Source organism: Labrus bergylta, chromosome 15 (genome assembly GCF_963930695.1).
Source record: "Labrus bergylta chromosome 15, fLabBer1.1, whole genome shotgun sequence".
Classification (NCBI taxonomy): domain Eukaryota; kingdom Metazoa; phylum Chordata; class Actinopteri; order Labriformes; family Labridae; genus Labrus; species Labrus bergylta.
In genome coordinates, this window is record NC_089209.1 from 5,815,960 (window position 1) to 6,687,719 (window position 871,760).

General features: G+C 40.3%; 29 protein-coding genes, 1 long non-coding RNA gene and 5 other non-coding genes across 73 annotated transcripts in view; 12 read left to right on the forward strand and 23 right to left on the reverse strand.

Moving 5' to 3' along the window:
- ttc13 (tetratricopeptide repeat domain 13) overlaps positions 1-754 on the reverse strand; it is a 24,662-nt gene extending 23,908 nt beyond the window's left edge. For both annotated transcript variants that reach the window (XM_065963581.1, XM_020637054.3), the window contains exon 1: positions 573-754. In XM_065963581.1, coding sequence (XP_065819653.1) covers positions 573-741 — 169 coding nt within the window. In that variant the 5' untranslated portion in view covers positions 742-754. The remainder of the gene's footprint in view (positions 1-572) is intronic.
- Positions 755-2,375: 1,621 nt separating this feature from the next.
- Positions 2,376-6,143, forward strand: arv1 (ARV1 homolog, fatty acid homeostasis modulator). Its single transcript, XM_020637065.3, has 5 exons — positions 2,376-2,743; positions 3,189-3,308; positions 3,473-3,626; positions 3,897-4,121; positions 5,279-6,143. The coding sequence occupies exons 1-5, from the start codon at positions 2,648-2,650 to the stop codon at positions 5,401-5,403; spliced, it is 720 nt and encodes a 239-aa protein (XP_020492721.1). The 5' UTR covers positions 2,376-2,647; the 3' UTR covers positions 5,404-6,143.
- A 6,953-nt stretch (positions 6,144-13,096) lies between these two features.
- On the reverse strand, positions 13,097-22,337 carry fam89a (family with sequence similarity 89 member A). Its single transcript, XM_065963714.1, has 2 exons — positions 21,916-22,337; positions 13,097-18,764 (listed from the first exon to the last, which is right to left on the reverse strand). The coding sequence occupies exons 1-2, from the start codon at positions 22,162-22,164 to the stop codon at positions 18,462-18,464; spliced, it is 552 nt and encodes a 183-aa protein (XP_065819786.1). The 5' UTR covers positions 22,165-22,337; the 3' UTR covers positions 13,097-18,461.
- Positions 22,338-30,267: 7,930 nt separating this feature from the next.
- On the reverse strand, positions 30,268-36,654 carry sprtn (SprT-like N-terminal domain). The gene is made up of 5 exons (XM_020637040.3): positions 36,050-36,654; positions 34,372-34,471; positions 33,989-34,117; positions 33,608-33,902; positions 30,268-32,730 (listed from the first exon to the last, which is right to left on the reverse strand). Exons 1-5 carry the CDS (start codon positions 36,397-36,399, stop codon positions 31,796-31,798), a joined length of 1,809 nt encoding a protein of 602 aa, XP_020492696.2. The 5' UTR covers positions 36,400-36,654; the 3' UTR covers positions 30,268-31,795.
- Positions 36,655-37,648: 994 nt separating this feature from the next.
- Positions 37,649-43,278, forward strand: exoc8 (exocyst complex component 8). The gene is made up of 4 exons (XM_020637071.3): positions 37,649-38,909; positions 38,999-39,252; positions 40,624-40,872; positions 42,124-43,278. Exons 1-4 carry the CDS (start codon positions 37,760-37,762, stop codon positions 42,529-42,531), a joined length of 2,061 nt encoding a protein of 686 aa, XP_020492727.2. The 5' UTR covers positions 37,649-37,759; the 3' UTR covers positions 42,532-43,278.
- Positions 43,279-47,632: 4,354 nt separating this feature from the next.
- Positions 47,633-110,722, forward strand: LOC109986403 (tripartite motif-containing protein 67). Of its 3 annotated transcripts, XM_065963698.1 has the most exons (12): positions 47,633-49,336; positions 79,878-79,973; positions 82,357-82,479; positions 90,599-90,709; positions 93,178-93,331; positions 96,947-97,027; positions 98,644-98,810; positions 99,184-99,322; positions 101,966-102,090; positions 102,192-102,370; positions 104,995-105,157; positions 106,645-110,722. In XM_065963698.1, the coding sequence occupies exons 1-12, from the start codon at positions 48,485-48,487 to the stop codon at positions 106,690-106,692; spliced, it is 2,238 nt and encodes a 745-aa protein (XP_065819770.1). In that variant the 5' UTR covers positions 47,633-48,484; the 3' UTR covers positions 106,693-110,722. The 3 variants fall into 3 exon arrangements, with proteins under 3 accessions (XP_065819770.1, XP_065819771.1, XP_065819772.1); XM_065963699.1 differs by lacking the exon at positions 96,947-97,027; XM_065963700.1 differs by lacking the exon at positions 96,947-97,027 and having other exon boundaries at positions 98,647-98,810.
- Positions 110,723-113,316: 2,594 nt separating this feature from the next.
- On the reverse strand, positions 113,317-396,260 carry c15h1orf131 (chromosome 15 C1orf131 homolog). The gene is made up of 9 exons (XM_065963702.1): positions 396,250-396,260; positions 117,805-117,982; positions 116,029-116,220; positions 115,659-115,750; positions 115,178-115,237; positions 114,913-115,008; positions 114,730-114,816; positions 114,515-114,549; positions 113,317-113,766 (listed from the first exon to the last, which is right to left on the reverse strand). Exons 2-9 carry the CDS (start codon positions 117,881-117,883, stop codon positions 113,634-113,636), a joined length of 774 nt encoding a protein of 257 aa, XP_065819774.1. The 5' UTR covers positions 117,884-117,982; positions 396,250-396,260; the 3' UTR covers positions 113,317-113,633.
- gnpat (glyceronephosphate O-acyltransferase) lies at positions 118,028-129,498 on the forward strand. 2 transcript variants are annotated; one of them, XM_020637059.3, is made up of 17 exons: positions 118,028-118,184; positions 119,746-119,937; positions 121,513-121,689; positions 121,826-121,955; positions 122,251-122,378; positions 122,542-122,617; positions 123,111-123,262; positions 123,377-123,507; positions 123,736-123,998; positions 124,207-124,305; positions 124,571-124,750; positions 124,960-125,039; positions 125,124-125,264; positions 125,432-125,531; positions 125,627-125,720; positions 126,105-126,166; positions 126,280-129,498. In XM_020637059.3, the coding sequence occupies exons 1-17, from the start codon at positions 118,170-118,172 to the stop codon at positions 126,321-126,323; spliced, it is 2,064 nt and encodes a 687-aa protein (XP_020492715.2). In that variant the 5' UTR covers positions 118,028-118,169; the 3' UTR covers positions 126,324-129,498. The 2 variants fall into 2 exon arrangements, with proteins under 2 accessions (XP_020492715.2, XP_020492716.2); XM_020637060.3 differs by having other exon boundaries at positions 124,574-124,750.
- On the reverse strand, positions 168,358-352,047 carry LOC109986428 (exostosin-1). Its single transcript, XM_065963908.1, has 13 exons — positions 350,718-352,047; positions 349,176-349,802; positions 345,409-346,160; positions 216,270-216,363; positions 212,284-212,391; positions 207,627-207,746; positions 199,625-199,757; positions 193,516-193,634; positions 192,189-192,284; positions 184,377-184,466; positions 176,295-176,455; positions 173,930-174,101; positions 168,358-169,248 (listed from the first exon to the last, which is right to left on the reverse strand). The coding sequence occupies exons 2-13, from the start codon at positions 349,446-349,448 to the stop codon at positions 169,063-169,065; spliced, it is 2,304 nt and encodes a 767-aa protein (XP_065819980.1). The 5' UTR covers positions 349,449-349,802; positions 350,718-352,047; the 3' UTR covers positions 168,358-169,062.
- LOC109986433 (pleurocidin-like peptide WF3) lies at positions 252,007-253,932 on the forward strand. Its single transcript, XM_020637085.3, has 4 exons — positions 252,007-252,167; positions 252,255-252,355; positions 253,275-253,293; positions 253,657-253,932. Exons 2-4 carry the CDS (start codon positions 252,256-252,258, stop codon positions 253,742-253,744), a joined length of 207 nt encoding a protein of 68 aa, XP_020492741.1. The 5' UTR covers positions 252,007-252,167; position 252,255; the 3' UTR covers positions 253,745-253,932.
- Positions 367,082-371,832, reverse strand: LOC109988445 (sterile alpha motif domain-containing protein 12). 2 transcript variants are annotated; one of them, XM_020639941.3, is made up of 4 exons: positions 371,710-371,832; positions 368,939-369,085; positions 368,691-368,831; positions 367,082-368,403 (listed from the first exon to the last, which is right to left on the reverse strand). In XM_020639941.3, the coding sequence occupies exons 2-4, from the start codon at positions 369,057-369,059 to the stop codon at positions 368,387-368,389; spliced, it is 279 nt and encodes a 92-aa protein (XP_020495597.1). In that variant the 5' UTR covers positions 369,060-369,085; positions 371,710-371,832; the 3' UTR covers positions 367,082-368,386. The 2 variants fall into 2 exon arrangements, with proteins under 2 accessions (XP_020495597.1, XP_065820173.1); XM_065964101.1 differs by having other exon boundaries at positions 371,661-371,770.
- On the forward strand, positions 373,587-452,847 carry scara5 (scavenger receptor class A, member 5 (putative)). Its single transcript, XM_020639898.3, has 12 exons — positions 373,587-373,865; positions 380,858-380,979; positions 386,384-386,512; positions 408,564-408,754; positions 410,099-410,277; positions 410,381-410,507; positions 410,899-411,067; positions 419,184-419,264; positions 422,857-422,964; positions 429,207-429,272; positions 437,942-438,130; positions 448,139-452,847. The coding sequence occupies exons 2-12, from the start codon at positions 380,868-380,870 to the stop codon at positions 448,270-448,272; spliced, it is 1,485 nt and encodes a 494-aa protein (XP_020495554.1). The 5' UTR covers positions 373,587-373,865; positions 380,858-380,867; the 3' UTR covers positions 448,273-452,847.
- Positions 452,848-456,337: 3,490 nt separating this feature from the next.
- pbk (PDZ binding kinase) lies at positions 456,338-463,408 on the forward strand. Its single transcript, XM_020639935.3, has 7 exons — positions 456,338-456,462; positions 457,208-457,375; positions 457,758-457,897; positions 457,999-458,168; positions 459,345-459,474; positions 461,442-461,627; positions 462,771-463,408. The coding sequence occupies exons 2-7, from the start codon at positions 457,209-457,211 to the stop codon at positions 462,998-463,000; spliced, it is 1,023 nt and encodes a 340-aa protein (XP_020495591.2). The 5' UTR covers positions 456,338-456,462; position 457,208; the 3' UTR covers positions 463,001-463,408.
- A 1,202-nt stretch (positions 463,409-464,610) lies between these two features.
- On the reverse strand, positions 464,611-473,082 carry esco2 (establishment of sister chromatid cohesion N-acetyltransferase 2). 2 transcript variants are annotated; one of them, XM_065963666.1, is made up of 15 exons: positions 472,953-473,082; positions 471,002-471,066; positions 470,584-470,696; positions 470,094-470,403; positions 469,637-469,952; positions 469,255-469,376; positions 469,057-469,144; positions 468,837-468,906; positions 468,614-468,656; positions 468,150-468,285; positions 467,768-467,899; positions 466,694-466,783; positions 466,431-466,574; positions 465,782-465,966; positions 464,611-465,223 (listed from the first exon to the last, which is right to left on the reverse strand). In XM_065963666.1, exons 2-15 carry the CDS (start codon positions 471,049-471,051, stop codon positions 465,091-465,093), a joined length of 1,932 nt encoding a protein of 643 aa, XP_065819738.1. In that variant the 5' UTR covers positions 471,052-471,066; positions 472,953-473,082; the 3' UTR covers positions 464,611-465,090. The 2 variants fall into 2 exon arrangements, with proteins under 2 accessions (XP_065819738.1, XP_029134303.2); XM_029278470.2 differs by having other exon boundaries at positions 471,002-471,058; positions 472,955-473,046.
- Positions 473,083-474,612: 1,530 nt separating this feature from the next.
- ccdc25 (coiled-coil domain containing 25) lies at positions 474,613-478,532 on the forward strand. Its single transcript, XM_020639922.3, has 9 exons — positions 474,613-474,796; positions 474,939-474,986; positions 475,127-475,166; positions 476,067-476,118; positions 476,916-476,991; positions 477,113-477,216; positions 477,325-477,527; positions 477,711-477,756; positions 478,370-478,532. Exons 1-9 carry the CDS (start codon positions 474,772-474,774, stop codon positions 478,397-478,399), a joined length of 624 nt encoding a protein of 207 aa, XP_020495578.1. The 5' UTR covers positions 474,613-474,771; the 3' UTR covers positions 478,400-478,532.
- Positions 478,533-480,330: 1,798 nt separating this feature from the next.
- trnaa-agc (transfer RNA alanine (anticodon AGC)) lies at positions 480,331-480,403 on the reverse strand. Its single transcript has one exon. It is a non-coding gene; the product is annotated as a tRNA-Ala (tRNA).
- Positions 480,404-480,563: 160 nt separating this feature from the next.
- On the reverse strand, positions 480,564-480,636 carry trnaa-agc (transfer RNA alanine (anticodon AGC)). Its single transcript has one exon. It is a non-coding gene; the product is annotated as a tRNA-Ala (tRNA).
- A 546-nt stretch (positions 480,637-481,182) lies between these two features.
- On the reverse strand, positions 481,183-481,270 carry trnay-gua (transfer RNA tyrosine (anticodon GUA)). Its single transcript is given in 2 exon segments — positions 481,183-481,218; positions 481,234-481,270. It is a non-coding gene; the product is annotated as a tRNA-Tyr (tRNA).
- A 1,237-nt stretch (positions 481,271-482,507) lies between these two features.
- trnaa-agc (transfer RNA alanine (anticodon AGC)) lies at positions 482,508-482,580 on the reverse strand. Its single transcript has one exon. It is a non-coding gene; the product is annotated as a tRNA-Ala (tRNA).
- A 393-nt stretch (positions 482,581-482,973) lies between these two features.
- Positions 482,974-483,061, reverse strand: trnay-gua (transfer RNA tyrosine (anticodon GUA)). The gene is given in 2 exon segments: positions 482,974-483,009; positions 483,025-483,061. It is a non-coding gene; the product is annotated as a tRNA-Tyr (tRNA).
- A 1,333-nt stretch (positions 483,062-484,394) lies between these two features.
- On the reverse strand, positions 484,395-490,297 carry LOC109988439 (uncharacterized). The gene is made up of 9 exons (XM_020639933.3): positions 489,841-490,297; positions 489,323-489,649; positions 487,987-488,110; positions 487,726-487,885; positions 487,364-487,625; positions 487,093-487,201; positions 486,810-486,969; positions 486,580-486,721; positions 484,395-484,852 (listed from the first exon to the last, which is right to left on the reverse strand). The coding sequence occupies exons 1-6, from the start codon at positions 490,132-490,134 to the stop codon at positions 487,145-487,147; spliced, it is 1,224 nt and encodes a 407-aa protein (XP_020495589.3). The 5' UTR covers positions 490,135-490,297; the 3' UTR covers positions 484,395-484,852; positions 486,580-486,721; positions 486,810-486,969; positions 487,093-487,144.
- Positions 490,298-491,816: 1,519 nt separating this feature from the next.
- Positions 491,817-507,089, reverse strand: tmem214 (transmembrane protein 214). The gene is made up of 17 exons (XM_020639923.3): positions 506,859-507,089; positions 501,114-501,310; positions 500,514-500,664; positions 500,222-500,356; positions 499,751-499,833; positions 499,464-499,569; positions 498,017-498,098; positions 497,312-497,413; positions 496,885-497,026; positions 496,227-496,318; positions 496,008-496,056; positions 495,764-495,871; positions 494,710-494,827; positions 494,491-494,587; positions 494,175-494,343; positions 493,891-494,042; positions 491,817-493,130 (listed from the first exon to the last, which is right to left on the reverse strand). Exons 1-17 carry the CDS (start codon positions 507,010-507,012, stop codon positions 493,004-493,006), a joined length of 2,064 nt encoding a protein of 687 aa, XP_020495579.2. The 5' UTR covers positions 507,013-507,089; the 3' UTR covers positions 491,817-493,003.
- A 3,005-nt stretch (positions 507,090-510,094) lies between these two features.
- Positions 510,095-522,043, reverse strand: LOC109988418 (microtubule-associated protein RP/EB family member 3-like). 3 transcript variants are annotated; one of them, XM_065963770.1, is made up of 10 exons: positions 521,903-522,043; positions 518,799-518,866; positions 516,769-516,893; positions 516,516-516,661; positions 515,857-516,019; positions 515,688-515,729; positions 513,655-513,791; positions 512,843-512,995; positions 512,589-512,647; positions 510,095-511,620 (listed from the first exon to the last, which is right to left on the reverse strand). In XM_065963770.1, exons 3-9 carry the CDS (start codon positions 516,887-516,889, stop codon positions 512,636-512,638), a joined length of 774 nt encoding a protein of 257 aa, XP_065819842.1. In that variant the 5' UTR covers positions 516,890-516,893; positions 518,799-518,866; positions 521,903-522,043; the 3' UTR covers positions 510,095-511,620; positions 512,589-512,635. The 3 variants fall into 3 exon arrangements, with proteins under 3 accessions (XP_065819842.1, XP_065819840.1, XP_065819841.1); XM_065963768.1 differs by lacking the exon at positions 512,589-512,647 and having other exon boundaries at positions 521,903-522,041; XM_065963769.1 differs by lacking the exons at positions 512,589-512,647; positions 515,688-515,729 and having other exon boundaries at positions 521,903-522,038.
- Positions 522,044-523,363: 1,320 nt separating this feature from the next.
- LOC109988434 (dihydropyrimidinase-related protein 5) lies at positions 523,364-549,614 on the reverse strand. Its single transcript, XM_020639928.2, has 14 exons — positions 549,459-549,614; positions 537,478-537,592; positions 536,877-537,026; positions 530,163-530,321; positions 528,318-528,497; positions 528,077-528,145; positions 527,752-527,796; positions 527,591-527,666; positions 527,338-527,494; positions 527,104-527,245; positions 526,698-526,840; positions 526,401-526,608; positions 524,900-525,083; positions 523,364-524,811 (listed from the first exon to the last, which is right to left on the reverse strand). Exons 2-14 carry the CDS (start codon positions 537,586-537,588, stop codon positions 524,726-524,728), a joined length of 1,710 nt encoding a protein of 569 aa, XP_020495584.1. The 5' UTR covers positions 537,589-537,592; positions 549,459-549,614; the 3' UTR covers positions 523,364-524,725.
- Positions 549,615-551,239: 1,625 nt separating this feature from the next.
- LOC109988429 (DNA (cytosine-5)-methyltransferase 3A-like) lies at positions 551,240-616,609 on the reverse strand. Of its 19 annotated transcripts, none has more exons than XM_065964215.1 (23): positions 616,394-616,609; positions 609,775-610,009; positions 599,547-599,654; positions 589,944-590,067; positions 589,207-589,244; positions 588,956-589,072; positions 573,128-573,331; positions 571,703-571,861; positions 570,559-570,666; positions 569,813-569,960; positions 568,029-568,172; positions 567,524-567,568; positions 566,332-566,411; positions 564,880-564,992; positions 563,680-563,863; positions 562,118-562,202; positions 559,807-559,952; positions 559,628-559,718; positions 559,261-559,409; positions 558,921-559,006; positions 558,726-558,795; positions 557,880-557,998; positions 551,240-556,479 (listed from the first exon to the last, which is right to left on the reverse strand). In XM_065964215.1, exons 2-23 carry the CDS (start codon positions 609,841-609,843, stop codon positions 556,338-556,340), a joined length of 2,529 nt encoding a protein of 842 aa, XP_065820287.1. In that variant the 5' UTR covers positions 609,844-610,009; positions 616,394-616,609; the 3' UTR covers positions 551,240-556,337. The 19 variants fall into 19 exon arrangements, with proteins under 19 accessions (XP_065820287.1, XP_065820286.1, XP_065820294.1 ...); XM_065964214.1 differs by having other exon boundaries at positions 558,726-558,810; XM_065964222.1 differs by having other exon boundaries at positions 557,880-557,950; positions 588,941-589,072.
- A 6,528-nt stretch (positions 616,610-623,137) lies between these two features.
- Positions 623,138-653,710, reverse strand: dtnba (dystrobrevin, beta a). 11 transcript variants are annotated; one of them, XR_003808852.2, is made up of 23 exons: positions 653,440-653,710; positions 646,710-646,760; positions 643,288-643,376; positions 641,791-641,871; positions 641,281-641,494; positions 641,036-641,121; positions 640,018-640,172; positions 639,704-639,803; positions 638,963-639,129; positions 637,467-637,591; positions 635,895-635,966; positions 635,284-635,361; positions 634,864-634,948; positions 634,575-634,654; positions 633,767-633,880; positions 630,970-631,066; positions 630,694-630,714; positions 630,261-630,414; positions 629,035-629,124; positions 628,719-628,766; positions 628,217-628,274; positions 626,655-626,694; positions 623,138-625,718 (listed from the first exon to the last, which is right to left on the reverse strand). XR_003808852.2 is itself a non-coding variant. In XM_029278469.2 (22 exons), the coding sequence occupies exons 3-21, from the start codon at positions 643,373-643,375 to the stop codon at positions 626,687-626,689; spliced, it is 1,863 nt and encodes a 620-aa protein (XP_029134302.1). In that variant the 5' UTR covers position 643,376; positions 646,710-646,760; positions 653,440-653,710; the 3' UTR covers positions 623,138-625,714; positions 626,655-626,686. The 11 variants fall into 11 exon arrangements, 4 of the variants coding, with proteins under 4 accessions (XP_029134302.1, XP_020495559.1, XP_020495558.1 ...); XR_003808850.2 differs by having other exon boundaries at positions 623,138-625,714; positions 626,655-626,691; positions 634,864-634,951; XR_002278153.3 differs by having other exon boundaries at positions 626,655-626,691; positions 634,864-634,951.
- A 3,761-nt stretch (positions 653,711-657,471) lies between these two features.
- Positions 657,472-660,605, forward strand: LOC109988446 (toll-like receptor 5). Its single transcript, XM_020639942.2, has 2 exons — positions 657,472-657,519; positions 658,004-660,605. The coding sequence occupies exons 1-2, from the start codon at positions 657,472-657,474 to the stop codon at positions 659,885-659,887; spliced, it is 1,932 nt and encodes a 643-aa protein (XP_020495598.2). The 3' UTR covers positions 659,888-660,605.
- Positions 660,606-665,706: 5,101 nt separating this feature from the next.
- On the reverse strand, positions 665,707-689,826 carry LOC109988419 (kinesin-like protein KIF3C). Its single transcript, XM_020639911.2, has 8 exons — positions 687,777-689,826; positions 675,068-675,169; positions 674,692-674,814; positions 672,243-672,361; positions 671,905-672,021; positions 669,906-670,014; positions 669,645-669,790; positions 665,707-668,951 (listed from the first exon to the last, which is right to left on the reverse strand). The coding sequence occupies exons 1-8, from the start codon at positions 689,190-689,192 to the stop codon at positions 668,864-668,866; spliced, it is 2,220 nt and encodes a 739-aa protein (XP_020495567.1). The 5' UTR covers positions 689,193-689,826; the 3' UTR covers positions 665,707-668,863.
- A 4,234-nt stretch (positions 689,827-694,060) lies between these two features.
- On the forward strand, positions 694,061-712,350 carry rab10 (RAB10, member RAS oncogene family). Its single transcript, XM_020639912.3, has 6 exons — positions 694,061-694,972; positions 702,355-702,415; positions 705,253-705,391; positions 709,380-709,469; positions 710,122-710,223; positions 711,106-712,350. Exons 1-6 carry the CDS (start codon positions 694,846-694,848, stop codon positions 711,190-711,192), a joined length of 606 nt encoding a protein of 201 aa, XP_020495568.1. The 5' UTR covers positions 694,061-694,845; the 3' UTR covers positions 711,193-712,350.
- A 3,067-nt stretch (positions 712,351-715,417) lies between these two features.
- lats1 (large tumor suppressor kinase 1) lies at positions 715,418-725,065 on the reverse strand. The gene is made up of 8 exons (XM_020639945.3): positions 724,869-725,065; positions 723,923-724,358; positions 722,329-722,437; positions 720,473-721,896; positions 719,206-719,788; positions 718,707-718,889; positions 718,400-718,506; positions 715,418-718,241 (listed from the first exon to the last, which is right to left on the reverse strand). The coding sequence occupies exons 2-8, from the start codon at positions 724,253-724,255 to the stop codon at positions 717,729-717,731; spliced, it is 3,252 nt and encodes a 1,083-aa protein (XP_020495601.2). The 5' UTR covers positions 724,256-724,358; positions 724,869-725,065; the 3' UTR covers positions 715,418-717,728.
- A 2,576-nt stretch (positions 725,066-727,641) lies between these two features.
- nup43 (nucleoporin 43) lies at positions 727,642-732,253 on the reverse strand. Its single transcript, XM_020639914.3, has 8 exons — positions 731,804-732,253; positions 731,324-731,437; positions 731,038-731,115; positions 730,163-730,325; positions 729,917-730,052; positions 729,152-729,303; positions 728,899-729,015; positions 727,642-728,500 (listed from the first exon to the last, which is right to left on the reverse strand). The coding sequence occupies exons 1-8, from the start codon at positions 731,921-731,923 to the stop codon at positions 728,271-728,273; spliced, it is 1,110 nt and encodes a 369-aa protein (XP_020495570.2). The 5' UTR covers positions 731,924-732,253; the 3' UTR covers positions 727,642-728,270.
- Positions 732,254-732,277: 24 nt separating this feature from the next.
- On the forward strand, positions 732,278-739,683 carry pcmt (protein-L-isoaspartate (D-aspartate) O-methyltransferase). 3 transcript variants are annotated; one of them, XM_065963984.1, is made up of 8 exons: positions 732,278-732,455; positions 735,078-735,182; positions 735,296-735,327; positions 736,109-736,213; positions 736,401-736,521; positions 737,266-737,351; positions 737,588-737,713; positions 739,011-739,683. In XM_065963984.1, exons 1-8 carry the CDS (start codon positions 732,401-732,403, stop codon positions 739,014-739,016), a joined length of 636 nt encoding a protein of 211 aa, XP_065820056.1. In that variant the 5' UTR covers positions 732,278-732,400; the 3' UTR covers positions 739,017-739,683. The 3 variants fall into 3 exon arrangements, with proteins under 3 accessions (XP_065820056.1, XP_020495572.1, XP_020495571.1); XM_020639916.3 differs by having other exon boundaries at positions 732,290-732,455; positions 737,588-737,815; XM_020639915.3 differs by having other exon boundaries at positions 732,297-732,455; positions 737,588-737,757.
- A 343-nt stretch (positions 739,684-740,026) lies between these two features.
- On the reverse strand, positions 740,027-747,213 carry lrp11 (low density lipoprotein receptor-related protein 11). Its single transcript, XM_020639948.3, has 9 exons — positions 746,378-747,213; positions 745,355-745,512; positions 743,999-744,140; positions 743,664-743,789; positions 743,363-743,566; positions 741,697-741,864; positions 741,540-741,596; positions 741,146-741,238; positions 740,027-740,916 (listed from the first exon to the last, which is right to left on the reverse strand). The coding sequence occupies exons 1-9, from the start codon at positions 746,973-746,975 to the stop codon at positions 740,762-740,764; spliced, it is 1,701 nt and encodes a 566-aa protein (XP_020495604.2). The 5' UTR covers positions 746,976-747,213; the 3' UTR covers positions 740,027-740,761.
- A 623-nt stretch (positions 747,214-747,836) lies between these two features.
- On the reverse strand, positions 747,837-825,457 carry map3k5 (mitogen-activated protein kinase kinase kinase 5). Its single transcript, XM_020639904.3, has 30 exons — positions 824,552-825,457; positions 800,678-800,817; positions 797,217-797,240; positions 791,921-792,114; positions 789,443-789,611; positions 787,767-787,873; positions 780,704-780,874; positions 778,406-778,518; positions 775,623-775,782; positions 774,035-774,188; positions 773,835-773,942; positions 772,202-772,254; positions 770,682-770,777; positions 767,552-767,633; positions 765,686-765,819; positions 763,687-763,814; positions 762,854-762,990; positions 761,532-761,637; positions 758,594-758,751; positions 756,509-756,686; positions 755,136-755,153; positions 753,677-753,854; positions 752,985-753,153; positions 752,704-752,889; positions 751,763-751,868; positions 751,134-751,377; positions 750,919-751,031; positions 749,670-749,791; positions 749,328-749,404; positions 747,837-749,048 (listed from the first exon to the last, which is right to left on the reverse strand). The coding sequence occupies exons 1-30, from the start codon at positions 824,970-824,972 to the stop codon at positions 748,988-748,990; spliced, it is 4,107 nt and encodes a 1,368-aa protein (XP_020495560.2). The 5' UTR covers positions 824,973-825,457; the 3' UTR covers positions 747,837-748,987.
- Positions 825,458-849,198: 23,741 nt separating this feature from the next.
- Positions 849,199-851,305, forward strand: LOC114920532 (uncharacterized). Its single transcript, XR_003808854.2, has 3 exons — positions 849,199-849,316; positions 850,780-850,955; positions 851,046-851,305. It is a non-coding gene; the product is annotated as an uncharacterized lncRNA (long non-coding RNA).
- Positions 851,306-871,760: the final 20,455 nt, after the last annotated feature.

Sequence of the window (871,760 nt, forward strand, 5' to 3'; positions counted from 1 at the left end):
ATAATCTGTCGACAGTCTCATTTTGTGAATTAAATCCTGAGAGAATCGTATCGTGAATCGTATCGTGAGTTGTGTGAATCGTTACATCTCTACCTACAGGCCAAGCTTGCAAGATGCACTGACAGGATAAAAGGATGCTTAAATATTAAAACTGTAGAGCTGTGTGCATCACCGGAAGATCAAAAACAAATGTTTCATTCAGGTTTGAACATTTTTGAAATGTTGCTGACAAACGAGCCGACGTCAAAACGACGCGTTTTCTGACTGAGGTTTGGTGTAGACCTCTTAAAAGGAAGCTACACAACATGCAGTTTGAAAGTGTTTCTGCTTGATTTTGAGTTTCCTCTCTGCTGCACTCTCTCTCTCTCTCTCTCTCTCTCTTACAAGTCTCTTATCTTTTCAAATCCAGGTTAACCTCTGCTGCAGTCAGAGCAGCAGCTTATCCCAGTTATCTCCTCAGGGCTGTCACGGCTCGCTGTTATTAGCTCCTTGACGCTAGCCGGGGTTACACGGTGACAGATGAACCGGGGAGGACGTGGCAAAACCCCGAGCAGCGAAATGGGATACTTTACCGCAGTCCGCCGCGTACTCTTCCCACTCGGACAGCGAGCTGCATCCCTGCTTGTGGAGCTCGTTGTTGAACAAAGTGAGAGTGGAGAAATACTCGGAGGACAGGATGGCCCGGCTGAGGTACAGGAGAGAGAGCGCTACCAAAACAACATCCCGGCTGGAAGGGGCCATGTTGTGCTACATGTGTGACGCCAGAGAGCGGAAGCTGCAGGTCGAACGAGCCGCACAAACGGACACGCCCCCCCTCAAGCGCACGGACTGCAGTAAAGAGTCGCGAGACTACGTTTCCCAGAATGCAACGCGACTTCCAAACCGGTCCCTCCTCTCCAGTATCAAGCAAAGCCAGATAGGACAACGTGTTTTCCTTTTCTGAATTTCAAATTAAAGTCCCTGTAAAATCAAAAAAATCTTTTTATACAAAAGAAGAATGTATTATATTAACCACCAGGCCAAATTTCAGCAACGAAAAAAAGTTAGAAGTTTATAAGATTAAACTTCAAAATCAAGAAAAATGTAGCTGTTCTCTCTCCTCTGGGATGCTGTGGGCGAACCTCAAAATTATCTAAAAAACCATCTATAATAATTATCTGTAATAAAATTATCTATAATAATTATCTATAATAAAATTATTTATAATAATTTTCTATAATAAAATTATCTATAATAATTTTCTATAATGAAATTATCTATAATAAAATTATCTATAATACAATTATCTATCATAAAATGATCTATAATAATTATCTAAACAGAAAATTAATCACACAATTTAAGAAGAGGATCAGCACAAGGATTCAGAAAATAATACTGAGAGGTAGGAAGATTTTTTTCTTCCCGAAAAAAAGTAGAAATCTCGAGAATGAAGTCTAAATTTCCAGAGAAAAGTGCCTCTACATTTCTACTTTATTCACAACGTTTTCTAAACATCTTGATTTGTTTCTCAAAGTGCATAATATAAATAAATCTTACCCCTATCATTATTTATTTCTTATGTCTGGCTCTAATCCTCTACCCTACAAAATACACTGAATTCATACTGTATATAATAAATTACCTTCATCTTTATCAATGGATTTATATTGAAATGGCATATTTTATGTCACGTCCAAATGTGTTGACAATAATTTATCAAAATGAAATTATGATGCTTTAGCAAATTTCTCGAAAACTTTCATACATATAAAGCCCTTTGTTTTGGACTATATTTTGATTTTAGCTCTCATCTGGGGTGCCAATGTGCTCATACTGGAATTAATTGTATACCAATTATATTTCAATTATATGTATACGATTATATTTTGAACAGAACTGTGTTGTAGTCAGTTTAGTCAGGTGTTGAAGGAGTATTTACTTTAGAGAAATATAAATGCCACAGCCTATAATACTGCTTTAAAAGTAAATGTCCTGAACTCTTCGACATAATATTTTCAATAGTGATGCAATAATGTGTAAGCAGAATGTACTACTAATGTAGAGGTATATCTACAGCCATTTAGTATACATAAAACCATAACAACATAGTAATAAAGAAAAAAAAAACTCAGGGATTAATAAAGTATTTTTTTTTTAGATTCAAGATTCAAGATTCAAGATTCAAGATTTCAAGATTCAAGATTTTCATTTGTCACATGCTCATACAGATGTGCAGTGTAAAGACTGTTCCGCAAGGCCATGCAATAACACTCAAATTACTAATACACATGTATACAGTAAAATAGAATATAATGTAAAATTTAAAGAAATAAATATTTGAATATACAAAATATAGAATGTAAAATAATGTAAACAATGTAAAGTGTCAGTGTGTTTAAAGTTCTACATTAGAAAATAAATGAATAGCAAAGTGTGACACGAATTCTCAAATATCCCTTTAAAAGTGGTAAGTGACAGGGCAATTTAAAAGCCGCACAAAATCAGTTGCTTTCACAAAACATACAACCTGAAATATTGTGGAAATGCCAATCCAGACGTTTACATTTATGTACTTTTATTTTGAAGGCTGAAACTACGTCACTGTTTTACTTCCGCTGCCAGTTCCTCAAACGCTAACCTGTGGTAGCGCTTCACGGGGCGAAGAATGGATAAAGATGACTTTAGGTGTATTGAGTGTAACGACAAAGCAGCGGAGTTACACAGAGACTACAGCAACGGGATCCTGAAGACAACGATATGTGTGCGTTCACGATAAATACCTTGGATTTAAAGTTGTTTTGATTGTTGTTTATGCTGAAGCTAACATGCTCTGCCACTGTTCTCACCTGTGTTTCGCGAAAGCTTTATTTATAAAGTCTAAATATATTAACTACACAAAGAGGCATAAGCGAGGGCAGCTACGTTTTCAGCTTAGTAACTATGACAACCACAGAATCATTTTGGCTGAAAGTCACCAGTTAGCAGGGTCACGCTTTTAACCATAACACCTACCTTTGACTATTAGTAAACCATACTCCTGATTCTTTAGCTGTACGTGACTTAATTATAGGACTGAGGCATTTCTATTCGGATTATTTCTTTTGTATGAGGTTGTCAAAGAAGCAACATGTCCTTTTAGAAATGATTTTTTATTTATTTTGTAGTTTAAGGAGTGGTGCTAATGTTGCCTGTGTGTTTTTCCCCAGGGGTCGTGCCAGAAACCAGTGGACAAGTACATTGAATATGACCCAGTTATCATCCTAATTGATGCCATACTGTGCAAGACGCAGGCTTTCAGACACATTCTGTTCAACACAAACTTGAATGTAAGTTGTCAACGTCTTTTCACAGGTGCACAAACAATAACATTTCAAGTTAGAAGCCATATGAGATACCTAAAGAGTCTGTCCGCTGTTAAGGTGTGACGTTCATAATACGGAGTTATGTGTGTGTGTGTGTGTTTGGAAATGTTCTCCTCCGCTCTGTGCAGATCCACTGGAAGCTGTGTGTGTTCTGCCTGCTGTGTGAGGCGTACCTCCGGTGGTCTCTTCTCCATGGCTCCGAGCAGAGCAGCGACCCTGCTGACATCATCAGGTACACCAAGGAGTGGGACTTCTACAACATGTTTGGATTGGCCGCCCTCGGTAAGATGAATAAATCGGATCATCGTTGGATTGTTACAGATTTTCTTATCTTTCATGTGTGTTATATTTAATACCGACCCTTTGACTCTGGAGCCTCACAGCGCGATCATTTCACATGAGTGTACTTGTATAACTGGAGGGACAATACATATCTTTAAAATCTACTCACACTCATCCATACAAGAGGCTTCAGTTTTATCAGTAACCAACAAAAAGTGTTTTTCATTTCAAGTGAAGTGAAGAGTGTTTTTTTTCCTGTCTGTTGTGTAGAGCTGTCGGCGTTCTGCGGCGGTGTGTTGTGCTTCCTCTGGGTGGTGGTGGGTTGTCTCCAGGGAGGGACGGTGGAGCTCAGCCTGCTGCTCAGAGCCCTGCTGCTGTCCTGCTACGGAAAAGTCCTCCTCATCCCGGCTGTGATCTGGGAGCACGACTACTCCCCGCTCTGCCTCGGCCTCATCAAGCTGTTTGTGCTCATGTCAAACTCGCAGGCTATCAGAGGTACAGGAGGAGACGCGATTAAACCATTTATCAAAGAAAACAAAAACATTATTTCACCTCAGAAGTGTCATAAAGTCATGCACAGTGCTTCTTATTTTATCACTCGGATGAAAGTGTGTGCTAAATGAATTAAAGAATTGTATCGCAGTATCGTTATTTCTTCCCACCCCTACTTTGATGTTTGACTCAACACTGAGCTGAACTAAGATGATTTCTAAACAGAATTCAGACTTTTCAAACAGAAATTAATACATAGCTTCCAACATACTGTGTCTAAATATCGAGTATGTTTAAATATAAATATGATAACAGGAAGAAAAAAAAGCTTCAATTTGAGCTTTTTAAAGGATGCATTTAAATATTTTGGATGAAATGTGAAATTATTTTGTTTATTGAACTAAATCTGTTCTTATTATTATGAACTTTGAAACAGTTTAAGTTAGAAAAGTTAAAAACTGTTTAATAAAGAACGGTCACATCGAGTATATTTTTACGAGGTTTTTTTTTTTTTAGCAAATCCTTTCGGCTGATTTTACACAGTGAATAAAATCCCTCAACACAAAAACACTACAGTGATTAACAAATCAGCATGGGCCTTAAAGTCACCTTGTTGAAGGCTCAGCTTGAGGATGAATACGTCTTCTTATTAACCCAAACAGTACAAACACATCAGGTGTTATTCTTTTAACTGTGACAATGTGTTTATGAATATAACACCAGAGGAGTGATGATGTTTCGTTTTTTTCCACCAAAGCATCTGCAACAGGTGGCCCCTAACTCTCTGAATCCCTTTTCTTTTGTTGAAATCTTCCATCTCCTGCGCTCCTGACTTCATACGACTGCAAACACAGACTATGAATTAATTAAATCACTTGTATTGTAAAGCATTTCTTCAGCAGCTGCAGCTTTGGAATCATAACTGCACTCTTTGTATTTGGCAACAGGCCTGTGAGCTGCACACAGTGACATGTTGTTGAGTGATTAACAGTGTATTGTTCTGATGAGGAGTTTCATGAGGAACACATTAAAGACAAGTGCAGCAGAGTATGGAGTCTAGTCCTTCCACTTCTTAATCCTTGAATAAAAGTGTCTATTTTTCCAGAGGTACTTCAGCTATATATTCCTAATTGTCTTTTCCTTTTCTGTGTCCTCTGCAGTGATTCTGAACAGCAGCAGACGCCTCTCGTTGATGGCCGTGTGTCTGGGCCTGCTGTCAGAGAACTGCGTGGCTCAGGCCTGTAAGAAGCTTCCATGGAGCATCCAGGACGTGTTCACTGTTTGAACGAAGACCTCGTCAACCTGAGACAAACGTCAAGTTTATTAAACAACCCGTCAACCTGTACCAAAAGGGAAAGCTAAAGGCTTGATGAACTTTTTTTTGCACATCTGGTTAGAAGAGGAAAAGAAAGCGCTTTTAATATCTATTTTTCAAATTCTCAAAAAGAGGGAAAATGTATTATAAGAGACGTTATTGTTACAATTATTCTCTTCTTTTCAAAGAGAAAATACCATTTGTCTTCATTTTGGAAGAATGTCAAGGAGCTGATCTTGTTTCAGGTTTTAAATGGACCTCCAGCTCTCTAGTTACAAAAAGGGACCACAGAGGAGCGACAGCACGGGAACGAGGTCATGATTTAACAAGAACTACTTCTCTGTTTAGACAGGAACTGGCAAACGCTCTTCACATTCTTCAGCTGATTGGTGAAGTGTTTACACTAACTCTCACGCACAGGAGGAAGTTATCAAGATACCAAAGGAGTACTTCATTAAGATTTTTTAGTTTGGGTGGTGGGGGGCTTTTTGTGCCTTTTTATTGAGAGAGAGGACAGTAGATCAGGAAATCAGGGAGAGAGAGAGAGAGCCCAGCCAACCCCACTCCAGGAGTATTTTATTGTAGACATTTTTATAATTGTGTGAAATGCCTTCCCTTCTTTCCTTCTCATTCATAGGATTTGAAATGAATGGATTTTGAAAGCTACTGTTTGAAATGATTGACATATTTATTAAATAAAAGTTTAATGACGTATCATGTGGGCTGTGTCATTTCAAACCTCACACAGAAAGCAAGATGTTTGGTTCAAGCCGTTTTGATATTACAGATTTCCTTCTGTTATTTCACTTGATTACATTACATTACAAAGGACAGATATCCAGGCTTGATGCTCATGTCAAAATGAATGTGTGCATCTGATCGATTTCATCGTTTAGTCTCTAAAAAATGTCAGAAGTAAAAAGTTAAAGAAAAAAAAATCCCCTCCCCCTCCCCTGGTCTCTTCACTAATGGACTCCACCCCCCAGCCTAGAACACGTTTTTTTTAATCCAGCATTTAAAGAGACACACACACCAAAACGGAGCGTTCTGAGAGAGCTGGTTTATACAGGGTCTCAAACCTCCTCTGGTGCTTGATTCATGTTATATTCTGACCAAAGCACAAGACAGATGTTTCGTTTAGACCACAGGGGACTGTTTGAAAAGGTGGAAAAGCGGTACAATATGTCCTCTTTAAAACTCGATTTAATGAATATTTTATATAAAAAACTGCTTCTGACTCACATTTGTTTTTTACTTATTGATAATCATTTCAGCTCTATGAATGATCTAACATTATATACTTTACTTCTCTCCTCTCTTGGCTCTTAAACTTAGCCCCCGAAACCCAAAACTGATGAAATTCTTTGTGATTAATGGTCAGGAAACAGGCGTTTATTTGGTGCCAAGTTTGGTTAAATCTTGCTCTAAGTATGTGGCCAGACGTCTGATTTAGAGTAATCGTTAAGCAACATGTTTCTCGTAGCTGCAGCGGCTTAACTTAATAACAAACTCCTCTTACTGACCCTGAAATGTGAGTTACTGTAAGCAGAGCAATGTTCAATCAGCAGAACCAGCCGTCTGTGGAATGAGGGGAATTTATTCTGCGTCTTTACCTCCAGCTTAAAGGCACAGCTCAACCTGCTTCGGCCTCCTGGAAGTCTCTGCAGGAGTCTCCTCGTTGACGCCACACGTGATGAGGCGAGGGAGACTTCTTCTGTGAATCCAGCTGCTGAGAGAACAGAGGACTCACCTCACGAGATGATACGATTCAAAACGCATGCATGTATCTTCAGTTTCAGCATTAAATGTCGAGTGACAGCACCTTCTGTCATATAAAGTCTGAACTCTCTGCTGTGAAACTATCTTTCTGAGCTTATTTTGCAAATATTTTACCAAAAAACACAATTAAATTTAGCTAAGGCTGCCAGTGTTTACTTTTAAAAGTAAATTAAAAGTGTCAAATTTTTCTCTAATGAAATACTGTCAATTGTCAAATGACCTGCATGCCTGACGATGCCACTTTACTCACTTTTTCATGGACGACATTTTTCTCTCTTGGCCCGACGTTGTTGCAGAATAATCCTACTTAAGTGTATGAAAAGCAGAAAGAGAAGACAGACTTTATGAATCCAGGAGGGGAAGTTTAGTATTTCTTTTAGGAAACTGAAAATGGGAATTTTAATATCAGAAAATGTGTAAAATATTCTGTTATTTGTGGAGCACATCTTGTATTTTTTGGGTTTTCCATGCCCTTAATTTAGAGACAGGACAGTGGACATAGTCAGAAACCAGGAGAGAGAGAGAGTGGAACGACATGCAGGAAAGGAGCCACAGGTCGGACTCGAACCTGGGCTTCCTGCTCTTTAGGACTAAAGCCTCCACACATGGGTTGTGCGTATCAACCGCGAGTCCACAGACACCCTGCAAATCTTATCACGTCGTGTATTTCTGCACATCTCTATGTCTTCTTCTCTTTTTGCACTGACAAAGAAATGTTGCACTTTTCTGTTACCTGACATCTGGCAGAGAGAAAATGTGAAATGAACCTGAAGAGCGAGTTTGTCACGAGCTGCAGAGAAAACACATTGTAGAGAAATGTAACAGTATGTGCTCTCTAAACTTTTTAACAAATATTTGGGATGTGTATGTGATCATTTGTTTTTGTGTGTGTGTGTGCGTGTGTGTGTGTGTGTGTGTGTGTGCTGACTCGGCACGTGGCTGCCTGTTGTTACAGGCCTGTGAATAGTTGTGGAAACAGCGCATGAATGAGGAATGTTTTGTTAGGTGTCTTCACCCTGGGTGGATCTCTGCTTTCGAGTCTCTGGAGAGAAATCTTTCTAAGCTTTAAACACAGACATGTCAAAATCTGCCCGATCCAAACATCTCCTCGAGATCAACTGATGTTTTCCATGCATCCACGTAGCTGAAATCGTGCTATAAAAGTGCAATAACTGTGCAGATATCTTCTCTCTTGGAAATGTCAATAAAGTGAATTGTAAAGCAGTTGTACCACTGAAAAAACAACATTATTTTCAAATTGCACATTTGTCTGTAAAATTGATGTTTCAGTAGTCTAAATTTAAAAATACTTAATGCACAGCTTTTACATGTTTGTGCTACGGAGGCCCAAAGAGGACATTCATCTATACATTTTATTTACTCCGCATTACCCTGATAAAGAGTACCTCAGGGTTGTTTTCTTCATATTGACTTATTTACAGTTACAAGAAGAAAAGCAAACGTAGAAATAGACTGATTGAATCTAATTATAGTGTGGACAAAGGCAGCATGGCACATGTCATATTCTGGCCTATCACAGTGACCAGTGTATTTAAAAAAACAGCAGAAAACGTATCTGATCATAAAGAGAAAATCAGCTTTATTGTCTTGAGATAATGAGATAAATTAATCCAACAAAGAAATAAAATAAGTCGAGATCTCCAGTAAACAACTGACTTGTAACTTTTTCACAGCTGGATTGAATAAAATGTATGAATGCATGTTCCCTTTGGGCTTCCGTAGATAGATCTTAACACAATGTTTGTTTGTCCTCCTCAAAATCTGTCTGAACCAAACGCCCGTGAGAGTTTCTGAAAGTGGAGTCAAAAAAACTGGCGCTCAATTACTGAGGCATGCAGAGGTTTAATCTGAGTCGGACTAATCAGATTACTGGAGCAGCAGTCGCCACTCAGCCGGTTATTGGGTCTGGATCAGTTTGTAAACCAAAGTCTGGAGCTGGAAGGCAAACCTGAAGTCAGCTCGCTCTCCTGGTACGATCGGCTCTGATCACACACCCACGGCCATTACTAAACGTATCATGGAGTTTTATACTTTAGAAATAAAGACTGGAAATTATAAATTATGTAATTTTTCATCTACTTATACAACATTATAATTTCATAAGAAAGTTGACCAAATGAGCTCGCATGCAACAGATCAGTAACGTTAGATTTTTTAAGCATTTTTGGGCCTTTTTGAATTTATTGGAAAGTACAGCTGAAGAGAGACAGGAAATGTTGGGAGCAGAGAGAAGGGGATGCAGAGGTCAGAATACTAACCCATGGCCACTGTGACTGTGAGTACTATAGCCTCTGTACATCGGGTGTAGGACGAACCGCTAGGCCATCCAGTGACCCAGAGTTTTATTTTGTTTTTAATCAAAACACAACAACCTAGAGTCTATGAATCAGCTTTTGGGACTCACACACACACACACTGTGCGACTGTGTGTGTGGAGTTTAACGACCACTAATTCAAAAATGCCAGAAAATCATCCGACCAGTCAGGAGCAGCTGACTGGGCCAGTGATTGGCCGTCAGTGTAAACTGCACAACTAATGATGTGGCTGAATTTCAGGCCAGACTACCCAAAAATACCCCAAATTGGGTATTTTTGGGCCTGAAATCATACAGTACCAGGCAGTAATTTTGACCCTAACCAGTAATGAGTCAAAGCAGGTCCACACAAAACCTGAAACATGGACAAACTGGACTCACTGGGATCACTGGGATCAATGGACAGAAACAATCAACACAAAGGAAACTAAAACGTAAGAGACTTGGACTTCGTAGAGGAGAGATACAAACGAGCATTATCTACAAAATCAGGAAGTGGCTGCTGCAGTATAAAGACAGGTTAAAGATGTAAACTGTATGTAGAGATATCACCATGGAGATGATTTGAAATAACTGAGTAAACATACATCTATTGTGCTTTATATTTGTTATTGTAAAATAAAGGTCGTCTGCTTGTTCCCATGGCTCAGCTCTGATGTGGAAATCTGTTCAATTCGTCCCCGTGAAGAGAGTGATGCGCACCTTGGATTTACTCTCTCAGTCAAGATTATGTTAATCTGCTCTAATCTCCTAACAGACGCTCGGAGAGGCAGCACGAGACCCGAGCACACAGAGCAGAGAGGGAAGGAAACACAGGCTTCAAATGATGCTCCACTGTCTGTACTGAGAACTTGTTCTATTTTATAAATCTTTATCAGAGGTCATATCTACTGTAGTCCTGCTCTAGTAAAATGTGACTGATTCAACTTTCAGTATTGACTTTGGAATGGAAAGCTTTAATGTCTAGTTTCAGATTGAATGATGTTTAGGGGTTCGTCCAAAATGTAAAAGACCAGCGAGGAGACACATTTTCATATCAAACTTCTTCAATTTAAACACATAGACTGTACTTAAAGTTCCCAAAATAACTTAAAATAAAAATAAAACAGGTCAACAATAATCCAAAATGACCCGTTACAAGACCTAAATGTTTACTTGTTGAGGAAAAAAATGGTCTGGTGTACTTTAAAGCTCCTGTGAGGAACTTTGTGTTTGTTTGTACTTTGGCGCCCCCTGTGGCCACAGCAAACATCTCGTTGCTGATCATGTTCTGTACATGTTTATTTCTTTGAAAACTAAAATATCATCTTGTTGTATGTATCATTTACAGAGAATGTTTGCAACGGAAAATGCCAATAAAGGCCGTTTCATGCCATTAATCTCTTCATCTGACACCTATCCTGCGGCATTAGATTCAGGCGTTAAATATTCCCTTTTAGAAAATCCTCAATCTTGTTGCCGATGGTCTTGTTAGCTTAAGTAGCTCAAAACTGTATAAATTTCAGTCTGTTTCATAACCAGATAAAATCTGCTCACAGGAGCTTTAAATATTAAAGTTCATTTATTACAAAAGTAAATCGGCCTCTGTTATAAACATTGCCATTTCTATTACACTTGGCTTATCCCTAATGATCTGTGAACATGCAAGAAATGTTTATCCAATGAGACCTTTTTCATTGACTCTGAGGAAAACACAGTGCATTAAACCGTTAAGTCTTTTGCAACTTAATAAATTTCCCTTTAGTCATTTGTGTGCTCCAGTACTTTCTTTGGAGTCTGCCTTTTTGAAGGACTCCTTTCACTTTTTCCATTTCCTGTTTGATTGGTATAATATGCTGTTGAACCACAAGTGGATTCTTTTTTAGGGTTTCAGTCTTAATCTGCAAAATAAATGTGTGACTTGAGCTTTCGGTGAAGTAAAAGGTAGCCTACATGTTTACCTGGAAGTAGATGCTACTTGAGTACCTCACTGGTTAATAATATCTGGCTGTGAAGTTGATGAGTTAAAGCCTTAATGAGCCGTCTGTTTGTCCCCAGTGTTAGTTTGCTTCATTAGTTAAAATATTTCTCATTACTGCTCACAGCCGGACTCATATTTACAAAGCAGAGACACCAAGCCAGCAGAAAACATTCTGCACATTTGGAGTCGAATTGATTGTAGCGTGACCCATTTCTCCGCTCTCACAGGGAGGTTTGTGTGAATTTGAATAGAGTATGAAAAACATAAACAGTGTTATCATCATCAGTAATTCATCTGAAGCTCCCCAGCATGAGGAGCTGCTACTTCAAAGCCGTCACATTCTGCCACAGTAATGATCAATTAAAGCAGAACTGCAACGGCTCAGCAGCCAGCCACACTCAAGACCAAAATGCAGATTGGTGAAATTTGAATGCAGGTCAGAGGGAGATGCATTCAGGAGAGAGAAAGAAGTAGGGCAGCAGAGAGAGGATAAAGGCTGCAGTTTGGTCTCAGGGAGCTGAAGCTCTCAGAATGTTTCTGATGTGGAAAAGGATCTAGGAAAAATAAGATACTAGTTGATATTTTGTCTCTTTTTTTATTTTAGCCCTGCAGCTATAAACAATGTCTGAACCTCAAAATCTCAAGAATTTGATGGATTGGCATATCACTGTTGTTCAAGGCCATACACTGTATAAAAAAGTGGATGAAGTCCAAGTCAAGAGATGTCAACAATGGGATAATGGATTGTTGTTTTGAAGACAAAAGTTGGCCGTTTCTGTGTCGCTATCTTTTCTTTGTTTTCTGTAGAGGAACAAGGTGTTAGCAAATGCTAAGTGATCAAAGTTAGACATGATACCATATCTGTGAAAATGTGTGTGAACAAGTGTTTTACACAGACGAGACATTTCGTTATTTAGAACTGTAAAGGTTGTTACGCATAGTAGACAGCTGCAGCATGGACCTGTAACTCAAAGCCGTCATTTCCTTCATTCTGCATAACTTTGAAACGGACTATTACTCAAAAGGTAACGAGTTGAGTGTCACACAGGAGCATGAATGAAGAAATAACGGATAGAGACCAAAATCAGTTCTGTACCAGGTTGAAAACATGTTTAATTCTGATTCAAAAGTGAACCTTCAATAATGGTGGTCAATGGGGCTTGACTCACTTTCGGAGCCAGCCTCAAGTGGCCATTTAAGGAACTGCAGTTTTTAGTATTTCTGTGCTTGCTTCATCTTTAAACCTCTTTTCAGGTTGTTGCTTAGGAGAGATAGTCATGTTCCCCTGAGGATGAACCTTGATAACTTTTCTGATTAACTGACTAGACGTCTAGCGCCACCATCAGGTCAAAGTTTGAACAAGTCTCAGCATTGATTTTAAAGCTTCTAAGATGAACTGAAATGGTCAATAATGTAAAAATAAACCTTGTGTGTAGACGACTGTCTGCTTAACACCATTGAGAATGGATTTGGGCCAATATAATCCCCAAAATCTGCTCGAAATAAGTTTAATCAAATCCATTGGCTCAGTTTATATTCTACTGGGTATGTTTTATTTAAAGGAATAAAAACGACTCACTCAAACCTGTGAAGTATTGAAATAACTTTATTAAATACAGAATACTAATTATGATAGGATTGAGACTAACTTTCCAAACAAACAGTAGTAAGGTCATTCATTGATTTTCAGAACACCACAGCTGGCTTCACATGTTCTCTGGATTTCTTCTGCGTACACAACTTGAAAAAACCTATAATTATTTTTTTTAACCACTTAGTTGATTTCATGAATAATGATGATAATGATAATAATGATGATGATATACAGCATGAAAATAAATTCAGATGTTATTTCACAGTTCTTCCAATGACAGCTTGAAACCACATTAACAGCTACAGTCGTAAAAAGAGAACATGGATGATTATCTGAATAATGGTATCATTATTAACTGATGAAGCCCAGGTTTCAACACACGTCAGCTGAAGAAGAATTTAAGAGTTTTAGTGAAAAAAATTATGTTTTTATGCTTTCTGAGGCATCAAGGGACCAAGCAAGTTGGAAGAACATAATGGCCATTTTGCACCAAGAATGTCTCCCTTCTTAAATATCCACTCCCCATTGATGAGAGTCCAATCGAGTTAGTGTTCAAGGGTCATAATTTCACCAAGTTCCACAATCTTCCTAAATTTCCCAGAGTGCCTTCTAACGACCACCAAAGCAAGGATGAGACAGACATGGGTTTGCTTTTCATTACAGTAATACCCCCTAAAAAAACATCCAAATCTTTGTGGTTGCAATCATGTCTGCTGAGGCCACACTTGGTAGAAACATTTCTTAATCTTTACTTCCAACAAATTGCCTTCTCTTCACGTGATTGTTCAAATTTGGTTCCAGAAAATAGAGGATTTACCGTAAAAAAAAAAAAAAAAGCTTTTGCCTGTTCTGCTCAGAGTCTGGCCTCAAAACATGAAACAATAACATTCAAATGCATCCGCTGAAGTCGCTGTAAAGTACGAGTCACGGGGTCACTTTTTTCTTGTGAATAAGAAACATACCAACAAATCACAAAGTGTCACTTTACAATCGTGTTCAAATGTTTTTAAGAAGATTTTTTTTTTTGTCCCTCCAGGGTGAAGGAGTTTACCCTGAGATGACATGACACATCCAATAATCACAGGAGAAAGGAAGGGGCGGGGTTTAAAAGCAGGAAATAGCACATACATAAATCATCATTTATTGGGTACACGTTGACAGTGCTCACGCTGATTTGAACTCTGCTGGATTTAGTTTGAGTAAAAGGAGAAGAGCAAAGAGGATTACAGGTAGTTCTATTTTTTGCAGGATTTAACGCAGAACAAACCACCAACAAGTGCAGAACTATAGTTAGACACTTGCAGTGTTTGAGCAAGTGAAGAGTGCACTGTGTAGCATGAATAACATGACTCGTCTTAAGGCTGGTACAAAATGTTGGAAGTCAAAGCTGCTACATGTGAGAAGTCGATTTGAGTTTGAAGGAGGGAACGTGGGGAAACCGAGGGTTTTTTTTTGTATACAGTATGATGTGGTGGACGTTTGATGTGTGCAAAAGGAAGGAAGAGAAGTGCTTCACTGTGTACAAAGAGCCTGAAGCAACTCTGAATTTTAGAGGGAGGAAGCATCATAAATACACCACTCCCTACAGCTGCATCCTCCTCAATAACATGAAAAAAAAAGAGACTTGGACAGAGGAGAGAAAATACAAAAACTCCACATGTATTTTGCAAACCTTTTCACAAACTCCATATGGAGTTGAAGTGATAAGATATAGAAACTCTCAGAGATTTTGAAGGTTGCGTAAAGAAATTAAATTTCAAATTGAACATGTAGCAGCTTTAAAAACCCAAGTGCATGTCGGGCGAGTGGAAAGCGTTCATGGTGACTCCTCGTCCCCGTCTTGAAGAGACAGCTACAGGTCTCTCCCCTGATAACTTTACAGAAGGCACTAATTGTGTAGACATCCAATAAAAACAAGAAGTCAGGGGATTTAACTGAAATCTCTTAAATCAGTTACATTATTCGATCCAATGTCCTTAAGAGTTTAGAGACAGGTGTTTGGATCTGACCCTCATGTTGAGTGGAATCAGACTGGGAGGATTAGAAGCATTCACATGAAGGTTAACTGTTCAGTCAAAATGGGAAAAAAAATCCTGAAAAATGAAAGAGAAAAACATTCAACCCGTGTTTTACTTTGATGACACAGTCCGTACTTTTCAGGACTCTTTTTTTTTTTAAGCTTCTGGTTCTATTTACAAAACGCACATTATGGATCATCATGGGACAAGCTGTTGGATTTAAAACGGAGTCGTGTTTCTCACTGAGATCGTGTTTTCATTTAAGCTTCGGCTGTTACAGGAATAGTTCCAATATTTTAGGAAAAGCGCTTATTTCATTGATGTCATGTTGCTTTTTAGAGTGTCTCCTACAGTCTCCAGTACCCTTAACCTATTTTTCATTTCAACATCACATGTATGTTACCTTGTTACTGGAGTGTCAGCTGCATAATGCTTCACGTGTCACCATTAAAAAGTGATTATTTTACTTATAAACATCGGTTATTATGCAGTCAACACTTGCTAATGAGGCTTTTTTTGTATTCCTGTTCCTAAAAATATTGAATTCTTCCCTGTTAGTACATAACAGTACATAATATATATTGTTTTAGTTACTTTAATCGCCATAGCAACAGGTGATAATAGTTAAAGCATTGATATTTATCGTACACTTCTAACTTTGTATCTTGTGATTTCAAACTGTTGCAAACCCCCAGTGTGTGGGGGCGTTTCAAAGCTATCTGTTCCCGTCTTTCTGCAGAAGCCAATAAGTGCATTCCCTTAAAAATGAGCAACCATTCCTTTAAAAGTTACACCCTGTAATGAGGCGTGCCTGCTGTAATTATGGGTTTAACCGCAGCGACAAGATGCCGTTCTTATGACTTCAGGAGGTGTTTCTGATACACGGGAGCTGCTGAGACTTTCACTCGTCAGGTAGTGACATCAGGTTGGTTGTTTTTTTTTAGACAAACGACGGGGGAGAAAACAGTCACTAAACCTTGTGTCAGTCAGCTGTGGATATTTAAGACGTCTAAACGCTCAGGTATCTGCCACTCCTTAAAGGAGCAGAGAAAACATGTTTACATCAGAGTGTGAAAACGACTGGTCTGGACATTCTTCAACACATCAGGTGTCGTGATGTGCCGTACCTTTAAGAGTAAGATGTACAAACATTCACCAGCAGATGATCGCACCTAAAGCCAATAACATTTTTTGAGTGTCTTTGGTTCGTCTTTTACAAGCACACAAATATACAGTGGACAGGCTACTGGAACCCTCCACTCCTTTTGAAAGTGGTGACGGGTGTTGAGATTTGTTCGAGTGATATGACAGCTGCTCGTGGCTCTGCAGGCTGCGCTACAGGTTCAAGTGAGACCTACATATATGCATTAAGAAGACTGTGCAGACCAGTCTTCTTTCTGTATAGCAGAAATAAGACGCTTTTTTTTCCCTTTTCTGCATGAAAGCCTAAATGAGGGCCTCTGTCCTCCTGCCAGAGCAAAAAAAAAAAACACTGCAAGAGGACCGTTCCCTTAAGGCTGCCTTTTTGTTACTATTAAAAAATAGAAGAGCTACCACAACCTTGTTAGTGACCAGCATTGTTTTTTTAAGATGAGTTTCAGGTAGTTCAAAAGCTTTTGGAAGGTTTAACTCCAGGCGTTTTTTAAACACTAATAGAAAAACAGCTACTGGTATTAGCCTGGTGTTGCTACAGGGCAATGCTACATGCAGCAGAGCATGTGTGGCTGGATGTATGTTCACTCTAAGAAGTAGAAAGTACCCTGTATTCAGTGGAAAGGTGCTACCATGTTTGTTTGTTTTTTGCAGCTCTGTGTTTGCACAGCTCGCAGCATTTGAAGGCCAGAGAGAGAGAGAGACCGAGGGTAAACAAGTTCCACCAAAACTGATTTGGTGTGAACAACGTGCCGACCGTCACAATCCAACTACAAGAGAACAAATCATATGATATTAGATGGTAGCAGCCAGTCGCAGTTTCTCAGGCAACTTCTATCTAACACGAGTATATTGAGAATAACATCTTGAAGCTGGTTATGAGGAAAATTGCTAAATAAGTCATTTTATCCTGAGCGTTTTCAATCTGTGTTTTCTATAAGGCTCCTGCTAGTTGGATATGTTGAAGTATAATGGTTTCTAAATACAACTTGAGCCAAATTTTTAAATGTGTATGTTCGGTCAGTTTTTTTGCACCTGGAAAATGGACGCTAGTTTTACGTGCACTTTATTCCTCCTTTCCAGCGATGTTACCACATTGTCCCAGATAAAATAAATGAGTGTACCATGTTATTATCTATACAAATAATGGACATTAGTACAAGAACAAGAGCCAAGTTGATGTATAATGCATCATCGGCTGGATAGAAACCATCTGTGTCTTCTACCAGTCAGACAACAAGCTCACAATCTGTGGCCTGGCATGCTGGACATGCAGGTTTTTTTGTTTCCAGCATTTGAACATTTTCACATTTTCAGCGTAAACATCTAACCTCACTGAAACGAGTTTAGAAAGTAGAGCAGTCGCTTCTCCTATCCAGCATTTTTTTTACGCTGTGAACGGGTGTAAAGACTTCTCCTCTTTCTCCAACTCCTTGATTTATGTCTATGAACACACACACACATACACACACACACACACACACACACACACACCGTCTTTATCCAACAGAATGTCCACAAAGTCCTTAGTCTCAAAGTACAGACGTCACATCCACTGTGTTCAATGTTTAAGTCCAAAGTGTTTGGGAGCTGTCGTTGCTGGATGATGACTGTACTTGGTAGAGTTGCAATACGAAAACATCCATAGAGAGTAACTGGAAAGTGAATAGTTTGTTATTTATATTATATAATAAATAATACAACTTTGTTCATAGATTATGTATATAAAAAAAAAAGTCCTGCCAAAAAAGGATGACTGGCTAGCAAAAATGCTTGATAGAGAAGCAGCAGCGTTGTTTAGAAAAAGATATCAAATACATATTGCCTTATTTATTTGAGTAAATGTCTCGGGGTACAATCCATCTCAAGTCCTCGAGTTTTTTCTTAAAGCACGGGGTCTCTCAGGGCTGCAGTCCGGTAGAGCTCCTGGTCATGCTGCAAAAAAAAAAAAAAACAGATTCTGCAGCACAAGCAGGAGTTTGTTTCACCTGAGGACGAGTTGGATTTAAGCTGTAGCTTTAATTGTATAATCTGTTATGGTACATAAATACCATAATCAGGTAGCGCTAACCAGGCAATTCCTTCTAAAACGAGTTTCCAGAGCGGTCGCTCAACTGTCCCTCCAACTTCACTCAGTCGTTATGCAAGTATGCATCAAAACCCGCCTCGCTCTGCAGAATCACCGAGCCTCAGATGGTCACGTGAAAGGAGTCCCAGCTGTCGTCTTTGCCGATGCTGATGCTGCTGCTGCCGTTCTTGGCCGTCGCCACGGACGACGTCAAGTCTCCGACCTCGCTGTCCGGCTGTTCCCCGGTGGGAGTGGCGCCAGGCTCGCCGTAATACTCGTCGTCCTCGTCGAAGTAGCCGTTCTCCATCATGCTGAGGCTGGAGGCGGCGCTCAGGTCCTGGCAGCTGCCCTTGTACTCCTGGATGGACTCGTGCAGCGACCACAGCTGGCACAGCAGAGACATGTCCTGCTGACGCAAGCCCACCTGGAAGAAGACGGTTTAAAAAAAAAAAAATCAAGATTACTACGGGATACTGGAGACTTTTCTTAATTTATGTCAGAATGTTCAGTGTTTGTTAATTTGGGACTGCTTGAGGGTCCATAAAGAAAAAAGAGGGAACATTGTCCATAAGAAACCTCAAGTCCAAGGTGAGGTCTTAATCTGCCTTGTCCTGTCGGTCCAAAACCCAACAATATTTAGTCAAATATCATAAAGAGAGACAGTGATGAAAACGTCCAGTTTCAGAGGCTGGCATTGAACATGAAGGGTGTCTCTGGATCAGTGGTAGATTGGGGGGTTTGATCCCCAGCTCCTGTGGCCCCCATGTCAAAGTGTCCTTGGACAACACACTTAACCTGAAAATGCTCCTGCTGCTGCAGCGTTTGAATGTGTAAGAATAGATTAGTTAATACTGATGGACACTTTACAAAGCAGCCTCTGCCATCAGTGTGTGAATGTGTGAATTTGACCTACACAAGCTCAAGCACATTTACCCAAGTCCAAATACTGAACAATACTTTTTCTAATGATCCATGAATCGACCAATCGTTGCAGCCCAACAAAAACATGCAGCAAACTGTTGGACTAGCAATGTTTCTCTAATTCCAAATGAATAAAGGTTGATCCCATATCTAAGGTTTTATCGATTATTGTTTCACAAAGGTGATAAGACTGATGACAAATCACTTCAGCTCTACAGTAAACTACAAAGCACAGAAGATAGATTTCCCTACATCAGGGCTGGTTAGTCAATTCATTGATTATTTTAAAGGAAGACAAATCATCAACAACTTTTCATGATGCATTTTGATCATTATTCAAACACACTGTACATCATTTTATCATTATTCGTACATTTAAATCAAGAATGAGAAACTTTCTAAACCAGTAGATGTCGCCCTTTAGCACCAGCATGAGACCAAAACAAACTGCTGTTTCCTCCGCTCTCCTCCAGCTACACATCTCCAACCCCCCTCCACTCGTTTGCATGAAGGAGTTTAGCACAAGCTGCGGACACAATTGTCCTGGACTCGAGCTGAAATCGCCTGTGGCCTGCATTGTTGTGTTAGCATGCTAATGTTAGCACACTTTGATTAGCTCGTAGGACCACATCGCATTGTATGTGACATCAAAATAAGCAGTGAGCATGTTATTCTTCCTTTCTCTGCTCCTTGACTGAAACAGATTTTAAATGCGAGGAGAGGAGTCGGCTATCCCGTCCATGTAAACACAGCTCCGACAACAACACAGCCAGCGGGACTCAAGCTTCTCATTTACACAGGATCCACTTTCTGCTGTTTTTATGTGAAAAATGTCACACATTCTTCCTTTAACATTTTGGGCATTTTTCCATTTTCAGTCAGACAAAACAATTTTCTACATATTTCAGTGTATAAATCTACCAATCAGCAAAACTGTAATACCTTTACAGAGTAATTAAAAAGGTTATGAAATGAATCCTAAAGCGTAATCCAAACCCCACTTTGTGGTATTACTCATTCCACACCAAAAGAAGTCAAAGGCGGGGTTAAAAGAGCATTTCTACTGCATAGCACTCAGCTGACAGTGCAGTTTGAACTCAGGGTCACTGCATTGTCTCTCAAACAAATTACAGTGGGCAGACATGCAAGTCACAGTCAGTTCAAACAGCTGAGAGCCAGCTCTGCGCTCCACAAACCGGGGAGCGGCTTACACTCTCAAATATAGGACACTGTCAACTTATTGAACATTGTGAACTTCAAACTCGCAGTATTACATTAACTGCAACAAAGCAGTAAGCCGTGGAGTAGCCTGGAATTTGCTGCAGGGAGGGAAAGGCCCATGAAGTAAAAATAGGATTTGGTAAAGCATGTCACAATATCCTTAAGTGGTAAAGTTTCTTCAACAGCTTGACCTTTTCAGCCAAACAACTGGATGAGAGGAGACAGGCCATTGTTAGGCAGACGAGTTTACCTTGATAATGATTGAAAACGACTCTGGCTCTGGTTATGAGAATCCCTGCTGCTGGCGAGGGAGTGCACAGGGTGTAGTGGATTTAGTGTTTCACTCTGTTAACTTCTCAGTGAATGTAACGGGATGTATTAGTCCACCTAACCCTAACCCCCCCCCCCCTCAGCTAAAAGGTATTAAATTCAGCTTAGAATAAAAGTCAGTACAAGCCTAATACCTTAATTTGTGTCATCCAAAGCAAAGCTGCTCCTGATCCTGCTTTCTCTTGAGTAAAGGTATTTTAAAGCCAATGCCAGACTCCATTTTCACAAAAATCGGGTTTTATCTTCAAATGATTCAAAGAGACTTAGTGCAACAGGCAGCTTTATAAGCGATTACAAGTCAGGAATTTAAAGTCTTCCCAATCCTCAGGACATGAATATCTTTAGTTAACTTAACAGAGCTGATAAAAATGGGAACATAGTATTATTTCTTGGGAAGAGGATTAGGACAACGCATGAGAAATAAATAACGAGATAAGGAAGAATTTCAAGTCATTATGCACTTGGAGAAAAAGTCGAAACGTGGTGAATAAAATTGAAATACCATTTTGAAAATTAAGTCGAAAATTGCACAAAATAGAATTTTAACTTAAATCTCAAGATTTCGATTTTATTCTCAACTTTTTTATCTACATTATATTTCAACTTTATTCTCATGTTTTGACTTTATCAATAGTTTGCCTTTTTTTCCAACATTTATACATTATTCTCTAAAATTGTATAGACATTTTTATCTCGACTTATCTACTTTTTTCTACATTTCAGCTTTTTTTCCAAAAGTCCATGATGGAAAAAAAAAAAAATCCTCCTTTCATTATTTATTTCTCATGTCTGGCCCTAATCCTCTTCCGTACGAAATAGCGACCTGAAGGACTAAAAGTTGATATTTTATCTATAAGATGTCTTAGAAAGTTAATTGTTTGTATGCCGAATCCATCAAAATGGTCTAAAATTGTTGAAAAACTTGAATTTGAGGGCTTAGCGATGTGTTAGTTTGCTTAAAAGCCAAGAAACATCAAACTCCCACATTTTCACGGGGGGATCCGGTTGGATACGAGCGCACAGCGGGTCCGGATTAAACCAGCGGCGGAAATCGAAGCACTTTCTTCCCGTCAAATTAAACCAACACTCCCTGAAATACTTGCCATCTCCTTCCGCAGCAGAGCCAGGGCAGCGTCGAGGTTGGCCGGCTTGTTGGCCAGGAGGTTGTCGGTGTTATTCCTGCCTCGGCTCAGGTCGTCCTGGATCATGGTTTTCTTCACGTACATCCGCTCCATGTCTCTCCAGGAGCCGCCGCTTGAGTTCAGCAAGCCGCTCAGGCTCTTCGGCAGCGGGGGCAGCCCCTCGATGCAGGCCATTCCTCCCAGGGAACCGTTCGCTGACTTACCGTTCATCGTCCCGTGAGTTACAAATCAAACCGCTTCTGGTGTTCAGACTAAATGTGAGAGTTTTAGTCTCTTAATTCCTCCGACGCTCGGAATAAACAGTTGTCTCCCGGACTGAACGACCAGAGCAACAGCCAGCCGAGGTTTTCTCTGCCCAGGGCGGCCAGCAGCGACGCCACGTCAAGTCATCCGGATGTCAGTTGTTACATTTCCGGTGATATTATCAAAATAAAACATAATAGGCAACATACTTAGTACGTTTGCCCCATTTCAAAATATAAACCTAAATTAGTCTAATTTAAATTATAATTCAATAAATTATCCCACTCTTTGACCTCAACAAATCTGCATTATCCAACATATGGCATTCAAAATTATATGGTTGTAAAAATAAAAAATAAAAATAAAAATATATATATACACTTTTTATTTTTATTTTTTATATTCAGGTCTAATTACAGTTTTTTTCCTCAACTGTTTATAGGTTCTTGCTTTAGATAGGTTCTTGGTTTAAATTTCACATATATTTTTATCCCTGCACGGGTTATGTACATTTCTTGTATAAATCTATTTTTAATTGCACAGTTTAAGTTTGTTTCATCTAGGGGTATTCTTTAAATCTTTTTTTCAGGTTAATATATATGTATGGGAGGGGGGGCGTCGGTTTTGCGGTTTAATTTGTAACAAAAGTTTCATGTCATGCACGTCTTTGTAACCTGCTACTGGACGTTTTGAATTTCCCTCTGGATCAATAAAGTATCTATCTATCTATCTATCTATCTACTTCCAAAAATAGGACAATATTAAGGCTTATTTTAGAGATACACATTATAATCTGTCCAATTCTAAGATTTAATTGTCTATTTATTTTTTAAATTAGATTACTAAATTCATTATATAGTCTATTTCCCAAATAGTTGGCCACATTGCCTACTTGACGATTTAGTCAAAAATTATAGCGTAGCAAAATGAAAATGTATAGCTTAAAGAGATATGTAGAATGAAATGTTGACATAATGTTGGAGTTAAACAAATCAAAATAGGCTACAATTCATTCACAACTACGCAGATATACCTTTTTTTGTCATGGTGAAAAAATGTCAAGGCAGACAACCACTGGGCCTTAATCTGGTCCTGCTTAGGTGTATTTATATTAAATAGGCCTGTGTATGAACTTTATAGGGATGTGATATGAGCCCCTTGTCATATCCTTTAAAAACCAATAGATCAAGCTTAAGAAATATTCTCTTTACAGTCCACAGTTCAGTCTGCCATGCCATAAAAATCCCACAGCTTTAATTTGAAATACCAGCTTCAGGTCTTATCATGACTAGTTTTTGTGAGCTTGATTATATTTGATCGTGGCTCAGTAGTTAAATCCGCTTCCTGTCCTTTTAACACAGTGGCTGCTATGGCTGGGCGTCTCCTTGCCAAGTAAAGAGATAGCCAATGTATTCCCCCCACCATTTTCAAATGTTTTAATTTCATCAGTATAAAAAGTTAGATGAACACAAACTAGACGTATAAGAAATACATCTAACTCATTTTAACTAGAAAGACAATAAGATTGAGTTCAATTAATAGGAAACTTGACACATATAAGTCCTAAAATGTCCAAAGACTTCCACTGAAAAATATGTTTTTATAAATATTCATAAACACAAAAGGTTCAAATGTACAGAGGGACTAGTTTCTGTTTACTGAAGTAAATTAGAAAGCAATAAAATGTCTATTCATGTCGGGTTAGATTATCTGTTATAGAAACATTGATTATTGAACGTTTATGTTATCTGTCAATAGTTTTTGGCATGAAGCTTATATTTTTTAATAGAAGATTGTGTTCATTTCAGTACTTAGATACAATAATAGGCTACACATTGATGGATTTCCCCAATCACAGTGAACACAGAGAGGGGATGAGGACACAATGAGGAGTGTGTGTGTTTGCAAGACAATAGTTTGAGCATAAAGGACAGATGGTGGGCTTCACTTCCAGCCCCCCCAGCCTGAAGTCCCGTCACAACAATAACACAACAATAACCTTGAAACCAAGACACAAAAGCAGCACACACTCCTCGGCAAAAGAGCAGCATGTGCTATACCACACACACACACAGACACACACACACACACACACACACAGACACACACACACACACACACACACACACACACACACACACACACACACCGGAGTAGCCTGATACTCTGATACTCAGATGTAAAAAGGCCTACGGGGTCTCAATCTTCATAATAAACATAAAAAAACTTTATTTTAGCATCCTGCTTTTAACAACCATTTCTAATGACTGAATGAGGTTTTGATTATATTTGTTTTCAAAATCAAAATAAATCAAAATGTTTCTGTATAGGCTAGCTGCCATATTAGCCTAACCTATGGGTTCTTTAGCATTTTGTGTAATATAGACTAGCCTGTGTATTTTATCTTTCCCTCTCTCTCTTCTTTAGAGTGAGAGTAGTTTGTACTCATTTCTTTTCTTGACACAACTTGACACTAAAAATGGGAAAATATTATGCTAGTAAGCTAATGCTACTAAGAAGCTTTTGTAGTAAGCAAGATAACTCTCTTTAAAGAATATAACACTCTTAAATTAATGTCAAATATCAAGGATTACATAAACAAAAGTCATACTACAACAAAGGGAAGGGAATGCACTTTACAAATATATTGTTTGTAATTGTAAGAAAGAGGAATTAGCCGTAGCTAGTATAGCTAACTCTCTTACCGATTGTAAGAGAAGAATTAGCGTAAATGTCTCCTGCGTAAGCTTGCTAGCTCAAATGTGTTTTTCCTTTTATTAACTCACCCCACAGGATACTGCATAACAGTAAAGGCCAACTTTGATTGGAATCAGTTTAGAATTGATGACTCAAATACCTTAACCTAGGCTAGTGCTAGCAAAACGGCCAAAACGGCAAATCTGTGTGTTAGCTACCAGTATTTTAAGTTCGCGACACTAAAGCTAAACACTTTTACTTCTTTTTCTATGCCATTTTGAGTCCCAATTTTGTTTGTTTTTCTACTTAAAAGTTAGGCATATATGCTGTAAAATTGGTATTTGACTGTTTTAGTATCGTGTTATCACCTAACACGGTATATTTGCCCTTGAAAGCACCACATCCCCTCTCTTCAAAGTAATCCAGCTCTTAAAAGAATTAGCCAGCAGCTGAGCGTCCACAGCTGCACGATTTAGAGGCACTGATGAAGGAAAATCTCGTATGTTCAGGATATTTATGAGCAGAAGGTCCCCTAAGCTTTCATCATCACGCCATGGTCATCACAATCATCGCCATCATCAGCACTGCCTCCTGAGATCAAAGGATTAGGCGTATGATGGCACCCCCTGGGGATACATGTAACCCCAGCATGCTGGTGTTAATCTGCCTTACTAAAAAGCACAATGACTTTGCGCCACTTAGCGTAGGCCGGCTAATAATGATGTAAAGATATCCGCTTATGTCTCAGCTGGAAAGCGATATCTTTCCGAAGGCAAAGATGAAATCACAGTAATTACACGAGTAGATTCACAAAGATGTCTCGCATCATACCTTCTCTGATGCTTATGTTGTATTTTGTCTGCATTCGTTTGAGCACAATTCTTATTTCACTGTAATTCTTCTTCTGAATTGTCTATTTACATCTGTTATTAAGCCTTGTTTTAGGTACATTGAACACATGTTTGTGTTTACACAGTATAGATGATCGTCAATTGATTATCTGTCAATGGAAAATGAAAAAAAAAAAAGAGTTTTTAAGTCATTTATTAGGAAAACTGCTCACGAGTTGCAGGGACTCCAGCTTCTCCAATGTGAGCATCTGCTGATTTTCTGTTTTACGGTATGTTACTGTAAATGGAACATCTTTGGGTTTTAACACCAAACAAACAATTTGAAGACGTCATCTTGTAAAATGCTCTTTAAATTAAACTACTTGGCATTGCTTTAAAACCTCAAAATGAATACACTGACAACATTGGCATTGGGGATGTATTTAAAAATATTAAAGATTCAGAACCCCCTCCATTAATCACATCACTCCTGTCCTTCAGCAGCTTCATTGGCTCCCACTTAAACACCGCTTTGACTTCAAGATTCTGCTCCTCACCTTTAAGGCCGTCCATAACCTCACTTCTCTGTTTCTCTCTGAACTCCTGCACGCGCACTCTCAGGTCTTCTTCTTCCATTCATCTCACTCCACCGCCCTCACGCCTGTCCACCATGGTGTCCAGAGCCTTCACCCTGGAACTCCCTCCCACCAAACATCAGTAACATTTACTCTCTCTCCATTTTCAAATCTCATCTCAAAACACATCTTTTTAAACTGGCATATTCTGCTTGATCATTATCCACCTTGTCTCATAAATCCTCTACACACAATGATTTCATACATTGGAAATTTTCCGTTTTAATGTTAATTTGATCTCTGTATTGTTCCTTTGTTGTTTGTATCTCTGCTTTGTAACGTGACCTTGAGTGTTTTGAAAGGCGCCTTTAAATAAAATGTATCATTACTGTTAGTGAAGGATTTACATGTCTACAAAAGTTGCAGCTTCAAAGGTAAAATATGTGTTTGTGCTTCACCGTTCAAGATATTTACCACCATGCATGAACTATCAGTCTCAGTATTTACCATAATAAATAAGTCATTTTTGTTTTTTCCAGCCAACTCTAAATCATGGATGAGACCAAAGAAGTCTTATGAACATGTCTGGGAAGAAACAACAACTACAGTTTGAGACGACTATGATTGTGAGAAAGAGGAAAAGCAAGCATTTATTTTGTATTAAAAGATTAAAATCGAGGCACATGTACAGTTTAACAAAATGAATAAGGTACTGATTAGACTGTAGTCTGCTGACCCTGTTGTGTGTGGTACGTTAATCACACCATGTATGGCCAATTTCTTTTTTGTTATTTTACAATTTCAGAAGAACAGAAATGAAGTACACAGAAACGTAATATATTGACCTTTTGTTTTTAAATGTGTTCTTACAGAGATTTGTTCTATAGGAAAGAACCGCCCCCAAAAAAATGTCAGCCCTATTGCAGCTCATCCAGCTAAACATAACATTGAACTTGAAGCTCGTCTGGGATGCATCACTGTCAGAGAGAGACAAAAGGAGTGAAAAGAAGGCGGGAGGGAGTGTATGTGTGTGTGTGTGTGTGTTTGGAGGAGGTCAGCTCCCTTTAGTGTTATTCTATAGTGTTAGTGTGCAGCAGGTCAGGGAAGAGGCGTGGCCGCTTAGAACAGCTGCTGTCAGTGACACGAGTATTTCCTCCTCTGAGGGGTCGAGCATGACGTTATGGTCATTGTGGTGACAACAGCTGTATGCTTCATAGTGTCAAATCATCAAAAAAAATAAAAATAAGTGGAAGCTATGTAGTTAAGTTATGGAAGTGGTGCACAAGGGTTCAACAGCGACAGATATGTTTCGAGCATTTGTTTGCTCAGTCGCCAAAGGACGGGAAAATAGCATCTTCCTCCAGCCTTCCTTCCTTATTTCTGCAGGAAACAGAGTTATTTCCGTGGGAATCGTTGTGACTATTTGGTCACATTTTCTTGCCCTATACATTTTTCACTCCTGAGTGCAATAACAAGTGGTGGAAAGTAACAGAATGAGTACATTACCTCAAATATATTTTTTTTACCTTAGTTAAACTCTGAGGTACTTTTATTTCACTTCTAATCTGCAACATTTCAGAGTGAAATATTCTACTCTCACCACCACAACACATTTTATTTGACGGCTTCATGTATATTTCAGTTGAAGATTTAAGCCAGTGGGCAACATTTTTTCCTTCCTGTGACCCCTGTACATTTCAGGATTGTAGGAGTTTTTAGCAGAGTCACAAGAGAATGATTTTGTCACAGTTTGAAAGTATTGAACCCATTTGCAAATAATATATTTTTTTATTTGGACAAAAAGGCTTCCAAAAGTCCAAGGTACAACGAAGTCCAACTTAATGTTTTACTTAAAATGTCTTTCTTCCTGCATCTCCCTCTATCCCATCTTTCAAGCCCAACTCAGTTTCGGCAGACGGCTGTTCATCATGAGTCTGGTTCTGCTCTCACAATAAAGTTACACTAAAGTCATTTTCAGTTAGCCACGGATTATAGATTTAATTTTCATCTAAAATACATGTTGTCGGTACAAAACATGTGACAGAAGCAAGAAACTGAACAAAATGTTTTGCTCTCTGGCCCTTTATGATGCAATCTTACCAGATTTTTTATGAAGTTTTGTGAAACATTGTGTCCCTTAAAGAATAATATTTGATATTTTTGATGTTGTAAACTGTTAAATCCCAGCCCAGACGTCTTACATACGACTTTGTTATTTATTGAAACACTCCAGATTGTGAAAAAGTATTTCATCTTTTCATTTTGGTGCCTCAAACATCAGGTAAAACCTGAGCTTTTCTCCCCAGATGTACTATTCACTTCAAAGGCAGATGCACGAGCAGCCAGATGGTATGGAACATGTGCAGCAGCAGCAGCAGCAGCAGACTGTGGTGAATTGAAGTGGGATGGGTGTTTTGTTGTTCCCTCTGGTCTGCGCTGCAGAGTCAGGAGGGGTGTGGTCCTGACCAGCAGCTGGCCTCACCCTGCCTGACCTCTGCCCTCCCCCTCTTTAAGCTCAACCACCAGCTCTGAAACACCCACTTTGTGTCTGCCTTTTCCGCTCCCATATCACCATTACAGCTCTATTCATGACGGGTGAAGAACTTTCATGACTCTACTTGATGAGACCAGATGGATAAAGCTGCTTGAGGCAACATTGATCTCATATTTTAACAAACGTCCTCATATCCAAATCACAAACACAAACTGAATCTGCAAAACCAACAGCTCCTGCTGATGGTGATCTACTTTGTGGAGCAATATAGCTAAAAATGTGTCTGAAGAAGGCCACTAAGAGACAAAGTGGGCTCCTTACTGTGACATGTCAAAAACTTGCTGAAGTCCAGACGTGTTTAAACTGTTAATTAAAAAAGATAGATAAAATAATACTGATTAAAAAGAGAAACATGACGGTGACTATAGAGTAAAACAGAAAATATACAAGCCCTATCATCTGTGTCCGAGTCACACCACACAGCTTAACACTCCCTTTCCTCTTTCTTTTGTCATGGGGCCCCATTAGGGAGCTTCCCTACTGTCATTGCAAACTTTTCACATTTTAAGCCACTGATGTGTTTGTGTCATCCTTTGCAGAGGCGCTGCTTGTCTTCAGGCAAGGCAGGCGACTGCTTGGGGCCCCGGACCAGTAGGGGACCCATGAGGGCTCAAAAATGTAACCCAAAATGTGCAAATTTTTGCAATGACAGTAGAGAACCTCCCTAAGTGGGCACAATCTGCCAGCACTCACTCTCAATGCCCTGCTAAGTGTTGCAGCATGATCGCTGTGAAAACCAAAGTTTGTCGATGAAGGGCAACAAAGAAAAGAAGAATTATACGTCTACAGGAGAGGAAAAAAAGACACAGGAAAAAATGAGGAAGAGGAGGAAGTAAAAGCTGGCAGACATAATGGTGATGAACGCTGGTTGTTAGGGGCGCCCGATTGATTTTTGCCTAGGGCCCCAACAGACTGTAGAATCACCAATGATCCCTTGGGGCCCCCCGAGCATTTGCCTGCTGTGACTGTTGCCAAGCAGGGCCTCTGCGAATTTTAATAAAACTGAATAATAATAAACAGGTGAATAATAAAGGTTATGGCTCCTACATTCATTCTGATATGATATTTATTCGATTGGAAAGATTGTTATAAAATTTGGTTTTAGAGATCTAAGGTCCATCGAGAACATATTTGGAGATATTTTGACAATCCTTTAGCAGCACTGTCATATTTCATGTACTTGCTTTCACGTTTGTAAGTGCTGGACCATCTCAACAACTGGATGAAAATAATAAAAATGTATATGACAACATCCGCAAAGAGATGAATCGTCTCACTTTGTCCACAGGGGGCGCCAAAATCAACATGACACCATAGTTCCCCAGAGGAGCTTTAACTGTTGTGGTAATTATTTAAAGACTTCTTCAATTTTTCTCGATAGATACTAGCAAGAAAGATGCTCCGTCAAAATAAAATCGGTCAAAACTTTTATTCAACAATAAAAAGTTAAACATATTTAGAAATGTCCTTTAAAACAAACTCGACATATAAAAGTTGAACATACAGAAATAAAACTGTCATGTTGTAGCAGCACATATGACATTTTGTAATCACAGTCCCTTCAAAGTAAAAAAGCTTCCTTAATTGTTCTTGACCATATCTGATAGAAGAAGCTCAACATCAGAACATGATTGCTTCAGAAAAGGCAAAATCAGATACTTCAGTCCTGCCTCACACTGCAGACGGGTGCAGTATAAACGGGAAGACGTGCAGAAAATAAACAGCCTGCTAAAGTGTAACCCGACTCCTGCAGATCAGCAGAGGTCAGTCAGCGTCTCCTGCTGTCTGAAGGGCAGCGGATGCAGATTAGAGGTGGAGGAGGCATCACACACTGCAGGAACCAAAAATAAGCTGACTGCTAACACAGCAGCTTCTGGGTTCAAGAATCATTATTTAGTCTGCTTTGACATCACACCATTCAACTCTCATTAACTGCTAACCTGAAACACTGCTAGTAAGACTTTCAGCGAGTGTGAAACTAAACTTCAGATGATTCAATTTCTGACAGAATAAAATGGAACTGTGTTTGTTTTAGCTGATGAATTGAATCTGTATGAAAGTAAAAGTCTATGAATATACATCGTCTGTTAAACTCTGCTGTCGTCTGAGAATAATGTGTCAGGCACTCCTGAGGAAAATAATTCTCACTCTTGCAGCAAAACAATAACTCAAACCTGTAGTCCAACTCTCTAATGCTGTATTCACACATACACAAACATTCCTGAAAATGTAAAATTTTTTAAAACTGAGCTGCATGTGTGCACACAAACGGACTAATTTTTCACCCTGATTTTACCTGGACTTTTCCCTGCCGGCTCCCCGGGACATTTTCCACATGAAGTCAGAGTGAGCTGATGTGTGAACGCAGCAGGTAATATTTAGGAAAATTCACAGCTAGCAAGCGGGTGAGGTGTTAATAATTTATATAACGCAACCAGTGAGTGACTGGTGTGATCGTCGTACCAGAATAAAGCAGCTTCGTACTCTTTTCTGCTCCCCAGTTTGTTATTTTCCTCTCAACCCGTTCACACCATGAATCCATCTAATAACATGTAGCATTGATAACAAGTCAATAAATGTCATTATGACTGGATATCAAGTCAACATTGGGACTTCAGCATCAGTTTTGCGTCATTTCCTGCCTCCTGAGAAGCCTTCCTCCCGTCTGAGGGGGACATGTGGCTAAAAACTTTGGAAAATTTCAGGGGTGGGCTGTCTTAAAATTTGCAATTTTTTTTAGAAATGCATGTGTGAAAGCAGCTTAAAAGATCAGCTTCTTCACTCAATTTTCAAGATGTCAAACCGTAAAGGGAGTATTAGATCATCTTCAGATAAAAATCAGAAAAACCCAACACAGCAAGATTTCTTAAGTCTCTTTTTAGGCATTTTGGAAGTCGGTCTTATTGGAATGTCCTCTTTCCTGCACTAACCCGTCTCCTTGTTTAGGAGAGGCAGGAATCAAGATGTGCGTTGATCTTTGACTCCTGCACCTTTGCTTGGCACACAGGACAGCTGACCATCAATGCAGGGGAGGAGGAGGATGATGAAGAAGAAGCAGCAGAAGAGGAGGAGGAGGAGGAGGAGGAGGAGGTGGGAGCAGTGGCAGTTCTTTGCTGCATTGCGGGGGAATTTGTCTTCACCGACTCCCTCGACGCCGCTGAGTCGCTGCCTAACGTCTTCTGGAAGAAGTCGAAGATGCTGGCTGAGCTGCTGCGCTCGTCCCACGGCCTCTTCCTCGAGACAGACCCTGATGCGCTCTCACTGTTAGAATGATTGAAGTACTTGGACTGTGTCGGTTTCACAGGGCTGCCTTTAGTTCCTGATGAGGAAAACGTAGAACTGCCGGGTTTACTGGGACTAGGTTTGGATGTTTTTGGAGAGGAAGCTGAGTTGTTACTTTGTTGTTTAGAAAAGAAGGAAGAAGCAGAGGTAGCACCCGTTGAATTGTTCGGTGAATCTTTTTTAGTTTCTGTGTTTGAGTTAGAGGTTTGACTTAGTGACTTCCTGAAGTTTGTGCGGTTAAAGAGGTCTTCAATTGATTTTTGTTTGATTTGATTTGCTTCTTGGCTGCTGCTGCCGCCGCCTTGAGCTCTGGAGATTCTCACTGGAGAGCCATTAATGTTGACAAAAGCCCGCGTGTTACTGACAGACCTCTTCACAGGGGGCTTCTGCCATGTGGAGGCACCCGGTCTGACGGAGGTAAAGGTGTTGGAGAGTCCTGGGGAGATTTTAGCTGGAGGTGAAGGCGTGAGGAGTTTCTTTGGAGAGAAGACGGGCACTGGTGGTTTTGAAGACGTGGAGGTCTGTGACTGCCCTCCCAGTAGGAAACCTTTCCCGCTGAATGGGATAATGTTTCTGATGTCCTGTAATCCAGAACCTGAGAGGGAGAAAGGAACACATTCAGAGGCAGGAAGGCAGGCGGGCATACTTCATACTTTAAGATGTTCGACTGAGATAATTACTGTACTCAATACGTGGTGAAAGGATTCTCAAAAAATGAAACACAATATCCTCTTAGTTGTTTCACATTTCAGAAATCTGAAACTATTCACTTATTTTCTGATAGCCTGATAAACTGATTTATACCCAAGTGTAGAACTGACCTGTGGTGGTTTAGAGGAATCTACCATGCCTTGCCAAAATTCATCACAGGATAAAACCACAATGTTCTGTTTACACTTTTCAGCTTAGCCGTTTTCACATATACACTCCTGAAAATGTCTAGATCATTTCAAAACGACTGCTCCGGATATTCTCCTGACCTGGCTGTTCATATGAACCTCACAGTGGGAGACTATACCTGTCAGGTGGGGGGTGTGCGGGGGGGTCTCTTGAGGTAAGACGTGATGTAAAAAAAAAACAACAATGCGGAAGTAAGGGACGAAGCAACAGAGTCCGCTATATGACTCCGCTATATGGCTAATGAAAAAATTTGCCTTTGAATAAATGCTACGTGCAGTTCGACGCTGCTCGTGGAAATATCCTTTTTCAGGAGTTTTCTGCAAGTGTCATAAGTTAGCTATGTACGGGTAGAAGGAGAAAGGTGTTACATTTTTATATAGTAAAGCAAGGCGTGCAGTTTGCCCATTTTAGTGCAAAGCTAAGCATTCTGGAAGTTGAGTAGTGCCTATTTTTTTTAATTTAACATCCAAAAAGAAAGCAAATAAGAGTTTTGCAAAAGATCAATTTTACAAGTGAACCCAACTTTTTGTGGTTTATAACAGCTTTACATAAAAGAAAAAACAAATGATCACCTGCAGTCGTACTTGAAGGCTTTCCATTTCCTGGGCCCTTCTTCTCCAAAGACTTGCCGTCCTTTTTGCCATCCTTCTTTCCTTTTTTGCCGTATCCTTCGGGCTCCTTAACCTTGATGTAAGTCCCTCCACACGTCCTCCTGTGGTCCTCCCACCAGGGGTCCTGGGAGGAGGGAGCCCGGTTCATGGCCCTCTTTACGAAGCCGAAGTAGGGTTTGCGGTTCTGACAGGGCCCGTCGCATTTCCACCAGTGCTGCCGATACACATCGACCTCATCGTGGAAGCTGTGGTAGACCTGAGGAGGAAAGAGACGCGTTTCAGAATATGTTTTATATGCTGAAACAACAGAAGACAAAAAAGTGTAATAACAAATACACCCACAGAAATCTTTGTCCCTGTGGCGTCGTTGATCCGGTTCATGTGTTTGCAGAACTCAGGCCCATGACCGTCTCTGTCTCTGTTGTTCTGGGTCACAAACAGCAACGCGTGGATCATTTCATGAAGGAGAGTCTGCGGAAACAAGATAAATGAGCGGTTTCCCACTACAACATCATACAAGACACACAATTGCAGCTTGAGCTTTAGGGCAGATGGCAAAATGTCTATGGACTGAAATTCATAGGAAGAGTTGTTGTTATGCACAAGAGGAATTTTGGTCCTAATTACTTTCCCCCTATAAGTGCAATCTACTTTCTTTACTGCATGCAAATGACAAGATTTTAAGTGTTTTACTATAAGAGAAATATAAAGTGAGACTGGCTTACCTGCACAAGATCTTTTCTCGGTCTGAGCTTCAGCAGAGGCTCACTCAGTCTGATCGAACACAGCCCACCTCGGCCCTCGTAAGAACACACACCAGCACACCTGCAGGACAACAAACAAGAGGAACATGGGTCACTAAAGACAGGAGGCACACATCTGCTATAACCCTCATTGGAGAGGTTATGTACACACATGCTCACCGTGCGTAATGCCAAACCTCCAATGAACAAACTAAACCTAAGTTTTAATTCTCAAGTGAACTATTACTCAACTAGACAAACCAATAACCTCTACCTACCAATGTGTCGTACATCTCGAGGACTCAATAAGATACCGTGGAGTCAAATTATGGAACACGTATATTTATTTACTTGATGACTTTTTTGTCTTTTTCTAGATACAAGTTAAGACTCAGAAATACGTTGATGTCAGAAAGATTTGTAGTGAATAGTGAATTGTCCTGATTTTGTTATAGTGTCTACATACTGTATGCCCGGTTTTTCTCTATTTTTATGTTTTCAATGTTTGTATGTCATTTTATTTGTGATAGTAAATATTCTTACTTTGTTATTTTTACTGTATTTTATTTTAACTTTGTTTAATCTCTTAATGTTCAGGGTAATAGAAAAATATAAAACATCATTATGATAATGTTTATAACTATAGTCTGACTGTAATTAATAATTTATGAAAGCTTTTCATTTATTTATCTTTTTCCTTTTATTGTTTTGATTTGGTTAACTGACAACTGTTTTCTGTTTTGTGAAATCAGGTTACTTTGTTTGTTTTTGGTTTTTTACAGCTATTCTTGTTTTGATATACTGTATAAATGAAATGTTCAAAGGGTAGGCATAATAAGCCTCAGCTTCATCCTACACCTTTTCTGCCATTTTTATTTTTTTATCATTGTACTTGTATGTTCTATCCTTTGTGGTCATGGACCAAAATAAATATTTACTACTAATACTAATGTGAGGTTTTGAGATAAGCCCTCAAGGGTTTCTACCTCACCTGCACATGTGTTTTATTTTTAATTTTCTTTTTAATTTTCTGTTTGATTCTTCTTTCAAAAAATGTGCAAATAAACTAAACTAAACTAAAAATAAAACTAAACTAAAAATAAATAAATAAACAAAATAATAATAAAAAAAAAACTAAAATAAAATAAAACTAAACTAAAAATAAATAAACTAAAAAACTAAAAAAACTAAACTAAACTAAAATAAAAAAAACTAAACTAAACAAAACAAAAAAAACTAAACTAAACTAAAAAAAAACTAAACTAAACTAAACTAAACTAAAAAAAACCTAAACTAAACTAAAAAAACTAAACTAAACTAAAATAAAATAAACTAAACAAACAAAAAAATAAACTAAAAAAAATAAACTAAATTAAACTAAAAAATAAATAAACTAAACTAAACTAAAAAAAAACTAAACTAAACTAAACTAAACTAAAAAAAAACTAAACTAAACTAAAAAAACTAAACTAAAATAAAATAAAATAAACTAAACAAACAAAAAAATTAACTAAAAAAAATAAACTAAATTAAACTAAAAAATAAATAAACTAAACTAAACTAAAATAAATAAAAAAAAATCTCAAGACCATTTTTTTTAATTCAACAGTGTTGATTCAGTGTTTGTCAACATACTGAGCTTTTATAATCAGTGACTTACAGTGTCATTCTGGGGCTCCACTTCACCTCCACCCCGCAGAGTTTCCCCCAGAAGAACGTGTCATTAAACTCCAGGAACATGGCTCTAACATCGGGGCTGGGGTCCAGCGTCTCCCAGGTCTCATCCACGATGGACAGCGGCCTCTCGGGTCGAGCAGTCGGCTTCCAGTAGGGGACAACACCGCTGCTGCTGCTGCTGCCGCCTCCTCCACCTACAGATACCTCCACCTTTCGTTTCTTGCTGCTCTGCCCCCCCGAGTCCTCGAAGCTGTTTGGTGAAAACAACGACGTCTCGTATTCATTGTTAAACTGCTCCTGAAGCTGGATGGCGAGCAGCAAATCTCCGTCCATCACCAAAAGAGAAAGTAAAAATAATAAGATGAGCTAGCTGGATATGTAGCTCCGCTTTAACTGATCCAGGGCTTTTAAACTACAAGTGTCAGACTCACAGGCGACACAGAACAGACTTTCAATAACACAATTATTTAAAAAAACACAGATTCGTGTCATAGTTTCAGAGAAAACATTAAAATCTTCATGTCGGTTCCTAGCTGTTGGACCAAAGCTAGAGCTAACGGCTGTCGTGTCAACCCGGACATGCTAGAAATTAACAACATCCGGTGAGGTTTTCAAAATAAAACTTCTGTAATTAAAAAATAACAATCAGAATCAGCTTTATTGGCCAGGTATGCTTAAACACACAAGGAATTTTACTTTGGTAAACTGTGCTCTCTTTGTACAAAGGTATAACATTAAATATCAACAATAAACACAAAAAAGTTTACTTTTTCTTTAAATTTTATTTTATTTACCATTTTGTTTTGTACCTTTTGCACTATTTAGAATGTATTACTGTAAATATTATTTATCTTATTTTACCTTATTTTGTTTTATTTATTTTATCTCATTTTACCATATTTTATTTGATCTATTTTACCTTATTTTATTTGATCTATTTGATCTTATTTTAACTTATTTTGGTTGTATTGCACCGCGGGACGGAGACAAACGCAATTTCGATTCCACTGTATGTCTGGCATATTTTGAAATTGACAATAAAGTTGACTTTGACTTTTATAAGCCAAGACTAATATGTACAAGGCTAAATAAGATAATAGTGCAGAGGCGAGTAGTGCAAAGTTTGTGTTATTTGTGTTAGATAAGCAACAACATTTTAAGACATACACATTTAAATAAAAGAGGGTCGATTATTGGCCGTGAATCGCCGTAAATTTCAAATGTATAATATGTTTTTTTGTTTTGCTGCAATTTTAATTTCAGGTGCTCTCAAACACTTGACCATACTTCCGGTGCTTTGAAATAGCTGCGAGGGATTCCTGGGATTTGTAGTCGTATTCGTGTTAATTTAGATGGCCATCACATAATCTACTCGGGGTTTTTTTCTGTGTAATTTACGGATTTAAACAATGCAAAATTACACAAATATATGTCTTTCATTAATGTTTATTTTTTACTATGTAACCATATACTTTTTATTCCCATTAAATTCGACTTTAAATGATTTCTTGGATATGTTTTTGTTGGCCATCTACTTGTCATGGTCCCGTGACGTTCCAGGGAGTCAACCAGTTTACCACTTCCTGTTTTGGGTTGTTAGCGGATGTGAACTGAGGTGGCTCCATGAACTCCTCTTCTTGTCTTCATTCGCAGCCAATTTATTGTTAATTAGTGAACTTTAACAACACACAAGATGTCGGAAACGGGGAACCGGCTGCGGAAGCTGCTCGAATCGCCCAATTTCGACCCGCAGAACTACGTGAAGCAGCTGTCCCAGCAGTCCGACGGCGACAGAGACCTGCAGGAGCACCGGCAGAAAATCCAAAACCTGGCCGACGAAACGGCTCAAAACCTGAAGAAAAACGTCTATAAGAACTACAGGCAGTTTATAGAAACGGCCAAAGAGATTTCCTACCTGGAGAGCGAGATGTACCAGCTGAGTCACATCCTGACGGAGCAGAAGAGCATCATGGAGAGCATCACTCAGGCCTTGCTCTCCACAGACAAGGACGAGACCTCCAAGGAGATGCAGGCTGCGTTCCCCAAAGAAACCGAAGAGGTGAAGCAGAGGACGCTCACCTCTCTGCTGGAGAAAGTGGAAGGGGGTAAAAACATCATGGACACCCCAGGGAGGCACCTGGTCTACAACGGTGACCTTGTGGAGTTCGATGTCGACAACATGTCCCAGATCCAGAAGGTGCACGCGTTCCTGATGAACGACTGCCTGTTGATCTCCACCTGGTTGCCCAACCGCAGAGGAGCGGTGAAGTACAAGTACAACGCCCTGTATGACCTGGAGAGCTTCGCCGTGGTCAACGTGAAGGACAACCCTCCGATGAAGGACATGTTCAAGATCCTCATGTTCCCAGACAGCCGCATCTTCCAGGCGGAGAACAGCAAGATCAAGAAGGAGTGGCTGGAGATCCTGGACGAGACCAAGAAGAACAAAGTCTCGAAAGACAAACACAAGAAAGAGGAGGAGGTGCCTGCTTCTCCCGTCCGAGCCGAGGTGTCCACCAACCCGTTCGACGTGGAAGACGACCGGCCGGCGGACGCGGAGGAGAGCGTGGACCTCGGCCTCGAGTGGATCCAGGAGCTGCCGGAGGACCTGGACGTGTGCATCGCTCAGAGGGACTTTGAGGGCGCCGTCGACCTCCTGGACAAGCTCAACGAGTACCTCAAAGACCAGCCGGTCACCCCGAGGGTCAAGGAGCTGAGGGTGAAGGTGGACGAGCGCGTGCGGCAGCTGACGGAGGTTCTGGTGTTTGAGTTGTCTCCAGATCGGTCGCTTCGGGGTGGACCGAAAGCCACCAGGAGGGCCGTGTCCCAGCTCATCAGACTAGGTCCTACTTTGTTTTTAATGTCATCTATCGCACTCAACTCCACATTTATATGCTATATGATTAAATCTGTGTGTGTGTTTGTGTTGCAGGCCAGTCTACAAAAGCCTGCGAGTTGTTCCTGAAGAATCGCGCCGCCGCTGTCCAAACGGCCATACGGCAGCTCCGCATCGAGGGAGCCACGCTGCTCTACATCCACAAGCTCTGCAACATCTTCTTCACCAGCCTGCTGGAGACCGCCAAGGAGTTCGAGATGGACTTTGCGGGGAACACGGGCTGCTACTCGGCCTTCGTGGTCTGGTCCAGAACGGCCATGAGGATGTTTGTGGACGCCTTCAGCAAACAGGTAGGAAGAGGATTTAAAAAAAAAAAAAAAGCAGAATGTCAGACTGACAGTGAACCGCCTGTTACATGTGGGAGCTTTGAAGATTAGATTAGTAGACGTCCCATTTTCTTAAGAATCTGGAGTTGTGCTTAAAGCTCAGTTGAGGAGCTCGCTCGCTCTACGTTTAATACCTCTGTGATCATGCACAATGTCACTGCAGCTGCTTTAAAAGGAAGAGAGAAACAGATTGATTTCCATACATTTGACTGGCTTTTACAGGCGCTCACTGGAAGAAGAATAAAAGTGCACGCATGAGCACATGTCCTCTGACGTTAAGAGCTGCGATCACAAACGTTGACTGTTGATTTTAACAGATTTGAAGATGTAAAAGTGCATTAATACAAATGATTTATGACCTCATCAGCTTTCCAAACGCTGAGTCAAGTCTAGTTAGGTCAACTTTATTTATAAAGCACATTTAAGAACAACTGAGGTGAGCAGAGAGGTGAGAGTTAAAACATGAAAACAAAGAATTAATCACACTTCTTAAAATAAAAGTCAAATCTGTCTGGATTTTTATTTTTTATTTTTTATTTAACCTTTATTCAACCAGGTAAATAACCCATTGAGATCAGGATCTCTTTCACAAGGGTGACCTGGCCATGAGGGCAGCAGCACATGTCATAAAAAGCATTACATGATAAAGAGACAGTTTACAAACAATAAGTTAAGAGAGAACAACGATTTACAACGTGCAAATTGATTTACAGATCAAGTGCAGAATCTTGATCACGGATTACAAATCAGAAACACAGGCACTGTCCAATTGTCTCGTGTTTTTTTATCTTTTAAGATCGAGCCAAAGGCTTCGAGCGAAATGAGATCCCGTATTTTCAAGTCATTTTGGAGAAAGTTCCATGTGGTGGGAGCAGCAAAACTAAACGCTCTTTCCCCGAGCTCAGTGCGGACACGAGGCACAGACAGTTTAAAGACACCACAGGGATTAAACGTTCTCATCCCGAAAGGGAGGCCACAGAGTAGAGAGGGGTCTTAGGCGGATCTTATTTGAAATGGTAAGCCGTTCCACAGGTCCGGAGCAGCTACCACAAAGGCTCAGTGGCCCCTGGTTTACAGTCTTGTGTTTGGCACATCCAGGAGCAGCTGATTGGCTTTAGACTTTGAAACTTAGTTTAAAAACAGGAAAGAGTAGTGAGATGATTTAACCTCAAACAATCATTGTTTTGGGACATATTTCTTTAAACTCGCTGACTACCTGACAAGCTCATCAGCTGGTTAGATTCAGGATAATGGTTGGCACATCACTCACAGGCACTGGAGGTTCTCATAGGGTGAACAGTGTAACTTACATCCTGTTTCCCCTCCTCTCTGCAGGTGTTTGACAGTAAGGAGAGTCTGTCCACTGCAGCAGAGTGCGTCAAAGTAGCGAAGGAGCACTGTCAGCAGCTGACGGAGATCGGCCTGGACCTGACCTTCACCCTGCAGTCGCTGCTGGTCAAAGACATCAAGGCGGCTCTGCTCAGCTACAAAGACATCATCATGGAGGCCACGAAGCACCGCAACTCGGAGGAGATGTGGAGGAGGATGAACCTCATGACCCCCGAGGCTCTGGCTAAACTTAAGGTGGAATTTGCTTGCACGTTTTTTTTTTTTTTGTCATTATTTCCCCAGTGTACAAAAAGAAGGTAAATTAAACAAATAAGCAAAATTCATGTAGCAGTTTGGCCTCATCTAAGTGAAAATAAAAACAATGACGTATTGAAGCATTACAGGAATTAAATGAATTAGAAATGTAGCAACAAACACAAAACAGGTCTCAGAGGTTTGACATGTTAAACTTTGAACAGTGAAATCTAAACATTTCTAACCTTACATTTAAAGAGAAAGTAACCTTTAACATCATGTAAATCTCCATGGTTACAGATTGTTTTTTAAACGTTTGTCTCGTGCTCTAGTTTTGTCTCCTGGTTATATGTGATGACAGTAAAAACCACGTTTACAGACTTTGATTTCCTAATTGTTTTACGATAAAGTTTAGAGCTGGATAATTTAAAGGCTAGAAGGTAGAGTTCTCTATTTGTATTCAGAGTATAGTGTAGGTGTACCTGCACTGTTTATCACTTTTCTTAACTATTATATATTTATGGTTTTAGTAATTCACTTGTATGGAATTTAATGATTATTTAAATGACATGTTTTACCGGCGAATGAATGTATTTTGTTATTTTGCTACTGCAACAGAACTCTGAAGTCCAAGACAAATTTCCCACTGGGACAATAAAGTTAATCTTAATCTTAATCTTAGAGTAACATTGTCTAAACTGGGGATACTTCGATACTTTTCTGCTTGAAATGGATGACTTCTCTGTCATTTTGTATTTATTTGTTATTTTATTTATCATATAGTATCAAAAGCTCAAAAGAGATATATATATATATATATATATGTATAAAAAATCTACAGGTTTAATGCAGCCTTTATGTTGAAAGGACAGGGGATACTGTAGGAAATAGAATAAGAGAGTGGGGAATGACATTCGGATTCAGATTCAGATTTTTTTATTGTCCCACGAGGGGACATTTGTGTTGCAACAGGAGCAAACAGAAAACAAGAAACACAAAAGACAACATCACCATAAAACATGGACCAAAACGAATTGGAAAATCAGACAACACAGCAAAATATAAAACCATATAAAAACAGCGCAATAAAATCAATCAAGAGCCCATACCAGAATGGAAATTCAAGTTATTAAAGAGCAAAGTGTAGGTGTGCAAATGTGCAAAAAATGCAAGAAAGGAGCCTCAGGTCTGATTTGATCACTGTTATCTTGTGTATATGAATATGAACGTATTCTATGGTTCTCTCTGCAGGATGAGATGCGCACCTGCGGCATGGGCAGCTTCGAGCAGTACATGGGCGAGGACTGCTGGGTGAACCTGAGCTACACCATCGTGGCCTTCACCAAGCAGATGATGAGCTTCCTGGAGGAGGGCCTGAAGCTCTACTTCCCCGAGCTGCACATGGTGTTCCTGGAGAGCCTGAGGGAGATCATCCTGGTGGCCGTGCAGCACGTGGACTACAGCCTGCGCTGCGAGCAGGAACCAGAGAAGAAGGCGTTCATCGTGCAGAACGCCACCTTCCTCCACGACACCGTGCTGCCCGTGGTGGAGCGGAGGTTCGAGGAGGGCGTGGGCAAGCCGGCCAAACAGCTGCAGGACCTGAGGAAGAGCACGAGGCCGGTCAGGATCAACCCAGAGAGCACCACGTCTCTGGTCTGAGTCTGATGAGGAGTTATTCTGAGACTGCTTTACAGGATGGTGGACAAAAAAACCCACACATGTGCTTTTACACTTTGGACATTTCAACCCTAACTTTAGAGATAACTGCTCAACAGTGGCTGAAGGTTGAAGGACAAAACATGACATGACAGGATGCAACAAACAAAGCTGAAGGTAGGTAGATTTAGAAAGCTGCTCTACACCTGAAATCGACTTAACACCACTTAAACGCTTACTGCCCGAGGAAAACAGGCTTTCAAATATCCCTGTGACTGTTTCCAATATTTGGCTTTGAGCCGTGAACATGTTCCTGTTTTCATGTCAGGACGTAATGAGAGGTAAGAAGTGCACTGTTTGCTCAAAATGTGCAACAAATAATTGAATCTTTAGTAACACATTTCAGACAAACGGTTACTTTTCTGACAGTTTTCATTGCAGGCGATCCTATTTTCTTTGACATTTCTTTCAAAAATCGAGTATCAGATATTGGCAAAAATCTGATCTGAATGTTTTGACTTACCATAGAACTAATCATTATGATTTTTGTTAAGTTAGAAGCAGTACATTATTAGCGTGTTTGATTCAAACTCTTACTCGATGCCACTGAACCATAATCAGACACTAACTAGTTTTTGAAGACACTCGGACTGGTCGAAAGGGACGACTGAAAAGCTAAAGCACTTGTTTATGTTCATGTTGTGTTTAAGAAGAACACGAGAAATGTAATAAAGATTGTTATGCATAAGAGCAACTTTTGTATTTTTTTGTGTTTACATTTTTTTTTTCTTTATTTCTCTGTGGGGTTTCTTGTGACCCTGTTGTCTCTCTCCCTGGTTCTCCGCCCTCCCTCTACCTGAGTGCAACTGAGGAGGAGGGGGATTTAGAGGAGCAGGTAGAGGAGCAGGTAGAGGAGCAGGTAGAGGAGCAGGTAGGGGCTCACACACACTGAGGAGAGCTTCCTCTTAGATTTTTTTCCTTTTTCTCCCACAAACACAACACACTGACACTCAGCATGTTTTATCTCACTGGGTTTGGTTATTTTAGTTTGTTGTTTAAGTTTTTTAGTCTGGAGATTTCCGGTCGTCCTGTTTTCAGTCTTTTTGAACGGCTGTGGCTCAGTTGGTAGAGTCGGTCTCTCGTCGGAAGGTCGGGCGTTCAATCCCCAGCTCCTGCAGCCACATGTCCGATGTCTCCTTGGGCAAGACACTTAACCCCAAGTTTCTCCCGCTGCTTCGTCGGTTAGTGTAAATGTGCATGATTGGGATTAGTCACTTCTGATGGACTCTTTACACAGCAGCCTCTGCCATCAGTGTGTGAATTTTGAGGTGTGACCTGCGATGTAAAAGCGCCTTTGAGTAGTCAGAAGACTAGAAAAGAACTACACGAGCTCAAGTCCATTTACAATTTAATCATTGAAGTTCTTCAGGCAGCTCAGCAAAATGAAGTGTGTATTTGTTGATCCTTGTTGCTGGGAAATGTCTCCCTCTTGTGGAGGCTTAGAGTACAGAAATCATAAAGAGTGCAGTCGGTAAAAATATGAAATACATGGTTAATGGACACTGATCAGATGTTTGAGTTGTAATTTGAAGGAAATTATAACTGATACATGTAGTGCACAGTTCATGTATTCTGTCATTGTTGGTGTAATTAAGGCTTTCACCAGTTTTGCTTTCCTTCTCGGAAAACAGCATTTGAAATATGGCAATAATTCTGAACGTAGTTAGAAGTGTGTCATTAAAAGAGCAGGTCCTTCACATCTTCACATTTTGTTATAAAACAGTATAAAGTTCTTAATTCAATCAGTCTGTTTTGCATCTGTTGCTGCAGTCAAAGCGGTCTGCAGCATAACAAAAACAATTGCACATCTTTCCATCCCAAAACATTCCCCGAAAGCCCAGCGTGCCACGATGGCAGATTGAGATATTTTTGGAGCCCCCCCCCCCCCCCTCACGATTTGACACACGATTGTTCTCTCTGCTCCACAGCTCATCTCATTATAAGTGCTGATGTGATCGAGGGGCTTGAGGAAAAAAAAAGCCCCGGGAGAAAGTTATCGGCTTATCCGCAGAGAAGAAGACATCAGGCGGGATTATTCCATGAGGAAAAGTCCCAGAGGAGAGGACAGTAAATACCTCGCATGATGAAGAGACGGTAGTTTTGATTCTTCATCAGCAACGGATAAACGCAAGGGGAACACAACGTTTTTTTGTGTGTGTGAGTATTTTATCTCAAAAATATAAATCAAAAAGGATTGAAACCATTTTGATTCAACAAAAAGTCGATTTTTTTCCAGATACATTTTTCCAGATTCAGTTTGCTTCACGTATCGATATACAAGCTTGTCTGACCCGCGTGTTTGACCTTTGACCTCAGTGGACTTTAGATTCCTGCCTGTGTCTTTTGAATCCCCGGCGATGACAAACAGCCTCCAGGCTTTAACCCCTTACTGTCTCACCATCCTGTAAACACAAGTACCTCCATTTTTAACCTAAATAAATCAATGAACTGTAAAGAGCTCTGCCTCAGCCGTCTGACTTTGGGTCCTTCCCCCTGTCTTCTTGTTAAACACAACATGTTTTTAAGGAGTTATTTACATCCAACTTTTAAATATTTCTTGAAAGTAACATAAAGCTTTGATCATATACTATTTTTATTTCATTTAAGTAGATTTCCATTTTCTGCTTTTTTATGGTAAAGGGTGATTTCTGGTTTACACTATTAGCAATAAAAACAAGCCCGCACTTACACATCTATAGCACAGCTTTGAGAGGTGTTTGGTATCTTGCACAGGGAAACTTCCGCATGTGGACCTCAGGAGCGAGGGATCAAAACAGATTTATAATCAATGAAGAGACTCTGAAATGTCTCCAGAGCTGCAAACCTGCCAGAAATTCTGAAGTTGTATGCCTGAATCTGGATAGAACATAGAGTAGAACATGAGGGGGAGAAAGTGGGGAAAGGAGGCAGAGGTCAGACTTGAACCTGGACCGTCTGCTTGCAAGACTAAAGTACATTCACATAGTGCAACCTAACCGCTAGACCATCCACCCCCCCCCCCCCCCCAGAAAATAAATCCTGATTTAAGCTGTCCAAAAATAACCCATAACAGCTCTCCTGTGACTGGATTTTTTTTTTTTTAAGGGGGATGTCACTGTTGGGGCGTTTGGGTTCTCTTCAGGAGCATCTTTAAAGATTGCTGCACTTTGAGAAACCATTTAGACGTCTGCTTTGCTGTCAAAGTGATAATTTAACCGGCGCTTTCATCTCCGGCTATCGCACGGAGCTGTCTCACAGTGATGTACAGCCCTGCCTTTATAAATTTTAATACGTGCAATATCCTCAAATGACTTAAAACAAGAGGAAACTGTAGCTCGTCAGATCCTGTTTTTGGTTAAGTGAGGTAGTGATGGAAATCGGAGGAAGATGTTGTGGAAGTTTGCTTACATGTGTGAATAAATGTTTTTGCTTTTCTGTACATGGAGTTACCATGTGCACGCTCTTTTCACTACAGAAGAGATGTGTAACTGGGTAAAGGGATGCTAACAGGGCTAATAAATGGTAAGCTGTCCCAGTGGGTGGGATTAATGCTGCACCCTGAGGGGCTTTAGTCACGCCTGCCGTCCGGTCAATTAAATGTTCAGAGAACACTGAGGGCTCATGTCACACAAAATGAAGGTAACAGGATCACACTGATGACACATTCCTACTCATTTTGAGGAGCCATCCTGTGTTAAGGTGTGGATATTAAAAGTCTGATGTCTTATTGAGTCTTGGGTGTTTACCTTTGCCTCGTCTTTGTTTGACATAATGTGTTAGTTTGGCTTCCACAATCATCCGTCTCAGACTGACAGGCAGAACAAATGCAGAGCATCAGGCAGTCAGAATAAATGATCGTCATTATCATCACATTAGTGTTGACATCAGGATCGACAATCGTAGTCTTTTGTGTTCCCTGCATCATAGCAGGAACGTTAGACTACCCACACAATAGTAAACAACCAAACGGCAACAGGTCATGTTGCAAAGAAAGTTGCTATGGTTACAAAGCACATTTATTCGAGCACAGCGTGACCTTTTTGCCATTGTGCTCAATGCACTTTTCTTGATTTCAACATGAATCACATTTTTACTGTTGCTCCACTTCTTTCAATCAGTTTTATTCTGTTATTTTTATTATATCTCACTTATATGACTTATTGTGTCTGTTTAAAATGTGTAATCAGTTTAAAAAGTGGTACATTACTCTAAATTAAAGGCTTTATATGCAATTTTTCACACTTAAATATTATAGAAACCAAGTATCTCCTCTGAAAATAACTCTGTGAGTCATGACTGTCTACAATGGGTGTAACACCCGAGTCCCACTGTCTGTGATGTTTTCAGAGTTTTCAGAGTCCTATCTTCACTTTGTTTACATCGCCAGGACGGCCGGCTGACTCCTCCCCTCACGTATAAAAGTTGTTTAATTGAGGGACTAGAGAAAAGAAGAATAACATACTGTACTCACTGCTTAACTGTGTTTCTAGATCACGCTCATTTCAGGTAAATTTACATGCAGTGTGAAGATACGAGCATAATAAAGATCGCTAGCATTAGCATGCTAACACAACAATGCAGCGCGAGTTGTTTTGGTTTCATGCTGGTGCTCAAGGGCGACATCTGCTGGATCAAAAAATCACATATTGCCTTTAAACCACTCTAAAATCCTGTGACAGACTCCACACATGAGGACAAATTGTCTTCCGAGCAGATCGGGGAGGATAAAATCACAATTAACAAACCTCACACCACAGGAGAATCTAGCAAGAAAATCTGTCCTTTGCTGACTTTGGTCAGAAACGGGGACTCTGGCCCAAAATTGAGCCCATTATCTTGTAGTGTTTTTCCCCCGCTTAAGGTGGCATATTCTGGTCAGGCTAACATAAGATACAGCGAGTAGGCCGCTGCTAGCTAGCAGGAGTTATGCGTCTCTGTATCTGAAATATTGTCAGCAAAATGTAGGTTTATATGGAGGCTATCTGTACAATTTGAAAGTGGTAGCTGTATGCATTTAAAATATATATATATATATATATATATATATATATATATATATATATATATATATTTATTTGTATTGCTTTCATGCTTTCCATCAGTCATACTCACAAGTTTTTATCAACCAAAATAATACCATAACATTTAACTTAGTTACACTTTTCAAGAGTGAAATCAGGATCACATGAGATATTTACCTTTATATCCCAAGACACAACAGAGAAAACACATAAAATAAAACAAAAACTATATATATAATTAAATAAATATAGAAACATGTTTATCATGCATCATGGTTTTTGTGTGCATTTATTTTTTTTACATTTTCTTTTGTAATTCATAATGTTCAGAATACATTTAGCTTATTTAGAAACTTCCATTTCTATTTAATAATTGAGAATTGAGTGAATCTTGGTAAACAAACCAGCCCCCTCCCCCATTTCCCTGATACACTGAGCTCTAGATATTAGGTTAAATGTTCTGTTGTGATTTAACAGACATTTTATACATCCTGAATAATTTACTTAACAAACAAAATACTGAATAAACCAGGCTTCAGTCGAGCTAACACTAACTTTTATTCAGTGTGACCATGATGTTAAAACATCACATGCATGTTTAGAAACACCCACATAGAATAATATATAAAAGGTATTATAGTCTAGCTGTTAATTTAATTACTAAAACAAAAAAATGTGACCAAAAGATGAAAGATTTCGTTTTGGTGTCTGCTCAAATCATCTGTGTGTTTCAGAGCCTTTTAAATTAACCCATCAATCAAGCACAATCCCCGCCCCCCCCCCCTCTCCGCGCATGCGCAGAGTCCCCTCTGGGAGCTGTCCGTGTCAGTCGGTGCTGGAGTGTTTTCACTGAAGCTGCTTCTCCTCCGCCGGTTCCACAGAAACAGACGGGAGCGATGGAGGAAGAGTTAAAATGCCCCGTGTGCGGTTCTCTCTTCAAGGAGCCCATCCTGCTGCCGTGCTCCCACAATGTCTGCCTGGCCTGCGCCCGGAACATCACCGTCCAGACCCCGGACGGAGAGACCCCGGTGCAGAGCCGAGCCTCGGGCAGCTCTGACTATGACTACCTGGACATGGACAAGATGAGTCTGTACAGCGAGACGGACAGCGGATACGGCTCCTACACGCCGTGCCAGCTCAAGTCCCCGAACGGCGTGCGTGTGTTTCCCCCGGCCGTCGCCCTCCGACACTGCTCCCTCACCTGTCCGCTGTGTCACCGGAGCGTCTCTCTGGATGAGCGCGGGCTCCGGGGTTTCCCTCGGAACCGGCTCCTTGAGGCCATCGTCGCGCGGTACCAGCAAAACCGCGCCGCCTCCGCCTCCGCCGCGTCGTCGTCTTCTTCTTCGGCGGTGAAGTGCCAGCTGTGCGACCGCAACCCGGTGGACGCGACGGTGATGTGCGAGCAGTGCGACGTCTACTACTGCAACGCCTGTCAGCAGCGGTGTCACCCGTCCCGCGGTCCGCTCGCCAAACACCGCCTGGTGCCGCCGAGGAAGCAAGCGGCAGGAGGCGGCGCGGCAGGCGGAGGAGGGAGCGGCGTGAGCGGCGGCGGCGGTGTGGGAGGCAGCGACGGTCAGCAGCCGCCTGCTACCGCGCGGAAACCGGCGACTTGCATTGACCATGAGGCGGAGAACTTCAGCATGTACTGCTACAGCTGCAAGATCCCGGTGTGTATGAAGTGTCTGCAGGAGGGGAAACACGCCAAACACGACGTGAAAACGCTGGCCATGATGTGGAAACAACACAAGGTGAGCAAACACAAACACACTGACCTTTAATTTGCATTAATACAACTCTTTGAACGTCTTACCTGTAGAGAATAACCCTAACACATTCATTATAGGCAACTTTCAATAAGCCAATAATTCATGTCACTCTCTGACTCACTTACTCACTCACTCACTCACTCTCTCACTTGCTCGCTCACTCACTCACTCAACCCACACAAACATTTTCTTTTGGCAGAAAAGTTTCCCACTCACAATTTCTGCCAAACCAACAGAGCTGAATTGGATCAATAATCCTCAAATTCATTGAAAACAGCACCAAGGTTAGTGAAGGGAAGATACACTATGGCTATATATCAAAAGTAAGAATTCATGGATCATGCTTTTCCACAAAAAGTGTGAAATAACACATCAGATTTCTCACACACACTCACGCTCTGTCTCTCTCTAATGCACTCACACATCAGGGACATATAACCCCCCCCCCCTCCTCCTCCTTCTCTCAAAAATGCCTGAAGCCATTTAGGTATTTGTGTGTTTTTATAATACACCCACACACAAACTGTGATTGCCTGGTTTGCCCCTCAATGGCTCCATAGACGGCATCTTTGTTAGAAACTGCTGTGTTATAACGTACAGCACATTGTTTAGGTTTTTTGAATGCACAGCGATGGAATTGTTGGTTGAAATGTCTCGTGTTCAAAAGGAAGGCTGCAGTTTGTAAGTCGCAGAAAATGGAGAAAGCACTTCTGCGTTTACTGTATGTGGGGCAAATCGTACATTAGAGAAGCCTGACTGATTCATCAGGAGAGGCTCAGAATGAAATAATTAATGTAGGCGTTAAAAAAAAAAAAAAAACCTTCAGTGTGTGTTTGTTTGTGTGCATGTTTGTGTGTGTGTGCAGCATGAGTCATCTCGTATAGGTCACACACTGCTTTCTGCTGATATTTGATGCATTTTCTGGCCCACAGCTGAATGATTGGTGATTGATTGTCTTTTTTCAGTGTGTTTGTGTGATGTGACTGTATTGTAGGAAGAGTAGTGTGTTGTAGATTCTGTGGGAGGATTCAGATAGGAACATGAGTAACAAGCTTTTGATGGATTTTGAGGTAATGTGGTTTGACAGTGTACTTTGTTTTACAGCCACATAGTACTGAACTATGAGCTTCTACTTCACTACAAGGAAGGCCTGTACAATGTTTTAGAGTGACTTTGCAACATCTGTGTGGGGTTAACATATCGTCTTGGTCTTTAAACTCTGGTGCATTTACATTTACAAGTGGTAATGTAGTATTCCAGCGAACATGTATATAAAGATGTCACAACACTTTTGACACAAATGATGCCAGAAATGTTCAAACTCAGTGGAATCCGTCGTTTTTATTTTGGGTAGTGGTGTGTTTCATTTGGTCGCCTATTTTGTAGGAAAAACCTATAAAATGTTGACATTGAGGGGGAAATCCATGAACTGTGTTAGCTAAAACGACTTACTACTATTTCTGGAATATATACACAATCAGTATATTAACATGATGTTAAAAAAGGTAAATTCATAGTGTTAGTTAGACTAGAGTAAAGCTGGAATAAAAATACATTCAAACGTGTTATTCCAATTAAAACACACTAAGTCTGATTTCTTGAAGTCAGATTAACACAAACCTAGATCATGTGGTTGGAAACTGATTGGAACTGAGCCCCAAACTGGACTGGACGCTCTGCTCCACAGTATCCGCACCAGGCCATAACCCGGAGGTCGGACGGCGTAAATACAGTCGACCGAATGTAAGCATGGACGTAGTCTCAGTGTAGTCACCTATTGGTTTCTGAAGTGGACTTTTGAATGCGGTCTCTTCAGGAAATCGACTTGTCCTGCCAAATTAGTTCTTAAAACCAGGCTGTGAACATGTTTATTTCTGCTGTGAAAATATGATTTTTTTAAATGAGTGTTTAAGTGACTTCCGGAGTTTTTGCAGCCAGCCTCATGTGGACACTCAAGGTACTGCAGTTTTTTGTTCTTCCGCATCGGCTTCATTCTTCAACACCGACGGTTGCCGCTTTATAAATGTGTAAAAGAAAACAAGACAAATGAATCAAAGTTGTCCATGTTTCCACCGTCCGACACACAACCAGTCTGCCGCTTGTTGACTTGCTCGTGGATTGTTTGGCATGTGATGTAATGGGTCAACCGGAAGAAGGTCCAATAGTAGCGAGCTAAAAGAGGGTCATATCACCACCTGCCGTAGCGGGGTCAGACATACTTTTGTCAATAAATGGATTCCCTCCCCCTCGGTGCTCGTTTACTGGGAAAAGGATGGTGGTCCAATGAAATGGCTTTATTGATTTATAACCAGAGCTCAACTTAACTGTGCATTTAACACACTGAGTGATATTAATTAAACAACATGACTACATTTAACATGAACTTGTCAAAAAGATTGAGATCTATAAAGTCTGCTTTTTGGCATTGACGCCAACAACTCCCATGATTCCATGCAACTTCAGGACATCATTAAACTACAGATGTTACTGTTTTAATAATAAGATTGGTAGCAGCAGAAATTGCATATTGTGCATTTACTCCACACTGTCTTTGTTGGGACTAAAATAAACACCATGGCTGTGAAAACTAGTTCATTTTGAAAACAAGCTTTTGTATTTAAAGGTCACATATCATGCAAAATACACTTCACCATGTTTTCCTAACACTAATATGTGTCTCTAGTCAGTCTACAAACCTCCCCCCACAAATATAAGAAAAGTCCATCCTCTCCGTCTTTAGCCTGCTCCACTTTTCAGAAAATGTGTTCTCAAACAGGCCTTTTGGAGATTTTCCCTTCATGACATCACAAAGGGCAGTAACCCCTCCCCCAGGTGGGTGGCACTCGCACAGCTAGGTGTTTGTTCTGTCCTCTGAGTCTGCCTTCTCACCGTAAACAATAGGACATGGAGCGAGAAAGCACCGAGTACACCCAAGCCCTTCTAGAGAGGGGGCGTGGTCAGACACAGCTCATTTACATATTTAAAGCTACAGACACAGAAACAGCCTGTTCTGAGCAGGGCTGAAATAGAGGGGTTTATAGACATGATCAAATACAGGATCAGAGTGGATTTAGAACAAGAAACTTCACAGACATGTTTTGAGGAGCTCTGAGACTTATTGAAACTGAAAGGAGGATGATATGTGACCTTTATAATAGATGATCATTCTATGAAACTTAAATGTGTATTTGAATATTTGGTTGGACATAACTACCTTACAGTAAATAAGTTTGTTTTTTCATTGTCGTAACTATGACAACATTAAAATGCTGCTCTCATGTTGATTAATCAGAAATAATACATCAGTTATACATAAAGTATAAGATAATTGTAATTTAATTATGATATCTTCCTGTAAGATTTTTACATTTTCTGCACGTTCTTCTGTACTTGAAGTGAATCCGACCTCTGCAATTTTAATCAAAAGAAAGAATTGCGTGATCTCAATCTTGCTTATATAAAATAAAGAATCTGGTGTTCTCCCTCTGGCGTCTGAGGTTGGCAGATTAAAAACACTCGGTATCTAAACTGACTGAGCTCTGCGATTTGGGAGAAAAGGAAAGTGAGTCACATTTTCTTCGACACTCTATAAACTATGATGATTTTAAAAGTGTTAGTTGAACAAATCCCTGACATTTTGTGGTGTACTCCGGTGTACCTCAGTTTGCAAACATTGCCTCAAATAGCTGGAAAGAGGCCCAGGTTAAGTCTTTATTTCAGATTTATTCTCGTTTCTCCAACGTGTTTTGTCAGAGGTTAAGGATTTTTGTTGTAGAAGGGCCACAAATCTAACGGGTAACAGTAGACTTTAGCATTTCTGAAATTGTAAATGCATCCCTCTGGATCAGTCTTACATTTTTAAATCCAGGACGCAGCAAAAATTATGACATAATAACAAACAAAAAAAAAACAATCTTTCCTTAACTTCACAAAAGATGAAATGTGTCTAAAACTAGAACATCACACAGTATTTTACCATCCAAACCTCATCCGGCCTCCGCTCCTCCCTCTGCCTGCCAAAAAAAATCACCCGCCTGCATCATTAAAGGATGATTAAAGTGATTTATGATTTAATTCATTTTTTCATGACTCTTTCATTAATTTAAAAAAGTGCTCTGGGGCTGGGGTCAACTTAAGTTCACCTCCCTCAGGGTTCAGTATGTCCTGACTTTCCTGCTCAAATGACACAGACCTTGCATGTTTTTATAATTCTAACATTTGTAAATTTGTAATTCTTTTTTTTAACCATTTTTGTCATCTTGCATAAATCCCACAAGGGCTGATTGCACAGGGGGACAATTTTTAGCTTTTAAACAGCATTTAAACGGTTAAAAAAAGTAATCATTACCACATTAATCAAGAGATTAGGTTAAAAAAAAAAACACCCACTGGGAAGGAATTAAAGGGGTTTAAGTGAGAGTTAATGCTGCTAATAGTAGTAGTACTGAAGAGGCTGCAGGACCAGTGTTTCATTTTGCACAACCATATTCTTGAATCCGAACACTATACAGCGTTTTTTGAGACCATCTTCATTATCACATCCACATATCAGGGTCAATTAAAAGCCATTTTTGTCCGTGTCCTGCTAAGTAGGTCAATGGTGCTAATCCCTCTTTTGAGTTTTTTGTAGCGTCTTTCTCCAGCATCTTTGCCTATTTTATTTTCACACATGCACTTGTGAACATTTCAGGACCTGACATGCCTAACTGCACCTTACACCAGGAGACGTGGCTGTCAAATGGAGAGGGGGGGGGGGGGGCAGCCCTGTATAGCAAACATGTGACTCCCCCCCTGCAGCTAAACCTGAGTGGGCCCTTTTTAATTCTTGGAATGAATGAAAAGTCGGCCCCTCCTCCCGGCTGTAGAGAGAAAGCAGCGCTGAACAAAGTCAAGACACAGAGAAATAAAAAGTTGTCCTATTAATTCACAAGCTGCCGTTCTAAAGCATAAATTAACACACAAGTCCTTAAAGGAGTTCATTGTTTTTAAGGAGTTAGTCGTACTGAGTACATTGGAAAACGTTTGAGCTTTTGTAAAATGACAAACACTTCGGTCACAGTCGCTTTCAAAGTGCTGATTCTTTGAGTGTCATGATGCGGGAGCTGTCCATGGTACTCCGATAAATCAAAACTGATAATGAAATCCTGAACTCTAATCAATTAACTGTGAATCTTGCCGTCACTGTCGCTAACGTTAGCTGTAAACGCTGTCGGCTGTGAGACATACGTACCAGCCAGACTGCATCCTTCACCGCTGCATGTTGTGTCTCTACATTTATCAATCATCTTTTTTTTTCAGCCTCTTTTCTTGCTCATCATTCAATCATCAACTCCTTATCCCTGTGTCTTACTTACCGCCCCTCCTCCCTCCTCATTTGCCTTCCTCAGCCCTTCCTCCATCCCCTCCCTTCCGCCTGCCCCGGTCCCCATAAATGGACCGTGAAAATCCCATCAGAGTACAAGAGTTGAGAGGGCGTTGATAAGTAATGAGCGGCGTATGAATAAGAGATGGCCGCTCATTACTTAGTTAATATGGTGTCCTTCACTAAGAGGGAGATCGATGACTGGCTGTCTCTCTGGCTCTTAGTCTGCGCTCCGCACAGCATTGTGTGCGTCCTTGAAGCGTCTGTTGGGTTTGTGAAGCGTCACTCAGCGAGGCCAGCGCTGCAATTTGATTAAGATGGAGAGTTCTCTCCTTGTCCTTTGTTTGATGTTGTAATAGATTCACAAGATCTTTGATATGTATATTATTAACAATGTTAACGAAAGTGTAAAACAAGTTTCCAAGGAAAGGTTAAAACTACGGTGCAGCTGAAGGACTAAACACAGTTTAAATGAAGAAGCTTTGTCTAGGCACAATCATATTTGTACATATTTCTTGTTGGAATGCATCCAGATGCATGTATTGGTTTTGCTGGTTGATAGAGATCTGCACATAGAAGAAGACTGGATAATTGGCCGTGGCAGACGTCTGTGCAGTGAGTCATTCTTGTTTGAAATGTTTTCTTTCTAATACATAGAACTCTAGTTCTTAACTTGTTCTTATCAGGATCAGTGGTGTCTAGTGTCTCAGAAGCTCTTAACAGACGAGGAATCAATAAATCCAGGCTGAAGATGAATCAAGATTCTGCCTTTTGGAAAGCTTTAAAACTAAAATGCTAAGTATCTGGTAAAGTCTGAGAAACATCAACTGTTTTTCACTATGCACTCCTGAAATGGTTCTTCTCATATGCATCTCACAGCGTCCCTGTTGGATTGGAGGGAGGGGTGGAGGGATCTCCTGAGGCAAAACATGATGTACAAAGAACTACACAGAAGCAGTGGATGAAGCATCAGAGTCTGCTATACAACGCTATAATGAGAATACATGCATTGATATCAGTGCTATGTGTAGTTCAGCTGGATCAGGATATCAACAAAAGAGCGGAGAAGAACATCCTGGAGATCAGAGAACGTAATGAAGCCGGTTAACTAACGCAGTGAGATCGTACCAGGGGCGTGCAGACAGTCTATGGTCGTGCACCAATCACAGGACATAAACGTCACCATCCCCCTCCTACTCGCTCAAGATGAATTCTACTGATTATAACCTGCTGCATTCTCACATCAGCTCACTCAGACTTTCTGCAGGAGTGTGCAAGTCTGACAGCACATTAGCTTTATAGGAGGAGAAGAAGAAGGAGGCAAATTCTTCTTCTTCTTCTACTGTTGCTGCTGTTGCTTCTTAACATGATTGTATCTACTTCTTCTCTGGAAAGCTGCCTCTTGGTTTATCTTCAGTCTAATTGATTGATTTATTGGTACCTAGTCTTATAAGCTTACAAGAAACTACACTGCACAAACCCTCATGAGAACAATCATTGTCAAGTCTTCTTCCTTAATTAAATCTCTCTGCAGGCACAACCAATGTATCTGTTATTCCAAAATGAAATCTGGTGCCTAGCTAGAGCACCTTCATGAGAGCTGCTGTGGGTTTATTTCTGTATTCATGGTTCTGGTTTTTGCGGGTGGGCTATCTTTAGCTGCACCACAGCTATGATTTAGCCATGGAAACTGATTTTTACACTTTCTGGATATCTGACAACCTGCTCATGAGTCGGCTCTCTGTAGACTCAAAAGCATCATGAGCTGCAACCTAAAGACACAGAAAAGGAAATAATACAGGAGCTGGTCTGCAAACAATGTGACAACAAGGTAGCTATGCTTACTGGGTCGTTGCTCGACTCTGGACCTTGGTGCAGGCGTCATGTCGCGGCGGTCCAAAGAACACCATCTTAATTGTGTTCAGATGTTTTTTGGCACGTGTCTTGCATGTGCTACACCTTTTCATCAAGTTTCACACATAACGTCACCATCTTAATGATGTTTGATGAGTTAATATCATATCTAGGAAGTCCCAGTAGAAATGTAAAACTATAAGGACTCAGTTAGCCGCTGTATTCGTTCTACCTCTAGACAACAAATCAAAATGTCAAATTAAAGACTGGCTCTTACTAAAGGACTCAAGGAGCTACTTACAGCGCTTGTAAAAGAGTTTCACATCTTGTGAATATGTTTTATATGTGAATGTAAATGTGTTTTGTCCTTGGTAAAAGTGTTTTGGTTTTATAATTTTGTTTTATAAAATGTAAAAATGTTTTTCAAAATGTAAATTTGTCTCAAATTTTTGTGTGTGTTTCACGCAGTTAATTAATGTCATTCAAATCTTAAGTTTTGGACAATATTTTAAAATCGTCCACTGCTAGGTGTTTCAAGAACAGGCTCTCGGGGTTGATAATAAATGACGGCTGTGTTTTGTTTTTGATGTGTCGCTGTTGATAATTTGGCAACAACACTTGTACATTTTTAATTTAAATATTCATGCATTTGACTTTGGGCTGCAGGTTCATGAATATACATGATGCTCTGCTGCCTTCAAATCAGACTGATGAAGGTCTTCCATGATTCAGCAAAAGATGGCTGTGTGTGTGTGTGTGTGTGTGTGTGTGTGTGTGTGTGTGTGTATGTGTGTGTGTGTGTGTGTGTGTGTGTGTGTGGTACCTTGGGTTGTCGACTCTGAATAACATGTCTCATATCTCTAGTTATCTATCAAATTGTTAAACATGAAGCAGCAGCACGAGTGTGTGTATGGATGGATGTGTTTTTATGCTTTACATCTTTTTTTATATTTGAGAATTCACAGACCAGGAGACGTATCTACGAGATGCATTCAAATCATCATTGAATTTATTGTAAATCAAACCCTCGCTACACCATAATGCAGCCTGGGGGTGACTTTCACACTTATACACACCGTAACACACACACACACACACACACACACAGACACACATACACCACACACACACACACACACACACTCTGAAGGCCTAAAGATGCTTTAGTGAAGCGGATGAACTTTCGCCGAGGGAATGCAGAGGAAGACACACTGATCCAGTTTCCTGTGATCAGTCGAGCAGAAAACACACTGTCTATTTAAAGTGCCCACACATACACACATACACACACTTACGAGCGCCCACACGTGCGTTTCAGTGTGTGAGTGTGACCTATCTCAGTCCAGTAAAGAGCAGCTAGCTGTGGCACTGCGTAAAGTGAAATATTAAAACCCACAAGTGCAGAGTTGCAGTTTACTCCTGCTGTCAGTGCTTCATTGTTTGCACCGTCATCTTAAAAAGCATTTGAGATTTTAAAATGGGATGATTGGATTTTTTATTAATATTCATGATTCAGTGTTTAGGGTTACAAGTAGCAATAGAGTATGAAGTGAGGCTGATATTTAATGTTTGGGGCCATTACCATATCAAAACAACAGATTTAAAAAAAGGCAATTTGTGTCTTCTGAGTTTAATTTTCAGGAGGTCAGATTAGCCCTGAAGCTACAGCCAATGCAGAGACAGTTAACAGATAATCCTGCAGAGTGGGGATGCTGCAATGGAAGAGTAATGAGATGCAGATTGACCTGCTATCTCCTCCCTACCTTCTTGATGTTTTTTTTTTTAAGTTTTAATTGGTATAAAGCTTTAGGTTTAAACGATCTTCCTCTCCTTAAAGCCAGTCGTCTAGAAAATGTGTTTTTGTGCTCATACAAACTTGCGGCAAACATGTTTTTTTTTTTTAAATGTCATGCAGCCTGAAGGACAGAGCAACAATGTGCAGAGATTGATGCTTTTATTTTTTTATTTTTTAGCATTAACCTACACGACAAATTCACAAATGATGTAAACATTTCAAAGCAAGACAAAGAACAAGGAAAAAATACATTTTAATTAAACGCATGACACAGTCTCAGAGTGCAGAAAAAAACAGTCTTTACTTTGAAAATCCAAAGTCACAGGCCTACACATCCAAGTAAGTGAGCAGGCTAAGACCAATTCCAAAAAGCAGCAGAGCTCAAAATATCCAAAAAAGTCAAAAACACAAGTAACTAAGGGGGGAACGCCTGACACTGGGTTCAAAGACGTGAGGGGAATACAGTGAGACACAACTGGAGACAATCAGGGCAGAGCATAAAACAGGCGGGAAATATATGAGGGCAGAACGTGGACGATCTGAAACGAGAGGAGAGGTAAGTAACTGAAAATAAAACAGGAACTAATGAAACAACATAACCCAAGAGGCAGAGCTGGACATGACGCACATGAATCCTGGCAGTGCTTGTCATAAATTGTCATATCTCAAAGTTATTTCTCATAAGTGTGATGTGTCACATTTGACTAGAATCTTGCTTTGACTTGAGCTTATGCAGTGACTTCTTTTTTTATGGTTTAGTTGAGACACTCAAAGCGCTGGATTTGGATTAGCAAAGGCTCATGGCACATTACTGAAAATGTCAGCGTGATTCGTAGCACAAGACACAGTGCTGTGCACTGGACCACGTTTATGCAGATTTCTAATACTTGTTGATGCCGTGTAGTAATTTTAAAGGAATGCATTTCTCGGTGTTTGCCTTTCACTATACTCACTGATTTGTGCCAGCAGTGCCTACATGTACCAGGAAGCATTGTGTGTGAGCAGCCAAAGCCTCGGGCTTGGCCTCATTTTGCAGCGTATTGTTTGAATATTTGAGTCAGCCAAACACTGTGTTATAAATCCTCTTCCTTAACGTCCTCCTATTTTAAAAGAGTGTAGCACAGTTAAGAGGCTAAATTACAAATCATCCAAGACTATAAAACCCATCTGAAGTAGATTATGTAGTTCTTTCAGGCCTTTAACTATATCAAATAAGACCATCTGCAACAACTCCTTACACAGATAGGTAGAAGTCAATCTCAGAATACATCGGGAATCATCGTCCATCATCAACGGTGGACTTTATCCACGGCAATTCTTCTCTAATTCCAGTGTAGCCAAAACTCCTCTCTCTCTTTCTTTCTTTTCTGTAATTTCTTGGTCCATAAAATCCCCTGCAGCAGTGCCCGTTCATCTGTTTCTAGTGAGTCTCAGTTTAACAGTAAAAAATAAGCATCACTCTGGCTCACGTCCTTGGTGTGAGCCTGAAAAAGAAACATATTTTCTTGTGACTTTCTTGCAGTTTTGAGGACTCAAGTTTGCAGAAATAACAAAGTCATGATGCAGATTTTTAAAAGCAAAAAGTCAAGCTTTGCAGGTTTGTCATCAAGAGGACAAGAAAACAACTTTTAAAACGCTTGTTTGTTGAATGGAGGTCGAATCGATCGTTTGTGATGCATTTCAGGGAGTCAGGGAATCTAAACATTGATAGTGTCCATCTCTGATTCAATAAATATCTTTTATAATTGTGACTGTTACCAAGACGGCAGCAATTCAACATCTAAATGTCTTGATGTCAAAACAACAAATAGCGTACAAACGAAGCTGCAATCTCTGGTCTTGAAAAATGAAGCCAATGTGGAAGTTCAAAATCCCGCAGTCCGTCGAGTGTCCGCTAGAGGCTGGCTCCAGGAACACTGGAAGTCACCTTGAACCACAGGCAAAAAAGCCGTTTTTACAGCATAAATAAACATGTTTACAGCCTGGTACAAACAGCTAAATAGGTCTGATTAGTTAAGGTCATCATGGGTACACAAATGGCTCTGTTTTAATTGTATGAATGATATGTGTTATCCATAGTTAGGCGCGTAGCTGACATGATTGACAGGTGGGCGTGATGTAAGGTTTCTTCATGAGGTTTTAAAACCTGCCTCAGCTCCAGCTCTCAGCATGTCGTTAGGTTGACTGAAAGTTAGGCTGAGACAGGATTTCTAACATGGTGGCTGCTGCTGATGAGCCTCCGGAGCCCCCTGCAGGAACAGACGGCTGATGTCCATTAATATTTACAGTCTACGGGACAAACATGATTTCGCTGAGACGTTGTTTCCCTTTACATGCTCCAGTGAATCCATGCACTCTCTCAGTTCCTACACCTTCATGTTGGCTTGTGCTACAATAAGTGTCTCACCTGTTTCTCCTGTATTTGCATTTTTGTCTGTATGCTAGCAGTTAATCCTTAATTAAAACATTTCCTTTCCCCCCAGAAACCTTTCTTCTCCTTGCCCAGGTAGCTTTTCTTTTTTTAAGAATTCTGTGTGTGATCTATGCTACCTCAAAGATTGGACCATAACTGTGTGAGGGATGATGTGAGCTCTGTGCACAGCACCAAAATGTAATTGCTCCCTCGGTATTTTGAGCATCTCTCAGAAGGTCTGTAATGCGTCTTCCTCCCTTTCCTTCAGTCAACTGATTTATATTCATGTTGTTGTTATGCTTGCTCTTATTCTCGTGTTTCCAAACCCTTAATAACTCCTGTTCTTGTAGCCAGTGAAACAAAGCTGCTGTTGTCGCGGAAGTCAGTTCACTCATTTCCAAAATACGAGCTGACATTCAGCCTCACGTATTACATTTCCGCCACTGGCATTAAGTCTGTTGTCCACTCTGTCACATACTGAGAATCATGTTTTCATTTCCTCTGTGAGCTTCAGATCAACAATTTTGTCAATGATTGTCAACGTGTTGGGTAATTCAGCCCTCATTCTTGAATCTCTGTTTGAGGATTATCTTGATTAGTGTCACTGAGTCTTCAAATGAGGGTAACACGTCTTACCAGTTCATCTGAGTGAGTACATTTCCTTTTTCTAACCACTAGTTCACTGTTACATGGAAAGGTTCAGATAAAACATGCATTTGGGTTAAATGCCTCATTGAGCCCCATTGCTTTGGGATTAGACATTAACCAAATAATGGAACGGACAAATGCTGTCTTTACTTAAACATTAACCTTTACTGCCCCTGGTTTTGCTTTGCTTGATAAAAAAAATAATCTGGGAACCGTTTTTGACATTTTCTCCAACTACCACAAACAGTTTCCATTCAATGAAATCTATCTCTATCTGTACTTCAGGTGATAAAATGGCCATTCAATTTGGGGTCTTTCATTTTTGCAGATCCCTAATACCTTGTCTTGTGAGTTGTTTCTAAAATGTGGGAACAACGGTGAGTCATCTGCATACAGTTGCATGTTGGTTTTCAGCTGCTTTGTTCTAGTTGTTCCTGCTTTAGATGTCTTCAGACGTCTTAAAATGGACAGTAACTTTGAAAAAGGTGGGTTATATGCACATCATGTAGGTGCATGGCGATACTAAAACAGGTCTTCCTCAGCTGATAATTTAGAAGAAGAAGGAGAAGATATACTTTTTTAACCCCGCAAGGGGAAATTACATTTTTTACTCTGTTATTGAGCCACACAACACACACATAGGCTGAAATACACACACGTGAACAAACAGGATCCTACGGACATGCATTAATGGAGAAATGTATGAGTGAGCGGGCGACCCACAGAGAGCGCTCCTGAGCTGGTGGGAGGGTTTGGTGCCTTGCTTAAGGGCACCTTGGCAGTGCTCAGGAAGTGGTGAACTTTGCAGCTACCAGATCAATTTACAGATTTGGTCTGTACCAGGACTTGAACTGGCAACCCTCTGGTTCCCAAGCCAAGTCCCTACAGACTGAGCTGCTGCCCCAATTATCAACCCATATGATCGAAATGTTGTGAGTTAATTATGTCTTTTGTGACATTAACATCAACATTGTAGATGTTAACAACATGAGGTGGTAGCAATACACGTATGGAAAAGGATTGGGAACTCAGTTGAACTTCAAGGACACAAAAGAAGAAAGTTTACATTTGAGTGTCTCGGACAAACGCTCCAATAAGAATTTGGAATATCAAAGAAGTGTGTTTGATGATGTATATGTTGATGTCCGTGGGGGAAAAAGGGGTGATTGGTCAAATTTGTGACGAAGTTGCGGCGATTGGCTGAAATTGCTTGATTGTAAAAAGTGCACTGGATGAATTTCCGTAAACCCATAAACTACATCCTAGAGAGACTGATTATTGTTTCAGAGAAAGACATCCGGAGGAAAGAAGCAAAGTTCTGGTGAATTTTCTCTGATCTTTCTATTTCTCTCTCTTCAACAAACTTGTCTTGAACTTTAAGTGTGGCGTCAGTAAGTGTGTGGTAGCGAGAAAGAGAGAATCCCAGATGGTCTGTGGGTGTGCACCCTTACATTGCAGATGATGTCGCTCTATTCCGGTACAGTAACATGATTGCTGCTTACACAGTTGAAGTGACAGGAAGTCAGATTTGTACTGCCTATTCTTAAGCCTCAGAAACACAGAGAATTCACTCGACTTAAAATCTGTGACATGAAAATCAAGACAAAGATAATGCTGCACTTCCCTTTTTCCCCCCCAAAATGACATCTACATGAGTCATGTTTGGGATCATCTCCAGACAGTTCCTCATTTGTCTGTTCTCCGGCATACATACATACAGAGATGTGATTGTTTTCCTTTGCTTCCTGTTGTGTTAGGTCATTTAATATTGACAGTAAACAAATTGTCTCGCTTGTTTTTTTTCTCCCTGACACAACAATCTGACACGCATGTAACAACCCGAGCTGTCTGTGTGCTTGTAATCTTCGATGTGGTTTATTTCAGCTCATGAAGCTTTTATGTGGATCGAAAATCTGAAAGCATTTACAGCGATTCTGCTCTGACTGGAGTATTGAGTATTTGCCAAATCTTTTGTAAATCTAGCTAGTATGCACTGGGGAGAGGAGGAGTATTTGTGTGTAGTGGGAGAGTTGTAGATCGGCTCATGCTTGTTCTTTCTTTTTTTTTTTAAAGCGACAGTAGGTGGAAGGTAGTTGAAAAGCAGCTTTGATGTCAGTCAGAATAAAAGTCTCAAACCCATAAACATCAGCAGCTGCTTAAATAATTACCAAATGGCACATGTGCTTCTGGAATAAACATTGACGCCAGCTGTTTCTCCAACACAAACTGGCATGGTATGGTCATTTTTTGCTACTAGGAAGGGATATGTCTTAGTTTGATTAATAACATGGTAACCTTTTATAGCTTCACAACACCTCAACATAAAAACACAGCTCACGTGTTCCCCGTGTGAAGCCGAGTGTCTTCCTTTCGAGAAATCTCCTACCTCCTTTTCAAACTGAAATTCAGCGCCCACGGCTGTGTTACAACAAATTACAGCAATTTTATCACACACAAAAAAAAAAATTGATGCTTTCACCTCTCCGACACTCTGTTACCGAGCTAATTTTTAAAAAAAAGCTCCAGTGCTGAACTGTGTCGACCGGCCGTGCCTGAGTAACCTCATTCCAGATGGCAGCTCGCCGATCATGTCAGGTCAGCCTCACTTGGCTATTACCTCAGGCCCAGCCACACACACACACACACACACACACACGCACACACACACACAAACACACACTTTAAAATTAAGTACATAACTTCCGAGGACAATCGAATGAATTTTATGGCGTATGAACTCTTGAATACCTTCGATAAGCTCTTCAGTTTGGTGAGTTTGTCTAATTTAACAGACCAAATGTCCAGTATTAGCTCTGTGCAGACAGATGTTCAGAATATCAGATTGTAGCTTATAAGTTAATCAGTTCCCAGCTACATCTGTGAAATTCATTACCTTTGCGGTGCACCTTTGCAGTGTTTTATCTTAAAAAACTAAGGAAACTAATGAAATAAAAATGTACTAGACACAGGCAACACAGGTTTAAGACACTTGTGTCAAGGCCTTTTATAAATGAAGATCGCATAGAAATCATCATGACAATTCAAAAAATATTAATAAATGTGGCCATTTTTGCTTTCATCCAATAGAGTGGGAGTAGAAGAGCCTTTAAAGAAGGAGCTCTAAATAAGCTTCCACGCTGACTGGCCTGTTTTTTTCATTGCCTATGTGTCTCTTTCTGTTTGTTCATGTGTCATGTTATCATACATGTATACCTGTGCAAAGCTGTGTCAACAAATTTCCTCAGGGGGAACAATGAAGTATTGTATTGTGTATGGGGGCATCATATGGTCTAGTGCAGTGAAGTTTCATCAATAAGGCAATCGAGGTACTCCCATCATTTACGTGTAAGCCATTTGCATTCACTTTTGTCCAATGTAATGTACAAATGAGTCTCGGTTCTCTAACATATTCAATCAATATTAACAGAAATGTAAAACATATGAGTACGAGCTGGTAAAGAGTACCATGTTGGTTTGCAAATATCAGAAATATTATTAATATATATGTGTCTGTTGATGACTTGCATGGCGTGATGAAATGCTCAGCTGGTCAGCCAAGCAGCTGAAGACATATCAGCTGATGATAACACATATTCAGAACTCCGCTTTTAAAAAGCTGTGCTCATTTTTTTTTGAGGTGGTGAGGTAGGAAGTCCTTCAAGCGGGCCGACCAGATTCAAGTCCGACGTGTGACTCCTTTTCCACACTTCATTCCCCACTTCCTCCCCTATGCCTCTACGGGATTGTGATTGGTTCTGACCATGTTGAATCATGTTGGAAGGAAATCTGTCAAAACAGGAGGGGGGGGGGGGGGGGGGGATCAAGACACTTCTGTCAAAACAAACAAAACATGAGCTTGCAGAGTCGTACACAGAGTACTACTGCATGTGTGGAAAAACTGTTGTTTTTTTTAACTTTTGTGGCCTCAGAGAAAATACATCTGAAATTCCCTCAAGTGATGTCACCACAGTGGAGGCTAGCAGATTCAGGCTATGCTGTTAGCAAAACACACACACACACACACACACACACACACACACTCACACACACACACACACACACACACACACACACTCAGACAAGTTGCAAAGTTGTTTAAATTTTAGCAAAGTAGTAGAAGTAAGAAGGATTTTGTCAATAGATAAGAAAACATCTCTGGTTCAGGTAAGAGGATTTGGGATGTGGAGCCTCAGATTCATTCCAACCTTCTGACCCTGAAGCCAAGTATTAACCCTGAAATAAATGGTTAACCTTGTGGGAGCCGGATTTTTGTCCACACATGGGAGCTCAGTGCCCATGATGTGACTGTGTTAACAGATTTCTGCCTCACAAGCTCATGACACATATGCAGCACACACACACACACACACACACATACACAAACACACACACACCAGTATTAACTCAAGGCTGTGCTGCAGGACTTGTTCGTTGCATGTGGGTTAATGCACACTCTACTACACTTCCTCTCCTCTGGCTTCAACAAAGCTCTGCAGAGAGGCGTTGTGTGTAGCTGCTGTTAACGTATTTGTGTGTGTGTGTGTGTGTGTGTGTGTGTGTGTGTGTGTGTGTGTTTGAGGAAGAGAGAGATGTCGAGAGAGAGAGACGTAGAATCAAGAGAGAGGCAGAGAGAAGAATAAAGAATGACAGATGGAAAGACAGGCTGTCTATGAAATCATTATTCATTGTACTCAATCATTTTGTGACGACACACTCAGTATTATATTTGTAGTTCAACATAGTCCAATACAGATAACTCCCTGTGTCAGGGCGGATGTAAATTTGTTTGTGATTCAGGACACAGCCAGAAACACACACACACACACACATACATACACACAAACACACACACACACAGATCCAGAGATTATAGAATTGAATTGAATTAAGAGAGGAGGGGGTTAATCTTCACACGGAACAACTGCGGCCTTCACGTGTTCCTTTATTCCTTTACTTTATGGACATCATCGCACTGCTCATCTCTGCAAACTGCACAAAGACAAAAAAGGACATTAGTGTTTATAATGCACAGCTCGGCTTCAAAATGTGTCAAGATCTGTGAAATGTCCTTACTTTGATTTTCACACTTGCTTTGCAAATTTAAAAATATGTCTCCCATGCTAATGACACCCACATCGAGTTGAATTGGATCAGAAAGACAGAAGGAGGGACAAAGACGGACATACAGAAAGAGAGAGAGAGAGAGAGAGAGAGAGAGAGAGAGAGAGAGAGAGAGAGAGAGAGTGAGTGTGTGTGAGAGAATTTGCGATCTATTTTTGGCAACACGATGAGTGCTGATGTCAGACCTCGGAGGAGAGCGTGGACATCCTATAGTGCTACAGTGAGCATCGTTACCATGGCAACAAGCTGCTGCTCATTTATTAGGGAAGCCAAATAAATTAAACAGCAGATTACGCGCGTATAGATGAGTCTCATGAGTGCCAGCTCTTGTGCATGCCTCGGAAACACAACGCCGGAGTGTAGTACTGTTAGCATAGGGGGGGAAATGTGCAGTACCCCATGTTGGTCTATAATAGATTTATAATCCCCAACAAACCTCATTTGCACTTGTTTTATGACAATTATGCTGCGGGCCATCTACCTACCCTCTGCATTAGTTCATATGGAAGATGCCCTGATCAATAATTGATTAGAGGGGGCTGTTCTCCTTTGCTCTGCAGCACTTTTATTGCCCTGCCGCTCTCTCCTCTGAAGCTAACCCCCTGTGAGGGGAAAGTCAGAGTGATAAAAACGCTGCTTCCTCCGTTCTCCTCCAGCTCATTCCAGCAGCTCTAGCCGTACCCACTGATCCCTGTTATGATTTATCAAAAAGGACTGTGGAGGATCTATTGCTCTGGAGATGATGTGACTGTTTTTTGTGCTTTCAGCTGGGTGGAAGACTCTGTAAATCCTCACTGTAGTAAGCAGAAGTGGGAGCATTTGAAGCAGCTTTCTCAGCCTCTGCAGGGTCTCACTTTGGAGTTATTTGATACATAAAGAAACCAAAAGATGAACTTACAGTAAAATACTGTATTTCATAGTATTTACAGGCAAGACTCAGTTGAAAAGTTAATGCATGTGTAAAATGTGCTCACTCATGGAGGACACTTTTCTAGTTTTGCACATTTGCACCGGACATGTTGGAGCACTGGACCCTTGGTGTTTTAAATATTGATGCTTTACATGTAGACGGCTTCATATGGCATTTTTTTCATAGCATCAAGGCTTTCTGCTCTGCATGGAGAAATAATCTTTGCTCCACTTACTGGTTTTCTAGGTTAGCATAAGCATCAGTCACAAATCACGTAGTGGATTTCTTAGGCATGCTACGGGCACAGCTGCAGGTTTGACTCTTGTCGGTACAGTGAACACTCTGAAAAAATATATTTAAAAATATTCATGCTGTACGTTTTAAAAAGTTGCCCAAAACTAAATCTGGATTTAAAAAGTTTAAAATGTGATTCCGTTCCTGCAAAGGGGAGCCATGCAATCAGCTGCAAAGAGCAACTACATCAACTCTTTAAGAAAGTTCATTTTAACATAAGATGTCTCACCATAATGAAAACATTAACAGGAGGGACGTTATAAAGGCCCCGAAACACCAAGAAGTAGACAAAGAACAAGTGGCAACGAAGGCTGACTGTGGCGTTGCCTCACGTCGCCTTTTGTCTCGGCCAAAAAATTGCACTTGAACACACCGCAAAGACTACAGCCGACGGCCAACCACCACGTACGTTCTGCTCATGATGAGAGGAAATAACTCTCTATACCAGCAGGGGGCGGTAGTCTGTTGTTATGATACGAGAAGACCATTTTCACACCGCTGTCGCTCACCACTCGTATTATAGGTAGACTACTAATGGAGAATAATGTCTGATAAAAAGTTGAAAATTGTGTTGTCAGCTCTTGGTCTTTTAGTGGAAAAAGAAAAGAAGAGGCGACTAATAAGGAGAAACCGCACTAATGGGTGAAAGCATGAATACTACAGCGGCATGCTCAAGGGGCTTTCCTGAACCTGTGAGGAGCTGGAGAGAAATTAAACCTCAGAACAGCCAATCAGAGAGATTCCTGTCACCAAACCAACGCCAATTCAACATGTCGAATTGGCTGAAAAAAGGCAGGTTGGGGCAGACGGGTAGCAATGGAGCAGGACACACCGCAAAAACTATCGATCACTCACTGTCGGTCCACCTAGGACCGACGGCTGACGACCTTCTTGATGTGTCAGGGCCTTAAAGAACGTCTCTCACTCTCTCTGTCTGAACACCTTAAGAGCATGTGTTAGACACTGCTCGTGACACGTACCTGAGGGGTAAAGAACAAGAGAAGAATGTCCTCCGAGATGGTGATCCTCTACAGATAATGATGTCTGAAAATTTACATAGGCGGCCTGCTCGGGTAAAGTCTTTGAGTGGGAAACGCTGTTACTGAAATGAATGTGTCCGACCAAATAGCTTTGAAGCTAATGAAGATGTTAACTTTAATTTAGTTTTGTGCAATCACTGCTCCCAATTATTAGCATGCTAAGAAATTAAAATAAGTTGCTAACATGCAAAATGCACTGAGCCCTTAAATGCTGTAATGTCGGCCATTTTTCACAAGATGAGTGCAAATCAACGTTTCTCAAACATGTTTAAAAAGCCCTTCATAGTCTTTTTGCCACGATTTATATTGATATTAACTTTTGATTGGCTGATACATTTTTCTTGCATGCATTGGTACTTTTTCAACGATTCATGCTACCACTGCACTGTGTGAGTATTGTTCACTTATGAGGATGCTGTGCAGCAGCACGCCTCGTTATATTAGCCGTTAAATGTGCGTGTTGCAGAGCAGCAGTGGATTGTGTGGCGGTGGTAGACGAGAGGATGAAGTGGAGGAAGGGGGAGAGGAGATTGGCTTTGACCTCCAGCAGATGTGAAACACTAATAACACAGCTGGCTGAGCAAACCGAGGGAGGGAAATATTATTTGTTTCTTTCTATGGAGTACAGATACCACTTACAGTTTACAACATGAGCATTCACAATATACACATCACTAAAGTCTGAATTTATCACAACAAACAAGAAACGGTATTTTACTGTAAACACGCGATGCTTACTCACTCAGTACCTGTGAATTTGACCTGTTGGATGGAGGTCTGGGTATAATGGCCCTTCTGTCACAACCCTTTGAAAAATAAAATTTATGGTGGTTTGTATGAACCCCAGGAAGAAAATATGTTACTGTGGTAACAAATAATGACGACCTAATGTAGCTAAATAATTGGAGAATCCACTGTAAATATTCTTTATCATGCTTATACATCATCACAAACATACATGTGAATCAGTCCTTCTTAAATATGATCATGCAAAATATTCAGAGGCATACATGCATGAAGATTGAGTGTAAAGGACTGCCTTCCAGCACTGAGCTGTGAGTGTGCATCATGACACACAGAGTGGAGACTGTGGAGGCAGCTGCATCTTACTATATCAGGAACTCACCCTGCAATCTGCCGCTGACTCACTTTGGCTCCATGTGAGCTGGAAAGTGTTTTTTTTTTTTTTTTCTCACATTGAGCAAATGGATCTTGGAGTACCAGAGCAACATTTTGACCAAATGTGCTGTTTTTAATTTTAGGTGCTTCATGATTTCTGTACAAGGAAGTCTGTGGATTAATCCTGCGCTGCTTTCCCCATTTTCTAAATTGTCAGTATGCCACGGTTCAAAGCTTTCTTTATAGGAGTGTAAGATTTGATTTGTGAAGTATTTCCAACTCCTACCGCTATTTCTAACTTGTACATTATTTTTTAACACAAGAATAACTCTGTTTACCACCCAGGACTGACTGTAGAGATTTTTATCATGGCACAAAGATGGATTAAAAAATGTTTAAAAATGTTAGAATTCATTAAAGGAAGAGAGGAAGCAGTGTTTAACAAGGTAACTGCAAAGAGAGATAGAGCAGGCTGTGAAGGCTCATAAATGCAAATTAGAAGAAATAAAAAAAAGGGGAGGTGGGAGGTAATCGAGTGGGGGTTCAGCTCCTCCTCCATGTCCCCTGAGTGTTATTTTGACAAGGTCAACAGCACCATCAACCATCCCCCGGCTGTCAGCCAAACACATCAGAGCTGCCCATTGTTCTCCAAATGCTCACATTCACCCCAATCTTCTCTCCACTAGATTACACACTGCATCTGTGTCTGTGTGACATTTACAAAGTTTCCAAAAGTCACTGAAGATTAGAAAAAATATTTCAGCACATGCAAACAAAACATCGCTTGATTAAAGGGGCCCATGCAGGGTTTGCTTCACATTTGCTGGATTCAAACATGAGCTTAAAAGAAATCTATTCATTTCACTGTTAATGATGTCAGTCTGGGACATCTGTTGAGTAGCGATGCGGGATGTGTAGCTCAAAATTTTTCTTATTTATCTTTTACTGGCGTCAGTAAAATTGCTAATTTTAGCCTCTGCCTGAAACGGTTCATTTAAAGCTACTGACTCTTTAAGGCGCCCCCTCCCCACATGCCCACTTTCCCCTGATTGGCCAGCTCGGTTTGCAGTTGCAGGGTAATTTGAGTGAGCTTCTGGTGGGCGTGTCCTCGAAAGAGCTGCCGGGGTGGGCAAGTCCGACAACTTTGCTCCATGCTTTGCTCTAATACATCGACAGAACCTGACGTCACCTTCTGGCCAAGTTCTCCTGAGGTTCTCGTATTGTCTTGTTCAGAGCACCAGGAATCCACATGTTGAGTTTAGATACACAAGGGTGTATTTCATGTTACAAAAAATGTTGACGAGGCTTAATATGGACATCCACCATTGTAACATGATATGTAAATCTGCATAATAGATCTCCGTTTAAGTAGGTGTTTTAAAAATACATAAACTCTTAATTTTTAATCTACCTTTTTTTTGTTGCCTGAAAGCATTTGTCAGAATCTTCTCCAAGTTTTGTGAACTGACCTCATCTCATGTAAAAACCACATCCTCTTCACTTTAAACTGTCCACCGTCTCTACACGTCCTCAGTCTGCACTTTGAGAACTTTATCTTCCAACAGTGACCTACTTAAAGATGAAGTTTGAGATAAAAGTGTCCACCTGTCTGGGTAAAAGTGTTCCTCAAAACTGCCTTTTCAGGTTCTGAGTCTGCAAAACAGCCTGTGAAGCTTTTGTCTTCAGAAATTAAATTATTCACAAGTTCAGCTGAGTAAATAATGCATTCTGTCACAGTGAATTGTAACCTTTAAAGAAGTGTGCACTGCTAATAATAGAGTGCCTCATCCTCTATTTTTCATTACCTTTTTTGGGGTGACAGAGTCATCGTATTAAACTGATTCTTAGAGCGTGGTCACAATAAAGACGGGCGGCCTCTGCAAAGATTTGCGTGTCATTCAACAATTGGTGGGAGTTAGTCATGATGAGCTGGCAGGGCAGAAGAAAGACCATCAAACTTGTGATAAAACCATCACATAAGAATATGCAAAATGGTTAGTACTTATTATAAAAGTTAAAATATATTAATTCATATTTGCAGTTTAATAGAAGTATTCTTTTCAGGAGGCAGTGTTGTTATTGTTGTGTTGTTTTGCAGTCTGTGCTTCAAGAACTCACAGGAACATCACTCACTTGTGCTGTTTTCAGTCTGCGATCTTAATGGGGCAATATGTAAAATATCTACTGAATGAAATCATAATTTGACCTCATCATCAGACATTAATGAAACATGCTATGTTCAGGTGCTGGCTTCTCTGACAACAATACAGCAGCCAGTATGTCCTCCTTCTAAGTTTAGATTCTGGTTCAGAATGGTTCACTTTTGTTACGACCACAGAAGGGAGACAGTTTCAAGGCAAGCCCACACGGCTGTTTTGGACACCCCTCTGTTTGCTAGATATGAGACCAGTTATCATGACAAGCCAACAGGTGTTGCAGCGATGGAAGCGGGGAAGAGAACTGGTTCTGATAGAAGTGATTGTACCCGACCTAAAAAGCCTCTGCATGTTTCTAATAAGCTCCACGAGCAGAAACGTGCTCAAACTAGGATCAATATTGGAGATGCTTTTTGAAAAATGGAGAGAGGTTAGAACACAGAAAGGTTTACAGACCCATGCAGAGCTGGATAAACACTGAAGCTTCAGTGTCCGCAAAATAGCAACCTGCATGCACATTGACTCTAGGGGTGGAGGGGGCCCAGCTCTCTTCAATGTTTTGAATTTGGACTGCAGTACCCATTTTAAACGCTAGATGTCAGAGTTACATATTGCTCCTTTAAGTTCTTCAAATTTGTGACATATCATCCTTTTTCTGTGCTGACTGCACAGATTGTATGCTGGACGCTGTTATTCATCAATAGAAGCAAAAACAAGATATATATTTTCACATTTGTACACTGATTGTGCTGAACTGGAGCACATCTACACCCACAGATCCAGGGTGAGGGACTCTTTGGAAGTTCAAACTCTCTTCCCGCTCTCCTTTTAACAACATTTTTAGCAACATGAGCACCTCACATACTGAACAAGTTTCCTCACCACCTCCTCCTCCTCCTCCTCTACGTCTTTGTATTTGTTAAGCTCAAAGGTATCAGCACACCAACACAGCTGTGCCTCCATGAATGTCACCGGGCTCCCTGAATGTCACCGACTGAATAAATGGCCTTGCATACTGACTATAATAAGATAATGAGATAATAGCACTTGTCGCTGAGAGCACTGCTGAAGGGTGCTGACAGCGGGGGGAAAAGAAAAATGACACTCTGGTTTGGAGGAGCAATAAAGGATGAAAAAAGGTCAAGACGATGAGAACAAAAGAAACAAAGAAAGGATGGAATTAGATTTCTGAATGTGCATTTATCCTCGGCAGGTGCCTTCATCCTCGCTTCTTCTTCTACTTCTTATTATCTCTTGTTCTTTTCTCCCATCGCGTGTTATTTTTTCACTTTCGCTTTTCCCTCTACATGATTTCTCATTTTTATGTTTTTCTCTTTTGTTCAGCCGCTCGCTCGTTCTCTCCCCGCAGGGCAGACTTGTCACATTTCCACTCTGTTACGCACCGTTTTCGGGAGCCTCTTTTAGGTTGACACATCGTGACTGCGGCCAAATTTAGACCTTTGTATTGTTCTGACAGTGTATTCAGGCAGAGGAAGAGGAGATACCTTATGAACTGGCATTCTTGAATAAGGTTGTTTTACTTTATTCTTGCTTTTGGGATCATTTTAAAGATAATGTTGTTTATTTTCCAATGCAAACAAGATATGTTGACATTTGCTGCTCTACCCATACATCAGGGTTTAAAATAAAATGATGCTTTAGACTTGATGATCAGATGTTTAATTGCATGAGCAGACATTTTAAACACATGGAGATTTGTATTGATTTATGTTGATTATCAACTAAATCATTGAAATCAATAGCAGATGTCTCCTGAGAATATTAACACTATTCCCCTCAGAGAGATGCCCTGGGTAAGTAAGGGTTAAATATACATTTAAAAAAAAGTGATTACAACTTAAAGCTCCTGAATCTTTAGCTGGTAATGAAACAGACTGAAATCGGTAGTGATGCATCTTTATGATCTACTTATACGGGTTTGGTGTCAGGCTGTTAACAGCTTGCTGGGCCAGAGATTTATTGTGAGTTGCGCATTTGACATGTTGAATAAAGAAGGATTTTCTGTCAGGAGACACAACTTACAAACACAGAGGACAAAATCATCAGAGAAAAATGGTTGGTTTGGTCAACAGGGGGCGCCAAAATCAACTCAAAATGAAAGTTTCTTGTAGGAGATTTTACCTGGAATTATTATTATTATATATTTTTTCCAAGATATTTTTTTTGGGAGGAGGGAGAGGGGGATGACGTGCAGCAAGGGGCCGGGGTTGGATTTGAACCCACTGCCGCTACGGCTATGACTACAGCCTCTGTACAGCCTCGACATAACCGCTAGGCTATCCAGCGCCCGGGAATTATTTTTGATATTTTACGCTGTGTGTCACCTACAAGAATTCTAAACATAGATTCTAGCAAAAAAAAAAAAGCAGAGAGGACTCCCATGATTCCCCGCTAGCCTCAACGTCATCTTTTGTTATGGTAGTTATGATTGAGAGCCCCCTGGTGGTGGAATCTACATATTGTATCTTTAAAACACAACAGAAAGTACAGACATTAAAATGGGACTGTTAAAAAAACCACTGCTGATAAAAACAGATGTTGTTGAGTGTCTATTTTATCTTGTTTTCATTTACCCTGATTTGACTGATTGATACATTATATTTTTAGTTTTATTTTCACTTTATTTTTATTTGCATTTTTATCTACCATATTTATAATTAACCTTGTTTTCACTGTTGGTTTATTTGTACCTTTTTATACTAATAGTTACTCTTACTGGACACAGTCTGTGCTGTTGATTGTGTTTGTAAAAGGAGGCCGACTCACTCACTGTAAAGGTATATAGGTATATCTACCTCAGGGTCTTAACCCACCTACTTTCTTACAGGAAATGCATGCTGGGATTGTCTGCAGCCTCAATGAATGAATTGTAAACAAACGAGCAGTGGGAGCAGGCAGGTGGGTGTTAGTGTGTCAGAACTTTGACCTGATGAACAGGAACCAGACAGAACAAACGAGAGAGGAGGGGAGGTGCCAGGACGGCCCTCGTATGGCACATCCGTCATCCCCTTGTTAGCATCTTGGCATGCAAACACACATGCATACACACACACACACACACAACCTAAACAGGCCAGACAGCTTGCTGGGCCAGATGGCCTCTTGGTGAGGAGCAGCGAGGAGCTCCACAGAAGGGTTGGATTGATTTGTGAACCATAACCTCCACATGTCCCTCCCTCCGACTCCGGACAGCACGTGTGTGGAAGAGGGATGGATGAGGATAAGATCTGTGTGTGTCTGTGTGTGTGTGTGTGTATGTGGGGGGTGGAGTGGTTATTGTGGAGATGTGGAGAGAGGATTATGCACACAGAGGGCTGACTGTGTGTGGTGGGAGATTTCCTTTTTATATATAACCATGGGAGATAGCCACAGGGAGGAAATGTATTATAATCACAATAACAAAGTGAGCATTGTGTTCATTTCCTGAATTGTTAAATACACATTAAGCGCATGTTGATTCATCATCTTCATAGTCCTTTGAAATTTTCAACTGTAATTCTCAGTAGGGGGGATAATGGAAGTATTCAGTCTTATTGTCTTACAATTAAAACATCTGAAACAGACAACTCATCACTGAGAATGAGATGTGTGGGATTCAGTGTCTAAAACAACACTTTAACTACTCAGGCCCAAAGGGTCAGTTAAACTAATTATTCATATTTTTAGTGATGTAGCTCCACAATGCCCATTAAAGGCTAACTGTATTCAGAGCAGATTTTCAGACCGAAACAATAGCTGTCTTTGGATCCACCTCCTTCATCCCTAAGCTCCGCCCCTCTCTTCCCACATCCACATTTCTCTACTATACTCTTTATGCAGCACACCAGTTTCATGCTTTGTATTTCAAACTGTGTTTAGTTGCATTGTCCCGAATAAATACAATAGGATTTCTATTTGTGTTGATGTTGTATTGAAGCAGGTTTTGCTTTTACGAGTGCATCACAAGTTTAAAATGCTGGTATCATGACCACCCTGTTTCTGTTTCTTTTAAAAGCATTTGTCTAAAATTTAGTGAAAATATATTTAGTTGAGTTATCTTAAAGAATCTAATGATCCCAACGTGTGTCTGACCTCGGCTCATTGTAGCAAACACAGCTGATATTTATGACTTCTGGTAACAAAAGAGGAGATCTGCCAGCTTCATATCGCCTTCTGGCTCTGTGTGTGTGTGTGTGTGTGTGTGTGTGTGTGTGTGTGTGTGTGTGTGTGTGTGTGTGTGTGTGTGTGTGTGTGTGTGTGTGTGTGTGTGTGTGTGTGTGTGTGTGTGTGTGTGTGTGTCCAGAAAGAGGAGCAGGTGGTAAATGTGGTGGGTGTGGCGACAGAGGAGAAGATTCATCACAGCCTGGCATGTGTGTAAGCGTGTTTGTTTCCTTTGTCCTGTCTTTAATGCACACAAACACAAACTCTCTCACGCAAGCTCACACACACACACACACACACACACACACACACACACCGGAGGTTATGAATCTGATGTGAATAGCTGCCCGGTGACTAAGGAGAAGAATGGGAGTGTTTGGTGTTTTTATTATCTGCGTCTCGTCCTCTGCACCGTTCTGACTAAAGACCATCTGGGTCGCTGATCATTCTTCATCGTGTTTTCACTTTTTCTCATCTTTTTGGCTTAGTCTGGCTCGTTTAAGATCACCAGTTTAGCCACGCTGTTCAGCCTCTGTTACACCTTGTCTTGTCTTCTTCTTCTTGTGTTAAATGTGGAATAGCAGGGGCAGAGTTTGTTTGGGCAAAGTCAGCCTCAGAGGTCATAACAGAGCCGACATATTAACTTGTTAAATCTTCATTTTTGTTCATTGATAAACCCGGACAGAACAGACCTACACACACCTGTTCTCACCAAAAGACTTTTGTAAAACCTATCCCGTAAAGCCCTCCCTCTATTTGAAATCAGACAGATCCTTATGCCCCCACTCTCCACCCCCGTCCTGGATCTTTCCTGGACCCCAGGTTGGGAACAAATGAGTTGGATGATGTGTCCTGTATGGATTGTTTTTTTCCCCTTTTTCATCAGTTTCATACTGAAAAAAATAAAGCAGTGTCCTATTCGTTTGACTGTTCCAGTCTGGTGATAAAAAGTCAGTCACATGATGTTTTTGATGATTGTACTCTTGCATCACAGGGGAGATGTCTTCATACCTTTAAAACTGAGGAGAACATTGTCATTGGCTTTTCTACAGCGCCGCCCCAAGAACTTTATAAATGTCATGAAAACCTGAAGAAACAGCTGCACAACAGTTTGGGTTTAAGAAGGTCAAGTCAAGTATTTCTAAGAGCTTTCATTTCACATTTTAGCCTTTCATGTTTGCTGGACATACAAGTATAAACTAAGTCTAGCCCCTAAAAGATGCAGAGACGGAGATGGACTGCAGAGGTTAGACATGATAATTATCTCACTTACAGTCAGCTCAGCTATTCATCATCTGAGCATGAAGCTGCAGGATCAAGATCAACATGCAAATGAGAAAAACAAATGGAAACCAAACAGCAGACTCTTCTTTAGGAGTGTTGTGATATTATAGGGGTCGTAGGTGTTAATGAGACTCCCACACACGCTCACATTTTATGTCTGGAAATGTAACCGGTTTGAAGATGCGATAATTCAGTCAACCGAATGAAACGTGGGTCGTTTAAACTCACATTACGTCACGGGTTATTAGAGCTCCCCGTGTTCATTCTGACATGTACCATATCAGTAGCAGACAGAATATCTGAACAGCTGTTGATACTGATATGGAGGCTCTTTTACATTATTAATATACAGTACAACCCCTGCGGCTGTTTTTTTAGAAATCAGGCAGAAAAATTGGGGTGAAGTGCTCCATTTAGGAGAGGCTTAATAATGAACAAAGAGCGTCAAATACATTAGACACAAGTTCTCCTTGACACAGTGACAAGCTCCTTTTAAAGATTTAAAACTTTGAAAACTGGTGCTTTTATTTTCCAAGATGTTTAATGGGGCGACGCCTGCGAGGCAGTTCAGGCAGATAACTCAAGCTGCACTGATGTAAATCAATCAATCAGTGGGAGAAGATGCAGGCAGGATTTCTCCTTTGTATTCCTCATGTTTCTGTTGTCCACACTTCCTCATTATCCACATGGAGGTGTTGTCGCCCGACAACACCTCCATCCTTTAGACTTTATTGTCCCCATGGGGAAATTCTTCTTCACAGCGCCGTTACTGTCCAAACAGACCATTCCCACCAAAAAACATCCATACACAGAAAACAGAGTGTAACACAAACACAGTTAGACAACAGTCAAGAGTCCCCACTCTGGCCTGAAGATATGAAATCATCCTTCTCAAATCTCTGCGTGAAAAACAATCTGATAGGAGTGATGAGATCGGAGTCTACACACCCCAAACTCAAACTATGTTCTGCTGCTGCAATGAACATTTGAAACAAATGCAAACTTGAGCTGTCTGATCACAAAATATTTATAAAATGGGTTTAAACTGGTTCCAATGTATTGGGACTAAATGTCCCCTCCTGTTGTCCTGGGGTCAATCTGACCCCAAACTCAATCTTTTGCCGTCAAACAAGTTTTTTATTCATCAAATGGTCTGAAAATAATGGGGGTTGTTCAGTACTATGCTCGTCAAGATTCTAATAAATATGAGGTAATTTGATTGAATTAGGTTTTTTTTTATTGAATTTACTAACGTCTGTTGTCCTCTGGGGTCAATCGGGAGGTCATTACGAGGGTTAAGATTTTGCTTTTTAAAAATGGCCACATTTGTTTTAATTTCGAAGTGTTTCTTTTTCCATGAGGAGAGAGTAACAAGTGAAACTATTTTCACACTAAGCATGGATTTCCAAGTCTTTAATCTAGATCCCAATCTGCTCTAGATGAAGTTAATCCCCATTATTAAGACAATGCAGAGTCTCACCCTGTGAGGAGGAGGTCCTGGTGATTCTGCTGGAGGGGCTACAGGATCAAACTTAATCTGAGCATTCAGGGAGAATGATCTGTTCTGTTTGGTTACATGATTACATAACCATCTCGTCTTAGGAGACGCCTCTGTGCAGCACTGGCTGTACTGGTTGTACTGGTGGTTTACAGTTTGCCCTACAGGAGAGGAGCCTCTTTCACACAGAGTGACAGTAATGCCTGCTAACAGATACAGTAGACCGTGTAGTTAATGTTGTTAGGAGGCCATGTCAGGAATTCCTAACAATGAATTCTTGATCTTTGATATGGCTGGTGATTTCCTTTTCTTCTCCTACATGTTATTATGTTCTTCCTTGTGTCCAAAAAAATAAAGAAATAGAGTCAGGTAAAGGGTGAGGAGTACTGCGACTTTAAAAAACAAGCGCGAGGAAAGGAGTTTTTTATGCACCATCTTTTGTAGTTACAACAGCTGAAGAGAGACATGAAATGATGAGGTAGAGACTAGAGACTTGGGGATGACATGCAGCAAAAGGGCTGAGGTCGGATTCAAACCCACGGTCGCTGTGAAGAGGAACAACATAACATGAACACAACATAACGGTTAGGCTATCCCCAGAGAAAGGAGTGTTGAAAGAATTGTTGAAAATGTCTCCAGCTTTTTGACTTGTGTTTGGGACGGTTATAAAGCTGACTGAGCCGATGTCATCTGTTTTGAAGTTTCTCTGTCTCTGTTGGCGCTCAATGAATAAAAGTTGTTGTTGTTTCTTTTCACTTGCTTTACATGTGTATCTATAAGGAAAATAGAACTGGAGTGATGTGAAAAGTTTCATTTTGAATGTATTGAAATGTTCTAATATTAAATGTCTTTGTCTGTGTCTGTGCAGTGCCAGCTGTCCCAGGCCCTGAACGGCGTCTCAGACAAAGCTAAAGACGCAAAGGAGTTCCTGGTTCAACTCAAGAACATGTTACAGCAGATACAGGTAACAACACGGTACAACACCTGTACACTTCATTCTCTGTCAGATATATTATTTATATATTTCTTTAGCCAATCCATAAAACTACAACACAAGATATATGCAACATACAAACAAATGCAGTAATAAGGGATTTGAGGAGTTAATCCACCTCTGAGTTTAATCCATTAAAAACACTCCGGAGACATTTTGACAGTCAAATATTCCGATGTAAAAGCAGCTAAATGTGTGCAGCACTTCAGTTAAAGACACATTTCCTCAAGGGGACAATAAAGTCATGTGTCTTATCTTGTGGTAAAGTATCGATGCATCGAGGGAAGTGCTTGTTTCTGGATTCTTTTTTTCATAAATTTGTCTGGAGGAACAGCTTGAGGAGGATTTTGGAAGTAGTGTTGTAGTACTCGAGACCACTTTTTGAAGGTCTCGGTCTCCTCTCGGAATCGAAAACAGTTTTACTCAGACTTGGGCGGACTCCTGATTTTAAATGAAGACCAGTCAAGACCACCACCGACAAGCTATTTGTCCACATTATTACTTTGATTCGAAGGAAAACACACCTTCCTAAAAAGACAAATAACTTTTTATTCATTCATAATTTGATTTTTATCCCCCGGTATCGGGGTCTTATTGGTGACACGCACCCTAAACATAATATGATTATTTTTCATTAATATTTATGATTTTGGTCTTGTCTCAGTCTCGCCCCGCCTTGGTTTTGGTCTCGATCCCTAAATGTCTCGGTAGTGTCTTGGTCTCGGAGCACTCCGGTCTCGGGTATGTCTTGGTCTTGACTCGGTCTCGATCCCTAAATGACTCGGTCGTTTCTTGGTCTCGGAGCACACACACTAGTTGGAAGTAGAAAAAACACTTTCATGACTCTAATGTCCAGTTTGTGTTGTTCCCATATTGGTTAATTGTACAGGAACTGCAAAACCAGAACATGATAGAGATTAGAAAGTACATGCAGCGCTATGAAGTCAGATGATGTTTAGCTGAAATTTGCTCCGGCCAAAGACACCAGTTCTAAAAAAGAAAAGCGGTTGTTTCCAAACTTGCAGCAAATCATGTCTCACTCAGGATTTCTGCAGCCTCAGGATTTCCATACTTTCAAAAAGATTTTCCCTGGACCCTCATGAGCTTGTCTGGACCAAAGTCTGTCTGTGCAAGATTGTCCAAAAAGCCTTCCCCCCATGTCTGATCAGTTCCCTCCACATGCAGAGTCTGTTCATAATTTACAACCACACTGATGTTCTCTCAGACTGACTGCTCTCTGCTTTAGGGAAGCTGCTGCTAATGGGCTATAAGCTCCAAATAAATCAGTTACAGTCAGAGAAACATTTGGACTCCTCACGCTGTGCAGCAGGGAGTTAAATCCACTGAGTCACCAAAACTAAAACAAATCACATCAGTGTGTGTGTGTGTGTGTGTGTCGGGGGGAGTTTCTCCTGCAGCACACTTCTACACACACAGTCTGCTCCATCATATCTTGTCTGCCACAGCAGCACGAGCAGGCATTAAGAGTCTTAAACTCGGAGCACTTATTTGCTCCGTCTGGGAGCCAAAACAGCGGGAGAGAGAGAGATGGGCGGATAGAAAAAGAAAGAAAGAAAAGATTGTGAGTCATCCTCTTATAGATCTGAACTGTGTCGTTCTGAGAGGGAAGCTTGATTGGAAATCAGTTTTTTTTATCTCAGACCTCATCATGTGAGCTGTGTGCAGAGATAAAATACCCTCAAGGATGCTTCTCTTATTAACTCCACAACTTCTGTTCTGCAGGAATATCTTCAGTAGTGAGTCCTCTAAAATAAAGGACTTAATTATTCTTATTTCTCTGTGATTTAAACATCAGTGCCGTTGTGAGTTTGTCCGATTTTGTGGAAAAAACCTGCCATAGGAGATGATTTTGCAACAAGTGTCCGTACTGCACACGGTGTGTTAGCCATGTGTTATAATGTTAGGTTGTGTTACATCTGTTTGTTTCTGGAGGGAATTTGGTGGAGAGCATGTGTGCAAACAGATGGTAAATAAGATAATTATTTTCTCTGCACTCTATTAAAATAATGAACACTCCTCTGTTTGTGGGGTGGAAACAGAAAAATAACAAGATGCTGCTTGTAATTAACATTTCAGTCACAAACACAAAGCAGCTCCGTGCTGTTAAATGAAGCAAAACACACCCGATGATTTATTTTAGTCACAGTGACTTTTATTATTTTTGACAAAAAGACCTTCATGGCGGGGACTTTGGGAAACCTCAAAATCACAATTGTGCCCATGACATAGAACGTCTCAGTGTCAGAGCTTTTTTCCTTGTTATCTTTCCTTTTGAAGTTTTATGTAATTGTTTCCCTTCTGATTGTTTTTGTGTTTTTGTGTGTGGTTTCAGGAGAGCGGTGTGGAGTTCGAAGCTTGCCTCGTGGCCCAGTGTGACTCTCTGATCGAGGCCCTCACAAGACAGAAAGCCAAATTGCTCACCAAAGTCACCAAGGAGAAAGAGTACAAACAAAAGGTGAGTTTCTTTTTAGAGTGTAGGAGCATGTCCAATAAAGGGGGTTAGAAAAGAGAACAGACGGAACACAAAGTGTCACATTAGTGCAAGCGTGCAGGAAAAAACAAGAAGATTGAACACTATCGGGAGAGGAGGCAGCAGAGCCAGAGCTGGAGCAGATCTGATACTGTATTTACAAAAGGCTTATGGTTGAGAAGTCAAGGGTCAATCCATGAAAGGTAATCCAAAGCATGGCACACGAGTCCAATATGGAGCAGGCAAGAATTAGAAAAATCCCACAGCAGGAAAAGTATCGCAAAAAAAAGGCAAAATACAAAGAAATGGGGAATGCAATGGGGAAATACAAACTGGCAAACAGAGACCTGTGTTTAAATCACATTTAATACTCCTGATATTAATACAGTCTGTACTGCAGCATAACTGTGCATTCAATGGGGTTGTACAAAATTGAGCCTTTATCTGTTATCCTCTTTCTCATACTTCTATTGCATTTATCTGCTGCAAACCTTACTGCACTGTCTCACTTAGTAACTGTAGGAAAACTAATTTGAAAAAGATTAGCAAAAATTATAAAATTATTTATACGGTTTTGGAGCTACTTTACCTGTTTTGCAGACCCCAAAATGTTTTGGCCTTTCTTATCTTTCCTTTCTTTCTTGAATATGTGTCACTTCTTCTTTTTTTTTCTTCTTTTTTTTTTACAATTTAAGCTGCTTAGTAAATATTATAAAGAACAGTTATTCTCTCTGGATCAAGTAGTTGAAATCTTAATGAAGTTGAAAAAAGCATCCGTCTAAATATGCTGACTGCACAGCAATAGTTGCATCACCATCATACGGACTGAGTAAAAGCACAGGATTGTGTGTCATAGTAACCAAAAAGCATGTTGTGTTCTATACTGCACAATGCAGCCAGGTAAAGTAGGAAATCCTGGTTTTGGCACACTGATGAATCTCACTGATATTAATTGGAAAAAGCTGAGTTTTGTCAGGTATACTAAAAACAATGTTTGGATATTGGAAAGCAGCCACAGACTAAATACTCTAATAGGGTGAGGCTAATTAGATGCAGGTGAAACCAGTCAGGGTCTTTTATCAAGTTCATATTTACAACCTTAGACTTATACTCAGAACTCAAAACCTCTGAAAACAGCTTACTTATAACTATAATGTCAAATCATGATCTGATTGGTGCCTAAAAGCATCCCTCTCAAATACAGTATGTTACAACAAATTCAAATTAGTCAGAAGAGAACAGAATAGTACAAAAAGCTCTCGTGAAATTTCCAGATCTGGTAGATATCTCAAGTATAAAAGTGAAATCTTTGCCTAAAGAAAGAAGCTGATTAAACTCGTGTTTTCAAAGCTTGTAAATGTCAAGTCATTTCTATCTGACAGTCCAGTTTTCTACTTTCCTCAGTTAATCCTTTGCTGGGGTTTTCCTCAGTCTTATAGTGTATCACATGGACGCCTGCCCAGCCTCAACGTGCCCACCGACCGACTGACCGTCTGGATGGTGGCGGGGGGAGAAGTTAAGGGGGGGGATGTTGGACAGAAGCCTCAAAGGACAGCTGTTGTCATTATCTGCAGGCTGGGGATTGAGATTGAGCCAGAGGGCAAAGAGCTGGAGGCTGTGACAAAGCTGGGACAAGAGAAGAATGGCTGCCTTGTTGATGGCTGATGATAAACTACATTTTCACATGAACAATATTCAGGAAGGTGTTTCTTTCCAAAAGATAGAATTGCAGGCATCTATTCATATGGAGGCAAAAGAAAAATGACAGACAATGGCTTACCTGATTCAGCTCAAACCATAATTTCTGAACCACATCAAGCTGCACATTATGTTCATTGTATCATACATTTAAGAATGGATAATATATCATAGAAGCAGCATGGTTTGCAGTATTTTGATCTAGAAAAGTGAGATAAAAATGTGTGCAGGCTGTGTCAGGTTAAACTGTAATACTGACTGGAGAAATGCCTAATCAAATTTAACATGGACCTGCAGGGAGGACCCAAGGCTTGCAGTGCTTGCACCGCAGACAATTTAAAATAAATTATGGTCAAATTTGACTGTTTTCTGAGTGTTTTCTTACCTTGAAACTAGGTAGTAAGTCAAACTTTAAATTTCCACTTAACCGACTAGGAAATAAGGCATGGGAACATCACTAGTTAAGTGTTCCTAGCTTAGTTGCGTTCAGCTGTGAGCAACCAAAGCTGCAAGATTACATCTCGAGTTATGGTTAAAATGCAGACCTTCAAGAAAATTACAAAGAACAGAATCGAAGTTGTAATTACCTCAATCAGCTAACATTAGCCCCTCTCAAACTACTCTTTGTACACTGTTCTCATATCACTGTTCTGTGTGCATTTTGGAAGATAACAATACAAGTTTATCCACCAATAACGCTTTGGATTACTGAATCCTTTTAAAATACCACATGGCATTGAGTTTCTTGCTCTTTATATTACATCATTTGACTGATTTGAATGCAATGCGTCCTTCAACAATTTTTTGACTGAAATAAAATTTTTGAATTTAAATCCTCTTTATCCTCTAAACTATACCACAATCTGACACATTGTTTTGGATGTCATGTCATGTTGTGCAGTTTCTTTTCTCTATGTATCAGGACACTGGACACAGCCTGTGATAAAAATCTTCAAGCAAAAATCTAAATTATCTTCTGAAGAGCATTACTCTTTCTCTTAAAAAGTGCCAGAAGAAAGAGCGGACTAATCAAGATAATGTAAAGAATGAATTTTAATAGTTTCTGACCGTAAACCCTGCCCTCTTTTCTTTTTTCAAAAAGCACTCACATGCTTTTAATCTGTTCCTGTAGACACAGTTGCAGCCAGACACAAAACCAAAACAACCAAAACAAAAATTAAATTGAAAGATTGTCTACACCAAAAGAAAGGCAGATGTTCCTAAAATTCAACAAAGCCAGAGCTTAATCCTTTAAAAGCAACATATTTCATTCTCCTCTTTCAAAGAACAGACATAAATACTCACTATGTGCAGCTGTGAATAACAAAGGCTATAGCTAAAACATTTCATTTGATTGTTTTCTATAATTAAGATATCGTTTGACTGTAACTACTTTATCTTAGTGTAACCATAATGGTATGAACAATAATGGTTACAGAATATAATTAATGGTTGAACTCTTTGAAGGATAGTTTGTATTTTAATGGAAATTAAATATATAATTATATAGCTGCATCACTGACCATAATCACATAAAGGTTTATAAGTGTGCAGTTTAAACAGAGACGTACAGTAATTTAAAAAAGAGAGAATCTTAGTTTGTCAGGGGGTCGCAGGGTCATGTTGTTGATCTTTACTGACCTGATCTAGACAGGACAGACATATTAATACAAGAAATTCAGCTTTACTCCCTTGCTCTAGATCAGAAATTAACCCGTGACTTAAGTCTCAAGCCTCAATGAGCCCTTGAAGAAGTGACGACCAGTTAAAACATCCTCACTCTAAACTCTATTACGGTCCTCACAAAGATACACAATTAAGAAAACACACCCACACATATATAGTCTCAGCCATAATCCAGCAGTTGACAGATTAATCTTTGTAACTCTCTGACCCCTAAAGATGAGTGTTTATGTTTGAGTCCTTCTATGAATGAGATTACGGGTCACACATCCTCAGTTATTGAAGCAAGAAGCCAATACAAACTTTATTTTTTCCATTTTAAACCTCAACATATAGGACCAGTAAAAAGGATGGAGAAAATATTTGTAAAGAAATAAAGAAAAACTATGAAAAATGAGTAAACAAAAGATATGAAAAAGGGTATACATTAAAAGCGTGTAACTCTTTTATTTTATGTCCTATTGAATGTTATATAGAAAGTCTTACATCATGGTTTCCTGTACTACACCACATCAATGTAAAGCCGCTTTCTGCCCTAAAATCTACCAAAAATGGACAAAAACAATGCAAAACCTTGCCCTAAATTGACCTGGAAAGTGCTTCAGAGTGGGACGAAAAGGCTGCGAGTCACATTAACACCGTGTCCGCTATCTCAAATCTAGGCTTCCATCAACATGTTTATATATCCGTACCCTCAAATTAATTTAAGATGCATGTGGAACATATTGTAAAAACATCACTGGCCTGCAGGAGCGTGTGGGCAGGGAGCTGACTGCACGTCTCTGCGGGACTGAAGGAAATTGAAATAAATCTTGAGATTTACTGAGGCTTCACGCTTCACACTTCATGTTTTTTACACACCAGATAAGAGCTGGGCTTTGCCAAGATGAATTGAAAAGCTGATTTGGTCTCGGTAAATAATTCAAGTGTCTGCGTGTGTATTTTGCTAAACGTGAATTTGGTGGCTTCGTGGTAGAGTTAAAAGTACATACAGCATCAACGATAAACAAATCAAATGTTTTTCCTTAAATTAACTTTCATTGACCTGCGGTTCCTACTTTCTTTATCTGTCACAATTAAAACCACTAGAACTAAACTCGGGTCATAAACTTAAACTTTTCATGCACTCCTCACCAAAAAACAAGGTGTTTTAATAAGCTCATTAACACAACTTTAACACAAAGTTATAACTGAAACATGCATATTTAAATTTAACTTGATGAGCTTGTAAGCCTTTAAAGAGGACAAATGACTCAATAAACCTATTGTGCATTAAGTGGATGTATTATGCAATGTATTAGATCAAACACAACAATAATTATTTGCTATATTGTTTTGATCCTCTGTACACCCTTCATATCTTAGATTAAACAGTTGACGGGTGAATAATTAACTGTGATCTCATTAACCATCAAATAAACGAGGGGGCTAATTAGCAAGACTCCATCTAATTGACTCTCTGATTCATTTAGGCGACCGTTCGGTTAACTGTGTGATTAATTATCTTCGTTTCCCCCAACATAACAAAATGCTTTTCGTCTCATCCTTTGCTTAATCTTTGAGTGGTTGTTGTATTTGCAGAGTTCACAAACGAGTTAAGGAGGTCTTAAACATATATCAGGTATAGAAAGTTAGCATATTATTGAAGACCACTGATCATGTTGAAATAAGGCGCTGGTATTATAGAATTTAAACGATAATAAGGAGATGACAGTTCACTGAGTTTCAATTAGTCTTGAACTAAAGGTTGAGACAGGCATCAAAATCTAATTTCCCTGAAGCTCAGAGTTCACCAAACAGATAGCATGTGATTTCTGCACATGTGAGACAGTCAAAGACTTGAAAAGAGAGAATAAAGACACTTTTATCTGGTTCGGTTTATCAAAACAGTCAGCTTTCATCAACCTTTTTCTTCTTTTTAACCTTTTTCATCTTGTTCCATTGCATCAGTTTCTGAAACAGCGCTCCTGGAACCTATGCATTTTTAATGGAATTATAATGTCATGCTGTAAGCCAATTGTTTCATAATTCTTTTTCTCAGTCTATTTTGCTTGCAAACATGTTGTTTCTGATCCATCAGCATTTGACTCCTGCTACCCATTGCCTAATTTCACTAATAGGCCTAGAAAGAATTTCAAAAAGTTAATTTCTTTGCCCTCCTCTTATATAGCCTTTATAAGACAAATTATTTGTAATATTTTTATTATACTGTAATCTCAGCAAACTGTAGTTTCTCCTGCCAGATCCCTAGTATTTTTTCTGCAGCAATCCCAAGTGAGCTGATGTGAGAACGCAGCAGGATATTATCGGGAGAATTCACCTCGGACCAATGAGAGGGGGAGTGACGTTTCTATACTGTGACTGCTGCACGGTGCATAAAGTGTCTGCATGCAACAACTACGATCTCCGTTCACTTAACTAAACAGCTGCATTATGTTTTCTGTTCGTTAGTATGTTGTTCTCCGCTCTTTTTGATAGTGTGATTCCGTTGAACTACAAGTAGAATTGATATAAAGGCAAATATTCTCATTATAGCATCGTATAGCACCTTTGTCAGCTACTTCTGCATCTTTCTTTTTAACATCTTACCTCAGGAGACCTACCGCCCCCCCGCCTCCCGTCTGACAGGGATATTCTCCCGCTGTGACGAGCATATGTGAACAGCCAGGTCAGGAGAATATCCGGAGCAGTCCTGCTAAACTTTGTAATGTTCCTATTAGAATAGTTTCCGATTTCAAAGGCGATAAGAAAGGAAGGACTGAATCTTCTTCTTCCTGGCATGATTGGCAGCTCTCATAATGGCTGCCACTTAGATACTTCCAGTTATTCCTCCGAGTCACTCATAACCTTCTCAAGCACAGAAAGACAAGTGCAAAATTGGTCTATTACAGAGTAGAGCTACCAGTCCAAAAGCCAGTTTTTTGGTGAGTCATTAACACATCGAACGACTTCCCTGTTTTAGTTTTTTGGCCATCTTTTTCTTTGAGTAATCTTTTTGGAAAATTGAGCAGCCTTTACAATGTTTTTGTGGCCTGGTTTCTACACCGGCCCAGTTCCACCCACACATGACCAGATAATCTATTTAGCAGTCGACATAGTTTGGGTGTTTTTGCCTGCATTCACATCTTCTTTGCCTCTGCCCACTCTTTGGACTTGGTTACTTATTTTTGTTGGCTGTGCTCCATTCGGTCATGCTCGAGGTGAGGGCAGAGAATCCTGTTTAAGTGGAGTGCAAGGCAGCATAAGAAGAGGTTAATCTGATGTTTGATCTCTATTAGCTGATTAAAAAAACAGCAGGAGGTGGAAGAGATGCTGTAACAAAATTTAATCTGTTTGCAGCTTGTAAGTGCTGGCAAAGACAATGCGGATTTTAGTTCTGACGTGATACAAATGTGAAAATGACTTAATTCTAGAATGTTTTGACGGCCTATTGGTCTGTTTTTCATAGTGGACCTATGTGTTACCTCTGCCTTCCTTTTGAGACATTTGTGTTTGGTGCCAGTCCTTGTTTTTGCTGAACAGCTGCCCACAGTGATTCTCTGATGTCGGGGAATATCAGTCATTTTACATGGCCCACAAAGTGTAACAAAATGTATTCAAAGTGCTCGCTTGGCTTGTTTTTTGGGCCATGGTCTTGAAACCAAATTTATCATCTCTACTGATGACCCCTTTTTTCCAGTGTGTAATTTTTGGATTTCATGTTATTTATATTTTATATGTGCTTTACTATCTTATCTTGACTTATCTTGACATACCGTAACCAATATTATTTATTCTTGTCTTGATGATTTGAATGATCTTATTGTGGGTTGTCTTGGGAATGCTTACATTGCCTTCTCTTATTTATTGTAATTTACTGCCGTTTCTTGATGATTTACCTCGACTTATTGTAGTGTCCTCACCTGAGATATCTTGACTTATCTTGAGTTATCCTATCTTGACCTACCTAGAATTACTTTAACTCAAGTTAGGTTATCTTATCTTAGCAAAATATTAAATTTAATCTTGTCTTATCACTTGTCTTATCACGACTTATCTTGAGTTATCTTGTTCTATCTTGACTTATTGTGACCTATATCTTACATTGACTTTCCTTTTATCAACTTATCTCACATGGACCTATCTTGACTTATCATTTTGTTACTATCTTGAGGTATCATGTCCTGTCTCAACTTATCTTATGTTGGCTCACCTAATTGTGACTTTTTAGATCTAACCTTGAATCTTGACTTATCTTGAGTTATCGTATCTTAAACTAGGTTTTCTTGTCTTGACTTATCTTGAGTTATCGTATCTTAAACTAGGTTTTCTTGTCTTGACTTGTCTTGTGGCAATGTACTTCTACTCTCATCTCGAAGTATCTTGACTTAACATGTTTTTTTACAATCTTGAGCTATCTTGTCTTACATCTTCAGGTATCTTATTGTGAATTAAATGATCTTATCTTGACTTATTTTGTATTGACTTATCCTGACATCTTGAGTTATCTTGTTTATCGTCACTTATCTTGACCTTAGTTTGATAATCTTAGTTTATCTTTACTAATCTTACTGTGACTTATGTTCAGCTTTCCTTTTATCTTGACTTACCCTCTGAGCACAACATGAATAGAAGTTGTCACATTTTGGATCTTTGGTTTAATAATCTTGTGTTATAGGTTTAGAAGCAAACACAACAGACCCCCCTGCTCTGTACTAAAACCTCTGCTCTGCGTCTTTGTCAGGTGGTACGTGACCAGATCACCCACTGCACCATGAAGCTTCGTCAGACCACCGGGATGATGGAGTACTGTCTGGAAGTCCTCAAAGAGAACGATCCCAGTGGATTTCTGCAGGTATCTGACCCACTGTGTGTCTGTATGTGTGTTAATGTCAAGTTTCAGCCTTCTTTCATGTCATGCAAGTCACCAAATAGTCCCCCTTTGCAAGCCTGCACATAAGTGATTTCCAGCTGCGGCCAAATGAATAAATTCTTGGTTTTAGTGCCTTCTGAGAAACTGCTGACCTCTGTGAAAAAGCTCTGTAAAAATTGCTCACATAGTCCACACAAAGGGATCTTACTGTAGATAAAAAACACAACTTTTCTTAAATATTTACAACCAAATATGTAAATGGAAAAGATAAAAGGAAGGAGGATGGGTTAAGATGTGCTTCCTCTGAGCTTGAGAGGAGAAATGAGCTTTGAGGGGAGCTTCTGATGTTTCTGCAGCTAAAAAAAAAACACACAGTAAGAGGAGGAACACACACACACACACACACACACACACACAAACACAGGATGCATCAGATTTGTTTTTCCTAATACTGCAACTGATCTATTTTTAATTGACCTGGCATGTTTAGCAGTCCTGGGCTCAGATGCTCAATAGCCAATCAATGACTATTGATCGGTGCATATTAGGTCAAACTGGAAAAGGTCAGATGTGACTCGTGCACCTGCTTGAAAGTGATTGATTAAACCCTGATGATCTGTTTGGGGGTCCTTGAGAACCCACTGGTCCTCTATAATTGCTCACTTTTATTATCGCTTTGATCACTAGATCACTAATGTTTCATACATTTTAATAGTTTGGGGTCTTGGTGACACCAGCTGTGGTTAAATACAGGAGATTTTTGTCTGCTCTGTGTTGTGATAAGTATTGAAAGGACTTTTTTTTTTTTTTTTACATTTGGACTTCATTTAATTGATTTTTGTACCTCTCTTTGGTTTAATAGTTTTCCAGATATAAACCTCAAGACCTTGAAATGAACAGGATAAAGTCAAATTTATCTGTTATATTATGACATTGACACGTTGATCAAAAGGGTGCCCAATGCAAAAAGAAGAATCATTTTCTGTCCAATAATGGTCTCTAAATATAAAACAGATAATTTCCTTTGTGTTTGATGACATACCTATTGTAGAAAACCTGCAAATATCAAATACATCTGTGACCTGATTGCATGTAAACAAAGAATGTGACCCATATCTGACCCTGGTAGAGTTTTAGTGGAAGGAGAATTTCTCTATTTCCAGCTCCAGTCAAGAAAATCCGAACAGACTCTGAGTGGTGACGAGGCTTTGATTGTCCCGGCTTTGTGCTTTCATTGCGGTGACATAAAACCAAAAAGCTAATCTAAAATGAAAAGTGTGGTAAAAATCTATTAAAAGAACACCTATAATCAGTGGTGTAGTTCAGGGTATACGCAGGTATACGGAGTATATACCCACTTATTTTTCAGTCTCCATAGGGTATACCCACTTCTCAATCCCCTCTGATTCACACCATTGAATGATGGGCAGTATTCAGAATGATGCAATTTTTGTTCCTCAGATCTGAGGAACGCACTGACTTAATATGCAAGAGGATTCATGTCACTGCTTTTGTACAAATTTAGAGTATACCCACTACTTTAGGCACCACTACATCACTGCCTATCATGTCAGTAATAAGTATCTCCTGCAGAATGAAAATCAACATTTGTTTTCCCCCCATCTGTTTCTGATCCTACTGAATTACAGGAGATGAAATTGAAGCGTCTCTGACTCTGATTATGAATCATTCCTCCTCCATGGAGAGAGATAGCAGGAGAGAAATAGAGTAAGGTGGCAGGGAAAAATGAAATAGAGATCAAAGACACTCCTGAGGGACTTGAGCGCACACACACACACACACACACACACACACACACGTAAATATCCCTCTATTTCATCTGAATATTTTATAACGTATTGATTCCTGGGTTCTTTATGGTTGCAAAAGCCTAAATCATAACTACAGGCTTTTTAAGGAATCAAAGGTGGATATTAAGGAAACATTTAAGTTCAGGGACGCTCAATGCCACTAGTCTGAAACGTGTAAAGGAAGCTAAATGAAGCAATTTATGTTCTCATGCTGGAGGACGAGTCTCTAAATCCTCTGCTTGTGTTTTGCCCTTTAAAGATGATAGCTATATCTTTTCTTTTTTTTTGCAGCTGAGTGCAGTTTAATGTAATGCATTCACTTAGCCTTTTTTTCCCTTCCTGAGGCACTGAAGCTCCTACCAGTGAGGGGTTTTTTAATTCTTATCCTTAAATATTTGAACTGCACTAATGCGTGCCTCATTTTGCTTGTCAGACACAATGTAATGAAGCGAGGCTAATGGAGCAGATCGCAGAACAGAGGAGCTGCATGCAGGGAGGGTATCACAGTACTTTAATATAGATATGAAATGGATGCTCTTTTATTAACTGTTTCAGACTGCACATGTGTTTTAATGGGCTTACCTTCCTTCACTTTTTTTCTTTTAACGTCTAACATTATAATGAATTCTGTCTCTGTAGATATCAGATGCTCTGATAAAGCGGGTGATATCGTCTCAGGACCAGTGGGTGAAGGGGGCACTGGAGCCAAAAGTGGGCCCTGAGTTTGACCTCACCCTAAACACCGACTCGCTGCTGCAGACCATCCTGCAGCTGGACTTCTGCCAGGGAAAAGGTAAACGCAGAAAAGCACAAACTTGCACATCTACAGTATACTGTGTGAGCCGCAATTAGGGCTGCGTGATAGGAGAAAAATATGCAATGTGTGATAATATCGTTCAATAATAGCTAGCATGAGCTTCTGCTGCTGCTGAAAAATGGTGTATACTGCTAGCATGAGCATCACACATAAGCCTCCATCCAAAAGGTAAAATTTCAACATGCTGAGTGAGAAAGCATCGCTGCAGTAAATTCAGACTTTTCGACGTGTTTATTGCAAACGCTCACATCGGGATAACGATGACATTGTATTTTAATGCTCAGCCCTACAACAGGATTCTGTAGGCTCAATATTAATAAATGTGCATCGGTGAAATACGGCCTCTATTCAGTCTTTTTCATGAAGTAATAGTATTATTTATTTAAATGTTTTTAATTGAGTATTCAATTAATTTTGTTATGCACTCAAAAAAAGGTTTGTTGATGGGTTATTTTATCGGTGGCATCATCTTCCCCTGAGTGTTTCTACAAATGCTGACAGTGACATTAAAACATTTTTATACAGTTGAATCAGTAAATTTTGAATTTCATGTGAAATAAGAAATGTCTTTTTGACTTTATTTAGATCACACCCCTGGGAATCTTGTGCACCTATTTAACAATATAGATTTTTTTTTTCTTATGATTCAGTTTTTTTGTATTCTCATTATCAATCCCTTCAAGATTTGTTCCATAAAGAAATTGGTGCTTGTTAATCAGTAATGTCAAACGTAATGCTCACAGTTTGTAGCACAAGTTTCTTGTTAAAACTGAGAAGTCTTAGTCTGACATCTTGGCTGTCAGTGGGCTGCTTTTTTTAAACAAACTATGAATAAATCAATTTGACATACACAAACATCTTTGACCTGAAACAAAGACAAATTCCTCTTGATATTGCCCTTGATATCCCATCAACAACATTTTGTTTCTGCTGATCGTCCCTTCTGAGGTTTCTGCAAGATGTACAACTCTACAAATCAGCACAATGAATATCTAATCAGAGATATTCATTGGCTGTTGCTACCCGACAACCAGTTGGCGTGCATAAGTACACATACCGTCCTCTACATTCAATCGGCTGCACGCTTAACAGATTACCCAGATGTATTTTTAATGTACATTGAATATGTAGTTATCGTTGTGCATCTTTTATTTTGCTGTGAAGATTAGTGTGTTTTTCTTTGCAGATGCTGATTTAACTTAATTAAATCAAATCTTGCAATCAATCATTAAAGCGTATATTTCATGCACGAGCTTTAAAACAGTATTCAAATGCATTGTGATCCATTGTGACCCATTAAAGCATGTCTAATATACTGATTACATAATCATGATCAGTTTAGTGCTGTGTAGTTAATAACATGAACATTATAATGTGATTATGCGCTCATAATAAGTTGATGATTTTCTTATCAATGTAATGCTTTATGTTCCTTCCCACCTCAAGCTATTGAACTTTCAGGTTTTCATTTTTTATCTGTTGCATCATCGTATTATTTTCAAGTAAAGATCTCAAGCTTTCTAAAGAAAAATTCAAATATGTAAATAAAGAATGCGACCCATATCTTCAGGTAAGGAGATTTTGTCAAGAAAATCCAAACAAACTTCAAGCGGTGCTGTTGCTTTGGTAGTCCCGACTTTGGTGCTTTAATGGTGGTGACATAAAACCCATCTGTACGTTTCCCCACCGTCCTACTCATCATCTGGAACAAAGCAAGGAAGTTTAAAGATAGACCATTTGATTTCATGCCTTTGAATTGAAGTCTTTGACATCCTGAGCAAGCGGCACAGTGTAGGAGGTGTCCTCATTCACAAGCTGCCTTAAATGATTTGCTACCATCACCAATGCCATTCTGAACGGGATGAGCTGTTCTAAAGATCATGTTTTTTAAGAAAGTCTTGATGTTCTCTGTAAATCAAAAAGATAAAACTAAGTATTTTGGACCAAAACATACAAAATGTTTATATTTCTTCGTAGGTAATTACTGCCTGGTGAACTAATCATTCCCAGAATATTTTGATGACATTATTTGGAAATGACTCAACCCTTAAATAAAGCATTTCCCCTTTGTTGCCCAACAGAAATGTCATCTTTGGCTTATTAAGTTCCTTTTCTGTTAGTCATATTAGGCTTACTGAAAAACACTGAAAGGAAAATTCCCAACATTTTGAAAAACCCTTCAGTGAAACTGCTGAGCAGATGACCTCAGTGTCTTCAGTGGAAGATAAAACCCTGTTAATATATATAAGTCTTACCAAACATCTTAAAACAATCATACTCCCACAGTGACAACAAAAGATATCAAGCTTTTTGTTTTCTTTCTTTGCTTATGCTGTCTGAGCTATTGTAAGGAATAAATTGTGTGTTTAATGTGTTAATTTTTTATGCAAACTGCTGAAAATAATGATAAAGGTCACAATTAGTAATTTATACTCTTCACCCTGACTTTGACATTCAGATTAAAGGTAAATTCAAAGGAATATAGTTTTTAATATGCAGAACTGGAAGGAAAGCCATTACGTTAAAGGAAGAATGTGCAACATTTTACACATAAATACAGCAGAAATCAGAGTCATGACTGTCTACAATGAGTGAGAAGAGTGAGTCTTGCCAGTTGTATTGAAGCCGTGTTTACATGGACAGGACCACTTTACCTATGAAGCTGTTTAAGACACGGACTAGAAAGAAGAATAACATACTCACTGCCTATTTGGATGTCACATAAGTGTGTTTATGTGCAATGTGAAGCTACGAGCTAACCAAAGTGTGCTAACATTAGCCTGCTAACACAACAATGCAGGACACAGGCAATTGCAGGTAGATCAAAGGACAATTTTTGTGCTGTGGTGCTTAATTATGGTGCGTTCTAATTCTTAACTCCTTTGTGCAAATGTGAGTAGAGAGGGGTTGGAGGTGTGTCTCTGGATGAGAGCGGAGGCTTCAGAATAGTGGAGGTGTCGCCATACAGCAGTTTGTTTTGGTTTCATGCTGGTGCTCAAGGGCGACATCTACTGGATCAAAAAGTGGCACATTCTTCCTTTAGAAAAATAACCAGGTTGTAAAATTATGACTTCAAGAAAATGTTGCAGAGGTAAAATAAATAAATAAATAATTCCAACTAAGAACTCAAGTTAAGTAGCGTAATGTTTCTACTCACCAGAGTCCCTCCATAGTTTCAGCATTTGTTTCAGTCTTCAGTGAATATTTCCGTATACGCAGATGATACCATATTATACTTTGAGGAAACGTAATATGAGACATTAATGAATGAATAGTATAAAAAAATCAGTCAGTATTATAAATATAACAGGGATTTCATATCTTTGACATATTACAGGAATTTAAAGACCCTTTTCCTTTGAAACAAAGTCTAATATTTTGTAGATTAGTAAATAAAGTAATGCTTTTGTGACTGTTTTGACATTTAGTGAATGCAGCACACTTTCTTCTCAATATGAACTTTTAATGTTTCTAATGCAATCAATCAAAATGTCTCATACTGGTCTCACTGTCAGCTCCACCTTCATTGTTAGCCGCCTTCTGTCCACATGCTCTTGTATTAAAATATCCAAACCAACATCATATTTCCAGATGTACAGGAGATTCCGTTTTTGAAACAAATGCAGGCAGCAGACAGTGATGAGACTGACATGGAGACAGAGAGCCCCGGAGGTATTTCAGAGACTTCTCACAGTAAACCTATGTTACCTTCCCTGAGTTTATTCGTCACTCCTTTGTCCTCCCTCAGCCCTGATAGTCCTCACGGCCATTCTGGTCGCAAAATTCACTCGTCTTTTTTTGTACCACAGCGTCTACCTGGTCTCCTTCCTCTGCATGGTTACTGTTTTCTCCAGGTCCTCTCCAATGAATGGCAGCTCAACAAATTAGTCCTGCCTTCAATGGAAGACAAAAACTCCCAAACATCAAATAAATGTAATGAAATTTGTTGGCTGAAGTACTTCTCTGCTTCCCATATTATTCTCTGAAAGAATCCTTTTGCGTTTATTTCACTGAGTCTGTGATTTAATGTCTTTCTAAACAAAAACTATTACCATTGTTGCAAAATTAACAAAATGTTAATCAAATAACAGAAAGGGTTTTGTACATGATCTTCTTAACAATCTGTTGACGTAAAAATGTCACCATAACTATGTTGTTGAATATTGGTTTCAAAGAAATAAAACAATACAAGAAGATATTATCTATGGGTAATATATGTGGATAAATGCAGACTGAAAGCCAAATCACGAAATGAAATAAATGAAAAAGGAGAATACACTATACTAAAAACCTTCAAAAGCTTTTGATTAACTTGATTATCATGAATCAAAGAAGTACTTTGCCTTCAAATGTTTTAGAATTGAAATGTCACAACTGATGAACCAAAACCAAACATGCAATGTATTTGTATAAAATTGATTGTGAAAGGTTGTTCCCTCTGTCCTGACTGCTGCCTCTCCTCTGTCTCGTCACTACTTTTATTTTGGTTTAAATCAGACAAGAAAATAGATGTTGATACAAAGCAGATATCATCAGCCTGAGATCTCCACATGTTTACCCTGTCTGTGTTGTTTGTGTGTTTATTTCAGCTCCCTTTGGAGTGTGGGTTGATGGTTTTACCACCATTACGGTTAGACAGATACGTCTCCTTTTAAAAGACAAATCTTTTGACTTAATGCTGGTTTCTCTCCTTTTATACATCGTCAGCCAGCTGAGAATCCAGCCTTGACTTAAGCTTGTAATTGATTCAAAGCTCTTTCATCTGTCTTACTTTCAATTTGGAGTTTTCTATTTAAAAAATCTCGGTTTTCCCACATTGGCGAGAACATACTGCCCTCTAAATACTTGTAATTTTCTGGGGTGTATTGACGAGAATAATCCAAGTTTTGTTTAAATCATTGCTGCTGGATGCTTTGGTTACAAATTATCTTCGAGTCTTCAAAGCTGATATCGGTCTAACCCTGTGCACTACTAGCACTTCTGCCTCCATAGGGGTATAACGTCCTCACATGGCCTACTTAAAGCCTTCACTGATTCCCAGCTGTTGCCCTCTAAATGAACTTAAAGCTCATTCACCTTTAAGGCTTTTCTTTTTTTATTTCCCACATGATCCGCATTAGAGCTCCTCTTTCTCTCCCCTCAGTTGGTTTAAAAGCAACGAGTCAGCTGATGACATCACCCTGTTTGTCCTCCTTTTCCTACTCCTCATTCATCCGCCCTGTCATCTACTTTCTCCTCTCATCCCCCCAATTACACTATTTATATCTTATCCATCTTTTTCTGTCCAGCAGTGGAGGCCGGACCCGGGGTGCCGGCAGCGCCTCTCCTGCAGCTGGAGAAGTGCTGCACAAGGGACAACAGCGCCACCCTGGCCTGGAGGGTAAATGCGCCCCCTAGCAGCGCCATTGAAGGCTACATTCTGGAGCTGGATGATGGAAACGGGGGACAGTACAGGGTCAGTACTACACAAAAAAAATTTAGTCCAAATGTGTGTCTTAGAAAGTACACGACTTGATACTAAAATAATAGTAATCTAATCCAAAAGGCAGAGACTTGTGTCTCTGTAGATAATCTTGTTATTTTATTATTAATAATCCATATGCTGCTCATCTCTGACTCAAGCTGGATGGTAGTGTGTGTGCATACTTGAATATGTGTCATCAATAAACGTGATTTTTTTTTTTAAAGTGCTCTCATCCCATTGTCTCTGCTAATACTTGAGTCCATGCACGCATCTTTGAGTGTTTAAGCAGCAAATATACACGTGTTTGCTCTTAATCTGCATTTGTAATGATGCGACTATAATGTGTGTGTGTGTGTGCTCCCAGGAGGTATATGTGGGGAAGGAGACAGTGTGCACGGTGGATGGACTCCATTTTAACAGCTCCTACAATGCAAGAGTGAAAGCTTACAATGCCATCGGTGTTGGGCCGTACAGCAAGACCGTGGTGCTCAAGACCTCTGATGGTAGGTCATGTGTAATGGTGTTTGTCTGTTTTTTTTCTTCTCTTTTTCTTTGACTTTCTTGATGTAATAGCTGTCCACAGAACAGTTTTGTTTATCTATTGATCACCTTTGTAAAAATGTTTTACAAACCATTTAAAATACATAACAGAAGCTTTATAGAAGAAGATTCAGGAGTTTTTATTAACTTAAAGACAGGAGAAAGAGAAGGAAGAAACTGAAATCAAAAAGAGAAAAAGGAAAAGAGAGGGGGAAGAGTACAGAAGATGGGAAGGAAACGAATGATAGGAAAGAAGAGTAAGAAATAACCTTTTTACATGACCCAACCCAGGAGATTACCCTGAAGGGCTTTTTATGTGAACACAAACAGCTGAATTTTTCACTCGGACTTCACCCCAAGTTTCTCCTGCCAGACCCCTAGTATTTTTTTCGCAGCAAGTCCGAGTTAATCCATAATTTAACTGCTGCATTACATTTTTTGTGCACCAGTATGTTGTCCTCTGCTCTTTTGTTGATGTTGTCATTCCATTGGACTACATGTTGCATTGATATAAAGGCAAATATTCTCATTATAGCAACATGTAGTGGACTCTGTTGCTTCTTCCGCTACTAAAGGACTAAAATGAAGAGAAATAAAAGTAAAGAGAGAAAAGGGGAAGAGAACTAAACAGGGGCAGGTTTTGACACATGGAAAAGGAAGGGAACATGAATATAAAGAAAAATAAAGGCAAGAAAAAGCAGAAAAGGAAAAAGCTTCCTTAACAGGAAACACAAAAACAGAATATAAGAAAAGAAAGGGGGTTAGAGGAGTGGAGGGAAAATGGGAATACAATGAACAATGACAAAATCTTACAACAACAGTTGGATAAGAATGAAGACTGTCCCCAGACTTACACACACATACACACACACACACTTGCAGTAACAATGGACATTACTCTGTTTTCCGACTGATAACCGTTTATGCCAACATGCCCTCTGTTTCCTTTTCTCTGCTCTCTCCTCTTTCTCTTTTCTCTCACCAGACATTGCCTCTTTTTTCTCTCTCCTCTCGCACTGGTGCTTCATTCAGTCACATGGGGGAGGGAAATTATGGGATGTGACTCTTGTTGCTATTACATATAAAAAACAAACACTGACTGGATGCATAATTTGTAGTATTTATGGTATATATTTTCTGTTATGTGTGTAAATATTTGATGTGCCCCCACAATGCTGCAGCATAAGGTTGTAGCTGAAAAATGAAGCATGTCTGTCCTCAGGCCTGGATAGTAACTGTGTCCCAGATGTAAGTGTGTGTGTGTGTGTGTGTGTGTGTGTGTGTGTGTGTGTGTGTGTGTGTGTGTGTGTGTGTGTGTGTGTGTGTGTGTGTGTGTGTGTGTGTGTGTGTGTGTGTGTGTGTGTGTGTGTGTGTGTGTGTGTGTGTGTGTGTGTGTGTGTGTGTGTGTGTCTGTGTGTGTGTGTGTGTGTGTGAGTGTATGTTCTTGTACATAAATCTTTGTGGGGACCAAAGACTGACTTAGACCTACAAAGTGAGGACCAATCTGTAAATAGAGGACATTTAGCTTTGAATGGCTGCTTGAAGGTTGAGACTTGGTTTTAAGGTTCAGGATATTTGTAATTTATTTTTTATTTTATATACTTTATTAATCCCTGAAGTAACTTTGTCATTGTGAGACATGCTACACCCCCACGTAGAGACCCAAAATACAAACAAGCACAGACCTGTTGACATAACTGAAGAGATGTCAGAGGGAGGGGGCTGTACAGGAGCTGCTCCTCCAGCAGTTGGGTTTGGTATCTTGCTCAATGGCGCCTCGTCAGTACTCAGGAAGCAAACTTGCAACTCTCCAGCAATCAGTCCCATATGTGGTCAATACCAGGACTTGAACCAGCAACCCTCTGGTTAACAACTAAAGTCCCTATACAGACTGAACTACTGCTGCCCCCAACTTATGGTTCGGTAGAGTTTGGGATAAAGATTGGTGTGGTAATACACCAACTACTTTTCATCAAGTCAGAGTGAAGGGTTGTATTTTAGAAAAGGAAGCAATGACCTTATCCTTTATCAAAATAAATCAAGAAAGGCATGAGGGTGCATTTGCTGTTTACTGTCATTATCCTAAATTTGCTTAGTATACTACAAAAAAAAGAAACAAGAAATTCACTGTCGTATACAACAGTGAATTTCTTGTACTGAAAAACAACATCTGTGAGTGTCTCAAGGCTTTGTCAGATATATATACTGTATATATTTTCCACAACATGAAGTTTCTTTTCTCCACGTACTGTTGTATCTCAAACAAAAATCTGATGCTCCTCAGAGTTCAACTCTTTCACACATATTTCTTTCATGTGCAGATCTTTTATCAATGTATGTTTACAGGAAGAAGCCTCACCCCAGCTCCAAGCTCAAACACTTTAACTATACGTTTACCTATATTCTATCAGCAACCAACTTAAGCATGCTAATATCATGGTGGAAACATGAGACACTTCTATTCTCACAGCACAAACATGTGAGCTAAAGTGTAAAAATATTGGTCTTATAAGAAACTCAAACGCAAATGTCCTATTCTTGGTTACTCCCCCCACTAATAAATACAGATGTGGCCTCATGACTGTCTGTTTTTTTCCTTCCTACAGTGGCCTGGTTTACATTTGATCCCAGCACAGCTCACAGGGACATCGCTCTGACGAATGATAACCAGACAGTCTCCTGTAACAGCTACGATGACCGCGTTGTGTTGGGAACTGCTGCTTTCTCCAAGGTAAACACATTCAACACATTTATTTGTCTGTTTCATTGATTTTTTAAGTCATGTTACACTGATTGATTGATTGATTGATTTTATTTTCACTTGAATCTCAGGGCATCCACTACTGGGAGGTCTGCATCGACCGCTACGACAACCACCCGGACCCTGCGTTTGGCGTGGCACGCATCAACACCATGAAAGACATGATGCTGGGGAAAGATGACAAGGCATGGGCCATGTACGTGGACAACAACCGCTCCTGGTTTATGCACAACAACTCGCACACTAACAGGTAGGTGCTCACTGTTAAACTATACTTTGTGTTTTTGAATTGGATGGAAGTTTACAAACAGCAGTCAGTGTTGTACGGCAATTTTCAAAAGCTCAAAGCTCACCAACTTTTGGGTTATTGAACACTGACAGATTTTAAATGGAAAAATAATACATCTATTTTTAGGTAACATACATTTGCATACAAACACTAAAGAATAATACACTTTATAATAATACACAATTTCCTTTCAATCATTGCTTGTGTTTTTGAAAAGGTGATCTACATTTTGAAGTGTTGCATTACAAAAGTTTTTATGGAGAAGACAAACAAAAATTCCCCTAAAATATTTGTGTATGTCCTTATTGTCACTTTCTGAACATCCTTATCACTATTTGTTTGTGTTAGTGCTTCTTAGTTTAGTATTATATCATAACATACCTTTTATATTTGATATTTGACCTTTTTAAATGAAGACTCCCAGCCAATAGAAGATTGAACTTGTAAAATCTGATTTACAATACACATTTTAAATCTTAAATGTTTTGCCCGCCTGGATTAATTTTTCATTAGAAAGACAGCTTAAACACTAAATGAGATTTTTCCAGAGCACATTTCAAAAAGACCAGGTTGTAACCCAAATGTATTAATTTAAAAATGTATGATTTTTTTTAAATTAATGCAGCTTTGATATACTGTTTTAATCAAAATCTTCTCTTCCTTTCAGACCTCATGGCTTAGTGTAAAGAGAAAAGCTTACTATGCTGTGGAAACACATTACTTAATATATTATAGTTCATAAATTCAAAGAAGTCATTAAAGTGTTGCTTCACAGAATAATGAATGGTAATTACAGTTGAAGTTTGCAGATTGGCTAAGGGTTGTTTTCACAAGCTAGTGTCTTAAAAATTGGAATTGCTCCAATGATTAAAGCAGATTAATAAACAACGTAATAACCAATAAATTAGCCAGTCAGTCATAACTTTTCAGCTTGTATGTCATATAAAAAACGAGTGCTCATCTTTGATCTTATTTACAAACATCACTTGTGTGTCAATAAAAACAGCAGGAGGCGAACTTCCTGGGGCGGCACTCTGAGCCTCCATTCAGCATTATGTATACTGCATTAAATCTTCCTCTCACACACATTCCTCAAACACACACACACACACATTCACAATAATGATACACACACAAGATGACAGTTGGACCTTCGGGGGTTCATACAATACCAGCTAACAAACACATCAGGGAGCAGCAGAAGAAGACATCAAAACATCTTTCTGCAGCATCTCTCTCAACGTCACAGCCAAACTATCAAACACTCATTAAACATTTATTCTAGCTGAAAATCTCTTTTCTTTCACCAGAAAAAAAAAAATGACTTTCCACAGAAATATGCAAAAAACCTCTCTGAATTTATGGATCTACCTCAACCTCAAGTTCACCCAGACTGCAGATTTAATTACTGTGCCACTTGTTTTCATGTTGTTAATCATAACACTGTTATTTATCACACATTTAATCCATCATCCCTGTGAGAGTTGAATCTCACTCAGGCGTTGTGTTATTGTGCATGTAGCTTGGTGAAATGCAGCTGTTTGTATACCTACTGTATGTACATGTTTATAGAGGTGGTTTCACATACTAGCTTTTGTACAAAAACATACATTTGAGATAAATACTGAATGTTTAAGTCTAAGTATGTGTCCAAGGTCAAAGTCTTGAGTTAAGAAACTTTCATGTTTGTGGATCCACATTATAGAAAACCCACATTGCTGAATATGGACATTTAATTTTTGAATGCTTTCACCTCGTCTTTTATTCACATTTGGCCTTTTCTTGGTAGAATAAAGTGCAGATAGTTGAAACATGTCTCATGGAGTTGGAGTTGGAGTCAAACAGGATAGATACATTTTTACCTTTTTTTGTTGTCATCAAGAGGAAAAGTCTGTCTAAAGTGAGTGCACACAGCAAAGAGTAAGAAATACAGTATTGAACAGGATGATAAAAAATACAAGGGAACTTTCTCACACAACAAATACACAAACATGGATTGACTCTTTACAACACTAACTTGATTTCCTGAAACTTCAGAGGGGACTTGTAAATATGGAAATTCCGTTTTTTTAAGACCTGGGACCCATTTGTAATTTGAAATCTAAATCACCAATAGGTACAAAAACGTCACCTTGCAGAACACGTAGGCTAATTCTTACGATCACTGGATCTGTTATTTTTTTGGAGCTGGTAGCTGTTCAGCAGTCTGAGAAATAAATCTAAATAAGGAATTTAAAAAGTGCTTCCTTTTTGTCACTTGGAAGGCAAATATCAGTTTACAGTAACTGGACAGGGGTTTGAAAATTCAGAAATAAGCTTGCTAAACATTGTGAGTCTTTACCTGTTTCACGACGAAGTGAAGTACTAATAGAGTGGAAGTCACATTTAAATACACCTTGTTATTAAAATATCAAAGGAGAGTAAATAAGACCAAGCCTCTCTGTGTACTGTAGTTGAGATGTTTCTCTTACTTTCACTTCCAAGATATCAAAAATTAACCTGTTTTGTCTGCTTGTTGTGTGTGTGTGTGTGTGTATGTGTGTGTGTGTGTGTGTGTGTGTGTGTGTGTGTGTGTGTGTGTGTAGGGCGGAGGGAGGCATCACTAAGGGCTCATCTGTTGGCGTCCTGCTGGATCTGACCAAACACACTCTGACCTTCTTCATTAACAAGCAGCAGCATGGACCCACTGCCTTTGAGAGCCTGGAAGGGGTCTTTGTACCTGCTGTGAGCCTCAACAGAAACGTACAGGTCAGTGTGTGTGTGTGTGTGTGTGTGTGTGTGTGTGTGTGTGTGTGTGTGTGTGTGTGTGTGTGTGTGTGTGTGTGTGTGTGTGTGTGTGTGTGTGTGTGTGTGTGTGTGTGTGTGTTTGGAATTTTAGTTAGGATATATTATTTAGTGTGGCTGTATGTATTTGTGTCTTTATCCCTAATGCTTACACTAATCTTAAACCTTTAAAACTTTATATTTCAACATTTCTTCATGATATTTTTGTGCTTAAATGTTTGTGATATTATCCTATCTTATACCCACACTACTTCTGGATGTTATGGACTAAGAAACGACAGCGTTTAGGTGGAGGCATATGTCGCCTATATCAGACAATAATAGAAAATGTTTGCCGATGGGTTCCTCTGAGATTGGCATTCTGCTAAACAGCACTAAATATCCCCTAATTTCCGAAATATTCCTGTTTTTAGCTTATCAGTCATTATCTACTTCTGCTGTTTTTCTTGAAAACACTGAATATTTGTCATCTTTGGCAGCCATTAAAACAGTGTTGTTATTGCTGCTGCAAATTTGTGCACACAGTCAAAGTAGCCACTGCTTAAACTAGTAAACTCAGATGTTTAATAATCAAAGTGAAGAAGTCGGTAATATTTTACAAGCAAGACACAGAAAACGGGGAATCAAAAATCGAGGAGAAAGAAGTGGGTGGTTTAGATAACTTAATTAAAGAACAAATACACTCTTAGAAAACATGATGCATACAAAACCTTAAATCAGTGTATATACGCATTAGCAGCAAAGCGTGCACAGAGAATAACAAGTAAAAGCACTCACTGTGCTGGAAAATGGTCCCTGTCTGATTTTGACTCTGATACGTAATGTTGTCGTGTGAATATATTTATAACAGCTGCTTTAACGCATATGGTGCATTTTTTCTGATGTGAATGTAGAAGGATGTGCATAAGAGAGCTAGGACAGTGGATAGAGTCTGAAATAAAGGAGAGAGAGAGAATGGGGAATGACATGTGGGAAAGGAGCCACAGGTCGGATTTGGGCTGCCCAGGAGAACTACAGCTGCCATACATGGGGCGCTCGCACTAACCACTGTGCATGTTTATTTTAATACTTAATATGAAGTTTGCAAGTTTGAATCAAAATCAGTGTATCATATTGATTAAGATTGTCAGTTTAAAACATTTCAAGATCATCCAAGTTTTATTTAGCTTCATAAAGTAGAAGTTTCTCAATCCATAAAGGACACACTTATCTTGATAAACTGATCTAGTTTGCAGCTGTTATTAAAAATGTATTGGAGTCAAAATGAACCAATATGTTGTCGTAATAAAATCTGATCTTCTTCTGATCTCGAGTATTTGTTAAATTGTCCAAAGTGATTTCCCCTCCTGAAACCAAAGCCAGGCTTCTCTTTGGCCTGTTTGATTTTGTGACAGTGTGTCCTCACTCGTCAGTGCTTGACCTGGCTGTGTTTGCTCCGTGTGTTTGTGCAGGTCACCTTACTGACGGGCCTGGAGCTGCCAAAGAATATCAAACAGTAGAAGACCCGTCCTCTCTGTGTGCGTGTCCTGGATTCAAACCAACGGCGACAAACACAGTTGGCTCCCCACATGGATCTTTTTTTTCTCCGCGTCACGTCAGACCTCTCCCAGCTTCTCAAGGTGCCCTTTGTCTTGGATAAACTTCAGTGTGAAGCCCTGGAGTTAGAGGAATACATTTGAGTTAATATTTGCTATAAATCCCACGATTGAAGCTTTTGGAAATCACAACAGAGATGCCTGGAGTTACTGTAGATTGCCACACTTTTTCCACAATCCAAGTTTTAGCCCTGTGAGACCCCAGATACAAACAACAACAATTTAATGATTCCAGCTTGTATCTTTTAGTAATTCATTATTTTTTTTAAAGACAATACAGCTTTAAATTTCTCCTGAAAGTCTGAAACTCTTATTTGGAAGATTCCAACTCTGTGCAGTGAATAATACGAGTGCTAGTTAGTGATTTTAAATCGACAAGATCTTATCTATACTGGAAGAAAACAACTCCACAGTCATTTTAAAAAGTCAGCAACAACAAGAAGCTGCCTTTAGGAGTCGACAAAATGAGCGAGCAACAGTTCAATGTTAGTCTGTTCCTCTCTCTGTCTCTTTACAGCTCACAACTTAAAAACCTGAAGTGATTTGTAGGAGTCTTAGCGACACCGCGGGATGTTTCACTCATGAAATATTTAAACAAATCTAAACTTTTCTCTGCACATCTCGGTTATGGCTCCATTATACACTTCTTCCTCTGTTGTCTCCTTCTTCTGTATCTCATGCAAAGAGGCATAAACATTGTTCGGCGCTGTTGTCTAAGAGGTTTACACGCTGAGCTGACGCTGGGGGAAGGAACAGGCTCAGGTCCATTTCAGCTTCAGTGATGTGACAGATCTGCAGAGTGTGGGAGTGAGTGGACACCTGGCAGAAGAAGAAGAAGTGCATAATTTTGCAATGCAAAGTGGTTATATGACTCTTGTTTTTGTGCCAGTCGGAAGTCTCTAAAGTAGGATTGGTTGTAATGAAATACTGAAGAGGGGAATCATTGTGTAGTTCAAATGGGAGGGGGGAAATCAGGAACACTTGACTGCAGGCTGTTGGTTGGTGTAGTATAGTGTAAAGACTGTGAACAGCATTGATTTCCATCTGTACTACACAGAAATTAAGCATTATAGTCATCATCTGAGGTCCCAGTTAGTGGATATAGTTTCCTTCAAACGGAGCCAGGCTGGCTGTTTATCTCACTGTATGCAGAGTTAAACTAACCTTCTGCCAAATACAAGCAACAGAAGTTATGAATATGTGATGTCCAGCTTCTCATCCCACTTTCTGAAAGAAAATCAGAATATTTCACTAAAAGCCAGCTGCTTCATTTCCTAACATCTAAATAAAGTTTTCTCCTTTGAAAAAAGTATCTACAAACATCGGCAAGAAAAACAACACAGTCACGCACACTTATGGAAAATCATGCTAAAAACACTTTAACAATCACGATGTTTCAAGTGTTCTCAGGCGATAGTTTTAAATAACCATGGAGCAGATGATGACGATGATGAAGACCATTTGGTCAAAACTCTGATTTTTACTCTTGTTGCGTCGCTGACTCAGTGTGTGGGCTTGTCTTCTTTTTTTTCTTGCTTCTGATTTTGAGTTGCCCTGCACCTGCATGATGTGAATATAACCCCCCCCCCCCCCTCACCAAAATCTACAAACAGCACACTAAATGTTTGATGAAGTTTACTGTCATGACACAGCTCATTTATTTAAATATCTCTATCAATTTGACAAGTATCATGATACAATAATCATTAAGGACCAATTTAAAAAAAAATGTTTTAACATGTCACATACCCCCCCCCCTCCCCATCCATACATATACACACAAATACATGCACAAACACATATGTTGGTTTTTAAGTGACTAATAAGGATTTAATCGAGTGAATTTTCAAGTAATATAAAGTTTCCAGCCTGCATATTAACATTTAACCGTTATCAATATGCATTACATCATATTTACAAAATTCCCTGTTAAACAAATTCATTTTCTCTGCAGAAATTCAAATGAGATTTTCTCATTTTAAATCCCCTTAACTGTGAGGTTGTCAAATTCTCCTTATCTGACCCTGATTGGCAGGTTGAAGGTTTTCTATCTTCTCTTTCCTCTCATTAAAGCTTTTTGATGTTTGAATTGATGGAATAATCAAATACATAAGTTAAGTTTTATGGCTCCATGAAATGAAAACTATTCCAGCTGTCTAAAGCCTCTTTTGTTTTTCAACACTCAGTCTGACATTTGAGTTTACTCTGGGACCTCCCACTTGGATTTTAGATTCACTTCAGTGTGTGAGTAAAGTCCGGCTGCAGAGGATAATTTCTAAAGCACCTGCGTGTCCGAGAGGTTAAAAAAATACCAACCGCACTTCATTAAAGCGTGAGCCCCTTGTGTTAATTCGTTTGCCAAAAGCACAAATTTGTGTGCAAACAATTTGTACCTTTTCCTGTTGAATAAATCAAAGCGAGGGAACAAGGTCGATCGAGCGCCTGCGGGAGCATTTCTGCACTTTTGATGTTTCCCTCGCAGCCTCTCCCCGGCTCTGCTGCATCACACAGAAATGTTTTCACCTTCAGGGATGAGTGTCAGGAAAATGCTGGAATGAAAAGGAACTGAGCCAAACAGTAAACTTTATTTTTTCCTTCTTCTTTTGTTTTATTGCACCAACAGCTACTTTAAAAACATCAAACGCAGATTTGGAAAAAAGTGTGGCTGTCTCACGGTTAACTTTAATTCGGCGCTCATTTAAAAGTCTCTCAGTAGATTCTCCGACGCTTTCAGGCATCTCTAAATCTGTCGCGCTTGAAAATGATCTTGAAAAGTCACATCAGGTAAAGCTACATCTGCTGCTGCATTTCACATCAGGGATCGGATACGGCAGCCTGTAGGGGACAGTAGCTTCAAATATCAACCAAACCACTGTGACTAAGGATATATAAGACATGTGCTCATCGCCCTCGTATATTTTATGTCATTTGTAACACAACAGAGAACGGAGAGGCTTGTCTGAAGGTTGTTTCATGTTTGATATTATCTTTCTATTCCCTATAATGTTGTGAGTGCGAGAGAGAAGTGATGAAGAGTTGCAGGTGGGACAGATGCGTGAGTGGAAATCCATTTCCTGTAAATATGTGAGTTATGACGTGTGATATTAAGCATGGATTGAACAAGTTTACAAAATATCTGAAGCTGTACTGTAAATAGTGTACTGTACTTACTGCTGTCTTTGCTGAGTGATGTTAAAAAGCCAACTTGCGACCACAGCTCGCCCTCTGCTGGTGAAAGGTGGAAACAACACCGGCAGGATTAATGCATTTCTCCACTAATCCTGCTGTTACATTTTTTTTTTAGCCAGCTGTGTTTTGGTACCTTTAATCGCTGACTTTTTCAACGTGTCAGCAAACATTCAGTCCGACATGCTGTCACGTGACATCATCAACTATCTCATTATATTTAATCAGGGACCTAAAAAAAAATACAAATAGCAGTTTTCAGAGTTTTATTTATGTTTATGAAGGATTATAATCGCAGGAAGCACTTCTATCTTACTAACCACTTACCTTTATTCTTTTACATTCTAATTAAAAGACACAAAGTTTAAATAGAGCAGAAATAACTGGAGTTTAATGAGGTCTATTTTCAATACAGAAACAGATTTATCAAAACATGAAACGGCTGTGGTTACTGTTTTTATTTGTATATCATTAGAGGAGTAGATTATGGATATGTATATTTCTTTTTTATTTTATATTTATGAATCAAATCTTTTCAGTAGAATGTGAAGTTTATGACATTTACATCCCAGAACAACAAACTGAAGAAAATCAAAGGCTTCAGCTTCAGGTTGCAATAAGCTCAACAAGCTTCACGGGCTTTTTGCACCTGAAGCTGTGTTCAGGGTACGTGGGAAAGATGAGTTTTCAGCATTTAAGAGACACATTTTTGTAATGACAGTTGATTTAACGTCTGTACTTATTGAGACGTATCTTGTAGAAAATACCACCTGATCTTAGCTCTGCTTTAGCATCTATCAGCTCATTGTTTTGGTTCCTCTGCTCTTTAACTCTGCCGATTTGTACACTAGACTGTTATTTTTTAACTTTAAAAAGAAATCCATATCCAGGGCAAAGCAGAGGACAGAGACAAGTTGCATTTAATGGTCAACATGGTTGAGAGTTAAGGAGACTGAAAGCTTTTCTTAGGACGAAGTGAAGACCAAAAACAGACGACACAACTCCAGAGTAAAGCTAATATTGTTTAATATGGGTGTGAAAAACTTTGATAACATGTAACGAAAAGTCAGGTGTGATATATCAGTGTTGTCCCGGCCTGTCCCCCCACTACAAGAATAATTCAGTTTTTATTCAAAATAATTGAGACAATTTAACCACAAAACATTTTTACTTGAATTGCAAATGGCATTTATCTGTACAGGCTCCAATAATTGCAGTAGAATGGCTGTCTTTCATCTTTCCCATGTTACATGAATGCAGCATCAGTGTCAAAGTCTGCATCTCCCCCAGTTTCCACCGACTCCGAAAGCAAACATCTAACTATATCTGTGAAAAGGTGGGATTTCCCCCCCCTCAGACGTGCTGCAGACTGCCAGCTAGGCTACCACCTAAGGGCTACATTTGCATGATGTGAGGCTTTCTGGCCGCTCAGCCTTCCCCTCTGACAGCGCTGCCACCATTCACACACCAAAGGAGAAACCTGCCCCGTGGTCACCTTTCCCCCGCTCACCAGGAATAGATTTTTGGATTTCAAACCCGGGAGCAAAGTGAGACATCTATCACATAACCACGGGGTTCAGAAACATTTCAAACTCTAACTCTGGATGATTTGGGGTGCAGGGTGTGTGTGTGTGTTGGTGTCAAAGGGGAACAGCACTGGAGGGAATTAAAACACGTACAAAAAGGTGTTACCAACAGAAAGTCTGTGTTTCAGGTGAAAGTAGGTCACGCCTGTTTCTTTCCAAACACACCGGTTTTTGTTTTCATTTTTAAACTTTATTTGTCAGATTGAGAGAAAAAAAAAAATCACATTTTTTTAAAGAAGTCACGTTGTAGTCACTCCTCTCTAAATATGGTATTGTACGCGTGCTCGTCTGGCATGTCCCTTAACCCGACACTTACCCGTCCATGAATGTGAAATATTTTAAACTTCAGGATACGGTGCTGGGAAAAGAAGCATGTCACTGCTGTTTGCTCTTTTTAACTAATGGCTGATTTATTGACTCTATGAAGTATGTGAATATATTTAATGACATATTTATTTTCTTTTGTATATTGCCCTCTTTGGATTTATCAGTATAAGAGTTGATGGCTTCTGATTCTCTACATATATATATATAAACATATATACTGTCTATGGTGGATTGCCAATATTTGCAGGTATTTTCAACAGAATCTCAACATAAAACAGATTTGCTTACAGCTTGAGACTTGTGCGATGTGCTGCAGATAACATTCAATATTTGCTTTTTTTTGTTCTTCAAATCTATAAATAACAACAAAAGCTGCTTGGAGGGACTCGGTGTGAGAGTTTGTGACCTCACCCAGCCGCACACACTGCCAGATCACCCCCCCCCCCTTGTTTTGCCGTCATCTGCCATCGCTTGAGAATCCATCAACGTGTCATGTTCTCCCTTTAACCAAACAAACTGTTAAAAAACAAAAAAACATCTGTCATGTTTACATCTGGATGGCATGCAGCTTCTTCGGGCTGTCGGTAACTTTGTGTACATAAAGGTTTATATACGGAGGAACGCTTTCTCATTGCTCATTCATACAGAAGCCCTAAGAGGACATGCAGCCATACTTTTTATTTGACTCTGTTTTCCTGTGATTAATCATTATTTTTATGGTGCCAATTCATAACAAGTGTTATCTGGAGGCGCTTTACAAAATTCCTCGCGTTCCTGTTGTCCTCGCTTCCTTTGCTGCTGAGGCGGAGGTCGGAGAAGGCCGTGCATGAACGAGGACGGCGGCGGTGGTTGTGGGGACGACACAGTCCGATGGTGGTGGCTGGGTGTCAGGGTGTAGTTGTGCCAACGAGTACATTTCAGTTGTTTACTCAAGATCTTAAAAAAATAACACGGGAAACCAGCGCTGCTATCTTGATATCACAACCTAATTAAGCAGAGAGCTCGAGAAAACGACCGAAACGTATTTGTTATCACGTTAAAACAAAGTTAAACACTATGTTTGGGATGTATGTCTGCTCAGGGCTTCCATACATTTAGATAGACGTATGTGTGTTCCTTCAACCAAGACTTTTCTTGTGTGTCCTTTTTTTTATTTTTTATTATTACTTCCCCGCCCTCCACCTGCTCTTGTAATGACCCCCCTCCTCCCCCCCCCCCCCCCCCCCCCTTCTTGCTGATGTAAATGTAACTGTTTTGTACGACTACATGGTTTGTATATGAGAAATGCATTGTAACTGCATCATTTTCAGACCTTTACAGTGTAAACACGAGAGACGCAAATGTCTTTTTTTTTTTTTTTTTGGGGTTGTTTTTGTCATTTATAAAAACAAATAAATTAACTGTGATGGAATGATGATTTCTCTCCCTCTCCTGTTTTGTGTCTTTATATTCTGCCAGAAGTTGCATTCAGGGTCCATTTCAGAGATCAATACATTGGATTCATGACTCAGCAGTTTGTCCCATATTTCACAGGTCCTCTAGAGATAAGCTCAGGTGGTTTTCAGCTCATGTCCTCCTCCTCCTCGTAACACTGCAGACCAGTGGAGGGTTTGACCTTTCACCTTCAGCCTCATCACTAAATATTAAACCTTCATTTACTTCACTTTCTTAAAAGTCCCAACAGATGACCGGTCAGATTTCTGTCTTCTTTGAGAATTGCTCTGAGGTAAAAGATCTCACACACACTTATTTCCTCCTCTTGTTGCCTTTGATCTTCTGGATCTCCTTGGAGCTGAGGACCAGCATGCCGTTCTTGAAGCGGCCCACTTGACCCGAGGGCGCCGTCCCTGAACCAGAAGACACCTTCTTATTCTTGTCCCTGATGGAGAAAACCACACAGACACAAACAGGTTTCAACCAGTGAGACGAAAACGACACAGTCTCTATAAATGTTTGTTTATTAGGAACTTCTTTGTGTGACTTTCTCCATGACAACAGTTTATTTGAGGAGTTTCACCAGGAGTCAGGAGTCCACCATAGCACTGAGACTGCACTAGTTAAAGTTACAAACGATCTACTTCTAGACAGGGGACTTCTGTCTGTGCTCGTCTTGTTAGATCTTAGTGCTGCTTTTGACACCATTGACCATCAGATCCTATTATACAGACTAGAACATTTACTTGGAATTACAGGGACTGCTTTAAGTTGGTTTGAATCCTACTTACAGACCGATCTCAGTTTGTACATGTTAATGATAAGTCCTCTATGCACACCAAAGTTAGCCATGGAGTGCCACAAGGTTCAGTGCTTAGACCAATTCTCTTTACATAATATATGCTGATTGATATATAATATAATAAATTGATTGATTAAAAAAGAGGGATGTGAAAATAAACAGAAGGGATGTCGTTTATAAATGATCTATACTGAAGGGTGCAATCTGTGCTTAGCCCCACCCCCCATTTTATCACTCACAGATAAGGGGACACTTGAGGAGTAAACATTTGATGGTGTGTTGGTTTGAGCCTTTGCATGACGACAACAACAACAACCCAACTACCCTGTGATATCTACTTTATAAATTCCAGGGGTCATTTATTGACAGATATGTTTTGAAGTCTACCCACCTTTGATTGTTGTGTTTCTTCTTCTTCTTCAGATCCTGCAGGACAATGACACACGATTTTACAGGAAGAAAAAACAGAACTAGATGAATGTGAATCACCTATCGATATTGGCATCCTGTTTAACACTTAATCTGACAAAAAGTATCGTGTTTTGATCAAAGTAAAGCTGGACTAGTTTCATTGGGATTACACCTGAGTGAACACGCAGCTCTTACCGGCTGAACGTCCTCCTTCACTTTCTGCTTCTTCTCCTTAATCTGCTGCTGCAGCACCTTGTAGTTGACGTAGTCCTTCTTAGGAGGCTGATTTACAAACAGAAGAAGTAGTATTTTTTTGTCTCAGCTCTGGGAGAGATTTGCAATGTGTTGCTAGTAAAGATGTACATGGGTTGTCCTTACTCTGGCTCCCAGCATCACTGCTCTGTCCTGTTCAAAACCACGCTGCTGCTCCTTCTTATAGCCCGTGATCCCAAACCGATGGACCTCAAGACGAGCCTGAAGGGAACACACAGATACACAGTGTAAGTTCAGATACATCACAGAGATTAAATGGTCCAAGTATAAAGATTCATGTACAGTCACATACACAATCAGAAAATGACCATCAAGGGAGGAAGAAATGCTTTGACACGGTCAGATACAGTCAGTGTGAGAGAACAGTCACCTTTTCCAAATTGAGTTCTTCTGGCTGGCTGCTTTCCTTCTCCTCTGTGATCTGAAGGGCCTGGAAGTGGGGAGAGCGTGCACCCAGAGGCGACAAGAGAGGCAAAGTGAAATGGATTGATGGTGACAAGAAGAGCATAAACAGAGGAGCACTTGGGGTCAAACTGTCCCATTGAGGAGGGGAGGTTTTCAAATGTCAAAAAGGTAAGAACAAAAAAAGGTCAGAAATGAAAATGCACAACAATTCATTTAAAATCCTTTCTTTAGCCGAATAATGTACGGTTCGCAATCTTTCATCTTGAAAAACAATATCATTTTTTGCAATTAAAAACTTCCCTGCATGATGTACGGTACATAATATCGCCAGATGTGACTTTTAATTTGCCTGGTCTGACAATAAAACCGGTAAATGCAGATGTTCTCGTACTCATAGGATACACAATTTTTAAGGTACAGATCATTTGAAATGAGAAACAACTTACAGGTTGTTTCTCGGGGGCTAAGGTCTGCTTGGTTTTCTGTTTCTTTTTGGGATCCTGAAATGTCACCACCTCCACCTGCGGCGCAGTTCGACCTGTTAAAGAAATGATGCGTTAAACCATTAAACAAAAGAGGAGCGGCGATATGAGTGGTGGATGATGAAGATGGAAGGGTTTGATAGCATTATTTAGCCTACAGTCATTAGAAAGGTCATAAACAAGTGCTGAATGTAGCATTTATATATTCTTGTATAGCACTGACATCATTGTATCATGAGTAACTCACTGTTGTCTTGATTCCTGTGAACAAAATGAGCCAAAAGAAGATACAACCATCACATGAGAGTTGTTTTTTAACACGTCCACTGCCCACCTGCTTGCTGAGTTTTTGTTTGTTGCTGCTGGTTTTCTGCACAAACACGATCTGTTCTGTTGTCTTCAGAGTCACTGCAGGTTTCCTGGACGGCGGGGACATCTTCCTCTTCCTCTTCCTCCTCCTCCTCACACCTTTTTCGTTTTTGCTTCTTCTGAGACTTGCTCTTCTTTTTCGCCGCTGGTCCATTACCTGCACAACATGAGCGAGAAATGCATCTTGGTATATGATATTACATTTATCACAGGGGTGTTGTCGATAACTTACACAACAATGACAACATGTTAAAGGTGCACTATGTCGTTTTGAAGGAGAAATGTGAAAGTTGGAGAAGTGTACAGATTCTGTTTATGTTCATAACTCTATACACAGACTGTCCTCAGAGGAAAGTGTTTATCCCTGTAACACTGTTTGAAGATAAAATAATTCACGAGAACTTATGGTTGGTAGCTGAGTTATAGCGGCCTACGGTAGACGCTTCAGAAACCTCCGGATCAGAACCAGCAGACTGAGGAACAGTTTCTTCCCCAGAGCTGTCTCTCTACTGAACTCTGAACTCTGTCTCCCCCCCGAACAAAAGGGCTGAACAATATTCCTACAATAGAAAATGTTCAGTGACATGTATGTTGTTGTTGTTGTTGAAATCTACAGCTTTTACTATTTTCCACATTTTTTTGTAAACTATGAAAAAAAAACGTATGCAAAGCGGACTGTTGTTTAACCATTTAATGACCTGAGCTAAATGCAGAAAGCTTTTTTTTAAAAATGAACCACGTTACAGACTTCATTCTGAGAAAAAAAAACAAATAAAGTAGAACGAAGAAATCAAAATATTTGATTAACTTTTATTAAAGGGTTTCTTTAGCGAGCCTTTTGATTCTGATCTACAAAGCCTTAATATTTTTTCAACTATATTTTAAAAAACAAAACCTGTGGCCCGCCAGCGATTCTAACACGACAATTTTGGCCCGCAAGAAAAAAAGTTTGGACACCCCTGTCTTACAGTATGTTCATATCACCTCAATAAGTTATCTACCTGTACAATATGTCCACACTCTGTATATTATCTGTAATCTAGTACAGCATGCTCACTGCACCTTCATCTGTATATTACACTCCTAAGAATATACTTATATTTATAGCATTTATTTATATTTATAGCATCCCATTAATCAGCCATATATACCCAATAATTCACTTCTTTTAGTCTAATCTGTAAATTTTGTAATTACTTGTACACTGCACAGATTCTTTCTGTTTCTTGCTTATGCCAAACCTCATTTCGTTACTCTGTACTTGTATCTGTGTAATGACAATAAAGTTGAATCTCATCTCACCTCATCAGCACTCTTAATTTACCACACTTCATTTAATTATCGAAATATGGAACAAAGTAACCACACATTGTACACTTTAACCAATATAATTCAAGCTTAATGTGTACATAAAATCCCTCTTGTCCAATCAGATCGCTTGACTGATTAACTTTCACTTATATTAGCATCTTATACTTTTGCCTTAAGTCATGAATTTGTTGTGTACTTTTTTGCACCACTTCCTTTCAATTTACGATAAGAACGATAAGTGCTTGGTAACCATGGGGACAGCCAATTAACGTCAGAACGTAGAGCGTTTAATTAGCGCATGCGTTCACTTTTCATGGGTTTAAGTTCCCTAACACACCAATATAAATATTTTATATTGTTTTTAATAGTCACGTTGCACCAGGAGCCCCGCAAAACGACAATGTAGCATGCTAATGCTAACCACACTCACCGAAGTCATACAGTTTATCCAAAACGTTTTCAAGAAACGCGCAGTCCTCGTCTTCTTCTCCGTTTGTCTTCATGTTCATTTCCGGTAAATGGCTGCGGCAGGTTACCGAAAAAAAATAACTTCTTCAGGGCTTCAAGTCAACGAAGACAGCAACAGCAAAGTCTGTATGAAAACAAACGTGGTACACACACACACACACACACAGAAGGCAAAGGCTTGGTCCTTTCCGGCTGCCGTACAACCCGGAAGTACCGCAGAGACGCCAGCAGGTTACACGCCCATGTGAAGTTTATCCAGACGCTGCTTAGAGCTGCAAGTGATTTTATGAATCAGAAGAGGGACTAAAGGACTCATCAGTGAAGTGGATGCAGCGTGTTTGTGTGAGTACATCGTGACAAAGCGTGACATCTAAAGCTGTTTATACGGTTTGTTTGTTCCTCTTCTGTCAGTGCTAAGCTAAAGCTAACTTCTGCTGTTTGCTGCAGCTCCATCAACTCTGTGACATTTCATTTAAACAAGTTTATACCAACCTAATGTAGTAACAATAACTAATAAAATCAGTAATGACCAGACAATCTGCTTCTACTTAAAATTCACCTTTTTTTAATTTGTATATTTTAATATTTAAAGCGACAGCTCAGTGATTCAGTGATTGTTGAGCAATCAGCACTTGCAGGATGTTAGTAACCTGCCAGAAAGACATCTTGTTTTTGTGTTAATCTACTGCAGAGTTTGTTTGTCACAATGTTAAAGTGTGAAGCATCCTGGTTTTGTGTCTGTTGTTCGTCTCATGCTCTCTGATTCAGTAAAAAGAGGACATTTTATCCTCCTTCTCCACCTTTTCAAACAGTCCCCTCCTCCACCTTTTTCAAACAGCCCCCCTGTGGTCTAAATGAAACATCTGTCTTGTGCTCTGGTCAAAATATAACATGAATCAAGCACCAGAGGAGGTTTGTGACCCTGTATCAACCAGCTCTCTCAGAACGCTCCGTTTTGGTGTGTGTGTCTCTTTAAATGAAATGTTTAAAGTACAAAAAAAAACTGAATATGTCTGATTAGTTTAGTTTATAATCTTTAGTGTCATCATGGGAACACACTGTACGAGTGTGAATTATTATTAATCGGCTCTGTTTTGATTTGATGAATGATATGTGTTATCCATAGTTAGGTGTGTAGCTGACATGATTGACAGGTGAGCGTGATGTAACGTTCGTCAAGAGGTTTAAAACCCGCCTCAGCTCTCAGCCTGTCGTTAGGTTGACTGAAAGTTAGGTTGAGACAGGATTTCCAACATGGCGGCGGCTGCTGATGATCCTCCAGAGCGCCCCCTGCAGGAACAGACGGCTGACGTCACTCAGGCTTCAAACATTAATATTTATGTCTACAATTCACTTAGCAGACGCTTTTATCCAAAGCGACGTACATCAGAGAGTAAGAACAACACAAGCAAGGATCTAGAAAAAAGGGAACAATGTGAGTAAGAGCAAACGATCAGCTTTGAGTCTGATTGGACACACAGGTGCTGACAGGAAGTGACCAGAGGCAAAGCACAACATTGAGGGCAGTTCTTGAGAGCTCTAATCAGTATAGAAACCATCTTATAAGTCGTCGTTATCAAACAAAAACCATCGTCATTACCATCATCATCAATAATATGGAGACCATCATCATTAAGTTAGTAGGTATTCATGAAAGAGCTGGGTCTTTAGCTTTTTCTTAAAGGTGCAGAGGGACTCTGCAGATCCAATGAATTTTCAACCTCTTAGATCCTTGTTGAACTTACTAAGAAGTAAAATAAAAATGACTGGATGGAATTTGACAGTACGAGTCGTCTGCAGTGGACAGTTAAATACATATGAATAATAAGAAAATCAAAGAGTCGAGATGATTGTCATACTTTATGTCTCATTGTTACAGAGAATGATGTTTTGTGTCCCACAGCATAGAGATCCCATGCTGAAGAAAAGAGATGACTTTGAGGACATTCTGGAGGAGAGGAGGAACTCCAGTGACCTGAGATACGCGCTCCGATGTTACACGCCTGTTCTTTACAAAGAAGTGACGCCCTGTGATTCCAGCATGCTGAAGGGGATGGTGCTGCAGTCCGATCAGCTGCACTTTGTCATCAATCAGGTAACACTAAGTCATCAGGCAGGTCAAATGGGGGAGGGGGGGCTGACAGATCCTCAGGTCGTCATTCTGGTTATACCGGATGAATGTGTTCTTGCATTTTCAGTCAAACGTTGGCAGGTTAGCTGAGACAAGACGTGGTTATAACCGTTTTTCTGTTTAGTTTTAGTTTATTTGCACATTTTTTGAAGAGTCAAACAGAAAATTAAAACAAATAAATAATAAAACACATGTGCAGGTAGAAACCCATGAGGGCTTATCTCAAAACCTCACCTTAAGAGATTAAACAAAGTTAAAATAAAATACAGTAAAAAAAAAAATAACAAAGTAAGAATATTTACTATCACAAATAAAATGACATACAAACATTGAAAACATAAAAATAGAGCAAAACAGGACATTACAGTATGTAGACAATATAACAAAATCAGGACAATTCACTATTCGCCACAAATCTTTCTGACATCAACCCATTTCTGAGTCTCAACTTGTATCTAGAAAAAGACAAAAAAATCTTCAAGTAAATAAATATGCGTGTTCCATAATTTGACTCCACGGTATCTTATTGAGTCCTCGAGATGTACGACACATTGGTAGGTAGAGGTTATTGGTTTGTCTGGTTGAGTAATAGTTCACTTGAGAATTAAAAATGAAAAATGCTTTAAAGCTTTCTGGCAAGTTTGCACTCATGTATTTAACTTTAAAAATAAAGCTACTTATTTGAAGAGTATTAATATCAAAGATTGTCAATATGTTACACTTCAGAAGAAGAGGGGAGGTTGCATCACAGGACTTGGAAAAAGTTGCCATTCTGACAAAATGTTTCTGGAGTAATATAATGTTATGAAGACATGTTTGGAAAGTGCTGGCCCATACAATATTACAATAAGTAAGATACGGATATATTAGGCTGTAATATAATGTTGAGATACAAGAAGAGTGTCAAAAAAACACACATTCACACACTAATAATCCCCAGAGATTTTGTAACCTTACTACAGACACAGCTGATGTGATCTTTCCATGTAAGTTTCTCATCAATTAAGATCCATAAGAATCTTGTTGATGTTACTTTAGTCATTTCTTCATCATTTATATACAATTTCAGTTATATTTAAATTTTCCAGCAAATATCATGAAGTTAGATTTTTTTCACATTTAATGCCAACTCATTTGTTTTAAACCATTTTGAATATGCAAGAAGGCCATTATTCACTTTATTCATGAGTTCTGACAATTTTTATTAGAGACAAATAAATGAGTATCATCTGCAAATAATGATAATTATTTTGAAGATGATGATATCTTCACCACTGATACTCACTTGTGTATCGTATCGTACTTAACACTTAAAGACAAGTTTTGAGACATTAATCAGCTCACATGAAAACTTTTTCATGCTGTAAGTTTAAAGATTAAAATCAAATTGAAGTCGGTTCAGACTTTTTAAAATCAAGTATTTAACTGTGAGTGTTTTTCAAAATACGACAATCGCTACAGAAAGTTTTGTCCGTTGTCAATACGTTTCCATCATATTACACAGTTTTGACCTGACTTGGTAACATTTTAATTGTCCAGGTGTCCAAAGAGACGGGCAGAGCCGCTGATGACCTGAAGGACGAGGCGTCGGCCATCTTGGACGAGATGGCTCAGTGTCTGCAGCTCAGCACCGTTCGCTTTTTCGCCTTCGTCCTCAGCAAGGTGTTCAAAACCTTGTTCAGGAGCATCCGCGTCAACGAAGAGGGCATCCAGAGGGTGAGAGGACTCACACCTGCTAGACCCACATTTAGAAAAAATATCCAAGAATGACTGTTAAACTAGAAAATAAATCTTTGTTTGTTTGTTTGTTTGTTTGTTTGTTTGTTTGTTTGTTTGTTTGTTTGTTTCGTAGCTCCAGCAGGCCATTCACGAACACCCGGTCGTTCTGTTACCCAGCCACCGTAGTTACATGGACTTCCTGCTGATGTCATACCTCCTGTACACCTACGACCTGGCTCTGCCCGTCATCGCTGCAGGCATGGGTAAGCACTAAAAAGAACAGAGTAACCATCGAGTTACAACAACGTGGGGCACAAGGACGCATGAATACATCCGTTTAATAACTCAGTTTTTATCTTTAATTTGTCAGAGAGGTACACATTATAATTTTTTTTTGCCAATGGGATTTATTTTCCAGCTTTAAAGGTTTTTTTTAGACATTTTTAATGAAGTGTTAAATTGAATTAGGGGCTGAATATTTGAGTAGATCATTCTGTATAATGCTTCCCCCAACGATCTGTGTCTGCACATACAGCTTCAGTTTGTCTGTCCTTTCAGACTTCATGGGGATGAAATTTGTCGGGGAGATGCTGCGGATGTCGGGAGCTTTCTTCATTCGGAGGTCGTTTGGCGGAGACAAAGTGTACTGGGCCGTCTTCTCAGAGTACGTCAGGACCATGCTGAAGGTGAGGAGGCTGCTTTTATCATCCGGTCACATTTTTAATGCTCCTCTTGGAACAAAAGAAGAAAGAATGAACACTTTGCAAACAGTTTCAGTCATATCATTATTTCTATATCTGGTAGATGTAGAAGAAGTTGTTTTATTTTATTTTGTTTATTTCTCTTCAGACTGGATTTGCACCGGTTGAGTTTTTCTTAGAGGGAACCAGAAGCAGAACGTCCAAATCTCTGACTCCAAAATTAGGTGAGTTACAATTAAAAGTCAAATAAAATCTCTTCTAGCTCAACACAGAAAAGCAAAATTCTTTTTTAACAAGCTGCCAAATATCTGTAGTGAGATCAGATCCTGTGTCTTAATCCTCTCTAGTCTGTCTGACAAATAATTCTGTTTTTAGATACATGCTTCATAATGAACGTTTTGTAAATTCACTTAATCACAGCATCTTTTCAAACAAGCAAAGTTAAAATCCATCAACCCATCCATAATCTGTACCACTAATCTTGGGGGGCTGGATCTCAGCTGTCATTGGACGATAAGCGGGGTACACCCTGGACTGGACATAAAAAGACAAACAACCATGCATACTCACATTCACACTTACAAGCAATTTAGAGTCCAAAGTCTAAATATCCAAGTACATTTTTTCACACACATCTACATCATTCTGCAAATTCTCTTATTTGCCCCGGGTGCAATGTTTTTTTTTTTTTGTCACACATGTTTCCGTCCTCTTCAGGTCTGCTGAATATAGTCATGGATCCGTTCCTTAAAGGAGAGGTGTTTGATGTGAACCTGGTCCCTGTAAGCATCAGCTATGAGAGGATCCTGGAGGAGTCGCTTTATGCCCGAGAGCTGCTCGGTGTTCCCAAACCGAAGGAGTCCACCTCAGTGAGTCTTTCAAACACATTTTCTTTTTCACTTTGCAACACATCAGTTAAATATGTCTTTTAGTGAATATTCAGCCCCATCACTCCATCTACGTCTTTATCTCTCCTTTTGCAGGGTCTGTTTAAAGCCAGGAAGGTCCTGAGTGAAGACTACGGCAGCATCCACGTGTACTTTGGTCAGCCTGTGTCCATCAGAAGTTTAGCACAGGGGAAAGTTAACCGCTGCCAGTTCAACCTGGAACCAAGGTACGATTAATCAACACTGAGCTGTGTGTTTAAAGGACACAAAGGCATCTCACTTTGGGATCTGATATCAGCATCCTGTTGCTAGTTGCTCTTTGGTCAGTGTGCACCATGTCTGTGATCATTTGCTACCTTGACTTAATGTAGTTTAAGTCTGAGTTTGGATGTTTGAGATGCAGCTGAAAATTCAAAAACAGTTACTACACTAACTATAACCTCTTTTGTTTGCAGACACATCCCCAGGAGGTCCAGCGAGGAGATCCAAAGCTTTGTGAATGACTCGGCCTACAGGCTGGTGCGGGCTCAGGAGGAGAACATGGTCCTCAAGCCGTGGGTCCTCCTGGCCTCTTTGCTGCTGCAGAACCACCACCACCAGGACCACCAGAGAGTAGCCGGGGCGCAGAGAGGGAGGATCACGCTGGAGGATCTGACTGCACAAGCTCTGTGGCTCAGAGATCTCTCCCGGGAGTACGGAGCATTCCTGCACTGGCCAGGTACTATATGAGCAGAATGTTCCAATGATACTAGTGGACTTAACTGATTCCTTGCATTTAAAATAAGATTGAATTGTCAACAATTCCTCAAGCTCAACTATTAAAGAGGTGTATTTGTATAATCTTGTAGAAACATATCTATCCATGTTAAGTCTTCCTTTCCTCCTGCATCTTTTTCTATTGTGATTTGTTTCCTTGTCTCCTTCAGATCACACTCCTCCATCAGAGGTCGTTTCCAGCAGTCTGTCCCTGCATCAAGGTCTAGTGAGGATCTGTGAGGGAAGAGTCCAGCTGGCTGTGGAACAAGGTTAGTAGTTTTTTATGTCGCTTGCAGTGTAAGTGCATTTCTGTAAGGCCTAGAAAACTCTGTACTGGTGTAAAAATGTTGAAGTGGATTGTACGAGAGGATCCCCAGCTTTAGTCATTTTTATTTCATGGCAATCCTACAGCGTTGAGCTGCAGACTACATAAAGACTCCTCACTGTTCTTACCTTGTAGAGTATCTAACATACGATGCTCATTTCCTGTGAAAAGGGATAAAACCTTATTATTCTTTAAACTTTGTCTTGCAGCAGAAGCAGAAGCAGGAGGCATCAAAGAGCCTCAAATCTCCGTCACTCCAGAGGAGGCGCTCTTGAGCCAGGCAGTCGTCATTCTGTCCTGTGTCTCCTACAGGAACCAGGCGCTGCACGTCTTCCTCAGACCGGCCCTGCTGGCCTCTGCCATCCACACCGCCTCCTCCAACTGCAAAGGTAAGACTGACACTGAAGCACTTCTATCATATTTTATCGTAATGATTTAACATGCAGAGAGGGCTTAAATAAGAAAGGAGAACATCACAGGTGAAGTAATTTGGGTGTTACATGGTTTACATCGCTTTCTTGACTGTTCGCTTGACTTTCTTGAAAATAATCTTTAAGAAATAAATAAAATAATGTTAATTTTGTCTATTTGTTTGCAGAGGAGGTCTTCAATAGTTTCAGCTTCCTGAGGAACATGTTCTCCAACGAGTTCATCCTCTGTCCTGGAGATACAGTGCAGGTGAGGAGCACCACTGGAGAATGTAATCATTGCATTACTTCACTCCGTCTGGTTTGGGTCTGATATTCCTCTCCTGTCTGGTAGGACTTTGAGGAGGCGTGTTACCTGCTGATGAAGACGGGCGCTCTGCAGGTCACCCAGCAGGAGGTTGTGGTTACAGCGAGCGGACAGAGAACTGTGGCCTTCCTCACCAACATGTTAGATCCTTTCTTACAGGGATACCAGGTGAGATACACACAGGACACAAGACAGACTTAAATGTACCGAGTGTCCTGAGTTGAACGTGCACATTAGGGTTCAGTTACAGATAAAAGAAGAACATATTTGCAAATTTAAACTTGGCATTTTTTTCTGCCAATTTTGTGCGTGCTTGTGTATGTGTGTGATCTCAGGTGGTGTGCAGGTTCCTGTGTGAGGAAGCCTCCGACAATCTGACTGAAAAACAGTTTGTTCCTGCGGTCCGGAAGTTCATCATCACACTTCTCCTTGCAGGTTTTTTTCTCTCATTTGTCAAATCACTCACGCCTCTGTTTGAACTTTAAAAGTGTTTGTACTAACTGTGTGTTGTGTACCTGTGTGTTCTCCAGGTCGACTAAGATACACAGAGGTGTTGTCCTCTGACCTCCAGAAGAACGCTCTGGCCGCTTTGCTGAGACTTGGTGCTGTTCAGAAAGTCAAAGGGTACGTTTGTTTTGATCACATGTGTGTGCCTGTTTGACACACTAACAACTACACTCCAACTAGCATTAAACAAATAGTGTTTTCACATTCATCTAAAACTCTAAAAAGTCTCCTGAACTTGTAAAGGTAAGCTGTATGTGTGAACGCAAACTCATCTGGAGTTTCTCCTTCCAGCCTTCCAGTAATTTTTTGTTTTTAGTCTCCAGCTGTGAGGAGCATATGTGAACAGCCAGGTCAGGAGAATCTCTGGAGCAGTCCTCCTGAATTATCTAGATATTTTCAGGAGTGCAGATGTGAAAACAAAGAGTTTGCCCTCAAACTATGTTTTCCTTGTTTTGCCTTTGTGCTGTAAAATAACGTTGTGCTGCCATGTTTTGACTTCAGAGTGGAGCAGGGGACTTTAAAGGTGAACAAGGTGATGGTGAACTCATTGGAAGACACTTTAGGTGAGTAACATGTCAGCTGCACTAAAAAAAAAAACCACCCTGCTGGAATAAACAGTGTTTTTATTTTCTCTCCTGGCTCTTTAAACAAATCTCAATTTTCTCTTTTTGTTTAGGAGGAAAACTCCCCACTCAGAAAGCAGTCGCCGCTCGCCTCTAATTCACCGACCTCTTTATAAGGGACTGAGAGGGTTTGAATCTTTTCACCTGCATCTACGTTTTGCCAACGAAATGCTTTTCTATGAGAGGTGAAACTTTTTGAGTTTCCATCTGGAGACGGCTTTATTTACTCGTTCTTCAACTTCTCTTTCTCCTCTCCTCTTTCTCCTTTTTCTTTCAATGACTCTTCTACTAAAAAAAAACAAAAAAGCTTTTATACATGTTGATGAAACCGGGGGATGAGTGAGAGAGTGGAGCTTTTTGAAGCTGTGTCTCAAAGCTTTTCTTTGGCTCATTGTGAATATCTGACCTTTTGCTACGAGCAGCTTGTTGTGAGAGCTTGTGAACCTGCCAACTCCTTTGAGGAGAGCGTCCACTCTTCATTGTGTTTGATATGGATCCTCTAACACTCGGCGTGCTTTGTCTTCTCATCTGCTTTTTTTTAATTCTTCATCCAAGCTTTATTCTGCCTCTCGACTATCTGTTAGTCTCGCCTCTCTTTTGTCTGAGCACTTTAATCTATTTATTCATGCAATGTGGTGTGGACCTAACTCTGTTTTCTCTGTTTTTCACTATTTGTCTTTGATTTTTATGAAACAAATGTTGCTGAAACTGGTGGACAAAAGGATCTGTTGGGTTTTTTGTATTTATGCTTATAGTCAAAAAAGTTTTTCTTTTGCACTCCATGAAAGAAATAGTTTATATATCTGAGCTGAAGTTGCCACAGACTCTAAACTACTTGAAGAAAATCTTCCACCAGGTGTCAAAGTCGGCTTTAAACCACCCTGGTTCAAGCTTTAAAGAAAAAACAAACACTCCAGTTTACACAGTGGAGATGAAGCTACAGGGTTTAAAACAAGTGTCAAAAAAAGTTGCCAAACTCCATTTAAAGGTCACATATTATGCCAAATACAATTCAACATGTTTTTTAAATACCTGTCCCTAATCTGTCTACAAACCCCCCAATGATGAGAAAAGTCCATCCTGTCCATCTTTTACCTGCTCCTCTTTTCAGAAAATGTGTGCTCAAACAGGCCGTTTGGAGATTTTCCCTTCATGACATCACAAAGGGCAGTAACCCCTCCCCTAGGTGGGTGACACTCCCACAGCTAGGTGTTTGTTCTGCCCTCTGAGTCTGCCTTCTCACCGTAAACAATAGGACATGGAGCGAGAAAGCCCGAGACACCCAAGCCCTTCCAGAGAGGGGGCGTGGTCAGACACAGCTCATTTACATATTTAAAGGTACAGACACAGAAACAGCCTGTTCTGAGCAGGGCTGAAATAGAGGGGTTTATAGACATGATCAAATACAGGATCAGAGTGGATTTAGAACAAGAAACTTCACACACATGTTTTGAGGAGCTCTGAGACTTCTTTAAACTGGTTGAAGAGGAGGAGAATATGTGACCTTTAAACTGCAGATATTTAAACAGAAGCTCCACCAAAGAAAACAGTTTAAAATGTTTATTTAAATTGAAAAAATGTACTGTTTTTTTTCTCCTGTTTTTGAAATTGCTTCAAAGTTACTGATATTTTTAGATTTTCACTCATTGGATAAATTATGTTACAAGGAAAAGAGGAAACTGCTAAACATCATAAAAGTGTCATCATGTTCTGTGAAACAAAAACAATAAACGATGTGATGCATAGGAACAGAGGTCAGCTTTAAAAGGACAGACTGGTGATCACTCAGGATTACTGACTCAGTCCTAGTTGTTCACAAGGACAGACTTTTATCATCAGATCTTTTACAGGTCGATTAGAGTTAAACAGATATTTATTTATGTGGACTAGCAGTGTGTTGTCATGTCAGCCTTGAAATCACAGTCCGGTGTTGACAGCAGGCAGAACTGCAGAAACAAACCTCATTGGTTGAGTTAAACTTTAACAGCCATGCGTTCTCTGTAATACAGGAACAAGTAAACGTTTGATTCAGGTGCCAGATTAACACCTGAGTGTTGGTGATGATACTTAGACCATAGAGTGCATTTCTTGATACTGACTATTAACATATGAGCCTGAGACAGAAGTAGTCTTTTTTTCAAAGCTGTCGGTGAAGAACATGGATTAAAAAAAACTCATTCTGAAATAAGTAAAAATTATTTTAATTCATGAAATCTTTGACCCTCTCGCTGACACAGACAGAGTTTAGATCGTCAGCAGAAATGATTGATGTTTGATACTCAGGAAAGACGTGTTACCATGTCGTCATCATAGACAAACTTGAAATTGACACATTAACACTCCTTTAAAGTCTGACATTTTTTAAACCTCAAAATCTGTAACATTTGAGCTCCCTGCGATTGAGTCAAGGGACGTCTTTAAAATCAAATCACTGATTCACAAACAAACATCGATTGTCTCATAAAGCTTTTTGAAGAAAAATAAGATTACCAGACAACGAGCACATCAGTGTCGAGAATAAAAATTAAACACAAGAAAAACTTGAATACATATTTGTTTAGAGGAGAATTTGTTCTTGTTTTCATGCAATATAAAATCCACATACAAGTTCTTTAAAAAAAACAAACCATTTTGTTATCTCGTCTTTTCACCACATAATAGAAAAGTATGAATAAAGTCTCACATTGTTAATGCGTATGGATGAGGGTATTCTTATAAATAAAAAATAATCATCCCTATTCCCCAATAAGGGTCACACTGCGGGACTTTATCCCTTTTCTGTGCTGACCCAGATACTAATGACTAAAGATGGAGGGAAAGTTGTGAAATGAAGACTAATGTTTGAGTCAGTATCCGTTAAAGGTTAGCTGAGCTGCTAATGAAGAAAACTAAGTAATGAAATCAGCCAAACAAAAAGCAGATTGAGATGTGTCAGACATTTCACTTGAATACTTTATAACCTTTATTCTCAGGCTTCACTTTCTGTTAACTCGACAAACCAAAGCTATCTGAGACACAATCTGCATGTCGACACCGCTCCTCCAAAGTGCATCTCTACTGTGTGAGGGCTTCAATTGTAATTTTTCCCAGCATTAATAATGTCTTTTATATACCGTAATGTGTCTAAATATGGAACTCCTTTGCGTCTTTAAATGTGTGTGTGTGTGTGCATTGATACACGTGTGTGTGTGTGTCGGTTGAGGCCTTTTCATAATAATGTTCAGGTTGATGAAATACTAAAGCATGTTATAATAAAGTGTCTGTTCATATAAGTGTCGGGCCTGATTGTTTTTTCTGTGAGATAAACTGAAGTTGGGTAACTCTCTCGGTCTGGTTATGATTCACTCCGTCGTCCTCTTGTGACTGACAGCAGAGACGCTCTTTGATGTGAGCTCATTAGAAGATGAGATGATCATATTTAATCACGCTGATGTGTTTACACAAAATAAAAGAGAAAGTCTGAGTTCCATGTGCTGCTTCCTCTCACTGGTCATTGAGTTTTTAAAAAGAAGCTCATAAACAGACTCGCTTGATTGATATCTGCCAGAAGTCCCGACTGTTTACTTAGTGTCTCCGAGCTCCAGCATGAAGATTAAAATAACCCAGCAGGGCAGATAGAAGTAGTTGGTGCTGATTTTGGTCATTTGCAGGTTGAAATGTCGTGATTCCTGTGAAAGAGCCACAAAATCCACAATTCTTCTTGCAGGATAAGCTGCATGTGTTATCCCAAAAACAGCCTATAATTTTCAATCTGACTTTACCCAAAATGATTCCTGCCAGCCCCCTGATTAATGTAAGTACACGTCAGTAAGGCTTTCAACCCAAAACAACGGGCTTGAAGATGCTAAATCGGTCAATCCACGCAGAGTTAGCTGACATCACTTGGTGGCCTCACTGTCACATCTTGAGATCCTGTGTTCATCTAGCCATTTTTCCAGGGCAGAAAAAGGCTGGCTGTGCGCTCAGGAGAAGAAAAGCACTGAACATCCGTCCTGTCTCTATGACCATTTTCTTATTTCATATATAAATGCATCAACTTAACAATAGTCTACTCAGCACCTTAACTGGATGCAGTTACGGGTCCTTGGGGTCAGTGTTAGTCTCTGTCCATCTTTAAAAATGTTGACCTTTCTGGCGGTAATGACCCCTAAAATCAAATATGTCAGCAGGTCAGCCAAGGAGCGATCTTTCCTCCCCAAGCTTTCATGTCCAGGTTCATTAAAAACCTTCAGAGGAGAAAAGTATTTCAAAGACAATCAAGGAACATCTGAGAAAACTAGAAAGATAAAAGTAAAAAAAAAAAAAATTCAAGTCCCTCAAAATTCAGCAGGAACTCTTGTTAACCAACATGAAGGTGTATTAAAATGTTCAGTCAAGTTTTTCCAATTGGCATCAACGTTTCAGGGAAGATTTTCTGCCAAAACATCTCAAGTTAAAAGCTGAACAAACATTTACACAAACACAGGTGTTAAAGCAAAACCAAGTTTAGAATAGAAAGACATTAAAAGGTCAAATATTCTGTATGAAAAATACAGAATTAATTCAGATTACAGATGATCAAATCAGAACTTTTGGAAGATCTCGTATTGTGGCAACATTCACATATAGTAGATTAGAGCTGATGCAGAGAAAGATCCCTGCACATAACCAACCTCTAGATGTCACCCTTGCCTCTCTGTGAGCGCTGTGTTCATGGCAGGTTGTACACACACACACACACACACACACACACACACACACACACACACACACACTATCACAGCAGCATTTTTCATCATGTTTTGTGGCTCTGCTGCTGACTAAGAGAGCGCTGCCAGCAAATCCTCCACTTTCCATCCATACTGCCCTTTCTCTCACGCTCACTCTGACAAATTATGGGTTCATCTAAAGTTGCCACAACAAATTGTTCCTATACACACTCCATCCATCCATCCATCCATCCATCCTTACTCCTCTTTTCTCTTTCTCTCCATCCGTCTCCCTGGTGTTGTTAGAGTCAGCCACAGCCGTATCAGCACTTTATCTGCAACATTATGACACCCACACACACACACACACACACACACACACACACACACACACCTACCTCACACTCTCGCATGTAATAAATAAACTACCTTCTGACCTGCGACAGCCGCTGGGAAACAAAAGCAGCAGACTGCTACAGTTTGAAGAACAAAAGTGCAAAATGTTGAGTTCTTTGAGTCTGCTCGGTGTTATTTCGCCCCTCTGGGGTATTGTGCGCTTTATTTTCAGATTGTTGTGACCTAAAATGCATATTTATTGGATGTTTTTAATATATATATATATATATATATATATATATCTATTGTGATGCATATTGGGATGTTGTTAGGCATTTTTCTTCCCAAGTAAAGTGCTAAAAGATGTAAAAAAAAACCAAACGTTTCAAATGTTGTGATTGTTGCCAAAAACGTACTAAACTTAACTTTACCAAATAAAACTGTAACAAAACATGCTTTACTGTTGTTTAAAGCTGTTCACCTGGGAGGTATCCATCATAGCATGATAATATGTTTTAAGCTCCTCAAACCGAGATCAGCAGGCACAGAATGATAAAAGAGAACATTAATATCAGTAACCATGAAAAACCTTTTGTTCAAGGTGAATCTACTTCAGATGTATTATTATTCCAAAGGTAGTTTAATCTACAGCCGACGTCAAGACAGAGCAGAAACACAGAGGACTACATCAGAAATACAACAACAGAAAAGACACGGTTCATGTCTTGCAGAATTTAGGAATTTGATTTCAAGCCACTTTGTTTGGAATTGTGACTTTTTAAAAATAGATCTAAGTGGTTTTTTTGTAATTGATTCTAAGTGTTTGTTTTTTATTTTGTTTGTTTTAAGGTGCCTGTAATCTCGAGGGCATTGGATATGAGGGAATCCTCAATGTCCTTTCAAGAATAGATAAAGGTTTTGATTGATTGATTGAAAAGCAGAGATGGTACCACACCACACTGAAGGAGACACAAGTACACCATCAGAAGTAAAGTGATGTGCAGTGGTGAAATAATAATAAGTATTCAAGGTATGCATTCTAAAAACGAATGTTATTCTCTATTATTTATTACAACGATGTACATTCATACATTCCTTCTCCTTTAGCATATCAGTCAGTAGATAATGGTCGATAAGAGACGGAGAGGTTACTATCTTAATGCTCAATGACTTTATGGGATGGACACTGACACACACATCAGTAACAGAGCGTCTGAAACGTTCGAAATACGCCTTCTGATTGGTCACCAGACTCTACCTTAATCAGTGGTTCTCAACTGGTGGGTCGGGACCCCAAAAGTTAGTCGCCAAGCCGTTTTCAGTAGGTCACAAATGTGTGCCTGGCAAAAATGGTGTGAAGCGCTTTTTAAAAAATGTTTTATGGTCCTGTTTGGTTTCTTTGTTGTCAAGCACAGTCTGCTGTTTTGGACCGTCTGAGGTTCAAACTACACAATTTATCATTAAATAAATCTGATGTGTTGGAAAACAAATCCCAGAAATTTGGGTCATGATTTTTCATGAAGGAGATGGGGGTGGGTCCTTAGGCTAGACCTGTTCAGAACTACTGACCTAAAGCATCATGGGATGTATAACGTACAGTTTCCAGAACAAAAATTTGATAAATAATCACATAAAGACGTAGAATATTGGATTCATTATCTTTGATCAGAGTCACTTTCTCGGCCCATCCAGTCCTGGCAGATGGATGTTCACCAATGAGTCTGGTGCTGCTGGAGGTTTCTGTCTGCCTGTCATAGGGATTGTTTTTCTTTACCACTCACTGGCGTTCGTGTCGCCGCAGGGCAGCGCCATGATGATCAGTCTGAAGGGGCGGGAAAAGTAGGATAAAAAGTTGCAGAGATTGGACAAAATTGCAAGATCTAGCAGAATGCATGGTGATTGGTTGAATTTGCACCAGCTTCCTGTAGGAACTGATTCATTCTTCACTTTGTGTGTATGTGTGTGTGTGTGTGTGTGTATTGTGTGCTTGCAAGGCTGTGACTGCGTGCACACAGTGACCTGGTGTTGTGCCCAGAAGGGTTTGTGGAGGTCTATATGTAGAGAATTGATTGAAAGAGAAAGGGACCCGGGTGTATAATGTTTCAGCAGTTAACCGTTAGCTGGATGGATTCAGCTCATTGCCTTCAACAGATCCTGTTTTATCAGCTCTGCGGTGGAGGCTGACATTCACAAAGAGAAGAAGAAGAAGAAGCACTCAACGTCAAACATCTCTGCTGCGAGTTTTCTCCCTCTAACCACTCGTCTCATTCTTTATTGACAAGCTGAGGAGGTAAAGTCAAACATCGGGAGCTGGAATGAAAAATATCATCCATAAATTACACCATAATTCAAATGTGAGTTCCAGCAGGTTGAAGAAAATTACACTCTCCAGCCCCCCCCCCCCTTTAAGCCTTTAAGATGTCTCAAAGGAGACTCAAAGAAAACATGACCTCAATGACTCATCTTTAGTGTTCCTCTGTTTTTCTCTGGGTTGTATCGGCCACTGCGCTTGATTGCTTTCTTCATGTATCTTCAAAATGTTCAATAACATGAACATTATTTTCTCTAATGGATTTTCTATGTAGGAAGAGGGTATCATCTCTTCATCTTGTTAGAGAGGAGAAAGAGCTTTTTACTTTCCTACATGAGTTTCTCCCTTTTATATTTTGTAATAAAACAACAATCTAGAGAGAAATATCCTCCTTTTACAAATACTTAACAGATCATCTTACTCTTTTGAACAAGATGAGATGTTGTCTTTTCTTTTGTTTTTTATATAAACATTTACATTGGATGGGTTTAGTTATTTGAAATATTTGCTCAAATGCCACAACAAGTTTTAATTCATCACAATCACAACAGGTCTTCTTCAGTTAATCTTTCTTTAACTTTTCTTTTCAATTTTTGATCACCTGAATAAGACCTGTGATGTGTAAGTAGTGTTTTTAACAAAAATCTCATCCTGCATTCTCATTAAAAAGCTTTCGTAACATTTTGACACCTACAGCGTTTTTTCAGGCATTTAAAATAACTTATGTTGCTGGTGATCTTGTTTGCTTTTACAGCTTCTTCCATCCATCCATCCATCCATCCATTATCTATACCGTTTTTTCCTGTTAGGTTTGCGGGGGGCTGGAGACGATCCCAGCTGTCATTGGGCAAGAGGGGGAGTACACTCTGGACTGTTGGCCAGTCAATCACAGGACTGATATTTAGAGACAAACAACCAGACACAATCACATTCACATTCACATCTATGAGCTATTTGGACTCACCAATTAACCTAAAGACGAGTCTTTGGACTTTGAGAGGATGTCTGAGTACCTGGAGGAAACCCACACATGCACAGGGAGAACATGCAAACTCTTCACGACCGGGATTTGAACCAGGAACCTCTAACCACTGCACCACCATGCATTACAGCTCATAAAGAGTAATTATTACTAACTTCTGTCTGTTTCATAACCAGCTAAAAACTCCAAACAAGAGAAGAATAGTTACATCACAGTTCTCTAAAAATCAAAATCTTCAAAAAGCAAAAGAAATGACATCTCAACTACTATTTAAGATACTTCAAATATCAGCAGCATTAAAATGCATCTGATTACAACTAAGTGAAATCGCCTTAATCTGAATAACCATTAAGTTCAACAACAACCTTTCTGGATAAAACCAGCTGTCAAGCACTGCGGTCACATTATGACACATTCAGGGCAAAGAATGCGATATAATTACACTATTGTTAAACACCATTTTGTTTCTGTTAATATATTCCTCCTGTTCTATAATTCATCAAAGATAAGCTCCTCTAAGATCAGAGATGAGAGCCGACTGGAAACATTTGCATTTTTAACTGTATTTGCATGAAAAAAGAAATGCGTGGATCTAATATGCTGAGATAATGTCTTCAATTAGGCAGAATATGATTTCCCATTTTGGATGCATTTGATTTAAAGTTGAGCACAAGAGAGTACACACACACGCACACACACACACCCACACACACTATTCCTCTCCGTCTCTGTGGGACTCCACAAGCTGCCAGTTCTTGACAGCAAGATAAATAGTAATCCTCTGATGGATGCTGCCATGAAGTGAAAGCTCAAGAAGATTTAATAAAATCCAATAGAATCTAATTGAAGTGGTGCGCTTGTGTGTGTGTGTGTGTGTAAGGGTGAAAAAATGTGTGAGTTTGTGTGTTTATGCATTTGCAGCAGAACTACCTTTGTAAATCTTAATTTTACGAAAGATCTAGTAAACACAGCAGACAGGCAGTCATTCAAAGGCAGGGTTGGTAATTTTCAAAAACTAGCATGATTTTGAAAGTAGCATAACCCCAGTCCTCTGTCAACACCCACCCCCTCCCCTCTGTCCTCCCTCAAAAGCCACACCCCTCACTTTAAATGTGGGCTCCTGCATGCATGGGGTAGAGAACGAGCAGGGAGACAGAGAGGCGTGTGATTGGTTCATCAGATTGGTACCTCTGGCAGACATTGGTCAAAGTTTTTACAGGCTTATAACTGCTACAGATGACAGATTTTTTGTTCCTGAGTTATTCATTTCTGTCAGGACCTAAAGACAATTTCAGCCAAAACATAAAAAAGTGTATCTGGAGTCATTTACCAACCCTGCCTTTTCTGTTTTTATAATATTATTCAAATAATTTGCTCTTCATCATGCTTGCTTTTTATTCATGTAGTAGTTTGGCAAAACAGAGCAGAAATTGCACACATTCTTATATTTGAGAACATAATTGATGATGTTATACATGTGTTGATGGTTTAGTGACTTCAAGGAACTTTTAAAAGCTTGTGGTAATACATGTCTTTTTTTAAGGAGAATAAGTTTAGAAGATTAGTGCAACCCTTTCAAGAGGACTAAAACAGGAGTCCCACAGGGTTCTGTTCTTGGTCAGCTTCTTTTTAGTCTGTGTGATGATCCGCAGTCGTGTTGTTGCAGGTTTTCAAATGTATGCAGACGATACATACCTATATGTATCTATGTATCTATAAGTTCTTCAGCTGTGTGCAGCTAGAACCAGGTGCAAGTTAGCCTAGCTTAGCACAATAAAACAAATTGCAACCACATTCAGATATGATTGTATTGGTAAACTGAAGTAGAAAATACTTTGCCACCTCAGTGCAAGAAAAATGAACCTCAGATTCCTACAGATTTAAATCCTGTTTTATGAGAACAAATAAAAACTACGCTTCATATCAGAGAAACCCCAAATTTAAAGCAAGAAGCGTTTTTTGTTTTTCTGAAAGTAAGTTTACAGTGTCACTGAGATAAAAAGGTGCTGGTTTGCATATTTTACTCATTCTGGACTAGCAGAGTAGGGTTTCCTGGTGCAATTTCACCAACTACCAAAGTGCATGGAGAGTGAATGGCTTGAAGAATTCAAAAAGCTCCAGCAAAACTTGTAGCATGGTAAAAGTTAATAAAGTTCATATAATTGATCTTCATACTAAAAGTGTTGCCGGATCTTTATGACCTAAGCCAGACTGGCTGTGTCGATGAAATTAATTTTTTTTTATCCCACACCTACGTTTACCAATGAAAATGCTTCATCTGGATGAGGCATTTGAAGGAAAAAGTCATATCTAGGGGGTGTTGTGTAGATTATTAAGATTTTATGTAATAAACTCAATTTCAGGAGTATTTATTCATCAAAGAGTTCTGCGTCATAAAGAGGAAATTGCTTTCTTTCCTTGTTAATCAGGAAAAAGATGTGCTGACAGCTACAACAAGCTGGAATTAATAACCTTTTTTTTAATAGAGTCTCACTTCCGTACAGCTTAACGATTTATGTGTTCCTGGCCCGTTCAACATGTAGACATTTAATTCATAAACTGCTGAAGAGTAAACGTAAGAATGATAACAATTTATTTGTTTATTTCTCATTATCTGTATGCACGTTCCTTCATATTAAACAGTTTATCTGAGGGGCTGTTAGTAACAGATCATAAAACCAATTACCCCTGCCTATTGCATGCAGTATATCCTGAGCATATTGTATAGGAAAAAATAATGTGCTAAAGTCAGTAAAAGAAAAAAATTGAGCTGCGTTTCCCAGCCAACATTCAGTCTGTGAGCAAACTATGGCACAGGCTCAGGAAGTGAACTCACAGCCAGATGAACTGGTGCCGTCCTCAGTGGGGCTTTTTAAGATTGTGAAGGTAAATCTGGATCTAATTAAAGTGACAGGACGGGTAATCTCCTTCTCCCTCACCACACTGTGAGTGCTCTCAGGGGCCAAAATAACTTCCATAATTATGAGTGAATTGATCGTTGACTTTGCCTCCATCAGGAGAGGCTGAGGGGACCACAGTGCAGAACAGCTTGTGAATGTAATGTACTGTTAAGTTTGTTTATTATTAGAGCGTGGGAATGGGAAGGGAGTTGTGACTTCATTAATGTGAGGCATCAACATTGACTGTATATTGATACGGACAATGCGTCTCTGTCTCCTTCCGTTTCACAAAAGTGAAGCCAAAAAAACTTCACTGACTGTTCTGACATATTGCGCTGGTGATGCCAACCGCAGCCAAGACATGGCTGGTGGAACCGCAGAATTGATGTCACACCCTTTCGCAAACCCAAACACACATTTAACTTACTGATAAAACATCAACGATCATTCAGGTCCGTACAGTCCACAGCAGAACACGTTCTTGCGTCAGTTTGAAGCAAACACGGTTATGGAAAGTTTAATGACTCTGTTATTAGTTTTCATTAAGTTTTCCCTCGCCTTCCCCGGCTTTGCTGATCCAGTTGAGAACGCTGCAGAAGCTGCATTTGTCAAACAGAGCTGTCAATCATGACTAGATACAGCTGCTCTTTTTTCATTAATTAACTTATTAAAACAAATGACTCTGAAAAAACACTTGGACATAAACCAGCATGATGATAACTTATCACGATGACAGGGTTTAAAAAAAAAAAATTGACTTGTATTGTTTATATAATCAATCAATCATAATCCGTCAACAATCCGATGAGGAGGGGGTTGTTCTGGCAAGCCGTCCATCACATCAAGTGAGAAGAAGCATCTTGAATTCTATTCTAGACTGTATAGGGAGCCAGTGCAGAGAAGCCAACACAGGAGTAATGTGGTCCCTTTTCCTAGTTCTAGTCAGTACACGAGCTGCAGCGTTCTGGACTAATTGAAGAGTCTTTAGAGACCCACCATAGCACCCTGACAAAACAGAATTACAATAATCCAATCTGGAGGTAACAAATGCATGAACTAGTTTTTCTGCATCATTTTGCGACAGGATATTCCTGATTTTGGATATATTACGAAGGTGAAAATAGGCTGTTCTTGAAATTTGCCTGATGTGAGAGCTAAAGGACATATCTTGATCAAATAGAACTCCTAGATTCCTAACAGTAGTGCTAGATGCCAGGCTGATGTCATTAAGGACAGTCACATCACTACAAAAAGTCTCTCTGAGGTTTTTAGGGCCTAGCACAATAACTTCAGTCTTGTCTGAGTTAAGTAGCAAAACATGTCTGGTCATCCAGGTCCTAACGTCCTTAAGGCACGTTTCTAGCTTTACATAACTGACTGGTGCCATCGGGCTTCATTGATACATAAAGCTGAGTATCATCTGCATAACAATGAAACTGTATGGAGTGTTTCCTCATAATATTTCCCAGAGGAAGCATATATAATGTAAAGAGAATTGGTCCAAGCACTGAACCTTGTGGCACTCCATGGCTAACTTTGGTGTGCATAGAGGACTCATCATTAACATGTACAAACTGAGATCGGTCTGATAAGTAGGATTCAAACCAACTTAAAGCACTCCCTGTAATTCCAAGTAAATGTTCTAGTCTGTATAATAGGATCTGATGGTCAATGGTGTCAAAAGCAGCACTAAGATCTAACAAGACAAGCACAGAGAGAAGTCCCCTGTCTAGAAGTAGATCGTTTGTATCTTTAACTAGTGCAGTCTCAGTGCTATGGTGGACACCTGACTCCTGGTGAAACTCCTCAAATAAACTTTTGTCATGGAGAAAGTCACACAGCTGATTAGCTACCACTTTCTCCAGGATCTTTGAGATAAAAGGAAGGTTGGATATAGGCCTATAGTTAGCTAGAGTTCCTGAATCTAGAGTAGGTTTTTTGAGTAGAGGTTTGATTACCGCTACTTTAAATGACTGTGGTACATAGCCTGCCAGTAAAGACATATTGATCATAGAAAATATAGAGTTGCTAACTAAGGGAAAGACTTCCTTAAACAGCTTGGTTGGGATTGGGTCTAAAAGAGTCGATTTGAGAAAAACAGTCTAGACTAATATCTGGTCCTGGAACTGTCTCTGCCGTATCAGACGTATCTGCACCAGGTAAGGGCAGGAGGTTACCAATTTTGTCTCTGATGTCTAGAATTTTGTTGTTGAAAAAGCTCAGGAAATCATTACTGCTGAGGGCTAAAGGAATACAAGGCTCAATGGAGCCATGACTCTCTGTCAGCCTGGCTACAGTGCTGAAAAGGTATCTAGGATTGCTTTTGTTTTCCTCGATTAGAGAGGAGTAGTAGGCAGCTCGAGCGTGACGTAGAGCCTTCATATATTTTCTATGACTATCCTGCCAGAATAAACGAGATTCTACCGTTTTGGTCGAGCGCCATATTCTTTCAAAATTTTGCGACGATTGTTTTAGAGTACGGGTTTCTGAGTTGAACCATGGAGCTAGTCTCTGCCGTTTGATAACCTTCTGTTTTAGGGGAGCAATCAAATCAAGAGTAACTCTCAGTGAATCCACTGCACTATCAACAAACTGATCTAGCTGAGAGGGACTAAAGCTATTATAAGAGTTTCCAACTGGGTTGAAACACAGTACTAAATCAAAAGCAACTGAAATAGCTTCCTTAAATCTAGCTACAGCACTATCAGATAAACTTCTAGAGAGCACATTTTTATTAAGCATAATAATTATGGTAGGGCAAAGTCGAAAGTAATAAGGAAATGGTCTGATAGAAGAGGATTTTCTAGGAAAACGTGTTTTGGATTTCAATGCCATAAGCTAAAACAAGATCGACCACAGAGTGTGGTTAAAATGATGAGTAGGTTCGTTTACACCCTGGGTGAAACCAATAGAGTCTAATAATGACATAAAAGCTGTGCTAAGGCTATCATTATCAACATCCACATGGATATTGAAGTCACCTACAACAATTATTTTATCACTGCTAAGGACTAAATTTGATAAAAATTCTGCAAATTCAGATATAAATTCAGAATATGGGCCAGGAGGGCAGTAAACTACAACAACTAGAACTGGCTGAAAGGTTATTGAGACTGGATGTGAAAGACTAAGAACAAGGCTTTCAAAAGAAGAAAAATTCAGCTTTGGTCGAGGGTTAACTAGAAGACTAGAATTAAAACTAGCTGCTACTCCACCTCCTCGTCCGGTGTCTCGAGGTATATGAGTACAAAAATGACTGGGAGGAGTGGATTCATTTAATCTAACATGTTCATCTCGACATAGCCAGGTTTCAGTCAAACAAAGTAAATCAATATGCTGATCTGATATCAGATCATTCACTAAAAGAGATTTGGATGCTAAGGACGTAATGTTCAAAAGTCTGCAGTGAATTTTCAGATTTTTTAGCAAAATCGTATTCGTAGTTTTGATTCTAATGAGATTTTGATGATTTACGCCTTCTACGTTTGGATGACTTATAAAAACGGCTCTGGGCCGGGGGACAGACACAGTACCTATAGTATAACTACAGTTCGATTCAGAATTACAGCTATAGTGACTGGGAGACAGATCTAAGGGAGGCACAGAGTAATGAAGTTCCAGTGTAAGTTCAGTCAGGAAGACTATATAACTGCCTTCACGATCGGGTCTTTCTCATTCATCTTTCTTTTTTTGCGCTTACTCTCGTTTCCGCTGTCACTCGTGAGCTGTCATCTTCTAGGGGCTGTCATTGGTTAATCAGCTGTCTCATCAGCGGTACTCACCTAACCAATGGCATGGTGTTCCGCCCTTATTTTCAACCTATCATCGTTCTGCTCCCCTTTTAAATATGATTCTTTCTCTCCCTTAGTCCCTTCATGCTGATGTTTCATGCGCCCCTCCTCCCCAACACTGCCCATCTCGCAGAATCATCATCCATCATTCCTCATCCCATCTGGTCTCATCAAGTCATCAGCTTCACCACCACCAGTGTCTGGACTCCATGGGGGGGATCTATTCTGACGTTGCTAAGAATTGTCATTCTACACATCGCCCACCCCATAGAGTCCAAGCACCAAAATTATTTCTGTCAAGGAACCTTTCCATATTTCACTGTAATAAATAATTGTCTTTATTCAATTGTCTCTCCTGATTGAATTATAGTTTGACTTTATCTGTTACCATCGAGGAGGCCGGGCTAATGACCTATACTACAGCCAGTCAGCAGGGGGAGCGCTACATCTTTTGGCTTCAGTCCCAGATGGCTATTGTTCCGTCTTTGGACATCACAGTTGAAAATGGTGGTTATGGTTTATCTATTGATTTAAATTAAAATGAATGAATGAATGACCACGAGGGTTCAGTGTACTGAAACCCCCTTACTGAAAAGTCTGCACTCCATACTGAACTGTGGATTTTCGAAAAGGGCCACTGACATAGACAAAGTCAACTTAAAAGCTCTGAACAATTATAAACAGTTGAATGATGATTGTATCTGGATGTAGTATAAACCACATAAACAAAATGGGAGTTTACTGAGTGGAGAGAGTAATTCTGCGAGCACTGCAGTGCACCTGTCAACATATAAGCTGTCAAATCATGCCAGGACCACAGACTGGACTTTCAACACATTTTAATAACTTCTTCTTTTCCCCAATTACAGCTTGTTTCACAACGGGAGCTTTAGATTCTGTCATGACTGCAGCAGAAATGTGACGTGAGACCCGACACGTTTAATCATTCCAGCCAATCAGCAGATATCTGTACCAATTAGCTCTGCGCAGAGGGTACAAGGAAACTCTAAAAGTGCACCACATTAAGAAAAATAACAGCTTATTAAAAGCAGTAACGACCTCCTCAATTACTCCACATTGTCTGATTGGGTCAGAAATAGAATAGTCATTGAATCCATGTCTGTTGCTGACAGTAACTAACAGAATCAGTGTGATTTCTGTCATAAGAACCTATTAAAAAATGATTTATATCACTTTTACAACAACTTGTGACAAATTGATATGGCCTTCTGAAAAGCAAGTTGTCATATTTTGAGATGTCCTGTGTGACTTCTGCTGGATTTAATCAGGTAAAGATATGCTAGAAAGTGTCATGAAAATTATTTAACCTGTCCGTTATAAAGTTTTCGCTTTCCCTTTTTCTTCCTGACTTTCAGGGGAAAGATCGATACCGCTCTCCTTAATGACAACATGGAGCAGTTGGCGTAGTAATTAGCCGAGCAAAGTTTACCAGAAACTTAGGTCAAATGTGTAAGATTTAAAAGTGAAGTAAATTCATATATTTGAGTTAATCCATGTATTTAAGTTTTAAGTTAAAAATAAGTTAACATTTATACAGTGAACTATTTACATATTTGAGTTTACAAAGTTAATATTGATATATTTACATGTGTTAATGTTTGCAGTAGCACCTAGTAACTGTGACCAAATTATATTGAATCTACTTCTGTGTTTGCCATAATGTTTGCCTTGAGTTTAATCATCCTAACCTCTGATTGGCTATTGATGGGACATGTGATGAGTAACAAGGAAGTGTGGTGGTTGTTGTGTAGCAGAACAATGTGGGTGACGGTAAAGTGCTGCTGAGAAAGTTATCCGTCTCCATCCTTTTGTTTCTCTTAACTAGAGTGATCCATCCACCACACATCAGACCCTCACGTTACAAATGCAAGCCTGGCTTTGTCCAGTTTTAAAGAAAACCTCAGTAACTCCCAGTTTCCTTGTTTGTGCTAATGCTCAATATAAACATATTTTCATGGAGATTTTTAAGAGAGCTGTTGCTTCTTCTTGTAAAACAAAATCCAGGCTTCTGTCTTCATATCATCTTCTAGTCTTGTTTTAATTGTGTACAGAAGCAAAAATACCTGAAACAACAGTGTTATGTTTGAGCTAACGACGTTTTAGAAACTGTATTTTTGTACTCTGGAGGGAGACAGGAGGCTTTTTCCTCCAGTGTCCTCAATCCAGGCTAAACTATGCTAACTACCTACTGTACCTCCAAGCTCTGCAGGCCTAATCAATGCAAAGACGTGACAGTGGTATCAGAAGTCTTACACATTCAAAAAGACAGTAGAAGAGTGTTTATGCTAAAATTAGAGATTTCATAAGTAGAATAACATCAGATCTTTTTATTTCTCTGAAAAACTTTTCTGAAGGGAAACCGGTGTTTACAAATTAAGCTGATGCGGAAGTGTAGAATCCTGCAGTTCATCGAGTGTCCACTTGAGGCTGGCTGCAGAAGCACCAGAAGTCACATACACACCCATTCAAAAAAGAACGTTTTTATGTTTACAGCCTGGTTAGAAAAACCAAATAGGTCTGATTATCTCATGTCTCCACCGGCACACAGTGTACGAGTGGTGAATTGTTTGGTAACTAATCCGTTTTGATCGCTAATATTTAATAGCAATGCTTTTCTCTTCAAGGTATATTTTGTATCTGCAAAACACAAAAAATAATATTAACTTCAATTTAATTATCAAAAACTCAAAAAGAAATGTAGTCATGAGTGAAAATGTTTTATTTGTACACTAAAGTAAATTACTTGAACAAGGATTTGTTATCTTTAGCACATCCATTAACATAAAATGTTTGTGGGGAAGCTGGACACACTTGTAAGAAATATGTACTTTTATTTCCTCGTTTCCTTTCTTGTTTCTATATGGGTGTATAGGATGTTTCTGCAGGAAAGCGAGGGAGCCGTTCCTCATCAGCAGCACCACATGCGTCCCTCTCTGAGGGATGTGTGACTCTCTGAAACGCCAGCTTTCATTCGGCTGCTGTCAGACTCCTGCAGAGATGCTCCTGCCAGGACCAGAGAGCTGAGGGATGACGAGTTTGTTTCTGTTCCTGTGGACTTAATCAGGTATTTTTCAGATAAAGTACGTAAGGCAGGGATCAGAACCTTGACAAAAACATAAACAAATAAGGAGGAATAAAATCAATGTTGCCTTTTTCTCACTAGCTTATTTATTTCAGAGTTGAGAAAGGAAAGGAACTATGAAAGGAAGCTGTCGTGCTCTCTCTGTGTGTCGGGTAATGTTGATTAATAGGTGCACTGTAGTACAGACAAATGGCTCGCGTGCTCTCTCTTTAGTGAATAGTGCTACCAATTATTTTATTTTTTTGTGAAGCAGAAAATCCAATTCAACTGAAACGTGAATGTGTGGATTTAAGCTTCTTGTCTGCTTTCACCCTGTAAATCAATTTCAGAACATCAAGAGGCCTTGACAATAAGGTTGACTTTAGGGCTCTTTGATGATCCTTATAGGCACTATTATTATTCTGACATCCATCAATGCATTTTGACTTGCTTTCTTTTTTCTTTCTTAGTATGAAAAGAACCAGTCTGCCTTGTTAACCTGCTGTATTTGTCAAATAATCTTTAAATAAATTGGTCCAGTCTGAAACAAAAATGATGACTATACGTCTGTTTGTGCTTCATCGCCCCGGCATGAAGTGAACAGGTAGTTTATTTGAGGTATGAGGCTCACACCATGAAGCATGACTCACACACACACACACACACACATACACACACACACACACACACACACACACACACACACACACACACACACACACACACAGCTGCAGCCCGTCTGAACAGATTCTCTGTAATGTGAAGAAATAGGACTCGATAGAGATAGAGAGAAGTGGCCTACGAAGGGTTGTTAATACGTTTCTGTGATCTGTGGCCTGAGAACAAACATGTGGCACCTCAAACAGACAGTAAGAGAGAAGAGAAGCCGATACACAAAGAGGACGAAGGAGACCGAGAGCAATCAGAGTGGAAAAGGAAAGAGAAGGAGTGAGGGAGTGCACGGCTCGACGCTGACACTTTGTCAGAGCCTGAGCCAGTTGTCAGACGGGTTAATGCCGCCGCGGTTCAAGTCCCTCTTAAAGACGTCAGATCGCACAGGCAGATTGCCCGTGGAGGATTTGAGGCAGGCGCCCGCCGGGGGAGCTGGGAAATTGCATTTGCTGCCTGCTACAAGATCCTGATAAGAGCAGATTTGTTCTAAGAACGCAATGACAGGGCAAGGTTATCACAAAGCTGCCTGCCCTCACTGTGCAGAGCGGAGGAGAGGCTTCCTAACACTCCTGAAACCCCTCTGAGAGCACCAGGAAACACTATGGTGCTGGTCACTTGTCCATAATGTCCTCAAGCAGATCAGCAGAGTTTGCAAGAGTTGTAAAGAATCTGCATATGAATAAAATGCATTTTAATTAATATAACATATGGAGGAAAAGACAGAGAAAAATGTTATGAAGTGATATATTGTTTTAAATCCAGTCACAGCTGTAAGGCCTAGTCCACAATTATGTGAGTATTTTTGAAGATATTTATGGCTGTTTCTGTGTCTGTACCTTTAAATATGTAAATGAGCTGTGTATGACCACGCCCCCTCTCAGGAAGGGCTTGGGTGGCTCTGGCTTTCTCGCTCCATGCCCTATTGTTTACGGTGAGAAGTCAGACTCAGAGGACAGAACAAACACCTAGCTGTGGGAGTGTCACCCACCTGGGGGAGGGGCTACTGCCCTTTGTGATGTCATGAAGGGAAAATCTCCAAACGGCCTGTTTGAGCACACATTTTCTGAAAAGTGGAGCAGGCTAAAGACTGAGAGGATGGACTTTTCTCATAATATGGGGGCTTTTAGTCCGACAATAGACACATATTAGTGTTAGAAGACATGGTGAAGTGTATTTGGAATAATATGTAACCTTTAAATTGCTAAAAGCATTATTGTCACATTTTCCACATTTTCTTTGCTATTCCTGTTAAAACGATCTTGTTACATCAGGATTGTACACCTTGCATGTGCCTTGCAGGTTTTGTGTTAACACAGAGACAGGCAGGAGGGTTTTAGTTCAGAAAAAAGTACCTTTTGTCAATCTGCCATTCTCAGTGAGAGAGCGAGTATTGGACGAGCGAGAGAGCAGCCGAGTAAAAGTTCAGTGCAGAACGTGTCCAGATGTGAGCTCTGAAGGCTTTAGGCTGTCAAAACCTTAATCTATCTGTCATGAGGTGTGTGGACGCTGGGCTTATAGTTGGCGTTGAGTTGGACTGATGTAATTTGGACAGCAAAAAAGCCCATCACAGGACAGAAATGTCTCCAGTTGACACTTTATTCCTGGAAAACAGGAGCTTCTCCTCAACCTGTCCCAAAGGCGGCGGGTGATGTGTCTGTTAATGAGTTGTGCAGAGCCTTTAATACAACGTTGACAGAATCAGCATGTAACAAACATCATTAGAACATCAGGACCAGCAAAGCGTCAAATATGAACTAGGTTCAACCAAAGGACTTTCTACTTTTCTTCATATTAATATCCACAAAATATTGCTAAACTGTGTATTCTACTGAACTGTCTCAGTGCCATTAAAGAGTGGATTGCAGACAATTTCTTACAACTGAAGTCTGATAAAACAGAAGAGTTTATACCCGCCGTGTGGTCATTGTTCTTAGAGTTACAGAAAAATGTGCCTGCACAGACAGGCTGGGGCCTACATCAAAAAACCTTTTACGGCCTTACACTCCCAGCAGATCTCTGACGTCTTCTGATCAGGGTTTGCAGTGTGTAGTTTTGGTTTCCACACTCCAGACTGAAGACCAAGGAAGACTGTACTTTTGAGGTTTGTAGAGCCAACACTTTGCCTCTGGGTCTAAGATTTGTGGGTACTGTTGACTCATTTAAAAAGCATCTGAAGATCTATTTTTCAGACTCGCTTTTGATTAATCTGTTTTGTATGTTGTTGATGTTTTCTGTTTGTTTTCATCCTTTCTTGAAAGGTGCTATACAAATAAAGTTATTATAATATTTGATAGACGCTTACTAACAAATGTGATAAAAACATCTACTTTTTCCTTCTTTTATAGGTATAGATAGGGAAGGGGATAGAGTCTGAAAGGATTGAGAGAGAGTGGGGGTTGACATGCAGAAAAGGGTCCACATGTCGGAATCGAACCTGGGCCGCCTGCATCCCCATGACTACAGCCTCCATACTCTGGACGCGTGATCTCACCAGAAGACCACCAAAATGTTTTAATTTAATGGCTCAGTGAATCTTAAAAAAACATAATTGTGTTCTGATATAGAGTGTGAAAAAAATTAATTCAACTTGAAAGAGAATTAACTTTGCGTTGTTGTTGGCGGCCCCTGTGGTCAGAGTTGGTAAAACCATATTCTGATTTCATACAGGCCGCATCATAATGCATATTAAGTTACATTCCAGTCACAATGTTTTGCCCCATGTCGCTGTTGATGCTTTGAAAGCCACCTAATGAGGTGTACGAACATTTTAAGATATTCAAGATCTGACAGGTGTCACTGTAACAGAACAAGGTATCATGCCGTCTAAATGGGTGAGTAAGGTGACTAGAACACCTGCTTTACATGTTTCTCTCGCTCCTTTTTTTGACTATTTCATCTGTTGGAAGTCTGATGTGAGAGAGACAGAGAGAGAGAGAGAGAGAGAGAGAGAGAGAGAGAGAGAGAGAGAGAGAGAGAGAGAGAGATAAAACTGTGAACTTTCCAAATCAGCAATACAGCAGGGAAGACAGAATCATGGTTTGATCTACTGTTTGTCAATGTGTGTGTCACGTGTTTGTGTGTGTCTCTGTCTGTGTGTGTGTGTGTGTAGTAGATATTCTTACTGAGTGTGATTCAGTGCCTGAGGAGGTAAATTAAATCATCTCTCAAGGCCTCTCCTGTCATGTCTGTCACACAGAAAGATAACGCTGTCGATGCAACCTCATCTTCACAAAAACACCGCTGCAGCAAACCAGAGAGAAGCCATGCAGCTCGACTGGATCAAAATAAACACTTTCATATACATCTGGTCTTTTATGATCTGGGGGCGGCAGCAGCAGTAGCTCAGTCCTTATAAGGACTTGGGTTGGGAAACGAAGGGTCGCCGGTTTCAAGTCCCGATGTGGACCATAATATGGAAGTTGGTCTGGTAGCTGGAGAGGTGCCCTTGAGCAAAGTGACCGAACCCCCGACCACCCTGGTACGCTCCCTGTGTAGCAGTGTGTAGCTACCCCACTCTAACATCTCTCCATGAACGCACGTCCACACGTCCTGTTTGTGCATGTGTGTAGTTTGGGCCTGTGTGTGTGAGAAGGATGTCTCTAAATAACCAGTATAAACCAGAATTTCCCTCAGGGATTAACAAAGGATATGTTGTTACCATTACCCCCTACTAAACATTGAATAGATTGCTCTTTGTCAAACATCCTCCATATACATAATATATGTGTACCGACTGTGCAGGATGTTATGACAATTTTCCCCTGGGGGACAATAAGTATCGTAAATGTGTTTTTAAAAGGTGCTACATACATACATTCAGACTTAATTGCTATTTGTAAATTCTGAAATATTGAGAATTATGATGTAATGTTATTAGAAAATGTTGTAATTATTCTTCAGCTTTTATTAAAATGTTGACCTTAAACCGTTGTGATTGCATATATACGAGGTAAGAGTGAGGGATGATTCACACATGCATTAGTCGGCTGATTTCATGATGAATAAATAATTTGTTTTTATTCACAGTCTGTGCGGCGAGGAGTCTTAACGCGGGGCTTTCTGTTGGAGATGCTGCTGATGTATTTAGTGACATTTACTGCAGAACAGCAGAGCTGAGTGGTGACGCCGGCCCCCGTGTAGATAGATGGAGCCCTGTCGTGCTATAAATCACGCTCTTATTAACCTGTGGGCAAGTGAATGTAAAGTCGCATCAGCCTCAGGGGAACTCGGCAACACAGGGCTGTTTTCACTTTCAGTGATCCTTCCAGCCTTCAGCCCCCGCTAAACGTCTGATTAGGCCCTGGATTTATAGCGCAGTCATAGAAAAGACACACACTGTATTTGTGCTACCTACAAAGATGGGGATCTGATCCCAGAAAACAGAAAACAGTAGCATGTCTAGCTGTGAGTTGATCATTACCATTACCAATTTTTGTGTAGAACTTAAATGAAATAAAACTATGAAGTATTGTATAAACTGTAAAATAAGGTTTTTTATGCCCAAGGACCTTTTTATTTATGCTATTTTTTCTTGCTGTGTGTTTTTGTCCTTTGTTTTTGTTGCGTTATGTTTTGAACACCTACGACCTTAATGATGATGATGATGATGATGGTTCTGTTGGATAACGACAATTTCTAGATGGTTTCTATACTGATTAGAGCTCTCAAGAACTGCCGTCAGTGTTGTGCTTTGCCTCTGGTCACTTCCTGTCAGCACCTGTGTGTCCAATCAGACTCAAAGCTGATCGTTTGCTCTTACTGACATTGTTCTCTTTTTTTCTAGATCCTTGCTTGTGTTGTTCTTACTCTCTGATGTACGTCACTTTGGATAGAAGCGTCTGCTAAGTGAATTGTGGAAAGAGAGAAAGAGAGTAAATCCAGTGATTAGTAGTGAAATCCATTCCTGTCCAGCAGGAATCTCACGAGAATCCTGTGACCCTGCGGGACTCCCGAAAAAAATGTCAGCTTCTACTTCAGACTGCACGAGTAAGGATACTGTAGGTCAACAAAGCAGCCTCAAATAACATTTTGACTAGCTGTTAAAAGCAGCTTTGTCTACCTGAGAATTGAGTTTACCTCACCTCTTTAATTCCTTTACACACACTCTTTCTCACACACACACACACACACTACTTTCTACCTGCCAATATATCACAGCCCCTAGGTAGGAAGATTGATGGCATTAAATTGCTTCTATCCAGGTTTTTTATCAGGATTTACAGGCATCGCTGTACCTAGAGCTTTCCAGCACCACTCCCTCCCATTAATCATGCTTCTTTTTTTTTTTTTTTACCTTACTACCACTCCTGAAACACACACACAGGTGCCACACATTTACGCGAACACACCGAGACATATACACACTTAAGTACACGCACATAGACTTTGGGATATGGCCGTAACAAGATGGATGACCTCCCTGCCGTCTGCTGCCAAAACGAACCTTAAACCACACACATACACACACACAAACCCACACAAACGCAGCGACTCAGACGGAGCAACACATGTACATTTTGACTCTGTAATGGAAAATGTCAATCTCTGTCGATGGCGGGTCCCAGAAACGCAGTGATTCCTTCCCTTCCACCCATCGCTCTCATTATAGGAAAATGTCACCTCATTTCCCGAGTACACGTCGCCTGATTAATTTCTGAAAAGGGGAACGAGAGACACAGGAGATGGTTGGACGGAGAGAGGTGGCATCTGTCCCCGTGACTGTCAACGGTGTTGTTTCTTTTTAGCTTTGTGAGGCATGAAGTGGCTGTGTCTGTGTTTATGGGCCGAGCTGGACCCTCTGTGGTTCTGTGAAGGTCGAGCAAGATAATCAAGTAGTTCGGGAGTCGTTCTGTTGTCATCCTCCAGCGCGCCTCATGAAAACCCAAGTTGTCCCAAGGCCACATTGGACGTATAGTTCTCCAAGTGTGTTCTGGGTCGACCCTCATCTCTCTACCAGAGATGTTCACAAATTACTTTGTAGTCTCAAGTCCAAGTCCCCCCCCCCCTTCTGACTTCACACTGTACATTTATTTAGCAAGGGGCTGGTAGCTGGTTGGAAAAAATTTGGTTAAACTTGGGGTTAAAAAGAAATGGCCAAATGCGTTCACACATCCAGCTCACCTCACAAAATTTCAGGAAATTTTCAGAAATTTGTGTATGTGTGAACACACCATACTGAATGCGGCAGGTTAGGTTCCAACGAGCTCATATCCATGCCCCAGATGACAACTGATTAAATCCATTTGATAAGCAGAAGCTACCTATTTGAATTCTTATACCATGGTTGGTGCAAATCATTGTATGGTCAGAAGTTTTTTATAAGCATACATAAAAGTATTACTCCTCATCCTACTGTATGTAAGGAAGTACAGAAACAATCTTCCAAAAAATCTTGGACTAGTCCTTTAACTTTGGCACTGCTGAATGCATCTTTAGGGTTAGAAAAAGAGGCGTGAGAAGCTGGCAGGAATGGAATGAAGCCAGGAAAAAAAGGCGATGTCTGACAAATGAGGCGGAGGCAAAGCGGAGCGGCAGCGACAAGTGTTTTACAGCTGCTAAATAATTAGAATCAGATACAACAGTGGCATTCTCCCTCCCCGCCTGTCATAAACTGGATAATGCAAACAAATGACCCTCAAATTGAAAACTGTGGGACAACAATGGAGAGGACCCCGTCTCATCAGAGGCGCACACACACACACAAACACACGTTTAAAAACACACACACAGAGACACACACACACACACACACCTTGGGGCACTGAAAAGACACAGTTTACAATCCAAATGATGCTGTGATGACAGTCTAATTCTTTTTCATTTAAACACTGATTAAATTCCCCCGTTGCTTTTTGTTGTCTCCCACAAAGGATCCTATGTGTGTGTTTGTGTGCACTCAGCACAAAATTGAATATTAGATTACTGTACCTTCAATCAGAAATAGAGTCCCTGCCGCCTCGTTCTGAATACAAATATTCAGACTCACTACTGCGGTGTTAAAAAAAAATATAACCTTCATAGTCATTACCAGCCTAACGCTGCTTCACTGATGTTAATGAACATCATTTGCAGCCTCAATTGACCGTATCGCAAAGTAAAATAACTGTATGTATTCTAGATAATAAGTATGAATGTGTGAAAAGACACCAGGAATAATTGCCCGACTGCTATCATCTCCTGGATCTGAGATTGTGTCCTATTCAGCTGTCCAGGGACAACGCATGAAAAATGTAACTGTGGTGAATGTAAAATGGATGTAAGGATGCGCATGAGACTGAAGAGAGGAGGTAGTTGATTAAACCCTAACCAATGCCATTAACCCTTTAACTGTGTTATGAATGAGCAAGAAAACATTTAGTTGTTCTGAAGCAATGAAGAAGTGTTGGTATGCAAATGCTTCTGTCATATTCAATGCAAATGAGACATTTACTTCTTAATTGCTTTCTCGAGGCAATTCTCAAAAAATGCCATGAACTGCAAAAGTACACACCATTAATATTTCCATGACGGGGAATCATAACATCTAACATATAAGCTTTTAATAGGAAATGGCTGTTACAACTGTGACGTCATTTATTGGTTTTAATGTCTGAGGTTTGGCATGTTGGCCGTCACCACAGCTTGTTTTTTTTCTTCGGTCCTGCGGTCCATCAGGACCAAAACCTCACATCACAAGAACAGTTTCTTCCCCTCTACCGTCAGCCTCATTAATAATGTCCCTGCCCTCCCTCCTCCCTCCTCCCCCCACATAACACAGACTCTCATCCAGCCCCAGAGAACACTACAGTCGTGTGAAGGCTGAATCAGATTTTATGCATTACATTAACGCACACTGGACTCAAGTATTTTTTGTTTACACTGCACTCTGTTTTGAACTGTAAATCATGCACATACTGTACAGCTCCTGCACTTCACCTTTTGTACATTTTGTGTTTTTATAGTTTTATATTCTATTTTTATCTTATTCTATTTAAGTTTGTCAGCAGGAGCTCTACTGTTTTCATAGATTCTTACTATCTTTGCTAAGTCATATTCCTTGTCTGTTTAACTGTACTTGCCAATGAAAACCGATTCTGATTTTTAAGTTAAGACGTGACGTAAAAAAACAGTGAAGAAGTAGCGGACAAAGCAACAGCGCTATACTGAGAACATATGCCTTTATATCAATGCTAAGTGCACTCCGACGACCAATTACGTGCATGGAGATCGTAGTGGTCGCGTGCAGACGCTCTGTGCACCGTGCGGCAGTATATAAACTGATAAAATCTGGACGAAAAATTTGGCTGTTTGCATTCACTCAGGAGATTTCTGCAAGTGTGAAAGCCTTAATTGAGGTCAGTTCATCAGTAAGCTCATCAGTGAGCTCTGATTAGTTAATAAAGCGGCTTGCCTTGCTGAGCTGTAGTGTTGTTTGAAAGCTGCAAACAACAACGTCTTCTAATTAGTAGCACTGATTGCTGAGCCAAAGAGGCTCCTGTTTGAAGTAAAAAAAAAAAAACTTTGAAGGAGCTTTATTCATTTTGCAGAGTTTCAGACGAGATGAGAGTGACACTTTTCTTTGTTCTGTGTCATTTCTCTGCAGCTCTCTCCTTCTTACTTTCTCTATCAGCTCAGCGGTGCAGGAAGTGTACAGTGAAATTGAAACACTGACAAAAGACAGAGAGATTTAAGATGAGTTTCTTCTGTGTGTGTGTGTGTGTGTGTGTGTGTGTGTGTGTGTGTGTGTGTGTGTGTGTGTGTGTGTGTCAGCCCTGATCCTCCTCTCTCTGTCTCTGTGACTGATGGAAGTGTTACCTGTAATACATAGCAGCATTTTCTTCTGCTTAGCAGGAAATATGCCGAGATAGAGTTTTATGTCATTGCTTTTCTTTTGCAGAGCTCAGCTGCCACGCACACACATATACACACATATATGCACACACACACACACACACACACACACACACACACAGACACACACACACACACACACAGAGAAGACATGAACTAAGGATGAACTAAAGCATGTCCAAGAGGGGACCTCAAAAATGTCCCGTTTGTTGGCTGTTGGTGAGTGTGTAATGACAAGCAACTGTTAGATAGGTACGCAAGTGTACACACACACACACACACACACACACACACACACACACACACACACACACACACACACACACACACACACACACACACACACACTCACATAAAATAATACTAACTATAAGCAAGATTTTTGTTTTAAAGAAATGTGAGCCTTCACTTTTGATAACAATTGGACAAACAGAAAGTAGATTTTTATGCCAAACAAAAAAAGACAAGATGAGACAACATCAAACACATCAATAGATGCCTGAAAGAAATAGAAAAGTTTCACTATGCCTTCTCTCATAAAGACACAAACTATATTTTCAGCGTCCGAGACTTTAAGGTCACTCTGCCAATTCACTGCACTTAGAAAGATGAAATTTGCACTACATTAGATTAGCCACTGTGCCCCTTCTTTCCCTTCTGCCCATTAAACACCTATAAGTGAATTTAAAGTTAGGGCACTTATGGATCAGCTTCTTTTTGCATAGATTTCACATTTTTTTAAAAAGTGGGTCAACAGAAAGATCATACAAGCCATATATTCATACCAATATTGAGATGTTCGATAGCAGCATTGTATACGGTACATAATATTCACACTGTGCATACGGACACTTGGTGGATAAATATCTTGTGGATGAATATCTAAACAGATATCAGCTATCCCAGGTGATATCAAATGTTCAAATAGTGTTGACAACTAGTTCAACAGAGCAGAGTGAGACAAAAGCTCAATCATTAATAAGGGGGGGAGGATGAAACAGCCTTCACACTCATTAAGCACCCTGAAAACCACAGAGCTGGCAGGGAATCCAGGTTGACACGTACCTGAACCAGAGTGACAAACCTCCTCTTGGTGCCCTCAAGTGAAGAATGGTGGAGGGAGGGGAAAAGCATATGATATCATGCATTCTAGTAGGTGTTGTTTCGTCAGATTGCATGCCTTTACCTTTCTTTATCATAGCCAAGGAGAAGTCGCTGAAGAATGAGAGCCTGGATCTTGACTGGCATGACAAACTGCCTCCATTATTTTCTGGTCTGGCTTGGAGACACGAGTGGTGTGTACTCTCTAGTTTGTTCTTTTTAAAGATTTTATTTTATTTTTTTTGCTTTTTGTGCCTTTTAATGGAGAGATAGGACAGTGGACAGAGTTGGAAATCAGGGAGAGAGAGAGAGTGGGGAATGACATGCGGGAAGGAAGCCACAGGGAGGATTTGAACCTGGGCCACCCGCTTGGAGGACCATGGCCTCCATACATGGGGCGCGCGCCACCAGCACCCCATGCTCTCTCTTGTTTAATACACCCAGCTGTCCTGTCTCTGTACATTCTGCCAGGCCAAGAAGCTAAACATTCAGATGCCTGCTGTAGTTCTCAGCTATGTCTGCACTCTCTTTTTTTAAACAATTTGAAAAATAATAATATAATATATAATAAGCAATAATTAACCTAATAATCATGTGTATAGTGCAAGATACATCTGCTGGATGCACTGTGAGTGACAAAAACAAGATTTAAATGGTTTGATTTAGAAGGACATTTTTGTACCATATTACTCCAACACGTATAAAAAGAGAACAACAGAACATCAAATATCAGTAAAACATTGAATAATTCGAGAATAAGGGTTAAATGCAAAGAATATGAGTGTAAAAAGGAGATGTTCAAATTGGCTCAAATTCAGTGCTTGTTGGAAGCAGTGACATGTGCTATTATGTACAGAGACTGCATGAGTGTATTCATGTGTGTGTGTTTTAGAGTGTGTGTTGAGGAGTCGAGGGCTCTTGTAGGACGGAAAAAGGTAAATGTCACCTTCCCTTTGGGGCTGCTGCTCTCACTGTGCCGCTGGTGCCGACAGTGTAAGCATCTGTAAAGGTTGAAAAGGTAAGTCTGTTCCCTTTGTCTCTCTTTATCTCTTCACCTTTGATTCTCTCTTCTACCTTGTACGCCAGCCACCCTCTTAGTCACTCCGACCTCGCTGGAAATTCAAAACATCTTTCAAACGTTTAGTTTAAGAGATTTCTCTTCCTCCAAACCATTAAACTGTGCTTTAAACCCGAACAGGGATTGAATGTTCACAGGCAGGAGAATAAATCAGCAACAGGTCACAAGGTCTTTCTCAGGTGGAGGCGTTTACATACACCTGAAGAAACGACTGAGCAGAATATTTATGCATACCTGTGGGGCAGATAAACAGTACACCCACAAAGCTCATGTTTATTTCTAATACAGGGAGGAATTATGCAAATCAGCCATGAAGATGAAAACTATGAAAAGTGGAAACTGATTTTTCTTTTCATTGCAGCCTGAAATCTTAAAAGTTTCCATGAACAGGTTAACAGAATACTGATTCATACATAAGGAACACTTTTTAACCGAGTTAGGCCTATCTTGTGATAACGAGTACGTTCCTGTTTTTTTCCCCAAGATTTATTTTTCTCATTATCTCGGGGTAACAAGGCTGGTTTTCTTTATTTTGGCCACCTTCTATTGATCTCTAGAAATTAAGTTGTTAACAGCATTTTTCATCTCGAGATAACGACTTAAATAAGTTCACATCTCAAGTGTATGGTTGTATGTTTAGTTTTTTAACTTTTTAAATCAGGGCCAGTGTACAAAAAAAAACATTAATCTCAGAAGAGAAAAGAGACCAGATTTAGCTAACTAGCTAATTTCCATCTGTTGTCCCTGGGCAGATGATGACAACATCATCAATTTAGGGCTTTTGTAGATTCAACACTTATGTGCTTCTCTAAGAAAAGGGGTTGTGGGTCACAGATAGCCTAATGGTTAGGTAGAGCCCAATGTCTGAGGCTTTAGTCCTCCAAGCAGGCGGCCCCGGTTTGAGCCTGACCCGTGGCTCCTTTTCCCTGCATGTCATTCTTCACTCTCCCATTTGGTTTCCTGCTCTATCCATTGTGAAATAAAGGCAAAAAGCCCTGAATTAAATCTTTAAATAAAAAGAAAAGGAAGGAGAAGAGAGCACTAGGGAGGGACTTAGCAAGGAAATTACTCGGCTTTACATCAGCCATAGTGCTGAAAAGGATTACTAGCCCACCCTCACCCCTTCAAAAAATAACACAGCAACTAGAATATATGAAGAACATGAAATGAAATACAGGTTACCATCAACAGGTTTTAAACTTTAATCATATAGCAGCAGTAGCAAAAAATCAGGGGTTAGCAACAAAGGGAAGCTAACCCAGCCAGCTACCTGTTAGGTCCTAAATTCAGAGGAAGGATTTATGGCAACAGTGGACGAATGCAGATACAAACTGTGTCCTTTTTGAGCTAGATTCTTAAATATGTCTCTGCTTTACGATATATTAGTGATAAAGATGAATTTAGCTTCAATACCTTAACTAGTTATGTGAAGTGTAGAAGAAAGGGAAGCTAAATGTAATTCACGCTTCTCCAACCCTGTGAAAAAGTTAATTACTCTAAAGCTGTGAACAAGAGAATTCAAAATATTAATGACACTACATTTTCAGGTTTGTGACCTGAATTCATTTGCCCAGGAATGTTGTTTTTTGTTCATGTCTTTTTTTTTTTTTTGCCCCTCTCACTCTGCCGGTGATGACAAAAGTAGAAGAGCTAGGAAGCAATTACAAAGTGTGCTGACCAATTCATTTACACTTGTTACACGCACACACACACACACACAGACGCACACACACACACACACACACACACACACACACACACACACACACACACACACACACACAGAGAGACACACACACACGAAGGCCAGATTGTTTCAGTGGTGTTGATTTGTTTTTTCTTATTTTAGATTTCAACTTCCTCCCTGCCTGATCCAGATCTCATTTCCTGACACTTTGCCCCCTGGGAACTCAGTGCACACGTCCATTTGTGTGTGTTTGTTTGTGTTAGTTTGTGACCAATGCAAGACACTGAGAGGTCTCATTTCATTTCAACCAGACAAAAAGACAACTGAAATGTTTGTCGGACATCAGCAGAGTATCATTAAACTTAAGGAACAACGGTCACCAAGTAGGTTTCTGGAATATGTTTATATTTCTTATCCAACCAGGGATGATCAAACATGGACATCTAATGCAAAGTTTGATTAAATTATTAAAACATATATTGATCTGCTGCTCAATGTAGACATAACTTTGCAGATACCCATCTTTTGTGGGTTTTGTAATTCATAATGAAGCTGAACCATGTGTTGCTGTTAAATCTTTCTGTTTTTGTTCAAAGAAAACGATCTGTGTCATAAACAACAGTCTTAATGCAGACTAAAGGATTTACCTCATTTGAATAGTCTTCATATAATTTGTTTCACTGCAATTCAAACTCCCAACTTGTCATATATTGGAGGTCTATACTTACAATGAAGAAAACCTTTTAAAACCTTGCTACTTTAAATTTTGCTGCAGGACTGTGGTCAATTGAGGGATATTAGACACACCTTTGCGATGCTGTTTTTAAAAGTACTTACAGCTGATAGTTTAAAGCTGAGAGCCAAAAGCGACCATGCTTGACCCCTGACTGAAAGAATGAGCTCTGCTTGATGTCATAGTTGCACTGCACCTCTTGTGTCAGCAGTCACAGATCTACAGAAAGTCTAACGTGGTCTTATGCTTCACATTTCTCTCTTCAGAGATGAAGCGGTGCAGAAATGGCAGACGACATCTCTCGGAGGGAAAATTCCCTTCTATACATCATCATTTTGTACTGCCGGGACCTTTCCAGCCCCACATTCTCTTATAATTTAATTTCAGTTCAAAGTACTCCACTGACACGAGAGTACAGCAGGGTTTTCAAATAGCACCAATGTTAAATATTACGATTTTGGCAAGACAATCTCTTTTGAGAATATGTCCATCACTCCTGCTCTAACTGTCCTTCAGGCTGATTCTGAGACGTCATTCTCCTAGAAGTTAGTCATATAAAGGGTTTCTGAATGCTCAATTTATACCCTGATCTGACAATCTAGGAATGTGAAACTAAATATACCCGAGTTAGCTGAAAGACAAATTTTCATCTGCAGTCTCTTTAGCATCATGGAATTAAATACAAACTATTAACATACGTTCATTAGTATAGAAAAAAAAATACAGATACTAACAATACTATTTGGGTAATGAGAACAAATAATCTCCAACATAGGACTTGATACAGTTAAAGTTACCATGGTAGGTACAGCATCAGTGTTCATATTGTTGGTTCTCGACAAGCCATTTTTCAACACTATATTTCAATGAATGATAGGATGTTGAGTCCCTTAATGATCGTGGTATTCAATACCACTAATGTGATGTTCTGATGGAAAAGACACTCTGGCCAAATGTGGTTTTCCTGAGTGGAAATTTCCGAAATAAATGTTTTACACACCCCACTCTAAAGTACACTTTTTTTTTAGGTTAAGGAAAATAAAACGCTTAGTGACAGTTAGGTAAAGTTCATGTTAACATTTTGTTGTGCTGATTAAAGAAAGTGAAATATCTTCTTGGGAAATTTGTTAAAATGTTTCCAGATTGCCAAACTTTGAAAAAACATCATTGAAGTCTGATGAGCTAAAGACACAAAGTAGACTTCAGGCAGAGCTGGGAACACGTCCAATAATCTGTTAATGGTTCAGCCAAACCGGATCAAACTGTACTGAACCAAACTGGACCAAACTGTACTGAACCAAACTGGACCAAACTGTACTGTACCAAACCGGACCAATCTGTACTGAACCAAACCGGGACAAACTGTACTGAACCAAACCGGGACAAACTGTACTGAACCAAACCGGGACAAACTGTGGACCAAACAGCACTGAACCAAACCGGACCAATCTGTACTGAACCAAACCGGGACAAACTGTACTGAACCAAACCGGGACAAACTGCGGACCAAACAGCACTGAACCAAACCGGACCAATCTGTACTGAACCAAACTGGACAAACTGCGGACCAAACAGCACTGAACCAAACCGGACCAATCTGTACTGAACCAAACCGAACCAAACTGTACTGAACCAAACCGGGACAAACTGTACTGAACCAAACCGGGACAAACTGTGGACCAAACAGCACTGAACCAAACCGGACCAATCTGTACTGAACCAAACCGGGACAAACTGTACTGAACCAAACCGGACCAATCTGTACTGAACCAAACCGGGACAAACTGTACTGAACCAAACCGGGACAAACTGTACTGAACCAAACCGGGACAAACTGCGGACCAAACAGCACTGAACCAAACCGTACTAAAATGCGGACCAAACTGTACTGAACCAAACCGGACCAAACAGTACTGAACCAAACTGGACCAAACTGTACTGAACCAAACCGGACCAAACAGTACTGAACCAAACCGGACCAAACAGTACTGAACCAAACCGAACCAAACTGTACTGAACCAAACCGGACCAAACAGTACTGAACCAAACCGAACCAAACTGTACTGAACCAAACCGGACCAAACTGTACTGAACCAAACCGTACTGAACCAAACCGAACCAAACTGTACTGAACCAAACCGGGACAAACTGCGGACCAAACAGCACTGAACCAAACCGTACTAAAATGCGGACCAAACTGTACTGAACCAAACTGGACCAAACAGTACTGAACCAAACTGGACCAAACTGTACTGAACCAAACTGGACCAAACTGTCCTGAACCAAACCGGACCAATCTGTACTGAGCCAAACCGAACCAAACTGTACTGAACCAAACCGGGACAAACCGTACTGAACCAAACCGGGACAAACTGTCCTGAACCAAACCGGACCAATCTGTACTGAACCAAACCGAACCAAACTGTCCTGAACCAAACTGCGGACCAAACAGTACTGAACAAAACCGAACCAAACAGCACTGAACCAAACCAGACCCCTTGGTGGAAACAGGGCTTACTCTCTCTGCAACTGCCATAATATTTAATAAATCCCTTATGGCAGTATCAGAGAGCTAAGTAAATATTTGGACCTATTTTTAGAGGAATGTAGGGACATGTAAAGGTATGATGAATGTGTGTTGTATGGATGGTGTGTAGAGTGTCTGTCCATCTCCTGTCAATCCATTTAAAATCCATTTTTTCTTTCCCCCCTCCTTCCCCTCTTTTCATTGCCTTCATAATAGGATTCATAGATCCAGACACATGTCCTATTCACTCCAGACAATGGGGGACGCTCAACACCCACCAGGAAGGAATAAGGACACTAAAGGAAATGGGACTTTCTCACTCCCTGGCAGTGTTTGTGTGTCTGAATGTGTGCTAAACCGTGAAGCGCACACACCACATATGCCCCAACACCCTATGAAATCATCACGGGTGACTGCCCAATATGACAAATGTGAGGAGACAGGCTATAATGAGAAACATTGTTGGAGGAGAGGAAAAGCTGGACGAATGAATGAATGTGTGTGGGGAAAAGTGAAAGTTAAATAAGAAAAAAAAAAAGGAAAAACACAGAACGGGAACGTCCCCTGCAAACAGCAGCAACAGGCTCCTCCTAATGACTCTCTCTTTCCCTCATCGTCTCCCCATGTGCTCATATCAACCCTGTAACTCACCAGAACTAATATCCAGACCACTCAGAAAGAAGGTGAGGAGTATTTCTGGGCCTCCTGACTTCCAATTATAAGTCCATTTGGTCACGGATATTTGAGGAGCGAGAGCGCGGAGAGAAAGAGAAATAGAGAGGGGGCGAGATTTGAATATTTGGATATTTGGCGAGTTCGTTCCTCTCTCCGTCATTGCTCGATCAATTTCCAATTCCACAACCTCGGAAACTCTCAGGGGTCACGGCAAATCAATGAGTGCTCCCTAACGAAAAACTGAATAATTATTCTATGAATCAGAGAGATTGGGATTGGTTATGATTTATTCATCAGGTTTTTTTCTTTATTTTATTGAGGCAGCGCTGCATAATAGAGCCGTAGCGAATGAGATGGATGCTGACGGCTTACAGAAACATAAAGAGGGGGAGAGAGTGAGAGATGAAAGGAAGGAGAGAGCGCCTGTCAGGAATGATTGAGTCAAATGGACTGATGGAAAAAGGAGATTGATGTAGGAACGTCGCGATTTTCTGTCTCCCTCTGTACTGCTAACATCTGTATATGATGGAGTAACCCGGGCCACACGTTATTTTTCTCCTTTTATTCTACTTCATATCTTAAGGTCACACATTGTTGGTTTAGTCTGTTTGCAAAATCAAACTTGTTACTTTCAATATGAAGAATTTTTACACTAAAATATCTGCATAAGGAAGCGGGAATTGCTACTGAAATCTGCCATACTGTTGTGCTGCTTTGATAAAAGATTTCATGTAAATAAAAGTTGAATACATCATCAGTAAACGTATGCTCTTCCTCAAGTTGGTTTCGCCCATTCTGAATTTGTTTTTAATCAGGCGAGGGGGGGCAGGGAGTGGGGAGTAGCCGAGAGAATCACTCCCATGATTCTCCCCCTGGTGGAGGAATTTAAATACTGTGCATTTAAAACGTAAAAGATAGAAAGCAAAAAAATCACCAAATTTATTACCTTAAAAAAAGGAAAGCTCCTGCGAGGAACTTTTCATTTCTGTCGATTTTGGCGCCCCCTGTGGACAAAACAGTCTGTTTTAACTCTTTGCTGATCTTATCTTTTACCAGTAGTTTTCTAACCTTATTTTGGGTCCTGACGTCACTTCGACTCTACTGTGGAGCAAGTTCACATTAATCTTAGACCACATTTAGGATTTTTATGTTTATAATATTAAAGGCAGGCCAGGGTGATATTTTGGCAAGATGGATGACAGACATTAAGAGACTCTGCAAGTTTCAGGTTTTGGCATTGGCTTTGGCCCACAGTAGACTGTGTTGAATATATTTTAATATACAATATATCTTTTATTGATCAATGCATACAAATTTCAGGCGACTCAATTTGATTTCTTCAAATGCAACGTTCATTGTAAATTGTTGCCGTAGAAAATATATAAAAGGTTGTTTCAGCAGCATGTTGTGGATCGCCTTGTCTAAAACCTGACAGGCATTACAAATCAATATATACAGTAGAAGTAATCAATCTTGTTCCTCATAGTGAGACAATGAGTCTGCACAGAACACTGGAAACCGACGGTATACTTTAACTTTCCCCTCCTGGTCTTCATCCAGGACGATAAGCAAATCCTGCACACCTGAGCCTGCACTGAAATTGTTCCCTTCCTAAAATAAACGAGTGCAAAGTGTGAATGCCCATCACATCTGAATGCAATTTCTAATGGACTTTCTCAAGGAGTGCAGGCTATTACCAGATGTAATCAGTGAGGTTCTTTGTTATTCTTGTTACTGTACATTGCAACGTTTACGACATTTCTGCCGGTGACTTTTTTTGCTGGCTGAAACAGAAGCAAATATTCCACCAATAAAATCAATGCAACTATGTCTGTTTATTGTTGTCAATTCAGTGATACATGTTTAATGATACATTATTTTTGCACTACTCGTAAAAGTTCCTGGGTCTTCTCTGTTTCATATCATACTCAATACTTTTGGTCATGTTCTCAGATACGACTTCACGGGTCCCTCAGGCTATTCAAATGTTACTGTTTCAAGTCACTTACAATCCCTCCGTGCCGTTTACTCTTCCCTTGTGAGGATTAGTGTTTCTTAGATTTTTGTGCTGCCTGGCTTCCTCTGACATCAGCAGGAACAGAGATCCATGTTTACTGTCCAATAAGTACTAACAGGGAGAAATGAAGCGGTCTACTTTCCTCCTGAGGGAACTCATGGATGATCACATCCACTGACTAACACTGACCTGTATTGATCACAGTGGAGACGAGGCTCTTTTACATGCTCCTGCTCAGGGGAGGCCTTTGTGTGTTCGGCCCTGAAAAGATAAAAGCTGGCGTCTGCAGCAGAGAAGCAGTCTGTAAGATATTCTAACAGTGTGGACTCCCTGTTGACAGCTCTTTACAGACAGGAGGCCTTTTCTCTGTGCTTCACTGACTCACATCGTATTCAGATGGAGCAGAGGCTGACAAAAGAGGAATAAATACATGACTGAATATGCAGGAGTCACAGCTTTTTGGTTCTTGACTTGTGCACCTTTATTGGCTCATTACCACCAAACACACAAATGCAAAATAAGAACTAACATGCAGGGAGAGGGACTCCAAACAAACTCCAAACTCACTGCACACCAAACAGAAACACCATTAACTTACACCTATAGGCATGAAAAAATGTCCAACTTTGATAACATAATATGTACTTTGTTAATTCCCTGAGGGAAATTCAGATTTACACTCTGTTAATTTAGACTTCATGTGTCTTTGTAGTATTATGACCATTGCCTATAATCAATTTCATGCATTAGGGATTGGTTCTTGATACTAAAACCAACTGTTTTTGGTGGATTCCATTTTTTAAAACTGTATAAATAAGAGTGTTCAAAACAAATAATCAAATGTGGCTCATCATGTTCAGGGTTGCTGTGAGCAAAAGTCGATACCTGGCTGTCATAGGGAAATTTAGAGTCACAGATTACCCTAAGAAGCATGTCTTAGATTGTGGGAGGAAGCTGGAGAACCCAAAGAGAACCCACCTGAGATGTGGTACTACATAAAAAACTCCACACAGGCCCCTCTCCGGTTTGAGGTTTGAACCTACCTGTGACGTGAATAACCAACTGGGGGCAATTCCCCTGCTTGTTAAAGTAGGTTCTATGGTACAGTGGTTGATAAGTAAATCCCCCAATTTGATTTTCTAACCTTAAAATGTGTCAAAGAGGCCTTTAGTTTCCATTGCAGTAAGTTATATTAGGCAGCATGGCTCTGTTCTGGGACCTCTCCATTTTTGCAAATGTGGACAGCCTAAGGCAGGGACAGCAGCAGCAAGGAGTAGTTCAGGACAAAGCAGGCCTCAATGACAACCAAGAATGACATTGATAAGACAAATAGAGCATGAAAAGGGAGATGAAGTTAAAGGTGGGATGCAAAGCGACTTGCAGAGGCAGAAGCAAGGGTTGGCAGGGAAGTTCAAACTAGCTATTTTGTACAAGATTTGACCCTTAAATTGCGAGATGATTTGACTTGGAGGCCTTGCTGAGTACATTGCTAAATTAAATGGCATTCAGAGTAAAATAGAGAAAAGGGCGTGGCTACCCTGTGATGGACAAGTCCCTGAAAATGGCAAAATGTCAATAGAAGAGTGACATTGTATGCACCTTTTTATCCTAATAGGGTTTATTCTGAGTCCCCCCCAAAAATGGCACCAGCTTAAATTCTAAAATCTAGGCCCCGAAATGTCAAAATGGAAGTCCAGAAGCAAATGGCCCTAAAAGTTGGAAACACAGAGATGAGCCTGAGGCCACTAACAACCTAAAAGAAGCCAACTTTTTCCGTGTGTTTCCGCCAAATCTTCCATGTAAAGCCACAGAAAGAACACTAAAGACCACCCTACGCCAGAATATTCATGTCTTTATTCAGTTTTAAATTAATTTTACTGCCTCGACCGCCACCCAAGGCCAGTCATCAAACAGGCAAAACAACAGACTAACTATTTAATGATACTTTATGCACACAGACTTAGTTAATATTCATCAGAGACTTGCTTTTTACTGCTACCAGCTGCAGGAGGTGGTGAATCTGCTGGTGGTCTCATTGGTACTTTTAACTCTTAAACAGCATTGTTATATGATAATATGAACATAATGAACCCCCTTTCTCACACACACACACACATCCTCACACACACAATGCTTCACAGGCTGCAGGGACCATAATAATGCATCACAAGAGCAAAAGGAGAATTCCCTACAGCAAACTGAAATGAAAGCCAATGTAGCTCACACTAAATCATCTGTTGGCTCTGGTGGTTTGCCAGACTGTGGATAAAAAGAGGGTTCACAGTGGGAAAAGAGTGAATGGTTGTGCTTGGAAAATAGTTCACGTTTTATGGGAAATGGTCGATTTTGGTCTCCTGCAGTGATATATTTAACTGATATATCCAGTGCTAGCTGTAATAATGCATCTCGGCAATATGCGAGTGATATTCAACAACCAACCAGTCAATAAGACCTGTTGCAACAGAAAGTTAATGAGAGGTTTTCCATTGCTTGTCAGACTTAATTTCAACCATCTAATTATGGGATACCGCTTTTTCCCATTCGGGGTTGCAAGGGGGGGCAAACCTACTGTCGATGTCAACTATAGCCAATAGTTGGCAGACGCACATATCAACCTCTTTTTGTGTGTATAACATTTTCCCCTGATTTTCAAGAGCACCTTACACTTTTGTCTACTTTGACCACATTGAGAAACCAGTATTTCTCCTTTTTTTCTAGAAGCCATATTTATTGGATGCGAGAACTAGCTTCCTTGGCAAGCCAGGAATTTCTGCACTGCAACAAGTCATTGACGGAATAACTAACTGTAGTGTGTACTGCGCGATATGTTTTAAGAGTAAAATTGTAGGACTGTAAAATAGAAACACTGAAGTCCTTATAAAATACTCAGGTTAAAACCTGGTGCAATATACAGGGCATGCATTTATTTAAGGTTACTGTACTTGCCAATGCTTCCCAAATATGTAACAGGCTAGTCTCTAAGGACAATTAAACATGGTACTGCACATTAAATTTAATTATAAAGACTGACGTTTTCTTTTCCAGAGCATATCTGTGTGTTATATGTGTGCAGAATATATCATCAAATCATGTGACATAAATGTAGTTGTGATGTCATCATTTACATTATATAAAGATGAGGACTAAACATGGCTGAGGTCTCAAGAGATCGTAGTTCAGAGAGTCCCGTAATTTCAAAGAGGGATGACGTTTAGATGATAAAGAGATCCTGGTTATTGGTTATGAGAGAGGGAACGAGGGAGGCCCCCTGAAGAGAAATAAAGGGGTCATATGGAGTACTGGTGTGTGGGGAGACCTAGAGAGTAAGATCATGTGATATGATTATAATTATTGTTTGTGAGAGGAGGGAGGAGAAGAAAGGTGAGGGGGGAAGAAAATCAATGAAAGCTAGATGAAGAGTGGCAGGCATGATGAGGGAGCTTCATGGAGAGATGGTTGATTGGCCCCTTTATGGCCATGGGGAAAACCCCCCACACATTGATATCAAAGAGCTGAAGTCTGCATACACATTTATATATAAATACTGTATATCTTACAGCGTTTATGAAATAAACTCCTGAGTACTTCCAAAATGTATGGAATCCTAAAACTTGTATTCATTTGCCTTGGATGCAGCTTCTAACTTTTTAAAATGAAGTCTACTTTTATGGTTTTTTTATGACCTGGGTGATGTGCTGGAGAATCTTACTTCAGTCTGATGCTTCTTGGGTTGTGATTGCTTTGTAAAAAATACATTTGAGACATTGAGATCAATATTGAAAGCTCACCTCAACATCAGCACCAATCTTTTTTTGTTTGTTAACATTTCCATGGCAACTAAGGAAACTGCTGATGAGCACTGCAACATGGTTTGAAATTTCAAATGAAGACTGAAAATAAACTGAAGTTAAGGATTGTTTTTCTTCTTGTTGAATGTCTCACCAAGATTGAAACAATGTTTGTCTCAAGGTTTAAGCTAAAACTGGAAAGGAGAAGATTAACACGTCTGAAAGACGACTGTTTTGGTACTGGCTGTTTCTCACGAAACGAGTGAGAACGAGTAGTTCTCATTATGAACGCATAGTTTGGCACATTTCAAGACTTTTAGGACACTGAAAATACAACAACACAAAATATATCATATTACTCTAAACATCCATAACCCACAACTTCCCTCACAAGCCTGATGTTCACTTTACAAGGGCAATGATTGAAAGTGAAAACGTTGATAGAGAATTTAAGTAAAGATCTTTCACAGCAAAAAGTTATTAAAAAATAATGAAAAACTCACCTATGACTGGCGAGACGTCAGCGTTGGCTGTGTGTGTCGGTGGCAGTGTTCTTGGTGGAAAGCCAGTGAGGGATCATGACCTTGTCTCCAGGCTATTGACTCCCACTGGTTGTATTTTGGTCCAAAACATTGTTGAACAGCAGGTTAAATCCATCAACTGTATAAAAAGATGGACGATGTGACATCTCCCAGAAGTGAAGTCAGCATATTTGGAAATCCCCCTACTGGCTGCCTGCAATATAGGTCATAAAGCCCGCCTCCAATCAAAGTGCACATATGAAAAACAAATCATTTAAAAAATGCAAAACATCTCTTGGAAAGTTAAGGATTTTAAAACCTGTAGGGGAAGTCTGTAAGATTAAGTAAAAATGAATAATAGACACACAGAGACTGTGAAGGTAGGAAGCAAGAAATATGGTTGAGATCTGACATCTTGTCTCGTAACATAACATCTCTTTATTTATTTTTTTCATTTTCTTCATACAGATAGGAACTGCTGCTGAAAATCTACAGTAGTGTACAAGAGGCGTGTCGCCATCGTCTTCAGGTCTTTTTGTGGTGGCAGCGTTTATGTGGCACTGACCCAGAATCTAAAGTTTGTCCAGAATGTGTCTAAATTGTACATCCATCACCTCAAGGAGTGCGTCGTTTGACACGTAAATACAGCCTGTAATCCATAAATCTCTGCAGCCTTTAAACGTATACTGTATACTTCTTTATTTCCAACCCTCAACTTCATCAATATAGATAGATCTGTGATTTTTTTATTCTTGTGCAGGTCCTTGCAGAGTTCAAACCATGCAAACACACAGTTTGTTGTTGTAGAATGTGTTAATGTGTCCAGCTCTTTTTGCACATTTGTCCATGCTTTGATTTATTTGTATTGTCCGATTCACCGTCACTCCCTGTTCTGTCATTCTGCAGTTACATACAGGATTTTCTTTTGTTGTTGTAGTAATCTGCAGTTAAAAGTTATCAGTGTTTTATCACTTTCATTCCCGGTGCATGTGTTTCTTTTCCTTTATAGCCTCACAAATGTTCACATTCACCCGTGTGTAGTCTTGTCACGGCCTTTCCGAGGAAGGAAACACAAACTCATACTCTCCGCCGGTGATTCGGTGTGTTTCCTTGTGCATTCACAGCCTCTCGATGTCCCTATATTTCTTCCTCAGGATGGAAACCTGGTCCCTGAACAGCACAGGGTCCAGCCTCATCTGGGAGTGCACCAGAGGCATGAAACCCAACCAGTGGCTGAAAGCGTTCATGCAGGTCTGTCGCTGGGCAAAGTGGTCAGGGTCGGCCCACCGAGACGACTTGGATCCCTTGTTTGTTTGTTTGGAGAGGGGAGAAACAGAGATAGACAGGAGAGAGAGAGAGAGAGAGGGGGAGAGAATAAATGAATTTGAAGGTCTAAGGAATATATAAACATAGCTCTTAGAAGTAAATTTACAGTAAATTAGAAAGTGGTGCAGTAGAAGAAAAACTCCAGTCAAAAATGAGCAACTGAATTCAACATAAAAACATTGTAAATGCCTCGTTCAAGAACGTCAATCAGCAAAGATATCCACATCTTAAATGGTTTGTTTTAAGAAGCTTGTTGTAGCAGTGACAAATCAAATGGGACATGTTATGAAAAATCCACTTCTACAGTGTTTTTGAACATTTATTTGGGTAACCTGAGTATCTACTGACCCACAAAATGTTCATTGCATTTAAAGAGACACACACGCCAAAACGGAGCGTTCTGAGAGAGCTGGTTTATACAGGGTCACAAACCTCCTCTGGTGCTTGATTCATGTTATATTTTGACCAGAGCACAGCACAGATGTTTCATTTAGACCACAGGGGGACTGTTTGAAAAAGTGGAAAAGGAGGATAAAATATATTCTTTAACTTCCACCAGATGCGTGTGCATTGGTTGGTGCACCAACAGGCTCAGAGCGCAGCACAGCCGGACAGCTGGAGTGCAAAGACAAAGGAGTTCCCGCTGTAATTATGGATTCATCTCGGGACAGCGCAAGATACTATGTTGTCTGTGGTATAATTGCCAATTGTTAGGGCTGGTGTGATTTTCTGTCTGAGTCCTTCTTCTGACTCATTTACACAGCGTCTTGTGCACTGATGATGGCCCCCTTGTAGGCGAGTTAATACAGCCAAACGATGTCCCATATGTCTGCAGGCTGACGGTTCAGGGTCGTGGGAGTGCATCCATGCTGGTGAAGCAGCTCCTTATCGTGGACAGCTTGTCATTACATGGCAGGAGGTGTTGCTCATACTGTATTTCCTGCTATTTGTTTCCACCACCTGCTCCTCCAGACAATCCAGGTCCATCATACTGACAAGAGCTGGTCGACCTGAGCAGCTGGTTCACTCCGCGGGAATCCCTCCAGGAGTTGTTGACAACTCCGCAAAAACAGCGGCGCAGCAAGTCAAACTGACAAAAAAAAATACAACTAAGTGTCTTTCCCATGTTGTTAGGAAGTACAGCCTGCTTTGACACTTTGTCTCCTCCATCTTGCCGGGTGGAATAACTTGCTCTGTTGGTCAGTCAGTGTGTTGGTCCAAACTAACTCACTCTGCCAGTGCAGCTGGGTCTACTTATTACCTGGGAGTGTAGCAGCTGATCACAAACTTTGTACTGGTATTAGCCGTTCTTGTTGCAGCTTATTTGACATCAGCTGCTTTTGTTTTATTGACTTTCTGTTTAAGATTTTGAGCCTGGCACAACAAACTAAGTTGACTCAAACATCTACAGTACATCAATGAGACAGGATAAGGATGTGAGGATTTAAACAGAGTAAAACTCAACTGCTGCTCCTCATTTATAAACGGAGGAATATAGTTTTTTTTATCCAAATCAACAGAACCAGAACCAGCTGTATCTCAATGACCCTGTCCTCCAATCAGGATGGGCTTGATGACATTATAATTCTCTGACAGGTGTAGGAGACTGGAAAGCACTGGGATGATATGTTTTTGGATTTAGTGAAAGGAAACCCTGCTTTTATTTCAGGGATATCGTTGACCTCTGCCTTTAAATGATATAAGAACTGTCCTTTTACGTTCAATAATCCAACCTGTTTGATATTTCATCTTTTTGTTTGACATTGTTTTTGCACTATGGGCATGAAGCGGAGGATACTAAATACTAGACATGTGTTTGGTGATGTCCTGCTGTTTCTGCTCGATCTGACAGCTGTAGAGCATTAAGCATGTAGGTACATGCATGACATCATCCACTCCACAGAGGCTGCTGTTAAATTTAGACAGATTGCAGACACGCTAACCCTTAAAAATGTTCTTTCTTTGTGAGAGCTCTTCTCTGTTATATTCTTGCCTGTCTGACATATTGTTCAGGGAGAGGTTCTACATGATAAATGTCAATACAGGCTGATGGTGACGACACCAGCAACTTTCTGAGATATTTTAGAAGAACTGCTCGAAGTTTCTGCGACTAAAAAAGTCGGAGGTCTTTGTTAAGAGAGACGCCGGGCGCTGCGCTTTTCCTCCAGGCATTCTGCAAAAATATATGCTCCCTCCTCATTGGGAACAACTGAAAAAGACGGCGGTGCTCAGAGAAAAAAAAAGCAGCCGACTGGACAAAGACCCTAAGAAGGGAAAGTTCCAGTGCCAGAAGATCAGATATAGATATAGATATGAGATTATTCAGTTTTTTGGAAGCATGCGGTTGTTGTTCTGACTGAATAGCGGCTGGACGACTCCATGATGCTATCGTCTCCTGCTGCCCCGTGTGTCCTCGCCTTATTATCAGACATGGGCAGCAGGAAGGGGAGGGGCGGACCCTTGGGTGGCTGCTGCTGGTGGATGAGATGGCGAAGGGGCAGCTGAGGGCAAGGTGGAGGGCAGCAGCCCATTTTGATAAGCTGTTGCATGAGGGCGGGGAGCTAGAGGAGATTCATCTGGAGTGCTGCAGGAGGGCGTCAGCGGGGGAGACTGAGCATCAGGCAGAAAAATGACACTATGAAAAACTAGTTTTTGACTCAAATATCTCTGCTCTTGAAAATGTAAATAAGACAGCAAATATCAGTTTTGACTTTGAGTTTCTGAATCTACACTTTTTCTTTCTAAAAAATGTTAAATGCTTGTCTGCTAATGGGCCAAGCACTGCAACCAGTCGGGGTGAAAAACGATAAGGAGGGACAAAAGACAATGAAAAAGAGGAAAATGATAGACAAAATAACAGGGAAAAACCGACAAAATCACATAAATGAGATAAAGAAAGACAGAGAGACTGAGAGACAAGACAGAAAGACAAAGACAAGAAAAGACAAATAGACAAAAACATAAAAAAGACACAAGAAGACAAGACAGAAAGAGACAAAAGGACAGAAAGACAGAAAAATAATGGAATGAAATTGGAAGGAAAGGGGGAGTAAATCTGAGTTTGCCGTGCTGCCTTCACAATTAAGACATTAATCACTGAGTCCATACTGCCGAGTCATCGTCCTGCCTGTGGTCAGGCCATCAATCAGTGCGTGGCATTAGGCTGGCCACACGAGAAAAACACACACACACACACACACACACACACACACACACACACACACACACACACACACACACACACACACACACACACACACACTTTCACATAGATGCACATACAGGGATGGCACGAAGAGAAGGTCAGGGTTGTATGCACCCTGAGGCTTCTCCTCCATTGCTCATTCAACACAGCAAGGTGAATCTGTTTCCATCTTCTTTTCTTAAAAAATAACTCAGGGGGGGATTCAAATTTTTATCTTTACAACGCACAACCTTTCAGTCTCTTTAAACCATTGTGCTGCACTATTAAAGGGGCACAATGGATGATTCGACCACTAGGAGTGCTGTGGAGCAACATCTGATAAAAAAAAGTCTTCTGATTGTATCTTGCAGTTCTTCATCGAGAGCAAGCATCCGACATGAGTCACTTCCAAAATACTATTTTGGGATATTGACATCAGTGATGAACAGTGTTGGGCACGTTTCTGAAAATAAGTAACTAGTTACTCACAGAGTTAATGCAGCGTTACTTTTTCTGCTTTAATCTTCATACTCATTATTTAGAGTTGCTGTGGCAGAATTGAGCTGGGACAACTCCAACTTTTCAAATAAGACTGTGGTCATTTTCAATTTGTAGGTATTATACTGAATACATCCACACTCAACAGTTGATATGAAGCATGATACCTGTCTATCAGTCTACTGGTCCAGCTTACAGATTGTGGAGAAGGCAGTGTTTCAAATCAAGCCGGCTGTTTGTACGGAGTGTCTCCTCCTTGATCTGCCGAGCTAACTTGAGCTGCACCTGGGTCTCCGGTGTCATCAACAACGCGCTCTCTGACCGCTAGTTTAGTGGAAGCGTGTCGTTGTTTTTATCTCGGTGCGTCGTTCTTGTGAGAGAAGATTTCCTTCCTGCACTTAGATGGCAACTCACTGCTATATTCTTGTCGTTTAACGAGAGCAGGGAATTTTGTTTTCGGTATTAACGAGACAAAATGCTCGCGCCTAAATGATCACCTGACTGTGTTTGTGTACAGAACGCAACGTTCTTTCTCCCAGAATGCTACTGTGCTAACGTTAGCGTAACCTTGCCCGCTTGCTGTCAGCTGTTTCACATAAAGTAACAAGTAAGAAGTGCTTTTAGATGTCAGAAATAAAAGTTGCTAATTCGTTACTGGTTACCGCAAATAGTAATGGCGATCGGTCCAAACTATGGTAATGTAGCAGGAATAAAGATTTTTATATGCACAAAATAAAGATAAAAAAACTTGTTTCCACAGTATTCCCAGGATATTAGTTGATTTAGCAGTACAAAACACTTCTGTCTTTAAATCTTTGTGGTCAATAACTTGCTCACATTTGTGTATTTCTTCATGTTTTCTGAAGTTACCCGAACGCTACCACAAAGCAGGAAAAACATCAAGCATCAAAATGTCATACTCACATGCTGTTCTGCTGATCTTTAAAATAATAACACACTTGAAGATAAAGCTCTACCTGGCTCATCATGGTTTCCTTGTACTGCTTCTTCTGCGTGACTTTGATTGGCGGCTGCTTGGTGACGGCTGAAACCAGGAAGTTCATCAGGATGTCTTCACAATTGGAGATGCGGTCCACTGTGGTCAGCAGGCTGGATGGGATGTAGTGTGTGTACAGGTAGTGATAATATCTGAAACACACACACGCACGCAGGCACGCAGGCACGCACGCACGCACGCACACACACGCACGCACGCACGCACACACAAACGCACGCACACACACACACACACACACGCACGCACGCACGCACACACACACACACATTAAAGGAAAACGACGGATTAGCCTATTTGCATATTAACTTCCATTCTTATGTTCGGTTCTTTTCTATTTTGTATGGCGGCTGTGTTGCACTCTCAGCAGCATGGGAGCACTAGATCACTGTCATCTGATCCCTCCCTGCCAAGGTCTGCACACACGCACACACACACACGCACACACACACACACACACACACACACACACACACATTACCCACCTTTCCCTCTCACTCGCTGACTCATTTCTTCTTCCGTTCTTTGGCATTTGAGATTTTAAATAACAAAGGACTAAAGAGTTGCACTGAGCATCCTAACAATAGAACAATGAGGGAACTGTTTATCTGGCTGACAAGATGCTTCAAATCCCCTCACTGACTCGCGCTCTGTGAAATGTGTCGCTCTGCTAAATACTTTGAGTTTTCATTTTCCTCTTCAATCCCAGATTTGTGTTTGTTTTTAAATCACTTTGTACGACCAAAGAGAGATGGAGATTTATCCATTAACTACATAATAAACATGAAATGTCACTGTTGTTTCATGTCTGTTAATGTGGATTTGTATCTTTTAGGAGAAGAGATTTACGTATTTATGTGGAGGTAAAACTCATCATACTGAGAATGATTCAGAAAAATTACACCACAAAAATTAGAGCTGTAAAACCTTTCTTATAGATAAATGATAGAAATGCTACCATCATATATCACCTCCTTGTTACATCTGAACCCCGGTCCATTTTTAACTCGCTCAAGTGAGAGACTGGTTCTCCGGGTTCCTCATGCCAGGACTGACCCGGGGAAAACTGCTTCTAGCGTTAATGCTTCAAACTCTTGGAATATTTTACAACAGGACCTGAAAATATTCCTTTTGGACACTTCAGAAATATTCTTCTTAAACGCCCAATACCTGCCTGTAACTGTTTAATTTGATTTTAATGTTGACTAATTATTGTTGTAATTTCAAGCCTTTTAAATTATTTTTATTTCATTGTTCTTATTGCTCTTTTATTGATTTTATTTCCTAGTAGTTTTAACTCGTTTTGTTTATTATTTATGTATATATTCTTGGAATCATTGTAAACGAGGGTCCCCCCCAATGATCTCTCAGAGAACTTAAATAAAGGTTGATGATGATGATATTACACTGTTATTTTTGAACAGCATGCATTTAATATACTGCTCTAATCTTGAGTTATTGCGTTAATTTAACATATTAGCAAAATTACAGCAGACCCACTGCACCCTCTCTGGTCTGAGTATGGCCTCAGGGTGCCCAGGATGTGGATTCAAAGAGGCAGCACATCTTTTGTACCACGCAGCATTCAGCTGCTCAACAAGCTCTAAATACAGTATGAACTTTATTGAACTTGCTACTTTAAATCCCTAACATGTAGCTGTGCAGATTGTGTTGGTTATTTTAAGTGCTGTCCTGTATAGTTGGTGATGTATTTTGTCACTTGTGTTTTTAGGCTTTGGTGCAATGCAAATTCCCCCACGGGGCCACAAAGCTTTTCATATCTATAGTCATATATTCATACAAACTTATATATTACGTATAGTTGAATCAGTGTAAAGTGTACTGACATCTGTTTCTCTGTGTAAATAAATTGCCAAGAAACACATGATTAATATGCTCAAAAATAGCAAAGTGCAAACTCACCAACATGACCTACAGCCAAACCAACACAGGTCAACTAAGTGGGCTTGTACACATTTTTTATGCAACCTTTCCTCGTTCCCCCTCAACAGAAAGAGGATTCGCTTGACCTTCTGCTGAAATGTTTTGGACAACAAAAAAAGTCTTCTCATTGCTCAAGGGTTAGCTAAAAATTCTTGTTGGAATTTGCAGATTAATGAATCACTTTTAAAATGTATCCATTGTGCATTTCCAGAAACATAACAGATTCTCATTCAAGTCCCTTTGTGTTAAAATAAATGTTCATGCCATTTTTGTTCTTTTTTAAAGTTTTCATATAATTACAACTGATAAAAGCTTTTTTTTTTATGAACAGTAAATCCATGCAGCAAAGCTTCAGTGATCGGTAGGTGATCAGGTTGGAGTACCTGTGGTAGAAAGCTGCCCCTGTGAGAACCATGGAGTAGTCATTGGTCCACTTGGAGGTGTAGCCCCAGCGGGATCTGGAGCCGTCCCAGTAGTGGCTCCTCGCAGGATAACCAACGATACGCTCTGGAAAGCTTTGCCAAACGAGAAAGGCAAAATCCACCTGTGGGATCAGAGGGTACAGAAAGAAGGTGAGGAGAGAGAAGAAGAAGGGGAACTCCAGGGGGGAAATAAAGACGATGATAAAGGAGGAGGAAATTGATGAGGTGCAAAAGATAGAAAAATGGAGGAAAGAGGAAATGGTAGACGGGAGAGGATGAGATGGCGACCAAGCAGCAACTTCCCATTTTGCAAAATGAAGCCAATGTGGAAGTGCAAAAACCTGCAGGTCATCGAGTGTTCGCTTGATGCTGGCTGCAGGTGCACGGGAAGTCAGGTATTATCCATAGTCAGGCGCGTAGCTGACCTGATGGGTGCGATGTAACGGTTTATTGGAAGGCTTAAAAACGTCTCATCCTAACTTTCAGTCAACCTGAAAGCTGGAGCTGAGGTGTGTCTTCTGAAAACCGTAACATCGCTCATACCTGTCAATCAGGTAAACTATGCACCTTATTGTAAGTAACACTTATCCTTCATAAACGGATGAGTCATCAACAGTACAGTGAGTGCTGATCGAGACATGAGCTAATCAGACCAGAACCATTCAAAGAACCAGGATGTAAACATGTTATTTTCTGATTTTTTGAATGGGTGTGTATGTGACTTCCGGTGCTTCTGCAGCCAGCCTATTGCAGCCAGCCTATTGCAGGCTATTTTACACTTCAGCTGCACTTAATTCTTCAAAAACTGCAGGTTGTCGCTTGGGAATGACATGTGGGAATGGAAAAACTGGTCGGATATCGAACCTGGGCCGGCCGCTCTGAGGACTACAGCCTCCATACACGGGGCACCACCTCACCACTCTGCCATCAGCACACCATAAAATGCTGGATTTTCATTTTGAAACATGGACTGTATTATATCTAAGATTCTGGATTTTTTTCTTTTAGTGGTTATTTCCTTTCTTGTATTACGTAGTTTGTGAATGTGACATAACGAACCACCAAAGAAAATCCTTAAGTAAGTGAAACCTGCTCAGCACTAAACCTATTTTTGATTTTTTATGCCACCTCGAGCTACTTAGTGTTTGTTTGCTTTCACTCTGCATTCCCCTTTGCTCTTTCTCTAGAAGCTTTAATGAAGAGCACTGCGCAAATCAAAAAGGACATTTAAACACTTAACAACTGTATGAATATGTAAAAAAAACACTGTGTGCAAAGAGCATGCACATCCTTCATCCATCCATCATTGTTCCACGTTTGTCTGACGCTGCCTTGGCTGTCTGGCTCCCCGTGTTGCAGACAAAGAAGAAATTTGATGTGGAGCACCTGGTGTCCTTGAAGGGGCTCGAGCTACCTGCTAAAGTGCCTCCTTTGAATTCAAAGACACCAAAGAGACAAGCAGGCAGACACTCCAGAGAATAAAGGGATCAGCACATAATGAAATACCTGGTTACACACACACACACACACACACACACACGCCTTCACACACACATAAACTCAGGAGCAGAGGGAGGAAATTAATTATTGGTGTAGTAGAGGTGGAGAGATGAGTCGGGGGAGGGGAGAGAGGGGATGTTCTTTAGCGATACCTTGTGGCTTCTGTCATGAATCGCGTGAGCAATTACTGTAAAGTGTGCTGCTCTAAGCTGAGAGAAAGGTTGGAGCTGACATAATCAGTGTAGCCCCAAAGAACTGACGTCCTATGTAGTGCGTGTGTGTGTGTGTGTGTGTGTGTGTGTGTGTGTGTGTGTGTGTGTGTGTGTGTGTGTGTGTGTGTGTGTGCCTAATGTGTTTGTATGTGAGATATGTCATATGTCTTCAGAACAGGGCTAACAGGATTAATGATATCATGCAATTATAATTTTTGCCTTCAGAGATTAAAAGGCTCTTTATAATACAATCTGACATGCGTATCTGTGTGTGTGTGTGTGTGTGTGTGTGTGTGTGTGTGTGTGTGTGTGTGTGTGTGTAGGTGTGTGTCTGTGTGTGTGTGTTAACGAGTCAGAGTGACAGAAATCGGATTCTCTGAGCTCATAATCTGTCTGTCTTCATTACGTTTGAAAACAGAAGCTCTTGAAGGAATTCAAAAGAGTGATGAAAGCTGACTGGTCTGTGTGTGTGTGTGTGTGTGTGTGTGTGTGTGTGCGCGTGTGCGTGTGCGTGTGCGTGTGTGTGTGTGTAACATATTCTCAGTTCCATCTTGTCAGATATCTTATCTTGGCCTGCTGAAGCTCCAGGTACCACTCCCACTCTAGCTTCGAGTATGGCAGCTAATAATAAATATGCAATATCCTGTAGATCAAGTTTTTCATAATAAATCAGAGTTAACCCCAATTCACACGTACTCCGTGCACGCCGCGGTCCGTCAGCGCCGCACACTACGTTGTACTTAGCTTCCACTCTAGTCTATCATTGTGTTCACACAGGGCGCGCTGCGGTCCGTCTCCGGCGCGAGCCACCAACGGCGCTGCGCTCTGCTGCGTTTCAAATACGCAGCGAGTCTATTTTCACCAGAGTGCGCTGCAGGCACGCGTCAAGCTGGACAGAATATGACAGCCCGGACAGGAAGTCAGACAAGGAAACGCACAGAGCATCCGGTCAATTTCAAAATAAAACACAATATACGGACCCGCGATCGTATTTTTCATCACTTTATCAACATGACGTCAAAACAGGAACCGAATGAACAACAATGCATCCTCAGAAAGACAAAGCAACATGTTGTTTGCATGTTTTTCTCTTTATTCCCGCGGGATCTTGTAGTTCTCCTGTGATGTGTCATGGGTGCGCTCCGCTGCGCAAACGTCACAGAAACGGAAGAAACTGTGTGGCCCTCTCTTTACTGGTATGGCACTAAAGGAGCTGGTAACAACACGAGTATTTATAAGAAATCTATGACTCATGTGTTTGATGACTCATTGTTCCAGAAATTCACCCCGCTCAGCAACCCACAACCTTTAACCTCCAACACAACTTCCACTGCACTTCACAGCAAGAAATGACATTAGTGGAAACTCAAACTGAATTCTTTTACACATCAGGCCACTGACCAAGCTGTTGGATTTAATGACATATGAGTGATATCTGGCTGGTGTGTGTGTGTGTGTGTGTGTGAGATACATACTAATAGATTCTACAAGGCCAGAATTGATCTGAAGAGCAGGGGGTCAATCCAGCAATAGATCTGTAACAAATCTCTCTGGACATTTGGCTTTAACATGTTCAGCATCATAAGATGAAGGAGGGTTGCGTCACTTGTCATCTCTCTCTGTATGCGGTCTTCTTCAGTCTCTCTGTATGTTTTATGTATTTTTATTCCTCCCCTCTTTGAAGCGGTTCCCCCTGCGACGCTTCCACTGTCAACTTCCATCTGATAAAAGTGAGGGAAAATGTGTCTTAAACGGAGCTCGTATCCAGCTGCTTTTGGAGTGCTGTGGCTTTGATGAAGTTTCACCAACAATCTCAGCGTGATCCCCGACAGCCAGCTGGGGTCTAAGGTCCAAAACTGAAGCCACAAGCAGTCTACCGCGGGTTTCTCGTTTAAAACATCTTTTCAATTACAGCAGCTCTCCCCGGGGGACTCTGTGTGGTTACGTCTATAACCCGGTTACATCTCAAAGTGTTCTTGAACATTTATGAGAAAACTCTTTCCAAGGAAACTTTCAACCTCTGGAAATTATCAGCTGTCAACTTCCCTTCGATGACAACAAACTGGATACCCTTTCTCTACTACGACCGGACATACAAGTGATGACAAAGAGCAGCAGGCAGGTCACCAGAGTGGAAATAAATCCCACAGGGTGAATCAGAACCTCGGCTTTATTTCTGAGCTGTTTTCTTTTTGCTATAGTGTCAACGGACACCATAGTGGACTGACATCACATTTTCTGAATTTCTTCCTGAAGATTGATATGATTGGAAGTCCAGATTGTTTGATATGAATTCATGATGAGATTTACGGCTCTATGAAGGAGTTGCTCCGTTCCTTTCAAAGAGCTGTTCCTCGTTTAATTACTTTTTTTTAAATATCTTGCCGTTCTGATTAAATCCAGAAGGTGGGGGGTCGTGCCAGGCAAAGGCACCACATGGCAGACATGAGGAAGATGGGTGAAGAGATGTTCTCTGGCTGCATTGCATACAGAAAAATCAAGCCCCGGAGACGGACCGATGCGCTCGCTGTGGAAACACAATTATTGACTAGAGAGGCAGTGAACACACCGCGAGCAGTGAACACACAGTGAACATGTGGAAATTGGCAGCTAGTACTATAGGGTGATTTTTTGTTGTTAAGAACATTTAAAAGTGGGGAAATCAATGGTTGTTAGGCTTAAAATGTCATATATTTGTATTGAAGTTTTTGCTTGATGATGTGTGTAAAACACTTTTGTACTCAATGAATTCACTTGCTTTGTTACAGTTGTCTGTAATCCAAATGACCAAGGGGTAGAAAAGTGTGCAACACTATTTACGATCATAAAAGTTGAAACTGACAAACCTGCACACTGATAAATACAAACATCCCCACATCCTGCTAAAACCTTGACAGTCAGTTAAGTAAGTGAAGATCACATCGCAGTAAAACCTCCACATCCAGCATATTGAAAATGTCTTCCAAAGGGCATATCGCAGCAGCACGCTCGGCCGCCCAAACAGAGACAAAAGCTTTGTCAGGTTTTTTCCAGCCGTATTCCTTCCACTAATCTCTCTTCATGGAACAATCGAACATTTAATGAGCTGAAACAATGTTATTATGGAATTGGCACAACCGTTCTTCCACTGAGGTATTATAATATGAGAAAAAAAAAAAAAGGAGGCCTAACGTTCTCTCTTACACATTTCCACTCACTTGACATATTTCATCTCATTTCAATGAATCCCCCTTTTTCATATTAAAAGGGCAATTAGAGCAACGGGTTAGTGAGCACAGCAAAGACTCACTCCACGTCCCCGTTGTTATTCCTCTCTCTTTCTCTCTCCGACATCTTCCTCTACATCCTCTCCTTTCATGAAACAGCCCACACGGTCAGAAAAGTTTGAGTTGTACAAACTCACACGTATTGCTATGCCACAGATCGTGGTCCTAAGGAGTCATTGTGATCCCGTCAGCGTGCAGCAGAGGTGAGCATCGACCTTCTCCTCGTCAATAAAACATCCGAGTTTAAAGATATATCAGATCTCTGGGGCTCATCGGGTCTCACAATCGATTAATGATGGCATCTTTAACGTACTGAAGGGAAACCAGGTTTCTGTTTGTAATGACTCCTTCACCCATGAGCTGGTACTGATCATTTCACTTCCTATTTAATGTTTCAAATCTTTGGAACATCTCGAGCACCTACTGTGAAATTGTACGATGGTGTAAGATGAAGTTATTTATTTTTAGTTTAATTTGATAGATCTTTATTTTTCTCTGGTTGAGAGGAAGTACATTTGTTTTTATTTAAGGCTAACTTCATTTATATTTATATTGTGTACCTGGCATACAATTGCAAAAGTATGATGCACTTTGCCTTTAAGGTTGCTCATGGTTACGGTTGGTGGAGTGATATTGCTTTAACACATGTGAAGTGATGTGTCGCTGCTGTCGTTGTTCAGTCTGGGTATATCCTGCTTGCTTACCCACATCTGAAAGTATATTTATTAAGTCTACAGAGCGTGTATTAACGTCAAGACGACTAAGTGTTAATCTTATAATCACACACAGTACATTTAAGCTACATGTTGGGGGGGCTACTTGGAGACAAGAAGAAGTGTGATTGGTCTGAATGTGTTGCATTCATTTCTCCTTAAAGTTTCAGATATGGATGTGGTCAGTGCTGATAGAACATAAAGGACATAATACTGAAGAGTTTCCTCCAATAAAGACCGCTTTCTGATACAATTATGTTCTGCATCTTAAAGGCACGATATACAACATTCAAATATTCCCTCTGTAAATATATTGTGGAGTTAAGGCGTCCTTAAAGGAGAGTGACAGTGCTGCCTTCAGCTTTTGCTCAGACGCCCAAAGAGATATCGTACATGTTTTTTTTTTTTTTTGCGAGTGAATCCCGCTGCTGCCAATACGTGAGGGAAGAGAGATGGCACAAGCCACTCAGGGAAGGCTGACCTCACTCAGGCTTCTTCCATTAATATTTACAGTCTATGGGGATGATGCAGCAAAGGGCAGAGGTCGGTTTCAAACCCACAGCCGCTGCGACATGGACTGTAGCCTCTGTACATGGAGCGCACAAGATATAACTAGCTAGACTAATGGCGCATCATCCTGATTCTAGATGATATGAGTTCTTGAAAATGAAACACTTGAGCACGTTTTTTTAAATCTTTCATCAACAGAACAAAGAACAAACGTGTGCTTTACATTTTGGGTTTTGTGGTCAAAGAAAAGTTTTGAGTTTTGTAGGTGTAGAAAGTGAAAGTTTGACATCCACTTTATATACAAACGTTCACCGCAGTAGTTCCATGTGAGTTATTCGGGTTAGTAACTTTTCTATCATGTCACAGTCTTTGATTAAAAAGGGGGAACTGAACCATTATTTTCCCCTCCTGACAATGCTTTGGACAATTCACTGCTTTCTCATTTGTTCTAAAACAAGTGTCCGTGTACCAAACCACTGGGGTGTTTCTCATCCTCTCTTCTAAGTAACGACTAAGACTTTAATCAAAGAGCCGCTCTGTGTTTTGACAGTGTAATGATACAGACACAGAGGTAATGGCTCTTGTAAAACGACTGACTCTGAGAGAGCACTTTGTTTTTCATTACACCCTCATCAATACGCTCTTCTGCTCTCCGTTCTTTATTTCTTCTGACTTTGAGGTTTTATCTTTATTTCTGTCATTTGGTCTCCTTTAATATTCCACTGTCTCTACCTTTTTTTCCAATTTTCCATTTATTTTTTCTCTCTTTCCTTTTTTGTATTTCAACCATCTCATCTTTTATTTCTGAGATTTTCTTTCATTTTTAATCTTTGTCTTCTCAACACATTCCTTTATTTCATTTCCTCGGTGTACAGTTAAATTAAAGCAACACCTTTGTAGTGGTATCATTCTTAACACTACACGTTGCAGTTATTTAAATTAAGACTGGGTCTTAAAGCAACATTTTAAATAACTTCCACAAATACTGGCGTCTGTGATAATAACTCTTTGTTTTGTATTTTAAATCTGTTGTCCAAGTTTGTTGCTCTAAACTTCCGAGTCATCAGTTCGATTTCATCTGATGCATTTGAAACGATCCTCTAAAGGCCGATCACATTTACCTACCCGGCTTCAGTGGCGGTTGCAATGTTTGGCAAAGTGGGCCGATTTATTTCTAATGAATGGTATTCATGACCGTGCGTGGGCCGACTGCCTCATTTCAGGAAGGATCAATACTGCGTTAGGACATCAGCACCTTTGGCCACTGACATCAAACCATGAGAACTGGAGCTTCTTGTTTCACAGACTTAAGAATTGTGTGCAAAAAAATACAAGTTTGGATACTTGAGTTAGAATTACTCTTCCTCAAAACTTGGTCATGTTGAACGTTAAAAATGAATTATGCTGGACCTGTCAAAGCTTTGCAAAGTCTTGAAGTCAAACAGCGTAAAACTGGAACCAAACAGAGAAACTAGAAGATCAAACCCTTGCCCCAAAGTGACAAGATGGCGTTGTTTTTGTCCCGGGTTTAAGCTGTGAGTCCATAAAATATCTACATTTAAAAGATGATTTGAAGTAAAAAAATAAAATAAAATAAAAGGTACAGTTCACCTTCAGTATGTTTTTTAAGCAGGCGGCCATGTTGAATTTGTGTCTTCACTGTTCGGTGATTCATTCAGTAATTGAGATTCCAATCCAGATGTCTGATAACAATGTTTTGGTGGTCTTGTGTCTTGGGGATTGTGGCCGTCTCACCTCATTTTGTTGATAAAGCATCAGTGTCTCAGTTCACCGGCTCGTAAACGTTGTGACAATGGGTTGGATAATTCCTCAGCGACTCACCTCATTTGTCGAGAGAACCGAGTCTTCATCCAGGCTGAGAACAGCGTCGGTGAGGATGACGTCGTGGGGGAAGAAACGACTGCTCATGGTCTGCAGGGACAAAGACAAAAGAAAGAAAGAGATAACCAACAACCTTTGTGTTCTAAATTTAAATTTCAGTCTAGAGGAAGATGTTCAAAGAAACAGAGAGTTGAAGTTTACCTCATCAGAATAAGAATCAAAGTAATTTATCTGTATTCAGCAGTTTTTCATGGATTAAGGTTGAAATTCATGAGTTTTAGAAAAGTAAAGACACTAAGCCATTTTTACATATCTAGTATTTAACAACACAAAAAGTGGCCAAAATATATGACCATTAAGAAGATGTGTTTGTGTCACTCCCTGCTGTGTGTCCATCGATCAACGAGCCGACTTCATTCATTCTGTGTGAGTCTTTATCAATTCCATGCCTAACAGAAAGCCTAGCAGACCTCCATCCATTAGCTTAAAGAGGGCTGCTGCTGATGGTATTGACTTGTAATTAAAGTGTGAATTATTTAGCTGTTGAGAAGCGATGGATCAGCCAAGATTTCAAACAAACATCTCTCTGAAAACATGCGGAAAAAGGGCCAAAACAGGAATGGAGTGAGCTCTGATGGACTCGCACTACAGAGTCCACGTTTATCCAGCATTGATCCAGCACACATGGGGACGGCCCCTCTGCATCGATGAGTTTACTGGGACTTCATGCTTTCTGTATCCAGTGCTACAGAGCTGGTGAGCAGGAATTTAGAAGATCAGACACACCTCGTGCCTCGTGCTTAAATCAGAGCAGCAGTCAGTCTTTGAGAGACCTCAGGGGAGACTCCTCGGACCCCGGATCTTTGCTTTATGGTTTCATTATATTTGGTTTTGCAGAACATCATCTATACAGTACATGTCCACTCACCCTCACCTTACACAACTGACTTTACAGATTCTTCAAATCTACATATTTTTGTAAATTTTGATGATTTTCATTGTATCTGTTTTTTTTTATACCTCACTGCAAGACCATTTTTACTGTAAAACTCATGAAGTTCACATTGATTGTTGTGTATTTATGAAATTAAGACCTTCAACTTTGCCTATATAAGGATATTTGTTCTCATACGTCATCAAATAAGGATTGCAAATGTCCAGCATCTGTTATTACTTGGGACCGTATTTGTGTCCAGAACACACAGCTTGCCTGGAAGGCTGAAACACTCATTCAGTGTCCATCCAGGGTTGGATTATTTACTTTGCTTCCAAAATGTTGTAGGTTTTACTATAAGACCTGCTGAGTTTGTCACCTTAAGTTTAGTTCTATGTCATATAAAGTGGAGTGAATTCACACCACCAGGGGGGAAATACTAAGAGGCTTATTTTGCAAAGTAAAACCACAAAAAAAATATCCGCAAGGTTAATGTCTACTTCCATCTCAGCTTAATGAGTCGATGGATGCCGAGTGCTAATTCATCAAGTAATTAAGCAGAACATCAAACGAAATGTACACGTATCCTCTAAAAAAATGTTTTATTAAATAGTGTGAAAAGTGAGGAGCTGTATTTTCTTCGGATGATTGCGCTGTAATCAGCAGACAAGTATTTAGTTCAGTCAGGATTGTGTTCACAGAAGTGTAACAGTATCTCAGCTTCCTTCAGAAAACCACCATCACAGGGTAATCACCTGGAAGTAAATGTATGTTCTTGAATATTAATGTACTGCATGGATCCTGGACTAATGGTCTTCATACACTATTACACCTGTGTATGAGTGAAAAGAAGTGTATGCAGATCCCCATAATAAAACATGATGAGATAACTACATTTCCCATCATCCTTAAAGTCATCAAAACACTGCTGTACCCAGGAACAGCATCACCGAGCTTGTCATGAATCTCTGAAAACTCTTATTCTTCTTCAATATTATTTGTCAGAACTTAAATCATAACTTTCAGTCCAGTGCAATTTGTCCCAGAGTGTCAGAGGTAAACAGGAGTTTCTCTTTAATGGACCGGATGCTATGTGTTCATGCTTTCCAGAAAGCAAAAAAAAAACAGTAATTTATATTTTTCGCTCAGAAATTTGTCAAACTAAAAGATTGCATTTAGTGACCTAAAATATGACCCATCAGCAGTTGTTGTCAGATAAACACCAGTGTTGACACGGGCCTTGAGACATCCTAATTGCTGAACTTATCTGTTACACATGTCTGTCTGAAAGCTGTCCAAGTGTAACCTCCAAACCCCCTTCCCCCGCTCTCTCTCTCCCCCCTTTGGCTGGTGTCAATTCATTTCTGCCTCTGGACAGAGATTAGATCTCTGGCAGTTCAATGGTCTGAACCTTATCTTTGTCGCTCTCCTTCCAACCCTTCCCTCTCTGCTTTATATTTGCCATGACTCCTGCTACTTCAAGGGGACTTCTTCAGAGATACCAGGTCTGTCTTTATGTCGCTGATATATCTCAATATCTGTAAATTACAGTTAAAAGTCAAAGATCACACAGCTGTCTGCAACACCATCATAAACTATGTAGAAGCACTTTATCTCACAGTGAACTTTTTACTTGGCATTATTGGTGTGAGACATGATCCGTCTTTATGTGTATGCAGTAAAGATATGCTATAAAAGCAGGCCTAGATCTTATATAAAGTAACACTATAACACCTATATAATTAGAATGGAATAAATTAAGTTTTCATCGTGAAAATAAATTGTTCCAAATGAAACAAACGCAAACTGATAATTAACTGACTTCATTTCCATAATCTCTGCGTCTTTCAGCTTATTATTATTTTTTTTTTATGATGCAACTTTTACTGTTTTAATTGTTGCTTTGCCCTCAGCAACAAACAGAGATAGAAGTAAAAGATGACATCATCTACAAAGAGGACTCAAGTAAATGCTCATGTTGAGCTGTTGGAGACCAAAAACAGAGGCAAAAGAACATCCATACATACGACTTGTGAGAGACGTTTATGTTGCTCTTTCTTTGCTGGAATAGGAAATATGCAACAGTTTGTTTAAAACTAGAGCAAAACAACTTTATGAGGCTACATTATTGCTTGTAGGAAGTAAAAAGTTAAACAATTATGATTAAAAAAAACTCTGAGTCTGTCCAGTGAGATCCACATTATTTTCTTAAAAGTTGGTGGAGACCAAACAAGAACTCGGGAGAGGATTTACTTTCACAAATACAACTTCAGAGGCAACTGTTTATTGGTTCAAACTAAATGCTTGTCGTGAAAATAAATAAGGGAGGGGGGCTCTTGATGAACCAGTTTATTTTTATTTGTTTAGTAAGACAAAACAAAATATGTATTAATTTATTTTACGGTTCTGCATTTTCTGAATTTATTTTTCATAAAATGCCTTTTTTTTCAAAGACTTTATAAAGCCTTAAGAAAGTATTTTCAGGGGCGCTGGTGGTCTAGTGGTTAGTTTGCACACCCCATGTACAGAGGCTGTAGTCCTGGGTTCGAATCCGACTGTGGCTCTTTTCCTGCATGTCATTCCTCACCTTCTCTATCTCCCAGTTCGACTCTATCCATTGTCCTGGCTCAACAATAAAGGCAAAAATACATCTAAAAAATGAAAGTCTAGAAAAGAATAAACTGAAAAGATATTTTGAGGTCAACACAAGACCATCAACTGTACATGAAGTATTTTGCCCTGACCTTCTGTTCACTCAGGTCTTAACGTGTGGCTCTACTTGACCTTTTAGCGCTTCACGTTCACTCTCCTTTGGTTTCATTTAAATGCAAACGCAAGCAGTCAGGATCAATGTCGAAGATCACCTTATCAATATGAAAATTGTGGCTGTGGGGCTAAGACGAGCAATATTACAAAGTGATTGATGAAAGTGCGATAAAGTCGATATATCATCAGTGATAGTGGGGAGCACAGGGGTCACTGCTTTGATAATATCAACGGCGTGTGGGTCATAAATGCTGAACGAGCAGAATTTCACTTATAGCACGGCAAAGCTGTTAGGAAGCTGATTTATCTGATCCTTATATTTCCTGTGCTGAATCTAACGGTAAGGATTTGAAGCGTGTTTGATCATGGGTCAGGAAGCCTCTTCAGTAATCAAATCATTCGTATTGCTTAAGAGTAAACATGAAAAGGAGGCCAAGGAAGCACAAGTCAGAATTCAGATTTCCAAGAAGGGAAACGTGTTATGATCAGGCAATAATATAGCAAAAAAAATTAAACACACGATAATGGAAATACATTTTTTGAATAGGATGTGTATGTGACTTCAGGGTCTCTTAGAGACTGCCTCAGGTGGACACTCAAGTAGTACTAGTAACACTTCAGCATTGGCTTCATTTTTCAACACCAGAGGTTGCCGCTTGGTTTCATTGGCTGTGTCGTTACCTATGGTGATGAGAGGTAATTTCAGGTCCTTTTGGTTTACCCTCCCTGACTTAAAATAGCCTTTTAAGTGCAGTTCATCTAAATGTCATATTTCTTCCTATTTCTTTATTGTTTGTTTTGTTTCTTTGGCCATAATAGCTCAGGAGCAACGAGAGGAAAGAAAGAAAGAAAGAAAGAAAGAAACTGTCTTTTGTTTCACTTCCAAGGATTTCATAAGTTGGCCCTTTATCTCAGCTACCGTTGTTATCTTATTCATTTTTAAGAATATTAAATCATGTTAATAAATGAAATGGTAAAAACCAATTCAGAAAGCATAGAAGCAAAAGTCGAGTTCTGAAGTTGAGGAAAGAGAAAGTTGAATTAGAAGCTTTCTGATAGTGTGTTTCCTCTCAGCACTACAGTGTTACGTACTCCAATAACCAACAGCAAACGACTCTGCTGCTGCGCTCTGTTGTGGCAAATGACGAACCTTCTGTGTGTGTGTGTTTGTGTGTGCCACGTGTGTGTGTAATTACTGCAATGGGAACAAACACAGCGAGTGTGATTGTAAGGAAATACAGTGAAGAGCGTCTGCCTGACAATATTGGGTACCACACACACAAACATATTCTGCCCCAAAGACACGTTTTATTGTCACCAGTGGACATGATGTTGTTGTGTTTCAAGAGGAGGAGGTGGGGGGGGGGGGGGGGGCACATTTACATAAAAACAAACAGAAGCAATTAGAGCACAAAGCATCAGGATTAGACAGAGGTGGGCATGTGTGGGGGAGGAGACGTAGGGTTCAGTGAGAGAACGAGGGAGAATGAGTCGGAGAGTATTTTTAGAGAGAACAGTTGTTTAAAATGAAATGTGAAATAAGTGATTTCATTTGTGCTTGTAAATGTGCAGAGAGAACATTACTCAGTCACACTGTAAATGAGGACAATTCTCACAGAGTCAAACTCCAGGCTCTGAAAGCCAAGTATCATCTCTGACAATCAGAAGTCCATTTTGAACCCAGAGGAGGACGGCATTAGAACTGAATCAAAGGAAAGGAGGACACGAGTTGAAGAAAGTCGAGCACTAAACAGTTGGATCGTTTCTGTCGCAAGTTGGAGGGGAATAAACTTTAAGGTCCTTGGACAACAGTGCCACACAAAGCTGCAATCATAAGCCCTGTTGCCACCAAGCCCTGCAGTTTGCTTCAGTACGGTTTGGTACTGTAAACCTTGATCTTACTTGGGTGTCCACAGCCAACCGGATTAGTCCATCCCGCTAACTGAGGAGGTTTTTGTTATTTGTGAGACACCGACAACCAGTGTTAATCTCGTCAACGAAATAAATGACGAAAATATTTGTTGACGAAGGTCTTTTTAAATTAGTCAACTATGACCATGACGAGACGAAACTCCGCTATTTGACGATTTGATGAATAATATTACTTCATCATCTAATTGAGGAAAATGTGACGAAACGAAAACTACATTATAAGTGAGGATTATCACGCACCCCCGTCAGCTGTTCTAAAATCATTGTAACCACAGCAGACTTCATCAAAGGTGTGTGTGTGTGTGTGTGTGTGTGTGTGTGTGTGTGTGTGTGTGTGTGTGTGTGTGTGGTGAGTGCAACAATGTGCAGCCTGGAGCCTGCAGGTCCGTGAAGCCCCGCCCCCCTGGAGATTCTGATCATCAAAATAAAAGCTTGCGTCTGATTTTGTTGACTAAAATATCTTCAACTAAAATGATGTGCAATTTTAGTCAGTGACTAATTGACTAAATTAAATCAATAACAAATGACTAATATCTGACTCAATATAAAGGACATTTTCATCAGGAGACTATGACTAAGTTAGAAAATGGTGTGAAGATTACCCTGCCGACAACGACCCTCTTCCTGCCTCCACATCAACCGTCAGCTCAGAGGAAGAAATCAGCCTGTGCTGCGCGGATATGACGGGTTTTGAAGGGACAGGAAATGCCAAGAATTACGTCATACAGCGGCCCACTTTCTTGTTTGAGCACCGTTGTGTTCACATCTCTTGCCAACTGTTCTCGAGTACTCATGAATCATGCCCAGGACCTTCTCTTCAAGCGGACTCAAGCAAGTACCCAAGCACGGTACGTTTGTGTTCACACTGGAAATTCACTTTAATGATTAGAAAGCATTAAAACAACAACGTTGAATAAAAATATAGGTCTTCTTATCTTTGTCACTATGACACAAAGACTTCATAAAACATGGACATAGTCTCTGTGACCTGCTGGTTCCTGAAGAGGCCTTTGGAAGCCGAATGATGGCGTCTGCCATACTGGACATCTCCACCTCACGTGCAATCAATCTGGACGACCTAACTCCGCCTTTTTGCCTTTTGTTCTAACCAGGCTGTATTTTTTGTTTGTTTCTGCAGTGAAATTGGACATTTTTAAATATGGAACCTAACGGGGATTTCTTTGCTTTTGCAGGCAGCTTGAAGCGGACCCTCAGGGCTCTGCAGTTTTTTGCCCTTTTGCATCGCCTTCATCTTTCAACAATGGAGGTTGGGGCCAACTTTTCACAACAGATCAATACGCCTACAGACTAATTACTATTGGCAAATATGTCGTTGGAAACCATCAGGAGAGATCGTGTCACTCAAATGATTGTAACTCAAAAATATCCCAGATGAAGAGAGCTGGGCGAGAGAACAAATATGAGTTCACTTTGCAGGTGTGCGTCTAAATCTTCACTCTGACTTTCTCACTGCAGAGGAAACACAAACTGTTACTGATTGTTTTTCTTTCACCTGTAAATTAATTTTGGGCTCAGAGGAGGCGGTAAACAGGGGTCAGAACACCTCAAAGCCCCCAGCTTGGCAATGGTCCTGAACCAGATGGTGGCACCCCACCCAGAAATTAAACACTGTTAATATTAATGCCAACAGGGACAGTTTTCAGGAAGGGAGCCAGTAAAAGTCTGGCCTCAGGCACAGGTGTTTGATATTTCTAATGGTTTAACCTCTCCACAAGTTCCAAGTTCTGTTCCTATTTTACTTTGTTTCATTGTATAATAGTTTGTATCCTGTGCTGTTCTTTCTGTTTATTATTGTGCTTGCTTGGTACTGTTTTCTGTGTATCTGTTGTTGAGTTTTATGTATTTTACGACGGGTATAGCAAATTAGCTCAGGCTATAAATGCTGTAGTGTGTAGACCCAACAATTTACCGTCTCCATACTTGTCCCTATTACAAATACACATTAAATAAATACAAATAAATGGTTATCCTGTTAATTCTTGTGTCTTAAAGTTTTGGGAAATTTAGAAGTGCAACTTTCGTTAAATGTTAAACAAATTTGAGTCAAAGACCCTTTAAGAAAATGTGTTTTATTAAAAAGGGGGATAAATGTCTTGTTTGCAAAGCACCAAAAGAAGTCCTTTAATACATAATGGATGTAAAAAGCCGGCAGCTGTTACCTTGGTCTGTCCTTCGATGACAGAGAGAGGCACGCTGGTGGAGGGCCACTTGTTCCGGGGAGGTAAAGGCTTGTCGCAGTTCCATAAAACCACGATCTGAATGAGAAAAAAAGCACCAACATCATTAGACACGGATTTCTGCTTTTAAAAACAACAGAGAAGGTTTCACAAAGTAGAACGCTGCAATAGAATCTATCTCAGTATCTGAATTCTTATCCACTTGTCGTTGCTATAGTTACAGATCTGCACTCTTTATCTTATATATTGTTATCAAGCTTATGTTGCACAAGCAATACACTTTTTTAATTAGTTTTACAGAAACTTGTTATCATTTAGTTGATTTAATCTCTGAGACAGTTTTTTTTTTTTGGGGGGGGGGGGTGTTGTGGCTTTATAGTAGAGACAGGGCAGTGGACAGAGTCGGAAATCAGAGATGCTTTCTTTTATGAAATTAAAGGCACCAAAATGTGCATCCCTGGGAAAAATCATGCACATGATGTTTCACTGATGGAGGCCAACAGAAGTATGTAGGCTATAATAAAATTAATACATGTACATGAACATGTACAACAATTTAAACTCGTACCTACGAGTGAGGGATCTCATAATTAACAGATAAGATGTCTAAATAAATGTTAAATGCAATGTGCAAATTATCCAACTGTTTTTTCTTCCAAAATGTGTTGGGATTTATTTGTGTCCATTTTTTAGTTAGTGTGATAACAAAATATGTAGAGAAGTAATATAAGTATGATGGAGTCATCTAATTAGAACATGATAATAAAGTGACTTCCAGAGTAAATAGTGTGGGCACGTTTTTCCTGACTCTCTCTATAAACTGCGCAGTAATTTATTTTCTTTAACCAGCATGCAGCTCTGCAGACTCAGACTATCATCCCTCACAATATATTCAACACAGTTGTAGTGATAGTTGTTTCAAACTCTGGTTATTCTCACCACCAATGTGCAGTACAGTAGAGTACAAGAATAATCTAATATTGTGATGTTTTTCCCCTTAGAGTCATGATTCTGGTATTTTATATATGATAACTTCTGTCTCGAATAGTGGCCTTTAATCCTACTTTTTCTGACCGTCTTTGACAGAATCCAACAACAGGAGGTAAACATTATGAGAAGAATAAGAAGATAGAAAAGGTATAAAAAGGAAGTTAATGAAAGTAGAAACAGCAGGGGGGCGTGAAGTGTGATTTAATGGAACGATGTCATATATAGGAACATTACTATATATTACTTTCCATTTGACTGGTTATATATGAAACAGGTTTTTGTATTATGTTCCTGTCGAGCTGCAGACAAACTTCCCCACCTGTGCACAGAACTTGGACTTGGCTACAGCGATGATGAGCTTCACCACGGGGGAGATCTGAGACTGCAGAGGAGTCACCGTGTGGATCACAGCTGTGAACTGCTGCGGGGGGCTCTTACCTGCACACACACATACACAAAGACAACACACACATATTTAACAAACAGCTGTTCTGGGTAAACTGTATTTAGGTTTTTAACACAGATCTGTAGAGATACATCTTATAACCGGTTAGCTGGACACGGGTTGATCCGCGCTGAACCATTCATTAATCTCTACGACACATTAGAAACCCCCGGTGTCCATGACTGAGCGTGAGTAAACATGTCTAATCCAAGAGTGAACACTTTGCATCGAGTGTCTCTTTTCAGTGAACTGTGAATTACGCTGACTTGTTCCCATAAAAAGGACTAATTGTATTTCCTACAAACTCACAGTGAAACAGCTCTTGTAAGTAACTTTTTTTGTATTTTATAGCAGCAAACAAAATGAAGCAAACGGGAGCAAAAAGGAGAAAATTATGAAGTGGAACCAAACTCAAACTGAATTACCACCTTCGATAAATGATCCTGAGCATTCGGGTAAATGGGGTTTAGGAAATGGATTTCCCTCTCTGGCAGCCCATGCCAAAGAAAAGCATCAATATTATATTATAAAGCATTTTCTTCCACCAGTGGATTTCATTTCCTCAATATGTTTCTTTATTCCATAGTAAAGGAATCTCTTCATGGGACTTGGAAACAATGAGCAGGAGCACAAATAATGAAAAACCAAAACATCTAAATGCATACTAAAGTTGATTTTATTGTAAAAAAAAGTGTAAGAATGAAGAACAATTAATACATACAATCACAATCTACAAACTCATTTTGTTACATGCTGAGTTAGCGCTTATTGTGATTCCAGGGAAACCAGAAAGTTTCTGATAAAACATTTTTATACACGTTTATTTGAACCATGGTTGATAAACTCAAAATAACGTGTGCTATTTAAATTCTACGTGTCTAAAGTGGGAAGCCTGTTCGTGAGAAGCCTGGAATAAACAGTCTGTAGACCGGTGCAAATGTTGGAAGAAGAAATAAACACAGTAACTGAAGACAGCAGCGATAGCAGGCGACATCATGCCAAATGTTGGCTGCATATGGACGGAGGGGAGCACACATCCTCGAGGATAAGTGGAGCCAGAGTGCTCTTTAGCGTTGCTCTATCCATCTCTCTGACAGCCGGCCCCCTGACCAGACGTCTCAGGTGCGTCGCAAGGTATTTATGGAAGCATGAGGTCTTCTTTTGTTGGGGGAGGGGGGGGGGGGGGTGTCACAGAGAGAGACTCTTTAATCTGTGATTTAAGAGCTAAATTACACAGATTAGTTTTATGAGCATACTCTCATATTCATAGTTTCTGTGTTATACTGTATAAGATATTGGATAATTATGCTACATCAGACATTTTATTTAACATTTCCTCTTTTATGAGGCACTAAAAAATGGCCAGTTGCATTTTGGGAAGTGTAGTACCAAACACTTTAGTAGATTTTCTATTTACAGAAGAAGCAGTGTTTTCATCCCAGTAGTCCAATATATAAATGGATTTTAACTTTAACATATGTCTAAATATTACATTAAGGTATTCAAAGACGACACAATATCTGTGATTTATATAATTGATAGAATCAAAAAGTACCAAAGCTGTAAAAAAAAAATAAACTACAGATCTTCAACCAGATTTGAAGTTAATCAAAAGAGCACTGTCAAAATTGTGCAAATGCATTGGCAATGTACCCAAACATTGTCAACGTATTCTTGCAATTTAGACAGTGTGCAGGAGTTGACTGCTTTTTTTTTAGTAATTAAAGATAAGAATATACCCAGGTGCCTAGGACTTTCATTATGGTTGCCATGGTATCAGAATCTGCTTTATTGGCCAGGTTCGCTTACACACATACTGTAAGGATTTTGACTTTGGTGAACTGTGCTCTCTCTGTACAAAAAGTAAAACATTAAATATGAAGACTAAATACAAAACAACCAAAGACTTATATGTACAGTACAAGACTAAATGAGACAATAGTGCAGCGGTGGGTAGTGTAAAAAGATGAGCAATATCAAAACAGGCATTAAAACCATTTACAGTATCATAACTAAGTTTAAAAAATGTGGTATTGTGACAACCCTTTATCATATAGTCTTCAATCCAAGGTGACAAATAAATGGAAAAAGACTTGCTTGACATCTTAGATATATTTTTCTCCAGGTTGATTGGTGGCCTTGTGATCTATGTTTGACCTCTGAGGGGTCGTTCACACCTTCAGATTGGTGGAGGTCACATGTGGGTCATTATTAGTCTGTCCTCTGAGAGATGTTAGAGTCACAGGAATCGATGTGTGAATGGATCTAAAACTGTCTCAGTAGAAATATCAGGATGATAAAAGCTGGATCTGGTGTGTTGACAGCGTCCTTTAGTTTAGTACCTGTCGTTCTCTTATTTCATCTCCAGGTGTCATTAAAGAAGTATTGTTTTATTCTGTACCAGCACGCTGACCCTTTTGAAAAGCAGCAGGTACACTGGCATCTGTTAAAGAGGTTAATGTCTGAGTGAACAAATTTAAGAAGGCAATGTATGAGATGTGTAGTATTCCTCCAAAATCTTTCATATTGTACCACAATAAAAAAAAAAAACAATTGAAATGTATGTTTAAAGTTCAAACTGTTTAAAATGTCGTCTGGGCCCTGAGTGTGGGAAAGGATTTGGATGGTGGGAATTTTTCAGCACCATGGACAGAGACACACACAGTGTTACTTCAATCATTAAGCAACTGAAAACATAAATCAACATGTTTGATATTTACGATTCCAGTCTCTGATGGAAGACCTGCAATAGCCAGTGAGAGAGCAGACCGGGAAGCATCACCAACCAGATGTTGCATACTTTAACATCTCACCTCCAACTTGCGCTGTAAATTGTGTAAAGACACCCAGGCTGAGTCTTCTAGTTTGTTCATAATGTTGAAACTGTGCTTATGTCTGTGACCACCCTCCTTTTCTTAGACCGTCTGGTGGGTAGCTAGCTAAGGCTAAAATTTTACTCCAGTAAAAGGGTCCAATGGTTTAGTGGGCTGGTCTGATTCCTGAAGCTCCCAGGCTGTAAATGAATCCTGTTACGACCCTGGGCTTTACTGAGAGCTGTGTAAAACAACTCTCCCTCTTAGAGATGTGAATACTCGTATTTATTCCCTGCAAAGGTTGTGTATACATTCATGTGGTTATTGTCTAAAAAGGGAAACAGTTGATAAAGTAAAAGGGCATTACTTCCTCTACCGTTTTTTTTATCAGTGTTGTGCCCTCTCGACCTCGACAAATCCATACGATACAGACAATACTGTACATTTTTTTCTTTTTTCGCTTAAAGCAGTTCTACACTGCATGTAGCAACGTGACCTTTCACAAACTTAAGAAAATAAATATCTGAAGTCAACAGATCTGGATGTTCTCTCAGCTCCTGAGGCCAGAGTACATCCGAGGAGTTCGTCAAACTTTTGCAAACTATCAGGCAGAAGCTGCAACTGCTTTGCCATCAAAAGTTATGGGGAGGCGGCAGAGTGAGACGGTCGCACACTCGGCATCAACGACAACTTATTCCCCGAGCAGCAGCAGCCGAGATGGCAGCAGCTAAAATAGTGATTTACGGGCGGTGGAGTAAAGCAAACTGCCCCATCTTCCCTCCGATCCCTCAATCCCTCCGTTCTGTGTTCCCTCTCACCCTGGAGTCCACAACTCCTCCGAGGAAGACCAACATCGATCTGAGTTACAGCGGAGAATCTCTCCTGTCTGCATGCAGATCCACACACACACACACACACACACACACACACACACACACACACACACACACACACACACACACACACACACACACACACACTTTCTCCTCTACTTTGCCTGCAGCTTTTAATTTGTTGTTTTTTTAGATTTATTTTTGGGCTTTTGCCTTGATTTGATAGGACAGTGGAAAGAGTTTAAAACAGGAGGGATTGAGATACGGGAAAGGAGGCGGAGCCACAGGCCGGACTTGATCCAGGGCTGCCAGCTTGGAGGAATACAGCCTCCTATACCTGGGGCACAACCTTACCACTAGGCCATGTGCGCCCCCATGCAGCTTTTAGATTTGTATCTTTATTTTTTTTTAAATTAAATTAGATTAAATAAACTTTATTTGTCCCCGGGGGGCAATTAAAATATTTATTTGCATATATCATTGAACATCATGTTTATCTCAAAATGTACTCCATTGTTCACTAGCAATTCAATCAGTACTTCTGCAGCTGTAGCTTCCAGGTTCTTGGTGAGAGAAGCAGCAGTTTACACACAAAACTTGGACATTGCCTGATTGCACTGTCAAAAAAGAGAAACATCACATATTATTTGTATGACAGCCAGATGATCTCTGACTGGAGAACACATCTGTAATTCATGAGCATCACAGAAGAGGAGATTGACACTTTAAAAACATTCATTTTGTCTTCCTTTATTTTAGATGGCACCGGTTTGTTTTGACTCATTTAAGTGTGGGCTACAAATTTAACCTTTTTTTCTTTTACAATTGAAGGGCCTTTTTGCCTTTATTACAAAATATAGGATCGCTCAAGAGAGACAGGAAATGAGGGGAAGTCAAACCAAATATATAAACATGTTTGTATATGTTTACTGCTTGTACCTACACTGCAAGCTACCTGAAAATATTACATTCATTGTAATGGAAAGCTGATAATTTAGCAAGCTAGCACAAGCTAAGGAGCAGTGTTTGGCCAACCCAATGTTCAATGGTTTCTCAGAATCAGAATCAGAAATACTTTTTAATCCCAGAGGGAAATTGTTACAGTTGCTCCAAAATATACAATATAGCAGTAGAAATATAGTATGAAAATATTAATCAAATAAAATAGTAATTTAATCTGCGTAATAAATGTTATCTGTGTGGCATTGCGCCTTGCTGTGTCCGCAATATTCACCAGTTTGAATCACGTCCAATAGCTGATTTGTATCCACTCCCAAACTCACCGACACGCTGTCAGTGTTTGGGGGAAAGGCATCCACTTTTTTGTCTTTGTTTGTTTGTTCTTGCTTTAGTTGTCATGTCTATGTCATGTCTATATATTCTTGTTTCACTTTGTTCACCTTATCACCAATAAAAAAATAAAAATAAAAAAAGGAAAGGCATCCACTCCCTGCCCAGAATCAACCAAAACACATGCACTTCTAAATCCAGGCAGAAAACAGAGTCTCTGCAGACACAGTCACCTCCACACATGTATAGAGGCCCATAAGTGATGAATGAGCAGCATTACTTTTGTATAAGTCTAAATTTTACTTTTTAAGAAATAGCTACTGACTCTATCTTTAATCACCTTCATGAGCTGTTTTAAAAACGGAACCCTGAAATAGTCAAAGTCCTGTGAATGTTTCAGCACCATGGAGAGCGACAAAGCCTGACTGCAGCTGGAGCCCAGCCTATAGGAGCCAGCATCGTCAGAAGCTTTCCTCTTTGAGACCAGAAGATCTAAGGCCCACAATGCAATTCCTCTACTGAAATATTTGGGTGGTCAATATATATTTGAAATGCCCACAGGGTGGTACATTTTTAATAATTATATCCGGTGAAAATGTATTGCTAGATAGAAGAAAATGCAATTTTCCTACATTAATTTTAGAAATAATGAATAACTGTTCAATCCTGCAAAAGTTAGGAAATAAAGTATTACAACTTTATTGAGATGAAAAATCAAAATCGTGTTCCAAATTAATAACGTTGGTGATCCATGAGCTTTTATGTTAGACTCTGCTGTGATTTGTGAACCTTTCACCTCATGCAGTGTCTTTGCCTCATGTGTCTCTGTCTGAGCCTCACAGTTTGTCACTCTGAGCCTGTGACAAAATCATAATTAAGTCTGCACCCATTCACTCACAATAAAAACTTGTTTTAAAACACCTTTAACAATGAGCTCTCAGTCGTTAATAAATGCAACCCTTTGCCACTTTTTCTTTCATTTAAACGTTTAAAAAAAGTGTTCAGAACATTTTAGCACTTTTAAATTATGAGCAGATGAGCACTTACCCAGTATGGCATAGTAAAAAGGGAACTGGGCGGGGTCGGCTGAGTACTGGGGGAGTGCATAGAGACCACCAGGTAGAGAATTCCACAATAGACGATTTCTGGACACCAGAGAGTCCACGCGGTCCTGGATGATCTGGACGGAAAAAGACAGTGAGAAGAGGACAGAGGGAAGAAAGTGTTTAAAGACACACATAGGGAACAGCCAATGGCACAAACAGAGTGTAAAGTTTTAAAGTACAAAACAAAGATGTAGAAAAACGGGGATGGAATACATCGAGGTGAAAGTAAACAGAAGGGAGAGAAAGTATAGATGAGAGCTGTTTTGCTTGCCAACTTTGGAGACACATAGTTTCCACAACACAGACACAAACACATTATCTGTTAAATTACATTTTACAACTTAATTTAAAAATTAATTTAGGCATAAAGAAGCGGAAAAAAATTATTGAGTAACAACTACATTTCACACTGTCATATCTAATCCATTCACACAGAATTGGTTGTATAAGCACATGGACAGACCATATGTAACATTTAAGCTAACACAACATCCCTCTTGACGGCCTCTTTACCCTACTTCTCCTCCACACGTGCTCATATCTGAAATACAAATAGCCTGCTCTTTATCTTCAGGTGAAGCTTGGGGAACTCTCTAGAAGCTGGAATGACTCCACAAAACAGTCCAGAGACATCAGTTAGCTCCCAACACGAGGAGTCCATTAGCTACTTAGCTAATATCATCCATTAGGCTTGTTAACTCAGGTCAGGTCAGCAGGTTAAATGTTGAGAAGTCTTCAGGGGGCTTAAAGAAGAAAATCAATGGCACACCTACAATATTCTGCTGGACCTCTAAATACACAAATATCTGAAGATCAGCAAAAGGAATGCGATTTCTTTAAGAATACACATTATGAGTTATAGCTGTGCTTTTTAAAATGATGTTATGAGGCTTAAAAAGCTTGAAAGTACATTCCTTTACTTAAGTTATATTTGCAATGCTACTGGGTAAAAAATATTGTATGGATCATAGGCTGCATACACTGCTCAGGTTGATACAGAAACATTTCCTGTTGCGTCACCAGCTGTCTCCGTCCTTACCCTGTTTTTTCTAGGAGCTGCCCCTGTTGCCAAGCTTCCTCAACAGCTTCCCCAAAACTAACTGATGTCACCAAACTAATAAAAAACTGAAAACAGTTAAAGTAGCCAAGCCATCTTACGACTTGAATGTAAAGGTCAGACAACAACTGGTTCATGCCCATTGCTGCCTAAACGGTGTGCCTCTGTTAAGTTCCAATCTTTCAAACTCTAACAACATCACCCAATGGAAATCAGAAGCGATTTAAAAACACAAATAATTTCTGCTGGTAGGGAAATAACATGAGTGGCTGCATGCCGAACTTTCTACAGACCTTCAAAACTCTTCTTATAGTCAAACCAGACAGCATGACATCCAAATAAGACCACTTACTGTCGATGAGGACCGATCTAATCTTGGCCATGTTTCCATTCCTTTATGTGTATATCAAACAAAAAAATAATCCAAGATTCTCATCTCTTTCCATGCACACAATCATCCGGAGAGGGAGTAAAATGTTAATACAGATGACTCAGTCTTAACGGACCAATAACCAAAATTTCTATCTTTGCTGAGTTATGTAGCAAAAAGTTTGACGACAACATGCTCCTTACAGCAGCTAAAAGGGCTAACGTACATCTGTATCAGACCAATTTCTTAAGACCACTGGCATGTTCATCTGCAAATCATCATCATAGCAAGCAATCACTGGAGAATGCAAAATCTGACCCAGTGGTGTCTGTAGAGTGAAAACAACAGTGGACCTAGGACAGATCCCTGTGGAACCCCGGGTCTAACAGCACAAGAATCGGAGAACAAGTTGTGATATAATGCACCTTAAGGTCTTTCTAAATAGTTTTTAGTATCAAAGTGTAAATTTGCAACAAAAGGACATAAAATTCGAAAGTGTAAGCAGCAGGGGCAAGAGTGGATGGAACAATGGCAACACAAACATAAAGACCCCTATAAATTGCATTTGTATTCCCTTTATGAGGGATGAAAGGTGGAGATGACACAGGCACAGGGAGGATCATGCAGCTGGCTGGCATGTCAGTCCCTAAATGAGAAGCTTTAGTGGGATTGAGCAAAAATGTTTTCCTCAAAAGGAAAGCTCACAACCTTTAGTTTGTTTTTCCTGTTTTCTTCCTTTATCATTTATTCGTTCCCTTTCAACTCGTCAGCAAATCAGATGATGCATTCAGGTCCCCATGTGAGAGCCCCTGAGGTGTGATGGCTTTATTTACACTCCGTCAAAGAAGTGTTTCTGCACCACACAGGCGTTATATATTAAGTCAGCATGAGATAAGCAAATACCAGAGCGTGTGAATACCAGTGTTAGACATCAAGTATATTGAAATTACACAACTCATGACTGGCTGTTTCTGTTTTTATGCTGCCAGGGTCATTTTGTAATTATTTCAGAATTCAATAAAATGGTGATACAGAGTGCAGGTTTTGAATGGAGCAACAGGCCCAATGTTATATATATTTATTGATGTAGTTCTCATATATTGATTTAGTGAAGTTACAATAAAAAGGGCAACACAACTAACACAGGTTCCAACATATATTATTTCACATTCATGACTTTCTTAACAAATAATATCCAATCAAATAAGTTTTTTTTTATTTCCATCGCTTCAACTAAAATGAAATGTTATAGAAATTTTCTGAATTTACTCTCAAGAAGCAACTCCATAGATGTGCTTTGGGCTCTTTGGTGGCACCTGTGGTGACAAGTGGTACAGCAGCTTTGTTAGTCAGATTCAATTTAAATAGAAATCTAAAATATTTATTTTTTTACTTTACTTTATTAGCAGTCTTTCTATTGGCCAGAAGGTGGCAGCGCCACTGGTTATTAAGCAGTCTGCACAGACTGCTCAGACTGATATGGAGAATTTCCGGTTTGTGGCACCAGCTGTACTTACCCGGTTGTGCCTGTGGCCAAGTAAACTCAACAGCTGCACTGAGACTAATTGATGTCAAATACCCTGATAATTATCACCAAACAATTCATCAACAAATGTAAATTCAGTGAAAACAAGACTACTGTTCTTAATCTTCATTAAGGAGTTAACAAACTTGAAGCAAACACTGAAATATGTTCAAACTAAACCAGCCTTTGTACAAATATTGTAAAATATCTTGATTCCTGATAAAACCTCTGACTGTTCTTGTTATCTTTTTTTCACATTTCAATGTGTTTTGTTTCTCAGTTTCTCCGACTTGTGCTCCGTCTCTAATTGTGTTCTGTGTGCCATTTCATAATTGTTTTGTCAGACTTTGATTATAAATAAAAATTTTACAAAAGCATTTTTAAAAATTGCATGCAATGAATCATGTTATATGTGGAGACAAAAGAAAGCCCAGAGAAGAAGGACGCAATTGTGTCATTTGAGTTATGGATGCAGAAACCAATCTAGTGCTTACTGTTTGTGAATGTTAGCATTTTGTTTTGGTCTACAGTTTTTCCACTTGCTCTCCTTTGTGTTTCATGTTTGTCTGACACTCTCTGTGTTTCTGGGTGTGGCCTTCTCCACCTCCGCCTGAGCGCCTGCAGCTGCTGAACCCGAACACCTGCACTTCATCATCTAATCAAGCCACTGCAGTAAATAACCCTCGGCTCAGATATCCACAATCCATCCCATTGTTCAGTCTCCTATGCAGATTTACCTGAAATGAATTTCACAACCAGCCTTTTGTGTGTGTCCAATTAAAACCACTCAGCCTTCAACTCTACTACCAGCTCTGTTCTACCATTCCCAGCCCCCTTTAGCAATGTCAAGATCACTTAATCTTAAATGTCTGATTCATCTTCAAACTACAAACAATCATTCTAAAACTGTTCAAGGTGTTTTGGTGTTTGTTTTCAGGTGTTAAACTGAACTGCCTCAACACATTAGAAGAATACATAGTGTTTGCCAACCCTTACTCCTTTCCAAAATTTAAACTCATGGCTCCAGAAACACAAAGATGGCAATGGGAAAATTGCCAATAATAAGGCTTCTGAACTGTCTGGTTTGCAAGTGAATGAGTTATGGCTATACAAATACAATCTGTGCCAGGGCTGGACTGAGAAAAAATACAGTCCTCACATTTTTTAACCAGATCCCCTCACAATCGATCTTGGTATCTACCAGGTTAACATCCTTGCAGCTCTCTTTTTAAATATGACTAATATACTATCGCTCCAAATCACCATTAAACTGAGTTTTTAGCACGATAGACGAGTGAATAGGTGGACTGACTTCCTGGTGATCATTGGTTTCCATACATATGGAGAAGCTGTCATTATTTCAAGATATTTAACACATACTCACTCAAAGATATACAACCTCAATTCAATGCAATGATTGAATGCAACGTAAACAGATGCATTAACATATTTACTGTCCTTTAGCAGCCATGTAAAAGACAGAATTGGGACAATTTTGAAATGAAGCCAATGAAGTGAATAGAATACTGCAGTCCCTCAAGTGTCCACTTGCTCCAAAAGACTTAGAATCACCATTAGGTCTCGTCTTAAAATGTCCTTTTTGAGAGAATTAAAAACCCTGGTTCAAAAAAACGGGTTTGGTGTCAATAGCTAACTTCTTTATTGGCATAAACTGTATAGGGAGTGAACTTTTATTCATTTTTAAACTAATCTATTTTGATTTCAAAATCATTTTCTGCACCCCCACACATTTTAATAATTATGTCTGATAACACCAGAAAAAGGGTAGAAAATAGGTGGAGTTGAGGTGAAAATATATCATGTAAAAATATCTCAGCACTAACATGATAATACAAGACCATCAAGTCCTCCTTCTCAAAAGGTTTCTTTTAATGCAAAATTAACAGGTTAGTGGAGCTGTCAATCAAACAAACCTGGCCACACCCACATATTCCTGAGGAGAGGTCGCATCATGCCTCTAAATCACTAACACCTGTGTGGGTGTACAGAGGCTTTAAGGCTAGGATTGTGCTACATTTGCATAGTTAGGGGCATGGCTGAAAGTTATTTAGAGTTGCATTTCAAAAATGGCGACTGCTGTCTTTATACAGTCAATGGATTTGGCCAGCCTTTTGTTATTGGAGACAATGAGCCGACTCTGCTTTATGGGCCAGTTGTTAGCAAATTAAAGGTCTTTAATTCAGCATAATGACATTAACATATATTGGCCCCCAAAGGGTGTCAGCCCACTAGGAGAATCCTTGGTATTCCAGATCCCCAGTCCAGTCCCTCATCAGTGCATAGAGCAGAAAATCAGTACACCTACTCCATCATACCAACACCCTGCTCATAATGCCAAAGATTACTGCAAATGCAGAAGGCTCTAAATGGGTCATAGGCTAACAGACAAGCCTTCGTGATTATAACTTTCAGAGCTTTTCTCATTTAAACGGACAGAATCATGAGAACAAAGCATGGACTTATTTTTGTCGGCATCCTGCTTTTCTTTATTGTCCCACTGACTCCAAAGCTCTCTACTGATCTGTGGAGAATTAGCTTGGCACTTACAGCCGGCTCTTCACACACACACACACACACAAACTCCCACACTCACAAACACACACCTCCTGACACCAACTGTCAGCCGCTCAGTATGTGGGACACTACAGTTATCAACTACGCCTCATTTCACCCATTTAGCCTGGTGGCGTGCTGGCTCTAAAGGTTTTAGCACATCTGGCCAGCAGTGGATGGCTGTCAGTGGGCTTCTGTCTAATTTCACACCCTGCTAGCATCAGGCGTTTGGCGGTGTCACTGAGGTCTTGTTTTCGCTGTGATTTTTAGGAGGAAAAAGTGCTGCAATTTAGTGAAACGTTTGCACTATTAAGCTGGAAATACATTACAAGATCAATGTTTTGGGAGACTGGTCTGTTTATCACCCAATCTGTTAGAATGGCTCCATAGTCACTGCAATTTTGAGCCCTTTATGGTTGGTAGGCACCATGCAGACACTTAAATATACATAACTTTTAATGGGTGCTTTGCCAGAATGACAGAAATGTTTTAGAGTTTCCTGTTAAGCCTAAGCAAGGAAAGCAAATCCTGATCATGATTTTGTTCTGCCCTCAATTTAACTTACTTCTACGTGTGTGTTGTGTTTCTTTTCTTATGATTTTGAAAAGGTCCAAACATATTAACAACGGTTGAATTGTTGATAATGAGTTGAAACCACTAGATGTGCTGCCAGGGATCAAAGTAATTTGACTAATGATGATGTTGATAACAAGGAGGATAATTATGTTCTGAGTCTGCATTCACAGATGTCACAGAGAAGAAAATAGTCCGTGAACTATACGGCGGTGAGGAGGTGAAGTAAAGAATGGAGAGGAGAGGAGAGGAGAGGAGGAAGGCTCGATGAGACGAGTTCATCTTCTGCACTGGAGCTGGAGAGGTCATTTAACGAGCCAGCCGCGAGCTCTCTGGTCTTAAGAACAGGCATGCACACAGATACACGCACACACATCTCAAACCTGAGTGCTTCCAGCCAGTGTAGACCTCCTTCACATTCTTCTCTTCACTCTGCCTCACAGACTATATATGTTACTTTGCAGGCGTCAAAATGCTTGTTACCAGTCAGACTCAAGTTATCTTTTTCTTTTCTCGAGGTTTATCATATTTGTCGGTGGACAGTACTGCATTTACCTGTCACCTGTCACTGATTAATGTTATGCCATTAAGCAACCAACCTCTAGCAACTAAACCAGCATGTGCAGGAGACAATTTAAAACCACACCAGTGATGGATTATGTTTTAGAGCAGCAGTTCTCAATCGGTGAAGCAGAGAAAGAAAAAAAAAAAAAAACATTCAACCAAAATGTATGTAATGAAAAACTTTGCATTCCTGCGTTACTGTCCTGAATGTGAGAAAACACATTGTTAATGTCATATTTTCATTTCGCCATGCTAACTGGCAGCATCAAAACAAACTTTATCCTCGTTGTCTTCTTTTCTTGTCGTTCGTTTAATGGCAGGTAATCAGACTTACTGTCACCTACAGAGTATGAATGAACAACCCTACTAAATGTTCTTTCAAATAAAAATGCAGCAAACACGTTCTGCCACAAATGGTGACCCTGGTGACCAACTTAAAACCACTTCTTGACCCACTTTTGGGTCCCAACCCACCAGTTGAGAACCATGGTTTTTAGAGCATCTTTGAATAGATCTCTCAAGCCCATGTGCTTTTAAAGATTTATTTTTGGGGCTTTTTCGTGCCTTTAATGCTGAGATAGGACAGTGGATAGAGTCAGAAACCAAGGAGAGAGAACAGGGAATGACATGCGGAGGGGGGCCACGGGTGGAGGCGAACCCGGGGCCTACCGCTCGAGACGAGAGTCTCAACACATGGGACGCGCTCCCTAAGCCCATGTGCTTTTAATAAAAAGACTCAAAACTTGAGCTGAAACTGATTTATCAATCTCTTAAAAATGAAGTCCTGATAACTTACAAATCAGGCCGGTCAATGAAATGTTGACCTGCAAGATCTTGATGAATTAGTTGGATTTTTGTTGACATCTGAAGGTTTGGTGGATAATTCAGTTCTTGGAAAAACCAACGAAAAAGTACCTGACCTCACAACACACTCTACAAATATCTACTTTTGAGGTGCAACCTCTTTGAGCTTCATATGCTGTGTGAAACGTTGGAAGGCAGATTGATCTGAGAAGTTTCTGTTAGAATATAGAGCATAGCATATCTGGAAAAAACTAGGTAAGTTAACCATCTTTGGATGAAAGAATAGAAATAGTATAACTGACAGCTGGAGGGGATTTCTCCTAAAAGTGGATGTTCGGGAGGTAGAATTTAGCCAGAGGCAATGTGGAGTATAAAACAAGATGTAGCAGCTCAGCTGATTGAACAAAGCTCTCCTGACAAAACTAAATCCCAAAAAAATCCCATAAGGCCGATTTCTTTTTTCCCTCCGAGCTTACCTCCAGAGTAGTTAAGACGATTTTGGCTACAGAAGAAAAGTAGGCGTCCCACAGGAACTGAGTCTGCTGTCGGAGAGCCAGGATCCTGTCATGGCCCACAGACCGGGTAATGGAGGGAACCTGGAGGAAGAAAGGCAAGAAGACAAAAACCGACAGTGAGATGGATTCAGTTTGTTTTTAAAGCATGTTGAGAGAAAGGGAAGAGAATCAGTGTGTGGAAAAAAAAACAGGTGGAAGCAGACAGGTGGAGGAAGCATGAGTAATTATGCCGTCATGCAGAAAAGAAGAGAGGAGGGTCTCCTACTTCCTTTAAAGCTAATCTACCTCTACATCTCACTGTGTCTACAACTAACTAACCCCCCCGGATAGAATGGGACTAAAACCACCTGCTGACCATCTCTAATACTGTATTTACATTGTATGGTGGATACTTTTAAGTAAGTTACACTAAGAGTACTTCTACAGGTGTTCCCAGACTTTGCCATGGACTCTAGTGAAGACCCCCTCGTGCAAAATGGCTTAAATTGCTTGTGAATAATTATAGAAAATGTCAGAATCCTTCTTATCATTCCTCATCAAAGGAAGTAAGTGGCCAGCTGTCAGAGGTACAGCGATTTCCTTATAGGTCAGTGTCAGTCGTAGTGGCTGCTCGATTCTGATTGGTTTAGAGTATTTTTGAATTAAAGGATTGGCACAGAAAAAGAACATGTAGATATTGAGTTGCGGTGATTAATAACATCCAAAAAGACATTAAAATGAAGTTGTCACAAACAATGACAACCCTGGAGAGAGAGAGAGAGACGAGAGAGAGAGAGAGAGAGAGAGAGAGAGTGGGGAATGACATGCAGGAAAGGAGCCACAGGTTGGATTCAAACCCGGGCCGTCTGCTCTCGATGTCAAAGCCTATGTACATGGTGTGCACGCACTAACCTCTAGGCCACCAGCGCCCCCTGTCTATTATTGTTTATGAGCTTGGCAATTGATCCCAGCAGCAGCTAACATGGCTACATGAGTTGATAAGAAGTGGTAGTTTCAACAATATAAACCATTTATTCATATTTGTGATGAATAAATTAGGATGGTTGTGGCTCAGTTGGTAGAGTCGGTCGTCCCCTAACCAAAAGGTCGGGGTTCGATTCCTAGCTCCTGCAGCCACATGTCCAAAGTGTCTTCGGGCAAGACACTCAACCCCAAGTTGCTCCTGCTGCTTCGTCGGTGGTGTATGAATGGGTTAAGTTACTTTTAATGGTCACTTTACATATGCAACATCTGCCATCAGTGTGTGAATGTGGTGTGAATGTGTAGGTGTGTCATGCGGTGTAAAATCGCTTTGAGTGGTCAGAATACTAGAAAAGGACTAGAATTCCATTTACCATTATTCATTATCAAAGAAAAGTTTAGCATTTAAATTCAACATGAGTTGGAGAAGGGAACAGGTCGCTTTAATTTATAGTAAACAAAGTCTTATGAAAACACTCACAGCTTCTTCTGAGGTCTTTCTCTTTTAAACTCAATGTAAAGAAGAGCTACAAAATGTTCCTTTGTCAGATTTTTGTAAAATAAAAAGAAACAATTGTTGATTTTCTGCCCTTTTGTATCGACTAAGAAGCACAAATAGACGATGATTCCACCGGTTTAGATTCTTCAATCAATGAAAGACGCCCAAAAAGTCTCGGGTGCACCGAGGAGTCTTTTTGGCGACATCCAGGAGGTTTTTAATGTTTCTGTTCACGTCATGTGTCGACAGCAGAGCGAGCTTTAATTGTTCATCTCTCCGAGGACCAATACAAACAACAGCAATCACATCAGCCTCATTCTCTCCCCCTCCATTGACTCTAATAGTGTTTATGTTTCTCAGCAGGGGCACAGAGTGTGTGTCAGTGTGTGCGTGTGTGTTTGCTCTCCACAGGGGGGGATAGAAATGCTCCATATTAAACAGGCAGGTATTGCAGCTCTCAGTGATGTAATTGAAAGTAATGAGATTCAGTGTCTCAGCAGGTGTGGGAGCTGCGTTGTGTGTTGGGCGATGTGCTGAACAGAGAGTCTCAGTGTGAGTGTGACAGACGCACAAAGAGGACCGACATCCACGATCCATTTACCAACCATGAGCATCTTCTCACACCGCCACAACAACGCACACACACACAACGATTTCTGTAAAAATCTAGATTCTTATTTTCTGAGATTTTAAGCCTCTTAAAAGTCCTTTTCACTGCTCCTTACAGTTTTACAATTTAGAAGCTATCTTAAGGGCTATGATGCTTTGTGAATTACTTTCATATTTTCAAGGATCTAGTCTTAACTTTAAGGGGAAATTCTTAGAAAATGTCCTGATTCGAAGAATTTTCTTAGAAGTTGCTCCCGCTGCTTTGGAGGCGGTGTATGAATTTGTAGTTTAGACCTGCTGTGTTTAATCTAGCAAACATAAGAACATAAGAAAAATATACATATTACACCTTAAGGACCACTCTACCTTATTTCTTAGTGATGAGAGCATTTGTTTTGTTAAAGTATGACCACTCTGTTCACATGTCTTACATACTCTTTCCTGTCCCTGCTCTCTCTCTCTCTCTCTCTCTCTCTCTCTCTCTCTCTCTCTCTCTCTCTCTCTCTCTCTCTCTCTCTCTCTCTCTCTCTCTCTCTCTCTCTCTCTCTCTCTCTCTCGAGCTATTTCATTGTTATAGTGGAAGCGGAGGTGTGGAGGAAACAATCAGAATAAAAAAAACTGCAGGGAAAACATTTCAACAGCTGACAGTCCTCACCAGCTTGAATGTGCCTGAGGTTTCATGGCGTGTGTTTGAAAACTTTACAGATCATTACTGAGCGTGCTGCTCTCGGAGGTTCAAACACGTCCTAATCAGTCGTCATGTGTTGGGTTTGTCATGTTGTGCACTCAGTATTATTCGTTTGTATCTTTGTCTTCCTGTTCTTCTAAATGAATTCATCAATGTCCGCTAAAGAAACAAATTTTAATATTAATGGGAAAAGTTTTGTTCAACATTAGTCATACGTGTTTGTTTTTAATGTTTCAAACTGTCAGTGCATGAACCCTGCTGCAGACGTTTTATCAGCTTGGTAAACAACAATTAGCGTGCTTTTAGAGGAAACGAATCAAACCCATCATTATTCCATCATTATGAGTCTGTTATGAGATGCTATATGTCATGTAAAAGCCAAGTTTTGATACGTTAATAGCACAGTATGTAAATCAGATCAAACCAAAAATAAAGAGGATGTCGAGGCTGGCGGGGAATCATGGGAGTTCTCTGTGCTATCCCCCACCCCAGATGAAAACGAACTCTGAGTTGACCGTAGTGAAGACGAACGGGCGAAACCGACCTAAGAAAGAGGATATGTTTGAGGTAATGAACATAGCATAACATGGGTTCTGTCCATTTTTATTTATTTTGATATTTTAATGGACGTTAAGAAACACACAGTTTCACACCTGCTGCCCGGGGGGGGGGGGGGGGGGGGGTGTGGGTCACACAGGTGGCACGCACAGTAATATAGAGAGTAATTAGACAAAGTAAATATCACGAGCTCAGCCTGCTGCTGTAATTAAAGCGAACAGGAGGCGAGCCAATCGTAGAATAATCCTCCTCGGATAAAAATAGTTCCTGGCGGAGGTGTGAGTGACTGTGAATATCACAGCTGTCACGTCTGAGAGAAATAGAATTAAGTACAATCCACACCGCTGCAATTAGACTCCGTCATTCCTCTGAGCGGGAACTGAAGTCTGCTCTTCAGTTATGTGTTCGGGGTGTGTTTTCAATCATTGGGAGGCAAACTCACCACTCATGTTGGTAACAACTTCCCATTGAATGGACGTGCAACTCTGCTCTAAAAACACCAATGACTGATGTTTTAGAGGACGGGAAGAACCCTTAGATTGTGGAACAAATGAAGTGTACCTTCAAGGGACAAACAACAATGTTCTAACAAGACCAGCCCCTGCAGCATGCAAATGTTCATCATGTTTAACACAGGATGTATTTGTATGAAACATAATGACATCACCAACGCACCTGTGAAGTGATTACCTTAAAGGTAAACGCCTTAGCTTTCTCATGCAAGAGTATTGTTTTTATTTAAAAAGGGTGATGCGGTGTGATAGAAATCAAGCTATAAACGGTCGCAGCCCTTTCTGCACGTTTTACAACCCACATCTGCTCAAAACATTTTTATAGAGACTCCTGATCCGTGTGCTGCCTGTCCTCTGGGTTTGAATGGGCCCCAGCTGGATCTGTGCGATCGCTCAGGGGGGGAGGGGGGGGGGATCTGGAGCCAGAGAGGACAATTATATCAGGGAAGATGTTGGCATTTGAGCAGACAGTCACTGAATTAGCCGATGCAGAAAAGGGCACATCTTATCTTTTCCATGCTGTACAGTTTAAAGGAGGTTTACTCCACGTCAGATTACTGCGCTGTAGCTTTTACCAACCTTTATCTTTATACTGCTTCTTTTTTTCAACTGGATAATTTACTGTTTGTTTCCTACAGGCTGTTAAAGTACCACACATGTTTATTGTTGTTGTTGTTAAGCTAAGTTATTTAGCCATTAGTGACGACTCCAGAAGCAGCAATGACACTTTTGCGACAGAAATGTAATTTGAAGTCGAGGACCTCCCTTCTCCAGAGTGTCCAGATGTGTTACCTGCAGCAGCAGTCTCTCATCTCCAATGATGGCGGCTTTCCTCCAGTCGATGACTTCAGAGAAAGGAAGCTCCCAGCCGTTACTCAGGATAACCGGGATACACGCCGCCTGTGTGAGGAAGAGAAAAGTGAGAGAAAGGGAATGAATATGACTAGAAGCTTGTTTTTTGAAGGAAACCTTGGTTGAATAAAAGATCATGTAGGGTGTAAAAACCCCATAAGGGACCTCCCTTTTTGAAAGAGAGACTTTCAACTTGGCTCCAGTCTGACAGAAAACCACTGTTTGATCGTTTTATTTAGATTTATTTGCTTAAAAATCTTCATGAACAGAATTATTTTCTGAACTGAAAAAACACAAATCTACTCTGCTCTGCCCACACTGTTGTAGACGTCTAGCAGAAACGCAAGAACGTTTTAAAAATGTTTTTATGAAAGGCATGGGTTGGTAATATTCGAGAAAAAAAAAACTAGCACGATTTTGAAAGTATAGCATTCCCTCAGTGCTGCGTCTGCACCCACCCCCTCCCCTCTGTGCTCCCTCAAAAGCCACGCCCCCTCACTTACATGCGCGAGTGCCGTTGCTCCAGAAGCGGACCTCAGCTCATCGCTTGAATTGTGTACAAACTACGTCGTCTCGTTCAGCGTTAAGTAAACACTAAACTTTAAAAACAATACATTAAAAAATGTGAATATTTAACTGCTCACAACGGCCAACGACTAACTCACAGGATAATCTCCGTCATCGCTGAAGAACTGAGTGTGGGCTCGTGCACGCAAGGGGTAGAGAGCGAGCAGGGAGGAGTGATTGGTTCATCAGATTGGTACCTCGTGGCAGACATTTGTCAAAGTTTTTACAGGCTTACAAACTGCTACAAATGACAGATTTCCTTCGTTCCTTTTTCAGAGCACATGAGTTATTAATTTCTGTCAGGACCTAAAGACAATTTCAATCAAAATCTTAAAAAGTGGATCTGGAGGAAATTACCAACCCTGCCTTTAAGAGTCATAGGATAATATATCAGTGTTTTCAGTGTTATCTGTCCATCTGGTGGACATACGTCTTTAGGCAAGATCTTAATTGAAGGGTTTCCACCCTGCAACAACTTGTGGGTAATAAATCTTCTGCTCTACTAAAAAGTATGCATTAAAATGTTATTTGATCAAAAGAGGGAGTGAGGGAGATTATTAAGCAGAAGTTTAAAGAAGCGGAGCGCTGAGAGGATCTATTTTTCCTTCCATTGAGGGATTTATCCTCTTAGGTACTTTCTGTCCGATGAGACTCTTTCAAATTGTTCCAAGTTCCAGTTTTTTGCAGAAACAAATGAAGCTGCCAAAAAGATTAAGGACAACGTTTAATGTATTTATTTATTTCCCAGTGTGCGTGAGTATTTAGAGGATTCATTAATGTGAACTCATTCATCAGGAGCTGCTTTCATTCCCCACAGGAGGGTCTTTCAACATTTCATCTGTGGTTAATGGACAGAAGTGTATTTTTCCCTCTGCTGTACGGTGTAACTCTGTGTTAAAGGAGAAAATGTGTTGTTTTCTGGATCATTTACTTCACTTTAGGCATCACTTATAAGCCTGTGGTTTACTTTATTCATACTTTTAGCTTTAATTCTATCACAAATATTTAATGAATTGTTTTTTGGAAGCCAAATCCTGTTATCGGAGAAAGCAGTTTGGATTTAAAATACTTCAGAAAGTCACACTAAAGTGGACAAAGCTGAATGGTTAACGTATTTCAAACTTTTTCAAAGCTATGTAGTTTTTATTGAACGTATAGAGAAGGAGTGATTTAGCAGAAATTAGTTTTAAATGCAAACACTAGAGAGGGAATGTCACCGTCCTGTCAGGTGGGGATAAAAAAAAGTTTACAGGTTTTGGCTCAAAGATTTAAAGGTTTCAAAAAAAATGTGGCGGAGGTGAAGCTATGCCTCTAACTAGTGTTGTAGTCAACTGACTGGTGTTGATTTAAAATCCAGAGTCCGCCATGTCTGAGACCGAGACAAGACCGAGTAAAAGTGCTTTCGATTCCGAGACCTTCAAAAAGTTGTCTAGAGACCGGTGTTGATTTCAAGACTGATTTCTACAACACGACCCTTTGAACCCAAACGAGTCTGCCATCACTGATGCTGTTCACATCCAGTTGCTAATAATAATTTGAGTCTTTTTCACAAGCAGATAAAACTACTGAGTCAACCACTTATTTGTCCCAGATGTCGCTTGATTGTTGATTGCGTTCTCACTGCAAACAATCCGCTTCAGGATTCGATTGAGGCGACCCCTTTCAGGCGATCTTGGCTCGCTTGTTTTGTTTGGCATTAGAGCGCGATTGCTGTGTTCACAAACATCCAAACATCATAGCCAACGAGGCAAACGCCACCTTGGACCTGATGTTTGGACATCAGTTTAAACCAATCCCAATCATACACATTCACATTCACATTCTGCCCGAGCAGCAGGGGTAGTATCGTTGAGAGACAAACGCCACCTTGGCCCCCTAAGAACAACTCCACATATCCCATATCAAACCTGCTATGGCTTCATTGTAATGACGCGCCGTACGGTCTGATTTGTATATTTCTGGTCTGAATAATGGAGCCGTGTCAGAGAAAAAAAACTTCAATAAGTCTGGTATTTCATTTAAAGTTCAAGTTGGACCGGAGTCTCCATCAAGTGAAGCCACGAGATTAAAGGAGATTCACAAAATGCCGAGTGCATGATCAGTGACCTGTCCATGCACATTCTCGCTGCTTTGATTAGTCTGGCTTTGTGCGATCACTCTCTCTCTCTTCTGTTCTCATCCCATCCCTCCATAACCCTCTTACATGTCTTTATATTTCTCACTTCTGTGCTGACTCCTGAAAAGTGATGATTAGTACACCTTTGCTTCTTTTCCTTTCTCCCACCTTTTATTCTCATTTCACCTCTCTCTCAAACAGGTCTGATTCACTCTTAAAAAAGCCATTAAAATAATTGACATGCCTCTAAAAGGAAAGTTTAATTAAAGTTTAGCTCATTATTCCTGCCACTCATTCTTTCCATTACTTTGTACATCTTTCAATAAAAAATAAATCATTGATTCTCCAGTGTCCACACAAAGTTTCATCCTTTCTTTTGTTCAGATTTTTGATTAGAAACTGAATATTTTGAATGCCAAACATCAAATTACATTTTAAAAAGAAGTTGAGTTTATTTTGAGTTTTTCGTCAATGCGTCACCTGCCAAAGACTGCAGGAGGGTATGATTATGAGATTAATTTATGAATGTGTATCAGATAAAGTAAAGTAACTAAATATGCGGGAGTGAAAATTGTCAGTCGTCAAACTGACTACACAAAAAAAATGTTAAAAAATTATCCCCCTAAACCCTGAACTGTCAGTATACACTTCACCATGTTTCTCTAACACTAACATGTGTCCCTAGTCTGTCTTCAAACCCCCCAAATATGAGAAAAGTCCATCCTCTCAGTCTTCTGCCTGCTCCACTTTTAAGAAAATGTGTGCTCAAACAGGCCGTTTGGAGATTTTCCCTTCATGACATCACAAAGGGCAGTAACCCCTCCCCCAGGTGGGTGACACTCCCACAGCTAGGTGTTTGTTCTGCCCTCTGAGTCTGCCTTCTCACCGTAAACAATATAGTACATGGAGCGAGAAAGCCCGAGCTGACCCAAGTCCTTCCAGAGAGGGGGCGTGGTCAGACACAGCTCATTTACATATTTGAAGCTACAGACACAGAAACAGCCTGTTCTGAGCAGGGCTGAAATAGAGGGGTTTATAGGCATGATCAAGTACAGGATCAGAGTGGATTTAGAACAACACTTCACAGACATGTTCTGGGGAGCTCTGAGACTTATTTAAACTTATTGAAAATGAGGAGAATATGTGACCTTTAATGGCTTGTAGTATGAATGACAGACGATAAGTGGTTTGCGATCACACAGTCCCCAGCAGCAGACATAGATATCAATAAACACAGACAGACCTGCAGGGCCTCCAGGAAGCGAAAGGATCCCAGTCGTCTGCCGCGGGGCACCAAGCAGAAACTGGAGTTGTGGAGCAGCTCCTGGTAGTCGAACCTACGGCACAGAGAAATCACTAAAGGTTAGAAGAAGACAGAAGTACACATATGAAACCAAAAGGTAAAAGCACCCCAGAAAAGTTACCAAAGAAAAGAGTTTTATTACATGAAGCGACTTTTCCCAGAGTACAAGCACATTTTAAGACAGCACAATTAAACATGCAGTACCCTGATTCAGAGAAATGGAAGAGAAGAGATAAAACAACAGAGAGAAAGAGTGACTTTGTAGAATCCAAAGTAGATATTTTCAGGTAATTTTCCTGGGTACAAGAAAGAAAGAAAGAAAGAAAGAAAAGTGTAAAAAGTATGTCAGACCCTTTAACCTGTTTATTGAGTTGTCATGTCCTCAGGTTCTACGATAATAACAGTAATAAAATATTCACTTTTTATCACTGATTATTGTCTTACCCTGAATCCCTGTCACCACTAAACTTCTTCTTCAATGCCTTAGGAAATGTTGACCAAACTGAGATCCCGGAATACAGGAATTTAAACATGTACATAATGTACTCCTTAGGGCCTTTCAGATAGGACACAGTGGTGTCAGAGCGCCCTGCACTGATGTTACATTTTTTTTTAACTTGGACACTGTTTGACATAACCGTAGCTCGTCCAATAGGAGGGAATATCAGATCACAACAAACGGTGTCCCACTTACCAGGGCGGAGGCAAGAGAGCTTTTGTTTGGAAAAGAAGTTTCCAACAGTTTGGGCGTAGCAGGTGTGTTTAAAACAGCAGGAGAAATGTGTGTCATGCTTGTGAAGCAGCTGTTAGGAGCCCTGAGGATTTCATGGACCCTCTTCTTTTATGCTGCTCGTGTCCAGCAGAAGAAAGGTCAGGGCTTTCTACTGAATAGTGGACAGACACAAATATACTGTGCATCATAAAAGTAGCTATTGTTTTGACTGAATGGTTTCAGCCACCTAGAAACTTGCACCGTTGCTTTGTGAGTGTGCGTGCTCCCCTTCTGCTTTGCTGCCAACCCCAGAGCATCCTATTGGGAACGTCGTTTACACTCGTCTTCTCTATGATAATCATAACACTCATAACGTTGACTTCCCGACAATACCTGCAATCCATTTGATGCTCCCATGTTTTACACAGATCAAAAGCGTCATATGGGAATGTTGAAATCTTGAAAATAAAATTGTCTGTACAAATGACAAACTGTATTCTCTGAAGCTTAACGTTCAAACACTCCCAACATATACAGTATGTACTGATAGCTGGACTGTTCCAAGCAGCCCAAAACTTGAAGAATTTTTCAAATATAAGGAAGTCAATACTGTCTGGGTAAAAGTGGCCGACTTTAGAGCTCTGGTGGTTTGTGTGTGGTTGTGTGTGTGTTTGTGTCTATCTGTGTGTCGGTGTGTGTGAGTGCACATGATCTCGGGGCTGGCCTGAGGAGATTTCTGATTGCAGCCTAATCTGTCTGGGGATCAACTGTCCCCGCAACTGCACCACCAGACACCTAGACACCTGTGTGTGTGAATATATGTGTGTGTGTGTGTCCACCTGCCTGGAAAGCTCCCTCTATATATATATGTGGGTGTGTGTGTGTGTGTGTGTGTGTGTGTATGTGTGTGTGTACACCTGCCTGTAAAGCTCCCTCTATATGTGTGTGTGTGTGTGTGTGTGTGTATGAGAGAGCGTCTCAGTTATCACTTACTGCTGCCACTGTGCACGTGTGTGTGTGTGTGTGTGTGTGTGTGTGTGTGTGTGTGTGTGTGTGTGTGTGTGTGTGTGTGTGTGTGTGTGTGTGTGTGTGTGTGTGTGTGTGTGTGTGTGTGTGTGTGTGTGTGTGTGTGTGCATGCGTGCGTGTGAGAGTGGATGAGGCCAGAATAAGATGTCAGGTAGCCTCAGACAAGGTCATCGTAAAAGGAAATCCTCTGAGACAGACAGACACGCATACAGAGAGCAGCTGTCAAACACAAGGACAGTTATTGGAGAATAAAAAAACACACAGTTTGACTTCAGTAAAATCTCACCTCACCACTAAGATCTTCTGTTTACGAATGGCCATGTCCCTTTGCATCAATTCCCGCATGATAAGGTTTTGTGATGCCATCTTAAACTCAAATGAAAAAGCCTGGAAATCTGTAGTTCTTTCTTTTCAGTCAGGTTTAGTCTTGAAGTATACTTGATTTTAGCCTTGCCTTGTGTTCTCAACCAGCTGCTATCATAAACTTTATTGTTCACATAAACGAGTGTGCAGTATGTGTGTTACAAGAGAAAACCTCTGGAGGGCGCACAAGAAAGCTCAGGCCTCTTTAACTGCTTCTTCTGTTCATGTGCAAACAGCATGCTCCAAACAGACACAGGGCAGCTATCATGTGCATGCAAACGCTTTGTTTAAATCAAGCATACCTCCTCCCTTAGATGTCATGAAGGAAAAGCTTCTATTGTCCTGAGCTGCAGCCTCTTTCTTGACTCTGGACAAGTGAGCACCGAAGGGTTAATGAATACTGATAGACTCTACATGGACAATACACTAACACTGAATCCTGTGATACTGAGCTTATAAGGTGGAATTGTAAAAATGGAATTATCACCAGAAAGGTGACCGTAAACTGACCACATTGAACAGAAATAAGGGCAGTTAGCATCGCCACTTAGCATTGCAGAAAAAGAAACATTTTGTGAGCATTCACAACGTCTACATTTTGTGTTGCACCAGCTACACATGAATCTATCATTTGTCCATATAGTTCATAAGGTTCAAATAAAAAAACATGTGAAACCATGTTGCAACATTAAAACAACAGACTATATAAAACATGGACGTATAGATTCCATGACATCACCTATTGGTTACATTTTGCCTCCATGCAAACAGCCTCAACTTGCCCACCTGTAGGTCAACTCATACGGCCAAAGGTCAGAAACATTGTACGTAACTCCACGCCTTCATGAAGTCAAACGGATGAGTTTTAATAATAATAAAAAAGCAATAGAGACCAAATTAACACGTTTAATTCTGCTTTAAAAATGTGTATTTAAGGGGCGCTGGTCATGAAGTGGTTAGTGTGTGCGCCCCATGTTTGGAGGCTATGGTCCTGCAAGCGGGCGGCCCAGGTTCCAATCCAAACTGTGGCTCCTTTCCCGCATGTCATTCCCCTCTCTCTCTCTCTCTCTCCCTGATTTCCATCTCTATCCACTGTCCTATCTCTCCATTAAAAGGCACAAAAAGCCAAAAAATACATTTTTTAAAAAGTATATTTTAACAGGGAACCAGATGGGATTCACCATCTTTTGCTTCCTCAAGTGGACACTCGAGGTACTGCAGCTTTTTAAAAATATTTTCCGCATTAACTTCCGTGTGTCAGGGGGCTTACAACTCGCCTCGGCTTCAGCTATTAGACTGAAAACAGAATTTTCCAGCGTGGAGACCACCATCGATGGGACTCCAAAGCCCCCTGCAGTTACAGAAGAGTGACGTCACTCATGGCTTCGTCCATTAATATTTAATGCTTGCAAAACTAAATGTCAATTCAAACAAATGATAACTCTGCTAGATAAGTTAGCCACCAAGTTAGCCAAATGTTCCATTACACTTACACACTTTCAGGATCTATAATCTGAAGTTGCCTCGACTCAAATGTTGTTTATTGGGGGCAACACATATATTTTTAAAATAGAGCTGAATTGAGTTGAGTTATTTTAGTTAGTAATTTAACACCCATGACACACAGTAAGTAGGTGAAGGTTTAATTTAAGAAGAGTGGGTGCAGCTGGCTCCCGGTTATCATTTGGCGAGGCAGCTTTTATTGCAGTGGCCTTGCATCATGATCATCTGTGGCAAAGACTCGAGCTTCTGCAAATGTTGGAAGCCAGATGGTCCAGGTGAATCATGGGGAGCTGATATGAACCAGGTAACCTCGCCGACTGTACTGCTGATCAAAAATCCTGGAAACCCACAAGGCGCTACGATTCTACCTGGCAATCACATCCTGCTTTTTGAGGGTCACGGATGGTGCGAAGAAGCTTGGGGTAAAAAATGATCTAGGTTGGATAAAGCAAACACCAGACTTCATAGAGTCTTCAGCCCAGGTTGCCACAGGTTATTTTTTCTCCCAGGTCTTGACATTGATTGACTCTGCAGCTCCAGCTTTGATGCCTTATCATACCTGTGTTTCCTGGTATGTAAGAGATTCAGAGTAAGTAGAGGTTCAGGCACTTCATTTCTGAGAAAACAAAAACTGCCTTCCTTTCTATTCTGGTTAAGACATGATATGGCGGTAAATGTCTTTGGGGTAGAGAGATCTCTCTGAGATACAGATGGCACTTCCTCTTTTCTGTTTTTTATTGTCAGTAACTTTCCAATCTTCATTTTAAGAAATGGAAAAACTAAAATAAGACGGTAAAGACACAATATCGCTTTAAAAACAAGTGATTAAAACCCATTAGTTGTAAAACACCAAGATGGCACAACCAAAAGTGGCAATAACCAACTTCAAAAAAGGGGATTCACAAACCAATGGGTGACACTCTCCTTTTTTCCCGGTCCAATGGAGCACTCGTACCGCCAAATTCGGCCCTTGACCATCCAACCTTTTTCCCAAAACCAGACACCTCTTCATGCTCTCTACCTACAGACTGCTATTTATCTGTCCCCTCACTGTCCACACTCACTGCACTTCAAGTGGAAAAGGTCAGTGATCAAGGACAAGCACTGGTCGCTGCTGCTCCTCAGGAAGAGAGGGGCCACTTAAATGTGAGGGAAGCCCTTTGACACGTCCTGTGACATTAATATAGTTGGAGTAGATCCCAAGAGAGACTGGGGGGGAACCAAGCGGAGCTACCAGGGAATCCCAGTAGTTACCAGGAGGAAAGATAGAGGACATTTTGGCTGCTGTATCAGGTGTTGTGACCCAGATATCTTCATTATAATACTCCTACATATCATTTTGATAGTTTATTGTACATATAGATATGTGTGGTTTGTCAAGTTTGTAGCTTACCTTCAGTTTTAACACCTTTGTGGATGTTAGTTCACGTACCTCGTCCTGTTATTATCCAATTTCAACAAGGTACACGACTTTTCTCAAGAACTAAGGGGAACAGCTAATACACATCTGGTCCTTTGGCCACCATCCATAAAAACATATCTTAATACAGCTTGTAGATAAAGTGTAGGTGCAGAACGCTGTGTGGATTCAGAGTATTTCTCTCTGTTTGTGTCCATTATAGAAACCGAGAGACAGACAGGAGAGACACCGAGCTGGATGAGACTCAGAGTGAGGGGATTAAAAATCAATACGTGCCACTGAGAATCACTCAAGAACATTTTAGCTGAAAAACAAAAGAAATAGTGTAAAGTAAAAGACTCTCTCTCTCAGCAGAAGGCTCTACACTCGACACAGTGTCGGTGAAAAATGTGAATTAATTGTGAAGAAAAAACACTCCACAACACAAAGGTGTGCTTCGGGACATCTGAGCCTATAGGCTGACTGCGGCCTAAGAGAGCTGAAGACAACATTAAGGACAGAAAACTACAGTCTGTCAATCAACCTGTTAACCAAGCAGTGCACGACAGATTATATTAAGCTTTTGTGTGTGCTCAAAATACACAAAAGTATTGGCTTTATAGTACGCATGCATTCCTCTAACAGAAATGAACACCTGATCAAAAGACAGCTGGTGTATTTTCATGTTTGTGTTGCGTTTAAGGACCGCCCTGCCCGATATTCTGACCAGCAGCCTTTCCTTTAAAATCATCTCCCAATCTCTGCATGCTGTACTTTTAATCCTTTGTTCATTTTTCTCTCCTTTTTTTGGTAACGTTTCTGAGGAACACATTTCTCACTGTACGTTCAAGTTGTTCAATTTATTTCCATTGTCTCATAAATTGCACAAGCGAGCAACATTTTTGCCCCGTTTGCTCTTTTTATGAACAAACGTTGTTTTTCTCTTCAAGGACAACCCCGGTGTGTGTCTCTGCTTCATAATTAATGGAGCCACACACAATGTATGTGAGGCCTCACACGCACACACACACACACACACATATTGAACGATTACACCAGTAGGGACAACTAGACTTTCTGTTTGTGTTTGTGTGTAGATATCAAACTTGATGCCATTTATAGTTTTACTAGTTTTAGTATTTTGTATTTTTAATGATAAATATTGAGTATTGACTCCTCACACTCTTATGAGTGTAACTTTTCCAAAACATATTTTTTTTAAATCTTATTTTAATTTCAATGTCTTGCATTAAAGTTAACGAGAAGTCATAGACTTTTATATACTTTTTTAGTTGTAAAAAATAGAAGTTATAATTATATGGAGCTCAGCGTGAATTCAAGCAGGAAGACTTTTTATATTCTCACACACATTTATTCATTTTCTTCATTCTACGTAGCCCCTCCCTCTCTTCCACTTCCTCCGTCTCCCTCCTCTGGTGATCAGCTGATTTGGTTCGTGTACTCTTTAAGTAATAATCCAACCAGATTTTGCCACAGCCTCTCTCAACCAATCATCCTGATGCTGTCTAATTTTAAAAAAGCTTTTCTCTCTCTTCCACAGTCAGTTTGTCATTTCAGTGCGATCGCTGCAACCGTCCATTCACCTTTCAGATACAGCCTCAAAAACCCACTCCTCATCACATTCTGCATTCTTCTAGAAACACCACCAGGGTCTAGACTCCATCGGGGGGGGGGGATCCTATCCTGCTGTCGGCCTCGCTACCCCTCTGAGTGCATGAAGTCATCATGATGGAGTCTAATCCCAAAAGACATTGTATATTTATCTTTTCCTAAGCTGTTAAATACATTTTTGTAAACTCTAACATAAGTGTCTCCTGATTTAAATAATCATCACACTGCTTCAGTCTCCTGAGGTCTGTTAGGTTACTTTTATGTCACATGTGTTTGTCACATTATATCTGTGCCCACTTTTCCCCACTGACTCCCATAGTTTGCCGTCTCCTTTTCAACTTGACGCACTCTCACGAGCTGAAAACAGAAAACGAAGAAGATCGAGTGTGAGGTTTGATACATTTATCCCAAAATGGGAGTCACAAGGAGAGGCACCCTCGGCAGAACAAGATGTGAAGCAGCTGTGATTTATGAAGTCAGGCCGGGAGCTGAGGGGGGGGATTGTGTGTTTCTGTGTGAGGACACGTGTGTGAGTGAAAGCTGTTGGGAGAGGAACAGAGGATTTGGGTGCCAAAACATGTTTGGATTTGTGTGTGGCAGCAAAGCAAACATAAGCGGTTTGACAGCAGTCCTGTACAGAGGCCATAGTCCTCCAAGCGGACAGCCCGGGTTTAAATCCGACCAGTGTATTCTTTCCCCCATGTCATTCCTCTCTCTCTCTCTCTCTGTCTCTCTGTCTCTCTGTCTCTCTCTCTGTCTCTCTGTCTCTCTGTCTCTCTGTCTCTCTCTCTGTCTCTCTGTCTCTCTGTCTCTCTCTCTCTCCATTTTCTGACTTTATCCACTGTACTGTCTCTAACTAAAACTCTAACATAAGACTTTTGGAAGTTCTTATTAGAGGTTTTAAAGATACAAAGTATGAAAAACTCAGGAGACTGAGGAGGAGGTAGAGGACCCAGGTGCAGACAGCAAAATCAAGATTTATTAGTACAAAAGCCTAAAAGGCAAAAACAGAGAACAAAACAAACGCAGGAGAACACAGGAGAAGGAAAAACACGATGAGTAACCGCAAGGAAAAATCTCAGGAATCAACCACAGGTGTGAGAAACAAGACACATGTGAAACTAATGGGCAATCAAAGAGGAGGGAAAACACACAAAGGGAGGAAATGAAACTAGACAAGTAACACGATGGGACAAGAACGACAAAATAAAACAGGAAACACTTAAGACCAAAAGAGAACTCAGGAATATAACCGTGATAATACAAACAGGGAGTGAGAAATGTGAGGGAAGGAAAAGACCAAATAAAACAGGAAACACAAATCAAACTCAGGGCTCTGATTTAAAAACCAAGACAGATAACTTTCACACTTGGAGTAACTAAAACAATTCAAAGCACACAGTTGAGACTCTTATTGTTAAAAACTAATGGAGGAATGAAAGTCTGAATCTAGGGTTGTAGTCAAGACCACACTAACCGAGACCAGAGTGCTCCAAGACCGAGTCAAGACCAGGACCATAAATATCAATAAAAAATCATCTAAAAAATCTTGTGCTGGTTGGCTTGTCACTCTCTTAGACCGTAACACAGGGAAGGTAGCGGCTGTAACCAGGGGATAAAAATCTAATTCTGAATGATTTGAAGTATTTTTTTTCTTTTAGAAAGAGGTGTTTTTCTTCTAAACACAGTAATGACTTGGACAAATCAACCTGTCAGTGGTGGTCTTGACCGGTCTTGATTTAAAATCTGGAGTCCCGCCAATCCAAGACCAAGACAAGACCGAGTAAAAATGCTTTCAAATCCGAGACGAGACCCAGAGCTCCAAAAAGTTGTGACGTTCTTGAGTACTTCAACACAATCTAAATCTAAATGTCATGAGGGAAAGTGTTTGCGCTGTGACAACTTCCCACTCTACGAGCACCTGGCTCTCTGCAGTGTGTTGGAAGCTGTTTAAAAAGCCTTCAGAGCATCAACAAGCCATTTAGTCCATCATCAGGGAGCGTGGCGGGGAATGTGTGTGTGTGTGTGTGTTTGTGTGTACATGTGCTTAAGTGTGTGACAGAGTGAGCGTCTGCTTTTCTGGCACGGTTAGTCTCGATAATGTGTCTGCCCACATTAGTGCAGAGGCGTGCTCGGCCAGTTAAAAGCTTTGCCATTGTCTCCAATTTGTAGTCAACAAATCGCGTAACTCAGAGGCCATATGGAGAATGTTTGATGCTTTAATGGCTCGCACTGCAAACAACGGCAGAAAACGGAGGCCCGGACCTAAGTGGAGAGAGCATTAGTGATTCCAAGCTTTCTATTTATGTGTGTACGTCTGCGTGTTTCTCTTTGTGTTGACCAGATGTCAATACAGAGATGGAGTTATCTGAGAAATATTCCACACTGAGGTGAGATTTAAATTTGGGTTAAACAAAAGCAGGAGGAGGCAAAGGCCTCAATTAGCATCATAAACATATTCATCACGGCAGAAACAGTCAGAATCCAACAAACAGTTTTCCCAAATACTTGATGCCAAAGCAACAATTTTGAACTTCCCCACTTTAAAAAAGTAGTTTAAGGGGCACCTGTAGCCGAGTGGTTCATGCATGGACCCCATGTACGGAGGCTATAGTCCTCCAGGCAGGTGAGCCGGGTTTGTGGCTCCTTTCCAGCATGTAATTCCCCACACTCTTTCTCCCCAATTTCTGACTCTATCCACTGTCCTATCTCTCTAATAGAGGCACAAAGAGCTCCCCAAATAAACCTTAAAAAAGTAGTTTCAAAGTCAATGTAGCGCAACAACTTTCAACAAGAAGAATCGCGTCTATCCAATCTAACCAATGTAACAAAATGTAACCAAAAACAACCAGCACAAAACCAATTGATTTCTGATTGTTATTGCATTCAATGAAACAACATTGTGCTTCAACTGCAGCGTCACTGTTATAAAGTTATAGTAGAATCCAGATATTGAGTGAATGTATGCTTATGTGGGTATGAAAGTACTGGCATGGGCTCAGATGCGATCAGTCAATTGGAAGAATTTGCATTTTTTTAAAACATACTATTCTACCAGAGGAGAACATTTTAGTCATGATAACATCATTGTTGGCATTTTCGTAGCTGTAGCTAAATAATAGAAAAATAAAATGCCTCAGTCTTGTCACATGACTCTCTTTATCTTCTTTAGTGTTTTCCTGCTTTTAAAAGGTCACCGTCGTAATTTCTGCAACGATGGAGAACATTCTTAGAAAATGTGGATGGATGGACCGTAGTGATAGAGCGCACACACACACACACACACACGAGGAGGGAGGACACTTTAAATCGGACAAACATAAGCTGACCAAAACTTGAAAAAACAACTTGTGTGTGCGTATTTGGACTTGAACGTTAAATGGATTTGAGCTTGTTTAGCGCTTTTCTCAGTCTTCTGACTACTTTTGAAGCTCGTCTTGGCCTGGCCCCGGGTTACATTTGTGAAATGTTAACCCCCTACCAATCTTCTCGTGACCTCAGATCCTCAGGCAGTGCCCTTCGGGTTGTTCCAAAGTCGAGGCTCAAATCTAAAGGAGGCCGAGCCTTTGCGATCAGAGCCCCTTGGCTTTGGAACAACCTGCCTGAGGAGATAAGGCGGGCAGAGTCAGTGGCATCTTTTAAATCACTTCTTAAAACTCACTTTTATAGACTTGCTTTCATGTGATTTCTCCTTTAAAGATCGAGCCCTTCCTTTTATTAATTTTATTGCTTTTAACCTTTTTATCTTTCTCTTTCTCAATGTCCTGTTTATCTCTTTTTTTTATCTTCATTCTGTGTTTACAGCCTGTGATGTGATGTGATGTCGTCCCACTCTCCATCAATTTTAATGTTGTTTTCTCCTGATTGATTTTAAACTAATTTTCCTTCATTGTGTTGAACTGCCTCTCCATACCTGCCTGTTGAATCTTATTCCTGTTAATTGCATGTTTACAATTTTTCCCTCTCTGTTGATCTCTGTTCTGTTGTCGTGTTGCAGTATTTGCTTTGTCTGTCGCAGCACTTTGTAAACATTTGTTTTTAAAGGTGCTATATAAATAAAGCTACTTTCATTATTATTACTCAAAGCACTTTCACACCGCAGGTCACACCTTCACATTCACACACTGATGAGCGAGCGATGTAAAGTGAACCATCAGAATCACTATTTCCATTTACATGCCGCGGACAAATCAGTGGGAGAAATTTGGGGTTTAGTGTCTTGCCCAAGGACACATCAGATATGTAGCTGCAGGAGCTGGGGATCAAACCCCTGACCTCCTGGTTGAGAGACGACCGACTACCAACTGAGCCACAGCCGCCTCATTTTGATCCTTTACATCCAAACAGCAGCTCCAAAGGTGTGCATCAGGGCCAGGCCTCCCAGAAGACGTTCATCAAAGTCATATTAGACGAAAAACCACTATGAAAGCAGACTCTGTTATTGTAGAGGTCTGTTCCTATACCTCGATACCTTTGTGTTCAAGTTTCCACAAAATACCTGAAGACAGATGGCACGACTTCACAAAAACACCTTCACTTCAAGTGTGTGTTTGAGGGAGAATCATTTGCATGTTCAATGCTGTGTCGCTGAGACTCAGAGAATTTCCATATTTATCACCGCGCGCGCGTGTGTGTGTGTGTGAGTGTGACATCACATTTGAGACTGTTTCCTTCTGAGAGTTGAAACACAGGTCTCTGGGCTGCTATTAAAGCTTAATGTTCCAGACTACCCTGGTTCAGAATATTAATGCACCTTCACTAATATTTATAACCACACACATACACACACACAAAGACACACTCACACACACGGCAAAGACACACTCACACACACGGCAAAGACACACTCACACACAATCAGAGCTTATAAAAAATAGCATACATAAACAGGAAAACATAAAGGCTTGAAAGCTATCCGCTGCTTTTTGGCAATCACAACTCAACCGCCCCAGTCCCGCCCCGGCACATGTGACCCCCAGCGACCCACAGACAACCGGGAGGGTTACCGACTCTAGGAGAATCTAGGTCAACGACTCAGCTGACGACTCTTCTGTGAGTCGTCCTGGATCATTTACATGCTTATTATTCACAGAGGCTTACGTTTCTAGCTTAGTCCACCAGTTAGTTTGAAACGGAAGAAGCCTTTTGGAGAAGAGGGGAACATCTTCAAGATCTTCAACCACGTCCAGTTGCCTTTGGATCAAGCTTCAAATTTACCATGACCTGGATGACTGGGAACCTCCAGGCAACTTGAAAGTTATCTGTGTACTCTATGCACCGTGCAGCAGTAACAGTATGGAAACGTCTCTCCCCTCTCCCATTGGCTCGAGGTGAATTCTCCAGAGAATATCCTGCTGCGTTCTCACATCAGCTCACTCAGACTTTATGCGAAAAAAACTACAAGGGGTCTGGCAGAATAAACTCTGGGTGAAGTCCGAGTGAGGCTGTTTGCGTTCACACATACAGCTCCTTCTGGAGGTATTCAGGAGTTTTCTGCATGTGTGAAAGCCCTAGCATTGACCTATGAAACACAAAAGTAAAGGGGTTTTAGAAATGTATTGTACGTTTCAGCAGCATTTGGAAGTAATATTTAATGTACAAAGCGGAGGATTACCACAGCAGAGCTGGGTTTCTGTCAAAGTTATTAGAATTAAAAAGTTTTGCAGAAGCAGCCCAAGTTTTTAAACATTTGGCTCATATCATTTTACCTTATATAATTTGAAGTTTTGCTATTAGCTTTCCTCTGCCCACAGTTGCTCAGAGGCAGCGCCTACTCTTCTTTTTGCCCTTTTCAGTGACTTCAATTTGACTTGTCTTTTTTTTAATTTTTATATCCACCGGAGCAGCGGGCAGTGTGTCACAATAACAAGAGACTATTTGGCCTTGGATCCATCTAAAAAGAATTTATTGCTATCCCGTCTCATTCAAGTGGGCCGTAGGAGAGATGTTGTCGGGTAGACATTCTCGCACAAAACAGGTAAAAGCTTTCCGCTGTTAACCAATCAACTGTGACCTTTCATGGTCGACATCCTCTCGCTCCCTCAGCACCAAGGACGAAAAAATCCCTTCAAAGCGGTTGAAATAAAAAGCTGCAAACAGTGCATCTTTGTTTCGTTTTTTTCCCCCACCCGAAAACACAGATCAGCAGGTGATGGGTTGACATTTCCAAATCGCAGAAGAATAAGAATGTTAGTTTGTGCATTATCAGCAGGTGTGTGTGTGTGTGTGTGTGTTATCAGGACTGTGAACATTCATGGCAATTTTGGACAACTCAAAAGCTGCAGATGTGCACAATGAGGTATTGTCACAAGTAAGACTGCACAGGTTGAATTGTCTACTTTTATCCAGATTGGTCCCCTGTGGTCTAAGTGAAACATCTGTGCTGTGCTTTGGTGAGAATATAACATGAATCAAGCACCAGAGGAGGTTTGTGACCCTGTATAAACTAGCTCTCTCAGAACGCTCCGTTTTGGTGTGTGTGTCTCTTTAAATGCAATGAGCCCCCCCCCCTGAGTTTTCCTGGTAGACATCACTCCTCTGAATAAAGAATAAAAATGGCGGACTTGTGCAAAAGTTTTGCTCTAGGCTGGAGGTGGAGTCCATGGGTGGAGATACCAGGAGAGGGGAGGGGATTTTTTTTCGACCAGAATCCCACTGTGACATCACAAGGAGAGCACATTTGAAGACTTATGCAGACTACAAACAAAGGACTGGATGGGTTTATTTCACATTTTGTGGGTCGGTAGACACAGATATATGTTCAGAAACACTGTAAAAGTGGATTTTTCACAATATACCCCCTTCAACATAAAATGATCAGTATGATGGATGTAAAGTTTTTTCTCACTAACTGTCAGATGCAAGTCTTTAAAAATGGAAATAAAAATCCCCTCATGTTGCTTTTAGCTACATCAAACTTGTACATGTATTTGCTCAACTCGTTTGTGCCCACCTCCATCAACATTTGAACTAATGCTTATGAGGTTGTGCAAATAATGTGAGGATGAAATGTTGAGGGTTAATCTGAAAATCTTTAGATTGGATGTTGGGTTTAAACTACAACCTTTTATTGTGGTGAAAAATCTTAAATATCCAGAACTGCAATAAGACATGTGATGTTCTGTCAAACTGTTTCACCCAACCTGTCCTCAGTGTGCGATTCTTGTTTCACTTCAGTCCAGTTGGTCGCAGTAACACACCTCTATGATTGGTGCCTACCCACAATAAACAACGAAGTAGAAGAATCAGAAATAAACTCTCCTTTCATTCACTTATACTGTCAAATTATAAATTACAAGCATAGATATTTTTAAGGAAGCGTATTGCATTCACGTGACCTTTTTCAGAACTAACAAGATAATTATCAAATCAAAATAAAACTGGATTCAATGAAACAGTCTGGGAACGTTTGCTCCTTAAGGTGGTCTGAATGTGAGCTTCTGTTGGGATTTTGAGGCACCGGTATCTCGTTAATTCATAAAAAAAACAGAGCAGATTTTCATTTTCTCACGTGACCATCACACATCTATGTATATATATTTTTTAAATATGTTAAATATGTTTTGGGAAAAAACGCTCGTAGTGTAACATTGACGTAAGACTATGAAATTCTATCTATCTATCTATCTATTACTTTATATTTCTGTTAGCAGCCAGTCTCCTCTGATGACTAATGCTTCACTGAAACACACACACACACACACACACACAGACACACACACACAAACCCTGAAGGAGTGTGTGGATGTGTGTTGTTAGGCACCATTAGCACCCTCCATGAGCCCCTGCAGGTTTCAGAGGGCCAGGACGGAGGAAGATATGCACTTGTGTGTGTGTGTGTGTGTGTGTGTGTGTGTGTGTGTGTGTGTGTGTGTGTGTGTGTGTGTGTGTGTGTGTGTGTGTGTGTGTGTGTGTGTGTGTGTGTGTGTGATAGTGTGTTAAAGCACTTAACACATCAGTCCCACTCCATATTCCCCGTTGTGCTCCATATTTTTCAGATCTGCTCTCTAAGGCAGTAATCAAACGGAAGAAAAAGGAAGAAAATGTTTTAAGTTTCAACATTTACAAAGAAACAAATTATTGTCTTTGTAAACGTAACTGACGGGGATGATCAGCTGTCAGAGGACTGCAGCATAACAGTAATACACAAAGCGCCTTTAACACCTTCTCCAGCTGCACCTTCTTTAGTTTTCTGCTAATTTATCAGGTGAACTGAATCATATTGATTAGACCCTGAAAGCCTCTTCTCTATTCAGCATGGCAGGTTCACAGTCCACGCGCTGAGATCCACTTGTGACCGCAGACACACACGCTCCTCACACTCGCACATGATGGAAAATAAACTGCAGAGGTTACGCTCATGAAGCATGAAGCCAGAAATCAATAATTCTGAAAACATGCCACTTAAGTCTGCACCGCGTTCTGCGTCAAACTCTCCCTCTCACTCCTTTTTAGAAAAGAGAAGAAGAAGAAGAACAGTCACCTCCCCCCCCCCCCCCCCCCCTCCACCTCCGATGCCAAACACTTCTTAGTCGTCCCCGTTTCCAGAGATAGCGACCGGCGTTGAACAGCATCGAGCAAGAAATCTGAGATGTGACGATGTCGTCTGCTGCTGAATTATTGAACACTACAAAAGATAGCGAACAGGAACACGCATATATGCACAAACACACACACACACACACACACACACACTATAGAATGTCATGCAGGGAAACTGACGACTTTGATGAGAGACGACCAAGAGAACATTTTCTGTCAGTCTTGGCTCAAAAGCTCTGATTATTTCTACATAAACAACTATTCAAAGTAGCAATAAAACACAATTACAGTAGGCTACTGTGAAACTTGTCAATTAATTAACATGATCAGTTATTAAAAGTTTAAACCCACATACATGTTTTGGACTGTTTTTAAAGATGGATTTGATTAAAATATAGTATGTGGTGTCTACATTATCAAAAACACTGCTGTGACTGGCGGCCGAAACACGTTGGTCTTATTTCTTAAAGGGGACATATTATGAAAAATCCACTTTTACAGTGTTTTTGAATATTTATTGGGGTAACCTGAGTTTCTACAGACCCACAAAATGTGAAATAAACCCATCCAGTCCTTTTGTTTGTGGTCTGTATAAGTCTTATAACACAGAGAAAAATGCTCTGTTTCAAATTTGCTCTCATTGTGATGTCACAGTGGGATTCTGCACCACCAGCGCCCCATGGGGCTTCGGACTTTTATGTCGAGCTGTATAAATAAGCAGTAAATGATGAAAGTAGCTTATGCAGTAAGACAAGATGGTAAGTGGTGGTAAAAGTTAAATAATGCATCAACATTCAAACCTCAGTTTTTCCAGATGAACTATACTTGCCAAATATTGCACCGACTGCTGCGATTCTTCAACGTCGGAGTTAAAAATGATCCATTCTACTCTCTAGATTTACTTTAGGAGGAAGTGAATCGCAAAGCAAAAGCAAAAAAAAAAAAAACTTAGCAAAAGTTGTTTCTATTCATTGAAATGCCATTTCCTGCTCTCTGTTTAAAATTGTACTATTATATCTGTCCATACTGACACTGATAAAAACAATAATATTCAGTTTTCCCTCGTATTCACTCTTGATTTTTTTGCGATCACATGATGATCATTACTCATTATCGATGGACGGGAAACACAGATGGTGAAGCCAGAGGCGAGAGATCGAAGGCTGTGCTCTTGTTGGCTGTGGCGTGATTTATATCCCAGTCTGTATTTATATACAGTGTGTGTGTGTGTGTGTGTGTGTGTGTGTGTGTGTGTGTGTGTGTGTGTGTGTGTGTGTGTGTGTGTGTGTGTTAGTGTGAGCGTGTGTGCGGGTGTGTGTGTGTTGCCTCCAGACAGACCAGTTTTCTCAGTGAGGAATGAAATGCCCGGGACGTCATCAGTTCCTATATTGATTTTCCTGCTCAAATGCTTAATTGAAGTTGTTGGGGTATACATAATAGAAGTTGGTTCTCTCAATCACACACTCCCTCTCTCTCTCTCTTGCTCTCTCTCTCTGTTTCTCTTTTTTCTCAAACATTCAAAAAACAGAAAAGCTATACTTCTTCCTCCTCTCCATCCATTTCACATTTCTTTTCAAGAGACAAGTGTTAATGGGGCGGCCTGTGGCTGTGTAGTTTTGATGGAGTGGAGGGGTGTGTTTGTGTGCGTATGTACATGTAAGTCGTGAGTGGTACATAGAAGAGTGTGTAGGAGGAGATGGCAAAGATAAAGGAGACTGTGAAGTATCTCTAACACACACTCAGGCACTTAAAGCTAGGAAAACTGTATGTGTGAAACCAGCGACCTGCATCACATGTGCATTAAGGAAGCATTACATGGGTACTCACAGATAAAAATGTTCCATAATAAGATCTAATGTACTCTCTGTACCGTACAGCAGCGTACATTTATCTGTTTACCGTACACATGGCATAGAAGATGTTTCAGTTTTGAATGAAAGACATTTCAAGCAGCATGCATGGAAGTAAAAGCATGGAAATAAATGGTTGTACTGGACCTCGCTTATATGAGCATAGCCCTCCTTTTCATAAATTCTAGATTCTGTAATTACAACAGGTGAGCTTCGAGTGGAGAGGCTTCTAAGTATTTGACTCAGCAGACCGTGCAAACCTTACTCGTGCACACTTTAAATCAGCATTTCTTGCGCCCTGTCCATTTGGAAAACTCTCCGACAGTTCCATATAACCAAGATTTTTTTTTCTGCTGTTACTACCGCTCCGCTGTGAAGCAAAGGGGAAGGGGGAGACACGTCTGTGTAGGAGCATAGAACTGCCTCAAATAGAATGAACACTGAAGCCCGATACTACCATCTCTCTGCTTTGGCAGATCGTCAACACATTCTAATCCTTCACGATCCGAGATCCTATTATGGCACACCTCTATATGCCAACCTTGCATAGTGATAAGAAGGCGACTAGGGCTATCTGTGGACCTGGTAGGACTTTGTGCTAAAAAACATTTCACATGTCTAAATAAAGTTACATTGCCTCACACTCTTATCGAGAACAAGCAAAAAAAAAATCATAAAAACAGAAAAAAACATGGCTGTAGTTGTAGAATTCAACTCAGGAATAAATGGATGCTTCTAAATGTGTTTTATTGTGCATGAAAAATATTCAGAAGCATGACGTGTTTTCGAAAATAAGAGAAATTAAAGGACTGACTTTTTTTTGAAAATATTCCAACGATAAATCTCATAACAAGACTGAAGAAGCCATATTTCTTAGAGATCAGACAACCAGGAGCCCAACTTTGTCCTCCTTCTCTGTTGGAGATCTTCATCGCTCTCGGATTTTCTTCTTTGAGATAATCTTCGTCCTCGTCCCCACAGATCATCTCTGCGCTCCGTTAGGCTTTGATCTGTTTCCTTCCCTACCTGTACCATCCTTCATCTATTTCCTCTCTCCCTCATATTTTCAAGAGGATCTGCTTTGCCATTTTCCCTCTACTTTTGAATGACCTTCCTCATCTCTCCTCAGAGATCCTCTTGTCCCCTTCCTTCCTTTTGTAGCCTACTGGTAAACGTCCTCCAAGACCAGAGAAAGTCTACTGTAGTTTACTATGTCTTCATAATTTACAGTTCAGTGTCATTAATTTCTCTATAATGGCTAAACAGCCAAGCAGGGGGAATACTTTAAAAATGTGTAATAGAATTTTTCTAGGAACATCCAAATATAAGAACAAGAAATTATGAAAGGACAATCAATTAATCAATCAATTTTAATTTGTATAGCGTCAACTCATAACAAGTGTTATCTCGAGACACTTTACAAAAAGCAGGTAAAATACCTTACTCTTTGTCTGTTAGCATTACAAAAGAGCAGGTAAAAAGACCTTACTCATTGTTATGTTACAAAAAGCCGGTAAAAAGACCTTACTTATTGCTATATTACAAAGATCCGGCCTATCCATCATGAGCACTTTAGCAAAGCAGAACAAGTTACAGTGGTAAGAAAAAACTGCCTTATTAAAAGGCAGAAACAAAAGACAAGACTTTTCCCACCAAAATACAACCAATACAAACCGATTCTGTAAAAGTTTATCAATGCCCGAATTAAGCTACATTAATAAATGTGCAAAAAACACTTGTGGCAGATGTTATCATGGCGGGTTAACAGCAGATAACAGTTTATTTGTATTGTCATGAGAGCACTGCTTGGGTGAAACAAACGTGTTATTTATCCCACCTATTGCAACCACAATAGAAAACATTAGAAGACATCACACACTAAATCAGTCCCTTACTCTTCTGCCCTCTGCAGAGCGCTGAGGTGCCGTTATCCCTGCAGCCATGTGTGTTTCTGTGTGTGGTGTACTGCATAATGTAAACTGCTGTTGTTTTTCTACGTTTTTAATATGTGTTGATTGTTGTCCAACTTATACAGTGCTGTGAAGAAGAATTTTCTTTCGGGCAATAAAACAAAAGTCTTTCTCTGACCCACTTTTTGTCTCGCTTTAAGCTAGCTTGAGTGCTACCTGCCAGTTAGCCAAATTATTAGCTCAAGACAACAAATTCAGTTTATCCCATAGAAACATTTGTAATGCTGACTCTTATCTCATTAACGCCCACAAACCATTTCTCTATTGCAGAGAAGTTTATACTCCTGGAGGTTGCTACTAAGCTAATGAGCAAAGTTAGCTTCCTTGGGTTGGGTTGTATTTTCTCTCTGTCAGCACTGCCAAGGAAGAGTGCTGTCAATATCCACACTTCAGTATAAGAATCCCGTTATTTAATTTTAATTAATTTAAGTTTAATTTTGCAGCCAGGGCAAGCTAGCAAACTATTAGCTAGCACACGACCCCTACAGACTTTAGTGGGGTATTGTTCTTCTCATTTAACTCAGAAAAGGGAACATATTTTGATAAAATAAATGTATTACTACTCCTCTAACACAGCTATGTAGTAGCTCTTTTGATTGTGTTTTCTTTTGTTGTTTTTTTCTGCAAAGAAGGCCAAATCACAACATTAGCTTAAAAGTATTTAGCTGTAGCCATTTACAACAACATTTCAACACAATGATTTTGTCTACCCACTCTTTCATCAGCCATGTTTTTTTTTCTAATTTCTATCATCTTGCAATTTGAAAAGCTTGTATTAATCATTGGATTGGATGGCAGTGAAACCCCATTGGGAATAAATGAGAGCTCAACAACTTCATTATTCTGTCTCTGTTCTGGCCTCCTGCTGGACTGATTCATTACAGAGAGAAATAACTGCAGAAGTGATTACAAGCTGGAATATACAGCTGTTGCCATGGTTTTTATTTATTTAGCTCTTAACAAGGAAGAAAAGAAAAAAGATAGGTATCCAAAGAGTCATTGGAGATCACAGTGGTGCTTTAATTCTCTTCATGTTATTGGAGACCTCTCCACTAAAAGCTTCAGATAATTCCCCCTAATACGAGCTTTTTATTCAATGCTGGAAAATCACCTGTGATGCATTCACTGTTGTGATGGAGGTTTCTGCCTGACCCCAGCCACATTCATTCTGTCTTTCAAAACCTGATTTTTAAGACTTGGTTTCTTTTCTCAATTTTATCAAAAGTAGTTCAGCTTTTGTGACTACAATGTTCAACAGTGAACATGTTACAGTGTTTTTCTCAATGCGGTTTCATAAGCGTTTCAGTCCTGACCTGTTTATTAATGGGTTATAATGTAAAGGAGCCAAATCCTAAATGACTCTGGAGAACATACTCAAACACCCTGTCAACTTTATAGGCAATGCCTTGCTCGTTTTACTATCTCTCACAGATTTAATTTCACCAAAACAAAGTTACACAATTGTGTGACCCAAACAAGATGTTTCACCTCTGTGTCAAAACATGTCAAAGTGAAAAAGCAAGCAGCATCCTCCAGTGTTGAAAATGAAGCCAATGCGGAAGTGCAAAATCCTGCAGTTCTTGGAGTGTCCACTTGAGGCTGGCTCCAGGAGTCCCAGAAGTCACATACACAGGCCAGATTTTACATCAATTAACATGTTTACAGCCTGGTATAAAAAAACCTTTATTTGGTCTAATAAGTTATTGTCCTCATGGGCACGCACTGTACGGGGGCGGATTTTGTGAACGATGACTAACTTTAATGACAGAAACTAATTTGTAGTGTAATTTAATGTTACAATTGCACCCATCTGTTAACATGGAGGAGGCAGAGCTTATGACCTATACTTTATCCAGTCAGTAGGGGGAGCTGCGGAAATTTTGGCTTCACTTATGAGCTGTCATGTCGTTCAACTTTTTATACACTTTCAGGTTCAAACCCGCCCTTGAAATGTATGGACACCACACTCTTCGTCTGCTACTGCAACAATTTTTTTTTTTAAATATCATTGGCAACCTTTGCAAACATCTGTTACAAACACCAAAAAGCAGTGAATTAATGTGCCTTTGATAATTACACGACCATCACGGCAACACCCTTAGGCGAGCAGTAGATCAATAATTGAGTTGGCATAATTGAATGAGGAATGAATCTTCATTGTTTTGTCTTTTTCTTCAGGCCAAAGTGTGTGCTCAGGACCGGATTAATTGCTCCAAGTGTTAATTTGCTGCCCGCCTCCTGAAAGCCACGTGTCTCCATTGATTAAAGTTAGCCTCTGTTCTGTTGCTGCTCTGTGTTCGTTTTACGGGGTAATTGATGAGGCTGGTTGTCTTGTCCTTTGTCCTCCTCTCCCTCTCATCCCTCCTCTGTTTTTTTTTCCTCTTTCCTTCCCTCCTAAACACTCCTGTTTGCCAGTGGCCCAGCTCCTAAATCATGCTGTTTGCAAGCTGTCTCCTCAGGCGAGAGAGTGTGTGTGTGGATGTGTGAGAGAGTGTGAGTGTTTGTGTGTACGGCCGCTGCACACACAGCTCTGAGTACCCATTTCGCACGCTAACGTTACTGCCCGCCAGTGTTTGGTTTGGTTTATTAATCCTCACTGTTATATAGGTCAATATAACAGGTTACAAATAGGGATATAATAAGGTGTTTTTTTTTCCCTGCAGAGCTCGCGCAGCGTTACTCTGTTTTTTCATTTGTCTTGATGTGTCATATAATCTCATGCAGAGTGGGGTTTCACAGGCGTGCTCAGAAGGGTGTGAGGCGACATCAGCTTGTGCTACTTCTGTAACATGCGCCATTTTCAAATATGGACACCCAGCAGTAATACTGACACTGATCATTTAGACAACCGGAAAGAACTGGAAAGGAACCAGTCTTAGGGGCTTTTTTTTTTGTATACTATTTTCATTTTAAACTTTGTCACACCCCAGCTTTGAGACCTTGTCAATACAATTTCTGGGTTTGAGAGATTTGCGTGAGGGGGGAAAGAAATGCAAAGGCGGATGGTGCAGCATTGACGGTAATGTGGGCGATGTCCTGGACCGTTGTGGTGAAGAGGGAGCTGAGCATGAAAGTAAAGCTTACAATTAAGCGGTTGAGTTTCGTTCAACCCTCACCTATTGTCATGAGCTATTGTGGTGACCATAATAATAAAATCACAGATTCAAGCGGCTGATATGAGTTTTCCACCGGAGCTTGGCTCGGCTCAGCCTTAGAGATATGTTGAGGAGTTCAGACATCTGAGGGAAGCTCAGAGTTGAGTTGGTTCATGCATGTAGGATGCCTTCTGGACGCTTCCCTTTGGAGACTTTCTTGGCACCAAAACAACTCAGAGGAAACCCACAGGGAAGACTTAGCGCACTCTGGAGGGATTAAATATCTCATCCGGGCTGGGAACGCCTCGGAAGGAATGCCTCGGAATTCCCCAGGAGCATCTGGAAAACGTTGCTCTGAAGAGGTAAGTCTGGACTGACTTACTTTGCCTGTTTCCATCGCGACCCAACAGTTGATAAGCGGGAGGAAATGGATGGATAAATGGAAAAGACAAATGACAAGATTTTTTGGGTGGGTTGGGTTAACTTTGGTTGCAAGTGGGCTTACTTTGGAGAGCTTTATGTTCCACCTTTAGTAATAAACCAAACAATAGGGATGAATAAAGAAAAACTTCAGGAGCTTGTGCTTGAAATTAGTGCTGAAAAGTTAGCTTTCAGACAGAGGTCAATTTCCAGTGTCTTGAATTATTTCAGGTTTTTTTAATTTAAGTTACCTTAGAGGTCTGAGATCTTACAAGGACTAAATGAAACCGTTTTGGTTTACAGATATAAAAGTTTTCACAGTCTGAGATCTCCCCTGACAGCTACAAAGAGGCCTACACACATATTTGATCAAACTACTCTCAACAGATTAATCATACAACAAAAACTGTTGATCTCTTGTTTTACACTCGTCGTTACATCACTCCTCTGATGCAACCACAAAAACGGAGTTGCCATCCTCTCTGATATGAACAAACAGGATTCTGCTCTCTTGTCTTGTGCGTGAGAGAGAGGGACCAGGATTAAAGCAAGACAAACAAGCTACACTTTCTTTTTTTTTTCTGCATCAAAAAGAATGACACATCAGACTAGGGTGGAGGATCATGTAAGATGTACCTCTGATCTCATCGTTTAAGTAATGGGTCAAAAAAGGAACAGCAAAGCCTGTGCAGTCGTTTCCTCTTCACATTAGAGTGCAAACATATGCTTATTGGACGACAAAGAAAAACATCAACCAGGTCAGGAAAAAATGTCTCGTGGAGTAAGGCAACAAATCTGCGTTTTGTCAAGTGCAGAACGGTGCAGGTATTATTAGAATTTGCAGTAATAAAAAAAAAACAGTTCATAGAATAAATCCAAGTCTTTTTTATTTTTTACATTTGCCTTTACCCAAAAAAACCACGATTGGAAAACAGAGAAAAATGCAAAGGTGCAAATCTAATTTTTTACATATTTTTTGTCATGAAGGAACTACACATCCCACAATCCATTGCAAGTATGGTAGTGTTTATGTTGTTAATAATGATCTTGTAATATATTGTAGTTTTTATATATATAGTGTGCTGAACCTCCGTGAGTTTAAGAAATAGCAGGCAGCCGAAGTTTGCTGCGGCGATGGTATTTCCATGGCAACGTCTCTTTGGCACTCCAGGATTATGGTTGGTGTTGTTCAATCCCCCAACACTGCGAATAAACCTTGCTGTTAAAATTGGTGTTTTAATACAGGATCTAAAGGTTATTGCTTGATTTTTGGAGCGAGCTTCAATTGGACACTGAAGGTTTTCTACACTTCTTCATTGGCTTCAATTTTCAACACCTGAGGTCTCCGCTTGGGAGAGTCACAAAGCTCATAGTTCTGAGCCAAGAAGTAAAGATCAAGGACTGAAATCTTGAGCCAAGATTTACAAGAGAAAGCCTGCAGAGAAGTCTTTCATTAACTGACACACCACACTATTGGATATCATGCCAAAAACAGACGTTGCATCATGTGACACGACTGGAAAAAAGGGATGTCTCGTGTCTCTTAAAGAAAATTCCCAATTTCCTCTCTCCATTTCCTTGCACCTCTCCTTACATGTGAGGGACTATGAAGCAAGGAAAGGACACAAGGGAAGCACAGACATAATATAAGGCACTTATAGGACGTATACCTATAGATTGAATATCATGACCGAAGAGAAGCCAATGAAGTTTTGGCCAATAAAATGAGGATGAGAAAGTAGGATTACAAGAGGAAGAAGAAGACAATCTGAGGGATTAGAGCAGAGGCTGGATGGCAAAGAAGGGAGAACTCTACAGAGCAAGGAGTCACGTACAGCGCATTAGTCACACTTCCACTGAGCCATGGCGACACACACTTAGTGCTGTGACTTACGCTGTGTTAGGGCAAGAGACAGTCACCTCAGGGAGAAAACACACTGCAGAGAAAAAAAAAAAAAAGGTTTAACGGTAGAGAGAGTGAGGTGCTCTCCCTCTACCTCCCGATGTGAAATGGATGAATTCAACAATCCGTACGTCTTGTTTTATGAACAATATTTGATGCATACACGTCAGCTCGGGCAGGCTGTCTGCAGTGTGTGTGTTTTATATTTATTTATGAGCTCTGCCGGAGACAAATTTCCATCGCCTTGTGATGGAAAACAAAGAGCCTGAATCTGAACTTTTATGGTGTTTGTTGTTCAAAAATAAAGAAGCACACAGAGCCAGATATTAAATATTTTAAGCTGCGTCTCAGTGCAGGAAAAAAAGAAGTGTTTTTTAGCGTTCACAAGAGGATATGATGTGTTTTGTAAATTCCATTTCTTGATTCCTCTCTCAGCAGGGCGACTGTTTTTTAAAATAAAGTTTGTATGCATGACAACAAACAAGTTGTCATAAGTTTGAATCTATTGAAGTACAACTTTTTGAATACTGCTGTTTGGTCTGTGGCCTTATGGATTCTAAATATGTCGCACTAGGTATCTGTTTCTGGGTTCACTTTAAAGCAAAAGTTCTGTTGGAGTCTGATGCTTCGTATACAGACTGAGAGAAGTTTCACTAGAAAGTGGTTTATATGGTTTCATGAGTCAGACCAGACTTTAAATATTGATGGACGTAGTTAACATGACCACAGTCTGAGAGCTGAAGCTAAGGCAGGTTTTAAGCCTCTGATAAACAGTCTTTATGCTAAGCTAGGCTAACAGTTTCCCCCTGCTTCCAGTCTTTATGCTAAGCTAGGCTAACAGTCTTTATGCTAAGCTAGGCTAACAGTTTCCCCCTGCTTCCAGTCTTTATGCTAAGCTAGGCTAACAGTCTTTATGCTAAGCTAGGCAAACAGTTTCCCCTTCTTTCAGTCTTTATGCTAAGCTAGGCTAACATTGTTCTGGACATCGGAGCGAGGAGTTTAAATAAATATTTTCTTTTTAAAAAATTAAAAAAAAATAATTTTCAGCCACCTGTCAATCCGGTCAGCTACGCACCTCATTGTGAATATCGCTTATCCTAAAGTCAATATGATGAGTTATTAAACAATTCAGCCCAGTACAATGAGTGCCAATTGAGACAAAAAGATAATCAGACCAATTTTTTTGTTTTTGAACCAGGCTGTAAACATTTAAGTTTCTGCTTTAAAACCTGGCTTATAATTCTCATATTTTCACGGTGCCTCTACATGACTTTTTCATTGGCGAAAATAGTGAGACCCATCCTTTCTTTGTGACGACAAAAAGTCAAAAGAAGATAACACATAGTCGCTGAAGTCTGTTTTTTTAGATTTTGTCACACAGTGGCACGCTAAAGCTGCATCCAGAGGGTTGTTACAGTCACTTAACAGCCAGGTGGCTGAGCTGCGTGTTTCGCTTCAGGCTAACAACAGAGAGAGCCACGAGCCGAGCTGTCTGCATACCAAAGTATTTAAAGACAGTTTAGAGTAAAAACATCAAAATAACATCAACTTGCCCTGGGTGCTATGAGGCTATAAGCACTCATGTGTTTTGAGTTATATATAAGTATGCGCTTGTTAGTGTGTGAGTGCCACAGGCTTTGCTGGCAGACACTGGTTTTGATACGCCTGCCATTCAGCGGGGAAGAACTTTAATATTCCAACAGAAGCACCAACACACACACACACACGCAGGTGGCGATGGGTGGCCTGTTCATGTGCTGCCTCTAGCTTCAACTATGACGGCGTCCCACAGAGCCAGACAAGGACAGAATCCCATTTTGTGAAATCACACCGGCAAACACAAATCAGTGTCTAAGCCTCGAATTTAAAAGTGATTCATACTCTTTCATCTCTCTTAAATGGCGTGCTGTGATTCACCCTAAAGTGTACACTGCAGCTGGAAAACAATATTCTTGTTTCTAAACGGTGACAGTCTGTGTCTACATGATGCTGAACATTGCAGATGGGATTTTCACTCCTTTCCTCTCCATGCTTACCTGACATTCTTCTGTGTTGAGGTGAAATAATTCAGTTTATTTTTGATTTAAAAAAACACAAATGCAAAGCATGTCAGGATGTTTCCAAGGAGGTACTTCTTAGTGTGAAAAAATCACTCCTGGTTTCAGCCTCAAGGGGGAAACTGCAGTTCCTCAATTGTCCACTTGAGGCTTCCCCCAAAAACCAAGGAATCCCAATTATGTCTGTATTTAAATGCCCATTTTCACAGCAGAGTTAAACATGTTTACAATAAAAGCTCATAAGCATAATCATTTAATATTGATAATAACTATATGGGGATTCTGTTTATTTTCATTTGATTGTTTTTTTTTTTTTTTTTACAAATAATACATTTTGATTAGCTATTTGCCAGGAGGCTGGGCTTCTCTTTAGCAAAACCGTGGCGCTGATGGACCGCGGCATGCACGGAGTACGTGGACATTGGGGTCGAGTGTGTGTTTTCCATTTGGCGGGCAGTCAGCAGTTCACTCGGCCGGTCTGAAGCAAAACATGGCGATCAGCAGAGCGTGCTGGTGGCAGCACCTCAATAACATTAAGGCTAACACTTTTGTATAAAAAAAGGGCTATTGCTCTTTTGACTGACAGTCAGGCGTGTTGTAGCTGTTTGCTAGGAGGCGGGGCTTCTGTTTAGCTAAACCCCTCGCTGATTTTAAACTTCTGGCTTTGTTAGTGTTGTTTTCATCATTTGAAAAATGCTAGCTTCATGGGCGTTTTCAGTAAACGATATATTCCTGCCACCCGCCTAAACTCCACCTCTTTGCCTGCTTCTCAATTCGCTGGAAATTAATTTGAGACAGGATTTCCAATAAGGCGGCCGCCATCTTTGTTGTTTAGAAAGCCCACTCAGAGACAACGTCCTGTTTTATCCACTCTATGAAGTAAGGTTGAGGCCACCTCAAGAGGGAAAGAGCCTTTAACAGAACATAACAGAGTTACATCAGTGAGAGTCTTCACAAGTACAAAACTGAGTGTGTGTTTTCCATTTGGCGTGCAGCCAGCAGCTCACTCGGCTGGTCTGAAGCAAAACAAGCAGAGCGTGCTGGTGGCAGCATTTAGCTGTCACTCTCAATATCCCAGTCACACACAAAACACAAACACACACACACATATATACGCATGTGTGCACTGAACTGCTCTCGTATTTCTCACACACAATGCTCAGCCTAATTAGGGTTGTAATGTGAACAAAGGCAGCCGTCCAATCTGCCACCAAAGATCTCTGAAGATCAGATTCAGACAAGAAAACTCTGAGTGAAGTCATGCGGGGGTCCTTCATTTGTCGCCACACAAAAACACACACACAGTCGCAATGCAAGAAGTCAGTAAACAACAACAACTCCAAGATGGCCCTCTAATTCCCTGCTTCATATCCCTCCAAACACTCACTTCTTCAGTGTTGGTTTGTTTTTCATACAGAACGTGACGATCCTTCAAATACCTCCATGTGAGTTTGATCTAAAAACTCTTTTTATAACGAGACATTAAACTTGAAATGAGAGTTGTTCAACATTCTTAAAATGCAGCTTTCTCTCCCGTGCTGGGACACCGTCCACACTACACCAGCGTGATTATCTCTGAAACGAGCTGTATCTAAACAAAATCAGCTTTCTTCAAAGTTGATTTTGTTCAAAGTTGAACTTAAAACTACAAATCCCACTGTTGCATCCACCAAAGAGCTCTGTGGATGAAAAGTATAGCAGCAACTTGAGTTACGAGAACATCAAATCGACTGAAGAGACAGCACACAATGTGTACGAGTCTGTATAGCAGTCTGAGTTTCCGCTGGTCCTGGGTCAGAGTCCTAGCCGTACTTAGCTGCCACTCTAGTCATTCATAGTGTTCACACAGCGCGCGCTGCGGTCCGTCTCCAGAGCGTGCCACCAGGGGGCCACTACGCTCTGCTGCGTTTCAAATACCCTGCCAGTCTATCTTCGGCGGAGTATACGCTGCAGGTTAGCGTCAAGCTAGACAGAATATGACAACCCGGACAGGAAGTCAAACAAGGAAACACACAGAGCGTCCGGTGAATTTCAAAATAAAACACAATGCACAGACTCGCGATCGTGTTTTTCATCACTTCATCAACATGATGTCAAAACAATCACTGAATGAACAAGAAACACAAAGGAACATGTTGTTAGCACGTTTTTACTCTTTACTCACATGTGATCTTGTAGTTCTCCTGTGATGTGTGTACAGCTGATCGTTCCAGAAACAGATCCAGTGGTGATGGGCGCGCGCCGTCCAACCGAGCAAAACGGAGTATGTGTGAGTGGTTGGTAATCTGTTTGCAAGTGAGCCTTGATATCTTTGAACGGAGTCAAACATAGTTGAAGTTATTGTGCTAAGCTAAGCTAAGCTGCCAGGCTGCCAGCAGGAGGTTGAAGGAACATTTACAAACATTAAAAGAGATTGGATCTTCTTATTTCAGCATCTGAAACTGTTGAAATGTTATATTTCAAACTGACAGAAAGGCCAGAACACATTTCCACCCAACAAGAAGCATCCACCTTGATGCTTTGCTAATGATGAAGAGACGTACATGTCTTCCCGTAACCTCTGCACAGTAAAAAGAGTTTTATGAAGTTACTGCAGGTGTTTCGGTGACTTTCAGTTTACTTGAGTTAAGATTTTCCTGCAGCCACATGTGTGGAATGAAAAGCTGAATGAGTTTCTCGTGAAGAATGTGACACGGGCTTGGTTAACTTGTCGGCTCATATACACTTCTAGATAAAAAAGAACACGCACACTAGCTCACACACACACACACACTCACACACACACAGGCGCGTCACTGTTCTCCTGCCAGTAATGAAGCAGATAATAAGCTGCTTCACGCTCTGCTGTAGCAAAACCAAAATCAAAACACTGTTGATTTAAGAATCAAAATGCGTACACTCATGGGTTTTTCATCTTCCATGCTCCGTGGCAATGATGAGGTAGAGCTTCAGTGCGTGTGTGTGTGTGTGTGTGTGTGTGTGTGTGTGTGTGTGTGTGTGTGTGTGTGTGTGTTCCAACATAAGCCCGAGGAGCAGGCTGGGACTTTTCTGCCGCGGCGTTGAGAATCCATTCCTCGTGCCTCCCTCCTCATTTCAGCCCTTCTTTATTTCCAAGAAATGAGTCTCTGACTTTGACACTGACGTCATCACAAAAACTGCTTTTGGAAATGTAACTGAACTTGAGCCAGAAAGAAAACAGAAAGTCATGCAAACATTTTGAAATTGGAAAGGAACCAAACACCTGAAGGAATAAAGTATAAAAAGGGGACTGAATTCTAAGATTGATGTTTTTAAATATCAGGACCTAAAATGGGTTTTATATTGGTCTGTAGTTTTCTAAATGCCTCAGTTCAACTCTAACATGCTGACAAAATCAAAGACACATGCCTTTCTTCACTCAGTCTGCCAAGAAGTTTACGCCACATTAAAGGCTCTACCCCCTGATTGATTCTTCCTCATTTAAGGTGGACATCCTCACACGTTAAAGACTGATTTTAGGCTTTGAGATGAATTTCAAAGAGGCTTCAGCTAAATAACCAAACAAAGTCTGATATTTTAAACTTGCAGGATAATGAAGAACTTTTAAAACTGTGCTACCTGGAAGATATCTAAATCCTCGTTTATTTTGAGTGCTGTTTTTGGTGCTTGTAGATAAATCAAATGAATGCCTACATTCTCCTCTTGAAGGAGCCTTTACGATGTGAATTCATAGAATATTTAACAATATCACAAACTAGACCAGGCTTTCCCAACCTTCTGGGTCCTCACCGTACGCATGGAATTCAAATGGGGTCGTCTGAAATTTTGGCCATAGCCAAACAAGAAACTTGCAGAGTCTCCTTCTGCCATCCATTGTGCCAAAATGTCATGCCAGCTATTCTTCCACAATAATAAACATGAAAAAGACTAAATGTGATCGAAAATGAATGTTTACTTATAACACAATAGAACAATTATTACTTTTAATTTTATTGAAAATCTGTACTGTATGTGTTTTAGATGTCTTGGGTTGCCAGTTTTGTGAAGTCAAAGTGGAGGTCATGAAGAAGGTTCAAATGTAAAAAAAATTGCATATTTAGCAAATGTCTATTGAATGTTTTCCTTTAGATGTTTTGCTACTTTTACCAGAATTTAAATTTTCCAAAACATAAACACAAATTCAAGTCGTTGAAGGAAGCCGATGAAGCAAAGTCCTTAAACTCTGCAATTCTGGAGAAAATGAACATTTGATAGAGTATGGAGAATAAAATAAAATGTTACCTCTAATCATTTTGTCTCACCTTACATCCTGTCACTCACCAGTCATTACACGTTTCTTTCCTTGTAATGTAGTCGGCTATAAGTGACTTTAAACATTAGATACAGGGGGTTTAGTGAATGGATATAGCTTGTGCTGGAGTGAACTTTTCTGTTCTGATGCTTATGATGCATGACAATTTAAGGAAGCAGCAGATTATTCTAAAACCTCCATTAGACGTGCCCATGGCTGACACTGTAGCTGTTTGAGTCTGTCATTAGCAAGACATTGAGCCGGTGAAGAAAATCAAGACCAGAGACGAGGGGAGGTAAAAAAAAATCAGAGTAAGAGATGTTTGAGTCTGCTCAGGCTAAATAATACACCTTTTCTAACATTTTACACATTTTTTGAATGTATAATATGAGAATCTATTCCTCGTGCTTCCCTCCTCATATCAGCCCTTACTCCCCACCAGCCCCTCTCCTCTAAGTATGTTCACTTCTGGCTCCTATAAACTAACATGGAGGCACCAAATTCTGAACTCGAGGTTTCATTTAGTGTCAAGAAGATGGGTGATCTCACTGTAGCTAAGTCCATCATTTATACAGTCTAAGGTACGCACCTGGCACCTTCTCAATTGCAACCCCCGAGTCATTTTTTGTGTATTAGTCAAAATACTGCAGTGTCAGATGTCTTTTTAACATTTCCAAGACTCCAGTTTAAACATAAAAAAAGGAAATAATTTGATAAATGTCAACTCTAAAGGAGTTCTCATCCTTTAATCAATGCCCCTCTACGCAGTCAAATCCTTGTTTGAATCGTACATCTGGATTTCCTTGAAGCCTCGTGTCATAATTCAGTTCCAGGGTGTTCTTGGCTCGGGCCTCTCCAGTCTGGCAGCATTAATCCAGGTGTGTGTGAGAGTGTGTGTGTGTGTGATTGTGTGTGTGTGTGTGTTACCTGGCACTCATCAAGTCTCCAGCGAGGGTTTAAAGAGGGATTGAATAAGAGGAAGGAAAGCTTTCAAGGAGGGATCAGGCTAAAGCTGGGTGTCTCGGGGTCATTATTCAACAGCCATTGAGTGGCATCAGGACCCTCAAAGCAGGAGGCGGAGTGGCAGCTCCAAATGTAATGAGCACAGGGGAGTGTGTGTGTATGATCATTACTGTTTTGTCGTATAAAAGACGAGACAATGAGTGTGCAATGTTTACAACTTTCTTTGGTCTTAAAGGGGGAAATTCGGTTATTTCCGTTGCTCTAACCAACCATGCTCCAAATCCAGCAGTAGCAGTCAAACCTTGGTTTTACAAAAGTATGAAAAACACAAAGTGCAGAGAACAGAACATGGCTGAGTGAGTCTGTTTCAGCTGACGCGGTTGTATTTGGATCCCTCCGAGAGTTTAAAGACGCAGTCAGAGCTGACTGAGTTCTGTGAGACAGCAGAGAGGGGGCTTGGACCGGGATCAACCTCAGACCCTCAGCTCGTGACTCCTTACTGTTGGTGTGTCAGGATTATCCAGAGACCCTGTTTTGTGTTAGTTTTCAGCACTTCACATGAGGCACAGGAGAAAACATGAACATGCCTTTATTTCAACTGTCACAGTATCGGAACCAAAAAGAGAGCCATCAACTTCAAAACAACAACAGAGATCAAGTTCACTTTTACAGAAACATAAACTTGCACTCTTGCGATTCTCACTTTTTAACTTGAAATGTTTCAATAAGTGTGTGTGAATAGTAAAGAACAAAAGAGGGAATACACTGATCAACATGCCAGTGTCAAAGAAAGATATTAAAGTGCAAAGAATTGTATATGAATTTTTGCTGAGTCAATGTTTGTGTGGAGAGAAAATCTGCTCTTGCATGAACGGAAAGTCATGGGTTCTTTCCTCTGAGCCAACATAAGCCCAGATTCTGAGAGAGAGAGAGAGAGAGAGAGAGAGAGAGAGAGAGAGCGAGAGAGAGAGAGAGAGAGAGAGAGAGAGAGAGAGAGAGAGAGGGGGGAATGACATTGTGAAAAGGGAGCCGCAGGCCGGACCCGAACCCGGGCCGCCTGCCTGGAGGACCGCAGCCTCCACACATGGGAACCACCAGAATCAACCCCAGGGCTGATATCATGTTTAAAGTAAAAAATATAATTGGTGATCAAAAGTGGGATGTGAAAACAATGAAGAAAAACAACCACAAAAAGGTTGACATAAATAAATGCAAGGGAGCTGGATAACGAATGTTTTATGTCAGTAAGGTAAATATAATAGTTTTGCTTTTTGTTAGCATGATTGGAATACAGAGGAAACCTATTTAAAAAATGTGATTTTAAATCTGAGTGGAGAGAAGCTTTAACTATGAAATCTCCAACAGAAGACGTCCAGTGGGATTCTTTCCACCTTTGAACTCTTTTGTTCCTTTGCCAAAGCAGTCCTGAAGATTTCAATAAAAATGTGTTGAAGAAATGAACCACAGCAATGGACCCCAATGATGAAACAGAACTGAACGTTTAAAGAGTAACACTGCAAACACAAGTACTTGTGTCTTTCTCCCCAGAGTAATCTTAGAAGTACTAAGAATGCTATGAAGCTACATAAATAATGATGAAACGGTCTAACCAGAAACAAACACTTCCCCATTCCTCTTATCTGTCTGTGAATTTTCTCATCGTTTGGTCCTCTAAGTGTGGAGAGAAGAGGAACTAGAGCCTGAGGAAGTGATAAGATTATAATCAAGCTGTTAACACTGATAGAGTAACAACATTGCACTGTCATTGCCCCATTCTGTTCAAATTAACCGCAGAAACACACACGAGTGACTTTGGTAAACACACTCACGACATCGATGTACTACAAGAGTAAGATGTGCCGACCCCGGCCTCATAGGAACAGCATGGTGACGATCATTTCAATGTTTTTCACATTAGATCAAATTCCTCAATTGTGTTGTCAAAAGTCGACATGACAAACACGTTGAGGGGAACAATGCCAAAAGAGATGACTGTGCGGTGCGAGAAACGACAAAAATGTTGAACTATTAACTCGGGTGTCCATTAGGGGTGGGAATCAGCAGAGTCCCCACGATGCAATATTATAGCGATACTCGAGACACAATACGATTCTATTGCGACTTTTTAACATTTTGCGAAATGCTGAGAATTGAATATTATGTCCACTACACTAAACTAAATCAAGAACTGTTTTGTCAAAATAGAAATAATTCTCAGTCTGTTCATCTCACTTCAGTCTTTTTATTTGTATTTCAGTCTAATTGAACTTTAACAGAAATTCTGAATAATGCAACTTGTTCAAAATGAATTGTGCAACCCCCTTCAGCAGTTAAAATTTTTAAAAAGCATATCAAAAATCTCATCGTAAAAATATTGATACTTGGCTTCCATGAGACGATATAAAGTCGCCACACAAAATATCACGATACTAAACTGTATCGATTGATTTGGTTTTTCCATTCAAAAACTAGTTTTGGTGCAGCAACTCACATCCTTAATTCTTTTTATAGAAAGAACAACTAAAGAAAGTTAGATCAAATGCTGAGAATAACTAAAGTGAAGTACAAAAAATGTTTCCACACAATCATCCCGGTCCAAGAAGTCTTCTCTCTGACCTTAATCTAACTCAACAACATACTGAGATAACTTCATGAGATGTTTCTTCTTGTTTAAATTCAGATATGTAGAGTAAAGAGTTAGGCAGGTATTTGGTTGTTTTACACTTGAAAATGCAAAAAAACGTCTTGGCATTTAATAAAGAATAATCAGTTTTGTGTTTAACTTCAAACTCCAATCAAAGCCCTATGAGATCCAATTCTTTCCTTGGAAAATATTTGCTTAATCTGAAAAGTAAGAAGTGCCTGGGATGATGGTCGACACCTCCAAATCCAACGTCATGGTTCTCTACTGGAAACCAGTGGATTGCTCCATCAGGTGGGGATGGAGGTCTTTGCCCCTAGTGAAGGAGTTGAAGTATCTCGGGGTCTTGTTCATGAGTTAGGGTACGATGGACCGTGAGATTGACGGGATGATTGGCTCAGCCCTCGATTTACCGCTTGATCTTCATTCCAACCAGCGCCTACATGGTCATGATCTATGGGTAGTGACTGAAAGAATAAAATCATGGATACAAGCGGCAGAAATTGATTTTCCTCTGGAGGGCGGCTGGGCTCAGCCTTAAAAATAGGGAGAGGAACTCAGACACTCTGGGGGAGCTCGGAGTCTGCATCAAAAGGACTGAGGTGGTTCAGGCATCTGATTAGGAAGCTTCCTAGACGCCTCCCTTTGGAGGTTTTCCAGGCACGCCCAACTTGGAGGAAACCCGGGGTATAGACCCAGAGTTCACTGAAGGAATTAACAATCCTGTCTGGCCTGGGAACGCCTCGGAATCCTCCAGGAGGAGCTGAAAGACGTTGCTGGGGAGAGGGAAGTCTGGGTTGACTTGCCACCGCGACCCGACCTCGGATATGATCCATGTTAGTTTAAATACACAACGCATAGATTAGTAAGGAACAGGGACCAAGAAGAGGATCTCTATTTACAGATTCTCTGCGGTCTGGATTTCCAGCATGGGAAGTGTTTGGATTTATGTTTGTTGTACATTCCTAGTCTGAGCTGTATCGACCGATTACGTTTCAGCAGGCTTTGCTGCGTACAGGAGAAACAGTAGACAATAAAAGTACAGGTGGAACACTATCCGCGCTAATGACACATCAGCTCCCATTGGTGGTCATCTCGCAAAGATTTGTCTTTACAGAAATACATCTGCATAAAAGTGCAGCTCACATTCAAACACAGGAAACACATTTTACCTTGAGAGACAAATCTGCTTGATACTGTGTCATGAAACACAATCAACTTTTAGACTCCATGGCTAAGCGTCATTTTATCAGACTCACAACTTTAAACCTCGAATATGAGGAAGTGATGAGACAACAGGCTCGTCTCTGACCGGACTTCGGTTTGGTGGTTTGGATTAAAGCGATACCATCTGTTCAGATGCAGAACTGCAATCCCCTCCATGAATTCAGTCCTCGGTATATTAAGAGAGGTTCATCGTCGTATCAGTTACTCTTCATCCCTCACTGCTCTGATTGAGAACCTTTTGTCTTGACTTTGAATCACTGAAGAGGTCAGGATTACATTTTATCCCGTCAACAAGACTGTGCACGTATGATAATGATAACACAACAACTCTTTTTCCTGTTCTTTCTTTCAGGATGAAGTTCATTATGATGTTTCTCGTGTTGACGCTGGTCGTCCTCATGGCTGAACCTGGAGAGGGCTTCATTGGACACCTGATACACGGAGTCCTTCGCGGTACAGTTACTGAATCATGTGGCCTTTTAATAGTAAAAATTATTTTCCATTTACAGTATATATATTTTTATATTTGAAAGTTTAATCTTTTGGCTTTTTATGCCTTTATAATAGAGATAGGACAGTGGAGTCAGAAACCAGGGAGAGAGAGAGAGAGTGGGGAATGACAGGCAGGATATTAGCCACAGGTTGGATTTGAACTTTGGCTGTGCGCTTGTAGGCCATGCACACATTGGGCGCGCACTAAACACTAGGCTACCTGCACGCTAAGGAAGGGTTAGGATTTCCAAAACATGTCACAAAAACAAACTGCATCAGACATTATTTCTGGATGTCCTGGTTGCATCCAGTCTGTTTTATTTAAATCTGTAATTTAAATTGGTTTATAGAAATTTGTACTGTCATATTGTCGCATTGTTTTTTTATGTATTTTAATGTATCCTCATATAGAGTTGTGAGGATAATGTGATTAAATATTGTACATTTTCGCTCTGTTTGTTTAGCCAAGGCCCAACTAGGGTTGGAAATTAGCTCTAAACTCTCTGTCTAGCACATCTGTTTCATGCTTTGTATTGAAACTATGTAAAATTACAATGTCCCTATTGAATAAATAAAATCAATTCAATATAAAGCAAAAACAGAAAACCAAATTTAGTTATTTATGAAGCTGATATTTACATCTGCTATATGTGAGTCACTATTTTAAAATCCAAAAAGATATATCCATAACACCAATGTTTGTTTTCTTTTATTTCCTAAAAGTCTTAACTCAGACATTCAGTATGTTTTTTTACTCTGCTGCTGGTCCTGTTCAACAATAGTTCATGTTTTACTGTCACTACATCTATATATGTCATGTCAAGTTAAAATTACAGAAGATTTAGTGTAGTAATTTTCAACTCTTTTCTTTTGTTTTTAGTTGGCAAGCTGATCCATGGGTAAGAAATTGTTTTTACTACACCTGGTGAAATAAATGTTCAAGTTACAGTATCAGTAGGTTCATTGCTTTGCATCAGACTTTCTCTTGTAAAGTATCACAACATTCAAACACAGTTTGTTCTCTATGTTACAGTTGATCCAGTTCCTTTTTATTAAAAACATTTATATACTTTAAATTTCCTAATTCAGTATTTACCCGACTTCCACTTTCTGTGTTGCTGTCTCATTTTAAATCATGTTTTCATCTTGTGTTTTTATTGTGTAACGTTTTTGTCACTTGTCGTTTGTTGTCTACATTTAAGCATGTGCTATATAAATAAACTTTACTTATACTTTGCTGTATTACTTCATTCTGTTACCAGGTTGGTGCACAGGCATGGAAAGATGGACCAGCAGGAGCTGGACAAACGTTCGATTGTTTTCGTACCAGATCAGCCCCCTGTTCAATAGAGAGAGAGAGACCACGCTGGAGCTTTGTACTGATATCAATAAAAAATGCTACTTGCTTTTCATGATAAAAAAAATATATACACCTTCTTAAAAATGTGATGCATTGACATTCATTGATTGATGAATCTTGAAAATGAAATTGATTAAAAGTCTGTTTTTCCTGAATAAATCTGCATTTTTCAAAAGCAGCATGTTTTTTTATTGTTTTGCTAAAACATACAGATGACGAAAAAAAGGTTTTACTTCATGTAGAAGTTCCAAGCATAAAAAGGAGTAAAAACTAAAGATACCTTTGTGAGTCAAAGCGACGATGTGATGTGATGAGCAGGGGAGGAAATCAATCCAAACGTGATCAACAACGAGCTGCTTATTTAAAGTTACGTTGTTTTTACTCAGATTTTGGAAATGATTAATAAAAGACTCAATCTTGATATCAATATCCATTTGGACTATTTCCAGACAAACATCCAGAGGCTTTGATAATATTTGCACATGTGTATACGAACCCCCTCCCTCCTCCTGTCTCCCTCACCAGAGCAGCTAATTCAGCGTCAGTGAGAGTGATCCTGGCAGGCTGAGGTGTCAAAGAGATATGGATGATGGATCTATCTCACTGTCGCCTGCAGACAACCTAAAGGGCAAACCGGACCCACGCTGAAAATGACACCTGAATGTCCCCCATAAAATAAACAAACACACACCAGCCCGAGCGGGCAGAGTTTGTTTTGGAGGGATGGAGCTTCGCTTAAAACATATCGATCGGAAATGAGATGTGGTCGGACGAGGGATGAGGTTATAAGGTGTGTGTGTGTGTGTGTGTGTGTGTGTGTGTGTGTGTGAGGGTCACTGGTGTCATTGGCCGCGGTTGTTTACCTAGAAGCGATTGCTGGCCTCGCACAGACAGAGCTGCGTGGTAAATAATAGAAAAGCGATGACAGAGGGCAGACACACAAACAGAGATCGGCATCAAGGTTAAAGATGGGGAGGGAGGTGGTTGTGTAATGGGATATTTCTTTATCGACGAGTCATTAATACATAAGGAGGGTTTGCAAAACCTCGGGGGGGGGGGAGCAGAGACAGACATGCAGTCAGTGTGTGTCATTACATCTGCATATCACACACGAGAGCTCTGCATGTCTCACTGACAGCGCCGTCGATGTGATTAAAGCAACACCGCAGAGTCCGGTGACTCCCCCTCACTTACTCACATTACATCTCACCATTAATGTCAGATTCTGACCACAGACTGTATGAAACATGGACGTATAGTCTCAGAGATGAAGCCCATTGGTTTCTGAAGAGGTGTTAAGAGGTCCAACAATGGTGCTTGCAATTTTGAAAATGCTAGCTCAACCTAACTTTCCGATCATTTTATGAACCATACACTGTACTAAGATGGACGAAGGATTGTAAGAGCCCGAAATGTATCAACAGTAGTCAACAGATATATCACTGTTGTTGGAATATTAAGCATTTACATAATTACGTTTACATTTAATAAGATTGGTTATGTTGCCTTCAAACCCGGAGAAGACCCTGATGGTGAAAGTGTTAAAAGACATTCTTTATTTTTGTGTTTTTTTTCCTCTTTCTGTCCTGAGGCGTCCTCTTAATAAAAGCCTGCTGTGAGAAGTCAGACAGGGCAAACAATAAAGAAGGGGCAAATGTGTCACCAAACAGAAAAAGCTTCAGGACAGAAACACTACAGCACAATCTTTCCTGTAATCTCTCAAATGTTGCTTCCTTTTGTTTTTGTCCTCTTTTCTCTTACTCTACATCACAAATCATCCTGTCCTATTCCTGAAACATGATTTGCATCTTTTAATTATATTTCCTGGACAGACATTGCACAAACTGCAGGATTTTGCACTTCTGCAGCGGCTTCATTTTCAAGAACGGAGGCAACGCAAAGTTAAAAAAAAAAGAAGTGTTATCATCAACAACATGATTGACACCTTCTCATGACAAATCTAATCAGCATCCTGAACATTAACTATATCATCATCATCAGTCCCAGCAATATCAATGCTTTACATTGTTATCTTTGTGCAAACAGCTCCTGACCTTTTTGAAGAATTACTTTGAGGGTAGAGTACAAAGAGACCGAATAAATTAATCAGACTGGTTTATTCCAGGCCTTTTTGTCCAATGAATCATATTTGAATGTAAAGAGGATTTTAACAAGACAAAAATCTGCTTGCAAAGTTGAACTTTAAGAAGAGATAAGTAAGAGATGGACGGATGAAGATGTGGTGACACAGACGAGAGCAAAAAAAGGAGAGGATAGGAATAAAAATAGAAGCGTACGAGGTTTGAAATAAGGAGCGTGGGGGCTCCGGGGTCACGTAGCACTGTTCCAGTGTGTGTGTGTGTGTGTGTGTGTGTGTGTGTGTGTGTGTGTGTGTGTGTGTGTGTGTGTGTGTGTGTGTGTGTGTTTCTGTTGGTGTTAAATGCACTGATCAATAAGGTGGATGTCACCAATCTCCTCAGCAGTGACCGAATGTGGAAACAATCCCCCTGAGCAATTACTGCTCTCTCTCTCTCTCTCTCTCTCTCTCTCTCTCTCTCTCTCTCTCTCTCTCTCTCTGTCTCTCTCTCTCCCTCTCTCTCTCTCTCGCTCTCTCTGTCCCTATCTGTCTGTCTTACTCCCTCTTATTGTTTTCTTTGACATGCTTGAATATTTATTATAATAAGCATTGTTGTCAAACTGACACATTTTAATGAGCAATTTAGTTTCAATGTTTTTTTTCAAATGAAATTAGTTTTCTATTTTGTTTCACATGTATAAAAACACCTGTCACTTCAAGTCACTGAAAAAAATAAAAATAAAATATATATATATATATATATATATATATTAGGGACTATATATAGTTAAACTTTTAATATATTAATATAATTTGGATCATCTGTTAGTGGATCAGGCGGACAAGATGGACATATTTTCTGACAATTTACTTAAAGAAAACTAAACATTTAGTTGCCGAAATTTTGATGAATTCATGAGTATAAAACTGAAGAGATTAAAAAAAAAACACACTCCAGCAGATACAACAGTCTCAACACATTCACACTGAAGAGAGTTAACAGATTTAACCTCGACTCTTTGTTCTCTGTCTGTTTAGTGGCTTCAGTTAAATGATAAAAGAGCCTGAGTGAGACGGAGAGCAAGGCTAACTCCTTTTCTTCTCAGTCAGTACACACACACACACACACACACACACACACACACACACACACACACACACACACACACACACACACACACACACACACACACACACATCAAAGACGAGCAGAAACCCCGAGCTCAGTAACAGGGAGCGAGCTGTGATCCTGGTGTCACCCAGCCTGATCTTATTACAAACCTCATTACGGGCAGCAAACGCCACACGGCACATTTTGTTAATGCGAGGCTCATAAAGTGACAGACAGTCACAGCTCAGGGTTAAGACCTGCTGCTCACAGCGGAGGATTAGAGCTGTGAGGCGGAGAGGGCCTATAGCACGGGGCCTTTGTTCAATTAAAACAATCAGTCTGTCATTTATCCTTCTGCTGCTTAGAGGAGGCTGACAGAGCATGGTGGGATTCCCCTTGACTTCTAAATGATTTCTTGAATGGCTTTTCTCTTCTTCTTAAAACGTGTAAAGAGACCACAGACAGTATAAACCATGGACGCGTCCTCAGAGACTTCACCCACTGGGCGGTCGCCATGATGGAAATGCTATCTCAATCTAACTTCTGATCAATCTAGAAGCAGATGAAGTGGTGGAGGTGAGACGGCACACCTGTCAATCAACTTGGCTATTCCCTTAAATTATGCAAAATGATGAATAACTGAGGCTTAATGAAATCAAAACAAATATGTTACTTAGAGCAACAAAAACGTTCCAGTTAGAGGACAAAAACATAATAATTTAGGTTGATACTTTTGAGTGATATAATTCAAAATGTACAAGTTAAAATGCACCGCTAACGAAATAAAAATGGAGGAAAACGTATTTGGTGGAATAGTTAGAGGTTTAAGAGTTTGAGATTGGAAAATGACAAACACAGGATTGCCATAGAGATCGAGAGAAGCTACTATCTTAATTATCTATCCAAAGTAACGTACATCAGAGAATGAGAACAACACTAGCAAGGATCTAGAGAGAAGGAAACAACTACAGGAAGTGCAAACAAGCAGCTTTAAGTCTGATCAGAAGCACAGGTGCTGACAGGAAGTGACCAGAGGCAGAGCAGATCAATGCTTTAGATCAGTGATCATCAACTGGCGGCCTGTGGGCCACATCTGGCCCCGGCAGGCGTCCTATCCGGCCCCCAGTTTTTTTCTCGGGTGATGAAAAAATGATATTTCCCCTCTGACAACAACTTCTTCACATCAGGCTTGACAGCTTTCAGGTTTATGTGTCAGCATATTTCAAAATCCAGCCCCACAGCGTCAGTCAAGAAAAAAAAGTTGACCCTCGTACAAATGTAGTTGATGCTTTCGACGATGCGAAACAGAAACCCATTGGAGATCTTCCAGACAGAAATTGAAGAAAATCACTGGTGTAGTATTTTCACAGTAGCTCCACATACACCCTCCGAGAGAGAGAGATACAGCAGAGATGTGATTCAGACTGTGTCCATTAGTGTAATTAGAGCTACTCCACAGACACTAAGATGAAGGTATGTTCATGCTATCTCTTTCTTTTCTGGGTTTTGCTGCATAAAAGGCCTCAAAATGGGATTGAAATGACCTTGAATACACTTTTGAAGAAGCCTCTTACCATTTGAAACTACGTTTGTGATTTTGGTTATAGCTCTTGATTTCCCTCTCATTGATCCTCAGAGTGAATTCTGTAAACCACACTGTTGCAGAGTTGTGCTTAAACCCAGCAGTGATAGTCTTTTCCTTAGTAAACGACACACTGACTTCAGTGTATGAGCTGAGGAAACACCATCTCACTTTAACGTCGCCTCTAATTAGCCAGATATCAAACGCTTCACAGACTGACACGGGTGAATGAAAAAGGTATGTTTGGAGCAGATCTTCATTTTTTCCTCGGTGCCCTGCGCAGTAAGCTGAGACCTGTGGGTTGTGGGGGCCAATATTAGTTAAGTATTTATTTACAGACCCTGGCAGAAATGTCCTGTGAATAATTCATCTTCCATGCTCCGAGGAGTCCGCTGACAAGATGGCCTGACGCAGGAGAAAGGAAATCGATGCAGCTATGATGGGCAGCAGACTCCGGCATATCTCCGTCTGACCTCAACCCAGCTTCAGGTGTGTGTGTTCATTGTTTGTGTGTGTGTGTGTTTGTGTGTAGTTACAGTAGTTACAATATAGTCCTATGTAAAGTGATCAGCTCTTGATCTGCTGATCTGAGTGAAACAGAGTCCGTGGAGGGCAGACATACCGCAGGGAAATGTCATCTTCTCGTTCCTCCTGTTCTGAGCTGGAGACGGTAACTCTAGCACGCTGCTACACCTGAACCTCCATTACACACACAGAGGAGGGCCGCAGTGGTGTTCAAACCGCTTTATTGTAAATCATACAGTTAAGGGCCTGAGTCCACAGACGCAAAACCGTACAAAACAAAAGTACGGTAATTTAGCGTTTTCAGCTTTTAGGCTCCAGAGCACAAAAACACATCTGGGGGCAGCTGTTATTTTGGTCCCTGCGCTCACATTGACACGCTCGTCAATGTCACTTCTCCCTTCCCGACCAATCAAAATCAAAAAGGGGGCGGGACTTCTAATATCACCTTTGTCAACAACAATGGCGGAGGGGAAAACTTATCTGACATTCTTTTTCAAGGGTACATTTTCCAGGTTCCAGAGGTGCTGCTCATGCCAGAACAGGATTCAATTTCATCACATTTACGTTTTCTCTTTAATTGAAGAAAATATAAATACACACAGAGCTATCTGAAACACACCTAACCGCCTGAACTGAGGAGACTGGAGGTCAATTATTGCAACCTGGCAACAATAAACGCAAGTGAAAAGTACTCTGAAAAACTGAGGTTGTGAGCGCTGCCAACGCAAAAAAGTGGTCTGTAATTGGTAACCACGGTAACACGGAGAGTCGCAAAGGGTGTCAGAGAATGTTTGGGTTGATGATGAGTTTCAGTTATGTTGTGGTGTTGATTGGGCCAAAAAAACCATTATATGCTTTTGATTATCACTTTTACTACATGCTGCTTTAACAACTGTTAGCTGTAACGGAAATATTCCTCACCACTCAACCTTCAGAGGGAGGGGGTGTAAGATGTCATGATAGCTAGCTCTGTTGACAAATGCAGCTCCTGCAGTGCCGTTAGCACTGGATTAGAAGCGCAGGTACGTACACAGACTCGAGAGCCTTTGAACTTTCCCATAACTATGTGTTAAAGTGACAGAAGAATCTTTTTTTTTGCTATCGACTGAACCGACCACTACTGTTTTATCAGTGGGCCTAAGTTAAACGTGTGTTTTGGTTTATGAAAGAGGCGGTAGGCTACATCAATACTGCAGCTCCACCAGCAGATCTGTAAACCACATCTCTCCTTCACTGTTTGTTTCCTGTTAAACATCCCTCAGTCACTCCGTCTCTCTCCTCCCATCCTTTAAATGTCCTCCAGTAAAATGGAGACAAACTGTGGAGAGATAATTGAACACTAACAGGAGTCGGTTCGAGATGAATGAAGACGGATGACAAAACCTTCTTTGAGGATGCCTTTGCTCCGGGGCTCGCAAATTCAACAGTACAGTGAGTGAGAGGAGGCTTTTGGGGGTTTCATTGAGGTGAGTAACAACAGTAAATACCTTGAAGCTCGCTCTTAATTCTACTCTGTATCATTTTTAAAGCATCTCTTCTTTCCTTCTTTACAGTATACGAAGGACTTTCTTTGCCATGTTTCTTTCCATTTTGCAGTTCATGAGTGTTGCATCTCCGCTTGAGTCAACAGAAACCCTGAAAACCAAATGAAAAATAGATCTTCAGAGTGCATTACTTAAGACTAGGTGTGACCCAGGGTGGTTTGACACTAGAGACCCGGGACTGGATCTGAGAACGTTTGACCCCAAAGCCTGGTGCATTTGATTGGTATGAACACAAGTGTACCATACCTGTACCGTACTCAGGTACTGTGCCCGAGACCACCTCTTTAAGCGGAATCGGGCCCGATTCCTGACTACACAAGTACGGTCTGCGTGAGATGTGAAAGTATCCCTTCTCAAACAAGGCAGTGGACCACTTTATGACGTTATTCTCAATGGCTACTGTTGCTTCAAAAACTGTTGCATCCGGCAGAGGGTCGTTGTTTTACAAATAACAAAACACATCCACAGTTAGCAGGATGGACTCAGTCCGCGAGTGGTTGTCGTGGTTACTTCCTCTTCTTTCTGCTTTTTGGCAAATTTGCAAACCAGCTATGTGCATACCGCCACCTGCTGTATGAGAATGTGTACTCAAGTACAGAATGATGTTAGTAATGTAGACCAGCTGGGGAGAGAGGAGGGGGAGCAACTGACCCCGGGCATGTATGAAACAATCGGGTCTAATGTGAGTCTTAATGGCCTCGTTAAGGAGGTGCACGTCAGGCTGTATGCAAAGGCTTACCCGTAGAAACAGGGCTACAGCTTATGCTGACAAAAACGTATAAATCAGGCTTTTCTTTACCCGCATCATGAGAGGTGTAAGTATATTAAAAGGCAACCTAAAGCAACATAGGGCTACACTAAACAAACCACACAAATGAAGGTGTTACACTATTTTGAATATTTAAGTCTGTATAGTTGTGCCGCATTCTCTCTGTTCACAAAACTGTGATGATCAGCTTGTTAAGTCCTCCTTCTCGACTTGGTAAAACCATAATGGTCTGATCAAAACAAAGACCCCCTCCCCCCCTCACAGTAAGTTCCATGTTCCACCCATGTTCATCCTTCTCCACAACATAAACAAGATGACAGCAGCATCACACTTCACTGGACGGCACTTTCTTCAATGTTTGAAAAGACTGATTGAAATAATCAGCAGGCTTCCAGTCAACCCTCCATAACAACTCTGAAATGATGTTCCAAATACAGCATAGATGCCAATTACCTCTCGCTGCTGGAGAGGTAATTGCAGTGTGTGTGTGTGTGTGTGTGTGTGTGTGTGTGTGTGTGTTGAGTTTGTGCATGTGGCAATCTTCCCATGATTCCCTGCCAGTTTCCACAACTTCATCTTGCATCTCCCCTGCAATTAATCAAAGATCATGATAGAGCTACTAAGAGTGAAGGAAAGTGTCCAACAACCTGGTAATGTATCTTCACCTGTCAGTCAATAAATCTGATTATTGTTATATAATGTTATATATTTTTTACCTTCATAGCCCCCTGCTCTGCAGTTTGTTAACTGATAAAAAAGCTTGCTGGCACAGACAGAAGGCAGTAAACAACTTGTCAATATGAAAGTGCAATTTGGCAGCTTTTCTGTCTGTTGGTGGTGTGTTGTGTGAGTCTCATCTGTTTTTTTCATAATGAAAGTCTTACTATTTGACTTTTAGAGCAGATTTTACGACCAAAACAATGCTCACTCCAGACACTCCCCCTTCATCCCTCAGCCCCACCCTCCCCTCCTGTTTCACTAGCAAGGTTCTGTAAGGCAGAGACATCAGACCAGTGTTAATAAACATCTAAAAAACAAGATTTTGTGATCAATTTCGATAATATGAATCTTAAAGTTGATTCGGTTTTTATGTGTTTTCCTTTTTAGGCTACATAGGGCTGTCTCTCTTCGCCCATGCAGTAGCAGGGCTAACAGTTGGAGAGGGACGGGTTCACTTGAAAAGACATGTTCAAAACAAGTTTGAGCCACTAAGTAAAACAAAGACAAGCTGAAGGATATTGTGGGCCGTCCATATGAACACAGAGCACGAGAACGACACATCCAGGGAGTTTGACTCTCTTTTTGGGAAAGTTGTACTTGAGTCTTACCGTTATTATTGCACCGGCAATAGCTTCTTGTTATCCTCAGTAACACTAGTTTATATCCACACAAGCAACTGTCCACCATAATCAGGAAAAAAAAGATTGAGTCTGAATTCAATACTAGCATAGAAAAAGTTAACCTTCTTGGGCCAGATGGGTTTTGCAACATTCACAAACGTTGGCTCTATCATTCAGATCTTAGTTCTATTATCAACCTGTTTCATTTTCCATTCTGTATATCTACAGGTTCATCGAATTCAAAACAGTAAGAAGTGGCCGGTGTGGCGGATTGACATTGCAGCACTTTTCCACAGAGTCCGTGCTCGCCACAGTGCGTCAGCACTATAGTGCTATTTGCTGCAACTCTAATCAATTCTCTGTGTTTCAACATCAGGTGCCCATTTTCGCTCTTCTCTTTTTTTTGTTTTGTTTTGTAGTTCTCCTGTGATCTTGTGAAACTGTGCAGCTGTTCCCCTTGCATTTCCCTGCGCTCGCCTTCCAGAAACAAACATAATGGGTAGAGTGCACACCGACGGACAGAGCAAAACCGTGGCATTGATGTAACAAGACTTGAGACTAGACTCAGATCTGCAAAAAGTGACTCGTGGTTATCTCTGTTGTAAGGACCTTTTTTGATATGTTTTATGTTTCTCCAAAAAGACAGGCACAATCAGCTTCTGAGATCCAACCATCTCTTTTGAGACACGAAAAACAGCCAGAAACTCCCTAATGAAGCATGGATAAGAACAATTACAGTGTGAAGCAGAAATGACAATGGAGGATGGACATGACAGGTGACAAACATAAGATATGTGGAAAGAATATCAGGGATATCTGAGGGAATGATTGCAATGATTAAAGAGACAGGACGCGAAAAAGATGGCAGAGGAAAAAAACTGTAATCTTCTCCAATCCTTGTGCCACCTGTGTTTTATGATGAGCATTGGTTTTTGCAGGGATATGGATGATTTCACTGTAATTGCACAATTTGTATTTAATCTTCGGAAATCAAAATAAATCAGAAAAAAGGACGGAGGACCGCAGGAAAGGAAAGAGGAAGACAAAACTATGGGAGGAAACCGAACGACCACATCATGGTAACAGTGGAATACGAATACACACACACACACACACACACACACACACACACACACACACACACACACACACACACACACACACACACACACACACACACACACACACATACTCCCCATGCAACGTGTGTTTCCTGCAACAACAACATACATTTGCGCCTTTTTTATTGCACACTTGTTTTTTTTGTTTTTTTTCATGGGTCTCTGATAAAGTGTGTGGTGAGGACGCTCACTCTTGCCACTCACAGAGTTTGGTGAGAGAATTATCTCAGTGCAGGGTCAGGTGTGTGTGTCTAATTGCCCCTGATTAAGATCAGGTGTGGAAAGCTTAAATACCCTTCGGTTTCCAGCGCTCTGTGCGGGCTCATTATCTCACCATCAGAGCGCTTCATTCAGGGTTTTCTTTTTGGTATGTGGAGGTGTTTGAATCTGCAGAAGCAACCTGTCTGTGGGATTTTTATCATCGTTTCTAGTTTCTCTTAGTGTGGATTATTAGTGCTGTCCAGGCCTGTGTTTCTCTTTTTAAGCAGGCCTGGCAACCATTGGGTTTAGATTCTAGTCAGCTGCTTAACATGGGTAGTTAAACTCTCCATTTTTAAAACATTTTTAGTGAAGGGAGTTTGTTTTATTTTCATTTTTCATTGTTCTGATATTCCTCTCTCTACCTATTTATTGCAGTTTAAGTGGTTATCACTCATGGAAGAATGAAGATAACCCTCTCTCGTCTGCAATTGTGTCCCACTCGTAATCTTCCCACCAGAGGGAACCAATTTGGTTGCACGGAGTGCAATGACAATAAAGATAAGCTGCTCTATTCTATTGCCTTTCTGTTTTATTTGTATTCTATTATAGAATATAGCATGAGGTTCCCCATTAGACAAAACACTTTCAACATGTCTGAACTACCTGGTGCAACTTCAGACACGATTTTAAGAAAGCTGAAATTTTTACCACCACAGTACCCTTATGAGTTTAACACAAAGTGTTAACTGACAATTTTGTGTAAGTTCCTGGAGTTCCTCCATTGCTAAACTATTGGGATTTTGCAAAATATGTAATTGAAATTGGTTAAATGTTGAAACGGCGCATGGCAGTAGCTCAATCTGTAGGAACTTTGCTTGGGAACCGGAGAGTCGGTGCAGATTCAAATACGGAAGTTGCAACTGTGACGGCCACTGCCTCACATTTGACCAACTTCTATTTCTTGTACATGGTCTGTCTGCCCTGGCCCAATATAAATCAAGATTGACCATTCACACTACTGACACTGACACTGACTACAAGTAAAGACAATAAAACTCATCCAACGCAGACGGCTGACTTTAACACAATGTTATCAATAAAATCAGAATGTGTGTTATTCTTAGTAATGTAGTGTTTCAGGTGTTCTTGTATTATTAAAAATATATCATTTCTCAGTCCAAGCTGTTGAGCACAATCCCTCTCTCTATCTTTCTTCTTAGCTGGTGGGAAGGGGAAGAAAAGCGACTCCTGAATGCAGCACAAAAGTTAATATTTTCAGCTCCTGCGTTTCTACATCAAGTCCTGCTGTTGTTGGAATGAGTTCAGTGAATGAAGCATGATGTATATTAGACTAAAGACACCGCCGAGACGTGCATTAAAGTCATCCTAAAAAATAAAAAAAAACAGAACGCAGGTGAGTGGAAGTTCCCTTTTTTTTAAAAGAAAGTTGAAAAAGCAGCGTGTGTGCGCGAGCGGGAGGAGACATTTTCAATTATTTCCTGAAGTATGCAGTCTGGAGGAGACGGAGGAACTAAAGGAGAGAATAGAGACAATCCATCAAACAGACAGCCTGCACAGTCAGAGGAGGCTAAAAAAAAAAAAAAAAGAAACGGAAAGACCGGGAACTACCTCACACGAGTCTGAACACCTCGCTACAAGCAGATGTTAATATGCTAAATATGTCGCAGCTCACCGGGAGAACAATGGGACCTGCTCTGCTTCATATAATGTCTCCTTTCCCACTTTGCAACATTAATATTGAGTTAAGCTTCGAAAAATGTCGCCACATGAGTTTTTCATATTATATTTTCTCTGTTTCAGGTCATCTAGGCTCACTTTCCAGCTCTCTAAGAACAACATTTTTCCAAAAATCAGACAGCGTGAGTGGATCTGCATTGTCTTTTCCTTTTTTTTGTTTTTTCTTTGTTTTGTCGTCTCTGCTCGAACAGACAACACACCTCTCTCTCTCTCTCTCTCTCTCTCTCTCTCTCTCTCTCTCTCTCTCTCTCTCTCTCTCTCTCTCTCTCTCTCTCTCTCTCTCTCTCTCTCTCCCCCTCTCTCCCTCTCTTCCTCACATCTCTTTCTGTATGACAGAATCCCTGCTGTTACATTCAAACAGGCTTTTAAGACTGAAGCTATGTGTAAACGAACTGTTCGGGGCCCTGATTGCGTCAGTCTTTCCACAGGGCCTGGTTTGGTAAAGCAGTATACAGTTTGGATGACTGCATCCCTCCAGTGTTTCGCTCACACAGTTCACTCTCTTATTTACATTTCTTTGTCACACATGCCTTTAAGGGAGTTCACTGGTGGGCAAACGCTAAGGCTGACTGCTCTGGGGACAGAAACTTGGACAAAAAGGGAACAAGTTCCTTAAAACTAAAACAGACCTTGTTTTATTTTATGATTTTCTGAAGTACACTGTTCAAGAATAACTTTTTTGTTGTTGTGTGTTCGGGTTTGTCATCGTGTTGTACTCTAAGAGCCTCCGTAGAATATGGCTGAATCTTGGTTATTATCATCATCATTGATCGAGTATCGCTTTTCACATCATAGCATGATTCCCAACCCTAGTTATGAGTTAAAGCTAGATACTATAATATTCTGAATCACGATGTTTGCATTGCACTGTTACAAAACCAATGGCAAAAAAGAAAAAATAAGTTACCTGGTAGTCAGCTGAGGACTTGAATCACCCACATTTTTGATGGCGCCCTGTTTAAGTGTGCATGCCTCACATTAATCAGTGCTCAGTTTGAGGTTAGTTGCTCAGGGCTCTGTCTAACATCTTGAGCAAAGCAGTGCACAGCGCACGGTGACTGTCATCACATCAGGTATCAGGAGCAGCGTTGAAGCATGAAGGTGTGGTCAGGCACATTGATGAGCGACAAAAAAAGCATGTGCATCACTGAGACACTAACCAACACTTGGTGTTAGGGTCAATGACGCCGTATATTCCAGCTTTTACGAAGACATGTTCACGTCTGCTTACCAAACGCTCTGCACACTGAGCACCAGCTGATCTATCATCTCAGCAGAAAACTGTTCACTTCTCCCAGCTTCCAAATCATACACTGATTAGTCTAATTGATGTTATGACAACAACACATCTATGATTAATTAAGAGACTAAATATCACTCATTTGCTACATCTGCCTTACTTTAGAGTCACTGATGTAATCTGCATGGTTTAAACCGGTCCCAAATTTTCTCCACATTTCATAGAAGATATTGTCATCAAGTTAAAGGAAGAATGTGTGACTTTTCAATCCAGCAGCTGTTGCCCTTGATCACCAGCATGAAACCAAAACAACTTACGCTGCATTGTTGTGTTAGCATGGTAATGCTAGCGATCTTTAGTTTGCTCGCAGCTTCACACTGCATGTAAATTCACCCGAAATTACCGTGATCTAAAAACGCTTACTTGACATTCAAACAAGCAGTGAGTGCAGGGTGTTATTCTGCTTTTCTCTAGTCCCTCAATTAGTCCCTCAGAAAGCATCACATACAGCGAGACTCTGGTGTCACATTCATTGTAGACAGTCATGACTCACAGAGTTATTTTCAGAGGATATACTTGATTTCTGCTATATTTAAGTGTGAAAGATCGCATATTCTTCCTTAATGACGTCTGTATTCTAGTGGTTAGTTTGTGCACCCAGTGTACAGAGGCTGAAGTCCTCGAATGCAGGCGGCCCATGTTTGAATCCAACCTGAGGCTCCTTTCCCGGCATGTCATTCTCCACTCTCTCTCTCGCTCTCTCTCTCTGATTTCTAACTCTATCCACTGTCCTGTTTATAATAAAGGCAGTTTAAAAAAGTTTTCTATCTTGCTTTAATAATCACCTCTCAATTAAAACACCTGAAGACAAAGTGATGATCATGCTGGGAAACAAAGAACACAGCTTGATGGAATAAGGCGAGATCAAGTCTGGTGGAAAGTGCAATGTAATCTTAGCTGTAAAAATTAACACCCTCATCAGGTGCTGAAGTCTTAAATATAGGCTACAAAGCAGACTAATCCCCCCCCCCCAGGGAGTTTAATTAGAACCAGCTGTATAGTTTAAAGTCAGACCAATCTAATATTTTTACATTAGAAACCCACAGGGGACGTGCACACATTAGCCGATGTTACGTTACCCTTTTGAACAACATGCAAATCAGCGGCCTAATTCTCCGGCTATAGTGTGGAAAATAACAGCTCTATTAGTGTGTGAGAAAGGGACCATCAATCATCCGAGCTGCTGCACGCTCATTCATAACAGAGCTGAGGTCGAGTCTGCAGCCCCGACAACACCGTGTATTAATTACTCAAGTGTACCAGCAAACTTTTCTGATACTTCCCTCGAATCCTTTGAGTTCCTCTCAAGTTACTTGACATCACAGATTGTTAACAGTGAGTTTTTATTGAAGGTGTAAGAGTTCTCTCTATTGTTTTGTGTAGATAAGTTACCAGAAACATGGTTGGTGTAAAATGAACATCCTGTACTGTCCTATGCCCTGTGTCCTATGGTCTATGTCCTATGTCCCGTTACCTGTCTTATACTATGTCCTATGTCCTGTCTTATACTGTGTCTGGTGTCCTGTGCCCTATCCTGTGTCCTGTCTTATACTGTGTCCTATGTCTTGTGTCCTGTGCCCTGCCTGTGTCCTGTCTTATACTGTGTCCTATGTCTTGTGTCCTGTGCCCTGCCTATGTCCTGTCTTATACTGTGTCTTGTGTCCTGTGCCCTATCCTGTGTCCTGAGTCCTGTCTTATACTGTGTCCTATGACTTGTGTCCTGTGCCCTGCCTATGTCCTGTCTTATACTGTGTCCTATGACTTGTGGCCTATGTCTTGTCTTATACTGTGTCTTGTGTCCTGTGCCCTGTCCTATGTCCTGTCTTATACTGTGTCCTATGTCTTGTGCCCTGCCTATGTCCTGTCTTATACTGTGTCCTATGTCTTGTCTTATACTGTGTCTTGTGTCCTGTGCCCTGTCCTATGTCCTGTCTTATACTGTGTCCTATGTCTTGTGCCCTGTCCTATGTCCTGTCTTATACTGTGTCCTATGTCCTGAGTCCTGTCTTATACTGTGTCCTATGTCCTGTCTTATACTGTGTCCTATGTCCTGTGCCCTGTCTCAAATATAGTTTTCTTTTCTGTTCTATCTGATGTCTCTTAATGATAAATATATATATAGAGAGAGAGAGAGACCATGCACTTCTTTTTAGGTGTGGCCCTCTTATGGGCGGCCTTGTGGACTGTAATTCATTCACTCTTCAGTGTCAACATGTTCTGATGCACAGTTTGCTGTCTCAGTGTATCTTCACTTCTTAGTAGTTCATATCTAATCCACACCAAGGTCGATGAGAATTAGATTTCTTTCTTGAAGTGGCTCCAGCAGCCTTATGAGGAACTGTGCAGCTATAAAAGAACAAATATAACAAAAAGTCATCTGAAGGAAAAAAATAACTCAACTGTAAAATATCACTTTGACTGAAACATGAAGAGAATAAATATTTGGTTATTTCTCATAAATTCAACCTGTCATCATTATAAAGAAATGAGGAAGGTCGACGTGTCTGAATGTGTCCGTAAAAACAAAAACATCACAGCAGCCTCCATCATCACGCCTGATAACACTGTCTTTATTTTGTTTTTGACTTCATATTTATATTCTTGACGTCTATTGCAGTGACAGTTATGTGGAATGGAAGGCATTTAAAACACGTATTTGCTTAATCTGACCGGGTATTGTAGTCGCTTGGGGGGAAAAAGAAAATGGTCCTGATCCATCACGCCTGATTTGAACTGTATGTATCTAAACTATAATGTCCTCTAGCGATGCAGGGACACATTTGGTTTTTTGGTCCTGGGAGATCAAACATGCTGGAGGGGACAGTGCCATCAATCAGCAGATAATCTGAGAGGCACACTGTCAATGACAAAAGAGAAATAAACACAACAGCCAAGATAATACAGGAGATATGTTCCAATAAACTGGATCAACAGCAGGATTGTGCAATGAATCTGTGCAGCTCATTTTTCAGCAGCTTCACTACAAATCAAACATTAGTGGTGGACACTGTCAAGATGGTAGGCTGTTAGTGACCAAGTAATTGTGACCTAAAAGACACGTGAGTGACAGAAATAGAGAGTCAGAGAGGTCGCGAGGACAAAAGAAAATGGGAAAATGAAGCTAAGTTAACCTGAGGGGACGTGCAACCTTCACCGATTCTATTTCAAAAAGACAGCAGCTGCTGCCGATTAGTCATTACTGTGGAACTGAGGATGTGTCTTTAAAGTACTCCATACATGCTGCAATTTCCTCTACAAGTCACCTCAGGAAACATCGACCAGTAACTACATATGCTTTGGGGAAAGAAAATCTAACACTTAATGGATTTCCTACTTTAATGATTGAATCTTTCATACCAAACAAAAAATGTAATTAAAATGTTTAAAGCATGCATTTTCTTCTTAAAGGCACAGTATATAAATTTCGCCACCAGGGGGCTCTCAATCAAAACAATGAAAAAAAAAATCTGACTTTGAGTCTGGTGCGGAATCAAAAAAGTGATTCTCTCTTAATAATTAATTAAAAAAACAAGCTGATAAACGTGTGTATATCTGCTGTAACAAAATAAATTGCCATGTTTCTATGGGACCTTATGGTTTCTGTAGCCAGCCTCTAGTGGACACTAAAGGAACTGCAGTTTCTTGGACTTCCACATTGGCTTCATTTTTCAACAACTGAAGTTGGTGCTTGGTTCTGATGGTGAAAAACGTAGTGAGCAGAACTGCAGTGGAAAATTATACCATAGGGTCATTCTTCAATGTATCATTGTTTTATCTTCAAACTTTCAAAGATCTTCTCACAATTAAGTAAACGTCTCCATCAGTAACAGTTTGGAAACTGGTTTGATGTTCTGTTTTGGTTAAAGCTACGATAAGTTTAGTTTTGGAAAATGAAGAAGAAAAGTCATTTTAAGTCAAGGTTCAACTTTTGATCATTAATAAGAAACTTTCGATGAAAGGGAAACTTGGAATGAGTTTGAGAGCAGGATGTGTTTATGTGCCTGTTCTGAACTCTTCATATTGGAACAAGCTAAAAAATATTACCTGTGTGAATTTGTGTTATCTTCATATTCAAAGCAACAAGGGAGTGGGTGATTTATGCACCAAGGTTTCATATCTGGAAGCTGCCCAGTACACACAGCTTCAAACTGTTGGCTGCTGAGCAGCTCTGCTGAGGTGGGGATTAAAAGTCCTGCATGGATGCACACTGGTATGTCAAAAACGAGCAGGAAGTGACCAATTTACAAACTCGGCCTTCTCTCGACTGGACAGAATTTGGAGAAGGTTGCTTTCTCGTCTTAAGACCCCGTGTCTGAACTTTGGATCAGTACGTCTTGTTATCAATCTTCAGTCTATCCTCTGAAAACAGGTGTTTGAACCAGTTTGGAATCCGTTTAGCAGATGAAGAAAGATGTTGTCCGACTGAACTTTTAAACTGAGCGGTGTTTCCTTTTTCTTTCTGCCAAATTTAGCTGGCAGGCAGAGGGATTTGACTCTTAGCTGTGTTGCAGCATGGAATGAGTTCAAAAGAAAGTAATGATGGAGGACCACGGGCAGTTATCTTTATCTTAACGGTGCCACACACTCTTTCAGTATAAAGATCTCGAATTATACTAGTACAATACTATTCAAAATTGTCATTACAGGCTTTTAATTCAAGGCATGGACAGTGAAACCAAAGGGTTGTTTCTGTTTTTAACTTATAGTTGATTAGGTCAGTTAAAGAGTAAAAATACAAATGTATAAAAATATACATCTGATAAAGTAAAGAATTGTCACAGCGCCTGCTGCATGACATCAGTTTGCATGGAGGTGTGTGTCATGGCGCAGTCTGGGGGACGAGGGTTTCCAGTTTGGGGGCCTCGAAATCGTTTGCAGCCGAGTGCGAAGAGACTGGGATGAAGGTTAACAGCTCCAAGTCCGAGGCCAAGGTTCTCCGCCGGAAAAACAGTGAATTGCTCTCTCCGGGTGGGGAGTGAGTCCTTTCCTCAAGTGAAGGAGATGAAGTATCTCGGGGTCTTGTTCACGAGTGAGGGTAGAATGGACCTTGAGATTGACAGACGGATTGGCTCTTTTGAATATTTAATTATATTGTATTCCTCTCTTATTTTTCCATTTATTTATTCTCTGCTTCTTTATATATTTATTTTTAATGACACTCCCATGTCTCCATAATAAGCTGCTTTTGAAAAAAAGAAAAATGAAAAACTATAGCTTCCACTCCAGTCCTCCATGGTGTGTTCGTATACATCAAACTATGTAAGTAGTGTCCCAAAAGAACGCTCTGTACCCAAATAACCTCCCTCCATCACCACATGCAGGCGCACTAAGCTTAACACTAATCTAATAGAGGCCGACTTTGTCATTAAACAATAATCAAATACCTTTTCAGCCAGTGCCTCCAAATGATTTAAGTCTCGGGAAATTGGATGAGATATATCCTTGGCAGAGTGTCCTGTCTCATATTTGCAAGTCAACTTGGCAGCTGCCGATGTGCACTGATAGTCATTGTGAAAGGGATCCCGCTGTGGAAAGTCTTTGAAGCTGTGGACCTCAGAAAATGAATGGATTTGTGCAACACTAATTGTGGAACTGACATTGCCAAGTGTTGGAGAACTGCAAGCTCCCCCCCCAACCAGCATCAATGCAGTGGAGAGTTAGTACATGGCAGCTGGGTCTCCTGCCAATTTACTAAGTATTAACTTTCTCTCTTTTTTTACAAGATTTCTTTGGACGTTTTTTTACGCTTTCAGCACATTAAGTAGAAATTGATGATGCAATAACCCTGACATAAATACTTTTCTTTTTTTCCATACTAACAAAGTTGACCCAAATGCCGCAGCTTATGAAATGCATCACATACAACAAATATAAATGTTGTTCTTAAAGCATGAGGTGGAACCAAACATAACATTTTCCAACAGAGTAGCATTGGAAGGATCCAAGCAGTTAGACACCTTTTTGTGGTCAACTCATCTACAGTTAGTTCAGTTTATCCTTAAACACTTGTGTCGTTGCTACGTGGGACATTACAAATAAATAAAAAAAGTATCCTTAAAGAAACAACAACTCAATGCAAACTTGGAGGACAATGTTTCGATTCCGGTCTGTATTTGTTTTGACCAGAGAAGGTAGGTGGTTTTGAGGCAACCCCACATGGGTGTTTGAGGCAATCGTCAAACCAACAGGTTTTGCTGCGATGTAACTGATTCTACCCGACCTACAAAGCCTCATAATTTTTCCCATGAGCAGAAACATGCTCAAATTAGGATAAATATTGGAGATGCTTTCAAAAAACGGAGAGAGGTTAGAACGCAGAAAGGTTTACAGACAGATGCTAAGCTGGCTAAACACTGAAGCTTCAGTGTCTGTGATGGCAACCTGCATGGGCATTGACTATAGGGAGGAGGGGGCAGGGGGAGACAGCTCTCTACAATGTCTTGAATTTGGGCTAACCAGCCCTGCATTGTTTTGAGTTATTGAGTATAAGGAATAGGCTTACACGTATGCAAAAAAAATTGAATGTAAATGCATAACTTGGTGCTCACATATTGTAATTTCCTTCTCACCTCAATTGAATTCACCATTACACATTCACCTTGTGTTTGGTTTAAAGAGGTGCATGACTGTAAAATTAAGCTAAACTCCTTTATTATAAACACAGGAAAATATGACAAAACAAGTTGTCTTCACATTGGATCAGTCATTTTAGAAATGTTCAGGGCCCAAACTACAGTGTTTTCAATTAGATTTCATATCCTCAAAGAGGCCTTCATCTTAAGAAATGGTGAATCCCTTTTGGGTACAGAGCACTGCTTTCATGTGACGCTCAGGCTGAGTCACTTCCTTTACTTCCCATTAAATCAATGACTACCTTTTAGTGTCTGTGCTGCTTTGTCACAGCATCACCCATGACTGGAAGATGAGAAGTCAAATTATCTGTTGCCGCTTTGAGGTTGATAGAAACGGACACGCAGATCTGTCAAAGTCGAGACTGATCGCGAAGCACACAACACATCGTCTACGGTGTCACAAGGAATTTCACCGTCTGTCTCTCTCGGTCCACAAATGTCTCGTACGTAAGTGTTTGAATGCAATGCTCTGTAGAGCTTCGGTTTGTCCTGCTTCATTATACGTTAATTTCTCCTGCTGTCGGGTTTCAGCAGGAACAAAAGAAAGCTGTTATTTGACATGCTTGCTGAGTGTATGTGTGTTTTTTACTAGTATTAATCCATCTACCCATCCTCATCTCATCCATCTTCCTCCTGTTTGGGCAGCTGGGGTTAAACAGGCTTGTATTGAAAGGCAGAAATCAGTAAACAATGTTATTAAATACAAAAAAAAAAAACATTACTTGCCATCCTCCCGTGGTGATAATACCAGCAGTGCTTGGTTTATTAACGGCTATTATTGTAAATGTGGTAAGAGCTCCGTGAGGCATCCAGAAGGACGTTAAAGGCGCTTTATCCATCTGGGAGGGAGACGCATTAACCTTAAAGTGATATTTAAATGTCAGGACAGTATGTGTGTGTGTCGACGAGCATATAGAGAATGTAACTCAATAGAGGCCTACCCTTTTCCAGCTGCATATTAGATCACATTATGCAGGCAGAGATGACTGATTGCCTGGGCCGATGTTTTCATCAATTAGGTCCAATTACCAAACAGCTCCAGTCGCACACGACCTCAACCCGCTCAATTATTCAGCCATGTTGTGCTTCCCAATGCTGAGGATGAGGCTTTTCAGCCACAAGGGAAGCATCTCTTTAAGTTCCAATGTATTTTACCCCTTAACGCCTATTCTCGAGTGTAAAAAGGCATTTATAATCTCACCCATTCAATGCACAGCCATGTAATATATATCTTGGGGAACAACCTGGGGAATCAGAAAATATATCCCCCAAAGGTGTCAGATGAAGTCCTAAATAGTTATTACAGCCAATCAGTAAGCAGGAAACACAAAGCACAACATGGCGATGACAGCAAACAAGAAGAATAAACTCAGATGGATGTCAAAAATTATGGACCAATTTGTTGATTTGTAAAAAAAAAAGTACTTTTGCAGCATGTCCTGTAAAACAAACTACAATCCACCTGATAAGGAAAGGAGCAAAATGTTTTCCGTAATGGATGTACCAGCTGACAGGTAGCCATGTTTAGCTTGACCATCATGTTTGTTTACTATTAAATCGCGTTTGACCGCGGGAGATTACACGTTCTGAGAGTCAAGACTCTGGCTGTTGGTGAATGAATGAATCTGAGTTAGTCGACTACTTGCACACAACACGACTTTAAAAAAATATTTTAGTGTGTGCCAGGCCTTATGTCTCTGTGGGCTTCTTGCCATAGCTGAAGAAAATTGTGGCTAAAAGACTGACAACACATCCTAAACAGACTCAATAAAACAAACCAACACACATACACCTGCTGGCTCTTTGAAACTCATTATCACAGACTCCTACTGACGGCTAGCAGGGTGTTGGCAAAAAGAAAAGAGACCATATTCTGCACAGAAAGTGATTCAACTTGTGGAAAAGACCTGCTTCTTCTCCTCAGCGTCTCCTTCTTCTTGCACTTATCCGACCATCTTATCTTGTTTGAGAATGTCATTTAGGATTCTGTCATTACAGGACAAGCTTGGAGAGCGGCCGGGATTGAAATCTTATCTCCTCCAAGGGTAAGATGTCAGATCTTGCCAAAATCTCTGAAGTTCAGGAAATCCTAAATTACTTCTCTAAAAATAGGACACTTTGGAGAACGCCCCGTCCGTGGTGGTTTTTTAAAAGATCTATTAGAAACTCAGGCAGGCTGCGATCTGAAGGTTTAAGAGCTGTGAGCAGGTGTAAACACTGACACACAACAGACTCTAATCAGGAGGAGAGCATGCTGCATGCATGAGCTGCTGCTTATAATGAATGTGATGACTGGGGTTTATTTCTGCCGGGGCTTTCTTATTTCTGTGTGTTTTTGTTTTTGGAGCATGTTTAGGAGTCGTAGCTGTAGTGGAGGAAGCACTCTTACAAAAACTCTTTCAATATACAACTTTATTTCACTTTTACTAAATATATGCTTCTCTCAAAGGTCACATATTATGCAGAATACAGTTTATCATGTTTTTCTAACACTAATATGTGTCCCTGGTCTGTCTACAAACCCCCCAAATATGAGAAAAGTCCATCCTATCCGTGTTTTGCCTGCTCCACTTTTCAGAAAATGTGTGCTCAAACAGGCAGTTTGGAGATTTTCCCTTCATGACATCACAAAGGGCAGTAGCCCCTCCCCCAGGTGGGTGACACTCCCACAGCTAGGTGTTTGTTCTGTCCTCTGAGTCTGCCTTCTCACCGTGTTCAATAAGGCATGGAGCAAGAAAGCCCGAAGCAACCAAGCCCTTCCAGAGAGGGGGTGTGGTCAGACACAGCTCATTTGCATATTTAAAGGTACAGACACAGAAACAGCCTGTTCTGATCAGGGCTGAAATAGAGGGGTTTATAGGCGTGATCAAATACAGGATCAGAGTGGATCTAGAACAAGAAACATCACAGATATGTTTTGGGGTGCTCTAAGACTTATTTAAACTTATTGAAAATGAGAATATTATGTAACCTTTAATCATTGTCGAATTTAGATTTAAGATTTCCTTTAAGAAAGACGGGGGGAAAAACAAACTTCACAACTAACAATTAAGCAATACAAACTACAACAAGTCACGAACATTAAAATGTTATGTATAAAACTCATTGTATTAAAATTGTTTTATTTTTCTATACAGAAGTCGATCTGACAGACAACAAACTTAAGTTCAATGTTTGCCAGTGATCACAATCTGACACACTGTTACAAACATAATCAGAGCCCATGTACCCCCATCGATGATGCATTTTGCTCTGGCAGTGCTCAGAACCTCAGAGCTTTTCTTGCCAGTGCATATTGTTGCCAGGTTATGACGATATGGACGTGACAGGTGCCCTAACTACAGCAACACTTTCCAGATTTTATTTGGACATTGAGAATTTCTGTGCAGAGAATGTTTTTTTGCAATAGTTGACCCATGGACCGTCTTCATCCTAACGTGAATATCAATATTTCTTCTTCCTGTTTTTTGTTGAGCTAATGGCACTTTGTACAGTAGCAGTGAGAAGATGTGTTGAGAAGCCAGACTGAAGGGACTGCTTTGTACTATTATTAAAGATGCAAAGACAGCAGACTCTTTCAGCAAACACGATTTAATCCATTTACCAATTTCACCCAGTAAGCAACAGGGCAATGTATACGTGATTCAAGCACTTTGACTGGAGCTGCAAAGGAACCACACAGGAACAGGTTTCTTTGCACCTGAATAACAGTTTTATAAAGTTAAAGATAAAAACACAAAAATCGAGAGAACTAACTCAAGCCATGTTTATCATTTGAAAATGCCCTGAGGTAAAGTCCTGCAGTGAAATATTCCAGCATGCTGCTCTAATCTGTTAGCTCGTTCAGAGTGGCGGCGTGGACACTGTGGGAGAGAGAGACACACTCCCCCTTTGCAGCTGCAGAGCCAGCGCTAACACCGGCAACAAAAAGGTATCACAAATGTTCCTCACTGCTTCACCTGCCAACAGCTCTGCATGCGCACAATCCATTACCGAAGCCAGTGCATTTAGACACACAGTCAGCCTGGCGTTATTCATGAACAAAGAGCTGGTGGAGGGGGGATTTTGTCACTATCACTAAATCAATATTTCATATATCTTGAACATTTTGATTTTAAAAAGCCAGTGGCTGAGCTGGTGTGAAACATTCAGAATGAAGAATCTTAGATACATATTTAAAGGAGCAATATGTAAGATATCTACTAAATTAAATCATTACATGACCTTACTATATCATCACACATTAAGGAAACATGCTATGATGAAGTGCTGGCTTCTCAAAAGCAGTATGTCAGTATGCTCTTGAGCAGTATGTCCTCCTAATGTTTGATACAAGTGCAGAATATTCTGCTTTTGTTTTGAACAGACCCCCACACGGGCATTTTGGACTCCCCTCGGTTTGCCAGGCAAAAGAGAAACAGACGTTTTAGCGATGGAAGCAGGCAAACTGGTTCAGATACAACTGATTTTACCCAAAATAAAAATCATATTTCGGCATATTTCTAATGAGCTCCACGAGCACAAACTTAAAATGAGGATAAAGATTGGAGATGCTTTTGAAAATGGAGAGGGGTTAGAACGCAGAAAGGTTTCAAGACCGCTGGTTAAACACTGAAGCTTCAGTGTCCACAACATGATAACCTGCGTGAGCATCGACTCTAGAGAGGAGGGGGCGGGGGAAAGAGAGCTCTTGCCAGTGTTTTGAATTTTGCCTGTTGTACCAATGCTACATGTCAGAGTTACATACTGCTCCTTTAAGATTGTGATTATAAGTCATCTGAATCAACATCAGATCTAATGGACACACCATTAACATCAAAGGTCAATTCACAACTTTCAGTCATCAGAAAATGGATGCCTGGAGGGCAAAAAGAGCTTCACAGCATGGAGAAAAATTCTCCAAAATCTAATATATCAGAAAAGTAAAATGTGTTTGATCCATGAAAATATGCCGTATGAAACTCTGACATAAGAGTCATGTAAAACACATGAGGTCCCCTGGTGATACCACATGTGTGAATAGTGTTTGAGTTGATGTGTGAAGATCTTAATTAAAGCAGGATGCAAAGTGTAATGTGTAAATATCGTGCAAGAGGAGCATCATGGTGGTTAATCACTACATTAATTTTTCATCACTGCGGACAGCTGTACAAACTGAAATAAATGTAAGTAAAGGTCTGCTGCTGTACATTTTAAGTCCTTTAAACTACTGTCACACCCCACTGAGAGGCAGATGGCTGGGAGCTTTGTGTGTGTGTGTATCTGTGTGTGTGTGTGTGTGTGTGTGTGCACTTCAGAAGTGTGGGCTCAGCAGGCTACTCCCCCGTCTGGCGACCGGCACCCGAGGGTTTGACAAATAGTATCTGGCCCAGTGGTGCTGCTTATTAGCAACATTTGTATGAGACCTCACCTGTGTGTGTGTGTGTGTGTGTGTGTGTGTGTGTGTGTGTGTGTGTGTGTGTGTGTGTGTGTGTGTGTGTGTGTGTGTGTGTGTGTATCACTTAACATTTGAATGTGGTCTAGGGATCTCACCTTTGCTAGACCTGCAGTCAGCGTTTCTCTGCTGCAGACTCACAGCTCAGGTCAGGAGCAGCTAATGTTCCTTAATACCTTCCACGCTGCTCTCATACAGTGATGAGTAGCTCCTCCTGAGATCAGCGTTTCATGATGACTGGAGAAAATGTCGAGTGTACCTTCTGGATAGTGCTGATGAAATTCAGAGACGGCGGAGTTTGAATGTATAAAATGAATCTGAAACTGCAGAAAACTGAGGCAGAACTGCAAATAGACTGCAGACTCTGGTTAATGCAAATACAAAATATATTTGATTCCTAATTAAACCACCTTCACCCGTTGAGATAGCAAATGGGGCGTCAGGTATGATGTCAAGTCAAAATCAAACGATACCAATACTTGTTTGGATAAGAAAGCAAAAAACAAAAAGTCCGAGGAACCCGTTATTGGATCATTTGCTTGTTTCATTTGCTGGTACGACCCTCCTGTAAACGCACCAGTTGAGGTGTAACGTCTCATGTTTAACCTGAAGCCTCCCGTGCCTTTGTTTTTAATACAGTCATTTTGAGTTATGGGGTCACATGAAGGTCATTATAACCACATAAATACTTGCCCCACTTCCCACTTTGCAGCTCAACCTCAACTGTTTTCCTCCACTCACTCTCTCTCTCTCTCTCTAACTCACTCGTCCATTTTAACTCCCTCTCCTCCTCCTCCTTGACGCTAATAAGGAGTGAAGAGTGTTGCACGCTGGAGTCCCATACAGCCAACAGTCATCTCCGATAAAATCATATCCCGCTCTTGCTTTTTTAACCTCACACGCAGTCTGTCACTTCCAAACACACGGCCAACACAGAATGGACACAAAGTGCTTCTGAAGTGTCTGGCTCCCGATGCGTGATGGAACAGGTATGTTGTGGACTGAATCACGTGCAGCGGTCGCAGAGGACCGTCTGCTCTGTGAGACACAGCGTAGAACTGCTGCTGACAGGAAACAGAGAAATTCAGACAATCATTTGTGTGAATTTTGCCATAAAAAAGAGTAAAATAATTTGTATCAGATTACAGATCTGCCTTTTGATCTAAACTACATGTGTGCACACTCGTCCTAGACTAGCCTGACTCTTGACTCTCTAATCTCTAGTAACACATCCTGCATTTATGTGCAGAGTCTGGAGGCATGAGGCCTGATTTTGGTATCCTAAGTGTTCTGGATTTTGTTTCTAGTATGAGAAGAAGGCCTACCATCCACTGTCATCTTAGTGTACATCGGCTGTATGCATGAAAACAGACCTTGTGGAGAGCAAAAGATGTGGAGCACAATCCACTGTGATGCAATCCCAGAACCTATCAGCGGTCATCTGATGATGATTAAGCTTTAATGAATGTCTATAAACAGACACTTCAATCCAAGTGCAGCAAATAATTCCAAACTTTGATGTTGTTTCACATCTCTCACACCCTTCTGAAATTGCTCATCAGACTATAAACAGAAGCAGAGGGAAAGGAAGTCTTGGCACAAAATCTTTTAAAGTCACTTCACACTTATTAAAACTTAAAAAAATTAGAATACTTAGGTTAAAGGGGACATATTATTAAAAATCCACTTGTACAGTGTTTTTGAACATTTATGTGGGTAACCTGAGTGTTTACTGACCCACAAAATGTGAAATAAACCCATCCAGTCCTTTGTTTGTGGTCTGCATAAGTCTTACAACACAGAGAAAAATGCTCCGTTTCAAATGTGCTCTCCTTGTGATGTCACAGTGGGATTCTGGTAAAAAAAAAAAAAATCTCCTCCCCTCCCCTGGTATCTCCACCCATGGACTCCATACCCGGCCTAGAACAAAACTTTTGAACAGGTCTGTAATTTTTATTCTCTAAAAAGGAGTGATGTTTATCGGGAAAACTCGGGGGGGGGGGGGGGTCATTACATTTAAAGAGACACACACACCAAAATGGAGCGTTCTGAGAGAGCTGGTTTATACAGGGTCACAAACCTCCTCTGGTGCTTGATTCATGTTATATTTTGACCAAAGCACAGCACAGATGTTTCATTTAGACCACAGGGGACTGTTTGAAAAGGTGGAAAAGGAGGATAATATGTCCTCTTTAAATAATGATTAAAATGATTCATCAATATTTGTTTTAGCTTTAAATTATTTCCACTAGTCTTCATTTCTACAATCCCACTGCTAAAATCACAAAGAAGTGATATGCACACAAAATATTTTTCTACTAACATCAGTGATTTATGTGCAGATGTGGCTTCATGCTGGAGAGAGATTGTATTCTGCCCGTGTATCTGCAAGACTCCGCAGGCTGCAAACACTTATTCTTAAGCACAATCCGAAACCTCCCAGGAGTTAGAATAAAAAAGCAGCATCTTCACACCCTCCTGCGGACTAGACACCCTCCTTCAGATAAAGAACGAGGACAGAGTCAGTGAGCAGAGCACCTGGTCAGATAAACGTCAGATTTCATCTCCCTAAACGAGGACTGAGGCCAAGCCACCCTCTTCACTTCTACAGGAAAACGTCTCAGTGGAGGCGAACCAACAGAAACTCAAGTTTTTCAAAAGGGAAAGACGGGAATGATAAGTCCTTGATACTGGGTATTTGCTGAGACTATAAATAAAAAAGAGATTGCATGAATAGAAGGCGAATAAAGACATGGCAGGAGGTTCTGACATCACTCAATCACTGCAGAGACAAACACTGCAGAGGAAGACCCGTCTGGAAAATAACAGATTTGGAAAGAAATTGTAGTTTTTGTCCGACACTCAAACCAGGGCTGGAAGAGAAGAGAGAGAGAGCAGATAGTGGGGAGAGAGAGAGAGAGAGAGAGAGGGGGAGAGAAACAGAATTATATGAAGGAGAAAGAGAGAGGAGAGCTGCAGATGATGGTAAAATGTAGCACTAATAACTCATCCGTTTTTATTCTTTGTATAGATAAGCGTTATTCACAATAAGTAGCAGACATGATTGACAGGTGGGTGCGATAACGGTTTGTCAAGAGGCTTAAAACCCGCCTCAGCGCCAGCTCTCAGCCTGTCGTTAGGTTGAGAAAAGGATTTCCAACATGGCGACCGCCATCGATGGGACTTGACTATGACTTAAACCCATTATGATCTTTCAGTTGTATCAAACAGTAAAGACATCATTCATATAAAGTTACTGCCCTGAAGCTGAAGAGCATTTTAGCAGCCGGTGATTAGAGAACAATACGATAGTGTTCTCATTCATTTCATTCATGAAAAAAGGCGTATATGTCTGAAATACAGTGATATCTGGCTGCTTCATGGCTGGCTTTACCCCAAATCCCCTCGTACTCTGCGTTTCCTTGTCCGACTTTCTGTCCTGGTTGTCATATACACCAGCACAGACCCCAAGCCCTGAGATTGGCCCGCCGGGTAGCAACATATTTTCCTGCATTCACAACATTTCCGGTATTGTCGACATTTTCTACTGCCCAAAATGTATCATCTCCAGCTCCAACGCAATACACTCCGTTTCAGTTGCCATGGTTTCCTGTAAACAAAGAAGCAGAGACTGTGGGCGGAACCAGAGACTGTGGGCGGAACCAGAGACTGGCGACATAACAAGCATAGAAACACACACTGCCAAATAGCTTTCTTTAGGCAGAGTGTTGCAGATCTATACGCAGACAGACACTCCAACGCACAAGTGTGTAGTGCTCATGACGGTGTAGGACACTACGGCGTAGATTCAACGCAGAACTATAAATCAGGCTACATGCTACATGCTACAGGCGAAAAACAAATATATAGTGGAAATGTCTGTGCCTTTATGTATCCTCTTCCCCAACATCTCTTAATGCAGAAGTGTGGCAAAGCATTTCTCTCAAACATAATCACACCAGCGCTCACACACACACACACACACACACACACACACACACACACACACACACACACATCCAGAGCTCCATCAGCAGTTGACTTTGAGGCCAAACGCGATTGTTAGAGGCAGAGCGATGAGAACAATTGTTTGGACAGTGTGTTGAGATTTAATCCCTTCATCTGGACCCTCTCTCTGCCTCTGTCTTTTCATCTCCCAAACAACGCACAAAATACACACAAAACACACACACACACACACACACACACACACACACACACACACACACACACACACACACACACACACACACACTCCCTTTGCCCAGCATGGCAGTAGACAGCATGTAACCCCTCATTATTCACAGATTTCCTCTCTCACTGCCTGGTCTTCAGTCCTTAGATATCAGAGAAGTCCAAAAATATCACTAAACAGAGACAATGATAAGAATCTCACAGGCCACAGTCCTGTTTAAAAGGGAGTTGTAGTTTTTATTCAGACTGTATAGCGTTGGGCAGTGTAGCCTTTAGAAAAATGTGAATACTAAAATGAGTCCCCACTGCCTGTTAATACACTGAGAATAATAACACAGACATTAGAGTTACAGCCCCTCTCTCCCTGTATTTGCAAGAAACAGTAGCAATAAATTGGACTATCATCGGTCAGTTGCATTAACACAACAACTGGAAATTACACAATTGTCATTAATATTCCCAGTTATTGGTTTTTGCTCATAAATCATGTTTGTGTGCATGCTTGTATTTGGCAAATAAAGACACTTATTACTAACAGGATTATGGAAAAGTAAGAAATGGACTCTCATAGAGACAGACATCTTCATTTTATCAAAGAGCGTATTACTTAAAACCCCTGTGAGGAACTTTGTTTGTGTTGATTTTGGCGCCCCCCGATGGACAAAGTGTTACCTCTTATCTCTTTACTAATTTAGTCCTGTAGATGTTTTTCTTTTCTTTTCTTTTCTTTTTCTTTTTTACTAAAATATCTAATTATTCTGTTTTAAGAGTGAAATGTATAACTTTGCCGTAGGTGTAAATCAAGGCTGTTTAGGCAGCATGTTGTGAATCACTTTGTTACATCGACACTGGAAGTGGACTGATGAGCCAAGTGGTCACAATGGCAAGAGCAGAGCCTCCATCTCATGATTCTGATGAAAACAATACCTGATCAGAGTAGATAGCATGTTTGCTTTAACCTGCAGAAAGACATCAGTTCCCCCCATGAGTCCATGTCAACATTGGTGCCCAATTTGAAGACAAAGCCTCCGGGCGATCCTGAGACATCTCCTTCATAAGAATGACATGACAACGTGAGAACATAATGCATCCTGCCATGCCACGTCACCAACATAGAAATAGTTTGTTGCAGCCCAAGCTGACGGGATGTTTTATTTTTGTCATAACCGATGGGTTCTGCAAGTACATTTATGATTCAACAAGTAAATGTGTAAGTCTATAAAATGTGATAAAAACTGAAAAATGTGCACAACAACCCGAGGACAAAAGGACTGTTTTTCCCTCAAAAAGGTAAATAGATTCACATCACAGTAAAAAACAGCGATAGGGAAACAAAACATCGAAGATGATAAAGACCAGTTTGGGTCCTTTTTTTGTAGATATGTATATCAACTCATTGTCAGTCAAAGTCACAGATATGTGTTTGTAACGGATGTAACAGCCGCTTCTCCTTTTTTTTTGTGGTCACTTAAAGTAAGTAAACATTCAAAATGTACAGCTGAATTGTGATTACTTTTCAAATGAAGTTAATACATGATCTCAAAGCTGAATGACATATTAAAAGAAAGTCACAGATGGTAATGCACTTTCTATACGGTCACCTGTACTGTTTTCCCTACATGCTTTGCAGCGTCTCCCTTGAAAGCAACTAACAGCAAACAGTGTGACACCATCACACAGCGTCTCCGTCTCTCAAAAATAGCACACGGCTTCTCGCTACCTGCGTTCATTATGTGGTAAAAACCTGTTTTCTGCTTTAATGAGACTTGCTGCAGCTCGGAGCTAAATGTGACATGTGTGTGTTTGTGAGAGAAATGTGTACAAATCCAGAGAGCCAGATGGAGGCACATAACAGCAGGAGGCAATGGACACACACACACACACACACACACACACACACACACACACACACACACACACACACACACACACACACACACACACACACACATACCTGCACTCAGTGTGCAGGGGACATAAACTCAAACCTCCGGGTCACAGGAAGCTAAAGGTATGCTGTAACAACCCCAGGATAAACACACACACATACACACTTAATCCCTAAATGAAATGTCATTGTCAGCCTGTGTGTGTGTGTGTGTGTGTGTGTGTGTGTGTGTGTGTGTGTGTGTGTGTGTGTGTGTGTGTGTGTGTGTGTGTGTGTGTGTGTGTGTGTGTGTGTGTGTGTGTGTGTGTGTGTGTGTGTGTGTGTGTGTGTGTGTGTGTGTCGCTGTACGGCTTGACAGTCAGCCATCCCAGCGCTGTGCAGCAGAGGCGGCTGCTGCATTGTCTGCCATACAATAGTGATTAGGAGGGCGACACAGACAGAAGGAGAGCGGGTGAATCTTATTGTGTGTCATACAATGGCATTTCAGAAGAATGCAAGAGAGAGAACAGATAAAAAGAGGTTTTTATTGTCCGTTGTACAATAGTGTTCAGTTGCATAAGATCACAGTGCTAAAGGGGAGAAGAGAGGAGATTTAACAGGAGATCCTGTTTGACTGTCATTTCAAAGCAGTGCATCTAAACAAATACACATACTGTAGGTATATTAAGTGTCTTTTAATTATTCTTGGAACAGACGAGTCTAGTAGCTCGTGTTGTCTCTGGCAGAAACATTTGTCTCCCGGCCATTTAGGCAAATTTCCATCCGCCTTGATTATCTAACCCTGGTTAACATTGTGACAGATGTGAACTTGTGATTTTAATACCTGTTTGCCGAAACAGATCAGGAAACATTGCCGGAGCAATGTGAAGATGAAGATGGCGAGCTAAAGGAGCAACTTCAAAGACTCATGGAAAGGCTCAAAAGGCAGGACTCAAGCCTGGCTGTTTGGCTGAATGGTGTGGTAGGATTTCTCCCTACCTAAATAAACACTTGAATTCTTCAGACATTCTGCACACACAAAACAAACAACTGCAGTACGTGTAATGTGTTTGGCGCATTGACTTATATGAATATAATTGGGAATGTTTAGTGTATGCTGTATGGAGGGTAAAAGGTGCCCATAAGAAATTGTGAATTGAAGGCCTGTTTTCTTTTATTTAATTGTGGGGTTTTCCTTGATTAATTTCAAGTGTTTTTTTGTTATTTGTTAAAAATAGAAATTTGTGAAATACAAAACCGGTTATCAACATTCTGTGTTGTGCGTTTAATTAATTCTCCACCAGCTCCAAGAGTCTAACCTTACATTAGCCCTGTACACATATATTTGTTACATTTTTTTTTTTTGTTGATAATTTATTATTTCTAAATACATATTTTATTTAAACTAAATGTTGTATCCTGAGTGTTACAGAAGCATTGAAGAGAAAATATTGTAAACATCCAAGTCAATTTGCACAAGATGAAGTCAGTTTGACTGTTTTGGTATATTGCTCCTTGTGTTGGAGGGGGGGGGGGGGGGGGGGTTGTAGCTTACCTCTTGGAGTGTTGTTATTTGGGGAAATGTTAATGGTGCTGTTGTGATGTAGGTTAAATGACATGCTGGAACATTTGGCTAATGTTTGAATAATTCCATGTGGGATGGGTCGTGTAAATGACTGATCAAAAACAGACACACACTCTCCAGTGGGTGCTGGATCCAAAAAACATGAGGGTAAGGAAAGCAAAACAACATCCACACACCAAGAAGATCCCATTTGAAGGATTTATTAAGTGACGTTTCAAGCAAACATGCTCTTCCTCAGACAAGACAAGAAAATAAAAAATGTATTCATTCATTCATACACAGTGGCATCAGTAAAACAAGTGTTTGGTGTTTTAAATAATGCAAAAATGTCAAGTGTGTGCAAGTAGTGCCACGCAATGTCTGTGTAGAAGTCATTAGAATTGGATGTTGGAACTACACACGTACGGAGCCCGATGTTTCATTGCTTGGTTGTAGCATCAGGAGGAATTATGGTCACAAGAAAAACATTTGGGAGTCACATGATTGCTTGTCAAGGAAATGAGGAGGCACAGAAAGGTAGAAGTAGAATAATGTTAACAAACTGCAACAAGTCTTTACCCTGCCTCTCCTTCACTGTGTGATCAGCCTCCTCTGTCCCATCTGTTATCTCCGCGCTGATGTCCTCTATCCTCTATCCTCCATTATCCTGATTGTGATTGAGCCAGGTGTGTCTCAGGATTGGCTCCCAAACTACGTCTTCATATCCTTAAAGCAACACTTCACTTAACGGCTCTTTGCAGGTTTGACTTTGCCCGTCATCACCATCCGACTATATCTATCTTTTTCTTTTTCTCTTTCTCTTAGTTTGGAAAGTTATGAGCATTTTTACTGGCATCAAGTCACAGTTTCTCAAGTGATGTTCTGGTGTGACTTTACAGCAAAAACAAAGCTCGTACATCTCACACTCACACACACACACACACACACACACACGCAGCAGAGATGCACCCTTCATTTCCACCTCTGCTCCCGTATCACCTTCCAGCAAAGTCGCTAAAAGAAAATTCCATCAGAGTCGAGGAAATGAGGGTCAGAGAGAAGATAAAAGATGTTTACCAGAAAAAGAAAAGAGATCCTGTAACAGAGCACAGTGTGAGCTGTTTGTGATAGCTATCATGTGAAAGATTTCACATCTCCTCCTCCGTGGTAAACTGGCAGAAGGTCAGGGATATTGAACAGACAGGTTGCCAGAAGTTTGGCTTAGTGGATTCCCAGGGATCTCACTTTGGCTCTTGCCAACTATAAGCTATTTATAGCATTTCCAAGCTCTGCTAATACAAATCTCTATCCATCTGTGAAAATCAAAACCCGCTTGACCTTTTTCCAATTCTTGTCATACTCCAGAGTGAAGGCCCGGGATAATCTGCAGTTAAGGGAGGATTGGGTTGATAAACAAGAATGGATCCCATTCTGTTTTCGATTGATTCCACTCAGCTCACTGTTTGCTGTACTTTGGCCATTTAGTTGTTTTGCTGTGTGGGAGAATGAATCTGAAGAAAATAACCAGGAGACTAGAAATGCAGCTTTGGAGGAACTTGCACTTGGAGAGTTGATGTGTTTCTGCCAAGGTGAAGCGCTGCAAGGCTTCATTAGTATGCATTCAACGCTGATGGAGAAAAAGAGGAACACAACAAAAACTCAACAAATAATAAGAGCTGGAAAGACCTAACAATATGTTTGATATAAGGGCAAAGAAATCAACAATTTCTCTTTCTGTTTGCATGGTTTCCTGGTTTTGGCCAAGATTCAACTTCTAGTGTTAAAACATGAAGCTAATGCAGAATTATGAAGAACTGCAGTTCATCAAGTGTCCACTTGAGGCTGGCTGCAAAACAACTGAAAGTTACATTCACACCCATACAAAAGAGCCAAATATACAGTTTGGTTAAAAAAATGTTTAGCTCATTTCTTGATCAGCTAACAGCTAAATTACCTGTTTTGATTTTATGAAGGATAAAAGTTATTCATAATAAGAGCGCGTAGCTGATCTCAGGCAGACACTTTAAGCTGATTGACAGGAAGCTTAAGGCCCATCTCAACTCCAGCTCTTTGCCTGTTCGTAGGCTGACCATTAGGTTACTTTTAAACAGCATTTCAAATATGGCGACTGCCACCGATGGGCTTCAAAAATCAGCTTCAGTGATCAAAGGGTGATGTCACTGAGACTTATGAACATGTTTATATACAATCCATGCATTTTGTCAGCCAAGACACAAATAAGGGACCTACATTGGCTTCACTTAGGCTGGGATACGGGGTCCATCTTGGATACTAAGCCAGTCTTGCCTGTTTTAAGTATCTATTGTATATTCCAGGGTACAAAGGTTAAGCATGAATACCCGCTGCGATGGGGACCTGCATTTTGCAATGGTGAAGTCATTTGGAGCTAAGACGTTCACAGAAGGGTTCCAATTCAACTACACATGGACTCAGAGAAGGCTTTGAAGTCCACCTAACCCAGGGAAAACCAATTAAGGTCTCAATTGGACTTGTTAATCACGTTCCAGCCCAAAGTGCATTTAGATGTACGAGTAGTCCCGTGACTGTATCTGAGCAAAGCACTTGCGTCAGACCACCATACCATTTAGGTGATGAGTACAATGCATCACAGACGGCAAATGGAAATGGAAATGTTGTTAAGTTTTGCCCTTCTTAGGTCATTCACTACAGTATTGGACCAATTCATCCAGAAGGTTACCGATTTGTTTTTATCAAACGTTATGGCAATCTATCCAAGAGCGAAGATATTCATCACAAATTGGAAAGATCAAAGTCCTAAAACAAAAGCTAATGACTTTATCAGGGAGTCTTATATTGCTGCACCAATTTTGGGGCCAGTACTGTCGAAGATGATGAGTTATTTCACCCTTGAATTGACATTGACCTTCAACAAATGAGTGTTAAGGGACGACCGAAAACACCAAATTTTGACCTCTGAGGACCATGAGACAAATATGTATCCAATTAGTCCAATTGTTGTAGAGATTGTTCAGTCAAGAATAAAGTGGACTAACTGACCGACATGGAGCCTCTTAACATTTTTGGACATTTTTTAATCCTTGAGCAATAATTCCAAAAGTATGGGCCAAGGCATTCCTAAGTTTGTTTAAGGCTGGTCAAGAGAGTGACATAAAGACAAAAACTGTCATGATTTGGTCTCCCTTGAATGGTAAGTGAAGTACAAACCCAATCTTTATTAACCTGAATTCTTGTTGTTTGACACCATTCATTCCCAAGCTCTAACTATTTGTTTCACAATGATTGGCAGTGCTATATTGGGTGAAATTACACTTCCAGCACCTTCAGTGTTATCATTTCACAGTCTCTGTTTCTTTGTTGCATTAAGCCATAATAGTCTTACTGAGAAGAGACAGAGATCCCCATGGGTCATTCAGTATCTCATTATTGAAACGCTATGCCATAAAAAAGAATTCCATATATTGCATGTAAATTGAAGTTTGTCAATGTATAAATAACTGCACGGGTGCCCGTGGTCACTATCTTTTAGTGTATGTACAAGTGTGTGTGTGTTTATGTCTGCTCGTTATCTAAAGGTTAATGAGTTGGGAGTCATCGCAGTTTAACACTGTTAATTGGGACACTCTTTAACTTTTATGGTTAATGATGTCAGACACCAGCCTTGACATGGTGTGTGTGTGTGTGTGTGTGTGTGTGTGTGTGTGTGTGAGTGTGAACAGTCTGCGAGCGTGTGTCTGCTGTGCCCGGCTGTGTGTCTAAGCCATTGTGTCTCAGCTAATCAGCCGGCGTTACCAGTATATTTGTGATATGAATGAATGAGATCCAGAAAGTTGGGTCCTGGTTAAATCGATGGAATTTTTAAAAATCTCAACTACACTTAAGATCTAAAGTTTAGGAATGCCAACCATGTACCACATTGTTGATACAAAAAGAGGAAATCACAATGCTCCTGTTCAGCATCAACACCAAACCATTTTTTAAGCCTGGATTAATCACCGAATTGTAATTGTTAATCGTGATTCATTGCAATTTTTATCGAATGTTGTGCGAAGTGAAGTTAAAAGGTTTAAAAAATACAGCAGATCAGATTTTGCCAAAGCTCCTGTGAGGAGCTTTTTGGTCCATGTCAATTTTGCTGCCCCCTGTGGACAAAGCAGAGCGTCTTCCTCTGTGGAACTGAGAGTCAACATATGAACTGGCGCTACTCTGGTGGATGTCATGGTCCAAGAAATGACTTGAGTGACTTGTTGGTATCTAAATAAAATTCAAAGTCCAGATATGTTTGTTGATTTATTAAACAAATGTCCAAAAAATGATGATAATTACGATGATGACGATGAGGATAACGATGACGGTCAACAGAAAATATTTAAAACCCCCTCAACGTCTTTGTCTACCCTCTCCCCCACATCAATGCACAGGTAAAAATAAGATAAAACCATGCCCACTGGAAATTCCTGCAAATTATATCAAACCAACCAAAGGAATAAAACATAACAAATAATCAACAGAAGTGAAAATACTCATTATGTCTCCAACAGACGGATTTGTTTGCTTTCAAAGCTCAATAAGAGGCATCAGTATTAATTTAAGTCTGTTTCATAATCAGCTAAAACTCCTCTGATCTGCGGTACTAAAGATGGAAATATCAGGTTCATGTTGTATCATAGGAATGCATTAAAATGAATGAGTTCAGATTGTATCTGAAGACTGTGTTATCCCTTGTATTGGACTCATGAACAAGCATGAAGCACCTCTTATTTTTTACTGTATTTATGTATTTTACATGGGAAAATTGTTCAATTCCGTTAGAAACTAAAGAGGACATTACACTTACAGTTCTGAAAAGAGGAAGTCTTTTGATAAAATGATGAGGAAATGTTGCCGTATTAAAGAGTAGAAAAGTAGAAACCCAATCAATATGCGACCTGTCATGGTTGAAGGATTGGACGAGGGTATGACAGTCAATGATACACGCCATTGCATTCATACATTTATTTTCTCTCCCTCTGTGTGTGTGTGTGTGTGTGTGTGTGTGTGTGTGTGTGTGTGTGTGTGTGTGCGCAGTGTGATTTACATTCGGCCTTTACGGTAAAGTAGCATGAAGAACATTAGACAGACGACACTGAGACCAGGAAAGATTGATTAAAGGCAGATTAGCAAAAGACGGGAGGGGCACACACACACACACACACACACACACACACACACACACACACACACACACACACACACACAAATACCCAGTGAGGGGGAAAACATCAGGGCCGAAATGAGCTGTAACTGAAACTCATCCTAATGGGTCAGTTTAGCAGGAAAAGCGTAGCTCATTAAATATGTATAATATTCAGCAGAGTCATGTAGAGTAGCAGCTCTGAGCTCAGTGAGGGAGCGCACCAGGATCACAGATAAAGACTCCGAACACCACTTTAAATAAAAAGGCAGGAGGTAAATCCTGCACATAACTTCAGCCGCGATAAGGATGAAACTTTAATGATCCCAGCGGGGAAACTGGGTCACTTCAGTGTGGGGAAACGGAAACATAATACTACAAATCTATGACGGGATTAAGTGAAGAAGAGAACAAATGAGGAGGAAGTGAAACAAAATATAAGTTTGCTGAGTGAAGCCGCATTAGAGGAGTACAAATAAGTCATACAAAGAGCACACAGAACAATATGTATAGAGGAAAACAAGAGAAAAAAAACATTTTTCACACATAAAGCTCTTTGTATTATCCAGATGTTGCAAAAGTAATTTTCAGTTTTATGAGTAAGCTGAGACATTCATGCATAAAAATTAATGGAACGTTTACTAAATTTGTATAAAAGGGAGGAGAAAATTACATGCCAACAATCAATAGAAACAATAACTAAAGATGACGTCGAGACAAGCGGGGAATCATGGGAGTCCTCTCTGCTACCCCCCTCAAACATACAAACTAGGGTTTTAATGATAACTTCAATTTGGTTCTTTAAAAAATAAATCAATAACGATGTCTGTTTCAATACCACGGCAACAAAAAATACAAGCCCTATAACCACTGTAAACATAAAAACACAACCTGGAAGAATAATAAGAGATTATAAAATCATAGATGATTGCAGAGCTAATAAACAGCTAAAAGAACTTTAGATTATATTTCAAGACACGTTGTGAAGAAACATTTGGACTGATGTCAATCTCACAGATCTCACATACTCTGTCACATATTATAAGCTAAAGAGATTTCCAAGTTTCAGATGAAGGAAGACACTCAGGTGACCAGTCTCTCCTGGTTTTATCTGACGGATCACATCTACATACAAGTCTCAAAAATAAACCTCCCAAACTTTCCAAACTCCTGCAGCGCTCCGCTTGAAAGTTATCAGGAGCAAATTAGCACATGAAGGTCCTCGTGAGGCTCACAGAGATTTAACGAGGCTTCAGACGTTTGTGTGCTCGCTCAGCTGTTTTACTAACACGCATGTCAACGCACAGAGACCCCAAACTGTCAAAACTTTTCTGCTTGCGTCTCCTACTTTTAGTGTCAAATCACCAAAGTAACGCTTACAACTTTATACCTGGGACGAGAGGATATGTGAGGCTGAAACTTCTCTGCTGGTTTCCTCAAACTCAGACAGTCACATCTAAAATATAAAGATGTAGATGGAACCTGAAATAAGGGCCCTGGGTTTCAAGCCCTCTCCATCCAGGAAAACCTGAATCAAACCACACATCTCTCATTTACAGAGAAAGTTATCTATTTGTTTATGACGGCATTCTGCTGTTAATCATTTTGTAACAATTAGAAACATCTCTGTCACTTTCATAAGGACGCTCTGAGGTGTATTTAGAATCTGAATCAGAGTTTTTAAAGGCTTTATATGCGTTTTTTCACACTTAAATATAATATAAATCAAGAATATCCTCTGAAAATAACTCTGTGAGTCATGACTGTCTACAATGGGTGTAACACCCGAGTCCCACTGTCTGTGATGTTTTCAGAGTTTTCAGAGTCCTATCTTCAGTTTGTTTACATCGCCCGGACGGCCGGCTGACTCCTCCCCTCGTGTATAAAAGTTGTTTAATTGAGGGACTAGAGAAAAGAAGAATAACATACTGTACTCACTGCTTAACTGTGTTTCTAGATCACGCTCATTTCAGGTAAATTTACATGCAGTGTGAAGATACGAGCATAATAAAGATCGCTAGCATTAGCATGCTAACACAACAATGCAGCGCAAGTTGTTTTGGTTTCATGCTGGTGCTCAAGGGCGACATCTGCTGGATCAAAAAATCACATATAAAGCCTTTAAGGACTAGCTTGAAACAACAACTTTCAAGTGTGCTGCTCTCTTCACAGTATGTCACGACAACATTCATTCAGATCCCCATCAAGACACAAAAAAAAATCATGCAGAATCCTCCTAAACACATTACTTTATTTACTTACTTTAGACTGTAAAAAAAAAAAAAAACAGCGTGTGCACTCAGCGGCAACAGGACAAGATCAGCGTTTTAAAGTAAATTCTTTAAGTTTACAGGATGCCCATTTGCTAGCAAACTGAGCGCTTGCTTTAGCGACATGGCAACATAAGTTCAGCTTTATCTGCCGTTGCCGATGGTATGCCCGCAGGCGTCCAGTGTGTAGGCTACATTTATGTTTAATTGTTTGGTATCACAGTGAGGACAGTATAGTCATATCTTATACATATAGTTTGCTGATGATAGCGCGTAGCAGAGCTAATCACAGGTAACAACGTTAGCTTAACAACCGTAGCCAGTCAGAATAATCACTAACAGAAACAATTATAAATACAGCATTCAAATAACAAGCGACATGTTTACAATTGTTTTACAACATCACTATGCTGACACGTTGGCGCACATGAAACTGGCAAACTGGCATGCCAGGAACAGCACCGGCATGCTGGTGCTCCCAAAGTGGCATGCAACTTGCCAAATTTCGATCTCGCCGTTAAAGCAACATGTGGCTATGGAAGCATTCAGATAAAGGGAGAGTATTGTGACATCACACAAAAACGTCAACAGGATGTCAACCTCCCTGCTCATTAAAACAGAAAAATATCTGTCTCTATACTTAAGTTTAAACGATGCTCAGATGACACTAAAAGCACTTTGTCAGAACATCATAATTATCGTGACCGGAGCTGAATGGATGAACAATGTTTGTTTTTTTATAGAAAGCATAGACATAGGAGGTACGGGTGCAGTAGGTGCTGGTGCAGTAGGTGCTGCAGCACCCATCAATCAGACACAATTAAAACCATCAGCTCGTAATTTTTTTTCATATTAAATTCAACGTCAGGTGACATAGTTTATGACCATGATTACACAAAAAGTGAAGCGTGTGAACAACACTGCAGACTGTTTGTCCTGTGAGTGTGCATGGATATCTGAGAATTCTTTTTTTAAGGCTTATTTTGGGGCTTTTTATGCCTTCATCCAGAGATAGGACAGTGGATAGAGGCAGAAATCGTGGAGGGAAAAAGTGGGGAACTGAGCCACAGGTCAGATTTGAACCCAGGCAGCCCACTGAGGACGATAGCCTCGGTATATGGGCATCCAAACTAACCACTAGGCCAGTGATTTTCAACCAGTTTGTCGCAGCGCACTGCTGTGCTGTGAGAGATCGTCAGGTGTGCTGTGGGAAATTGTCCAATTTCACTTAATAGGTCCAAAAAAAATTATTTAGTCACTGCACGTAGGCCTAATTGTTCAGCGCCGGTGCGAGCGATGTAGTGGCTGGCAGAGTAATACTCCTCCATGTCAGTGGGTGGAAGTAGGGAGTGCATTAATTAACTTATTAAGACAACAGAATTAGTGATGCATGTTTAGTCTGCATGATAAATGTGACGTTGAAGAGAAGTCGAGAAATAATGGATAAATATTTTAAAAGGAAAAGTGCAGACTCTGACCTAGGTCCTGGTCTAAATTCTAACCCAGATGAGATGCCAAGTATGGAACACTTTTGGTCTGTGGTGTGCCATGGAATTTTTCTTAATCTAAAAGTGTGCCATGCCTCAAAAAAGGCTGAAAAAAACACTGCATTAGGCTACCGGCGCCCTGTCTGAGCATTCTCTCGTCTCGTCGCATGTTAAAAATAAATGAATCCTCACTGCTCCCTTAGTTAAACTGTAAACTGTAAAAGAGTGAACTGTTAGTCTGAAGTTTTCATAAATATCAAAAACTGGAATTAGCTGCTGTTTATACACAAAGTAATTATCATACTGAACATTCAAACTAATGAATAAAGCATGAATTTGTGCAGCAGATAGTAATAAACCGCTTCTCTCAGCACCTCAAACTATGACTGACTTCCAGCGCCCCTGCTAGAGAGTGAATCCTGTCTTTGAATCCACTTAAGTTTTGGCTCTTTTTATCTGCTCACTCCAGGTGAAGTGCAAACCTTTTAATATGTGTTGCACAGAAAACATCCAGACACAGCAGACGCAGGAGTAAATGCATTTGTTATGAAGTGTTGCTATCCCCAATTCAGCAGACACCCAAGTAGAGGGAAAGTACAAGGACAGTGTTCATGCTTCATGGAGAGCCCTGAGGGGGCCCCTGAAAGCCGCCAGAGGCTTCTGCTTCACACACACAGAGTCCAAACACACAACCTGAACGTGCTCTCTGATCCCGTCACACCGGGATTCAAACTTATGTAGACATGTTGTTGTTCTTTAAAAGCAACGTTAACTCACCTTGCCTGCAGAAAGAAAGAAAGAAAGAGAGGCCAAGACCAAACATCAGCGAAGGACGAGACCACATCAACACACAAAGACACACACACCTCAGTGTCAGAGTGTGTGGACATAAGAAAGCTGTCCTAAAACGCACACTTGACTGACACATGCAGCATGCACACAACGCTTGGCTGGCTGTGCATCTCCTCTAAAACTGAATTCCTCCCTGACCGTCAGTCAGTCAGAGTCTGACAGACAAATACAGCGAAGAGCTGCAGACAGACTTTAACAGGATCCACTGTCTGACGTGTCACTCTTTCATGATGACTTCAGTTTAGGAGTATAGGTCATATTCTGCAGAAATTATTCAATTCTTCTGTAGACAAGTAGACAAGGAAATGGAATAACCTAGACCACCACCAGACGAGGCTGAGAGTTATAAACGTGTATGATTAAAGAGGAGCTGGAAAAATGTGTCCTATAATTCACCAGAGTTGTCAAGGTACACCCTTTTTGATTAAGTAATCTACAAATTATTGTCAGGATTAATTAATAATGTTTGCTCTCCCCTCCCCTTACCCAACCTGCGGATTTCCAGACAGCAGTGCTTACACCCTCCATTTCTCTCCCTGGAGAAATCTGCCACACTACATCATTAGACATCTTCAAACACTGCAATAGGAAACAACAGAATCAAGATGATTTTGTTGCTGACGCTCGCTCGTTCTGTTAGGACAGTAAGTGTAAGATTCAAGGTATTACTTATTACCCCTGTTGGAACTATCTCAGCTGGTGCAACACCTTAAGGGTTATTGCGTAAACTTTGTCATAAGTTAGAACCATAGACTGTAAATATGAATGGATGAAGCCTGAGTGACGTCATCCATCGGTTCCTGCAGGGCGCTCTGGAGGCTCATCGGCAGCATCCGTCATGATGGAAATCCTGTCTCAGTCTAACTTTCAGTCAACCTAACGACAGGCTGAGAGCTGGAGCTGAGGCGGGTTTTAAACCTCTTGAAGAATCGTTACATCACGCCCACCTGTCAATCATGTCAGCTACACACCTAACTATGCATAACACGTTTCATTCATAAAATCAAAATAGAGCCATTTAAAAAGAAATCTCCCCCTGTACAGTGTGTTCCCATGATGACCATAACTAATCATCTATTTTAGTTTTTTGTACTAGGATGTAAACATGTTGATTTATGATGTAAAAACTGCTTTTTTGTCTGGGGTGTGTATGTGACTTGCTGTGTTCCTGGAGCCAGCCTCTAGTGGACACCCGATGAACTGCAGGATTTTGCACTCCCGCTTTGGCTTCATTTTTCAAGACCGGAGGTTGTCACTCGGTTAGAACTAAGGTTCAAAACTTGAACATACCCATACTGTAGCTGGTACAACATGGTACTTCAGTGTTATTTAGTTTCCTAAATTAACCATTTTTTTATTGCACAAAAGATCAAGGAGGTGAACATTTATCAGGAGATATATGTTTTAATTTTCCATTTCATTCCCCAAAAAAACAAAGTGTCCTTTTACATGCATGTTATTCAGCTGCAGCTCGCAAACCAGTGAAACATTTCACCACAAAATCAAGACAAAGTTGTTGTTTTTTTCTCGATAGGAAATACACTTTGTGATACACAAAAGTTGTTAACATTTCTTTTCAGTAAGTCAACTACTTATCACAGCATCTGATTTGGTTTAATGACCTTTTAGAAGAGGAAAAGATGGAAAATCCAACTTTGGTCGTGACACTGAATGCAACTCTGAGAGGCCAACTGGCTGCATCCCGATGACTGACACCTTCATGTGTATTTTACAGGCTGATTCCACCTTCTTCTTCTGTGAGTGTGTGTGTGTGTGTGTGTGTGTGTGTGTGTGTGTGTGTGCAGTGTGTACAGGCATTCTCCCCCAGCTGGCCCACATGTCATCCGAGTCCTTGGCGACCCCCATAAATGTCAGGTCATTTCAACATCACCTCTGCAGCATCCACTCTGGTGAGAGAGGATGTTTTCTCTGGCGAACCTGTCAGCTTTATAAGGCTGTTAAAATGATCAAAGTCCTTTTTAGAAAGCCACAGAGAGAGAGAGGAGAGAAAAGAGCGGGAGAGCGGACACACATGCAGACAGACAGATGGACACGAGTGCGATGGAGGATAAACAGAGAGGCAGGCAGAGAGCTGAGGAGCTAAAGAGTGAAATGAAGAGACCTATTAGTCCTGGGAGAACAACAGGACGCTGTTATCAAGCCAAGCCCTTTGCTTCTAATTACACTTTGCAGTAAATCTGCAGACAGACACTCTATGAGCTGTAATGAGGTGCTGAAGCAAACATGATGTAATCTACAAGTGGAGGCTGGTAACGCCAAAGAGGAGAGCGAGCTGTGAAAGAGAGGAATGAATGAATGATTGGACGATAGTTCTCTAAATAGTCCAGTAGGAAGAAAAGGATGCACTCTTTGAACATTAAAGAACTTTATATACAAAATGTAGCTTGTAAAGTTTCATGTGGGATGCTCTAACCGATCTGGTTTTGTGACCCTCTGGCTCCCAAGCCAAGCCCCAACAGACTGATCTTCAGACGCACCAGCTGCACACTCAATGCAGCTTTAACTGTTTGCATTTTGGATTAGATAAATATTGGAGTTGCAACAAATTAGAAAAGCATAGAGGTATCATTCATACTCAACATGTGAACATTTTCCCCTCTGGTACACGTTAGCCAATCAGATGAAGCCTCAGCAAGTCATCAGCCACACTGGTGTCGGAAAATGAAAGTCGGAAAGACGACCACAACGTCTGACCTTTTGGACTCACAAACAAAAAGGTCATGTGAAAAACATGCCAATATGCAGAAAGACACTGGAGCAGTGAGTTATAGCTAATATGTGCAACTTAGTATATGTTTTCTTTCTTGCATTTGATATCGTCATGGAAATATTTATCATACATTGCAGGTTTTCTTCATATCCTGCAGACCTACTTCACCCACTTCAATGGATCTCTCCTGGTTTCACTTGTTTGTATAGCTATAGAGCCTTATGTTTCATGCAGTAACTTATTGTTTATATATTAAAACTAGAGCATTTCTATAAACCATGCTATAATTTTGTACAATATTCAAATATTGCAAATCGTCTTGCAATCATCCGTCTATGGGGTGGAACACCAGTAAGACTTAATCACCTGCAAACATGAATCCTTGTAGTTTCCTTTACCTCAGATTGAACTCTTTATGTTTAAGTATTAAGTGCGTTGTTTACTTCAGCCATATAGCCCCGCCCTCTTTCTACAGTAGCCCAGAAGGCACACACTGAGCAGTAGAGCTTTCTTCCTTTTTCTGTGAGTTTAGGCAGCAGTTTGAGCTTCTCCTGTACACTCTGAAGGAGAGTGTGAGGTGAAGAAGACATCAGGCTACATCCTCCATACAGGACCCTTTATATGTTTTTGTCTTCATACAGTGGAGAGACTCAAACAATCAATAATCATGAAAAGCAGATTGACAAGAATGATGTGGAAAAACATGGTCCCCCTGCTGGATCCAAACCCAGAAAATGTGATTGGGTCCACTTCCAAAAAGAAAGTATATTGATGCATGGTAGAAAAACACTTTAATTGCTGCCATAATCGGATTTAACCACAGCGCTCATAAAAGTGTAATGAAATCCAATCTGATCAGTACAAATGACTTCTTGTTTTTCACAAGCTGGCAGGACGAGAGAGAGAAAAGAGAGAGAGGCAGCAGAGAGAGACAGCAGAGAGAGAGAGACTGAGAGGACACCTCTTTTAATTATTTGTTCTCCTGATGTTATCGACTTTATGATTAATTCACCATCACTTCAGACAGATTAGTAAATAAATTAGAAACTCCTGACGGGTGGGTCAGCCACCCCGCCTGCGGCCTCACTGCACACTTCTGTTCCTCACAGAAGGATTCTTGTTTCCTTTTTGATCATGATGTGTGTGATGATTTGATCGCAAAACACATAAAACCCCTACCAGGGTTAGAATATGCTAAAAAAAAAAAAAAATCATTAACATTACTTGAATATGAGTATTTACAGTTTTAGCATGAACGCATCAGACAGTGTATGGCCAATTAATTAGTCAGCAGAAGACAAATAAGCCTCTACAAGAAATTAATTCACAGTTAATGCCAATGCAAACAGCACACAGATGGCAGAAAACATGACAGCAAACATTAGCCTGCAGACACGCAGACGTTACCCACAGGCTGGTCTGTGAGGGACCTTAACGACGGTGGTGAAAAAACAATCTTTAATAACAGGTAAGAAGTACTTCATCAAGTCTATTCATGCTTATTTTGTGACACATTTGAACACTAAGGCTTGCTACACATTAGACAGTTTTAAGGGGGAATGACCAATTCAAGGCCTGTCTCAACACATGATTGGTCCAAATAATCCTAAAGTGTGTGCTGTCGATTTGATTATTCTACTGCCTCACATTGGGTCAGAGGCTCCCCACTCTCCAAACATTAATATCAAACATCTTTGATTTTTACAAATCCAGATCAGGCTGCCTCCTAAGGTATAGCCTCAATAGCCAATAAGAGCGAGCAGACCAGGAAGTGTCACCAACCGGATGTTGACACTTTAACTCCTCACCTCCAGCTTGCAATGCAAAATGTATAAGCCGTGCCTAAACGTCTTCTTAGTGAGGTTTTCACCCGTATTCTTTTTTTTGTTTTTACCCGCAAAAACAGAAAGCACACCAGGACAGTCAGCTGATGGTAATGATCGTGCTCCATATTTGTTTTCCTTCTGAAGTCACGTTTCATCACACGAGAGCTTGTGTCAGTGTAATCGCCTCTGTGGAATCTTAAAGGTGCACTATGGAGTTTTGGTAATGAAATGTGAAAGTTTGAGAATTGTAAAGATTCTGTGGTATATGTTCATAACTCTATACACAAACTGTTCTCAGAGGAAAGTTTGGTCCCTGTAACACTGTTTGAAGATATAATGCTACGCGAGAAGTTATGGTGGTGGGTCCGCAACAATGAAACCGCAACTCTCCTTGTAGCTTTTATTTTATTTTATTTTATTTTATTTTATTTTATTTTATTTTATTTCATTTTATTTTATTTTATTTTATTTTATTTATTTTATTTATTTTATTTATTTTATTTATTTTATTTTATTTTATTTTATTTTATTTTATTTTAATTTATGTTATTTTATTTTATATTTAAACACATATATTTAAGCTCCAAACAGTGTTCCAGGGAGCCATTTCTTACTTTGAATAGTTTGTGTATTTAGTTAAGATAATATATCATAGAATTGTTTCACTTGTCCAACTTTCAAATTTCACTAAATCTACATCGTGCACATTTAATGGAAAGTGTGTGGTTTCAGGGTCCAGCCGAATCATCTATCTAGCATGTGCGTTCAGAGGATTATAATCGGTTGAAACTGTCCCATAGTCCGTGGTCTCATCATTTCTTAATGAGGTTAATAATTAAAAAAATGTCTAGTGTGTAGCCAGCCTTAATTGAGCACTCTAATTCTCTGCAGCTTACACTTCTACGTGACTACATTTCAAATGAGTGCAGTTCCTTTTGTTTGGGTTCTTTAAATATATGTTTGAATACTTTTAATCAAATGCAGGATTCTTCATTCTTAACACGGTTTTCCTGAACTGTGTCTGTGCTGCTTTAAATCAGAGTTCCTCTTCCGCAGCTGCACAACAGACATCCTCAGAAGCCTCATAACTTCTCATTAAGCAGAGAAACTCCAAACGAACAGAGCCAATATGCCCTCCCAACACCATGCAATAAAACTTCTGTCGTTGTTGAAGCAGTGGAGCCCCAGCATGCTGGGAAATCTTTTTTAATTGTTACTTCAGCCCCCATGTCTTAGTTTCATAATTTTGCATCACTTAATTTATTGCATATAGGCCTCCATTAGCTTAAAATAAAATCAAGTGGAGATGACTGAGAAGTCAAAGAGTGCATGCTCTTCAGATGAAGTGATGAATCATGGAGAGGAGATTTATTTTTTTGCAAAATGATGAAAATTGTAATCACTGAAAACAGACTCCACAGCTGAAGACAATGAAATCTTGACTTTCACTCACATTAGCTTGAACAGATGAGAAGTGCACACCGTATGTCGTTGTGCATCTACTATTGTTCTGATTCACACCTTTCTCTTTCTACAAGTCAATCAAGCTTTCCTCGACTCAAAGAAAGAAGCCTGGTGATAAGCAGAGGCTACATTAAAACATGTGTGTATTCATTTTGTTTGAGAATTTTGCATGCAGCCTGCCAGACAAAAACAAGGCAATCCCCCCTCCTGGAAGAGGGTTTTTTTTTTTTTCTGTTCCATGGGTTCACGTCCCAGCAGGACTCTGTGTGTGCTTCCTCTCATTTATATCCCTCCATAATCCTTCCCTCAGCTGTTGAGGCCAATAAATCGGGCTGTCAGGGAGGAAGAATAGGCAGGGGAGTGAAATGTTCGCTCTCAATGAGGGAAAAACGCTGTCCATGCTAGTTAAGTCAACTCTGGATGGCTGCTTGAAGTTTTTGGTTGGCAGTGCGATCGAGGTAAGTGGGAGAGAGAGAGCGAGAGAGAGAGAGAGAAACAGTCGCTGCATCCACACATTTAATACAAACTTATATACACAGTATTTACAGCTACACAATCGAGCATGGCCAGTAAACATCAGCCTCATGTGCATTCAACAAAAACCCCCCCAACAAAAATCCTCTAGGTGAAATATGAATTATGAATTAATATGAATTATGGTCCTGCAGGTCTGCAGCGTCTGCTCATTAATCAGTGTGTTTGCAGCGCAGAGGGAGAAATATGGCCCAATCCCTGAACGCTAACTCAGAGAACAGGTACAGGCCCATGAGTAAACACAAACAAACAAATTACATTCAGAGTTATCAGTGACAGAGTTTCAGTCAGTGTGGCCGGTTATTGGCTTACACAAGTATTACAAGTATTTTTTGGCATTTTTGTCGCAAAAACATCAGCAAAATTTGAGGTTTTTAAAACACCAACTAAAAACAGATTTATATTAACATTGTGATTTCTCATCCCTCTCCATGAGCTGAAGGTACAGTTATTATTATTATTTTCTTTTTGGGCATTTTGTGCCTTTATTAGAGAGATGGAACAGTGGATAGAGTCAGAAATCAGGGAGAGAGAGGGAACAACATGCGGAATAGGAGTCACAGGTCGGATTTGAACCTGGGCCGCCCGCTTGGAGGACTACAGCCTCCATACATGGAGCGCACGCACTAACCACTGCACCACCAGCGCCCCAGAAGGTACAGTTATTGGTATGTTGACCAAATAAAACTCATTTTACATGGACACAAATAATGGGAATAAAAGCTTGTTTGAGAATGAAAATGCTTGAGACTGATCCAATCCAGCTTGTTCATTGTACTACTGGACAGCTTACAGCTTCATTAGGAAGGGAAGAAGAAAAAAGTATGAAATAGGTCAAATAAAATACAAAAATCCAAAGTCATTCAAAGGACATTTATCTGGTATTCGTGTGAGAAAAAGTTGGAATCCCCAGTCAGAATGATTTTAAATTGGATTTGCAGACACTTTGCAGACTTGAACAGGGCTATTGATGGCATTATCTTTACACTGTAATTGAGGGTTATGCAGCACCATGTCAGCCTGTCAGTGCAGGCTGACATGGTGACATGGTGCACACAGAGACATAAGTGTTATTGGCAGTGTTAGATGCTCACAGCCTATCAACACGTGTATTTTTGGGGCCGTCTGTATGTCACAGTGAGTGGCTGCAGACACAATCACTGATAATGGAAAATGATAAAGTTGTGATCTAGATTTTTTTTTTTTTTTTTAAGTCCATCTGTCATTACCATTGTTCGGCACGAGGAGTGAAATGTGTGTGAGATGTGATTAAGAATATTCACGATTCCTGCAGTCTCCACATGCCTGATGAAGAAGAGCATCTTTTCTCCATTAAAGAGATTTTTCGATTTTTGGTGACATTGAAGCTGTAAAAGTAAATTCAATTTCAAATTAAAATCGGCAAAACATTGCACCTGATAAAATTATAATCTTTAAAGTGAAGAAACAGCAATTATCCTCACGTTCCCAGAAAGCATTTGCTGCTTTAAACACTCACCCTGTTTTTTTACGAGTCACCAGTCCTCTGTGCTCCACATGCACTCACAGATTTCCCTTCAGCTCTCCTCCTCAGGAGAATCCCCGCTGCTGCTTTAAGTGCTCTTCCATTACACTGATAAGATAACTCAGGTGAACTTCCTAAAATAGACCTTTCAAGCGCCCAGAGAGAGAATCAGGGAGGAGGGGGGCAGGGGGGGGGGTTCAACTGCGATGTAAAAACACCAGCAGCCAATTTTACCCAGAATTCCTGGTGATCATTCATCATTAGCCGAACACAACACACACGGTGGCAGGACAAGCAGCGTATGGAAGGATATTTAGAGCAGGACAAAAACAGTACAGTACAGGAATCACTGCAACTCATATGACGTGTGGTATTAAGATCAAGGTCAGTAGCGAAGAGAAGACAGGTTTTTGGAATTACTGACTAAATGAGATTTATGCTAAGTTGGAGAGTTTTGTGTCTCTAACTTTTTTGATTGAAAAGTAGCCTGGGATTTCCTGAGCAGTGAAAATCACTGTGCCATGAACAAAGAACCGTAATTTAGTCGAGGCAAAAGCCAGGCTTAAACCAAAGCATTGGTTTTACAATTCTACAATTCACTTAGCAGACGCTTCTATCCAAAGCGACGTACATCAGAGAGTAAGAACAACACAAGCAAGGATCTAGAAAAAAAGGGAACAATGTCAGTAAGAGCAAACGATCAGCTTTGAGTCTGATTGGACACACAGGTGCTGACAGGAAGTGACCAGAGGCAAAGCACAACATTGAGGGCAGTTCTTGAGAGCTCTAATCAGTATAGAAACCATCTTATAAGTTGTCGTTATCAAACAAAAACCATCGTCATTACCATCATCATCATCAATAATATGGAGACCATCATCATTAAGTTAGTAGGTATTCATGAAAGAGCTGGGTCTTTAGCTTTTTCTTAAAGGTGCAGAGGGACTCTGCAGATCCAATGGAGTTTGGAAGTTCATTTCACCACCGGGGGGCGACAGAGGAGAAGAGTCTAGTCAGAGACTTAGGACCCTGTTGTGAAGGTTGGATCAGACGCCTTTCATTGGCAGAGTGTAGACCTGGATGAGAGAGTCACTCTGAGTTTTAGTTACTCCCACTACAACCTGGGGTCCAGTCCCCCTGTTAGTTAAAAAGCCTTTTTTGTAGTGCATTTTATTTTGAAATATGACTGTATCATATTCTTTGTGGCATCCGCGCTGTTTTTTGCTGTTGTTACAATTTTCCGACTTTCCAAACTGAAATCATGTGAACACACAGAAGTCGGAAGAACGAAATTGGGAACATTCGAGGAGCACATGAATGCAGCATCCTGGATTTCTTTTTTTGGATTCTGTGCCTCAACAATGAGAGAAACATTATCTCTCCCTTTTGCATATATCAGCTTCATCTTGTGATGTATTACATTTATCTGTTGCTGGTTCATCTACATGAGCAAGAAACATAATTTTTACTGAACTCCTCTTGTTAATCCAATAAAGCTCATTTGAGCGGCCCCCATTCGAGTCGTTTTCTCGTGTAATGTTTCATCCTGTGACAGTGAACATGACTCACAACAGATACAGCAGGTACTCGCAGACAGCAGCGGCAAGACTCTTTATAACTCTCTGCCTCTCTGTGGCATGCAGGGACGGATGGAGGGAGAGGAGATGAAGGGGAGGAAGAGGAGGGTGAGAGGTGGATGGAGAGCATTCCAGGTGGATGAAGAGAGGGCAGGGAGGAGGAGGAGGAGGAGGTGCAGGGAGACGCTGGGCTGACAGCGCTGCAACTGTAATAGGCTCACATCACAGTTCTGCCATCTTCACCGTGTATCCTCCTATCTGTCTGTGCACCGTCTCTGTGCCTGTCGCTTCTCATCAGAGAGGGAGAGAGAGAGAGAGAGAGAGAGAGAGAGAGAGACGGTGTTGATGGAGAGAGACAGAGAGCAGCCTGGTTTTGATTTAAAAAAGAACAAAAAGTCAGGTGGATAGATGAGCCAGTTTGCTGGAGCAAAGGTTGAATTCCCACCGACAATAGACAAATGGCTATTCACATTTATTACCTGTTCCTGTTAAATCAAACATAAAAAAGTAATGTGTGTTTTGTGTTATTTAATGAATGCTTCTGTGTTTAATCTGTGCTACCACTGACAAAGACCTGCAGCTGTCTTTCATTGTGTTCTAAAGCAACTACAATAAAAATCTATTCTATTGTATTTTGTTCTAAAAGTGGGCGAAGAAAGATGGCTAATAAAAAAATAAAAAAATATGTTTTACCTTTGATTTTACTTTCCTTTCCCATAACTGTTGGCAAAATGCTTTTTGTGTGTGTGTGTGTGTGTGTGTGTGAGAGAGTGTGGGTGTGTGTGTGTAGGGTAATTTTACCATGCAAAAGTTGGCAATGCCTAGACGGGCTGTGTCAGTATTGCTGCTCATGTGTTCCACATTTTTGCAAAGCTGTTTAATAACTGTTGATTGATTTTTAACTCCTTGTTATTTTTGATAATTATATTCCTGTTTCCTGTTTCTTGAGTTGTTGTGACAAAATAATTTCCCCCATGGGTGATCAATGAAGTTTATCTTTATCTTTGTCCTGTGTGTGGTCTCAACCTAACCAGATGCTGCCTTTTCATTGGTTAGGAGGTGAAATAGGTTACAAATTACTCATATTGGGCTCAGTCATATGGTCCATTCTTCAAATTATGACACAGCAAAAACAATATATTGTTGTTGAAGTGTGATGACTGACTTATTTTATCCCTTGGGTCCTTCTTTCTACTAAAGTAAAAGAATAATATTGAGGGAGAAAGAAGACAAAAATCTATCTAGCGGCCCAACAGGGAGTCATGAAGAAACAGAAACTCACAGACAAGAGGCTTCGCTGTGAATGAAGAGGCAGCAGCGGCAGCCTAAACACAATGCCCCCGATACGAAATGGCAATTACACGAGGTCGAGACTCAAGAAGCCTTTTTGAAGAAGCCTTAACAAGCATTGCCTTTTATATATCTTGACTTAAAATGTACTTTTTTTTAAATTGTTTTACCAGAAATGTAAAGTAAAGTATCTGCTCCTGTATTGTCACTTTTTGTAGCTGGTACACTTTGTTCTACTTTGTGCTGAAGGTTAGGACCATAATTAACACCCATGTGAGAAATACTTCATGTTATTTATGTAGCTTACATTGTGACGAGGACATCTTTACATCGTGAAGCATGTACCCGGAGACGCTCCCTCCCCCGAGCTGCCTGTGGGCTCTCCGTCATTCAGACAGCCCCGGCTGTAAAGACGCTGCTGACAACCACAGTTTCAGATCAAATTGCTCTTGGCACTAACAACTTTATCTGGATGTTTTGCCCTTCGGATATACTCCAAACCGGAAAAAAAACGCTTCTGTTACTGTCACCATCTGTCATCTCCTCAGCGCAGAGATTTACTGCAGAGACAGACAGTCGAACCCAACAAGGCCAGACCCCTGAAATCCCCCCTCAGATGGAGATAGTGGAGGATTGGAGTATGACAGTTTAATCTGCAGCACTAAAGATGTTTCCGGAGCTTTGAATTAACGTCCTCAATCTGAGCTCTCACTCTTCTATGGTTACTCTTTTTTACCTTTTCCATCCCTCTGAGGCGTCTTTCATCTAAACTCATCAATACACTGCCTCAGTGATATTAAACTGTACATAAGTTGTTATTTACAACATTGTTTTTTTTTAAGGTCATGCACCAGATCAGTAAATCACACTATTAACAAACATGCCCGCTGAAAAGAACTGTCAAGTTACTTGAGGTCATGCATTTTGTAATTTCCTGTTTTACTTTGTACTTGTCCATGTCTGTGTCTTTCACATCCTGCTCTCTGTGTTTTCCCGCCTTGTGCTTCCCAGCCCTGATTGTGAACACTTGTGTATCTTTACCCCCTGGTTGCCCGTGTATTTAACTCAAGAAGCAACCTTCAGAAAAATTAAGCCAAGTGCGAAACCCTGCAGTTCCTCCAGTGTCCACTTGAGGCTGGTTCCAACAGCCATGAATCCCCATCCGAGCCCATATCAAGATTCCTATTTTTACAGCAGAAATAAACATGTTGACCTCCTGTTTGCCAGGAGGCTTAAGACCCACCTCAGCTCCAACTATTTCTCTGTTACTAGATTGTGTCAGGTAGAGTGAGCATTTCAAATATGGCGACCGCCATCATTGGGCTTTCTAAAGCCTCTTCAGAAACCAATGGTGACGTCACTGAAACTATGCCCATGTTGTATACAGTCTCTAATATAAACCCGGCTGCATAATGTAAAAAAAAGGGAACCATAAAATCAAATTGCAGGAGATGAACCGGGACACAATGATCCTATATGTCTCTAATTCACCCTGAGGGCTGAATGCAGGACTGGTCCTGTAAATAAAACAGTGGCTAAGTGCTGTTGGCTGTGTCTTGGGATCTCTGGGTACAGTTAAGGCTGTCCTGCTGTCAGTTACGTCTCCACTACATGAGGAACTGTTCCCATACAGTCCCAGTGCATCCCTGTTTGATCTCATTTGAATGTAAAGCTCGGGAGGACGACGAGGGACAGCTGGTCTACGTGTTGGGAATTCTTCGATTGTGTGTCATCTCATGCATGATTAAAGCTCTATGCATTATTTTTCATGCACAGATTTATTTTTAAAGTGGATTATGTTAGAGTTAAACAATGAAACAGCATTCATCAGAAATGGAAGCTTTGTCCTGAGATCATTGATGCCAAACATCCCCAAAAAAAAAAAATGTTTTCGAGGATCTTTTGCATCCATTTCTTCTATATACGCTCCATTTCCTTGGTGTATTGAGCAGTCAGTGCATCACCAGCTCACTGGAAATTCCTTGTATCCCTTCCTTGATTGGCACTTACGCAATTACTTGTGTCATTTTGAATCCTACACTTACACCTGCGTTTTACCAAATAATGGTCCAGTTTTGATCGACTCCAGCAGCTTTTGTTCATTTCTGTGTCAACTTCAAACTGAGCTTTCCTTCGTACAGTCAGAGTAGCAAGGGAGAGGGGGATTGTTTTTTCATGAGACGCCCCTCCAGCAGGTTGGCATGGCTGGTGGAGAAAGCAAAGTTTTGACAGCGAAGAAAAAAAAAAAAGACACAACAGAACTTTCTCCCCTTCGCAGTCGTCACCACAAACACACTCTTTTCTTTCCTCATCCATTCTCTTCCCATCTGGTTGTGGCTGAAGCTGTTGGTTAATATGTCTTCCTGTCAGCCTCCACTTATCCAATAACAAAGAGCCCCGAAGCTTCGCCCCATTAGTTACCATGCAAACGAGATCGCTATTGATATCTCTTAACAAACTGCCACCATGTCAGTTCGATTTCCTGTTAACTCACTCCAGACAACGAAAATCAACAACCAGCAATTAGTTTCCGGGCCGAGGGGGATCTGTCTGCGGGGCTGGAACATGGTGTAGATATTCATTACGCTAAATGGGGCCTTGTCTCGCCGCTGTTCATTGGTTCAGTGCGTTGTCACTTGTCTTATTGAAGGTAATGGGCCTCAAGGGTCGGTCTGAACATGTCTACAATGGATACAGACCCAAGGCAGAGTCTGTGCTTTGGGACGTTAAATTCTGATGGTGGGTTTTCCATATAAGATTCAACAAACTACTGAGATGAATGTTGAACATGCTCACCAACAGTAGAGCTTCCAGTTCACAACCGCTTACTTTTTCATCGTGGTCATCATTTCTCTTGGCTTAGGTCGGCGATATATTCTTGCTGTTTAGCCTTGCATTCATGTACAGTACACAACCGGCCTCGTCATTTCCCCATTTTCAGAGTCTTGTGGTTTTTCTTGGTTGTGTGGTCTCTTCTCTTAACAGAATTTATTTCTCTCTTTGTGTACATCATTGTTTGTATTGGGTCATTTGTATTGACTGGCGTTTTTTTTTTTTTAATCTCTTTCTGTTCATTTGAAGTGTCTTTTGGTCATTTTTTCTCTTGGTAGTTTTCCATCTGTTTGTCGTCTGTTTTCATCTCACTGTGGTTATTTTTAACTTCTCTTTGGAAGTTTTCCATACGTAATGTGTCGTTCCTTAATCTCCTTGTGGTGTTCTTCTGTTGTTGTCATTATCCGTCTCTTTTAGTTCCTTTTCCATTGTCTTTGGAAAAGTTATCTGCAAATCTCTCTCTGTAGTTGTTTGTAACCCTTGGTGGTCATTTTCCAATTCTTCATTGCCTTTTTTTTTTTTTTTGCAGTCATTTTTTTCATTCTTTTGGGTCATTTTCAATCTCGTTTGGTCTTTTTTCCATCTCTTTGTGGTTTTATTTCCATCCCTGCATGGACATATTAGAGTTCTTTGGAGTCATTTGTCATCTTTTTTGTCTTTGTTGTCGTTTTTCGTCTCTGAAATTTCTGTCATGATTGTTTTTGATTGTGTCAGTCGGTATTGTTGATTTGATTTATGAAAGAGAAAGTTATCATCAGGTTAGCCATCTGATTCTGTATCAATACTAACATATCGTCGCCTTCCTAAAATAATGGCCTATGTCATTTTTTTCAAGTTTTTCAGAAAACACAAAAAACTGAACCAAATATTGAATATGTGATATTAACTAATTATTTCCCTCAAAAGTGTTATTACAATAGATGGCTATTGACATACTAATAACAATTTCTGTCAATTATCTAACATAAGAGTACTAAATTACTTAGGCAAATTTTTTAACATGCCTTTGTGACTTAGGCAATTTTAAACATTCAACTCTGGCAACAGCACAGCTAACACACTAACTAAACATACTGTAATGCTGAGGAGGGGGGATGAGCCCCGAATCATGGAAATAACTTCAGTGATAGAGTTGTATGTTGTTGTTCTTCTTGAAGCAGCTTCTTGAAAAGCTTGTAAAATTGCTTAAGTCACATTGACTGAATGGGGCGGGGCAGGTATTATACATTTCTCTACTTCCTGCTCCTGTTTGTTCATGGACAGTGTTTGAAGTATTATGAGACAAATATTGTATGATGTGTGTGGAGTTATTGTGTTGGAATCATACACTGAAATTAGCAAATAAATAAAATATCAATGAAACTCTTTGTGGTCGTTTTTCATCTCTGTGTGGTATCTTGGAATCTGTAAACATCTGGTTTAAAGCACCAAACTTAACCGATGTCCAGATCCCATTCTTCTCTTCCATGGTTGGCCAGGATTTCTACATGTCGTAGTGTTGTGTATGTTTTCCAGGTGTTACTCCTTGCCTTACTGTAGCCACTGATAGAGCACACCTGTGCCCACTCTGCAATCAGTGGGCGGGGTATAAAGAGAAGGAGGGAGCTGGCAGTCGAGGTCAGTGGACCATTCGGCTGTGTGCTACGTTAGAGATTGTGCGCCGCCTGTGGCGTTTACCTGAAGGAGCTCATGTTGATTGTTTGTCTTTATGTTTCTTGGTTAAAAGTATTCTGTTGTTGTTAGCCTTCTCTTTAGTTGTGTTCTCTAAAACTAGCTTGTCTTTGGTTGTGAAGTTCTTCTGATTTTCTGAATTAATTTTGTAAAATTAGCTTATACTTAGATCCTCCTTCTTTTCCCTGGGTTTTATTTTATTGTTACTCCCCTCATCCCCTCTCCATCTCGGGGAACGTAACAGTGTAATATTCATAACGTGCCTCTACCTCTGAGTAGCTCTGTCTCTCTACTGTGTGTCATCTTCTCTCTCGTAATGTTGCAGCTCTGGAGATGAGATGGTACAAGAGGCGACACTTTGTCCATATCGCCGTATCCTCGCTGTTTATTGTTCAGTCGAACAAAAGGAGGTTAAATGAAGACAAACGCGAGAGGAGAGTGAACAAATATAACAACATACTTTATTAATAAATTGGTTGTAATAAATTAGACGTTTTTTTTGCCCTTCAAAAAGACCAATATCGGACAAATGTCGAGGCGATTATGACGTTAAGTTGCTGTCTTCATGCACTCACATTCAGATGTATGGTTCATAGAAAAGCTCCATTTGGCATTTTATGATCATCAAAAAAAAAAAACAAGCCAAAAAACTTTTAATATCCATTTTCTCTGCTTCTCATTTCTTATTCTCTGCTTGCACTCCTGCTGCTGCTGCTCCTCTCTCCCAGTGATAATAAGAATAGCCTCCTTCTGTCACAAATGAACCGGCCACAGCAGAGAGAATAACAGAGACGAGAGAGGCAACATTTCATGGACAGCCAGCAGAAACACAGACTACAGTATCAGAGGGATTAATTGGAGTGCCATTATCTGGGTGCCTGTTTTTTTTTGTTTTAATGCACTCAGCAGCGAAGGTGACTAATTTCTGCCTCCACCGCCCCTCCCACACACACGAACAAATCCCAGACCCAGACAGACCCAGACACACTCACACACACTCTCTCTCACACACACACACACACACACACACACACACACACACAGACATTTCCATCACTGTGGCTGGGGTCAATTGCATGTGGTGGGTCGATGCAGAATCATGGATGCCTGCCACGTCTGGGCTAAGATGTGCTAAATCTGGACGGTTTATTAACGGGGGGAAACTTTGGAAGTATAGAGTTGCAGTCTGAGGAATAAATGCATCACAGAAAGACACATTTCAAAAGCTTCAAAGATGTACAAATATCAGTGACTTCTGACTGTGACGACTCCAGATATCCTACAGCTTCAACATGGACAGATTTTAGAGCCTTTGGCAGCTGAACACAGAATTGAAAAAGTCTCCATTCCAGAGTTGTGTACAGTTACCCCTTATGCTTTAAGTAAGACGTCCGAATATTGTGTTTTATTTTGTAATTGACCAGATGCTCTATGCGTTTCCTTTTCTGACTTCCTGTCCGGGTTGTCATCTTCTGTCCAGCGAACCTGCAGCGAAATATAGTGGCACAGAGTAGATATACACTTACATGGTGATACAGTAAATCAAATGACTGAGGCTGTGTGTGATTGCTTTCTGACTCTTTGTAGTCGTTTTGCATTTTTTTGTTGCATTTTGTGGCCACTTTTGGAATTCCTTGAATCTGTTTTTGTCCATTTACATGTCTGAGGGGTATTCTATGCAACCTTCTGAGGCTGTTATGCAATAAAATATACTTTTTTTTAAATTATTTTGTTAGGGCTTGCATCTCAAGGTAGTTTGCATGCATATGAGGTTAATCTGCATCATTTTGTGGCCAGTTTGCATCGTTCAGTGGTCATTTTTGACAGTTTGTTGTGATTTTCCACCTCTGTGTTCAGGTCGTGTCTCCCTGTGGTTCTCCTTTTCCCCTTTCTAGTCCTCTTATTTCTTCTCTTTTCAGTCATTTATACACCTGTAATTTGTCTGTGGTTTTCTTGGATCTATATGGTGGTCATTTTGTGTCTCTATGAAGTTGTTTCTATGACTTCGAGATGTGCCATGGAGCTAGAAGATGCATCCATGTCTTTAATACTCATCTATATTCCTCTGATCTCACATTTTTCTTCTATTCTTCTTTATTTTTGCTCTTCATTCTCTTCTTTTCCTCTCTCTTAAATCCCTTCTCCTCTTTCTCCCCTCAACGATTTGCCTCTCTTTATTTGTGTCCAAATGCAGAAAGCAGAAAAGGGGAACTGGAATATTGAAAGAATGAGGGCAGTGTATTTGTCATGGTAGAGCAAAAATACAACACAATACCACAGCTAAATAAATCTTTTCACATCACGAGAAAAAAAACCTCTCAGCCGTTTGAAAAAAAAAAAAAACGTTGAGACTAATTTGCCTAGAGCCATTATCCCAAATACATTATCCCTTGCATACAAAAAGAAGAGAGCATATTGTTAAAGTGAAGAGTAAGGACAACAACAACAGCATGTAACTGGACCAAAGTGACATTTGCTTTTATGTTTACATGAAGTTCAGAGCTCTACATCTGAGCAGCTAATTAGCAAGCTCGATGGCGGTGCACTTTCCCCCAATGAGTGTTTGTTTAGTGATTTGTTGAACAGGCAGTAAGGTGCAGGACGAGATGTGTGTTCATGTTTGCAAGGAGGAAACTTTAGAACGAGAGCTTGAGTGTGTGTTGTTGTTCAGAGTCTGTGGCTGTTTAGTCTGGCTCAGTGTGACCGTCTTACTCTGTATGAAAAACAGAAACGATACTGATGTATGCAAAATGTACAAAATGTGCTCTTGTGGTCGCTGCACTATAGACTCTCTCCTCGAGGGATCTCTAGTTTTTAAAGGGTTTGGTGACAAAAGCTGGCACCACCAAGCAGCAACCTCTGCTCTTGAAAAATTGAAGCCAATGCAAAATCCTGCAGTTCATCGAGTGTCCACTTGAGGCCGGCTCCAGGAACACATTCTGAACGCTTTAAAAACATTTGCTGTTCAGATTTGTTATTTGTCTCTTAATGTCTAATGATGTATTTTTTATAATAGTATGTTTGTCTGCTCGTTGTTTGTGTGAAACTGTAAATTGTAAATTGATTAAAACAAGCAATAAACAACAAGAAATTAGTGAAGAAATATAAATACTGTATATAAAAATAAATTAACTTATGTTTTTGAAGTATGTGTTGATGTTCTCTTTGGGCCAAACATCTGACATCAAACACTCTGAAACATTTACCACACGTGACAAAACCTTTGGCCAAAATGAGCACAACACGGCATGCGGCACAGTCATCGTTTAATTTAGATTATCATGTTTTCATGATCATGTTTTCATGATCGTGGATCGAAGACAAAATCCTATTTGAAAGTGAAACTCGATTAATTGCTCAGCCTTACTCTCACCTACAGCTCCACATACAAACACTGAAAAACCCCCAAGTACCCCTACTTTTTTGGTAATTGTCTTACTAACAAAATCGATTCTCCATCTTCGATATCTGGGTACTTGGGCTATTGATCCACTAACCTTAACTGAAAGAAAGAGAGAACGGTTCACTAATTCAATTAGCTCTGGTTGCTCTCGGGATATGACCTCTTGTTCAACCAGAATGGACCCTTAGTTTGTGCTGTTAATGAAGCTGTAACACAACTGCTTTATTAATTTATTTATTTATCTATTCATGGTGCGGTAATGAATGAGTCCTGTACTGCAGTATCACAACAAGTCACATTTTGGATCAGTTCTTTACACAAGAACAGGATTGGGCAGTTCTATTTCCAACAATCATTACTTCAGCCATTAGCTGCTGCATTAGCTACCGGAGGCATTTCTAAATCAGCTACATATAGATTTACAAAAACACACACACACACACACACACGAATACATATCGCTGAGTCCATTAGGGCCCTACAAACTAATCAAAGAGGAAATACAAACCCTCTGTGCTCTATCTCTGGAAATGAATATATGCAAAATAAAGAGCTGCTCCGGCTTTTAAAGCATCAATCACATAACAGTCCTGAATTAAGATCTGCGATACAGGAGACAGGATGTGATTTTAACAGGTAAGGAGAGACAGCAAGGTCGACAGATGAAAGAAACTCGAGGTCAGATCACTCGAGACGTTTTCAAAGGAGAGAGATTTCAATCAAGACGAGCTAGCTTTTATTTAAAAGGTCTGATTGTGCAGAAAAACGTCTTAATAGCGGTGTATTTTTATTGTTTCTATATCAGCAGCAAACCAACAATTAACTACATCATCCTTTCATACCAAGATTTTGATTCCATGAACTCAAAAAACCCTACATGATTCTCACGTTTGATGCTAAGTTCACAGCTAACACTCTCATACCTATTGTTCATTTCAGCATGGGCTTAGCGAGGCGCTGCTCTCGGCAGATATTCCTGACACTTTGTTGCCGAGCAATGTTGGGAAACTCCCGCAAGGCATCAGTTTCTCCTTTTGTCTGTCTTCTCATCTCTGTCTCTTTTCTCTCGCTCATGACATAAAAGTGGTACTTTCGCTTTCAGGCATCTCTTAGAAAGCCTGTTAGGTATCTGACTAGAGACAGCCGAGTCAAACGCAGAGTAGGGAGAAAGACGGGGAATCCGGATAAACGAACTTCAGAGACAGGCAGCATCGAGGAAAAAAGACAGGAAAAAGTGAGCGCCGGAGCCATACGAGGAGAGCCTGTAGGATAGAAGGAAGCTAAAATAAGACAGAGGTGGGGGTGTTAGATAGTGAGAGAAAGACAGCCAGACAGAGACGCCTTGTTGTCCAATCCTGACCTCGTAACCTCTTCTTCCTCACTCTCACAATCACACTTTCTCCGGTTTGTTTTTTTGTTGCTGAGTCATTTTGAAAGTTTTATTTAAAATGAGATTCTGCCATGGAAGATTATCTGTCATCACTTCTTTCTTTTTTCTTTCTATATCTGACTCACGAGCGCTGAAGGGAACTGGCAGTTATCGTTCTGAAACATCTTTGTGAAGCGCTGTAGGAAATAAATATTGGCAGACGAGAGTCGGCTGTCAGCACATTGCCATGAACTGATAAGTGGTTAGACTTTAGTCGCAGAAGTCTTTTGGGGGAAAATTATTTTTTGGCTTCATTCACATCAGGATTATTTGAAGAATGGTAGTTTCCAGTGAGACAAGTTCTTCAGAATCAAGTCCATCATGTCCGTTGGTCAGTCGACCGCTCTTGATTAGCTCAAAGATCTCTTGGAAAGATTGTCATAAACTTGTTCCTGAAATTGATGTTACCCTTTAAAAGTTTTTCTGCTCACTGAAACATTTCATCGAGTCCAATCCCCAGGTCAGAGTATCTGCCAAATGTTGAGCCTATAGCCCTTTTCACATTGTGATTCTGAAACAGCACCGTGATGAAGTTCCTCTTTAATTAAGCCTTCGTATATATTCATTGCATCTGCGGCATCATGTCATTGGTCTCGCAGTGTGTGGGTTCATATTACCTTATGGTGTTGCAGAAGCTCAAGAGCCATGACGTGCAATTCATAGATCGGCTTACTCGTAACTCTTTCAGTTTGATATTCCAAATAACCCAAAGACCACACATCAAACAAGACCATCGACCTCAGTGGATGCTCAGGAGAGATAAACAGCCTCAAAACTAAACTAAACTAAAGTCCTGGAAAAACTTTGAATTGACTTAATGCATGATACCCTCAGGTAGATACATTTAAAAAAACTCTGGGTTAAAACTTGACCTAGTGTCTGTCAATACAGCACCAGCTCAATACTGAAGAAACTTGACTTGTAGTGGGTCAATTTTCCTCCCATTGATGTTTTGTTGGGAGCAGACTCTAAAGGAAGAAAAAACTGTTTTGGTTTATTTAGCCCACAGGTGTCAAAGAAAGTCTGATTAACCAACATCAAACCACAGTAAAAGCACAATAAGGTTCATTATTCCTATACAACAAAACTGACAAAACACAAAAAAGAGAAATTAACCCAATTTCATCTTTAAATGAAGAATGTGACTTTTTCATCCAGTAGATGTCGCCCTTGAGCACCAGCATGAAACCAAAACAAACTGCTGTTCGGCATACTGAAACCTCCGCTCTCCTACAGTGACACACCTCCAACCCCTCGCGTTTGCACGAAGGAGTTATCAAATTGGAACGCACCATAATTACGCACTAAGCGCTAAGCACAAGCTGTGGACTAAATTGTCCTCGTCTCGCGCTGGATTGTTGTGTTAGCAGGCTAATGGTAGTGCTCTTTAGTTGGCTCATAGCTTCACATTGGATGTAATTATTTTAAAAAAGGGAGGGAGCAGTAAAAGAAGGCTAAAATGTGGAGGATCAGGAATGTGAACAAAGCCTTACCATATCTGACACATCACTTTGTGTTGTTTATCTCCACAAAGAACAGTAGAGAACAGTTTCCAGAGGTACTTTGAGTACAAGTGGATATTTATGAGCTGATTAAAAAAGTTACAGTCCAGTCAAACTGAACAGCTGTGCCGTTACAGAACCGGGGTTATAAATAGTCAAACCTGCGTGGCCCATTAAGAACCGTTGCATTACAAACTAATGTTGTCTACAGAGGCAAATAGCTTAGACGGCGAGGTGAAAAAACATCACAGACTATAGCCTTGGGCTAAAAATGCTGCTGTCAGAAGGGCTAAAACAGACACACACACACACACACACACACACACACACACACACACACACACACACACACACACACACACAAATGCACTCAAACACATTTACACCTTTGCTGAAATCATCAATTCAAACAGTTACTCAGAGTGGGCCTTCCATTAAAGGTTAGTTAATATTCTCCTCCACTGTGAGCATTAAGCCTATTTACATGAGTGTACTAGATCTTTTGTGAAATTACACTCTGCGGTGGGAGGGAGATGTGGTATATGTCCTACATTTATCTTGCATTTTCTCTTCTGAAATAGCCTCATAACACACTAGACACAAACTTTTTTTGGGAAAACTTCATCTAACTGATTAATGCGATTAAATAACATGGCAGTCAGCAGCCTTCGCACTCTAGTATCTGCCTTTTAGATACAACAGAAGAGCTGTCTGAGGTGTGTAAAAGTCACAGAGCTTGTCAGGTACAAAAACATTTTGCATTTTCTTTGAAGAGAGATTATCTTATGGTACTTTTCATTTCACCTGATGTCGAAATTTCTGTAAGTATGACGTGCAACTTCAGCTTATCTTGTTTCCAGCTTATCCATCCATTTTCTCCTGCTTATCCGAGGTCGGGTCGCGGTGTCAGCAGGTGCAATAAGTCACCCCAGACTTCCCTCTCCCCAGCAACGTCTTCCAGCTCCTCCTGGGGGATTCTGAGGCATTATAATCCCTCCAGTGAACTCTGGGTCTGCCCCGGGGTTTCCTCCCAGTTGGGTGTGCCTGGAAAACCTGAGGCATCCTTATAAGATGCCCAAACCACCTCAGCTGAAAGCATTTGTTTGAATCAAGTTCCAATGTTTTCATACTTTGTGCATGTTCACCGACGCCATTTTGTTTTGTGGGAAAGAGAGCTCCAAATTGAGAAAGCTATTTAACATTTTGGCTGTGGTGTATCATCTACTTCTTTAACCTCCTGAGGCCCAGTAGAAAATACTACTCCATGAGTAAAACATATAAACCTGCTTGGGCGAATCCTTACATTCCCATGTCAAGGCCATCGTCACGTTTGCACAGAGACAAACAGAGATAGAAACTTCCAATGTGGTTTAAATAGAACAAATCTGTTAGAAAGTAAAGATGACAATGTCTCAAGTCATTAGTCAATGTTTTAGTAATTTCTGAATATGAAAACTATCACTTGAAGAAGACCTCTGGCTGAAACTGTGTGATCATGATGAACTAAAACTTTATGTGGCATTTGAGCATGTGTGCAGGATTATCATCTTCCTCAGTCTGTTGTTTTGCACTGCCCTGCACCTACGCGATGTGCGTATAACTACCTCCTTTTTTAACAGGCTACAGTGAACATTTGACATTGGCAGAAAACGTTACTGAGAGCATAAAGTCCTTAGAATTGTTATTTTATCATACTGAAGTATAATGAGCTTGGAAGCAAACAGTAGAACCCTCACAACATAGACTTGCTTCCATCTTGCGACCTGACAAAGTTAACAAGCTTGCTAACTATCAAGTCAAGTGCTTGATTTTGACACTTTTGTTGTCCTCCATCAAATGAGCAGGATTTCAAATCCTCAGAGGTAAAAAAGCTGGAGAGGGAAAGTACACAGTAAAGAAGAGACAAGGGATAAGCTTCAGGAGCTCTTGCAACTGTTTTGTGCTAGCATGTTTCTGGCTGCTAGCATGGGCGCCATTTGGGTGCTCACTCGGCCTAAGATTTGTAATTGAAACTTCAAAGATGCTCATTCGCAATTTTACTCCTGAATAAATGCATAATGGATCATTTCAATGCATTTATGGGAGCACTGAATCCTTTGTGTGTGAATTAGTCTTTTTGTGTCATTTGTACATGCAGGTTAAGTCGGTGTAAAAGCTGCGCAATCCTTTAGTGAATAAGACACTTGGAGTACAGTGGAACATTTTGGACAACTCTTCTGGAAAAACTGGTTATAAATCTATGATACAATACAATAGACTTTATTATCGACTTAGGGAAATTTGTCTTTCATTCCAAGTACTGCACACTTTTTAGTTGCCTCTGTTATAGCATTAACTACAAGTCCACATAAAATACCCAACATAAATAAGAAAAAATAATAAGAAAAGATTTTGAATGTTGGCCAAATAATCAATTAACAGTATTTCAGCTAAGTAGGGTTTCCTAGGTGCAAAAGCCTTGACTAAGTCGTTCTGTGTTCACCCCACACACACAAATGCACACTCGTTTCCCTGGTTGCCTTTATAAATCTCTGGAACATTTAAATTTCTGTTAAATTATCCGTGGTGAAAAGTAAACCTTGAGGCAGAAACAGAGACAGGAACGAGGCTGGATTTAAGCTCTGTGCTCTTTACTTCTTAGGAAGTGAATCCGTCTGAGTGTGTGTGTGTGTGCATTAATGTTTCATAATCTCTGAGACTCATACACAGCTGCTTCCTCGCAGAGCTCTGATTAATTATACAATATCTGACCTCTTAATGGTCACTTTGTTAAACTCTCCAGCTCTCTTTTTGTCTCTCAGAATCTCTTTTCATCTCCTTCATCCTTTTATCTGAAACTCTGATTCTACATTTTGGATAAAAGCGAGACGATTTGCTCAGCTAAGCGTACAACGAAACCTCCCATGTTCATCATCTCTGATCTTTTTTTATTTTCTTTTGCTACAACACGCCCCTCTTTCTGTATTTCCGTAAGACACATTGTGACACATTTAATCTGACATGTTGGACATAAATAACAGTTTATCATCCTGACTATCTGTCCAGGTTAGTGTCTCTCTCTTTTACTGCTAATGAGTTGTCCTCCGTGTCAAAATGATAAGTCGCAAACCGTTCTGTGAGTCAGGTTTGTGGGAATGACGGTGTGATGAATGGATTCCTGAAGTCCTGTCCTCTTCATGTGATGTTTATATCCTAGTCTTTTCCTGGAAAAATATGTTTTATAGGAAAAATGATAGATGCCTATGTATACTGGAATTCTTTTTCAATTCCAAACGTCTCTTATCTGGTTTTGTTGGTTGTACATATAAAGTGCAGTGACACTGAAGACTTGGGTTTGTGTGCTGTGTCCCAAGTGTTTACACTGCTAAGCACTTAGAAAGAAGGGTTGGGCAAGGCCAAGATAATTATTTCGTCTGACTGAATACTGAAGTATGTTTCATGAAAACAATGATTAACAATAATTAATGACGTCTTTCAAAGCAGTCGCCTGTTTGGTTTTACCTTGTTTGCTCTTCTCTCATAGGTTCATGTAAATTTATAGGCAGGGCCACCCACTTGAACATGTGGGACCAATGTCACTATAGGTTTCCCTATGCTGTCATCTGGTGCTTCCTTCATGACGTGAAATATCCCGAGATTCAGCAGGCCAACTCCAGCGAGACATCAGACTCTCTAGCAACCAAGTACTTCAATTTTAAATGTAAGTACATGGTTTCAACTCAATAGTATAAGTAGTAATACTAATGAAGAACAAAAACAACCTGAAAGGGGCCTAGGCTATCTAAATTATGTTCAAATGATGTGATGGTTTTGTTAGCTAGTTCAGGTGCAGCTGCCCATGTTGTTAGGAAAGCGGGGTGGCGCTCAACAGTTCATTCCAGATCAGTCTGAGCGGTCAACACAGGCTTCAAAGGCTGGGTCCTTCAAAGGATGCTACCCTCGAATTGGACTACATCTTATATGTCTTGAATGGCTGAAGCACTGGGTGTATCTCTGGTTGCTTTCTGATTGACATTTCAGAATATTTAAATTAAATTGGGGACCATGTCTTCCCCCACATTAAATTGAGGAGTCCCTCAGGGGTCAATACTAGGACCAATTTTGATTTTACGCTTTACCTTTTAATCTTGATTTTTTTTAAATTTTCCTAACGTAAAACCTTTCAGTTTTATGTTGTTCAAAACGTTTGAGTAGGATATGGTTACCTTTAATGTCAAAAAATATATATATTATCCTGATCCCAGCAGAGAGAGGGGGTATTACAGGAACAACTCATGATAAAACGTTAATCTATCAATTCTAGATTAAGCCTTTTGAACAACTGGGCCCTTTTTATTACTTTTGTTTGATTTTTTTTTTCAACAACTTCTGCACACTTCCCATGCATACACTTTCAATAAATATTTGTATTTTCTTTTTCTTGTAATTTATTTATGTGTTGGTAATAATTGTAATCAGCTAGATTCAAATGACAACTCCAACAATAGAGACTGCATAAACCCTGTTACCGGTCCTCATTTGTATAGTAACCCAAAAAACATGGGCGCATTTGAGAGTGTGTGCCGTCAGAATGATCTCTTACGCTTGGGTAATGTTACTCTTGTCCTTGAGTTATGAATGCAAATGACAGCTAGCTCCATTTTCCCCAACGCACAGCTGGAGAGGCATTTTAAAGCATCACTCTTCACCTCCTTTCACCTCTTCTGTGGATCTCATAGACACACACGTCACACCACTGACGCTGTGGGAGTGTGGTGGGAGTGTTAGGCAGTAATGGCAAAGAACACACAGGCATTAAAAGTTTCCACCTCCACCTCCACCTCTCATGATGCAGAAGGCCGTCATTTTCACACAGGACGGCCACAACCTTGACGTGATTTATCTGCCTCTTCTTCATGGCTTCAGCTTCCTCAAGTGTGTCCTTTTTCCTTACTTTTTATGTGTGTGTGTGTGTGTGTGTGTGTGTGTGTGTGTGTGTGTGTGTGTGTGTGTGTGTGTGTGTGTGTGTGTGTGTGTGTGTGTGTGTGTGTGTGTGTGTGTGTGTGTGTGTGTGTGTGTGTGCTGTTTAAAAAGTCGCCTTGCTGGTAGCAAGATCGCCGATCTTTACTGACACCAAAAAGCTTTACACACACGCTGATGGATGGTCCTGACCTCACACTGGCATGGATAGGGGTAATGTATGTGTCTGTGTTTGTGTCTGTCTGTCTGTTTATGTGTGTGTACTCACATAAGCAACCTTTTGCAGCATGACAAGGCCATTGATCCTGACCTGTAATTGGACAGCATCAGCTTTCAGAGCATCGTCACCGCCTGTGAGAAGACTTCGTATATGTGGATATTTGCACATGTGTTTCTGCTTTCAGAGGAAGGGTTCACTGATCTTCACACTGCTTTTGAGCTAAATCCTGATTTATATTCATACAGTTTCATACTTTCACAGGAGAGTAGCAAAGTGGCAAAGCCGAGAAGTATTCAGACAGTTTTTTTTTTTCATCATATCTCAACACACAAACAAAAAAGTATCTGGGGTAGAATTACCCCGAATTAGAGTTAGTAAAAGATTGGAACATAAGTATTAAAGGTTTCTGAAAAGTAGAACATTGTCAGTCAAACATAGTGTCTTTCACTTTTGTCTTTAAAGGGAATTTCACCAACTTCGACATCAAAGACCTTTTCAGATACAACATAGAAGTAAAGTTTTGAACTAAGACATGTAAAAATAGCCTCCAGTAAAGTCTACAAGTTTAAATACAAAAAAAGACAGGAAATCATTGTCTGAAGTCAGCGAAAAGTGAGTTTACTAGACCTCTGTAGTACGCTCTTGGTCTCTACTCTGGGCTAATGGAGGCAACATCAGTGGCTACTGGTTTTTAACACTTGAATCTCCATGTGGACTATTAGTGTTCAACTTCGGGAATGTATGAATAACATGTCTGGTTCTTTAGAATTGATCTCTGTTTTTTTTTTCTTATTTGACTGCATAATTAGACTGGAGGTGTTAAAGGAAAGTAATACAAAGTTGGTAAAAACAAAAAAAGGCAAATCTTTTAAAAGCCATTTCAAATGGCCAGCAGAATCAGAATAATTTCTTCATCAAGTGTGAGAAGGCAATCATGGAGATAAAATGGTTAAATTAAGGACTTTATTTGTCATGATTTGTTCTGTTTAGTTTAGTTTTTCACAGTTTAGATGTTTTTATGTTTTAGGTCTCATTCTTCGCTGGTGTTTCCCTCTATGTTCTAGTGTTTCTTGAATTTTCATTCTACAATGTCTTCAGTGTTGCGTCAATGTATTTATTTTGTCGTTTTCCTCAGTGTTTCTTGTCTTGTGTTCATTCCTGCCTCTGTGTGTTTCCCTCCAGTGTGATTGCCCTCATTGTCTTCACCTGTGTCATTAGTCTCACGTGTCTGATTAACCCCTGTGTCTATTTAGCCTCTGTGTTTCTTCTCTCCTGTGTCAGTTCATTGTCGTTTGTCGGTGTTATAAGTCGTTTCCCATGTCCTATGCCAGACCTCTGCTTACCTGTGTTTTAAGTATTTTTCCTGTGCTTTTTGACTTCTAGTTTTTGATTTTTAAGTAAGTTTTTGTTGGCCTTTGGCCTTTTTGTTTATTAAATATATTGAGTTAATTCTGCACGTGGGTTCAGTTCCTTGTTTTTCCGCTGAACGTGATATATATATATATATATATATATATATATATATATATATATTGATTGGTCACTTTTGGACACCAGAAGTTCATCTATTCATGCCATTATGTATACAGCTAATCCCATTTATGGTTTGGGATGGAGCAATTATCAGCCAGTTTTGGGTGAGAGGCGAGTTTCACCCTGGATTATTCACCAGTCAATCACCAAAATAATATTTCCAATAAAAATAAGTCAGAGAGGAATACCATGCGAGAGAGATAACCCTACCTTGGGCTTGGAGAAAAATCTAAATACAAAGTGAAGTTTGTGTTTCATAACTGGAGGGAAATAACTTGAGAGTTGTGACTGTTGGCAGAACAGGGAAGCTCAAATAAACCTGTCTTATATGAAATATAGGATCCAAAATGATTTTGAAGCCTGATGCATGTTTGCACCAAGTTGCTAGATTTCAAACAGGCTCAAGTCCCAAAAGAGTGCAATTCTAAAACACTGGAGTACTACATGAAGAAGTAGATGATGCTTTTTTTTGCATGATTAAGGATGGAAATCTCACAAGAAATGCACTGGAGTTTGGACAGTTGGACAATATAACCCTTCACACTTCATAACATAATACGGTTGCTCTGAAAAAAAACAACCAGAGTTTTCTACTTGCACCGCTCAGATTTTGCAGCAAAGGTCCAGCGTGGAAAAGTACAGATACAAGTTAAAAACCAGACTTCAGGCTGTTTGTATTTTATCAGTGTTTGTGCATGTAAATATGATCCCACTGCTGAGACTGACACTTTCCACTTTCCACTTCATGCCTCCATACTTCCCTGCAGCGTTGCTTACCATTTTAAGCTGCTGAACTTCTGTATCTGGAGAAACCACAGGGTCAGATTGTGTACTAACAGCTCATGATGGAAGGGAAACACATTTACAGAACTTAAAATGTTGCATCCACTGCATCCCATCTGAATCCCATTGGCCTGTGTATGACTTAAGGCTCAGGACACTGGAAGATAGTTTGGATGATGTGAACATATTTGGGCTTTTGGGAACTAGTGATCTGAAGCTGTGTTGGCACCGATGCTCCTCCATCTGGCTCTAAAAGTTTTCAGATCGAATGACATTCACAGTGACGGATGCCAATCTGATCTGAGCTGCCTCAATCAGATCAGACATTTCTGATTTTTAGAACCCAGGAGCAGCAGATACAGACTTCTGTGTGAATCGCTGATCACTGAGTCAAAACTTGCATACAAGCAGTGCATTGGTCGCCTGCAAGCTTGTGTGTTTCCAAATGATTATGACTTTATTTGAACTCGAAAATCATTGAGAGCATAGCCCTGTAATACTCTAACTCAAAATACTCTATTGTACCCCACATTGGCTTCGTTCTTACATCGACTTACTCAGACTTCTTCTGTAATTTTTACAAGTACGGCCGTAAAAAAAGTCTGCATAAAGCCAAGATGAGCATCAGCTGTTTTTGTTTACACATGCACTCCATCCGGACAAAGTCTGGAAATTTCCATGACTGCAGCGCATTTTTTTCAAAAAGCTTAATTTTCATCATTTGGCCACGTAAGCCATCAAAGTAAGCCAGCAGACATAAATCCAGGAACACGGCACAAGAACACAAATAAAGGCTCGAGCTGCTCATATTTCATACACGAACACTACACTTCAATCTCAACAGTAACGGTATTAGCCTATAAAACTATTTGTAATTAAATTAAATTAAGTAATCTAAAGTCAAAGTACGAAACCAAAAGTTGCAAATTAAAAACAAAGTATTTATACGTGAAGAAAGCAGCCCGATGAATGCATGTTTGTGACGGTGCAGATGTGACAGGGGACGGATGAACGCCCCTCTGAGCTGTCAGAGCACATCTGGGACACACTTTCACACACATACACACAGAGAGCACAGTTTGAGAGAGAAGTGGGAGGTAATAAGAATGGAGATTAGACTTTCGATTAAAGTGCTTTCTTATTCTGGGGCCTTCACACAGCTTCGACACGCAGCGTCTCAGAAGCGGCCGTGAACAATCCGCCCGCAGCGTTTACAAATACAAACGACTTTGAACGCTCACTTCTGAGAGTGTGTCTGAGTTTCCAATCGGCAGCCAAAGCACTCAGAAGGGGGGGATGTGTCATTGCCTGTGCTGTGGAGGGAAAATTGCATTAGTGCGTGTATGTGTGTGTGTGTGTGTGTGTGTTTGTGTGTGTGTGTGTGTTTGCTCATGCATATGCATATGAACAAATACCCGGCGATGTGAAATAAACAAAACAACAAGGAAGCTGTCAGCAGATAGAAGACGGGGTCACAAGAGACAGTGGTGATGGCATGTGCACACGCTCGCACATACTCACACACAGGCTAAAGTGCACACACAACGACACACACAGCAGGGCACATCTATAAACAGAAGTCGGTGGAAAGACCGACTGCTGTCATCACATCACAGGCAAGAGCAGGGAGTGTATTCACACGTTTGGATTTGGAAATAAAATGAAAGAAATCTGACTACCTCAAATGCTGCCATGATTCCCTCTGACGTGTTTGTTCACAGAGGGAATAGTGGAGGATTGTGGCTTCTGGTTAACTTTTGTTTCTGGGCAGAGAAACTTTTTGTTTTTCTGAAGTAAAAACAAAAATCATGGAAAAATAATCTAAAGGTAAACCTTTTTATGACAAGTTCCTCAAGGCTCCATGGTAGGGTGTATTTAAGCTGGCTCAAATACGAATATGTGATGTAAAAATAAAAAATAAATGCTCGAGCTCTGTCTCACACTCATCAAAAAACACAGCTAACTATCATACTAATTCAGGTATTTCCTGCCAACCTATCTCTCATTCATATCTTTTGACAGGAGAGTGAAGACACATCAAACAGGTTACTGTTGTCATGATGCTTTCAGGTTCTGTCTGCTAGTTTGCACAGAGGCAATCAGGAAAAACGCCTTGAAGTCAGGGAATCCGCTTGTGGCTCTGCTCTCACTGTGCGAGTGTGTGCAGCCGTTAGACCAAAATTTCAAACATGCCAGAAATGCATCCGACTGGTAAGAAGCAGCAGATTAAGCTGTGATTTTGAGCTCCTCTGTATCGATGCGTGATCGGGCTGAAATCCCAGCCGACTTCAAAATCAGTCGTGCAACTTTAAAAATCATGATCAGATCGGCCAGAAATCTTGAAGTGCATGCCCTGCTTTAAACTCTTCACAGGAGCTTTTAGCCATATTTTCATGTTTTTACAATATGTTGGTGCACAGCCAAAAGTAGGAGTTTATTGTGCAGGTTTTGTCTTTATTTTATACCTGAAATACAATTATTAAAAGCTGATATTGTCAGAGGTTTTATGTTATGTTATCATGAAAGCCTGAGAAAGAAAAACAATAGTTTTGGATAAAACTAAGTCTTAGAATTAAACAGAGAGAAATCCTGACAAGGTGTTAACCAGCAGCGTGTGTGTGTGTGCGTGTGTGTGTGTGTGTGTGTGTGTTTGTCACAGTCAGCAGGAACAACATATGGCTCCATTAAAAATAACACAAGTCAATTACTAGAGCAGGTTAGATCTGCCAACACAGCAGCACAGCCATCAACAGAAATACTTTACTTTTATGACACAACAGATTGAGCAAAACAGAAACAGCGTGTACAATAAATCCTGATACAAAGAAATAAACGCTCGGCTGTTTTTCTTTAATTTTTTTTATGGATTAAAGTACCGCAAACCATCGGCCACAATGGAAATCATACAACAAGGTTGCTAAAATCAAGCGCTTAAAACCATTTATTTTCTGTTCTCTCTCTCTGTGTTTGTCCACCTCAGTCTGCTTGTGTTATGAAGCGGCGCTTCTTTACATCTCCCTACGGGGTCCTTTTCATGGTTTAAGCACCTGATCCAGAACTTTACTGTTGTGGTTCATGGGCAGTATCATTTACTGACATCATTTATGCAGGCAGCTGTTTTTAAGGGAAAAGCTTTTAAACTGCTGTAAACTTTCTGGACTGATTCATTACTGGAACATAGAGGAACATTTTGCAGTTAAAATTGAACAGAAATTTCTCTCAGTCAGTACAGTAGAGAGCAAAAACAGGTAAAAAGAATGAACCTACATCTACCAGGTAGTTAAAACATTCAAATGTTTTCTGTTTGCTCTTGTAATGCTGTATGGTTTCTTAATTAAAGTCTTCATATATTTAGGTTAATATACCTCCTATTATTGATTTTCACTCATTCATTTCCATACAGTAATTATTTCTGACCTTGTGCAGTGACAGATGAATAGTAGAATATGTGATCGTCTGTCATTGTTATATTTATGTTGTTGTTGGTTAAACTGAGTTATGGTAGTTTTAAGAACACAACACTACAGTTTAAATGAATAATGTGCAACATTTTAAACATAAATACAGCAGAAATCAAGTTTAATGTCTCGCCGAGCCATGACTTTCTACACTGAGCGAGAAGCCTGAGTCGAGCCAGCTGTACTGTTGTCCATTTTTAACAACTGAGATCTGGGCCAAAAAATGGGGCAACCTGATGGAATAATAAATTGCTTGAATGTCATCTATATAATTTAAATATTTGGGCACATTTAGTGGCAGTTTGAATGACAACATGAGAAAAATCTACTTGAGTAATGGGACAATTTGAGCGTCATAATCAATAGGTATTAAAGTCCTACTTAAATATATAATTACCATTATAAGCATTAGGGCACTTTAATATTCTAATGTCTTGCTTTCTTTTTTTTCACTCCCAGACAGATAATTCCTCTTCGTTTTTCTTCCTTTACTTTGACAAACGTAGGTTTTCACAGAATAATGCATGCAATGCTTAGAAGTGCAATGAGGGAGAGTGCTCTCAAATGGGGCCCTCTTAGGGAGGTTTTCTACTGTTCATGCTCATTTTGAGCCACTGCTGTGATATAAATTTGTAAGCCATTGGGGGCCCCTTACCGACCTGGGGGCCCCAAGCAGTTGCCTCCCTTGCCTGTTGACTAGCAGCGCCTCTGCTTAATATGACAATGTTTCACTTCTTAACAAAAGAAAAGGTTGGACACACCCTCAAACACACACACACACACATATCATTTTCATACCTGCCAGAGAAGAAGAGACAAACTAGAAAATGTTCAGTAACGAGTCTGCTGTCAGGAGTCAAAGGGCCTCGTACCATTTCTACCTCGCCAACCCTGAGGCTGTTTCTGCTCTATATTTATGACTCTGTGTGTCTGTCTGTGTGTGTGTGTGTGTGTGTGTGTGTGTGTGTGTGGGCAGCTCTCGCCCCAGGCATATCAAACTCTCAGCATGTGAGGATGGACTAACAGGCATCAAGCAGACACACACACAAACACACAAACACACAAAGACACACACACACAGACACACACACACACACACACACACACACACACACACACACACACACACACACACACAAACAAATGTGCGCGCGTTATGATCACACGGCCCTTCTCTGGTCTGAACTCGACCTTCACATGACCTGATCTCAACCCGCTGTGATTATACAAGACCAGGACCAGAGCTCCCACCGTGACAGAGAGAGGGAGGGATCTGATGAACGACTGCAGAAAATAAGGAATAAATTGGAATAAAACAAAGAGAGGAAGAGGGAGGAGAAAGAACAGGATGAAGAAAAGGTTTGGAAGAGTGCAGGATGTAAACAAAAAGAACAGGTTGAAGAAAAGCAGGAAAGGAAAAAATAAATAGATAAACGGAGGAGAAAAGAGGGTGGAGAAGTGGAATGAGGAGGAGACAAGGTAACAAGCAAAAGGAGAGCGGAAAGGACAATAAAGAGGGGAATAAAAACAAAATGGATAGCATGGTGAAGGGATATAAAAAGGGTAGGGGTAAAATGGGATAGAAAGAAAGGAAGGACAAAAAGGTGACTATGGGGAAGAAAAAAAAAAGAAACTAAATGACAACAAGAAAGGGGCGAGAAAATCAGGAGATACGTCAAGGAGTAAAATAGGAAAGGTAAAGAAGAGAAAACAGAGGAGAGGAAGCAAGAAAGGAGTGAAGAGAAGGATGACTTTAAAAGGAGAATGATAGGAGAGGAATGGATGCAAAAGAGGGTACAGAGAAAAGGGAAGGGAGAGACGGTAACAAGGGAGGAGAAGAGGAGGAAAGAGGAAAGAAGAGGACATAGGACAAGACAGGAGAGAGGAGAGTAAAAAGTAAAGGAAAAGAGAAAGAAAGTGCATGAGAGGGAGAAGAAGAGGAGAGGAAACAAGATGGAAAAATAGGAAATGTAAATGGAGGGGAAAAGGAAATACAAGGGAAGAAGAAGAAGAAAAGGAGGGAGGATTGTGAAAGCAGAATTCTGGGTTGTTAAGCGTCTAAACATGTAAAGAAAAACAGGAAAGAATGCTGAGTCCCTCCACCTCCGGACGGGCAGGATGACGAAGCCGCTGGTTTTCGTCTCCTTCCCTGCCGTATCACCATGACTCTGCACCAGTCCAAAGCAAAGGCCAAGAACAGCCAGAGGGGCTTCAGGTGTAATCTCACATTTTCATAATGAGAGACAATGAGCTGTAAATCCCTGCTGTAGAGCCAGAGGAGCTCCTGGCAACGACACAGAGACTATTAAACAGTCATCTACTTCTTATAGAGCCCTTGAATAAATGTACATGGTGACTTTCTATTATTGCTGATTTATTCAGTACCAAGAGGACAAAATATTAAGTTCAGGCTGATTTGAACGTGGAGAAGCGGAACTGTCGTGCTTTGTATGAAAGAGTGAATTTTCTCGGGTTTTCTCCGGAATCTTTTCTCCGTTTAGCAAAACGCTTCAACATGGATATCATTAATGCACCATTATCTCCTGTTTGTAAAACAAGCTTTGTTGAGTGAGTAAAGTGAAAGAAAATGAAAGGATGGTTTTCCTGTCAGACACAGTGCCAGTGCCCTGCAGAGCCTCCTCCATCCTCAGAGGCATCGAGATAAAAACCAGTGAGGGTGTCCACAGACAAGGGCTGAAGACCCCCGTTTCAGAGCGCTTCTCACCAACGCTAATTGTTTCTAGGTTAGGAAAGTTAACCTCTGCTTCCCTCGGTAATGTCCATTAGATTTGTTTTAGATACATATTTGCTTTAATTTAAGGAAATATCACCAAGAATACATAAAAACAATGTTCATGAGTCGTGTCCTAGCAGCTCTAGACAACTTGAAATTGTACTGTTGTTGTAGGTCCCGCCCCCTCTTGATTCTGATTGGCCGCTGAGGGAGAAGGGAAATTGACAAGCGTGGCGCTGCTCCAAAAAGTGGAACTGTTTTTTTAACTGAGAGCGCTGTGAACGTAGTGACAAAAATCAGCTGACGCCGAGGGCGTTTTAGCGTCCAGGTTGACTCCCGTGGCCGGTTTCCCTCGCCGCATTAGGACACTCAAATATGTAACAACTGAATCAGGCTGATTGTGTCGCTGACCCTCGCTCACGTCGCATGTCTATACAAATCCATCTGCATAGGAGGCAGAACAGGGGAGCTGCTCTACCACTCGCACGTGTGACGGGATTAAAAGAGTATAAAATGTCGACCCTGCAGCGGACACAATGGCACCGTCAGAAGTGCGATCCACTAGAAATGCCGTGCAGGTTGGCTTACCTGCACTGAGGGTCTTCAACTCGCTCAGGTAGTCACTTTACTCCAACTGGATATTTAACTGACCAGTGGAGCAGATTCTTAATGACGTCATGACTAAAGTTCCATTTCAATCATCTCCATTCTAAGCTGTTTCTATGACGACGACTTTTTGTGTTGATCACCTTCTATTACAATCATCAAGTCCATACTGAAAATCCTTTTGTTTGAGTTTATTTAATTAAGCAGTTTATTGGAGCTCTATCACGTAACATAAGTAACACAGTGGTCATTAAATACCTCTTGTACATTTTATTCACTTGATTACTTTTTTATTACCTCGATGGGCTGTGAGCCATGAGGGGGGCCCTGTGTGTGTGTGTGTGTGTGTGTGTGTGTGTGTGTGTGTGTGTGTGTGTGTGTGTGTGTGTGTGTGTGTGTGCATAAGGGTGTGTATGTTGGTGTATATTAATTAATGTGTGTCTCTGTCTGCATTCAAAACACACAGCTGCACGTGGAGCGTCACTGTTTGACTCTTGACGCTCGGATTCTTCTGGTTCACATGCTATGCTTTTTAATGAAGCGACTCGTGTGATGCCGTTTGGTGTGTGTGCGCGTGTGTGTTTTTGTGTGTGTTTATAGCTTAAGCAGGATGTGCTATTTATGTCTGAGGCAAATATATGGACAAAGCAGCAGATGACTTTATGACGTTGTAAAGTTTTTATAGTTTTTATATTGTTTATTATGGATAAGTTCTTAGTAGTCAGTGTTGTGGGCAAAACCGCTGCCTATAGTTGGCTTACAATATAAAAAAACCTTTCCTATACCTAACCTTTTATTTCAACATCATTAACTGAAAAAGAACAGCAGCAGAAAAACACAAATACATCAAATATTGTATCGCTTGTTTGCACTTGAATGCACTTTGAGACTAAATTCAATATGATTTTGATTTATATTCACCTTTTTCTAAACTTGAATTTATTGCATACTTACAAATAAAAATGATTTAAATTGAAAGTAGGAATCGACAAAACAATTACACCAAAACTTCATGTTTAAGGGTTCAAATTTAACCTTAAAACTTCCAAGATTGCAACAACAATAAGAAAAAAATCACCATTCAAAACAGGAAGTCCACTGACAGATTCAACCCGTTACAGGGAGAAAAAAAAACACCTGAAAGACCCGTTGTGTTGATAATTAATGTGAGCTGAATATTGATATATATTGATGTAATATGATAATGTTGTTCTCTGTTGGTTTAGCTCAAGGACACTTCAGGGCATATTTTGACTTGGGGCGACATTTCCAGGGCTCAGCTCAAAGAGGAGTAGTTATGACTGTAGCTGCTAAAAGCAAATTAATTGCAAGGAGACTCTCAACGCTCGGTGGAAACACGAGGATGTGTTTGCGTATTGACGCGTGTGTGCGTGTGTGCGTGTGTGTGTGTGTGTGCCTTAGGCTAATTAGTGGTGGCAGTACACACTGGGACAAGTAATGCACGAGGTGAGACACTTGTACACACTTTAAGTTTTATCTTAAATCCATTGACTTCATGTGTGTTTCTCCCTGTTCAGCACTCTGCACACACACACACACACACACACACACACACACACACACACACACACTCTTTTGACGACATTACATTGACTTGAATCGATCCTCTATACCACGGATGCCCTGACCTTAACGATAACCAGCTCGAGCTTAACACTTGACCTGAAGCTGACCTTGACCTCACCACAATGACAACACTTCAGTCAATGTTCCAGAGAGGAAGATAAAAGTCTCTAAATGACCTGCTGCCCTCCGATGAGTCCCATAACGGTCCATGAATCTCTGTAAACAGCCACACAATCATTACAGAGTTGAATAAGTTCCCATGTTGTTTTTGCTTCCTATCACATCACATGAGCGTCACTTTGATCACAACAGTTCGTCTGCCAATTCCTCCGCTTTGATCGGCTCAACAACATCAGGCTGGTTTCCATTTCCAACACCAGAGTTTGTTTTATGAAACCACAGAAGAAAATGAATCCAAGCCGCTGAAACTGCTTTTATTTACAGACCTTTCCCACCATGAAGTTGAGCTTCCAACTACAAACGAATTCCAGGTTAAGTTAGAGGGAAAAGAAATGTGTTTGACATGCAGATCATCCCAGAAATGTTCAGGGGATTTCTGTAAGTGTGAAAGCACTAAAACAAAAAAGCTTTTCCCCAAGTTACTTGTTAAAGGCATGACATTTATAAACATTGATAGAACAGATGTCAAATATATACCATCTAAATATAACGATAAGTATAATGCTCAATCTCAAAGAGAGTGAAGTCAAACTCCCTCTGGGCTCGTTGTTCTCAGCACTGTTTTCATAAGGGACGGAGCTGCGCTTCCTTCAGCTTGTCCAGACCCGAGCCCTGCAGCCCAAGGAGAAAGATAGATGGCCCCGCCCACTGGCAGAAGCTGAGTCTTGCAAACCGAATAAAGTACTTCTTTTGGTTATAGAAATATGAATCGAATCAGCTTTGGGCTGCATATCTGACCGTGGATCGGTTGTAGAAACTGCCGCTGTCGGAACGCTCTGGGGGGCGACGGGGAGGAGGGGAAGCAGTACGCCGAATGGTTTGACTTGTGCTAAATTGTGTCATCTACTGGAGATCATATATGCCATTTGAATTACAAGTTTAAAGTCTCTCATGGGGCACTGATGGCCTAGTGGTTAGTGCGTGCACCCCATGTACAGAGGCTTTAGCCCTCCAAGCGGGCAGCCCGGGTTTTAGTCAGACCTTCGCCTCCTTTCCTGCCTTTCATTCCTGCTTCTCTCCCTTTGATTCCTTACTCTATCCACACACATTCCTGTCCAAAAGAAGGAATAAAAGCCCCAAAAATAATGTCAAAAAGCTTTTCGGAATAGGAATAGGACAAGGTTCCCTCCACAGTAATAATAATTCCAATACCAACAACTTCAACTGTCCTTGTGACATGTTAAAAAGGAATGCACTTACAGTTAAGAATAAAACACAGAGTTCATGATCTGTTACAGGGTCAAATAATTGATTGTGGATAAAAACATTGCATAGTCACAAGAAGTTATACAGAGAGTGATTAAAAAGTATAAATAAGTTAAAATGCTTAAATATCAGTTTTACGTTAAAAGAAAAGGTTAAAGATGATGAAATATTTAATAGACATGATTTAGTTCATTCTTTATTGTTAAAAGTAAGATTTGTTGACGTGTATCTGTGATCTACTGACTTGTCTGAGTTAGGTTATCTGGGAGTGATTGCTTTTGTCTCCGCCCACATACCAGGAGAAATCGAGGTGTTTTCCTCATTACACTAAACGCTCTTGATGAGGAAACACAACTGAATCACTCTCGTGATTATTTCTCTCCTTATTCAGGGGTGTAGCATCCTGTATGGGTCAAACCCGAAGAGACAAAGATGGACACATCTGCTCTTAAGCATATGTTCAGAAACAATTGCAGAAAATACCTAAAACAAGCCCACAATGAAGACCATTTGTGTCAGGTCTTGGGAGACAAATGCATGTTGACGTGCAGCAAATGAAAAATCATACAAAAACAACACAGGGGGACAAAGAGCGGTGTGTTTGATGGATTCGTACTGCAATCCATCCTGCCACGCAGTGTTCCCACTATTTTACCGCCCCTCTAATTCCGTCCTCTGAGCGTGGATGGATGGCAAACGCACCAGAGCGACCCACACACCTTTCCTTCAACTCAACTGATCGTCAGCTCTCCTGCTATCGAAAATGAGAGACAGAGGAGGAGAAGGAATGGAAAGTTGCAGACGACAACAGAGAAATTAGAGTGCGGTAGGCAGAGTAGCGGAAATGAGAGGGCAGAGGAGGAGGAAGAAGAGGGGGAAAAAAACAGTGATTGAGTTGAATTGCGTTCCTGGCTTAGCTTCTGGGTGGAGGAGGAGAGCGAGTGATGTGGGGCTGAGTGGGGAGAAGGCTGGCAGCACTTCACACGGCTGCAGAAAATGACATCCTTGCTGCAGACAGACAGACAGCGCAGCGTCACATGTTGTTTTCTCCCCAGAAGAAGAGATTGTTCCTCCAGTGTGTGTTGTCATGACTGTCAAATACGTCTTATGAGGAATGGGCACTTACTTTTTCTTAGAAATTTGTGTTTTCATTCTGATACGTGGAGCAAAGATCGGGCAGAGTTGGAGAAAAAGGGTTTAAGATGGAAGCATCGAGAAGTCGTGTTTTTTTCAAAGTTTTCAAAGTTTTCAGAGTTTTCAAAGTGTTCCCAAAATTGGCAAGTTTGAACATCTCCAGCCCGAAGGCGACTGAGCAGTCTATAAAGAAGTGATTTGTATATGATAGTAATCTGCTTCTCCCCAAAAAGAAAGTGTAACAGCTGGCTGGATTATTTTCAGTGGAAATGTTTTCTATTCAAGGAAGTGCTTTGTTTTTGTACTATTGAAGGTGGGTGTGATGGATGATGGTAGATAGAAAGTGCAAAACCAGCAGTTACTGTATGGAGAAACATAACTGCTAATTTGACTTCCTCCTACTCCGAGTATTTTGATTGGACATGAGACATTCTATGAGTGCTGAGATCGAGAACATCACCGGGACTTTAACACGATGTGTATCACTTCGCTTCAGCCGTAAGTCAACATTACAGCAGACAGAGTTTGTCCTTGTTTATCCAGCTGGTAACTTTGAATCACAATACAGAATCTTATTTCACTTGCTGCATGTGATGAATTAAAACATACAATTAAATATACAAAAAATACACCAAGGCCCCGTGTCCAGCTAGCATCTTTTTTCAGTTGTTTTCAATGACTTGAGAGCTCCAAGCATTTTTTTCCAAGTGCTTCGAGGTGAAAATCTTTCAACTTTTCAGAAAGGCACAGTTGACGTTAACGACGCACCAGTTAATCATGTGGTTCAACGGTAGGAACTCGTCACCTTTGGCAACCAACAACACGGAGGAGAAGATGGCCTTTGCCATTTCAGTTCATCCAAAACGTTACGACATGTCAGACCAAAATCACCATATTAAGGACAGAAAGGTTCTGTGTGCGGGAGCAGATCGGACACCAGATGAGTTGTGAGTGTTTTTCTTTGGTCATCCTGCGAGCTGTTGTCAGTTATTATGTGATTTAAGACTCCTGCACACAACCGTTTTAGACACCCCTCTGTTTGCCAGGCAAATGGCAAACAAACCAGTGTTGCAACGATGGAAGCGAGCAAGAGAACTGGTTCAGGTATAACTGATTCTACCCGACCTAAAGGGCCTCTGCATAGCCTCTTCCATAGCTAGGATCAATATTGGAGATGCTTTTGAAAAATGGAGAGAGGTTAGAACGCTGAATGGTTTCAAGACCGATGCAGAGCTGGATAAACACTGAAGCTACAGTGTCCACAACTTGGCAACCTGTGTGCACATCGACTCAATGGAGGAGGGGGCGGGGGGAGACAGCTCTCTGCAATGTTTGGGGTTTGGACTGCAGTACCCATTTTAAACGCTAGGTGTCAGAGTTACATATTGCTCCTTTAAGAAGTGGAACTATAATCGATGTGACTATCTTCGGCTGATATTTAGAACATCACTCGGTCTTGTGAAATTGGTTAAGTATTTCTTTTTTTATTTTGTAAAGCCTGGCCGACACTAAAATGTAACATTTTATACAAACTTAGTGTAAATAAGTCGAATGAGAAATCGACCTCAACAATCAGTCCTTGGTGTTCTTACCACGCTTCTACATCTGCTCCAAGCATGTCGGGATATCTTGACAATAAAGTGTCAACATGATTATTGGGAGGTGGATGCAGTATTGAAATGGGATAGAGTGGGATTTACTGACTTGACACATTAGATGTTAACGATCAGACAGTGTCATGATCTGTGTGTGCTTCACCCTTTGATGCATAAACGTAATTTTCTGATCAGACTGACAGAGGGTCAACCCGAAATAAATGCCAAGGCCTCGTCGCTCTAAATGCCAATCTATGTTTGGCTTTAACACACACCAAGAAGGATCATTAACCTCCATTCAGCAGCGGATTGGCTGCATTGTTCAAAATTGAATCTACATCAATAGAGCTCTCTTTCACCCTCCAACCAGCCTTGGCAGAAACCGTCAATGTATTGATGAGTTCAGCTCTTCTGCAGGCTGCAGCCGTCTCAAGGAAACTACTTTTAAAAAATAAACTGAAAACACACAAACGGGCTTAATGCAACTACATTTACAGATGTAATAGACAAAAGTTATAGCTGTCAGGACGGGCTGCACAGTGATGCTCTGGTCTCAGGTATTAGTGTGGTCTTGACTACAACACTACATGTAACTGTATTGATAGAAACAGTTTATAAAATGGATTAAACAAACTTCATCACGGACCTTGTTCTTTTTTACCAACTTGCTTAAATATTTTAATATCTAAATCAAAAGCTTTGATTTATGGAGTATGGATATTTAAGGATACTCAAGTGGCCATATAAGGAACTGCAGTTTGGCCCTGGAGGATTCTGCTTGGCATATTAGCCAAAAAATAATATCACACTTTTGTTAGTCCACCTTTCCAGTGTAGTTACTGTGTAATTTTCCATTACTGTATTTTTTTATTTAACTGATGTAAATATGTGTGATTTTTAACTTCTATTTTTATTTTTAATAATTATATTCCCATCTCCTGTTTTCTTGAGCTGCTGTAACGCAAAAATTTCTCCCATGGGGGATCGATAAAGTTTATCTTTATCTTTATCTTTACCTTTACAGAATAAATGTTTCTCCAGTGCCCCTTTCCTTCTTCTGCCTCTTCTTCTTGAGAAGTAAATGTAGTTTTCTTTCTTGAAATTAAATTTGAAGTGTGTGAGTTAAAAACAATCACTTGATACAGTTAGCATGAACGTGAAAATATAATAGAGGGAATAGCTTTTTTATATTCCAGGCGTGTTTGATTCTGCTCTAAAGATGAGAATTTTGAGGGTGTATGGGGACTGACTCACTTTCAGAGTCAGCCCCAAGTGGCCATTTGAGGGAACTGCAGTTTATTGGCTGTAGCCGCTTTGGTTTTGGCCCAGGGGATTTCTGCTCGGTATATTAGCTACCAAAACAACCACACATCATAACATACATACATAAGATTGTTCTTTCTTTCTTGTTTTATCAATTACACATCAGAGTTTGTTTAAAAGCCCTCTCTCGCTCTCTCTCTCTCTCTCTCTCTCTCTCTCTCTCTCTCTCTCTCTCTCTCTGAGAAACTGGCATGGTGTGTTATTATTCCTGGTGGTGCTCCTCATCATGACTTGCATTAAAGATGCTCTGAGACAGCAGCTAAAACCTTTTCCACGCTTTGGTTTGGCACGCTGGGCGAGAGGGGAAAAGGGGAAGAAGAAAAAAAAAAAAGAGGGAGCAGAGTGAGGACGGGCACAGATAAGGGAAGGATGGAGAGAGTAAGAGCATGGGAAAGAGGAGGAGAGGAGGAGAATAAGAGAGGGGGAGGTGAGGGGAGAAGAGAGGAGGACAGGGGAAGGAAGGAAGGGGGGAAGATAAGCAGCAACAAGGAGGGAGGACATTGACTTTTTGATGTGCTTTAATAGAACATCTCACAACAAGGCCGGGAAGAAATAACTCAAAAAGCGCACACACACACACACACACACACACACACACACGCACACGCACACACACACACACAGCGCTGGCCACCCACATGACCACTGCTGACATTTTAATTAATACTGTCAGACTCCTTTTCTCTCGTCATACATATTGAATTGTGCAGCTGCCAAACATTCACAGATGTGACAGCAGCTGTGTTTCCATCTGAGTGTGTGTGTGTGTGTGTGTGTGTGTGTGTGTGTGTGTGTGTGTGTGTGTTGTTGTTTTTTCCATGCACGCTGGGAAACATCAAATCATAATGTGACTGGAAGGAGCACTTTATAACTAATTCAGTTAATGTCTTCACTCGCCTATTATGAAGCAATCAGTGATGGAAAGACATTTGTTGAGGGATGACAGAATGACAAGTTGTGGGTGTAAATATCTTTCAGAGATGTGTTTGTGATTACACACAACATGTTTACGTCGTGTTAAGTGGTGGATAGAAGTTTATTCACCCAAGTATCTAAAGGCCACTTTAGAGTGCGGTGTGTCCGGCTTCGTCTCTCTCTGATTGGCTGTTCGGAGGTTTCATTTATCTCCAGCTCTCGACACGGGTTCGAGAAAGCACATTGAGCATGCTCCTGTATGATACATGCTTTCACCCCTTTGACCTGGTGGTCAGCAGGTGTTATTAATTCATTACATACATGTCTTTACATTTTATTACTTTATATCATAGGGCTGTCAGTGTTGACTCTTTAATTGGCACAATCTAATCTATCCTCACAGGAGCTTTAAATCAAAAACAAGACTTTCCCTTAAAGGCAGAATATGTGATTTTTTCAGCAGATGTCACCCTTGAGCACCAGCATGAAACCAAAACAACTCACGCTGCATTGTTGTGTTAGCATGCTAATGCTAGTGATCTTTTATTATGCTGGTATCTTCACACTGCATGTAAATTTACCTGAAATGAGCGTGATCTAGAAACACAGTTAAGCAGTGAGTACAGTATGTTATTCTTCTTTTCTCTAGTCCCTCAATTAAACAACTTTTATACACGAGGGGAGGAGTCAGCCGGCCGTCCAGGCGATGTAAACAAAGTGAAGATAGGACTCTGAAAACTCTGAAAACATCACAGACAGTGGGACTCGGGTGTTACGCCCATTGTAGACAGTCATGACTCACAGAGTTATTTTCAGAGGATATACTTGACTTGAAATACTATAACATTTAAGTGTGAAAAATCGCAAATAAAGCCTTTAAGAGGAGAGAGAGAGAGAAGTTATTGTTGAGTTATTCAATTTTTCTAAGATTTATCTCGTCAGTAGGTTATTCAAAACCCTATCTGCCTTAACCTCACCAAAAAAACCTTCTGACTTTAGTACTTTAAAATTTAAATCAAACTGTATTAAGAAGTTTTTCATGTTAGTTTCATTGATGTCTGTATTTAATTTCCTCACATAAACGACATTCTGTGGCTTTAAGAGGCGTCTGTTGGAGCCCTGCCACCAGGCCTGTAAAGTCAGTAAAGTTGAAGTGTAGATATGAAGAGAAGAAACAGCTTCAACAGCTTCAGGGTCGTTTAGAGAGAAAAGAAGAGGGGAGGTCGACGAGCAGAGAGGAAGAAAGCAGAATGGAGAAGTCAGCGGGACACCTCTCATCGCGTCTGACCATCATCCACCCTCTTCCTGCTCCCCTCCTCTCTTCTGACCATGAAAGCCGTCCTGAAAGACTGTGACGGCGATCTGAAATGAGCGATTTTCATCTGACGCTTTGTGAGTTGAGCCCTCGGCCTCAAACATTCTCAGGAAAAGACACTTGAGACGGCGAGCGAGGTTCTAATTGGCATAGCGGGCTGTTATCTACGTACAGTTAAAACAGCCTGAGTTCAATCCAGCAACGCTCAGCGGGAGGCGAGATCTCTATCTATGCCTTTCATTCACAGCTTAATTCAATTGGAGGGCAATTATCGACGGCCCAAGGCTTCCAGATCGTCACCGGTTTTCTGTTCACATCAGGGAGTCCTGCCGTGTGGGATCCTCGTCGGCTGCACTGGCTGGTGTCTGCGTCGATGTGAAGCAGCAGAGCAGGTGACGGAAATTAGACAAGGCGACTTTCTCAGTCACAAAATCAAGATTGTAAAAGATTCTGAGGCTGCGTTGTTTACTGACGGATGAGGTTAGACACGTCTAACAGCAAGGAACTCAACCTTCTGTCCTTCAGAAACATCAAACTGACTCGTTCTTCTAGCGGATAGTTTCATACCAAGTCACTCAGTAGACACGTTCAAGTGCTGCACTTAAGCACAAGTCTGAATTACTTTGAATGTATTTAACCCCTCCTTACCTTTGACCCCTCTAGACTTTGGAGAACAAAATTTAACTAAAGACATTTGTTTTTACTTTTCAAAAGTTTCCTTTTGGACCTCAGACTTTGTTGAATTTGTTGCCTGATTCTCTCCAACTCTGCAAAACCTAAAATCTTAGCGAGTGTATTAGTCTAATGTGTAGTCAAAAAACGTCTCATTATGCTTAATATGAGTCACGTTCTCCTGACAAATATCCTATTTAAAGGTATTTGAGGTGAAAAATAAGGCCTTCATTTTTTGTAATGAGTTGAAATAGCAGCCAACACAGCACTCAGTGTACTTTACATTTTCTTAAAAAATAGATCTAGATCTTCCCTTACATTTAGCTTGCTTTATTATCAGCTATTTTGGCTCATTATGACCATTTCAGGCCTTTTCATTCGTTCGGGTCTTTTACCGTACTGGTCATGTGGAGGGGCCTGTCTTCTGAATGGGCGAGGGTTAGCCGCCCATCCAAAAGAAAAGTATAAAATAGTCCACCATCGGCACACAGCCATCATGCTTCCTTTGGACCGTCACACAGTCCCCCCAGCTTCCCCGTATTAATCTGTGGCTCTTTGGGGGGGCTGCAGACAGCTACGGTTTCACTAATACGTCCTGCACCTGTTAATTATGACCGGATCGCCATGGCAGCTAAAATTTTGGTTTCCATGGTGCGGATACACATTTTCAAATCACTTATCCTCGTCTCCATCGCTGCAAATAAACATCATTAATAAAGTGTACCGGCCTCTGTGGGAGGCAGAGGAGGAGAGCCTGAGCTTTAACACACAGCAACAGTTTGTTCACTAACAGAACAAAAGAATATATAAATGAAGTCAAGAAAAGAGAGGAGGGAGGGAGAGGTGAGTTACTGATGTTTAATTAATGTAGCTGATGAGTGAAAAGGTATGTTTTTCAGCAGTGGAAGGAATGAAGATAATATCAAACTGCCTTAAAATAACACCATTAAAATGATTAGAACTTGGGCGCAGGTGGCCTAGCGGTTAAGTTGCGCCCCATGCAATGGAGTCTTTAGTCCTCAAAGCAGTTGTCCCGGTTTTAAATCCGTCCTGTGGCTCCTTCCCTGCACGTCTTTCCCCACACTCTCTCTCTCTCTCTCTCTCCCATGTCCTACTCTTTTCACTTTCCGATCAAATAAAGGCATAAAAAGCCCCAAAATAAAGATTTAAAAAGATCAGAATTTAAATGTTTTTACAGAATCATGAATCCAGGTATCCTCCTCAGAATGGATTTTTTTCAGATTTGATATGACTAGATTATAATTCCTGATGAATTACGTTCATCATTTTTTGTTTACACCTCAATGTAGTGCTGAATTTAAAAACGTAATATTAAATTAAATTACAACTTTTAAAAGGGACTCTAAGAGTACTGTTTGATCATCTTAATAGTGTAAAAGTTTGTGTTTCTCAAATTAACTAATTCAAATCCATCATGCGTATTCCAACAAAAATCCTCTCTATGTGTTGTTGTTCCATCTATTAAAGTTGATAAATGTCTTGGTAGGGGGTTGCCAGTGCACGCAATTAAACAAAATGATCAATAAGTCTTCTCCAATGCATCAAAGCTTAAGAAGCAAGTTTTTTAAATTGCAAGAGAGCGTAAAAGTTGAAAGGTTTTCTGAGAGAAATACCCATGATGCAGCGCTGGTACCTAGTGGTTAGTGCATGCATCCCATGTACGAGGCTGTAGTCCTACAAGCGGGTGGGCCGCTTAATTCTGGGAGCTTCTTTTTTATAATCCATCATAGCTTATTAGTTTATTATGTTTTCTAAAGATAACCCTATACTGTGATGTTACTAGTTACCACATCGGCCATTTAATCCTTTGATGGAATTCTTTCTTGTAAAAGTGGATCAAGTACCAAAAATAAAAAGGCAGAAGTAAAGTACCATATATGTCCAAAGTTTAACCTCACAATCTTTATTTTATTTCCAAACACAGTGTGTATGAAGCCAGATTTGCAGACAGCACTGAAAACAGTTCTCTTCTGCAGAATTCCAGTCACTGTTCTGCAGCACTTGTCAGGATTCTGGATCCACAGTGGGTTTCCCATTTGGGCCTCTGCGATATCTAAAGCCTGAAATATGCAGCCGATGACTCTTGAGTTAACACATTGAGAGGAAAGTGGCAGAAGTTTGTGAATGTAGCTCCCAATTTAAGTCCACACGCGATGCCTCCTCTTCTTTCAGCTGCCGGCTCTCGCTAAAAATTTCAAAAGGTGAACTCCTCTTCCAGTCTCGGATCTCTTTGCTCTCAACCGACTGCTGAGCCGGCAAAACTTTACTTCTTCTTTGTTGAAACACACACACACACACAAGGGTAGTTCCATTGCATTTTGTCTCTGGAGCACAAAAAAGCAGTGAACAGCTCAACTCCCAAGACAATTGTGAAATAAACACATAAAAGCATCCAACCTGTTTCACTCAAATAAAGAAGTGGAGTTTCAAGCACTTCAGCGAGTCCCCGAAAACTCTCAAGGGGGAGAGCTCTCAGCCAATAAACAAACCACAGTTGTAATGATCGACAGCAGCAACACAAACATCTTCTGCACACAAACACAGCAAGCACGTTGTGAGCAGATGCAATGATGCAGAGACGCATTTCAAACAAGCGACAGCAAATAAGAGCTGATAATGAGATAACTGCCACGACCGCTAATGTCTGCTAAAATGTACATTGTTTGCAAGAAGACAAAGCAGCTTGAAGGAACTCTTGCAGAGACAGAAAGTACTGCAAGAAAAGATATTTACAAATTCTCTCAATTGACAGATCTGGCAGGTGATGATGCTCTTTTCAATTTGAAATAAAAAAGCACACCCAGAATCAGCGGAAAAACCAGCTAAAGAGATCAAGAAGCATGACTTACTTTGAGTATTCTTTGTTATCCTGGTCACAGCGAGAGTCCTTGTGTTTCTCCCAATCCTTGCCGTGTTTACACGTGGTCAGCAGGATAATATCTTCCCCGTTGTGGATGTGATACAGAGCGTTCCTCGTCTCAGAACCGATGCCCGTTAGGTATCGCTTCCCTTTGAAAACTAGCAGGTACTTCCTGGACAGTGGTGTGTTGTTGAGCGTCAGGTAACCCGCGCCTCCTCGTTTCAGAGGGTGATCCTTGGAGAACAGCGGGATGGAGACGTCAAAGTTTGGTCTGAAGTTCACCGAATCCGCGCTCGCTTTGGCTAGCATGGCCTGGCCCACCTCGAAGCCCAGATCCTCGGTGTAGTCTGGCCACGTGCCAGAGTAGAGGTTGAAGATGAGGTGGTTCCTGCCGTCGTTCCACGTCGGCAGGTTCTGGATGCGGAGCCTGACATTCTGCACGAACTGAGCCGAGAGCTGGTCCCTGTCCAACGTGTCCACTGCCAGCACGAACAGGCAGGCCCGCGACGGGTCCGTGGTGTGGAAGCGGGACCCCTCGATGGAGGTCAGGATCTTCTGGTAGGTCTCTGAGATCTCGTCCCCTCTCTGCGGAGGGTAGATGTAAACCCTGAAGCCCGACTGACAGCGAGAGAAGTCGAAGCAGGTTTCCATGCGGCAGCGTTTGTTCTTGTAGATGTTGTCGCGGATCGCACGGCGTTCACGGGGCGAGGTGTGCTGGTGATGGAGCTGAGGGCTGTCCTCCTGCACACACACACACGCAAAAAAAAAACACTATTAGGTTCATCTGTGCAAAGCATTCAAGCATTTTTAATTTTTTCTCCGAGACATTCCTCTTCTCCTTTTTGTTGTGAACAGCTGACAATATTTTAAATGTTACATCATGTCAGAAGCTGAAGGTTTTTCTCGCACCTCCATGGATTCTGACATCAGGTTTGATTGGGTTATTTCATGACTGAGCAGTTCATCAAAGCTTCTGAGAGGAACTTTTGCTTTGTGTTGATTTTGGCGCCCCCTGTGGACAAAGTTTATTTTATTTCCATGTGTTTTTCTGTTGTAATTTCCCCCTTGACTAATTTCAACAGTCAGATGTATGACTCACTTTGAGTCTTTTCTGTGTAAAATGTAAATAAAATCTGTTTGCTGCAGCATCGTGTTAATCTGACTGACTAACCTCCAGGCGGCGGTTTCAGACATTTAACATAACTTTATAAAAAAGAGGTATGTTGTCACTGATGGTTTTATTTGCCTTTTGGAGGTCATAATATACATCAGTGTTCATTTCAGTCTGTTTCATAAACAGCTAAAAACTCCTCCCATGAGCTTTAACTTGTCACTAAAGTCCGTGAAACGCTTTTCAACTAAAAAAAAATTCAGGAGAAGCTGTAGAGGAACAAGAAAAACTGTTTATAACTCCTGTAAAAAGAGCTGATAAAATAAATAGATCCTTGAATGATATTTTGTCTTCTAAGAGTTGTACATCATAAGTCAGTATTAAGTGGAATAAACATTAAAAGCCAAATCAATTTGATCGTAAACCTCTTGAATTTTACGACGTCTAGACATTAGGAAATGAACAAAAGCAGTACAAGAATATAAATAAAACAACGTACAATTAGTCATGAATGAATAAATATTATATGGCTTAAAATGCAGTCGTGAAAATGTAACAGAATCATAAAAATGTATGGTGTCAGTGATGCTGAAACAGATTCTCTCTGAGCTGTTTGCTGAGTCAGGGAGGCATTTCTAATGATTTAGATTAAAAAAAACAAGCAACTTAACTTTCACATAACCTTTAATGATTTTAAAAATAATGGCAATTCAATATTTGTAATATTTGAAGATATTGTTTTCTATTTAAAATTATTTACACTTTCACAACTTCTACACCGACATTTAGAGCATCATTATAATTTTGCCAGTTTTGCCTCCTCCTTGGACCCTGACGCAGAGTTTTATTGTTTTGTTGCATGACTGAGCTGCAGCAGCTCTGACAACCATCCATCATGAGACGATGAGCAGTGATCTCTGATTCCCCTGAAGCAGCCATTCTCCTAAAAGCATCCCGGCCTGTGACCTTTAAAGGCATAGCATGTGTACTCGTGTCCCCTTGTCACTGGTTGCATGATATCTGGCTTTACAAAGTAAGAAAAAGACAGACCCCACATGGTCCACGGACTGCAGGTAATTCAGGACGGCTGATCAAAAAGTTGCAAGAACAGAATTTGGGCAGATTAGTTTGCAGGATCGACTCAGGACAGGTGGAGGGAAGTCTCCAAAAATAAAATCCATTTACTTGTCTGCCACACTTTTCGGATTTCGGAGGCTGTGCACTGATTTGTTTCATGCACTGCAATCTTGAATTACAATTTTCTTGCTAGCTGCTTATTTTAAATATACTCTATTTATTCTCGAGGGTAAATTCTGGTTCACACTCTGTTCCTAAGAGACTAACAAACACAAAGGCCTGAAACAGACACATGCACAAACAGGACGTGTGGACCTGCGGTAATGAAAAGAGACGGCAGAGTGGGGCTGCTGCACAGGGGGAGGGGGAGGGTGTCAGAGCGGTTGGGGGTTTCGGTGCCTTGCTGAAGGGCACTCGGGAAGTGACCCGGCACCTCTCCAGCAACCACACCAACTTCCATAGTTTTGGTCCGTACCTAGATTTCAACCAGGTTCCCTTCAAGTCCCCACAGACTGAGATTTACTGCCGCTCCTACTTGACTATATATCTGCTGCACTCTGTAAGTACACACTTTTATTGGAAATATATAGTTAAGGTGTGTTCAAGGATATTTATTGTACAACTAATATTTAACCGTTTTGAATGTAGAGTGTATTCTTTCAAACTCCTACAGCGAGGAGGTCCGCTTTTTGTCATGGGAAGAGGAGAGGCAGTCATAAGTGACTCCGTATGTTTGATTAACTTTGAGAGATCAAAATGAATGCATTTCCATGATATGAGACATTTAGGAGGATGTTTCAATAGCTAAAGACCCTGTGATAACATTCCTCATGGTGACAGATGTAACGCTTTCTGTAAGTAGAGACTTATAATAACATTCTGAACTTGTTGAAGAAGTCTTATTTTACTTGTCTTCCTCTTAATGTTAATCCGTGTCAAATGAGGAAAGGTGTCAAATGTCTACACCTTGACATGTGGACATTGTGGACATTAAAGTTTGGAGCATAACCTAACACTGATACTCCCTCAACTGTTTCTGAAAACAGCCTCCCTGGATAGTATTCAATCCCGTCAAAGCACCAAAGCAAACACCTTAGATTTTTTTTTAAAACATTGTTGAAACTGAAAGAAAAACATAATAATTTCTTACTAAGGTTATTTCATGTCAATAGTTTCTCCAGGCCTAAGGGGGGTTTATATTATCAAAATCACATTTAAAATGGAGAGAGAGGAGAAATAAATAAACATCTTCAGAAGAAGTGGATCAACCCACGTCTCACCTCCACCGTCCTAAAGCTTTTAAAATTTCCTTCAAAGTTATTTTTTCTGTGTTTTGAAGCATGCATTTTGAAGAATCCATTTCCTTTCACTTCAGTTAATTGCTAAAATCTTTTAGTTCTACTGCGATAACTATTTAGCTACATGTTCTTTTTATACTCCTGTGAATTCAAAAGGATGCCTCGAGCATTCTCAAATTCTTTTGTATCTGATTATATCTTGGAAAACAGCTTCTGAATGAGACAGCAGTTTAGCTGTTTTCAGAAGCATGAAGTGGACTCTTTGTCTACCTCTTGCTCTCCTCCCTCCAGGTACGGCTCCAGCAGCTGGGTGGACTCTGGCCAGTGCCTGGGAGATCTGGACGGGCTCCTCTTGGGGAGGGGCTGGGGCTGATACACGTCCTGGCTCTGGTACTCCTGCTGGTGGTATTGGGGGTACTGGGGAAACTGGTGATACTGGTACGGCTGCTGCTGGAACTCCCCGATTTGCAGAGCCCACAGGTAGACGAGGAAGACAAGACCGGCCCCAACAGACACGAGCAGGTACCGCTTCTTGGCCTGCATGTGTGCTGCGGGGGGGAGGAAGAGGAGGACGTGGTGGGTTGGGGGGGAGGGGGGGGGAACGAGGGAGACAGGAAAGGGGGGAGGTAAAAAAAAAAGAAAAGGAGTAGGATATAAGTAGTGGGGGAGATGCAGAATTGAAGCAGGGAAGAAAGAAAAGTGAGGAAAAAGAGGATATGGCAGAGAGGAGAGAAAGGGTGGATAAAGAGTCGAAAGAGGGGAGAAAAGGAGGGAAGGGGGGAGGAAGAGGAGCTAGGAAAAGACAAGGAGAGGAGGTGCAGGGAGGTAGAAACAGGTCAGATCGACCCACAGGGAAGCCGCTCTATCCACAGCTCGACATTTTGGGATTTGGAGTCACTAAAAGAAAAAAAACAGAAAAAGGAAAGAACACATTGAATTAATGGATCAATAAAGACAAATCTCGAGCTTCTAAACAAATCAGAACTGCAAAGAAGAAGTATAGAGAAACCAGTTTGAAGGTTATGATGTGAATATTGGTATGGCTCCTGTCTTCTTATTAGCTCTTGTTCAATTTCATTATTTAATTTCATTATTAAATCTATAAAAGAGTGAAGTAAATGTAAAACGACACATTTTCTGAGAATTAAACACACAAATTGTCATGCATTTTTTTTAAATAAATTCAGAATTGGTGGTATATTTTTAAATACAATCATGAAAAGTGAAGGTATATCCTAAAGATTTCAGAGGTGTCACTGGTCCCGTTGTAGGTGTTTGCTGAGTCAGTGAGGGATGTGTATTGATTGTGATGCAGCTCAGGCAAGCAAGCATCGTGCTCATACTCACACCACCTGCCACTGACAGTTCTGGCATTTCAATATAGCTTCCTTAAAACAAAGACCTTGAACTATTTGAAAAAGATTCATGTATTTTATAAACATCAAACTCGGAAATGTAAAGTGGCTTTGCAGAATGTAACTTTCTTAAACAGAAATGTCTGAACGTCTTTTTCCCCAAGTGAATACGACTGTGATTTTATTCTGACACTTTCAGTTTCTCTACAGTAAGAGGAAACTGTTGTAGAGTGAAAGTTGAAGATTTATTAGAGGAAATCCTTGAATGATGTTTGAAAAGCAAAGCAGGATAAATCTGCAGGACTTGAGTTTGGATGGGGGATAGAACACTTTAATTATTTGTTTTAATCAGTGATTATACCCTTTTCAAATGCAAATCATTTCGAAATCTTAATGCATTCTGTTTCCCTTCCCAAAAATAATCCATAATTGCAAGACCTCAGTCTGTAGAACCCACCTGTGTAAGAGGAACACCTGTGGTCCCAGGGAGGAATCGGGATGTCCGCTGCTCTCCCGTCCAGCCTGAGCGAGACTCCACAGTTTGAAAACACATTCTCCTCCAGTTAGAAACCCCCGAAACACGCTCAACTTCACAAATCCATCCACCGATGATACATTTGATTCAAATCGTCACAGAGATCTGCGTCCGTAAAGGTGCGCCGCCTCCATCCTGCACCGCGTCCCCAGCCTCAAACTTTCCTCGACAACGGGATCACAGGGTAATCTCTTTATGTGGACAAGATTCAAGCAGAGCTATCTGTCAGCACAGCGGGTATCCACGATGTGAGCGTCATACACACACACACACACACACACACACACACACACACACTCATCGACCATCGGGATAACACTGATAACATCCAGCCAGAGTTTCTACGACGCTCAAACTGGCACCCCGTTTCAAACAATCCCGGAGAAAAAAAAAAGAGAGAAGATCCAAACTTTGCCATTTAAATCCAAACTCCCACCTGTGCGCTGCTGCTCTGTGAGAAACACGCTAGAAATCTCCACCCAGGTTAAGTTAAAGAAATGCACCTGATCCAGAGAGAGAGACGCGCTTCGATCAAATCTTTCTCAGGAGCGACTCCACGCTCCGCTGAACAGCAGGTGGACCGGTTTCACAATGAAAACACCCTGAATGCTGCACACTGGGATCCTCATCGCACCCTGCTCTCCTCGCTTCCAGCAGCCATGCTCTCCTCACTTCTCCATCCTCAAATCCCCAGTTGGCTCTGGGCTGCGCCTCCTTGCAGCATCCAGCAGCAGCAGCATCAGCAGCAGCAGCAGCAGCGCTGATAATCCCGACAGCAGCAGCAGCAGGCTGGCAGCAGGCTGCGGGGATCCGAGCGCGCACCGAGCGGGGCGTCAGCTGGCTCTCAGGAGGAGTGGAGGGAGCTGGCCATAACTCAGCATCTCTCTGCCTGCATCTGTAGCTCTGTTTGGATCAGCTTAATGAGGAGGAAGGAGAAAGCCAAAATCACCGAGAAGTCCTACAGGAGCATCCAGAACCTCTAGAGTGGCTGTCATCTTTGTGTCCAATTTGGAAAAGCAAACTCCATTCAGACCTCAGCTGTTTTAAGGTTCTTGCTGGTAAACGTGGCTTTAAAGTAGTTTGCGAAACATACTCTAATATTATCGAATATGTATTGTCTATTTTGCAGCTCGCAATGTTTCCCTAATAACAAAAAGTGTAGAATACAGTTTAGATTTTGTGTGTTTTAGTAGATAAAAAAAAAAAATCACTTTCTCACATGAGCATGAAGCTTCAGAGTAGCTGCCATTGTTGTTTTGGGATTATTACCAGTAAACTTGGCTAAAAACAAGTTGTACTAACATACCTTAACAGCATTGTTTGTATAATTCATGACGCTCTCCTGTTCAGTTTATATAGTTCGCAAAAAGTTGATAAAGTTTAGATTTCATTTGCTTAATGGATGAAATTACACTCTAAAGAAAGACATGACCATAATTAATACAAGAAAAATAATCACATTTATTCTATCAAAGTAAGATTTTCTACATGAATTGGGCTTCACTTGTAAGAGTCTTTTAGTCACTTTTGCTAAATCCAGGTTTCTTGATTGAACATTTTCCAGGCTCGTTGCCTCGGTGCTTAATGTTGTTAGAGGGATTTGTCGGGGCCTTGCTGTCAGGGTTTGGTGAACTGACTCTTTTGCAAATCTATGCACTTTTAATTAAGTCTTAGCTCATTAAATCTCGTAATGATTCGAATATTCGGCCCAATTCATCAACTTTGACCGCTTGTCTTTCTGTCTCTGCTGCACGTCGATCACGTCGCGTCGTTATTTGCACAGATGGAGCTGACTGACCAAAATTAATTTTCTCCTGATTTGTGTCGATGTCATTATGTCAGGAGTCAAGGAGGAGGGGGAGGGGGGGGGGGGGGGGTTATAGAAGCATTGGAGCCATACACGGGCATATCATGTAGCAAACAGCGCCATCTTGTGGCTCATGGTACAGCCCACACTTTAACAGTGACAGAGTGGAAACCAACCTCATCAGACTTTTATGATGTGACTGTTAACGGTTTTTTTTTTACTATAGAGAGAGCTCAAGTCTTTAGTGTGAAGATGATGTTATTAGCTGAATTATCATTAAATCCAGATGTTCTTCAAACGTGTTATTAAATAGTAAATCTTTGCCAAAGTTAAGAACTCATCTTGTTAAAAGTGCCAGAACCTTCCTTTACAAAACAACTACAGAACATATCATTGTTGCTCAAAGTCTCCCTCTAATGCAGACAACCTTTATGCTCTTTTTAATCCACTCCAGGCCAGAAGTGGAGCCTGTCTGCCAAATCAAATAAAGAGAAAACATCTAACTGTACACCACACAATAATATTTTAGTATTAAACGACTCAGCCTGTGAGGCTTCACAGCAAAAGGGATGTGATGTATGTACACACGTTCTGTTAGAAGTAGTCCTCTTTACTTCAAGATTTCTGGCCTTAAAATGAATGATGTGCTTTAATAATCTCTGAGGGGAAACTCAGGTTTACACTCTGTTTATGAGCGACATGTTACATGCATAGGTCTGAAATACACACACACACACACACACACACACACACACACACACACACACACACACACACACACACACACACGGTCAGACAGGAGCTGTGGACATGCATTGATGCAGAGATGTCAGAGCGGGGCTGCTACACAGCTCCATATAAGAGCTGTCTTGGGTTTGGTGCCTTGCCACCTCGGCAGTACTCAGGAAGTAACCTGGCACCTCTCCAGCCACCACATCACCTTCCATACTTTAGTCAGTATGTGGACTTGAACCGGCGACACCCCGCCTCCCAAACCCAAGTCCTTACAGACTGAGCTACTGCCACTCCAAAAATCACACTCTGGAGTTTGGTGTGGAATATTTCACATGCAAACAGAAGAAAAAAAAGGCAAAGGCATGCAACCTTTTTCTAAAAATAATATTTCCAGTGATGGTAATCTGCAGATAAACACAATTTTATAGAAAAGGAAGATAAGCCTGCACACTTACTCAACGCCAGAAAAAATAATGTATTAAATCACTATGTTTTGAGTAAGTGTGCCGTCTTATCTCTTTTTTCTTGCTGCTGTTTTGGAACCGCCCTGAACACATGATGTGCAAAGAGCCTCCTTTCTTTAACACTTTTATTTTTACCAAAGTTACAGAAGTTTCCTCAAAGTGTGGCTGAGGTTTGCAGGTAACCAGAACAGGACAGATGTATATTCATGAGAAAAATATATATAAGACCTCTTGAACTGTGGTAATGAAGCTCAACATGGTAAAATGTCAAAAACTTGAAAAAATACTCCAAATGCCAGTTCAGAAAGTGAATCATCATAAGTATGACAGAATCCAACATTCGATCAGTTTTTGTTTGGTTTTGGTTTTCATGCTCTCATCGTTTATAAGGAAGCGTTTGTATTGTATGAATTCCAGGTCTAACTTCAGGACATTAACCCAGCACCCTGATCAGTGATGTGTATTCAGTCATTTTTGCTGATGTGATCTCAGAGGAAGTTCATTTGCAATAGTGATCTATATCAATAACTGAAACTGTTTCCAATCTTAGTGCATCATGTAACATGACACTTAAGTTGCCTAGGTTCCTGTGTTATTCAGAGACATGCTTCTCACACACATAGGCCTGAATCACACACATGCACAGACAGGAGCTGTGGACATGCATTGGTGGAGAGATGTCAGAGTGGGGCTGCTACACATGGAGCGTGCCAGATCTGTTGGGGTTTCAGTGCTTTGCTCAAGGGTGTCTCTGCAGTACTCTGGAAGTGACCTCTCCAGCAACCAGACCAACTTCCATATTTAGATCCGCACCAGGACTTGAACCGGCGACCCTCCAGTTCCCAAGCAGAGTCCCTGCAGACGGAGCTACTGCTGCCCCATGTTGCCTGAAATCTTCTGACCTTTGGGTTGTGATGTTGGTTGAGTTTTTGTCTGGGTTCTTTTCTGTAGAGGTTTTGTTGTTGTTGGTTGGGGCTCTCATCCGTGGCTTGCTTTGTTGTTATGGTTTTTATGTTTTGTTGTTGTGATTCTGCATGTGTTAAATGCCTACCTTATAATTACTTGTTACGCATATTTAGTTGTGTTGTTTATCTGGAGGCTTTTTGATAGAGTAGCTACAGATGACTAAAACAAAACCTCTTACCTCTAGCTTTATATTAGACATGAGACAATTAAATTAACTTTGAAATCAGATTATCTTTCAGTCAATTTTGCAGGATTTCTATTTTCCTTCTCTAGATTGCAGTAAAACGTATGACTTATGTACATTTATGTGTTTCTGTTCCTCTGAGCCGGTCTCAGACCGTGGAAGCATAATGCTTGAGGAATTCTGGATTTATTGGAGCTCTCTGGGTTGAAAAAAAACAAGCCCTTTAGAGGGAATTTGTCATCTTGAATCTGTGGCTGAACAACAGCAGAATAAATCCCTGGACGTGTCTTTGGATTGTCGGACTACACTGCCAAACATTTGTCTAAAAACACCACCAGACGCTTCCCCTCCCAGCCTCTTTCTCTGCACACCAGGATGTGGAGTTTTGTTTCATTTACCTGTGCGGTGATAACTCTGAAGGATCGGCCCGTGGTGATGGCTTCATGGTCCATTAGGGAAGGATAAATCAGAGCAGCATATAGCGAGGGGGGGGGGGGGGGGCAGTCTCAGTCCAGCTTTCCAGCTCCTTCACTTCCTCATTTTCAACATCAGTCTGAGAGCTTATTATGGGATTGGTCAGGTGTTTGGTGAAGAGTCTCTTCTCTCTTGTGCCAGGTTTAAGATCGAGACTATAATCCAGCTTTTCAAAGTCTCTTGTAAGAATCATATGAATCAGGGCTCTTCATGTGTTAAGAGAGAAGGCTAATCACTGAGTCCTCCTCAAATAATGCGTAAAACACAGGTGTAGTCAAAAATGATCATCATGTTTTTGTTAATTTAGCCGGGTACATTTTTAGAATTCTCAAAAACATACTAAAAGATTTTTTTTTTAAACGAGCCTCACAGGTATAGTCAAAAAATCATGTTGCATAAAAAACAAGATAAAACAAGAGGTGGAAGTTATAAAGTAGGAAACAACATATCAAAAATAGTTTCTTAATGACTTCTAAGAATACTCCCCAACTCTAAAAAACACAGAACAGTTAAAATTTTGGCATGACCTATATGTTATCAGGTCTTTAGATATGCTTAAAATGAACTCCCAGGGTCCAAAGCGTCCCATTTTTAAACCTTAAGCCCCTCCCACGAGGCGTTACTATTACAAATCAGTTAACACAATGATCCTTATTTTCTACCAGGTGAAGCATACAACCCTAAACACAAACAGACAAAGATAATTCAAAACATATTTTCTATAACTGAGATACTACATTGGGTAATAATCATAATAAAGAAAAAAAATATCCATATGATTTAAAGCCCACAAGATGATACTTTATAACATCCGTAGCGATTTGCAAACTGAATTTGTTGGCGGCAGTCGGCAGGATGTGAACACACCTCAACAACAGGTAAACGGAATTAAAGATTGTGTTCACTGATGCATACAAAAAAACAAGGACTGAAAATTAGCCATGGCTAGAAGTCCTACACACATTGTTTCCAATTCACTTAATATAGATGAAATAATACCTGTATGTAAACTGATAAATAAACAAAGCAGTGACTGTCGACCTCAGAGAAGGAAGTGCTCTGACCGAGAGAGAAGCAAAAAGTTTAGAGTTTCTAAGAAGATCAGAGACATGCGGCGTGATTTGACTCTGTGGGGGAATCCTCTAAATGCTAACACTGTTGACTGAGTCACCTCGTCAAATAAGACGTCAGACCACAGCTCCCCCCTCGATCCTGCACACACTCCCAACGCACACTGTAAGAAGAAATCAGTAGCTGTGGTCTTGATATGTTAAACTGAATGAATCAAGCTTTCTTGCCATGACACACACACGTACACACACATAACCTGCTGTGATCTTTTCCTGCTCTAATGCCCGACATCAGAATTTTGAGACTCCAGACCAGCTTGTTGACTCTCTTCTCATTCACCAAAGAATTCCTTTTATTCAAATCACCACAAAAGTTATCTCATGACATGTTGCATGGAAACAGGAATAGACCACTGTGTGTTATACTTTCAAAAGAAATAGAAACAATGACGAGGCAAACCTTCCCTTTAACAGGCAGAGACCTTGAGCAGAACCAAGCTCTTTGGTGAACCGCCGTCTGCCATGACCGAGAACGTTGAATAGAGAGAGAGAGAGAGAGAGAGAGAGAGAGAGAGAGAGAGAGAAAGATATGGACGCAGAGAAATAGAAACAATAAAGAAGCTGTGTTTCCTTATAACTCATCTCTGAATGTTGTTCTGTTCTAAATGGGTCTGGACTGATAAAAATATTTATGGTGTGACCTTGCAGCGGTCAGTTTACAGCCGCTGCAGGCTGTGAGGTGAATGCATCACGCTGCAAACTGATGTCACCACCACTCAGAGCAGGTGTGTGTATAAATGTGAGTGTGCATGCGGAAGAAACATATGAGGGTCAATCGATAAAAGAGAGAGAGAGAGAGAGAGAGAGAGAGAGAGAGATAGTGTCCAAGATGAAAAGCAGAAGAAGGATTCCTCCCTGACCTCTCTTCTTCTCCTCCTCTCTCTCTTCTTCCTCTGCAGCTCTGGACTCCTGACCTTTTGCCCAAACTGTGAAATGTCAGGAGAGGCTTGTAGTGGCACAACAGCTCGTCGGAAGAGGATGGGCCGTCGTCATGGAGACCACATCATCTGCACAGGTGAGATGAGACATTTCCTGCTTAGAAACAACCAGCCATCATTGTTTAACCCTTTGTTTGGCTTTGCCTGGTTGCTGTTTGTCCAGGTCGAAGATGACATACTAAAGTTATGCTGCGTTACATTTCATGTTATGTGATGGCGGGCGGGGTTTTTTTTTGTGTGGAATTTTTGAATTTGATAAACTTTATTAATCCCTGAGACATGCTTCTCACACACAGAGGCCTGAATGCACAAACAGGACCTGTGAAAATGCATTATTGATCAGCGGTAAGTTTCATGAAGAAGTTGAGGGTTCCTCGTCTTGAATTGGTGTTTTCCACTTTTTTTACCCTCTGAAAGATTGACACTCAGGCTGCTGCGCCTGCTCTCTAGTTTGGTTCTTAAATCCGACACAGACTTAGAGCTGTAATCCCGACTGAATTGATTTAGTATCATTTTTTAAAATCCTCCTGGCTGAGTCAGACTGCTCACCGCTTATCTCAAATTGAACTTCTCATAATGCTCTTTCACATATAAAGGAGAATCCCATTCGACCACTGGAACAAGATGATACGTTACAGACTGAAGAGATGACTTCCTTCTTTCAGGGATTCATTTCACATCCTCTCTGCCACGACAGAGCGTCCTCTTTCCTACACAGAGGATGTGATATAACTTGTGTAGCTGATAAGAGCAGGTTGTATTGTGCTCCTTGGAGAGATGTAATATAAATAGCTGAAACAGCTGCTGGATATTGTTCAGGAAGTGTGTGACTCTGTTATCCTCTGTCACTTTCACCTCCTTCTCTTTTCTCTCTTTTGTTTTCTTCATAAAATGCAAAGAGTTCAGTGTGTTTAGAAAGTTTTCATTCTCCCTCTCAGAGGAGATTGGAGACTATAGACCGTATATTCAAATGGACAGCATGCCTCAGCCTCCCTCCGTTGAGCAGGATGAAGCCAGAATGTACCTGCGGCAGCGGGCGCTGACTGTCTGAGCAGAAGGGATCCGCTCGAGAGCCCAACATTGACGCTATGCAGCTTGCGCTAACAAAAAACACTTTAAGCTCAGAGATAAAATGGCAAAATCCTTCAGGTGGACACAGTTCACAAAAGAACGGATCTATGAGGCAGACGCTCATAGATGTTGAAATGACACGACTCTCGTACTAGTGTGTTATTCTCTCGCCATTTCTGCTCTTCACTGCTAATCCGATTTGTAAACAGAGCTGTCAATCATGCCATTTTATACCATTTTAAAGCATCAAGTAACTACCTTAGGAGGAAACCTCTTGGTTAGGGGCACCAGATAGCCTAGCGGTTATGTCGCATGCCACATGTACAGAGGCTATAGTCCTCGTTGCAGCGGCCATGGGTCAGAATCCGGCCCCTGCCCTTCGCTGCACATCATCCCCCACGCTCTCCTCCCACTGTTACTGTCTCTCTTTAGCTGTCTCATCCAATAAAGGCAAAATTGTCCCCCCAAAAACAACACAAAAAAGGGAACTTCTCGAGGAGGAATAAAATAATTACGAACCATCGACAAAAAATTTCTCACTGGCTCCTTGATTTTATAGTTTGACCTCCTATCTCCTACCTGGTAAAGTAGATGTGGCAGGGTTTATAATCCATTCTGCAGCCAGTCATCAGTCAAATCTTTTTAGCTTCACTCCCAGACGGCTGTTTCTTTGTCCATCTTAATATACAGTCGATGTTAGAGACACTGTGTGAGCGTCAGAGAAATACTGTCCACAGACTTTTATGCTTGTTGTTGTTAGTTTGAGATTTATTCTTAGTACAGTCATTCCAGTGAAGGTAAATGTTAAAGCTACTCCAAACAAGCACATTTTAGATTACAGTGTGCTTATCTCTAAATGAATATTATTGCTTCGCCGTCCATTCTTGCTGTTTTCTCTGAGTAAAGACGGTAAAGCGATGTTTCCTGTCCACATCCAGATGACTGCTTCATGTGATAAACATTCTCCAGTAAAGATGAAGTCTCTCACAGCTTCCTCATAAAATACTTCCAGCATTAATGTCTTGTGATGGAGGCTGTAAATTTGTGTTTAAAAAAAAAAAAAAAAAAAAAAAAAAAGGAAGCGGCCATCTTGAGGTTTTTGGCATTTCAATTATCCACAACACCCGGGCGCAGTACACTCTGTCATTCTGTCATCTTTAATGTTTTAATATTCTCTTTTAAAAGCTTCTCTTTGCAAACACACACACGAGAGAAAACACATGCAACACACACTTAATGGTGTCGAGTGAACGCACTCGCACAAGTTGAGATTTATAGTGAAGCTATGCCTCAGTGAATAAGCAGAGTGAAATATTTATGTGCAGGCCGATGATTGACATTCTCGTATATTTTCAAGTGAAGAAGGATGATTTAGGGTTGTAATCAATTTGATGTGCAAGCAGGCAGTGAGGGAGCACACATCATGACATTGATGTTGACTGTTTTATGTGATTATCATGATCAACAAGACACCCAATTCCTCTGTACGCTGAAGGTGTAAACATAGTGTTTACTCGTGTGTTCTTTATCTCAAACCGCTCTATTTGGTGCACTTCTGTAAACGCTCTTTCATACTTACAACAAACAATAAAACAGATTTGCTTATTCAAGATTCAAGATTCAAGATTTTTATTTGTCACATGCTCATACAGATGTGCAGTGAAATGTAAAAGACTGTTCCGCAAGGCCGTGCAATAAACACTCAAATTGTTGATACACATATTTATAGTCAAATAGAATATAATGTAAAATTTTAAAAATAAATAATTGAATATACAAAAATATAGAATAATGTAAACAGTGTAAAGTGTCCAGGGTGTCAAAGTGCAATGTGCAGATTGGAATGTGTGGTGTGTGTGCATCATGTAATGTATTCTGTCATTTTGTGGTAAAATATAAATTTTCAGTCAATTCTTTTACATAGAAAATTAAAATGTTCTTCCTGTCCTATTCAATATAGGGACATACTGTTGTTGAAATGATGCAGCTCAAATACAGTCAGTCGTACTTAGGTTTTTAAAATCACTTGCTAAACAAAAAGGATGCCAGGGTAAATCTAACTGCTTGTATTTTAATTATTTTTGAATTTATTTAGTGTACATGTAACTTGTGTAAAAAAAAAAAATTATGTTAAGAGTCTAGTTAGTTTCCATCCATCAATGATCTTTAACCGCTTTTTCCGGTTTGGGGTTGCAGGGGAGCTGACATGATATGGAGTACAAACAGCTGACCTACAGCTTTTTTGACTTGGATCCTTAAAACCAATAACAGACAAAGCAGCTCGGACAATCTCTGCTGACAACAACACGACCTCAATCGCACCAAGATCACTTGTCACTGATGAAACTTTAGGAGACAATCACTGTAGGTGAACTGACCCGAATGTAGCATCATATATCGTCACTTTTGTCATAATTCATACTGCAAAGGCAATTAAAAAAAGGCAATATAACAAAAGGATTGCGTGCTGCAGAGTGAAAGTAGGTGTGCAGAAAATAAAAGAAGCCAACCCAAACCTAAGCCCCTCAAACTACACATTAGTCTTCAGAACAAATGAGCATCAGTTCCAGCCCAGGGAGTGCAATTTAACTCCAATTCAACATATAATTAGCTTCCTCCTCATGTTCTCTCTTATTTCCTCTTTTTCATCCCTCAACTTTCTCTCAGCCGACTTTGTAAAAATGAAAACAGTGTTTAAAGGAAGACTGTGAGTCATTTTACACATAAATAAAGCAGAAATCAAGTTTATCCAAATGTCTCTCTGAGTCATGACTGTCTACAATGAGTGAGAAGCTCGAGTCCTTCCAGCTGTGTTGTTGTCAGAGCCGCGTTTACATCATGTTTACATGGACGGGACGGCCTTACATATGAAGCTGTTTTAGTCAAGAACTAGAGAAAAGAAAAATAATATTCCTTGCTGCATATTTTAATGTCACATAAGTGTCTTTAGCTCATGGTGAGTCTGTGTCAATTTATGTGCAATATGAAGCTATGAGTCAACAAAAGCATGCGATTATTTTATTTAATGTCAATATTTAAATGTCAATTCTTTGTATTTGACATTCTTTTTGTTTTAATTCTGTTCCTTTCTGTCTGTTCTTTCGTGAAGCTCTTTGGGCTGCATGTTTTTATGTATGAAAGGTGTTATAAATTAAACTGAGTTGAGCTAACATTAGCATGCTAACACAACAATGCAGGTCACAGGCAATTGCAGCTCAAGCTGAGGACAACTTTTGTCCGCTGCTTGTGCTTAATGGTGCTTAATTGCGGTGCGTTCTAATTCATAACTCCGTCATGTGATAGTGAGTGGAGAGGGGTTGGAGGTGTGTCGCTGGAGGAGAGCGGAGGCTTCAGAGTAGCGGAGGGGTCACCGAACAGCAGGTTGTTTTGGTTTCATGCTGGTGCTCAAGGGCGACATCTACTGGATGAAAAAGTTGCACATTCTCCCTTCAACAAAAATTCTCTGAGGCATCAGTTAAGTGCACCACTGCTTTGAAATAGTGAATACTGCAACAGACTTCCGCTTTTTACTACGTTCATTTACTTTTAGCAAAAACACTGCGATGTGATCAAAATCAGAAAACGTCCTTTCTACTGCTGCTGCAACAACAAACCGGTGTTGTTGTTTGTTGTTGTATGTTTCATCATTTTTTTTCTGTGTGTTCAAAGATGCTTCTGGTGAATGGTGACAACAGAAACATTATAATACTTGAAATCAACGTTCGACCTCATGCAGAAAACCTGAAATAAACAGACGACAAGCCTGCAGCGCTGAGAACTAAGCGGCAGCATGAGCTCATCCTCCACACCTTCATCACTCTGTCCCTTTTACACTCCATTGCTTCCAATACCGACGAGATAAATCAAGTGAAAAGATCCCACTGATGGGAGAGGAAATAGATGAGCCGTTTGTTGACAGAACTCATTTTCCCACTTCCAGGTATTATTGTTCACCGTGTTGTTTTTACTTCCTCTCTCTCTCTCTCTCTCTCTCGCTCGCTCTCTTTTCTGCAGCGAGACGTCTGCCACCTCATCCTCCTTCTCTCCTGTGTCACTTGTTTCTTTTCTTTTATTAATGGGTGTGTTTTGTTGCCCACGCAGACAAACTGTCACACACGTTAACCTTCGGTGTCTGATGTCAAAGAACCAGCTGTAACCTGCTGACAACAAGCGCTCTCTGCTTATAAACCTAGAATCAGCTTTTGATTTCTCTCTTTTATTTTATTTTCCTCTGTTACTCAAAAGCAGGTGTAGAAAGTCACCAGAGACTACAACCAGAGACTATAAAGATTTCCATCAATTTACTCTTACATAGAAAACTAGTCATAAACACTGTAAAAAAAAAAAAATAGTTGTTATAACTTAAAAAAGTTAGTGTCCGGGCTGCCTCAACATTTTAAGTTAAGTGAACTTAAAAAGATAAGTTGAGATAAATTTGTGATTATTCCAAAGAAATACAATTTTCTAGTCAAATAAACTTGACATCAAGTCAGTTGTACATAAATCTTTAAGTACAACAACAATTCAGTTCCTGTGAAATTATCTAGTTAAGGCAAAATGGTCCATCAATTTCTTTTCAGATTCAGATTCTTTATTGCACCACAAGGGGAAATTTGTGTTGCAGCAGGAGCACACAGGAGACAAGAAACACAAAAACAACATCACCATAAAACGAAAATGAATTTTAAAAAAAATCAGACAGCACAACAAAATCTAAAACCAAATAAACTTGCTCAAAACTACCAAGCATTCAATTATTTTCAGGATTGTAACCCTTTAAATGCAATGTTATTAGAGTCTTGGATATGTGAAAGACTAGCAACAAAGTTGATTTGATTGCATTAGTCTTTTTTATGTAACCAATGAACACACAAAATCATTAATATTTGCTTTTGTATTTTGTTGATTTTTCTGCTTTCTTTTCTGCTCTTTTCTGGCTTTTGACGGTAGATGGAAAGAGGGAACGAGCCGGGTGGGAGAGAGGGTGCTTCGGGAGAAATCTCCCCTGAAAAAATTAGACATTTTCATTTGAATGGTTGCTGTTCTGCCTAGGATGGATAGTGGGAGGTTCTTCCAGCAGGTGGAGATCGCCATTTATTCACAATCGGAGGTGACTTGTTATGGTTCACCCAGCTGAATGTGTGGACAGTTTTCTTGTTTTCCCACAACGATCATGTGTGAAATGAATAGCAGAAGAGCGAGTTTGTTTCTTATGCTGTAATCTGACTTAAAATATTACTGCAGATAACGGGTTTGAATACATTTGGAAGACTGAATCTCAGAAAAGATTTGGACCAAAGGAGAGTTTAATGAAAGATTTTTGGTGTCACAAATAGGTAGCACCAGTATCAAGAGCAAAATCTATCAAACTATAGAGGTGAATTGGTAAAAAATTAAATAAAAATTTAAGCAGCTTGAGAGCAAACGTGAGAACCGTCCCTTTAAGAGAAAGAGTTCTTTCTCATCTTGCATGAGGAATTAAAAGCAAAATCTTCACTGCTCACTTCAACATCTTGTAAACTTTAGCCTATAACTGTTGTTGTGTCTCTCGACCTTCCTCACAGTTAGGTCAGCTCACCTGCAGCTGAAACCTCTAAATTTACACCACCTACCTACCTACACAGTGTGCATCTTGACTCAGCTATCACAACAAGCAGATATTTATTGAACACATGCTTTCACGTTTGTAGCTCTACACTTGGATACCTACAGGCTGCAACATGCAAGGAGTCAGTTTAAAGGCAAGCAGGGACGGTGGGGAAATATAATAAAGGTAAATGTGGTTGGGTGTGAGGTTGCTAAGTGACGGTTACAGTTTTATTGTGTAATGCTTGCATGCACATGCTGTGTGATGAACATGCATCAAGAAGTGTGGATGTGAATAACCCGTTTAAAGTCTTATAAACACACAGTGAAAAACAAAGTCTTATCAATTGACATTTTGCAACTAGCGATAATTTAGAGTCGCCAATTAACCCAACAAGCATGTCTATAGACTGTGGGAGGAAGCTGGAGAGAACCAATGCATGCACAGGGAGAACATGCAAACTCCACGCAGAGAGGCTCCCGTCCAACAGGGAAACCTTCTCGCTGTGAGGCGTCAGCGCTAACCAACTGCACCAACCGTGCAGCCCATGCCAAAAGTGCAACAACACATTGCTCCCTATAATCCTCGTCACAGCCAGCGGTTCTCCGAGAAAGAGCCAACATAATGTTTAAAAGGATGCTGAGTGCCAACAGTGAAGCATAACAGAAACATAATGTGACAAATTAGCGCTCCCAGGAAGTCATAAGTTGAGGTTTTAGATGATACCGTTTGGAGGGGAAACACACAGCAGTGCTCTAAAGTAAAGTGAGCAGCATGACCCCGTCAACTCTCACATCCCCTCTGAACTTCGAGTGAACTTCTCTTCTGCTTCCTTCCTTCCCTCCTCGTGGCCCGATGCTTAGTCATTATTCTTTCAGAAACTATTGATCTCTTTTCCCTTGGTGCAGCTATGAATAAATCAGAAGAAAGTGACAGATAGGCTGCGGTGGCTGGCAGACACTGAAGGACTGAGGGGCGATGGGTGGGGGTGGGGAGGGGGGTTTCTGCTGACTTTCAAACCGCCTGTTTGAAACCCGCCTGAAAGTGTTTGGTCGCCATCAAAGCTGAAGCGTTTGTCTGGTGGGGCGAAACAAAAGATGTATATTTTTGTCACAATAGAGCGCTGCCTGTATCGGGATTTAGTCTTCTTAATATTCGTCTCTGAAAGGGAAAGAAAGAAGTCATTTCTTCTTCATGTAGAACAAGTCAATGTTGCTCCTCGTAAAAAAACATCAGATTTTCTCAAGCACACTGTCCTTATTGTCAAATGTTGTGTTTGCATTTCTGTTAACCAGAATAAGGAAACCAATAAAATAGACTTTTAAATCAGTGCCGCCGGTGGTTTTGTGAGCGTTTCCTGATTGTTGCAGCCTTTAACACCATAAAAGCATCCATAAAAGATCCAGTTGTATGTCATAAAACATGCATAAAAGATCACAAATCATAGATAAGCCACCATCGCATTATTCCTGGGATGTTCATGTCGTGTTACAAGATGTTGGCGATCAGTCTTTTCTTGTTCTGAGTCATGAGAAGTCGTGCTTTGACTTGTGATCCTAATCAACATTTGTCTGCAAGTCCACCACCTCGTAGGTGTACCATATGTTGTAAAGGATAAATGAGACATGCAGAGGAAATCAACTCAATCAGCGTTTGTGTATGGGTCTGGGCGTCTGGGTGTTTTTTGGCTCTGCTGTCAGGGTCAGCGGCGTATTTCATCATCCCTCCTTCCCTCCATCAGAGAGGATTTACGTTGGTGCTGAGTAAGCACTTCCACAGCCACGCCCTGCAAAATCAAATGTCACGCCATCTCCTGGGGTATTAATCACACCAAGACACACACACACACACACACACACACACACAAACATAAACTAGGGGAGTAAAGGTCACCTGATGTAAAGTTTGTTTTATGTAAATCAGTGCTTTCACTCACACTCCAGGTTCATGTGTGAAGTTTCAAGCATGTCGCGTCTTGCCCCCTAATAGCTGTTTGCCTTTACTTCCTCATTCCTGTGCGTGTGTGTGTGTGTGTGTGTGTGTGTGTGTAAGAGTTTAAGGGCTGTGGTAGTGTTTATGCTTTGATGCAGAGGTTTTTCAGTAGAGGAAAAGTGTTCCTGTCCTTGTCCTTCTTAAACTCCCTCTGTCCAGCAAAACATTGTTCAAACCACATTAACTGAGCAAAAGAATAGAAGATGTTAAAATCTGTCAGACTGCATTTAGGGTGGACTTTAATAAAAATGTATACAAGAGATTATGAGTCTGGGACTTGAATATTTCCCTCAGTAATCATAACAACATGTGAGCTCATGTGAGGAAGTTTCAGCTTGTTTTTTGATTTTGGTGCCCCCCTTTGGACAAAGTGTGACCTCTGCTGATTCTGTCCTGTACATGTGTAAGTAGTTTTTTTTCTAACTAAAGGCCCTGACACACCAAGCAGACATAAGAACTAGTGTCGACGGAGGCTGGCTGTGGAGTCTCCTCACGTCTTTGGCCAAAAAGTTGCACTAGAACACACCGCAAAGACTACAGCTGACTTTATGAACTTGTTAAAAAAAGAAGAGAGCAGGTGAACTCTTGTGTAAGGGCGTGTTATTCTGAGTGTCACATGTACCCCGTGGAGTCACCTACTGTAAACGCTCCACTAAATGTCTTTTCCTCCGCTTTTTCTTCTCATCAAACCTTGTTTTCTGACTGTCACTCTGTAAAAAAGTGTGATCAGCAGTGCAGTTCATTGAATTTTGTTCTAACTCATGTGACTTGTGTCGTAGCTGTGATGTAGATAAACGAGTCACAGACTGTCTGAAAACTATTAGGAACAAACTCAATGAACAAAGTATCTGAGATTTATAAGGTTTAGATTTAACAGCAGAAAAACAACAAACAAGTTATGATCACTCTTAAGAAGAAAATAAACTCAGTAGACTGAATCGTGTTGCCTAAGCAGCAGTTTTAATGTTACTAAATGTTCCGCATCAGTGCCAGGAAGAAATGCTCGGGAACAGATATGACCTTTTTATGAAATACATCCACACATTTTGTATTGATGCCAACACGAGGCCAACATGATAAAGGTTAATAAGGCACGTCTTAAAACAGGAGTCAGAATGTTTGAAGACCACTTGAGGAAACATGTTGTAATTCTGTTACAGTTTAAAAAGTTCTCACCTTAATCAGATGTAGTAACAGACATCAGAAGTGTTGACAGAGCTTTCAGTATCAGTGATGTTCAGTTCTACCTCTTTTTCCTTTTTAAAGTGCCGTTCATGATTAATCAGTAAAATAAAGGCGGACGATTTTAAATGTAAGACAGAAGATTGTTACCAACAGCTGGAACTAAAAGTCGGTTTCAGTCAACGGGACATGTGCGACACAACCGGTGACCTTCCGGTTCCTGGTCACTGCTTGTGTGGACGACCGGCCGGCTCACAGAGAAGTTATTTAACGTTTATTGAGCATTTATTACGTTTTTTTTTAATTGCCCCCTGAGGACAAATAAAGTTTTTTGAATTGAATTGAAATGAATTGAACAGCAGAAAACAGCAACAACTTTTTTTGGAATGGAAAAGTAATGTCTTGAGTTTTTGAGATTTGTCAATGAAGAGTCATTTTGATGGGAAAGAACATGATTTCTGGCAACAACACAAGAAAAGGTGTAATGATTTGATGCACCATGCATGGGATTTAATGCTATTCCTATTATGAAATTTCATGCTTCTGCTTGCACAATGACATCTTCAAAATAAAAACATTTACACACTGATGCTACAGTCTTTTTTTCAAGGCCAGTTATCCAGGAGGAGTCGAGGCTTGTCACTCAAAATCAGAAATGACATCACCAGAGTTTGCTCATGTACACAATGTCTTTACTATTCATTATTTAGCTGTTGAAATAATAATTTGGACCACAAAGGTGAAAGAACAAACTGCCATCCCTGAAGCCATGCTGCAAGTGCAGCTATATTCTATATGATACACTACGGAGACAGAACAAAGACAGAGACTAATGGACAGCAGGGATCAGAAAAAAGACGCCGAGACAAAAACTAATCTCATCCATCTGCAGCCGGTCAGATTTCACACAGGAAATGGGTTTCTCTGTCTCGTCTTTTCTCATTGATTCCTCTTTCTCTTCACCTTCTTTTCTTATTTCCATCCTTCACATGGATGAATGGATGGATGGGAAATCAAAACAAAAATTATCCCCCATTTCTTCTGAACGTATCTATTTCCTTTTATGTGGAAAAACACTCTGGAGAAGAGAAAAGGGGACAAAATGTTATTCTGTACATGAATTAAAATGTTCATCTTTGTTTGTTTCAATTGAAAACGTTCATAAACCAGACTGTTAATTCATGCACGACTGTCTGTGTATTCATGCAATTTGGGAATTTGAAACCATAGTTACCAAAAGAAAACAACAACTGCAGGTTATTTTCCAGTATTTTAATTGCTGTTGGAGAAGAAAACTGCTTTTTCGACTACTCTGTGCAAGTTTTGAAGTTTTTTCCTGAAGGTAATGACACTTTGCATCCTCACCCTCGCAGATGTCATTGAGGTCATCGATTTCCTCTTGAACTCTGAGTAGGAGGAGGTCCTGCAAGATTTCCTGCTGCTGCTCCTCGGCCTCCACGCCAAGAAGCTCCAGGTGATGATCCTTCAATCTCAGCAACACACGGCCTGTGAGAATCAGTCAGGCAATAGTGCACAAAAGAAAAAAACAGAGTTTGAACACGGAAGCATATTCATCTTCTCGTCTAGCATTGGTGTGAATAAAGCAGTTTTACCTGATATCGCGTGTTTAATTATGGCTTTATGGAGCTTGTCCATGTAGGTTGGAAGCTGATCCTGCATCCACTCCAACACTTCCTCCACCGACCACAATGACACACGCTTTGACAGCCCCATCACCCAGATACTACATCAGCAAGGACCTGGAAAAGGCAAAAAAAAAAAAAAAAAACAATAAATAATAGAAGGTGAAATCAGCCAACTCTGAAAAGTAAAAGTTCAGGAAAAAGTAGCCTGAGCGTCTTTTCGGTTCATTTGGCTCTCCTCCCAGCTGTATCCTCCTGGGCCGCTGTGCTATAGGGCACAAAAAAAACCCAGCTAAACTGTTGATGTGACCTTTTCAGCCAGGCCAGTCTAGTTATTGGGTTATAAATACAGGAATGTAATATCCTGTGTTAATTAAGGGGGAGGGGGGGGGGGGGCTGCGTGATTGGCGGGGGGCAGTAACGAGGTCCCAGCGGAGTAATTGACATACAGAAAGTGAAGACCTTTACATCGGGGGCAAAGACATCGAGGAGACGAGCTGAGGAGGGGAAAAAAGGGAATCTCACTGTTGTCTATAACGTTTGTTTTATGCCTTAGGGCAGCGTTTTTTAAAACTTGTACAGCTCCCACACTGGAGGGGAATAAAGTGACTGTATATATACAGCTGGTTTTATTGGCCCATTTTATTTATGTTTACTCTGCCCAGTCACAACCGGAGCAGGACTTATAAACAACAGTAATCGACATTTACAAGCAAGAGGGAAAATTGGCTTTTTGCGACAACTCATAGAAGATGTAACGCCGTGTTTATAGGTGTTTCTAAATCTATATTGAAACACATTCAACAGATGAACATAAGTGCTTTTAAGTGGCTTTAATATCTCTTTCTCCCTCACTTTGCTGCAACTTCTCATATTTTTCTGCTCCTCTGCCAACTTCAGCCTGGAGTTTGACAGTTTTATGCAGCTCAAGGGAAGCAAAGTTGAAGTGTATGTGTGGGCAATTTCCTTGTTTTTTTTTCTTGGCAACTCTGTTCCACATAAACAGCTGGGAGGGTGCTCTGAGTGCAGACGTCCACCAAGGTCAGAAGTGGAGTTTGCATATCTTAAAGAAAACTATAAGGATGATGTCACAAAAATATGTCTGAAACAACAGCCTCTAGGCTTTGTGTCATTCTGCACTTTGGGGAGGTCTTAGGTGCCTTGCTCAAGCAGTGCTCAGGAAGTAAACAGGCACCTCTTCAGCTACCAGACCAACCGAGACCATCGACCCTACAGACTGAGCTTCTGCCGTCCCCCCCCAGGTGAGTCTGATCAGACATTTTGGCCCAAAAGTATTATCTACATGTAGTTACTATAAATCCTGGCTGTTGAGTCAGATCTGGTCCAGAATTTAAAGCAGCCTTTATTTTCTCATTTCTCATAAAAATCAGACCAGCAGTTTTTAAGTAATCTTGCTGGAAATTCACAAGCAATGGAACCAGGCGAAGCCCTTTACAGACTGCAGTTCCACATCAGCGGCCTAACGAAGTCCCGCCATCATTACGTCCCTGTACTTTCACATTGCACCCATGACGAGGTGACAGCAGAGTGTTGTTAAAGGTTGTGTTAAAAGTGGATCAGAAGAGTGAGAGGCATCGCGTGTAAACACAAAGCAGGCCTCCGACACAAACAAACAAACACACACACACAAACAAACACACACACAGCGCTGTTACATCCTGCCGGCTCCAAACTAACACACTGCCGCCGTCTCCTCCTCCTAACCCCCTCTTTAACTTCCTGTGGCTGATCAGGTGAAAAAACGATTTGGCTCCCCAACACATTTCAGTATCCCACCTTCAACTAGCAACCTGAGAGCGCCAATTTAAAACTGCCTTTTAAGCACACTGCTGATGCACGGACACAGAGAGAATACAAATGTGTTTCTGGTGATTTTCAACTTAATTCAACTGTGGGAGCTTTGAAAATTGTGCAACACGAACACAGCAGTGACGTCCCTTTGTCTCTTCTGCACATGAAAGAAATGAAGAAGACCAGCAGAGTTCCAACCTGATTGTTCCCATAAGATGAAAAGTACTAAACTGAACTGGTCCTGACACTGACTCACACATCCAGAGGTGTCATTCTACCATCTTGTGGAGCCTTGCAGAATAAGTCTGTTACCCTTCATATTTATTTATTTTAAAAAAGGTGTTAAGGCTCTATGGTCTGTAAGACTTTAATCTGCAGCTTTTTCTGATGCAATCCAGCCTTGTTGCATTCTTCCCACCATGTTGCAAGAGGTTTAGGCGGATGATTTATTTTCATAATTCAAACTTTTAACAGCTTGACTTGGTGTCCTCCTTCAACAAATGGTGAACAGATCTCTTTAAAACAGTACTTATAAACTTCAGAGGTTGTGTAAGGAACTATCACGCATCCCTTTATCCTTACTTGGCTGTGCTGGTGTGTTCATAAAGTCATAGACTTGTTAAATGTGTTTCAAAATTAACGCGTTAAATCAGTTGTTATTAGTCATCTGTTCTTTGTTACAAAACGTGTGTATTTGTTCCTGTGACTGATATCTAGTTAAAATGTCAAAATGCTAAGTAGAATTTGGCGCGCTGTGTTGTGGACATCAGAGGAGGGTTAGGGTTAGAGACTAGTTGGTTTTTACAGTAAATCCATCAACAGCTGCTTTTCAAAAACACCTTTAACCCAAAACAAACGACAGGTATAACAAAACACATACATATACAAACTTCATGAAGGTCTTTGTTGAGTTAGTAGTTATTATTTACCTCCGCCGTGGTCCGTTTGAGACTGATGAAGTATTAATGGAGACCCTTTGTCTGCACCATATGTCTGCACCTTTACCTGTTCAATCCATGAAAGTGTTACAGGCTCCGCCCACGAACGAGGCGCGCGCTCGACACATCCTTCTTCCGCACTCCCGCTGCACAGCTGTTTGTGACGCCTTCAGGTTCTGTCGGTAATAGACTCAGACTTAGACTTTCTTTATTGTCATTCAAACTTTACAGTGCATTTCGATAAGAACGAAATTTCGTTGCATTTGGCTCGTTGTAGTGCAGGATAAAAACAGCAGCATGTATTTACATATAAAAAATAAAAATAAGGTGCAGATATAGATAGATATAAAAAGAAAAACTATGAGTAAAAATACTATACAGATGAATATATTGCACGTTATATGTGTTTTACAGTCCAGTGAGGTAGTCCTGTGTGGGGGTTTGAGGGGGAATGGAGGGATTATTGTTTCCTGTTCAAAAGTCTTATGGCCTGTGGGAAGAAGCTGTTACAGAACCTGGAAGTTCTGCTTCGGAGGCTGCGGAACCTCTTTCCAGAGTCCAGCAGCGAAAACAGTCCTTGGTGGGGGTGGGAGGTGTCTCTGCTGATTTTCTGAGCCCTGGTCAGACAGCGGATCTTTGCGATCTCCTGGATGGGAGGAAGTGGAGTCTTAATGATCAAGGCAAGTTTATTTATGTCGCACATTTCAACAACAAACCAATTCAAAGCGTTCACACAAGACATCAAAAAGCATCAAGACAGAGGAAAGAAAAGAAACATTGAAATAGAAAATAAAAAAAATCACTGAACTTATTAAATCTGAAAATATGTTCAAATAAAAATAATTTAAATTAAATTACTTGAAATAAATAAAGAGTTCAAAGTTACGGTGCAGATTTACAGTTTAAAATCTTATTTAAAATTGTTTAATGAAAGGCAGCTGTAAAATCAGAAGATACGCAACCCAATAAGATCACACTAAAATGGCCTGTTGTAATATCATGACATGTAGGAATAATGGACCTTCGAGTTGTGTTTTTACTGGATCCTAGGTCTGTAAGAAGCCATGATAACTTAAATTAGATGTTCTTATGTAAAGAACTGGAAAAAAGTCTTCTCAGATTCTAAACTGAAGTAAAAAGTTTTTTTTTAAATTGTCTCCTGAGCCACTGGACCGAAAGTAGCTGTGAGTTTGATCTAAGAGATTTTCATCCCTGTTAGTTTGTAATTATTTCAATAGGCCTACACATAAATGTGTTTGAGTACTTTCAGCATATAGACTTTGTATCGCTGTCACGTTTAAAGGGCAAAAAGTCGAGTTTGACAGGACAGCTCATGGGGAAACTTTCTGGAGACATGGGCACGTTTATTGTAAAAAATGGTGTCACTTAAAAAATAGGAAACGAATCAAATGACAAATAGCCTGCTAATGTTTAATAATAGGATAGTAATATTCAATTGAATTGTTAGATTAAGAAATGCTGTTTGAGATATTGACCTGTTCTCAACTTTTTAACTGCAGTGATGAGTTTACCAGGAGTTCTTGAAGGCATCACTGATTATTAGATGTTTAAGTAAAGACTTTTTCCACGCTTAGTTCAGTGAATATTGTTCTATATGAATCCAACTCAAGTCTGCTTTTACCTTTCTCTCTATTTAAATGTATCTCGGTAACTATAAAAATAAAATAAAAAAACATCCAGTCCAGTAGTGTACCCTCTTTGTCCAACAGAGGGCGCCCACGTTTATCAGATGGAGCCCCCCCCCCTCCCCCCTTTTTTTTTTTTTTCCTTCTCTTCGTCTTGAACACCAGCTGCTGCTCAAACTTCCAGCTGGAGTTGTGTGATGGTCACATGACGATGTTGTGGGTATATTACTACAAATGTGTGAGCGTGTTCTCCTGCACAGAGCTGCTGACTGCCTCTGCATCCTCAGCACTCAGGGAACAAAATCTGCGCATGGTGCAGCACTTCGACCTGCCTTACACTGTTTTTCATTCTTGCAGGCTTTGACTGACACTCTGACAGCTGACTGACTGGAGTGGAGTTACAGCGTCACGACGCAAGCTTTTTTTTTTTTTTTTTTTTTTTGAGGGGAATTATGAGAAACGCGGAGCTGTGATTTTACATCAGATTGACAGCTGACAAAGGTGAGAGACGAAGAATTCTTTTTTTTTTTTTTCATTTTGTCCCCAATGTGGCGTCAAGAACCTTAACAAGGGCTGGCTGATTGTTAAAAACGTGTGTTGTAAAAGGCTTTGTGCACCTGTCTAAACACCGGCTGACTTTATGACACCTGTCATTAAATTTTAAAGAGACATTTTTGCACAATATATCGACCTACCAGAGCCTTTGAATTCCTAAAGTTGCATCAATGTAAGCCTACTTTAGGAACGTATCAGCTTTTTTTTTGCACAATGATAAGGTAGAAAAGGAATTTGCAAAAGCTCATCAGTGATAAAAGCTCCTTTGTGCTGAGTGTTAACATGTCAATAACTATTTGTTCACCTAAAAAAATCAGATTTAATGATGTGTTGTTGACTGACTTTTTTAGGGGGGCAATCTGTTTGACATATGTTGAATATGAGTTTGAATGACAGCTGTTAGAAAGGCTGATTTTTTGCAGGCTTTTCTTTTTTTCTAATCATGATCCTTCATTACAGCAGGTCAGGAAATGCACTATCAATGGAACAATGTGTAGAAACATGTTGCTTTGTGTTTCAGCGGCCATGGGTGAAGTATCTCTGCCTTTTTTAATTAACCAGGAGAAAATGGGTTAATGTTGCACTCGGATGGTTGAGCGATGATAATGTGGGAGGTTTGCATTATGTAGCCTATGCTTGCAATGGCCTCTAATTAATGACATGATTAATCCAAGCAGGGAAATATAGACATCATACTCATTAAAAGTGAGTAAACTGCAGACATGTTCTATCTGTTTGTAAAACCATTTAAGACGTGTTAAACTCACTGCTCATGTATTTTCAGTACTGTGAGCAGAGACCACACGCGCTGCCGACCTCTGACCTCACACACAATCGGATGCTCGGTTGGAGGCAAATCTCGCGAGGCGACGACGCATGACAAGATAATTATTTCCTCTCGTGCTAAGTGAATCTCCGCTCTGTCTCCCTCACTCTTCAGCAGACTGTCACTCTCTGCCTCTCTGAGCATATTGATGGAGGTAACTCAACCTGAACCTGTTTGGAGACGCTGTCGGGACAGAAATAGTAAATCTTCAGTAGTGCACTGTAGCACAACTTTTAGGTTTTTGCAAGTGTTCCCAAAAGACCTGAAAGTACTTGTTCACACTTATCCTACGGTTATTCTTTCTGTGGCTTCTTGTCACACAAACAAGATATAGGCAACATTTCCAAACTTCAACCCGCTCATGTTTTGAGTCAAGTGGTTCACAACCTTTTTGAGTCTTGTGACCTCTCGTGACAAAACAAGTCGCGTCTGGTTGAGGCTCCTCTGTCACGATTCAGATGTCTCTTTGAGTTGTCAGCAGTTCCACCAAAAGAGACGTTTCCCTCTTAACCTCTCGCCCAGTTTCATTTGAAATAACTGTTGAGGGGTCAAACAGGGAAATGAGCCAATACATCACACAAGAGCAAACAGTCAACGGATCAATCAGTCTGACAACTTTATCTTTCTCCTGTTCTGATACTTTTTCAATCACGGATCATTTCAGGTATAAGACATGGAAGTGGGAGGAACTTTAGACCGAACTTTTTTACTTCAGATGAAGTGATATACCAAGTAGATGTTGAAAAACATACGCTACCTGTTGGACGCTACCATGGATTGGTAAAATTGTCTTTGTGCTATTTATTTAAGGATACGGTAGTCTGTTATATATTGGTGTTTTGGGTTATTGATTATTATATCATTTATTAGGATTGTGTTGAGAGAGGGGATGTCGGGTCACATGGGTATGGGCGGAGATGTGTTGATTTAACTTACCTGTTCACTTTTTGTTCTCAGTGGAGGAGAGGGGGTGAGCTGGGTTGCCGTATTTTTTGTTGACCGCTATTGTTTCTAGTTCACTGTGATTATGAGTTAATGCACGTTATTATAAGTTAAGTTGATTATCTTTTTTTACGTTAATAAAAAAGTCAAACTTATTTTTGCGTATCACAGCATTCTTTTGAAAGCGCGTCGGACAAATCAGGCCCAACCTCAGCCTCTCAGCGGCTTCATATTCAGGAACGCCGCTACACTACCTTTGCCAATGAGTACCTGTTAACCCATTGTTTCTGCTTCGGTCCAACATACTAGCTTTTGAACCACGCAAAGACAACCTGCTGCGTCATGAACGTAAATGTTCACAACGCATGTTACTGGAGGATTCCTCTGGAGGGAGCTCGACACAAATCAAACACCGTAACACACAGAAATAGAGATCAGTGCGGGTAGTAGTTGCGGACGTTATCTGTTAGCTTTTCTTCAAAACTTTCGGCTGTTGTTGTAGCGGCTCTCTGGTGTCTCCGATGTTGTCATCACCAACACTCCCAACCATCGCATTCGCAGGATACACAAGGCTGATGTCATGCTTATGCGTTGTTAAAATCAAGTATACTCTGTAATGTTAATGCAAAATAAACTGTATAAATGAGCTATCCTGACCTCACCCATTGGTTTCTTGGCTGCGTAAAACCTCTTATTTAGTCTAGTTTAAAAGTTTGTGACATATCAAATCCTGTATGCTAAAGGCTTGTAGCAGGTTGTGAACATTTTTATTTCTTCAGTAGGAATCAGCATTTTGATATTCGGCCCTATGGGAATTTCTTCGGCTTTTGCGGCCAGCCTCATGTGGACGCTTGATGAACTGCAGTTTTTTGCACTTCAACATTGACTGCATTTTTTCATCACCTGAGGTTGCTGCTTGATTAAAAAAAAAACACATCGATTTATAGTTTGGGAAGTGAAACAAGCTGTAGGTTTATCACAAACATTTTTCCCCTCCTAAAGTTGATACGATAAAAATGTTAACAAATTGTTGCCAGACCAGAGGTATCGGCATTTGTCGAATTGTGTTGGAATATGGGATAGTGGTTATAGTAGTAGTAGTAGTATAGTAGTGGTGTAGTAAGTGTAGTTTTGGTGCTTTATGTCCTGTTAAAACTTTTATTCTTGTATGAACATGGATGAAGTTGTCCTTCACAGAGTGAAAACATGCTTTTATTTCTTAACAGCAGAGGTCGAGGATGTGCAAGTGGACAGAATAACATCAACACCTGTCACTGTGTTAGCGTGATGTGAGAGCACTCAGCGTTTTGTGCAGCCTTGCTTCCTCTTTCCTTGCTGTCGTGCTGCAGCTTGAACTGTTTGCCGTGACTTGATGGAGATTTCCAAGAAGGAAAGCCTCCAAGTCGTTTGAGGGATGAGGGCAGTGAAAATCCACTTCCTGTTAGATTTTAGTCACATTAAGGCCGGATTTAATCAAGACTCCCTCAGGCCTCCTCAGCTGAACCCGTGGCTCTTGATATTGTGCGTTAAAGGCTCCTTCGGTGTTTAACTAGATTCATACCTGGATGAATCATCGAAGAAGAAGTACAGTTTGTCTAAAAGTAATAACTTGGGAGGGTTATAACGTGATTGCTTTGGCTTGGATGCTATGTTTGCTTTGGTTTGTGCCGTTTGGTACCTTTAGTCAGTTTGGCTGCTCCTGGAGAATTCTCTAAAATGAACAGGTGTTTTGGGTGCTTTGTCCGCTCAAATCTGACTCTGCATGGTCACAAGCCTGGGAACCAAATTGATTTGCAAGCTCATGTTTTATTTTCTCTGGCAGATGAGTCTGGCCCTCTACTGCTCAGAAAGACTTACACTGACCTTTCCTTCAGTATATATGGTCGATATGATACCATACGACACATGAAAATGGCCTCTAATGCTGCATACATTATAAGCCTCCTCAGTAGTATAGAAAAAAAACAATGGGTGGGGAGGGGGCCGCGCTGTTGAAGAATTGAAGAACCGAGATGGCCGCAGCAAATGTGGGATTTGTTGTGTCTATCAAAGCAGTTAATGTTGGGTCAGAAAAATGTCGAAATATTGGCTGCTGTTTATTTTCATGCCGAACATCTGTGTGTTACGTTGAACTAGGTGCCGTATTAGGTGGACGCTTGAGCTAGCTATCTAGCTTAGCAGCCTATTGCTACATCACTCGATAGGGGAATGTTGGTTTGAGTCCTTGGAAATCAAATACGAACTGAAAGGTACAAAACCAGAGGCATGCTGCATGTGGACAGTACCAGTCCCCACAACTCTTTTGGTTGTGGCAGATTGCTAATCCAACAAGGAGTCTGGTTCTGCTTGAGGTTTCTGCCTGCTGAGAAGGAAGAGCGCCAAGTGCTCACTCATTGGTGGAATAACGTTTGGTCTAATAATTAAGAATATTTTGCCTTGCTCTTGGCCAGACGTGCAACCCTGCTGAAATGGAAGGGTGCTGCCCTGCCGACGCTTTGACCAGTGGCGTCAGGATGTAAAGTCCTGTCTTAAACTCGAGATGTTACGTTTTTCTGTCAGAAGCTTGAAGAGGAAATTCTATGAGACATGGGAACCTACTTTCATAACAGTCAAACTAAATCATCATGAGATGAGCTTTGATCCGGCCCTTGGCATAAAAAGTAAGATCTGACTCTGTGTGGTGCGCTGCAAGCTAACTCTTAGATATTACACGCCTTAATTTTTTCAGGACAGCTGGGGATGTGAGGGTGGGAAGAGCTATTGCATTTTATCAGGTATTACTGTCACTGCCACAGAGACTTGTTCTGCACATTACTATACCATTTGTGGCAATGTGGAATATTACTGCCCAACCCTGGTGTTTTCTATGTTTTATTCTTCTTCTTTTTTGTATTTTGTGTTTATATGATGAAAACTCAAAATAATAATATTTGAAATTTAAAAAAGTAATAATATTTGACCTGAATTTATGTAAGATATCAAGAGATGACTTGAGATTTGGAGCTTTATAATGAAAGTGTTCAATGGAGGGATAAGGTTTGCTTATTCAGTTTGTTTTAGTTTTAAGGTGTCTTTTATCTGCTCCTCTGCCCAGTTGCTGGAGGCCACGAGTTATACAGTTCAAGACTAGAAAAAGCCTGAGTCTTTGCTTTCCCACCCTCCTCTGTTGGCACAGACTATCAGAGCCCAGCTGAGTGTGTGATAAACTGTTATTTCCCTCCAAACTCAGTGTGATTACAAGATAACTCACCTTGTGCTTTCACACAAACACACACTCTGTAGCCACACAAACACTCATGTTATTGGGTACTGGGAGTTCAGTGGGATCTCCTAGCAGCCCGAATGGTTCCTGCCTAACTTCAGTCTAAATGTCAACCTAACCCCTCCGTCCCCTCCGTAATGAGAAAGTCCAGACTGAGCGCTTTTTAACGACTTCGTCCAACACGCACAGATCATGCCGCCGGGGGCTTGTGGGAGTTCAACACCCAGCGGCTTCTGAGTGCAGCAGCAGATTTAATTTGATCCCTCGGAGATGTCTGTGTCCGACACAACCTCTGTGTCAGGAGTCCCATCTGTTTGTTCTGCGTCGGCCATATTTGGTTTACATCATGTGTAGCGTGGGAAACTCTACCCAAACTAGAAGAGCAAATGTGCTCAGCTCTGAGTAAACAGTCCGCCGTAGTCCTGCGAAGTATTGTGACTAGACGAAAATTCAATCTGCTGAAAAACCCCAATGATGATCCAGTAACTGATGGTGATTCTTGCCTGTTAAAAATTCTTTAACAAAAAGTGTGAAATTAATATGAAATTGATTTATGCCGTCATACATTTTGCACCAGTAGCTCGTCATGTTTGCACCTGTGGGATGACAGTTTAAATCATTTGTTCAATATGGATTCACTTCTTCTAAAGAGTGGCTTCAGAGACAAAACCCTGTCTCCAAGGAAATGTTTAACTCAGATTAATGTGCCTATTTTTCTCTCGGACATATTGGAAAGCTGCCATAACCGTATCTGTCTCAGCACCCCTTCATTTTTCACCTTGGCCTCATGAAGTATTCCCATGTTGTTGAGTGTTTAAGATACATACTTCACAGCTGCTGAAGATATAGTCACAGTTCTGGAGCTGGGTTACTTGTACGCTTTTTTATGAGCCACTTGTTAGAAGATTTGATGGACACATTCTCATGGAGGCACCTGAAAGGAATGGGACGGGATATATTTGCGTACTCACACCCTTGTTTAGATTTGGAAGCTTGACCCATGCCACGTCTAAATTGGGTGTAACATGTACTGAAAAAAAGGGATGAAATAGTGAAAGCCTTTATTTCACTACCATAAGCCACTAAAAATGGGTTGGTATTTGTTCCTTTCAAAAACTGCCCTATAGGAGTTCCACTTTGTCTGAATCAGAAATATGCACTTTAATATTTGTTGAATATACTAAAGGGTGGCCAAGCAGCCACTTCCAAACACGCTCCTTCTTGCCTAGCTGACAGTTTTTAGTCACATACATGAGGTGATGCTAAAAGGCAGACCGACAGATAAAATTTGGCAAAACATGACCCCTCACCCAGAGGATATAAATCACATTAGACATTAGAAACAGCTACAATCCTCCCTCTCCTCAATAGTTTCCTCCTGTCTGTTTAGCATTGAATAACATTTTGTGTGTGTGTGTGTGTATCGTGCTTGAAAAGACAGAGGCTCAAGTTCAGCTCTCGTGACAGGTTCAGCTGTTTCTTCACATTACGGGGCATCACTGGCAACACACACACAAACACATAGTTTTGATCTTCTAGATCCATGACGACTCTCACTGATGAGTGCGTGTTATAAACGAAAATCTGGACCCGATCCCTCTGGCTTACCCAATCTTAAATTTGGGTTGTCTCGCCTGGATTCTAATTTTTTTGACTTGCAACTTTTTCCTTTTCTAGTTTCTCCACTTTTTACATTTTCAGTCAGTGATCCCTCTTGAGATGTGTAAAACAAAAATGTTGGCTCAGAACAACCTCCAACATGAGGAGTGGACCAAAACCAAGCTAGGAAATAGTTGTTTTCTTATCTTCTGTATTTAATGTCTCATTCAGAATGAGGTTTGCATTTGTTAATGAAGCATGGCAGTGTTCATTTCAGACGATGACACTGTATTTGTGTTTTCTCTCCAGTGAGGAGGACATGGAGAACAAGGCCATGTATCTGAGCACATATGAGGAGAGAGAGAACGGCTCCTTGTATGAAGACCCCTACGAGGGACGCAACCTGTCCAAACTCAACCTGTGTGACGAAGGTAAGGACGAGGGTCCAGACTTGAACTGTTTTATAGTAGGAATCTCTAAATACAGAGGTTGAGGTTGAAGGTGAATGAATGTTCACTTGCACTCAAAGTACAGATCCTGTCCAGTGTCCTCATGTCCTGGTGAACTGAGCACATGATAGGTGATGTTCTCTCATGACAGAGAGCTTGAGGTAACTTTTAAAAAAATAAAAGAATAAGGTGAGAAAAAAGGAGACAAACGACCTAATAATGTGGACCTGTATCCATTGACAGCTCTTTCCGTGCTGACAGCGCCTAGGACCTCAGTTTAAGAGCGTTTCTCGTCGGTGCTTATTGTTGCTAGGTTACAAAATTGAACTTGTGCTTCCCTCAGTAGTGGCGCAAGTTCTGTTTTATTTCAATAAAATATCACCAAGAATACATGAAAAATAATGTGAATGAATCTGTCCTGACATTAGCAGCAATTCTACATCTGACAAAAACAAGTCAGATTAGTTATCAGAAGTCCCGCCCCTTCTTGATTTTAATCAGTCAGTGAGGGAGAAGGGACATCGACGAGCGCGGCTGTTCCCAAAAAATGAACTTTTGTCACCTAACTTCCCTCTGAGCGCAGAGACCAAAAACAGCTGATGCTTCAACGCTGAACTGCTTTGGTTTTTTATTAATAATAAACGCTGAGAGTGCAAAGTGGACACAGGCCCTTATACACCGGAGTAAGTACAAAAAATAAGGACTACAAATTGTGACCTTGTTGCATCGCAGCAGAAAAGGAATCCCTTCAAGGTTTGATTGATTTTTGAATAATTTGAAACGATTGAAAAGGAGTATCCGACTAATATGTCGAAGAAATTGAGCAGAAGGAGAAGAAATGGAAAGAAAGGGGATTTCCACAGAATCATTAATTCATATAAACAAAGACGCCCACACACACACACTAATAACCAACACAGACTCACAGAGTTGGCGAGCACACACACACAAGTAGAGGCAATGCTGTCACCGCTTGGCTTTCACGCGCCTCTCGCTATGGTCATCTATGAAAGCCAGGAATGTCCAGGAGCAACATCTGTTCAAGTATGTGTTCCTCTGTGTGTGTACGTGTGTGTGTGTGTGTGTGTGTGTGTGTGTGTGTGTGTGTGTGTACGTATGTGTGTGAATACAGGTGCAGCTGCAATGAATCCAGAGTTGACCCTTTGGTGTTCTCAGGTTTCGATCGAGAGCTCTGCGAGCTCGGTGGGAAAGTATTAACTGGAGAATTTGTTGACATTTTAATGGAAAGTGGACAATGGACGCACACATCAGAACGACCGGTCCACGTCCAACTTTTCTAATCCGGGAACATTTTCACACCTCGTTCAATTAGCAGAGAATATTCCCCCGAACATGGCACCGTTTTATTTCTTCAGGGTGCAGTAGAAGAGAGCAAAACAAAGCTCTCAGGAAAACGTTTAGAAGAGTGTGATCCAAACGTGATTCACACAGTCAGATCCTGCGTTTATAATGAGTTAACACACTATGAATTGTGGGTAAAGAACAGGAAGGGAAAAAACAAGGTTTATGAGGTAAAATGTTGTAAATTCTGGCAGTAATGTTGCAATTCTTTTTTTATCAAACCTCTCCGTCCAAATCTCGCCTCATTTTAACAGCACATTACAATTAATTTGACAATGACATGTTAATGTTTAAATACACACACCTAGCTTCACACGTTTAAAGCATATGTGTTTGTTTGGGAAAGCAGCTTTCCTCACAGTGTCAACATGACCTGTGAATTACAGCCGGTGCTGGTTTTCTTTATAGAATCTGAAGGAAAAAGGAACAATGCCCTATACGTGTTAATCACGCACTTTATCAAAGCCAGCCAAATGCACAGGCAGTGCCAGAAACTGACTCATTATGGCAATAAACAGACTTAGAATATGTGCTATGTGGGGTATTTTAACAAGAGGAGGAACAGATGATTCATGTTTATGTAAGTCCCAAACTTTGAATCACTGACCTCACTGTCTCCGTAAAGATTGTATGAAATGTTCCCAACATAAAGCTACACATATTACAAGAATCCTGTTTGCTTTTTTGTATTTATTAACAGCATTAATAAACAAGACACAAAGTTTTTTTAAAGCACAATTTAATATTACACTCAGAAAACATTGAGACTGAAGACAAAGTTTGTTTTTTGTGGACAGAGAAAAATGTATTAGTTCTGCAAAAATGGCAAATATTTCTCCAAGCATCTTAAAGTGCTCATTTGTATCTGTTTTATTGTTGTACAACAGATACTTCTAGATCTAGACCTCTTAAAGGCTTTATATGTGATTTTTCACACTCAAATGTAATGAAGTATATCCTCTGAAAATAACTCTGTGAGTCATGACTGTCTACAATGGGTGTAACACCCGAGTCCCACTGTCTGTGATGTTTTCAGAGTTTTCAGAGTCCTATCTTTGTTATAGTTGCGGTCGATTATTGAACATGGAAAACATGTTTTTTTCACTTTCTCTCCAAAAATAAGAAGAGGAGATGAACGCTGCTTTCATGTCTGTGCATGGAGCCTGGAGGTAGAACTAGAGGCGATTAGCCTAGCTTTGCAAAAACACACATCCTGTCTGTTTCAAGTCGAAAACATGTCGTGCTTATAACGACTCGGTGTTTGTTTAATTCAAGTAAACACTGTTATATGAGCTTTGTCGTTACAGAGGAAGTTTTGATCCGTTTCTTGGCGAAAATGTCCCCGCGCCATGTGATTATGCTAAGCTAATGAGCTCCATGTTTAAGCTCTGCACTTAAGGAATTATCATGAAAGAACTTGAATGAATCTTCTCAATGAATCCAACACTTGGAGCGCTATCAAATATAAAATAATGAACTGTTTAAATCTGAAACACTTTGCATGTGTGTGTTGGCCTAAGACAGAGGAGACAGAGTTAAGATGTGATAATTTCCCACTTAAGCTCCAGCCAGTTGATTTTATTGCCCGTATTTTCTTTACGAGCGGTTTTGCATGATGTTTCCTTGTTGGGGTCTTGGATAATACGTGTGTCTTTTGTTGAGTGCATTATTAGTTTCACTGTGTCTGACCAGCTCGGTGTTAATATTCCTATACATTCCTTCTATGTGACACACATCTGAGCCAGCTGTGTTTGTCTTACACTGGACAAGTGTGTGTGTGTTCCTCTTCATAAAGGAGAAGTGTGTATGCCTGTGTGTGTACATATGTGTGTGTATTAGCAGCAACCCACTAGTCCTCACTGACAGATTGTCACGGTCAAAATGAAAGCATGATGTGTGGAGGCCACGCTGCAGAATCATTGTTTATGTTTCAGTGTCAGGCCGAAGCCGACGTCATGACTGTTCACAGGAGGATAGAGTCTCATTATAACCTAATAATGTCCCAGTGGGTACAGTATCCATCATAATGTTCATGTCATATGACCACAGGGATTGTAACTCCTTTCTCTGGATTTTAAACTGAAGGCTACATTTTGGTCTTCTGTCGTCTTCGGTCATTTTAAAGCTAACATTTTATCTTCTTGAGTCGTAATCTTCTTGGGGCGGCAGTAGCTCAGTCTGTAAGGACTTGGGTTGGGAACCAGAGGGTCGCCGGCTCAATTCCCGGTGTGGACCAAGTCAGGAAACTGGTATGGTAGCTTGAGGAGTGCCAGGTAAATGGTAAATGGACTTGAGCTTATAAACACTGCATGTCACACCCACCCTTTCACACACTGATGGTAGTGATCACCACATAGTAGAAGTAACTAATCCATTCATACACCACCACTGAAGCAGAAGGAGCAATTCAGGGTTAAGTGTCTTGCCCAAGGACACAACAGACATGTTGCTCAGCTGAGGATCAAACCCTCAACCTTCCAGTTGAGAGGCAACAACTCTACCAACTGAGCCACAGCCGCAGGTCACTTGTTCACTTGGCCTTGCTCACTGCTGATTTGCCCTGGAGCAAGGCACCATATCCCCCCTCCACCAGCTCAGGAGTGTTCTCTGTGGGTAGCACCTTCACTCTGACATCCCTCCATATGTGTGTGTTTGTAGCATGTCCGAATACCAGAGTGAAAAATGGAATATCCACTTTTAATAAAGTACTTCTTACTGATTTCTAGATTTGGAAAACATGGATACTTTAAGTTGAAAACTTTTGGGTCTGTCTCCACTTGGGCTGTAGACAACCCAAGAAAAACTTGGTTGACTCATGTTACACCAACTCATCAACCAATCGATTGATTGTTGGTGGAAAAAAAGCGTATCTCTAGATCAACCTGCTCAGTGACAGTGTTACAGTGCACCCTGGCTGGAATCTAAATAACATTCAAAGTTAACATAACAAGCTGTCAGCATAATACATTATTTTTACCTCAATATGTTGTTCTGAAAGCTGACCAGCGTGCGTATGCCTATATACAGTATGATTTACAAATACACAACTAGATGAAATATTTGGAATTTTATACAAAACAAAGAGTGTGAGAAACTGAGATGACTGATGTTGCGTGTGACTCTAAAACATCATCCATAAATCTCTTTATCCTCTTGACCTGAAGGGAATGTTCCCCCCACATCAGCTGTTTAATCCCTGACTCCTGCCGAGCTATCACACACACACACACACACACACACACACACACACACACACACACACACACACACACACACAGAGAAACTTACTATTATTCATGTCACCACTTAACACTCCTCTCAGGGTCAAACAGTTGTTCAAGAATTATTCTCTATAAAACTGACACAGTTTGTAAATGATGGAAGGGGTTTCTTTCCATGTGTGTGTCTGTGTAGGTGTGTGTGTGTGTGTGTGTGTGTGTGTGTGTGTGTGTGTGTGTGTGTGTATAGGTGTGTGTATGTATTTTTCCATCTTCCCTTGTTACACTTATGTTAAAATGAATGACTTCTATATTGTTTTTGAGCAATGTATTTGGACTGAATTCCAGTCTGCTGCTTGCCCATTTCTAATGAAACTGTGTATTCTATCAGGTAAATAACATGATTGTGTGTTTGTGGTCATTAAGGGTTGGATTTACGATCTCAGGTCGTGTTTATAAGGAATGTCTTTGTATCAATAAATGTCAGTCTTTATAGCCTTATAAATCCTTAGATTTATTTGTTTAACTTAAAGCACCAGCCTTTGCTAACATAGACTCCAAATGTTGAAAACAAGACTTCTGCTGTTTTCAAACGCTGTGACCTCCCTTTGACCTTCAGCTATGAGCAAGCTCACGGGGGAAAATGGTCAAACAAATCTTCAAACATTCAAAAGCACCATGATAACTCTAAAAGACAAATTCATGTCAATGCTTAAGTCGTAAGACAACATTCAACATGCTAAATAATACATGTGTCAGACTCATGTTGTCTTTAATGACATTTTAAGTCTCGTCTGGCTCCTCAGGTTCTGCCAGGCGTCGCAGGAAGCAGGAACAGTGCTGCAGTCATCTCAACTCCCTCTCAGCCATCAAGTACGCCATCGTCTCCCTCTACATCCTGGTTCTTCTCACCATCTTCGGACTCTGCCTGGCAGGTAGGTTGTGCGTGTGTGCACTTCATGATGTTGTTATTTCTGGCACATTGAGTACAAACACGATGACTTTGTCTTCTTTTTGCTACTCACCTTTTAGGATCGTTAAATGCTTTTGTGAAATTAAAGTACAAAAATGTGTTGTTTTACCACTTAGGGGTACTTTCAGGTACCCAAAAGGGCGGCTGTGGCTCAGTGGTAAAGTCAGTTGTCTCTTAAACAGAAGGTCAAGGATTCAATCCCCAGTTCCTGCAGCCACATGTCCGATGTGTTCTTGGGCAAGACACTTAACCCCAAAAAGCTCTTGCTGCTCAGCGGCAGCATATAATAATTGGATAAGTTAATAGTGATGGTCACTTTACAGTGAATGGGTTTGAATTGTTAGTTGTGACCTGCGGTGTAAAATGGGACATTGAGTAGTCAGAAGAAAAGAGCTATACAAGCTCAAGTCCATTTATACTTCATTGTATAAAAGATGTGACGGTCCATGCAAACCACACGTAGACTCTAAACATTAATGGACAAAGCCTGAGTGATGTAATCCATCTTTTTGTTGAGGTTGCTGCTTTGAACCACCTTGTTTTTTTACGATTTTCTACCCATAATCCCCTGCAAGCATGTCTGAATTTAAATATTTTGCAACAGATGAATGAGCCTAGGGTCTAGAGAAAGGCCCATTGGACAAAGACGTACTCCTAACTGTCAACAAACGGCATGCAAAGTGCATGTTTTGTAGAGGCAACTGCAGTGAACTGTGGTATGAAGCAGCAAAGGGTTTTGTTGTAAACAGAGTTTGAAGAAACAGCGTAAAATAAGCTTCAACTGTCTTTCAGCTGATCTGCATGACTTCCCTCCTATCCTTCATTGCTCGTTTTTTTCAGCCTTATTCAAAGAAAAAATAAACATGTAACCAAAGATACTGTACAGAGTTAGAACATGTAATGTAGTTTTCAGCACCGTACACACTGACATAAAGAGCACATTGTTCGTCCATTGTTCTCAGAGCGCCGTTATGTAGATGACATCACCTTCCCTCAAGGTTGAATTGTAATGAAGGACACACACGTGCACCACAAGACCCACTTAGTTAGTCTGAAGTAACACTCTGGGATGTGGTCTGAAACCTGACCCCCCCTTTTAAACTGTCTGTTCTGGTTTAGGTTAAAGAACACACACACACACACACATAATTAAGAATACACTATATATTCAAGTATACCCTAAACTCCAGTAATGTAAAGTTCTGCTGGTGATTTTATGGACTCTATGACTTTACTTGACAATTTTACAGCCATACATGTTGAAAAGTTTCTCTTATAATGTGTCGTTGCCAAATGTAGATGTGCCATCTTTGTTCTCTGAGATTTTCCCAAACTTGAGTCGTGAAATCAGTTTTCCGAGCAGGCTGCACAATTGACCTCTGAGCTCCGTGAATCTTTGCACGTGTGACAGATTTTAACTTGACTCCCACATGTGAAAAATCTTTTTGGAAGCGTGACAAACTTGAACTATCAGCTACTGTGCATAAAAGACAAAGGACAGATAAAAAGACAGATAAAAGGCAACAAGGCGGCCTCCTTTGAGACACATGGTTCCCATTCCTTCCCCAGAGTGTGAGATTTTATTCTGCAGAGGATCATTGGGTTACAGACTTATTGTGTTTTTTTACATCAGGGCATCTCAGTGTGATGAAGGAACAACGTGGCCTTTAGTCTGATTCAGAAATTGGCATCACATTTGTTTTTATAGGAGATGTGGACCATGATAATGTTGTTTGTGTAGTCTCTGAGGGTTTAAGTTTCAGTGATCACCATCTCTGAACTGTAAATGAAGTCAGAAGCAGTTAACAGTCAGAGAAGTATAAAAGGTATGGCTTAATTTGTGATGATGTAATGCATTTAGGTTTTTGAGCTGTCTAAACAGGTTACTGTTACAGCATGTCCTTAACTCGTCCCCAGTGGTACCTCTGTGGTCATGTGTTACATCAACGTCCTCCACAAAGAAACTCCTACCCATCAGAAATATCCTGGTTTGACTTGAAATAGACTTTTATTGAACTAGCTATTGGGTACGTGTTAAACAAACTGGGTACTTATTAGTTTTGTACAAATGGTAAATATTGCCTGTGCCCATACCCTGCGTTTTATGTTGATAGACTCTAAATAAATGAAATGTTGGACCATCTAAGTCACACATTTCTTTGCCCTTATTGGCTGTAAGCTTTGTCTACGATCACTGGAAATCAAAAAAATGATCATAGAGGTTCCATACCTTGTCATATTTGAACTAGCTACATGTGGCCAGGCTATATTTTGTCAGCAATAGATTGAAGAAGTAGATGTTGGTTCATGCGTGTTAGGAGTACAATTATGACATACTAGCACTGTCTAATGATACAATCAGTTAACACATGTCATCTCAAAATAGTCTCACCCAACAATAATTTGGAGTCTAGGGAAAAAAAGGTCAAGCACTTTTTTACACTCCTAAGTATTTCCTGACAATGTCCAAGATAGTTGCATCTCTGAACACTAGTGGTCTAATCTTTGCACCCTGACTTCATGTGGACTTCAGCCTCATGGTAAAAGACACATGGTAAAATGTCCATATGAAGTTGGGGTGGGAAGATGTGTGAATGCAGCAGGTGATAGTCAGGAAAATTCACGGTGAGTAAACACGTCAATCACATTCAGCAGAGTTCTTCTGCTTTCCATTGTGTCTGTTTTTCATGGTATGTAAGTTGGAGTTGTTACCAAAGGCAGTATTTAAAATAAAGGTGTTTCCCACAGTGAAGTAACCATGTGAAAGACAGTTCTTGAAAATATTTAGGGCATAAATCTTTTGAATTTTTGTAGAAAATGTCAGGAGTTCAGCAAGTGTGAAAGAGGTTTAAGGGCCTGCAGGACTCGGTGAACACAAGAGTTTTGTAAAGTTCAGAACTTGCAAAAAGCTCCATCTTTGACCTTAAACCGCTCAAAGAGCTGTGCCCTGATCAAGGGCAGTCACTGGTGCATTATGTAATAAAGGACAGAGAGAAGTCATTACCACCAAAACATTTCCCCAGCTGTCAAAAAAAAGTGGAAACCACCCAGTCCAAAAACCCAGTTCAATACCTTCCAAAGCTGGAGTTGTAGGCACAAACAGTGTGTCGTCCAAACACCAAATGTTGTAGTGATTGGAACAAAATAGTTGAAACTGTAATGTGGAAATGTGGGTCTGTGAGTTTTGGAAATTAGCATTAGCTGTTGTGATTTTGTGTCACTCGCCCAGTGACACAGTGCCGTAATATATTCCATCATCTTCAGAGCTCACACTGCTGCAGTCCGTCCTCTGCATTCTGGTTCATTTGGGAAAAAAAACCCCTGGCCTAATGCCGCGGTAGCCTCATGGCCAATTCACTCCTGTGTGTGTGTGTGTGTGTGAGTGAGTGTAAATGAGAAAGCTTTGGAGGTGTGTCAGACTTTATGGCTATTGCCTTCCATGAACCCTGCTGCGGCCTCCTTGTAAATGTCAACTCTATTATTAGAGGAGGGGAGGACAAAGAGAGGCTGATAGAGACGGAGGGAGAGAGGACGAGAGAAGCAGAGAAATAAAGGAAGATAGAGTTAGAAAGACAAGTGACAGACCCAGGAACAGGTTTTATGAAGCTGTCTGGCTTCAGACCCAGTTGGATCCTGCAGGAATCAGAGCGCTCAGTAATCCTAATTTCATTTCAAGACCTCCCCTCCCCTGAGCTGCCCACTCATGCCGTAACCGCAGGGCCGATGCCATTAAATGGTCCAACTGTGTGTTTATTCCCAGGCTCAGGGAGATGTAGTTTGGACTTATAGGTATCTGGATTATTTAAGACTTTTAGATGAGGTTGTTTTTTGAAAAAGCAATCAAACTGGGCTTTTCAACCGGCTTTAAATGCCGACCATCCAAAAGTTTCTCCACTTCAGCTGCACGGGGAGGCCCCTTCGCTGAACGCACAAACACGCTCAATACAGCTGCCAGTTTTCCACAGATCATCATTTGCTTTTTTGTTTGAAATCTCACTTGACTTTGACTTTTCCTTTTTTTTTTTTTGTCTTGAATCTTAACTGGCCTTTCTTTGGCTTTCTCCCAACTCCATGGCTCGTCCAGCGTGTTCCATGCATTCAAACACATCCACATTTCTCTGCTATAGACGGATCATCTGTGATTAGAAACATCTGCATTCTTGGCATGATAAGTAAAATATAGCATTTTCTGTGTCAGCGCTTCTGATCCTAAATCAGAAGAGTTGGACGAGTGAGGAGGGGAGAGTGATGAACACAATCAGAGCAGAATCATGAAACTTAAATGATAGGATGAAAAGCGCCAGATAAGTCCTGCTCTATTTATCATGACATTCAGTGCAGCTTTATCAGTCCACATTGGACTCCTGGCGGAACTGTTCAGGAGACTAGAGATGGTCGTCTAAGCCCGCTGAGATGTACATGAGCCAGAAGCCAGACTTTTATAATCTCAGAGGCGCCTGCTGGAAAACATTTTGTCTTTGTAGTCACTTGTTTTGGCCGAAGAGGAGGACCATTACTCAAGAGACATGCTTTGTCTCCTTAGCATTAAAGTGACACTAGACCCCTGTGCATGTTGGCAAGCACCATTGGTGGCATGATGTAACGTTTGAAGATTTGACTTCCCAGAAACCTTTGTGGGCTGATCCAAAGGAGAACAGTTGAACCCTAACTCCCTAATAACACCTACGACAAGATGTACCAAGCTTTCTTTTATACCTCTCATGAGCCGGAAACTTGCCAAATCTGTATAAGAAGTTATTCATTCCTGTTGATTATTTCTCTTCAAGTCGAATTAACTCTTCATCATTTTGAATGGTGGAGCTCAACAATGGATCACTTCTATAACTTATTTGTCTTGGTTGGCATCTAGTATCCAAGTAGTCCTTAATGGTTCAGTTCTGGGTTCCATTCACAATGAGTGGGAACTTTTGAGTCCCTCTGTTTGCACGGGGGGGGGGGGGTCAGTGTTACTGGTAGATAACACAAGATCCATGTGCGCTCCACGCCATCCGCCCAAGCTCTCTGGAGGAGATTGCCTCCTCTCTAGTCAATGCCTATATTCACACTGCACAGCTGAACACAGCAGATCGACCCAGACAGGAAGTCAGGAAGGGAACACATAGATAGAGCATTCGGTCAATTTCAAAATAAAACACAATGTACAGTCTTTTAATCTATTTTTCACTTCATCAGCATTACATCAAACCAGGCACCACATTTGCATTTCATGTTTATTTGTAGAGGAACAAGTATGGAGCAAGTGAACTGTTGCCACACACTACATCATTTATAGCCTTTTTGCAATGCTCGTCCCAACAAATCTGTATTCCCATGTGATCTTGTGGACTCAAGAGTCATGGCTGGTGGTTTGCTGCGCTAGCTTACACTTCAGAAACACACCCAGTGGGTACGGTAGGGCGACATCAGATGGAGCAAAACCACAGTGGAGATGAAACGCTGCACACACTCACTGATGCTGTAGAAGTGTTGTTAGAGTGATGGTTCATCCATTGTTCAGGGTATCCTTCAATGGACAATGCTCCTTATGCGGTGGGAGAAATTCTTACTTTTATGGTTTTGACATCTAAAATGTTTTGTCCTTTACACTTTAAATGATGTGTGTCGTAAATGTTATTGACCGTTTTACCATAAAGACCGTATCTAGTTCTTTAACAGAACACAACATCTCCTCGTGGTTGTGGTTGATTAGTCATATATTTGAGAGTGAAACTTCTCCCAAGTACTCTTCTTAAGAGAAACCAGATGCAGCGTCCTTTTGAAGCTGCTGCTTGTTTCTTGTCTTCGATGTGTCAGCAGCAGATAGTGTTAACTGCTTTTTATAAAGCTGGTAAAGGATGTTTTTCTCTGAGTACATCCGAAGTTCTACAATATATCAGGTCTTGTAGATGAGATGATGTAAAAAGTTATTGAACATGTGGAGCAAAAAGAGAAGATGAGCGATATGTAATACATAAATACATACATCCCTAAACTTTTGAATCCTTGAATATGTTTTTCAAGAGGTTTTTCAAACTTTCCATTTACCATTAGAATCTTTTTTTATGCATCAGTTTACCCTGTGAGTGAAAATGTATGCTCACCAGAGTCAATAAATTCAAATTGATCATTTCACATATAAAGTTAACGGATAATAATCCATTACCTCATGACCTGTAGAGCAGTGTTTCTCAACTAGTGGGTCGGGACCCAAAATTGGGTCACGGGGCCATTTTCAGTGTGTCGCTAATGTATGCCGAGGAAAAATATTGTGTCATAAAAGTCTATGAAGCGCTTTTCCAACATGTTCTCTTTTGTTTTCGTTCTTTTGTTCTGTCACATTTTGAACTGTCTGAGATCCATGCTGCACTATTTCACATGGAACAAATCTGATTGGTTGAAAAATATCTGAAATTCGAGTCACCATTTTTCATGAAGGAGCTGGTGGTGGGTCCTGAGGCTAGACCAGTTGAGAACCACTGAATAAACCTGAAGAAAAACTCTTGTGTCTTTCAGCAGGTTCTAGATTCAATCTAAATGTGACCGTCAAAAGAACTCTAGAGTCTGAAATATTCAAGATCACAGGTTCTGATAGAACCACAATAGATGTCATATCTGTCATTTTCATTTCACTATGTTTACACAGCCTCGAAAAAAATACCATATGGGCCAAAGTTATCCTTTTTTGAAGACTTGTGTAAATCAGTGTAGTGATACAACAGAAAACTCAAAGTACTTGGTCTTTTTTGATTCTCTGATTTTTTTTTTGTAACTTTTGCTGCTTTGCTAAAGTGCTCATGATGGATAGGCCGGATCTTTGTAATATAGCAATAAGTAAGGTCTTTTTACCTGCTTTTTGTAACATAACAATGAGTAAGGTCTTTTTACCTGCTCTTTTGTAATGTTAACAGACAAAGAGTAAGGTATTTTACCTGCTTTTTGTAAAGTGTCTTGAGATAACACTTGTTATGAGTTGACGCTATACAAAATAAATTGAATTGAATTGAATTATTTCCCTTCACTTCTAAGCTTTACTATTTTGTACAAATCCTAGAAACAGATCCCTTGAAGAACCTTCCTTCCTCTGCTGTGTTTTTGGTTGCATTCTGGCCAGACCTTTCTGCAAATACCTTGTTTAACATCTGGAGCTAGTTCTCTGAACAACAGGTTGAGTAAAACACCCAACATACACATATAACAGCAAGAGATTGGCCCATATATGGTCTTGTAGACACAACTTGGAAAGGCTGCCTGTTTGTTGAGGATTTGCACAATTTGTATCTTATTATGAGCTGGATGGAGGTCATTGGCACCACCATGCAAAATGTGCAGCAACTTGTGCAATATGGTCCAAATCCATATGCTATTTATAACGTATATGTTGGTTTAGTAAGACCTGAAGCCTCTTAAAGGTATGACTGAGAACACGGGCCAGTTATGTTTACATAGTTACTCTCTTCCCCCGTGCTGCAGATCTTCAAACATGGCCGACACACTTCTCTGCATCTCGTACTGTAGGTGCAACTGAGTCATGTTTTCCAGTTGGAGCAAACATGCAGCTCTCAGGTTTGGCATGCTGGTGCTCCTTTCCTCGAGCCATTTAACTGCTGGAAAACATGATGGTGGGTTTGTTATTCTTCTTCTGGGCCGTGAAATCTTTGAGCTTGACTTTGTCTCTTTCACTGATAGCTAACAGGCACGTCACGGCCACGGGTTCTCCAGGCCCTCTGCAGTAATCCATCTGGTTGTGCATTTGTTATCATCATTAGATTTATGCTTTACAGTAAATCAAATGTTCCTGCTACAGAAGAATTCAGTTATGGCACGGATTGAAGCGGGGTATTTATTGTTTTATATTTTGACAGTGTTTTGTTCTGTTGCTGTAGTCTGACACAGTGAGACGTCCCCATTATAACAACAGGCACATAAATAAACATTGTGTTTGTGATTATATACTTCTGTTTGGAAAATCTGCAACATTTTTATTTTCTGTTGTTATCTAATCAATCACTGGTGTTTCAAGTAGGGATGTGGGTGTAAAGCAATTTAGCGGTTCAACGCTTTCCCCCACACTAGTCGCCCCCCAGAAATACTAGTTGGTTATTTTTTGGCCCTCAAAGTCCATGAAATGTTATACTCAAACTGCAATGCAGCCACCACAAGCAAGGGCTGTATAGACTGGCTGTAACTCCAATTAACCGGCCTGCTTTGAACAGATAGCATCTCAAAGGAGCAGCGCGGCTGGCAGTATTTTGATCTAGAAAATGGACAAAAAAAGAAGTAGAAGCTGGTACACCGACCGATGCAATGCGTTGCCACGTTCAGCACAGACTTGTGGGTGTTAATCGGCAAGGAGGACCTAAGCTTGGCTTTTTGTGACTTTATTGAAGAGGTAGGACAGTGGATAGAGATGGAAATCAGGGAGAGGGAGAGAGTGGGGATTGACATACAGGAAAGGAGCCACAGGTTGGATTTGAACCTGGGCCGCCCGCATTTTAGGACTATAGCCTCCATATATCGGACGCACGCATTAACCACTGCGTCACCCACAGAAAAGTCTGAATTAGTCTGAATTTAAATGTATGTTTAACCAACTGGAAAGGGAGTCACCTGGGAACACAGATATAGTTAAACATTATGTTCAGACACTGACCTTCCTGCTGTGTTTTTTAGAAGTTCACACATCCAACAGTGAAATCTCACAGCAGAGAACAATATTCAACATCAACTTCAGCCTTTAAGCTATCCAAACATCATCTGTGAGATTTACTCTAATATTTGAAAAGCACAAACAAGGATAAAGTGTCAAAGTTTATCTACTTGAACCAGTGACAACAATAATTAGAAACAGAAAATGGGCTTGTTGGAATCATTACGTGACTGTAATGTTAGCCTTCATAACCCCTCACTTTTCACAGGCTTTGCTTTGGCTTTGCTTTGCACAGATTGCTATCAAAGAAAAACTACTTTTCCAGCATGTTATTGTTATCGTCAGCAGGCAGCCCTGTACTCAACAAGAATTTACTGTTTGTTCTGTATTACGTCTTCAATTCATGATGCAGCAGTTTTAAATGCAGGAGTTATTGTTAACAAGCTTTTTTTTTTTAAAACACTTTTTGGGGAGTTATGTTTTGACAGTTATGTAAAATGTTATTCCCCAGTTCAAGAACGAAAGCCAAGGTATAGTTTTTATTTAATACATTATGTTTCAGTTAGCAAGCTGTTAAAGTCCCACTCATAGCCGATAAATACAGAAACTCCAGACATGGCTGCACACTTAACTAAACTCTAGCCTAAACCTCAGTTACATGATTTGGATCAAAGTTTAACTTCAGTCTTTCCACAATTTTTGCCAATTCTGTACATTTTTAATTTCCAACCTACAAGATATCATGTCTGAGGATGGCCGACTTATTGAAGAACTTAAACTCTTAGATCTGTGGGTCACAGCTGAGGCAAATACATTAACATACCATACTTTATAGAAAAACAAAGAGCGCTTATATTGACCTTGACCCCAACCTCTTAATTGTGTTAGCCGTTTAGAGAAGCAAACACACTTTGACTACATGTTAAAGATAAAAAAAAAACCTGTCCTGAATGTAGACCATATGTCTGAACCTTCAAGGGGTGAATCGGACACCACAAAGTGCCACTCCATGTGACTTTAAAGAGAAACTTTAAAGGTCTTAAAGATCACCTCTGTGAAAACAATCATCATGTTGACTGCTGAAGATGAGGTGGTTCTGATCTCAGTCTGTTTTTTGTTCAACCCCGGTGTGAAATTCCTTTCCTAAACATATAAATCGCCTGTAGAAGGAGAAATAAGACACAGATAGCGTGCCAAAAAAGACAAATGTGTGTGTTCAAACACACACACACTTGCTGTTTTTATGGCTCTATGAAAGGGCGCAGAAACCCACAAACATTTTTACTTCAATGAAAAAACAAAACGTCTTAGAAGATAAATAGCAAGTCACTGACAAAAGGAAATCTCACACATGCACCAATGATGCCCACTCAAATTTAATACAAAATGACCAACACACACACACACACACACACACACACACACACACACACACACACACACACACGTAAACAAAAACAGAAAAATGCACAACATGTGAAGCAAAATATCCTTGTGCATTACTCATGCTCATATATTCGTGGATACACAACATGTTTACATAAAGGCTGCATTTGCATACTGACATGCAAACAAGACATAAATACATACAAACATATGGCCACGATATTGTACACATACAGACACACAACACACTACTTTACACGTACATAGTTGTGCAAACACATTCATATTGTCCGCCTAATGTCAGATATTCGTGAGCTTCACAGCTGCTAACCACATAACATAAAAATGCATGCACATACACACCAAACACACACACACACACACACACACACACACACACACACACACACAGACGTATGCAGACAGTGCCAGGGCCCCTAAATTGACTCTGAGAACATAAAGCCTTTTCTAATGACTTTCTGTGCTGCAGTCACGGTCTTTATGTACAAAAGAGTCTGGAGAAGGTCCAACATTCCCAGTAGGAGTCCTTCATAAGAGGAGCACACACACACATACACACACACACACACACACACACACTCACAGAAACATGCAGAGAAAAGTCAGGCCTTCGTTCTTCAACAAGAGAGGTCCCAGAAGTCAATGGACGGCCTCATTCAGGCAGTCAGAGTCAAACACAGGTCATTAACATGTCAAGACTAATTGGACCGAACCTCTCTCTCTCTCTCTCTCTCTCTCTCTCTCTCTCTCTCTCTCTCTCTCTCTCTCTCTCTCTAAACCCGCTCTATATTTTTCAGTGCTGCATGGAACTTTTTGAAGTTGTCTTGAAGCAGAAAACTTGGCACTCAGCACAGAAAAGTGCATCAAGCAGAACAAGTTGTGTCTCCATGGTTATGTGGATGCAAAGGGATTACATTGAGTATTACTTTTTCACTCTGGACGGGAATGGGAAAGGGTTTCTAGTTCTGCGGTGTCATCTTCAGCATGAGATATGGTTGACACTGAAAGCAACAACAACTCTGCACATTCTAATAAATCTCTTTAATACTTTTCTACGAGGTTATGGATCAAAATATTCAGAGAGAGCGAGAGAGAGCGAGAGAGAGAGAGAGAGTGAAACTTTGCTGAGCGAATCAAATATACTGGATTTATTTAGGCTCCATGTCTTACCAGTTTGATTCCTGTCCAGGGCAACAAAGCATCATGCCAAACTGGCATGTTCGTTTTGAAAGAACAAGCTGTAAAAAATTCACACAATCATTGCAGCTTTCAGCCGTATAAGGTTACGAGTTACAGTAAAGAAGAACGTTACAGTTTCTAAATAGCTCCAACAAAAGTAAATGCAGCTGGCCTCACTCGTGCATCTCTCAATAAACAGCTACAGTGTTTTTTTCTTTATTTTTATCAGGAGGGTCAAAGCTTCAGGGATTTAAAGAGTAATATAGCAGGCGCCTGAATTAGTCCTCTAAAGAGCTTTTTCTCTGTTTTAGTAGCTGACTAATTAAAAATCAATAGAGTCCGAAGACTGGCAAGCTGTGCACATGTCTGACACACACAGACACACACACACACACACACACACACACACACACACACACACACACACACACACACACTGCAGGGAGTTTGAGCCAGCTTATTGGGCTGATGGAGCAGAGTGAAGTCCAGAAAAACATAAAATGCAAGATTATGAGAGCTTAGTGCTCGATGTCAGCTTCCAAATGTGTTTGTTTGAGATGTGTTTGAGATAAAGAAACAGAGAAATCAAAAAAAGGTAATGGAAATGTGGAAGAAACAGTTACACACCAGAGTCTTTAAGTTTTAATATTTAGCATTTGAACTACTAGACAAGTGCTGATTGATGTTCTTTGTTGCTAAATGATTCTGCTTAATTAAAAGTGATCAAACATCTGCATCAAGTGGCGTCGGATAGCCTAGCGGTTATGTCACTCTTAGGCCTCGTCGCAGCGGCCAAGGGTTGGAATCTGTCCTTGACCCTTTGCTGCATGTCATCCACTAACCCACTCTCACCTCCCAAAAATTTCTGTCAGACAGGAAAGACAAAGATGCCCAAAAAAAAAAAAAAAAACACCAGCATCCAATGCAAGCGCTGCAAGACAGATTTAAAAATAAATGGTAGTACCGGGCTTGGTGTAGGAAAAGAACATGTATTGGATTTATTAAATGTCCTCACCTTCAAAAAGCTGCACACTACCTATACGGACGTATATTTGTGGAAAAAATAAACGTGTGGAAAGCATTCTCTTCTGCACAAATCGTTTTGAAAGACAAATTTTGGAAATAATTAAAACCTTAACGTCCTCGTTTGCCACGCAGCCTTTAGCCGTCTTCCGTGCATTCTTCTGGCGCCTAGTTTCTCCTCTCGCCTTGTTTTTGCGATCCGTTGATTGGTAGTGTTAAACATTGGCGAGAATGTTGATTATTCTTGTGAGCATTATATCTGCTTGTGTAATTTCCTGTGTCTCCATCTCGTGGAATAAGCCCTCAGCTGGTGTTTCTCACTGCATGCAGAAGGATGTTTGATTTGAGGGCTGAAATGGCCTGTGAAATTAGGCTCTCCTTGTTTTTTTACTGCTTTGTTTGCTACATGTCACAGTTGTGTTTACTGAATGGTTCTGAGAGGTGACAAAACTTGTCAGCTGTGATCCATTCAAGCAGAACATTGCGGAGTACATTAGTCAGATCATTAAGATGTTTGCAGCTAGACCTCACAAGGGAGAACATACAAAGAAGTCAAAGTTATCACTTTAAGTTACTCAATGGGGATCAAAGTATGTAGCTTTATATCTAAGCATTTCACCTGGTTTACTTTAGCACTAAGATCACTGCTGTTAACCAAACTTTGACATCAAAGAAAAACTTTTGGATGCAATTTTTGTCGTCTGTTGGTTTGGTATAAAAGACTATAAAGTCTAGTCAAGCTATAAGGAACAAAACAGGCTCCGATTCTTGTGTTTTAGTATTAGGCGTTAGATTTTTGACTTAGTCTTCTGATTTATTAATTCATCCTTTGCCTTCCAGAAAACAACCAGACACCCCAACATGAGGCAGAAACACGTCCCTCTATTGTACACACACAGAGACACACACACACGCTTATTAAGTCATTCAGCCCTCTCAGCATGAGCTTCACTTTGAAGTCTGGCACATCACGCTTAGAAATCAAACAAACACCACCACCACCACCAACGCTGTCACTTCATCTGGACATTCCTGCAGCTGAGTTACAGCTGGCTCTCTCTCTCTCTCTCTCTCTCTCTCTCTCTCTCTCTCTCACACACACACACAAACACACATCCTCCCCCAGTGAAATACTTAAACATGACTGCAGAGAGATTTCTTTATTAGATATTCCACATTGAATGATCTTATAACAAAATGACACAAACAAAATTTGACATATTCATCCACAGCATCTGCCATGTCGAGTTTACCATTAATGCACTTCATTCTACTTTACATGTAATAAACTACAAGTCAACACATTATAGGTAATATATGATAACTTTTAGACTTATTCTGTGGGTAACCATAGCCGCAGAACCAGGCTTTGTGTGACTGCTTAGAATCCGTCTTTAACCCTGATATTAGATAAACGTTGGTTGCATGTCAAACATGTGGTTGGTATGACAATGGTACCTTTCCGAGCGAAACACAATAACATAGATGTAGTCAGATTTCTAAGGATGAAACCCTTCTCAAAATTGTACTTTAAGCATCAATAAATCGGTGTCAAACAGGTTGTTATATATGTTGATATGTTGTACAAGTGGTAACCGTGCTCAGGCCCGTTTAGTCCTGGAGCGGTGTGAGTGCAGGCCAGAGGGGGAATGGGGAGAGGGGACAATCTGGCTTAAGCATGGTACGAGATAACTTTGCCTAGTGTGAGTGCTCCCTAAGATACGCTTGAAGCCAAATAAGGACAGGAGACAACAACATGAAAGGCTTTGATTTCCAAGTCATACCTAATCTCCTTTTGTTGCAGACAAGACCTTAGAAAAAATAATCTAAACAATCAAGGTCCATTCTGTCTCTGCAGCAGCAGGACAGCTGCAGCTCGGCTGTGTCTGTTGTGGTGTCTGTTGTGGCTTTTTTGTGTATTGAACTGTCTAGTATGGGGTGTGATTGTTTACCCGAGTTAATCGAGCGTGATTAATTGCGAAGCTGTTTCCGTTGAACTGCCTCAGAACATCACTTTGAGCAAAGGAGCACAAACACAATCACTGATAAATTATCTGTCTGCCAGCTGTCAACCTTATCTGATGCGATCTCACTCAAACGTTGTGAAAATTTAAATGTTTCCATTTGTTGTTGTTGACTCTGCTTTGTACTCCACTGGAACAGAATTCTTAAATAGACTGATGCCAACTTTCCTAAATAAATATACGTCCACTCCACAGTTATACAGGCTGGGACAGCTCTAACAGTTTTGAACTTTCAGCAGAGATAAGTCACAGCATAACTGTTCATGATGGATTAATAGTTTCACATGACTTCATTGTAAAAATGCCACAAAACTTTACCCACTTCAGGTAAAATTTCTGTTTCTGTGATATAGACCTGTTTTTTTTATTTACATAGTAGTGAACTCATGTACTGATTTATCATTATACAAATAAATCAGACTACATTTGGTACATTTTGAGGATATCATTGGGCTTTGTTTGGGGGCATAACCTTAAACTTGGTAGGGGGGTTCTGGGTTCCTCACCTGGAAAGGTTTCGCAAATAAAAGGATCTTTATTTTGAAGTCATTTAATGGCTTTTATTTAACTGCCAGCACCCACCTTTAGGGTTTTTTTAAAGGTCTATTTTTGGCCATTGTATACATTTCTTTTAAAGAGACAGGACAGTGGATAGATCCTGCAATTGGGGATTGAGAGAGTTAGGAATGACATTTGGGTAAGAAGCTACAGGTCGGATTTGAACTCAGGCCAAACGCTTTGAGGACTATGCGTCCATACATGAACATGGGGCACATGCAATATCCCTTTTATTTCCAAAGTACCTATAGCAGCAACATGTTCATAAAGCTTGCAAACTGAGTTCTTAAGGTGTTATCACCCAGGCCCTGCTCCTCTTCTTTTAGTTATCCCTGGTCCTTCTTTAATACATCTCATTGTAGGTAACTTCTGCAGTAATCCAAAAACAATACGTCTCCCTCACCAGTTCAGCATTTAGCCAATTGGTCTTCAAGCTGGATCTGAATCTAGTCTCTTCGTTTTAATAGCCCTGACGCCTGCCTTTGACGGAAGTCGGTCTGTTTGAAGATCCTGTAATTTAATTCGTAGTCACCGCTGGAAGACTTTCAGGTCTGAGGTTCACAAAAAGGCTCTTTCTTCTTGTTTTCCTTCCCTCCTTCCTGCTGCTGGCATCCCCTCAAAGTCAAGTGGGATGTTGGTCGGCTTCTGTCTGGTTGGAGGTGAACGATATTGCTCTGTTTCTCTCACCTACACCAAAACATGAAATCGGTTGTGACAGATGTGGTGTCCGTATCTGACTTTATTATTAATATTAATCTTATTAGGATAGTGATAAAACATATTTGTCATCAAAATGTGATAGAGCTGGTGTGTGTCCATTAAAAACAGAATTTAGATGGAGCATTCTCGTTCATTTGTCCAGGACACATATGGTAAACTGGGCGTTTATACATGAGAACCAGCTGTTTTAATATTTGTTCAGGTTGCTGTACGTCTCATCCTTCTCCGAGGTCTGATCACTTTCAGCTCTGGCTGGTCAGTCATTGAACTTGTCTGAATTCAGTTCGTGTTTTAGAGTTACATTACGCGGGCTGCAGAGTTGTTCCAAATATTTTACTCAGACAGGTAAAGTTGTTCAAGCTCAGTCTCCCAAGGAATGTACATCATGTGTGAGCATTCAGTGCTAATGCAAGAAATAAGAATGCAAAAAAGCAGAAAGTAGGGGAGTAACAAATTCTGCTCTCTTTTGTATTCTTTGATAATGGAAGAAATCGTGGCCAGGAGCAAATGGGACAGGTTTTTCAATTGGGTGATAATTGTTTGTTTTTTTATTCCCAAAATTCCCACTGTGATGTCACAAGTGGAGCCAATTTGAAACGGAGCATTTTTCTCTGTGTTGTAAGACTTATGCAGACCACAAACAAAGGACTGGATGGGTTTATTTCACATTTTGTGGGTCGGTGGACACTGAGGTTACCCAAATATATGTTCAAAAACACTGTAAACGTGGATTTTTCATAATATGTCAACTTTAAAGTAAGTATAAGTCGAAAAATAAATTGAGGATAATGGAGAAAGTTGCAGTGCTAAGATTTTACCTTTCATTCAGTTTGAACATACCATCATTCCCAGCCTTTGTTGGCCCCTTAAAATGCCTTTGTTCTGTCTTTTATCAGAGTTTTGACACCTGACCCTTCCTCCGCTTTAAAGGGTTACTCAAGGTACTCTACAGATCAGACTCAACATGGGAGAACTGTTTGTTCTGGCTTTGAAGAGTTTGGGTTGGATTACTGGAAGATTGGGACAAGCTTTCAACAAGATTTTCTGGTTGAAGTCAAGTCAAAACCAGTTGACATCCGTACCTTATCAGGTTTGTGTCTTTTTAAGATTAATGTGGAGGCGGTTAGGTCGAGAGGCCAGGAGAGGCTCTGAACTCTGTCCTAACGCTGTCAGATATATCTGATGCCTTCATGGAGGTCCAGTGATAAAAGAGCTGTGGGCAAACAATGTCTATTGGCCAATTTTCCTTCTCCATTGAGGTGCTTTCAGTGGTTATACAAACTATTATTCAGCGTTGGAGATGTTGTTGTAAAGTTGGGCCTACACGATGATTGATAAATGGACTTCGAAGTAATCATATTTACATTCTTTCTTTTATTTTGGTAACAAAGATCCTTACAGTTGTGGTAAGATGAGGGTTCCAGATCATAAAAACAAGAGATTACTTTTTTCCAACAGCTCAACCGGACCACTCTGATTTAGTGTGGTCTCCAAATCAAACTTTTTCAGACTGTCTGTGGATTGTATACAATCTGATCCACAACTGCACAAAGTATTCACCATTTAGATAAAGTAGAACACACACTGAACATGATAGCTCTGTTTGGAAATAAAAGCTGGCTTTGCAGAACTTTCATAACATTGAATAAACTCACCTTGAGATTTCATTTTAGACTCTCTTTCTGATTATGTACATTCAATTCCACAATAAAGATTAACATGATGAGTTCACTATTATTTAATTTAATACTTGACTGCCTGCGACATGTATGGATTATTTATCTGCTTTAGATGGGGCAAAACATCTCAGTATGGATGGTGGTTATTGGTGAATGTCTTAATCAAGAAGGAAATCTGACTTCATATGTTAACATTTACTTAAGAGTAAAAACATGTGTGAATGAAAGTTGTCTTGTCTTGAGTCTATTAATTGCATATCCCTTGCAAAGCTTTGTTTTTTGTTTTGGCAGGAATGGTCATTATAAAAAAAATACAAATTGTGAAATTTTAAGCTTAAGATGGAACAAATGTTGAGGAAAAAAATGTCATATGCTGAGAAATTTCCAAACTGAATCATCACACCTCCTGTCTTATTTTGATTTCAGCTGTTTTATAATATATATTACCCTGCACCATTAAACCCGTGTTTCTCATCTGTATATCACTTTGATAGACATTGGAGTTCTTTGGGACTTTCACCAAGTTAGAAATGGTAGGGTCTTTTTTGAAAGCTAAATAAAGCTTTCTGTAATCACACATACATGTAAGTATTTATTGAAACATGTATATGACACCAGGCCATTTTATAGTGTTGATGTACTTACCATATTAAGTTTTACTTTAAAATAGAAGAAACTTGAATTATCCAATCAAGGACACAGGTTACAAATTTGCAGATTTAGAATTAACATACAAACACATTTTAAGAATTGTTTTAGTGTTGCGTGTTGATCAGTTGTTCTTGGTCACACTGCATGCACACACGTTGCACCATTGTAGACACATGCACAAATGCACAGGCTGCAGATAAAGAGATTTATAAAAGGCACCATGTTGCCTTTGGCTTTGCCCAAAGAGGAATGCAGCCCTAATAGACCTCCCTCTGTCTTCTCTGTCTGCCCCAACCATGACACTGTCCAGCCATCCTGTCTGTCTCACTGGAGGCTTTGTGTGTGTGGGTGCGTGTGTGTACCTGTTTAACTATATTTGTGGGGACTATATAATTTTCCTTACGTTGTGGGGCCCACCGTCATTTATTTTTTGTTCTTTTTTTTTGCTGGTAAGACTTTGTTTGTGGTTTATAGTTAAAAATGGGGCGATATGTACCAGGGAAAGCCTTCCTAGGGCACAGAATGAGATTGGTCCAGCCCTGTCAGAACTGGAAAGATAATGCATAATCCATTCACATTACACACTGAAGCCCAGCTGATGTACTGACCTCCTTTCCCGACATTTGATACAATAGTTTTATGCGTCTTCTTCTCTGCAGACCAATTCCAATACCATGAAGCTGTGAATTTTGGACTGATCTGTTTTTGCATATTGCTGCCATGTCTTTCTGTGTATATATGTAAGTGTAAAGTGCAAAGAAAAGGTTATGAATGGAAAAGACACAAATGGATTTGATACAAAGCTGAGGGGCAGAATGAAAGGTTTGAATTGAATTTATCAGGCCTGTATTTCTTCTTGCAGTCTATTTCTCAAAATTGTCTCATTAGTCACACTCAAAGCTAATCTTTCATGTTGTAATTCAACAGGAGTTTGACATCATTAGGGTAAATGTATAACAGCTCATGGGGTATATTTATCGCTTTTCAAAAACACTAGATAAATGTTCGACTTTTTTCCCCAGAGATCTGGGATTTATTCTGATTAAGCTTTAAATCCTAACTTGACATAAAGAGCGAGTTAAGACCCTAATTTCTGTTTTGTAATATACCATCATTGCACTATGCAGAGGAAATGATCTGAGCATTGTGTGTTAATGCATTTTTCATTTTCTTGTTAAGCTCACTAAATCGTCCTGTAAATATTCCAAAAATAATTTAGGGTGCCAAGAGAGTTAAAGATTTTGATAACAGTGCAGGTTTCATTTCTCATATGAGTCCAAAGGTCAATGTTGATTTATTTTACTGGTTGTATCCCACTTCCTTCACTTAATATGAGTTGTATTTTCAACCAAAACCATGACCTTCTTTCCAAACCTAACAAGGTCGATTTGGTGCCTAAACCTGACTGCACAGTTTTGCTTCAATAAACCCAGTATCCACATTCTGAATTTGTAGTGATAACAGCTGCTAATGGGCCAATTTATGATCTGTTAATATACAAAGTGTGTGCCTCACCAACTGGTACTTGTTCGGGTCTAATTAGGTAACAAGTTTGGCAAATGAACTTTGTAACGTGATAAAATATCGGTGTTGTGTTCACAGCTTATTCACAGCTCCAAAGTGGAAATGAAAAATGGAAAAGTGTTTATTATCCATGTAGTTACCTGACAGTGACCTCTGTGCATGTTTGATAGTATATTCAATACTCTCTGTGTTTACAGAATAGCAGTTTCACAGACATGAATTAGTGGAGATTGATTTCCATTGGTGATTGATTATGGAATTGAGAGGATACACAATGAATAATTTACTCAAATGTGTTCCGGTAACAAGACAGGATTGAAGTTATATCTATGTCTTCACTCCGTTAGCACATATTTGTCCTGAACTGTGAGAATCCACAGCCCCAAACTGTGGTTAACTAATGTAATCCTACACCTTAAACTTGCAAAACCACACTGTGGTTCCTCTGACAAATTTCAGAAAAATCTGGCAACCATGCTTAGATTCCATTAACACGAGGCCGCTGCTCCTTTTGTAACTCAGATTTGTCTGACAAGATTCTCTGACAAAAATGTGGGTCCCATGCACAGGTCTTCTGGACAATTTGACTTGTACATTTCCACTCCATTGAGACTCTAAATTGGTACCCTGAGACATTCAAAAGCTTCAGTAGAAATGCTGTTCAATAAAGCCAAGCTACAAACAAATACCAAACACAACCTCCACAAAGAGTAAGAAAAAGTAAATGCCAAGGGCTAATAATATGGGAAATAAGTGAAAACAAAAAGGTCACTTACGAAGTATGCCCTCAAGTTTAAGGCAAAGTTGAATATTTACATGTGTAAGTGTTAATGTTGGTGCTGCTCAGTTCCTGCTCTAGGGACATATTTTTGGATTTCCTGCCACCGTGCCCTATTCATGCTGCAAGCTGTTGAAAGTGTTTTTATACCCAAGTAATTATATGATCCCATTTCTCATGCGTTCTTTTTTAACCTCTGTCTTGTCCTTCATCAACTGTTTAGTCTTGTTTCTCCTTTTCGTCTTCATTTTAAGGGGAATAACCACTGAGAATGCCCTCCTATCAGATTGTGGTGATGTTAAATTTATGTCTGTGTGTGTTGCTGCTGCTGACAGACCATCATTTAGCAATTAAGCACCCTGTGTAGTGGATAGATTTCAGATTATTTCTTTCTTCAGGTCATTAGGAATGAAGCTAACACACATAATGAGTGGGAATTTAGATGGTTTGTTTGCAGCCGGGGTGGCTTTGCAGAACTTTTCTTGCTCTGACGTCATGCAGATGTTTCTAAGCTTTGATGCTAACTCATGTAGCCACACATACAGAGAAACACTACAGCTCTCTTGGGTACAGAAATAGTGTAATATCAGTTTTGAAGGTGCATTGGAGTGTCAAAAAGCATTTGTGGAGGGAGTCATCTGCTTCCACTTGTTTTCCACGCCATCCCTTTTTTCTCCATCAAAAGTGTTTTTTGCAGGCGTTGGTCCCTGCTGAGAGCATTTTGTCATGGCGTAATGGATCTGGTTTCAAAATATCTCCCGGGCTATCGAGCCGTTACCATGCAACATGCTCCCAACATAACATGAAACCAAGGAGCGTTTCCTCATTAGGCACGGTGGAGAACAGAGAAAAGGCAAAAGAAGAAGTGGCCTTTATGCCACAGCCAAAAGAAAGACGAGGAACGTTCCTTGGTAATGTGTTAACTGTTAGCAAATGTGATTTTCCAGCTAAATAAACAAGTTGTAATTTAGATCTTGTTCTGTCAATAATCTCAACACAACCAAAAAGGGAAAACACATTTTTCCTCTTACGTCTGTTTCTTTCTGTTTTTTTGGGTTTGAAATTCATCAAAACATGCTCCATGTGGTGTCATGTGTAATGTAGGTTAACTTCGCATATAACATATGCTAACATGAAGAAGTCGACATTTTGGCTTACAGTGAAGAGGAAAGACCAACAACATAGCTGTGAACCAACATTGGTAGAACCACTCATCTTTTAATCACGCTAAAAATACAACCTCTAACCCAAATATAATAAACGTTTAAAGTTAGTTCTATATGTATTGTATTGTTTTTTTGATTTCTATAGAATCTTCTTCTGGAAAGTAAGATGAGAGTACAGCTATCAGATAAATGTAAAATAATGTTTTTTTATGAAATCTATACCATTCCTATTAGGGGATCCATGTCAGATTGTAAAGGAAAAACCCTCTGGATTCATGTTTTCTCTCCAGCAAGAATTGGATGGACAGCATCATGCAAAGGCCAACTTCAACATCAGTCAAAATAAAGACAGAATTTCCACAATATGCTTTCAGTGCAGCACTGAAAACATCACAAGAGAGCCAACTCCGGAAAACAGGTTTCGAAGTCATAACAATATTTAGGTTTTATTTTGACAAAACAATACATTTAGCAAGAAGCGAGCACCTGAATTAGTGCAAGTGACTGATCCAACATCTGCTCTACATTTACATGCTGGCTCAGTCAGTAGTGATTGGTTGTAAACGATACTCGATTTGGGGACTTTGCTGAGGGATCAGTAAATCGACACTCAAAACTGATTTGTAACTCTCTCCATCTTTCTCTTCTCCTCCCCAGTCTCTCGTTCCCAGGTGTCTTCACAGCGCCAGGAAGTGCTGATGGAGAACGTGACCCGGATGTCGGAGCGCTCCCAGCAGGACCTGGGCGAGGCTTCCACTCAGGCTGACATGTTGGAGAACATCTGGAAGCTGGAGAACCTCTTCCAGAACCACAGTGACTGGCTGCAGAGGCTGGAGATCCTCATCAAGGTCCGACACAAGAGCAAAGAGAGGAAACATGAGCTTTTGTAGACCTGGGAACTGTTACAGGAGTGAAACGATGACGAAAGGATTGATTTCTAAATGTTGACATTTGTCTGAAAGCAACAGTTCATTTGTGCTGTGTAAACATTAAAACTGGTTCGTCTTTTTCTCACTCCGTTAGAGTTCAGCAGTGTGGTTCCAGCAGTAAAAAAAACATTCCTTCGCTCCATAGCGGATTTGATTATTAGCCTTAATGTCATAACCATCCAAGGTAGACTTAACACAAGCTTCCTCAGTGTAAAACGATTGAATGTGCTCCTGTAGAAGACAAAAGTTCATATGATATTAAGCTCGTTTTAAGAAAAGCATGGTTTATTCATGACCTAGAGAAAAAGAACTCCACCACCCACAGTCCTAGTGTCACAACAACGTCTCTGATGTTACCATGGAAATGTTGCTACCACTGAAGTTCACAGGAGGTTCAACACACTACATAGAAACTACAAATATCACAAAAATGATTATTAATACTTTAAACACTACAATAAAAGAGGTCTGTGTATCTGTGGTTCTCATTGGAATCCCAAAGGTTTGCGGGATGCATTTTTTTTTAATGCAAATCAGAGTCTTCTCACTCTTTCATCATTAAAGTGAATGAAACGTGTTCTAATTACAGCTCTAAACTCTCAAAATGTAGATTTATCTTCTATCTATTTATCAAACGTTTAATTGTCATGAGTAATATGGGAGCTGGTTGGTTTGGTTCCAGGATTAAAAATATTGATATTGAAGGATTTTCTGAAATGTCAATGGAGGATTTGAAGGTGGAAATTAACTTAAAGAATCAGAACTGCTGAAAAAGTGGTCGATCACAGTTGAGCTCTGTTCACACGTGAACAGTAGAAGCACATTGTAGCTCACGTTGAAACTACTGTGAAATATTTTGATTTTATGAGGATTTTTCTGCCCCCCCTGCATACAGAGTAATTCTTCCTATCTCATTGCTGATCTTGTCTCGTACATGCTTCCTGCTTTTCTTTAACAGTAAAACATATCATGCATACATTAACGTTCATCTTCCAGGAACCTGCTAAATATCGTCACTTTGCAGCACTAGAGTGATATGTAGCTTAAATGGTAATTAATTGTTACAAAACAAGTTTTTGTACTTTAACTATTTTCCTTCTAGTGCTGTTAAAATCAAGTTTCTCCAAATGTGAACAATTTCTGCACTTTGCGTCATACTGTATGTGCAGCAATGGACGTGTTGTAGCGATGGTGTTTAAAGCTGCTAATAAACAAGATAACTATGATAAAGCTGAACTTCAAGCTAAAATCTTCCACTTACAGGGCCTGGAGCTGGAGCTGAGGAGTATCCAGGCGAACTCCCTTCAGTCAGAGGGTTACCTGGTGCAGCTGGACGACAGGTTGTCCTCTCTGAGCAGCTCCGCCAGCAGGAACCTGACGAGCCTGAACGCAGAGGTGTCCAGATCCTCCATCTGGCTCCGCGACCACGATGTCCTGCTCAGGTACAATTCATACCACACAGAAAAGCCTCATTTGGCACGCTTCACCCTTTGAATTTCATAAAGATAAAGACTAAAGTTCAGTTTGTTTCCTGTCCTCTGACAGGGAAACCTCAGGACAATTGAGCAGGCTCAGAGAGAAACTGGACGAGGTTAATTGGACGGTGGGAGCTGTCAATCATACCTTCGCCAATGACATCAGTTTTCATCATGTGAAGATACAAGACTTGCAGGTTCTTTGAATATTTGAATAATACATCATAATCATTGAAATACACATACAGCTGAAAAATATTCGTTCTTAGCTAAAAGTTAGAATTCATACTGTACACAGGTGCCCGATAGCCGAGCGGTTGTGTTGCTTGCCGCATGTATGGAGGCTATAGTCGTCATCACAGCGACTGTAGGTTCGAATCTGACCTTGTCCCTTTGCAGCATGTCATCCCCCACTCTCTCCTCCCAACAAAAAGACCCCAAAACAACTTTGAACAAATTATACCATACCTAAAACATACATTATAAAGGCTAGATTTTAAGGCACAATGAGGGAATCTTACTGTCTTACTGTCATGCTCATGAAATAGTGCTGTTGACACTTCCTCTGCCCATGCTCCTGCTGCTCAGATCCAGATCAGCAACATCACAGAGGACACCAGCAGTTTGTGGGTGACCCACGTCCACACGGAGGCCCAGCTGAGGAACGAGATGGAGATCCTCAACACGATCGCAGAGGACCTCCGCCTGAAAGACTGGGAGCACTCCATGGTCCTGAAGAACCTCACCATATTTGAAGGTCAGCAAAGCAAAGTGAATGCCTGTTCGAATTGAATCTTGAAATGTCTATTTAAAAGAGGACTTGGCTGTTCTCAAAGGAGACATCTCTGTGCTTCATTCTGGTCCAAGTTCAACACCAAAGGGGCACTTGAGAAGTCTTAAGTGCCTCTCTCTCTTTGGTTGAATTGCTTCCCCTAAGTGCCCTTGAAGTGAGCTTAAACGCTGCTGTTCAGTTTGCTTTGACTTGGTGATTTGCAGGTCAAAAGGCATCGAGATGTTGAAGGTAGAATTGAGACTGAGTTGGATTGAAAAGTGACTTTTTTGACTTCAATTTCAAAGACTCTTGCCCGGTGTAAAACAAGCCCCAAATAGTACATTTCTCAAATAATCACCAAGGGTTACCTAAACCTAGTTGTGTATTCTATGTTGAAAACAAAAGTCTTACATGCAAAACCGAAAAAAAAAAACCCTTCTAACTTAGGAATTTGGCGAGGCACGTAGCCGAAATAAAGTTGTTGAATCTTGTTATTGAATCCAATTCTTGTGATGAAATTCTGAGTCATGTCAGTACTTCTGTTTTCCCACACGCTCAGTGTAATGGAGCCAAGCTGTGGACACATGTTTCCCCCTGAGTCCTCGCAGCAGGCGGTGGCTCTGCCGTGCTTTGGCTCACTGTTTTGGACCTGCTTGGTAGCATGGCCAACCTGTAATGGTATTCCCCCTCTAACCTAACATCAAAATGACTCAACACATGTGTTCATGCTACTGACGTAAGAGAAAGCTCTGTTGTTGTTATTTTCACAGTGATTTTATGACTTCTGTCCAGACCTCTGGGGTTTAAGTCCCTGTGAAATTAATCTTTCAAAATCCACTTTATTTCACTTTTTTTCTGGCTTAAATGACGAAGAAGCAAGATATCTTGCAATGTGTTAATCGAGAGTTAGTGGGGCTTTGTTCCTTTTTTGATAAAAGTTACAAAACTAAGTATAGACATATTCTGCACTGTTTAGCCGGCAGATCAGTTTGACAAACGTCATCAGATGAAGAGCTAAAGGCCACAAGCAGCTGGAAGGTTAATGCAAACCAGCGATCCTCCAGCACGTCATCAACACACTCCTATTTACACTAAGAAAAAAAAACAAAAGCAAGATCCCACATCAGGGCAGGCTCTGTCATAGCGTGCAGTTTAGCGTATTTGATCTGCTTCTCAATGCTTTTATCTTCTCCTTTAATCCGTCACATTAACTGGACTTATTTCAGCGGATTGATATGATTACAGTGAGTCCTCCAGATTTTATGAAAAGAGCCGCGTCCCAGACTTTTGCTTGTGCAATTGCCCAATCGAAATCAAGCATTTAATTAGCCTTCTAAACTGTAAACATGCTGAGTGAGAAAACATGCTTGTTTGGATGAAATAGCTTTTCTTATTTTGGTACGATATAGACTTTTGCGATACTTTCATAGCAAATGCTCATATCGTGATCTTCATAACATTGAGAGTTTATTGTGCAGCCCTAACAGCAACAACATCTATTGGTGAGTGTTCTCCTCTTGTAAGAGCAAAATTACATTAAAGAAAATACACGACCGCAGCGTGGGAACGTGAGAACTGAAAATCTTCGTATAATGAACCTCTTTGGGTGAAACTCTGTGTTCAGAAAGATCATTTACAAAACCTCTTCTGAGCCAATAGATGCTTTCAGTTTGATTGAATGCAAGTGACCCAATCATACAAATGTGATTTTACACTGCAGGATTACTTGCCCGGGGAACTGAGCAGTGCTCAATGTTCAATGTTCTTCCTCCAATCTGTTGAGATCTGATTATTCCCGACGTGGTAGGAATCTCACTGCCAGGGCACTCAGTGACTCCTCAGGCTTGTTCAAATCAGTAACAGTATGCTATGTCGTAATGCTGGCAGGGGACGCGGCCCGCGCTGATTGATGGCAACTCAAAACGAATGCGACCCCTGATCTGGAGTCTGCTTCACATGTGGGTGGGATGCTGTTCCCGCTGAGCCTGGAAACAATTGTGGGTTAAATTTAGACGCAACATCTCGAATGAAAACTCTACCACTCAGCTCTTTCATTAGTTGGAGCTGCGCAGCCCATTTGTTTGTTGTTAGCGTGCAGGCACTCAGCCCAAAAAAGGTTTATACATCTCTATCCATGTTTATCTTCCTCTGTTCTGTTCCCCTCGGGCTGCCTTCTTCTTTTTCTTTACCCTCCTTTCTCTTGTTTTTATTATTCAGGTCGTTCGCCTTTGTTTCTTCTCACACACTATCATTGCCACAATTGTTTTATTGAGTACGAGAAGCTGTTTCAAGTAGCGCCTGGAGTCTTCTTTGATGGGGGATTCATATTCTCCCCAGGGGGAGGGACCAGCTGTTAAACAGATCATTAATTACCGTAATATGAGCCTATTGGGGGAATTAATCACATGTTTCTGATTACTTTATTACTAACATTTGATTGTGTCTCTTTTAGCTATTAGTCAACCACTTTCTTTTTAAAACAACTCCATCCTAGCTTGACATAATTGGCAACAGAAAATATTTCTCTTTTTCTCTTTAGCTAATATTGCTCTGGGATTTCGTTGCAAGGTGACTTCATTGTTATCCAGATTTAAATGGCTCCAAAATGTATGTCACAACATTTTCCTGTGGCAATAGCAATGATTGTTTAAAATACGAATGTAGTCTCAGTGATGTCACCCATTGGTTTCTGAAGAGGCGTTATAAAGCCCAACAAAGCTGTGTTCTCTGTTGTGAAATGTTCACTTCACTAACTAACTTCCTGCTTATGGAGACGCAAATAAAGAGGTGGAGTGAAGGTGGGCTGAATGAATATCTTGGCTGCTGAAACTTGATCATCTCGCTCGTTATCAAGCTAGCATAATCTAAAACTTATTGCCAACAGTTCAAGGTCATTAACAGGATTTGTGAATCCCTATCCTCCCATAGCAAACAGCTACGCCCACCTGTCAGTCAAATCAACCATGCAACAGGGCACCGGTGGCTGAGTGGTTAATCTGCATGCCCCATGTACAGAGGCTTAAGTCCTCAAAATGGGCCGCCCGGGTTCGAATATGGGGTTCCTTTCCCGCATGTCATTCCTCACTCTCTCACTCTCTCTCTTATGTCCCACTCTCTCCGCTGTCCCATCTCTCCAATAAAGGAACAAAAGGCCAAAAATAAATCTTAAAAAGAATAACCACGCCCCTTATTGTGCCAAATTAACATAACTCTTCAAGCCTTGATATACTGTAGAGCAGTGGTTCTCCACTGGTCTAGCCTCAGGACCCACCACCACCTCCTTAATGCGAAATCACAACCTACATTTCTGAACATTTTCAACCCATGAGATTTTATTTATTGCACAATGGTGCAGTTAGGATCTCAAGACGGTATGAAACGTATGACAGCGCTATGAGACTGAACAAAACAAAAAAGTTGAAACAGCGCTTCATAGACTTTTTGACACATTTTGGGACCCACTGGAAACCACTCTGTGACCCACCCCTGGGTCCCGACCCACAAGTTGAGAACCACTGATATAACGCAAAATGTGTAGATTAGGATGAACGTCCTGTTGTTGCTGAAAGCGGCTGATCTTCTTAACTTGGTTGTGTGTTATGAGTTTGATTGAGCAGTTTTGAGGTCTGGAAACATTTTTTAGCCTTCATGTCATCTGATGACCATTAATGCACATTTTGACTGGCATGTTTTCTTTACTTGTGACGAGTCCTATAGCTCAGTGAAGTCTGGCTTTTACACACCAAAGCCTTTCCAGACACACAAACTTCTGACAGCTTACTTTTTATTTGGTCAATCGTATCTCTAACATTTTTTGGTATCTCTACAAAATGAAAGAAGATGTTTATCCCTTTAAAGTGTTTTTTCAGCATCCAGAAAACATTTTTGGAAAAATAAGTTTTACATGTGACCAATTGATATCCTTTGTGGAGCCAAACTATGCTCAAAAAGACTTAAGAAGCTCCTTTACACTAACTCATCCTGACTCACTCTAAACAGAGTAAGACACTCTTTGGACGAGCAACAAATCAAGCTTTAAAAGACAGAGAGAGAGAGACATAATGCATAACTTTCTGTGATACTGTTTGTAAAAAATAAAAAAAGGTGTAGAAAAACTGCCTCTTTTTGAAATCTACTTATATTCAAACCATCAATAAGTGTATCTGTGTAACAGCGTCACTCTATAAAGTAGAGGTACGTCATGCGGTTCAGCTCTAAATCCTCCATCAAAACAAATCGCTTTTCAACACCAGCCTGTCCCTCTAGTTCAGGGATACATTGAACATTTCAGCCTCCTTCTGACCACAGTTGTGTCCATCTGTTCCTGCTTAAGATGCTTGTACTCTCAAATAACATAAACCCTGATAATTCCGCTCGTCATTCGTCACTGTGATGAATTTCGCAACACGCTCCTTATCTCCCGTTACATTCAACATGTATGTTGTCACCGTGTGTAAGAGATTGTGTGTCTCTTTCACATGTTTAAGTGACACATACAAAAACACAAGCTCTCTCTGCACTGAGAATGATCTGTCTGGATGTTGGATGGAGGTGCCTGAACTCCACACTTGTGTTGTATTCTCACACTCGGTGACGTCAGATGTTTTCAGGCTGATCCTGGAGGGAACGATTGGGTTGTTTTTGTGGAACCGACGTCAGCTAAATTGAACAACTCCGACTCTGAAAGCCAAAAGATCAATTATGTGAAGCTCTGTTAAAACAAACTGTTGACAAGGATGCATTTTCTTTGAGACCACCGGAGTGTCTTCTCCCAAGCTGATCATGCACACACACACACACAGATGTTGAACAGAACATGAGAAGATTTTTTGCAGGTTTACTTTCCAAACTATAAACTTGTGCTGATAAGTCCTAATAATTAGCATTTCTTTTTCTGCTGCAGATGTGCCCACACAAAAGGGCTGTTTTGAAATCCAGTGGAGTAGACTAAAACCAATAAAGATCAAAATAAAAACCCAACAGCGAGAGATGTTTACTCCTTTTCAAAGAGTACTCTGTTATTTAAAAGAAGAATGTGTGACTTTTTTGATCCAGTAGATTGAGCACCAGCATGCAACCAAAATAAACCGCTGCTTGGCGACACATCCACCATATTGAAGCCTATGCTCTCGTCCGGTGACACACCTCCAACCCCACGCCACTCGTGTTCACACAAAGGACAAGCGTTGGACAAAATACTCCTTGGCTCGAGCTGCAATCACCTGTGGCCTGCATTGTTGTGTTAGCAGGCTAATGTTAGCGCTCTCTAGTTAGCTCGTAGCTATACATTGTATGTAATTACTGTGATCTGAAGGCCATCCCTATGCGTGTGAATTGTATGGATTAGAGGACTAGAGGGGGCATATACAGTATATGAGTTAAGTTCTTTAACCATTACAGAGACATTTTCAGATTATTATTCTGGTTAATCATTTATCAATTCTCTGATGATTTTTGCAATTAAAATGTAAGAAAATAGCAAATACTGTAGCACAGGTTTGTTAAAAGAAAAAGGCAGAAAAATACTCATTATATCAAGTTTACAAAAGGACAAAACGTTTGCTTGAAGAAGCTCAAACTAGAGTGAGAATCTTTGAGAGGAAAAATAAAAAAAATAAAAATGGTCAAATTATTGTCGTTTTTTTTTCCCCCGGATCGACACCCAACCTTTAACCTGACCCTGAACCATATCATAGCAATCATTTCGGACACTTTCTGAGCTTGCGCTCTTTGCCTTAGAGGTTTAGAAATACAAGAACACACACATGCACTTAAATGGTCCTGTGGCTCGGCCTCGCACTCTTGATGTGACTTTTTCACGGTCACATCACCTGCCTCGCTGGTTAAGGTATGTGCAGCAGCAGCAGCAGCTCGGGGCTGCAGCAACAAGATCTGTATCTCAACGCTGCACAGCATCAAAAACATGTAAATGAAGAACATTAGAGCTGTGACCGATCAGATCCGCAGGACAAAAACAAGCACTGAACATTCCCACAAGCTGTGTTTTGGTCTATCTCCTTAAACATGTGGTTCCCATTGTGGCCAGAGCTCTCTCTCTCTCTCTCTCTCTCTCTCTCTCTCTCTCTCTCTCTCTCTCTCTCTCTGTGTATATCTCTGTCCCTCTCTCTCTTTCACTCTGACTTTTTTTCACTCACTCTCTCCAAGCACAACAAACTTTTTTGGACTGAGTCTTTACACCAGTTATAAGACCCAGTTTTAGCTGCTGTGTGTGTGTGTGTGTGTGTGTGCGCGCGCGCGCGCAAGTGTCAGGGGAACTTAAATATGGCTTAATTTCTCGATGCTGATAAAAATCCTTATCTTTAAAAAATAAAGGCTCGCATATTTCTCTCTGACCTAAATTTTAGTCCTTTGTGTTCACTTTACAAATGATAATCTTCATGATTATATCCTTCCTTAGTGTTGGCAGGAAAGATTCAAGAAGATCCAACATGAGGTTGTGATAGAGACACGCTGGATATTAGTTGACAGACACATGGCCCATTTTTCAAAGTGCTTGTTATGAGTGTATTAATGAGGTGTCTAATCTTCTGTTGCTGGTGCAAAAAAATGATTTGGTAAGTGTGATGTGAGGGTTTAATTAGTCCCTTAAATATTCTTTGACGTGTTTTGGGCATACAACATTTGGGTCATATCCAATGGCAGTGGAGCTGTCTGCACCTGGCCCAGTTGTTTTTTAATGGTGAATTTGGGAAGACATTGTGGAAAACTATTTTCCTTTAAGTATGAATCTGTACATGCATGAAGTGAAAAGGCAAGCACACAATCTATGGAAGCATCAGGGATCCAAAGAATTGTCTTTTTTACCTTCTAGCATCACTGAAAAGGTTTCACAATGATGAGAGCACTATACTGGGGTCAGGAAAGACCTCCCTGTATGTAACATAGATTTTATAATAAGATGGACAAAGATGCCGACCTCTACCCATTGTACAAAGATGAAGCCAAAATCCCCCCGTGACGGTGCATTTGGAGCCAGAATCTAGAGAGTAGCTGGAAGAGCTGCTTCCGCTCACAACACTCATTTAACATCAAAGATCCCTCGGATCAGTACAGATTCTTTGTGTTGGTTTGAAGCAGACATTCATGGTTATGGAAGTTCAATGAAGCTTGTTGTAGTGTTTGTTACATTTCCTCTTGCCGCTCCTCTTCTACTCTGCTTAATCCGGCGTACACAGCGCAGCAGAATCTGCCATTGTCAACAGAGCTGTCAATCATTGTGTTGTTATACCTTTTTTTAATAAAAATGACTTAAACATAAAACCAGCCTGATAATATCTATAGCCACCACATCAGCATCTTGGGTTGAGAAAAGATTTGACTTGTATTTTAATTTTATAGTTTAACTCATATTATACTCATAACAATGCTGCAACCTGTCATTAGGGGGAACTCTTAATATGTTGGCTTCACTGAAAGCAGAATTTTGCTCTGTCCATTCTTTATACAGTTTATGGTGTGTAAAAAATGCAGGTGCATCAAAACATCTAAACAATGTGCCCTTTAAGTATGGTGAACATGGTGCTAATATTAATCCAATGACTTGAGACCAGGCCGTGTCGGTCAACTTTACACAAAAAAAACTGCACTTTTTTAATTGTCATGTTGTGAATTATGACTTTAAAGTGAATGTATAAAACACAAAGATGCAGAGACAGTCATATTTTGGCAAATTTGTACAAAAGGGGAACTTTCTTCACTTGTTTGTTGGGAACGATAACATGCTGCGTTAAGTAAAGCTGTATTTAATAGTACAGCTGGTTTGCTGGTTCACAAAGTAACTTTCCGTGTTACTTAAAAGGAGAAGCTCACTGAACTTTTCCTTAACTAGCTTGATGTTGTTTTTCTCAGTTAAAAGCCTACACCAGTGTTGAAAACATGTGGGGCAAAGCTTTAACAGCACAAACTGACTGAGAGTAAAGTTTTGCCTTTTACTTTGATTTGGCTGCATATAAATACAGCCTGATGTGAGTAATGCAGGATCTACAAATGGTATCTACTGGTTTCAAATTTGACATTGTTTGAAAAGTTTACCGCTGCATTCTGTCTTTAATTGTGAATATATTCGTGTTTTTTTCTGCAGGTCCTCCAGGGCCAAAGGGGGAGAAGGGTGATAGTGGACCACTGGGGCCTGCTGGGGCTCCAGGGTTGTCCGGCTTGAGAGGTGAGCACAACCAGACTCCTGTTCATACGTTAATAAATTGCATATAAAGTTCAACTTCACACAAATTAAAATACGTTTATTGGAGATTGAAAGAATTGTTCTTACTGGCTAAAGGTGGGTGGAATGGAAAGATTGAGACCACTCTCATTTCTGTCTGTAACGATAGAGATGGAGAAAAGTCCTGATGGCCTGAATGTTAACGTCTCATATAACATAACCCCAGTTTTAATCGACAGCTCTCCCTGCTGACAATAAAAAGGCTAACATTTAAAAAGCTAGAGCCAGGAGACAGTTAGCAGCATAGCTTAGCATTAAGACTGAAAGCAGGAGCGATTAGCTAGACTGGCTCTGTCTGAAGAAGAGAGGGAAACTCAGCTGTTTTTTGGCGAGGTGAAACTTGTTGGAAACTGTGAAGACGAAACAGGTCCCTTCTTTCAGCCAAAGAAACATCATACACAAAATCCCCCATAAAACCACAACTAGTCACTTTTACAGTTTGATTTTTTTTTACGTATAAAGACTTAAAACACAAATATGACGTGCTGGAAAGCAGTTTCCACTATTTTCCAGTCTCTTTTGCTAAGCTAAACTAAGCTAAGCTAATCACGTCGTGGCTCCAGTGTATTTGACAGACAGAAATGAAAGTCTCATCTTCTCATTTAACTCTAAGAGAGTAAAGGGATGAGTGTACTACCAAAATGTTGAACAAGTCCTTGACATATGACAACGGAAATGAGGACAAAGCATCCCATTGAAAGACACTCCATCAATCACTTGATATGTGGACTACATCAAATTTGGTCCTTAAAACAAAACTAAAATCATAAGTGCTAAGAAACTGTTAACACAAGTTACACAATATTCACTTTTTTTGATCAAGTTTTCCTCTCTGAAGTAAGCATTGCACTTGTGCGTAAACTTGAAATATTACTCTCTTTTTTCATGACCGTCAAAGCTTCAAACTTTTGGGCAAACTACTCAAGTGTGTATAATTAGGCAGATGCATTTTGAAGGTACATGTATACATATTTACATGTATTCTTTAAATTAATCAGTGGGATGAGTACAGAGGAACTGTAATACCACTGCCCTGAAATGAACGATCGCATTATCATTATTTGTTAGAGGCTGTCCTCACCCTGTCATTGTGTTCAGTGTGTTCATGTTTTGTCACGTCTGTTAGTACTGTAATGTTATGTGTTAGGATGTAAGTTGTATATTGAATGTTGTGTATGTTAATGAGTGTTATGTTGGTTGTAAGACGACACAGTCACACTGTAATGGCTATTGCGTACTTGAAAGAAAGAAGAGATTGCATTTTTATTGTTTACTACTGAGTGATAAAAACTATTTCTAGATTTAATTAATGCAAAGCCGAAGATGCACAGACAAGGAGTCCCATAAAGCCTGATTCTCTGTTTGACTTCCATGTGTGTGTTTTTGCACTGGTGGGGTTTTATAGTCCCATTGGTCGTTCAATTTACCTGGTCTATAAATGTCTCAAGTGTAAATATCAAATTTTGAGTTACAAGCCGTTTTATATGCACTGGGATTTAAGTTTGAGTGGCATGAAAGGTGAAAATCTTGCTCCATTTTACACAAAGCAGACTTTGGCCACCGTTCTTACCTCTGCTCTTGTGATTACATTACATTGCATTTATAATGCAGTGTGCACAGAGAATAAAAATGGTCATATAAATCCGCTTATGAAAACACGGCCCCAGACTCTGCATGGGAGATTTATTTTCAGACGGGGTGTGGACAGGGCCATTGGGACAGGTCGTCTATCTTTGTCTTTGCAGGTCATTCCACCCAAAACCACAGCATGAACCTCCATCCAGACCGAATTGGCACCAAATTGAACATTTTTCATAACTACTGTAAGATAGGAACAGCTACAGTATGAATCCAGATGTTTTGAGGACCCATTTCAGCTTGGTACCTCTTGAATCATCACCCTCTCAGCTCCTCCCTTGTCATCATCCATCCTGCATTCCCGGGCCAAAGAACTGCAGCTCTCACATGACACTTCCAAGAAGCATTATCCTACTGCTGAAAGAAAACCCCCCACCACTTTCTGAGAAATGTGAACAAAAATAATTTCTGACTGTAGAAAATGTTTTTTTTTAATATAGATAGCATGAAGATGGATCTTGTGTCCATCCATAGATCTCTGTTGGCTATTTGCAACGCAGGGTCATTAGAGTGCACAGCTTATGAAACCGTGTCCATAGTTTGCAAATCCACAAATTTGTAAACCATGGAAATCGACTGGCTTACCTGTGCCTAGCAGGGCTCAGTCGGATTCTGATGCTATCAAGTGAAATTAAACTAACACTGAAAAGTATTTCATGGGATCTTTCAAACACAGCTTGAAGGCAGAAGAGTAAACATGATTTCAATTTTCCCTCTTACATTTTTTGCCGATGCTGACAGGAAACCTTTATCGACAATGGGTCCTATTTTTCAATTAATGATGAAGCCCTGATGTTCTGTTGCTCCAAGAAATCCATCATCGCTTTCAAGCTCTAAAAATCCTTTTGGGCTTGTTAGACGATCTCCTCAGACTGTCCTGCACAATCACAAGGAAGACTTCTTCACTCCTTCCAAAGTATGATTAATACTATTTTCCCACTGGGGATTTTGAAGAGTGAGTTATTGACCCTTCACTGTGCGTAGACAGCAAACCACAGGGGACATGACATCATCCATCATCACTTTGTGTTGAGTCTCTGGCTATAATGCGTTTTGGTTTAGTTATTCAGATTGCCAGTAACATCAGTGTAATCAGAGCACAGCAGGGCACAGCGACATGTGACAGAAGTGCTATAAATAAGTAATTACCTAATTAATTTTCAGTCATTTGAGTGTGCTGACTGTCAACAGATGGGCTCATTATATGGCACTTAGTTGGAGTAAACGGTAAATCTGAGGGATTGATTAATGGAACAAAACAGATGCTATTCCACAGTGACACATCAGCAGTTGGTGGAACAAGAAAAAGACCCATGCTTACATCACAAACAACCTCTTTGTTTCTACTGTCAATAATGTAAGAACCCAGAGCGATAGGAAGCAACCAGGCATATCGGAAATGGGGTCAAATTTCTGTAGTATACACAGAATTTTGTAAGTGCAACAAAAGTAAACTTGATTCAATCATTAATGAATGAGTAGACAAAGTCCTCATTTCACTGATTTCTGAATGACACACACAACACAACACAGCAGCCTCCCTAATTCAGTGCGTTGATTAGATTAGAGAGTTTCCACTTCTACAGCTAAAAAAATAAGTTCTGAAATGTTTTATTTAGTGGAACCCACCAGAACAAACTCCATCTGGGATTTATTTGGAGGGGCTATTCTAAAATTGCCAGGAAACAAAGATGAATTTCAAAATATGGTGATTTTATTTCTGCAAATATTTGTCCAATATATAACAAGATTGACCCCTAACTGGAACTTTTGAATGAAAGGTACTATCAAGGAGAGTCAAATGGTCAATACTGTGACGTATTATGACCACACTTTTTCCTGTTTCATTGTTATGAATTATTTACTGAAATGAATGTTGTGTGTGTTTTTGATTTAGGGTTTACAGGAGAAAAGGGCATCCAGGGTCCTCGGGGAGTCACAGGGTCCGTCGGGGTCGATGGCGTTCATGGAGAAAAAGGAGAAGTCGGACCTGTTGGTCCTAGAGGTACGTCTTTTTATTTATCAGGTCAGGTTTTTAAATGGTTCTTTGGTTTTGATTTTGTTCATTCCTAGCCAACAACTTGTTGATAACATGATTAAAACCTTACACTAAAGGTTATTTTCTTTATTGAGGAAACAGTAGTAGTCTCTTGGAAGTAAGTCAGTTCCTCACTCACCAGACAGTTTGTAATTCACAAGTCAGTAGAAAAAGCTGGTTACTCTCTGCAGTGTTGTCGACTCACAGCTCAGTCTGGTCAACACTTTCACAGCTCAAACCCATTCAAACTTTTTAGACTGACAAACTTGGTTCTCAGAGGGTTGCATTACATGTTAATTTTTCGCCTGAAATAGAAAACTCCTGACAAGGCCACACAACCAAATCTTTCACATAGCTTCGATCACTGACTTGTCAAACTAATTTCTTCTTGTGTTTTGCCTTGGATTTATAACTGCTCAACAGTTGGCATCTGCCTTTAGGGAGTCCAAAAGAGACGACTATTGTGTGTGAGTTTCATGTTGAAATTAAAATATTTTACCACAAATTTAGCGTCCCAGACACGACCAAAGCATTTCAAGATATTCTTGTGGTGTTGCTATTTGAGCCAATATCCGAAATACCATTTAGAAAGTCGATTAAGCCAGACTTGGACTCTGAAGTGCATCTCTTGAGGAGGCTGAAAGAGCCCAAAGAGCAACTCAAAAGGTATCCAGTTCTCTCAATAGATCCCTGATCGGGATTTTTACTAGCCATCCATCTGCTTTCTGACTTTTCAATGGCTATTTATTTCATAGACGATCGTCCGACTTATCCTTCTTTACCGCTAAAAAACCCACTGCAGTTTTTCACTCTGGCATTCATTCATCAATCTATCATTAAAACAAGCTTACAGTCCACCATTGAAATTGTCCTTATTTGACAATAGCCAAGAAATGGCTCTTAAATTACCTCAAATGGACCGATTAATCAGTCATTGGAGGAGGCGTTGATTGTTATTTTCCTAACACTTTTAAAGGAATGCAGAGGTCCAGAGCAAACCCACAGAAACCAATCATGTCATTATTAAATGCTCTTACAGGGATCCAAACTCCTATATATGATGTAATATCCACCATGGTCTTTTAATAGACAGCTGTATATACCATTATGCATATACGAAAACATTTCAAACTTTATGTCCTTTATTTTTCCATTGCACATTTTAAACATAAACTGATATGACGCGAGCATTTAAATTGTCCAAGTGGAAATCAGAACTAAATGCTTTGACACAAGTGTAATTTGATGCCAACTTTGGTTTAAAAAAAATCACTGAACACAACTGGATGACTTGGTGCTACACATACAGTGTCTCTTTTATCTTCTCTTCCTTCCATCCACTTTTCCATCCATTCGTCAATGCATCCATTAGACTCTATCTACATAAACCCCTTGGGGCAGGTTGTTGATGTTTCCACTTTGGCATCAGCAGCTGGACCGTGCCAACGATAACAAACACGCACTGAGTACCTTTAAAGAAAGCATACCCCTGATAAATATGATAAGGCACTTAAGTCTTTTTTGGGTCAGCATGTCAGTGTGTTTGTGTATAAATGGGTGTTTAGCCAACAGCTGTTCCCAATCAGAGTTTGGTTTGGCTGAAATGTCCAGTGTTGGAAGCCCTCAGTCCCTGTGTTGGCCAGCAGTGCTTAAATCCTTGGACCAAGCTGATCTGTTGTCCTCATGCTTATGGCTCAACAGAATCCACTTTAGCTTTGGTTAATGAACGAATGTTTTAATTTACCCTTTCCAATGTGTGTTTAAATGCAGAGGGAATCTCTTAAATAACAGACTTGCTGACAGCTAGCTAACTGCTAAAATGCTAGCAGTGCAGCAACATTTTTGAGCTAGTCAGCAACAGAAGCAACCACTTTTTTTATTTCCTCTACTTGGCAGTTTACTATCTACATCATTTGACCTGTTAGAAAGAAAGAGCTCTGCTTCACAAACCAGCTTGCTAACAGCTGTAGCTTACTGTCTCTTAGTAAGCTTGAAATTCCATTTGCTGATAGGACAATGCTGACTCCTATCTCATTCCTCGATTCCCTCAGATTTAACACAATCAAGACTGTTTGCTGTTAAGGTGATCAATTGCAAATGCAGGATTCAAAGTTTACCATAGATAAAGTTAAATACTCAACCACAATCAATAGTTTTACGAAGTGCTATGGTGACAGCAACACATTCAAACAGCTAGGATAATGGCTTTTACAACTGATCACATATCAACAAGAGTTGAGCATCATCAAGAGCAATAAAAGAAGAATGGAAATATAATGCTGTGAAAGGGGCGTTTAGTGGTAAGACTAAAAACGTGTAGAACGATTAAAAACGATGTATGAAGGCTGTGGTCCTTCAAGCAGGAGGCCCAGGTTTGAATCTGACCTGTGGCTTCATTCCTGCATGTCATTCCTCACTCTCTCCTCACTGTCTATCCTGCCTCTATCTAAATAAAGGCATAAAAAGGCCCAAAATATGCCTTTAAATAAGAAAAATAAAACTACTCTTGAACTTCACCAGTGGTTGCTACTATCACCAGAATGCTGAAAACAACAGTTCACAGCAGGACAATAAGTGATTACATCAGTTGACCATTTTTTATACTAAATGTACTCAATTTAAAAAAAAAAAAATTATTTTACTGGACCAAATTCATCTATTAAATGGTCACATTTTATCCATGTCTTGATTCAGCAGATCTGCATGTGCAGCTTAAGCCTAGATCACAAAAGGTGGAAGCATCATGTTTTGCAAACGTCACTTGTTTGTGGTGGTTGTACAAATCAATTAATGAAAACAGTCGAGAGAAAATTGTATTATGTTTGCTTGCATATTGCTGTTTTGTGTAAAAGTCCTCAGATTTGTTTGGAGTGAAGAAAACACTGACAATTAGCAGAGGCAGCAATGGCCACCATGGCTGAACAAATATGCAAAGAGTCTTGGTGCTGTTGACATTGTTTGATTGAAAATTTAATTCTGTTACAGAAAGTTCAAAGCACAGAACAAGTCTTTTTATACAAAACTTTAGACAAAATTAAGAAAACAAGGACCTCTGCGGATGTTTGTTCATCTACCCTCTAGTGGTTTACAACAAAGTCTGACTGTGCTTTCACCCATTCAGCGTCTGGTTGTGGTTTGAACAACCCAGTCAAGGGTGAAGAGTTTGTAGACTTTCTGGTGTGAACGGGGTCTCAGCGGAAGGCTGTTCCTCAGCTTTGGAGGGAAGCTGAAAGCTTGTAATAGCACTGGGAAACTTCATGGTTTATTGTATAGATGAATGACGGATAGGAAGGGTGAGTGCATAAAATATTCACTTCTTTGGTTGTCAAGAAGAACTGATCAGCTGAGTTTAACATGGTGCATGAGCAAGAACTTTTTCTGCCATGGAAATCTAAAGTTGCAATAATTATATCCTCTAACCTTTAGGAGCAGGAAAAATACATTTGTGAGTGGTGAGACAATTTTTGGCATCGAAAGAGTCTTGGTTCCTTTTCTAGTCAAAGCTGCATGGTTGACTGGAATTTGGCGGTATGCATTTTAATTATTATCTGTATGGAGAGCAAAAAAGGGGAGCAAAAAAGGGGAACCCATATCCTCACTGAAGAACAGCTAACAATCCACTGATAGACGCTGTCTCTTAACTCCTACTCAATTTGCTTCACCAGTTGATTGATGGACTGCTAACAATGGCAACACAAGGAAGTCATGCCTGGAAGTCCTTTATCACTAAAGTTTGGCTCTAAAAAAATGTTGCCATCGCTCCAAGAGGCTATTTCAGTGTCCAACAATTGCAGATTAATTCTGGGATTGCATGCTAGTCAATTAATTTGTCTTTGTGGGATGGTTCCAGACACAGCTCCCACTTTGGTTATAAAAGAACCGGTTGGCTGTCATTGGTACCTCATTGTCCCCAAGTAACCCTCTAAAGGACCCCAAGTAAGACATGGTTGTAGGCCTTCTCTGAGTCCATGAAAGCACTTTGAATGGCCTTGTTAATGAAATGTGCCATAAATAAACTTGACTTGACTTGAAACACATTTAAACTGAATTATCAAACTCCCATGGTACCAGCAATAGTCCTGCAAAGGTCTGGTAGGTTCCCAGTGGACTGTCCCTTGTTTATGATTCTGTGATTTTCATAAACAGGATCTATAGGCTCAGCAGGGTAGAGGAGATAGCGTCTCAGAGTTGCATGTCCTCTTGTTTGTTTGATGTGATTCTGTTGGCTTAAAAAAAAGTTTTCATATTTGACGTCTTTTTAGCAATTTACTAGTCACTAACTTTGTTCTTTTGCAATCTGGAGCCAAAGTAATGTAGAGTTGGTTCATCAGAGATTTTTTAATATTCACTGAGACTGGACACTAGAATTCCCACAAAAAAGAAGCCAAAAGTTGGTGAAATCTGCAGAGCACTTGGATAATCACAGCTGGTTTGGTTTGCCATGCTTAGTCATGCCCAATTTCAGGATTAGTTGACATTTATTTACTGGTAATATGAACCATACTGCAAGCAAAGTAAGAACCTCTGTACTCAGGCACCCATTTTGCTTTGAACTAAATACTGATGTCAGTATGCTAGTTATGTTTCTTGCCATAAAAGACCCATATTTAGTCTTTTAGCTTGCCTTCATTTTCTTTTAAGCCCTGAACTCAAAGATCAACTACCGTAAGTCTGATGGGAGTGTTATTATTTTAAGAGGTATTTATGATATCTTAAATCAAAGTAAAACGTTTAATCTTTGGCCTGTTGGTAGCAGTAGAAGGAAAGTCAGAGGATCCTCAGATTTGTGAGAATTTTCTTCTGAGTAAATGTCTGAAATTAATTGAATGGCAATGCCTCAAACAATTGTGGAAATAATCTGGTTAATCATTTACCCATTGCTGTTAGTGACGGCCGCCAGCAGAGGAAATGTATTGTCTAGTTTCAAATCAAATGCATGTGTTGTGGCTCAAAAACATAAGTAACAGAGTGTTTGTGTTTGTCTCGTATTGTTGTTTAGTTGTTAAGGATGTGATGGAGATGAAGGTGACAGTTTATGGACGTCACAGGCAGGGTGTGGTGTCAACTATGCCACTCACTCGTGGACACACACGTTCAGTTACACATGGTGGTTAGGACAGAGTGCCACCTCGGCTGGCGGCAGCAGCTCTGTGGTTTTGGATTTGAAAAAGAGTCAAATTAAAGGTGGGATAACTGCAGGCTTGAGGCTGATCCTCTTATAGCTTCATGGCAAAAACAGACATGTGGTTTGTTTAAACGCCGTGGCTGAAATTGGGCAACAAATGGTGCTTTGGAGTTTATTCCTGGGCGTTAGAAGTTAAATTGTATATTGAAGAGAAACAGACGGATCCAAGATTTTGATTGGAGGGAGGCGTTGTACATAACTGACCGTAATTTTGCCGAAACCACAAATAAGAGTAGTTTAACTTCCATTAATTGAGCAGTTCTGCATTGTGTCACCTTTTCCAACATGTACGCATCATCACAAAAAATGACCTTGACACTGGTACTCTAATTTCAGTCCAAACAGTCTGTTTTATATCTTTTCACTATTTGCTCCCTCTGTGCCTGACCTCTTTCACCTCCACTCCAATACAGAAAAAAAAAACCTTTAACCACAACTTCTAGAGGTACATTAAGCCTCAAACGCTGGGTGGGGATCCTCTAATTCTACATTTTATGCCCTTATATCCCATGGCAAGATTACAGGGCTGACTATTTAAGGGGCTTTTTCTGAAAATACACAAACCGAGAAGAAAGAAGAGGAAATGGGTGTGAAGTGGAGGGAAGGTTGTAAAATTTAAACCTGTGGATGGTTAAGCTTCTCCTGTGTGTTATTTCATCTCTTCCACTATGTGTGCTACATTATGGTTGGCACTGTAGCACACATGATGGTAAGATTAGGTTGGAAGTGTTGAGTTCAGCTGATGATTAGTCTTTAATCAAACTCAGGTACTATTGCATATTAGTACTGTCCTTCAGATTCAAGAAGATTGAGATATCTGTGTTTTTCTGTTAAACCTGCCATTCAATCTTCATGCCATCATGTCAAATTGGTTACTGGTATAATGAAGCAATATCGGTGTGGAAAAATCTTCACACAGCTGAAGTAAAATATTAGAAATAGGCTTAATTCCCAGTTCATAGTTAAGTTTATCCCTGCCTCTGTAAAGTCTGTAAGATTTGTTCTTCTGATTTTTTGTTCTCAGGTGACAGAGGAGAGAGAGGATTGAAGGGAGAGAAGGGGGAACGAGGATTCAGAGGAGAGAAATCAGGTAAGAGCTTTTATTGAATAGAATAGAAAGCCTTTATTGTTATTATACAACGGGACAACAGAGTTTTAAAAGCTTCACTTGCTACAAACAACAAACAACTTGTCCAGATTTTTTATTTAGATGAGCAATCTCGAAAAATGTATATGTTTCTTCGGGATCTTTGAAAAACCTCAAAGATGGTTTTAACAAAACTGCAGCTCTTCTGAAGGTTTTTCAGGATTCTCCAGACAGACTTTTTAAAATTTACACAAAATCTGCAGACACCTTAACAGTGGCTGAGTTGTTAATCGGCCTTCTCAGTTATATCAAAACTTGTTTTCAGAATGATAAAACATGCTACATGCAGACTGTTATCAGGTTGCATTGGAGGTATGTTACTTTAAGAAGCTACCCCATATTGTGAAAATGGAAAATAAAAATATAGGGAGCATCAAATATAACAGCACGTGGAAATTCAAAAAAATGTTCTCCTTTTCCAATTTATATTTTCATAAATGTACGCTTAACCGCTCGGTCACAGACACTAAAATAATTTTAATGCTACTGGGCACACTGCCGTTATACCAGCACATATATCAGTGCATATGTTCCAGACACAACAGTATATCATACAAGAACAAAGACATTTACAAGCTGATGACTTTACGGGCCTCGTGCATCGCCGCTCCACCTGACATCCTGTGCAAAGTGCTGTGGGAGGTTTAAAGGATCAGTGGATCTGCTTTCCTTTCAGCGTAATCTCACCGTTTCCAACACATGATGAAGAACCTTATGGCTCAGCGTACATCAAAAGGCCTTGAAAACCATTATATGTATGCACATGTTCTGTAGTGGTAAGACGATACCACGTACAGAAAAAAACACCAATCTGGATTCAAAGAGAGAGGCAGAATATTAATAACCTCAAAAACCACAGACTTTTCTCTCTGCTTTTTATGCCTGGAATGTTACATCATCACGGTCCATATGATGAGCGATGAAGTACCATTAGCATCAAATATCCCTCAGGCCATTCTAATAGTTTTCCTGCCCATTAGAGATCCGTCAAAGATCAGTTCTTTCCCCACGTCATTAATAAGACGCGGATGTTTGAGGTTTAACAGAAAGCAAGGCATGCTGAGACCACATGCTGGCGGCTGTCAGAGATGTATAATCTCTGCGTCGCGCACTTTTCTGTCACAGACCTCATGTGGCTGACTTCTCATCTGATCTTCTTACACTTCAAAGCACATGGTGCATACCTGTATGATCACCAGAACCAGAACCAGAGTAACCTGACACCACTGAAGTTTTTTTTGTCTGCCAGAAGAATGCACATTCCTCCACACATGTTGGGTGTTAACACAAAAGGAACCTGCCACACTGAGTGTAATGTCACTGAAAGGATCAAAATCTTAACATCCTTTGAAAACCTCGACACCAAAAAAACAAAACAAGGTAGAGCAAATGGACGCCAGATTGTAGAATGAAAAGAAGGAGAGATCTTAGCTGTGTTGAACCGTTTATTTTGTTGCATGTGGATAATTGATCTTTTTAACTGAATGTGAAGTATCTCAATTCAGCAAAACAACACGTAAAGAAAATAGAGGAAAATAGGAATTCACCAAAGTTGAAACCTGCAAGTGAAAGTGGTGGCATATTTACCTTGAAAAACCAGTATCTAATTGGCCTCATGTTGCTTGTTTGCTAATATTTATCGGAAATTACAGCTGCTACTAGCAGATTTGATCACTTAACAGGAAGTTAAGAACCATTAGCTACAGACAGCGCAAATATACACTATAAAAGCATTGAAAAAACTGTTTTAAAATGCTATGCTAAATAATTTAATTACAATCACTCAATTAAATTTGTGATTACTATTCAAATCCGGCAATTTGTACATTTTTAAAAAATGAATCATTTGACAGCACAGTTACATGTCGTTATATGCTTCTGCTAACCTTAGCTTAATTTAGTGCTCAAACTTTTTTTAATCCAAGTCAGAGCAGATGAAATCCATTAAATTATTGTGGCTCTGTGAATGCTTTTTGTTTCCCTTGTATTCGAGGGACAGATCATAATATACTAAACTGTGTCACTTGGATTTCATTGTCTAAACGCATGAAATATTTCAAAATCTCTGAAATTGAACATGAACGCAGCTTTAACTGAATATCTGGGACATCAAAGAATTCAGCTGCAGACCCCCACCATGAGTAAATTAGTTTTGCCCTGGATCCTCAAGTCATTATTTTAACACTAAACAGCTCATGTTGTGTGTGAAACTCAGAAACCCTGCTTACTCAGTTACTGATGTTACTTATTATTTCCTAAATCCATTCACCTGTGCCTGGGACAGAACCACTCAGCTCCCCTGCTGTGAAGATCGAATTTATTTTTGTGTGACACAATAAAAAATAAACACTCAGCTCCACATGAAACACTCTTCACACAATAAGAGACATGTGTGGTGCTGAGAATAGTTTAAAGCAATAAGCTGTGTCAGTATTTTGGTTTTACTCATCTTTAGAATCATACACAACTTCACATTTTTACTTGCATCTTTTACATTAATATTGGTGTATATCATTATATATCAGATTGTGAATGTAATGTCACCCATGGACAGAGAGCCAGACTTTATGTTTTCTGTTGTTTCCAGTCTTTAATCTAAACTAAGCAAACCAGCTTTTAGTTTAAGTCTTCTGTGTTAGTTGTGTTCGATTAGATTTAGAAACCTGGGGATATTCAGTAGGGGTGCACCGATGTATCGGTTTGTGACGGTCACTGCCTTAGTTCTTGAATTGGCTAATTGATTCTGTGTCTGATTCCTAGTCTACTAGGACTAGTCCAATCGAGAGCACCTGGGCTGGTAGCTCTAAGGGCATAAAAGCCCGACCCCAGGGTGGAGCTGGCTCTCTCTTGCCACACATCCACCTTCTCTCAATGTTTGTTTGTGCTATGGTAATTGGTTTGCGTTTTTCTAATAAATCATTGTTATCTCAAGATAAGTTGTGTTATTTCTCGTATTTGTCATGGCCCTGGAGCAAGGTTATGATAGGTTCAACATAGTTATTGGCCGATTATCGACCCTGTTGACAGATATCCGCACATCTGCAAATAATGAGGCATGAACAGATGTCAGTAGCTGATGTTTATTTGTTGCGCCAAATCAATTTAATGCCACGTCCCCTTGTAAACCTAACTACTGATTCAGAGAAGAGGTTTCTTAAGGGGCAGAGGAATCACCTGTTGAACAAACTCTGACTTGTTTACCTTTTAACATGAGAGGAAAAGTTGGCATTGTGGGAGTCTAACACCAAAAGACGTCATGAACCAAACATTGGTATCGTAATCTGCCCTGATTGTCCCAATGGGTACATCTCTAATATTCAGGTATGGGAAAATACGGCAATATGTATTGTAGTTTTATCTCATGTGAAGCAATTATTTAATCTCTGGTGCCAAATATCAAGTCTTAAGTTAAAAAAAATACAACACTCTAATTTCCCTGCCAATTTGACTCAACACTATATGACTCCTCAGGGTGCTGTTATGACATAAATGAGGGTAACATGAGCAGAAGTTAAGTGGCCAAAGAAGAAGTCATCATCAGGATTAAACCAGATGAAGACAATGTTGGACATCTGTGTTAAGAAGTTGAGGGTTGAAGCGGGATGAGAAGGACTTTGAGAATGACAGAGTTGTGTCAATCTTTTCGTCCATAATTTTGCAGAAAGCAAATAAGCTCCAATAAATTAAATAAAAAAGGCTAGTGGACCTGAATGACCTCGTTTTCTGATATGCTATGTTCAGAAAATATGGAGTATTCATGTTTAGTTCAAGTCGACCCAGTAAGAAGTAAACAAATTATGCTTAATGGAAAGAAACCAGAGTATAGAAATGGAGAGAAGAGATCATGTAGGAGGGCATCCAACATGAAAGACATTTAAAGTTTAAAGGGAGAAGATTTCATACACAGATGGAGCTTGTTAACTTTTGCCCTGAAGCTCTTCACTGCTGCCCAGTCCAGACCCTTGCTGCCTGCCAGATAGACATTAGTAACATACGATCACGCCATGTTCTGGCTGTGTTTCTGTGTTTCTTTAGTTATTGACAGTCTGGTGCTGTAGCTCCTCTTGGCTTCTGAAACTTGATCCATTTGGACCACAAACTCTTGGAGGTCACTTCTATAGTTATCCCTCAGAAAAAGAACACTAATCATAGCTTTTTTGCAGCTCACATAAACTCACAAAAGAAGAGCAAAAATTTTAGGACATGTCAAGTTTTTGTCCAAATTAGCAAGTGTTTCTACTTCATGGTGAACCTCTTTGTTGGATGTCCAGTATAATCATAACATCTGTCAAACTGTGGCGAGAGAGGACAAGTTAGAGGTGGGATCATTGACTTTTGTTCTAATTACTTAAAGAGGTATTTATTTTTGTATGATTATTTTCCTCTCCAAAAGTGTATCCTTGTGCAAACGCTTTTTAAATCCGGAAAAGTCATCAACTACTTGACTACAGCTCAAAGTAATCTGTTGAAATCAGCTTTTTCAGACGTATTTTCCACCGCAGGAAAAATAAAAAAAGTTATTCCTTTTCAATTTGATTTATCCCTAAAAGAATGATGTCGTTTAGAAAGGTTAATATTGCATTTTATTACAACACCATTTGGAAACATGAGTGAAGAAAGACCAGAAAATGTTTTCACCAAACACTGTGCTGCCGTTAGCTACTGTTGCTACGCCGCTGTTCTCATACGACAAATATGTGGTTAATGATGGTTAATACCACACAGGTTTATGTATCTTTATTTAATAATGGGTCCTTGGGATAGGACAGATTTTTAAAAGACTTGTTGTATTTTTACTTTCTGTCTGACTGTCAATGTTCAATATGAGCAGCTGTAACTGGATATCAAATTAAGCTAACACACCGCAAAAACTAAGGTGACTACGGCACACTGACGGTCCAACTAGGACCGACGGCCGACGATCTACTTGATGTGTCAGGGCCTTAAAACTAATATGTGTCTTCAGGCCCTCCAATTATGAGAACATTTAGCCTGCTCCACTTTTCAGAAAATGTGTTCTCAAACAGGCTGTTTGGAGATTTTCCCTTCATGACATCACAAAGGGCAGTAACACTAAGGGATTACACTAAACGATGTTACAAAGAAGCAGGCAGGTGAGAGTGAGTAACCATGGTGACTGTCTGTCTGTCAATCAACAATGTCCCGCCCCCTCTATGAATTAAACTCTTCTGTCAGTAAAGCTTACTTTGATTATGTGTCACAGAATGAACACATTCTGGATTATGTTTGATTATATATACACAAAACTAAAATTGGTCCAATGATGTCATAAAAAACAACAAAGGCTGCAGGTATATGAAGCTACAGCTGTGGGAACTCTGCAGGGCTAAAATAGAACAGAAACACAAGAACTTGAAGTCTGCATGTTTTTAAATGAATGCATCACTGCGTGAAAATGTTCCTTATGGACACAAAAAGAGGACACATAACTAAATCATCATTTCAAAGTGGTGATGAAAACCTTCAAATTGTGCATTAATATTGATCAAATTGAGGGAAAGACATTTCTGTTGCTAAAAATGTTCTGGGTGAGACCTCCAGACCTCCTACAAAGATGTTTTTTAAATAGACTAAACTTGTCTGCACAGTTTTTGTGCATTTAAAAACATTATACAGGGAAATAAGTTTGGTTGAACTGGTCAGCAACTTACAAATTTGTCTAAATATCAGTATGAAAAAAATCGTGATAAAATCATGATCGGAATTTTGCCAAAAATAAATCGTGATATGATATTTTTCCCATATCGCCCACCTCTCTGATCAAATACAGGATCAGAGGGGATTTATAACAGGAAACTTCACAGACATGTTTTGGGGACCTCTGAGACTTCAAACCTGTTGAAAAGGAGTTTAATATGTGACCTTTAATTATCTGATTATGCATCTGCTTGATTTCTTCTTAAGTTTACTGCAAAATAAATCAAGAGGACCTTCTCATAGTTACATCATTTAGCAAAATTCCAATTATTTTCAGTCAAGCTCTACACGGCAGAGAAATGAAAGTCTGTGAAGTCTTCATGTATGGTTATTATTATCTGTGAAGACTGCAGGTTTACATGTGCTGCCTTCATCCAGGACCTTTCCTCTCCCTCCTGCTCTATGGGGCGCCTCGGGCACTTCAAGAGGAAAAGAGGAATGAAGCGCTGAGAGTAAAAAAGATGAGCAGATTAAGAGGGACATGAGAAAGGTCTCAGGGTCTACAAACATGAAGATTAAAGTGATATATTAGACTGATAATCCTGTTTCATAACATAAATGGGCAGGTCGTTGATATGATAGATGTGAAACTGTTTCTATGATTATCCTCATGATACAATATTAAATATGTTTAATTGAAACATTCTTTTAAATGAACAGATATATCACAGACACACTGAAAAAACAGGCCTCCTGGTAAAATAAATAGTAAACTTCTTCATTATATGCCGGCTGGATCTCCCAGTTTCTACCCAACTTGATAGCATCTTATTAGCATCAGGGACTGATTTATATTTGACAAGTGAACAAATGGTTTCACCATCTGTTTTAGGTAATTGAGTATTCAATTACTCATATTTATATGCTGTTTAAGCACTCATCGCTTTCTGTAGTCTATAAAAAGAGCAGCGGGAGGTTAAAAGAGCATCTTAATTCTGGTTTAAATTATCTGTTTGTCCTGCAGGAATATGATCCGTATATATGCAGCGGATACGATAGTATAATATTATGTTAGATATTACATTATGATGGGCTAGTGAGTGCAAAGTACTCGACTGTTTAATGAGAGTTAAATAGTACACAGTTACAATTTATGATGGTCTGATGAGGCTAATATCCTGTCTGGATCATGTGTCTTCTTCTTCTCTCCAGCACTTTCTGTCATCACTTTCAGCCAGCGTGTATGTCTTAACACTAGCTGTGTGTGTGTGTGTGTGTGTGTGTGTGTGTGTGTGTGTGTGTGTGTACCTCTTATTCTCATTTTCTGTCTTTGTACTCAAAGCTGACAAATCAAGTATACGAGCACACAGCTGCTGCATAGTTACAATAAAATACCAGATGTTCAGTGGATCCATGAAGCTTCTGCAAATACAAACACACAGCCACAGATACAGATACACACAAACATCTTTAGACAGTTCATTCTAAAACTAATCGATTATCGGTTATGTCTGTATTTAGTAATGTATTATTGTTGACCTTAAACTCTGCTTTTCATCTTGCCTGGCCCATGAATAATCAAGCAAATTTATCCAACCTCTTTGCACTGTGTGCCTCCGATTGTGAGCCGTGTAACTAATAAAATGTAGTCGGCCGAACAAGCCCCAAAGCACTTTGCAGCGCACACTATTTTTCAATAATAGTCACTCAGAAGGCAAAGGCTGTCCTAGAAGACCCTCAGCACCCTCTATAGACTCCTGCGGACAGGGAGGAGGTTCACTTATGTTAGGAGAGCCAAACAAACTTCAGATTACAAATATCTGAGGTCCTTTGTCCCTTCAGCAGTTGGGTTTTTAAATAAGCAGAAGGCATTGTTGCCTGTACACTTAAAAATGGACTGTTGGTCCCTTGTCTCACTCACGTCCATCATGATGATATCCATGAGAGTTAATTTCTTTACTTGTCTATTTATGTTTCTATGCTGTTTTTAGGATGTGTGTTGCCGGTATTGAACTCTGTTGCAAACCAAATTTCCCCCTCATGGATAATAAAGATTTACCAATTCAATCCAAATCTATACGGTTGTGTTTTTGTCAATGAGAGCTGACACTCTGATTGGTTTAGATTCATGTTAACTCCCAAAACACACCCATCTTTAATCAAGCTAATGAATCTAACCTCTTTGCTCTCTGGGCCTCAGATTGTGCATCGTGTTATTGATCTGATCTATTCCGACACACCTCAAATCACTTTGCACCACACTCTTTTGACAGAGCTCTTTAAACTGTCAAATCAGGGCTCAAGTACATCCCAACTCAAGTGTCGCACTCATACAAAACAACAAGCTGTGGTTGTCTGAGGGGTTATGTTCTGGACTATCTTTACTGCGATGGAGATGTGTTCTGTAGATTGGCTGGATAAATGCTTACAGATGTATTGAGGAAGTTGTGAATTTCAAAATCTTTGAAAACCTCACTGACTGTGTCGTCGGATTCACAGAACTTGTGATGTTCAAATGAGTCAGCTGAATCACTGAAACATTCCTTTTGGACAAAACTGCGAAGCACACTGTGTTTTAACCCATCTGCCTTTTTTTATGAGGGGGGGAAATACACGTTTTTTTTTCTTCTTCTTTTTTGAATCAAAGGAGATTTTTGTGGTTTTAGGCCAAAGTGTGTTGCAGCATGTGGAAAACATGATGTGATTTACGATGCTTCATTAAACTAGTCAACTAGTAAACCCTCCCCATGAAAATAATGATAACAGCAGATAGAATCAAGTGTTCTCATCCCTGTTGCATTGACCTGAATAATAAAGAGCTCAGTATTCCTGCACACTGAGGAATGTGTCTTTTAATGTTGGTTTAACCCTTGGAGACAGAAGTGTGAAAATCCTTTTGCCCATTATTTTGTTTTGATATTTTAGATCATAATTTGAATGTGTGTTTGTTTCAGTGGAGGAGACTCTTGTGCGGCTGGTGAACGGGTCAGGTCCTCATGAGGGGCGAGTGGAGGTCTTCCACGAACGCCGCTGGGGGACAGTGTGTGACGACACCTGGGACAAAAAGGATGGAGACGTGGTGTGCAGGATGCTGGGACACCAAGGGGCCACTGAGGTGCATAAGACGGCGCGGTTCGGACAGGGTAAGCGATGCTCAACGCACAACTACACACACTGCTATTTCACATACACACATACACATAACCTTTTTTAATGAGTACTGCGCACGCGTTGTGTAGCTGCCTCTGATGCTTTCTAAAGCAGTCCATCATAATGATGAGTCCTCTCTGTGCTGTTTAATCGGAATCCTCTTCTTTCCTGTAATTATTTTGCTTAAGGAACATTCAAGTCTGCTCTCAGCTGAGCCTCTGCACACAGACACAACGAGGGGCCGGGTTGACACTAACACAAAGACTTCTTATCCATATATTGATTTGAAACTAAAGGGAGTGCTTCTCAAATGTGTACAAGAAAAGCAAGCTGCAATTTGTTAATCCAAACTGTATTGTTGGCAGACTGCCTGCGCTTAGAGGCCTTCATATGAGGGACTGTCAACGTAATTTCGATTGAAGAACTGCTTCTCAATGAGCGTAACGGGGCTCCCAGTGCTGGCCAATTCAGACTGGTACCATAAAGGACATGTTTTCTGTACCCATACCTGAAAAAAACATCAACATAAGATAAGATCATGATTATTGATCCTCATATGTTGAAGCAGTAAGAATCAGGAAGAAGAGCATGCATATGATTGCAAAGAAAATAAGAAGAGATAGGATTGATGTAAAAATACAACATAAAATTAGAGGAGGTGTGTAGACGATCTCATCCTTGACCTCATTTTTTCACATTCCTGCTGACAAACTGAAAAATGCATAAACAAATGGCCCCAATGACTCCCTCTTGCCGAGATAGTTTTGATGCACCTTTTCATGCTCTAACTGCAGCTCAAAGTTCTCAAAGAGAGAAAGAATTGGAAACCTTTCATTGGACACTTTAAACAAGATAGAGGCTCATGTGAGTTTTCTTTCATTGGATAGGATGTGGTTTGGTTTCTGGCTGTCACATATGAAAAAAGGAATATATCCACTTTACATTACATGCATACATAGTTCAAGGGTCCACAGGAGTCGACGTAACATGTTGCTCCAACACTCAAACTTGAAGACCTTTCAGACGGTGCATGAGAGCAAGCGTGCATTCTCTCCGCAGTTTCTATCAGATCTGTTTCTGCACCCTAATTGGAGTTTATCAGGGTGTTTAGGAATGCAACATAATATAGTTGTTGTTTTTTTTCATCAGACTTCCAGTGTATGGTAACCCAAAGCTCCCTGGATGGAGAGAAGAGAATCTAAACCTCTAAAATTTCAGCCATATTTGAAAAGTGCCAAAGTTCTCCTGTATCCACACCAGATCAACATATCGATCATAAATTTGAATGTACTTTCCTTGTCTTTCAGATCTATTCAATCATGGCAGGAAATCCATGACGTTTTTTTCGACCCTTCCCTGAAGGAAGTAGTTCTGTTTTTTAACCGACTCTGTATTTTTTTTAGAAGTGCCCTGAAATGCTGCAGGGATTAATATGAACCGGTTTATAGGGAAACTCATGTGAGCCAGATGTCGTCAAGAGAAAGAGTCTCAGAGGGCAATTCCATCTCTTTAATTCTCCGCTCCCCTCTCAGCGTTTTTATTTCATTCACACAGTGGACCTGACATCATGCAGAGTCTCTATCCAGGCAGAGCTGTTAGAAATAAGTCTGGAAAAATTTTAGGAAAACAGCCTTTGTTCCATAGGACTGCATCACAGCTGCGTTTCCTTTTCAACACAATCTGCTGTTTGAATATATATCTCTTCAGATCAGCCAAATACCTTTATCATTGTTTGGTTTAACGTTTTTAATTCATCCAAGGTTTCATTTGCATCAGCTCAGTTAATTAGACCATACAAGTTGTATTTGCGTCATTAGTTGTGAATCTCCAAACAAAAACAATATTTCATCTTGATACTATATTTTTTGTTTAACTTGACGGCCAACTTGTTGAAACTGTGGGAAGACTTTTGAATACCTCGGCACAGTCTGCCAGCTGAGCTTCTTTGAAAATGCAGAGTATATCTTCCAGAAATGCTCACAGCAATTTTAGAGCTGATGTACAAATCTATTGTTCAGTGTGTCTTCACTTTCCTTAACTCTCCAAGATTGTGTCAACAGCAGGCAAGATCGACGGCAAACCACAAAAACTTCTGTCTCAACTATTTACTGATAGGACGGGGAAGAAAGCGAGGAGTATCCTAGCACATAACTCCCCGTCCTCTCTTCTGCCAGTTGGAGCCTCTGAGCTCTGAGAGGCGCTAAACATCCTTAATCTTATCTTGACTGATGAGATCTGAACCATGATATTAATTGGGGTTTTTTTTTATATGTAAATGTCCTTGGGAGAGACCCTTAAACCCAAGTTGCTCCTGCTGCTTCGTCGGCAGCGTGTGAATGTGTATGAATGGGATTAGTGACTTCTGATGGTCACTTTACATAGCAGCCATCAGTGTGTGAACCTGCAGTGTAAAAGCGCCTTGAGTAGTCAGAAAACTAGAAAAGTGCTATACAAACTCAAGTCCCTTCAAAGAGAGAGCAGCTGAAATTAACTGTTTCAGGCAGAGGCTGATATTAGGATTTTTACTGACACCAGTATCAGATGAATAATGAGGTTTTTGAGTCTCCAGACTGACATAATTTACGCTGAAAGCGAGTATCTGCCTCTCTTCTTTTTAATCTTCTGTCTCGTAAATATTAGCTTGAAGTATTGTTGAAACACAAAACATGCCGCGTGTCGTGCTTCTTTCAAATCCTCTACTATTTCTTTCTAGATTTATCTTCTGCTTTCCTTTCATCTATTTCTGAATGTTTGCTGAATCGTTTTATAGCCTTGTTTAGAAAAGTACTTCACAAATATAGTTTTTTTTTTTAAATTCTTATTATTATTGAACAGCTTCATTTTTCATGAATCTTTTTCCATGTTCTGATTTTTCAAATCACACTGGGTCCAGCCAACACGTGTTCTCGTTTATTTGCATTTATCTATGCTTCATAAAAGAAAACATCAGGAACAGACCAGAGTCATTAAATAATCATTCAGTAGAGCTCACATACCAACCCAGGCCAATTATACTGATGGTGGCTGAGAAAAGGGGCCAAGTGCTGCAGAACAATATTGGATACAGAGAAAAATAATTCAGCATAATAATATTTCAAAACATAGAAACGTTATCCAAACCTATAAAATGGTTATATTAAAGTACCTGCTTGATTTGATGATTTTGTCTCAACGGACCCAAACGTTTGTGCTCCGGCTCGCTCTGCTGAACACTGAGCATGAGCATGAGCCAGAGGATTTCCAGGAACTGAAAAGAGTAGCTTTTCTCCGCATAGGTGAACAAGCGGTGTCGCTCTCTGCTGTGACTGGAAACAGAAGAGCAGAGTTTGTCTGACCTTATGATCAGTGAGGAGATGCAGACGTGGACCCACGAGGAGAGTCAGAGGTAAAATGAGGTTTGGAGCATGCCCTTCCCCCGGCCTGTGCACAGTATATTAACTATAAAAATGTTTTAGGATCCAGAGTAAACAGCTTAAAGGTCCATGTCCACTCAAACAAATCTTGAGAAGGCACAGCAGCAGAGCAGCTGGGGCTCGTGTATTCCCCGGTGCACACCTCATTTCCATGAGGTAGCCTGTGCACGGCTGCATGCAGACACGTGGGGCCGGCTGTTTCATGCTGCTTTGAAGATGTCAAATCTGCAGCCTGCTCCTCTCTGTTCTGCTGCTTTGTAAAAAGGGATGCAGGAATATAAGGAGCATATGGTTTAACTGAGAGTATTGGTTTGTTGATTTCTGTGGATTTCGGTTCAGATACTGGCTCTTAAAAAACATTTGTTTGCATTTTTTGCACGTTTGAATGTTTATGGAAAATTACATTTATATTTCCTCTTGGAAGAATGGAGCTCTCCAGTGTTGCTTTTTCCAAAGTTTCTCTCTTTTATCCCAAATAAAGTTTTATTTATCCGATTTTCTACTCCTTCTAGTGATGGATGGCGCCACATGTTGTTCAGACTGGTAAACCCTTTGAAGCCCTTGTTTGATTAGGAATGTTGAGCTTTGAAAAATGAAAAATTGTCTCGACTCGACCTACATTTTTCAGTCCTCGTTGATGATGATTTAACATGTTTTCAAAGCTCTCTAGCCGCTCTGATTGAGCTCTTAATGTTGTGTAAAAACTCTAATATGGGCCGAGTTGATGCTGGCAGGACCGCTAACATGCCAGTCACTGAACACTACAGGCGGCATTTTTTAGAGAACATATTTCTGATTTTGAATCTTTTATCAGCTCTCAGCCTGCAGTGGAGCGACGCAGCTGCAGTGTTGATGCTGCCAGGTGTTAATAGAGATGTAAATAGTGAGAAGGAAACAACCCAAGTCTAGTTATCATTAAGTGGCTGCAGAAAATAGAAGTGAGTAAAGCGTAAGAAGGAAGTCTGACGACCGGGTTTAAAGAGCTAGGAGAAGTTACAGAGTCCACATCGTGGGGGTTGTTTGGCTGAAGAGTCACAGTTTAATGTTCTATGTGATGTTTTGACTAAGCAGGACTTCACTTCCTTATTATTTGTGGCTCTTACTTGACAGGACAGATGTAGAGTGACAAGAAATGTGGGGAGAGAAAACCCCCTTTGACCTGTTGCACCAACTATGTGTCAGTTATAATCTGGTATAAAGTCCACACTAATACATAGAAACTAGTTAGTGTTACACCCTGATTATCTAGTAATTGAGTGTGTTTTTTTTTTTTGATACAGCTCAGTGTCTAGACTTTTTTTTGTAAAACGAGCAACTCTCTCCTTTCCTCTTAGCAAAGCCTGTAAGGACACAGCACAGTTCATGTGTAAGGAGTTTCTGGCAGCAGATATGTCCGTCTTTGTCTGCGTGGGGTTATTAATGTTCCTCCAACAGATATACATGGCAGGTCTATTTGGGCAGTAAATGTATTGACTTGTGGAGGTTGAAGCCAATTTTTTTTTTTTTTTTGATTCTCTTGAAGGCTTTTCCAAGTTTAAATTTAGAGTTTGTTATGGTACTGCTCTAATGACTTTTCCCTCCTCATTTTAGACCTTTAGTGCTTACAGTCTGACATTTAAAATAATAATAACAATAATAATAAAAAGGCCTGATGCAAATGGAGGGATTTATTGTTATGAAATGGTATATCATAATTTATGGCAGACAGCGTAATGTTAATGTTGTGTTAGGGTATCATATAACTGTTACTGAGCACTGTACAAATATTTGAACGAATTTGTGCTTTCATGCTTTGGCAACTTGTGCTTGAAGTATTTAAACCAGAGAAGCCCTGTGACTGGAAATTACTTCAAAGTCATCTAAGGACAAACAATACCATTTTCTTCCGATCGCTGTGCTCAGATGCAGGGCACGCACGCTGAGGTTTTTTAGGATCGGTACTGAGGTTCAGGAGGTTGATGTCCAGGGGGGATCAGGAGGTATTGCAGAGCAGGCAAGGTGAGGGAGCAGAGGCAAGGTGGTGGGTATGAAGTGGGAAGGTGAGAACGATGGGGCGAGTGGTGCTCCGCAGTGACTGAAACAAAAATCTGGTAATGAGTGGTTGGAAGTCATATGGTGCCTTCAATTGGGTCGTGTTCACCCTGTTCACGAGAAGAGACAAACTGAACTTTTATTGTAATCACGACATCACCCCTTGAAAGCCTTTCCCGTACCTCATAAACTTACTCGAAATAGTCAAAAAAACACAAAAAGTCGTGCATCTGAACTATCTCTGATGCTTTCAGCTAGATAAAAACAAACGTCAAAAAAAGTCACACATGGATTTCAGATTGAACTGATCATAGTTTGGAGGTCAAATATCAGTCAGACAGTCTGACAGTCAGATTACCTGAAGATTTCATACTTTATATTTTACACAATTTAACAGAAATGTCTAAAAAATCCTAAAATGGTAAATTAATGGCTTTTTATGTCCAGAAATGTGAAGGTCAGCTTCACTGTGACATCATGTTGTTCTGGAAAAACACAAAACACAATTATTTCCACACAGTTGTGCTGAATCATTTCTTGATACAAGGCAGAAGAAAGCAGTGACACTTACTCAGCGTTGGTCTCCTTTGCCATCAGGTTTAGCAACGAGCTTTAAAACTCTGGCTCTGTGTTTTGTTTATCCAGACGATACAAATTAGAAACAAACTCTTTACTCTTAATGAAGACACTGTCCCAAGAAATCTCAACAGCAATCATCTCTCAGATGGTCCTAATGGGTGGATATTTCCCGATCTTGACAGGCGCCTTGAACTTTGTGCCAGTTTCCAAAAATAAGAAGATTTAAGAGTTTGGACTCAAATGATTTCAGTATGGCCCGAAGCAGAACAAGTGCTTCTGATTGGGCTTCTCTGTTTTCTCTTAAATTGGATTTTGATTTTCTGTTTTTCTTCCATTTTATAATGTTTGTTATATTATATACACTGCATGCTGTTTCCATTCTTTATCCGATGTAAGCTCCACAGTGTGTTTGCATTCTTGTTGAGTGATTGACAGCAGGGCAGCAGAGATTACACAGACTACAGATGTGGTTTTCAGGGGCAGCAGTTATAAGTGACCCTTGTTGTTGCATATACAGTTCAGTCCGACGTATTATTATCAATAAAAAGATCCATTGAAGATTTGATTCCCACACCACATAAGCTTCCACCTCAAGCGATCCACCTGGTGGAAACAAATTAAAACTGGAGTAGTGTTTTAATGAAACACACAGCTGATGGAGAAGGTAAACAGCGTTGAGGAAATATGTGGACACTTGACTATTTTCTCAGGCCGACAAATCATTCCTGAGTTGTTGTTCTTCACTTTTTAACAATTGAAATAAGATTAAGGGCACGATGTCAAACAGAAACGAATACAAAACAACACAATATACAAATGTAAAAAAATAGATAACACTAATTGCAAAAAAAAAAGTGTACCCATACCCATATGCTCCATATAATTCACTACAACCTTAATGGGAGATGATACAGAGTCCCCCCGATGTAAACTGAACCACTATATAAACACATTTTTGTTCCCACGTCGATCAAACTTCTGAATAATGTTTGTGAGGCGGCGTGGGTTGTGCAATAGCGTCACGGTGTTCCTCTTTGTTTTAATATTCTCTTACCTTTGTTCTCTTATCGCTCACGCTGTGTTTTTGCAGAGCTTGTGTGCCTTTCTGTTTACATGTGGATGTGGTTTTCTATTGTTTTGATTCATGTTGATGGCTGATTGTTTGGCAGCACTTTGAGTCCAAGACAGATTTCCCTAAGAACATATGGTACAAGTAATTATGAGAGAACAACATATCAATAGGTTTAATTACCATATCATCGTGAGTCAGATGAGAAGTGGTCGTACCAAATGTTGTTACCAAATGTTAAAGGATCTCACTGTTATTCCCTCACAGCTGAGGGTCCTCTCCTGGACGACCACAGATGTTGCAAAACCGGGACTTTATCAAACGCTTGAGTGGTTGCCGTTTTATAGAAACAGGAACTTCTGGTTCATAGCGAAAAACAATACTGCCAAAAGCTGTGCTTACCAGCTGGAGCAGTGGGTGTTTTTCCTGGGGTGTTTGTTTGGACAGATCATTTGATTTATGTTTGAAAAGGGTGTACCGTTAACCATTATACTGAAGCCCTTAATCTCGTTTCAGTTGTTTAAAGTGTTGTGAAAAACAGAACAAGAACTCAGGAATAATTTGTCCGCCTGAGAAAACATCACCCAGGGAGAAAATGCCAACTAGAATAAAACAAAGTGTCCGTTGTCAGAGCGAGTAGCCTATTGCAACACGTATATCGCTAACAGGGGTTGGTGTTGACCTCCAGTGGCTGACGGGAGAAAAGGAGGAGGTCAGGCTACGAACATTGTATGAGAGGAAGTCGGTGGTTGGATGGTTTAACAAAAGACTTTCATGCAGGAGACCAAAAGTCAGCATTGTCTTATTTCAGCTAAGATAACGTACTTAAATATAATTTACTTAACCAAAGATTCTCTATGACAAGAGAACGATTGGGGCGGTTGTGGCTCAGTTGGTAGAGTCGGTCGTCTCTCAACCGGTCAGGTCAGGGGTTCGATTCCCAGCTCCTGCAGCCACATGTCTGATGTGTACTCGGACAAGACTCTTAACCCCAAGTTTCTCCCGCTGCTTTGTTGGCAGTGATTGAATGTGTATGTATGAATGGGATTAATTAATTCTGATGGTCACTTTACACAGCAGTCTGTACCATCAGCGTGTGAATGTGTAGGTGTGACCTGCGGTGTAAAAGCACTTTGAGTAGTCAGAAGACTTGAATCAAAATCAGAATGGTTCTTTATTGTCAAGTACATTTACACATACAAGGAATTTGTCTTATTGGTGCTAAAACAGCCTGCAAGTGTTTAAAAACACTGCAAGTGTTCCATTTGAGTCCGGTACAGCCGTCCTTATTCTCCAATAATCAGATGTTTTGCTTTGGGAGTCGACCTGTTCCGTCTTTAAGTACGAGGACGTGTCGGGAGAGAAGAACAACACATCTCATGAGTCCTCAACATGACCTTCTGTATTACTCAAACAAAACTTAACGATGTGTTACTTTGTTAACAATGCGGGAAAAGACGGCTTTCTATGTTTGGAAAAAAGGAGGACATTAAATGTGTGATTTATTCAACGAGTTCAGGGTGTGTTTACTGAGTGTGTGTGTGTGTGTGTGTGTGTGCATGACTTCTGAACAATCCTGTGTTACACTACGAGCAGCTTCAGTGAACCTGTTCCCTCTCCCTGGCTGCAGTTTGCATTATTTTTGACTGAACACGAGGGAAACGTGACGCATGAGTGAGCCGTAAAAGGAAACGACTGCTGATGTCGATGTCCAGATGTGATGCCCCTTCAAAACAAATTGTCTGCACCATTGATCATCATGCACACTGATGAAGAGAACTTAAAGATGTCTTTTTTTCACTTTTTAAACCACATATTTTGGGGGGCTTTTTCTCCGAGTGAACTGGGAAAAAGGAATTTCCTCAATTATCTCAGGGGATCACTTTTCAAACTCCTGTTTTTGTCCCGCTCTCGGTTGTTGTTTCAGGTTGATTCTCTTAATGAAGTCTCTCAGAACATGAAAATGTTGATGCACACTCAACTGTGTGCCCTGAGTTATTCATTTGCCCCAGCAGCAGCAGCAGAGTGAACCGACGAGTGTTTTACAAGCTTTTTTTTTTACACGGCCAACAGGTCGTCCTGCTCTGTGTCGTTTGCTCTAGTTTTGCATCTAGAATTTGCAGAGAAGCTGTACTGCACCTTTGAATTTGAAGCTTGATCCAAAGGTAACTGGACTTGGTTGAAGATCTTTGAAGACGTTTTCACCTCCTGATCTTCAACCAAGTCCAGTTGCCTTTGGATCATGCTTCAAAATGTACCCTGACCTGGATGACTGAGAACCTACACAGACATCTGTTCCTTTACTTTGAGCAGAGATTCACTCTCATGCAGACGGAGCAGCACACTTTAGTCAACTTAAAGATGATGAGCTGGGAGGGGAGGGGGAGCTACTTCAAGTTTATTGCCCGACTTGAAAAAAGTGATATAAGAAATCTTGCTCTCTGAATGAAGCATGACTCAGAAAAAAATAGCACTCGCTTCCTGATCATTGTAAAGTTTGCGCATGACATCTCTTAAAAATACTGCAGCGCAGTTACCGCCTACTCCCAACAGAAAGTCATCATTCCACTCTAACTGTGTTTATAAGTGCCTGTGTTTGTGAATAAGAAGCTTTTTGCAATTAGGCCGATTAACATATAAAGGGGGATATGTTTGCTCTGCAGCTCAATTAGTGGTACATTGAAGTTTGAGTTGAGTTTATGTGAATTAGATGGTGTCTTTTGGACTCATTTGAACTGGTTTAGCTGGTGCAAAAGCTGTGCAATCCTTTGGTGAATCAGACCCAGAGTTCTGTATGTAAAAGCTTGAATTTGAAAGTTTTGGTAATACTTAAAATCTGTCTTTCTTCTTCTTCCTTTCAACTCAATCTGTCATTAAATTTAAGTATGTTTTTCCCCTATTCTCTGCAGGTACTGGTCTGATCTGGATGGACGACGTGGCATGCACAGGGACCGAAGACACCATCCACCAGTGTAAGTTTCCTGGCTGGGGCAAAACAAACTGCGGCCACGTGGAGGACGCTGGTGTGACCTGCACCGTCTGAACTTCTCATACACCTGACTCTGATGCAGCCGTGGAGTGTCTCCTTTAACTGTGCCTTTATATAAACTCTTAAGAAGCTACAACTTGCACAACAACTTACCATTGGCGAGGGGTTCCTTAAAGCAGAATGTGTTTTGTTTTTCCTCTGAAAGAAAGTGCCTTCCTTCCTGGAGAAGCCCTCCATGATGTGTATGACGGATATCTGCAGCTTTTTTGTCACTGCAGCTTTTTTTTTTTATGTCCTGACCGAACATGTGATCATTTTTTGCTTCAAGACTGAATCAGGAGAGCGAAGGAAATGCACATATTTTCAAAACTTTGCGCTTCTTTTCCATACGAGCTGTTTTGGTGGGGATGATCGATGACAGGAGTTTGCATCGGGACAGCGTCTTAAGACCGAAGAATGAAGATCAAGGGTCGTCTAGAGGCTCGCGCTCCACGACGAGCTCTCAGAGGCTCATCCAGGGTTCGCTGTTTTGAACTCTTTAGCGTAAGAAAAGCCACTTTATCATTCCAGAGACTTCCTTCATCAGCTGTCGACTCACAAGAGGCTGAGAAGCTGAAATGGCACATAAAGAAACTTGACAAGTTTCCGTCAATAGAAAGTGTCTTTCCTCACGGTATTATGTAGATGCTTAATATACACCGTGCTGCTTCATTTTATATCATACAGCGCTCTACATAGTCAGCAAACATTTGATGATTTTCAGGTCAAACAGAGTTCAACTAGAGAACATGTAGGGTAAAGTTTCTTCATATAACATATTCAGCTGTCACTTTTTCACTTTAAAACACGCTCTGTGGGGTTTCATGTAAACCAACAGAAGCTCTTTTTTACATTCCGTGTTACTAACCATAAACACGTCGTGTGTGTCCTTGGTGTTGGGACAAACATGTCGGGTGCATTATCCTTCCACATAACACATTAGTTTTGTTTTAAATCATACGTCGTTTACTGCACGTCCACGTTTACCAGCTGGCCGCGTTTCTTCTTCTGTCTCACATTATGCCGCCAGCTGTCGAGCAGCCTTAAAGTGTCAAATCAAAGGGGAACGGGGCAACAGTGTCTGCATGGTCATGCAAAGAAACGCTTAAAATGCTATTACATTGCTCCAGTGTCCTACAGTACCAGTAGTTATAAACTCACACTGGATGTATTTTAATTACTTTATGTAGTGTTTGAATCATTTTTACATTTTATACACAGATAGTTATGCTTACAGGTTTGTAGATGTATCTCGCTCTTTCAGCTTACAAATGACGCTTTCATCAACCTTACCTGTGGCTACAACAGGAAGCTGTAGGAAGGTAGAGATTATGTAGAATAATAATCGAGAAGCTCAGCACCAGCAGGACGAACACAAAGTTGATGAAGTGGAGCATGTTTAGCTCAGAGGTTAACTCGTTGGTCCTGCACAGAGACTGTAACACTTGGAAGTGCCTCGGATTAGTCTCTCATCCTCAGTCATTTACAGCAGTGGTTCTCAACTGGTGGGTCGGGACCCAAAAGTGGGTCGTGAATGTGTGCCTTGCAAAAAAAAAATCTGTCAAAAAAGTACATGATGCCCTTTTTTAAATACATTTTTTGGGTTCTGTCGGATGTTTTGCACCGCCTGAGGTCCAAACTGCAAAACTTTTCATTAAATAAATCTGTCTGCTTGAGAAATATCAGAAATGTTTGTCATCAATTAATCAATCAATCAATTTTTATTTGTATAGCGTCAACTCATAACAAGTGTTATCTTGAGACACTATCGACACTACGACTCTATCCACACTCCTGTCCTCTAAAGGCATACAAATAATCAAAAAAATGAACCTTAGGAAAGTTTCTGAAAAGCAGATTAAGACAATATAAAAGCTTAAAAAATAAGCATTTTTTCTGGGTAGTTGGTGGAGAACAAAACGGAGCGAAAAGGAGAGTTGAGATCAGGAGGACAGTATTTGCTACAACAGCTTAATAAGAGTTTTAAATATTCTTTATGTATGCTGAGCTGTTTTTAAGCTTATTAAGAAGTTATCCCACAAATTTGTAATCGACTAATTCAGCTTTTTACCGCATTTTTTTTACTGCAACATCTGGAGGCCGTTTTAACCCGCTGACTAACAAACATGTGCCTAACAGTTTTCAGTTATAAAAAGGAAAAACATGCAACTAAATATTAAGTGTCATTAGCAGTTTAGAGATGAAGCAATCATGAAGGAGAACAGATGAGTATAAACAGATGGACGTCTGCCCTGCCCCGCCCTGTACGGTTTACAGCGGACCGTCTGTCAGGGTTTTCTGCCAAGCGCTGGATTGTTCTAGTGTCAATGAGGAAGTGTATGCATACATAAAACACAAATGAATCCAACCATAACAGACTAGTTTTATACCTTTCTCAGCGGGGTTTGGTTTTTACTGCTGCCCTCAAATACATTTAAAAAAAAGCTGATACCTCCCAAGTGTTCGTTTCTTCTTCCGAGCCAGCAGACACTGAGCTGAAGGTTGGAATAAGATGTACGCAGGAACCTGCCTCTTTACCCAGTCATGTTTTATATTTGAACAGGGAAAACATCTTTACTGCTCCTTTAAAACAGCCAAACTATTTCAAAAAACGTACGATCACCCCCTAAGGAGCTGTAGTTGAATTCCCACTCTTCTAATGTTCTGCAGTGAAATCTGTCTGTGCAGATCCGTCCTCCTTTAAACAGTCTGGCCCACTTTCTTCACATGAAACGTATCTGCACGCATAATGTCCGTTTACATGTCGGCGGTTATGAATTTGACTTTATAAGGCAAATTACCTTCCCTACCTCGTGTTCAAGTGCCTCAATGTTTGTCGAGGGTTTGTGTTTGAAACCACAACGTAACCACAGAAGACAAATTCAAGAAGGGAAAAGTGAAAATTAAGTGAGAAACCAGACCGTATAGACTGATGTGTTTTCAAAAATTCAAGAGCAATGAGAAAAGGGTCTTTTGTTTCGTGAAGCCTGGTTGGATAATCACCAGTCTGCAAAAATAAGTAGTGCATTCTGTGGCCAGCAGGGGGAGACATCATCAGTTTCAGAGAGAGGGATCTGACATTCTCCTGATGGGCTCAGTCCCTATTTTTTTAAGTTTTCTTGAATCCTTCAAAATTGTTTATTCTTTTCCAAGACAACAGATCTTAAAAGTAAATATTTAATTTGCATTTTTAACCTCAACATCTGGATGCCTTTTAACCAACCTGCAGATCAACAGACATGTGCATTACAGTTCTGAATTGAAAATGAACAAAAGCATGAAACTGATAAAAAGAATTTCAAAAAAGGGTTATTATCAGTCACAGCAGTCGACAGATGAAGCAACAACGAAGGAGAACAGACGAGAGTAAACAGATGGATGCATGGAAAAGCTTTCTCAGAAAAATAATGTTGTATTTGACAGAATATACACAAACGTGCCTTTCATATTCAATCAAACAATCATCAGCCATCACAGCTATGAGGTATCAGGTAGCGTTATCAGCTTCTTCTTTTTTACTTGTCTGCTACTGAGGTGAGAACTTAACGCGTTGTTTCCCATCTTTTTAACTTAAAGCAACAATAAGAACAGTCTCTGGTCCGTTCTCTTTGGCAGCACTTTCAGTTTCTGGAGGTTATCGCTGTGAGCTCTTGAGTTGCTTCTTTTCTTTCCTCTGACCTATGAATATTGTTCTTTTCTCTTTTCAATATGCACTTGTTTGAAAAAAAAAGTATAATTTTGAGGACTTGCGAAAAACAACAGTGTGTCAAGACAGGTTGAGATCGCTTTACCACTTGTTTAAAGTCAGATCCCCATATAGGATGATGCCCTGCAGGCTAAGAAAGTAGCTTTATAGCCTGCACATGTGATTATGAGTGGAAATACTCGTAATGTGAGTAATGATTCAATAACACACAGAGCATTGAGCCACACATTTAATGAGTAAACTGAACATTGAAGGAGAGCTGGCACGTCTACCTCCTGTATAGGGGTAACTCAGGATCTAACAATGAAATTAAATCAACAGAAATATTCATTATAAGTCTCCTCCAGTTGATTGTCTGTTCATAGCCGTGTCCGTTTTGACTGATGTTCCTTCAACCTACCAGATATCAAAGGGAGAAAGCTTTTGTGATGTGATTTCCTCAGATCAGGGTTGAGGCCTCGTGGGGTCAAATAACTCAAATACTGAACCATATAAAGGGGCTTTTGAAAGTGACAACATGTTGCATAGCAAAGCAAGTCAAACCAAGTGCACTTAACCACTCAAATGTGTCCCTTTCTTCCAGTACTGATTTAATGGTGTTGTTTTTCCATGTATTCCTGGTTGCAAAAAATGCCTTTCTGCTATATACTGTATGTTGACATTTGTGTGAGCATGCGTCTGTTTTTTATTACATTGTGCTACACATATAAGAGCTTTGGAGTTAAGATCGTAAATCAAACACAATTACGTCAAGAAAAGACTTGATGCGCTGCTTCACATCTCCTTCAAGAAAACACACCTTGTACTTTCTGTTCTGTTGATTTGTACCACTGAATGCTGCATATGCGCTGCTGAAATAATAAAAGTGTAGATTTGTGTTTTCACAGGTGAGCTTCGTTTTTCTTTTTCCTGATAACATAGACGTGAGACTCTTAAGTCATCAGGTGAAGAGGGAGGGAGGAAGTTGGCTTGGACGTGTGTGTGTGTGTGTGTGTGTGTGTGTGTGTGTGTGTGTGTGTGTGTGTGTGTGTGTGTGTGTGTGTGTGTGTGTGTGTGTGTGTGTGTGTGTGTGTGTGTGTATATTATCAAAAGCACTGCAGCATGTGAATGTGTACACAGTATATGCACCTTGACTGTCAGCTCTGCACATAATTACATGTATGAATGTTTCCACATGTGAGGCGGATGTAAAATGATTGACCTCACTCACACATGGCCGACAGTCAGAACAAAGTCTGTGAAGCTGGTTTGACCCCGGGTCGGCGTGGTTTTACTTATCCTCCAGAAGGAACTTCTTATGGCCCTTTTATTTGGTACAGTAAAATGTCAATCAATCAATCAATCACTTTTACTTTTTTATTGTGCAGCGCCAATTCATAACAAATGTTATCTCGAGAAGATAATCGAGAAGCCATCATGAGCGCAACACTCAGCAAAGTTAGAGTGTTAGGTCACACCTGCACATTCACACTGCAGAGGCTGCTATGTAAAGTGTCCATCAGAAGTAATTAATCACATGCAGAGGGAGCAACTTGGGGTGTCTTGCTGAAGAACACATTTTACATGTGGCTGCAGGAGCTGGAGATCGAACCACCGACCTTCCGGTTGAGAGACGACCGACTTTTCCACTGAGCCACAGCTGCACAAATTAACTGTAATTCCTGTTTACTACACTTTTAGCCACTTGGGCTAAGCACAAGCAGCTGCTAAGTCCTGACCGAACACGACATTAAATCCATTCATACAGATAATGTTTCGTCGTTTATCTCTGTCTTTGGTCTCCGTCTCCTGAGGTAAATATTCGGTTCATGAGCTTCCAAATGCTGAACTACTTTTCAACACCAGCAGAGAAAATAAGGATCAGGATGTGACTCTAAACCCACAATACAAGCAGACATTTTCGACGAGGCCCCGGGGAGACACATCCACTGAATAAGTGAATGAAACATTTGCCAAAACTTGGCCCAGTTTTTTTTTGCATTGACCACAACAAACATGTAGGAGAAAGACAATAGATGATGTCACGTCCCTTAAGTATCAGCTCCATATGAAGGCAGCTGTCATCCCTCTCCTCTCTTCATGGCATCCTTTGGAATTTATGAATGCTGGTTAAACTTTGGAGGCTTTTTGGTTTCTCTGACGGGATCCAACAATGGAAGTATTTTTTTAGTTTTCAGCGATTTTCAAACATAAAGAGGAAGAAAGTGTCAGATTGAATGACCAATGCTGCGTCTTGGACTCCAACTGCTGCGCACATTGAGCTGCCTCCACATGGGAATAAATGAATTAAAACAATAACCCAAATGTAAACAAAGAAGCATTCATGCAAACCAAAGACAACATTTACCATTTTGGACATGATGTTAAACAAATGGTTGTTATATTTGAGCATAAACATGTTATTTTGCCATTTGGTAGATTCCTATTACTTTAATATTTTTAACATATGAATGGTGTCACTGAAAGAGTCTATAATATATGATATCTTTTGTCCCATGTGTAAGCAGAACATCTGGTTGTGTCTGAATGAAATTTAGACGGGTAAAGGCAGCACATTTTAACTACGTTTGTTTTTGCCTGAGGCCTAAAACTGGAAACTTATTTCATTTTGTTTTTCTCCTTCTCGCTGTACATGTATGGTTTCTAAGCTTCACATGAGTTTGGGTTTTTGAGTCACTTGCTGTTTCCCAAGTCTAGAATAAACTTTTAAGCTGAAGTGGGCCAATTTGTAATATGATCGAGGGCTCCAACAGCAACTAAAAGGACCTATGGTGCATTACAAATATAGTTACTGACTGCTAAGAGAAAACCCTACTGTTTTCATTCATTGTAAATGTGTTTGCTGAAGAGGCACTTCTTTTTGTGCACATAAACACCATGAAGCCTCCAAAAACGGTTGTAAATGTTTTTACGATTACGAAACAGCTCGCCGTTTTTTCTTCACGTTACATGAATGGCAGTAAATTCCTCTTAATTATGTATTCACATAATACAAAATTGACGTACTCCACATGTTCATGACAGTGGGCATCCTCCTCGCTGTCCTTCAGGCTGTTTTTCTGTGGTCTGACCAGAAAGTAACCCGTCCTTGTTCTATGAAACGCACCACAACATGTGGCAGCAGAGCCCGCAAACATGAGCTCATTTCCCTGCAGGGGAAAGAGGAACGAGGAGAAACACAGAGAGAGACAGAGAGAGAGAGAGAGAGAGAAAGAAATAGTCCCAGTCTTCCTCTCTACATCCATTTGTCATCAAACCACATTCCTTGCTCCTCTTCCTCGTAATGACACTGTTATCCCTCCACACAATGAGGAGACCAGGCTGAGAACATCTGCAGAATGTGAAGGAGAGGAGACAAAAAAAAATGGGGTCAAGGTCAGCTTCACCATCTGAGTGAGGGAGTTCTTTCAGAAGTCCCGACATTAAAGAGAGAGCTAAACTCTTGTCCTCCGACTCTTATCGCCCACATGCACTCATGCATATAACACTTTATTATGAGGAGAATTGAGGGTTGCAGCAGGTCAGATTTACCAGTCGTTGGAGACAAAGGGAGGCCTGCACACTGTTCCTCCCTTTCAAAGAAGGCAATTAAACATGCATGGAGGAATCTATCTATCATCTATCTATCATCTATCAATCTATCTATCATCTATCAATCTATCTATCATCTATCAATCTATCTATCTATCTATCTATCTATCAATCTATCTATCCATCTATCTATCATCTATCTGTCTATCTATTTATCTATCTATCATCTATCAATCTATCTATCTATCTATCTATCTATCAATCTATCTATCCATCTATCTATCATCTATCATCTATCTATCTATCATCTATCTGTCTATCTATTTATCTATCTATCTATCTATCTATCTATCTATCTATCTATCTATCCATCTATCTATCATCTATCTGTCTATCTATTTATCTATCTATCATCTATCAATCTATCTATCTATCTATCTATCTATCAATCTATCTATCCATCTATCTATCATCTATCATCTATCTATCTATCATCTATCTGTCTATCTATTTATCTATCTATCTATCTATCAATCTATCTATCTATCTATCTATCTATCTTAAATGTTTTTATAAAAGTTTTGCAGTTATTGCCTTAACCAACCTGCATCCATCTTCCATAATAAAGCATTACATTGTAAGTCGACTGCCCTCTACTGGTGAAACGCTGTGTATGAACTGTAAACAAGTTTAAATGTATCTTGAATTTGTTTTCAGGTTACGCTGAGCCCTCTCTTTAATCACAGTATACCATTAAAGTTCCTGAAAATTGCCATGGATCATAGTATGTGTAGTTTACACTAATGCAACTGCAGAATAGATCATGAAAGTTTTGTGATTTCCAACCGCAAACGACGTGCGTTCAGTTTGTCCCTCGGTGGCTTCCGTACAGTCAACGAGGAAACAGTTTGAATATTCGGCGCGGTTGAACGGCAGTGAAACAGTTTTGTTGTCGAGAAATTTTGCAGGTAAGGTGACTAAATAATCAATTTTCTTAATAACAATGCAGAGAAGAAATCATTAATCAAACTGTCGCGATGTTAGCGAGAGCAACCTGTCAAAGTTAACTTTGCAGTTGACGTTTTATCAAATCTTCAATTATTTTTTGGTTTAATTAAATGCAAACAACATCTTTTAACTTTGATGCTGTTGTACATTTTTATTGCCATCAAATGTTCATCTAACAAAGCTTTGTTGTTGCTTCAGACGCCATTATTGGAACCGAGTTCAGAATGTAGCGTGACGAAAACAAACGTAACATTACACATTCAGAAACACGTCGTGGGTGTTATGTTTCATTTCGGCTCGCGTCACAACTAAGGTTATAATAGTTTGCGGGGGTTTTTCCCCCCCTCCCATTCCTTTTTATTTCAGTTTGACGTTTTATTTTCAATTCTCAGTTAGTTTTAAAACGTTCTCAATGCTGGTTTGTTAATTTGGTTTTTATTTTGTGAAAATATTTATTTTTGGTTTAATATTCACAAGTGTTTCTTTTTAGTTGTTTTTTTTTTTTTTTAATCTCTGTATCGTGAATGGTTCAGAGGAAGATATCGAGCAATTTCTTAGAAAATACCTTCTACAAACCTTTATTATTTAGAGGGGGGAAAAAGCACACGCCTGCCAATTGATCTGTGTTACCTCCAGGTTCATCCATAGTGTTAAATGTTATATAACTTACTAACTTTCTCACAATGTGCTGCTATCTCTGTACAGAATGGCCTCCCCTCCCACATGTTCCAATGAGGGCTCATTCAAGACCCCTAAGAGTGCCCGAGTGAGGAGCTCTGTAAGCAGCGGAGGGACCCCCATCACCATCCCGGCTTCACCTTTCATGAAGAAGCTGGGCTGTGGGACTGGGGTCAACGTTTACCTCATGAACAGGTGTGTAGTGTTCCCTGATACTGAAGTTAATGGCCTCACAAGGAATATCTGTCCTCGTGATTCGTCTCATTCAACACATCTGTACTCCTGTCAGAGTACTGTAGCATTGTCCAAAGGGAAAAAAACCCCTCTACAGTGTCATCAAAGCATCATGAAGGGGTTTCTGGAGCTTGATCGTAGGCTGTTCACTTAAAGATAGAGAAGGGAAGTTGGGCAGCTTCTAAAATGTTTTATTTAATTAAAAAAGAAAAGTTTCTACTGTGTTGAGCATACATCCTTTGCATTAAGTCATTATGTATTATTGATAACCTGCCCATATAAGTGCATTAAGTCTCATATTTAAAAAACAACATGAATTAAAATAGGGTTGTTCTTTAACTAGGATGGGGAAGTTGAATGCGTCTCCCTGGGCTGTGAAGAAGATCAATAATAAGTGTGCGACCAAACAGCTGGCTGTTTACCAGAAGCGCCTGAATGAAGAGGCGAAGGTCCTGAAGGGAATCAATCACCCCAATATTGTTGGTAAGACGTGGCAGCAGCCTCACACAGAACAATCCCCTCTATGAGTCTCCTGTTGTTATCTTCTCATGTGTTTACTCTGTGACCTTCTTGCAAACTTGAAGGTTTTCGGGCCTTCACCACGGCCAAAGACGGTTCAAAGTGTCTGGCCATGGAGTACGGAGGAGAGCAGTCCCTCAATGACCTGATAGAGAAGAGGAGAGAGGAAGGACTCAAAGCCTTCCCTGCTGCCAACATAGAAAAAGTAGCGCTGCACGTTGCTCGAGGCCTTCAGGTAAATCAAGTCTCTTTATGTATAAATGATTTGCATGCGCCCAGAATTCATGGTAAAGCCAAATCCCCTAAAATAAACTGATATTTAATGAAGAAGAATGTCAGCTCCTCAAACAGACATCAAACTAGGAGTGCACACAGTTTCAGCTGAGATAGAAAATAGTTTGATTTATATGGATTCTAAAGTGAGAGAAGTGTAAATGGTTGTTGAGGAATTCACATATTTTGTAATTTTTAAGTCATAAACTTGAACGCGCAGTATGTAGAATCTGCCACCAGGGGGCGCTCAATCAGAACAATTACATAAAAAGATGACATCAAGGCCAACGGGGAATCATGGGAGTGATTCTCTCTGCTACTCCACCTCCAACCCCTGTTGAAAATGAACTCAGAGTTGAACGTAGTCAAGACGAACGGGCAAAAACCGACCTGAGGAAGAGAATATGTTTACCTACGATGTATCCGAGTATGATCGACATGACGTTTTCGTCACTGCAGCTCATACAGCAACAGTACGGCAGCTTCCAGTAGCAGCTCCCGCTAGCTTATGCAGCGTCCATTGATGTAACATCCAGTGTTTCCACGGCAACTATAAAACATGTTGTGAAATTACTTATTTCTCTTTGATAACTGTTGTGAATGTTTGAGGTAATTTCAGTACTCAACAACAACAAAAAATATATAACAGGTTTAGTCTTTTTGAATTAAATTAGATATAAAAATTCTACATATTCTACCTTTAATTCAAAAAAAAAAATCAGTGATGAATGTGAATCATTCCCCATTATTTCCCTGATAATGATGACCTTTTCTTACAGCCACTCACACATTGTTTTTAAAACTAAAAACAAAAAAAGGGAAATCCCTTTTTTTTTTGTTTTTATTTTCATGTCTTTATTCATGTCTTTGTTTGTTTCTTGTCTTCCATCTCAATAAGAGTAAGTGAGTGATTCATGTTCTCAATCTGATTTTAATAAAAAACATCCATGGGAGAAAGCAGAGTCACAAGATCGTGGTTGAATTTCCCTGAATCCCTTTCGCCTCCCTTTAACGCTGGCCATCTTTTAATTTAATTTGACAGAACGAGCGGGGTTTAAACCGAACAAGTAAACACAGAAGGACTTTGTTAGTCTGTGACTTTCAGGAATGTTCTTGTGTTTGTTTTTTTTCTCCACAGTATCTCCACAGTGAGAAGAAGCTGCTGCACGGCGACATGAAGTCCTGCAATGTCGTCATCAAGGGCGACTTTGAGAGCGTCAAGATCTGCGATGTGGGCGTGTCTCTGCAGCTGGACGAGAACATGAGAGGTAATAACTGGATAAATTCATAAACCTAGAGGCTTTTTTGAAATGTGTAAACACAGCTGTGAGCTCTCAGTGGAGGACAGGGATTTAAAAGTACCCAACAGATCTCTGTCACTGTACCGTGGTTTATCTAAAAAACAACAAATAGTTTTTCTTCAAAACATTATCCACCAGAGAAGTCAGGAAATGGTTGTTTAATTTCAGAAAGCCTGTTGTTGCAGACAAAAAGGAAAGGTTATGATACTCCTGCAGTTTTTTAGTTTTGCCTGATAATCTACATTTTATACACGGCAGCTACGTGCAGCTGTAAAGGTTGCTAGGCGACAGGAGCGGTGCTTAGTGATGAAAGGGTAAGGGCGGGAACGTCTGGGCGGGAACGTCTGGGCGAAAAAAAAAAAAAAAAGTCAATAAAGAACTATGATGCACACACACTAAAACAAACCAGCCACACACTTTCTATGCACACGTCAATTGTTTTTCAGATTGTAAACAATTTAAAAAAGTTTCAAGACATCATTATGTAACAGGTTAAGTTCAATATGACGTTATTGTACATGTGTATGGATACGTGGGAAATTAGAACCCGAGCCTCTCCGTCTCATTTAGTTAGCCTTTGAAGACCAGCCTCAAAATAATAAACTAAAATAAAAATTCTGTTTATGAGAGAAACAAACAGCCTGTCAGTATTTTCTATAATGGTAGAAACATTTCCCTTCATATCCTGTTTCTTGAATACTGTAAGTCTTGATTTGATATCATACGTCATTACATTATGCTGCCGGTTAAAATGTGGCAGATAAAAAAAAATCAAAAGTGACTAGTAGATTTTTTTAATCCACCTGTCACAGTGGCAGGTAGGTAAAAAAGTTAATTTCCATCACTGATGTCAACATAGAGTATTTACAGCGTGCAGGATTTTAGTTTGACTCGCTCATCTGTTCATAACTGTGGGAATGAATCGTCCTGCTGTCTCGTTTCTTTGCACCTATCAGAGGGCAAACTTTAGAACAGATTGAGTCCAGTTGGCTGATAAAATTATGAGTCAAAATTTTAAAAAAAAAAGAAGCAGACATTCATCCATACTTTAGTTTTCTCTGGATCACGACTTTCTCATCTGGTATCTCAAGAGGTCTTTTGTACTAAACATAGAAATATGTTTAATAGTAAAAATAGATTTTATTTCAAGGAACCCAAAGACGCTTCACACTAACCAGGGTTAGTGATGACCATTTCTTTTGTTTTATGTGGTAAATAAAATGAGTGTCATCTGAGGGCTTCCATGAATGAGTGCAAAGCTTTAAAAAAAAGTCGATATTTCAAAAGTTTTTTCTGGAGCACATGAATAATTTATTAAATAACAGGCTTCAGAAAATCTGTGTTAATACGATGGGTTTACATGGGATTTATCGACAATAACAGAGAGACTGTGTTCATGTGGGATCGATTAGGATTTAAGGCACGACCATTTGCAGAGAACATGTCGAGAGAAACAACATTTTATTAGCTGTGTTTCTGTTCCCATGGGAACCAGGTGGATACATTCAGACTGCAGGCTACAGTTACCTCACATGTGACCCAGAGCTTCTTTTTCTCTTTTCATAACCGTGAGAACAGCACAAATCACCAGCAGTCCGGTTACTTTTTGGACACGGTAGTACACGGTCCTTCATGAAACAGGGGGGTTGTTTTTGTTTTTTTGAACTCAAGCTTTTCTATTTTATTAAACTGTTAGGTGATTGTTAGGGCAGAAGAGCGAACAAATAATAATCAGATCAATGTATAAAGCGTTTAAGTCTTTTTGTATCTTCAGGTTCTTTCGCAAACATTTCACCTGGCGGCTTCAAACTTGCAAACTTCTAGATTTTGCTTTGCTGTGAAGAACATGACCTTCATTTTTAAGCATCACATAATCGTGTACGGGTTTTTTTTTTGGTTTTATTAAAAAATAATTCCTTCCCTCTGTCTTCCAGTATCCGATCCCAAGGCGGAGTACATCGGCACGGAGCCGTGGAAACCAAAGGAAGCTCTGGACGAGGAGGGAGAGATCACCGACAAGGCGGATATCTTCGCCTTCGGTCTGACTCTGTGGGAGATGATGACGCTGGCCATGCCTCACCTGGAGATGCTCGAGGATGAGGAGGAGGAGGAGGATGAAGGTGGGAACAATACAGTTGCACATTGTGTACAAAAATGCCGTTCTAATCTACTCGTACTGATCATGTTCTGTGTGTCATCTTCTCAAATATTGCTTTATTTGCAGCACTTTGTTTCTGTGCTCCGGCTAGTTTTAAAAATGGGATCATTACTTAGAAGTCTTCAGGTAGCCTGGACAGTAAACAGGTAGCTCTGAAAGCAGATGAATGATTTGATATCTTAGATCAGCCACTCCCAACTCAAGAAAAATTCTACTTAAAATGAATCTGGGGCTGATGACACTTGGCTGTACGGACATGTGTAGCCTTCATTCACATGAGAAAAATCAAATCTGATCTGTTTTTCTGAATGAACAACAAGAACATCTTGGAATTACGAGTTACATTTCTCTCTAAAAATATCAAATTCTGCCCGCTTTCTCTGAATAAACAAGATACCAGCACCTCAAAATCCAAACACAAACTCTCATTTTGACCACTTAAAGTAACAAACCTTTCCAGACTGTTGAGTTCAACCCAGTTTTATTTTGGTTTGGGTTTCAAACACGGGGAGATACTCGTGATCTTTGCAGTTCAAATGTAAACTCTGATCTGTCAGAAATGCAAACACCTTGTTCCTCGTAATTCCGAGTCAATTTTTCTCGTTATTTTAGATTTTTTAGAAGATATTTTTCTCATGTAAATGTGATACGCTTCCTTGTAAGGCTGGGATGAAGTATTTCCCAACATATATTATTTAACATGTTGTATGAAGACCTATTGCAATACAGTCAACGTTAATAATCCTAACACATACACTTGATTATTTTTAAATCACAAAATAAGTGATGACAGTAAATTGACTGAAAAACCTGAGACCATCTGCAGTACCTTTTAAGGCCCACCAGGGGGCCACACACTTTACCATACATACTGGCCGAGATAAATCAGAAAAATGTCAAAACGTGAAGTCATTTATATTTTCTGACATTTCTCTTAATGTTTAACTTGACCTTTGTGAACTCTTTTCATGGTATTTAAAATCCTAGACCATTAACTACTCTTAATCACAACTCCTGCTGACACTAAGGTCTCGGTAACTTTCCTATTCCACGTCTTTCTTACACAACTTGCTGCTGTTAATATTTTGTGCTTGTCTCGTTGAAGACTCCATCGAGGACAGTTTCGATGAGGACGAGTACTACGAGAGGTTGGGGACGAGGCCGGCGCTGGATGTGGAGGCTCTGGGTCGCCCGTACCGGAGGATGGTCGAGCTTTTTTATCTCTGCACCGAGGAAGACCCAAAGAAGAGACCCTCTGCCGCACAGGTGGTCCAGGCTCTAGAGAGCAACGCCCCGCTGGATAAAACACCGAGTGAGGTGATTGTTATCGACTGATCGACACGTCTCTCTGCTCATCTCAGAGCTGTCAGAGAGAAACTTTATAGTTTAGGACCCAGACTGCTTTCTGATAACGGTTCAAAAGACATTTCTGTAGTGAATAGACACAACCTGAAACCTGTTTTTTATTTACAATCTTTCCAGGGAGGGGTATTAAAGTAGCAGCTCCAGGAAATATAAATGTTAAAATCCAGCCTCAATGTAGAGGAAGGTTATTACCAGTTAACTGAATAAGTAACAAAAACCCAATTATGACGGGTCACATTGTTTATCTCCATCCTTTGTAATGATTTGTATGTTTATGTTTGTTTTTTCATGTATGTTCATGTTTTTACTGTCTTTACCTCTGAATTCTCTCATGTTTGTGTTCCTGCACTTCTCTAAACATTCATATTTCTTGATCAAGCTCTTGTTTGTGTTTTTTTTTTTTTTTTTTTTAATTCACCTCTTTAATGTTTTGCAGAAGATCTTTTCAGTGTCTGTGTTATCTATAGTTGTAGGTTATATTGTAGTTCAGAAATCTGCTGTTTAAGCTAAGCTGTTGTTAATAATTAATGAAAGAAAAGAACACCCTCAGCTCCCTTTCAATGTAAAACAAACTGGGTGCTGAATCCGGGAAAAAGTTCCAAACAAGAAAAATAATCAGGACAGCACTCCAAAATTGTTTCGAGCAGACGCTCTTCTTCAGTGTGTAGCAGGCAATTTAATTATTAACACATCAATCCTGAATCTTCAAATAGTAAAATCATGATGATTGTGTGTACAGAAACACTTTGACTTCATTTAACTGTTTCAATAATGCTGCGGGGGGAATTTTTGTTGAGACAAATTGCACAAGATTTACAGATTAGAGTTACCACTTGGACTACAGGGGGCGCCAAAATCAACCCCAACCCAAAGTTATTGGGTTCTTGAGCTTTAACTCCAACAACATTGACATTTTAAACAAAAATCTGAAGCATTCTTCAGGGACGCAAACAGATCCTGAGGTACAGCAAAACATATTTGATCTCGCAATGTTCTAGTAAAAGATGACTTCTTGGTGCACCGGTGTAAAAGGATCTTTTGCTTCTTAAGATGTTTTACTAAGAACTGAGGATATTCAATTTTTTAGAGCCTTGAAGATTTTTGTTTTACTTCAATGTTTACATGTACACCTTCCTTTTAGGAAATATACTTTTTGACCTTATTGCTGACTATCATGAGAACAGGGATGCAATTCTTAAAATATTTCAGTGAATCAGGGGCGGAGCTCTGTGAAATATTACAATTCTGATCATAAACAACCTCACAGAGACGAGCAAGTAACTGATCCTGGCCTTTAAGTAAGTACCCTTGTCATACCACTAATCTTTTAAGTTGGTCTTTTATATACACCGGTAAATAAAAAAAGAATTTATGAGATGACATGCAGCTGTACATACTAACATAACTGCTTGCATTTCCTACGATTACCCGTATTTATGCTACACGTTAGGAAAGAATCAATGACCTCATCTTACCTTTGACTAAACAGTCGTTACCATGTTAAAATTCTAATTCTATTCTAATATGATAACACATACGGTTAAGAGTAAAGTCTGTAGAAATATTCACAGGAAACATGATTCAGACCAGAAAACACATTTATTTACAGAGTCGACTGCCCATAAACAATAAAAGGCATTCTCCTTTCAACAGGTCAGTGTCTCTAAACACAAGGTCCTCTTCAAATGTTCAGAAAAACAACAAAGACAGTCTGAGCATTTAAATAAAAAGGAACAAAAATGAGCGCAACAAGAGGACTCAAGCGGAATCAACAGAAGGTGAAATATTTTCATCACTGCAGATTCAGGCAGAATATAAACATCTGGATAATTACGCAGTGCAGAGTATAAATACTGAGACATGAACCTTGAACATCTCTACACCTAACTAATCCTGAACACGGAATACAATAACGGAAACATTCACAGACGATGTCAGCGTGAAACACCTGAACATTTGCTGCTTTGCATACGGAAGACAATTTAACGCTTGCCTGAAGGATCCGTGAACATGACGTCTGAGTTAAAACAGTCGTTCGTCTTTTAACCACTCGTCGAACTTTACGCTACAAAGTTGTAAACGAGGAAGGTCGGCGTGTTGCAGTACTTGGTGGCGAACAGTTTTCCGTCAGGTGTCGGGTCAGAGAAGGCGATCTCCTCCTTGGTAAGATGACTGCCGTACATGAAGCTGCTCCTAAAAGACAAAAAAAAAGAAAAATGACAAAAATTTGATTATTCAACTATTTTAACATTTAAATAACTATAATTAAAAGCTGAAATGATCGGAAAATAGAGTTCATTTTCAAACAGAAATGTTAAACTTTTACATTTTTCTGGCCTCCTAAGTAAAGATTTGCTGTTTGTGTTGCATTATGAACATTACCAGACCTTTAAACATCAGGTGTTTAACATCTTCTGTTGTTAAATATTACACAAAAAGGAAAGAAAGTGGGACGCTGATGGACTAGTGGTCAGGTAAAAACCCAATATATGGAGGCTATTGTCCTCTAAGTGGGCACTCTGGGTTCAAGTCCAACCTGTAGCCCCTTTCCCAGATCATAACCCACTCTCTCTCTCTCTGCTGATTTCCTACTTTATCCACTTTCCTGTCATATAAAGACAAACTGCCCAAAAATAAAAGCATTAAAAACATGTTCTGTCCTGATTGAAACATCAACTTCAGAGAGGCTGGACGGAGAAAACTTTCTCATTTGACTACCAAAAGTAAAATAACACTGAGTTGACATCTCACCTGACGATGTCCAGCATGCGGGAGGCGATGGCCTTTCGTCTTGCCAGGCTGAAGACCCAGATCCGACTGATCCCACACAGAGCTTGTTCTGGTACGGTGGAGCAGCACCAGGCTCTGTGTCGCTCCATGAAGTCGTCCTTCGTCATGTCTTTGTGATTATCTGGCTGCTCGAGGACCCTGTAAGCCTGAAGACACAAAAACAAAAACAGCATCAAGTCACTGATGAAGCAAATTAAATGTCAAGCAGTCAATTATCTTTCTTTCACCTGAGCTGAACATCATAGGTATGCAAACACACAGAATGATGCTGTTCTTTTTTTAATCTATCTGCCCTTCCTTCAAGAACTCTGAACACAGTCTCCTGTCCCTTAAGGCCTACCGATATGTTTGTTTTCTATCCTTGAATTAGAGGCAGAATCTGTATAAAGGTCATGATATTTCTCTGAATGTAAATTTCTAAATACATGTTCCTCTAAAAGCCTAAAACAATGAAACACATCCCCTCTCACCTCGTCAAAAGAAGGTCATGAGAGGTTATACGAGGCTTGTTTTAAGGGGCCAGAGGTCAAAGAGGGGTCTTCATTGTTTGATACCCAGATTGTAAAAGTGAACTGTATCCACCACCATACACCCACAGCTCCTGTCCTACCTGACGTATGGGCTCAGCGACCAGACAGCCCACCACCATGCGCTCTGTGTTGATGAACAGGTAGGTCTTGGCCTGTGTGGGTCTGCTCAGAGTCATCTGCTGGAAACCCAGCTCGCTATCTGCAACTCGCCGCACTTCCTCAGCCTGAAAGAAACCGCACCAAAAAAACACATCATGAGAAAGACGGCAGGAAAAACAAACCATGATTAAAATGACTCAAAACACAACACTGTGGGAAACCAGCTACATGTGTAGCCCCGCACCTTTTTGACGGCGTATTTGGGATCGTCTGGCATTACGAGGAGGATTTTTCCGTCCCAGAACTCGGCCACCACCCGCTCTTTCTTCCAGCCCTGGAAACACAACAGAGAGAAGAAGAGAGAAGACTCTGTGGTTACGAGCCAACTACTCAGAGCAAACTCACCTCCCCGTAAAAAACAAAGCTCAGCCAGCAGCCATGGTAACAGATCGCTAGAAAATACCACCACAAATAAAAACAACTTCTTTATTAAGCAAAAGGAAACAGATGGAAGGGACAGCAAACAACACAACTAACTAATATCTCAAAAACAGTTGAATCAGGATCAGTACCAGAGAATCTCTTGAACTTTATTTTTCTCAACACACCAAATTTATAAATCTTGGAACTAAAACTTGAAATGAGTGTTTGTTGATACTCAGGCTTTATATTTGGTGCTTTTTAAACTGTATTATTCCAGGTACGTGTGCTGTGTTTTTCAGAGTACTTGTACCACATTTTTTAACTGGTTCTTGCACCTTTGTTTTTTTTTTTTTTGGGGGGGGGGGGGGGGGGGGTACTTGTTCTGTATTCTTCCAGGTACTTGGTTATGTCCCTTGTATAATAAGCCTGTTGGCTTCTTCACCTCTCCTGAAACACCTCTTCTATTTTCTATTATCTTATTTGTGTCCAGGTACTCTTAATGTATTTTCAGTTACTTTAATTTGATCACATTTTTACAGAAACTTGAAATGTATTTTCCTAAGTACTTATAATTACAGGTATTCATTCTAATATTACTGGTGCTCTTTATTATATGTGTTCTTGTGCATTGACGAGTGTAGCAGGATAGTCTAACTTTGGGTCAAAAACTTTGGATGTCAAACGTCAATTTTTATTTCTTCCCTTAACTTGCTCAACACTCCTGAACCGTTTCTCATCGTGTTTATCTGTCCAGTCAAATCAGAGGATAAGTTAAAGTGACAAACAAACATTAACTCATTCAGAACAGCTCAGTTTCATAAATTGATTTTCAGAGCACTTCTACATTTAGTTGCTTCCAGAGCTCAGAGAGATTTGAAGGGAGGAAAAGTCCTACCACAAATTTGATGGAGTCCAGGAAGCGCTGGTGGAACTGGGTGTGTTGGAAATTGTCCTCTGGGTTGTCTGCACTGTACACCATCCCACATGAGCTGCAGGTTGTCGCTCCAAACTGCTTCTGGCCTGCGTCCTGATGAGGAAATACAGAGGAACGATTCATTCAACACACACAGAAAAATAATACAGAAATGTCCAATCGAATAAAAGGAAGATGACACACGTTAAAGAAGAATAAAACATAACTTGTATCATCTTTAGTTTCCATGGACCAGTTTGAATCCAGAATATCTGCATCAGTCTTTAGAAATGTATTCTGGTCCATCTTCTAAAACATAACGCTCTTCCCATCACACTCAAAAATAAAACCTTTCTTAACGTACAATGATGAGCTGGTCGTCATCCTGTTTGTCCTTCCTCCTGCGGACAGGTCTCTCTTTAACTGATGGCGTTGTCTGCAGTGTCATTAAAGGACCAGAGGGGGTGCTGCAGGACACTGGTGCCCGTAGAGCTGCAGTCCTAGAGGACAAGAAAAAAAATGCAAAAACTGAAATTTTGGGTTCGATTTCTTTTGCCTCTATGACTGCCTGGTCAGAGATAATACCAGTGGTCATTGCCTGATTCCAGGACACACTGGAACAGACCACAAGGAAGATTGTGTTTTTAAAAGTCTGATTCCTTGTATTTTATGATGCTGAAGTAGAAAAAACAAACACGTCTTTCCGCCATCTACTGATGCCAGAATCTTAAAGCCCTCTTCCCTCTTCACATGCTGGGAACGCCAAAATCCTGTTTTGTGCCGTTTATTAACGCCTCAAAATCTTAACAGTTGATGCAACTGACTCACCTCTTGGAGCTTGAGCCAAAGATGGGATACACTTGTGCCGATTCTGTGGAGAAAACAACATTTGTTAAAGCTTGAAGGAACAAAAGTGATAATTATTAACATCAACATCATGATTAAGGAGGACTGGATAATGCTAATGTTGCCTCTTACATCTAAAGCGTGCCAATGGTAGAAGGGAAATCAACTCTTCAGATTAGCAGGTATAAATAGTTTGTATGCATACCTTTGGGTGGGCTGGCAGCACATGGACTTATTCCGCTCAGGTCTAACATGGACTCAGAGCCACCGTCGACCTAGAAGGACAGTTCATTCACAATTATTCAAAGCTATGATGAAGAGCTGACCAAAGTTAGGCGGCAGTGCACTGAAAATGTTTTTAATGTATGAAGGAGCACAGATAACTACGGTACAACTGTGAACGTGTTTGTGTGCTCCTGCTGTACCTCAGTACTGAGGGGGGAGTCTTTGGATACAGGACTCGGTGTTCGGGTCAGCACAATTGAAATCCCCTTGGTAAGCGTTTTGGGAGAGCTGCAGGAAGAAGAAGAAGGTCATCAACCTCGGAGAACTATTCATAAGCCATTACATCATTTGTAAGGATTTTTTTTTTGGAGGAGGCCGATCTTTGTTCAGTAAAGCACCTTGATGGCTGTGGAGTTTCGGGCTCGTCGCTTGTGGAGTCCATCCAGTCTGTCGGATCAAATTTGGATCTCTGCTTGGTGCTCGGCTGGTTCTCCTGCGTCTCAACCGGCGGGACATCAGCCTGCAGGCGAACAACCAGAACATAATCAGTTCATCTTGACATTAAAGTCGACTTCATTCGCCTTTGAACAAAAAAAAGAAATCTGTCAAAGAGGAGATTTCTGTCAAATCTGGAGGAATCCCTTCAAGGCTTTCCTCTGATTAAAAGTGAATGTACCCTGCAAAACATGATGGCTTTAGCTCCGGCTACTATCAGTACGGAGAAAGTCAAGAGACGTCATTAAATGTGAGATATGTTGGTGCACGCTTAGTGTCCCTCACCTCTGCAGGACGTTTCTGCTGTTGGTTCGTCATCGCTGCAGGTTTCTGAAGCTGTGGTTTCTCACTCTTCGTCTGCGGCGGGAGCTTCGCTTTGCTTTTCATTGGGACTGACGCGGACCTGTTGGAGGACTTGGGTGCAGATTTCTTGTACATGGATGTGGGTTTCTTCCCTGTACCAAAGAAAGCAGCTCCAACAAAGATCTTGGGTTTGGGCTTCAGGCTGCTGAAAGTGATGGTGATGGATTTCTTGGACTCTGGTTGCTTTGAGCTGCTGGCTGGAACAGTGGTGGTTGATGCTGCTGGTTTAGCGGGGACACTGTTGAATGAAATGATACAACAATTGTAGAAAACAAACAACCCAAAACTACACATGCAGAGAAACTCAAGGAATCTAATCACAAGTTTCAAAAAGCAACAAATCAGCTGTGACTGGACGGTAACTCCTGTGGAAACAAACCTGCTAATCGCGGACAGATTGATCGCCTTTGTGGTTGTCGCGTTGCTTTTGACACCCTTCTTCCCGGCGTTACTAGATCCCGCAGCCATCTTTTTCGGCTTGCTGCCTCCATTAACATACTTCCTCTTCTTTTTCTCCTGAGACGGAGGAGAAGGAGGCGTCGGTGGAGGAGGAGGAGGAGGAGGCAGAGACTCCTTTACTGCCTTCCTCTCCAGCGGAGTGAGGTAGATTGACTTCTGTTTGCCGTAAAAGGAGCTCGTTACCATCGTTTTCTTAAGTGGGGATTTACGGGGTGATTTGGCGGGAGAGCCTGGAAAGAAATGAAAGTTAGACACATGAAAATGTTACATATGTTGAAGAGAAAGGGAGGATGAAGAGTCATTTACAGCATTTTGTATCTCATAATTCAATGCAGCTCTTACAGGTTAAAAGGAAACATCCTCAGAGTAACAAAGACTAAATATTCTGGCAAAAATTACAACCGACCTACCTGCTGGTCTACGAGGGGATTTCTGTGGGGAAGCATAGTTCTCCTTGTCCAGACGCCTCGCCGGCTTCTTCCTGGGGGATCTCTCCTCCCTCTGCCCCTTCTTGGACGGATGACTGAGAATAAAGTTCAAAGGTTAGGTTTCCCCGGTTTCTTACTAACAAAGACGACACACAAGAGGAGCTGGTGCCACTTTACCAAGTGTGTCATGATGTTCTTTTTACTGAAATCACAAACTGTCTGATCAAACATAATTATGACTCTGGTAACTAAATCCCAGCTTTGGTTAATTGGATGTTTTCTATAATCTTTCCAATGGAGATATGTTTGTGTTTACCAAAACTATCACTTCCTTTACACCTGTTTGTTTCTTATAAATAATTCAAACTATTACATTTGATGAAGTGAGTTCACAGCTCACCTGTCAGAGTCCACCGAGGGGAGCTTCCTCTTCCTGGTAGCAGTTGGCATCTTGTCACTAAATTCACCGACACACCGAGAATAAGAAATAGGTTTATTAGATCTTCCTGATGAACATGGAAATACAAGAATGTGTTGGATTTCAGCTTCTAAATCAAACTTTTTCACAAATAAACAAGAGCTCTATATATCTGTTTTACCTCTGAAACAGGTTTTTCTTTTGTAATATCACTTCTTACTGTAGTACTGGATGTACAAGACAAAATTAAAGCGATGCTTCCAATAAGGGATTCACTCAGGCTTTAAGAAGAATGATGTACTGCTAGATAACAGCAAACCACCCAGAACTTAATCATGATGTTACACAAAGTTTAAATGATCACTAAATCAAAAAAAAAAAAAACTCAAAAATAATGACTTTAAAACCAAACCTCGTTACACTCTTTAAGTTTTATGAAACACTCTACGGCTGCACAATCATCTGCAATATTATCCTCATCCCAACACTCGCTTTCAGTTCAAGATACTGTAAGCTTTAATCGCCCGAGCTCTCATGTCCTTCAAGTTTATAAAAAGACTCTGCTTTTATTTGAGACCGGCGTCAATACGAGACCTGCTTTCATTTTACAACAAAACTTGTGCAAAGTAAATATGGGAGAGACTATCAAAGTGTATATTGACAACATAAATAATAATTCATTAGGATATCGATAAACAAATGAAATCAGGTATTTGATCTAGCTTTGTAAGAATAGCCCACCCAATACTAACCTGCTTGACTGTGTGGGAGAGAGGAGACCCCCTTATTAATATATTTTTGATCTGCACACTAACCAACACTAAATGCAAACTGAAGAGGCCTCTAATGCAGCAGGCTAGTCAAAGGGACTGGGCTTTTATTTTAATATATACTGTACTTTAATGACGATTCTAAGACTCAAATATAAATGTCCTGTATTTAAGCCGACAGAAACTCACATATTGCAGAAAGAGAAGACGTTGCAATGACACTTTTTTAGTCATATCGTTCAGCCCTTAAACACACATCTCACACAACGTCACTGTTGAATATGTTTATGAACTCAAGCAGTGCAGAGTATACAGAGTATGTACCCTCCTGTGTTTCAGTCTCAATAGAGTGTACACACTTCTAAATCTCCTCTGATTCACACTGTGTGTCTTTTTGACTATATTCAGCAGTTTATCCTCAGATTGTGAAGAGATGCCTCTCCTTACTCTGTCTCTGATTGACTTGTACAAACTGACTGAACCTGCATGAGCAGTCTCACAGGTCACTGTTTATAACAAAGGTCATTTTTCCTCTGCTTGAGGGGTCACCTAAAAATATATTTTGGGGGGGAATTAAGAGTCTTCTTCAGCCACCACTTCACAACAGAACTCAAGCATGATTTTATAACAACTCGATGTTTGCATCTTCGAAAAATCACCAAAAACACATCTCTTCATCTTCACTTCTGACGGATACTGAAGATTGAATCCTGCTGGAGAGTGTTTTTAAAGTAATGGAGGCAAAACACTGCGACGATGCTACAGACATTAAATAATACTCTTAATACAGCTGAACAGCTTACACAGCAAACACCATCATCATGTCCTCTTAACACATGTGAGTCGTGCAGACATTGACTCATGAAAGGTCAACTCTGAGCTCAGCATAGAGATTAATGGATAATTGGCGGGATGACTTGTTCATTCAAAAGTGACTCCCTCAATGCAAACTAGTCAACTTTTAAATATCGATACCACTTTAAAGTCTCTCACAAAGCTGATATATTCTGGATTTTTTGCATGTTTTACTTAGTTTTAGTGCTTATCGACAAAACTTAGTTCTCACTAAAACGCTTCAACGAGATAATATAAAACATTTAGCAGACACATGTAACGTATTAAACACCAATAAGCACCACAATAAAACATTTATAAAGTGTCTTACCTTTCTAAATAAGATAATAAATAAAGTCGTAAAGTTTGATGTCTCTTCAGCGCGCGCGATTCTCTCCTGTGTGTTTTGAACAGCGCGCGCCAGTCCTTAAAAAAAAGGAAAGAATTGCAACAACCAGAAAGACCCGGAAGAGGAAACACGTCATTTTCTATATCAAGGTGCCGCAGGTTAAGCATAGAGGAGGAGTTCCGGATGTGCCCTTCAAAATAAAATAATGTGTTCGGGATTTTGTAATTTTAAAATTTTACAGAAGCAAGAAAACAAAAAAGTACAAGACACGTACATAAAATTATTTTTTTCATGTTATAGTTGATAAAGTTGTGAGTCTTTCTTTTTATTATATTTTTCTAAATGAATTAAAAAACTAATTTTATTTCTCGGGGAGTTGCTGAATTTCAGAAATATAGGATAATTTTTATAGTGTGAACACATTTCTTTGTAAAAAAAAAAAAGACCAATATGAGACTTTTGGGGGCGACACTAAATCAAGCGGTCAATATCTTTCTTTAATTTTGTGGAGTCCAACTTTTAATGTCCTATTTGAGAACTGTGTAAACATCTACCATTTTTACATTTTTACAGAAGTTATAAGCAAAGAAAACAAAAACACAACACACGCACATAAAAATGCAATATTGTTTTTTACTTGATAAAGCTGTGGATTTTCCGTTTTATTAGCTTTTTCTAAATGAATTTAAAAATAGTTTCATTGCTCGGGGAGTTGCTGAATTTCAGTAAGATGGTAACTATTTATCGTGTGAACACATTTCTTTGTAGGAAAGACCGATATGTGACTTTTGCAGCCGATACAAAATCAATAATGCGGCAAATATCTTTCTTTAATTTTGTGGAGTCCAACTTTTAATGTCCTATTTGTGTGTAAACATCTACCAGAAGCACTCAGAGTTACTCACATCAGATAAAAGCACTAGCCCAAACTCTATATTTTAGTTTTGAATGTCAAGCTTTAATCACACTGTAAATCTTTCATATTTAATTTACAACCATTTACGACTCTGTTTTTGCACATTACATTTAATCTTCCATATTTAATCTTCATATTTAAGACTAGTAATGCTTAGTTAAATCCTGGTTGTATATATTCACATTCTTAGTTTTGATATTTTTAGTACTTCTTTATTATTATTATTATTATTATTATTATTATTATTATTATGTATTTATTTATTTATTTTTAGTACTTGCACATTTACATTTAATCTTCCATATTTAAGACTAGTAATGCTTAGTTAAATCCTGGTTGTATATATTCTCATTCTTATTTTTATATTTTTAGTACTTATTTATTATTATTATTATGTATTTATTTATTTATTTTTAGTACTTGCACATTTACATTTAATCTTCCATATTTAAGACTAGTAATGCTTAGTTAAATCCTGGTTGTATATATTCTCATTCTTATTTTTTATATTTTTAGTGTTTATTTACTTTGTATTTAATATTATATTGTGTTTAGATTTGCTAACATTGTGTTTTTTTTTTTTTACTCATATTGTGTGTTTGTACAACCTGCTGCTGTAACGCCACAATTTCCCAGTTTGGGATCAATAAAGTAATTCTATTATATTGTAAATATAAATCTACTTCCTGTTTGCGACGCGCTAACTCTCTGTAGCGTCACACCCCTCAACCCAACAACTTCCGGGGTCGAACCCGTACATGCGAAAAGTGACAGCAGCAGCGATCAGTCGGCAACAAAACTCAAAATATTTGTTTGTGTTTCCTGAAAAGCGCGTCAGCTTTGAACCACGTTGACTTACACTTAGACTTTTAGGTCACATAAAATGGTGTTTTACTTCACGAGTGGCGGTGAGTAAAGACACAAAGACAGAGTTAGCAGAGGTGATAGCTCGTAGCTCTGTTAGCCGTTTCTCTTTAAAGCATCATTTCTCCTGTTGTGTGTTTCTCATCATATCCGATGATTGTTTTATGTTTTTATTTTCTCTCTCAGTGGTGAGCCCTGACTACACCATCTACATGGGGAAAGACAAATATGAAAGTAAGTTTGTTGTTTATAGGTCACACACACACACACTACTATTATATTATTACTGTTACAAACTCTAAATTCATGCTGTAGCTTCTGATTGTTGTATTCGTGCCATTCAGACTCTTAACTTGTTGGGATTGTTTCTGCAGATGAGGATCTAATAAAGTACGGATGGCCTGAGGACATTTGGTGAGACTAGTTTTGTTGTTGTTGTGTTTTTTTAAACCTTCACTTAGGGCCTCATGCAGCCCGGGGGCCTCATGCAGCCCGGGGGCCACATGCAGCCCGGGGGCCTCATGCAGCCCGGGGGCCACATGCAGCCCGGGGGCCACATGCAGCCCGGGGGCCTCATGCAGCCCTCGTCAACCCTCTATGTGGCCCCTCAGGTCAATTTTTATATATCAAAACATGACAAAATCTGCCATGAAATCATGAAAACCAGAATGTCCATGATAATATTTGATCACTGGTACATGTTGAGTTAAATCTGAGACATAATTGACTGTTATGGTTTTTTGTATGCTACAATTTGGCCCCTCTGGCAGTCAGAATTAAATGAATGTGGCCCCTTGCTGTGACCATCCCTGATCTACGGCTTGGGGATGTGGCCTGAAAATAAAATCTCAGACTTCAAGGTTGTGGAGTAGACTACAAAACTTAAGGTTTAATAAAGTCAAGTTTTGAGGTTAAAGTTCAAGCTGTAAACTTGTTTTTTAAAAAGTGCACAGTTTCAGGGTTCAACAAAAGTTCAGATGAGGCAGAGCAACTTTAGTGAAATAACTTGTGGCTGGATGGCACATTATGGGGTCATCAAGCCACTCTGTAGGACGTAAACAAGGAAGTGAACAAGGAGCACAAAGAGGATAGAGAATATCTAGATTTAATTTATTTTAATTCCTCCTAGACCTTGAATATGATTTATCGTGCAGCCCTACCTTCAACCACGGGAAATCTGTTTGTTGTTTATATTTCAATTGTTTGACAGATGTAGTTTTCTATCTTGAGATACAAAGAGATCAAATGCTACCACACATGACATAAACGTGAATCTGAATATGATCTAAGCATCTCTTGCTTTTTTGTCTCCAGGTTTCATGTGGATAAACTATCGTCTGCCCACGTTTATCTCAGACTGCCAAAGGTAAGAAGTTAAAATATTCAAATGTAAGTCACCATCATGTGTTCAGTTCTGATTTTACAGGTTTCCTGCAGAAATATCTTAAAAAGTCTTAAATTAGAGTTTAAAAATCATTTAAAAAAAAGGTTCCCTTTGACGGAGACTTGTCTGAAAACTCAGAGCTGCACTGTTCTGAAATGTTTTAACTTTATTTTTGTTGGATTTGTTTTTCTCGTGACAATTCATGACAAATTTACATCAACATAGAACGTTTGCATTTACAAACCGCGAACAGAGGAGAGAAGGAAAGAGACTTAGGACAGGCGAGTTTGAGGGAATTTGGCTTCAAGAGATGAAACGATGAGGCGTCCTGCAAGATGTGCAAAAAAGGTTTTTACACTTCAGACGATGAGAATCAAAGACACTGGCGCTTAGAATAAAACGCTCGGTGGACACGGGGGGCCTAAACTGGATGAGAGGTAAATGCAGAGAAAGGTTGTCTAAAATAGGAAGTCAATACGAGTCATATCACTTTTTTTCAAACCATTCAGTTCTGACTTTGGAGACGTGTTTGCTTTAGAGCTGACCGTCACAGCACAACCATAAAACAAGTGTTTAGAAAGACTGATACCTGACTGACCTGTGTGTGTGTGTGTGTGTGTGTGTGTGTGTGTGTGTGTGTGTGTGTGTGTGTGTGTGTGTGTGTGTGTGTGTGTGTGTGTGTGTGTGTGTGTGTGTGTGTGTGTGTGTGTGTGTGTGTGTGTGTGTGTGTGTGTGTGTGTGTGTGTGTGTGTGTGTGTGTGTGTGTGTGTGTGTTCCAGGGTCAGACGATAAATGAAATCCCTCCAGAGGTGCTGATCGACTGTGCACAGCTGGTGAAGAACAACAGTATCCAAGGTAAACAACAACAACAACAACACTGGGTTAAGACCAGAGACTTGATGATCACAGATTTTCAAAGTGCACGAGATCTGCCACATTTAAAATGTTCATCCGTTTTCTTTGTCACACCTGGCAGGCTGTAAGATGAACAACATCAACGTGGTTTACACACCGTGGGCAAATCTGAAGAAGACCGGCGACATGGACGTGGGACAGATCGGCTTCCACAGACAGAAAGAGGTCAGTGACTGAAGGTCTGGGGGGGGGAGGGGGGTGTTTCATCTCTACATCATGAGTCTGTTCTCATCAGGTGAAAAACACTTCAGAGTTGTTTCTGTTTTTTCGCAGGTGAAGATCGTGTCGGTGGAGAAGAAGGTCAACGAGATCGTGAACCGTCTGGAGAAAACAAAAGTGGAAAGTTTCCCCGACCTGGCGGCGGAGAAAGAGTCGAGAGACCAGGAGGAGAGGAACGAGAAGAAAGCTCAACTTCAGGAGCACAAGAGGAAAGAGAAGGATGAGCAGAAGAAGAGAAGGGAGATGGAGGAGCTAAAGTGCGTCTGAAACACTTTAAATAGTTCTCTCTGTTATTCAAGAGGCTTTTCCTTTTTTTAGACAACACGGTGAAAGATAACTTGAGCTCGTTGTCTGCGACCTTTACTGTAAAATGCACTGAAGTTTGGAGTTTATTAAACCCTCTTTACTGACATCTGTTTGTTCTGTCTCTCTCTCTCCAGGAACTATTCTTCGCTGATGAAATCTGAGAATATGAAGACTAATGAGGTGAGAGCCGATCCAAACACTTTGGGGTTTTGTTTCTGTTGTTCCCACACAGATGTGGTCGGGGTATTTTTGGGGGGGAGAGGTCAGGACCTTCTGTTCTTACAACAAACATGTAGTTCTGTGGAATCAAATGACACGCTGCGAGGATTTTCATAGAAACTTTACGAGTGAGGAGATCTCATCGCCTCTAGTAGACTCTTCTCCTCTGTCGCCCCCTGCTGGTGGAACGAGCTTCCAAACTCCATTCAATCTGCAGAGTCCCTTTTGCACCCTTTGCACCTTTAAGAAAAAGCTAAAGACCCAGCTCTTTCATGAACACTTACGACGATGGTTTTGTTTGAAAATGAGGATAATTCCGATGGTTTTGATGCTGATTAGAACTCTCTAAAACAGCTGTTGATGTTGTGCTTTGTCTCTGTCCACTTCCTGTCATCACCTGTGTGTCCGTTCAGACTTAAAGCTGTTTGTTTGCACTTCCTGACATTGTTTCCTCCTCTCTAGATCCTTGCTTGTGTTGTACTCACTCTCTGATGTACGTCACTTTGGATTAAAGCGTCTCCTAAATTAATTGTATAAAATGAACTCTCTCTCCCTTCTTGTGTGTGGTTTGCAGGATGGCTATGATTCAGACGATTTCATGTAAAGTGGTGAGAGCCAGGCAGCAAGACGACCTGATCCTCCTCCACCCCCTCCGACTTGTTGCCACGGAGCTCCCTTGCTGCTTTCGCTTGCTGCAACTCTGCACAGACAATGAGGGAAAACAAAGACAAATGGATACCTTTTTATGCTTTTGGACACTTGGGAGCAGAAAGCGAGCCAATGAGGTACAGCGCTGGGACCTGTCCGCGTGCCGATTGGCTCAGACTCTGTGTCCAATCCTGAACCAAGCTGGCCGGCCTCCTCATGAAGGGATCACACTGCAGATTAAACACAGGACGACAGGAATGCTGAGGATTCATACGAGTGGGGGGGCAGTGTGTGTGACAGATGTTGATGTATGTTAACACTAGTTTAGATTTAATAACCCTCTGTTCCCTTTCTTCATGTGCTCATTTCTTTGCATGTCAGATTTTATTCGACATAATTCAATGTATGAATTAAACTCAGTTACTTATGTGGACAAACCCTTATATTATTCTTAACAGTGCCATAAATCTGTCCCAGTCATTGTCATGTAACTGCAAAGTGGCGCCCCCTGAAGGATTATAGACACGGTGCTGCCCAAAGCGGCGTCCATATGGCTTAACAAACTGTTTAAAACCCGAAGAAATGACCGTACGTTTACGACAAGGCAACAATGAATCTAAAGAAAAGGGGGAAATAAAAACTTCAAGAGATTATAGAAAAAAAATGCATTTATTTAGTTCACTTCCCATCCGGACTTCAGAGCTCCCTGATCAATCTAAAAACTGATTTTTACAGATCAGAAGAAAGTAAGTGTTCTGTGCATGAAGGAGGATTGTTTGTTAGTGATTTCACTCGTCTGATGCAGAGAACAACAGCATCAGATTAGACCTGCAAATCTACTCTCAGCTATTTGTACTCTTTAAAGACGTCAGAAGAATCCGTGTAGAAGTTAACAAAACTCACATTTTCTAGGTTTAAAATAAAAACAATGTTTTCTCATAGGTTTCTCTAAGTTTCAAATTAGCACTTGCTCTACTTCCCCTTTTTTCTAGGTGGTAAACTTATGAGATGGATGCGACAGAAGAATTCAGAAGTTAATTATTGATTCGGTTCACTTTTCTTTCAGGACACCTGCTGCCACAATGTCTGTTTGTTACACATCACGTGACCTCTCTCCTCACAGCATACTCAGAGTCAGTAAGGTGCTTTGCATTTAAAAGCAAAATATTATTAAAAGTTAACTTCATCACATTTAAGGTTAAAGAGGATATGTCTGAGATTTAGTTGACCCAAGATGTTTTTTCTGTTCCACGTTTAATATCATTATTTCATGACTTATTACTATCCTGAAATTTGTAGCAGCAAGTGTTATGAATACTTTGGCAAATCTACACGTTGGGAATCAGTCGTTTCAGAGGGTGACAATGAGGGGAGAGGGGAGAGAGTATTTTGAGGCCAAATGTTTGTACCATCTTGCATCTCATATGTAGCTTTGTTAGTACGACTACCTGTGCTGCCATTTGGAATTAAAAACAACACTTTCCTCTGTATTTGCAGTTTTCTTACCTACACAGAAAAAGTTTGAATTTAAATCAGACTGCATTGCGCCATTCATCATTCATCACAAAATCACTAATTGTAGTCTATCCCGAATCCATGATATGTGTGTTTTAAATATTACATCCAATCTTAAAAAAAAAAAGTGCACCCTAATTGTTATTTGTAAACATCTTCATATAATATTCCTTTACTGGTATTTATAAGATTATTCCAAGGACATTCTTCAAAGCGTTATTGTTTAAATCTTCTTAAATTAACTTTATGGGTTTGAGATTATCCTGACAGTTATCCAGCACAAAACTAATAGTATAGTGAAGGTGCTGCACTTCTGTTGTGAATCTGTTGTGATTCTTTGCTGTCTATTTATCAGGAAAACAAAGAAAATTTTGGAGGATGCGGGCATCGATCCCGCTACCTCTCGCATGCTAAGCGAGCGCTCTACCATTTGAGCTAATCCCCCGTGTTGTGTTGGACGGAATGACGTCACGTTTGGAACGTAAACTCAGAGCGTTTTGCGTTTTGTTTTGATGGTCGGGTAACAGCAACACATAATATCACTAGGTGTGATATTAAAAGGTGTTTCTTATTGTTGTTGTCGATTGAGAACTAAAAGGTTGCTTTGGAGGATGCGGGCATCGATCCCGCTACCTCTCGCATGCTAAGCGAGCGCTCTACCATTTGAGCTAATCCCCCGTGATGCACCGTGACCTCATGACGTCACTACTTAAACTGCTTAGGTGTCCAACTTCGACTATACACCATCATAATAATATCATTAAGTTATTGATTATTATTGTTTTCGAGGATTGTTATTGAGTTGTGATTTTGGCACATGTATTACAGCAATGACCCAAAATGATTCTGAGGGCAAATAAAAATGTGAAAGATGGAAGAACCAGCCAATAGTAGAAAGAGGTGTTATGCCAATTAATGTTACCCGTGAAGAAACAGAACTTCATCCCAGAACATTTAGCTAACATACAGTTCATCTTAAACGTACACCGACGACGCTATTTACGGAATATATTTACACACAAACAACAATGTGCTTATAATCAACCCCTGAACTTACAGTGTAGTGATGCCTCTGTCCACTTTGCGGAGGAAACTGCTACAGGAGGTGGTAACTAAGCTAAGCTAATGTTACTCGTATGGAGGAGGGCCTGGTATTTTCGGTGGCGTTTGACTAAAAACTGGAAATGTTATCCTGTCCACGCGTTTAACCAAGAAAAATATCCCTCCTTCGAGCCGGATTTGAACCAGCGACCTAAGGATGTCTTACGTTTCACACTACAGTCCTCCGCTCTACCAACTGAGCTATCGAAGGGGCCATAGACGATCTTTGTAGAACCGCTTAAAACGATGAGGCCTCAGACCTTTTGAAATATATTAACTAACATGCTAAATAACTAAATAACATGATTATTTATTTATTCCTGTATCTTATTACTTGTCTTTTTGTGTCCCTAATGCACTTTAACTTATGTCAATACTGTCCATTGAATCTTTCATCTTTAATTTACTACCATTTATGACTCTGTTCTTGCACATTTACATTTAATCTTTCATATTTAATCTTCCTATTTAAGACTAGTAATGCTTAGTTAAATCCTGGTTGTATATGTTCACATTCTTAGTTTTGATATTTTTAGTACTTATTTATTTTGTATTTAATATTATATTGTGTTTAGATTTGCTAACATTGTGTTTTTTACTCATATTGTGTGTTTGGATAACCTGCTGCTGTAACGCCACAATTTCCTAGTTTGGGATCAATAAAGTAATTTAATCTATTCTATTCTATTCTATTCTATTCTATTCTATTCTATTCTGTTCTATTCTATTACCAGAGCACCCCACTAGAGGGACCCTTTAGTCCAGGATATCTAACTTCTCCATCCTTTCATCCTCCCAAATCCCAAATTGGTGATTCTTCTAAAGTTTGTGAATTAGATTGTAGTATATAAAACATGATGGATTTATAAAGTTATATCTTATCGTATCTTAATTTGTCAATACAAATATTGATAGAGTAATATTGTACTTTTGGGTAATGTACCTCGTGGTTGTGTTATTTGTATATTAAGTGGAAGTCAGTTTGGTATTTTAAAAGAAATGCAATAAAGGGTCATTCAAAACTACATTTGATTTCTCCTTTGAATTAGGTGCTTGCAGGACTGAAATATAAACTGAACACAAGGAAATTTAAAAAGCAGATAGGGAGTAGTGAAATAGACACAAATAAATATAATATTTGTTCTGTAGTACAAAAACAAAAACAGCCATTTATACAATTAAAAAGTAAAAGTATTTTGTACACAACCATCATTACTGGGTAGAGTAGAAATAGAGTATTCATGTAAGACATTAAATGTTTTTTTATTAATTATGAAAAAGATAATTTAAATGTGTCTGACTACAAAAAGACCAAAGCGATAAAAAGAACATACAACACATTTAAAATGTTGCATGAAACACCTGTAGCATATAGACTTGAAAAAGTTCGTAGTAGTTCGTTAATAGCAGCAACAAGGTGATTTCTTTTCCTCAGAAAAAGGGAAGCTTGGAGGATGCGGGCATCGATCCCGCTACCTCTCGCATGCTAAGCGAGCGCTCTACCATTTGAGCTAATCCCCCGTGATGCACCACTGTGTATGACGTCACTATATAAACACAAGAAAGTAACAGTCCAGATCTGAACGTAACTTCGAGCATGAAGGTGTGCTGGTGTGCACTCAACGAGAAAAACCTACTAATTAGTCGTTTAAAGTGATGAATTATGAATTACAGCGCCTGTATCGTAGAGGCATTATTACCAACACAATTCAAACAGTTGTGAACACATTTAAAGTAACAGAAAACACTTGTATACTTCTAATTGAGAGTAAATCAACATAAGGAGAGGAGGGGACCGGTGTTATGTCAAATTATGCTACCTTTCAATAAGATTCATATCAACTAATGACGTAGAAAAACAAACCAAACGACATGCTCATCCGTCATGTTGTACATCAGTATTAAAACAATCCCTCCTTCGAGCCGGATTTGAACCAGCGACCTAAGGATGTCTTACATTTCACACTACAGTCCTCCGCTCTACCAACTGAGCTATCGAAGGGGATGAGAGAGGAGAGGAGGCCATTTGCAAACAGTAATTGACCCCAGAAAGTCTCTACACGCTACACAGGCAACAAAGTACCTGATACAGTGTCTGATAGGGGTGTAAAGATTCACTCAACTCACGATTTATTTTACAAAATGAGATTGTAGACAAATTATGGGATTCAAACCCGCTTGTTAGTGTGGTTTGGGCCTTTTAATGTGTTTTTCTCTCAACAAGGGGAGGTGAGTGGAGCCCCTCATTGTGGAGTCGATTAAATGCTTCATCATGTTGGTTGTGATGTTTGTGTAGTTCCCCGTCAGTTTTTGTCTTGTATGTTATCTTCTCCCCTCAGCCAATATGCTTCCACACCTACTATTTAAAAGATGGTGGTGGGTCCTACATTTCTAAATCTCGCTCTGCAGATGCCAACTGCCTCTGACACGCATCATATTATTGTGATTCATTTTTTTTCAGAGTAACAATGTGAGTCTTGACACCTTTTGTATCGATTTATCACGATTTTACACTTAATCTTTACACAATTAATCTTTACATCCCTAGTGTCTGATGAACTCAGTCTTCCTCTTTCACACAGGTGTGGTGGAATTTCTGTAGTTATTTAGATTATAATGTACAGACGTCATGAGGTTTATTCACTGTTCTCTAATGTCAGTCAGACCTGATAGAGTTCAGCTGTGACTACAACACCAAGGACAGCTTAGAGTTTCAACTGCTCATCCTCATATCTGCGAGGATGTTTGGTAGACTTGTTGTCTGCTCCAGTGTTATTGACGTCACAGTTTAGTCTAGGTGGGTCAATGTGACCCTGATCATGTCTTTAGGATATATGCGATGCCTTTTGAAAAGTTCTGCAGATGTGATTGAAGACACGAGTACAGAAGTGTGATGTTGAATCATGTCTCCTCATAAGTATTCTAATTATGTATAAACTGTCATCAACGTAAGCCATCTGATGTCAACTGAGTCTTATTGTGTGGAGTCAAGTCTTAATAATTTCTTTAACAACCGGCCTTGTGCTGTAGTGGTTATAAATGCCCTTTTAGATTTTCAGTTGAATAACCCAAAAGAAACTTGGGAGATGTTGGTAATCCATGCCTTGTATGTGGTCATTTACACGCTTAAAACTGCATTTTTCAGTTCTGATTAGATGTTTCTAAACCTTGTTTCAGTTTCCTGAATGTGTTCTCCCTGCAGAGTGCATTAAATAATTAAAGAGCCTCTACGGCTGAGGGGGATTCACAAATAAGTTGTTCATGATAAGAAATTGTCAGTTTTTAATTTAGTATAACTATGACTGACTATGATATCACAAAGAACTACAATTCCCTTTAATACTGGATACTCTGCCTTCATCTTTATTACTGTAGTATGTTCAGAAAGAAACACTGAAATTACACCAAACAGTATTTATACACAACTTTTATAACAAAGTAATAAAACAATAAAACAGTTTATTCAGCCATTGCAGGCACTTGGCCTACAGGAGCTTCATGAGCTGGTATCGGGGCCTTTTGGGCCGGGGAATCAGAGAAGTGCCGCCCGCCCGCCTGCGTGCGTAGTCCTTTACAAATGGACCGGGTGTCCTGACACCAACGGACAATTTGTGAGGTTCAGACCTGCCCTCAACTGAACCTCAACACTCATAGCTGGCAGTCGCCTGTCAGTCTGTCAAACTGTGCCGGACAGATCCTCGTGGGTTGGGGGATTTCCATCGCCTCAGCCACATACGGAGCAGAATCCTGGAGGACTTTTCAAAGAAGAGGTCTAGGAGCTCGTCTACGTAATCTGTGATACAAAAAAGCAGATTATTATGTTGACTACGTGAAACTGTCTTCTTGCTGTTGCACATTTGTTTCCTGTTGCTTTTTTTTTTTGTTTACTTTATTTTCTGATTTTCACATATTTTGAACAGACATACACAGCAGACGAACAACCATGGTACAAAACATAAACAATGGAAATATCAACCTATTGATGTCTCTTCCACTAAATATCAAACTTACTGACAGATCCACGTCATCATAATCATTCAAACCAATGGTTTTATTTAGGCTATAATCGCGCATGTAGTGAGCCGTTTCCGATAAGTAACTTTCATTATGACAATATATAAACATAAAATAAAAAATAAAAGTCCGCCTCATACATATCGCATCAGCGCCGTCTCGCCTTCATTATCCCAGACGGACCTCAGAGGACCGGACTTGTACACTAATGTAATCACTGATGTAGAGTTAAACATTAGACTAACACAGAGACCATAGAGCCAACAGTTTTCATTAATATCTTTCAGTATTGTGCATTTATCATCAAGTGTGGTTTTTAGTTTTAATAAAGATGACTGCGTCAAGACGCACAGAGCGCACAGAGACACGGCGGTGGCTTCACACATTTCACCTTCTCGTTACTCAGCACGTATTTATTCTGTAAATAACTGAAGTGTGGACATTAAGTCGGGGCACCGCTGACACGATCATTAGGTCTTTATATCCTCATGATGAGTCACAGTGCAGACGGAGATGCCCACGAAAAAAAGGGACCAACAATCAAACGTTTTTGTTCGTTGATCAAACTTCTGATTACTAAGATGACAGAGTGAGGCAGACTGCTGACTGACGTGAGCACTCTGACAATATGAAATCAGTGTGGGTCCTGTAAACATGTAAACATTGCAGATATTCTCGTGCGTAATGATGAACGCTGGATGTTTTGGCGCTGTAGGAGGACGGCGTGAATGCAGCAGCGACGTGGTGTCATTCTCTGATTGTTCTTCAGTTCGTGATCCTCCTGCTGCAGCAAACTACCGACATGTCCATTTTAACCTTCACTTCATTCACAAGTTCCTCCGTTTCCGGCTCAGAAAGTTTTGTTTCGTCTAAACTTCCGCGATCCAGCGCTGGAAACCTTTGCTCCGCCCCCTCATTCGTATGTATTTTCATTCGAGAGCTGCTTTGCGTCGACCGTTTCTGGTTGAATGTGGGCGTGTAGAGGGCGGAACACGGGACTAAACTACGTGCGCACATTGCCAGGTGGATCGTGATTTATAAAAGGGAACATTGCGTGCAGGTGTGCGTACGAACAGTTTTATAACTCTGAATCATTTTGTGCGCACGCCATTTCCCGGGTTTTTGGCGCACGTACATTTTTAGTATGGATTCTACGCACTCTTTTATAAATGAGACCCGTGGTCGCAGCAAAGTGACCTTGAGTCAGATTGTGTATCTGAGCTTTTCTAAAAAAGGCAGAAAACGAAGCGTCTCCCTTCAACCACTGGAGAAATGACGGGGCTTTATTTGACTTCCAGTCTGCGAGGACGCCACGATGCTAACGCCAAAGCATTCGCTTGTAAATTTGTAATCGTACAATTTGAGGGTGTTGTGCTAAAAACGGCCGTGTGGAAATCAGGAGTTATCGTCTGTTTACAAACATGAGAAAATACTTCCCCAATATATTTTTCTCATTATCAGGCCTGTTTGACCTTTACGTGTATTAATGCTTCTTGTTATACTTACAGAAGGATGCTTCTGTTTTGATCAGCTTCGCTGTTTAACGTCCTGTCATCGACAGTTCAGTCTGTATGTCAGGTCCCCGGCTGATGTTGACGCTCGGGGACGGCCCGAGTTCTCAGTGAAGTGACGGGCTGCCAGGAAGAGTCTTTAAGAGACAAACGTCATGTTCAGAAATGTTGTTGGATATGTATTTAAATTGTAGATGTAAGTGTTGAAACAAAGTTTATTATTACCTGCATAACATCCCAAGAAAAGGGAAGACGACATATTGGTGCAGACCGCAGAATGGCGCCGTGAAAGACCTCCAGCGAAGACCTCTGACGTTGTTGGCTCACTTTTGCCTCATCTATTAGAACCCCCTCGTTAGCTAGAACTTTCTCCAGTCTGCTGATCCTGTAATAAGAAAAACATTTTTTACCATCCACTCAGAGGAAACTTTGAGAGCAAACATGAAGAAATAATGTGGTAAAAACAAAAATATATGGGAAGGGGTCAAATTTTGTTTCAACAATTTACTTTTGTCCCTTCAAGTCCCTAGTGGATGCAGACGGCGGGGGAAGTTGGATCGTCATGGGTGCGGTTGAGGGTGGAGGGCCGCTCTGCCCCCCTCTCTGGACGTGGAGTCCTGGAAGAGCAGAAAAGAAGAAGAGACAGGATGAGCATCAACTTCCTGACAATATTATTTATTTGTAATCCTTCTGGGGAGTAAACATCTTTTCTTTTCTCACTATTTATAAAACTTGGCAACATAACAGGCAATATTTTACAACAAGTCTTTATCCTTTACCTCTTCAGTTTTTATAGTTGCACTGACTGCAGAGGACAGCTGAAGGTTTCCAGCAGGAGCGCCTCCAACATCCGGCTTGCTGCTCCATTTTCGTTCAAATCGACAGTTTTGGCACTGCTGATCTACATATAAAAACGGGCCCATCCGTCTCTGCTGTACATCGCAGACCGCCTGACACACAGGGCACTCCTTAAAGATCTCCAGAAGGTATGTTTCACAGATAGTAAAAGTAGTCTTATTAACGGGACCAGGAGGCTCAGGTCTGCAAGAATGAGAAACAAGAAAGAAACAGTAACTATTATAAATCATAGAAGCAAAAGAAGTTGAGAAATAAAAACAAAGATTTGTACCAAGTTACTCACGTTACATCAGTCGACCCACTCAGGTCTTTGGCGGAGTCGGCAGAATCACATGTGAGAGGGCTGCACTCTTCCAAGCGTGTTCTCTTAAGCGGTCTCTTCGTCAATGTTGATGTGCCGACAGTGACACCAACGTCTTTTCTGGGCACCGAGCTCTGCGTGGCTTCGTTCAAAGAAAAGGAAGATGTACGAGTCAGTATTAACTGCTCCAAACTTCTTAACATAATGTATGACATCACATCTGAAAACTGCACGTCAGCAGACCTTTGCTCCTGAAGCGAGCTTGGAGCGTCGTCTTGGTCAGCTGTGTGCCGACTGAACAACCCTTTTGTGGGTCGGTCTGGCAGGCCGCGTCGAGAAGGACGGTCCCAAGCTCCAGCAGGCTTTCCTAAATAACAAGAGCAGTAACATGTAATGTAAAGAAGGATATTAAACAACAATGTATACATAATGCAGATATGACTCCAATTTGTAAGGGATTCATTCAAGGTCATATTTGCAATTCAGTTTCTGTATCCAAACACGGAAATCAACAAAAAAATCATTAAAAAGTGCATTCTACTGTTAAAATGACAAGTGACATGTCCGCCCTTGTCCACAACATAGAATAGAATAGAATAGAATTACTTCATTGATCCCAAACTAGGAAATTGTGGCGTTACAGCAGCAGGTTGTACAAACACACAATATGAGTAAAAAACACAATGTTAGCAAATCCAAACATAATATAATATTAAATACAAAGTAAATAAGCACTAAAAATATCAAAACTAAGAATGTGAATATATACAACCAGGATTTAACTAAGCATTACTAGTCTTAAATATGGAAGATTAAATATGGAAAATTAAATGTAAATGTGCAAAAACAGAGTTGTAAATGGACAGTATTGACATAAGTTAAAGTGCATGAGTGTAGACATATTATCAGCAGAAACTATTCAATATAACGGTGAGTAAACAGACAAATGAAGTGAACATGAGTGCAGGGATAATTTGTAAATTTAACATATGCAGAACGATGAGTGAATTCAAGCCAATCTTTGCAGTGATTTTAAAGAGGACATATTAGCCACCTTTTCAAACAGTCCCCCTGTGGTCTAAATGAAACATCTGTGCTGTGGTCAAAATATAACATGAACCAAGCACCAGAGGAGGTTTGTGACCCTGTATAAACCAGCGCTCTCTGAACGCTCCGTTTTGGTGTGTGTCTCTTTAAATGCTATGACCCCCCCTGATTATTCCCCGTAGACATCACTCCTTCACTAACAAGATAAATAATGGCAAACCTGCGCAAAAGTTTTGTTATAGGCTGGAGGTGGAGTCCATGGGTGGAGATATCAGGGGAGGGGATTTTTTTTTTTTACCAGAATCCCACTGTGACATCACAAGGAGAGCACATTTGAAACAGAGCATTTTGTCTCTGTGTTGTAAGACTTATGCAGACCACAAACAAAGGACTGAATGAGTTTATTTCACATTGTGTGGGTCGGTAGACACTCAGGTTATCCAAGTTCAAAAACATAAAATGGATTTTTCATAATATGTCCCCTTTAAGAAAGAAATAAAGAAAGCCTGAGTTAAGAGAGAAAGCTCATTACCTGGTTTGTTATCCCCGATATATTCAGGCTTTGTGTAGCCAGATTACTCAGAGGAAGGCTGGATATGATGAGCTCGCTTTGACCTCCAGATATATTCATCACGCTTTGTGGAGGCAGGTTCCTGAAAGGGCGGCTGGCTATGATGACCTCGCTTTGCGCGCCTGATATATTCACCACGCTTTGTGGAGGCAGGTTCCTGAAAGGCAGGCTGGATATGATGAGCTCGCTTTGTGGTCCTGTCATATTCAGGCTTTGGGGAGCCAGATTAGTCAAAGGAAGGCTGGCTGCTGCATCCCTAGGCCTCTGCTCGTTGTAGCGCTGAGATACCTGCAACACAAACACAAAAATGTAGAGACAAACCCTCTGCAGACCAAATGTTAAGTGAGTGAAACAACACATCTGTTATAACTTTACATGAGGCTCACCAGGACACCTCAATGAAGTCTGAAGTCAGGCCAGGTGCTAATGTTGCTATCAGTGTTAGCCTGTGCTACACACAAACATATTGAAAAGCTTACGTTTTCCTCGTCGTTTGACCGGGCGCGGACAGTCGGTACGGACCCGTCCTCCAGGAGGAGTTTGGTGGCCATTCCTGAACTGTACTGCCCGTAGTTGACGAAGCAGTCCGGGGTGAAGTGGTCGGCACACACGCACAAGTGTTTCCCCACCGAGGACGGGACGTCTCCATCGTAAATGAAGTCCAGCCACTTCTCTCTCAGGTCCTCTGCGGCCGGGAGGCGATGCAGGGACACGGGTGGGTCTTTACAGCCAACGACACAGCAGCGTTTGTGCTGATTTCTCCCGGTCGACATTTCTCCTTCTTCTTCTTCTTCTTCTTCTGCGGCTCCTGAGCTTCCGCGTAAACAATGGCGGACTTTTTTAAAAGTGGAAGCCGGGAGGGGAGGAGGAGGAGCGGGGGGCACAGGGGCTTTCCCAACCTTGTGTCTCCTCCGACCCCATGTGGGGTCACCTGAAAATGTGATTTATTAATTAATAACAAAATATATTGTATATTGAACACAGGCTACCGTGGGCCATTATGGAGGACTAAAAGTGCCAAAATGAAATATATAATTAATTAAATCATTAAATGTGTCATCAATTATTTAATATTGAAAATAAATCCACAAATATATAAAAAAATATATGATTATTTAATTAATTAATTAATTAATTGTGTTATTTGTGTTATTAAATAATTATTTAAATGTGTAATAAATTAATAAATAATTTATGAAATACATAAATACTTAAATAAATGTTTAAATAATTATTTAAAATATTCATTCATTCTATGTAAAAACACATCTATTTATTCCACTATTTAAATAAATATTTAATTATTTAATAACACATGCATTTAATTAATTACATAATTATATATTTATTTATATATTTGTTGATTTATTTCCAATATTAAATAATTGATGACACATTTAATTATTTAATTAATTATATATTTATATATTTCATTATGGCACTTTTAGTCCTCCATAGCGCCAATGCCAAAACAAGAAACTTGCACAGCCAATGCCAAAACAAGAAACTTGCATAGCCAATGCCAAAACAAGAAACTTGCATAGCCAATGCCAAAACAAGAAACATGCACGGCCAATGCCAAAACAAGAAACTTGCAGTCTCTTTCTGCCATCCATTATGCCAAAATGTGATCACAACCATTCTTCTTGTCCACAATAATAAACATGAAAAAGTCTAAATGTGATCTAAAATGAATGTTTGGGTTGCAACACAGTAGACAAACCTTTACATGATTGAAAAATAATTACATTTGAGCAAAAAGCTCTGTGTGTTTTGGATGTCAGGGGTCACCCATATAGACTTTTGAGAGTTTGGTGAAAAAAGGCTGGGAACCACTGACAGTCCCGCTGTGACGTCATAAAGGAGCTGCTTCTGAAAAGTTAAAATGTCGAGGATAAAACCATGAAATTTCACGTGCGTCTTCCTTATTCGTTGAAACATTATACATCATTATACGACTGAAAGAGGCTAATTTCTATCTGCTCTTTTTTATTTACTCAGTACCTGTGTTAGCAACATGTCCATCCTGAATCCAAACAAATATCTTATATAAATTGGCACCAATTAATCAGAGGGTTCCTAACAGCGACCTTGAGCTTCATCTGACTTTATTAAAAAGGCACGACAACATGAACATCTTACCCAGACTCTCATCCAACAGGTAAAATGTACACATGCTGAGTGGGAAAGCATTATTGGGATAAAATCAGACTTTCACAACGTGTTTATTGCAAAGGCTAATTTCATGATGCTCAAATTGAACTTAATTGCACAGTCCTGACAGTTCAACTTCCTTCTTGAAGTTTATAATGGAAAAAAAAAATCTTCCCTCTATCTTTATTTATTTCTCATGTCAGTCTCTAATCATCTTCTGTAATCCGGACACCCAAATTTAAGTGCACAACTACTGAAGACGTGTGATTTACAAGATTAACCATCCATTACAAATCAGTGATTGGGGTTGAAGTCTTTATTATAAATCATTTACATTACAAAGTAAGACATAAGTCATATCCATTCATATATCTTTCTGTAAGGAGGGCTTCATGAATCAGCTGGTCTTACATGTTTGCCTTGACCAGAGGAGAGGTTTATTCTTATTTATTCTTCATACATATATCCGCACACAGGAGGATGTTGGCACAGGCTTTATCATGATCCCATTGTTGAGAATTATTTTGTTTGCCAACCGGCACACACGCAAACACACACGCACGCACACACACAATATCATTAGCCTTCAAGTATGATTAGACGGCAGTGCTGCTTCTTCGCTCAGGTGTTGAGCTACTGATGGCAAATGAAAAAGCAGGAGAGACAGCAGACATATAATGAAGCAGCAAAAGAGAAGGCAAGAAAATGTGCACAAAAGACAGAATGTAGATTTCTTCTTTGCTTTCTTTTTCTGGAACTTTTTGATTCATGTGACACTCCTCTTTGTCTTGTTTCGGGTGGCGCTGTCCACTCCAAGTCTCCACGAGTTAAACTACCAGCAGATGTGACTCTTTGCCCACAACATCGCTCCTCTTCGAGGCTCTAACACTGAGAGGTTTGACCAAAGCTTTACTGTGCCTGATGCACACACAACACCGCATCTGACTTCACAGTGAGTTGGACAAAGACTGGGAGATGAATCTGAATTTAACCGATGAGGTCTACGTTGGTTGAAGAAGTCTGGAATATGTTTTTTGGTCTTTTCCCTGTCCTTAACCAAGTTTTCACATAACACTTTTTTTTAATATCTTTAAATAAAAATGGTTTATAAATCATCTACAAACCTACATTTTCTATAAATTAGTTTGTTTAACCCAAAAAGGTTAAAGCAACAGCTGACTGCAGTAGAAAACTCAGGGACAGAGAGAGAAAAACAACCTCTGCATCCAGCAGTGACAAAAGGATTGGTAGAAAAAAAAAAAAATCTATACAACAGCAAACTGATTTAAAAAATTTAGCCAGAACAAGAGATAGAAGAGTCCTTTTTGAAATGAGTCTGTTTGTCTGACCCCACAGTGTCCAATCACAGCACGAGGAGAGCCGACGCTCTGAAAGGCCACCTCAGATTGGGTCAGTGAGTGTGTGTGTGGGAGTATATTTTTTTTAATGTGTGTGTATGTTTTATATGCGTGTAAATTGGTGATGTTTTCACGCTCGTGTCAGAAGCTCCTGAGCCCACGTCTTGATGGCCGAGGTCGTGTGTTGGAGCAGCTGCCACGTTGAGTTGGTGAAGGACACAGCGTGCGCCTGCAGACACGATACCGACACCTCACCGCTGCAGGAAAGAGACAGAAAGGCGAGTTAATGAGTTTTTCTTAAACTTTATGACTTAAATAAAAGTTACCATTCGCGTCAGCTGTTTGTAAATTCATCACGGACAGAAGTCATAGCTTTATGTGGCTTTATGGGGGTAAAATACAAACACTTTTCATTCACTTTCAAGGTTACCAAAATCTAACAAGTCAGAATTTGGTAATGGTAACTTTGAAGTGGATCGCAACATTGCTCCATTTGTCTTTCTACTGAGTTAAAGAGCTAACCTTAGCACTTAGAAGGGAGTGACTGTTTACACAAAAACAAATATTGATTTTTGGAAGTTATGAACCTATTTAAAATCTCACAAGATAAGAATCTCTAGTTTTACATAATAATTTCCCCCACCTCTACCATATAATAAAGAGAAAAAAAACATCAGATTTATCCAAGTTTAAGTTAATTGTGAGGTATTTTTGCTCTATAAATTGACCTCTTAGTTGTCATAACTGGGGTTGAGGCACTTTCTGTTAACAATTGCATAACTAATTATTTTATTTATACAATCAACAACATTTTTTACATCCTACATTAATTCCCTCCAGTTAAAATCTTTCAAAAAGCAGTCAGTGTGCAGTCAGTTCTGATGTGTTGAATACATGATGAACTCTTCAGTTTTACCCGGTCGTACATGAGCAAGCTAATATATGAATACCTCTGTTATAAAAAGAGTTTACAAAGAATGTTGAAGCCAGGAGAAAAAGATGATTTAAAGTACTGACTTGCAAGAGTCCTGTAGGTTGGTCCATGCTCTTTGTAGCAGCTCCGATATATAAGCCAGTGCTGGCAGGATGTAGTTCTGATGGAGGAGGAGGAGGAGCTCCCTTATATAAGCCAACAGCTGGAACACACTGTCTGGGGTGTTTGTGTTCACCTGGGCAGAGACACACAGAGGGAGGACATAAACTATGAGTGTAAATCATGATTTTAGCTCAATCTCTTTCATTCAAAAGAAACGACCTTGAATCTGTGGAGATTTCTGAACTGCATGAGGTGACAGCCTTACCCATTCTACTGCGAGCGGCGTCTTTTCTTTGACCCAGAGAATAAACTGCGTGGTGTTTTCAGAGATAAAGATGGCTGCTGTTTTTGCCTTTTCTAAACCTTGTTCCATCAGCGGCCCCAAAACCCGCACACACTCAGAGTAATAGTGAGGGGTGTTTGTCTCCAACCAGCTGCAAAGAATAAAGGGAAACACAAATGAACTACTACACTATGAAATGAATAAAAGGTAGACAGCTCATAAAGACAGAGTTAAAAACATTTGTTGTTGTCATGTAAATTGTTGCTAAAAAGGTAAGCGTGAATGTTTGAGACCGTACCCAAAGCCCTGTTTGGAGTAAACTGCTATTTTGCCCCAGGCCTGCTGAGATACCGCTGTGACGCCTGAGTTACGCAGATGCCTGGCTGTGGTGGAATCTGAAAACACAAAGCACAATTGGTAAGAACTCAAAGACAACAAAGGAGTGCACACAAATGCTTATGAGATATTCAAAGGCTAGTGAAAGTGATGAGAGAAGGAAAACTGGACTCAGACAGACCTGCAAAGGAGCCCTGGGATCTGATGTCATGAGCGATGAAACCAGCAGCAAACACGAGCAGAACCATGAGCAGTTTGGACCAGGGGAACCCACGACCACGCATCTTCACCTGCAGATTCTTAAAACAAAAGAGCAAATACTGAGCAACAGCTTTACTGAGACAAAAACAAAATAACTACTTTAATGTTTGACTGTTAGGTAGATTCCTTTTAAACATGACAGTGGTGGTTTTTTTTTAAAGAAAGTGGGAAAACTTGTTTTTCTTTAGACAGGAAACACGAAGACAGACAGGAAATGTTGGGAGGAGAGAGTGGGGGATGACGCGCAGCAAAGGGCGGAGGCCAGATTCGATCCCACGGCTGCTGTGACGAGGACTAAAGCCTCTGCATGTGGAGCGCGCGACATAACCGCTGGGTCATCTGGCGCCCCAGTGGGAAACGTGTCTATTCCGTTGTCCCTGATGTGGTAATCAACTTGATAAATGAGGCGATGCCGGCGAGCTACTTCAGCTGCACTGATTTGACACTTGGCATGCATCATTATCCACAATCACCTGACAACACCTCCTTTCAATTAGCTTCCTATTTAAGCTATAAGATTTCCGGTCCCCCCCCCCCCCCCCCGCTCTTTCATTGTCAGCTCTGACCTGCACCAGCACTGCACTCTTGCTCCGCCCCACCACCCCCAGAATCCACCTGTATGCTCCGACTGAGGGGCTTATCATCCCTCCTATCACTCCTTAAAATGATGCATGTAAAATAAAACTGCAAGGAGTGATGAAGTCAGCACCTAGACGCCAAACACAAACGATGTTCTGCTGCTGCAATGAACATTTTAAACAAATACAAACGTGAGCTATCTGAGTGAAAGGTAAGGCAAATGAAAAGGCTATCAATGTTACATTATAAGCAGAAGTACACAATTTCATTTGTTATATAGTCTCAAACCCACAACTATTAAATGCTAAATATTCCCTTGATTATTACGTTTGAGACCTTTTCAAACATCTCATTGCTCTATGGCTAAATTGAAGCTTTTACACGATCGGTCTCACCTGGCACAGGTTATTGCATTCCTGAAGTTCCTGAGTTTCGATGGTGTCCTTCATCTCCTCGTTGGTCACTCTGAAAGACTGGATTGTTTCTTCAAGGTTCTTTCGGAGCTGAACATTGAAAGAAAATAAAATAAAATGTCAAACAGAAGATGACACAACATACCATATACCAAGTTTATTACTGAGCCGTCTTGAGGGAGGAGAGTTTTGTTGTAAATGTCAAATGTCAAAGCAGGAGTCTTACCTTTGGAGCCAGAATATTCCAGGATTTTAATAAATGGTTCAACAGCAGACTGGAGAGGAAGAAAGAGAGAGGCATCAAAAGTCAGCTTTTTCTATCAGTAACCACGAAATCCAGAAACCTATATTCAACGTCGTTGTTTTCTTTTTACACACCGGATTAGACTTTTCTTTTCTTTCCAATTTCTACAGTTTCAGAGAATAAGAGAGATGTAGAACTCACCTGGACTGGGGTAAGTGTTTAGTATAGAGCTGCCTCCACACTCCTAGACTCTGAACATCCACGCACAAACACTCCGTCATACTGCTGAGCAACTGCAGAAAAACGAAAGAGGGAGGAGGAGGAGGAAAGAGAGATAGAGAATTAAGACTTTTCTCTTCAAAATTTTAAAGTCAAGATTCTCTTCAAAGCCTTTTTCTGCTTTTCTTCTTACAGCTAGTCGTTTTTTGTGTGTGTGACGATCAATCAGCACAAAATAAATACATTGTAGTCTAAAATATGTCTATATTCCATTACTGATAAAGACCGTAGTCTCTGACTGTTTTATAACCGCTGTAAACTACTTTTTTGTTGACATTTTTTTAAATAATTTAATGCGATTAAATGCTTTCATTTTTATCCACTATATCAAAGTGTGGAAGTTGCTGGCTCGCTGGTATTAATATTGTTATTTTGATTGAGTGTGGATTCTCCGTTAAAGCTTACCCGTTTGTGAATAATATTCTGTTTTGACTATCACTACCATACTTTCTGATAGGTCAAAGGTCAGTATTATACATGAAGCTGTGATGTGCTTAATTACATCAGGACTTGAGCAGATGCAGAATCAATACAGACAAGATGAGGGTAACTTCCAAAGTGTGTGTGTACATGTGTGTACCTCTCTCTTCATGTCATCTGGGCAGTGCGGCGTGGCTCTGGACAGGAATGATGGCAGGTATGTGTGTAAGGTGGTCTCGGGTTTGGCTCCAAACGCGAGGGCCTTCAGTCGAGGGTACAGACGCCTCAGCTGCTCCTGCAGACTGAACACAAACAAAACCAGCATTATTCATTTACACACAGAAAGAAGAACACAGTAACTTTGATGACAATACAGCATACAAATTGTTTTTAATCACAATTGTATAGTAAGAATAGTATCTAAAGGGGAAGGCGGGGGTTCCCCAGGTTGGAACAATTAACATCAGAACTAGTTGATGTTGGATTTTGGATAATTCGGGATTGCACCGAGAAGATACAATCATACATCTTTTTTACTGAAGGAAACAACATGAGTGGGTTTAGTGTTTGACTTATAGAACATTTACCTTGAAGAGAGGGCATTCTTGGGCATGAAGGCAAAATCCAGTAGAGGAAAGAACTCTTTAGGACCCATGATGCCAAATCCCTTTGTCAGGTTCGCATGAAGTCTGGAAGCAAAACACGATGCACAAAGTTAAGTTCAAAGGAAGAGTCACACATATACAACCCGAACCCTGTGTCCCTCTGTAAGGCCTAAGTCAACCACACAAAGATGTCACTGTTAATCAATGGTTTCAGTGATTTTTCAACTAAAGTGGAAAATATCTGCGGGTCCGGACGTCTTTGATGTAAGGACTTGCTATTTTTCCTTGTCCTTTACGATGAACGTCATTAGTTAGATGCAGGCCTACCTCTGCCTGAAGTACTCATTAACTACTCTGACATTGATACAGTGGAACTACGACTTTAACTCTGAAGGTCACTTTATCATGGTGTATCTTGAACAACATTTAACAGTCACTTTCTATGCTTGTATATATGTGTCTCTGTCAAATAATGTATTCCTTTTATGTTGTTGTTTGGTCTTCATTCATTGCGGTTATGCAAATGAGAAGCGTGTGACTACAGGGACTACAGACGGAAATAAACCTATGGCTAAAATCTGGCATATTTACATGTTTACACTGTACATGGTTCACTCTTCATATAAATTGTGTAAATGTGTAGTTTTATTATAAAAACAAATTTAGAGACATTTCTGAGACACTCACAGCAGAAGTCTCTCCAGATATGCAATCGCATATGAAGACAAGGACTTGACTCCCAGGACAGGAAGCATGATACCCAGCCACACTGAAACACAAATAGAGAAGTTTATTCACATCATAGAAACATCAAGTCCTCGCAGTAAACGCTGACCTTTCCAGCTTTCGGTTTCTAAAAGCCCGGAGCTACTGCAGCAGAAAAACATGACTTGTTATTGCATGGTTTAATAATTTAAGAGACAGCGAAACAAAATTAGAAAAAAAAAAAAAAGGTGGACAGACTAAAACGACATTAAGAATGAATGAGCTCTGCAGGCGTTTCTTCTGTGCGTTGGCAGAAAAAACACAAATCGTCGCTGAGATAATTCATTGTTATACAGTAGAAGACTGAAATGTAAAAAGAACTGAACTGAATGTTGTTCATCTTACATAAATCAATATAAGGAAAAGTCTTAGAACATATGCAGAGTCGGATCACATATAAGACTCAGGCACAGCTAGGAAACTCTTGATTGTTTATTCAATTAATGGCACTTTACCAAGACTATTCAATTTAAATATTCCAACATAAATATGATACGATAAAAACAATCCTTTATTGATCCCCAGTGGGGAAATTCAAGTTTTGCTGCAGTAGAAGACAAGAAGAAGAAGCATGCATGAGTACAAATAAAACAAGAATATATAGGAACACAATAAAAACAAAGGTACAATGTATTTACAACTATTATTAGCAAGTATGAAGTAATCTATACAATAATTAAGATGTAACTACACACTAAAAACTCTACAGGACATTGAGATTGATTAAGTGGCATGTTTAAGTTAAAGTGACCAGGTATGAGATAAAGTGAAAGAGTTGAAATAAGGTGGCAAAAGTAAGCAATAAATATCAAAATAAGCATCTAGAAGTAATATGAGTGACAGAGTCCAGGGTATGTCAGTATAACAGACACTGTGGAGAATGTAAGTGTTCATGATGAAGACAGAGTATAGGACTCACTAGGCACAAAGGAGCAGGCAGTGTGTGTTTCTTTGTTTGCTTTGGTGAGAGTTTGAATCGTGTTCGTTTTGCAGATGAAGGCTGTTTTGTCATCTTCTAAGAATATTTATGTTTCCATGCCCACATACTAACACCCACCTCTCTCCCACCTCAAAGCCTCACAAAATAGCAGGCAAAGACCCAGAGCAGCAGCTGAGTTTTTAGAGGTGGCATGTGTTAATCCTCCCAGATGGCTGCTGGTGAATGTGTTACTGCTCTAGTGTGCACTGTTGCTTCATTAAACCCCCAACCCTGGATTTCTGTCTGCACGTATTATTAGGAAAGTAGGATAAAGGGGGCACAGACGGAGACTAGGACTAATACGATGCAGAATGTGATGTGTAGACATATTTTCGCTAGTTGTGCAAGAATGCCTGTGGAGTATTTGTGCAATGTTTGACTGTCCATTACCTCGTAGTCCCTGGCTAAGGTCATAAAATCCAGCCTGGCCAAGCGCCCACATGATGGTCAAACACTTCACTGGTCGATTCTGAACAGACCGCAGCAACTCCAAATACTTTAGAGGAAGAAGGAGCGGAGGGTGGTTACTTACAACATGTTATTGCAAAACATGAATCTAGAGTTCATTTGACAAAAAGAACTGAATCTGTGAGGACGATTCAGCGCCGACAGCAGCAGGGAAGCAAATCATCTGGCTGTTATCTGCGCGACTCAAAGACACACACACACACACTTACCTCTGGCAGGTTTTGGGTTGCTATTCTGGGTTTGTCCTGCAAGATCGCCTGAATGCAAACTCTGTAGCCATGCAGAGATTCTCCTGGAAAAAACACACAGACGGAAGAAGCTTTAGGGAAGTTTTGTGTGTGTGCTCTTTAACTTGACGCTGGTAGCCTCCCCTCCGTTATTGTGAGCATGTGCAAATCAATGTTAGATACTGATTTAAAGTGTCCAAGTAGCCTTGTGGTCTAAGATGTCACCATGTAATGACAATGACCTTGATTTATGTCATACACTTTTTTTCTCCCCTCTATCCTCTTTGCAACATCTTGTTTCTGCACAGCCTGATGGATTTTGCAACGCTGCGTGAACAACATTACTTCATAAGCGAGCTGGGTTATATCTGGAGGAGAATACTAAGAGAACAGCAGCTCTACAGTACTTTATAATTAGGCTGTTTTACCACAAGCAGAGTGCGACAAACCTACCTGACTGTCTGTCCAGCTCCCTGAGCATAGTATAAACACAGTGGTCAAAGAAATCTGGCAGGATGTCACTGCAACGTCCGATTAGGCCTTTGATTACACCTTTCAGCTCTTTTCCTGTAAGGCAGTATGGGTAGTCTGAGGACAAAAGGACAGAAACAAAAGGGTTAAGCGACAACAAACAGATTGTTTTATCATAAACAGGTTCTCAGAAATAATGTATGTAATGTATAGATAAGTAGATATAGATATATATATATATATATATATATATATATATGTGTGTGTGACCGACCGTGAGCGTAGCTGCTGAGTGTGGGCTCAGCCTCTGGTGCCGTCAGATTTAGGTTGAGGTATCCTGCCAGGTCTTTGACCCACACTGATGGGTTTTCTGGGAACAGGGTCTGACTCCGAGCCAACTGCTGCTTCAGGTCTGCAACATCCAACTAAAAAACAAGGACGAGACAGGGGAAACATTAAGGCTGTATAATAAGAAACAACATGTCCATTATGGAAAGATGGAACTGTGTTACAGCATGTGATGGTTGGTTTTTAAATATCCCACAATGCTGTATTATAACTGTTTGTACACTGATTTTTATAGCTTTAGAGGTTTTCCAGAGTCTTTCCGATTTATTTTTGTCCTTAAAAGATAAGACAAATTATTACACCACTATTCAGAATGGAAAAATATCAGTTTTAGCAACAACTAATGTGTTTAAGCAACCACAAGGACTTCAACATAGTCCAAAAAAAGGTTTCTCTTCTCACTAAACTGCAATAGAAGCTTGAGATAAGAGCCACCAGAGTATTCACAAATTTCAATATCTAATTTTCTCGACAAGAAAGAGGCTTAAAGAAAGGGCCTGATGTGGAAGGTTTGGTCATTACTCACAGCTTTGAAGGCTTCCTCGAGGGTCCTGTGAGTCGTGGGGGCGACTGTATTGCTGGGTGGTGTTTTCTTTGACGGTTTACTCGATGACGGCTTCTTATTTTCAGGCTCTGCTTGTGGTGGCGGCACCTGCTCCTTGTTCTGTTTCTTTCCCATCTTCTCAAAGCCGTCATACAGAGTCTCTGACATCTTCAGGGGGGCTGCAGGAGACAAGGTAAAGCTTTGGTTAATCAGGCTGCTCCGTTCACATACGAGTCTGCCACTTTTTGAACTTCTTCGGTCTTCTGTAACACTTTCTTTCCCCAAGCGTCCTCAAAATCAAATCAATCCATAAAACCATGAAATTCCCCTCCCACGGCTGCTCCCCTCCCCTAACATTCTGTGCTGCCAGCCTCCCTCGATGGCTTGTGTAATGGGTTTTCTATTTTTCCAGAGGATATTCACACAACACTCATTACAGTTCACAAAGGACATGAGTTAAGACGCAGGAAGATGAAGAAGTATTCCCCTCTGTGTTACTTGTTCAGACCTTTTCTGTAAACAAAATCAATCACTGCAACTCAGTTTTTATTTAAGCCTGAGCAGTTTAAAGCTTTCAATTCAAGCCCAATAATACTCTAATAGATTTCCTAAACGAGGGGGGGGGATTAAGCACCAGCAACCGGCAATGTGCTGATGAAATATGACATCAGCTGTAAGATTTCAGACAAGAAATACAATTGAACTACTTCAGCAACAGGGTGAATTGTAACATTTACCCAGCAGCTGATTGAGTATCAAATCTTAAAAAATGTCAACTGTGGTACCATTAAAGCTTAGACCAGATATTTTGGGCTTTTTTGTCAAGTATTTTAAGAAGCCTGATTTAAATTTCAATAGTACAACTTACCCACAAAGGTAGGCTTTTATTTCCAATACGTAAGAACTTTAATACGATAAGACTGACAACAAAACACATTCCATTACTGAAGTCATTTAAGAGTAGTAAGCTGCTCCACGTGGGTCCTGTCCTTAATCTCCAAGCAATTATAAGATATTTACAGTATTTAACCACAAGTCCACTCAAGAATCCAAGTCAGACCCGCCCTCAAACCCGAGTCTATGGTGACAGAGGTCACCAGTTGTTCACTGATCATTCAGCTGTACAAGTTGCTGACAGAACTAAATCTATATCTGGTGTGTGTGTGTGTGTGTGTGTGTGTGTGTGTGTGTGTGTGTGTGTTGGCCCGAAGCAGGACTGTGAAACAAAGAAGGGAAGTGTTTCATCACTGTGCTGGTGCTCAGTTGAACAGGGAAGTTATGACTCTATGGCCACAACTTCCCAGTTTAAATGTTGGATAATTCCTCACTTCTCTGCACTGGAACTATACTCTCCATCAGAGTAAGACAGACTCAGTCTATTCTGCCCACTCTGAAAGCAGCTATCATCTCTGTGAATGTCTCCTAACCAGGACTGAATTGGGAAGAAAGCGTTATCATAAACCGAGTTTTGAGCTTGTTTTTCTTAACAGTTACTGCTAAGACAGTTTTCCAAGAATCAAGTGAACATCGCTTTGAAAAAAGGAACTTCATCACTCTGTCAAACCAGTTTGTGATCTGCCATCTGTCTATTTAAATGTCAAACATCATCACAAGACAAAGAGAGGAGTAACTTCTCAAGGGAACATTTTGGAGACAGTTCAAGAAAGGAGGCATGAAGAGGAGGCGTACAAAACAAATACTGAACACTGACTCAACTGTAAATTGGATCACAAATATTGGGAGTTGATTTGCTTTCAGTTGTGTGAATGTTTTTGTCTCCTCTGGTTTTCTACAATTCAACAGTTTTATTCAAATTGAATGAAAACAAATGGACTGAAAAGCACCTAGAGATCAAATAAAAAATGACACAATCCATCAGTGCCCTAGTGCCCCTTGACACACAGGGACTGATGTGGAAGAGACTTCAGACGCAGTCCTCACGTCCGTAACCAGAGGTGTAATCTGAGTTAAAGTTCAGTACCCAGCCTGGCCTTCTTACAGGGAAGGGTGGACTCGAATGGATTCTCACACCAGCAGAAGAATAGCTGACAGGATGCTTCACATATAGAGTGAGAGCAAAACACTTCCAGACACTTCACAGAACGGACAACACAGGGCAAAGCTTGCTCGTCTTTCTTTCTGTTTTAATACTGAAAGCGTAACGTCAGATTCCCACCTTGTGTCTGGCATTATTCAATACATACTAACAGTGTCAGAAAGGGTTATGTTGGTACTTCAAGGTGGACCGGGGAAAAAAAACAAACTTTTTTTGAAGAAAAGTTGAATTTCAGCAGCAAGTTGCTGCTAAAGCAAATTAATTATCTGTATTTTTCTTGCAATTCTAGCACTTGATATCTGGAGGATTCATGAACACATTCATTGATTCTGTACAGAAGGGACCAATTGAAGGTGCTGCAGTTTCCCTAAACTCAGAAAACACATCCCAACACGCTGCCTTGCTAACAGTATTGCCATATCAAAATGTAACCCCTTGAATCAAGTTATGCATTCAATTGGCAAATTATTGAAGTGCAGCTAGTTTAGCAGTAGATTTTTTTAGTTAAAATATTCAATTAAGGAGAACATCTTCAGTTACTCAAGTCTTTAATTTTTACTGATGAAATCAATATAATAATATACAGTAAGCAGTTGACAAACAGCTGATTGTGTCCCCCTTCAAATTAAGGTACCCACAAAGTTTGAGGCATTTGAATAACTTTTTGAACTTGACATGATCACCGCTGCTGAAAGAAGAGCTTGTGTCAGATATCCTATAACATGTCCAGACATGTAATGTGAAACACGTCCAGTGGACACAGTGTTATATCAGCTGTCTAAAATATGACCTCCTCAAAGTAAGGGTACGTAAAATGCAATCAGTCGATGAACATATTTCACTCTGTCTATGTTTAAGTCATTAAGGAAGTTTAGATCCTGGTTGGTCAATGTATCTCGTCTCAACTGTTAAAAACTGTTCCATGCAGAATCAGCCGTTAGACACATTCTTCTCTCTGTTGTCTACATGACACCAGGCACAAAGATTTTAGAGCCTGCTCCAACAAATATAAAAACCCTCAAGCCGAACTTGTGGCTGGCAGATTTTGAACAAGACCACAAGCTCAAGGCAACTGTTACAGTCTCATGATTCAAGTGTTTCAGCTATTCAAGGGATAAATTAAGATTTGGCGAGAAAGAAGGCTCGAAGCAATTTTGATACTTATCTGTATGACTTTGGTTTGAATCCACATATTTGCTGAAGTGCACTTTCAGGGCTGAGTATTTATTTTATATGAGACCTTTACGCCGCAGTAACTAGACGTGGTCAGTGTGATCTGGCAGAAAGACTTTGGACGGGATGATTTGCTGATAAAAGTTTTGCATAAACAACGACGGCAGAGGAAGACCTAATCTTTTCTGTCACCCATAACTCAGGTCAAAGCAATACCTGTGAAGAGTAGAGGTACTCGAGGTGACTTCCTGCTTCGTTCACTAAATGTCAAGTATGCTACGCTGAATAAAACACAAAACTATCTATTTAAGGTCTGTAGTTATTATGTTATGCTGGGCTGGGCACGATAAGGTATCATCACACAGCAGACTGCCCGAGTAACTGAGGTTACTGAGATGTTTTCCACTGACAGATTTACAAGCTGAGTGGCTCCTTTTTAACGCCAGTTTAATACTAATTCTGTCTGTTCCTGGTTTCTCATCATGGTATCTGATTGAAGAAGAGATAATGCAGTATTTGAAATATGAAAAACACATTTAAACTTTTAAGCACATGGCATACTTTCCAAAGCAGAGCTTCAAAAATCATGTAATAAACCATGATGCACCTTTAGGCCCTTTCAGCTGATATTGGACCTTGATGGCGGTGGTAAATCGATTGACCCACGTTAAGCTTCAGGCTCTCATGCGCTCAATTGTCCAGGTCACGGTTAATTAGTTTAAAGGAAGATAAAAAGTTTCAAAAGTATCAAATACTTTTTCATTTGTTTAAAGCATTAACAACTTTCTAAATCAGCTGGGCCTGTAGTTCATAGTGCTGTTGCAGTAACCGCAAAAAGAAAATTAAGAAAAATGACTGCAGTATTCAAAAGCCAACGTTGGAGCATGGAGGCAAACGTCACAACTGCATGTGTCAGCTCCCCTCACCTCTTGTTCAGACAGTAACCGCACTGGTACCTAAAGCGAATGTAACTTTGCCCATTTAGGAACACTACAGGCTTTCAGCCAAATGAAAAAGGAGAACCAGCTAATTCAGATGATGTCGTTTGTAAAATCTGCGGTAAAAAAAAAGAAGATCCCTGTGAAACGAGGAACACATCGAATTTGAGGTCTCACCTGGCAAACTAGTAACAATCAGCGGCAGACACAAACATTCACGTGGTGGAGCAGTGTGCGAGCAGTGTGTGGACAGCGGACAGACGCTTGGGCTGAAACAAAACAATAATAAGCACGTCTCCAGCTATTTAGCCACCCTGAATCACCACAGGGAGAATTCCTTCAAAGAGACAGCCCTAGTGGTTTATAATAAGGACAGTTTTCAGAAGAAAATTAATACTATTTAATCAATCAATCAAATTTATTCAGTGCACCTATCTTTTACGAGCGCAATAAATGTGTTTATCATAATGAAGGAGCACCAAATCTTTAAGCCAGTTTGACTAAATCCACGTCACGTCATTAATGTTACATTTTGAGGAAACTTTAGTTATTTATTAAAATTTTCTTGCAAACAAATCTCGCCTTTCAGCTTCTTTCTTTTTTCTTTTGTCTCTTCTGAATGTTAGAAAGTTCCTCAAAATTTTCTTAGTTATAAATAAAATGTTTGGTTTCTACTTTAGATACAATTTTTTTTTGAGTATACGAAAAACAAACTGTACATACACAAAGAAATGCAAAAAGTTACATTATTTACTTTTATTTTCAAGTTAAACACAAACTATTTATATGTATACTCTTTTTGTTATACTGCTATCCTGCACAGCTGTTACTTTAATTTTTGTAATTATTTTATTGTACTTAAATGTGTGTTCTATTTTCACTTTGGCAATATAAACGTATCTTTCCAATTACAATAAATTGTAAATAAAACAATCAACTCTAGAAGTGATGTGGCAGTGACAGCTGTCTTGTCTTTTCCAGATTTCCTACATATTATTATTTACCTGAATCCACATTATATAGTTTAGCTTCACTGTAACAACACCCTGAACATGCATTTAACAACAAACAGGTGAGAAAAAGGTGAGAAAGTGTTTCACTCCTGCTGCACACTCACAGCTCCTCAGTGATGACGTTGCTTGTGTTGACACATCAGCTACAAAAAGCGAACTACACATTTTAACACATCACAAGCTGTGTGAGGCACAATGATGAATTTAAAATATGCATGTGAGCACAGGAGGTGTGGTGAAGTTACGCCAAATGAACGGGACACACACGAAATATGAATCGTAGGAGAGTCGAGGAGGGGGAGGAGGTTTCGTGCGGGATGCTATGCTACGATGCTAAGCTTGTCAAATCAGATAGAAGAAGAAGAAGAAGAAGTCTCTGTTTGTTTTCCGTTTGATAAAGAAACACAACATAAAGCGTTCATAAAGCGTTTTTTTTTTAGACTTAGAAACAGCAGCACATGTAGCCCCATCCTCCGTCTTCAAAGTGATTTTTCACAGTGAGGTAAGTAGGTCACGGAGCAGCTAGCAGCGGGCCGTGTTCACTCACGTCTGGACGGCTGGTTGGATTCACCCAGAGCTTTCCTTCCTCCGCCGCCGCCCGGCTTCTTGTCAGTCCCGCTCTTGCCTCCTCCCGAGTTGCTGTTCTTCTTCCCTTTCTTCACCACTTCCCACTTGCCGCCTGAGACATTATTCGAAGCCATTTCTCCGGGTCGATCAGTTCCTGGCTTCTTCCTCCCCTGCTGAATGAGACGGAGCAAACCAAACGGCCCCCCCCTCCCCCGGTGATGATTGAAGGCTTCCGCTTTGCCACGTCTCTTTGTCGGTGTGACGTCACAGCGATGCGTTTTGAGCCGTTAGTTTCGTTTAGATTTTTGTAAAACCTCAAGTTGAAAGAAAGACATTTTCGTTTTCACCATTGCACTGTTTTAGATAAAGATAATTTACTGAATTTTCATAACTTTGGTTCATTTTAAAAATGCGTGTTTTATATGTAAAAATATTGCGCGGACTTGCTTCTATGGAGGACTAAAAGTGCCAAAATGAAATATATAAGTATATAATTAATTAAATCATTAAATGTGTCATCAATTCTTTAATATTGGAAATAAATCAACAAATATATAAATAAATATATAATTATTTAAATGTGTAATTAATTATTTAAAATTGGTAATATATAAATTAATTTGCCAAAATGAAATATATAAATATATAATTAATTAAATCATTAAATGTGTCATCAATTATTTAATATTGGAAATAAATCAACAAATATATAAATAAATATATAATTATTTAAATGTGTAATGAATTATTTAAAATTGGTAATATATAAATTAATTTATTATATAAATTATTTAATAACACATGCATTTAATTAATTATATATTTATTTATATATTTGTTGATTTATTTCCAATATTAAATAATTGATGAATGATTTAATTAATTATATGTTTATATATTTCATTTTGGCACTTTTAGTCCTCCATATACTCCTCCTCCTTTGAAGGACTTTATAAAGCTGAAGTCTGCCAGTGGGATCGGCACCAGGGGCCACAGCCCGAGGAGACTGTGAGGTCCCATACAGATGCACTACATTCAGACAAACTGTTCTGTCAGTCAAAGGAGCTAAATATTGGAATATTCTCCCACTCACAATAAGAGAATCACAAACATATGCAACCTTCAAAACACACCTCAAACAGTGGATAAAAGAAAACCAAGTCTGTGACCACATTTAACCTTTAACCTCTATTATTGTCTCGTGTCACTTGTGCCTTTGTATTTGTATTTGTATTTTATTTGTAATTTGTCTTTCTCTGTTACCTGCCTAGGGACAACAGATGGAAACTAGCACTTCTGCTATAATCTGGCATTTTTACAGTTGTAATTGTTACAGCTGTTCATTAATATGCACTGTCCCTAACAAATAAATAAATAAAATAAAATAAACTGGGCAAGTCTGTGATTTCAGATAAATACTTTACCTTTAAGTAACCATGAATATTTAAAAAATCAACTTTCGTTTTAGTTTTTATTGTTAAATGCATGTTCAGGGTGTTGTTACAGTGAAGCTAAACTATATAATGTGGATTCAGGCAAACAATAATGTGTACGAAATCTGGAAAGACAGACAGCTGTCACTGCCACATCACTTCAAGAGTTGATTGTTTTATTTACAATTCAATTTATTGTAATTGGAAAGATACGTTTATATTGCCAAAGTGAAAATAGAACACACATTTAAGTACAATAAAATAATTACAAAAATTAAAGTAACAGAGCTGTGCAGGATAGCAGTATAACAAAATTGTTCATATTGCACTACATTATATTATATTATACTACATTATATTATATAACTGCACTCTGCATTACTGTGGTACAACACTGCCTCTCTTCTCTGCTGTTTACATTACTTGCTGCTCTTTATCACACCAAGTCACTTTAATCATCACTTGTCACTTTATCTTGTCATTCTCTGCAAATACTGTCTCAATTCTCAATTCCCTGCATACTTAACTTCATTGTTCATTTTGTACTGTATATACCCCGTTTTTATTTTTCTTATCTATTCTGTTTAATGTGTATTTTGAGCTTTCTTGTCTGTGCTGCTGCAACGCCCGAATTTCCCCTCTGGGGATCAATAAAGTATTGTCCTATTGTATCTTATCTTATTGAAAATAGTTGTTTCTGTGGAATTGTTGATTATTAGGCTACTATTAATTAATATAATTATTGAGTTAAATGCTTTGACCTATGGCTTTGACTATATAGTCACATTCATGCCAATAAAGCTTTCTGAATTGAACTATATTCAGAGTTAGAAAAAATAATACAAAAAACCATCAAATTCTGTGGCTCTAAATCTGAAATTAAATGTTTCAAAAGTCTCTTAAATGTTGGTCAAATATAAATAAATAAAAACATATTGTATACAGAAAAATAAAATTATATTTAACATTTTTTAACAAATGTCAAGCATGAAGCTCAAACTCAAAAACACTCACATCTAAAGCCATAGTATTTGTCGACTAATAAGGAAGATGACAACACAATGTCTGAGATCAACATAGGAAACAGTAATTCTGCAAAAGATTGCCAATTAAAGTGTGAACATTTGAGCTTAATCTGCCAGTTCTTCAAACAATTTAATTTACTGATCAAATAATCCTTAACAAGCTGAGAAGTTCACCAGTGTTATCAATATATCTCCATGCTGGTATATGGGAAGACTCAAACAAAGCTTTTTTGAATTATGATGCAAAAAAAAAAAAGTTTTTTGTCATTTGGACCTAAATTCATCCCAGCACTCAAAATACGTAATCACATTTTTCTTAGCGTTCTGTAACAGGCTCCATCGCTGACAAATACCAGGTCCAGTTAAACGATTGGCCTGCTGCCTCTAGAACAGACGGTGAGTTTTGGCTTCAGTGTCTCTCAATTTGTGCACTTAACATCGCTCTAATAAATCACTAAGTGTTTGGCCCATACCTGCTGGAACTCTCTCAAGACCTCCTCCATCCCATCAGTGAATGTTTCACTACTGAACACAGCAAAGGACGATTCAATGTTACTTTTTGTTAGTCTATTGTGTTTTTAGTTTAAGTCTCCTATAAAATGTATAAGAAGGAAATGTTTCTCTATAACGTGTAGGCTCCATCACCTGGCTTTGCGTCAGTTTAGCCGGGTTTGTGATCCGGTTTTCAATCAGGAGTAGGGATTAGATCATACAAATGAGCAATAGAGCAACACACACAATGACAACACACACAAGGATAATGTTTTTCTTTACCCTCAGAGCTTTATTTCACTGCAGCAGAAACTCCAAATGATGCATGTTAATCATGTGGCTGCCATGGCAACAGATGGTGAGAGAGGGTTCGTTGCTTTGTTCTCATGGGCTGGTCTGACAACAACTTTACCTGTCAGTCACAATAAATCACAGCCGAGGTTCACCTGCAACCTCTGTGGGGTTATCAATTTTAAACAAACTCAATTAAATAGCAACAGAAAAATAATGATAGCAGCTACAACTTTTAATTCAATTAAAACAGTAAAACATTAGTGTTTAGTAAGTAGTGTCTGCTGTAGTCTTTTTTATTTGTTCATTCAAAGAATTCATAGCCTGACACTTTTCTTATAAATTACTTCTACACTGACCCTGTCTGACTCGGCCATTGAGGAATTCAATGCAAATAATAAAACAAACTTCTTCAAACGAGTCTACAAAATATGAAAAATAGCATCTTCCTGTATCTTTTTCTGGCTGCAGCCAGTCACTGCATGTTGGCATGTTGGATCATTCAGTCCATTAGTTTATGCTACATTTAGTGCAAGAACTTCAATTTCATCAAATTCAAAACATATTTAGTTTTCAGAAACTAGAGACAATTACAAAAGGTAAATAAATAAAAACATAAATACATCATGCCCACTCATAAACAAGCTGTTAACAGTTTCATGAGCAAACCCTCTCCTCTGGGACAACTTGACAAGTAGGAATATACTTCTTTTTTTTTTCAATTTCACCCAGGAATGATGACATCTTTAAGCATATGAGCAATTCAACATTTTGCGATATGTTTGTGGGGTAAATTATTGTTCACATTTGTCATCACAAGTAGATTGTCAAAATATATACGTGCAGGCCTCTCTACTATGGGGCTTGAAACAATTTATAATTACAGCCAAAATAAATAAAAAACTGATCACATTGTGTGGAAAACATTGTGTTATTTCATATATAAACTCTGCATAAATCCTGTGTGCATTTTTGTGTGGTCACCAAAGAAAGTGCGTAATGAGAGAAAGTGACCCTCTATTCAAAAAACAGATGGATTGATATCTCTGTTAGCTTCAGGCTGTAAGTGCTGGATTCCTTTAATTTCATTCCTTAAGCTTAAACACTTCACACAGTAGTAGGTTAGACTAGCCCTGCGGTGCAGCCGCCCCCTCTGGTGACAGGCTAGAGTTAAGTCGAGTCAGGCGGCTGAGCCTTATTCCAGACTGGTTTGAGTTTAGTGTCTTTAGCTTGTAAGAGTTTGGGAAGCTAGGCTGTGCAACAAAGTTGTTGTTGGTATGGAAACGCAGACGATTAGGTAGGAGTAAGGGAAGATTGTAAAAAAAAAACAAAAAAACAGGGAAAAAGCAAGGGGTTATGACAGTAATCATCAGGTAGTTTAAAAGGTGAGAGGTGGGTGGGTTGATGGAGGTGATTAGAAGAAGAAGGAAAACTAAAACTCCCCGTGGTCTCCCTGTGCTGCTTCGTCAATTTCTTCATCATCTGGTGGTGCAAATCCCTCCTGCAGAAGAACGCAGAGGTCAGTGTGTTGCATCACAAGTACTCACTTTCTTTTTTAAGGACTTCTGTGTGGGTGAGGCTGCAGCTACACAGCTACAACTCCTCCTGACCTTGATATTGCTTGTGTACATAATTATTTGAGACACATGCCACTATCATGTTACATCATCCTGGGGTGCAATGCCAAAATGTAAGCAGTGAGTGCCTGGGCGCCTTGAACTGCAGCCTTTACGTTTTTTAAGCTCACTTCTCTTCCACATGCATTGTGAATAAATGTTTTTTGTTTTTTTTAGCGATTTTTATTTGGATATCCCCAATTATAACCTGTCTTTATTACATAGTCACAAATTTACACTCACACCTGTAAGTTCTCCTTCTCTAACATGCAGCCTTCTTTGTCTAGTTGTAGTAAAATTGACCTTCATGTCCTAATCGGTAACCACTAAAAGCATCTCTGTGACTCATAATTCTGAGCTGTTTAAAGTGTGTATGATATTTTCCCATCACATCGTATCATTATGAAAGACAAAGATATTAACTCGCTTGTGGATGTGCTCAAATACTGCATTGTTTTAATAGGACTTATTAGTGGAATATTTACATTTATTTAAAATAACTTAAACAGCTAAGTAGAAACATTGTCTCTTTCAAACTAAGGACAAATAAGGAATGTTTGTGTATGTAAGCTTTTATCAGTGAGATTTCTAAAGACAGCCCCTGACCCTTTAATGTAGTGATCATCAAACAGCTTAAACATACTGCTTTTACAAACACTGCAACATGCTGTGATGGATAAAGGGGAAAAGCCCACAGAAACCAAAACAAAGAGGGTATATGATCACAAATTGAACATCAACAACAAGGGCCAAATTCCTCATAGAGGAATATCTGAATGTGGACTGAAGTCCTTTGAAGAGATAAGAAATTAAAAGGAAGTCCAGTTGTTCTTGACTTAGAACTGTTTTATACCTGCCCACACTGGACCCCAGGAAGAGTAGCTGGGCTCTTGGGTACAGCTAATGGGGATCCTAACAAATAAGCAAATAAACACACTTACTGGGTTAGTGGGTCGATTAATTTCTTTTGATTTTCAAGAACAATGGAGTTGTTTCTGTTTCAACTGTGGTCTGAAATATCTGGCTAAATCATTCTGTAATGTGTGAGGGGTAAACAGAAATAAATGTAGTGGGTGCCGGTGCTCTGTGTGACTTGACTGTAATTACCTCTGTAGCGTACAGCGTGTCCATGATTTTCGCGAGGGATGCATGGTTTTCGTCATTATGTTCCTGGCAGATGAGCTCAATATCTCTCAGCTTTCCAAAGTAGAAGTCTCTCTCCTTCTCCAGTCCCTCTACAGTCAGCTTCAGATCCAGCAGCTAGGAGCACAAATAATGATGAAGACCATCAATGCACCTACATATGAAATATAAGACAATATAGTATTGATACCTATGAAACAAGCGTCCTTTGGTGTACAGTATTTAGACTAAATCAAATAATGGAACTGCTCACTAACTGTTCCTAACAAATCAGAAATCTGTTGATTTGTGTGGAGTCTTGATAAGGATACATTTCCTCTATGTTGAATCCATTAATATGAGCCATATCAAATATGACTTTAAGAGCCTATCATTCTTACATGTTCATTAACTACTCATTTTAATTCACAAAGAACCTCTTAAATGATCAACAGACTGTACAAATGTAAAAATAGTTGAGTCAGTCCAAAAATGTCAGCACACTGTCAGGGCACAGCGACCTTCCTTTTATTTTACTATGAGAGGTTCCAGTGTAGGCCATCTGGGGCCTGTTAGGTATTCTCATGGTGATGTTTCTGTAGCCAAAAATGACTCTGAAAGTGTCACAGAGTAATTTTGGAAACTTTTAAACAACGGAGGCCTATATTCATGAATACTAAAGGGCACCATCAAACATGAGATTCAGTGTGAGACATGCAGCTCACTGTGGTGGGCTTTAAAAGTAGGTAACCAGAGTGTTTTTTTTATAAATTAGTGAACAGGTGAGTCAGTGTTACCTGCTGGTTCAGCTCTACGAGCTCAGCATCTCCTCCATTGCGGGACATGGGAGCACTCCTGCGAGTTGGTGCCGTGTTGATCTGCCTCTGAGGGGGGGGAACAGTCTTCGGTGCTGTGGGAGATGTTCTCATAGGGCCTGAAAGACAGAAACACACACACAGAAGTTTATCTATCTACCCTGGTTTGGATGGATGTGTTTTCAGTTTAGTGTTTTTTAGTGGATTTGGTTGTCATTTTTCCATCAGTTATTAACAGATTGTGAAACAGATTCGTTCCATTTTAAGTAATTCAGCTGTCCACACTATCTTGAAAGAGCTTGTGCTTTACTGGGGTTAATATCGTTGATGATGTTTACAAAACTTTTTTTTCATAACCATCATATATCATATTTGGGTGTTAGCTCAGACAGAGTGAACAAAAGTACTTAAATATATAAATTAATCAAAGCAGTATCAAAATCAAAATATTGCCGAATGCAACAGTCCAATGGCCGAAGCTCTACTTTTGACCTCAGTCAAATCTGTGTCAAAACAGCATTTCTTTCATGAAGTACAATCGTCACATCATTATTCTTTTTTATTGTGTTGCAAAATCCTACCATTAATAGCATCTTTATCGGGACAATCGTCAAAGTTATCACAATGTTTTTTAAAAGCCATTTTCAGAAAATGCCAAAATCAGCCGTCATCCCGTCTTTGTACTTTCATATTGATTCCTTGATGGTGTAGTATTGGTGTCCCAGTCTGTGAGTTTACGTTGCGTTTCAGCATTGTGGAAGAACGGCACAGCAGGAGCTCCACATAAACACACAGTCAGACATGCACACACACACACAGCGCTGCGCTCCCCGGCTGGCACAGATGAAACTGTCTTGCCTCAACGCCTCTGTGACTACCTCTGAAGACGATCAGAGGGGAGATCACTTCGTCCCCCATTACGCCTGTAACACTGTCTACTGTTATTTAATTAAACAATGGAACAAGTCTTGTGTCTTTGCAGGTTTTCTGGCCATTTAATGAAAAGATAGACTGCCCATCAACGCTGGAAAAAGTGTAAATTTTAGAGTTTAAGATTGTTGTGTTGCCTGTCAACAGAGTTGTAAAGGAACTGTTTTAAACGAGAACCTTTGAAAATGACTGTGCACACACACAGTTATTGTCCAACAATATAGAGCCTTAAATGAGCACCCTTGATAACAACCTGCGTGAGTGATCTACTCTGTTCAGCTTGTAGCATCATGCTCCGTCAAAAACAGACTCGTGTGTATTTGGAAAGGAGAAGAGAGGACTGGATCTGTTGGCACGCTCCTGAGACAGACCGCAGCGCATGCTGTGGAAACACAAGCTAGAGTAGGGAGCGATCATAGTGGTGCTCCATAGTGTGCTGCACTGATGAAACATGTGGGCAAGGACTATGTGGAACTTCTGGCCCAGACTGCTGGGGGACCTGGCAAACTCAGCTCTATTTCTATCCAGCTCTCTCTTCCTTAGCCAAACACGGTCGCAGCAAATGGCTGTTTAACATGCATCTGGCTGTTAAAAGAACGTTTTTCCTTGCCACTGCAATATAGCAAGGTCCTTTGCTCATGATGGACTAATGTTGGGTCTCTGTAAGTAATATAACTAAAGTACAGTCTGGACCTGGTCTTTTTGTAAAAGTGTCTTGAGTTACAAATTATACAGATTCCCTGTAATGACATCCACATCATGCCAGGATGGCGCATGCTCGTGCTGCGACCAGCGGCAAGTCACATTGAGACAAATACAAATTGATTAAATGATTGAGTTATTGGTTGATTGATTTAGAAGAGTGAAACTGCTTTTGCAAAGATGGACAGGAGACTTCATGTTGTGAGTTATACATTTTTTGTACCTAATTACTAAAGAGACAGACAACCTTATACAACTCAGAACAGACAAGTGAAAATCAACAAACCGATTAAATGTCAGTTTGGATGAAGGTAAAACATTATCAAGCACTGATAGGCACACACACACACACACACACACACACACTCGATGCGGGATGTTACCTGAACGAATGGGCCTTTTAGGTTTGTGGTGAATGGGATCACCTGGGTTAGAAGGTGAGGATGCGGATGCATGAAGTGTCGAACGTAATGGAATGAAATCATTCAAATTCATACACAGCTGATGTGTCACACATGTCTGTGTGTGTGTGTGTGTGTGTGTGTACTGTACCTTGGTTGGTCGGAGGCGGCGGCGTCCCCTCCTGGCCCTGTCGCATCATTAGCGGGTCATACTCTTTCCCGTCATAGTTGGCGTCAAAAAACTTCTTAAACCACTGAAGGAACTCAAAGTTATCCTGGAACTTACCCTTCACGAGCCGCTCCACAGGGATGATCTAAGAGAGACAGAAGGGGAGAAAAAAAGAGAGAGAGGAGGAGGAAAGGAAGATGAGAAGTGCTTATACCGGGGTCATGAATAATTATTGTAATGAGGATAGGACAAGCTCAATATCGCAGGGTCATTGTAATGGTAGATAGAAAAATCTAAATTTGTGAAAAAAGCAAACAATTACCATAAAATCCGGTGCATAAGACGCAATTTTGATACCTATTTTTTTCATCGAAAAGGGTGCATTCACATGCTGTCATTCATTACCATGAGTGTAGCCCTCACCATCACACACTGCATGCAACCTGATGCGATTTAAAATGTCCAAGAGAGCTCCTGTTACGATCATGTTCTCAAATATTTTATAGAACAAATCTTTGCTTCCCTTTCCATATCAAGGGGATTTAGAAAAACGATAACAGGCAGACAGTGGAAGCTGAACCCAGGGCAAACATTTGTTTGACTCAATCTGTCAGAATGAGTTTGTGTGTGTGTGTTCTTACCTTGTCTACATTCATTCTCTTGAATGAAGCCTGTAAGACCTTGAAATTTTGAATATATTCATGTTCCAATTTGGCATTGAACTTGACTTTCTTCATCAGTATGCAGCCAGGAAACAGCATGTCCATGAACTGACAGTAAGCTGAGCCTAGGAGGGAAAAAATGCATACACCATCACACATACATTTAGTTTTATGACTGAAAGTACATTTTAACTTATATTTACAAGCACTTGATTTTTAAAAAAGTGTTTACCTGAACCGAGCTGCTCGATTTTTGTAAAGTTGAGATGTAGAGAGTCGTTGACCCACGCTAACATGTCATGACGACTCAGGTTCTCTATAGTCATAGAGGTGGAGTAAACATTCACCGCCATCCTCCTGAACACACAAAAACACACACAAAGCCCACATACGTTACAGTAATTGATGTTGTGAATGAATAGTCTTTTCCTAGAGTTAAAATTATATTTGGTGCATGTATGATGAATGCATGGTTAAATGAAACTATAATTTAAAGCTTTATATGAAAGCCATAGAAACAACTGAAAAATACACCTTATGATACATTAATAAGAATTTGTAGATGTACCGGTATATATACGTTGATTGATCACTGAAAAAATATCTGATATGTAAAAAAAATAATAATAATCAGGTCTTTCTTTTTTATATTTCTTCATTTATCATTCTCAGATAAAGGTGTCTGATTTGGAACAAAGTGAATACTTTCTTGGCACAGAAAATTCAAGTAAAGAGCCGCTGTTTGTTGCTGACTATTTAACCCTTTGTGAGCTGAACACAGCCTTCGATTTTCATAGCAAGACTCTTTTGTTTGTTTCACAGCCCAGCCTCAAGTCTTAATGTGACCGTGCTTTTTCTAATAAGTCTCCTGTACTTTGGAACGAGCTGCCTGAGGAATTCAGGCTGGCCAATCAGTTTGATCTTTTAAATCCCTTCAAATATCACACTTTTAGAAAGAGGCTTTTGTGTGAATTACTTGCTATGCACTGCTGCTCTAGAGTTCGGAATCCCAGAAGGGTTTTTTTGTACTTGCACCTTTCTTGTTTGCAATATCTCCACTTTCTATTTTTTTTTAATTTTCTGTTCATGTTAGCTTTTGAGATGTTAATTGTTTTAATTTTGTCTGCGTATCTATTTTATTTTACTGCTATTGTTTTCTCATCGTGTGCAAAGCACTATGTCGACCTTTTTCTTGAAAGGTACTATACACAAAGCTATCATCATACAGTATCACGTCTTGTATTTTTTTTTGTCCCCACAAGGTCTTCATCTTCAAATTGTATTGTAGCCTTGAATCTTATACGTTACAGTTAAGAATTGGTCAGTAAAATCATTTTATATCAGGCTGAAATGGGAAGAGAAGAGCTGACAACATCAGAAAACAAAGTTTCTAACTCCTTTCTGCATCATGTTGAAGTTGTGGTGATCATATGACACATCTCAATATTTTTTTCCACTGAAGATAAAACAGCAACAAAGTTATGGGAGAAATCTGTAAAATGTGACAGGAAAATAATTATATTAAGAAATTAAAACTGTGACTCCAATAAATATTTTTTTGAAGACGGAAATACAGTTTGTTTAACAAAATTATGATGAGCATCACATTAACATTCTACATCTCGTAAATCAGTTCATCTTCTGCCACACTCTGAGGATTTGTAAACTTTTAAATACTGCCAATTTATATTTCTCTGAGCTAATCTTTGTTTCTTAATCTTATTGGCTTCATTGTATCCCTGAAATGTTTAATCATGACTCAACCATGCATAGCACTTGTTTCTTTTAAAAGTATTATAAACATTTATTCTACAACTTTTAGCTTATGTAAAAAATCCAGAGCCCATGTTCACTCACACTGCTGTCTCAGGTTTAAATGTTCAATGGTTATGTAAATACTCTTACTGTATATACTCTAAAAACTCTACCTCATATTACCACCATCTGATCTATTATCATGCTCATCTCAGCCCTTTTTGCACTACTCACCACTGCACTATTATCTTATTTAGCCTTATATATATTAGTCTTTTAGCTTATATTATGTTTATATTTAATGTATAGTTTTTGTACATTGTGAGCTCTGTTCATTGAAGACAAATTTAGTGTGTGTGTGTGTGTAAGCAGACATGGCCAATAAAGCTGATTCTGATTCTTCTGATTCTGAATAAGACATTCTGTCAAACCAGGCTCTTATATTACATATGTTTGATGGAGTGCTTCATGGACAGGCAAAAATAAAAACATTTAAAAAAGACTCACCTGCTCTGGGTGTGTGTTTGGTGTGAACTGTTCAAATCAGGCTGTGGTGGCCCACCTTTAAGAAAGACCTGGAGACAGAAACCAGAATGAATTAGTTGAGCTAAAATCCATACTGCACTGTAGGGCTCACACTAAAAACTGTTTTCATTGTAAATTAATCTGATGATTAATTACAAAGGTGATTTCTAAGGCCCTGAAATGTGTCAATTAACCAGAGGAATTCAGTTTACTCTCATAGAGGAGTAAATGAAAACAAGAATAATCACATTAAAGAAGTTGTAATCAGAATCTTTTGATTTATTAACCGATTATCTGAAAAGTTGACTCCTATTCAACAAGGTGACAAAACAAATCCATTAATCGTTTCAGGTTGACCGCCTTCAGTGAGAGTAAGAATACACCAGAGCTGCTACAATCTTTATATTCTGTATATACCCTTCAAATGTGACTTCCTCTGTACCTGTTTTCAGTTATCACTCACTTAGTTGCTAAATCTGTCCCTCAGGTAATCCGTTTAGCCAATGTGAAACATGCTGTAACCAATCACAGTTAACAAAGGCAGCTGAGATCAACAGCAGGGAAATACAGCAGGCATATAAACCTGCACAGCTTTGATTCATCACTCTGAAAGCTTAAAATGAGGAAAACACAAAAGCATTTTTTTTTAACTAACTGCCTCTAAAATAAACATCACACAGGTCAGGATGTGGTGCTGAACAGTCACTTCCTGTTTTCAGGGCTTCACAGAGGTTATGCTAGGGCTGGACAATTAATTGAGTTTAAATTTCAATTACTATTTTGGTTCCCCACAATCATGAAAACGAGATAATCGAGATTAAACGATTACTGTGCCGCAATGTTGTGCTGGTTTTGTACATGGGTTTTGTTATGTGTGTTGAATGTTTCAAAATGCTTTGCGTTGTATTTTGGCCTCAAGAATACATCACCATCACCTCAAAAAGAAAGTTATTTTGATTTATTTATTATTATTACACAGTAATATTTGTATAAATTTAACCTATATTTATTTTCATGTATTGCTTGTTGTTTAAAGTGTTCCGAATTGAAAGTGTTGAGTGTTTAAGTTCGATAAATGCATGTGATGCAGATGTTGTAAAATCAACGAGTAATCATGTTTAATAATCATGATCTCTATATCAATCAAAAATAATCGTGATTAGTATTTTTCCCACATTCCAGCAGCTCTAGGTTACACACTGACCATCAGGAAATGCTTCTGATTTGGTAGTGTCGAAAGTAGCTACTGGTTATGTTGAGTCCTTCAATGACCACACATTAGTACAAATAGTCCATTGGTAGCAAAAATGCATGGATCCTTAAAAGTCCTACACTTTTTTAGGACAATAGCCCAATAAGAATATGAATGCATAAATAGGGTTTAAATATTGATTAAACGCTCAATGGTAAAGATGACCACAACATTTAAATTAAACATTCCTTTGCCTGTTTGCCTCACATCAGAGACAAATTCTGTTATTTTGCTCTGTTTCTGTGTAAGATGTAAATATCATTCACTGTCAGTGTAATTACAAATCTTGCAGGCTGTTAATATTAAGAGATGTATTGATGTAACAAGCCTAATCATTTTCTTCACGTGCATCTGTTCAGCATTTATTTAGCATTTATTATGTTTCAAATATTTGTATTTTTTTTTTTTTTTCAGTTTTAAACTCAGGACTTGTTTAGAGGTCATTTATTTATGCGGTTGGTCATAGGTCATTTTCATACAACGCCTTCATTTGTTATGTATCATTTCTTTGTGACTTCATTGAGAGCCATAAAAAAATAAAACAAACAAGTCAAAGTCATTTTATTTCTAATCACACTTAGCCAATTAAACTGATTCTTAATCTTATTATGAACAAGTTTAAGTAAGGAACAAAACGTGGCAGCGAGGAAACAAAAAATGGTCAGTGGTTTATACAATGTTTGTTCGCTGCGTTAAAACATTTAGGGATTTGTACATGCCATGAGGGTCCCAGTTAATCATTCTAAAAGCAAAAATGACACTGGTTACATCTCTAGTCTGAGTAGTTGACCTGCATGTGTTTTAACAATCCGACTGTAAAGCTGAACATTGAACCTTGTGACCATTGTACACACTGTATGGCTGCAATACAGCAGTCCAGTAGCTGTTGAGTCACCGAGCAGGTGACTGACACCTTTTAGTTTCATATCTAATCTTTTATGTTTTTATTGTTATAATACATTCAATTTCAGTAGTGGGTCTTGGTTTGATCTTTTGTATGGTGCTACTATTATTTTTAATATTATCATACACTACTTTTTCAGATGTCAATAAAGAGCAAAAGGTAACGTAAGGACATATTAAACCTGAAAAATTATTGTTCTGAAAAAAAGACAAAAAAAATACCCGAGAAAATATATAATGTACCATGCCAGAGAAGTGCAAACTGTTCCTTTGATAATAATTTAAAAAATAATAATATAATATATGCTTATAAATAAGCAATACAGTATCAGTACAGTCACACAAAATAAAACCTTTAACTTATAAACTGAGGAAAGTTTTGCAGTATTTTCAGACATCAAATTAAAGAATAAACAGATACGAGAGAGTAAATGTTTCAAGGTCTAACCAGTATAAAACGACCCACATAAACCAGTATCGTGACTGGGCATTACGACCATCTGTTGTCAGGGGTGATCCGGGATGTTTTGATGTGACCGACGGTCGCTGCTGCCGCTGTGTGACTGTGCTGTAAGCTGCACTGCTGCTAGCCGCACAGCTAACTAGTTACACTGCTTAAGCTGTTAGCTGGTAGCTACCTGCTGTATTTCAAGACTTTTCAGCTGATTTTATAAACGCTCAGTGATAACAGCGCACTTATAAGACCCCGGAGTGTAACTGAAAACGGGACTTTCTCCAGCCTGACGTTTACGTACGTTACCCCCCTCTGAAGGCCTTTTGGATAATGCACATACGCACATGACAGAATAACTGTCACCGACGGGACGACAGAAGTATTTATCCGAGGCGTAAATTAAACAAGCCGTTAAATAAACTGATTTAAAATGTAGACGCGTAAAAATGTAAGTTAAGTTGAGTTAATATTACTTACTGAAGTGCGACAGCGTCCCCTCTCTCAGTCGTCCCGTTGTGTGTCTGATGATGGTGAGCTTTTCGGTTGCTATAACCCCGACCGTTGCCTCGGAAAGCTGCGCGAGAACCTGACTTGCTCTCCACTAAGCCGTTGGCAGTGCACATGCGCAGAGCAGTTGCCGGTATTTTAACGTCCTTTTGGTGAAACTGGTGGTCCCATGAGCAGCCATGACGGAGAAATGGGTTCAGCTCATTTCCACACTAATCTCTCTCCAGTGACACTCTCGTCTTGTTAGTTTCGCTTTTTATTCACTCTGAATACTTTGTTTTAAAGCATGAGATAAATATAAACATCCTTCAACATTTAGTTTAAACGAGGATGTTTAACCTTTGATTCATATTAAGGTTAATATCGTTATCTACCACAATATTTTTAGGGTTTTAATACTGTATTTAACTGTTTATTGCTTAGTGTTTGAGTTACATTGTTTATAAATTGGTAATAATGTATCATTATGAAAACATGTTTTTTTCTATTATGAAAATATATTATGTCATAATATATATTATATTTTCAATATATATGTATGTATTGTGTTATGTATTGTGGGCTCATGCTTTTTTGTATGGGTGGGATATGTATGTATATATGTGTTGTGTTGTGTGTTTGTATGTATGCTGGCTGCTGGAACACCTACATTTCCCTGCTGGGATGAATAAAGTATATCTTATCTTATCTTTATCTTATCTTATATATTATTTCTATTATGAAAATATATTTTCATAATAGAAAGAAATTATCGAAGCAGATTTCCGAGAGGAAACCTGTAATTACTTTTGATGTGGTGCAAATCAATAGTTGCATTTTGGTATTAAGAGATAACCCAAGGCAGCTTGATGTTTCATCAAATGTCAACCGGGTTAACATGCCTTGTTTTAACAAAAAAACATTTTTTTATTTGCCATTAACACTCAGTACTTGTTCATCTACAATTGGTACATTTGTTTTGTAATTGCATGAAGTCTGTTTGATGTATTGCAGTTGCTCCCTCATTTATATTTCGTATATAACATTTCACATTTCATTTTAATTCCTTTACATTCGTTTTTAATTTGTTTTACTTCCACACTGGAAAGTGTTAGTAGGTGTTAATATTATGTCCTTATGGATAGTCAGAATAGTTTAATAATGTGCTCTTCTGTTGGAACTGTTAATCAAATGAATATTTTACGGTTTCTTTAACAACCCAACACAAAACAACAAATCTTGACACAGAAAAAAATGACAGCATTATATTTTTTTCTCAATTTATTTTTTGCCATTATTTTCGTGGTAAGAAACAAGCAGCCACTTCACAGATTCAACAGGTTCACTGTCCAACACAACAAGAATCTACAAACACACAACTCTGACCAGCCACAGTGCTTTCAAAACAACAAAACCATACAACAATAAAATAATGTTGTTGTAGGTTATCGTAAAAAAAAAAAAAAAAATACAGCACCATTTTTTGTGAACCGGTGGCGTTTCGCTCCTCTGTCTCCACGTGGTGCTCTTCATGCATGGGTGTAGGTGTGGGTGTGGCACAGGTGAATCACATTGGCACATTAACTTTTTTCAACTAAAAACAAAACAAACATCCTAAGTATGTAGCACACAGACAGTGAAGACATGATCGGGTATAAATATAATACTGCTAGGCAGGAATGAGACATCATTAGGAGGTGAGAGGGTCAGTGGGTTACTTCACACTGTGCAGCTCAATCTTCCTGCTCTGTGGAGACTGCTCAAACAATAATCCCATTTCATTTTCCTACAAATAGGAAGTTTACATCCATGAGATGCTTCAGAATCGCAACTACAAACGATAATTTATTTGTGTTACTTTCAAGGCTCTCTGTGGTGTTATTTATCAACTGTGTGTAATAACAATTCGAGTTTTGACTGTGCAAAAGGTTATTTTCTCCACACAGAGAATCAGGTTTTGTAGATTCTTGTTGACTTCATGATGCGTTCTGATTATGTCTCCGTCTTTCATTTAAGAAACTGAACTGACTTCTCTTCAGCCTTCTAGCACTTTGAAAGTTTTCTGGGATATGTGAGTGTTGTTTTTCAGTCAGAGGCAGTGAAAATATAAGGATGGAAAAGTCTGACTCTTTTTAGAGAGTGCAGCTGAAAGATCACATGGTGTTATATGCAGTTGGATTTCATCACCACACAGCACAGTTCATCCATTGGAAATAAAAACACTGTTAGAGGAAACCGCGGCACGGCAGGAAGCCGAGCACAGTGGGCGTTCAATCACAAACAGAATCCACACACATCTTCATATGAGTCTAAAGCTATGGTGTCTAAAGTTAACTGTATGGTTGTGTGTGTGTGAGAGGGGTTTAATAGATATTTCACTGAATCCAGTTCTACTTTTTTTGTTTTGTTTAAATAATTCAGTCGACATCACTTCAGATAAACCATCAAAAACTGTACTGGTTTTATACTTTCACAGTTTGTTTCATTGTGTTGGTACGAGCAGGGTGATAATGAGCAGACTTTGTCAATGTTAGTATGATCAGCTGGAATTTGGTCAAACGTTTTTAAAATTCAAATGTAGCCCTTCACTCTCTTGTAATTAATCAGGCCGGTCACTCCAATTACGACACAAATTAGATTCCTTTGGCAGATCACTGATCATCAGTTAGTTCTTCACCAATCACACACAGGTCCCCAAATTTATTTTCCGTTCTTAACTTTAAACCTGTGATTGAAAATCAGTGCAGTTTTCCTGGTTGCTCTGAGTTTTACAAAACAAGGAGAGTCGGACGGTTGAAGCTCCAGCACTGGTGATTACCAGATACCACTGGAGCGGCCCCCAGGAGGAGCCAGGATCCGAGCAGAGGACCTCTTCGGGATGTGGTCGTCAACCTGGGAGCCTGACAGGAAAACAACGTTTCTTTAATTGAGTTTCACCATATAAAAATCAAAATACACCACAGCAATTTTAATATTATTTCAGCTTACCTGAGAGGCTAAAGGAGGACTCATGAAGGTCCCTGACCCCCTGGTGTGCTCGGGGTGCAGAGTTCCCTTTGGTGGGTGTCTCTCCATCCATGGGGCCCAAACCCAGCTCCTTCTTCATGGTGTTTGCCACCATGGCCACATCACCGGAGTACGGATCCCTGGCAACCCCTTTATAAACTTGAGTCTGGAACAGAGAGGAAAAAGGGCAAAAGATGAAGAATAAAAACCTAGAACACGCAGACAGAATTAAAGAATCAAGATTTTTAAATTTTTTTAATGCAAGAGTCATCAAAGGTTCAACTGAACTAGGATGGGCTTTGAACTGCAAACTTATTCATCTGGTGCTCTTGGCTGAAGGGGGTATTAAGAAACAGATATGATCATTAAAGCCCTTCTAATAATAATCTTATCAAGAACTGCAAATAGAGATGATAATACATTTATTCTACCATAAAGATATGTTTCTAATCCTCAAATGTAACCTTAAAAGTGGGGTTAAGTTCAAAGGTTGTTTAAAAGATCTGTGTTTGTTAAAAGAAGAAGACCAGCATATTCTGACTCACTTAATCAGTCAGTACGCACTGACACTAGGGTAGGACAAAACATTGATACTGCAATACTAAATTATTCTGATTCATGGGATACAAGTATCAAATCGCTGGTGCTTAATATCAATATTTAATCATTTTAAAAAACCACGCCCTAAACAGATGTCACTGACGGTGTGACTCACTGCGTCACTTCTTCATAACTCCTCACACTGGTGTTCATGACATAAACGATGTAAACATGAGAGGAAGTTATTAGGCCAAAGAAGAAGTTGACATAGTGAAAGAAGAAAAGAAGACAGTGGGATAAATGTCGGACAGCGGTGAAAAGAAGATAAATGATGAAGCCAGATAAGAGGTGAAAATGCACCAAATTTGCAGTGAATAAAAACATTAATCCTGCACTTAACCCCGTAATTCTATCTTATTGTATCATATCATATCGTTCGACGCCTGTGACTCTCACCCCCGATTAAAACACTGTTGCATTAAACATATTATTTTACATAACCCTGACTCAAAATGTCAAAGCAAATACAAAACTGAAGTGTGGAGTTCACAATTTCAATGGAACTATCATAAACAAAGAGAGACTCAATAAAAATCAGGTGCTGCGACAAATCTGCCATCAGGAGATTACCTGTTTTAACACCAAACACATTCTGCAGAAATACATAAACTACAGACAAATAATTCTACAGTCAGCAGTTTAAGTGATCAATATAAACAATCGAGTGGATCTTAAACAGAGCAGATCCCTGCAGAGGCTTGATGGGGGAGGTTTATGCAGAGCAGCAGTGCAGCACGCAGAGAGAGGTTGAACATTAAATCCTTTACATTGACGGTCACATCAGTGCAGGAGGGATCAGTATGATGGGTGTGTTTGCAAAAGGTTTTCTGTCAATTCACAGAATAATTTATTTTTTTTTAAACAAAAATGAATCCAAACTAACCTTTTCTCTCTGCACCATTTTCTTGTAGAGGTAGTCGGGGAAGGTGCGCTGTGGGTAGAACTTTCCAGAGCCCTCAGCACACATGAACACCCCGTTCTCACACACCAAGCGGCCTCGGCTGATGGTCACCAGGGGAACGCCGTGGCAGCGCTGCCCCTCATACAGGTTGAAGTCTCCGCCTTGGGCCTGAGTGCTCACAGAGATCGTCCTGCACAGACAGATGTATTAGCTGAGTGTTTGTTCTGGATGAGTCAAGTCATGTATTCATGTCCTCATGTAGTAAATATAACTGCAAACCTTGTCGCGTCGGGGTCCCAGACCACCACATCAGCGTCGGCCCCAGCGATTATACGGCCCTTGCGTGGGTACAGGTTGTAGATCTTTGCAGCGTTAGAGCTCGTCACTGCCACAAAGCGGTTCTCATCCATTTTTCCTGTGACCTGCAGGTTTTATTATATTGAAAAAATGTTAAGAACAATACAACCACTACACCCCCCCCCAAATATATCTCAAATTAGATAAACCGCAGAGTTGTATGCCTCTGTCAAGCAGAAATTCACATTAGTTAAGTAAAAGGTCGTTCTGCTCTACAACAAACAGAGACAATGAACTTCTTCTCTTCCTGTGAATGTCACTTACATTCATAATAAATGATACAAACTTATTGGCAGGTTTGTATGGGTATTTGTTTGAGAATACGTACCACTCCTCTCTCCCAAATGACACTCATCCTGTCCTGGACTCCAGGAACTCCATGAGGGATCTTAGTGAAGTCCTCTTTGCCCAAAGCTCTCTGCTTGATGCTAAATGGACGGTGTTCTGACGCCACAACGCTCAGAGTGTCACTGAAACAGAATACACATTTCCATTTTAAAGCAAAATATGTCTGATATCAGTCCTGTTATCAAGTACAGAGCATCTATGCATGTTCACTTACTTTCCCAGCAGGCCCATGAGGTACCCAGGTGTGTTTGGGTCAAGACGGAGAGGTGGGACAAGGACATGTGCAGCAGCATGAGCCCAGTCCTGGTGGTAGTACTGCATCCCATTCAGCACTGAGTGAGCTACCGTGGTCTCTGCATGGACCACCTTACCTGCAGCAAGAGGAGGTCAAATCATTTGTTACAAAAGTCTTTATCTACTTAATATCACCACGGCTGTCAAAAGCATCATGTTATTCATTTTCTCACCTTGCATCTTAGCAGCAGAGATCATGTCTCCAGCAGCCATACTGGACACATTCACCAGGTAGATTGGACAGCGAGCCTGCAATCCCAAGAACACTCTTTCATTTAACAATGACATACAGAATACTGCATGCAGACAGGATATTAAAATCTGATTTGTTTACCCTGTTGGCGATGGTGACGGCTCTGTGAGTAGCCTCAGACTCAAGCTGTAGACAAAGACAGGATCACACAATACAAATTTAAAGAACAACTCAATAGATGTTTTACCTTTAGGAAAGTCTTTACATTTACCTCTGCACAAAGAAACTACAAAATATGTGTGTGGCAGAGGTAAAGAACAATAACCTTAAAGCCTTTAAGTTTCTGATTTATTTGATCAACAACTTAAAGATACAAAACAGATTTTAATAAAGGAGGATGTTCTGAAATGTTTTCTATTCTTAAAAAATAAAAGAAGTAAAATCTTAATCAATAATCAATAATTACCTCCTCAGGCCGACTGACTTCGATACCCTCTGGTCCGCTGATACCCAAATCCAGAGCCTCTTTGGCGCTCTAGCAACACACACACAGTTACACTTAAAGTGTGAACTTGTTTCCTCAATATCATAAACACACACACACATTTACATTTCAGTGGTAAAAACAGTTCATGTCTAGCCTGTTGTTACATTAACCTATTTAAATATGTAAATGTGTGTGTGCTCAGTGTTTGTGGGATTTGCACCTCCGCCACCAGCTCTCCGTTCTCAGCGTGGACGCGTGCGATGGCCCCGATGTCCTTACAGGTCTGCAGAGTCTGGTAGAGCTCAGAGTCCCTCAGCATCATCATGTCTTTATAGGCCATGTACATCTGGAAGGAGTTCACGCCATGCTCCCTCACCAGGGTCTCCATCTCATTACGCACCTGACGACGGGACAAAAGTAAGAGGTCAAGGATCTAAAGCTGTTGTGACTAGCAGTGAAACAGTGTGGGGTTTATGTTGGCAAAGGCCGACAGGGAAGAGAATAAAGCACTGTGAGTGTTGGCACGGAGGGAAAGTAGACTGTGCAGTGTGTGTGTGTGTGTGTGTGTGTGTGTGTGTGTGTGTGTGTGTGTGTGTGTGTGTATGTGTGTATGGTGTGTGTGCGTGCATGTGTCGGTGTTTTAGCTATATGGGGCGTGAAATGAGCTTGGAGAGCAGCCAGAGTGATATCACTTTGCTCACACTGGTGAATACCACAGTCCCACAGAGACATTCACCACATGGAGAAATCTATTTCACTTACTTCAAATATAATCAATATTCTCATTAAAGTGAAGTAAGAGGCCGTTATAATATAAAGGACAAGTGCATTAAATAGTCTTGATGAAACATTGATGCTGAAAATCTAATAAAGGAGAATACTTCTTCCATATAAAGTACGGTACATGCAGTGTCTTCCTGAAGTTAAAAGGCCGTTATAGTTTAGAGCTGACTTAATGCAGTTTTATGCTTCTTTTTATTTCTAGATTTTTTTTCTTTCTTACTTGTAAAAAAACTTTTTTTCTGAAAATAACAAAGCAGGCTCCATAAATCTCCACAGCTGCAGTGACAGGACAGAAGTAGCATTAGGCATTGAACAGCGTTTGAATGGGGTTTAGTTTATTATAAAATATCAATAGCATAAACTTTTCATACAGTTATGTACATTTTTAAAACAAGAATGATGATTTCAGGAGAAAATGTAAACTACTTGCAAAAACCTCTTCTCTCTGTTAAGTGGGTGACTTGGAGTTTTGTAACACTGGATGCACAAAAGTGAGATTTGAAAACCTACCTTTGGGATTTATCAATTTAGCATCATCATTTTAGGATGTTTCAAAATATCTTCTGATATTAAAATACCATCATTGATCAATCATTGAAGTAATAACTGCCACATTATTTAACAATGTCATTATCTTGTATTGTATTTGATTGTTTCTACATTGTTGATCTATTTTTTGTTTTGTGAAAGAAAGAGAAAACAACAGGTTAGCCATCTTATTCTGTTAAACAGTATCTTATGTTATTAGGAAAGGGGGCAGGTATTATAAGTTTTCTTCTTCCTGCTCCTGTTTGCTCATGAACAGTGTTTCAGCATTATGAGAAAATAATTCTTATAAATAAATAAAATTAAAATAAATCAAACATGATATGATATGATATGATCTTTGTCATAACATCCTGGTATTAAATGTATAACATAACAGCTATATTCTATACAAACTAGCTCATGTAATGAAATGTGGCACAAAGTCAGCAGATGATATAGAAGAGATATTAAAGCCAGAGGCTAAATGAGCCATGTTGACTCATAGTATCTGACTAATGTGCCCACTGAGCATGTGCGTTAACCTACTTCATGTTAGGTTGAATCTAGGTCAACACACAATTCATCCATATAAATAAAATGATTTGGCTGCTTTATTATTCATTCATTAAGCACAAAGCTTGAGGAGCAAAGACATCTGTTTATTAAAACTATGATTGGAAGTTTTTTTCCGTGCTGTTCTCTGGTTCTGGGTTCTGGCACATCTGCACACATTGACCCTTCTTCTTCGACTTACCTTTGATCCCCACCAAGTCACCCCGACATGCAGAGCGTAGTCGCAGCACGCCTTAGCATCAGCCAGAGCTCTGCAGTTCTCGTAGGCGTCCAGCAGGGAGCAGTGCTGCTCAGGCAGGACGAGAGCCATCACCATGGTGGTACCACCCATAAGAGCCGCCTTGGTGAGGAGAAGTGAGTCAGGGAGGAAGGAAGGGGGGAGATGGGAGATGGGAGATGGGAGGCAGAGGGAGAGGTAAGAGAGATTTATTAAAACCAAGAACAATGACTTCACTGTAAAGCACACAGACACCGTTTGTCTCTGTGACAATAAATAACAGTCTTTTCTTGTGAACTGTCTCATCCTCATCTGATAGTGTATGTCCTGCTAACAGTACAAACATGTCAAACATTTGAGTTAGATAGTTCAAAGTTATCAGGGAGAAAGACGGGGATAACAGGATAACATCAAAGTTTTTATTTCTATTGTATTGTTTTGTGTATCCGTTAATGAAAATTGTGTTGCTATATAGATACAGGTATACATGTGTCTTATAACCCTATGGGGAAAAAGGAAAATATTAATCCAACAGAAATAAATCCAGAGCTGATCTAACTGCTTTGATTCTGATAAATATCATTTTAAAAGTATAAAATTATATCCTGTTGAGACTTAAGAGAAAGAGACAGAAAATCAGGGATGAGACCGATCTATTGCCATTCCAATACTGACTTTTTTCAGCACTTCACTCCTCTTGAAATGTCGCTGGAACGTGTCTTACAAACTGCATGTTGCTGACCTTTTTCTGAGAGGGTGTAAGACTCGCACACTGCCGACATATGACAATACGCAGTTCGGTATACTAGCTCGCCGGCATTAAATTGATGCTACACAACAATAAACATCGGCTACTGACATCTGTACATGCCAAGTTATTTGCTAAAGGGCAGATGTGTGTTCATGATGTTTAACCTATACACCATTGCATCCCAACTTTAAAAAAATAAAAAAAACAACTCTCAGCAAGCAGCAAATGCTGAGAAGAAAAGAAGACGAGGACATCAGCAGAAATAACAAAGAGCAGGTAAAAGAATGAGAGGCGGATGGTTGGAGGAAGAGAAGAAAACTGATGAGGTAAAGGGAGTGGTCTGCAGTGACTTGTCTCAGTCGGCTGTACGGTAAAAACACTTTTTTGTGTAGTCATGACAACAGATACTGCTCAGCCATGCCTGTCACATGTATCCACCCCCGTCCCCCTCCCCATCCTCTCTCATCCACGTCACCTGTTCAATATCCTCCAGCAGAGTCTAGCAGGGACACTGGGGCTGTGGCATGATGGGAAAACGGGCAATAATCATTCATGAAAAAGGAAATGAACGGACAGCGATACAAAGATGAACTATTTGATGCAAAACAAAGACTTTCTTCAAGTCATTGCCAGTTGAGTCAGAATGAAATGTTACTGACTTCAGGCACAGCCCTTATCTTTGTGTCAGCGTGGAGTCGTTCCTGCAGACTCTAGACGTGTTGCAGACAGGGGTGGGGTCATCTGTCTTTAAGCGACAGCTGCAGCAGCCAACCAGCAATCACCTCTTATATTACCATAGTAACCAGTCTGAATCATCTGCAGCGTCAGCATCGTATGCTTTAACATATATGTGTGTTATTTGCATTCTGCGCGTCTAGAGTCATTGATCAGATTGTCAGTGTGTGTGTTCGTGTGTGTGTGTGTGTGTCAGAAGACATGGACACAGCTGGGGATTGTGGGATTTGCGCTGTCTGCCTGCCTGCATGGCCTTAATTGAGATTTACTGCCAGTGCAAAATCGGAGAGTGTGTGAGGCAGAAACAGCGAAAGAGAAATAGCTGGAGGAAAAAACATATATCATCCAGCCATGTGGATTTTCCTCAGCATGACGGTTGCAGACGCCAGTAGCAGACGATGTCTCTGCAGAGTGGGATTAAAGACTTCATCTGCAGAATGAAACGACTTTCAAAATGCCCTGTTTCCTCTTTTTAGTGCCTGCATCCGACTTTACACTCTTCTACATTACAAACCTGCATAAGAAACTTGTGAAGGACCAAAGCAATAGGGACGGGCAGTTATCGTCGGCGATGCATAATAGGTCTGTTTTGTTCTGATGAAACTGTTTGCAATTGGTGTTGCTAAGCAGAGGAATATTCGCAGACAAAACTGTGAGGAAACCAGAATCACCAGGACAGCTGGGAGCCAATTGGAAAACGAAAAATCTTACAAACCTTGCACGTTTATAAAACCTCTTATTCCTGCTCCATCGTATTAAACAAAGTAAATCTCTACAGGCAGACTAGAAGCAATATGTTGGATTTCTGCAACACAATATATTTTCCACACATGATATTTATTGTCACCTGATTGAAAGAACAATCAATGTCTGTCCTGTAGTATTTGTGACATAAAACTCACATGCACGTGGTAACATAGTCGATTTTAACAGCAAAAACTGTGTTCATTCTTCTATTTCACACGTCACCATCACATCATCCTCGTTGTTTTAATCTTTCAAATCTCTCTACACGCCACAGTAAACCCAACATACCAGTGCACCCCCCCCCCCCTTTTTTTAAAGTATCACTGATCATTGACAGAACAGCTAAAGTACATGATGACACATAAACCCCCAAAGAGTGCTTTAATATGAATCCCCCACTCTATTAAAGACCCCTAACCCCTGCTGTGAAGATAATCCCCTGACAAGAAAGTCAAACAGACAAAGAGAGAAAAAAGGGGGAAAGGGGGTGAAAATGTGTAAATATGTCCGTACTCTTATGTGTCGGTGTGTGCAGCAGAAAAAACAGCATGCCGTGAGTTCAAAGTCAATATCGGACGATAATGACAGAAAACTTTTCAAATCCAACTCAAAATAAATTCATGTCATAAAACACTAACTGTTTTATTTTGTTATTATATAACAATAAACTATTTGGGACATTAATGAGTCATAACAGTAAACACTACTTCTTGAAACTAGATAATCGATGAATCTTTAGAGCAAAAGGGTTCAAACTGAACAGATCCAAACAAATGATCTAAAATATGAGTATTCATTTACCATACTATTAAATTGAAGAGCAATAAAAAAAAATATTATGAAGATATAAGACATAGTTGTATGAAATCTGGTTCAATATTTAATAATCAAATAACTAAAAAAAATAATCAACAGGAAAGCAGAAAAAAAGATCAAGTAAGTACCAAAAAAAAGCTCTCTGTCAGACAGAGAGGGGGAGTAAAGGGGGGGGGGGACACTAAGTGTGAGTGAGACTTGACTGATGTGAGAGGAGCAGAGGAGCTCTGCTGCTGGACCCTACGAGAGGCTATCAGTGTCAGAGAGATTACCACTGCAGAGCTCTGATCAGCCTCTATCAGCTCCTCTCATACTCCACATCACTGCTGAACACTTCACCTCCTTTCATCCCCTCCTCCTCCTCCTCCTCCTCCTCCTCCTCTGCCTTGAACTCCTGCAGAGACATTAAAATGACCCCTGTTCTGCATATTGGGGAGAGGCACAGAGCTTCTTTGAGCACATGTTAGCTGACTTTTTGAATCTGAAATGGTAGTTTCATGAATTTAAAATGGATTTGATCAGTACAGAACGGATAAAACTTAACTAAAGTCTTTGTAAAGTAAGTGTTTGGTTTACAATCATTGCTGTTGGAGGTCAAAAGATGAGTTCATTTTATTGATGTTTTAAATTAAATTGAAATAAATACAATCCAATAAGAACATGTGGGAGAGCCTGTTATGAGCAGTGGCTTTTACTTTTGTTTTCACAAACACACTGTACTCGTACAGTATCACATCACTGTTAAGCTAGTTGAGTAACTTATCTTTTTATCTGTCTTGAAGGTCATCACAGCCAGAAAAATTAAATGTGCGTATGTTCACCAACTCCATACTTGATCATTGATCTACTTAAAATATGTACAAAATTATGGATTACTGTCCCACATGAACCTACAAGCCTATAAAAATAAATGAAACTTAAGTCCCAACACATTATTTGTTTAACAAATCGTATGATAGATCAACTAAAAGTCTCATTTTTGTGTTTTAGGAGATTTGTGCACTTACTGTATACTGGAGGATACCCATACTGAAAACACAAAGTAACTACTGGATTTAAAGCACCCTTTGTTTGGTTGAATACTCAATGATATTAGATGTTTATACAAGTCCTTGCATGTCTCTCTCTCTCTCAGGATGCTGCAGATATTAAATAGTTTCTTCAAATGTAATATATTAATGCACTTTATCCTGAGGACAATTCTTGGCAGGTTTCTGAGCTCTGCTTCTGTAAAGTATAAACACACAACACAGCCCAACCCAAAAACAATACAAGATGCATTGCATGTACAAACAGATCCTGTTTGCATTCAAATTTCTACTGGACAACTACATTATATACACGAAGCACCTTCCAACTGCAGGTCAGTGTGAGTCTGTACTGGAGAGGGGAGATGGGTGAGACAGAGGAGGGCTGTGCAGAGGACACAGTGGGGAGAAAAGAGAAGAGGAGGGAATGAAAGTGTGAGACAGAGCAGGCGGCGACAAAGCGGAGCGGGAGGAAGCGGATGGGGAGAGAAATAGTTTTGGGGATCATCGCCATTTCACATGAGCCGTTGCCGAGGAAACACCGTCATCCTCCCACATACACTCCCCCGGATTTCCACAATAAGAGCGGGGGTTGGTTGCCATGGCAGCAGGGTCAGTGGGTAGGGGTTGGCGATTGGGGGGTTGCTGGGGTAAAGCTGGCATATGATTCAAACCCCCCCCCCCCCCCCCCCCCCGCCAAATTCCTCTCACCCCTCCTTGTCTGGTGTTTTAATCATCCTCAGACCTCATTTTACTCACAGACAGTGCTTTACATTTCTTACAGTAGAGGCCGTTTACAAAAAACACACTGGAGTCATCTGGAAGTCGATATATCTACTAGAAAAGCTTCTTACAATAAATATCTCCTTTTGGAGGGTAGTTAAAGAACTGAGCAGAGGGACACTCAACATGCAGCACTGTTGATGGATGGAACAGACTCATGTCAAAATAAAATTGTACTTTAAGTATTCTACATTATTCTTAAATGTACATGCTGCTCATAAACGTGTTTGGATTGAGTTTTAAGAGTTTCAGCTGAAAACACAGATTCTTAGAACTGTGTAAAGAAACAATATCCCTTCCCCTGTTATCTCTCCTCCTTTAAAAGCTGTCAACAGAGTCGCTGGTGGAGGGCTCAACCAAGTGTGGTTCATGTGTGTGTGTGTGTGTGTGTGTGTGTGTGTGTGTGTGTGTGTGTGTGAGGGGGGATCATATGGCGATATAATGCAGATAAAATAATGTAATGGTTTATTTTATATACACCTGCATAATGTACACACATTCACTTCTACAATCATACTTAATACATTTGCTTCATGACAGAGGTGGGAAAAAATGTATGTAAAAGTCTAGATTCTTATCTTCTGAGATTTTAAATCGATTCATAACTTCCAAAAATCTTTTTTATTTTTTACGGCTAATCAGTCACTCCCTGCTAAGTGCTAAGGGTAGCTCTTTAACTCAGTGGAATGCCAACTGGAGCAGCAAGAAATTCAGCCAGGCTCACAGATGACTGGAGTAGATCCTACAATATTTACTAATTCAAAATATACTTTGAATCCATGGATCAATAAATCCAGAATCCTTTAGAATCGAAAATAGATTCTCAATCCAATCGTGACCCCAGGAATCGAAATCAAATTGAATCGTGAGACACCCAAAGATTCCCAGCCCGACTTCATGACTACATTGGATGTTTGTTGAATAATTTTAACACTTAATAATTAATTGCTCCCACTTTGTCTTTACAAACATTTTAGTCCAGGCACAATTCAGTCATGCTTTAGGTTCTCATTTATTCTGCTAAATCTTTTGGGGACTTGATGGTGAAATCATTGTGTCCTAATTCAAAGAATTATTAGACTTTGTCAGAAATATTCAATAATAAGGAGCGACGGTCCTCAATGCATATTTGTCCTTACACAACTTTTTTTAAACAGAGCTACAAATTACAGATTTGGTTTGTTTGATCTTTGCTCTCAGAATAAATGATGTACAACACGCCTGACACGCCTTCCTACACTCTGTTGACGCCTTGGACTTAAACCCCCCCAAGTGATAAAAATATGTCAGACAACATCAACATACAGCCCACAACATTCTCCAATACACCCAGCTTCAGGCGACAATTACGCTCCCTCCTAATTGTCTTTTGAATTTTTAAGTCACCTAATTATTAAATCATCCTCTGTGCTCTACGTCTCAGGGGATCAGTGGAAAACATGCAGCGCATTCGTTAGAAATGATCCAATAAAGCCCAGTACAAATGATGTCTGGACAGCTGTGTGGAAAAAGAGAAGACTGCTTTCGACCAGAAACTTGTGACAGCTGTTTGTGTTTGCTTCCTATAGGAGCAGGATGAGAACACATGTGGTCATAAGTCTTGATGAATGTATGAAGCAGAGTGAAGATTTGAATGTAGACTAGACAGAGAGTGAGAAAGAGAGAAAGTATGTCTGTGTATGACAGCTGTCTCTGGATGATCTAAATGTGTTTAATCACAGGCATGCTGACGAGCCTAGTCATAACAGAGTCCTGTGGGAGAGTGTTAGTTAGTGTGTTTATATGTGTGTGTGTGTGTGTGTGTGTGTGTGTGTGTACCTTGGTCCCACTGTAGAAGTCATCCTGAATGCTTGCGTTCATGAACGTCTGCTGCAGATGCACGCTTGTGTCTATTCCGCCCGGCAACACCAGCTTTCCAGAGGCGTCAATCACCTTAGCTCCACCTGGGATCATCAGCTCCTTTCCAACCTGCAAGCAACAACACAAACACACAAATACACAACAGTATTAATGTATGTGTTGTCCCTATGACATGCATTGAAGTCGAAATACCATTGTTGTGATGGAAATAAGAGTTGCAGAATAGTACAAGTCTGATTGTTTCAGTCAGTGAGCAGCTCAGCTTTCCAGGTTTCTGAGTCTAACGCAGCCTCTTCATATAAACCGCTGCTTATTTCCATGACAACAGCCATTGTGCTAATTATAGCATTCACAATCATCATTGAGTTCACTCAGAGTCTCATTCTTTTCATGCTGTGTTATTGTGAAATGAGTCACTGTAACAGCTGGGGAGACACGGCATTGACAATGTGTGGATCAACATGGGAGTGTGTGAGCCAGACAGAGAAAGATGTAAGAAAAAATAAAGGCTGAAGCGTTGTAATTTTGAATGTAAAGGTATGTTTGCTGGTGGTTGTACCTGCTGAATGATGCCGTTCTCAATGTAGACATCAGCCTCCTGGGTGAAGTCATCGTTGACCACCTTTCCTCCCTTGATGAGGATGCGCATCGCCCCCGTGTTGGCAGCCATTGTCCTACAAGAGCAACAGAAAAGACATGCATTTAAAAATCTAAAAATCAAAGCTGTAGATTAAAATGTTGACAGTGTAAACAAGACGCTAAGTTCTGTACGAGCAGCTACTTGGAAGGGGGGGCGACACACAGGCACTGTATGTCTAAGGAAATGCTCTTTGATGAGCCTTGCCCTATGGAAAAAAAAATGTGTCAGCAACAACATGTTTAGCAGCCTTTCCTGCAACCATTATATGGATATGACTTGTCGGAAAATCATGAAGCAGATTGGAAAGTTGTGCCTCTGAATGACTAGGATACTTGGGGACAATCATATATAATTACAGCAGTCTGCTAAAGTCTGTCTTTGCTGCTGAGTTACGCTGTCTGACACACATTCTGTCTTCTCGTCCCGAGACACAGAATACTTTTCTGCAAGCTTTAAGTGTGTCAGCTCAGTCTATGAAATATTAAGAGTGATGATCTATTATTTAAAAATCTATTACAGTATCAGCAAGAATATGACAGATTGTCTGACTTCTGCAAGAACAGCTGGAAAGTAGAGTCTCCTTAATGTACAGTATGTACCTGCTTAGTTACCATTTAGCTGATTTTAGAAGATGTATCAAAGAAGGAACTTGTTTTTAAATGACCAACTCATAGCTTTCAGTCAGGTGATCGGCTCAGAGGCCTGGAGGTCAAATAGAGCTTATTAAAGTAGCGGTCATCACTGAACACACACTGAGGAGCTGCAGCACAGGCTTGATCATTTTCCATCTCTTCAAATCAGCGAAAGTTTACATCACCTGACAACCTTTAGAAAAACTAAGATATTAGATAAACTTCAAGTTTTAGGACTCTTATCCAGCACACAGGCGACTATTTCCATCACAAAAACGTCCTTCCCAGAAATTCAACGGGTTGATGTTTACTTGTATTTAGTGTAGAATATTTCTCCTTACATGGCTGCGGTATGAAAGCCTACAAATGTGCAGACAGCTTCACTGATCCACAGAAAATATTAAAACAATTGTTCAATTAACTTTTTCAAACATATATCAGAAACCTTCTCTTGTTCCTGCTTTTAAAGTAAAGTAATTGAAGCTTTCTTTTGTCATGTGTATCAGATAACTTCATAATTTTGGGGTTTGAAATATTGGTTTGACATAACCAGTGAGCCTGACCTCAAGTAACCTTCATGGAAAACGTTCTCCTTCTTTTATTTTAGGATTCAGGACATTTATTGAAAAACACAACTGGAAGTTTAAATAATGCTGGTTGTAGCCGTAGTTTCTACAAACATATAAAGCAAGATCTGTTTCAGAGAGCAAACTGGATTTCTGTTCAAGAAACACGGATCTAATTAACCTAATTTCATGCATTTGTAGAGCACAGTTTGTTGCACAATAAGCACATTCCAAAATGAATGCCTGGTGGCATTATAGAGCCCTTCTTGTCCCCTCCCCCTCCCACACAACAGACAATGATAACTTGGTAAGTTCAGGTTTAGATAGTAACAGTTCATGTCCCACTTTGTTGACGTGCTTTGACGATGTTTATAGACTCCTATTGAAGACTGTTCCCATGTTCTACTTTAATAAGGTCTGCACATTTCCTCTTGCATTAAAAGAGCTGAATATTTATAACATGTATTGATCTAAGAGTCTACATTTACTTTTCAGGACAAAAACAATACACTGTATGTAGCCTCGAAAAAAATACATTCTGGATGACTGTCTGACCTACATGAAATGGATTTGTGTGCTTTTAATTTAAACTATTTTTATGAATAAACAAATTAGAGCAGCAGCAATGCGTTGTTTAATAGGGAGCTTTTAAATCAAGCACAAAGTCCCTTTATAATGCATATAGACCACTTGGGTTAATTGATTGAAAAAAACATATTTAAATGTATCTGACGGTCTGGTCTGCTTTTATAGCTTATAGAGTCATCAGTATACATTTCATTCAGTATTATAACCAGTTAATAAATCCTCCAGCGAGCTTTAAACTGGACCTTTGAACAAGAAGTTATATCAACTAAGGTATTAAACAAATTTTAGGTTGTGGACAAAACATGACACTAATGTCATCTTGGATTTGGGAGATTGTTTTTTTTTTTTAAATCTTATATTGAAGATATCTTCAATTAAAATAAGAGTAAGTTGAAGCACAACATCATCAGATGATTAAAACATGATGTATCCTTTGTATGTGTTTTTGTCAACTGTGACAATTATTGAAAAAGGCAACTTGAGCAAGTGTGATGGGATCAACAAAGTGGGAGCCTACTCTACAAACAGCCCTCTGTGCTCATGTGTGTATTCTGCATGGATGGCTGTATGCAATGTGTTTGATGGGGGGACACAATGGCCTCCCAGTCACACAGAATCAACTCAAAGAGATGGAGGAGAATGGAGAGAGGAAGGAGAGGAGAGAGGAAGGGAGCGACAGAATAATGAGGAGAGGAAAGACCTGGTGTGCACCAACCAATCAGAGGAGGCTTTAATGGGTCCAAAGAGGTTGAGAATGGCTGACGGGAAAAATGTCATTTTGGCCAACTTACTTTTTAGCTCATGAAAAAACATACCAAACATTCCGCAATGCTTTTCAAAATAACAGTCTTTTATTGCTTCTTTATTTTTTTTCTGTTATGCACGTTTATTAAGTTTAGTTCTTTAGAAAATGTGCATACTATTTAGCTTTGCTTTAAGGCATACTATGAACCTCATACTTAAGCAGTGACCAGAAATCTTTTGGCAGTGGGTCGGACTCCAGTCCATCTCAGAGAAGATTGAGGGGGAAATGATGGATGAAAAAAAGATGGAGAACTTTAAAAAAAAAAAAAGAGAGCAGACATGAGGGGGATTGATTGTGTAGAGATGAAGGATAAAGTGTTCGTGGTAAACATGAATGAGGGTGGAGGGGGTTGCAGTATGGAAAGCAATGCCCTAAAGGCCTGCCAGCCAGAATAAAAGATTGGTTTCCCAGGAGATGGGAACTGGAGTGCTTCAGTAGTAATCCTACACGCACACACCACATTCACACACACAAAAAATTGCATGGCACAGTATGGTAAGGCATACTAAATCGGCTTTTCCTGGCTAACAATAAGACAATATAAAAAGCAGAAGACAGAACAGTAAAGAAACATTTCCTGTCTCCTTATTTTTTTAGAAGCTAACCTTGTCTGACCTTCTGACCTTTACAGTTACAGTGCCTCCATCAGGGCTGTTGGTGTACAAACACTTTCTCTTTCTGAAGCCGAGGATCATATTAAAAAAGTATGTATTGTAGTATGGACAATAAACCTTTTGTGCTTTGTTTTGTTGCGTTTCATTGATTCCTGAATAAACAGCTCCCTGGAAGTAGTCACAACCATACACATCTGTATGTGCAGAGTAACCTGCACTACGTTACATCACAGTTCAACAGTTTAAACCCTCGGTTGCGTAAATCCTGCAGATATTTTTGGGCCTTTTTGCTTTATTAGATAGGACAGCCGAAGAAGTGTTGGGAGTAGAAAGTGGGGGAAGACATGCAGCAACTATTGCCTCCTTACAACGGGTGTGCGTCATAACCTCCAGGCTATAAGCGCCCCACATCTCCTATGATTATGTTTCTTTGATTGCAAATCCTACACTGTATTTATAATGTTAAGACAGTTGTTTAATGGCCCCCTTTTGATAGAACCAATGTTTTGGTAGCTGCATTGAATCGCTATTTGTTTGTCTGATGTGTTCTATCTCACACACAGCACATGAAATCTGCCAGCTTAAACCAAATCAGGGTGGTGTTGGCATTATATCGTGATGTTAAGATACGAGCAGAGTCAACCCTGCTCATGGCAAAGACAAAAAACAATTGCTTTGGGTGACATCAATCAGTCACATATCAATTTGACATGATGCTTCCTTTGTTTGTTCTGTTGTTCTTTTGTTTTAGGTCTGTCCATCCATCTATTTTCTCCTGCTTAACCGAGATCGGGTTGCGGTGGTAGCAGGCACAGTAAGTCACCCCAGCAACGTTTTCCAGCTCCTCCTGGGGGATTCCGAGGCGTTCCCAGGCTAGACGGGATTTATAATCCCTCCAGCGAACTCTGGGTCTACCCCGGGGTTTCCTCCCAGTTGGCTGTGCCCGGAAAACCTCCAAAGGCAGGCGTCCAGGAGGCTTCCTAATCAGATGCCCAAACCACCTCAGCTGGCTCCTTTCGATGCCAAGGAGCAGCGGCTCTACTCCGAGCTCCCCCCTTAATGTCTGAGCTCCTCACCCTATCTCTAAGGCTGAGCCCAGCCGCCCTCCACGAGCTTATTCCTTAGGTCACTTACCCATAGCTCATGACCATATAGGTGAGGGTTGGGACAAAGGTCGACCGATAAATGGAGATTTTTGCCTTCAGGTTCAGCTCCCTCTTCACCACAACGGCCCGGCACAACGCCTGCATTACTGCTGAAGCCGTGCCAATCCATCTGTCAATCTCACAGTCCATCCTCCCCTCACTCGTGAGCTACACCCTGTTTTAGGTCCTCAAAGTCATTATGATCAAATAGTTGTGTTTTCTAATTTGATCAGGGGTTTGGTTATTATAGTTAAGGAAGGAGACAAAAGAAATAGATAAATGTGTCCGACAGGGTAGGATGGATAGTACGATGTCTACATGAAATTTATGGCCTCAATTTCTCACATTTAAAAGCTGCTGTTGTCACTATTTCCAGTCACCTCCTTGCAAACCCCACGCAGCTGACTGTGTGTGTAGGAGCAGAAATGCTGACTAAACAGACCTCTGTAATGGACACTGGGAGCATTGTGTGTCTGTGAGGACTATAAGCCAGAGGAAATTAAAGTCAACTCATATAATTCACTTTCGAGACAGTGACACCTTTAATACTCAAAGCAGCAGGCATTTCATCTGCTTAGAGAAAGATAGAATAAACATAATAGTGCCACTTGCCTTGAATATGACAAACACTGGACTGTAGGTTTGGAGCGGGTAATCTGGCACCAGCTGTTATCTTGCAACTTTACCAATTTATTATCTTTCTGCTTCTATTTGACTTTACTTACAAAGCAGGCTTTTTTTATTGAATCTGTGGGGCAACTTGAAGTGATGTGAGGTGGCATGAGGTGACTGAAGGTAAGATAAAGGATGTAGGGCATCGAGAGGCAGTGTGAGGTGTTGTGACGAGATGAGACATGATGCACCGTGATACAATGCCATGCAATGTGATGTAAGGTGATGTAAGGTGATGTAAGGATGGGACAGCTGTTTCTTTGGGTTGGCTTGGTCCACTTAGGCTATATAACTCCTAAACGACCAGGAAATGTGTCTGTAAAGGCAAAAGTGATGAATTCTTAAATCATTTTTATTACATTATATTTGTCCCTCTTCGCATTAAAACATCTGATTTCAGTGGGAGCTGCTTTTGCAACATGAACATGCTTTGTGTATGAAATATCTTTAACAGACCAGATTACCATGCATATCATGCCATCGATTGCTCTGGTATGTTTTAGTTTCTTAGAATATTTTCTTGATCAAAAATATGCTCAACAATTATGAATAAAGTACAAAAATAACAATTCATTTGTAGGGTACAAAAGCATAAAACATGTCTTTCGATAGCTTTTATATTAACTATGGTTTCATTTACAGAACATGTACTAAGGTGATAGTTCATTGTTTTAAACACGTGGTATCCAAAAGGGTCGATGTGATACATTTTCTGAAGATATTGTTCAGACATCACAGCTCTAATCAGAGGTCTTACTGTAAACACTCCTTGACTTTGTCATCTTTGGTGTCCTAAATAACTGCATCCAAAAAGTACAACTCCCAAGACCACTATGCACAAAATATCTTCTTCCCTAGTCCAGACTTCCTTTGTGCAGGTGTGCAGTGAGTGTGTGTGTGTGTGTGTGTGTGTGTGTGTGTTCATTTTCTGCTGTGTCATAGCGACTTCAGCAGACAGACAGACATGAGGAGAGAGAGACACATGGACCAACAGTGACACTCTAGGCAGCATTTCTCACTCACCCTTTGACCAGCTGCTTCAGCTCTCTCACACACACACACACACACACACACACACACACACACACACACACACACACACACACACACACACACACACACACACACACACACACACACACACACACACTGATGTATTATAGATAACACATCTACACCATCAGCTCCAACACAAACTATAATGACACTGAGACACACAGAGACCCACCCTGACGTCTCCCCTCCATGCAGACAGTTTTTAATGGGGGTGTTAATTAATAATGAACGAGGAGCAGCAGGCAGATTTAGTCAGACTACCAACGTCTCATTATCCCAAAGTCACATTCATGACACCACGGTCAAACCACCAACATGTACGTTTGTCTTTGAGGTTTAAAGTGACGGCCTCATAATAAACAGTATTTTAGAAGAGAGGATCTTCTAGTTTGAATAAGATGGCTCAAGCAGAGGTACCCTCACATTGGTTAAAAAATGGCACCAAACAGATTTCTTTATGATGTTTGGGTAAACCCCTTTGATCTCTACGTGTATCCTTTAGCGACATACTACTCTACTATCATTATGCTTCCCTGAAGGCCCTCAAACCCACCATTTCCTCCCTTTCTCTATCGATGAACATTGAACAATGGTTGAAGTTATGGGGGTTGAAGAGCCGGAGAAAACATCAGGATGAATATGCTCTTCTTTGTCTTCATTGAGATGTTGAAGTTTGCACTAGCAACTTTTAAGTTATCGAGCTAAATGTTAGCCTATTTATCTTAAACATGAATGCTACATCTCAATAATAATCCTTACACTTTTTATATTTACATTAACAATGTTTAAATATATTCACTTAATCTTTTTTGCCCATTTTTAAGAGGCAAGGTAAAACTTAAAATAATGTCTTAAAGGCTTTATATGTGATTTTTTTGATCCAGCAGATGTCGCCCTTGAGCACCAGCATGAAACCAAAACAACTCGCGCTGCATTGTTGTGTTAGCATGCTAATGCTAGCGATCTTTATTATGCTGGTATCTTCACACTGCATGTAAATTTACCTGAAATGAGCGTGATCTAGAAACACAGTTAATCAGTGAGTACAGTATGTTATTCTTCTTTTCTCTAGTCCCTCAATTAAACAACTTTTATACACGAGGGGAGGAGTCAGCCGGCTGTCCTGGCGATGTAAACAAAGTGAAGATAGGACTCTGAAAACTCTGAAAACATCACAGACAGTGGGACTCGGGTGTTACACCCATTGTAGACAGTCATGACTCACAGAGTTATTTTCAGAGGATATACTTGATTTCTATTACATTTAAGTGTGAAAAATCACATATAAAGACTTTAAAGAGGGTGATGTGAAACGAGCATATAGTGAAGCTGAATTTAAATGAGAAGGATCATAGTAGTTACTTTAGTGAAAGCCACCATTTAAACATGTTGAAAAGGAGACAATATGAGACTCTACATTACAATTCAGTTTAAAGGCAGGGTTGTTGATTTTCTCCAGATCCACTTTTTAAGATTTTGGTTGAAATTGTCTTTAGGTCCTGACAGAAATGAATAACTCATGTTCTCTGAAAAAGTAACAAAAAAAATCCGTCGTCTGTAGCAGTTGTGAGCCTTGAAACTTTGACCAATATCTGCAACGAGGTACCAATCTGATGAACCAATCACGCCTCTCTGTCTCCCTGCTCGCTCTCTACCCCTTAGCCCACAGTCAAAGCATGAGCTGAGGTCCGCTTCTGGACAAACAGCGCCTGTGCATGTAAGTGAGGGGCGTGGCTTTAGAGGGAGCACAGAGGGGAGGGGGTGGTGAAAATAACCAACCCTGCATTTAAGGAATTATTTTTCATTAGGGGAGAACTCAAGGTTGAAACTTAAAGTATGTATTGAGCTGGGCACTGACTATTTCATTATAGAATCAAAGCTTTCTGTGGTGTTTCTGAAATAATCACTTAAAGTAAGACTTAAAAAAAACATTTAGTATAGTAAATTAAAAATTAAAAAGATGCCAGAAATAACCACCAATGTGAACTAATAATCTCTCATTGTACTAAATTAATTGTTAGTGAGCGCGCCCAATGTATGGAGGCAGTGGTCCTCCGCTGTCCTGTCTCAATAAAGGCATAAAAATCCAGCCAAAAAACCTTAAGAAAAAGTCCACCATGTGGTTTTATTCATCACGACATACAGTTTATCAGACAGGTTGCATAAACATTCTTAAAGGAAAATATTTTCAGCTTTGATGTACCGGTCAGTCTTTCTTCATTTTAAGAATTATTTCAAAATTCAAGCATTTAAATAACAATTAAAGTGGCCCTGTCCATTCTGCCTAAACACATCTAAGTTAAAGCACCCTGAAACTTAAACTAAAAAACAGTATACAGATTTTAAAAAATGAAATGAATCATAAGCATGTCTAAATCTTCTTAGTAGAGATGGAGCCAAAAATAAAAGAAAAAGAAGGATTAAGATTAAACCATCCTCCTGCATGTTCACAAAGTGTTTTAAACGTGTGACAGTGGCTGCTGACGTCCTCGGATGTCTGTTTGTGGGCGAGTGTGAGCTTCATGTGTGGCAGACAAATGTATGTATGTGTGTGTTGATGCGTGCTAAAAGTGAGAAGAAGGGAGTAGACAGCTGCTGACTCCGGCTTGATCTGTGGGGAGGGACAGCGTGCAGCGTGCACAAGTGTGCGGGACTCAATATGTGTGTGTGTGTGTGCCTTACCTTCAATATGTGTTAGCAGTTGTGTGTGTGAACAGTAGAGCTATTTAAAAAGCCAGAACAAACGTGCATCACATCACTCTACAACCGATTGGAGATAAAAATAGATAACACACACATGAACTTACACACTCAAGCGCACACACACACAGGATGAGGTTTTAAGAGTTGTGGGAGCTACTGGAGTCTCATGGATGAATAAGCCATTAATGAATCATAAACAGATAAACAGACAATAACAACAGTGGTCCCATAAGTAACTAGGCCATCACTCAGAGGATTAGGGACGTCGCTCACTCTATACACATGCAAGCTGATCACCCTGTAATTTTATATCTTTATCAAAGACTAAAGACAGACGACTTTTATTAATTCATCTTTGTCTCCACTTACCCTTCACTCTCTACTGCCAGACGAACAAGTTACTGAAGCAGCTCCTTTGTTGGAGCTGTATTTGTTTAGTCTGATCGTTGAGCTTTTTTCAAACACATAACTCATAATCTGATAGATTGTGAATGAGCCTTTTCATTAGGTACAGTCATGTTCCTCAGAGGATGTCTCCTCCCTTCTCAATACTAAGATTGAGCCTGCTGCTACTTACATGTTAAACATACACAACCTTCTGAAATATGATTTTTTTTGTTGTATTGTGACCAAAGTAAATCCATACGTACAGCTGAAACATAAATGATCAATCAATTAGCTCACTGTCAGAAAATGAACTGGCCGCTAAATTGGTTGGGCAAATTTATAAAGCTGTCGCTCGGGGTGATGGTGAAAGTGTTTCTATTTTCAGAAATTCTACAAATCAAACAATGTTCAAGCAATATATAAACTTTCCATCTAAGACAGTAAAAAACACTTTATTTACTATTGTTGAGTAGTAATAAATCATGTAATAGTATCAGATATGACAATGAGATGTATACATTTCTCACCATTTTCTTTGAACTGATTCAAATAAAGACACCATAAACACCTAGAGACAATCTATTGTCACACTGACAGAAGCTGCACATGCATGAGTTTGAACAGTGAAGCAAATGAAGTACTGAAACCAAACATCCACAAGTACAACCCGCTAACTCTTCTAAAAAGTTTGAACCCTTCAAACTGAAGTGGCCTGCCGCCCTTTTACCAAATAACTGAATCGAATGTTTACAGATTACAACCTTTCCACTCTCGTTATTAGAGAGGTGTCAGAGAGAGGCTTGTTGGATGCACTTGTTTGCAAATGTCTGTTTAGAGGCTTCAGTTATAGATAAATCTACGCTAAATGGCATTAGCAGATGCGTTACATCCTTTTTGCTTTTCCATTTGGACTGTTTTCCTTTGTGCAGCCAACACCTGCTCGAACAATGGGAGGATAAAAATCGTACTACAAATGAAAATGAGATCACTTCCAATAACGAAACCTGGTCCTGCAACGACAGATTCTACAGTTTTTATGCCAAATCCATAAAAAGAGATAACACCCTATCAAATGCACTTGACATACTTTTACCACTATGACAGAAATATTCAGTATTGTCGTTGTTGCTGCTCTGTTTGTCTCTATCCTTCGTCCCGCATCTCTCTCAATCCCATTTTTCAAGCCCAGCACAGATTTGGCATGAGTCTGGTTCTGCTCGAGGTTTCTGCCTCTTAAAAGGACGTTTTATCCTTGCAACTGTAACTTTGCTAAATGTAGCTAAGTGCTCATGATTGATTAATGCCGGGTCTTTGTAAGATAGCCACGAGTAAGGTCTTTTTCCTGCTCTTTTGTAAAGCGTCTCGAGATAACATTTGTCATGATTTGGCGCTTTAATAAAGATTGATTGATTGATTGAAATGTTATTTGTTTTCCCCTCAACTTCCTGTTGCTTCAAAATTGTAATTAGCATCTATTTCATTTGAACATTTATCGACTAATAATTCAATATTTATTCAAATAAGCAGGGTCGGAGGCAAAGATGATTATAAATATTATATTATATTATTATCATTATTTATTTGTACTTTAAGTATACTGAATAAAGTACAAATGCAGAAAAGGTCCCCCTGTGTGAACATTTTATTGCTGCAGATTGATAAAGTTAAGCACATTTTTAACTATGCTGTGTAAAATTGCAACCACAGTTTATATGTATGGATAATAATCTGATTATTAACTATAAATGGATAGTTTGCACAAAAGTAAATGTGCTTTGTTACCCTGCACCACTGATAAAATCAGAATGGATGCACCCTTGATGGAATAAACCATTTGTAGGCACACCATTACATCATCTGATTAGAATGCTTTCTAATATATTCAGTTCATTATGCTGCACTGGGGACCCCTGGAGCCCCTCGGAGCACCCTTTAGGATCCTTAAACCAGACCTCAAAACCGCCTGATCCACAAAACCGAGACAGGTCTGCATGCGAACCTCTCACTAAAAAGAACACGGCTCAGATCACCTGTTCAGCTCACATTATGTTCCCCAGCACACACACACACACACACACACACACACACACACACACACACATGCACACACCCACAAACCAAACCCTTAGTATGACGACTTCAGACCCTTTTCATCATCCTCTTCATCATCACCGTGACTCAATATATTTGGAGAAACAGAGAAAAGCCTATAAACGAATAAACTGACTTACATAACGCCCAACACACACACACACACACAATACACACACAGCCTTATTGCACTGATGGCACGCCAAATACACGCACACACACACACACACACACACACACACACGCATCACACACACATATTTAATCACCGAAAAGCACACGATGCTAGCCTGCAAAAATCGACAAAATTCTGCATTTTTGCACCCACTTTCATTCACGCGTAATTCAGCACATAAACGTCTCCAGTTAATTGATGTAAATGCATCATTTGGTGGATGAAAATGTTCAAATTAGAGACAGAAAACACAACAAGCCTGTGCCATTTTGCAAACAAGCCGAAGAATGTGTCAACGTCAAAACCCCGCGGTGATTGACGTTAGACACGGTATAATAATGCATTTTATCGGTTTAATAACGAGTGTTAATGATATTTTTTTTAATTCTTATCAACCCTTTCTACTTAATAGAGATAAAAAAAACCTCGAGCCCTTCATTTTGTCACCTATTTTTTGGCCTCTTACCCTTTTTCACCTGGTTCCCAGACCCTCCTCCGCAGGATCCTCTCTCCGTTGCCCAGCACCAGCCGAGTGCTCGAAGACAGCTGGCACAGCGCGAGCCGCAGATGCTTCAGTGCCGACGATCCTGCAGCAGCCAATCAGGAGCCGTTCCAACTTGACTAACGGTAAAGTCGACCAATGGGAGACGAGTTGTGTGTGTGTGTGTGTGTGGCTAAGGGGTCTCCTCTCCTCAGTAGACAGGGGCGTGTCTCCTGCCTCCAGATACATTATGCGGCCTTCAAATGCTATAGGAAAAAAAAGTTTTAATACCTGCTGAGCTGATAAGCCAGTTCATTACACAAATTATGACTACCTACATGACTGAATGTAATCAATGAGGTACAGATAATTTTTTTATAAATAATTAGTTTTTATAATTAAGTTTAGCTCAAGAGAAATGAAGCCTTATGGTGATTAAAAGCTGTATTTTACAAAATTATCACCACAGATGTCATTAATACTATATTAATAATATATTCCAACAGCTTCTCAGTAATTTGGCAAGCATGAACACCATTGATTTAATTGATAAATTAAAGGAGTTTCCTATATCTATCTTTTCTTGTATTTGTCCTATTGTGCTGTTGAGCTGTGGCAGTCTCAATTACATATCTTTTATTATAATTAACTAAAAAGTATAAGTGCTCTTCAAGTTTCAAGTGAAATGAAAAGTAAACTCAAGGGTTTTAAAAAAAAAGCATTTCATAACAGCATTCAAATATAATAACAATTTATCCTCCTCTAACCCTGCAGGAAGAATAGTAGAATAAGCAGAAACAAACAAAAGAAGTTTCCTATATCAGACATAATCCCTGATGACAAAAAGCCGCTTTTTTCTTTTTGTTCTTCTGCTATGTCACGAAATAAAGACAGATGAGACTAATTCCTAAAACAGGAATCAAGAATAAATCCTCTTAAGTCGCATCACGCAGGGTTGGTATTATTTCTGACTCAACGCTCCTCAATACTGCACTTTCACTTATTGTATAACTTTCAAGTAGCACTTGAGCCCAACAACAAGGGGCTGAAGGACCCTAGAGAGGAGCCAGGGCTGGTTCCTCTTGGCAGCGTGGCCGAAATACAAGCTGTGTCCCAATCCAGGGGGGAAGCGTCCTTTGAAGGACCCAGCCGTAGTGGTCTGTGTAGACATCTCAGGATGATCTAAAATGGGACGGTCTTCAGAGTATTTCCGGTTTGCATCAGCCAGCTGTTCCCGCCCTTATTCAACTGAGGACCACTCCTGTTGCCTGGCAACTTTGACAGCTGCACCTCAACTAAATTAAAATAACAAGCGCCACATAACTTAACATACCATATCATTTTAAGTTTCAAGTTTCAAGGCCTCATTTGAGTTAAAAAAATATATTTTTATGGCTAGCTTTTGGAGTGAGCTGAAACAATTTGCTTACATTTAAAAGTGTAATCATTAATCTCTTGAAAGTCTGCCGTCTCGTTTAAAGCGACAAACAGGGGTGTAACAAACGTGATGTCTAAACGTAGTTATTGATTTTATATTTTAGTTGATATTCACACAGAAGGCCAGCTCCTGCTCTCTTCCTCAAACTTTCACAAGACGACAAACCGCACTCACTAACAGACGAGGAAAAACGCTGAGTGTTACTGTGTTGACTTGATGTCAGCAAAGTCAGAAAGTCTCACACACACAAAGAAAAGAAAAGCTGTTAACATAGAAGAAAAAGAAACCTAAATTGCCAAACTGACATCAATGTAAATAAAAAACAAGCTTTCACAAGAAACAGTCTCTTTTTATTCACGGTTCATTTCTTACATAGTTCAAGTACAAAGTTAAAATGCCTTTTAATTAGTTCATATTCATACAAGAGTAAAATAATAATAGTGCCTCTTCATTACTACGACAAACTTAAATACAGTCATTGTAAAGACAAACTTGATTTATACCCCTAACAATATATTTTTCTTATTTTCAGATAAAATTTTTAGCACCTTTTGAAACACCAACAGGTCCTCCTTTTTCCTAAAAGCTCATCTTTCATTTAGTCCACGAGACGAGTGTCTGAATGCGCCACAGCTTTGCATTTGTCGGTGGTGTGTGTGCGTGTGTGTATGTGTGTTAATAACAGTGTTGTGTGTGTTATGTTGGTGTTTGTTTGTTATTATCAGTGTGGAAAACAACGTGTCACTCAGCCTAAAAAAAGCTGCTGATAGGCGAACAGAACCATCATCACAGAATCACCCTCCACGTTAAAATATCAACTCTGTGGCTCTCACCCTTTAGTCCGACTGCACGCTCCAACACAAGCAAGTTCAAAGAACACCGTTCAACTACAGAAATGAGCGTGGACACAGACGGAGGATTTCACCTTTAGAAGGAACATGTCGGATTTAAAACCTTTGTCATAAAATGTATATTTCTACGGACTATGAGGAGTTGATTTCAACCAACTGAATCACAAAAGCAGCGTGTTGTATTAAGAGGTAATCTGTCTTTTAGCATGCAGATTGACGCGAGAAGAATTGAATCTAATCTTGCTGTTTGGGGTCTTTATTTTTTATTATATTATTATGAAGTGTTGACTTTCTCTCTTTGCATGTGGCACATTGAAGAGAGCTCTTTGCGGGCATCAAAACAGATGAGTGATGTTTGCATGTTTTGGTTTTGTCTCCTTCAGAGCTGTGTGGAGACGAGCAAAAAGTCAGATTATCTGTTATCACCAATAATTGCGACAACTCGTGTGAAGTGTCAGAAGGTTTAATCTGCTGAGGTTGTTAACACAGCTTTTTTTTTTCTATTTTAAAAAAACGTCATTTTTTTAAAGATGCCGTAATCCACAGGAGTCGGTTTCAAACCTGGGCCGCGCGCTCTCGAAGGCTTAGGCCTCTGTACATGGGGGTGGGTGCTATGACCGCCAGGCTACTGGACCCACCAATTATTTAAAGATAAGTTTGAAACCCAAACCATATCCATTTGATGATTCTGAACATGAACTGATGACATTGTTGTCATTTCAACTTGCTTTTGTTGGAGAGCACCCTCTAGGTCATCTGTTCAACAATTTCTTCCGGCATCCTCTGGTACTATAGAACAAGTCACTATACTAACTGTAATATATGCTTTCTCTAGCCTCCCTCTCTCCTTTTCTAGGCTGAGACTGAACTGAACTGAGCACCAACCTGGAACAGTACACACACACACGATAACAGATTATTATTGTCGTTATTATTACCATTATTATAATGATCATTACTCCCTAATCTAACATGGAATCGGAGATTACACTGACTGACTGACTGACATGCAGCACCTGGGGGTTGGGTTTCAGGGAATAAAAGGGGGGGCGGGGGGGGGGCGGCGTTTGGGAGCACCAAGTGTCACAGGGGGATGATGTCACACCCTGCGACGCCAAGGGAAGCCTGATGTGGGCAGGCGGCTGGCAAAAACACAGTGTGTATGCATGTTTGTGTTGTAAGGGAAAGGTGAAGCGTAAAGGGCGGCACTGTGTTTCCAGCCAATGTGTGTGTTTGTATGTGTGTGTGTGTGTGTGTGTGTGTGTGTGTTTAACCTGCAAACGCACTGTAAAAAAGAGTTGTTTAAAAAGCACCTGAAGGTTGGTTGTATAAACGGAGAGTAAACATGATGGAAAAAAGTTTGAACCTGCTGGTTGATTGGTGGTTATTGTTTCCGTTTGTGCATGTTTGTGTGTGTGTGTGTGTGTTTATGTGTTTATGTGTGTCCAGTCGTTAGCTGGTATCTGAGGAAGGTCAGAGGATCGGAAGGCTTCCAGGAAAAAGATGGCCGCCTGAGGACCAAAAGCACCAGAGAATTATTTATCTAAAGACAGCCCTGTCTAAATAGACATCTACACAAGTGTCCGAGTGTCAGAGACTCAGAAACGTTTTATTGGATGACGTTTTCTTTCCTCGTTTATTCCTATTTCAAGGTCACAGAGCGGCTGAGTTCATCCCAGCATGCATTGGGCAAAAGGCAGAAGAAACACCCAAGCTTGGTTATGCCATTTTTTGTGAGTGTGATATATTAGGAGATTTATTCAACACAATCTGATTCTGTCATAGGAAGTAGAAAACAAGCATAGTTGCTATGGTTACGGTTCTCGTTTCAGTGAATGTTGCAGCGAAAACCGTCGAACATTTCCGATCCCTATGAAGCAAAATGGAAACATATAACGGCAAGAGCTCAGACTACATCCTGGTCACTTCTTCAGCAGAGGAAAATCACTACAGCTGAGCCACAAGACGAGCTGTCAGAGGTGTAGAGGTTCAGGTGAAATACCTCCAACACTGAACTCCTTATAGAGATCCATAAATGATTCTCAGAGGAAGAGGCTGCTCTGGAGGCAAAAAATAATCTGGAGGAATTTAAAACATTTCAGAAATTGAACACAAGGATTGTTTTTTAAATTAGAGTTGTTTTTCGGGGGAGAGACTCCCTCGGTTTAAGAAGACGATATAAAAAAATGATTTCATTGCTCAGCGCTGTTAGATTTGGATTTTTAATCCAGAAGTTTGGCTGAAAGCGACACAGTATCAGGTGTTTAAAAAGTACAGTATGAGTATGACTTCATTAAAAAGATTAACTTAGCTAAAGGACACATGCTGCTATCCCTTTAAATATCTTACAAACTTCATGTTGTTGGATGGAATTCATGATCTTGAAAGGTCAACACAACCCAACACATTTCTAGAGTTTTTTTTAAGGGGAAGTACTGTGTCTCTGGATTATTTAAGAATAAATAAAATGAACATAATGATCATTTAAAGCTTGAAATGGTGACATTTCTCACTTCAAACCTAAAGAAATTAAACTATTAAGAATGTGTGGTTCAGTGTTATGACATCGTCTCTTAAAGCTACGTTAGCGTGGATCAGTTTTAAGGGCGAGATGCCTGAATTACACGCAGACATTAACGATAACATCCAACCCTCAGCTTTGTAGCAACTTAAAGGGACACAGTACTTCTTACAAAACTGCAACTTTTAGAAAGCTTCACATGTTCGCTGAACGCTTTAGATCAGAGGTAACAGTTTAGGTTTTAACATTTCTACATCTTTATTTTACGAGGATGACATCAAGTAGAAGAAATCACTTTTGAATCTGTTTTATTTCCATGTGATCTACTCCAGTGGCAGCTGACACGAACTCAGCAGGCAAAAAAAAAAAGAAAAAAAGAAGGTTGTTTTAGCCGAACACGAGCGTGTGTCCTCCCTCTGAGCCGTTTAGGAAGGACGCGGTGGAACAGCTTTGTTTTAGCACGCAACACAGAGCCTCAATAATCTCCCAGATGATAACGAGCCCTGATGCTGAACACTTTTAAATCAAATCTAAAAAAAAAAAAAGATCTGATTCTAAAATGCATACCCAACACAGAAACAGCTGAGAAATAGTGAGGTTGAGTTTTTGTCTTTGATCTGATGTAACTCAAAATGTCTTTTCTTGAGTGCACATTTAAATCAATAACAATTTTGTCTTCTTATTCTAAAAACCCTTTTTTTTTTAATAGTTTTACAGAAATGACCATTCTATTCCATTTTACTTCTTTTGTAAAGTTTTCAGTTCTTCTGCAACATTCAGCCTGAATCTGTAACGCTCTATACTTCTCTGTATTTTAGTCCTTGGGAAGATTAGCACCATCATTAGTGTTGATTTCCTTGAAAGAGTTACAGAAGTGATGCTTTTGAAGATCTCTATAGGATGCTAATGTTCCTTGTTGTGGTTTAGGGTTAATTGTTTCTCTCTTCTTTGATATTTCTTGTCTTCTTAGGAAAAACATTTCTCTTCAAGGGTTTAATAAGATCACATATTGGGGATATATAAACGAAGGAACGAAGGAAACAATGACTTGCTGTAGAATCCCCCAAGAAATCCTTTTTCAGTTTTTCTCTATCTTAGATTTTCTGAAGGGAAGATGAAGACATTTATTGGAAACATGTTTATTTTTAGATTAGGGGATACTAAAATAGTTTCTACCTCCAGAGCAGCTTTTACAATCTGATTCATCTGTTGTCATATTAAACATTTCTTCACAGGAATGAATCCGTTTTTTTCCCTCTTGCACTCTCGACTTGATTCGATGTATAAAAAGCGTGTTTTAAACCTACGACGTGTGGCTGCCTTATTTGCCTGGTGTTTCCTCCACCTGCTCGTTAGCATTTGGTTTAACTCAGCGATCAGCCAGAGACCGTTCAGTCCACAAGAGCACCAAAATCTTTAAAAGTGTTGTATTAAAGTTGCACCAGTTGGACTCTGTCACTGCCTGACCAGCACCATGAACGCTAAACTGGGTGTGTGTGGGTGTAAATTGAGTTCACTGTTTGGTTGAACAGCACCACTGTCACTACGTATGAAAACAGTGTGAGTGTTAGCGTTAGTTAGGTGTTAGTACTTCTGAGAGACTCATTGGTGTGTTGATGTGTTTAGTAGTTGTTAAAAAAAAAAACAGAAAACCTGGGCTTCTGGAGGTTTTGAACTCCAGCTGCAGAAGACACCAGTTTCAAGGTTGGACAGGCAGTTTGTTTGTGAAGAAATACAGTACCAATGTGTGTGTGTGTATGTTTGGACATCTGCAAGGTAGCACCAGGGGACTAACGTCAGCCAGTGGTCTACATGGGATCTAGGGAAGCAGTCCTTTACAGAGTGTTTGTTTGTATGTTTGAAAGTGTGTGTTTGAAAGTGTGCATTCGATCATCTTTGACATCCTGCGTCAGCCAACCTTCATGTACGGGCTGTAACCTGTGTGTGTTTCTGTTGTTACTTACTGTTTATACGTGTGAGTATGTTTGAGTGTGTGTGTGTGTGTGTGTGTGTGTGTGTGTTGGAGAGAGAGAGGGTTGGTGGCGTGTGTGTGACTAGTTGCAGGCAAAGTACTCCTTGAGCGGGGCGAAGAGGTGCCTGATGACGGGGACGCTCCAGGAACGTCCCAGCAGCCTTTGCCTGGCCAGACGACTCATGTTGGACACGTCTGTGTAGTGGACAGGGAAACCAAACACCCTGGAAACACACACACACACACACACACACACACACACACACACACACACACACACACACACACACACACACACACACACACACACACACACACACATACACACACACACACACACACACACAAAACATTCATTTATTTCAGCTTGAACTGGATGAAAGATGTCTGAGCAACAAGAGTTGAAGACAGTTATTATAGCAGCTGGTGATTAGCTCTCTGTCCGTCCACTACTGAATTATGAGTGCTTGTTTATCTTCACGTCAGCTACACACCTTGTTATGAGTCATCCTTCATAAAATTAAAATGGATGAGTTATAAACAAATTCACCCCCCTTACAGTGTGTGCCGGTAAGGACATGAACTAATAAGACCCAAATCGTTTTTTTGTACCAGGCAGTAAACATTATTATTCCTGCTTTCAAAACATTTTAATATGGGTGTGTGTGTGTGTGTGTGTGTGTGTGTGTGTGTGTGTGTGTGTGTGTGTGTGTGTGTGTGTGTGTGTGTGTGTCTGTTGGAGCCTGAAGTGAACCCTTAAAGAACTGCTTTTATTTTGCACTTCCGCATTGTCATCATTTTTCATCACTGGAGGTTGCTGCTTGGGTGTATTAAGTTAAAGCGCCGGTGAGGAACTTTGAGTTTGTGTCAGTTTAGCGCCCCCCTGTGGAAAAAGTGTGAACTCTTGTCCAGTGCAGGCAGAGTGAACTTTTTGACAAAATAATTAATGCGACTTTATCTAAATATTCAAATGTATAATGCAAGCACTTCTTGTGAAACTCTGCAGTGGAACAAAGTGTCTTTATGTTTTTTTTTTTTATATATATATATATATATATATATATATATATATATATATATATATATATATATATATATATATATATATATATATATATATATATATATATAGACAAAAATAGACAATCTTTCTGCTGTTGTTTTTTGGGGGCTTTTTTAGCTCATGAACTCATTCATTTTAATTTCAGCCTGTTTCATAACGAGCCAAAAACTCCTCACTGGGACTTCAAACTTCTGTTGTTTTAAGAGAAAATTTCCAAATGTTGCACACAAAATAAAGGAGGGACCACATTTTGTGAGTCCGAATTAAGTCATTAATGTGTCAGAAATTCAGATCTGGAATTAATATCACAACTAAATTACATGTTTTTATAGAGGAGGGTGTAAAGAAATGTACGGCGCACAAAAAAATCACATAATCAACTGATGTAAATTAATGAAATATATACTGAGCAAATTAAGAAATAGATCGCTATTCAAACAAACCAACAGATTAGAAGTACAAATGAAATCCAAACACACTTCACAAAATCATTTGAACCCCCCCCACATACACACACACACAGTGGGAGAGACAGTAAACACAGACACACAGCATGCTCACCTCTCCATCTCTGTACACCAGAGGATGTCCTCCTTGCTGTCCATGTAGACGGGGAAATGCTCGTCTTTCCCCTGCTTCACAGAGTTGGAGCGTGTCGTTATCGTACGCAACTTCTCAAACTGGAATTAACATCCAGAGCCAAACACACACACACACACACACACACACACACACACACACACACACACACACACACACACAAACAAACACAGACAGACACACACACACACATAAATCCTTATTTAATCCTACAGCTGTTTAGTAATAGCAGCTTTCTATAATGCATTGAGATTTAAAGACATGTGGTATGACCAGTGGTGGCATGTAGCTAAGTACATCTGCTCAGGTGATCAGATTCAGTTCAGCTGAGAGGCACTTTGACTCCATCGCAGGAGCCAAATGTGGTACTTTTTTTTTTTTTACCCGTTATGGATAAGGTTGGAGACTTAATTCAGGCTTAGTTTGTCCTGGAGAAAAAAATGTACAAGCTTGATGCTTTTACTTTTGCTAAAAGCATTTGATGATTTTGCCTGACTGAAAAATAAAACCATGACTTGACAGTTAGAGGAGATACATATGCCTCTGATAAACTTCATATATTTTTTTCTGCAAGGAGGAATGCAAATTGTAAACAAGTTATTCTCCAATTCCCACATATCTGGAGACATTACGTTTGGATTCTGCAAGCTCATCATGTCAGAGTTTGACAGCACTTAAATTCTTCCCACATGTGACTATAAATTCCCAAAAGTTGAATCCTGCTCACCACTGGTCACAACATTAGATACACAAGTGATAGGAAGCACATGCACACACATATACACGCTCACTCACAGATGAGGATACCTTTGCCGTGCGTCCGTGTTCAAGACACTCCTGTAGGTCCAGTTTGTCGTTCGTCATGGGTGCTAGAGGTCTGAAATCACAAATGCTGGAGGTAAAAAAAAAAGCTTAAAAGAAGGTCGAAGGCATCTTTAAATTCAACTTTTTTATGAATGAAATAGTTCTGAATTGTAGAGTGTGTATATGTGTTTGAATCACCTGGACATGCCGGGCAGGTTTCCCCAAAAATAGCGAGCGCGGTGGGCAGCGGAGACCTCCTTGGCATCGATCATAACGGGGTTACACTGAGGAGAAACAGCAGAGTTAAGTCTTTTCTATCACTGTATTCAAACATAAGATAATTATAAGAGCAGCGTAACATGAGAGAGCCTTTAACTCTGAGCTACAAACTTTGAAATATTGTAAAGTATATAATAAATGTAGCACACAGTAAAACAAAGCATACAAGCAGGACCTGAAGAACTGTGTTTAACAAAAGAAAAGACTGGGCGTAAATAAAGATTTATTATGAGACGTTATAATGATTTGGTCATCGTACCTCTAAAAAGCGGGAGATGTCACGTTTGTCACTGACTCCCATAGCAACCACATTCTCAAACAGCCAGAAGAACGGCCGCCCATCGCCCGGCTTCGGTCGAGCCTCGTGCAGCAGGCGGTAAAACTCAAAAAACAAGCGGCCTGTTCCCTCTGCAGGGGAGCGAGAGAGAGAGAGAGAGAGAGAGAGAAAGTTCAGCCTCCATATTTCATTGCTCAAGAAGAGTTAAATCAAAAGTGGATAAAGATTTGATACCTCTTATAGGATATATTTTGTATTAGTTCCCTCTCTTTGTTAGTTATATTCTGTCATGAAAACTCCTGTACACTAGGGGGAGCCCCAACAGATTTAAAGAGAAAGAGCATAGTACCATAGAGGCCTTTCCGTGCTGGATTGACTATGGAGAGGTCGTTGCACGGGCTTCCTCCGATCACCAGGTCAAACGGTCCCCACTCTTCAATCTTAAGAGCACAACACAAGCACGAGTTAACATCACCCACAGAATTAAAAACACAGCAATCGTAGAGACAAAGTATGAATGTCACTCACGTGTTTGTGCGTCACGTTGCGTACATCGCCCACGTACATGATGCGACCCTGGTGGCGGACCATGCCGACTGTGATGGAGTCTTCACACACCTCAGACGCCACGTACTTGTCAACCTGAATGCCCAAATCCTTCAGCACCAACAGACCTGAGAGCACAAACACAAACATTATTCGTTTGTTTTGACAGAGCAGTTAACCCCTCAAAGGGAGAGCAAACACGACTTTGGTAGAAATGGAAATCTGCAGAGTGAGTGTGATGAAAATCCTTCACTGATACAATGAAGACTTAAATGTTCATTTTCCTCAAGACTAGTGGAGCCTTTTGCAGTATGTGTGTTTCTGTTACAGTTTCATACACAGCCATGAAAGAAGGAGAGAAAAACTCCTTTATTAATTACTCCCTGTCTTGTTATTTTCTTTGTTTTTATTTACACATTTGGGGATTTTTTTAGATTGTTGGTCTGACAAACTATGTTGAGAAATCACTCTCTCCCTTTACTGTAAGTTATTGGTGCTTGAGCTTGTGCTTGTTAATTTACTGCTCTGTGTGCCTTTGAATTGCCCCCCCGGGGACAAATAAAGTTTTTTGAATTGCATTGAATTACATCTGCAATTTTTCTTCCATTTAAAAAAAACAACAAAACAGATAAAGAGTTATTTGAAGAAAGGAAAGATTAAAAGTCTGTTGGCATTTGAGCAGCCATGTGACACTATTATGTGTAACAGTCAACCTATAGGACGGCTTATAATTTGTTGTGATAGTAAGAAGTGGGGGGGATGGAGAATATCGTCATTGTTCAGCCTAATGACCGACTAAAGGAGACTTTGATGTTAAACATTTAAAGAGTTATGTTTCACTGCTATTTTAATTCATTTTATTTCACACTATCTTATTATTTTATGTCTTGTTCTACTGTAAAACACTTTTAGCTGCAATAAATGTATGAAAGATGCTATACACATAAAGCTTATTATTATTATTATTATTATTATTAGGTACACAGATACTGAGAAAGCTAACATGCAGATGAAAGTAGCAGGTAAGCGTGTACAATGTTTCCCTTCTTGGTTTAGCACTCTGGCATGCTATCCTGTAAACTTGGTGCTTATAGTTTTCCCCAATTAAATTCCTATTTAATGTATATTTCTGATATATATTCATGCTTACATCATCTGTATAAGAGCAACTTCCACATCTAAATTCCCCCACAGGGATAAATGAAGTATTTCTGATTCTGATTCACTTTTACACAGCTGAGGATGATGGGAAGGTCATTAGCTTTGCAGGTGTTTTGATCACAAACCAAAGAAGTAGACATATTAAAATAACGATGCTAACTGGAATCAGAGAGACATTCATTTTTGTATAACAATGAATGCAAGAGGTCGAACAGATTTTAAACTAAAAGCAACTAACGCCAAGCACATAGCGCAATTAAAAGTGCTTAACAAAGTGTGGGAAACATGATCATTAGAGTTGATGCCATAGGCCGCGGTAAGCAGTGGATGTAGCCTTGGCTACAAAGACGACCTCCCTGAGGAGATAAGACTCGCAGACTCCCTCAATTCTTTTAAATCCCTTCTTAAAACATACTTTTACAGACTTGCTTTTATGTGATGTCGTCTTCTTAATGTCTTCTCTTACTGGTTTTACTATTTTTATCTTCTTCTACTTCTTACTGTCTTTTATTTATGGTCTTATCTCGTATTTATGCTCATATCTTAATCTCCTCTTGTGTTTTAACTTGGTAATTTCTTATCTTACTTACTTTGTCTATTTATGTTTCGTATTTATAGTTAATTTTTATTTTTATTAATATTATAGTTTTGGGTTTTTTGATCCTTTAACCACTTGTTTTTGTTTCCTTTACTGCGCTTACCTTCTCATTGCTTTTTATTTGCTTTTATCTCTTAGTTTCTTACATCTTTTTAAATCTTTGGTCCTCTTGGTCTCAGCTCATGTTGTTGGGTTCTTGTGTTCCTGGGTTCTTATGATGGGTCTTATGATGGTTGGGTTATATATGTCGGGTTGGGTATCGTGCACTTTGGGTTCTTTTCTGTTGAATTGTTTTTAATTATTTTTGGTATTTTGCATCTGTTATATTCTTACTGTTGTTAATGTTTTTCTGTGTTTAGTTTGCTTTGTTCTTGCTGTTTGTCAAAGCACTTTGTAAACCTGTGTTTTTAAAAGGTGCTATATAAATAAAGTTATTATTATTATTATTATTATTAAAGAACGTTGTGGAATGATAAACTATTAAAGTAGCGGTTTAACCTAATGAACATTATTGTTGGCTGCACGTATATTTACCTGTGGCGATGCCGTCAAACAGCGAGAGGACTCTGATTGGTTTCCTCTTCTCTGCAGCGACTGGAGGATACAACCTGGCTGGCTCCTAAAAGAGAGTTCAAAAGAAAGAAGGAAGAGATTAAAAAAACAAAATTTGACATTCGTTTAGTTTTACAGAATGAGAAGTGAGAAAGAAACTAAAAAAATGACGATCCAGTCTTTCATGCAAAAGTCCACCTTAAGAGCTTCAATAATTGAATGAGAACATGGCGTGTTTTGATCTGTATTAGCCTTCATTGATAATTAAAATGTGAAAATCCCCGGGGGGGGCAGAGGCCTCGCTAACCCTCGACACATTAAAGATTCCTGTTTAACGGTGATGGGTTTGAACCCATTTGTCTGGGAGGGCGTGGAGAGCAGATCGGTTACAGGATGTCTCATGATGAAATGTACTTAGAGCATGAAGTCCGTCCTGATAAATGATAACTGTGTTGATGTTAGAGGCATCGGGCTCGTTTGTGAGAGAGAGAGAGAGAGAGAGAGAGAGACAGAGAGAGAGAGCGAGAGAGAGGGGAATGACATGCATGAAAAGGAGCCGCAGGTTGGAATTGAACCTGAGCCGTCCGCTTTGAGGACTACAGCCTCTGTACATGGGATGCACTTACTAACGCTGGCCTATAGTGGTTATTTGAAAAGACTTCCTGTCAGGTCGATAACTGGGACAACGATCCTGCATGGCGTACACGTTACTGAAAGTCTTGCTTGGCCTACAGCGTTAACAATCACTAACGCATCAATTAGACGCTCCTTTTGAGACGTGTGCAGTGTGGAACAAACACTTTGCTACGTCTGTGAGTTTTATTATTGGACGCTTTTCCTTCACAAGCTCCTGTGCAGTTTTAGACTCTTAATAGAGTATCATAGTGATGTATCAAAGACACAGTAAATAGTAAACAGTAAACATCACAACTTTACCAGCTACGAGAGTAAAGAAATTGAATTATTAATATATTCTTTATATCCAGACATTATTATTATATGTGATTCTGAAATGAGTCATTTTGCATCAAAAACACCATTTTTTTTATTAGTAGTAGTAATATATATATTTTTTTTATAAAGTACGGTGTTGATTTTGAAGGATTTTTTTAATAAGATTTATTTTTGGGGCTTTCTATGCTCACATTTCAGAGACAGGACAGTGGAGTAAGAAACCTGGGAGAGAGAGAGAGCGAGAGAGAGAGAGAGAGGAACGACCCGCGGGAGAGGAGCTACAGGCCTCACCTGAACCCGGGTCTGCAAGCCCTCGAGGACCACAGCCTCTAGACACGGGGCCAACCCACCGGCGCCCCTTATTTTCGAGGGATTTAATTTTAATGTATTTTAAACTTTCTCTCTCCCCATAAATCAGTTCATTTATATAACACTATTATTGTTTATGTTTTATCCGTGTTGATTTAGTTCACTATGAAACTTTGTGGAAGGGAAATACAACCATACTGATCCCGTTCACTGAATGACCTGTAAAGGTATACGCAGACGCTACCCATGAAGAGATGAATGTAAACAAAGGCGACACGTACAAATTCCTGTTCGTGGTTATTTGCAAAGAAGTGCTGTAGTCTGCATGGCCAGTCGTCGCGTCGCCGCAACAACCCGTAGGAGCCCCGGGAGCCGCACATGTAACAGTTCCAGGGGTCTTCTTGAATGGCTGCTGCCGCCGAGCCCGTTCCGACCAGCAGGTCTACACACTCCACACAGAAACACCTGCAGGGACACAATCACACATCAGGCACGTTAAATGTAATGAAACGTGTGTGTCTATTTATTCTTTTATATTGTGCTTTATAGAAATTCAAATCTTAACATTATTGTATTGTCTATTTTATCCTACAATCCTACAATTTTAAATATTCTTCTCCTAAGTATTAATTTTAATATCTTTTTGCTTTTATGTGTCATATTTAATTTGTTCATTTTTATACATATTTTTTAATTCTTATTGGTGTGCATTAGTCTCTCAATGATTTTTATCAATGATTTTATAAACTACTTTTTTTGTCAATAACCTTTCTGCACTCTTGTAAAGCACTTTGAACTGCAATTTAATTTGTCTGAAAGGTGCCGTATAAATAAAGTTTGAGTGATTGATTGATGAAGCAGACTTTTCTTTACCTCCTACTACAAATCAGCAGAAGTTGGAAAAATAGCAATGAGAGAGGTCTTTTACCGGCTCTTTAGTGAAGTCTAGAGACAACATTTGTTATGAATTGGAGCTTCACAAAAAAAAAAAGATTGATTGACTGACTGAATGTGTTTTCAGAATATGAAGCTATAGAGTGAGTTGCTACATATTTAAAGACACAAACTCATAACAGTGACTTTCTTTTAGTTTTATTTTTGTATTCACATTTTCATGCTAATACTTCTGTTATTTTATGTAACTCAGTGTATTAATACAGTGCTGAAGCTACTTTTAGGATCAACGCCTTCCACGCCTGCATGACTCCTCCCAGCATCCACAGAGTTGAACTGGTTCATGTTTGTCGTGATTAAATCAGAAGGTTTGGTGCCAAGCTAAACTTTACATCTGCATAAGTAAATCTGCTGCACACTAGTTGGCTTACTAAACGACCAATAAACGGAGTCATCTATCCATTGGACATTTATGGTTCAATTGTTTATTCTGATGTGAAATCTAAAACCTCGTCCTGGCCAAAAAGGGAGCACAAACGCCGCTCGCCAATCCCAAAATAAACAGTAGAAACTGTGCGTGTACTGACCTACAGCAGTTGTTGTTGCCACACATGAGCACTTCCCTGCCTCCGCAGCAGATGGTGCAGTAGGACTGGTATCCGTCGTCGTCGTACTGGTACGCACACTCAAGGAAGGAGTTCTGCCACAGACACAGAGCAGAGTCAGGAGAAGGCAGAGAAAGAGTTTCTTTGTTTTTACACCGTGTCGAAATCTAGTGTTTATTATCATCTTCGATCACATTTTGTTTTTGTATCCGGCTTTTCAACCATTTAGACTTCCCAAACATTTTATTAAGTCTTCATTATATCTTAACTGCCTTCAAAACCGATCGAACCGAAGAACTTCTACACATTTTCTGGTTCCATCTTTCCAGGTTATCATCCTAAATAGAATATATTCAGTTAAAAATGTTGGTGTAGCAAAGTAAGCAAGCTGAGGACGTCGCCTTCAGGTTTTGGGACATATCTAAATCTTTTTAGAGGAAAAGAAGAATAATCTGAGTATTGAATTAATAAAAATGTTGTTTGCAGTCAGAGTCTGAACACAGAAGTGTTCTGTATCTCATCCAGACCCCAAGGACATTATTATGATCTATTTTATTATTTGCCTATCACTATGTTATATCATTTGTACAAACTTGTGTTAGTTCACACATACAGGTGTTTTTTTTGCACTGGTAAAGGAAGAATGTGCAATTTTTGATCCAGTAGATGTCGCCCTTGAGCACCAGCATGAAACTAAAACAAACTGCTGTTCGGTGACCCCTCCGCTACTCTGAAGCCTCCGCTCTCCTCCAGCGACACACCTCCAACCCCTCTCCACTGGCGTTCGCACAAAGGAGTTATCAAATGGAAAGCAACATAATTAAGCACCATAAAGCACAAGTGGCAGACAACATTGTCCTTAAAATTGTCCTCAGCTTGAGCTGCAATTGCCTGTGTCCTGCATTGTTGTGATAGCAGGCTAATGCATAGCTTGATATTGCACATACACTTACAGAGAAACATCTAAAGACACTTATGTGACATCCAGATGAGCAGTGAGTATGTCTTTCTTTTCTCTAGTCCTTGATTAAAACAGCTTTATACTCCTGTCCATGTAAACATGATGTAAACCCGGCTCTGACAACAGAACAGCTGGAGGGACTCATGGTTCTCACTCGTTGTAGACAGTCATGACTCAGAGCTCTTCACAGAGGATAGACTTGATTTCTTCTGTATTTATGTGTATAATGTCTCACATTCTTCCTTAGTATACCTTCTGATGTTATCATGGGATGGGCGATGTTGGAGTATCTGCATGTAATAGTCTAAATGTGACTAAAATAGTCATGGGTCAAACATTTGTTGAAAGATTAAACAAATATTTACTTTAAAAAACCCCTCATAGTTATGTAAAATAAACCTCCATAATTAGAGTATCATCTTTCTACAATCCCATAACATAATAATCAAATCACTGCACACAATCAATCTTACTTTGCAGCCCTGACACATCGCTCCTCCGAAGAGAGGATGCTCCAGAGAGACGTTGAGACTTCCACAGGAGATGCAGATATCTAAACAAACACAGACAGTACAATACAACACTCTGTTTATCTCCTCATTTATAGGTACAGGTGAGACGTTTACTGCCGGGTTTAGGCCCAAACAACAACAATCTACTGTATGATCAATAACCGTGATTTGGCCAGGCGCTGTGATTCATAACGTTAACATATTTACTTTCCAGGTCATAATCTATTTTGGAAGCCGGAGCCCTCACAGCGGTCCAGCAGTGAAGGATTATTGTGGGTGTTGCCGCATAAATGAGTCGGCTAGATGACACAACATGTTAACAAGAAGTGGAATTGGATTTCAGAGAAGCACTGACTGAACCCAAAGCTCGATTTAAGGTTTAATTGTTTAGTGGGACTCTTCAGAGTATCAGCCGAGTCTGTGAAAAAAATGACCCTAAATGACCAAATATGTGTATATAACAGGAACAAACAAAGCAACAGATTATTCAATTACAGCTCAGTAAGCCACTTTGTTTACTTTCAAGATGTGACCAGAGTTTTATCCTGTATTGGCAGCAGCGGAAAAAAAACTCTTCAAGTATTGCAATGATAATCTAGCAAAATCATGTTCAAGCTCTTCATTGCCTTTATTACATTTTTTTGAAACTCCATTTAAAGTGATATTTTATGAGCTTCTGGCCGGTCGTTGGGCAGGTGACTAAAATTATGTAAAAACATTTCTGAAGGTCAAAGACATATGTACAGTCCATCCCCTTAAAGACATCACTTTTTAGTCATTTTTACATACTTCATCAATCCATGAAGGGAAATTCTGGTTTACACTCTGTTACTTAGAGACATGCTTCTCTCACATGCACTAACAGGACCTGTGTGGACATGCATTAGTGGAGAGATGTCAGAGTGGGGCTGCTACACACTGCTATGCAGAGTGGCTGGGCACCTTTCACAAGGGCACCTCGACAGTACTCGGGAAGTGCCCTGACACCTCTCCAGCTACCAGACCAACTTCCATATATTAGTCAGCACCAGGAGAACAGGTGACCCTCCGGTTCCAGACTCAAGTCCCTTCAGACTGAGCTACTGCTGTATATTTAATACAACAGTCCAAGTCTAGAATCAGAAATGATGCTTGAAATATATTCAGACTTCACCTTCTATGTTCCTGGTCTTCTTTTTGACTTCCTGTATGAGTCTCTCTGAAATAAAACACAAGACAAACAAAAGATCCTATCACCATTTTGAACTTGAACACATCGAAACGCATCAAAGAAAATATACACTGTATATGTCGTATCTTGCAAAAGTATTGAACTTTTAAATATCATATTGACAGATTCAACTATAAAATTTCACACAACATTCAGAGGGTTTCACTGACTGATCAAAGCATAAATGTTAAAGGTCAATGAAGTCTACAAAGTTGACCTGATTTATGCGATCAAAGGCAAAATCAGGCCTTTGTGCAGCAGTGTAACTCAGTTTAATACTGGTCATAAATAACCATAAAGCTTCTAAAAGTAATGTTTGATATTTATTTCCACATAGTCCCTAAATGGGAGAGCTCACTCGCTCCTCCACTTGCAGACAGACAGTTTTCAAACAAATAAACGGGTTAAGGTTAACGGTTTATTTTGAATATATGCGGCTCCAGCTTACCTCTGGTCCCTTCATCGATCACCTCTCTGATCTTTGCTTTCTCAGCTGAGTTCTTGCGCGGTTTCTTGGCAGGTGGAGGCGTGTACGCCGCCTCAGGTTCTGCCCACATCTCTGGATACATTTCCTTATATGTATTTTGTTCTCCTACGGGGAAGAAGACAGTTTAAAAAAATATAGGTAGGTATATATATATGGCTGTGGAGTCACTTGTTGAAGCTTCTGTGGACTTTTGTTTTCAACACACTTAAGCTACAAACTAAGTACCTGTCATTGTATCGGTGTGCTGATGCTTACAAGCTCTTCATTTTCTGTGTGTACTAGCTAGTTTGTGAGCTATCAGCATCTACAGCCTGACTGGTATGTGATTTGGAGATATTTTACTCATTTTGAAAGTTAAACCTACAGTGATTAAAGAAAAAAAGCAGCTTATGTGAGGACATTTGAAACAGAAAAAGAATGGGAGCTTGTCTTTGTGAAAGATACTCAAAAGGCTTCATTGTCACAAATATATCTGACTGAATATTAAACATTATTATGCAGTGACTATTTAAATGCAGATAACTGTCTGTTCAGCTGTTTATTCTCTGCTACATGTGCTGCAGACAGTGCTGAGAGCGTGATCAACAATGGAGCAAGAGGAGCCTCTGCTGGACAAACTATGTAATGACACATTGTTTTATGCATTTTATATTCTGTAAGCAAAGAATCACATTGGTTCATATCAGAATATAAACATGCCAATGCAAGTTTATCTGTAATAGGCCCATTTAAATCAGATTATATCAGCCAATAAATATATGGGACAAACCAAAATAATCACAGAAAATTGATTCGCTCCGTGTAACGCTGATACAGCTGCAGGTTAACTAGCTTTTTCCATAGAAAGCCCTCCAGTACTTTAAGTGAAGTGGCACCAGAGAGGCTCAAACGAGTCGAGTGCAACACTCACAGAAACCTGGAGGAGAGATTATCGGAGGATGTGTGCTGTTATCTCCGTGTGGAAACCTTTATCTCGCCCTCTCTGTATCGACCCAGCAGCATCGGTTCAGCAGTTTAGAACAGCTACAGCTTTATACACTTTTTTTAATCGAATGCGCCGCTTGAACTCAGGATTATTAAAGATACAGCAGCACAGGATCCACTGTGGTTTTTTAATGTGATGGTGTATTGCTTTTGTTTGTTTTCTAATCTTTAAAGTGTGTTAATCTCTATGAGGCTTTACAGCTATCATCTCAAGGTGATCTACAGGAAAATCTTACAATAAGTTATTTTTGGAACTTTTTTTGATTTGGGTTTTTAGATTTATTTTGGGGCTTTTACCTTTATTTAGACGGGACAGTGGATAGAGTAGGAAATCACGAGAAGAGAGAGAGTACGGGACATGTGGGAAAGGATCCACAGGTCAGACGTGAACCTGCTTGGAGGACTATAGCCTCCGTACACAGGGGCTTGGACCTACCCGCTAGGCAATCTGCGGCCCACAAAAACATGTTTCTGCTTATACGCCTTCTACAGATACACACAATAAAAGAGGACAGAGGAAAAAAATATATCTCACAATATCTTACATTAAGAAAAAGTGTGTTATAATTTTTCTTTTTATGAAAAAAAAAGGTATTAAAAAAAAGTATAACACGCTTCCTCTTAATATTTTCTCAGGAGCACAAACAGGCATCACTGACACCAGCCAATAAGAACATGTACTAAGCTGCACGCTGAGATATAAAAGTCACACAGTATCTTCTGACTCTCCAGGAAACATGACGTTATGGAAAAGTGTTTACCCTCTGGAGGGTCCAGTGATTGTGGACCGCTGGGTAAGAAGCCGGTCATGGCCCACTCGATCATCTGTCTGGTTTGAACCTCCACGCCCTCTGCTTCATCGCTCGTGTCGCAGGAAGGAACTGGCCTACCCGCCCGAACACTGGCCACCTAGATACAGAATAAACACACACACACAAACAAAGTACAGCTACAAAAACGATTTAAAAAACAGTCGCCTTTGACATGGCTCTCACACACTTTACAAACAGTCACTGAAGAAGGATAAATATGGTAATTATGGCCGCACTTGAAATAGCAAAGTATCAAACATGTGAAGGCTTCAGTACAAATCCACTCGCTGCTTGTTTATACTTTTATGGAAGCTTGAGTGAATTATAACCGAGTGTGACGCCGTCGACACAGTCAATGTGTTCTGTGTTACTAACGAGAGAAATGAAGCATTGCTGGATTGAAAAATGACCTACATACAATTGAGATTGAAACTATTAGACCCACATGTTGCTTTTTATACACTGTGGGCAGAGCTTAATGTGAACGCCTCCTCCACAAATGCAAAATACCTGCAAAACAAAAAAAATCTCTAGATCTTGTTACATGAGAAAGCAACGAGTAAAACATGAACTTGTGGACAAGTACATTTAAATAGTGGAGTATTGGATGAGTATATACTAGGAGGCCAAAGTGGGGGAAAAAGCGATGACAGATAACCACACACTGACTGACGTTAAAGAGGTGGGTTTGTTACCTGCAGAGCCTCGAAGATGGCTTTCCGGTACATGGACTGTTTGTTGTAGGTGGGCTGGTGGAAGGCAGATGAGAAAGAGCTCAGAGGCATCAGCTTCTCCACACAAACCTGCGAAACAAAACAACAGACGGATAAAAACAGCGTCATCAAACCTCTGGAGAAAACACAGGTAAACATTAGATAACATAGAAGTTCCTCATAAAAGGGATTTTTTTCTAAGTCGCAGTAAGTTTGGATATTTTTTGGTAAAAATAAAAATCAGGAGGATTTGGTGCTTTATGTCTATCATTTAATTATTTACTCAACCAGGAAAAGTCTCAAAGAGATTAAGAATCTCTTTTACAAGAGCGTTAACAACAATTAAAATAAATAAAGTAATCACAAACTATATGAACCATTCATTAAAATGAGTCATAAATCATCAACAAGGAGATCAAAAAGTGCTATACGAGTTAGTTAAAACATCTACAGTCAGATATACCCGCGCCTCCAGAACATTAAGAAGACCTTTAACAACATCCAAGGAAACCAGCGCCCGAAGATTTAAAGTATCTTGAAACCTATTCCAAGAAGAGGGAACAGCATGCTTAAAGCCCTTTTACCCAGTTCAGTACAGGAAAGTTAAAAGGTATAAATCCTGGGAGTGAAGATGGTAACTTCCAGTACTTCTTTGAAGCATGTAGCTCCATAAACCGTTTGTCTCAGTAAATGCTACATTTAGAAAAGTCAAAAGAAAAAGGGAAGAAACTCTGATTTAAATTCTGATTGTATTAAAATCAAAGATAGTTTCCAGTTGCTAAATTTACTGCTAAGTAATAACTGAGTGTTGAACCAACAGGAACAAACTTGTGATGCTGATAATCGTGAAGTAAAATTTTATTTGAAAGCTTACGAGCTCCTTATCTGGGACAGCGATCTGCTGGATAATTATACATTAACTACTTGGGCTAATAAAGACATTAAGCGACAACATTAAAGCTGAGTGACTTTCTTTAAATTGCAGCTATAACAACAACAGCTGTCTCTTTTTCTCACCCCCTCCTCGGGGAAGGACTCTGCGTCTAATTTTAGAGCATCTGATGAGACTCTGCTGGGGATTGAACAACACCACAAACAAGGAGATTTGCTCGGTGCAGAAGCTCACCACGGAGAACTTGCCGTCTCCAAACCACATCACCCAGCGAGTCCCGTCCGCCGCTCGACTTCGGCCGCTCATCCACCAGGAGACGATCCTGCCGGGCCACCAGGAGAAGCCGCGCAGCTTTCCGAACACCAGCATGCCGATGCCAAAACCCCGGCCGTCCTGGTGACACGCAGAGAAAGACTTTAAAGCGGCACTCAAATTACCGTTTTGTACACATTGAATGACATGCATCACAAAGATTAGACATCTGCTTTGTAGTTTCTAAGTTTGGCTACCAAAACAACACTACTAATGTTCAATATTCAACACTTAATTTAGCACATCGTTTCAAACTAAGTGAGCGTTTACATTCAATGTTAGTATCTGTAAAGTTCAATTTAATCAGGGACAATAAATTCAGGCAGAACTGTAAAATAAAGGTACTGAAAATGGTCATTTACAGTCATTGAATGTTTAATAGGAAAACCATTTGAGCTGCAGGAGGGGGGTAATTTAAAAAAAAAGGATTTACAAAATGTAAAGTGTGGTTGTGTGAGGTACTTGTCAATATTAAGTGTATTTGCCACAGGAGATGCCGGTCAGCTCGGCTCCTTCATTGAAAAACTGGTCAAAGTACATGCAAGGAAACTCGGCCATACAGTTCTGCAGAGAGCGCCCTGTTTGACCCTGTTATTAAGCTGGTGTTTAATAAAAAACAATGTTGAGTAAAACTTACTAACAAACTCTCTCTCTCTTTTTCAAAGTTATATTTTTGGTGATTTTTGCCTTTTATTAGCTAGAAGGGAAACAGGAAGTGTTGGGAGTAGAGAGTCGGAGATGACATGCAGAAAAAGGGCCGAGGGCGGACTCGAACCCACAGCAGCTGCGACGAGAACCACAGCCTCTTGCTGTTTTTAATTATTAAAAAGTATGAGAAGGAAAAGCAATAGCTGAGAATATGAAACATTTTTTTTAACCCTTAATGGCCCTTAAACGTTCTCATAATCACCTGGTACACATCTATTAGTTACTGTATGTTTATTCAGAACCATAGAGTACCTTTAATTCATTTAATTAGACATTAGTAGTCGGATCTTCAACAGCAGCATGTATTGGCTCAGTGTCTAAAAGTTTCTTAATCTTTGAGCTTGTAGAAAGTTAGAAGAAAGAGGAAAGAAAGTGAAGCAATAAGGCACAAGAATTCATTTTGAATCTCTGCACAGCATTAAAGTGCACTTATTATTACTTTGTGTGCACAAGAATAAAATGTGTATATATGTGTGACATTCAGCAGATGATCTCCAATAGTTAGTTTTACAATTATTCCTTCAAAATAAAACGCACATGTTCAAGATGACTCTGTAAGACCCACTGCTTTTTTATTTTTTTATTTCAGAGAAAACACGATTGGGTCAGTCTTTCTTAAACCATCATGAATCATTTTACCTGGCTCTCTACTTCGCTGGGTGTGGCCTGTTCTCCCCTGGCAACCGGTTCCGGTGTCACGGCAACTGTCGGAGAGGCGGGGTCAGTGTGTTGCTGTGAAGGAGGAGGGGCGGGGCTGGCGGGCTTGTCCTCTTTTAGGAAGTCACCCTCCGATAGGTCGTCCATCATGCTCATCTCTGCCTCTCGGTATGCCCGTCGCTCGGCCTGTGAAGGAAGAGACCAGAACTAAGCAACAAGGAACCAGAGATCATCTGAGAGCCTTTTTTAAAATAATACTCCACCATGTTTCCTCCTCACATGAAGTCTGAATCTATCGGTGAAGTTAAACACAGAACAAAACAATAAAAGGCTACAGCAGCAGGACTACCCTGGGACCAGCACTTAAGTTTGATTAACTGTAAACACACTGAAATTAAACTGTGCCTTGCTTTCATTTGTAGCAGTGATTATTTAGTCTGCACTTTGGAAATGATTTCTTAAATAAACTCGTTGGTATTTTGACCTCCTCTGTGCATAATTACAGTTTCAAACAAACACAATGTCCTCGTCCGACTGTTGACTCCTGCACTTTGTGAGATTTTCCAACACCAAGTGAACACAGTTCAACATTTTAAGGTCGACCTTTTGTCAAATTTTCCTTTTGGAGGAAATGCATCCAGATACGCTTCATAGCCTCGAAGAATTTATTTAGAATTAGAGATTACTCATTGTAGTTTTAACACATAAAAAATGTAAGATTCACACCAGATTTAGAAACTGTGAACCCGCTCTTAAAAAAACCTGCTGTGTTTAGTGGTTTACTTGTTTGTCAAAGCATCATGTGGCATGTGTAATATCGTTAAAAGGTCACCATAATGCAGACTTAATGAGAGAGAAAGAGGATGGATCAGGTTCTACCAAAAATAATAATAATGTTATTCCAACTCTAGAAGACTAAAAGTGTAATTACGGGGTCGCAAATATGTCACAAATGAGAATATAGATCATCAATATAAATTTTATAGAATGACATCAACAGTACTCAGCTGCAAAAAACAACTTAAGGTTCAAATTTGACGAGACGTCGCACCTCAAGCGGATATTTCACACTCTCTCTCTCTCTCTCTCTCGCTCTCTCTCTCTCTCTGGTCACCTGTAGAGCACACAGATGCTTTTTGCAACACTTATACGAGCGGTGAACAGCGAGGGCAGATCGTCCACTTGTATCCATCTTACTAAGAAAATATATAAAACAGAAGGCTACTTAGACATCATAAATATTACAATATACGTAGAAACTATAGAATGTGTTTGAGAATATGGATCACTGAGTGCAAAAAACCCCGACAAAGAGTATCTGACAAATCAGGTTTGACTTTGTAAATCTCTTAGTAATTTGACATCAATGTACAACAGAAAAACATCATCTCGCAAAATTAGTTGCCAAAGACAACGTTTGACCATTACATTCCACTTTCGTCCAATGATAAAGCAGCTATAACCCTTCCTGAGTTCATGTCATTGTTATTGATCGTGCCGGACTTTCAGCTCCCGCTGAGCATCGTCCTCATCGGCTGCTCGTCGATCACTTTTTGTTGTGTTCCTGTTGGTCTAGGGGCAAACACTGTCCTTCAAGGAGATCCTATGTAATTGATGTTTTCTGCCGCTCTTTCCAGCTGATGTGGTGGCTGCACTAGATCAAGGCCATGGTGCCCCAGGCTGTAGGAACAATCCTTTAATTGTTCCTCTAAACAGGAAGTGAGTGGGGAGAAAAGGGTGCGGCGGAGAGTTGGTTCATCGGGTTCAGCTCAGAGAGGAGAGAGAAGGACGGAGAGGAGACAAAGAAAGGGAGAGAGAGTAAATAGGATTATATTATAAAACTGAGGGATGTAATACAGGAAGGAGAAGTGGAGCATGTTTAGTCAAAGACCAAGAGAGAGAGAGAGAGAGAGAGAGAGAGAAAGACAGATAGAGAGAGAGAGAAGTTTTTCCTCATGTAGCGAGACGTATGGGGCTAAGTAAGTAAAGTAGCAATATACATCTTTAAAAATACATTATTTAAAGGGGACATATTATTAAAAATCCACTTTTACAGTGTTTCTGAACATATATCTGTGTAACCTGAGTGTCTACTGACCCACAACATGTGAAATAAACCCATCCAGTCCTTTGTTTGTGGTCTGCATAAGTCTTACAACACAGAGAAAAATGCTCCGTTTCAAATTTGCTCTCCTTGTGATGTCACAGTGTGATTCTGGTAAAAATATATACCCCTCCCATCCCCTGATATCTCCACCCATGGACTCCATCCCCAGCCTATAACAAAACTTTTGACACCACTAGCGAAGGTGTGATGTTTACCGGTGCTGCTAGCCTAGCTCTGTGTTGCGTTAATGCATTAAGCCTAGCAGCACCTTAAAAGCTTAAGGAATTAATATGGCTTACATATCATGATTAGTTCGTCTGTACAAACAAACTTAAATGTAAAAAGTTAGATTTTTAGATGGGGAACTATTTCTTTCTCCAGCAAAACCTGTCAAAATCCTGATTTTTCCATGAAAGTCAATTTTTTCCAGTTTGAATTTGCACAGATTTAACAGATCCAGCCTTTCATACTCTATCTAAACCGCTTTTCCCGTTCTGGGTCGCAGCCCATCCCAGGGTCATTGGGTGACTGGCGGGGTACACCCTGGACTGTTCGCCAGTCAATCACATGGTTGACATATAGAATCAGTCACAGATTTCTAACAGAAACCAAACAATCATCAGAAGAAGTCACAAATCCCACATCTCCTCCTGCTGAAAAGCTGAAAAGCTGAAAAGCTGAAAAGTATCCTCTACTTTGGAGGGAGGGGCATCCTGCTAGACAAACTGTAGAAAGGAAGAAACAAACATGGGAAAAAAGAACAACAGGACGCAAAAGAAGAGCGGAGTAGAGGAAGAAGAAAGAGGAGACGTACAGGGAGAAGGGAAGAAGAGAATAAGAAATGAGGAAAAAAGAAGTATAGGGAGAAGAAAAGAAGAAAAAGAAATAAAAGACAAGACGGAGAAGAAGAAAAGCAGGAAGAGGAATGACATGAATTAAAGCGGAGGAGACAGTAAAATTGAGGGTGCCGGGTCATGACAGTTCTCTTCTCCATTTGACCCGAGGTTGCGAGGTCACTCCTCCCCGCTTCTGTTGACCTCTGACCTCATAAAATCCTAATCAGCCTGTTACACAGATCGTAAGCAGCCCACACACTCATACACACTGACAACACACACACACACACACACACACACACACACACACACACACACACACACACACACACACACACACACACACACACACACACACACACACACACACACACACACACACACACACACACACACATATCTGTGCACTGTAAGGGACACTCCATATGTCGTCACTAGTTTCTTAAACATCTGGGACACTTAAAAGGAACGTCTGGATTTCTACCTCTTACAACACAAACTCACTTTCCTGTAGTTTAAATCCCAGACCGCGAATGTGACTCAATGAACTGAAAAATGGAACTATTTTGAAATAAGGAGACTCATTTGCTTTTTTTTAGTCCTTGTAATGCTCTGCAAGACAACAACGCAACAAAATCCCAAATCTTGGTAGAATTTTATGACTCAAAAATTCAAAAAGGAAATATTCTCAAAGCTGGAAAACATTTAAATGAGCTGTGATTGATGATGAGCATCCAGGAAAACAACAAAAAGTCTGACGTTTTAAGGAAAACTTTGCTTCCTTTTTGTAAATTCTAACACAACCAAACCGTTCTGAAGCTTTTTGTAAAGTAAAGTAAGGCCTCGTTCCCATGTAGGCTTTATAAACGATACATACACAGGTGCTCTCCCACTATGTTGACAGGCAGAGGCGCCCGGATGGATACACTTGTGAATGAAATGGTCGCTGCCGCATCTCAAGGACTTTGTTTTTTGACTTGGTGTGCTCATGACAGCCGTCACAGCGGGCTTTACGTTTTCATGTGGATGAAGATGTTTTTGTAAAACTCAGCGTGTGCAGGCGGGATTACTTATTCAAACGGAGGAGGAACATGAATCACAGGCTCAGATGAATCACTGAAGGGATTGCAGAGGTTGGTCCGCCGCCCATCTTTGACAACTAGAAATCAAGATTTCCTTCTCGAATGACGCGTCTGCAGCTAACACGCTACCCGGACATGCCAGGATTTACTGTTTAGATGTGAATCCTTTTTTTACTGTCTTTGGATGAATTATTTCGTAGTTTTAAGTTTTCTGGCTTCTCTTTTAATCTGGTAACAAGATGAATCAACCCTCCGCTCTGTTGTGTCAGATCTGAACTTTATTAACTCCTAATCTTCAAATAACTCGTCATGTTTTTGTTTTTTATTGACTTGATGAAAAGCTGAATAGTGTAATTAATAGTAGTAGTGCAATTAATTAATTACACGTATAATTAATAACAGTCATTTCTTCACTAAGGACATTTCACATTTCATCTACACTTCAATGTTTGAATTTGACTTCATCATTTATCTCAGTATCTGGACCACATTGTGTTTTTCCAGGGTTGAAAATGAACCTTTTAGCAAATTAGTATCAACCAAAATCCTGCCTACTGGATGACACAGATTGTTGCCTGGCAACATCAACAGATGGAATCCCACATCAGGAAGCTTTGCTGCTTTGATGCAGATGACTCACAGATGAAATATCAAACTACATTCCTCTGCTCTGGCTTTCTGTGGTAGAAAAAACTCAGGAGGGAAGATACTGAACGGTCAGCTTCATGAATCACAGCAGAAAACGCAAAATAACTTCGATCTGATTATTTTAAACTAGAGATGACCGATGCATCGGTTCAACATCGGTATCAGCACTGTTGACAGACATCCACACTTTGGAAATACTGTGGCGTGAGTCGATATCTGTAGCCGAAGTTTTATTGTTGTTCCAAATCAATTTAATGCGGTCTTCTAGTACGCCTAACTACTGATTCAGAGAAGAGGTTTTTTTCTTGTGCAGAGGAATCACCTGTTGAACAAACTCTGACTTCTACATCATCAGCCTCAAAATCAGACCTGATTTTCTCAGTCAGTGCATCTTCACTTTAACCTGCTGTGGATTTTAATCCTGCTGTTTAAGAGTGGTTGATGATAAAAGTTTTCAGTGCAAAAAAAAATAAAAATCATCTGAAATTTGAAATGCAGACATTTTTAACAGAAGACGTTGATCATGTCTCAAATTTATGTCTTAAAAAAAAGAGAGTCAAATACTGAAAAATGAAAAATATAATAATTTATCAAAGCTATAAAAAGTTATCTTAGCAGCATTCCTTATCAGGTATGTGGAACAGACAAAGTGTGAGGAAAGCAAAGTCGATCTTGTCCAGCTCTCACCATCCTCTCTTAGAGGAGTTTGTTCAGGCTGCTCAGAGCCAAGAGCAACACATACAAACTTTCAGAATGTTCCTCGTGCAATTAATGCTCTTAATCTTCTTTAAACCACGACTGCACTTTCAAGCTGCACTATAGCACTTTATTTATATTGCTACCATTCCAGAGAACATTTTAACAAACAGTAACATTTATAAGTTGTTTTGCACTGTCCTATGTCTTTTTCTTTTATCTGTTGTGTTTTTTTGTCCACTGCTGTAAATAAAGGTCTGAACTGAGTACAGCAGTAAGGTCAGTAGAAAGCATTTCAACAGGGAGGCTTCCACTTGGCAGGGTCTTGAAAAACATGTCTGCTTAAAATAACTGACACACAACCAAAAACGTTTTAAATGTGATGTTTTAACAGCTGAGCTGGTGTTGTAATCCATCTGACATCTTATTGATTCACTTGTCTGAACAGCCAGTGAGGAGGCTCTTCTACAGACTTCATTCAGGTTTCCACTCTGAATTGCCTCAAAAAATGTTTGCTCAGGAAGATCAACACATCGCCACAAACTGTTTAAATATTATGTTTAAACAGCTGAAATTGAGCGTGTCAGGTAGGAAACAACATGAAGACAATCTAAAACTTCCCGCTTTAAACGACAGCTGCAAACGCAAACAAATGCACACGGATAAAAAAAAAAAACAGAAGTGTCTTGTGCTTCAGAGTTGCGTCGGCCTGTCACAGCCCAGGAAGGTCAGCGAGAAAGAGAGGAGAAACGAAGGAAGAGGGAGGAACGAGCAAGAGAACGGGAGAGAGATATGCAGGAAGAGGAGAAAATAGAAAGAAAACAGGGGGGCTGACTTTGTGGGGTCCTTCTGAGTGACAATGACCAAAAGTCTTCTGGAGCGTTGGACTCAGATGAGGGACAGACACAATGAGAGATCTCAGTTTCCTAATAATGACGGAGCAAATATAACACACAGACATGATGTCAGTACATGCAACATATAAGTTCATTTCTGCCTCTGTCCATTCAGATTCTCATTAAGGTGTGCCGAGGGGTTTCGCAATAAGCCAAAACGTCAAAACTGTGAGAAGGCGTTTATGTTTATGTGGAAAAATGTTGCAAGGGTATTGCTGCTGTTGTATGTTGTATTGTTTTGTGTTTATTTGAATTCACTGTGCAACAAGAAATTGCCCTATGGAGACATTAACTTACAGTATATCTTATCTGAGAAGTGACTGTCAAATATGCAGCATTTGTATCCAGATGTCACTACTCTGTGTTTGCATTGATAAAGTAATCGGTTCACTCGCCTGTGGAGCCAATCAAAGGCTCTTTAACGGGATTTCTTTAATCAGCTGAACTGAATGTGAGCAGCTTAAATGGTCACCAGTCAAGCTGATGTTTTGATTGACGTCTTTCATTTGTACTGTCCCACCACTACACGCCTCTCGTAGTTTGAAACACATAGAGCAATATTAGAATTCAGAATATTTGGTTTATTTCTTGTTCTAGAAAATAAAGCGTGCACAAAGAAACCAGCAGCCATGTTTGTGGGGCGACTAAAGGAAGACCGGGGGAACGAGACTGAAAGAAGTTGTAATTCTGTGAGTTACGACTTTGACCTCCACAGAACCTCGTGGCCCGGTCACTGTTTTCACTCTTGTTCCCGCCTCCCCCTTGACTTCTGACCGCTCACCCCGCGACCTCGGCCAAATGAGCCGTTTCTTAAAGCGCCCCCCTTTATGAGCATGACCGACCCTGACCTGGAGATGAACCCAACGTTGCTCAGCATGCACACACACACACACACACACACACACACACAGAACAATCAGAAGAGAGAAATTAGGACCCCCTCTCACATTGTCAGTAGGTAACACACAGTGAGAGACTCTTTCAGTACTATCGATCTGAGTCGTGGGACATGTTAAAGGACACCATCAGCGCTTTTCTATGAAGCTCTCTGGATGCCTGAATAATGAAACCAATCAAACAGCATCTGTTTGAATCATTAATGGACCTTTTAGCTTTTTTTTTGGTGTGATAATTGGTTGGGGATTTCAACTTTTACCCCTATTGGAAAACCATTTGAGATAATAAAGTCTGCTTTGAGCTGAACTTCAGACTGAATTCATCAATCAAACAATGGTGTCTGACACTAGATATTAACACTGCAGCGTGTTTTCTGGGGATTTGTTGTTGTTTTCTAGATTATTAACATAATTTGAGGAGTAAATAAAACGGAGGAAAATTCCCTCAGGCCATAAAATAAATTAAATAAAAACTACCTGCTGTTTGTTTTTGGATCTCTTGTTAGTTAAGCAACTTATACTACATTATTTACAGTTTTCTCATGAGCACTTGATCTTTAACAGGCTGTTAGTAATAAATGATATGTATTAACATCTCAAAATCCTTTTTTTGTACCCAGATTCAATCTAAGATGTTGCATGGTGACAATGGGCATGACAATTTCTACGTTTTCTACGAGGTCTGGTGTGAATCCATATTCAGGGATTTCTTTTGTGCTTCGTTCTTTTACTTAATTACACGGCTACATGCTGACTCAGCACTTTATTCTAATGGAAGCTGCTAAGATCATCAGTCAAGCATCACTTATTGCTTATCGAGTGCCTCTTACATTTTACCGTGGTAGACTTTTAAATGTGTTTTGTCTTTTTTCTGTCCTGTCATGCCTTGCTGTGAAACCAATCGTCCTTCAGGGACAAATAAAGTCGAGTTGAGTGAAGTTGGCTTGTAAGATAAACTGAGGGGGGGGGGGGGGGGGGGGGTATTACGATGATTAACAGAGTTTATCTTTGTCCCAAAACTTCTCTCTTCCCGCCAAAAAACCAAACAAACAGGTAAACAGAAAGTTAACACAATGATGTCTCTTATATGTTCAAGCACTAAGCCAAAAGAAAGCTTAAAACACTCTGCATTACACGCTGTTTCCAAAGATTCATCTAGTTTGTGAAAGAAAAAGTTTGAATCACTTGTTGTGAAATAAAGCCGACTTTTCCTCACACACTAGCTTTTAATCTTTGAAACTATTCTGGTACTGGACAGCTGTTTTGATACCACAACAACAAAAACACAATTCCTAGGCACGTCATATCGGGGAATTTCTTTTTTTTTTTAAGACCAAAAAATGGCAACGATTCTGTGCCAAAACTTTGCCAATGTTTTTGAGCAATTTAGACAGTGTGCTCTCTCATTTGGTCGCAATAGCTTTCGATTTAAAGCACGACTGAAGAGCTGTAGTTTTTTAAAAGCTTTGGTCCTTTATGATACTATGAATCATTAAAATAAAAGATAGTTTTAAAACATGTGGTATGGAAAAGAATTGAACATCTTTGACAACCTTACTGGCATACTCTGCAACACTTAAGACACGAGGAGAAGGCAGAAGGAAAAAAATCAGATCACTTACAGACAGGACATGGCAGCTCTTTAAAGGCAGCCCTTCCTCCCTGGCCCTCTTTCTCTCCTTCATTTTCTTCATTTCTCTCTCTCTCTCTCTCTCTCTCTCTCTCTCTCTCTCTCTCTCTCTCTCTCTCACCTCCTCCTCTTCTCTCCTACACTCTCCTCTCTGTGTCTGCGTCGGACACACTCGCCCTCAAGTCCTCTTCACCCTCTGCGCTCATTGGCCAGCAGTGAAGTGTGTGATTTACTGGCTCCTTCTCCCAACAGATGTTTAGGTGAACTTCAACAACACACACACACACACACACACACACACACACACACACACACACACACACACACACACACACACACACACACACACACACACACACACACACACACACACACACACACACACACACACAATGAGTGCCTGTGTGGAGTTATGTCTGGTAGCCCGAGGGAGTTTCAGGGTGATGACGACAGACACACACACACACAAATCCACCAAGTGTTTACATGTGTGTCTGCGAGGTGTGTATGTGAGCAGAGGTCAAAGGTTAGGTAAGCCTCAGAGTTGACAAGGCAACAGAATGTGTCAGGGTCGTGACCTCACATACACATAGAGACACACACACACACACACACACTTTCACATACACACACTCACACACAGGAGAGTACACATAGACTCAGTTACACAGAGAGTCAGATGAGACAGTTTTGAGTTACAAAGAGCAAAATAAAGAAAGGTAGACATAATATTTCTGTTATTTATATAAAACATGGAGAACACTGTTTTGTATTTTCACTTATTACTCTAATGTATCCAGTTAAAATCATTCACAGCTGCATCAATTTACGATTTTTCAAACATCAAATTTGTGACAAAGAAAGTTGTTGTAGCTATGTGGTGGAAAAACTGTTGCCGGGGGGGCACCGGTGGCCGAGTGGTTAGAGTGTGCGCCCCATGTACAGAGGCTGTAGTCCTCGAAGCTGGCAGCCCAGGTTTTGAATCCCGCATGTTATTCCCCACTCTCTCTCTGTCCCTGTTTTCTGACTCTATCCACCGTCCTGTCTCTACAATACAGGCATAAAAAAAAGGAGAAAAAAACTGAAACCCTAGCATGCATTTGGACACAAAAACATTTTTAAAAGATACCATACATGATGACAAATAATGATAAATGTAACAGTATTATTCCTGCGGTGTGTGGAGAACAACGATTTGTTAAAAAAAAAACATGAAATAACACTGTAACAGATACTGATTCATTTCAATAACAACTCTCACAACTGGAACTTTCTCAAAACCTCTTGAGGTCAGACATGACATAAGAGTAAACAATCATGGCGGAAGAGAGGCAAGAAGAACGGGTGATGATCTTCTCAGACAACTTTTCACGAAAAAAATTCACAATGAAAAAAAGAAGAAACGATTGGCGCAGGAGCAGAAACGCAAGTAGCGCGAGCTTAAGAGGTGAGTAAAAATTGGATTTGCTGTGATTGTTGTGCTTTCTTCTTCAGTCATCTTGCTTCCTAATCGGCTATCATTCACGTGATTATTCATAGAGTGCGTGCTCGGCTGACCGCGGGGTTTCCCCCCACCACACAACAGGACATTTGTGATTTGAAATCGGTGCGGCCACAATCAACACTCCTTACATCACAGGAAAATCTGGCACTTGGGATTTTGCTTACTTTCGTTAGAAGGAGGGAATCGTTCCCCAAAAATGTCTTGATTGTCCTGTAGAGTGTATCCAACATGAGTCCAATATCTACCCCTTCTTTTGGTGCTATATCGCTCTTTGTCCGCTACATTTTCTCTGCTGGACATTTTAAGTTTTTGGCTTTAAACTACATTACAGTAGACCAGAATCAACATCGAGCCATCCATTTCAAACAGAACGTCAAACATGTGCTTGTAGTTTAGAGGCTTATGGGTAATGATGTCCACCCAAGTCGACCTATTGATCGATGTTTAACTGGGTCAATTATTGTTCCTGGTCATAGCAGGATTTTATAATGTCGGCCCATGAACGACTAGTTTGTGAAAAGTGCTACACAAATAAACTGTACTTACTTGTCTTTGTCATAAATGATAGTTTAGAAGTTATTATTTTTTTTTTTTACCTGTTGGTGAGACAGAATAAGAAGTATAAAGTCATCACCTAAAATCTTTACATTTTAAATTTTGACATTTGCAAAGGAAACTATTCATGTATCATAATCTTTGATTGCAGCTCTACTTGCAATTGGAAAGAAAAACGCAGCATAGCGAGAGAGAAGGTGCCAAAAAAGAAAAGCGTGAGCTGTTTAATCATTAGAGTTGTTCTAATATATCACACAGTGTGCCAGTAGTTATAATACAACACAAAGAGTTTCAGAAATGATGCGTCTTGCTTCCCATCCTTCACATCATAACAAGTGGTTGGAGGTAAAAACAAGGTCATGGCTACATTCGTGCGCAGTGTGTTTCTAATCAAAGCAGCAGAAAATGAGGTCAAAGTCGAGTTTATTTCTGAAGGAGGAAATAAAGTTCATCCCTCGAATATACACAGTACACTTAACCTCACTCAGAGTTCAGTTTTTTTTTTTGGGCTGTAACTTTAGACTGAAGTGAAAAGATGCCAGGTTCCTTTTTTTTTTTTTTTTTTTTCAACCCAAAATGGAGAACACTGCAGAGTTACCAGGTTTCCTTCAGACTGCAGTCAGATGTGATGCTGATGAGGGTGTGAACAGCTGGCTGCAGTTCAACTGACTGACAGAGCAAACACACACACACACACACACACACATACACACACACAGAGGCAGAAACCTGGAACTGTTTAACCTCTGTCACCATCACTGATTTTACCTCAATCTCTGCACACATTCACACGGCCGCACACACACACACACACACACACACACACACACACACACACGAACACACACTCTTTTCTCACTTATTCTTTCTCCTGTTTCTCTCGTTTCCCTCACGTCGTCAGGATCTGTCTCATACCTGTTTTTACATCTCAGTCGGTCTTCTTTTTCTCTGCTATCTTTATTATTTGACTGCTTTTATTCTTCTTCTTGCTTTACCTCCTTTTTAAAAAAAATCTTCCTTCCTTCCTTCCTTTCATTCTTTCTTTCTTCCTGCTATGCTACTGCCTTTCTTCTCCCTTTTTCAAATCTTCCCTCTGAATACTTTGCATTTAGTTTGACCTGCAGAGTTTCTGTACTCCTGCTGTCCCATATGTACTTGTGTGCAATTTTTAGGTGCTTACCCAAAGTGTTTCCCTTTTTGCTGCTACAGACTTTCCCTCCACTGATCTACAGAGTGGAGGATTGAACTGTTTAAACTACAACATTTACTGGTTAGCTAACGATGTGATGAAATGCATGGTTCATTTCATCACATTAAAGGTTAAATCAGTGGTTTCTGATCGTTTCACTGCTTGAAGTCGTTGTAATAACATTGCCTGTTTGCAGCCCTACATCAAGTTGAGACATCTCTGAAGCTTTAAAGGGTTTTTTAAAGGTTTTTTTTAAATCTTCTTAGATCATTTTTATGTCATTTACATTTTTTTGGTGTTTAGGTGTTTTTCCTGTTTTCTTTATTGTTCACATTAACCTGCTACATTGTTAAGTGGGCTTCCTCCATCATTTCGCTTTCTGTCTTTCTTTCACACTTGCACAAAACTCCTTAAAATGTCGTAACATTTTTCGGATGAGCTTCATGTGTAAACGCAAACAGCCACATTTTTCACTCCAACATTACGCATATTTTTTATCCTGCCAGCCCCTCGGCAAATTTTCCACATGAAGCCGGAGTGAGCTGATGTGAGAACTCAGCAGGAAATATTGAGGAGAATCCACCCTGAGCGACTGAAAGGTGTCGTTTATATCCTGCGACCAGTGTGCTCTCTGTGCACGTAATGAAACTGCTTCAGCATGTTTTCTTTTCCTCAGTATGTCCTTCTCTATTTTGTTTATACTGTGATTGTGTGAACCAACAGATTGCATCCATAAAAAGGGGAACACTTCTCATCATAGCATTGTAAAGGGGACTCTGTTGCTTCTGTTTTTTTATCGCTGCTTTTCCTGTCTTGCATCCCAAGATTTCAAGATTTCTAGATTTCAAATTGATATGAGGTTTAGAAAACTAAAAAGATATGGGAACCTTTTCAAGAATACTTGATACCTTTGCTCAATTTTTACTTTATCTTTCAGTTAATGAACCCTTTCTTTTACTTGCCACACCAATACAAAACCTGACTTCCTGCACATGCCTGTTGTTAAACTATTGTATGTAAATATGGCTGCTCGATTGGATTAGAGAGGGGGAAGAGAGAATTGGATGTACTTTGTATGGTTTGTACGGTACGCAGTTTATTTTGTTAATGTCTAAAATACCAAAACAACAAATTCTTGTTGAAAAAGGTTTAAGTTTCTGTTCCCTGCACTTGTGTAAAACACACAGCACCATGGCTTTAGAGTAGGTGAAGAGTCAGTCTGAGAGAAGACAGCAGGAAGTCACAAATGCAAAAAAAAAAAAGAAGCAGCATACTATCTAAATACATTTGAGGCACCCTGTTTGTGAACAGTCAAAACTGTTTTCTCTTTTGTTCGTGTAGAGACATAATTGAGGGTTGTGTCCATCAAACACAGACTGACTGAACTAATTCAAAGCTGCAGGAAGACGCTGGTGAGGTTGCTGTCTGCTCAGTCGGCCTCTCTTTCACACACTCCGGTTATACTTCACACACGCTCACATCTCTGTGTGTTTCAGCCAGCACTATCTGTCAATCAACATGAATGACTTTCTCTCTCTTCCTCTCCTGACCACACACATCCTGTCTCACAGTCACTGTGTCTCTCTTTCTTTTACCCTCCCCTCATACACTCTCTTTTCCATAGACTCACACACATTTGTTCTGTCCGGGTTGCAGCACAGCATGTTCTCTATATCAATATTTTACAGGTGCATGCTCGTGTCACATTTCTGTATTATTCTGATGATGATATAAGGGAATTTAATGCTATTTTAGCTGGTCACCATTACAAGCTGTAAACACAGCACTGACATGTTTGAAGTCGTAAAGCTGAACTTGTTACGTTTCCTATTTAGATGTCCTGCAGATATGTAGCATCATTAGCTTTCATTTTGGAGCCGTGTTTCTGACCACCTGTTGAATGCAAGTCCCATTTATTCACTCTTCAGCTCTGTGTTTGGTCTGCAACTGCTGGTGAGGGAAATAATAAGCTATACTGCACTATGTTCAATAGCTAGTTGCCAACTTTGTCAATGCTTGATGTTTGAAGCTAGTCATGTTGCACACAGCAGGGTTTTAGAGGTTTTTTGATGTTGCTGAAAGTGGTTGAAAACTTGAAGAAATGAGATCTGTGCGGGTGAAGTTTTACATAAAAGCATAACAAAGAGTCAAGCTAAAGGTCAAGATTCAACAGCTCAAGTGAGCGGCTGAGTTGAGTCATTACTCTCTGGGAGTTTCTAACTACTGGGAGCAGTAGCAGTAAACATGCAAATGTAAAAATACTGAAGTCAAGGGTCCATACTTGAAATGTAAAAAAGGAATAAGTGGAATGTCAGAGGAGCCACAACCACAACTTTTAAGATAACATCGCAATTAAATAACTAAAATGTTAAACTCACACGAAGGCATTTCAAAGTGTAAACTTAAAGCTGAAGTCTCTAAAGAAAACTGTGGGTGAAAAACATTTGCAGCCTCTGAAGGGCAAGGCTCCATTCTCACTTTCAATGTGACTCCGCTGTTGAGTGTTGAGTCACTGCAAAAGTCAATCAAACAGACGAGCCCGGTCCTTCTTTCAGCAGGAAACCTTGTGTCTGTTTAGAGTGTAAACAAATAAAGTCAACGGACTAAAGAAGGGCAGGGAGACTGCAGAGAGTGCTGATGAATACAGATAAATAAATAAAGATAATTAGATTCCAGTGGGCAGGTTCTTTTAAGAAAGTATTTATTTTGACGTGTCTTTAAAAAGCTGAATCGAGCTAAATGGGTCAAAACCGGGGGATTCAAATGGTCCTGAAATTCTTCAATGGAAGATAATTATTGGTCTAAAACAACTCCTTGAAATGTAAAATGTTCAGAAACACAAACAGTAACGGCCTTCTTGCTTAAACAAGCCTTCTAAAAGATGAACAAACAAGCAGGGCAATATGGCCTCGAAATAAACATCAAGTACTTTTCAGAACTATAAAAGTGAATGATTACGTGCAGCATAAATGTTTGAAATCTAGACTCTGATCTTATCACATCAGACCATTAAACACCTGCGTCAACAAGGCAGGGAGAGGGGGGGGTGTTGACACTAACTCCCCTCCTGGATGAAGGATGCATCGGAGTCTATGGGTGGATGATTGAGTGGAGGTGTTTTTTTGTTTTTGTTTTATCTATATGAACCACAGCAGCAGCCCTGACAGAAAGAACATGTATGTTGTAGTGAGGGGAGTATGTCATATGAGCAGAGCAGCTGCTCAAAACGGGCTTCAATCCATTTTTAAACATTGAAAAATAATCTTCAGTTGGATATTTTAGACTGCTCGCTCACTTTATTTGAATAAAACGAACATTCAACACAAAAAGAGCATCAACACAATAACCTAACACAGGTCATTTTACGTCCAAGTAAGTTCATGTGTAGCATTGTCGCTCAATGCTTCTCAAATTTTATGTTTCAAAACGACATGGAGCGAAACCACAGCTGTCTTCTTCTATTATTAGGATGGTTTTCAACATAAAAGCATCCTTAAACAATTATAATTCCATCCTCTCTGCAGATTATTACAGAAAAAAACAAACCTCTAAGATGTATGCTAGACTTTAAAGACAATCCAAGATCAAATGAATCCAAGAAAAGTGCAGCACAGTGAATAAACTGTCTTCTCTTCAAACTGGCCCTGTTCATAATGATAGAGGCCTTAACTTTAAATGTTTAATTCTGACAGAGCTCCAAACAGGAAAACAAAAGCCTTCTGGATTCTGAAGCTGTAATTTCACACAGACAGAGACCTGTTTCTCTCCCACCTCCATCTTCCAGCGGCTGAGCCATTCTTCTCTCTGTCTCCTGCTGATGTAATACGGATCTCCAGCCTGGAAAGTCACTCTGGGGACCGGCCTCCTCCGCAGCCTCCCAGTCTCCACCTGCACACACATGCACACCCAAAAAAAACCTTGTTATACACGCACTTTAAAATCTGCTTTAACTATGAGAATGTTTTGTCTGTATTCCTGGATGTGGAAAAGAAAAAAAAAAACTCCGTTACTTGGTGTCTCACCTCTCTGGGGGAGTCGCAATTTCTGTCGTCTGGCTCGTCTGCAGGAGAAGAGAAGTTACAGGAAATGGCCCATTTGTACAGATTTAACAAGAGCTTTAATGAGGTAAAGTCATGGTTTTCATCACTTTGTCCAGGCATACATATTCAAAGCTTTAAAGTACCATCAAACACTGCAATGTGGGAGTCATTTACAGTTTAAAATTGCAGGTAAACTAACACTGGTACTCTTAAAGAATGTCTTATACGAATAATTTGTGTACCTTTTAAACGCTTAAAGCCCCTGTGAGGAGTTTTTATCTGGTTTTGAAACAGACTGAAATGAACTGTCTGGCCTTTTTATGACCTAAAAAAACGCAAACAATACCATCAGCGACTGATGATGATTTCCATATCGTATTTTCTAACGCCTGTTATTTCTGCCACGGGGTAGAAAAAACATTTTAGGACCTTTCTTTTATAGTATAAGTATAAAATTCATTGTACCGTCTTTTTTTTTGTCATAAAATAATTCCTGCACAGGTACGGGACAAAGATAAGCAAAGTTAAGGTGAACCTCTTTGTCCACAGGGGGCGACACACACCTAAAGTTCCTCACAGGAGCTTTAAAGCATCTAAAAAGTCATATATTCAGCTTTTGAATACTGTGAAATTTAAAGACGTCTTAAAACATTGTGATAACGTCATATGTGGACAAAGTCATGTAACAGGAATTATATGACTTTGTATGAAATCTATACCCTTATTCTTCTCTGTTTGCTCGAGTTTCCGACGGCCGCGCTTCTTGCGAGGGGAGGGGGAGGGCTCCGGCTCCTCTGGCGGGGTTGGGGGAGCATTTGCACACGGGTCAGAGGCCGCCATCTCCTGGGAAACAGACGGAGCAGAGTCTAGGTCTGAGAAAACTGCCGCTGGCCCTTGTCTAGACTCATCAAAGGACTCCGCAGACATAATAACTGAACGTACACACATGTACAGGCCTTATACACACACACACATACATAAAGCTGCTACATGCACCACACAATCCAAGTGCACATATCTATTAGTCTACTCTTGTTAGTACAACGCAGAGCAGGTACACCCAGCAGAGTGTGTCTGCATTGGATCAGTGTAAAATCACTCCCAGATCCGATTAACACACACACACACAAACACACACTAGGACATGAGAAGGGGATTACTACTTATATTGTTAAGTGTTTATGTTTAATGAGGGCATGAGGGGAACTTTTCCACTTTAATTATGCCGACCCCTCATAGATTTAGCGTTACGGTAGACTTAAAATAACCAATCAAAATAAAAGACATGGATACTTTAGAAATCAGATACTAAAGAGTCAGAGCTGTAGTGTGCACGGTGCAGTTTAGACATGCACACAATCCCTCAATCCAATCTTAATTCAGTGGCTTTCATTAGCTCACTAGCTCTAATGGTGTTAACTCTGACCATGTGTGCGCTCTGAAAAGGCCAGCAGGTTTGTGTGTCCTAAACAGGCGGACAAATCTTTATAGATGGGCAGTTAAAAAGTGGAGAGCAAGGGGCGAACGTCGAGCTCAAAGGGGACGCTAAGGCTAGCTAGCGCTAACAAGCCCACAAAGGCTGTAATGAGCAGGTGAGAAGGCCTGTAAAAAGGGAGAGAACACAAAAGGTGACAAAAAGGGCCGCAGGAGCAAACTTAAGTACCCCAGCACGCACTTTTAACACGGGGTACTTTATCAAGAGCAGGGTTTGGGTGCATGAGTGGACTTTAGGTAGGTCAGTGGATTTTAATGCTCAAAACATTTGCTTTACGGACAGAAAAATATAGATTTTTGTAATCTAGCAATAAGTAAGGTCTTTTACCTGCTCTTTTGTAACATAACAATGAGTAAGGTCTTTTACCTGCTCTGTTTGTAACATAACAATGAGTAAGGTATTTTACCTGCTTTTTGTAAAGTGTCTTGAGATAACACATGTTATGAGTTGACGCTATACAAATTAAAATTGATTGAGATCCGAACAGTATTTTGGTTCTTACTGACACTTTTGTAAAAATTATGGCAAATAGCTTGAAGGATAAAACTTTAAGGCCACTCATTTGCTGATGCAACAAAGTTAATGCTTAATTTAGCTCCTTTAGGCGGCTGGATTTTTATGTCTTCAGCACAGGTGAGGACAATCCTTCAGCTCTGAGTTTTTTTGTTTCATCTACATTACCAGATATTATTTTAGAGTTAGCGGCGGATGAAGCCTCGGTAGCCCAAAACAGTTTGTTAAACCTTAAAGGAGAACTACACATGTCTTCATTTACTCTCATTAAGTGTTTTACAACTGTGTACGAGTATATAAACGTAATCCTTATCAACAAAGAAAGTGCTGAAGTTAAAAGTAACATTTGGGTCACCTCATTGAATAAACTGCTGAAATAACAGAAGTGATTTGGCTGAAATCATAAAAATGATATTTCTGTTCACAGCATTTTAAGACACCATTGATTGCAAACATTGCAAAAAGACATGACACAATCAAACGTAGCAAATAAAAGCAGTGAACTATTGTCAAACTTGCTAAGTATAAAAACAAGCAGGTGCTTTAAGAAGATACACTGCAGTGACTAAATAGCTGCGAAAAAATTAGCTCAAATGAAACTTAAATCTTTGTGCACAATAAAATCAAAATCATAGAGTGAGTAAAACCAAGATAACAAATAATAAGTGTCTTTTTTAAGTTAAATTACAATGAGTGCACTATGACGTGTCAATGATGGGAACACGTGGCCAAAACATTTATGAATTAAACCCCAAAACTAAATTCAAGCTGCATTAAGCGATATCTTTTTTTTTAACATTAAGAGACAAACAGACCCTGACTCTATCTGCTCCTACAGCTAACTTTTAAGCAAACAACTGACTACTTACACATTCAGCCGAAACAGAGGAATCTGGACTTGCAGTCATCTTTTTGGTCACATGCTGAACGTAAATCCAATTCAGCCCTGGTTTGGTCGCCCCAACTTCTGAGAAAAATAATCGGATGTCTTTGGTTTGCTATTTGTTCGACGTTCTTCAGCCCCTTCGCCTCTCCGCCATTTTGCGCTACACAGGAAGTGTATAAACAGCTTGAGTGAGCTGGTTGTACACTTCCTTTGATGAGAGCAGGTGCATTGGTTGGGTTTCATTGAGGCCAGCGGAGCGATACTATGACTTGAAAGAAGTTATTTCAGGCTGCAGACTACGACAGTGGTTCACATTAGGGGGAGTTTTTTTTAATGTGACTTTGAAAGATATTGCTTAATGCAGCTTTAAAGTGAGAGAATTCAACTTGAAGATGTGGACAAACACAACCTATGTGCAGAAAATAAAGACTTTTTTAAGTGCAACAGCTCACCTACAACAGCAGTTATATTTATGGTTAAACTCTCTCACACATAGTTAGTAACTCCTACATGTACTCCCTGGATGTTTATATTGTCCATGACCTTTACAAACCTTAACCTCAGTCTTGGATTACAGACAGTTTGGAAAGTACCTGACTTCACTGACTCTAAGCTGAGCTGTGTGAAACACATTAAAAACCAACAAAGGGCAGTTTGTGGGTTAGATTTATCTTTGATGATACCTGTAGAGAGAACAGGATGTGGAAAACAATAGTGCCTGAAAATAATAAAACATGCAGTCACAGCAGACTTATAAAGCATGATGGTGTTATTTATAGATAAAGGACTCATGTGAAGTCAACTGTGAGCAAATAAAAATAAAAGTGTTTCATTAGTCTTAACAGTACTGGAAGGTAAGATCAAGGAAAGCAATGATAACATTTCAATCCGGCTGTTCACGTCAAGATATATGAACAATCGGGAATGAGATCTCGTATTAATAAATGTAAACTAGGCTGTAAATATTAATGGACCAAGCCTGAGTGTCGTCAGCCATTTGTCACTGCAGGGGGGGCTCTGGAGGCTCATTGTCAGCCCCCGCCATGATGGAAAATCCCGTCTCAGCCCAACTCTCAGTCAACCTAACGACAGGCTTAGAGTGGAAGCCGTTACATCCCACCCACCTGTCAGCTATGCGCCTAACTATGGATCACAAGTATCGTTTTAAAATCAAAGCGGAGCCGTATTAAAAAAATTCACCCCCATTTTTTAAGACCGGATGTTGCTGCTTGACTATACTCTCTTATCTACAGTATCTGATCAACACATGCACCCAGTTACTAATCTTAGTCACTCCACAAAAGTCCCTTCTCTCAGTGGTTGAAAGGAATGACTCTCTTTCTTGCTCTTGAAAGGAGAAGCTATTTCTCAAAAAATCTAAGTTGAAAAGTTTTGGAAAGTGTGGACTATTTTGTACAACTTCCTGGAGGGTAATGACATACAAAATGAGGTTTGGACTGATGAACAGATCTGACTGTCAGTAGGGCTGCTATGTTTTTGTTTTTATTATGATTATTATTTTATTTTTTCCTTGACTTTCATTTCCTCTTTTGTAGTTTTCGTATTATGTGTACTGTTTTGCTGTACACTGTTTATGCTTTACTATAAAAGACAATAAAGAGATGGTTTAAAAAAAAAAAAAAAAAAGCATAAAAATGAACAAATCACAATATTATTTTTTACATATCTTCCAGGTAGAAAACCCCTGCATCATCTGCAGCTACAAGCATGAGAAACATGGTGACAGTTGTTAAGTGCTGCCGTGTACGGTGGTGACAGCTCCAGTAACGATAAAGGTCAAAGCAGGGCTCATGTTTTCTACATTTCTGTCTGCAGAGAGTACGCAGGATTGTCAAATATTGAGGTTGGTGAGATCGCTTCAAATTATTCTTGTAACAGAGACATTTCGGTTTCATGATCAGCGTCTGCGGTAAAAAAAAATAAAAACAAATTAAAAAAACAGCAGGAAGTACATGAAGTTGACGATAAAGCTGGTAGGGATGAACTATGAGATGATGCTGTTTGGTGGATTTGCTTTATCAAAGATGGAAGCAAATCATAACACACAGCAGCAGAAAGGTTGGATATGGACCTCCAGGGTTAACAAAACCACCAGAGATATTACAGTTACGGTTTCAGATGACAGCAGTAATGTACAAGTTTGTGTCACAACTATAAAGCATGAATTCTGCTCATTATCAACACAGAGGTTTAAGCTGTTGGGAGCCCCGCCTTAAAGGTAAACTTTCTTACTTTTAGAAGCTCATCAATTTCTCTGCATCTATGATTAACAAATTATTAGATTAGCTAATTGCTGCAGATTTAGTATCCACTGCTGCTTTGTGAATGAAACAAAAAAAAAAGCCAAAGAAACAGCTTTGTGCTAACTCAATACATTTGAATGAAATCATCTACATCCAGTGCTTACACACACAGATTTTTACCTTTTATAAGACAGTCATATAAATCTTCTCATGATTGAAAACAAACATGTTCTGCAACACTACCACTATGTCTAACTACCTTTATAATTCATGTTACTTATGTTTTTTACACCAGTTATTGACTTCCCTTTGACTTTTGGCCTGAAAAAGTGACTAACTCTAACACCGCTCTTTTAACACACTGCAAACACAACCACAAGTGTTTCCACAGCGTCTCCGTGACCTTGGCGGTTTGGGCACAAAAGCGAAACCAGAGCAAAGTGCAAACATGCCAAGATCGAATCAGAAGTTATCAAGTCATGCTTACACCAAATGTAGACCTTGGGGTTTTATCTGAGAAGTTCCACTGATTATAGGTCAGCTGCTCTCTGGATAAAATCTACTCATTAGGGTGCATAAAAACGGACATTATTTATATCACTTGAAACCACAGCGGACATTTCTTGGAGGGGAATTCCATGTAAAAGCATTACACACATCAGGAATGACACAAATATATCTCCTAAGTCCGACTGTACTCTGTGCTACTCTAAAAGTATTTAAGCGGACGCCACAAGGGCAACACACACACACACACACACACACACACACACACACAAACACACACACGCTTAAAACCCTCCAGCTGCTCCACACATGGTTGCAGTCGACAAAAAAAAAAAAAAAAAAAAAAGGGAGAAAAAAGGGAGAAAGGAAATAAGAAAAAGGAAATGATCAACACTACTTATAGTGTTTGGAGTGAGATACATTAGGAACATGAAGCAGCAGCCGGACGCCATGAAAGCGTGGAGGGAGATGTAAAAAGATGGAGGCTTGAGGGACCATGAAAGGTATCCATTTTGTCCATGAAACTATAATTTTTACTTTAATAATAGAGAGCGGGTCAATGCCGAGGATTTGTGTAAATGTGTGTAGAAGTGTGTGATTACATGTGATAGAGGTGGACGAGTGAGGAGAGCAGGAGGAGAGAGACAGTGAGGCTCCCTCCCGCTCTGCTCTCTATACTTAGTGTCACTTACGGCTCCACCCTGATACACACACAATAGCTCTATTCCAGGATACGCTCCACTGTGTGTGTGTGTGTGTGTGTGTGTGTGTGTGTGTTTGTGTGTGGGGTAATGAATGACATACTGTCCGCTTGGCAAAGGGGTGCTCTTATAAATTTATCTTCCACAAGCTACTTCTTGGTAGAAAACGTCAACCACTATCATCATCATAATAAAAAGCATTCCTACACTCACTACTACTTATATTTACCTGAACTAACAGAGCTGCTGTTTTTATTGACAGTGACACGACTGTAAACATGTTACTGCGGCTTTATTAACAGCACCATTTCGCTCATACTACCACTATTAATACTAATGTTTTTACTGTTGCTGTATCCGTAAGGTGATCTTGAGTCTCCTGAGAGGTGCCTTTAAACAAAATGTTTTATTATTATCAATGCTAAAATACCTTGAGGACCAATATTTTGCTACCATTAAATCTTACACCATTGCCTTCAACTGCTGCAACAAATACCACCACTACTTTCTTGTCGTATTTGTGTACTTCTAAAAGTACCTTGATTACTTCTGCCTGCTACTTCTATGGGAACTTTACACCACTGCCATTAATGGTACTGCAGCTGACCTTGTTGTCAGCTTGTGCTAGCGTTCGGTAGCTTGCAGTGTCACAAGCTGTAAACATACACACTACATCCTGCAGTGAGCGTGTGCTTCTGGAGGCGATGAGCCCAGGAGGAGGGCCCCAGTTTGAATGTTGTGTTTACAATGCTACTAACTGTACCTTTAATGATACGAGAACTAACATTTTAACACAAAACATATTGCAACCACGAGGACAACAACGACTGCTGTTGCAACTACTACTACTACTAATTATATCATCACTAAGGCAACTTCCACTACTACAATTATAGGAACACTTACACCGCTTTGTACGACAGCAGCTCAGTTTGTCGGGAAATGGGTTCAGACTTGGGAGGGGTCGCTGGTTCAAGTCCAGGTGCGGACCAAGTCTGGAAAATAAAGTGGTAGCTCGAGAGGTGCCTGAGCAAGGCACCGAACCACCGACTGTTCGGGCGCTCTTTCACGTACAGCCTCTCACTCTGATCTCTCCATGAGTGAATGTCCATGGGATCCTGTTTGTGCGTGTGAGTGTATTTCAGCCTATGCGTGTGAAGCATGTTCAACAACAACAGAGTGTAAAAGTCAATTTCCCCTCCTGGGATTAATAAAGGATATCTTCTTCTTCTACATCTTCGGCACAAAAGTTCTATGATTATACTTCTTCTACCAAAGTTCATTCTTAAACAGCTTCTGCTTGTATTATATAATCTCTAATCCTACAAACAGCAGAACCACTGTTGCTACAGCTTCTACTTTGCATTTTAACACACCATTAACTCAACTTTACTACTACTACTGTTAGCGGTACTAAAAATACTAAAGCTAACACCAGAACTTGTGCAATCATTGTCACACCAACTGTACATTACATTTTCCTTTGATGGGGCGCCTATGGCTGAGTGGTTAGTTTGCACGGCCCATGTACATAGGCTGCAGTCCTCAAAGCGGGCGGCCCGGGTTGGATCCGACCTGTGGCTCCTTTCCCACATGTCACTGCCCACTCTCTCTCTCTCCCTGATTTCCGACTCTATCTACCATCCTGTCTCCCCAATAAAGGCACAAAAAGAAAATCAAATACAGCTACTTTTACTACTACTATATATAGTTGTACTGCAATGCGGTAACAGGGAGTGCAAAACAAAAACAACTTACTAACATGTTTTAAATGTTATCTGCAGCAACATGTTCGTGTTTGCATGTTCACATTTTGCATAATTTTTTGTGTGTGAGTATGTTTGTGTGTGTGTGTGTTTGATGGGAGCCACATTTTTTCTGCCTACCTTGTCATAGCTCAGACATCAAAGCATGATCAGACCTGCTCTCGTGCACACATAAATGCGCGCACACGCACACACACACACACACACACACACACACACACACACACACACACACACACTCTCTCTCTCTCTCTCTCTCTCTCTCGCTCAGTCAGTATTGCTTTCTTTTGAGGGTTGTTTGATCAGCTATATTGACTTGCTGATTCGACCACAGAGTTCAGTCAGCACAAAGACACACACACACACATGCGCACACACACAAACACACACACACACAAACACACATACAAGGTGGCCGATAAGAGAATGAATGGAAAGAAAAAACTCTCGCTGCACTACACACAAAAGGCATCGAGCACCCAACTGATGATGTGGATGATTCTGCATCGATGACGGGATTACTGCCCACTCACAGTGTTTGTAGATTTTCCAGCCGCTGCTAGACCTTTTATGATTTATTTATTTTGGTTTACAATGTAAAGCCGTTTATGTTGATATTGATTTCTAATACGCTTTTGAAAACCATAAGAAAGGGAGTTCATGTTTATTCATAGATGAAAAAGTAGCCATGTGTAATCTTACAATACTAGGTGTCCCAGGTTCAAGTCCGACCTGTGGCTCCTTTCCTGAATGTCATTTAATGTTGCTTTTGCTTGTATGTCAAAGCACGTGTAAACCCATCTTTTTTTAAAAGGTGCTTTATAAATTAAGTTACTATTATTATTTTTATTTCCCAATTTCTCTACCAGATTTCCTGCTCTATCCATTTTCTTATGCAAATTGTGGCATAACCCCCCTGAACTCACTGACTTATGAAGAAGCCTTGGTTACATGTCATTTGTTCCAAAGTCAAACACACAAAAACATCTTGTCACATAACGAGACGTGAAGCTTAACTCACAAACTCAAGCTTAAATCGACAGGAGTGTAAAACAAAAAGAGAGGTGAAGCCATCGTTTGTATCAGTTATGATCACACTGGAACATGTCAAAGTCATTGCAGAGAGCTGAGATCTATCCATCAGTATCCTGCTGGTGTTACCTGCATGAGTTTTTCTCTTAAGGCCTTAACTCACTCCAAGTGGTAAATAATACAACCAGCAGTATTTCAGTAAAAGATAGTTGAAGCCCTGTAAAGCCTGTTTGGAGCAAAGGTTACATCGGGTAAATTCCTATTTCCTAAGAGTTATTGATGATTAGTTGTCAGTCACAAGCATTGAATATAGTGATATAGTGATAGCTAATATTTAGGTAGTTAGTAAAAACAACTTTGGTCACTTGATTTTTCTTTCATGCATCCCAAACAAAATGGAAGAAGGTGAGTAAAGGCCGTTTGATAAGTCTGTTGGTGCACATTAAGACGTTTGAAACAACAGGAGGATTTCAAAAAGTGAACATTTTGGCCATAACAAAGAATTTTAACTGAGCAGATTTTGATCTACAGTCTCACTGCTCAGGCTTAATGCTGTGACAAACTTAATTTAACCTTTCCTTGTACAATGCTGGAAGAATGTGCGGCCTGAGCTTATCCCATTACTTCTAATAAATCGTAGTTTTACTTATATTACAAATTCAGGGAACGTCTCAACAGTAAGTACGTGTACAATTTAAGGGAATGGCCGGATTCACAAATGAAAATGATGACAAAATGATGAGGAAAGGAAGCAAGATTGTCTGCACATTGACTCATCAGCCGTTCAATCAGTCAATGTGTGGAGGGAATCTCTCACTGCTAGCACTTCAAAAAAATGTCTACAGTAACACAAAAAGCAGAAGAAAAGCCGCTGATGGAAGCTGCTGTGAGAGGGCAAGTGCTCTGACACATTAGGTGTCAAACACACTCAAATATAACACTCAATACAGAAAGTGTCTCCTCGGATTCCTGTGAGTGCTTCTGAGCAGCAGCTAATATGTGCGAGTGCAAGCATAGCGTTCCTGGAGAAACAGTGCATGCAAATATTCTTTTCCAGGCTTGACGGTGGATTTGGTGTAGGTGAATAATATGCAATCAATCATTCGCCACATCGTGGGGTTTAAAAGGCCGAAGACAGCCTGTAATTACAGTACTCACAGGAAGCAGCTGTTTGCGTTTCCTGCCAGGGCGACCCACTCTGCGCTTGTTGCGGGGACTCGCTGGCGTCCCCTCCTCTGGACTGTCCTGGTCTGCTCCATCTTCGCTCTAGACAATTATAGAAAAGCCACATCAAACACTGAGCCCCAGTCACAGCTGTATAGAGTCATAATTGAAGTCAGCAGTGAGGCAGCATTAAAGAAACGCCTCGAGGAGATATGCTTAAGCAACACTACGAGTGAGTGGCTGCATAACGAGAAGCATGAACAGAGGGTAAGCATATTGACAGGGGCAAAGAAATCTTTTGGCATATTTTTTTGGAAAGCTAAATTTAACAAGTTTTATGATCTATACACAACTTCAACGTTCACACTTTAAATGGTAATGCATAAAAGAGAAAAACATGAAATCACTTGATTGCAGAATTGAAGCGCTATTTGCTCCTCCTCAACCTGCTTTGTATTCATCTAAGCAGGAATACACGACAACTACATAAAAATCACATTAAGACCGGCGTCTGCTGTCCTTTCAAAAACCTGAGTGAACAAATGACTTCTTGTCGTGCCTTAAAATGACACCCCGAGTGAAGTATTGGACCTGGTTATTTTTCTCTCAGCAGTTTGTTCTTCTGCTCGGCTCACAGCAGACACAAAGTGGTTGAGCAGTATGAAGTTGTAGAATCACAGTGGTGTAATTTTACACTCATGTATAAATAAAAATAGCTTGCTGCACCTGTCTGCTGACGAGATAGTGAGTTCAATGGGTCACAAGCACAGCAGGAAAAAAAAGTCTGTCTTGGAAAGCTTCTAACCAGAGAGAGAGCTAGTGATGTGATACGTTTACAGTTTGGGATGAAAAGACGATGGAAGCCTTTTTTTAAAATACATGTAAAACAGAAAGAATATAAATAAAGAATATTCCACATTAAGTAAAAGTCCTGCATCCAAATTCTGGCTTAACTAAAGGTGAACATGTACAGACAACCAAGTATGCTATCAACAGTGGACAGTCTTTTATATTATATTCTTTTATATGACTTCATTAAATTGATCATATCGACGCTTCAAAGTTTAAAAAGGAATTTCTGTTGAAACTTCCAAACTTGGATTTTATTTTCTATCCAGTCTTATCGTTCAAAAAAGGTCACAAGACAAAATGGAGAAGTCTTATGATGATTACTGAGGTAGGAGAAATAAAAGCACACACTTCAGGTTTGTAGTTGAAAAATGATAAAAGGCTTCTGTTCAAGAGTCACAGGTTAAAAAAGGTTTAATCATGATCACATTTTTAATTTCTCTGTTTTTATCTTCATCTTCAAAGTCACTACATCTTACAAATGATGTTGTGGAGCAGGAGTTAATAAGTATTACATGTTAATTTAAAGAAATACAATAAAGGTACCGCAAAATGTAATTAAGAACAGTGCTTGACTAGATGAAGATAACATCTTTCCACCACAGCATGACTTATAAAGGAGCTTGAAGAATGAGGTTTGCTTGCTTGACTTGAAACTTTGACTTTAAGTACAACAACTCATGACTGTTTAGTGAACTAATATGCTCCAGTGCCCAAAGCACTGCGACAAATTGACCCGGCATTTTATCTGCCAACAGCCAATCACGTTGTGTGTGCTGAATGAAAAGTTTAACCACACAACTGTGAGACAGATATAATATTCAGGCGTAAAGAATCAAAGGACAATTTTTTGTCATAGACACATAGAGCAACATCTAAATATTTAGCTTTTAGATGTCATTTTAATCACACCAAACCCACTAACTGGTGTTTTTGGAATTTCTCCCTAGCTCCCAGACAGAGACCATAGTCACCTCATCCTGCTCTATTCATCACCTCCATCCTACACACAGTGGGTTAGGGCAGTAATGTGTCATCTCAAGCTGGAGAAGCTGAAATACATCCCACGGCGCTCCAGATTTGGCAACCATCCCTCAATTACTTTGATAAACAACTTGCCTCTAACAACCTTGGGTAGTACGTTTTTAATGACTGACATGCATGAAGAAGAAACTGTATCTACTGTGGAAAGCTCACACCTGGACTACACCTGATCCAGTTTGTTATCACTATTTGAAAAATACCTGCTCATATTAAATGTCCTTTTTGTTCGGTAAAAAAACAAGACTCAAACACAGTCTTCCAAACTTCGTCCAACATCTGGCTTTCTGACTGATCATTTAGGTTTTTTGGGTTTATTTAGATAATGAGATTGATAATCAGAGCGGGTAGTCAGAGTCAGAGTGATTTAAGTGGATGAGATTTCCATTAGAGACTCCCAAATTGAATATGCGCTGTTTGTGTGTTCTGAGAAATCTGCTCACTTTACCTTAGCCCTTAGCCTTCAAACAGCTCTCCCCCTTCCTAAATAATTTAAGAGTTAAAAACGCTCTTATCAAGCTTTGAGCAGCTGTGAGTCTCAGGTTTGAGCAGGATTTGTATTGGACTCAAAAATAAATGTGAAAGAGGGAAATAAAATCAGCAACACCTGTTGCATCTTCAGTCAGGTACTCAAAACTTGAATGTGTCTTCATCAGGTGCGGTACCTGTTACTTTAAGAGGGTTTTATTACGAGCCAGGAATCAGAAATTTACCAGCTGCAGAGGTTTTTCATTACATGCATTACCTTCTTTATGTGCACCGCCGCCTCAGGTAAGAATGAAATAAACGTCTCAGTTATAAAAGAGAACCGTAAGATTCTGGTGTTAATGAACAGAACAGGCAGCTTTACATGTAGCAGTTAGGAGGATTATTGTTTTTAATCAGAGCTTTTCTCCACTTGCTGAAAGCTTAAGGTTAAGATAACAGAGCCAAGCGATCCATGCAGGAATTAAAGAAACAGATACTGATCAGTAGAGTGTGGAGAGATTTGCTTTGAAAGTTTGTTTGGGTCTTTGGGGGATGTTTAAGACTGCTTCTTGTCAGGTTAATAATTGGGATTTTTTTTATGCCTTTATTCAGATAGGAAAGTGGACAGAGTAGGAAATCAGGAGAGAGAGTGCGGCAAAGGAGCCACAGGTCAGACTCGAACCTGGGCAGCCCGCTTGGAAGACTAGCCTCCATACATGGGGTGCGACCGTAGACCTTTAAATTTTCATGGATGGAGCCTGAGTGCTTGTACATTGTGTTCCAGTGATGACAATAACTAATCAGACCTATTTCATTTTTTGTACCAGTCAGGTAAACATTTTAATACATGATTTTGAAAGTAGCATTCCCTCAGTGCTCCGTCTACACCCACCCCCTCCCCTCTGTGCTCCCTCAAAAGCCACGCCCCCTCACTGTCAGTCAAGAAGTGGACCTCAGCTCATCGCTTGCATTCTGTAGAAACTACTTCCTCTCATTCACTCAGCGGTAAGTAAACACTACACTTTACTATTATACATGTAAAAAAAAAAAAAAAAACACACGCCTTTTTACGACTCACAACGACCAACTCAGAATATAAACTCCGTCATCGGTGACGCACTTTGAGTGTGGACTATTGCAGGATGAGCAGGGAGACAGAGAGGCGTCTGATTGGTTCATCAGATTGGCACCTCGTGGCAGACATTGGTTGAAGTTTTTACAGACTTACAAACTGAGACAGATGACGGATTTCCTTTGTTCCTTTTTCAGAACACATGAGTTATTAATTTCTGTCAGGACCTAAAGACAATTTCAACCCAAATCTTAAAAATCTGGAGAAAAACACCAGCCTTGCCTTTAATTGCCAGGTTTAATTTTGTAAAAAAAATGGCCCAAAGGTAAAGCCTTTTTGGTATCTCTATTAAGAATAAACAACATGGCGGTATCCCAGCCTGTCAAGTGGCTGTAAAATACATCGTCTACAGTTTGACATATCATCTCAATCTTCCTTCAGACAGATTCAAACTAAGAAGCTGTTTTTCTTCCCCTTCACCGTGTCGAGCATTGTTTTAAAGTTTCTGTACTCACACTGTAGATAAATTAATCATGCTCACTCTCCCACTATCGTCAGTGAATGACCAGCATCTTATCAGCATACGACCTGACTGTCTCTGCCTGCTGTCAGCCTTGTGTTTCCATTATTGTCCTCCTCCCTCTCTCTCTATGTCGACCCTCTGTTGCAGTGACACCGGAGTGGTTGCTAAGGTGCTGAAACTGCTTAGCAACTGTCTCCGACGGGGCCCATCATGCTGACTAAACACTCTGATGTCACTTCCCTGACGATCAGCATAGCAACTGGATAGAAAGGGTGATGGCCCTTCGCCTTTTCTGCCTGGTGTGCCCGCCATATGCCCATGCTACTGTACTGTACTACGAGCGGGGGGGAAAAAAAGTTCAATATAATCCAACAGACTGAGAAAACAATTCAACCAAATACTATGAACACACACTGACACACACACACACACACACCCACACACCCACGCACACACACACCCACGCACACTGGCCAATCAGTCCATATATCTTTGGTCTATTTCTGTCTACAGGCAGGTTATATTAGGCCACTGCAGTTTCTAAGCAACCAGACAGCGAAACCAGGCGTGCAGAGGAGGATCCCATCAGCAGCAGACAGCTTGTCCTCTTTCTTTCTTTCCACCACATCCACACGTTTTCCTCTCTGTCTCTCTCTCTTTATTGGACTCATTTCCTGCACCTCCTTCCTTCTCTGCTGTACTTCATATTGATTCTGGTACATATTCCATGATGAAGCAGTTAAGAGAACAAATACGTTCCTTTGTACAGATAGATATGGTGTGGTAGATGTTAAGATCTAGCACTGAGGGACAAAGGCCTACAGGGTTTCCAGTCCTCCTACTGATGATCAATCAACGGTTTTTAGGAGTGATGTTTACAAAGACTACGTTCTGAGTGCATCCCGACACACAGCAGCTTTACAGCATATCTCTCTTGTTTGCTAGCAGACTCAGGTAAAAGAAAAAGAGGGCACCTTGATGCAATACAAAGTAGAGTGATAAATAGTTTTTCCCTCCAGTGTAGGTGGGACTTAATTGCTCTCTTTCTCTATTATGTGAGAGTATGCAGGAAGGGCGTTTGATGCAGCCAGGACAGGAGGAGGCTTTGATGTCTAATTTTTCTGGTCCGTCTCGCATGTTTTCCATTCAGAGCAGCTTTCAACACTTTGATCATAACAGGTAGTTTGTGTCAAGAATACTGTAGCCTTAAGGCGTCATAGATGGGACATGACAACACTGTGCACATCATCAAGTTGTTAAGAATCCCCCCCAAAGAAAGTTGTTCATTTCAACAGTCTTTGAACTGTCATGTGTTGTTGCAACGTGAAGATATGAAGATAGAGTAAAGATGGACACCTGAAAAGAAATACGACCTGAGATTTCAATGCTTTGGCTACCATCAGAGCATTAAGGAAACAGGGCAGTGCTTACTTAATTCTTTCTAGCTATAAAAATGCTCAAATAAAGATCAAATCACTTTGAAATTCTGACCTTCCCTTCTGACCTTTCTGATTCGTGCTATACAATCATTACCTCATTGGCGCCAAATATTGATAAATAAATGTTTTTTTGTTTTCTGTTTTTTGTAACTGTATTGGATAGTACAGCTGAAGAGAGAGGAAATGTTTGGAGGAGAGAGTGGGGGACGTCATGCAGCAAAGGACGGAGGTCTGACTGGAACCCAAAGCTGCTTTAATGAGAACTTTAGCCTCTGTCCATGGGGCGCAACAAAACGGCTGGGCTATCATCCCAAATATTTATATTTTAATGAACCGAAAAGTACAGAACTCCATGGCATTTTCACCAAGCAGATCACGACCTAATGACTCCTCATGACGGCGCTTTTGACATGAATGAGGGTAACGTGAACGGAGGTTAATTGGCTAAAGAAGAAGTTGACAAGGATGAAGCCTGATAAGAGAAACTGACACCACACTGCAGTAAATAAATGCATGGATTCTGCACATTTTGGGGCACTATATATATTTCAGTTAGTCAGATATCATGATGTATAAGCTAATTGTCATGATTCACATCATGGCAGCCCTTCCTTCCCCTTCTGTTGTGGCCTTTCTGTACATGGTTGTTCAAAGGCAGTGGTCTTTTAGTCCTTATATTTAAAGTGGCATTGTTATTTTAAAATCTGAGTTCTTTTCAGTGTGATTTTTGTGTCTCTCTCCTGTCTGTGTGAGTTTGGTGGGCGGGGCTCATGTTCCCAGGCGGCGCCAGGTGCAGCTAGTTGGTCATCAGGAGCTCGACTACAAAGACTTCCTTCTGCTTCACCTCGGCGCCAGATTGTTTCACCTGCTCGCGTGGTATTGTCCTCTCTTGGCATCTCTGGATTCTAGTGCTCTTTGTGATAGCTTGTGTAGCTAACCCCCGTTTTTCTTCTCTTGCCTTGCGCCAGATCGCTGTTCGTGTTTTTGCTTCACCTCACCTGTGCTTTTTTGGGACACCACTCTGGGATCACGGACACTGGGAACCTCGCACTACCCCTCCTCCTTGCACCTTTTGAGTCACTTTTTGGAATAAACCTTTTTGTTATCACTTGATCCTGCCTATCTGAGTCGTGCTTTTGGGTCCAGAATTGCTGTATCAGGATATTATCCTAACCATAAAGCACCTATCGCATATCATATCTTACTGTACTGTACCGTATCGTTTCTTGAGTAACCTTGCAATTCCCAGGCCCGCCTAGCGACTGAAATCATGTGCGCATTTAATTCCAATATTTTTTATTTGTTTCTCCATCTTTAAATTGCTTCTGTACATCCAAAAAACGTTTTAACAGGTTTATAAAGGGCGGTGTTAAAGAACCATAGGCTTTAAAAATGATTTCTGAGCATTACTTAAGAAGCTCAGAAACTTAAACACCACTCAGTCAAACTTGACATCTTCTTTTTATCTCCTTGTCTTTCCTTCCCGTCTATCCTCAAACTCTGTGACTCACTTTGATTCCCCTCCAGCCTTTTTTTTTTTTTTATTCCTTAAGAGAGCGTTAAGTCTCTGGAAGTTAAAAGCACAACAGACTCCGGAGTAAAAAAAAGAAGGGGTGGGGGGGGGAACTGTGCAGGAGAAACTCTTCACTTGTTGGCCCTGTGCCAGTGTGTGTGTATGTGGAAGTGGGTGAGTGAGTGAGACGGCTCTTTATATAGCAGCACCATACAATGAACTTCAAACTTCTCACAGATTTACGAGGGCTGCCCTGGGCTCTGGGGGAGCAAATGAAAGGAGCCATTTTTCACCTCATGTATGTCTGACAGAGTGGAAATGTGTGAGGGAGTGAGAGTGTGTGTGTGTGTGTGTGTGAGTGTGTGTGTGTGTGTGTGTGTGTGTGTGTGTACGTACAGATTTGTGTTTAAGACTTGAAACCCTGTTTGATTTTCACCTGCATGTGGTCGGGTTAGTGGTGTGGTGTGTGGAATGCAGAAAGGCCTGAAGTAAATGTAAATAAATAACTGCAAGTGTAATTATTACACACCCCCCCCCCCACACACACACACACACACACACACACACACACACACACACACACACACACACACACACACACACACACACACACACACACACACACACACACACACACACACACACACACACACTTATTCACCACATTTTCTGTGTGTGTTGGCTTAACTGCAAGCCTAGAAGCCAAAGTAGTAGAGGTAATGACAGCTGTAGTAAAAGCGATGATGCTTGTTAAGATGCAAAAACAACAGTAGTAGCAACTGAACATTAGTAATTATAGCAGCAAGAATAATAACAGCAATGGAGGCCGTACCGTAGTGACGGTTGCTAAGACTGAAGTAGAACAAAAGGTGGTTAAATAGTGCAGAACTAAGTGCATTTATCTCACTATTTGACTCGCATAAATAGTTTATTCACAAATACTTTAGTGAAGTTTTTCCACTTTAGATTACATACATGACATCTGGTGTATCCTGTTCTCTTGTATTAAACAAACTACTCAACTGAATCAATATTTCCTTGTTATTATAGGTTCATTGTATTGTCTTGTTTATTATTTTTCTTCTAAATAGATGAACCTGTAATAACTTATCGTTCCTGATTCATTTTTCTCCACACGTCTTCTGTCTTTGTTCTCCCATGTTCCCCTCTGAGAGTCAACACAGGCCTATCTTATCTTTATGTTTGTTTACATAGGCACACTTTATGACACTACATAAAGAGGGGGATGTTTGATGTCTTTTATAGCCACAGTTACTGCATGCAAAAACACTAATAAGGTGTTGTAACTACATTTACTCAGCAATATATCAATAAACTGCCACCTGCACTTCCTTTACAGCACTGACACCTTGCTCGTACACTCAAACATGACAAAAAACTAGAGAAGGTATATTTTGAATATGAATTTTTTTGAGTTTTATAAACTTTATTAATCCCTGAGGGAAATTCTGGTTTACACTTGAGACATGCTTCTCACACACACACAGGCCTGAATCACACACACATGCACAAACAGGACCTGTGGACATTCACTAGTGGAGAGATGTCAGTGGGGGCTGCTACACACTGCTACGCAGGGAGCGCACCAGAGCGGTTGTGGGCTCGGTGCCTTGCTCAAGGGCTCCTCAGCAGTACTCAGAAAGTCCCCTAACACCTCTCCAGATACCAGACCAACTTCCAGATTTTGGTCCACAAATGGGACTTGAACCAGCGACCCTCCGCTTCCCAACCCAAGTCTTTGTAAAGTGTCTCCAGATAACATCTGTTATGAATTGGCGCCATACAAATAAAGAATTGATTCTGACACATCTTATATATTTTGGAAAACACCACTGAATTAATTATAAAAGGCGATGAATCAGGCTCAGTGTTTACCTTTTAAAGATTTATTTTGGGGCTTTTTGTGCCTTTATTGGAGAGATAGGACAGTGGATAGAGCTGGAAATCAGGGAGAGAGAGTTGGGAATGACATGCAGGAAAGAAGCCACAGGCTGGATTTGAACCTGGGCCAAATCAACACTATTTTAAAGCTCCTCTGAGGAGTTTGTAGCTGTAATAAAACAGACTGAAATTCATCTTGACGCCTCTTCAAGAGCTACAAAAACAAACAAGATCACCAACAGAAAGATGGATCATCATTTCTATATAGTCATTGTTAACGTCTGAAACTGCTGCCACGAGGACAAAGTGAGAAAATTACCAACCCTGCCTTTAGGAAAATCCTAAATTCCAACTGCATTTCAATATATATTATTATTGTTACAAAGTTACAATTCACTTAGCAGACGCTTTTATCCAAAGCGACGTACATCAGAGAGTAAGTACAACACTAATCCATTCACACACCACCACCGAAGCAGAGGGAGCAATTCAGGGTTAAGTGTCTTGCCCAAGGATGCATCGGACATGCTGCTAATCTGGGGATCGAACCCTCAACCTTCCAGTTGAGAGGCAACGACTCTACCAACTGAGCCACAGCCGCCCATAATCATATTATTAAGATTATTTATTTATTTTTGTTATGTTGTGACTCAACAATTTATTCTCAGTTTAGCTTCTGCAATGATTGCACCATTTGAACAAAATGCTGGCAAAGGATCTGCTTTCCTCACCACTGTTTTCTCTCAGAGTCTCTGCACTGGTGGAATACTCTGTTTGACTTTCACAACCGTTTTTGTTTCAAACTTTTTTCAAATGTAAGAGCGTTTTTTTTGGTTTTTTTGGTTTTTTTTGCTTCCATTTTGGAGAAACTTTTGTTCTACAACCAGTCAGAAACTGGGATGTTGGCACTAATGCCACATAGTTCTTTGCTCTATTATGCATGAAAAAGAGGCGTTTAGCAAAGGGAATATAAAGTACAGAAGATCTCTGAATTTGTCAGCGAGTACATCTTCCCTATTATAAAATTTTACTAAATGTACAATTTCCACATCTCGAAACACACAGGAAAAACTGCATTCTTACATTTAGCAGACACAAGCAGTACATGCAGTAGATGATCATAAATCAAACATTTATGCCCCCTCATTTAATCAATATTAATATAATATCTTATGTTGTGGAAACAAACATTTATAGACATCTGTGTATGTGCACACTCCTGATTCCAAACTTTGAAGTTAATACTTTTAAGCTTCATAAATGTCTTGTGTTGACTTGGTGGTCAGCTAGTTTACTCACATGTCAGCCATGAAAGCAGGAGTTGCACTACTTGTGTTCACCAGTGTATAGCTGTATTAGTATAATCATCAGCAGAAAGGAAAACATCACTGTGTATTAACAATAATCATTCTCACCACGTCGTTGACGGCGTCGTTCTCCGGTGTCTGGGGCGGCTCGGCGACAGCAGGACTGTTGGACGGCATGGCAAGAAGCTGCTCGGTGAAAGCACGTTTGGAAAATAAAAAATGGAGTAAATCAAAACATGGGAAAAGCCCTCAGAAGCACCAGGTGCAGCTTCATTCAGTCTGTCTGACTGTCAGTCTGTCGGTCGGTGAGACAATCAATCGTTCGCTCAGTCTTCTTCTTCTCCTGAGAAAAGAAAAACACACAAAGAGTCCAACATGAGTGAACTTACACTAAAGGAACATTACAAAGTTGAAGAAATAATTTTCAGTTTAGTATATGCACATTTTACCCATCCTTCCACACACACATACACCTTCTGCCCCAAGGTTAAGCTGCACAACTTGTGTGTATGTTTGTCTTATTGTACATGATGGATGGTACCCCAGAAACTATTGTTTTTCTCAGCAGCACATACACACATACAATACGCAGGTGTCCTCAGAGGAATCTGCTGGAATCAGGGCGGCTTTCATCATGGCTGTCACTGTGTGATTGATGAGGCCGGATAAAACTGTCCCACTTAATTACACAAAAAGGCTGCTTCATACGGCAGGTCAATGTAGGAAAAATCTAAATTTTTAACGATGGTATAAAAAAAGAAACAAAATCCCATTTTAAGCTGACGTTTTAAGCTGACCACTCTGGGTCACTTTCATATGTGACCTTAAATCTGTTTATCGTTCCTTGTATCTGATGTTTTTGAGGCCAAAGTAAAGCCCTCATTCTCCCCAAGAGATGAGAGGGTTTGAAAAAGATTAAAGAGAGAGACATGCAACAAAGGTACCTAGTGTGTTAAGGCTGTCAAAATCCACTATCATAGATAGTCCTGTCTATCGTAGTCATTATTTCATAATACAAATAAATTGAACATAACAATAACTCCATCACAAGTTCGCAGAATTTAAAGGAGCAGTATGTAACCCTACCACCTACTGTTTAAAATGGGTACTGCAGTACACATTCAAGACATTGGAGAGCTGTCTCCCCCCGCCCCCTCCTCCATAGAGTAGATGCACACAGTGCTTCAGTGTTTATCCAGCTCTGCATGGGTCTGTAAACCTTTCTGTGTTCTAACCTCTCTCCATTTTTCAAAAGAGGCTTTTTAGGTCGGGTACAATCACTTCTATCTGAACCAGTTCGCTTTCCCGCTTCCATCGCTGCAACACCTGCTGGTTTGCTCCTTTAAGGTAACATCTTTAAATAGGTTGATTTGTTCGACTGAACATTAACCGAGGACCTCCAGAAATGTGTAATAGTTAGTGTAATTTTTATGCCATTTAATCTGAATTGTTAGTAGATAGTAACTTAATTCTCCAAAACAAACTGAGGTCATGCCCAAACATAAGTCCCATGCGAATCAGCATCTGAAATTTCTAAGTTCACACAATAAAAACTATTTATGTGCAATGTTATTTTTAACTTGAATTCATTTGTTTTAATAGGGAGCAAAGTTTCAGTACAGAACATGAAACGGATGTTCTGCAAAGAGAGTTTATAGCTCATTTCCAAAGCTTGTCCCTAGTTGGGCCTTTAGTTTTAACGGCGCTTGATAATTCATCATTATTCAAATGATGAATTATCAAGGCTGCGCTGACAACTATAATGACATTTATGAAAGTAATAGTTGCAAATTCAAGAGTTTATCAAATCAATCAATGTGGACTATTTTTGGTTATTCCAACGGGCTAAACAGTTATTGTGCCGGGCGAAATAATGAAGCAAACGACTACATCAGTATAAATTGGATAGTGTCAGTAAATTCATGACAAATACACTCCTTGCCATCCAGGACAAATGTGCTGCACAAAACACAATCAACATCCAAAACCCTCAATGTCTCCAGCTAACTTGGAAACTGGGCTTCATTTTAAACACCCCACAGGGATTAAATTTAAGATGATATAAAGCAGAGCAAAACGTCTTTAAGAATCTTGTGAGAAGAAATGACAAGCAATTATTATTGGATTTTTTATGCCACAAATTGTATATACCTCTTGCCAATTTCACATGTGTAATGCTTCAGAGAAGATAGAGCATACATCAGTTTAAGATGAAGATAAATTATTCATCTTTTGGAAATGTTTTTGATTCAGTGCTCAAGAAAGAATCATATCCTTAGTGAGAACAGAAAATTATAAAGAGCAGAAAAGAACACATTTGTCATTAAAGTGTAGAAGTACAAGTGGGCGGCAAAGAAACCTGTTGATTAAACCAGCATGTTGAACATGGTTTCAAGACACTTAAGGTGCGGGAAAATGAAGGACTGCTGAGAGGGAGGAGGAGTTCAGCCATGTGTGACCTTGTAAGTACTTGGACTCGTCCTTCACTCTCTCTTTTGTCTCATTATCAATTATTTGTCATAGAAGAGCTAATTAGTGACAAACCTACTCAGCAAGAACAAAAGAAATTGAAGCTGGAATTAGTCATCAGCCGGGCTCAGAGAGAGATTTGTTCTGAGGCTGACTTGACTAACGCTCAGTTTGAGATTTATTATCCCATGCTGTTATCTTTTGCCGATTGTAAACTCTTGAGGCTTTTAAAAGTCATCAACAAATGATTGGCAAACAGCAACGGAATGATTCATTCCCATCACTGGCTGTTAGGCCCATATACGCTTAAATTTCAGTTAAATAAAGAAGCTGAGGAGCTCGACAGGAGCCAAATATTATAAACAAGGCGATGCCGTTTCTCTTTTTAGACCAGTTCAACATAACTTGCCCTGCTCTGAGTCTGATTGGATGTTAAAATGCAGAACAAAGGATACAGATTATAACATTATCCAGTAGAAGAGAGGCTACTGCTTACTGGAAACCACAACTCTGATTTCTTAGGGATTCCATTGACCTTCAACTGAACCTCTACCCATTAGGCATTGCTCAGGCCGTGTGCCCAAAGCGTTTGTTGAAGATCATGATTGACGAGTTTCATATATAGACACACCGCTCTGATCTGCATCTTGCAAATAAAAATGGAGTCCCAGAGATCAGATGTTAAGACTTTCAGATGTTGACAAGCTTATTGCTTACCTCTCAAATCAGTCGTGTGCCCACCGGTTGCCTGACATTTAAACAACTCACAGACACGGAAAGGTTGTGACCAGCAAGTACGAAAAAACACGATAAGGGACTCTAATATAAAAAAAGAACAAGCCAAGACTAATGCTACAATTCTTGTTGCTCTCTGGATATAAAACAAAGTTAACGATAAAACTGATGTAAAGGCCATTAACAATCGAGGCACCATCGAGGAAAAGTATCACAGCTATACAGGGCTGGATTAAGCCATTTGGAGGCCCTGAGGAAGCCATTAGCAATGATGCCCTCTTGACACCAGTTCCTCCCACTCTCTTTATACTGAGGAGGTATCATGTTGTATCTGTCTGTCAACAGAAACAGATACTGAAAATGCTGCAGACCGCACATGACAGCTGCATTTTATCTGAGACAGACACAGAAACCAACAAGCATCCCTACTGTGTCATACTGTCAGCAAGTGTATCACAAGAACACTGTGAATTAAATACAGGAATATGCATCATGTGAGTAAAAACATCCGCTCAAACAATTACTAAAAGCCGATTCTGACACATGGCATTTTTTACTTTGAAGAACGAACGCTTGTTCTCTGAAGCAGCAACTTTTGGATGTCACAGCAGGTGTATTACCAGCAGAAACCTCACTCTAAAGGTGTGTTTTTTTTTTTTTTTGCAAAATCAGGGAACATTTTTCACATACTTTAAGAATCTAAGTCATTGCAAGGACACCACTGGACGCAAATTCATGCAGGGCAACATCAACGACACAAATTGGCATCTTTTGCATATTTGAAACAGCTAGGAAAAAAATGGATAGTGCCAATTTATATCATAATTACTGTTTCTGCAACTCTTTTCTAATTAAATCACAGCAAAATCTACCGCTTGCGACAGTGAATCAAGATTCATTGATTTAACCGAAAATCTAAGAGATCATACCTTTAGGATTTTACATGTTAGCATATGTATTGATGCCCACCTCTTAACATATTTGCAGCTATACAGTCACCAGTGAGTGATTCTTAGTATAATACATAGTACACACTGATTTAGAACTGTGGTTAAACTGTTGACCATGTCTTTGTTTTAACAGAGGTTATTTTGGCCTGAAGAAATAAATTGACGTATTTTCCTCGGCCTAGCTCAACTGCACATTAGCATTACAAATTACTTCATAAATGATTTCATTAGCAACCGGGGAGTCCAGTTCACTTATTAACTTGTGCTGGAGCTTGTGAAGTGTGACGTTTCTGTGCCCGTATGTCTTGCAAATCAATACAGGGGTCTGATTTGTTCCGACTGGTGTCAGATACTGATCCCAATCTGAACACAAAAGGAGCCAAATACAACGTTTGCATGAGCCTAAAAGAAAATTGGATCCCAGCAGTGATTTTGATTTAAGCACAGCGTGAGAGTGCAGCCAATAAGTCTGGCTTTCTTCAAAATGTAGTGTACAGTGTGTCACTCCACACGCTGTGGCCTTACATCGTCTAGTGGGAAGACAACGAGCAGCCAGCCAGGGTTACCAGCGGAAAAGACAGGGGTGGAAACTTTACAGAAATGGGTTTACAGTATCCACCCCACACCCCCGGGGGCTCCCTGCATGAGCTCCAGGCTGCGGGCCAACCAACTCCTCCAAGTTCTGAGTATTTAGGTCACACACTCACCTCACACTCCTATAGAGAGAGTCTGTATAAATTAATTCTAATTGTTTCAGATTTGATGCAGCAGTTGTCTAAATTAGACCAGAGCCAAAGGCCTAAGCTGAAGCCTGCACCAGGGGAGGGAGAAATGGTTGCGCAGAGAAAAAGCTTCAGAGGTATGTCAAGTCAGAGAAAACTAGCAGGGATAAGACCGGGAAATGGTTCACTTGTCTTCACAATAAAAGCATGGAATATATACATTTGACTGTATAAAGCGTTATTTTTCCTCCTTTTTGTGCTACTGTAACAATTAAGTAGGTTATAAAACTTGTGCTTTTTGAACGGCAGGCATCTTTATGTTTTTTGTTTTTTTTTTTAAACCTAAACTGTAAACACTTTTCCAAGCTGTCAAGAGGTGTGATCCTTCTTTAGGATAATCTAAGGTCATGAGTCAAATTCTCCTAACATATGACGTAGCAAAACCTCAGAAAAGTTTTGATCCATCTATTTTAATGTTTTTATATGGAGTCATCACAGCGAAGCTATTCTGCTAGAGGCTTGAACACCCATACGAAAGATGACAGTATCTTAATTATTTATTGTTGGCTTAAAAGTGTAAAAAAAGTGTAAACAAAAAATAAAATAAAAATAGTGCAATTACCAAAAAAACAAGTGCATTGTGTTGTTTTCAATTTCTTGATCATGTAATGGAAACTTAAATCATGACCTCAGACTCCTTAATGACTTAGACTCAAAATACAAGAGAGATGAAGTGCTGTGTTGGTTGAATGGCAGAATATGAAAAGGTAACTTTTCTCTAAGTAACTGATTTGGTTCTGGCTGTTCCTGTTGTTCTTCTTTCTTTTGTAACAATTAATTGAACAGCTTGAGGACGCAGTCTGATAAATCACGAAATCTAAAGATGTCACCTTGAACTCTGGGAGATAAGTTTTCACTTTTTTTTCCTCACTTCATCGTCCCAGTCAATCCACAGTCAAGTAAATAATCCATGATGTTATAGTGGGACGTCAACTTCAACTGCAAAAAACACTTTGACAGCAAACATTTAAAATATATATTAATTGAATAGTTATCTGTGTGTTGACACAGCTTGGAGATGTTTGATGACAGGACAGTTTTGTTAACGGATGATTTTTTTTTTTTTTTTGATTTTGATAATCTTTAAAAAAAGACTTTTATATTTAAAGTCCACGCCGGACGTGTCGTACTGGTTTCTGCTGGCTCGACGGATCCAGCTTTATGGCAATTAATATTGGGAGCGACCTCACGCGGCCTTTACCGGACGGCCTCTCTTTAAACGGCGTGTAATCCCGGCGGGGTGTGAGTGTGTGTGTGTGTGTGTGTGTGTGTGTGTGTGTGTGTGTGTGCGCGGGGCGGGCTGCCGGTGTGAGACACGTGTCTGAGTAGTGTAGCAACGATGAGCTTTACTGGGTCAGGTAAAAAACACACACACACACGGGTGCGTTTCAGACCGAGTGCACTCAGTAACCCCGGCAGGCGCGCGTCCCCGCTGAGGCGCCGGTTACGCGCACTGATGTGTCTGTGTGCATCTGGTAGGTGAAGAGGACGGTGCGCTCTGCTTTAACGTTACCTGCTGCTGTCTGGAGGGCTTGACGGTGGTAGGTGGGCTGTACGCATCACGTAATAATGTTTAACAGGCCTCTGCTATAGGTGTTGTTTCCGTGTTTCTCCTCCCCGACGCACAAAATAACTCACCAAGTTCACTCGCCCCGTGTGCGTTACCGCTCCGTCTTCACGCGCACATCATCTGCTAAAACGGAACCAACGGTTTGGCATCCGGAGCGCGCGAGACATGACTTTAGGAGATGGCTGCAGCTTCACGAGCCAAAATGTAATGTTTATATTTACCGTGTCGTCCGTCCCTCAAGGCACACACGGACGCTGATGGTCGTCGCTCTCTCTCTCTCTCTCTTTCCCCCTCTCTCTCTCTCTCTCTCTCTCTCTCTCTTCCACTCACTCACTCACTCTCTCGCTCTCTCTCTCTCTCTCCCTTCTCGCGCTCTACCGGGTCTTCTCTCTCCGCTGCTGGCTCGCGCACCCCCGCCTGTCTCTCTCTCTCTCACCCCCTCTCTCTCTCGCTCTCTCGCTCGCTCTCTCTCTCTCTCTCTCTCGCTCTCTCACCACCGGCCTGCTCGCTCTCTCACGCGCTGCAGTGGCTGCCACACCGGAGAGAAAGTTTCCGCGAGGTCCTAAAGTCTACAACCGTAACTCAGGGCACACACACACACACACACACACACACACTCACGTACGTCCATGCGTACACACACTAGCGCACGTGAAGACTCGGTTAAACGCTGACAATTCAACGGAATTAATTGACCCCGTGTTGCTGCAAAATAAATGTATATATTTGTTCCCCTACATATTAACACATGTTTACAAGAATAAACTGCAGAACTTACTTCACTGCACAGAACATTTTATTACCTGTTGATTTAGTTATTCATTAATTGGGAACGTGAATGCACATATTGGGTAAAACATGGCAACATAAAAGGGTTTTTAAAAAAGCAGCAGGTGGAGGCTCAGAAGTAGCTTTATTGGCCAGGGATGTGTGAACACATCTGACTCAGTATTTTAGTTGGTCTCAAGCTACTTACACTAAATATTATGAACCCAAGGATTGAAAACATGCAAGCGAGCGTCTTCTATTCTGATTATTTGAGGGTGTCATTTGGGGGCAAGTCTGCCCTAAAAGTGCTCAGGAATCCAAATTCAGCATATTGAGGGGCTTTCTGATTACATGTGAGGTGTGCAGAAACACACTTGAGACTGAATCATCTGTCAAACAGCCCAGATCGGCTGGCGTAATGGATGATAATGAGGAGCTAAAAAAAAAAAAAATTCTGAAAGAACGCTAGAGGGAATAACGTCGACTCCAAGAACCTGACAGGACAACGAGAATGTTTTAATGTTAGACAAGCTACCAAATCCTGCTTTAATGCTTCATTAATGGGAGTCATTCATGTTTTACTTTTAATAACATTAAGGTTATGCCAGAATCAACATCCCTGATTAACTAATTGGCAAAGCAGACAGCTGCCCCTGGAGCTGAGGACCCTCAGGGGGGGCTGGAGGCTCCTGGTTCACTGTGTGGTGTTCGGCATAATTAGAGAAATACTTCTTTTTTTTTTTTTTAAAGTAGCATTAAAAGTACAAAAACATATTATAATATTACACTGGGAAATTACATTGTTCTTAATCTTGAGGCTAGGAAGTTTTTAATTTATGCTTATTACTATGTCATGTTTAGTAATTATATAAAACATATTCCAAATTCATATTGTGCAATAATTATGCAAGCTAAAATAAGAATAGATATTTAAACATGTATTGAAAGGGACGCTGTCAAGATCTGAACAGTTTAAAGAGTGTTATTCATAAAAGTGCAGAAATACTGCAGGGGCGCCTCATTAAAATGAACAACTTGAATTTCCTTTAATAGGTAATAAGCTCTGGGATCATGTATTTTTTAATTATGTTGTGTTTTAAATGTTGTCATCAGTTAAGTATTCATTATTCTTTATTATAATAGACAGTCATTTTGTGATTGTTTCTTAAATATCCTAAATGTATCATCAGACAAACTCATGAATGTTGGACGATTATCTTTAACACTAAATGAATCTCGGTGTCTTTACTAACTTTTCTTAGTCAACATTGTTAATAAAGGAGTTCAGGTCTTTGTAATAACACAGAACAGGTGTACTGAACACTGGGAGGACTAGAGGCTCACTTGTGACCCGGGTTAATGTCACTTGAAACCGGAGCTTCTTGTAGTCATACAGTTCGTTTGATGTCAGAGTGTCGCAGCCTGAAGGTAAACAGGTATAACTGTCTGCTTTAGAGCCACAGATCAGGGTCAGGTCCGGACTTTAGATTTAATGCCCAGCAATCAAAATCATCTTACAGACCGTCCGTCTGCTTCATTCTTCACAATAGAGAAAATAATCTTAAAATATCATCCCCTATTTATGTAATGTTGTCATTAATAAAGGGTCAGTTTATTCTTCCTTGTTTCAACCATTTATTCTCCTTTTATGTTAATGGATTGATTACACATCAAGTCAGTCAAGTGTTATTTTTTGTTTGTGCTCTAAAATTGTTTCTGGGAATTTCTCACTTAAATGCGAAAAAGTAAAGAAAATTCACTCAGAATAAAGAAAACTCCAGGGTAAATTCTGACTTTTTCAACTTGTCCAAATGCCTTTTTTTAATATAAGAATGGCTTTTATATGTATGGTTCCAAAATGCTGTAAGCAAGCATGAAACCTTTTTTTTATTTTAAGGATTATTTTAAGGCTTTTTGTGAGTCAGAAATTGGGGAAAGAGAGAGTGGGGAGAGATGTGGGAAAGGAGCCACAGGTTAGATTGAACCTGGGCCGCCCGCTTGTAGGACTGTAGCCTCTGTACATGGGGTTCAAACACTAACCACTAGGCTACCGGCTCCCCAGCATGAGGCTTTTTGTCTGCTGCTTGTTTTTCTATCAGACTGATGTTCCCTTTTTACATTTCTTCTTGTTTAGTTTTAAATAGCTCAAAGGTATATCTGTCCTGTTTTTACAAACCACAAAGGTATAAGTTAAGAAACATCAGAAAAAATGTAAGGCAGGTTCTTTTCTCATTTTCCATCTTTTGAATCATCTGAGATGAATCTCTGATGACTCTGGTTAGAGAGAACCACCATATAAAATGTACTTTGGTTGAGTTTCATGAATAGATAACGTCGTTCATAAAGGTGCTTAATTATAATGTTATCGGTCTCCCACAGTAAAAGCATTAAGTTGTCTTTCCTGACAAGTTTTTTTCTGTCTTTTGATCAAACTCTTGTTTTTCCCTGAGGTTCTTCAGCAGGTGGAGAAGAATCCTGATGCAACAAGTTGAAACCTGTCTGCTAACAGCTGTGGCTGTGGACACAGTATTCTAGGAAAGAGAGGGTAAGGAGTAAAGAAGTAATAATGAGGAACGGTTTCAGGAAGAAAGGCTCGGAGCAAGTGCAAGAATTAAAAGATTTATGTGCAAAGTTATTTGGTGTCAATGAACATTATGGAGCGGTATTTACCTTTAACTTAGAGTGTGATGAGGATTGAGTTTAAAAAATGCAAAGATGGTGGCTTTCCTCGTTTGACACACATTAGGAGATTAGACTTGATCAAAATAGTACTTCAAGGTCATTCTTAAAAGTCCTTAAAACAGAAAACTATCATTTAGTTTCGTGACATAAATAGAGAAAATGTGTTATTATTACTGTCTGCTTAAGAATTAGATGCTAAAATATATCCAGTTCACACACTATACCTAACAGATGAAATGGAAATCCTCACATTTAAAAGTGTAATATGTCACATTTCTACATGAAAAGACAGCAAGAACTTAAAGTAAATCCTTTTTGAATTGTGTAACTTACATTATAGAGTATGTACTGTAACGTTCAAATGCAGAGGAACTATTTCATTAAAGGTAACCATACAAAGTATTTGTTCGCCTGTTTTCTAGGCAAGTGCGGGAAATCCTAATCATTATGTCAGAGTGAGCTAAAGTTTCTGTGTGTGTGTTTACGTGAAGCCTGTGCTGTTTATTTAATCATCCAGTCTTGCATGTTTCAACAAAACACTAACTCAATGTAACATCACGCATTAGGGCACCAATAATGCGCATGTTTGGGGTTGAATGTTAAAGCACAAAAGCATCTCAGCGTTAAAAGAGCTTTTATAACAACATTTCCGTTCCCACCCTGAGGGCGATGTCATAAAAAAATGTCTCCTCTCTTGTCATGGGGATTACTGAACTGAGATTGAGAGACTCCTAGCAGCGGAACATTACAAACTATATTTAAAGGTGTAAACACACAAACATTTCAAAGTTCACCTCGCTCCCTGACTTAAACGTTTAGTTGATTCTAAAACTCCTCAGTGGTGCCTCAGTGTCAAGCTGATCAAAAGGACTTTTACTGCATTATGACAAGCTAATGCTCCAGTGGAGAAGGTTCAACTCAGTTTGACCTCGGAGCAGAAGAAGAAAGTGTAAAGATTCTCGACTAAAAAAGGGTCATAACTGTTTGTGTGAGCAAGTGTGGGAGATGGTGGGTGAGGGGTTATTTATAGCAGCCAGTGAGGTCACCAACAACAGACACCCTCAATGAGCTTCATTCAGTGTATAGGTTACACCCCCTCCCCGCTTATACACACCCTCACAAACGCACATATACAACACACGCACACACACACAGAGGTGTGACCTCTGAGGGGAGCTCATGGGAAAAGTGAAAACTGTTCATCCATACTAATGAGGACACTAAATCAAGGAGGAAGTTTAAAAGTCTTACTCGGAAGAGGAAAACAAGGTGTATTTTTGGAGCCTAAGCTGGAGTGTTTATTAATAGAAACTGGGTTATGTAAAAACACTGGCCTACAGGAAGATGTAAAAATAAAAGTGTGTCTCCCCCTTGACTAGTGTGATCAGTAAGGGGGTAAATACTTCCTTTACATCCCTTATGTTCCTAAAATGGTTACATTATGCAGGCTTTGCACATTTACTTCAAAGCTGCTTTAAAGGTCTTAAATTTAAACTCTACGTCTTTAATCTTTGCCGATCTTGTCCTGTACATGCAAAAGTAGTTTTTCCTGATGAATAAATAAAAAAAAAACTCTTCTCCTGCTTACTTCTAAAGATCAAAAGAATCACTCTCTGTGAATCTGTGAGCTGAAAAATGTAAAGAAAAGCTGTTTCTGTAAGGTGCTGCTTTGCCTTGTGTAACACCTTCTCTGTGGCAGCAGTAACACGCTTTAAAAATAAAACTGTGCAGAAATAATCAACCTCCCATGACTCCTTTATTAATGAAGGTCATTAAGAGGCACCGGTATTCATTTGTGTCTGTTTTACAACTAGCTACAAACTCTTCACATGGAAGTCTTCCCATTTTCTGCCACCTAACTACAAATCAGGGGGACATGTTGTACTTTTTACACCACATTTTTTTAAAAACAGTTTCAATTGGGGCGCTGGTGGCGCAGTGGTTAGTGCATGCGCCCCATGTATGGAGGCTGTAGTCTTCCAAGCGGGCGGCCCGGGTTCAAATCCAGCCTGTGGCTCCTTTCCTACATGTCATTCCCCTCTCTCTCCCTGATTTCCAACTCTATCCACTGTCCTATCTCTACATTGAAGGCACAAAAAGTCCCCAAAAAATAAATACAATTAGTTTTAATTTCAGCAAACATTTCAGAGCAAGATATGACGAGTAAAACACTCGTACACTTATCAGGTGTTTAAAATTAAAGTAATTTTAAAAACACCAAACCGTAAATCAGGCTAACATTAGCTCCACGCTAAAACGATAAAGTGTAATAAGTAAAGTTCAAGTTGCATGACGTACTATTTATGACTCTGAATGATGTTTGTCTTTAAAATGTGCTGATGTGTTATTAATGAATCATGTTCTGTCACATGCTTCACATTAAAGACAACTTTAGTGAAAAACAAACCTGCAGTTGTGATTTATTAATTTATATTTTAAAGCAGAACAAGTACAGGATAGCATTTCACTGTGCTGTATCTTAAATGATTATATATTATATACAAAATGTAATTGATTGTTCTCAGTCACTACAGTGGGACAAACCATCAGTCCTGGGGGGGGGAACACACAGGGCTTTCTCCATTGCCGCTCCCACCCTCTGGAACTCACTCCCAATAAACATTAGAGACTTCAAGAAACCCTTAAAAACCTCTTCAACATCGCCTACAACCACTAACAATCACAACCCTCATCCTCCTGCTTTTACATTACATCTGCATTGTATTGTTTTTGTCATTTTGTTTTTGTTGTTAGTGTTAAAGCGTCTTTGAATATTAAGAAAAGTGCTTTATACAGTAAGTCTAATTTACTATTGTTATAAATATTATTATTATTATTATTATACAGTTTGATGTTGGATGTTTTTTTTATGGCTGCAGCCTGGGTGAAGAGCCCAAGACAGATTATTCACTTTGTGAGAGGATAAAGTTCATCTTCAATCTTGGCCACATTTCAGAAAAAATGAAAGATTACTTTACATTTCACAACAATGATTTAACATCAGGAGTTTTGAGTTTTAGTTTAAATTTAACGCATCCTCTCCAGCTGTTATACTGATCACACCAAGTCTACAAAAGAGGAACATTTGTAATGTTTTGTTGAGGCCCTGTTCATGTTAAGTTAATAAAAAAAGCACTTCCTGTTCCCTGCAGGGTTCACAGAGGCTCTTTGAGTTGTTGCATGAGCCTGAGATTTGATTGTTCTTTTTTCACAAAGAAGTCAATGATTTTTCTTTACAAATGGGTTACTTTACGGGATTGTAGCAGCGTGAAGTTTCCAGCTCGTTTCACAGATGAATTACATTCAATGTTTGTCTTGCCAAACTGTAGTGGGAAACAGACCTTGAAGAAACACAAGCGAACCAGGAGGGAATACAATGTTGAGGTCATGACTATGACGTCGTACTGGAAAGTCATGGAAGTGTTTTTGAATCATACTTCACATACTCCTTTATTATGTTGCTGCCCGACCAGTTGTTTTCTGGGGAGTCACACACAAAGGCTAAACTCAGGAGGTTGACGTTAAATATTATTTATTGCAGATGAAACACAGATACATCAACACTTTTCACTCAGTCAGCTCTGTCAGATTCAGAGCTGAAGTTGTTAACAGCTTCATGTTCGGACACGTCTGTCCTGTCAGTCTTGATTTTTTTTTTTTTTTCCCTCACTCTCTCTTTCACGCAAACACACCCAAACACGAGCTCAGTCATTTCTGAAATCACTCACACAGCCTGTCAATCATACGCCAACGTTTAATGTCATAAGCAGTCAAATCATGTGAAGGGCTGGTGGAGTCTTTAGAGATGAAAAAACAATTATGTCCAACTGATCCAAATGGACAAAACAGTAAAGTACAGCTTCTGATAAGAACCAAACAAAACTCAGAAATAAAAAAAACCTTATTTGAATTTAATTATCTCACGCCTGTTATATGAAAATATATCAACCTGTCCTGACAAAGGCTCAGATAGTCACTTTGGGTCATGTTTGATTTGCATACAGAGCATCAGCCTGAAGGCGTTTCGGGATGCTACGTGTGGTCGACATTCACAGAAAGCTTTTTAAGGCATCAAAGATCAGCAGAGTGTGAGGAGTGATATGGCGCAGGCAGTGTTTAGAAACAACTAAAAACTATTCTTTTATTTTCCTGCAAGGATAGCGTTATTTAATGAAAATGAAAACTAAACACTTTGGTTGAATTTCCTTTGCTCAAAACTTGTAATCATAAAAGGTCAAATGACGACTCCAAAAGAATCAGTCAGAAAAACATTCAGTCACAAAGCTTCCAATTCTGCTTCAGTGTGAACACAACTAAGAAGTTTGATTTTTCTTTTCTGGCTCTTTTCCATACGTCACACCAACTCATACAGGTAGGGCACAAAACTTTAAAGCCACAATCCTTAGTGGGCAGAGCTTCAACGATGCCTTGATTAATGAGGGTTATTATTTTACCACTGTAACGTTCTAATAAAAACACAGCGACTGTTTCTTTAATTAACATGGTGATCATAGGAGAGAGATTTTGCTTTCAAAGAAGTTTAACATTTTGAATCTATACTGTAAACTGTGAGCACTACAGTATTTTATCAGTGGCAGATCAGTGATTTTTAAATGAAGCTCATTCACTGTGAACTAAAGCTGTGGCCCTTATCTGTGATGTCATCGCTCTGATACAGTTTTGCTACGATTAGCCCTGATCTGCATGTCAGGATGGAAAAAAGGCAAAAGAAATCTGAATCTGGACTTGTTTGTACACTTTTGTGTTGTAGATTGTTTTCTATCTTTGGTACTCTCGATCATTAATCTTGTTTTTGTTTTTTTAGGATTACTGTGTTAACACTGAACTGAAGCCCAACCTGCCTACTAAAAGTTGAGCTTGCTCTTTGCAGGGTTTTGAAGTTTCTTCTTTTGTTGTTCTTAACATGCTTGTTTTTCTCTTTAAACTCAATCTAACATTTACGTTTTTGAGTCCTGAAGATGTGAAAGTTTAAAAAAAAACGCTGATAACAAAAGGGTTCAAATGGAGTGAATTCAGAAGAAAATAAAAACCTTTTTGGGAAACAAATGTTTTTGCTTTTTTAAAAAATTTCTAATGTTTTATCTTGGGAGACTCGGGTTGGGACATTTTTGGTAAACTGACCATTAAAAAATGTCAATAAATACTTTTGGAGCCAATTTCTCCATCTACTGTGCTACAATGACCCTGTTTGAAGCCAATTGTTTTATATTCTCTCTCTCTCTCTCTCTTACAAACACACACACACACACACACACACACACACACACACACACACACACACACACACACACAAAGTAATCAAATAACTTCTCTGACGGGAGTCCCGCTGCAGTACCAAGATACACAGAAAAGCCTGGACAACCTGAGCTGTGATCATAACAGCACCAATGAGCTAATCTAATCTCATCCAGGTTTCAGAAACATGGAGCACGACTGGGACTTCAACTCTCCACCCTGCATCGCTGCAGCCAGAGTGAGGAGCCAGGAAACGTCCCATTAAAGCTTATCATCTCAGCAGGGCCCGACCACACTCACATAAACATTTAAACCAAAAAGAATAAACAGCCAAAGTCAAATCAAAGCAATAAATACGAAGCACACAGTGCCGAAACTTAAAACGTTAAAACTCACTTATCGTCCTTTTGACTCTCCTTCGTTCGTTCCTCACTTTTCTTTTCAATCCGGCAACATCCCGTATCCCTCTGAAACTTTCCCGCTCCTTTTACTTCACACGCTTCCTAAATGCATCTTTCTGTCTCTTCACAACATCCCTCCCACCTACTGGAACTTTGAAAATGCAGAGCGCACACAAAACACACTCACATGCTACAGTACAAATCAGTAGGTTTCAGATTTCCCTGTTTAGCTACGGTGATCAAATCAAAAGTACAGTGACACGACACACACAGAATCAACAGCTTTACATCAGTAGGGACCCCGCGGTCATTTGGTGTCCAGCATCGTGATTGGTTGATTGGCAGGGGAGCTCTAATCCCCATTCGCTAACTATGCATAAGCTGTCATTTCATCACAGCAGGGTCAGTCTCCTCTCTCCGTGATGAAACTTCACTCTGCCTGAGGAGACAGAGACAGAACAGTCAGACAACCAATCAGAAGTTTGTTTGTATTTGATAATCTGACAAATAAGATGAAAGAAAATGTTTTATTATTTTGAAACACATGAATTACTTTCCCTTTAGAGTTACTCATCAAGTTTATATTATATGATTTATCATGGTGTTTAATGAGCTTTACAGGTGCTGGTTGGCACACTTTTAAAACTTTGAACTAAGTTTGGCTAACCATTCTGCCATTTCACATCAACCAGTAGCTGTCTCTGGCTTTTAAATGTAACAACTAGACATGAAAATGGTAACAATCCTCTCGTCTAACTCGAGCAAGAAAGCAAATGAACATTTAACCAAAAACCTGTGTCAGTTTTCAGATGGTAAACACCACTAAAAACATGATATCAAGTTGGCTGATTTAAAAAGTACATTTGTTTGTCTTTTAGTAGAAAAAGGTTGTATGTAATGGTTAGAAATAAAAACAATTAAATCATGAAATGAATGTCTTTAAACATTTTGGAGTTCTAATTTTCAGTTCCTCACTTGAGGAAGCTGCGACTCCTTCCTGCTGTCTGCCTCTGACTGGTTCTGTATTTCTAGTCCGTACATGAACTCAAATAAACTGTCACTAAATACTTCTTAACTTAAAGGAGGGGGAGCCGAGTACTGGCCATTTGGAGTCCTGTGCAAACAGCTTCATGATGTGCATAAACACATTGTTGCTTTGAGCCATCAAACCGTTCTTAATTCACAACTTCAATTCAGACATTGTGTTTAAAGCAGAAACATTTAAGAGTCCATGTTTCTTAGAACACTGACTGACTGATTTATGAACAAAAAGTTGAGTAGAATTAGGCTTCACTAGCCTGATCTGGATTTTGTTTTCATGCATTACAGCAGTTTTAGTATAATTTTATTAAAGGGTAATTCACTGGTCACTTACCGTTCACCGTTCTTGTTTGTCCTGCGATCATTTTAGCCTGCTAAAGAAAGACAGAACGTTAACATTTTAAGGCTAAGGTTTCTTTATTAGCACCTCGAAAGGTAAATTTGTTGAGCAGAGAGGTGATTCAGCGTTCCAATAGGTACATACAACACACAACGGTACATTAAGCAGAAGTTGCAGTGCTAAGTTTAAAGAGCTACGAGTTAATGCCAGAGACAGTAATAAGAACCAGACCAGTTCTTAGCCTAGAACAATCTACCTTAACTGTACTTGGCAGGTGCTACGCAAATTGACTAACTCTAAAGAAAAGAGACTTTATAGTGGGAAGTCTAAAACAGTATTTTATCATCAAACTGTAAAACTTAACTGCATGGAGCGTGTAGCTGAACCCTGGCCTCCTGTCTGTCTGCTCTGGGGTCGGCGGGGTTAGTACAGCAGGTTAGCATTCTACAAAGTGTTTAGTTTGAGCCCCGAGAGCCGACCAGGAAGTCTCGTCTCTGCAGGCGGTCCTCTTGTAAAGAGGAGGGGCTCCATAAAGCACGGCTAATGAGACGGCATGTTAATGAAGCTTGCTGCAGTGCAGACGAGAGCACCTGGAGAACGAGGGAAGTCGGGTGGAGACTTTGCACAGACACGGGGAAAGCGGCGAGAACAAGTGCATCTAAAGCCAACCCCAACGGCTGATAATGTAAACCAGAAGGACTTTAAATGAGCCAAATGTTTCAGTCTGAGATATAGACTTCTTACACACCAAGAGGACCTTAGCTCTGAACAGAAGGAGAAAGGAGATCACAGATTTACTGGGATCAGTGTAAAGGTTTACTGATAAATACGCTGATATGAAAACATTATACACAGAGCACAAAGCTTGAGGTGATATAGAAAAGGTGTCATCGCACTGTTTGTCCATCAGACATGCTCTGACTTCATAAGGCGTTTTCAGACTGCATTAACTTCTAGGAACTGTTAGAACCCTCACCCCCCTTTTTTTTTATTGATTCTGCACCACAGGAACTATGAACTATTTTAGTTCCTAGGACCCCTTTTTCAGCTCCTGCTTCAGAGTAGGTATCATGGTGGTGCGAATGCAGACAGAGAAAAGTCCCCTTGGTGTGTAGTTCTCAGGAAACTCCCCTAGTGGATAGTACTCTCAGCATCGTCTGCTCTTTACGTAGACGCTGATCTCAACAGAAATTCAGTGATCATGTAAAGCAAAGTGTTTATCTTGAAAAGAAATTAAGCATTTTAGGAAAGCAGTGGTCTGAGTACCTTTGCAGTCATAGCGCTGCAGAAATGTATTTCATTTTAATCCCAGGTCAAAATTGTACTCGATCTTCCACCATATATACGTAATCATGGATTATTTTTTTTAAACCTTAAAATCTACATTATTATTATTATCTTTAAAGCCTTTAATTAACTACTTCAAAATCAAAGTAATTCATACTTTCACTTCACAACATTTAAAAAAAAAAGAGTTCAGATTTTTGATTTTATATCTAAAGAATTTACCGGCTTCTAGAATATGATGTTAACATTTAAAGGAGCATCATACTCACACACACACACAGATGTTGGAGTTGTGCACAGCCATGCTGAGGTTTTACTGAGGTTTCTCTGTTAAAATAATACAGTTTTAACTTGTGAAACAACAAAAGTAACTGCAGAGTATCTGAATTCCTGAAACATTTTGTCCTACAATATCCTCTTTTTTTATTTTGCAATGCGACAATGGGAGTTTAAAGCCCTCGTCAAAGGCATAAAAACTGCCTCACCTTCGTCACCTAAAAAGAGGATATTGCAGGAACATTCCCAATGTTCTGTAAAGGCTCCGGAAATATTCACCTTCAGAGAACATCTCGGGAACGTTACGCAAGGTTTCAAGATTAGCCTCTCTTATGTTAATGAGATATATAAATGAAGCAGTACGGATGCAGCCCATGTTGGTCCCAGAGCATAGGCAGAGCACTAACTGATCCTGCTAGTGTGAGATTGTGCTAGCATGTTAGGAGGATACTAATTTAAGGTGTAATGAGAACGGGAGACGCTGAAGAGATTTACCTCTGTCCTTCCCATTCAGCAGTCTCTCCTCTTCCTCACGAACATCATCTGGGCAGAAAACAGGGTCAGAGGTCAACATTTAAATGTTTTTGTAAAGCAAACATGACAACTTTGAAGCTTTATGAACACATTTGGGAGACAAAGAATGTTAACATAATTTTTGTCCTTATTTATGACATGTGGGTCAAAGACATCAAAACAGCAACTGGAACTTGAAACTGATGATGAAAATGTGTTTGTGCAGATATACAGATGTGCATTAGTGTTGGTATGTGTGTCTGTGAGTGTGTGTGTGTGTGTGTGTGTGTGTGTGTACCAGAGTGTAGCTCTTTGACCAGGGAGGACACAGTGTTGGTGATGGAGTCGGCTGCTACCAGAAGGTCGTTCCTCAGGTTCCTTCTGGGGCCTGAAATGAAGAGTCAGATTTACACTAATAAGACGGATTTGTGAAAATGAATTACTTGAGTTCTTGAATTACAATACAAGTGAAATCAGAATGACACTCTTCTACTGTATCACTCGGGCACAGATAATAACAGAATGACAAACACACATTAAAAAACCTCATTTGCAAATGATGCGCTATGAATTCTGGAGAAGCTTTTTAAATGATGACTGCAAAACTGCGGTACTTCATCACTTTAAATAAACACATTTTTCTCAAGAGCGCGTCTATAACAGAACAGAATTCATTAACACACACACACACACACACACACACACACACACACACAGCTCAGCTCAGAGAAGCTGCTTATCCATCCCTTGTGTTTTATTTTGGCAGGATGAATAAACCTTGATTTGATTTATTTTAATGTTTTCTGACAACTTGAATAATTTCTGTTTCAACACAACAATTCCTTGAGAAATGGGTTTCTCCTTCAACTATTTGTTCTTGTCAGTGGGTTGAGTTTTTTCAGTGGATATTACAGACTGAAGATTTACCGCGCATCGTGAACTGCTAATAAGGTTAAACTAATATGAAGCATTGGCTGGAAACTACTGTAGCTGGTTCAATAAATACATGCAGTAAACACATCTATAGTGACACCACAACTGTTGATACGAACATGTTTTATCGGGGTCATCTGCTAACCTGATAAGTCTGCAGTAAGTTTTATTACATTTCACAAATATAAACACATTAAAATATTTAACAGACTAACCTAAAAGTATAAAATTCCACCACGACAATAAGCAGACAACAACAAAAAAACAACACAGAAGAGAAAAAGACAAACACCCAATTTCTTAAACATACTGCCTTCATAGTTCATCCTTCTACTGATGGCCATTACCTAAAAAAAATAAAAAAGGACTGCTTCATTTAAAGACTGTTTGAAGACTGCCTCAAATGCCTCAGGTGAAACGTTTAGAAGAGTGTACTTGTTTGTATATTTTAAAACTAACAGAAAAATCGCTTAAGTGGTGGAACAACATGTAAACTCTGTTAGGATAACACCAGAAACATTTGTTCTGTGTGGTGAACAAAATAAATAAATAAAGGAATTCTTTTAGAAAAGAAAAACAGTCGAGTCTTACCTTGAGCGAATGCTTCTTGTACGTCGCCCCCCACCCCAGCAAGTGAGTCTTGAGGAGGGTACATGTGAACCTGGGGAGAGGCAGCACCTACAGAGCGGACGGTTGACGGGCTCGGTCTGGAAGGAGAGGCGTGAGAAGAGCCAGCTGCCTGCGCCTGAGAAAGGGATTTATAGGAGCTGTTACAGATATTCTGCGTTAAGAAACATCTAACTTGTCACTTCTGTAGCATATGACATGAATTCAACAATGTAGTAACAGTTCTAGTAACTGCTGGTAAAAAAAGAGCCACAATTCATGTCCCTCTTGGAAAAATGAAGCCGTTCCCTCACTGCTTGTAAAGCTGACTGACTTTGACATTACTGCATGACGTCAGAGCTAACTCCCACATCCACACCATTGTGAGTCAAACATGAGGGGGGGGGGGTGAACTTACTGCCTGTCGCTGTTCCTCATCCTACATGGCCACAACATGGATAGTCGGAAACAAAGAGGGAAGAAAAGGATGGAAAGAGAAGAGGTTAGAGACAATCAGCTCTGGGCAAAAAGGTGGAATTATTCAGGAGGAAACAGCAGAAGGAACAGTGAGGCTTGTTACTGCAAAGACCGACACATAGAAGTGTGAGGAAAAATAGGAAGCTTTGCCCTCTAGAGTGTGACAGTACACCACGCTGGGAAAAAAAAAAAGAAAGGCTTTCAGTGTGTGTGTCACCTTGAGCAGCTTCATCAGTCCCTCCAGTTGTACCATCAGCTCCCTCCTGCTTTCTTGCAGAGACGACATCCTCTGCTCCAGCTCATCTTTCCTTTGTCTGCATTAGAAAAGCAAACCTCCATTATTGTTTATGACAGAGTGTATGGAGGCAGCAATTAAAGAACCAAAGGATTCAGAGAACATAGCACAACAGTACAAATTATATAATTTGAGGTTACAGAGGCACAAAGACACAGGATGAGAAAACGACAGAAAGCTGAGCCTCTAAGATGTCTAGGATTAAACTGACTTGTTTAACACTTCATGCACGTCATGAATCCTAAAATTCAATTACCGGTAGTTAGTACATTGATCATTTGGCAAAGCCACATAAACATTGCTGATCACCATCAGCCGGATCATAAACTCTGGCTTTAAAGTAGCCCTCTCGGGTTCTGGCTACTTGTGTTTGTACCATGACTAAGGAGGTTCACAGGCGGATAAAACACAGGAAAGTGCCAAAACGTTATCTCTCTGGAACAATAAGAAGCTGGTGTTTCTTAAGTAGGATTAAGGTGAAGCCATGTCAGAGCACTGCCAGAAAAAGACCAGAAACTGTCGGAGAAAAGAGGATGGAAAACTGTGGTTTGAGATCAAAGACTGGGGAAGTGCGTGTTCATAAAACCTTCACATTTTCCTTGTTTGTGTCAGGGTTGAAAGTGAAGACGCAGTGGACATTAAATCCGACAAAGTTAGCTGGCTGTTATTTGAGAGTGTCATGAGAATCTGAGACGACCACAAAGCACTAAAAGCAAACATATAATGGTCCTCAGATGGCAGGCGCATCAGGGATGTTCATCATACAGGCCACAAAAGCTTCAAAGTATTGGATCCAAGCTGCACTGAAATGATCATTTCGAAGTATTCACTGTGAGTTTGTGGCAAAATGAGGCCAAGATTTAAGAGTCAGCATGTCACTCACAACAGAACACAGAAACAAGACTATGGAGGTGTTTACAGTCCTTTTCTTTTTCTTTTTTTCTTTTTAAAAAAAAAAGGTTTTTGGTCTGGATGGGACATTAAAGTAGGAGCCCAACTCTTTCATTCCCGCTTGGCTTCCCTTCACATGGCAGGATTAATGAGTAAATAAACAAGTAAAACAAGAGACTGAGTCATACAGTAACTCCAGATTTGAGTCATTATAATCCAAAAGTAAAGCCTCCAACAGCTCCGGTTACAGATAGTTATGAAGAACACCTAATCTGCATTATTCACGGTCATTTACTAGAGATTATTTTCAAACGCAATTTCTTGTGCTGAATCTCTGTTGACAAACTCATAAACTCTTTCAATAAAAAGAGCAGAAACAAGGAAATTATAAAACATAGATACATCTGAGAAACCAACCACAAGGTAATATCTACCGTGAGCATCTCCATGGTAACTGGACAGGGTGGAAACTTCATATTAGTGAGCAAAGGGGAAAGATTATCACGTTGGAAGTGGTAACAATCATGACAAGATGCACCAACAGTAGCAGTATAAACTGATTTGTTTGGCATTTTAATGTCTCTCCAAGTCGTCCTGTTGTTAAAGTCCATGTTGATTATAAATTTCTCTTTTTGATGTTGTTATAAATGAAAGGCTGCCATCATGTCCATTACATCCGGTGATGTTGGGATGTTATAAATATGCCGTCTGTCCTCTTTCCTACTATAGTATCATTAATAATAAGATGAATAAGAGGGGAAATAAGTACTGCTGGTGCATACTCCTCAAGTTCACATCAAACTGAGCGTAGTGACCTTGACTAATGGTTACAGACACGGCCATAATGTGTTTAATGTATTTGTTTTCAGTTTTCACAACACGTGCAATAAAATCTTCCCCAGCTAAGATAACCAGAGCCATCAGAAAATTATGATTTTTGTTACGTTAATTTTCCGGTTTGAGATACAAGTTCATCCCAGTCAATATACTGTTCTGAAAAAAAACCAAAAAAAACTTTTGAATGTGGCGCCCCCTTGTGTTTCTAAACAGATGTCAATACTGCATTCGGTGGCAAGAGATCATGAGGTTTAACTGATACAGTCTCAATTTACTGCACTAACAAGAAAGAAATGCAGCTTTATCAGATGACAGTCTGTACACAGAGGCAGCAGAGCTCCTCTCACAGTATCTTTAAAAAAAACAATCTAATTTATTTTAAGGGTAAACAATGCAGACTGATGGACAACAGATACAACCCATAATTGAATGTTCCAGATTTAAACAGTCAGATATTTTCAGCTGCAGTTGATGGCAGCTTGATGGCATTTTAAAAACATTACAAGAAAATAAACAGAGCAAAAACTAACATAAGCTCTTGAAACCGCTAGAATTCTTAGATAGCATTTACTGCAACACACTCGCAGGCAGATTTGTTTTATGTCAAGTTTCCCTCCTCTTCCTTTGAGTTTTTTTTTTTTTTTTACTGAAAAGCATAAATATGTTGGAAGTGAATTTTACATTGGCTTTACACAAAATGCCACCATCTGCCATCACCATCTGCCTTAAAGCACTCTCCCTCTGTGCAGCAAAGCAACAAAGCAGATTTCCCGCCAAATCTGATACTGTGGCACACGGTGAAGCAAACAAAGGGGTAGCAGATAGAGAACTCTGATTGTTTTTTTAAAAATAGATGTTTGGGTTTGATTTCTGTGGGTTCTAGTTAAAACATAAAAACACAAACAGTGGTGTGAGTACATGTGTACATGCAGCAGGGGACCAGACGACACAGCTCCTGAGAAGTCTGGCTGATGGTGGAGTCTGAGTTTACCTGAGCAGACGGAGCTCGGCGAGCAGAGTCGGGTTGGTGGTGCCCTTCTCTGGGCTGGCCTGGCATGCTGCGTCATGCTGTGCACGGAGACATTTGATCTCTGCCAGAATCTCTCTGGGGAATGAAAAACAAACTGGTCAGCTAAGGTGAAGAAGAGCAACATGACTGAACAGACTGAGAGAACACATAAACATACTCAGACACTGATGGAGGCTTTTGCATATTTTTGTTTTACATGAATTTATTGAATATGCTCAAAAAACAAGGAGAAACTTAAACGTAAGCAGGAACCCATATGAGTTTCGAGGTTGTCGCTCCAACACTTTGAAGCATTTTCCCTTTGGATTTTATTACTCAGGACTCTGTGGACACGTATTACAAACAATTTAAGATCCATTTTTGACTTGTCATTATTTGATCTTATTGTTTTTGTATTGTAAGCTCTTGAACAAGAGAGAGAGACGCCATTCGCCCCTGTTAAAAGTTATTACGGTGCAATTAAATCAACATTTGAAACACTTATTTAAAGGTGATAAAGTTAGATATTGCTGCTTTAAGCAAAAAGAGAGAATACATTTTTGCTCATTGGTACAATATGAATCAATAGGTTGCAATGAGAATGTGCACGAGAAACTAAACGCACAGTTCAAGAGTCTTTTGTTAAACAGGGGTACAACATTTAGAAGATCTAAGTGTTCCTGAACATTTTATCTTTATTAATGTATCAAATCGTTTTTTTTCCTAAGTGACAGACACACAAGAGCAGAAGTCAGAATGAATAACGTATTCACTATTAACACATTTATACCTGTTTTTGCACTCCAGCTGAGCGATGAGCTCCCTCTTCTGTTTGTTCACATCAAAGTTGATGCTTCTGTTAGGTATCACCTGAAAGAAAAAAACACAAGAATGGTTACACATGACCTCTGGGTTGATCATTAATCATGTAACAACTGAGAGTAGATTTTAGTTTAGAGCTGCTTCACTGAGATCAGAGAGAGACCACAAAGCTTTGTGTGTTTGTAACATAAAGGTACCTGATCAGGTTTTAATATAGTTCACTGTGTAAGTGAAGGAATAAGGCGTAAGTGACTCACTCCAGAGCTGTCTGTCTCTGCCAGTCGGGAGGTGTAGCGGGCGATCAGTTTGTGCTCCTCATCCTGCCGGCTGGGACTGTCCACACTACTGTCACGTAGACACACACACACACACACACAAAGCAGGACCATTAGCAAAGGCTGACCGCTTTTCATTTCTCAGAACCAGTTTTTCTGCAGTTGTCAAATATTCATACTGAATGTGTCAGATGTTATCTGCTCGTAACAATAGGTGTCAGATGGGAAATACAAGTCCCTGTAGCAGGAGAAAGGCAGTATGGGAACATGCACATATTTAAACATAAACAGTATGTTTCTTTGTTTTCTACTGTGATGATAATAATCTTAATTTGGCTATAGTTTGACTAGGTAGACATCAGACATCAGACCTGACCCCTTCCATGACCCTGTAGCTCTCACCTTGGGCTGCTTTGAAGACGATTCACATACGCAGCTATCAGAGCGTGTTCCTCATTCATACGCTGAGCAGCTGCCAAACTAGATGAGGGGAAAAAAAGGATCAGATAAGAATGACTGTTTTGTAGTGTTGTTGTTTTTGTTTGGTATGAAAGACGGTCTGTTATGAAACAATAAAAGTCCTGTGGTCTGTTGCACCAGTCTTAAGTGCACACTAAACTTTATGTTTTAAGTTTTAACTTATTCCTACATTGGAATCATCTCACCTTGTGTAACACCGTAAGTGTTAGTAGTGTATATTTATTTAGACAAGATATTTGCAGACCATTGCTCATGATCAACTCTAGGTTAATATAAACATAGTTTCTTTACCTCCTTCTGTGCCCCAAAAGCAAAGTTATTCAATGGTAATCAAAAACATAATGCCCTATCATCATAAAATAGTTATCTATAAAGAACAAGGGAATGATGGAAACCTTTAGAGAAGGCAATTTTATGCTGACTCAAGCAGGTCATTAATGACCTCAAGAAATGTGCAAACCTTTTTTTTTTAATCAGGAAGAACAAAACATCCCAAATACTATAAATGTTTTATTTCTATCCTTTAGGTTTACCTTTTGGAGGACTCAGGTGCCGATGAGGACAGCAACATGGCCTCACTGGTGTTTTTAACGGGACGAGTGGGGCTGCACACACAAGAGACATACAGAAAAATTATTTGGGCCCTTTATTGTCAATAATTTTGACATTTTGAGTGACTCCTTAACAACACAATACACAGTTCTTACAGGAAGAGATGTCTTTTCAGTTGGCGTAAGTGAGTCAAAAACAGAGTAACCTGTGTATTTGCAATCGCACTCTGAAAAAACTAAAGCTCAAAAAAAGAGAAAAACAGCCAATGTTATTCATTGTTTCTCATGCACTTAGATGATTCAGAGTTTTCTTTACAGGTAAAACTCAGGTGGTACAGAGGTCACCGGACAAATATCAATACACTTGATTCTAACAGAAGAGTGTTTTTTTTGATGACGCAAACCTTTTTATATTCTTTTGTTTTCATACAGGGGAGTGCTCTGAATACAATTTTCCCATCATTGGATTTGGAATATATTGCCTGAACACAGTTTCTCACAACATAATGAATCAAACCCCTGCAACCTAATGAATATTGAATTGCACGATTCTTGCTGATGACAAGCCCCACTGGGCTGCAGATACCTGAGGCAGAGGTGAAGATCATTCTATTGGTGTGAAGATTATTTTATTAATCATTTTCATGATTTAGAAAAGTCTAGAGGAGCTGACTGCATGTCAGCCTGAGAGGTATAGGGCTGATTTAAAACCGTAAATGGCTTGTTGAGCTAATAAATCAAATCCTGACTTTTATAAATCTTGGTAAGAAATGTAAAAATAAACCCCTGCATCGATGTGTTTCTCTACATTACAGTCAAATCATTAAGTCAACAGCTCAGAGTGCACAACCTCATTCAAAATCCCAAAGACCTGCCTATCAGAATACACACATTCTTACACTCGCATACTAACACACTCTCACGTGCTTTGGGTGCAATCATGCAATGGTGAATTGTGCTAGTCTGAGCAAACACAGACAGGGCAAAGATCACCAGAGGCAGAAAGAGAAGCAAAGGGAGCGAATGCAGATTAAAGTAAAAGGCAAAAAACACGGAAAGATATTTTAAAAATATAACAGTTTGGTAAAGCAATAGACCTGCCGTAGATCCATTCTGAGCATACTCACATTATGTGCTCAGTGCAGTCTCTCAGAGTGCTGGCCTGAATACGTGCCCAGTGCTTGGAGGTTTGTAGTGACCCAGTCGACTGATGTTTGGAAAATCAAACTGTGTGACACGCCACGAGGGGCGGAGCTACCGAGGCGGTTGGCTTAAGGGTGCCAACTGACCTTGTGTGTACTTTTAAAATGTACTACTGTTAACAGACCAAACTGTTCTTTGTAATATTTAACTATGTGCATGAGATCTTCTATAACTGAACAGTGAATGGATTTTTCTTCTCTTTTCTACATCCAATCCGTGTTGATGGTAAAAGTTGTCAACTGAATCAATAAAATCCTCAATGGATGCTATTTTGATGTTCTTTTATAAAACTATAAAAGCAGCCCATGTGTCTACGGTACAGTGAGGGTGTAAGATGTTGTGGGGTCTTACACTATGTTGGCAAGGTTGAGGGTCCTTTCGGGCTCCTCGGGGTAAATGGGGTGAGGGGGCTCTCTGGACGACACACAGCCCAGAGTCCTGCTCAGGGCTCGGCCAAGCTTTGTCGCTGGTGACTTCTGCAAACCCACACATCACATGCAGACACACAGAGGTCAGGTGAGCGTTCATGAACAATGTGACTTTGTTGATATTTGTAACACAGAATGGTTTTTACTGTTTTTCCACTAAAAACAGTATTTCAGATCAGGGCTGACCACAATGAACAGAATAACTATTACTGCTCTAAATAACTTCTCTTTCCTGATACAAACCTGGAACCTTGAGTTGACTTTTAATTGAATCCAAATGAGCAGGTAACAGGTGATATCAGCACGGTTAGCGTGATCGGGGAGATTTAGGAAGTCTCAGTATGATGCATGTCTGCCACAATGTTTTTAAATGATTATAGGCTGATTAGAGTGAGTTTTATCAAAGTTAGTATGATAATTATAAACAAAGCAATACATGCATGGAAGTGACTGTATCAGAGAAATATATGTAATGTTTAAACCACCTCATCTACATAATAACATAACTTGTAATAGACTCAAGGGAAGGCGATCTGTCGTGCTGGTGACTGCTTACAGGGATCAAAATAAATGAGCAGATCAACAGACAGTTTGCTGAGTAGATGATGAGGGAGATGAAAATATTCTTATCTCAACATCACATTCGTAGAAAACTAAACCTTTTCAAAGCTAAGAGATTAAAAGATCAGATGATTATCTTCTGGTGTCGTATTTTGCAGCACAGATTAAAGCAGACAGGAGAAGAAACTTTTTGTCCTTAGTCAAAATCAAATAATTTGTGCAGTAAAAACTGAAATAAGGCAGATCAACGGAGAATAAAATAGAGCACAAAACTGACTCGTGTTGGAGATGATATGTAAATGTCTGCAGAGGATTGTTTGGATTATTCGGCCCTGTGATGAGGAAAGTCTGTTGGAGCGGCAGAAGCTGCACTAGTGAAGAGATTTATCTCTGAAACTGAAACATTAATAAACCAAATTATGCCAAGCCTGGGTTATGATGAATAATTCAACGACTATGTTTCCATCTATTAATGCATAATATCTTCATTGAGAACATTCCCCCCTTCAGGCTAGCTTTAAGAATAACACTTAAAATTCAAACATTTCATTCCCTTTAGGAAATTAACACATGTTTAGCAAAGAGTTGTCAGACCTTGAGAAGAAATAAATCTGTTTGGCTTCTTGTAAAGATATATTAAAGGATATTCGTCACATGTTGAGATGATGTGTTGCCTGTTTTTTATTGTAACACCTGTCTTAAACCAGATTGTTGACCTGTTCTGTCTTTAAAGCCCCGCCCCCAGTACCAGAAAAAATGTCTTGTCAACTTGTGTTTTACTTCCCAAGTCCTCCCTCTCAAGGTTCATTACAGCCCACACACACACACACACACACACACACACACACACTGACTCACCCAGGAGGAGTGCTCCTTCATCTGATGCTGGCTGCTGTGAGAGCCGCTGGCATTGCCGCGCCAAAAGCAGTCCTGACAGAGCTGGTAACCACGGCAACGTAGGCAGCGATAACGGAAGCCAGTCATGCCATTGCCGCGACAATAGGAGCACGTGACCGGATGACGGACTGATGGAGAAGAGAGACAGGACATGTCAGTGGAAACGTTAAAGCATTTTGTTCAGTTATGATGAAGTGCTTTGCTCAACCTTCTGTTTTCATCCTTTGAAGGGTTATTGTAAACTATTTTTTTCTCTGAAGCTAACTTTTCAAAAGTACAATCAGTTTACTGCACATTGCACAAGTTTAATTTTTCTTCAAATTTTATTCTATTTTATTTTATTTACCATTTTCGTACCTTTTGCACAATTTAGAATTTATTACAGTAAATATTATTTAGATTATTTTACCTCATTTTATTTTATCTTATGTTGGTTGTATTGCACCGCGGGACGGAGACAAACGCAATTCCACTTTATGTCTGGCATATTTTGAAATTAACAATAAAGTTGACTTCGACTTTAACAATGGTAATAACACACGTGTACAATATCATAGCGCCAAAGGGCAACTATATAACAAACTGCTGATTATAAAAATGTTTCTTGCAATTAACAGCGCTGTAAGTAAATTAGAGCTGAAGGTGGGTGAAGTTTGTGTGCATGTCTTTGTTGTGTGTGGGTGTACGTATGTGTGCGCGCACCATGCTCCACGTTGGCCATGCGGTGCATGAGAGGCAGCCAGACAAGACACTGAGGAGGGTCAGCGATGACGTCCAGGAACATGTTGAGCATCACCCTCTTCTACATTAATGACAAGTTAATAAAATAAAAAAAACTTGTTAGGGACAAAAAAATCTAATCTTCATAAAAATCTGAAAATGAAAAACTAACATATCTTTTTCAAAATATTTTGCCTAAGATGCAAGCTGTTGAAAAAAAACTGTATATAACACAAGAAATCAAACAAGAAATCTATAGATATTAAAGAATGGGTGATGATGGTGTGTGAGTGTACCTGTTGAGGGAAGCATGAGCGGGCTAAAGTGTGTGCGTAGCCAAAGGACGGTCCTTCATGTACAGCTGTAGGCAGCTTGAGAGCCTCTCTCAGAAATCCGTCAAACTTGGACTGTACCAAAACACCACTGGAGTCTGATACCTGAGAAAAAACATCTACAGAAACACAAAAAGCGCTGTCAAGCCTTTCAATTAATTATGAGACACTAACTCCGACCAAAGCCATACACCTCAACATTTACCTGAACTCTGATCATTTTTCCTAAACAAACTTATCTCCTTCTTTTTCATAGTTAGAAATGACAGACAAACTTTTTCCAAGTCTTTTCCCAAATTGTGACTCATGTTAACACATTCTTGTTTTGATAAACAGGGAAGGTAAAATAAATGGGAGCAAACAGCAGCATTGACCTGCATTTTCCACAAGGTGGCACATACGTAACGTGTATACATTACATACATTCACACTGAAAAAAAGAGGGACCATTGAAAATAATTATAAATAACATCAGGTCAAATGTGGGAAAGATTTCCGACAACATAAATAAAGATCAAAATGAATAACATTTTAAATGATTTTTTATTTAAACTCTTTAATATCAAAGATTGTCATGTAGCCAGTAAAACAACATCAAGTTTGGTAGTGGAACAGTATGTAGACAGCATCAAGTTTAGTTTTTTTCAATCTGTTATTCAAGTTTTGAAAGTTTTAAATTCATATGTATTGTGTCTTTTTGTAATTGACTTTGTTACATTTTAATTTTTGCATGAATGATTTTTGCCCAATGATGCTTTCTTATGTATAATAACATGTTTACTGATGTTGATTGGCCCTTGATAGACCCTAATAAAAGTAAAAACTATTCTCTTGCACCTGTTATGCTATCAATACTTCTATTTCCATTTCCTTGTTTGCACCCAGAGCCCACATGGGAAATTATTAAGGTTGGGGAAAGTTTGAGTATTTACTGGAAACACAGGATAATTCATCTTTCATAACGATATCAACCAGTACTCACAGCGGAGTTTATCAATCAGCTTTCCTCCACATAGTGTGGACAGCATCGCCTTCACAGAGAGCACTGTCAGACGGCTCTCTGGCTCACTGAAACAAAAATAACATAAAGACACGTTAGACTCCATGTCATATGTCACCACTTCTTCTACATTAAACCACATGGGAAATTATCAAGCATGGCTTTGTGTTTCATAATGAAACAAAAGGATTTGAAGATAGAATATCCAGAAATAAGTTTTAAGTTACCTGTCAATGGCAGCCAGTAAGAATTCCACTAACAGGACGGTGCTTTCTCGAGCGTTGATGGTATGTGTGGTGGGCAGGCGCTTGCTGAGCTGGTTGAACAGGGAGGACACCAGGTTCTCCAGTCTGACCACAGAGATGCCAGCATGGAGCTCCACTGCGTTCAGACCAGTGTCTCGCACCGCCTCGATCACATTGTATATGTCGATCAGGTGCACTGGAATTAAAGGAGGCAGGTTAGGGAAATGTTCACACAGAAGGATTTCACAAGTGATTTTAAAAAGCTTATGTAAGTGTCAAATTGTTATTTACAATACAAGTTATTTACAATACAATAATATTTGACAGGGAAATCTCTGTATGACACTTTTTGAATACTTGTTAGACAAGACGAGAAATTCAAGATGAATCTTCGAGCATTTAAGATGACACAGAAATCAAGTCAACGTAACACAGTCTTGTCATTCTTATTGAGTGTTGTCACCATGCTGGAAAAGAACAGTGTTGACTTACAGTTGCATCTCTTCTGTATGAATCTGAGCTTGCAGGCTGTTCGATAGGTAGAGAGACAAATGGTATCCAAGTTCTGATCCCCTGTGAGAAAGAAGAAGACGTTTATAAACTCAGTTGGGTCATCATGTCGAATCTCTGGGCTCATGACGATCTCATCCATCTCAGACCACAACTATTCATAAGATTCTTTTTCTTTATATTGAACTATTTGTAGCTACATACATTAAATGTGGATTGTAAAGAGAAAATACAAGATATACAAAATTCTCAAAGTTGTAAATTTTATATTTTTTGTTCTTGTAAAGTTGGATACTAGAAGTGAAATTCATACTAAAAGTGTTAAAAGTGTAGGTATAATGAGCTCGTGATTAAGCCTACACCTTTCCCAGTCAGCATTTTTAAATTTCATGCAAGTGGAATTCCTCAGTTTGATTTTTTGTGCTTGATATGACATTTCTATGCATATTAGTTCACTGAGTCAAAATGTAAGTACAGAGTGAAATAAACTACCACAACGACTTGTTTATCTACTGTAGCTTTATCAGTCACACAGCTGTTCAGGGCATCAACATGTGGACTATCTAACCTAAATGATTAGGATCAATTAAACTAAAACTGAAACAGTTTGCAGAGATGCTTTGGTGATGAAGTTCTGAATGATCTAGTGCAGGGGTCTCCAACAGGTAGCTCGGGAGCTACTGGTAGCTCGCGGGCAGGTTTTCAGGAGCTCGCCTTTAGGTTGACCGACTGTGTTAAAAATAAAAATAAAAATCTGACGACGGTAAATGCACCTCTTCCCACTATTCATATATTTGGCCCATAAAAACAAGTATGAAGAACTAATGTTTTCTTGGACATTGATGTGAATTTAAGATTATTGATAAGTATTGGCTTATTGCAATTTCACACGTCTACAAACAGTAGCTTCATTCTGCTGAGCTATGTAAATAAATGCAAGCGATTTGATGCAAGTAGCCCTTGGCCACTTTCATTTTTTTGAAAGTAGCTCTCAGATGAAAAAAGGTTGGGGACCCCTGATCTGGTGTAACATGTGTTTTATGTTTTGATCTATTACTTTTGAGTTTCTGTTTTGTACTCTCTCAAATGCATTTGTCGTTGTCTTTTTATAATGCTCATATAACCACATCTGGGTCATAAACACTGTGGTTTCTGGAATTGGTTTACATGCTATATGGGTCTCCTTTAACAAATACACATAAAAATAAATATATATATATATATATATATATATATATATATATATATATATATATATATATATATGTGTGTGTGTGTGTGTGTGTGTGTGTGTGTGTGTGTATATATGTGTGTGTGTGTGTGTGTGTGTGTGTGTGTGTGTGTGTGTGTGTGTGTGTGTATATGTGTGTGTATATGTGTGTGTGTGTGTGTGTGTGTGTGTGTGTGTGTGTGTGTGTGTGTGTGTGTGTGTGTGTGTGTGTGTGTGTGTGTGTGTGTGTGGGGACAAAAGATACTCACCAAGTTCTTTGAAGATTTGTCTCCCTTCTTCTGCTGTCGCTGGAGTTCCCCTCCCTCTGTCTCTCTGACCCCCCTCCTCCATCACCATCCTGCAACCGACACAAAACAAACAGGAAAACTAAGCAGCTGGGGTTTTATTTAAGTTCATGTTACCTCCATGTGTTAACTTGGGACAGAAATGAACATTTCTGAAAAGGTAAATGTATGATGAAGTCCTGCTGTACTGTACTTTGCTACTTGATCGTTAGATATGTGATATTTGATTTACTTTATTGGCTTTGTTTAATGTGGCCATGTACAATAATATGTATAACTATTTTTATTTGGTGTATTGCACTAGCTTGAGCTTCATCCACAGTTTCATCTGTTTGTTTCTCAAATTTATGCAGCGACCGTATGAGCATTGTTTGGTGATGACGCAGGGCATTTCCGTGTTTGTTATTTCACAGGAAATGTGGTAAGCAAAAGACCTCAAACACCAAAAGTAAAAAATAAAAGAAACTTGAAGTAATTCTACTGGAAAGTGGCTTAGATACTGAAAGCCCACAGATAGGAATCTCATTAGTGGGCAAACAGACATCAAGTAGATCAGGTACTCTGAAACAGACATAACGTGTAACTGTAAGTTCTATTTTTACTCAGATCTACAAACTGACACACCCACAAACAAGCGGAGGACTCAGAGTCAAATTCAAGGCCACCAGAGGATGAGCTGAGTGCCTGTTAAATAAACACATTAATGAGAGCAGCTGATGATATCTGATCTGCAGGCTGGCATTTAAACAACTTAACAAGGGTACTGAGAAAAAGAGAGGGAGGGTGGACTGTAAGTGAAAGAAAAGAGAAAGATAGGAATAGAGAAAAACTCTGAAGGAGAATGGAGGTCAAAAAGTGAAAAAGAAAGACATAAAATGGTCAAAGAAAAGGAGGAAGAGATAGAATATATAAAGAAAGACAGGATTAATGGAGGAAGGAGAAATGAAAGAAAAAAGAAAGACAGACGGATAAACGGCAAAAGAAGTTGCAGATTGAGGGAAGGAAGGAAGAAAGGCTGGACTGAGGAAGAAAGGAATCTACTTTGTAAGACAAAAAAAAAAAAAAAAAAGCTGTCAACCACTGCTGTCAGGTGATACAGCCCAAAGGATATCAGTTGCCATGGTAACAGTTATACTACTACACTCGGATACCAAAACACACATATAACACAAGTGCACAGACCCACAAATATTTGCATTCCTTGTATAAATGTGGTGACAGGCCAAACCCCCGACACACACATTTTCTAAGAAATTGGCACTTACACACATGCACGCGCACACACACACACACACACACACACACATACACACACATTCCAGAGAGGATTTGAAAAGCCTCCCAGGAGACTTCATGCTTCAACCAGACAAAAGAGGGACTCCTCTGCTCTTTCAGTCACTCTCTGTCTCTTTCACACATTCCTATACAGCTTCATACAGCTGTTTCATTGATATTTCTCACTCACTCACACTCTGTCCTCCAGAGAACAGAGCTTTTGTTTGCTGTTTTTTTGGATTAATATGACCTGATCAGTATAATATCCTACAAATATCTATGGGTAGATAGCGACGGGGAAGTCCTTTGGTCAGCTTCCTCGTATGTAAGAATTATCTCCAATTTTAATCTTCTATTATAAATCATTTTTAAACATGTTTTGTGTAACATACGGTAACTTCTAAAGAGTGCACTAAAGGCCTTGGTGATGATGCTTAAGTATTGGCGGTGTCAGGAGTGAAGTTTTGAATAAATTGAAAAAATACAAGTATTTCCAAGTACTGCTGAATCATGGGAAGCAGCCCCATCTCTTCCTAATCTTGCACACATCTCTGAAAAATGTATCCCGGGTGTAATAAAAGTTTCTGCCTCGATATGTTAACCTATAGGCACAAACTCCACGGCCTGGACCTCTTGGTACCTGTGTTGGTGTCACTGACTCTGTGTACTTTACAGTAAGCGTGCTCTAAATGATTTGCTAATCAATGAAAAATTGTACCATGGTCTTTTTTTACTGTTATTGTTTTAATACCAAGTCAGAACTTGGGGCTAAATCTGTCTTCTATAGAATTTTTGAGCACTTAAGATCTGATGTTGCAGATTTTGTTGCTGCTGGATGAAGCCGCTTCCCCATTTCCAGTCTTTATGCTTGCGTAGGCTAACTGTCTGCTAGCTGTTGCTTTGTCTTTAACAAGCAAATATGAGACTGGTAATGTCTGGTTCTCTCTACCACAAAGCATAACAACAAGAACAGAATTAGGACAGCCAGTAAAGTAATGCAGACGGACAGATGGAGTGCATGTGAGTCAATGAAAAGCTTCTTGCTGACACTAACTTCACTGAAAAGGTGTTGGATGTTACATGAGCCCAAAAAAAAGCTATGACAGCTTCCAAAAGTCTCACACACTGGACTTCTGTGGTGAGTAAATTGTTATTTCCAGCCTGGCCTTCGTGATTACTACTGTCTGTCTGTCTGTCTGTCTGTCTGTGTATAGTTGACATGCAGGAACATTTGGTCTGTGAGGTTTGCTCCCCATTATAACCCTGAAAGCTTTAAATCATCGTGGATATAATTACCCCTCCCACAATTATCCCCAACTATGTCAGAGGTCCAGGAACAGCTTGGCTGCTGTTTTCCCAATCACCGGGTCTGAGGACAAAGGTTGGTCACAAGAAAAAGATCCAAATATCTTTTTCAGAAAGCTATGTTGAAATCAAACAGACCGTAATACAGTTATATAATTCATTAACGGAAGGTGAACACTGAAGTAAAAATCACTGAAAACCAAAAATCTCAATAAAACAAAACAGATTTTTTGTTTGTTATTTCAAAGAGAACATTCGTCAAAGCTTGCAACTCATTTTTTGGTTAATTGTTTTTGTGTCATTAGTGCGTCTCAAGGTTTTACCTACGTAATAAATGTGTTTGCAGTGCAAATTAAAACCTCCACGTCACTCAGTCAAAAGTTTGAAGTTAATGTGGCTGACGGCTGATTGAACAGTTACTTAGTGCTTTGTCTCCTCATTAGAAGCTCAGATAAAGAAAGTGTAAAGAAGCTGTATATTCAGCTGACTGCTGTGCTTTGTGTTGCTTTCCTAAATTGTGTGGGTGGCGATGCCCTCTGTTGTTACACCATGGTGTTTTATTATGGCTGACATTTGCTGAGCTTTACGGAAACAAACAGCACAAACAGCACAAGCTGCTCTGAATACACACACTCCCAAGAAGAGGAAACAGACTCCACTTACTTCTTGAATTCTGGCTTAAGAAAGGTTCGATCAGAAATACAGTTAGAGGCAGCATTTCTCTGATAGCACAGTTCATCTCTATCCACATACTGAGTGTGTGTGTGTGTGTGTGTCTGTGTCTGTGTGTGTGTGTGTGGTCATACCTCTCTGTGTCAGGGGGTCACACAGGACAGAGGAGCTTCAACAATGGACGTCTAGCAGAAAGACAGAAAGAGAAGAGAGAGGACATTTGAAAAGTCTTTTCAGTCTCCAGACAATGAGGCCAAAAGGTCTCTGTGGACAGCAGAGGACTCACTAATACAGACGCACACTATAAACACAAGCACACTCCCTGTCATCCAAGCACTGATAAGAACCTGTGTGAGGGTTTGCTTTGGTTAAATCAAAAGCACAATCTCTCTTTATTATGTCATAAGTGAATACGATCAGTTATGAAAAGCGCAGTCGCTTCCATTATGATGAAGGACCTTCCTGATCGTAACTCAACCTAAAAGCAGCTCAGTCTTCTCAGTGCCTAAAGTGGGACAGTAGTAAGTGGTTGTATATTTTGCTCTTCGATGCATCAAACCTTTTCCTTCAGCAACAGTATCATTACAAACTGTTCATTCTCTTTTCCTAAACCTTTTATCCGATTAAAAGGCAATTCATAATGGCCATAAAAACCTACATAAGCCAGGGGACCCTAACATTATGCTCACCTTCTTCATCTGTAGCCCGCCTGCTTTTCTCTTAAGGTAACTTTCAGCCAAAATACATGGGACAAGGACAAGGTATGAAATGTCTACAGAGCTATGCCAATAGCAAAACATGCTCATTATTATCAACTACTTATACAGCTGAAAACATAGCATATTCTATGGCTCTAAAAACCTTCATTACTAAGGGGACCCTAATATTATGATCCCCTTCTCCCCACCTGTAGCCCTGTATGCCGAATGTATACAGAGCTATGCCAATAGGGACACAGGCTCATTATGAACAGACACTAATACAGCTGGAAGCAGCCTATTCTATAAGTGAATCTGGCAATATATGCACTGATCCACACAGGCATGGTAGTGTCCCAACATCAGGTATCATAATAGATAATTAAAAATATCAATATCAAAATATTTTTCCCTGACATATGGACTGGTGCGCTGTTTATTGCTCAAATGAGTTATGATCACTGTAAACAATGCCCTCCAGTCATCTGTGAAGAGCTACCTGTGCTTCTTCTTCTTCTCCGTCATTCACCATTTAGCCGATTAAAGCCAAACCACAACAGCAAAATGCTGAAAAGCTGCATAACACAACAAAATCCTTTCCCAAACAAAAAGATTAAATATCGTGTTTTCTCACCGTCTCACACACACTAACACGTCATCACTCATCAGGCAGCATTAGACAAGCTTTAGCAGTAGCAGGTCAAACAATCTTCCCGTGACTCATTATATGGTCCGACAAATGCAGATCTAACTGAACACAAAATATGGGATTATTCAGCAGATCATGAAATGTACATTACATAGGCTTTATTCATACAGGCGACTTTAACAAATGTGTTTGAATAAACAGATGACCTGGATACAGTTAGGTAGGAAGGCACTACATCCAGCCTGCTGAACCTCAATTCTGTAAACTGCAAGAGGCAGACAATGACTTCCTGTCAGCAGGTTACACAAGTGACACAGAAAGATACCACACGGATAACCGATACCTACGTTCTGCAAATATTTTATTACCCCAAAGCATGAGAATTGTAAATTAATCAGTAACAAGAACGGGATGTTTCTGTTAGCATCTGGTTACAAACCTCTAATGCCACACGCAATCTTAATGATCACACATCAACATTAAGCTTACTTCACAGGCTGCTGTCTTTCTGTGTGTGAGTGTTGCATCAGTGCAGACCACCCAACCAGGACACCTGTTCGTTAATCACTCACTCACACACACACTACAGTATCAGAACAGAGGTTACACACATGAAGGCGTAACACCTGAACTAGGGCAAATGGTCCGGAAAAGAAACACACTCTCTCTTCTAAAACCAAAAACACACACACACACACACACACCTTTTCTTAAAGACACTGTTCCTCTCAGTCTTAAACCTGCAAAACTAAAGCTCATGTTTGTAGCCAAAACTCACCTAAAGTTTTGTGGGACAGAAGAAGCAACACAGCAATGACACCAATGCAGACAGGGGCGTCAGGCAGGCTAGGGGGTACTAAAGAGGGGTAAGAGGGTGTTTACCACCCCACACACACACACGCACACACACACACACACACCACCATGCATGCCACAAGACCACATTCGCATTTGCAGCTGCTGACTTCTCTCACCGTCTGCCCTGACAGGACCTGGCCAGTGCATGACAGTGGATGTGCGTTACACATGATATACAGTAGGCTGCTACTTTAGAGTACCTATGTGCTCCATTTATCCTCCATACGACCCTGTGCTATACTGTAGCATATGAAACAGATTAGCTTGGTTGACCAGAGGCACACAATCTCTCTTCAAGCCATGTGGCAACTTTCTAAATAGTTTCTCAAAAGTTGTGTTTTCAGGAAATTAAAAAAAAAAAAAACTTGAAAGTTTGTGGATTTCAAAGAGCTGTCTGGATCACAGATGTTTGCCTCTGTCTCAAATGTCCTAAAAAGTTTTAGGCATAATGGAGAACAAACAAACAGTAAGAAGGTATTAAACAAAGACCTGGAATATTTTGGCTTTTTTTTTTTTACAGGGGCAGGAATGTAGTTAATCTCTGTGCGGGAAAAGCAGATTTGGCCCTGCTATGATACCTGTTTGACTGAATGTATTAATTATTACTACAGTAGCTGGTTTTTGGAGGACTTCATAACCTAAATTGATTACAATATGCTTCTGATAGAATGCGGAATAGCAGGGTAAGCATTTCTAGTGTCTATAACAATACCTTAGGATAGATTATTGATTACTTAAGTTATTGTTTCAGCACATACACTGGTCTTAGATGGGCTTTTTGTCACAAAAAGACATCTATAGTATACAATGAATGAAATGACAGAATATTTGTAAAGTCTTAGCACACGGGATCAACTTCAGAAATAACAGACAAACCTATATCAAAAATGAAATGTTGACTTCTCTCAGAGCGTTGGTTTCACAGATTAATACTTTCAACACACGTTGAATCGAAAGCAAAACTCTCTCCAATCCCTCAGTCCTGACCTCTGATCCCCGAGCTGTCAGAGACCACCCGACTGACCCGGCACGACCCAGGGGTTGTCACCAGGCAGGTAAAAACAGAAGCAACACATCTCTGGTTACACATTTAGGATAGAGCCAGCATGCTTAGAGGACTGCAAGGGTGTTTAGAGGACTGGACAAGAAGTTATACTGTCTACTGTATAAAATGAAAAACCAAACATGAGCTGGCAGGAAGGTTGTTTTTTTTCGACGAACTTTTAGCTTACATCCAAACTTGAAAAAAAGGCTAGACACTTTTACAGTGCTAGTTAGTTAGACTCCAAGAATGTATTTACACAGAAAAAAAAAGTGCACGTTGAAATGAATCTCCTCTTATTCATTTTGGTAGGAAATTACCAAGTGTTGACAGACAAGCACCGAAGCATCCATGCCAAGTTATTCCCTCTTATTTAGAAAAAGCTGCATAGATTTCTTGCAACAACAAAAAAAAAAAAGGAGGACATGCTGCTCAACCTTTGTCACATGCAATGTCATGTCATGGAGAAAGATTCTGCAACAGACTATCTCGCTTACAACCACACATTCTTAGTACATTAATAGTAATCCTTTATTGCTATATGATAATTTACAAAAACAAGGTGAATACAGCTTCTATAGTAACCTTGCAGTGTTTTAGATTCTGTTTGGCGCATTTAAACAGCTTTAAACTGAGTTTTCTTTTTGAAAAGTCTCCAAACGTGTGGGTCTGACATTTAGTATATAACTAGTATATAACAGGCAACTTCCTTCAAGCCCGTTCTTCGCGAACACTTGCAGTGATTAACAGTAACACAGGATATGTTTTGGTGTTAGCATCTGATTGCAGTGCATAGTGGTTCCTGTTATCAGACTCCTTTCATGATCCAGTGCAGTAACAGACCCTACAACCAGGCTGGAACCAAAGATTATTGTTCTAAACCTGAACTAATCTGGTTTTTGGATAGGGAGGGTACACCAATGTAACTGTAAACCAGACAGGGAGAGAGTGAAAAACTAAATAAATAACGATAATGTGAAGAGATCCAAACAAAGGTTAAGATGAACTAAGATGAGAGAAGGAAGAACAGAGTGAGAAAGCAATATGCTTAATGAGACAGGAAGAGGGCACAAGAGAGAAACAAGAAGAACTATAGACAGGAAGTGAAAGTGTTGTCTATCTACAGTCCTGAAGAAACCTGAGTAGAAATGTTTGACATTGAACCTGCAGCCTTACATACCAGAAATACTTAGTTGAAATATTATAGGGGATGAAATTGGAGGAAATTCAACTCAACTCTTCATCACAAAAACCTAAAAAAAAAAATCAAAAAAAATCCTCTGAGAGTCTCTGCATTAAACTTTCCTTTCATCTATCTCTTCGCCCTTGAGCAAAAAAACACTACAGTCATATCACTCTTGCAAAGTGGCACCAAAAATATAAGTATTTCTAGTGGATTATAACAAACTTAGTCACAAACCTCTATGAGCAGATAGGTGGACAGGCTGGTATTTTCAGTGACCTTAGAAAAGCAAGTTCAGGAATGCAAAACAAGATGTTAATCAATTCTTTCCCACAGGTAAACTAGACATTACACTGGGTTTTACTGCTATGCTGCCAGTAACTCGAGGGCATCAAACAATACAGTGAATGTGTAGTGAGCCCAGATATCCCCAGGAGTGTTTGACAGCCATCTAACTGCGCCTACGTGGAAAATGAAGAATACTTAAATTTCACTATAATTAAACACTAGGGAGTTATATAAACCAGGGGGTGGATGTTAATCATAGGTTTCACCCTCACAGCTATTACCCACTCACAGAGGAGACAGTAACACTATCAGCACCACTGTAAATCTACAACGGCTCAAGCCTTTCCTTATGTAGAGACACGCTGAGATGAAATGAAAAAATAAATGTTGATTTGAAGAAACCATGACAGATTATCCGCAGGTATATTTAGATAAAATAGTAAGCGCTGACTCAGCTGGGGAGTGAGGAATGTAAAGGACTGTTATAATGCGCAGGGTTGTGGATGCCTGGAAAAAGTTGGATTTCGCTCTCTCATTTTGCGCCGTTAAATATGCAAACAAATCCTGCACTGCTCAATTAAAGTACACAATTCTTGAACCAGGGGAAAAGTGGAAACCCACAGGGGCAGCCCATCAGGCAATATGTCAACACTCTCTCTTTAGTTTACTCAGCAGGGAGTAACAGTTCAGAAAAGTCTGTAACCCGACTGGAGAAAGACTAAAAATACACTTTTTACTGATGTCTTTCTGTCTTCAGTTCGTCTTGCTTCAAAAGTACTGCCGTGTATTTCTGCATATTCTTTGATTTCAGTTAATGAACTTGACCTTTAGTTGATTGTTTGATTTTAACTGCATAATAAACAAATACTATCTGCAATATCTAACTGTAAAAAATAACATTTCAAAGGGAAAACTAATATGTTTTGAATTCAAATAGGGTACATGGAAAATAGCATAGTATCCAGCTGGTGTATTCGGTTTAGTCACAATATAAAAGAATCATTTGAGAGCTCTGCCTTTAGAAAGTAAATAATTGATGGAGAGAAAAATGCTAAGAATTTAGAGTTTGCCATATTGAGGCAAACAAAATCAATAATGTTAACGTTTACATAAATATTGTCTCTCAAATTAAAAAAAAAAAGAACCGTCATCTTGTCTTTTCTTCTACTGCCATACAAATGCAGAAAAACAAACTCTTGGATTAAATAGCTATTCACAGTTTGTATGATCAGGTTTTCACATTTCTATAGAATAAGCCTCTGAAACAGAGTAGTAGGCTACAATCAGAATGGCCGGTAGATCTTTAAATATGCGTATTACTTATAATATTTTTGGGGTTGTAAGGGCGGCGGTGTGGCTGTCAATCTCTACCAGAGCCTCCTTAAATGCTTCTGCTGTCTCAGATGACACTTTTTGGCAGGCTGTGGTGAGATAAATCACTTCAGCTGACCACACAGATCAGATATAATGATTCATTGGTGCATATAATGATTCAGCCAATCATTCAGTTTCAATCTGCAAATCAGATGGAGTTATTCCCTCCCCCCCATTCAGCCTATAACATGAATGGCACTGAGGCTTATTCAGAATAACTTCACATGGTGTCCCAAATTCCTCAGTAAACACAAATGTCTAGTTTAGTAAAGCATAATGTGTGTTTCTTTCTGTAAATCTGGTGTAACGTTAAATTGCCACACTTTTGAATGGAAAAAAAGTCCATCCCATTGAAGGAAACGACACTTCTACGTTATAGGTCAAACACCAATAGTTAGTTTTGATTTGAAAAGTGGGCAAGACTTGGGTCAACCACAACACTCATGACAGACAGACAGGCAGGCAGGGAGGGACACTGAAGTACAATATTTCAATGGTCTTCAGTGAAGAGTTTAAGCTGCCATGCATTTTAAAGACTTGAGTCAAAGCTCATTTTTAGTTCTGCCTACTTCTGGGAAGCTGTGACATCTGAGCGGCCATATTGCAGAAAAAAGTTTAACTCCCTGTTCACCTTGTTGAGCTTTTAACTCTCAAACCTCGAGTGCATTTCTACACTGAAAAGTCACAGGTATCGACTTCAAAATTAAAACTTTCTATCTTTGAGACTTTGCTTTATTGCTTTACATACTTATTTAAGACAAGGTCTACTCACCGGGACTATTTTCGGCAGGTATTCGTGTCCAAATACCGACATCAACACTGAAACGTGTGGCACTGTAACAAAGTGTCTTCTCTCTTGACGTATCCGCTTCCTTCTTTTCACCGTGGTTTTTTTTTTGTTTGTTTTTTCAGCTTTTCTTTGGTTGAAAATCCTTCGTCCCGGTCCCGTTATTTATTTCCGTAGCCAACCATGTTACACACCCTCCATACCCCCTCACCGTGGCTGCTGCTGTACCGGGTTGCTGCCGTGATGAAGTGTACTATTTTTGAAAGAAAGTCACTCCCCTCCTCGCTGCGTCCTGCCCCCTTCCCTGGTGACGGTGAGCGGTGAATGCTGCTGACTCAAAACATTGACATTACAGCTGTTTTATATGGAGGACGAAGTAGAAGTATAAATAAATTAATAAATGTATAAATAAAAACTGGAATGAATAAATAAATAAATAAATGTATAAATAAATACTGGAATAAATAAATAAATGTGTAAGTAAATACTGGAATTAATAAATAAAAGAATGAATAAAAAATAAATAATTAAATGCATGAATAAATAAATAAAAACTGGTAAATAAATGGGACATAAATAATTCAATGTCTTAAATTTATTTTTACATTTATTTATTTCCACATTTATTTATTTAGTGTTGATATAGGATACATTACTGTACTTCCAATGCCCTAAAAAGAAGTCGTTATCTTCACACAAAGAGAAAATGAGTCTGTTAAACTTCTGACGGTTGCCGTGACAACTTTCAACGTATAACGTACGTATTACGTCACGACGCATCCACAAAGCGTACACCTGACAACAACAACAACAAAACGCGTTTTGCGCATTTGCAGTCTATGGCTTTGCGTTGTTTATGCTAGTTTTAGCTATTCCATTTCATAGGATAGAGACAACATCCTGAAGATCCTTTTTTTTTTTTTTTTTTTGCATTCATTTATTTTTATTTATTTTAAAAATATAACAACAAAAAACAAGCAACCCACAGTAAAAAAAAAAAAAAAACCCACACACAAACCCAAAACAAAACAGACCAAAACAAAAAAGTGACACACACATCACCAATGACATAACCATGATTTACTTTCAGTTTTTGCAACCAAAATAATGTTTACATACATCCCCTTTTCATTATATATTTTATTAAATTAAGATATCACCACATTTTCCCTTGCCAACTTGTATCTAAACATCCTCCATCACATGTTGCCATGGAAACCATCTGTCAAGAAATTTTGACATTTTGCAGTCTTGTTTTTTCAATGTTATTGCCTTCTTGGTTGCTACGAGAAGTATATGTAATAAATAAATCTTATTTCTGCTTTTCATGGTTTCTGGGACAGCCCCGAGGATGGCCAGTAGAGGGACCCTTGGTAGGTGGAGGTTAAATATTCCATAAATATTCCATCTAGAGAATCAAAAATCTGTCTCCAAAAGTTTTTTAGGAGAGGACAGTCCCAAAATATATGAGCAAAGTTAACAGATTCTTCTCCACAATTCCTCCAGCATAAACTTGATTGACTGGGGTCTATTTTTGAAAGGATGTAGGGTGTTCTGAAAAATCTGTTCACTATTCCACTGGAATTCTCTCCATAAGTTTGCATTAGTGACTTCATGAATTTCTGAGGAAATTTTGACCCATGCCTCTCCACTTATTTCCTGAAGATCATTTTATTGCTTGGTTAAGTACAATTTGGCTACAAGTTATGATAAAGGGTGTTGTAATTGTTGTAAATTGTAAATCTAATGTTTTAATTCATCTAAGTTTTATGAAAGTAGGTTCCTGAAGTTGGCTTGAATATTGAGGAGATAGCCTAGCCTATGTGAGGAGAATATTTGTAGTTTTAATAGCCTACTTTATCAGAGTTATTATAAATTAAAAATGAATCAACATGGTGACTCTGGACTTAAGTTTTAATAGAAAGTGAATAGTTTTACACGGTTGCCTATAGGTTTCTTTAAATGTGTTCACCACTACTTTATTAATGCTTGAAAATAGCCTAACCAAAGTGGGCTACGTTTAGGCTACCAAAAACATTTTTCACTTCTTATATTTCCATTTCCATTTTTTTATTTATTTCATTTATTTATAGACTGCTAGGTTTATTTCATTCACCAAACAAAACAACTAATTACAAACATTAAATCTCAGATCTTGAATGAAAAGGAGCAGAAATAAGAATAATTGAATGTAATCTGCTCCTCTGTCACAATACTAACAAAGCACACAATTCAATACAACTAAATGAAATAGCTGCAGGCCAACAAAGCCACTCACATCCCACTCTTCATTCATTTCATACCATGTAATTCATTTTATACCATTCAAGATCGCAAAATGATTTTACCTGCCACTACAACACAAAACAGAAGAAAAACGTAATTAGCAAATTTCATCACATTTCCTCAAGATCAAATCTGTAATACATTTCCTGTGAAAAAAAAGTAGGCTACTTCTTGTGAGCATAAGCAGGTCAAACTGCAGGGCATGTCTTAATGTTGTGGGCTTCTTTCATGGTTCTATATATGCTAAATTATGAATTCAAATCATAACTAAATAACATATTTAATATGAGGCTTTTGAGGGCCTTACTAGGAGAGTATAACATTTTTCCACATTGTCTGTCAACCTCTGTTCCTCATTCTCTGTCTTATTTGACAAGCCTTCATTCTCCAGAGGTTGTGAAATTCACCAGCCCTGTGTCAAAAAACTACACGTACACACACACACACACACACACACACACACACACACACACACACACACACACACACACACACACACACACACACACACACACACACACACACACACACACACCACAGATGCTCTACTCTGCAGTGTAATAAGCAGATTAGGCTACTATCAAAATTCAGCATAGACCATTGTCAACATCTCTTAAACAAGTTATGCACTTCACCCTCCTCTGCCTTCAGAGACTTTAGTTAAAACCGTTGTTCATTTGATTTTTTTGTGTTGCAATATTGGAAACTTCTTTTGATTCCATGAGTTTTCAAGTTATTTTACAGTAACATTATTTACAATTTTAATATTATAGAAACGTGTATACCTCATACATCAAAAATGTATAGTGTTTTTTTTTTAACCAGTTGAGAGATGAATGACTCTACCAACTGAGCCACATGCATTTGATCTATTCTTGATTTAAAATATAAAATGTTTAAGACATCTGTTGAATCATATACTGAAATAATTTTGCGTTGTTTTCTGTGGTAATTACATCCATTAAAACTTCAGTGTCAGTGTATTTACAGAAAACGTTGCATCAAGCAGTCTCCAATCAACCAAATCCTGATCCCACAGTAAGAAATGTTCACAGAAAAATATTTACACTGGCCCAGAATACAAGAAATACGTTTCCAAAAAATTTATGTTTTATAAACTTTTTAAATCTGGATTTTGACAACAGAAGGATTTAACATTAATTTGTGTTTTTGAAGGCATTCAACAGCTGTTGCTTGTTGCGACATTAATCCAAAGATGAATATATATGTGTGTAAAGTTGAAACCATTTGATATTTCTTAGAAAACTACACTGGGTATGAGGAAAAAGTTTTACAGGGCATAACGTTTTTAATGGACATACATCAGTTTGACACTATTTACAGCTTTTCAGATCTGTAATCAACCTTGAACACAAAGTTTGGAAGTAATGTCATGATGCAACTCCGACAACACCTGCCAGTGTGCAATTTTTAAAGCAGTCAGTCATGCAAAAGAATGTCCCCTCCTTACTCCAACATCTACACATACAGAATTTATTGACGTAGGTTAGCAAACATGCAGCTGTACTTCCCATTCTCATGTAAGCCTGGAAAAAAAGTGTGTCCTGTTTGCTGCAGGGTCAATGCAATGCTTGGCACAAATGACTCATATACGTTGACATAAAAAGAGCTCCCGCTGAAATCTCTGCAGACAGGAGCTCAGATTTTTAACAGACAGCAAACAGCTGGACCACTATTTCAACTAATTTAGAGTTTGATTTCTGTGTGGATATGTGGCTGCGGGGTCATCAGGTGGTCATCGTCTGTGTTTTGCTGCAGGTAAGTCAAATTAAAATCGAGAGATACTGTGCTTATGCTGCAGCTATGATTATAGAAATTAGCCTGAGATCTCAGACAAAGCAACTAGAGAGTGAATTTAAAGTTCTTGACAGTGTTTGGTACTGCAGAAAAAGTGGAAATGTGTGCCAATGCAGGTTCTTTATGTCGGGGTTTAATCCAAAATGACACAACATTAAACAAATAAGACTGATGATACATCTATTTTTTTCTACAAGCCAAAAGAGTGATCGCACAACGTCTTCAATAATTAAAATAATGCTGATAAAACTTGTGTTAGAAAAACACGGGGAGTATTAATGACTGCGAAGAAGTAGAAGCTTGATTTCTCTGTCTTGTAAACATTTAGCAGGTCTAAATTCTAAAGCTGAATTAAGGCAAACCATTTCATTTTATGCAGGAATCAATTTTATCAGGTGAAAAAAATTCATGTACCAGCAAATGAAAGAAATCTACTTCCTTGCAGGTGCCGGGATGTTTCCCATCATGCCTCATTATGGGCTCTGTAGCAAACTGTGCCTCAAAGAACCTCCGCTCAGTTCCTCCCCTCCCTCCACACATCACCCACCTCTACCTGGAGATGAACCGCATCGCTGAGATCAACTCCACCTCCCTGTCCGGCCTGGAGGAGCTGCAGGAGCTGGACCTTGGACAACAGGTCGTACCTCTTGTGATCAGGAACAACTCCTTCATCGCACAACGACGTCTCAGGAAGCTGGAGCTCGGTTTCAACCTCGGCCTTCGACTGGAGCCTCTTGCTTTCGCAGGACTGTCCGGTTTGAAGGATCTCCGTCTGTATTACTGCTCACTCAAAGGGTCAATACTTGAGAGGAACTTTTTGGAGCCACTGTCCTCCTTAGAGACTCTTGATCTCTTTGGAAATCAGATAAAAAGACTCAAGCCTTCAATGATATTTGCAAACATGAAGAATTTGAAAGTTTTGAATCTCAAGTTGAATCAAATCAACCAAATATGTGAGTCTGATCTGGTTGCTTTTAGGGGAAAGCACTTAGAATATCTGAATTTGAACTCTGTTTATCTGACCGCAATGTCTACTAAAAGTTTCGACTGGAAGAAATGTGGGAATCCTTTTAGAGAAGTGTCCTTCAAGATACTTGACTTGTCCAACAATGTGTTTAGCATTTCAAAAGCAAAGCAGTTTTTCAGAGCCATTGAGGGGACTAAGATCAGTCATCTCAAACTTTCTGGACCAATGGGTAGAGGACTGTCCTTCAACAATTTCAATGATCCTGACGGAAACACATTTGAAGGCCTGAGAAACAGTTCAATCCGCATTTTGGATATGTCAAAAAACAGGATCTTTACATTGCAACAGGGGGTTTTCGGTCCGCTGAAAGAGGTCGCAATAATCGATGTTTCCCAAAACAAGGTGAACCAGATCCAAAAAAAGGCCTTTGAAGGTCTTCAGGAACATTTAACAATGCTCAACCTGTCTCACAACCTGCTGGGGGAAATCTACTCTCACACTTTTTCTTCCCTGACAAACATGCAAGTGTTGGATTTATCTTACAATCACATTGGTGCTCTTGGTTATGACTCATTTAGAGGACTTCCAAATTTGAAAAAATTACTTCTAACAGGAAACTCTTTGCAAAATCTCGGCTTCCCTGCATCTCTCCCACGCTTAGATTTGCTTCTGTTGAATGATAATAAGTTGGAGCCCTCATCTGTGAGCAGTATCACACGCTTTGCCAGTAATATTATATATCTGGACGTTCAGGACAACAGATTGACAGATCTGGGGGATGTTTTCACCTTTCTGACCGAGCTCAGACGCCTCAAGGAACTCTACAGCGGAGGAAACAGAATCAGATTCTGCATGCTCGGTAGAGTTTCAGCGAGTCGTTTGAGTAATGTCACAAACCTGGATCTTCACGGCAGCGCTTTGCAGTCTATCTGGTCTCAGGGGAGATGCTTGAATCTGTTTGACAATCTCCAACATGTGCTTGGTCTTAATTTGAGCTTCAACGCCCTGCAGTCTCTTCCTCAAGACGCTTTCAACGGTCTTACCTCAATGGTGGAGCTCGATCTCTCATCCAATTCCTTGACTTACCTCCAATCTGATGTGTTTCCCAAAAGTCTCAAAATTCTCCACCTGTCCGACAACTTCATAGCCTCCCCAGACCCGGAAGCTTTCCGTTTCCTCAGATACCTCAACCTTGAAGCAAACCGCTTTCACTGCGATCAAAACCTGAAGAACTTCCTGACCTGGCTGGGAGCGACAAACATCACCTTCTTAAATCCAGTTCAAGAGCTCAGGTGTGAATTCCCTTCTGGTTTCTATAAAGTTCCTCTGTTAGAGTATTCTGTCCAGGTCGTGCAGCAGTAAAAATCAGTGCGCGCTGTTGATACAACAGGTGTGCCACATATAGAAGCAAACACCTTGGTTGCTGGTTGGACTCTGACCTGAGATCATTTGGTTCATGTCTCCCCCACACTTCCTGTCTCTCTTCAGATGTTCAATCTATAAAGGCAGAGGCCAAAAAAAAAGTTAAAAAAATAATAAAATTCAGAACAAGAAAAATGTTGATTGCAAAGTAAAAGAAAGTTGATTAATAAAGTTGTTAATAAACATAACTTGATGCATCGTGTTGATTTTAACCTCTTTATGTGTTTCCTTGGTTGCTGGATCAGTGATTAAATTAATCATAATAACCATCATCATGATTACTGTAATACAACAATCTACATCTACATCAACGGGTTATGGACATTTCTTGTATAAATCTATTTTTAATTGCACAGTTTAAGTTTTGATTCATCTCGGGGTATTCTTTAAATCTTTTTTCAGGTTAATATATATGTATGGGAGGGGGGGCGTCGGTTTTGCGGTTTAATTTGTAACAAAAGTTTCATGTCATGTCTTTGTAACCTGCTACTGGATGCTTTGAATTTCCCTCGGGATCAATAAAGTATCTATCTATCTATCTATCCATCTATCTATCTATCTATCTATCTATCTATCTATCTATCTATCTATCTCTCTCTCTATCTATCTGTCTATCTATCTATCTATCTATCTATCTATCTATCTATCTATCTATCTATCTGTCTATCTATCTATCTATCTATCTATCTCTCTCTCTATCTATATATCTGTCTATCTATCTATCTATCTATCTATCTATCTATCTATCTATCTATCTATCTATCTATCTATCTATCTATCTATCCATCTATCTATCTATCTATCTATCTATCTATCTATCTATCTATCTATCTATCTATCTATCTATGTTGACCACATTTTCTATTGACAAACTGAGTCTAAATAATTACAGTCTATGGTCTAAGTGTATAGTGAAAACATATAAAACAGAATTTAGTTTAAGACCTGATGTGTATTTTCCACAATTGATGATTTTTGGGTGCTTCAAGAAATCAATTGAAGTGATTAAAAAAAAAAAAAGGAAACACTATGAGACGTGTCTGTGCGTCATTTCACCAGGAGAGGGCGCTGCAGTATAAGTCTTTGAACTAGTGGCTGTAAAAGAGTGACCACTTTTCCGGTTTTTTTCTTTGTCTAAATCTGCTCTTTGATTGGTTTTCAAAGGGATTATTTTGAAGTATCTGCCTCACTGTTTTTTCCGTTCACAAGTACATTGAAAGTTTGACATAAATGGATGAATAAAATGACCCCTTGTAGATCTGGGGTGCAGTGTGTGTGTGCAAAAAAACCGTCTGTGAAAAAAATTTCACACGAGTTATTCCCTGATTTTCTTAAGTATGGTTTTTTTGGGGCCTTTTTTTCGTTTATTAGACAGAACAGCTGAAGAGAGACAGGAAGTGAGAGAGTGGGGGGTGACCAGTGGGCGATTCTAGAGTCTGCTGAGACCCTATAGGCAAAAATAAATCAGGGCCCCTGCAACCTTTATAATATCAAGCAGTGTCACGACGCTCTTCCTCTTCTAGTCCATTCGGGAGGTTTCCTTCTGTCATTGCAAAATTTGCGCATTTTGAGCCACTGCTGGGGTTTAACGTTTTCAGCCCTTGGGGGCCCCTATAAGTGGACTGGGGTCCCCGAGCAGTTGCCTGACTTGCCTGTTGACAAGCAGCGCCTCTGGGTATGACATGCAGCAAAGGGCCGAGTTCGGATTCGAGCCCGACGAGGACTGTAACCTCTGTACTCGGGGTGCGTGACATAACCGCTATGCTCCCGTTGCTCCCAGCAGAATTCACATAACTCTAACATCTCCCAAGGTTCAGATATGAAACTTTTAAATGTTTAAATCCTTTATTGTTTTTTTAGATGCGCTTTTACCAAACCATCCAGATTTCACCGTTATATTTAGAATTTTCTCTCAACCTACTTTGTTAACCTACATTGTATTAGCAGACGTTCATTCATTCATAATTAATCTCATAAAGTCTACATTAAATTTACAGGGGGAGTAGTTTAGTCACTTTACAGCTGTGTCTGACACGCACATACAATGATGTTTTCACTCCATGTGACCCAAATCAATTTCTTCTGCCCCAATAAATGTCAGCCTGAGTTATGTTTAACATGTAGATGATACGAGGGGGTAAAAGAGGGCAAACTTTAACAATTTAACAGCTTTACTGAATCATGAAGCGGCTCAATACAACTGTACCTTTTCTTTTTTTTTCTTGCCTGGCAACAACACTACAAACAGCTTGAAGGACTATTTTAAAGAGTTTAACCAATGGGACAGGATAAATGACGAAATCAAAGAGAATTGTGAAAAGTTTGTTTCACCTCCTTAATGATGAGGCCTTTAAAACTCGCCACCCTGCTGGACATGTCCGTGTTCAGGCGTTAGATAAGTCTATGACCACAGATTCAAAGCTTTTAGAAACAAGTGAGAAATATGGATAATGTGTCACAATTTTGTAGCAACTCCAAATGGACAGTCGCTCTGAGGTTGTTTGTGGAGCAAAGGCTCATGGGAATGATAATGCACAGTTAGAAAAAGTGTGTTAAAAAACAGTTTAAGTCACTGTTCTGTCATGCGGTTGTTAATAATTGTGCGTGTTAAATGTCATTTCTGTGATACAGAATGTGAATTTGTTACACCGTGAGTGGGAGAGATGTTTCTGTTATGGACGTCTGTCTAGTGTTCTGCCTCTGTGAGACAATACAGCTGTCCTCCTCCTGCTGAGGTTAGAACAGCAGCTGTGATTTATACTGAGGTCTTTGCGTCCGACCAGCTCACCACGATATGTTTGTAGTATTCATCGGTATGTCCTTTTTACATTTGGAGCTTTGTTTTGAATCTATTGTTCTTATTTATTGATTCTTCTGTCGAGGCAGCTTAATGTGTGCAGCACTTAAATCCAGGACAGACTTCCCCAAGGGGACAGTACCATACTAAAGCATGGTATGGTATGATATGATATGGAACTTTATCACGGTATCGTACCGTATTGCTTTATTTCCTTATGTATTTTACCGTATATCTTATGGACGGTATTATATAGTTTGGTGTTGCTTCATTTCATATTATATGGTTTGGTATGGTTTCCTGGTATCGTACAGTATTGCATTGTATTGAATGGTATTTTATCGTACAGTATTATATAGTGTGGTATATAGTATGGTATTGCTTCATATCATATTTTGTGTATGTTAGGTATCTCTTATCATGTGTCAGATCTCAAAGCAAAGTGAGTTATTTTGGGAGACAGCTATTGATAAAAAGATATTTTCACACAATCCAATAACCCTTCATAACACTTCACTCTCATCAGCAGCATTATCTTTTATTTAGAGCCAGCACATACTGAGACATGTGGATGTTTCTCTTCTCTACCAGCAGAGGGCAGCACCAGTTCACTCAGGATCCACTCACTTTGGCCTTCATGCTGCTTTTGTACAGTATAAGGACACCTCTACAACCAAACCAAACAGACGTTCCTCTGCTGGAATAAGCTTATAGCAATGCAATATGTAAATGCAGAACAAACAACATGGGGCATACTGAAGCTAGTGGCCCATGAATACACAGACACAATGATAGATGAGATGGTTAACTGGGTAAACTGGGTCTGATCAGAGCCGAGGCAAGGACGTTATATCACAATACTCTGTCACCTTATTACTATGGCTGACACAGGACAACTTAGTGTGATCAATTCTTTTGTTTTTAATTGATTAATTGATTTGGTTTGAAAGGGATGAATTAAGCATTGCTTCATAGGTCAAATACATACCAGGTTTCTAGCCGTGGCTAATTTGCAAACCCCTGTCCCCGGCTAGTATAGGCTTTAAGGACTGAAACATAAAGCATTATAAAAACACTACAATAAACACAAATGAAGAATTTACAATACAATACAAATAAAAGAAGAAGAAGAAGGGTTAAAAGAGGAAGCACAGTCAGAGCTCCCAGACTTGCTTCAGTTTCAGCCACTGCTGCACGTGTCTTAAAAACCTTGAACTCTGTCAGTTTTTTTTAAATTTCAGACGGTAATATGTTCCAGAGGTGGGTTCCTCTTACCGAGAAGGGCCACATGTAGTTTTGTGTTTTGGTGCTCTACAGTTTCCACCCAATGTAGCCCTCGTTCTAATTTCTCTATTTGGTTTGTCTCAGCTGACAGATTGTTTCTATAGCGAGGCTGTTTACACTTTTTATGAAATAAGGTTTACAAATCTGCAAAACTAAGTAAATCATATTACTGGCAATGATGACAGTGGTACCATCTAACTGATTTTGGAACCATTATTTTCAGTTCCTGTTTATAAAATGACCTGACGGGTTAAGTTGTTTTTTGGCTGACCTGGCCCCAAACAGTTTTACATTATAATAAATGAGAAGATATCATGGCCCTGCTGTGCTGCCTTCACAGGTATACAGTGTATTAATGCTGGTATACCAGGGCTCTATCTAATTTGAATAAGGTTAATAGTCTGATGTTGAACAAGAGTGCAGCTGAATTAAAAAATGTCCTCGTTCTGTCCTGATAAATCTGCTCTCTGCTCATTAAATATTAAACACCGACAGGAGGACGAGTGATATAGCTTGTGATAGCTGTGATAGCTCTAAGTCAGCTGCTAACATGCGTAGGTTGTAACAGTGAATTTATAGACGTGTGCGTGTGTTTGCCAACAGTTTTTGTGTGTCACCTGTGATTCATCGGCATAACTGATATATGTGATTAATGTGTGTGTGTGTACTTCAGAAATCATAACTCTAAAATCTCTACTATGGCAGATCTTTTCTGTGTGTGTACTGATCGAATGACTTAATACAAAAGTTCAACATGCAGTATATTTATATTTATATTTATATTTTGAACCCCTCCCCCCACAAAGCATCCAAACAGGAGATCTTTACCGGCATATTACAATTTCTCCTTAAAACATGTGGTACCACAAAGTGGCACATAACTGGTTTTTAATCCTGAACTCCCTGTGTTAGATGCTGAGGTACGTTTTTTTTTTGTTGTTGGCTTCTATTTTAAATCTGTTTCCATTTTTATGTCCATGACTGTTTAATGATCTGAGGAGCGGTTACACTTTGATTTTCTATCATAAATTCTGAACCACAGGAGAAATATTTCTGCTCCAGTGATGATGCTCGTACACTGAAGCAAATTAAAAAGCGATTCCCTTAGAGGATGATCCTTCTCTCTCTCTCTCTCTCTCTCGCTCGCTCTCACACACCTCACAAAACATGGACAAACCCAAATACAAAACAATGTAACAGACATCCTCAGTTATCAACCGTTCATTCACAGGTATTTAAAAAATGACTCGTTGAGCAGCAGAAGCCTGTGACAGTGTCTTTATTAGATTTTTTTTTTTTGTCAGCCAGACTCTGCCAGTCTGACATACCATGTTACATACATACATATAGATACACAACCCCCCACCCCACCCCCCCCCCCCCAATGCCCATTTCAACTCCCTTTACTCACAGGTTACCATAGAAACAGGCTCGATTTTCACCTCCTCCACTTCCTGATTCCACATCCATCCCCCCCTCCAAAACCTCTTCTATTGGCATCCCCCCTCTTGCTCCTCACCACCCCCACAGCTCCTCAGTCACACACACACACACACCACACACACACACACACACACACACACACACACACACACACACACACACATTTTTACAATATTTTACAAACATGAAAGATTTTTTTTTTACAAACTTTGACAAAAAAAAAACATGGGCAATGTGAGATGCAACACATTTATTTTACTTTGGTTTCAAATAACATTTAAACCAATCACGTCCATCTTTGCACAACTGTCTGCTCTATTTTTAGACCAAAATTCACGATATCTTCAGGCAGTAGAGAATACTGACACTGCATTTAATACAGCGAAATAATCAGCATACTATAATAAATATTTGAGGACACTGCTGTCAATTTCTTAAATATCTGATTCAGTCGTTTCAATCTTTATCTGATGAATATTGGAAACAATGAATCCCGAAAGACAAACTCTCGCTTTAAAAACCTTCAAAATAAATGTACAACCTACTCAGTAATACACTTGTTTTTCTGTTGCTTCATTAAAGGTATGATTGCGTGTATTTGAACCCTCATTTTTACCCTCATCAACATGAAAAATCAACATTTTCATGGAGCCTCAAAGTATTCAAAGCTACATTTGTTTCTCCATGACAAATTGGGTCAATTATGTACCCGTTTACTGTTGATTAAACACAAAAATCCTCCGTGCGCTTCTGCAAATGTCTGACACAGTAAAGGAAGTAGGTTAACACGGATTTGAAGTTCACTGTAATTCGTAACAAGAACTGGTTCGGCCGTTCTTCTTGCTGAAGCTCGTCAAAATGTGAGGATTTGCTGATGTTTTCTCTTTTTTTTATAATCCTTGTGAAATGGTAATTCTTGTATTTAGGTTGTTAGTTGGACAGAAATGTTTAACTATCAATTTGTGCATTGGGAACTTGTGTGACATTATTCAATTTTACAAATTTCACAGATCATATTCTCATCAGTAGAAGCTACTTGCCCTCAATATAAACAATCATTATGCATCTCTAGAAGGAGAAAGGTAACACAAAGGTATGTTGTGATCAAAGCAAACGTTTCACAAGGTGCAAAAGAGACACAAGAAGACATGAACGCATGGAAATATTAGACAGTACTAGTATACATTTTTCATTTTTAAACAAATCTTTGCATGGAACTGTTTTTTTTTTTGCAGAGACCTATCAGTGGTGAGATGTTCCTGATGTAACGGAGAATCAGAAGTGGAGGAGTATTTTTATTGTCTGCGGGCCCTTGAATCTCTTTGATTCAACATCATAAATATACAGAGACATAGCAAAAAGAGAAGGGCTTGTTGGAAAAGAGTCAAATTTAAAGGATGAGAATGAAAGATGAATCTGAGTGTATTTGTGTTTATGTGAAATATTTTTTTTATTTGAATTTGGTCTAAACACTGTAACACTTCAGTTTGAATGCCCCAGGACTGATCTCTTAATTAACGTTTGTGGAAACAGAACATCTCCAGACATGAATTTCAGCCACTTTAATATGATCAACTATATGGTTTAATGTTCGGGTAGTTATCATTTTGTACATGAAGGGGGAAAACTTGATGTAAATTCAGCACATTGCTAAAGCATGTTGTCTACTGCTCTCTTACAGCCTGCAGGGGGATGTATCTGTAACTGGATCTCTATCATCAATAATACAAAGATCATTAGACAGCCTGACCCCCGTCTGCTCCTCTTAACCTCCTGCAGGTAAAGAACCCAGTGACGCTAACATGAACACACCTGAGAGCAGACTGCTGTCCAAACAACAGGCCAATGAGGTCAACTCCAACCAATGAGGTCAACTCTGACCACGTGCACTGAAATCAAGTTGGTTTACCTTTAGTTTATTGGATACAGACAGAACTGTACACTCTAACAACATGGGAATGTGGGAATTCTGATGTCTCAATTGCAACTTTAAAGCTCCAGAGAGGGGATTTAGTTTGGGTTGTTTTTGGCGCCCCCTGTGGACAAAATGGTCACTCATCTCTTTTTTTTCTTTCTTTCTCATCTCTAGCTTTTTTTAAACCATCACATTTATAAATAATTGGGAATATTTGCTGTGCAATGAAGGAAAAAACATGTTTCTGCAGCGTGTTGTTAATCATCTCCTTTGACACCTATCCTGCGGCAGCGGGTTAAAGAATTAAATATTACTGTATAGAAAGAAACAATCGTTACGCTAAAGGTCTGGGTTGTTTTTGTAGTTCAGAAAGATTTCAGTCTGTTTCATAACCTGCTGAAAACTCCTTACAGGAGCAAATGTAGGGGACTGTTGGTTCTTTTCAGCAAGAAAACTTGAATGCTTTTTTTAAATGATTTAGCAACCCAGCAAATACCATATCAACCATAAAAGATACAACTGCTAATCACGCTAGTGCTAATGTTAGCTGACAACTTAGCTCCTCCCTAGGTTGACCCTCTCGTCTTAATGTGGTCAATTCTTGCTCCAAAACACAACATGGTGAGAGCAAAATTGCAAATTCAAGGATTCAATAAAACAGTCTCCAAACAAATAGGTTGCAGACGGACACTTATTTTTTTACATACAATGTGTTTTTTTGAGACGGTAGCATGAAAAAATGTTGACTATTGTGAATCGACAGGCGTGATAAAGGTCATCATTCAGGTTTCAGAGCACCTCATCTGACCAACGTTGACAATTTCAGCTGACACAGACGTAAACTCTCATCTTTGTGAATTAATTTGTTTTCATTTTTACACAGAAAACAGACAAAACCTGCCCAGAGTCTAACCCTCTAATACATAAAATATCTACACTGGTTATCTTACAGGCGATTCAAGCTGTATTGGTCACATTTAGAAACACAAACAGGCAATCATACAGCCCTGTATGTACACAACAAACACACACACACACACACACACACACACACACACACTCTCACACACACACACACACACACACACACACACACACACACACACACACACACACTCTCACACACACACACACACACACACACACACACACACAGGACAGTCTGGTCGAAGCCATTTGTTAAAGAGGATGATCCAAGGCTCATGCAGGGAAGAAGGGGTCCTGGTGGGTCTTGACATCCGTACAACAGGATGAAATGCTGTTTTCCAGAGTTTCTGAGGTCCTTAATGTTAGTGTCCTGTCAGAAGAATATATCCTCATTCATTTCTTATAATCTGTCAGGATTCAGCAGGAGAGACGATGGTGAAGTGCTCTCAGCTGTAGGCCTCATTGAGAAGTCCTCCAGAAGGAAAAATAAAAAGGAGAGGATGGGAAGGAATTAAATAAATATCAATAAAAAAAAGTCTCCACTAAAGCTCTACTGAGCTGCCATGGCTGCAGCAGTTTGACATGCCGACAAGGAAACATTAGAAGAAGAGGAGGCCATGGATGTAGGAGTCTGACACCTGTAAAAAAAAAGAAGAAGAGGAAATATTTAAAAATCAAAATGAGCATGTTGCCTTTGTATTTACTGACAGGTTAAAATGATTATCCGGTACCATTAAGATGACACCCTGCCGAGCAAATGAAAGATAAACCATCAGATTAGGACCGCCTAGAGAGGGAGGGGCTGATCCTGAATAATCTCATTCAGAGAAGCATTGACTCTAAGCCTGAGACAGTCAGATACAGTCCAGAGACAGCAGGTTTCTCTATAAACAAATCTACTAAATGTCTTGTTTCTATAGCAACACTGAGGACAACAGTAGCCCAATGGTATCAAGTTATTTACTTTAAAAAACAGGTTTAAACAGATGTTAATGCTTATATTTAATGTTAGAAAATTACATTTTAGAAGTTAAAATAAAAGTTTGCACATGCAGGACTGTTTAAAAGCATAGGCTGCGTCAAATTGTTGTACTAAAGTAGGATTAAGTTAAGTTTGATAAAAGCAAGAAAATAAATCTTGAGAGAGAGAGAGATCCTAAAACATCAAACTGATGTTGAAACAAATAAAAAATTAAGTGTCAAGCATCATCGTGCATATCAATGAGCAAACCCTGCTGTAGTCTACGAGTGATAAGTACAGGACAAGAAGAGAATATCAGCCTGCTGGCTCATCGTAAGTCGGTGTTCTGGTTCGTCCGGTTCAGACTCACCAGGAGCGAGACTTGCGGACTCCTCTGTCCTTGGTGGGCGAGCTGTCCACGGAGTGACTTTGGTTTGACTCCGCCTCCCCTGAGCGATCCAGAGAGGTGGTGTTTGGAGGTGTCATGTCGAGCTCCAGAAACATGATGTTCTCAGCCTGCACACACGAACACATGCTCGATGTAAGTTTTTAGTAAATAACAATGTTTACGTTTTAAGTTTAACTTTCTTTTTTAACAGTAACCTTACAAAAAACACACACACACACTTACCCTGTATCTGGAGTTAGCCCCCATCGCTATTGCAACCCTGGCGTACTGGCTGATGGGTCGTTTGTATCCGACTGCAGATGCCGGCCTTTTCTTCATCTGAGAGGATTTACTAAGGAGGGAGATGGAAGAAGTGGGCGATCAATTATAAATCAATCTCATAAAAGGCCGAAAAGGCATCTGCAGGAAGCTCGCGCTGAAAGAAACAGGATCTAGCTCTTCACTCCGGTGGTGAGTGATGCTACATGGTTATTCTACAGCGCTTTAACCCGATCAGTCCCTGCAGAACACTAAGGTGTCCAAACAAACTGCTTTAACTGCTTTTACTTTAACTTATCGTCAATCAACAAATCAATATCTCCTACTCTGAAATCCAACATGAGCTTCACCTTTGTTTTAATCAGTAGTGACTCTTGCTTTAGTTTTAAGACTTGGATGTATGTGTTTTTTTTTCTTCATCATGTTCTGTTGTTATGGTGCTGCAGCCTGGTGTCTTCATGACCAACACTTAAGAACTGTGTGCAGCGTAAACAGCTAAGGTCAACATTGCAATAGCATAGTAAGTTGTTTGCCTGTCAATTTTAAGAGTTCATTTTTTCAGGTTTGAAAGTGCACAAAAGGAGGAAGTCAGACTGTATCGTATTGTCTTGTATCCTATTGGATTGTATTGTACTGTTTCAAATCATATCGTGTTGTTTGAATTTTAAAAGTCCAGTTTCAGTCACACTGACAATCAATTTTACAGATTTATTTTTGGGCTTTTTGTTCCTCTATTGGAGAGATAGGACAGTGGATAGAGTAGGAAATGTGGGAGAGAGAGAGAGAGTGGAGAATGACATGCAGGAAAGAAGCCACAGGTCAGATTTGAACCCGGGCTGCGAAGTATTAACCATATACATGGGGCGTGCGCACTAACCACTGAGCCACAAGCACTCCTAAATTGAGTTTTTTCGTCCCTGCACTAATCATTTAATAGATATGGTGTAAAACAAAACCCTGCAAAAAAAGAATGACAAATTAAGAGAAACATTGGCATGTAATTGATTTCCCATATTTCTGAGATCTGACTTTTTGTTGTTGTTGTTGTTGTTGTGAAGCTGTTTTGAGCCCATAGCTACCGTATTTTCCGCACTATAAGGCGCACTTAAAAGCCTTTAATTTTCTCAAAAAACGACAGTGCGCCTTATAATCCGGAGCGCCTTATATATGGATCGATTGGTTAATTGGTTGATCCATACTGGTTGTACACGGCGCTCAGCGACACTGACTCGGATAATGACGAGAGGGAGCCGGGCATGTTGGATGCCGTACTCGCCCAACTGTTCAATTCGGACACTGAAGAAGAAGAATTCGAGGGATTCGTGGACGGGGAATGAACTGAAAAAGTGAGCTTTACGTGTTATACGTAACTGAACAATGTTGAGTTATGCACTAACGTTTGACTTAGCGGTATCAGACTGTGTTTCTTTTACGTGTTTACAACTGAACAAGGCTGGGAGATATTGTGAATATGCACATTAACGTTTGAACAACGTTGAGTTATTGTGAATGCACTATACGTTTTATACGTATTTATATTTATATATTCACAATATCTCCCAGCCTTGTTCAGTTGTAAACACGTTCTATTCTATGCGCCTTATAATCCGGTGCGCCCTATATATGAAAACAGTTCTAAAATAGGCCATTCATTGAAGGTGCGCCTTATAATCCGGTGCGCCTTATAGTGCGGAAAATACGGTACTCTTCCCAAAACCTCACAGATGTTACTGATAAGTTTTATTCTGTAACGAGGTTTGAAATCGGACACTTTCTGAGTTGTAATACAATACATTTTGATACATTCTACGTTTGATGAAACCTAACTCATGACAAACACATGACTGAAAAAGCAGTAAATGGATTAGAGGTCATGGAGGTCAAATGGTCGCGATCGTTGGGTCCAATTAAACACATTTTAAAATCCATTACGGTGACCTGATGGGAATTTCCAAACACCGACCTTTCAGCAGGAACGAGAGGCTGAAACTTCCACTGATCCTCCTCGGTATCAAATGTGAGCCTGTTCATGATCTTATTCTTCTCCTCGGGGGGGATGAAGTTCTCGATGATCAGATACCTGCATGAACACAACACACAGCCATGCTAAGGTTTGATTTGAGGTCACACAAGAAAAGTTCTTCCCATCATTTGATCTTTGTCGCCCCCTCAGCATCTCTCAGCGTTTGTGGAGTTATGAAATTCCTACAAAGCATGTATGTTTCTGATGAGAGAGCACACTGCGTTTGCTGATCTGTCCAATCACATTCGCCGACTCTTCCTCACGTTTATTCGACTCACTTGAACTTGAGCTCTCTCGTGAGCTCGTTCTGAGTTTGTTCCAGCTCCTGTCGGCTCCTCACGTGCTCGTCGTTCACGTCCTGGATCTCCGCTTTGATGCACTGCAGCTTGGCGTAAAGCTACGAGCAGAAAAAGAGAGAGAGAGAGAGAGAGAGAGAGAGAGAGAGAGAGAGAGAGAGAGAGAGAGAGAGAAACAAACAGAAAGAGGGTGAGGAGGGGAGATGTCGCCCAGTGCAGTGCAGTCGCTGATGAACTGGTCTCCAACTCGCTGCAGCTTGGTTGCCAGTAGCAACAGCAATGAAGGCACTGGTGTCTGAGGGAAAGGGTAACCAATCAGAGCACAGCAGCTTTCCCCTCTCGACAGCTCTTTCCTCCTCTCTTCCCCCTGTGCTCTCGAGATTTCACACTATTATAATTTCTTCCCAGGGCAGACTGAGTGAGCTTTAAAGAAGTGACTTTAGCCTTCACCATGAATCTGCAGTTCAAGTTTTTTGTTTCATGAAACCTGGACTTGAGCTGGGTTGTTAAACTTTGTGTGTATTTCAAGTCAATGTCTCGTTCACTTCGATACAAAATCAACTCTACCCATGAAACGCACAAGAACAAGTTGCTACACTATTCTTTAACAAATCAAAAGCTGTGTTGCTTGCATTCAGACTATGAGAAACTTTTCTTCTTCAGTCATTTATGACTATCACTAAGGGTGAGAGATTTCCCCAAACACTTCCTGTTAGAGACCGTGTAGAGTTTTGAATAAAAGCTTTATTGAACAAAAGCTGGATTTACACTTGAGGGAGAGGCTTCATCACAGTCATGTTACATAAAAATACAGCTTAAGCTTTTATTTATGATTTATTGTGGGATTGTATTTGTGAAAATCACAAATGTAAAAAAGTCGACACGTGTATTACACATTATGATTTAATATATTTTTCACTGAAAACTTAATCTAAGTGAATATTTGTTCTCCCTCATAAAACATTTAAGTGGCTAAAGTTTGTTACCATGTTAAAGATCCTGTAAGGAGTTTTTACATGTTAACTAAGCAGACTGAAATTAAAACTGATCTTCCCCTATGGCTTACAAAGCAAGCCAGATTATTGTTCAGAAGATAGATCATTTCTATTTAGTTTTTTTTTAGCACGCTGCATTACAAAAAAGAGGGATAAGACAGTTTGTCATAAAACACTACTTACACATGTGCAGGATAAGATCAGCAAGCAGATGAATTGTCCTGCTTTGACCACAGGGGGCGCCAAAATGAACAAAACAACAAAGTGCCCTAGAGGAGATTTAACCAGATAGCTCACTTTATATTCACTGCCTTTGCTCGTGCATTAACTCCAACTCAGCATCTGTGAAGTAGTGCCCAAACCGAAATAGAAACCACTCACATCAACAGCTCCATTGCACTACTGGTGTTCAAACAGCTCCAGAGGGAACTTTTAATGTTGTTTTTATTTCCAACAATCCAGTGTCCAAATCCTTCCCTTCGAGTTACGTCTGCAGCTACACTTGCAGCAGCTGTGCACTTTAGCTCCATCGCTTCACAGTTAATGCTTCACCCACAACTTAGATTCTGAAATATGAAAAACCCTCTGACTACTGTTAACCACTCCTTTCAAACCGCATAAAGATGGATGATTTTTTTTCACAGGCGACAAGCTCGTTTTCTGTCTGTAAAAACCTTCTATGTTCTCCAAGCTTCTTTCTGCGACTCTTAAAATCATTATGAAAACGTCTTCACTCAATCCTCCTTTCCTCAGAGTGTCGGCACCATGCAGTGAGTGACAGGCGGATGTCACACGTGCCGCGTGAGAGGGCATCATGGGAGCAAAGATCAGCACAGGATCATTAGTCACATTGTCATCCACACTCACACAATGGCCGGTTTTGGCGTTAGTCCTGCTGGCCGTGCAACGAGTTGGGAAGTGAGAGGAGCAGGGGAGGGGTTGGAAAGATTTCAGAGGGTTGTTGTTTTTTTGGGGAGTTTTTGGGAGGGGGGGGGGGGGGGGGGGGCTTGCATTGAGGGGATTCATGAGTGAGTTACTGGGATTCTGGTGATTTTTGGCGAGGAAGAGGAAACAGATTGAGCAGGTTAGTATGGAAAGCGTGAAGAGGACGAAGATAGAAAGTGTGACAGAGTGAAGCAAAGATCCAGAAGAGAGGAAGGGGACGGCAGGACAAACCTTGAGGTACTGGAATTTAAGTGTGTGTGTCCGGACGGAGCGTGCGTCCGAGGCAGGGGGTCATTAGCATCCAGGTCAGGGGTCGGGGGGGGTAAAGAGGGATATACTGATTAGGGACGAAAAGGACGGTGTATTTGTGTCTGAGCATGTAAAAAACACCAGCATGTCATTATTTCTCTGTTTGTAAAAGTGTGTGCAAACAGCATATAAGAAATGAAGTCTGACTTCTGTGTGTAGAGAAACGTTCTGAGCGTCTTTACCTTCTTCAGTTTCTTTGTCTTGGCCTCCACCTCCTGTTGCAGAGAAGTGAACGTCTCCCTCAGCTCCACCGTCTCTTCATCCTGGACCAACACCTGCTGCTGAATCTCCCTCTCGCTACGAGACTGCACACATTCAGCAAAAATATCAATCCTCTGCAGCCAATATTTCTGTTGCTGTTTGAAACAGCAGCTGTGACACTCTGTTTCTTAAGTCTCTCGCTGCTGCAGATTCACACATTATAAAAATATTGTCTTCAAGTGGAATTGCTTTAAATTGATTTCAAAGCAGGATTACAGTCGTAAAAGTATCGATTGTGTAGGTGTAGTATCAGGGGGAAATTAAACAACAAAACAACCAGCACTTGTATAGGTTTACCTGGTCAGCGATCTCCTGCCTTTTCATCTCCAGCATCTTCTGCTGCTCGTTTGTGTGATCGATGATGTTCTTTCCACCAACCAGCAGCTTACTCTCCATCGCCTGAGAACAACAAAAATGAACAACCTTTCACTTATACTGTTAACGTTTGAACTCCACCATCAGCATGCACAGGCCTGCACAAATGTACAGCTCATCCATCACACCTAATGGATATATTAGACATTATGAAGTAGTAGATATTTATTTCATTATTAAGTTCCTTGACAGTGTGCGAAGTCCTGCTTGCAAGCGTTTTAGTTTGTATTCTACGTTTGTGTTCATTTTTTACACAAAAAGAAAGAAAAAAGACAAAGTCCATGGATGTGTGAACCTGCTTGGTAAAAAAATCGGTTGTGTCTTTAAAACAGCTCTATCACAACTGCACAATATAATAAGCTATTGTGCAGTTGTGACAGAATGTTTTTGACTATATGAAGGTAGAAAAGTTAACTTTTAGAAAATGAATATCTTAAGTAAGCAGCTTTAATTTTACAAGAAAAGGTCAACATGTTTCCTGCAGTGTGCTGAAAGGATTTATAAAGTGGATTTCCACCCTTTTTTCAGCTATTAGATATTTTAGCAAGAATTACTAACATCTGTTTTTAATAGTTGTAGATTTGAGATTTAGAGATTGTTTTTATAAATTTAACTGATACCCAGTTACAAAATGTTCTGCAGCTGGACTGAATCATTGACAGAGATAAAAGCATAAATGCTTCTACACATTCATGCAAAAGAAAAGGAATAGTCTTTTCATGGGGTCAAACTAAGTTCAGCGGGACATCTAACAGTCAACCTTTGTGTGTGCTGGAGCTGAAGTCAGTGCACACTTTGTGCTGATGAGGCAGATGGAGCTGGAAGTGGGCAGCTTATCGTCCCCATGATGACAACGTGCCACAACAAGCTGAGCTTGGCTGAAAACACTGCGGGGGTTCAGACCTCAGACATGAAGTCAAAAGAAGACCAGCACAGTTACATAAGGTGTTGTACTAAAGTAGCTTGTTAGCTTGTGTTTGATAACCACCTCCACAAAAACTGGATGGATTGCAATACAATATGTGAGATATTTTTAACAGCCAGATGTTAAGTTGAGACTTTTCCTCTGATGAAAGTTCCTCCTGGTTTTATTGAAATGTCTAAACGTCATTTGAGACATTATCTAAATACCATAACTGACCTTAAACTGTCAGCTTTGTTTAGTTTCATCATTCAGCATAGGCTAGCTGGACAACGAGTTAGATGGGTTTGTTTCAGCAACAAAGATATTCGTTCAGCCCGCCTCAACTCCACCTCTCTGCATGCATCTCATTTAGCCTGACCCGCAATTCAACTCTTTTGCTCCGTCGGACGGCTCGCGCCCAATCACACTGGATCCGTTTCTGCGACGTGAGCGCACCCATGACACATCACAGGAGAACTACAAGATCCCGCGGGGAAAAAGAGAAAAACATGCAAACAACATGTTGCTTTGTCTTTCTGAGGATGCATTGTTGTTAATTCGGTTCCCGTTTTGACGTAATGTTGATAAAGTGATGAAAAATACGATCGTGAGTCCGTATATTGTGTTTTATTTTGAAATTGACCGGATGCTCTGTGCGTTTCCTTGTCTCACTTCCTGTCCAGGCTGTCATATTCTGTCCAGCTTGACGCGTGCCTGCAGCGTACTCCGGTGAAAATAGACTCGCTGCGTATTTGAAACGGAGCAGAGCGCAGCGCCGTTGGTGGCTCGCGCCGGAGACGGACCCAAACGAACACAATGATTGACTAGAGTGGAAGCTAAGTACAACGTAGTGCACGGCGCTGACGGACCGCGGCGCGCACAGAGTATGTGTGAATTGGGCTTGAAAGTAGCTGGAGTCAGAATTTTCAATATGGCGACCATCACACAGACACCAATGGGTGACGTCACTGAGACTATGTCCATATTTTATACAGTGTATGGTTTTATATTTGTAGTGACACAGGAAAATCATTTGAATACTTTTTTTTCTACCACTGGTTTTCAAAGACAAAAACAACATGTATTACGTTTGTGTAGATCCTTTGCCTTTGGGGCTCGCACTCTCTGATTGCTTTCCAGTTTGACCTTGGAATAGGCTGCAGAGTTTTAAAAAATATGTTTAATGAAGAACAATATAATTGAATGCCTCTGGCTACATCGTCTTTGGTTACCGTGAAATGTAAAGCCTCGGGATGGCGGTGATGCAATCTGTGTTGAAAGTGAGTACCTCACAAACACACACACACACACACACACACACACACACACACTTACTTTTGCTTCCTGAGGGCAGAAATCTAACATGACAGATATAAAGAGGGTGGGAAAAAGAAACAGAAAATGGAGAGAAAAGGGAAGAGAAGAAGAAAATGTAAAGAGGAGGAGGGTATAGAGAGAAAAGGGGGCCTAAGAAGGGCAAGCAGGGGCCATGGCTATTTTGTCTGATCCACATTCCAGTCTCAGGACTTTATACAAAAAGACTGAGAGCAGCCTATACATTCTTTATAACTCACACATACCACACTGTCCATTTGATTACATGAGGGAACACAAATACACACACACATACATGCACATACACACTCAGACTCATGCACAGTACAGTGGAGTCCTTCAGAGGGGATGCATCAGGTCTTTACAGAAAGCCTCTTTGTTTTCGAGCTGTGTCTTTGTGCTCTGTGTGTGTGTGTGTGTGTGTGTGTGTGTGTGTGTTGTCATATTCTTTCAGCTTCATTAAAGGGCTGATTCATGTCAGGGGTTTTCTCTCTAATGCATCCCATGTCTCTTCATCCAATTACACAACGTACAGACACAAATCCCTTACATGCAGGTTTCGGTAACGAAGGCTGTTACAATTAATTCAATTCAGTCGTGCCGTGATCTCGCACTTAAAATTGTGTTTTCATGTTTTAACTCCAGGAAAGAATAAGAAGATCTACTGCGAGTATCTCTGTGTTCATAATACTGTGTCAAATTCTCCAATTAGACCCATTCACAAAAGCAGCAGCCTCCAATTAAATGGAGTAATGTTTGTTGAAGTGTTCATGTCGCCTGGTAAAACAGCTTTTTAGTATCGAGGTCGAAAGAGGAAACTAGCGAACTCCTCCTGAACTACATGAAGCAAAGCAAAATCTGCAGTGTTATTTTATTCCTTGTGAAACAGGTCGAGGAAGAGCTATGCATCGTTGTCTGAAGAAAGCTTAATATCAGCAGGTTTCTGGTACATAAGTTGTAAAGAACACTGGAGTATTCCCTGGAGCTTTTCTACATTACTTGTTTTTTTTCTAAAACACTTTGCTATCACTTCACTGCAGGAGGATGATCCCATATTTCCCCCAAAAAATTATTTTCCCCAATCTGTAGTATATAAGCTATTGATTCAGTTAAATTTACCTAAAACTTTCTGTTGTCAACGTTTCGGTAGCTTATAGGCTTATAGGCTTTTTCACAGGTTAATCCTTACACAAGCCGAACCCTCCACCAGTTCTGGCTTCTTGTGTGTTTTGGAGGAACTCTGGTGCACTGTGTTCTATGGACTGGGCTTTTTCCCTTGTTTTTTAAAGTCTGAACTTGTAAGCTAACCAGTGGTTTCCTACTTAGAAGTAATTGTGCACAAACATCCTGTCAATGATTCCTGAATGGTACGACTTGAACATGAATAAGCAGAGAGAAGATTTATTAGATATGTACGGAAAGGAATCATCTGCATATCGTATTGATTCATGATACGTAACACAGCATCCCCATACTTTACAGGATTTAACATTTTTCTTCTGTTACTTGCCCCTTTTCTCTGTTAAATTGTACCTGACACTGTTTTTTTTTTTACTTTGAAATTTTTGTTACAAACATTGTTATGTGTGACTTCTCCATGAATAAGCAGAGATACATTTTAATTAGATATGTAGGGAAAGGTATCGTCTGCATATTAAGACACTTTAGTGCCACGTTGCCATTACAACACTTAGTTTTTAACGGTCAGATCAAGTAAATGAAAATCTGAGCTGACATCAAAGGCACAAAGATGAAAAGAAGACATGAGAGGAGGAGGACAAGAAGAGGGAGTGATGACTCCGTGCAAAGGCCAAATGACCTTCAATCTCATGAAATACGACTCACTGGTCACTTGATTCATTACTCGGTTTTCTTGCATCCCTGGCAACTGTGGTTTTAGACACACACACACACACACACACACACACACACACACACACACACACACACACACACACACACACACACACACACACACAAACCCAGATGCAGTCAGAATGTCTGCTGTTCTCTAAAGGTCACAGTAGTGCTTCAGTTTGTCATGTCATATTAAACTCTCCTTTACCTGACTCCCTCTCTCTCTCTCTCTCTCGGTCTCTCTCTCTCTCTCTCGGTCTCTCTCTCCCTCTCTCAGCAGATTTTACATCTCACAATTTGTGCTTCACATAGATTGTAACTCTCAGAATGGTCCTGTGTATATTAAGGCTGTCAATGCTCACATTTTTTTATATATATAACGCACGGATATAAGTAAAATATGACATCTTGTTTGCTGACAAATATTTATAATTTCACATTTTCCGAGCAGCAGGATGGCCACTGTAAAGGTTAAAAAGAAAAAGCTGAAGCGCTCTTTAATGCATCACCATTTTCCTGGAGCTTGTCAGTGCACACGTTTGCCACTGTGCATATTTGTGTCTGAATGAATAATCTGCCCGTTAGTGCGTTCTGAAATTCCTCTGGCGGTGACTGATCCATTTCCTGATGGGAAAATGAAGAGAGCAGGAAGTGTTACATATTGAGACGGCTCATCCGCATCGGCCATCCAATAGCAGCGAGGCCCTGGCCTGCTGGGAGCGACTGGGTTATAAATACAAAGTGACGACAACATCTCGAGTGTGTGCATCAGAGAGACAGACAGCTTGCTGGGAACAGACAGAGACACAGAGAAGTAGAACAAGAAGAAGAAAAGGGGAGGAGGGGTGAAAAAGATAAGAGACAGAGTGTAAAAGATGAAGGCAAAGGCCATCTCTGAGAATCTGTTTCACATCAGTCTTGGTCGATGCAAAAAGCACTTAAGAGCCACAACGTAAAGGCTTAAAATCGTATTTGCATCCACTCACTGTCAGCCATCCCCTGCTTCTGTCAAACACACGAGGGAGATCCAGGAAGTGACATGCAAACCCCAGATCACAACATAGGAGCAGAAGCCCACATGAACCTAAAGAACATCCTTTTATCCTGCCAAAATGAAACAGACAGCACAGACATTTTAGTAAATTTTTTATTTTATTCATATGGGCTAACATTTCAATCCAATATACACGCCTTAGCATGTTCTTCTTAAAGTCTATGTTCTTTTTCTAATACCGTGGCTTCATTTATAATGGAAATATATTCTGAAAGATTCAAATCTTCAAGTTAACTTTTGTGAATTTTCTGAAAAAGTCACTAGTTGAGATACGAGACAACCCAGTTTTAGCAAAAACCTCCAAATAAATACAGAGTGTTCAATTTTAAGAGACAGACCCTTGTCTGTAAAAAGCAAAGAAGGAAACACAGACATCTTTTTCGAACTGCAAAGTCTTTAAACAAAGGAGGTCTGTGTTGTTGGATGGATTAAGAAAAGGAGGGATTTTGATATGAGAGGCTGACGTTTGAGTTATGTCCCCTACAATGCTCAAAATAGGCTTGGACAGAGCTACAACTTATGGTGATGAAAAATGAAGCAAATGAGGACGTGCAAAAACCTTCAGTGTCCACCTGAAGCTGGCTGCAAACGCTCTTCAATACCTGTTTTCACAATTGAAATAAGTCCTGAGTCATTTCTTTATAGACACATAAAAGACAGGGGGTGAATAAGTCATCCGTTTTGATGATATTAAGTCTTAAGAGTTACTCATGGAAAGGGGCGTGGCTGACCTGACTGAAGGGCGTTTGTGTTGTGGCTGTTTGTCAGGAGGCTTAAGGCCCGCCTCAGCTACAACTCTTTCCTGTTACTATTTGACTGAATATTAGTTTGAGACAGTCTTTGCAATTTGGCGACCGCCATCAATGAGCTTCAAAAGTCTGCGTCAGAAACCAATGGGTGACGTCACAGAGCCAGCGTCCATGTTTTATTGATTCACGGTTTGGACAGGGAACAAGAATTTATGGACTGAAAAAGGCAACACCTCTGATTCAACAGCTTTGATTTGAATGTGTTCTTTAACATCATGATGTCCAGATTTATTTTTAACAGCTTGTATAGAAAAACGGACATTTATTGAGTGTTTTCACAAATGTTTTGTTAGACTATAGTGATAAACAGTAACTAAGTATTACAGCTGTCATCCATCCAAAATCTCCATTTTCACATTAATTGCTTAATTTATTTATGAAAGGACTTTTTGTCTGAGTGTTTGTTTATCTACTAAGAGGAGAGGAGTTTGTATTGTTAAAGAAATGCATCAGCTCTCTTCGCTGATCACATGACTGAAAGCTTAGTTCACAAACACACACACACACACACACACACACACACACACACACACACACACACACACACACACACACACTCATGTAGACAAACACACAGACAAACACATGAACCCACACAGAGTCGATTCATCAATATTTTAGTGCTGCAGCCTCTCATGCTGAAAGATGGGGAGAAGCAATGAGCTCTCTCTCATTAGACACACACACACACACACACACACACACACACACACACACACACACACACACACACACACACACACACACACACACACACACACACACACACACACACACACACACACACACACACACACGACTCCATCTTTCTATCCAGACTTTTCCTCCTCTAATTAGGCAGGAAGGCAGCTACATAAACAGGAACAGAGTCATACTATCCATCTCCCTGTGCATGTATGGTAGAGCCTACGTGCATGTAGAAAGCTGGTGTGTGTGTGTGTGTGTGTGTGTGTGTGTGTGTGTGTGTGTGTGTGTGTGTGTGTGTGTGTACCCTGCGTGTCCATTTCGCTTTGTGTGTTATGCTGACAATATTTCCCATGAGGTAATGGGCATTGTTTTTGTCTCTGATCTGATTGGTTGGGTTTTCAGCAGTAAGGATGTAGGAAATCATTTAGATTGTGCTTACTTTGATTTTAATTATCAGCCTAATGCTAAAATGAAAATATTAAAAGAACTGGAGAGAAATAGCTCAGAGTTCCCGACCCCGACTCTTTGTACGGGCAGCTTCCCCTCAAAGAGTTTTTCATTTTCAGCTTTATATCATTAGATTCACATTCTTGGGAGCTGTCCGAGCTAATATAACTTGTTCACATAAACTGCACTCACAATTCTGCTGCTTGACACACATAGGCAAGTATTCCTATCCATATTTTTTAAACGGTTTCTTCAGACTTTTAATTAAAGATTCATGAAGCTGGCCTATTTACTGTGCTGGTTCTCTGGGAAGAGATCCTCAGCCTCAGATATGAGAAAAACTGCTAAGAAAACAAAGTACTAGGAAAAAAAACAACGTGAGGGAAAGAAGCTAAGGAAAGGAAATTTTTTAGTAATAATAATAAACATCTTTAGAGCATCTCAAGGGGAAGACAAGAGCAATACATATGTCAAACGAGCGGCAGAAAGTTGAGAAAAAAGGTGTTTCTCCGGGCTCAGATTCATGTTTAAAGCCAATCAGACGACACTTTTTCAGATATTTAACATAATAAAAGAATGATACAGCTTACAGAAATGATACGTCTTCTCACAGGACCTACAGATACTCATACGCAAGAGGCAGAAAGAAGAGAATATCGAGAAGGGAGCGACAGTTACAAGAAAGGAGATGTTGCAGTTGTGACCCAGAAAAGAGGCTCTAAGAATAGTCCGTTGTGGGGACGGACACACGGCAGCCTCATCATGAGAGACTGCTGCTCAGCATGAAGCTTGAAAAACAGTGACTGTACTCGTACCTGACTGTTTCATAACGAGGCTGCGCATCAGAGACGACCGGATGTGCCACATTACATTCCCCCGGTGGTGAGACGTGACTAAATTAGTGCATTTCCTTTCAGTGTACTGTACATACTGTAAGAATGAAGTTGAGGTACTTTGAGGAATTCTTACCGGCTTAGGGTATAGTAGGGAAGGATGCATTCTTTATACTGTAAGTTTTATTCTAATCTTTCACACAGTAAAATCAAATAATGAAAATTGTGTCACATGCTTGAGGTAAAGGCTCTGAATACTTCTGCCACCAATGTAAATTGAAGCGGGTTTCACTTCGAGCACAGCAGACAACTGCAACATTTCAACACAGCAGTCCACAGATGGAGCGCTGTACCTCGGAGGCCGGCAGGCTATCAGCACCCTGCAGAAACACCATCTGAACCCAACATAGCTTCACAAGGCTGGTTTCTGACCTACTTACATCTGCTGAGTGAGTCTGTGTGGATGTATCAAGAGGAGGAGGAGAGAGAGAGAGAGAGAGAGAGAGAGAGTGGGAGGAAAAGGAGAAGGGTTCTCTATTTCCTTTCAATTTTGATTTTTATCTATAATTGGCTATGTCTGAGCTCTTTTCCTGCATGTCTCTCCAGCCTCCAGCTTCCTGTCTGTGTTCCTGCCTGGCAACCTCTTTCTAATTGGTTGCTGGAGCACAGAGGAAAAATAGAACCTTCAGGGTACACTCCGTGATTGGCTGGGAATCAGGAATCAGCCAATCAGGGGAAAGCTGGGCCAGGGTCTGTTAGGAATGGCTCATTGATCCAACTGTAACTGTTCTAGGATCATAGCAATCAAAATGCAATAAATATGTAAAAAAAAAAAAAAAAAATCTATATTATTGTTTTTTAACATAATTGTGAATTAATTGTATTATTGACAAATTTGGTCAAATAAATTAGAATTAAACATGAGAAATGTTGTTGTAAAAAAGGTTTCATGAGCTTAAAATAATTGGTAAACAAATTGGTATATTTAAAAAAAAATGGTAGCAGGGCCTTCTGTTGTGTGTTGCCCCTTCTGTCTGTGTGTTTGTCTTCCCGCAGGTCGCAGGTGGACGGTGTTCCACCACACCTGGGCGGTCCTGATCAGTCCCTCAGGTGAACCCATGCTCTCTCTCATCCTCTCGGCGTTACCTATGCAGCTCCTCGTCACACATGATTTGCTTTCTTAGTTTAGTTTGACACCGTACCACATGACGCACAGCCAACACTCTGATTCACTGACAAACACACCTCACTCCCTCAGTAATTTGTTGTTCTTTTTTGTATCTTTTGTAATATTCCTTTGCACCTTTTAGTTAAACAGTACGTTTCCCTTTGTTTTTGTCAGGCCTTAAGAGCCGGGTCATGTCAATCTTAACTTCCTCGGCATATGATCGTCTTATTTTGGGGTTATGAGAAGTAGTTTATCTTTATTTCGACTGAAGAAGATACCTAGAAGAGTTTCTTACATAATCTTATTTTATTCAGAGTAGTAGTAGTCTTTCGGAATTAGCTGAGCCTTGTAATGATTTAGCAAACATGACTCAAACATGAGGAAGTACAGCATTTTATTGGGGACTACTTTTAGCAGTGGATTAAGACACATTTGGTGCTCTGGTGAATAATTAGGACAGCAGCAGCATGGCGTGTGAAGAATTGCCTCAAACTAGACTACAGTTTGTGTTCACTGTAATGAAAGTAACGTTATGTAATCCTCTGTATTGTAAGGTCATGTATGTCCTTTTAATTGATTTTGGATAATAATGGAGCTCTATGGAAAATAATATTATACATTGGCTTTTGGGTACAAGGGTAATACTTGTGAACAGGATCAAATCATTGTTAGTTTTCGTCTTTTAATGGGATTTATTAAAAGAAGAAACATACAAACTATCACAACTTAACTTGAAATATTTGCATTTTTAAACAGAACATTTTCCTGGCTCACTAAAAACAAAAAGTCGGGAACAAACGGCGTCAGCCTGATGCATACGAGAAACACTTCTCCTCGATCATCTTCCTCCTCGAGGGGGGAGAGGAGGACGGGTTTTTGCTGATTCTCTACCCTGACATCACTCAGCAGCCACCCAGTCAGCATCAAACAGTCTCTCACACACACACACACACACACACACACACACACACAAACACACAGCGGCAAACACCCTCTGAATTGTGCTGTGTGATCACAAAGGATTTTTATACGGTTTAGCAGAAAACACTATTAGCCTCTTGGTGCTTTGGAGGACAACGTGATGGTAAGAAGAAATATGAGCAGCCAGCCTCACACGGAAATGTAGATGAAAGCACTCAGTCTGAAGGACACAGGATCAGGACGTACATTAGCTCCGTCTCCTGGGACTTTCACAGACCTCGTACCTGGAAGAAGTGCGAGAATGAAAATATAGAGACTCACACTGGCTTTTTGTGCCTTTATTGTGGAGATAGGACAGTGGCGCGCACCAACCATCATTCCACCAGCGCCCCTAAGTTTCTTTATGTTTCACCCAACACCTGTGTGTGCACCACCTCACTCCCAAATCCTAAATATATCCGAAAAGCCTTTTTATTAACTTCTAAATGTTCACCAGTTGATCTAATAATCCAGTTGATGTAACCGTTATACTCAGGCCTCCATCAAATAGGTAAGAAGTACAAATGCTGAGTGAGAAAACATTTCTTCTTCATGCAAATTATTATTTTCTTCTTTAATGACACAAATTCAGAATTCTGCTGTTTTTACTGTAAGTGCTTAAATCACAAGAACGATGGTAGTGTGATAAAGTCCACAACCCTAATGTACCCTAGTGTACAACCCTAAACCTACACATGTACATAACAAACTCGGACATATATTCACCTTGGGAAAAATATAAATTTGGTTATGGGTTCCAAAGACTAAAATATCTAAATGTATTTCAAGTTCTTTGTAAACCTAATGGGGGATCTGTATTCCAAAGGGGGGTAGGGGATTAGAAAGTCTGCTGCCAACAGCCTCAGTTGATGCTGTGTTTTAGAAATGAGCCCGGCTCTAATATTTTTAAAGAGAAGGAATCTCTCTCTCTCTCTCTGTTATAACACCTTTCAGTTTGCTGAGGCTCTGTGCACCTGCCCAGACTGTACACTCAATGACCCACAGCTGAATGCAGCAACTTCACACCTCCAATCTGAGAGGTCATCTCCAAAATGATAACAACAACAAAAAAAAAGAGTATACTAGCATGGATTTTTCTTTTCATCCTCATCTCACTGTTCCATTGTTCCCACTGAAAATGTCTCTTTCCTCCTCTCATTTCCTCCTGTCAGAGCCTCTGGCAGTTTTGCTGCAGCTCAGTAAGCTGATCCAGCAATGTCTGGTGTGATGGTCCGAGCTGTAGCCGCGGTATTATGGACTGTAGTCGCTCACTCATTCTGCACGGATGACTTATTGACTGGATATGCATGAATCAGAGCAAATTAATGCAGCTCTGCCCTCAGCGCTCAGTCTTTGATTGTCACCGACAGTCTTTGACTCTCGTGTGAAGGAGAGAGAGAGAGAGCTGACGTTTTAAAGCTACAGTGGTCACCAGTTCCTGTCCGCACACACGAGACACCTGACCAGACCATGGACAGGGGAGCAGGGACTAAATCACACACACCAGTCTCAGCATCTCTATAAATGAAATCAGAGCTCAGACCAATCAGAATAATTCTTAAAGCTACTATGAGGCGTCTTTAGCTGGTTATGAAACACCTTCAATCTTTACCACCGCATAAGAAACCTTCAACCACAAAATAAACAATTTCTTTAAAGATATTTTTAATGTCTGAAACCGCTGACAAGGAGGTTGGTGTCAAATGAAGTGTTTAGCTACAACCTGCCGAAACAGCTTTTTTTTTTACTTCTTACACTCTTATGTGTTTTTCGCTGATGAGAAGTTTTTCAGAGAAATAAAACATCATGATGTCATAATGTTGTCATTGGGTGCAGTCATGATGATATCATCAGGGGTTATATTGGGCAGGGGGGCTTGGAGACTTGGAGAGGGTAAATCAGGGAGGGCTGCTGCGAATGCAATATTGAATGGCATTATGGGAAATGTAGGATTTTGATAACACAAACTTAAACTAAGGACTGGTGTCTGAAGATTTCAACTTTTATTGCATTGATTTTGACCTTTAGTTGTCTTGGTCTGAGCCCAACAAGTAACCCAACTTTATGGAAGAACATCACACAATTAGTGGAGGCCCCTTTAATGCAGAGACTCGTTTTCACTAAAAATCTTAAATCTATTGCTGGTATGTCAGCTGAGCATGTAGTTTTGGTAAGGCACACATGTAATGTTAGATCTCTTAATTCACTGACACACATATACACACACATGCTGAGATGTAATTAGATGGGAAACCCCTCATGTTTCTGTCTTTAATGTCACTTAATAAGCGCTCACAGGATTATCACACATTATAATCCCATAGACCACTTGTCCTTAATCTTACCTCCTGGATTGTGTGTGTGTGTGTGTGTGTGTGTGTAAAATAGGGAGAGAAATATGGAACCACAAGAGTCTGTTTCATTGAGAATATAGAGCTGAGGTTTGTGTGTTTCCTGTTAGTTTACTTTCAGTGGTATAGAGTATTTATTTGTGTTTTTCTGTGACCTCTATCAATTCCTGTGCAGAAATAATGAGCACACAGATGATGAATGATGAAACTGACTTTGAGTTCTCACCTTGTACTTGGCGGTCAGCTGCTCGGTGGCCTCCTGCTCCTTCCTCAGAACTCCCATCATCCTCTCCTTCTCTCCCAGGAGCCTCTGCTTCTCCTCGGCCAACAGGAACTGATCCCCTCTGATGGCCTCCGTCTCCCTCTCCAGCCTCTGCTCCTCCAGCTTCACGTACTCCTCCGCTTCCTTCTCCACCTCCTCGCCCTCGTCCTCACCCTCCGTCCCTTCGTCCCCGTCTCTCTCCCAGCTCTCGCCATCCTCCTGCCCGTCCTTTTTCTGCTTGCTCCTCCACTTTCTGTGGTTGAGCTGCGCACGGAGCCGGGCGATCTCCATTTGGAACTCGCGCAGCAGAGCATCTTTGGGATCCTCGTTGACCCTCGGTTGGTTCTGGATGTTCTTGGCACGGTTGGCATAGCGGAGGGTTGTCAGGGTCTCGTCGTAGTGCTGCGACGAAGGGCCTAAGGTGGCGACCATGACAGTCTTTGCATTCCCACCTAGAGAGTCCTGCAAAAGCCGGGTGAGCTTGGAGTCCCGATACGGCACATGGCCGCTTCGCCCATCGGCCAAAGCTGAGATCACGTTCCCCAATGCTGACAAGGAAAGGTTGATCTTGGCTGCTTCTTTCAGGCGCTCACCCTGGACGCCGGTCTTTGCTTGGCGCTCACTTCCAGCCAGATCCACCAGATTGAGTCGTCCAACCCGGATGTGTTTCCTCCCATCCGGACCTGGCTGGCTGCACTCGACCGTGATCAGGAACAGGGCGTGGGATCGAGAGGAATGCTCGTTCATGTCAGTCGCGCCAACCGCCCTCGCCTGGTTCCCCACGTTCATCACCTCCTCGATCTCCTTGATGCTTTTGCAGACACACGATGTAAGGTCACGCACATACACCCCTGAATCTGGACTCTCCCTGAGCTCCAAGGCTCTGGCGCTGCCATGGTTGGGATCCAGGAGATCCCGGACCTCCTCCAGGTAGATCTCGAGGTAGGACGCCCGCACCAGGTACTGCCTATCAGACTGCGAGCGGGAGATGTGTGTGAAGATGTGGTCGAACGCATTAGGGATCACGCCTCGTTTCTCCGGGTCCAACCAAGCGCCCTGCATTGTGTACGTCTTCCCGGTTCCGGTTTGCCCATACGCGAATATGGTGCCGTTGAACCCATCGAGAACCGAATCTATCAGCGGCCGAACACTCTCGTCGTAGAGATCTCGCTGTTTGGAGTTTGCATCATAAACTGCATCAAATGTGAAGGTTTTCTGGGGCTCGCTGGATGGTGCTCGAGGGTTTCTGAGGATCACCTGCCCGAGCCGGAGGTCCATCTGTATGATGGTCCCCGCAGGCCCGTTGGACTCCTCTTTTCGGTTCAGTGGGCGGCATCGAACTACCACCTTCACCGACTCACTGCTCTTATTTTTAGACATGACTGGCTTTTTGTTTTCTTTATGAAAACAACAGCAGGATCATTCAGTATAACTATAAAAAATAAGAAATCTTAAATGGTGCCTTTAATTGGCCTCCTGTCTGCCTGTGAATTGTGTAACCATGGATTCCTCAATCATTAATAATACATTCAGTATGGCTTCTTGATCATAACAAAAAGGAAAATAGCTACAGGGTCTAAAAACACGGATTCCTATTAAAGCCAACACAAATATTGAGATGCCAATACATCTAATGGCTAATTTCCATTTCTTATTGTCTGTGATATCAGCTTACAATCAGACAGACGGTCAGCAAATCTCACGCGCTGGATCGACGCTCCATTGCAGGTCCCTCTTCACGTTCAGATTCATTCGGCAAGGGGGAAAAATCCAGCAATGCCTACAATTAAATCAATGATGAATACAGCATTCACAATCATGTCGTCCTCGTTTTCCACACGCCCGGTAGTTCCGTTACAGACCGCCGTCCGCATCCTCCTGTCCGCCGCTCATTGATGCTCCGAGCTGGGCTTTTCGTCTCTCGGTCTGTGCGGAGAGACAGGGCTCCCCTCCGGTACGCAACACACACACAGAAACACACACACAGAGACACACACACACACACACACACACACACACACACACACACACACTCATGCACACACAATCATTCAACCACCACACCCCACATCACTGCGGAGCGGAACAAAGGACCATGGGAAATTGAGTTTTGTCTCACTGTAGAGCGGATTCTTGTGCAAGGGTGCCACCAACTTCAACTGGTCACACTGGAACATGTGTGTGTGTTTCTATGGTTAGAAACTCACCCTGTTGTTGCCCAATCCAGACCTGAACAATAACCCTAATAATATAAAACACATGGGGTTTGAGAAATATATTCTGTTATCATTTGTACTATTTAAAGCCAGTATAAATGCATATGCTATCCAACAATTTACCTACTTGATGATTATAAATATGTTGAATTATTTGTTACTTTATTTAATTTTTCATATATCTGTACATTGTCTTATATTATATTCAGAGCAAATGGAATTGCTTGTATGTACATACTCGTACAATATAAGGTAAGGTAAGGTAACTTTATTTGTACCTGCAGGTAGATTTGGTAATATAGTTAATAATAAATTAAAAATTCAACCTCTTGACTTAAAGTTGCTTTCTTCTTTGCTAAAGTCTGGAAACATATAATGTAACATAGGCCTAAATAAAGTAACAGTTTCATTAATATTGTTGTACTTTCACCTCTTCATTTTAAGGGCAGGATCAGTTTCAGGATATGCTTTTATAAAAGCTATAATCCAGCCGTGGCATTTCTTCCAGATTTAGTAGCAAATACTTTTTTTAAACATTTTTTTTAAGTCTCTACACCAATGGTTCCCAGGAAGTTTCCCTTACCATCGCTTAAAAAGCTCTCAGAACAGGATACAATGAGGACACTTTGGTCGAGTGTAAAATGCATCATTACCTATTCAACAATTCAACGGCACCACCTAGTGGAACAAGTGTGAATTACATTATGACGTGAATCTGGTCAATGTCACCAGAAAGGGTGAGTAAACTGTGGGACTTGACACTTGATGGTTTACTTGGGGATTTCTATCAAAACTACAAACGTTCACAAACAGCCTCTTTATAAAATGTGTGATTTTATCTGTTCTGCATTCAGGCTGATGTAGGATTGACCGACCTCAAAAGGGAAAGGCCCAGCCACATGGGGAATTCAGCAGCCTTTTATTCCTCTCAGAAGCACTTCAGACAACCTTGAATATGTCACCTTTTGAAGTGGCGTTGGAAAAGTCTACAAAAGCCACAAACTACCTGAATTACTGTATCGTGAGTTGTTTGATAAAGTTTAATAGAGATTACTCACATTTGAACTGAAAACCCCTTTTGCTCAGTTAGTTAAAGGCACAGCAAGGCAAGTTTATTTATGTCAAGACATCAAAAGCATCATGACAGAGGAAAGAAAAGAAACATTAAAATAGAACATTTAAAAATGTAAAAATCACTGAAATTATTAAATCTGAAAATATGTTCAAATAAAATAATTAAAATGAAATAAATGTAAATAAAAAATACAAAATAAAAGTTAACAAATTAAAAGAGTTAAATAATAATAATTACAGTGCAGAGTAAAAGTTTTAAATCGTATTAAAGCTGTTTAATTAAAGGCAGGTGTCTTCAACCTCGATTTAAAAGAGCTAAGAGTTTCAGCAGACCTGCAGTTTTCTGAGAGTTTGTTCCAGATATAAAGAGCATAGAAACTGAATGCTGCTTCTCCATGTTTGGTTCTGACTCTGGGGACAGAGAGCAAGGTGTGACTTAGTAAAAAAAAACTCACAACACTATCCATCCAGTTGCTGTTAAAGAAAAAGTCATGTGTCTGAGTTTTCACTTTAGATAGAACTACTTTCTCTTTTTTGAGAACCTGGAGGACGTTAATTATTTGTGTATTAAACAGGGGCCTTAAAGATATTCAATGAAAAATGTGTAGTTCTTAAGACTGAGACGAGCGGCAGCCTTGCAGCATTCATCTCTTGTTAACCTTTCAAACTATGAGTAAAACACCACAGAGGGATAAAAACAAGCACAAAGTCTAAGAGGGGTTAATATTTTACCCTCACAAAGACAAAAAAAGAAGACATTTCTCACAAACTGGGAAGCTATAGCACGATAGGAATGCTTGACATTTTCCATACACACATTTAATTCATCATCTAAATGTTTAAACTACAACTTATTACAGAGGCAGTATATTATAAAATATTAAGAAAAGCAGCATTTATTGTAAACATTCAGATGGGACGTCCGGCCTCGCAGTGATAAACATGCATACCAGCGTCTGTACTCTGTTGCATGTTACCCCCCTCTCTTTCTTCCCTTGTTCCCACAGTGGATTAAAGGTAAATCTGTGAAATAAACCCGTCATGTCTTCATGGTGTACCCGTCAAACAGTCCATGTGAAGACTCATCCTCTTTAAATGTGTCTATCACTGTAGAGGCTCAAGTGTTTCCCTGCTTGCTGTTTGTGAGGGAGAGAGAGAGACACAAACCCCGGGGCCTCCATGCTGAGAGATACAGGAATGCAATCTGCTCTGGGGAGGATATTTGTGTTAAGACATGATTTACTGGCGCAACAGAGATTGCCAAACTGGTGAAAAGTCAGAGTGAGGACACAATAAAAAAAAAATGTGGGCTGAAAAAGAAATCAAGGTGGTTCTAAAAAGCTGGGTTTAAAGAATCTGTGAGCTCTGTTTCACCTTTTTGACCTCTGCAGCATCTGTTTTGGACTTTGCGTGGTCTGGTTTTTGTTAGTTAGTGTGAAATTTCCACTTTGGTGTAAAGGACTCACCAACAATAACCCGTGATGTCATGAAGCACAGACATTCATAAACCCCAGAGACTACAATAAGTTAATTATCTTTCTCTCCTCTATGTACACATGGCATGAAAAATCTAACTTTATATATTTGACATTCCAGTTTAGTTGTAAGTATGTTTTTTCACTGATTTCAAAGCATGAATTAAGGTTGTGAGAGGACTTTCAGGTAAGTGTAAGGCTGGAAATGAATCTACACCAGACGTCACAAATCTGGTGGTTTCATGTTACAGTATCGCTTTTAATTGCTTCCTCTTTCAAAGTCCCGTGTTATTTTTTGTTTTTCCAATTTGTTGCCACACACCGAACTGCTTTTCTGTACTTTCTGTGTTTGAGGTAAGTTCTACAAATATAGGAAGTTGTTAGCAAAGAGAGTGACTGATGTCTATATATATGTTAAGGGGTATGATGAGGGGTGGAGGGTCTTGAATATATTTTTATCTGCCAAAGAGGAGTCCGGCAGAAAGATGCTATGGTATCATTGGTTTCACGATTTAAATAAGCTCCATGTTACCAGCTTCAATATTAGAGTTCTGGTTAAACATCAATATTTAACATCCAATCATAAATACATAATTCAACAAAAATGGGACCCTAAGAAGCACGAACACTAAGGGATATTTTGGGGTTACAGGATAATGATGCTGATGGACTATAAACTATACTCTGGATTTTACGAGCTATCATTCAGCCCTGTTAGATTACCAAACTTTCAACTCCTGACTTTTAATCTAGTGCCTGAATGAGGTCAACATTACACCTATAGTTCAATCTTTCCAATTTTTTCATTTTCCTTCCTTTCTCTTTCTTTCTGTCTCAGTTTGTGGCAAGTCTGTACTCGGCAGTAGAAAGCAGGGCATACTCTGCATTCCTAAAGGAGTGTCTGAGAGTCAAACTACTCTGACAGGCGGAAGGAAAGACACACACACACTTACACACACACACACACACACACACACAGACAGACACACACACACACACACACACACACACACAGTCTGAAGCTAGATAGTGTTTACAGTTATTATAAGACTTAAGAGGATAAATGTCCTTGTTGTTCTCAGGGCAGAGGATGTGGGAAACGCCCGTAACAAGCACAGAAGGGCTTTTTTATAAATGACATCACTTTGCCTGACTCACAACTGGGAAAGTCACCGCATCTAATGCCAGTTTTTGCCATGAAAACTGGAACCTACGGGGGCTCCGCATGAAACCGGCCGCCATATTGGCTCATTGGATACATTTCAATGAGTTGAGCAATGGGAGGTTTGAGCCTAAATGTCCGAGTAACTTACGCAGTAACGTTTATCTAAGAAACGCCCTTTTTTAAAACCCCTCTCAAGTGTGTTGAGGGAGACAAGCCAATCACACTTGGAGTGCCTAGGGAATTGACAGCCGTTGTGACCAATCAAGAAGCGAGGAGTTTTGACAGAAAGGGGGCGGGGTTAAGGCGGTGTCTGTGGAGCCTAGGGTGTCGCCGCGGTGGCTCCCATTCGAAGGCGACGGCGGTTCGTCTGTATTTCGGTTTCTAATCTCTCCCTGAACAAACAAAAAAAAAAAGAAAGAAAGAAAGAAGCGAAATAACTCCGAAGAGACAGCGAATTTGACTTTAACGGTTTTTTTTTTACAAAGTTCTTCTCGGTCGAGATAGTGGAAGCAGAAAGGGTATGACGGGGTGTGCCGAGAATTTGAATTAGCTCACCGTTAGTTTGAAGAAAGAGAGAGAGAGAGAGAGAGGAGAGAGAGGTTGAGAGAGAGAGAGAGAGAAACAGAGAGAGAGGAGAGAGAAAGAGAGAGAGGTAGCGAGACAGTGAGTAGAGAGAGAGAGGTAGAGAGAGGTAGAGAGACAGAGTGAGTAGAGAGAGAGAGAGAGAGAGAAGCCATTTTGTCCCGACTGTGTGGGAGAAAAGAAAGAGTGGAAAAGAGGAATCACACGGGAGGAAGATCCTATTTTTTTGCTTTCTGTTGTCGTTGCTGTGAAAGGGGAAGGGGGGGAAACGATCCGGCTCGGGAGTAACGAACAATAATAACTTCTTCTCGGACACGGGTTGGTATCTTAGCACAGCTAGCTCACGAAGCTAATCAACAAATCCCAGACTGTAAACCGCTAACAGGGGCAGTCGGTCGGTCGAGCTGGCTTTAGGCTTCACATAGGCGTGTTTAGGTTACTGTTTTTTTTTTTGTTTGTTTGTTTTTTTTGTTTTTTGTTGTTGTATCTGCCTGGTTTTGGGTCACAAGCTGCTTTTTTCAATGGCGAAGAAGACGTACGACTTGCTGTTCAAGCTGCTGCTGATCGGAGACTCGGGCGTGGGGAAGACCTGTGTGCTGTTCCGCTTCTCAGACGACGCCTTCAACACAACCTTCATCTCCACCATAGGTAAGAAGAAGAAGAAGAGCCACATATTACATACTGTTTAAAAAAAAGATAACCCTCCTTATGTGTGGACAGGTTGACAGCTGGCCTCACTCTCCTGCAGCTGGACGTATTTGTTCGTTTAGCCCCTCTGCAGGCCTACACACACACAGGTTAGCTGGAGAAGCTACTTGTGCAGCTTTATTATTCTTATTATTATTATATGTAACCTCTTTAACATCGGTTACAAACGACTGTGACTTTAATAACAAAACGCCATTATCATTTCATGGGCAAGCCTGCCAGAAGTTGCGAGTATAACCGGTTTTTAGGGAGTAGGGGAATTGCTGTCATGTCACTTTGACCCAGTGGCTAATAAGCTACCAAAGGCTTGCTGTGGGGTTAGGGTTAATATACAGGGCCGTACTGCTCTTACTAAATCTCTCCATGTAAGTGATAGACATTTCAATGCAAACATATATAACTTAACTTCCTCCCTAACTTTTTTTTTTTCTCCTCCCTCTGACCTCTACGCATGCGTCCAGCATGACTTACTTACAGGGATGGGCGACTTCACGTTCACAGCAAGGGGCCCACATTCATTTAATTCTCACTGCCAAGGGGCCAAATTAAACCATTACAGTCGATTATGTCTCAAATTTATCTCAACATGTACCAGTGATCAAATATTATTCTGGACATATTGCTGGTTTTCATGACAGATTTTGTCATGTTTTCTTCATGTTTCCAATTAATTTGATGTGTAAAAATTGAGCTGAGGGCCACGTTGAGGGTTGATGGGGGGCCGCAAGTGGCCCCCGGGCTGCCAGTTGCCCACCCCTGACTTACTATATTACATATTAATTGGAAGGCAGTACTGGGGTACCTGTACCTGTAATTTTGTACAAGTGGGCAGTTTCCCTCCTTGCCAAATTATTAAATTAAAGTCTTTGTGGTGTTTTATAGATTTTATAGATTAAAATGTTAGCAACATCCAAATGTATGATTCTAATTGTTAAATACGAGGCTGTTTGAACAAAAAGTAACATTGACTAGAGTTGAATAAAAGTGACAGAAACTGCACTTGGATGGCAGTACTGAGGTACCTGTACCTGTAATTTTGTACATGTGGGCAGTTTCCCAGAAATCATAAACAATCCATCATGGTGGCATCATCAGCTTTTTTCCTCCCTCTGACCTCTACGCATGCGTCCAGCATGACTTACTATATTACATATTAATATAAACAGTCCCTGTTGTGAATTAACACTTCAAAGGTAACACATATCTTGATCTGTACAAAATGACAGTAAACCCCCCCAGAAAGCAGTGATGGAAAAACATTCAGAGACTTCACTAAAGTAAAACTAGCCTTACTGTGATATGTATTGTGAGTTAAACTCTTTTAACATGAATTCATAAGCAATATAATTAAAATGTGAATCACAAGATTAATTAGCCAAATTATTAAATTAAAGTCTGTGTGCTGTTTTAAAGATTTTATAGATTAAAATGTTAGCAACATCCAAATGTATGATTCTAATTGTTAAATACGAGGCTGTTTGAACAAAAGTAACAGAAACTGCAATTGGATGGCAGTACTGAGGTACCTGTACCTGTAATTTTGTACATGTGGGCAGTTTCCCTCACTGACTTCTTCAAAGAAATCATAAACAATCCATCATGGTGGCATCATCAGCTTTTTTTCCTCCCTCTGACCTCTACGCATGCGTCCAGCATCACGCTCTCATGAGTCAGGTGTCAAACTATCTTGAGTCCTCTCACAGCCCAAGTGACAGATCCGTTTACTCCGGTTGCTTAAGATCAGTGCTGAGTAATAATGTAACATAAAACGCAAAGCTAAATGTTTGCAGTACACTGGCATTACATCCTCGATCTGTTGATTGAACTTTAGTTGAAGCCCAGCTTTAAGTGTCGACACTCTTGACTGTGTGCCTGGGAACACACCACCATAAAGGGCAACTGTGTTCCCACAGGCATCCAGGCCAGATTAGATTTGTTGAGGTACGGCATGCTGAACAATCGCTGTGTTGCAAAGCTCGCTGTCACATGTAAATGTTTTTGTGTTTGTGGTTTGGCTGATGCCGAATCTTAGAATTAGCTGCTGTTTGTGTTGAATTACACTGTGTTTCCTTGTAAGCGTCTGTGTTGCCAAATTAATAACAAAATGATTGTGATTATGTTGGCCAATGTTGACATTGAAGTTAAAGGAACGATGACAGCGCTCATCAGTTGAAGGGAAGGCTGTGTGATGATGGTCGAATGCAGCGTGACAGGTTCTTCAGCAGTCAAAGCCAGATAGTGACCTTTGCCTCTTTGCAGAGGTACTTTCCCAGCCAAGTGTTTCATTCCCTGTTAGCTTTTACAAGAACTGCTGTATACTTATATGAAGTACATTTAACAAGTTATAAGTCAACCCCAAAGCAAATTTCAATATGCTGCAAAAGAACCAGTTTCACATTAGAGATAATGAGCTGGAGCTCTCTAACGCTACTGATTGGGTATTCAAATCAACTTGCTGCGTTTGTCTAAATGATCCAAATACTGCTCTTGTGGATCTCAAACACAAACAAAGTGTATAAGTGATATTTTTCATACAGCTCCACCATCAGTTTCAGAGTTACTGAGCAACAATCTAGATATTGAAACACTTTTTGGGAACTCCTGATGTTGACACTAATCTGAAGAATTTAGCTCTGTTACAACTCTCTTTTTGAATTGTTTTCTCTTCTTTATTTATGTTTTCATCTTTATTGATGCCACGTTTCAACCACAAATCCATTTCTTTATTTCTCTCTATTGTTTATGATTTAATCTGTCTTAATGTAAAATACTTAACCGACACATGGCAACATCAATATTTGCATATTGGTAGTTAATGCAGTAAAAAAAATGCATTACAGTAGGATTATTAGATTTAAAGTGTGTTTCTCAGACCTACATTTACAACTAATATTAATCTATAAGAATAAAACTCCATGTGGATCGTAATACCCTCTGAATTCTTAGGAATACCTCAAAGGCTACTAGTACACCGTTTTAAAAATCACTGATTTTAGTTTTTCACAATGACAAGGGACCAAGATGATAATAGTGTTTAAGCTGAAACTGTCAGCGGTGGTAATTAATGTCATCCAGTTGAGGAAGTGCTTCCTTGCGGTGTTTACCTGCCTCAGTTGGCCTAAAAACATGGCAGCACACTTGTGGTGGATTTGAGAGAGGCTGTCTGGCACATTACATAAATAAGAAGTCAGAAAACCAATATACTTTTACTCATGTTGAGGTATTTGTTTAAAGGTTTTCAACAGAGATGTCCCCATAAAAACTACAACACGATCAACACTTCAGTCTCTGCTTTGCCTTTGTTCTCCATCTGTATTCAAAACAAAGCAGCACACAGTGTGGTAGACTGTAAAAACTTCAGATTACAATGAGCACAATCTACCAGCACAATCATGTAAATCCAACTTTTAAATTCAGGGAGCCCTGACTGTTAGCAACATGTCCAACTATTGTGGTATTGAATTGTAGATAATGTATGTTTGGCAGGATTTCAGGACAAATGCTGGAGCCCTTTAAGACCACGTTTATATTCTGCTTTAATCCCACACAGTAATATGTTTATTAATTGTGCGTTTTCACTCCATAGATTAGTCCGTCAATTTCTCTTTGAGCATATGAAATAATGAAAATGGGCAGATGTACACATCACAATTTTCTATACGTTTAGATAACTTGTTTTGTCAGACCAATTGAGTCCAAGACAAATTCCCCCAAGGGGACAGTGAAGTGTATCGTATCAATGGCTGAAAATGAGTAATTTTCCAATGTACAAAACATAAAATAATCATCGAGGGGCTCAAATTAGATTCGTTTTTTGTCTTAATTTAAAGAATTCCTTAATGATCAATCAGCTTTCAAATGAATAGCTTTTAAATGTATTTTTAGATCAACTCATTTACTTATCAAGTTGTTGTTAGGCTGTAATTATATATAATTAGCAGACGGCTGCACCGCCATAGAGGAGCGAATACCCCAGAAAATAGTCACAGTTTAGAGGCTGTGATCACAATTTGAACTTTTTTTAGTTAAAAAATTACTCAAACAGATAATTATTATTAATTGTGTCTGTTCCATGGGATATAAACCCAGCTTTTCCTGTTCCATGATCAGCTGTGTCATATTTCTTTCTGTCATTTTTGGGCTAAAAAGTGGTTCATGTTTTTGCTTCGACTACTGTTTGTTTAGTCAACGAAACAAACCCCTGAGGTAGATCCATCATAGCGCTGATGACGTGCAGCAAGTACAAAACGTACAGGATAACTGTAATCCAAAATCAAAGCTTGCATAAATCCAACACTTCACCTTATAAGAAGCCTGAGACATAAACAGTTAGAGCCCTCATAGTCTGAGCTGGAAAGTCCAAGAGCGAAACAGAGGTTTGTAAAGAACCAGCAGAACCAGGACGTGTGAAACAAGAGTGTGTTCTTCCTCTCTGACACAGCACTCATACCTTTAGAGACACACATGCACAGCTGCTCCTCAAAATACCCCCACCGGAACCCCCCCCCCCCCCCCCCCCCCCCTCTCTCTCTCTCTCTCTCTCTCTCATCAGCTTCTCATTTCCAATCACTCTCTCCGTCCTTTCTCCTTGTAAATGAGAGGTTATGCATAAATGAAGTGCTGAATATGCATGATGTTGTGATCTGAAATCCCTTTCTCGACAAAACGCCATGAATTTTGCATGGAAACTGGCGACTGGCTGCAGTGGAATTCATACTTGTGGAAGGAATGGTTCCTCTGGGATGGAAAGCAGATCGGGTCCGGCCATAAACCATGTACTCCCTCTTTTTTAAAGTGTCCAATTCAACTTTTAACTGTTATAGAAAGTGTCATTCTCCTCCGGATAAGTGGCCCCATTTTTCCAGTGATTGGCTTTGTGTGTGATTACACAACACACATATTTTCTTGACAACTTGCCAGAGAACCTCATCAGGGAAACATTTTTTTTTTTACTCATCACTTGGAACACACAAATATTATGTCATCCCTGTGGAGTCTGATCCTTTTTTTGATTTCAAGACATTTTGGAGCTTTTTGTGCCTTTTTATTGGAGAGGACAGTGGAAATGGAGCCACAGGTCGGATTCGAACCGGGGTCGCCCCCTTTTGAGGACGGTAGCTTCTGTAGTCTGTACATGGGGCGTGCAAACTAACCACTAAGCCACCAGCACCCCGAGTCTGATCTTTGAGAGACGTATCATTTTAACTGTCAGGAAACCTCAACCCCTTCATATCTTTGTTTCATCAACAATATTAAAAAGGTAACTCTGTTGTTGGTCTGGAGGTGTTTGTAAACGTAGTAAGCTCGTCTCCACAATCCCCCTTGTCTCTTTTTTGTTAGCTAACTATACATCTTCCTGTCATTCCCTCCCTCCCTTCCTCTGGGGAGTGCATAATATCCAGTGAGTCACACCTTGGCAGCCTGTGTTTCATTATTATATGACTGCCCCACCTAGAGAGCACAGCTGTTTCTTTGACTTTTTAACCATCTACAGTCTCTGGCCAGAGCCGAACCGACAGCTCACGATTAAAGTCGAAAACACGGGCCAAAATGTTTCAGTATGAGTCACCCCTTTTTCAACGTGGCCTCCTTTGGGGCTTCCCAAACTTGACAATGAGTATTATGAACCTGATTCACATTATTTGTTGTAGTTTCACTTTTGTACCTTGTTTTTTCTTTCTTTATCACTCTTGCTAGAAAGTAAAATCCCCTGTTATATCATTCTAGGTTTGAAAATTATTGTTTTCATCATCGAGTTTCAGTTACCGGTATGTTTTGAATACATTTTCAAACAGTCAACAGTAAAATGATTTGCAGTTCTTTAGGTAATCCAGTTATATTGGAATATCTTTGACTTTGGGACTGAAAGTCAGATACAAAAAAAATTGAATACACTGGAAAATGTTAATCATCATTTTTCCTTTTTATTCAAAATGTTTTGATCAAAAAGATTAACTGATTCTACAAAGATATATTAAACATAATTAGCTTAGCGTAAGAGTTAATTTTCCTAGTCCTGGAATTTGTTGAGTTTCAGTACATATTTGAATAAAAGTACATCACAGACTTGGGCAGGGACAAAGTATCGATACCTAAAGCAATATATTATCGTCCTGACTCTTGTGGTACAATTATCTAAATGCTGGATCAAATTATTGATATTTTAGTTGTTGTTTTTTAAATGGTGCTCTGAAGAGATTTCCCTGGCAATTTGACCAACTGCAACTGTTCACAGTGATGTTAAAAACTTAAATAATTTTAACAAATTACAACATGAACAGACATTAATCGGCCAAACATGAAGCTGACAGCGGGATAACTGAAGACAACAGGATAATGTCGGGGGTGAAAAGAAGTTAAAGGATGAAGACCTGATAAGAAACCAAACACCAACTTGCCTGGAATAGAAACATTAATCCTGCACTTTCACCTTTTAGGGACCTTTTACATTCTTCAGTTAATCAGATATGGTGATGCATCCTTTTGCTGTTGCTGTCATTGTATTAAGTATCACAGAATCACTGTATTGTGAAGTTAAAGCTCTCGTGAGCCACGTATTGCATATCATGTTGAGTTACCCTGCGACTCCCACTTGTAGCATAGACCTGCTTTTACTAGTGTCATGTAAAAGTTTTGTTGTGATTTAACTCTCCCTCTAATACACAAAGAAGTTCAGTTTATAATTCAAAGCACAGTGTCCTTATATTTAAAGTAATTTAATAAAACCAAGACAGACATTTCTTAAAGTCTAAATAAGTTAGTTTCCACTTTGAAAAACATGCACGCATGAAAGCAGAGTTTTCTCTGACCACAGTTTAGCCTCTCCCTGCACCGTAAATCTTTTCCAACCACAAATGAAACCCTGAAGGCATAAACATTGGATATGACTAATACACTTTAAATATGTGCAATATCATGTTTCTAACCAACCGCGTGTCCGCACAGGTTTTTACAGTGACAAGGTCATATCAGTATATTTCAACTTGTTCTCAGCTTTCATGTCTGGACCTGAATTCTCTCGGTAACCTGGTTCTTTTGTGCGTCTGTGCCCATTGTTACACGGCTGCTCATCCCACAGTTGTGTGCTGATAGGCTCCAGGTCTGGGCATGACACTGCAGAATCAGGAAGAGATACTCTTATTGTCTGTGTGATGAGAAAACTTGTAACTCCCTCATAAATGTCCGTCCTGTGTCTTTTGGTGATATCTTCTTTTTCTCCTCCTTTTTATTTGCGTCAGCTGTTATTTTTCTGCTCATCTGCACCTTTAATTGTCTGTACTTTATGTGCTTTTGTTGATTATTGTCTTCTTTTTGTGTTACAGGAATAGACTTCAAGATCAAAACTGTTGAATTACAAGGAAAGAAGATCAAACTACAGATCTGGTGAGTGAATGAAATGTTTAAAAAGTTACTTTGTAGTTTGTTTCCCAACTTGACATAAAGAGGTACCGGACTGTAAAATATGCCAATGCTTTAAAAAAAGATGTCTTTCCATTCATTTCTCCTCTGTTGATGGGTTGTTACATCATAGGGAAACATCTGTTTGACATGCCTCCCTCAAGCACAGAAAAATGTTAGAACAGGAAATGGTCATCAGTCCATCAGGAGCTTTGCTGCAGGCTTATTGTTGTAGTCCAAAACAACTGACTTTCTCAAACGAAATTTTGAGAAAAATATTTTCTGCACAAAAAAAAACATGGTTTAGGTTTAAAGGTGAGAGTTTATGAGATTGCATATTGGACTGAAACTTGCAAGCATTTCATAAAATTCCTTAAACGTTAAGCTGATTTATGAATTCATTATTTAGTATGACCAGAAATGATCTATTGGCTTTGTCAACATCAAAGAAATCCTTCTTTTCTGAGGGACATTTTTGCCTTTATTGAATAGTACAGCTGAAGAGAGAGAGGAAATGTTAGGAGGAGAGAGTGAGGGACGACACGCAGCAATGTGGCCGAGTTTGGATTTGAACCCGCGGCCTGCAGAGAGGACTATAGCCTCGGCTGTCAGGGCGCAACATAACTGCTAGGCTATCCGGCGCCCCCAACATGGCAATCCCCGACACAAAGATATTCAATGAACTATCATAAAAGACAAGCCGAAATGGCAAACATTCACACATGCAATGCTGAAACAATTACAGTGACCCATGTCACTGCAATGTGAGTTTCAAAATAAAACTGGGTATAAAGAATGAGATAATTAGTGTTGTTGTGGTAGAATAAATTCCCAGTGTTTTTGAATGTGAAAGATGATAAATGTGCTGAGAATGTCTCACAATTGTTGGTCAAATTTCCCAAGGTCTGAAGACAAAACTGTTATTGATAAAGCAGCATTTTTAAAATAAAGAGAACAGCTCCTCAGCAGACAGGAGATTATTCCTTCAAGGCCAATTACAAATCATATCCAGAGAAAGAAACACATCTTCACCCTCTTCTATGTGAGGGTCTTACAGACACAGCTACACCGTCTTCTATGTGAGGATCTTACAGACACATCTTCACCCTCTTCTATGTGAGGATCTTACAGACACATCTACACCGTCTTCTATGTGAGGGTCTTACAGACACAGCTACACCGTCTTCTATGTGAGGGTCTTACAGACACATCTTCACCCTCTTCTATGTGAGGGTCTTACAGACACAGCTACACCGTCTTCTATGTGAGGGTCTTACAGACACAGCTACACCGTCTTCTATGTGAGGGTCTTACAGACACATCTTCACCCTCTTCTATGTGAGGGTCTTACAGACACAGCTACACCGTCTTCTATGTGAGGGTCTTACAGTTCTATCAGAGGCTCTATAATACATCGGCTGGTTTACAGAAATAAACACATTTTCTGTAACCCTTTGCACTGTGGGTTTGTAATTGGCACGTCTTAACTTGAATTAACAAATAAATGATCAGTAATTTAGGTAGCATCCTTTGATTAATTGTCGAAGCTCGTTAGCCATTCTGTTGAATTTTTAAAGGTAGTTACATCGTGTTCGTCTCTGTTTTCATCTTTGTAGCACCAGAACTTCCCCTAAAAGACTTAAATGCCAAATTCGTGCTCAACCTTATTTTTTTCCCAGTTTTCATTTACTTAATTAATGAATAGAGTGTCATCTGTAATTTACTAGTTTGTACAAGCCTTATTAGAGCTTGTTCTCCAGACTGCACACATGCAATTATATCCAGGATACGTCTCACATCATTTAGCTTTCTCACATCATTTAGCTTCAGAATAAGGTTTCTGGCACTCAGCCATGATTCTGACCGGATCTGAAACTCGATCACATTCATCCTGATGCTGTCCATTAAACCTCCTCTGTGTCTTGGATGTATCTCGACCTCACTCCAATTTACATTTTCTCCTCTTCCTGTCCAAGCACATTATGTCTCTGTTTAATCTTCACTGTTTCAACCCGAGCACCTGGAGATGTTTTCATGTTCACCAGATCAATAAAATCCTACTTTTTAACCAGCTATTATTTCAACGTCATAGTGAAACAACTATTCTAAACGTAGGTGCTCGTGCTCCTGGGCTTTCTCTCTTCCTCTTTATCAACACTGATAAATACGTGTTGGCAGGGTTTCCCCTGATAGGCAAAAGTCACGGCTGACGCTGTTTGCCTGAAGTGGAATTTAACCCTCACCAGGTTCAACTTTTAATGCTCACAACAACAATATTTTTCAAATTAAATTTGTCATCAAAGAAGATATTCTTCCTGCTCAGAGTAAGAACTGGGCTCATGGCACTTTCAATATTTTCATAATTTTTATCAGCCCTTTTTTTTGACCAGCACAGGAATGTCATCACAATGATATTGACTGATTTCTAAACCAAAACTGGCCTGAAGCTGATACAAATTATTCATTTTACTGTTGGGAGTAAGCATGCCTTGCACAGATAAGACATTTTATTTATAAGCTAAATATGACAATGCAACAGACTCTGTTGAGCCAAGAAAGCAATTTAGATGTTTAACATTTGTTGCTGATATGTGTGGTGATTTGTCGATGAAAGTGACGAGTCCCAACATGTTGTGAAGTAATCATCGAGTCACTGCTGTAGACAAACGTCTCTGTAAAACCTGCTGATACTTTAGTTCAGTTAATGTTTTGATTAAGTTAAAATCGGAGTTAACTGAAGTTATGTTCCTCAAAGAATCGGCTTGGACTCAAAACAAGATAAAAAAATAAAAAGAATGTGTTTGTTTTTGTTTGCTTTTTAGGGACACAGCGGGCCAGGAGAGGTTCCACACCATCACCACCTCCTACTACAGAGGAGCCATGGGCATCATGTTGGTCTACGACATCACCAACGCCAAGAGCTTCGAAAACATCAGCAAATGGCTGCGTAACATTGACGAGGTAAACGACACACACTCACACACTCTGACTTATGTTTCCTGGGTCTGATGTTATGAGGATGTGTGCGTGAATGTCGAGTGTCGGCACTCCCTTTTTTTCATCCACTGCTTACTGTTGGCATATTGACAGAGTGACATCAATAGTGTGAGGGAACGCAGCCAGCTTTGCTAACTAGCTGGATGATGAGTGTGCAGTGAGCTTTGCAGCAGGCGTGTGTGACTAAACTACAACAGATGAACCAGATGTCTGTGTGCATCTGGCTTGTTGCAGGAGAACAGGAGGTTGTGTTGTTTTTACAACCTACATTAGTTTAATCTCCAGTAAACAATAGCAGCTGATAGACTCAACCTGCCCAGTCACATTGAAATTGTTGTTGTTCAATAAAAGCCACATATCAATAATAAGAAATATTAATCTTGAATTCAGACTGAGTGATAAGTAAATGAGATTTAATTTGATATAAAAGTGTTCACATTTTATGTGTTGTCCAACTCCTTAGGAAGCTTTATATTCAAAATCATGCAAAAACCAGCCTTTCATTTACTCTCAAGTTACAGGCTGTATAGTTAGACAAATGACCTGTACCAGTATACCAGTGTACTGGAAGGGCTCCCATGTGCATTATGGATAATCTGATAAACATGCTCACTCATCAATGCCATCTATATATTACTTGTGCTTTATTCTTTAAGTCAGTTTAGTGCGTGTAACAAACAACATTAATCTGCTCATCTTACTCTCTTATCTAAACACACACATTCCTTCACCTCTCCTCTGTTGATACACACAGCGACTTGTCCCGAGCTTTGTTTATTTGTGTTTCTGCTCTTCTGACAATGTTCCTCAGCTCATTAAGAAGCTCTGTTAACGTTGCCTACATTTTGAAAAGTTTCACTTGATATTTGGTTATCACATCAGGTGATCCACTCAAGTTTCAAAACTTGAGATTAAAATTTTGGCTTCCCGTTGCACTTGTTTTGTCCAATAAATTTGTCATGTGTGGTAAATGTGTAAAAGTTTTTCTTGGAATATTTTGACCAAATGACTGAGTGTCAGATCTCCATGGGTCTGATTCTTCCTGGGTTGCTTCACGTCTTATAGCACGAGTCTTACAGTACTGTATTCCGTCCCACAGCTGCTCTCCACGTTTTCTGTCTGTAATACTTTCACATAAAACAGAGTAAGATTGTCAAAAACATCAATAATTGGTTGTTTTCAGCACCACTTATCAGGTATCTTTATCAGATAGGACAGCTGAAGAGAGACAGGAAGTTTTGGGAGGAGAGAGTGGGGGATGACATGCAGCAAAGCACCGAAGTCGGATTTGAACCCACAGCCGCTGTGATGACGCGGCAAACAAATCAGTCAATGTTAGTTTTACAATACACTCGATAACAAGAGAAAACAAGTTGTGAAATGCAATGTTTTCTTTAAGACTTGACCTACAGACCGCCAGCTGGTAGCGCCACCCACCGCCCCCCCCAGAAGAATGCTACTAATGTACTACTGTACTACTTTTATTAACAGTACGTCAAATGTAGTCATAAGTTCAGTGATCTCTTCTGTACCAGCACTGTGTGAAGGTTGTAAGTTTTGCTGCCCTGGAGTTCACTTTTTGTTGCGGTGTTATCCAAACGGATATCGAGATTGTTTTGTTTTTACTGTTATCATATCAAAGTCTGGAAGAATGGCTTCTAAAGGCCAGATACTTCATATAGTAGTATGGTAATTATAAGATAAATATTATCATGAGGTGATTATGAGATAATTCAGACGAGCTGTCCGCTCACCTTTTGGTTGAAGTAGAAACATCTTTGTGGAGAGTTCTTGCTGTCTCTTAGCTTCTGACTTCTTCGATTTGTGTTTTATTCTTCCATCAAACCAGTTATTCATTCATGTGTGTAATCTTCTGGATCTGTGCCAACCATCAAACACATCACATAAATAACACACATGATCCGTCTGTTATCTCTGGCTGCACAGTCCGATGTAATGATCTGTCACCTGATCAGTGTGAAGGTGTTGTACATCAAATGAAGCCGATTAGGTGAGACTGCCTGGCTCTGGGTTTAGTCTGGAACGCTTTCTTGTAATTTTCTCTCACCCTCGGTGTTAAAGAGCTTTGAGTCCGGTCGAGGAAAGGAAACACAATGAATTTCCTGCAAACTAAGAACTCTCCCCTGCTGATGTCGAAGCGTGTTGTTGATTTCACAGAGGGCTAATAGGACACAGGGAATTCTGTTCCTTGGAGGGTGGCATGCTTGTAGTATGTTCAGTGTTGTTTACTGACCTTTCTGTTAAGTTTGTGAAAAGGAAAACCAATAAGCCACTACTTTCACAATCAAATAGTCATGTCTTTATACAACATTGGAAAACAATCCCTTGTTCAGGTTCTCAAAAATGATTTGATTTGCACTTTATTTGGTTAGGAAGACCTCATCGAGACCAAATCTTTTCACTCAGGGAGTCCTGGAAGGGAGTTCATCAAACAATCATACTTTATGTTATTTAGGTCATTTTTTCAGCCTTTAAATCAAAAGCTACTTTAGAGTGCCGGATAGCCTATCGCTAATGTCGCGCAACCCATGTACAGGCGCAATAGTCCTCATCACAGCGGCCTTGGGTTCAAATCCGACCTCGGCCCTTTGCTGCATGTCATTCCCGTTCTCTCTTCAGCTGCCCTATCTGAAAATGTCCAAAAACCCCAACAAAACCAACCTCCTTTTATCACATCACTGTCTCCAGCCCTCTGACAGCAGCTGACACCCCACATGGAGAAGGTGGAGCGACATGTTTCTTCATAGACTTTATAAATGAACCTGTATGTTTAGTCGGCAGGTCCAGCCCTGTGATTGTAACTTTTAATTAAGAGAAAGCTAACCGTCTTCAGCTGCCTGTGTTCCCACAACACCTCACTGTGTGTGCTGCAGGTGTATCTGTTCATTGTGAACAATCGGCTGCACATCCACACCAGAAGTGGTTTCGTATATGTAGCCACAGCATTAACCATTAGATGTCTAATTTTAACAAACCGTATTAATTTATGTTGTACTTCAACTCTAGTCTCTCCTTTACATGCTTTTTCTGCTCTTGCACACACACTTTATTTCTGTCTCTTAAGATGTATTTAGTTCTTAAATCTTAAAAAAACTATGCAAAAATCTACTAATAAGAAATATTGTTGGAACTTACATATGCTTTTTTGTGTCTTATGGCTTTGGAGATAAATCTGAGGGGTCAGAAGATCATTAGACTCCTTATAATCCTCCATTTGTTTTTGGAAGAAATAGCTAAATGTATCCCTAAATGACTTGATAAGAATACAGAGTTATTGTAGAAGAGTTAGTTAGGTCGCACCCCATGTACAGAGGCTGAAGCAGGCGTTCAAGTCTGACCTGGGACTTATTTTCAACATCTCTCTCTCTCTCTCTCTCTCTGTGTTTGTCTATGTTTTCCAATACATCCATTGTCCTATCCAAAACAAATATTTAAAAGTTTTACAAACCAATTCTGGTTTTCTGTAAATAGACAGATGCAATGAGTTCCAAAGTGCCAAACTAAATACAAAGACTTGAGTTGTTTCTCTGCTCCCTGCAGAATCTTTGAAAACATCCTGCTTATTTCCTCTGTGTGTGTGTGTGTGTGTGTGTGTGTGTGTGTGTGTGTGTGTGTGTGTGTGTGTGTGTGTGTGTGTGTGTGTGTGTGTGTGTGTGTGTGTGTGTGTGTGTGTGTGTGTGTGTGTGTGTGTGTGTGTGTGTGTGTGTGTGTGTGTGTGTGTGTGTGTGTGTGTGTGTGTGTGTGTGTGTGTGTGTGTGTGTGTGTGTGTGTGTGTGTGTGTGTGTGTGTGTCAGTGTGGGAACTTGTTACAGAAGTGACCGTTTCAGAAAAAAACAAAACATGCACCTGTAGCGCGGAACAAAACATATCTACACAGTCGTGTGTGATGTTAAACGTAAAGTAATAATTTTTTATCTGAATCTTTTTTCAGCATGCAAATGAAGACGTGGAGAGGATGCTGCTAGGCAACAAGTGTGACATGGAGGACAAGAGGGTTGTCCCAAAAGCCAAGGGAGAGCAGGTGAGTCTACCACAGTAATTTTTTTTGTTTATGTAGCGTAGTTTTGTGGCTAGCGGGGAACAACCACAGACATATTTCACACATTCAATTTCACTTTTGATTTTGATTAAATGTGACCACGCTGAAATAAAGTCAAGAGTGCAACGCTTTTAAGTAGGATTTTTTAATTTTTCCTCCATGTGGATGCACCTTGTCCAGATGTGGACGAGTATTCTTCCCCCTCTGGTGTGAGTGACTGTGGGGACTCCTCAGTGATGTCACTTCCTCATCATGACCTTTGTTTAAACCTCGGATTCTGTCACTGTACAATAAAACATTTAGTAAAGCTGCTCCCATCTTTCATTGGGGATAAATCTACCTCTCCAGTCGTGGAAACATCTTGGTGTGTGTGCAGTGCCTTTAAGAATCTGTGTCTCATTTTACCAGAGGGAACGAAGCACTGACAGGGCCATCTGCAGATTTAGCAACATCGGATCCAGATCTGCGTACTCATACATACACACACCTGCCTCACTAGAATGGAAGTGTGTGTGTGTGTGTGTGTGTTGGGGATACCTGATCTGTGTCCTGCGCTGAGGATCAGTCACTTTATTTTTGGACCGGAGCTTCTTCAGCTGAACTCTTCGTTCTGACTCTGATTTCTCCTCCACAGATCGCGAGGGAGCACGGCATTAGGTTTTTTGAGACGAGCGCTAAGGCCAACATCAACATCGAGAAGGCTTTCCTCACGTTAGCAGAAGACATCCTGAGAAAGGTGTGTACACTTTTCATTTAGTAGACTGAACTTTAATGTGTGCGTTCAATGAAGGATGCAGCTTGAAACTGTGATGTGTTTCACTTTGTCATGGCATCATGACTAAACACTTTTTGAAAAGTACATCCCAATCACTTTGGTGTCAAAACAACAACACGCATTTCAAGCTGGACAACTGGCACAGATAACTTCACTGTGTATGGTACTAAGTAAAAACAATCAGCAAACTTTTCTGTTTTGGTTATGTGAAAAGATGTACAGTTAATGTATCTGACTTTTTGCTTCACTAACTCTGTTGGAACAAAATCTACCAAACAGTCAGTTTGCATGATGTCGATTGATTGTGTTAGTCCGACTAAAACTGGACCTTTACATTTGAATTAAACAAATTAGTCCAACTGAGGTTTCAAACTCATCATTGTGACCTGTATGGATCTGTATGCCGGACCTCGCTGGGCAGCACAGTGTTTTATTTACAGGTCACTCATTGGTCACTCCTTACCTGACTACTCTTCTGTCTGTTAACTAGTGAAGCCTTTCAATGTGATCTCAAAACTGGATTACTTTGACAATACTGAGGTTTAGGACTGAATGGGGAAAGAACTGCTTTCAGAGTTGCAGCACCCATAACTACTGAGGGAATTAACTTGTAACTGTTTGAAGATGTGAAATCATTGAAACAGACATTTTTGCCATGCCATTATTTTAAACTGTTCCTCACTGCTAAAATATAGGATACATCAAATTATGAAAAATCTCTATTCTATACATGCCCTAAATGTAGACAGTATTAAACACATTGTCGTGCCTTTGTGTTTAACAGAGGATGATTTAGTTAAGTTTCATGACTTACTAAGTCGTGTTTTGTGTTTTCTCTGCCAGACGCCTGTAAAAGAGCCCAACAGTGAAAACGTCGACATCAGCGGTGGAAGTGGAGTCCCAGGCTGGAAGAACAAGTGCTGCAGTTGAACTACTCCTCTGTTTCACTCACACTAACGCACACACACACAGACACACACAGGCACACACATGCACACACATGCACACACACTCTGACACATACTCTCTCTCTCTCTAACTGCTAACTCTAACTCTCTCTCTCGCTCTCTAACCTGTCTCATGAGTTTTCTTGCACACTGACACTCTCTGTCTGTCTCTTTATCAGAATAAAAACAATAAACCACTTCACTTGTCTAACCCCCCTCCCTCCCTCCCTTCCTTTTTCTCCTCCCACACCCACCCATATTCTTCCAATCCTTCCATCTGATGATCATTTTTATTTCTGATAAAAAGAGAAATCCAGTCACGTTTCTTGTCATTTGTTTTAAAGGTTGTAAAAAAAAAAAAGAAGAAAAACAGAAAAAAAAAGAAAAGACAAGCTCATATTTTTAATATTTCCTTTGCCTGAGCTCACCTTGTTGGACAGCCTCACTGAACCCTTAAACCCCCCCCCCCCCCCCCCCCCCCCCCATCCCCCACCCCCATCCCCACCCCAGCCACAGCACTCACCTTCAAGTGGGAGGAAATCAAACTCAAAGAAAATCAAAGAAAAAAGACAAACGTAGGATTAACATTTTGTACACTTTAGTGGGGTTTCTGTTGTCTAACCGTATTGGGTCATTTACAATTTGTTACAAAGTGACAGAGGCGTGGCTAGCTCCTTTTGTATGTGGGGGTTTATTTTGTCCTGTGCCTTATATGGAAGACAGGGGCGGGGCTGTGTGGTGGGCGGAGCCACATCCACCCAATGAAATTACAGTTCAATATTCTGTCGGCTCAGGCTCCCGATGTCGAGGAAGCTGAGCCGAAGCAGAAGCGTTTGAATTTCTCCTCCAGCCAAGAGAATGGCATTATACAGTATGTCCTGTTTATTGATGTTTTATTTTTATCTGTATGATTTATTTTTCTTTCATTTTATTTTATTTTATTTTTTTTCCCCTCTTTGGGTTTTTTTTTGTTTTGTTTTTTGTTTTTTTTTCCTGCATGCAGATTTCTGTGGGTTGGAAGCGTTTCTGTAACGTTGTGTAACGTTTGCCACTGGGTAACTGTGGGCGGGAGGTACAGAAGTTCTCTTTGGAAATTCAAACAGTTTTGCAGATCCATTAAAAATAAGCTTGTTTAAGTTAACTTGTTTTGTCCTCAATGATGTTCAGTGTGGAGTTTCATGTCTCTGTCCACGTTCCCTTTGGCTTTACATCTCAGAGATTCATAACAGAGTAAGATTCAGGACGTTTTTCTACACTCAGACTGCAAACCCTTAGTGCTCAATTGTCTTTTGAAAATCATTCAGATTATTTAGAAGAATTAAAAAAGGTTGTAGTTTATTTTTGTTTGTACTGACAATTTCCCCCTAAAAAAACACACATCATAGTTACACATTATAAACACTGCAGGCAAGAATAGATAAAACAAGAATCACCAACATTTTCTCTAATAAATTGGAGATGCTTATCAAGCGTAGTGTGCAGGATTCTTTCTTTTCAATGTGACAGTTTGATGTCCTACTCTCCTACTTCATTTTTTTCATGCTTAGTCTAAGATAATAAACACGAGTTGCTCCAGAAGAGGACTCCAGACAGTTTTTTTGGGTCACTTAAGGGTCGTTGAATCTTGAACAGAGTTAGGGGAGCAATTCTTAGGTGGCAGCAATCTCTAACTTCACCACTAGAGGACCCCCAATCCAACACACTGCGTCTTTAACGACCAGTTATTTATAATGAGAATATCTCAGCAACAAAAGGGTCTAAGGTAGAAATTCAAATGGTCAAAATATGTTGTTAGGCTGCAGCTAATGCTTCTGTCACTGACGACATTATTTCTTATTAATAATGGGAGAAAACTTCTCACTCGTTTTTGTTTTAAGACTCCAAAGTCAGCACAAGTTGATCAAAAAGTGAAGTTGCAGAATGTGAGAAAATTCAAGACCATGAACAATAAGCTTAACAAAATATAGGTTTACCATCTTTACAGATATTAAATTCACACGAGAGATCTCAAATGTTTTTCAGTCCCGACTTTTCATTGGATCAAGTGTCTGATTAAACCCTGGTGTGAGGTTAAGTTCAGAAATCAGTTAATCTATTTAGAAAGTACTCAGTGATTATAAAGAGACCTTTCACTGTCCCGTGACGTCACAGTCTGGACAAATAATCAACTGGAAAACCAAACCGTCCGCCTCAGGAACATTTTCCCATATCTCATAAATAATCCATCCTCTGATCCAAATTCCACTCAAGTCATGATTTTTATGACACACTTTCACTGTGGAGTAGTAACACAAAGAGACAATTTGTAGACTAAAATCACTAGAGGCACGATTTTCAAATTTTACCAGACACTTTTAAGATACAGCAGTACTTTTGTTTTATTCACCCACTGAACTTTGTGACCTGGTTGGTTGAGATTCAGCTGAATTAAAGGCAAAGTAAGGCAAATGTATTTCTATAGCACATTTCAGCAACAAGGCATCAAAGGCGTCATGACAAATAGAACAAGAAACATCAAAAATGATGCTCCAGAGATCAAATAATTCCAGCAAAAAAAGAAGCTCAGAGCAAGACAATAGTAAAAAATAAGTTATAGTGCAATGTAATATAGTTAAATGTATGTTAGTTAACTTAATTTAACAAAAGGCAGCTGTGAACAGGTGAGGCAGCTCCTCAGAGAGAAGGGTTATACACAACCAAGGATGTAAAATTTGATATTTTGATTAAAAAAATAATACTTTAGTTGCTTTGCTGTTTGACGATAATTTAATTTAAAACACTAAAGTACATGTCTTCGTTGATCTGTAAATATCATTTAATTTACTTTATTTAGTTGATGTACTTTGGGTCTTTTAAACCTTGCTGCTCACTGGAGAGAGAAGTGTTTTTATCTTCTGTATCACTATGGCTGTGTGGCGCCCCCTGGTGGCCACAGGGTGTAACACCAGCTGTAAGTCATCACGCAGTTTGGCTGCTGCTGAGGGTCATTCAACCTCAAAAGACCTTCTAAAAAAAAAGAAGCAAATCCTAAGCATGCGCATCACATCTGAAGTATATTTTATTATTAAGGTTAAAATATTGCTCACTTGGACCTTTTAACTCAAATCTGCACTTTTTAAGCGTCCCATGGGGTCGTATAATTTAAATTTAATAATCAGTCCATGTCCAGATGTTTGAGATTTACAGGCTTAAATAAAAAAAAAATCAGGAGGACAGACCCTCCCGAAAGAAAAATAAACATATTTAACGTTACAGCAGCCCATGGGACACATATATACACTTCAGAGTCAGGCTCTTTATTTATTTATAACATCATGAGGATGATAAATATTGTAAAGTGTTACAGTTAAGGGAATATTAAATCCATAAACTGATGTACAATATGTAGTCAGAGGCACAGCTGTAGACCATCACGTGTGGGAATCATAAGAACACAATGTAACTTTAAAGTATGTGACACACAGATCAAAATGTTGACCTTTAGTTTTCATAAATCACACCAGTAATGATGAAGTGTGTTCCTGTAATTGAACATGTAATGTAATAAAAATGTTAGTTATTTATTTTCCACTTTATATATTTGGTATTCAAATTTGATCTTTTAGTTTATTTAAGATCAGACATCTTAAGACACAGGGGAGTCTGTATTTAACTTTTAGACACTTTAGAATTCAGCTTCCTCTGTTGAAGCTCTAGTTGTCGAATAGTTCAGCTACAAAATATTAACAACACAGCTCTGTCTTAAGATCTTCAAAGATATTTTCACCTACATCCTCACAACAGCAAGGATACATTACATTATTACATTCACTGACTGAAAAGACAAATAGACTTTTGGTTGTGTTAACTGCATATTTGACATTTTTATGGTTTTAGTAAATGTTAAGGCTCCTTCTTTTTTAATTAAATATCAATCTGAGCCCATTATATAATAATAATCTAAAATATCGGTCCAGTTTCTACCTAAGATATACTTTATTAATCCTGTGAGGGGAAATGTTACATGCTACACACACATGCACAATAAGTCTCCTATGGGCAGGCACTAAAAGAGAGATGTCAGAGTGAGGTGTTTGGTGCCTTTTTCATTGGCAGCTCAGCAGTACTCAGGACTTGAACCGGCATCTCTCCAGTTCCCAACAGATACTGCTGCCTACTTAATGATACTAATAATAAAACAGGCATGTTGGTGAGGAAACAAGACATGATTCGTCTCTTACATTCTTTATTTCTCACCCTCTTCCCTCTTCCCAACAGTGTACACAAAAATAAAAATTCTCTCTTACAATAAAAACACAAACACCAGTGCAGGATGCCAGCGGTCGCCGATATAAAGTCTGTAGCTACATTCAGAGATCTTTTCCTACAAACACAAACTAAAGTACAGCTGTTCTAAAATCCTCATGATACGTGATAGAGAGCGGTTTCCTCTCCTGTCAGTCAAACCTCCAGCTTGTATATGTTTTATTTTTTAAACCAGTACAGAGACACGAGAAAACTCATGAATGAACAGGCAGCTGTTGTGTTCCTCAAAGTCAACAAATGAGTTTGAAGTGAAGGATGAAGTGGTTAGGCACCTTAAAGGAAGGCTTTTCTGATTTATTAAGTGATAGTTAAAAAAATGGTTTTCATGGTTTTATAAAAAGTTTCCTATATGTGGATTTTCACAATAAAATCAAAGAAACAACTATTTAGTGCTTTGGTTTAGTTATAATAAAAATGATAAAATCTACAGAGAGTGGTGTAAATTAGTGTGTGTGTGTGTGTGTGTGCATTGCATGCTTGAGACACAACACATCAACATTAGGCAGCAACAGTGGACACCGACGAGGGCCTGCCCTAAGAAAAAAAAAAAAATACAAATCAGCAGAGAGGGAGGAGAAAAATATTTACATCAACTGTTTACAACTTCATTTATAAATACATTTTAAGGTATAAATTAGAAAAATAAAACAACAAAAAGCCTACTGTAGTTCAATCAGCTACTGCTACTCTTATTATTATTAACCCTCTTGATATTTGGTGAAAGATGAACAAAACAAAAAGATCAAAAAAAGGCACAGCATTGAATAATTAGTTTTTTTTTTTTTTTTTTTTTATCCCTGCACATTTTCTAAGAGTCACAACACTAAATATCCCCCATCGCAACAGACATTAAAATATAAATTAAGATTTTTAAGCCGATAAATGTAATTCCCACACTCTATACAGTGTCTATACTATCAGCATCATCAGGCGCCGTTCTCTTAAATAAATTAAGGCTTTAAGGGGGTTTACAACGAGTCGTAAAAGAGAGCATGAGCATTTTATTCCACTCTGAAACTCTGCAGCACATCTCCTAAAGTACCGGTAATACTCCAACATTTTGAGTGAACACACCTATTTGCTTTCCTGGACAGAATCAGGAGAGCAAATCAAAACCAATCAGTTAGAAACGGCTCGTCTTTCTTTATCCAAAGGAAGCTAACTTCACCACCAACACCTCTGAAGCTCATCGATTAATGTGTTTGTATCCTTGTTTGTCTGGTCCACATTTTCTTGAATCACAAAACCCAAATACAAAAATGTTAATATGTTTGAACTGTTATCGTCAGAGGTGGAAAAAAAATATCATTTTATGTAAAACTTGAAATTCTTATTTTCAGAGATTTTAAATCGATTCATAACTTCTTTTTTTCCCTGCTAAGTGCTAAGGCTAGCTCTTTAACTCGGTAGAATGCCAAATGGAGCAGCAAGAAATTCAGCCAGTCTCTCAGATGACTGGAGTAGATCCTGAAGTATTTACTAATTAAAAAAATAGACTTTGAATCCAGAACAGTTTGGAATCGAAAATAGATTCTGAATTGTGTCCCCAAGAATCATGAGAAAGATTCCCAGCCCTCGTTGTTGTCACCTGATTTCATACTATGAACACTCTCTGCTCAGGTGATGACTGTCAGTGAGTTTGGATGATTCAATTTAATATGGTGAGATTTCTAACTGTGTATGAAGAGGATGCTCATGTTTTCCTTCTCTAACAGAGAGAAACAAGAACATTCAAAGCCTCTTACATGTATCCAAGAGGCCCTAAAGTCTGATGTAAGACCAGAGTCGGACTAAATCTACTTAAACTGACAAATCTGAGTTCATTACAAGAGTTATACTAGACTAGGCTCACAGGCTGTAGATTCATAGTCTCTGTGCAAATATGAGAGTCTCTGTTGTCTTCTCATTTTTGCCAAGAATACTAAAAATGTGTGTTTTCATAAAATGCCAAATAACTCTGTTCACTCTTGTTGTGTACTCATGATTCAAAATGTGAAGTCTGTTAATGTAACGATGTACTGCAGAGCTTTTCAGACTGTTCCTAAAAAAACATACTGTCCTATGTTTGAGGATTTAATTGCTGTACAGTTGAAACCCCCTTCTCTCACACACACACACACACACACGCGCACACACACGCACACACGCGCACGCACGCGCACGAACCCCCTCAAACAACCCGCTATGTACAAGCAGCTCAGTGGGCCTCCGACGCTACACGTAGACCAGGTCTCGGCTCTGATTCGCCGAGCTGCCGGCTGCTTCCTGCACCGCGCCCTCAGAGTCCGCCTCGTCCTCGTTAAAGTCCTCGTCCTCGATGGGTTTGGGACAGCTGTACGGGTGCCCGTTGTCGTCAAAGAAGCGGCGGAAGGTGAACTCGTAGAAGGCGTGTTCGGGGTGTTTTCCATTGCGGAACCAGCCGTTGAGGGTGTCGTTGAGGCTGTCCTCGTTGTCACTGTCGCTGCTCCACAGTTTGTCCGGGTCTACAGGGTCGAAATTGGAGGTGTCTGTGGAGTGAGCGATGGTGGGGATGTACGGCGCCACCTGCTGCCTCAAATCGCTGGAGAAGTCGATGCTCCTGAAGAAAGGATGCGCTTTGATTTCATCGGCGCCGTTCTTGCCGAGGCGGTCTTCGGGGCCGCGGCACAACTTGACTATGAGATCCGACGCCTCGGGGGTGAGCTTGGCCGGCGGGGGAATGTGCAGCATGCTTTTCCAGTTTATCACCTAGTTCAACCACACAGAGAGAGAGAGAGAGAGAGAGAGAGAGAGAGAGAGAGAGAGAGAGAGAGAGAGAGAGAGAGAGAGAGAGAGAGAGAGAGAGGAAATTAAGACACAAAGAAGTCTAAGGATGCAAAACATTTCAGTGCAGGTGCTTCACATACCTTCAGCTGTGTCTCCAGGGGTGTGGTCGCTAAGAAGGGAGGCTGTCCGACAACCATTTCATACAAGATCACACCGACGCTCCACCAATCACAGAGCTGGGTGTATCCTGCAGGAGATTAACAACAACAACAACAACACTCAGGATGATTTAAAAGTTTGCTTTGTGATCAGTAAAGTGTAGATGAAACAACTTGCTGTTTTATGATGTTTATCATGAAATGAAAGTTTATTTCTTATGCTTTTGGAAGATCTTTTATATACGGTATATGAAGACAACATAAACCTTTTAGTTTTTGGTTACTGTACCTGTTCGGAGCAGCACTTCTGGTGCGATATAGTTAGGCGTTCCCACCAGTGAATGTGCTAAACAGCGCTGGTGCTGCCGGGCTTTCCTCCTCTCCAGCGGCTTTAGACGGTCTGTACAGCGGCAGTTTGTGGGATCTTCCCATTCCTTACTGAAGTCCATGCTGTCCTGCCTCACATGGTCACCTGAGGAAGAACACAAAGTACAAAGTTCCTAGGTTGTAAGACATGTTTTACTTCAGAACTTCTTGATACCACTTGTTTTAAAGCGATACAAACTCTGCTTTTAATGTTCGAAAGCTTTAAAAACAAAAAAACACAGATCTTCTATTTTTTTTTATATATACATAAAATTTGCAGTGAGAGCAGTGGTGGTCTTCTCAAATTCACAGGTAGTTTCAACTGGATTACACTGATAACACTGTCTTAATTGCACAGATGTGTTCATAACATTTCAGTACTGAAGGGGGGGGGGGTCATGTAAGTTAGATGTGATACTCACCACTCTGGTAATACTTGGAGTCGTGCGTCCAGCGGAATCCTGTGCACAGACCGAAGTCGGTCAGCTTTATGTGTCCGTCTCGGTCTATGAGGATGTTATCCGGCTTGATGTCTCTGTGGATGAAGCCCATCTTGTGGACGCTCTCCACGGCGCAGGTGAGCTCTGCGATGTAGAACTGAGCCAGCTCCTCTTTGAAGATACCGAGCCGGATGAGAAGGCTCATCATGTCCCCTCCAGGTATGTACTCCATGACAAAGTACAGGTTGTCCTTGTTTTGGAAGGAGTAGTAGAGACGTACCACCCACTCGTTGTCTGCCTCAGCCAGGATGTCCCTCTCTGCCTTCACGTGGGCCACTTGATTCCTGAGCAGCACGTCTTTCTTTCGCAGTGTTTTCATGGCATACAGAGCTCCTGTGTCCTCTTTTCTGGCCAGGCAAACCTCACCGAAGGCTCCGATGCCCAGGGTCTTGATTCGTTTGAACATGGATTTGTCCATCTTGGCCCGCTTTAGCCGGATGTAGTTGGACTCTTTCTGGCAGAGCATCATACGCATCTGCTCCTGAGCTTCTGAAGACAAACCCACCTGAACAAAGGATTAAGTCAACAGGGATTTATTGGCTATTTACAATTTAAAACTGTACATAAAAGGTGGCATGTAGCCCCTTGTTAGACATATACTGAGATCAAGGTCAGAGGATTAGCACTGGGAGGGGAGATGTACAAGGCCCTCATGTGAGGAGAGTCCTTGATCAAGAAAATAAACCCAAATCATTTCCAGAGAGTGTGAGAACAAACATTTATAATTATCTGTAAATGTAAACAAATTGTGATTTTCTCACATGCTAATTATTATTTTGGTAAAAACAAAGATGCAAAATCGGTGAGATGAAGGTCATGGAGTGGCGTGCGTTTTTCTTCACTAACTTCATGGCAACATGCTGAATGTATCGTATTTAAATACCAACACTAGGCTGCAAACACAAGCTCACAGGACATGTTTAGACTATTTTGTATAACAGCACAGCAGAGACACCTTTACCTTTTCAGATCAGCTATTAGTGACAGCAAGGAGGGAAGGAAGGAAGAAAAAGAAGAGCTAAGAAACAAGAGAACAGCATGAAAAAGACAATCTCTAAGACAGATGCTACGATACAGACGAGACAGCAGGAAAAAAAAAGTTAAGAAAGTTTGAAAGGAATCCTTTAAAAAGTAAAATGTGAACTACATTAAGTTCAAAGAGGAAACATAATAGTTACTATATCCTCACCCTTTGCATCTCACTTTCCAGCTGCTTTCTCCTGCGAATCCTCTGCTGATGGTTCTTTAGGATGTTCTCCACATGTTGCTCCATAAAGAACTTGAAGGCCTGTGGGGAGTAGAGTGCGATTCTTCCTGATTCCCCTCTCCGTTCTTCGTCTTTCTTGTTACGGCGGACAGGCACAGGGGATGTCGTAATTTGCTTATTCTCCTTCTCTGTCGCTGAGAGGCTTTCAGGGCTTTCTGACGTCTTGTCTCTGGAGCTTTCACCGCCTCCGCTCTCTTCCTCAGCTGGCTCCTCTCTGCCTGTGTTGAGCTTGTTGGCCCCTGGATCGTAGGCAGGGGGGCTTGATGTGGCCTGCTGCTGGAGGAGATGCTTAGGATACGGAGGAGGTGGGCCCTGATAGCTGGGGACCTCTGCTACAACAGGGATCTGAGGCACAGGGGCTGGAGGTTCTTGGTAGGCAGGTGCAGCTGGAGGCTGTTGAGCCTGCTGCAGCCATGGGGGGTGTGTGGGAGCGACAGCGGTGTGTAACTCAGGTTTCTGAACTCGCATGCTTTTAACTGGCTGTAGGATGGGCGCCTGAGTGATGGTGACTGTGGTGGCTGAGGGTTGGGAGCTGGCTGGGTGGGTCTGTCTGCCATTCAGTTGGTGGTTATTGAAGGAATTTGAGCGTACTGGGATGTTGTGCTGCCATGACGGGGAGAGATCCTGGTTGCTACTGTTGCCAGGGGAAGACTGGGAATGACTGGGGGCCATAGGAGCCTGGGACCAGGACTGAGGTGGACCTATGTTGTACATGTCAAGGTTGTGACTGTTTCGGTTTGGAACCAACATGGACTGAGGGATGTTTCCCCCATTGACATAGGAGGGGGAGGAAGAAGGTCCTCCTGCCTGCATCTGCTGGTCAGTGGGACTGTGCCGGCTGCTCTGGTTGACTGGGTAAGGTGGAGGAGGCTGTCTGCTGCCCCCCGATAAATACTCCTGCTGAGGGGCGCCGTTCTGAGACCAGCTGGAGGGAAATGTGAACTTATTCCCCCCAGAACTTTGCATTATGATGGGCTGGTGGCCAACAGGTACTGGGCTGATCCTATCAGGCCACGCACCCTGCGGTACAGGAGATATGCGGGGCACGTGGTAATCCATGTTGCCAGAGTAACGCTTGGTTGATGGGTTGCTGTCCCAAGATGGTGGAGGAGGCATTGCTCCTCGGTTTGGTGGGGGCGTGACACTGCGCGCCTGTGGCGGGGGAGGAGGATTAACCCTCTGGTTGTTAGCAGGATGACCCTGTGGAAATGCAGGAGGTGGTCCGGGGCTGTCTGAGCGGTACATCATCCCATCCACCATGTGAGCACCATGTCGAGGGGCCAAAGACTCCTTAGACCCTTTCCAGCTAGGCCTCCTCAGGACAGCCTGCTGGATATGAGGAGCTCCTGTGGACACATTAAGTGATGAACATATAGTTATACTTCTAGCAAAGAACCCCATAGTATAGTAAATAAATAAAAACTTAAGATGTTAAATATAGGTTGTAACAAGAACACTGTGTTTAGCTTTTTTTCATTTCTGTTAAACGTTTACTAGAAAGTTGTAAAAAAAAAAAACAACACTTATGTGGAAACTGCCTCAGTGTCTTTCCTTAAAATGTACTTATACTGTCATTATGAATTAGAACCAAGTACCTCATTTCAAGTCAACATCTCACTTTACATGATGTAGTGACTCATTCTCTTTTATGAGCATGCATTTTAGTTTCTTTCAGCAAATGTCCCAAATACAGAATACAATATCAAGGCTTAATGAACACGCCTAGACGGATATAAAAGAAAAAATGCAGCATCGATTCCCAGAGGAGAGTCACGTACCTGGGCCTTTCAGACCTGTAGTGTTGGGCCCAGCCATCTGTTCCCTCGATTCCTGGTAGGTTACTTTACCCATGTAGTCTATAACTGCCCCCATACCGCGACTGTTACTCTGTTAAAAAGGTTTAAAAAATAATAATAAAATTGTTAACATTCAGGGTTTTTGTTCTGATGTGATTCTTTAAACAAGTGTTGTATAGGATCAATTATTGATCCAAACGGTTTATAAATCCTTCAGTCTACAAAGTCAAATACATTTAAAATCATTTCATTCATTAATTAATCTGTACATTACTTTCTTGAAAACTCAACCAGATATAACAGATTAAAACAAGTCAAACAAACACATTTAAAACTACAATTTTAACATCTGGCATGGAGGCACCAGCATCATTGTTTCCAGAGACTGCAGTCAGGACCGCACTGCACTTGTTGCTCTACTTCACCAAGATAATCTCACACTAACATGCACATGAGACTTGATTAAGATGATAAAACACACAGAAAATGTGGGGCGCTGGTGGCGCAGTGGTTAGTGTATGGAGGCTGTCGTCTTAAGCAGGCGGCCCGGGTTCACCTCCCACCTGGGGCTTCTTTCCCGCATGTCATTCCCCACTCTCTCTCCCTGATTTCCGACTCTATCATCTGTCCTATCTCTCCATTAAAGGCACAAAAAGCCCAAAAATAAATAAATAAAAAAAACACAAAGAAAATGTAAAAAGGCCACGTGGATGCTTAAAAAATAACACAAGTAATCATTAGAAAATCTGTTGAAAAACAGTTTCCTGTTGATCGTTTTAACTGCCCTGCAGACTGTGTATTGTATACCAGAATTTCAGGCACTGAATCAAAACAAGTGGCCACTGCCAATTGGGAAACTACCTGAGTACTGTCATCCATACAACCTGGTCTTTCCACTTTGCATACTTTTCATTTTTCAAATTATTCTCCCGTACACAAAGTGCTCCTAGTGATTATTCTCTCTTACAGAGTTATGTTTAGAATGAAATTCTTCCACAATCCTTCACAACAACCTGTCTCAAGTGAGATAAACACGAAAAACAATTGCTTACAAAACAGCGACAAAAACGTCTCCTCCTTACTTTAACTCTCATCCAGGTCTACACTCCCTCCCGCTACGCTCTGCCAATAAAAGGCGTCTGATCCAACCTTCACATCAGGGTCCTAAGTCTCTGACTAGACTCTTCTCCTCTGTCGCCCCCCCGGTGGTGGAATCCCTCTGCACCTTTAAGAAAAAGCTAAAGACCCAGCTCTTTATGAACACCTACTAACTTAATGATGATGGTCTCCATATTATTGATGATGATGATGGTGATGACGATGGTTTTTGTTTGATAACGACGACTTATAAGATGGTTTCTATACTGATTAGAGCTCTCAAGAACTGCCCTCAATGTTGTGCTTTGCCTCTGGTCACTTCCTGTCAGCACCTGTGTGTCCAATCAGACTCAAAGCTGATCGTTTGCTCTTACTGACGTTGTTCCCTTTTTTCTAGCTCCTTGCTTGTGTTGTTCTTACTCTCTGATGTACGTCGCTTTGGATAAAAGCGTCTGCTAAGTGGATTGTAGAATCTCACCTCCTCAAATCCAGCAGAGGGTTCCATCATGTGTTTGACGGGGCCTGAAGGCGGCTCATTTATAAAAGGCAACAGGGATTTGCGGATCTCCTGTAAAGCCTTGTGGTGGGGGTTTTTGGGGTTGTTGCAGCGCCCCTGTTGCCTCGAGTCCTCGGGTGGCATCTTTACAGGTCCGCTTATTTCCACTTTCGGAGGGTCAGAAGGTTTTGACAAGTTGCGAAGGCTGTTCCTTATTTCCTGCAGCATTTGCTGGCTGTTGCCGCTGTAGTTGCTGGTGGGAAACGTTTTGGGTCTCATCTGCCTGTATCCTTCGGGTTTCTCCCCTCTCTTCATGTAAGAGCATGTATGAAGACAGTGAAGGGGATGAAGAGGGTGGCACTCAGTCCAGGGCAGCAGCAGAGGGTGGCAGACACTGTCTCGACTTCACATCTGCATGCTGTTGACATAAAAGCACAAAACACATGGTGAGAAATAAGACAACAAACAGAGTAAATGAGATGTTTGAGGAGAAATCACCAGAGATAATGTGATTATTCTGAGTCAGACTATTAATTATAGGGGTTGATACAAACTTAGAGGTTAAAGGAAGTTGGATTTTAGAGTTTTAACATTTTACTTTGAGGTTAAATCCCCTTAAAGTTTAGAAAAACACCATTACAGAAAGATATTCCTTCATAAAACAAGCACACTTGAACGCGTCGTTAGCAGCTGCAGCTAACACAGCGCTACTTTAACGCGTTAACTACGGTGTAGTTTACATCTCAAGTAGTTTGAGCAACAGCAACAGGCAGCGACACATGAGCAGCACGCTGTTGTCTTTCATCGAGAACAGAATAAAAACAGCGGAGCAGCTTCTGCGCGGCCCTGCGAGTTAAAAGGAATCCATTTGCTGCTAACGCTACTTCAACAACAGGTAGCTAGCTGTTAGCTTCAGTTGATAACTTACCAGCCGCCGCGTTTCTCGACACTTTCCCGCTAATTTATACAAGAAACGATGTTTTCTGGAACCTCTGCCGGCGACAAGGACGCGGGTTTAACTTGTTAAAAATGTCCTCGTTGTGCCGAAGTGGTTTTGTTCCTCCTAGTCGCGTTGAATTCCTGGGACGTCTGAATGACAAGTACAACAGCAACAAGTTAGTCGAAGAAAACCGGAAACAGTATGGGAAACTCACTTCCGGTAACTACAACAATAAAACGGAACAGAAGAAACTCCATAAAGATAGTTTCAGCGTCATCATCAACCTTTATTTAAGTTCTAAATGAGAGATCATTGAGGGTGACCTTTATTTACAATGATGCAGAGAAAACATGCAGAAATTATAAACAACGAGGAATGAGATAAAGCTACTACAGAAAACAAAATCAATAAAAGAGCAATAAGAACAATAAAATATATACACTGAAATAATTTAAAAGCTTGAAATTACTACAGTGAGAAGTCAGTAATTAAAATAAAATGTAAAAGCTTGAAATTACTACAGTGATAAGTCAGTAATTAAAATCAAATAAAATGTAAAAGCTTGGAATTACTACAGTGATAAGTCAGTAATTAAAATAAAATAAAATGTAAAAGCTTGGAATTACTACAGTGATAAGTCAGTAATTAAAATACAATTTAAAAGCTTGGAATTACTACAGTGATAAGTCAGTAATTAAAATAAAATAAAATAAAATTTAAAAGCTTGAAATTACTACAGTGATAAGTCAGTAATTAAAATAAAATAAAATAAAATTTAAAAGCTTGAAATTACTACAGTGATAAGTCAGTAATTAAAATAAAATAAAACAGTTACAGTCAGGTATTGAGCAGTTAAAAATAATATTTCTAAAGTGTCCATAAGAGATAAAAGTGCTCAAGTTCAGGTCCTGTTGTAAAATGTTCCAGGAGTTTGCAGCACTAACACTAAAAGCAGTTTTCTCCAGGTCTGGCATGAGGAACCTGGAGAACCAGCCTCTCACTCGAGCGGGTTAAAGATGGACCAGGGTTCAGATTTAACAATGAAACAAATGTTCAATAACAAATACGGATAAAAAAAATTATACACTTTCAGAAAAATACATGTAAAATATATATATCGTTTTAAAAGATGCACTATGGAGTTTTGGTCGAGAAATGTGAAAGTTAGAGAAATGTACATATTCTGTGGTATCAAGATTTACTTCATTGATTTCTTTATTTGATATCAATTTCTGTTTTTATCAATCAATCAATCACATTTATTTATAAAGCACATGAAACAAGAGCAATACAGATTAAAAAACAAAAATAAAAATAACAAGGAAAAACTCACACACATGTTTGCCTACACACATGCACACAGAATACGAACAATATAATTGGACAATAATATTATCAGACATTTGAAAGAAGTATAAGCAACCTAACTAGGGCTCAAAGGCCAACGTGTAAAAGTGTGTTTTGAGGTGGGACTTAAAAGATTCCATAGAGGGGGCAGACCTCACAGAGGGAGGAAGGCTGTGACACACTGTTAACCATGCAACACACACATAGGCTGAAATATGCACACATACACAAACAGGATCCTATGGACATGCACTAATGGAGAGATGTCAGAGTGACGGAGCTGCCCCCAGCGGGCGCTCCTGAGCTGGTGGTGGGGGAGGGGGTTTGGTGCCTTGCTCAAGGGCAGTGCTCAGGAAGTGATCTGGCACCTCTCCAGCTACCAGACCAACTTCCATACTTGGTCCGCACCGGGACTTTAACAGGCGACCCTCCGGTTCCCAACCCAAGTCCCTACAGACTGAGCTACTGCCGCCCGTATATGTTCATAACTCTGCACACAAACTGTCCTCAGAGGAACATTTGGTCCCTGTAACACTGTTTGAAGATGAAATGCTACAAGAGAAGTTATGGTGGTGGGCCTGCAACAATGAAATCGTTTCTCTCCTGGTTGCTTTTTAGCTCCAAACAGTTTCCTAGTGACCCATTTTTTACCTTTGATTAAAGCTTTTCTATTTAGCTCAGAAAATAAATCATAGAATTGCATCACCTCTCCAACTTTCGAATTTCACTACCAAACCTACATAGTGCACCTTTAACCAGTCCTGTAAACCACAAATGTATTTATACAACTCCTGATAAGCTACTTGTAAAAAAGTTCATCTTTTTTTTTGTTAAAAAAATGAGGCAGCATGGAAGGCTGTTTAATTTTAAGATTTTAAAGACATTGCCAAGATGATAACAACACTTAAATACAGATATACGTGTTATAAACACTTATTTACACATTGTAAATAAATTATAAATGTAAAAGAGAACAGATGAAATTCATATTCCTCTGTAATCATCCTAGTCTGGGCATTGGATTTAAGTTAAATATAATTTATGAAACTAACATAAGAACTTTTATTTTCAAAGAAATTTCTGAAGTGCTATGGGGGGGGGGGTTCATTAAGGGGGACTTTAAGCAAATCACCCGGATGAAGTTAGATATTTTTTTGTACCTTTCTCCAACCTCCTTCACTTCACCTCTGGACTGTCTATTAACCTAAATATGAATACCTCAATACTTACAGGTTTAAACCTTAAAATATACAGTCTATGCTATTGACCTGCAAATTATGAAAACTACTGGACTGAACTGGTGGTGTAAATGTTCCATTCTTTAAATGTGTACATTTTTATTATGAAGTGAGAGCTGATTAGAGTTTGGCAGGTTAATAACGGTAAAAAAAACAACCCAAAAAAACATTGGAGCAACGGTTTTTAAAAATGTATTTATTTAAAAAATGTTGAAATGAAGTTCATGCAAAAGTACTACTGTGTTGAAATACTTTGTTTGAAAGACTTAAATCTTAAAACTCCTGTGATGAACTTTCTGTTTGTGCCCCCTATGGACAAAGCGGTACCTTTTATCCTTCTGCTTAAGTAATATTTTTTTTAACAAATCTCATCCTTCTCTTTTAACAATCAAATGTGTAACTCACTGTGAATCTCTGCTGTAGAAAATGTAATAAAAGGTTGTGTCTATAGCGTGCTCTGCTGCATGTATACCATTCTTTAAAAATAAATCTTTATCCGGATGGTCCTTTTTGCTTTAGTAGCTCATTAAGAGGCAAAATTATTAATTTAAATCTATTTAATAACAAGTTAAGTACTCCTCACAGGAGCTTTAACTCAAGACAATCCATCACTGCAACAGAACAAGACGGGTGTGTATGCCACATACGACGACAGGCAAATACACAAGTTGAGCCAAAACTTCAAAAAGCAAAATTTTATTTTCGGCTTCCTGTCTGATCAAAGATGACAATGAATCCTCTGATGTGTCGGAAAATGACACTAAACATCTATGTGCACTTCTTGTCCGCTGCACAAACAGGTCTTTTAAACTGGGACCTGTCTGTTGACAAAAATAGCCTCTCCATCAGTCCCACAGACAAGACATTGTCCAAGTACATCCAAACTGTTGACAGACAGCGTCTGGCTGGGCAGCATGTGAGTCGTTTCCAAGCGACCTTTACTGGAGTCTCCGCTGAGCCAGGCACTGATCAGGGACTGGTTTCCTCCTGCCGGGGCCATCGCACTGCGGGATATCATGCTGTTGTTCCTGCCACCTGGAAATCAAAGATTAAACCATTTCAATTAACACTTTTAGAGGAGTATTGTTATTGCTGTAAAATATTCATGTTGCTGTGTTTGCATGTTGTTGTCTGTATAATGTTAACTAACTCGAGCTGTTTTCACATAAGCACACGTTCAATTCTATAGATTTTCAGGCAGGCTGCCCCTGACTTTATATTAAATTTGGAAATAGTGTTGTTGGTAAAAATCTGCAAAGGGATACCTAATTTACATGACATCCATTTTTAAATTAAAATTGCTGTTTGTTTTTTTTAGAAATTCTTAAATTCTACAGCAGCTTTCTGCAGCAATGTATCAACAGTTTCCCCTTTGGAAAATAGTTCTAGCCTCCTCCCTGTGGCTAAATAGAACAATCGCAGACAGAACTTGCCTTGTAAGAATGAGGGCATGTCTGACTGTGACGATGCCTCCCAATGCAGCAGAGAACCGTCCTCTGAGCATGTGAACAGGTGATCTGGGTTGGTCGGGTGGAAGTGGACTTCCCACACTGCAGAGAATTAAAGAAAAGCACAGGAAAGAGTTTAAAAAAAAGAAAGAAAACACAAAGAAATTAAACTCATAATCTTCTGTAAGAACAAAATGTATTTCTTAAATTAAATATTCTGCCTGTGATATGGTCTTACTTTCAGCAGAGTGGGCCTCCATGAGTGAGAAGGGTGTGTTGCCTTGTCTCACATCCCAGACACAGAGCATGCCGTCCTGCCCTCCTGTGGCCACGATGTGCTGCTGGTTCGGGTGTCTGTCCACACAGTGAAGAGGGACTCTATCCCCTGACCTGAACAGGAAACAATTTATTGCATCTATTATAAAAAAAATAAAAACTGCATGATGCATGAGTCCCTGTACAAAGACTACAACAATATAGAATGGTCAATATTTATAATACAGTCATCCTTTAGTGTCTGCTAGCTCGCCATCGACCCTAAAACTGTTCTTAAATGTCAGATGTCATGTTCCACCTAAAAGTAGGAAAGATGAAATAAACCTTGAGGTATAAAAGGTCTCACTTCAGTGAACCATGTAGCCCTATTATATCGTATTTCACTAATATAAGTGGGATAATACATTTGAATGACTCACTGCTCATTTCAGGTTTTTATTTTGTGTGTGTGTGTTTTCCTTTGTTAGGTTCTTTATATAACTTTCTTTGTTATTTTCATTATTTAACCAAAGCTATTTTTATTCCAGTCAGCTGTGGACAGGTGTATCCTGGGGGTGTAACAGATTGGAAAGACGAGTAGTAGACCCCGCAGGAATGGGGAAAATGGAGGAGGGTTTTGTATTTTAGAAACAAAATATAGATGGATGGATGAATAGATGATTTATAACTTATTATTGTGAAAAAAAGAAACTATCAGAACATAAAAATAAACCTGATGAGATCTTACAGCGAGAGAATCTGGGACGGCGAGTTGCTCTGTTGTCTCAAGTCCCACAGCTTCAGTTGGCCGATAGAGTTCACCGTCAGAATCTCCGTCGTCCTCAGGTAAGTCACCGCGTGTATCGTGCTGCTGTCCGCATTCTCTGCAAATAATCAAAAAAACAAACAACTAAACAAACAACGTACGAGTCACATTACTCTGTCCCCACCTGACCTGAAGACGCTTTTGTCTGCAGTCGAACCTTAAACTCACCTATGACTCGGACAACTCCCTCGTGGTCGCTTCTGAAGACGATGATCCTGCCGTCTTCACCGACTGAAACGATCTCCGGAGTGCTGCACACGATGCCAGTGCATGGAGCGTTATCACAGGGATAATGATGAGCTCTTTCCCAGCGCTGAGAAACTGACATTGTCTGCAGCCAAGAGAAGAAAAAAAGCATGGAATATTTAATGAACCATTTATTTTTTTTACATTTTTATTGAACCTTTATTTAACCAGGTTGGTCCCATTGAGATTCAAAACCTCTTTTTCAAGGGAGACCTGGCCGAGACAGGCAGCAGCAAAAACACAAAGTTACAGACGGAGACACAAAGAGCACAACATTTTGGATTAAAGTAGAGCCATCTATGAGTCATATCTGGGACTCAGTTGTTCAAGCAGCCGAGCTAAAACATCGACATCCTATAGAATCTGCTTCCATGTCTTTCATTTAAGATTTAAAAACACTTAAAGACACCAGCTCCTTGAGCTTTAAGTCACTCTGCAACAGATTCCAGACTGAGGGTGCAGAATACCCAAAAGCCCTTGTCCCAATTTCTGTCCGAGCGTTTGGGACAGAGAGCATAAAGAGGCCTTGAGAACGCAGAGAATACTGCCCGGTACTTCTCTGCATGATAAAAACACACAGATAGAGAGGAAGCAGACCAAGAATTGCCATAAATTTACTTTTGAAAAGTGAAGCAGAGAGTAAAAAAAAAATATATGGTATAACATGGAAAACTTGTCCCAAAGCAGGCTGTGAATGGTTATCATCTTTCCCTAAATGACAGTTTCATTATTGGGTTTCAGTCCAATCTGGTGAATCCTTTATTTAAATGAAAAAAGATCACAGTGAAGGTGTGTACCTGACTGTTTTGGTGGTGGCGGAAGATGGTGACCGCTCCAGTTGATGAAGCTGTGACAATTCTGTCCTGGTCCAAAAACTACAATAACACAAACAAAACAAAAACAAAGTACAAGGTCAGAGGTGAGATTAGACCAACATCTGGAGATAACCTGAGTTCAGATCAGGGATAGAATAACAGACAAGTATATTCCTTAAAGAAATGTCAGAATGGGCTTTTTCAGATTGAAAGCTGAGGACACACTGTAATAAAACATGCTGGTGCATAATCTTCTTAAGAGTCTTACTTGCAGGTCCAGAACATCTCCATCGTGCTTGTGTTCACATAAAAGCTGTGGGTCTCCTTCAAATCCATCATCCGTGCCAGAACTCCCAATGGACCAAAGAGAAATCTTATTGTCCTGTAAGAGACACACACAGGGGGTTATTAGAGTCCACTTGTTGTACACTATAATGTGTGTGTCTTCACTCATTACACATTTCCATCAGTCTCTTTAATTTAAAAGGGGGCTCTGACACAGGTTTTTATGCCTTAATGATTAAAAAAAAAAAGACTTCAGTTTATTGTAAATGTGACATTTGTTCATGCACTGACTGAATCTCCACACAAACACCTTGTGAGTTACAAAAAGTCGATTCGTGGGAGTAAATCTGCCCAATAAGCAAACATCCTAACACATGCACAATAGTTTCTTTGGAGTTGTTCACCGGATGCATCATAAATATCATCATTATTATTATTATCTTTCACACACAACTCTGCCGACCTCGTTATCCCACGAGCCAGTCGCAAACACATCCGCGTGCTGCAGAGAGGAATAAGACACCGGACGCCATCGAGTCTTACTGATCTTCTGCGACACGTATTTAGCGTTTACATTGTCCATTGCGACACAGAGAGAGAGAGTCAAACCGAGTCTAAATCACCTGAAACAATTGAGGATATTAGCTTAGCAACTCATGAGAGAAAACCCTCGAAGTGTACGCGCCTACTGCTTTGTACGTAACTACGGTGGCCGCAGTGGAGTCACACTACCAACTCAGCCGACTTTTCCTCCCTTATGTTACTGCGGCAAATCTGATAAGCCACTTACGAAGCAATGTGGCTTCTTTCCAAATGCAAATGCAATTAACGTCAGCTGATGCTTTTACTTTAAAAAAAAAAAAAAAGAGTGTGTTATGCGTTTTTTTGTTTTTTTTGTGAGGGCCGAGCTGCTGCAGTGAAAACGCGTTTTCGGATGCCCGGTGACGTAGCCGCCGCTCCGCCGTCCGCTCTGGAGGTTTTCAGCTTCCTCGGCAGAACAGTTGGCGCAGGCGCAGCACTGACAGCTGCCGTCTACTTACTCCGCAAAGTCTGCTTAATAATGGCGTGGAAATCCGGAGGAGCCAGCCACGCAGAGCTTGTCAACAACCTCCGCAGTGAGTACGGGGACTGTGTAATGCAAAAAAAATAAATAATAATAATTAAAAAAAAAAAAAAAAGGCCGACAGCACCGGGACAGGTCGCTCCCGGTTTAACGGGGGTTTAAGTTTTGCACCGGTGGCTGAGGGTTTTGCACAGGCACTGTTAGTTAGCTGGTTGCTAAGCTATGAGCTATGTTTGTTGTTGACCTAGGGTTACCTCTCCACCCCCTTTTTTCCCCCACAAATGCACGTTTACGCCGATGCAGCAGATGTAGGCTTCATCCGCTGCAAAAAAAATAAATAAAAATAAACACAAACGACTTTAATTGCACCACAGTTGTGTTGAGACTCAGATGATATTTGCTGCTTAGCCTATGTGCGTCATTTAGCATCGTTGCTAGGAGCCCTGCCCACATTCATTAATGGTAGTATCTCGAAACCGTTTTGTCGTCGCTGTTGCATGAACGACACTGACAGCTGTGAGTGTGAGGCTGGTTTCTACTGTGCGTTTGTTAAAGATGATGTGATTGATATGTGCAGTGTGTTGTGTACACTGGGGGTAAATCAAAGAAAGGGCAATGACTCAGTGTACCTACACGGCTGTTATCAGGTGCACAGTCCACAGTGATCAATGCCTCATGGTTTATCCTGCAATCAGATGGTAGTGCATTTTCAAGGTTAACATGCAAACGTAGGCCATGAGTCGACATGCAGTGTTTCAAGACTTGCATAATATCAAATGTTATGATACCTGCAGACTAGAGTGCAATTTAAAGTATCTACCAGGGTTATTTTTATTCTGTGCAGTGTCAAAGTGATAGTTGAGCTGCAAGCTTTTGTCAGAAGCTGTGTGTGTCCAGACATGCACAAGTTGTATTACTCAAAAGCACAAATTGCACATTAATCTCCCCTCTGGGCTGGGATGTGGATGTTAACTTACATTTATTATCGAAGTAATAAATTACATTTGTTATCGAATTGTGTATAGTGAAGTTATATTCCTGTTCCAGTGTTTGCAAAGCTCTGAAGTGCAGGAGGATAAAACGCTGAAAATCTACAAAAAAAGAAACCAGTTTTTCATCAAAAGGCTGTTTGATCTCATTCAGAAAATGAAATGAAATGAAAATGCATTATTTATTAACACCAGTAAACAGATGTTTGGTCACTATAAACGTCAAATGTTCTATTTCTTTTTGAAATGGTCATTCATTTGATTTTCTTTGATAATGTCCCATTTAGTCACACAAACAGCTTTAAATGTAACCTCTCAGTCTGCTTAAGCTGGATTTAAGGAGGTCACACTCAGGATGCATGCTAATTCATGGCTTTTTTGGATAGTTTGTGTCCTCATGATGTGTTCCCAGGACTGTCCAGCACTGAATAGCTCAACCAATTGCATTTTTTTTAAAACCTGAGTTTTTGAAATTCAATAATCATGTATGGGTTGTAGAAAAAGTAAATGTCTGGGTGAAGTCTGTAGACCAAACTAGTTTGTTTGCTTATCCTGGAGTGTGCAGAGACAATTTTTGGAAAAATTTTGGATTGGAAAAAAGAGCTCTTAAAACCAGCCTGTATTTCCATTTGAGAAATCAGTAGTAGGTGTCCATCTGGCATCCTGCATGGGTTATTTGTAATGTATCCTAAAGCAGCACATAGCTCTGAGGGTGAGCGCAGTCGGTAAGGAGAGCAGCGCCGGCTGTCGTTGGCTGTTCCTGCCTTTTGGCACGAGCTGCTACAGGAACCTGTTGTCAGGGATTATTTTGAAGACACTAGCACCTAATATGTGGACAGCCTTTTCAGTGTCATCCTCTACATGCCTCTAAACATTGTCAGTTTGCCCTCCAGACATGTGTCTATGTCAGTAAAACACACATAGCACCTCTTATCTGTGTTCTCCTCATTTCATCATGTGTGGCTGATTTTCATACTGAAGACTTGAAGCTTTCATCCTGCAGTTGTTTTTAACATTGTCAGTCTTCTTGTCACAATTATTTCCACAAGCTCCCTGCAAAACCAATATTATTGTTGGATTTATAAAGTCATTTAACCCCAGATAATTAATATCCACTATAATTATATGCTGACATCTTCTAGAAACATATTCAAATGTTATTAGGAAGAGACTCTAGAATACTCGTTCTTGGTTAATCAGTGGATTGAATACCTAAGAATGATCTTTCTTTCTAATGCCTACGCTTTTGCATGTATTATAGGCAATAAGACACAAGAAATAAGAAAGGTTGAAGCAATACAAAGCTAATTTATTCAAATGAAATGTGCTGTATCACATGGACAAATATCACAAACAAATTACATTTGTGGCAATAAGAAAGTCAGGCTCATTGATTTGGAAAATTGCTCACAATGTTGTAAAACACTCATATTTCTAAAGGGATTGAGAACAGCTCAGGTTGCTTACTAACTGTCAAGCTGAATGTCAAGTCATGCAGCACAGCGTCTGTATTTTTGGCTGAGCAATGCGTAAAACCCTCAGTTAACTCTGTCCTTTTTTTTCCTCTTCTTTTATATATCCCTTTATGCATTTGCTGAAGCATTACGTAACACAGAGCGGCTCAGTGTTTGTAGTTGGTCATGTTTTCATAATGTGCAGTGACACAGACTCTTTTACTTCCTCAGAAAATGGCATTATTAAGTCCGACAAGGTCTACGAAGTCATGCTGGCCACAGACCGAGCTCATTTCTCGAGGTGTAATCCCTACATGGACTCTCCTCAGTCAATAGGTAACGTCTGCTTGTGTTTTTACTCATGCATCACCGCACAGTCTGAAACACAGTCCGTTACCAGAGGGGGAGGAAATAACCAAATATGTGCTTCTTTCTTTTTTATCCAAAAGGATACCAAGCTACCATCAGCGCCCCACACATGGTAGGACTTTCTCACACTCTCAGACTTTTCTGCCCCTTGGAAATCACGTTTGTAAAGCTGGTCCTTACTCAGTCGTGTAACAGATATCAAAGAGACGCAGTCACAAGACACAAGACACACACCTTTGATATTATCTCATAAAATGCATCATGACTCTAATCAAGGCTGTATAATTGATATGATGTAATTTCTGATTACTTTGTAAATCCAAATCAGATCTCATCCAGTGTTGTATGGGATTACAACTGCAGCTAACCAAACCGTGTTGATATTTTGCATGTTAGCTCCCTTAAATCTTAATGGTTTCAAGAAACTGAAAATCCCCCTGTCATGCTTACAGACACAGAAAGAGACACACAGTGAAGATGGTTAGCTAGTAAGTAGGGGAGTATCAAACCACTGATGGGGATCAAAACTGGTTCAGTACAAACCATACAGTGCAATTTCTTTTATTAAAATCATTATGTTGTTTTTAATAAAGAAGAGTTCAGTTGTAAAGCTTTTCAATCACATTTTCTTTGTTTTTGTAAATTTGATGAGTGTGACTGATTGTATTGGATGGATATTATCTCATAAAATGCATCATGAATCTAAGCAAGGCTGTATCTTATTATACTTTATGATATCAGCAAACTTTGATCCATGCCAAATAATTGTTTTGATATCATTTCTGATTGAAACCAGGGATTTACCTTCTACGTCGCAGTCAGTGTTAAACGCGGTATTCATGCACGCAGATGAGTTATAATGCAGTTTCCCTGTCGATGTCCACTCCACGCAGCACGCCTACGCCCTGGAGCTTCTACACGACCAGCTGTACGATGGAGCCAAAGCTCTGGACGTCGGCTCGGGCAGTGGAATCCTGTCCGTTTGCTTCGCACGAATGGTGAGCCACTCATGACGGGTAAACACATCCGATTTCTCTCCGGTGGCATTCTGATCCATTAGATTGATTTGATTTGTTCCTCAAACCAATCGGCGCAAAATGACGCTGATCAGGTTTGCGATGTTGTGATATTTGTGTCCGAACTGAGCGTTGATCCTCCTCCTTCTCCTCCCTCTGTGTCTTACAGGTTGGACCTAAAGGGAAAGTTATAGGCATTGATCACATCAAAGAGCTGGTAGATGATTCTGTAACCAACGTGAAGAAAGATGACCCCAGCTTGATAACATCAGGCAGAGTCAAGCTAATAGGTAAGACGTCATTCATCATCTTGTAAATACAATACTTTTGTAATATATTGAATAGGAGACATTTTCAGTTGACCCCTTACTTTGAAAACATGACAGTGTGAAGCTCAGTCTTTTGGGTTTATATTTAGCAGAGAACCAAACATACCCAGTGGACTGGGTAATGCGCCGCTAAATAATTGAGTAGCAAGTCCCTACTTTCACCCTCTCTGCAGGAGGTTACTAAAGTTTATACCACATGGTGATTAATAAAAAGACAGTCAACAAACGTTCTGTCTTTGTTTAGTTATATCTTATCTAAAAAGTGGCAAGTACACCGTTTAGACAGATTGTTAGAGTGGGTGGGAAAGCGAAGTGGTTTCTATCAGGTCCAGTATTTCTCTCTCGTGATCTCTCATGTCAGCCAACAGAAAATACATTCCAGCCGACTACTTCAGGAACTAATCGTGTAAAAAAATTCCAAGCTTTTGCCAGATACTGTTGAACAAGTTATGCTTTATATGACGTCTGTTCGGTTTAGGTTCATCTGTAATTACACGAGGCAGTAACTACTTAAGATGTAAACAATATAACACAAAAGCCGTTTTCACATATGGACTCCTGAAAATATATCTAGATCTGCTAATTTCATAATGTTTGTGAATACAGGGCCCAGGAGTTTTGTGTGAAAGCCCTATAAATGACTTTAAAGAAGAACACTGACAAGAAATGTGTGTGTGTGTGTGTGTGTGTGTGTGTGTGTTACAGTGGGAGATGGGCGAATGGGCATCCCTGAGGAAGCACCATATGATGCCATCCACGTTGGCGCAGCAGCACCCACTGTCCCACAAGCTGTGAGTCTTAAAACACTTTCCGAGCTGATGATTGAGGTCACATTGAGCCCATTCACTTACAAAGAGGAGTGAATACCAATGCTTAAAAAAAAAAAAAGTAACAATTTAATACAAGTTAATGTTTCCAACTTGATTAAAATAGCAGTGCTGGAATGTCTTTTTAGAACCGTCCTGCTGAATGCTCATTCTTTGTGTCACCATGACTCACTACATTTTGTACCCTCTCGCTCCCCCAGTTGCTGGACCAGTTGAAGCCCGGCGGCCGGCTCATTCTGCCCGTCGGCCCGGCAGGGGGAAACCAAATGCTCGAGCAGTACGACAAGATGGAGGACGGCAGCACCAAAATGAAGCCCTTGATGGGGGTGATTTATGTGCCTTTAACAGACAGAGACAAGCAGTGGTCCAGGTGGAAGTGACTTCCTTCTCCCCCTTCCTCCCCCTCTCTCCTTCTCACAGTGGCAAAGGTGAAATGGTTTTTGGCTTGGAGCAGGCAATGGATCACAAGAGGCTGCATTTTGCTGCTTGTTGACTTTAGTTGCTTCTTCCATACCATACCAAAAAGCTGCACGTTTCCTTTACCTTTTTTTTTTTTTTTAACTCCATAATTCTAATTTGGTTCAATTAAACCTGCCCGACTAATGAAATTTGTGTTCATTGTTGAACCTAAAAAAACAAAAAGAGGCGGAGATAGAGCATGACTTCTTTGTCAGTTTGGATTCTCATATTATATTAAAACCCTGCAGAAGCTCTGCAAGGCAAGTGAGGAAAACACTAATCTGGTGATACATTTAATGGCTTCATTACAAGCAGAAAAATATAATTATTTTAGAAAATATGCTCAATATATTAGTTGCTAATGAATTTCATGCATTTATTTATTTCTGATCCCTGCATGCCAAGAGCTGCGATATTATATTGTTTGACAGCAGTGGACATCCCGAGTTTCCAGTTAGATGCATCATCAGAAACGTCACCTGAAGTCGAAACTTTAACTCGGAAATTTCAGCGGAACTTAGCCTGAGCTAAAATCCAACATGGCTGCTACGTGTGTAACAGTAAAGATAATCTGTACATTTGAGTGTGTATTTGCAATTTAGTCCTGTTTTGTGTAATTATTTTCATCACACTGATAGTATCGTGCTGTTTCTATCTGTGGACGTGTGACGTGTTACTTATGCGTGCAAACTATCAAGTAGTGTGTTGTTATCGTCAGGTATTAGCTAACAAAATAAAGGAACTCCTGGAGGGCGTCCATGCTGCTTGTCCGACTTGTAGTGACCTTGTTACTGGAATGCAGTCAGTTCCCAGTTCCGACATGCTATTTTCCTAGGTTAATGGAACGCACCATTAGTCCTCCACTGAGAAGTCTTAGGTAGTAGTGAATGAGTTTGATTTGCACAGCCGTTGTTTCCCACTTGCCTCTCAGAGCTTCTGTACAAACCTGCAGTATTCTGATTGGTCACCTAATCTGTGAGACGTAGAAAAAAAAAAACCAACACCTGTTTGCATTTGACTGTGAGAATGCATCTCTTTGCATACATTTTGCACGTTATTCTTTTAACTCTCTTTAACATTTTGTTTGCATGACAGAAAGATGGATTCTGTTCTGTTCTTTTTTTTTTATTCTCTCCTGACATTTCGCCTCTTGTTTCCTCACAGGGATGAACTCTGAAGAGGAAGACAGTGCATAATCCACCTTTAAGTTTGAACCTGGAAAAACTGGGATGGGGTCAGACAGCCCATGGCATTCAAACGAAACATGCTCTTTATGATTTGATTCTAACGACGGACTAGAGTATCACATTGATGACGGCCCGGAGGGGCTGGGGAGAAAGACTGCTTGAAGCTCAGCACAGAAATATTTTGTTTTTCTTTCCAGGCCTGCATCTTTTTGGTCTTGTTTTATTTTCAACTGCTGGATTGAAATTACCCACAAGCACTACGCGGGCTGATCTAACCCACAAACCATGTTTGATGTGCAGCACTCGCATCATTCTACACATAGAGTAAGAAGTGGATCATACTGAACATACTCCAAAGAGAGCACCGACACACATATGCACATAAACAGAGCTGTGCTTTTCACCTGGTGATGTGTTGCTTTCTGCAGCTGATTGGTTTTCCATTAACAATTTTGCGCAGGCTCTTCTGGTGACTGATGCCCAATGAGATCGTCACTGCTTTGCCAAAATAAACTCCAACAGAACAAAGCAAAATGAATGTCTGTTTTCTTGCAGTCAAAAAAAAGAAGCACATTTTACTTTGGGTGATGGACGATAGTTGGCTTTCACAGTTTCTGGAACTCATGAGAATAAAGAGATGCTTATGTTTTTGTCTGCTTTTTGTTACTGAATCTAGTGTTCAATAAATATATATTTTTTTTACAATGAAGTCTCACAGGCAGACATTTAACAAGTCAATTTGCCGTATTCAATTAATTCTGTGGTAGAATATTAAATCTTTAATACATCTAAATTTGTTTTTGTCTAAAAATATGAAAATTAAACCAAGTCTCAAACTATAAGTGTAAGAATTGAAGTGAGTCTATAATTCTGGGGGGTAAACTCCCAAAATTCTCACATTCCTAAAACCCCCAGGAGTAAAAAACCTCGCCTTAGTCAATAAAAATTTGATTATTGAAAACTGCTGTCTCAACAGACCACATGAGGGCTTTATGATATATAATAAACTTTAATATGTCACATAAAAGTCAGCACTCTGATGGAATACACGTGTGCAATATAATACAACTCTACATAAGTTTGCTTTTTAAAGTAACGCAACAAAATGTAGACATTAATATCATTTGTTATGGCTTTAAAGTACTGCAAAAAAAAAACTAAGTTGCACTACAGCAAGTACTCAGATTGTGTTTAATAATGTATTTATCTTGGGTGAACTGTACAGTACAAATATGTCACATTAGTGCCACCCAGTGGCAAAAATGTAACATTTTTGTGCAGCCTTAGTCATAAAAATAAATGTTGATTTAGAATACAATAACATCCAAGTAACCCGTTTGAAGTACAGGAGACAGAAGGGACTCTTTACTGCATCCAAGAAGTTAACAAGGGAGTTTGACAGCTGTCCATAAGTCTTATGACTTTTACATCATAGATTTACAATCAGATTTTCTTAAGACAACAGTATGAATATGATTTGAATCTGAATATGTGTCATTGGCTTTGAAGGCAGCGTCTATCAGCAGCAAAGGGGGTTCCATGTTAGGATGTTCAGAATTGTTCATGACAGCAGAGTGTTGTGATATTTCCAAAGTGAGGACAAATAAGAGAAACAGGCGGTGAGAAATTCAGAGTGCAAATTCAAAAGCTCCTGTCTCAGTCTCTGGTGACATGATCCGTGTTCCTCTTGTATTTGCTGCCTGCTGTATGTACCAGCAGCCCGCTTGGCTACAGGTACATGCCGTTGATGAGGTAATCTGACTCCTCTGTGGTCAACGGTCGGGCTTTCTTAAGCTTGTGACGAACAAGTCTGAGACGACAGCCAATCATGAGAAGGAGGAGAGCGGTGATGATTATGCCGAGAGCCAGAGGAAGGATTGCACCTTTAGGAGGGGAAAGGGACACAAGAGGTAAACAGAAGAGCTAAGACCAGGCAGCCAGTGTTGAAAAACTAAGACAAAGCACCAACAGTGAAAAACTCTCGATCCCAGAGTGTCCACTTGAGGCTGACTACAAAATCCAAGGTATCCCAACTAAAGCCCATGTTGAAATGCCCAGTTAAAAAAGTAGCAGTACGATGAAAGTCACCAGACATTTCATGCTGACTCGTACCTGACTCTGGTCCTGGATGCCCTCCCATTACTGGGAATGGTTTGGAGATGGGGACGTCAGTCTCTGGTTGCTTCTGTGAGACTTTAGGGGCAGCTTGAAAAAAATAATACAAACAAACAAAATTAATATGAAATACTCAACAGTAACGTCTTTTTACAGATATGCCAATCAGGTTTTTTAAAGTTATTTTTTTGCCTTTTTGCCTTTTTTTTTGGATATTCCTGAAGTTAGGCAGAATATGAGTGAGGGAAGACATGCAGCAAAGGGCGAGGGTTGAATTTGATCCCACGGCTGCTCAGATGAGGACTATAGCCTCTGAACATGGTGCGCTTGATATAACCGCCAGGCTATCAGCACCCCACCTATCATGTTTTACTGAAATGTACTCCATTACCTATGTCAGTCTGTTTGGTGATGGGAGGAGCCACAGTCGCTGGTTTGAAAGCTGGACCTGAAAGATGAATCCATGAAACGTGCAAATTAAAAGTAGTTTGGTGTGATGATGATGTCACAATTACTAAACAACTAATGGACAAAAAGGAGATGCTCACTCTTCTGTATACATTCACTGACACAGTCAGACTCCTGGAGGAAGTTGTTATGGTTGCCCTGGCAGCCGCCGTACAGGAAGTGTTTGCATTCTCCTGCAATTCGGTCGTAGTACCAGCGAGGGAAGTTTCCTGTGCAGGGTCCAACGACTGGAGCTGCAGCACATGGATCTACAGAGAGAGAGAGAGAGGGTCGTATACAATCAGCTTCTTGTTTAACTCAGGAAAAAGAAGGATACTGGGTGCTCACCATGACAGGGTGGTAGACTTCTTCAGAACCTGAAGAAGATCCTGCGTGGTAGAAATTGGTGTGTGTATTTCCTGATACGACATATGCCCTGATTTATTAAAAGTGTCCTCGTCTTGAGTGTCTGAAGGTAGCCTCGTGGCTTCCTTCCCTCAGCTTCTTGTCACTTAACAAATTAAGACTTTTCTTTCTTAATGATTCTTAATGAAAAATTGTTTACTGTAAAAAAAAAGAAAATAAAAGGCTAAAATGTAATCATCATTTTAAACAGCAGAGATACGAGAAATTACTTCAGGCTGCTTGAGTTATTTAATGTTGTTAAACAAAATGCATGATTGATTCACCTGCAGGTTTTGATTAAAGCAGAATTTGTTTTTTACCTATTCACCATCAAAAGTAAAAAAACATCACATTTATTACAGTTTCCTGACACTTAAAGTAAAGTCTTAATATCGGAAAATAGTCCAAACCATAAATATATATATTTTTTTAGATTACTTAATTTTTAGAGTTTTTAATGCCTGTGGAGTTCAAAACAAAGCTTACAGAGAGAGAATATTGGATTTTCATATTACAAGAGGCCACAATCACAACTCCAAACTAATGTTTAAGTCAAAGCTTCGTTTAATGTCTGCTCGTCAATAGCAACAGGCGACTAACACCTTTACCTTTATGCAATATTCTGTTTAATCATTTTACAAGGGGCCAAGATATTCACTCATTGCAGATTACAGAGGAAACACTTGATTGATCCTGAAAGTGAATGCTCAGCCAGAAGAGAGACGAGAAGGTCGGAGTAGGTGTCATTAATCCACTATTCTCCCTCTCTCTCTTTCCTAAACTAAAAGTATTATCTCAGCCTTCCGAGCATTTAGACATGGACCTCAGCATTGGTGACATGAAGAAAAGACTCCTGAGAATGCTCCTCACCCGTGTAATACCTGTGGTAAAACACTGATGGTGGGGGAGAGGAGCTCTTTTGGTCGCTCTCAGCCTGATTCAGGGATCAGATGGCAGAGGGGACAGAGGCGCTTTGTTCCAGCAGGCACAGAGCTGCTTTCCCAGGGACTGCAGAGTGGCCCTGTGGCTCTGGCAGCATTTTCAGCTCGGTATGCTGTGACTCAATGGCTGCCTACAAGGGCTCCATCTGCTTCTGTGGCCAGAATCACACTAAAAACCCTCTCCGCCTCTTTACAAAGAGATACTGCACTAATGACACCGTGATGGAGGATCATATTGTTAAGCAAACATTTGAACAGGTAGAGCTAAAGTAGAATAAATCCTTTTAGATTTCCATCAAACTGTGTATTCTAAAAAATCTCTCTATTTTTTGTATCACCCCGCTGCAGCTATGAGAGGTACTCTGAGTTCAAACAGATGATGTAACAGATTGTGCAAACACGGCTTCAAACACATCCTTACCTTGACTGGCTGCAGCCTCTGGTTGACTGGGACTCTGTGGAGGAGTGGACTTACTCCTGTCCTGAGGGGGTACAATGCTCTCTACGGTCTTTCTGGATCCAGTCTGGATCATGGAGAGGTCCTCAGACTCCTCCGTCTGCGCTACAGGTCGACGAGGGTTTGACGGATCAGCAGTGTGGGTGACTGTCTTCCTGCTGCTGTCGACTGAAGAAATCAAAGAAAGTAAATGAACCATGTCGTCTTTGTGTGATCACAATACAAGAGCGATAATAACAGGCTATGGGTATGACGTGTCTCTCACAGTTTGGGCAGAAGTCTTCATCAGAGCGGTCTGGACAGTGTTGCTTCCCATCACAGGCGAAGGTGATGTCAATACAGCAGCCATCATCACACTTGAACTGATAGTTTGAACAGTGACCCGTACAGACTGTGGGCACACAAACGTAAACATCAGGAAACAGTTACCACAAAAACACAGCTTTAAACATTTGAAAATGAGGAAAAGATCACGTTTATCAAAGACTAGACGAACAAGCTTTAAACAATAAACTGAACATTTGAGGAGAAACCATTATCTCACAAAGGAGGTTAAAACAAAATCATATTAAAGATGTGTGTATTTTGAGAATTCATCACCTTCTGCTTGGTGTTTCGGTGCCAGCACGGTGACAGATACGTTGTCGGAGCTCTTCTGTCCCGCTGTGTCAGTGATCGTCATCTGGAAGGTGTAGACGCCCTCCTGCAGACCACTGACCTTCAGCAGGCCCGGATGAGTCGCCTAGAAACATATACAAACAACAAAGAAAGTCAACAGATTTATGACTTGATTTTCATTCATTACATGTGCAAAAATTGAGACGACCAAACTTGTTCTCTCTTGAACAAATTAGTGCAAAAAAGAATCCAATACTGGCGAGTTTTGTTATTTTTTTTACTTGAGAATATACTGTACAACACAGCTTTGGGCAGTTCATATAAATCACAGATCAACCTTATATCATTAAACCTACCAGCCCCTACTTGCATGCAATCATGAAGATATTATTTTTTTCTGCTGAACAATAGGAAAGAAAAATCTTAATTTTGTTGCAAAGAATTCAAGAATTACATTAAAGGCATTGCCTCATAAAAAGGTGAAATGCACTAAAATATATAAACCCCCAAATTTAACAGAAAGATAAATACAATGCTAATCAGTTAAGTTAATATGACTTAGATTTTTTCATTTTTCCCCCTTTTATTCTCATATTTCTGTTAGTTTATAATGGATAATGTTTGATTTATTTTGCCTAACCTGGTTTGTGTTGTTGTTTTGCCTTCTTAGTAATTGTCAAAGCACTCTTTGTAAACTCCGTTTCACAACAGGTTTAAACAGTTTGGCAAAATCTCTTGGACAAATCTTCATATTTTATTCTGACAGATCCTGAAATCAATCATCATAGCAGCATATCTTTTGTGTACTGAGGGTTGTTGGGAGCCGACGCCTAGCGTTTATTTCTTGGTGTATAAAAAAGGTAAAATAGTCGTTTAACAGAAATAAACGGTGTGAAGAGAACTTTTGAATAAAGGACATGTTGAAAAGATTCTCCACATGTTGTCACTAAAGGTGTTGACAAAAGGCTGGCTCAATATTGCCGCTGTCCTTGTGGCAGGTTTGAATGCATGCTTTTTTAATTAAATTCTATCTTTGTCGTACATAAAAGTATTACTGCGCTGTGGCCTTAAGCCACCCTGTAGACCTGACTCAAACATGTAATTTGATGCTGGTGTCTGAGAGGACCATTAGTGACTATTCATACTGAGAATTCAAATGGAACCATCTGACCCGTGAAAGGAGAGAACAAAAGAGCTCTCCCTGTCTATTCTCTTTATTCAGTCTGCGTTTCCTCCACTGTGTGCTACCAGGCTTCCAGTCTCAGATGTACCCAGTTTACTACGAGATGTCCTGGCTGTGAGCCTTCACTCAATAGTCTACATGCAGTAACCACTGACCTTCATATTAATGGTCGTTTCACCCCTGACGAGGGTCCATTCATAGTGGCTGATCCCGTGGTCATCCACACTGTCCCGTCCATCCAGCACGGCCCAGTCTGTGGGCAGCTGGATCACCACATCCTGTCCAGCATCACTGCGAGGAGGCTCATCTACTTCTGCAGAAACACATAGGGGGAACCAGCACACCATCGTGATACAGAGGATGTGAACAACCTACTTTTACAACGCCTCTGCACATTTATTCTTGCTTTATTCTACTGCAGGATTAGATTTAAAATATTGTCTCTGTCATGGTGGAAATTAAATACTAATAGGTGACTTTAAAATAAACAGAGGAGATAATCATAACAACACCTGCTGCTGGTCTCAGAGTCCTGAGTCTGAATTTGCACGGCTTAAAACTCTAAAAAAGTGAATGATTAACCTTTCCTCCCAGCTTTATCGCCCTGCAGCATGCAGTGGTTGCTATAGATGTTACAGTGAACATGCTGTGGAAGAAAGTGGTTGTTAATTTGATTATCTGTTTTCAGAAACTGCACCCTTTTTTTTTTTACTAAAGAGATTAGGTAGAGAATACAGCCGGGGTGTGGAAACACTGATTCTTTTTTGTCAGAATAATAGATCCTCTGTATCCTCTGTAAGGCGACGGTGGACCATTATTTAAATCTTAGGGCAAAGAAAGGAGATATACATTTTGTGATATACATGTTTTACCTAATGACTCCTTATGTTGTGTTCAATAAACAAAGAGTTAACTATGCTTCAGTCTGTCAAATATCATAAACTCAGTAAATTAGTTTTACACCAGCCAATATAGCAATCATCACTTAACAATGCTTTTTTTGTTGTTGACTGCATTAGAAGAATCAACATTTATCTTTATTTTCCTTTTGTTTACTTGATCAGGCACCTGCAGGCTTTTCAAGATTTTGCATGTAGGCTACATCCTGATCAATCATTTGGATCAATGCATGTTATTTTATTCAGATTGTGGTGTGTGCCACTGCCAGCCTCTCCCACCTTGTGTATCATCCTCATCCGGGTGTCTCCCCTCCCCGGGGCTCCTGGATGAGCCGCTGGATGAAACAGGGAGTTGTCCCAGCGTCGTGTTGGCAGTCCGGCTGTACGTGGAGAAGCCTTGCTGCGGAGCGAAGGAGCAGACATGTTTGTTCCTGTAGGTGCAGTTAAACAGGTAGCAGCTGAGACTGTCCCCGGGCTGGCTCTGGTCCTCCTGCACCACCGCCACGGTGCAGTGCGGCTGGGAGCAGCAGGCGTGCAGGCAGTCCTTCCAGGTGTACACCCTGTCCGGGGCCAGCAGGAAGGTGGCCCCCTGCTCGATGGAGGCCTTGGTCTTGATGATGCGGTCCCCTTCGGCGTTGAAGTCGCCCACACAGGAGTCGCTCGCCTCGCCGCCTCCCCCCCTGCTGTGCGCCTGGTCCTGCTGCTGCAGCTGCTGGCGGAACTGCTCCAGGAGCTCCTCCACCCCGGTTATTTTGGATTTCAGGTCCGATATGGGCAAAGACCGAGTGGCGTGGATACGTTGAACTGCGCCCAGAAGAAAAACAACAACAACAACACAAGCGAGCAACAACAGCCGGGGATGCTGAGGAAGAGCCATGTTGTTCACGCAGTTAAACAGCGTGTCCCTCTGCCTCCGGCTGTTCTCCGACACATGAGGGCTCCGCGCATCAAATAACACCGCTCCTACATTAAATAAATATCATTGATAAATGACATGAAACGCGATATGTTTCATTTAAACCGTCTCTAACTCAGGAGCGAAGAGTCTGTAACGCTGCTCTGACGATGCTCCAAATCTGTGTTGTCATGGTGAGGGGGAGGCGGCCGCGAGACCTCAACGTCGGCTGCTGCTCAGCAGGAATCGCTGACGTCACAGGGATGAACAAATATGGCGAGCAGAAAGCACCTGAAGCAGTCGGTCGTTTCTCTCTCCATCCGTCTTGCATACGGGTGTTTACTAAAAAAATTGAGTGTATTTTGGAAGTAGGCGACTTGTCTTGTCGAATTTATTTTCATGTTAGGCCTACTTTGAACTTTTACTAGAATTAAGAAGGAAATGTAGCCTTATACCCTCATTTGATGAATTGCACATTTAGATTATTCATTAAAAATATCAGCAGCAGTTACTGTAACATGGCCTATATTAAGATACTGTGCAATAGGCCTACATAAAGTAAAAAAACATTTAATGTCCTTTTACCAGCTGGGTCAGGGAAATCTGCTTTTTGCAGGGATATTATAAAATGTAACTTTTCTCTGTTGTTCTCAACTAGAGTGACATTAACTGTTGTGCAACGCTGATTAAAATCTTCTGGTACATTAATGTGAGCACCAAAACTCTTATGAGCCAGTTTTAACTTTTAAATGTCTCTCCAGTAGTAGATTTTATAAATACAATTACATGTACCCACTCTACTTTAATTTATAACATAATACCTCTCACAAAGCGCTTTCACAATTCCAAGATGAAAAGTTTTATTTGAACAATTTGACACAAAAAAATCTTGAATCATTTCAGATATGAAACTAAATGGACACACTACTCAGGACTGTTTCCCCCGTTTCTGACATCACGTTTAAAAATAAAGATAGAAAGAAAAAGGGTAAAGGCTCTTCTTTATGGCATTTTTTTGCATTTTAAATTCGTATCACAACATAACACATCGGATTGATCATATCTACACAAGCCAGCAAGCACAATTTTGTCAGTGTACAACAATAAAAAACAGATGGTTTATTACTAACTCAATATGATCTCATCTGATATGATCTGATTTGTGACATTACATAAACAATATCATACAATTCATTTCTCAAATGTGTTCATTGTAGACTCAGTCCAATTCACATGGAAACGTATTTATGTTTAACATTGTTTTCAGTACATAAATGTCTTTCATATACAGGTCTGTATAACACAATATTTACATGACAAAATTTAAAAAAAAAGGATTAAAAAAGAAAAATTCAAAACATGATTTAAATAAGTCTCAATATGGATTAAAAAACAAACAAACAGGGCATGCACATCCTTTAGATTACCAAAACAAATTAAATTAAAAAATATTTAAATAAAGTAGTGATAAGACGTTTATGATTAAAAATTAAAAAAAAAGTACAGATGTTGGTGAATGTAGTCTTTTGTATCTCAGGCTGGTAATAGAAAACGGTCAGTCTCTAGTTCTGTAAACGGTACGTCTTGTAAGGACAGGCGAAAAAGTTTTGACTGTTTTCAAGATTTCATCAATAAATGTTTACCCTAATTGTCATTGTTTAGTAACACACCTGTAACAAAAAAGGCTCGGTAATGTCCATTGGATATAGCAAAACTAGTGGCACTTCTCAGGAACAGCTGTTTTCAAAGTGACCTTTTTTTTCTCCCAAAATCTTTTACTCCAAAAATATCAAAATACTCCGACAAGAGCAATCAAAGAGTTTTTTTTTTTTCTTTTTCGTGTGGGCTGAATTAAGCTCTGGGCGCTCTGCGAGCACAGAGTTTCTTCTCCTTAAAGTCTGGCTCCTGTAAATACTGAGGTAACGAGGAGAATACTGAGCAGTCGACGGGACAGAGGTCGGGGCTTCTCCGAGTGGTTATCACCGCGTAAGGCCTCAGGTTGGCTTCTGTCTGTAGTCTGTGATGGCCCTCCATAGTTTACACAGGACCCCACCTCTGACGGGACACAGAGAAAGTATATTATGTTAATGTACAGAATACAACCTGTTGTATCAGATCAAAAGAATTCACACTAAATGACCTATACTGCAGCTTATCAGTCATATTGTTACTTCAACTTCAAACAGAAACACACCACACACACACACACACACACACATATCACATTCACCATCCAATGTCAACCCAAGAATAATGAGGGAGTAAAGAAAGCCTAGAAGCCAAATGATGACTCATCATCTGTTGTAAAAAAGAAAAAATGAAAAACGTTGGTACCTCAGTCTTAAACTCTTCATATCGTCTCTCGTTACATCGTGGAGGATGTTGTTCAGTGTGTACTGCTCGTTCAGTATCTAAAGACACAACATGAATATCAACGAGGGCTGAAAACACACTGTTTGACTCCCAAAAGCTACACATTTATAAAGACATTTAAAACACATTTATTCTAGGTAACCTCTCTCAAATGGAACTGTAAAATGCTTCAAATTGTCTTTCATTTGATTTTTATTTTACATCTTGTAACATCGTTTAAAAAAAAAAAAGGCATCCTCTTGTTGTGGGACTGTAGACAACATCTCTCAAAGAGATTTATAAAACACTCTTTATCAAACTCACTCTGTCTATGGAGTCCTGGTCGGCACCAGAAAGCCTCAGCCAGCTGGTCAGATCCGGGTCCTCATGTCTCTCTGCTGGCTGGCTCGTCTCTCCCTCTGGACCACCTGACGATGCAGGGACATCTGTTGGGGGGACATTTTTAGACACACTGGATCCACTCCCAAAACATTTGTGCAGGAAATAAATATTGTGCTGCAGCGTTCAGTACCACTACTCTCGAGGAGTTTTTTTTTAAAGCTGGTTATGAAACAGCTTGGAATTAATGTTGAAGTTTTATTAATGTCTAAAACCTCTGCCACGGGACAGATTAACAACACACTGCAAAAATAGATTTTTTTCCCCTCCCAGTAAATGTTCACAATCGGTTTTTGCATTTGACTGTTAAAAGAAAGCAGGATGAGGTATTAAGTCAAAAATATCTTTTACGCATGTACATGACAAGATCAGAGAAGTACTGTTTTGTCCACAGGGGGCGCCAAAATCCACACATCCTGAAAGTTTCCCACAGGAGCTTTTTAATATAAAAAGCCTGCATTTGAAAATAGAACTTAAGTAGAACTATGTAGATATACAAGAAAAACATGTGACAATCAAATGGTTATATTCACGATGAATGGATTATTGCTACCTCTGCTTTCATGTAAATGCAGGATTTTAATGTATTTGCATGAAAGCAGGTGCAGCTTATTTTATATTTTTTGTAGGGTGCATCTAGATATTAGAGATCATCATTTGTAATTTTGGAACCATGAAATAATCTTACAGGGAAAATGTTCTTTCTTAAAATAGACTTTCTAAGAAGCGTCTTGTTTGTGATTTCTCAACAACAATTGTGCATCACTATGCAACACAAGGAGTACAAAATAGTTGCATATAAATTGCTTTCAAAGTTTAAAGCTATATTTTTTGCTTAAGGATTAAGTTCATTTACAGAGAGGAATAAATACAAATAAATATGAAGAACGTTTAAGTGAAGAAATCATGGTGCAATCAGCATTTTAATACTCTAAAATCTGAGACCAAATTGGCAAGTGAGAAATTACACGACCAGTTTTGAACTGGTATGAATTATTTTGAACATTATTATTGATAGTGATATAAAGTGCACTTCTAAAGACTTGTACACTTCTGATTGTTGTTACACGAGCCACAGCTGGAGTGGAAACATAAAGACAAACAGCAGAGGGAGCAGAAGTGGCACGAGAGTGTTGCATACAGGCAGTGTAAAAAGGTAGATTTGAGTCTAGACCTGCGGGCTCAGATCGCAGCTTCAGTAGTCTGATCTCCTGCTCCCTCTCTTCCAGCACTTGTTGCAGGATGGCCTGATACTCTCTCTCCTTCTCCAGGAGCTGCTCCAGCAGCCTGAGGTTAAAGAAAACAAGAACATACCACAGAAGGATTCAATTATCAGAGCTCTCCAGGCTTCCTGTACTTGATGAAATCACAGTCAGTTTTAGCAGCTACCTGTTGGTCTCCAGCTTCATCCTGCCCAGCTCCATGCTCACAGACCGCTGTGCATTATGGGATTCGTGTGAGACGGTGGAGCTGAGCGTGCTGACTCCGGACGTCGCCACTGTGTCATCGTGAGCGGCGACGGGAGGCGGCCGGCTCTGGTGCGTGGCGCTTCTCTCGGGCTCGGTGTCGTCGTCCACGTCCTCCTGGTCTGCTGGGTCACTTTCAGACGCCAGACTGAAGTGAGGCCTCAGCTCTGAACGCGCGCGCGCACACACACACACACACACACAGCATGATTATAATTTACAGGATGGATTTGATGCCGCTTGTTTTGTTCAAGAGTTCCTCAGTTGTGCTTTAGAGCTGCTACAGCCCTCTTTTGAAACCTTCTTTTAAACAGTAATGCTCCTGTGTTAAAGAGCCCAATCGAAGCAGACATTAGTTATCTGTGTGAATATCTGTGGAGCTCTGGTCTTCATCACCTCACATTCTCCAACCTCTCCACTACTGTTAACCAAACCCTCATGTTACTGAGCTTCCAGGGTAAAACCTCTTTTATATTAATCAGCCAGCGCCGCCCCGAGGGACGGGCGATAACTCATTTAGGGAAGTTTGGCTCCAGACTGTATTGACGTTACCTGGCACCAGGATGGTGATGGCCGTCTGCACAGCTTTGCGGATGATGTTGTCCAGAGCAAACATCCAGTGAGGCTTGATGTTGTGGTTTCGCAGCACTTTGTTCACCTGCGGGCATGACAAAAAAATGAGTAAAAACACACCTCTTACTTCCTTTCAATGACAAATTAATGACATTTTAATTAGTTTATTCATTTAGTTTATTTTTCCCATGTTTGTTTTAACATTCAAATATTTTACACTCCCTTATTTCCTGCATCCTTCCTCGATTTTATGCCACAGTTTTTTTCTTTACCTTTATATCTGCTGCAATGATTAAATATGTGCCCTTTTACAGCAACACATTTAGCATGCAGATATGTCAGTCTTTATTAATGCACAAAATCCATTAATGAATAATCCAAGTTGCATAACTCTACTTTTTTTTTTTAATCCTGCATTATTATTTCACTGATGACCAGCAGGAGGCATCAGAGCTTCATCTTCTTTCAGGATTATGTAACAGCTCCAGGAAACATGAAAAAACAAACACTTCAGTCATTTCATCTGCAAAACTTCATCTTTGAGGAGGGACAAGAGAGCAGCTTATTTTTAGTTTATGTCTGAAACATATTGTGCATTATCTGCCTGCCATGCTCCTTTTTATCATCTGTTGCAAAGGTTAAACATTTTTCATAATTACATGTCTGTTCTTTGTGCAGGAGAGACAGCATCATGGCAGCCTGCATCTTCCTGCAGCTCATGTAAGATGACAACAATTACACTGACGTGTTCTGCAGTAAATGCACGTTTCAGTCGCAGAAGCATTTGCAGATGAAACCTTAAAAGTAAGTGCTTAGCTTTTGTTAGTGCTGCAATTTGAGCTTTCCTCATTTTCTTCTTCCTTCCCCCCCGTTATCTAACTGTTGCTGTCAGTGTCTGTGCTTCTGTGCTTGATACGTACTGCATCCTGGAAGCCGAACAGCACAACCTGCAGCTGGCTGATGGCTGTGCTGTCGAAGTCCAGCTCCAGCTTGAGTTGAGACAGCGTGTTGGCGATGATCTTCCTGTCCGCCATGCGAACAAAGTCGGCCAGACTGACCACAAGGGTGGAGATGTGCTGAGGCTTCAGCTTCATCCCCTCAGAGCCCTGCAGGTGTGAGGGTTGAAATATGATGATGAGAGAACCGTTGACTATTCATTTTTGGGGTGTAATGTATCTGATCTGTGATTTTTTTACCCCACCTGTGTGAGCGCCTCCATCAGGTTGTTCACCACCTTGTCTCGGTCCTCGGTCAGGATGTGGTGCAGCGTAGCTCGCCTCTCGCTGTCCTTCCGCAGCATGAAGAAACCTGAATCCTTCTCATCGGGAGACGGAGGAGCGCTGTGGTCCTCGAAGTTCTCCACCGGGATGCTGAGAAGACATGCATAAAAAAAAAGACCTCAAGACATATTCACAACAGGAGATAGTGTTTGTTTTTGTTGAAGATATAGATTTTTGGATCCTTCATTGATTGTGATGATTTTTGTTGAAGTTATTGAACAATGTTAGTTTTTTTATACTAGTTTGATTTCAAGGCTCACACGCTGAAAAATATGTGAACCACTGACTTACAATAAAGTGCAGAGTTTGCATTAGAATCAATCAGACTAAGGTGATTTATTTTATATTTATATCTTTATCTCATCTTAACATGTCTACATTTTACTATATAAAAGTGTCTTTTAGAGTAAATGCTTTAGTTTTTATCGTGAGGCCTCATCTGCATTTCACTGTCCATCTGTACGAGCATGAGACACATACAAACCTTAAATCTTAAATATAAACAATGAACATACAACCTTCATAATCTGACATTGTGTCAAACTTCCTGTGAGGAAAAAATGACAGATCCTGTTTAAAACATTCCCCCTCAACCCCCGTCTGAATCCCCCACCTGAGGAAGAGCGACCGGGGCCCCTTGACGTCCCTCTCGCTGTAGCACTTGGAGCTGGGCTTGAAGATGAAGGGGTTGGTGTTGAGGTCATTGTCAGGGGAGACGGAGCCGTACTCGCTGCTGCTGCTCGTGTCCTCCACCACCACCGGCACGGGCAGAGAGATACTCCGCAGATACTCTGAAGGACACAAATTAAAGCCTTTATTTCCTACCTGTTGCTTCAGTTAAGGGCTTCATGTTTAATCTGTAGCACAGAGGATGACCAATCAGGACGCAGGAGCCGTTCTTCATTTACAAAGAGGACTGAAGCTTTCAGGAGGAGGAAATTAGTGAAAGTGCTGATGGAAGGTTGTCGTCCTTTTCAGAAGGAAAAATCAGATAATTCTCCATAATCATGTTTAGACAGAGAGGAGCTTTATCTGATGTATCAGCCAGTAAATGACATCCATTGTGTATAAAATATGAAAGAGGGGTTATGAAGACGTTCAAGCATTCAGAAAAGAAGTCATGTTGTGCAATGTCTATTTTGAGTTGTTTTGAAAGGGCAGAGTCGTGCAAGGGAGGCCGCGCAGGAAAAAAAAAGAAAAGTCTAACCTAGATACTCTCCAGCTGATGTTCATCGCTCTGATGTACAGATTATACAGCAGTCAACATAGATGAAGAAGAGGAGGAGGAGGAGAGGAAGAGAAAGGAGGAAGAGAGGAGAGGTAAAGGAGGAGGAGAAGGAGAGGAAGAAAAAGGAGGAGGAGGAAGAGAGGAGAGGTAGAGGAAGAGGAGAAGATGAAGAGGAAGAAAAAGGAGGAAGAAGATGAAGAAGAGGACGAAGAGGAAGAAAAAGGAGGAGGGGGAAGAAGGGGTAGAGGAAGAGGAGAAGATGAAGAGGAAGAAAAAGGAGGAAGAAGAAGGAGAGGTAGAGGAAGAGGAGAAGAAGATGAAGAATAGGAAGAAAAAGGAGGAAGAAGAAGAAGAGGATGAAGAGGAAGAAAAAGAAGGAGGAAGAAGGAGAGGTAGAGGAAGAGGAGAAGAGGATGAAGAATAGGAAGAAAAAGGAGGAAGAAGAAGGAGAGGTAGAGGAAGAGGAGAAGAAGATGAAGAATAGGAAGAAAAAGGAGGAAGAAGAAGAAGAGGATGAAGAGGAAGAAAAAGAAGGAGGAAGAAGGAGAGGTAGAGGAAGAGGAGAAGAGGATGAAGAATAGGAAGAAAAAGGAGGAAGAAGAAGGAGAGGTAGAGGAAGAGGAGAAGAAGATGAAGAATAGGAAGAAAAAGGAGGAAGAAGAAGGAGAGGTAGAGGAAGAGGAGAAGAAGATGAAGAATAGGAAGAAAAAGGAGGAAGAAGAAGGAGAGGTAGAGGAAGAGGAGAAGAAGATGAAGAATAGGAAGAAAAAGGAGGAAGAAGAAGGAGAGGATGAAGAGGAAGAAAAAGGAGGAGGAGGAAGAAGAAGAAACTGAAGTAACTCACCTGATCCTGGTGACAGAGCTGTGGATGGAAAAACGCCAAACATGTGTCAGTATTCAAACAAGAACCAAACTGAACATGACTCCCTGTAAGAGATGCAGAAAAACATTTCCAAGAAGAAGGCGAGCGTTGAGGGTTTCTTCTCTGATCCTTCTGTTCTGGTGCCAGATCACATGACGCTGAGAACTCAGAGAGAACTGCTCTAATGATGAAATCCTGACAATAAGGATGCAGGGTGTGTTAATGCTGCGTGATGATGAACACAGTGAGCAGGTAGAGCCGGTGACACTGTTCAGGAACATGTAAGGACACTTCACACAGCAGCCAAAACAAATATTGACTTTTAATGACTGAAGGGAACTCTGCGGGCTGTAAAACTCGACCTGAGTTTCAGTGTGAACATGATCTGCATAGCTTAACGCTATCAGGGAACTGCTCACACTCACTTCCTGGGACAACAAATGAACCACAAGTTCTCTTAATAAATGAATCAGCCACACAGTCATCCATTAAAGTGCTTCTTGTTTTATCGTCTGTTTTGTTGTTGACTTTGTTTTGTTCTGTCTCTTCGGTATTCAGCATTTCAAAAGATCTATCTAGGGACGGACACTTTGGGATGTTTCAGGATGTTTCAGCACCTGTGTGTCCGATCAAACTTCAAGGTGTTTGTTTGCTCTTACTGACGTCGTCTCCTCCTCCTCCTCCTCTCTAGATCCTTGCTTTTGTTCTCTTACTCTCTGATGTGCGTCGCTTTGGATTAAAGAGTCTGCTATGTGAATTAAAGGATTGTACTTTATTTAATTTACTGGAAGTTGTAGGACACTTAAAGTCAGGAATCTTTGAAAACAGTCAAGTTTTTGGAAAACTTTCATCAGAAATTATTCGAAGCTGTGCTGACAAGACAATTTTCTGAAACTTTCAGGAGAGTTTTTCACACATTTTTAAGGAATTTTTAAATAGAAAATGACTTTCAGAATCTTTTAACAAAATGTTGGAAACTGTAACAGACACATTTGGGAATTTCTAGAGACTTTCATCAGAAATGTAGAGAAAGTTTTATGGACATTTTTAGAAAGGTTTATAAAAATTTGAGGGAATCTTTTTAAAATTTTATGGACATTTTCTTAACTATCAACCTTTTGTTGACAGAGGTTAATATTTATTTGCCGTTGGACAAAGACAGGGAAGTTGTTTGTTGCAACAACAACAGAGTGATTCTAAATTGCAGATTTTTTTTGAATGACCTCATACGGACCCCCAGGCAACCGAGCTAATCATTTATGGAACCTAACAGAGATCCATTTTGGTTTACAGGGACTTTAAGTAGAAAACCAACAACAAGGCGGTCGAGCTGACAGGAAATGAACTGAAGCTACCTGTGAAACTATTCTTGCCCTTCTTCTTGCGGCTTGTGACGGTGAGGAACTCGTCCGTGAGCAGGTCGAAGGCGGTGGCGCGGCGGTCCGGGTCGGGCTCGAAGCAGCGCAGGATGAAGGCTTTGGCCTCCAGGGACATGGACTCAGGGATCTCTGGGTGAATCTTAAACATACCAACCTGCAGAGAGACACACAAGAGAAGGTGGAGCTCTGAAATGAATATGAAATAAAAAAAACACAGGGTGCATGCCTCTGCCTTTATGGAGGAGGAAAGTTAACCCAGTGCTCTATGAGACATGAGCACCAGGCCCGGCTGTAGCTCGAGGCAGCACTTGTGAGCAATAACACTCACAAGTTCAAGGCTCCCCTGACTATAAGAAGGTTAGAAATTCCTGCCGTTGCTGTTGAGGAATGTTGCCTTAAGATCAGCTTGGAGATGCCCCTCCCTCGAGACATTCCTCGAGGATGAGTGAAGAACCTTTGAGGACTCTTTTACTATTTGTGAAAACCCGGCCCTCCTCACAAAGATGATGGGATTGCATTTGCAGTAGCATGAATTCTGTGATGTGTCGGTTTCCGTTTTATACGTTCTGTTTACTACAGGATCTTTTCCGCACAGTAACATACTCCCTCCTGGTTTAAATTCACAGCCCTTTAATTAAATTACATCTTATGGAAAGTTCCATGATTGAAGCTCTGACAGGAGCGTTTTAATGCTTTCCAGACGCTCCACAAACATCTTTACTGTCTTTAATGGGCTGCACATGGCTTACAACAATATTTCATTGGAGCCCCCCCCAATTACATTTCCAACCAGAGCAAATACACAGCGAGTACAATACTTCACACAAAGACCCGCACACGCACAGAAACTGGGATGAAAGACATGAGGGAATCTCGGTGAGCTATGCATGTTTGTGTTCAAACAAATGTTCGTGCATTGTCATCGAGTTTCTGCTGGTCTCGATCACGTTACAGCACACAGGTGGAAACACAAGGCAGGTGCAGAACAGCTGATTCACTGGTTTTGTTTACATAAAAAGGGAACTGATACGTGCAGACGCTACTAGGCCTGCCTATTAATTCTTCTGTCGGCATTAGAGAAAAAGCATCTATTAAAAACACAGTGAGCATTAAATAATAAATGAAGTAAACACAGTGGAGTGAAGGAGCAGGCTGGAGAAAGAAGTTTTAAACAACACACTACACCAGCTTAAAGTCAGCATGTTTTATGTCCATCACTGGTTTATTCCAGTCCAGCTGTAACGCAAAATCTTTAATTATAATTTAGCAGGAGAAATAAGTTCCCATGTACCTTCATCATGAGGTTTCTGTAACTTAGGTAGAAAGCTCGGAAGTGTCTTTCTAGTCTAGTCGTGAGGATAAGTCATTAATTTGATGTTTTTCTGGATGGTGGTTCGGTCAGATACAATCTCCATGACGGATGTGTGAAGACAAAAGAAACATTAAACAGGGACGTGATTGGCAAAACACACATGCACACGACTGACGTACAAAAAGAAGAACAGCTTAATTGTCTAAATTCACAAAAACTGTACCTGCAAGTTAATCATATTTAAAATATCTGTTTGTCTTTATCTACAACGTGTTGGTCAATGAAATAGTTAAAGTTGTTGATGTTTCATAGTCAGCATGATTAGGCAAAAAGGGGATGAGGGGGGGGGTTAACAGGATGATGTTCATTAGAGTCAAAACCAGTGAGTGAAAACTTGTTCTAAAGGAAAGATTCAGCTTCAATGCATGAAATGTCTTTAGTTGGTTTGCAGAACCAGATCGACAAAATGTTCTGACTTTTGGTGCCAATGTGCAAATTAGCGAAAGCAACAGGAAGCAGATGGTTCACTAAAACAATAAAATAAAACTGGATTAATATATCAGATTATAAATAAAACATCAGGGGAGCAATTATCAGCACTGAGACTTAAAAATGAACCACACTCCCAGCTGCAGCTGTTCTGTTGTTTAACACTTTATGGAAGATTTCATCACAGACACAGATGTTCATTTGCTAAAATGAAGCTCATCATTACCCAGTGGGATGAAGGATGGAGTGTCTGCTCTCACCTTGAACATAGCTGCCTGTGGTTCTCCCAGTTCATAGAAAGGCGGTTTCCCAGTCGCCATCTCTATGATGGTGCAGCCCAGAGACCAGATGTCCGCTGGTTTACCGTATCCACGAGGACCCTTGTCAATGATTTCAGGAGCCATGTACTGTAATGTGCCTAGATGATAAACACACACACAGACAGACAGCGGGTTATTTAGTATTTAGTTAATGTAGATAGTTAGTTACTGTTTGTGGAAGTGTTATTAATATAATGTTGAACGTTCCACATCTTTCTAACTTAAAGGAATAGATCGTCATTTATCTTATTTTGCTTCTTTTGTCTTGCAGAAGAAAAACAAATCAACCCCACAACATCTTTGTGTCTCTAAAATAAACAAATTACATTTAGTTTGAACATAACCGACAGATTTTTATGATGAAATAGAGGAGATAAGTACGCTGTAAGCTTTTCTGTTATCTTAAGAACGAGCTAGGCTAGCTGTTTCCAGTATTTATGCTAAGCTAGTCTAGCCTAGCTTGTTGGCTCCAGCTCAATTCTAACATGAGCTGCAGTTTGATAAGAGCTGCATCGATCTTGTCGTCTAAGCCTGTGCAGGAAAGCAAATGAAAACTGAACAGGTCGACTTTCTTAGAGATGCTGTCTGAGCTTTGAGTAGCTGTTCTTGTACCGTTAGAGTTAGCTTAGCTTAGCTCTTAGTGAAATAAAAAACTAAATCCTTCCTTAGCTTGTGAACATGGTTTAATTGTTGTTTTATTAGTGAGGGGATCTCAACCAGATAAAACACAGAACTATAGTTTTTAATACCAACATTTGTACAAAGAAAACATAAATCTTAATTTGTGAACTTTTTTGTAACATTAACTGTTGTCCTTCTTCATGGTCCAACTCCAGCTATACAGATATACAGATATACATTATATACACCAATGTATACTGTAGATATTGAAACATACAGATATGAGAGTGGTATTGTTTTAGTAGTCTAACTTTTGCAAGAAAACTGGAGCTTTCCCAAAAAATGCTAAATGTAGTTTTGGATGCTATCTGCAGTGAGCAAGATTAGCTGTTTCAAGTCTTTATGCTAAGCTAGGAGGTTTTAATTTAGCATAGAAGTTTTCAAACTTTAAGAAAAAAAGGAAATAGAAATAAGGCCAAAATATTTAGCTTCTTATTTAAAAGGGAATTCAGTCAGAAAATTCACGTTTGAAATGTTTAATGCAGCAGCCAAACGAAGTTTTGTTTAGCTTCTCGGCTCTGACCTCATCAATCTGAGCAGATTTGTTTCTGTTTTATTTTCTCACAGGAGCTCTGCAGAAATGACGTCGTCATTTATTAACTTAATCACGTGCAGAGGAAGCAAACTCTGACTTCATTATATGAGGCTATAAACGTGGAAAAAGCAGAAAAAAAAGGAAGTCAAACCAGCTTCCTGCTTTAAGAAACCTTTATGCACTTTGGCTCTTTTTGCATTTCATATCTCAGCGTCTGACATCAGTGCTCAGGTGTATGAAAAGCACAGCAGAGAGAGAGAGAGAGAGAGAGAGAGAGAGAGAGAGAGAGAGAGAGAGAGAGAGAGAGAGAGAGAGAGAGAGAGAGAACTGCTAACAGTTTCAAGGCCACAAAGTGCTCCACAGAGAGTGATGGTAAAAGTGACATCAACGGTGGATGAATGGAGCAGATGTAAAAGCCAAAAATAGCTCAAATCAAGTCTTTTCATGAGTTACCTCTGTTCTGAGGCGATACATCAATTCTTACTAATGACCAATCAGGTTCAGAGAGCTTTCTCAGGGCCTCGGAGAGCAGCAGCAAAGAGCCTCTGTTATTTTGTGCGTGTTCTTATAATAACAGCTCCCCATTGAAAAGACTCTTTTGTACTAATAATAGCCGGCTGGGCGGTAGTCGCTGCTTTTAGAAGCTTGTGTACTGAGCTAAAAGCAGGGCAGGGGAGCATTTATAGCAGGCCTGGTCTATAAAAAGGAGTAGCCCAGTTTTCTGAAAGAGTTCCACCTTTCAGGGTAAGTCCCTGCACGTCAGCTGACCGAGGGTGTTATCTGCTGAAACCGCTCTACTTCACACGGGTACAAAACGCAGCCCTGACGTGACCGCAGACTCGTGGCCAAAACAAACGCCTCTTTATAGAAACAGTCTAGCTATTATCAGTGATGTCATTTAGTGGCCGAGGAGCGGAAAACGGGGGTGACTGCTGTGAAAGAATGACAACAGGAGATGAAGTAGTGTCTGAGTGAGGTTACCTCACCGCTCAGCTCAGGCAAAAGTTTAGTCCATTGTTTCATTGAAAGGGGATTTTGAAGAACTGTAATGGAGAGTTTTTTCTTTTTTTTAAAGTTGTAATTTCCATCACGCGCACAAATCATCGGTGCAAGCTGCTAAGTAACCGAATTGATAGTCAGGAAAATAGCTACTTTTTGGAGGCACAGTTTGAATGTGTCTGAACAAGAGCTCTCTAGCCGATGTCCCGGTAGGTCTTTAAACTAGAGTTCAGGAAAGTGGGACACCATTTGTTGTGATCTAATCTTCACTCCCATTGGACGCGCGCAGGTGTCCATGTGGAGCGCTGAGCCCAAGGTAAACCTTTTGATTTTACATCCGCGCAGCGTTCACAGACAGCAAGCTCAGCGCCATGCTTATCTGAGGGGGCCTTCACATGTGATGCAATCCAGGAGAGGAAACTGCAGACCAATCACAGGGCTTGCAGTCTGCTTTGTTTCGGCAGCATAGTGACATCAGCACGTCAGGCAACCTGTGCCATATGCTACGGCCTAGATTCCACGCAGGAGAATAAGTCAGGTGTGGTGGGGGGGGAGTAAGGAAAATGTTTTGTAACCACTGCTTTAAGAGAAATGTTTTTGAGCTCAGTGTGAACAGGAAGCATCGATTCATCGACTCTCTCAGTCTGTGGCATCAGAGCGTACCTGTGAACGTCTCAGTGCAGGGGTTGATCCCTGCCAACCTCTTGGATGTGCCGAAATCTGAAATCTTCAGGACGCCGCTGTAGGTGTTGATGAGAACGTTATCACCCTGTGGATCACAAAGAAACAGCAGTGAGAACGGACTCGCCCCGTCACCTCGCCCGAGGAATCTGACTCTGCGATGGTTTACAGATTATATGACATGCTCGCCCAATCCTTGTGTAAGTGGCGACAAAAACACACGGCAGGTCACAACACGGTGTGTGGGAGGAGGAGGAGCGCGACACATCCCCGCCAAAACAAGGTGATTAACATTTACTGATGATGCTTATATGACCCTGTTGTTAGTGCAGGTGGATGCAAGAGGAGGGGGGCTGCTGACCCTAATCACTGTGTGTGGGGGAGGTGTTATCAGTGTCTGTCATAACAGAGAGAAAAACAGAGAGGTGATTTTACATTACAGGGGGGGGAGACAGGATTACTGTTTTAGCCAAAGAGCTGTAGAGGAAATGTTAAACAGCAGTGAGCAGCTCAGATTCTGTTTGAATGAATTCACACCGAATCTCATTTATTGCACACAGTTTTCAAACGGAGGGAGTGCTGCAATCAATGTTTTTCTGAGCCAACACATCGCTCCGTGTCTTGTCGTATCAAGTCGCATTGTATCCTAATCTGTCCATCATTTTCTTATCTTAGCATGTTGTATCTATTGGATCTTACCTTCTCTCCAGTGTGCCTGTATGTGTTTAATGGACATGTTTTACTCTTATTTTATCAAATCCGTCCTCACTTTCCCATATGTTACGTCGTACGAGTCACTCCCCATTAGAAATTGTAACAGACTGCGTAGTATTGTCAAAGTTTTTCTGGCAAAAACTGCAGGTTTGTGTCTGAATGACTGAGCACACCTGTACAAAGTCAGGACTTTAAAGAAGGCCCAGCTAGTCCTGGCTGATTGATCTCTTTTGATCAGGGAGTTTTTCGTGCTTCAGATACCATGTATACATATAAGAATACATGTTTTTCCCAGATTGGATTTCCAGTTCAAATAGCTCTTATTTCACAAGCAAACTGCCTGAATCTTCAATCTATTACAGTAAATAGATCATCCCTGTATCATATAAATCGATGTTAATTCACAATTGCCCCTAAACGCAGCCTGGTTGAGCATCCTTATACTGATATATATAATAATAATAATAATAATAATAATAATAATAATACATTATACATGTGTCAGGTGGACTTAATGGAAACAAGTCTGCAAGAAGCCAGTGCAGCCATAAAAAGTGAAGAAAAAGAACAGTCAGATAACGTCGGTTCACCTTGATGTCTCTGTGAGCGATCTGGTTGTCGTGCAGGTACTTGAGTCCCTCCAGGATCTGTCGGGTGTAGAAGCCGATGGTGGACTCGTTGTTTTTTAGAGGACCCCACTTGGACCTCAGCAGTGCAGACAGACTCCCTAAAGACCACGGAAATAAGACAAACAAATATGAATATACTCTGTCACAGTGCACACAGTCTGCAATTCAGGGTGTCGTTTTTATGCCTTTATTGAAAAGACAGGGCAGTGGATAGAGTCAGAAATCAGACAGGGAGAGAGAACGGGGAATGACTTTGAGGACAGGGAGCTACAGGTCTGATTGGAACCCAGGCGGCCCGCTTTCAAGGAGTTAAAGCCTCTGTACATGAGGCGCTCACACTAGGCTACGGTGTTCTCCAGTCACTTTGAGTTTTCTTTTGTTTTAATCAAACCGACGAATCATGAAAAATCTTCCTCTTTTATGTTTTACTTTAGAAACTGTTTGATCAACTGGATGCTGAAATAATGAATGTAACCTTTGGTCTTTTGAGATAACAAGATTTATTTCCTCAGCTGATGAAAGAAAGTCTTTGGCTCTCTTACAACTGATAAAATATATCAGAGAAAATGCACCTTTAAAAACTCACTGACGTTACCTGAGAGCAAAGTGTTTTTTTTTTTCAGTCGAATGATTCTTATTGAAGGATTAAGTATAAATGATGAAGGAAACACGTGATGATAACAAACAACAATCACTGATACTTAAGACTTGTTCTATGTAACATCACACCTTGTCGATTTTAAATTATTCTCCTTTCTGTGAATCAAACTTTGTTCCTCTTTTTGAAGACTCACCTCCAGGGACCTGCTCCATGAAGATCTTAATGAATCCGTTCTCGCTGATGGATCCGAGGTACTGGACGATGTTTTTGTGCTTCAAGTGCTTGTGAAGAGCGATCTCCTCGTGCAGCGGCTGAGAATACCTGTGACAAACAAAACATGTTACAGTCCACGCTCAAAAAGAATAACACAAAGGACAACGACTGCACTTTAAAGAGCGAAGTCGTCGTGGTTCTCTGTAGAGAGTCGTATCATTATTTATCTCCTCTTTGGTGAGATTTTTGGAGAATTTTAATGAAAACTTCCTTTGCGTCAGTACACATCATTCATCCATTTAACATCCCAAGGTCCCTCTTTTTTGTGCTGACACATAAAAAAATAACTTGATTCAGAAATTGTAAATATCTTAATAAAAATAGCTCAAGACACCTGAAGTTTGTCAGACTATAAAAATAACTACATACTCACCTTACTGTAAAACAATAATTGCATTATTTAAATTGTTGCCTATTTTTTACATAATTGATGACATTTTATTTTTTAGCAGGAAATTTGGTTGAAAACTACAAAAATAAATTGTAAAAACTACTTTAATTCTACTTTAACCCAAGTTTTTTTTACTTCACACGGCCAAGACAACGAGCGACCATAGATAAGAACAAAAAACAAGGTACATGAGTGTAACAAAACAATAACACCAGCAGATATTTATCAAACTCGACCAAAACCATAAATAAACATTACACAAAAAGTAAGATAAGTAAGAGAAGATATGGCATGTTTTTCATGGGCGCAACCCACTTTCTGAGCTCTGCTGCTCATCCCACAAATGCATGTTCCTTACCACCATTTAAAAGGGAAATAAAGAGGCTGAAGCATTGTTACAACATAGAAATATTCTACCAAACACAAAATGTCCTTACTTTTTGTGCGATGTTAAATCAGTCAGAACATCTACAGTCTTCATCCTTTTAAACTCAATTTAAAAGCCTCTGATGAGACCAGAGCCTTAAGTTTTAGGTCTTTTTCTAATTCTTTTCATATTCTGCAGAGAGAGAAATCTGACAATGTCATTATCACTGCATCATTCTCTAAAAGACTAAAGCACAGAAACAGCGAGGTTGAGTCTTGATAGGAAGCCTTGCTGTGATTTTCTTTCACATTCAGCTCTCTGCATGAATCACGCCCTCTGTTTCTCTGTCTTCAGATTTCAATCCACTTCTAAATTATTTACCTAAATCCTCTGCATTCTCTGCAGTCGAGCGGCCTGCTGACTAGCTAATGTGTTTACTGGAATAAAGTTTGCAAGTAAAATCCGCTCGTCTGTGAGAAAGTCATGAAATCAGAGAAGAAGAAGGAGGAGGAGGAGACGTTGCGTTGAGCGGAGACAGAGAGGCGGGAATCCATTCACTGGAATCCAGAAACCCTCAGAGACTCTGCTGCGCTGTGCTCGAAGCAGCACTTTTCTTAATGATGCTCGACGTTAGTGCTGAACATGATGAGGCATTAACAGCTCACACACCTGTTAACACTCGGGCTGTAATTTCAGCTTTGCACAGGAAAACAATTGGGAGATTTGCAAAGATTGCTAAAAATGCAACAAAGTGTGTCCTGAGGGTGGCTTCAAATTAAACCTGTTCATCCTCCTCAGATCATGAATGTGCTAAACGTAATCCAAAGCAATCTCTAAAATGAGATTCCACAATATCCTGAGTGCAATTATCATAGTTTGGTGTTATGTTTGCACCTCGGTAAAGTTCAGGAAGCTGCCATAAAATGTTATGATTCATCCTCTGGGGAACATGATTATCCAGGGAAATTGCAGTGTGTGCTCAGTTTTGTTAGAGCAAGCGATAAGCAAGCTTACAGAGCAAGCAATAGAGGTTCATCTCATTTACCAACAAAGATGAGGAATTTGATCAGATAAATTCCTTACCAAGAAATTTCACTGAGACTTTACAGCAGCACTTCATCAAATTACAAATAAAGAGAACTCTCCTGTGAAGACTCTCACCTGCTGTCTCTCTCGGGGATTTCTTTGATGGCCAGTCGGACCTGGTTGCTGAGGTCTCGGCCCGCGTACACCACTCCAAATGTGCCTTTTCCTAGAACCACCCTATCGCCATGCTCGTCGTACTCGTAGTCGTACTGTGGAGACAAGAGCATGCAGCCATCGTTTTATTAGTTATAAAGGGATCCTAATGATGTGTAAACAATGACTTTGATGACTCACTCTAAAGTCCAATAACACACACTAAGTGATTCAATAGACCACAAGTCAAGCGATTTCACACACAGATTAAACATTTACAATTACAACATGTTAATATGTTTGCACCCCAATATTTTGTTTTAAAGCCATCTTCATCCTGCATATCGGACATTTTTGTTTTTCTCTTTTACTGCTTTATGTCTTTGGCGGCATTGATGTGCTCTGGTTCCATTTATTACACTGCAGCATTGTTTTTTTTGTGTTGTATAACATTAGTTCTCTCTTCTTTCTCTATTGTACTATTATTTTTAAAACATGTGATAAATGTTGACAGGAAACAAGCTAAGACCCTGGTTTGAGGACATGTTTTGGTAAAATGAGGGAGTGAAACTGGGGCAGAGAGATAGCTGACATGTTGATTCTTATGTTACATCAAACACTGAAATACATAAAAACCTGTTTGACATTTGATCCCTGCCTCTCGGCTGAGTCAAAGAGGGTGCGGCAGCATTTTGGGATAATTATCTTTTCTTTTCCCGAGGCTCCACTGGGACGACAGGTGAAGACAGCAGCAGGTGTCTGTTCTGTCAGAGCTTACAAAGCAAACCAGCTGAATCCAGGTCTGATCACAGCAGGTTAGTCTGCAGTTATACAAAGTGTGCAGCTGAGTTTTGATCTACTTCTTTGGAATCTGAACAGGACGAACTGAATTTAGTAAAAGCTTGACCGATGTAATGACTAGGACAGCTTTTTGTAAACTGAAACACGCGCTGATGGCTTAGCGGTTAGGTTGCAACCCCATGAACAGAGGCTACGGTCCACCAAACAGGCGGCTCTGTTTCAAGTCCGACCTGTTGCTCCTTCTCAGCGTGTCATTCCCCACTCTCTCTCTCTCTGATTTTTCTACTCTATCCAGAGTCCCATATAAATAAATGCAAAAGCCCAAAAATGAAAACTCTGTCATTATGTTATAAAAATGTAGAGACATAAACAGGCTCATTGTTTCTGTGTGAAAAACTACTACTGGAGAATTAAAAAAAAGTTTACTATTTTGCTAAATCCTCTGTACAGAAACATTTTTTTTTTTTAAAGATCCAATCCAATACCAATACCGTAAAACTCCAAATAGAAACCCACCCTGATTTAAGGCCCAGTCCCTTTGACTAGCCTTCCATAATGTGCATTATGGCACCTCGGTTGATTATTTGTTATATTTTGCTCCTTTTTTGGGTTTTATATTATTTCCAGTAATTAGCAATGGGCGTGGTTTACCTTATTTTTACCTGTGCATTGGGTTGGCGGGAGACTAGACTGTGAACAGATTTTAATCAGATGCTCTGATGCTTTTAGTGTTGAAATAGTTTGTGGGGAGAAAAAGCAGCAAGACATAGAAAATGAAGATGAACTTCAACATCCGTCCAGGAAAGACAGAATAATGCTCGTATGTGTGCAGTTCATGAAGCGAGTCAGCACACACTTTTACGATACTTGAACCATTTCAATATCAAGTCTTGAAAATCTCTGTTTCATGATCACCTGTGTTGATAAGCTCGCTTACTGTTTTCAGTTGACTTAACTTTTATTGAAATGAAAAACTTTGAAATCATTAGTTGGAATAAAGTTTTTACGGCTTGAAAACTATCTGAGCAGATTCCTCAGTCATCTCACCTCTAAGGCGTCGTTGTCACAGTCCCCCTCCTCCGGACCTTTCCAAGCCTCCTCTGCTATGCTGTTGACCAGATCACAAAACCTGCAGAAAGAAAGAAAATACCTGATCAGTCCAAACAGATAGAACTATAGATTACTGATTCCGAGGGACATTCAAATATGCATATATATTGCAGTGCACATGTAGTCTGAGAGCAGTTTTAATTGCACATGTAGTCTGAGAGCAGTTTTGCACATGTAGTCTGAGAGCAGTTTTACACATGTAGTCTGAGAGCAGTTTTAATTGCACATGTAGTCTGAGAGCAGTTTTAATTGCACATGTAGTCTGAGAGCAGTTTTGCACATGTAGTCTGAGAGCAGTTTTACACATGTAGTCTGAGAGCAGTTTTAATTGCACATGTAGTCTGAGAGCAGTTTTAATTGCACATGTAGTCTGAGAGCAGTTTTGCACATGTAGTCTGAGAGCAGTTTTAATTGCACATGTAGTCTGAGAGCAGTTTTAATTGCACATGTAGTCTGAGAGCAGTTTTAATTGCACATGTAGTCTGAGAGCAGTTTTGCACATGTTTTTTGAGAGCAGTTTTACACATGTTGTCTGAGAGCAGTTTTACACATGTTGTCTGAGAGCAGTTTTACACATGTAGTCTGAGAGCAGTTTTAATTGCACATGTAGTCTGAGAGCAGTTTTACACATGTAGTCTGAGAGCAGTTTTACACATGTAGTCTGAGAGCAGTTTTACACATGTTGTCTGAGAGCAGTTTTACACATGTAGTCTGAGAGCAGTTTTACACATGTAGTCTGAGAGCAGTTTTACACATGTAGTCTGAGAGCAGTTTTACACATGTTGTCTGAGAGCAGTTTTACACATGTTGTCTAAGAGCAGTTTTACACATGTAGTCTGAGAGCAGTTTTGCACATGTAGTCTGAGAGCAGTTTTACACATGTTGTCTAAGAGCAGTTTTGCACATGTTTTTTGAGAGCAGTTTTACACATGTTGTCTGAGAGCAGTTTTGCACATGTAGTCTGAGAGCAGTTTTACACATGTTGTCTAAGAGCAGTTTTACACATGTTGTCTGAGAGCAGTTTTACACATGTTGTCTAAGAGCAGTTTTACACATGTAGTCTGAGAGCAGTTTTGCACATGTAGTCTGAGAGCAGTTTTACACATGTTGTCTAAGAGCAGTTTTGCACATGTTTTTTGAGAGCAGTTTTACACATGTAGTCTGAGAGCAGTTTTGCACATGTTGTCTGAGAGCAGTTTTGCACATGTAGTCTGAGAGCAGTTTTACACATGTTGTCTAAGAGCAGTTTTGCACATGTTGTCTGAGAGCAGTTTTACACATGTAGTCTGAGAGCAGTTTTACACATGTTGTCTGAGAGCAGTTTTGCACATGTTGTCTGAGAGCAGTTTTGCACATGTTGTCTGAGCTCCATTAAGCACATACTGTGATAGTAAGTGTTGGTATTTAGCAGATGGTCTTATCCAGACGAGGTTTCAGTGTGTTTACATGCACACTGCCCACACATAAACATACAGATAATGACCTTCATCACCGTCTCCGAACACAAGCTGTGAATTAGCACGTCGCCTTGTCATGCTGTCACACACTGTATGCCTGCAGGTGTTCATACATGTGTGCTTCTGCTCTGCGTGCACACTTACCGATCATGCATATGCACAAACACAATCAGGCTGCATCTCTTCCTCTTTCAATCCCCCTTTTATCTACCTTTTTCCTCCTCACCTTTCCTCACCCCTCCCCTCCCCTGCTGTCACTCCATTTGCTTTGTATTAAAAGGAGAGCGGCATCATGACAACAGCAGGCATGACTCACTGACTCTCACACGGCACATAATGGAACTGGAAGTGCTCGGGAGCGTCTGATGCGAGAGTCACAAGTCTGAACACTCTGTGCTTCGCTGAGCCGCTAGTGAAGACACGGCGGTGCAGAGGGGAGACAAGGTGTGCTGGTGGTGATAGAAAGTGTGAATGTTGCCACCTGAAAACTGAGCTGACAACAGTGTCTAGGGTTTGGTAATAACAGAGAAGAAGAAAACTCACACCTGAGGGAGGAAGTTTGAAATCACTCCAGACTGATATATATATTTAGAATCATAAAAATCAGAACTGTTTTCTTTTTGGTGTGAATAGTTTGTTAGAACCAGTTCTGAGTTTTATGTTCTTAATCTGCAAAGTTATTGTTCACTTTGTGTCAGGAGGCAAGACATGACGTAAAAAAGAAGCTGCAGAAATCCAAGATGGCCGACGAAACGACAGAGTCCGACTCTTTTTAATCGTAGGTATTCACAGTATCAACTAGTGAATGGAGAAGAACATGAGCTATAAAGAGTATGAAGCTGTTCTGGTACGTGCACAGAGATCGCGCTGGTCTCTCACCAGTCGGGTGATGTGAACGTCATCACCTCAGCTTGCTTGCCTGCTGTGAATTTTCCTGAATATTTTCCAGCTCCATACTTTAATCAGCTCACATCACAAAGAAATTTCATCAGGTGGCTGGCAGGAAAAAGTCCAGTTAAACCATGCACCTTATAACTTATCATTTACTATCTAGTATTTAGCCTACTTGCACATAGCTCTGTATATATTTATTTATTTCTCGTTTACTGCACATAGTTATGGTTACATCTGTTCACATCTGTTAGTCCGATCACTGTCCACTTATATCTACTCCTTTATATTTTGTATTTTTAAGTTTAAGCTTTAAGTTGTATTTAAATTGACACTTTATATTTAGGTTAAAATGTTTCGTTTACTTGCACTGTTGTTATTTTACTGCTCTGTGTGCCTTTGAATTGCCCCCCAGGGACAAGTTTTTTGAATTTGAATTTGAAAGTTGGGGTGAAAGAATTTGGCGTTTTTGGCCATCATGAAACTTTCATGAGTTTTGTGCATGTGTGAAATCAACAACATTTTCTGAAAAATGATTTGTCATTTTCAGCTAGTTTTTAAGAACTGGCTCATAAAACTCAAAAGCATGAATTTTAAAGTAGTATAAAGAGGCCAGTTAGCCATTTTGATCACTTTAAGGGAGGTTTTATAATGTTTCCAACATCTGTGCTTCATGATGTCAAACAAACAAACACAGACAGACAGACAGACAGACCAACCTTTTACAGTGCATCTCCGTGCAGAAATAAATCTGGAAGTCCTCGGCATTGTGAAGGACGTAGAGGAAGGCACTCCGCTCGTCAAACTTGGAGATGCTGAAGAGAAACGGTTCACGGTTAGATGGACAATCATCACATGAGAACAGACACGACTCAGAGGGAATAAATGAAGCCTTTCAGTCGACTTATGACATCAGCCATCAAGTCTGTGGTAGGAGATAAATGAGTTTTTGTTCCTGCATGTGGATGGACACTGCATGAAAACCCAGTGAATTAGATTTCACAACAGTGAAGTTTGCAGTATTATGGGTAAGAATAGTTCTCTTCTGGGCAAAAGACTCAGGACTTTTTTTTTTTTTTGCTAATTAAATTCTGTTGAATTTTGGCACAAAACATGGAGAGCTTGAGTTCAATAATTAAATGGGAACATCTTTATACGGCGAAATGAGCACTTGTCCAGTTCTAAGCCTTTGTGCCAAGGCCGGAGCTGCCTACCCAGACAACGGAGCGACTGTATGTGTGGCCGTTTTGTTGCTCGCAGAGCTGCTTTTGTGTCCTGCTGACTGTCTGCAGGCTGAGTGGGCACAGAGAATGAGTAGTTCCCTAGCAACATGTGAGCAAGGCCCTCCAATTCTCCCTCATCTGACTCTGAATTCCTTTGAGGGCCGTGGAAAAAAAAAGAAAGAGGCTCATTGAAGACGTGATGAAAACTGACTGTGGCAGACTGTCTGTGGTATTAATGGAGCAGTCTGAGGCGGTCTGTGAGAGGAGAAGTCGTAGTGATGTACACGTCTGCATGCCTTTTTCCATTATATGCATTCAATAAAATCAATGGCAATGTTTAGATACCTCTGCTTATAACATATTAAACCAAACTGTTAAAGCATCTACAATAAACTGAAAATGCCTCTTACATTTTTGATTTCGTCAGTAAGTTTTTCATCCATCCTTAAATCAGTCTTGCTACATTTTGTACACATTTATGTTAAAATTTTTCAGAGTAAAGATTACGCACTCTTAAAAAAAGTGGTAACTCCAAGCACAGGTTTGCCCGAGTACAGCGTCAAGAAGCTGCGGGTTGGACTATTATGATTTATTATAGATTACCAACTTGTTGTTATAAGACATCACATGCTGTCATGTTGAAAAAGAGATTTTAATCTTGATTTCTTATTTTCTGATCATATTTTTAGGTTTGCTGTACTGCTGTTATTGCATATTAGCATGCTAACTGTAAAAGCTAAACTGATTTTTTTTATTGATGGCACAACTTAGCAAGGTGAGAAGTATAAAATCATTCAGTTGGGACCTCTTTAAAGGAGTCGTGCCATCCCCCAGACATACTCTGACGTACGGCTCTTGTCACTTTTAGGGACATTGCGGAGCTTGACAATTTTCTCCTAACCCTCTGTCTGGAGATACATTCAAACCAATCAGCCTCTGGAGACAGGTGTGAGGTCTCCGGCTCATCACTCATCTGTATTATGAGCGGGTCATTATGAGCGACTGCGGACACTGACCTGACACCTCGCACTGACGTGGCGCTGAAGTTCCACTCATGGATCCCCTTGTGCTGCAGAACAGAAAGAAACAGTTATCATGACGGCTGCAGGGAGAGCCTCAATCAAAGTGTCCCCCCGTGGTAGACACGGCACTGATTGATAATGGCAGAGTGATGATAGTATTACAGCTGTAGCATGAGTTGATTGAATCCACAGCAATAAGAAGACATTAGTGGTTTTATTACGTTAGCTGACGAGCTTGAATGAAATGAAAATATGAAGACTGTGTAGCTGATGAAGCAGATTTACAAGGATCTTTTTCAAATAGGCAGACCCATTTTATTAATAAGCTGCTGAGCCAGAGAGCAAAATGTAGGACAACATGAGAAATCATCAATATGGGAGACGCACGCTCCTTCATGACAGGACACAAGCAAAGATAATCACGTCATCTCACAAAAGATAACAAAACAGGAAAACTGATCCTTATAATCCTTCCATTATCTCCAGCTGACAAACACGATGAGTACCTCTCATTCAATCATCAGTGTGTTTACTTAAAGTTACACAATGTAAAGCATCAGTGGTGTTGCTATGGTAACAGTCAGTAGTATACAGAGTACTTCTGAGGGTTAAGCAGCGTATGACTTTGTATAACTCATAGAGTAATTGCCTGCCGGCCAATCGGAAACAAGTGTTTTCTGTGGCTATAGTGAGCTTTCATCAAACTAATTTCTCATGAAAGAAGTTAAAACATCAATGTGTGTTTGAACCAACACACAACATTTCCCCAAAATGTTTATGGGGTTCAGTAGCTCAGGCTTTAAGGACTTGGGTTGGGAACTGGAGGGTTGTCAGTTAAAGTCCCGGTATTGACCAAAGGATGGAAGTTTGTCTGGTTGATGGAGGGGGGCCAGGTCACTTCCAGAGTACTGCCGAGGTGCCCTTGATCAAGGCATCGAACCCCAAACATCTCTGGCCTAATCCCAGTGTAGCAGCCCCACTCTGACCTCTCTCCATTAAAGGCCACATGTTATGCAAAATACACCTTTACCATGTTTTTCTAAAACTCATACTTGTCCCTAGCTTGTCTAATAACCCATCCTCCCCGTCTTCTGCCTGCTCCACTTTTCAGAAAATGTGTGCTTAAACAGACCGTTTGGAGACTTTCCCTTTGTGACATCACAAAGGGCAGTAACCCCTCCCCCAGGTGGGTGACACTCCCACAGCTAGGTGTTTGTTCTGCTCTCTGAGTCTGCCTTTCTACTGTAAACAATAAGGCATGGAGCGGGAAAACCTAATTGACAAGCCCTTCCAGAGAGGGGCGTGTTCAGACGCAGCTCATTTACATATTTAAAGGTACAGACACAGAAACAGCCTGTTCTGAGCAGGGCTGAAATAGAGGGGCTTATAGACATGATCAAATACAGGATCAGAGTGGATTTTCAGCAAGACACTTCAAAGAGATGTTTTGCGTGTGAGAAGCAATAACTACCAATAACAGAGAGTAAAACTGAATCTCCCCTCAGGGATTAATAAAATATATAAATATATAACAAATACTAACTCTCTAACTGTGAGTTCTTCAAGCTGTGAAGAAGCAGAACTGGTGATTCAAAGTTGTTTGAAGATATAAATAACAGACACCCACCTTGTCATCAGGAGCAACATGCCAGATTGACACGGTGTTGTCATCCACATCTTTGTTTATGGACAAATATGACGGTTGGTACACTTTGGTTGGTTCTAATATCAACACCTGGTGAAGAGATGACTGTGTTAAAAGACATTTTTCTATATTTAGTCACAGCTACAGTTTGAGGTTACTGGAAACTTCGTCTAATGCCTTACAGGAAATCGTACAGAGGAGACGTCTTTTTTTGTGGCCTCCACCAGAAAGTCCATCCAGAAGTCCACCAGCTCCTGTTTGGGCGCCGGCTGCTCCACGCCAGGTTTCTTGAACTGTTTGTAGATTAAGATGGTCTCCACCAGCGAGCGAAGATACCTGAACCGGAGAGAAATACAAGAAAACAATAATGATCCATGGAAATAAATCAGAATCCAAACACAGATGTCAAACTTAATCCTGGCTCAGACTGCAGGAGTCTTAAAATCCAAACCCGATTTTGAAATCAGGTAGCATCACACACATAAGGAAAACTTTAACAGATATTATTCTTCATAACCTCAAGCATGCACACACAAAAAGATATGAAAATTGTTGCACATCACATACTACAGGATTACAAGACTATCGTGCCCGGCGTAACCCTTGACCTCACGTAAACAATGGAGCCAGCCGTTAAATTTGCGATTATAATGCTTTATGTAGAGAGTTCAAAACATTTTATAAAGCGAGTTTGAGTGCAGAAATGTCTGGGGAGACGCGGACAACATGGATTGTCTTTTCTTCAGCTAGAGTTAGAGGTCAGATAGTAACTGTCAGATGCATTACAGATGTTCAGCACATCTGTGCAGGTTGCATCTTGCCGCCTGTCTCTACTACTGCCCTCCTATGTCTCATGGGGTTACTTTAGTCACTCGACTTCTGCCAGAACCTTTCATGACGTAATGGTCAAGATTTTAAATCCTAAATATCAAACATGTTTCAAATAAATCAAGGTGTCCTGGACGATCTCGGAACAGATCAGGGACGTTAAGATTGGATCTTTATACCGCTCACGCTACAAGATAATGTGGGAAGATAATCAGAGCAGATGTGAGTCTGGAACACTACTTTGATTATCAGGAAGGGGGAATCAGACCTCATATCGGCCTGATTATCCCGCAGTCTGAGCCAGGATTTGTTAAAAACTTGATTTGCTTCTCAAAAGAAAAAACCCCATCTGTAAACAAAATAATTATTTGCATGGTTTCAGATTTATTCCAGAAAACAACAATATCATCTGCTTGTGTTTTGATACTGGGGCTCATTTGTCTTTCAGACATTAATGAAAACTTAAAGAGTTTTCACAGCAAACAAACAAACAGGGAACAGCGGGGTCTTAAGCACTGCAGATAAAGCAGCTGTACACTGATTACTCCACATGATGTACATCTGATACAGTCTCATGAAATCTGGAGGAATGGATTTACTAAATGAGAACACAATTTGACCAAAGCTAAGAAAAAAAACTTTTATTATATCAGAGAGTGAAGAAAATGGGTCTAATCTCTGCATTACTCTTAAGCAATTCGGCTGTTTGTGCCTCCTGTTGAGGGAAAGTCTTTCTTTCAGGAGCAGATTATTTGGATTCTTGCACATATAACACTCCACCCAAAATGTCACAACTCCATCCTTTCAGGATAAGCAAAGTGCTCACAACATTTTCCACAGATGTGCCCTGAGGTAACAAGGCAACACAGATGGAGACAGATGCTGTTTTCATTTTTTTTTTCTGTGGCAGGCTACTTGAGGACTACTTGACCGTGTTCTCACCAGATGGGGGCCTTGAGTTTGAAGAGTTTCTCGGAGGCCTGGATGACCCGGGTGTTGTCGCAGGCCAGGATGCTGGCGCCCAGGAAGAAGCCCACATCCCAGTAGCTCTGCAGCTTGTCCAGGCTGCCTTTCTTCCCCAGCAGGCTGCTCAGCTTCACCCCTGGAAATAAAGGAAACAGGTAACAGTATTTAATACAACTGGAAGATCAGAATTTCCTAGAAATGTCCAGATTCCTTTCTTACTGTACAGATACAGATTCCTCACAATGTTCAGTTTTAGTTACATTTTTAAAAACATGTATATATATATTTAATCATAACACTTTTTTTCAGTGTTTCAATTGGTTGTTATTTCCACTTCCACATTACAGTCGTTTTAACATGCTGTTTTTTAATGAAAGTGCTACTAAATATATAATTGGACTACAACATCACTGAGACAACAAAATCAAAACTGGAGATGTCCTAATACAGTACCATTTTTATTTTTCCGTATATCAATTTGAATATCTAAACTTAAGGATTCGCAATTCCAAGGGATCCCTCGGATATTAGTGCAATAAAACCAACAGGTTGATGTAATTATTGTCAGCTGTAAGCTTCATTACTAGCTGTGTGTGGATCTACTAGGATGGATTATTATCATCGATTGTTGCAAAGCCTGGATCATCACAGTAAAGGAATCATGAATGAAAACAGTAATTCCGAATCAGCGGCTAGCAGCTCAGCTCGCAGCCCATCCTGTCATGTGTCTGCTGAAGAGTCTCAGAGAAATACGGCCTTTTAACCGGTTTCTAGTATCTTAAATGTAACTTGTTAACACAAAACACATTTTTAAAACATGTCATGGTAAAACACAGGTCGCTGACATTATGCTAGCTTTGGCTAACGCTGCACGTTCTGCGAGCAGCCACTGTTGTGCTAGTAGCAGCGATAATACAAAATGATGTGAGCGCTTCTGACGACAGATGGTTGAATTGATTGAAATACTGATACTGTATTCTAGGTTGTTTTTCAACACTGTAATCATCTTGTAAAGAAGTTTTAAGACTGTATTTTCTCTCAGGCTATGACAAACGGTGATGTCATTTAGCTAATAAAGCTAACGGTGGTGGGGGGGAGTTTGTATGTACTCAAAAAACATGTTTGCACTCTACTTGTTGCATTACTCTCTTTCTGCTCTAAATACTGAATGTTCAATCTAACTGAGATGCTGTTATCGACTCCTGCAAAGGGAAGCTGCTTCTAAATGTCCTGCTGTAGTAATCAGTCGTTTAAAGAGGCAGGAGGAGGTCTAGGGATAAACATAGGGGCAATCAGGGTCTGAAGGGAGAGAGGGTTGGGCTAAATTTAAGGAGCTGCAGACTGATTCCCAGCACTGCTCGCTCTGTTTCTCACATTCCTGAGCCCCTCCGAACCTCACATTTTATTGGACGATTAGGAAAAAAGAGCTTAACAGCATGCTTCATTGCCAAACAGGAGGACATTTTACTTTAAATTATCAGATCATTTAAAAGCAACTAACTAACAAAATAAAAATACATTCCGAGTTGTGCATTAAAACTCTGCAGGCCCCCTCCATTGTTTGGAGCTTTTTCCACTAATGCACTCATGACAATTTCTAGAACATTTCAGGCAGCCTGCCCCCTGAAATCTTCTTGCCTTGCTTGGTCACACATGCGCATGAAAGTGGAAGTCTATCCCTGTCAGACGGGGGGGGGGGGAGGGGTCTCAGAAGGGAAGACATGACATAAAAAGAACAACGCAGAGGAGGCAAACGAAGCAACAGTCTGACACTATAATGAGAATTGTTTGCCTTTATATTCAAGTTTGACATATTCACAATACCAACAAAAGGAACATGGTGGCGGACTGAAAAGGTAATGAAGCAGTTTTATTACGTTACGTTTCATTACGCGTACGGAGGTCGCACAGGAAGCATCCATACGATCTATTGTCGAGTACCTGTCGCAGGTTAGAAACATCATCATCCCCTGCCCGTCGCCTGCGGTGAATTTTTCAGAATATTTCCTGCTGCATTATCGTATTGCCAGGAGTTCTGTTTACTGTAAGTGTGACAGCACCAATAGTTTTGCTTTGGCTGCAGCAAACATCTGCTTTTAGCATCCTCAGATCCAACAGCAGAATTAGCGATAATATAGTGAACACAGCGAAGCTTTTAGCTTACCATCCAGGTAGTTACCTCATGAATTTGAGAAAACATTGGATTATTATACCCTATTGATGTTTTTACACATGTACTAGGCACTTAACAGAATTATACTGAGCCAAATAAATATTCTCCTTTGAGGTAATTTATGTCTCTAATATCTCAAAACCTAGAAGCTAATTGTTACAGCCGCTAGCTGCTAACTTTGCCTGCTGAGTGGTGCTTAACAGATCCCAAACAGCAGGTTATGTGGAGCTTTTTATTTCTCTCAAACAGCTGCCTGTCGCTGTCAAGGGAGTTGAACATAAACCTGCATAGTTACATGTCGTAAAACCAAAACAACGAGCTGAAAGATGATAAAATGCTCTTTGGACTTTAAACAGGAACAGCAAAGTCAGGTGATAATTCCCTGTAGGCTCGTTACTCATCCTAACACATCACATACAACCAGTATACAACATATATACGACGTGAAAATATTGATGAGGGTAGCTTTAACCTGCAGATTTCCATGCATGGATGCCAATTAACAAATCCCAGCTTTCCTTTCATATTTTCCTCTTTATGAAGTTGTTCTCATAAAGGACAGACATCCAGCCTGGTGTCCACTCACCCACTTTGCGGAGCTCGAAGGACGAGTCAAATTGGTGTCCGGCCGCCAGGAGCAGAACAGCGTAGTTGATGCCAGAGTGTAGCGTCGGCTCTGACTCAAACCCCTTTTTAAACCTGAGAGGGAGAGAGAAAATGACTCGAATAAACACTGTCCTCCAACACATGCGTCACATCAAATCCCAAGCACCTCAGAGGTAACGAATGGCTTTCTCGGGGGCGCCGCCCGCTTCCTGAGACGCTTCGCGTTAGAAAAACACATTAAGAGCCATATTGAGTGGGGACCCCAGAACGACACACCACAACTGCGAGAACCCCTCGCCAAACGAGAAATTTCATTTATTTAATGAACAAGCTGTTGAGCTGAGGAGAGGGGCTGTAAATGTTATTAGGGGTTCCCTTTGCCAAGATGCAACACGCATCTGAAAAGTAATCGCCAGATGGGAGCGAGATAACGTAAGCAGCTTATTTGATGGAGAGATGCGAGAACTAAAGAGCAATTTGCAAGATGAAGGCAATCAGCCGCGTGATATTAATTCAACCTCTGTCTGCTATTGTTAGACTCAGAGTGCCAAAATCACAGCCAGACTCAAACATCGGATCGCAATCTAGCTACAGCCGAGGGATTTGCCTGAACAGCCTGAAGACCTGGACTGAAGAAGGTGCTGGAAACCCTCCACATGCGTCTCATTCTGAGTCATCCAGCATCCAGCAGGACATGCAGGTTTTTATCATGCAGTGAATTAAGGTTGTCAAAAAGTACTTTGAAACCTTTCCTCACCACAAGTCATACAATATCTGTTGTAACTAAGCTCTTATTGTGTGGTACAGAGGAAGTGATGCAGGTAGATGATTTTGGTTTCCTTGAAAGATTTCATTAAATATGAAGCTATCTTAATCCTGCAGAGGCCTGGTTTATACAAATATTGCCAGAACTACTGAAACAATCCTTCAAACTAAAGTAATACTCACTAAATTCCTTTTATTATGACATCTTTGTCTCTTGCATCATCTTATTTTAAATCTCACAGAACAGGAGCTTCTGCATTTTGTTCTCATGATTTTGCACGACAGTAATTTGGAGAAACAGGTTGTGCAGTGTTTGCCGTGTTGCACGTCCCTGCTGTAATGAGCGCACATGTGCAGCATTGTGGCCCTCCTTTAAACTTCAATGAGACTTATAATCCTCCTCGCTGACAAAAGGATTTCACCTTCATGATAACAGCGATTAAAAAGGTATTGATTCAGGGATCAACTCTTCATTCAGTGGCGCCACGATGGTATGAGTCACCTTTAAGGTATTCTCTATTTTCGGATTCTGAACATGATGCTCATGCAGACTCAGAATTCAAATCAGCTTTGTTTGCCAGCTATGTTGTGGCAGTGGGGCGTTTATGTTTAGCCCTGTTTCCACCAAGCAGTCGGGTTCAGTACGGCACCCATTTAATGGCGTTTCCGACATCAAAAGTTGGGAATGGTACCAAAATAAGGGATCAGTACCATCCTACTTTTTTGGGTTGTGCTGCTATGATGTCACACTTTTACATAGCTGACACGGCTATCTCCATCTGGCTTACACTCCGCTTACCAAATAAGGGTACGGTTGGCTGTGGAAACACGAGCAAGAACAGTACTGAACCGAACCGGACTGCTTGGTGGAAACGGGGCTGGCTAATCTGTAGTAGAGGTGAGATGTGTGAGAGAGGCTTGGGGGAGCAGTGTCAGAGTTGATTTGCACAGGTGATATCTGTTGGCTTATTGCTCTCTCCTTCTTCGCTCTCTGCAGGAGCATGCTGGAGCTGACTAGAGAATCACACACACACACACACACACACACACACACACACACACACACACACACACGAGCCTGAGCAGCAGGCTGTACTCCTCACTGCAAGGAGGATATTCCGTTGGGACTTCTGATAAAAGAGAACTGATCTCTGGAAACACCGGGAGAGTTAGTTGAAGATGTGTTTATGTCGTTGGATAGAGTGTGTGTGTGTGTGTGTGTGTGTGTGTGTGTGTGTGTGTGTGTGTGTGTGTGTGTGCGCGTGTGTGAGATCAAAGAGACTAAACTCAGAGTTGCTGTAGCCGTGTGCATCTGTTGCGCTGAAACAGAACCCAGTTATGTGTACACAAACAACAAATATGAGTCTGATTTCACCGTGCTCTCTATGTACACAGACCCAAACACACAATATGTCTACAGTGTAACAACAAGGATGTTAAACTAACTCATACAGAGCGTTGGAATGGACTGCAAACAAACTTTTGTTACACACGTTAACGTCGACTTCCTCACCACTGTGTGCCGCTGTCTCTGCTCGACGTGTCGGTGAAGTGAGACTCCAGGAACATGTCCTTATAGATCCGTCCCACCAGGCAGTAGATGTCCGAGGCCACCTGCTCCTCTCCCTCCACCAGTGGCAGCATGATGTCCAGAGCCTTCTGCCTGTCGCCCGGCAGGTTCCTCCTAAACATTAGAAAAGACAAAGACATCAAACTCACACAAACATGCAAAGTGAGACATGTTTGGCAACACTACTGTCAATGTGACGCCCTGAACTTTGACTAATCACAGATTAATGTTTGTCTCTTAACACTCCTTTCATTACATTATTCATTAAGTCCAGGGAACAGGTGCACATCTCCACCCGTTTAACAACAGTGGGATTAATACAACAATTAAAGCACAGCAGTGATTACCAAATGATTATTGCACTCCTCTACCATTGACGCAGAACGATGGTAAGTTTAGATGCAGCAGAACCGGAGATACGGTATGGAAAGCCACACTTCATAATGGAGTGCAGACTTTTCAGTAGACTGAACCCTCATGGTCGTTTTTTGGGTCCACTTCTGTAGACTGAACATTTCAGCATGGATACAAACTTCCTGGTTTTGTGCAGTATGGTTCAGATGCATCCTTTCAGGAAACGAGTTGTATTTTAACACCCATAATGCTGTGCGAAATTAAATGTACAATGTCACTTCACGTGCGCCTCCAAACCAAAACAAACGAGGATGGGGAAAAAAAAACAAGGATGGCCGGATCGGATAACACGCCTCTCAAATGTTAAGTTGTTAAATTGTTTACATGCAATGTGAAGTTTTGTATTATTTACTGAGCCATCGTGCAGATCACATCTGAGCTGTGAGTGTCAATAACACAAGGCGGGTTAATGACGTCACTTCCACACTGAAGGAATCAGACGAAGTAGAACCAAATATCGGCATACTGAACAGGAGGTCCCAACAGGATAGAGCACGGAGAGATGGGACTGTCCTTGCAATTCAGAAGCACCCACAGTCTTTACTATTCCACATATTCTCCTTCCGCAAATCGAATGTTTGTATGTTCGCATTGTAGCCCTCTGCTCCTGAATCGGCCGTTTTTCTCTCAGGTTCTGTTTGTTGTATTATTGTGATTTCTTTATTCTTATAAATGTTGTCAGCTCCTGTATAGTGTTTCTTCAATGCACTGAACAGCACTTTGGTGAGCTGCTGCTGGTTTTGTTTTCTTATCATCAAACTTGTAGTCTTTATCCCCAAACAGCTTTTCCTCAGCAAAAAAAGAAGAAGATTTCAATCCTCGATTAACGGGTTGAAAATTAACAGTCGGAAAAAGAGAAATCAAATTTCACACCGCTCCCTCTGGAATGAAAAGTCTTTATTCAGCTTTTTCCATGAACACAGTCGTTCTCCAGAGAGCGTATAAACACATGTTTTTGTGTTAAATTGCAGGAGTTCTGCCTGAAGTCATTTTAGTTTCATCAACTAAACAAGTAACGTAACAGCCCTCTGTTATCATACTTGGGGATCGGGACCATTTGTTTTTATCGATACTGATACCGGTATCGAGACTCCTTAATGTCAGAGTCCTTATTGATACGTCTATCGATGATAACAAGCTCTTAATAGAAGTGGTGTATTTTATATTTCTCCTCCAAACAACTGGATCTTTTCAAGTTTCCCATCAAAACAGAAAAAAGTATTTTTATTGAAGCTACGTTTGAAAGCATCATGAGGTCATTTTATTTACCTTCACCTTGAAGTCCTTTTACTGACCTGAGCTTGAACACATCATGATGTAACGTTTAGTTAGCTCACTCGCTTTTATCCTTCTGATTTGAACACAGATTTCTACATTGGGATAAAGTGTTTAACTTAACAGGACTTGATAAAAGTTAGGGTAAGATGAAAGCTAAAAGCAGACACACAAAAGAAAATCTTTAAAAGACGTGACTTCACTCAAGATAAAACGTCATCTTATAAAACTCCATGTAGTGTCGATAAGCTCTAACTTTATTGGTTTTTTCGAGTTTTGAAAAATCAGGAACGGGTCTTTCTGGAAATGGATTATTTCAATCCCCACCCCCTAATCATAATAAGTGAAATGATAACTTTTCATTTTGAAAATCTGTATTCTTTAAAATGCTTATAACCCTGGATAGTCTTATGTTGAATGGTTTGGACTGAGTGAACAAAATTCACACACACCAGCTGCGTGTCTGTGTGTGTGTGAGGATAATTATGTGTATGTGTGTGTTTGTGTGTGTAGCTAGGGAACAGTTGCACAGCTTTTGTTGTGGGGTAGTGATACCTGGCACAGAGGAGGATTCTTAAATAGCCAAGTTCACCGAGTTCATTTGAAGACTGCACTTTTATTTTATTCTGCGAGCTTGAATGTGAAGGGCTCCGTATAATTCATGAGGACGTTTTTTTTTTTTTTTTTTACAACAAATCCTGAAGAAAACAAGTGAGGCTGTAAAATTAACCACCCATTCATAAATATAAGAGAATCCTCACAATAGAAAATCATCTGAAGAGGCCATCAGGAGTTAATGAATTTATTTAATGAATGTTACTTTATAAAAGCCTTTACAGAAAACCCCCAGAGGTTTAGCTGTTTTTAAGCAGACGCACTCAGTGTGGAACAATAAAGCAAACTCGATCTAATTACCAAGGTTTGTTTACTCTTATTCCCATGGCAACTCTCAATTCAAAAGTCGTCTGACTATTTAATATATTAAATATTAACTTAAGTTTTCATTTTCACACATTTTATCAGTCTTGTAAAACAGCCTGGCAATAAGTTCTACTTATAAAATGAATGATGTTATAATCAGTAGCTCAGGCTGTATAGGGACTTGTGTTGGGAACCGGAGAGTTCATTTCCTGAGCACTGCCCAGGTGTCCTTAAGCAAGGCACCGAACCCCTTTATTCTAAGTCTGGTTTGTTGAGAGAAAATGAGTCACTGGCAATAATTCAAATTGTATTTGAATCCCTATGGATCGACCAGAAGTCTTTAAAGCTAGCCAACTTCAGACATTGGTGATAATAGCCGATGGGTAGTGTTGAAGTTATGAAGTTCATATAGGTCAGTGGTTCCCAAAGTGGGGGTCGGGACCCCCCGGTGTGGTTGCGAGACAGTAAGAGCCAAATAAAATGTTTTCAATGATTTAAAATTTGATATCTTCCCAATTATTGTAAAAATATACAATAAAAAGGAGTTCAGTTTTAGAAACAATAGAATTCCTCCAACGACAGCGGGGGTTCCCAGTCTCTAGCACCTTTATTTGGGGGGTCGCGGGCTGAGAAGTTTGTGAACCCCTGTTATAGGTCATAGTTATTTTGAGTGCCTACATTTGCTGGTGTAAAGGAAAGGTCAGAGGAGACGGTTTGCAGCACGTTTTGTTTTTTTTGTCTTTTTACAAGTTCCAATGAGGGATACATTTAACCGTTTCTTTTCTCTACACTAACTATGCACAAGGTCATGTGATAAAAAGTGACCCCTCTGTCCACCGGTTGGTCTGAAATCAACTTAAAAGAGAGTTCCTCACAGGAGCTTCGATTACTGAAAGTGAACAAAGAAGATACACAATAAACCAGCAGTCATTTAACAGTCCAGTGTGGCTTTATCTATGGTCACTATATGTTAGTAAATGATTGCCATGATATATGTAGGAGTGAGGATAGAGGCCCTTTAATTAATTAAGAGGATCTTTTCACTTGTACTTGACAGCATACTTGTCCTCACATAACACATAGGCTATTAATATCAGCCAAAGTCCCTAATATCTTGAGAGAATTAAAGATCCCTCATTAATATGCTGATTCATGCTCATGACCTTTACCTGATAAAGACACATTTTGTGTCCGTCAATTCCTCGGTTTAGGCGAATCCCAAAAGCCTCAAGTGTTTTAATGTAAAGAAAAGTCTTGAAAATGCCAAAAAAAAAAAAAAAACACCCTGCGCTGCTCCTCTTCAGAGCGTGAAGGTTAAATTAAACACATGAGCTGACAGCCTTGACCGTGCACAGGGAGAAACTCTGACAGGGACAAGTCCTGCTCTCTTCTCATGCATCTTTTCCTCTCTTTTCCCCAGAGGGCAGCTGATGGGTATTTAGACGGAGGAGATTCTTCTCCTCACTCCCCCCCCTGTGCCCCCGACACCCCGAGCAGCTTTCAACACTCACATGCCTGCTGCTGACATGAGGCTGAAGCCAATTAGTCCACTCGCACTTCAACCTGGAAGCGTCACCTCAGAGTAATCGTCACATGTTTGTAAAGGCTGAATAAAATAATATCTGGGCTCAGAGGGCTGCTGGGTAATGACAAAGGAGTGAAATGAATGAAATATATTAATAACCTACAACCATTGTGTGACTGTGTATTATCAGTTATATGGTATTTATTCTTCAATGCTGTTCTTTTGTCAGTAAATGGACAGTGCTAGATTCTGCAATTAGCCATTACCACGGCAACGGAGGTAAAATTAGGACATCTAATTGGGCTCTATGTTTAACGCTTACGGTGTTACAAAAATAATTCCATGGTGCGAAACTGAAAGTGAAAAACATGGACAAATGAGCGTTCAAGGGTTTTCGTCACAATTCCTGACACTTGGGTTGGATCCCCTAAATCTCCAAACGACCTGTTTGAGCACACGTTTTCTGAAAAGTGGAGCAGGCAAAAGATCGAGAGGATGGACTTTTCTCATAATTAGGGGGGTTTGTAGACAAGCTAGGGACACATATGAGTGTTAGAGAAACATGGTGAAGGTGTATTTTGCATAATATGTGACCTTCAATGGAGAGATGTGTGGTGGTCTGGTGGGTCTGTTGGAGGTTCATTCCCTTGACCAACGCAGTACTCAGGAAGTGACCTGGCACCTCTCCAACAATAACCTCCTTACCTTGGTCCATAATGAGATTTAAACTGGCGACCCTCCGGTTCCCAACCCAAGTCCTTAGATCCTGAGCTTTCTGAGTCCTATTAAACATTTTGCAGCAACCCTAACTATCAAATCAATGATTTCAGTTGTACAAACACAACACCAGTTACTAAATCATTCTTCAAACCATCCTATGCATAAAACACTGATTTTAAAGGATCAACTTAACACCATCTGACCGAAACAGCACATCACAGCAGCAGTATCACATGTTACAGCCTCTGCAGTGAAAGTGACCTAAACGACTTTGTTGAACAGACTTCTTGTCTCCATTCAAGACGTCCTGATTGAAACCTGAGGGAAGCATTTCAAACTCTCATTGGAGGTAGTCTCATCAAATTCCTGCTTATTGTATAAATTTGTCTCACATGATGTCTCAGTGCACTGCCTTGAGCTCACTAATATAATATCATGTGTTGGTTATGAGCCAGACAGTAACAGTGAACACACACAGGCTTCCTGGCTCCCTGCAGAAACATTTTTCCAATCCCTGCCATATCACAGAACAGCACGCTACACGACTGTTTGAGGCTGTCGCACCATGAAAACCGCAGGATGTTTGCAAGATCAGCAGCTGGTGTGAAAGCAGTCAAAAACCGCACCGTGTTGTACATCAGTCTGTTTCATGAGCAGAGCTGCACACATGTTAAGAACAATATCCCTGATGCTTAGTGGTGCTTACACTGAATTTTTCATCGGCTTTTAACCCCCTTTTTTCAAGATTTTGTATGAATTCCAGAAACTTCTTCTACCATTGCTGCGTATATAACTCTTTGAAAACAAACAGATGATTCAAGAAAAAGTGGGGAAGACGAATCTAGCATCATGATGAACTGAACACCTCTCTTGATGTTTTGCAAATAAAGGAAAAGATGAAGGACGAACTTTCTCCAGAGAGATTCTAAAAACTCAAAATGTCACCCAAAGTCGACTTCAGCCCACTTCAAACGCTGAGGCAAATCAAGAGGCTTCAGGTAATGTATGTAGAGCATTAAAAAAATAAAAAAAATAGGCAGTTAAATCTCGATTTAAATCATTTTGAGGCAGGGTCTTCAAGTCTTCTGGAAGTTTGTTCCAAGAAAGCAAAAATTAAATTTCACTGCAACATTGTAAGTTGAAAATACAGAATCTAGCATAATGATCATTTATATATTTACCTGCACTTTAATATGAACCACAAGTGATTTACATGATAATTTAGAACTGCTCACAATTTGCCAATCACTGACCAGTAATTGTTTTTGGGCGGCTGCACAGTGGTAGAGTCGGTCGTCTCTACCATACTGAGAGAGGTCGGAGGTTCGATCCCCACCTCCTGCAGCTACATTCTCGATGTGTCCTTGGAAGACACTTAAACCCAAAGTTGCTACAGGCTGCTTTGTCGGGAGCAACTGGTTTACAGAGCAGCCTCTGCCATCAGTGTGTCAATGGGTAGGTGTGACCGACATTTTAGTCAGAAGACAAAAAAAGTGCTGAACAAGCTCAAGTCCATTTACCATTTTTGTGTTGTACCACTTTAACAGACACCTGTAAACCAACCAGACAATATATTTTCCATGGATATGACATAAATCAATACAGCAGCTCAAGGGCGGATAAAAGCTGCAGGTTGCCACCATAGACTGTACTGTAAGAAGTGGTCATAACCTGCGTAATGTTACGCGTTTTGAAGCCAATAACCCAACATTTCAGCAGAGCAAACCTTGATTTCTTGGAGCCAGAAGTGACCATTATTGGACGAGTGGCTCATACATGAGAGGTTAAGTTCAGAGGAGGAGGTAGAGGAGATGCCTCCTAACAGCTGATGGATACAACGTGTCATTCAAAGCAGCCACTCCTTTAAATCTAATCTAATGAAAAGAATATTAATGCCCAGAAGTTGGCAAATATTCACAATAAGACATGCAGACTAAACTATTTTTGATGCCAGGCGCCCAACATGTTTATTTTTGGGTCAATGAGTTGGGCATTTTAGTTTTGCATGTATGTATGGGGCTTGACTCACTTTTGGAATCAGCCTCAAGTGGTCATTCGAGGAACTGCAGTTTAACTCTCACGTCTCTGTGTACAGGTGAGGTGGAAAAGTGCTAACAGGTGCATATTTTTGCGTCATGCCCGCCAACTTACCGGTTCAGTGCAAAGGCATAGTGGAACTTCACATGTGGATGCGCCACAGGGTCAAAGGTGGGGAGCTTCTCCAGAGTCTCCACCAGCTTCACGATGGACTCGTAATCCTAGACGACAAGAAGAAGAGCACGCTGATGAGCTCCTGTTGCACTTTAACCTGGTCATTTCTGAGCATTGCTGGACTGTCGACAGCGATCTCCAAACAGTCCTAACCATGAAGGTATGGAGCTGCTTTTAAAGTTCAAGGTGGAGGGTTTTCTGATGTCCTTTTATTCATTCCGTCTCAGACTGCACTCTCTGCGTAACACCAAACGCACTTCAATAGTAATAATTGAGTGGCGCCCCTTCATCACATTTTGTTGCCCCCACGTCGTTACTATACCCTAAGCATGTTGAATAATTCAGCACGTCCTCAATGCTTGTTGTTCTAATGAATGATTCATGAGGCTGAGCTGCTGCTGCCTGTGGTGAGTGGGATGAGCTGGACGGTGAGTGCCATCGCAATGCGGAGACTGAAGAGAGGAGAAAGAGCGGCAGTTTTGAGATGGGCAGACCAAAAGCTTCGCCTAGAGCTCTCTACAGGCGGTCTGCCACAGCCTCTGTTTGAGCAGGAGAGGCAGATTGATGATGAGGCAGTGACCTCGCTCAAACGTGTACAGTAAGGTTTGTACAGTAACTTTCTCGGTCAAGGTCAGAAGCACATGCAGATTGTCTGAGTAGAGAATTTGTTTGAACTAAAGAGGGGCATGTGTGGTTAGCTGACTGTCTGATACACCCTGATGGTTGATCCTAGAAACTTTTTGCATTACATTTTTCATGTCCTTGTCTAAAAAGTCTGTTGTCAGGATATCAGACAGGTTGGTGTTTGGACCTAAAGGCTAAAGCTGCATCTTGATTGTTTAGTATTTTTCAAAAGCTGATACATTAGAATTTTTTAAAACATCTTTTAAAAGACATGAGTCCAACAAAACAAACTTTCACACCTCTGCCCTCATCAGGTGAAAAGACAGCCAGTCAACTCATATTGAAAAAACGTTATTTTTTTCCAGCTGCATCCCCTTACACACATCTTTCAGTAAGTAACTGAATGGCAACAGGATAGGAGAAAGTTGTTTTATCAGTGTAAAGGGATTTTATCTGTTTTGTTTCTGGCAAATGACGAACACAAGGTTTTTTTTTTTTTACTGCGTTTATAACAGATTCTCCCTGCCGATTTGGACTCTTTGCGTCACAACTTAATGACTCCTCACAGTGACGCTCATGACATTAATGAATTAGCGAACACAACTTAATTGACCAAAGAAGAAGGCAGTGAGATAACGGACAGAGGAAAAGACGTTAAAAGATGTGAAAAGAGCTGCACTTTATCTTTTTAGAGGCATTTGGTCTTCCTCAGTTTATCAGATATTGTGATGTTTCATTATGTGTTTGTCTTGCAATATATCAACGATTGCAGAATTAGCATATTATTGTTAGTGTGGGCCACATTTCATATTGTATCATAGCGTTATGAAAGCAACCCTACGATTCCAACCCCTAAAGAAATCCCCTCTCAGAAGAGCCTGTTCTCCTTAAACCACAGGAGGCAAACACTGTTCACAGACCGACACAACATCATCCAATTAACCAAGATAACAATATGTTGATGTTCAGAGAGCTACAGGTAGCAGGTATACCTGGATGTCCCTGTACGTCAGCAGCAGGTTGATGACGATGTCGACTGAAAGGCACTCCACGTTGTCGAGCCGCTGCTGGATGCGGCTCAGCTCTGCAGCCAGCTCCATGCCCGTGTACAGCTCCCGGGCCTTACGGATCTCATTCAGGATGGTCTCACGGAAATACTGGCTGTTACAGAAGAGAACAATAAGAGAGGAGTTAATGTCTCTATAACGAAGCATTACATCTAAAAACTTGCTATCATAAAAAAAGCTGTTAGGAGATGAGGTTTCCTGTCACGTCTAATTATTTTTGCACTGATCAAATTGTTTGAGGAAGCTTAGTTATTCCTTGGGGGGCAATTCTAAAACCAATGGATTTCTAACTCATTTACTGCACTCAATTTAACATCATTTCAGTGAAAGGAGCTATTTTCTGCTTGATTTAGTTTTGATCATAATAACTGAAAGACGTAAGGAGCCTAGTTTCCCGTATTTTAGAAATTATATTTGAAAGCTTGGATGGAGGAACGACTCCCAAAACGGAACAGATTTCCCTCTTGAGAGTTTTGATCGCACGTGAATAAAAGCAGACTTTTGAATGTTAAAGTTTGCAGCCCACGGTGAGAGCCATTTGTTTTACCTTCATTCACTCCACATTGCTTTAAATCACACATTATTATTATTTACTGCTTCGTTTTTGAGCTCTTTTAAAAAGGGTTTAAACACTCATTGCCAATGAATGGTCGATAGAGAACTTAAAAATTAATTTATTGCTGAAAATATCAAGAATATCAACTTCTGAAAATTCTTTGTTCCTGCTTTATTTTGGTCGCAGTTTCTGTCATAAGGTTGATTAGTTTGCTTCTTGTATTAGATCATTTTCTCTAAACATTTTCTTATTTATTTTTTTGTTATAGTATTTGCGGGTTTTTTTTTTTTATACCTTTTTATAGAGATGGGAAAGTAGCTAGAGTCAGAAATCTGGGAGAGAGAGAGTAGGGGACGAAATGCGGGAAAGGGGCCACAGGTCCGATTCGAACCCGGGGCTGTCTGCTTGGAGCCAACATTTAGCCTTTTTTTAATAGTAGAAAAACGAGTCTGACTCAAGTCAAGTCATGTGCCTCGAGTCCCCCACCTCTGACAGATACTCTAATCACATAATAAACTGCTTCCATATGAAATCGCTTTGTTAAATTTAATTTGTTTTTTAATTTCCTTCAAAATGAGGTTACAGTTTTGGTATCTGAACCAAACAGTAGCAAAGGATCATGTGCTGCAGGTTGTCGTCACTCCCACGCTCTCCTCCTCTATGCGAGGAGTCGTAAGGTTAAGGCCTGAGTACTAAATAATGACTCACTACGTTCTCTCTATTCACATAACAAATCTGTTCCATGTGAGCTGGCGGAGTTAAATTAAATCAAATTCAATCATATTGGAATTCAGCCACACAGACACTAGTTTATAGTCTAATGAACGCTGACGCTGCAATTAATATCACTGGTCTCATGCTCCATAGGACAATAAATGGAATCTTGTTATAAATAGCCGTCATAAATAGAAGTCACGCTCCTTCACACAATGTACTGAATGCATTGCTGTAAGATGCCAGAGATGGATGAAGTGGAATCTCGGCTGTGCTCACTGGTTATTAATGTTCTCCAGGAGACAAAGGCATTATCAAAGAGCACATTCTCCTGTTCTGCAAGAAAAAAAAACAAAAAAAAAACCCTGAGTCACTACAGCTAACTGGATGCTGTGTCGCCTCTTGGCAGAAAAGCTGAAAATATTTCTCTAACAGCTGAGGCGTTGATAAATGTTTTTCTCTCTTTTGGAAACGTGGGGCACCACGCATGTCAAAGACGAGGCATGCACTACAGGAAAATGATCACAGCAGGCGAAAATAGGAAGAGTGGGACAGTGAAACAAAAGCCTGACCTGCAAGAGAAAACACAGCTCTGCCAAAACATGAACACCTGTGAGCGCAATCATTCTGTGCAGGAAGTATCATCATAACAGGTTCATCTGTATATGTTGTGTATCATCTACTTAAATCATACACCTCAGCTTGGATCTTAAAGAACCTCTTGATCATAGTTTTTCATATGAATCTTGCATTTTAAGAAGGTGTTTGACATGTAGCCTACAACATGGCCCAGAGATCATTTACAGTACAGGAACTTTTCACATTTTTTACTTTGTTACTTGTTAAGTTTTTAAAATAACTTCCTTCAAAAGTTGCAGAACCGTGAAAATCCACGACTGCAGTGAAATACCATTTTAGCCCTGTTCATCTAAAAAAAGCAAACATGTAATAACTAGCTTATATATTTGATCAAAAGTGTGTGACTTTAAAAAGTGAGAAATTAACATATCATATACTTTTTCTTTTTAAGATTTGTTTAAGGCTTTTGTCTTTATTTGACAGGAGGGTCTGTATGAAATCAGAGAGAGAGAGAGAGAGAGAGAGAGAGACTTCCCTTCCCTCACTCTACTTACTGGGAGTTCGCCTGCGACACTTTGAGCAGCTGGGCGAAGCGGTCGAGCAGAGGCATGCAGATCGGTCCCAGCAGCATCTCGAAGCTGGGCTGCATCAGCTCGGTCAGGCCCTTCATCAGGCTGCTCTCACAGCAGTACACCTTGTTGTGGGGCGTCACCATGTATGGGATGAAGCTGTAGTTTGCTGAGCATGTCTGTTGGGACAGGAAATAAAGCTATTCAGTGTAATGAAGCCTCAGATGACTCTTTTTTATTTTGGGGCTTTGCCTTTATCGACATAGGACAGTTGATAGAGTAGGAGAAGCAAGCGGGGAATGTCATGTGGGACAGGTCAGACTTGAACTTGGGCCGCCTATATGCCTAAATCAGCATATGAACTGTCTCAAAGGCGCCTTAATCTTCACATGTTAAATATTATAAAAATCTTAGTAGCAGGTCCATTCAGTAACTCTTGTTGGTCTCTCGATCATATCTAAACCAACCTGTTCACTGACTGGAATTGTTCGATTATCAAGAAGCTTTATGCCTCTCGAGTCTCGACTATGCTGGCTTTAAATTGATATTTTTGTCCATTTACAACCGTGTCCATGGTCAAGTAGCCTATAAACTTTAACTTAATTCAACTTTGATATTAAACATTAAAAATAAAGGGCTAAGAAAACATTACATCTTTCAGCATCTATAGTATTCCTCAATTCATTCTGCACATTTCATGTTCATGAGAAATGATTTCCTGCTTTTCACAAATGGTGAGTAATCTAAGTATGTGAAGTATTTCCAAATCTAACGTACACGGTAAATGCAAAGCTGATTTGATGAAATTTCAACCATAAAGGGAAATTATTCTCATCATTTTGGAAACATGAAGTCATATTTAGTGGCTGCACTTTCAGAATTATATATCATGAAAGGACCATTGGCCTTTGGAGACTTTTATGTTAAATAAATGAAGCAGCAGCTTTGTTGTGGTTGTCTATTTGCTAGTGCTGCTGGGTATATTGAGCTCTCAAATGTATAAAGATTATCAGATTATAACTTCTATCATAAGCATGCAAAATAACCCTAACAGTACAAGGTGGGCATTTACAGTTAAATACAAATGATCATTAAACAATCACCGTATCTAAATCATACACCAAACACATGTTTTATAGACACATGTAGAGCAAACATTAGATTGTTTATGGAGGAAGCAGATTGCCTGGAGGAAGTCTAAGCTGTTTCCCCTGTTTGAGATGGTTTCAGGTAATGCCATGAGACGCTTGCTCTGATCCGTCTGCACTGACAATAGTGTTTATATGTTGCCTTGTCTTCGCTGAACCAGTCTAAACAGTCAGCAGACCGGGTGGGAGATGTGCATCGGTGGTGACAGCCCCATTAGCAGCTGCTGTCTTATAACCACAAACACTTTCAAATTCCTCTTGTTTGATCAGCCTTGTGAAAAACCGTGCAGAAACAGAAGCCTTGCGGCTTACCTACTGCACAGCTCTACCCTGTTATTTCCTCCAGCTGTGGCATTCAGACGTTATTTAGTTTCAGGTCTGTTTCAGATTTAGCTGCAGATGTAGCACTGAAAGTGTCCCACTGTATTTACTTAGCTCTAATGTCAGACACATGTGTTTTGTCTGAAAAAAGATCTCTGTACTCTGTATCTGTATTTGTTTTAAGTTCATATTATTCTCAAGCAGCGGTCGTGATGCTCCGGTTGCGGTGGCCCACCACTGCTGAATAAACACAGAGGAAACAAGTACATGTGGTGTTTACAGAGAGATAAAGAGAAAGCAACAGAGAGGGAGAGAGAGAGAGATAGCGAGAGAGGCAGGCTACTGCCATCCTCGCAGAAACAGCAGAGATGATTTCAAGCTGCGCTATTCCCAGAATGTCAGATGTGTGGCGAAACAAAAAAAACACTAGAGCGTCTGAAGGCGGTTGAGCTGCTTCCTCCTGACTGCTTTAATATTCTATCATGGTTTCAGCTTCTCAGCTGCCTCTTTTGAGAAACCACTCCGAGTGCCAGGAGAGAAAAAGGAAGTGACAGGAAGGTGCGGCATTGAAGAAATGAAAGCCATCCGCTGACTTCCTTTTGTGCAACAGTGGTTTCATGACATCACCTGTTGCTGCAGAGTTAATGCAAACCTGTGACCCCTAAATTCAGTGACTCCTGGCGCTATTTTAAGCTCTTTTGTGTGCAGACATGATTCACACCGTCGTGCACACGGATCACATGACGGGGTTGTTTTCACAGGCTGATGCATATTTCAGAGCGGCTGCAGGTCACCGGAAAGCTAACCTCTGCCAGTCGCTAATAGGTAACAAGCTCCTCAGCTCCTAGTGGAACACGTGCGATGGTTATAGCTCACAGGGATTTTGTTGAATGTGACATGGTGCGGGTCAGTTATTCAGTGAGTGAGTCATCTGGTCTGATGGTCCATCTGTCCATTTGCAGATATAGCAGGATAGTATTGGATCTGCATGCCCACGCACTCACCTTAACACAGATAAGCACGCGGCTTGATGTGAGCACTCAATTTTTTATTACCGTGACAGCAGTCATTAACCAATTGAGGAAGTAGTCATCACTAACAGCCACCCATGCTCTCCTCCACCCATGCCTAGAGCAAGAACTGAACCTGTAAGCTGAATGCAGCTGTATTCAGGTACGGGTACAGTCAGTGAATAACTAACACATGCATGCAATTATCGTAATTGTGTACACACCAACAAAGCCCAATTACCTGGATTTCTTCTAACATGGTGGGTGGTTTAATCCAAACAGTTAAATACCATTACAGTACATTTGAGAATCAGATACATTTATACCGTATAAGCATCTCTTAGAATAACAAAATAAACATGCATTTGCATCACAAGGACCATATTTTTCAGGGTTTTGTTTACATTAATAACAATAATAATATAATAATAAACCTTATTTGTAGATAACCTTTCCAAACCAAGTCATTAAGTCATGTACAAGATAATCTAAAAGCCAGCCAAAGCCTCATGAAATGGAAATTAGCTTAATTACCTCTTTTGCTATAAGCTACTAGCACGGTCATTTCAGACGACTAACTAGAAGTCGGCTGCTTTTGTTAACTTCCGTGTAAAACTTGATACCTATTGTTTTGTAATGTACTACACACTGGACACAGGGAATTTGCCATTGTTTGTCAGTACTGAGAACCAAAAGTTTGACAGGAGTAGCAACAGTTAGCTAACTTAGCGGGGGAAGTGTTAGCATGACTGGCATTTTCTATTGTTCCCTGTCTGTCATTACTTAATCACAAGCCAACAGTGATATATTTTACCCTAGCTGGCTCAAAGAAAAGAAGTTGGATCTGATAGTAAGAGCGTATTATGTTTGAATGTAATAATTAATTGAATAAATATACAGCAGGCTGAAGTGTCATGCTTTTGATTGTGTGTTAACTTTACTTGAATATTGCTTGCAAGCCGGTTTGCTATCTGAAATTCACTTGAGATTTTTTTGTTAGTTCATGTTTATAATAAAAAAAGTATTAAAATGTATTTTCCATGTCTAAATGTTTAGTCCTATGAGTATTAAAACTGATATTATTATTTTGGCACTTGCAGAGAAACAAAACGTCAATGCCTTCCAAGAAATAGAATATGCTAAAAAAGATGAAAACTCTGCCATCGTGCACTTTTAAGTGCAATTTTTTTTACCAATGTAGAGTGCTGGTTAAGAGCTCATGCACCAGAGCAGAGGCGGTTAAGTGCCTTCATAGAAAAAATAAAGAAAAGAGAACAAAGACAGTGAGTGCACATACGAGGGATCAGGGTTCAGTGCACTCTAACACAGGGAGAGATAATCAGCTCTCCTCTCATGGTGCCGTGTCAGAGGGTGGCAACTTTCATGCAGCATAGGGCCACCTCCTTTCACTGAAAGGCCACTTATGAGAGCTAAGCCTTTTACATCACACATTAACATGGACCGCTGGAGAACCATCAGCTGACTCCACTGTTTCTAGTCGTGCTTAATCACAACTCATTAGATGTTAAATAAGAAAACTGATCATTATTTTTTTGGGTGTGGATCCATACACCTATCCGCCGTAACAGTATGTCCACTGACAGGTGAAGTGAATAACAGATGTTATCTCTTTAAAACGGCACCTGTCAGTGGGTGGGATATGTTACGCAGCAATTGTTCTTGATGTTGATGATGGAGATGATGTGTTTGAAGGAGAAAAAATGTGCAAAGGTAAGGATGTGATGAGGGCCAACAGTGATGACTAGACAGCTGGGTCCTAATTTCTCCAAAATTGCTGTTCTTGTATGGTGTTCCTGGGCAGCAATTGTCAGTACCTATACCAAAGTGGTCAAAGGAAGGACTTCTACCAGCGACAGGAAGCGACCGTGAAGACTCATTGATGCATGTTGGAAGCGAAGTCTGGCCTGTATGGTCTGATCCAAAAAAAAGAGGAACTAAAAAGCCAAACACTTGTTTCTTTGTACTTTTTAAATTATGATTTTCTCTGTCTTATCTCTGTAAATGTAATTTTTGTAGATTTAACCATTTGTTGGACCAAACAAGCAATTTGATCTGTGGTTTTTAGGTATTATATTGCCTAAACTGCCAAAAACCTGAGATGGTGGTACTCATTAAATAATGATTCATGAAATTTTTTATTTTTTTTTACTTAGTATCAATAATAGGATCCCTTTGCACCATTTGGTACTGACAGGGTCCCAAAGTGGTAAAAACTGTTACATTTACATAAATTGTACTCAGAGACTCTGCAGCAAAATATGGTTGCACATTTACAAACCGAACAAGCATAACTGTGTTTAATATCTAATGTGTTGCAGGATTACATAAAAAATAAAGATTCAGTCAGATTACATTTGGAACTACAGTACAGTATAACGTGTCAGGAAGGAAGAGGATTTCCTCGTTTCACTGCACCATCTTATTTGAATGCTGCAGTTTTTGCAAGTCAAATTTTCAAAGCGCCTGTGCATCCCTATGCCGATCACGCACATGCAGCCGCTGCAACTCAGTTAACATCTGTGATCAGAGAAAAAACATCTTCCAAAGATGTTTTAATTTCACTGTGAAGTCAAACGTTCATCACAGCTACTCAGCAAAAGTGTGCAGCATAAGAGAAAGCCTGAATAACACCAAGAGGAGAAACATAAGGTGTAAAGACACTCTGCTCTTTGCACGTTGTATAAAGCATATTTTTTTCTGCACCACATAATATGTGTGATGAGTGAGTAATGTGTGAAAGGCAAAAGGCGAAGGAGAAAGCAAAGATTGTTGTGTACTTACAGTGTTCTTCTGGCAAATTATCTCCTGAAAGATGGGAAGAGAAAAAAACATATTAAGAGATTTTACAAGGACATTTTATCTGGAGGGCAATTTTGTTTGGGACACTGTGTTTCTGATTAAAACTTGTAATGACAGAAAACTCAAACCCTGCCTCTTCACTGAGTAACAAACATTCAGTCATATAGGGCTTTTTTGGCTGCTTGTCCTATACCTGAATTGCCCACCGGGGACAAATAAAGTTCTTTGAATTGCCCCCCCGGGGACAAATAAAGTTTTTTGAATTGAATTGAATTGATACCTGAAGTGTTTTTCTTTAAACGCTGGGACCAGAATTTGGAAAACGTATGAATGCATAAGTAAAATAAACGAAGATGACCTCAAAGTGACAGAAGCAATGTAGGTTTCCAAATATTAAAGCTTAGCAAATACTTGATGAGGAATTGAAATACATTCAACATGTTGGTTAGGCGTTGTCTTTGTTTGCAAGAAAACTCCAGAGCAAAATTTACATCAGGACAGTGCAATGAATAAATGTATACCCTGAGGCTCCAGGGGTGTGTACACAAAGATATCATTTAGTTAAAGAATTTACAATGATTAGCAGATTTATGTCCCAATTTGTTTCGTCGTCATTGCTAACAAAAAGCAAAGAACTTGGCAGTCTTAGCTTCCCTTCCGGGGTAAACAAAGTCACTTAAGGCCTCAGTTTTTTTCAAACAAAATACTTGTAAAAACGATTAATATCTGATGATTTTTTTTATTTTTATGTATGGGCTCTAACCTGGTTTTCTTTGCTTTTGGAGCCAGCCTCAAGTGGACACTATAGGAACTGCAGTTTTTTGCACTTCCACATTAGCTGCTTGGGTCTACTGTATTTGCTGCCCGGCCGACAATTTCATTAACAAGCCATTCTTGATCGTAAACAAACACAGTCTTCTTCTCACCACATCAGACATTGATGGGCTTCTTGCATATATTTTTTATATAACTAATGTCTGCAGCACACTGAGGATTCAAGGCAATAATGATGGATTGCACGACATCAATACCCCATGACTCCTGAGTTCGTCATATCATGCTGGCATGACCTTTACAATCAGGAGACTTGTCCCCGTGCTGACTGCGTTTTAAAATGGATTACTAGTGAGAAATCCTAGGATGCAGCCACACGAATACGTTAACCTTAAATTTAGATTCACTTCAAGCCTGATTTTAACGCTGGAAAATCTCTATGTATAACTAATGTATAAAAAAAGCATGACCAGCACGGGTATACAGATTACACAAAGGCTTCTTTAGAGGCTTAAGGGTGTATTTTTAAAAAAGAGGTCCACAGCATTTTAAGGAAAACCTCCAACGTCAAAAACAGCCCACTTCCAAACAATTTAGCTGCCCGATGAAGATTATAAGAAACCACAAGAGTAAAGTGGTCTGTGAGGCAGGGAGAGGCGTAGTGAGTCGACCGAACAGCCAGCCAGGCGGGCGGGCACCACGGCGAACCACAGGATGTGAGAACCCCTATTATAATCAGTTTGCATTAGAGCAGGAAAGAACGGCATGACAAGATAACCTAGAATGGAGCTCAGAGCGCTAACTAGCTTTTAATGTTGTGTTAAATCTAGAAACATAAACTCTCCTGGCAGTTTACATTAAACTATATGTTGGATATACATTGTGGTCTTTGGCAGAGGAGCTCTGTCGCCATTAAAAAACCTCCCACTACACAAACATCCTACCATGAAGGCCCCAGTGTTCCTCTGCAGGAGTTTTAAAAAGTGTTACATTTGGGCCCCAGACTGTGTGAACCACGTCTGGTCTGCTTCACAGCAGCTATAAGACTCACACTGTTGTCACATGCTGACTCACTCACAATTTGTAGGACAGGCTTTTTTTATTCAAGTCCATTAAAGTTAGAATGTTTGACTCTGTTATTTAACAGTGTTGTGGCGCTTCTAACAGACTGATGCCGTGCAGTAGGGTGTCAATTTCAGTGTCGTAAACACTCATCATATGGAGGATCATTCCTTGGTTAAATATAGTGTTAAGGTCCTGACACACCAAGCAGAGTAAAGAACTAGTAGCGACAAAGGCGACCTGTGGTGTTACCTCTTGTCTTGGCCAAAAAGTTGCACTAGAACACACCGCAAAGACTACGGCTGACGACCAACCACCACGTACGTTCTGCGCATGGGTGAGAGGAAATAACTCTCCATGCCTGGCGGTGGTGGTCCGTCATTATGATACAAGAAAACCATTTTCACACCGCTGTCGCGTACCACTCGTATTATAGGTAGCCTAAAAAATTGAAAATGGTGCTGGCAATGTCAGTCCTTGGTCTTTTAGTGGAAAAAGAAAAGAAGAGGCGACAAATAAGGAGAAACCGCACTAATGAGTGAAAGCATGGATACTACAGAGGCATGCTAAAGAGACTTTCCTGAACCTGTGTCGAGAGCTGGAGAGAAATGAAACCTCAGAACAGCCAATCAGAGAGATTCCTCTCGCCGACGCCGATTCAACATGTCAAACAGGCCGACGATCTCCTTAGTGTGTCAGGGCCTTTACAGCAGTTTTTCAGAAACTTTGGTACTAATCACAGACTGTATAAAACATGGACATAGTCTTAGTGATGTAAATCATGGGTAACTGAAGGACTGTTTTGAAGTCTAAAGATGGTGGTCACCATGTTGAAAATTCTCTCAGTCAACCTAGTTCAAACTAAGAGGTGGAGCTTCCTGGCAAACACGCACACTTACAGTCATATCAAACATGCCCTTAAGTGTGCATTACTCGTATCCTTCATGAAATCAGAACAGATGAGTTCTAAAAAAGAAACAATCCTGTTTGCATAGCCGTATAGCCTAGCTTCCGTGCCTGCACACTGGCCGCTCTCTCCTTAAAGGGGCCCTGCTGACAGGCATCTTCTAATATACTTACTATTGACAATTACCTCATACAACACCATTTAAAAAATACCAAACTATCCCTTTAATACATAAAGCTAGTTCCCGCCACATAACAGCTGCACTATCTTTCAACTGGAAAGTATCACTCCTGAACTGATCCAAGATCTAAATGCTCTTCAGGGTGTTCCACCAAGTTTCATGAAAATCAGGCAAGATTTTCTGTAATCCAGTTGACAAACAAACAGCATCAGAAACACATCCTCCTCTGCAGATATTACGGAGCGAGCAAAATTGTCTTCCTTCTACTAAACCTTTCCAATCAGAGAATAATTTTGATGAGGCCACCATCAAACGGCTTCATAAATCCATTTCCTTTCATCAAATTATTGATGCATTTCCCTGCCTCTGCAACCAAATTACATTTCCGTCCATCCCCCGTCTATCCTCCTAAATATAGGCTTTAATCAGTACCCTCGGGAGCCTCAGTGGTAGTTTGGTTGATGCCTTAAGGATGATGAGGGCAGGATGTCATGGTTTATGTTTATGATGACAGCTTACCTGCAGGGACTGGAGGGAGTCGGAGTTTGTGTCGCAGTACAGGATGATGTTGTTGGCCATGCTGAAGCTCTCTCTCACTCCCAGGTGATAAAAGAGCGAAGGCTGGCGAAAAGCATCTGTCATCTCCACAACAGCGATGTCTGAGGGTGAGAATTACAGATGACATGTTCAGTGTCAGTGCAAACCTCTGAGTACAGAAAATAACACAGAAGCTTAGCAAAGTCAGTTATCCATGTCCTACCAGACAAAGAAGGAAAAGCCAAAAGATAAATAACTGTACATTATGAGTATAAACAGTTTTACATTTGGCTTTAGGCCTATTGTAGCATGAGAGTTGTATGGGATCTTTGTGTTATTTTCTGAATTAATGCATTTGTCATGTGTTTTATGGGTTTATAGGATTTTGTGCGTTTCATGCAACTTACCGTCCATTGTGCCTTTACTCGTTTGACATAATTAAACTGTCTTCTAATGTGCTTCTTATGGGTTTTATGTAATTTTTGTGCGTTTTTTAGGTCTGTTTTTTTCACTCACTGTGCAGCACTTTGATAAACTTTGTTGTTTTTTAAATGTTCTTGTATACATAAATACATTGGTTTTGGATTGGATTGGAAACTGTGATACACTTTAAAGAGCGTTGGAAATACAGAATCATTAATAGTCTGAAAGTTTTTTATCAGTGTCCATTAAACCAATTTGGAAAAGGAAAGGTGGCTTCAGACAGAAAGTGAAGTGATTTTAGAGCTGGGCTGCGCTAAATCAAATAAAACCAATGTAGAGATGCTAAAATGATTTGGAAGCCAATCCTCTTGTCGACCGACCATAAAGTAATTCATCTCAATCCCACACACTTACATTAATACATGGCTGATTTAATATATTTGGCGCTTAGGGACTCGCTTAATAAAAATCTGAAACATTTTCCTGAATGTGAGGATTTACTGCTTTATAGTGTGTCTACAGCGGAAACAAACAGTATTGTAATGTTGATTGTTTTCTTGATTTATCGATCAATTGTTGGTCTAATGAAATGTCAGGAAATGGTGAAAATTGTAGATCAGAGTTCCCAGAGCCCATGCTGATGTCATCAAATGGTTAGTTTTGCCCAAAATGGAATCGATCTGAAATTTACTATCACAGAGGAGTAAAACAAAAAGTCAAATGTTATTTTTTTCTTTTACAAACTTCTCAAACCAATTCATATATCTATCAAGTTGTTATTGATAGCCTATATTGTAATACTCTGCGTCAGTTCTCCTGTAAATAAACTGAAACCCTGCATTTGATCAATGCTCAATTTCTTTTTTTATGAAATATGGACTTCTCTTTTTTCTCTGTGTGAGAGAGAGACACATCTTCGAGGTCAAACACTGATTGATAACACTAAACCTCAGTATGTTTGTCAGTATTACAAACGGCTTGTTACAGGTGATGTTCGCTCACAGCTTCTATCTCTGCAGTCTCTGTGTGATGAAGCTGCTGTCAGATATAGATTCTCATGTCAGAGAGACAAGTGGAGTTAATTCAGAAGGATACTCTTGGAAAACAGAACCCTTTTCTCCACAGATGACGGCGATTTAACACACCTCTCCAACCTCTTCAATGCATACAAAAACACTCAATACCACAGTTACTCCAGCTGGACTCAAGGATATTATCTTCTGGATCAATAGATCATTAGGAGTAAATATTGCTGTGTGTCACTCAAGCCAGCAGGGACTTGCAGCATGTGGTTGAGAGGTGGAGAGTTCCCAGCCTTGAACCGAGTCTTTGCTAGCATAAAAGACTGCTGTTAGCAGAGCAAATTCACTGTGTGCTGAACTGTAACATACAAATTCCTCTGTGTGCAGCCTAAAACACCTCTATTATTCATCTATTATCTTCTATAAAGGAGAGTGCAAAGGTTTCTTTTGGTATCAACATGCTAATTAAAGTATAAAATGGGCAATTAAACTGTTTTGATATCAATAAAAATGTCTCTAATAGGCTACGGACTAGCATGCAATATTGAGTACCTACAAGTAAACAGGCTTCTAAAAAAAACAGCTTGCTTATTTTTGGTTCAAAACAGAAGTTTACCCATCAACACAATACTGTTTTAGAAAGGCTAAAAACAGTGCCTGAGTAAGCAGAAAGTAAAACTAAGTAGTTTCTAATCACACATTTTACACTACAAATGGCAACACTTCGGCAGTCAGTGGTTTCAAACAACACATTTTACCCTTTAGCGTAGCAATCAGGTTTTCACATTTACAGGAAAGCTAGCAACATGTTAGGAGCCAGTGGTTCTGTTAAAAGAACAGTGTGCTGCTAGCAGAAAGCTTACGCTGGAGCTAAGGTTGACAAAATGCTACCAATTGGTGGTTGTAATCACATGTACTAAAGCAAGCAATGTTATCATTAGTGTAATTCTTCAGAGAGCACAGTGTACTGCTAGCAGAGTAAAATAATCTGAAGCTAACAAAAGGCACAGCAATTGGCGGTTTCTAATTGCACATTATGCTAAAGCTAGCAATATGTACGCTATCAGTGGTTTCTGCAAAAAACAGTTTAAGAAACTTAAGCTAAAGCGATAGGAGGACTATTGGCTAACAGCTTAAGACAATTTTTCACAATAAATTAAAGATGATTAAAAATAGGGGAAAACATAATTAGAGTTTTGTGTTGATGTTACAGTTCAGCAATTTCATGGCGCTAAGCTTTTTAGTGTTTAGTGTTTCATCAGTGTAATGAGCTAGAAGGTACAACAATGATAGCCAGTGTATCACATGCATAAAGGGTTAGTTAAACCTACAGTTGTCAATAATAATAATAATACTAAAATGAATATTTATCATCACAAGTTGAGAGGTACATATCAGCTAATACATGAAAACATCTGTATAAACTCTGACAGTGTTTAGGAGGCCCACACATGAGGTGGGGAGGTACAAACTGTCCCTGAGGCTGCCGCACGCTACTGATAACAACAAAAACAAATCAGCCCTGGGACTTTTCTCCTGTAATGACAGAGGAGCTCAGAGAGTCACAGAGATAACGCTGCACCCTGGTTTCTCATCTGTTTCAAACTACCCTCCTCTCTGTGTCAACAAACATATTAGACAACGCTTGAGAGGCAGAGAGTCTCTGATCCAGCCGACAGAATATTTTACACATAATGGGTCGTTTCAAGCTGGATGGAGGAAAGCACCGAGATTCTGGGTGATCGTAGTTGTTTGGAGTTAATGGGGCAATGTAAACACCGTTCTCACTGGAGGCAGGTCACACTGTGACAGGTCGCTCTGTTCTGAACACTGACACTGCTGCAAAAGCATATCTGATTACCTCTGTGTATTGTTCTTGTGTTGTTTTGAAAATGAGATTCATGTTAGTCTGTTATCAGGTCATTTTCCATTTTATACCAGACAGACAGAACAAACTGTGAAGAGAGAAAAGAGAGCCAGTGAGAAAAGACCAGATTCAAGTTGACCAAGTTTCCTTACAAATGACGAGTACTTGATAATGAGCTTAATGTGTAGGTGTAAAGACAAGTAAATATAATTCTTTTAGTCAAAACTCATAATTCTGAGCACCACAAATAAAGTCACAAATTGTAAAGCATTGCCCAAAATTCTTAAACTACAAATTAAGATTTGAAAGAACTTAAAAAAAGAAAAGTGAGACAAAACTTCAGACTTCCATAAATCATAATGTGAGAACTTCAAAAATGAAACTTTCTGAGAAGTGAGAAGTGAGAAGTGAAACAAAGAATATTTAAGGTTTTATTTCCAGCAATAAGAAACTGCAGAATAAAACCATTAAAAGGCATTTTGTCACATCTGCTTTCACATGAAAAAAAAAACCAAATGTGCTCGGTTTTTCTGGACCAGAGAGATTTATCTTCAAATTACGTTTTTATGAAAAATAAAAAAAACATCTCTGTTTGTCTTAATCAACAGTATAATTATCTAAGTTCTAAGGTGTTTGCATTTCTCAGTGCAGCACTGACGCTTCATTTGCACTCTGTTGGTATCTAGTGTTTTCAGCATTTGTCTTATTGTCTCTTGATGCACCACAGCCAGCCTGAATGCATTTCAGAAGCAACACATTATACCAAGATCAGGGTGGGATTTGAGTGTCAACTGTAAAGATCTAAGTCGCCTGTGCAAAGTCTGAATGCAATATGCTTCCATAGCCCTATAACCTAAATTATAAGACATACACTGAGAAGAATTGGTATGAGCAAGGCAAAAAAACTATTTCATGAACCTGTGTGAATTCTCTTGCTTTCCTACACATCTTGTCCTGCATTTCACTCATTAAGACATGAGACTTGATAATAACACTTCATTACTTGTACATCCACAGAAAACTACAACATCCCATCCCTCTCAAAAGACAAATATCGAAAGTCACAGGTAAACTCTCAGAATTCCAGTGTACACATTCAATGACTAACAACATTATAAAACTAGCTAGTAAACATAGTCGACCATTTAAGAGTTTGATATTTCCGTCCAGAGGTGGTGGAGACCAAAACAGAGGTAAAAGTAGAGGAAATATTGGAATTAAATATGATGGATTTACAAAACAACAACAATAACAAATTAAGGATAATGTTAGGTCTGCTGGATGTGTAGATAAGTATCAATATTTAAACACATTTGCAATAAACACAACAAGAGTTATATCTGTCAAAGTAGCTTTAAAGTGGACATTTTATCCCCCTTTTCTACCTTTTTCAAACAGTCCCCTGTGGTCTAAATGAAACATCTGTGCTGTGCTTCGGTCAAAATATAACATGAATCAAGCACCAGAGGAGGTTTGTGACCCTGTATAAACCAGCTCTCTCAGAACGCTCCGTTTTGGTGTGTGTGTCTCTTTAAATGTAATGAGCCCCCCCCCTGAGTTTTGACAGTAGACATCACTCCTTCGCTAGCGAGAATAAAAATGGTGGACCTGCGCAAAAGTTTTGTTACAGGCTGGGGGTGGAGTCCATGGGTGGAGATATCAGGGGAGGGGAGGGGATTTTTTTAAACCAGAATCCCATTGTGACATCACAAGGAGAGCAAATTTGAAACGGAGCATTTTTCTCTGTGTTGTAAGACTTATGCAGACCACAAACAAAGGACTTGATGGGTTTATTTCACATTCTGTTGGGTAACACTCAGGTTACCCAAATATATGTTCAAAAACACTGAAGAAGTGGATTTTTAATAATATGTCCCCTTTAAAACAAATCTGTATGTTAAAGCAACATGCAATCGAAAGCTTTTGAAACATGATAATCAGAGACGTGACGCAAGCATCCATGTGAATGCTCACAGTTTGAATGCAGAACTCACATCAAGCAGTTTACTTTCATTCATTTGCTTTTGAGTCTGCATGCCAACAAAACGCTGCACAGAGAAGCCTATCAGAACCCGGCTGGTTGCTTCTGTCTCTAATGAGAGGCCATGCAGATAGTTGCACTTTTCATCAGCACATGTAAATTCAGCCAGGAAGCAGGTACTTGTTGCTGCCCTCAGAGGTTCTCGTCATCAACCTGTTCCTCCACACAAGCGTAAAAAAAAAAAAAAAACAGTGCACAATTTCATTACAGTCAAGCAGGCAGAGGACAGGATATCAGGGATTTTAAGCTCAGCTGCTCTGTGCAGTGACGTGGGATATCAAGAGGGCTTTTTTGTTCTCCGGATGAGCAGTTGGCATCTTCACATCAGGATGCTTTCTTCCTGATAGAGTGCACATTAGGTTTCTCTTTGTGACGTAAAAGGTAGAGGGAAAGAACACCTTAATCCTTACTCCGGCTGACCTCAGCTTAACAAACATCTGTAACTTCCACATCTATGACGCATTCCCATCGATGCAATGGATGTGGAAGGAGTTAGGGGTGAGTCAAAATGAAAGATGTTCTGATAATATGGATTTCTTCCTGATACCTGAATTTGCAATTTGTCATTATCGTACCATAAAATCGTCTAGAGAGCTTAGACAAACTACACACACACACGGTATGGATGTTATCATAAAACACAAACAATTACATTACAGAAGACTGCCATTGAACTTTCCTTTTTCATCAATCTGACAGTCTACTGTATTATTACTAACCCATTTTACTTTGCCAGAGAGAGAGTTACTGAGGTGTAGCGGAGCAAGAGGGTGTCCCAATAAACTTCAGAGATTAAAACATCTACTTAACTAGCTTGTGCTGAAAGAACTAGGATGTGTGGATATTCTTGTTTCATTTGAGTTTACTGAGCATTAATCAGAAAAATGCTTTGTTGTTCTTCATTGTTGTTCTACTCAGTACAAGCCAGAGCACATAAATGGACGTAAAGCTTCTTCATCGCTCTTTCTTTATGCATACAAGTAGCGTCTGAATGTCAACATCCAGACAGCACAGGTTTGCTGATGAATAAAAGATAAGCTTGTCTTGTTTCTCCGCTGGTTTAGAAACACCATCAATATTACATGTCAACCAGATTTGAATACAAAAAGCTCATAAAAAGGCAACGTTGGAACAGAGAGTTGTATTTTCTGAGAAACGAAAGAAAAAAAAAAAGGAGGCTGTAGTTGTGGTTTTAAAATGCAGCGATGACTTGGGTGGGGTGTTTTTTTCTGCAATGTTGTGCTTGGAAAGCCTCACCTGCTTCACAGGACTATAACGCTGAGCCAAAGAAAATGTTTGCTGTCACAGGGCAGGGCTAATATACGAGATGAATAGAACATCCACGATTCAGTGCAAATATGAAAAAGAAAAGAAATGTTGGTATGACATGAGGGAGTCTCGTTTACTGGGAGTGTTTGAGAGGAGTAATCAGATCTCATAAGTAGAGAGCTGTCAACACTCGGCTGATCGTGTACGATGTCGTCACTTGCCGAGTGTATATTCCAGTTTGACGCACAGATACTGAGAATTCATACAAAGCCACGCATGAACAACACGAGAACATTTTAGTAAATGTGGTTTATGCATGTTTGAGCCCTGTAGGAGTTGAAGAAGGGTTGGGATAAAATACAGATGCGTCAACACTGTAAGACAATTCCTGACTCGTGTGGTACAATTATCGAAGCGCTGTTGCCAAATATTGATGTGTTGATTTAGAAACAATCCACTCTAATCAGATTCACTTCCAATTTGACTCACCGTGCATCTACACCATGATCTTCCTGTCACTCAGTTTGTTTACATGCAGTTATAAAAAGTTGACTTGTTGTGTTAATTTGAATAAAACTGGACTTTTCAAATGCAAACAGCTCGACAGAAATCATCCCAGGTCAAATTTCTCAAAGTCCAACTACCACACCTACTGTATATAATGCTGTTTGGGATTTGATTAATCATGCAGCTATACTTAAAGGACTTAAGCTTGTATAGCGCTTTCTGCTAGTATTCTGACTGTTGAAAGGGCTTTTTACACCACAGGTCACACCGACCCATTCAGTCACACCACATTCACTCACTGATGGCAGAGGCTGCTATGTTAAGTTTCCAACTAATCCATTCAAACACATTGACCTGTCGCTGACGCAGCAGCAATTTTGGGGTTTAGTTTCTTGCCCAAGGACATTTTTATTTAATTTTTTATATGTAAATACATGCTGCTGTTTTTATCCTGCACTACAACGAGCCAAATGCAACAAAATTTTGTTCTTATCTGCACTGTAAAGTACAAGTTTGAATGACAATAAAGAAAGTCTAAGTCTAAGTCTAAGTCTAATTTCAACATGTGGCGACGAGAGATGACTGACTCGACCTCTGAGCCAGACCTAAACTGGTCAAGACGTTCTACACATGTTTTCAGTTCCCACACCTGCGGCTTTGACCCGGAAGTCAAACTGCATAACTGCGTAGCAAAGCAGAAGTTGCACTGTCGTCCACCTTCAACTCTCACCATTTGATAGAGGGCTAGAGTGCATGGCATTTGCTGGAAGTTTGTAGGAAATGTACAGAGCTGTAAAGTTGTCCGTGTTTTCACCACTCAACACACAACCAGTTTGCCCCTTGCTAACTTGACAGCATGGTGAACTGGAAGGAGCTCCAATGGTGACTAGCTGAAATAGGAAATATTGCCAACTAGCATAGCAGGGTGTGACAAACTTCTGTCAATAAATCAAGTCTCTCTCTCTCTCTGCTTGTACACTGGAACAAAGACAGTAGTCCAATCAAATGGCCTAATCGCGCTATAAACGTAATTGCACTAAAATGTGCACAAAAACTTTTTTTGCATGCTGATGTTAGCATTTAGCTCACAGCACCATCGTGCCCGCTGACATAGCCACTAGCATGTCTTTTCCAACAGACGTCTCTGGTTACGTCATCCCATTTTAAACGACTTGCTGCATTTCTCTTTTTACAATTTGGATAGCTTGTCTGACAAAAGAAACAATTCAGTCGATTGATATCTTGGGTATCGACTAATCAAAACTGAGTCAACTGAGTAGATATAGATCTCTACACAGATAAAACTGTATTTTGTTTAAGAGGCTTGCTTTCTCTTTAGATTCTTTTTTTCCCCCTAAGGATTTACAAATTTGATAATCAAATTAAGAAACCAAAGGATGTTTTGAATAACTCCTAGAAAAACAGCACATTTTTAACTAAGGACAGGGTACGGCCTAAACCTGTTTCTGTAGAACAGTAGGATCATGAAAGGCTTCTTCAGGATACATTTGTCAAAGTGCTGAAGACAAACAGCCGAGAAATGCTCAACATCAAACAGACAGGGACTGTTCTTTCGCTTGAATCAACAGCAGAGCGTCTGAATGTTTCTGGAGAGCGTTCAGATGTCCTGAGAGCTTACCAACACAACAGCACAGCTGAGCGCGAGCCAACATAGCAGCGGACCTGCCAGCATAGTGTTGACAGCAGGCTGAGGGTGGAGTAACTTGAGACATGGAGCCTCCACCATGTGCTCACCTCTGCCGTCGCTGCATTCATTACAATCACCTGAAATCACAAGTAAACCCCGGGTCTGTCTTCAACCAGTGATGGATGAGACAAATTGGGAAAAACAAGAGCAGCACATGCATAGAGGAGCCCTGATAATCCTGCTACACCTCCTACGGCTGGACCTGCTGCTGTTCAGCAAAACTAAATTGATTCCCTCGCCTACAGCTCAAAGCAGAGGAGGGAAAATAACTCAATACTCTCGCACAATATCAGGCTTTCAGCTGCACTCGGCCTGCTGCTGCAGGTTCCTCAGGCCCAGCTGTGTTTCTGAGGGGTGGGAGGGGGGGGGGAAGGAGGAGGGGGAGCAGCTAAGAGAAGGAAGAGCTGCAAGAATTGACTGTGAATTGTTCTGGTGTCTACTGCAGGCTCCTCTTTACAGATCCTTCTCAGCCCGGACAAGTTCCACATGCTCTCTTCTTGGGACGGGGAATCTGCTGGATATAATAATAAGAGTAGGATCTAAATGGCAGCGCAGACGGTTATGGATTATTTCAGCATCTCAAAGTGTCTGTGCAGGGCTCAGAGTCAAACTGAGAGCACATGTTTGCACACAAAGAGAAATCTATTTTAAAGCATGTGAGCTGTTGAGAAATGTAAACACTCTCTCCCAACAGCCTTCAGCTATGAACAACAAACAGAGCGTCTGCATCATCCACGCTATACATCTCTGAAACTACATATAGGTCAAGCAAATAAATAATGCAAGATGATTTCTCCGCAGTGAACATCTGTGAAGGTGTAACAGTTTCATTATTGATAATTGATTTATGAACTGAGTTTTATTCCCAACACATATCTGTTGTTAAATATTCCACAGTCCAGGTTCAATCTTTCTTTTTGGGGGCTTTTTGTCAGTAGAAATCTCAGAAAAAAACAAAACTTCATATTAGAGTTTTACAGAGTTATAGCTCAAGAAAAGTACAAGGAACATGTAAGAATTTTAGATCAGCGTTTAAATCTGTAAAATGTAAGAAAAAAACTGGAAAGAAAATGACCCCCAAAAGATTCAAAATTTCTAAAATTAAACTCATTGTACACGCACTGTGTTGTGCAATCAGGAAAGGCTTTTCAACCAACATGTCCCTGTTATCTCTTTATCTAACGCAGGCACATTTGTTTTTACCATTTCCTGATAAAAAACAATGCAGATAATTCACCTCCAACCTAGGTGATACTCTGCATCAAAAAAACTAAAGGCAACAATTAAACATAAAAAACCCCCCAAAAAACACAATGTATTTGACACAATCAAAAATCAACATGTTGCATAAAAATGGACACAGTCGAATAGCTATCCTTACAGCATTTAACTAATTATCTGATTTCCCGAGCAGGTTACAGTAAAGGACAAAGTGTTTCCATGCAGGTAAGTGCCTTTACTTTGGCATAATGACAGTTCATATTAGTGCAAATGTCACAGTGATTACAGAGAGAAATGTTGTTTACATTGGTCACCCGGGGTTGCAGCTGTAAAGGCCTGCAGATGATTGTGTTAGAGTGTGCAGGAATTGGACAGGTACGGGAGGTAAATGCAACACTCGTCACAATCAATTACATAATAACCACACATACAATGTTGTAACCATGGACACGGCTGTGAAAGATGTGAGTGAAACCCTGAGTGTGCTGCGGTGGAGGTTTTTCTTCTTGTTTTTTTTTTCCCCCTCCCGTATCGCTAATGGAGAAGGAGTGAGGCCGGTGTTAGTGGAGCAGAGTGCAGTGGGAGGATTTCCCTGGAGTTTTTTCCCACACAGAGGACAGAAAGAGAGGAAAGAGTGGCATAACTGTCTACTGGCTCCACTGGAAATCATTTCCCACACTCAAGAAAGCTGCACAGTCTGGGCTAGAATTTCCAGGAAGGAGAGGATGGTAACTGTGTCGCAGTGTGCCGGGGCAGCTCAGTGATTACATCTTGTACTCGTGCCACAGATGAAGTTTCACCGTTGTCACGCTGAAGCGACACAAAGGATTACAGAAGTGCAGACTTGAGATGACAGACAAGAAATTAGGCCGACTGTTTTCACACACTCACAGGCACAAAAGCCCAAACAGGACCCACAGACATGCATGACTAGAGAGATGACTGAGTGAGGGGGCTGTACAGGGACTGCTCGGATTGGGGTCCTTTCTCAAGGGTACCTCGACAGTACTCAGGAAGTGAACCAGTCCCAAATTCTACACTAGATCCACACTGAACTTGAACCAGAGACCCTCCAGTTCCCAACCACACAGGCTGAGCTGCTGTCCCCAATCTTCCCCTTTAAGGATGTTTATTGAATATTTCTGGTTTCTAGTGGCCCAACTATCTGTGCACACAAGGGACAAAAAAAATGTAGCTAAAAATGGTCACGATTTTGAGACTTTTCCAACGATCCAAAGGTTTCAAACTACTTTGGACGACAGCTCTTTGGAAGGTCATTATTAACAATTTTAGGGGAAGTTATTTTCTTTCCTGCAAAGTGATGAGTACGATGATTTTCAGAATTTTTTAAATGTTAAAGTCAAAATCACAAAACGCGTGGTGCAACTGTTTTCAGGTTAAAAACAAGGTGGTGCATGTTTGTCCCTCAGGGAGTCTGCAGAAGAACATTTCTTTAAGTCATTTGCTGAATGACCTAACTAACTGTTTCTTTATTATACTCTGTGTAGACAGAAGAAAGGTCAACAACAACAAAAAGGTCTCTTAATATACATTGAGGTTAGCCTGGAACATAAACGTTTTGAGGCACAGTAGAAATTGTCTATTGTAGTGGTCAGGTATTTAAAATAGATTCAAAATCAGGTTCAGCTACACGAGGCCAAAAAGCCTCTCATAGTCTAAACCTTATTTTCCACCAAACTCACTCTGGGACCGGACGAAAGCACCAAAACAAGAGTTTCAACTGAGCGTTTTTAACCACAAACAAATCTGCATTCCCAGAGGAAAATAGGGGAAATATGAGACAATGCTTATTCTGTAGTTTAGACGCCCTGCCCAGCACAGAGATTAATACAACCTTTATTTTTAGGTTAAAACAATCCCCCCCCCCCCCCCCCCCCCCCCGAGTCCTGAAAACACAACGATGCAGGAAATGAGAACAACCTGTCAGTTACACCTTTCTCCTGCCACACCCCCTCATCCCCCCCTTCTCCACTTTTTTTTTTCCCTGCTCCACTTTGTAAAATCTCTCTCTGTGTGAAAAGGCAACGAACTGCAGTGCTATGTGTCCCTGAGGGGGAGAAGAGCCGAAAACAGAATGTGAATTCATCCACAGCTGACAAACACTCTGAGAGGAACTCGTGCTGTCGTGAAAGTTGCCCTGACTTGCCCTCTAAATTGACTTCCTGCTTGCTGTTTCAGGGAAGAAGAATTTAGCTGAAACAAGAGGTATTTGTTTTCTTTCAACGTGAACAGTGTGTCAGCCTTACCTCTAAAAACTCACATGGTTGGATTCAGGAGAATTGTATGAGGAAACACTGCAGTGACTACGACACAATTACAGAATTCTAAATTTAGAAATGATCACTGATGGACAAATTACTGAAAATATTAACTAGTTCAAGTTAATAGTTATCTACTGTCAAATCGTAACTTAGAAACTAACTGAGTTACGGCTTTATAAAAGTAACTAGTTACTTGGGAATGTAAGTTCAGCGTTACTTTTATGGCCCATATATTAACGTTCACATTATGTAGTGTTGCTTGGCAGTGTGAGAGGAAACGACTCAACCAAGCAGCAGCAAAAACCAGAGTTGCATAATGTGGTGCTTTTGTGCTGCCAGTTTATGTTAAGAACACAAAAACATTTGAGTTGAAGTTCTTTTTTTCCTCTCTCTCTTTTCTTATAAGTTTGGTTTATGTCTAAAGAGACGATTCAACAATAGAAGAACTATGTCTGTAACCGCTTAAACTATTAGGGCTTTCACACTTGCAGAAAACTCCTGAAAAACTCCTGATATTTGCCGGAGGAGCCGTATGTGTGAACAGCCAAAGTTTTCATTCAGATTACACCCGGAGTTTCTCCATAGTATTTTTTCTGCAGCAAGTCTGAGTGAGCTGATTTGAGAAAGCAGCAGGATATTCTCTGGAGAATTCACCTCGCGCCAATAGGCGGGTGGGTGACGTTTCTACACTGTTACTGCTGCACGTTGCATAGAGTATGTGCATGTGACTGCAAAGATCTCCATGCAGGTAATTAAACAGCTGCATTACGTTTTCTGTTCATCAGTAAGTTGTTCTCTTTTGATTGTTTTTTGATTACGTCACGTCTTAGCTCAGCAGACACTCGCCCCCCTCCGGTCAGACAGTGATGGTCTCCAGCTGTGAGATTCATATGTGAAAATGTCTGAGCAGTCCTCCTGAAATGATCTAGATATTTTCAGGAGTGCATGTGTGAAAACGGCTTAAGCGAGCACCTTAAAGCTCCCGTTAGGAGTTTTTCATTGTTATGAAACTGACTGAAACTCATAGTGATGCCTCCATATGACCAAAAAAAGCAAAACAAAACTTTTGCTGACAAGATTGACTTTTTCTGTAACGTAAAGTCTAATACCTATGAAGGCTGCTTCGGGGGAGGTTTCAGACGAAGTGACTAACTGCACACCGAACAAAGCAACCCTGTTCTGTTTCTGTTTCATGAAAGGATTCATCTCCCAGCGCTACAACAAGCCGTACTCTCAGTAAACACAAAGCCTTGCTTCGACTTCACTCGGTGATCTTTGTTGAGCTTTTGGAGAATCAAAACACTGAAACATGGCGAGAGCAGTGAGGCCCGGCAAGTATCACATCTCTGCTATCTGGTAACAATCTTGTTATTAAACAGTGTAAGTGTGCATGTTAGTGTGAAGAAGGATTGACAATGTGTTGCACTTTAAGGATGTGGTTTATGTATGTAGGAGTTAAAAGACTTTACAGTAAGTGTGTTTTATAAGAATGAGCTGTGCACTTAGGGGAGGCCAGCTGCAAGAGAAATCTGCAGCCTCCAACTTGCATTAAAGTGTTAAGCTTGACATTTCCATTTGGCTTAAAATATATGTAAATTAATCAACCTTGTTTGTATTTCACTGCTTTGATTTTGATACTTGCCCATACGTCAGAATTATCCCACTGATCTTTTCATGGTAATGCAACTGACTGCTTACTGGTATTCCAACATTATACTGATAAATGAGTCCCTGAGGTTCTGAAAGACGCCAGCTTTCCCCTTCAGCTGCCTTTCACCTCACATGAGCCGTGATAAGACCTGCGGGACAGATCTGACACACCACTTCTCCTCTTCCTGTCACTTCTCTTAACACATCTTTACCTCATGGGTTTACAGTATACAGCCTCTACAACATGTTCAGCACATAAGAGGAATGCCCTTTAACTGACTGACATACTTATGTTGGGGATTATCGTAGTTCGCCTTTAGCTTCAATGAACTTCCTGTTGAGAAATATCTGTATTACAACATTATGACATGGTAGTTTTGTTTACAGTAAGCTCTACCATCGAGGGTAAGTCACTTTTCTCCAGTTGCCAGTGAGTGACCTGTGGACTAATTCCCTCTGACCTTGTGCTCTTTAACCCCTTCATGAGCAGCCAAGCAAGTCAGAGTAAACAGGAGGGAGGATAAACAACTTAAGACAGCGCCAGCTGATGGGATTTCTGAGCAGTGAGGCGTCCCTGTCGGGAAGCTGAGCGTACAGTGTCATGCTGGGGAAGCAAGAGACGCTCTCAACAAGAGGCTGTCAGCTGACAAGAGGCTGTGTTGACACTGACCACAGAAGGACCTCACCTGCTGTGCAAGGATTACATCTGTGTCCTGTTAGGGGCTACTGCTTTTTGTAGTGTTTTTCTCCCTCGAAGTACGTCAACCTAAACTCATACTTTGAACTATCCATTAAAAGATTTAAATGGACTGAGATTACATTATTCTTTTCTGGTTAAAGGCTTTATATGCGATTTTCTGATCCAGCAGATGTCGCTCTTGAGCACCAGCATGAAACCAAAACAACTCGCGGTGCATTGTTGTGTTAGCATGCTAATGCTAGCGATCTTTATTATGCTGGTATCTTCACACTGCATGTAAATTTACCTGAAATGAGCGTGATCTAGAAACACAGTTAAGCAGTGAGTACAGTATGTTATTCTTCTTTTCTCTAGTCCCTCAATTAAACAACTTTTATACACGAGGGGAGGAGTCAGCCGGCTGTCCTGGCGATGTTAACAAACTGAAGATAGGACTCTGAAAACTCTGAAAACATCACAGACAGTGGGACTCGGATGTTACACCCATTGTAGACAGTCATGACTCACAGAGTTATTTTCAGAGGGTATACTTGATTTCTATTACATTTAAGTGTGAAAAATCGCATATAAAGCCTATAAAAATGAAATTTTGTTCGCTAGCTCGTGTGCGATATTTTTTTCTATATCTGGGGGTCCCCATTAAACAAAAATATATACAACTTGGAAGACGACAGAAGTACATTTTGAAAAAGCACAAACAAAATAAAGAGGCTTAGAAGCTACTAACTGACTGGCTCAAGCACGTTCCCACCTTGCTAGCTTGTTTGTTATCTTTGATGTAGCTTCCCCCCCTCTCCATTTTTTGCAGTCATAATGGAATAAAGAAAAAATACAACTTCCAGAAGAGGAGGCAAATTGAAGTATTTAAATAGAAAGAGGCTATGGAAGCTATTGTAATCGATTAGCTTAAGCTATTTTTGGCTTGTTAGCTTTTTTTCTGCGGTTAGCATACAATCCACAATTTTTTTACCAATCTATGACTTGCAGTTTTTTGTAAGGACGTACCGCTGAATTCTGCTCTGCCACTCTTTTGTTTGACAGTATCTAACAGTGCTAACTGTATTGGTAAAAATCCAATCAATGAAGCAGACAAGGTGTTTAGCAGCACAGTTACAGAACATTTTACATGACGGCCTCAAACGCTTTAGGATTCATCCTGACTTCATCAGGTGTAAATTGAAGGATTCTGACTCAATTTTTTTAAGTTCTAGTCCAACAATTAATTAACTTAATTTGACAGTTAAATAATATATAGTGTTAAATTAGGATCACTCATTATTTCTCAGTCAGTTCTGGGATTGAGCACCTTCTATCATGTTCTGAATTTAATGTGTGAACAGTTGAGAGCTGCAGCGGGCAATAAAAATGGAATGTACCCTGCGAGAAAATGTGTTTACTTAGTCTTCAGTGAAGTTGCTGTTGTGGATGAAACGCTTCAAACTGTCACTTCAGAGCTCAACAAGGTGAACAGCCTGAAAAACAATTTGTGAGTTTTACCTGTGAAGCTCGCACAGCGATGAGAGCCGGGGTCGAGCTCTCATCGCAGAACACGGGGTTAGCGAACACTCAGATCGAGGCAAAGCTGCTTTCAAAGTGCTCAGGAATTGTTCAAAAAGCCATTGTGCTCTCACAGTAATGTAACATAATGTTCAACTAGAGAGATAATGCTCTGCATACCACAGCTCTGACCTAACAACCCTCCCACTAACACAGGAGGGAGCAACACAAGTATGTGGGATTCATCCCTGATGAACTCCAATATTATCTGCATATTTTACTTTGCAGGCGCTACTTTAAACATACTATCACAGGGAAGTAAATGCAACACAAAACAAAGCATTAGCAACCAGCTCATGGTGGGTTTCTTTTTCATATTTCAGGTTAAAGACGTTATTTCTTTTAGCTTTAGCTGGAAGGGTTTTGAGCAGTATCAGAATGTCAATATGCACCCAAATGACTTGTCTCTCTGTCATCGCTCCTTTACTCAATCTCAACGTTGACTTCTTGTGATTTGATTTCTGTTCAGGAGTCAGGTCATCTTGACCTAACAAATCCTTCACTGATGAATCTGTCAGACGACAAGGATGTAAACATGACAAACAGCCCAATTTGCTGTATATCGCTAAATTAACCACTAAACATCAGTGGAACGCTCTCAGCTTGTTTTACTGAATCTACCAAGACGATCAATAAGAAAACAACTGTGAGCACTGCTCTCTACCGACTTACTATCTCATGTACCAGAGAGATAATAACTTCTTTACATATAAGAAAAAATAACATCTGTGAATACACAGTGTGGTTCTGAGTTCAGAGATGTTATTTAAATAAGATCATTACCAACTTCTAATAGCTGGCATTTACTTCTCTTCTGCAAGTTTTGATACTTTAAATTGGGGCTATCTCAATCTACCATCACAAGTATGATGTGCGCCAATGCAATCGCAATGCAGGCTGAGCAAAAATGACCTAAAACATGTCATGATGCTTCTTTCTTTTCACACTAAAGACAGCCTTCTTCTGAAGAAGATTTGATTGTGCAAAAAGGTCTGTTCACTTAAAGGTTGCAGAGAAATATGCTGACAATATTTACTCTACGAATGGGGATATTCCTCCATACTAAACAGGTTATGGAAAAGGTTCACATTTACTTAAGTTCTATCTATCCTGATTCTATTATGAAACTGTGCTATCACTGCTTTCGGAGCTTGGGCCCATCCTTGATAATTTTAAATTGGTAGGATTGATATCTAATCGAATCGTGACCCAAAGAATTGAAATCGAATTGAATTGTGAGGTTGTGTAAAAAAATACAATCCAGATTCCAGAGCGTTAGGAATTTAAAAAATGTGTAGCCAAACTTTGGACCAATGCAGAAACTCTAAACTTGTAAGACTAGGCTGACTGACAGCCCTCTTCAGGTCAAAATAATATATGGCCTGTTGAGCAGAATGTGTGGGAACGCTTTAAAATAACACAGAAACCATCATGCATTTTTTCTCAGTCACTGAATGTGTGCAGTCGCATGATGTTTTAGATTCCACAGTCAGGCCTGGATAAACAATCACCATGACTTCCAGTGAGTCAGGAGAGATGGAGGAGTGAACCAGCAGCTATGACAGATGCTTTGGAAGTGCATTGCCTTTTGCAATCTAGAATAAAAACTTCTCTGTCAGACCTCGGAAAGCAGCCAGCAACAGTGAATCAGCAGCAGGTGGATTAAGTGGAGGGGATTTTTTGCTTAAATGATGATTACCATTAGACTGCTGAAAGTGTTGTTTCAACCTCACTTAATGTTTAAGTCCTTGACAAGAATAACTTGAATAGAGAATCTTGATTACTACACATTATAGAGTAACAAAGAAGCCATTAAAACAATGGCATCTTTAAATTGTATTGTGTGGACGAAACAAGTTGACAGAGAGAGTATTAAGGTGTATTAATGTATTTTAAAGTGACATTATTTGGGCGATTTTTGCCTTTTTGCCACGATCGCTGCAATGAGGACTATAGCCGCCCTCCATACGTGAGGCATGCGTCATAATCACTAGGTTATCGGCGCTACAGTGTATTCATTTATTTGCTTGTCGCACTGCCTGCAGTGTAGGTCAAAGCTATCTATCTTTATGTTGAACCAGTTGGTGTCGAAGTTGGTGCTACTTTTGCATTTCTATTTGGACCGCTCTATACTGAAACTAGCAGAGACTCAACTCTTTTGCCTTATAATGGTGTCATTCAATACGCTGAAGGACGTTTCGGTCACTACAATGTTTGGTGTGTAAATAATAAATGTGTCTCTCTTCATTGCAGACAGGTGGAAGTGGTTTGCGCTTCCTTAAAGTGTGGTCAAGGAACAGAACAATATACACAGTTGCTTAGAAACAGGAGGTAGGTCAACTTACCCACTGGTTCATCCTTTCCTACTTTCCCCTGATCTAAATTGAAACCTTACTTCTGTTTTCTAAATCCATCATGCCTGACTCTTAATAATAAAGGACACCTGTAGCTGCAGACTTATAGTCATACATTTATTTTTGCTGAGAGAATTTATTCCAGGCACATTCATCCCAACATAAAAATCGCCGTTGACTGGCCTCGATGAGTAACACATGCTGGTAATCAAGCTCTGGCTGAGTGGTAGAGCGGGTCATCTTTTGATTGGATGGTTGGCAGTTTGATCCCCATTTCCTGTGATCTATATATCAACGTGTCCTTGGGTAATACACTGAACCCCAAACTGCCCCCAAGGCATAACCTGCAGGTGTCAATACTGACGGCCAGACTGGTATTTAGTGTTAAAGCGCTTTGGGTAAGACAGAGACATCAGGGGTCTCATATATAAACCTTGCATCCACACAAAACAGGGTAGGGAAGTGGCGTACACCACTTGCACAGGTTGAGATCTACTAATAAACCTGAATGGGAAATTCAGGCACTGGTCAACAAACTCAGGCATGCGTACATTTTGGAGGAAGGGGAAATTGGCGACACTGACAGTAAGGTAGTAAATAAAATGTTGGCTGTATATTGATATGTTGATTGATAAGAATCTGTCATACCTACTTGGACTGTGGGGGACAAATGTGCTCTTCCGATCGTGTTATCGTAAATTGCTCTGACACTATGTCATTTAACTAGATCGGGTGTCCGTGACAATGGGCCAATTCAAGGGACCTGACTATGAGGCCGATCAATATGATTCAGTTCAATGTTTAAGTCAAGCACATGTGCGTACTACATCACTGTGATCAGTGCACTGGACGGCCAGTGCATTATGTTAGGCGGATCCAACATAGCATTGAGGGTTCTAACAACAAAGGCTAAAGCAGTCTGGATTTATTACACGCTTGTTACGGCAACAACAACTTCAACAAGTGTATGCAAATTAATGTTTAAAAGGGTTGGTGGTAGAACGACAAGTTCAAATAAACAAAGCAGGAAGGCGAATTGAAGCAGATAACTTTGTCGGCTGCATCGCAAACGCACAAGAAACTTCCCAGTGATTGTTTGAAAGTGACCAAACACTTGGAACCAGGATACAGTTTTCCATCGATGTAAATCATTTTCTAAAGGTCCACTGCCTGAACTCATCGAGAACGTATGAGAACATTTATCAGCTGAGTAAGTGGACGTAAAAAGCTTGAAGTTTCACAGGCAGATAATTGTAGCTGTGACGTAACCGCACAGTGCAGCACTAGAGGCTACGAACTCCTCAGATCACATACCAGAGACTCGATTTCAACTGTCATCAAGGAAATGCTTTATCAGGTCAGCCTGGATAGATACCGCCAGAGACAACAAAGGAATGTATACAGCAAACAATGCAGCTCAACAACGGTCCACTGTGACAGCAGAGGGTGAGCGATGCTCTTGCAAGTGGCACACAGATTGTGGGAAAGAAGAATCTGCAACTTTTTGATCCAGTGGGTGTCGCCCCTAGGGCACCAGCATGAAACCAAAACAAACTGCTCCGCTACTCTGAAGCCTCCGCTCTCCTCCAGCAACACACCTCCAACCCCCCTCCACTCGTACGAAGGAGGGAAAAATTGCAAAAGTGTTTTCACCCATGTCCTGTAAAAATGCTTACGTTCAAATAAGCAGTGGGTATTTTACCGTTTTCTCTAGTCCACGGCTAAAACAGCTTTTATACACAAGGGGATTAGCCGGCCGTCCCGTCCACGTAATCATGATGTAAACACAGCTTTGACAACAACACAGCCAGCGGGACTCTCGCTTCTCACTCATCGTAGACAGTCGTGACTCAGAGAGACTTTTACAGAGAATGTACTTAATCTCGGCTGTGTTTATGTGTCGCACATTCTTCCTTTAATGATTACACGTCTCATCCTCACAGTGAGGAAAATTAGTTATTAATTTAACACCGATATCGGGACAGATTGTTATTGGTACCCAAAGCCCAGGTATCAGATCGGTATCAGAGCTCAGAGAGTTGGATCGGTGCATCATTGGTAGGGCTCGGAATCTTTGGGTGTCTCACGATCTGATTCGATATCAGTTCTTGGGGTCAGGATTGAGAATCTGTTTTCGATTCAATTCTGGATTCAAGTCAATTTTTCCATTACACATTTCAGGGTCTACTCCAGTCATCTGTGAGACTGGCTGAAGTTTTAGCTGCTCCATTTGCCATTCTACCAAATTAAAGAGCTAACCTTAGCACTTAGCAGGTAGTTATAAGTTATGAATCTATTTAAAACTCAGAAGATAAGAAATTTTGACATAAATCGATTTTTTTCTCACAACTCTAATAATTAGACAAACCCTCTTAACGATGACATGTGGTTAGTCATTACTGCTGGCTGAAGTCTGCCTCTACATTTTTCCTAGAAAATGTCCCATGGTTGGAGGCTTTACAATCAGCCTCTGTCATCTCTCTGCCAAACATCCTTTTTGAGGACACTCAGGAACATGATGTACTCCAATCTGGCAAAATCTTCTTTCCAAATTTAACTGAGACCCACAAACTTTCCGTCTGCCTCTCTGAGCTCATTGTTTAAAGGTTTTTTTTGTTGTTGTCTGGCCTTCGTCTCTGGTACACTCTTGTGCAGGAAGAGGATGAAAGCAGTGTGTGTTTGAACAGACACAGCCGTGTGTTTCTGGGAAAATACCTCGACCCTCCCTCGTAAATTATGAAAAAATTCCACTGAAGAGGACAAAACAGGGAAAAAAAGGAGAATTTGATGTTTGCACAACTATAATAACGCGCAATGTTATGACAAGCAACTAGCCGGTCTCGTGTTGAACAGAAACTGTACAACCGTCTGGTTTCACTGGGATGCTCTTACTGTAAACGCCTGATGCAGGTACTAAAAAACTTTTTGTGATTTTTTTAACAGTAAACAGTGTTGATGTTTTCTTGTTTAATATTTGTGAATCAAATTAAAATAAATTTTGAGGATTTTTTTACTTGTTTTAAGTAATTTACTGACAGTATTTTCTACTAACATAGTTACCTTTAACACTCTGTTTTGTTGCTTATCTCTTAACAAGGACACTAAACACAATAAATCTTTAGTTTTACATTCAGGTCAGCACTTATAAGTGACTTGGAACTTCAGAGACACTGGAATAGAGACTGTCGGTAAATACTGCAGATTCATTATCATTACATCTAACATTTATTTTCATCATTCATTAATTAGTTTGGGGCTGAACGGTGGTGCAATGTCGCGTCACAGCGAGGAGGTTCCTGGTTCGAATCCCGGTCTGACAGGAGCCTCTGTGAGTGGAGTTTGTATGTTCTCCCTGTGCATGGGAGGAGTCTCTCTGGGTACTCCGGCTTCCTCCCACAGTCCACAGACATGCTCGTTAGGTTAATTGATTACTCTGAAATTGTCCATGAGTGTGACTGGTTGTCTGTCTCTATATGTCAGCCCTGTGATTGACTGGTGACTAGTCCCGCCTCTCGCCCAATGACAGCTGGGATCGTCTCCAGCCCCCTGCGACCCCAAATGGGACAAAGCGGTATAGATAATAAATGAATGGATGGATTAAACAGTTTGACAAATAACCAATATGACATTTTAGATTTGACTTTTTCTTTGCATAAAACTAAAATATCATAAGTGTACTTTCACATATAACTTGGAACAAAACAGAAAATCTCTAACTTTCCACAGAGTGTTTTATTTATTTTTTTATTTTTGTCAGGGACAAAGAGATAGCTATATAAGCTAATTAACATGTGTCGTCCCTGGGCAGGAGACAGACCCCCTGTCTCGTTCTATCCTGTATTCTGGTTTTATTTACGTTGTTCTTTGAAAGACTTTATAGACATCCAGGGTTATGTTGCTCCTGCGATATCTGCTGAACAAATCCTGATACCAAATATCTGAGTCAAAACAAACACTGGCTGCTGTTCTCGTCCCGTCCACACACTGACAGAGCTGCTCTGCTTCTTATTTCACCACAGTCTTCTTTCCACTGAGTTTTCTTTTTCTTTTTCATGTTTACTATACAGCTGCACATTTCCAGCAGGATCAGAACCTAACTACTACACATACAGTAGAAACAGGAGGGGAAAGTGGGTTTGTAGATTCCAGTGGAAAGTCCAGCCTCATGGCTCAACCCATGATGACACTCCGGCACAATAAAAAGACGGCGCACAATGGAAGAAGGAAACTATGCACGGAGGGAAACTAAAACAATCCCACTCACATATTTGTGGAGCAAATGAAACAACTGCGATGATGCTCTTCAGCTCGGCACAGTGTGGAAATAAGTGGGACGCGAAAAAGCTGCAGCCTCTCAAGCCCTGACATGCAGAGAGAGCTGTGTGATGTGTTCGAGGACCTCTGGGCATCCAGGCATATCAGTTACAATAGCACATAATGCACTCCTGAACATTTCTAGGGAATTTCAGACAGGCTTCTGGAAACACAATGAAGCCGTTTCATAGAATTCACAGACGACTGAGAAACCTGATCAACCTGTTCAAACGACCCCTGATCAATAACCCTCAGTTCTGACTGGCAGGATAAGAATCTGTCATCCGATAAACAGCTTCAAAGAGAGAGGTGAGAGAGGTGAGACACGTTTGAAATCAAGGTTGATACCTGCTGATAGCAGGTGTTGGAAAACATTACGATCTCCATTATTTCAATAATCGAAGGCAAAGCTGTAAAAAATAAAGTTTTTAAAAGTCTTTTAATATTTTTTAACCTAAGCTGCCAGAGGAAAAGAGGAGACATGTATTTGTGCACTTCAGACACTGTGATGGAGTTTTCCTGCAACTTTTAATTAAAAACAAGAAATCACCCAATATTGGGGGCCTTGGACTTCATTTTTTTTGTTGCCATGGCATCAAAACAGGTATCAGTAGGCTCTATCGTTTCAGTTTTAAGCATCAAATCAAAGTCATCTGACCTCCTCACTTGAAAGTGAGGCAAGACTTCCTGGGAAACACCATGGTGTTGTCATCCCATGTCAGGGGTGACAGACTCCTGATGAAGACATGTGATTTTTTAGATTCATCATTCTTAAAGGAGAACATATGGAGAACAAGCATTAAATGTTTCATGTAAGATCACAAATATTTTGCATCTTTCATTCATTTGTAGCCTATACTCCTGGTTTGTACTTGATGGAGGCAGTTTTGGGAGTTCGCATTTGAAAGGACTGTGTGCATGCTTTTCCTCCCCGGACTCACCTGCATTGTAGAAGCGGTCCAGCACCGCAGTCTCCCCAAAGTCCAGCTTCCCGAAGTTGACGGTCTCCAGCTTGCTCCCCACCGTGTCACAGGCGTCCTTCAAACACTGCAGCGCCATGCTCTCCGCGTTACTCTGCTGGCTCGCCTCTCCGTTCACCACGTAGGCCACCGTCACCGGCCTGTTCTTGGTCGACTTCCCGGTGGAGAGCAGCCCTCCGCCGTCCATGGGACACCCCACGGTCGTCGGACTCAGCCCTCCTCCGCCAGGCACCACCGAGTCCTGCCAGAAAGTTCCAGCTGCGGGAATGCCGAGGGTGCATCCTCCAACACTGCTGCTGCTCTCCACGCCGAGGCTCTCTCTGCCGGGACAAGCTCCGAAGCAAGGCACCGGTAAGGATATCCCATCCTGGTAATGACTCATTTTTGATTCGAGTGTCTCTCACTATCTTAAAGTGTCGGGTTCCTCCGCCAGTCCTCCATGGAGAGCCAGCGTTACGCGCGGCGGTTTCCCATGGAGCCTCTGCACAGGCACGACGTGCAACCTTTCTCCGACTCAACGCAGGTAAACAGTCTGTTAAAGGTTGGGCTGCAACTACACACCATGCTGCATGTTTACTGACGATGCACGCTTAAACAAACACAAGATAACGTCGAAGTTGTTCCGAAGTCACGACACTGATCCGAAGGAGAAAAGAAAAACCAAAACAACAAAAACCCAACAAATGCGCGCATTCCTCGTCAGCTCTCACAACAAATCCACATACTTCCAGAAGTTGTGCAACGCCGCCGGTAGCAGCGCAGCAACGCCCACAGGAAACACGACCAAGACGGGGGCAGCAGGGTCCAAGTTAAGCCTCTCGTATCGGCGGTGCACGCGAATGCTTTGACATCTACCGAAACAGAAAGCTGTGTGTGCGCACGCATCCACCAGGCTGCTCTCAAGTGAAAACAGACCCTGCCCTGTTTCCAGTGTTATCTCTCTCTCCGTACACACTGACGCGCTTGGGCGGGGACACACACAGCGGGAGAGCCTCCTGTCAGCTGGGCGGAGACTTCATGACCATATGTGGAGCTCGTGGTGGATCTGTGTGGGCTCCAGGAAAGGAGCAGTCCACCCCGAAAACAGGACTAGAAACAACACAATCAGCAATATTTAATTTACCGTCTCAACACATTGGCTGCTCATGAATCAAATCTGAAATTGTTTCGACATCAGCTACAGCTGTTTTTTTTAATGAAAACATTGGCATGAAATGAAAGAAGGTAACATTGATCTCCACAATGATTCTTGTGTTTTCAGGGCTTTGAGCTGCAACAATTTCATAATGTTGCAAAACCGATTGCATCATTTCGTCCATTAATCTTTTGTGATCGAAACTAATTACAAAGTCATTTTGGAAGGTGGTAATAATTTATGAGTAAAAAGGTTTTTGGCAGATTATTTTTCCAGCCTGCACGGATCCGTCAGCATCTGGGGGAAATACTCTGTAAATGTCTTAGAACAATACGAGAGTTTAGTTCAATCAAAAGTGAATGGATAAATTAACATACAGAGAAGATTTGGCCTGATGTGTGTCACCTGTTGTTACCTGATGGTCCCTTCCTTTCCTGTCACAAGGGGGACCTCTAGTGGTGAGAGCAGGTCTGTACAGGGTGAAAGAGAAACCCAAATCTTTCAAGGCGGTTTGTTGTTCTTGCAGAGCATGTAGGTACATGTTCAAGAACGAGTTTTGTTACGCAGGTCCCTGGTTTGAATAATAGAAATTACTACACTACAATAAAAATATGAGAATAAACCATATACCATAAAACTATATAGAATGAAATAAACTATAAAACACCTAACTAAACATATCTGTGACATTTCTTTCACACAGATCCTGTATTTGATAATGCCTATAAAGGCCTCTTTTTCAGACCTGCTCAGAACCTGCTGTTTCTGTTTCTGTAGCTTTAAATCATAGTGATCTGTGTTTAATCACAGGTGACAGATTGTGTACTAACCGTTGTGACCTGTATCACTCTGTAGACTGTCCCTCGTCAGGTCTACAGAAGCAGCACATTATTCTGTATATTTACAGGGGTCTGATTTGTAAACTCCCTCCTTACCTGACTCCATTCAACCAGATCTGGGTCACTTTAAAAACAACTAGAGTTAGGACTGAATGGGGATAGACTACTGTCAGTGTTGCTGCACCCAATATGTGGAACAATTTTCAAATGAAGGCAAAGTTGCCGTCTCTTGTATCATACCGTGTTTTTACAGAGCTAGTGTCTGAACTACTAACGGAAAATAATTGCAACTGCTTAGAAATGTGACTTTTTTCCAGGGCATGGGTTTGCATTAATGTATGTTTTTATTTCAACTGTGTTTTTTTTTCTTGTTCTATCGTTAATTGAGTCACTGCTGAAAAAAGAGGCCTTGATCTCAGTGGGTTCTCCCCGCTAAAATAAAGGATAAATAAAATAAAATAATAAATGATGCAAATGAGCTGTGTCTGACCACGCCCCCTCTCTGGAAGGGGGTGTGGCTCGGGCTTTCTTGCGGTGAGAAGGCAGACTCAGAGGGCAGAACAAACATCTAGCTGTGGGAGTGTCCACCACCTGGAGGGAGGGGTTACTGCCCTTTGTGATGTCATAAAGGGAAAATATCAAGACAGCCTGTTTGAGGAGAGAGTCTCTGAAAAGTGGAGAAGGCTTATCTTGTCTTGTTCATGTGTAAGCATTGTTTTGAGGAAAATCTACACATTAATGTCTCACCTGCTAATCACAGTGAATCTTTGGCGTAGAATAAAAAAGAGTCTGTGCCTTCAGTGGGCTGTTTAAAGCTTCATCTGACACCTACCCCCCCCCCCCCCCCCCCCCCAGGCAGCATAGAGGCATATACATCTACACTAACAATGTAGAAATAATCTTCTCCCTGATGATCTAGCTTTCTTTTGTACCTCATAAAGAGACATCAGAATTAATTTAAGACTGTTTCATAACCTTATAAAAACTCCCCACAGGAGCTTTAACTAAAACCTCAAGAATTGGGCGCAAAATAAATTGAGTTATTGTACGTTTTTTTTCCTCCCCATCCTTCGAGCTTTTCACTACAAAAATAAACACAAGTATGATCATGTTTTGCATTAACCTTAAAATACTGTAATCTTGTGTATGGTTAAAAAAAAGAAAAGAAAAGAAAGGCATACACCAACATTTGTACACAGCTGGGCGTATTTCCCCTTTCCACCACTAGGTGTCTCACAGTGTCCACACATGAATCCCTTAGTCGTCTCGAGCAGCAGCAGCTCCCAGGGAAAAGGCTGTCAGACCCAACCCGTCCACACGGCTGTGTTATTGTGTCACTTCTCTGCCGCCTGCTCCTGATCGTTTAGCTGAGGGCACATTACACATAATCACAGCCAAACTATTTATGCACCACTGTGTCTCTTATTGACACTGGAATCAAGTGCTGTGAACGTCGAGCTTACATTACTGTGAGTCAAATTACACATTATTGAATGAGATGAACATTTACATTTTTATATGATAATCCAAATTTTAGTCACATCTTTCCTTCTCTCTCTCTCTCTCACACACACACACACACACACACACACACACACTCATGGAAAAAACATCTAGTTAACGCTGGCATTTTAAACTTTATTGCATAAATTAAAAACAATTAAGGCATAAAAATACAAGCATAGATAGTAGAATTAAAGCAGAAAACGAAACATTAACATAAGTAGTTGTCTTGTCTTCTCTAGCAAACACTGCCTGACACATCTGGCACACAGAGCGGCTGATCTGCTGATCCTCCTCATCCTGCAGTCGATCCTCAAAAACTCTGTGTCTGCAGGCAAGAAAGGCTTTTTCCTGCAGCTGTGAACTTCATATACGATCATCTTCTCGAGGTTTCACAGAATGCAACGAATGCTAACAAGGTGCTGCAGTGACCTGTGCTTGAATGAAAAGAATATGATTATTTTATTTACGACGTAGGAGGGGAGAAGGGGGGGGGGGGCTTTTTAGAAGGACCACAGTCATTCATTAAATCATCACTTTCAGCTTCTGCCTTTAGGACAAAGGTACAGAGTCGCTTTGTGTAGAAAATATTCATAAAAAAATGTCGTTGGTCCAAGATGACATGAAATCCAAACGAGGAAAGACACTTTAAAGTCAGCCTGCCACCTCGACACTGCACATAGCACTTCATGTTAACACTGACCACCACATTCAATATTCACCACTAACAACCTGGTGCTTTCCTTTTTACGTACATCTACTGTGTCTGTTTTAATTTTCAATATCTGTATAGTTGTGTTACCTTGTGTTTTAAAGACATACATCACACATACGTCTAAGACAAATGTTTACCTGTTGCCTTCAAGAAGACAGCAAAGTCTTCTCTTCTCTCTTCTCTAAAATGATCGCACCACATATAAAGATAAATCTTTACAAGAACAAGTCAAGCTTTCAAAAAGGTATAATAATCTCATCAGTAAAATTAACTTAAAGCTCCTTGGGGAACTTTCAGCATCTGTTGATTTTGGCGCCCCCTATGGACAAAACGGGATGATTGTCTCTTTGCTAATCTTGTTGTGGTATAGTTTTAAATCTCTTTCATCTTTATTTAAATAATAACAAAATCTACCATCATTTATTACGTATACATATAATTTTATATATATTTAATCAACTAATACGTCATTTGAATTTGCAACATCTCTCCTTCATTGCAGTGGTTGCTAAGGCTCATGGGTATTGTAGTGTTTAAGCCACAAATGCCACATTGAAGGAAAATACATGATGTAATTTCATGTGCAATGTTGGCAATAGGAATATAGGTTTTCTATGTATGGAAAGCACAAAGAAGCTCTGCATGTGGTTATGATAGGGGTGAGAGCACGGGGAGGGGGGTGGGGTGGGTGGCAGCTCTGGGAGGATGGAGCTAACTCTCAAGGCTTTCCGAGGTGTCATGGGCCTGACTTGATGTAACACCGGTGAATGGAAGTGCCCACCTGATGACCCTGGTGGTGTGCTGGCTCTTGTGGTAGAGGAGTGGTAGTGTTGGCGTTGGGGCTTGCAGAGGCCACTAAGGGTGGTAGGTTATGTCATTCATCAGTTCGTCATAGTTATTGAGATGTTATAGGAAGGAGAGGAGTTCTGTCACTGAGCGCTCATACTTTCCATTAAGTCACATAATGCTGCAGCTGTGTTTTGATCTCCTCTAACATAAAACACGATGTATGACTCTTCTAGCTGCTCTGTGGGAAGTGTTTAGTACAGTCTGTCAGAGATTTGCCTGACGTGACTGGCTGGGTTTTAAAAATGAATGTTAAGAGAGGAATAATAACCAACCAAACCAATGAAGCAGTGGGCTGTTCAACTGAAACAAAGAGCTTAAAGGGTCACAAAGCATTATCAGTAAATCTAGGTTTTTTTTTCTGAGCAGTGATCTGATGAACAGGTGTACTGCAGGATCTGGTTAGTAAGCTGTGACTGCACTGAAGCTGCTTTCAGGTGAAAAAGTTTGAGGCTGAATTTCCCCATGGACATTTCCAACTGGGCTGCATGGTGGTGCAGTTGTACTCGCTGTCGCCCAACAGCGAGAAGGTTTTATGGTTCGAATCATGAGGTGCAGGGTCCGTTCTGTGTGCATGTTCTCCCTGTGCATAAGTGGGTTCTCTTCAGGTACTCAGGTTTCCTCTCGCAGTCCAGAGACACGCTCATTAGGTTAATTGGTGCCTCTACATTTCCTGTAGGTGAGTGTAAATGTTTGTCTCATTAAGTCAGCGCTGTGTGACTGGTGACCAGTTCAAGGTGTTCCTCTTTGTACAATCAGTACCTTTACATGCAGATAGAAAACATCAAATCTATTCTGTTATTCTGACTAAAAAACCTTAAAAGTGCATGTAAACATTTTCGTCTGAATTTGTTTAAGTCGGACTAACACACCTTGATAATGAAGTTGGGGGTTGATTTATGTGCATGTATACACCTCAGCCTGACCTAAACAGGACTAGGCGTTCTGCTCACATCATCTGTGATGTCCGGCTCATTGATAGCACCTTGTCCCCGCACTGAGCAGTCTTTCTCAATCTTTAGAATAGTCACTAAGATGAGTTTTTCTCTAACTATAATATTTTACCCAATTTCAGACTCATTACTTTGTTCCTTAAGGTCAAACTCGCTGCACCTGCTGTCCATCCTCCAGACTTTTGACTTGTGGGGAACCTTTGCACGTCTCTGCCTACATCTATATGAACTACTGACTGAACTGTGCTGAGTCTTTTAAAAAACAGCTTCAAAATGTATCAGTTTGGACAGATACATGTGGAATCAGTCCACTTACTGTGACAGTTTTGTGCTTTTTTGGGGGGTTTGTGCTATGTATTGTACCTGGTTATGCATCATTTTAGTCTTGCAGGATATTTAGTATGTGGCTCAGTTCAGTTTTTAAGTTTAATTTCTGTGTGTTTGATTTTGTTGATGTAAAGCCTGTTGTGATCCTTGTCTGTAAAACCACAATTTAAACTTACTTTTATTGCTGCAGCTAGGATAAAAAAAAAAAAAGCCATCCACACTAATATTAGTCTTAACAAAGCCTGTTGGGTCTCACTCAGACCTTCTTCGTGACTATAAGACTCCGAGGGGTGTGGCCGAGCGTCAGTATTTGAAAAAGGGAAAGAGAACGAGATGGAAGGTGAGGAGTTTTCAAGTTGTGAAGTTTTCTAGCAGGTACATAGGTAGGCCGAATATAAGCTTAAAATGTGACTCTGAATTGAGTCACTCTTAAACCCTTTTCACACATATGGAAATCTCCTGAAAACACCAGGAGATTAACCAGAGGGGTTGCATATATGTGAACGCAAACAGCCACATTTTTCACTTGGACTTCACCCAGAAGTTTCTCCTGCCAGACCCCTTTAGTATTTTCTCTGCAGAAAGTCTGAGAGAGCTTATGTGAGAACAGAGCAGGATATTCTCCCGGAGAATACAGCACGAGCCAATAGGAAGAGAATGACATTTATTTACAGTGACTATTGCACGATGTTAACAGTGTCTGACTTGACGAGTTTTCTGTTTGTCAGTATGTTGTTCTTCGCTCATTTGTTGACGATGTCATTCCGTTGGACTACACATTGCATTGATATAAAGGCAAATATTCTCATAGCGTTGTGCAGCGCCTGCTATTTCCGCGTTGTTTTGTTATGTCACGTCTGATCTTAGGAGACCCCCCCCGCCCCCCTCCTCCCCCTCTGACAGGGATAGTCTCCAGCTGTGAGGAACATATGTGAACAGCCAGGTCAGGAGAATATCTGGAGCAGTCCTCCCGTAATTATCTCGATATTATCCGGAGTGCGTATGTGAAAACGGCTTTACAGTAACTATGACCTCGTTCGGTTCCAACTGGCTCCACTTCTGACTTTTATCATAAATCCCTGAATGCTAATTGTTTGTAATGTCCAGTAAAACACATGTGCATTCCAATCTTATAGCTGCAAACTATCCTACAGTGTGGAGTGATGGTCGAAGTTTGTTAGGGTTTGGGCGTAGTTAACCATCAATAGTCCGTCCATTGCTGCACCCTGCAAATAAAGCTCTCCATTCTGCTCTGCCACAGACCATGAAATAGTCACTCAGCTCTGAAATGGAGGGAATCACTCACACGGCGAAACGGCGAGAAGTTGGGTTAGTTCTGCCGTGCAGGTAGGAGATAGATACTTGGAGGCACAGACTTATTGCAGCCCTCCATAGATATCTGCCAAAGTCTACACAAACATTAGAGGGGAAACGGGGAAACAAAATTACAGAAATCTGCTAAGTTTGACAAATGGCGGGCCCCGGCTTTGCCACCAGCTATTAGCCTGCAATGATTAATAAGTGGGAAAATAATTGCACTTCATTGAGATTGATGACGCCCCATTTAACCTCCACTCTCATCCCGGCTGCGCCACAGAGCAGCGAGATGAGCCTCGGACACACTGCTGCTCCGCCGGCCTCATTGGCAACAAATAGATCTGTACACACACACACACACACATAGACACACACACACACACAGAGGGTCTGTAATGATCCTGCGGGGCTTTTTTTGAAAAGCCTCCCAGCGCTCTGATCATAAGTTCATTGTTAGTAAGTGAAAAACAATGATCTCAGCGCTAGGAGGCCTCTGGGAATCTCTCCCTCCACCAATATAGAAGCATTTAAGTCAAACACCATGGGGAATTAATGACAGCGGAGTCACCATTAGCTCCTACGCTAACGAGTTTGTGAGCCCTGGCCCTCTTGTTAGACACATCTCATGTGTGTGTGTTTTTTGTGTTCGAGTATCTCGTCGATCTCAAACACAATGTGAATGCGTTTTCACGGGTAAAAAAATGCAAACAAAACAGCGGCGGCGATCGCAAAGGAGCGCGGCGCCGTCTTATCCTCTCAGCCTGCAAAGAGACGTGGCCAAGGTTATTAAAGAAGGATGTAGCAGAGCAAGATGGCCGCTGTTGTGACCAGAGGCGGTGTGGAGAGATAAATGGTTGACCCAGCCTGGTGTCAGGTTAGGATTGATGCCACTATCAGCCCCACTGCTTTTCCAATGATTTTCTCAAATCTCTGATAGAGTGTGTTATCTAGTTACTGGCATGAGGGCAACGGCCCGCAGGCACGGAGAAGGTCAATCTATGAGGACAATCTTTGTTGGACTAAATGAGAAAAAAGAGCTCACAAAAAAAAAAGAATAAAAAGCAGCTGCTAGGTCTCTGGGATAAGATAAGCCAAATTACTTCTCTTTAGTAGGATAGGCCTCGGGCACAACATCAAAAAAAAAAAGGGGGAAAAAAAGAGGAAAAATTAAGTGAGGTGACTGGCGTGCTCTCTAACTTCAATGTTGTAGATTTCACCTGGATCCTCTGCTTCTTTAAACTAATGTTGAATCAGAGTGAGGGCTTGAAGAATGTGCTGGAGGAGCGTGCGTTTGTCTGCGGTTTAATCTGCATCCGCCTCGTAAATGAACTGAACAGGAGGGGGAAAAAAAACAGGAAAATCCAGAATCATCTGGTGATGACAAAAAAAAAAAAAAAAAGCCTCAGAGATCATAAAACGTCTCCATAATCTCACTCCATCAACCTCCCTCCTCTGTGTTCTTTTCAAAAGCGGGGGCGAAAAGAGTTTGACTAATAGGTTGTAATTTAGCAGCCGAGGTCCTGATCAATAATTCGGTGTCAATAATGATGTAGAGGTCTGTGCGAGGGGGGAAATGATTCCACTCATTGTCTGAGAAAAATGAAGGTGTGGACATCACCGCCGGCTGTAGGCAGATGTCCACAGGTGCTCGGTTAGTATGATGGTGGAGTTGATGAGCGGGAAGACAAATAACACACACACACACACACACACACACACACACACACACACACACACACACACACACACACACACACACACACACACACACACACACACACACGCATAAAGCACAAAAAAGTGTTTCCCTTGTGATGCTAAAGATCCAAAACTTTTCAAACACACACACACACACACACACACACACACACACACACACACACACACACACACACACACACACACACACACACACACACGCGCGCGCGTCCCTGATGGATATATTTGTCAACACACTTTTTTTCCGCTGACGTCTGAGGATCCAGGCTTTTTCTCATGACAGTGTCATTATGAAACTATTCTTCTGACAGAATTATCGACCCAACTACCGTCAAAGGAGGAACGATCTGTTTTTTTAGTGAGCCAGAAAATTGCTAAAAACGGATCTCAGAATAAAAAAATAATCAATTATACAATCTTTCTGATGTGTTGTGACGATTTTTAACACCCTCTTCTCTACGTGCATAAAGAAAGGGAAATACAAAGGTCTGGGTCAAATGATCACAGACAATGATTTCTTACTAAATCACACAATTACCATAAAAAACAAAAAACTGTTAATGTTTACAGCATTCAAAATAGATGAAGGATACATTGGCTGTCACAACAAAGGCTCTGTCTGTGTTACTAAAATCCTGCATACCTGCACATATTGCTCCAATTGAAGTGATATCTCACCTTCATCATGATGAATACGACTCATTCAAACTAACAATGATTGTACATGAACGCACTGATAACATCAAAAACTTCCATACAAACATCTGTATTAAGAAGTAAAGTGATTCAGTAACGTGCCAAAACATGAGAAATGAATTCTTTATATAACCTTCCACACAGAGAATACAAACTGTATTACTCTGGCCTAAAGCTGCACCATTCATACTGAATATGACGTCACACTGATGTGCTGTAGTACAATCTTAAATCAAAGGATGCAATTTTGTGTATGCAAGAAATGCCCGGATATTTACCAGACAGGACGGGATTTTAAAGAATGAAACGGGAGCACACTGGTCATACTGAACCGCTCAAAACGTGTTACACATCTCAGACTAACCAATGGCGGATCACCAGCCGGCTTAATAGCTGCGTACAGTTCAAAGTAACCCTACAGTAATTCATGTAATGTTTTTGTTGGAAGTAGTCGTATTATCAATGAACTGATGGATATTGTTGTTGAATTCTATTTACAGACCAACTTAACTAGAAATACTTCAAGTGACCAGTCATTAAGTATGTTGCCAATTAGCATACCAATAATCAGATAATTTAGGATTTTGCTAACAGCATACCAAAGTTTGTGGTTCAGACACAAACATACTGCAGAAGCTGTTCTGGAAGTAACATTTTCAGTCTGTTAGCATTTGCAAACTACTTCCTTTGATGCCGGTTCAGCAGCAGAACAACTTCCCCCAATTAACATTGACGAGCTGAGAGGTGATCAGCCGATGTCGTCGCCACAAACCGACGTCGCTTCACGTGACGCCACAGAGGAAAGGATGTTCGGATGTCTCTTAAAACATATTTCCTCGTTCCTTCTCTCCTCCGCTTTGTTTCCTCCAACAGTTTTTGTGTTCTGTCTTGGTTCGTATATTTGGATGGTCTGGTGTTTCCAGGCTGTAATGGGTCAATAATGCTCCCAAAATCTACTTTCACATTATTTATCTGACATTTTTGTTTTTGAAGTGTGACCACAGTTGCTCAATTATCATCGCTAAGTATGTATTATTGAAACCATGATGATGTAGATGTAAATCCTTTTGAGCTAAGAGCTAACCAAACTATGATCTTTACTTTACTCAATTCAAACCAAACTTTAACCAAACTTTATCCTTAGCGTTCTCATATCATCAAAACGTTATTTTTTTTTGTACAACAGGAATTCAAAAGTGACTTTGGAAGGATGAGGGGAATAACGTTAAGCTGCATCAGTTGTGACAGATTAGAGAAAGAATGACAGCTTGTTAAGTCCCTTGATTTGGACAAATTGGCATTTTTCTTGCCCACTAATATTCCAAGTAACTCTTGTGTCTCTTGCCTGGCTCTCCGACCCTTAACCCGGCCTTCAACCTCCTCTGAGCCGAGCAGAGGTGTGTGTTTTCTGAGCCGACTTTAACGGTTTGAACATTGTGCTGTGAGTGGATTGGGTTCCTGTCAGAGCTGAACGTTTGGACATTGATAAATTTCCTCCTGTGTGGGATCGATAACTCTCACCTCTCAGCCCAGGGCTCCTTCAGAGTGGGACGTCATAATTACTCTGTCAAAGTGAATGCCTGTCTGTGTAAAGACTGACGACCATGGTGTGTGTGTGTGTCTGTGTGTGTGTCTGTGTGAGAATGATATAGAGTCAGTCAGAGAGTGTGCAAAGCAGAAAGTAACGTTTATATGTGGGATTTTATGTTTCAGGGTGTGTGCATGAAGATTTATGGATTATGTTTGTACGTGTGGGCTTAAAGAGTGTGTGTGTGTGTGTGTGTGTGTGTGTGTGTGTGTGTGTGTGTGTGTGTGTGTGTGTTTCCATGTGTGTGTTTGGGCCCAGGTGATGCTTTGTTGGTTTGAACGGGACTTGAGACAGGCAGTGATTGACAGCTGGGTAGCCCGCCTCCTCCTTTCTCCTCCCACGGCGCTTTTTGATGCCTGTCACATTGGCCAATCAGCGTTGTGATCTGACAGCTGTCCTGACAACAACACGCACACATTACACAGACACACCCACACACACACACACACACACACACACACACACACACACACACACACACACACACACACACACACACACACACACACACACATCCACACAGACAAATACTAATAAACTCTAAACTCGACTCCTAACTCCAAATTCTCCATTTAAAATCAATTATGCTGAAAAATAAAGTAAAAGTTTAAGATTTAAGTTATTATATATCTATAAAAAGACATTTATTGGGCTGAAAAAGACCAAAATTGCTGTGCTTATTCCGTGATTAGCAACAATGATAACCTCCAAAAAGAACTCAATGGTGATGACCGGGACCCTCGTGTCGTTCATGTTAACTAAATTAACAAACGTTCATCTTAGCTGCTCTTTCAGATCTGCTGTGTGTCCAAATGTAATGATGATTTAATCATTCTGTTGAAGGGAAAACAGAGACTCTCCTCCGTCTGCTACATCAGACGTCTCTGCCCCCGTCACACGCAGCCTTCCTTCATATTTAGTGTGGGTTCATACTGGTGCATATGTGTTTGTGCATGGATAACAAAGGTTGTGATTTTTTTTATACACTTGTACTTGTGAACTATATTAATGAAAATGTTTGCAAATTGCTCTTACAATTAAGGGAAAATAAACTATTAATCATGTAGCACTCAGATATATTAAAACATGCACAACTTTTCTAAACAATCACCCAAAGCGAAAAAGAAAAAAACAGATTTATTTACTTCTTTAAAAGTGTGAGCTTGCACATATAATCAAGGCTTGAGCAAAAGTTTTTAAATATTAGTTTATATGCTGGAATTCACAGGTATAAAACCTTGTAGTTTATTAATTAGTATTATTGTATTTGCAGTATATTTAGAGTAAGTGCATGCATTAAAGCTTGCCTATATAAAGTTATTTATGTTTTTACTTGTGCATCTTTGAATGCACATTTTGGCATTTAAAAGCCTCGATCAGACAAAGAGACAGCTCTTAAAAACATGGCAAAGTAGCAGAAAAAAATAAGCCAAATAATCTGACAGCTAAACACCAAGTCAAAAATATCTGATGTTAGAAAAGCTAAATCTTTAACTATACTTCAAACAGTCTCATGCTAACAAACAAAAACATCAGTATGGAGAAAATGTGCTTCAATTTAACCATGAAATGCTATTTTAATTCTCCCTGTTTACGGATATATATCGAGGATTTCGCAGCCTAATGTGCTGTTATTAAGAAATAATGATAAGAAAATGGTCATAACCTGTTTGTAAAATATAAAGAAATGAAAAAGAGAAGATGGTTCAAACACAAATTCTGACTTTAATGAAGACGTCTCTTAAGAAAAACTAACATCAGACAAAAGGCCTTGATATGAGCTTTCTTCATCACCTTTAACTCAGATTTCACTCTTTGTCGTGAATGTATTTGTAATTTCTCTGTAGGTTTTTATGAGATCTATAAGCATGTGTGTGTGTGTCTCAGCGACCGTGTGGCACCGACCGTCTGTAGGAGAGGCAGCCTGTGGAATTAAAAGTGAATGAAGCGAGGCTGCCCGTTCCTCATAACGCCGCCACAATAATAAAAATAATAATAATAATCAGGGCAATAATAACCTCAGTGCTCATTTAGACATCAATACTAATCACTCTCATTTGGAGGACAATAATAATAATCAGGCTCATTTAGAGTGCCGCTTCTCCACAGAGGCTTCCACTGCCTTTGGGGTCTGTTGGTGCTTAACCTAATGATAATAGTCATGATTCATGGCTCAACTCTCCCTCTCTGCATGCTGCTGCCACTCCACAGGAACACAGGAAGTGTGTGTGTGTGTGTGTGTGTGTGTGAGAGAGAGAGAAAGACGGTGTGAAGGAGTGAATCTGTTGTTACACACACAAGCCTGCACGTCTTTTGTCATTTGCAAAAGAAAATAAAGTGAAACACTGCGAGAACGTCCATCAAGAGCAAGAAACACAAAACAGTCTGAAGATCACACAGGTACCTGCAGCACATAGCGGACAGACGCAGTTAGCAACTAGCGGGAGAGCGTTTTAGTGGCTAAAGAGCCTGATGATGATCCATGAGTTGTTGCTGTAGGTATCAGAGAGAAGTGGAAAAAACAACACCGTATAAAGTTCTCCTCAACGACATGCAAGTTTCAGATTAAACAAAACTGAATCATCTTAAACAGAACATGAGCAAAGGTAGCATCCTCAGTCAATGCAAAGACACGAGTGGATTCAAACAATCAGGAGTTTGCCTGTGTGAAACATTCTGAAACAACGCTTCATTGATTCAAGCATCAAAATGTTTCAACTTAAAATTAAGAAAGAAATAAAAACCTCAGGATATCATCAGTACAAGGATTGTTTTTTGAGCTTTTCTCCTTCATTGATACGTAAAGCTCACAGTTTCCCAGACTGGGGAACATGAAGAGACCAAGTGAGCAAAAAGAAACATGACTAGATTTGTATAACTGAAGGGGGGTAGGGGGCTGTAAAAGGGTTTGGGAAACACAGCTGCAGAGAGACAGGAAATGCAGGGAAGACAGAGGGGACGACATTCAGCAAAGAACAAGAACTGGAATAACTCGGGGCGCTCGCTGTAACAGGTGAGTTAAGCGAATATCTGAACACAAGAGAAGTGTTTTATTTGGGGCTTTTTATGCCTTTGTTAGAGGGAGAGGAAAGTAGATCGAGAATGGGGAAGGACACGTGTCAAAGAAGCCACAGGTCAGATTCAAACCTGGGCTGCCCGCTTTGAGGACTATTGCCTCTGTAAATGGACGAACTAACCACTATGCCACCTTTGCCCCAGTAGCTGTGGCGTTTGTTTAGTTCAGGGATAAGTCCAAGTTTGATTTGTAACACAATCACTACACACACACACTGATGCACCAATGCAAAATGTTAGCCTGAATTAGCTTAGGTGTACAGTTTGTACTGGCTCATTCCCAATCTCCAAGCTCTCTGACTTGTGGACTTTGAGTGCTTAGTGGATGAGGGCTCTGATGCAGACTTTGACAACACCAAGTATCACACTTACTGTATCTGCAGACTGTCCTGTGGGACTTACCCAGAGTTCATTGCAAACTTGGTGGCACACTATATACCTGACATTGTTAATGTCTGTGAGGGTTCGGTTAGTAGGCTTATGGAACAGAGATTGGGATCGGGTTCCATTTACTGTTTGAGGCAGCTCCAACACTCCAGCAGACACATCTATGAAAGGTGGAGGTGAAAGTTTGCTCTGCATTCTTTAAATGCACAATAAGTGCAGCTGACTTTTTTTTTTTTGTTTAACCCAAGTCCTGCATTGGGGTACGCTAAATTCTTTAAGAATCTGTCAAATAGCGATTGTGCAGGATGCCCTCTAGACCAGTGGTTCTCAACTCGTCTAGCCTCAGGACCCACCACCGACTCCTCCACGAGAAATGGCGACCTAAATTTCTCATATTTTACAACCGATAAAGATTTATTTAACGAAAAATTGTGCAGTAGATGTTATAAAACATGTAACGGAGGCAAGAAACTGAAAAAATCAAACAAGTTTTAAAAGCGCTTTGTAGACTTTTTGACAACATTTTTAGCCACTGAAAACAGATCTATGTGTTGATCTGTACAGCACATGAGTAATCCACACAAAAATCTCACCCTGCTTTCTTTCAACAGTTGAATGTATCACTCGTAAATGTTTGTTGTGAAAGACTAAAACAAAGACTGTTTCTTCTGCACGTTGTAAATCATCTCATCTGACGCCTACCCCCCACCCCCCCCCACAGCAGCTTTTTCAGGCATTCAAAATAATCATGCAGAAATAATTAATCGTTATGGTGACAGTCTTGTTTGCTTTTGTAGGTCATATAGTTGCATCCATATTTATTTCAGTCTGTTTCATAACCAGGTAAAAAAACTCCTCATAGGGGCTTTAAATGATGTACAGTAACAGTATTATTAAACATAACAGTGTTTGTACATAACAGAGAAAGTGACATGGTCCCTGGTACTAAAAAAGGAGTAGTGCTCATGATGTTTTTTACATGTTGATGTGGTCAAATTTATATCTGTTAGGCTGCAAAGGTGTGTTATTGCTCCACCTGATCACAGTGCGAGGGCTGCAGGTTATTGCTGCAGGAGTGGAGGTGTTGCAGTGACCCTCTCTTTACAGCTCTATATGGCCATCTTCAATACATGAAAACATTCTCGACTCTTTCTGATGTATTGCGTGCCGGCACACGGGACAGTCAGACTCAAAATGTAATTCCTTGCGAGTGGCGCTCATCTCATCTGGGCTCCAGCTTTGAACTCTCGGCTCAGCGGCTTTTTCACAACGGCACAGAAAATGGGGACAGTGGGAGAGAATTGTCCGGCACTGATTTGCTGTAAAAAAAAAAAAAAAAAAAAAAAAAAGAAAAAAAGAAGAAAACTCGGACAGAAGATCATTTTTCAGCGCCGCTCGGGAAGATCAAAAGCCGTGGTGGCAGAGAGCGGAGCGCGAGGGGAGATGGTATCGCCGGGCTCTCATTTCATTCACAGACGAGTGTGAAATGACTTCATCTGTTGTGTGGACTCACACTAGACACCATTATACACTACTGTACCCCGACCCTCCCTCCCTCTCTCACTTTCTGCTGCACGCTGGCAGCTACAGGCCAAAAAGTCGCTGCAGCTGGGTGCTAATAATACATCTGTAAGGTACTGCTTTGTGCTTCCATTAGACACACTGTTTATGTTTTCCCACGTTCACATGAAGAGCATTAAAGGAAGAATGTGTGACCTTTTGATCCAGTAGATGTCACCCATGAGCACCAGCATGAAACCGAAACAAACGTCTGTCAGGCGACACCTCCGCCGTACAGAAGCCCACTCTCCCCTCCAGCGACACACCTCCAACCCCTCTCCACCTGCGTGTGCACGAAGGAGTCAAGCGCAAGCACAAATCATCCTTTGGCTCGAGCTGCAATTGCCAATTGTGGCTTGCATTGTTGTGTTAGCGCACTCTAATTAGCTCGTAGCTTTACATATGCATATTGACACGGAATGACCGAATAATCCAAAAAGGCCTCTTTCTGCAATATTTTACATTTCATACTGTGCAATATTTATTTTATATTTCTGCAATATCTATTTATATTCTGTTATGCTACTACCTGTAAATAACTCCCACCATACATTGCCCATCTTACCTGAATGAGAGTTCCTTTTTTTTAATTTCTTCTTTTGTTGTTTTTATCTGTGGATGCTTGTATGTGTGTGCACTTTAAGGTGAAGCCATATAATTTGGTTGTACAATTGCATAATGATAATAAAGACATTCTATTCTAATCTAATCTATTGTATTCTTTGACATTCAAAAAAGCAGAGAGTATGTTCTTCTTCTTTTCTGTAGTCCTGGACTAAAACAACTTTAATACACAACGGGAGGAGTTGGCCATCTCGTTCATGTAAACATGATGTAAACACGGCTCCAACAACAACACAGCCAGCGGGACTCGCGCTTCTCACTCACTTCACAGTCACTAATCAGAAATACTTTCACAGGAGATTTACTTGATTTCTGCTGAATTTACTTGTAAAATATCACACATTCTTTTTTTTTATGTAGCAGATGTTATTCATAATAGATTTTGACATAACGTGAGGCTCTATGGTTATCGGTGTCGTCGTTGTCTCGTGCTTAGTAGCTCTACCAGGTGCGGAAAGTTATCTAACCCGAGTTATGTCTCAGGCTACAAATAAGTAAATACATGAATAAATAAATAAATCCATCCTGGGCCAAAAGTGATCTCTTTCCTTGTCGATCTTCAAGTGAGCTGTATAAGTTTGCAACCTTACAAACATATCTCAACTAGCACAATAAGTTACCCTCTCATGTAGCCGTGTGGGGAGTGTGTGGAAGGGGTGTGTGTGGCAGTTTTTCAACACTGCTGTTACACTCGGAGACCTTCGGTGGGCATCAGAGCGCATTAAACCAAATTCCTACGTACTGTAGCTTTAATCACACCAGTCAAGCTCAGATCTGGTGTTAATTGCCTGTTTATAGGAACTGAAGAACTTTGCCCTTAAAGAACACTAAAGGGGGAATATCTGAGCGCTAATAAGAGGAGATCAGAACTCAAGACAGGGCCTCCAGTAGCTTGTTTCAGGCCTGGTGGTGCAGATCGTTACCACTCTTGCCTCCTGCACATAAACCAGAAAAAAAAAAAAAAAAGCGGCAATCTGCTCAAACTTCTGAGCCTTACACACTTTAATAATTTAGCGCAGAATACTATATATCTGCTTGATTATTTCAGGAACAACAACAAACGGGTTTAAACACCACCGTCTCCTCTCTCTCTCTTTTCTCCCCTTTTAGCATCGCTGCTAATGGAGATCACAGCACACTTTGCAGGCACACACACTTAAAGACGTGGAGAGAGGGAGTGGAAAGTATAATGAGATAATAAGAGTCGACTTAACACAAGGATCCCCCCCCCCGCCCCCCCTCTTTCTTCTACTTCCCTTCATCCCTCGTCTTCATTTCCTCCTTCATTAAACGAGGAGTCCGGCGCTGAGCCAGGCTGCGTGTTGGCCGTGAGAGCTTTCTTCTTCTATCTCCGTCTGTGTGTTTTTTTTTCTTCTTCCTCACCATTCCCTTCTCCTGTCTTCCTCCTACTCGCTCCCTTGAACACCCTGTTTAGCTGTTTAAGCTGATGACACAGAGAATATTGCATGTTGAAAGGCACACTCACACACACACACACACACACACACTCTGATTTACACGCTCACACACACTCTCGCCCAGAGCGAAAGGCCCCAGGCAGTCTCTCTCCCGCTAGCCAGGGGCGATCATTCTGCCTCTATGATACTTTAACTGTGAGATGTCAGGAAACATTAGGGCCTTTAAAAACACAGTTAGGATGCAGCGCAGACAGACTCTGACAACACACACACACACACACACACACACACACACACACACACACACACACACACACACACACACACACACACACCGCAATCCCAATCCATCCTCTGAGGTCTTACGCAATCTTCCTACACATAAAATGTAGTTTATTTTAATGGTATTTTTGCAGTAAATGTCTCTGATTTATTCTCATTTCTGTTTCCTACCTAATCAGAAGACCAAAAGTAACAACCAGGAATTTAAATCTATAACAGAGTGTTTTCTATCTCATCTGCAGGTTGTTTTGCAGCATGTAGCTCTATCTAATAAACAATACCCAATTTTCCCTTCTCCTTTTGACAAGCTGTTGTCGGGGTAACACTTAATAATTATTATATCAGCAGGGAACAACTTAAAAAAGGAGGCTCAGGAGACAGAAAAAACAAGCTCCTTTGAGTTTTGAAAGTAGCAGTCAGAAGCTGATTTCTTGAAGCCTAAAAGAAGACTCCGTTAGTTAAATGCATTTATCCTTTTGGGAGCTAAAGCTGAACCAAGCAATCATTGGTTGAAAGGTGGGTACACCCTGGACAGGTCCCCAATTCATCACATGGCTGACACGATCACAGAGACAGACAGTCACGAGACAGTTTCCAGTCAGCTGCATGTTTTTGGTCAATGAGAAGAAACCACAGTGAGAAACTTCCTATACTGCAACCAGTGTGGACTATAAAAACAATGGACAACATGACAGCTTCCCAAAAGTGAAGCCAAAACATATAGAGCTCTACCTACTGACTGGCTGCAGTATTGGTCATAAGCTCCGCCTCCTCCATGTAGACAGATGAGACATGGGTCAAACTATAAACTCAAAAAAACAAGTCAAATAAACTTTCTCAAGATTGTTTTTTTTGTCATTGTAGTTTGTTCTTATCATGATGATATATTTAATTAAGTGTTAATTTTTCTTTAAAAAGTTTAGTTTTAATTATTTGTTTGATGCTAAGAAAATGTGTTTGATTGACAGCTCGGGTGACAAATGTGGCTCCTGTAGTGCTTTTTGCACCGGATTAACAGAGCAGATGAAAATCAGCGAGAGGAAGCCTAATGAACACTAACACAAGAGTCATTGCACTTTCCAAAATCGTGAGTGTCTGCTTCAGTCGGACACAAGAATCAGTTCTGCTGACCACAAGGATCTTTGCTGTTTCATCTGTGAGTGTGTTTTGGGTAGAGGAAGGGGCATGACGCCAATAATGAGGCTCAACCAGTTGATCTCGACTACACAGACTCTGGCTCCAAACACATATCAGTGCACATCATCAGAGGTATATAGGCTTCACTTTGGGACAACAAGAAGAGGTCGGGGTGTATCGTCCATCTTTATATGCAGTCAGTGGTAGAGACCTAGTATTAGTCGTTCTTACTGTCCATAAACTGAAAGGACGTCTCTCTAAAATTAAGTTTATAAAGGACAAAAAAAGGAAAACATGCATTTTAAAAACTTAGAAATTACTTAAAAATGTGTCTTTTTTTTCATGCACTATTTTGTGACTCCAGACTGAGGTACATTTGACAAAACTTGGATGATAAAATCCAACCTGCTGGAAGCTTTGACAGCTGAATGTTTAATATGAAGTGTAAGGCAGAAGTGATGTAGGATTCATACCACATTGCCACAAAGTCTGGAAAAGTCAGCGAGCTCATCCCCCTCTCTCTGCTTATTTCCTGTTTCCTTCTGTGCTGAGAACTTTCAGATGGAAGACAAAAATGTCTAAAATGTTTTCACAGAGATGTCAGGCTCATCACTCTTGGAAACAGTTGCATTTGTTTCTCTCTCCTCATAAATGAGTGATAAGTATTGTTGTTGGATGATCAGTTAAGATGTGTCTGTTGTATGTGGCATTATGATCGACTCCAGCCTGTCCGTCTCTCAGACTTTGAGCCTCTGAGAACGGCAAAGAGTGTCCTGAATGTTTCAGAGTTTTAATAATAAAACATCTGACATCAGGATTTAGAGGGCTCTATGCTGGAATACTTCACGGATCCTTGCAATAACTCCCGTATTTTCCTCCAGAATCGGGCAGGGAGCTCTCTGTGAGCGCAGACACACTCGCAGAGAGCTCCTCTCACATATATTAGCATTTAATGAAATGCACATTTTTCTCATTTAGTCTAAAACGCTTCCAAATCTGGGGGAAATACAGGGATGACCCGTGTTTTGATTTGCTCTTTATTAGTTTGTTTTCTTTTCATTCATTCTCTGTTCTCCACTTAAGGTTTCAATCTGTCCACTTTGAGCCCTGCGTGCCAAGCTGCGGCGAGGACGGGCTGTGTGCGTTTAGTGTGTGAATTTGTTGTCTGCTGGAGCCGGTTGGAGCTCCAAAGCAATCAGTTGTCTGTACTGTATTACGCGTTGAAATCCATTTTAAATGCACCTCCATGTTGTTCTCCATATTTTTTATTAGGATTAAAAATTTTGCATTTGTACTATCAAAAAAGAAAACTACATTACACTTAACCTTCCTCCTAAATACTTTTATTTTTTATGGATTAGCTCTTAGAGGATTTTCTGCCGGAGCGGGTGTGGCTCAGTGGTAGAGTCAGTCATCCCTCAACAGGTTGAGGGTACGATCCCCAGCTCCTGCAGCCACATGTCCTTGGGCAAGACACTTAACCCCGGGTTGCTCAGGCTAATTTGTCGGCGGGGTATGAATGTATGAATGGGATCATCTAATACTGATGGACACATCATGGGTATTTATAGGTAGGTGTGAGTCTGACCTACGATGTAAAATCACTTTGAGTTGTCAGAAGGTCAGAAAAGCACTCTACAAGTCCAATTACCCACAAACATGTAAAGCACAATTTAGGAACTTTGGGGTTATGTCGCTTTTAGCACCCCCTGTGGAAAATGTGTACATTTTATCTCTCTGCTGATCTAAAGAATCTCCTCCTTTATTTCAAATATTCAATGCGAAACATGAATCTTCAGCATGGAAGATATTTAAAAAGGCTGTCTCCTCAGCATGCTATCACCTCTGGCAGAGGTGACGGGCATGTGAATTAACTAAACTGAAATAATCAACCCTGGTGCTGATGGGTTCCTTTGCTTATGTAGGTCATGAAGACGCATCTGTGTTAATTTCTAAAAGTTTCCTCGAACATCTCCTATTTAAACTTTGTTGAAACACACGCACACACGGAAGAGGGCTTGTGTATATGTGTGTGTGTGTGTGTGTGTGTGTGTGTGTGTGTATGTGTGTGTGTGTGTGTGTGTGTGTGTGTGTGTCTGTGTGTGTTTGGCCGCGGGCCCACATGCTGTTAATTGGATAATGAGGTACAATGACAAATCCCTGTTGCTGCGACAATAAGGTGCTGCTGTCCAGGTTTAATATCACAGACCCTGCTGTAATGCTGTTTGGACACACACACACACACACACACACACACACACACACACACACACACACACACACACACACACACACACACACAGCTCAGGTGTCTGTAGCTCCACTTTAGAATTTAATCTGGCTCTTCCTCCCAGCAGCCAATCAGAGGCCACCATTGCTGCCCAAACAACCAATCAATTATCTCTAATACTGGATGTGCTCTCCTCTCCTTTCTTCTCCTCGTTTCCTTTTCATTCTTCTTTCTTCTCCTCTCTTGTTCTTTTTTTTTTGTTTTCTTGGCCAACCTCTCTCTCTGTCTTTGCTTTTCCTCGTTTCTTATTCCCTTTCCATGTTTTACACCATGTTATATTCCCTCCTCTCAATATAGCATTCCCGGGCTGAATGATGGTCTTACTCTACGAGTGATGTTTCACAAAGGCACCGCTTCACAAGCATGACGACACTTCTCGGCTTCTTTTTTTAAAACTCACCAGTGCCCAAACTTTAAAATGGTATCATTGCAACACATAGACGATACATGGGGGTTGCAGCGCCCATCTGAAAGGCCCTTCAAGAAGGACAAACTACTTTGAAGAGCAGGCGGTTGTTAGGGATGCTGTTCTCATCACAGACTCTGGAAGTCTCACATAAGTACGGAAAGAAGTTCGGTAAGTTTGACGTCCATCTGTTTACAGTGGTCCGGTCCATGTGTTACATATTCAAGTAACGCTAAGTTACGGCTCATATAGCTAAAGCTAAATCTTTCCTCACACACCAATGCTCAAACTTAGAAAAACTACAGGAGAAGGTTGTGAATTCACTCCATATTAATTTGCGTTAACATTAAAACACTGTGCCTTTATCAGCCAGGTGCTTAATCTAAAAAAATACCAAATATTTAAATTTCCTCTTCTCTTATCTTCTTCAAAATGTTCCTGATACTGTTCTTTCTTTTCCCTATCCTTTTCCTTGTTTCCTTTTTTCCTTCTCCCCTCCCTTTACTCCTTGTCTCCTGTTTTGTGCATTCCATGTGTCATTTTTTTCCCTCCTCTTTTCCCTTACTACTTGTCTATCCTCCCTCATTTCCTTCCTCCTCCCCGTTTGCTTTCCTTTTAATATCCTTTCATTATCCCTTTTTTTCTCCCCGTTCATCCTGCACTCATCTTCTCTACTTCCTGTTTGTATTATCTCCTCCACCTGCTTCTCTTTTTTTTCTCTCCTTTCCTATAGTTTCACCTCTCTCTCTTTGTTTCTTCTCCTCTTCTTACACTCCTTTCTCTTTCCCTCTCATCCGCTCTCTTCCCGAGCCATAACTGAGGGGATGATGGGCCATAACTCACGGGGATCCAGGCGGCCTCAGACGTGCTCACATTAATTGGATGTCCATATTAAATGGAAAATGAGAGCAGCGCTGAGGGAAAAAGTGAATGACTGACTCTCTTGGCTGCTATTGACCTATGAGGAAGAGATGCTGCCCTTTTCCCCGGCGCTCTCCCTCGCCCAGTTTTCTCTGCTCCCGTCAGCGTGATGGATCTCAAAGCATTCATTTTCTGACCCCTCACCTGGAAGCAGATTAAGCGCTCTGATTCAATAGGGCCGTTAATGGGGGCGCCAAAAGTTTATGAGGATTTCTGGAAAAGGCCAGGGAAATTAGATTGTAAGCTAACAGATTTATTGCTCTGTTTCAACACATTGTAAAAAGATTATAGGACCTCCAGGCAGGTTGGAGGGACAGAGGGGCCGCGGCGTGTCTCTCCGAGTGAGGGAGAAGTATAGAACAGAGACAGACAGAGTCGTGCTCTCACGTTTAGCCGCTTTTCCACTCTGACAGGCACAAGGCAAGCATGTCAGTCAGCCGAGGATAATCTCACGTCTGACCTGAAGGACGGATGTTTAGACAGCATGCCGAGCGATCCTCAGCTGGAGGCCGGCTGGAGGTGATGTGACAGGCGGTGATGCTGTTTTGTCTGAAATTCTGCTTCAAAGTATTCATCCAGTTTGTTTCAACCCATTTTCATTAAGTGTAGAGAAGCTCATGCCACGAGTTATTCTTGAATTTTCCTTTTTTTTTTGTTCCAAGTAGTTTTTTCATGTTTTATTTTGAAAGTTCTTTCCTAGTGCTTTGCGTCTGGTTTTACTTGCTGTCTTTGTTTCCCCTCCACTGTGATAATGTGCCCCACCCTGACTGTCTACACCTGAGTCATTAGTCTCACCTGTGTTTGATTACCCCAGAGTGTATGTAGTCTCTGTACGTTCCCTCCTGTGCCAGTTTGTTACGTCATATTTTCTGGTGCTCTCCTCTTGTGGATTCATCCTAACACCCGCGGTGTATACTTTCCTCTTCCTTTTGCATATTTTTAACCAGTTTTTTTGTGTGGGGTTTAGGTTTCCCTTGACTCCTTATCAGTAAGTCTTTGTTTTAGTTCTGCTCTTTCTGTCTTATGTTTGTGTATGCTTCTAGAGATTGGCAAGCAATACAGAAGCTCTAAATCTCCTGTCAGTCTAATGAACCTCAGTGTGTCAGTTCTTTGTGTCAGAGGGTTTGACGGGTTGGTTGCAGTGAAACTTAACATTGTTGGGTTTTTTGGGAGGAGATTGTTTGTGAGATACAGAAAGTAGTGGAGGAAAACACCACTCTGCATTTTGGGAGCATTTTGAATTGAAGTGAGCTATAGTTTGAGTTCTGATGTTTAGATTGAGCCCGAATTCAGTTTCCATACATTAATAACACCTCATTCACGTCGAAGCATCTTCAAGCAAAGCATGATGAAAATCATACACAGCAGGCCAACAGCACTGAGCCTGTCAATGCTGGATATCCTGACTGTAAGTATTCTTAAATAATAAATTATCTGATTATTTTATGATCCAGAAAGAAGTAATCATGGGTTTCAATGATTAAGCTTTAATGTTTATATAAGTGGTCTGCCTTATAGTATCCAGAAAACAAAGGTTGGATGAGGCCTTGGTGGACTTGACAGTCAAGGATGGCCGAGCATTTTCAGTGGTAGAGGGTGAAAGCTTTCACAAGTTTGTTAAATCCTTGACTCGAGCACAATCCCAAGATACGAGAAAACCAGGGAGATGGCCATTGCTGAGGTCAGGCAGACTCTACAGTTAGTCTTACTGCTGGTATGTGGACCTTTTTTAACATGGATGCCTGTAGTGATAGACCATTTTATATCTGAGAATCTGAGGCCGATCACTTTACATTTAGGGATACAAAAGTTTCCCTTCACCCACACAGCAGATCACTTGGCTGTTGCTATCGCTGACAGTTACTGGCATAGAATAAACCAATAAGGTTTCACACCCACTTACTGATTTACTCATGTTTTGAATGTAGTAGATGAAAAATTATTAGTACAGTACAAACCCCTGAGCTGGAAAACATCCACGTCGATCAAGCCTGCAAAATTGTGGCTTACATTAAGTCGAGCACCCCTGCAGAGGAGAAGCTGTGTGCCATGAAGACAAGTCTGAGGATGACGGTAGTAAAACCAATCCCAGAGGTAGACACAATGTGGAACAGCACCAGAGTTAAGAGAACCTCTAGGTGCAGCTCTGACCTCTCTCAGCTCAGACATATGACCTTTCAGTGCTGAGGAGGCCTCCCAGCAGAGTCTTGTTGTGTTGGGTCCCTTCCATCAAGCCACTGTGGAGCTGTCAAAGAAGAAAAGTGTCAGGATCCAATTCCAATTCCCTTGATAAAAATGTTAAAGCACGTTATTGCTGGACAGTGCTCAAATGCCTCATGGCATTGGTGCAAAATTGGCCAACAATTTGGAAAAAAAAAAATCTGTTTGACAAATCTAAACTATACTGGAGAAAGTAAGTGTTCTGTCTATGCCCACCTTACTGGACCCAAGAATCAAAGACGTGGTGTTTCGATCCAAGGAAATAAGCAAGCTGCAGTCAAGAGGCTGATGAGAGAATGGACAACGGGGGCCTCAGCTCAGCCTCAGGACTACAACCTCTAGGCCTTGCTGGACAGTCATGTAGAAGCACAAAGACAGGTGAACAATGCCACTGTGGAATTTTGCAGGTAATGCGTTCTGTAGATTGACTATATGTACAGTTGAAAGTTTTGAGCTGCATTTGTTCAACCATAAATCTTTTTTTTGTGTATTCCCAGGTATTTGAGAGAGCCACCCTGGGCAGGGCCTGAGGACCCTCTGTAGTACTGAATGACAAGAAACACTCTTTATCACCACCTGTTTAAGTTGGCTTCAAGACGTCTCTGCCACTCTCATCATTGGTGCCATGTGTAATCATTTTTTTTTACAAGGCTGGCTAAATTTTGAGCCAGAAAAGAAGCTGACTTAAACCCAGCTCCAAGGAAAATTATATTTCCAAAAACAAATCTGTAAAATAAATCAAAAGTTTTAGAAAACACTTCTGATTTTAAATATGTATGAAATCTGTTTTAGCCATAAGAGAAAAACCTACAAGTGTGTTTCGACATTAAGCCTACAGTATGTACTTTAATCATATACGAGAACTGTTTCACATCCATTGTCATTTTAAAGGTCACTTGATAGCAAATGACTATGAAGTGTTTATTTATCATTGGGGGATAATGGAATCTTAATCATACCAAGCCAAACATGTAGCTTTAAATTACTTTAAATGCAGAAATTTGAGATTGACCCATTGAGGTGTTGTGCCAATGATTCGGCCCCACCTTTAAACGGCTGCTTTAATTTCAGTATGCCGCCAGATGTCTCTTTTCTTCCTGAGAATGAAACCCTGAAGCGTTGAATCTTCTTCAGCACAAATAAAAATAAAAACCCAAACTTTATGATCCATGATCTGCCCATCCCTATTAAATACATTTATTACCAGAACCTTTTTAAGGTTTAACCATGACAGGGCTCTTCTTGTATCGCCAACCCTTTCTAAACTGGTAAAACTTCCTGGCAACTAGTTTGAGTGGACTAAACCATGAGTGGGGGGAGCTCATTTGAAACAGATAAAAAACAAAACAAAACAGACAATTATGGAAATATGAACATTTTTTATTTTAAAAGCAACAAGCATAAATCCCCGTCTAATACCAATGTAACATAGATGTTACCACCAACTTCAGAACAAAAAGTTCTTTGTCAAAAACATACTTAAATCTTCCCCTCTTATTCAAAAATGGTGGAACCAGGAAGTATAAATAACAGGGAATCCAATTCAAACACTTTTGCTGGACCACTAGAAAATATCTGAGTACCAAGGTGAGAATATTTCTTACATATAACAAACACGTTGAAATAAACGTGAGGTTAATAGCTGCAAGGTCTGTTTTGGTACAAGCTCAATGTTGAAATAAAACAAAGTTTACATCAACAGGCGGCTTTCGTGTAAAAGCCTCAATAACCCCAACCAATTGTTTGCTAGCTGCTGAATACCAAACAGCAGACATGAAAATACCAGCTAGCTACTAGCTTGTGTAGCATAATACAGCTAACAAGCCACATGAGTTATTGAAGACCAAAATGTAGTACTATTATTAAAGGTTTTTAACATTTGTGTCTAACAACAAAACTACGACAAACAATGTAAATGTTGTTCAGTGTTTAGTGGTTGCATGAGTAAGCAAAAAATATGCTAACAGCAGCTTTTACCACAAGTGGCCAAGATAATCAAACCTTACAGGTCTTATGGCCAATTTGTAGTTGGTACAGAGCAATTAACACTAGAAAGCTAGACTTGTTACTAATAATGTTGGTCAAATTTGAAATTAAGTTACTAATCTTAAATTATTCACACAACATTGCAATTTCCCCTCAGGTCTATCTAACATTTTAGCTTCTTGAAGCTAATTGTTTTTGGTTTTATGGTCCATAACGTTCCTGTTTTACTGTGAAATCCATATTAAAGAACATGTTATGTTTATCAGTGGTTGATGGATGAATGACTAAGCAAAAGTTTACAAAGATGTAGGGTTAGCAGTTTTTTCTGGTCGAGCTACTTTAAGCTAACTCTTCCTATGGATCAAAATGTTACTGTTTATGTTCAAATTAACCGTTCCAGGCAGACATGTTTACAGCAGAAGACAACCTGCAGTCAAAATAGCTTCAATAACATCAACCAACTGTTTGATAACTCCTGAATGCCATCGAGCAGAAATTAAAACTTCAGCAACAAGGTAGATACTTGCTTGTGTAGCTTAATACAGCTAACAAGCCAACTATGAGAGTGCTACTGTATACCACAAGGTAGTCGGGTAGTAGATTTGAAAGATTTTTAATGGTTACACATATTCAGATGGATGCTAATGTTGCTTAGATCCTGGTTACATTAAGAAAATGTATGCTAACTCTAAGCAGACATCTTTTTACTCTACCCCAAAGAGGTCAAAAGGTCAATTTTTACAGGTTACATTTTGGTTTTGGTAGTAGTACAATGAAACAGAGTAACTCCTACTTGAGCGGCCCAACTATTAATGTCTATTGCTCTATGATGGGTGAGTTCATGGCTGCAAAACCATTACATTTATCAACCTAACTGGAGTGTCCATTAAAAGCCTGCAGGAAAATTCTCGTCCAACATTTAGAGCTTAAAAGAGGCTGGAATGTTTCACAGTGTCAGCAGTGATTAGCTGAGATGCTAACGCAAACAGATTTGCGACCGTGTGTTCTGTAATCGGCTGAGGAGTCGTGTACAATTCTATCTGGTGTGTTAGCTGGGCTGTTTGTGGTGAAGAAGGGGAGACTAAAGCATGGTTTACAGTTGAGATGAACTCACCAGGGCTGAAGCGTCTGTGAGCTGAGCTGCAGATTTTTTGAGTTTAACCCTCTGATGTCTGCTGTTGGGTTGCACACCAGCGCCTCGGGATCTTTTTCTGTAGTAAATTAATTTACATTTGGAGGATTTTCTAAAGATGCTGGCTTCCTGTGGAGCCCGGCAGATCAAAGTGTCTCATTCTGTGTGTTTGATGATGTTTGATGTTTGCTTTGAGTGTGAATGTTGCTGACTTTCTGCTGTCTTTTTCTTGCCACAGCAGGAGGTGCTCTTTCCTGCCTTCCTCGCCTTCAAAATACGGTAAGTTGCGTTTAACTTTTTTTTTTTCCGGCTCTGGTTCAGATTCTCTTTGCTGACATGTTCTTAATCAGCTCGGGATATCTACCCAATAAGCATTTGATGGATGCTGTGGGAGCAGGAGGCCGAGTTCAGTTCTAGCCCAGAGATGCACAAAATCTTTGAAATTTAGAATTAGGGATCAGAAAGAAAACATCTCTAGAAACTTCAGAGCTGACTTTGGAGATATCGAGGCTCTGACTTGCTGGTTTTCTGAGAATTAGACTGAATCCTGTCTAATTTACTGGAGTCCAGACTATAAGGACCTTTGAATGGACTTGGTTTTGATTACTGATGATTTCCTGAATTGAATTGGATGAATTCCTTACTTTGTAACAGGATTAAGTTTATGCTCATGACATGATTGTTTTATTTAATTCTTTAATATCTCTGAATATTCTTAAAGGAATTGTGTTTTAGTTCCTGTCACACCATCATCAAACTAGTGTTAAAATATATCAGTCACTAAGCTGTGCAAACAACATGGGATACAAAAAAACCCATAATTGTTGTTGAGCATGATCAGCGTCCTGCAGGAAGAGATTTTACATCAATGTTCTGGTTGGAGTTAATAAATAAAACACTCCCTGAAAATGTACACTGCATCGATAACGGTCTTCACCTAGCAGCTGTGATGTGTTGCCTGGCCTCTACACCCACTCTTTTATGTATCTGTGTGTGTGCGTGTGTGTGTGGATTCGGCTATTGTTAATAATCAGATTTGGTAAATGTCTCGAGGGCTCACACAAAGCAGGCCCTCTTCACCTTTAACCTCCTCCTCCTTTTCCTCTCCTCCTCTCTCTTCACGGATGATAATCCCTGAACATTCCCCTCATTGAAGAGGCTAATCAGTGTAAATACTTCGATACAGAATCCTGTTGTAGGGCAACAAAAGTGTGTAAAGGTCAGCTCAGCGAGCCAATCATTTCTTTTAGTTATTAATTGTGTTTTTTTTGCACTTTCCTTTCCTAAATCTGCATGTTAGATTTGGAAAACAGGAAACACTTACTATTGAATGTTTGCTATGAATGCTGTAGAGGTTTGAGGGCTTTGTGTTTAAGACGGGAAAAAGTATACACCCAGTTTACTCAAGTACAAGTACTGATTCAGCTTCTTTACTGAAGTAAAAGTGAAAAAGCAGGTTCTGCAGTGTGTGCACGGTGTACAAGTAAAAAGTGTCTCCCTGACGGAAATTTCTCCTAGATTGTTTTCATTCAAAACGGTCTGAGACTTTAATACTCAAATTATTCAAGTTTGATTAAAAAAAAAAAAAACAACAACTAAATGATACTGAACATTATATTTGCTTCACATTTCAAATCATAGAGTTTACAAGTAGATGGACAACACAACACCTCCCCTCTACACCTCAGCCTGCTGCACTGAATACAGTTTGTCAACAGAGCAGATGGGAAAAATGATAATCTGACTACTTGAGGTGGTAGATTTGTTTTTTAACATCAAGACTGTGAAGGATCACTGTATATCAGCAAGCTGTAAAAATCTATGAACGAGTCACAGCCGTGCTGATATCCAATACATCACAACCTCCAGTGAGCTTAAATATGAAGAGTTGTAGTAGCACACAGTATTCTTTCTCCATTAAGAAACCCAGCAACAAAAAGCTACAAAGGCTGTAATTTGTATGATGATCCAAATTTAGTGTGTAAGCCTCGCCGTCTTGGACAAAATAGTGTTTGATTGATTTGCATTTGCGGTGAACTTGACAGCATCTTATTTTCTCACTTTGTCTTCCCGGTGTGTTTGTGCGAGTGTTTGACAGTTCGACTGACAGCGTGCAGACGTGTGTTCAACGTGCACTGTGTGCCTGGTAGACACTTGACGTCAGCTCTGTAGACTTTTCTCTGAGCTGAGCCGTCGCTCGTGTTGGTTTAGCCTCATTATCCTCACGTTTTTTTTTTTCATCAGACGTGTGTTTACTCCTCTCTCTCTCTCTCTCTCTCCATCTGAACTGTGATATTCAGCTGACCTCAAAGCTAACAATCGCCCAGTCTGTGTCTCTCCCTCTAACCCCCCCCTCTCTCTCTCTCTACCTGGGGCAAAGTCTTATGTAAAACACATTTATTTTTAATAGATTTTTTAATGAATTTTTTAGCTGCCTATTAATAATGCCATTAGTGGTGGCAGAGCGGCGTCAGACAGCAGCCTGGCCTGCTAATCCTGCCCCCCAGCTTTGGCAAACGCGGCTAATCCAGGCCCCTGCTTTTGGCTCAGAGTAGGCCTCACAAACACAAACACACACACAAACACACACACATATACTTAGGTATGTGCAAACACGTACTGTATGTAAAACACTTTGAGACACACACATAAGAGCGTTGTTTAATCTTCATGATGTGTGTGTGTGTTCAAAAAGTCGTTTCTTATTCACCATCTTTTTTCTTTTTTCACACGCCCCCTTTACACCTCCTCCTTCTCCTCTTCTTCTTCACTCGCTCACCAGTCCTCCACCTCTTTCTAATCCTTCTATCGCTCCCTCTCTACTCCCTCCCTCATTCATGTCTTCTCTTTGCCTCCCACCTTATTTCTCCCTCCCCTCCTCTCCGATCTTGACCTCCCTCCCTCACCCCCCCCCCCCCCCCCCCACCACCTCCACCCCCCACCACCACCCTCTCTTCGTCTTCGCCTCCCTCCTCTACAGCCTTTCTTCTTCTTCTCCCCTGGGCGCCCAGCAGGCCTGGCCTTGGTGCTCGACTCCTCACGGAGGCTCCTTACCTGGGGCCCTGAGTGTTTGTGCACACACACACACACACACACACACACACACAAACTCCCACACATACACACACATTTGTGGATGCTGCAAAAAAAAGTCGGCGCAGAGCGGGGAAAGAGTGAGCCGCTTACAGCCTTAATAGAATTTGAGCCGGGCTCAGAGCGCGCAGGAGAAAAGGTGTTAATTACTGCTGGTTTTAATGCTAATTAAATGTTTCAATTAATGGCCTGTTTGTTGCCAAAGTGTGTGTCGGTAATTGACAAACGGCAATAAGGTGTTTGAAGGCATTAAAGAAAGAGACAAAGAGGGAAAGGAGAGAGAGAGAGAGACTGCTCTACCTCCTACATGTGCCAGAGCCTGGAGCAGTGCAGCATGGGAAATTTCATTCATGAGGTGGAGGAGGAAAAAAAAAAGAGCTGGAACAGATTCAACACAGCTGCTTTCCATAAAAGTGTTCACCACGGCCTCCATCAAATGTTAGTGTGTGTCTACGCTCTGCCGCCGCTGCTGCTGGACTATCAGTGTGTGTAATGTTGTGGATGTTTGACAGGAGGACAATGTAAACAGGCACTGCTCTATAGTTTACTGTCAGGGGGAAACTTTAAGGTTTGGAGAAGGCGGTGAAAACGCCAAACAGCATGACTCAATCTGACAGAGAAGAAAACTCTCCACACTTCTGATTTGATGGAAGTGGGAGGTTATTATTTATTGTATTACAGATCATTAAAACTGGTTTGTGATTTCCTCACATACCTGAAATTTCAGTTTATTGTTGGAGGAAAACAAAAGACTGACACAAATTATGAGAGAATGAAAAGCATTAGCTCATAATGCATTTAAGTCTTCTTTACCTACATGAAGAAATGGTTCAAGGGCTGCAGTTGACTCCCTCCTGGGTGTTATTGTAGACTTTACTCAGAGCAACAACAACCCCCCCCCCCCCCCCCCCACAGTTATCTACATAACTAAGAGAGCTATCAGAACGAGTGACTTGTTGCTTAACAAATAGCCTCACTAGAATACACTGATGTGTTCACAGTGAGTCATCACAAGACCATGGAAAAACACTCCCACTGAAAAGGTTCAATTAAAATCCATAAGCGCAGATTTTTGCAGCATCAGCTCAGAGGAAAGGTGAGTAAACTTGTCCTGTAAAAACAAAAGTAGAATAAAGTCACTTCAGATGGAGCTTTTTCGAGCCCTGTGTTGATGTTATTGCTGTCTAAGAAGCTTTCATATCCCATGGGTTATTAATTAAGTCAAAAATGTGAGTTTGCCTGTACCAGCTTTATGCTAAATCTGTGCAGGTCTCTGGCGCTCCCCTAGGGGGGACCCGGACCCCAGGTTGGGAACCAAAGCCCTAGGTGATACGCTGCAGACACAGACGGTCCATCACACTGAATTATGACCTCAGTGAGGAGCCGGTAACGCTTCCCACAACTGCTTTGTGTTCACTTTGCACACTGCCTATGTGTGTGTTTTTGCTTGTGCATACTCTTCTCTGTGACTGTGTGTGTGTGTGTGTGTGTGTGTATGTGTGTCACACTTGCTGCACACTGATATGAATTCCATCTGACTTGGTATGCAAATCAAAAAGACTTTAGGTGGGGTAGTGCTAATCGCCCGGTGGCTCTGTGGGCAGTGAGTGTGTATTGCATCTGTGTGTGTGTGTGTGTGTGTGTGTGTGTGCGCGTGTATGTCTGAACAAGTTTTAGTGTGTGTGTGTGTTACCTAAGGCTTTTGGGATAAGGATGTGAAATTCCAGATCAGCGTTTCGGTGCTGAAGCCCGTGGGCTGCTGTCAATCCTGCTGACACACACACACACACACGCATACACCGAAAACACACACACACACACACACACGCACACACGGCTCAGATTAACATAATTAAGTCATTTGTTGTGGTTGGGGCTGATAAAATCATTGAATTATTCAATACCAACAATAACGCATGATAGATAAATCTGTCCGTGTGTGTGTGTGTTTGTGTGTAAACGTTTGTTTTGCATGTGTGTGCAGGTGTCACTGTGCACCCCATCACCTACTCTCCATCACCCACAATGCACTGCGCTTCCGGCAATGATCCGGCGGGCCTAATCAATTGCTTCTCCAAGCAGCATCACAACAATCCATCAGCAAACGCGTGCACACACACACACACACACCCCACCAAAATGCACCCATTCATTTGTTTCCATGGCAGCAGCATCCACTCACGATTCAGTGATTTAAAAAAAAAAAAAATGTTTTGCTTTAATTTGCAAAGCTTTAAGACTTCTGAATTGTCAAGTTTCTTACACTTAGATCACGTTTATTTGTGCTCACTCTTCTTAATTCCTTTGTGTAGAAAACACAAACGAGCGCTCTTTGTGTTGCTGCAGTAAATTATTGTCAGCATCTTCTGCACGTCTGACAGCAGACGGAAAAGTTGTGGGGAAGATGGAAGAGGAGGAGGAGGAGGAGGAGGAGGAGGGTGGTAAAAGTACTTTGAAGTACAGCAGTTATGAGCCAAGGACAATAGGCAGAGTAAGATGGTAGAAACGTGTTTTTGTAATTGTGTGGGTGCAGGCTGTTACAGTGAACAATGTTCATGGAGTGAAATTACAGCTCTGTACAGAGGAGGTGTGGGCTTTGTTTACACGCCGTTTGGGGAAAAAAAAGAACGAGATTTAACGGTACAGAGCTTGTAGTTTAAGTTTAGAGTTGTTCCAAAACTAGTTCAGTCATCTCTCACTTTGATTATTCATGTTTCGGTGGCAAATTTGTTGATGTTTTTAACTTTCTTTCACTTGTTGGAGTTTTGAATTTGACTCTCGATTTGAGAGCCAAAATATCAGGATCATGATGTGGTTCACCAATCGAAGCCTTGTATAGGTTGGTATTAACTCCAAAAGACACTTCTGGTATTACCACCTGTGTATGCTGTATGTAGAGCAGTAAAGTGTAGACATGATTACTCCAGCCAATGAATAACAAGTTCAAGTCATGTCCAAATTATCAGCACATAGTTAATGAGTACTTTCTATACAGTTTCGGAAGAGCTGTGAAGTCTAACATGTTTATTTCAAGATGGAGATTTTTTAATATGGGCTCTTCTGGTGATTCCTTGGCTTTTGCAGGGGTCAAAATGCTCCAGCAACACTTGTAGTATGAAGATCAGGGGCGGCAGGAGCTCAGTCTGTAGGGACTTGGGTTGGGAATCGGAGGGTCGCCGGCTCCAGTCCCGGCACGGATCAAGAGACCTCTCCATTAATGCATGTCCATAGGATCCTGTTTGTGCATGTGTGTGTATTTCAGCCTATGTTTGTGTAGCATGTTCATTTGACAGAGTATGAAACCGAATTTAATAAATTATTATTATTATCAACCGACGCGTTTCAGCTTGTGGCCTTCATCGGGGTCATCCAATGATGACACAGGAGGTTACTGCTAGGTCCTTCTTCTATCTCTGACTAAAGTCTTGTTCACACTTAAACAAAACTCCTGGAAAATGTTTGTTCACACATTTTCCACTCAGACTTTTTGCAGGGTTTCTCCTGCTAGACCCCGTGTCATTTTCTCTGCATGAAGTCCCGATGAGTTGATGTGAAAGGAGGAAAAATGATGCCGTAATTTCTGCCCTGCAGGATGCTAAGGGTGTGTCTGTTGTTTGTGAAGAACCCCCCCCCCCCCCCCCACCCACTGTCAGGAAAGACATGCCTCGCTACTGTACAAAAAAGCTGTTCAAATTCTTCAAATTCTTAGCATCCTGCAGGGAAGGTGCACTTTACGAAGGAAGGCATAGTTAAGCAAAACTGCTGACTGTAAAGTTGAAACTCGTCGTAGCTCGTGATTGAGCATGGAGAGCTACAGATGCTAAAGCGCTCTCTGCTTTTATATCGTTCTAGCACTAGAGGAGCCAGATAGTGGACCCAATTTAGACCACCTGAAAACACCTGAACCTCACAGTGATTAAAAACTTTCTGACTACCTAAATTCACAATTCAGTCAAACATAATTGTCAGTCTTGTTCACATGCTGTTCACAGCTTCTCTTTTTTCCAAAACACACACACACACAGCCTATAAATGTTGTTTGCAGACCAATTTTCTGATTTTTCTTTCTTCTGACTTTTAACTTAAACTTTAAGCAACAACAAATGTTGACATATTAAAAACCTTGATTTAAACTCAAAAATTGAGACTGACATTTTCAGAATAATATAGTTGATGCAGCTGGCAGAACATGTTTTATCTTCTCTGTATCTTAATATCCCTTTAACATAATATTTTCTTTCATAAGAATTCTACATGACCCGGAGTTCATCCGTTCGGTTCTTTCATTGTTCCTCCTCGGAGCTGGATGGAGCTCTCTGGCAGAGAGGTAAATAAGGAGGGTGATTAAGGGGAATGAAGCGCGAGCCCTCGTTATGTTTACGTCTCTTTTCTTTCTAATCAACATTAGTTCAGACTCATTATTCCTCTGGAGCAATTGAAGCCTCCACACACTCATAACCTCGTCCATTACTCTCTGCTGCCAAGCAGGAGGGAGGAGAGCAGAGGAGGGGAGGGAGGGCAACAGAGAGGGGGGGGGGGGGGGGGGGGATAGAGGATGAGATAGAACAAACAGTGACTAGCATAATAAAGGCGATATGAAAACTTTATGATTTATGTGAGATTTTCTTATCTTAAAGAATCTAATACTCAAAGGTTCAGCCTTAAGCACGTTAGATAAATTCATCCAGAACAAGAGGGATGGTTTATGCTTTGTGTTATTCTGATCAATATGTGTAAACTTGATCTGGTCGTTTCTTCCTGGTTGGGGTAAAACTATTCCTACTGCGCATGTCTGCCTCGCTCGCTCTCTTTCTTCAAGTGTGCATACCTGAAGTCCTCCTGCACTCTCCTCTGTTTGTCAGTTGCAGGACAGGTATGCACTGCTGAGCGTGCATCTTAATTAGAGAGAACAATAGAATTAAAAAAGTATTGCTTGCTGTGGAGCAACATCTGAAAACGTGCTGCAACAGTTTTGTTTGTTTACAACACATGTGGAAGAAGATTCTTCATTAATCCCACAAGGGGAAATTCAGTTTTACACTCTGTTGTTGAACATGCTACACACAAAAACACACTGAGAAATACACACACATGCACAAACAGGATCCTTTTGGGTCCCGACCCACCAGTTGAGAACCACTCATGTAAACAATGTCAAATTCAGTTAGTCACGTAATGCTAGCAGTGCTCCATGTGTTATATGTTGGCTTACCTTTGCTGCTCCTGTAAGATACTTTTTATGTTTTTGGTATAGGAAATGAGGAAACAAATATCAATTTAAAAAAAAACACACCTTGTTGAACAATCCAGTCGCTTAGTCAAAATGTTTTGCCCTCTGGAGGATGATTCTACTTCTGCAGCCGACTGAGTGATACTTTAAAAGTAAGTTCAACTGTAAGCAGAGGTCAGTTTCAGCACTTTTCTTTCCCCCCCCAGTCTACTCTCGTACCAAAAAGTTCTGACCTGAGCTGTCCATGTAAACAGAAAGATTTTGAAAAAAAAGAAGAATCCAGTGAGAACACATCAAGACTTTTCTGACAGTGTGAAGAGGTGAAGTCAGAAGTTTACTTCACCTGAAGGTGTGTTTGATCCTGTGAGAGGAAGAAAAGAGACACTATAGGAGAAGAAAAGTTGAATTAAAGACGGACAGAAGCAGGACGAATAATGTTCTGGAGAAAAAGGAAAAATATGGGCACAGAGCAGCGAGCAGAAAAGAAGTGCATGATGACAAAAGTTGAGGATTAGACATCCTTCAGTGTGTGAAATCTGGAGGTCAGGAAATGTATTTTAGTCGAACTTTGGAAAAGACAAATGTTGTAAAACATCGTATGCATCACAAAGTGAAGTCCAATCAAACTGTTCATCGAGCTGCAGTATCTTTCCATCCGTCGTGCTGATTTTCATCTCAGAACTCTTCTCTCCACATCACTGAATTTGAAATCTGAAGATCAAATCGCCGTGGAAACCACGTGAAATCAGGCGTCCTATCAGAGCAGCTCTCTAACGGTTGGAGGTGGGATTGCAGCCGCACATACACAATGTACACACACATGCGTGGAAAAATAAGGCACTGTTGTGAGCTGCCACTTTAAGGAAACAGTAACAGTAAAGTAAAAAAAGAAAAAAAAACTTTAGCAGCAAAAACTAATAATTGCAAAGCAGCCAATTAAATTGTGCGGGAGAGATGAAACCGCTCATATTTCCCCTGGTAATTTCATGCTCTAAACTCGCTTCCGTGCGCACATAAAAAGAGGAGAGAAAATATCATTTCAGAAGCTGACAGAACTCATTGTTCGTGGAATTTTAAATTCAAAAAAGTTAATAAAGGCGAGTGCAAGATGAAGGGAATTTGCATTTCTCAGATTAACAGCATGTAGAGCAGCGGCGGCGCGCGCAGCCTCGGGTCATCATTTAAGAAACCTTTGCATATTTTATTTAAGAGTGGCCCGGTTTGGAGCGTAATAAGACAGACAGATAATGATTAGAAGGTCGGGCCTGCAGGGCACAGCCGGGCTGGGCGCTGTAACGCTCTAATACCCAACACACACACACACACACACACACACACACAAAGCACAGCCTGTGCAGGCTCCTCTAATTGGCTGCTGATGGTTTATGAAATGTTTTCCAAAGGTTTTATTATTGTTGTTGTTGTAGTTGTTGTTGTTGCTTTTATTGCTTTCATTATTTTAATGGAGGGTTCTGCTGCTGAGCATTGGTTTAGCTCGTATTCACCGGGTTCTGCTCACATGTTTCCTTTTGAATGAACGTGAAAGACCCCAGAATGGTCCAGAGATGTTGGGTTGTGGCTACATGCTAACGTAGATACTCATTCAGTGCATGTACGAGAAGTGTTTACTGGCAAAAAAAAACATTGTAAATAACTCTGAAGCAAAGATTCAATATGCAGCAGAGAATCTCCTCTTATCAGAAATGTTCATAATAAATGTTCAAATGACTCAAAACTGTAAGTCAAAGTGACATATCGGCCCCATCAGTGTAGTGGTTGCTGAAATAAGAGCTGTTAAAATATTTCTTACGAGAGGGAGAAATCTGTAATGATTGTTTTTTTTTTATTGGCTACTTAATTAATTCATTGTGTATTCATTTGTGCATGTATAAGTTGCTCCTAAAGCTTTCTTATTTTGGCACCATGACATCACTGAGTCCAGATAATACACAGCAGCACCTTTCTTCAGGATGGACTGACTCGTGGAAATGTGAATCACATATTTACCATTCATAAATGGTTGGAATAAAATGCTTTCACAAACATGATTGGACAGTCAGGCCTTGAAACGCTGCTCATTCTAACCCCTTAAACTCCTTAAAACCCCAGCAAGTTTGTTCTTATGTCCAAGGATTGGTAAAAGTTGAATTTATTACATTTATTTACTTCATGGCTTTGTTAAATACTTGATTCTGTTTGGCCATGTATGTTACTAAAAAAAGCAGACGGTTGTTATGGGAGGGGCTCATATGACAGACACTGGAACACTAACTGTAATCATATCAATCCCTGGAAAGAAGCCAAGTTATTTCACATTGGTCTGTTTACTGTGGGAGAAAAAGAGAAAGGAGACAAGAGTAGAACACAGAATCACTCCCATGATTCCCCGCCAGCCTTCATTTCCATCTCTCTCACAGTAAACAGACCTACGTCAAATAAACTGGCTCATGTTTTCTGTTTGTCAGGATGTTCCTCTTTGCTCTTTCGGTACCACTAATATGTCAAACTACATGTACCACTGATAAACTTGGATATGCAGGCAAAAATTGTCATCATAGAGTCGGACTCTGTTGCGTTGTTTGCCATTTCCCACTTTTGGCGTTGATCTTTTCAAAACATGTTCATCCCCCTGAGCCGACTGGCCTATATGGAAAATTCTGCTTCTGTTCCCAGAGGCATATATCGTCTATCAGGCGATGATAGACGATGATTGGTGATGGTTCTGAGATTGTTACTAACTAGACTGTGGAGCTTTTGCAAGTACAATACGTAACCAAGATGGTGGATATTGTAGTAAAATGTCAAATCATTGCTTCCTCTTCTTAGATAAGTGCTTGAAAATGTCACATTTTGCAGCGTTTTTCTAATCTCTCCAACATTTAGAGAAATACCTGGCAGAATGAAGCCGCCTTTTGTTGTTGCTGTTGGCGGCTCGGGAGCCAAAATGAAAAGGAAGTGCGAGTTGTGTTAACGCAACAATAACCTCGACTGTTTCTACAAAGTCAAATCGTCAATTAAGACGAACGTCACCGCTGAAGACTTTGACTTCACAGGTGAGAACAGAAAGCACAGTAATGATCTTTTTGTGTTTTTGTTCTCTCTATCTGGAGTCCTGAATCAATGCATCTTTTTGATCTCCTTTACACGGAGGTGTGTGTGTGGAGATGTGTGTGTGTGTGTGTGTGTGTGTGTGTGTGTGTGTGGAGATGTGTGTGTGTGTGTGTTGCAGAGCCCCCAGGGTTGCTGGTATAATGATAGTATCTCTGAGGCCCCTCCATGGGTTTGAGGCCTTATTATCAGAGCAGGTAAAGTAATTTCTCAGTTCGACCAAATGTTCCACACTAATTCCTCCTCTATATGTGTGTACGAGTGTGTACAAGTGTGTGTGTGTGTGTGTGTGTGTGTGTGTGTGTGTGTGTGTGTGTGTGTGTGTGTGTGTGTGTTTTTGTGTGCACACTTCAAAGCAGCACAGAGAGATGAGGCAGATAGTTTTTCTCTGATTAATTTAGTCATTTGGGATACTCTGTTAACTGGATTACACTCCGATGTGTTGATATGACCACACGGCCCTAGGTCCTGTGTGTGTGTGTGTGTGTGTGTGTGTGTGTGTGTGTGTGTGTGTGTGTGCACTTTCACACATGCTTAACAATTATCAAGTAGCTTTGTGTTTTATTCCACTTGTGAGGTCCAGAGATCCTTCACTGACACATAAAAACACTGGCTGATGAGGGGGAGCTGATTTAAAGTCACAGTACTTTCAGATACTGTTGATGGTCTCATCTGTTAATTTATGAGTCTAATGAAGTCCAGCGTGTATCACAGGAAGCCCAATGAACAAATATAACATCCTTTTTAAAAACTTTATTTACCGGTATGTAGTTCCACTTTTTGTTGATCTCTTCCAGAACAAGGAGTTTACTTAAAGACAAGATAAACATGCTGTAGGAGTCATAATGTGTATTTCACCTCTGTTGATTATTTGTTCCGTTTTATTCGCTAAATGGGTTTGATATCATTCCCTGTAATTTGCAGTGGCCGTGGTTTTAACCTTAATTTACCTGTTCAGTTGTGTGGAGGGAGGAAGACAGAGGATCTAAATAATTTCTCTTGACTGAAATAATCGTCATGGAAATAAACTTTTTTTGGGACACAATCTTAGGTTCAATAAATCAGCAAACTAATCTGGACTATACATTTTGTTAGTAATGAGTCCCAGTTACAAACCCACTGAGCCCAATCTTCGCTGCCACAACAAATACAAGTCTGGCTGAACAAATTTTTAAGTTTTTTCTCATGAAATACTGAAATTCGAAGGCATTTTAAGGGTTTTGATACCAACCTTTTTATATCTTTAGGTAAAAAATATATCAAAACCTTCACAACAGGGTCCCAAGTCTTTAACTAGACTCTTCTCCTCTGTCGCCCCCCCTGGTGGTGAATCAGACTTCCAAACTCCATTTGGTCTGCAGAGTCTCTTTGCACCTTTAAGAAAAAGCTAAAGACTCAGCTCTTACATGGATACAGTTTGCTGGTAACCTTGGTAACGTGTCAATAAAAACCTGATCTCACAGTAGTTCATCAAATAGTTAGAAAATAAATAACTATTGATTTGAGTAAACCGACATGAATTGACCTCGGCTTCATGTCAGTCAGCACAATTTGAAACTGAATAGCAACAACATGTATATTTGGTACCTTCGACAAGAGTCAAGTGATATTAAAGAGTTCATATTCTGCCCTTTTTAGGGTTCGTATATTTAATCTATGTTCCTACTTTTGTACGTTCACAATAGCTAAAGTCTGAAAAAAGTGTCTGTTTTCATGTCCTGCTCCTCCTTGCTCCCTCTACGCTCTGAGTCCGTCAGCTACACTCTGTTGAGCCCACACTGTTAGACCCCACGTGGGCCAAGTCTGCTCTGATTGGTCTGCCGATCCGCTCTGTCGTTATTGGTCAGTTGCTCAGCACGGTTCTCGGAAATGTCCCGCCTCTTTTACCATATTGGGAATGCAGCCACTGGCTCCGTCCGAGGGGAGCATAAACATTAGCACCTTAGCACTACTGTGCTACCGCAGGCTACGGCATATCGTGGGCGTGCTACAGAAGTTAATGGGCGTGCAACATGAGCTGCTGGGCTTGCCACAACGAGCCAATGGGCTTAGATCAGTGATCTCACACTGACAATGACGTCGGACTGACACATTTTTATCGAGGGGGGCTAGAACCGAGCGTTACATGCGGCTAATGCTACAGCTAACAGGAGGACGTGGGAGAAGCTGCGTTTCCGCACAGAGATGTGCCTAAACATGCACAGGACACTTTGGAAAACACACTAAAGAGCATATAAAACCAGAAAAAGCAGAATATGGGACCTTTTAAGAGTGACAAAATTCCACTGTGTTCTTAGTTTATTTAGTAGTGCTGGTGAAGATGTACTTTTATAGCTTGTGACGAGTAACCAGCGGAGGTGGGTACAGTGAAACTCGACGCACTTGTAGGGTCTGTATGCATAGAGCTGAACTACTGTACCGGTGGTTAACAGGATTACAAGTCCACATGTTACTAGAAAGAACTATACAGCTGCAGAGAAACTGCTTGTGACTTATATTCAAGTTGTTATGGTATTTAAACTAACTCTGAATAACTTTTCATGTGACCCAGCAGATAAGTGGTGTGTAAACATAACCAGTATTGTGACTGTTTTTAAGAAAGGTTTTCATCAGAACTACTTTGTGAGGTTCACACAGAGAGATGAGTTTGGACCTTTAATAATATGATAACCCTGGGGCTGAAGTAACTTGGGAACCGGAGGGTCACGGGTTCAAGTCCCGTTGCACACCAGAATATGGAAGTTGGTCTGGTGGCTGGAAAGGTGCCAGATCACTTCCCGAGTACTGATGTGCCCTTGAGCAAGGTTTTAAAAATCGTCTTTCCCACATGACACGAACAGCAACCTCCCGAGTTAGAAGAACATAGCTGTCAATAGAAAGTCCGGGATGCTGTTTTATGCCAACACATAACGCACAAAATACTTTTGAAGGTGTGTTCAAGGACCCCAGAATATAAAGCTTTCATTATACAAACTGTGGCACCTGGATTAACATAACCTAAGTCTCTATTTTGATTGAGTGATATCTTCAGTTTGCACTCTTTTATAACAGTAGATTAATAAGTACAAATAGAGCCACAGAATATCTGACAGGACAACAACAATATGGGCTGCCCACTGTTGCTTTTACAGGTTTTCCAGCCACATGGATTTTCTACATATATATGCTTAGCACTTGACTTTTCGAGCTAATATTGCAGAGGAAGTTTAAATTGGTTACTGTCAGGTAACACGCTAGCTCAACTGTGATTGGAGCACAGAGTGAAAAGGGGCGTGGTTTAAAAAAAGGGTGAAGTGTCAGTAAATGTGTGAAAACAAATGTTGTGCGTAGGGTTGAGTTTCTGTGCGGCGTCAAGATTCATCGTGACAGACATGCAGTGAAATGTAAAGAAAGAATGAGGAGGGGGACGAGTGCAGTGTAAGGATAACAGAGAGAGAGAGAGAGAGAGAGAGAGAGAGAGAGAGAGAGAGAGAGAGATGGCAGAGTGGCCAGAGGGCAGTGTGCATTAGAGTAAGAGCCTGATTGGCTCTGACCTTCCTCACAGCCAGCTGTCAGCCTCTTAGACACACACACACACACACACACACACACACACACACACACACACACACACACACACACACACACACACACACACACACACACACACACACACACACACAGACACAGTGCACAGCCTGTTACGGCCCTGCAGGCCTTGATTACCATATCAGCACCGTCTCATTTGCATAAATCCCAGCACTCTTAATTAGGCTTCATCTCTCTCTTCCTCTCTTTACCTCACCCTCATTTTCATCTCTTCTCCTCTCTCCTCACTCTTCCTCCTCTCTCTCTCTCCTCGCTCGCTTTCTCTCGCTCCCTCGCTCTCCTCTCTCTTTACTTGCAGATACAGGCTGGGGTTTAGGGTTAGAATTAGCAGATAGGAGGGTCCATGACTCCCAATTAGTTTAGCGCTGATTAGCCTAATGACAATTTCTCTTCATCTACATGTATTAGCACGCCATATTCTTTTACTGCTTCTCTTCACATAAACATTCAAAGGAATTATCTCTTAACACTCTCCCCCCCCCCCTTCTCTCTCTCTTCCTCTCTCTCTCTCTTTATTTTACAGGTGTTATGGTCAGAAAGGACAATAAGCTAAGTATGACTTGCAGTAAGCTCTTCTGCCTGCAGTAAATGAGCGGGCATGGCAATACTTCACGATGCAGCAGCGCTGAAGTCAAATAAGTTTTCGGTTTGAAGCAAATGAAGATCGTTAAAGTTTATTTTCCAGATAATCATGATAACACTGTCATCCAACATTATATTGTAACTTCATCCAGAGGATTTCTTGGTTCATATGTTGCCTTCATGCTGTCAGAAAACAAATCAATATTGAGCTCGTTACCAAAAGTCTGATAATGATATAAACTGACTAGATAAGGTGTTGCTATAGAAACTAGTGTAAAACAGGTGTGATTTGGTGTTGCATGATTTGTTTAGTTCCTGTATCCGGCCACAGCATTGACACTCTGTGAAAGCAAAAAATGTTAATGTTAAGCTAATGTTAAACGACTGTTTGTTTTTGATTACCCGATGAAGAAAGTCCTGCAGAAATCAAAAATTGGGAGCAGCGCACCAAATTTAGAGAAGCAGCAACATGGAGTAATCGTTGTGTTTTATCCATGAATACTCAACCAGCATGAACGTTACTGTTCTTGGCTATGTACTTCTTTTGTTACTGGAGGATACCTCAGGCAGTATTCAACGACAACAGAGCAAACCATCTGCATGGTCCCCGGCTCCTTTCTCCAGCATGTTCCTACATTCACTGATGTTCTGGTCCCAGACTTACTTCCTTTCAGTTTCGCAGGCCTCGTTTTTTGCCTTCTAAAATGGAACTTGTTTGTCACCATCTCGTCTGAAAGGCATTTTTGTCACTATGCAATAGCTATGACACATCATACAGATAGGAAACTGCAGACTCGGGTTAAACATCTATTGCTTTTGTTGTAACTTCCTGCTGCTGTGTCGACTCTGTCACAACCTCTCTGGCTCTACACGGCGCCTACTGTTCATGTGCATACTGCATCTTGTGACCGCTTTGTGACAATTTTGAGGACAGGAAGAGCCGAAAATTCAGCCATCATACACAAGTGAAGGGAAGCAAGTATTTCTCTGGTCCAAGACTTGGTGTAATGTCCCTGGGTTTGACTCTGACCCTTGACCTCTCCTGAAGTCATCCCCTCTCTCTCCTCCTAAAAGCTCTAGTCTCCGTTCAGCTTTCCTATCAAAGAGAGTTAAACGGCCTCAAACATAATCTTAAAAAAAACAAGGGATAAATTGTTCATCATTGGATATAAGTAGTAAAATGAAACCTTAAACCACTCGGCGGTTAATCATTTATTTTTAAAGTGCAGTGGAGAAGGATTTACCTCCTTTTTCACTGGGGAACGGAAATCTAAACATATTAAGAAAATATTGTAGAGCCCACACATGAAGACAAATAATCCTAGATTGAACAGTTTTGTTCCTACAGCACATCACACACTAACAGATTTATTCACCAACAACCTGAGTCCTGACCCTCAAAACTGGAAATCTTGCAAAATCTCTCGCAGTCAAACTTGACTTTAGAGCAAACCAACATGTTGGACAAGGGGCCCGGGAGGATTTCTCATTTAAATTTTAAATGAAAAATTCAGGAAGGAAAAAAAAAAGTGAGATTATGGATAAAGATGTGTTGACAGCGTGAAGACGGACTGTCCATGTTAGAGCGTAAGCTGGAGGTGAAATCGATTATCTGCGGTCGTTGTTCTTCTTCAGTCAGCTCGCCTCCATTTTGGCTATCGATTGGTTCCACAGAGTGCGTCCTGGACCGCCCTCGGGTCTCATCACACACATCACGAGATCCAATCTTCACTATTTAAAATTGGGGTTGCCGACATTTCCTCCGAGAAGATCAAACCCCGTTTAACGCTCCTCACACCAAAGAAATCTGGACTTTGCTGAACATCGTCAGAAGGGGGGCAAAATCAGCCCTCTCACATTGTAGTGTGTACCCCACTTCAGTGCTAAAATGAGAATCTAAAAGTTGCTTATTTTTGTTGCTATTGTATTGAAACGAGTGTCAATACTGTTAGATTTTATCTAAGTCTAAAATTCTAGTGTTGTGAAAACACTAGTGTGGAGAGCCTCCCAGCAGAATGGACGTCTGAGGGATTTAGTTCTTGAACACAGATTAGAAGTATCTTTATGAAATACTTATATTAAATGATTTGGACTTATATTAAATGATTTGGACTAAAATGTAGCACAAAAGTTAAGCTAGCATTTGAGCTAACATGCAGTTTACTTTAAACAGTCTAAGCACTATTCCTGAATTTGGTTCGTGAAAGTCTGCGGACAAATGAAACTGGATCGAGGGGAACTAAATCATATTCAGCTTTGGTGCCTCTCTCAGCCTGGGGCGCCTCTGATCTGTGGACTCAAATATGTCTGCCAGAGGGTGTGTTACATCACCTGAAAGCCTGTGAAAACCTGAAGTGGACTCAGGACCAAGTCGTGATCCTGACTAGGGGTCCTGGAAATGATCTGGAGGGAAGACTGAGACCTGTGCATGTGTTTGAAAGTTCAAAGTTCAACTATATCTGAATTTTATGATTTACAACCAGATGGATTTTT

Excerpts from the sequence above, each read along its gene's own strand:
- arv1 (XM_020637065.3), top strand. The coding sequence starts at position 2,648 with ATGGATAAAGATGACTTTAGGTGTATTGAGTGTAACGACAAAGCAGCG. Across the intron at positions 2,744-3,188 it reads TCCTGAAGACAACGATATGT|GGGTCGTGCCAGAAACCAGT; the intron begins GTGCGTTCACGA and ends GTTTTTCCCCAG. Across the intron at positions 3,309-3,472 it reads TGTTCAACACAAACTTGAAT|ATCCACTGGAAGCTGTGTGT; the intron begins GTAAGTTGTCAA and ends CGCTCTGTGCAG.
- fam89a (XM_065963714.1), bottom strand. The coding sequence starts at position 22,164 with ATGAACGGTAAGTCAGCGAACGGTTCCCTGGGAGGAATGGCCTGCATC. Across the intron at positions 18,765-21,915 it reads CTCTGCTGCGGAAGGAGATG|GTGGGCTTGCGTCAGCAGGA; the intron begins GCAAGTATTTCA and ends GTCTTCTTCCAG.
- sprtn (XM_020637040.3), bottom strand. The coding sequence starts at position 36,399 with ATGGACGGAGATTTGCTGCTCGCCATCCAGCTTCAGGAGCAGTTTAAC. Across the intron at positions 34,472-36,049 it reads TGGAGCCCCAGAATGACACT|GTGTGCTGGTGTGTGTTCTT; the intron begins GTAAGTCACTGA and ends GTTGTCCTGCAG. Across the intron at positions 34,118-34,371 it reads CGAGAAAAGATCTTGTGCAG|ACTCTCCTTCATGAAATGAT; the intron begins GTAAGCCAGTCT and ends TTGTTTCCGCAG.
- exoc8 (XM_020637071.3), top strand. The coding sequence starts at position 37,760 with ATGTCGGAAACGGGGAACCGGCTGCGGAAGCTGCTCGAATCGCCCAAT. Across the intron at positions 38,910-38,998 it reads GTCCCAGCTCATCAGACTAG|GCCAGTCTACAAAAGCCTGC; the intron begins GTCCTACTTTGT and ends TTTGTGTTGCAG. Across the intron at positions 40,873-42,123 it reads AGGCTCTGGCTAAACTTAAG|GATGAGATGCGCACCTGCGG; the intron begins GTGGAATTTGCT and ends TTCTCTCTGCAG.
- LOC109986403 (XM_065963698.1), top strand. The coding sequence starts at position 48,485 with ATGGAGGAAGAGTTAAAATGCCCCGTGTGCGGTTCTCTCTTCAAGGAG. Across the intron at positions 90,710-93,177 it reads ATCCCAGTGGATTTCTGCAG|ATATCAGATGCTCTGATAAA; the intron begins GTATCTGACCCA and ends CTGTCTCTGTAG. Across the intron at positions 102,091-102,191 it reads GAACTGCTGCTTTCTCCAAG|GGCATCCACTACTGGGAGGT; the intron begins GTAAACACATTC and ends CTTGAATCTCAG.
- c15h1orf131 (XM_065963702.1), bottom strand. The coding sequence starts at position 117,883 with ATGAACATGAAGACAAACGGAGAAGAAGACGAGGACTGCGCGTTTCTT. Across the intron at positions 114,550-114,729 it reads TGAAGGAGGACGTTCAGCCG|GATCTGAAGAAGAAGAAGAA; the intron begins GTAAGAGCTGCG and ends ATTGTCCTGCAG. Across the intron at positions 113,767-114,514 it reads AAGAAACACAACAATCAAAG|GGACAAGAATAAGAAGGTGT; the intron begins GTGGGTAGACTT and ends TTTCTCCATCAG.
- gnpat (XM_020637059.3), top strand. Across the intron at positions 122,379-122,541 it reads ACGTCAGGACCATGCTGAAG|ACTGGATTTGCACCGGTTGA; the intron begins GTGAGGAGGCTG and ends ATTTCTCTTCAG. Across the intron at positions 125,265-125,431 it reads CTTTCTTACAGGGATACCAG|GTGGTGTGCAGGTTCCTGTG; the intron begins GTGAGATACACA and ends GTGTGATCTCAG.
- LOC109986433 (XM_020637085.3), top strand. The coding sequence starts at position 252,256 with ATGAAGTTCATTATGATGTTTCTCGTGTTGACGCTGGTCGTCCTCATG.
- LOC109986428 (XM_065963908.1), bottom strand. The coding sequence starts at position 349,448 with ATGCAGGCCAAGAAGCGGTACCTGCTCGTGTCTGTTGGGGCCGGTCTT. Across the intron at positions 212,392-216,269 it reads GCTTCCTGGAGGCCCTGCAG|GCGGCGTGTATCCCGGTTAT; the intron begins GTCTGTCTGTGT and ends TTCCTCACACAG. Across the intron at positions 184,467-192,188 it reads TCATCGAAGGACAGACCAAG|ACCATGAGCAGTCGTTTCTT; the intron begins GTAACAGCTGCC and ends TTGTCCCTGCAG.
- LOC109988445 (XM_020639941.3), bottom strand. The coding sequence starts at position 369,059 with ATGGGGCTGTCAAAGCGTGTGTCATTGTGGTCGGTGGAGGAAGTGTTG. Across the intron at positions 368,832-368,938 it reads AATTAAACACGCGATATCAG|GCCGTGTGTTGCTGAGATTG; the intron begins GTAAAACTGCTT and ends TGATTCTCACAG.
- scara5 (XM_020639898.3), top strand. The coding sequence starts at position 380,868 with ATGGAGAACAAGGCCATGTATCTGAGCACATATGAGGAGAGAGAGAAC. Across the intron at positions 410,508-410,898 it reads TGAAGATACAAGACTTGCAG|ATCCAGATCAGCAACATCAC; the intron begins GTTCTTTGAATA and ends CCTGCTGCTCAG. Across the intron at positions 422,965-429,206 it reads CGGACCTGTTGGTCCTAGAG|GTGACAGAGGAGAGAGAGGA; the intron begins GTACGTCTTTTT and ends TTTTGTTCTCAG.
- pbk (XM_020639935.3), top strand. The coding sequence starts at position 457,209 with ATGGCCTCCCCTCCCACATGTTCCAATGAGGGCTCATTCAAGACCCCT. Across the intron at positions 458,169-459,344 it reads ACGTTGCTCGAGGCCTTCAG|TATCTCCACAGTGAGAAGAA; the intron begins GTAAATCAAGTC and ends TTTTCTCCACAG. Across the intron at positions 459,475-461,441 it reads GCTGGACGAGAACATGAGAG|TATCCGATCCCAAGGCGGAG; the intron begins GTAATAACTGGA and ends TCTGTCTTCCAG.
- esco2 (XM_065963666.1), bottom strand. The coding sequence starts at position 471,051 with ATGCCAACTGCTACCAGGAAGAGGAAGCTCCCCTCGGTGGACTCTGAC. Across the intron at positions 468,907-469,056 it reads ACTCCCCCCTCAGTACTGAG|GTCGACGGTGGCTCTGAGTC; the intron begins GTACAGCAGGAG and ends CTGTCCTTCTAG. Across the intron at positions 466,575-466,693 it reads CCAAATACGCCGTCAAAAAG|GCTGAGGAAGTGCGGCGAGT; the intron begins GTGCGGGGCTAC and ends GGTTTCTTTCAG.
- ccdc25 (XM_020639922.3), top strand. The coding sequence starts at position 474,772 with ATGGTGTTTTACTTCACGAGTGGCG. Across the intron at positions 474,987-475,126 it reads GGGGAAAGACAAATATGAAA|ATGAGGATCTAATAAAGTAC; the intron begins GTAAGTTTGTTG and ends TTGTTTCTGCAG. Across the intron at positions 475,167-476,066 it reads GGATGGCCTGAGGACATTTG|GTTTCATGTGGATAAACTAT; the intron begins GTGAGACTAGTT and ends TTTTGTCTCCAG.
- LOC109988439 (XM_020639933.3), bottom strand. The coding sequence starts at position 490,134 with ATGTCGACCGGGAGAAATCAGCACAAACGCTGCTGTGTCGTTGGCTGT. Across the intron at positions 488,111-489,322 it reads TATCGGGGATAACAAACCAG|GAAAGCCTGCTGGAGCTTGG; the intron begins GTAATGAGCTTT and ends CTTGTTATTTAG. Across the intron at positions 487,626-487,725 it reads AGTGGGTCGACTGATGTAAC|ACCTGAGCCTCCTGGTCCCG; the intron begins GTGAGTAACTTG and ends TCATTCTTGCAG.
- tmem214 (XM_020639923.3), bottom strand. The coding sequence starts at position 507,012 with ATGGCTTCGAATAATGTCTCAGGCGGCAAGTGGGAAGTGGTGAAGAAA. Across the intron at positions 494,588-494,709 it reads ATCCCAGGGCTCCTTTGCAG|ATTCCACCACAGCCAGGCAT; the intron begins GTCTGTCTGAGT and ends TTGTGTTTTCAG. Across the intron at positions 494,344-494,490 it reads TACTCCAAACAGGGCTTTGG|CTGGTTGGAGACAAACACCC; the intron begins GTACGGTCTCAA and ends TATTCTTTGCAG.
- LOC109988418 (XM_065963768.1), bottom strand. The coding sequence starts at position 516,889 with ATGGCGGTGAATGTTTACTCCACCTCTATGACTATAGAGAACCTGAGT. Across the intron at positions 516,662-516,768 it reads AATCGAGCAGCTCGGTTCAG|GCTCAGCTTACTGTCAGTTC; the intron begins GTAAACACTTTT and ends TTTCCCTCCTAG. Across the intron at positions 515,730-515,856 it reads GCCGCCTCCGACCAACCAAG|GTGATCCCATTCACCACAAA; the intron begins GTACAGTACACA and ends CTTCTAACCCAG.
- LOC109988434 (XM_020639928.2), bottom strand. The coding sequence starts at position 537,588 with ATGGCTGCCAACACGGGGGCGATGCGCATCCTCATCAAGGGAGGAAAG. Across the intron at positions 527,797-528,076 it reads AAGTCAGTCGGCCTGAGGAG|CTTGAGTCTGAGGCTACTCA; the intron begins GTAATTATTGAT and ends CTTTGTCTACAG. Across the intron at positions 524,812-524,899 it reads GTCCTCCTTTAGCCTCTCAG|GCTCCCAGGTTGACGACCAC; the intron begins GTAAGCTGAAAT and ends TTTTCCTGTCAG.
- LOC109988429 (XM_065964209.1), bottom strand. The coding sequence starts at position 609,843 with ATGCCGTCCAACAGTCCTGCTGTCGCCGAGCCGCCCCAGACACCGGAG. Across the intron at positions 562,203-563,679 it reads ATAACCACGAACAGGAATTT|GAGCCAGCCAGGTTGTATCC; the intron begins GTACGTGTCGCC and ends ACTCTCTTTTAG. Across the intron at positions 559,719-559,806 it reads GCAACGTGACGCACAAACAC|ATTGAAGAGTGGGGACCGTT; the intron begins GTGAGTGACATT and ends TGTGCTCTTAAG.
- dtnba (XM_020639902.3), bottom strand. The coding sequence starts at position 643,375 with ATGGTGATGGAGGAGGGGGGTCAGAGAGACAGAGGGAGGGGAACTCCA. Across the intron at positions 641,495-641,790 it reads CATACAGAAGAGATGCAACT|TGCACCTGATCGACATATAC; the intron begins GTAAGTCAACAC and ends CTTTAATTCCAG. Across the intron at positions 641,122-641,280 it reads TTACTGGCTGCCATTGACAG|TGAGCCAGAGAGCCGTCTGA; the intron begins GTAACTTAAAAC and ends TTTTTGTTTCAG.
- LOC109988446 (XM_020639942.2), top strand. The coding sequence starts at position 657,472 with ATGTGGCTGCGGGGTCATCAGGTGGTCATCGTCTGTGTTTTGCTGCAG. Across the intron at positions 657,520-658,003 it reads TCGTCTGTGTTTTGCTGCAG|GTGCCGGGATGTTTCCCATC; the intron begins GTAAGTCAAATT and ends ACTTCCTTGCAG.
- LOC109988419 (XM_020639911.2), bottom strand. The coding sequence starts at position 689,192 with ATGTCTAAAAATAAGAGCAGTGAGTCGGTGAAGGTGGTAGTTCGATGC. Across the intron at positions 674,815-675,067 it reads GGCAGGAGATCGCTGACCAG|TCTCGTAGCGAGAGGGAGAT; the intron begins GTAAACCTATAC and ends GAATGTGTGCAG. Across the intron at positions 672,362-674,691 it reads AGACAAAGAAACTGAAGAAG|CTTTACGCCAAGCTGCAGTG; the intron begins GTAAAGACGCTC and ends TTCTGCTCGTAG.
- rab10 (XM_020639912.3), top strand. The coding sequence starts at position 694,846 with ATGGCGAAGAAGACGTACGACTTGCTGTTCAAGCTGCTGCTGATCGGA. Across the intron at positions 694,973-702,354 it reads AACCTTCATCTCCACCATAG|GAATAGACTTCAAGATCAAA; the intron begins GTAAGAAGAAGA and ends TTTGTGTTACAG. Across the intron at positions 709,470-710,121 it reads CAAAAGCCAAGGGAGAGCAG|ATCGCGAGGGAGCACGGCAT; the intron begins GTGAGTCTACCA and ends TCTCCTCCACAG.
- lats1 (XM_020639945.3), bottom strand. The coding sequence starts at position 724,255 with ATGAAGAGAGGGGAGAAACCCGAAGGATACAGGCAGATGAGACCCAAA. Across the intron at positions 721,897-722,328 it reads TACAGGTCTGAAAGGCCCAG|GAGCTCCTCATATCCAGCAG; the intron begins GTACGTGACTCT and ends ATGTGTCCACAG. Across the intron at positions 718,507-718,706 it reads AGAAGTGCTGCTCCGAACAG|GATACACCCAGCTCTGTGAT; the intron begins GTACAGTAACCA and ends AATCTCCTGCAG.
- nup43 (XM_020639914.3), bottom strand. The coding sequence starts at position 731,923 with ATGGACAATGTAAACGCTAAATACGTGTCGCAGAAGATCAGTAAGACT. Across the intron at positions 731,116-731,323 it reads GAGATGTTCTGGACCTGCAA|TTTTTGGACCAGGACAGAAT; the intron begins GTAAGACTCTTA and ends GTGTTATTGTAG. Across the intron at positions 730,053-730,162 it reads GGGAGTTGTCCGAGTCATAG|AGAATGCGGACAGCAGCACG; the intron begins GTGAGTTTAAGG and ends GATTATTTGCAG.
- pcmt (XM_020639915.3), top strand. The coding sequence starts at position 732,401 with ATGGCGTGGAAATCCGGAGGAGCCAGCCACGCAGAGCTTGTCAACAAC. Across the intron at positions 732,456-735,077 it reads GCTTGTCAACAACCTCCGCA|AAAATGGCATTATTAAGTCC; the intron begins GTGAGTACGGGG and ends TTACTTCCTCAG. Across the intron at positions 737,352-737,587 it reads CACCCACTGTCCCACAAGCT|TTGCTGGACCAGTTGAAGCC; the intron begins GTGAGTCTTAAA and ends TCGCTCCCCCAG.
- lrp11 (XM_020639948.3), bottom strand. The coding sequence starts at position 746,975 with ATGGCTCTTCCTCAGCATCCCCGGCTGTTGTTGCTCGCTTGTGTTGTT. Across the intron at positions 743,790-743,998 it reads ACCGAAACACCAAGCAGAAG|TCTGTACGGGTCACTGTTCA; the intron begins GTGATGAATTCT and ends GTGTGCCCACAG. Across the intron at positions 741,239-741,539 it reads CACCAAACAGACTGACATAG|CTGCCCCTAAAGTCTCACAG; the intron begins GTAATGGAGTAC and ends ATTTTTTTCAAG.
- map3k5 (XM_020639904.3), bottom strand. The coding sequence starts at position 824,972 with ATGAGTCATTACCAGGATGGGATATCCTTACCGGTGCCTTGCTTCGGA. Across the intron at positions 780,875-787,766 it reads TATGCCTTTGCACTGAACCG|GAGGAACCTGCCGGGCGACA; the intron begins GTAAGTTGGCGG and ends TCTAATGTTTAG. Across the intron at positions 762,991-763,686 it reads CATGGAGCAGGTCCCTGGAG|GGAGTCTGTCTGCACTGCTG; the intron begins GTGAGTCTTCAA and ends CGTGGTCTTTAG.